The 1,077,549-nt window shown below is 40.6% G+C and overlaps 23 protein-coding genes and 1 non-coding gene across 64 annotated transcripts; 13 read left to right on the forward strand and 11 right to left on the reverse strand.

Moving 5' to 3' along the window:
• Nucleotides 1-2,463: 2,463 nt before the first annotated feature.
• Nucleotides 2,464-58,084, forward strand: megf10 (multiple EGF-like-domains 10). 3 transcript variants are annotated; one of them, XM_054757837.1, is made up of 26 exons: nucleotides 8,260-8,374; nucleotides 9,874-10,154; nucleotides 10,241-10,425; nucleotides 12,260-12,361; nucleotides 12,632-12,732; nucleotides 15,059-15,151; nucleotides 27,276-27,522; nucleotides 30,296-30,416; nucleotides 35,056-35,192; nucleotides 38,126-38,338; nucleotides 41,417-41,591; nucleotides 41,754-41,874; nucleotides 43,087-43,250; nucleotides 43,353-43,455; nucleotides 43,592-43,738; nucleotides 44,888-45,022; nucleotides 45,160-45,288; nucleotides 45,378-45,506; nucleotides 45,602-45,730; nucleotides 47,707-47,835; nucleotides 47,919-48,143; nucleotides 48,950-49,062; nucleotides 49,153-49,273; nucleotides 51,478-51,522; nucleotides 51,594-51,803; nucleotides 52,835-58,084. In XM_054757837.1, the coding sequence occupies exons 5-26, from the start codon at nucleotides 12,672-12,674 to the stop codon at nucleotides 52,999-53,001; spliced, it is 3,114 nt and encodes a 1,037-aa protein (XP_054613812.1). In that variant the 5' UTR covers nucleotides 8,260-8,374; nucleotides 9,874-10,154; nucleotides 10,241-10,425; nucleotides 12,260-12,361; nucleotides 12,632-12,671; the 3' UTR covers nucleotides 53,002-58,084. The 3 variants fall into 3 exon arrangements, with proteins under 3 accessions (XP_054613810.1, XP_054613812.1, XP_054613811.1); XM_054757835.1 differs by lacking the exons at nucleotides 9,874-10,154; nucleotides 10,241-10,425 and adding an exon at nucleotides 2,464-2,599 and having other exon boundaries at nucleotides 8,239-8,374; XM_054757836.1 differs by having other exon boundaries at nucleotides 9,874-10,425.
• A 3,001-nt stretch (nucleotides 58,085-61,085) lies between these two features.
• LOC129170359 (long-chain fatty acid transport protein 6) lies at nucleotides 61,086-81,811 on the forward strand. Of its 3 annotated transcripts, XM_054757793.1 has the most exons (10): nucleotides 61,086-61,601; nucleotides 66,598-66,801; nucleotides 67,002-67,160; nucleotides 67,624-67,748; nucleotides 70,194-70,388; nucleotides 72,910-73,000; nucleotides 73,081-73,279; nucleotides 75,759-75,856; nucleotides 79,847-79,977; nucleotides 80,058-81,811. In XM_054757793.1, exons 1-10 carry the CDS (start codon nucleotides 61,130-61,132, stop codon nucleotides 80,232-80,234), a joined length of 1,851 nt encoding a protein of 616 aa, XP_054613768.1. In that variant the 5' UTR covers nucleotides 61,086-61,129; the 3' UTR covers nucleotides 80,235-81,811. The 3 variants fall into 3 exon arrangements, with proteins under 3 accessions (XP_054613768.1, XP_054613771.1, XP_054613770.1); XM_054757796.1 differs by lacking the exon at nucleotides 70,194-70,388; XM_054757795.1 differs by lacking the exon at nucleotides 67,002-67,160.
• A 150-nt stretch (nucleotides 81,812-81,961) lies between these two features.
• On the forward strand, nucleotides 81,962-102,378 carry prrc1 (proline-rich coiled-coil 1). 4 transcript variants are annotated; one of them, XR_008566577.1, is made up of 10 exons: nucleotides 82,334-82,409; nucleotides 82,996-83,129; nucleotides 86,120-86,497; nucleotides 87,449-87,591; nucleotides 87,882-87,984; nucleotides 88,198-88,361; nucleotides 92,941-93,044; nucleotides 94,161-94,263; nucleotides 95,694-95,976; nucleotides 96,241-102,378. XR_008566577.1 is itself a non-coding variant. In XM_054757693.1 (9 exons), exons 2-9 carry the CDS (start codon nucleotides 83,033-83,035, stop codon nucleotides 95,901-95,903), a joined length of 1,302 nt encoding a protein of 433 aa, XP_054613668.1. In that variant the 5' UTR covers nucleotides 81,962-82,111; nucleotides 82,996-83,032; the 3' UTR covers nucleotides 95,904-102,376. The 4 variants fall into 4 exon arrangements, 3 of the variants coding, with proteins under 3 accessions (XP_054613668.1, XP_054613667.1, XP_054613669.1); XM_054757693.1 differs by lacking the exon at nucleotides 82,334-82,409 and adding an exon at nucleotides 81,962-82,111 and having other exon boundaries at nucleotides 95,694-102,376; XM_054757692.1 differs by having other exon boundaries at nucleotides 95,694-102,376.
• Nucleotides 102,379-102,714: 336 nt separating this feature from the next.
• Nucleotides 102,715-113,940, forward strand: lmnb1 (lamin B1). Of its 2 annotated transcripts, none has more exons than XR_008566594.1 (11): nucleotides 102,715-103,251; nucleotides 104,865-105,021; nucleotides 105,127-105,252; nucleotides 105,904-106,074; nucleotides 106,521-106,646; nucleotides 108,927-109,147; nucleotides 109,219-109,447; nucleotides 109,526-109,630; nucleotides 109,805-109,824; nucleotides 109,917-110,036; nucleotides 111,220-111,315. XR_008566594.1 is itself a non-coding variant. In XM_054757882.1 (11 exons), exons 1-11 carry the CDS (start codon nucleotides 102,896-102,898, stop codon nucleotides 112,476-112,478), a joined length of 1,755 nt encoding a protein of 584 aa, XP_054613857.1. In that variant the 5' UTR covers nucleotides 102,717-102,895; the 3' UTR covers nucleotides 112,479-113,940. The 2 variants fall into 2 exon arrangements, 1 of the variants encoding a protein (XP_054613857.1); XM_054757882.1 differs by lacking the exon at nucleotides 109,805-109,824 and adding an exon at nucleotides 112,437-113,940 and having other exon boundaries at nucleotides 102,717-103,251; nucleotides 111,220-111,321.
• A 6,962-nt stretch (nucleotides 113,941-120,902) lies between these two features.
• slc27a6 (solute carrier family 27 member 6) lies at nucleotides 120,903-155,514 on the forward strand. The gene is made up of 10 exons (XM_054756631.1): nucleotides 120,903-121,458; nucleotides 128,304-128,510; nucleotides 129,016-129,174; nucleotides 137,345-137,469; nucleotides 141,726-141,920; nucleotides 146,798-146,888; nucleotides 149,134-149,332; nucleotides 149,733-149,830; nucleotides 151,610-151,740; nucleotides 152,655-155,514. The coding sequence occupies exons 1-10, from the start codon at nucleotides 120,984-120,986 to the stop codon at nucleotides 152,829-152,831; spliced, it is 1,857 nt and encodes a 618-aa protein (XP_054612606.1). The 5' UTR covers nucleotides 120,903-120,983; the 3' UTR covers nucleotides 152,832-155,514.
• Nucleotides 155,515-174,544: 19,030 nt separating this feature from the next.
• slc12a2 (solute carrier family 12 member 2) lies at nucleotides 174,545-246,658 on the forward strand. The gene is made up of 27 exons (XM_054758133.1): nucleotides 174,545-175,449; nucleotides 201,673-201,792; nucleotides 203,245-203,320; nucleotides 205,837-205,932; nucleotides 206,187-206,326; nucleotides 206,734-206,844; nucleotides 210,725-210,833; nucleotides 211,087-211,211; nucleotides 211,474-211,558; nucleotides 211,674-211,831; nucleotides 211,941-212,048; nucleotides 212,882-213,005; nucleotides 213,116-213,217; nucleotides 217,594-217,749; nucleotides 219,686-219,785; nucleotides 220,111-220,222; nucleotides 224,319-224,459; nucleotides 225,000-225,106; nucleotides 225,620-225,699; nucleotides 225,885-226,028; nucleotides 231,532-231,579; nucleotides 234,907-235,029; nucleotides 235,335-235,446; nucleotides 238,328-238,414; nucleotides 239,845-239,980; nucleotides 241,549-241,616; nucleotides 243,450-246,658. The coding sequence occupies exons 1-27, from the start codon at nucleotides 174,895-174,897 to the stop codon at nucleotides 243,583-243,585; spliced, it is 3,459 nt and encodes a 1,152-aa protein (XP_054614108.1). The 5' UTR covers nucleotides 174,545-174,894; the 3' UTR covers nucleotides 243,586-246,658.
• A 5,834-nt stretch (nucleotides 246,659-252,492) lies between these two features.
• Nucleotides 252,493-262,590, reverse strand: LOC129170560 (major intrinsically disordered NOTCH2-binding receptor 1-like). 2 transcript variants are annotated; one of them, XM_054758325.1, is made up of 5 exons: nucleotides 262,510-262,559; nucleotides 262,366-262,437; nucleotides 256,825-256,976; nucleotides 256,354-256,596; nucleotides 252,493-253,830 (listed from the first exon to the last, which is right to left on the reverse strand). In XM_054758325.1, the coding sequence occupies exons 3-5, from the start codon at nucleotides 256,915-256,917 to the stop codon at nucleotides 253,630-253,632; spliced, it is 537 nt and encodes a 178-aa protein (XP_054614300.1). In that variant the 5' UTR covers nucleotides 256,918-256,976; nucleotides 262,366-262,437; nucleotides 262,510-262,559; the 3' UTR covers nucleotides 252,493-253,629. The 2 variants fall into 2 exon arrangements, with proteins under 2 accessions (XP_054614300.1, XP_054614299.1); XM_054758324.1 differs by lacking the exons at nucleotides 252,493-253,830; nucleotides 256,354-256,596; nucleotides 256,825-256,976 and having other exon boundaries at nucleotides 259,467-262,437; nucleotides 262,510-262,590.
• A 2,707-nt stretch (nucleotides 262,591-265,297) lies between these two features.
• Nucleotides 265,298-277,723, forward strand: dnajc25 (DnaJ (Hsp40) homolog, subfamily C, member 25). Its single transcript, XM_054756672.1, has 5 exons — nucleotides 265,298-265,687; nucleotides 268,430-268,582; nucleotides 270,466-270,836; nucleotides 270,916-271,015; nucleotides 276,813-277,723. Exons 1-5 carry the CDS (start codon nucleotides 265,355-265,357, stop codon nucleotides 276,933-276,935), a joined length of 1,080 nt encoding a protein of 359 aa, XP_054612647.1. The 5' UTR covers nucleotides 265,298-265,354; the 3' UTR covers nucleotides 276,936-277,723.
• Nucleotides 277,724-277,869: 146 nt separating this feature from the next.
• LOC129169836 (uncharacterized) lies at nucleotides 277,870-294,969 on the forward strand. 7 transcript variants are annotated; one of them, XM_054756671.1, is made up of 6 exons: nucleotides 277,870-282,309; nucleotides 282,394-282,453; nucleotides 282,557-282,603; nucleotides 293,949-293,988; nucleotides 294,080-294,170; nucleotides 294,238-294,969. In XM_054756671.1, exons 1-6 carry the CDS (start codon nucleotides 282,306-282,308, stop codon nucleotides 294,395-294,397), a joined length of 402 nt encoding a protein of 133 aa, XP_054612646.1. In that variant the 5' UTR covers nucleotides 277,870-282,305; the 3' UTR covers nucleotides 294,398-294,969. The 7 variants fall into 7 exon arrangements, 1 of the variants encoding a protein (XP_054612646.1); XR_008566483.1 differs by having other exon boundaries at nucleotides 277,870-282,453; nucleotides 282,557-288,397; XR_008566479.1 differs by having other exon boundaries at nucleotides 277,870-282,453; nucleotides 282,557-293,988.
• Nucleotides 294,970-295,276: 307 nt separating this feature from the next.
• Nucleotides 295,277-295,349, reverse strand: trnak-cuu (transfer RNA lysine (anticodon CUU)). The gene has a single exon. It is a non-coding gene; the product is annotated as a tRNA-Lys (tRNA).
• Nucleotides 295,350-296,910: 1,561 nt separating this feature from the next.
• Nucleotides 296,911-319,994, reverse strand: LOC129170166 (spindlin-Z-like). 4 transcript variants are annotated; one of them, XM_054757431.1, is made up of 8 exons: nucleotides 319,847-319,993; nucleotides 311,293-311,405; nucleotides 310,130-310,227; nucleotides 307,849-307,897; nucleotides 307,617-307,752; nucleotides 307,277-307,394; nucleotides 306,089-306,322; nucleotides 296,911-302,748 (listed from the first exon to the last, which is right to left on the reverse strand). In XM_054757431.1, exons 3-8 carry the CDS (start codon nucleotides 310,167-310,169, stop codon nucleotides 302,549-302,551), a joined length of 777 nt encoding a protein of 258 aa, XP_054613406.1. In that variant the 5' UTR covers nucleotides 310,170-310,227; nucleotides 311,293-311,405; nucleotides 319,847-319,993; the 3' UTR covers nucleotides 296,911-302,548. The 4 variants fall into 4 exon arrangements, with proteins under 4 accessions (XP_054613406.1, XP_054613405.1, XP_054613407.1 ...); XM_054757430.1 differs by lacking the exon at nucleotides 311,293-311,405 and having other exon boundaries at nucleotides 319,847-319,994; XM_054757432.1 differs by lacking the exons at nucleotides 311,293-311,405; nucleotides 319,847-319,993 and adding an exon at nucleotides 319,653-319,693.
• A 5,338-nt stretch (nucleotides 319,995-325,332) lies between these two features.
• zmp:0000001301 (rab9 effector protein with kelch motifs) lies at nucleotides 325,333-347,854 on the reverse strand. Its single transcript, XM_054757959.1, has 18 exons — nucleotides 347,793-347,854; nucleotides 343,134-343,206; nucleotides 343,001-343,040; nucleotides 341,037-341,115; nucleotides 340,869-340,957; nucleotides 340,610-340,756; nucleotides 338,017-338,068; nucleotides 337,808-337,908; nucleotides 335,961-336,046; nucleotides 334,037-334,118; nucleotides 333,227-333,312; nucleotides 333,041-333,128; nucleotides 332,925-332,973; nucleotides 332,606-332,696; nucleotides 329,093-329,193; nucleotides 326,760-326,844; nucleotides 326,523-326,627; nucleotides 325,333-325,437 (listed from the first exon to the last, which is right to left on the reverse strand). Exons 1-18 carry the CDS (start codon nucleotides 347,852-347,854, stop codon nucleotides 325,333-325,335), a joined length of 1,521 nt encoding a protein of 506 aa, XP_054613934.1.
• Nucleotides 347,855-350,881: 3,027 nt separating this feature from the next.
• On the forward strand, nucleotides 350,882-373,359 carry mfsd14ba (major facilitator superfamily domain containing 14Ba). The gene is made up of 12 exons (XM_054757425.1): nucleotides 350,882-351,170; nucleotides 354,234-354,332; nucleotides 358,554-358,616; nucleotides 361,876-362,003; nucleotides 362,087-362,201; nucleotides 362,370-362,588; nucleotides 362,819-362,932; nucleotides 365,348-365,419; nucleotides 365,539-365,651; nucleotides 367,654-367,751; nucleotides 367,962-368,119; nucleotides 370,624-373,359. Exons 1-12 carry the CDS (start codon nucleotides 351,096-351,098, stop codon nucleotides 370,894-370,896), a joined length of 1,527 nt encoding a protein of 508 aa, XP_054613400.1. The 5' UTR covers nucleotides 350,882-351,095; the 3' UTR covers nucleotides 370,897-373,359.
• A 5,365-nt stretch (nucleotides 373,360-378,724) lies between these two features.
• Nucleotides 378,725-472,866, forward strand: shroom3 (shroom family member 3). 7 transcript variants are annotated; one of them, XM_054756623.1, is made up of 25 exons: nucleotides 378,725-379,242; nucleotides 392,729-392,883; nucleotides 414,354-414,539; nucleotides 431,166-431,291; nucleotides 436,383-436,589; nucleotides 437,155-437,477; nucleotides 437,551-437,779; nucleotides 439,403-439,449; nucleotides 439,551-440,001; nucleotides 443,320-443,752; nucleotides 443,852-443,982; nucleotides 445,177-445,320; nucleotides 445,414-445,859; nucleotides 448,064-448,270; nucleotides 448,442-448,619; nucleotides 450,360-450,657; nucleotides 454,281-454,357; nucleotides 457,854-457,930; nucleotides 460,713-461,403; nucleotides 463,193-463,367; nucleotides 463,650-463,786; nucleotides 467,102-467,180; nucleotides 467,957-468,122; nucleotides 468,208-468,329; nucleotides 471,175-472,866. In XM_054756623.1, the coding sequence occupies exons 1-25, from the start codon at nucleotides 379,069-379,071 to the stop codon at nucleotides 471,562-471,564; spliced, it is 5,649 nt and encodes a 1,882-aa protein (XP_054612598.1). In that variant the 5' UTR covers nucleotides 378,725-379,068; the 3' UTR covers nucleotides 471,565-472,866. The 7 variants fall into 7 exon arrangements, with proteins under 7 accessions (XP_054612598.1, XP_054612599.1, XP_054612600.1 ...); XM_054756624.1 differs by having other exon boundaries at nucleotides 460,716-461,403; XM_054756626.1 differs by lacking the exon at nucleotides 378,725-379,242 and adding an exon at nucleotides 379,606-379,730.
• A 1,592-nt stretch (nucleotides 472,867-474,458) lies between these two features.
• LOC129170026 (ankyrin repeat domain-containing protein SOWAHB-like) lies at nucleotides 474,459-485,467 on the forward strand. The gene is made up of 5 exons (XM_054757147.1): nucleotides 474,459-475,717; nucleotides 478,286-478,408; nucleotides 482,931-483,310; nucleotides 483,655-483,842; nucleotides 483,990-485,467. The coding sequence occupies exons 1-5, from the start codon at nucleotides 474,550-474,552 to the stop codon at nucleotides 484,441-484,443; spliced, it is 2,313 nt and encodes a 770-aa protein (XP_054613122.1). The 5' UTR covers nucleotides 474,459-474,549; the 3' UTR covers nucleotides 484,444-485,467.
• Nucleotides 485,468-487,517: 2,050 nt separating this feature from the next.
• ccni (cyclin I) lies at nucleotides 487,518-503,286 on the reverse strand. Its single transcript, XM_054757830.1, has 10 exons — nucleotides 503,060-503,286; nucleotides 502,350-502,509; nucleotides 501,421-501,555; nucleotides 500,273-500,347; nucleotides 500,034-500,174; nucleotides 497,983-498,111; nucleotides 495,185-495,286; nucleotides 494,846-494,993; nucleotides 489,282-489,490; nucleotides 487,518-489,205 (listed from the first exon to the last, which is right to left on the reverse strand). Exons 2-10 carry the CDS (start codon nucleotides 502,461-502,463, stop codon nucleotides 489,014-489,016), a joined length of 1,245 nt encoding a protein of 414 aa, XP_054613805.1. The 5' UTR covers nucleotides 502,464-502,509; nucleotides 503,060-503,286; the 3' UTR covers nucleotides 487,518-489,013.
• Nucleotides 503,287-503,908: 622 nt separating this feature from the next.
• ccng2 (cyclin G2) lies at nucleotides 503,909-511,473 on the forward strand. Its single transcript, XM_054757335.1, has 8 exons — nucleotides 503,909-504,059; nucleotides 504,974-505,105; nucleotides 505,845-505,982; nucleotides 506,091-506,341; nucleotides 507,505-507,583; nucleotides 507,702-507,800; nucleotides 508,500-508,702; nucleotides 510,294-511,473. The coding sequence occupies exons 2-8, from the start codon at nucleotides 505,001-505,003 to the stop codon at nucleotides 510,412-510,414; spliced, it is 996 nt and encodes a 331-aa protein (XP_054613310.1). The 5' UTR covers nucleotides 503,909-504,059; nucleotides 504,974-505,000; the 3' UTR covers nucleotides 510,415-511,473.
• A 298-nt stretch (nucleotides 511,474-511,771) lies between these two features.
• taf1c (TATA-box binding protein associated factor, RNA polymerase I subunit C) lies at nucleotides 511,772-533,373 on the reverse strand. Of its 2 annotated transcripts, XM_054757333.1 has the most exons (16): nucleotides 532,988-533,373; nucleotides 532,564-532,681; nucleotides 529,912-529,961; nucleotides 529,721-529,816; nucleotides 527,688-527,755; nucleotides 527,364-527,611; nucleotides 525,856-525,987; nucleotides 525,653-525,770; nucleotides 525,502-525,573; nucleotides 525,295-525,430; nucleotides 523,847-523,975; nucleotides 522,634-522,832; nucleotides 522,391-522,528; nucleotides 518,951-520,368; nucleotides 517,336-517,373; nucleotides 511,772-516,822 (listed from the first exon to the last, which is right to left on the reverse strand). In XM_054757333.1, exons 1-16 carry the CDS (start codon nucleotides 533,102-533,104, stop codon nucleotides 516,471-516,473), a joined length of 3,429 nt encoding a protein of 1,142 aa, XP_054613308.1. In that variant the 5' UTR covers nucleotides 533,105-533,373; the 3' UTR covers nucleotides 511,772-516,470. The 2 variants fall into 2 exon arrangements, with proteins under 2 accessions (XP_054613308.1, XP_054613309.1); XM_054757334.1 differs by lacking the exon at nucleotides 517,336-517,373 and having other exon boundaries at nucleotides 516,500-516,822.
• Nucleotides 533,374-533,931: 558 nt separating this feature from the next.
• Nucleotides 533,932-589,048, reverse strand: niban2a (niban apoptosis regulator 2a). Of its 2 annotated transcripts, XM_054757429.1 has the most exons (15): nucleotides 588,826-589,048; nucleotides 588,497-588,760; nucleotides 575,661-575,791; nucleotides 573,513-573,641; nucleotides 573,328-573,433; nucleotides 572,008-572,175; nucleotides 548,764-548,879; nucleotides 544,525-544,629; nucleotides 544,274-544,436; nucleotides 542,671-542,858; nucleotides 542,446-542,601; nucleotides 540,423-540,536; nucleotides 540,200-540,307; nucleotides 536,440-536,551; nucleotides 533,932-536,369 (listed from the first exon to the last, which is right to left on the reverse strand). In XM_054757429.1, exons 2-15 carry the CDS (start codon nucleotides 588,549-588,551, stop codon nucleotides 535,588-535,590), a joined length of 2,433 nt encoding a protein of 810 aa, XP_054613404.1. In that variant the 5' UTR covers nucleotides 588,552-588,760; nucleotides 588,826-589,048; the 3' UTR covers nucleotides 533,932-535,587. The 2 variants fall into 2 exon arrangements, with proteins under 2 accessions (XP_054613404.1, XP_054613403.1); XM_054757428.1 differs by having other exon boundaries at nucleotides 588,497-589,048.
• A 3,503-nt stretch (nucleotides 589,049-592,551) lies between these two features.
• On the forward strand, nucleotides 592,552-647,458 carry LOC129169914 (syntaxin-binding protein 1). 3 transcript variants are annotated; one of them, XM_054756882.1, is made up of 21 exons: nucleotides 592,610-592,708; nucleotides 598,168-598,308; nucleotides 607,273-607,322; nucleotides 608,654-608,735; nucleotides 608,818-608,894; nucleotides 610,237-610,315; nucleotides 611,599-611,702; nucleotides 616,406-616,554; nucleotides 619,522-619,606; nucleotides 619,710-619,840; nucleotides 621,811-621,918; nucleotides 622,011-622,071; nucleotides 623,280-623,345; nucleotides 623,428-623,508; nucleotides 625,584-625,722; nucleotides 627,629-627,738; nucleotides 629,456-629,557; nucleotides 630,774-630,859; nucleotides 632,425-632,579; nucleotides 637,460-637,617; nucleotides 644,558-647,458. In XM_054756882.1, the coding sequence occupies exons 3-20, from the start codon at nucleotides 607,278-607,280 to the stop codon at nucleotides 637,567-637,569; spliced, it is 1,770 nt and encodes a 589-aa protein (XP_054612857.1). In that variant the 5' UTR covers nucleotides 592,610-592,708; nucleotides 598,168-598,308; nucleotides 607,273-607,277; the 3' UTR covers nucleotides 637,570-637,617; nucleotides 644,558-647,458. The 3 variants fall into 3 exon arrangements, with proteins under 3 accessions (XP_054612855.1, XP_054612856.1, XP_054612857.1); XM_054756880.1 differs by lacking the exon at nucleotides 598,168-598,308 and having other exon boundaries at nucleotides 592,552-592,708; XM_054756881.1 differs by lacking the exons at nucleotides 598,168-598,308; nucleotides 637,460-637,617 and having other exon boundaries at nucleotides 592,553-592,708.
• Nucleotides 647,459-648,883: 1,425 nt separating this feature from the next.
• Nucleotides 648,884-678,022, reverse strand: akna (AT-hook transcription factor). 4 transcript variants are annotated; one of them, XM_054758305.1, is made up of 22 exons: nucleotides 677,708-678,022; nucleotides 671,345-671,800; nucleotides 669,092-669,734; nucleotides 668,711-669,014; nucleotides 665,642-665,716; nucleotides 663,024-663,177; nucleotides 662,739-662,854; nucleotides 662,617-662,670; nucleotides 662,439-662,542; nucleotides 660,507-660,645; nucleotides 658,117-658,241; nucleotides 657,876-658,008; nucleotides 657,681-657,787; nucleotides 657,128-657,390; nucleotides 656,904-657,048; nucleotides 656,349-656,489; nucleotides 655,210-655,346; nucleotides 652,617-652,739; nucleotides 652,417-652,512; nucleotides 652,248-652,349; nucleotides 650,524-650,620; nucleotides 648,884-650,454 (listed from the first exon to the last, which is right to left on the reverse strand). In XM_054758305.1, exons 2-22 carry the CDS (start codon nucleotides 671,679-671,681, stop codon nucleotides 650,199-650,201), a joined length of 3,651 nt encoding a protein of 1,216 aa, XP_054614280.1. In that variant the 5' UTR covers nucleotides 671,682-671,800; nucleotides 677,708-678,022; the 3' UTR covers nucleotides 648,884-650,198. The 4 variants fall into 4 exon arrangements, with proteins under 4 accessions (XP_054614280.1, XP_054614276.1, XP_054614278.1 ...); XM_054758301.1 differs by having other exon boundaries at nucleotides 652,417-652,533; XM_054758303.1 differs by lacking the exon at nucleotides 677,708-678,022 and adding an exon at nucleotides 677,371-677,481 and having other exon boundaries at nucleotides 652,417-652,533.
• A 4,813-nt stretch (nucleotides 678,023-682,835) lies between these two features.
• On the reverse strand, nucleotides 682,836-863,598 carry whrna (whirlin a). 5 transcript variants are annotated; one of them, XR_008566603.1, is made up of 13 exons: nucleotides 862,213-863,598; nucleotides 793,603-793,821; nucleotides 785,030-785,155; nucleotides 767,037-767,290; nucleotides 757,817-757,853; nucleotides 735,413-735,625; nucleotides 733,341-733,562; nucleotides 723,767-723,841; nucleotides 720,897-721,464; nucleotides 712,747-712,913; nucleotides 708,949-709,071; nucleotides 693,281-694,153; nucleotides 682,836-683,917 (listed from the first exon to the last, which is right to left on the reverse strand). XR_008566603.1 is itself a non-coding variant. In XM_054757991.1 (12 exons), the coding sequence occupies exons 1-12, from the start codon at nucleotides 862,918-862,920 to the stop codon at nucleotides 693,971-693,973; spliced, it is 2,850 nt and encodes a 949-aa protein (XP_054613966.1). In that variant the 5' UTR covers nucleotides 862,921-863,598; the 3' UTR covers nucleotides 682,836-693,970. The 5 variants fall into 5 exon arrangements, 4 of the variants coding, with proteins under 4 accessions (XP_054613966.1, XP_054613965.1, XP_054613967.1 ...); XM_054757991.1 differs by having other exon boundaries at nucleotides 682,836-694,153; nucleotides 767,037-767,245; XM_054757990.1 differs by having other exon boundaries at nucleotides 682,836-694,153.
• A 32,652-nt stretch (nucleotides 863,599-896,250) lies between these two features.
• Nucleotides 896,251-934,205, reverse strand: man1b1a (mannosidase, alpha, class 1B, member 1a). Of its 4 annotated transcripts, none has more exons than XM_054757212.1 (14): nucleotides 933,945-934,205; nucleotides 921,005-921,140; nucleotides 919,598-919,706; nucleotides 918,829-919,025; nucleotides 916,626-916,759; nucleotides 916,433-916,530; nucleotides 914,222-914,410; nucleotides 907,017-907,165; nucleotides 906,677-906,865; nucleotides 903,403-903,593; nucleotides 901,987-902,107; nucleotides 901,620-901,814; nucleotides 901,401-901,532; nucleotides 896,251-898,785 (listed from the first exon to the last, which is right to left on the reverse strand). In XM_054757212.1, exons 2-14 carry the CDS (start codon nucleotides 921,104-921,106, stop codon nucleotides 898,576-898,578), a joined length of 2,016 nt encoding a protein of 671 aa, XP_054613187.1. In that variant the 5' UTR covers nucleotides 921,107-921,140; nucleotides 933,945-934,205; the 3' UTR covers nucleotides 896,251-898,575. The 4 variants fall into 4 exon arrangements, with proteins under 4 accessions (XP_054613187.1, XP_054613186.1, XP_054613189.1 ...); XM_054757211.1 differs by lacking the exon at nucleotides 933,945-934,205 and adding an exon at nucleotides 921,224-922,070; XM_054757214.1 differs by lacking the exon at nucleotides 921,005-921,140.
• An 8,222-nt stretch (nucleotides 934,206-942,427) lies between these two features.
• On the reverse strand, nucleotides 942,428-1,036,072 carry si:ch211-196i2.1 (collagen alpha-1(I) chain). 3 transcript variants are annotated; one of them, XM_054757729.1, is made up of 63 exons: nucleotides 1,035,940-1,036,072; nucleotides 1,017,416-1,018,087; nucleotides 1,012,321-1,012,365; nucleotides 1,012,019-1,012,138; nucleotides 1,009,694-1,009,732; nucleotides 1,008,979-1,009,032; nucleotides 1,008,862-1,008,915; nucleotides 1,005,180-1,005,287; nucleotides 1,003,672-1,003,725; nucleotides 1,002,613-1,002,666; nucleotides 1,000,915-1,000,959; nucleotides 999,927-999,980; nucleotides 997,963-998,007; nucleotides 997,828-997,881; nucleotides 994,634-994,678; nucleotides 994,478-994,531; nucleotides 994,222-994,266; nucleotides 990,462-990,515; nucleotides 987,848-987,892; nucleotides 987,694-987,747; nucleotides 987,518-987,625; nucleotides 985,418-985,471; nucleotides 984,965-985,018; nucleotides 981,446-981,490; nucleotides 980,959-981,012; nucleotides 980,329-980,373; nucleotides 978,431-978,484; nucleotides 977,954-978,007; nucleotides 977,822-977,875; nucleotides 976,797-976,850; nucleotides 975,928-975,981; nucleotides 975,637-975,681; nucleotides 974,375-974,419; nucleotides 973,192-973,299; nucleotides 973,011-973,064; nucleotides 972,872-972,925; nucleotides 971,379-971,432; nucleotides 970,640-970,747; nucleotides 970,484-970,537; nucleotides 970,286-970,393; nucleotides 967,329-967,382; nucleotides 967,125-967,178; nucleotides 965,384-965,437; nucleotides 965,248-965,301; nucleotides 962,915-963,022; nucleotides 961,398-961,451; nucleotides 961,270-961,323; nucleotides 961,094-961,147; nucleotides 960,839-960,892; nucleotides 959,827-959,880; nucleotides 959,682-959,735; nucleotides 958,450-958,503; nucleotides 958,128-958,181; nucleotides 957,986-958,039; nucleotides 954,978-955,031; nucleotides 954,162-954,179; nucleotides 952,738-952,791; nucleotides 952,508-952,570; nucleotides 950,608-950,773; nucleotides 948,808-948,917; nucleotides 948,355-948,435; nucleotides 946,797-946,979; nucleotides 942,428-945,617 (listed from the first exon to the last, which is right to left on the reverse strand). In XM_054757729.1, the coding sequence occupies exons 1-63, from the start codon at nucleotides 1,036,033-1,036,035 to the stop codon at nucleotides 945,468-945,470; spliced, it is 4,740 nt and encodes a 1,579-aa protein (XP_054613704.1). In that variant the 5' UTR covers nucleotides 1,036,036-1,036,072; the 3' UTR covers nucleotides 942,428-945,467. The 3 variants fall into 3 exon arrangements, with proteins under 3 accessions (XP_054613704.1, XP_054613705.1, XP_054613706.1); XM_054757730.1 differs by lacking the exon at nucleotides 946,797-946,979; XM_054757731.1 differs by lacking the exons at nucleotides 942,428-945,617; nucleotides 946,797-946,979; nucleotides 948,355-948,435; ... (6 more) ...; nucleotides 957,986-958,039; nucleotides 958,128-958,181 and having other exon boundaries at nucleotides 958,493-958,581.
• Between the last annotated feature and the right edge of the window lie 41,477 nt (nucleotides 1,036,073-1,077,549).

Raw genomic sequence — 1,077,549 nt, forward strand, 5'->3', positions numbered from 1 at the left:
ATTACAGCACTTACCGGAAATGACGGTCGAGCGGCGGCCCAAAAATACTGTATCAACGTAGACTCCGTATCGGGTCCGTACTAGCTTGACGAGATCGACATTTTTCACTTCTTTTATGTTAATTTTCACAAAAATGTGTTTTTGTTGTGTTGATCCTATTGTTGCATTGTTGATATTGTTACATGTATACAGTATAGTGTTATTTTGTCTGCAAACTCAAGGGATAAGGCCTTGGACACAGGTGGGCTTTGGGGGCAAAAGTAAAAGAATTTGTAGTACTAGTTTACTTTATTCCCATAATACTATAACTTTTATCCCAAAATAATTTTCCAAAAATTGGAAGTTTATTTTGTTTTGTTTTTTTCTCATAATATGATGACTTAAAAAAAACTTTAATATTTCAACTCCATGCTACTAAAATGAAGAATTATTTTTCCTCATATTATTACAAGTTTATTCTCATAAAATTGAAACTTTTTTTCTCATTACAAAATGACTTTTTTCCCTTAATATTTTGACTTTATTCTCATAAAATTCTCATACATTTTTTTCCCCATTTCTGCTGTTTTTTTTTTTAATTAAATTAAACTATTTAACTTTCTTCTTGTAAATATTCTGCTCATAATATCATAACTTTATTCCCATAATATTGTGATTTTATTTTTGTAATATTATAACTTTTTCCCAAACCGGAGGAGCAGTGACCCGAACCAATAAAAAATCTCCTCCAGGCTGCACTTTGGACACCCCTGGCCTAAAATATTTTTTGTGTGTTTTATCCTGATATATTGTCGTGATCATCCATCCATCCATCCATCCATCTTCTATGCCGCTTATCTTGAGTACACCCTGGACTGGTCAATCGCAGGGCACATACAGACAAACAACCATTCGTGTATATTTTTGGAATGTGGGAGGAAACCCGAGTACCCGCAGAAAACCCACACGTGCACGGGGAGGGCATGCAAACTCCACACAGAGATGCCCAACAGAGATTCAAACCCAGATCTTCCCAATCTCCTGACTGTGTGGCCAACATGCTAACCACTAGACCATTATGCGGCCTTGACATGGTCAAGAAATCACAAAATCATGCAAAAATCTTTAAAAATGTCAAGTAAAAACTATACAATAATAAGGTACAGCCAGTATTTACTTGGTATCGAATCAATCAACACCAAAACCACCCACCCCTAATTTTACCCTCTTCTTCTTCTGGTTATTACTTTCCACCGCTGTGGATTGCTCCTCAGCCACCATTATTTCACGTTAGTCCCTCCCCTTCCACTACATAGCAAAGATGGCGACTATTGATGGTGGCAAGTGTCCATGACTGTGCATTTGTAACATTTTGGCCATTTTAGCAACATCAGTAATGATACTGCACTGCAATGTGCCGGACTTCGTGGACACAAAGTCTAAGTGTACTGTAAGTACAAAAGTGTGCAAATTGAGTTTCAGCCTTTAGGCCAGGGGTGTCCAATATGCTTCCGGTGGCCATTTTCAGCCGGCAGCTCAATTTTTTTTATTGACCCTCTTTTCTAAAAATAAAAGTAACTCAATATTAATGAGATATATTATTAGGTATTACCAGTGTTAGGCTAATTACTTATAGTTATAATTGATTACAGTTTCTAGTTACTTTCCCATAAAAGGAATTTAATTAATACTCCCTCATAAATGAAATTAGTTACCAATGAAAGCAATTATTGTGTTACTTTTTTGAAAAACATTCAAATATGTAAAAGAATAGAGATGTTTTATGATCTTAGGGCTGAGGTTTGAGTTTATGACTTGCATTTTTTTATCAAAACGCTAGGGGGCAGTGTTTTCCTGAGCAAGCGCAACCAAACCTCTTGGTGACTAGCTATTTAGCTTCCTGTGTAATAGTAGTGAACAATGGCAACTGAAGTGACATCCACATTTTTGACATAGATATCAGTCCATAACAACGCGCCATATTCCACTGTCGTAATGTTTGAAATAGTGATGAAGTTGACTGGTTGTTATTGTTATGAGGGGGAACCGCTGGTGTAAATTCACGTAGAAAAGCAGAATTTCCCTCATTTTCCCCTATTTTTTTCTGGAAAATGTCCCTTATTTCATAATGTAAATGTTATGACACTATTTAAGTAGTGCAGTGTAGATAAGGGCGAAATATGCATTGTTGTCCTCACACATCCGCACTGTTTGCGTTTAGATTTGAGCGAAAATGCATTAATAATGCTAACTAAATCAAATCTACTTGCAATATGAACAGCAGTTTAACGTGTAAGTGCCACGTTCATTAATATAGTTCTTGATTCGGCTAAAATAACGACTTCAAATCATGCATAATGCTCCTGATGACGTCGACCGGAGAAAGCCCTTCATTGGTTGAGAACCAGGTGACGTCACAGCAGCTGTCAGCAGCAAGTGTTTGGAATGGAAGAAAAGTTCCTCCTTGTGCGCCAGAGACGCTAACTTGTATAAACTATCCGCTTTAATTACCTCATTTTATTTTTTTTTCCTTTGGAACACAATTAGCATTTGTATTGTTAGCCACATCACCATCATCTTTAAACCACGGACCCATGCTCGCCATTTTCTCATAGTTAAGGTAAAACATTTTCTTCTATCGACCAAGGCGTTGGTAATTGGTTTATCTAAACAAGTCTTGGCTCTTCCATTAAATAGAAATATACCACAGAGAGTGTGTTGTTAGTGTAGTAGGACTATGCTGCGTGCACATTTTGGACTTTACTGTGAGAATACCGAGTAGAATTAGCTGTTGGAGTGTTGGACTTAAAAAGAGATGAGATGAATTGCATGTGTTCAGCAAAATGAATATTTTGGTAAGAATTTTGTTCCGTTTGTTCACAAGTGATCATTTAATTTCACCAAAAACAATAATAAGCGTTCGACAACCAGGTGAGAACTTAATTTGCATTACCTGAAATGAAGGTAGAGTTCACCATTCTGGTAGGAAAATGTTGAATTTATCTTCTTTCTGAATTTAAACCTTAAATATGGAAATATAAATCTCACCTACATATGACAATCACACGCCACTAACCAAACCAATCTGTGGTTTTCGCTAAATTATTTTAGGAATATGCTTTGAGCAGCCCTTTATGAGAATGGCTGCATGCAGCAGACTTAACCATACTTTGTAGGGCACTGAAGCTTCATCAACTAAACTGTGTTGTTAATGCTTTTACACGCAGAAATGCTCGCCTAAATTGTTTGCTGTGGTCATCATTGTGGTGAGCTGTGTATGATTCACTCTTGGCTCTTCAGAGGCTCACAAATGGTGTGTGTGTGTGTGTACACATTACACACAGTAGTCATTAATAAGAAGAAAGTGGGTGTAATATGCCCTACCAGTTCGGCTGCTCTGACATGTTGGAGCAGCCATGTTTTTGTGATGGCACCGTGACGCTGTGTTCTAGTTATCATTTTGGAATTGGTGGATGTTTCTAGATTTACCCATTCAAATGTGCAGGCTGTGAATATTTGTGACATCACATACAGTAGTAGTTGGGTATACACGTTCATGCAGTAATGAAAGACGCAAAGGGCTTAACAGTTTAATGCTGGGGTGTCCAAACTTTTTCCAGCGAGGGCCACATACTGAAAAATGAAAAGATTTTTAAGGCAACATATGTAGATATTAGCGTTGTCACAAGATCTCGTGCCACAAGATCTCGTGAGATTAACACATGACCATATTTCCTGTTCAGAAAAAAAATGGGCAGGAGGACTGGGATGATCATAAATAATCTTGATAATTTTGCCGGCCACAATATTTTGCCATGTGCATGCGTGTCTGTTTTCCTCGTTTCTCGTCCCCAAACAGGCACTGTGCATTGGTTTCAGCACCTTGGCACGTTTGTTCCATAGAACAATAGCATGAACAGAGTGAGCCCTTTTGCCAGTCATGCAGTCTCTTTGTCTCGGTGGGTGGAGGCGGGGCCAGTAGCATACACACAGAGAGCAGAGGAGTGTAGCCTCGCGAGGAGCAATGCAAGGTAATGTAGTAGAAATTAAATGAGTAGATTGCAATACATGGTCATATTTTTTTTTCATAGTACTTTTCTGAAAAGAAATGTTAAAATCTCGCCTCGGCTCGTTCTCGTAGACCCAATCTCATGTCATCTCGTCTCGTGACACCCCTAGTAGCTATGCTAAGAAGTTATAAATGTATTTCAAGAAAAAATGCATCTCAGCTTTGTGATATGGGTGAAAAAGTCTTTTATTAGTATGAACTTTGCTCTTTGCTGTGTTTTTTTTTAATTTTCAAAATATTTTAACTTTCTTCTTAAATAATCTTTGTTAATTTTCTTCTCGCAATATTATGATTTTATTCCGATAATATTATAACTTCTGCTCCAACTTCCCCCAAAAAATACAACTTTATTTTGTTTTGTTCGTTTGTCTTAGTATTACAACTTAAAAAAAGGTTTATTTTCTTTCATACTTCAACTCTGTGCTACTAAGATGACATTATTTTTCCTCATAATATTACGAGTTTATTCTCGTAAAATTGTGACTTTTTTCCTCTTAAAATGTTGACTTTATTGTCATAAAATTCCAGATGCTTTTCCAGTTCCGCTTTTGTTGTTTCTTACATTTTTCAACTACTTCAGCTTTGTTTTTGTAAATTTTCTTCTTGTAATTAAGACTTCATTCCTCTAATATTTTGACTTCATTCTCATAACATTCAAACTTTTTCCGCAATCTAATTTCCTAAAAAAATAATTTGATGATTTGTTTGTTTCTCATAAAATTGTGACTTTAACAAGATAACTTATTTTTCTTTCATATTTATGCTACTAAAATGCTGTTATTGTTCCTCATAACATGACGACGCTATTCTTGTAAAATTTCGACTTTTTCCTCATAAGATTACAACTTTTGACTATTTTCTAAAAAATTACTGCTTATTTTTCCATTTTTGCTGTTTTTTTAAAGTGTTATTGTTAAACTATATTTTTAGAATGTGCCACGGGTCAATAAAAAAACAGTCGCCTGCCACAAATGGCCCCAGGGCCGTACTTTGGACACCCCTGGCATAATGGTAGGGGAAACACTGCCATTTGCTGGAACTCTTCTTTCTGAAATGAAAGTTTACGCGATGACATCCACTGTGTTTTCCCAGTCAATGAGAAAGTCATGCCTGCAGGAGACACATGGCTCGCAGCGGAGGATGGAAGACAAAACATTGCACGGTCAATCAAACTAGACAGGACGCACACATGCACACACCGCGCACAACACAAACACACACAGAGCAGCTGTGGATTGTGAGGTTTCACTCACTCATCCAGCAGTAACAGATGCTTTTGAGTAAACACGTAAATTGTACTTCTGCTTACAGTTTCCCAGGTAAGAAACAGGCAACAGGCAGTGGGTGTTCACAAATGATTTAGTTGTCACTCACAAAATTAATCCACTATGTATTTGTGGATACAGACCCCTGAGAATTGGATTAAACACAGTCTGCTATAAAGGAGTCATTTTTCAGCAGATCATTTTCAATAATACAATGTTTTGGAGTACATCACGATGTTAGCCTGGTTCGCTCAGATTAAGTGATCGCCATTGCACAGTATGCTCGTCAGTTCAAACTGTAAGGATTTACTGAAGGCCAAGTCTCAGCTGTTGTTTTGCCTGGCATGACCAATGAGCCGGAGTGGGAAAGTCAAAGCATCCATTTTCTTCCAACTCCAGCTCCAGAAAAACAGATTTTGTGTTGCATTCCCACCAAAGTTGCAAAACTAGAGCAAGCTAGGGCAATCAACTATGTGTCAAGTGGAGTGATCTTGATTTTGCCCCACTACATAAGACATACCTAGAGAAGTAGACGAGTTTAACCTTTTTTTTGTTCGAATTTTTGCACCCTTCATTGCTGTTTGTGCTTGCTCAATAAGACAGTTGACAGCTATGAACAACTAGTATCAACAAATGCATGCAATGCATTCACCTAAGACAGGGGTTGGCAACCTTTACTTTCAAAAGAGCCATTTTTTTTTCCCCCTCTTACACAAAAAAAAAATGGTCCGGTAGCCGCAAACATAACACAAGTTTTAATCTTTTTAATTTTACCCGTTACAACAACAGAATACATCAAACAGAAGTGCCTTTTTGAGTCCTTCCCGTATTCATTTGTGTAAAATACAGTTGCAGCTTGGCAGCTGCAAACATGTAGTTGCAGCTTGGAGGTTTTAAAAAAAGGAAACATAAATTTAGAAACGTTTCTTGACGGGTCCAAAATATTTTTTTTTCTGAAAAATAATAGCCTTTTAAATGCAAGTGTTCTCATCTGTTTAATGTGACTTGTGGTTCTGATGCTCGATGCTGATCTCTGCTGTTGCTGTTTATGGTTAAGGAGAGACACACTATGCACTTCCATCGCTTTACTAACAAGCAGAGAACACATGCAGTGAACATTCACACAGGAGCTGCTGTCGGCCACTCTCTACAATGCTAACTTGCTGCTAGCACTGAGCTAACAGTCAACTCTAGTTCGCTGATGTCACACACGTCTGTTCCCAGGCCCCGCTTCTTAAAGCCACAAACAAGTGACAGATACTGTATTACACTTCATGTCATGTCTTTTGAATGCCTTATATTTGTGTTTTCGTTTATTTAGCCATTTTTAAACTTGAAAATGCTTAATTTAGGCCATGAATACGTACAGTTTTCTTTTATATACTAATAATACGGCATATTAAACCACAAAACTGTGACCATTTAAAAAAAAAAAAACAACAACAAAAAAAATTCATTCATTCATTTTTGAAAAACGGTGGTAGCGTCAGGGTGCGGTTTTTGAACCCGCGATGTAGCAAGAGATGGCTGCATAGGTAATAATTACATTAATAAATAACCTTTTTTTCTGAAAGGAGCCACAACAAGGAGACTCATGCGGCTTCGGAGCCGTGGGTTGCCTACGAACCTACCTGATTGTGGGAAGTTTGAACCTATCCCAGCTGAATTTGGGCAAAAGGCACAATCACAGGTCACATCCAATAAAGAGACAGATAACCATTCACAATCACATTCACACCGTCACTGAGTGGGAATAAATGTCAGACCAGTTGCTATCGATTCAGAGAATACAAAGACTTGGATGAATGAGAATATTCACAGGCACGTCGTTTGTGTAATGATTCCATCCTGGGAAAAGAGACATCTCGTTTTCGACTGAAGGGTCAGTACTTCATCATAGTCGTTTTTGTCAACAGGCCTTTGTTGTTATTAGTTCCCTTCTCTCCTCAGGGAAAACCTCCCCAAAATCATCACAGGTGTGTGTAACACGTGCGGCACTACAACACAAAGAGAGAGAGTGAGAGTTAGCATTTGGAATGAAACTGCTGCATGGACAGTACTGGGCTGCAATATACAGCAGTCCCTTGTTTATTGTGGTTAATTGGTTCCAGAACCCACCACGATAAGTGAATTTCCACAAAGTAGGATTCCTTCTTTATAAACTGAATATTTTTGTAGTACAGTAGAGCATAAAAAAAATTGTTTATGACCTTCTGAATACATTTTTTAGCATTATTAGAGTCATTATTAGAGATGGCTCAGGTGATGGAGTGGTCGTCTCCCAACCTGAGGGTTGCGGGTTCAATCCTCAGTCCTTCTGTGGTCATGTCAAAGTGTGCTCCTGATGCTGCGTCATACACTCGCCTTCCTGGCAAAAAAAAAAAAAAAAAAGGCGTAATGTAACTAAACCATAACGAGGAAAAGCTAATATTTTAATACTAATAACTAAACATATGTATAATGTTTTTTCAAAATTATAAATATATATTTTTTTATTATGACTATCAAAGGACAGCTGGACAGCCCTGACATAAACAGACAAATACAAGTAGACATGCTTGAAAATGATTAATTTAGGCAAAACATGAAAATTTTGCTTAAATGTACGTGTATTTTGACTAATAGTAGGTCGTATTCAGCCATTTATTAATATAGTTTCGAAAAAACTTGAGCAAAATTCTAAGTGCAAAGTGGTGAGGTTTATGGTGTTTATAAATTATTACCGACTTTGGGTGAATGAGATGTGTTTTCTGTGGAAAAAAACAAAAAGCCGCATATTTGCAGGAGCCGAACCGCTGAATGTGCTGGAATCCGCTGTGTATTAAGATCTGCAAAACACGTGTTTCAATGAGCGCATGCTGCGTTTTCTTTTTGAAAATTGAAATCTTCTGATGCAGAAGCTTAACCTGTCTCTTTGTCTTGAAGGTGGAGCCCTGACTGAAATGGCCGTGCCACTGCAGTGCTGCAGGACAGTCTTACTGACAATAGCCTTCTCTTTTCTGCCTTGCATCACTTCCTCCCTCAACCTGGAGGATCCTAATGTCTGCAGCCACTGGGAGAGGTTTGTAGGCTGACCATACACTTCAATTATGAAACTGTTTTCAATGCATTTACTGGCCCAGTATGAACTCCTCTGCACCACGCCTAGTCCAGTCTCTGCCTGGTCAAAACATTATGAATTAGAGATGTGCAAGTCATGAACGAGTCATTCAGAACTTGGGACTCACAGGTACTCGTCTGCATGGAATTCTGACAAAAACTCAAAGTAAAGTCAGGGAGCCGAAATATGCATACTGAACAGAAGTATTCATATATTAATTACTGTGTATATATACAGTATATATGTATATGTGTGTATGTATATATATGTATATATATATATATATATATACATATACATACACTCCTGATCAAAATCTTAAAACCAGTTGAAAAATTGATAGAATTTGCATTTTGCACATTTGGATCTTAATGAGGTTTTAAGTAGAGCTACAATGTGCAAAAACAAGAAGGGGGAGTGAGACAGAAAACATTTGGAAGTAGTAATATAAACAAAAATAATACAAAAAATGAAAGATTGTTTATCAGCTGATCAAAAGTTGAAGACCACAGGCTATAAAAGCCTAAAATTGCTCAAAATGTTCATTTTCTGTGTGGCATTCACACTGTCATGCCCTCCTGATGGCTAAAGCTAAGAAGCTTTCTCTTTTTGAACGTGGTCAGATTGTCGAGCTGCATAAGGAAGGCCTCTCGCAGCGTGCCATTGCTGCTGAGGTTGGGAGCAGTAAATCAGTAATTTTTTGAAAGATCCTGAGCATTATGGAACAAAAAAGTCAAGTGGTAGACCCAAAAATATCACACCTGCACTGAGCCGGAGGATCCAATTGGCTGTCCATCAAGACACAGGGCGGTCTTCCACCCACATTAAGGCCCTTACTGGTGCCGACTGCAGCGCAATAACCATCAGACGGCATTTGCCGGAAAGGGGTTTAAAGAACAAAAAAGGAATTCAAAGACCTCGTCTCCTTCAACGCCACAAAACTACCTGTTTAGACTTTGCCAGGCAGCATCAAACATAGGACACTGAAAGGTGGAAAAAAGTTTTATTCTCTGATGAGAAAAAATGTAATCTTGACGGTCCAGATGGCTTCCAACGTTACTGGCATGACAAGGAGATCCCACCTGAGATGTTTTCTACCCGGCACAGTGGAGGGGGGGTCCATCATGATGTGGGGTGCTTTTTCATTCAGTGGAACACTGGATCTTTAGGTGGTGCAGGGTCGTCAAACGGCGGTCGCTTATGTGCAGAAGAACGGTGGAGCTACTCATTACTGAGTATGTGTTGTTCTGGTTTGGAGAGTTTTTTTGTTATTTTTTGAGAGAAGGTCTTTAACTTTTGATCAGCTGATCACGGATGTGATAATACATTTTTTGACCGGCAAACTCCCAAAGATTGACTAGTACCTCACGATCAACGGGTTGGCGACCCCTGCTGTAGAAGGTCAACGTAAAGTGACTCATGAATGTGGCTTTCATATTTAAACATTGTTTGGTTCGCAGCTGAGTGTGAAGTGGCTGGGATGAGAATCAGCACCTCAAAGTCCGAGTCCATGGTTCTCGCCCGGAAAAGGGTGGAGTGCCATCTCCAGGTCGGGGATGAGCTCCTGCCCCAAGTGGGGGAGTTTAAGTACCTTGGAATCTTGTTGAGTGAAGGATGGAATGCGAGATCAACAGGGGGCTTGGTGTAGCATCTGTAGTGATGCATACTCGGGTTTGTTGAGGTCAAAAGGGAGCTGAGCCAAAAGGCAAAGTTCTTGATTTACCGGTCGATCTACAGTACGGTAAGTCCCCACACTCACCTATGCTCATGAGCTTTGGGTAGTAACTGAAAGGACAAGATTGCGGATGAAGTGAGTTTTCTCCACAGGGTGGCTGGGCGCTCTCTGCTTTTCAGATAAAGTGAGAAGCACTGTAATCCGGGAGAAACTTGTGGAGTACAGCCGCTGCTTCTCCGTGTTGAGAGGAGACAGATGAGGTGGCTCAGGCATCTGATCAGGATGGCCTAGGAGAGCCTTCGGAGGAGCTGGACGAAGCAGACGGGGAGAGGGAAATGTGAGCCTCTCGTCTTCGGCTGCTGCCCTCGTGACCCGACCTCGGATAAGTGGAAAATGATGGATGAATGGATGATTGCATTGTTATGGTGGCCGCTGTGATTCAGAATCACTGCTGGTGAGAAGACGATGAGGGTGAAGAGGTGTTGAACTGTAGGTGGAAATACTGGAAAAGGTTTCGTACTTGCAGGGGACTTATTGCAGTGACTATTGTCTCATCAATATAACATTACTGATAGGGGCCGCACGGTGGTCTCGTGGTTAGCACGTTGGCCACACAGTCACAGTCTGGAGATTGGGAAGACCTGGGTCCCATTCTCCCTTGGGCATTTCTGTGTGGAGTTTGCATGTTCTCCCCATGTGTGCGTGGATTTTCTCCGGGTACTCCGGTTCCACATTCCAAAAACATGCATGTTAGGTTAATTGGCGACTCTAAATTGTCCATAGGTATGAATGTGAGTGTGAATGGTTGTTTGTCTATATGTGCCCTGCGATTGGCTGGCGACCAGTCCAGGGTGTACCCCGCCTGTCGCCCAAAGTCAGCTGGGATAGGCTCCAGCATGCCCCCGCAACCCTAATGAGGAGAAGGCATAGAAAATGGATGGATGGATACCAGTGTAGAATATTACATATCACAACGTTGTTGAATGGGTTTTCTGAATGTTTTACATTTGTTATTTAGTTCATTTAATCTATTTAATTTATGCTTGAAAGGTAGAGCTGTCAAATGAGTGAAAATTTTAATCAGATTAATCACAATTTTAAAATTAATCATGATTAATCATCTTTAGTAACTATGTCTGAAATATGCCTATTTTCACTGTATTTAATGAACAGAAAGCTAAATGACAGGACAGGATTATATATATTTGTATGTATTAAAAGCTCCAAATGAACTGAATATGTCAAGTCAAGCTAAAAGATACCACACAAGTCTAAAAATCAAAAATCAACACTAGTCTCTTTTAAAAGTAGCAGAACATTTGAATCACACTTTAAACTGTTATTATGAGCAATGAGGGGTTGCGTTCAAAAACAAGTACTTGTTTTCAGTGTATTTTTCAGCATACTTAAATGTAGCAAATTGTACATCTGAATTAAGAGTTATGAAGTGAGTGATAAGAACATCCACTTCTTAATCTTCCTGTTTATTTACACACACACACACACACACACACACACACCTCAGCACCTCAAGTCCGAGTCGATGGTTCTCGCCCAGAAAAGGGTGGAGTGCCAACTCTAGGTCGGGGATGAGCTCCTGCCCCAAGTGGGGGAGTTTAAGTACCTTGGAATCACAGACATTATAAAGCCGTTTTTGTGATGTTTGGGGTGTCCCTGAATGCATCTCATGTTCTTGTAATGAGAATGAGGAAGTGTTGTTCCCAGGATGAACGGACTAGAGACGTGTGTGATACATACAGTATATGGTGTTGGAATTGTACTGCTGTTGTTGTGTTCAGGTCAGAATGAAGTTAGAAAAGGGCGTCAGACTCTGTGAGACTGTGGGACGCTCCATAGTCTCTGTGCTTCAGAGAGGCGTGCTTACTCTGGTGCGCATGCGTTAATTACAAAAAAAAAATTGAGTGTAGTTAATGAAATAAAGTAGTTACCGCCGTTAACGTGTTATTTTTGACAGCCCTACTTTTCATTTATCCTGACGGTCACTGAACACCCCCATAGCCCACTGTACTCTGAATAAGGATATAAAGGGAGTGTAGACATGCACACATGTACGCACAACAGCACATGGTAACCCCCGTCCCACACACAGAGGGATTCCAGCCTTTATATTATGTCTGATCTCTTGTCTCCTTCTCTTCCTGTGCTTGCAGATATTCTGTGACAGTGCAGGAGTCGTATGCCCATCCTTTTGATCAGATTTATTACACCAGCTGCACAGACATCCTCAACTGGTTCAAATGCACTAGACACAGGTAAGGGCCGTGTCAATCGTAACGATATTTGCGTTTTAGCACGTTTATCCTTAATCCTGAGCCTTTTACCAACAGTTTGCTATAAAGATTCTGCCTTTGTCACACAATGCTACTTACAGTCACACAGTTGTTCAAGTGGAAGTTTCCTAATTGCCCTTTTCAAAAGATATACATGCCAGAAATGATGACTGCTTCAGTTACAGTTGTGTAGGAAGACGATTAACATTTCTTTATGTAATTGTCCTGACCTCGCATCCTGTCTGTGTGAAGGGTGAGCTACAAGACAGCCTATCGCAGAGGACAGAAAACTATGTACCGCAGAAAGTCCCAATGCTGTCCAGGATTCCTTGAAAATGGAGAAATCTGTGCTCGTGAGTGTCTCTGACATGATGTTCGGTTGCAATGGATTGATGAAAAAATCACCACCTACCCTATGTTCATTTATCCCTTTCATTCATCATTTACATGAATTTCAAATAGTTTTCTGCATGTAAAACTATAATTGTAACAACTAAAAAACGTGTTTTGTGTTCACATTTTTGGCTTTCTGGCACAGACTAATTGGACATGATTTCTTATGGGAACTTCTTCAGGACGCTAAACCAAGGTTCCACTGTATTATAACGGTCAATGTGGTTGGTATGAAGATTCATTTGTCATATTCCCACAGGGGTTGTGATAATGCCACGAAGAGTTCAGACGGGGGTTTATTTTAGCATCAATGGGTCGTTTTGTATGTAGCATCTGTTATGTATGTGCTGTATGGTCAACGTGGCATCACCAACCTCCAGTTAGTATCAAAAAAACCCTTGTCAGTAATTAATACAGTGGAACATGTTGACGTCAACCCCGTTGAAGTCGACTAACTCAAGTCCTGGCCTACAATGTTTTTGTTGTTCCTAAAAAAGAGACCCCTTAAAAATGTTTCAATTATATGAAAAATTTGTTATAGATTTGTGGTTGTGTAAAAAAAAAATCAATGGAACGGAACTGCCACTTTTATCTCCCTTTTCGCAACTAAATGCACCCATTTCAATTTGGAGGAAAATGATGCCTATAAACTGCTGCAGGTTCAAAAATTGCCCATTCTTTTTATCTTTTGACAAAAGTCACAATTAAATGTGCATCTAACGGCAGTGTTTCGTTATCCACACACACACACACACACACACACACACACACACACACACACACACACACACACACAAAGCAGTTTCAGAGAAGCCACCAACAATTTGCAGTCATGCTGTTGTTAGCATAGACGATACAGTAATCCCTCGTTTATCGTAGTTAATTGGTTCCAGATGCGACCGTGATCACTGAATTTCTGTGAAGTAAGATTCCTTATTTATAAATGGAATAGTTTTGTAGTTAGAGCATAGAAAACCTGTTTACAACCTTCTAAATACATTTTGAGCCCCCCCAGACATGAAATAACACCCCTATAATCACCTGTAAACTCCTATTACCCAATGTAGTAGACATAATAAATTAAAATAAGCCATTTAAGACATGAATAAGATTTGTGTTTTCTGTGTGTTGCTGTAAATGTGTTCCGGTGCTGTGGGGGCTGAGCAGGGTGGCAGACAGGAAGGGACGTATGGGCTTCAGATTTAAGTTTTAGCTTGTCGTGGGCTACAGCTGCAACATTAGCCCGTGTTAGGGATTATTGTGCCTGTGCCTGAGATCATTCAAACCTGCAATAAAAGCCTGTTGTTCCAGCGATCAAGCTGGATGCTTGGGTGTCTCACTGAACAGTAACATGACTGACACCTAGTGACCATTGTGGAATACTACATATCATCGCAATGTCTTTGAATGTGTCTTCTGAATGCCTTGCTGTTGTATTTTACTTCATGTAGACATTTTCATGCTTGAAAATTCTTAACTTAAGCCAAAAATACTTGTAAAAATAAATAATTAAATAGATATGCATTATTTTTACTAATAATAGGCTGTATTCAACCACAAAATAGCATGATTTATGAATATATTTTTGAATGATAAAGTAAAGCCGCAAAATTTGAAGCACGAATTGGCGAGAGACGACTGTACGATCAACGATAGCAAATATTTGTAGCTAAACTTTGTCCAATCGCTATCATTACCTGACAACAAACATAAATGTTGTGCATGTGTGTTACGCAGGGCATAGTTTACATGCTCAAAGCAGGAAGAGGGAGAGGTGTAATTCTTGCAAGACGTTCGGAAGTTAGCGCCCTCTAGGCAGCCACCTATATATGACATACAACAGCTTTAAACGGGTTTTATTAAATTGCCTACGCCTTGAAAAAGTCAAATAATCAAACCTCAATTGCGGCCAGTGACCTGTAGAATGGATCTCTTCCACTGGTCCAGGTTTGAGCTTTTTTACCCTTTTGGGCCACCATACTTGATTTGTCGATGTGAAAACAACAAAAAAACTTTCTGTGTTTGTAACAAGCCATATTACAGTAGTTTGAGGAAATTGAATGAAGGACGGGAAGGGAGTGAAGCAAGTAGAGTACCGGTATGTTGCAACTCTGAAATTCATGCTCTTGAACATGCATAACTACGACCACTTCTACTGTCTGCAGTACTTTTTCTCCTCCATTGAAATCTTGCACTATGCGTTTTACTTGAGTCTGTTTGACTTATTCTGAACTTGGATTATGTTTCTCCAATTCATCTCCCACTTGTATCCTCCTCTCTTTCCAGCTCATTGTGCAGAGAGCTGTGTTCACGGCCGTTGTATGGCCCCCAACACCTGTCAGTGTGAGCCTGGATGGGGGGGTTCCAACTGCTCCAGTGGTAAGTCCTCCAGCTGTTACTGTCTGTAAAGCAACAAGCCTTTGTTTGTGTGAGGTTTTCTGTGAAACTCGTCAGAGGGAAAACAGACTGGATCTTCTTACTGTGCGTCTCCCCAACACAAAGACACGCAATATGATTTGAAATGCTGCACTGTTGTATGGCCCCAGGAGGTTTGGGGCTGTAGTAGAAAAAGCCACCCACAGATTTGTCTTTGGATTAAATTTTCATACACAGTGCAACCTCTAATGCCCGTTCTCCACTCCATTCAGTGTTAAAAGGTGAATGCAAGCCACACTGCATGATGTGAAATGATTAGATCATTCATTTACAGAATGTTCTGTGTGAAATGGAACATGAACATAGTACGTACTATAGAGTGGATCGCCGCATATTCACAATTCAGCATTTGCAACCCAGCAAATTTGCAGATTTTTGACCAAAACATTGTTTTTATATGTGGGAAGACTTGCCATTTCACGCTACCTCCACGATTGGGCCGTTTATTGGTCGAAAACCCATCTCACTTACACTACAAAATACTAAATACTAATTTATTACCTGCAAGGCATGCAGGGAAGCCAAGGCACACACTTCCCCAACAGGAAGTTACCCAGCATGCCTTGCGGGTTATACAATAGTATAAAATAGTATTGTTTGGCATGTATATTAGTGTGTAAGCGTTTATTGCAATACCCGCATAGACATAGCCTAGGGTTGATTAAAGTGTCAAAAATAGACATTTTTATTGGCGTCTCAATTACTCGCTGATGATGGTGGTTGTTGCGTTTCTATTGGCTGGTTCACCGACAGCAGCAGGGCGCGGCAGACACACTAAGATGATTTCTAAATTTCTGACACTGCTTGATGTCTGTTATAACCCTTTGGTTGCAAGACACCTCAGTCTTTCATCTTGGTCTCTGTCTCACTGTGAGATGTACAAACACCTCCTGCTAGCTCGATGTTGTCCTCCCATTTCTGATCTACATTTGCAATAAAAGTGACTAATTATTATGGGTGCAACAATACCGCATCCTCACGGTTTGGAACGTTCCCCGGTATTAAGGTCACGGTTTGATACGTACCCATACCTCGGTAAGAGAACAAAATGCAAACCATAAAGCTTTTGTGATCAATAGTTTTTCAATTTTTTCATGCAGAATTTTTTTCTATATATAATTTCTTTTGCTCACTGTGTACTACTAAAACAAAGCATATTTGTAATGAGCCACAATTAAAATAAACATGAAACAGATGAATTTACTTATTCCATTATCTTTTAATAATTGCAATGTTACCAACATATTTCCCATTGCACAGAATCAGCAGGAAAAGTAAAGTACGCCAGTAGCAGCATGTACAGTATAAAATTAACAAACTTCAGCATATTCTGAGTAACCAACACAAAAAATCTGCCATTATTCACAAATAAATAATAGACCTCTGAATTCAAACTAAAATCCCGAGCCTAGAATCTCTGACAAAATAATGTTTTTGCTGTATAGCCAAGTCAAAAACAGCATTCATACAAAATATAGATGACTGAACCAGCAGCTGTCAGACAACAACAATGCTTACAGATGTCAGTATACAGTATTATGATTAACCAAAAAAACTATGCTGCCCTTATTCATATTTGCAGTGTCAGTGGAATAACGTTGCGATGGGACGTTGTATCTGTGTTCCAAAGTGCACAACAAAGCACAAAAGCCCTGCTTCTCAACAACCGAATACGGACACAAATCCTTTGCAATAAAGGATTTTTCCGAGTTGGGTGGAAAATTAGGTGGAAAATTAGGTATCACCTGCTTGATGGTTCTCTGGTCGGCAGCAACTTCAGCTGGCTGTTTTTCCTCCTGGTTCAGGTTCGTGGTCCCAAAATATTTTCAGCTTGTATGACAAAGCTTGCATATTGTCTGGCTTTTGTCCAGCTCATTTTTACCTTCAACTACGTGAAAGTGCTTCCAGACGCTCGCTTTAAATCCAGCAGGTGCGGGTCATAAACTGTCCGAGCGACACTTCCACTTTTTGTCTTTTTCTTCCGTTTTTTTTGTTCTCTGCATCGATTATTGACATTTATGAATCGATTAATAATCGGCAATGTCCGCATCGCGATGCAGCTAAGATTCAATTATTAATTAGTCTAACAGTGGTGTGTATGTTCTGTACATTGTACTTGTGTTATCACATATTTATGAATTATCGACTTAATGTGAATGAGGTGTGTTTTCTGCGGGGGAAAAAAACGGCATTTTTGGAGAACAAAAGTTTAAATAAAAAATTATTTTCTTACCAAAAATCCGCAAATATGGGTGTGTGTGAATGCTGAATCACGAATGCGCAGGCATCCACTGTAATCCATTCCACAGTCATTAAGCCTTCACTTCAGTCTACACTGACAAATGACCAATGTACAGTACAAATGCTAATGCTACATATTTGTCAGTGCTGTAGCTCATCAACCCATTGTTTAGCATTAGACATTTAATGGGTGTTACTTGTGAGCTTGTTCGGCTTATGTTGACTCATATACACTACACGAGCAGCCCAAAGGGTGTGCCCCTTCTGTCTATAGTTTCAGTCTATAAAAATGAGCACATTGTTGTGTTTGGGCCCTGGTGCTTCCCTTTGCTCCACTTGTCTGACTCACAAACACAATATGAATCAGTACAAATTCAACTAAAGCTGACACACATCTTTTTGCTGCTGTCATGTAGTGCTGGTGCCTTCTTTTGCAGCCTAGATCAGAGGCTTCATGAATCCATAATTAACACTGTTACAATGTTCACTTTTCTGACAGTAATTTTAATAACAGGCAGGAAGTAATAATAATATTGTTATCATTGTGCTAAAGTTAAACCAATTAAGTACACTTTGACTGGTTTTATAACAATCCTGTCTTGTTACTGTTCATTTTGTACTTTAAGATTTGTTACTTAAAAATTATAGTTTGTTTAAGTTCATTCCTATGAAACAGGTCTGAAGTATTTAGGTTGAAATGTTTGAAATATACAGTAATCCCTTCTTTATCGCGATCCCAGACCAGGGACCCCCAGGATTCCTTATTTATAAATGGAATATTTTTGTAGTTAGAGCATAGAAACCCTTTTATTACAATTTTTAACATTATTAGAGCCCTCTAGACATGAAACAACACTTTAAAGTCACCTTTAAACGCATATTGCCCAATATAGTAGATATAATAAGACAAAATAAGGCATTTAAGACATAGGTAAGACTGTAGGGGAGCTGAGTGGGTGACAGACGATGTGACATAGGGGGTTCAGAGTTGAGTTTTAGCTTGACGTGGGCTACAGCTGTAACAGTAGCCCGTGTTTTGGATTATTGTGCCTGTTGTGAGATCATTCAAACCTGCAATAAAAGCCTGTTTTTCCGGCGATCACGTTTGGTGCTTGTGTGTCTCACCGAACATTACATTAACCTTACTGGCACCTAGTGACCAGTGTAGAATACTACACATCATCACAACGCCTTTGAATGCCTTATGTTTGTATTTTAGTTCATTTTGCCGTTTTTATGCTTGAAAATGCTTAATTTAGACGCATTTGCTTAAATATTCCACATTGTTGACCAGAAATAGGCAGTATTCAGGCACGAAACAGCATGGTTTATTAATTACTGGAAATATATTTTTGAAAAAACATGATAAACTGAAGCTGCAAAATTCAAAGCACAAAGTAGCAAGGGATGACTGTAAATAATTCCTATGGTATCTTGTGATAATGTCATTTTTTTTCCCTTAATCGACTCGAGGATTATAACAGGGTACTTGGAAAAGTTCTATCGTGTGATGGTGTCTGTTGCTCTATGATCTATAAGCAACTAATTTCATTAGTTTTTGTTGGTTTTGTTGGTTTTTTTTAGATTTTTGAGAATTGTTGAGGAAATCTTGAAGTATGTCAGTACATCATGGTTTTCATGTTTACACTTGTCATGCAATAGCATTTATCCACAGTGTGCTCCTCGTAGATCCTTGACTTCCCTCAAAGCGCTCATTGACTGTTTTTCAGGTCAGCGGGTCCCAACAATATGTCTGAAGATCAATTTAGGGAGCGACAACAGGAAATGGGGGTGGATGGGTTAAAAGGGGAACATGAATAACAGCAGAAAATTGTGGGGCCTGAAATGTCTTGGGGCGATGGAGCTTGTGACACGGCACGCATGAAAACAACACAAAATGATGTGAAGCCCTCAAGTTCAGTTTGTCCAACTAAGCAGCACACATCCTGTAAATCCGAAAAAATGTTTACATTTTTTTCATGTTTTGTGTATTAATTTAATTCAACACGAATACATTTAAATGTACTGTAATTAGTAGGGGTGTAACGGTACACCAAAATGTAATTTCGGTTTGGTTCAGTTTCTTCAAGTGTGTTCGATTTTAATTTTCGGCAGGAAAAAATGACTTCAAATGCATTTATTTAAAAAAAAAAATGCAAACAGAACTTTGGCTATTGACTCTAGTTTTTTAAAATACAAAATAATAAAAAAAAAAATGTTGTATGTAAACAATTTTTCAAACATTGTGGAAATGTAATGGATAGTTGCAGTTAAATAGCTCTTTGTTGCACATGAAGTCAACCGTCTGTCATAAGTGAAATAGCAGACACGTGATAGCTCGTTGACGACATCACTTTTAGTTTTTTCATAAAGTGCTGGTATAACTTTCTGGCTAAAGTCAGGACGTGATGGTATTTCATAGTGAGGTTCAAAAACTTTAATCATATACAGTCATGGCAGAAATGATTAGATCACCCTTCTTTCTTCACTTTATTGATCCATTATTTAATGTCTGGTACATCTAAAGGTATTTGTTTGGACAAATATAAAGATGATAACAAATATAGCTTAAAAGAGTTGAATTTAAGAGCTGATATCTAGAAACTTCCATGGTTTTCTTGATAATAACTAAAATCGCTTAAGTTCTTACATGAGCTATAGCACTGTACTGACAAAACATGTAACTCTTATGAGCTATTTTTGTTGTCATTGTTATATTTGTCCAAACAAAGGTACCTCTAGTTGTGTCAGGCATTAAAATGAAAAGGACGTTTAAAGAAACAAGGGTGGTCTAATCATTTTTTCCATGACTGTACTTAAAGCTAGCACTCTTAAAAATTGAATATGGATGTAATCTGGTGGCTATAAAATCTCCAACACCATGTGTTACTGCTTTGGCCCGGTCAGAGTTGCTTGCTTAGAGGTTGTTTATATGCTGAAGTTATTGGTGTTTGCACAAAGCTGGTTTTCTTTCTTCTAGATCTAATGTTCACTGCCGGATGATGCCGCTTTAAGTTATTTAACATGTTAGACGTGTTTTCTGAAGCATACCCGATATCCGTGGAACAATGTCGATACACAACTTTGATTTATCCACTTGCCTTTGTCAGTTTGTAATTTTAACAGGGAAGCCAAAGTGTTCCCAAACAGGAGACTGTAGTGAGATGGGAGGGTCCGCCAGCTCAGGCTTCTTGCTTGCATTTGCCATGATGCCAATTCTCACGCCTGTGAGCTACTAGCGTTCCTCCCCCTCAGTCAGTAGTGTCTGACACTCAGAGGTGTCTGTGCGGAAACTCGCCCAGGACTTTAGTTCCGCGTGAAGCGCTTAGATCACTCTAGTAATAAATTTAATGAGAAAAATAGCATAAAATATAACCGAAACGATAAGCAAGTGGACCAAACCGAACATGCAGAACCAAAACGGTTCAATACATCCATGTGAACCGTTACACCCCCAATAATTAGACGTTGACAAACAGTGAGTGATTGTTGCCTCAGTAGCAGCTGAGGCAACTTTTGACGTCACCATAGCATCATCCAGGATAATTCTGCAGTGGGTTGCATTCCGGAGGATAAGATTATTTACCATGACAGGGGTAGTCAAGCCAACCTGGTGACCTGCAGGGAGGATATTCTCTTGCCCGAACACGGTCATGCACCACACCTGGACGTTTCGTATAATTGAGAAGGTCATTCTTTGTGCTATTTGTTCTTATTATGTATCTGATAGCAGCCACGTTGCACAAGGATACTATGTCTCCCAACTGGCCTGGGAAGTGGCCGGGTAGAGGGAAGTCTGCTTAGACTGCTAACCTCGCGACCCGACCTCGGATAAGCGGTAGAAGATGGATGGATGGATGGATGCATGGATGGATGGATGGAATACGAATGAGCTAAGTTTAAGCTGCTTAACTTAATGTTTGAAAAGATAAGTGCTTAAATATTTTTTTAACTTTGTTTGTTTATATAGTTTGGCTGTGCAACAGGTACAACTAATCATTTATGTTCATTCATGTTATCATGCGTGGCGTCCCCACGGAAAGATTGTGTACTGGCGAAATAGTTTCATTGTGATGTCAGTCGAGCTCAATTGGGGAACGTGGTGGAACATTACAGATGTTTTTTTCCCCCCTCATCCTGTATCCTCTGTATCAGTGAGAAAATAGTTTCCCATGCTTGGTAGGCTGAGTAATCACTAACTAGATGACAAAAAACACTTGCAGTCCCATTCTCCACTTCGCCCACCCCCCATTCCACCCCTTTTGTGGACGGTTCATTGAGCAAAAAACAAAATAGTTTGTAGAACCTGACATGGGTGCAGTTATTTTTCACCCATTGTAATTATGACAAATTTGTGACGCTGTCAAGACTTTGAGTTCTTTCACATCATGAGCAGTATTTTCTCCATAACCTTTTTGAATAAGCAGATGAATAAGAACAAGCTGTTTTCAGGCGAGCCAATAAGAAGCCTCGAGCTCCCGGAGTTTGGCCTTTCTTTAATCTAGGTCAGGTTTCACAAGGGTACCACAGTAGGTGAACTTGAATGCAGGAGGTTTTACATGTACATCTTAGTATCTCCAGTCTCCTCCTCCCCTTTGTCTGCCCTCACCACACAAGGCCAGACCGCCTGAGGAAAAGGAGGTATGTGCTTTTTTTTATCAGGTCAAACTGAATGCTGGCAGAATGAAAGGAGCCTGTTAATCACTTGAACAGCTTCCGAATGGTGGACTTGTTGGCACGGTTGTGTTAATTAGCATTCTGGGCATTTACATTCTCAGGCTAAGTTTATTTAGTGGAAAAGAGGATCTGCTCGATTACAAAATTGTGAAGGATACAATTTGTGGATTGGTAGGGCAATCGATATTTGCTAGAGTTTAAACGGTACATGCATTTGTAATCTGATTTTTTTGGTAGTACCGAGGCGTACCAGTTTCCCACCCAGTTGAGTGATGGATAGGAAGTGTGCGTCACATTACGTGTCTACTCTGTAAACAAACGCAGTGCAGCCTTTGACTTGCGGGAGTCAAGTGCAGTGATAGCGAGAAAGAGAATAGACACTTTATTGATACTGTTACAGGAAAAATTTTTAATCAGTTCGGCATGTCTTCAATAATTAGCAGAATTGAAGACCAAAATAAACTATTAAAACCACACAGTTATTCACAAGTTGGGATTTTGTGCATATTTTTATATACAGTGGAACCTTGGTTGGCATCAATAATCAGTTCCAGAAAGAAGATAATAACAGTAGTAAGTAAATGTAATTAAAGGAAATCCAATTAATCCATTCCAGAAATCAAAAATTCACAAATGTTAACACAAAACACATTTTTATTATTTTAAAATCATAATTTTACATGCAGAAAACAATTCATAATGCATATGAATACATAGACATTGACACACACATTGACATACATAGATACACATCAATGATAGCTAACATTAGTAGCTAAACTTTGCCAAATCGCTATCATTAGCTGACAACAAACATAACTAATGTGCGTGTGCATGTGTTACGCAGGGTGTGGCTTGTCGGAGCAGGAAGAGGGCAAAATATACACATTTGAAAGGTAACGCCCCCTATGCAATACCTTACCTAGGCAGACAGCACCTTTTAGGGAGTAGCGAGAGTTTGAAGATGGTGGTGAAAACCCCTGCTAGTGTCTTAAGTGCCCTTTCTGTCACACTGTCTGAACCGCCTGCTTTCTTTGCATTGGCTATGCGACGAATGGCCCGTAGGTGGTGCTGCTGCCACTAGACGGTGACGGCATTCCTATCCGGAAGAGTAGGATAGGTGTGGGTTTCCCTGTTCACACTAGTCAAAGCGGTCGAAGAACAGGTTCAGGGTTTCTGGTTGGTGTTGTCCAAGGAGTCAGTTGACATGCTGCTGTCTTTGTAGCCAGTCCGTCTATCCATCGATCTCTTCTCTTCCGCTTATCCGGGTGTGGGGTACGGAGGCAGCAGACTCAGTAGGGAAGACCAGATTTACTGGGCTCGGGCCACCGCTTCCAGTGTTCCAAGTGTCAGCTGTGAGACGTAATCCCTCCAGCTTGTCCTAGGTTTATCCTGGGGCCTCCTCCTGGCTGGGCATGCCGGAAAGACCTCACCAGGGAGGCACGAGCCAACTCAACTGGCTCCTCTTGATGTGAAGGTACACCCTCCTCACCCTGTCTTTTAGGGTAAGCTTGTATTCACGGTCTTGTTCTTTCAGGCAGTACACAAAGCTCATGACCATAGATGAGGGTAGGAACATAGACTGACTAGTAAATCGAGAGCTTTGCCTTCCGACTCCGCTCTCTCTTCACCAGGACAGTCCGGTATAGTGACGGCATAACTGAAGATGCTGCTCTATCTGCCTGTCGATCTCAAACTCCAGCCTTCCCTCACTCGTCAACAAGACCCTGAGATACAGTACTTGTACTCCACCTTTGTAGCCAGTGAGTTTTTTTAATGCCTTGCCACATGTTTCTTGTGTTGCCGCTGTTAAAGATCCTCGTTTCGCTGTTTGCAGTCCCGCTTGGCCTTAATGATGTCTCTGTGCAGGGACCATCTTGCTTCTTTGTAGACCTGCTGGTCTCCTGACCTAAAGGCGTCATCCCACACCTTATGATAAGCCATGGTTCCTGGTGCAGGAAGGCTTTGATGGTCTTTGTTGTGGTCTCACTCTCTGTGCCGGCGTTGATGTAGGAGAGCATAACGGATGTGTGGCTTCCCAGGTCTCTGTAATATGACCCAGTCTGTGGTTTCAAAATCAGTCCTGCGGGGCTGCGGTGGCGTCCTCAGTCCACTCATGAACTGTCTTTTACATTTGGTCTTTGTCTACAGATCCTGGGTTCATAAGCAGGGATCAAGAACAGACAGAGATGAACCGGTTGACCCTCACAAAGTTGTGTAGACCTGATCCAAAGTGTTTTTTTTCTGGTGGGAAAGCTTATTAATGAGATAGTTTGTAGTTGGAAGCCAAGACTGAGCATTGTATGAAAAAAAAATGAAGCTAAATGAAGCTTGTAGGTGAAAAATGACTACGCTTTCATTTTCAGGATCTCCCTTTTCCCCTGAACTTAATATAGAGCTTGGGCGAGTCCTATAATGAAAGGTTTGGCAGTCGGTCACTGTAAACATTTACAATTTCTATGTATTTTGCCTCTAATCAATGGCGAGTGCAGTGGCCTACGAATGTGTTCTGTGAGAGACATTTGTTTGTTTATCACACGAAGCATCCCTGAAGCAAGTTGTTGTGGAGACGCCAGATGTACTGTAGAACTTATAGTGCTGTGGTCTGATTAATTGATCTGGTTGCTTTGGGTCACTGCTTGCTACACCACATTGGAAGTTATTCTGAGCTTGATGTATAATCCAAATGTTTTCATGTCGTTGATGGGGTGTGCACTTGATTTCTCCACCTAAACAGATTTGAAACTGATGTGGATGAACAAAGCCCAGCATTAATTCAGAGAATTAAACGGTTGTTTTCATACCATAAAAAGATTAAGGCAATTTTTAGTGGGACTGACTTTTGAGGTCCGGCAAAGAATGAAAGACTACAACATAAATACAAGTGTAGCCTTACTCTTTCAAGATAAGAAAGTGTTCAAAATGATTTTGTTCTAGCTACCGAGTTCAGTAAAAGTTTCAACCCCAGAGGCGAGATGCCCATATTTCCCCCAAACGGTGGGCTGTCTCTGCTGAATAGATCATTAGACAACACTCAGTCTTTGTAAAGAAACCTTGGAATAAATAAAAATAACATTCATACATTTGCAGATTATTGCCTTCCAGCTGTCTTGTCTTGAAGTAAAAATTCACCAGATGTGTTATTGGGTTTGGCAGCGTGTAAACTTAAAAAGGAAAGACCTAAACGTGCAAAATCAATTAATATGCCTCTTAAACGCCAATTGAAGTAATCTATGGAGCACAGTGTCAAGTAGAAAGTAAATATTGGGTGTGTCTAATGAAGCGTGCATAACATGGGGCCAAATAATTACTAGCAATAATTCTTGTCACTAGTGTCCACATTCATTCACTCATTTAAGTTATAGTTTTTGAAACGTCACCTCAATGTATGTCAGTCTGTTGTCATATACACGAGAGAACATGAAATGGTTGCTTTAAACCAAGGGTGTCCAAACTTTTTCCACCATACTGAAAAACGAAAAGATGCAAAAGCCACTTTGAGATAAGCTAAGAAGTTACAGTATATATGAGAAAAAACTGCATTTCAGCCTTGCGATATAGATGAAATAGCCTATGAACTTCAGTCTTTGCTCTTTTTTCCCATTTTTACGGTTGTTGTTTTTTTTAATTTTCCAAATATTTCATCTTTCTTCGTAATAAATCTTTGTAAATGGTCTCGTAATTTTTGTAATTAAAATTTTCCAAAAATTACATATCATATTTTATATTTTTATATTATACTAAAATCACATCATTTTTCTTGATTACATTATTTTTTCTCATAATATTTTGACTTTATTCTCGGAAAATTGCAGGTGTTTTTTTCCATTTCTGCTATTGTTTTTTAAATTTTATTTTTTAACTTTCTTGTCTTAATTTTCTTCTTGTAATATTGTGACATTATTCCCATAATATTTTGACTTTACTGTATTTCCATAACATTATAAACTTTTCCCATTTCAAAACTTAAAATTTGATTTTGTTTTGTTTGTTTCTCATAATATGACTTAAAAAAAACCTTTTTTCTTAAATATTTCAACTTTATACTACTAAAATGACGTATTTTTTTCTAATAATATGAAGATGTTAATTTTTGTTAAATTTGTTTTTTGTTAAAATTTTTGTTTACATTTATTTCCTTTTTTTCTGGCCCACCGTGGGCCGCACTTTGGACACCCGTGCTGAATGTATCGAGGAATCAGTGATTAATTGATTATTCAATTAATCGACAACTATTTTGGTATTCGATTAATTGTTTTTTCATTAAAAAATGTAAGCATCCTGTTATTTCAGCCTTTTTTATTTCCTTAGTCATGGATGAAGTCAGTGATGGACATTTTTGCCTCTTTTCTGATATGTTAGGAACCAAACCATTAAATGTTTGTGTTTGATTCATATTGATTTTGTCCGTCGTGGGCCTAACCAATTACTCAATTAATCGAAAGAACAAGTTTCAGATTAACCAACTAAGAAAGAGTGGGTTGTGGCCACAACATTAGCCCATGTGAGGGATTATTGTGCCTGTTGTGAGATAATTCAAACCTGCAATAAAAGCCTGTTGTTCTGGTGCTTGTGTGTCTCACTGAACATTACAGCAACATTAATGACACCTAGTGAAAAGTCTAGAATACCTGTGTGATGGTATGCAGAGTGCATACCATCACAATGTCATTGAATGCATCTTCTGAATGCCTTATTTGTTTGTCTGTATTTTAGTTCATTTAGCCATTTCTTTGATCGGAAATGCTTAATTGAATTCAAGATTCAAGAGTTTAATTGTCATATGCATAGTAAAACAGGCAGTTATACTATGCAATGAAATTCTTATTCTGTTCATTCTCCCAAGAAAAGAAAGAAAACACAAGAAAAAGAATAAGAACATAAGAAACATACCAATAAATTAAGCAACAACAACAGAAGAGACATTAATACAGATAAATAATACAAATAAATAAAGTGCTATGAGTGTGTGCGTGTGTTGCGTGTTAAGAACATATGTAAAATTTGCTTAAATGTGCATAACTAATTGTTAAGGGATATATTATTGAAAAACTGTGATAGAGTGAAGCCGCAACATTTGAATTGGTGAGGGATTACTGTAAAGCACATTACATTCAAATCTAAACCATATTCTGTCATTTTTATGCAGCTTGTGACAGTGAGCACTGGGGTCCGCACTGCAGTAACAGATGCCAGTGCCAGAACAAGGCTCTGTGTAATCCCATCACTGGAGCCTGCATCTGCACTCCTGGATACAAAGGTTGGCGCTGCGAGGACTTGTGCGAAGTCGACACCTACGGTAATGGTTGCCAACAGAAATGCCAGTGTCGGAATGGAGCTCGCTGTCACCATGTGACTGGAGAATGCACGTGTTCACCAGGATACACGGGAGCTTTGTAAGTCTGTGTGTGTGAAATGTGATGGTCTGCATTGAATCCCAACAATATGATTAATTTGTTGATGCTACATGTTACATACTGCCATTATTGCTGTTATTAAATGGGCAATATGTCATTTCATGAAGAAATCAGACAGATCAGAACAATTAATTGATTACCGTAATTTCCTGTGTGTAAGCGCTTTTCTGAAGATTGAACCTTGCAGCTTATACAGCAGTGTGGCTAATTTATGGCTAATCTCGTGACATCTCCTTTACTTCAGAACTACTACTAATTGTTTAAATATTATGTCGCTTGCGAGTCAGTCAGGAAACGGTAGCTCTTTCTTTGGCAGGAACCAATCACGAGCTATCAGGGAACTCAAGACCAGCTTGTCAACCCACTAGAAATCGCATGGGGTCATTACTTGATATAATATTATATGTAATATAAGTCTAACTCACGGTGTCATCCTACCAAGAACGCTAAACTCATCACACAGCAACTGAACACTCCAAAGGTAGCTAGGAAATATACAATACACGTACAAATAAGAGTTTAAAATTTAAAAAACAACTATTTTAACATTTTCCCATAATGCATTTCATCCAAGCAAAGCATTTCAATGGTGCCTGCCAGGGCGCTGCAAAGATGTCAGCCTCTCTCTGGGCTCTGGGCTCCTCTGGCTCCCTCTGGTGGACAGATGCAGCATTGCAGCGCTATTCAACATATTCTATGCTGCTTGTCCTCCAATGAAATGCTTTGCTCGGATTAAATGCATTATGAGAAAACGTAAAAATAGTTCTTTTTAAATTTTAAACTTGTATTGTATACTTCTTAGCTACCTTTTGAGTGTTAAGTTGCTGTGTGATGAGTTTAGCGTTCTTTGTAAGATGACACCGTGAGTCAGTCATATTGAGTCATGACCTCCTGCACTTTCCAATGGGTTGACAAGCTCGTTTTGGATTTTTTCATTGCTTATGATTTGCTCCTGTGCGTATAAGACACCGAAAAGTACGGTATATGGGTCTCTGGAATACATGCCCATTCATCAAGCGTGAAATTACACAACCAAGTTATTTTTATGGCAGCCTTCTATGTTAGACAACCCTCCACCCTTGCCAGGGCACCTATCTTGTCTTTTCTTGCAAGCGACTAGACAAAACCACTATTATGTCACAGCCAAAAGTTAAGCAATGTAATCTAAATGCAATATAAACTCCGAGCCACAGAAGACATCAGAGCATCATGGATGAATTTTATTTATGATGGAAATGTCCCAAGTTTCGTCAAAAATCTTTTGTGCTCTGGTTAATATAACACTGGGCTGGCAAAGAGACTGTTCATAGAAGATACCAACTGTCTACAGATAAGGTAACTGTAGGTATTAAAAATGAGTCACAGAATGACTGTACTGTAATGCGAACGCTCTTTGTCACTTCTTAATGATATCTGACTAATTTCATAAGACAACTAAAATAAATAGACTCAAAATAATCCGAAGGCTGGGCCTACAGTCCGAGTACGTGCTATCCCAATGCATCTACCCATCCATCAATTTTTTAGCACATTCAGGGTCGCCAGCTGGAGTTTATCCCACCTGACTTTGTAGTGTAAGACAGATGACACTCTGGACAGGACACACATAGAGACAGGCAACCTTTTGCACGCACATTCACACCATCACCGAGTAGGGACGCACCGACATAAGGCGAGTCAACCGACTGCATTCCAGACATTACGGTACTTACGGTTTTTGAGCGCCCACTAATGATATGTGTGTGATAAACTTAATGACAGAAACTACAGTAATCCCTTGTTTATTGCAGTTAATTGGTTCCAGACCTGACTGTGATAAGTGAATTTCCTTGAAGTAGGATTCCTGATCTGTAAATTGAATATTTTCATAGTAAGATAAACATAGTAATAGAAAACCTGTTTATGACCTTCTAAATGCGTTTTTTAACATTGTTAGAGCCCTCTAGACATGAAATAACACCCCTATAGTCACCTTTACCCTCATATTACCCATTATAGTAGACATAATAGGAGAAAATAAGACATAGAAGACATAAATAAGACAAAGACTCACATGTTTGGGAAAGATTGAGAAAGCTCCTATTTACCAAAGTAAACATCTTTTGTGAAAGTGTACACCTGTAAAAAGAAACTTCATAACATTTATATTCAAGTTGAATGGTTTCATGTACAGTATACAGTATATACAGTATGTTGGTTGAAAATAGCCCTGTAAAAAAATCATAGTAAAGTTGATTAAAAACTTCATATCATTAAACAATTTATTCAGAAGTTAAGACATTCCTTCCAAAAAGAACTCTGGTTAGCGCCCTCATTTAAGCCATGCAAACTTTTATGACCCTGCCTCTAAAAAGCATCATAATCGAGAATCGTTGGGAACTGGAATCGAAACGAAGAATCGAAATTGCAACTGGAATTGTTCAAATTCAAACAATGCTCAGCTTGTCAGTGCCTGTGATTTATTTTGAGATAGCCTTGATTGTCATGGTACCGTTCAGAAACCAAACTTTTGTTTTCACTGCAAAATGCTGTGTCTATTTCCAGCAACCATTGGCATTATTTCAACAGTTGAAGCTTTCTTGTAATTTAAAAATAGCACTGAAAATTCTATCGCTGACTTCAGCATCTATTTTCTTTATCAGATTCCTGCAAATAATAATTGAAATGTCCATCCTTTTTCTATGCCGCTTGATCTCTCTACATGTACACCAGATGCATACATTTTACCACATTTTGTCATGTTTGTCCACAGTTGTGAGGACTTGTGCCCTCCTGGTAAACATGGACAGCAATGTGAAGAAAGGTGTCCATGCCAGAATGGCGGCGTGTGCCATCATGTGACCGGAGAGTGTTCCTGTCCAGCAGGATGGATGGTAAACACACACACATCTTACATAATTTCTGACATAAATAAGCATACCTAACACTGGCTGTATCGGCGTAGATACAGGAAAGATAGTGAGTGAGGGAAGAGGAAAGGGGAGGTAAAGCAGAGGAAAGGGAAGCTTGGTGCTTCAAGAACGATCCCCCAGCAGTCAAGGCCTATGGAACAGAGCTAAGAGATGACCCAGGGCAGTCCTGTATATAAAGCTTTATCAAAAAGGTCAGCTTTAAGCCTATTCCCGAATAGAGAAAAGGTGTCTGCGCCCCAAACTGAACCAGGAAGATGGTTCCACTGGAGAGAAGCCTGCTTAGCTAAAGGCTTTTACCTCTCATTCTACTTTTTCTTGGAACTGCAAGTAAATGTAAGCTCTGGGAGGCACCACAAGGTTCTTTAAGGTTCAGTGGTACCTGGCCATGTAATACTGAGTAGGCTGTTCATCAGCTGATCAAAAGTTAAAGACCGTAGCCTTGAAAAGCCAAAATGTGGATTCAATGTCATTTTCTGTCAGATGTTCACACTGTCATGATCTCTTGATGGCAAAGCCAAAAAAGCATTGTCTGTGAACAAGGTCTGATTGTTTGCAGCGCGCCATTGCTGCTGAGGTTAGATGCAGTAAGACATTTTAAACTTTTTACTGGATCCTGATGGTTATGGAACAAAAAAGTGAAGTGGCAGACCCAAAAATCTCACCGACCTTGAGCCGGAGGATCTGATTAGCAATCCATCAAGATACGGGACAATCCTCTGCCCAAATGAAAGCAGTGACCGGTGCAGAGTGGAGTCCAATAACCATCACACGGGATCTGCGAGAAAAGGTTTTTAAGAAGAAAAACAACTTCAAAGGCCTTGTCTCCTTCAGTGCTACAAAATTACCCGTTTGCAATTTGCACGAGAACACCAAACATGGGACATTGAAAGGTGGAAGAGCGTTTTATTCTCTGATGAGAAAAAATGTAACCTTGACGGTCCTGATGGCTTCCAATGTTACTGGCATGACAAGGAGATCCCACCTGAGATGTTTTCCACACGGCACAGTGGGGGGGGCACCATCATGATCTAAGGTGCTTTTTCCTTCAATGGAACAATGGAGCTTCAGGTTGTGCAGGTGCGTCAAACGGCAGCTAGTTATGTGGAGATGTTGCAGAGGGCATCCCTCATGACTGAAGGCCCTCGTCTGTGTTGTAATGACTTTTTCACAATGACAAAGGACTTCATCCAGAGGAATAACCTCACTCTTCTGGACCATCCTGCGTGTTCCCCTGATCTAAATCCACTTGAGAACATCTGGGGATGACTAGCAAAGCAAGTTTACAAGAAAGAACATCAGTTCCAGACAGTGGATGCCCTTTGTGAAGTCATCTTCACCACCTGGAGCAACAGCTGATGAACAGCCTATTTCACTTTAATGCTTATTGACAAGAAATTGCTATTTTGCTTTTTTTTGTCTCACTCCTATTTCTTCTTTTTGTATTTTGAAGCTCTACTTAGCACCTCCTTCAGATCCAGCAGTGAAAAATGTAAATTTCTGCAATGTTTCAACTAGTCTGAAAATTTTGATCAGGAGTGTATGTGAGGAGGAGGATTTTAAATGAAATTTTCCCTCCCTCTCCTGGCCCCTGCTGGCCTGCACTTACACTGCATTTCCGGCTCCCAAGCAGCTTTTCCTTTAGTGTCGTTTGTAGCCTCATATTTTTGCCGATGTTAGCAAATACAAATGGCTTGTGTTTTGATAAGCCTTTTTTGCATTCAGTGTTTGAGAGTCCTTATAAATTGCCTAATTTGTTACAAAAGCATTCTTTCTTTTAATACTTCAATCAAACATAAAATTGCACAAAAACAAATGAACAAAATACTCTAAACAAATTCACAGTATCAAAAATGCATCCAAATGTCCTTAGTGCGTTAATAATTTTTTACATCAATGACATTGAAGTGTACTTTTATCCTGAAAACAACCGTTTTAACTCCACAGAGCCCTTCGGCTAGCCATTGTTACATCGAGTTCTCTTACCTGATGTGACGTTCGCGAACAACACAAGTTTTCTGAACGGTTCTTTAACGTGAACAATGACAACAGATTCCCAGTTGCATAGACAAATGACTACTTCTTATACAGTATATTTTAGAGGAGCACAATAATTATTGGACCGATATGAGGAATTATGACATCCATCCATTCTCTATGCGGCTTATCCTCATTAGTGTCGCGGGGGTATGCTGGAGCCTATCCCAGCTGACTTCGGGCGAGAGGCAAGGTACACCCCGGACTGGTCGCCAGCCAATGGCAGGGCACATATAGACAAACAACCATTCACACTCGCATTCATACCTATGGACAATTTAGAGTCTCCAATTAACCTAACATGCATGTTTTTGGAATGTGGGAGGAAACCGGAGTACCCGGAGAAAACTCACGCACACACGGGGAGAACATGCAAACTCCACACAGAGATTCGCTCCGATAACCAATCATTTAAAAAAAAACGCTCCAATGAGGCGAAATGACTCGTACTGTGCTGGTGAACAAATCAAGCGTTCCTTTTTTCTCCTGCCAGTGACGTTAATGGCCTGTCGTAACACCCCGAGCTCACTTGTAACCAAACATTCACAGTGTTCCAGAGGAAGATGTTTCACATGCCAGTTACACCAAATGCTCCGCGATGAGGAAAAAAAATCCATCAAGCTTCAGCACATCAAACCTTACCAGCCACCTGAAAGGCCAGCATCGCAACAATGCCTGGGGCTTGTTCCCATCGCTGCGCATTTAAAAAGTACCCAAAGATTGCCGGGTTAGGGTCATGATATTTGATTAGGACAAATTTACAGGTACAGTTGGTCAAATCCATCTTTGTTTGAGTCGTTCCTACCTCCATGTGCGCACAAACTACACTTACATCTAAATTTTAAAAAAATGATATACATAAAAAAAGTTTTCTGTATTGGTAGCGGTACGTTTTATTCTTATGTCTGCGAAACGGTTCTCATGTTTCACTCAAAAGAGCCGTTTAAAAAGCTCAACTCGTCTAACAATGGTTAGGTATCAGTGCATAATAACGCACCACATTTCAAGCTGATAACGGTAACGGCCTTTAATGTGGACTAGTGGTGAGCATGACTAGTGGTTAGCATGTTGGTCACACCATCAGGAGATCTGGAAGATCTGGGTTTTGAATCTCAGATGGACATCTCTGTGTGGTGTTCGCATGTTGTCCCCGTGCACGCGTGGGTTTTCTCTGGGTACTCCGGCTTTCTCCCACATTCGAAAAATATGCATGTTAAGTTAATTGGTGACTGTAAACTGTCTATTGTTGTTTGTTTGTTTGTTTGTATGTGCCCTGGCTGACGACCAGTCCAGGGTGTAACCGGCCTCTCACCCAGAGTCAGCTGGGATAGACTCCGAGATTCTAGGTCTCCACATTAATTGGCATGCCCAGCAAAACAAATTTCTGCCCGTGTCCTCAAGTGACTGTCTGTCTCAAGATGGAAAAAAAACTATCACTGGTAACCCAGTGTTGGTTGTTGGGGAAACGGCACACATCCCTGTGCATGGTGCACGTATTGACGAAAGTGAGTAGAACAGAGTCCAAAATTATAATGAGCTAAAAGTTCATTGTCTGATCTACAGAGCTCTTCCCATTACTGTCTCTTTCTGCCTGCATCATCTTGAATCTGGGTAACGACACATCGATGTGCAAGTCTGTGTGAAGCCACGTCTCCGTCAGACACTGCACGCTGGCTGCCCCCACTGCGTCCTCATCAATGTGCCCAGCTTGTCTATTTTATTTGTCAAAGACTTCATGTCCCCAGTCATGATCAAGGAACGGAGGTCTTTTGCTTTCATCGTTTTACCCAACGATGAAGACAAATCGCCGGTGGCACCTTTTTAAATTAGCTGCACAGGCAGCGAATGCTAGCAGCTGGTCACACACATAGTGGTACAGCAAAGCGATACCCCACAACGAAGTATCCCACTGTTTGCCTGTGATTATCCTCATTCATCCAAGTCATTGTATTCCCATGGCCTTGAATCGATCGACTATTCAAGTTGTCTTTCAAGATGTTTTGCCTCTCGTTCGTGCAGGCTTCTCAAACTAGTGCTGTCCTATCTAGTCTTTGAGCATGAACTGAACAGAACAAACTCAGACTGTCCAGTTGCAATCGATTCAATTCCCTGTTTGTATGCACCCAAAAATAAATGTTAAAATGCTTACGTTGTTGGACATGTCCACCGTTTTGTGCGCCCCCCTCACTCTGACATCTGTCCTTGCATGCATGCATGTGAGGTCTGGTTCTGTGTGTGCGTCTCAGTAAGGGGAAGTGGAAGTGAGTCTCAGGAAGAAAGCAGGAATTCTAAGAAGAAAATCAGAGGGTAGAAATATTGTTCCTTATTGAGCTCCGTCCAATGCGTCATTTGTGGTTGGTAGATCTATTTCTGTTGTTTGGATAGAGACAGACATTTCGCTGCTTCCAGTCTATCTTTTCGTGTCTTTCAGAAATCTGTTGAATAGTGTAAATAGTAGCCCCCCATTTATAGAGCATGGCTGAAAATGTAAGGTGTACTACCAGGTGTAGTACTTGACATTTTAAAAATGATATATGATAAAACTCGTATGTATTGTTTTTTGCAGGGTACAGTGTGTGGACAGCCATGTCCAGAGGGGAGATTTGGCCCAAATTGTTCACAAGAATGCCAGTGTCACAACAACGGCTTATGTTTTTCATCCACTGGACAGTGTCTTTGCAGTCCTGGATACACAGGAGAACGGTAAGGGACGCCTTTCACTTAAATAGAAGGAAAAATGTACCTTTTTAAAAAAAATGAACACGGACTTCACTCAGGACATTCCCGAAATTCCACATTTTCCGTAACAAAAATTCCCTTTTATTTTCAGAATTTGTATTCGGATTACTTTTCTGTGCTTCAAAGTCACTAAAGCACTGTGCAATTTCAGCTGTTTTCACAAAGCATGCTGGGTAACGTCCTGTTGAGGGTTCCCAGCATACATTGTGTATTTCATGTGTTTCTTTCTGGTACCACTTTGACTGAGGAATGTTTTCGGTCTGATTTCCTTCTGTGCAGTTTGTGCTAAAGTGAAAAATCATCGTAATTATTGCAATTACTGAGTAATTACTCTGCGTGTCCGACTACTTGTACACACAGTATAACACATTGAAAAGTGGAACATAGCCCAAATAAAATCATCTCTGCCAATCCCATCCACATTCTCCAGGCGATCACAAAAACAAAACAAAACAAATAAGCCTATCTAGTGTTTTCTTAGCAGAGAACCCGGCAGAGCTTCAGTCCATATAATTAGCAATATCAGAGGGCTCGCACCGTATACTTAACCAAGCCAGTGGTGAGACAGGAATAGCCCTTCTATGTGCGCTTTATGAGAAAATAAGGGTTTGAGTGAAGCCAAACGTCATGGTATAACACTGCTTGGAAACAGACATGACACACCCAAACCCTCTGGAAACCATTAACAGCCCAGTGACAGCCCCTCAGGAATACAGAACACCCAACAAATAGGAAAGGGAAAGGAACCGAACTCTAGCGGGCAGTGGTTGGTTTGTGACTGTGCATCGTATTAGATAGGGTAAAAATAGGTTACATTGGAAGAAGTTGTCTGTGCATTGGCCTAGGAAAGCCTGCACAATTATTCAACTAGTTATATTTTAAGGTTTGAGATTAGCTGTCGAATTAAACAACTACTGTGATCTTGGTCAATTCAAAATGTTGATAAACCTCAAACCTAAAGTGAAAGAGAGATTTTCTTTCTTAGGAGAATAGCTTGTGAGTGCACAGTTATGGGCCACTACTAGTGTGTATAATTGTTTTGCAACTACAGTAATCCCTTGTTTATCGCAGTGAATTGGCTCCAGACCCGACCCTGATAAGTGAATTCCCGCGAAGTAAAGGGTCAGGCAAAATGATCTGACACATTTGTAGGTTAAATAAAAGTAAAGAAACAAGAAAGTGTTTTTATTTTCGAAAAGTACATATGCCGTTCTGTTTCATTATGTTTTAAAAATTAAATCAGTCAAATGGGATCCATTATTGTCCACACACTCAATGCAGATCCAGTAGCTCTGAAGTTGGTGACCCATAACAAGATGGTGTTTCAAGCCGGGACGGGATCATGTCTACCGAGATTGAAGTGCAAACGGAACGCTCGTTGTGTTGCAGTTACAGATTCGTTTGTTTTGATAATCGTTTCCACGATGAAAGCGCGATGCTCACCAGTCCAATTCATGGCAGCAACTGAAAAAGTAACGCAAAACAATGGCATTACAAAGAAGCAAAGCAAAAATGGCATTATATGGAAAAAAATGGCATTATATGTACTTTTCGAAAATAAAGACACTTTTTTGTTTCTTTACTTTATTTGCCTTTTATTTAACCTACAAATGTGTCAGATCATTTTGCCTGACCCTGTACAAGTCCTTAATTATAAATCAAATATTTACATAGTTGTAGCATAGAAAACCTGTGTACGACCTTCTAAATATGTTTTTTTTACATTATTAACACACCTGTAGTCACCTTTCCACTTGTAGCAAGCATAATAAGAGAACATAACAAATACAGTAAATAAGACTCGTGCTTGTGTGTGTCGTTGTGAATGTGCTCAGTGGGGGACATTGGAGGTTCAGAATGGAGTTTTAGCTTGGCGTGAGATACGGCGGCAACGGTAGCCTGTTGTTCCGACGATCTGGAGCTTGTGTGTCTCACCGAGCATGACAGTAACATTACTCAGACATAGTGACCAGTGTAGAATACTGCACATCATGTCTTTGAACGTGTCGTCTGAATTCCTGAAATTTGTATTTGAATTCATTTAGCAATTTGTATGCTTGAAAACGCTCTCAAAAATATGTACACTTTGCTTAGATATGTGTATGTTTTGACATACATGATTTATGAATGATTTATGATGATTTATTAATTAATATAGTCTTGAAAGGCCGTGATAGAGTGACGACGCAAAATTTTAAACACAAAGTGGCAAGGGATGACTGTACGTTCAGTGACGCTCAGCTGACAACAAACTTGTGTGTTACGTGGGCCGTAGTTTATGTTGGAAAGTAAGTGCTGTCTAAGCAGCCACCCATCTGTGACATACAGCAGCTTTAAACGCCTACGGTGCCTATGCACCCCTAACCAGTGTCCTGTTAAATAATCTATTCTACTGGTCCAGTTTTGAGGGGTTTTTTACACTTTTGGGCCACTGTACTTGGAGTTTGTCTTTGTGAAAGCGAGACAAAACAACCTAAACTTTCGGGCCTATGTAACAAGCCACATTGCAATTGTTTGTACAATTGTTTCACATTACAAACGTCTTTGAATGCGTCTTTTATTTGTATTTTAGTTCATTTACCCATTTTATGCTTGAAAATGCTTAACTCAGGCCAAAAAATACATACAATTTGCATGGCTAATAGGCTGTATTCAACCACACAACAGCAGGATTTATTTATTTGTATATTTTTGAAAAACCGTGAGTGAAGCCAAGAAAGTCAAAGTGCCAAGTGGCGAGGGATTACTGTATGTGCAAAGATTTCCTAACAAGCATATGAAAAAAAAATTATCTTTTTCCGTGTTTGCAGTAAAAATATCATGTACATCGGTTATACAGTATATCTGTTATGATGAATTACAGTCAAATGAATGTCCTTGTGTGTTTCTGTGGACAGGTGTCAGGATGAATGTCCAGTTGGTACTTTTGGTGCTGGCTGCACAAAGACGTGTCGCTGTAAGAACAACGGCAAATGCTACCACAGCAACGGAAACTGTCTTTGTGAGCCTGGATACACAGGCGAGACGTGCGATGTCCGACTGTGCCCCGATGGACACTACGGCCTCCGCTGTGATACAAAGTGTCCGTGCCATGCCCAGTATACGCACAGGTACAGTAGTACAGATTCTCTTACTTGGACTTTAATGCACAAGCTGGACAAGACAAAAAAAAAAAAAAGCATTTGCAGTTGGCAGTGTGAACATACATTCTGCTTGGAATGTGATTTCCTGAACGGTTACCTTTCACTCAGGGGCCCTCCTCTTGGCAGAATATCATCTATTGTAATTTCTGATGTTTAAGCCGCTACTTTTTTCTCCTTCTTTGAACCCTGCGGCTTGTACAGTGATGCAGCTTATTTATGGATAAAAACTACGTTTCTCATGACGGTTAGAGTGCAGCTTCAGGAAGTAGTGACGCGGATAAGTGAAGTGGAAGCTAATATCACGTTTTGAAGTCTTGTGCAGCGATCTCTGACACATCTTAAGAAAGTTGGATGAAGTGTAAAATTACTACAGCTTTCGTTTGGGCTTCACCCCCAACCGTCCACTATCATCAACTGGTTTCGAAAGGCTGGACTACTGCGTGATGAAGAGGATAGCTCAAGCTAAACGGCCAATTTGCCTCGAGACAAAAGTGACACCAAAAGCGACAACGAAAGAGAGCGAGACTGTGAGAGAGTGTGTGACGAAGGAATCATGAGGCTGTTCAATTTTGAAGAAGACGACGACTTTAGTGGTTTTAGTTCCCAGGAGGAGGACAAGGACAGCGATAAATGACTTTTCTGGTCGGCTAATGTTTAACTCACGATGTTACATGCACTGTTTGGGGAAAAAAAACAACAACATTTATTTAATCAGACGTTTAAAAAATCTTTTTATGTGTGCTAAATATCCCAGTTTACGATGCGGACACCTGCGGCTTATAGACAGGTGCGGCCGATGTATGTACAAATCTTCTTTTCTCTTTAAATGTATTGGGTGCGGCATACATACCTGTGCGCTCTATAGTCTGGAAATTACGGTAAATTGGTTTCTTTCCCGGCACTTTGCTTGTCAGCGTCGTCCACTAATGTTCTACGTCAGTGGTTCTCGACTGGTTTGGCAAAAGAGAAATGTGAGAAAATGTTAATGCCTGTCTGAGAAAAGTGTATAAAGTGTATGGTGAGAGGTTAAAACAAATATAATAATTATAAAAAAAAAAAAAAAGTTGGCTACTTTGCGGGTTTCACTATTTTGGGAACCTATCCTTCGCGATAAACGAGGGAACACTGTATGTCAAGTTCCGACTGAAAATCAAATTCCACTGTATTTTCCACTGTGGTCACATTCTTCTTTTGGGGCTAGTTCTTCTTTTGGAATTAGTGTTGAAAAAACCTGATGCTGACCCGTTGCAGGATGATGTTTCTGACTTTAAAGGGCAAATTTACAGGTGAAAAAAAGTCGCTTGCGCTACCATGAGAGGCTTTTGACGTGAGAGCTTCCACTGTGTGTGTTATTTGGACAGCTGTGGTTCAGTAACGGTCAGTGATGAGTTAAGAAGTCTTTTGCATGTGTTGTTGGAGAACAGCTGTTGTGATCGTTCTCACTGGTGCTCCTGTTTAGGTTGGACAAGCACACATTCAACGCATTTATGATTTTGCCTGTGTTTTACAGATGTTTTTTCCCTTTAGATGCTTAATGGAAATCATTATGCTGATATTTTATCACTCTCACAATGCTCAGCTACAAAACCTCCTATCTGCACCTTTTAAGGGATCCATTTTAGACTAATCTAGTAACTCTGCATAACACAGCCACACTTGGCCATTAAGGACAAGTGAAATATTTTCATAGTTAGCGCATACAAAACCTGTTTATGACTTTCTCATGTCTCTGTTGAAAGTCACAAGTAAATGTGCAAGCAATGGTTACTTTCGGGTTCGATTTTGACTATGCCGACAACCGCCTGCGTTGACTTCAGTCAGCCGGTCCACACGTCATCGAGATTAGCAGGTGACACTGCTTTTTTTTTTTTTTAATCTGCCCGCGGCACATTCTCAAAATATAATAGTCGTAATCTAGCAAGAAAAGTTGTAATTTTACGAGAATGATTATAGTAACGTTGTGAGGAAAAATAACATCTTCATAGCATTAAGTTGAAATATTAAAGAAAGGCTTTATTTTAAAAAATCCATAATATTATGAAAAACAAACAAAACAACTAAGTTGTAATTTTTGGAAAAAGTACAAATATTATGGGAATAAAGTCATAATTACGAGAAGAAAATTTGTAAGAAGAAAGTTTAAATAGTAAAAAAAAAAAAAAGAAATTAAATAAACAACTGTAATTGTACAAGAATAAAGTCAAACTATTGAGAAAAAAGTCGTATTGTAACGAGAAAATTTTTTTGTGAGAATGAACTCGTAATATGAGAAATTTTAGCACCTTAGAGTTAAAATATTAAAGAAAACATTTAGCTGTTTTTTTTCAAGTCGTAAAATTATGAGAATCAAACAAAACAAAATAAACTTGTAATTTTTAGAGCGTTAGGTTGGGGATATTATGGGGAAAAAGTCATAATATTATGAGAAGAAAATTTACAAAGATTATTTGAGAAGAAAGTTGTTGATATGAATTTGGAAATTTATAAAAAACAACTGCAAAAATATGAAAAAAGGAGCAAAGACCAAAGTTCATACTAATAATAAGATTTCTCACCTACTTCATATCACAAAGCTGAGACGCAGTTTTTTTCTTATAATATCAAAGTGGCCCTTGCATCCTTCCATATTTCAGTATGGAAAAAGTTTGGACACCCCTACTGTAGATAGATATTGATGAAGGTTCATGCTGGGTTGAAGCCTCAGTTTGTGTGAATTTTAATCTTTTAAGTCTGCTGAACCGATTCCAAATGCTATTTTTCGACATCAATGCCCTGTGGTCCTTGTCACAAGACCAGAAATTAGTTCAGACTCATAAAAGTACAACAAAACTTAGCCTTGTCTTTGTGTGTTACATTTGAGATCAAATTGTGTATTATTTTTATCGTTATTATTTGAATTGTTTCTCTATAATCTAGGTCCAGTTAGTCGAATTACTCATTTTTTTTCCACACAACCCCCTTTTCAGCCAAAAAACAGTATTAAAATATGACTGACGAGAAAAAGGCAGGTCTAATCTATTATAGTGTTGTTCTTCTTGTCACCAGCTGCCATCCGATGTCAGGGGAGTGTGCGTGTGTGTCCGGTTGGTCCGGCCTCTACTGCAATGAGTCGTGCGCCCCAGGCTTCTACGGCGAGTCCTGCCAGCAGGTGTGCCGCTGTCAGAATGGCGCAGACTGCCACAGTGTAACAGGAGCGTGTGTCTGTGCTCCAGGCTTCACGGTAAACCTTTCTCATGTCCATGAGTGCATAAGCATAGCTTTCACTTTACTCTAGAAAAAAAAAAACGCAGTTGTTAAGCATAAAAGAGCTGTATTATTCATGACTAAAATTGCAGAATTTGAGCAGTCGCACCTGATCTGACTTTACTCTTCATTTTTCAAGGCCTTGGACTGCTCAGTCCCGTGCCCAGCAGGATCTCATGGAGCAAATTGCTCCTCCATCTGTAACTGTAAGAATGGAGCTCAGTGTTCACCTGTGGATGGGTCCTGCTTCTGCAAACCAGGTGAGCTGAAGAACCATCAGACAAGCACATTGGTGCCTCTGTTTTTGTTCCAAAAGGTCAGACAAAAACTACTGGTACTATGTACCTTAGTAATTTTGCACAAAGGAAATAATGGAAACCCAATTAGCCTGTTCCAGATGCCCACAAATATTAAGAAAAATACATTTTCGAGAGAACAATTATAGTTTTACATACAAATGATGAATGAAATGGACACATGAACATACTGTGTTTCTCACCTTCTTTATCAAATTGCTGGCACTTGCAACTTTCGTATGGCCCCATGGCAGGTTATTTAGCAGTCATATTTAATCAAAAATTCACGTGAGTCACCACCACATAGGGTGCTTTGTTTGGGCACTTATGCCGTGGAATGATGCAGTACAGGCGATTGGACTGGTTTGCTAAACATAATATCATCCGATAACCGAGCCGGTATACGTGAACCGGGGCAGAATTTTGGCTAAAGTTTTCCTCAAAAACTGAATCATACGAAAACTGTTTTTTTTTTTTTTTTTAGAAAGCCAAGGTTTGACATCGAAGTTCCAACATCGCTCCCTCACTCTATCGCGGTTTTTCAAAAATTAATTAATAAATTATTGCTGTTATTGCTGTTATCGCTAAAAAATTGAGAGATAAGTTATGTATGTATATACTTGGTCTGTCAATCAATTAAAATATTTCATTCTGATTAATCACATTTTGTCCATAGTTAACTCATAATTAATCGCACTTATAATTAAAATAAATCAATTTTTATCTATAATAAGTAGGGATGTAAATCTCTTTGTGGTAAATGATTTGATACTCAACTACAATAACTACATCAAATTTTATGTAAATGGATAACCGATTTGGAAATATGGGCCAGTATTTTATTTAAAAAATAATATACAGTTACAAATCCCACAGTTTTTGCATTGAACACCCCTTGAACACACCTTCTAACTTTGTCCACGCTGTGCACAGATAGACTACTATACTGTATTTTTTTGCTTTTTCTTTCACCTCATATTTGGTCCCAAATGCTGATACTGTGTGCGAATATAAGAAGTAAAGGAATAAATAAATGAAACATTGTGTAGAATTTTTTTTTCTCTGGAGGAACCATGGGTTTAATGGACATAATGTGAAACAATAAAATGAACATACTGTTTTGTTTTGGGGCGGGGGGTTGCCTGCTGTTAATAATGACATACCTTCTTTGATCAGGGTGGCATGGTGTGGACTGCTCCATCAATTGCCCCAGTGGTACGTGGGGTCTAGGCTGTAACATGACCTGTATGTGTGGGAATGGAGGCGCGTGTGATGTTGTGACTGGTCGCTGTACCTGTGATGCAGGCTGGAGAGGCGAGAGATGTGAGCTGCATTGCCAGGTCAGGACACTGGAAGTCTTTGAATATGTCTCTCAAGTAAATGTGTTACTAAATAACAAAACAAAACATATATTCATGATGATCACGTGTTGCCTTCTCTAGGACGGTACCTATGGTCTTGACTGTAAGGAGCGCTGTGACTGCAGCCATGCCGATGGATGTCATCACTCAACCGGGCACTGCCGCTGCCTGCCTGGTTGGACAGGTACATAAAAATGTATAGGATGCCAAAGAAACGACATTGGAGAAGTTGTTTCATGGTTCCATGGGCTCTTGCTCTTAGACAAAACAGGAAATAAGGGCCCTTGATTATGTTGTTGTGTGTGTTTCTTTGTGAGCAGGTATCCACTGTGACAGTGTGTGTGCAGAGGGCCGCTGGGGCCCAAACTGCTCACTTGCCTGTCACTGTAAGAATGGAGCGTCTTGCACTCCTGATGAAGGAACCTGTGAGTGTGCACCAGGATTCAGAGGCACCACCTGTCAGAGAAGTATGTTATTGCTGAAATGTTCTCCCATATACCGACAGGACATTGCTGCACTGCACCCTTAGTGATGTTCCCAAAACACACTGACAGGGCAGTCCAAACGTCAATGGGGCAACAAATGTAATATAATTGCACTCAATATATTGTATTTAGGGTAATCCCTTGCCAGTTTGTGCTTTGAATTTTGCAGCTTCGCTCTCACAGTTTTTCAAAAATATATGAATTGTGCCCTGCGATTGGCTGGCGACTAGTCCAGGGTGTACCCCGCCTGTCGCCTGAAGTCAGCTGGGATAGGCTCCAGCATGCCCCCGCGACCCTAATGAGGAGAAGCGGTATAGAAAATGGATGGATGGAATAAATCATGGTGTTACATGGTTGAATACCGCCTATTATAAGTTTTTAAAAAATGCGTATTTAAACAAATTTTACATCTTTATTGCCTAACATAAGCATTTTCAAGTATAAAAATGGCTGAATTAAGTAAAATACAAATATAAGCCATTCGGAAGACGCATTCGAAAACTTGATTAGGGATGCTCTGATCAGGGTTTTATGCTGCCGATTCTGGTATTGATTATCCATGGAGTAACTGTGGATTTTTCCATTTATTTATGATGACTGCTATTGGCCAGACAATTCCAAGGGCCCCCAGCAAATAGGTAATTATTAAAAAATAAACTTTTGGACGGATTGTCTTTTTTGTTTTCCATCCATCTTATCCTAATTAGGGTCACGGGGGTATGCTGGAGCCAATCCCAGCTGACTTCGGGCAAGAGACGGGGTACACCCTGGACTGGTCGCCAGCCAATCACAGGACACATATAGACAAACAACCATTCACACTCACATTCATACCTATGGACAATTTAGAGTCTCCAATTAAGCTAACATGCATGTTTTTGGAATGTGGGAGGAAACCGCAGTACCCGAAGAAAACCCACGCAAGCGGCAATTCGATTTATGGTGAATAAGATGTGTTTTTTGCAGACAAAAATAGCCTCAATCAATCAATCAATCACAGCTCCATCATCCACTGTTGGGCAGCATAGAAAAATAAAAAAAATGTTATAGCTTTTTATAGCTTTTAGAACACCGTGACCCTTTCACATGAACGGCATTACCCACTCTTTGGCCTTTCCTTTTTCTTTACAGTCTGTTCTCCAGGTTACTTTGGTCACCGCTGTAGTCAGACATGTCCCCAGTGTGTCCACAGTAATGGACCATGCCACCATATAAGCGGCCAGTGTGACTGCCTCCCAGGCTTCAAGGGAGCGCTTTGCAATGAGGGTGAGCTATGGCCTACTTTTTAAACAAAACTCCAAAAGGTGAAGCTACTGTTAAGGTTTATACACCTTTTAGTCCCCGTGCAGCTACAGGACTTGTGTTGTTACGGCTGACAATGACATGATGCGGCTTATGTGCAGTGTGTCCCAGTGGTTACTACGGTAAGAAGTGTGCACAGAGCTGCAGGTGCACCAACAACGGCACCTGTAACCCCATCGATGGATCCTGTCAGTGTTTTCCAGGATGGATCGGCAGTGACTGTTCACAGCGTCAGTTCACTTACTTGAATCAAATACGGTGTTCAGTTTTTTTTCTGTTGCACTACACTTGATAATGTTTAATTTTTACTGTTTCGCAGCTTGTCCGCCCAGTCAGTGGGGACCCAACTGCATCCACACATGTAACTGTCACAATGGAGCATACTGCAGTGCCTATGATGGAGAATGCAAGTGCACACCAGGATGGACCGGCCTATACTGCACACAACGTGAGTCACACACACACACACACACACACACGCACACACGTCTGTCTTTTCTGCAAATGTTTTGACTCCCACATCATGTGATGACTCCCTTTCAGGTTGTCCTTTGGGGTTTTATGGGAAGGATTGTTCACAGACATGCCAGTGCAGGAATGGAGCAGACTGTGACCACAACTCTGGACAATGCACCTGTCGCACTGGGTTCATGGGTCAGCACTGTGAACAAAGTATGGAAACCTTTTTTTTTTTTACCGCTGTACTAAATATTGTGTATAGTTTGTGTTCCTGACATGGACTCATTTGCAGATCTTTAATGTTTCATCCCTATATGGGGCGGGGCATGCTGGGTGGTGGGAGGCAGCCCCTCAACTTTCACACATTTACACGTACACACATGCGTGCACATTTATGCACATATATATACATGCACACATGCACACCCACAGAGATACCTGTACACACATGCATATACACACTCACAGTACATCCATACTTCCCCGACAGTGATGGTGATGTCAGCAGTAAGATTGCTAACAGTTATTGTCAATCTGTTCAAGGGATGTCCTGATCCACATTTTTTGGCTTTCGATCCGATCTGATTTTTTATATAGTCTTGCGAGGTGCCCGCACCTTGACACAGCAGTCCAGGCACAGTGAGAGGGAACTACCGCTGTAGCTACAGAACCAAATATCCAACGTCCAAAGTGAAACTAACTTCACTACGGTACACCGCGGACATGTCTGCATGGTGGTGTTGTGTTTTCTTCTTCTTGCGGGTGGCAGGAGTCGAGTGGCAACCAGCTTTGAGGTGCATTACCGCACCTACCATGTTGGAGTGTGGCCCAGAGTTACGAATGTTATATGGCAACCGGATCGGCCCGATCTCTTGGCAGAAGCTGATTTTGTTTGATCTTCAAAATACAGCAAATAGGCAGCCGACCCCAATCCTGAAGATCGGATCGGGACTTCGGGCGAGAGACAGGGTACACTCTGGACTGGTCGCCAGTCAATCGCACGGCACATATAGACAACCATTCAATCTCACATTCATACCTATGGACAATTTAGAGTCTCCAATTAACTTAACATGCATGCATTGTCCTGTTGAAAAAGCCAGTCATTACCACACAGACGAGGGCCTTCAGTCATGAGAGATGCCCCCTGCAACATCTCCACATAGCCAGCTGCCGTTTTACGCCCCTGCACAACCTGAAGCTCCATTGTTCCATTGAAGGAAAAATCACTCCAGGTCATGATGGCGCCCCCTCCACTGTGCCGTGTGGAAAACATCTCAGGTGGGATCTCCTTGTCAGGCCAGTAATGTTGGAAGCCATCAGGACCGTCAAGGTTACATTTTTTCTCACAACTTTCTTCCACCTTTCAATGTCCCATGTTTGGTGCTCTCATGCAAATCCCAAACAGACAATTTTGTGGCGTTGAAGAAGACGAGGCCTTTGAAGACGTTTTTTGTTCTTAAAACCCTTCTCTCGCAGATGCCGTCTGATGGTTATTGGACTGCACTCGGCACCAGCAACAACCTTCATTTGGGCCAAGGATGGTCCCGTGTCTTGACCGACAGCCAGTCGGATCCTCCGGCAGGGCTGGAGAAAATATTTTGGGTGTACCACTTTACTTTTTTGTTCTGTAAAACTCATGATCTTTGAAGAAATTTCAAACGACTGTCTTACTGCATCCAACCTCAGCAGCAATGGTGCGCTGCGAGAGGCCTTGCTTATGCAGCTCAACAACCTGACCGCATTCAAAGAGAGAAAGGTGTTTTGCCTTTGCCATCAAGACATCACGACAGTGTGAAAACCTGACAGAAAATGACATTGAATCCACATTTTTGCCAAGATGTTTTGCTTTTTGCGGCTGTGGTCTTAAACCTTTGATCAACTGTTGAACAGCCTATTTCACTTTTAGTGCTTCTTTGCAATAAACTTACTCCCATTTCTTCTTTTTGTATTTTGAAGCTCTACGTAGAACCTCCTTAAGATCCAACAGTGCAAAATGTAAATTCTTGCAATTCTTCAAGTTGTCTAAGCGTTTAAAAATGGTCATGTTACAAATATGATATGATGAGGGTTGTGGATGACCTTTTGTGTGCAGTCCAATTGGTGTACTTCGTCAGGTGGAGATTAACACTTGATACGATCAATTCTATTCACTTACCTTTGAGTGTGCCTTGTTTTTGTTATCGTAGAGTGTCCTCCTGGTTCCTACGGTTATGGCTGCCGGCAGGTGTGTGACTGTCTAAATAACTCCACCTGTGATCACATCACTGGTACATGCTACTGCAACCCGGGCTGGAAGGGGGCACGTTGTGACCAAGGTGAGTCTCCCTCGGACAAATTACGACATTCAGCTGTTGTGTTTCATGCTTGACATTTTGTGTCCTCATCCTGCCATCCGCAGCCGCTGTTGTCGTTGGCAGCCTCAACACTTTGACGAGTGCTGCCATGCAGGTGGACACCTATCAGATCGGAGCAATTGCAGCAATCATTGTGCTGGTGCTGCTGGTGCTCTTCTTCCTCCTCCTCTTTATCATCTATCGGAAGAAGCAGAAAGGAAAAGAAGCTCCCATGCCAGCAGTAACTTACACGCCTGCTATGAGAGTCACAGCTGACTACACCATCACAGGTCATAATGCCTTCTTGTATTCAAAAATATATATACAGTGGAAACTTGGCTAGCTTCATTAACCCATTCCAGGATGTCCAACTCTAACCGAAAAGTAACTGAATCCATAATGTAAATTAATCCATTCCAGAAATCGAAAAAACATGTTTTTTTAGTTCTACAATTATAGTTTTACATGCAGGAAACAATTGTAAATACATATAAATGGTGAATGAAAGGGATAAATGAACATTTAAGGTTACTTTTACCTTCACCGAAGATGTTTTGTCGTCAAAGATACGGTGTGGCAGCGAGATCAACAGACTCCACTTTCGTGTTATTTCTCGAATTCAATAGTGTTTCTCGCCTCAAGTCTCTGCTTTTCTCTTGATCGTGGCTGCATTTATAAATACGTGATAATGCCAGTAAAATACGTGATAATGCCAGTAAAATACGCAGCATACCCGCACCGCTGTTAAAAAAATCATCATTCATCAGTGGTGAGTAGGTGTACATTTTATACTTTAAAATGTGTTGAGTAAGTGTGTGTGGCATACTGAAGTAAGATGTGCTGCAAATGTTGATCGGGAATCTGAGGAGAACGTCAAGCTAGCAGGAGGGTTCAGAGGGGAAGCGGGAGAGGGAGCGAGCCATGTGTCAAAAATAGACATTTTTATGAGTGTATCAATTACTTGTGGATTTTCGCCATTCGCTGGTGGTCCCAGAGTGCAACCCCCGTGAAAAGCAGGCATCTACTGTATTTGGCAACTCTGATGTTTTGTGGCTGTGCATCGTTGTAATTATTCTTCTACATGTTGACTTTTCAGATGCTCAGGCACCACATGACGTTCACCCCAGCAATTACTTCTCCAACCCCAGCTACCACACTCTGACCCAGTGCATCAGCCTTCAACATGTTAACAACACTCCATATGGAAAAGTAAGGAGGGTTTTTTTTTTTTCAGCTTTGTACTGTAAGACTGTTTTGTGTGGGCCACTTTCATTTTTTATGCTTTTTTTTTTTTTAAAGGCTAAGAACAACATGTTTGCAAACTTCAAGAATGTAGAGGAAAGAAAGAGATATCCTCTTTCTGACACCACCGGCACGCTGCCTGCAGGCTGGAAACATGGCGACTGCTTCAACGAACTGGGTGAGATGAATTCCAAATACAAGTTGGCTTTATTGAAATCTACTAACTAATAATTATTAGGGATGCTTCAAACGATCGGCCACCGTTTAGTATCGGCCGATTTCCATAAAAAAACGTGTATGTATATGCTGACAAATGCCTTTCAAAGCCGATCACAAAAAACGATTGCCGTGCGGCGGCGACATGACATTTCATGTAATGACTGTTCTGTCAAATTTGGCTTATTTGGAAATATTGTTAAAAATAAGCGTCACATGACCGTACGTTTATTCATCAGAGTATGACAATTCTGTGATGCTAAAAGTACATGTCTTTCGAACACTCGATACAAGTTATGTGTCAATTACCATGACTTGTTCAGCACCTATGTGACAGAACCATGACCCATTATTAATACTCGGTGGTTGTACAAAGTAAACAATTGGTAAATCTAGGAGACAGCGAAGACCATTCAAGTATCATTCAAGTATCTTTGTCACGACTATTCGAATAATTGTAACAAGAGAAGACCGGAGAGACCGCTGGTATGCGACAACTATTGTTCCTCAGTTACAAACTGTACAGTAATGAGTTGTAAGGTAAAAGGTAATCAACCTATCCTGTGCTTGATAAAGCGTCCTCTGTGATCTTCTCGGCCTTTTTTCAGTTCAGACGGGTGAAAGTCCAAAAGAACTTGAACAATGACAACACAAACCCGACACGAATGTGCATGTGTGCTGCATCATGTTTGCCAACACCCAACAATTTTGCTCTCTGGTTGTCATTATACTAATTATGATCTCGCCAGGTGATTTTGAGTCGCTCACATAGGGTCAAAGAATATTTGCTTCAACTCTTATTAGTTTTTATTAGTATTGAATGTATGCTTTGATGTAATGTCAATGAGTACAAAATGGCATGAACATGATGGCCACACTGTTTGAGTGAAAGTTGGACACTCAATTTATTCCGGTTTCATTTAAGCAGGATAGATTTCAATTTAATAAAGACATGTATTTGTATTATTTTGTTCTGTTAATGGGCCGCACGGTGGTCTAGTGGTTAGCATGTTGGCCACACAGTCACAGTCAGGAGACCTGGGTTTGAATCTCCGGTGGGCATTCCCATGCGTGGGTTTTCTCCGGGTACTCCGGTTTCCTCCCACATCCAAAAACATGCATGTTAGGTTAATTGGAGACTCTAAATTGTCCATAGGTATGAATGTGAGTGTGAATGGTTGTTTGTCTATATGTGCCCTGCCATTGGCTGGCGACCAGTCCAGGGTGTACCCCGCCTGTCGCCCGAAGTCAGCTGGGATAGGCTCCAGCATACCCCCGTGACCCCAATGAGGAGAAGCGGCTTAGAAAATGGATGGATGGATGTTCTGTTAATGATCTAGTTATCTAGTTAGTGACCTTGAACTAAAAAATAAATGATTGAACAATTTATTTCCCATGTCTTCGTATAACTCCAAAACATATATCAAATTAAATTCAGTTTTGTGTTAAATTGTACAAAAATTGTTTCACAAAAATAAAGGCAAAAAAACAATCCGCACAAGATGTTTTTTTTTTTTTTTTCAATAATTAGCTATTGGCCAGAGGCCCTTGGAATTGTCTAACAGTGCCCCTGGCCAATAGCACTCATCATAAATAAATGTCAAAATCTACTGTGAATCCATGTGATCGGTATCAATTGATCTCACTCATGGATGATTGGTATGGGAGTCGGCAGCATAAAACCCAGATCGGAGCATCCCTACTAATTAAGCTACTAACATGATATATTTATTATTTATTCTCATGAAAGGAAATGATTTTTTTTTTCTCACTCGATTAGAAGCTCTTTCTTGAAATGTTACTGCTGATTTTTCCATTCTAGTCGGGTTTCTTGTTCATTTATATTTTTTGAATGTGCCACGGGCCAATAAAAAAACAGCCGCGGGCCGTAAACGGCCCCTGAGTCGCACTTTAGATACCCCTGGTTTAAAGCTACAAAGGATACCTACCCGGGAGACTAAAATAATCTGAAAATGTGTTTAAAAAGGTGGTAATGCTGACGTTCATTGATTTGGCCTTTTATATTCTGACAATGTAATGTTTTGCTGGTTCCATTTCACACATGTTGAGTAATTGTGCACATACTTGAGTCAGTGCGGTCGGTGTCGGAACGTCGTTTTACTTCTTCCATTTGCTGACTTTCATATCCTCTTCCGTCCGAACCAGGAGCTTGCGGAATTGACAGGAGGTGCACGGGGAAGTCTTTACGAGGTACGTTCGTTTATAGGACATTTTGACCATTTGAATGCTTTTATGCTGATTTCTCTGTTGGCATTATGCAGACCTGGTGAGAGGCACGCGATATCATGGCAGCTCCTGCTCCCTGAACAGCACAGAAAACCCATATGCCACTATCAAGGACCCCCCGCTTCTGACGAGCAAAAACACGGAGTGTGGCTATGTGGAAATGAAGTCGCCTGCGAGACGGGATTCACCCTACGCTGAAATCAGCCACAGCGGTCTGACCAGTAATAAGAACATCTATGAAATTGGTGAGGAGCTGTTCGTTACTGTTTAGAGAAGGCTTCTCGAGTTGGCGTCTTTCACACCTCTTTCAAATCAGAGGTCCTCCCGGCCCAGAATTCGGACATCGTTATCCTCACAGGAAGGTCCCTTCTTTTTGAGGATTTGGGTGCGAAGAAACGCTGTCCTATATGCGTTCATTTAAGGGTTGCTTGGTCTCTCCAATGTGCAGGTCATTGCACTCCTCACTGAAGTGCACAGCATAAACACTTACAGTACAAAGACAAAAACAGTCCAGCATTATTTTAACGGACAGAAAATAAACACAAAAAAATCTGCAAGCAAACTTTACATAAAAGGTTCTAAACTAATTTGTATTTGAGTAAAATAAGTATTTGCCTGTGAAGCACACAAATCAATCCTCTCCCTTCAGCAAGAAGCTTGGTGATAAAGAGACCACTGTTAGCTCGATAAGTCAAAAATGTAACAAATACTAAAAGCACAGTGTATAAAAACTAAGAAGTACAAAACACCTGGCTAAGCTAGGAGCTGGCTCGGGGCAACGAGGCACTCCGGGGAAGACAAGCAGCACGCAAGCAAGCAAGCAATTAATGAACGAGAGATACGACCCAGCATCTCCCTAGAGCACGCGCAGCACTGAAAACACCTCTAATTGCTGATAACGCTCAGTCGTGCCTCGTTGCTCGACCCACCACCGGTAGCCATGACATTTAAGGAGGCCAACACACGGCACGGGCAGTAGACAAGAACCAAAACAAAGAAAAACACGGCTTAAGAGCAGGCCATGACTGTATCCCTGCAGTCTCCCGTGCTCAGAATGTCACTTTGTGTTGATTTCTCTGTTTGACTGGGAATGTCCAAGGGGATGTTTCCCATTTTGTCATTGTGTGTCACAAGATGCTTAGCCTCACACAAGCCAAAAGGTGCCGCTAATTTCGATGTCACATTATTCAGTTTTTTGTTGTATATCTTACAAATCCTGCACAGTACTAAATTGTTCTTGAATGAATGAATATCATCTTATATCTCTTCCATTCAGAGCCAACAGGAAGCAGTACTTGCTCCACGGGACAAAGTCACGATTGCATGCAGCCAGGCCAGGACCCATACGATCTCCCAAAAAACAGCCATATCTCCTGTCACTATGATGTGCTGCCGGCGCGAGAAAGTCCAACGTCAGAGCACCAGAAGCCGGACATCGACTGACAACGTTGTTATTCGCTGCAGAGATAAGGTTTTCACCTCTAGCTGCAGTGCTGCCTGGAAGTGTAAAAATAGCACAATTTCTTGATGTTTCCATCAAGATGGCCTGACAACTGCTAAAGGGAAAGCTGTTCATACCGCTTTAAATAGCTTCACACAATGCCAGGTGAGAGACATTGCTAGCGGAGACGTAGTCGATGATCACACAATTCAAAAGGTTCTCAATTTGTATTAAAAAATAAGAGCAGTATATTTGGTTACAGAGTTACAGATGAACAAGGAGCCCAGAATGAAAGTACACAGAGTCAATATAACAGTTGCCACGACCCTCTAGAAAGTGAAATTTAAGCTTGTGTGAGTGAGAACAATGCATCTATTGTGTGTCTCCTGGTATTTTCCCATTTTTTATATGCGAGTGTTGTGCAACTCTTGTTGTGCTATGTGAGTGGAGGTGTCATGAAAGCAATATGTGAAGCTATTAGACTGAACCTCCGTCCATCCATACATTTTCTATACTGCCTCATTAGGGTCGCGGGGGTATGCTGGAGCCTATCCCAGCTGACTTCGGGCGACAGGCGGGGTACACCCTGGACTGGTCGCCAGCCAATCGCAGTAGACTGAACCTAACAGTATCAAGCACAGGCCTTTTTACCTTCCTAAAAGAGCTCCTCTTCTCCTCTCAGATATCCTTGTAACAGCGCACAGAATCCATGACCCCTCTAGCTTTCATTAGCATTCAATAATCTTAACCCTTAATGATGGTCATGACAATCAAGCGGTTCGGACTAAAAGAGTGGCCAACATGGGTGTGTGTGTCTCCTGGGTGTGTTTTTAGGATTTTCATTGTCACATCCATGGTGATGGCTTTCCTTTTCTTTGGCGCAGCTACGCTAGGGGAGACTTAATGAAGCCCAAAAAGTTATCTAATCAGCGATGTTTTTCTTCCTCGGTGTGGCTGAGCAGGCACACACTGCAACTCTAACTAGTTCTCAAGCAAGTCTCATGTTTACGGACCAAAATTATGTTCTTAATGAATTTATGAGAGCGCGTTTGTGACCATGAAATGTCGTAACACGGAACGCCGTAAACCCAGGACCGCCTGCACGTTACTTGGCAGATGTGTCAAGAATGACGTTGGAAAAGCACAGTCAAGTCGACTAATCAAACCAACATTTTGAAACCCTTTGTGATTGGGAACATTCTTAGTCAATATCTCAATTTCAGGAGCAACAGCATGAGCATCTACGGTGAGAATAAAGTCGTAAACTTACTTACATGTGTATACTAAACATGGGTTTTGGAAAATAAATATGACCATTTTTAAAAAAAAAAAAAGTGTTTTTTTGAGAAAAAATTGAATATCAGAATGATTTTTTTTAAATTTTCCAAGTGGAAATAAAGTTAGGATAGTCAACGGAGCATTTCATTGCCAACTTAAAGATGAGAACTGGACTCTCTCTAATACTTTGACAAATAATGAAATACTTTTGGCACAGAGATGTTTGTCAACATCAGATTATCATCAGGACTTTTCAGCGGATATTCCTTACTCGGAATTGTATGCCAGTTATGGCAGCCAGTAGATGCTTGCCGTCTGTGTGGCCATTTGGAATTTCACTTTCAAAATATGACTTTTTTAAATGTTGTTTTAGTGGGCCCCTAATACTCCTTTGTACAAGTGATTATGATACCATATATGAAAGATTTCTACCAGCTTTGTCATATGTGCCAAATATATCAAATTGTTTTTGTCAGCGTACATTAAAGGTTACATTTTGCATTGGAACAACATTCCATTCCAACAAGTGATTTACCAATGTCACAAATGTCGTCAACATGTTTACAACTCTTTTAGTATTGTATTTTTTGTTTATACTTAAGGAATAGTCTACACTACTACAAATGAAGTGAAGGGGTGTCCAAAGTGAAGCCGGGGGGCCATATTCGGCCAGCGGCTTTTTTTTTTATTGGCTCGTGGCACATTCTAAAAATATTATTTGACAAGACAAATTTTAAAAACAGCAAAAATGGAAAAATCAACACTAATTTTACAAGAATAGTTTAAATATTGGGATAAAAAGTTGTAATCTAATGAAAAAAAGTAGTCATTTTCTGAGAATAACATAGCATACATTTAAAATATTAAAGAAAAAAAGAAATATTTTTATGAGAAATAAACCCAAAAAAATGAAGTTCTAATTTTTGAAAAATTAAAAATTTAATTTCACAAGAGTAAAGTCTAAATATTATGAGACAAAAGTTGTATTCTAACGAGAAAAAAGTCACAAAAGTCTATGAGAATAAACTCTGGGAAAATAATGTCATTTTAGTTGGAAATGCTAAAGAAAAAATATGTTATTGTTACAAAAGTCGTACTATTATGAGAAACAAAACACAGTTGTCATTTTTGGAAAATTAGCTTGGGGAAAAAGTTATTACATTTATAATATCATGGGAATAAAGTCATAATATTACGAAAGTACAGTATATGAAATGTTTGGAAAATTTTAAAAAATAACTGCAAAAATGGGGAAAAAGGAACAGAAACTGAAGTGTGTGCTTTTCTAGGTACCCAGAAGTGAACCCATTATTCATCCACTCCTCAGTCACACACTGATGGTAAACTATATCTGTAGTCACAGCTGCCCTAAGGTAGACTGATGCAAACGTGGCTGCCAATTTGCGCCTACAGCCTTTCCGACCACCAACAAACGTTCATTCACATTCATACACCAGTGTGGGCCGCACTGGAGGCAAGGTGGGTGAAGTGTCTTGTCCGAGAACACAGCAACAGTGACTGGGTGGAGGGAGCTAGGATCGAGCCGCCAAACTTTCCGGTTTCTGGACGACCAATATCACAGAGCTGAGAGCACAGAGCTTTTTCTTTACAAAATACCAAAGTGGCCCTTGCATCCTTTCATATTTCAGTATGTGGTCCTCGGTAGAAAACGTTTGGACACCCCTGACCTCGTGCCATTGACAGTAGCTCAACTGAGCAAGATACTCTTCGACACAGTGGTGCGGTATTATTCTTGTGAATGTTTTGTTTTATATTTGTCTTGATATAAATGTTGGTTGTCTTAACACTTATACTTAATACTGTATCTCTCTTGTAAAACATTTACAATCCAGATATGCACAGAACGTCCTGGGTGTGAGGCAGATATGCTAACCATATCTCCAAGTCAGTGAATGCTACACAAATCAGGTTTGTGGTCCACTTATCAAGAACATTAGCCACAACTTTGAAATACTGTTTTTGTGTCATTACAAGTGAAAAAAATCATTGAATTTGTATGTTGGGTGCCATGAATAAGTTGATAATGAAGTTCTTATGCTTGCACACTTGCTTGATCAACCTGGTGCAATATAACACCGGGCTGGCCTGTTTGAAGCCATGTTTTCAGTTGTCACGGTAGCACAAAGCACACCGCACCCAGGCTGCTCTGAACAGGCCTGTTTAGAGTGTATTTTGTAGGATTTTAAATGTGCTACAATTGTCACAGGCATGTCACAGACATTTTAAGAAGACACCTGGGAACTGTTATGATCTGTGGAAGAGAAATAACACGTCTCCTTGAAAAGTGCCACTCATGTCCTTACTGTGATATTTTTGAAGGCGCATGAGGGCCACACTGAAAAGTAAATACAGTAATCCCTCGCCACTTCATGCTTCGCGTTTTGCGGCTTCACGCTAATACGGTTTTTCAAGCATATTACTTAATATACCATGCTGTTTTGTGGTTGAATACTGCTTATTATTAGTATTTTTACAAAATTAAATTTAAGCAAATGTTACATATTTTCCTAAATTAAGCATTTTCCGGCTAAATGAAGTAAAATACAAATATAAGGCATTCAGAAGATGCATTCAAAGACGATGTAGTATTCTACACTGGTCACTAGGTGTCAGTAATGTTATTGTAATGTTCGGTGAGACACACAAGCCCCAGACTTGATCGCCGGGCTTTTATTGCAGGTTTGAATGATCTCACAACAGGCACAATAATCTGTAACATGGGCTACTGTTGCGGGCATAACCCATGCCAAGCTAAATCTGAACTCTGAACCCACGACGTCACTTCCTGTCCGTCCCCCACTCAGCTCCCCCAAAACCGGAACACATTTACAGCAACACACACAATATTTATGCCTTAAATGGCTTATTTAATCTTATTATGTCTACTATATTGGGTAAAAGGAGTGTAAAGGTGACTCTAGGGGTGTTATTTCATGTCTAGGGGGCTCTAATAATGCTAAAAACTATTTAGAACGTCGTAAACAGGTGCTCTAAGTTTTAACTACTAAAATATTGTATTTCATTTATAAATACGGAATCTTACTTCACGGAAATTCACTTATCCCGGTCGAGTCTGGAGTCAGTGAACCACGACACACGAGGGATTACTGTAATAATAGTCCTACAAGAGTGAAATATTAATGGAATAAATGCATAATTTTTAAAAGTCTTAATATTATGTGGTGGAAAAGTGATCATTTCGTTCTGTTAATTTTAGTATTTATTTTCTTTTCAATGAGGCCCCAATACTTGTTTGTAGTCTGTAATGATATTGCATAACAAAAACTGTACCCTAAAACAGCCTATATCGGGAACTTGGCAAACAGTAGGGCATCGTCAAGGTATTTATATTTTTAAAAACTAAGAATAACGCAAAGAAGTAATTGCTTTATTGCTGTGCAATTTACAAAGGCTGAGGTGATCTCATGAAATTGAAGCTTAAGCTGGACTTGGGCTTTGTGAAAAGAATGCTCCCTACTCAGATAATCGGCTGTTCCTGTCTTAACCTCTATGGAAAAAAAAAGATTTTTACATACTTTATGATGAGTGTTTTTGAAGCATTGTAAATAATGTATACATTTTTTGCTCTGTTTTGATGTAAAAATGCAAACCTCAGTGTCTTATTTGTGTATATCAGTCAGGCTTTTGGTATAATAATGAACTGTGTAACCATTTGGACCTTTAACAGAACTCAGCCATTCACCATCTAAATTGCAGTTATGTTGGTTGTGATCTTGACTGTGCATGTATTGCTTTTAAAGAACTGCTTGGGTGCAAACTGTAAAATAAAACACATGTTGAGATATGCTGGTGTCCTGTGGAGATTGTGGATCCCCAACCAACTGTGAACATAATCAACAGAGTGCATCATTTTTGTTTCATACTACTTATGGATGTCGTATGACACATTTTTTAGAGAACAAAGTTAGCGTCAATACAATAATGCATCGTCTTCCGTGACCAAACAAATCCAATATGGCTGCAACTTTGTGGGAACTGTTTGTTTGCAGGAAAGACCCTTTCCTGTTCCAGTGCAGACGCACATCCTTGGACGGGTTCAGTGTAAAACAGTAATTCTCAGTTATTTTCTGTCATGCTCCCCTAGGGGTCAGAATTTTTTCCACGCCTCCCCTGAATTGAAATCGAATCAAGAACCTGACAATTATTTACCTGTGCAAACCACTGTATGAGTTGCTTGTTCGAGCATGCAGTGGTGTGAAAAAGTGTTTGCCCCCTGACTGATTTATTATTATTTTGCATGTTTGTCACACTTAAATGTTTCAGAACATCAAATAAATGTAAGTATTAGTCAAACCAAACCTACATGGTTGTGTGTGAAAAAGTGATTGCCCCCTAAACCTAATAACTGGTTGAGCCACCCTTAGCAGCAACAACTGCAATCAAGCGTTTGTGATAACTTGCAATGAGTCTCTTACAGCGCTGTGGAGGAATTTTGGCCCGCTCATCTTTGCAGAATTGTTGTAATTCAGCCACATTGGAGGGTTTTCCAGCATGAACCACGTTTTTAAGGTCATGCCACAGCATCTCAATAGGATTCAGGTCAGGACTTTGACTAGGCCACTCCAAAGTCTTCATTTAGTTTTTCTTCAGCCATTCAGAGGTGGACTTGCTGGTGTGTTTTGGATCATTGTCCTGCTGCAGAACCCAAGTTGGTTTCAGCTTGAGGTCACAAACAGATGGCCGGACATTCTCCTTCGGGATTTTTTTGGTAGACAGCAGAATTCATGGTTCCATTTATCACAGCAAGTCTTCCAGCTCCTGAAGCTGCAAAACAGCCCCAGACCATCACACTACCACCACCATATTTTACTGTTGGTATGATGTTCTTTCTCTGAAATGCGGCGTTAATTTTACACCAGATGTAATGGGACACACACCTTCCAAAAAGTTCAACTTTTGTCTCATCAGACCACAGAGTATTTTCCCAAAGGTCTTGGAAATCATCAACATGTTTTATGACAAAACTGAGACTAGCCTTAATGTTCTTTTTGTTCAGCAGTGGTTTTCGTCTTGGAACTCTGCCATGTAGGCCATTTTAGCCCAGTGTCTTTCTTATGGTGGAGTCATGAACACTGGCCTCAACTGAGGCAAGTGAGGCCTGCAGTTCTTTGGATGTTGTCGTGGGGTCTTTTGTGACCTCTTGGATAAGTCGTCGCTGCGCTCTTGGGGTAATTTTGGTTGGCCGGCCACCGGTTCACCACTTTTCCATGTTTTCACCATTTGTGGATAATGGCTCTCACTGTGGTTCACTTCACTTCTGCTCCCTTACTCAGAACCCATACCTGAAAGCAGCGAAGCATAGAGGCGTATTCAAGGGTCGAAATGCGTGCCGAGTACAACAACTGTACACATCTTGGGACGACTGCAGTCACACTGAAATTCCCCGCTGCCTCTTACGCACTGCCAACATCTCACCCCGCCCTCCAAGGGGTTGCACCACACTACTTGAGAAGCACTGGACTACAAGCACTATAACCAATCCAATGTATGTCAAAATATGCTCAGCTATCCGAACAAAACATTGAGATCTTAGCTTTATGTTATTGGTGACAAAGTAAACTCGTGAATTAGTGTAACATTTCATAATACATCACATTAATAAAGAATAAACTTGCTGAGGGCCAAAAAAAGCGCTTTGGGCCAAAAATGGCCCTGGGCGGCAATTTGGACACCCCTGCTTTAGTAGCCTATGCTCCTCCATGCTCACGGCTGATTGGCTGTTATGAAGCCAACTTATGTCGAAAACAGGGGTGTCCAAAGTGCGGCCCACGGTAACATTTTTATTGGCCCGTGGCACATTCTAAAAATATAATTTAACATGAAAACAAAAAAAGGCAAAAATGGAAAAAGCAGTAATAAAGTCAAAATATTAAGAAAAAAAAGTTCTAATCCAATGAGAAAAGTTTGAATTTTACGAGAATAATATTTTGATGAAGAATAACAACTTTTTTGTCGCATAAAAAAATATTAAAGATAAAATACGTTTTTTAAAGTCATAGTATTATGATATAATAAAGTTGTAATTTTTGGAAAAATAGCTTGGGGAAAAAGTTATAACTTTACAAGAATGAAGTCAAAAAATATTATGGGAATAAAATCATAATATGCTGGCGAAGAAAATATACATGACAAAAATTGAAATGTGAAAATTTGAAGGTTGAAAACAGCAAAAATTGTAGAAACAGCTGTAATTTTACAAGAATAAAGTCAAAATATCAGGCGATAAAAGTTGTATTCTAAAGGTACAATTTTACAAGAGTGAACTCAATATTATGAGGAAAAATAATGTTTTAGTGGCATGCGGTTGAAATATCAAAAGAATAAATATGTTGTTTTGTCATCATACCGTGAGAAATAAAGTTGTAATTTGAGGAAAATTAGGTTGGAGAAATAATGTTAAAATATTGTGGAAATAAAGTCATTCAAGCCTTATGAAAAGAAAATTGACTGAGGCTTTTGAAGAAGAAAATTGAAGTATTTGGAAAAATTTAAAAACAAAAAATGTGGAAAAAAGAGTGAAGTTCATAGTAATAATACCCTTTTTCACCTACCTGGATATCTCACATGGTGTGAATGCAGTTTTTTCTTGAAATAGAAATAACTTGTTAGCATATCTACATGTGTTGCTTTACAAAATAGCAAAGTGGCCCTTGCGTCCTTTCATTTTTCACGATGTGGCCCTCACTGGAAAACGTTTGGACACCCCTGTTCGAAATCAACTGAAACCACGCATTGCGCATGCGCAGCTACCTATCAAGAGTTTGCTTCACTGTTTTGTGTGCTTTTGAGGAGCAGTATTCTTACGCCACGATGTTAACTGCGGCGTTTACTATTTTAGCGGGGCTACTGGCTGTTCTTGCCTATCAAAAAGTGTTTAATCCTTTCCTGTGGGTGGATTTAAGGTATTACTTGAAACTCCGGATGTACAGAAAGTCTTTGCAGGCTCGGGCGCAGCAAGGAATTATCACATTTCTGGACGGCTTTCTCCTTCAAGTGAGGAGGAACCCCAACAAAGCCTTCATTATCTACGAGGACCAGAGGCTAACATACCAAGATGTGGACAGAAGAAGTAACCAGTTTGCGAACCTATTCCGGGAGATGTCTTTAAAACAAGGAGACATTGTTGCGCTGTTGATGTGCAACGAACCGGACTTTATGAGCGTGTGGCTGGGACTGTGTAAACTGGGCTGTCAAGTCGCATTTCTGAACACCAACAATAAATCCAAATCAGTGCTTCACTGCATCCAGACTTGTGGAGCCAAGGCGCTCGTTGTGGGCACAGGTATTGCTGTTACTCTCACCCTTTTCTGCACTCTTGAGTCAAATAAAGTGTATTAAATGGCTAATACTGTTGAACATTTCGACCCCAAAGTAGTATCATTCTTAATGTGCAGTTTTACGTATTTCATTGTTGTGGGAGATAGTCAGTGGTTCACTTGACGTGAATTGACGTGATTGTCTGTTTCAATAGTGATGGTATTAGCGGTGGATACGTGGAATGCATTTCCCAGTATTTTCCAAGACAGGCACCAACATGTGTAAAGCTATCACTTGCAGGGCAAAGTACCATAGCATGAACTTACACATTGTACTAATGTAGAGCAGGGGTCTCCAACAGGTGCCTCGTGAGCCTGATATCGCAGAAGCTCACCAAAGGTCAAAGCATATTCGCTGCAACTCTTTTTTTTTTTTAAACATTATTTTTGTAACTGTTCAATTCAGACATTATGCTAACATAAAATCAATGACCACACTGTTTGAGTGGCGATTCGCTTCATAAATCATCATTTAAATTTTGCCAGTCATGTGCTGTAAATAAAACATAAATAGTTCACCTAGTGATGGAAGATGGGGACCCCTGATGTGGAGCTGTATTCCAGACCATATTTTTAGGGCCAGCTGAAAAATTGCAAGAATTTACATTTTTCACTGTTGGATCTTAAAGGAAAACTGCACTTTTTTTTGGGGGGGGGGGGGGGGGGGGGGGGATTTTGCCAATCATCGACATCCTTATGTGAGACATGAACACATACAGTCATGGAAAAAATGATAAGACCACCCTTGTTTCTTCAGTTTATTGATCAATTTTAATGCCAAATGTTTTCGGACAAGTACAGTATAATGATGATAACAAATATAGGTCACAAGAGTTGAATTTAAGAGCTGATATCTAACAACTTCCATGGTTTTCTTTATAATCACCAAGATCACATAAGTTCTTCCATGAATAGCTATAGCATTGTACTGCCAAAAAAATGTAACTCTTATGAGCTATTTTTGTTGTCATTGTTATATTTGTCCAAACAAAGGTACCTGTGGTTGTATCAGGCATTCAAATGAACAAGAAAATGAAGAAACAAGGGTGGTCTCATCATTTTTTTCCATGACTGTAAGTTTTTCTCTTTTTTGTGTGTTTTAAAAATATAAAAACAGATAAAAAGCGACAGCTCAGTAGTTAATGTAATGGTACCCACCTATGCCGCCTACAAAGCCCGCTATTAAAACACCTCCAAAAACCTCCGGCAAGGTTTTATGGTTTTATATCCATGCTGTGTCCTTGTAGTAACAGTTTCATTCATGATAACGTAATGTAATACTTTGAGTATTTTCTGTATTTCGGCCACTCCAAGCATTACCGGAACTTTCTTGCTCGGCGCATTGATTTCACATCGCGAAACAAACGCCTACACCTAGCGTTAACTTTGCCAAACCCAGAAATAAAAACACAGCAGCAGTGGTGGGACCTCGAATATGTAGCCATACCTTTTTGGTAGTGTCTGAGGCGTTGTGAGTGCGACGCTGACGCGCTACGGGGTGAATGCTAGTCTGTGGTGAAGCTAGTCTCTAGCCGGTGTGTTATGGCTAAGGGTCAATACGCCAGTAACGTAGTTCGATCGGCATAACAATGTTAATATTAGCTTGGTTAATATACATGTCACATTATATGTAAATGCAGCGTTGTTGGCACTTTTTGGAGACTTTCAGGTGACATTATCGCAAGTAAGTCCCATACATGCAGTGATTAGCTGTCTCTCTTTATCTGTTTTTATATACTTTAAAATGCACAGAAAAGAGAAAGACATATGTGTTCATTAGAGATGCTGTGATCAGGGTTTTATGCTGCCGATACCGATCATCCATGAGTGGAATCGGCCGATACCGATCACATAGATTGAGTGTACATTTTTAGGTAAATGTACTGTTGGCTATATCAGCCGTCACCAATGTTTTTTCTTGTCAGAGCTATTTTTGTAACATTTGTTTTTAGAGCAAACAAAGCGAATATGCTTGTTTTACCAGAACATTAACAAAATGCTGGTATCCACAACTCATATTTTGTATTTCAGAATGCATTTCTTTCTGGTGTTCTCGCATTATTAACTGAAAACCTAGATGAAAGCAGGCTGGCAGGCGCCTCACGTGGTCGTGGGGGGCTCCCTGGTGCCTGCGGGCACCATGTTGGTGACCCCTGGGCTACATGATATGAAAAGGGAACCATAAAATTCAGACAAAACATATTTTACTTATTTTTTCAAAATCACTGGTGAAACTTAGAGGATCAGACGCCTTCTTTAAGAAGAATTTGGATGCGAGAGGACACAGCTCACTAATCCGGATTCCTCCACCGCCGCCGACGGCCGGCCATCCAGTCCGACGAATCCAACCACTTTTCGGGCTATCCGCCTTAGACCTCCGACTGCCACGCACACGTTTTGGCTAAGTAGCCGCGAGCTTCGAAAACTCACCACACCCTGCCAAGTGCCCGGCCCACAAATGCCGCGCCACCCCCGCGAGACATTTTTCGGTGTTATAAAGCAAGTATCGGCATATGCCGATACGGTGCTTTTTCACAGGAATCGGCCAATACTTATCGGCGGCCGATAAATGGGAGCACCCCTGGTGTTCTTGTCTCACATAAGGATTGTGGATGATGGGCAAAATTCCCCCCAAAATTGCAGTTTTCCTTTAAAGATGTTCTAAGTAGAGCTTCAAAATGCACAAAGAAGAAATGGGAAGGGTGCAATTTTCTTGGGAGTAGCGTTAAAGTGAAATAGGCTGTCCATCGGCTAATCAAAAGCTTAACACAACAGCCTTTGTGAAAAAATGCGGATTTAACGTCATTTTCTGTTAGGTACTCACACTGTCATGGTCTCTTGATGGGAAAGGCAAAAAATCTTTCTATCTTTGAACGTGGTCTGATTGTTGTGTTGCATAAGCAAGGCCTTTCGCAGCGCGCCATTGCTGCTGAGGTTGGACGCAGTAGGCGAGCGCAGTCCAATAACCATCAGATCTGTGAGAGAAGGCTTTTAAGAACAAAAAACGTCTTCAACAGCACCGTCTTCTTCAACACCACAAAATTGCATGTTTGGAATTTGCATGAGAGCACCAAAGGTGGGACATTGAAAGGTGGAAGAAAGTTTTATTCTCTGATGAGAAAAAATGTAACCTTGACGGTCCAGATGGCTTCCAACGTTACTGGCATGACAAGGAGATCCCACCTGAGATGTTTTCCACACGGCACAGTGGAGGGGGATCCATCATGATCTGGGGTGCTTTTTCCTTCAATGGAACAATGGAGCTTCAGGTTGTGCAGGGACGTCAAACGGCAGCTGGTTATGTGGAGATGTTGCAGCGGGCATCCCTCATGACTGAAGGCCCTCGTCTGTGTGGTAACAGCTGGCTTTTTCAACAGGACAACGCTGCAGTTCACAATGCCCGCCTGACAAAGGACTTCTTCCAGAGGAATAACATCACTCTTTTGGACCATCCTGCATGTTCCCCTCATTTAAATCCCATAGAGAACATTTGGGGATGGATGGCAAGGGAAGTTTACAAAATGAACATCAGTTCCAGACAGTGGATGCCCTCTGTGAAGCCATCTTCACCACCTGGAGCAACATTCCCACTAGCCATATGTCGGTCGCGAACGAATCGGCTCTAAGAGCAGGCTCTTTGAAGTGAACGACAGGAGCCGGTTCGCGTCGTTGGGAGCCAGTTATTTTTTTACTCGTCTTTTTTTTTGTTCAAGGCGAATGTCATGTGTGGCGGTGTCTCTGTGTCCACACTGAGCAGGGGGAGGGGTTAAACACAGGCTGTGGTGCTCTTAGAGCCGATTCGTTTGTGAAACACTTGCATGAAGAGATTTGACCTATTTGGACTTAATTCGTCTATTGAGATGGGTTTTTGTTTTTGTATTTTATTTAGAATATAACATTATAATATATTTTTGTAGCTGCGCATTGAGATTTAAATAATAAACGTTTGATATAATGTATTTTTTACATTGGTAATTCATTTTACACAATACACGTAATTTGGTAATAAATTCATTTAAGACAAAAAAAAAAATCTGAGGAGCCACTTGGGAGCCAAAAGTGCTGCCTCTTTTTAGTGAGACGTTTTTTTTTGGCTCGGCTCACTAAAAATTTCCATTACAAATTCCCACTAGCCTCCTGGAAACACAAGCATCAAGCATGCCCAAACCAATCTTTGAGGCGATTAACAAGAATGGCACAGCTATTCAATACTGGGTCTTTTTTTTTTTTTTTAAACATTTTATTTCTATTTTAGGAGGGTTTGGGGTTTTTTTTTAGCTGTGGTCTTAAACTTTTGATCAGATGATAAACAGCCTAATACAGTTTCATCCTTGTTTGCACTAAATTGCTTTCTGAAAAACATTTTTTGTCACACTCCCATTTCTTCTTTTGGCATTTTGAAGCTCTACTTAGAAGCTCCTTAAGATCCAACAGTGCAGAATGTACATTTTTGCAATGTTTCAACTGGCCTTAAAACTTTGATCAGGAATGTGTTGTTAAGGTAAACATAAAAGGGAAGTGAAAAATATTGATCTCATCACGCTAGTATCAAACTGATACTGATACTACCCTTGGTATCGATACGAGGATATATTTGGATCGACCTGTCCATCCTGAGCTTCTTGTTGAGTCAACCCTCCGGTTTTCAAACCTCCCGGGAAACTAGCGGACTCTTTTTTTTCCCGGCACCCTCCCTCTACCCGCCTTAATAGTTTCTCGTATTTTTCCTGTATTTCACCTTACATGGAAAAAAAAAATCCTCTCCAAATCTGGCAGAGCAGCACAGCTTTCAGTTCGCTCAGGAACACTCGGTCAAGATATGCAAAATACATCCTGAATTAAGTTAAGTCAGGCCTTCAAAATAAAAGAAGCACGCCACCAAAACAACACATTTGCATCACAGCGGGTAGTCGGGCCTGGTTGAAGATCAGAATTTCCCGCTCATTGTGTCTCTTTGTCCAGGTTTGGTTCATTTGGCGGAGGATCTGCTACCAGCGCTAAAGAAGGACAACATGACTGTGTTTGTGGTACATCACACAGCGCCTTCGGAGGATTTTGTCAGTCTATTGGATAAGATGGAAAACAGCTCAACAGAACGCCAAAGCGGGCTTCCCAAAGTTGACATCATGTCCAACTTCCTCTTTATATTTACGTCAGGCACAACAGGTACTGTATTAACATCGTATCCCCCCCCCAAATGTATCCGAGTTTACTATGAATAACAAATGCTGTTTTATGACGTCATTCATGAAAATGCCAGCTCACTTATTCTTAAAAGACACAAGATGTTTTTGCATGTTATTGCAAGATGTTGCTGACTCTCCACTGTATGGTGTCTGCACTAACTGGTGGCCTCCCTTGGACAGGTCTCCCCAAGGCAGCCTGTGTAAGTCATCTTAAAGCCATTATGAGTATGGCATTCTTTCAAATGTGCGGCGCTACATCTGATGACGTCATCTACATCACCCTTCCTCTTTACCACATGTCTGCTTCCCTGTTAGGAATTGGAGGAGCCATACAGCTTGGTAAGAACATCATAAGAGCAGCTGTAAGGAAAGCGTGTCAGTCATCACAGTATCATCATTGATTCTGATCTGGGCAGGCGCGGACGGCGTCATCGTCTAATTTGCATAATTGGCAGCGACGCGTACATGTCATTTTTATGAATGCTGTGGGCATTTGCATTTTAAAATATGCAAAGTTTTCCATGTGTCCTATTATAATGTGTTTATGAGCGAGGGAGAACAGGTTGTGTTGAACATTAAACTTTGTACTCTAAAACTAGTCAATGTAGATACAGTAATCCCTCGCTTATTGCGCTTAATTGGTTCCAGACCCGACTGTGATAAGTCCGATTCTCTCTTTACAAATGGAATATTTTTGTAGTTACAGCATAGAAAACCTGTTTACAACCTTCTAAATATGTTTCCTTCCTTACAATACTGATGTTGCTTATCTGTCCTCTCTTTCTCTTCACTTGTATCAAAGGTGCAACTTGTGTCTTAAAGAAGAAGTTTTCAGCCGGTCAGTTTTGGAAGGATTGTGTGAAATATAACGTGACTGTGGTGCAATACATAGGAGAGCTGTGTCGATATTTGGTCACCCATCCCAGGGTAAGATGAACATTTTAAATGATTATTTTGGGATTCTTGCATTTTTCATGCTGTTCAGATGAGGCATTTGCATGACTGACTTCTTCCCAGGTTGTAATATGAGCCAGTGATTCTCAACGGTGGGTGAAAGGTTTTAATCTGTTTTATTCTGAAGGGGATTTTTTTCATGCAGCGGGGTGTCGTCCATTAATACTCTTTGAAACCCGCTGTCATAGAAGAAGACCAACAATGTTTGTTAGTAGTCTACTGTCATTAAGATGTTGAATATGCCAGTCCTGTATCTTGTTGAGCCTGAGAAAGTCTTTGCAAGTCTTGTATGCTTATTATGTATCTGCTGTTTCTTAGTTATTGAGTTGTCATATTTGGAGGTGTTCGGAATCACCATACAAGATACAAGATACAAGAGAGTTTGTGAAATTGCTAATGCTAATCGCTAGCGTGCACAGGGGATTGTCAATGTAAATTAGCATGGAGCTACCGCATTTGTTTAAATGCATTTTGTTTGTGTTGAATGTCATCGAGAAATGATTGTGTATCTCGTGTAAGTTATAGTTGACATGCTTTATTTGTGTATTTTCCATTCCACAGCGCTTCAAAGCAAGCAAGTCAGAAACGGAACTCAAATGGAGTCTTTTATTGAGACCCTGTCGTATCCGTCTGCTGAACGAGCACGTAGGGCCCAAACATTAACCGGAGCAAAATAGAAAACCTCTACAGTAGACCTTCAACAATTAATTAATGAATTGATGATTAATTAATTAATCCACAACTTTGGTATGTGATTATTTGTTTTCTGATTGAAAAATTTAAATATCTTCTGATTTCAGCCTCTCAAATGTGAATATTTGTAAATTTCCTTTGCCTTCCATGAAAGCAGCCCTATTATCTTGATGTTTCCGGTGCATAAGCCGCCACTTTTTTCTTAAACTTTGAACCCTGTGGCTTACACAGCAGTGCGGCTAATTTATAGCTACTGTATGTTCTAATCTCATGACATCTCCTTTACTTCAGAACTACTACTAATCATTTGAATACTGTGCCGCTCACGAGTCAGTGAGGAAACGGTAGGTCTTTCTTTGGCAGGAGCCAATCACGAGCTGTAATTGAACTCACAACGACCTTGTCAACTCGTTGGAAATCGCAGGAGGTCATTACTCAATATAATAGTCTGACTCACGGTGTCATCTTACAAATAATGCTAAAATCATCACACGGCAACTGAACACTCAAAGGGTAGGTAAGAAATATACAATACAAGTACCAATATGAGTTTAAAATAAAAACAACAACAACTATTGGGGTGCTGCAATGACTCATCAGCTTCATCTGTCCACTAGAGGGAGCCAGAGGTGCCCAAAGGAAGGCTCCTCTAGCTCCCTCTCCCCCAGTAGCCATGTCCAATGAAATGCTTTGCTGGGACGAAATACATGATGGGAAGTCGTTAAAATAGTTGTTGTCTTTTATTTCAAACTCATATTGATATTGTGTATTTCTTAGCTACTTTTTGAGTGTTAAGTTATTGTGTGATGATTTTAGCGCTGTTATATTGAGTAATTACGATTCCCAATGGGTTGATAAGCTTGTTGTGAATTTTTTTTATAGCTCATGATTGGCTCCTGTCAAATGAAGAGTCCTCACTGACTCACGCGCGCCACAATATGCCATTTTATGACGTGGACATATGCGGCTTATAGTCCAGTGCGGCTTATATATGTTTCAAATCTGTTTTTCTCTATAAAATTAGTGGGTGGGGCTTATACACGGGAAATTATGGTATTCACATACATCAGCTTTGACTGTGGAACACAGTGATTGACATTTTTGCCTTTTCTGATATGTTGACCAAGCCGCTAACTGTTTGCTTTTGGTTCATACTGATTTGGCCCTTGTAGGGCAGCGGTGTCCATACTGCAGACCGAGGGGCCATCTGCAGCCCATGACTGTTGTTTTATTGGCCCTCGGCACATTCTAAAAATACAATTACAAAGGGAAAATAAAAAACAACAGCAAAAATCGAAAACCCCCCAGCAATTTTACGAGAATAAAGTCAAAATGTTAGGGGAATAAATGTTACGTCTTTACAGGTAAGAATCCCAGATGGAGAGCCACTCCAGTTTAAGTCAAAAAATGTATTTTAATGAACAAGATAAAACTTGAAAAATCGTGCAGGCAAAAACTGAGGTAAACGGTGCAAAACAGGGTATCAAAACAAAAGAGGACAACTAAAACACTACAAACTGGAGTAAAGAAAAACCCACAGCCAATCCGAGGAAGCTCACTGCAGTCACGATGAAGGAATGTGGTCGTTAAAAGCATCTAGATTTTCTTCATATCGTTCATCCATTCCACAGTCAAGCTATGGCCGCCATGAAACCTTTAAGTACTCTTTGAAAAACGTCCAAGTGCTGAAGGTTAAATATTGAATTATTCCTCATCTACATACAGGTTCCAGAAGAGAGTAGTCACACCGTTCGGCTTGCAGCAGGAAGCGGGCTTAGGTCAGATGTGTGGAAGGAGTTTGCCAAACGCTTTGGGAGAATCAAGATCAGAGAAGGTTACGGTTTAACCGAGGCCAGCATCGGCTTCCTCAACTACACGGATGAGGTCGGACCCATTGGAAGAGCAAGCGCCTTCAACAAGGTTGGGAAGTAACAAAAATATTTTTTGTTTTTTAATGTGCAGTAATAACTCGTTTTTTCTTCTTAATTCATTCCAAAAAGTCTGACAAAAACCGCAATGTACGAAAACCGAAAAACATTTTTCTCTTGGGAAATAATGTAAATTCAGTTAATCTGTTCCAGACACCCAAAAATATTTAAATAAAAACATTTTATAGAGAATAATTGCAGTTTTGTGAACATTTAGCATCACGTTTATTACCTTTTATTGAAGACTCTTGTTGGCAAAAATGGTGAGGAGCAGAGAGAGAGGAGGAGATCAACACTAACAACAACTTGTCAACGTCTTCAGTTGTTTGTGATATCTGTTTTGTGAACACATTTACCCCTTTTACAGCTTTAGCTTCCTTGATTTTTTTCTTTCTTCATCAGGATGGACTTTTTTGTTGATGTGGAATTGCATTCCTCCTGGTCAGATAGGCCACACAGACACCGTCTTCATACTTTGAGATGACTACTTTCTTGAATTCAGTAGTGTTTCTCACCTTCTTTATCAAATAGCTGGTGCTCACGATTTTCTTTGGCCCCATGGTGGGTTATTTAACAGTTGCACTCAATAAAAAATACCCAAAAAATACACACCAAGGTGTCACGTCCCCGGTTTGGGCCCTCGATTCAGCGAAATGAAACAGTACAAGGCAAATGGACTAGTTGTTTACTAGTCCAAAATATTGCACGATCATCGAGAGAGTACAAAAACCGAGGCAAAATTTTGGCAAAAATATTTGTCTGTAAAACCAAATTCTAAAAAACTATGGCTTACAAGAACCAAGGTTTGATTTGATTGACGACTTAGTCCAAGGGTGTCCAAAGTGCATCTGTTTTCTTTATTGACCCACGGCAGATTTTTAAAATAATTTTATAATAATAATGAAATAATTTAACAGAAAAACTAAAGAAAAAAAACAGCAACAGCAATAATACAATTTTAGTAGCTAATTTTAGTAGTTGAAAGGTTTTTTTCTTTCAAAGCTGACCTGCAGTTTTTTGTTGAAGTCTGACTTCTCCGCATTTTTACACGTGTTGCTTCAAAATATCCAAATGGCCCTTGCATCCTTTAATTTTTCGGTATTTGGCCCTCTGTGGAAAATTTAAAACTAAGTGTCAAAGTGTTTATTTCTCATAATATTACTACTTTAAAAAAAATATTTTTTCTTTAATATTTAATATATACCATGAAAATTATTCCTCATAATATTACCAGTCTATTCTCGTAAAATTGAATAAAAGTTGTATTTCTTGTAAGGATACAACTTTTTTTGTTAATATTTTTGACTGTTCTCATAAAATTACAGCTGTTTTTTTCCATTTCTGCTGTTTTTTTCCATATATTTTAACTTTCTTTCTGTAAATGTTCTTTTCATAATTATTCTTTTATTATAACCTAGGGGTTAACATGTTTGCTACACAGTCAGGAGATCGGGAAGACCTGGGTTCGAATCTCTGTTTGGGAATCTCTGTGTGGAGTTTGCATGTTCTCCCCGTGTGTGTGTGGGTTTTCTCCGGGTACTCCGGTTTCCTCCCAAATTCCAAAAACATGCATGTTAGGTTAATTGGAGATTCTAAATTGTCCATAGGTATGAATGTGAGCGTGAATGATTGTGAGCCTCTCGCCCGAAGTCAGCTGACCCTAGTCAAGCGGCATAGAAAATGGATGACTGGATGGGTAACTTTTCATTAGAACTTTTTCTGCAACCTAATTTCCCCAAATTACAACTTTATTCATTGTTTTGTTTGTTTTTCAGAATATTAAGACTTAAAAAAAAGTATTTCTTTAATATTTCAACTTTATCTTACTAAGATAATGTTTAATTTTCCTCATACTTTACAACGTTATTTTCATAAAATTACCCTCTTAATATTTTGACTTTATTCTTGTTAAATTACTGCAGATTTTTCAATTTGCAAAAAAAGATCCAAGAGGCTACAGAAATTACTTGAGAATTATCCCCCCCGAGACTTGCTCCAAGAAGCTTTGATACGCACCGCCCGCGTTGTTTAGGCAGGTTGCGGTGCATTCAAGGTGCGCTCATCTTGCATTCACGGCTAGTTCACGGAAATTATGCGCGCCACAAATTTTCAAAATTGCAAATATTTTTTTTTGCGCACTGGCACACAGCCCCGTACAGTTTACACATAATTCACACCTGTTAACCACCAATTTAGTCACTGGCATGCTAAAAAAAAAAGGCATGCAAGTGCTTTTAGCAAAATTTTGTAGCCATTTGTCCTAAAATCCATGCGGCAATGACAAATCTACTCAAACAACGACAGACCATAAGTGCTTTACATCACCCATACGGTACTGCCTATGCACGGCTATGGAACAGGTCTCACAAGGTACTAGTGATAGTAGTTGTAGTAGAAATGTGTAAATAGCAAGAAGATCAGTGGTGAGCCCAGCAGGTACAGTACAGTTGAAAAGGCTCATTTGTTGCATATATGATGCTAAAACTGCCATCTTCTCATTTCTGCTCCATCAGCTTTTAACGCCATTTGAACTCCTGAGATATGACACGCAAACATACGAGCCACTCAGAACAGCCTCTGGGAGATGTGTACGAGCGCAAAAAGGTATTTCCACAATCGTTACACCATTATGTCCATTCTTTACTGTTAAAAACAAGTAATTGTAACACATCACTGGTGAGCAGGTGAGGCTGGAATCCTGGTAGCTCCTCTGACACCTATGAACCAGTTCCTGGGTTACGCTGGAAATAAGGTCCAGTCTGAGAAGAAGTTGGTCAAGGATGTGTTCCGGATGGGTGATGTCTATTTTAACACTGGGGACCTCCTGCTTCAAGACCAGAGAGACTTTCTTTACTTCTGTGACCGCGTTGGAGACACGTTCAGGTAGTGGTCACTGTCACAAAACATTTTCTACGTTTTTCTAATTCCAGAATCTGATACTGGAACCACTAATACAGGTATGTGATATTATACCAGTTTCATACTCGCTCAGTGTGCCACTTTGGGGGGCACCTTGAGGTCACAGAACGAGGTTTGATGGTTGGTCCCCGTCAATAAGCACCTGCGTGGTGCATCTCTGGCATTCTCGCTGTCTTCCCTTCACCTCAAAAACGGCCGTCAATTGGAGACACCAGATATATGACTGTGAACCATGAGAAGCTCAGTTGAAATGCAGTAACCAACCACTTGGTGGCAGTAGGGGTGGCCTCTTGGTGGCCTCCCTCACCAGTCTTCTTCTTGCCCCCTCAGTTTGTGAGCTGTAGGCAGATTTAGAAAAAAGTCATATCCTTCCATTTCTGGAGTGGGCATGTTGTTCCAATAGCTGAAGAGAGGAGGACAGAAGAAGACGTGCTGCTGGAGGCCAACATGAAGAAGTCATTCATTCATTCTCTACGCCGCTTATCCTCACTCACTCCATCTGACTTCGGGTGACAGGCAGGGTACACCCTGGGCTGGTCGCCAGCCCATCACAGGGCATACATACTGAATCTAGAGAAACAACCATTCACTTACATTCATAACTTTGGACAATTTAGAGTCTCCAATTATGCATACATGCATAATATGCAAATTTTTGGAATGTGGGAGGAAGCCGGCGTACCCGGAGAAAAACCACACACGCACAGGGAGAACATGCAAACTCCACACAGAGATGTCGGAGATTCAAACCCAAATCCCCTGACCATGCTAACCACCGCGCAGCCACCTGAGGGTACACCGACAGTCCCGGTGTGCGACAGAGAGAAGACCATCATCCTCTGAAGAAGAGGGATTGGCGCTGCTATTGATTTAACGCAACTCTGTGGGATGCCTCACGAGTTGGAAATATTCTTGTAACCTCTCCTGTCCGAAACTTTTCCATAATTTTTTTCTTCATGTTGCAATCGTAGCATGAATACTAATGAAGCAGAGACTGCACCTCCCAGACACAGGTGTACTACAACAATCACTTGGCACACATTAACTGTACTCAGGGGATCTCCATTTCACTAACTGTGAAATTATTTATTTTTTCAAATTGACTTGTTGATAAAAGCAATAAAAGGCTGAAATATCCAAGTGGGTGAATAATTTTGCACGTCACTGTAGATTCTGGGTGTCTGATTTCATTCGGTACGGCTTTGTTAACGTATGCCGTAACGAGGCAAAGGCGAGAGCTAAGTGTGAGGAGTATAGGCTAACACTAGCCCACAAAGCGCTGGAGCCTTCAAAACAAAAGGGGCATCCAGCAACCAAACCTTCCTTGGACTTTTTCAAGAAAAATCAACAAGAGCCTCAGATCTGTCAGCTAAACTAATTTATTTATATAGTCATCCCTCATTTATTGTCATTTTAATTGGTTCCAGAGCTGACTGTGACACACTGTAAGTGAATTTCCACGAAGTAGGATTCTTTATGTATAAATTGATTATTTTCATAGTTAGAGCAGAGAAAACCTGTTTACGACCTTCCAAATACGGTTTTTAACATTATTAGAGCCATCTAGACATGAAATAACACCCCTATAGTTACCTTTACACTCATATTACCCACTATAGTAGACACAGAAGAAATAAGCCATTCAAAACATAAATAAGACTCATGTTGGTGTGTGTTGCTGTAAATGTGTTCCGGTGCTAGGGGAGCTGAGTGGGGCGTGGACAGGAAGTGACGTCAGGGGTTCAGAGTTGAGTTTTAACTTGGTGTGGGTTACGGCCACAACTGTAGTGTTAGGGATTATTGTGCCTCTTGTTAGATAATCCAAACCAGCCTGTTGTTCTGGCAATCGGGTCTTGTGCTTGTGTGTCTCACCGAACATTACAGTAACATTACTGACACCTAGTGACCAGTGTAGAATTCTACATATCCTCGCAACATCTTTGAATGCGTCTTCTGAATGCTTTGTATTAGTATTTCAGTTCATTTGGCAATTTTTATGCTAGAAAATTCTTAATTCAATCTTAATCAAAAAATATGCAAAATTAGCTCAAATACTGTATGCATATTTTCTGACTAATAATAGGCCATGGTCAACCACAAAACAGCATGATTTATTAATATGTTTTTTTTGCTATGAGAGTGACTTCGAAGTGTGAGTGTCGTGGGATTACTGTACAATTAAATTATATTTTACATTGTTGAACTTAAGTGAGTTGTTATTTTCAAATCAAACCAACACTGTTAACATTTGAATGGGCCCCTGGGTCATTTTCAACAGAAAAAGTTGAGCCCTGAAGCCCTTTTTAATATGTATTTGTTGCATATATTGACTTGCTGTATTTCAGTCATCTGGAAGCCTCCAATGTGCTACGCAACAATGTCATCCATGTCCTGAGTAAGCTCACAGAGATGGAATAATTGCATCTGGCGCTGTGTCTTACAGGTGGAAAGGAGAGAATGTATCCACCATGGAGGTTTCAGACGTTTTATGTCTTCTTGACTTTATACAAGAGGCCAGTGTTTATGGGGTCACCATACCAGGTCTGTCACACTGCAAGTCATGACTTCACTGTACCTTTCAACTATGTAAACTTGTACATTGGCACTTTGTTCACTTAAGCTTTCAATGTAGCCGTACAGTAGAGCTCCGCTTTTCACTCTGTTTGGCGTTGTTCTATGACGCGTTTAGGTGCTGAACCAATGCGCAGCGTGAACTCTCTCCCTGCCTGTTTGGAGGCGAGAGACGAGGACAACACACACGCATGCACATGGCAATATATGGAGGCCAGCAAAATTATCCAGGTCATTTTCATTTATCGTGCGATTAATTGATTTATTTATTATTGCAAGAGAGTTTTCTGAGCGAGAAATCTCGTGACACCCCGGCAAACGTCATTAAACTGAAGCAGGCTGTTCATCAGCTGATCAAAAGTTAGATCACAGTAAAAGCCGAAAATGGCAAAAATGTGTCATTTTCTGTCAGGTATTCACACTGTCATGATCTTTTGATGACAAAGGCAAAAAAGCTTTCTCTCTTTGAACGTGGTCGGATTGTTGAGCTGCATAAGCAAGGCGTAGTAAAACAGTCATTTGAAACTTCTTGAGGGTTATGGAAGAAAAAGTCAATTGGTAGACCCAAAAAATTGTCACCAGCCTGAGCTGGAGGATCAGTATAGACAATCCTCAGCCCAAATGAAGGTTGTTACTGGTGCCGAGTGTAGTCCAATAACCAGCAGACTGCACCTGCGAGAGAAGGATTTTAAGAGCAAAAATACGTTTTGTTTTGTTTGTTTCTCATAATACTTTTAAAAAAATATAAAGAAATATATTTTAAAAATTCATATTTCAACTCTATAATAAATTTTATATATATATATATATATATATATATATATATATATATATATATATATATATATATATATATATATATATATATATATATATAATTTGAAAAAAACAAGCATGACAGAACAATAAATATAACAATCAATATAATATTATAATATATAAATAAGATGAAGACAAGCAAAATAAAGCAAGTTTCAAGACTCTTCTGACTTGTATTTAGCAAACATCAACTGCTTGTATTGTTTCAGTACATTGTTTGAGTTCCTTACTCAATCCGTTCCATATTTTCATTCCGCATACTGAAATGCTGTGGGTTTTCAGCGTTGTTCTCACATCAAAATGTTTTAAGTTTAATTTTCCTCTAAGATCATATTTGTCCTCTCATATCGAGAAATACTATATGAAATTTTTGGGTAACAAATTATTGTTAACTTTATATGTTATTTTAGCAGTTTGAAAATGTACTTAATCAGCAAATTTTAATATCTGTGATTTTAAAAATAAAGGATTTGTATGTTCTCTATACTCGGCATTATGAATTATCCTCACAGATCTTTTTTGCAGTACAGTGAGTGAGTGAAGATTGCTTTTATAATTATTGCCCCATATCTCCACACAACAAGTTAGATATGGTAATACCAAAGAACAGTAAAGAGTGTGGAGTGATTTTTGATCAAGGACAAATTTTGCTTTCTTCAATATTGAAGTATTTCTCGCTGCCTTTTGTTGTATATTTTTATATGAGATTTCCAACTCATTTTTTCGTCAATTATGATCCCCAGAAATGTATTTTCTTTCACTTTTTCAATACCCGCTCTGTCTATTTGTATTTGATCTACGTATCCTTTCTGCTATTTCCAAATAGCATTATTTTAGTTTTACTTAAGTTCAAGGATAATCTGTTTCTGTCAAACCATGACTTTAATATGACAATTTCATCCTTGACCTTTATAATTTGTTTTTTTGTGCTTTCCCCAGAACAAAAGGCAGTGGTATCATCCGCAAATAATACCAACTTTAAGTCCTTTGTCACTTTACTTTACAAATGTCGTTTACAAATTTAACAGTTTTGGTCCCAATATTGACCCCTGAGGCACTCCACACGTGATATTTAAACTTGCAGATGTGTATTCTCCTAGCTCTACAAAATGGTTCCTGTTTGCTAGGTAGCTTTTAACCCAATTCAAGACTAATCCTCTGATTCCGTACCTTTCTAATTTTGTTGTTAAAATATTGTGATTAATTGTATCGAAGGCTTTTGTAAGATCCATGAAGACTGCAACTGCACACTTCCTGTGGTCTATAGCATTAGTAATTTCCTCCGTGATTTCAATCAGTGCCATAGAAGTTGAAATGTTAGCGTTGTATCCGTATTGACTACCTGCTAGTAATTCATTCTTATTAATACATTTGTTCAAACTGTTATTAAATAGCTTCTCTGTAATTTTAGAAAATTGAGGTAATAAGGAAACTGGTCAGTACAACATAAGTGGTCATACCAGCCCAAATATTAGATGGATGTGCCTCAGCTTTAAAGTGAGATGGAGTCGATGGACTCCGTAAATTTCACTCTACGGAAACTGCTTTACTGAAAGTGTCGAGTGATATTCTGATGTCTGCCGATTCAGGGAAATGCACTCTCTTGGTCCTTCTGGATCTGTCGTCAACTTTTGACACAGTTGACCAACAGATCCTGTTGGGAAGGCTGAGACACCGTGTAGGTCTGTCAGGGTCAGTCCTACGTTGGTTTGCTTCCTATCTATCTGGCCGTAGCTTTAGTGTTGTAGTGAACCAAGTAGAGTCTGATTCAGTAGAACTGCTGTGTGGAGTCCCTCAAGGTTCTGTTTTGGGTCCTGCTCTGTTTGCGTTGTATTTGCTCCCCTTGGGAAAGATCATGCAGAACTTCAGTGATGTTTCTTACCATCTGTTTGCTGATGACGTCCAGCTTTTCTGCTCCTACAAGCCATCTGAGGTTCAGAAGACTCCCTGAAAAGCTTTTTAGAAGAAATCAAGCATTGGCTGAGTGCTAACTCCCTGCAGCGAAATGCTGACAAAACAGAAACTCTGATTATTGCCCCTGATGACTCCATCCCAGGAATTATGCAGTATTTGGGTGACTTAGGCCAGTCATCCAAACCATCCCTAAGAAACTTGGGTGTTATTTTTGACAAGGACATGTCAGGGCAGCACTGTAAACAACTGACAAGAAACTGTTTCTTTCAATTGAGAAAACATTTCCATTGTCAGAAATATGGTGTCGCACGACGATCTGGAGCTTTCGTTTCTTCGCGATTAGACTATTGTAATAGTCTCTTCTCATGTCTAGGAAAGAAAGACCTGTCTCGCCTACAATTGGTGCAAAACTCTGCAGCAAGGATTTTGAGGCGTACAAATAGGAGGACACATATATCCCATTCTAAGAACTCTTCAATGGCTGCCAGTTTCTTATCTGAGAAATTTTAAAATTCTAGTTCTCACTGATAGAGCGTTGCATGGTCATGCCACTTCTTATATTGGTGATCTGATTCATCCCTAAATTCCTGTTCGCACTCTGAGGTCTGTGGATCACAACCTACTGATGGTTGCTTGTTTCCAGACCAGAGGAGACCGATCTTTCCAGGCTGTTGCTCCGAGGCTTTGGAATGATCTTCCTCTATTTCTGCGCTCATGAGACTCTGCTGATGCTTTTAAAACCCAACTAATATCGTTTTTATTTGTTAAAGCTTTCTGATTGGGCTGATGTGACTACTGTGTGGATACTGTGATTTTTTTAATATAATTGTGAAGCACTTTGTGACTTTCTTTGTCTGTGAAAGGTGCTATATAAATGCATCTTACTTACTTACTTCATTCAGGGACTGATCCACCTAGTCCTAACACAGAACACAAGCTTAACTTTCACTTAATAGAGGGGTGTGGCAACTGCTACATAGACTCCGTGTGCCTTCATTCTGGGCTCTTGGTCAAAATTTCTCATTGATGATAGACTCCAGTGCTGTAACCAAGTATATTGCTCTTATGTTTTAATACAATTTGAAAACTTTTAAAATTGTGTGATCATAGGCTACTTGTCAGATAGCAATGCTAATTCATCTTATGTCAATGTGTTGTTAGACTGAAGCACCTGGAGTGAGTGAGAAACTTGTTTTTATTGATTATTGGCTTTGTTGTCAATTGCAGGACATGAAGGCCGAGCAGGCATGGCTGCTATTGTTTTAAAACCGGACCACAGACTGAATGGTCCAGAACTGTATAGACACTTGGTTGAAGCACTTCCTCCATATGCCTGGCCTTGGTTTCTCAGAATACGGGTATGTCACGTTTCTGAACTCCAGTTTGTATTTTTGGAGTTGAGAATTTCAACGTTTTGACCATCTCACCTTGTTTGCAGCCCTCTCTGGATGTGACAGAAACCTTTAAGCAGCAGAAGGGGAAGCTGGTCCAGGAAGGATTTAACCCAGACATCACACTGGATCCGCTGTTTTTCTTAGATATCACTCAGAAGGACTATATTCTCATCAACGGGTCCCTGTATGAGAATATTGTGTTGGGAAAAATCAAATTATAATATATAAGTAATAAGGTCTTCATTAAAGTAATAGCATTAAAATAGATTGCGTTTACATGTAATGTATAAGTACAGAATGATTCTAGTTTCTTGTCAGCACAGTTGTAGCTATTGTTCCAGTGGTGCTCACTCAAAATGCAGAGTAAACCTGCATGTACTCAGTCAACCCCATTACCTAACACATAATGTTGCAAAAACGGGAAAAAATGCTCATATATAATGTCATATATAAAACACTATTGCAAGACCCAGCTTAGCGCAACAGCAGCAAGATATCCAAAGTTACAGTAAAGGAGAGACTGTATGTAATGCAGACATAAACACGGAATACCTTTTTTTTTCATTAATAATGTTTTATGCTTTTGTTAAAGCAATGTATTTTTGTATGTTTTACTAAAATTTTGGAGTGAATTCTGCATTCTGTGTGGTACATTATGTTAAACTGGATTTGGGTCCACCTTTCTCAGTTACACACTTGTGACCAATGCTGGGCAAATTGTCTCAAAAAGTAATTAGAGTTAGTTACTAGTTACATTCACAAAAAAAATAATAGAGTTACTCCTTCAATTACTTATTAGTTACCAGGGAAAGTAATTATCGCATGAGTTTAAATATATACTGTAAAGGAATTTGGATTTATTCTTCTAGTGCCGTTGAGAAATGTTTTATGAGAGGAGGGCTGACTTGCAATTCTCTACCAAAACGCTAGCTTGTTGACTAGCTATTTAGCTTTCTGTGTGGTCGTAGTGAACAATGGCGACTGAAGCAACATCCATTTCACTGTTTGTAATGGTAACAGCCTTGTATTGTTTGAAATAGTAATTCATTAGATTACCCGTTCCTGAAAAAATAATAATGTTACTACCAACACTAATTGTGATGCAAATATTGTGACGTATGTCCTGTATTCACATTTCAGTTGCCTTTCATTTCTATAATTGCCATTCAATAGCAAACTTGATCTAGGAGTTAGATAATTGTGTGAAACATGAGTGTTGCAAGCGTCATGGTGTTGGGCTGCATGTTTGCCGCCGACACTGGGGAGCTGTGGTTCATTGAGGGAAACATGAATTCCAACAACTACTGACGTTCTGAATCAGAGCATGATCCCCTCTCTTCAGGAACTGGGCCGCAAGGTAGTTTTCCAATGTGGTAACTATTGATCCTAATAACACTTCCCAGATGATAACTGCTTTCTTGAGGAAGCTGAAGGTGAAAATGGTATATTTCAATGAAAGCCGTTGAGAGATTAAATGTGAAACGCCGACCCCTGGATTGTCTGAGGATATTTTGACGTGAGTAACATTTTACCAAGGCGATGTGAGTGAGCCTGTGTTGGCTGTTTTTTTTTCCTACCCTACATTTCTTCTTTTTATAGGCACTGTCAACAAACCCTGAATAGAATTGTTAGCGTCAATGCTTACAGAAACACTGTTATCGAATAAATTAAGGTACAGTCAAACTGCATTTTAATGAGATTTACATTTAATCTAAATTGTATCAGTTATGTTAATCAATAATAAAGTAAGTGCATTGTCCAGAAACAAATAGAGGAAATAAAGGAAATTATGATTTTACACCAGCATATGTGATTGTGTGTGTGCGCTGGTGCAAAGACTTACCTCCAACTCTTTCCTGCCGACTGTAGTGCAACCGTGCTATGTTACTGGTGTGCTTTTATTTTGAAGGCCTGATTTTAACGGCTATAGGATGTATTACGCCGATGTTTTCTGAGTGTCGCGAGCTGACCGGAAACTGCTGCTCAGACAGAATCATAAGAGGGAAAACACCGGGAAAACACGAGACCATTAAAACGGCGGCGGCGCCGAGAAAAAGGATAAATACGTCAGTTTCCCGGTGAAACGGAGGGTTGACAGGTATGTCTCGTTTTCGATTTGGTGAATTGTTTTTCTCGTGAGATCTGGCAACACGTATTTTATGTTCTACATATCGCGTATCGAGCAACAGGAAGAAAATCAATTGTTGTCAAATATATTTGAAGTTATTTGAATATTAGAAAGGTTTAGTTTTTTGTATTAACTTGTACAAGTGCTTTCGCGACATCGTCCGGCTCCTACCGGTAGTGGGAGGGGCCACAATTGAGCAGACGTGGCAACAAAATACGTCATCAAAGTGGGTCCGTGGTTGATGGGATTGAGCTAGTCAAGCTAGTAGGTGAGTGGTGAAGCTGTTTTTGTTGAACAGTATTGGTATCTTCTATAGAAGTCCATTGATATCTTTTCCTCCTCCATTTAAGAACAACGAGCAGGCAGGTTTTGTAGTTGGATTTTTCTTCAACGTTTACCAAATAGCTTTGTACACGTGTACAGCTGATTGTAAATCTGCATACGTTCAAGTGTGTAGTGTACTAATCGCGAACGAAACATAGTATAAGACTCAACGAAGTAAAAGGGGAAAAAACGTTGTAGTACATATTGTGAATTAATCTGACACTGGAGCACTCTGGTTTTTGTGTATTTACACAACATACGGCTCAAACTATTGCAAATGTTTTCAGGCTTTTTTCTTTACATCAAAGTAAACTGGACAGGTCAATAAATCATCGCAGGTGAACTTTACTTGAGGTGTTGTGTGCCATTAAAAACAAAATTGTAACAACATGACTCATACAGATTCCGTGACTTATTTTCACAGCCCCTCTTTAAAGCTGCAATAATATGTTCACCCTGTTTTAAGTATGCTTGCACATTGTTTCATCCAATTGTGTGAAATAACATGTACGTATATGTATTGCGGTTAGATTCTGCTCCCCTTAAGTGGATGCTGAAGGCCAGGAGATGATGGAAGAGAGTGGGATTGAGACTACACCTCCAAGCAGCCCTACACCTAGTGGGGGTGCAGCAGCTCCAGCCAGCTCTCCACCATTGAACATGGGTAAGACTGTGTGTGCTTTCTATTCCTGTCGGCGGCCTTGTGTAATAGATTTCATAGAATAATATACTGTATTCTAAGAACCTCATTGCTGAAAAGTGAAGGTGTACTTACTTTTGCTAGGTGCGGTATTCTACCTTTTTAATTGTGCTATTTACAAATTGTCTGAAAGGCATGTCCAATTTTGACAGAGTACAAACCACAGGGTACATGCTACATGTAATGTATCGTGGCGAGGAGCGATGGCTCGGTAAAAGCCGCCTCTCCGTGAAGTTTTTTTTTTTTTTTACGTGAAAACAATGTTAAGTAATACAGTGTGGACATATACAGTATGCTATATCAGGGGTGCCCATTACGGCGTTCGCGAAGGTAGTGTAGGTCGCGTGTTACCTGCATCGTTACTGTCACTTCATAGATGTCATATGACATCAGTCAGCTGACATTATGCCCCCTCCTGATTTTCTCTTGTACCGCGGCGACGACGACATCAAAAAGTGGGGAACAAGCAGCAACACACGGATAATGCAACTTTCATCTTTATTATTGCGATTATGGATAAACTAACTCGCTGAACACTGCGTAGCTATTTTCACTGACATATTACCCATCTTATGTACACAACTATTGAGGAATTATGTGTACCGTATTTTCACGACCATAAAGCGCACCGTATTAAAAGGCGCAGTCTTAGTTACAGGTGCTATTTTTATATTTTACACACAAGGCGCACCGTATTATAGGGCGCAGGTATGCACGGCATCGTGTCGCTCAGAAGTCAGTGAGGAAGCAACAACGCTTTCTTTCTTTAGATAAATTAAGAGCAGAACTCTCATTCAGTTTATCAAGCCAACTTGAAATCAGGATGGTCATCACTCAACACAACAGTCTCAGTCATGGTGCACAACTAAAATCATCACACAGCAACGCAAAAACAGACAAGACACTACCACTACTTTTGCAGAACAATAACTAACAACTATGTAGCTCAAACATGTAACTTTAAGAGCATTTGCACCAAAACACTACCACAAAGCACGCTGGGGAACATGAAGTGCTCCCAGCGACGCTACAATATGCTAGCAGGCATGCTATTGTATGTTTTTAAAAAGCCAGTGAGAGCAAAACTGAGTTCGGTTGTACTTTATTGAAGTATTTAACAATGTACTCAAGTTATTTTTTATCAACCCTCATTCACAAAGCCATCAGAGTCCTTGTATCGCAAATGAATAGCGTGGCAAGTTCTCCATCAAACACCTGTCGTCATTGTCAGTCAGTCTCGTTGCCGTGCGGCGCTTCAGAAATGATGCTGGCTTCTGTTTAAGCTCGAACAGTGCATGAGACACGTTAGCCCAAGCATTCACAATCCATTAGTGAAGCTGTGTTCGCTAGCTGTCATTCATCGCTGCCACGCCGCTCGGAATTTCACTTTAAACGCCGTGTTTACATCCATTCACAAATAGTGGCGAAACTCGCCCGGCGCTGCCTCCCAGTGTTAGTGAAGCTGTGTTCATTCGCTGTCATCTATCGCTCCCATGCCACTCGCAACTTCAATTTTAACGCAGTGTTTACACCGATGTCCAGCGGTTGGCGTTCCTTCGTCAAGCCTCCTGGAATGATGTTAAGCTCCAAGTTAATTTGCTGCGCTTGTGACGCATGTGGAAAAAAAACATCCAGTCTCTTTCCGTACACGTCACTCAGCCACTCAGCCATTTTCTCGTCGTTCTTCCAGCCCCTTTGATTGGTCCAGGTGGAAACCTTTCTTCCACTTAAAAACCACCACAGGTAGCAGTTTCTGTCCATTACCATGGCAACCAAGCACAACAGTAAAAGCCGACTTCTCGTGCCCCGTTGTGTGTGTGATGTGGAAAGTGAGCGGCACGTCGTCCATGTTGTTGATGTAGTTGGGTAGTATTTGTCTGCAATGTTCTTACTGCAATAGGAGCGAAAGATGGCCAGCTTTCCTTGTAATCTGCTGGATGTTGCTGCGCCACGGTAGTCCTTGCCGGGATGGATATATGGCGCCATTTCATTAAATATACTTATACAGGTATAACTACTGGGGCGTGCCTTTAGCATCCTCTGTCACGTCCACCTTTCCTTTCCTTTCCTTTCCTTTACTTTCCATATAAGCAGCGTGTTGGCAGGAGACGCTCCCAGTCAGTCGAGGGAGCGCTCATAAAAGTCACACAGCAACACTTAAAGATTTTGGAACTCGGTACACACATACGGCGCTCCGCATTATAAGGCGCCCCGCCCATTTTGGACAAAATTTAAGACTTTTAAGTGCGCTTTATGGTCGTGAAAATACGGTAATTATCTATATTGCCATATTGATTTGAATTGTGAATTACTGAATGATGTCAAACTCTGTAAACTCTGAAACAGTGATTGTGAAATACTAATCATTAGTATTTAGTATAGTAGTTGCAAAGTTTATGTTAGATTTTTTATATGCTATATGTTTTATAGTAAGAGGTGGATCATTTTGATTGTGTGCACCCCTGATATACATGTACGATGTACATAAATACTCATATTTTTAAATAAAATGAATAACTATATATGTTCTCTGTTTATACGTAGAACTTTGGGACAAAGTAGCCCACAGGCTGAAAAAGTGTGAGCGCCCCTGTGCTATATAGATACATGTATAGCCTATTGTTTACATGTTGACCACAATTAATTTGAAATAAAATATCGATCAAATATCATAAAAACGTTTCACTATGAAATGCACTGGAATCACCTGTCTGCCCTGTTGGCACTTGCCAGATAAGGAGTGGAAGAAAAGGCAGAGAGAAAGGCATTTAAAGTTAATTGATGCATTTGTTGTTGAAGCCTGTGAAAACGACCCTAATGTTGGCATTATTATCGACAGTGAATTAAAATCCTGCCACAGCGGCACGACAGCGGCGGCAGTCTGCCTCCCATGCAGCCACAGCTTCAAAAAATCCTAGGGTAACCCTGAACCATTGTTAAAATTTGTGTTTCAGGTCTGTCGAGCCCCATTCCTCCTGTAGGCACCAGTGCAGTGTGCATTACTTCCCCCTCAGTCAGTGGTCCTCCCCCACCTGGTCCCCCCCATCCTGCTTTTAGCAGCCCCATGGCTCCACCGTCCATTTTTCCTCCGCCATCTTCACTTGCTCCTCCTTTCAGCACCACCTCTCCCTTCCCCTCACTACCCTCCATGTCTGTGCCCCCCCTGGCCTCTTCCGCTGGACCACCTGCCATGTCTTCTGGTGCACCCCCTGTTGGCCCGCCTATTTCCAACTATTTCATGAACGCAGGATATGATATCACACGGGGTCATGCTGGTCGAACACCACAGACACCGCTGATGCCAACATTCTCCAGCCCTTCCTCTATTTCAGGTAACATCTCTATAACACAACAGTTCTCCCTTATGCAATGCTAATGTTTTATACTATAGTGTAATATACTACTTTTAATCATGTCACATTTTTTTTCAGAATAGACTGGCACATTGTTTGAGCACCTGATTTATTGAAGGTGTTTGAATTATAATTATAAACAGCGAAAAAATAAAAAATATATACATTTGTATGTGAGACACGCAAGCACCAGAACAACAGACTGTTATTGCAGGTTTGAATTATCTCACAACAGGCACAATAATACCTAACATGAGCTACTGCTAAGATAAAACGTAACTCCCCGACGTCACTTCCCGTCTGCCCCTCACTCCGCTCCCCGAGCACTGGCGCATATTTACAGCAAAACACACACAAACACGAGTCTTAAATGAGTCTTAAATGGCTTATTTTCTCTTATTACAGTATCTACTACTTGTATATTGGGTATTACAAGTGTAAAGGTGACTATAGGAGTGTTATTTCATGTCCAGAGGGCTCTAATAATGCTAAAACTGTATTTAGAAGGTTGTAAAAAGGTTTTCTATCCTGTAACTACGAAAATATTCCATTTATTAATAAGCAATGCTACTTTGCGGAAATTCACTCATCACGGTTGAGTCTGGAACTAATTAAGAGCGATAAACAAGGGATTACTGTACACAGTGTGTCAGACTGCTGACTTTGTGAGTTTACCCCCTTACAAAGCATGAGAAAAAAACATTACATAAGTATTATAAATTAATTTAATCAAGTGATATAAGTATTTGATCCCGCACCAGCCAGCAAGCTGAAGCCCAAAGACCAATTATGTGCCCATGAAGCACACAAACTAGTCTTGTCTTTGTAGGAAAGTACCCCTAACTCAATTTATGTGGCTAAAAGACACCTGCCCGACTGAAACATCACAATTGACCCATTGAGAGTTAATGTTTTTCCTTTCATCTGTAGGTATAGTGTCCAACCCCATGGTTCAGCAGCCTGTCATGACAGGAGGTTTGGATGTCAGATCCCCTATCACGTTTCCGGAGGAGCAGGAAGATCCCAGAGTCGCTGCAGACAATTCTGGTGGAGGAATATGGGGTTTTTTCAAGGTAAAACTGGTCAGATGTGCTTACTGTGAGGATGTCAATGTTGTGGTTTAAAGGTATGAAGGTAATTCTTTACAGTAGCAGTCTATAAAAACTAGGTTGTACCATATTCCATACCAGTAAAGTAAAGTAAATATTCCAAGTTTAAAATACGTGTGAATTTCTCCGAACGGATGGTAGCTGTAAAAGTTCACTTTAGGCTGAAGCTACTCTGTGAAGTGAAGTTACTCTCTATAGAGTCTGAATGCATGCTCGTGATGTGAAACCTACACAGTGTTCTTTGTTTCCTCTAGGGAGTTGCAGGGAACCCTGTCGTAAAAACGGTCCTGGATAAGACCAAACATTCTGTAGAGTCTATGATCACTACTCTGGATCCCGGCATGGCTCCATATATTAGTAAGTACAACATGTTTATAACCTCTTCTTACCAACTGTCAAAAGATATCATGAAGCTTCAGACAACAACCAGTAATAATAAGAGTCCAAGCACAACAACTCATTAGGGCTGCATCCATAAGGCTTGCAACCAACTTTGCTGCTTTGCAGATGAAGATCTTGAGTTCATTGTGACGAGCACAATTATGTTAAAGAATGTGTTCTTGCTTATAGAGTCTGGAGGGGACATTGACATTGTGGTGACTTGCGATAAAGAGGCGAAAGTTGATGCAGTCCGAGATGCCTTTCAGGAGGTGTTTGGGATGGCCATGGTCACAGGGGAAAATGGTCTGTCCAACATTGCCCCACAGCCTGTGGGCTACGCAGCTGGGCTGAAGGTGTGTTCACTGCAGTTTATATTATTGAAAAGGTCAATGAAATTAAAATTAAAATCACACGTTGTGCAAAGAACAACAAACTGTAAAATTATATTGATACTACTGAAAAGGAATTTTAGAAATTACAACATTTTTTTTTAGCATATGGAAGTAGATAAGACAAGCCGTCTTTTCTTGGTTGCACAAATTATTAAATTTTTTTTTTTTTTTTTTTTTTTTTTTTAGATTGATGGTATTTCTACATTTAGAAAAAAACCTCCTAGCTTTATGGTTGTTTACACTCAAATATTGCCGCATTTTATGTGTTGTTTTATTGTATTTATGTGTGTTATACATATGCGGCTATGACGTTTACGTCTGCGCTACGTGCATTGCATAAGTTTTTATGTTGGTCTGTCTTGGTAAATAAAGACGATAGAAACATCCGCATGCTAACAAAGTCCACATTTGTCACCTGGTTGATATATTCATGCCAGTCATGAATCTGGCATACATAGACGTGCACTCCGACAATACTGCTAGCTTTGTTTACACCACATTGCGCAACACTTACGTGCAGGCTATGGGATCTCTGTAGTGACACGAGACGGCCACCGCTTTAAGCATCGCAAGCTAACGAGCCCACCAACAAGCAAACTGGTTAACCTCCAATTTATTTATTCTAAAAGTAAGAATGGGTTTGAAACTGAGTGGGGAAGAAGGACAAAATAAGTAGTTATGATCGGATCGGGATTGGCTGCCAATCCGCTGTATTTTGAAGATCGGATAATATCAGCTTCCACCACGAGATCAGGCCGATCCGGTTGCCGTATCACATTCGTGACTCTGGGCCATACTCCAACATGGTATGTACGCCTCAAATGCGCCTCAGAACTGGTTACCACTCGACACTCGCCACCCGCAAGAAGAAGAAAATGCAACACCATCATGCAGACATGTCCGCAGTGTACCGTGGTGCAGTTAGTTTCACGTTGGACGTTGGCTATTCGGCTCCCTACCGACAGCAGGAACTACCGCAGAGGGGGAACTACCCCTCACTGTGCCTGGACTGCTGTCATTGTGCGGGGAGCTCACACATAGTGGCGGAGCTACGTGGTGGCCGTGGCCACCCCACTAGCCATCTACAATAGACATTTCTAGACATCAAATTATTGCCACCCCTATGTGAGTAATGGTCTCACCTTGGCCACACTAATGAAAAACTTCTGGCTCCGCCACTGCTCGCACGGGTAGTGCTGCTCTAACCGCTGGTTGTTTATACTAGGGACCGTCAATAAATGACTATTGCGCTGAAGCGAGTTTGTTTAAAAAAAAAAAAAAAAAAAGTAATATTTTAAATCACACCACAAATTGATCTATGACCATGTCAAATGATTAGTCCTACACTAAATGTATTTTATACGCTTTTCTAATTTAATGGTTTATTGGATGGACTTTTTTTTATTGCTTGTATCTTTTATTAGATTAGGGACCTGACTCACAGAGGTTTGTTACAAAAGCCAAACAATATTGTTAGTCATGCTGTGTAACAAAGTAAATTCAGTAATACTTGACTTACATTATTTTTCATGCTTTGAAGAGCTATTTTCATAACCATATTCAATCCCACAAATTCATGTTTGTAACAAAAAAAAAAAGGATGGGATCGGCAAGACTATAAAAGAGATCAGATCGGAAGCCAAAATATGTGGATCAGGACATCCCTAAAAGTAAGCAGCCAAAAGCGTACCGCTTCCACATGGAATAACAGGCCACAGTCAACCACGAAACAGCGATCATTTATTAATTGATTCATTTTTCAAAAACGTGATAGAGTGAGGGAGTGATATTTGAACCACGGTGTAGGGAGGAAAGACAGTATTTGTATTTTTGTTAATTTAGCCATTTTTATGCTAGAAAATTCTTATTGACAAGAATATGTGAATTTTATTTAAATATGTATATCGTTTTTTGACTAAAGGTGTATTCAACCACGAAAAAGTGATAATTTACTAAGCTATTTTGAAAAACCATGATAGAGTATAGCCACGAAATTTGAACCGCAAAGTGGTGATATATATATATTTTTTTAAACCAACACCACTGCCGGCTATCTTATGTTACCAGTAATGGTTTAAAAGAACAGACTGTACAAACAAGTCTATATTTTTCACAATTACATATGAAACAGCATATAAATTGTAAATTTTTCATTTAGCCCGAATAAAATAACTGGCCTTTATGGTTGTCACTTCACGTAGATTTCCATGGTGTGTACACACACATACACACACACACACAAAAGCAGTCTCAAAGAAGCAACCAACAATTTCCATTCATTTTGTTATGGCTATGCATTCAATGATAGCTAAAGTTAGTCGACAAACATACTGGAACTAGTGTTGTGCTGCATGCTGGCAGTGCAACAACATGTTATGTTACATGCATCCTTTAGGCAGCTGGAGGAACCCGCGGCATACAGTCTCTTTAAGAGCAACTGCTCCAAACACACATGCCACATTCTTATGATACTAAAGTGCACTTTTTTGGATGAACTCTGAAGCGCTTTGAGTAGATGACAGCTGAACTGTCACTGTTGAGAGGATGTAACAGGTGGACGACTGAACAACAGCTGCGCCACATGTAACCCTGATAAGTTGTTTAAAACCCCACAATGCTGCTTTGTTTGTACAGTGAGGGGAATCATTATTTGATCCCCCACTGATTTTGTAACTTTACCTCTGACAAAGACATGAACAGTCCATTTTTATGGTAGGTTTATTTAAAAAGAAAATGAATATTTTCTTCTCAAACAGAACTGGACGTAGTACTTAATAAAAACGGCTGTTGGCAAGCACAGAGTTCAGTATCTTGTAGTTGATCACCAGGGTTGTGCGTGAGCATTTTGATCCACTCGTCTTTCCTCTCTAAATAAATCTGATAACATCACATTCTCCCGAGCCTTGTCTGAATCATTGCAGCAAAGTGTCTTGTCCAGTTTAGAATTATCAAGCCAACAGTGGTCTCTTCTTCACCAAGCTACTTGCTGAAGGGACAGGGCGAGGCGTGGGTCGGTTATCGGCTTGAAGTTATACCAGGTTTCAAAACCACTAAATTGTCGGTCACACTGTTCCTGCGATATGAGAGAAGTGGAGGTCCAGTGCGGCCACTACTTGGAAAGACTTTGTCACGTCCTGTGTTATTCCTTGCAGTCGGAACTGGGCTTCGATGTGTTGAAACCACAGGCGTGTCCTTCGTTGCCAGAAGTTGGGCATACAGTAGATCGCACCGGCGTTATGTGCCTCGCTAGCATTGAGCAGCGCCAGTACGGCTACGCGGTTGTCATCATTGTCGGTCGACATATTACTCGCATCGAGGGTCACTAAATGTGGAGATGTGATTCAGAAGGAGGCAGGAGTCGAGGATAAGTGGTATAAAATTCGCCACTGAACAAACAACGACCACTTAACACACTTAACAGTCTCATTTGCCATCACATGACCCGGAAAGGGACGATTGTGATTGTGATTGTGATTGTATTTATTATTAATTTAGAAAGAATTCATGTATTTTTTGTTATTTATTTTAAATACACTGTTCCACTTTCATCATGTTCTATTATATGGTTTAAAAATGACTGTTTTGATTAGACTTTTTTCTCTTTTCAATAAAGAGATTTCAAATACCGGTAACACATTTAATTTGTTTCATAAGTACTTACTTTTAGGGGTTCAAATACTTTTTTTTTTTTTTTTTAGTAAATTATAAATGTATGTATTTGTGTATATATAAAATGTACAGTATAACATTTTATTCAATGGTTGATATCCTGTCTCTCTGTTAAAGTAAAACTACCACAAAAATGATGGTCTGTTGTCTTTGTAAGGGTACAATGGCGTGAAAAAGTGTTTGCCCCGTTCCTAATTTCTTATTTTCTTTGCGTGTTTGTCACGCTAAAATGTTTCAGATCACCAAACAAATTGAAATATTAGTCAATGACAACACAACTGAACACAAAATGCATTTTGCTTTTACGCCAGATGTAATGGGACACACACCTTCCAAAAAGTTGAACTTTTGTCTTGTCAGACCACAGAGTATTTTCCCAAAGATTTGGGGAATCATCAAGATGTTTTATGGCAAAATTGATATGAGCCTTAATGTTCTTTTTGTTCAGAAGCGTTTTTTGTCTTGGAAATCTGCCATGCAGGCCGTTTTTGCCCAGCGTCTTTCTTATGTTGGCGTCATGAACACTGGCCTTAAGTGAGCAAGTGTGGCCTGCAGTCCCTTGGATGTTGTTGAGGGGTCTTTTGTGACCTCTTGGAGGAATCTTTGCTGCGCTCTTGGGGTAATTTTCATTGAAAACTGTATCTTGTGTTCAGTTGTGTTGTCATTGACTAATATTTAAATTTGTTTGATCTGAAACATTTAAGTGTGGCAAAAAATTAGGAAATCAGGAAGGGGGCAGACACTTTTTCACACCACTGTACATAGCCTTAACCCTCTGGTTGCCAAAAGTGATGGTTCGCAATGAAAAGGTTCCAAGCCTGAATACATCGTAACATATCAAATGACCAACCGTCTTTTCTTTGTTGTGCAGGGAGCTCAGGAGCGCATTGATAGTCTCAGAAGATCCGGTGTGATCCATGAGAAGCAGCCAGTGGTCTCTCTAGAAAGCTTTATTGCTGAGCTCTTTCCTGACAAGTAAGAAACAAACCAGTGTCTCAGCTTCTCCAAAGAGAATGTTCGTTGCGCACAAACACACACACTGCATGTTTGCAAAATGGTTTTCTAAAGACTCGTTGTCATTTAAATACCATAACCTTCAACAAAAGAGTTGCTGAGGTCACAGTCCATTCTGGATGGACAGTATTCCAACAAAATGGAGTCTTTTCAGGATGGGGCGGCATGGCCCAGGTGGTCGAGTGGTTGTCTTCCGACCTGATGATTGTGGCTTCGATCCCCAGTGCCCACTGTACATTTAAAAGTTGGAAAGAAAGCTTGGCTGAGCAAATATATAAGCTAATTTTATCCAGTATTTAGCAAACTTCCCAGTCAAGTGTATATATATATTTTTTTATGTTTATATCATTTGCAGTGCATCTGGAAAGTATTCACAGTGCTTCATTTTTTGTTACGTGACAGGCCTTTTGTCCAAAATGGAAAACAGTAATCCTTCGTTTATCATCATGAATTGGTTCCAGACTCGACCGCGATAAGTGAATTTCCGCAAAGTAGGATTCCTTCTTTATAAATTGAATATTTTTGTAATTATGGCATAGAAACCTGTTTACGAGCTTCTAAATACAATTTTTAACATTATTAGAGCCATTTAGACATTAAATAACACCCATATAGTCAACTTAAAATTTGTGTTGTGTACCCAATATAGTATATATATTCAGAGAAAATAAGCCATTTAAGACCGTTTACCTTGTAGGGGATCAGAATCGGTGGCAGACAGGAAGTGATGTCTGGGGTTCAGAGTTGAGTTTTAGCTTGTTGTGGGCTATGGCTGCAACAGTAACCTGTGTTGTTATTATTATGAGGGTGATGATTATTATTATTGTTGTGAGATAAACACTTCGCATTAGGAGAATTATCACCAGGGTGGCTATTGTCACTTCAGTGTAACATTACTGACACCTAGTGACCAGTACTACATATCTACTATTACTATGACTGTTACTTTTTGGTCTGGACCAGAGTACCAGACTATACAAGTGAGAATACACCCTTTTACATGCCATCAGGCTCATGCTTTCTGTTAATCCAAGTGTACACAAGTCTCATGACTGAGAATGCTGGTTTTCTGTCCAGGTGGTTTGACATTGGTTGTGTGATCCTGGAAGACCCCGGCTATAACATCAAAGTGGAAGTCTTCACTCAGGCTATTCCTCTGGCTCTGGAACATGTCCAGCAGGTACACACCAGTGTTTACTTGGAACAGAACACCGCACGTTTTGGCTCATATTCGACCTGTGATTTTATTTTCATGTCAGTGTAAAACAGTACAATTCCACATGATGACTTGGATTGCACAAAATCCATAAAATTGCCACAAATGCGGTAGGACTGAGATGCCATGTGTACTTGTGTAAACACACTCCCATGCGCATGCACGTCACTTCCCGAACGCATCACACACAATTACAAGTCTCATTTTTTTTTTTTTTGGTAACATGAACAACTACATAAAAAGATTGGATTTTAGCAAAAAATCCGAATTGGGCATCATACCCTGCTGTGTAAACATAGTCTAAGTGACAAGGAAAGACGTCATGACAGTTATCGCGGTTAATTGGTTCCATATCCCACTCTGATAAGTGATCGTCTGCAAAGTAAGATTCCTTCTTTATAAATGCAATATTTTCATAGTTAGAGCAAAAAAAATCTGTTTACGACATTCTAAATACACTTTTTAACATTATCAGAGCCCTCTAGACATGAAATAACACCCCTGAAGTCACCTTTACAGTTGTAATACCCAATATAGTACACATAATAAAAAATAATAAATCATTATTTACTCATTGCTGTGTGTTGCTGTAAATGTGTTTCCGGTGGTGCAGACAGGAAGTGATGTTGGGGGTTCAGAGTTGAGTTTTAGATTGGCGTGGGTTACGGCTGCCACAGCAGCTCGTGTTGGTGATTATTGTGCAATTGTTTCGGTGATCAAATCTGGTGCTTATGTGTCACCGACCATTACAATAACATTACTGACACTAAGTGACCACTGTAGAATACTACATACCACATATAAAATGCTTCATTTAGGAAAAAAATACATAACATTGGCTTTAATATACACATTTTTTGACTAATAGGCAGTATTCAGCCACAAAACAGCGTAATTTATTGATTAATATATTTTTAACTAACAAACCATGATAGAGTGAAGCCGAGAAATTCAAAGGCGAAGTGGCGAGGGACGACTGTATTTGGAAAAAGATGACTTCATTTGACTTAATTTGTCAGTGTAATTTGCATAACGACCACGGCGCAAACTCCGGCCAAAGTGGAGATTTTCACAAACTCCGACAGTGTCTTAGTGTGTGGACACGAAAAATTGAGCTTTTTGCTTTGTGTCATAACAAATGCATGACGTTATCTAATTTTGAAACCTTATTTAACAACAGAACATGACATGGGCTTGCATGCCTTAACACACATGGGCGATGGGGGTGGACTCATTCATGGTATTTCCTGGGCTCCACGTAAATGTGCACTAAATTTAAAGATAATCATTGTACATCTTATTTATCACTGTATTGATTAACAGATGTGCGAATAAGTTTGGGCGACAAAATTTCAAGTCAAACCAAATCCAATGTGCTTGTCATCTGCATACAGGCGCAGTCCCTGACCCCTCCAGACTACAGCCTTCGCTGGTCCGGTCTTACAGTGACAGTGGGTGAGATCCTGGAGCGCAATCTGCCCAACATCAATAGAACAGAATGGCATTTGGCCATGACGGGGATGACACAAAGGCAGATGATCCAGAGTGCTGCCAGAGCCTTGGCTGGAATCTACAAACAGAGGCTGCCACCCAGAACTACATGAGGCTTTAATGCTTTCTGTGTGTTTCTCATCTCATGAGGATTTCCAGACATTTTGAAGGAACACTAGCTGACTGGTACGTGGTGTGTCATTTTTTTTTCCACAATGGGCAAAGCCAGATGCACGTCTGTGAAGATTAGTGTTCATTGACATTCCAAGCCAACATGATTTTACTGTAGCGTGTGACTTACAAAAGTCATCTTAAAAAGATTATATCATCTGCTTGTCCGCTCTGTGATTCCGCATCGTGATTTACATTCAGGATGTAAACGATATTATTTTCCAGACATTTTATGCGCTATATCCCATTTCTTACCTGGTGTGTACCTGTGTTTGACAGCCATAAACGGTCAAAAAAATGGATGATGGAGACGGCCCCCACAATAGCAAGGCAAGTTTATTTCTAGGGCACAATTCGTACACAAGGTAATTCAAAGTGCTTTACAGAAAAGAAGGGTGGGACGGCTCCTGTAAAATTGTAGCCATGCAGGACTCTGAACTCAAGTGGCTGGCTGCAGTACATCAAATCTAAGTCTGTTAACACTGACAAAGGCTACTTATTTTTATATATGGGTCAGTCTCCTGAAAGGGCGACACGGCAAGCAAAACTTACGTTTTTCGCTTTTACTTAAAACAACCCTCATTAACCAACAACGCAATGTTTACTGAACATATTCATTACCATTCAATGAAAGCACAGTAAAATGCTGTAAATGCTTTCAACTTACCTTAAATTGACATAAACATGCTCCAAAATCTTGCTTGTAACAACTTATGGGTGGACCCCGCTTCAAACTCTGCGGAAGCATGATGTGTGGAAAAAAGAAAAAAAATAGCTCATTAAAAAGCTTGTTGATTCATTGAGGTTGTATGGTTTTATATCCATGCTGTGACCGTGAAGGAACAGGTACATTCATGATAACATGTAATAATTACAGTATTTTGCCGTATTGCGGTCATTGTAAGCGCTTCCTTCCTGGGCACGTTGATTTCACATAGCAACATAGAAACAAACGCTACACCTAGTGTTAACTTTTCCTAACTCAAAAACAAAAACACAGTAGCAGTGGCGGCACTGCCCAGCATCTCCACGATCACTGATTGCATTTGACTTACACTTATCCGGGCATGAAAACAAAATAATAAGAAGAAGAATCAATAATGAAACTTGACACGTTTTCCTACTCAACAGGGCGTGGCGTGGTGCCGTTACATTGGGTGTTCCACGTGTGTTAATTGTTATTTTTGGTTGCATTGTGAGTAAGGGAGGCGTCTGGTCTGATGACCTCTTAAATCAACATTTTTAGGGGCGTCTCAATTACTCCTGGTTTTTGGTCTGAGAACACAAACACCCGTGAATAGTGGGGAACTGCCATAAATACATATATTAATATCAAATGTATTACTTTTTAAAAAAATTGTCAGTAGCATTTGTGCCTCACTGTGACTGTGTAGTGGATGACCCCTGGCCCTGAGAAAAAATGGATAAGAAATTCAAATGCGGGTGTGTGTCACAGCACAGTGCAGACGGTGTTTACATGCACACAGTGAGAGAGACATGTTGAAAAGTTACATTACGTTCCTCTCGAGTTACACTCCGATGGTTACTTTTGTTGTGTGTGCGTGCTAGAGGCTAACCTTGTGTTTGAATTACATAAGTACCGTAAATGCTCCAATTTACACATCTATTCAGTTAACCATCAAGTCCCCTGTCAGTGGCAGGTGCATCGTCGACAGACGCAAATAACCGCTAGGCTGTAATTAGCACCAGGTCGTACCAACTGGGGCTCAAGCCAACATCTTCATCTAGTTTTTATTAACGCCGCGAAATGGGAGTAGCTGCATTTGAAGCATCATGAGCGGTTTGTATCCAGCAGCTTGATCTACCTCTGCATGCGCTTGAAAACATTGGTCGCGCTGCTCAGCTGACACGTGCCATACTGTTGTTTGCATATAAACTCCTTACTGGTATTACAACATTGGTTCTGTTGATAATGTGTTGTGCAACGTACTTGTTAATAAATAAATCGTGTGCTCAAAGAGAACTGTTTTCCATTCCACTTTCACTCCAAATGATTATTATAGATGAGTTTTCAAATTTCGGAAAGAATAGCCTCTCACCTTCTTCCAATTCCCTTCATGATTTGCAGTTTAGCCGAATAAACGCCCCAGCTAAAATTGGAGCATTTATGGTATGTGTCTTTAAAACAACACTGATTTGAGGACACTGTTTTGTTGATAGTTTTTCAGAGTATGGAACACAACCACAATGCTAAAAAAAAACAAAAAATAGTGGAACCTCAGTGTTTGTCATTCATCCCTGCGAAAAGGTCAGATTAAAACCCAATCAGTCTTTCCCAGAGGAAATCAAGAAAATCCAATGAATCCATTCTAGACGCCCAACAATATTAACACAAAACACATTTTTACAGAATTATAGTTTTGTGTGCAGGAAAAAATGCGAAATACACACAAATAACGAATGAAATGTGGAAGCGAAAATTTAACATCACTTTTATCTTCATTGAAGACTTGTTGGTGAGTAGAGGGAGGACGGGACGGGTGACGGAAGAGCCACGCAGACGCAGTTTCATTCTAGTTTGTTCTGAAGTTAACTTTAAAGAGTGGATGGTTAGAGCTGTGTACTTGTTCACTTTAACGTTATTGTAAACTTCAGCAGTAGTTAGTCATCACTACACGCACTGGCCCGACTCACTTCCTGTTACGTGTCTCCCTTATACCGTTCCCACTGCAACCTGTGTTCAAAATTCCTACCTTTACATTATAGTCCTATTGCAACAGACGCTACATTTATACTTGGCTACGACTTCCTTCGTGAATTCAAGTGTTTTTCACCTTCTTTATAAAAGTTCTTTTTTTGGAGCCATTTTTTTTTAAAGCACAGATTCGTTTAGCACTCACATACACAGTGCGCCCGCTGAACGCCTCACCAGCCTTCGGCGCACTGTGCTTAGTAAGAGAAAGATGAAGACAGATAGTAGTTGTTCATTGTTCTGTGTGCGTTCTTTGAATGGAAAAAACACACACACACACACATGATAAAGATGATGAATGTTCATATTCCCTGGAAGGAATTTTTTTGGTGCACCGTTGAGCCGTACGAAAACCGAGCCATATTTTTAAGCAATCATTTTCAACGAAATCTGAATCGGACGAAAACCAAGTGTTCCACTGTAAAGCTTAAGGGTCTATCCACGCGGAAGCGTTTTCTCGTTTCAGCCTCTCATCCCCATGGAAACGTCCTTCTGGCTGCCCTGAAACGGTATTTTTTTTAAAAATCTGAAAACGCCGGTTTGTTCTTTTCGTGTAGACAGCCGACCCACCGCCATCCTGTCCCCGTCACGTGACCAGAAGTCAGTTGTGACGACAAGCCAACTTGATATCTGAGTATTTCGAGTGACATGACTCACCGCAGTCGACATTCTCCTGATATTTTATTGTCTTGTACTCCATAATGCCTCGCAGAAGGAATTCCACTTCTCGTAATTCTAGATGAGCCTTGGAAAGCAGAAGACGACGGACTTTTGCTCGTGCGTTCTTTCTTCTTCTATGGTTTGGTGTGTCACGTGGTTCCGTCTGCGTATCTGTTCACAGCACCACACGTAGCAGGTGTGCCTTGTTACATGACATCGTTCTCACTCAATTATCCGTTCCCGTCTGAATGTAGCTATTGACTAATCCGGCACAGTGTAGATGTGAATTTTTACAACCCGCCAAAAAATACAATAAAATAATCTCAGGAGCGTTCCCGTGTGGACAGGGCCTAAGATGATACTGATGATCTTTTGTGCTTGAAGCAGTATTGTTCCAATTTCATGCCTTTACAATCCAACTTTCTTGGACACACCAAAATTTGAAGGATAAGACTCACAGAACATATTTTTTTGTCATTGCCATTTTTTTTGTTGTTGTAATTTTGCTTGTGTAAAAGCACATTTTGTCTAATGAGCGGAAATTAAGTTGAGCAATACCAGCAGCACACTTGAGTTTCGGTGCAAATAATGTTCTGTTTTGTAAATGTGCCTTTTCCACAAATAAAATCGAACTTTTAAAATCTTTCATGGCAGTCTAAAGCGTCCAAACATTTTTCTGCCAAGGGACACATACACAAAAAAATGCGCTCATGGGTTGGGTGCACATGTTAAAATGTATTTAGGATTTTCTCAGCTTGACCTCTAATCAACAGCTTGATAGTTGAAACTTGCGGTTGGCAGATTGTTGTGCATAACGGTGCATGCCGTTGAAATGCTTTGCTCCAATTGTGTGAGTGTACATAGTGTGTTGCATAAAGACATGAAATAGTTCAAAACAAGGCGCTTCTAACATGTCTATCTGCGTTCTTACGAGGGATGTACATCTCTCTCTGTGATACACGATTCCATTTGAATCTAGACACATTTAGATTCAATTCAAAACCAATATTTTTTAAAAGCAGAACAATTCGATACGATTTGATGCAGTGATACAATTCGATTCGGTTCATGTTTGTTGAAACTAAAGATGCCAATTAAATGAAAGCGTCATTCTTACAGTATTTTCTACTGTATAAAAGAGCACAGCATGTTGTAAAGCAGGGGTCACCAACGCGGTGCCCGCGGGCACCAGGTAGCCCCCCCACGACCACATGAGGCGCCCGCAGGCCTGCTTTTCATTCAGGTTTTCAGTTAATAATGTGAGAACACTAGAAAGAAATGCATTCTGAAACATAAAATGTGAGTTGTGGATACCAGCATTTTGTGAATGTTTTGCTAAAACAAGTTCGCTGACGAAGCTCTTCGGATGAGGAGCGAAACGTCCGACACCTTCTTCACAGAAGTACAGATGACGTCTCAAGAAGCCTTTCCCCCATTGGTAAAACAAGCATATTTGATTTGTTTGGGTTGAAAAAAGGTATGAAAATCATTTCTACAAAAATGAGTAGCTAGTGGCCATTTTCATTTTCTAAAAGTAGCTCTCACAAGGAAAAACGTTGGTGACCCCTGTTGTAAAGGCACTGGCAACAATAAAGTCAAAACAGGTCAAATGTACTGTATATATTGTTTTGATACAGACCAGACCTGATAAATTTTGATTTGGGGCCTTTTTGGGGGGAAATTTAAATTTGAACATGCCTTAATGTTGCTAGAAATTGAAGTGGAGCCACCAAACTAAGTTTCATTGTATACTGTGTACAATGACAATAAACATCAAACTAAAATATAACTGATAAACATAAGTCTTAACCTTCAGTCCAATCAATAATACACAATAAATAAATAGTGCAAAGCCCCTTAAATAAGCACAGTTACAGTAAGTAAATAGAAGTATATGTCAAATGAGTGCAATGAAAATGCTGCTTTAGCTTGGAAAAGTAAACAATCCCATACTCAAAATGTTATAACAACAGTAATCGTGCAACATTTCAGACTGAGCATAGTGCTGTCAACACCCCAGGAGCCACATAACATTTCAAAATTGGAAAGCTTAAAAGTTACCATACTCGCCTCTGTTGGTCTGGCTGGTCACGTTTGCACCCTTCTTAAAATAATCCAAAGACTTTCCAAACTTCAGTGGGACAGTCGTGAGCAGCTCCACTGGTCTACCACAAGGTGGTGTCCAGCTCAACTATAAAGCCATGATTTATCAATGACCTCTCAACCATAAGTCCATTATTTATCCACATTAGTATTATCACCTGGTAACCCAAGTATCAATACTCCATCAAGCACAGTCAGGCTATGTATCAATGTTGTTTCAATATCAAGGCTGTCAACATGTCAGGTTTTGTCAGCTGGCAATGTTTGCATCTGTTTGCATAGACATTTAAGTTTCAATCATTCTAATGAAAAGTCAACATTGTTTCAATGCCACCTTGCTGTCTGGGTGGGCACTTAGGGTTTGAGGAAATTTAGAATCTACAGTTTTTCATCAAGCAATTCTTTCTGCAATTTCCATTTTTATGAGCATTTTCGAGTTAAAACAATATTTTAACTTTGGTTAGAGAACAAATGTTTTTATTGTTGCAAACAAGAGAGAGAGACAGGTTCAGCATTTCTTGGCATTTTGTTTGTTGATTCTTGAAACTTTTCCCCTTTATGATGCTCTCTTAGTAATTAATTTTTCCCCAAATCCCTATGTGAACTATTTCCACGCGCTACAAAGGAGCGTTTTCCCTCTGACGTTACACGCTTTAAGTGATGGGTCGTTCGCGAACGGAACTGCTTATGGAACCAATTCTTTGAAATTAAAGAGTTAAAAAAAAGCACGTGATTGTCCAAAATGTGTCAACACTAAGCAGAAGAGGGAGGGGTTACACACACACACATACACACACACACACACAAGCAAGCAAGCAAGCTGGAAAGGTGAGGAAAAGAGCAGGAGGAAACAAACGCCAAGACACTTTGTATTTCTGAATGCCAATCTTCACTAAAGACTAGCAAAAACGGTTACCTGGATGCCACTGTTTCTTTTAGTTCTGCACATTTTAATTTAGATTTGGTTGTGGAATGTTTTGTTGCTGTTGTTTCACAGTAAATGGTTGGAAATGTATAAATAATACACACAATCAGATTGAACCTTTTGTTTGAGATGGGTCTTTGTTCAAACATTTGATATATAGTCTTAATTTTAGGGGTTCGAGCCAAAAGAACCGACTCCCTCAAAAGAGACTAAATTCCCATCACTAATACGCTTGGCGAGTACAACCGGATGTGACGTTACGTGCAATCAGGCAATAGACTCCACCCTACGATAACGATTACGACGGAAAGAACGTATTGCGTCGAGCGCTCCTATTGGCCGGTTGTACCTAGCGTAAAGTTTTCATAGAAGCGTCCATGTTGTAGAGCTCCGCCCCCCTCTTTCATCTGTGGTGCGAGGGCCGGGTATGCTTAAGTACTTTAGTTTTTCGGATCTGGCGTTGTATAGTTTCCAGAGGAAGCGGTACGTCCACGCATGCGACATTTCAAGCAATACATTTTCAAACTACAAGGATGGCGAGCGTGACGGCAACTCCGACCGGCCAAAGGAGCACGTGCAGCGGCGACTCACAGCTCAACCCGAACAGAATGAGCAGACTGCAGGAGAAGCAGCAGCTGAGGAACCTCAACGACCGTTTGGCCGTCTACATCGAACAGGTCCGCAAGCTAGAGTCCGAAAACGACACCCTTCATCTGAAAATTAGCGAGAACGAGGAGGTGAGAAGCCGGGATTTCAGCGGACTGAAAGTCTTGTATGAGACGGAGCTTGCCGATGCCAGAAGGTGTTTGGATGATTCCTCCAAACAACGCGCTTGGCTGCAGATTGAGCTGGGACGACTCAAATCCGAGCATGAGCAGCTTTTACAGAGGTAAGCCATAACAAGTTGTGTTTATGTCCGAGGCACTGCTCACACATCATGAAAGCGAATCTTTTTTTTTTTTTTTTTTTTAGACCGGTCTTAACTGTTTTTCTTAAAACACAAATGGTCCAACTGAACCTGTTATGGGGAGAAAACATGGCAGAAGTGACGTGTGCAAGTAAAGTCAAAAGGTTTTCGTATGGGTAACATGGTGCCTTCATGTCTAATGTTGGTATTCTGTGAAAAGCAAATTGGAGTGTTTCTCATATTGTGATGGTGTAAACCAATATGGTAAGGTTTAGCATTCCGGGATTTGTTTTGATGAAACGCCTGAATAATAAACGCAAAAGTAATTGTAAAGCTGTCTTTGAACTATTTGAAAGAGAGGCATTGCTTTGAAAACTTGCAAGGTTGAATTTGTATCCCCAACAGTCAGAATGTTAAGTGGCACTGACACCGAGGAGCATCCCTAATTCTTGATGTATTTTTATCACAAGACGGTATTGTTGGCAGCTTGATAATACATGAAAACGGGCAGGCGAAGTCATTGCTGTCGCCCATTTGTGATGTCATCAGCGGTTGACTCTAGTTCTTTATTAACTAACACAGTTACACAGTTTCATAGTTTAGGCAAATGAATGGGATAAACGTTTAAGGTTACCATACTTCTACCTTCACTGAAGATGTGCTCATTGACAAAGACGATGTGGCAGTGATCAACACGAATACCGCCTTTGTGTTTTGCTATGAGTTATTACTTGAATTCAATTGTGTTTCACACCTTCTTTATCACATGCTGGCACTTGGAACTTTGTTTGGCTCCATTTTGGGTTATTTTGCAGACATGTTCTATAAGAAAAACAGAGACTTGAGGTGAGAAACTGCCGGAGAGCACCAGTGTAGAGTAGCCTGTGGGTTTTCTCATTCAAAGCTGGACAAAGCGATCAAAAATATTGTTGCCTTACACCAGCGGTGCTCACACTTTCTCAGCCAGCGAGCTACTTTTAAAATGACCAAGTCCCAAAGATCTACCTCGATATCTAAATATAGAAAAATATATATTTACTATATTTATAAATTAAGTATTTGTGTATGTTATACATGGGGGGAGGGGGAGCTGAATGTCACCTGACTGATGTCATATAACCTCTACAAAGTGATGTTGATGCGATAGAACCCAACTAGCTTGGTAGCTCGCGATCGACGTAATGGGCACCCCGCTTTAAACTATGGTCGGTTTGGGCCCATCTACATGCTTCTCTGCTGATCACAATTGGTGTTGCAGTCATACAACGACAGCTGAGCTGTGCACCTGTGAGGCATATAGGCAATCTTTGTCGCCATCTGATGGGCTGAAAGTGGAACTACAGTTGTCAGTGTTTCCAATGCATCCCCTGTCCCGTGAAGTGAGGTGGGCGTGCATCACACTTTGAAAAACCCTGCACGAGGCAGTCGAGGCATCTGACAAACCAAAGTTAGATACAGTATGTCAAATAAACCTGTGGCCACCAGATGGACCATGATTCCAGGGTTCCAAACTGCCTACTGGTGGCCGTCTACACTTCTAAATGTGCTGTCTGTGATCTTATTTTCTCATCCAATGTGGCCTGTTTTCCTTCAAGCTACAATAAGAGGCACTCTGAGGCAGCAGTAGCCAAGGCCCGGCTCAAAGACTTGGAAGCCCAGTGTAACGACAAAGATGCCATGCTTGCTACAGCCTTGTCTGCCAACAATGGCCTGGAGGCCACCATGGCCAGCTTGCAAGAACAAATGCAAGAGGTTAAAAACATTTATTTTTTTTAATCATTTACCTCCACTAATTATCAATTATACAATGCTCCAGAAATGTTTGTCAAAGAATGTGTATGAACTTTTCTTCGTCAGCTGGATGTGGGTCTCAACCAGAGCAAGAAGCACCTGAGTGAGGAGATGCTCCTTCGCGTCGACTTGGAAAACCGCTACCAGAGTCTGACAGAGGAGATGGACTTTCGTAAGAGTATGCACAAGGAGGTGAGGGTTTGATTGAGCTGTCACTCACACAAACACATCGTGGTGTGCAAGTGTTTGCCCCCTGACTGATTTCTTATTTATTTGCATGATTGTCGCACTTAAATGTTTCAGATCATGAAACTAATTGAATTATTAGCCAATGACAACACAGGTGTTGTCAATGTACCGAATGAAGTCAACAAGCTATCTGGAAAAGCGTCTGTTTACTCGGCTTTAACTGAGAGGTGTTACTCCGCTGATGTCACTTCCGGAGTTTGTCATGGCTGGCGCTGTGAACTGTAAAGGTCATTTACTGAACTGTAAAGAATTTGCCGTCCGCTTTCAAAAAAACAATGTAGAACATAATTAAAAACGTTAACTAATATCGAAAACTAATATTTAAATTAGTTTGATGATCTGAAACATTAAGTGTGACAAACATAAAAACAAGAAGGAAATCAGGAAGGGGGCAAACATTTTTTCACAACACCGTATAGTCCGGAAATGACGGCATGTCTGCATCATCAAGTGATTAGAATTGAATCAATATGAAAATGCTGAAAAAGCTCTTTCAAGGAAACGTCAGTTAACCATTAAATTACATTAGTAACTTACCATTTCAAAAAGGAAAGACAGCGGGCAACTTTCACTCAAGCAAATTTGTTGTTCCAGGAAGTGAAGGAGGTACGACAGCAGTACGAGGCGCGTCTGGTGGAGGTGGACTTTGGGCGAAAGGAGGAGTATGAGTCGAAACTGACACAGGCCTTGGCTGACATGAGAGCTCAGAATGAGGAGCAGTTCAAGATCTACAAAGGCAACGTGGAGAGTACTTACATCGCCCAAGTATGGTCACACTCTCGTTACACATTGACCAGTAGAATGACATGAATGCACCTTTTCACTAAATAGGTTATGTCTGATGTTAAGGTAAATGGATCATATAACTTTGATGACTTCTTGTTCCAATCTACCCTATATTTGGTCTGCACCGTTGCAGACGCCATAAAAGCAATGATGCATGTCTGGTTTTGGACTGTGCTTGATGCTGCAATAGATTTGTGTTTTCATGGAACAAGCGCTGCATCATATCAAGGCAAAATCCCAGCCTCTAACAATGTTTTCCATAAACTATCGACAGCAAGGCAGACAATGTGATTTAAAAGCAACACTCGGGTTAGCAAATGACCGACTTCCTGCCTGTCAGGAAGAAACCACCCCTGTTTATTTCCTCTTTTTAGCGTGAAAATAAGAGGCAAAGCGTTTTGATGAGCTTCTTTGTGTGTCTAAAGATGGATGACCTGCGCAGTCAGTCTGAGATGAACAGAGTGTCAGCCAGCACGGCCCGAGAGGAGCTGAGAGAGTCCAGCCTAAGGATTGAGAGCCTCACCTCCCAGTTGGCAGGCCTACAGAAGGAGGTTGAGTAATGTTGTTATTTCTGACCAATTTGTGTTCTTCAAGGGGAAGCAGGCAGGAGTTACAGGCATTGTGTTGCAAACTTGTAAGAAAGGTTGTACTTCACAGCCTACATTGGTCAGACTTCATCTTGTAGCTGTCACCATACTTGCAATGTCATGATTTCAATTACTTCATCTTGTTTATTCTCCTTACTTATTTCCTCTTATGTTGTAAATAAGACAGTCAGGGATATATGCTCTGTTTCCCACATGACTGCAAGCTACCTGTGATGTTGGACTGGGGGGTAGATAACATAATGGTATCATTTGCATAATTGGACATGATGCAAAGCAGTGGCCAGAGTGGAGATTCTCAAAAATTCTTACTTAAGAGTTTGTGTGTGGACGGGTGAAACTGACCTTTTCGGTGTGAGTCATAAGAAATGTCCTGTTTTTAAACCTTATTTTATGCACACACTTGTAATTAAACAAAAACAACAATAAAAAGTTGGGTGGAAGGGTGCAGTGCCATCTCCGGGTCGGGGATGAGATCCTGCCCCAAGTGGAGGAGTTTAGGTACCCTGGGGTCTTGTTCCCGAGTGAGGGAAGGATGGAACGCGAGATCGACAAGTGAATTGGTGCGGCGTCTGCAGTGATGCGGACGCTACATCGGTCTGTTGTGGTGAAGAGAGAGCTAAGCCAAAAGGCAAAGCTCTCAATTTACCGGTCGATCTACGTTCCTACCCTCACTTATGGTCATGAGCTTTGGGTCGTGACCGAAAGGACGAGATCACGGATACAAGCGGCCAAAATGAGTTTTCCGTCGGGTGGCTGGGCTCTCCCTTAGAGATAAGGTGAGAAGCACTGTCATCCGGGAGAGACTTGGAGTATAACCGCTACTCCTCCGCATTGAGAGGAGCCAGAGGAGGTGGCTTGAGCATCTGGTCAGGATGCTTCCCGGACATCTCTCTGGGAGGTGTTCAGGGCAAGTCCGACCGGTAGAAGGCCTTGGGGAAGACCCATGACACGTTGGAGAGACTATGTTTCCCAACTGGCCTGGGAATGCCTTGGTATCCGCTGGGAGGGGGCTGGAGGAAGTGGCCGATGGCAAGGAAAATCTGGGCCTCCCTTCTCAGGCTGTTGCCCCAACGACCCGATCTCTGATAAGCGGTAGAATATGGATGGATGGATGGATGGATGGAACAATAAAAAAGTGTGTCATACACGTCATTGTACAGGTAATATCACTACAGTCGTCCCTCGCTACATTGCCATTCGAACATTGCGCCCTCACTCTATTGTGATTTTTAACAAAAACCATTAACGTTTTATGATTGAATACGGCTTATTCGTACAAAAATAAGCAAATTGTACTTGGCCTAACTACAAATACACGGCAGAAGAAGCATTCTAATTGTGAATGTAGTATTCTACATTGGCCACTAGGTGTCGGTGTTTGGTGAGACAAGAGCCAGCCAGATGTATTTGCCAGAAAAGGCATTTATTCCAAGTTTAAATGATCTCCCAACAGGTGCAATAATAACAAGCTTAAAATCATAACAACAACACGTACTACTGTTAGGGCCACACCCATACATGTTCAACTAACTCTGAACCTCTGACGTCACTTCTGTGCTCTACACTTCTGTTCACCCGCCATTCAGGGCCGCTGGGGAACACATTTACTGTGACACACATGAACAGGAGTTTTATTAGTCTTAAATGGCTTATGTACTCATTAATGTTTTACTGGATTGTGATAAAGTTGTGACTACTAGTTAGTGTGCAGTTGGTAGAAGGATTATGGTACATATGTTTTTAATACGGTGGATGAGTGGTTAGCATGTTGGCCATAGTCAGGTAATCTGGAAGATTTCGCTTTGAATCGCATTGTATGTGGAGTTTGCATGTTCTCCACGTGTGCGTGTGGGTTTTCTCCGGGTAGTCCGGTTTCCTCCCACATCCAAAAACATGCATGTTAGGTTAATTGGAGACTCTAAAGTGTCCATAGGTATGAATGTGAGTGTGATTGGTTGTTTGTCTATATGTGCCCTGCCATTGGCTGGCGACCAGTCCAGTCCCGGGTGTAACCCGCCTCTCGCCCGAAGTCAGCTGGGATAGGCTCCATCATACCCCCGCGACCCTAATGAGGATAAGGGCATAGAAAATAAATGGATCTTTTTAACAGTGTAATTTGGGCCGCAACAATTCTGCAACCATGCATTTGTAGTTCATGTTATTATTTTAAATCTCATCTCTCTTTGCCCTTCATTGCCACAACTGTCTGACCTCCTCCCTCAGAGTCGCGGCTGGCGTGATCGCATCATAGACCTTGAGGCAGCACTGGCTCAGGAGAAAAACAAAAGCCGCAAACTACTGGCCGCAAAAGACGGCGAAGTGGCGGAGATCCAGGCAAAGATGCAGCAGCAGTTGGATGAATATGAACAGCTACTGGATGTTAAGTTTGCCCTGGACATGGAGATCAATGCATACCGCAAACTTCTCGAGGGAGAAGAAGAAAGGTGACGGCTTCCAGACCAGGACAAGTAAAGGCTTAGCTTCTGTGGTGACCCCCCATCTCTTTCTCTTGCAGATTGAAGCTCTCTCCCAGCCCTTCCTCTCGTGTCACCGTGTCTCGAGTCTCGTCTAGCAGCCGCAGTGTTCGGACAAACCAGGGAAAGAGGAAGCGTGTTGATGTTGAGGAACAGGAAGCTAGCAGCTCTGTGTCCGTTGCTCACTCCTCCTCAGCCATCGGGCCCATAATTATCGATGAAATCGACACTGATGGCAAGTTTATAAGCTTCCATAACTCTGCTCATGAGGTGAGTGTCAATGTTGGGAGAAGTTGAGTTCTTTTCTGAGAACCATGTTCATCTAGATGCACTGTCAACCTGTCTTAGGACCAGGCCATGGTGGGCTACGAAATAATTAAAACCATTGGAAGTGCGACAGCCACCTACAAGTTCACACCCAGATATGTCATGAAGGCTGGTCAGAAAGTCACGGTAAGAAAAGAAAACTCATGGGTCTTAATTCCTGCAACACCAAGATGACAAGGTAACAAATGTGTGACGACACCTCCGCAGGTATAATAATTATGTGCAAGTTTCATTTTGCTGTTAAATCATTAGGAAGATGCTAAAGGTTTCTGCTCATACATTTATGGTTTTCTATCCAAGCTGTGGCCATGTAGGAACAGGTACATTCATGATGATGTGATGCTTCAGAGTATTTTGCCGTATGTTTGGTCGTCACATTTGAAAGATTACTCAGGACTATTCTCTTGTGCAGGTTTGGGCTTCTGATGCTGGGGTGAGCTCCAAACCTCCGACAGATCTGGTTTGGAAAAAACATTGCTCCTGGGGTTCAGGGGAGGATGTCCATGTGGTTTTGGTCAACTCTCAGGGAGAGGTGAGACCATTTGTGCTCCATTTAGAAAACTCATTTCACAATCAGATAGAAGTGAATAGACGATATCACATGATCAAATTGCTAGGGTATAGTATCTCCCTACGTGAGTACACCCCTCACATTTCATCAACCATTTTTATTACAGTAGATCTTCTCCAGGGACAATACCATAGTCTACCCTAGATATCACTGTCACTTTCATAGGATCAGCGACCAGGCAGTTGTGTAGAGTTGTTTTTTTTAGCTCAATAGTGGATGGCTCAGGTGGTAGAGTGGTCGCCTCCCAACCTCAGGTTTGATACTCCCACGATTGTGTAGAAGCGTCCTTGGGCAAGATACTGAACCCCCAGTTGCTCCTGATTCTGCGTCATCAGTACGTAAGCGTGCTAACAGTGTCAAAGCGCTTTGAGTGCCTCGGAGGTGGAAAAGCGCCATACGAGTGAAAGACCCTTTACCATAATAACCCAAATACATTACAGCTACATTTCTTCGTTTTTGTTGGATCACATTCTAGATTGGTGTGGGACAAAATCGTCGCGAGTGTGTGTGGAGTGCTGTGATTTGTCAACACAGCACATCACACACGCGCGCCAAGATTAACGATCAGGGTTCCTGCTCATGTATGGAAAATTATTCTTGTTCCCAGGACTGTTACCACCGTTTTCTTTTCCGAAAGATCAAATCATGGATAACTGAAAAAAACAAAAGAAAAAGAACTGGATCAATCTGTTTTCCTAAGGAGCTTGCTCGGGCAGATAGCAACCCGCTTGGGAGGATTGACAAGTCCTCCTGCCGCCCACTTTAAGATGTCAGGTTTCACTGCTGTTTGAACGGACAGGCGAAGCACACACGCACTCTGCCCCCATCTTGGACAGAACTTCTAATGAGTAAATGTAAATTTTCTGACAACTACCGGTAGCTTAAAAAAAAAAAAAAAAAAAAAAGGCCAATTTCAAGACTGGTTGGCTAAAGATCCCGAATGGACACGAAAAGCTAAACGCAGACTCTCCTGAAATGTTGCTCTCGGGTCTCGTATGCGTCTCTTGATGGCAAACCCAAAGGTGTTCAGTCTACAGCGAAATTGGAAGCGACTGAACTCCGTGTTCCAAGACTTGTGGAGGGCACTTGTGTATGTTGCATTACGATCAGACAATGTATTGATCGAATTTGTGTGTGTGTGTAGGAGGTGGCAAAGAGAAGCACGACATACAAGACAGCAGTCGATGAAGGGAATGGTAAGGAAGATGATCATGAACAGATTAAGGATCACTTCTTCCACCAGCAAGTGAGTACACAAGATACGCTTTTGTTAGGCTAAACCAGGGGTGGCCATTACATCGATCGCGAACTACCGGTAGATCGCCAAGGTAGTTTGGGCCGATTGCGTAAACGTCACTTTGTATTTGTCATATGACATCAGTCAGCTGACATTAAGCTCCCCTCCTGATTCGCGCTTGCTCCCCCGCAGCGTTTCAAGCTACACACGAAGATGCAACAAAAGCTATCTGTTCACTTGTAGCGGCTAGCTACGTAGTGTATTGTTTACTGGCTTTGCTTGGCATCATGAACTCTACTACAGAAGTCAGTGTTTTCTACACGTTGGCTTCTTAAACTATTATTTCATGATGAAATTCAAAATGTGCCCATTGGTGAAACCTTTTCAATATGATGCCTTGACTTGGGCTGCATTGTCTTTTGCATCATCATTTTAAATTCTTGTATATGGCTAATGTTTGATAGCAAATGCTAACTGGATGTAATACATCTAATGAACGTTACATAGCTAATGTGACTGACATATTAGCAGTACTCAGGTTATGTACACAACTATTTAGGAGTTATGTGTATTATCTTTATTTCCATATTGAAGTGAATTATGATAGCAACTACTTTGATTGCCTGTAAACTTTGAACATGTGAATGTGAAATACTAATCATTCATATTTACAATAGAATTTCAGAGTTTACTGGTTACATTTTGTATATGTTACATGTTTTATAGAAAGAGGAAGATCATTTTGACTTATACTTGCATGCTGAGAAAGTGCGTGTACTCCTGATATACATGTATAACCTACATAAATACCTACTCAGATTTTATTAAAATAAATATAGTAAATATATATATACTTTCTATATTTATAGTAGTAGGTAGATCTTTGGGACTTGGTCATTTTAAAAGTAGCTCGCAGGCTAAAAAAGTGTGAGCACCCCTGGTGTAGACCATTTTCTTTTTGCTATTTTCATCAACATTCACAACTGACATTCTTGACTGCTGCTGGTGCAAAATGAGACCCTAAAAAGGGTCAGCTTCCTTTCAACTTGTTTTTTTTTTTTTTTGTAACGCATGAAAAAGAGTTTTGATAAAATAGTATAAATGCCCGACTTGTTTTTGTGCAGGGTGACCCTCAGACTGCCAAGCGAGGCTGCTCCATCATGTGAGCCCTCTCAGCCAATCAGCTTCTCGGATCGCCCACAAGTCTGCCAGCTGAATTAAGGAAACTTTGTCTGTTTTTTCTAACGAGTCAACTGTTTGAATTTTACCAGATGTTTTCCTTCCAAGTGCAAATGTTATTTTATTAAGCAGTACACTGAAACCCAAAAACATTTGAGGATTGGAGCCTTTTTGAATTTTATTTTATTTTATTTTTTAGTTTTTTGTGCATTTTTAAATTATTATATAATATTGTTTGCTTTTTTTTTTAAATCACTATTTATATGCTTTAGGGCAGTGGTTCCCAAACTTTTACAGTCGCGTACCCCTTCAGACCATTTATTTGAAGCCATGTACCCGGCCCACCACTGCTTAATTTGCTCATTTCTGCTCCATTCTCCTTGCTGCGTGAGGCATTCAGGTGCACTTGTAATTGTGAGTGTAATACGCTAATTGTTTTTTTTTGTTGTTGTTTGCGTACCCCCATGACAAATGGCCTACCCCACTTTGGGAACCTAGGCTTTAGGGGGGGAAAAAAAATAAAAAGAATTTTTGGGGGGAAATCCTGTGAGCATGGACCTCAGAAAAGTAAAAAAAAAAAACTTAAGTGGCCAAAAAATGAATGAAAAGAACGTTATCTGATCTGTAGAAAGCATGATTTTATTTTCTGGAAGTCGGGGTACTGTTCGTTGAATTAATTGTCCGTTAATTCATTTTAAAAGCCCTTCTGTGCATGATGTGTACTTGTCATATCTGCCACTAGATGTCACTAGAAGCCAAAAACAAATCACCTCCAGGATAAGCAGTCACCCAATTTCATCCATCCATCCATCCAATCGGGCGAGAGGCGGGGTACACCCTGGACTGGTCGCCAGCCAATGGCAGGGCACATATAGACAAACAACCAATCACACTCACATTCATACCTATGGACAATTTCGAGTCTCCATTTAAGCTAACGTGCATGTTTTTGGAATGTGGGAGGAAACCGGAGTCCCCGGAGAAAACGCACACACGGAGTCCACAACTTTTCCCACAATTTAACGGAGATCTTCCCCATCTCGTGACTGTGTGGCCAACATGCTAACTGCTAGGCCACCGTGCGACCCGTCACCCGTATTAAACTAATAAAATGGATGATTACATACAATTATTTTATTATATGCCTCGAGCATAAATAATACTTGACTGTTATCATAAATGATCTGATCCCAGTATCCGTTGCAATGTGCTCAGGTACACCAAGAATAACTGTGACAATGTGAAGGTCCATGACATTCTTAAGACTACTTGTCATGTAGCAAATGTGACCTTGTTCTTATCTGAATAAAATTTATTGTTTTTGGTACTACATGTCATCACATGAGTTCCTGCAAAACGGAACTGGAATGAATAAATGGAATAGACCTGACTAAGCAGTTTAGTGTGTGCATTCTTACTGAACTACATTTATAAAAATATTTGAGATAAAGGCGTACAACTTGCATTTAGAGGGTCTGGCAGCTAAATTGTAGAGCGTGTTGAGCTAGAGCGTGTTGAACCGTCCCAGTATTGTCAAACCTCCACAGCACCAGCATACGTCCATACGTCCATGTTGACCCTGAAGAGAAAATTAGTGTTGAACATGTGTTGTGTGCTGGTTGATATTCTGTTTAATGTTGATAATTCTATCATTTCTACTGAATTATAGTGAATCATGTCGTGCAGGGGTGTCCAAAGTGCAGCCCGGGAGCCATTTGCGCCCCCCAGTAGTTTTTTTATTGGCCTGCAGCACATTCTAAACAAAACAAAAATTCAGCTGTAATTATACAAGAATAAAGTCAAAATATTAAGATGAAAAAGTTGAAATTTTAAGAGTAACAATGAGGAAAAATGACGTTTTAGTGGCAAAGTTGTAATACTTTTTTTTTTTTTTTAAGTAATATGAAGAAACTGTAATCTCGTAACAACTTTTTCCACAACATAATTTTTGGAAAATTATGTTGTGGAAAAAGTTGTTACGAGATTACAGTCAAAATATGGCAACGTCGTAATGAGAATTGAAGTAGTTCGACATTTTAAATTCAAATGACAAGCTGTCATTTTATGAGAATGACGTCAAAAAAAGTTGAAATTTTACGGGAATAAACTTGTGTTACGAGGAAAAATGTCATTTTAGTAGCATGGAGTTAAAGAAAAAATACATATTTTTAAAAAGGTCCTCAATTCTACGAGAAAGTCATAATTTTGGGGAAATTAGGTTGCTGAAAAAGTTACGTGACGAGAAAGTCAAAATATGGCTATAAAATTAGAATTAGAACAAAATTTACAAGAAGAATTTAAGTAGTTGGAAATAAATAACAGCAGAAATGGAAAAAAAAAACAGCTGTAATTTTATGAGAATAAAGTCAAAATCTAAAGAGAAAACACGTTTTTACAAGTATAAATGTCATATTCGGAGCATAGGGTTGAAATGTGTGACATGTTTTTGTCCTCCGAGGACAAATGGTGTTGTGGAGGGGGAGTTTGTGTGTCCTGATGATCCTAGGAGCTAACCTGTCAGGGGGTTTTAAGCGCCTGGTACGGCCACCCATGACAAATGGGTCCTCAGCGAGGTACCAGACAAAGTGGAGCTCAGATAAACCCTGATGATGAGCAAGACAAATGGACTTCATTTTCCCCCCCCCAAACACAGGTCACCGGGGCCCCTCTCTGGATCCAGGCCTGGAGGTGGGGCATGATGGCAAGCGTCTGGTGGCCGGGCCTGCAAGGCAATCCTCGCTCCAATAAACTCACCACTCACAGGAGGGGCCCAAGGGGTCGGGTGCAGAGTGAGGTGGGGACCTTGGCGGTCAGATCCTCGCCTGCAGAAGCTAACTCTTGGTACGTGGAATGTCACCTCTTTGGTGAAGAAGGTGCCTTAGCTGGTGTGTGAGGTGGAGAAGTTCCACGCACGACAAGGGATCTGGAACCAGTCCTCTTGAGAAGGACTCTGGTGTTGGAAGCTGTGAGGGGTGACAGGCAGGGGTGGCAATTCTGTGTTGCCTATTCTGCACGCTGAGTTGAACCCGGTGAACGAGAGGAGAGGGTAGTTTCTCTCCGCCTTCGAGCGGAGAGGACGAGTCCCGACTGCTGTTTACGCTTGTAACAGCAGTTCAGAATACCAACTCTTTGCAAAGAGTCCCTCGAGAGAATACTGGAGAGCGCTCCCTTGTGGGATTCCCTTGTTTTGCTGCGGGATTTGAAGGGCGTGGCTGGGAGGAACGGCGGTGCTTTGTTATTGGACTTTGTGCTCATCACAGATTGTCCATAACGAACACCACATTCAAGCATAAGGCCGTTTTTAAGCATGTGCACTTGGCACCAGGACACCCTGGTCCACAGTTGGATGAGTGACTTTGTGGTTGCGTCGGCGGACTTGCTGCCACATGTTTTGGACACTCAAGTGAGGGCAGAGCTGTCAACATCATCACCACCTGGTCGTGAGTTGGCTCCGAATGCAGGGAAGGGTGCCAGTCACACCTGGCAGGCCCAAAGGCGTTATGAGGGTCTGAGAGTCCCCCGTCAGAAGGAGTCCTATCGGGCAGATTGGTGCGCCATCTGCAGTGATGCAGTCTCTTATCAGTCAGTTGTTGTCCGTTGTGGGGAATAGTTAGCTGAGCCGAAAGGCAAAGCCAGATAAGGTGGCTTGGGTATCTGGTCAGGATGCCTCCCTGGGGAGGTCTCCAGGGCACGTCCGACCGGTATGAGGCCTTGGGGAAGACCCAGGACACATTTTAGAAACTGTCTCAACTGGCCGGGTAACGCCTCGGGATCCGCCAAGCGGAGCTGGACGGAGAGGCTGGGAAGTAGGAAGTCTGGGCTTCCCTGCTTAGGCTGCTGCCCCCACGACCCGACCTCGGATAAGCGGAAGGAGATGGATGGATTTGTTTTTAAAGTCATAACACAATGAAAAACAAACAATATAAAGTTGTAATTTATGGAAAATTAGAATGAATAAAGTCATCATTTGAGAAGAAAATGTGCATTTTTTTGCATTTGCGTATTTGGTAGCTGGAAACTGGGTCAAATATTTTCTTGTGTTTCAAACACGATCTGATGCCAATTTCAGTCCGTTTGTGTGTCGCCGTTTTTGTGACATGCAAAAGTTTGTCACAAAGATGATGAAATACAGTAAATAACACAAAATGGTGGAACTTTCAGCTTTCAGCTGCCGTGTTTCCCTCACCTCACCTCACCTCACACCTCATTTTGCATTTGACCAAACCCGGACAAAGCATGTATGCGTTGCTAAGGCAACCGGCGGAGTCGACACACAATGGACGTCAAACTGAAGGAAGACTGTATGTTAATGAGCTGACCTCTGCCTTGACACACGATGTGACTTGAGACTATTTCTGGGGGGGTTTTGTCATCTAAATGCCGACAATAACAAAATACGCTACTAAAATGTATTTTTATTTTTACTCATAATATTAAGAGTTCATTCTCGTAAAATAGTTTGACTTATGTCCGTGAAATTTCAGCTGCTTTTTTTTCCAAATTTCTGCTGTTTTTTCCCCCAACAATTTAAACTTTGTTATTGTAAATTTTATTTTCGTAATTATGAAAAATTACAATTTTATTTGTCGTTTTGTTTGTTTTTCAAAGTATTGTGACTTTTTTCCTTAACATTTCAACTCTGTTTTTAAAACGACTATTTTTCCTCATAACATGAGTTTATTCTTGTAAAACTGCGACTTTTTTTTGTTAATAGTTTGACTTTATTCTCGTGAAATTTCAGCTTTTTTTCTCCAATTTCTGCTCTTTTTTTCCCCAACAATTTAAGCTTTCTTGTTGTAAATTTTCTTTTCGTAATTATGAAGAAATTACAATTTTATTTGTTGTTATTTATTTTTGGACTCTTTAAAAATATCTTTTTTCCGTAATATTTCAACTGTACGCCACTAAAATGCGACAATATGAAATTATTTTTGTAAAATTACAACTTTTTCTCTATTTTCATTTTATTATTGTAAATTTACTGCACAGTTGTGAATTCCTGCTGTGTCAGGTGTCAAACTCAAGGCCCGGGGGCCAGATTTGGCCCACCATATCATTTAATGTGGCCCGCGAAAGCCTTGAAATGATGCATGTCAAAAGGACCCTTATTTTAATATTATTACAAAAATATTTGTATATATGGTGTAGTTTTGTTATTAATATTTTGTCTTTATATTTTTAAGCTTGATTTTTTGTTTTACTTTTATACTATTGTAAAATTATATGATTTATATTATGTATTTTTTATGTATGCCGTATTAGACTTCTTCAAAATACATAAAATTCCTATATTTATACCCCCCTTGCACGCTTTCTGGTGCTATTTGGCCTGAAAAAGCCGAATACCACAACCATTATTTTCTAAAACATTGGGAACCTTTGCCTCATGAAGCAAGAAGCTCTCATGCGTACACATTTTCCGAAATGCTGGTTTCACAGCATTCGGAGGCTTATTTCCACCCATGTTTTCAATAAGAAATTTGCACAAGCAGCTTATAGAAAGTAATGACACTCGGACTGATACAATGGAATGCATAGAAACATTTACAGAAGTATTTCTTATGATATTTTGTGAAAAAAACGGAAAGAATCGTCATTTTGGGGTGTGGACAGAGTACAAAATCAGAGTAAACTCAACAGGAGAAACTGAAACATGCAGCACGGTCAGTCTTAAGTAATCTTCTTAATTATAGTTACAGATATAGGACGGTTTTTGCATGACATGTTACGATCTGTTGTGTTTGTAGCATATAACCACTGCACAGTTATTTCTCAAAACCCAATCTCAGCCTCAACAACAAGAAGGAACGCGATCCTGACGAGGTACCACATTAGTCAAGAATACATGACAGCCTTCAGTGAGGACCCTCCCCACTACGCTGCTCTCCACTGGGATGCCAAGATGTTGAAAGATGTCCTGGGAAGTGACCCTGGGACCATGTCAGAGACTTTGACTGTGCTTGTCTCAGGTCCACCTACATATCCTGAAGGCAAGCTTCTGGGAGTACCGGAGATAGACAGCTCAACAGGAATGGCTCAGGCAGAAGCCTTCATGGGGGCATGCAGGTGTGGTGACTGCCCTTGTGTTTGATACAACGTCTAGCAACAGTGGTGTACACAAGGGAGCTGCTAAACTACTGGAGCAACAGTTGGATAGAAGGGTCTTCTACTTAGCATGTAGACATCACATCCCAGAGGTTGTGGTTGGGGCTGCCTGGGAGAAGCTGTTCGGAAAGGTCAAGAGTCCAGTCAATCCATGGTTCAAAGCATTCAAGGATGCATGGACAGATCTTACTACAGACAACCCCAAGAACCTGTCCATCAGACAAGGATGGCTGAAGGAGAAGAAGACGGAGCGTGGGGAGCTGCTCCAGGGAATACTGACTTCTCAGAAGCCTCCAAGAGCAGATTATCGTGAGATGGCAGAGCTGACAGTCATACTGCTTGGTGGGACCCCTCCTCGTGGCGTCCACTGGAGTCATCCTGGAATATCTACTCTATGAAAATGTACATGTTTGCAGAGCAGATGCACTATGATGATGGCACTGTGTGAATGTGAAAGTAGTGAATGACATTGCTGAGCGGGGAGTCAAGATGATGAGCGATTTTGCAAACATCATGACTACAGAGTCTCAACATCTTCAAGCTGTGGAAGACAACCGTGAGCCATTTGACAGCTTCAAGAAGCAAACTCTGAACAAGTTGACTGTGATGTCTAATTGCGACATGACCACAATATTTTTGTAATTTGGATATTTTGTGGACATGATCTGTTTTGTTTTTTTTCAAATGTATACTTGAATTGTTTCTGCAAATAGAACATTAAAAATGATTCAATTTCATACCCATTATGTTGTTCTATTTCTATTGTATCAAAAGTTTTGGGTGAAAAAACGGCAAAATTTGCGTTTTTCTACAGTCACAGGATTATCTTTATGTCCAATGAGGCAAAGGTTCCTGACATTTTAGCTCAAAATGGTTATGATTTTCGGCTTTTTCATGCCAAATAGCATCAGAAAGCGTGCAGGGGGGGTACAAATATAATAATTTTATGTATTTTGAAGAAGTCTAATGCTGTATACTGTAATTTGATAAATTAAATTATTCTCCTTAATATAAATATATTTAAATAAGAAAACATTTTATTATATAAAAAATACTTTTACAATAATATAATTTTTTTTATATAAAACATATTTTTACACATGTTTTAATAAACATACACAGTTACATTTACAATAAATAATAATATATTAAAGTAAAAATTAAATTAATATTACTAACAAGAACGATAAAAAAAATTAATCAAAAAGACAATCTTTCTTGCTAAATGTATTTGTTGTCAATGTTGGCAGAAAACCTTATACTTTTTTGTTGCCAAATGCAATTTAAAATGAATACTTAATGAAAAATTAATGTAATCATTAATTATTAACTAAATTCTAAAATAGAATTATACAAGTGGCCCTCTGAGGATAACCATAACTGGGATGTGGCACACAGTGAAAACGAGTTTGACGCCTCCTGGTTTAGAAAATAAAACTTTGCTTGCCATGTCACACTTTAGGTACCCCTTTTGAGAGAATGACCCATACTCTGTGTGGTTGCTTCTTAAGTCTTTCTACTAAACTGCACAAACCATTGAACTGATCCTTCTTGTGTGACCGGTTTCAACTGTGAAAGGTTGAGAAACTGCTTCGGTTTATCAGTCCTACGGTATTTATTGTGATGCTTAGTCATGGGCGCAGGACGGCAAAAAATATTTGCAATTGCACACCAACATGCACTCCTTGAAGTATTCATAAGTAGGCTACATTGTTACTTAAGATGAATAAGTTGCAGTTATTTTCAGTGGGCCGTGTCTTTGTTAGTAAAGACACACGCGCACACACGTGTGACAAAGCTGTCTTGGAAAGCCTCTGATATCCCAAATACATTTGAAAAGTTGTGCGTTTTTGTTATTTTGACTTCATGTACAATTGCACATGATTGTCTTTTCTCCTTTGGTGTGATGTGCATGTCATATTATTATAATATTACAAATGTGACGATATTGAAAAAGCATTCAAACGCTGGTCGGTCAACAACAAGCAGTGTACATGCGGTTTCTTCACGTTCACGTTACTACCGGGAGTGACGCTCGTGTCTAGCTTGTAGGTAAAACCGGAAGAGATTTATATATTTAAATAAAACACATCAAGGATAACGGTAGAGGCTTCATAAAGGCTATTAAAATGTATGTACTTGCCAGTAAATTTAAATCAATTATCTTGTTATTTATTCGTTTTTAATAATATGTGATTTCTACGCCCGGACTGGACAGCGGTACTTTTATTTTGAAGCCAACATTTCCGGTACAGTGACTCCCATTGGGCATTGACATGTTGTAGCTGGGTGACGTCACTGACAGTTTGTTTGTCACTGTGAGCATGTAGTATTATGTGTCAGCGCGTGGTGGGAAACAACCCATCTTCTTCCTGCCAGGAGATAAGATGCTGTGCTTGGCCTGTTTGATCGTGGCTGTTTTTTCTCTCCATGTTTTGCAAAGACTTTGTTTTCCGTACTTTTGGAAAGATTTATTCTTCCTGTTGAGCGTGATTCGGTATGGTGTGAGGCTGGAGATGTTCAAGCTGACCTCCAGAGTGTGCACCGTCCTGGACAGGTTCATCCAGCAGGCGCAACGCATCCCCGACAAGCCTTTTCTGATCTACGAAGGACGCATCCACACTTATAAGGACGTTGAGCAGCGCAGCAACAGGTTCGCGAATGTTTTCCTCCAGAAACTCAACGTGAGGAAAGGCGACTGCGTTGCCTTGCTGATGAACAACGAGCCCGATTTCATCTGCGTGTGGTTCGGGTTGGCGAAACTCGGCTGCTCGGTGGCGTTTCTCAACACGAACATCAAGGCGAGGTCTTTGCTACATTGCTTCAACTGCTGTGGTGCCAAAACGATCATAGTTGGGGCAGGTAAAGAAATCCTCTTACATCTTATGTCACGTGCTTGCCGGTGGGTTCGTGACTTTTACGTGGACAAGAGCTGAAAGGTTCACCAGTATTTCGTACCGTCTTCTATAAGAATGGTCGTTCTTTGAGAAGCATAGATTTTAATCAAATTTGATAACTAAAAGGAATCCGACTTACCAGTAATTCCTTGTTTATCGCTGTTAATTGGTTCCAGACCCGCCCCCATAAGTGAATAAGATTCCACATTAATTAACGGAAAATGTTCGTAGTAAGAGCATAGCAAACCCTTTTATGACTTCTAAATACGATTTTTTTTTTTTTACCATTATTAGATATGAAGTAACACATAGTCACCTTTACACTCATATTCCCCAATAGAGCAGATATAATCAGAGAAAATAAGCCATTTAAGACAAAAAGAAGACTCATGCCGGAGTGTGTTTCAATAAATGTCTTCCGGATGTGTGGACAGGAAGTGACGTCGTGGATTCAGAGTTGTGTTTTTGCTGGACTATGACCACAATTTAATAATATGGGCTACAAAAGATAAAGCTAAATGATTATTGGCATCAAGTCTGGTGTGCGTGTTACTAGTGACACCTAGTGGCCAGTGGAGACTACACGTCATGTCTTAAAGGGATAGTTGGGATTTTTTGACAGGAAGTTGTATGACATGCCCATCAGTCCCATCCAGTTCTGGTCGAGATCCGTGACGTGGGACGTAGTTCCTCTTAGTTGCTGGGGCCATTTAAGTAAACAGTTTGGCTTCTAAAAAAAATACGCGTTCAAAAGAGTAATACATTTACATCCTAAAAATGCCTCCATTAAACCTCACAAAACGCTCGGCGTTATACTCGTCTCCCACTGTCGTCTCTCCATTCTTGTGTGTGTGACGAAGACGCTGGCATCCACTTTGATGACATAGCGCCGCGACCATCTTGTTTACGTGTGTGATCCACAGCGGAAGAAAATGCGAGCGTCTTCATCAAATACACAAGAATGGAGAGGCGACAGCGCGCAGGGACACGGCGGGATACAATTATAACGATGTTTTTCGAGTAGGTATTTTTGTGACGCAAATGTATTACTCTTTTAAACACGTAGTGTTTTGAGAAGCCAAACTCTTCACTTAAATGGCCCCAGCAGCTAAGCGGAACTACGTTGCTCGTCAAACAGTTAAACAGTATTTGTATTTTAGTTAATTTAGAGCAGTGGTCCACAACCTTTTTGGACCCACGGCCCGGCTCGTGTTCCCACAAATCTCTGCGAACCGAGGGTGGTGGTGGTGGGGGTCGTATAGCGATGTAATTTATCTCATTTAGTATGTATTGTGCAAAACTAAGACAGGAACAACATCAAATTACCACCACTATAAGCTTGGAGTTTGTTTTCCAGAGAGAAGATTATAGCGCCGCTGCTTGATGTGTGCGCTAACAGGCAGTGTGCTAGCCTGAATTAACTTAGCTGTGCACACAACAAATATACACATTAGCACTCAATAACGTCATCAAACTTTACCTTTATGCATTCCCACAGAGTATCAGCATTTGGGAGCAAATATGAAGTGAAAAAACCCTGATAAAAATACAGTATAGTTGACAATCTGTGCAGAGTGGGAGAAGGCTAGCGCACGTACAATGGTGCGTTCGAGGACCGTCAAACAAAGTGGGACAGTCGCAACAAACAACATAAACATGCAAAAACTTCAAACTATATTATTTTTTGAATAAAATAATGGCCCATATTTCCAAAATTGATATGCATTTTTATTTGTTTTGTGTGTATGTATTTTTTTTTTAGCATTGCCTGAAAGGTTTCCTCGGCCCAGTTCGGCCCCGCCCACGGACCGGTACTGGGGTCCGGCCCCGTGGTTGGAGACCACTGATTTAGAACATTTGTATGCTTGAAAATGCTTAATTTAGCCCAAGAAAACATAGCATTTGCTTAAATATACATTTTGTGGACTAATAATAGGCCATAGTCAACCACAAAACAGCGATCGTTTATTAATTCATTCACAGGGACGACTCTATATACCTCTTAAACCTTTGCCAGTGTTTCCCTTACAGACGTTTAGTTGTGGCCACCACGGAATAGATTTGATGCGACCTGTTCACCCTGACTCATAAACACACTTGGCAGGATACAGTCACAACTCGGCTTCTTAGCACACCTGGTCTGCAGAGAATTAGAAGATGTGGCAGAAGGGATCAGGCCACGGCCACCCCTGGGCACTCTCCGGCCGCCCCACTGGCCATCTAGACATTCCAGGTATCAACTTGCCACCCCTAAGCGAGTAATGGTCTCACCTTGGCCACCCTGATGAAACATTTCTGGCTGCACCACAGAGGATCAGTGTTGCAATTTAGTGACGTTGTCAGCTGGCAACAACTTATTTAACCTTAACTGATGCAGTGAATGGCTTCTTGTTTGGTAACCAACCATGTCAAAAGAAACATCCTGTGGTCGTGGAAAAATGAGGTTCTGTTTCAGAGAGGTCACAGTATCGGCACGTATCAAGCATGAGAAAATGTCTAAAGAGATCGCTGGAACTACTAAAATGTAGTCAGGAACTGCCCAACGCATCAAAGTGGATCCCAGCACATTTGTGATTCAGCATTTTTGATCTCGCAAATACACTGATTTTTAGGATTAAAAAAAAAGGATAAAAAAAAAAAAATTTCAGCGAAAATAGGCTAGTTTTTCCCACAGAAAACACATTCATTTATTATAAGTCAGTAATAATTTATAAATACAGTGTAACCATGGTTTGCATGGTAACCATGGTTTCATTCATTCGTTCCAAAAGGTCTAACCAAAACGGACGCTAAAGAAATATTGTAAGTCCAATGAATTTTATAGTTAATTATTTTATAGTTTTACTATTCTAGTTTTACAGGCAGAAAACAACTCTAAATACAAATAACTGATCAATGAAAGGAATAAATGAACATTTAACCACCTTCTTGTTTTGACATGAGTGTTTTTTTTAATTCAATAGTGTTTCTCACCTCAATACTGTAACCTAAAATAGAGTCAAAGTCAAAGAAAGTTGCAAGTGCCAAGGTGAGAAACACTATTGAATTGAAGAAATGACCCGTGACCAAACAGGAAGATGGTGTCCGTGTGGTGTCTTGCTGCCACATTGCGTCTTTGGGAACAGTAGACTTCAATGAAGGTAAAAGTAGGGCGCTGTAAGCGAGGCTCCACTGTATGTGGTAATACAAGAGAAATGTACAGGATACATGTACTACTAAAAGCCCACAATTTTTACATGTCTATGTCTTATGCTATTTATGTCTTATGCTTCACTGATCATGTTTTTTCGTCAAGCATTGAGATTTCGCACTTTGTTCGGCGGTCCTTAAACGCACATTAGTTGATGAGAGACTCAAAAGTGAAACTTCTCCATAACAATCTGGCCTCAAAACGTGCGGCGAGGTGAACACAAGTTAACATACAGTATAGTCCTTAGCGGAATTACAGTAGCTAAGCAGTGTGGATTATGTAGCATGTGACTCCAGTTCATTTGCTCTATTCATCATCATTATCAGTCATTAGAGTACCTACACTCTATATTTTATACTTTAAAATGCATTCAATAAGTGTGTGAGGCATATTTAGGGAATAAACCTGCATTGTGTCGCGAGGGAACAATGGCAATGGAAGAGAGAAGGGGAGGGTTCTGGGGCTGAAGCTAATCTAATCGTTCCAACAGTCACTTTTAAATTAAAATGTTGATCCAAAATCAGACGAGAACATCACCGTCAAGCTATCAGGAGGGTTTGGAGGGGGAGGAGCGAGCCGTGTGTTTAAAAACAGACATTTTTATGGCTGTATCAATTACAGTATGTGCAGATTTATGCTATCTGCTGGTTGGCGTGGAACGTAACCCCTGCGAAAAGTGGGGATCTACTGTTTTAAAAAGTGGGGAAACCTTGCGGAGTGGTCCGATATATTTGTTATGGCAAAAAATTAATGCAACTCTGCATAAAAAAACCCCCAAAACATGCAGATATGACTTTCATAATTGCCTGTGATCATGAGAGAACGCTATCTGTCTGTTCTGGGATATCTGGAGTTAAATCAGTATCATAGGTAAGATAGATACTTCATATATAGTTCTATAGAGTTACCTCTAAATCTACGCATGTTTAATAATAACACGGAAGTGGCACAGACTGGGACAACGGGGAAAAACATCCTCAAAAAGTTTCGTCAGTGATGAAACTAAACTGAAGTGAGCGTTGGGTCGAACTGGCCTGCTGCTGTCCTGCTTTGGCGAGAAGAATTGTGTTAAGAGGAATTACCATGCTCCAACCATGTGACCGTTACCCAACCAAACAAGCATGATGTTGGTTATGTCCTCACTCCAACCTTGCAAAAGGAGGAGCCACGGAACAGCATGAATAGAGGACATTATGTCACTTTGTTACTGTGTGTACAAAGACTGACAGGGAATATACAGTACAGTACTGTATATCAGGGATGGCTGACATGGCCTCAAATCCATATTGCGGTATACAGTGCAACTTATAACGATGTACAGTATATCACAATATATTTTTTGACATGACAGGTTAGGCCCTAAGGGAAGACAAAATGTTAACATTCACTCTGCAAAGCTGTAATTACACAAAATAACGTAGCAGACAAGTTTTAATACAAGAACAACAAATACTGTACAACTACTAGCTGAGAGACTTAAAAAAAACACTTCAGTTTGGGTTTCTTTACTTTTGTGCAGTACAAGCCGCAAGTTTTTGTCACGAATTCTAAAAATGACACAGAGAACAGGAAAAACTGGTGTACCGTTAATACAGGAATGGATACTGTGAACTGGGTCAATAGTAAGTATTAGGCATTATGGGTGGGGGGAAATAATAGATTCTTAGCTGCATCGTGATGCGGACATTGACGATTATTAATTGATTCATAAATGTCAATAATCGATGCTGATGGAATGAAAAAAAAGGAACAAAAAGACGGAAAGCGGAAGTGCTGCCCGGACAGCTTAGTATGAGACGCTACCAGAATGGCTGAGCGCAAACTCCGGCCTGCAGGCGCTGGATTTAAAGCGAGCGTCTGGAAGCACTTTGGCTTTCACGTAGTTGAAGGTAAAAATGAGCTGGACAAGAGCCAGACAATATGCAAGCTCTGTCTTACAAGCTTTTAAAAATATTTTGGGACCACGATAAATATGAGAAACCACATAGCACGTTTCCACCCCAATCAGGAGGAAAAACAGCCAGCTGAAGTTGCTGCCGACCAGAGAACCATCGAGCAGGTAATAACTAACTTTCCACCCAACTCGGAAAAATCGCTTTTATGTCACCGTAACAGCGCTGCTGGCTGCTGGCTTACTGCTGGCTATGCGAACCAGGCTCCTGCTCCGGTTGTACAAGGACCGAATGGCACGTAGTAGCGCGCCACCAATCCCATACTCCTGGAGCACCCCCCACAGGACACTGCGAGGGACACGGTCGAATGCCTTTTCCAGGTCCACAAAGCACATGTAGACCGGTTGGGCAAACTCCCAAGTACCCTCCAGTACCCTTGCAAGGGTGTAGAGCTGGTCCAGTGTTCCGCGACCAGGACGAAAACCACATTGCACCTCCTGTAGCCGAGGTTCGACTAACGGTCGTACCCTTCTCTCCAGCACCCTGGAATAGACTTTCCCAGGGAGGCTGAGGAGTGTGATCCCCCTATAGTTGGAACACACCCTCCGTAATATAATCTTTACATTTAAAACATTATTACATGTTTCCTGTTTCAAAAGTGAGTTTATTATTATTTTTTGAATGGGTGTGTGCGTGAACAATAGAGTGCGGAGGAAGTGGGAAGATCGTAGTAAACTAACAATACCATCACTCCTTTCTTATTGAATGGGCTTGTAATCTCTAGTTGGTCGGCAATTAAGTGAAATTTTAGATGTCTCATTCAGGTGTTTTGAATCTATTCACGGCGGCATTGCAAAGTGGTAAGATTACCGTTTTGGCCGTCATTGAATCTTTTCAGGGCGGCATTGCATCTAAAAAAAAAAGAAAACACTGATCTGTATAATATATCTGGATAGCTCAGTGACGATGACTTGTGAAGCCACACGGCCGCCATATTGCCACTCGCAAGAAACACTTCTCGGACATGCTTTTGCATTCGTGGTGAACTTCTTTTATTAATTGGGATTGGACACAAATTTTGCCTTAAGATGCCTGCATGTGCAGCTATTAACTGCACAAATCGCCAGTTCAAAGGCAGTGGAGACATTGCGTTACTTGAAGGAATGGGAGAATCTCCCCGCTTTTTAATGTGAAATATAGATGTTCTGCGAGACTCTTCATCTGCTATGTATACTAAGTGAGTGGTAAGATGGCGTCTCTTTGGCTTCAGTGGCTTGCACTCCGGCGTGCGACGTATGAGCTATCCAGATATATTATACGGATCAGTGATAGAAACAAGAACATGAAGTCAGCTTTGTCACCCTTTTACGATGTCATCAGCGGTTGACTCTTACGCCGCAAGTCTCCAAAATGTTAACACAAAACACAGTTTTATAGCGTTATAATTCTAGTTTTACATGCAGAAAACGATTGTAAATGCATATAAATGATGGCTAAAGGGATAAAGGAAACTTTAAGGTTACTTTCACCTTCATTGAAGACACAATTGATGCCAAAGACAAGATGTGGTAGCAAACGTGCAACTTGCTTTGGCTTCGTTTTGGGTAATTTTGCAGCTGTGATCAAAACAAAAACAGAGACATGTGGTGAGAAACACTACTCAAATGAAAGGTTGTCAGATGAAAATATAGCTATTTTTATGAACATGGATGTTGCTTTTCCCCCCAGATGTAGAGTGTCTTGATGGCATCATAAGCACCCTCGTGGAGGACAACATTCAGGTGTGGGCCATGAAGAGCCAGTGTGAGAACACACAGGTGCACGCCCTGTTGGCTCACATAGACGCTGCCTCTGACAAACCTGTACCCGCAATTTTACGAGCTGCCACGTCCCTCAAATCGCCCACCCTCTACATCTTCACCTCTGGAACTACTGGTGAGTACGAGGTCATACATGCATTTTAAATTTAGACCACCACAGATCGATCAGATTTTTTTAAAGATGTCACTCTACCTCTTAGCCCTCAGCACACAAACGCATTATAATGGGAGCGTCTGTGTTGCTTGTCGTTACAACGCCGTACAGTAGATGGCATCGTAGCTCTGCTTCTTAACACACATCCCGCCTGGTCCAGGCCTGCACACACTCGGGCTTGATCCCGTGCGCACGAATTTCCGTTGACAGAAAGTCGAGCACACTAGACAGCAGGCTAAAAGCCCAGCCTCCCAACACACTGACCAGTACAGTTCTTAAGGCTTTGGGGCTTCGAGGTGTACTATCACACAGCTAAGCTAGCTGGCATCTGTTGCATAAGCACATACCACAACCTGACATGTTGAACACACAATGAAACTGTACCACACAGACTATGCGGCTATTGAAATAGACACTTCCTAATATATCTGTATTTTTGGTCAAGGCATGTGTATTTTTTCCCCAGGGCTTCCTAAGGCAGCAGTGATCACTCACCTCCAAAGCTTGAAAGCAGCAGGAGGGTTCTGGGCATTTGGAGCGACTGAAAAGGACGTCATGTACGTCCCTCTGCCTCTTTACCACAGTGCAGCTTCACTGATCGGTATCGGCGGAACCATTGAGCTTGGTAAGTTTGCATGTTTCAAAGTATAGTTAGAGCCAAAAAAACGTTTGCTGAGGTGCCTCAGTGATTTGACGAAGATCTTTGCGGAAGGATCGGTTCTTATGTCAAGTGAGCAGATGATGAAATATGAACGTTCATTTGTTTATATACCTGGTAAACAAATACTGTACAGTACAGTAGAGCCTAGCCTTTGGGTATAGCGAGAGTCATGAATAGCAGTAGTGCCAAGGATTACTGGAGTCTTCCATCTTTAAAGTCTCCTGTTTGGGGACACTTGACCTTACCCGTGAAATAACTTCTAGAATTGTATTTGTTGGATAATTACCTGCCAGCAGCTTGCAGTTTTTAATGTTTCATTTTAACAATCATTCTGTTCCCTTACTGCAAGCCAAAATCAACCAAACCGTGACCTTTAAACAGAGCTACGTACCGAACTGTGGTTGTGTTGTGCTGTTACACGCCAAGTATTGATGTACAATTTAATATTATCACGATATGTGTGATGGTGGAAGCAGAGGGGAGCGGCCCAAATGCAAGAAAAACGGTCAAAAACGTAGAAAAAAATCCCAAAACAACATATCACACAACCACTGACAAGGACACAACTTAGAATGAAGAAAGAGTGGCATACAAAGTTGACCCAGTCTAATCACATGACGAGAGGGAGCTGGGAAAGACGCCAGGGAAAGGCAGGAGTTGACTGGCTCACATAGGAGTAGCAGGGATTCAATGGAAAACAACACAAATCTCAATGAGTTGCATTCACACAACACAAAAACAGACCATAACCAAACCTTAAGAAACAGGAAAAGCAGCCCAAAAAGAATGAATGAATGTGGCGCATAGCATAGCAACATTTGTAATGTAAGTACGAGCGTTGCCTTCGACGAAGGAGTTTCACAGTCGAATCTGATTCGATTTTGTCCATAGTTGACTAATATTCAAATGCTTGTATTTTTTTTAAAGATTTTGAGTGTAGCATTCAAAGCTAGCGCTCACCTCAGCTCTGCTTGTGCCACTGAAGTGGGTGATTTTATTCATGCGTGGTGAGTATACGTCTTCTGTTGAACACACACGTCATTTTTAATTCTTTATTAGCACAAATTAGGCTGTTATTGTATCAAAATAGGCTGTTTATAACAAAAACAAAGACTCAGCAGCAACGTGGGCACCCTCCAATGTGTGAGGGTTTGTATGACAGTTGTCTGGATCCCAGTATGCAGAGGCGTACACGAGTTATGAGAGAAAGAGTCTTTAATACTGGTGTAAACAGCTCAGGAACAAAAAACTACGATGCCACGGAAAAGAAAAGGGCATCGCGGAAAAATGGAATAAGATATACTGTAACTGAAAAATATACCAAAGCTGGTCAGGCGGAGCTACCACAAAGCCGTGAGGAAAAACCAGGCGGGACTGGATGGCCGACGGCAGCAGCACGGATCTTGGCTTGGAGGTTCTGCCACGAGGAATCACCGAGTGCCATCCAGTCGCCACAGGTGAGCTTAAAAAAGGAGTGACCGACAATGAGGCACAGCTGTGCCTGTTCTGTAGCTCCGCCCAACTAGAGATCACCTGGGTCTGTGTGATGACACAAAAACAGAAAATGAACAAGGGAAAGGAAATAAGCCACAAATAATAACCTGTACCCAAAATGTAAAACTAGTGTCTACGCCAGGCGTGACACAATGTAGTCAGAATGGTACAGTGGTGATCACATGTCATTTTTATGATTCAATGGCGAATGTCATTATTATTATTATGGCGTCGTCGACACTTGTAGTAAGTAGTTTCCACGCTAGTTGCAGGGTTTACATTTTGAGATCATAATGATCAAAGATAAATTGTATAGGTACTCACCACTAATCAATGATCACGTAAGATGATCAATAGAACAGATGCAATCGGAGCCACAGTTTGCCTCCAGCCTGGTCATCAGACTAGCGCTACAGCCGTGCTTCGTATGTGATGGCACCGCCTCCATCTCAAGCTAAAGCAGCTAGCGGCTCAACTGCTCTAAAGGCCGCTGGGTCACTGTCGCAGAAGGCATTTCTCCAACATCGACATAATCCATACTGCTTTCTTGCTGTAATTCCACGACTTGCGCTCATATATTAAATTGTCTTCACTTCGCTGCAAGTTTTGAGACAGGGCGCTGCCATCTTACACTGATGCCACGCCGTTACTTCGTGCTCAGTGCTGTCCTGTGTGCTGTAGCAATCAGCTGTGCATTTTGCTCTTTACTATCACGTGTTTAAAAATGATCACGGTGACAGATGAGTGTTTTCTGCGGAAAAAACGGCCTATTTTCTGAGAAAGAAAGAAAAATGAAAAAATGGTATGTGTCATAAAAATGACGCAAATGCCGAGTCACAAATAGGCTGGTTTTACCGTTATTTGTTTTACGATACCATTTAGACTGAAGGAACTGCAAAAATATGAAATACCATGTTTGAAAACCTGCATTACATAATCAGGAAAGTATGCCAGAAGGCTGCGTGTACTTGAATGATGCGTCACACACAAGGCTCTTTGTGCTGGGATCAACATGGGAGGAGAAGGAGAGGAAATAAAGCAAGAGCAAGATAACGCAAACTGGCCAAACAGGTTTGAGTACATTGTTTTCAGTCAAGTTTAACAGGTTTTACACCTCCTCAAGAAACATAATATTGAAATTATTGAAGGAAATGTTAACTGCATTTTAATTTTAAGAAAGGCGCTCAAGTTGTTGGTTTATTTTTACAGCTGCCCATATGCTTGTACTCCTGCGTCATAAGCTTTGAATGGTTTTTCCAATTTTCCTGGTAAACCGTCACGTGGGTGGCACACAATGTCTACTGGTCAAAGCGCAGCTACCTAAACTTGGAACTCTCTGATGACCCACTTTTCACTTCGTCTAAGATTTTACTAAGGGTCTTTTGAACTGGAACAGAAGACTGAAGCCCATTGTGAAGAATTGTTATTGCATCCTTGTTGTTGTGGTACGGCCCCGTGGAAGGCTGGCACACACTGTACTGTAAACCATTTTTTTTGAATGAAGCAGTCCCGCCAGGATTTTGTGGGCTTTTCTCTTGATTGTTGCGGCCTAAAGTGACTTATTTCACGGTAGCTTTTTCACAAGGTTGTGGCAAAAGTTGTTTTGAGGCTTGTATTTTTATTCATTTTTTTCAATAGCATTGCATCAGCTTTTTCCGAATGTGTTATCAATGTTCTTGTAACCTTAACCCCAAAAAACCATAGGTATTCAACAAATCTGACAAAATGTGCTTTATTTGCATATTAAACTCAAGTACAGAGCACGTTTTTAAACAGCAGTTTACCAGTCTGCACAGGATCTTATGCTCCTTTTTTGAGATGCCTGACTTTTTTTGACTCCCCCAAACATTAGGATGGAAGTTTCATTGTTTTCATATTGCGGAGGTTGGCGTACAGTGAGCGGCTTAACCCTGTGGTGGACAGATGAGAAGAGGGAGCGGAAGGGTGTGGCAATGTGGCCAGAAAAGATATGCCAGGGCGAGGTTACAGATAGCCTTGAATGTAAGGAGAATTGTTCTAAACTGGATGGGGTGTCCTTGGATGTGCTGGATGGAGAAGGCTCTGGGGCCTCATCCATAAAACTGTGCGTAGAAATCTGACCAAAAGTCTGTGTACGCCAGAAACCCAAAATGTGCTGGACAAAAATATTCAGACCTAAAAAAAAAAAAAGTGATGTGTCCAAATGTGCATACGCAACTCCACCCCACATTAAACCCTCTCCACGCCTTCAATTTGCCATAAATGGTCAATGAAAGTGGCTCATGAATGCGACGTCCATATTTAGTGGCCCTTGATTGCATTTCGATCGGTTCTTCTGAATCATGGCTGCCGAGAAGCCGAAGACGAAGAAGCGGAACTTCACCGAAACTGAGGTGGAAATCTTAGTTGGAGAGCTGGCGGCCCGTAAAAACATAACATTTGGAGGACACGGCAGTGGCATTAGAACAAGAAGCGTCCGCTGTCAACAGCGTCAGTGGAACGGGGCGCACCGTGGCAGAACTTTAAGAAAAGTGGTCGGATATCAAGGCACGCATTTTCATTTTTACGCAGCATGTTTCTACAGTTTTCCTAATTGATACCACATTTTCGATGAATATAAGCTTGGCAAAATCTGTTTAATTTCAAGCTGGACGCTATGACTCAAAAACAAGGGTTTGAAGTTATGTCGAAAATTATTTGCTGTCATTCCAGGCGAATAGTTTAAAAATATTTAACTTAATGATGACATTAACACCATCAAAATATTAGATATATTATCATTATTTTATGAGGAACTAATGTATGTTATGAGGAACTAATGTATGTTATTTCTAAGCACAACAAAGGAAAAGCCCATCAACACAACACAAATAAAGGCCATGCATGGAAAATAAGTGTTGCCTTTGATGACATACTGGATATATGGAACGAAAAACTCTTATTTTTTGATAAAAATGTAAAAGAAGCGAGAAACTGAGCATTAAGGACATATTAGCTCTGTGTCTTGTAAAGTTCATCCCTGGAATTATTTAATCGACAACCTGATGTTTATGTAAAACGATGAAGCATTCAAGCGCTGCGTTGTTTTTTTTTTTTTTATTTATCTTTTAGTCAGGATACTACATGCTCGTGCGTAATGGTATTTATGATAAATGACAAATGATATCCATCAGTGTCATGTCAAATAGCAACACTTTCTACTTGGCTGCGTAAGTAAATCCGTACCAACAAGATCTCATCATTGGCTGGACCGTGTTGGTCATTCTGTTGTTACCGCTTGTTGTCGCCTGTCACTCACGGAGTTGCATTGCAAAATGGTACAGAATAAATTATGTGTTTATTTGATTCACAGTTCAGGTTGGTTTTTATTTTGTTGCGCTACAAAGATTTGCACACAGTTGGACTCGGGCAGTGTATTAACACGAGAAGATGTGCGCCATATTGTACGCTAACCGAAAAACACGCTAACTGGGGCATATGCTAACCAAGGTCCACTGTAGTACCACATACACACAGTCACTCTTCCACTCTTCTTCTCTCGTTCTTCTCAAGATCAAGTCCTTTATCAGGAAATCCACATTTCTGATATTTTTGATTTTGAAGTGTTTCATGTAAATTGGCTCATTGTAGATGGGTGGCTCCTTTCTAAAGTCCTCCATCTATTCCTAGATTGAAAGCCCAGGTTAGCCTTACGGCTCTGCTCTAAGTCAGGCTGCATGTCGTTTTCTGTGTTGTGATTAGTCTGTGACGATATTTTTGAATGATTTTCTTCTGGAATTTCACTTTTGTGCACAATGTGCGCATTCATCCGTGCAGTCTATTGAAAATATGCCCGTGTGGGCACTCTGAAATGTCAAATATGTTGCTTCACAACAAACAATAAATAGTACCTTTGTCCTAGAAAGAATCATTTATCTTAGATTGATGCCAAAGTCATTGACCCTGACTAGTCGTGGTCAACGTCCCGTTGATCTGATAAAAACACGGAGGGGTCATTGTCATTCAGTGATGTCAAAAAGTGTTTGTCCCACTATCTGGGGTAGTCAAAACGCTCCCCAGTGGCAAAGCTCCGGGGGTGGACGAGTTTCGCCCTGAATTCCTCAAGGCTCTGGATGTTAAGGGACCATCTTGGCTGACACGTCTCTTCAACATTGCATGGAAGTCGGGAACAGTACGTCTGGTTTGGCAGACTGGGGTGGTGGTCCTTCTTTTCAAGAAGGGTGACCGGAGGGTGTGTTCCAACTATAGGGGGATCACACTATGTTACCTTATATTACCTTATCATTTTCATATGTATTTTAAACAAGCAAAGAGTACATTTGGAATACAGGAAGTGAACAAATGTATTGCAATTGATGTGAAAGGGATGGGGGGGGGGGGGGGGGGGGGTAGGATGAATAAGCTTTGCTTCTTCCGACTCCTTTTTGGACATGTAGAACTGTGAATTGTACTATGTGATGTATTCCATTGTAACTTGTATGCATGTTCAAAATCAATTCAACTATTACCATTACCATGTCTGAAATATGCCCATTTTTACTGTATTTGATTGAAAGAAAGATAAATGACAGGGCAGGATTATACATATATTTGTATGTATTAGCAGTGCCAAAATAACTTAAAATTTAAATCAAGTTAAGAGATGGCACACATGTCTGAAAATCTATTTACCGAACACTGGTTTCTTTAATCGAATATTTGAATCAGACTTTTAACTGTGTTATTATGAGCAATGAGGAGTTGCGTTCAAAGACACCACGTCATTTAAGTTGCATTCACATGTTTTGAGTGAATTTTCTGAGATTTCCGAGCACACTTAAATGCAGCAAATTCTACTTCCTACAAAGTTACAAAGTGAGTGATAAGAATACGCACTTATTGATTTTCATTGCATTTCTGTTTATTTAGACCACCACCCATACACGCATAATAAAGACGCTGTTGTCTTGTGACAATGAGGAAGTGTTGTTGCAATGAATGGACTAGAGACGTGTTTGTTTGGAGTATGGTTTCACAAACAGATGGCCGGACATTCTCCTTCAGGATTTTTTGGTAGACAGCAGAATTAATGGTTCCATTTATCACAGCAAGTCTTCCAGGTCCAGAAGCAGAAAAACAGCCCCGGACCATCACACTACCACCACAATATTCTACTGTTGATATGATGTTCTTTTTCTGAAATATTGCCTTTATATTTTACTTTTACTTCTGACCACTTAGATGAGTCGTCGATGCGCTCTTGCAGTAATTTTGGTGCGCCGGCCACTCTGGGGAAGGTTCTTGCTGTGGTTTACTTGAGTCCCAAAGCTTTGGAAATGGCTTAATAAGCTTTTCCAGACTGACAGATCCCAATTAATCTCAGTTATGTTTTAACGGGGGGGGGGGAATTAACTTTTTCACACAAGGCCATGTAGGTTTGGATTTTTTTCTCCCTTAATAATAAAAAGTTTCATTTAAAAACTACGTCTTGTGTTCAATTGTGTTATCATTGACTAATATTTTAATTAGTTTGATGATCTGAAACATTGAAGTGTGACAAACATGCAAAAAAGTAAGAAACCAGGAAAGGGGCAAACACACCACTGGATGTACAAGCTACAGCATCTCACAAAAGTGAGCACACCCTTCCATTTCTGCTCTGTATTGTATCTCTTCATGGAACACCACTGAACAAATCACACTTGGATACAATGTAAAGTCGTCAGTGTACAGCTTGTGTCAATTTTCTGTACCCTGACCGGGATCAGCCAGTCAGTACACAGACTAGGGGCGTCCCGATACAACTTTTTCACTTCCAATACGATACCGATATTGCAGCCTTGGATTATCGGCCGATACTGATATTGATCTGATAGCAACACATACTTTTACTATTCATTTTGTAGTGTGGAATGTTGGAAAACCATGAATCATACATACTTTTACTAGTCATTTTGTAGTGTGGATTGTTAGAAAAGGCTTAAGCACGTGATATAACTGAAACAGAGAACAACAGTCTGCAACAGTAAAACAGACACATTTACTTCTTTACAGTGTGCATGTGGGGTATAGTTTTATCCACAATGTACAGTAGTGCCGGCTAGGCACAATACAGCGAGGTTTGAGGTGCTCAGTGAAGCATTTAAACCCGACTCACTCTTTTCTCTTATAGCTAATGACCTTTTGTCATCTTGTGGGAGTTGTCCTTGCAATGCTGCTTCATATGCATGACGAGGTTTGTCATATTAAATTTCCCCAATTCTGTGCCACCACAGGAAATTTGTGCTTGACAAGTTTTGCTCTCAGCTTCAACGTCTTTTTTTCTGACATCACTCCTGCTCCTTGCTACTTTGTTAGCACGCTAGCAAACACTGTTGTTGTGACCACATGGGCTCTATCCAGCCGCTGGTGGAGTCTGGAATTGACTGCTTATATCAAAGTGCCAATGTCAGAGATTTGAGATGCAGGCCGATATAATCCGATATTGGGTTTTTTTGCTGATATTGACCTGATATCCGATATCAATATCAGATTGGGACATCCCTATTGAATGTTGTCAATAAGGTTTTGCCGTTTAAACTGGGTGAAAATGTTTTTAATCCACACAAAAAGGCGTCTAACCTTGGTTTGACTGTGTTCATGTTGTTATTGTAACGTTGAATCCAATGTCTGTTCATCACAGGTGCGACTTGCGTTCTGAAGAAGAAGTTCTCAGCATCACAGTTCTGGAGCGACTGTCGAAAGTATGATGTGACGGTGTTCCAGTATATTGGTGAACTGTGCAGATACCTCTGCAACCAACCAAAGGTAAAACGTTCTTACTGGTATCTGCAGTTCAGCACTGTGTTTCCTTAAAAGTCTGTCTTGCAGCCAGTCCCAGTAACATTCCAAGTCCTTACAGACTGACAAAAGGATTTTATCATGCTGATATATATATATATATATATATATATATATATATATATATATATATATATATATATATATACAATTTTAAATCATCGCTGTTTTGTGGTTGACTATGGCCTATTATTAGTCACAAAATATGCATACTTAAGCAAGTTTTATGTATTTTTGGCCTACATTAAGCAGTTTCAAGCATATACTGTAAATGGCTGAATGAATTGAAATACAAAAATAAGGTATTTAGAAGACAGTAAGCGTGTGTAGTAAGCGTATCAAATGAGAAATGCTAGGGGTATGTGTGATGATATGCAGTATTTTACACTGGTGTCAGTAATGTTACATTGATGAGACAATAGCCACCGCAGGAAGCATTCAGTGATAATGTGACTCTCCAATGCTTATCAGGGGTGTTCAATCTTTGTCCACTGAGAGCCACATAGTGAAAACTGAAAGGATGCAGGAGTCACGTTAATATTTTGTAAAGCAACACATATAGATGTGCTAAGAAGTTATATATATTTCAAGAAAAGCCTGCATCTCAGTTTTATGATTATAGGTGAAAAAGCATTTTATTAGTATGAACTTCGTTCTTTGCTCTTTTTTTTCCATTTTTGCTGTTTTGTTTTTAGTTTTTTTTTTACATTTTCTAAATATTTCAACTTTCTTCTGAAATAATCTCCATACATTTTCTCCTCGTAATATTGTGACTTTATTTCCATAATATTTTGTGTTTATTTCCATCACATAAGTTTTTCTCCAACCTAATTTGCCAAATTTGTTTTTTTCTCTTTACATTACTATATTAGATATAATATGACTTAAAAAAACATTTAATATTTCAACTCTCTGCAACTAAAATGGCTGTGACGTTTAAGAAAATACTTTTTTGTCAATATTTGGATTTTCTTCTCAAAAAGTTAGTTGTTTTTTGCATTTCTGCTGTTTTTTTCCCAACTATTTAAACTTCCTTCTTGTAACTTTTCTTCTTGCAATAGTATGACATTATTCCCATAATATTTTTACTTTATTCCTATATTATTATAACTTTTTCCCCAGCTTAATTTTCAAAAAATTACAGCTTTATATTGTTTTGTTTGTTTTTCAACTTTATGCTACTAAAATGCTGTTATTTTTGTCATTATGTTATGACGTTATTCTCATAAAATTGCGATTTTTTTCTTGTTGGAGTTCAACTTTTTTTAACTCTTGACATTTTAACTTTATATTCTTGTAAAATTACTGCTGATTTATTCATTTTTGCTGTGTTTTTGCAATTAAAAAAAATCTTCTTAAATTATATTTTTAGAATGTTCCTTGGGCCCATAAAAAAAACAGTTGTGGGGCGCAAACTTTGGACTTTGGAATAATAGTGGGTTTCATGCCAGGGCTAGATAAGCAACGATCGCTGCTCACTGTTACTGTATTTTTCAGTGTGCATCGAGCGGTCAGTGTCACTACCAGTAAAAAAAAAAACATACTTGTGGCCAATTTTGTGTGTTATATCATAGTTATCACAGCACAATATCAGTGAATGTTATTATTGTGCTATTGTTGTGAATATGTCACTTTCTTCGTGTGCGTTCATGGCTGTTTGTTTGGTTGCCAGCCGGAAAGTGTTCTCGACGTGAATTGCTACCTAAATATGGATGTGTGCCACTCGTCTTGTGACCCTATCTTGAGGTCAATCTGTCAGTTACAGGAAGTAAATCCATATTTTTATACTAGATTTAGTCTATGAATTTTTTGGAATAATAGTGGGTTTCATGCCAGGGCTAGATAAGCAGCGATCGCTGCTCACTGGTATTGTATTTTGCAGTGTACATAGAGCTGTCAGCGCCACTTGCTAACAGACAAATAACATACTTGTGGCTAATTTAGTGTGTTTTATATCATAGTCACCACAGCACAATTTCAGTAAGTGTTATTATGTTATTGTTGTCAATATGTCACTTTCATGGCTTTGCTGTGAGTTTATGGCTGCATGTATTTGAATCTGGTTCCCAGAACGTGTTCTGGTCGCTACGTCACAGCCAAGATGGCATCGGTTCAGAAAACTTCCTGGGGGAGTGCGTGTCAAAGTCACCACTTAATTTCACTCCTATTTCATAGTTGTTTATTTATCTATGACAGCAGTATGAGTAAAATGTTTCCACTTTCATTTTGTTGTTTTTTTTCCAACTTTTTTTGGTGTCATAAGCACTTTAATAAGGTGTTGATTGAGAGTCCGAACCATAAATTGCATTCTTTTGATTAGGTAAGTGTCTATGACGTCGGGTCACAGTTTTTGAGCCCTTTCTTACGTCACCTTCATACCGTGTTTTGTCAGGGCTCAGCATATTTTCTGCACTGCTAATCAGCGGACATCTGTGACAGTTTTCTAGTCAACAGTCGCTCATTAGTGAATCACGCTGTGTACTGCCAAGCAAAAGAAAAACTAAGTCTTTGTTTTAGTGTTTGCCTCCTCCCACAGTGAACACATGGACATGCGCACACACATAATATGATGGCAGAGCTCTTTTTTATGCTGAAAGTCCTCTTTGTTCACTATCCCTCTGTTATTTGGTTGAGTGGGTGCAAACTTGGCCATGGCACTATCATCATTTGTATCGGGATTGATTAGCAGTAATTGGAAAATGGTGAATAGTGAAACGAGTTTTTATTTTGCAGCAGTGCACGCTTACTCGGCTTAGTCATTGGAATTGTGACAGAAAGTGCCTACAGTTTTCTAACATATGTTACATGTCATGAATAGAGTAGGCATAAACCCATTCCCTGAATGTGTCGAAATAATCTGCCATGGGGCCAAAAAAGTTGTGAATGCCAGCAATGTGATAAAGAAGGTGAGAAATACCCAGCGGCAGGGGGAACAGTAAGTACACACTGTCCACACGAAATAATCCATTGAAGATATATCATAGTAGTGTTTCACTTTTTAAAAGTTGTTTAATTTTTCAAAATACTACAACAAGCCTCTACATTGGTATCAGCCACCTGCTACACCAGCGTCGTTATGACGCCCGAGGCTTGTACCTATCGCCACAGCGTAAAAACGGCCACAAGGTGGCAGAACTGCATTTGATAAGAGCTCGGCATGTGAATTTGAATGCAAAAAACATATAAAACATATAAAACATATAAATTGTTATTTTGACGTAGAACAACCCTTTTTTGTGCTATGTTGTGGTATTGTTGTTTAGATATTTGAGCTGTCATAAAAGCAAAATATTTGTGTCAAAGCAAAAGTTATGCTTGAAATGTTTTTTCCCAAAAAAGCTGGTTTTCTCCCGTTTTTAGTCGGCAACTGATATTTTCCTGAAACTTACCTATGTTCTACTGCTGCTGTTACTAAAGAACGGAAAAAGGTGGAAACAAACTTTTTTTTTTTCTGATGAAAGATGGGAGACTAATCTTTTTTTTTTTTTTTTGGTCGGTCTGTTTATATAGCCATAGAACACATGTGTGCCTTGGAGGATCAGTCAAAATCGTCTAAAATGGTCGGCACTGGAGGAGTTGGCTTTTGAAAAATGGCTGGGATTGAATGAGTTGTTAATAGTAATAATAATAAGAAGAAGAGGAAGAATAAGTGCACACCTCTAATGAATGATAATGTAAGCCGATTGGTGAGCACATGGAGTCGGATGTTCCATTCAAGGACCGCCAAACAAAGTGTGAAATGTCAACGCTTGACAAAAAAACATGAAGCACAGTGAAGCATAAAAGACAAAAACATGTAAAAATTGGGTGCTTTTTTTAACAGTGGTGAGTGTATGTTGTACATTTTACCAGTATTATCGCGTATTTATAAATTATTACTGACTTCTGGTGAGTGAGATTTGTTTTTGTGGAAAACTGGTAAACCTCAATCCCTTGGCCTTAAGAGCCGCGCTGAACGCTGGGTTGACACTCAGGTGGTCAGGACTCTCGACTCCCATTCTGAGGGTGCTGTGTTTGAGCCCAGCGCGGGGCAGGCCGAAACAGGCGGGTCACATTTGCATAGCCTTGCATGCTGATCAAAAAAAATATAATTTGTTTCTCAAAGCTAATGAACCAGGATAAACATGTTGTGGGTATTATAGTATTCTGCTCCTTTCTGGTCTGGACTTGTTGTTGTTGACATGTTGGAATAACAAGTTTTTACTTTTCCTCTTACTGTTCAGACACAGATGGACAAAGTTCACACAGTGCGGATGGGAGTTGGGAATGGGCTGCGTCAGGACGTCTGGAAGGAGTTCCAGAGACGCTATGGCAACATTCAGATGTGCGAGGTGTACGGCTCCACTGAGGGGAACCTGTGTTTCATGAATCACATTGGAAAGATTGGCACAGTGGGACGTTCCAACTTCTTCTACAGGGTGAGTGGATTGGATAAAACACCCTGCCGTCAATGTTATCAGACTTTAATGCAATTAAGTATCTGTGTGTCAAACGGCAGACATGGGGACAATGTTCCTTTCTGTTCTGCAGCAACCTCGTCTGACCCCATTTTATTCTGGAAATTTACTTGAAAGTGATGCCACTTTTGCTGTATATTTTTTATTTGCAAAAATTTAAATCCTAAAATCTCAACCACGGTCCGGTCCCGTCGGCATCACTCGGGCAAACTCAGCGTAACATTTCCAGCATTCAGTAAGTCCGGCCATCAAAATAAAAGCATGCCAGTACCACATGCACACATTCAATCCACCATTTTCACTTAGAAAACTGGCTCAAAGCAGCCTGATCTCACTCGGAAAAGACAAAATCTCACCCAGATTCAACTCGCCCTTCTATTCCCATATACTCCGACAGCCAGCCCACTTTAAAAGACTTTTTCTTTTTTTTTTTTACTCTACTTACTACTTGCAAACTAGCGTTAAAGCAAAATAGACTGCTCCTCAGCTGATCAAAAGTTTAAGACCATAGCTCAACAAAACCAAAAGCTCCTCTAAAATAGAAATAAACAGACTCAGTAACGAGAAGCTGCGCCATTCTTGTTAATCACCTGAAAAATTGGTTTGGGAATGCTTGATGCCAGTGTTTCCAGGAGGCTAGTGGGAATGTTGCTCCAGGTGGTGAAGATGGCTTCACGGAGGGCATCCACTGTCTGGAACTTTTTGCAAACTTCCCTTGAAAATCCATTCGCAAATGTTGTCAATTGGATTTAGATGAGGAGAAACACGCAGGATGGTCCAAAAGAGTGAGGTAATTCCTCTGGAAGAAGTCCTTTGTCAGGCGGGCATTGTGAACTGCAGCGTTGTCCTGTTGAAAAAGCCAGTCATTACCACATAGACGAGGGCCTTTGCTCATGAGGGATGCAGCTGCTGTTTGACGCCCCTGCGCAACCTGAAGCTCCATTGTTCCATTGAAGGAAAAATCACTCCAGATCATGATGGCGCCCCCTCCAATGTGTCGTGTGGAAAACATCTCAGGTGGGATCTCCTTGTCATGCCAGTAATGTTGGGAACCATCAGGACTGTCAAAATTACATTTCTTCTCATCAGAGAATAAAACTTTCTTCCATCTATCAATGTCCCATGTTTGGTGCTCTCATGCAAATTCCAAACGGACAGTTTTTTGGCGTTTGAAAACAGGCCTTTGAAAACATTTTTTCCTCGTAAAAACCCGTCTCTCCCAGATGCTGCATGATGGTTATTGGACTGCACTCCAGTAACAACCTTCATTTGGGCTAAGGATCGTCCCGTGTCTGACGGACAGCCAATCGGATCCTCCAGCTCAGGTCCAGTGACATTTTTTCCCCGTCTACCACTTGACTTTTTGTTCCATAATCCTCGGGATCTTCGAAGAAGTCTTACTGCGTCCAACCTCAGCAGCAATGGTGCGCTGCGAGAGGCCTTGCTTATGCAGCTCAACAACCTGATCGCATTCAAAGACAAAGTGATTTTGCCTTTGGCATCAAGAGATCATGACAGTGTGAATACCAGACAGAAAATGATATTGAATCCGCATTTTTGCCTAAATTTTTGCTTTTAAAGGCTGTGGTCTTAAACTTTTGATCAGCTGATGAACAGCCTATTTCACTTTAATGATTGTTTGTTTAAAAAAAAAATGGTCTCAATCCCATTTCTTCTTTTTGCATTTTGAAGCTCTACTTAGAATCTTCTTAAGATCACAGTGCAAATGTTAAGTCTTGTAATTTCTCAACTGGTCTTAAAATTTAGATCAGTCGTGTACCTACCGCCCTACCTATCCTTCTCACGTTCCGAAAGCACTCTCTGCGGGGCACATCCCTGAAGACATTTTCTTTAAAAAGATATTACATCATAAGGAAGAACAGGTGTTATCACCACTAATGCTTAGCCAGGGAGGTTAAAAGGACGTATTTAGCTGTAAGCCGTCTGCCTGCAGCTATTCTTAGAGCGCTCTCCACGGGGTCTTAAGTCACTATTAAACACAGAATTTTCTGTTCAATAATAAAAAGTTAAGCCTGTCCATAAAAAGTTACAAAAACTTGACAAATGTGTTTTAAAAAGTTGTTACCCTTGTTGGGGCTGTATGGTTAGTAGCGCTATAATGCTCGATTTTATGAGGACGCTTCTGGAAAATCTTACTAGAGGTGAGAATATCTTGCCACCACATGATGAGATATGATTATGATTAGGGGAGTCACAACATGTGTGTGACAAGATTTTTTGTTCAGAAAAAAAAGTGGGATGATAATAAATGAAGGAATTAATCACACAAACAAATGTAAATGAACTGGATCATTTTGCCTGCCTCAATATATTGCCATATGCATGCATGTCTGTTTTCCTCGTCTCCCGCCTCCAAACAGGCAGGAAGAGGGTTCACTCTGTGCATTGGTTTCAGCACCTTGGCGCGTTTGTTCCATAGAACAACGGCATGAATGGAGTGAGCCCTTGTCAGTCAGACAGTCTGTTTGTCTCGGTGCGTGGAGGTGGGAGTGTAGTAGAAATTAAATTAACAGATTGCAATATTTTGTCAAATATGTTTTATGTATGTTTTCATTGTACTTTTCTTAAAAGTAATGGTAAAATCTCATCTTGTAGACTCAGTCTCGTGCATCGTCTCGTGTCTTGTGACACCCCTAATTATGACTCATAGGGTTGTGATTTGATTTGATTACATGATCGATTATCGTTGCATAGCCATAACTCTATGATTAAAAAAATAATATAGAGGTGGTCCTCGGTCTGCGGACGACTTCTGTTGCTACGATTTTGATGCAAGTTCAGCGGTGGGGGAAATACTGGCGCCATTGGCTAAATGATGTGGCTAAATGACGTCATCATCGGGGCATTATAGTAATGCAATGCTATTTATTTATTATGTGTTGTGTATAAAACAAAGACAAGCACAATATAACCTTATAAAGATGAGCACTAATGACAGCCATGAACTCTGCGCACTTTGACACACAACTTCTTCCTGTCACACATTGAAGCTCCAAAGACCCAACAGCTGGCCTTCAAAATAAGAGTGCTGTGCCTTACATCCTGTCTGACTGCACTGAACAAAATAATGGTCAGAAAAGTAGGTTCCAACAACATCAAATGGAAAGTACAAAATGAATACACACCCAACACTGCTAGCCTGGAGTTTGTTTTCCAGAGAGAAGATGATGACATTGTTTGATGTGAGGGTGACAATTAGCATGAATTAACCATAGTTTATGCCAATATGAACACTAGCGCTCAACACGCACATCATCATGTCATCAAACCTCACACACAGCATCAGCATTTGGGAACAAAGAGATTACAGGAGAACGGGTAAAATACACAGCGGAACCTTGGTTAGCATCATTAATCTTTTCCATAATGTTGACTAACAGAAACATACCCTAACCAAATCAATTTTTCATCCATTTTCATAAGAAATAATGTCAATCCAATGAATCCGTTCCAGAAAGCAAAGCATGTTAACACGTTTTTAGTTTTACAGTTCTAGTTTGACATGCATAAAACAATTCAAAATGCATATAAATGCATGTGGATGATGAATGACAGGGATAGATGAACATTTACAGTTACTTTTCATTCATGGATGACGTGATTGTTTCCAAAGACACGTTGTGGCAGCGAGATCAATGCAGACAACTCCTTGGTGTTTTGCCATGAGTTATTTCTTGAATTCAATAGTGTCAAGTCTGTTTTTTTTTGTTTTTTTTTATCACGGCTGCAAAATAACCCAAAATGGAGCCAAAGAAAGTTGCAAGTGCCCGCATTTTGATAAAGAAGACAAGAAACACTATTGAATTCAATACATAACTCATAGCAAACATGAAGGTGGTGTCTGTGTTGATCTCGCTCAACACGTCTTCAGTGTTATGCATTTAGAATTGTTTTATGCATGGCTAGCTATAATTGTAAAACTATAAAAACATGTTTTGTGTGAAGATATTTGAGACTTGTGGCGTAATTGTGTTAGTTAGCAAAGAACTACAGTCAACCGCTGATGATAACAGAGCTCACTTCCGCTTCCTGTTTCCATGAATTAGCAAGCTAATAGGCTGCTAACAAGGACGTTTTGTTTAAAAAATATATGAAGAATACAGATGGACTCATGCAGTGTATTACGAACAAGACGAGATGTGTGTCATATTGTACACTAACTGGAAAATGTACGCAAACCGAGGCACAATTTTGGTGTAAATTTTTTACGTTAACCAAGAAACACACTAACGAGGGCGTATGCTAACAGTACTATACTGTAAGTATATTTGTGACAGCATCAGAGAACCTTACACGTAACTTTTACTATGTCTTCTAGCACACAACTATGGTGCATTCAAGGACTGCTGAACAAAGTAGGAATGAAGGTTCGGTGAAATACAGTTGTCTCTCGTTTAGCGCGGATAATTGGTTTCAGACGAAGTAGGATTCCTTGTTTTTATTTATTTTAATAGTTAGACCATAGAAAACACGTTTAGGACTTTCTAAATACACTAGGTCCCCAACTTATGAACACAATTGGTTCCAGACGACCGTTCTTATGTCGAATTGTTCTTAAGTAGGGGAAAAGGTAATATTACCAATGATATAGGTACTACATGTACGTGTATACATATACAGTATATGTGTATGTATGTAAATATTAGTCTGGATGCAGTAGTAATATTAAACGAGGATAATTAATGAAAAAAAACAATAACAAAAATGACTTATACTTAGAAGCTCTTTAAGATCCAACATTGCAAAATGTAAATTCTTGCAATTTTTCAGCTGGTCTTAAAATTTTGATCAGGAGTGTACTTTTGTCTTTTGCACAGCTTCTGTTCAAGTATGATCTGGTAAAGTACGACATGAAGAAAGACGAGCCAATGAAAGATCAGTTTGGCTTCTGTCAGCGAGTGAAGAAGGGTAAGCGTGCTAAATAAATCTGTTCAAAGATTATTCACTGAAGGTTGCCTTCATCTACACCACTCACAAAAAGTTAGCGATGCTGGGCTTCCACGATGAATCTAAAATGCACTCACAGATCACACCTCACAATTGATCAACAGTACCTCATCATTGCCAGGATTCCAACAGGATGTTCTTAGAGGAAAGTGGCCACCGAGCTTAGTGTCATCAGTAGGTTGCAACAAAGAGACTGGGAGAGTAACTGTTGTCATTCAGTTCCTTGTTAGAGAGAAGCTGTGTAAAAAGCAGTGAAACACTGAACAGTCGGACATTAGCCCATTAGTCCACAGTCAAATTAAGATTTTAGATTCACCTGGAAGTTTAAAGGGTCCCTGACATGATTCATCAACTTAGCTTAAATATGTTATATATTGTTTGTAATTATGTTCTGCATTGTTCGATTTTTGAAAGCGAACGATAAATTCGCAAAAATTACATTTGTAGTTGATGGCGCCACCCATGACACAGTTCAGCCTCGTTTCCGGAAGTGACATCACCGGGGTGAGACCTGTCAGCTAAAGCAGAGTAAACAAACGCTTCTCTGGGTCGACTTGGTTCAGTATATTGTCATCCAAATAGTAGTCATGCCAAAATGTTGTGTTGCTGCTGGATGTTCATAGTATCTGAGTGATACTGTAAGTTTGTTTTCTTTTCCAAAAGAGGAAGATTTAAGACAAGAATGGACAAAGCAAGTGCAGAGAACTAGAGACAGATGGACGCCCACCTCGAGTTATGTTCTTGGCAGTGATCATTTCATTAATGACTGCTTCGAAGGAACACCTTCACAAGAAGCATTTGGCTTGAAAGTACGGTATAAACCAGGGGTGTAACGATTCCTTTTAATAACTATTTAATTCATATCACGAAACGTGGTTGCCAACACGATTCAAGGACGATATTGGTTCATTTAGAACGATACGATCTGAAACGATTCAGTAACTTTAAATCGATTCAGTCATTTTTTAGCCAAAAATTCAACCACTGTGACTGTGAAATAAATACCTGGATACTGGACAGTGCAGAATACTGAATGAAGTGAATCAACTGACCAAAAGAAGAAAGGTGCGAATCAACTGTATTTCACAGGTCCACTACAACTCCCATGACCACCACACACCCGGAAGACGATGACGCCACAAACACTGAATGTCTTTATCGTCTTTATAGAGTCTTGATCATTAAAAGTGCTAAACCCCCCACCACATCCGTATAAAGCCTTTATTTCCTAGTATCGATTCAATGGATTGATTACCTTTTTAAACTATGTTAGATCAATATATGCCGTCTGGAATGAAAAACTTGCTAAACACAGATTGATGTAGTTGAATCATAGGAATATAAATCAATGCATCGATTATTATCGATTAATCGTTACATTCCTAGTATGAACGCATTTTGAAAAGGGATGCTATTCTGCCGGTACACAGGAAAAAAACAAGACAGGAAGAACGACCACTACGTCAAAGTAGGAACAAGAGAGTAGAAAGTCATGTCTTGTTTACATAATGTCTTCTAAACACTATTCCATTATAGCGACAAGGCTGCAAAGTATTAAACAGGTTATGTAAACATCTTCTGACAGCCATATACAGTATTTACTGTGGGGGGCGGGGACGGCGGGGACATTTATCCACATATGCAATCAAACATTTAAAAACCCCTTTACGCTGAAGAAGCCGATTTAAAACAATAATTGAAGGATAAGCAACACCAGAGTAATTTACACTTACCGTTCTGTGTTTTGAAGGCGACCAAGCTTCATCTCCATGTCTTAAGGCTTAAGTCCATGTTCTGCAGGTTCTCCATTTCCTCTCCAAATGTTTCCTCCTCCTCGAAAACTATTGACCCATGGCTCAAATCTTGGCTATAATCACTGTAAACATCCTCTGTATCGTACACTGCTATGGTTGTTTACCTGAGTGATAGCACTCCAATGATGTCACTTCCGGAAATGAGGCAGAACTGCGAGAGCTAGTTCGTCTTGGGTGGTGCCATGAACTATAAATAGAATTTTTGTGAAATTACCGTCGGCTTTCAAAAATCAAACAAAGTGGAACATAATTACAAACAACATAAAACATATTTAAGCAACGTTGATGAATGATGTGTGGGACCCCTTTAACATCTCTAACATTTGGGGTATAATGTAAAAAAAACCTTACTTGTGATTGTGTCACATTATAAATGTTCTTTTATTTCTCAGGTGAGACGGGGCTTTTACTGTCAAAAGTAAGCGCCCTCAGCCCTTTCTTTGGCTACGCTGGAAGCAAGCAGCTGACTGAGAACAAGCTGATACGAAATGTGTTTGTGAAGGGCGATGTCTTCTTGAACACAGGTGACCTTATGGCGGAAGACCACGAGGGCTTCATCTGTTTCAAAGACAGAATAGGAGACACCTTTAGGTACAGTTGAATAACATCTGACATCATCTTCATTGAAGGTATAGATTATAGATCAGGGGGATATATTCTTAAAGATTAAGCTCTACGTTAGAGATGCTCGATATTGGCTCTGTTATCGATATACCGATACTATCCAGCACTTATTTTCTGATACCAATATCAGCCGATACCAATATATGCAGCGTTTTTTCCCTCAAACTAATGTCAGGTTACATCTCGTGTACTGAATAAACACATGATGCTTCTTTTACTGTGGTAAATAAACCCACCATGGAAATAATGGACTGAAAATCAGCAGGGGGATCAGTAAATATTTTCCCCACCTATTTAATTCAATACCCATTTCTTGACTGGCATTTTTATTAACCTTGATTGTTATTTTGTTTGTTTTTTAATTCAGGTGGAAAGGGGAAAATGTAGCAACCACAGAGGTGACAGAGACTCTTGGTTTACTGGACTTTGTTCAGGAAGTCAATGTCTATGGAGTGGAAATACCAGGTACAGTTCCAACGTCATGCCATGTGCTTGAACCTTTTATTTATTTGAATGGTGGTTTTTCCAGGATGAAATGCTAATTTAATGTACATCTTCAATGAATTTTACCAACAAAAATTGGAGTCAGACTCAAGTCATTCAAGTAGTCAACTAAATCTTATTATAACTGGCGCTGAAGCCATATTCACTTCTCCTGACTGCAGCTGATAGTCTCTCTTTGGCAGCAGTTTTTAATATAGGTTTTGATGGCCTTGTCGTTTTAGACATATTTTGGTTGTCTAAAGTGATTTAGTGTTAGTCAACTAAACGTCACAACATTTTAATTTCAACTGAAATTAGAGTAAATTCCGTCAACTAAAGTATGAAGTACAGTTGTCCCTCACAGTATCGCAGTTCAATTATGGCTCCCGCGCGGGTTGTCAAAAATGTATTAATTAATCAATTTGCATATTTAAGCAAATTGTATTTATTCTAGGCCTCAGTTAAGCTATTTTCAAGTATAAAAATGGCTAAATGAACTAACAAAATGAACTAAAATACAATTACACGGCAAAAGAAGTGTTGTAATTGTGAATCTCGTACTGTATTCTACATTGGCCACGAGGTGTGGGTGTTTGGTGAGGCAGGCACGAGACTCACTAAGCTTCCCTTGGGAACGCATTTACTGTGACACTGCTCGAGGAGGAGTTTTATTTACGCTATAAGAGTGTTATTTCATGTCTAGAGGGCTCTAATAATGTTAAACCCCGTATTGAAAAGATCATAAACAGGTTTTGTATGCCATAACTACGAAAATATTCTATTTATTAATCCTATAATTCCTACTTTGCAGAACTTCACTTATGGCGGCAGGGTCTGGAACTAATTAACCATGATAAACGAGGGACGACTGGTAAAGGTTTCCTTACAAGCACTTTTATTAAGGCTACCTGCAAAGCATCTCAATTATAAAACTCTCAATGACTATATCAATAAGCCAATAACAAACGTCCTTGTTAGCAGCTTGCTAATACGTGGAAACAGGAACTGGAAGGCAGCTCCGTCGCTCGTCTATGATGTCATCAGTGGTTGACCCTGTAGTTCTCAAAAATGTTCACACAAAACACATTTTTATAGTTTAAAATTCTAGTTTTACATGTATAAAACAATTGTAAACGCATGTAAATGATGAATGGAAGGGTTAAATGAACATTTCAGGTTATTTTTACCTTTACTGAGGACGTGCTTGTTGCCAAAGACACCATGACTTATTTCTTGAATTCAATTGTGTTTTTCACCTTCTTTGTCAAAATGCTGGCACTTGCAACTATTTCTCCAGCAGTGATCAAAAGAAAAGCAGTGACTTGAGGTGAGAAACACCATTAATTTCAGGAAATAACTCATGTGTTGATCTCGCTGCCACGTTGTGTCTTTGGCAACAATGAAATCTTCATTGAAGATAAAAGTAACCCTAAAATGTTAATTTATCCGTTTCATTCTTCATTCATATGTATTTAGAATTGTTTTCTGCATATAAAACTATAAAAATGTGTTTTGTGTCAACATTTGTGGCTTTCTGGAATTGGTTAACTGGATTTACATGATTTCTTATGGGAAAATTGGAATCGGTTCGGTAGATTTTGGTGAGAGGTTCTGGAAATGATTAATGATGCTAACCAAGGTTTCACTCTAGTGAAATAGCACAAAATAGGACAAAAAGGTCCAAGATTGTTAGAGAGAGATTACTGAAATGTTTATGCTGGAGAATGATGATCTTAACGCCGAACATTGTTTTTTTTATAGGACATGAAGGAAGAGCAGGAATGGCTGCCATGATTGTACGACCAGGCCTCATGTTTGATGGGAACAAACTTTTTGAGCATGTGGTGCGGGATTTACCCACATATGCTCAACCCCTCTTTATAAGGCTTCAGGTAAGATTCGGAGAAGAATGCAAATACGCCTTTTTCTGTTGGTTTAAGAGATAAAAGCGTGATAGGTTGCTGTTTGTCTTGTATCTTTAAGTTTGATCAGCTGCTGTGGACGGCTGAATTGACATTTTATTACATGATTAAATGTGTGAAGGCTTTAGTTTTGTAATGTCTTTGTTTTCTTTCCAAACCAAAAAGAAACAAAGAAAAAAGAAAAAAACAAAAAGAAATTTAAAGTACAGTGGATACGCATATTTGCAATTCAGCTTTTGCGTTTTTGATCCAAACATGGGAAAACCCACCCTTTTGTCTTAATCATCTCCATAATTGGGCATCTTATTGCTCGATAACCATCTCATTTGCCCTGCATTGGTAAAGCTTGAGTTGAACAGAAAGTAGCCAGAGGCACAGTTCGACTCGCTCGAGGAGGTGTTCTTCAGATGCATATTTACACCCTCACACAAACCAACAGCAGGTCCTCAACCAAATGCTTACCTCACGCATGGCACAACCAAAAAGAACATATGTGGAACACACTATTTAACTGTACCGCACTGACTATGCGGGTGTCAAAATAGACACTTACACATTAATATACATGCAAAACAATACTATTTTACACTTATTTCTAACCCAGGAAGTTACCCAGCATGCCTTGTGGGTTATCATTTAATAAAATAGTATTGTTTTGCATGTATATTAGCTTTGATGTTATGTACAGTAGCATCATAGACGGAGTACGTGCTTGATAAGATGTCTCAATTCCTTTTCGCCGTTCATGTGTAGTCCATGAACGCAACCCCCTTGGATAGCAGGGGTCTACGGTACACCAAATCTGTTCTACCCTGTTGAAACGATATTCTTTGTTATTTTACTAACATATGTGACACTGATTGCTGTTGTGTTTGTCTCCTCAGGAAGTCATGGAAATGACGAGCACTTTTAAGCAGCAGAAGTTTCAGCTGGTTCAGAGCGGCTTTAGCCCGTCAGCAATATCAGATCCTCTCTACGTGTTGGACTATCAGCAGCACAGCTATATCCCTTTAACAGACACTATCTACCAGAGTATACTCTGTGGCGAACGCAAGCTATAGCGCCCTCTGCTGAGCGTAATGGCACACGTGCAAGCACATAATGAATTAGCTTGGCTTCATCTTGTTTTTCACGTGGTTAACAATTACAATCAAACATAGTGATCTGGTTCTTGGTGAACAGTTATAAGCTAGCCATTTTCACAATGAAGAACAGTTATTTGTCAATCAATACAATAAATACGAAAAAATACTTTTTTGTATTAAGAGTACATTTCATGAAGAAACAACCACCCTAATCACCCCGCCCCTCAAAATTAAATTACCTAAACGGTTTAAGTCTTGAATTTATTATAATTACATGTTTGCACTATTTGTGGCTTACAGTAAATTGAGACATGACTGTCCTATACTGTGCTTCCTGCAGCCTTTATTGTGAAAAATCAAGAACGGTCAAAAAAATTGTTAATGTTATTGTGTTACGTCCATATTGTGCACGTTTTCTTTTCTTCTTTATTTTCTTGTCTTCAATTCTAATGTTGCTTGTGTCTTGCTATGCGTTTGCGTTTATATTGTTACGCTTCAGTGCAAAGTGAAGTTTGAACACCGGAAGGAGAGGCTGGTAGCAAATGTGAAAGTTGAAAATACAGTACTTTCATAACAAAATGGAAAACATAAAACAACGGTGAGGGTGCAAAATAGTAACAAAAATTTAGCAGCACGAGGGAAAGGTAGCAAAAAAAGCACAATATAAAGTACAATGGATCGCGCTGCTAGGACGTGACCACGAGCAGGAAATAACTATAACAACAGACGATGGTAAAACTGAACAGTTAATAATGCTTATACCGCGTAGCAAACATCAGACGCAAAGTGACGGCAGGTAAGCAGCACAAAAACTCGGCAAAGACAAATCGTACGGAGCGCAAGGGGGAAAAAAATACTCCGACACACATGAGCAGAGGCGCCGTCACTATATATCGTGCCAGACTAGAGATGTAAGAGTAGTGAACGAGTCGTTCAAAACTCACTGAAACGTTAGTCACGGCTACTGATCGTCTTTGTTAGCTCGTTCGCTTACTTACCCTGCTACCGTTCGCTTAATTATGTCAGGGCGTGATTCGGGACAAGTCAGGGGATGCGACAGACCTTGATGGTCATGCGCTCTGTGATTGGTGATTTGAGTGAATTGAGTACCCGAATCATGCAGGTTTCTGTGCACACGCGCTGTGACAAGTGATTCTAGTGAAACTAGTACCCGATTGAGACCTTGGTCCACATGTGCGAGTTTCTGCACGTGCGCTCTGTAAAGGATAACTCCAGTGAATCAAGTACCCAATTCACTCATGAGCACTCACAGGAACTCGAGTTCAGTAAAATGAATCGAGTTTCCCATCACTATGCCAGTCTAATTGCCAAATGGCACCAGGTGCTGCTCGTGGCTCCGCCCAGCGCCCAACTCCCGGAAGTCTGCGGGCACAGAGAAAACAGGAAGTACCACAGCACACCAAAATAAGGGCATACAGCATAGGACGTGACATACATTTAAAAAAAAAAAAAAAAAAAAAGACAACAAACGAAACAAATTATCCTGCCACAGCAATACCACAGATCTGAAAAGTAGGTTTATAAAAATGAAAATAAGCTCACATAACACCGTACGGTGGCCTAGTGGTCAGCATGTTGGCAGGTTGAAATCTCTTATTTGGTCATTTGCATGTTCTCCATGTGCATGGGTTTCCTCCCACATCCAAAAAACATGCATGTTAGGTTAATTGGAGACTCTAAACTGTCCATAGGTATGAATGTGAGTGTGATTGGTTGTTTGTCTATATGTGCCCTGTGATTGGCTGACGACCAGTCCAGGGTGTACCCAAAGTCAGCTGGGATAGGCTCCAGCATACCCCCACGACCCTAGTGAGGACAAGCGGCATAGAATGGATAGATGGATGGATATAACTCATCGGAAAACACAAAGGTGGTGTCTGTGTTGATCTCTCTGCCACATGGTGTCTTTGGCAAGAACACGTCTACAGTGAAGGTAAAAGGTAACCTTAAATGTTCATTTAACCTTTTCATTCATTTATGCATGTATCTACTATAATTATGTATAAACTATAAAAACGTGTTTTGTGTTAATATTTTTTAGATTTGTGGTATAACTGTTAGCAAAGAACAAGTCAACCATTGATGACGGGTGACGAAGCTGACTTCTGGTTCCTGTTTCCATGTATTAGCAAGCTGCTAAAAAGGACCTTTTGAAAAAGGGACAAAAAAATTAACCACACAGTTGCACTTACGCAGTGTGTTAATAACGTGACAAGATGGCAAAATTTTGCCAAAACTTTTTGATGTTAACCAAAAAACACTAACCCTAACCTGGGCGTATGCTAACAAAGGTTTCACCGTATTAGCAAGCTCCTAACAAGGTCTTTTTGTGATTAAAAATACATTAAGAACAGTATATTAAGGACAGAACAAGACGTGCACCATATTGTACGCTAAATGGAAAATGCATGCAAACCAAGGCAAAATTTTCAACGCTAACCAAAAAAAACACGCAAACGTACGCTAGTCGAGGTTTCACTGTACAGTACTTTTTCCATGATTTGATTTGATTCATTACATTTATAAACTTGAACATGAACATCACATTTTATCACCATCTATAGCTCTAGATCCACTCCAGGTCCAGTCAGTCACGGCATGCCACAAGGCTCCACCCAGGGTACACTTTGATTCATAATTTACATGCTCCCCCTTGGAAAAATAATCAGCCAACATGGACTCAACTTACCCTCCTATACTGATGGACACACAGCTCTACAGTACATCATTAGAAATCCAACCACTCCGCTCCCCCCTGCCAACACGTCAACTGCCTTCATGACAGAAAAACCTGGATGGCAGCCAACCTACTAAAACGTGTTGGGGTTGTAGCTTGGAGACGTCAGCATTAACATTCTCCTGAGTTCCGCAACTTAGGAGTCGTTCTAGATTGGATCCCACAATCCCTCAAATCTATCGCCAAGTCACTCTTGTGCCACCTCAGAAATATCCCCACTCCGGCCATAGTTTTGCGTCACGGCCGATTATGCAAATTTAGACGATGGCGTCATCTAGTCAAGCAACCTAGTGCCACAGAGAAATTGCAGTCCTGTGGGAAACGCTGTTCACGATGGACATGGACATGCAGAAATGCAAAGAGCGACGTCAGTGTGTATGCAGCAGTGACATGAAGTGTGCTGTACAGTACAGCATACAACTATCATAGGTGTACGTGTGCTGCACGTGTAAAATGTTATTTTCAGAAAAACAAACTTCCTTTTAAAGCCCACCCTATTTATTGAATGTGCAAGCCAATGGCATGGAATCATTTCTCGGGTGACATTTGGGGGAGGTTCGTGTTCCACCCGTCTGAAACTGCCGCTGCAGAAGCACCCAGCATTTGCCTGATGATTATTGAGAATCTGTTTGAAAAAGGACCAGTGCAGGGTTGTACCCCCCTCTCGCCCGAAGTCAGCTGGCATCGGCTCCAGCATACCCGCGACCCTAGTGAGGATAAGTGAGGATAAGCGGCATAAAAAATGATGGATGGATGTTTGAAAAAGCATGCCATTTGATGCAGCATGAACACAAATGAAATGAATTGTGGCTCATCATGATGATATTCATTTGTAAATGTAACACATTTTGTAGCTTGGCAATATTAAAGCTGTATTTTTCTTAATGTCCAGCAGGGGGTGACAGTAATTCAAAGGCAAAGTTGAGTGCGTGGTTGTTGAGTGTTTTTTTTTTTAACCATAGTATTTGCCTTCAGCATGTATACAGCTGCCATGCAAAAATCTGTTTCTTACTGCGTCTCCAATGAATAAACGAATAATAGCCAAAATTTACAAATAAAAAATTACCTTCAAAAGTTCAGTTTCAAAAATTCTCCCATCTTCCTCCAGAGTCCCCATCAATCAATCTTTAGTTATGCACGTAGCACTTTTCAGAAGTAACAGAAAGTGCTAGTCACAGTAAAAATAGGGTCACTTGATACACACACACACACACGCACACACACACACACGCACGCACGCACGCACGCACGCACAGCAGCTAATAATGTGCCTGTTGACAAAAGGCAAGTTACAAAAGGATGTATTTACTGTATGTTAAAGTAGCCTAAAAGACTCAATACAAATACTACAAGGGTTAATACAAAATACTAAACTAAAACACACAACAGAAGAAAAAGTAAGCTATCACAAAATAAATACAGTACTTCACAAAAGTGAGAACACCCTCCACATTTCTTCAAATATGTTCTATGTTTCGATGGGACAAGATGTAGTACAGTAGTAGGTTGTCTGTAACCAAAAGACACAGATTTCAAAAGTAAGAACATTCAAAAACCGGAGCGAAAATGACCCCAAAAACAGAACGATACAGGAACCTGAGGCGAATGTGCCCTCTGAAGTCGCAAGAAATTGGGGGATTTGAACCGCCGTTGTGTATGACGTCTCGTTTTGCTTTTGTCTTGGGTTTTTCGCAACACTAACCGCACATCTTGTCCACAAGACCACGATAACTTTCAGCTTGGACTCTGTCTGGCGTGAGGCTCGGGGTTGCTGATATAAACGCCATACGATTGCAGCGAGCAAGCCAAGCTAACTGCAGCTGATGGGCCAAGCTTCCAAGTCACTGACTAGCAAGGTAATGCTAAAAAACAACAACACTTGCGCACATTTTCCGGTTAGCGTACAATATGCCGCTAAATTGCACACGCACATCACACATAGGAGTCTGCAAGTGCGACGTACAAAAAAAATGTACATTTTGCCCGAACCTGACACCAGCAAAACGTCCGAAAGACACGCGTTGGCCGTACGGACGGCGCACAAAGACGTACAAAGTGTCTAAGTTTGTCTCGTAACATGAAAAAAACGTAAGCGCCCGTAGAGTTTGTTTGACATGACAAAGAACCTCAAAATTAGCACGCCACACGCACCCTCCATGCGTTTCTTGCATTATTTTGCACGTAGACCAGCCGTAGGAGCCCGTACGACTGGTTATGACCTAGCCATAACTAACACAGTTAAGTTTAAAAAATGTTTACAAATTTTACGGGCAGAAAATAATTTAACTAATAAGAAAATGATGTGAATAAATACATATAAATGATGAATGAAAGTGATACATTTTTTTAATTCAAGTGTTTCTCACTTTCTTCATCAAAATGCTGGAACTTGCAACGTTCTTTGTTATTATGTGACCATGTTATTATGCTTATTTTACAGCCATGATCAAAAGAAAAGCAGAAGCTTGAGGTGAGAAACATGATTGAATTATTTTCTGCATGTAAAACTAATAATGCAAAACTAGAAAAACATGTTTTGTGTTACCATATTTGGCTTTCTGGAAAGGATTCATTGGATTTACATGATTTCTTATGGGAGAAATGTATTTGGTTAGAGTATGTTTCGGTTAGAGTCGGACCTTCTGGAATGGGTTAATGACACTAACCAAGGTTCTACTGTAATTGTGAGTGGGCTCTGCATTAAACCCAGCTCTCATGCCGGGGAAGTTGAGAACAGAAGTCGAGGAGCAAATGAAATGTGGATGTTGCTTCAGCAGAGCAACAAGTGGCCAACTTTCTGCAATCGGAGGAAGTGGAAGTCAACAACTACAGAACACCGCACCTGTCATCATCATCACAAAGTTCACCAAATCAATACATAAATACAAATAATGCTAAAAAAATAGCTATTAAAATTATAAACTGCACGCATTGAAATGGACTTGAACGAGGTCAGAGCCTTTCTCGCCACGTGGCCTGCCCTAATGGTTGTGGCCCACAGCAACCGCAAGGGTTTGTGTCTGAAATATCGACTGATTGTAATGGAATGGTTATGGAATATACAAACAAGGTTATCAAGGAGATCTTAGAACCATTAACATGCATCAGTAATTTATCATTTCCCAGACATAGAAGAAAAAAGCTAAAGTAGTATTGATTTATAAGGCAGACAAAGTCAGTTCACAAGCTACAGACCGGTTACATAACTTACATACATTTATAAATAAAAGTAACCCTTCGTTAGCGTCATTAGTCTACATGAAGCTACAACTCTAACCAAAACCAATGCTAACTGACTCCATTTCTCCCATAAGTAATATAAATCCAATTTGTTACAGAACACAAAACACAATTTCATAGTTTACAAATATAGTTTTACTTGCATGAAACAATTCAAAATGCATGTGAATAAATAATTAATGAAAGTAATAAACAAACGTTTACATTCACTGAAGACGTGATTGTTGACAAAGACACAATGTGGCAGCGAGACACCGCACGGACACCACCTTCCTGTTTTGCCATGAGTTATTTCTAATTTAAGTGTTTCTCACCTCAATAGCCCAACATGGAGCCAAAGAAAGTTGTAAGTGCCAGCATTTTGATAAAGAAGGTGAGAAACACTGTTGAATTCAAGAAATAACTCCTGACAAAAAGAGGAAAATGGTGTCCGTGTGGTGTCTTGCTGCCATATCGTGTCCTTGGGAACGGTCACGTCTTCAGTGACGGTAAAAGTAACCTTAAATGTTCATTTGTCCCTTTCATTCATCATTTACATGCATTTAGACTGGTTTTATTAATGTAAAGCTATAAAAATGTGCAAATAAACCTGCTACACTTACGTACGTCAGGTTTAGTCTTAACATGAAGAAGTCAACCGCTGGTGACATCATAGATGGGTGACGTTACCATTTTGTTAGCAAGCTAAGGACGCTAACAAGAACGCTTGTGATAAAAATGCTTTAAGAATTCATTTGAACTCACGCAGTGCATTAATAACACAAAAAGTGTTATAAATTGTGCGCTGAGCGGAAAATGTACGTAAACCGAGGCAAGATTTAGACGTAGATTTACTGAAAAACACGCTAATGTTGTTTCCACTCTGCTCTCAAACAGCCACTAGAGGGCAGACATTTTAACGTCAGTGGCGTTAATTGAAATAACCAATGCTATAAATATGCATTGGTCGACATGCAGTCGACTCTTGATCATCAAATTACGACGTGCAATTGACAGTTCCACATGTCCAACAAGGATTAGGATGAAGCAAAGCGTATTTGAGCCTACCCCCTTTCCGCTTCACATCAGTTGCTGATACATGTTTGTGCACTTCCTGTATTCAACATGTTCCGTTTTCCAATTTTGAAGTAGAACCCAATTTGAAATACCATCAGAAAATGATAAGGCAGTATCAGTGACTTGTATTGATAAATGATGTAACATTCATAATAAATAATGACAGAAATTGACAGAAACAGAAACAGTTTGTTGTTGAGGGAGCACCGAAAATGTGTGCACGCAGTGGGTCAGGAATCTTCCTCCTTGTAGTTTGTAAACATCAACTGCTTGTACCGTTTCTTGAAATGGCTCAACTTAGTGCTTTGTTGGAGTGCTTTGCTCAGTCCGTTCCATAGTTTGTTTCTAAATACTGATATGTTGAAGGTTTTTAGTGTTTGTGCATATAAATGTTAGAATTTTATATGTCTTCTCTGTTGTTGAAAAAAAATTGCATTATGTTTTTGGGTAGCAGATAATTGTCGGCTTTATGCGTAATTTTATCTGTCTGAAGGTTTACCAGATCAGCAAATTTTAATAATTGTGATTTTAAGAATAAAAGGTCGGTATGTTCTCTATAAGCGGCATTATGGATTATCCTCACTGACCTTTTTTGTAGTACAGTTGGTGAGTGACGTGTACTTTTATAGTTATTTCCCCATATCGCCACACAATAAGTTAGATATGGTAATACCAGAGAACAATCGAGACTAGTGTGTATTATTAGTCCAAAAACACTGAAATACAAAAGGTATATATAGCATTCTGGCCACAAGACATCAGTAACGCCGTGTATTTGACAGGAAACGTGAAAATTCAGCAATTTTTACTTCATAAAATGTTTAAAACAACATTACAGTCACCCCTTGCTACATCGCGGTTCAAACATCGCTCCCTCACACGTTTATTTGAAAATTAATTAATTAATTAATTAATGATGGCTGTTTCGTTGTTGACTATGGGCTCTTATTAGTCAAGAAATTTTGCAAGACAAGTTAGAGTGGTGTGAACAAGTGATATCTGATTTCTTATTAGTTTGTCACACTTAAATGTATCAGATCGTCAAAAAATTTTAAATATTAATCAATGAAAACACAACTGAACACAAAATGAATTAAAGTTTTTATTACTAAGGCAGAAAAGAAATCCAAACCTACATGGCACTGTGTGGAAAAGTGAGTCCCCCCCCCTCCCCCCGTTAAAACATAACTTCATTGAGATCTGTCAGTCTGGAAAAGATTATAAAGAAATTTCTAAAGCTTTGGGACTCCAGCGAACCACAGTGAGAGCCATTATCCACAAATGGCAAAAACATGGAACAGTGGTGAACCTTCCCAGGAGTGGCCGGCCAACCAAAATGACCCCAAGAGCGCAAAAACGCCTCATAAAAGACCCCACAACAACATCCAAAGAACTGCAGGCCTCACTTGCCTCAGTTCAGGTCAGTGTTCATGACTCCACCATAAGAAAGACACTGGGCTAAAACGGCCTGCATGGCAGAGTTCCAAGACAAAAAACACTGAACAAAAAGAACATTAAAGCTAGTCTCAGTTTTGTCATAAAACATGTTGATGATTCCCAAGACCTTTGGGAAAATACTTTGTGGTCTGACGAGACAAAAGCTGAACTTTTTACATCTGGTGTAAAAGTAACGCCGCATTTCAGCAAAAGAACATCATAGCAACAGTAAAATATGGTGGTGGTGGTGTGATGGTCTGGGGCTGTTTTGCTGCTTCAGGACCTGGAAGACTTGCTGTGATAAATGGAACCATGAATTCTGCTGTCTACAAAAAAATCCTGAAGGAAAAATGTCCGGCCATCTGTTGGTGACCTCAAACTGAAACCAACTTGGGTTCTGCAGCAGGACAATGACACACCAGCAAGTCCACATCTGAATGGCTGAAGAAAACAAAATGAAGACTTTGGAGTGGCCTAGTCAAAGTCCTGACCTGAATCCTATTGAGATGCTGTGGCATGACCTTAAAAAGGCGCTTCATGCTGGAAAACCCTCCAATGTGGCTGAATTACAACAATTCTGCAAAGATGAGTGGGCCAAAATTCCTCCACAGCGCTGTAAGAGACTCATTGCAAGTTATCACAAACGCTTGATTGCTTTTATTGCTGCTAAGGGTGGCCCAACCAGTTATTAGGTTTAGGGGGTAATCACTTTTTCCCACAGGGCCATGTAGGTTTGGTTTCTTTTTCTTAATAAAACGTTTCACTGAAAAACTGCATTGTGTTCAGTTGTGTTGTTTTTGACTAATATTTAAATTAGTTTGATGATCTGAAACATTTAAGTGTGACAAACATGCAAAACAGGGGAGAACACTTTCCCACCACTGTACTGTATTTGTAATATTCTGGTCACTAGGCATCAGTAACGTACATGACAGTACATTTCATTACCAATACACTGCATGGAGTCAGTCATGGCATGTCTGACATAATAAAGTGAAAAGACATTTCCCTTCCATTTCGTGTGGAAGTGTTGCCTTCTTTATCCTTCTTCCCACTCTGTTTTAAGCACTTAAGTTTATAATACAGTAAATATATAATACAGTAAATAAATTGGAGGCTAACTAGTTAGCTCGCTAGCTTGCTAATGGCAGTCTCTTGTGTCCCTGCAGTGATCCTGTAGCCTGCGTATTACAGCTGAACAATGTGGTGTAAACATTTCATATCTACAGGGTTCTAATAATTAAAGATTGTATTTGTAAAGATTGTATTTTGAAAGTCATAAACAGGTTTTCTATGCTATAGGACAAAAATATTCCATTTATTAATACTGAATCCTATTTTGTGGAAATTCACTCATCACGGTCGGGTCTGGAACCAATTAACCGCAACTGTAGATCACAAACAGTATGGAGTAATGTCCGTTAAACGTCAAACAGTCACATTAGACCCGACCGTAGGGCTAAATATTAATAAATGGAATACTTTTGTAGTTAGAACATAGAAAACCTGTTTTTGACTTTCTAAATATGTTTTTTTTAACCATTATTGTAGACATTAAATAACACCCCTATAGTCACCTTTACACTCCTATTAATCTTGGTTTACAACACATTGCACAACTGTAATTTGGCTTCGGGATCACTGCAGGGGCGCCACTTCAAACATAGCATGCTACTGAAGTAGCTAGTTAGCCCCCAATTTATTTCTTCTTAGATTAATAAAGGGTTTCGAACGGAGTGGGGAAGAAGGACAAGGAGTAAGAAGCCAAAAACTTACCACTTCCACACGTAATGGAAGGAGAACTTTTTTTGGACATGCCATGTCCGACTCCATGCAGTGTTAAGGTAATATAATGCAAGGTAACGTATCATCAATGTAACATTACCGACACCTAATAACCAGAATATTACATTTTTTGACTAATCATAGCCCACAGTCAATCACAAAACAGCTACCAGATGGAATGTGGTTTTTAACATGTTCTTAAGTAAAAATTGCATATTTCCCATCAAATACAAGATCAGGCCAATAATGTACACTGTTCCCGTCAAAGCAATACATAAAATAGGTAGCTCTGGGCTAAAGGTGGACTACACTGGACTGCTGAAACATATAAAAAAATCCACATAAAAGAGAATGGAGATTGGAATCGCCTGGCAGACGTGCTAACCACCGCTCCACCATGCCCATTCTGTAACTTATCCAATACATCGTCATTGATTGAAATAATTGATGTAAGTCATTAGTCATAAGTATGTGCTGAAATGTATGAATAAGTGAAAGAGAATGTAATGTTTTCCTGGCATACTCATGTTACCAGTATGAGCATATTTTGCCAGTAGTGCCTTCTATTTTGACCAGAAACATGTAGCGTAAATACGGCTATTGTCTGTTTATAAGAAAGAAAGGGTCAAATTTACTTTTCCAAGGCTTCTCCTTCGGCTTTGGAGCCACACTGCGAAGTTGGTGTGCATTTGAATTCCACACCTGGTACTGTAGATGTTAATGTTTTCTGCCGTATGTGTTAATTTCTTCCCTTCCAAGGCCTCATTTTGACACACTGTGTGAAAGTCTGTGTGAAAGTAAGGTTATGACAAAGTCTTTGTGAAACAAATATTTTTGTCCATGAGGAAATAATCCATTACTCATTAATACCTCACATGCGTTTTTATTGCAAATGACTTCACATGGCGTCACAAGTGTCAGTTTAATGAAATCTTTTGCGTTATGTAGCACTCTGACATCCTGGGTAGCGCGCTGCTCCTACAGGAAAATATTTTCACCTGCATTCTATCTGTGATGGCAACCAACTTGCTTTGCCTTCACCTCCTTCGCTTGTTTGTTTTACTTTGTGACAGCCTGCTCCTTCCTGACGCACACTGAACCATTGTCTTATCAGATAGGACAGTAGCACCACTTCAACCTCCTACTAAGTGCACTTCCTCACTTGTCAACTGTTTAAACACATCTGTAGAACAGGAGTTCAAGCTCTATTATCTTTTTATTAGTTAGTTTGAATAATATGTACTAGAGTAATTACAAAAATTCGCTAAAATGCCCAGGTCAAAACGTTGGAAAGTTGTTTGGACAGCGGAACCTCTGCTAGCAGACGCCCCGGTTAGTGTGTTCTTCGGTTAATGTTGAAAATTTTGCCCTGGTGTGCATACATTTTCCGGATATCATACAACAAGCATCTTGTGGTGTTATGAATACACTGTGTGAATCCAGCTGTGTTCTTAAAATACAACACCCACCTAACAAAAGGCCTTCTTCCAGAGGAATAAGCTCACCCTTTTGGACCATCCTGCGTGTTAACCTGATCTAAATCCAAATGAGAACATTTGGGATGGATGGCAAGGGAAGTTTACTAAAATGGACATCAGTCCCAGACAGTGGACGCCGTCCGAAGCCATCTTGACCACCTGGAGCAACATTCCCACTAGGCTCCTGTGGCATCAAGCATGCCCAAACCCCATTTTTGAGGTGATTAACAAGAATGGTGCAGCTACTCATTACGACGGAGTCCTTTTTTGATCATTTTATTTCTATTTTAGGGGGGTTGGGTTTTTTTTAGCTTCAACTTTTGATCGGCTGAAGAACAGCCTTTTTCGGTTTAATTGTTGTTTGCAATGAATTTCTTACTCAAACTTTTTGGTCTCACTCCCATTTATTTATTTATTTTTGCAGTTTGAAGCTCTACTTAAAACCTCCTTAAGATCAAACAATTCAAAATGGAAATTCTTGCAGCTTGTCAACTGGTCTTAAGATTTTGGTCAGGTGCGTATTGTGCAAGTAACGTCTTGGAAGTAACTTCACTTTGCTCATTTCATACACGACTCTTGCACTAGAAGTACCGTACATTTTTTGTGTCAACAAAACGCTGCTAATTGAGACGCCCATAAAACTGTCTATTTTGACACAGTAGGTCATCAAACAAAAATAACACGCAGTGTAACTGCACCACACGGACTATGCAGGTATCGAAATAAACACTAACATACATGCAAAACAAATACTATTTTCTACTAATTTATAGCCTGCCTTCTTGAGCAGTGGTACCTTGTGTGCACAGCAGGATCTGAATCCATGATGCTGAAATGTGTTACCAATGTTTTCATTGGTGACCTTGGCCCACGCTCCCTTGAGATCATTAACGAGCGCCTCTCGTGTGACCCTTGGTTGACTGATCACCTTTCTCAGAATCATCCCTACCCCACAAGGTGAAAGCTTGCATGGAGTTCCAGCGAGACCGGCTGTCTCACAAAGATTCTTGCTGAAGTAACCGAACTAAATAGTGTGCTTCGGGGGCACGTAACCAGTCTGTAGGGGGCAGAATTCTTGCTAGTTGGTAGGGGATGAAATATTTATTTTACTCAATCAAATAAATTATTGTATAACCTTTTATATAATTTTTTTTTCTGTTTTTTGTTGATATGTCTCTCATTAAACTTACCATACCTTTGTTTCTTGGCTGTTCAGGATGGGGGAAGCCACGTGTCCCATTTGGTCCACCCTGGCAACAGGGGGCTTGGCTAAGGAATAGCTAACAACCTTCTTCTTGTCCCGATTTGACTGTGCAATTGCTTGTAACAGGTACAAATAAATAAAAAAATGTCATTAAATTCAAATGTACACAATTTCGGACTATGAATCCACAGTATGGGGGTGTTCTGCAGTGTGAAATAGTATGACGGCGAGAAAACATGAAAAAAGGCAACAATAGTGGCGGCAGCAGCAGGAGAAAAGGCATCAAATGACAACGGACCAACAAAACTGACACCTGAACGACTGTTTGATACGAAGACACTGTTGCTATCGGTGACCTGACTAAATGAAGCCTTTCTGGGATGATATGCATTGTTGCATCCAATGCTGCCATGCACACCTCAGACTGTCCAGTAGCTGACTGATGACACGATCTGTCGTCTTAAAAATAGCATGCGCAGGAGGACTGCACACAGGCACATGGAGGACATACATCAGTGACGGTGAGGTTCACGGCTGGTGAGGCGCTGTCGCTGTCCGATGTTTGGAATCCAGCCCTCAGTGGGTTCATGAAGTGGATTCCTGTTCATCATTTGGATTTTCTTTGGTTCCCAACAAATTACCCTGGACCAGACCTGGACATAGTACGACCCGCGGGCCACATCCACCCTTGACTGACCTGCTTAAGGTTAATTCAAATTGGAAAATAAAATAAAATTAAAAAAATGATTTCACATCTTTGATGGTTTGTGATCTCTATTTTGTTAACACCTTTATCTGTTTCGCAACATTAGCTTCCTTAATTGCTTTTTTCACCAAGATGGAACTTCTTGTTGATGTGGACTTAAAAAATTCTATTAAAAAAAACAATAATAATAATTATGGATGTCCGATATTGGCTTTTTTTGCCGATAACCAATATGCTGATATTGTCCAACTCTCAATTTCCGATTCCAATATCAACCAATACCAATATGTGTAACATCACATATCTTTTTCATTCAGTCAAATTGTAACAGTAACAGTAACAATACTCTTAAATGAGTACAGTTGTTTTCCTGGCTACTCCTTGTGTTTCTTGTGTGTTCATTTACTTATTTATTTGGGATGCTCCGATCAGGGTTTTATGCTGCCGATTCCGCTACCAATCATCCAGGACTGAATCACATGGATTAATCATACATTTTTCAATGTGTTTATGATGAGTGCTGTTGGCCAGAGATACCCTATAAATGGGAAAAGTCAGGACAATTCCAAGGTCCCTTGACTGCCAGGGGGCTCAAAAAATAGGTAATTACTAATAAAAATGAGTACTTAATTAATAAGTACTTAATAATTATTGCAATCTACTTATTTCATTTGTACTACATTACACTCTTCTGCGCTCTGTGTGTATGCTACCAGCCCCGCCTCCACCCACCGAGACAAAGAGACAATATATCGAGGCCGTCAAGTGTTCATTTTCATGTATTGTGTGATTAACTAATTTATTATGATCCCAGGCCGAGTGCTCACGACATATTTTTTTTCTGAACGAGAAATCTTGTCCCGTTTTAATCTTTGATCTTGTGACATCCCTACCGTTTCTAAATATAAATAAGTAAATAATACCAATAGGAAGAACACCAGCAACCAGGACGGTTATTCAGCACATGATGGCTATGTCTTTGTAACTCAGCCAAAGGGTTGATACGCCATTTTTGAAAAAAGCGTTTCACTGTAATGTGAGAAGTGTGCCACCAGTGTGGCCCCGTGGGTTATTTTTGTGGTGAGCAAGTTAAAATATTCAAGCGAACCCCCACAGTGTCATGAAATGCACACAGAAGGTACTGGCAGCGTGCTGTATGACCTTTTGGGTGACTCTGCACAGGCATGCTACTTTGCCACATACCCTGTGAATCTCTGCTGTATGCTTAAAACAAACCTCACACCAATACAGGTGGGTTCACTCATTTTTGGGTTCTGAGCTGTAAGAATATCGAGATGTTCTAATACCACTTAACTGTTTTTTGGAGAATCAAGGAAAAGAAGATTATATTTGCTGCAATAATAATTTCTGAGAATGTTTAACTGTGGAAAACAGTTAACAGAGAACAGAATGTTCTAATGAGTGTTGCAGGTGAGCTGGAACCTATCCCAGCAGGCTTTGGGGGAGAGGCGGGACTGGTTGCCAGTCAATCACAGGCCACATATTGTATAAACAAACAACCGTTCACACCTATGGGTAATTTAGAGTCTATAATTAGCCGTACATGCGTGTGTGAGTACCTGGAGAAAACCCTTATAGCCCCCGGGGAGAACATGCAACTATACATGTTGCACTGGAGACTCAAACCAGGATCTCTTGACTGTGAGGAAGACAAAAACAAAACCGTAATCACTGCATCATGTCCTGAGATCCTTTGTGATAGTGGTCTAGAACGTTCCAAATTTAAGCTGTAAGAATGATACATTATTTCAAAACATTTATAATATTGGAAGATAAAACCCTCATATTATTAGAGGAATATCAGCGGCTATAAAAATGTCCCAGCTATGTGTTACATCACATGGCAGATGCTGGTGTAGTGCAGTTTATGTACCATCACATTCTCGTTTGTTTTGACCATATCTGTGACCTTTCGGGTAACAGGGTACTATGACTTTCATCAAAAACAACTCAACCCTTGCGCTCTGCGCAACATGTCAGCACACTTCACTTGTTTGGGTTGGCTTGCTATAGCATAAATAAAAGAGCTGTATCACTGCATGTGTCTTTGAAGCCCCTTTTCTATTGTTTCTACGTAGGTTTTAAACGAGTGAAGCACGCATCACGCGCAGCGCAAGAATGCGGTGTGTGCCTGCTCAGCTCCACTGAGGAAAAATAACATCGCTTATTAATTCACTTCATTATGTCTCCCAAGTGGCGGTGCGCCAAAGAAAAGGAAAGCCGTCACCACGGGAGTGAAAATGAACATCATAAAAGCTCAGAGAGAGGAGACGCCATCCCACTCAACTGTCGCAACCATAAATATTACTGAAAGCTAATGAATCCTAAAGGGATCATGGATTCCATGCGCTCTTACAAGGAGATCTGGGAGAAGATGAGGTTATAGCCAGAGATAATATTTTAAGAAGGTAGAAAGTGCCTGCAAGTCAATCACAGGGTAAAAGTAATATCCAGTGTGAGTGACTTAGGAGATAATTGAGGTGTAAGTTCTTTATTCGAAGGTCCTGGGGTGAGGGGGGGGGATGTTGTACCAGAGCCTGGGCTTTTGTAAAGTTTGAAGATGTTTTTTTTAATCTTATTATGTCAGTTATAAAAACCAACAGCATGAATGTTAAGATAAAAACATGTTGCTGTGATTAAATTAAGAGGGTCTGAAACTACCTATACCCATCTTGCAAAATGGTTCATTACACCTGGTTAGCGCAAATGACTTTAGAGTAGACATAGATAGACGCTGGATCGAGTGTGTTTGTCCACTGCTTCGATATGTCAATGTCGCCGCCATACTGGATGTTTCAAGGCTGTGCTGTAAAATAAAGCGCCTTCAAGTATATTGTGAATGTGTAAACGAGAGGAATTAACTTACATTTCTTTGTAGAAAGTCGCTTTATGAAATAAGTACGTTTACTTGTATTCATTTACAACGCAGCCTTGGCACATCCAATATGGCGGCGACGTTGACGTACGGCTCAGCGCTCGATGCGGCGTCTTATCTATGTCTATGCAAATGACAATGAACACTATACACAAACAAGGACGTCATTTCGTCGTCAAAGCTCACCTTTCTGCGTTCACACATGGCGTCTGCATTTGGGAACAAGGATGAGGTGATAGAAGAAAGGATATATAGTAAATAGACGTCTATTTGATGCCCTGTCGCAGAAATTTGTGTAGAAGTTTCACTTCTACGTAATTGTGGTGTGTTCAAGGACCGTCCAAGTGCGGAAAAGCTAGTTTACCTGAATTCATGCAGTATTTTAATTCGGACATTTGTTTTTTTGTGAGAGTGGAGCCTGGGGCCTGTACGCCACTGAATTTGATACACACCTTCAGGGCACTGACAAGCACTGTAAAATTTGAGCACGATTGGTTGAAACTCTAATGTTAACCATAACACCTCACCCTTATTACAACAGCTTTTTACGCCCCCTAAAAAACTGTTGCTAGTGTATGTATATTCTTTTCTTTTTTTTTTCCCAGAAAAGTCGGCTGAAGGCCATGTGACATGCGTTGCCATATATCTAGTATGTGTTTACAGATGCAAACTGTTCAAATAAAGGTGCATTTTGTGCATGTTTCCTTTGCCTGGTAGGTAGCTGGGAGCATTTGCATAAAAAGTCAGTCAAGAAGGCCAGCTCACTGCAGCGCAGCTGTAGTGAAAACATCAACATTCTTTGTATGATGTAATACCTTCTTCAAAGGAAATGCACTATTTGCACACAGTGTTTCAACAGAGGCAATTACAAATTAGCCTTCAACACTGCAAACATGTCAGGGGGCAAAAGCACACCAACTAACTTTACTCCTACCCCAAGACTGAATTTTGTTTCATACTAATTATCAATACTAATTACATTATCTGTGACACGACACCAGGCATTTCATCAGACTCAGTCAGGCAAATAATGTTCATGTAAGTCTGTGTAGGCTCTCAGTCGTACAGGAGTTGTCCATCGAGGAAAAGGCTTCTTGAGACGTCATCTGTACTTCTGTGTAGAAGGTGTCGGACGTTTCGCTCCTCATCCGAAGAGCTTCGTCAGCAAACTAATCCACTACAACATAAACTAGGGGTTATTAGGACCCTCCAACATAGAGCGGAACAAATACCAACTAGTGCTGAGGGAAAGAAAAAGGAGACACAACATGTCCAGAGAGCGCTCTCAACCTGTGGGTACCCACGGTGGGCTTTTAACAAATGTCAAAAGAAGAGAGTAGGGAAAGAAACCCAAAAGCCCACAGAAGCAAAAAGGAGAGGAGTGGTAGTCCCTTATGTAGCGGGGGTCTCCGAAAAACTCCAGAGGATCTTATGGCAACACAAAATTCCTACCTATTTCAAACCAGTAAATACCCTGAGACAAAAATTAGTGCATCCTAAAGACAAGGCTCCAAACCAGAAACAGAGCAATGTGGTCTATTCCATCCACTGTAAAGATGAGGAATGCAAAGAGCACTACATTGGGGAAACTAAGCAAATGCTCCGAAAAAGGCTTTATCAACATCGCAGGGACAATGCTAGTGGTCCTCAATCAGCAGTACATCTACACCTGAAAGCTACCAATCACTCTTTTGAGGACAGCGAGGTAAAGATTTTGGCCAAAGAAAACAGATGGTTTGAAAGAGGAGTAAAGGAAGCTATTTTTGTCAAACAACAGAACCCATCATTGAATCGGAATGGTGGTTTGAGGTTTAATTTGGACCCTGTGTTCAGCAGGTTACTGAGACCAAAACCCACAGCTCTTAGTCTTGCAAATGAGGTGAAGGCAGGGCCGAGCCAGAACAATAGATGCTAACAAGCCAGTATCAGAGTCGTTCATACCCAATTCAGAGAGCGACACTTCCCTTTTATTGGAGGTGTTAATAGCAGGAGAGGATTATACCACTACTCCGCCCAGGCTTAGTGTAAGGAACCAATAGGAGGAGGGTGTTGGCACACCAATTCCACCCACTCTTACTGTATTTAAGGCCTAAGCTACCAGCACTTATTAGTTTGCTGACGAAGCTCTTCGGATGAGGAGCGAAACGTCCGACACCTTCTACACAGAAGTACAGATGACGTCTCAAGAAGCCTTTTCCTCAATGTTCATGTAAATAATGCTTCCAACTTCAGTGATTTATTTCATAATTGAAAATGCTTTTTCATACTAGTTACTTCTTAAGAGTGCAAGTATAAACTGAAATAACATAGTAAATACATTTTGAACGGGGTAAAAAACTACTTAACAAACAAAAAGCAGTTTGCAAAGCCAAGAAACATCTTAATGTCTACATATAGATTACGGTATACCCCAGGGGTCTATACTGGGACCTAATTTGTTTATCTTATATATAAATGACATCTGAAAGGTCAATCCCGCATTTTGTTCAGGGGAAAATGCACAGCAGCAAATGAAAATGTGCTCTTTGATAAAGAGAAAATCTCTGAACGTAAGCAAAACTAAAATAATGTCATTTTGTCATATGGGAATAGACATTCAAACACAAATACAACTAGATGGTGGAGACGTTGACATGAAATCAAATTCTTAGGGGACCCAATAGATGAGTTGGAAATCTCACATTAAAAACACACATCATTAAATTGGTGTATTTGAATAAGATGACTAAAGTAACTAAATTGAATCAGATATATACAAAGCCTTTTTATTACACATATCCATTTCCCTTTTACAAAAAATGGTAACCCTGTAAATGTCCTACTTTTTTGGAGAAGTTGAAGATTGTTCAGCATGTTCAAAATCAACTAAAGCATTACCATAAATAACATCTCATACAAAACAATATATATATATATATATTTATATAGAGTATGTCGGTCACAGACACATTTTCTAAACCTGTTTTTCACTCATAGGTGTGCTCAGTTTCACACATGTCCACACCCAACAGAATTTCCCCTCTACTTGGATGGCAGCACTGCAGACCCCCACTCCCAGTTTAAACACAAACAAACAGCTACTTAACTAGGGTTTTCATTTATACACAAACAAACCTGAAATGGAATTATTTACATTCTAAATAGCAGTATTGTCCCTGTGTCTCTCTACTTATTCTTGTTAAACTACAGGTCAATCTTTCCTCAAAATCCAAAGCAATGGTGAACGACTTAAAATGTTCTTTGTTTTTTCTGTCTTAGTATGGAGCCATTAAAATACTTCATAGCACACATAATCTGTGGTTTCAGGCCGTATTACAGTCATCTTTGAAGACAAGTCCTGGGCCGCAAAATGTGACTCGGTGGTCCGCAAATAGCCCACGGGCCACGAGTTTGAGACCTCTGCTCTGAACAGTAGACACTGAAAATTGGACTTTTAACAACGACTGGTATTACAAAATATGCAATTACCAAAAGTGCAGTGAGGAAAGCTACGCTGTTTTGAAGGAATATAACTTGCGGAGGAACTTTTTGATGACACATCACAACCTTGACGCAGTCCATATCCCCCCAATTTCCCCTGATTACTGATTGGTGCTGTGATTAATTTAGCATTTAGTTCATTTGTGAGATGCACATACATTTTTAATTTTGAGCTGAACTTAAGTAACCTTGATCAATCTCGTTAGCAGCCTTCACGGATAAGTCATAACACCACCATAACACCACCATCTGATCAATCAAGACATGGATGAAGCTGTGGAATCTGGTATTCAAGATGTTAACAGCAGATCATTTAAGGACGAGTTTGTCCTTGTGAGTGAGATGTTCCTCCCCTGCTTGTCCCTCTTTTCACACCTTCGTAAGGTTCCAATCCAGACTGAGATTACACGTCAGTTTTGGAGATACTCACACTTGGGTATCCAGGATTGGTCGAACTGATTCAAAAATGGATAGTATCAATACCAAGTGTGGTAGTATCAGTATCGGATCAATACCAGCCTGATGAGATTGATATTTTTCAGTTTTCTTCTGTGTTTACATGTGTCTGTTTTTTGTTGTTGTTGTGTTGTTCATATTGACACATGGTTGATATTATTATATCTCTATTTAAAATTCAAAAACTCACCTCAGTGAATAAGTTCTTGGACACAGGAGGACTTTGGGGGGGAAAAAAAACCCAAATTTGAATGAGAGCCAATAGTTGTTTTTGCTTTTGTTTACTTATTTTGCACTATCAACTTTATTTTGCTCATACAATTGTATGTAATAAAAGGGACGAAGGGAAGTTATCATGTTGTTGATATTGTTGCATTGTCTTATATTGTTGTATTAATATATTGTTGAATTGTTCACCAAAGTTGATAAAAATTATTGTTTTGTTTGCCTATAATATTTGTCCTGCATTTTATTGTGACTGTAATCATAATCAACAAATGAATGGTGATGGTAATATACGGTAAATTAAAGACAAAATCACAAAATCGTTCAAGGATCTTGACAAATTTCAAATAAGAAATATTGATAAAATATTGTTAAAAACCACAAGGCGTCAAGGCTATTTCACTAAGCATGCGTACATTTTTTCAATCTGGTACTTCACAAACACCACAAAAATTTCACAGCACAACCCGGTAGTGTGGTACAGAAAATAATAATAATCATAATAATTATTATTATAATACTAACATGGCTTGGCGTGTCTGTGAAATGTCCTCACACTGCTGATATTTACCTTAAAATCCACCTTTTCTGGCACTTTAGTGATTTAAGAAAAACTTTTGAAAAACACCCCTCATCACTATTACTGTTTTTTAATCTCTTTTTATTTACTTTTTTTTCCAATTTATGGCCAATCCATGACACTACCAAAGTAGTACTTTTAACGTAAGTAAAGTATTGTAATAATACATAATGTAGTAAAATGTCATGTATTCTAATGATGCTTTTGTGCAAAATTAAATTGAATTTTTAGAAAAGCTGCTGTCTCTGGGCATCCCCTTCCCCCTCTCACCCAAACCCGACCCCTCCCCCACGCATGCGCGCTCGTAAAAAAAAAAGACGCGAACATGGACATCTCGCGATAGCACACGAGCCCACCCTTCGGTGATGCCGAGCATATATTACTGGCGAGGGAGGCTTTAGGAAGCTAGGAGGAGCTCCGGCAAGGTCGACAACAGCATCCTGCTCTGAGCTACAGGAAGACTGTAGCGCGACTGCCTTTAGTTCGCGGAGAACAGCAATGGTTTCCTTTTGAATTTCGGTTGAAGAAGAATAAAGCCAGGAGGTGGCTGGAAGTGTCCATGCTGTAGCTTCTCGTTTCGAGCTAACAAGCTTCGAGGCGTTTTAGCGCTTTTTTTCCCTGACCAAATAGTTGCGAGGACGGTATTGAACTTCTTCTGGCTTGGGGTAGCGGGCCTAACGTGCCTTTCTCTACCGCGGTTTATCCGTTACTTTTTGCATTAGCAGTGCTGATTGTGCCATGTCAGCGCCATCATCCACGCCTCCCGCAGCGGAGAATGATCTTTTAAGGCCCGATGGGGGGCAGAACCCGCCGGGTCCGACGCACAGTCAGAGCCGCTTCCAGGTGGACCTTGTGGCCGAGGCAGCAGCAGCGGTCGAAGATAAGTCACCGAGTTCTGAAACCTCCACCACTGTCCCGTCCAGCGAGATGGCCACTCCCGGTGCAGCACCTGACGATCCAGGAGCGAGCGGTGAAGAAGCCAAAGGACGGTTTCGGGTTGTTAACTTTGCAGACCCAAGTGGAGCTGGGAGTCCGGCCTCTCCAGAGGCGGCGCCGGTCGAGGGGGTGCGGAACGGGGACACAGTGATGAGCGAGACTAGCTTGCATTCATCCACAGGCGGCCAGCATCACTATCACTATGACACCCACACGAACACGTATTACCTGAGGACCTTTGGCCATAACACCATCGATGCCGTGCCCAACATCGATTTTTACCGGCAGACCGCAGCACCACTGGGGGAGAAGCTCATCAGACCCACCCTGTCGGAGTTGCACGACGAGCTGGACAAGGTAAGAAGACATCACGCATGGCTTTGTGTACACACGTTAGCGTGACGCAGTGCTGTGTCCATCTTCCGCTGGTGTTGGAGTAACAAACATAATGACCTCCAATGCAAGAACACAATCAGCAATCTAGGATAAAATGAACCCGATTAATTCAGGTCATGTGCTGTGCTCAGATCTTGTCACATGGGCACACACAACAGCATTTGAATGTGTTTGCAGTGTTTGTGTATTAGGTTGGACCTGGCAGAGCAGTACATAATACGTTCAGTCTAATGTTTATATTTTTGCGCTATTAAGTAGTAACACTTCTCACTGCCTGTGAATGTTGTCATTCATCCAGGACATTGTATTCTCAGGGCATTGAATCAGTCACAACTGGACAGTTCAGGTTCAAGTTGTTTTTAGAAGATGCTTTGCCTCTCATTCAAGCAGGCTTCTTCAGTTCATGCTTGGATGAGTGGCGGCATCTTACGAAACAACCTGAACAGTCCAGATGCAATCTATTCAATGCCCTGAGAGTAATTCTTATTAAAAAATAATGACCAGCTACTGTCAAGTTCCACCATTGCGACACACTGTCCAGTACAGTCCAGTCCAATCATAGTGGAAAAAGAGTCTGCAGTTTATGGTGTTCCGTGTTATGATGCTTGGTGATTACAAATGAGCTCCCATAAATTAATTAAAAACTTAATTTTGGTTTGTAAACATGAGACTTGCTGGAGAAGACTACATTGTGCTCAGTATTGGCTCCACTTGTCTCAATTGCTCAAATGTGGAGACCATCATTAAGAATAAACACTGAATTTCATGTTTATCCGGAGGTTGTAAGGATGACGAGGAGCTGGTCGATCAACAATCTCCTTTTATTGCAAAAACAAAACGGGCTACTGTCGGCTGAACCACGCCAAAACAACATCAGCACACTAAACTGTCCTCTGCACGCACCTCCTTGGCCCGTACCCACACACATGCGCGCGCACAGACACAGACACACACACACACAGTCAGGACTAATGTCACATTCAAGGCTTCACAAAGTGTCGGAAATTACAAAACTCTTTAAAGGCATAGTTGGGATTTTTTTACATTAGGTTGTATGACATCCCCATCAGCAGTGTAGTGCATCAGCGGTGACTTTTCCCCCACTTCGCCGCATGACCCGAGTTCTGATCGGTTTTCGGTTTTGAGTAACGTAGTGTGGCTCTTTGGTGGGGTCACTAAAGTAAAGGGTGTTGCTACTTAAAAGAATATGCATTGAAAAGAGTTATACATTTGCACCACTAAACTGTTTTCCACGAAAAAGTCTGACCTTGCAATCCATCGGTGTTATTTTCTCTTGCTTTGTATCACTGCGCATGACTGCCAGCAGTCAACATTTCCATCACTTGTTTCACAGTGTTTGCTGTTGTGATAGTGAAAGTAATCATGTCTGACTACTCAACAAGTGATGGTGACGTTCCTTTCAGCACAAAGCCAAAGGGATACCTATATGAACAGGAATACGCTGATGCCGAGATGGAGTTAGAACGGGCAAGAGACAAAGAGGAGGGACAGAGAACTGGACCCACAGCTGTAGCTTTGAGTAGGCTTCACCAATATTCACTTTTTTCCATGTTATTTTTGACTGATTTCCAAATGACACTGGACATCCAGGTCAGTTTTTTATTTAGAAACTCACATACAGCTAACAAATATTGTGACTGAAGGCATACTCACAGAAAGGTGGAGGCGACCACACTTCCACGTAGCTGATAATCAAAATAATAATGGTCATCATATCATGTTATGTAACGGCTTCACCGGTAATGACATTTGATGATTTGCTGCCCGCAGTGTTACTAGCTGATTCTTGATAGCCTGTTCCAAGTGCAATATAGCTTGTACAGCTAGTTCTTACCTGGGGTACTGGAACAGCAGACCTCTTCAAAACATGTTTCTTCCTGTGTAACTAATCGTTAGTGTCTACTAAAGACACATAGCTGTTTCATCCTGGCCACTTTGGTTCCCACTTTATAGCTAATATGGCAGAAGCCAAAGTTTCCTAATAGCAATGTTGGTGACAGGAAAGCAATGGAATACATATGGCGATTCGGACACAGTCTTGTTGTTCCAGCCCAGATAATTACAAGTTACAATAAAAAAAAAAAAAAAAAAAATATATATATATATATATATATATATTTTTTTTTTACCATACTACTCTTGTCTAGCTCTCACTTTAACTCTCACGTCGCAGTGGTCGTCATCCGCGCATGTAAACATTGTGGAACACATACACAGGCAGCAGCGCGCAGTCAAATGGAGGGAGAGAAGATGACGCCGATCGATTGTGAGGTTTGACTTATTTTTGTGGAAAACTGTTTTGTGATGCATTTCAACGCATATTGTTTTGAGAAGCAAAACTTTTTAGTTAAATGACCCCACCAACAAGCCGGAACTACTTTCTTAAACACCAAAAACAACCAGAACTTGGCTCACAGGACGAAGTGGGGAGAAAGTCACTGTTGATGCACCACACTGCTGATGGAGATGTCATACAACTTCATTAAAAAAATCCCAATTATCCCTTTAAAAAGTTTTGTGATTTCTGACACTTTGTGAAGCCTTGAATGTGACATTATTGTATTGTATTGTATGTACTTTATTTATCCCACAGCGGGGAAATTTACTTGTTACAGCAGCAAGCAAGCAAGACAAGTAAAGAGAACAGTAAAGTAAAGTAAAGCATCGTGACTACAACATGGTTCAGGTTCAGGTGGTGCAGGTGTTGTAGAGCCATTAGTGTGTGTGTGTGTGTGTGTGTGTGTACGGACCAAGGAGCTACGTGCAGAGAGGACAGTTCAGTTGAGTTTAACTGCCAGGTTGCTACAGTATCCTTGGGCACGTTGAAAGGTCTGCTCCTATGAAAGAGAAAGTAATAACTAAGCAGCAAAGTGTTGGGTTTTTTTTTGTGTTTATCCTCACATTTAATAAAGTAATAACTAAGCAGCAAAGTGTTGTTTTTTGTTTGTTCTCACATTTAATTATTTTATATAGTGTTATTATGACTGTATTTGATGTCCTTGATGCTTAAGTGTGAAGTATTAACTTAGGCATGCGTTTAGACTTACTGTACAGTAAAATTTGACAAGATGTTGTAGGAGCGGAACTCTTTTGTAACCCGAGGAACACCTGTATTTATAATAGTACAGCTTTGGATTGGGAAAAAAAGGAGCCAGATGTGTACTATTTTTGGCATCAGTTAGTTGAGGAGTGAGGTCAATTTGTTTTGGCAGCAAAAGTTTCAATTATCTTCCTTCATCTAAGTTCTCCCCCTCAGGACATCCTGGTAACGACCAAAGTGACTGGCTGCTGAAAGAACACTCCAGTTCAAATAACCATAAATAACCTTAACTAAAATTAAAGAGCTACTTCTGCCAAAATATGGTGAACTTTTACAACTCACTTGTCTTTTGAGTGCCATAATAAATGTCAAGGTTAATCTTCAAAGTTCCTGTTGCCTGCAGGAGTCTAACTAATGCATCAAAGGCCTGATGTTGAATTTCCATTGGTTGCCCCATCACTAATAGAAAGCTATTCCAAGGATTGTACTGTAAACATCTAGACTATGAATAGATGGCATTGATGCAATGCAATATGTAATCTATGATCAACCCTCCTAGCTATGTATCCCAGAGTTCTAAATTAGGAATACTCGTCCTTGATGCATCTCCAGCAGATAGCAAATTTTTGTTTAACCGCTAGATTTGAACATGAAAAATATATTTTTATGTACAACTTTTTAGGTAAGAGTAACATTCAACAGGGTTGGGTTGAATTCAGATTCCTTGTTTCAATCCCGATTCGTGACGTTTCTTGATTCCGACGCTTTTAAGAGGCAGGGTCATAAAATTTAGCATACAGTCAAACCTGTCTATAGCGGCCACTAAAGGGAGACGGCAAAAGTGGCCGCTATAGGCAGGTGGCCATTTTGAATGTTGACCAGTAGAGGGCACTGTGGGACTGCGGATAAAAGTTGTAAAGAACTACTACTGTAGTCTAATAAAACGTTAATAAAACGATTAAAGTGCACCGGCGACGTGAGTCTCTCCTTCCCCACAACAAGGGGCATTACAGTATTGACCAGTGCACGTTGTCTCACACCAGGAAATAAACGGTGTCACTGTCTGCAACAAGCTCCAAAGAAGACGGCTTTTTTTATATCAAACAACTGGCAGTTTGTGTGGATCTTGTGAATGAGTGTGACTTAGCTAAGACTCAGTAATTAAAGTCTACACACGACGGCTTCATTGCTTAAAAAACAAAACTTTTTCGTGCATGAAGCTTCTGCTTGAGTCGGCATTTTGGCCGCTATATGCGGTCAGATATTGACTAAGGGATACAAAATGGGTGGCCGCTGGCCGCGTTACGACAGGCGACCGCTATACACAGGGTCTATAACACGCAAATTTTCTGCGGGGGATTTTTCAGTGGCCGTTCTATACAGGTGGCCGCTAAGACAGGTTTGACTGTAGTTCAAATGAGGGCGCTAATCAGCTCATACCAAACCACAATACTTGATAAATATTAGGGGCATAACGATATGCCATAATCGCAGTTCAGTACGTACCTCGGTTTTAGTGTCATAGTTCGTACAAACAGGTAATTCTTCAATAAATACAATCATGAAATCAAAACTAGCCAATATAAACAAAGATAAACCTACAAAAAACGTGAAAGATGCAGGGGGCCACTTAAGTAATATTTTTTCTTTGTACATTCAAGATTCTCAAACCAATCCAATGTGAGGCAGTATATGACAAGGACAGTAGGCTTGAAGAGGACTGTCAACCCGGCATCCACTTCCCTAGTATGTCCTGCGCAGGTTTGGCCGCCATGATGGTGAGGAGAATCCAGAAACGTTGCATTGTAAAACATGTCCTCGGCACAATGCTCAGCCATAAAGACTGTCGAAAAGACCACATTTGTCATTTTTCAAATTCCCCAAAAACGAAGACAGGTATGTGTCATAAAAATGTTGTACATTTATAACACTGGTTGTTGTAAATAAACAGGACATTGGGCAAGACTTGAAGTAGACATTGTGTGGGACTCCCACACACTATAGCTTAAAGCTAATTTGTTTCTCTGGGTGATTAGCTGAATTCATGGCAAGTCAGCGATGATGATGATTTAGGCTATAGTTTATCAAATGTATTAACAATGCCATTACTGAAATAAATGTTGCATTGTGTATCATGGGTGTAAAACTCGTGCCACGGGTGGACGAGATGCTGCAGGTTTTCTTTCCAGCCGGTCACTAAAGCAGGTGATTTTAATGATCAACGCCTTCAATTTGAGGGGAGGAGCTCATCACTTAAATCACCTGCTGAAAAAACTGGTTGGAGAGAACACCTGCAGCGTCTCGGCCCTCCAGGGCACGAGTTCGATACGTGGTGTAAATACTTCCAATTTATTATCCATATAAGTATTATTATTTTGTACCGTATGTTGATTAAGTGTTGGTAACACTGTAAGGAAGGAAAGAAGTGAAATAAAGAATGAAAAAGTTTCTTTCATACAGCTGCTCACGTTTTTTATTGACATCTACATGTAGGTCGTATTTCTTGCAGTATAATGGATTTGTATTGTATTGTATGACATTTACAGTATATATGCAGGTGTATACATGTAAATTCATTGTGTTCAGTAAATAACATTTATCCATTTCATCAAAGTGTATGCATAGCATATACTCAGCTCAGAGCTAGTGAATACATTGTACACTATTGTCCGCCTAGCCCCACCCAACTCTCTTGCTCACCATCATGGCGGACTTTCTGCTCCATAGCATACTGTCCATAGCACTCTGATTCATTTATTTACGGCCGAGTTGGCAATCCTGTCCTGTCTGGGCCAGGAGTGCTGGTAAATTGATGTGAGGCGCGTCACTGACATTTTAAAAATAATTTTCAGATGACAAGAAATTTTGTCTACACTAGGGATGTCCCCATCCGATCCTCAAGATCGGGATCGGCTGCCGATCAGCTGTATTTGTGAAGACTGGATAATATCGGCTTCCGCCACAAGATCAGGCCGATCCGGTTGCCGTATCATGTTGGTAACTCTGAATCACACCCCAACATGGTGGGTGCTGTAATGCGCCTCAAAGCTGATTGCCACCCGCAAGAAGAAGAAAACACAACACCACCATGCAGACATGTCCGCAGTGTACCGTGATGAGTTAGTTTCACATTGGATATTCGGCTCCGTAGCTACAACGGTAATTCCCTCTCACTGTGCCCGGACTTCTGAACATGTCGAAACGGCGGCGAAAAACCTTGGAAACTCCTCTGTTATGGGGCGTGAATGGAAGCTCGCGGGGTTCGCTTAGTTTAGCTCGTGCAGCTGTGTGTGTGTGTGTGTGTGAGAGAGAGAGACTTCACCGTGTTGTGTTTTACTGCTTCAATATAAGGACCATTTTACAATGCCCACCTACGACGTGCAGGTTCTGACTGAAAAAAGACGAGGGGCACGTTTATTCCTGCGCCCAGCGCGTATAAACCGTCACTGGCCGTTCTCAACACAAACAACACATTCCGGCCTTCAAAATAAGAACGCTCTTTGTCACATTTGTCTACGGTAATTGTGTAAACAAAATAAGGGAAAAGGTAAAAAACTGAACATTATTGTTGGTCATGCTATATAACAAAACAGTACATTCAGCAATACTTTTGTTACATTATTTTTAATGCTTTGAAGAGCTATTTTCATAACCATATTCAATCCCACAAATTCATGTTTCTAACAAAAGTTATTATTGAAAATACAAACAAACAATAAATGATCGGATCGGCAAGACTATAGAAGAAGATTGAATCGAGACGGAAGCCAAAAAATGTGGATCGGGACATCCCTAGTTTACACCTGTGAGTACCTTTCTTTTCTCTGGGGAAAAAAGCGCAAAATTACTCTGTGGCAGCCCAAAATTTATTTGGGGGGGGCTGCCACAAATAAGTGAATGTATGGGAAACCCTTGTGTATGCTGACCACTTAACCAGGAGTAGAAAAGGTTCCATAGCGAGAACACCAGAGATTGTATGCAAGTGTTCAACTGACAATCTTTTGGCCACTCATTAAAAACAACTTACAGCTATTGTGTGTAATCCATCCATCCATCCATTATCTATTCCGCTTATCCTAATTAGGGTCGAGGGGGCATGCTGGAGCCTATCCCAGCTGACTTCGGGCAAGTAGCAGGGTACATCCTGGACTGGTCACCAGCCAATCACAGGCTATTGTGTGTAATCTGCAAGGAAAACAAGTTGTTATGCAAGACTACAGTCTACAGTCACACAGAATTAATGCTCTGTCATGAAGAAGAAAGACTTCCCGTTCTCCAAAATAAAACAACTGCACCCACCAATACGCACCTAAATGTTAAAAATAGCCATGAAACAAAATCAATAGGCACCCTGGTCGCACATTACTCAGTATAGTGGGAGAGTTTGTGTAACTATATCTGTACAGTATCAATTTACAGTATCATATAGAAGCTCAAAATACATTTGCTGCCTACAGTAACCACAGCACACTTAAAGGAGACCTATTATAGTCATTTTAGGGTCTTTGTATGGAGTTCTGGACTGCTATAGAGCAGCTACAGAAAGCTTTCTAGATCTGCCGGGCTCTGCGCCTCTTCCTGCAGTGTTTCCTGCTTCCCACCAGTCTGTGTAATTTACTCCACCCCCGGCCCTCCTCCAGGTACCCCTCCCGCCAAGCCCACTCCGCTGTGATTTGTCACACTCCCAAGCGCTCCCGAGGAATTCCGGACAGCCCCCACTTTCTAATTTTGCCGGTACAGGAGTTGATAGTAAATAGTATTTATCTTTTAAAAATGTTTGCTTTTAACGTACAGCCATATGTTTTTGTCCGATTACTTACACAAAATAAACACAGTTAGGACACTGATAAATTGTTACAGCTTGCTCTTCTGACGCTTCAACACGACCAAGTAACGTTGGAAAGGCGTCGGACTTCAGTAAATGTTTGGTTGATAGTCCAGCTTCTAATTGGCCCATGTTCACAACAATCCCGTGTGAAGTGTCGTTGACAGGGGAGCACATTTTGTCTGAATCAGCAACTCCAACCACTTCTGCCTGATGCTTGCCTCTTTAGGAAAGCTAAAAAAAAATTTTTTGCTTTTCCCTCACAGCCAAACAAACATTTCCTGGGAGCCATTAACGTACTAACACAGTGAAATCTTCGACAACAGAGCGAAGCAGAGTGGGCATGTAACTGGGCATGTCCATATAAGGAAGTCCAGTTTATGTTGACGTCAGTGGAACTAGGTGTTAAAAAAAACTCTGTAAAACAGCGTGCAGAGCCATCCAAAAGTGCTTTCAGGGTCAGAAAAGAGCATAATATATTCATCCTCGAAAATAACCATAAATTGCTGCTGTATATGTTTTCAGGGTTCAGCAGATAGTGACAATATGCCACACCTCCTTTTTCTCCGACGAGTTAACCTGTAGTGTGAACATTATCTCCGAGTGGTCTTGAATGCAGCATCCAAGCCGACTGTTGTTTCACCGAAATCAGATCAGAAAAACGGAGAGTAAATTCATGAAGCCAGAGGAAGACAATGGCCTTAAAAGCAAAGGGCGCTGGCCATGGATAAAAGAAAGGGGTGGAGACGGCAAGGCTTTTGTGAGCTGGTGCCAGAAACTGAGAGAGCCAGGTACTGGTTTCTGTGTGTTGTGCTTGAAGAAGGGCAAAAAATAGGCAATAGGCAAAAAGTTATACGACACCACGAAGGAGACACAGGCCATAAAGCCGCAGTTCACGCTCTCCAACATACAAGTTGTTTGCCGGGAGCAACAGCCACAGCTCATGTAGTGGACCGGATGACCGATGTCAATGTATCCGTGCTCGTTCATTGCGGAACATGACGGCTCGTAGATCTGTGTTAAAAAAAAAAAACAAAAAATGGGAAACACTTACTCTGCCTATAAAGCCTTCTGGAAAAAAAACTCGAAAAAGCGCCAACAAAGCTCCATTTACATTGAAAGTGCCGTGCATATTAACCAAGCTACAGCATTGTTGTTATTATAATTAACATCGTTATGCTCAAGAACTACGTTACTGGCCACACCACACCGGCTAGCTACTAGCAGGGTTTCCCCTAACATTTTTTGAAGCTGTGATGGTGGGCTGCATGGGAGGGTGGACTGTCACTGTTGTGTCGTGCCGCTGCTGTGTCTGCATTAAAAAAAAAAAAAAAAGAAAACAAAGCAATTTTTTATGACTTATTTATTTATTAACGTATTTAACTTTTTTCAACTGGCGGAACATGAACCAAGAACATTGCAAAACTGTGGTAGAGTGGCTGAGAGCACTGCCAACATTTAAATTGCACTTATTTACGAAGCACTGTCATTAAATACGGGTGTCATGTTTGAACAGAACACTTAGAAAAATACTGAAAGGTGAAGCAAATATTCTTTGAACTACTCAACATCAGCTGGTGAGCTGCTGCTAGCTTACGAGCTACCTGTTGGAGACCCCTGTGATAGCATCACTGTCTAAAGCTGTACACACTACATGTTTACAACTTAGACACACTACTAGTGTTTTGGAGACAAGCCATGAGTATTATGGTGATAACAAGAGAGCAAGAATGTTAAGTGACACTTCAAAAAGTTGTGATGATGATTGATATAGCCCATGAACGTAATAGCCACTTGTCGCTCCAAGCTAGCTCGATGCCGCCAGCCAGGCATGTAAACAAAAATGCCAGAAAGTGGAATGAGATTGAAACGTGAGCGATCACACACGCTGGTATAGATAGACCTAGCATGTGACTACACATTTTATGGGCTATTCATTCTCCTGATAAGAAACAAAGTGAATTTCCACACAACTCGTGTTGCGTATCTGGTCACATGAGCAAGTGCCAGCAAGGCAGAGAGGCCATTCCGGTACATGCTTATCAAAATAAAGCGCAGTGAAACATTTTTATGACATTTGAAATAGTTTTCAAACTAATTGTGGTCAATATGTGCAGAAATAATAAGCCATATATGTATCTACAGTATATAGCATACAGTATATATATCAATTAATACAATATATTACTTAAAATTGTTTTCAAGTTAAAAAAACCCAACTAATTTTTAACGTGTGGCAGCTTTTATTTTGTAGTGGCACACAGCCACGATCAATTAGCAGAAACCCTGACTGGCGTGTGCCTGTTACAGCATGAATATAAAACCATAAAACCTTGTTACAGGTCTTTGTAGGCTGCATAGGTGTATCCCATTACATGCAGTTACGAGCTGTCTCTTTTTATCTGTTTTTATATCTTTTAAAACGCACAGAAAAGAGAAAGACGTGTGTTCATGTCTCACATAAGGATTGTGGATGATGGGCAAAATACCCAAAAAGTGCAGTTTTCCTTTTAAATATGTCCTACAGTGCTGTAATCTTGACTGCAAACAAGTAACCAGTATTCTAATGGACAATTTTGCTGTCATGAGAGGGAAGAAGGGTGGACTTGAGGCACAAGTGAGGAAGGAAAACCCTCACCTCCTTGACATTTGTGGAGACACTGTGCATATGGTGGCAAATTCTGCCAAGGCTGTGTTGAGCCCATTCAAGTCAGAAGTAGAGGACTTATGCTTATTACATTTTTTTGGTCTAAAATGCCCTTTATTGAATTAAATGGTTGCTAAAAGAATAATTCAAATTAATTAGCCTGACTGAGTTTCACATGTCCTTATCATATACCTTTACTATCTAAAATTACAGTCCATGTAGGTCATCTTGTACCCTGCCAAGCACAATGCCAAAAAGTTGTTTGCCAAATTGCCGATAGTGTGTATGCATCGGATCCACTGCATCCCCGCTCCCCGTGAGCTCAGGATTCTTTTTTTTTACTTGCTAAATCTATTGTGGTAAGGCTTGCAGGACACATATAAAGACTTGTGCCACAACTCAGTCTTCCATTTCCGAAGTCCATCTGTGATTGTTGACTATGGTTGTATCGGGCGATTTTGTATATACAGTAGACACCCGCACAATGTAAATAATCCGTTCCGAGAACGTTTACGTATACGAAGCGTAAAATACATGTAAAAAGCCTAATCCGTTCCAAGATTTTCCCAAACTCACCCTTTTGGCCCTTCAAAAAGTCCACCAAATATGGTGGGGAAATATAAGAAAACATTAGCATAAACATAGTAGAGTAACGTTCCAATATAAAATAAGGTAATAAATAAGATTACTGTAAATGAATAAAACTGAAAAACAAAAACAATCAGCTAGTTTAAGGGCGACTACGAAGAGGAAGGGACGTACGCGCTGTACAAGTCAGCCAATGAGATGAGAGCGTAGGCGGTGCCCTGATAATCAGCCAATGAGAGCGTGAAGCGTCAGAAGGCGTCACCAAGTGTACTCTGTTAGTCATGGAAAATGTTTCCCTCTCTGTCGCGCGAGCTATTCAAATAGAATTTCTGAACTTGCACCAACTTGACGCTTTACGTTATATGGAATTTCTTACGTAATACGATGCAAAAACTTTACATACATTTTTTTTACGTTCAGTGGAATTTACGCAAAAGGAGGTTTACGTTATGTGAGGTACTACTGTATTCGGCTACAGTAATTAATTTCGGTCAACACCTCTGTAGCTTTGTTAAATAGTGCAAAGATTCAAGGAGGGACAAGAACAAAAACACTGTTTTAATTTGGGGGGACATGAATCTTTGAAGGAGGTAATAAGTTCTCCTATCTGATCAATTGAGTGGGTGGTGATGAAAGGCTGTGTTCATATTGTCCCACATCTCTGCTACAAAAATAGAGCTCCTATTGTATTTGGATATGGGTTTTATTAAGTCTTGGCATGTGTATAGTATAGTTAACAGCTCTGTTTCATTCAGTTTCATCAGCTCCAAATTACAGAGAGTAACCAAAATATAATACAGTATGCAGGATAAGTGAAAGGCAACAGGACGTCATTAGTAGCCATTTTGGCTCAACATGTTTGAGGCTTTTAGAGGCTTCCACTCTGGAGGTTGTAGTGACCTTGGTGTTTGTATTGTATTTTGTCTTACCCTGCCAGTTTCCTCTCTGTGTAGCCGGTAATTCCACTGTATCAATGGATGACTGCCCTTTGCAGTTTTTCACAACAATCAATAAGTCACTCGGTTTACTGTTGAAGGGATGAGAGGCTGAGTAGCTGTCTCTCATTGAAGGGGGGATACTTTGCAATCATCGTGTATCCTTTTAGGGAAAGTGATGGTTGTCTTGCCCAGCAGCTTGGTAGGGATTTTATAAAATGGTGTACTGTTACTTGAAGCAGACATGCTCTGATGCCGAAGGAAAGGGAATCAGGCAGCGGCATTGTGCTGCGCTTTGGATATTGACAGGCCGGGATGGAAATGTTTACTGGAATGATTTATGTATGCACTCGTTAGTGGCTTTTGGTGAACTACAGTTGCGCTCAACATTGTTCAACCCTCATTGTAAATCTATTTGTTTTCAAAATGCATAAACTTGCAGTACTTTGCAATAGCTCAACACATCTATTGTTACAGTCGCAATTTTTTAAAGTTAAATGAGTAATCAAATGTTGTTTGAATTTGAAAAAAGCATTCAGCCACTTGCTATTATAAAGTCATTTTTACTTATCGTAAGTAATACAGTTGTCTCTCGCTCCATCGCTGTTTGAACATCGCTCCCTCACTCCATCGCGGTTTTTCAAAAATGAATTAATTAAATGATCGCTGGTCCATGGTTGACTGCGGCCTATTATTAGTCCCAGCAATGCATGTTTAAACAAATGTGATGTATATTTGGCCTAAACTGAGCATTTTCAAGCATAAAAAGTAAAATCACAAATACAAAACAAGACGTTGACGAACTGTAGTCTACACTGGCCAGTAGGTGTCACTAGAAACATGCACCAAACCGAATTGCCAATGACAGGCTTTTATTATTTTATCATTATCTCAAAACAGGCATAATAACATAAGAGCAATCAGAATTATCATAATAATAACACAGGCTAGTCTTGTGGCCGTACTCCAGCTAAAACTCAACTCCAACGTCACTTCCTGTCCACACGTCTGGGAGACATTTATTGAAACACACATGAGCACAGGTCTTATTTATGTCTTAAATGGCTTATTTTCTGATTTATAGCTACATATTTAGTAATATGAGTGTAGAGGTGACTATAGGGGTTTTATCGAACTGTGTATCCAACGATAAAGATACCGTATTTTCACGACCATAAGGCGCACCGTATTAAAAGGCGCAGTCTCAGTTACAAGTGCAATTTTTGTATTTAACACATACACAAGGCGCACTGTATTTTTGGGCGCAGGTATGGTCAAACATACGTGGCATGGAAGCAACAGTGCTTTATTTCTTTAGAGAGATTCAGAACAGAACTGTCATTCAGTGTATCAAACCCACTCGAAATCAGGATGGTCATCACTCAACACAACAGGTGCACAACTAAAAACATCACACAGCAACGCAAAAACAGACAAGACACTACCGCTATTTTTGCAGAACAATAACTAACAACTATGTAGCTCAAACAGGTAACCTTAAGAGCATTTGCACCAAAACACTACCGCAAAGCACGCTGGGAAACAGGAAGTGCTCCCAGTGACGCTACAATTTGCTAGCATGCATGCTATTGTATGTTTTTAAAAAGCCAGCGGGAGAAAAACTGAGTTCGGTTGTACTTTATTGAAGTATTTAACAATGTACTGTATTTTCACGACCATAAGGTGCACCGTATTAAAAGGCGCAGTCTCAGTTACAGGTGCTATTTCAGTGTTTAACATATATACAAGGCGCACCGTATTATTGGGCGCAGGTATGCACGCTAAAACATACCGTGTCGCTCAGAAGTCAGTGACGAAGCGACAATGCTTTATTTCCTTAGACAGATTAAGAACAGAACTCTCATTCAGTTTATCAAACCCACTTGAAATCAAAGCACGCTGGGGAACAGGAAGTGCTCCCAGCGATGCTACAATACGCTAGCATGCATGCTATTGTATGTTTTTAAAAAGCCAGCGGGAGCAAAACTGAGTTCGGTTGTACTTTGTTGACGTATTTAACAATGTACTCACGGTATTTTTGATCAATCCTCATCCACACATCCATCAAAGTCCTCATCTTCCGTATCCCAAATGAACAGCGGGGCAAGTTCTCCATCAAACATGCCAGGTTCCCTGTCATCATTGTCAGAGTCAGTCAGGCTCAGCAACGCTAACCACTAGCTTGTTGCTTCGGCGGCCATTGTCAACTGCATTTGTGTCTACATCACCTACATCACCCATGTCACCTCTATCTTTTGCGATCGCGTCACTACTAAGGCAGATCCTCTGCCAGACAAGCCCTGTGACAGTGTTAGCTGCCTGTATTTTTTTGTCTCTGCTCGATAGCTGCATGTGTTTCGCCATTTTCCTCTATCGACCCACAATCCGTCTTCTTCATAGACAATCTGTTGCTGCCGGTTGGAGGAAAAGAGAACTGTTGCCCCCTAGTGGGACAGAAATACATTGCCTACAAGTCAGAAATTCACACACAAGATGAATAAGACTTTGATCTGTAGGTCCCGCGGGAAAAAAGCAATAGACGTCGTTGGCTGTCAGTGTTACCTTTTGAAAAGACGTCTGATGTCTTTGGCATTGAAAGAGTTAAAAAGGTTTCAGCAATGGGCACATTTTCCAATTAGTCATGAAATAATAATAATTTCACAAACGAAAGTGTAGAAAACACACATTTCTATCGTGGAGTTCAGGACGCAAAGTAGAGCCATCCAAAAAAGGCTTTTTTCCGCTCCATAACTAGCTACTACGAGGGAACAGAATTTTTTTTTTTTTTTATAGCTATAGGCATCTTACCACTCAGTTTATTTGTAATCAAAACGATAAAGATGAAAGTTGCATTTCCATGTGTCGCTGGAGACGTAAGTTCACCACTTACTTTGCCACGGAGGCGCAATGGCAAATCAGGAGGGGAGCTCAATGTCAACCCACTGATGTCATGACAGCCTCAAAGTGACGTTTATGGCGTGGCCGACACATGGGCGACACATGCAATCCCACATTACCTCCATTGCGATCGACGCAATGGCCGCCCCTGTCTTAGGGCACACTCACACGAGATCATTTGTACCATGCTGCACAATTCCCGCTCCCTCTCCTGGTCCCCCGCTGGCTGCGCTCACACTGAGCATTCGTGCGTTGACCTGCTTGCTTGTCCCATCACTTCAACAGTATTCTGCTGTATTACTGCAACCGACTCTGTGAATTATTTCCTGTCTTATTTTGAGGAGTTCTGATTTATTTCTTCCATGCAGGGCGGTGGCTGTCATTAGTACCTTGTGAGAGGAGTGATCGCATTATTAACTAAATTAAATTACATCTTTTGTTACGCACCCAAATGTGGTCGTGCTGTGGGATTTGACTTCTGGATTAGTTTTAGTCTATAAAAAAAAGAGGAAACAAGAAAAGCAAGAGCTTTCCGCTCTACTTAAGCTACACACATGCTTCCTTGCTTATAGTGAACGACAGCCGTTGCCATGTTCCCTGCTTTGTCACTGGAGATGTTGCAAGGTTAGCCAGGACAATGTAACCTTTGTTTGAGTATTTTATATGAGCAAATCTCTCCCTCCCTGTTCCCCCCATGCTCCCCCTTTTCTTTGTTTGCTGCATCAAAGGTCGCACACAAACAGGAAGTGGAGAACGCCAGGGGATTTTAGTTTGGCTTTTGGCTCGTGAGGGGAGATCTTTTGTCACAGCATCAGCAAAGCCTGCTTGCCTTACAGCTGTTGTAACACGCACACGACACTGCAAAATTTCAGCTTCCAAAATCAAGAAAAAAGAAGTGCTTTATTGTTAATAATAGTAAATAATAATAAAATAAGCAAAAAAATCAGAACTTCCAAAGTGACACAGGTATACAGTCCACGAGTGCTTGATTAAAGAAAAGTGTTTCTTGCACCTCCGTCTACTTTATTTTGCCTCCTCAACTTGTTGAGAAATGTGGAATTTTGTCTTCTATCAGAGACATAACCTTGACCTTGAAAATCATTTCCTGTGGCCTGCAGCACTTACTCTTACAGCCCGGCATGAAAGATTGACTGCTGGCTTCCAACTGCTCGCACTTCACATCACACATTCAATATTTTCAGGCTCACATGACACCACTCCCCCCCCCCCCCCCCCCCCCCTTCTGCCCCACAGAGTGGCACAACATACTATGTTATGGCTGCTATCAAAGCTAAGAAGTGTGATACTGAAAGAACAACAAACAGAATATCCTTTTACAACATGGAGGTCAGTGAAACATCCTTTCAAAGCATATATCCAGTATATGCAGTGGTGCCTTGGTTAACGTCATATTAATGTCCCATAGAAAATAATGTAAATCCAATTAATCTGTTCCAGACACCCAAAAATGTTAACACAAAACACAATTACAGAAAATTATAGTTTTAAATAATTACAAATTATGGAACGGATTGAGTAAGGAACTCAAACAATGTACCGTACCGAGATAAGCAAATTAAAAAAAAACTACAAGGCAGAAGAGTCTTGACCATTACACTGATTGTTCTGTCATGCTTGTTTTTTTATTTTTTATTATTTATTAGTACACTGATTATTATATAAAAATATGACATGGAATGCAGGAAGTGAATAATATGTACTGTACTAGATGTGGAATGGACGGGGGTTAGGATTAAATCAGCTTTGGTTCTTCCTACTCTTTTTGGACATGTGGAACTGTGAAAGGATGATTCATGAGATGCATTCCATTGTAACCTTCATGCACGTTCAAATAAAACTAAACCAAAACAAACCAAACCAAACCAAATGACAAATGAATGGAACATTTAACATCGCTTTTACTTAGTTTTGCAAAGAGGGAGGGGATTATGCTTGGAGGGAAATCCCTTTTTTTTTTAAAAAACTGTTTCCACACTCAGGCCACAAAGAAAATCTATGCAGGCAGGTCTTTAACAGAGAGGTCTGGTAAAAGAATTTTAACATGCACAGTTTTACAATGATAAAACAATGCAACAAACATGACATATTAAATGGAGATATTAACATTTAACATTTAACCCTTGGAAAAAAAGGACAGCAACCATATAACAGCAATTGTTCACCAAAGAAAACATAGCACTGCAGTCCAATTGGCAAATGGCTAATTTAAAATACATAAAAGAATAATTAAATAGTTAAATACCGATACTTTGTAGGTTTTCTCCACATCACATTGGAGACACCCAAACTTCCGCTGCACAATTGACATTGAGTGGCTTTTCTTGTCAACAATGGCCCGATTTTCGCAGGATAACTCCAAGTCGCATCTGACATCTATTTTGCTGCCCTCAGCTCCGTGTTTAGCTCCATGTTTGGTCATTCTGTTTACTTTTCCGGCAAATTGCACAACAACAATGAAAGTGCAGCAGGGAAAGGTAAACTCTGATTAGCTGTTGTCACTGATATTTCCGCCATGTTTGACCAAGTAAATATGCTCACAGCTGATCACCGTAATCGGCCTGAAATTTATCGCGATCACAACACATCTTTACAATGAGATGAATATCACATTCTTAAATATGATGGCGTCTTCTAACAATGATTCTCAACTCACTTCAGTGGGTCACGGGTAGGGATGTCCGATATTATCGGCCTACCGATAATATCGGCCTGATATTGCATAAAAATATGAGAAGACACCACAGTTTGTTCACATACAATGCAAGCCCATTTCCTTTGCGCTTTCCACAGGCTCTTGTGTTCCTGGCCGCTCTGACTGTACTGAAGTCGGCTGGCTTCTCATGGTTGCCTCTGGGGCGCTAACTCTTAGCCATAAATTGGAAGGTCTTGACGTTCTTGCCAGCTTGCAGATCATGCTTGGTAGTGAATTGACGTTTCCCATGAAAATAGAAGGTACCAAAGGCTTGAATCTCCGCTTCCTTGCAAGCCGCTTGACTTTCATCTTAGCTCCGCCCTGGCCGCCTCGATATCAATGGCAGGGAATCACACCGATGCCGGACGTTGCTCTCATGGCATGTCAAAATGTGCTTGAATAAACAAACAGAAGCTGCTTGAAAGGCAGCCACTCGTGGCGCCGGTGTTAATTCCATGACATACATACATACATGGATAGATAGATAGATTTCCAGCAGTTCTGCAAAAATGGGCTCCTGCAAAAGACAACCTCATCAAACCACTTCTCAAGCGTGTAAACAAACGTGGGTGGCTAGCAGCAAACTAGCTTTCTCGTTCCATCCATCAGTTTTCTAAATATGCCGTCTATCCTCAGTAGGAATGTAACAATTCTCTGAAGTAAGTGACTGTAAAATCTGACACTGTATGTGCGCGCGCTCGATTAGAAGAGTGAAAATGTTGCTTTTTCATATAATATTGTGTGTATTTTCATTTGTATACATGTTTGTTAGGTAGATTACCTTTCCTCTTCAATTTTGCATAGGATTTACACTTTAGGACCACGTATAGTGATACCTTGGCTGCGAATGTTACGTCAAATTTTAAGCCTTTCAGACTGAGCATCGGAGCTTCAGGACAAGATAAAAAGTATGTTAGGATGTAAATTAACTTTAATATGTGCAGATGAAATTTCATTCAAATCTGAAGGTGCGAAATATGTTAATTTTGGCCGGAATTACTGTGTACATGCAATTTGTAGTGTGCATGCGTGCCCGTGTGCTGCTGCACAGTGGCGGAGCTACGTGGTGGCCACTGGCCATCTACACATTTCAGGTATCAACTTATTGCCACCCCTACAGTATATGAGTAATGGTCTCACCTTGGCCACCCAATTGAAAAATGTCTGGCTCCGCCACTGCTGCTGCACTAAGAGTAGTAGGCCTACATCAAAATTAAGACACTTTTTTCCCCTGGACTTTTTGATGATCAATGTAAATGGAAATGAATTACTTTTACAACAAATATCACAGCCTAAGCCTAATGGCAGGTATTTCTCAGATGTTTCACAATGTTTTTTACAGCCACGTTGAGAAGCTTATTGCTGATGCTGTATCCATTAGCTTCACAACCACAGGATATATGTCATGTTACACATACCACGAGTCAGAAAATGACGTGATAAGAGCCATAAGGAGAGAGACAGGGTTTCACTGCTGCGGTTCACCATGTGTTGCGCCCACAATGAAGACTCCCAGGTACAGAATGCTGGGACTGGGAGGTATTTCATGCCCAATCGATCTATTGACCCAGGTGGGGGGGGTGATCTTGAGAAGAAATGGCCCTCTTATTATTATTGTTACTATTATTATTATTATTATTATTATTATTATTATTATCATTATTGTTATCAACTCATTCAATAGCAAAGATGTATTTATTTATGTTTTCCCTCGCAGCAAATTTACATGTTATAGCCCCTGTGTATAGCAGTCACCTGTCTAACGCGGCCAGCGGCCACCCATTTTGTCTCCCTTGGTCAATATCTGACTGCATATAGCGGCCAAATTACGGACTCAAGTAGAAGCTTCATGCACAAAAAAGTTTCGTTTTTCAATCAATGAAGCCGTCGTGTGTAGACTTTAATTACTGAGTCCTAGCTCAGTCACAATCATTCACAAGATCCACACAAACTGTCAGTTGTTCCACATAAAACAGCCGTCTTCTTTTGAGCTTGCTATTTCCTGGTCAAACATGTAACTTTAAGAGCTTTTGTACCAAAACATTACCTCAAAGTAGGCTGGGAACAGGACGTGCTCCCAGCGACGCTACAATACAATACTGCATGTTAAAAAGGCAGCGGGAGCAAAACTGAGTTCGGTTGTACTTAATTGAAGTATTTTAGAATGTACTCACGTTATTTTTGATCAATCCTCATCCACAAATCCATCAAAGTCCTCATCTTCTGTATTTGACACAAAAAAAGCCGTCTTCTTTTCCGTTCGCTACTAGTCTGTTAACTTGTCAGTGTTATTCAGCTCCGAAGCAAAGAAGGAAACTTCTCCTGTTGCTTCTGCCAACTTTATTTATTGAACGCGGCCACCAGAGAGCGCACAGAACACACACACACACACACACATCTCGTCTCTCCTTCCTGCTTGCCCACAAGGCAAAGGTTAAACAAGCCCCACTACATAGCTGTCCAGCCAATGCCTGTAAGAAATGACACCGTTTATTTCCTGGTGTGCACTGGTCAATACTGTAATGCCGCTTGTTGTGGGGAAGGAGAGACTCACGTCGCCGATGCACTTTAATGGCTTTATTAACAGCGGAGAACACTGCAGGACTTTACATCCACGCCAACATAAACACACTTCACAACTCTCTTGAAACTCACAGCTAGCACTGAGCCTAGCTCTCCTGCTCGGGACGCCCACCGTCACTTCCTGTCACTTCCTGATGAACTAAAGCTGTAATGACACTCTGCTGTATAAAAAGTAAAATATTAAAAACAAGCGTAAGACATTACTAGCACAGCTTTGTTCTGTGGGTCGTGGATAATAACAAGCCTAGTAGTGCTGTACAACTTTTATCCGCAGTCACACAGTGCCCTCAACTGGTCAACATACATTTTTTTTCCACCCCTTTTTTTCCCCCTCTACTGGTCAACATTCAAACTGGACGCCAACCTGTCTATAGAGGCCACCTGTCTATAGCGGCCACTTTTGAAGTCTCCATCTAGTAGCCGCTATAGACAAGTTTGACTGTTTATGACAGCAAGGAGAAAGTGGAAGAACGTGGAGTGTAGTGTGCAGAAGGTTACACATTTTGGGGAATTTTAATGCAGTTCACTTCCAAATGTGAAATTTGTGAATAGTTCATGGTGTTACATTTGTAAAGAAATTATTTTGATGTAAAACCCTTTTTTGTGTTATGCTGTGGTATAGTTGTTTAGATATTTGTATCTTTTTACAAAAGGCTGTTTTTCTCTCTCTTTTTTTTAAAGTCGCATCTGATATTTTCCTGAAACTTACCTATGTTCTTTCTACTGCTGGCTGATTACTAAAGAACGGAAAAAGGTCGAAACTAACTTTTTATCCTGATGAAAGACGGGAGCCTAATCTTTGTTTTGATGGGTTCCGCCGCTGTGTCGTGCTGCTGCTGCGTCTGCAATTTTATTTTATTTTTTGACAAATAGCAATTTGTAAAGAGCACGTCATATTCCCAAGAATGTCAACATGTCAAATGTTTATATTGTGTAGATAAAGACAAAAAAAGACTTGCTGAATCAACATAATTTTCTTTGATGGGATCAATATTTTACATTTTATGTAAAAATTATATTTTATTTTCTATGTTTTTATACCTGTTACATTTGGAACGTTTAAGTTTTAACATGTCCTAATGTTGCTAGAAACAGAAGTGGAGCCAACAAACTAACTTTTGTTGTATACTGTGTGCAATATCTATCTATCTATCTATCTGTCTGTCTATCTGTCTATCTGTCTATCTAATAAAAAAAAAACACAAGTCTTAACCTTTAGTCTCCGACCTACAGTATATTAATTTAATATCCGCAGTTTGGGTGGCCGCTTGCCATTGAGGGGTGATGGTGGGTCCTGCTGCCAAACCAGTTGAGAACCACTGTTCTAACACATAAGGCAAGCCTGTGAACAATTGGGATTCCCTTTTAAATCAACTTCCTGTTTGCGTCATGGAAAACTGTCTGACATCCTTTTTATTTATACAGGTTTGCTTCCACATGTATCCGCTCAATTTGCTACCATTGACTGAATTAAGGATTCTTTAGTGACCCCTTTTGTAAACACAACTCTTAGACACTAGTTTAAAAGCGCACACAGACAAAACGTGCATTGCTACAGTCTGACTATTAAGTCAGGCACAACCTCCTGTTAACAATATAGTCAGAAACATGAATAGACGCAAGCAAGATCCTTCTAAATTTCACTCCTACATGAGGTTCATCTCTGATATCCTCTTACAACCTTGACAGAGTTACACTGTTAATTCAGAACTTCTACAAAACAAAAATGTCATTGTCAGTACAGGTTATTTTGGTTCAATCAACAGGCCCCTCAGAGACTTTCAGTGCTGTAAAGGAACAATGAACGGGGTGGGTAGGAGGTTTTTCCCCGTACAATGCAGAGATGACATGACATGAGATAGTGGGTATCTCTTTGTCCTTCTGCCTGTAATCGTGAGATGAGTATTCATTTGCACTATTAGCCCATTTGAAAGAAAGTTAAAAAAAAAAAAAAAAAGTTTAATTTTGTCTGCTGGGGTTTTCAGGCTTCTGGTTACTATGTCCATACCTTGACTTGAAGGTGCTATCTGTCATGGTTAGGTACTGCAATGGGGGCGCTAGTGTTCAAATACACTATATCCCGCCATTTTCCTTTAAATGCGTCTTTTGAATGCCTTATATTTGTATTTTAGTTCGTTTAGCTATTTTTATGCCTAAATGCTTAATTTAGTCAACAAAGACATTTGCTTAAAAATGTTTTGGGGTGTCACAAAACAATCACGAGACAAGACAATACACAAGATTGGGTCTACGAGAACGAGATGAGGCGAGGCAAGATTTAAGTTTACTTTCAAGAAAAGTATAATGAAAAAAAATCGACTAATTTAATTTTAATGTTACACTCTTCTGCACTCAGTGTGCCTGCTACCGGCCCCACCTCCACCCACCGAGACAAAGACTGTATGACTGACAAAAGGGCTCATTCCGTTCATGCTGTTCTATGGAACAAACGCGCCAAGATGCTGAAATCAAAAGTGAATCCTCTTCCTGCCCGTTTGAAGGCGAGGAAAACACACACGCGTGCACACGGCAATATATTGAGGACGACAAAATGATCCAATTCATCTTCATTTATTATGTGATTAATTCATTAATTGATTATTGTCCCAGGCTTAGTGCTCACAAGACATTTTTCTGAACATGAAATCTTGTCAAGTTTTAATTTTGCAGGACCTTGTGTCACCCCTAGTTTTGACTAATACTATGCCATGTTCAACCACCAAACACTGTGATTTATTATTTGATATATTTTTGAAAAACCGTGATAGAGTGAAGCTGTGAAATTTGAACTGCAATGTGGCGAGGGACGACTGCATGTGTGTGTGCACACACACTACAGGCATGTGCCTGTGCACGAGCCCTGAGTGAGTGACAGCCATTTTGGGCCTAAAGACAAATCTCATATCATTTAACTCATAATTGTGAAGAATCTAAATATTTTTTGGACAGTCAATTTTCTGAAACTACTCTTGGTAACATATGCTAGCTGGTGGTGGTGTTCTTTTTTTTTTTCTTTTTTTTGGGCGGAAAACTTATTTGGTACACTGAGATACTATTGAATTACGCAGTGCCCTATTTGGGTCAACACAAATTATGAGGGGAAACTCGACAAGGAATAAGTTGTTGTACAGTTGTACACTGTTGTGCAGCATGTGGTTTTTAATTCAGAGCCCCCTTACTCTTACACAACCAAACACAATCCTCTTCTGAGCAAAGCTGAAAGGCTGTGGTGACGTCCGTTTTTCCATCACGTGGTGTGCAGTTCAGAGGGGAATGCTTCCAGCTTCACTGACATAAACAGGGAGCTTATTGGTTTTTTGACACAGATATGCTATAGTGTGTGTGTGTGTGTGTGTGTGTGTGTGTGTGTGTGTGTGTGTCTTTTTCCCCTACTTCTGCTGAAAATAAAGAATTATTGTTTTTAACCCCCACAGGCTAGATCCAAAATGTTTGAACTCATGTTAACGTTTTAACTCAAAAGTTCAGAAGAAAAGCTCAAAGATTCCTTATATTTTGTATTTGTAATGTATTTGAGGCGGCAGTGGCTCAGGAGGTAGCGCAGGTCGTCCAGAAACGGGAAGGTTGGCGGTTGGCGGTTCGATCCTTGCTCCTTCCACCCATTTACTATCAGCATGTCCTAATTAGGGTCGTGGGGGTATGCTGGCTTCGGGCAAGAGGCGAGGTACACCCTGGACTGGTCACCAGCCAATCGCAGGGCACATATAGACAAACGACCATTCACACTCACGTTCATACAGTACCTAGGGGCAATTTTGAGTCGCCAATTAACCTAACATGCATGTTTTTGAGAACACGCAAACACCCACACATGCAAACACCCCAAGCTGAGATTCTAACCCAGATCTTCCCGATCTCCTTACTGTGTGGCCAACATGCTAACCACTCGGCCACCGTGTGGCCCATAATCTAATTCATTATTATTACTATTTTGTATTTGTATTGTATTTATTGTATTTTCCAGACAGGCCACACGTAATGTCTCATAATGTAATGTAACGTCTCATCACGTAATGTCTCAACTTCATTTCATTGGAAAGTCCAAAATCCAGTGTTTCCCCATACATTCATTTATATGTGGTGGCCCGCCGCTAATAAATTTGGACTGCCACAATTACATTTGGCGCTACCCAACTGTTCGTCCTTGCTCATTAACACGTACAGTTGAACCTCGTTTTTTTTAACATAACAAATAATGTATATCGGTTAATACATTTTATATAATTATATTTAGATATAATTTATAATTATAGTTTCTCATTTTTTCTGACAGTGACACTATTTTACTATTTCATCATTTAATGTATTCAAAAAACACCTTATTTCTCTCAAGTAGTTCATAACATAATAACATAATAATAATTGAAAAATCAACATTTCTCCTCTTTAAACAGGCCGAATCATTTCTTATAAAAATGTTCCACTAAAGACTCACAGTGGAACCTTGGTTAGCATGTTTTTTGGTCAATGTCGAAAATTGATGCCCAAATTTTACCCCGGGTTGTGTACATTCTCCGGTTAGGCTACAATATACAAAACATCCTTGTTAGCATCGTATTAGCTTGCTAATATGTGAAAACCGTAACCAGAAGTCAGCTCTGTTGCCCGTTTATTATGTAATCAGCGGTTGACTCACCAAAATGTTAAGAAAAAACATGCTTTTATAGTTTTATAATCACAGTTTTACATGAATAAAACAATACTAAATGAATATAAATGAAAATTGAAAGGGCTCAATGAACATGTAAGGTTACTTCTTTGTAGACATGATTCTTGACATGACTGTTCCCAAAGACACAATGTGGCCGCAAGATCAACATGGACAGCACCTTCCTGTTTTGTCATAAGTTGTGTCTTGAATTCAATAGTGTTTCTCACCTTCTTTATCAGATGCTGGCACTCACACCTTTTTTGGCTGTATTTTACTGTATTTAGGATTACTGAGGTGAGAAACACTATTAAATTCAAGAAATAACTCATAGCAAAACACGAAGGTGGTGTCTGTGTTGATCTCACTGCCACATCGCGTCTTTGGTGACAATCACATCTTCAATGAAGGTAAAAGTAAACTTAAATGTTTGTTCATCCCTTTCATTCATCACTTACGCATTTTGAATTTTCATTTTGAGTTTTCTGCATATAAAAATCCATCCATCCATTTTCTATACCGCTTCATCCTCATTAGGGTCGCGGGGGCATGCTGGAGCCTATCCCAGCTGACTTCGGGCGACAGGCGGGGTACACCCTGGACTGGTCGCCAGCCAATCGCAGGGCACATATAGACAAACAACCATTCACACTCACATTCATACCTATGGACAATTTAGAGTCGCCGATTAACCTCACCTGCATGTTTTTGGGAATGTGGGAGGAAGCCGGAGTGCCCGGAGAAAACCCACGCGCACACGGGGAGAACATGCAAACTCCACACAGAAATGCCCAGGGGAGAATCGAACCCAGGTCTTCCCGATCTCCAGGCCAACGTGCTAACCACTAGACCACCGTGCGGCCGCATATAAAAATCTAATTGTAAAAACTATAAAAATGTGTTTTGTGTTAAGATTTTTGGTTTTCCGGAATGGATGAATTGAATGATTTCTCATGGGAAAATTGATTTGGTTAGCATCCATTTCGGTTAGAGTCTGACCTTCTGGAAAGGATTAATGACGCTAGCCAAGGTTCAATTGTATATGATAGCTTAGCTGGTTGCTAATCAATAACTTGGGTGTTTTGGCAATACTATTAGTCAAAAACCCAGTACAATGAAAACCGGGGCGTACGATGGACTGCAAACTGTTTTGTCTGTACAGTTTGTTCATACTCTCGTATCATAGATACCCCACCTTAGCTATCTATAGGAACCCGATTGTCTCTCCATATCTTCACTGTTTAATGTAGACTTTTTTTGCTTTCCAGGAACCTTTTGAGGATGGGTTTGCCAATGGTGATGAGCTGACCCCAGCAGAGGAAGCTGCAGCAAAAGAAGCATTGGAATCTAAAGGAGTTGTCAAGTTTGGCTGGATTAAAGGAGTGCTGGTCAGTGGCCTTCCATTTTTTATACAGTAGATATTCACCAATTAAGTGAAAAGGTTTTGGTAGTAGTTTTTGATACATCGTTACTGGTTTTAGGATAATTGCATCTACTGTAGCTACATTTGGTCATGTTACATTTTATCCAAAAAGATGATGGCCAAAGGTAGATTTGCATTATCAGGCCGATATGAGGAATTATGACATTCAAAAATGAGATTATAAAAACAAAAACACCCCAATGAGGCGAGATTACCCGTACTGTGCTGTAGGTGGGTTGGTGTGAGCAAATCAAGCGCTCCTTTTCTGTGACATGCTGCAAATGGCCTGTCGTAACTTCCCCTGATCTCACTTGTGAACCAACGATCGTCGATCGTGGACTTTTGATTCAGAGGAAGACATTTTGTCAAATGCTCAGCAAACATTCCACAATGAGGGAAAAAACATTGTGAACAAATTAACGTTAAATCTAAATTAAAAGAAAAGGATAGATATAAAAACTGATCGGTACCGTTCTTGAGAAGCAAGAAGTTATCAGTAAAAAAAAATTGTGAATGTCTAGAAAAAAGGCTTTCTTGTCTTTGAACGTGACAAGATTGTTGATCTGCACAAGCAAGGCCACTGCTGCCGAGGTTAGACACAGTAAAACAGTGATTTAAATTTCTTGCAAACAATATTCAGATCCTCAGGGTTTGGGGACAAAAAAAGTCAAGCAGTATTCCCAAAAGATTTCACATCCTCTAAGCCAGAGGATCTAACAGCGCATGTCTGCGAAGACATAAGCCAATCCTGGACCCAAAACCCTTAGTGAAGCTGACTGTAGCCCAGTAACCATGAGACAGCATCTCCAAGAGAAGGGATTAAAGATGGAGCGTCAGGTTGTGCAACGGCATCAGTTGGCGGATGGCTATTGCAGTGTTGTCCTGTTGAAGTTGGGTTTTGTTGAGCCACCACCGCACACGCCTTGGGGCCCCAAAATATGTGGATCGGGACATCCCTATTTTGTACATTTTCTTGCTGGTATTTGAGAGTTTGTCTTTTCTTTGGAAATGAAGTCTGATTTTGTGCTTACTGAAGGTCATTATTACAACTAGTCAGTGTACCGTATCCAGTCAGGTAAAACATATACAAATGCTGACAATGCTCTTCTTTAAAAATACTGTATTTAATTTGTTCGTAGAAGTATATCCAAACCAAGATGCATTTAACAACACTGAAAACCTGATGAATCAGATAACACCAAAACCTTAATGTACAATTCCAGCTGATCTGTTGAAATTCCAGATGTTGTTAGACTGCCTGATGTCCGATTGCCTAATTCCATGTTCCCTACAGCCTACTCTGGGGTTTCTGCCTGCAAGTACTCAGTTGTTGCAGTGTTTGTTCCTTCTCATTTTAACCCAAAGCATGCTTGCAAGTACAGATTGTCGTAAAGCATTATATTCCTCTTCATTGCAGGTCCGCTGTATGTTGAACATATGGGGTGTGATGCTCTTTATCCGAATGTCCTGGATTGTGGGGCAGGCTGGAATTGGTAAGCAAATATCAGATAAAAGCTGGTTGCTGTACAGTTTACTATTTTTAACACCCATTAGGTCAGTGCTTCTCAAATAGTGGGGCGAGCCCCCTGGGGAGGTGTGGTGAGATGTCAGGGAGGCCATGGGTAAACTTAACTTGGAAGTTGTTGCACATGTTATCTCTGCTCATTTTATTAATGTGTGTTTATAATCAGGTGATTTTATGCAGAATGATTGTGCCAGCAACCCATACAGTGGTTTTGTACAGATAAATAAATAAGTATTATCCGGTTCTCAACAGTATCTTATCTGGAGGATGAATTGGCCATACAGTGGTGGTAATAATAATTTAATCACCTACTGATTTTGTAAGTTTATCTCTTACAAAGACATAAAATCATCATTTTTATGGTAGTTTTTAAAAGAGAGACACAGTATCAACAAACATGTTAATGTTAACCCATAAACATTATCAATTCATTCCTTGATAATATGAGTAAAATAAGTATTTCATATCCTACCAACCAGTAAAAATTCTGACCCCCACAGATTGATTATGTTCCGATGAACCACGAAAATGTCTCTCACCTGTCCTCTTATTATCAACAGTGACAGTCTGATGTTTTTATCCATTGGTTTGAGTTGATGCCAAATAGCTCCATTTTGGTCTGATCTGAACACATCATATTGGTAGTGGTAATGGTAACGGTTTAATTCATCTTGAACATGCACACAAGTTACACTGAACAACATGGCACAATTCACAGTTCCGCATGTCCAAAAAGGAGGAGTTAGAAGCAAAGCTTATTTAATCTTGCCTCTCGTCAGTTTCATGTCAGTTGCAATACATTTGTTCACCTCCTGTATTCCAAATGTACTTTTTGCCTTTTTTAAATACCTAGGAACGTGATAACACGATGTAACAATGTAGTGCAATAATAGTCAAGGTTTATACTTACTGTAAGGAAACTACAAACTTAATGATAGTAATAAATTGATAATAATTCATCAAGTAGCTGTCAGAAACATATTTTGATAATAATGAGTGAGTCCAGACAATGTACTCGCCACAAACCACAAAAAAAAAGAGTTAGCAGTCAGTGTAAGAGTGGTTAGACATATCTTCCTCCTTGTACGTTGTAAACATCAACTGCTTCGACTGTTTTTTAAAATTGCTCACTTTAGTGCATTGTTTGAGTTACTTGCTCAATCCGTTCCACATACAGAAATGCTGAAAGTTTTTAGTGTTGTCTTTGCATATAAAGGTTTTAGGTTAAATTAGTGCTTGTGGCTGTTTAGGCTCATTTGCATCAAGAAAAGCCTGTAATTGACCATACATGGTAGCAGTAATCCCTTTTAAGAATGCTTGAATGGACTTATTCCCTCTCCAAAATCATAGCAAAGAGGAATTTCTACGACACTGAAATTGAAGTAGAGAAGTAAGAACTAGAAACAAACCCAAAAGTAATGTTACTAATCAGCAAATGCACAATTGTTGTCTGCTTGATGGCATTGGCGGTGCCAGGTCTGTAAATAGCTTGACATTATACCAGCATGGTACAACCCCATGCTGGTATAATTAGGTTACTGTGCAACGTCCACAACAAGGTAATAATGGACTATAGTTAGGACTGTAAGGGCCCTGTCACACCTTGACGATTTAGGCAGCGCATGCCTGACGTGATCATTTTGATGGCATACTTTGAACTGCCGACAGTTTTCTTTTTCAATTTTGGGCGTATACATAGCGTTGTCATAACGAGGTTGACGTAAACATGACGTATTAGTCACTTATATAGGACGTTTCTCTAACTTGTAGACAACTTATATCAACGAATGAGTAGCGTGTTGCCGGTGTTCACAATTTATGCCCAACGGCCAACGCCTGTCACACCTTGACGATTTAGCCAGCGTACGCCAACGTATGAAAAATTTGGCCAATACGCTGGCGTACGTCGAATAAGTTATGGGTAAGTTTTGTATATGTTAACAGCACGCGGAAGCACGCCGGCATACGTCGTAGTACTGTACGTCTAAGTCGTCCAAAAATTTTGTGCATGCACAAAACTTTTCGACGTATGTCAACGCATGATTCATACGTCCTGCATCCGCGGGCAATAAGTTATGCGATCGTTGACATCCGTTCACACACTTTATTTCGTTATTTGTAAGTTACACACAAGTCGTAATGCGTCAACATACCTTGAGACAAAACTGGACAAAACAAAACAAAGCAAAGACAATACAGGAAAAGCGACGCCAACATGGAAAAAACAAAAGACAATGCAGAAATCATTCTTTTGTCGTTGTTATTACTAAATGCAATGACAAAATGCAAGTGGAAAAGACAAATACAAAACAGAAAAAAAAATGACAAAAATGAAATTTTAGTGGTGAAGACGGAAATCTTCAAACATTAAGGAATTTAGTAGAAAACCTAAATATAATGTAGTAGAAAATTTACTAGGTACTTAATAGGTGTATGGGCAGTTTTGATGGAGGCATTCTAAAGATATTTTGTTGTCTTCTGCAGCTTTATCCTGTTTAATTGTTGCCATGGCCACTGTTGTGACAACAATCACTGGTCTCTCCACTTCTGCCATTGCAACCAACGGATTTGTTCGAGGAGGTATGTTTTTAAATGACATGCTGACGTGTATATTTTATTAGATGCCATCCATTCTTTTCTGGCATCATTATGTAGAATTAGTAATGCTGCTGTATGGGGCATCCCCCCCCCCCCCCCCCCCCCCCCCCCCCCCCCCCCCGCCCCGCCCCGCCCTCAGTCCCCTAGTCAAGTCTTAAGCACTCCTTTAGTATATGCACATTTGGAATTGACTCACTATGACATACTGTGACGTGCCCATGTCTTTACCTTTCCAGGTGGAGCTTACTACTTGATCTCAAGAAGTTTGGGGCCAGAGTTTGGAGGCTCTATTGGTCTAATCTTTGCCTTCGCCAATGCAGTGGCAGTGGCTATGTATGTGGTGGGCTTTGCCGAAACTGTTGTGGAACTTCTTGACGTAAGTTTCTTCACCAATGATTGTCTGTCTATCACTGAGGCGATACGATACGTAACAGTAAGATACATTCACTGTATGTATATAGCTACTGGCAATGCGATGCAATAAAGTCACATTCACTCCAATTACGGTTCAATGCAGTTGCATAGTTGGTATTGTTTCTCTTTGTGCCACCTCATATAACATTAAGGAAGAAAAAAGTGAATTTTTATAAGAAGAAATAACCAGTTACAAACTAAGTCAAGTGTGTATAGAGTATTGTGTGTACATAGAAAGGCAACAGACTTGTTTTGCCAAATTTTCACCCTGTTGTTGCAGTGGTTCAGGAGTAGGAGTGTTACACCATGGGTGTCCTTATGTTTTCACCTGACTGTAAATATTCCAACTCTTTGTGTTGTGTCTTTCAGGGTGCCGATGCGCTCATGACGGATGAGATCAACGATATTCGAATTATTGGCACCATCACAGTAATCCTTCTCCTGGGCATATCTGTTGCAGGAATGGAATGGGAAGCAAAGGTATGAATCTCATTTAACATTTTCAAGTACAAGTCAAATACATGCAAGGACAGCATTTATTGTACAGGACAAAGGTGGCAAGGCTGCCAGAGCCATAAATGAGTTTTCAGCATTTGTGTTAACTGGAACTGAAAGTTAACACACATATTCGGCAGATGTTGAATCGAGGCAACTTGACTCTTCATGTTTGTTGAAGCTGTTTCACCATTCGTCCAAAAGGCTTCTTCAAATCAAAATGTGGAAAGAGTGGAGTTTATTTACCGAAAAGCTGGTTCAACCCAAGGACAAAATGCAGAGAAGCAAACGGAGGAGTGCAATGACCTCTACATTGGAGAGACCAAACAACCTTTATACGAATGCATTGGGCCCAGAGTCAGCAGTTCATTTCCATCCCTTTGAGGATGTCCAAATGCTGGCTAGGGAAAGAGGTGTAAAACTAGAAAGGCACTCCCTAAAAAGAGGAAGAGGTTTGCCCCCATCACCTATCGTCTGCTTACGACAATGTCCCGACATCTCTCCGTTGTCTCATTACATGGGAAGGGTGGCCACTAACAAGATGTTTTGCCACAAGGAAGGCTAACTACCGACTGTATTGTTATGCAGGACGGCCATTCACCAGCCAAGCGAGGCCACAATAACAACAACCATATTGTGACCACCCTAAGGGAACACACCCACCAGGGACATCAATAGGGAAACTCCACTCCTAAAATTTTAGAACTGAAGAAGCTTTTTGGATGAATGGTGAAACATCTTCAATAAACAAGAGTCCATTCGATTCAATTCAGCTTTTGCAGAATACCATGACTTAGATGACTGAGAATCTACACAGACATGTTATCACAAACATGACATGATATTAAATAAGATGTGACATAAAGTGGTAAATGAAGAGATGAAAATATATATATATTTTTGAAAAGCTCTTTGGCAGATGGGGCTGGGTGTGAGGATCTGCACAAACGCTTTACTGGGTAATGAAGAGGGTTGCACTTGTGCAGAGCAAGTGTTCTGCTTGAGCTGGTTAGTAAGCTGGTTAAGTTTTTTAAATGTCTGCACAGGGAGCACACGGTAGAAAATGAGCTATTGTCTGCTCTTGGCCAGTCTTTCAACGCCGATCAGATGAATTTTGGTGTGTCGATGATGTCATAGCTGAAGTGGACTTGAAAGTAGATTTCCCGAACGCTTTGACTGGTCATTATGGCTCAAGAGCCTGTATAACTGAAAGCATCAGTTCTGCTCTATGTGTGAATGCAGTAGAGTTGAGAGCAAGCCATTGTTTTGCTAGCCTCGAGTAAGTCTTTAATAGCAAGTCTCGGGGTCAAATCTCAAGCAAAGACGTGCATGTCCAAGTCTCTAGTCACGATAAAACGGGTTGAGTCAAATCCGAAGTCATAGGCTTGAAATTTTTGAGCCCTTACAAGTCATAAGCACTGTTTAGTGTCCCCCAAATACAATGTCATTTTAACAATTTAACAATCTTGTAAATAAAATGAATGGATTTTGAATGGATTGTTTTGTAAATAAAATAAAACAAGTGTGACTAAACTTGGTCACAGAAAAAGACTGCTGACAAAACATGTTTTCTTACTGGAAATGAAAGCGCGATCACGTTAGTTGAATACTTTGAAAGGGGACACATTTTACTCACCACGTTCACTGAAAACTCAAGTATTTTGAAGTCATCAGACTAAAGTTAGAGTCACCTGTGTCAAAGTCCAAGTCGAGTTGCAAGACTATGATGATATTGTCAAGTCGAATCCAAAATTGTCAAAATTGTGACTTGAGTCCACACCTCTGGTATGCATTATGTGCAGAGTTACTGTCTTGGCAGATGTTTGACAAATACATTTACAGCTACTAGGGTTGTGAACAATAAACCGATGCGACCGGATATCCTGGATCGATAAGAATCAGCCAATTTTAGAGACATGCACCGGGTATCGCAAGACTAGCAACCGGTTGACAGTCCGCCTCTTAAACAACGAGAGAGCCTGGGCTGCCGGTGATTGTCGCGCATGTTCCATAGCTTAGCATGACTGAAGACGAGAATGGATCTAAATAGCATTAGCAGTGCGCTAGCTGATCACTGGGAAGGATTTTCAACACATCAGCAAAACATACATATATTACAGCGATCAAATTTACCTTATTTACAGGAACATCAAATTAAAGCACTAAATGAATACAGAGCCACCATCCACCAGTACGAGCCTGGAGTTTGTTTTTTGGAGCAGTGCACTGCACAAATATACACAGTAGCACTCAATAACATAATGAAATCTTACCTTTATGCATTCCCACATGGTATCAGCATTTGAGGCCAAAAATGAGGTGAAAGAAAAAGGGAAAAAATACAGTATAATAGTGCACCGTGGGAGAAAGTTAGATGATACGTTCAAGGACCATCGAACAAAGTGGACAAGTCTCCGTTTGCATTCAACATGAATTAAATAATGGCCCATATTTCCAAAATTGGTAACAATTTACATAAAATGTGATTTACGTATTTACATTTTTTTGTATTTTTAGGTTGTTGTTTTTTTTCCATTGCGTGTGAACCTTTCCCGCGACCCGGTGGTTGGGGACCCCTGCCTTACAGTGTGCTTGGGGATATGATGTGCTGTTTTACGCATTTGAAAATGCAGTAAGAATGCCAATTTCATAGAATTGGCTTCTTTATTTTATAATGTGAGATTAATGTCCACATCAACAAATGTAACTGTTGAATCGTATCAAATTGTACACGGAACCAAATCATATTAAATCGTTCTGTTTTTAAAATACATTATATTGTTTTATTTAATGGTATCGTGGTGGTAACAGCCACCGACAAGCTTTACTGAAACAAAACTGACCCAGAATGTTTGTGAGCAGTTGTAGCTCTCGGTTTGTCCCCACAGTGTGAGCACTTAAATTGTTTGCGTTTTCTTTCCATTGACTTGTGAACAGTCAGAATTGCGAATTTGTTTTAATGTACCAATTTAATTTTTAAATAATTAATTAATTAACTAAGGCCGGACCAAAACCAAATCGTACGAAAACCGAAGCAATTCTTTCCATGAAAAATAATGTTACAGACACCCAATAATGTTAAATAAAGAATAATTACTTTTACATGCAGAAAAAAATATGAAATAATTATTACTAATGAAATAAAAATAATGAAATAAATGAACATTTTTAACTCTTCTGTTGGTGAGGACGGCAAGGAGCAGAGAGAGAGAGGGGAGAAGGGGACAGAGAAGACGGGATCCACACCAACAGAAGCAACTTTCTCAACACCTTTGTTTGGTCTGTGTTTCGTTAACACATTTACGCATTTTGCAACATTAGCGTCCTTCATTGATTGTTCCTTCACTAGGATGGAAGTTATTATTGATGCGGACTTCCTGTACATCCTGGCGAGATTGGCCACGCGAGTGCCATCTTTGTATTTCAAAGAGTTTTTTTCTTATCTCACCTTCTTTATCAAATTTGCTAACACTCACAACTTTCTTTGGCCCCATGGTGGGTTATTTACCAGTCACACTAATAAAACATGCACAGAGACTGAGTCAGCAACGCGTGGAATGCTTTATTTCGCCACTCGATTGCGCACAATGTTGTACAATAACCAAGACAGTCCTCGAAAAAATTGTCGAAAACCGAATCATATGAAAACTGGGGCGTTCGAAAACCAAGGTTTGACTGTATGTATTGTAGTTGATTGAATTGTTGAAATGTTGTTGAATGAAATGTCCAATGTGTCATTATCATAATGCATAGAATATAACACACAACAATATATGATATGGTATGCAACGTTTCGTATCCAAAAATGTTTATGTCAACAAATTTGTACTGAAGAATAATGAATTGCAAAAATGTCTCCCTTTAGGCCCAGATCTTCTTGCTCTTTGTGCTCATCACAGCAATCATCAACTTCTTCATTGGAACGTTTATTCCTATTAAGTCGAAGGAATCTATGGGCTTCTTTGGCTATGATGGTATGACCTCATTCTTATATAAAGCTATAGACTGACAATGATGATATATCTATGGGTATGGCTCAGGGACTTCCTGTCCCTAACGTGTCCAGTCGCGATCTGCTTCGGTTTCAGATCAGTTTGTGCCAGATAAAGCCAAAAACTCTGATTTGACAGATTTTGTATCATCATAATTATAGATAAACGTAGTATTTGTCATTGAATTGTTAATGATATGAGTTTGGTTTTCATAGTCTTGTTTGTGTTCCCTCAGGTTCTATCATGTGGGAAAACATGGGTCCTGACTTTAGGAAGGAAACATTTTTTTCTGTCTTTGCAATCTTCTTCCCTGCAGCCACTGGTATTCTGGCTGGGGCAAACATTTCTGGAGACCTTGCTGTAAGTCTACGGTTACCAAAGCAGTCTAACAGATGCCAGACAGCATTGACTTTTAATTATACTGTAGCAATATTAGTACATTTTGATCATTTTCAGTGGTGCATCATACGGAGAGACTTTTCAATACTTTGGTCTCAGCTACAGAGAGGGTGACAACTGTGTTTTGCAGTGCAGTTGTCCTTCACTGCAAACTCTAACTATAACAAATAAATAGTTTGAAGTAATAACGCTTAACAGTGTCAATCATTGATGTTTGTTGCAGGACCCACAGCTTGCCATTCCCAAAGGAACACTCCTCGCCATATTGATCACTGGAATAGTTTATCTGGGAGTTGCTATCTCTACAGGTACAGAGCTCTCTGTAGAACCTTTGTCGAAAGAGATGGCTAAAGTATGTTTTACTTTTTCAAGATTGCCACAGTACTTAAGTGTTCTTATGCGCTTGAATTATAATTACTCCAGGCTCATGTATTGTGAGATATGCCAGTGGGAATGTGAGTGACACAGTCAGTTCTCAGTTCATGACGAATTGCACTGATGCGTCGTGCAAATTTGGCTACGACTTCTCTTCCTGTAAGAGTGACAAAGACTGTCGCTATGGACTCCATAAAGATTTCCAGGTATTTCCGTTTTTTTATCTTTTTATCTCTATTAAGATTATACCAGGCTCAAAATAACATTGTTACTTGTTGCAAATAAAAAAAACAGTTTTTTTGATCGTCTGTTCAGGTTATGAGTATGGTTTCGGGTTTTGGGCCCATAATTACTGCTGGAATCTTCTCTGCCACGCTTTCCTCAGCTCTGGCGTCTTTGGTCAGTGCACCTAAAGTGTTTCAGGTAAGACAACACGTAAAATATATTCCATTTTCTCCTAGCAATAAACTGAAGACTTGTAACACACAATATTGCAGCATAACTGAGACTGTGTAAGAACAAAAGCAACATTTTGTCAAAAATTGGGCCGTTAGAAAACCAAGCTTTCACTGCACAACAAATTTTATTATATTGTAGCTTACGATAGTAAGAAACACATAGAGTAGGGGTTTTGAAAATGCGAGGCAAGCCTCCACTGGGGTGGTGCCAGAGGACGTCAGGTGTGAGACAGGGTGGCACTGGTGAGTAGAATATGATCGAAAACGCCATCAAACCCGTCGTTATGCCTTAAGCCCACAAGATGGTGACAAGATGGCTTCAAGGCACAATAGCTGTTGTGTGCCCATCGGTGGGCTATTAGGGGACATCATTCTTCATACTGAAAAATATTTGAATGTTCGCATCAAATACATTGAAAGTTCAGCAAAACAGACGAGAATGTTAAAATTATTCAAACCTGAAGGCCCAATGCATTTTTTTTGGGGTGAGATGGGGGCCTGTAGCTGTTTGGCTGCTTGGAGGAAGGCCCACAATGTCAGACTTTGAACCTCTGACATAGAGTATATACAACTGAATGGAATGCTAACATGGTTCCACCCGAATGACTGTCTAGTCTGTCTGTCTAGTCTTTGAGCATGAACTGATGAAGACTGCTCAGATGAGAGCGGAAATGTCTTCCAAGGCAACCCAGTTGCGGTCGATTCAATGCCCTGAGAATACAGTCACCTGGATGAATGAGAATATTCATAGACATCAGCAGTATGATTTAGCATATTAATCATTTATTATGTTTTTAGGCTTTATGCAAAGACAACATCTACCCCAGCCTAAGCATGTTTGCCAAAGGTTATGGCAAGAACAATGAGCCTCTCAGAGGCTACATCCTGACCTTTGTGATTGCTCTTGCTTTCATCCTCATTGGTAGGTCAACCACACTGCTCATTTACATACTGACAAGTGCAAGATTATAATTTTTCCATAGTTACATTATTGCAGTATTTAAGATTGTGAACAATATTTTGTTTTTGCAGCTGAACTGAACGTCATTGCTCCCATCATCTCTAACTTTTTTTTGGCGTCCTATGCCTTGATCAACTTTTCTGTGTTCCATGCCTCCTTGGCCAACTCGCCAGGTAAGTTCTGGACTAATAAGTCAAATATTTAATGGAGGCTAATGTCACGAGTGTCACAAGAGTGATAGAAGTTTGAAAATTGCTCTCGATATCAGACAATGGTAATTCCCTTAAGTAACTGTGTGATGACGATAATAATAATAATAAAAATAACTAAACGGGGAGCTCACAGGTTGTAGGATGAGGACTCCCGCCGGACTTATCCCTATCCATATTTGTCCCTTGTGGACTTTTCATAAAGTTGGAAACAGCATTAAATGGGCCCTCACACACCGATGCAACTCTGGGTTTCTGTAAGTCGGCATGCACGTGTGACGCGGAGCCCGTAGGCTTCTGGGGGAGCACACCAATTATTGCTGATCAACGTTGTTAACGTTTAGAAATCAGTTATGTGTGATGAGTATTGACTCAGAGAGAAATTCACATTTCCAGCAGCTCTGCAAAAATGTCATAATGAACTTAATCACAAAATGAAACAATCAAGGCAAGACATGGGATAAGAAAAATAAGAAAATAGAATAACAATAAATAAAAACGGAACGGATCACATATAATAATACATAATAATAATACATAATAAGGTAATAAGTCCAGTCCTGGATGTGTTTTTATCGCTCCCCCTCTGTTGTCTTGCAAAGCTGCTTGGCGTGGGGGAAGGAATGATCTGCTTAGTCTTTCGGTGGAGCAGGGTAGTGACAGTAATCTGCCACTGAAACTGCTCTTCTGTTGGGAGATGATGCTGTGCATTGGATGATGCTGGTTGTCCATGATGGAACGGAGCCTCCTCAGTGTCCTTTGGTCTGCCACCAATGTCAGACTGTCCAGCTCAGTGCCAATGACAGAGCCTGCCTTCCTCGCCAGTTTGTTCAGGCATGTGGCTTCCTTCGTGAGGCTGCTCCCCCAGCACGCTACTGCATACATGAGCTACTAGCTATCTAGCTATCCTATCATAAATAATTAACCTTAAACAAATGTAATGGCAGCTAATGAGGCATGTTATACATAATTAATGAAGAAAGGCATATGGCATATGTGGATCAGGGTGACATCATCATACACATGATAACAGGGGCTTGTCTTCACCGCACTCATCACAGATAACTGAATAATTGAAGTCTGACTTGTGGATCCACTTATGAAGTCATCACAGCGAGATCCTACATCGTACGGCACAGCACAAATCTGTTCGCAAACTATCGTATCATCCATCTGTCTCATATCCATAGTTCGGATTTGAGATAATTTGCTCAAAGTTTGTAGGTGGAGTTAGTGAAAATACGAGCCCTGGTCTGTGACCATGTGTGTTCCTCTGTGTTTTCGAACATGGGTTACGCTAAAGTGAATATGGCCTAGCTAAGAGTTAGTTTTGGAGGTCCGTGTTCGGGACCACTTATAAAGTCTGGAATTAACTTGCAACTCAACTTGGAGTTTGACATCAGTCACTCTGGACTTGACCCGGACTTCAGTCTGATGACTTGAAAATACTTGAGATTTTCAGTGAATGTGTTGAATAAAATGTGTCCCTGTTCAAAGTAGTCCCTCGTTTAACACAGTTAATTGGATCTGTGAGGAGTGAATTCCCGCGAAGTAGGATTCAGTATTAATAAATGTGTATTTTCATGGTTAGAGCATAGAAAACCTGCTTATTACTTTTGAAATATGATTTTTTACGATTATTAGAGCCCTGTAGACATGAAATAGTCACTTTTACACTCCTATTATTCGTTGTATGCGACACAGTGCTCAACTGTCATGCACAGGCTACAGGATCACCGCAGCGACATAAGAGACGGCCTCCACTAGCATAGCAAGCTATCGAGCTATCTAGTCAGCCTCTCCAATTTACTTATTCTAAACTTAAGAAACTGTTTCAAATGGAGCGGGGAAGAAGGACAAAGTAAGAACACAAAACCTTACCGCTTCCACATGGAATGGGAGGAGAACTGTCGTGTCAGACACTTCATGCCTGACGACATGCAGTGTGAAGGTAATCTAATCTAATGTCATGTAACATTACTGACGCCTAGCGGCCAGAATACTACATATAACTTGTTTTTCAATCTTTTCTTTTTTTTTTTTTTTTTTTTTTATAATAGTCCATAGTCAACCACGAAACAGCGGCCATTTATTAATTGATTAATTTAAAAAAAAACGCAATGGAGTGAGGGAGTAATGTTCGAACCGCGATGTAGTGAGCGACGACTGTATTAAAAAATCTACAAGAATATCCATGGCCCCCTCACACAGTGACCCAAGGCACCCAGCCCTCATCCTTTGAATTTTGTTGTTGTCGAGGGGGAGTGCTCATAAAACCTCTTCAAAGTTGACAGATCTGCTCCTTCAGATTCCTCTGGATTTGCTTCCACAAAGAAAGTACTTTCTCTCTTTTTTTAATCGGCATGTTCTTGTTTAGAGAATATCTATTCAAATATTGGAAGGGAGTCTTATGACTGATCTTCAAAGAAATGTTCTGATTAAACTGCAATGTTTTTTTTTGTTGTTTTTTTTACATATTAAATTCTGTGCTCTCTTCCCCTTTAATCCCAGAGCTCTAGCTGTGCTCCAGGTACAGATTCTCTCACCAAGCAGATCATGTAATTACAGTACATGGACACAAATGGTACATGGCTCAATTTGAGGCGAACAGCTTTCCAAATATTGACAAGAGACTACATTTTACCACCTGTCCAACTACAATAATAAAAAAAAAGTTTTCGCCTCTTTATAGCCAATCTTACTCAGGGAAAATCCCTGCTTGTTATCGGCCACAATGGCACAGTCAATGTACCCTTTATGTCTTGTGGTTTTAGACTCTGTCAGTATATAACAAGGCAGAGCAACTATGTCCCATCACTAAAAACCAATTAGCTTGTTCTTGTGTTTCCTCCACAACCAGTCAATAAATACTGTGTTTCCTAATAGCTGGTATAGCTTTCTGGTTTCCTGTGTAACAGACTGATATCTCATTATTTAACCCAAGCTCATGTTCAACTTGCCCTCTATCCATTTCCTTTTAGACCACGACCACAATTCATTAAAAAACAGCTTCTCATGTCGTCCGCCCATTGTTGTCTAAAATAATTGTATTTGATGAACCTGTTCAACTTAAATATCTAATACTTTTCCTCATTTTAACAGAATTATACATTTTGCAAAGGTTTATATGTGGACGTACCAGCAGCACGGTAATCCCCCACCCCTTTTTTTTTCCTCCCCCTTTTTTTGTTTTACTATCCATAAAGCCGGCGACTTGTGTACGGGAACAGTGGAACAACGGGACATGGGTGTGAAGGACACTTCCCACTCACTTCTCCCACCCTATTGATTTTGTCATGTACCTAATTATCATATTTTCCGGAGTATAAGTCACACTTTTTTATAGTTTGCATGGTCCCGGAAGTTATAGTCAGGTGCAACTCATATATTAAAATTAACATGTGCTGCCTTTTACTTGGTTGGTGGCACATAGTGGCTGCGATAATTTCTTGCGTTGAGCTTGTGACACAGTTAGCCACACAAATTGAATGATACAGAGCATACCGGGCACTTTTTGTTACAGAATACATTGTAATATGCTTCTACCTTGGAGACTATGTGTCTGTAAGTAAGGTGTAACTCTCATGATATGATGCCTGTGCGGATTGAGAAATGTGCTATTTTAGACGGCAGTGTTTAATCAGGACACTAATTATGTCTAGTTTGAAGATTGTAGCTGTTGTGTCAGCCACTGACTAACTAAATCCACACGTATGATTTTTCAGTCTATTTGATTTCATTTCTGAATACAAAAATGAAATTTTGGTGTTAAAATACGGACTGTTTTGATATGTTTCTACACACCTGGATCCTTCCAGGCGTCATGTCATGTATTAAAAGTTTTTATAGTTAAAAATTACTTATTTCAGCTTCTGCAGCTTTAGTTTGTCTCCTTGTTGTTGTAAATATTTCCCCCTCCCTCTGAATAAATAAATAAATAAATACATAAAAATTTAAAAGCTTGCCCTGATGATATGGTATTTATGATCCATCAAAAATACAGGTAAATGTGACTTATGTTCCATTGCGACATGTATATATACAGTATGTTTGTTTTCCTCTTTTGGATGTATTTTTTGATTAATGCGACTTATTATACCACGGAGCGCTTTATAGCTGAAAAATACGGAATCTGATTTTGGGATGATGTGCTGCTGTGTGAGAGCTGCAGCAATTTTCCTACTTTGCTGGTTTCCATGTAAACATGCACAAATAAATGCCGGATCTTTTGTAACGGCTCTGATGCGGCAATTCTGTGGGACCTCTGTGTAAAAAAGGCTGTACACAGGTCATTTTAATTTTCACATCTTGTTTCTAAACCTGCACCATTCATCTCCCAGGGTGGCGTCCCAGCTTCAAATATTACAACATGTGGGTTTCTCTGGCTGGAGCTGTACTGTGCTGCGTGGTAATGTTTGTGATCAACTGGTGGGCTGCTCTTTTCACCAACGTCATTGTCCTGGGTCTCTATATTTATGTCAACTACAAAAAGCCGGGTAAGTATGTCATTTTCAGCCATTTGTTTCTGTTAGATGTGAAGCTGTGACGTACCCCCAAACTGTAATGTAACATATTTGTGTGAATAGGTACAGTGGAACCTTGGTTGGCATCATACATCCGTTCCAGATGGTCCGACTCTAACCGAAACATACTCTAAACCAAATAAATTTTTCCCCATACACATCCAAAACACATTTTCATAGTTTTACAATGATAGTTGTATGCGCAGAAAACACTTTGAAATGCACAAAAATTATGAATGGAAGGGATAAATGAACATTTAACGTCACTTTTACCTTGAAGACATGATTATTGACAAAGACACGATGTGGCAGCAAGACCCACTCAGACACCACCTTTGTGTTTTGCCATGAGTTATTTCTTGAATTCAGTAGGGTTTCTCACCTTCTTGATCAAAATGCCGGCTGGTTTTGGGTTATTTTGGAGCCATTATCAAAAGAAAAGCAGAGAATTGAGGTGAGAAACACGACTGAATTCAAGAAATAGGTGGTGTCCGTGTTGCCACATTGTCTTTGCCAACAAAGGTAAAGGTAAAACATAACCTTAAATGCATTTGTCCCTTGTTTCGGTTAGAGTCGGACATTCTGGAACAGATTAATGATGTTAACCAAGGTTCCTCTGTACTGTATATACTGTAAGTTTCACTTTTGCACCTCGCGGCACCTGTGGGAAAAAAAAAATGTCAACACAAAATATGTTTTTATAGTTTTACAATTATGGTTTTACATGCAATAAACAATACCAAATGCATATAAATACACAAAAATGCTGAATGAAAGGGATAAATAAACATTTAGTGTTACTTTTACCTACCTTGGTTGAAGACATGATTCTTGATTGTTTCCAAAAACAAAGACACAATGTTTCCAAAGACACTATGTTGCAGCGATACACCACACGGACACCACCTTTTTTTTTTGCCATGAGTTATTTCTTGATTTCAATAGTATTTCTCACATCAGTAACCCAAAGTGGAGCAACAGAAAGTTTCAAGTATTAGCTTTTTGGTAAAGAAGGTGAGAAACACTATTGAATTGAAATTAATGCAAGAAATAACTGACAAAACAGGAAGGTGGTGTCCGTGTTGTGTCTCGCTGCCACATCATGTGTTTGGGAATACTCATGTCAAGAATGTCAGTGAAGGTAAAGGTAACCCTAAAAGTTCATTTATGCCATTCATTCATCATTTATATGCCTTTAGAATTGTTTTGTGCATGTAAAACTATAGAAACGTGTTTTCTGTGAACATTTTTGAGGGTTAATCGCTGATGACATCATCGACAAGCTACGTAGCTGACTTCCGGTTCTGGCTGCCATTTTGTAACTTAGCAAGCTAGCTTCTGTGCTAGAAGCTTATCTACGATAAAAATACATTAATAACACAGTTGGACTCCCGCAGTGTTTTAATAAGAAAATAATACATTCGCTGCACTCTAACAGGAAATGTACGTAAACCGTAAAATTTTTGACGTTAAGTGAAACACACGGAATGGGCATTAACCAAGGTTCCACTTTATTTTAGAAATTGTTACAGACTTCGGGTGAATATGCTTTCTGCAGCAAAAACAGGCTGTTTTTGGAGAAAAAAAATAGAAAATATTTGTTTGACCACAAATTTGTGGGGCTTTGAATGCTGAATCATGAATGTTCAGGGATCCGCATCTGTTGAATTCAGTGCTTATGTGATACAGGACTGCTAGGTCTTTGGAGTCTCCACAAACACAATGCAGGCTTTGCAACTTGGAGCACACCTGTGTGCACACTCAGTTTGACATGCAGCTACACATACATACAAAGCTTACTTACTGCCTGCAACGCCACATGGGCCAGACGGCCTGTGGCTCAGCAGGGTGACCCATAAACACACTTCCTAATTCCAACGTCTGTTTCTGCGCGCACCCTCCCGTCCAGATGTGAACTGGGGCTCATCGACCCAGGCGCTGACCTACCACCAAGCTCTGACCCACACTTTGCACCTCAGTGGAGTAGAAGACCACATTAAGAATTTCAGGTATGAAACACAACCAAGCACAAGTTCTGTGGTATGTTGTCATGTTGTGGCTAGTTAAATAAGAAGCATTTGAATGTTAAAACACGAGTAGCTGTATTTTGCTATTTAAAGTTCAAATGGTAACAAACTAAGCAGGATAACAGGTGTCAAATGATGTCCTGAGCTCATTCTCGTGAAAATCCCAAGGAGCTTAACATATTTCCTTTGATATGTGTTAATCTGCTTTAGTTCTCCCCCCTCCTCCTGAAGACGCTACCACAGAAACATGAACTCAAAGTTTGTTCATCACAGTAAAACTGACACATTTACTTAATATTCTATGTAGACCCCAGTGTCTGGTGATGACTGGTTACCCCAACTCCCGTCCAGCTCTACTGGACCTGGTTCACAGCTTTACGAAGAATGTGGGTCTGATGGTGTGTGGCCATGTTCGCACGGTGAGCAAATGTGTTTTTTTTTTTAATGGCTTTAAATCTTAGCAGTTACTACACGGAGTAGAATAACACACCATTGTGCCACGCTAATTGACAATACATTCACTAATGACTTTGATAACAGTACAAGGAGTTGCCTGCTAATTCATGACATCAGTGACCATTACTGTCTTTTACAATATACAGTAGAACCTCCATCTTCAAGAGATTCAAGATTCAAGATTCAAGAGAGTTTTATTGTCATGTGCATGGTAAAACAGCAGTTATACCATACAATGAAAATCTTATTCTGTTCATTCTCCCAAGAAAAGAAAGAAAACACAAGAAAGAATAAGAACATAAGAAACATAAACACATAAACATATATACCAATAAATTAAGCAACAACAAGAGAAGAGACATTAATACAAGTAAATAATACAAATAAATAAATAAATAAAGTGCTATGAGTGTGTGCGTGTGGTGCGTGCAGCGTGTGCGAGTGCTTCGTTGAGAAGCCTGATGGCCTGTGGGTAAAAGCTGTTTGCCAGCCTTGTGGTCCTGGACTTCAAACTCCTGTAGCGTCTGCCTGACGGTAGGAGTGTGAATAATGAGTGTTGTGGATGTGTGCTGTCCTTGATGAGGTTGTGTGTTCTGCGTAGGACTCTAGTTTTATAAATGTCTTGCAGTGAGGGGAGGGCTGCCCCAACAATGTTCTGTGAGGTCTTGATCACCCGCTGGAGTGCCTTCCTATCACGTGTTGTACAGTTACCGTACCAAACAGTGATGGAGGCGGTAAGGACACTTTCCATAGTGCATCTGTAGAAGCAACTCAGGATTGTGGTGGACATGCCAAATTTCCTCAGTCTTCTCAGGAAGTACAGTCTCCTTTGGGACTTCTTCAGAATTTGTTGGGTGTTGTGAGACCAGGTGAGGTCCTCGCTGAGGTGTGTGCCAAGGAACTTGAAGGTTTTCACCCTCTCCACCTCAGTCTCATCAATAAACAGGGGTCTATGCGGCTCCTTTTCCCTTGTTCTTGGGTCGATGATCATCTCTTTAGTCTTATCTGTATTGAGAAGGAGATTGTTATCACGACACCAAGCTATGATGTCCGCCACCTCTCTTCTGTATGATGTTTCAACACCACCAGTGATCAGTCCGATGACTGTAGTGTCATCCGCAAATTTAATGATGCTGGTGTTGTTCTGAGAGGCCACACAATCGTAGGTGAAGAGCGTGTAGAGGAGTGGACTCAGCACACACCCCTGTGGGGTCCCAGTGCTCACAATTCTTGAGCTGGATGTGCGATTGTGGACTCTGACTGACTGGGGCCTGCCTGTGAGAAAGTTAAACACCCAGTTACAGAGGGAGGGAGACAGGCCAAGTGTGAGGAGCTTATTTGTGAGTTTGTGGGGGCAGACTGTATTAAAAGCAGAGCTATAGTCTATAAATAGCATTCTGACATATGTGTCCTGGCCCTGTAGGTGCGAAAGGGCTGTGTGGATGGCAGTGTTGACTGCATCATCCGTGGACCAGTTCTGGCGATATGCAAACTGTAGAGGGTCCACAGTTGCCGCCGGGATGCTCTTTTTGATGTGGGTCATGACTATTCTTTCAAAGCACTTCATAACAATAGGAGTGAGTGCTATAGGGCGATAGTCATTCAAGCAGGTCACGTTGCTCTTCTTGGGTACGGGCACTATGGTGGTGGACTTAAAGCAGGTCGGTACAGATGCTTGTGCAAGCGACAGGTTAAATATGTCAGCAAGCACATCAGCTAGCTCTGTTGAGCAAACCCGAAGTGCACGTCCTGAGATGTTGTCTGGCCCTGCTGCTTTTCGTGGGTTTGTTTTGTTTAGAACCCTGCGCACATCAGCTGATGTCACCATGAGAGGTGAGTCCTGTGTGCTCCCCAAGTCCAGCCACCCTCTCTGCTCATCAGGAGTTTGGGTGTCAAAGCGGGCATAGAACTCGTTCAGCTCATCTGGAAGTGTGGTTTGGCTGGACGTGGCTACGCTACTCTGCTGTCGATAGTCTGTGATGTGGTGGTCATAAAAATAAATCTTGGTCATAAAACCATTCTAAAAGGTCAGACAAAGCATTTTTTTCCCCATCAGAAATAATAAATCCAATTAATTTATTACAGACAACCAGAAATATGAACAAAAAACGTGTGATAGAGTCTCATTACATGCAGAACACAATGGGAAATACATGTAAATGACAAATTGAGTGTGAGTGCCACATACTGAAAAATGAAAGGATTCAAGGGTCATTTTGATATTTTGTAAAGCAACACATGCAGATTTATTACCATAATGTTATAACTTTTTCCCCAACCTAATTTTCAGAAAATGACAACTTTATTTTGTTTCGGTTGTTTCTCATAATATTATGACTTGAAGTGTTTTTTTTTTTAATAGTTCAACTCTGTGCTACTAAAATGGCATCATGACATTATTATACAAGTTTATTCTCGTAAAATTGTGACTTTTTTTCTTGTGAGAATACAACTTTTTTCTCTTAATATTTTGACATTATTCTAGTAAAATTGTCTGTTTTTTCATTTCTGTTGTAATTAAGACTTGATTCCCATAATATTTTGTCTTTATTATTTGTTGTTTTCTTTGTTGTTCATATTACAACTTAAAAAAAACCCATCTTTCTTCAATATTTCAACTTTGTTACTCAAATGATGTTATTTTTCTTCATAATATTACAATGTTATTCTCAGAAAATGATTACTTTTTCTTATTAGAATTGAATATTTTTACTTTTATTCTTATATAAAATTTCTGATGATTTTTCCATTTTTGCAGTTTTTCTTGCTTTTCTTGTTAAATCATATATTTAGATATGTGCCGCGGGCCAAAAGATAAATTAAAAAAATAAATAAAGAGCTAAAAAAATAAATATAGATAAATTCATAAACAAAAGTGAACTACTCTTGGACAGCCAATACGGAAACAAGAGCAAACATTTCAACATCGATGGCGCTAATTGAAATAACTGAGAAAATGACCAATGCAGTACATCGCAAACAATGTGCAGCTGGACTATTTATGGATCTGACAAAAGCATTCAATACAATTCATCAGAATATCTTAACACATTAGAAGAGAGTGGCATTATGTTTTTTTTGTGAATTTGTAAAGCTGAGAGAACATCAGCATGTTTAGATACAGTTTGTGGTGAACCACAGGTTTCAGTGCTGTGACCAATATTGTTACATACTATACAATATATGTAGCTTATATACGAACGACAACTGCAAGGCCACTGATGGCCTGAAGTTAAGTACATTGTCCCCTCGCTCTATCACCTTTCACGGCTTTGCTGTTTCGCAGATTTTTTTCCTGCTTTTAAAAATTTTTTTATTCCAGCTTTGACCGCTTTAAGAAGAATTGCATTGTGGGGAGTTGAGTGTTTCTCTCTCTTCCCTCGCTCATGTGTCTGCACCACCCATTGTTTTCTGCGTCCTGATTGGCTGTAGACCATTGTCAATCAGTCTACTTCGTGCCGCCCTTGCTTGCTTGTTCCTGTAAATGAAGGAGGAGGACCGCAACAGGAGTACTGCAGCAATATGTTTTAACAAGGATGCAAAAATGCTATGGTACAGCAGAACGGCACCAGGACAATAAGGCACGATCACAGGAGTGAAATATGCATGAGTGACTTACTAATTTCTTGTGTCCGACCTGAAGGTTGATCATTAAAATTCAAACAAAGGTTTGAACATTTTTGAGAACGTTTTAACAAGAGAGAAATGTGAGAAAACGTTATTGCCTGTCTGAGAAAAGTGTATAATTTGTATAGTGAGGGATTTTGCAGCCTTAAATCATATATAATAATTGTAAATAAATGAAGTTGGCTACTTGTCGGATTTAACTTATTGCGGGCTATTTTTGGGGACTTACCCCCCTAACTTACCCTCATAACAAAGATGAGCATTTTTTATGTTTTATCAGGATCTAGAAGAGTTCAAAGTTCAAATGTGGTGGCAATATCGTTATACTGTTGTTGTTGTATGCTGATATTATACAAATACAATCATCATAGTTAATTAAATATTCCATTGTCACCATTGTATCCTACAGTGTGTGTGTTTGCCACTCTACAGGGTTATAGAAGACCAAACTTCAAAGATCTTGCAACAGAGCAATCCCGGTATCAGCGTTGGCTGCTGAAGAATGAAACAAAGGCTTTCTATACGCCAGTGTTTGCAGAGGACATGAGGCAGGGGAGCCAGTTCCTGCTCCAGGTAGGGTGACTTTGCCATTAAGGGTCTGTGTACATGAGAACATTTGTTAGGGATTCTGTGCATGTTATTATTATTATTATTATCATTATTATTACTATATAAACAACAATATGCCAGGAGACATTGTGATTTGCATACAATGCTGGTATCACCGCCTGCGCACCAACTGCTTGTCCTCTCCAGTCTTATGCAGAAGAGTATTTTTAATATTCTATTCTGGATATATATTTTATTTTGCTGAGCCTGAGCAACCACACTCTCTTTTCTTTGACAAGCTATTCAGCTTTGAGTGTAGTGGTTATGCATAAATGCCAGGAATTTTTCGACTGGTTGTTTATTCGATACAAAATGGTTTACATCAAGTAACAAATAAAAGGGAAACTGTACCTTTATTAGCGTGCTTCATAAAATGAGGCATTAAAAGCAAGGGTCAGCGTGTGAAATTGTTAGCCTTGCATGATATTGCAGGGAGTACTCAATGCCTGGCGTCGCCCCCTCACAAGATGGCATTTTCTAAATCAGATTTTTCTCCCTCTTAAGGCTACAGGTTTGGGTCGTCTCAAGCCTAACACTCTAGTGCTTGGCTTCAAGAATGATTGGCGGGATGGAGACATGATGAATGTGGAGACGTACATGAGTATAATCCAGTAAGTAGAGCTTTTGTTGACAAAATGTTAAAGCTCCCGCTGTAAGGAACTTCTATTATTTTATAATACTTTATAATCCATGTTCTTCTGATATAATATCTTACTTAAGCAGCCCTGTTCATCGTTGAATTTAGAGGACTGCAATTTTATTAGGTCTTAACTACTTGATTTTTAGTGCCGTGTCGTAACCTCCAAAAATCCCTGTTTTAGCTGTTTTTTTTATATGCTTCGTCGCTTTAAATGTACTATCCCTCCTTGGATCCAAATTACACTTTTTTCACCCAGAAAATTCAAGAACACCACCGTCTTTTATTCGTCACAATTACGAGCTAAACTGAATGAGATTTGTCGTTCGGCCTGAAAAGGGAAGCATAGGCCAGCTCGTTTACACAGTCTCAGAGAAGCTCACGTCACCTTTTCCTGCGTGTGTGCTCCGTTGGGTGTGGCTTGTATGCTTGTTTTTTTTTTTTTTGATGGACCTACTGCTAATTTGTTTAATTTTTCCTCTCTCAGTGATGCATTTGACTTCCAGTATGGCGCTGTTATTCTGCGATTGAAGGAGGGCTTGGATGTTTCGCATATACATGGACAAGGTATTACATTTCTGCGAACTCCAACTATAATTTAGCTACATAATACACATATATTGCTGTATCCAAATGTACATAGGGCAACTGTCAATCCAACTGCCTATCAAACCAGCAAAACAGAACGGCATGATCGAAATGTGACTATCAGTTGAAAAGGAACAAATTTCCTGAACCTTTGTTTCTTACAGATGATTTGCTGTCCTCCCAAGAAAAGTCATCTGGAATGAAAGATGTGATTGTGTCCATTGACACTAGCAAAGACTCTGACGGAGATTCCTCTAAGCCTTCCTCCAAAGCCACAAGCCTCCAAAACAGTCCAGCAACACAGAAAGGTAAGGTAACCCACTAGAATGTTTGAAATAATAATTCCTTCCGTTTATTTTAACAGATGTCCTGTTTAGTATGTGGAGTAATTTCCTGTGTATTCAGCAATGCAATATGTCTGTCTGTTCTGCACCAAAAACTCTGGCAATGATTTTACCAGTGTGGTATCACTGTTTTTGTTATTAATTAGTTCCAAAAGGTCAGATGAAAATGTATGAAATTGGAGACATTTTTTTCCCCATAGGAAATAATTTAATCAAATTAATCTGTTCCATCTTTGTACTTTGCAATGATTTATTTTTTGAATTCAACAGTCATTCTCTACTTCTTTATTAAACTGCTGGCACTCATAACATTCTCTGGCCCCATGGTGGGTTATTTAGCAGTCACATTCAATAAAAAAAAAAATGCACAGTGAGTCACCAACGTGTTTGGTGCCTTGTTTGGGTACTCGACCCCGAGGATTGATACTCGACTTGGCAAATGGGCGACTTTGTGTAACATTCTCATCTGAGTTTGCCAAATGAATGTTTCTTACAGGATATTGTAGTGTTGTGTAAACTAAGTACAGTCGTCCCTCGTTTATCGCCGTTAATTTGTTTTGTTTGGTGAATTTTCTCAAAGTAGGATTCAATATTAATAAACAGAATATTGTCATATTTAGAAAATTAAAACCTGTTTATGACTTTCTAAATATGGGTTTTTACATTACTAGAGCCTTGTGGACATAAAATAACACCCCAATAGTCACTCTTACACTCCTATTATTCTTTGTTTACATCAGATTACACAGGCTACGGGATTACTGCAGGGACATAACAGACGGCCACCGCTGGCATAGCAAGCTAGCGAGCTAACTAGTTAGCCTCTCCAATTTACTTACTCTAAACTTAACCAAGTGTTTCAAACGGACTGGGGAAGAAAGACAAAGAAACCAAACACTTACCACTTCCACACGGAAGGAGGGAGAACCTTTTTTCCCCATTCGATCTCATGTTTGCTCGACTCTGCTGGCTCAGTAGCCAGTCTCCATGCAGTGTGAAAGGTAAAGTAATCTATCGTCATGGCTCATGTCTCATAACATTACTGATGCCTAGTGACCACAGTACTACATACTGTATAACTTGTCTTTCAATCTTTTTGACTAATAATAGGCCATAGTCAACCATAACACAGCAATCATTATTAATTATTTTTTGAAAATCCACGATATACTGAGGGAGCGATATTCGAACCGCGATATAGCGAGGGTAAAGGGTAAAATACAACCGGTGTTACGTGTAGCATTGTACAATAATGGAGATTATTTTGGCGAGAATTTTTGTCAAAAACCGAGGTTTGATTGTACTTGCATCGAAGTGAGACTCTTCTACAATTCTCCAGGAGACCAAGATATCCTCAGACATTGAAAACAGACCTTGCGTGACTTGGAAGTGCCAGAATTATCTTTCTAATGAAAGATTTTGAGGTGTAGAATCACTACTTTTGTTATTTGTAGCTGCTTTTGTTTTGTTTTGTTGTTTTTCTTTTTGAGAGTTCCAAGGGTTTCTGGCACTATGGAATGAGGTTGGCTTTGTCGACAGTGACTAAGATGGCTTTGACTTTGCCACATTTCCCATCATAAAAAGTATCTTGTATGGAAGACATTGCTTACTATTGCAGGACAGACGTTGATGGTCTCATACTTTTTGGAAATTAGGTCCTGTCATTCCCTCACAGTCTTAGTGTAATACACTTATACTTTACAACAGGGGTCACCAACGCATCGATCGCGAGCTGCTGGTCGATCTTTGGGGCTTTGTCGGCCGATCGTGAGAATATTAGGAGAAAAAAATTATTATTACATCAGTGACCTCTCCTCCCAAAGAGTGACCAACAGGCGTGCATTTTGACTACTGAACCTTTCCGTACGCCTTGCCGCCCTCCAGGCACACAACCCGCAAGCTCCAACCAGGAGCTCAGTACCCGAAACCCGACTGGAGGTATCAGCGCATGCACAGCGGATCGCCTCACCGTGAGGTTAATTGAGCGAGCGATGCGAGAGAGAGAGTGAGTGACGGCGCGAACATCGATGTGCCTGAGCGCACAACAGTATACTTGTAGTTGCACGTTAACCATCACTCGCCCACGACACAGAGCCAAGAAGCCAAGGTGTGGTTTGCTCATAGAGCCCATACCACGAGCTCGACCCCGACTAAGATCCACAAATGTGGGAGTGGCCACAGTGCGGCTCGGGGGCCATCCGATAGATCACCAGGGATCTTGGTCTCAGAAGGGTTGGTGACCATTGCTTTACAACATAAATTGATGTACGACATGCGGGACGCGTTTACAGTAGTCTTTCCTGTCAAGTCGCGGGCCGCAAAATGTGATTTGGCGGGCCGCAAATAGCCCGCGGGCCATTGCCGCGAGTTTCAGGCCCCTGCTCTAAGACATAAATAAGACATAATATAGAGTCACACATTGGGCGTTACATTACTTCCTGCTGTGGCTATCATCTCCTCATCCATTATTGGTTTTGGAAATTTCCTCAGATGCCCATCTCTATTCATTAGTTAATTGCTATGAAACCATATTTAAATTTTCCCATGAAGTCATTCAGTTGATCCACACACCTTTTCACAATATTATATGAAGTTTGGATTATTTAAAATGTTGTCCCATTGCTTCCTTTTATTTGTATTTCCTTTATTGACATGAATGCTGTGGTTCTTTAAATGTTATACCTACTTTTATGGTTGTGCTAAAAGCATTTAAGAAGAACTGTCCTTCAATTGGGAACTTCTTCCTCTTTAGCCCCTTTTCCACCAAACTTGCAGTGCTTGGTTATTGTAGTTCCTGGACCTAAACGTGTTTGATTGGGTTGTACCAACTGACTAAACTTCACCTCACCATCAACGTATTCACAAATAGTAGTTGTAGTAATACTAATCGACCTATAGATTACAATTAATGGTAAAACATAGACCAGGGGTCACCAACGTTTTTCCTTGTGAGAGCTACTTTTACAAAATGAAAATGGCCAAGAGCTACTCATTTTTGTAACATTTATTTTCAGAGCTTATTTTAAACCCAAACAAAGCGAATATGCTTGTTTTACCAGAACATTAACAAAATGCTGGTGTCCACAACTCACATTTTGTATTTCAGAATGCATTTCTTTCTACTGTTCTTTCATTATTAACTGAAAACCTGAATGAAAAGCAGGCTTGCGGGTACCTCATGTGGTCGTGGGGGGCTACCTGGTGCCCGCGGGCACCACGTTGGTGACCCCTGACACGGTGTCACTCTGTTGCGTTTTTTATCAAAATACATTAAAAAATCAAACAAAATACATTAATAAATCATGCTGTATCACGGTTGACTACTAGCCTAGTTGCCTATTAGTAGCCTATTAGTCAAAAATCTGCATTTTTAAACAAATTGTATCTATTTCTGACCTAAATTACGCATTTTCTAACATAAAAATGGCGAAATTGACTAAAATACAACTAGAAGGCATTCAGAAGATGCATTCAAATGCATGTTAATATGTAGTATTCTACACTGATGAGATGATAGCCACAGCAGGAAGTAAAGTAACGCCCAACGTGTGACTCTATAATATGTCTTATTTATGTCTTAGATCAAGGGTCTGAAACTCGCGGCAATGGCCCGCGGGCCATTTGCAGCCCGCCAAGTCACATTTTGCGGCCCGCGACTTGACAGGAAAGACTACTGTGAATGCGTCCCGCAAGCTCTAAGTTAAGCTAATGATGCTCACAGGGTGAAAGCATAAGCTACCACAGAACTAAGAGTGTGTCACATGGAGAAACGGGGGTCACTAAACAGAACACTGCCTACAATTGCAGTGCTAACACACACACACACACAAAATGACAGCACAACATGTAACAGGTAAGTAACTACTAGGGGTGTAACAGTACACTAAAATGTAATTGTCGGTTCGGTTCAGTTTCTTGAAGTGCTCGGTTTGATTCATTTTCGGTACAAAAAAGGCAGAAAAAATGACTTGAAATGCTTTAATTAAAAAAAAATGCAAACATATTTTACATAAATAAAAACGACCCATTAGACTCTGAGTTTTTTAAAATAGAATTATAATAATAAAATAAACTGTTGTATTTAAACACTTGTTTAAACATTGTGGCGAAATGTAATGGACAGTTGCAGGTGAAGTCCAACCATCTGTCCATCCATCCATTTTCTATACCGCTTATCCTCATTAGGGTCGCGGGGACATGCTGGAGCCTATCCCAGCTGACTTCGGGCGACAGGCGGGGTACACCCTGGACTGGACGCCAGCCAATGGCAGGGCGCATATAGACAAACAACCATTCACACGCACATTCATACCTATGGACAATTTAGAGTCACCAATTAACCTAACATGCATGTTTTTGGAATGTGGGAGGAAACCGGAGAACCCGGAGAAAACCCACGCACTCCCACACACTCCCAATACCATGTGTTACTGCTTTGGCCCGGTCAGAGTTGTTTGCTCGAGTTTGTTTATATGCTGACGTTATCAGTGTTTGCACTAAGATGGTTTTCTTTCTTGTAGATGTAACGTTCACTGCCGGATGATGCCGCTTTAAGTGTGCTAACATGTTAGACATGTTTCCTGCAGCATACTCGATATCGTTATAGATATTATCGTTATCGTGAGCCTTACTCCCAATACTTGATGAGGCCCAGCCTCACCCAGACTCTACCTCCAGTGGCCCCCGGGTAAACTGAGTTTGAGACCCCTGTCTTAGATGGCTTATTTTCTGTCTTTTATATCTACTCTATTGGGTAATTGAGTGTAAAGGTGACGATAGGAGCGCTATTTCATGTCTGGAGGATGTTAAAAACCGTATGTAGAAGGTCGTAAACAGGTTTTCTATGCTCTAACTACAAAAATATTCACAGCTTCAATGTGAGTGTGACTATCCCATAAGCGTGTGCAAATGTTTAACCTGTCCTAAACTATGAATTTCAATGACTGTTTTTTCTGTTTTCAAAATTGTGTCTGTGAAAGAAATGCCGCCATCCCTTCTAATTGCTCATTTGCACCAGAGGAGCACAATCCTTGTCGACAGAGCTAATGCCCCAATGTTGACGTTCAGTCAGATACCTGATTGCAGGTACCAGTTTCTGACATGCTTTGGATTCCCATACAGGCATGTGTAAAAGAACATGCTGCTTTGAGTCAGGACTAGAAGTGATGTGGCTCTTATCGCATCCGCCTTATCCGCGAACACAATAAGAGGTATAGAAAGTGTACAGGGGACACGGTGGGTGTATTTACCTCGTTTTAGAACTTTGTGAAGACCAAGGGATTTTTTTATGTGTGTGCAAAGTCTTACAACTTAAGAGTGTACCTTCTTTTTTATATGACTGCACAAAAACAAATGTATTTAGTCAAAGTTTTGTTTGTATATCATGGAAATCTGTCAAGTCAGTGGGTATTGGATCAGTTTTGCAAATCATTTTTATTTTTCTCTTCTTTTGTCTCACATTTCCCAGATGATGACGATGATGGCAAAGCCCCAACGCAGCCCCTGTTGAAAAAAGGCAGGATATTCATTTAAATGGGTTGCCTTAAATCTTGCTCTCTTTCTCAGCATAGCGCTTTCTCGTTTTTACCGTTTGTTCTGTACAGTCTCTGTGTTTCCTTCCTTCATACTCAACAACTTTTCATTCAACTAGCTCTTTTCATAGATTAATCTCCATATTCTAATATGGTCTTGATCTCTGCTGTCATTTGTTGTATGCACCTAACAAGCAACTAGCTGGTTTATAATGCTGTGTCTTCTCCCGCTATCCAGTTTCTAGCTCAAGCACGGCCTCTTTTCTTGCTACAGAGCCAAAAGCCTAAAACAATTTTCAGCGGTTGCTGTCAGAAGTTTTCATACACTCATTATGGGTATGAATGTCATATTGATACTTTTTTTTTTTAATCCCTGAAGATGCATGTTGTATAATCATTTTGAACCCGAAAAACAAACCATTCAAATAAATCATTAACGGCTCATAACTAATAAGACATTCATGCCAATGATGGCTTTGTAGAAACTTCTGGCTGTGACTTTTTATTTCTACCTGTTGCTTCACTTCTCTGCAATTGATGCATTGTCTTGAGGTCTTTTACAGGATGGAAATGTCTCCTGCTTTGTGTTTGCAGGCTTGTCTGTCTAACTTAGTTCTTCACACTGTTGGTATTTACTCGGTGTTCATGAAGCATACATGAAATCAATCAACACATAATGCAAAAACATGTAAATGCGCAAAAGTAGAAAAATAGAGCTCTGGTTCTATCAGGGCTTTGAATTGATCACACCTGGACTGTTTAGGTTAGGACGTTTCGACTCTCATCCGAGCAGGCTTCATCAGTTCATGCTCAAAGACAGCTCTAGTCTGAAATGCTATAGGTGAGAGCTCAAATACTAGATAGGACAAATCTAGTGTTAAACGTCAGATCAGATCTGAAAGAAGATTAGCGTTGTCCTATCTAGTCTTTAATATCTTTAATCCAGTCTGAAATGTCAGACAAGAGCTCAAAGAAGAGTAGAGCTGTCCTACAGTATTTAGTCTTTGATTCTCATCTGGCATTTCAACCTGAAACTTTCCTAACTAGTCGAGAGCAAAAAGACTAGATAGGACAGATCTGGGGCCTTACTTATAAAACTGTGCGTGGAAATCTGACTAAAAGTCTGTGTACGCCACAAACCTAAAATGTGCATATGGACAAAAATATTCAGACCTAAAAAAAAAAAAAAAAAAAAAAGTGGCGTGCCGTACGCAACTCCACTCCACGTCACGCCCTCTGCACGCCTTCAGTGTGCCATAAATGGTCAATGGAAATTGGCTCATGAATGTGGCGTACATATTTAATGACCCTTGATTGCATTTTGCTCGCTTCTTCTGAATCTTGGCTGCTGAGAAGCCGAAGACAAAGAAGCGGAACTTCACCGAGACTGAGATGGAAATCTTAGTTGGAGAGCTGGAGGCCCATAAAAACATAATATCTGGAGGACACAACAGTGGCATAATAAGAGGAAGATGAATGAGTCCACTGTCAACAGTCAGCGGAACGGGGCGCACCGTGGTAGAACTAAAAAAAACCCAACTGGTCGGATGCCAAGGCACACATATCCATTTCTTGTGAGCATGTTTCTACATTTGTCCTAATTTATACCACATTTTAGATGGACATAAGCTTAGCGAAATCTGTTTGAATTTAAGATGGACACAGACTCAAAACAGGGATGAAGTTATGTTGAAAATTAATTGCTGTCATTCTAGACCAGGGATGAGCAAACTGCGGCCCGGAGGCCACATCAGGCCCGCCAAGCCTTTGAATCCGGCCCGCCAGTTGCTTCCAAAGTATTTATTTAAACTTTTAACATACAGGCTGGCAACATGACTTGCAAGTAGTCAGAGTCAGTCTGAGACAACCTTTTGCTTTTCACATGCAGCCATCCATACAACTACCTACACCACTACATGGTGCCAAAGAAACACAAGTCAACAAATATGGGACACACAATTTAACCTGTCTGGGAGGTGAAAAAGGAGGGATGTTTACATGCTCTTTAATAGTAAATGTTTCAGTTCATATTGTATATCACACATCCTTCATTCATGTACATTCCGGGTGTCTTATTCAGTAAAAAAAAAATATGTAAAATTATATTTCGTTATTTGATGTGGTCTGATATTTAGAGTGCTGCTGAGAAAAGGGATACAAGCACATATAGCAGATTGTATGACACTCTTACATATAAAATAAGACAAATAATTCCAGGTGGACTGTTATAATTATAAGGTTAAACTAGTGTGCAGGGATCAAATATATACTCTGGCCCCCCCGCCAATTTTGTTAACTCAATGCGGCCCGTGAGTCAAAAAGTTTGCCCACCCCTGTTCTACTTGTAGACGGATAGTTAAATAAAAAAAAAAAAGTTTAACTTTATGGCATTAACACCATCCAAATATCAGGTATATTATGATTATTTTATTTTTATTATTATTATTATTATTATTATTATTTTTGTGTGTCATTTCAAAGCATCATTTGTGGAAAAGGAAAGAGGAAGTTTACGCATACAGCCCTGAAACTATCCACACAAATAAAGGCCGTGCATGGAAAATAAATGTTGCTATTGATGACATACTTGACCTAATTACTCCTATTTAGTCTTTGAGCTGTTTTTAAACTTTTTAAACTAGAGCTATCCTATCTAGTCTTTGAGCTCTCATCTGATGTTTCAGACTAGAGCAGTCCTACCAAACGAGAGCTATCCTATCTAGTCTTTGAGCTCTCATCTGATGTACTAGAGCTGGCCTATCTAGTCTTTGAGCATGAACTGATGAAGATGATCACGATCAATTCAACGTCCTAAGAATACAATGACCTGGGTGAATGAAAATATTCACAGGCATATACTGTAGTTTTGGTTGTCTTTCAAATACTTGCACAAATAAGAACTATGCTTTTAAGCAATGAATGTTCATTTCTCATGAAAACATAATTTTAACTATTTGAATCAAATGTTTGCTGCAAATTCTTCACAGCTTGCCCAATTTTGTTACTATATTTTACTGTTAAGATGCATTGATATTTTAATTTAAGTGTAATTTTATTATTGATTCAAGTTCAAGTTCATCTACAGCCTGTCTATGCAAGTAAAGGTAGTAAAGTCAGGTCTGTATGTATTAAATGCAGTGTTTTCACTTTTACTCTAATAGATTTCCACTAAATACTGTACAGTATATGAATGAAGCTGACGCAATGAATCAGATGTATTCATTTTGTTCATACTGTATAATGAAATGTTTTGACATTTCATTTCATTTTGTTTGCATGTGCTGTTGTGTGCATGGAAACCATCCCTGCAGATAAGAAGAACGCCACTGTACCACTGAACGTGTGTGACCAGAGACTGCTGGAGGCCAGCCAGCAGTTCCAGAAGAAGCAAGGGAAGGGCACTGTTGATGTCTGGTGGCTGTTTGATGATGGAGGTAAAGTTTGGAAGGAAATAAATATGATCCCTTGTATCCAGGTTACTGTGACTCAGATACTACATAACCCATCTACTTATATTATTTCTCTTTGTCCATTGTTTGTAAAGATTTTTGTCATTTTGCTCCAACTTCCACAGATTGTTTTATTTTATCAAAACAATAGTAGTTGCTAAATGTGATGCATGTGTCCTTTTTAACACTCTATATTGTAATAAATGATTAAACACCCATTTTGATCAATGAAATAATAATTAGTTCTTTGGATTATGTGGAAATGTGTTCATTATCATTTTTGTCTGCAGGTTTGACTCTGCTCATCCCCTATCTGCTGACCAACAAGAAGCGATGGAAGGACTGCAAGATTCGTGTTTTCATTGGAGGCAAGATCAACAGGATAGACCATGACCGCCGAGCGTAAGCACTGCACAGTATTAAATTAGATTCCGCTCCAGAACCCTCCCCTTCTCTCTTCAATTGCAATTGTTCACTGTTGACACAATCCAGGTGTATGCCTCACACACATATTAAACACATTTAAATGATACTGTAACTGTATAGGGAGGCACCAATAATGAATGATAATGTCACAGTGGAGCCAGTCGCAAGCACACAACTATGATGTGTTCAAGTGCGAAATCTCATCACCTGACAAAAAAAACAGCGAAGCATGCAACAGTGGTACATGGATGCTGTACATTTGATCTGTGTTATTACATATTTATAAATTATAAATATATTATGAATTATTCATAAATTATTACCAACTTATGGTGAATAAAAAGTGAAAAATTTTAAAAATAGTTTTTTGGACCAAAAATATGCGAATTTGTGGGTTATACTATAACTGTACTATACTTTTCAGGTGTGTTCCATGTATTTCTATCCCACAATGCATGACAGCAGCCTTTTAAACCTATGGCTTCAAAATACAGTAGTCCCTCGCCACGTGCTTCGAATTTCGCAGCATTACTGTCACCGGTTTACAAATTATATGAATTAATAAATAATCAGTATTTTGTTGATTACGGCCTATTAATGGTCAAAATATGCACATTTAAGCAAATTGTATGTATTTTTGGCCTAAATTAAGTATTTTCAAGTATAAAGTACAAATATAAGGCATTCAGAAGACTCATTTAAAGACATGTTGTGATAAGCAGTATTCTACACTGGCCACTAGGTGTCAGTAATGTTACATTAATGAGACAATAGCCACCGCAGGCAATAATGTACAGAAACCAGAAGTAAAACAGGAACAACAAGGAACTCTCCCAGGCTAACAGGTGTGAGTCAAAATGATATCTATGATCCGTATTTTCTCTTATGTCTACTGCATATGTAATATGAGTGTAACTGTGCCGATGGGGTGTTATTTCATGTCTAGAGTTCTCTAATAATGTTAAAATCTCTACTTAGAAGGTGGAAAAACGATTTTCTGTGCGATTTTCTAACTTACAAATAAGGAATTCTACTATGCGGAAATTCTCGTATCACAGACGGGTCTGGAACAAATTAACTGCAATAAATGAGGGGTTACTGAATAGTTTTTAGCGCACAGTGCTATCACCCTGATTGAACACACATACGCGCACACACACACAAAACCCCACCCACCTCTGCTTCTTTGTCTCTCGCTTATTGTCGCCTCCAGCTGCTTCCTTTTGTAGGGTAAAATTAGCACTGACACATTTTTCTCTCTAAAGCTGCTCACCTTTGTCTTTTTTGTTTTTTATGGTAAAAGCGTTACATTATTCTCATTATTACACGATTTACCTTATTTTTCCTCCACATTTCTAAATACTCTTCTTACTTAAGAAGCTCTAAGGTTTTGAGAATTGTCCAAAATCTTCTACACACCAACATAATGTATTTCAAAGTCATTTCATTTGCAAAGCTTGAAGGAAATATTTAACTCCATTCCAGAAACTCTGATCTCCTCTAAGCTTGATATGAGGATCAGTGCTCCTAATGGGCAGAAATGTATGACTGTCATAACTCCACTGCACAAGCTTTCATCACTTCCACACTTGATATGAAGAGTCATGAACTCAGCAGCAGGGTAATCGGCTGTACTGTGTCTCTCTTGGCTGAAATGTATTTGTCCTCCAACTTGATTGTGTTTCATAAAGAGGTGGCTGTCACCCGCATAACAAATTTATTTAGAATTTATGAAATATGTGGACAATCAGGAGTAGGGAGTGGATGAATGATTTACAACCAAACATCAGATGTGGAACACGAGACACCCACCTCACGATACACGAGACAATACACAAGATTGAGTCCACGAGAGCGAGACGAGATTTTGACGTTATGTACAGCGAAAAAATATGACTGGACAAACTTTTTTTTAAAATTATTTTACCGAGTCGCAAAATCATGCGAGTGCGTTTTGAAATGTTATTATCCTACAAATTGGCGTGAAACGATATTATTGTCTACATTTTTTTGAGACCAAATAAACCACTGTTATGATAATATGTAATAATAATAATAAATAGTATATCATAATAACGCTATATTTTCCTTTATATGTCATCTTTCACTGAAGTTGTGGAATTGGCGTTTGTGACATGTATTTTCTAACAGTCAAGTGACACTGTCTGTCATTATTAATCCTGCAATGAGCCAAGTTCCGCAGATGGCCCATGTGCCAGACTTGGGACGTCCATGTGCCAGACGAGGTGCTGCCAAGTGAAGGAGGGGTGTGTTTGTCGGGTTACATTGTGGGGGTTTTAGAGCTTCCGGACTGGCATTGCACTGCTGCTGCACAATGAAAGGTGGATACTTGGATACTTCACCTTTGTTGACCACTTGTATATAAAGGCCCAAATAAATGCATCACGCAAGAAACACTTCCTGTTTTTCACTTTTAATGCACGGATCTCCTCTACATATGAGTTGTTATGAAGTCAAGTTATGGCCGCCACAGTACACAGTCATATCAGACACACATTTATGCAAATTTATAACCCGCAGGGCATTCTGGGTAACTTCTTGTTGGGGAAGTGTGCGTGGACTTCCCAGGCAGGTTATAAAATAGTATTGGTTTGGCCCTGACTACTTTCTGTGCACAAAAAAGTTTTTAAAAATATATATGGCAAATGAGATGGGTTTTCTACAAATAAACAGCCTAATAATGGAGGTTATGAGCACAAACTCTGATCAAAATCTACTGAATGGCGATTATGCGGGGATCCACTATATAATCCACTTACTTCAAGTTCCATTTGAGCCGCAGCTGGTTTCCTGGACTCACCACAGCGGCGTTTGTGCTCTTGTGTTTCCCGTGTAGGATGGCAACTCTGTTGAGCAAATTCAGGATAGACTTCTCGGACATCACTGTGCTGGGAGACGTAAACACGAAGCCCAAAAAGGAACAGTAAGTATTTCCCGTATTCCCATACGTTTTCATATCATTCAAATGGACGTGTAACATGTTCAGTCAATGAAAAGGGCAGTTTGTTCTGCTATTATTTTTAGCTTTCTTCTTCTTTTTTTTTTTTATTAATTCGTGTCATTTCAGTTGTTTGTACAGCACCAATTCCATATTGAGCAGTCCAGGACCACAATTGACACACAATATGTTTCCATGCACTAAATTTACGTCACATATAAACAAAGCACCTCGCCCAGGATTGGCAGGTCTGCCTTCAAATATGCAAGAGCAGCATTTCTAGCCACATTGTGCTATGAACGGTGTCTCCCAGAACATGTCGTACATGCTGTACGGTTTAATATTGTTACAGATTAGAAACACCATGACTCTTGTGGATGTGGTGATAAACAATTGCAGACCACAACGGATAATAAGGGTGTGCCATGAGCGGGGCTTGTACAAGTTAGGTTGTGCTGTCAACTATGTCTCCGTTAAAGTGATAATGCAAAACAATTACCTGCCAGACACAACTGTTGCCCTCTGTTCAATTTATTACGAGCCTCTTGACCTGGACAGCTAGAGTTTGCACAGAATCAGTACAGGTCACCAGTGTTATGGCTACTTTTTTACATCACCAAGTCCAACCGTTTAGCTTCCTTCATTCATACAGTAGGTACTGTCATTTTCGAACGGAAGACACAGTTGTCTGTTTTTCTCCGCATTCATGAGTGATTTGGCAACAATTTAGATCGTAGCTAAAGTTACAACTAGGGGTGTCCCGAAGTTTTTCACTTCCAATCTGATATCGCCTGATACTGGCACGAATCATACATAGTTTTATTACGTATTTCATAGTAAAAAAGGCTTTTTTAGAATGTAGATGCAGGCCGATATGATCTGTTTTTTTGTTTTGTTTTGTTTTTGTTTTGTTTTTTTGCTGATATCGGCCCGATATCCGATATCAATATCGGATCGGGACACCCCTAGTTAGCTTGAACAGCTACTATCAATATGCACACAGCGAACACTCATTTCTCCACAATGATGACCCACCTGTGAATTCCGGATTATATGCCACCGTGGCGCATGTGGAGAATACCGGATCCGGTCTGGTAACGCATTCATACGAGAGAGAACTCATTTTACATTGCATAATCTTGGTATGTTAAGATGATTCTGAAAAAGCCAAATACAATCTAATTAAGGTGTTTACATGCGTGTTCAAAAGCTACATTAGTTTTAAGACAATTCATGCAATAATGTTTTGTGTGTGCGTGCGTGCGTGCGTGCGTGCATGCGTGAGTGAGCGTAATGTAAACGTAATGACAGTGACTCCCACATGAGCTAGCTGGCAATTTCCCAGATTAAGCCTTAAATTAGTCAAATTATCTTGTATTATTTTATAAAGCACGGCTGTTGTTTCTGTTGTGTAGCGTGACTGCCTTTGAGGAGTTGATTGAGCCCTATCGATTGAAGGAAGACGACATGGAGCAGGAGGCAGCCGAGCGTCTGAAAAACAGCGAGCCATGGAGGATTACTGACAATGAGTTGGAGCTTTATCGTGCCAAGGTCTGTTCTGTATTTCATTATACATATGTGATTACTGTATAAGTTGACATTTAATATTGAATGATCTGATTTGAGCAAATTGTTGCATTTCCATTTATTTAACACAGACGACAAAAGAAGGCAGAATAATGGAACACAGTAATCCCTTGTTTATCGTGGTTTATTGGTTCTAGACCTGACCGTGATAAGTGAATTTCCGTGAAGCAGGAGTCCTTTTTTATAAATGAAATATTTTTGTAGTTATAGCATAGAAAACTTTCTAAATACGGTTTTTAACATAATTAGAACCCTCTACACATGAAATAACACCCCTATAGTAACCTTTACACTTGTATTATCCAATATAGTAGACATAAAAGGCAGAAAATAAGCCATTTAAGACATAAGACTTGTGCTCTTGTGTGCTGCTGTAAACACGTTCCGTTGCTAAGGGAGCTGAGTGGGGGGCGGACAGGAAGTACCATCAGGGGTTCAGAGTTGAGGTTTTAGTGAAACCGCAAAATTTGAAGCACACAGTGGCGAGAGATTACTGTACCGCCAACTAAACATACAATACTGGCCAAAAGTTTGGACACACACAATACAACCCCGTGGTCCCAACTCCATTAATAAGGCAAGAAATTCCACTAAGTAACCTTGACAAGGCACACCAGTGAAGTGAATCTATGAAGCTCATTGAGAGAACACCAAGGGTTTACAGCACTATCGAAACATTTATTTTAAGACATAAAATATGTCTAAAATTATACGGCATATTTTGTTATTTCACACTTTTTTGCTTAGTACATAATTCCACATGTTCATTCATTATTTTGAGAATCTACAAAAAGCTGGATAGGTCATACTGGTCCAGAGTGTTGGGACCAAACACTCATAAGGCCTTTCAGCACATGCATACGACGTATACCAGCGGAAGTTCTAAAATAAAAGTCATGAAAATAAAGAAAATGCATTGAATGAGAAGGTGTGTACTGTACTGTACATTGTGATACAAACCCTGTTTTCTAAAGGGAAAAAAAACAGTGGCTTTGTGTTGAAGGTGGCCAAGCAAATTAGTGTCATATCTAGTAATATATCTCATTAATAACACATTTATCTTATTTTTTAAATATGCTGAGGGCCAATAAAAAATAAATAAATGAAAAGCTGCTAGCTAGCAAATGCAGACAAGTCCAAGAGTCTGAATTATTATTTTATTTTTAGTACATGAAAGTTCCTTATGCCGCACACTGCAAGAAAATGGAGAGCTGTGACGCATACAAGCGTGTTCAGGAGCCAGGCTGCATGTTGAGTACGATAAATTTGTACACGTTGGGGGGGCCTGTCCCACTTTAATGGCAGCTGAGGATCATCGTGGGACACCACCCACATTCAGGAACAGAGTACACAGTATACTTACTGAAGTGTACTGATAGAAGTATTCCACTTGAGACATTATCTTTGACTCAGTTCTTGCATTTGCACTTCCACTCTTGCAAGTTTGTTTCGGGATTGAATTTGATGATTTTAATTTTGCTTGCGTGTAATTTGAGAGAACCTCTCTTTAATGAAATGCTTTGTTTTTCCAGACTAATCGTCAGATCAGACTCAACGAACTACTGAAGGAGCACTCCAGCACAGCCAACCTCATCGTCATGTAAGCCATTTTGGTCTTTGTGGGTGTGTGTGTGTGTGTGTGTGTGTGTGTGTTTGGTGGTTTAGATGTGTTATGGTTGATAGATACATGAAGCACAGTAATCCATAGCCACGTTGCTTCAAATTCCCCGGCTTCACTTGGTCACGGTTTTTCAAAAATATATTCATTAATAAATCAGTGCTTTTTCTGGTTCAATATGACCTATTATTAGTAAAATATAAAAAAAAAAAAAAAAAAAAAAATAGCATATTTAAGCAAATCTTACATTTTTCGGCCTAAATGAAACATTTTCATGCATAAAAATGGCTCAAAGAACTAAAATATAGGGCATTCAGAAAAACGCATTGAAGAACACATTGTAATATGTAGTATTCTACACTGGTCACTAGGTGTCAGTAATATTACATTGATGAGACAATAGCTACTGCAAAAAGTACTGTACAAAACAGGAAGTAAAAAAGAAAATAAGAAGGGACTTTCCCCAATGCTGACACATGTGAGTCTATATTCATATTTATGCCTTATTTTCTCTTATAATGTCTACTATATTGGGAAATGCCAATGTAAATGTGAATATAGGGGTGTCATTTCATATCTCGAGGGCTCTAATAATGTTAAAACTCGTGTTTAGAAGGTCATAAACAGGTTTTCTCTGCTCTAACTTTGAAAAGATTCAATTTATAAATGAGGAATCGTACTATAATTATTAGACAACGTTGAGGTCCAGACCCTTCCTCTTCTCTCTTTAATATGCTTCACACACAATCCAAAACTTTAAATGTGTACGTGCTCACCACTCATGAATGACAAACAAGAAGATGAACAAGTGCGAAATCTCAGCGCTTGAGGACAAAACATGAACAGAGAAGCATGAAAACATAAACATGTAAAAATGGTGGGCTTTCTAACAGTGGTACTTGTATGCTGTACATTTGCATTAACACATTTTTAATATAATATAGTTGTCCCTCACAATGTCGTGGTTCAGTTCTCGCTCCTTTGCTATATCACTTAATAAATGATCCCTCTTGCATGATAGACTGTGATCTTATTAGTCAATGTTGAAATACAAGTCATATGTAGTATTCTGGCCACTAGGCGGCAGTAATGACACAAACGCATTGATGAGGCATTACCTTACATTACATTACTTTACCTTAACACTGCATGAAGTCAACCATGGCATGTCAGACATGATAGAGTGTAAAAAGGTTCTCCTCCGATCCTGTGTGGAAGTGGTAAGTTTTTGGCCTCTTGACTTTAGAAGAAATAAATTCGAGGCTAAATTCGAGGCTGGTTAGCTTGCTGGCTTGTTAGCTCACTAGCTAGCAGCCATCTCAAGCTCTTGCAGCATAAGAGTTGCAATGTGGTGAAAATAATGAATAATAGGAGTGTAAATGTGACTATAGGAGTGATATTTCATGTCTTTAGGGCTCTAATAATGTTAAAACCTGTATTTAGAAGTCATAAACAGGTTGTCTATGCTCTAACTATGAAAATATTCTGTGAACAATGAATCCTACATTGCAGATACTCATGTAACGCGGTCGGGCCTGGAACCAATTATCCGCTATAAATGAGGAATGACTGTACTGACTTAGGGTAAATGAAATGTGTTTTCCGTGAAAAAAACCCCAGCCTATTTTCAGACAAAACAATAAAAATAAAAACTGGGGGGGGGGGTGTAAAAACCCCGGCATTTGAGGGGCTGTGAATGCTGAACTGCAGATGTGCTGGGATCCACTGTATAGTGTGTTTTTTTTAGATTGTATATTACTCAGTGCTTTTCCAAATGGACGTCAATTGCTCCTCTTTGTGTTTGACCCCCATCAGGAGCCTACCATTGGCCAGGAAGGGTGCAGTGTCGAGTGCTCTGTACATGGCCTGGCTGGAGGTGTTGTCAAAGGACCTGCCGCCCATCCTCCTGGTGCGCGGCAACCACCAGAGTGTCCTAACCTTCTATTCTTAAAAAAATACACAAGGAGAATGTCTCACATCCACCTAGTGTCTGTTAGTGGACCCACTTTTATATATACACGTATATATATATACAGTATATATAGATATATATACAGTATGTACCTTCCAGTTCCAGTCCAAACATAAGTATGTACCATGCACACTTTAAAACAGCAACGTTTTAAAATAAAGCAACAAGAATAAAGTTGAAGGATGGGGAAAAGACACACGGTTCAAGCAGGGTTGGGGTGCTTTTAAAATGTACCAACTCTCCTCCTTTCTATTTGTTCCTGAAACGTTTGTATTTTCTCTCCAATTTCTTCTGATTCATACGTGGAAATGATCGGTTTCTCCGAAATCGAGGGGTCTCTGGTTTTTAAAAGCGGTTCTTTTGCACCAACTTTACCGTGTGATGTGGAATATTTTGCGGCCGCACTTGCTGTTCATTTTATTTGACGAGTTTTAATGTTTGTGAAGCAGCAAGGGTCCCCTCGCTGCTTTCCTGGAATGTTTGGAGAGAAGCATGGAGAAACAATGCTTTGCAACACCTTTTTAAAGCCTTATGGATGTGCCTTCCAGTTGAATCAGATGATATTAATCTCTATTTAGATGACGAGAAGACGTATTATATTGCTTGATAGTTAGGTTTATTGATTTTCAACTTGATTCTTTCTTAGTAGAGTGAACTGCATGAATTTATTCAACGTGTAAGTGACGGCATAAAGACTTTCTGCCAGTTCTTCCCCCTTCGTCAACCTGTGTCTGGGGCCATAGTGCTTTTCTTTTGATAGTCTTCCTTTTAAAAGACCTTATTTTTGATGCCTCAACTACTCTGCAAAAGACACTATTAAGCTTGTAGGCAAAGTGCCTAACATCCATAGAATATTATTTTTGTGGACTTATTTTTTTCGCTGTCACATGAAGAGTAGCCTCTCCTATGTAGCCGCTGATCAACTAAATGCTTTCATTCAACAAATGTTTTGTTTCTTGCATTGTTTTGTCGTCTGAAAACTTTGCCTTAATACCACAAGTACCAGTTTCACCATTTGTAAGCCATACCAGATACAGTAGCTCACATCATGTTCACGAAAAAGTGCTTGCTTAAAGCTGATGTTGACAGTTCACACTACTTTTGTCGACATAAAATGTATTTTCTTTGGTGCATCAGCCGGTTTATGTCGGTCAAAACGTGTTGGGAGCAACGGCTTGACGTTTTCTAGTAATGGGTAATCTAATTAATGACTATTTCAGACCTAACCGGCGTGAAATGTGGTGCGTTGTTATGCACTGATATCCGACAGCTGCTACCGCTCTCAGGCTCACTCGTAGATATGTGAATTTCGTGAACGAGTTGAATCTGTAGAATGGCTCTTTTAAGGGAACGATGACAAATGAATGCTGTAATCCCTCACCATTTTGCACTTCAAATATCACGACTTTATTATTATATTATTATCTATTATGGTTTTTCTAAAACATTAATTAATAAATCATGCTGGTTTATGGTTGAATATGGCCTGTTATTAGTCACAAATAATGCATATTTAAACACATTTTATGTTAAATTAAGCATTTTCAAGCATAAAAATGGCTACATGAAATAAAATACAAATATAAGGCATTCAGAAGATGCATTCAAAGACGTGATGATATGTAGTATTCTACACCGGTCGCTAATGTTTGATGAGACACACAAGCATCAAACTTGGTCGCTACTGTTGCGGCCGTAACCTAAATCAAGCTAAAACTCCACTCAGCTCCTCTCGTACCAAAACACATTGTGGAAATTCACTTATCACGGTCGGGTCTGGAACCAATTAAGCGTAATAAACGAGGGATTACTGTATTTCAAATGTTACTGTTACCGGTGTGAAATGTGCTGCGTTCAATGCACTGATATACGACAGCTGTTACCCACTCAGCTTGCTCACTCAAAAGCATGTGACATTCGTGAACGGGCCGGGTCGTTTGAATGACTCTTCAAAGGAATAATGAGACTCCATTTGCCGATATAGGAATACAATATATAACAACGGGTCATCCTTATATGCAACTGGGAATTGTTTTTCCAGCTTTTATTTAAAAGAGCAGTTTAAAAGACTCGACTCGTTTGTGAACGTCTTGTGAACTCGCTGCAACAATGTTGAGTGTGTCGAGTTAAAGCTGTCGTTTTCAGGATGAGGCACTTCAACGTCATTGATGTAAAAGGCAAGAACATACATGTGAAGTGTACAGTATGTCCAACTCCAAAGTGTTCGTTCCCGTCCGTTGTGAGTAACACAAATCTCGTCAAACGTCTCTCACCACGGCTACAAAGCTAAATCACAAGTCTTTGACATATTATAAGTAAGGCAGTAATTACTTTCCATGGTAACTAATTACATTTATGAAAAAGCAATTGAATTACATTTTGGGGAAAGTAACTAATTACTTTTTTTAAGTGAATTGCCCAACCCCGGTTATGGTATTGTTAACTTCATCATTATCGCTCGTGTGTTTTTACAAAAGCAGATTTGTGTTTATGTCGAAATTAATAAAACAAACGGAAAAGGTTGGGCTGGGCAACAGAACTTGCCTCCAAAGCTTCAGCGTGGTACTTCTTTTGTGGTAAACTTCTCAGCTCGACTACCAAAACGCTCCCCTTCGAATGGAGGAACACAACGTCAACAGACTGCCGTCTTTTCAAAAATGCTTAATGTCGCCTGTTCTCCTCACGTCTCTGGCCAAAGCCACAAGTAACCGTTTTCGGTTAGGACGACAACCGCGTATGTCGACATAAATGTATTCCACTGTAATACACCACCACAAACACGCACTCCGTCCACCACGTCCCTCATCTTGCTTACTGTAACTGCTAGTTGCTGGTGGAGCGGTGATTCCACAGATAACACATTCCAGCATTGGCGTTGCTCGTTTGCCGTCTGGATGTACGATGAACTGCTGGCTGGAGGATAAACGTCACACTTGGAAGGCTGTGAATCATGTGACAGAATGTGTCAAGTCAGGAGCAAACTTATACCTCTATGCATTTCACTTTGTGTCGCCTACGTACTTGTAATAAAAGTCCATCTCTCCATTTGAAAGGGTCCATTCGCGTCACTTCATTTCGTTATTTGAAGAACTACCTATTCATGCCATGATCTCTGATGATAATCGATGTATTGATTGTTCAGTTGTTTGAAATTGTTAATTAATCATGTTGAATAAAATGGAGTGCACTACTTGGCAGAGGCGCTGTGGATTCCGTCTCGGCTACTGTAGTGTACACCCCTTTCACACCTATCCATACATTTCCAAATTCAGAAATAACAAATAATTCATTACTTAACCGGATATTCTTACCAGGCTTATTTCGCTCAACTACTGTAGACAAATCTGTGTCAGTACGTATTTCTTTGCAGATATAATGCATCCACCTCACAGGTGTGACAGCATGGTTATTGCACAGGTTAATAGTGGCTGGCCACAATAAAAGGCCACTCCAAAATGTGCAGTTTGCAGCATGCCTATTTGCGCACTTCCGTAAGACTTGTGACATCTGCGGCATTGTGCTGTGTGGTACATATGCACATGTTGGAGTGGCCTTTTATTGTGGCCACCCTTAGGCAGTTTCTAGAAGAGTCTGCCTTTTATGTGGAAAAAAATCCATCACCTAATGGGAATTTTGCCGTTCTTTTCCTTGTTACAGAAGAACAAGTTGTGTAAAAAGTAGTGAAACACTGAACAGTTGGACATCAAAAGTTCAAGGTCAAATGAAGTTCCGCTGTAAAGGTTACACAGTAATGCCTCACCACTTTGCGGCTTCACTCCTTCACAGTTTTTCCAAAATATATTCCATTTATTTACGTAGCGCCAAATCACAACAGCAGTTATCTCATGGCACTTTGCACATGGAGGTCACACTCGGAAATGGGAATACAAGAGAACCAACTGAAACCCCACATGAGCAAGCACTTGGCGACGGAGGCAAGGAAAAACTCCCTCTGTGGTTGAAACCTGTCTCAACCAGTTGGGTTTAGATAGAAAAATAGCGTAGTGGTAGCGGGATAGGTGGCAGATCAAGCCAGAAGTCTTAGTCCAAGTCTCTGATCAGGGATCAGTTCTAAATACTGTACTGCATATGCTTTAGCAAAAAGGTGGCTTTTGAGTTGACTTTTAAATAGCGAGAGGGTGTCTGACCCCCGGACTGAGTCGGGCAGCTGGTTCCACAACAGAGGAGCCTGATAACTAAAGGCTCTACCTGCCATTCTACTTTTAAACATTTTAGGAGTGGCAAGTAAGTGTAAATTCTGGGACTGCAGTTCAACCCAGAACTCAATCAACCCAGTTCTACCGTGTGGTGCTACAGTATATGTGCAAGAAGGAGAATTTTCAACTCAATTCTAAATTTGACAACCAGTGCAGTGAGGCTGATACGGGTGAGATATGATATCTTCTTCTGGTTCCGGTTAAGAGTCGAGCGGCAGTATTTTGGACTAACTAAAGGGTCTTCTTAGGGCAACCTACCGGTATTAACAGAGTTACAATAATCCAACCTGGAGGTCACAAAAGCATGAACAAGTTTTTCTGCATCTGGTAGTAGTAGGAATTTCCTGATTTAAAAAAAAAAAAAAATCCTAAATGAAAAAATGCTTATCATATTTGGGAACTAAAGAAAAGGTCCTGATGGAAGATGACACCAAAGGTTTCTGACAGTGTCGTGGGGGGTGAGTGCAAGACCATCCAGGGCAGTAATATCATTTGCAATCTTGTCTCTGAGGTGCTGGGAACCAAGGACTATGATTTCAGTCTTTTTCTGAGTTTAATAGTAAAAAGTTTGAACTCATCCAGCTCTTTGGAGTTTGGACAGCTGATTAGTTTGGTTAGGTTTTAGTTGATATTTTAGTTGATAAGTACAGTTGTGTGTCATCTGCATAGCAGCGGAAGTTAATGGAGTGTTTTCTAATGATATAGCCTAAGGGGGACATATAAAGGCTGAACAATACAGGTCCTAGCATAGAACCCTGTGGGATGCCATGGTTGACCTTCACATGTATGGATTCTTTATTATCAATGGATACAAACTGCAGGTGATCTGACAAATAGGACTGAAACCATTTTAATGCAGTTAATGCCAAGGGTGTGCTCTACTCTCCGTATTAGGATCTGGTGATCGGTTGTGTCGAATGCTGCTGTAAAGTCTAATAAAACTTACGCTGAAACGAGGTGAGGAGGTTGTAATATTTACGCGTGCTGTTTCTGTGCTGACTACAGACCTCAAGTAGATGATCGTTTTGAAGGAAAGGGTGGAACTGCTTTCTCCAGGACCTTGGAGAAAAATGGAAGGTTAGATGTCGGTCTGTAGTTAGCTAAGACGTGGATCGAGGTTAGGGTGTTTTAAGAAGCGGCTTGATTACAGCCACGTGGAATGACGGTGGTACGTAGCCTGTCACTAGCGACATATTGATTACCTTGAGAAGAGCTGTGTTGACTAGGGGAGTGAGTAGGAATGGGATCCAACTGGCAAGTTGACGAGTTTGAGGAGGACATTGTAGAGGCTAGTTCAGAGGAAAAACTGTCTATTACTACTATTTCAGCAAATTTTTACCTATTTTTTTAGCCTAAATTAAGCATTTTCAAGCATAAAAAGCGCTAAATGAAGTAAAATACAAATATAAGGCATTCAGAAGATGCATTCAAAGATGTTGTGATGATATATGTAGTATTCTACACTGGTCACTAGGTGTCAGTAATGTTCATTGAGACACACAAGCACCAGACCTGATGGCCGGAACAACAGGCTTTTATTGCAGGTTTGAATTATCGCACAACAGGCACAATAATCCCTAAAATGCGCTACTGTTGCGGCTGTAACCCACAGCAAGCTAAAACTCAGCTTTGAACCCCCCAATGTCATTTCCTGTTTATTCCGTTGTGTTTCTCACTTTTATCAAAATGCTGGCACTTGCAGTTTTCTTTGGCTCTATTTTGGCTTATTTTGCAGCCGTGATCACAAGAAAAGCAGAGACTTGAGGTGAGAAACACTATTGAATTCAAGAAATAACTCATAGCAAAACGCGAAGGTGGTGTCCGTGTTGATATCGCTGCCATATCGTGTCTTTGGTAACAATCACGTCTTCAATGAAGATAAAAGTCACCTAAAATGTTCATTTATTCCTTTCATTCATCATTTACATGCATTTAGAATTGTTTTCTATAATTGTAAAACTATAAAAATGTGTTTTGTCTTAACATTTATGGCTTTCTACAGCAGATGAATTGGATTTACATCATTTCTTATGGGAAAAATGGATTGGGTTAGAGTACATTTTGGTTAGAGTTGGACCTTCTGGAAAGATTTAATGATGCTAACCAAGGTTCCACTGAATTTCTTTTCCCACATGAGCAGCAATTGCTTTCAGTAGGAGGAATGACACAGCAGCAACATTGACTTTGACAAACGATTCATTATTCATCCCAACAGCAGAAGCATGAATGCCAATTTCAACACCAATTTTTATTTGTCATTCATTGAGTATTATTAAGTTCTTTTATAAGGTATTTCCTGCCTTTTCTATTCATGTTATTTTCATATTTCTTTGGACAAAAATCCACAAATTGCTGAATCACAAATGTGCAAACTAGCAGTCAGCTAACTTCACCCATTCTTACTTCCTTTTGGACACCTGTTTTTTTCTCCTGTTGCCTGAAAATGAATAAAAATGTTTGCTTTTGTTGCCTGCACATTGCATTGAATCTTTCAAATGAACAAATGTATCAAATATTTGGGTTATGTTGGCTAGATTTTATATTGGGGGGGTTCTATTCCCCACTAAACCCACCATATACAACACCCTTGTGTATGCCAGTATTCAAGGCATACGAACTTACAATACAAGTTTGAATATGATGTTGGTTGTTTCTTGAATCCAAATCCCCCACAACCCAATCACACACAGCTCTGTCCTATCGAGCCAGCAGGAGCTGATGAAGTCTGCTTGCATGAGAGGTGAAACGTCTTCTACGACGACTTGACCGACAATACAATGACCTGGATCAGGGGTGTCCAAACTGCAGGCCGGGGACCGTTTACGGCCTGCGACACACTCTAAAAATAATTTAACAAGAAAATTAAAAAAAAATGACGTTAAGTCAAAATATTGAGAAAAAAAAGGAGTAATCAAATGAGAAAAAGTAATATTTCTTACAAGAATAACGTCATATTATGAGGAATATAAGGTACAATATCATAATACACTTATTATACACTCCTTATAATTGCTTATAATTACATATTATATTGTATATTATGAGGGAAAATATCATTTTAGTAGCAAAGTTGAAATATTGAAAAAAAAAATGTTTAAGTGGCAATAATGGGAACAAACAAAGAAATTTGTTTTCATTTTTGGAACATTAGTTTTTGGGGAAAAGTTACAATATGAGACAAAAGTAAAAAAAAAAAATATGTGAATAAAGTCATATTATTACATGAAGAAAATTTACAATAGTTGAAAAAAAATAAAATAAAAAACAGCAAAAATAGAGAAAAAAAAAACAATTGTAAATTTCCGAGAATAAAGTCAAAATATTGAGAGAAAAAAAGGCGTATTCTAACCAGGGATGATCCAATCAGGGTTTTATGCTGCCGATTCAGATACCGATCACCCATGAGTGAGATTGGCGGATACCGATCGCATGGATTAAGTGTAAATTTGTAATTTATTTATGACGATAGCTATTGGCCAGGGGTGCGGTATAAGGAAATCCTGGTTGCACCCCTGCTTCTGGCTATGATATGAAAAAAGGAACCATAAAATCACCTTCACTGAGACAAAAACATATTTGATTTGCTTTTTCGCAAGAACATATATCACACTTACAGAGGATGAGACGCCTTCATTTAGGAGACTTTGGATGTCAGAGTACATTGGCGCTCTAGCAGGACTTCGAGCAGCACGCAGCAGAGCTCCAAGTGAGAGAGCAGTCGGCAGCCGACACCATCTAGTCCGACGAATTCAATTATTTTTCGAGTTATTTGCTTTATAGTTCTGACTGTCACGCACATACGGGCGAGTGTTCAGCCTTTTGGCAGCATTAGCTGTTTGACTGATGATCACATCGTGCGCCTGGAAATCTCACCATACTCTGTCAAGTGTTTGTTCTTCAAATTAAAACTTTTTAACGTCCTAGCCCGGCGAGATATTTTTCGTGGCATGTTTTGCAGGGTGCAAAATTCACATCACTCTCACAAACGGCAGGTAAGGTCCACACGGCAAACATGTTTGTTTTCGGTTTGGCACGCCTGCGCAGTGTGAGAGAAAGTGGGCGGGGGACGCTCGCTACAGGCCGCGTGCTGCAATAGAACGAGCCAGAGGTGATCGGCGGCGAAAGGCATTATCGGCATATTCCGATCACATGCTTTTTCACGGAAGTCATCTGATACTGATCGGTGGCCGATCGATCGGAGCATCCCTAATTCTAACGACAAAAAAAGCAGCAAATTTATGAGAATAAACTCATAATACTGTGACGAAAAATGATGTCATTAGTAGCATGGAGTTGAAATATTAAAGAAAACAAAATATGTTTTTAAGTCACAATATGAAGACAAACCAACAAAACAAAATAAAGTTGTCATTTTTGGAAAATTAGGTTGGGAAAAAATTATATTACAAGAATGACTTAATAATATTACGAGAAGAAAATATATTAAGATTATTTAAGAAAAAAGTTCTATTCGGGAAAAAAAAAGTGAAATTAACACTAATAATACACTTTTTTCACATATAAGCTGAGATGCAGTTTTTCCTTGCAATATATACTATATATATATATATATATATATATATATATATATATATATATATATATATATATATATATATATACAGTCAAACCTGTCTTAGCGGCCACCTTCATAGAACGGTCACCTGCCTATAGCAGCCACTGAAAAATCCCCCGCAGAAAATGTGCGTGTTATAGACCCTGTGTATAGCAGTCACCTGTCTAACACGGCCAGCGGCCACCCACTTTGTATCCCTTGGTCAATATCTGACCGCATATAGCGGCCAAAATGCTGACTCAAGCAGAAGCTTCATGCACAAAAAAGTTTCGTATTTTCATCAATGAAGCCGTGGTGTGTAGACTTTAATTACTGAGTCCTAGCTCAGTCACAATCATTCACAAGATCCACACAAACTGTCAGTTGTTCCACATAAAAAAGCCGTCTTCTTACTTTGCAATGCAGCCCTGAAAAGATTCAATGACGGCCAAAACGGTAATCTTCCCACTTTGCAATGCCGCCGTGAATAGATTCTAAAATGGCCAAAACACCTGAATAAAACATCTAAAATTTCACTTAATTGCCGACTAATTAGAGATTAGAAGCCCATTCAATAAGAAAGGAGCGATGGTATTGTTAGTTTACTACAATCTTCGCACCTCCTCCGCACTCTATTGTTCACGTACACACCCATTCATGACTGCTTCATGCGTATCCTGTTAGATCCCATTCACCAGGCTCGTTCACTAACATTTTTATTTCTTGCTTTTAAAATCGTGTTTTAAAAAAAATCAAAAGATGGAAATTAATTTCCATCTCCGCTACTTATATTTTTATAATTTTATTACCTTCTTGGATTAAAGTTTTAAAATTATTTTTAAACACTAAATTTGTAATTTTTGTGACCATGTTAATATGTGCGCGCACAAATTCAAAATGGCCACCAACCTGTCTGTAGTGGCCACCTGTCTATAGCGGCCACTTTGTCGTTTCCCTTCAGTGGCCGCTATAGACAGGTTTGACTGTATATATAACTTGTTAGCATTTCCAAAATATCAAAGTGTCCCTTGCATCCTTTCATTTTTCACTATGTGGTCCTTGCTGGAAAAAGTTTGGACACCCCTGACGTGAATGAATGGGAATATTCACAGGCACGCACAATGAAGCTGAAACGGGCTTTCAAAGTTGTCTCCATGTGTTTTATAACCGACTCTAATTGGTGCAAACCCTAACACAAACCCTGTCTTGACTTCCCAAGATGAACTAAAGACAAAACATTTCCCACGTCAATCACACTTTCCTCTCGAGCACCACAACTGGCACGATGATGACGATAAGAACGACACTAATAGACAAACCTATGACACAAATGATTTTGTGAAGTCTTTTCCGTCGGTCTTCCGCTTGTTTTTTCTTCAGTAAAGCGTCAAATCCCGGTGTGTACAGATCCTCCAGCCAAAAATCCAGATCTTTGGCTGTCTTCTCTTCATCCTGGGTGAACAACAGACAAGAATATAACCAATTAAAGAGCGTTACGAAGATTATGTGGCACAAGAGTCTTGACACGTGTCAGCATAGGCACTCTAGAACCACACTCCACATGAAACCCACATAGGCAAGCACTTGGTGACAGAGACCAGGAAAAACCCTTTTTTGGGGAAGAAAACCTGGAACAGAACCCAGGTTCTGTTTGACGGCCGTCTACTGGCCCGGTTAAGTAGAGCTAGCGAGACAGCGGCCGCATTCCAATGGCAATTTGAGGTGCCCTTGTTGACGTCCCCTAGGCACTTGCCCGTGGGGGAATCCCCGCCGCCATCATACTGTAAGTGTCGGTCCATTTCTCCAAAAATCTGAGGTGAACTTGGTGAGATCCAAAAAAACCAATAATGACAACTACAGTCATAAAAAGTATTTTAAAACAATAACCGTCGTGATCTGTGATGCCGCTCTGCTGCCACCTAGCTGCATTCTGTTGCAGTACACTGCAGACGGGCCTGGGAGGAGTTACCCGCTCACGCCAGCAGCCAATTAGTATCTGGACTACTTTAGCTGTGCTGGTTGGTGAAACCTTTGCCTCGTGTTACCTCTCGTTCTGTGCTTTCTGGTCCACTATTGTCTGTTTTTGTGAGCATTGTTCCCTGCTCGGCTTCTCCAGCAACGGTGTAATTACTGCATTTTGGCTCTAGGCTGCACATGCTTGGTTTTCAGCAGCGACCTTTTACTTCTTGTATAGTACTTTTTTCCTGCTTAGTTTTGTCAGTAGTGTTTTTCGTTAGTTAGCTTTTTTCACGTGGTTGTTTTTGGTTGTACTTTCCCTTTTTGTGTTTTGTATTTTTCCCCTAGTGGACACATTTGTGTCTCGCCTCTGCATTTTTGGCTCCTGCACTGCCACCCCGTGACAAATGCGACTAAATTGAAACGAACGACCCAACTTTGAAAACTAACTAAGACGAAACAGATTTTGTAATGCAAACGAGTCACATGACACCAGTGAGGGGAAAATGGCTAATTGGGCTCAATTTGTACATTTTTGCGTAAGGGTGTACTCACATTTGAATGATTGCGTGGCGTTTGGGGTATTATGTGCTGAGTTACTTTGAGGGGACAGTATATTTACATTCATACAATGTGTACACTGACTGTGTATGTTTGTGACTGAATCAATAACTGGGTATTTTGATCAAGGATGATGCAACCACAACCATCTACAGATACATTATGCTATGCCCTGAACGCTGTTAAAGAAAAAAAAGTGCAAAACTGCACAATAAAAAATCTGTGAAAGAGCGAATCCCCGAAAGGTGAACTGCAATGTAGAGAGGGAACACTGTAATACCATCATTATACTGCTACACGCTTGACCAGTAGAGGGCACTGTTGCACAGCTAATGAGAGCAACATAGAGGAAGACGTGACATGGCTCAGGAGCTAGAGTGGTTGATTTCCAACCCGATGGTCGCTAGCTCGATCCTTGATACTGCTGGAAGCATTTAACTTATTTATACATTTTGTTAAGTTAGCATTTTTACTTTTCAACATTTCAAATTCCGAAATTTTCAGTCTGCTAAAAAATAATGGACACATTTCTTTGAAAACATTCTGCTTATGGCTCAGGGGGTACTTGCTGGTTCGATCCTCCATCCAGCTGTCATCATTCAACTTATTTCTACATTTCAACATCCAGTCTGCATTTTTACTTTCACCAATATTAGTCTGCTTAAAATGAATGGACAAATGAATGATTAGACCGCCCTTGTTTCTTCAGTTTCTTGTTCATTTTAATGCCTGATACAACTAAAGGTACCTTTGTTTGGACAAATATAACAATGACAACACAAATAGCTCATAAGAGTTATTTTTTTTAGCAGTACAATGCTATAGCTATTCATGTAAGAACTTAAGTGATTTTGGTTATTATCAAGAAAACCATGGAAGTTTCTAGATATCAGCTCTTAAATTAAACTCTTATGAGCTATATTTGTTATCATCATTATATTTGTCCAAACAAATGTGCCTTTGGTTGTACCAGGCATTACAATGGATCAATAAACTAAATAAACAAAGGTGACCTAATCATTTTTTTTCCATGACTGGATTGAATGTTCATTTCAACATTCTTTTTACATTTCAGTTCAGTTTCAGTATTCACACACAATTTCTACTGATATATCCATCCATCTATTTTCTATGCCGCTTATCCTCACTAGGGTCGCTGGGGCATGCTGGAGCCTACCCTAGGTGACTTTGGCCAAGAGGTACACCCTGGACTGATGACCAGCCAATTGCAGGGCACATCTAAACAAACATTCATACTTATGGACAATTCAGAGTCTCCAATTAACCGAACATTTAACACAACATTTATTTATATACACTATTTTTTCCCCGAATGTGGTTACATACTGTTTAAAATGAAATTGGAAGGAAGCACTACAGTTATCTACTAACAGCCTACAGTTCTGTCTTTGCACACATTACCCTCAATTACTTGTTACTCGTCTTCTCCCAAATTACCTGTAAAAAGTCTGTAAGTCTGCCGTGGCCCGTTTGCGTGGTATACTCCTTGATGGTCCAGGAAGGCTTGCATGTCTTGACGTCCATTGCATCTGTCATGCTATACAGAGGGTTTGTTTTAATGTGGGACTGCAGGCTGCCAGGCGTGCGGTGCTTCTCAAGGTATCGTTCCACGAACACCACAGAATCCTCTTGGGAGGGGGACCACCTGCTTTTCATCTCTGCCCTTTGCTCCAACACACCCTGTCGTTAGAAGAGACGCAAATGATGCACTTTCAATTCATCTCGTTCAAGTCATTTTCTGATGACGTGTATTTGTTCAATTTCACCCGAACTCCCATAAGTACTCTGGCAGGGAGCGTGGTTAAATACACATTCAAATAAACCCCGCCCATAAGCTCAAATGAAAACAGTTTGAATGAAAATTGAACAAGGGATTTCATTTTAAAACAAAATGGTTTCCACCCCAACCTGAACCATCTTGTGAGTGACCGGCGGCATCCTGACATCCAGCTGGAAGAACTTCTGGGGGTGGTTGTTGTTTGGTAGAACAGGAGCATCCATTCTCACGCTGCCGCAGCATTCACACCGTCAGCCTCTGTGGGGTTTTTACGGGAGTCGCTCTGTAATAATAAATGAGGAGAGCATATTTATGAGCCTGGATCACTTGCAGGTGTGTGTAACCCAATCTGCCACTGAGCGAGGCGTAAGCTAGCGTGGCACTACAAGTATATTTGACAATAATAAAGCATGACAGTGGACCTTTTATGTCGCACAATATATTCAGGCACACTTGGTCTAACTCTCAATTCTTGGGAGAACATTTGATGATATTTTGCTGTTCGGCTGCCTTGGCAAACTCCATACAACAAAGAAACCAAGGGTGTCCAAAGGGTGGCCTGCGGGGCATTCATTGCCTCTGGCTGTTTTTTATTGGCCCTCAATCGGCATTTTCTAGAAGCACAAAAACAGCAACATTTAAAAAAAAAAACAGCAGCAAAAATGGAAGGAAGAGCAGTCATTTTATAAGAATAAAGACAAAATATTAAGTGAATATTATATTTAACATATTGTATGAAGAGATATTAATATATTAATGTTAAGAGAAAAAATAGCATAAAGTTGAAAAAATAAAGCAAAAAAAGTCGTAATATGAGAAACAAAACTAAGAAAAAGTCGCAACTGTTGGAAAATTTATTTGGGTAACAGTATTTTATTATGGTAATGAAGTCCACATAGTGTATAATGTACAAAAAGAAAGACAGAAACACGTAAGCAGAAAGGTTCCTACTATAATACGCTGTGTCACTGAAAACAAAGCCGAGATACAGGCTGTTTTTTTTTTTTCTTTAAAAATAAAAAACACATCAACTTATCTACATGGGTTGGTTTACAAAACGTAAAAGTTTCATTTTTCGGTGGAAAAAGGTTGGCCACCCCTGCTCTGGGTGGTGTGGAGGACAATGTTTCAGGTACATTTGGACGGCTTGAACCCACCCAAACCACCTGCGGCCTTCAGGAGGCATAAGTGAGTCAAATGCAAGGATAGAACATCTAGGTTCCTTGGCCCATTCCTAACCCGCATTACCGTTGCAAGACTTGAGGGAGGGTTGGTGCTATACAACATTGTCCACAGGCCGGCGCTAGTGAGTCCAATTATAGCAGCGCTTCCTCTGCCGAGCTGAGTTGATGATGTCATAACCAACCCTGTACTGTAGCATGCCCATAGCACAAGATGGCATTAAAAACTTGGGCTGGTGCAGTGCTAAACTATTTGGGTGTGTTTGTGCATTTTCATCCTGCAGCGATATCAACAATGTGATTATGTTTTTGAAATTCTAACAATAAACATCTCCAACGACCAATGAATGGCCTTTGCTTCAAACATGCTCAACAAGTGGCATCACATGTTTACTCTGATAGAATTCAACAAAGGAGAAGGATGAAGTAGAGCTAACGTAAGCCTACACCTGTCTCCATTTGTCAGTAATTCAGTTGTTCCAGTTTGTTCACTTCCCGGGTTCACATTTTCTCATCGGGAGGAAAAACAACAACTGAGAACGTGTAACAATTGATCAATGGCTTATAACAAATTAAATAAGGAATGTAAAATAAGGTTATTTCCAGTGAATAAACCGCATGTGTCATCAAATGGACTAGGCAGCTCTTTGCCAGGAGCCAATCATGAGCTATTAAAAAAAAGTGAGTTTGTCAACCCACTGGAAATGGCAGGAGGTCATTACTCAATATAACAGTCTGAGTCATGGTGTCATCTTACAAACAACACCAAATTCAGCACACATAAATATACAAACAAGTACCAATACGAGTTTAAAATGGGAAAATTACGTTTGAGCAAAGCATTTCATTGGAGGCCAAGAAGCATAGAAAATGGTGTAGTGGGAAATATAAAAATGATTATCCACCAGTAGGTGGCACCATTTGATTTGTCCACTTACTTTTAGCAGGCTAAAATTTGCGAAATCTGAAATGTCAAGTAAACATGTATAAATAAGTAGAATGAATAACCATCGGGTTGGAAAACATGAATTTATCGTACTCTGCATGCAATTTGACTCCATTTGACTCCATTTTGTTGCATTTTTCAGGTTTCAGTTTCGAGTTGAGTCTTTACAGCACAGATAAATTAATAGACATCAATTGGGGAGGGTGCAAACACATTTCTGTCCCGCAGCGGGGTCATGACAGAAAATGATTGCGAGCCACTGCAATAATGATAAATGAAAAATTATTTTCCACCAGCAGGGGGCGCCGTATAAATCGCCCATTCATTTTCACAGGGAAAATTGTCACAGAAAATGTCAAATTAGAGCAATTTTTTTTGGAAAGGTCCTGATAGACGGCCAACATGACCTGAATGAGGTGAACATTTTGACGTTGGATTGCTTTGAATGAGAAATGAGAAAGGAGTTTTGCAGGCTCTTCATATTTCTAATCTGATAAAAAAAAAAAAAATCAAATCAGGAGTATGACTCATTCAAGGGTTTTTCCAAAAGATTTGAAAAAACGGGTTTGACCGGTCAACATGATAGCTTCTGGAATGTTTTTCTTGTTTTAAGATGGTGACTTTTTAATCTCAAATGACATATACTGGAACCATAATAATAAATACCTTGTTTTATTTTACATGAACTGCAATAAAAACCACAAGGATAAATGTTTTTGTTACACAATGTACTTCAAATATGCTTCAAATAAGTTATATAGACCGGAACGCATCCTTTTTCTAAACTCAAATTCCAGTCAAGGCCGTTTTACTGGCCCATCCTACTTGTACATCTGATCCAAAGAAAGGCAAGTAAGGATGATGTCATTCTAAGGTTGATACATACTGGTTGAACTAGTCAACATCATAGCTTCTGGAATGTTTTTGTGCACTTACATGAATCGTGTACACAAACCAAATAGAAACAGATGCAGACGTTTGTTTATTGCAATGTGCAAATCTAGGTGGTTTTATTGTTTTGATAGAATTTCCATACATTTCATTGCACAGGGGTCACTATAATGCTAATAACAAACCAACACCTACGCATATTATTTGTGAAGTGCGTCCAAAACATCGAGACGGGGTTGTGTTTTTTCACTTCCTTTTAATGCATCTGTGTCATTCCTGCACCCTGATTTGAAAGCATGTGCATAACACGTTAGGAATCAAGTTTAAACTATTCATTGATTAAACCTCATGATAGCCAAATACAGCAGAATCCCCACGTTTCTTACGTCCAGGACACCGGAAAATGGTGCAAAAGTGATCGTTCATCTGCAGAACCCTTTGTTCACCCCATTGTTCACTCCTATTTACCACATTTAAAGTGTAAAATGTATAAGTACTCATCGCTAATAAATGACAATGTAAGATGATCCATGAGCACATGGGATCAGAGTTTAAAGTGAAACCAACTGTGGCGCGTTCAGAAACCACTGAACAAAGTGCGAAATCTCAACGCTGACGAAAAAACATGATCAGTGAAGCATAGTATGGGGGAAAAAATGATTAGACCAGCCTTGTTTCTTTAGTTTCTTGATCATTTTAATGGCTGGTGCAGCTAAAGGTACATTTGTGTGGACAAATATAATGATGACAACAAAAATAGCGTTTCATTTTTTGCTAATACAACAGAGGACTCTAGTCACGTGACTTGGACTCGAGTTGACAATATGAATCAAGAATTGCAACGCTTTTACTTTGACATCAGCCTTAGTCTGATGACTTGAAAATAATCATTTTCAGTGAAAGTGTTGAGTAAAATGTTTCCCCGTTCAAAGTATTCAACTAACGTGATAGTCATTATGTCATTTTCCAGCAAGACAACACATTTTCCCACAGAATCTGCCTCATCGAACGCATCTATTAACATCCAATCGGGTTTAGGGACAAACAACGAATGTGTGAATATGTCCGCACTCTTTCTGTGACTAAGTCTTGTCACACTGGTCTTTTTATTTATTTTTTTTTTTTTACATTTTTTAATTTTTAAAAAATCAAAATGCATTCATTATTTGTCAAATTGGATAGATTGTTGAAATATTTGATTTAACAATGCTTATGACTCCTAAGGACCCGGAAATTTCAAGCCTATGACTTCAGACTTGACTCAATCTGTCTTGTCCTGACTTGAAATTTGATCTGGACTTGCACGTTTTTACTCGAGACTTGACTCGAGACTTGAGATTAAAGACTTGAGCCTTAATTGAGACTTGCAAAACACCGACCTGCTCCCATCTCTGCAGTACAAGGCGACAGCTACTGACGTAAGAACTTAATGGATGAAGAGCGAGGAAATGAAAGTAAGCTTTTCCGTGAGACTCTTATCAGCTATTTGGTTGTCATCATTATATTTGACCAAACAACTGTACCTTTAGTTGTCCCGGGCACTAAATGAACAATAAACTGAAGAAACAAGGCTGGTTTAATCATTTTTTCCATGACTGCAAAGACGTAAACGTGTAAAAATTGCAGGGTTTTCTAACAGTATTGCATGTAAAAACTGTACATTTCATCTGTATTATCACATATTTATAAATGACCAGCAACTTATGGTGAATGAAAACATTGCCTAGTTTAGAATAACTATTTTTTTTGACAAAAATCTACAAATTTGTGGGTGTGTGAATGCTGAATTGCGAATGTGCAGGGATCCACTGTACATTTGTGGTGGTGCGTGTGTTATGGCCATGGCTGGCGTGGGTAATTGGGAGAATCTGGAGAACTTTCACTTCACTTCACACTTGAAAAAGACAGCTTTTCTGCAGTGCAATAGATCAGATGTACTGTAGTCCACCATCAGGCAGTAGTTTGCATTTTCCAATACCTGCAAACAGCTACCATTGCCATAAGAATCAGTGATGATAGAAGGAAGGACGAGATCAGGAGGGACTGAAAAAGGGTTAGCGGCTCCCTGCAACAGTTCCATCATCAAAGAAAAGCTGTAAATCAGCATTTCTCTCAGGATTCAGTCTTTTTGGACGACACTAGCATTTCTTCACTGAAGTGCTGACCGCCGTTTGCCCCCACCATGTCATCTATCTTCTCAATCAGACGTACCACCTGAGTCCTGTTCCTTTTTTTCTTGTTGTTGAAGACATGGTAGCGGTTCCCGCATTTGTTCAGCACTTCTCGAAGTTGTGGGTGGCTGTTTTGCACATATTGCGTTATGGTTCTACCCTGAAGCTCATCACCACGTGTGAATAGGACGATCATGTAGCGGTATACTTCTTCACTAAAGATTTTCTCCAGAGCTTCCACACACTTGACTTCTATTTGAGTAAACCTGCCGATCTGCATCACCAGCAGGAAGACGTGGGGCCCGGGAGAGGTCACCTGGATGCATTTTTTAATCTCTGTCTTTATATTCTCGGCTTCTTTTGAAGTATCCAGGATCCCGGGGGTGTCGGTGACGTGAATCTTTCTCCGACATTTAACTCGTTCTTTCTCGCAGTACTGTGTCAGCGAATGTGCACTCGTTGAAGACAAGAAGACTTTTTTACCCACGATGGTGTTACCGACAGCGCTCTTCCCAACACCGGTCCTCCCAATCAGCACGATTTGAAGGGGGTCACCTGCAGACAGAAGTATACTTTCATCATCTGCATTGTAAGAATAACACAAATGACAAAAAGCCAAGTCTTTACCTTTGGGGATTGAGGAGCGGATACCCATCTTGCTTTCTGACAGAGACTGAAAGGAAACACAGCTGACTCTGTTAGTTTTAATGCATACTTGTTCAGAACTCCACCCCTAAGTGGTATCCCAGTATCCGCATGCTTCAGTCTGAGTAGTTTCTCAAGCACAGTGAAGTCTGCTGCACCGACTGCATCGCAGTGGCATCACATCACCACGTAAGTAACAAGACGCCTTTCTGATTGATTGATTGATGATTGATTTATGATTAAACAGCAGCATGTTGTTGACATGAAGGAATCAAGGCAAGTTCTAGATAGTTTAGTTCTGAATTGAGGGTGTCATATTGGTGGCCAATGGATCTCATCTCGTATCAGTTTTGCTGTAATTGGATGCGTGTTTCGGAGTAATACAAATACACTCAACAAAAATATAAACGCAACACTTTTGCTTTTGGTGCCATTTTTTACGAGATGAACTCAAGGATCTAAAACATTTTTCCACATACACATTTTTTCAAAGTCGTAACGTTATAAGAAACAGAACATCGTGGTGTGAGGAAACAGTGATGGATGTGGAGCCACAAGCGGGAACAAATACTGAGCAGAAATGGAATTATGGTAAAGAAAATGGTATTTTGAATGGTACGTTTAGCTTCAAAGCCCTGGCAGATGGCTCTCTCGGCGAGACCAAAGTTATTTGCAGCTGCTGTCGCTGTGAGTTGAGTTGTCACCGACTACATTGCCTCTCAAATGCCAGGGTACTGGTGCACTGCAGGTATTTGTTATTGTCATTTATACAGTGGTACCTTAACATACTAGATGTATTAGTCATTGTTGTATTCCTTATATTAGTCATCTTTAAAACAACAAAAACTAAATGACTGCCAGAACTGGATCAAACATTCTCACTTGTGTTGTTTTTTACTTTTATCCATGATTGTCAGTTATCAAGAGCATAACCGGTGTTGAGCCCCAGCCCAGAAAACCTGTACCTGTGTGTGTATATATGGGGAGGGCATCCCAAAGCCCTCATTCCCCAAAACAGAAAGGCACACACCAAGCTTGTGTTTACAAAGACAAATATTTTTTTTTTTACAAAACACACTTGATACAGTCATACATTATTACACAATGTACAAAATCAAATAGAAGGAAGTGTACATAAGGATAAAAACTATGGAATACAACACACATAGAGTTGAAAGCCATTTGTCTGCAGTGCAAAAATCCTTCACATTCAAACAGTACACTTAGAACAATGCTATTCTCACACTATGAAAGAAAGTGCTGGTTTTCCTTCATGCATTTTAGCTAGTGAGAAAAAAGGACAGAGTATTTATCCCAGTATCTGGATTTGTGGAACATCACAAATAAAGTACGATACTATTTAAAAATACAATAAATAAGGAAACTAAAACTGAACATTGATTAGTGTCCTTAATCTGTTCCAGTACAAACGCTAACCGAATCCATTTTTCCCAAAAGAAATAATGTCCGTCCAATGAATCCGTTCCTGAAAGCCAAAAATATGAACACACACACAAAAAATATGTTTTCATTGTTTTACAATTATAGTTTTACATGCAGAGATCAATTCTAAATGAATGTAAATGACCACTGAAAATGGATAAATGAACATATCAGGTTACTTTTACCTTCACTGAAGACATGATTGTTGCCAAAGAGTGTGATGTGGAAGCGAGAGCAGCAAGAATCTGCAGTGACGGATTTCTTATCTGCACAGGGAACGGAAGTGTCTTAGTTCATCACAAATCACACCACCAACTACTTGCTTGCTGTGTGTACCAGTGACCAGGCTCATCATGATAAGTAAAAAAAAAAAAAAAGTACAAACTTTTGTGCGCTTTCAATAATTTTTGTTCTGAATTTGTGCACTTCAACTCCAGGGAGAAATGGGAGGTGACGTCTCAGACAGCACTAGCCGACACACACTGCGTTTGTGATGTGATGCTGATCCACCATAAAACCATGGCGAAAAGGGACATACAGGTATAGTGACGCATACATTCCCGTGACGCACTGTAGGGGGCAGGTGTGAGTCCAACAGGTCCTTGTTGGACCTGTCCACCTGGATTAATTTTTTTCTTATTTAAAAAGTGTTCTACAGTCTGCAGTACTGTCTGTGCTTGGGTCCTTTTTTCAGGAGCACTTTAATCATCTGGAGGTTGCTTTGCATTACTGCATCCTAAAAATGTTATGATGACTGAACACCAAAAAAAAAACCTGAATTTAATTTTACAGGTTTTTATTGAATAAGCACAGCCGGCTGGTCCATTAGGCAATATATGCAAAGTTTGTTTTTTTTTTACATGTTTTTTTTTTATGTCATGGCGATGATTGAGCGCTGAAAAACATAAGCCCGTTTTGAATGGTCATTACTATTATTTTATTTGCTTTTCTTTTCATGTTTTGAATGTTCTCTTCTTTTTTTATTTTCATTTTTCTGTCTTGTTTTGAATTATTATGTACTAGTAAAATTGTAGGTTCCTGCAAGAGGGTCATTCTGTAATTTTTATTTTGATTTATTTATTTTTTTGACTGATGAGATTGAAATATATGGATAGAAATATATAGAATATTCAAATAGACTTTAGAATTATAGACATTATATATATATATATATATATAAAATGTAGCATGATACAAAACTAAATTACATCTGAATTTGTAAAAATAAGTCAAGAAAATAATCTTGTAAAACAACAGCAGAGCGCGACACGAAATAATACGTCATATCCGCGCGCCGCCAATAATCGTCGTCATCTTTGTTTCCGGTGCGTTTTGATGACGTACTCCACCCCCGAGTTGCCAGCAGGCACCGGTGGTCGTTGAGATGGTTACCCTCACGGAGCGCTGCCGTGGCGGCGCTGGAGGGGCTGCAGTGTGGTCTAGTTGGTGGTTCTCTGTTTTACTGTTGTCTGCGTCCTCTCTGCCGGTAGCCAGGGCGCTGGTGGAGGGTCTGTACTGCGGAACGGAGGTCTGCTATGATGTTCTCGGGGTCACACGCGAGGCCCCCAAGGCGGAGATCGCTCGGGCGTACCGGCAGCTGGCCCGGCGGTACCACCCGGATAGATTCAGGTCAGGAGATCCGGAGTTGAAGGGAGAGACTGTGGAGTCAGCCAAGAAAAAGTTCCTCCTCGTTGCAACAGCATACGAGACGTTAAAGGTCGGTTCAATATTTTTCACTATTCAACACATCTCTCCTGTGCATGATGTTAACCATAACGTAGTACTTCCTGCAATGTCTGTAAGAAAGTAAGTTCTACAGTCTGTGTATACTACGTATGGTAGACATGCTTAACAAGTTACATCAAGGGACATGTGTGGTGTTGTTGTTCCTGTCAGACATTAGAATGCATGTATCCATGTTGTTGACGTTCACATTCACCCACTTTGACTGGAAAAAGTCGGCCACCTGTTGCTCTGTTGAAGCCACATTTACTTGTTCTCTTCATTTGTTATCAGCTGCCCAGCCACAGGACTTGCGTGTACTTTGGAGCCCAGTCACAACCATATTGTTGATGCGCGTGAACGGCTTCAAATCATCAACGTACACACAATTTGCAATATAATGTGATCATTTTCATAATTTATATTCTTTAAGGCAGCTACTTTTCTTGATGAAACAATGCAGTATTATTATTTATTCAGTCATTGTCCGGTACTTTATGTCACCGTGCTTATTTGATGTCTTTCAACCAGACTCCCATGCCGTTCTTCATCATTACGTCTTGGAGACTACCTGGTTTCTGGCTCTCTTCCACATCTTCCTCCTTTGCATTTTCTGCCACAGCAGACGTTTTTCTGCCCATTCTGTTAGTGCTCAATAACTTTGAAGTTCTCACGTTCACAAATGATATAATGTGACCGTAACCCATGCCAAGCTGAAACTCAACTCTGAACCCCGACATTACTTCTTGTCCGCACGTCACTCAGTTCCCCGGGGGAACACATTTACAGTAACACACATGAGCACAAGTCTTTTAAGTCTTTACGTCTTAAATGCTGTATTTTCTGTTATTGTGTCTACTATATTGGGTAATACGAGTATAGGGGTGTTATTTCATGTCTAGAAGAATTTTCTATGCTCTAACCTACGAAAATAGTCCATTTCTAAAAAAGAAATCGTGCTTCGCTGGAATTTTAATTATCATGGTCAAGTCTGGAACCAATTAGCCGCAATAAACGAAGGATTACTGTATTGATTATTAGGCTCAACAGATGGGGTGGGGGTGGAATATGATGTTACTGTCTAATTTGCATAATTGGCCATTACGCAAAACACCGGCTAGAGCGGCGAGTCTCAAAAACTTGCTGAATTTGTGCACCAGTCTACTCCTGATTGCAGGCAACATAGTCGAGAAACTCAACTGATTCATACCGATTCAGTAGTATACAGTATATACAATAGTTAAATGATTGTATTATTCTGTATTATTCATTTCTGTAAAACAAATATGGCATTTAACCTGCAGAAAATGAAACAATTATATATAATTATAAATATTTGAAACTAAAAGTTGCTGAAATGCACAGGAGTTCTGATAGCTCAAGAGGAACAGGATGAAACATGGAAATAAAGGAAATAAAACCCAAAAAATAGCTTGCTTGCCGATAACATCAGAATGTTCAAAAATGGTCTCCTTGTCAAACTGGATTAAACGCAAGACTTGTGGCTTAAAAGATTTGTTCTTATCCCAGCCGGAGGATTTCAGACACACTTCCTTATAAAGTTTGACGGCTCAGTGACAGGCGAAACAGCAACTATCTGTCATGTGTCTTTCTCTCAAAGCGATACACGACACCGACACAGAGTTTCACTGCATGAGCTAGACACATGCGCCGATGCGTTTGTGTTCCCGGATCCACCACAAGAACATTGTACAGCAGTCCCTTGTATTTTGCAGTTAATTGGTTCCAGACCTGACTTGGATAATTGAATTTCCGCGAAATAGGATTACTTATTTCTAAATAGAATATTTTCGTAGCGAGAGCATAGAAAACCTGTTTATGACCTTCGAAATTCAGTGTTCTGGACATGAAATAACACCCCTATAGTCACCTTTACACTTGTATTACCCTATATAGTAGACAGACATAATAAGAGAAAATAAGACATAATACAGATTCACACATTAGCATTGGGAGAGTTCCTTGTTGTTCCATTTTTTATTTCTGGTTTCTGGACAGTACTTCCTGCGGTGGCTATTGTCTCACTAATGTAACATTATGGACACCTACTGACCAGTGTAGAATACTACATACTGTATCACGTCTTAAAATGCGTCTTCTGAATGCCTTACATTTCTTTTGTAGTTCATTTAGCCATTTTTATGCTTGCAAATGCTTAATTTAGGCAAAGCAATAATTTGCTTTAATATAACCCCGCCTGTCACCCGTAGTCAGCTGGGATATGCTCCCTGGGCCGCCCTGCGACCCTAATGAGGAGAAGCGGCATAGAAAATGGATGGATGGATGCATATTTTTGAGTAGTAATAGCCACGAAAGAGCAATTTATAAATATATTTTTGAAAAACCATGTGAAGTGAAGCCGTGAAATTCAAAGTGGAAAGAGATGTAATGTGTGAATGTATTGATGAACAGATACCTGGTAATGCACCACCGAGTCAGCTGTGGTATGCGTGTATGAGGTGTGATAAGAAGCAGAGTTACGATGCCATCTACTTTACGCGAGCGAGGATGAACAGGTAGTGGCAAACCTGTGGGAAACACTTTGATTCTAGACCCAAACGGGCCACGTTAGGATTACCTTCACAGTCAAGTGAACAATATTTTTGTTACTGTGGTTGTATTCTGCAGTGGTGCAGAGCTGCACTGACAAAATGAGCTCATCCTAAATTGAGTTTTGGTTTAAAAGCAGAACTAAAAATGTTGTTTGTGTGTGCAGGATGAGGACACTCGGAGGGACTACGACTACATGCTGGACCACCCTGAGGAGTACTACCAGCACTACTACGCCTACTACCGCCGACAGCTCACCCCTAAAGTGGATGTCAGGATCGTCATCCTGGTCACCATTTGTGCCATTTCTATATTCCAGGTATGACTGCAGGCGAGACGTGTTTTTGGCTTGATCAAACTAAAAGAACTGACTTAGACCGACTTTATTGATCCACAAGTTGCTTGGTCGCAGTAGCTCATTTGCAACAAGAAAAAAAGGTATACAGTATACAGTACCTATTATATAAAAAGCAATACAATATGAATAAAATACAATAGATTTAAAAAATATATAGGATAAACAAGATTTGCATATTTACAAATCGACAAGGATATGAATAAAAATACAGTGGAACCTTGGTTAGCGTGTGCCCTGTGTGTTTTTCAGTTGACGTCGAAATTTGCGGCAAAATGTTGCCTCCGTTTGTGTACGTTTTCCGGTTAGCGTAGAATATGGCACGCGTCTTGTCGTCTACGCTGCGCGAGCCCAACTGTGCTATCACAAAACATCTTTGTTAGCATCCTATTAGCTTGCTAATACATAGAAACAGGAACCGGAAGTCAGCTCCGTCGCCCATCTGTGAGGCCATTAGCGGTTGACTGTGCTTCTTTGCTAACCAACACAGCTAAGCCACAAAAATGTTAACACAAAACATGTTTTGATAGTTTTACATGCAGAAAACAATTTAAAATGCATTTACAGTTTAAGGTTACTTGATTGACATTTCAATTTATTTTCAACTATAAATAAATAGACCTATTGACCGCTCAATGAATTATAGCCTTAAATGACTTCTGAGAATACGGTCGTCCCCCGGCCACACTGTGCCTTGAATTTCGCAGCATCACGCTTATCAAGGTTTTCCAAAAACATATTGATTAATAAATCATGCTGGTTTGCGGTTGAATACGGCTATTATTGGTCAAATATATGCATATTTAAGCAAATGTTACCTAAATTAAGCATTTTCAAGTATAAAAATGGCTAAATGAACTAAAATACCAATGTAAGACATCTAGAAAATGCATTCAAAGATGCTACGGTATGTAGTATTCTACCCTCGTCACTAAGTGTCAGTAATGTTACTCTAATGTTCAGTGAGACACATAAGCATTAGACTAGATCACCCGAACAACAGGCGTTTATTGCAGAATCCTAATAATAATAATCAAAATAATAACAGGGGCAACTGTTATGGCCGTAATCCACTTCATGTGAAAGGCAACCCCTGACGTCACCTCCCGTCCTTCACATGTCCAGAACACATTTATTGCAACACACATCTTACTTACAGTGGTGTGAAAAAGTGTTTGCCCCCATCCTGATTTCTTCTTCTTTTGCATGTTTGTCACACTTAAATGTTTCAGATCATCAAACAAATGTAAATATTAGTCAATGACAACACAACTGAACACAAAATGCAGTTTTTAAATGAAACTTTTTATTATTAAGGGAGAAAAATCCAAACCTACATGGCCCTGTGTGAAAAAGTGGTTGCCCCCTAAACCTAATAACTGGTTGGGCCACCCTTAGCAGCAACAACTGCAATCCAGCGTTTGTGATAACTTGCAATGAGTCTCTTACAGCGCTGTGGAGGAATTTTGTCCCATTCATCTTTGCAGAATTGTTGTAATTCAGCCACACTGGAGGGTTTTCCAGCATGAAGCGCCTTTTTAAGGTCATGCCACAGCATCTCAATAGGATTCAGGTCAGGACTTGCTGGTGTGTTTTGGATTATTGTCCTGCTGCAGAACCCAAGTTGGTTTCAGCTTGAGGTCAAACGGACATTCACCTTCAGGATTTTTTGGTAGACATTCTTTTTCCAAAATGTGGCGTTACTGTTACGCCAGATGTAATGGGACACACACCTTCTGAAAAGTTCAACTTTTGTCTCGTCAGACCACATAGTATTTTCCCAAAGGTCTTTGCGAAATAGTAAATTGCCCCCAAGCCAGATTAAAACTTGTCCCTTGATTCTCCAGTACTACAGTTGGCACAGCAGCTACAACGAGGCCATCAAGTACCTGGTGACGGTCCCCAAATACCGGATCCAGGCAACCGCCATCGCCAAGGAACAGGGCCTCCTGAACCGCCCCAAAGAAAAGGGCAAGAACCGGCGTACCAAAGACGAGATCCGGGAGCAGGAGGAGGAGGTGATCCGTGACATAATCAAAACCAAGATCGACATCAAAGGAGGCTACCAGAAGCCCAAGCTGTCAGACATCCTGTTGTGTCAAATTGTGCTCTTCCCGTACTACCTGACCAACTACGTGACCTGGTACGTTTCCTGGATTTACCGCTTCACTGTCTGCAGGGAGGAGTACGGCGACCAGGAGAAGTTTTACATCATGAGGTCAGTTCTTCGTGCAAGGTCAATTGGATGAATTCCTCACCTTTCATTCTTACACTAGTATCATCATTTTGATCCTCAGGCGATACATGAAGATGTCTCAGTCTCAGTTTGACAGTCTGGATGAAAACACCAGGCAGTCCTTCTTGGAAAAACGGCTCTGGCTCAAGGAAAACTATGAGGTCTGCAACAAGACAGTTCTCTATTTACTTTCTAATCTCTTCTTACTTTCATGATACTTACCAATCAACAGCACTGTTATTTTTTTCATATATCATTTATTTTTGACTGGCGACTCGATGCTCCACATGTACTATCTGTAATAATGATGATAATGATAACGAGAGAGCAGGCAGATAGAATACAGTCAATCCTGGCACATTCATGACTCAGCATTCACAGCCCACAAATCTGCATATTTTTGGCCAAAAAATTATTTTTTTTTTCACAAAAAACACATCTCACTCATCCTACATCAGTAATAATTTACAAATTATTTGTGATAATACAGGTAAAATGTACAGCATAGATATACGTTTAAAACAAAAAAATCCAACATTTTTACATGACACACACATACACATATACACACAACAATAATGATGATAACAATCACAACAACAACAACAAATAATAAGCTATGATAACAATACACCGTGGCTCTGATTCCATCTGTACCTATACATTTTATACACTAAAATTAGGGATGTCCGATAATATCGGCCTACAGATATTATCAGCACGATATTGGCATAAAAATGTAACATTGGTCAATATCTGTATCGTTTTTTTCCTTATAATGAAAGCCGATATAGCCCTTTAAGTGCCAAAGTGGCAAAAAACATTGCTAATTTTTTGCTGCCTCATGTAGTTACATTTTTTACACCAGGGGATGGCGGTCGTGTAACTTGAATCTGAGCAACATTTGTGGGCGTGTTTCCATGCAAAGTTTAGGAGTTTATAGACTTTGATGCCCCCAGTGTGTGCAGCAGTGATCTCGCCATAACAGTCCACACACAGCACATACTTGAGCAGAAGCTTCGCTTAACCGTGTTCAGGGTGGTGGCAGGACGAGATGGGTTGTCAAAACACCACTTATGGTGAGCGGATTAGCGGGAATGTAAAAAAACGCGGAAATAGCGGCAGGCAGACGTGGTACTAGACTCCTCGGCCACGCTTTGCCATGCCCAATCGCCAGTATTTCTCAGATGTTTGCTTATGCAAGTTGTACATCCATGTTGAGAAGCTAGTTGCTGATGCTGGATCCATTAGCTTCACAACACATACACTCCTGATCAAAATCTTAAGACCAGTTGAAAAAATGCTAGAATTTGCATTTTGCACATTTGGATCTTAATGAGGTTTTAAGTAGAGCTACAATGTGCAAAAACAAGAAGGGGCAGTGAGACAAAAAACATTTAGAAAAAGTAATTTATTGAAAACAACAATTAAACTGAAATAGGCTGTTTATCAGCTGATCAAACGTTTAAGACCATCGCTCAAAAAAATAACAAAAAACTCCAAACCAGAACAAAAAATGTTCTCAGTAGGATTCAGTGATGAGTAGCTCCACCGTTCTTGTTAATCACTTCAAAAATTGGTTTGGGCATGCTTGATGTGAGTGTTTCCAGGAGGCTAGTGGGAACATTGCTCCAAGTGGTGAAGATGGCTTCACCAAGGGCATCAACTGTCTGGAACTGATGGCCATTTTTATAAACGTCCCTTGCCATCCATCCCCAAATGTTCTCTATGGGATTTAAATGAGGGAACATGCAGGATGGTCCAAAAGAGTGATGTTATTCTCCCTGAAGAAGTCCTTGGTCAAGCGAGCATTGTGAACTGCAGTGTTGTCCTGTTGAAAAAGCCAGCTGTTACCACACAGACGAGGGCCCTCAGTCATGAGGGATGCCCGCTGCAACATCTGCACGTAAGCAGCTGCCGTTTGACGACCCTGCGCCATCTGAAGCTCCAGTGTTCCACTGAATGAAAAAGCACCCCTGACCATGATGGACCCCCCTCCACTGTGCCGGGTAGAAAACATCTCAGGTGGGATCTCCTTGTCATGCCAGTAACGTTGGAAGCCATCTGGACCGTCAAGGTTACATTTTTTCTCATCAGAGAATAAAACTTTTTTCCACCTTTCAATGTCCCATGTTTGATGCTCCCTGGCAAAGTCTAAACGGGCATTTTTGTGGCGTTGAAGGAGACGAAGTCTTTGAATTCCTTTTTTGTTTTTGAACCCTTTTCCTGCAGATGGCGTCTGATGGTTATTGCGCTGCAGTCAGCACCAGTAAGGGCCTTAATGCCCTGTGTCTTGTTGGACAGCCAATTGGATCCTGCGGCTCAGCGCAGGTGTGATTTTTATTTATTTTTGTTGTTTCTTGGGGGGGTCTACCACTTGACTTTTTTGGTCCATAATGCTCAGGATCTTTCAAAAAATTTAGAATGACTGATTTACTGCAGCCAACCTCAGCAGCAATGGCACGCTGCGAGAGGCCTTGCTTATGCAGCTCCACAATCTGACCACGTTCAAAAAGAGAAAGCTTCTTAGCTTTAGCCATCAGGAGGGCATGACAGTGTGAATGCCTGACAGGAAATTATAATTTTGAGCAGATTTTGGCTTTTATATCCTGTGGTCTTAAACTTTTGATCAGCTGATAAACAACCTATTTCAGTTTTTTTTGTTTGTTTGTTGAAATTACAAGTTCCAAATGTTTTTTGTCTCACTCCTTCTTGCTTTTGCATATTGTAGCTCTACTAAAAACCTCATTAAGATCCAAATGTGCAAAATGCGAATTTGAGCAATTTTTCAACTGGTCTTAAGATGCTGATCAGGTCTGTATGTGTAATAGTTAAATTATAATACTAATAATACATAATAAGGTAATAAGTCCAGTCCTGTCCGGTCCAGTCCTTCCACGATAGGAGATATGTTACACATTTTGGTATTGATTGATATCGGAATCAGAAATTGACAGTTGGACAATATCAGCAATCGGTTATCGGCAAAAAAGCCAATATCGGACATTCTTGTTTAAAATGTGGTCAATGTGTGTGTGAGGCATATTGAAGAGAGGGAGGGTTCTGGAGCTGAATCTAATCGTATAATTCCAACAGTCACTTCTTTGCAAAAGTTGATCTGAAATTGGAGAACGTCAAGCGAGCAGGGGAGTTTGGAGGGGTAGGAGCGAGCCATGTGTCAAAACCAGACATATTTATAGCCGTCTCGTCATAACCATTGTGAAAAGCAGCGACCTACTGTATTACAGATGTCCATGTACCAAATCTGTGTTCTGGTGTGTATTTTTGTGCTTTCCACGCCTTGTTGACGTTAGTCCTCCTTAGAAAAAAGCCACAAAAGCAAAACACAGCCATGAAATCCTTTGAGGCTCGCTGCACTGAGGGTAGGTGAGATGGACTGTGGTCCTGCGCACTATGTTGACGTTTCACCTGGCATGTCCATTTTTCAAAGAAAAAAGCAAAACGTACCCAACATTTCGTCCTGTAATGCTCCCACAGTCTTGCGAGCTTTGCTGACATCCCACACATTACGTTTTGTGTGATTGCAACTGATATTTTGGTTTGTGTACATACAGCGCAGCCCCGCTTTTGGCAGGGGTTACAGTATGTTCCAAACCTTCCAGCAAATGGCGAAAATCTATGAGTAATTGACACTGGTTGCTCCTCCCCTGTACCCTCCTGCTAGCTTGATGTTGATGTTCTCCTCAGATTTTGTATCAATATTTACAATAAAAGTGACTGTTGAAATTAATAGATTAGATTCAGCTCCACAACCTTTCTCTCTTCAATTACCATTGTTCAGTAGCGACGGGAGCTAACAAGCTAAATGCACAATCCAGGTTTAAGCCTTAAATGTGCCTCACACACTTAATAAGCTTGTTTTAAAGTATAAAATGTGTCGGCTGGATTGTTATACAGTTATACTTGTTTATCACGGTTAATTGGTTCCAGGCATGACTGCAATAAGTGAATTTCCTCAAAGTAGGATTCAGTATTAATAAACAGAATATTTTCATGGTTACAGCATCGAAAACCTGTTTACATCAACAACATTAGAGCCCTCAAGACATGAAATAACATCCCTATGGTCACCTTTACATTTGTATAAGCCTATACTTTATAGTAGACATAATCAGCGTCTACTAAGACTTATTAGACATGCAGTAAATAAGATCCTATACAGCACATGTGTCAAACTTGTGCCCTGGAGGGCCGAGACGCTGCAGGTTTTCTCTCCAATCAGTTTCTTCAGCAGGTGATTTAATTGATGAGCTCCTTCCTTCAAACTGAAGGTGTTGATCATTAAAATCACCTGCTTTAGTGACGGGCTGGAAAGAAAACCTGCAGTGTCTCGGCCCTCCATGGCACGAGTTTGACACCCCTGCTATACAGTATACTCACGTTAGCGTACTTCCTTACGACTTTGATGTACACTCGTATTACCCAATATGGTAGACAGAATAAGAGTAAATAAGCCATGTAAGACATAAATAAAACTGCTCAAGCAGTGTCACAGTAAATGTGTTCCCTAGGGGACCTTAGTGAGGGGTGTCAAGTGCCTTGTCTCACTGAACACCAACACCTGGTGGCCAATGTAGACTAAAATACTACAGTCTTCTGCCATGTACACTAAGTCCCCTACTAACGAACATCCGACGTGCAAACATTCGGAGATACGAACAAAGCCGACTGGTCTATATTTTCATGTGTTTTGCCTTATAAGTCCATATTTATACTGCAACATGCTTGACCAGCAGAGGGCACTGTGACACTGCTAATGGGCCCAACAGATACAGGAAGAAAAGGAAGAGAGAGGAAGGCTAAGAGTTGTATGATACAACCCGGACAGAGCGTGTGATTAAAGTTTATGAAGAGTTAATAGGCCTGCTTAATTCTACACCACCCACAGAACACTACCTCTTTTAGAAGAGTCTAACGTCGACGGCGATTTGTCCTTTTTTTCAATAACTCCTCCTCCACTACCAACGACGTATGCTCGGCCACTCCTCTTCAAAGGTAAATAACATTTATCATTACGTATTATTATATCATTTTTATTATTGTTTTTCATTAATTACCCTCGTTTAATATTACTACTGTATCCAAACTCATATTTACATACATACACATATACTGTATATGTATACACGTACATGTAGTACCTATATCATTGGTAATATTACCTATTACGTAAGAACAATTCGACATAAGAATGGTCGTCTGGAACCAATTGTGTTCGTAAGTTGAGGACTTAGTGTATTTGTATTTTAGTTCATTTAAAAAAAATTTTGCTTGAAATACTTAATTTAGGCAAAGCATAAGTACAATTTGGTTAAATATGCATTTTTTTTATTACTAATAACAGGCCGTATTCAATCACAAATTATTAATTTATAAATCTTTTTAAAAAAAACTCAAGGGTGTGCTAATTGTACTAAACTGTATATAAGGTTCACTTTTGCGTCTCACAGCAACTACGATGTGTTCAAGGACTGGTGAACAAAGTGCAAGAAAAAAACATCCCACATAAAGACAAACATGTAAAAATTGTGAGCTTTTTTTTAAACATTGGTTAAAATTTACCTGTATTGTCAGGTTTTTATAAATTCTTAGCGACTTGATGTGAACAAGATGTGTTTGCTGTGGAAATAAACGGCCTATTTTTTGGAGGGGGCAAAAAAAAATGTCACCAAAAATATCCAGTGTATTGCGTTTATGTTCATTCTAGGGAGGGAGCTAATTTACCAGTGACCTGGCCGTTTGTCATGTTTGATACCAAAAGTGGCCCAAGAGCCCAAATGTTTCTTATCAGAGTCAGTAGAGACTTGGTAATACCTGACGTGTGTGTTTGTCATCCAGCAAAAACAAAAAACAAAACAAACCATGGCTGTTAATAGAAGTGAGAAGCAGAAAAGGTTCTGCCAGCAGTTCTAATGGTTCCTCATGTGCATCCTCCAGCTGTACAGAGCAGAGCAGGAAGAGGAGATGAAGGTGAAGATGGCGACCGACCCGAGAATGAAGAGGTACAGACGCTGGATGAGGAATGAAGGACCAGGGCGGCTGACCTTCATCGATGACTGACAGCCGCCGTCTGTGATGTGCAACACGCCACGTGTGGGGACTTACACAAAACAAAAACACAAAAGACAAACTTTATATTGTGAGAGATATTTTCATAGCAAGGAGGCTTCGTGCAAGAGAAGTGGAATGCAATGTTTACATTTTCGTTCAGCACATTTCATTTGAGTTCCGTATAAGGGTTATACAGTAGATCCCCGCATATTTGCAATCGCACAAATTTGCAGCCTTTTTTGGATTTGTGGCACATCGGTAAAGCTTGAGTTGCACGGAAAGGAAACTTTCACTTGCTTGCTTAATCATGCATCACAAACCAACAGGAGCCTATCAACCCAAACGCCTCCCTCCCTCACGGTGCAACCAAAATAACACAAGCAACAGACCAGTACCACATGGACTAAGCGGGTATCAAGATACATGCAAAACAATACTAAAATTGCCAGAACCCGCCATACGCCCACTTCCCCAACAAGAAGTTACCCAGCATGCCTTGCGGGGTATAAAAATAAAGTATTGTTTTGCATGGTTAGTTTGTAAGCGTTTATTTCGATACCAGCATAGTCCGTGGGTGCAGTTACATTCTGTGTTATTTTTGGTTGCACCGTGAGTCAGGGAGGTGTCTGGTTTTATGACCTCCTGTTAGTTTGTCTTGAGTGTGTCAAAATAGGCATTTTTATAGGTGCCTCAACTCCTCGTGGTCATTTTTCGCTAATAGCGGAGACCTACTGTATTTGGTCAACAATGTTTTCATCCAGCACAAAAAAAAAAAAACACACACACAAACTGAAAAATCACACACAGATGCTGTCAAAAGTATTCAACTCTCATTCCTATTTCGGTTTTGCTTTGGTGGTTCATGCAAACTACTGCAAGTTTATAAACATTGCAAATAAATACAATTTGCAATCAGGGTTGAATCATTTTGAGTGAAACTTATCTATAACAGTCCAAAGTCCGGATTGGGGGCCATTTGTGACCCGCAGCTTGTTTTCTTTTGTATTGGTCCGTGGCTTATTCCAAAAACCAAATTAAACTTGGCTCCGCATCACAACATTACAAAGGATGAGCTATTAAAGGGATAGTTGTATGACATCCCCATCAGCAGTGTTGTGCATGAACAGTGACAGTTTGCCTTGGGCCCCCAAATGACTAAATAGGCCCCTGTTGCCAATATACAGTCGTGCCCCCCCCCCCATTGCGGTTTTCAAAAATGAATTACTTAAATGATTGCTGTTTTGTGGTAGACGATGGCCTATTATTCATCAAAACATACTACAAGACAAGTCATGTCGTATTCTGGTCACCAGGTGTCAGTAATGTTACATTGATGAGACATTGCCTTAGAATAGATTATCTTCACACTGCATGGAGTCAGCCATGGCATGTTCCACATTATAGAAAGAAAAAAAAAATCCTCCTCCCATTCCGTGTGGAAGTGGGAGGAATTTGGCTTCTTTGTCTTTCTTTCCCATTCCGTTTGAAACACTAAGTTTAGAACAAATAAATTGTAGGCCAACTCGTTAGATTGTGGGGAGCATGGTGGCATAGTGAAAGACATGGGTTCAAATCTCCGTTGGGCATCTCTGTGTGGAGTTTGCATTTTCTTCCTCACACTTTCTAAAAACATGCATGTTGATTAATTGGCGACTCTAAATCGTCCGTAGGCATGAATGTGAGTGTGAGTGGTTGTTGGGCTCCAGCATAACGCCGCAATCCTAGTGAGGATAAGCGGCATGTAAGATGGATAGATGGCTGGATAGTTACAGTATGTCCCTGCAGTGATCTCGTAGCCTGCGCATTAGTGTTGGGCAATGTGGTGTAAACAAAAGTGTAAAGGGTGTTATTTCATGTCTAGAGGGCGCTAATAATTGTAAAAAAAAAAAATTTAGAAAGTCAAACAGGTCTTCTATGCTCTAACTATGTGAATATTCCATTTATTAATATTGAATCCTACTTTGCGGATATTCGCTTGTACACAGAAATGTCATACGTGTGTTAAGAGTGGCCACTGCCACGGGTACTGGACCACAAACGCAGAGACGAGAGAGTTTGTAACAAAAAGGTGTCCACAAAGTGGGAAACAACACAAAACCACAAAGTACAACACAAAAATCACCCCGACCTCGTCACGGGGTTAGAGCTAAGAGCTAAGAATGCTGCTAGCACGGAAAACAAGCAGGGAGGAAAAAAATAGAACTGCAAAAAGGTAGCAGAGAGGAAAAAATGCTAACAGAAAACGCTGCTGAGAACCAAGCAGGAAGAGCAGGTCCAAGCGACACTCACCACTGCAGGAAAAAAGCCCTGAGGGAAAAATGAGGTACGGCAGATGTGAAAAGGACCAGAAAGTAGCTAGACTCAAAGGCACTGTGCTGAGAGGAGGTAACAATCTGGCAACGAGTGTAGGTGAGACTGCAGTTCAAGAAGGCTAGCAGGTAATTGCCCACAGGTGTGATAATTGGCTCCTCCTGCTAGGCTTGGAGGTGTACTGCAACATAAAACCGAAAGAGGGCAGCAGAGCAGCACACGGAACATGACAATCCTGAAGGGGTGGGCGCATGCGTAAACGGGAAGGTGCTTGCCACTGATGTTCTTCCGGTGAGGAAAAGCCAGCGTTTTTGTTGGTTTTTTTTTTTACTTTATTGACATACACAAACAGCAATGCCGGCTAGAGCTAGATTTACAAACAAGTCAAATGCAATATATTTGTATGCTCTGCTGAATGAATGAATTTGACTGCCAAAATAGTGGCTTATATCCCTAACCTCACCAGGAGGTGAAATATCAGAACTTTACCTGGAGAAGAATGGGGTGCATGTACTTCATATACAGATTAAAGGTAAAGATATGTTTTAAAAATAAATATATGAGACTAAGAAGTATCTGAAAACAATTTGAAAACATGTTTTTTAACCAAAGGAATTCTTTTCTTCTGTTTTTTTTGTTATCGTCTGAATGAGCAAGTTTGATTAACATAAAAAAATAGTTTAACAAGGGTTTCAGGATGCCCGCTGATGTTGAGGAAGTCTTGCATTTGCAACAGTCAAGAGACCGTCTCAACACACACAACACACCTCCGGCCTTCAAAATAAGAGCGCTCTGTGCCACATCCTGTGGGTGTCTCAAGCTATAGAATACAATAGTGCAGCTAGTACAGTACATATACTAAATAATGTTCAAAGGAGACTCAAAAGGCCTGAGGGATACGGTACTAAATGTTCCAAATGATATCAAATGATTTTTAAAGTATGAATTAGTATGAATTAAACCATGAATTAAGCAATTTGCAACCATAAGTGGATGTCCTCTGAAGACCAGCAGCAGGACACCTAATTCTTATCACTAACATTGATACTGCTGTAAGGTTGTCACAAGAATCGATACTTGGACACCCAGTCGATGTCAAAAAAAGAGTCTCTTTAGAGTCTCCAATTAAGCTAACATGCATGTTTTTTTTTAATAAAGTACAGCAAACAAAGCATAAGTGACTCCGACAAAAACATTTCAATTGTCATATCTGATACGTCATTAGATGGGTTTAAAATGGCTTTCAGTGGCAAAAAATAAACTTTTAGAAATGAGCAACCAGCTTACCTGGCATGCTGCAGTTTTGGGGAAGCTATATAGCCTAGGATAGTCACATGACTGTCACACGACAACAACTGCAAAATGTTTTGTGTGTCACCGAAGGGCTTAATGAGTTAAAGCGGGGGTGTCCAAACTTTTTTCAGCGAGGGCCACATTCTGAAAAATGAAAGGACGCAAGGGCCACGTTGATATTTTGTATTAATTTTGGCACTCCTGTGATTCCGTAGTAGATATGCTAACGCGTTATTTCTATTTCAAGAAAAAACTGCACCTCAAAAGTGTATTATTAATATGACATCCACTCTTTTTTACACATTTTTGCTGTTTATTATTTTCCTAATATTTCAACTTTCTTCCAAAATAATAAATGCTCTTTTTGTAATATTATTCCCATATTTTGACTTTATTCTCTTAATATTTCCCTAAGCTATTTTTCTAAAAATTATAGCTTGTTTTTTAATATTTCGTCTTACAACACATTTTAAATAAAACATTTTTTTTCTTTAAAATTTAAACTCTACGCTATTAAAATTACATTATTTGTTTCTCATATTACAAGTTTGTCATAAAAGAGTGACTTTTTTCTTGTAATATTTTCACTTGATTCTCATAAAATTGAAGCTGTTTTTTTCCCCATTTCTGTTTTTTTTTTTTTTTTTAATTTTCCAACTATTTCAACTTTGTTCTTGTAAATTTTCTTCTCATAATATTATGACTTAATTCCCATATTCTGGCATTCCATAATAGTGGAACTTTTCCCCAACTTAATTCTCAAAAAAATAAAACTTTTTTCTCATATTACCACTTGAAAAAAATGTTATTTTTTCTTTAACATTTCAACTTAATTCTACTAATATAATGTTAAATTACGATTTTTTTCTTGTAAGATTACAACTTTTTTCTCTTCATATTTTGATTTCATTCTTGTAAAATGACTGCTGATTTTTTTCCCCATTTTTCCTGTTAAAGTATATTTTTAGAATGGGCCACGGACCAATCAAAAAACAGCCGCACTTTAGCCACCCCTGAGTTAAAATCAAGCAAAAGGACACATTGTCCTGATTCGCCTTCGACATTCTCCCAACATAGTTTGTCTTATACTCCAAAGTGACTCACAGTGGTCAGTAGACAAACGGAAAACGACGGACCTTATGCTTTCGCATATCTTCAATAGTTTTGGTGTGTCACGTGGTTCTGTCTGTCTAGGAGACAGGTTGTAAGTTTGGTGGAGAACATTGTATTTAGTATGCACGGGTGTAGAGGGGCGTGGTCACAGGTGGACGTGTACGCTTACGTACGCGGAAGCAATAAATAGCGCACACTTGGTTGTGCCGTACATTTATCTGGCCATCCCGCGCGGACAATAATTCAGCTAAACGCCCCTAAACCGTTTCCCATTCATCTTCAATGGTAGTGAAAAACCACTATGGATGTAATATACTTTTGGCCAGGAGTGGCGCTGTGGCGCTCAGTGCCGTTCAGGTAAACAGCATAACAAGCTGCCAAACACGGTAAGCTAGTAACATAGTCTGGGGTGTGGATGGAAGTTTATAGACAATTTATCTGCAAATGTTCATTATTGGCGTTAACTTATAAGCTCCTAATAATACAATTTTATACTTTTTTGTTCTATTACACTGTAGCCTTCACTTCCATGAAGAACTGTCTGTTCTTGTGTGTACAAGCTCACATTGCTATTGCATAGCCTTGCTATGATATAGCCTGCACTTGCAGAAGCAGCAGCGGCTCTCCACCTCTGTTGCCACCACCACCACTTTTGCTGAGAGTATGGGTGTGTGTTTTTAAAGTTATACTGCATACAGTGTATGTCGTATATTTTCTAATGTGCCCATCATAGCCACTCTTTTCTTTATAGCTAAGGATGAAGATGAAGAGCTGGAGAAAGCCACGCTCAGCATCTCTCCAACCATACTCAGTATGTACAGTATATGTATAAGTACACGTTAAAGTTATTTTACTTTCTCATCCCTGTAATATATTTTGTATGAAGTAATATAAGTCAAGTTTGTGTTTTGCAGGTGGCTCTGCTCCACCAGCATCAGCTGCAGAGATGCCAGGTCTTCAGGTTCAAAGATAAATTCTTAAATAATGAAATTCTTAAATAATGCCCTGCCAAGAAAGGCATTTTGGGACTGCATGTGTGTGTTCTTGTCACGTTCTGTTTTTGTCCTTTCCTTTCATGGTCACAGTCCAAGTGACTATGAATTGATACGGTCTACGAGAGGGCGAGTATCATTTTAATACATACTTTTGAATGAATGAAATGGTGAGTGATGTTTGCATGGTAACTCCTGAAGCACGTGTTTGCAGTGAGCCATTTTGCTTCTCCTGCTGCAGTTACTTTTATATTTGATATGGACTGACCATCACACACAAAAAATTCTGATTCATATAAATTAAGCCAAGCATTCAACTAAGCAGTAGACGTAACAGTTTGTTGTGAGTCTACAAACGACTCCGAAGCTACAATACAGTAGACGCCCCTACAACGGAAATAATCCATTCTGAGAACCTTTATGTTGTAGGGATTTTATGTTATACGAAGCGTAAAATACATGTAAATAGCCTAATCCGTTCCAAGATCTTCCCAAACTCACCCCTTTGGCCCTTCAAAATATTCAAAGTCCACCAAATATGGTGGGAAAATATAAGAAAACGTTAGCATGAACATAATAGAATAACATTCCAAAATAAAATAAAGTAATAAATAAGATTACTGTAAATGAATCAAACTGAAAAACAAAAACAATCCTACCGTTCACAGGAGCACGAGTGGAGGCAGGAAGGAGGAGGAGGACTAGCCTGAGTCGAAACGCGACTCAAAGAGTCTAAGAGTCAGCTGGTCTCACAGACAAACGCACACGCACTACACGATAATGCTGTGTGCAAAATTTTAATTTGTAACAACTTAATTGTTTAAGTTAGTTTCAGGGGGACTACGAAGAGGGAGGAGGTTGAAGGGACAAGCCTGTCTCTCACACAAACTCACGTACGTGCTGTATAACTCAGCCAATGAGATGAGAGCGGAGGCGGTGCCCCAATAATCAGCCAATGAGAGCGTGAAGCGTCAGAAGGCGTCACCAAGCGCTAAACAAATCGAATTTCTGAACTTGCACCGACTTGACGCTTTACGTTATATGGAATTTTTTTTTTTTTTTTTTTTTTTCTTCTCTTTTTTTCTTCTTTTTACCTTGATGCTTGTTATAAAGCAAATTTGGAGCGACCGGACCGGAGCAGGAGAGGACAGAGAAGAAGAGAAAAGGAAAAAGGGGGGGGGGGGGCGAGAGGGGACAAAAACAAAAAAAAGAGAGACAAGAGACAAGGACAACAGCAGCAACAACAACAATTGTGACAGAACAACAGAAACATACAGAACGACATCAGCAAATAAATGTCCGTGACAACTATAAAGACGAACAAGGATAAAGGACAAATCAATATCAACAACCACAATGACAAAGCTGTCAATGACAATCAGACATAATAGCAGTCATGAAATGATGAACTATGACAGTGATCACAATGACAATACTGCATTGAAACAGTCGCACACAATAGCAGTCATGAAATGATGAATTATGATAGTGATCACCATGATAATACCGCATTGAAACAGTCACACATAACTGTAGTAATGAAATGATTATCCATGATAGTGAATAGAATCAAAGTTACTGTAATGCACATCATTGTAAAAAAAAAAAAAAATACATATACACACATATATACATACATACACATACATACACATATATATATACATATATATATATATATACATATATATATATATATACACACACATACCGCACATACACACATATATATATATATAGTCATACTGCTGATATCACCGTCGCTGTAATAAAACCAACAACATAATAACACCCTGGATAACTCAGTGAGTAATGTGGGGAAGTACGTATGTACTGTGAGTGTGCATATGTACAGGTATCTCTGTATGTAAGGAAGACTTCATATATATATAAAGGTGCAGGAATGTGTGGGCGTGTGATTGTCACTGAGAGTGCATGAAAGGAAAGGGGCCGCCTTCCACCTCCCAGAGAGTCCCGCCCCAAATAGCAAGGCCGGGCCCCGGCCGCCAGAAGGCCACCAGGCCCATAGGGGCAGGCAGCACAAAGATCAGTGCCCCAAGAGCCAGCCCAGAGAGCCCCCCCCCCGGGAAGACCAGTAAGGGGCCGAAGAGAGGTAATCCCAGCCAAGGACAGGGCGCCAGCGGGCCGGAGGACTGCCAACCCCTGAGACCAGCGAGAGATCACACCCCACAAAGGCAGACGGGTACCGGGGGCCACAAACCGGCAGGCCCAGAGACGCCTCCACAGCCGGAAAGAAGCCCGCCCGCGCCGGAAGCGCCAATTCCCGCCCACCGCCACCCCCACCCCCAGGGAGCGGAGCCCGGCCCGCCCCGGGCCAACCCCCGCCCGACCCCCGACACAGGGCCGCCCCGCCAAGGGATGCAGGAGGCACACCCTCCACCCACCCGGCGGAGGCACGGGCGGCAGAGATGTATCGCCCAGCACCTGACCCCACGGAGCAAACCCCTGTATGCCCCCCCCCAAAATAAATAACTAAAATAAATAAATAAATAAAAATACACACACGCACGCACATACACACTCCTACGCACCCACACACACGCACATAAACACTCCTACGCACAAACACACCCCTATGCGCACGCTCATACACCCTCTTACTTACTCAAGCGCGCACACACACACACACACACACACACACACACACACACACACAGTGGTCGACTGCCCGACACCCGGAAGCCCCACCCTATCCCCCGTTGGTAACCCAAGGAGCAGCGGAGCCGGGGACCCCGGGGTCCCAGACATACGACTCAGAACCCAGGGGCGGAGAGCGCAGACCGCCGGGGAGCAGGAAGACACCCGGCCACACCCCCCCAGCGGTAGGACGCCGCCAGCGAGGCAGACAGGGGAGTCAGCGAGGAGGAGAGCGGGAAACCGAGCAGGCAGGCGGGAAAACGGGCGAGCAGCCAGGCGAACCACCACACAGCGCCAACCGACACCCGCGGGCCAGCAAACCCCGAAGAGAGAGCGGGAGCACCACACCCCAAGCCGCAGGGAGGCCAAGCACCAGAGCCGAGAAGGCAAGACCAGCAGCCGACCAGCCGACGGCCCCCACAAACCACCAGAAGCCAGACCAGCCACATGCCACCAGAGCCGACAGCGCACCACCCGCGCACCGGAGCCCCACCCCCGACAAGCCCACAGACAGACCGGGGGAGGCGAGGACACAGACAGCGGCCCGGCAGCGCACAAAGCGCAACGGCGACAGACGCCCAAGCGCCCGGCAGAGCACGACCCCCCCCAGCGAGCCCGGCCCCAGGGCACCCGCCCCCCCACCCCCACCCCGCCACCCAGGCCCACAGTACCCGCAAGCATGACCAAGCCCAACCCACCAGCTGGCCCGGCGCCCCAGCAGCCGCCACAGCGCAGCAACCACCGGCCGCCGCGACAGCACACGGGCCACCCGAAGCACCAGCACCGCCCCCCGGAGACCGCCGAACCCGCCCCAAGAGCGCAGAGGCGCCCGCGGCACGTGTCAGTCCAGGGGGGGCACCGCAAGCCGCCCCCCCCCGGCGCAAGCCCCGGCATCAACAGGCCCCAGAGGGCCACCCCAGGGAAGGGCAGGCGAACCAGACAAGGGCACCCCACAGGCCAGGCCGCCCCGGGCGAGCCACCGCGACGGCCAGGCCCCCGGCCACACCGCCGACCCTGGCGGGCAGACGCCGAGGTGCACAAGGCACCCCAATCCAGCCCGCCCCACCCGTGTATGTGATAAGGTGTGATAGTGTCTATGATGCAATTAAAAATAAATAAATAAATAAATAAATAAAATAAAATAAAAGAGGATGGTGTATCTGTGTGCATGTATATGGAGTGTGTAGTGTGTAGTGTGTAGTGTGTAGTGTAGTGTGGATGATAGCTAATGATGCAATTAAAATCGGGGGACAGCTGCCGCTCGGAGGGCCCCTCACCTGGCCAGCCCCCCCAAACCCTAAGTGTCTACTCTGCGATTAAAATTGGGGGGCAACAGGTCAGTGGCACAGCAGGAGCAAAGGAGCCCCGCAAGGCAGCTCCCCTCCCCAATCACGCCCGACCGTAGGCCACCCCCCAATGTCCTATATATATGTGAGGTGGTGCAGTGGCACAGGAAGGACGGGGGCCCCACACCCCAACGCCGCCCAAACCGAGCAGGGGGGGGACCAAGGACACATGACCGACCGGCCACCCACCACAGCCCAGGCTCGGGCGTGCCGCAGGACACACCACAGGCCCTACCCGGCCCGCCAGGATGCCCAGTCCGGCCCACCCAACCCCCCAGAGGCGATACCCCCAGCGCCCCCCAACACCGGAGCCCCACCGGAGGTAGCGTTCACAGCGCCACCCCCAAACCGCCAAACACCACGGACAAGCCACACGCCCCCAAGGCAGATCCGACCGCCACCAGGACAGCGGGAGCCGCGCCCACGCGCCCCCCGCATACCACCACGGCCGGCAAGGGAGCAACACCACGACGACCACAAGAGCACCGGACCCCACATAGAGCGGAGCACGGCCGCACCCACGAAGCACGCAGGCCAGAGGCGCCAGGGAGGGACAGAGAAGCAAGCACCGCACGACCGGGCCCGCGAGAGGAGCGGCCCCCCGCCCGGCGCCCAAGCAGATGCCCCCGCCCGCCCCGCCCCCCGCCACGCCACAGACCGGCCACCGCCCCACCCCCCGCCCATCCACCAACACGCCAAGGGGGAAACCCCGGAGGGAGGGAGACAACCGCCGGCCCGGAAGCAAGGACCAGCCTGACACCAGCAGGCAGCAGGGACCGCCCGCCAGCCCCCCGCCAGCCCGACCCCCAAGCCCCCGGCCAAAGCCACCCCCCGACCGCCCCACCCCGGAGCAAGCATCCTCCCGCCGATCCCGGGAAGCACCACGCAGATGGACACCACGCCGCCCGCCCCCACGCGCAACCCGCCCACGGCCCCCACACGCCCCACCCACCGAGCCACAGCGGCCCCGTCCCTGAGGGGAGAAAGCAAGGGATCCCCCCCACCCCAGCACCACGCACCCCCCACCCCGAGCCCAAACCGCACATCCGCGACCCCCACCTCCGCGCCCCCCGTCACCCGGGGGACAGCCACAGGCGCCGGAGGATAACAGGCAGCTCCCACCTATCACACATACACCACACACATAAATCAGTGAAATAAAATAAAATAAAATAAAATAATTAAAAAAAAAAAAAATAAAATAAAAATAAATAAATAAAAAGGGGCAACCCAAACCACCCTCCCACCCAGGGGAGATGGCTCCGCGGGGGCAGCTGGGCTCAGGCACCCGCGCCCCCACCAGGGGGAGAGGCCGGCCCCCACACCCCACACCGGACGGCCCCACGCGGCAGCCGAGCAGGAGGGCCCAGGGCAGTCCCCGCCCCACCCCCAGAGGCAAAGGAGGCGAGGGAGAGCCAGCGCCACCAGCCGCACACGGGCCCCCCCAGCAGCAGTAGGCGCCCGGCACCCGCAGGATGCAGCACCCCATCCACCCACCACCCCGGAGGCCAACCAACGCCGCCCCCTGGGCGACCCCCCCGACCCCGCCCCCGCCCCATCACCCGACCCGGACCCCTCCCCACCCCCACCCACCAGCCCCCCCAGGCAGGCAGCCCAGCAAAGAAGACCCGGGACACCAAGCCCGCCACCGTCCGCCCCCGAGGTACCAGGCCCACCCAGCGACCAGGACCACACCCCACGCCAGATGAACGAGACCCCCAGGGGCAGAGACAGATGCCCTCACCCCCCTGAGAGTCAGGTCAGGGAATTAATTATTGGTGCCCATATAGACTGAAATTCTGACATTTGTTCTTTAGATTCAGCAGACATTCTCTCCATAGCTATATGATCTAACAAAAGATTTTTGTAAAGAGCTATGTTCAGTTTCTTCCTTGATTTCCAATTGATGAGAATGGTTTTCTTGGCGATGCTTAATGCAGTGATGAGAAGCTGTGTTTGATTTGTTTCTACATCAATTGTGGAGAGATCGCCCAGCAGGCATAGTAAAGGAGAGGTAGGAATGGAGAACCCAAGTGCCAAAGATAGGTACTCACACACTCCGTGCCAAAAATTTTTAATGGGAGCACAGGTCCACATGGAGTGTAAGTAGTCATCTATTCTATGGTCTGAGCAGTGTGTACAGATGTTAGAGTCAGTTAAGCCCATTCTAAACATTCTATGTCCTGTGTAGTGTACTCTATGAAGGATTTTAAACTGAATCAGCTGTAGGTTGGGATTATTGATTAACCGGGAAGCATTAAGACATATTTGCTTCCAAAATTCAGGGTCACAGCTTGTAGATAAATCTGAGCTCCATTTGGAGATTGGTACTCCAATTGTGTTGTCATTTTTTGAAAGTAGAATATATAATTTAGATAATGTTTTAGGGGCAGATATTTTTAAAAATTGGTCAATAGTGGTATTGCTTTCCCATGATATGGTCCTGAAACTTGCTTTAATTATGGATTTAATTTGTATGTATTCAAGAAATTTGTTATGATTTATTCCATACTGTGTAACAAGGTCGTTAAATGAGATAAAGTTGTTTCCTATAATTATATTTTTCATACAACTTATTCCTTTTTCGTGCCATGTTGGGAAATTTAATGGTTTCTTTTTAAGCAAGATGTCAGGATTATTCCAGACGGGAGTGTATTGGCAAGGAGTGAGCGAGAATTTTGTTATTTTTAAAAATTCCCACCAAGCTGTCAGAGTGTTGCTTATATTTATACTTTTAAAACAATTATTTTTTCGGAGGATTTGGCTAATGAAGGGCAGGTTACAAATTGGGATTTCGTGGCTAAGTGATTGTTCTATGTCTAGCCATAAATAATCCAATGGGTTAGGGTTGATCCATTTTAAGATATACTGTAACCTGTTTGCAAGGAAGTAGTTGGAGAAGTTTGGGAGTTCTAAGCCCCCATATTCTTTAGATTTTTGTAATGTTTTGAGACTTATTCGTGCTGGCTTATTTTTCCAAAGAAATTTATTTATATATGAGTCTAATGACTTGAACCAAATTATAGATGGTTTAGTGGGGATCATGGAAAATAGATAATTAACCTTTGGTAAAATCATCATTTTCACGGTGGATACTCTGCCTGTAAGTGAGATGGGCAAGGTTCTCCAACGTGCAAGATCATCCTCTATTGACTTCAATAGTGGAGTATAATTCAAGCGGATCAGGTCTGACAGGTTGGAGGAAATGTTAATACCCAAATACTTAATGTTCCCTGAACACAGTGGTATAGAGGGGGTGCTCTGGAAACCAAAGTTAATGGGCAGTACTGTGGATTTAGACCAGTTAATGGAGTAATCTGAGAAGGTGCTATAATTGTTAATGAGTGAGATAGATTCGTGAAGTGAAGAATGTGAATTATCCAGGAAGAGTAATACATCATCAGCATAAAGACTTATCTTATGATGAACATTTGTGGTGTGGATCCCTTTAATATTTATATGTTGTCGAATTGCAGCTGCAAGAGGTTCGATAAAGATAGCAAATAGTGAGGGAGAGAGTGGACACCCTTGCCTAGTACCTCTTTGTAAAGTAAATTCTGGAGAGATGTGATTGTTGGTCCGAACAGAGGCCTTCGGGGTGTTGTATAGTATTTTAATCCATGTTCTGAATGAGTCTCCAAAGCCAAATTTATGTAGTGTTGCAAAGAGAAATTTCCAGTTTACTCTGTCAAATGCTTTTTCAGCATCCAATGAGACAATTGTGGTTTCTAAATTATGGATGATAGAGTAATCAATCAGATTGATTAGACGGCGTACATTGCTAGTTGAGTTTCTCCCCTTAATAAATCCTGATTGATCAGGGTGTATTATATGAGGGGTAACTTTTTCCAGCCTTATAGCTAACGCTTTGCATATTATTTTAAGATCTGCATTAATCAGTGAAATTGGACGATAACTGGAAGGTAGTGTTGGGTCCTTATCCGGTTTCAGCAGGAGACTGATTGTAGCTGAGTTCATGGTTGGAGGCAAGCATGAACTGTCTTTAATTTCCAAAACCATTCTAAGAAATATTGGAGATAGTAATGGCCAGAATGTTTTATAAAACTCGGCAGGGAAACCGTCAGGTCCTGGTGCTTTATTATTCGGCAACCGGTGTAGAGCGTTATGGAGTTCTATGAATGAAATGGGTACATCTAAGTTGGTCACCTGTTCGTCATTTAATTTTGGTAATTCTATGTTGTTGAGAAATGTTTCGATATCTGGGAGAGATGGTTTAATCTGAGGTGTATATAGATTTTTATAAAAGCTCCTAAAGACAGAATTAATTTCTTCCGGGAGGTGAGTGATGTGACCTCCTGAGTTTCTAATGGAGGAGATAGAGCTTTTTTCTTTATTGACTTTTAGCTGGTTAGCTAAGTATTTTCCGTGTTTATTGCCATGCTCAAACTTTTCCAAACGTAGTCTCTGCAGTTGGAACTGAATTTTCTTGTCAGTAATTTCTTTTAAGTCTAGTTTCAGTTTCCTTAGGTTACTTAGGATATGCTCATCCTTTGAGTCAGCATGAGCGGTTTCGAGGAGTTGGATTTTTTTCTCCAACTCTGATTCTAGTAATCTCTCTTTCTTTTTCTTATATGATGAATATGAAATGGTTTTTCCGCGCATTACTGCTTTTGCTGCCTCCCACAGAATACTAGCCGAAACACCGGGTTGGTCATTGAAGTCTAAAAACATTGTCCACTCTCTTTCAAAGTATTTTAGGAAGTCTGAGTCTTTTAGTAATGATGTATTTAATCTCCAGCATCTAGTAGGAGTGCTCATTGTTTGGTTAGTGAGAAAAAGAGAGACTGGGGCGTGGTCACTAATGGTGATAGGGTGTATGTGAATGTTTGAGATGTCTGATATGACTGAGTTGCTTGTCAAAAAGTAGTCAATACGAGAGTAGGTGTGGTGCACTGGTGAGAAATAGGTATATTCCCTGTGAGTAGGGTGATAAGAGCGCCAAGCATCACAAAGACCAAAATCATTCATGTATTTCTTCAGTGTCGATGTTGATTGAGACTCACGATGTCTCCCAGCTGGGCAAGACCTGTCCACTTCTGGGTTAAATACTAAGTTGAGGTCCCCTCCCAAGATCATATTTGTATCCAAATGTGCAGAGAGAGAAGAAAAGAAGGCATGAAAGAAGGAGGGGTCGTCAACATTCGGACCATATATGTTGGCAATGCAGAAATGTACATTATCAACAGATATGTTCATAATTATATATCTCCCTTCTGTGTCTGTAATAGTGTTGTGGAGTGTAAAATTCACCCTCCTGTTAATTAAAATAGCTACCCCTCTCTGTTTGGAGTTGTAACTTGCTAAATATGTGTGTGGGAACTGTGGTGAGTGAAGTGTATGGACAGCTGACTTGGACATGTGAGTCTCTTGTAATAAGACAATGTCTGCTTGGGTGTTTTTCAAATGATTAAAAATTTTTTGTCTTTTTTCTATCGACCCAACTCCCCTGACATTCCAAGTGACAAACTGTAGTGAGTTCATCCTACACTAGCTTTTGGTGATGTGTGTGTAAACAAGATCAAATGCAAAGTATGTGTACCTGGAAGTAAAATTAATGGGAGTATATACAGTACATAATGTATGCTTAATTTGTACATAGGCAAAGTGTAACATAGTAATCCTGAATGAACTAAGACAACTAAAGTGAGGACGTGATGTGGGTTTATGCATAAGTGAGATGAGCGTGCTTGTGAGTAGTTGTGATATCCGTATCAATAGTGGAATATGATGTGTATGTGTAGAAGAATGCGTGCACGTGTGTGTATTTGTGTGAATAGCTTGAATTTGGTTGGGATTGGACTTTGAGGGTGTATGATGTCACTGTGAGGAGATGCTGATTGAAGGAGACAGCTGGCAGACAAGAGGATATGTGACAATATGAGGAGGGGAGAAAACGTGAGACAGAGGGGGGAATAGAAGAGGAAGAAATAGAAGAAGAAAAAAAATGACAAAAAAAGAAGAAAGGCTGTGCATACATACAGTGGGATAGAGAGAGAAAAAAAAACGGGGGGGAGGGGTAAAGTGGAAGCAGACAGTAACATTGTAAACGCTACAAGTGTGCGCGCTGCGAGATAGAAAGAAAAGTTACCTGGTTGAGATAGATCATTAGTTACCATATCAATACAGCCACGGTGTTACTTCCCGGTCGCGGTAAAGTTGTCCATTAACGAAGAGTTTATCCACCGTGATGACAGCTCGGCATCCCTCGTTGATGAACTTCCTCCGAACAGGGAATAGGCGTCGGCGCCTGTCGAGGATTTCTCGGGGGAATTGATCGTTGACGCTGAAGTCCGTCCCCTTCAGCTCCCGACCTCGGCCCTTCACCTGTTCCTTCTGCTTGAAATGTTCAAATTTCGCCACGATGGGTCTCGGCCTACGGTTCTCTGGCTTCTTGGCTCCCAAGCGGTGAACGCGATGAAAAGTGATGTTTTGGATGGCGTCCGCTGGGAGTTTGAGTTGTTGCGCCATGAAGGCCCTCACCGCTTCTTCCGGGTCCTCCTCAGATTTTTCGGGAATTCCCGCGAAGACCAGATTGTCCCTCATGCTCCGGGCCTGGAGGTCTAGAATCGTCTCCTTCATGGTCTTGTTTTCCTGGACGAGTTGTGAAACTCCGTCGGTGAGGGACTTCACCGACTCGCGGAGGGTGGCGTTCTCCGTAACCAAGGAGACGATCTGGTTTTGGCTGAATTCCAGAGATTCACGGATGGCCTGGAATTCTTTGTGAAGTACCTCGACGAGAGCGAGGCGGCCGTCCAGGCAAATCAGCCTCTTGTCGATGGACTCAAGGATGTCTTTGATGTCAGTGCCTGGCGGAGATATTCCTCCAGGTGAGTCTTCTGGACGGCTCCGTTTGGGGTTTGGTGTCTTCGGTGATTTTCCCATAACTACACGTTCGAAGCACCCGTCGATGTACTCCTCCAGATCTTCCAGTTTGGGTTGGTTAGGCGTCTAAGGTGTTTAATTTGCTGGTTTTGTGTCGAGATACTTTGCGGATGTTTTAATAGTTGATTGTTTGTCTTTTTTTTTCCGAGCGCTATGTTCCGCTTGTCTGTATTCCGCGCGTCACGCACACTCTCGCGAGATTACAGCATCACGTCACGTCCCAGCCAACCCACCAATTTGGTATGGAATATGGAATATGGAATATGGAATTTTTTCGTAATACGATGCAAAAACTTCACATAAATTCTTTACGTTCAGTGGAATTTACGTAAAAGGAGGTTTACGTTATGCGAGGAACTACTCTATTTTAATCTATCGGTCGGTAATCATGTTTCCTCTGCTTTTAGACACATTTTGCACTGGCTGTGCCGGATGCATCAGGAGATGGTAAAGGCTTGAAGTGATGTTTCACCATTTCAATCCAAACTGGCAGCACTTACAGTAAAATGCCCCTGCTCACTCCTCTTGCCTTTTGTAGCCCCAGCTGTGCTGCCTCCGAGGGTACCTTTTCCACAGGAGTTGATGTTTCTGCTGCCAGACCACAGAAGAGACCCCAGGGCCTGCGCCATGTAAGTTATTTATCTTCCCGTATGACTGCACCTGATATTAATCAACACAGTGTACATGTAATTTCAGAGACCGTATGCTCTCCCGGGAGTCCTGCAGCCTCCACTCCATCTGCATCAGAGCCACAAACTTGTGGATGAGTAGTATGCCGCTCTTGTCCACAAGTCCAGCAGAGACCCCAACAGCTTGCTCCATCCAACAACAAAATGACACATTCTCCAATACATAAAACACATCAGTAAATTGCTTGCCACATCCTCTTCACTACCAGCCCAGAGAAGCTGCAATAAACACAGCAGTATTTGTTGCAGTCGCTAAGCACTCCCACTACTGTGCCTGTCGTGACACTGCCTGCAGCCACGGTTATTCCTCCATCAACACCTGCTCATACCCTGGTGGAGCAGCAGCAACCCCCGCTTTGTCCAAAATAACTCATACAAAGAAATGTCTGGCCTGTGGCCAACGCAAAACTAAATATGGTGATGGGACATCCATTCATGAGTTCGATCAACGAGAAAAAAAAGCAGAAAGTGCCGGTTCTGCAAGATGCAGCTGAAGCAGGGCCCGAATAGCCCCCACATCCACACAGGCTTTCCAGGGCAGCCAGGGAAGTACATCTACTGCCCTGCCAAGGTGTTCTCCATCTACAGAGCGCATGGGATGGAAAAAGAGATGAGCTGGAGGGAGTTCCAGCACTCTCCTTCCTATGAAAAGGAGAAACAACGGCGGGAAAGTCAATGAACAATATATTATTCATAGCTGTTTATAATATATGAATCATATTTTACATTTAAGAGTGTTTTTGAGTGTGTTGATAAAAAATATTCTTTTCACTGATTTTGTACTTTATTTCAAGAAATGATATTAATAGAATCCTGATGTGAATAATTTGTTGTGTAATGATATAGAGAACAATTAGAAAAGATATAATACGCCCTGTTTTAGAAGAATAAGCAGCAGGTTTCCTTGTGGGGTGGAGAAGAAGACTGATTGGCCAATTCGTTTCTCTGAATTCTGATTGGCTGGAAGTAAATGCCAACTACACGCAACCTTCAGGTTGGAAGACGACCACTTTGCCACCTGAGCCATCTCTAACAATAAATTTGAGCGCCCAACGTGGGGCTCGAACCCACGACCCTGAGATTAAGAGTCTCATGCTCTACCGACTGAGCTAGCCGGGCACGTGCTCGTACGGTGTCTAGTGCTTCATATGTTGGCCAACACAGTAACAGTGTGGCGATCGGGAAGACCTAGCCATTTCTGTGTGGAGTTTGCATGTTCTCCCCGTGCGTGCGTGGGTTTTCTCCGGGTACTCCGGTTTCCTCCCACATCCAAAAACATGTATGTTAGGTTAATTGGCGACTCTAAATTGTCCATAGGTATGAATGTGTGTGTGATTGGTTGTTTGTCTATATGTGCCCTGCGATTGGCTGGCGACCAGTCCAGTCAGGTGGGACAGGCTCCAGCATACCCACGCGACCCTAAAGAGGAGAAGCGGTATAGAAAATGGATGGATGGCTGGTTGTGCCGTAGAGGAAGGAGTATAGAAGTGTCACTGCGCCATACGTACCCGGAACGCTATCGGTTCAACTGGGTTCTACGCATTTGCAGAACGCATCTAAATCCGGTCGGCCTATTTTTCGGCAGTCACATGTTAGGCATGTGTAATCTATGCCATCCGTCGATCTAGTTTACGGCAGCAAGCAATATACGTCCCCCCTCCACTCCCAGAAACTTTTAATAGATAGAAATTTGAGAAATAACAACACAATTAATATTTTTTGTTATGTCATAGTGTAAGTGGACAATTTATAAACCCTATTTTCTTTCCTCCATAAATTATTTTACATTTTTTTTCGCCACTGAAAAAAATACACACAAAAGCATTTGCCAGGAAGATATGTTTGGATGGATGCTCGTTCCCGGGTTAGAAAAAAACTGAAAAAGCTGACGCCCCTACATCAATCCATCATTACACTCTAGTTATGGTGGTTTAAATTGAAATATAACTGTATTTTATTTGTTTTATTCTATTTATTTATGTGTGTTATACGTAACCGGATATGACGTTTACGTCTGCGCTACGTGCATTGCGTAAATTTTTAGGTAGCTTACTCTTGGTGGCTGTCATGAGACTATAGAAACATCCCCATGCTAACTAAGTATTTTAACAAGAGTCACTTATAAAATAATCCCCATATATATTACATATATGAAGTTGTTGATAGATTTAAAAAATAATAACTACCACAGCACGTGACGTCGCAGAAACGCTGTAAAAATTAACTAAAAGGTGGAAGTGGCGTAGTCCTTGCGCATGTGCGTGACCGATTGCGTTCCGGGTACGTATTGCGCAGTGACACGAGGAAAGGCTGGGAAGCAGTCATTTTTGTTAACTGTTTCTTATGCATTCTTCATTCGCTCTGTTAAGCGTCATACCACATGGCTTTACACCGTTTTTATGTAGTCATTCCTGTGTGGATGTGACCATTTACTGATATGACATTGTGTAGATGCGATTTTTTCAGCCCAAATGTCATGTAATGTTACAACAAAAAACACAGGAGCGTTCCCCAGGACCTTATAGCGTCACTTCCTTGTGAGCTCAGTAGTTGTAGTTCAACAGTAGTTGAACAACAACTCCTTCAGTTGTGGCCTCCAAGTATCCAGGACACCCAGTCAAGCGAACCCATTCCATTGTGTGAAATGAACGGAAAGAACACAAAGCACATCTTTTTCATGAACAATAAAAATGAACATACCATTTTAATCATACAAAAAACAAAATACAAGGCAGGATGATAGAAAAAGCCCATGTCATTCCGACATCAACAACGATAATCAGTAATTGCAAAATGAGCCCACTGCAACTTTGCTGCCAAAATGTGTTTTCACAATGTCACGTTTCATAACCAAGTCAAACAGTGCGTGTTGAGATGATCATACTATATACGGACACATAAACGTCTCAGAGAGTCTGCTTCTTTTTTGCGGTTATTAATAACAGCTGTCGTCTATCTGCTTTGGCAACTATCTACATCACAGGAAGTCCACAAAATGAAGTTTTTACACACGTCTCATCTGCACATGCATTCCTCGACCATCTGATTGACTTTCAATAGCGACTCAGCTTTCCCCCACTTTTTCTTTTCAATTCTTCCACTGTACATTACGAGTATATTTGGGGTTACAGAATAAGATCATCTCTTCAGCCCTCAAAACAGCACCCAACAATTCAACATAAACATGGCAGCCAGAAATACAAATACAAAATTGAAAGAAATCCGGAACTTGAGTCGTTGATGGAAAATGTCAATCAAATGAAAAAGAAACGTTTCCTGTTTGATCATTTTGTGTCAAACACATCACAACCATCTCCAGCAAGGGTGTCCAAAAAGAAAAACGGAAGGATTTGATACAGTTTGTGCATTAAAAGGCGCAAAAAACCCCACAATCCATAGCATGTTACGCTATCTGAACAAATCGACGTCTCAGCTTTGTGTCGTGTAAAGATTACAAACGACTAATTTCCAAGAATATATCTTACGACGGAGTGTAAGGGCCACGTTGAGGAAAAAAAAATAATCTTGAGATATTGAGAATAAAGTCGTAAATTAACACAAAGTTGCAAATTTATGAGAAAAAAATCGTAATATTATGAGAATAAAGTCATAACTTTAATGTTACAGGCACTGCCTGAGACAGCTATGAAAAGGAGGGACTTATGTGACCTTTGGCCTTGGGCATGTGGAGAGGGCGGGGTAAGGAAGATGGAGGTTTGAGCGCCACATGCTGGCGAAAGGCTAGACATGCTCATCATGTTATAAATAAAAGCTGGCCTGAAGCAAGAGGAAAGTTTCTTTCCCTCCTGAAGTTAGTCGCCAAGAGATTTTCACTCCGACACGTACGTTTTTTCTCGTAAATTTCCGACTTTATTCTCATACGATTAAAAGTTTTTTCTCGTTAATTTTCAACTTTATTCTCGAAATGTCAGATTATTATTTTTTTGTCAATCTGGCCCTAATACTCCGTCGGAATAGCTCAATGCTTCCCATACATTCAAATAATGTGCCGCTACCTGTTTGCCGTTGCTCATAAACATATTAGAATGGGACTCATAGGCACCTGGTCTCCCACAGAATAAGAAGATGTAGCAGGAGGGATCTGTGCGACATTTTGCTAGGTTTCACGTTTGCATCTCATACCTCATATTTCAAGGACCGCCGAACAAAGTGCAAAATCTTAACGCGTCACGAAAAACATCACCAAATGAAACGAGGACATGAACATGTAAAAATGGTGGGTTTTCTAACGGGGACTCTCACAATGAGCAGCGAGCGCTGCTGTGTACTTGCAGGCGGCTCCGTCTCGTTTGTGACATAAAAAAAAAAAACGCTAAAAAGAAGCAACAGACGAAGGTTCATTTGTATTTCTAAACGTAGTTGTTGCGCTGTTCATGTTTTTTATCCTCAACGATTACATGCAAATACCTAACGGCCAATTATGCAAATCAGACGATGGTGTAAAAAAACACTGCCACAGACATCGCAGTCCTGTGGGAAACACTACAAGTTGAGTGCCAATTACAAAAAATGCACACAATGCCCCCCCCACTGCACTTTGGACACCCCTGATCTACTGCATCCATGGCATGAAGAAACTGAAACTGAAAACCATCAGTGTTAACTTTCAACACAGACATCAGGCTTGTCATGTTCAAACAACCGTAACCATTTTCACACAAGGCATGACATGAACGGTCTGGGGAAATATTGGAATATCGTCCGTGGTCGGAGCAATAAAATGAAGTTTGCCTTGAATTTCAACACCAAAAATGCATAATTGTCTTCAAACAAGTTTAACTGGAGGAAGCGCAGAAATTGAAGTCACAAACTATTACACAAAGACAAAGTGTTGTTTTGTTTCTGGTGTTAAACTCCTTCATTGTAAGTACAACATGAACGCATACGTAAAGGCTTAAGTCAAATAATAAGAAACACTATCCGCAACACTTAAAAAAAAAAATCCACATCAAAAAGCGGTTTTGGCAATGATAAAAGCAGGAAAAAAGTCCCCCTTTTTTGTTTTAGATCACAGATTTCAACCGCAGACGTTTTATGATGAGGTTTCCATTGCACTCTTGAATGAATCGCAGTTGGTGAAAGTGTTTTTTTTTATTTTCTTTTTTAGTACAAGGCCTTGTTCTGTACAAAATCCCGCTCTATTGTTGAGATTTGATATGATCAATAGTCAGGTTTGAATAAATTCCTTGTCCCATAATGTCTGGAGTTTGAATGTCTTACAGATACTGTAGATTCCTTGGTGTTTTTGTCTCGTCTTCGCCTAAAGGAAAACTGCACTGCTGAAATTTTGCCCGTCACTCACAATCCTTATGTGAGACATGAACACACGTTCTCTTTTCTGTGCGTTCTAAAGACATAAAAACAGCTAAAGAGACAGTTCATTACTGCATGTAATGGGACACACCTATTCTGCCTAGAAAGCCCGCTATTTAAACACCTCCAAAGACGTCCAACAAGGTTGTATGGTTTTATATCCATGCTGTGACCGTGTAGTAACAGGTACATTCATGATAACATGTAATACTTACAGTATGTTGCCAAACTTTGGTCGTTTTAAGCATTCCCGGAACTTCCTTCCTGGGCGCATTGATTTCACGTAGCAACATAGAAACGAACGCTTCACCTAGCGTTAACTTTTCCTAACTCAAAAACAAAAACACAGCAGTAGTGGCCGCAGCTCCAATACGTAGCGTTTACCTTTCGGTAGTGGCCTGACACATCAGTGCCGCGCTGTGGGCAAGTGTGCGTTGAAGCTAGCCGCTCATAGCTAGCCGGTGTGGTGTGGCGAGGCGTCACTACGCAAGTTACGTAGTTCTTCTGCGTAACAATGTTAATAATAATAACAATGTCGTTGTTGCTTGGTTAATATGCAGGTCACATTATGTAAATGGAGCGTTGTTGGCGGTTTCTGCAAGCTTTTTCAGAAGGCTTTATAGGCGGAATAGTTGTATCCCATTACGTGCGTTCTTAGCTACCTCTTATGTTTTTCTATCTTTAGAAAGCACAGAAAAGAGAAAGACGTCTCACATAAAGATTGTGGATGTTGGACAAACTTCTAAAAAAAAGTGCAGTTTTTCTTCAAGGAGAATTAAAGCCCATTTCTGATAGTATAGGACAAAATATCGTTTTTTTGTCACATTTGTCACAACATTTGCCAAATATTAGTCATTCCGAATGATGACAATAAGTGTTTCATTGTTAGTTGCAAATGTACATACATACATTGGATCTTCATTAAATGAAGAACTTTTTAAGGGAAGAAATACGGAGTGACACAGAAGTGCAAAGGGTGTTTCAAAATAGAGGCCTAATTAAGGTATATATATATATATATATATATATATATACTGTATATGTATATATATATATATATATATATATATATATATATACACAGTATATATATATATATATATATATATATATATACACAGTATATATATATATGGATGTATATTACTAATACAGAATATTTTTACTGTATACCAGACCTGCCAACCTTGCAGACATTTTATGAGTACACCACCCCAGCACTATAATATTTTAAATAATTTTTTAAAACATTTTTAATGTACAATAATCCCTCGTCCTTCACGGTTAATTGGTTTCAGACCAGACTGTGACAAGTGAATTTCAGCGTAGTCGGAGTCTTTATTCATGAATAGAATATTTTCATAGTTAGAGCATAGACAACCTGTGTAACATTATTAGAGCCCTCTAGATATGAATAACACCCCTATAACTTTACACTCCTATCACCCAATATAGTGGACATAATATAGTATGGTAATATAATAGCGGGGGTTCAGAGTTGAGTTTGACGCGGGTTACAGTAGCCCGTGTTAGGGGTTATTGTGCCTGTTGTGAGATCCTTCAAACCTGCAATAAAAGCCTGCTGTTCCGGCGAATCAAGTCTGGTGCTTGTGTGTCTCACCGAACATTACAGGAACATTACTGACACCTGGTGACCAATGTAGAATATTACATATCACTTTGAATTCATTTAGTTTCATTTTTATGCTTGAAAATTATTAAGCAAAAAAGTGAGATTTTTAGCTTAAATATGCTTTTTATTCTAATAGGCTGTATTCAATAAAAAACAGCATGATTTATTCATTAATACATTTTTCAAAAAGTGTAATCGAATGAAGCCAAAGAAATTCAAAGTGGTGAGGGATTACTGTAATTTTAATTTTTAAGCACTAAGTTTTACATTATTATTAGCTTCTCCTTGTTACATTGCACCTTTTGCTCTATTTTTTTATTTTTGTTTTTTTTTTTTTTTGTGGCACCAAAGCTGCACTTTGCACCCCCCTGCTTTTATCAGGGTTGAGCGTGTGACGTGACGTCAGCTATGTGAGCAACCGCAACTCTTCTCGACTTGTTAGCTTCCTTCAAGTGAGTGAACAATTGTAATTAAAGAGAGAAGTGGAGTGTTATTGCAGCTGGAACTAATCCATGTGTGACAATAAGTTTTTTTTTAATGTTGATCCAAAACTGGAGGCGAAGTCGTTCGCAGAGGTGGAAATAGGGACCAGGAAATGATGTTCCGCAAACCGACCAATCACGGCTTTAATGGTCAACCTCAACTCGAGGATTCTTTTGGAAGTGTAAGCCACGCTGCGCACAGAAACTGAACTTGAAACAGTTTCAGTGACAAATGCAGCTAAATGCGCACCTGGAGAGCAGCAAGGTGCACTAATGCGTGCAGTGTGTATAAAATGCATACACGTTGGCAGGTCTGGTATGTTTCCTACTGTCAATTCTCAATAATGTCATTAAAATACATCCCAAGCAATAAATATATAATAAAGTATGTAAGAAATGAACATTATTTAGGGCTTGGTATAGCATCGTTTAGATCTTGTTTTATATGTGACCTTAAATGAAGATAATAATTGTGACAGTGATGTGTGTGAGGATTGTATACTAATACTGTTGTCAGTACTGGCTGAGACGGACAAGGACGTCTTGGGTTGTCTCTTATGTCCTGATTCTGAAATGACAATACAAGCATCTATTTTGTTTAACTCGCGTTATCGGATGTGACCTACCAATCATCTTAGTTTATTTCTATGAGTGCGACGACAAGGCCATATTATGTTGTGATACGCTTGGGTTACATCATGACCTAACTGCTGACTTTTTCAAAGTAGAACTGAAATAGCATGGAAAGAACGCCCCCAAGGCCTTTAAGGGTCTGCAGAACATGTACTGGATCAGGATGTGGGTGTCGTTTTTTTTCCCCAACTCTGTCCTGGGAGACGGGATGGCGGGATCGGGACGTCGGCCAAGTCTTACGAAGTTTTGACCAAGTCGTAGACGTAAATGAGGTGGTCGTCGTCAAACTTGATGAAGTAGACAGACGGCTTGGCCTCCACCTGGTGGATGACCATGCCTGTTCGTTTGCCTCCGTCCTCTTTGGCGTACTCCACCTGTTTACCCACCAAACTGTCCACCACCTCACCTGGTTCCCTCTCTGTTGGGACACTGTCATCTACAGAAGGAAGGATTGAACAAATGTATTACATTTTCACAAACTCCACTGCAGAGATGACTTATTTGAAGTAAGGCATTTAGTAAGGAGAAGACTTGGAGAATATACTCTGTCTGGAATATGTGACTGTCTCAGGCCCTGTAGTATCGCTACTTCGCTTGTGGTCCACATGCAGCTTCTACTGTACATCGCCATGTTTGTTATTATACAGAAATGACGTCATCGGCACCTGATTGGTTAAAAGGGCCGTAACAGGCCATGGCTGCAGCGCCCCCTTACTTTGGCATGCGCATGACAGCCAGCATATGCGTATTTGTGGAATAGTTTTAAAACGTCAACGTGTGCATAGAGATTTTTGTGACACTAGAGAGGGGCAGATGTACGTTTTGTAGAATCTAACAGGCTTATTTTGTAGCCGTGATCAATAATAAAAGTACAGGCTTGTGGTGTAACTGTGTTAGTTAGCAAAGAACGACAATGACAATGACTTCAGGTTCCGGTAAAAGGGACGTTTTGGAGCCAATGGAGCCAAAGAAAGTTGCAAGTGCCAGCATTTTGATAAAGAAGGTGAGAAACGATTGGAATTCATGAAATAACAAAATAGCAAAACACAAAGGTGGTGTCTGAGTGGGTCTGTCTTCTCCTGTGCCCTTGCTGTTCGTCATCGCCGTCTTTATCAACAAAAGGTCTTAAATGAAGGTAAAAGTGATGTTACATGTTAACTTATCATTTACATGTATTTATATGAATTTTGAATTGTTTTCTGCATGCAAAACTATAATTGCAGAACTATAAAAACGGGTTTTGTGTTAACATTTTTGGGTGTCTGGAACAGATGAATTGGATTTACATTATTTCTTATTGGAAAAATGTATTTTACTCCGCCTCTCGCCGAAGTCAGCTGGGACAGGCTCCAGCAAACCCATAACCCTAGTGAGGGTCAACGGCATAGAAGATGGATGGATGTACGTTTGGTTTTGAGTCGGACCTTCTGGAACAGATGAATGATGCTACCAAGGTTCGCAGATATTAAAATTTGCAGATTTAGTACACTTTCAAACCGCTAGAATAATGTATAAAGTTAATAACAACTCGTTACCCAAAAACCTAATATTTCTCAATATTTCTCAAAGTATTTCTCAATCAGAGAGGAAAAATATGATCTTAGAGGAAAATTAAACTTACAACATTTATATGCAAGAACAACGCTGAAAACCCGCAGCATTTCCGTGTGTGGAATTAAATGATGGAACGGATTGAGTAAAGAACTCAAACAATGTACAGAGATGAGCAAGTTCAAAAAACAATACAAGCATATATATATATATATATATATATATATATATATATATTTATATTATATATATATATATATATAATTTTTTCCTTTGGGAGGGGTGTCTTACCGTTATCTATTATGTATTATCCTGACTATCACAGAAAACATGACATGGAATGCAGGACGTGAACTACATGTACTGTATTAGATGTGGAGTGGATGGGAGGTAGGATTAAATAAGCTTTGCTTCTTCCTACTCCTTTTGGACATGTGGAACTGTGAAAAAAATGATTCATGAGATGTATTCCATTGTAACCTTCATGTTCAAATAAACTAAACCAAACCAAACCAAACCAAGGTTCCACTGTATTGTTTTGCAGGTACACTATATTACTGAGTAAGTCTATTTTGATGCCCACATAGTCGGTGTGGTGCAGTTACATAATGTGTTCCGCATGTGTTACTTGTTATTACTTACAGTGTTACAGTTATTTTTGGTTGCAGGGAGGGAGGCGTTTGGTTGGATGACCTGCTTCTGGTACATTGTATGTATGCGGTATGTATGCGGTTGTACATGTATACGTACATACAGTGGTGTGAAAAAGTGTTTAAATGTTTCAGATCATCAAACAAGTTCAAATATTAGTCAATGACAACACAACTGAACACAAAATGCAGTTTTTAAAATTAACTTTTTAAATTAAGTGAGAAAAAAATCCAAACCTCCATGGCCCTGTGTGAAAAAGTGATTGCCCCCCCCCATTAAAACCTAACTTAACTGACCTCTACCAGTCTGGAAAAGGTTGTAAAACTATTTCTAAAGCTTTGGGGACTCCAGCGAACCACAGTGAGAGCCATTATTCACATGTGGTGAAAACATGGAACAGCGGTGAACCTTTTCAGGAGTGGCCGGCCAACTAAAATTATCCCAAACGCGCAACGACGACTTATCAAAGAGGTCACAAAAGACCCCACAACAACAGCCAAAGAACTGCAGGCTTCACTTGCCTCAGTTAAGGTCAGTGTTCATGACTCCACCATAAGAAAGACACCGGGCAAAAACGGCCTTCATGGCAGAGTTCCAAGACAAAAACCACTGTTGAAAAAAAGAACATTAAGGCTCATCTCAATTTTGCCAGAAAACACCTTGATGATCCCCAAGACCTTTGGGTCTGATGAGACAAAAGTTGAACTTTTTGAAAGGTGTGTGTCCCATTACATCTGGCGTAAAAGTAACACCACATTTCAGAAAAAGAACATCATACCAACAGTAAAATATGGTGGTCGTAGTGTGATGGTCTGGGGCTGTTTTGCTGCTTCAGGACCTGGAAGACTTGCTGTGATAAATGGAACCATGAATTCTGCTGTCTACCAAAAAATCCTGAAGGAGAATGTCCGGCCATCTGTTGGTGACCTCAAGCTGAAACCAACTTAGGTTCTGCAGCAGGACAATGATCCAAAACACACCAGCAAATCTGCCTCTGAATGGCTGAAGAAAAACAAAATGAAGACCGTGGCCTAGTCAAAGTCCTGACCTGAATCCTATTGAGATGCTGTGGCATGACCTTAAAAAGGCGCTTCATGCTGGAAAACTCTCCAATGTGGCTGAATTACAACAATTCTGCAAAGATGAGTGGACCAAAATTCCTCCACAGCGCTGTAAGAGACTCATTGCAAGTTATCACAAATGCTTGGCCCAACCAGTTATTAGGTTTAGGGGGCAACCACTTTTTCCACACAGGGCCATATAGGTTTGGATTTTTTTTCTCCCTTAATAATAAAAAGTTTCATTTAAAAACTGCATTTTGTGCTCAGTTGTGTTGTCATTGACTAATATTTACATTTGTTTGATGATCAGAAACATTTAAGTGTGACAAACATGCAAAAACATAAGAAATCAGGAAGGGGACAAACACTTTTTTCACAACAGTATACTGTATGTAAAGTATGTGCAGTCAAAATATAAATAGGCGTTAGTAGGGCAGAAAGAAATCAGAATCATTGTCATTTCGTATTGTGATTGCCCCGTTGGAGAAGCGCCAGTAAGATCGTTCTACTCACTAGAGTCAGGCATGATGCGGAGGTCGCCTTCTTTAAAGTCGTCCAGCAGCTGGTACATGTAAAGGACAGGATCTTTCTCATAGGTTATATAAAACCAGGTGGTCATGATGGGAGCCCGGGCCAGCACCATCCCCCTCCACTCCTCCTTGGGACCCTCCTCTGTCTCAAACATATGTTCCACCGCTTTGCCTATCATTGCATCCGCGAGACTGATATCTGTCAGGCGGGATTTAGCTGCGGAAAAATAATACAAAAACATGAGCAACCTCACAGCAGGTGTTTTCAGAGGTTTTACATACAACACTGCAATACTCAACACTCACTGACTTGAATTTTGAATGGAATGCAATGTTCAAGTGTGAGTCCATGGAGTAAGCTTGGGAAAAAGTAGAGTAAAGTAACACGTTTGGTTGGACACACCTCATACAGTATATTGCACTGAACACAAATATTTGACCGGTAGTGAATATTTAACCACAATTTTTAATAGTGAAAATAATTTTCTGTCAATATTGTTTGTAAACCTACGTAGCTACAGTAAGGTCCAGAAGTATTTGTAGTGACTTTTTAAATGATATTGCCTTTACAGTATACACCAGCACAATGGATTTGACATAAATCAATAAATAAATCAGCAAAGACAAAATAAATCAGACTAAACTGTAGACTTTCAGCTTTAGTTTAAGAAATGGCAGGGAATCAATCCTTCCTCGGCATGTTGTGCTTACAATGAATACTTTGCAAAAAGAATGACATTAGTAAACACTTCACTCCAACTTTTTTTTTTTTTTACAAACAGTTATTGTTGTATATAATTAATATTTTTATAACAACAACAAACTTGATTTTTGAGTGGAAAGAACACAATGTATATTTTTAAACTTTTTTTTCCCAGTGACTAATAATTGTCTGAATTATTTGTGCCATCTGGTGGTTTGCAGCCTCCACTGCATTTTAGGTAATATAAACATCCACATCTGATCAACATTTTAAGACCAGTTGAAAGAGTGCAAGAATGTACATTTTGCACTGTTGGATCTTGGTAAGTAGAGCCTCTTTAAATCCAACAATGCAAATTGTAAATTCTTGCAATTTTTCAACTGGCCTTAACATTTTAACCAGGAGTGTATCACATGATCAACAAAGGTTGAAAGAAATAGACAAAGTCGTCTCTCTCCTCAGACGTACCAAGTCTGTCGGGGAGCACCTCCAGGCCCTGAACTCGCTCATCTTTATGTAGCTCCAGACCATACACGCAGTCAAAGCCGTCATACTTTATCAGATAGAGAGAAGGATTCACTGGCACCTGGTTGAGTAAAAATAAAAAAAAGATTCTTCAATTATCACTCAGGACAGTAGCTTAGCAGAGAGTGTAGCATGACTAACCAATGATAAAATGTACTCTGGTGCCATTTTCGCTCAACAAAATTAAAGTTTTCTATTTGTTTGTTTTGGTAAAATTACATACATCAAATGTTACAAATTCAATTCCAAGTAAAATCAGGAACCACTATATTGATCTTCTTACCTGGTCGAGCACGGTGCCTTTCCATACTACATGTCCACTCCCATCCTTCCAGATGTGTTGGATCCTGCAGCCAACAATGTTACGTCGAGGTTGGGACAGAACTTTGGTGGCTGGACCCAGATTACTCTTATGTTTTCTTCAGGGAGATATAAAGAAAAACAGTAAACTTTCTAAGCCATCGGAGTTGCAGCTGATAACAATTTCCACATGAGAACAAAAACACCTGACTCACTTATTGGGATTCTTTTTCTTCATCATATTTGCAGAAACACCTGCATGCCCTGGGGAGATGCAACACCACAGCAGATCCGTCAAAACAGTGACAAAAAATTTATTTGATTTGGGTCCATAATCTAATCCTAGATTTGATTAGAGTCACCACTCAGTTACGTTGACGGTGGTAGCCATTTAACACCAAACAATGACAAAACTTCATAATGCTTTTTATTATACTGAAAAGATGTTACGTACAGGTGCTGTACTTTCCGGAGTACAGTCACTGGACCTGCAATTTATAGGCAGGTGTGACTTATACTGTATGTCAAAAATATATATATTATTTAACTTGATGTGCTGCCTTAAAGTTAAAGTCGGGTGGTGGATGTTTTTCTGGCGACACCTAATAGTCACAATAATTCATTAAGTTCACACAAATTGAATGACACATAGATCACCCGCTTTTTGTGACGGAATACTTTCTAATACGCTGAGGTCATGTGTCTGTAAGTAATGTGTAACTATGTGTCGTATTTAATTAGGATACTAATTATGTCTACCTTGGAGACTGTGGCTGCTGTGTCAGCCACTGACTGACTTAATACACACCTATGCTTTTCAGTCTATTTTAACTCTTGGGAATACAGCAATTAAATATCGGTGTTAAAATACAGCTGTTTGATATGTTTCAACACACCGGGACGCATCCAGGAATCATGTCACGTATTAAAAAAGTGTCTTCTTCCAGAACATTCTGACATTTATTAAACAGGTAAATTTTATTGTATCCATATATTTTAAAAAAAATTATTATTATTAATTATTATTTCAGCTTCTGTAGCTTTAGTTTGTTTTGTTGTTTGTGTAAACATTACCAGTAAATGCAACTTATACTCCAGTGCAGTGTTGCTGGGTTCCACACAATATTCCACACACTTCCCGGTCCCCGACCACCTAATCCAGTTCCAACAGGAGGACACCAAGGCGTTCCCAGGCCAGCTGTGAGACATAATCCGTCCCATTCGGACTAGATGCCCGAGCCACCTCAATTGGCTCCTCTCCATGTGAAGGAGCAGCGGCTCTACTCTGAGACCCAAAGGGTGGGAACGTAGATTGATCGGTAAATTGAGAGCTTTGCCTTCCGGCTCAGCTCTCTCTTCGCCACGATGGTCCGGTACAATGACCGCATTACTGCCGACGCTGCGTCGATCCGCCTATCGACCTCACGATCCAACCTTCCCTCACTCGTGAACAAGACCCCGAGATACTTGAACTCCTCCACCTGGGCAGGACCTCATTCCCCCCCAACTCTGAGGGAGCAATCCACCCTTTTCCGACTGAGAACCATGGCCTCGAATTTGGAGGTGCTGAGTCTCATCCCAGAAGATTCACACACAGATGCAAACCGCCCCAGCAAACGCTGAAGATCACAGCTCGATGAGGCCATCAGGACAACATCATCTGCAAATAGCAGAGATGAGATCCTAAGGCCCCCGAACTGGACTCCTTCGAAGCCATGGCTGTACCTACTGTAGAAATTGTGTCCACTGCCCATCAATTCTGAACAGAATCGGTGACAAAGGGCAGCCTTGGCGGAGGCCAACGTTCACCGGCAACAGGCTTGACTTACTGCTGGCTATGCGAACCAGGCTCCTGCTCCGGTTGTACAAGGACCGAGTGGTACCTCCTGTAGCCGAGGTTCGATTAACGGTCGTACCCTTCTCTCCAGCACGCTGGAATAGACTTTCCCAGGGGGGCTGAGGAGTGTGATCCCCCTATAGTTGCAAATCATTGCTAAATTATATTATTGTCAACATTATTTTGAGATATTGTGTAGTTAATTGATTTATTGATTATTGTGACAGGCTCATTCATAACTAGAAGTCATCTAAAATCAGAGCAAAAATGATACTACAAGCACTGTTCTCACACGTGGATATTATTCAAAAATGTATTTCAGAGAACATTACTATTAAGATAGTCTATCATAAAAAGAAAAAGAAAAAACAACCAAAAAATGCAGAGAAAAGTGGCTGCTGAACCTGTCTCTCTCGTCGAGTCGAGCTAAGTATGAACACGCGCCAGTTTAAAGTGAGCAACAACAAGCAAAATTTATACGTGAACTGCCTCAATGGTTTGTGGTTGAAGCCCAGCAATATACATTGTTTACCTCTTCATGACGCATTTTTTGACTGGTGCGATTTACACTCTGGAGTGGCATATAGTCCGGAAAATAGAGTACTTACAGTAAGTGTTTGGAAAAACTTTAAGATTTTGTTTTTTGTAATACTTAGGACCTGTATCAGCAGTGTCTCTGTGTTCCGGAGTGCTCTTCATTCATCTGGAGGCAGGGAGGCAGCCAGGCTGCCCAGCTACATGAAAAGGTTCTCCAACGCTGAAACAACAGGAGCAAAAACAGAACATCATCCAAATGTAAATCTTGCTATACAGTGAAGGAAATAATTGCTGAAATAACTGCTGATTTGAAGTGACCCCATTCAACAAGCAACAGCCTCCAAACCTTCTGGATTTCGAGAGAATCCTTTTCCCTTTTCCCTTCTTTAGTAATCAACCATAGAACACAGGTAAGTTTCAGAAAAATATGAGTTCCCAACAAAAAAAGGGAAGAAAAACAGCTTTTTGTGAAAAGATTCATTTCATGCATAACTTTCACTTTCACACAAATTTCTTTCTCATTTGTGACAGCTCAAATATCTAAACGACTGTGCCACAACATAAACAATACACAAAAAGGGTTTATTTACATCAAAATAAAAATGTACTACATCAAAATGTACTACATTTACAATTTTCACATTTGGAACTGAACTGTGTGTGTGTGCACGCGTGTGTGCGCATGCGCTTGCATGCGTTAAGATTTCCCTACAATGCATAACCTTCTGCACGCTACACTCCTCCACCCTCTCTCACTTCATCCTTGCTGTCGAGTGTGTTAATACACTCCTGATCAAAATCTTAAGACCAGTTGAAAAAGTGCTAGAATTTGCATTTTGCACACCTGGATCTAAATGAAGTTTTAAGTAGATCTACAATATGCAAAAACAAGAAGGGAGAGCGATACAAAAAGCATTTTGAAAAAGTAATTTATTGAAAACAACAATTAAACTGAAATAGGCTGTTTATCAGCTGATCAAAAGTTTAAGACCACAGGCTACAAAAGCCTAAATCTGCTCAAAATTGTCATTTTCTGTCAGGCATTCACACTGTCATGCCCTCCTGATGGCTAAAGCTAAGAAGCTTTCTCTTTTTGAACGTGGTCGGATTATGAAGCTGCATAAGCAAGGCCTCTCGCAGCGTGCCATTGCTGCTGAGGTTGGGTGCAGTAAATCAGTCATTCTACATTTTTTAAAGATCCTGAGCATTATGGAACAAAAAAGTCAAGTGGTAGACCCCCCCCCACCAAAAAAAAAAAAAAAAAAAAAAAAAAAAAAAATCACACCTGCGTTGAGCCGGAGGATCCGATTGGCTGTCCATCAAGACACAGGGCGGTCTTCCACCCAAATTGAGGCCCTTACTGGTGCCGACTGCAGCGCAATAACAATCAGACGGCATCTGCAGGAAAAGGGTTTAAAAAACAAAAAAGGAATTCAAAGACCTCCTTCAACGCCACAAAAATGCCCGTTTAGACTTTGCCAGGGAGCATCAAACATGGGACATTGAAAGGTGGAAAAAAGTTTTATTCTCTGATGAGAAAAAATGTAACCTTGACGGTCCAGATGGCTTCCAACGTTACTGGCATGACAAGGAGATCCCACCTGAGATGTTTTCTACCCGGCACAGTGGAGGGGGGTCCATCATGGTCAGGGGTGCTTTTTCATTCAGTGGAACACTGGAGCTTCAGATGGCGCAGGGTCGTCAAACGGCAGCTGCTTACGTGCAGATGTTGCAGCGGGCATCCCTCATGACTGAGGGCCCTCGTCTGTGTGGTAACAGCTGGCTTTTTCAACAGGACAACGCTGCAGTTCACAATGCTCACTTGACCAAGGACTTCTTCAGGGAGAATAAGATCACTCTTTTGGACCATCCTGCATGTTCCCCTCATTTAAATCCCATAGAGAACATTTGGGGATGGATGGCAAGGGACGTTTATAAAAATGGCCATCAGTTCCAGACAGTTGATGCCCTTGGTGAAGCCATCTTCACCACTTGGAGCAATGTTCCCACTAGCCTCCTGGAAACACTCGCATCAAGCATGTCCAAACCAATTTTTGAAGCGATTAACAAGAACGGTGGAGCTACTCATCACTGAGTCCTACTGAGAACATTTTTTGTTCTGGTTTGGAGAGTTTTTTGTTATTTTTTTAGCGATAGTCTTAAACTTTTGATCAGCTGATAAACAGCCTATTTCAGTTTAATTGTTGTTTTCAATAAATTACTTTTTCAAAGTGCTTTTTGTCTCACTCTCCCTTCTTGTTTTTGCATATTGTAGCTCTACTTAAAACCTCATTAAGATCCATATGTGCAAAATGCAAATTCTAGCAATTTTTCACCTGGTCTTAAGATTTTGCTCAGGAGTGTACATGCAAAAGATCCATGCCAAGCTCTTATCAAATGCACTTCTGCCACCTTGTTGCGTTTTTTTTGGCTTAAAACTGCTTGAAGAGTCTTTAAGACCTCTTTTACTGTGCACTTGCATCATCACCTCTTTTTTCCTCTCACGCACAAAAAAAACGACATATAAATATGTCTTGGGGGGGAGCGTTTGGGTTTAAATAACGTATAAATACATCTTGATATTGAGTGAGTTAAATATAATGTCTCAAAAACATGACATTCTAAACTCTGACTGAAAGTTTTGAAATAAATTATTGTTCCATAGAACGTCATCCAACTGTTTGGGAACCGCTTTCTCTAGAATCTTGGACAGACAAGGAAGGTTGGATATTGACTTGGATTAAGCTTAGGTTTTTTGAAAAAAGAAGTTTGATTACAGCCGCTTTGAATGGCCGTGCTGTTTACTAGCTCAAGACACCCAAAGCACTTTACAGTGAGAGACCCATTATTCATTCACTCCGCAGGAACACACTGCTGTTGGTAAGCTTACTAACCACAGCCGCCCTGGGTCATTCTGACGGACACGTGGTGGCCTCTCCAACCACCACCAAACATTTATTCACAAGTCCACAAAGTGGGTGACACAACAACACTGACTGGGATGGAGGAAGCAGGCTTTTAACTGCCAACTGTCCGCTTTCTGGACCACCTGCTCTACCTCCTGAACCACTGTGCACTACTTTGCCTGTTATTAGTGACTTATTGTTCATGTTGAGTAAGCAAACAAGTAAACAAGGTGATGAATTAGAGGAAAAAATTGCAGGCGACAGACTCGAAAAACCTGTGGGACTTGAACTATCCAAGCATGCATTAGTCATTACAACTTCTTCTAAGGCCACCGCACTTGAGGGACGAGTTACGCTAATTGACAGAATTCTCTAAGAGTGACAATTTTATTGTCAAAAGAATGCCATGAAATCATCAGGATTGAGAGTGATCGGAATTAATGGATCATTACCCTACAACATTTGAAGATAAATTGCTTTCAAAGTTAAAGTTTTCAAAGTTATTTTGGTTATTTTTCAGTTAAAGATGAGTACAGTCATCTCTCACTACATCGTGGTTTGAACATCGCTGTTTGGTGGTTGACTATGACCTATTATTAGTCCAAAAACATGGAAAGACAAGTCATATGTAGTATTGTGGTGCCTCGGCGTCAGTAATGTGACAGTAGCTTGCTATGCTAAAAGTGGTCTCTTGTGTCCCTGAAAAGATCCCGTAGCCTGCACATAAGAGTTGCGCAATATGGTGTCAGCAAAGATAGTCAAAGTGAGGATGGATGATAGACTCATGTCGATGCCATGCATTGACCCACATTACGTTCGAGACACTACAACAAGGAACTTTCCCAATGCTAACCTGAGTTAGTATGTCTCATTGTCGCTTATCATGTCTACTATATTAGGTAATATGAGTATAAAGGTGACTATAGGAGTGTTATTTTATGTCTGCAGGGCTCTAATCATCATGTTAAAAACAGTTTTTAGAAGGTCACAAGCAGGTTTTCTCCGCTCTAACTCTATTCCATTTACTAATTTTGAATCCTACTTTGCGGAAATGTACTTATCGCGGTCGAGTTTGGAACCAATTAACTGCAATAAACAAGGGATGACTGTATTGTATTACCCAGAGTAGGGGTGAAACAATTCCTCGAGTCATTGGAGTACCTCGATTATAAAAAAAAATAATCTTTTTAAGGATTTTTTCCCGTCTTTTCTCTGTTTTTAAACTTCAGTGCCCGTAAGGGCGGTACCCAATAACAAATCGTCAAAGCTTTTGCATCCTCCGAGTAGGATGCGAGATTTTGGGGGAAACAAAGGCTTTTGCAATTGCCAATAAAGTTGAGCTAAAAATAGCTGTAACTCCTCCCCTGACAATTTCTCTGGTGGTTGGGGTGGATGGATTAATTTAGGACAGGGGATGTCCGAACTTCTTCCACTCCTCATATTTCAAAAGGGAAAAATATTCAGGTGCCATTTGAGATTTAAATTTAAAAAAAGAATTAATAAATAAAGTGTGAGATACACTTCCCCTGTTATACAGAATTTATTTGACTTGGATGTTTTGTTATTATGTCTTATTATTATGTCTTATTATTATGTCTTCATCATTTTAACATTTCAACTTTTTCTCATTAGATGACGCATTTTTGCTCGTTTTCCAACATTATGGTGTTTGGTTGTTTTTTTGGCTTTCTTGTTTAATCATATTTTTAGAATGTACTGCAGACCATTAAAAAAGAAGCTGCGACCCCAAATAGCCCCCCGACTGCTCTTTGGACACTCAACAAGTACTACTAACTAATAATTCTGACAACTACATGGAAACGACTGTTGATTAAATGCGTCTTGAGGAAATTCAGGCAAAATGGAGTGCACTACCAGCCTGCAACCACTTAACTGATTCCTTAACTCCACCGAGTTGATCAAAGTAATTCAGCCAGGTGCCCAGACCCACACGTAACATCATACACAAATACCTGCTGCACATCAAAAATTACTATAAACATATTTTACAATACTAATACCTTGGTCACTGTATTTAGCAACACAAGCAAAATATTACAAACACAAAAATCAACAGTGTCCAAATACTATTGCAGTATTATTACCAGTGTTACCCTTACCAGTACACAGTATTAGCACCCAACAGCACCCGTCATTTCTGCCCCTATATGGTAACACGTTTACAAGCGCACACACGCAAACAAGCTTAATGGTCTTGACTCATCAAGACCAGACAACGTATTGTGAACACAACAACAACAGTAGCTGCGGCATAGTGGAAACTACTCACAGCTGGTTACCTGCAGAACCATCCATCCGCCCAGAATCAAGGGAGACATTTTGCAGCGTTTGGCTGCAGATGGTGGTGATTCCCCTCCTGTTTCCCTGGGCAACGCATGATTACTCATCTCTTGTCGTGGGGCAGAGTTGTACTGGACAGAAACTGCTCAATGTCACTCTGTGTGCTGAAACTAGAGAGGGGGAGCCCACTCCGACAATGGGGGTGAACCTCAACAACCACACGAACACACCAAAAAAATAAAAGACTGATTCTGTTCACCAGCAAACCATCTGGATTCCATCAAGTTGAGACATATCCCCAAAACAAGTACCTTGAGCTTTTTATACTTCGTCATCAATGTTGCAGTTTTATCTCTCTTAGGGGCTGTCCACATGGGAACGTTTTCAGGTTGAAACAGCAGTATTTTGAGGGTTTCAGCCTTTCATCCACACAAAAATGGCGTTCTAGGTGCCCTGAAATGCTATTTTTTTTTTAAAGGGTAAAATCTGATAAGGCTCGTCGCTGCCGTGTAGATAAGCAAAACACTACTTTCTGAAAACCATGACATCACCTCCCCCGTCGCCGTCACATGACCAGAAGTGAGCGCTACCAACAAGCCAACATAATATCTGAATATTTCGACTGGCATGACTCACCCCATTCGGCATTCCCCTGACATTTTTTTGTCAGTTCATGCTGGAAAACCCTCCAATGTGGCTGAATTACAACAATTCTGTAAAGATGAGTGGGCCAAAATTCCTCCACAGCGCTGTAAGAGTCTCATTGCAAGTTATCGCAAACGCTTGATTTAGGGGCCCCGGTAAAGAAAAGCGGCATAGAAGATGGATGGATGGATGGATGGACGTGGTAGAGTGAAGTCGCGAAATTCAAAGCGCAAAGTGGCATAGGACGACTGTACTTTTAACAAACCAGGTGACATCAAGCTTGAATGATGGACGGCAGTAGAATCCAGGTTAATACTGCCATGCTGTCATCGTCTAATTGCGTACGTAAATGGCCATGGTGTAATTGTCATTTTTATGTATGTGGTGGGAGACAAAAGAATGAGCAAAAAATATGAAAAGAAAAAAAAAACCTTTAGAAACACAAATGAACTTTCTTCTATAGCTTCTTTTTGTGTTTTTCTTAATGTCACAAGCAAGTGCTTTTAGATGGGGACGACACAGCGCGACCCGCTGCTCGCTGAGAAGAGCAAAAACGTGCTTAAAAGGTTACAGTCTGAAAAAGTGTCCAATAAGAGCAGAAAAAGTCGCTAGATTTGTCGCAAGTCACTTTTTTATAGCAACAAAAGGTGGAAACACTGAGTTATGAGTTACGATGCCATCTACTGTATGGACTGGTAACGACAAGCTACATTCATCCAGTCCCATTATAATGTGTTTATGAGTGAGGGCGAGCAAGTGGCACCGAATCTATTGAATGAATGTATGGGAAACATTGGAGTGGACAATCCAATCACAACCACTTTCCTCCTGAAACAGTTACAATCTGTGAGGCAAAGTCACATGAGAGAGGTCTTATTCAAATGCTGCTCTGTAAACTAACATTACAAAATAACATCATAGTGGGCTTTCAGGATTCTCTGACAATTTCAATTTGCGCTCTTCCCAAGTGTTTTTCAACTAGAAGTACAGCAAAATGCAGTGCGGCTTCAGTACTCACTCGACACGGCCTAAATGTTGAGCGCGTGGCAATTCGTCCCAACCACCTACAATCTTTACCATCTAGAGGAGAGACTAACTTGGGTGGTTGCAATTCACAATTAAAAAAGGAGAGAAGAAGAAGACGCGTCAGATAAATATGCTATCGTCATTTTCGGTACGTGCGCAATGACAGTATTTAATTTGGGACATCACCACCCTGTCAAAATTCACCCACAGGAACTAGGCAAGTACAGAAGTGCATGAAATGAAACACAGCCTATGGGTGACACCACCAATCCAGATCTCAGTGATGCTAAGAATATATTGGGGAGGGGGGGATTCTTCGAGTATTTTGAGTACCTCCTTTACAAAAAATAATTGAGAATTTTTTTCTGCCTCAAGGAATCGTAACGCGCTTACGTCACCACCACACTTACGTCACCGATGCAGACGCAGAAGCGGCTGAAGATTAAAGAGGCGAGAGAAAACGACAAGGTGACGAAAGAGAAGGAAAACAACAAACAGACAGAAAATATGGAAAGTGTGGGAGCATTTCAGAACGATAAAAAAACAACCCAAAAACAGGTCGATATTTATGACGATAAACTGACATGTGCATATATGCGTGTGTTTGTGTGTCTGCTCGTCTCTCTGTGCAACACAGGCTGGAAGACAAGAGGGTTCACTCTGCATCTGTCTGTGTGCATTGGTTCTACTGTGGAATGAACGGAGAGAGTGGGCCCTCATCTCATTCAGCTTCTTTGTGGAGGCGGGGCTTCCAGCTACTACCCTAGCAGCTTCGTGAGCCAACATACGCTAACATGAATGACGGCACAAAAGCTATACTTTTTAAGGCGAATGTCACAGCCACAGAGTGGGAATATTTTTTTAAACAGAATGAGCACGGTGAGCACATGAACACCGCTGACGGACACGGACAGTTTAAAAAAAAAAAAAAAAAAACGATAGAGGTGCTCGGGCAGCGGAGCCTTCGTCCCGACAGTCAAAGCTTACTGAGGCGTTTGGTCGGCAAATACAAACAAAACAGTGCAAAATGGTGCGCGCCCACAGACAGTGTCGCTGTCTACAATGCAAAAACATACATACAGGCAACTTCTGTGTCAAGCTAATGTCTCACACAGGTACACCGTACACCACACTTCAGTACTATCTAGTGGTTCAAATGTGAATTACACCTTTCCTGACTAAAATTTATTTCAAAAATGGTCTCAAAAAATGTTGCCGATAATATCTAATGTCAACGACAATGTGTAGCACAATTATCGACCAGCAAGATTTGTTATTGTGACAGGCCTCCGTGTATGCATTGTAACGTGGCACTTACATACCCCAGTAGCACGTCCGCAATGTTTCAGCATCGCAAAAACACACCCAGAATGAAGCGGAAAACCCGAAGGTAAATTTAGCGTAGCGCAAACCAATGAGATGAGCGTTAATGTACCTTGCAAATATAATGTCAGCCATGTGGAGGGCTAGCTTTCTCTTAACTATGACTGCCAAATGTCCAACAAGACAGTACTGTGAGTTAAGAAGATGGAAAATATAAACATTTTAGCTCACTAATCAGTAGCTTAGGTTGCCAGGCTTTTCCATAGGTACATTCATTGATCTGATACTTGGCAATACCTTGTTTTTAAATATTTGGTGCTATCTGCTCACCCTTGCTCACGTTTACATTACAATGATCTGTCTAATGAAGTGAATTGACTGTTACATCTGTGCCCAGTAGATGGCATCCGAACGCTGCACAATCAGAAGCACTGCAGTCGCAGTCAACAACTTGCTTGACGACACAGTGAACGCAAACCATACATATGGTGCAAAGCAAAAAATAAACAGCACACCACCACCAAACAATGAACTACCATTGAACTAACAATGGCTAAGCGCTAACACAAACACATAATTTTAACTGTTATTTACAAAGTGCCCGCAAGGCATGCTGGGTACTCCTGCTGCAATATCCTGAGATATTAGATATACAAGGATGTGTACATTATCCTTAAAATTAGCGCACACTTACGTGGAGTCCAGGAAACAACTTTTTTTTTCTTTTAAATCGCCAGCGCATGTTGTAAGGCGGAGAAACCAAACTGCCGCATCCATGATGCTCAGAACAGACATTGCACGTGTTGCCCTCCTGTGCATTTCAATAGGTTGCTGTCAAATGCCATGATACCGCTGCGTGCATGTAGCTGTTTATGACCTTGGTGAAGTGTGACTGGGAAGCAAACGTCAACATAAGTGGCAATGCATTCACCGAAAAGGGCTAAAAATCATTTTTCCACGGGAGCGCTAGTAAGCCAACAGCTGGCCTACTGTCGTTTACCTGCAGGATCACACTTTACTTTGACCTTTGCTTTAATACAGTTACAAGTTGACAAAAAGGGGGACATGACTGACAGCACCATGCATGAACAAAAACAAAAAACAGCCCGTTATACTTCACAAGCCACATTGCAGTAAAAGCAGTTTCTTCAATTATGACCACCAACAATTGCTTTGTACAGACTTTCTGGAAGGCTGTTGCTATGTAGTTGGTAAAAATAAAGCTGCTAATGTGACCAAGCTGAAAGGCCGAGGAAATGGTAAGTATACGTGCATCATCATCTACAGTGGAAAAAGGAGCAAGCAGATTCTGCAGGGCCAGCGTCAGCCATGTTGCTCGCTTGATTTACTCTCCATTGTTTAGACGCACTCATACGCATCCTAAGAAAAAGGGGCCGGGATAGGGTGGCAGGCTGAGGGATTGTCCGAAAGCGGAAAGACATACCTAATGCAGGCAGAAAGCAAGCAGCAGACAGGGTTATGTCTCCGGCTGTCTGCTGCTGCCGCTGCCTGCAGCCCCTCCCCCGCCAAACACCAGCCGTCGGCACCTCTTGACAAAACGAGCGCACATTTATTTTTTTTGTTGTTGCGGCCTGACATGCTGTCTAAGCTTCAGGTCCGCGTTCGCTTTTGTCTTACCGTTTTTATTTTTCACCAGTGGGTGTGGAGGAGGACTGGGGTGAGTTGTCTCGCCTCCTGCTGACCGTCCACAGAACTCGTTTGGAATTCACGGGAACCAGCAGGGGACTGCACGGCCATCTCACTACGGGAAGTTAAGACAAACCCACTGAAATATGACACGTCCGGCAATGTATTCCAAAATAAAACTTCATGCGACTACGTGAAGAAAGGTGAAAAATAGTCAAAGAACATTTCATGTAAACATCTTATTTTAATATACAATGAGAAGTTGAATTTATCGATATTCCGATGAACTCTTAAGTAACGGCAATATGAAACCAATATCCATCAAAGATCAGTTATGTTAAACACACATGCTGAATATACAAAACGACACCCAAAAGCAAACATTTAAATGATTTATAGTCTTTTTTTTGGTTTTTGTTAGTTTAGTTTTCGGTCCATATTTAAATTTAAACTGGTCCTTTAGTGCACCATATCAGGGAAAATATGAGCAACAAATTCAATTTGTACCAATAAAATTACACGAGAGACTGCCACAAAGAAATATTCAAATAAAACATGAAGTAGTGGAGAAACATAGTCGTTTGTGATGTGACGCTTTTATTTTTTCTTGAAGTCAAACTTCCGGCCATAACTTCGTGGGTTGACGCTTCTCACTGTCTGTCGCGCCCTGACCTAATAGCTAAGCCAAATGAAGAAAAGCCTTTTTCCTTGCCTAATTGTGTTACCTTATAGCAGGGGTGTCCAAACTATTTTCCACAGAAAAATCAAAGTATGCGGAGGACCACTTTGATATTTTTTGTATATATTTTTAAAATTTATAAAAAGGCTTAAAAACAATTTACATAAAGCTTTGTATGATCAATTATTAGTATCAACATTTCAGCCTTTTTCCTGACATTGTGCCTTACTCTTTGTTTTCTATTTTCGCAGATTTTTTTGTGTTTTAATTTTATTTCTACAACATAAACGAGTCACAGGCACACTTTGGACATTACGACGCCATTACCAACAGTGAAATGAGTGAAATGTGGCAATTATTATGCATCCACCCATCCATTTTCTATGCTGCTTGTCCTCATTTGGGTCGTGGGGGTATGCTGACTTTGGGCGTACACCCTGGACTGGTCGCCAGCCAATCGTAGGGCACATATAGACAAACAACCATTCACACTTACATTCTTCATACCTATGGACAGCTTAGAGTCTCCAATTAACCTAACATGCTTGTTTTTGGAATGTGGGAGGAAACAGGAGTAGCCGGAGATAACCCACACACGCACGGGGAAAACATGCAAGCTCCACACAGAGATGCCCAAAAGGTCAAACCCAGATCTTCCCGATCTCCTGACTGTGTGGCCAACATGCTAACCACTAATCCACCGTGCGGCCCCACATAAAGGATGCAAGATCAAAAACAAATGCAAAAGAAAAATGCTGCAAACAGCCAGGCTACCAGGAAGTCGCCAGACGTGAGGGTTATCTGTCTTTAAAGACATGAGCGGGATGCCCAGAAGAAAGTTGTCGGAATGAAAAGTTACATTTTTCTTTATGTCTTTGTGAATCTCAGTTGAAAATCAGTTGCTTTTAAAGACGGATATCCCTCAGGTCTGCTGCTCTTGGTAGCATGGTTGACATAAGTTTTGGGTGTTTGTTTATTTTTAAATAGGGATAGTACAAACAGTATTAATGAACATATGTACAGTATATGTATAGAGTCATTCCTTGCCACTTCACAGTTCAAATTTTGTGGCTCCACTCTATCATGTTTTTTCAAAAATATATTTAAAAAAAAAATCATTCTGTTTTATGGTTGAACATGGCCTATTATTAGTCAAAAATATGCATATTGAAGCACGGTTTACATGATTTTTGGCTAAATTAATAATTTTTAAACCTAAAAATGGCAAAATGAGATAAAATACAAATATAAGGCATTCAGAAGACGCATTCAAAGACGTTGGGATGATATGTAGTATTCTATACTGGTCACTAGGTGTCAGTAATGTGACTGTGATGTTCAGTGAGAGACACCAGACTTCACTGCCAGACTTCACAATAGGCTTTTATTGCAGGTGTGAATAATCTCACAACAGGTATATTTATCCCGAATAAAAACACTACTGTTATTGGTATGGCCGTAACCCACGTCAAGCTAAAACTCAACTCTGAACCCCCGGCGTCACTTCCTGTCCGCCCACCACTCAGCTCACTTAGGGAACACATTTATAGCAACACACACAAGCACGAGTCTTATTTGTCTTCAGTGGCTTATTTTCACTTATTATGTCCACTATATTGGCTAATACGACTGTAAAGGTGACTATAGGGGTGTTATTTCATGCCTAGAGGGCTGTAATAATATTAAAAGCGTATTTTGGAAGTCTTAAACAGGTTTGCTATGCTCTAAGTATGACAGTGTTCCATTTATAAATAAGGACTCCTTCTTGGTGGAAATGCACTTATCACGTTCAGGTCTGGAACAAATTACTGTATGGAAATATGTCAGATAAATTATCATGCAATAATTTGTAGCTGACTGGACATGCACACAACATAGAAGCACTAGACAATAAGACATAGTAACGTTTATAACAAAGAAGCACAAGCAGGAGACATAAACCAGACCGAAGGACCACCTGAAGCCACATGGATGTGCTCATGTATGCAAATAAGTGTGGTCTGTATTGCACATTGCCACAAAACAAGACACTCGTACAGTATTAGAAAAGTGAAATAAACTAGCACTGAAGTGCGTAATTTAGAATGAAGCATATCGGTTGTCGTCTTAAGCAGTAGTTACACATGGCGGTGATTATGATTACACACCTGAACCACTCCTTCAGGTGACATTTAAAGGGCGCTTGTAGTAGTTGGCAAAGTATTCCTAAAGTTACTGCCTTTGAAGGAGGGAACGTTTTATCCAACAGTGGTTTTTCTCACTCGTATGTTGTGATCACCCCTGGATATGGTTTTACAATGATGTTTGTCACTGAAGACAAGTTCTTTGAGAATAACGAGACACAGCGGTACAGTTTAATAAAACTTGCATGCAAGGAGACAAACCAATACAACCTGAACAGACGGCTTCTAGAGAAAATGTCTGACTATACACATGCTAAAATGTTAGTTCATATAGGAAACCACATGTGTGAGGGGAGGGGTGATCTCCTCCTCAGGGACAGAGACGATGAAGGGCAGACTCACATGCCTGGAAAACCCAAGGCTATTTGAATTAGGTGATAAGCATGTAGAGGACTTGTTTTGGCGACAAGAGGCCTCTAGCCTCAAGCAGATAATCATAGCAAATCAGTGTGACATTAATGTGTATCTTAGCAGAAATACATATTTTTGTTAGTGCATAATTACTAACTAACTAGTGAAATCAAATGGAATAATGGACACAAAACATATTTTCCTGACACTGAGCCAATTTTCTTTAGCTTGTCAGAATCGTTTTTTGAGAATTCTTCCGAATGTGATACTTCTCATGTTTCTAGTGTGTGTGTGTCATGTGTGTCTGTTTTATTGTTAGCAAATGAGTTTGCTAACAATAAAAACAGTAAAATGTAACTAAAACAAACTAAACACTAAGTATGTTAACAATTCTATGTTATGCATCATTATCTTACTGCACCCGTTGCCAACAAATGTCCATGGCGCTCCACAGCCAATCTGGAGTCTTTGTGTGGTCATGATAGCTAACGTTAGTAGCCGACTTTAGCCACATCACTATCATTAGCTGACCACAAACATGACTAATGCACGCGTGTGGTTGTGTTGCGTCAGAGCAGGAAGTGGTCGGAATGTACAGTTTTCAAAGTTATAACAGCTGCCCATGCTGTACCTCACCATGACAGACAGTACTACAGTACAGTAGTATTCAATGTACAGGTACTCACCACTAACAAATGGAACATGATCCATCAACAGATGAAATCAGAGTCGCAGTGTAGAAGTTGTAGTTTCACTTTGCGTCTCCCAGCAACTATAGGTATAGTGTGTTCAAGGACCGCCAACCAAAGTGCGAAATCCCAACACTTGATGAAAAAACATTATCAGTGAAGCATAAAAACATAAACATGTAAAAAAATGTGGGCTTTTTCACAGTGGTACTTGGATGCCGCACATTTTACCTGCGTTACCACATATTTAGATTTTTTTGGATCAACTTACGGTGAATGAGACGTATTTGTCCTGTGGAAAATTTTTGAGAAAAAAAATGAAACCATTTTTTTTTTTACCAAAAATCCACAAATTCGTGGGGCCATGAATGCTGAATCATCGCAATATTTACAGTTCAAACCAGAAGTTTATATACATTATGTAAACATACACGTTTTTTTCCCCCCTCACTATCTGAAATTAAATTACACTAAACTTTTCCTGTTTTAGGTCAGTTAGGATGAGCAAAATATTCATATTTGCTAAATGCTGTTTTGGAAAGGCCAAAAAAATGTTTTTATTACTTTCTTCAAAGTCAAACCTTTACATAGATTTCCTTACTATTTCATAGCACCGCCTTTAAACTGTATGATTTGGTTCAAGTGTGGTCAAATAATTTCGGTAATCCTACCTGACCTAAAACAGGAAAAGTTCAGTCTGATTTAATTTCAGATAGTGAGAAAAAAAATATTTATGTGTGTCACACAGTGTATGTAAACTTCTGGTTTCAAGCACAGTGGAACCTTGGTTAGCGTGTTATATGTAGGTACATATTCAACCTTATTTATTTTCTATTTATTATTAACAGTTTATTCCTATTTTATTGTAGTGCACCCTTGGTTAACTCGCGCCCCGGTTAAGAGTGTTTCTCTGTTCACGCTGAAAATTTGCGCCAAAACTTCGCCTCGGTTCGCGTACATTATCCTGTTAGCGTACGCTAATACACCGTGCGAGCCCAACTGTGTTCTTAATGTATTTTTTATCACAAAATGTCCTTGTTAGCAGCTTGCTAATCCATGTAAACAAGAACCGGAAGTGACCGCCGTCGCCCGTCTATGATGTCATCAGCGGTTGACTCTGTCGTTCTTTGCTACCTCATACAGTTACACTACAAGTCTCAGTAATGTTAATAGAAAACACGTTTTTACAATTATAGTATGTTGTAATTCAAAAAGCATACACAAGAGGAGTGAAAGGGATGAATAAACATTTAAGGTTACCTTTACCTTCAGTGAAGACGTGAGACAAAGACGCAATGTGGGAGACGCCACACCACATAGACACCATTTTCCTCTTTTGTTACGAGTTAGTTCTTCAATTCAATAATGTTTCTCACCTTGCCTGTCAAAATGCTGGAACTTGCAACCTTCCATTAGATAAAACAGTTTGTTATTAGTGGTTAACTAGACGTGATTTCAGGTTTGTTGTGCACTTGCCTAAAAATGTGAAATACTGTACGTTCGTCTATATATTGTACCTACATTCATGTGTGCAGCTACCTAATTACCATACATGAAATACAAAAGACGTCATGTTTACATTCCTTTGAATTGCTGCATAACCGACAGAAGATGTTCACTGCGTTTTTGGATCCTGATGTGCTCTTCCTTCAGTCTCTCTTGCTCGTGCAGCACCTCCTCCTACAAGAATAGTAAACAGAGTTTACAGTTGTGTCCGGAAGTACTTGAACAGTGACATGTGATTTTCCCTTTATGCGCCACCATAATCAACTTTAATAATTAACAGTCAGCATGTGATTAAATTTCTAGCTTCGCTCTAAGAGGATTTAAAAATATATGATTTACCATTTAGGAATTACAGACATTTTGCCTGTTAGTGGTGTGTATTAGGACAAACTGACATTGTTGAAAATGGAAACATCATTTTAATAAAATGAAAATGCTTTGCAGTCAATGACTTTCTGACGATTGGAGACCACTGACATCACCAAATTCCTGGGAGGGTGTGACTATCTGACCTGAATGAGAAATCCTGGGAGGAGGGTAGGAAAGATTTGGGGCCAGTGGTGATGATTTCTGGCTTATTGCAGGTCAGGTTTACAAGTAGGTGCACATCCAGGTTTTGATATTGGTGTGTGTGGAGTGGGATGGCAGGAGTGATGGCTTTAGGGGAGATGTAAAGCTGGATATCATATCCATGTACAGTGGAACCTGTTTCTGAAGAAAGGGGCGTTGCAAGGGAGGGAGAAAGGGTCTTATTGGAAGGAGACCACTATGCTGCTTAGTTATCACTGTCCATTTCATAGGAGCAGCTCCTTTCACATGTTCAAACATAGCAGCTTTACCCTTCATGGTGGTTACAGTGTTTTGCGCAGCTTGGATTGAGTATGAACCCAATGTTGATCGGCATCTCTCCCGCTTCTGAAGATTTTACCATGTCTCATCTTCTGAGACATCATGATAGGGAAAAACAATTGCTAGCAAGAAAAAAAGGGACATTGTCCTTACTCAGTGTAGTAATGCGCAACTATGTATTCTTCCACTTCATTTATACACTACTAATAATTTCCAGGAGTTGTGAACACAAAAGGTTGCAACACAAAACGTCCCTAAACAATGTGAAGTAAGAGAATTTTGTGACTTTGGAGAATTTTGAGCAATTGATTGACTCATTGAAGACTCAATGTACTGTGCTGTGTGTGTGTGTGTGTGTGTGTGTTTGTGTGTGTGTATGTTTGTGTGTGTGTGTGTGTGTGTGTGTTGACCCGCAGTCTGTAGAGATCCCTCCGCTCTTGGTCGTTCTCTTCAGCTCTGGCTCGAAGCCACGCCTCATTTTGAGAGCGATGTCTGTCCAGCATCTCCTGTAACTCCTGACACACGCACATGTACACACACACACACACACACACACACACACGCACACACACACGTATGCACCATACACAGATAGAAGAGCATAGCTGAATATTGCAGTAATGCGGAATATGTAATAAATAATGAACCTGTTGATGTTGCTGCTTTTGGGCCTCGATGGCTTCTCTCTCTACTTGAAGAGCAGCAGCAGAGTTTGACAATGTTCTCTTCTCTCTGCAAAGATCATTTCAAAAAGTAATAATGTAATAAACTAATCAATAAATGCATTTCCATAAACAGCATGACAAAACACATTAGTAGCAGTAGGCTATTTCATCACGCATATAAAGAATAAATTATTCACTTACATGAAAAGCAAGAAATTATTAATTTAATTTCGCCACTTCACTGATTGAACTTCACTCTCACAATTTTTCAAAATAAATTATTAAATGATTGCTATTTTGTGGTTGACTACGACCTATTATTTGTCAAAAATATGCATATTTAGGTAAAATGGATGTATTCTTGGCCTAAATTAAGCATTTTCAAATATAAAAATGGCTAAATGAATGGAAATACAAACATAAGGCATTCAGAAGACACATTCAAAGATGTAATATGTAGTATTCTACACTGGTCACTAGGTGTCAGTAATGTTACATTGATGAGTCAATAGCCACCATAGGGAGTATCTGTCCAGAAAAAAACAAGACACTACCAATTCGAATGTGTGAGTCTTATTTATGTCTAATATGTCTTATTTTCTGTAATTATGTCTACCCCAATAGGGAATAGGAGTGTAAATGTGACTATAGGGGTGTTATTTCATGTCTAGAGGGCTCTAATATTGTTAAAACCATGTTTAGAAGGTTGTAAACAGGTTTTCTAAGCTCTAACTACTAAAGATATTCCATAAGTAAAGAATCGTACTTAATAAATAATAATGGATTGATTTTAGAAAGCTCCAGGTAACCAAAGCGCTTGACAGTGAAGTGACGCAATTATTCATTCACTCCTCACTCACACACCGGTGGTGTTAATCTACATCTGTAGCCACAGCTGCCCAGGGGTACACTGACGGAAACTGGCTGCCAATTTGCGCCTGCTACCTCCCACATGTTTATTCACATGGAGGGAGCAAGGATCGAACCGCCAACCTTCCAGTTTTTGGACGACCTGCTCGACCTCATGAGCCACTGCCACCCATACTTCGCGGACATTCACTTATGACGGTCGAGTTTGGAACCAATGAACCACGACAAACGAGGGATTATTTATCAATTAAAAATATAGATATCAATCCATCCATCTGCTTCTGCTTAACCGAGGATGGGTCACAGGGCCAGCAGCCTAAGACAAGAAGCTCAGACCCGGCTGCTTTTTCCAGCTACTCCCGACAGATCCTGAGGCGTTCCCAGGCCAGTTGAGAGACATAGTCTTTCCAACATGTCCTGGGTGTTCCCCGAGGCCTCCTACCGGTCGGATATGCCCTGGACATCTCACCAGGGAGGCATCCTGACCAGATGCCCAAGCCACCTCATGTGGCTCCTCTAAATGCGGAGGAGGAGCTGCTTTACTCCGATCTCCTCCGATCTCCTCCCGGCCTTCTTACCCTTACTCCAAGGTGTTAGGTAAATTGGCGACTCTAAATTGTCCATAGGTATGAATGTGAGTGTGAATGGTTGTTTGTCTATATGTGCCCTGCGATTGACTGGCGACCAGTCCATGGTGTACCCCGCCTGTTGCCCAAAGTCAGCTGGGATAAGTTCCAGCATACCCCCGCGACCCTAATGAGGAGAAGCGGTATAGAAAATGGATGAATAATTGTATAATCTATGCACTTTTGCTTGTCCCTTATCCTGATCCTGCAGAAAGGCCTCTGGTAGCACCAGAGGCTAGAACAGGGCAACAACTAGACTAGTTGTTGTACTAGAACTCAATCATGCAATGCAAAACCACACTTTGCACATACTGAAAGGACATGGGTCAGTTGGGACGTAATACATTTTGACATTAAAATAATGTAGTAATGTAATAACATCTCTTGCACACCACAGTTTTGAACAAGAATGGAACAACGTGAAAATACACGTGAATTGCTTTATTGCTTAGTAACTAACTAAACTAACTAAATGTATGATTTGGCAATACTGAGTTTTTCCAACTGTGTATGCCTGGTGTTCACATTTGAAGTATGCATTTGTTTTTGTTTTTTGTATGAAGAGCCATATAACAAGGGAATTAGTTGAAGTGTATTCTATGTACAGTAAAAGAATGTCCACAAGTTATTGTTTTTTCACTCCCTTGTCTTATGAAGTTACGTATGTACGTCAAAGGATTGGTTAGGGTTAGTGTTTGGGTTTGGGTTCGAGTTCGGGTTAGGCTAGGTAACTCTAGCCCTACTGTTTTCTGAATTCACCCATATTACTTTTCCAAAATTATATTTAGAGCTTTAAAAAGTACAACTAAACTAAGGTACCGATCCAGCTTCTGGAACTCCTGGTCCAGTAGAGTGAAAGCAGTCTGGATCATTGCCATGGCTTTGTCTCGAACTGTACTGAAGTCTCTGTGGACCAACACCTGCAGCAGAAAAATAAGCAGTTGGATCGCATCATGTATGAACTATACCTTTACTACGAGTTAGGATAGGTTCGGTTAAAAAGATACTTTCTTGAAGAAGATCTTGAAGAAAATGAATGAGGGTCGAACACAGCATAGTCAAAAAAAACAGCACATTCCTGTCAACCTAAGCTTCGCACTGTAGACCAAAAATGGAAGACGGTATTCTGTTGTCCGAGCTACGAGTGAGTACAAGAGAGAGAGCAATAAAAAAATGTAGATCTGGAGGTCCCACAGGATCTTGGTCTGCTTGTTCTCAACCACCTGCGGTGGTGTCTGCCATCTCGATTCTGGGACCTCCGGTGCATATTTGGTACAGATGTTCCGATACCATGTTGCTGCTACGTGGTTATGCCGCTCCATGTATGCTTTCTAACACCCTGCTGTGATGTGCTGCAGTGTCTCTAGAGCTTCATTGCACAGCTTGCACCTGAGGTCGTAGACTGATGTCAGCCACCTCTTCAATTTTTCAGTGGTACATGCCATGCACTTATTCCAGTTTTATCCATAATATACGCCGTATTTATCTAGTTATTGCTCTTTATGTTTTATTCTTTATTCCTTATTTAATTAAAATATTTCTTAATGAAACCCTGCATTTATTACCACACAATGCTTTTGTCAACTTTTCCTCCTTCATTTATTTTATTTGTATTACTGAATAACCTATCTCTTAAAGCCGGCTCTTTGAAGTGAACGACAGGAGCCAGCTCTTTGAAGTGAGCAAGCCATCGCTTTTTTTCTCATTTTTGGTCTCATGGTTGGTGGAAACTTTGTGTTCCTGTACGCCAATCGTTATTAAAGACTAGCAAAATCGGTTACCTGAATGCTGTTTTCCTTTTAGTTTTACACAATTTAATTCATAGTTGTGTGATGTTTTGTTGATGTTGTGTTGGTTCACTGAAGCGTTCCCGCCAAGCAATAGTGCAATGATCTTGTGTTCTCAAAGCACAGCAAATCCGGGCAGCACAACAAAATATAATCCAACCTGCACTGTAAATAAAATAAACACATCATTCTGTATCATTTTGCAATGCAACTCCGTGAGTGACAGGTGGCAACAACACAATGATGAACACTGTTCCAGCCAATGATGAGACCCTGTTGGTACATATTTACTTATGCAGCCAATCAAGTCATTAACAGTGCATTACGTAGTACATGCCGCTGTTTTGCAGGTTAGCGTACAGCTACGGGTGCAGGTGAGTTAAGGGAGCTAAATGTTGCTTGCTAACCCTGTATTATGGCAAAACAAACTGTTAGTGCCACATTCACTCACCAAGCTAAAGTAAAAACATAAATAAAGGTCTTTTAAGGTGGGCTGAGCACTGCAGCCAACTACTCAGTAAAAAAAAGGAGCTATTGGCTGCCGTAGAAGTCGCCAGAACTCGCCATATGACGTCATTGGCTAATTTGCATATTATTAGCATATGATGTTGCAACAGATACTGTAGGAAAAAAGCAGGATCTTGTAGGACAAACAAAAAAGTGAGTAAAACCAACACCTTAATTATGTTTACAACTACAAATAAACTTGATTCTTAGTTTGGTAATTTAAAATTGGCCATCACTTCATCAAAATAAAACAATATCATAATTTGTTCTCGGCCAGCGCCTCTCAAAGTCTATATAATTACATCCGGACTCGCCTCCAGCCTCCACTTATCTTGTAGTTAGGACTACTTGTTTATTTGTCACACATCGTTCTCCCATCACCTGTTCTGATACGCTTACAGGTAACTGACCCAGTCCGAATGAGGCTTGAGTGTAATGAGTAGTCATTTAATGAAGATTAAGAAACATTTAAGTTTTAGATCCCGCTCTGTAACACAGGGCGAGATCCACCCCAGCGGCATCACGCCTCGAGTATGCGTGATTCATGGATGCATGGATCTCCACTATGCTCTCAGTGTGCAGAGGGAGCTGACAGTGCACTGATGGCTTGTGGCTCCTTTGTGGGCGGGGCGGACCTCTCAGGAGCACCCGCCGCTGCTCAGTGAGAACACAAACTGCAGATCAATACGCTTTCACGTTTAAGTGCCCAAATACCAGAAAAATCTCCAATGACTCCAGAAAAAGTAGCTCGATTTGTAGCTAGTTGCTTTTGATATGAAAATATGTCACCAAGAGGGTTTGGAATGTCGCCAGATTTAGCGACAAAGTCGCCAAGTTGGCAACACTGTGTCAGAGCATATGGGAACAGAAGAACAAGAGTTCAATGTGGTTGAGATTTTTTCTTTTTCAAATGAGAAAGGGCTGCTCTGAGCCACGTTTCTGAGCTGGCTGAGTGAAAAGTGTGGACTAAATGAGCATGTGGTACTGGGGGATGCTTTTATTTTGATGGCCAGATTTACCAAGTACAGGAAGGATTAGGCAGAGTTTGCGCGGGTGATGCCAAAGGGACTGGAACGTGGGTGTTTTTTTATAGTTGAGATTTTTTTTATTTTCATTTTTTTATTTAGACAAACGTAAACACATGCAGCAAATGTGGCATTACTTTCAAGTACATTTCCAGAATTAAATAGTGGCACAACGGGCTGCTGCAAAACTGAAAGGAATAAATAAATAATAAATATAATAAATATTGAAGTTTGTGATGACATTGCCACACATTCTGTGGGGATACTTGAAGGAGAGTGTGTACTGCAACAACCCACAGACCATTGAGGCCCTGAAGACAAACATCCGTCAGGAAATTCGGAGAAATCCCTCTTGAGATGTGTGGCAATGTCACCACAAACTTCAATGTGCGTGTTGCAGCTGTAATCCACAGAAGAGGAGCGTGGATTGAACATGTCATTAATTATTGGACTGTGTAGTAAACAAGAGACAAAGTGGGGAACCTTTGGTATCAAATGTTAATTTGATGTTTCTGTTACAAATCTGTAAATACAATTTGTTCGTAAGTTCTCATTTCAAAAACATGTGTATTATTAAAAAGTGGTAACATTTTATTGGCCCAGCCTGTACTTGATTTTTACATTAGAAATGTATTTTACACATACTTTCATAAGAAATCAACTTAAGTGACAAAAAAAATCTAGGGAGCCGTTTGGGAGCTGATTTTTAGGGAGCCGTGTCAAAAGAGGCAGTTCTCTAAAAAGAGCAGAACTTCCCATCACTATTTTCCAACATGTTGAATTGTGTAAACGTGATGTACTTCAATGTAACGTTGTAAAGCAAAACTTCACATTTAAATAGCTCTACACGACACAAGCAACATTACATGCCACCTTTATTGTGTGGACATTTCTCTTTGTGTGGATATGTTGACTGCTCCACACAAGAATAATAGCAGAAAAAGCTGTCACCACATTTGACTGTGTGTGTGTGTGTATGTATGTGTGTGTGTGTGTGCATACGTTCAGGTCACCTGTGCATTAGCAGTTGTACTCCTGGGCGGGTATGCTGGCGCAGCTTTGCTGAGCTCATAGCGAACATTGGGGATTTTAGTGGGAGTGAAACTGTGCGTTGTCCAAACCAGAACGAAAGCAAAGTGTCAAAACTGAAATATGAGAGTGAAGACATGACAACACACAGTGGCGGTTCTAGCTATGCGCCATATGGGCGGTATTCTCTTGGGGGGTGCTGCGAGGAGGGGGGGGGACTGTTGTGTTCAGTGCCACAGCGTCGGTCTGCCCAGGGAGTCATTCAAGCCAGAACCGCCACTGACAACACACACACACACACACCTGTGGCCGGTTCCTTGAAGACCAAACTCAGACAGAATCTCCTTCATCACTGTGGGGTAAGAAGATGTCGTTAAAAGGTCATTTAAACATGAATGAATAAATCAATGTGCAAATACCTGGTTGCCTTTCTGAGGGATTAATGAGTTTCATGACTTTCAGATCATTGAACTCCTGCTCTTCATTCTTTCCTCCAAATATGTACAGCTGTCGAAAGCACCAACAGTACTTTAACAATGTCTTGGGTGCCTCACATTCATAAATGCATCACATTTATGGTCTATCACTATGTGGTGCATACTAACATGGCTGTGAACGATGAAGGCGATGTGTCCATTTCGCCTTGCTGGAGGAATGCCAACATACAACGGGACCTTCCACTTCAGCTTAGCTAAGGACATATAGGGTATAGCGTCATGACAATGTGCAATATGCACGCAACAAAAATATGAATGCAAGACTTTTGGTTTTGATCCTATATTTCATGAGCAAAACTTTTTGTGTGTACACAAAATGCAGATTTTGCTCAAGTGTTGTTTGCGAATCTGCCTAGATATGTGATAGTGAGCACTTTTCCTCTGCCGACGTGAGGTGCACATGCGTGCCTTAGGCTGGCTGCAATAAAAGGCCACTTCAGCGTGTGTACTTTTACTGCATTGGAGGAGTCTGTATTGGGCTGATGTCCACCCGCTGTCTGTCTGTCTGCCATCTGCCCTGTACGTGAAGAAAACACCTCTCCAAATTGCCAGACGCCATCAAATTTGAGCATTTGCCTTCTCAAGTCGGCCGAGATGACTGATTAACTTTTGAATGAAAAATTAACATTTTTGAATGCATCTTATGAATGCCTTATATTTGTATTTCAGTTCATTTAGCCATTTTTATGCTTGAAAATGCTTAATTTAGGCATATAATACATAAACATTTGCTTAAGTATGCATATTTTTGACTAATAATAGGCCATATTCATGTCACTGGATTTGTGGCTTCTGGAATTGTGCCCTCGCTTTTGCATGACAACGAGCTTTCTCGCTCACCATACCAAATACTTCTTGACTAAACTGTTGGTAAATAAAGAGTCGGAAGAAGTAATTTGTCGCGTAATCTGCACTCACCAATGCTGAATTTATGAATCTCGTTGGATGACATCACTGCGCCGTCATTTTTTGTACTTTTTCCTCCAAACAGGTAAACATCCTCCAATGGATTTGGACATGTGCAAAATCCAGAATATATGTAGGGGCAGCAACAACATCCAGACAAGTGACAAGTACAGCAACAATTCACAAATAATACTATAAATAATATATATACTGTCAATTAGTTGTACAGTGGAATCTGTTTAAGTCGACCCCCTTTATGTCAGCCCGTCTAAGTCTACCAGCTCAAGTGGTTAGCATGTTGACCTGGGTTCGAATGTCTGCTTGGGCATCTCTGTGTGGTGTTTGCAGGGTGTACCCCGCCTCTCACCCGAAGTCAGCTGGGATAGGCTCCAGCATAAACCCGTGACCCTAATTAGGATAAGCGGCATAGAAAATGGATGGATAATTTTTGCATTTGTAGGGTTGTTTGTTGCAAACGGAGACCCGTCCCACTTTGTTCAACGGTCCTTGAACGCACCACTGTGCGTGTGCTAACTTCCTCCAATGCTGCACAGATGTGTGTATTTTTACAGTGTTTCTTTCACCTCATATTTGGTCCCAAATGCTGATACTTTGTGGGAATGCATAGAGGTAAGTTTTGACGACGTTATTGAGTGCTAACGTGCATATTTGTTGTTAATGTGCACGTTAACCTCAAGTTAATTCATGCTTTGCACACTGCTTGTTTTCACATACAACAAACAGCGACATTGTAATCTTCTCTCTGAAAAACAAACTCCAGGCTCGTACTGGTCTGCATTCATTTTGGGCTTTTAATTTGATGTTGTTCCTGTCTTAGTTTTACACAATACATAATAAATAAGATAAATTAGGTTGCTATAATGTACAAACTGCCCTGGTCTGCAGGAGATTTGTGGGCCGCTGCCCTAAAACAACCGTGACATCAGCAGCAACCTGCAGAGGGCAGGAGTGAAAGTATTACAATCTACTGTTCACGTCATGCACTAAAGTGCAATGGATAAACCAGAAGATGCAAACCACTCAGCAAGAAGAATAGGAAGGCTACGCTGGAATTTGCCAAAAAGCACAGAGACTGTCTCAGATTGTTTTCTTTTGTGGCGTTCAAAGGTGCTATCTTCTAAGCTGTGCATCCGATCCAGGTGTAAATACCTGGAAATAAAAGCTGAAATGTTGCTTTCTGGTTTTACATTCATCTTTATATTCAAATGTTCAGTCTAAAGCAAAAATAAAGAATTGACCTTGCTGTTCCAATACTTCCGCAGGGCACTGTCTATGTGCAAGCAATGGCTAGTTTTGGTCATGTCGACAACCGACGTGAGTCGGCCAATCCGAGTGATGTCCACTTAAACGGCTTGTTTTGTGCATTGATCTCAGTCGGCACAGCATGTGTATTTGCAACGCAAATGCTTCATAAGTGATAAAGATGATACAATGCAAGTATTAATGATGTGGATTGCTCGCAAATACTGAATGCATATTTATTATCGGCGTTGGAAAAATTCCTTTAAAAAAGTAATTAGTTGTAGTTACTTGTGACTTCCTCAAAAAGTTATAAATTAGTAACAGAAGTACTCCTACATGATTGTAATTACTTACCAGGGAGAGTAATTAATTATTGCATTACCTTTTGGAAAAACCTTCAATATATGTAACAGAAAGGATCTGAGATTAAGGCTGAGGGCTGAGCTCGTGACTTGCAATTCTCTACCAAAGTGCTGGAAGGCAGTCCAACCACAACTCTAGTGTGACTAGCTGTTTAGCTTCCTGTGTAGCCGTAGTTAAGCAATGCCAACTGAAGCAACATCCAATAACAGCAACATTGCCTTTGCGATGACGGTATAGCGTTGAGCTTTGTTATAATATTGATAGTATATGAATAAATTACATATGAGCATGTGTGTGTGTGTACCGGTACTTTGTCATGGTGTGCCGTCAGTGTTTGTCCATTACAGGCAGCAGGTAATTCTCCCTTCGTCTCCCATTTTTGCCACACCAGGTTTTCTACAATTGAAAAAAGGGTAGTTAAATAAAATGTTTGTCATAGGCCCATAAGATGTTAGGCAAGTATTTTTAGACCAAGGGTGTTCAAACGTTCTAAAACCATAATTCAACAAGAAAACTACAGCAAAAATGAAAAACTAGCAATAACTTTACAAATAAAGTCAAAATACTAGGAGGAGAAAAAGTTGTCATCTAACAAGAAAAAGTTGTAATTTTACGAGACAAATGTAATATTATGAGGAAAAATAAAGTCATTTTAACAGTATAAAGGCGAAATATTAAAGAAAGATGTTATTTTATAAAAGTTGTAAATATTACAAAAAACAAAACAACAAATAAAGTTGTAATATTTGGAAAAATAGGTTTACGGAAAAAGTTATAATATTATGAGTATTATAGGAATACAGTCATAATTATGAGAATAAAATGTATGATTATTTAAGATGAAAGTTGAAATATTTCTAAAAGAAACAAAAAAAAAAACCCATAAAAAACACCAAAGAGCAAAGCTCACACTGATGATACACTTTTTTTCCCCCAACTTGTTAGCATACCTACATGTGTTGCTTTACAAAATATCAAAGTCGCCCTTGCATCCTTTCATTTTTCGGTATGTGGCATCCCTTGAAAACATTTGGTCACCCTTGTATTAGACACTGACATTGAATGAACAAAATGTGGGGTACACCCTGGACTGACCACCAGCCGATTACAGGGCACATACTAACACAACCAACCATTCATACTCACATTCACACCTCAGGACAATTCACAGCAATGGCCTCCAAAGTGTGGCCCCGGGGCCATTTTCAGCATGCAGCTCGTTTTTATTAAAATAAAATGTATTCATTATTGATGGGATATATTATTACATATTCCACTAATTTGCTTTGTCACCTATAACACAAAGCTAACTGATGTTTTATTTCGATAGTTGAACATATATTGACCTACACTGGATTAGTTTCAGCATCTTTAATACACAAAATGTATCAAAGTGCCCCCATGCACCCTTTTTGGGTGGAAAAGCTTTGCACACTCCTGATTTAGACTTTCTAGTTAACCTAACATATTTTTAGGAAAATCAAAATGTTCCAACCAAGAATCAAACTGACTGTGCAGCCATCGTAACCACCCAGCCCACCGTGTAGCCCCGTTCACTCAGACCGGACCGTGACAAGTACATTTCTGCTAAGTAGGATTCCTTAATTCTAAATTAAATATTTTCGTAGCTAAAGCATAGAAAACCTCTTTACTACCTTCTAAATAAGGTTTTTAACATTATTGGAGCCCTCTAGACATGAAATAACACCCCTATAGTCACAGTTTACACTCATATTACCCAATATACAGTAGTAGACATCATAAGACATAAATAAGACTTGTGCTTGTGTGAGTTGCTGTCAATGTGTTCCGGTTCTAGCAGATCTGAGTGGTTGGGGGTTCAGAGTTTAGTTTCAGTTTGGCGTGGGTTACGGCCACAACAGTAGCCCATTTTACTGGACTAATAATAGGCCGTGGTCAACAACAACACAGCAATGGCTTATTAGGTAATATATTTTTGAAAAACTGTGATAGATTGAAGCCACAGAATGCGAAGTGAAAGTGGCAAGAGATTACTGTACTTTGTCTTTCAGTCTGGTTACTACCGTTTAATGTATGTCAGCACCGGTACCATTATGGTAATTTGATGGTACTGAGTATAAAAAGCGGTATAGAAATGGATGGTTCTCTGAGCCAGTTGCGTTCAGACCCGCTTACCTGTGTTGAGGACATGAAGGTCTCTACAGAAGTCTCCACTTGCTCCATAGCCCCCAAACATAAAAACCTGATCACCAACAAGAGCAAAACGTTGATCTGACCTACAGTACATACACACACACACACACACACACACACACAAACATGTATTTCAATGTGGTGTAATACGCAGCAAACCCTCCTTCAAAGTACGAGAGAAAGATACTCACATGGGTGGAGGTGGGGAGCCGCTCGTCTTAACCGGTGTCCAGGTGTGAGATACTGAATCATGAAAATGTTTAAGCTTCAGTCATCACTTTGACATGCTTCAACACTAAAAGGTTAGATTTTGACAATAAGAGAGAGAATGATAACAAGCTAGGTTGACAAGAAATGAAGGACGTGATGACAGGTACTGTACAGGAAACACCCAAATTTTGTTCGGGTTTAGCTCCAAGACTCACAGCAAATAGCGGAAAATCGCCAATGATGGGCACGCCCTGAAAAAAACAATTTTAAAAAGTCTATTTTTGATAGTCTAAACAAAGGGTGTCTTCTAAACTGCGGCACGCTGCTCGTTTGTTATTGGCCCTGCGGCACACTGTACAAACATTATTAAACAAAAAAAAACTGTTAAAATGGGAAAAAGAGAGCAAAAACCACAATGGAAAAACAAAAAGCTGAAATCTTGATACTAATAACTAATAATAGCAAAGCTTTGTTGTTCAATATCCTGTTTATATCAATTTATTAGTTTTTTACCAAATTAAAAAATATATATATAAAATACCTAACATCATATTTAAGTGGCCCCACCATCCTTTGATTTTTCAGTATGCGGCCCTTGGTGGAAAAAGCTGTAACCCCTATATGCCTCTCACAGTGATTACAAAACAATCATAGACATACAGTTTGCAGTATTGTATGCAATTCTACAACATTACGGCTTGTCCCGTGCTGGACAGTATTGAGTAAACTGATTTGTGAGACATTCATAGCTCTTTATCTTTTTTTCCCCCTGCAGATAGTGCCTTCAAAGCACTTTCTAATTCAGTTAACATTTAAAAAAAAAACAAATTACAATCGTCCCGAGCCAAATTTTGTGGTTTCACTCTATCACGGGTTTTTAAAATATATTCATTAACAAATCATTTCTGTCTCTTGGTTGACTACGACCTCTCAAAAAATATGTATGTTTAAGCAAATGTTACATATTTTTGGCCTAAATTAAGTATTTTCAAGCATAAAATGACTGAATGAACTAAAATGCAGTTTTAAGGCATTCAAAAAACACATTGAAAGACATAGGTGGAGATGGTTGAGGACTATGGGTACTGGGGCACCCTATTTGACAGCCTTTAGAGGTTTTCCTCCAACACAGAGGACATCCCCAAGAAGTGCTACCAGAGGCAGTATCTTCTGAGGAAGCTGAGTTGGTTTGGAGTGAACAAAAAACCTCTGCTGACTTTTTACCGCTCCTTTATTGAGAGCACGTTAACATTGTCATTCATCACATGGTTTTATTCAGTTAATCTTCAGGACCAGACACTTTTGTTCAGCATCACCAGAGTTAGCTTCGCAATCATCGGACACCCTGTTAGGGCACTTTCGCGTACGCGTACTGCTCCCCCTCACACGCACTACACTCTTTGTTGGAATGGCTCCCATCAGGTCGTAGGTTAAGATGTCCATGCTGCACAACACAAAGGAGGAGGGCAACCTTTGTCTTCACAGCACTCCAGCTTCTGAATTATGACCCCTTCATTGGATAAATAAAGAAATGGAAATTGAAACATTGATCTGTAGTATTCTACACTGGTCACTAGGTGTCAGTAAAGTCAACAAAGATCTCACGTGGGAGTCTATACCTGTATTATGTCTTAATTTCTATTATTATGTCTATTTAGGGGTCTCTATCCATCCATCCATCCATTTTCTATAGCGCTTCATCCTCATTAGGGTCGCGGGGGCATGCTGGAGCCTAGGGGGGGTCTCTAATAATATTAAAAAAGCATTTAGAAGGTCATAAACAGGTTTTCTATGCTCTATGAACTATTCCATTTAAATAAGGAATCCTACTGTGTGGAAATTCACTTATCACAGTCGGGCCTGGAACCAATTAACCACCATAAATGAGAGATGACTGTATTTACAATTGAAAGCAGAGAAAAGAACAGACAGAGATCTGCTGTACAGGTGGTCCCCGGTTTTCGACACTCCGTGTTACGAAAAGTCGTAGTCGATAATTGATTCATAAACACTTAAACCGTAAACACGAGGCTCGCTCTAGAACCAGTCGAATACGCATCGCGCGCGCACAAGAATGCGGTGTGTGCCTCATGCTGGGTGGATAACTTAGTTGGACTTCATTATGTTCGGTAAAAGCCATCACCATTAAAAATTGTAAGTAAAAAGGAGCATCATAAAAAGTTCCAATCTTTTACGCTCTTTTGGTCCCAACCACTCGACTGTTACACCCATCAATAAGGATGAAGATTGTTGAATGCTAATGGATGCTAGAAGGGTCATGGATTCTGTGAGCTGGAGATCTGAAAGGTTATCCTTCCAGACTAGCCTAGGATCATATTTTAAGAAGATAGAAAGGTCTGCAAGACAACCACAGGGATAAACGCAAGGAGTTGCTCTCTTTTTTTTTTTATTACCGTGTTTTATACAGTTTGTCCTTCATGTGTTCACATACAGTGTGACTGGCTTAATTTTGAAGTTTTGACTTACACCAAAACTCAACTTAAATCACAGTCTAGTAACAGAACTTGTTGGTAACCCGAGGACCACCTGTATAGATATTTGTATTATTTAAACCTGTGTTGAAGACCATGAGGTCATCGGTTGGCGTCCCCCCGAGTGTGCCTCCATAAACATAGATGTTGTCTCCCACAGCAACAGAGCTGTGTCCGAGACTTCTCACGGCAACACTCCCAGTTGTCAGGAAATCCCAGGTCAGCGACACTGATAGAAAACGGAAACTTCACAACTTTGTTTAATTCTAAAGACAATCGATATGCCAAGGAAGGTTGGAGGTCTTTCCATCTTCTGCTCTACGTCATACGTTGCAACTTACTGATGTCAAAACTGTAAACTCCTGGAAGGCATTCGGTAGCGTCAGGATGGGACAGTCCTCCAAACAGATACAGTTTCCCTTTAACAAGACTGAAGAGGATGAAACACTTACAATAAAGTCAGTTTGTGTTGCAGATTTTCGAATGTGACAAAATGTATGGTAATTTACCAGAGGTTGTGTCCTTCTCTGGCTGGGGGAACTTCTCCACTCTGGGGAATCTCCTCCCACTTTACGTCATCTGGAGAGACTGCAAATATGACTTTATTGCGTGAAGGATGAACAGCACTGATTTTTGGACACTCATCCCCACCCACATTTCCCAACAGATTCAAAACATTCCAACATAAAATGTTCAGCTCATTCGGGATTGACACATTTCCCCCCCCCCCAAAATACTACATTTTGTGTAATGCCACATTTTCTTTTCACAATTCCCATTTAAAATGAATGGACCACGGTCCATAAATGTCCCAATATGAAACACTCAAATCCCCAAAATTCAAAAGTTTCTCAGAAATTCTACATTCTGGAATTGTGTTGACACTGATTAGCTTATCTTAGCTTAGCTTGGAATGGTATGGAGTGGTTTATTTGTTTATTTGTGGTTTATTTGTTTAAGACGTGCTTAACAAGTTACATCACGTGGTTGCATTTGTACAATTCAAAACGTCCGAATAGGAAGAAACCAAGCTTATTTGATCGTACCCTTTCTCCATGTCTATTTCTGATCATTCATCACTAAAACAGGAAGATGGTGTCCATGTGGTGTCTTGCTGCCACATCGTGTCTTTGGGAACAGTCACGTCTTCAGTTAAGGTAAAAGTAACCTTAAATGTTCATTTATCTCTTTCATTTGGAATTTATATGCATTTAGAATGGTTTTATGCATGTAAAACTATCATTGCAAAACTAGAAAAACGTGTTCTGTGTTTTTGACCGGCGACGTAGCTGACCTCTGGTGTTATTAATATATACTGTATTAATAACATGACAAGACACGCACCATATTGTACGTTAACCGAAAAATGTACGCAAACTAAGGCAAAGTTTGGCCGTACATTTTCTACGTTAACTGAAAAACACACTAGCTGGGTTTACACTGTCACTATCTCATTCAATCCCAGACATTTTTAAAAATTCAACCCCTTTGGTACCGGCCATTTTAGACGATTTTGACTGATTTTTCAAGGCACACAGAATATTGTGTTCTATGGTTATATAACCATGGAACCTACCAAAAGAAAGATTAGACTCTCAGGAAAAAAAGTTTGTTTCCACCTTTTTTTGTTCTTTAGTAATCAGCAGTCGAACATAGGTAAGTTTTAGGAAAATATCAGTTCCCAACAAAAAAAGGGAGAAAAACAGCTTCTTGTGAAAAGATACATTTCAAGCATAACTTTCACTTTGACACAAATGTTTTGCTTTTGTGACGGCTCAATCGTATAAACAACCGTACTACAACATAAACAACACAAGAAGTGTTGTTTTACATCAAAATAGCAATATATTTACAAATATAACACCATGAACTATTTACAATTTTGTCTCTGCATGCGCACGTCCGCGCGTGTGTGTGCATGCGTTACAATTTTTCTACAATGTGTAACCTTCTGCACGTTACACTCGTCCATGCTCTTCCACTTCCTCCTTGCTGTCGAGTGTGTTTTTACATGCACATGATCCATGCCGAGCTCTTATCAAATGCACTTCTGCCACGTTGTGGCTGTTTTTATGGCTTAAAACTGCTCTAAAATTGACATCTCTTAGTGTGCAGTTGCGTCATCACCTCCTTTTGCCTCTCGCGAAAAAAGCGTAGAAATACGTCTTTGGGACCAGGCGTTCGGGTTTATAAAAAGGTATAAATACAACTTTGGTGTTAATTTAGTTAATAACATAACCAGGCCCGTGCCATATACTGTAGTAGGCTAACCGGAAAATGTACGCAACATTTTTAACTGAAAAACACGCTAACTGGTATTACAGTGTAATTAGCTTTCCCTTTAACACAAACATAAACTGACAAACAGTAATATAGCACAGGAGGTGCTGTTGTTGAAAATGATCCCCTGTAGACCTTTGTGGATACTCCAGATCATATTTGCTGTTAATCAAATGAATAAGTGTGTTTGTACCTGTGAGCATGTAGAAGTCATTGAAGTAGACAGGGTTGTCCTCCTAAATTAGTCACCAGAAACAAATTCATGTTGAAAAATCATTGTAACGGCACAAGTTCCACAGACAAAAAACTGTTTTGTGTCAAGTCACCTCCTGGGCGAGGTTGGAGGCTCCTCCGAACAGAAAGGCCATGTTTCCTGCCACAGCTAAAGCGTGGCCATATCTGTCACAAAAGCACAGACAATGCAGTGAAGCCAGTCAAACAACAAGCAACCACCTCACAGAGGGACACGCATATCAAGGTTCTTCAACCTTTTTCAGACCAAAGACCCCCCCAAACTGATGGAGAAAGCGAGCTGGGACCCCCTGCTACATACAGTGTACAGGCAGCCTTTGTGGAACGATCTTTCGTGTTACGGGGTTTTGTGTTTGACGCTTCGCGTTATGCCGTTTTGTGTTACATTGTTTTGTGGTTACAATGCACTGCCATAAATGATTAATACTGTAAGGTCACTTTTGTTTTTGTTTGTAACCCCGAAGCGTAATGCATATTCATCTGATGCAGTGCATCAAAGAAAAGGAAAGTGAAAGGTGAAGTGGAATTAAACACCGTAAAATGGTCAGAAAGTGGAGAAACACTTATCAACATTGGCTGCATGCCCAGTCCAAGCCGCTCAAACTCCACCACCATCATGAAGGATAAAGATGGTATCTTTGAACATGTGAAAGCATCTGCTCCTATAACTGGACAGTGATACATAAGCAGTGTAGTGGTCTCATTATTGGGACTCCTCCCAATAAGCCTGTCTCTCCCTCCTTTGCAACGCCCTTCCATTGTGCAGGACACAGGAATAAAAGTAAGGAATTGTTGTTTTTTTATTACGGTTTCATTTAACTATTGTATTTATTGTTTTTATTTATTTGTCTTTATTTCTTTGCCAATGCATACTGAAAATTATGTCAATAATATTACAACGCATGTCGCCAGGAACTGACTTTTTTCATTGAAATGATGATTATGATGACATAACGGTGATTATGTCGACATAAGTGGGCGACCATTTATTGGCTTAAGCGGCGACTTTTTAGTTACAAGAAGAACATGGACTTAAGTTGCGTATTTTTGTTCCAAAAGAATATTTTTTTATTTTACTTTTTTCCTCACAACACACCTCATTCACCATAAAACGGTAATAATTAAAAATGTATGGCAATACAGGTAAAATACAGCACACATATTTTTTTAACATGTCATTTGTCTTTATGCTTCACTAATTTTTTTTGGTTATTTTGTTGTCCTAAAATGTACCGTTGTTGCTGTGGGACACAAAATTCTGTTTGGCTATGAAAAAAGCACTAACGTCAACAGTCATAGATGATCTTACATTATCATTCATTAATCACTGTGTCACTAGATCTCGTGACAACATCTCGCAAGATTAAAACATGACATGATTTCTTGTTCAGAAAAAAAAATCTCGTGGGCACGAGGCCAGGGAGGATAAGAAGTCAATTAATTAATCACACAATAAATGAAAATGAGCTACATCATTTTGCCAGCCTTCAATTATTGCCATGTGCATGCGTGTCTGTTTTCCTTGTTTGTCGCCTCCAAACAGGCAGGAAGAGGGTTCACTCTCTGGAGAGTGTAATGTAGTAGAAATTAAATAAGAAGATTGCAATATGTTGTCATATATTTTTTCATTGTACTTTTCTTAAAAGTAATGTTAAACTCTCGTCTCGTTCTTGTAGACTCAATCTCGTGTATCGTCTTATACATTTTATACTTTAAACGTGTTTATTAAGGTGCTATCTACACAGAAATGATTTCAGGTCAAAACGGCAACATATCTTATCATTTCATGCTCTCATCCACAGTTTTTTTTTAAAAACATCTTCCAGAGTGGGGAAATCAGACAATTCCGGACTAGCAATACGCTACAATGACGTCACGTGACCAGAAGTGAGCTTTGACGACAAGCCAACATATACTGTATATCTGAATATTTTGAGTGTCATGACTCAACCCAGTCGACATTCTCCTTGTATTTTCTTGTCTTATACCCCAAAAAGGGCGCATATGTAATTCTAGTTTGTCATAAGTCTAGAGGAGCCTTGGAAAGCGGAGGACGACGAACTTATACGCATGTGTTCTTTCTTCGGTTTGGTGTGTCAGGTGGTTCTGTCCGCGTGTGAGTTCACAGCTGCCCATGTAGGCGTGTCTTGTGTATTACATTGTTGTCACTCGGTTATGCGTTCCCATGTGTCTGCAACTATTCACTAATCTGGCACAGTGTGGACGTAACTTTTTAACAGCTCGCCAAGAAAAAAAACTCCAAGAACATTCCCGTGTGGACACGGTAAGTATAGCGTAGTGATGAGCATCCCGTCTGCTCATTGGCCGAAGTTGAACATTTTTTAACTTTCTGGGATATCGTCACAAGCCGTTATGTGCATGATGACACACACGAACACAAATTTTCACATGCACGAATTTCGCGCGTCGCTTGGCTGGATGGTGACGCGCGATAATCGCCCTATTGCGCAAGTAGAGGCGATGTTGCCTCCCGTGTGTGGCGCCCATTACACAAGGTACCAATGGCAATGGGAGTGTCCTGGAGAATTTAGTCTAGTAATTACAACAGGCTCCTTCCTGAGCTACCACCTTATCATGAGCTAAGTTGTCGAGGGCTTTCACGCCCCTGGTAGGGTCATCCATGACAAACAGGTCATAGGGGAGGGACCAGACAAAGAGTGGCTCAGCAGACCCCAATGAAGAGACAAAACTTTGGACCAAGATTTCCCTCACCCTCTGGACCCAGGTCTGGCGGTGGGGCACGGTGGCAGGCGTCTGGTGGCCGGGCCTGCACCCATGGGGTCTGGCCGGGCACAGCCCAAAGAGGTAACATGGGTCCCACCCTTCATGAGCTCACCACTCGTGGGAGGGGCCAAAGGGGTCGGGTGCAGAGTGAGCTGGGTGGCGCCCAAAGACAGGAGCCTTAGTGGTCCGATCCTCGGTTGCAGAAGCTAGCTCTTGGCACGTGGAATGTCACCTCTCTGGTGGGGAAGGAGCCTGAGCTGGTGCGTGAGGTGGAGAAATTCCGGCCAGATATAATCGGACTCACCTCAAGGCACAGCAAGGGCTCTGGAACCAGTCCTCTTGAGAGGGGTTGGACCTTGTTCCACTCTGGCATTGCCAGCAGTGAGAGGCGACGGGCAGGAGTGGCAATTCTTGTTGCGCCCCAGCTTGTGGCCTGCATGTTGGAGTTTAACCCGGTGAACGAGAGGGTAGTTTCCCTTCGCCTTCCGGTGAGGGGATGGTTCCTGACTGTTGTTTGTGCTTATGTGCCAAACAGCAGTTCAGAATACCCACCCTTTTTGGAGTCCTTAGAGAGAGTACTGGAGAGTACTCCCTCAAGGGATTCCCTTGTTCTGCTGGGGGACTTAAACGCTCATGTTGGTAGTGACGGTGAGACCTGGAGAGGTGTGATTGGGAGGAACAGCCCCCCTGATCTGAACCCGAGTGGGGTTTTGTTATTGGACTTCACAGATTGTCTATAATGAACACCACGTTCAAGCATAAGGGTGTTCATATGTGCACCTGGCACCAGGACACCTTGGGCCACAGTTTGATGATCGACTTTGTGGTCGTGTCATTAGACTTGCGGCCAAATGTTTTGGACACTTGGGTGAAGAGAGGGGCAGAGCTGTCAACCGATCACCACCTGGTGGTGAGTTGGCTCAGATGATGGGGGAGGATGCCGGTCAGACCTGGCAGAGTCATGAACATCTGGCAGGGTCCCCTGTCAGAAGGAGTTTCAACTCCCACCTCTGGGAGAGCTCTGACTATGTTACGAGGGAGGCGGCGGACACTTAGTCCGAGTAAGCTATGTTCCGTGCCTCCATTGTTGAGGCGGCTGATCGGAGCTGTGGCCATAAGGTGGTTGGTGCCAGTCGTGGCGGTAATCCCAGAACCCGTTGGTGGACACCTGTGGTGAGGGATGCCGTCCAGCTGAAGAATGAGTCCTATCGGGCCTTTTTGGCCCATGGGACTCCGGAGGCAGCTGAGGGGTACCAGCAAGCCAAGTGGGACAAGATCGTGCGTACAAGCGGCCGAAATGAGTTTTCTCTGTAGGGTGGCTGGATTCTACCTTAGAGATAATTGTGAGAAGCACTGTCATCCGGGAGAAGCTCGGAGTAGAACTGCTGCTCCTCCGCATTGAGAGGAGCCAAATGAGGTGGCTTGGACATCTGGTCAGGATGCCTCCCGGACGCCTCCTAGGGGAGGTGTTCAGGGCACATCCAACAGGTAGTAGGCTTCGGGTAAGACCCAGGACACGTTGGAGAGACTATGTTCTCAACTGGCCTGGGAATGCCTCGGGATCCGCCCGGAGGAGCTCGACGAAGTAGCTGGAGAGAGGGAAGTCTGGGCTTCCCTGGTTAGGCTGCTGCCCCTGTGACCCGACCTCGGATAAGCGGATGAAGATGGATGGATGGATGGATGGATCAATTACAACAGGAACATTTATTGCTTTTATTGTTGATCTGTAATCGACGTGAAAAGTGAGTCATAGTGAGTCAAACATATACATTTTTAGTGGGTGTATCAATTACTCGCTAGGTTGCTAGTGGTTCCAGAATGTAACCACCACAAAAAGTGGCGATCTACTGCATAATAAAATAGATCTTTAATTCATGACCTTTAACCTTTGTATTTGAGTAGCCCCGGTCTTCTGCAATCTGGATTTGAGTAGACTACTGTACAAGTCATTCTATTGCTGTATTGTCAGATGTCTGAATGAAACCCACCTGGGGCTTGGGACCTGTCCCTTCATTTCTTTCTCCAGCCAGTGTCCACTGGCCAATGCCATCTTTCTGTATGCACACATGTAACCATTAAAACGGAGACATATGTTCAAATCAAAAAACAAAGCAAAAAAACCCCAACAAATATAGGTTGAACAAACAATAACGTCTTTGTAATCTTCCAAATGCTGGGCTTCATTTTAGCAATCTGCTGTTACATCCACTTTGTGTCTTGATAAAAATGAATAGAAATTATTTTTCCAACACAAATTACAGCTTTGTGGCCTTGTTGGTGGTATTTGCTCTTAGTTAGATGAAACCTACCTCCGGAAGGCTTAAGGTTGTTGCTCACAATGCTGATTCTTCTTGGTTTTTCCCACACTATGACTCCCTTGTTGCCGCTGTACTAAACCACAGATGAGCTCAAGTGACAGGTAGGCTAAGCTTTCTGGCAGGTACACCGTTGCCTAGCAATGCCAACAAACATACTGATACTGAGGGCAGCTGTTAATGCTACATCAAATTTGCTTGATGTTATTGATGCAATGACATAATAAGGGAGTTAATGAGTATTTATTTTAGCTTGAGTAATACATTTGTAAAGAATGGGTGTCCAAAGAGCGGTCCGGGGGCCATCTGCAGCCCGATGTTTCTTTTACTGGCCTGCGGATCATTCTAAAAATTCAATTTAACTAGAAAACTAAAAAAAAAACAACAAGAGCAAAAACAAGAAAAATTATGCAAGAAGAAAGAAATTATAATCTGACGAGAAAAAGTTAATAATAATTCTAATAATTCTAATTACAATAACATTGCAATATTATGAAGAATAATAATGTAATTTTAGTAGCATGAAGTTGAAATGTGAAGAACATTTTTTAAAGAGTAATAATGAACAACAAACAAAATGACAAATAAAGTTGTCATTTTTGGAAAATTAAGTTGTGGAAAAAGTTGTAATGTTACGAGAATAAAGGCAAAATATTACGAGAAAATTGTCGTGTTCTAACGGGAAAAAATGTTGCAAACAATAAACCCAGAATATTATCAGGAAAAATAATGTAATTTTAGTAGCATAGTGTTGAAATTTTAAAGAATTCTGAGAGACACACAAAACAAAATAATGTTGTAATTTTTTGAAAATTCGGTTGGGGAAAAACTTTGAATATTAAAAGAATAAAGTCAAAATGTTATGGGAATAAAGTCATAATATTACAAGAAGAAAATTTATGAAGGTTATTTAAGAAGAAAGTTGAAATATTTGGAAAATAAAAAAAAACAAAAGCAAAAATGAGGACAAAGAGCAAAGTTTATATTAAGAATACACTTTTTTACCCATATCACGAAGCTGAAATGCTGTTTTTTCTTGAACTATACATAGCAAAATCTCCAAGTGGCCCTTGCATCCTTTCATTTTTCAGTATGGGGTCCTTGGTGGAAAACATTTGGATGTCCCTGCTCTAAGGTAAAAAGTATTTTTTTCACAGACGATTGTATGGTTAGCTTTATAAATACCTGGACAGAAGGGGTGGGCGATACTGCAAATTCTGGCATCAGTGCCAATACCAATAGCGATACAGATAATCATCATAATTTGTCTTTCTATAGATACAATAGAAGACAACTGAAACATATCGACCATGCCAGTATCAATCCAATACCAATACTCCCCATGGTATTGTTTCTATTGCTATTTGGATCACTCAACCCTATTGACAGTTTCTTCCTTTTGGGGTTTGCAGGTGGGTGTGCGCCACCACAAATCATTTACAACAGAGCCATTAAAATTATTTAAGTTATGAAGTTATTGAATTATAACTTTCACTTACGTTTATATACACCTATTTCCAGTCATGGACATTTCTTTCTACCAAAAACAATGCATTCCTTTTTGTACAAAACACAATTCTTGTCACCGTCATGAAACATTACCTTTCAGAACCACGGACAGTCCACTTGTGAGTCATCAGGTTACAGTATATATGCAATAGAGTTGCAATAAAATATTAGTAGCCTATTATTTGAAACAGTACCGCTGTTTGCAGTTATTAATACAGATAAATTAATTATTATTATTAGTTTTTTAAAGTATTCTTTTTTTTTTTTTATTTTTTTCATATTCATCTTCTTATTATTGTTATTATTATCTTATTAATATGTATTTATATTATATTTATATATTTATTTATATGTATTATTACAGTATATATTTAGACTGCACAAAATTTTCCCCCAAAAAATGTTTTGCTTACAGAAATAGGTGAGTATTAAATACTGTATGTAAAAGACAAAACAGTAATAAAAACATGATTATTATTCACATAAATCAGTTGTATTATTCAGTTTGCTGCTGACCGATGATAAGGGGCGGTCACGTTTTCCTCCATCATCTCCCAGATTTGATCATGTTTTATGCACACACTAGGAACACACACACACACACACACACGCACACACACTCACGCACACACGCAAGCACAACCACAACCATTTACACGTGATCTGGTTTAAGCCTGTCGTCCGTGTTTCCGTCTGTTACTGCCAGAACAACCGGAATATAGTTTTGGTTTTCAGAATAAAATACACCAATTTCATTCATGTGCTGAGAAAAATTCGTGTTTTACAGTTTATGCAATATATCCATGTCTAGATCGTTAATGAAAAAAACGGAAGATAATTGATTACTTTTTAAGTGTGATTGTGAAGATACAGCATCTCTACTTCCTGTAAGACGGGCAGTGAGACAGGAAACAGGGCCAATTTTCAGTCAAATAAATTAAATGACGTAATCAAACAATAATAACAATGATAGGATAAACAACGATAAACTTTTGTTATGTAGTTTCAGTATAGTAAATATACATTATTTTTGTTTGCATTTGATTTTGACCCGTGTTTTGAGTGAACTTTGTATGTAGATGGGAATTAATTGATGCATTTTTTTGCATATTAATTTTATTCGGTGTGACACAAGTACTACGAAGAACAACACCTTATCACAAGTAAATGCCGCAATGTGAAGTAAAACAAAAAAATTACTCTGAAATGAAACGAAACCATACCCGGAAGTCATATGTTTTTAAGTCCAACTTACCAATGTCCATAAACGCACCATCTAGAGAACCGCTGACTGACCTGTCTGAATATCCACAGTGAGACATTTTGTGGAGAGATTGTTTTTTATTCTGTCGTCATCCCTTCGCTCGATTAAGCCTCTCTTTTCAAGAAGACATCCTGGAAACGCTCAGAGAACCGCGGATATCAACGCGGCAAGGATGCTTTGTGACCCGCTGCAGGTGTGAAGAGATGGCGGGGGAGCCGCCGGTGGGCACCGGCCGAGTGGTGCTTGTCAAGAAGATCATCATGAAGGACGGATCCGTGGTGCGTAGATGAGTCGCCATTTTTATTTCATTTTACCAACTCTGTAATCAAGCGAATTTGATGTTGTGAATCTAAATGTGTGGATTGAATACTGATAATATAAAGACAACAGCGCTTTTCATCGCTGTCGCTACGGGTGTTCACTCTCTTACTATTCATGAGCACATCTGACAAAAGAGGCCCGATTCGAGTGGGGCTCAAAATGTAGTATTAAATCAGAGAAAATAATTGGGGGTGTGATGTAAAAAGAATGAGAAGAAAAGAGGTTGATGTATTTTTGTGTGTGTTGTAATGGATCCATGGTGAAGTGCTGAGGATGGAGCCATTATCTGTTACATAACACTTCTGCCTCCAACACACAGGCACCGTCTGCACACTCTGTCAGCGTCCATTTTAACGTCTTCATTCAACTCAGCCCCACACATTCAAATGACTAAACACTCTTAAATCATTGAATTCATAATAGTAGTTCTCCCACACAACTGTCGTTGTGCTTCATTTATTAGTGTGGCCTATTTGATCATTTAACAGCGATGTTTTGGACTGGGACTAATAACCGTATACAGTCCAGTCCAGTGTTTCCTTCAGGACTGCAGTCTATTTGTGGTGGTGGTCATCCTCTAATTTGCATAATTGGCCATGATACATGTGCATGTCACTTTTTTTAAAGGTTGGATGAAGATATCTAGATTTAAAGACAAATAATGGTTAGTATAAGCATTTCAGATTTTTCTCATTGCATGTTTTTTTTCTCTATATTTCCATTTTTGCTGTTTTTTTTGCGGTCTACAATGTGCCGAAAAAATGAGCTGTGGTCTGCAAATGGCTCCTTTGCCGCACTTTGGACACCCCTGGTTTATATATTTCACCGGGAAGGCCAAGTGTTACCAAACGACTTGTCTCCATGGTGTGTTTTCTTGGCACCATCGCTAGTCATGACTCCCGCTGGACAACAAACTTGTGGAAGTGTTGTGCACGCTTCCACACATCGCCTTTCACGGTGGTGCTAATGTGCATTCCCCGGGCTTTCCGCTCTGGCAGCGAATACATCGCCTTTCATGACCGCTTGTGTTTCATCACCGAGTAAAATGCATGATGCAACAAATACTTCCTGTGCCTGTGAATATTCTCATTCACCCGTGTCATTGTATTCTCAGGGCATTCGATCGATCGCAACTGGACTGTTCAGGTTGTCTGAGAAGACTTTTCGCCTCTCATCCGAGCAGACTTCATCAGTTCATGGGACACACCAGTCAGGCTAGATAGCACAGCTCTAGTCAGCACGAAACACTTCCTGTCTTTCACTTTTAATACGTACCGCATGGGAATTTGGAGTGGACTTACGATCTAGTAGTGGCGAGCTGCCACGCATAAATACATGTATGTATGGGAAACACTGTAGTAATTCATATAATCAAGGTAGCACAATTGAATGAAACTAGCTGGGTTAGCTGAGTTTAGCAGAGCATGCTTGTGCGGCTGTGTGTGTGTGCGATGAGTGTGTTTTGTTACTTCTGCCAAGCGCAGCGCAAAACGCAGCGCGGAGGTTATGTTTTTGCTGCCGTTTGTCTGTTTGTTTGTGCTCAAAATAACTTGAAAAAGTTATGAATAGATATGGAATATGGAAGAACTGATGAGATTTTGGGGGCGATCCGGATCACCGTCTGGATCCAGGAAATTTTTTAAAGGTCTAGTCACTAGACCACCGTCTGTTTGGAGTTTGCATGTTCTGTCCTTGCGTGCGTGGGTTTTCTCCGGGTACTCCGGTGTCCTCCCACATTCCAAAAACATGCATGTTAGGTTAATTGGAGACTCTAAATTGTATGAATGTGAGTGTGAATGGTTGTTTGTCTATATGTGCCCTGCGATTGGCTGGCGACCAGTCCAGGGTGTACCCCGCCTGTTGCCCGAAGTCAGCTGGGATAGGCTCCAGCATACCCCCGCGACCCTAATGAGCAGAAGCGGCATAGAAAATGGATGGATGGATTCTTTAACATTGCAAGATAGGACCATTTTCGGCATTTGTGCATATAACTTCACAAAAAATGGTCACAGCACTTGAAAAAAAATACAGGACAAGTTAGGACAAGTACAGGTTGTACAAAATATCAAAGACTGATCCAAAAAATGTAGGATTATTATTCTGGTGTGAATCACAATATGGGGGGAACTATGGCGCTTAGCAGAGGTCTGGGTTCTCCGAGTGCTTCTCGGGTTTGTTTGTGTTTTATCGCTTCTTAATTTAATGGAGCGTTTCAGGATGCACGCTGATGTCATGCAAGTCTTGAGTGAAATATCATGCCTTAACATCCTGTTTAATTGTGGAAACAAAATAAGGGTGTCATAAAAAATATTCTACATTGATAACGCAGTTGGAATTGTATGGGTAATTACGTCTTCCTGAACCACAAGCACAGGCATTACAGTTTATTGAGGATTTTGTGGCAATGTGTGCAGTGGATGACATCCCATTAGTACATCTCAAAGTACACACTCTATGCTTGTAAAATACATTTAAAAGGTACAAGACGGAATTCTAAACAAATAAAATGGAATTTGAAAAAAAAATCACTAGGAATTTGGGAAAAAATAAAACGGATTGCATAGGGCCCTGCTGCGGATGCTGCATCATCAGTAGGTGAATGAGGTAACAGTGCCAAAGCGCTATGAGTACCTTGAAGGCGTAAAAGCGCTGTACACGTGAAAGCCCATTTATCATACCTTTGACACAGTGGGAATAGATGGGTCACGGCACAGCACGATTGCACAATGTAGCAAAGTCATTAAAACGGGTGGCGGTGTTAAACACTTCTAAAGCTCCTTCTTTGGAACCTGCAACACAAGTTCGGAACAAACAGTCTACCTTCTAGTGCATGCATTGCTATGTCAGCAGCCAAGATGACGATGTCATGCTTGTGATATAATGTTGTTAATGTACAGTATTTTCAGAAATTGTGCACTGTTAACTGTAAAACCACAAAGCAGACAGAGAATGATAACGGGATTGTTGTCTCATTGAAATGCTATTGTAAGTTTATTTTTTTCTTTCTATTTGTGTGTTAGCTCCAGCAGGGTATAGGCCGGCCCAGTGTGTACCATGCAGTGGTGGTCATCTTCCTGGAGTTCTTTGCCTGGGGTTTGCTGACCACACCTATGCTCACAGTGAGTAACAATGTTGCCTCTTAGAAGGACGCAGAGGGATTAGTTACCACAATAACAATTCAAGGTTTGTCTTAGCATGTCAGTATATGACTAGGTGTTATTTTACTGTTCCCTGTATTTTTGGAGCAGTGTATATTTATTTAAAAAAGACATTGTGCTATTTTTCTATAAGGTTTTTTACATTTTAATAAAACAACTTTGCACGCATATTTGGCTTTAACTTCTGTCTAAACTCACTTTGTGGAAAAATATCACTATATATATCGTATATCGATATTCTACCTAAATATATTGGGATATGAGTTTTGGTCCATATCGCCCAGCCCTACTATGATCTATTATCAGTCAAAACATATTGAAATACAAGTAATATGTGGTATTATGGTCACTAGGCGGCAGTAATGCCACAAAACATTGAGACATTACCTTAGGTCATGAAGTCAGCCGTGGCATGTCCGACATGATAGAGCAGCCATCGGACCTCGGTCTGGATGCAGACCTGGTAATGGCCCTTTCCGGGCCGTGACCAATTGGAGTGAATGGGAAATCTAATAACATATTTTCATGCTCGCGGACCGATTGCAGCGGCAGTTTGCGGGTGTAATTACTTCAGTTATCACGGTTACGTGACCGCAAACACGGTGATGTCACTCAAAATGAGCCAGTGAAATCGTTTGTTTACTTGCCGAGCAAATGAGAACCATGGCTTGCTCAAATTTAAGAACAGTTGATCGAGAAAACCGAATATTTAAAAGTGAATGGACGGACCGATACAGTGGTGTGAAAAAGTGTTTGCCTCCTTCCTGATTTCTTTTTTTTATGTCACACTTAAATGTATAAGATCATAAAAATAAATTTAAATATTAGTCAATGACAACACAACTGAACACAAAATACAGTTTTTAAATGAAACTTTTTATTATTAAAAGAGGAAAAAAAATCCAAACCTACATGGCCCTGTGTGGAAAAAGTGATTGCCCCCGTTAAAACATAACTTAGCTGAGATTAATTGAGATCTGTCAGTCTGGAAAAGGTTGTAAAGCCATTTCTAAAGGTTTGGGACTCCAGCGAACCACAGTGAGAGCCATTCTTCACAAATGGCAAAAACATGGAACAGTGGTGAAGCTTCCCAGGAGTGGCCGACCTATCTCATCCAGGCAGGCTTCATTAGTTCATGCTCAAAGACTAGGTGGGACACACACCAGTCATACTAGATAGGACGGCTCTAGTCTGAGAGCTTGGTGCAAGATCCAATCTATTTATCCTGTCAGGAAGGGCTGGCTCTTCAGAGCTGTCAAATGACAATCATTAGGGTACAGTGGAGTGGGGCCTCTGCTTGCCAACGATGGTCATTTGTGTGGTATCACCTTCGTTAGCTTCCCATTCAGATGTGTGTGACGGTCACCTGAAACCAAGGTGGCTGTGCCTTGCTTGTGTTTGTCTATTATTAGTTATAAAATATGCATATTTAAGCAAATTTTATGTATTTTGGGCCAACATTTTAAACATTTGCAAGCTTTAAACTGGATAAATAAACTACGGCTACGTTCACACTACAGGTCAATTCCGTTTTTTGTTTTTTTTTTTCAATTTTTGCTCATGCGTATCATATTTTTTTCATGTCATTGTGAACAATACAATTCTTTTTTTTTTTTTTCAAATGCAACTCAGGCCTCATTCCTATGTAGATATGAGTCCAATGTGTATCTGAATGCTAGGGTTGCGTATATCCGACCTATACGTCATTGTAAGGTGTGTTTTGCTGCGCTTATCAACACCTGGATAAAGGTACTCACTGAGGTAGGCAAAAGTTCTTAAAATTATTTCAAAAAAGTGTCAGTGAAGCGGCTCACGTCACTGTCACACCAGTCCTGGCTCTGAGACCCACCCACACGCACTTCGCAACAGACATCGCAGCTTCTCCACAGACTGCCATAGCCAAAAATCTTGCCGTCTTTCTTCGTAATCTTAATCATTTGGTTGAGAAAACGTTGGCTCCCATTGCAGAAAATCTTTGAAATTGCCACAAAAAATCAGATTTTAACAAAAAATCCTAACTGGGCATCATCATACTCAAGTAGTTACGGTGACAAGAACTTTGACTGCTGTTTGCAGTCCACATTATTACATTACCTTACTATTTTCCTACGTATTTAAAAGAGGGCATTTGGAATACAGGAAGCGAACAAATGTATTTCAATTGATGTAAAATGGATGGAGGTGGGATTAATATGCTGTGCTTCTTCCTACTCCTTTTGGACACGCGGCACTGTGAATTATAACATGTGGTGTATTCCAATGTAGCTTGTATGCATGTTCAAATAAATAAAACGATAACATAACCATAGCCATACCTTGCAGTGTGAACGTAGCCTAAATAGAAATAAAAGGCATTCAAAAGACACTTTGTGATATGTAGTATTTTACACTGGTTATGTTACATTGTGTTACACTGATGAAACAATAGCCACCCCAGGAAGAACTGTCCAGAAACCAGAACAACAAGGAACTTATTTACTCTTATTATATCCACTATGTTGAGTAATATGAGTGTGAAGGTGACTCGAGAGGTGTCATTTTATGTCTAGAGGGCTCTGATAATGTTAAAAACTGTGTTTAGAAGGTTAGAACAAGGTTTTCCATGCTCTAAATATTCCTTTTATTAATATTGAAGCCTACTTTATTGCAGGTTTTTATTATCTCGCAACAGGCACAGTAATAATAATAATAATAATAATAAAAATAATAATAACAAGGGTTACTGTAGCAGCCGTAACTCATGACAAGCTAAAACTCAACTCTGAACCCCCAACGTCGCTTCTTTTCCTCCTCATGGAACACATGAACACTCGTTTTATTTATGTCTTAAATGGTTTATTTTCCCTTTTTATGTCTAGGGGTGTAAAGCTGATTATAGGGATGTTATTTCATGTTTAGAGGGTTCTTATAATGTTAAAAACTATATTTAGAAGGCTGTAAACCTGTTTTCTATGCTCTTAACTATGAAAATATTCCATTTATAAATAAGGAATTCTACTTTTCAGAAATTCAGTTATCACTGTCGGGTCTGGAACCGATTAACCGCGATAAATGAGGGATGACTGTATTTGCTGCACATTTACAAACTGCCAACATGGAGGGAAAAAAGAATTGTATTTGTACTTTATTTATCCCACACTTGTTACAGCAGCAAGCAAGATACGCAAGTAAAGAATACAGTGTAAAGAATACATAGTGACTACAACATGGCCCCCTCTGCGGCAGCCCACAGCATAGAAGATGGCTGAGGCCACCACAGAGTCATAAAAGGTCTGTAAAAGAGTCCTGCACACACCAAAGGACCTCAGTCTCCTCAGCAGGTGGAGGCGACTCTGGCCCTTCTTGAATGGCCTACAAAAGGGCAGCTATTTTGTCATGGGGAAGTGCTTTGGAATTCAAAAACCGACAATGATTGCGAAGATTGTGGACCACGCCAAGGCGTATTTAGATTTACCTGCAGCCAATGTACACGCTTCTGGGAGTACAGTCAATTCCGCCACTTGTGCTGAGTCATGAAAAGGCGGCAGACAGTCGAGGCTAATGTAGCGTCAGAAAAGAAATGAGCGGGGAATGGTGTCAACTAATATGCCTGTCCTAAGAGTGGGAGAACGTGTGCTTATAGACTGACCAGTCATCCTTCCGGTACAAATTAGTCATTTTCAAAGAGTCATTCACATCCCAGAACAATGTCCTCATCGCATTTGTCACACCTCCCATAAAGTGTGAGGTGTAACCTGTTAAATTAAATCTCCTCCACTGTACATACAAAGAATTGTTGCTGGAATAGCAAGTGGAAGCTTCCATATTATGTTTACAGAGGTGTCGCAGTGGATGTGTGCACATTCTGATTGCTAGTCTAGGCGGTGTCATTCATGGTAATTGGCGTCTTGGCCTTCTACATGCATTTTTAACACATTTGGTGTTGCTGTGACACTTATCTCATATTGCAACGCAGGTCTGTTAGTGCTGAAGATAAAACATTTATATTCAAGTGATGCCATGAGTAGCTCCAGTGAAGTGTATGACAACACAGGTCACATTATTTGAATATACTGTATTAGATATTATATACGATACGCTTTTCAAATTCGTAAAGTCTAATCGATATACATTATGTAGTGATTATGAAAAAGATACACCTATGATGACCCGAGTATAAACTTTCATTGTTTTTCTCTGCAGGTGCTGCATGAAACATTCCCCCAGCACACGTTCCTGATGAATGGACTCATTCAAGGTGTGAAGGTAAGAATTTTTCATTACTTATGAACCACAAAGCAATCAAAGACCATTACTGTGTTTTTGTAGACTATAAGTCACACTTTTTGTTAATATTTTCTCTGGTCCCATGACTTATAGATAAAAGTAATGTATAAAAATTTAACAAGTCCAGTTAAAGTAGGGTGGTGGTTGTTTTTTGGCGACATCTAGTGGCCGCAATAATTCATTGAGCTGAGGTTGTGACACAGTTGGGCACACAAATTGAATGATACAGTGCATACTTAACTCTTTTTGAGACGGAATACTTGCTAATACGCTTCTGCCTTGGGAACTAATGTGCTACTATAATGATATGACACCTGTGCGGATTGAGAAATGTGGTATTTTAGACAGCAGTGTTGTTCAGTTAGGACAGTAATTATGTCTAGCTTGGCGATTGGAGCTGCTGTGTCAGACACTGGCTAAATACACGTAAGATTTTCAGTCTATTTTCATTTATTTGTGAATACAAAAATAAAGTTTTTGTGTTAAAGTATGGCTCTATGGTAAGTGTGTTCTTGGGGAACATTCTGACATTTATTAAACAGGTAAGGTTTTATTGTATCCATTAACTTAAACAAAATTGACTTATTTCAGCTTCTGTAGCTTCAATTTGCCTCCTCGTTGGTGTAAACATTGCCCCCTTCCTCTGTGAATTTAATGTTGTTTGGAGTGGCACCATCACACTCGTTGGAAAAAAAAAAGGTAGCTTTGATGATAGCATGATCATAAATACAGGAAAATGCTACTTATAGTCTCTATGTTTTTTTTCCCTCTTCATGATGCAATTTTTGACCTATGCCACTTTGACCTATGCGATTTATAGTCCGGAAAATATGGTAAATATATTTCAGATGATTTATTTGATGCTATTTATCTCCTATTCATATCACATTCAGCACTCTATAAAGGTCAGGCAAACGATTTTAAATGTCATCGCAAATGACATACATTGCAAATACCATACCAAATGCACGGTGTGACAATGTTGGAGTTTGCTCTTCCCTAAAACACATTTAACACATTATTTTTAGAATGGTGACTCACACTCACACAGTATATGATCATGGTTCTCAAAGGCTTGTTGTTTAATCCTCATTTGATTGATTTTTTTTGTAACAAATAATACATGTAAGATATAAGGTAGGAGTAAAATGATACAATTGAATAATGGAGGCTTCATCATCATCCATCTATCCATCCATCCATTTTGCACTGCTTAGCCTGTTCAGGGTAGCTTGGAAGCTGGAGTTCATCACAGCTGACTATGGGTGAGAGTCTCTGAAATGGTCTCCACTCAGTCACAGGCAACCATTCACACCAGAAAGAGATGGCTTTACATCCTTCCTTTTTAAGAAGTTGCATGCATTCACTATTAGGTTACAAATGTGCATCTGGTTTTCCAGACTATTTTAATTACATTCCATCTCATTTTATTTATATACAGTGGTGCCTTGGTTAACGTTATTAATCCATTACAGAAGGTCCGACTTAAACCAAAACAGACACTGACCAAGGCAAGTTTTCCCATAGAAAATAATGTAAATCCAATTAATCCGTTCCAAAACCCGCCAAATTTTAACACTAAAAACATTTATCTGAACTGAATATTTAACATCACTTTTATTTAAAATCATGAGAGGGAGGGGAAGGAGAGAAGATTATGTTTTATGGGCAAACACCCCCCCCCCAACTGTTTCTGCACTCATGCCACAAATAATCTATGCAGAGAGGTCTGTTAAAGGCTTTTTAACATGCACAGTTTTACATTAATACAATCATATTATACAAATAATATTTACAAATTCTGTATTTTTGTCTTTAATAATTCAACTTCATGCTATTTTTTCCTCATTATTTTTATGACTTTATTCTCCTAATATTTTGTCATTATTTATTCTTATAAATTACTGCATTTTTTCCCCATTTTTACTGTTTATTTTTCTTTAATCATATTTTTAGAATTTGCAGAGGGCCAATAAAAAAACAGCTGTATCGGCAACAGTAATTGCGCAATGATGATATCCATAATGTCATGATGGTTTGTTTATAACAACGTTACAATTAACGCTATTACTACTACAAAGTAATTATAGGAAATGTAACGACGTTATTAGCTACACTAATAATGTAGCTTGTACTGTAGCTTGTACAAACAACACAACTTGTCAACACACACGACGCACAAAGTAACCTACCTACTGCACCATGTGGGCATACAAATAAATATCTATGCACAATACCCATATCAAAAAAACACCCCTGCATTCCCGCCACAAGGCATGCTGTGTAGCTTGTGGTGCTCTTTCTCCCAACATTTTGCCGTGTTTGTCGCATTTTTGCTGGATTGCAAAATCGGTTGAGGAGGTCGTCAGCGAAGTAAACAAGGAGGCCTTAACATACTGTTGATATCCAATGTTTTATTGTTCATGGTTCATATTGTTGTTGCAGCTGGACTACCCAGCATGCCTTGATGGCATTTGGAAATAACAGTTACGCGTTGTGTTTAGCGCTTAGTTGTTCTTTATCACCCACTTAGTAGTAGTAGTTGATTTATGTGATGCATTAACTTGCTGTGGATGTGTTGTGTTTTTGAGCAAGTATGTCGTTCTCTTTGATGACCACCTATATGTCGACGGCCCCTCCGCCAAATTTTTTAACCCAATGTGCCCCGCAAGTCACAAAGTTTACCCCCCTCTGTACGACAGGGATGGGATTAAGGGAACGGTACAAATAGCCATGAGTGTATAGCCATGAGCCATAGCAGTAATTGTGATATTATTGTAAGCAATTGGCGTGTATCAACTGGACTTCACAAGCTCACTATGTAGTACTGTACATACATAGACAGCATATGAATGTGAACAGGTAGAGACGGGTAGAGGACAGTGAAGCTGGTGCATCAGTAATTGCAGTAATTTGCTACAGAGGTCTACTACCATCAATACTACTGGTGGTGAAGCTCTTAATAAATGCTTTAGCAGAGCACTTAACAAAAAAGGGTAAATGTTTTCCAAACACCTGGCTTGTTCCAGGCCAGATTGTAATGTTTCACTTTTGAGTACAAAGCAACTAAACTAAAGCCAGATAAAGCAAGACTTTAGACTTCTTGTTTATAATAAATGGTAGGTAGGACTGTAGGACTGATGATGACTTGTACGTTTTGAAGTCTCAAAACCAGTAGTTTATACTGCAATCACAAGTTTTCTTTCTCCTGTCACTGACTCCACCTCTTCCTGTAAAGGGTCTTCTCTCGTTCATGTCTGCTCCTCTGATTGGTGCATTGTCGGATGTGTGGGGGAGGCGGTCTTTCCTATTGGTCACGGTCTTCTTCACATGTGCCCCAATACCCCTCATGAGACTCAGCCCCTGGTAGGTCAGGAGTGATCAGGAGTATATGTGAAAATGACTGAAATTATTTAATGAGAGTTTCTTTAATCGTCCTCAACATACAGGTGGTACTTTGCCATGATCTCCATGTCTGGAGCGTTCTCAGTCACCTTCTCAGTCATCTTTGCGTACGTTGCAGATGTGACAGATGAACGAGAGAGGAGTACAGCTTACGGTCTGGTCAGTATTTGAATTTGGTATGAAAAAGCATTGCCAGGAATGTGATGATACTATCCATCCGTCCATATGATGTCGCTTCCTTTTCCTTTATCACTGCACCAGCTATACTCTGTCAGTTGTTGACTCCTTTTTGCTCATGCGCAGTATCCAATTATCCGAACCCTTCAGGTGTCTGCTACATTTGCTGCCAGCCTGGTGACCAGCCCAGCAATCGGGGCGTATTTGTCAGCCTGGTATGGAGACAACCTGGTGGTCCTGGTGGCCACACTGATCGCCCTCGCGGACATCTGTTTCATCCTGTTGGCTGTGCCTGAGTCTCTGCCAGACAAAATGAGGCTCAATACCTGGGGAGCACCAATATCCTGGGAGCAAGCTGATCCCTTTGCTGTAAGTAACCAACAATCCTGCTTCATGCTTTTTCAGTGAGAAATGAGGGAAAATGTCACTTGGAACAGTTTATTGTAGGGCCAGGTTTGTGTTTTTAGTTCATCAAAAGTAAAAACTTGAATCCATTAAGATGGTGGAGCTCTGTGCTCTGGTGCAACAGCGAGGTGGTCTCCCTTTTTGTCTAACTGTGTTTTATTTCCTGCATTTCCCCTCCCCCATTTCTCTGTTAGTCTCTGAGGAAGGTGGGCCAGGACACCACAGTCTTACTCATCTGTATCACAGTGTTCCTCTCTTACTTGCCAGAGGCTGGACAGTACTCTAGCTTCTTCCTCTACCTGAGGCAGGTAAGACAGACCACTTTGCTTTAGCTCCACTACTACAACAGTGGATAAAATAAAAAAATAAAGTATTTGATCTCCTGCTGATTATGTAAGTCTACCACCTGACAAAGATATGAACAGGCCAGAATTGTTGAGGTTGGTTTATTGTAAGAGACGGCATGTAAAAAATCCCCCAAAAAGATTGTAGACCTGCTCAAGACTGGAACAGGCTACAAGACCATTACCAAGATGCTTGGTCTTTTAATTTGGAAATGGAAGAAATACAAGATAACAGAGAATCACCCTCGCTCTGGAGCTCCTTGCAAGATTTCACCTGGTAGGGTAAGGATGAGGAAAGTGAGGGATCAGCCCAGACTGACAACGGAGGAGATGCTTAACAATGTCAAGGAAGTTGGTACAGTGTTCCTTCGTTAAATCGCAGTTCACCTTTTGCGAATTTAATGTTTTACTGATTTTTTTAAAGTGCAATTTTTTATATATTTTTTAAGCAGCGTGCAGGCTGTCCTGCGTCCTTGTGGTGTATTAGAGCCATCTATCGGTGTATGTGTCTGTTACTGCTACCAGTAGAGGGTGTTGTATACTCAGTTGAAGACGCGTGCAGCGCCACCTGTCTCAGTATGCTTTTACGTGCCTGTACAAGCACATTATGAACCCACAGTAGACAATAGCTGGCTAAATATAGAGCCACAACATTCCTTATTGGCTAAGGAGAACCCACCCATTGTGTTCTGCGTCCTGATTCACAATGTTCTACAGCCAAACAATCGCCTTCCTGCAGTTTCCTGTTGTGGTCAATAATCACTGACAAACTAGTTAACTGTGTAAGCTGCTTGCTAACCGCCAATAAACAACAGAAGAAGAAGAAGCTAACCGGATAAATGAATCTTCAGTTCAAGGAGTAGGACGAGGAGGAGGACGACGGCAGGCGCAGTATGTTTTAATAAGGATACAAAAACAATACAGCCGAACGGTGCCAGGATGAGGCATGGTAAGAGGAGTCAATACATGTGAGTCACTAATTTCTTGTGTCCAACCTAGTAGGTGGATCATTAAAATTCAACCAAAATTTGAACTTTGAGAGAGTTTAAACAAGAGAGAAATGTGACAAAATGTTAATGCCTGTCTGAGAAAAGTGTATCAAATGTATTGTGAGGGGTTTTAAAGCCTTAAAACATATATAAGAATTTTAACCAAAGTTGGCTACTTTGTGGACTTCACTTATTGCGAGCTATTTTGGGAAGCCATCCCCCGCGATAAACGAGGGAACACTGTAGAGTCAGCAAGAAAAGCTGACTAAGACACTTTGCTATGATGTCCTGCAGTGCCTGCAAGGTCCCCCTGCTCAAGAAGACAAATGCACAGACCCATCTGAACTTTTGACATGAAAACACCTGAATGATTCAGACAAGGCTTGGGAGAATGTGGTGTGGTAAAATTAAAATTTCCAGACTGTTTCTGGACTGTTCACATCTTTGTGAGTGCTTACCAAATAAGCAGGCGATCCAATACTTGTCTTCCCTATTGTATGTCTACTCTATAAAGCTGCTGTAATTCTACTCTAAGAACTTCTTCATTTATCAGTCAAGGGTAGAAATACACCATTTTGTCCCCACTGAATCATCTTATTTTGTTAGTTTACCAGTATTATAGAGTTGTATGCTTCTATCTGGTCCAGCATGACTGCAGCTTCATGCCCAAAACAAGGTGCATTAAGACATGGGTGGATAGCTTTGGTGTGGAAGAACTTGCACCACATCCGAACACCAACCCCATCAATACCTTTGTGATGAATTAGAACAGAGGATACATGCCAGGCTTTTGTCCAACGTCACATTCTCACAGACACACTCTCCTGTCACTCCACCTCTCATTGCTCTGCACACCATGAAGTTAAGCTCATGCACCCTTTCCACCTCTACTCCTTGCATCCTCACTATTCTACTTACCTCCCTTCATACCTTGACTTAGTTGTAACTTAGTTGAATTCCTCTTCTCGCAGATGCATACTTGATCTCATCCATCCATCCATCCTCTACACTGCTTGTCCTCATCAAGGTCACGCGTAAGCTGGAGACTTTGGGCGAGATCACATGTCATTGGCAAACATGATAATCCTGCCTGACCTCAACTGTCAAAATGCACATTATCATTACAAACAAAAAGGGCATCGGAGGTGATTCTTGGTGCAGTCTCACCTGGACAGAGAAACCATTTGCTCCTCCTCTCCCACAAATCCTCTTTGCAACCTTTCTCCACTCGTTTCATCCTTAATGACAAGAACCTTGATGATCAAAATTAGTACATACATTTATAATACTTCCATACCCATTACAACTAGAGGCTTTATGTTCCATTGTTAAACCTTTGTGGTATTTCATAAGAATGCTGGATAATATTTCATTTTGTGTTTTGCCACAGGTCATAAATTTTTCCTCTACAACCATTGCTGTTTTTATTGGAGTTGTGGGCATTCTATCCATTGTAGCACAGGTAAGACAGACAGATACGTGCATTAACAACTCATAAATGTTTTTTTTTGTTTTTTTTTGCAGCTGAATTGTGTACAATATGTGCACAAATTTTAAACTTCTTTTCCTTCCCTCTCTCAGACTCTTCTACTCACATTGCTGATGAGGACTTTGGGTAATAAAAACACTGTTCTATTGGGTTTGGGCTTCCAGATTCTTCAGCTGGCCTGGTACGGCTTTGGATCAGAGCCTTGGTGAGATTTGGCATTTGCCTTTCTTACGTAAGACTTTATAAAGTGCTCACGACACCAACAAGTGTTCTTTTAATAAAATCTTTCTGCCATATACAGTAAACAAATATAAAATGCAAGTGAAATGAAGTTGTGTGAACGCCCCCCAGTGAATTTTTTTGTGAACCTCCACCATCTTGGCTGGGACATCACGCCGAGAAGGCTTTCCGGCAATCAGACTCATCAAAACACAGACATGGACGCACAGCAAAGCCAAGAAAGACAAATATTCACAACAATAACATCCACTGATATTGTGTTGCGATGAGTAGTTATTCATACACTGTACATTGTTACTGCATACATGTATACAGTGCATTAGTTTTTGGCCCGCGGGCACCAGGTTGGTGACCCCTGATTTACAGAATAAGCACTGTCGGCTGGCCCTATATCAGTTTTGGCTCTGCTTGTTGACAAAGCAGTTAATTGGCCATCTGATATAACACAGCAGGTATGTTGTTTGACTGGCAGTGATTGACACGAACAGATCTTTGCAGAGACTGCAAGATGAGCAGCGGCCCCTGTTTCGCTAGACTTGAAATTTGCCATGAAAACCCATATTATCATTCTAAGATTTGTATACATCGTAAAAAAAATTATTTATGGATTTAAGCCCCGGTCACACCGCCCGAACTTTGCTGTAGCGTCCCTGGAACAGTGAAAAAAAATTCATCACTCCTTGTAACCGCGCACCACCGTTTAACAGAAGTTGGCCCCCGTTAAGGCAACGGCGTATACGCTCGGCCACCGCTGATGGTCCCTCCTACCGCTCCAAAAGTTTTGAGCTGTACAAAATATTTATGTAATAATATGTACAAAATATTGCCAGCGGTGAGGAGCGGGCAATTTTCCGGCAAAGTTAATCACCGCTCCAACAAGCACAGTATCAAAACAACTGTGCTCCAAATGAACACAATACCGAAGAATCTGCCGTGTGGAATGGCATCTTTTGGAAATGATTTGAACAGGCTTACTCTGCCTGCCACACGAGTGGGCACAACGTCAAAAAAATATACAACAACATCAGTATGTCATCCTTCGCAATATCGCGGTTCGATTATCGCAGTTTGCCAGAAATTAATTAGTTAATAAATCGCTGTTTTGCAGTAGAGTATGGTCTATTATTAGTCAAAACTTATTAAAATACAAGTGGTACGTAGCATTCTGGTCACTAGGCAGCAGTAATGACACAAAACATTGAGACATTACCTTACCTTACATTACCTTAACACTGCATTAAGTCATGAAGTCAGCCATGAAGTCATGAAGTCCGACATGATAGAGTGAAGAAGGTTCTCCTCCCATTCTGTGTGGAAGTGTTAACTTTCTGGCTTCTTAAGTTAAGTTTTCTTCTACTTTAAGTAGAAGAAATACATTTGAGGCTAACTGGTTAGCTTGCTAGCTTGCTAACTAGCGGCCGTCTCGAGTCCCTGCAGCATAAGAGTTGCGATGTACAATGAATAATAGGAGTGTACAGGTGTGATTTCATGTCTACAGGGCTCTAATAATAAAAAAAATGTATTTAGAAAGTCATAAACATGTTTTATATGCTCTAACTACAAAAATATTCAATTTATTCACATAGAATCCTACTTTGCGGAAATTCACTTAGCGGAGCAGATCTGGAACCAAATAACCGCGACAAACGAGGGACGACTATATCAAAATGGACCACAACAATAAAGAAATTATGTACTCTATGCTTAGTTCTGAGAGGATGCGTTCTCGAAGTGACGGCACTTCCTCATTTTTCTCCAGCCTCTGACAGGATTGTTTTTCAGTGGTGAAAAATGTGGAAAACAATGGGGGGGTAAATATGTCAACATTCAAGCATACATCTAACACAGGAAATATGCCTTTCAGTGTTATTTTACGTGGCAAAAATAACACAATTAGCACGCGTTTCGGTGTCATGAGCGGTTTACAACAACCACCTTTAACCACACATGTATGTGTGTGTTTCCAGGATGATGTGGGCAGCTGGTGCTGTGGCAGCCATGTCCTCCATCACCTTCCCGGCAGTCTCCGCTCTGGTGTCACAGTCTGCAGATCCTGATAAACAAGGTGACAAAGAAAATCGAGTCTCTTTTCCACAATGTTGTCATCTTCCACACATCAATAGGTCAACGTGTCACTATTGATTTTGCTGATGGGACTTGTATTGTTCTTGATAGTGGTAGTGTTGCGTGCAGGGATCTATTCTAAGCATCATGAGCACCTCCTAGCTTGTTGATCTGATCAGTTGACCTGAGTACCTGCTCCCGCCCCTCACAGGTGTAGTCCAGGGGATGATAACCGGGATCAGAGGCCTTTGTAATGGTTTGGGTCCAGCTCTGTATGGATTCATCTTCTTCCTCTTCAATGTGGAGCTCAACACCATGGACCCCATCCAGGGAGATTTCGACCCCCTGCCTCTGCACAGTCCCACTGAGGTAGAAACACAATATATTATACAGTATATTTTAACACGTTATCATGGGCCTGTCTGTGAATGTTGCTTGTCACTACAACTATGCATTTGTATGCATTGTAAGTCGGCTTCTTAACACCACTCATGCGCATCCGCTCTGCCTGAAAATAAGACGAAGCAGGAGGGATCAGTGTTGCCAACTTAGCGACATTGCCATTGTAGCCCTCTAGAGTCTGTATTTCAAAACAGCAACAAATCTAGCAACTTTCTCTGGTCCTATTGGCCACTTTTGGAGAGTCTAACTTGAAAGCACGTATTGCTCTTTTCAATGAGCAGCGAGTAGTGCTGTGGCCCCCACCCCACCCCATCGAAAAGCACTCACAGGCGGCTCCGTCTTGCTTGTGTCATAATAAAAAGTACAAAAGGCAGCGACAGAAGAAAGTTCAGTTGTATTTCTAAACATATTTGCTTTGCTTTCAATGATTTTAGCTCACTTTTTGCCTCACACAGCGCCCATAAAAAAGACAATCGCATGCGTCACGGACACTGCTAAATTGGACATTGACGCTTAGTTTTTAGGATTAACATTTCAACTTTTTCTCTTGACATTAAACCTTTTTTTGCATTTTTTCCCAATTTTACCGTTGTTTTTAGTTGTTTTAATTGTATTGCATTGTTTATTTACATTAACGTATCTCGGGCCAATAGAAAACGAGCCAGGGGCCACAAATGGCTCTCAGGCTAGACTTTGGACAACCCTGCTCTAGCAACTGCGTGAGCTAGCTACTGTGCAACAGTGCGTTGCAGGCTACAGCATGCGACTCAAGTTAAATTGTGCATTTTCGTGATAGTTGGGGCTTTTGATTGGATCGGGACGGTTGGCCAGTATCGAACCAATACCAATGCTGAGTATTGGATCAGACCATCCCCAGTTATAAGGACAGAGAGTGGATGAAAAATATCATTCATGACTAGAGCTACTACAATTAATAAATTATTAATCGGTTATCTATTTAATCGACAACTATTTTGGTATTTGATTAATTGTTTTTTTTATGACTAGAGCTACAACAATTAATTATTAAACGGTTATCTATTTAATGGACAACTATTTTGGTATTCAATTAATTGTTTTTTGATTTGAAATGTAAATACCCTCAGATTTTAGCCCCTCAAATGTGAATATTTAAATCATCATGAAAGTCATGCATGAAAGCAGACCTATTATCTTTGCATATCAGGCAAAACAAGATATTCACACACATACTGTAAGCTTTGATTTTGGAAAACAATCAGCAACATTTTTGCCTTCTTTCTGTTAATGTGGTCCTTCTAGGGCAGGGGTGTCCAAACTTTTTCCACTGAGGGCCACATAGTGAAAAATGAAAGGATGCAAGGGCCACTTTGATATTTTGTAAAGCAACACATGTAGATATGCTAACATGTTAGATATATTTCCAGAAAAAACTGCATCTCAGTTTTGTGATATAGGTGGAAAAGCCTATTAGTATCAAATCTTTGCTCTGCGGGGTTTTTTTTAAATTTTCAAAATATTCCAACTTTCTTCTTAAATAATCTTTGTAAATTTTCTGTTTCTAATGTCATGACTTTATTCCTATAATATTTTGACGTTATTCCCATAACATTACCCATAATATCACTCCCCACTTCCCCCAAACTTATTTTCCAAGAATCACAACTTAATTTTCTTTTGTTTGTTTCTCATATTACGACTTAAAGAATAATATTTTTATTATAGTTTATGTAGTATTTATTATTATTTATTATAGTATTTCACTGCGATGCAATAAAATATTATTATTCTTCCGAATAATATTACAATTTTATGCTTGTAATTGTTTTTTTCCTTGTTGCAACTTTTTTCTTCATTAGAATACAGCTTTTTTTCTTCATATATTGATTTTATTCTGTCTTTCTGCTGTTGTTTTTTTTTTTCCAACTATTTCAACTTTCTTATTGTAAATTTTCTTCTTGTAATTATGACTTTATTCCCATCATATTTTGCCTTTATTCTTGTAACATTCTAACTTTTCCCACAACCTTAGTTTCCAGACATTACAACTTTTATTTGTTTGTTTTGTTTTTCATGATATTCCAGCTTTAAAAAAAAAGTATTTTTTATCAACATAATGCTACTAAAGTGAGTTTATTTTTCTCATAATATTACGACAGTCTTCTTGTAAAATTCAACCTTTTTCTTGTTAGATCACAACTGTCTTCTCCTAATAGTTTGACTTTAATTCTTGTAAAATTACTGCAAATTTTACATTTTTTCTCTTTTTTTTTTTTTAGTTTTCTTGTTAAATAATATTTTTAGAATGTGCCGCGGTCCAATAAAATAAAATAAAAAAAAAACAGCTGCAGGTCATAAATGGCCCCTGGGCCGCACTTTGGACACCCCTTGTCTACCGATGACTAGATTAATCAAAACAACAAGCTTCAGATTAATCGACTAAGACAATAATCAGTTGCAGCCCTAATAATAACTTTTCCTGTTTCTATTAGCAATCTCTAATCCCCGGCCCACCTTTCCTTTTGGGAGCTTGCACCGTGGTTGTCGCCTTCCTCGTTGCTCTCTTCATACCGGAGAAAGCGCCCTCTGTCTCCGCATCCTCTCCGCTGCCTCTTAGCGATAAGCCCCGTCCGGGCAGCAAAGAGTCGCTGTCCTCCCTGGCAGGCATCCACATCAACACGCCTCTCCCGGGCAGCGATGAAGAATCTCCTCCCACCACAAGCGAGGAGGACATTGAGCCTCTGCTGCAGGACAGTATCGTTTGACGGACCACCGTGTGCGGGACGAACATTGTGATTAACATTTTGTTCAAAAGGAGGAGAGCACATTTTATTTGCTGCAGGGTGAGCTATTGTTTGTCTTGTTGTTGTGATTGACAGCAGGAAGTGCCAATAGCATTGTTGCTTTGCCCGAGGGCGTGGCATGTTACTGGACAGTCCAGTTTAATGTGGCAGCTGCAAAGTGCTCCAAACGCGAAGCCATTGCTTAACTGGATGAAGACAGCGATTTGATTTAACAGAACGGAAACCAGCTTTTCATACACTTTTTGCTCAAGAAGATAAAAGAAAGTTTAAAAGGTCGTGTAGTCAAAAGATGATTCATCCAAACACGCTCCTAAATGTCCCAATACTTATGCAACAAACACAATACGGTATCCCAAAGAAAGTAGATGACAGCTTTTCCCTCCATCGTTCATATTCAGTACATAATACAGTTGGTTCTCGGGTTAGATGATGCAAGCCAAGTTTTAGCGTAAGTCTGAACGTATTATACCTTAAATAAACACTGCACACACAAGGCGTGAAATACAGTCAGAAAAAGATGAAATGCTAGAATTAAATAAGACGAATAAAAAGACAACAACTTCTTACTTTTATCCCTGTGGTTATCCTACTTTCTTAAAATATTGTCCCAGCTAGTCTGGAGGGATAAGCTCCTCTTCTCGGCCCGGATCTCCGTGTAACAGCGCACAGAATCCACGACCCCTCTAGCATTCATTAGCATTCCATCATCTATATCCTTAATGATGGTCCTCCTCTCTCTGATGATGTTCATTTTCACTCCCATGGTGATGGCTTTCCTTTTCTTTGGCGCACCGTCGCTTGGGAGACATAACGAAGTTCGCTAATAAAGCGATGTTATTCATCCGCTCAGCACGAGGCACACATTGCATTCTTGTACACTGCGCGTATTCTTCCACGAAACGTTCTAAACCGAGGACCACCTGTACTTCAATACAGTGTTCCCTCGTTTATCGCGGGGGATAGGTTCTCAAAATAGCCCACTGTAAATGAAATCCGCAAAGTTGCCAACTTTATTTTTGTGCAATTATAATATGTTTTAAGGCTGTAAAACCCCTCACCATGTATTGTATACCCTTTTCTCAGAGTGGCAATAACATTTTCTCACATTTCTCTCTTGTTTAAACACTCTCAAAGTTTGATTTTTAATGATCAACCTACTAGGTTGGACACAAGATATTATTTCACTCCCGTGACATTGCCTCGTCCTGCCGCTTTTCGGCTGTAGCGCTTTTGTTTCCTTCTTAAAACATATTGCTCCTGAAGTAGTATTTTACTCCCCCTCCTCGTCCTCCATGAATCGAAGATTCCTTTACAGTATTCCGGAGCCGTGTAACTTCTGCCTTCCTTCAGCATGTCCAGAAGCTAGCAAACAGCTAGCGATCATACAACAGGAAACACGGCAGTGCTGCATGAAGGACATTGATTGACAGTGGTCTACAGCCAATCAGAACGCAGAACACTTAGCCAATTGGGACTGTTGTGGCTCTATATATAACCGGCTACATATACTGAGACAGGTGGAGGGTCACACATCTTTACTTGCACTGCACACATCATCAACTCTCACAAGAGTATACAACGCCCTCTACTGTGATCAGTAGTGAATACAATAACAGACACATACAACAGAGCACAGATAGATGGCTCTGATACACCAAAACAATGTGTGTTTATACCCTGTTAAAAAAACATGCAATATTGCACTTAAAAATAAGCGAGTCCGCAAAAAACAGTATTATGACACAGATGTATTCTACCAACTTGTGAATGTACTCAGTCTTTTCTCACCCTCCAACGTATAAAAATGTCAGTAAATCTGGTCTGAACGTCCTACTAAATGCCATGTTTGGACCATTTGCTCTTTGGGGGGGACATATGCAGCATTTGAACTGTAGTGAGGAGGCACAATGTACATAATGACTTGCTTTAAGACCTTCAAATGTAACTGAACATGAGCGATGGGTTTTGTGTTTTTGTTGGGAGTTGGGATTAGACTCTAGAAGTAACACTGAAAGGTTACGACCACTCTGGAGCCATCGTATGAAGCTCGTCTTTGCAACATCAACGCACACCTGAAGGCACACCAGAGGTTTTCATTGTGTTTAACTGACAACCCAAAACATGTTCTCATGACCTCCTGTTTTATAATCACCAACAAGACGTAGTTTGTCGCTCCTGGAAGTGATGATTATATTTAGGAGGAAATTGTCCAAACCCATATCATAATTACGATGAAAATGTTATTTGATTGTGGCCCGCGGCGGTGAAAGGGTCTCAATGCTGTAAATGTTGTACATAGATTCGGTGTTTGTCATGAAACCAAATGTACATGGGATTGACTTTAAATGTATGTTTCTTCTGAATGTGTTAAGAAAAGAAACAAAACTTTGTTGGTTAGTAGAAATTAAAACAGAACACACCCGACCCCCAGCCTCATGAGTCATTCCCACCTTGTTCATTTCACTGTGCAATTTTAAAACTGTACAAGTATCTTATTTATCATGTATTGTGTGAAACGAAGACATGAACAACATTTGAATGCCGACCCACCATCCACCAGTTCAAGCTTGGAGTTTTTCCAGAGAGATTATTACATGGCTGTTTGACGTGTGTGGTAAAAGGCAGTGTGCTAGCATGAATTAACTTGAGACAAATGTGCACATTAGCACTCAATAAGTCATCAAAACTTACCTTTATGCATCCCCACATAGTATCAGCATTTGAGACCAAATATGAGGTGAAAGAAGAATGCTAAAAATACAGTAGTAGTCTATCTGTGCGGCGAGAGAAAGTTTGCGCACACACAATGGACATGCGTCAAGTGAGACGGATGTAACAGAGAGAATCCGGCCACTTTTCAAAATAAAACATAATGGAAATTCTTTTTTCTTTCTGTGCAGCCCGGTAGCAAATGACCCAGGCGCCCGGGGGTTGGGGATCACTGTACTAGAATGTATACTAATTGAATACTTTTTCAGACTAAACTGGAACTTTTTAAGTTTAGAAAAGTATTTACTTTTAAAGTTAATTTTAAGTTTGCAAAAATATACTTTAAAGTATACAAGTACACTCATCTATATACTATGAATGTACTGCCTGTTTCACACCGCCCATTCTGGGGCTTGAAGACAGGATCTTTGCAATGCAAGACGAGAGTGTTGACCAATGGACCAGGTAGGTTTACCAATGTACTAGCGGGCATTCGTTACATGTATCCCTTTTGAAATATACTCCTTAAAGTAATCTTAATAAAGTAATCTTACCCATACTGTATGTACACAAGAGTGTGATGCATTTACAAAATCATCATTTACAAAGACAATGTTGAAAACAAGTTTTATATATTTTCAAACATTTCAAAAACAAAGACTTGTGAAATCAAGTCCTTACTGGAGAAATAAAAATGAAAATTAGATATAAATTCAATGTTAAGCACAAGTCAGTGACTTGACCTTATTATGCACTTGGCGCAAGATAGATATACTAAGTGTTACTACTTTGTGGCAAGTACAAGTTTTAGTATTAAAGTATAATTGTAAGTCTTAGTACTAATGTACTTAGACTTTTTACGTACAGAGTGTTCTTTCGTTTATCGCAGGGGACAAGTTCCCAAAATAGCCCGCAGTAAGTGAAATCCGCGAAGTAGCCAACTTTTTTTGTTGTTGCAAATACACTAAGTCCCCAACTAACGAACACAATTGGTTCCAGACGATCGTTCTGAAGCCAAAACAAAATTAATATTACAATTAATATTATAGGTACTACATGTATACATACATGTGTGTATACATATACAGTATATGCGTATGTATGTAAATATGAGTTTGGATGCAGTAATAATATTAAACAAGGATAATTAATGATAATAAAAATGATATAATAATACGTAATGATAAATGTTATTTACCTTTGAAGAGGAGTGGTCGAGCATACGTCGTGGTGGAGTAGGAGGAGATATTGAAAAAAAGGACAAATCATCATGGTTAGACTCTTCTAAAAGAGGTAGTGTTCTGTGGGTGGTGTAGAATTAAGCAGGCCTATTAACTCTTCATAAACTTTAATCACACGCTCTGTCCGGGTTGTATCATAAAGCTAAAACTTAGCTTTCTATTTACCGGAAGCTCCCCAGCGACTGTTGGTCCCATTAGCAGTGTCACAGTGCCCTCTACTGGTCAAGCATGTACAGTAGCAGTAGAAATTTTGTACTGATTGAGCAGCCTAAGCACTACAAGGCAAAATAAAATATAAACCAGTTGGCTTGTGTTCGTATCAGCGAGTGTTCGCTAGTCGGGTGTTCGTAAGTTGGGGGGCCTAGTGTATACAGTTTTTTCACCATACACTTTTCTCAGACAGGCAATAACATTTGATCACATTTCTCTCCTGTTTAAACCCTCTCAAAGAAGTTCAAACTTTTGTTTGAATTTTAATGAGCAACACAAGAAATGATTAAGTCACTCACCCACATTTCACTCCTGTGAGCGTGCCTTTTCGTCCTGGTGCTGTTTCGCTGTACTGTAGTGTTTTTGTATCCTTGTTAAAACATATTGCTGCAGACGAACCGAAGATTCATTTACATGCTAGCAAGCTCGCGATGACACAGGAGACATGGCAGGACGGCAGGGAGGAGATTGACTGACAATGGTCTACCGCCAATCAGGACGCAGAAAACAATGGGCGGTGCAGACAGACGAGCGAGGGAAGAGATAGACACTCAACCTCCCACAATGCTATTCATTGGGCCAGGCTCAGCCTGTAACAGCGTTCAGGCTGTAACAAAAAAAGGTGAAACAGCGAATCCGAGAAAGGTGAACCGTGATAGATAACAACAGGCTTTTATTGCAGGTGTGAATGATCTCACAACAGGCACAATAATCCCTAACACACATCAGCGTGAGTCTTATTTATGTCTTAAATAGCTTATTTTCTGTTAATGTTACTATGTGTCTATGTACGTTACTATAGGGGTGTTATTTCATGTCTAGAGGGCTCTAATAATATTAAAAACCGTATTAAAGTAAAGTACATCATTTTGGAATAAAAGTATCATAGCATGAATGAAAGTGTTTCATATTGGGTGTGTCAGAAAAAAAGTTGAATGATATTTTGTGCCTCTAGATGGCGATATGTGTTTACATATACTGCATTCCCATCATCTGTTGTAGAGTCTACTTCCCTTTCGATAACACCTAACCAAATCAATTTGATTGTCAACTTGTCACTACCTAGCTGACGATATAGCACTCAGTTACCGGCGGGGGTGATCCAAATATCGATAGCATTAATACCAGTATACTTTAAAGTTCTCTTCCGTGTTTATTTTCAAATATTTTTTGTTGTTACTTGTAATATTGTTACTTTGTTGATTTTGTCATAACCATCCATTTTCCTCTCCTTATCCGGGTCCGGGTCGCGGGGGCAGCGGTCTCAGTAGGGAAGCCCAGACTTCCCGGTCCCCGGCCACCTCCTCCAGCTCCACCGGGAGGACACCAAGGCGTTCCCAGGCCAGCTGTGAGACATAATCCCTCCAGCGTGTTCTAGGTCTGCCCCAGGGCCATCTCCCGGCTGAGCATGCCCGAAACACCTCACTAGGGAGGCGTCCGGGAGGTACCCGAACTAGATACCGAAGCCACCTCAACTGGCTCCTCTCCATGTGAAGGAGCAGCGGCTCTACTCTGAGCTCCTCCCGGATAACCGAGCTCCTCACCCTGTCTCTTAGGGTGAGTCCAGCCACCCTACGGAGGAAACTCATTCCAGCTGCTTGTATCCGCGATCTCGTTCTTTCGGTCACGACCCAAAGCTCATGACCACAGGTGAGGGTGGGAACATAGATCGATCGGTAAATTGAGAGCTTTGCCTTCCGGCTCAGCTCTCTCTTCACCACGACGGTCCGGTACAGCGACCGCATTAATGCGCCGATCCGCCTATCGACCTCACGCTCCAACCTTCCCTCACTCGTGAACAAGACCCTGAGATACTTGAACTCCTCCACCTGGGCAGGACCTCATTCCCAACCCGATTTGATTTTGTTATATTAATATATTATTTATATTTTGACTACAAACACTATTGTCCTTATTTTGTTTAAACACTGGTATGGAATAAAACGAAATAAATTGACTGGAAAAGCTAAAAGACAAAAACAAACAAAAAAATTTAATTATTATCATCTTGGTGTATTTAAATATAAAATATTATATAATAAAAAATATATTTTTTGGACTGAAATATTTGTCCTGTGTTCAAGAAGCAACACATTAAAGGCAATCACAACATTATTCAGTGATCTTGGAACATTTCAAGTAAAAAGTACAGGTGTTGATATCAGTATTGCTATGGGCAACACCGGCTCAGAATGTACAGTTCTTGGTATCAAACCATTTGCAGCAGCCCCCACTCGTAGAGTATAAGACACTGCAGGGAAAAGTTAAAGGCACTTGGAAGTGGCAACTGCAAAATCAAGTTAAATGGAAGTCGGAGGAATCCAAAGTACTTGTTGTCAAAGACATCAAGGAACTGGACAAATACTGATGATGACATCATCTCAACTACAAGGAAATAAAAGACACAACTCAAAAAAATGAGTGACAATAAATATAGATTATACCAAATTCAACAATAGTAAGCAACACATTTCATTCACTGATCATCCTAAATAAGTTATTGCATCATTTATACCCCAAATTGTTTTACTCCAATATTTACATATTTATCCTTATGTATCCTATCTTTGCTCTGCTTGTCTTTATTTAACGTCTCCACTTATTCTAACTTATTTATTTATAATTTTAGTACTTTCATTAAAGTTTGTTATCCTTATTTTTGTTTACATTAGCACTCCCAAACACTGCACAAAGCTATGCGCTGTCATTAAAAAAAACAACAACTCCTATTTGATATTAAATTTTTTTTCAGCACTTTCCTCACTTTTCTTTACACGAAATGAAAACGAAAAGGAAATCTCAAAATGTAAGCAAACAAAAGTGTCAAAATGTAAAAGATAGACATATATATATAACACAATGTAAAGATATAAACAAAATAACTGTGACAGTATGCAATAAAAGGGAGTATTAATGTAATTGTTTGAGCAGAATAAAGTCAGCAGTGCAAAATAAATAAACAAAAATGGCTCTCATTCGAATCTCAAAGAACGTACCCCTAGTCTGTAAACAATGTAACAATATCAACAATGTAACAGTATGTGCAATACAACAACAAAAAGAGACCGATATTTGTAAAAATATAGAAAACATAGATATTGATGCGATACTAACATTACCGTAGGTATCGATACTATTGATATTTGGATCACCCCCTACTATTGCATTAATGATGGTAAACTCGATTCCTTTGACTGACCCGAGTTCTTATGAGTCACTCACGGAAGTAAATCGAGTACTGGAATCATTCGAGTCACTCGTCACAACACCCATGCGCATAAACCCGCACACGCGCAACAAGGTTTCCTTTTTTAATTTCGCGAGCGGTAGCAGGGGTGAGGAGGTGAACGAGTTAACAGAAACGAGTACCCGTGAGTCCCGATTCAGGAAATAAAAGTGGGGAGATTTGAGTGACCCGTTCAGGACTCTCACATCTCTACTTAGCTTTTCTCTATGACTGAAGAAAAAGATTGACATGAAATCCAAATCACACGGACGTCATGATCGTTTTCTCCCCCCCCCAACTGACGTCACGCTTTTCGCTATCTTGATCACCAACAACCCCTCCTCTCTCTCTCTCTATCTCGCTCTCTCTCCGGCTCTTTCTCTTTGCTCAGTGAGTCGCATCAAATGCTTTTGTGATGCTAAACTTGGGGAAGAGAGAGTTGGACAGGGAGAGGTTGGATTTCTGTTTGGACAGATCTGATTTAATCTTGAAGTGTGATCCCATCCTCCGTACATTCAACGTTTAAACTTTTTTTTTTTAATTAAAAAAAAGTTTGTTCTGCCACTCTTGTGCCGGGTGTTGTTTTACCGGATCTGCGCTTGAGGAATGCAGGGTGCACTTTGCAGCTCGGTGTTCGGACATCTCCTGCTTTGCTTGCGCTCAAGCCAGGCTTCTGAATGATCGACGGGCATGTACTGGTGAAGGAGAAGAGGCTTTTCAGCCGCACTGAGCACCGCGTAGCCCGGTATGAGCACTTCCTTTCCGGGCATGGACGGTAGCCGGGTCGAACTCCAGCAGGCGTCGGGCGGTGCAAGAGGAGGCGGATGGGTCGTGGTGGAGGCCCGGCTGCAGGGTGGAGCACCGTGGGGCTTTACTCTTCAGGGCGGCCTGGAGCACGGACAGCCGCTCATCATCTCCAAGGTACAACAAAGTGTAAAAGTAGTGGGCTTTATAACATACTTTGCTAGCGGAACAACTGTTGCCAGGTTTGTTGAAAATGTACATTTGGAAGTATTTGGGAAGCACTACATTTTGGACTAGTTAACAGTTGGTACCGGGGTGGATCTGGGATTGCTGCTTTCAAATTATAGATAAAAGGCACTTGAGAACACTTGCACTGTAAATGCACACCCTTTAAATGTGTTGTCCTCATTGATAAGTTACTGCATGGGGGGGCGCTGACTTTCGAAGGTGTACCTCCCGCCCTCTTCCTGTTCCGGCATTGCAAGCCACGCCCCCACGTAACGCGCGCATGAGTTGTTTGTTGACAGCTAATAACAGCGTTTTTTGGCCAGGTTTAACTACGAACTTTAGCTATCTTTGAACGTATCATAACCACACAATGACTGCAAGTTTTTAGTCGTCTCTCTGAGACGTGCCACGGACACGTACGTGAACACCAGACAGCGGTGAGTGACAGCCATGAACGCCAATCAATCCAAAATACTGAGCCGAAGACAGACAGCACCTTTATTTCATTCGATTTACGTCCTAGGAACACAAGCGAATGGCAGAAACCGTGAGACACCCAGAAGAATGTCTTACTTCTGATACACGTGATAAGAGACTGCAATTATTAGATTTGATTAAGCTCCAGAACCCTCTCTTCATTTGCCGTTGTTTTCTAGTGACGGAAGCTAACAAGCTGAATGCTAGATGCACAATCCAAGTTTAAACCCTAAATATGCCTCACACACTTATTAAACACATTTAAAGTACAAAGTGTATAGGTACTCACCACCAATGAATGATAATGTTAGATAATTGACGAACAGATGGAATTGGAGTCCCAGTGTAGCCTTTAGCCTGGTTGACAGGCTGGCCCTAGCCCTTCTCCAAGCCGCATCTACATAGTGCTTGTCTATTGTAATTCCATGAACGACTTACAATCATATATTAACTGGTGTTCACCTCACTGCAGTTTTGACTGTTGAAGCTGGTGCTTCGGGAGCCAAACTTGTGCGTCTCAGCACACGACTATGGTGCGTTCAACCACCGCCAAACAAAGTGCGAAATCTGAACGCTTGATGAAAAAACATCAGTGAAGGATAAGTCATAAACATGTAAAAATTGTGTGTTTTCTAACAGTGGTACATGCATCCTGTACATTTTCGCCTTAATTAGCACGTATTTTTACGTAGTGTGATGTGTTTTTATCAGGAAAAAAAATTGTAGGAAAAAACGGTGTGTCACTAAAAATCCACAATCCTGGGGGGGGGATCCAGTGTATATCGCATTAATTTTGACTTCATTTTATTTTTAGACTATGCCGAGGGCCAACACAAAATGAGCTACGTGCCAAAAATGGCCCCACGCCGCACTTTGGACACCCCTTCTTTAAACGTCGAAAACACACCCCCTTAATAAGTCAAAGACAGGCACTTCAGATCACAGGTCAAGGGAATACGCCTCACTTGTACAAAAACAGAAAACAAATTAGTTTGTGTTAACGTGGACTATATAAATAATACATAAAACGATCAAATGAAATGTTAATGTTTTCAAAAAATGTTCAGTACTTGAGCTCCTGTTGCCGCCCCTAAGCTATGCTTTTGTATCTAGCCTGTGCTTCGACCCGTTTGCTAACTTATATTCTGTGAAAAAAAGTGCCGAACTGAAATGCTGTACAAGTAGTAATTACACAGAAAGTGGTCATTTTTGGAATGTGTCAATAGATGGCTGTCATGTCCCAAATGAGCCGAACACTTCCATGATGGAATGGTTTGAATCAGTTGCGAAATGTGGAGGTAGATGAGCGTCACAAAATGACTGTTGTCATAGTGATGTGTCTTGTATCTTACTTGATGTGTCTTGATGTAACAGACCCGACAGCGGTAAGTGAATTTCTGCAAAGTAGTATTCAATGTTAATAAATTGAATATTTTCGTAGTTACAGCATAGAATGTATAGTCATGTTTATGATCTAAATATGTTTTGTATGTTGTTTTTTTACCATTATTAGAGCCCTGTAGACATGAAATAACAGCCCTATAGTCACCTTTACACTCTTATTATTCTTTGATTACACCACATTGATAATGCGCAGGCTTTGGGGATCATTGCAGGGACACAAGAGACGGCCGCGGCTGCATAGCATGGTAGCGAGCTAGCTAGTTTGCCCCCAGTTTTTTTATTCTAAACTTAAGAAAGGGTTTCAAACGCAGTGGGGAAGAACGACAAAATAAGCCCAAAACGTACCACTTCCACATGGAATAGGAGGAGAACTTTTCACTCTATTGTGTCGGCCATTTCATGGCTGACTACATGCCGTGTTAAGGTAATGTCATGTCTCATCAATGTTTGTGTCATTATTGATGCCTAGTGGCCAGAATACCACATATAACTTGTATTTTAATAGTTTTTGACAAATAATGGGCCATACAACCACAAAACAGCAGTCATGCATTCATTTTTGAATACCCGCGATAGAGTGAGGGCGCGACAATCGAACGACGATGTAGCGAGGGACGACGACATACAAATCATGATTAGCACTTGGAGGAAGATTATTTCACTTCACCTATTTCGTCCTCAACTTGTTTATCACATCAGTAAACACATTTTAGCCCAGGCTAAAATAGTCTTCATGAGTTTAATCTGGTGGTCACATGATTCCCATTAAACTTGCAAGAATGAATGTCACAGCATTTATACCAATAATTGTTGTTGAAGATGTGTCCTGACCAGATCTGAGGGTTTTTACAACCTCAGCTGGTTAACTTCTGTAATTCTAGGTTGTTCTGCGGCTGCGACATCAATGAAATAAAGAGCTGAATCGTTTTTATATCGGGCCGTATCACACAATGGTTGCTTCAAAGAACTTTTCTTAAGAAGCACACTAATTAAGAGGTCGAACAGAAGCTTTTTGGCAACAGTGGTGAAAGAAAAACTTACAATGGCATCAACTGTACAAAGTTGGAACAAGAAACTACACAGACAGACCCATTATAATGTCTTTATGAGCAAGGGCAAACAGGTAGCGCCAAATCTAAACAAAAAAAGGTGTTTGTGGCTGTCCAAATGTATCCCTGATGTACTACTGTATGATGATTGCTAATTTAATTCTCACAGGCACACGTAACCCCTTGCATTTCAGATATTTCGGTCTTTTTTTTCCTAACAGTTAGATATTACTAGGGAAGGGCGATATGGACCGAAACTCACATCCTGATATATTTATCTGGAATATTGATACACGATCTACATCCCGCTATTTTTTTTCCACAAACTTAGTTTAGTCAAAGTCAAATATGAGTGCAAAGGTGTTCCATTAAAATGAAAAAAAAAAGAAAAGTCCATTGTCTTTTTGAAATAAAAACAGAAACGTAAAATATAATCGTCTATTTTCTATAGAACAAACCTTGAGCAATGCTCAAATCCTCAGCTATAATATGTAATGAAGTGCCCTGTTTAAGAGGACATTTTTAAATGTCAGCAGCAACTAAAAATACTTGGGGGGCTTTTTGTGGGTTAAATCTGATTAATTATGTCTTTGCCAGCACTAAGTGTCAATTAGCTCATTGTCTCCATGTTCCACAGAAGACAATGACGCACCATCATTTACATGAACTGGGTTTGTAGTTTTCGTAGGTTTAAATGTGGCTTAAATGTAGCCACTGCTCAGCCCGGTGTTTGCCACAGATGGTGTTTGGTTAGAGGTGTGGTTTCTCCAGTGCTACTAGCCGCTGCCAGTCGTAGCTTCTCTGAAGCTAGATGCTAGCCACAGCCACTACCGGTGTGAGGTGTAGTTGCTCTGAAGCCTGATGTTAGCCGCTCCTAGGCCAGGTGCTTAGCCACTGCTTCCGAAGGCCGGTGCTAGCTGGAGATGACGCCTGTAACGAGGTGTAGCTTTTCCAGAGATACAGCGCAAATCCAGTCTGTATCGATATGGACGATATGTTTTGTTTTTGATATCGGGTTTGAAAGAAATATATATATATTTTAAAAACATCGATATATCGCCCAGCCCTAGTTATTACTATACCTTTTAGTTTCAGTCTATTAGCTCAGTGTATTTTCAGACCAATCTAATCTCATAGAAGGCCTTTTTGACACACACACACACTCACGTAGCACAACTAAAGTTGTACAATAGTCACAGAACCTGTGGAAAAATCCTGGGAGACACACTATAGATGTATAGTTCTCACTCACACAATTAACTCTCACTTCTACATAAACGTAACTTTCACTTTCTGGAGGGGCGTAGCGAACTGCTATAAAGACTCTGTATACTTTCATTCTGGGCTCTTCCTCCATCTTCCTCATCGTGTAAAATCGTCAAAGCATTCACACCTATAAAATTCTACACCACTTTTCATCTACGGGTTTAACCTTACATACAAACCTACACGCAGTGTCATCTTGATAGGTGTTAGCATGCTAACAGTTAGTATGTTAGCATTGATGCCAATATGCCAATGCTAGCATGTTAGCAATTTAGCTATTTTGTAGCTAAGAACTTATATAGTTTGCATGTTAACATTTAAACTTTTTTTGTAGCTATAAACATACTTATCATGATATCATGTTAGGTGTTAGCATACTAACTGTTAACATGTTAGCATGTTTGCACAATTCTTGCTACTTGCACTCGCTGATAATTCAAATCATTCATATATGAATTCATTTCTGCAGCTTTTCATTTCAACTAGCATCTAACCATTTCAGCGTTCATCCAGTTCATCCAGTTGCATTTTAAGACAGCTTCAGTGCTTCAGCTTCTAAGCTAACTCTACATCATGTCTGCATATCAACATTGATCATTTTAACAGTAGTGCAGTTCTTCAGCATTCACACACAATGTCTGCTGACATTGCATCATCTAGTTGATGATAGAGCCCAGCGCTGTAAGCACATATATTGATCTTATTTGTTTAATACAGTTTGAAAACCTTTTAAAAAGTGTGATCATTGACTACCTGCTCCTCTACAGTAACATTTGGGGTGTACACATGCAGACGTGCAGCGTGCGTGCGTGTGTTTTGAATCTTGTACCACTCTTTCCATCTAAATGATACCTACACACCAAATTCACTTTAACTTAAAATGTGAACAGGGTAATGTTGTGCTGTACTGTAACTGCCCTGTGGAGAGCTCCATCCAAATAATATTGCCTTTTGAAGCTTGTTGAGAGCCAGTTTAATGGACTCATGAAATTGCGCTGTCAAATAGCACAAATGCCAAATCCAGTGTTTTCATATTATGGGCCACAATTAGGGATAAAAGAGTCTTTGACACATAATGCGACAACAACACTTAGAATCCAATTATTTCCAATAAGTCCCACAGCACAGCGACTGCCAGTTTTGGCAACCACGCACATGGTCAGCGCTAGTGGTGAAAGTTCAGTCTTGTTAATCTTAGACCACTGCATGCTTGCAGAAAAATGGGAAGCAGAGTGTATGTTGTGCTGTGTAGCACATAAACGTGACCATACAGCACTACGCCGAAGGCTCACCAGACCACTGGATTTGATGTCACCTTGACATTTTCACCCTTGACATAGTAAAACAGTTAGACAAATAAATAAAGTTAGCGTCATTGCAACAAAAAAGAAATCCTACTTGCAGATACAGAAATGTATTTTCACCTTCCAGAGTCATAATGATACCACCTATGCTTGTCATTTTCCATGAATAAGGAAGTAAGTAGCCTGCTGCTATAGACAATAAACAATAGACTATAAACAATAGACACTTTAATACAGCACCTCCCCGCTTTTCGCAACACTTACATTCAGGGACTACTCTCGAATGGCGAAAAACAATACTATTTCATATAAATGTAAAACCCACAAGACATGCTGGGTAACTTCCTGTTGGGGAATTGTGCATGTGGGCTTTCTAGCAGGCCTTGCGGGTTATAAATTTGTATTGTTTTGCATGTATATTCAGGTGTCTTTTCATACCTGAATAATCCGTGTGGTATGTTCGGCGTATTGCTTGTTATTTTTGGTTGCATCGTGAAGGTTGAGAAGCTCCTGTTGATTTGTGATGTGTGAATGAGGTTGTAGATGAAGCTGGTTCACGTGAAGCCAACACCAACAAATGGCCTAATTATGGAGATTATAAGCACAAAATGGCGGGTTCAAGTAATATTTTGATAAAAATTGTACAAATTTGCAGGGTCGTGAATGTTGAGTTGCGAATAAGCAGGGAGCTACAGTATTTTGGAGGTGTATGTTCCACTGATTGACATTCTAGTCTATACAATATTGTCATTTTTCTTTGCTAAAACCACTAAACTAATGGTGGACTAAGACATTTGCCCAGTTCTGTGTGATGGCCTCTTTTCCTGTGTCCTGCTATTTATTTACATTTTGTCTACATTCAAAAGGTTTGCAACTGGATAGAATAAACGTCAAGTTCAGTGTGACATGACACGTAATTTGAGCACAAGTAAAGTATTGGAATTGTTACAATGGTTGCAGCTGTATGACTGACATGCTCATTCACTTAGAAGAGCCGGCTCTCAAGAACTTATTAAGCCTATTGGGTTACTTTGGATTCTGCACCAAAGGAGTGCCATCTCCTTGTCGGGGATGAGATCCTGTCCCAATTGAAGGAGTTCACAAGGTCTTCTTCACGAGTGAGGGAAGAAGGAGCTGAGCTGAAAGGCAAAGCTCTCAATTTACCGGTCAATCTATGTTCCTACCCTCATCTATGGTCATGAGCTTTCCATCGTGACCGAAAGGACATCGCGGATGCAAGCGGCTGAAATGTGTTTTCTCTGTAGGGCTCAGTTCTCCCTTAGAGATAGGGTGAGAGGCACTGTCATCCGGGAAAAATTTGGATTCAATGCGGAGGACTAAATGCTCCTCCGCATTGAGAAGAGCCAGATGAGGTGGCTCGGGCATCTGGTTAGGATGCCTCCCAGACACCTCCCTGGGAAGATGTTCAGGGCACGATCAGCCCATAGAAGGCCACGCGGAAGACCCAGGACACATCGGAGAGATTATGTTTCTCAACCGCCCTGGGAACGCCTCGGGATCCAACGGGAGGAGCTTGACGAAGTAGGCGGCGAAGGGTTCGTGCTTAGGCGGCTGTCCTCGCAAATCAACTTTGGATAAGTGGAAGAAGATGGATAGATGGTGTAGTCACACTACAGCTGTCCGATTAAGTCTGTGAGCATGAACTGAAGAACCCTGCTTGGATGAGAGACGAAACGTATTCTCAAGCAGCCTAAACAATCCAGTTGAGATGGATTCAATGGCCTGAGAAGACAATGCCTTGGATCAATAGTTAATAGTCACCATCTTGGCATTGTAGTGAAAGCGGAGGGACTAACCTGAAATAATGGCGGCTGATGAACAACCTGTTGTGGTGGATACAGTCAACAGAAGAAGGGGGTAAATATTACAATCCCCATTTCCTGTAAGTGTGCAATGACAGTAATGGATTTGAGACACATCCACATTCTTTATTGATTAGAAAAGGTATGTTGTTTTTGTAAAAAAGTACATACTAAACCAGGGGTGTCCAAACCACGGCCCATTTTTAACTGGCCCTTGTCAAAGTCTCAAATATAACAGACTGTGGCCCACATACAATATGTACTGTTTTCTACTTCTTAGTGTAAACACTAGGTGGCGCACCTATCTGGAACAAGGTAGTGTCTCCACAAAGAAAGCGTTCACAGAATAAAAATTGCCAAGGATATCCAGAAATGGTGGAACCAAAGAGAAGCAAGATTGCAAGCGGGTGCTATGCATAAAGACTAACATGCCATTAGACAAGCCAGCCAGTTTGTTTCAGTCTGCACGCACACACTTTATGTCGGTAAAATAAGTATAAAAGGGACTCTATATGCGTGGAGATGCTTCTTTTAGGCTGAATCAGTAGACGACATTACCCTCCTTCCACCGGGTGATGGCTCAAGCTGGCAGAAGGTGTGCCGAGGGCGGATGCAGGTTTGTAGGCACCGCAACATTGTTAGCCTCAACAGAGGGAGCTGACTAGCTGAGCTTATGTTTTGCGCCATCATAGTTGTTGAATTAGTTGCATGCTTCGAGGAACAAAAGCAACACATGTCCATGTTTTTATGTAAAATGCAAGTCATTCAATAAGTCGTACTTTAATAAGCAGTCACAGTTACAACCCAATGCACAGTTTTTAGTAGAACACTTTTCTTCATTCTTCATTTAGTCCAGGGGTGTCCAAACTGCGCTCTGCTGGCCATTGGTGGCCTGTGGCTCCTTTTTTATTAGGCACATGGTGGAAATATAATTATTAATGATAATAATTATAACAAAAAAAACATACAAAATTGGGAAAATAGAGCTAAAGGCAGTATGTAAAGAGGAAAAGCTTGAATGTTGACACTGTGAAATAACACAAAGCTTTGTCTTTAATTATACTTTACGTTTTGTACGTTGAACCTTTTTATAACATATATAAAAAAATATATATTAAAGTGGCCTCTGCATTCTTTGACTTTTCAGTATGCAGCCCTTGGTGGAAAAAGATTAGACACCCTTGTACGAAATGGATTTGCTCTGTGTGTAGAGATAATGAATATCATCTGGAGTACCAAAACACACACACACACACACACACACACACACACACCATTTTCAAGGCGTGAAATGATTACATTATCAAGGATTTTCCTCTACTGCTCTTCTTTCCGCAATACCATCACATTAGTGAAACTCATTAGTCTTTTGTTTGTCAGTATTAACATTATATAACGTGTACTTCTAAACTCCTCACGACTATGTTTCGTTTAATGTTTGTTCTGCATTTAAAGGGATTATGGTACCTCCCTGCAGATGGAAGCGGACGAAGCACATTGCAGTTCAGAGTAGGGTGTGATACACCCTGTAAGAAATTCTTGGCAGTTGTTTTTACATCGGAAGAGGACCAGAGCAGAGGAGTCTCATTCTTCACAACTGTGCTAGATGACTTTGGCATTCACCAGAGCGTATCAGATAACCTCACTTTCTAGGGATTGTCTCTTTGTCTTTGTCAAGTCTTGGGGTGTTCAGATCCAGAAGATTTGTCATACTATTCCCTGATTGTGATCATACGCTGACTGTGGACAGGACCATTGTGGGGTGCGAGTAGAATCATATGTCGAACCAAACCGGCAGAATGTTAAGATAAATTGTATCCACGTACTTTTTGGGTTTCCTCCCTGCAAAGTCTCATGGAAATTGGTTGGGCAGTTTTTGCATAATCCGTCTCACTAACTAACCACAGCATTTTTTTGCACTTTAACGGTAACATGTTTTCTGCATGTCGCTATGTCACGGGTGTCCCAAGTGTGGTCCAGCGGCCATTTGTGGCCAACAGCTCATTTTTCATTGGCCTGCACTAAATTGTACACACAAAATTAAGCAATCTGAAAAAAAACCCATCAAAAATGGAAAAAATAGCAAGAAGGTGTAATAGGAGGAGAAAAAGTTGAATTGTTGACACTACAGTGGTACCCCGTGTAGGTCGACCAGCTCATCAAGTCCCGATCCACCATGTTGTTCTTATTACTAAAAAGTGCCTGTTTAAGTTGAATTCAACATTTTATATAGTCGACTGCTTTTGTTGACATAAAATATGAGACCCAAAGGGGTAATTTTTATGAAAAACCGGTCTGTTTACATGTGTTGTAGTATTGTTTTGTTTGTGTATTCTGTGTTTTTGCAAAAGCAGATTTGTTGTTGTGTCAAAATCAATAAAAACAAATGAAGAAGGGTGGCAGGGGAAAGTGGAAAGGAACTGCCGCATAGGACCGACGGGCCGGTAGACTTCTCAGCCGTTCATTTGTATTATTACGTATTTATAAATTATTAGCAACTCAGGGTGATCCAAATGTGTTTCTACTGAAAAAACATCTTATTTTTGGACAAAGAAAGACAAAGAAAAAATGTTTTGACCAAAATCCTGCAAATTTGTAGCGCCGTGAATGCTAAATCACAACCGTGCAGTCCGTGGATCCACTGCATAACAGTATCAACAATACAACAATATTTACAACAAAAAAACATGCAAACCATATGTAAAGAACAGTGATGTGCAGTGAGGTTCATAGCTGGTGAGGCGCCGACTCCTTTGGTGTTTTTTTAAAATGTTAATGCGGCTTGCTCATTGCTCAAAATGCAAAAAGTCACAAGTAAATATGCAAGCAATGGCTAATTTTGGTTATGTTGACAACCTCTTATGTCGACGTGGGTCAGCCAATTTGAGGGATGCCAACTTAAAGGTTTTCCACTGTAATAACAGTAATTCTGATAATAATAATACACTTAGTTACCTACAGTATAACACACGCTCTGTCTCTAAATAAATAAAATGTCCTGTTCTTTTAGTCTCTTTTTTTTTTAAAGTAAAAATATCAAAATGGCTTTTGCATCCTTTGATTTTTCAGTATGCGGCCCTTGGTGGAAAACCCCCCCTGCTCTATGTGGTCTGATAATACATATGATGTAGACTCTATAGCTAAATGATGACCCATACCAGGGGTGTCCAAAGAGAGGCCCAGGGACCATTGTCGTCCCACAGCTTGTTTATTATTGGCCCTTGGCATACTGTATTCTAAAATCAAATTAATTCGTTATTAATGAGATATATGATTAAATAGTACACTAATTTATTGTGTGGCTTATAACACAGCTTAGATGTTGATGTTCTGGTCACATAGATGAGGATATTCTGACCTACATTGGATTGGTTTAAGCATCTTTAAATGCACAAAAGTGACCCTCTGCATCCTTTAGTTTTTCTGTATGCTGCCCTCAGCGGAAAAAGTTTGGACACCCCTGACCAAAACTGCTCCAGAAAGTAGGCAAATTTTATACCTCAGTTATAGCAAACTTAACTCTGCATATTTATATGCCCAACTAATAATCAATCCTGTCAGGTGATGATGTAAAAGACATTTTGAAGACAAAAGCAGAGTTGAATCCCGCCTAACTCACAGGGAACCTAAGCAAAAAGACACTGTGACCTTGACAGGACACGTGCACACTTGATAGACGCACATGGAGGCGCCCTCCAGCTCACTCACTGACAGGCAGCTAAGAGCCATCGTCAACACACCTGATAAAGCATTGGTACAGTGTTGATACATGATAGTAATTGTGTGTGTGTGTTTGTGTCGATGTGTGTGATGAATCCTCACTCTTGGTACATTCTTGTCTGTGTGATCTTGAAATGTGGGTTTTGACAACTTTCCAATATGATTTATGGTGAGGCAATGTGTGAGTCACACGCATGTGAGAATCACGTCATGAAATGGCGTTGTGTCCAGCACAAGATAAGCTTGACACATACAATATGTTACCACTTAGGTCTTCTTTTGTGTTAGCCATAGCTCTGCATGCAGCAGCACATTTTCTTCCTGCCTTCAGTTGCTTCTCGAATAGTTTCCAGTCATTTGCACGGCACATACAGTACATGTCAACAAACAACCATTCACACATATTGTCTCATCAATGTAACCATTACTGACACCTAGCGATCAGTGTAGAATACAGTGGTTAGTGTCATTAATTTGTTCCAGAAGTTTCGGCTCTAACCATAATGGATGCTAAACGGATCAATTTTTCCCATAAGTAATAATTTAAATTCCATTAATCCGTTCCAGAAAGCCTATATATATATATATATATATATATATATATATATATATATAGTATATAGAAATGATAAATGAAAGGGATAAATAAACATTGAAGGTTACTTTTACCTTGAGTAAAGACGTGATTCTTGATGTGACTGGTCCCGAAGACACGATGTGACAGCGAGACACCACACAGACACCTTCGTGTTTTGCCAAGAGTTTCTTGAATTCAATTGTTTTTCTCACCTCGATAATCCAAAATTGAGACAAAGAAGGTTGCAAGTGCCAGCTTTTTGATAAAGAAAGCAAAAAACACAACTCAGGAAATAACTCATGATATACTGTAACAGGGTGATGGTGTCTGTGTGGTGTCTTGCTGCCATATCGTGCCTTTGGGAACCGTCACGTCTTCAGTGAAGCTAAAAGTAACCATAAATGTTCATTTATTGCTTTCATTCATCACGTATATGTACTAAGAATTGTTTTATGCATGTAAAACTTAAAGCTATAAAAACTATTATAAAGCTATAAAAAAAAAAAGTTTTGTGTTAACATTTTGGAGAGTAAGCTGCTGATGACATCATAGATGGGCGATGTAGCTGAGTTCCGGTTGCTATTTATTTTGTTAGCTAAGGATGCTAACAAGAACGTTTGTTATAAAAATACAATAAGAACACCGTTGGACTCACGCAGTATATAAATAACACGACAAGACGCGCGCCATATTGTACGCTAACCAGAAAAACTGAGGCAAAATTATGGCATACATTTTCAACGTTAACCGAAAAACACGTAACTGGGCGGATCCTAACTGAGGTTCCACTGTATTACATATCATTGACATGTATTTGAATGCGTTTTCTAGGGGTAATCTCACGAGATTAAAATGTGACACAATTTCTCGGTCAGAAAAAAATAGGCTCGCAATAGTATAGAAATAAATTAATCACACGATAAACTAAAATGAACGCAATCATTTTGCCGGCCTCCATATATTGCCATTTCCATGCGTGTCTGTTTTCCTCATCTCTCGCCTCTAAACAGGCAGGAGGAACATTCACTCACCTAGATGCAACAACAACATTCCATAGAACAACAGGATTTTTTGGCAGTCATGTAGTCACTTTGTCTCTGTGGTGGGAGGCGGGGCCTCTAGCATACACAAACACACTCACACACACAGAGTGCAGCAAGGGAGCCTCATGAGGAGCAATGCAAGCTAATGTACTAGAAATTAGGAGGAAAAACGATGCTTGCAAAGCCAAATGCCACAGCCCCCGTATGGGAATATTAATACAGTAAAGAGCAAAGTGAGCTCATCAACACGAACGAGCCAGTATGAGGAATTTTATAGAATGTATGAAAAAGTTAAAATCTCGCTTTGCCTCGTTCTTGTGGACCCAATCTCGTGCATCGTCAACAGTCGAGTGTCTCGTGACACCCATAGTGTTCTGAATACCTTATAGTTGTATTTTAGCCCACTTACCCGTTTTTATGCTTGAAAATGTTTAATGTGGGCCAAGAATATCTAAATTGTGCTTAAATATGCTTATTTTTGACTAATAATAGGCTATAGTCAACCACAAAACAGCGCTGAGCGTTGGTAGTGTAGTGGTTCACATAGCTGACATTGCTGATGATCGCCTGACTGGTAAGCAAGATCCATCTCTCTCCTCCAGCTCTCCTGCAGGCCCTTAACAGGACAAGCAGCGTACAAAATGGACATCAAATCACAAAATGCTGTCAGCAAAGGAGCTGACATCACTGGCGTCACACCCTTTTAAAGCTCACAGCTCGCATTTGGACATCACTGTCAACGTTTTGCTAGCGTGGTGTGTGTCTTTTGCAGGTTGAACAGGGCGGGAAGGTGGACAGTCTGAAGTGCCCCCTGCAGGTGGGGGATGAGATTATCATGATAAATGACATCGAGCTGACGGGATATCGACATGAGGCCATTGCTCTTGTGAAAGGATCATACAAGACTCTACACATCACCGTCCGCAGGTATTGTGTGTGTGTGTGTGTGTGTGTGTGTTTGTGTGTGGATATGAAAAGGGTGAGGATTAAACCATCAAACAACGCCAACTTTTACTTGGATGCTACCACTGGTTGTCCACAGTGCTTTAATTAATTACAACAATTTGGCTGCGGGTGTGCTATTCCACATGTTATCTTTCAGAATTCATTGTTGACACCCTGCTGGTTATAATAGCTGCTCTGTGTTTGAGGTGTGGGTGTGACTGCTTGCAATGCTGTTGTTGCTACTGCGGCTTTTATTTGGGGCTGGCTCAGTGCTCAGTGCAGGACTTTCCAAACACACACACACACGCAGTCGGACAAGTGTGGTAGCACACCTACTGTTGTGTTAAGGTGCGCTGCAAAAAGTAGAAATCTCAGCAAGATCAAATATCTGAAATTAAGGTAAAAAAATGTTTGTTTTGACCAGCTACTTAGACATTTTGTGGAATCTTGGTTAGCGTTATTAATTTGTTCCAGAAGGTCAGACTCTAACCCATAAACGGATGTTAATCAAATCAATTTGTCCCATAAGAAATCATGTAAATCTAATTAATCCGTTCCAGAAGCCAAAAATGTTAACATAAAACACGTTATTATATTTGTACATGCAGAAAACAATTTGAAATGCATATAAATGATGAATGAAAGGTATAAATGAACTTTTAAGGTTACTTTTACCTTCATTGAACAGGTGATTCTTGACGTGACTGAAACCAGGAAGGTGGTGGTGGTTGATCTCGCTGCCAAATTGCGTCTTAGGGAACAGTCACATCTTTTCGAGATGAGACCCCTGACCTGTTAATTTTTCCACAGGGCTAATACATTTCTACAAATGCAGTTAAGAGTAACAGTTGGACAATTAATGACATGTTGGTATGGTATGGTTTATTTGTTTCAGACATGATTAACAAGTTACTTTAAAGGGGACCTATTATGCTTTTCCTCTTTTCTGACCTATAAATGTTGTTACAATGTTGTATTCTTGTGTTAAACGATGCCAACGTGTCAGATAATGAGGTTTGCGCATATGGAAGTGAGACCTGAAAGCACTTTTGGATGGCTCTGCACGCTGTGGTTTTTTAACACCGAGTTCCGCTGACGTCAACGCAACCCGGACTTCCTTGTATGGGCATGCCAAGGCAAACTCCGTAGGCCTGCCCTCCCCCGGCTCTGCTCTGTTCACCATGTTAGCACATATGGCTCCCAGGAAATGTTTGCTCGGGTGTGCCTACAGAGGCAAGCATCTGGCAGAAAAGGTTGGAGTTATTGATTCCTGGCAGGCAAGAGAAAAATATGCTCATATGTCAACGGCACTTCACACGAGACTTTTGTGAACATGGGCCAATACGAAGCTGGACTATTCGCCAAACTGTTGCTGATGCCCGACGCCTTTCCAACGTTACTTAGTTGTGTCGAAGAGTCAGAAGAGCAAGCTGTATGTAACAGTCTATCAGTGTCCTAACTGTCTTTATTTTGTGTCAGTAATCGGACAAAAGTGGTTGTCTGTGTAGCATTACAGAGTGCGCATACAGCGAGTGGAGGGAGTGTCATAGCGGAGTGGGTGCGGCGGGAGGCGTACCCGGAGGAGGGCCGAGAGTGGAGTAAATTATACAGATCGTTTGGGCGGGAGGCTGGAAACCCAAGGAAACACTGCAGGAAGAGGCGCAGACTCTGGAAGATCTAGAAAGCTTTCTGTGCGGGTTATTGTGGGTAGCTTCTCTATAGGAGTCCAGAACTCAATGTGTATAATAGGTCCCCTTTAAGGAACATCATGTGGTAACATTTGCACAGTTCAACATGTCCGAAAAGGAGTGGGAAGAAGCAGAGCTTATATTTAATCTTTTGCCTTCTCCATGTCTCTTACTGATAATTCATTCACACCATAACTGTTCCATGTGGCACTGGCATCAGACCTGCATGGCCCAGTCACAATCACATTGTTCATGTGCATGGACTGCTCCAAATCATCCATTCTGCACACCACTTGTGATATAAAGTGATCCTTTTCATCCTTTTGCTTCTTTAAAGCATCCGCTTTTTCCTTCCAGCCCATCCATTTGTTTACAAAGTGATGCATTTTCATTCTTCAAATCTTTAATGGGTTTCATTCAGGATTTTGCTTGTTCATGCTGTTTATCTGTTTTGCTGTTTAGCGCCTTCCTTATATCATTCAACATCACGCTTATCTCCCGTAGTGTACCTGCCAGAGATCTGGAGTGGAGTCATGCGACTTGGCCTCGAGTCAGACTGAAGTCACAATTTTAATGACTTTGGATGTGACTTGACATCAAAGGCTTGCAACTCGACTTTGACATCAATGACTCGGGACTTGCACATCTTTACTTGAGACTTGACTGGATATTAAAGACTTGAGACTTACTTGAGACTTGCAAAACGCTGACTTTCTCACACCTCAGGTGCCTGCTTCCTGGCTTTATTTTAATTGCAGCGCCGGAAGCCTTACCAGCGCCGAACGTTGGCAATCAACACCTTTGAAGATTGAATGTGAGCGACAATTAGCTTACCTTGTTAATGATGGTCAGTACTTTACGTGTCTTTTTTTTGACGAGTTAGTTCCTCGGTTTTCAAGCAAGTGGTGTCGGTAAACAGATCTGTAATTGTGGTGGAGATCTGTGGTCAGGAAAGGTGCCAAAATAGTTGAAAACGTTCAGTCCACCCACACAGGAAGTGATATCACATTTTTAAATTTAGCTCGAGGCAGCAGGGGTGAGTAAGTGAACGAGTTAACGGAGACTGGTACCTGTGAGTCCCGGTTCAGTAAAAAACTTGCAAGTGTCACGCAGCTCGTTCATGACTTGCACATCTTTCCTGTCAGGTGTTTGTGTGCATCCCCGTAAGATAAAAGGTGCGTGGCTCAGTGCACACCTGTCAAACGCTGCGTCACTCACCATACCTGTCTGTCCATTTCACTCCCTGTCTCTCCTCCTTACCTGCCGTGCTCCCTCTGATTGGTGCATTCCAGCGAAACCTGATTGGCTAAAGACTGAGGTTATACGGCAATGTGGGAGAGCCACACGCTCACTGCCAGTAGCGCCTTCAAAACAAACAATCAGGTTTTCCAAAGAACTTCACATCAGAGCTGTAAGTGTGCAAGCGTGCGTATTTAACTTGCTGTTTGAAGTTCTGATTTTGTGTCGGTTGCAGCTTTGAAATTTGCTGTATCAGACGGAGACTTTCTTTTAATCGTTACTCAACACTTGATAGCTTGTCATGTGGTTCACCAGAGTCAGTATTGAGCTTTCTGAGTTGTGCGGACGTATCAGTGGGGGTTTTAGAAGTTTGTGTGTGTGTGTGTGTTTGTGTGTGTCACTTGTATCTCGCCTTGCTCCACATTCTGCAGATGTTTTGTCATTTAATCCCCCCGCCTTCCAAACACTCTGCACAGCACTGGTGTTTTATTACACAGCTTTCATATTACGCTCCTGTTACTTTCTCTATTAGATGAGTTAGGCTAGTTAAGCTATGTACTGTAAGTTGTAAGTTTTGTTGCTTTACTGCAAACTACTGCAAGAATAAATAGAATGTATAATGAGTGTTGGATACGAGTGCAACTAAATGGACCCTTTATATTAGAGACTCTTGTAGAATAGACTATATGGAATACACCTTTAATAAATAAGATCCCGCACAATAATGTTCCAGCTGGGGAGTTTATTACATGACATTAGAGGAGGTAAACAAGTCAGATTGTTGTTGTTGTGATGGTGTTTTTTGTACCGAAGGTTAGTCAAAGATCTAAATGCGCTGGAATGTTCGTTTCTAGTCTGCAGCCTGTGAGGAGGTTGAGCAGGTTTGACAAAGTTCATCATCTGAATCTTGATCATCTAATTATAGCTGATAATGACGAATAATGGTGTGCATGCATATCACAAAGTGTCATGCTTTCAAAGTAAAATCATTCACCACTATAGTAATTCTGTCTCAATTAAGGATAGGTATTATTGATTAATAGATTATTGTTAAGAAAGAAATGTAACTTCTTAAATCCTGGTCTTGAGAGGCTTGCTAGAAAAAGACATATCCAAAATACTGTTAAAATACGTACATGAGTTGGCATCATTAATCAGTTCCAGAAAGTCCAACCCTAACCATAACATACTCTTAACCAAATCAATAAATAATGTAAATCAAATTAATCTAAAAGCTAAAAATGTTTGATTATTTTAAAAGTGTAGTTTTACATGCAGACCACACATTGAAATGAATTAAATGAGGAATGAAAGGGATAAATAAACATTGAACATCAGTTTTACCTTCATTAGCAGCATTGGCAGCAAGATCCACTTGGACACCACCTTCGTATTTAGCCTTGAGTTGTTTCTTGAATTCAATAGTGTTTCTCACATGACTGACTTCAGGTTCCTGTTTCCATGTACAGTAATTCCTCATTTATTGCAAATAATGGGTTCCAGACCCGCCCGTGATAAGTGAATTTCCGTGAAGTAGGATTCCTTATTTATAAATGGAATATTTTTGTAGTTAGAGCATAAAAAACCTGGTTACAACCTTGTAAATACGGTTTTAACATTATTAGAGCCCTCTAGACATGAAATAACACCCCTACACCTATACACTCGTATTACGCAATGTAGTACACATAATAACAGAAAATAAGACAAATTAGACGTAAATAAGACAAAACAGACTCACACGTTAGCATTGGGAGATTTCCTTGTTGTTTTTTTGGGACGATATAGATACTGTACCTGCTAGCGTGGGTTCAGTCCTCATTCGTTGACAGTGTGAATGTGAGTGTTTGTTTGTGTATGTGTGTCCTGTGATTGACAGGCAACCCATCCAGGGTGTAGTCTGCCTTTTGCCCAAAGTTAGCTGGGATTGGCTCCAGCTCACCTCGATCCTGAACAGGATAAGCAGTAAAAAATGGATGGAAAAACCCAATTTCTCTGCCAGTTTTGTACTACGAATAGAAGAGGGAATGTACTTTATTTAGACAAACGTATATTTACAATTAATTGTACTAAACTTTATTTAGACAAATGTATATATACAATTAATACAATAGTCATCAACTACATTTGTCCAATGGCCAGAATTGTTCTCAGCAGACACTGTGAGGACCAGATGTTATCATAAAATTAATATTGTATCCTAGGTCAAATATTATTTGATATACAGTGGATCCCTGCATAGTCTTGATTCAGTATTTGCGACCCCACAAATTGACAGTTTTTTTTTAACTACGGTATATATTTTTTGTGTGTGTGGAAAAACCCTCAATTTTCTGCTTATAATCTCCATAAACAGGCTGTCAGTTGGTAGAAAACCCGTCTCATATGCCCTACATTGGGAAGCCCACATGCACAGTTACCCAGCACACCTTGGGGGGTTATAAATTAGTATAAAATACTATTGTTTTGCATGTATATTTGTGTAAGTGTTTATTTTGATACCAGTACTAGTCCGTGTGGTGCAGTTACATTGTCTGTTCCACATGTATTACTGTTTGTGTTATTTTTGGTTCTACCATGACTGAGGGAGGCATTTATTTATTTTTTTCATGGGCGTCTCAATTACTCACGGATTTTTTTGCCATTTCTGGGTGGTCTGTCTGAGGACGCAACCCCTGCGAATAGCGGAAATTGACTGTATTAATTTTGTAATTTTTAGCCTTTTTCGGTGTTAACAGCAAGCAGCAAGCAACGAAAGTCCAGTGACTTGCACGGGCCCACTTTTGCAAAGGCAGAAGCACTCCCATCAGGGGTTTCATTTAAAGTATAAAGGTTGCGTATGCACAAAACATGGGCTAAAAGTAGCGTAGCGTACATCACTTTTTACCCCAGTGTTGTCATTTATAACAATTTGGATGGAACTCTTGAGCCGTCGTATGCAAATTTTGGAGGCAGTGACGGGAGACTCAAAAGGGGACGAAATAAATCACGTGATAAGTCACTTGACGTCCCGTAATTCACTTTGAATCAAACCTAACCTACTTGTCTTTTTGCTCTGTACATCACTTTTCTAACAAAGTACGTCCTTGTCGTACCATAACTGTTCCACTCCCGTTTCACTTTCAAAAGATATAAACAAAATCAGTCCAGCAAATTAGCATCAGGATTGATGGCGGAAATGCAACATAACACCAAATAGTAGGACTGTCACAATAATCAATAAATGGATGAATCGAACAATAAATAAAAACGAAGTCGAAAATGATATGATGATATGACAAAATCATATAAAATATGTGAAAATGGTCTTTTAAACGATATTTAAAAAAAAATAAATAATCAAGAAGTACTATGAGAATGAAAAGTAATTCCCAATTCACACGTCTCCATTTATGATTGGCCATTGTTTAGCGTTAGCGTCTTTTTATGCCTTTTTGGGTGCAACTGCAGGTGCCTTTGTCGGTGCAGAGTGTTTTGTCGACATTGTGAGTTATGTCGGAGAGAAAACTTACAGCAAACATACAGCACTAAAGAGCCACACTGCTAGCGATCTCACAATGATGTAAATTAGGCAAGCTGAACGCATTCTGTACTGTACAGGACGCATGGCGGAGATTGATTGATGGTTTACAGTCCCTTAGCCAATCGGGACGCAGAAGACAATGCGGGTTATCCCTTAGCAAATCAGGACGCAGAACACAATGCGTTCATACGCTGTAAAAAAAAAATAAAAGCATGCTACCCTGTCAAAAATTGCACAAAAAAAAAAATCTGTGTCATAGGAGGCTGCATAGAGTGAACCGCGTTATAGCGAGGGAACACTGCACTATGTGAGAATCCATCAAGGTAAGATTTGATGACGTTATTGAGTGTTAATGTGCATATTTGTGGTGCACCTCCCAAACAAACTCCAGGCTCATACTGGTGGATGGTGGGTCTGTATTCATTTAGTGCTTTTAATTTGATGTTGTTTCTGTCTTAGTTTTACACAATACATAACTGTATCACTGTAATGTACGTATGTTTTACTGACGGGTTGAAACTCTTTCCCGGTGACTAGCGAGTGCGCTGCTACTATTTACATCCACTCTCTTCAGTCTTCAGTCATTCGAGCACGCACGTCAATCCTTGTGGTGTCAGCCCAGTCTTTCACGTTAAGGGACTCACTGTCAACCGGGTGCTAGTCTTGCAATACCTGGTGCATGTCTTTACAATCGATAAATCTGAGGATTTATGGCTGATTATTATTGATCTAAGAAGCTGCTATCCTGATGCAGTTGCATCTCTCGCTTGTCAAAGCGTTCACAACCCACCTGGACTCTACCCTGAATTCAGTCATTTTATTCTGGGGGCCAGATGCAATGTGGCTCACGGGCCGCTGTTTGCCATTAACTGCGCTGGACATCTTACAGTATTTCTAGCAAGTAATGAAAATGCCATAGCTGTCAGCGGCTGAGTTAATGTTCTGTCAAGATGTTTGACTTTGTACTACTGTTGTTTGTTAGTGAGCGTTCCTCACTGTAGTGGTTGACTTTTTTACTGTGGTTGTAGATGTTTCATTTTACTGCACAACATAATTCCAGACGGTGCTTTGTAATATTTTTATAATTTATAATTATAATATAATATTTATATAATTATATAATCCTAATTATATAATTCCTCCAGCCTCCCTAATAAAGTATTAGGTGACCTATCCCTTTTAAAGCAAAAATAACCTACCACTGATACACTGACATGCAACACCACTATGTACGTGCACAATGTAATAAGATCCAATACCAAAGCTGTAACTTGTCATAAGATATTCCTGTCTCAAATTGGAATGTGCTGAGTTTAGGCTTTTTTTTTCTTCTTTTTTTTTTAAAGATTTGCATCACTAAATATGTTTATTTGCATAGTATGCAAACTTTTAAATGTAAAAATGGTGACTGTAATATTATATGTGTTGAACAAATGAATGTTTTTGTTATGTTGGTGTAATTGCAAACTACTGGAAGTTTATCAACTTCAATTTTCAAATGAATGGAATTTACAATGAAGGTTAAATAATTTTGAGTGCAAATGTACATGACTGATTGAGATGAATGATAAAGTAGTACAGGAGAACCCCACCTTTTGAATAGCGAAAATCCACGAGAATTAAGACGGCCATAAAAATATAAATAAATACACTCTTGCTGTTGTTCACTCACAACACTGTCCAGGTTTAAACCCTAAAAATGCCTGACACACTTATTAAACACATTTTAAAGTATAAAAAGTATAGGTACTCACCACTTATGAATGAAAATGTATGATTAGCGATGAATGGTATTTATTAAGCTGTGGCAGCATCAGAGAACACTATTTAAAATGTAATTTTTGCTTTGCAGCAGGCCTACGATGGGGCGTTCAAGAACTACTGAACAAAGTGTGACATCTCAGCACTTGGTGAAAAAACATCAGTGAAGCATAAACATGTAAAAATGGGGGATCGTCGTGTAACAATACCAGCTATGTAACAATATAAGCAAGAAACAAAATACACATATTTGAATTCAATTAATGGGTTAAATTAGTTCCTCCTTAGGGTGCAGATGTGTTTTCTGTGGAAGAAACAGCCTGTTTTTGGATTAAATGAAAAATTCTTAGACCTTAGACCTTTTAGGTCGCAGTTGCCGAATCGTAAAAGTCGGTCCTACTTTTTGACAACCCAGCTTTATTGACCAACTCGTCAAGTCCTGGTCCACCCTCTTCTTATTATTACTCAAAAGTGCGACGTCAACATACATGGTCGACTGTTCAAATAAGATATTTAAAATCTAAGACACAGGTGTCAAACACAAGGCCCGGGGGCCCGATGTGGCCCGCTACATCATTTTATGCGGCCCGCGAAACCCTTGGAATAATTCATGTCAATAATTCACTTCACCTCTGCCCTTCTAAATGTATTTGATCTGTCATTTTGACAGACACATTGCACTGCATGCGGTTCTTCTAAACGTCAGTATTGTCTAATCATGCAGCAAGATATTCCAAGCATTTTTCAAAAACAAATACTTGAATGTCTGCTTGTCACCATGACATTCTCACTTCACTTCTCATTTTGAAGCAAGTTATCCATCAATTTGTTAGTAAAAATATAGTAATCTAATGCATGGGCAACTGTGTAATAATATTATGAGGTTACATTCATATTTAGATTCATAAAAACTGCGATGTGGCCCTCAATGAAAATGAGTTTGACACCCCTGATCTAAGATATCAGGTCTTATAAATAATTACCCCACTACATGATTTAGTTGTGTTGCTCATATTGTTGCATTACTGATATATTGATACAGTATATTGTTTACACACAAAAACTCGCCATTGGGAATAGCCTGCAGGAGGTCCTAGGTCTACAAACAACTTTGAGTCCTACAATTGCGATGTTAGTCAGGTTTTAGTGCCAGTGTCAGAACTTATACCTAAATTCTCCTAAGTCACTCACACTGTACACAAGGGCACATAAGGTACATATAAAATACAGTAATGAAAATATTGAACACAATGAAATAGTAGTAAAAAAGAAAACAACTGGAGGGGGGCGTTGCAAAGGAGGGACAGACAGGGTAGGGTTACTAGGTGAAGGAAATCTCAATAATGAGACCATTACGCTGCTTAGTTATCACTGTCCATTTCATAGTCTAAGATCTTTTCACATGTTCAAAGATACCATCCTTCATGATGGTCGCAGCGGTTGACCTCGGCATGCGGCCACTGTTTCTCCACTGAGCATTTTACATTGTCTAATTTCACTTCACTTTTCACTTTCACTTGCCTGTTTTTTGGTGCATTGCCATTAGAAGAGGCTGCCTCATTCTTGGATTTGAAAATTGCCAAAGTTGAGGATAGTCGCACATCTTCTGGAAGATTGTTCCAGAATTTGGCAGCATAAAACTGAATACGCAGCCTCACCATGTATAGTCCTGACTATGGGCACCCGCAGGAGACCACTACCCGAGCTTCTCAGAGCTCGAGATGGTTTATGTGGCTCTAACATGTCAGAGATGTACTTTGACGCAAGACCATGAAGAGACTTAGTCTGCACACAAGCAGAGATGTTTTAAAGTCTATTCTCTGAGTGACGGGAAGCCACTGCAGAGACCTGAGTACTGGACTAATATGGTCATATTTCCTGGTTAATAAAAAGTGCAACGAAACACGTTGATCAACAAATTAAAGTCAAAATCACAAAAATATTGGCTTTGGTAATACTGGCTCTGTATTTACTTGGTATCAGATACCCAAGTTTGCAGTATCACCCCACCCAGCATGTTGAACAGCCGTTCCTAAAGGCCTGTTGGCTTCAATTATAATATTTTATGGCTTTTTCCTCACACGTTTTTATTGGCGATTGATTTTGGCCAACAGTCTGCCAAGGTAAACCCTGTTGACATTCTGATCAGGTCAAAATGTGTGATTGATTGTATTTGATACAAAAATCTGAGTAATGGGGATCAGCACTTTATTTTCTTAAGGGTTTAAGTCTGTATCACCCCAGTCTGTCTCTTTGGCATCTTCGCTGACTCTCTCCCTCCGTGCCTGTGTGATGTAGTTGATCTGAATGAATGTTTGACTTTCTCTTCTCCAAAACAGGAAGAAGTCATTACAGGCACAACTGCAACAAAAGCGTTTCCCTGACGACCACTCGGTCTAAGTGTTTATGTGTGCGTTCCAGCGGGTGTGAGATTTCATGACAATTTGGAGACAAGCTGTTCACACAGTGACAACACCACAGGTTTTTTGTGTTAGACCACTCTGTTCAACTTGTGTTTGAGTTCCTAGACTACTTTTTGTGTTCAGACAGTGACACTGGAGTAGATTCAGCAGGCCAGTGGGCCACAATCTTTCTGAGCGCATGGACCGGCCCCCTTTTCCCCCAAACTCCTGTCAGACTTTAATCCAAACTGATGAAACACAACAAACACAGAAGTGGTTTTGGTCATGAACAAGGAAATTTTAAATACAGTAATCCCTCACCACTTTGCGCTTGAAATTTTGCAGTTTCAATCTATCACCGTTTAAAAAAAATATATGAATAATTGTTGTTTGTTAAAATGTTGTCAGTAATGTTGCGTTAACGTTCGGTGAGACACACAAGCACCAGAGTTGATTGCTGGAACAACAGGCTTTTATTTCAGGTTTGAATGATCTCAAAACAGGCACAATAATCCCTAACATGGGCTACTGTTGTGGCTGTAACCCGTGCCAAGCTAAAACTCAACTCTGAACCCCTAATATCACTTCCTGCCCGCCCCTTACTTAACTCCCCAAGGACGGGAGCACATTTAAGCAGCAACGCACACAGGCATGAGTCTTATTTATGTCTTATAGTTTCTTATTATGTCTACAATGTTGGGTAATACGAGTGTAAAAGTGACTATAGGGGTGTTATTTCATATCTAGAGGCCTCTAATAATGTTAAAAATGTGTTTAGAAGGTCATAAACAGGTTTTATCTATGAAAATATTTGATTTCTAAATAAGGAATCCTACTTCACTTATCAAGGTCAGGTCTGGAACCAATTAACCGTGATAAACGAGAGATTCCAGTAGCTCCTGTCATTATTTCAGTTGAATTTTGCCTTCATGTCTCCCCATTATCCTGAGTTGTAGTAGTCAAGTAGCCAAGTTGTTCAGCATCCCTATTGACAAACCTTGTGAACTTAGTTTCTGTTCTGTTCTGAACTGTTGGCAGTGATCACAAGTGACCAATTTTGATCCCAGTGTGACGTCAAATTTTGATCCCAGTGTGACGTCAGAGTGAAATTAATTAAATAAATGAATGAATTAAATCCGATTATGTTTCAGTAGATGACGTTCCAAGGCCACTAGCAAATGTAGAAAATCCATGAGTAATGCCTTTGAATCCATTTTGGACACACTGTTCTCTCCCATCCCCCTCAAACCCCTACTGCTAACCAGTTACGAGGGTGTATGAAGTTTGAAGCATTGTGTATAAGAAGCGTTAATGCATGGTCAAACCTATGATTTTTTTTAAAGTTCAACCTTTTAGAAGTATTCCTGCCAAATTTTAAGATGCCAACATGCTTCTTAAATTTTTTGCAGATTTTTGAATAAGCAAGGGTCAAGGATTCCGTGAAAAATGGAGAAAACAGAAATTCGTGCAGTGGCTCAGTGTACTCAGTGGCTGCCATGGCAACAATTCCCGATTGTGGATTCGAACTTGTTCCCCAACCACCTTATTCGCCAGGCCTGGCCCCCTCCGACTTCCATCTTTTCCCCCCAAATGAAAAAAGCCTTGGCTGGTCACCATTTTGCCAGTGATGATGATGTCATAGCTGCGGTTGAGGAGTTTCTTGAGTCCCAAACAAAAGAGTTCTTCTACACCGGGATAAAAGCGCTTCAGCGCCGTTGGAGCAAGTGTGCAGCCCTTGAGGGGGACTATGTTGAAAAATAAAAGATAAAAAAAAAGATCAATGCCTCATCCCTTTTTAGTTTTTCTGATGCTTAAAATTTTCATACACCCCTCGTATTTCAGATTAAAATTGGCAATACATGACTTATAATTATTAGATTAGATTCAGCTCCAGAACCCTCCCCTTGTCTTTTCAATATGCCTCATACAAAAAACAAGTCGTCATGGCCATGTGTGGGGAAAAATGATGTAATGATGAAATAAGCTATGAAATATGACAGATGAGAAAGGATCATTGCATGCATGTACAGTTTTGCAGCTTGATGTGACAGGTTCCTTCTAATAAAACGAAAGCAATTAAGATTTGGTCGAGCCTTTTTGCAGATATACTTAACCTGACTATCAAACTTTAAATTCTTGTCCGGGACAATACCAAAAACTTCATTCACTTCCTCAATGATTTAATTCTTAATTCTTCCCTCAAATACATCATGTATGGGCCTGTTACGTATGGAAAAGCACATGGATACCGTTTTTTTAGGTTAAGAATTAGATGGGATAACTGGAGCCATTCAGAGATGTTCAATAAAGCCTGCGTCAGATGCTCACCTGCCAGGCTGCGTGTTTTTGAAGACACATGGATAACTGAGTTTGCATGTTCTCCCCGTGCGTGTGTGGGTTTTCTCCGGGTACTCCGGTTTCCTCCCACATTCCAAAAACATGCATGTTAGGTTAATTGGCGACTCTAAATTGTCCATAGGTATGAATGTGAGTGTGAATGGTTGTTTTTCTATATGTGCCCTGCCATTGGCTGGCGACCAGTCCAGGTTGTACCCTGCCTGTCCACAGTCAGATGGGATAGGTTCCAGCATACCCGCCACCCTAGTGAGGATGAGCGGTATAGATGGATGGATGGGTAATGGTAATGGGTTAAGCCTCGTTTACACTTGCCCACACTTTGTCCCCTGCAATGGTATGCAATTTTGCGTGAGTAAATTGGTCGTTAACAGGTGTGAAGTATGAGTAAACTGTGCGGGGCTGGGAAAATTTTGTAATATTCAAAATTTTCATGAACTAGTGGTGAATGCAACGTGAACGCACCGTGAAGGCAACGCAACCTATGTGCAAAAAATGCAGGCAGTGCGTATCAAAGCGTGGCTCTGCGTGTCTCATTCACATGAATGTGTTAACTTTTCCACCACCTCTTGGAGCAAGTCGGAGACAATTCTAGTATTTTTAGTATTTTATGTAGCATCATGGATCTTCCTTGTGATTTTCTGTTAAAAACTAATCATAATGCCCAAAGCCATGTCTTCTAGTCAGCTATTCCCTCTCCCAAGCTGTACGTACATATCTTTTTTTTTTTCCCAGTTTATTGCCTCATTCCTGTTCTCTGCACATTCTCTACCTGCAGCTACGAGAAAATATAGACTTGCCTTTCTTTATTGCTTGAGCTTCTTCTGTGGAGTACAACATCTTGTGGGTTGCTTGTAAACAGATGAATTAATGAAGCTGGGGTGATGCCTGCTGCTGCATGGCATTACGTGGGAAGCAGCCGGACAGAGCAGGACCAAAGAATGCCACGACTGCTTCACGGATGCGGGAAGTGGTGGTGACAGTGCATACCCATGCGGGAACAATGCGCGTCGCCCGTACTATTGTCATGCACAAGACGTAAACACTAAAATTCACAGTGTGCAACCCAGTCTTCACGCTTTTCAGGCGTGTCATAAATAAATAAATAAATGACACGTATTGCCATAGCAAGTTGCAGGACAATGCGTGCAAGTGTAAACGCCTCTTTAGTTTATTCCAAACATCCATACAAGGTTACCTTGAAGTACGTGTGATGTAGACAAAAACCTACGTTTTGCGTGTTGATGAGAGGCGAAAACAATTTTAATTTACGTGAGTTTGTAAAATATCCGTATGAGTGCGGACATGGCCTTAAAGTGCCCATGCGACATGCGTCATGGCCAGTTATGCAAATTAGACTATCACATCAGCCCCCAACATAATGCCACAGATAAATTGCAGTAACTTGAGGGCTCAATCATTTTCAGTTGAAATGTACGTATGCAGACATGCACACGTCTACTTGAAGGATGATGATGAATGAGGCATGAGAGGCGTAGTCCTACACAATATAGTCTATAAGGGAAAATGTCAATAAATGGGATGACATATTTGGATCAATACAGTATGTGTTGTATTTCATATTTCATAGTAGTTTTTTGTGGACATTATTGGAACAAGCCACACCCATGTGGACCTCACTTTAAAACAACAGCAAATGTTAAATTAATGTTACATACCGTATTTTCCGCACTATGTCACCCTTTTTTAAGGTTTGGCTGGTCCTTCGACTTGTGCTCTGCAGCGACTTATATGTTTTTATTTTCACACTGACAGCCGCGAGAAGGTGCTGTAGGCTTGTGTGCCAGTATCTTCTACCCCCATCACTCTTGTACTACTGAAAATTTACAACGTAAACACCAACTCATAAAGACAACTGAAGCCTGTCCACACGAATACGGATATTTAAAAACCCGCATATTTTTCTATGCGTTTTGGCCTCTCATCCCCACGCATATGGAGGTTTTTGTCCTTAAAACCTTTGGAAAACTCCAGCCAGAGTGAAGATGTTTTTAAAACTCCGGCTGCAGCGTATTTGTGTGGATGGCGAAGACGGAGCTTTTGGCTTGTTGCTGATGGATGACATAACAGTTATGTGCTGTTATTTCCACATTGCATAAGTATAATTTCATGTGTGCAATGTAATGTGTGAACAAACTTAGTAATTGGCGTGAAAGAAGCAAATGGGGGGAAAGGGTCGGATTAAATCAGATCTTCTTACAAGGTACTCCTTTTCCTTTTAAATTGTGTAACTTGAATCATGACGGCATCAATGGAACCTTGTATGCATGTTCCAAATGAGAAAACCACCACATTTGTGAACAATTTAAAAATGTATAGGTACAACGATATAAACCAATGAAACAATACTCACAAAATAATGACGTTATTCCCGTTTATTACATTTGCCTGTGGATATTCTCATTCACCCAGGTCATTGTATGTATCGATTGCAATTGGACTGTTCAGGTTGTCTTAGAAGACGTTTGGTGTTTTATCTGAGCAGGTTTTATCGGTTCATGCTGCTCAAAAGACTAGGTAGGACAGCTCTATGGACTGTGGAGGTTGTCTTGGAAGATGTTTCGCCTCTCATTTCAGCTCTAGTCTAGAGCTTCTGTGTAGGCTCTCAGTCGTACAGGAGTTGTCCATCGAGGGAAAGGCTTCTTGAGACGTCATCTGTACTTCTGTGAAGAAGGTGTCGGACGTTTCGCTCCTCATCCGAAGCCTTTCCCTCTAGTCTAGAGCTGTCCTATCTGAATGGCGAAATGTCTTCAAAGACAACTCGAACTGTCCATCTGCCATTCATTAAATACAGCTGCGTCTCAGTAAGTCAGAAAAGCACAGATCAAAGTCTGTATCATAAAATTGGCAAAAAGTTGAATATTATAAACTACTGGTTTAAGCTCTAATCAGCGAATGAACTGCAAAAAATCGAGATGCACCTGTGTATCGATTGTGCTCCACGTATCCTGAGAATCGAAACTGATAAATGCTGCACTTAACCTCTGGAAGTGTGTGTTTGTCAGCGTGTTTGATGGCGAGCGGAATGCGACATGGTCCCTCCTGTTGTGCTGATTTCAGGGTGTTCCACATTCCTCTCACCCGTGGAACAGGTTTCACTTTGAGCTTTTCTCTGTGCACCTGCTTCTTGTTTACTTTTTATTTCTGTTTCAAATAATTGTTGGTTGAAACACCTCGAATGGGCGACACAAGACTGAAATTAATGACAGATGTTGTGTTTGTCATGTGTCCCCCTCATAGCGTTCTCAGTAGCATTACTGAAAATGGGCACAAAAAGGTTCAATATTCAGTAAGACCATGACTCTAACCTGCAACCCTAATGACAATAAATAAATGGATGCATGGATGATTACTCCTAAACCAGGGGTTTTCAAAGTGTGAGACGCAGCATCTTGCAAGAAATAAAGAACATCTTTTTCAAACCTGCTCAGCGAACGCCAGTTACGTTGAAGGCAAAATGATAGATATTCATACCTAAAGTGAGCAAGCAAATAAAGTAAAGCAGAAAATTACACATAATATCTTCCATAAAATGAATTTTTGGCAGTATTATGTCCTCTTAAACCCTTTCAATCTCCAAACCCCGTGCTCTACATGTTTTTTGGCAATAGTGCACTCTAATGGGAAGAATAAGAAATCAATTATATTTTGATTATAATTATAAAGCTCATACATAAGCAGGTCATTTTTAATAGTGTGGCAACCATTGATATACACCGGTCAGTATATGTCTATACTTCCAATGTTTCATACAGGATTGCAATCTATTTGTGAGGTGTGTGTGTGTGTGTGTGGGAGGGGGCTTGGATGACATTAGTCGTCTAACTTGCTTAATTGGCTTGTGTGTGTATTTTTTATAGATATGGTGGGAGAAATGAAAAGCAAAACAAATACAAAAAAAGAAAAATTAAAAAAAGTTTAGAAATACAAATTAACTTTTTATTATGTCACAAGCAAGACAGAAGCTGCCTGTGAGTGCTTTTACATACATCACAAATATATTAAATATATTAAATCATGCTGTGTTGTAATTGAATTGAATTGAATTGGCATATTATTAGTATTGCAGGTATTCTATTAGTCTTGCAGGTTTGCATGATCTCACAACAGGCACAATATCCCCTAACAGTAGCCCGTGTTAGGGATTATTGTGCCTAAAACTCAACTCTGAACCCCTAACATCACTTCCTGTCCGCGTCACCTTAACACATTTACAGGAACACACACAAGTTGTCTTATTTCCTGGTTATTTTCTTGGTCAAATTGCACAACAAGATATCACACATAAGGAAGGAATCAGGCAGACAGGCTTATCATACTCCAAACCAGCAGTTTATGTAGACAGGATTTCACTACCGTGTAAATGCTGTCATATACTGTATGTTGCAGTGGTCTCAAAGTAAACAATAGAAAGATGTGATTCAAAGGAGTTGCCTGCATTGTATGGGATTGGTCTTCCAGCGCTCCTGAAGACATAATGTAGTGATTCATTGTGGTGAAAAGCTGAGCCTGATAAACGGTTTGCACTGGCACCCTGCCACGCACTACTGTCTTTAACTTACACACAAGGAAATGTGTTTAGTGTGAAAGTGCGTGAGACAAAATGATTTACTTGACTATTTGGGCCTTATAACCTCTGAACTTTTACGTATGAATCAGCAACTGCCATTGATCAGGAGGATACATACAGTATACTGTGCAGTAATCCCTCGTTTATTGCAGTTAATTGTTTCCCGAATCGACTGTGAGAAGTGAATTTCTGATTTATTAATCAAATATTTTTGTAGCTAGAGCAAAGAAAACCTGTTTACAACCTTATAAATACAGTTTTAAACATTATTAGAGCCCTCTAGGCATATAAGAACACCCCTATAGTCACCTTTACACCCGTGCTACCCATTATAGTAGACATCCATCCATTCATTTTCTATGCCGCTTATCTTCACTAGGGTATGCGGGTATGCTGGGGCGTATCTCAGCTGACTTCGGGCGAGAAGCGGGGTACACCCTGGACTGGCACATATAGACAAACAACCTTTCACACTCACAATCATACCTATGGACAAGTTAGAGTTGCCAATTAATTGCCAATTAATTAATGCATTTTTGCAAACCCCACACAGAGATGCCCAAATGGAGATTCGAACCCAGGTCTTCCAGGGTCCTGTTCCACAAAAGTAGGATTCAGACATCCAGGATAAATGACTCAGCTGAGCTCAACCAACGCAAAACAAAAGAGTTGAGGCTTAATTGGTTGCACAAAGCACAAGCCAGGATGAGTAGACACTGATCAATCAAGCCAGGTGAAACCAATCCCGGATCAGTGCGCGTATGCGGCTTACATAAATAGAACCGTTGAATCAGTTGAAATTGTGGGTGAAATGGACTGGAGATGTGAGTGAAGTTGTGTAAATATAACTCCATCAGACTATATAGTTCCTTTATCTTGTAGATGTGTACAGTCAAACCTGTCTTAGCGGCCACCTTTATAGAACGGCCACCTGCCTATAGCAGCCACTGAAAAATCCCCCGCAGCAAATTTACATGTTATAGACCCTGTGTATAGCAGTCACTGTCCAACGCGGCCAGTGGCCACCCAATTTGTTTCCCTGCATATAGCGGCCAAATGACCAACTCAAGTAGAAGCTTCATGCACGAAAAAGTTTTTCAATCAATGAAGCCGTCGTGTGTAGACTTTAATTACTGAGTCCTAGCTCAGTCACAATCATTCACAAGATCCACACAAACTGTCAGTTGTTCCACATAAAAAAGCCGTCTTCTTTTGAGCTTGCTGTTTCCTGGTCAAACATGTAACTTTAAGAGCATTTGCACCAAACCGCAAATTAGGCTGGGAACAGGACGTGCTCCCAGCGACGCTTCCATTAAAAAAAAAAACACACACGCTAGCATGCATGCGGCAGCGGGAGCAAAACTGAGTTCGGTTGTACTTACTTGAAGTATTTTAGAATGTACTCACGTTATTTTTCATCAATCCTCATCCACAAATCCATCAAAGTCCTCATCTTCTGTATTCGACACAAAAAAAGCCGTCTTCTTTTCCGTTCGCAACTAGTCTGTTAACTTGTCAGTGTTATTCAGCTCCGAAGCAAAGAAGGAAACTTCTCCTGTTGCTTCTGCCAACTTTATTTATTGAACGCGGCCACCAGACAGCAGCTCAGAACACACAAACATCTCTCAGCATCGTCTCTCCTTCCTGCTTGCCCACAAGGCAAATGTTGAACAAGCCCCACTACATACACTGTAGCTGTCCAGCCAGTGCCTGTAAGAAATGACACCGTTTATTTCCTGGTGTGCACTGGTCAATACTGTAATGCCGCTTGTTGTGGGGAAGGAGAGACTCACGTCGCCGATGCACTTTAATGGCTTTATTAACAGCGGAGAACACTGCAGGACTTTACATCCACGCCAACATAAACATACTTCCCAACTCTCTCCAAACTCACAGCTAGCACTGAGCCTAGCTCTCCTGCTCGGGACGCCCACCGTCATTTCCCGTCACTTCCTGATGAACTAAAGCTGTAATGACAACTCTGCCGTATAAAAAGTAAAATATTAAAAACAAGCGTAAGACATTACTAGCACAGCTTTGTTCTGTGGGTCGTGGATATATTCTATCAGTTATTATTAAGCCCCTAGCTTCCTTTTAGTAAGTAAAAACCTTGGCTATGATTGCACTACATTGTCATGTAGACCTACAAAGTACACTTGGAAGAAGAAGAGGTGAATAAATGTATTGCAACCGATGTGAAACTGATGAGGGGTAGGATTAAATAAGCTTTGCTTCTTCCTGCTCCTTTTTGGACATGCAAAATTGTGAATTGTACTATGTGATGTGCTACTGTTTGACTCATGCATGTTCAGGATTAAAACCATGAACCATGATGATAACAAGCCTAGTAGTGCTTTTATCTGCAGTCCGCAGTGTCCTCTACTGGTCAACATTATTATTATTTTTTTTTTCCCCTTTTTTTTCTTTTTTTTCCTCTACTGGTCAACATTCAAACTGGCCGCCAACCTGTCTATAGAGGCCACCTGTCTATAGCGGCCACTTTTGCAGACTCCCTCTAGTGGCCGCTATAGACAAGTTTGACTGTATTTGTATGATTGTTACATCATCTAAAACCCTATATGTTCAATGATTGAAATGAATGATGGCAAATGTTGAAATAATGACAGTGGATTTACTTGAATGTGAAAACAATGTGTAGTGGGCACTGGATTCATTATTGGTTTCCATTTATGATGACTACTGACGGAGATGAGGGATGAGATTAAATAGATGCTGGACCTTAGCCTGGTCTGGAGCAGGCTAACGCCACAGAATAAATCACCATGGTAACTTATGTCAGAACATATTCCATTTTCCACTATCCCACTTTTGTGCAACTGGATCACTGATAAGTTGAGACCAAGATATCCCAGCTAAATCCCTTATCCTAGTTTTGTGCAACAGGCCCCTGAGCGCCTGACTGCGTGGCCAACATGCTATCCACTAGGCCACCGTGGGGCTATAGTTGGTTCCAATCCTGCCTCTTCAATATTACGTCTATTATCATTACTAGTAGCGATGCCATTGTTCACAATCTGATTGCCACTGGCTGCCCTGTTCTCTAAACGAGAAATATCATCACATTTTAATCTTGCGAGATCTCGTGCCACCACAAATAAAACATACCTGTATATACAGTCAAACCTGTCTATAGCGGTCACTAAAGGGAAACTGCAAAAGTGGCCGCTATAGACAGGTGGCCGTTACTGTATAGACAGGTTGGCGGCCATTTTGAATTTGTGCGTGCACATATTAACATGTCTGTGATTAGAAGCTTGTTGTGTTTGTAGATACAGTTGTAAAGAACTACTAGGTTAATAAACCGCTTGTTAATAAAGCGATTAAAGTGCATCGGCGACGTGAGTCTCTCCTTCCCCACAACAAGAGGCATTACAGTATTGACCAGTGCACATTGTCTCACACCAGGAAATAAACGGTGTCACTGTCTGCAACAAGCTCCAAAGAAGACAGCTTGTGTGGATCTTGTGAATGATTGTGACTGAGCGATTGTGACTGAGCTAGGACTCAGTAATTAAAGTCTACACACGACGGCTTCATTGATTAAAAAACAAACCTTTTTCATGCATGAAGCTTCTGCTTGAGTCAGCATTTTGGCCGCTATATGCGGTCAGATATTGACCAAGGGATACAAAATGGGTGGCCGCTGGCCGCGTTAGACAGGCGACCGCTATACACAGGGTCTATAACACGCAAATTTTCTGCGGGGGAGTTTTCAGTGGCCGCTATAGGCAGGTGGCCGTTCTATACAGGTGGCTGCTAAGACAGGTTTGACTGTATATATTTTAACCAAAAATCAGCGACTCTATATGTTTGTGAATGCTGAATAGCAACTGTGCGGAGGGATCCACTGTAATGTTCTTTTTTTTTCCCAGGGAGTTTGATCCCGGATACATAGAGGAATTTGGGTCTTCACCTCCCTCACATCCCACCTCTTACAGTGCACCTTCACCTCCTTCTCTTTCTTCCACATCTTCACCACTGCATCAAAAACAACAAAAACAAAGCGGCCACAGCAGACCATGCTCCACAGGGGGAGTCCAGCTGCGCACCAAGAACAGGTATGCAACACGAATATCAGCGACAGCTGGTGAACAACATGTGAAGCGTGTGATCAGCTATGACATGAATCATCTAGGTTGTGGCTGCGTGGGATTTCATGATCTGATGAAGACAATAGTGGCATGGGTGCTGCAAGTTAAACAGGAAATGGCTGTATGGATTAGGCTGATTTGGTTGTATTCTATACAGGCATGGCCAAAAACATTGGCAAGTTTGGCATGCCAGTGTTTTGTGTTAGTTGCGTAGGTCATGACCCCTGCTGGACGTCCTAGCTGCATTCCTTTTGCGTATTCACAAGTGTAAGAGGGTTTATTAAAACCAGTTGTATTCTTTGGAATTCATCTTGTAAGCAAAGTTTCTATGGCGACCACTTAACGTTCTCTGTCTTCTTCTGCGACCGTGTATCTTTACCTTGACTGTTTACATTAGCTGTACCATTGAGGAAATGAAAGATGTTAACTGAGACACGGGCAGCATGATGATTAGTGGTTAGCACATCTGCCTCACAGTCATCCAGGTGCCAATCTCTGTTGGAACACCTCAAAGTGGACTTTGCATGTTTTCTGTGGGTACTGCGGCTTCCTCCCACATCCCAAAAACATCCATGTTAGGTTAACTGGAGGCTCTAAATCAAACCAACATAGATGCTAAAATGTAGATGTCAAGAAAAAACTTTGTGATGTAGGTGAAAAAGCGTATTATTAATATGAAGTTAGGTCGTTGCTCGTTTTTTCCCATTTTTGCAGTTTAGTTTTTATTTTCCACATATTTCAACTATCTAATATTTCAACTAATCTTCATAAATGTTCTTTTTGGAATATTCTGACTTTATTTCCATAATATTTTGACTGTATTCCCATAATATTGTTACTTTTTCTCCAACCTAATTTTCAAAAAAATTGAACTTTATTTTGTTTTATTTGTTTGTCATAATATTACAACCTTTAAAAAAATACATGTTTTTTTTTAAAGTATTTTGACTAAAATGACTGTATTCATGTAAAATTGTGGCTTAGTTTCTTGTTACAATAAGAATTCTTTTGCTTTATTCTCATAAAACACAGCTGTTTTTTTTTTATTTATTACAGCTGCTGTTTAAAAAAAAGTAGTTTTTAACAATTTCCACTTCCTTTTTGAAAATTTTCTTCTCATAATTATGACTTTATCCCCATAGTATTTTGACTTTATTCTTGTAACATAACTTTTTCCGCAACCTAATATTCCAAAAATTCCAACTTTATTTATTGTTTTGTTTGTTTTTCCATAATATTATGACTTAAAAAAATATTTAAACTTTATGCTACTTAGCATAAAGTCTTCGTAATATTACGACACTATTCTTGTAAAATTGCACCTTTTTCTCATTACGTGACAACTTTTTTTTTCCTATTTTGACTTGAATCTAGTCAAATCACTACTAACAGCTGCCGCTGGCCGCAAATGGCACCTCAGACCACGCTTTGGACACCCCTGCTTTAAATTGTCCACGGGTGTGAATGTGATTGACTGGTGACCGGTCCAGGTGCACCCCCCCTCTTGCCAGAAGCTGAGCTGGGATAGACTCATTTTATCACCCTGATGAAGATATAGAATGGATGAATCATTGAAACACATAGCTGAAACCAATATTCAGACTTCTAATTGGAATGGATCCCCTCACATTCACAATTCAGCATTCACTGGTTCATTGATTTTTGGTCCAAAAAAAGTTTCTTTTTCTTAAAAAATAAGCAATTTTTTCCATAGAAAACACATCTCATTCACCCGAAGTTGGTAATCATTTATAAATTGACTGATGTTTTTTCGTCAAGCTTTGTTTGGTGGTCCTTGAATGCACCACAGTTGATGTGAGACGCAAAAGTAAAACTTATACTAACTGGGACACGGTGACTCTGATTGTGTTGATGGATCTTCTTATCGCATTATAATTAATTAGTGGTGAGTACCTATACATTTTACACTTCAAAATATGTTTAATAAGTGTGTGAGGCAAATTGGAGAGAGAGAAAAGGGGAGGGTTCTGTAGCAGAATCTAATCCAATAATTACAAAAGCAAATTTTGTTGCAAATGTTGATCTCTGAACGGGGGGATCTCTCTCGGGGCTGCACTAAAAACAATTGCCACCTCGAGTCACGCCAAGATGCAAATCAAATTTCTGAATGACGGCGATTATTTTTATTTTACTTAACAAACACACACTGCCATTTTGCTGTGCCTCACTAGCCAGGGCGAATTGGCCCCACCTGCCCTGGTTCATTTGACTTTATTACGTCCATGAATGTACTCTCTATTGAGCGAATGCACCATGTTTTTGACTTAATGGATTATTTTCAGTCTTTCTATTCATTTTTATTAAGAAAGTCCCCCGTCAACTGGCCTTCCGGGACCTCCCATGAAATACGGCGCTGTACAAGGATGAACCAAAAAGATCTTTGGCATGATAAATATGTGAATACGATAACTATATCTGGAATAATACACTAGGTCCCCAACTAACGAACACAATTGGTTCCAGACGACCGTTTGCAAGTCGATTTGTTCGTAAGTCCAACAAAAGATAATATTACCAATGATATAGGTACTACATGTACATGTATACATATACAGTATATGCGTATGTATGTAAATATGAGTTTGGATGTAGTAATAATATTAAACAAGGATAATTAATGAAAAAACAATAATAAAAATGATATAATAATACGTAATGATAAATGTTATTTACCTTTGAAGAGGAGTGGTCGAGCATACGTCGTCGTGGTGGAGGATGAGGAGGACAAATCCTCGTCGTCGTTAGACTCTTCTAAAAGAGGTAGTGTTCTGTGGGTGGTGTAGAATTAAGCAGGCCTATTAACTCTTCATAAACTTTAATCACACGCTCTGTCCGCGTTGCATCATACAGCTACAATTTAGCTTTGCATTTCTCCTTTACACTCGCTCCCCACTGTCTTCCTCTACCTGTTGGTCCCATTAGCAGTGTCACAGTGCCCTCTACTGGTCAAGCATGTAGCAGTATAAATATTGAGTTACTACAAGGCAAAATACATGAAAATATAGACCAGTCAGCTTGAGTTGGTATCGCCGAATGTTCGCAAGTCGGATGTTTGTAAGATGGGGACCTAGTGTATTGTGTTGTGTATTGTATAAATGTAGTAATTAAATTCAATTAGTTGTAATTTTGGACCCTAAGTAGGGTTTTGGTGCTGAAAAAAATAAGAGTTAGGTTTGTAAAGCAACTTTTTTGTTTTAATAGCCATCCATCCATCCATCCACCCATTTTCTATGCCACTTATCCTCCCTAGGGTCGTATGCTGGAGCTATCTCAGCTGACTTCGGGCGAGAGGCAGGGTACACCCTGGACTGGTTGCCAGCCGCAGTCTGGTCGCAGAGCACATATAGACAAACAACCATTTACACTCACATTCACTTGACCTCCTGACCTTCCAGACCTCCTGACTGAGTGGCCAACATGCTATCCGCTAGGCCACCAAACAAAACTGCATATTTCAGAGTGGCCTTTTATTGTGGGCAGTCTAAGGCACAGTAATCACGGAGTCTAATCAGCATCTTAATATAGCACACCTGTGAGGTGGGATGGATTACCTCAGCAAAGGAGAAGTGCTCACTATCACACATTTAGACAGATTTGTGAACAATCTTTGAGAGAAATGGTGATATTTTGAATGTGGAAGAAGTTTTAGATCATTGAGTTCATCTCATAAAAAATGGGAGCAAAAACAAAAGTGGTGCGTTTATATTTTTGTTGAGTGTATGAATAAAATAAAATGACCTTGTTCACTGGAAACAAATGTTGAGAGGGCTCTCTGGTTTGCACTGCTGCCTCACCGCAAAAAGGTCTTTGGTTCAAATCCAGACTTGGAGCGTTTTAATGGGACGTGCTTCTTATCTCAATGCCTTTGTGGTTGTTTTGGGGGTTCTCGGATTTCCCCACACAATTACAAATATCTATGCTATGTTAATTTCTAAGCAGTCCTCCTCAAGATCTGGACACCGTCTCTTGGGGACTGAAACAGTGTGTGACAAATAAATGGAAACTCATCCAGTTAGTGGAAAAATCTCACAGGAACCACCAAAAGGCAGTTGAAATCTGCTTCCATGCCATTGCAGATTCTCTAATTAAAAGTAAAATCATTGTGGAGTACAAGGTATGCTGGGAATGAGGTCAGTGCCGTGCATCTTATCTGCAGTATTCTGGTTTTCTTGCATCACACTGCTTGTTGAGACACTTGTGTCTCCCATGTGTACTCTCAGTCCATACAAACAGTCTATAAATACTATCGCTCGTCTGTAGCTAGTTTCATCCAAATATGGAGGTCAGATCGTTTGTGTGTGTGTGTGTGTGTGTGTGTGTGTGAGGGTCAACATGGTGAACATAACAGCCTCACGAGGGTGCTAGAGTGACTGAAGACATTAATGTTGATTCCTGGGTTGGTTTTCATGCATGCTGCAGTTTTAATAGAGTGGAATGTGAAGTCGTGATTGGGTGCCTTTATGGAATAATCTGTTCGGGCAGAAGTTCCCAAAGAGTGGACCACACCACACACACGAGCTACTGCTATTGTGTGGAAAAGCTGCCAAAGCCCTGAGTTTTCATCAGCATGAGCATTAACTGGAAGTTAACATAGTACAGTGTCTGATGACAAACAAAAAGAATGAAAACCGGAGGAATTTTTTCCTTAGAAATAACGTACCTTAATCCCTCATTTTTTTGCGGTTAAGTGGTTCCAGACTCAACTGTCATAAGTGAATTTCCACGAAGTAGGATTCCTTATTTATAAATGGTATATTTTTGTATATTAGATCATAGAAAACCTCTTTACAACCTTCTAAATACAATTTTTTAACATTATTAGAGCCCTCTAGAAATAAAATAAGACCCCTATAGTCGCCTTTACACTCGTGTTACCCAATATAGTGGACATAAAAACATATAAGACTTAAATTAAGACTCATGCTTGTGTGTGTTGCTGTAAATGTGTTCTGGTGCTAGGGGAGCTGAGTGAACGGGCTGACAGGAAGTGACGTCGGGGGTTCAGATTTGGCTTTTTATCTTGGTGTGGGTTACGGCTGCAACTGTAGCTCAGTTAGGGATTATTTTGCCTGTTGTGCAATATGTCAAACCTTCAGTTAAAGCCTGTTGTCTTCTGTGTCTCACCGAACGTGACAGTAACATTACTGTTACCCAGTCACCAATGTAGAATTCTACAGTACATACAGTTTCATCACAGCAACATTGAGTGCGTCTTCTGAATGCCCTATATTTGTATTTTAATTCATTTAACCAACCACAAAACAGCATGATTTATTAGGAAAGAAAAACCGTGACAGTGTGAAGCCGTAAAATTCGGAAGTCTGAGAACACCGGCTTGTCATTGCCGTGTCTTCAGGGAATACAAAAACGATGATGTCACCAACCTACCGCCGCCTCATGGCCGTCATGTGACCAGAAGTGAGCTTTGACAACAAAGCAACATGATAATATTATTAAACATAATATTTTGACAGACATGACCCACCCCAGTCGACATTCTACTCATATATTGTTGTCTTTTTACTCCATATTACTGGCAGAAGTAATTCCACTTCTCGTAAGTCTTGAAAAGCGGAAGACGACGTACTCATGGGCATGCGTTCTTTCTTCTTCTATGTTTTGGTGTGTTATGTGGTTCCGCCCTTGTGTTTGTTTACGCACGTGTGCTTGTGTATTACATCGTTTTCACTCAGTGATTCGTTCCCGTCTTGATGTAACTATTTTTAATCTGGCACAGTATGGACATGACTTTTTTTCAACCCGCCAAAAAGAAAATCTCAGGAACGTTCCCGTGTGAACAAGGCCTAATAAAGTATCTATCCATCCGTCTATTGAATTCAAAAGCGTTTCTCACTGGGAATTGCACTTGCAACTTTCATTGGCCCCATGACAGGTTATTTCTCAGTCACACTCAATGAAAAACGCACAAACAGTAAGTCAGCAATGCGTAGGGTGCTTTGTTTGGACACTCGATTCTACGGAATGACACGATACAGGGCAAACGTAACAGTTTGATGTCCTGAAAACCCGGAACCTCATAGCCAAAGCAACTCTTTAAAAAAAAAAAAAAAGAATTATATTTATACTCATTTATATTGTGACGTTTTGTGTTCATAAACAGGCATAAACAGGCAACATTTTTCTGTTGTAACATCATTAAAATGCCTATTTTGATTCCAAAGGGGATCTAATAAGGGGTTCTACTTGTGCATAGTCATTATAGTAAAACAACAAATCTAATGTAAAGTAAGACTTCTGCACAGTTGAAATAGTGCCTGTCTTCTGTCAAAGTACCCTTTTGCTTTGTTCCCTCATTCCAATCTAACCACAACAGGAGCAACTGCTTCAGTATCCAGCTCAAGATACTTAGAGGGAAGTCTTGGGGAACCGGGATCAAACTGGCAGCCTCTCAGTTGCAAGCCAACCATACTCCACCTGATCCAAGCATACAGTATACTCAACAGATAAAACTATTCTCTACCCACAAAATCCCTTGGCTCAGGGCGGTTATCAGATAACATTTGGGTGGGGATGGGGAGGATTCTTGTGTCTGATTCGTCCAAAAACAGGAAGTGGAGCAGAGCCCCTTGAGGCTGGGTGTTGATTTGAGAAAGACAGATGTTGATAACAGTATCCAATTCCTTTCATTTCCTCTCCTTCTTCCCTTTATCTCATTTTCTCATCTATCCCCAACCATCACTGTATCTGTCTTTTGCCTCTACTCACCACTTTTTCTTAGTTTTTATTTATCCCCATCTTGTTTCTGCTCTTTTCCCAAATTCCATCCTCCTTCTTTGCAGTGTTTTCTCAGTTCCTCCCGCCTCCCCTTCTTTTCCTTCCCACTGCGTCTCTCCTCGCCTAGCATGTCTTGTCCTCCCATGCCCTCTCTGACCTCTTCTTGCTTCAGTTTATTTCTTCCTCACATCTGCTGACTCATCACATTTTCTGAAAATGAGATCATCACATAACTGCTTTGAACACCAGCGCAACACAAACAAATTCTCTTTTATCAGATGACTCTTGTTGTCCCATTGACTATTAAAAGTGCAGTCCTGTCTCCCTACATTCATTGTGATCGAGTTGGCCCTAAATACCAATAAGTACTCTTCAAACCTGCCATGTATAAGTGTCTCTTGTAATTTGATGACCAACGGAATGCTCTAAAGAAGGGATTTTCCACTGGGCTTGTGGACTTTGAGTGAATAACGTCATGTTCCATCAGTCCTTGAACTGATCCTTGAGGATGTCCTAGAGCAAAGTCCAGCTACAGGCCACTTGCAGCCCGCAGCTCGGCATATTTTCTTTCAAAATAACATAAAGCAACATTAAACACAGACATCAGAACATTACGAAGGATGGTTGGGGCCACAGTGAAAAGAAAACAATGAAAAAGTTCTGGTAAACATGATAAAAAAAAAAGAAAAAGTATTAGCCTCGATTTGGATATTCAAGAATAATTTAAATGAAAGTAAACAAAAAAAAACTTAGCATTTGACATCTACAGCTACTACACGCCAGGAATTATTTGTTGATATGTCAAAACTATAGATTAGAAAACATTAAAATATTATAATACATCGTCCACTAGTATATTTGACTATGTCCAAAATGTATTGGCTTATGAAATATTAATATATTATTTGGATCTTCAGGTAATTTATCAATTAACATTTTAGATTTAGAAAAAATATTGGAAAAAATTGTATTTATGTTATTTAGATAATCATTAGATTCATAATTTCAATAAATGAGTAACATAATAAAGAGAAATATACAGGCCTCTAGTTTGTATGCAGAACATGCAAATATGGAAGAGATCACGTAAAATGTGTAGTGCAATAATAATTAATAATAATAATAATAATAATAATAATAATAATAATAAATCAGAGAATAATACATAATAATGATAATAATTATACATAATAATTGTATAGGTTAATGATATTTAACTTGATATTTAACCTTAGGGGACCAAAAGGGTATTTAATTTCAATATATTGTTTCATTTTAATGTTAATTGTATAAAACTGAATTTGTAACCGAAATTGAACTAAAAATGAGATTTTCATATGTGCCTACACTCCTTACCCGCGGGACCAATTTGGTGCCATGGACTCCCATTATAACCACATATTGAGACTGATTTAAAAGTAGAAAAAAAGCATATGCATATATTACATTATTCATTTTCATTACATTTTTATGTTATGTGAGGGACCTTTTTGAGGCTTAAGGGTACAAAATATGTATATTTTTAAAATAAACTCATTAATCAATGAGGCTTTAATAACGTAAACATATCCCACGGTGCACCTAATGATTAGTACACACTTCCTATTTTGTGTTGTTTCCATTGGAAAAAAGACATAAAAACGAGAGGGACCGAGGCTAAAAAAAAAAAAAAAAAGGATGATTTTGTTTTTCAGGGGCCTCAAGGTTTAACTACTAAGCAGGTGTTGACCTACATTGGATTGGTTTTAGCACCTTTTAATGTACAATGGAATGGAATGTGAAATACATCACATTGTTCAATTTGAAGTTCCACATGTCCAAAAGGGGTAGGACGAAGCAAAACTTTTTTTAATCCTAAGCCTTGTCCATTTCACATCAATTGCAATACATTTATTCACTTCCTGTATTCCGATGTAGTCTTTACCTGTTGTTTTAGTCTTTACCAGTCTTTACATGGAAAAATTATGCAATGGAAAATGATAAGGTAATGTATCAGTGTAGTAATATAATTGTCAAGGTTTTTCTTCAAACATAATAAATAATAATCACATAATTAGTATAATAGTGAATAAATGATAATGAGTTTAAATAGACATAACTGAACTTAGCTGTAATAACAGGTGAATACCGACAACGAACTCACAAGAATGAAGAGTAATGAGTGTTGTAGTGATTAGACGTCGCATTTTGTACACATTGGTTCAAATCTCTTCTTCCTTGTATTTTGCAAACATCAACTGCTTGTGTTGTTTCTTGAAATCCCTCATTTTGGTGCGTTGTTTGAGTTCCTTACTCAATTCGTTCCATAATTTGATTCCACATACTGAAATGCTGTGAGTTTTTAGCGTTGTTCTCGCATATAAGTGTTTTACTGTAAGGGTAGTTTTTCCCTGAGACCATATTTGTCCTGTCTTGTTTAAAAGTATTGTATGACTAGGTTATTGTTTGCTTTATGCAAAATTTTAGCTGTTTGAAAATTAACTATATCAGCGAATTTTAATATTTGTTATTTTTGAAATAGAGGAGGCATAGAGGATGGAACTCATCAAGAAAATTCCATCTTAAAGAGTCCTCAAAGAGGGTTTTGTAGGTCACTGAGAAGCGCGCATGTACTCGCACACACTCTTGGACACGCCCGCACACAGCAGCTATTAACATAGTTCAAGCACATGTTTTGACACACGTTGATTTTGATTTCCGGCCAGATCAGGGGCGATTATTGTTATTATCGGCTGTAGCAAAAGTTTCCCACGACACTTCTGTTGGGGAAAAAAAAAACACTTTGTCAGAATGCTCAGTGAGACTACGCATTAGAACAGTAATGACATAATTTGTCTAATCTGGCATCTTTCTCATTCCTTGGAGCGGATATGAAAAGCTATAACAAATGCTGTTGAGTTTTCTTTCTAGCCATTTGAGTGCATGCATTTGTGGCAGTATAGTCATTGCAGTCACATGCTGTACACTCCAGGTTGAAGGCCCTGTTTACACTGCATTTTGTTGATGAAATTAGATATTGAAGCTGTAGTGGTCTTTTGCAAGTTATAGGACTGGATTTGTTGCATTCACCTACAGTGCCCAGTACAATACTTTATACCGTATTGTATCAAATATTGGAACAGTGAAGCCAATTCCTTTATTTTTGCTATAGACCGAAAACATTTGGATCAGAAAAACTAATAGGAGACAAGAGAGCAACATTTCAGCTTTTATTTCCAGGTGTTTACATCTGGATCCGATGCACAGCTTAGAAGATAGCACCTTTTGTTTCAACCCAAGCATTTTTCATGTGAGCAAAAATATTGGAACATGTCAGTGACTCGCCCAAGTTTGGCCGATTGCCACGCTTATCAATCAATAAATAGCAGTGACTGTCTACACTCACTTCAGATTGGGTAGGATACATTTTGCCTGTGTAGACTCAAGTGAGGAAATGTGCTTTTTAAAAACCAAATGATGTCTACAGGGCTCGAGTAATGGTAAAACCCCTATTTAGAAAGTCAAACAGGTTTTCTATGCTCTAACTACGAAAATATTCAATTTATTCATATTGAATCTTACTTTACGGAAATTCACTTATCACGGTCGGTTCTGGAAACGACTGTATTTGTATTTTACGTAATGTAGCCATTTTTGTGCTTGAAAATGCTTAATTTAGGCAAAAGATCCGTAAAAATTTGCTTAAATACAGTCGTCCCTTGTTTGATAGCGCTTAATTGGGTCCACAATAAATGAATTTCCGCGATATAGGAGTCAATGCTAATAAATTGAATATTTTTGTAGTTAGAGCGTAGAAAACCTGTTTATGACCTTACAAATCATTTTTAACATTATTAGAGCCCTGTAGACATGAAATAACGCTCCTATAGTCACCTTTACACTTCTGCGAATAATTGTTTACATCATATTGCGCAACTCTTATGCTGCAGGGACTCGAGATGGCCGTAGCGAGCTAGCAAGCTACTGAGCTAACCAGTTAGCCTCGAATTTATTTTGTCTAAACTAAAGAAGCCAAAACCCTACCACTTCCACACTTTTTTCACTCTGTCATGTCGGACATACCATGGCTGACTTCATCTTGTTTTAAGGTAATGTAGTTTTCATCAATGTTTTGTGTCATTAGTGCCTTCCTTCGAACAGAATACTACATATCACTTGTATTTCAATATGTTTTGACTAATAATACACCATAGTCTACCACAAAACAGCGATCAGTTATTAATTTCTGAAAAAACGCAATAGCGATGGAGCGATAATCAAGACGCAATGTTGTATGTACAGGTTTTTTTAACTAAAAGGCCGTACTCAACCACAAAACAGCATGATTTATTAATTCTTATATATTTTGGATTTTTGAGTGAGGGTGAACAGGTAGCGCCAAATCTAAAAAGGAAAAAAAAAATGATAGCACTAAATCTGTTTGTGGTGGTCCAAATGTATTTGTGGTGGGCGAATAAATTAATGTATAGAATAAAACTTTCTTCCACCTTTCAATTTCCCATGTTTGGTGCTCTCATGCAAATTCCAAACGGGCAATTTTGTGACTTTGAAGGAGACGAGGCCTTTGAAGACTTAAAACGCTCTTGCAGATGCTGTCTGATGGTTATTGGACTGCACTCGGCACCAGCAACAACCTTCATTTTTGTCTGGGATCGTCCCGTATCTTCACGGACTGCCAATCGGATCCTCCGGTTCAGGGCCGGTGACATTTTTTGGGTCTACCACTTGACTTTTTTTTCCCATAACACAGGATCTTTGAAGAAGTTTAAAATCGAGAGACCTTGCTTATGCAGCTGTGTAGGCTCTCAGTCGTACAGGAGTTGTCCATCGAGGAAAAGGCTTCTTGAGACGTCATCTGTACTTCTGTGAAGAAGGTGTCGGACGTTTCGCTCCTCATCCGAAGAGCTTCGTCAGCGAACTAATAAGTGCTGGTAGCCTAGGCCTTAAATACAGTAAGAGTGGGCGGAATTGGTGTGCCAACACCCTCCTCCTATTGGTTCCTTACACTAAGCCTGGGCGGAGTAGTGGTATAATCCTATCCTGCTATTAACACCTCCGATAAAAGGGAAGTGTCGCTCCCTGAGTTGGGTATGAACGACTCTGATACTGGCTCGTTAGCATCTATTGTTCTGGCTCGGCCCTGGCTTCACCTCATTTGCAAGACTAAGAGTACAGATGACGTCTCAAGAAGCCTTTTCCTTGCTTATGCAGCTTATGCAGAGAGAAAGCTTTTTTGCCTTTACCATCAAGAGATCATGACGGTGTGAATACCAGACAGAAAGTGGCATTGAATCCACATCCACGCTCTTAAAGCCTGTGGTCTTAAACCTTTGATCAGCCGATGAACAGCCTATTTCACTTTAATGCTTGTTTGCAATAAATTGCTTACTTGTCTCATTCCAATTTCTTCTTTTTGCATTTTGAAGCTGTACTTAAAACCTCCTTAAGATCCAACAGCAAAATGTAAATTCATGGAGTTTTTCAACTGGTCTTAAAAGTTTGATCAGGAGTGTACACTTACTATATATTCATGAGAATTTATATTGTTTTATGTTAAGTAATAACAAGGTCAGTTTATTCTGTGAAGTGAAGCAGGACTGATTTCTATTTAAGAAATGTTATTTTTGCACTAAAACATCAATTATTGAACAATTGTTAACATGTATTCATATTACTCCAAAACACGCATGCAATTAAATTCGAGTTCAAGTCAAATAGTATCAAAATAATTTCACACAAATTTTACAAAAGACCGAAAAAATAAGCCAGTAGGACTAAATACAGCCTGGTTGGCTGGCCCCGCCAACAAGGTCCCTTATTTATTTTTGAAGGAGTTGAAAACCCTATCTGTAAATAGTATAAAGAATTTTAACTGTTGTACCCTTAAGGAAATTACTCCCCCTTCTCTTTACTTTTTTACATACTGACACTCGTTCTCTAACAACTCTTATCTTCCTCCATCCCTCTGTTACTCATTCTCCCTCAGTATCTCTCGCCTCCCTTCCTCTTCTCTCTCACTCCTTTTTCAGTGTCTCGCTCTCTTAGGACAACATTCATCGCTACCTTCAGGCCAGACTGGGAATGTTTACTTCATGCTTTTAAAATGCGGCAGCCTAATGACTCGTAATTGCTTCATTTGCTTAACAAGCTCAGGGTCAGGGGCCAAAGCAGCGTGATTCTCTCCGGCACTCCAGTAGCAGACTAGAAGTAGTAGAGTTTGGATGTGCGGGGGATTTCTATTTAGTTTGGCTTGATTGTAGAAATAGACAAATATAGGAGAGCAGAGATTGCATATTTAAGGCACAAAAAGGAATGTAAGGTGAAGCTTAACAAAATTCTACGGCTCAAAAGCCTGCAGAAAAGTTCATTTCAAGGAGGACAAAGAGCATTTGAGCTTATGTAAAGGAGCCCTCACGGATACAATTTCAACAGAAATTGATATCAGATATGTTTTAAAAAGGCTGAACCAGACGAGCGTGATTGCTCACCGCTCTGGGACTTTAAAAGACCGCAAGAAGCAACGTGAGACTTTCAGCTGAGAATTGAGGCATTTGAATATCAACACCAAAAAGTGGATTTTGGATTGAGACCATGGAGTTGTTGGAGTTGTTCTACCGTAGGAAACTCCGCAGGAAGCAGAAAAAAGCGGAGCTCCACCGCTCCGATGGCGCGCTTTGTCGCTCGCCGGAAGAGGCCAATGTCAACACCCTGGCGACCGGCTTCATCTCCAAAGTCCTCAGATTCACCTCCAGGTAAAACGAAGCGGAATAGCGGTGGTCACACTTCTGTCTGCTTGTATGCTCGCTGGCTCTCTCATCATTATATGATGGACTCTTTGTGGTCTATGTGGTCCAGGTTTCAGAGTCAACTCCTGAACTTGAGGGTAATTTGGTGGGGTCTTTGATAGCGTAGTAGTTCAAATAGCTGAACTTCATGTGGCTGACAAGGACTCATTCTCAGCATATGATAAGCGGTGGAGTAAATGGATGAATGGATGGATATTTGTGTAAAACGTCCCGTCCTGCAATCCTGCAAGACCTGCAGGATTTCACGTCTCTTTCTTGTAAAGTTGCATGTTTTGTGGCTTTTAATGGTTTATTTGAACCCTTCTTTTTGCAGGGTGGAATGATTATACAGGGCCAGGCAAAATGATCTGACACATTTGGAGGTTAAATAAAAGGCAAATAAAGTAAAGAAACAAGAAAGTGTTTTTATTTTCGAAAAGTACATATAATGCCGTTCTGTTTCATTATGTTTTAAAAATTAAATCAGTCAAATGGGATCCATTATTGTCCACACACTCAATGAAGATCCAGTAGCTCTGAAGTTGGTGACCCATAACAAGATGGTGTTTGGAGCTGGTACGGAATCATGTCTACCAAGATTGAAGTGCAAACGGAACGCTCGTTGTGTTGCAGTTACAGATTCGTTTGTTTTGATAAACGTTTCCACGATGAAAGCGCGATGCTCGCCAGTCCAATTGATGGCAGCAACTGAAAAAGAAACGAAAAACAATGGCATTATAAAGAAGCAAAGCAAAATGGCATTATATGAAAAAAATGGCATTATATGTACTTTTCGAAAATAAAAACACTTTTTTGTTTCTTTACTACATTTGCCTTTTATTTAACCTACAAATGTGTCAGATCATTTTGCCTGACCCTGTATAACACGTATCTTCAATAGTTTTTAAAAACAAGATTTGTGTAAAAAGTTAAAAAATTATGATAAAAATAGTGATATCACAATATAAATATTGTTGCTGTTGTCCTTCTATAGAGAGGAAAAGCCAGGGTTAGTGTTTTTGGGTTTGTTTGGTTTTTTTAACATCAATTTGTCAGCAACAAGTAAAGTATTGTAAAGATATTTGTATGTTCTGCTGAATGGCTGAATGAATGAATGAGTGAATCCGTATGGTTAAGCTCAAAAACTTAGCCAAACTGGACTTTCAAGACAGGACAGAAGGTGATCAGACTTTTATAGAGAATAATTCATAATTTTGGAAAGCCTTTTGGAAGCATTTTTAAACAACTGCACATTCCAAGATCATCAGTTCAAATAAATGTACGTACGTACAAGTTATTTGGATGTGTCATCTCACCAGTGACTAGAAGAAGACCCATACTCTCATTGTCAGATGAAAGGAAAGTGGTTCTGGTGCACTACACAAAGTGAATGGAATTCTTGATCTTAAAGGGATAGTTAGGATTTTTTGACATGAAGTTGTATGACATCCCCATCAGCAGTGGACTATATCAACAGTGACTTACCCCTAACCCCTCACCCCCCACCATTTGGTCCGACGACTCCCGTCGGACCAGGCTGGAATGTGTTGTGTGTGTTGAGAATGGCAACTGACGGTTGATAGGCGCTGGGTGCAAGAGTAAATGTGCCTCTCGTCTTTTTTCACTCACGTAGTCAGTGGGCATTGTAAAATGGTCCTTACATTAAAGCAGTAAGACACAACACGGTGAAAATATACTCCTCCAGTCGCACGCACACAAAGCTGCACTAGCTAAACTAAGCGAACCCCGCTACTTTCCATTCACGCTCCGTATCCGAGGAATTTCCAAGGTTTTTCGCTGCCGTTTTGACATGTTTAGTAGTGTTTGTGCGGTCCCTATTATAAGCAACCAGCGGCAGAGCGGCACTTCCCATCCGAGTTCCCTACACCATGAGAGGGAACTACGGCTGTAGCTACGCAGCCGAATATCCAACGTCCAACGTGAAACTAACTTCACCACGCTACACTGCGGACATATCTACATGGTGGTGTTGACTTTTCTTCTTCTTCTGGGTGGCGCGAGTCGAGTGGCAACCAGCTTTGAGGCGCATTACAGCACCTACCATGTTGCAGTGCGGCAGCAACCGGATCAGCCCGATCTCGTGGCGGAAGCCGATATTATCCAATTTATTCACAAATACAAAAACCAAAATTGGCAGCCGACATCCCTTGAGTGACATTGACAGTGAAATAGGCCTAGCTTGTCTTTTGGAAAGAAAATGATCAAAATCTTCTTATGATGGCTCTATTGTATGGTTTATAGATCATAATGATGACTTTATATTTCATTAATTTTATGGGTATTGTATTGGCCAATTCAACAAAACAACTGAAACCTCTTAAATATGCCAAGTGTTCTCATAACTTTGTATGTTATATATTATTAAGACTAAAACAGAACAGCAATATGTACTTTAAATCTAAGGAAAAAAATCACTGTAGATGCTTAAATGGTAGCATAAAACAACCTGACAATCTATTCACTAAAATCCGCCATCATGATGATGCTTCTGGTAATGGCAAAATGTGTGTTTTGCTATGAGTTATTTCTTGAATTCAATAGAGTTTCTCACCTTCTTTATCAAAATGCTGACACATACAACTTTCTTTGGCTCCATTGTGACTTATTTTGCAGTTGTGATCAAGACCTGGGGCATAACTGTGTTAGCAAAGAACTACAGTGTGCAGTGCTGATGACATCATAGACGGGCGATGGAGATGACTTCTGCTTCCATTTACCATTTTGTTAGCAAGCTAATCGGCTGCTAACAAGGACTTTTTTGATTAAAGAACACAATTGGACTTAATCAGTGTATTAATAACACTACACTAACCGGAAATGGTACGTGAACCAAGGCAAAATTTTAAAACCGAAAAACACACTAACCAGGGCGTATGCTAACCGAGGCTTCACTGTATGTATATACATACAGTCTAAATGTATAGTGTATTGTGAGTATAGCTAGTAATTCTTCATTTCAACGGAATGCCAAGAGTTACTGTAAATACAGTTTATCCTCCACAAAATAATAAAATGTGTTTTCACACCACAGACGCAGTGAGCCTTCCTCTCGTCCTCACTCGTGGCATTCAACAAAGCTTGGTGAAGGTCAGCAGGACTCAGAGCAGGAAGGAATGGACACTATGAGCAGTGCCTGGCACCACAACTACCACGCAAGGTCAGTGTGTGTGTTATCAACAGTGTCTGACACTGTGTTAGTCACACTCAGTGCCACAGTTGTCGAGCAACGGATCCCACAATATTACAGTGGTGAAAACTGTAAATATGCAGTTTGTAATTTACTGTGGAAGTGTGTTACGTTTTTGTCTTTGTGTGTAATGCACCTATATTGCAGCACACTAGTAGTGCTACTACTAATGAGAAACTGGTCCCCCTGCACGCGCTTTCCAGCGACTGCAAAGCAGCTGTACATCACCCCAAACAGGAATCAGAAAAAAGCAAATAAGAGCACAGAACAGACATGAAAACTAAGGAAAACAAGAACTACACCTCAACCTGTCATGCAGAACACGATGTAAAGCGCTGGTTATGCATTTACTAGTTAAATTCTATTGCATATTGCAGTATGTCTTATTTTGCATAAACTTTGTTTATTTGTGAAATGCATCCAGGAGAAGCAGCATAATGTGTTGATTACACGATTACACTAGGGAAGAGCGGCTGCCTATACCGATATCGGTTGATATCAGTAATTGAAGCCCTAGACTATGTCACATATTGGATGTTGGTGATAAAACCAATATGGAGCATCTCTAAGACCGGCCAGAGTGGAGATATTCACAAACATGGGCTTCACTCTGTGTGGCTGGGTAAAACTGAGCTATTTGGATTGTGTCATGAGAAATGTGAAACATTATCTCATTGCAGGCCAGTCAACTGCTCTGCTGGGGATAATGCATCAGGGGAAGAAGTTAAAATAGCTGTTGTTTTTTTATTTTTAACTCTTACTGGTACTTGTCTTGTATATTTTGTAGCTACCTTTTGAGTGTTAAGTTGCTGTGTAATGATTTTAGCCTTCTATCTAAGATGACACTGTGAGTCTGACTGTTATATTGAGTAGTGATCCCTTGCGATTTCCGATGGGTCGTCAAGCTCGTCGTGAGTTCCCTTATAGCTCATGATTGGTTCCTGCTAAAGAAAGAGTGACCGTTGCCTCACTGATTCACGAGCAGGCCAGTATTTAAACAATTAGTAGTAGTTCGGAAGTATCAGAGATGTCATGAGATTTGAACATGGTCATAAATTAGCCGCAGGGTTCAAAGTTTAAGAAAAAAGTAGCAGATTATACGCTGGAATTTTACGGGAAAATACAAATATAAGGCATTCTGGAGATGCATTCAAAGACGTGATGCTATGAGTGGTGTCCGCAATGTTAATGTAATGTTTGGTGAGACACATAAGCATTAGACTTGATCACCGGAACAACAGGTGTTTATTGCAGGTTTGAATGATCCATATCAAGTACAATAATAATATCTAAGGCTGTCAATCGATTAAAAATATTTAATTGCGATTAATCACATTTTGTCCATGTTAACTCTTAATTAATGGCTCTTAATTGCAGATAGAAATACGTTTTTATCAATAATAAGTAGGGATGTAAATCTGAACGATTGGATACGCAACTATGATAACTACATAAAATGTTATGTTATCGGATATCAATTTTGGAAATATGGGAAATATTATTTTATTTAAAAAAATAATATATATTTAGAAATCTCCCAGTCTTTGCTCTTTAATGCGAGCAGCGTTTTGTGGCACTTTGTTTAACGGTCCTTGAACGTACCTTTTAACTTTGTCCCACGCTTTACAGATAGACTACTATGCTGTATTTTTACCCTTTTTCTTTTGCCTCATATTTGGTCTTTCAGATTTTTTTTTACATGAAGTTGTTTGACAGCATTGTAGTCCAGTAACATCGACTTACCCCCCACTTGGTCTCCTAAGTCCAGTTCTGGTCAGATTTCTGTGATGAAGAATGTAGTTCCGCTTAGTTGCTTATGGGGACAGTTAAGACTTTGGCCTCTAAAAACAATATGCGTTCAAAAGATTAATACATTTGCATCACAAAAATGCCTTCTCAAAAACTCAAACCTCACAAAACGCTCACCGTTCATGGGTATGTGATGAAGAGACTCGCATCTTCTTCCGCTGTGGAATACATACATACTGTGAATAAGATGGCCACGGCGCGAAGTAGATGTGAGCGTCTTCATCACATACACAGGCAACAGTGCGCAGGAATACGGCGGGAGACAAATATATATCACGCCAAGCGTTTTGTGAGGTCTGATTGTTTTTTTTAGACGGCACTTTTGTGATGCAAATGTATTAATCTTTTGAACGCATATTGTTTTGAGAAGCCAAAGTCTTTACTTAATTGTCCCCAGCAACTAAGTAAAATTACGTTCTTCATCACGGAAATCTGACCAGAACTGGACTTAGGAGACCAAATGGGGGGTAAGTCGCTGTTATTGAACTACAGTGCTGATGGGGATGTTACACAACTTCATGTCAAAAAATCCGAACTATCCCTTTAAGGTAAGATTTGATGACCTTACTGAGTGTTAATGTGCATATTTATCCGCTACACAACCTCTCCGAAAAAGAAAACTCCTGGCTCGTACTGATGGATGGTGGGTATTCATTCATTTTGTGCTTTTAATTTGATGTTGTTCCTGACATAGTTTTACACAGTACATAAATAAGATAAATTAGAGCGCCATAGTGTACGTATGTTTTACTGATTTGTTGAAAATCTTTCCCGGTGACTAGCTAGTGTGCTGCTATGCTTGACAGGCCATAACATAATAATCGTAATATCAGGAGCTGTTGCGGCCGTAATCCAATCCAAGCTAACACTCAACTCTGAACCACGTGACTTCCTGATCTCCACACGTCCGGAACACACTTTGCAGCACACACAAGCACATGTCTTATTTATGTCTTAAATGGCTTATTTTCTCTGATTATATCTACTATATTGAGTAATCGGAGTGTAAAGGTGACTATAGGGGTGCTGTTTAATGTCTAGAGGACTCTAATGATGTTAAAACGTGTATTAGAAGGTTGTAAACAGGTGTTCTATGCTCTTAACTAAAAAAAATATATATATATTTATAAATAAAGAGTCCTAATTTGCGGAAATTCACGTATTACGGACGGGTCTGGAACCAATTAACGGCGATAAACGAGAGATTACTGTACTTAAAGACACATGATGCATATTCCATAACAAAAAGCATTAGGTATGCTTTGTATCATTTAATTTGTGTGCTTGACTGCGTCACACGCTCAACTTAATGAAGTGTTGCAGCCACCCCGTTTTAACTTAAAGGCAGCACATTAAATATTATTTATATATACACTGTATATTGATATAAAAGTTGCACATGACTATAAGTCGCACACTATGGAAAAAAGTGTGACTTATATTCCGGAAAATAGAGTATTTTATCATGCTGCAGTATTGAATGATTTTGTTTACTAATGTGTGTGTTATATCATTCAAATGTTTTGTCATGGTAGCCTGTGATGGCAGGCAGTGTGTGTTGTTGTGCATTACGTGTTAGTTATGTAAAGGGGAGCTGTTGGTCAGGAGGTTGACATCAGACAATGTTACGTCAGTGTATTTGTTAAACAGCAGTAAATGGGAGTGAAAGGCTCTGACATGACTCTGTTTGTTAAAGGGGGCATTGACGCTAATGCCCAAAGAGAGGGGGAATTCTTCATGTCCCCCTTGCCTTCCGGTCTCCCGGGGCAACATCTCACCCCCTACAGCAGATAGGCAATTTGTTGACGATAGTGTGGCGTTTTGTTCATACTGAGACCATGTGAATGGAAAGTAGACCTGAGTAATGGTGAACGGTGACGTTGGAGAAGCAGAGAAAGTTACTGACACAGAATGGGGAAAGACAGACAAAGACTGTCTTCTTTTCAAAAGCACTAATTGCATTGTATTCGCTTGGAAGAGTCGATGAATCAAAGTGTAACGTAGACACTCTCTCTCTTTTTCACACACACGTACTCGCACCCAAAACCACATTTTTGACTGTCAGGGCATTTTGCTTTATAAGAAGAGGAACAGGATTTTTGTGTGGAGTTCTGACATGGCCTCAACAATTACATCCGTATATAGAGCAGTGTATATACTGCATGTCCTCCTTGAAAATGCTATTGTTTGTTGCTGTGAAAAGTGCTTCAAGTGCCTTGCAGACATGCATTTTTCATACTTGGCACGCATTTTAACCCTTGAATATGCTACGCTGTGCTTTAGGCTGCTCTCCAGGTACACATTTTGTTGCATTCCTCAGTTTCAGTATTGAGTTCAGTCCGTGAAACCTGGATTATGTCCCTGCACCATCGTATGCCACTCTTCCCCTGCAAACCCTGACGTGGACATCCGAAAACAAATTTAATCCTGTGGAAGAACGTTATTTCCTGTGTGTATATGACTCGTTCGAGTTGCAATAACACTCTCCTTTTCTTTTTCATTACCATTGTTCGCTCACTGCGAAGAACGCTAACAAGCTAAATAGTCAACATGAGTTGTGGTTGCTCATGGAGTTGACATTAGGTCAAGCTCTCAACCCACAACATGCACAATAATCCCTAACATGGGCTACTGTTACGGCTGTAACCCAGACCGAACTAAAACTTAACTCTGAACGAAGTCACTTCCTGTCCAACACTGGAGCACATTTACAGTAACACACACAAGTTTCACTGTGTAATATGTGTCATTTTCTGTTATTATGTCTACTATATTGGGTAATATGAGTGTAAAGGTTACTGTAGGGTTGTTATTTAATGTCTAGAGGGCTCTAATAATGTTAAAAAGTGTATTTAGACGGTCGTAAACACTTTTTCTATTCTCTAACTATGAACATATTCCAGTTATAAATAAGGAATCCTACTTTGTGGAAATGTAACCGCCATAAACGGTGGATTTAAAAATCTGTAAAAACTAATTTCCTATGTATTTTATTGTAGTTTCTGTTTAGAGATATTCCACATGACTTCTGCCAATTTTTTCAATTTATCATAATATATTTCATACATCATATTTTTTGCTTGAATGTAGCACCTGCTTCCAAATTAAGGACATTGTTAATCATTATCTTCATAACAGAAGTAATAATAGTAATTGATCCACATGCTCTGAAAGAATCAAGAATGTAAAAAACATCATAATCCTCAGAATGTGTCATCTTTAAATGTGTTTCTGCCTTTGTGTGTTGCTCAGTGCCTCCACCACAGACCTCGCTGGTGATTTTCAGTCTGATGGCGGCTGTCTGAGGAAGAGTCCGGACCAATACAGCTCAAGAGGCAGCATGGAGAGCCTGGATCCTCCTCAGTCTGGACACCTCCAGCACCACCACGCGCTGGGCCAGCACCCCCACAGCGGGCCACACCCTGCCTACTCCTCCTGCCAACAGCTGTCCTCTGCCAGGTTGGTATTAACAGCTATAAAAAAAGAAGCTTTCATGTTTTCAAGTATTCATGTTTTACAGACAAATTAACGTTGCATGAAGGTAGTGACAACATGAGCAGTCATGCATGAGCAATGGCTCAAAAGCCAGCCAATGGTGGTAGAGTAGATTTAGATTCAGTATTTTAAAAAGGGGGCCTATCCATTAAAATACGCAGACAGAATATATTTCAGCATAACACTTAATAACCAAAATAGCTTTTTAACTAGAGTGGAACGCTTTTATTCGACACCCTTCAGACTGGCTGACTCACCTCGGCATGCATGGCTACTTGTTGATGGCAGAGTTGACGGGGCTGAATCATGACTGCTGCAGAGGCCAGTGAAAAGAGATAATTGCAGTATGTTAGCTATTATGCTTAGTTGTATAATTGGCAAGCCAGGGGCAGATGGTGCTGTGCCCCAAAACAGACAGCTGACAGGAACAGGAAGTCTAGGGACATCTGTCCACAAAAAGCACTATAAAAATGAAGAATTTCTCATTTATCAGTCGACTTGGTCAAATAAACCAAATCTCTTGTTTTAGGTCGTCCAACAGCATTGATCACCTCCACAGCAAACGAGACTCTGCATACTCCTCCTTTTCCACTAGCTCCAGTATTCCAGAGTACCTTGCTTCTGCGCCGACCTTTTGTCCCGAGCGTTCCTATTCTCTGGATACCGTCCCTCAGAAAGGAGGAAGCGGAGAGATGCAACAAGCTGACGTTCATTACATCCGCACGGTTTACAATACCCAGCAGGAACTTGCTCAGGAGCAGGAACTGACATCTACACCGACTTTGTCGCTACGCAACAGTGACTCCAGAAGTGCGGGAGGAGAGAAGGGAGGGCAAAGCAGAGATCCGCAAGGTGAAGTGTAATACGCAAAGGAAGTGTAACTTTTGGCTTGGTGGCATCAATGATTTGGTTTCACTCTACACAGGAGGTGGGGTCTGCTACCGTGGCAGCGGCAGTGGCAGGATCAGTGGTGCACCGGCTGCAAACAGGCACAGTGTGGGTCCAATATGGGCACCTGGGACCAGTCACAGCTCATATGAGAACCTGAGAGGGGTACCTGCTCCACCAAGGCGCAGCGATAGCTATGCAGCTATCAAGAACCACGAGAGACCCAACTCTTGGTCCAGTGTGGATCATTTCCGCTCAGCTAACAGGCGAGTACCATAATTCCTGGACTATAGAACACATACCAGCCGTACCCACAAAAAATACAGTATACATACATACGTATAAGCCGCACCTGTCCTTAAGCTGCAGGTGTCCACGTCGTAACATGGGATATTTAGTACACAGAAAGTGGTTACACAAAAAGATTTTTTTTTAAATTTATAATTAAATAAATGTTTTTTCCAAACAGCACCAAACAGTGCATGTAATACGACTAGTTCAACAGTAGCCTTCCAGAAAAGTCTTTATCCTCCTCCTGGGAACTAAAACCACGAAAGTCACCTTCTTCACCGTGAAAATTGAACAGACTCATAATTGCTTTGTCACACGCTTTTCAGTCTCTCTCTCTCTTTCGCTGTTGCTCTCGGCATCACTTTCGTCTAGAGGCAAATTAGCCCTTTAGCTTGAGCTGTTGTCTTCATTGCTCAGCAGTCCAGCCTTTCAAAAACCATTGGTGATTTTTTGACCCGCTATAAAGAAATACACTTTATTAACCTTGCAATACTACCTCCACTCAGTGTTCCCAAAGGCACTCCTCAGCTCAGATGATGAGACATGAGACGTGAGACACTTTGTTTTTTATCAGAGTTCAACATCTGCTGCCGTCCAGAAGCTGTAGTAATTCTACACTTGATCAAACTTACTTAAGATTTTCAGATCAAAACAACGATCGCTGCATAAGACTTCAAAGTGTGATATTAGCGTCCACTTCACTCGTCCAAATCACTACTTCCTGAAGTTGCATCATGGGAACTGTAGTTCTTTTAACTATAAATTAGCTTCAAATATAGTGGCTTATACACCAGAAATTACGGTACGTGTTCATTCGTAAAGACATTGTGATATACAGTGGATCCCTGCATACTCGCGGTTCAGCATTTCCCACCCCGCAAATTCCTGGTTTGCTCGGAGTGAAATACGGAGTGAACGCTTCATTAGCACATGGCGCAGTGCCTGAAAGGAGGAAGTAAAGGAGGAATTAAGGAGGCAGATACAAGTTGTTCATCGTTCTGTGTGGGTTCTATGAACAAATAAACCACACACACACGTAATGAAGATGATTCCCTGGCTGGTAACTGTTTATGTTGCTCCTCTTCATCTCTCAACTAAGTCTCTCAACTTATGGATGCTTTGTTTGGACACAAGACTCGTATGTTAGGCTCACTGTTTGCCCATACGAAAACCAATACATATTTTTAGCAATAATACAAAATAGCACGAAAACCGAGGTTTCACTATATTCATGAATTATTACAGCTTTAGGATGAATGAGATGTTTTTTCTGTGGAAAAAAATGCCTATTTTCAGAGAAAAAATAATTCAAAACACGTTTTTCTTTTATTAAAAATCTGCAAATTTGCGAGGCTGTGAAGGCTGAATCTGTCAGACACATTGTGAAACAGTATTTATTATATAATTACAGTGTGGTTATAAAGAGTCTATATTGTACATATTTTTCTCTGGATATTTGGCTTATTATTAATTTATTTAAGCAGCACCTTTGTGCCCCCAATGACAAACACACCCCTCCCCTCACACATTTTTGCATGTTGACAATGAATAAAACAATGAAACATGCCATTTAAACCAGTGGATGATGTTCCAATTAGGTCTCTGCAGAAAAGTTCCTGGCATCACTCCAGTGGCCCAGTGGCAGGTAAGATGATGACATCATCTGCATTTTAACATGATTCGTTTTAAGACCCAAAAACAAGACTCAAATCAGCTACACTAATAATATTTATTTTGTAATTTCAGCTAAAGGCTTGTACACCACTGAGGGCCAGCTCCACACAGTCATAGAGAAGAGCCCAGAAAGCAGCCCCACCACAAAGCCCAGACAGGGCTTTCCTCCACCAGGTTCACCTTCTGTACCTTCCACAGGTCCTGTAAGCCCTGCTCCCCAGTCAGGACGCCTCATTCTGCCCACAGGAATATACCCTGTACCCCAACCCGAGCCACAATATGCACAGATACCTACTTTAAGCCCCGTGTCACCCACCTCTGGAGTTTACACCGCTCTGGCCAAGGACAACACCCGGAAGGAAAATCTGCAAAATGTCAGAGGACAGGAAGAAGAAGCCACAGAGCAATGGAGGGACGGAATACAACCATCTAGCGAAAATGGAGACCAATTCAACACTATGTCACCGTACCCCCACACCCCTTCTTCAACAACACAGATCAAAAGAATACATGAGTCAGACAGGTAATGAGTCATATACTCTTTTTCCAAAATTGCTTTTGAATATTTTCAGTGCAAAACACTCCATATTGGCTAACAAAGCTGTAACATTACAGCTTGTCAGTCAATGGGTCTTATCGATTGGAAAAAGTGTAAGAGGGTGTTGCAGTGGGGTTGGGGTTTGTTTCATCTGGTTGACATGGTAAGAATGGAGTGGAGCAACACTAACACTCTACAGCACATGCTTTCATTCACTAGTTAGTGGATCCCCGTACATTCTCACATTCGTGAGTCAGAATCCATAGCCCCAAAAATTGGCAGGAATTTTTTTTCCCCCATAAATAGCAATTTTTTTGTGAAAAAAACACAAAACAACTCATTCACCATAAGTCAATAATAATTTATAAATATGTGATAATGCAGGTAAAATGAACAGCATTCATGTGCCACTGTTTCAAAAAAAAAAAAAAAAAAGTCATCAGGCGGTAATATTTCATACCGCATGTGATGCAAAAGTTTGGCTATGGAGGCACGAGCCTCAACAGTCAATCCGGCCTCAAAACTTGCAACAGGGTGAACACATGTTATCATATTACCATAAGTCATTACTGGAAGTACAGCACGCAAGCCGTGTGGATTGTAGACGCGGTTTGGAGTAATGCCTCTTCCAGCCTGCTAGCCCCTAGCGCTAGCCTGACGACCAGGCTAAAGGCTGATTTGATGTGTTCATGGATCATCTTACATTATCATTCATTAGTGCAGAGTAACTAAACACTTTATACTTTTAATGTGTTTGATAAGTGCGTGAGGCCTGCGATTGGCGGGCATTCAGTCCAGGGTGTACCCCACCTCTCGCCCGAAATCAGCTGGGATATGCTTCAGCGTACCCCCGTGACCCTAGTGAGGACAAGTGCTGTAGAAAATGAATGAAAGTGTGTGAGACATATTTAGGGCTTCAGCCTGGATATTGTCATGAGTGAACAATGCCAATCGAAGAGAGAAGGGGAGGGTTCTGGAGCTGAGTCTAATCTCATAATTACAACGTCACTTTTATTGCAAAATAAGGTTACTTGCGGTTTGCTGGTGGTCGCGGATCATAATCCCCTATTGTATAAAAATGAATTTTCCCTCAGAGATTGAATGAATGGATGGACCCTAATCTTCTCTTGCCCCTCTTAGAAGCCAACAGGAGGATAATCATTTTGGACACAATAGCCCAGATCATGCTGCAGGGGGTCTGAGGGCCAGGCAAACGTCCTAAAGCTTTGAAAGCCACCTGGTACCCCCCTCTCACAGCCGCCACAAAATCTATGGTCATTCTAAACAAGGACCCCTCAACCAAATGTGGCAGCAACAGGATTTCTTTAGCCCCCAAACTCAATCATCTCCAGCTCTTGGGCCCCAGACCTGCCAAGAGTGGAGAGACCCCCTTAAACACCCGTGCAGCCTTGCGGTCATGTGTCCAGGTACAATGGGACAAATCATTATTTGACCCCCTGCTGATTTTGTAAGTTTACCCCCTGCCAAAAACATGACCAGTTGTTATTTTTAATGGTGTGTGAGCCCATCTGAATGGATGATTCAGACAAGGCTTGGAAGATGTGATTTGGTCACATGAGATCAAAATTGAGCTCTTTGGCATCAACTCAAGTCACCCATACTGTCCAACATGGAGGTGGAAACATTCTGTTTTGAAGCTGTTTCTTTGCTAAGAGGACAGGGAAATGTTACCGCGTTGAGAGTCCAATGAACAGGGCCATCCACTGTAGAGTATCCAACATACAGCCAAGGCAACAAAGGTATGTGGCCCAAGAAGAAACACATTAAGATACTGGAGTGATGCACTTTTATGGATGACTGGTGGGACAATAGAGCCTAACTTATAGAAGTTAAAAATAGACTACATCAGTCAAATGTGCCTTATAAAAAATTTGGGTGAAAATTGTAAAAAAAAAAATAAATAATAATAATAATAATAATAATAATAATAATCCACCCACCATCATGTGTAACATTGTACGAAGATATCATCATATCGCGTCTATTAGCATATCTCACTTCAATTGACGTGAAAGGATTCATTCTTGGTATGTGTTTTGCTTTTTATTTTGGAACCTTATTTGCAACACAGTTGCACGAGAAGTTAGCATATCAATATAAGTAAGTGTGATTTTGCTCATGTGGCTTTTAAAAAAATGTATTTCTAAAGACAGACTAGCATCAAAAGCACGTATTACGAGAAAGGCCATACATTACGGGTGGATGATGCTGCAAGTTTTGGTAGCGGACTGATACCAGGTAACACAAGACCAGTATTGAAGATACTGATATTGATACCAATACTTTTTACATGAAATTATTCAAGATCATTGACTGATTTTGTAATTTGCCTAATTATATCAAATCAGCTTTTCTGCAGTAGGTTCATCGAGCATATCTTTATTTTTGGTTTTTTTTTTTGGAGCATTTCTGTCACAGCAAGGACCTTTGACTAAGCACTTTTGCAGTAGATTCCTATCTTCAGTGGAATCAGTGGCCGGTTTTCCAGTTTCCTCCCACATTCCAAAAACATGCATGTTAGGTTAACTGGCAACTCTAAATTGTCCATAGGTATGAATGTGAGTGTGAATGGTTGTTTGTCTATAGGTGCCCTGCAATTGGCTGGCGACCAGTCCAGGGTGTACCCCTCATCTTGCCCGAAGTCAGCTGGGATAGGCTCCAGCATACCCCCTAATTAGGATAAGCGGCACAGAAAATGGATGGATGGATGGATGGATGAATATCAAATCAGTTTTTATTGTGTTGTAATACATAACAGTAAGGTGAAAAAGGGTCTATAAATTCTATGGGGATTATATATTGCCTACTTTTTTCCTCTGTGGCTGAAGAACATTTGTTTTGTGAACCGGCACAATAGAAATACAGTACAGGCCAAAGGTTTGGATGATCCCAAACTCATTAATAAGGCAAGAAATTCCACTAAGCAACCCTGACAAGGCACGCCTGTGAAGTGAAAACCGTTTCAGGTGACTACCTCATGAAGCTCATTGAGAGAACACCAAGGGTTTGCGGTGCTATCAAAAAAGCAAAGGGTCGCTACTTTGAGGAATCTGAAATATAAGACAGTTATTTCACCCTTTTTTGTTAAGTACATAATTCAACATGCTTTCACTCATAGTTTTGAGGATCTACAATGTAAATAGTCATGAAAATAAAGAAAACACATTGAATGAGAAGGTGTGTCCAAACCTTTGGCCTGTACTGTACATGTAAAGTGAAGAGAGGGCACAGGAATGATGTTTATAGATGTTCATAAAGTCTCATCTTCCATTTTCTCCTCAGTCACAGATCAATGGACCAATCTGACGCTCAACCAGAACCAGTGGTTTCTACCAGAGTGGCACAGGGACAGGTGCCACCTTCCGATTCACCAGTTCACCCTCAGCTTCAGCACCCCTCCTCCTCTCAGGTCTCTCCCCGTCACTACAGTGACTCAGCAGTAGTTCATTACCATCACTGGAACCAGAAAGAGCTGGACAAAGACAAAGAACACCCGCTGACCCGTCTGGAGAACGCTCTCGTAGAGGTCCAACAACACACTGGCCCTAGCGGTGTTGTCTCTGTCAGTAGCTATGACAACAGTGCATCGGGTGAGGGCATGCAGGGACCCACACGGAGTCTCTCTGTGCTGGAGAGGGTCAGCCGCTTTGAGCATCGTGAACGTGCAGGAAAACAACGCAGTCAAAGCGTCAGTCACCACAAGACCTTTCATTGGGTCAGTTAGAAAAAAATCAAAGATCTTCACATCCTCTGTTGACAAATTGAAACTGATCTTGCTTTGCTACTTTCTGTTTTAACAATTGAACAATTTTAGAATCAGACCACTGACAAAGCCTATAGTGCCCCCCGTGGAGCAGAGGACCTCAGAAGCATGCTTGAAAGAAGCACCAAAGCCCATAGAACTATGAGTTACAGAGGAGGCCGCATCAACTGTAAGAAAGACAGGTTGGTTTATGATGGTGTTGTTTTTTGATGATATGCAGGAAAACAAGACTACAGTAATCCCTCCTTTATCACGGGTAATTGACTCCAGCCCGACCGTGGTCAGTGAATTTCCGCCAAGTAGATTTCCTTAGTTATAAATGGAACCTTTTGGTAGTTAGAGCACACAAAACCTTTTCATGACCTTCTAAATATTGTTTTTAACATTATTAGAGTCTTCTACACATGAAATAACACCCCTACAGTCATCTTTACACTCTTATTACCCAATATAGTAGACATGATAAGAGAAAATAAGACCTGGTGGGGGGCAGACAGTAAGTAGCTTCAGGGGTTCAGAAATGAGTTTGAGTTTGGCCGAGTCTGTGACGTCTTTGAATGCGACTTCTCAGTGCCTTATATTTGTATTTTTCTGGCCCCATATTTACTTAGTATTGGATTGATACTAACATTTGTAATATCGTCCACCTCTAATCAATACTATTTATATTTCGATCGATACGTCCTCTTCTAAAATGCGTGTTTCACAGTGATAAGCGGTGACAAGTACCTTCCAGCTCACATACGCCCCTACTCCTTCAGGATGTGCTGCAAGCGCCTCCCGTATGACATTTCTCTGTATTTATTGTCCGATTAGAATAATGGTAATGATCTAGCCCTTTGATTGGCTGGCGACCAGTCCAGGGTGTACCCTGCCTCTCGCCCGAAGTCAGCTGGTATAGGCTCCTGTATACCCCTGCAATCCTAATGAGGATAAGCGGTATAGAAAATGGATGGCTGGAAGATGATGATCTACATGAAAAGACATTACACAGGCTGTAGAAATTCATGGTGTGTAATTAATGTTTCTGCAACATTATGTTATAGATGACATGCTGACAAACACAAACTGGCAGGCACCATGGCTTGGCCACTAAGCCGAGGACAGGCGCTGGCAGCAGCCTCATCTTAGCTTACTACCCTGTATTTGATCAGGAAATGTGCAAATTCAGCTATTTTTATTTAAGGAAATGCTAAAAACGATTGGAATCGTAAAGAAAATACATTTAGAATACAGTTCAGTGTATTAATATCGATATTTATTTAATGTTATCATTATGGCTTTTTAAAATGTTTCATTATACTAAACTGCCACCCCTGGCCGCACCTTATTGGCGTTTCTGCCACTCAGTGCTTTATTGTTCTTGTATCGTACAGGACCACACCTGATCCCAATTCAGCCCTGCAGAGGAGCATCAGCAGCCTTCAGTTGGATGGATCAACAGGAGATGACGGCAAGACCTCTTGGACACAAGATGTCCACAACATGCTGGGCTCTTATCAAGACACATCCTTCCACAGGTCAGAGGTCATCTTAAAAATGCAGTTGTTGAATGTAAAAATCAGTGGTTTGTTTGCCAACCTTCATAATATGGAATCTTTGTCTTAAAACAGATCTCACAGGGACGTGCAGTCTAAGGTCGTCCGTTCCACCTCCTTGAGACACAATTTCTCCCCAACTCGTACTTCACATGCAGCTCCTCCTCCCATTTCCTCCTCCTCCTCACCCAGCAGCCATCAGCCTGCTTCCCTTAAACACCATCCCTCTGGGAAGAGAGGCCCTAAAACCATGCCCAAGCCAGAGAGTATTGTTATCTCACCGCCAATCACATCCCCTCACACTCCGAAGGAGCGTCATGTCGTCGGGCCTGAGACTCGAGGGCCAAGTCCCCCGGCCTTGCCCAGCACCCCGCCAGTTGGCCCCCCTGCTCTGTTGCGAATCTGCGGACGCAAACGTATGACTGCAGACCAGAAGAAACGTTCCTACTCTGAACCGGACAACATAAACGAGGTTGGGATTACGGATTCGGAGACATCTTCTCTCTTCAAGTCAGGAGGAGGTAAGAAAAAAATAGAGTTGAACCACCCGTTTAAGTTGGTCCCATTTATGTAGACAGCCCGTCGACGTGTGGGTCACTTTATATCGACAGTGTCATTGTTATTGCAAAGCAGTGTGAAACAAAAGCAACATAACGTCTAGCATTAAAACACGCACACCGTGACCTCCTGATCAGTGCAACATAAGCTTCAAAATAAAGGCATTGTTGGCTTTCAGACAGTGTTACATGCATGCTGTAGCGGTACATTTGTTTTATCACATATTATTACTGTTATATTTGATTAAAAAATCTAATTATTATGGTGAATGAGATGGATTTTCTGCAGATAAAAATGTTTTATTTTTGTCGAAACTAAATATTTTGTAGCTTCTTTTTACCAAAAATTAGCAAATTTGCGGCGGCATGAATGTCTAATCGCGAATGTACTGTGATCCCCAGTACAATACTGTATAAAGTTTCTCTAATAATTTCTTAATGTGTAAAGCTGAATTTAAAATGCATTTAATTAGTGTGTGAGGTACTGTATATCACAGCTATCAAAAATAGGCATATTTAGGCCTTTTTATGGGTGTGAGTTGTACAGAATGTGCACATTTCAGCTTGATATTTACACCCTTACTCACAGATCACAAACCAACCTAGCTTATCAATCAATGCCCACCTCACTCACTGTGCAACCAAAAATATGCGACACGTGGATCACACAATGGAGCGGACACAAACCATGAGTATCGAAATAGAGGCCTACACACTAATATACGTCCAAATCAATACTATTTGATACTAATTTATAACCCGCAAGGCATGCTGGGAAGCCCGCACGAAGGCTTCCCCAACAGGAATGTATGCAACATTCCTTGCAGGTTATAAATTACTATAAAACAATACTGTTTTGCATGTATAATAGTGTGTAAGGGTCTATTTTCATACACGCATTGTCCATGTTGTGCATTTACACATGTAACTTGGTATTTTTGGTTGTACTGTAAGTGAGGGTTAGATGACTTCCTGTTGTTTTGTCTTGTGTGAGTATGGGTGCAAATAGACAGCACTTTCCCAAGCAAGTTGATGTTACGTACAGTAGCATCATTGAAAGAAAAATACACATTGTAAGGGTGTTTCAAATAGGGATGTCCCGATCCATATTTTTTGGCTTCCAATCCGACCCGTTACCGATCCTTTTTTTTTTTTTTTTTAATAATAAGCTTTTGTTACAAACATGAATTTGTGGAATTGAATATGGTTATGAAAATAGCTCCTCAAAGCATTAAAAATAATGAAACCAAAGTATTGCTGAATTTACTTTTTTATTATACAGCATGAACAACAATATTGTTAAAATGGGCATGCAAAATACTTTTAGGGTAGGACTAATCATTTGACATGGTTATAGATCAATTTGTGGTATGATTTAGAACATATGACACTTTTTTTTAACAAACTCTTTTCAATGTAATAGTAATTGGCTGAATTTATCTAGTATAAACAACCAGGGGTTACAGTGGCACTTCCCGTGAGAGCTCCCCGCACCATGACACCGCAGTCCTGGTACAGTGAGGGGGAACTACCGCTGTTGCTACGCAGCCAAATATCCAACTTCCAACGTGAAACTAACTTCACAATGGTACACTGCGGACATGTCTGCATGGTGGTATTGCGTTTTCTTCTTGCGGGTGGCGGGAGTCGAGTGGCAACCAACTCTGAGGCGCATTACCGCACCTACCGTGTTGGAGTGTGGCCCATTGTTACGACCGTTGTACGGCAACCGGATCGGCCCAATCTCGTGGCGGAAGATGATTTTATCCGATCTTCAAAATACAGCGGATCGGCAGCCGATCCCGATCCTGAAGATCGGATTGGGACATCCCTAGTTTCAAATACTCGCTGCTTTTCACCATTTGCAGGTGCTCTTGGAATGTAACCCCCGCAAAAGTGGAGCTCTACTGTATTTGCAAAGTTTACAAACTTGCAGTAGTTTGCATTAAATCAACAAAACAAAAACTGTTGAAATAATTCAACACAGGTAATATTACAAAAAGGGGCACTGTTCTTTTTTAAATCTACTATCCGCTTAAAGTTTTTCCTTTTGAAACTAATTGGGGGTTAATTATTGTTTCTCGCAGCTGTATTAAATGTGTCCATTGGCTGGCAGCATGCTTTTCAGCTAACCTGATGCACTGACCCTGAATTTTCTTATCTGACAGAGGCGAGTGTGGCAGACCGACGGAAGATGTTTGAGCTTGGGTTTCCAAACAACGCCATTTCAAGGCCCGACTTACGCCAGCTTCAGCAAGACGCTCTGGCTCAGTACGTGCAGAGGAAGAAAAGTGCAAAGAAAGAGGAGGCAAGACAGAGGAGTGGGCCAAGGCCTCTCAGCGCTTATCTACAGTTGGAGAACGCCTACCTTTCAGGTGTGTGCATCAAGGCAGAAACTTGGTGAATTATAAATAGGAGAAAACTGGATTCTTGTGGGGTCCTTATTTTTTAACACTTAAAGAGAGAAAATGTACCTGACACCCGTTTTATCTTCTCTCTACCTGCTTCTTTCCTCCAATCACTTCCCTTCTGTAAACTCCACTCAGACACCCTCAGCGTGTCATCCACGTCCAGCCTGCTGTCTCTCCAGGACGCTGGCCCCACCTCAAGTGAGAGGCATCACATGTCATCTTCCCCTGCAGCTGACATGAGAAACATTCAATCTAACTTCTACTATCCAGGCAGGGTGACCACCCCGAGGCCTCCATCACACCCTACACTTAGGTAGTAGAAGTGGAATGCATTTCTTTTCATGAAGTCATTTTTATCACATTACTGCTCCTTTATGTCAGCATCCATCTATGGCAACAACCTCATCAAGTCCCGGTATTACAGTCGTCCCTCGTTTATCGTGATTAATTGGTTGCAGACCCGACCGTGATAAAGTAATGATAAAGTCCTTATTAGAAATGGCGTATTTTCATAAATAGAGCATAGAAAACCTTTATATGACGTTCTAAATGCATTTTTAACATGATTAGAGCCATCTACACATGAAATAACACCCTTATAGTCACCTTTACACTCATATATAGACATAATATATTAGACAGAATGAGGGAAATAAGACAGAAAATAGATTTATGTAGACTCACACCTTAGCACTGGGAGAGTTCCATCTTATTGTTTGTTTTTTTTACTTCCGGAACTTATTGCGGTGGCTAATGTTAACATTACTGACACCTAGTGACCAGTGCTACATACTACATATCGACATGTCTTTCAAGGCGTTTTGTAAATATCTCCTATTTGCCATTTTTGTACAAAAAAATGATTAATTTAAACCAGAAATACATCAAATCACGGTTATTAATTAATGTGTGACCGTGATGGAGTGAAGTCGCGAAATGCGAAGCGTGATGTGGCGAAGGAAGACTGTATTGCCAGTGCCAGCTTAACTTAACATCATCATAAAATGTGAGACCCTAACATATCACTTCAATGAAAAATGGGTCAGTTTATGTTTACATGTGTTGTAGTATTGCTAACTTGACCATCATCGCTAAGCAGCGTGAAACGCAACTCTCGACATAACTGCTGTCTAGTTCCACAGCATTACAACATTCAAACAGTGACTTCCTGTTCAGTGCAAAATAAGCTTCAAAGTAAAAGCATGTCAGTATTAACATGGATTCAACCATAGCAACTAACAAAGCGCACCCATTTATTTTTTCCACCCGCTTTTTAGCCAATGGAAGAATGATTTGGCCAAAAACTTTATTGTCATTGTAGTCAAGACAAGTGTTAAAAAAAAGTAATTAGTCATAGTTACTTTCCCAAAAACGTAACTGAATTAGTAATGACATTACTACTTCATAAATGTAATTAGTTAACGGGTGAAGTAATTATTGTGTTTCCTAGTTGAAAAACCTTGAAAAATGTAAAAGTTTCCTGAGATTAGGGTTGAGGGTTTAGCTTGTGACTTGCAATTCTCTACCAGAAGTCAGTGTTTTCCCTAGAGCGAGCAACCACAACTCTTGTTGACTAGGTAGTTAGCTTCCTGTGTAGTAGTAGTGAACAATTGTGACTGAAGCGACAGATGTATAATAACACGCCACATTGCACTGTCTGTAACGGTAACAGCGTTTAACGTAGTCATTCATTACATAGATTACCTGGTAATGGAAACCAATAACGGTGTTACTCCCAACACTAGTCAAGACATACAATTAAATTACCGCAGCAGCTTAAAATATATCAAAACAGAAGATTCAAAATAAAAATAAGCACAGATGGAGGAAAACAATGTCAACAAACTGCCTTAGGTTAAGAATTCCTTTATCGCCCTTCTCCTTATGTCTCTGGTGAGATCCACAAGTAAATGTGAAAAAGAATGGCTCGTTTCGGTTCTGGTTATGTCGACAACCGCTTAGGTCAGTGTGAGCCAGTTTGAGGGGTGTCAACATAAACGGGTTCCACTGTATTACTATTGTTTCATGACCCCTGTTCCTGGTGTTCCCTTAGTGGGGACTCTCCACCTGAGCGCCACACCTCCATCAGCCACGTCCCTCACAGTTGCATCCCGGGGGCAGACGGCAATAGACACAGTCCATTTTCAAGCAGAGAATCACCACAACAGAAAGCAGAGCCTCAACAGACGTGGGGAGGGCCCAGGCACCTGAGCAGGGCTTTGCAAAAGGCTCAGTCCAGGCTGGGCTCTGGCAAATCGGCCTCTGTTGAGGATCTTTTGGAGCGATCGGAAGAAAGGCGTCCTCACCACTCGCGCTCCCGCTCATCGCCCACTGTGGAGATAATCAAGCAGGTAACGCCGCAGATTGCAGTTTCTGTCATTAGAAATGTGCCACATTATGTTGTGTTTCTGAACCGTATTTAACAACAGAGCATGAAGTTGTTAACTTATGGGTGTTGGTTATATTTTGTGTGTTTGCACCTGAAAAGACGCACGGGTGATTAAAAAAATGTAAGTGTGCGCTGATTTCAAAGATAATTTACATGTCATTGTACATCTAATGTAGCACTATATTGACCAACAAATGCCTTACAACGCGCAATGCGTATGAGCTATGTTAAGAAGTAGGGGTGTCCCGATACAACTTTTTTGCTTCTGATACAATACCGATATTGCAGCCTTGAGTGTCGGAGGATACTGATATTGATCAGAACAGATATCAGCAGGAATCATACAAATTTTCACTATTTATTTTGTCGTGTGGAATGTTCGAAAAGGCTCGATCAAGTGATATTACTCAGTGAACAATAGTCAGCAACAGTAGGTATGACAAAAAGTCACTTTCTCACGTTTTGTGGATGTTTCGGATGGCGTTGGCTGTTTGGGGGCGCCGGACGTTTGTTTCTTGGCCTGTTTCTTCATGCTGTTTTTTCCCGTGCGTGATGAAGTTTGTCATGTCGAATTTCCCCAGGGGACTTGTGCACTGCGGGTTTTGCACTCGGCTGCAGCGTCTTTATCGGACTTGTGGAGGGGTCGTCGGTCCTGCTCCTTTTTGTTAGCACTGTTGTGATCATGTGCGGTCTGCATGCCGGGTTGCGTTGCTGGATCGAAGCGCTGGAGCGGGGTTTGGAATAGACTTCAGAGATTTTAGATGCAGGACGATATAATCAGATACTAATTTTTTGCTGATATTGGACTGATGTCCGATTTCAGTATTGGATCGGGATGCCCCTAGTAAGAAGCAGCGTTGCGATGCCATCTGCTGTACAGAGTTGTAACAATAAGCCACACAAGACAGTCCCATTATAATGTGTTCATGAGTGAGGGTGAACCGGTAGCGTTGTGGTGGTCCAAATGTATTTGTGGCAAGCTGTATGTTTGGGAAACACTGAGGAGGAATAGTGTGGTATCTTTTCATATGGGCTAAAAAACTGTGACTTAAGACAAAGTGGATAAGATTACAGTATTTGGGGGATTTTTGCTCCGCTAAATAATTCCAGTGTTCTGGCACAATGCTGTGTACGTTGCAGTGCATGGTCAATACTGTATGTGGAACAAACACTAAATCTTTGAGATAATCATGTCTCTGCTGGTTTAGTCATTAAATCTGATGGAAGTTTTGGGGACATTTTGTTCAGGAAACATGCATGGAAACAAACAGTGTTTCCTGTGTGGTGCCAGAGAGCTGGCGATGGTGACTGGGCGCTGTCTGATGTTTGCCGATAGGAAAGATACAACATGCACCCACACACGTATGCACATGCCATCCTCAGGGTCCTTGATGGACGGCAATAAAAGAGGAACGTGACCTTTATCGTTTTGACTTATCAGTGTGACCCGCTTTGTTACATTTGACACAGACACAGAGACGTACTTTCAAGCACAAATTTGTCTTTGAAATTCACACAGATTAGCGTAAGCAACTCGTGTAGGGATTCTTTGGCTCCAAACTAAATATATATACGGCATTTAAATTTGCAGTTGATATCTGAAGGTATACGCTTCTCCTTTCAATATTATAAGAATGAAATGAAACTAATCGTTACTTTTCTTCCTGTGGCCGTCGTGCACACTGGAAGGGGCGTTTCAAAGGAGGGAGAGACAGGAGGACGACGTGTTAATAATTAGACGACTACGCTGCTTAGTTATCACTGTCCATTTCGTAGGAGCAGATGCTTTCACATGTTCAAGGATACCATCTTTAGCCTTCATGATGGTCTCAACAATCGAACGTCTTCGACCATGCACGTGGACAATGTTGGTTGGCATATCTCCACTTTTTAAGCATTTTACAATGTAATGTTTCACTTCACTTTTCACTTTCACTTTCCTTTAATGCTTCACGGTTGAGAGACGTGATGGAGGTTAAATTGGGAAAGTTAACTAAAAAGAACAACAGTGACGTCCTTCCTCAGTGTAACGGCACACACGTAGCTAGTTTTCTTTTTTCAGTATTCATCATTTATGGGAGTGCGTCATAACCACACAATGTTACAACACAAGGGCCGCCTGTCTTCTTATTTTATTAATACCAGGTTCCTTCTCACCGTCAAATGTCTAACATGGTCATAAAGTCACCCTTTAAAACAGAAGCAATATGTTTACACTAGTCAAAGATCCTCATTCTCATTATGACAGGAGCTCTGTCCTTTTTAAGGTGCCACTGCAAAAATGCATGTCAGTTGATAGCCCTGTTTTAGATCCATCTATCCATCCATTCATTTTCTGTACCACTCAAACTCAAGCTGTGAATGTATCCTGACTGCTGCTTGGATGAGTCAGGAAAAGGGAGGGGGAGACAGCAGCGGATATATGACTATGGTTGGTTTGATGTGGTTCTGAGTTTAAATCAGGGGTGTCCAAAGTGAGGCCCGCGGCGTTTTTTTTTTTTTTTTTGGCCTGCGGCACATTCTAAAGATATAATTTTACAAGAACAAGGGGGAAATTTTAAGGAAAGGTTGTCATTTAACGAGAAGAAGTGATCATTTTACAAGAATAACGTCATAATATTAAGAGGAAAAATAATGTAGTTTTAGTGGCATAAAGTTGAAATTTTATTGTAAAAATTTTTTAAGCCGTAATGTTATGAGAAACAAACATAACAAAATAAAGTTTTAAGTTTTTAAAAATTTGGTTCTGGAAAAACGTATAATATGATAGAAAACAGTGAAAATGTTATGGAAATAACGCACATAATATTACGAGAAGAAAATGTATAAGAAGAAAGTTGCATAGTTGGAAAAAACAGCAGAAATGGAAAAAAACAGACGTCATTTTACAAGAATAAAGTCTAAATATTAAGAAAAAATATATATAATAATATAATAATAATAATATATATTAATATATAATATTAATATATATTGATATATAATATAATATTAATATATATATATATATATATTAATATATAATATTATAATATATAATAATATAAAAAATAATTACAAAGATCATTTAAGAAGAAAGTTGAAATGTTTTGAAAATTAAAAAAACAAAACAAAAAAAACAAAACAACAGCAAAAATGAAAAAAAAAATGAGGGAAAAGCGTAATAATAAGCATTTTCACCAATATCACAAAGCTGAGATGCAGTTTTTTCTTCTTGGCATATCTACATGTATTGCTTTAAAAAATATCAAAGTGGGCTTGAATTAGTTTGAATTTGTAGACTTTGGTGGTTGAGGGCCATGATGCGGGCCAACTCAGTGCTGTTTTCCAAACACTTCCACTGGATGGATGAAATTGCAGCATGGCATGAATTTCATGCATATGATTTAGAGTCTCCAATGAACCTTCATTAACGTTCATTGTTCTGGGGATGTTGGAGGAAGGAGGAATACCCAAGGAAATCCACACAGTCACAACTGTGACATTTATTTTCATTCATTACCATTCACTAATTACTAGAATTTGCGTGTGCTTGGACTAGCACTCTATTGGAGGTTTTAAGACACTAAAATGTTTGCGTTTCAGGACATACCACCAAGTGAAGAGAAGATGTTTGATGCCTCCATCACTGGACCTGAGCACTGCGCTAAGACGGAAGACAGGTAAACGCTTCCATGCTTTGAGATCAAGATACTTTCTTCTAAGTGCCGTTCCGCACCAATGAGAACGAGTACAATGGAGGCAGGCAAGTTTGAAGTAATAGTGACCACAAATAAGGAGCAGGAGTGGAGATGATTGACAGGAGAGTTGAAACAAACAATGAACAAGGAAGGAGAAAAAAAGGTGTTTTAAGGAGGTATGTAAGGTGTGTCATAAGTAAGTGCTGTATTTTCTAGACTATAAAGTCGCTCCGATGTGACAATAAGTCAAATCAGTCAAAAAAAATTGTCCATAAAAAGGAAAAAAACATAACTCGCATTTATTGAGAAATGTATTTAACAAAATTCAAGACCAAGAACATTTAATCTGGAAAGGCAATTTATTCATCTACACCAGAGGTCAGCAAAAGAGCCATTTTGCCTCCTCTCTCAGGAAAATAAATAGTCTGGAACCGCAAACTATTACACAGCTTCTAAACTTCTCAAAGTTGTAATCTTTTTAAAATGTTACCTGTTACAGCAACAAAACTCAACAAATCAAAATGCAGCAAGCATGTGCAGGCCTTCTCTGAAATCATTTTAACACCTTCTTCAGTGGTTCCCGTATTTGTTTAAAATGAAAACAAAATGTAGCCAACTTTATCATTAAAAAAAAGCTCATCAGAGTTCACATTTTTGCATATGTGTTGCTTGCTCAATAGCCTTTATGCCTGTGCTGAATTGCCATTGATAACCGCTCTATTGAGCCTGTCCTTGACTGTCTTTGCAGAGGGAGGCGTTCATTCACTTTCCGAATCATTTCTTGTTCATTTTTTAATTCGAAGAATAGTAGCTCTGATATTTTTCTGAACGATTCTTTCCCGTACAGTATTCTCCATCTGTCATCGGCTTTCCCCCTAACATCTCATTTGCAGCCCAGTGTTGCCAATTTGGCCATTTTCTCGCTAAATCTGGCGACCTCCCAAACCCTCTTGGTGATTTGTTTTCCCAAAAGCGACTGGCGACAAATGTAGAGACTGGTATCTAGAGACGTAAAAGTGAAAAAGGGTATTGTTCTGCCTCGCCTCACAGCAGTCACAAGCGGGGTGACACGGTCAGCTCCCGCAGCACACTATCCGCCTCTCCTGGAGTCACCACCTCTGCGATTAGCCTGTCACGGGCTCCGAGCACATAGCTACAGCGCGCTTCTCACGATAGAACATATTGCTATGCTCTCGTAAATTCTATAGTTTCATTTTACTATGCAGTAACTTGCTTCAGACTCAACTCCAAACCCGGTCAACTTTTTTCTCTCTGATAAGACTCACTAGCCTACCCCCCCAGTCAGAACGCAGTCTAGATGCATTCAAGGACTTGCGGTGAGTCGGATATTTCAACTTCTTTTTGAAAATGCACTTTCCCCTACTTCGGTGTAAAAAAAAAATAAAAAATTCACAGAGCTCAGCAAAGGGAGCCGCAACAAGGTTGCCGACCCCTGAACTACACGATAGCACACAGAACAACAGGCTGAATACTGTTGGTGTCCGCTTTGTTAACCAAACACCTTAACAGTTATTATTGTATCAAGAACCAGCGAGTCCAACAAGCATGTTACGGATGAGCAAGTTCATCAAGCTTCTCAAGAACTCATTCCACATCATTCATGGGTTTCTTCATTGCAGCAACAGTAACATCTGCTTTTCGCCAGTCCCTTGTTTTTCACTCACTCCAAACTTTCTTTCTGCTGCTTGATTACCGTTTTTGGCTGCATATTTTCCTACCTGTAGTTTGTAATCTGTTTAATAGGAATTTATTTTGGGGGCAATTTGTTTGGGTTCAGGCTTTCACTGTTGTCTTTAAGTTAGCCTAGACCGCCCTCTTGTGGCTGTCGACAGTAATGTTCACTCTGGTTCATGGCAATGAATTAACATTTTAAAACATGTTCAATGATAAACACTCCTGATCGAAATTGTAAAACCAATTGGAAAAATTGCAAGAATTGACATTTTGTACAGTTGGATCCAAGGAGGTTATAAGTAGAGCTTCAAATTGCAAAAATAAAAATAAAAAATACTAAGTAAACAACCATTAAAGTGAAATAGGCAAAAAATCCCTGCAAAAATGTGGCTCCAATGTCATTTTCTGTCAGGTATTCACACTGTCATGATCTCTTGATGGCAAAGGCAAAAATGCTCTTTTTTTGAGCTGCATAAGCAAGACCTCTCTCTGGCAGCGCGCCATTGCTGCTGAGGGTGGACGCAGTAAAAGACAAGTCATTTGAAACTTCTTCAAAGATCTTGAGGGTTATGGAACAAAATAAGTCAAGTGGTAAACTCAAAATAATGTCACCGACCCTGACCCAGAGGATCCGTCAGGACGCAGGACGATCCTCGGCCCAAATAAAGGTTGTTACTGGTGCACTGTAAGTGTACCAACTATAAGTCGCAGGACCACCAAACTGTGGAAAAAGTGTGACTAAAAGTTTGAAGTGGGGAAAAAAGTAAGGATATAAAGAAACACATACACATGAATGGAGAACGTACATTGAACGTACTGTATATACTCTTGAACGTATATTATTTTGAGAAGCCAAACTCTTTACTTAAATGACCCAGCAACTAAGTAGAACTACGTTCCTTGTCACGGAAATCCGACCAGAACTGGACTCACGGGACCAAATGGGGGGGTAAGTCACTGTTGATATACCGTAGTCCACTGCCGATGAGGATGTCATACAACTTCATGTCAAAAAAATCCCAACTATCCCTTGAACTGTTAATTTGTCCCTTTTGTTGATCATTTAAACTATAAAAACGTTTGTGTTTTGGCTTTCTGGAACGGATTAATTGGATTTTCATTATTTCTTATGGGAAAAACTGATTTGGTTAGAGCATGTTTCGGTTAGAGTCGGACCTTCTGTAATGAATTAATGACACTAACAATGGTTCCACTGTAATTTTATTTTTACATTATGCCAAGGGCTAGTAAAAAAACCTTCTGCCAGCCGAAAATGGCTTACAGGCCGCGCTTTGGAGTAAAGCAAGTACAGTTGCGGTTAAACGTAACCCATAATTGGCATAAATGTCATTTTATTTATTTTGGCCCCTTAGTGATTAAGATTAAGCTGAGTGGAATAATTATGCTTCTTTAGGGAAATGTATTTGTATTTTCTCAAATTTACACAACGCCAAATTGGTGCATGCCCAGGTTTCAACCATGTGAGGAGACTCCCTTGGCAAGGACTATGAAGAGCAGTTAAAGATGGACTAAGGATAACGAAAAAGGTGCTTTAGCTGTCATGCAAATCAGAGAAAGGTATCAAATAATAGCTGGGTGTATTAATGGGACTTGACAAAGATGGATAGCAGTCCGGCCGAGGCTTAAACGTTTATAGGCCAGACAATGTTGTTGCCTGACGAGAGATCAGTGTATGATGACACTCAAACAGTTCAAAACATACACTATGTAATTAAAACATCTGTTTGACTGTGTATTGATTTGACATGTCTGTATGTCTTAGACTTCCAGATGACAAGCTGCTAGGGGGGTTGTCATCTCCCCCCTCATCACACAACGGTCCTGCTGGATCTTTTTCAGGTGAGCAATGTAACTTTAACTATACAGAACCTCTACTGCAGCAATGTACATTCGCTAATAATCCCGGTGGAGCTGAGTCATTAATCTCTTAAACTCCGGGTTGAGAGGCTTGCTAGAAAAACACATCCAAAATAAATGGCATTTTCTCTGTATGGACTAGATGCACATGGATGATCTTGGTATCAAAAAGTAGACTATAAATGTGAATCTTCCCTCTGTAAATGAAGCTGCTTGTTTTTTGTTCTTTTTGGCTTCTGTTTTTCCTAAAGTTTGAGCTTTAAGTGGATGTTCTCCCAGTTACGTGGATGTACAGCACGTGCATACTGAGTCAAGCGTAGCAGTTACTGTAGCAACACAAATGCAACCTGTACTGAGCAGTTTTCAAAGCACACAAATGGTCCCGGCCTCAATTCCCATGAATACACAGACGAGGAAAGCCTCAGCCAAAACATCTCATTTATTCACATTCATACCATGCATTCTGCGGAAAACGAAAGTATCTGCGTTCCGGAACCACCAGCAAATTGTGAAAATCCATGAGTAATTAATACGTCGATTAAAATATCTGTTTTTGACATATTGCTCACTCTTCCCCCTCCAAACTCTTCTACGCTATCTTGACGTTGACGTTCTCCTCCGATTTTGGATCAACATTTGCAATAAAGGTGACTGACTGCCTCACTCACTTATTAAACAAATTTTAGTCACCACTATTGAATGATAATGTAAAAGATGATCGATGAAGAGACAGAAGTTTTACATCTTGCAGCAACTATGGTGTGTTTAAGGACTGCAAAAGTGCAAAATCTCAACGCTTGACGAAAAAAACATGAACAGTGAAGCATAAAGACAAACATGTAAAAATTGTGGGCTTTTCACACAGTTGTACATGTATGCTTGATCAAAAATCACTCCACACTCTGTACTGTTCCTTAGTATTACCATATCTAACGTATTGTGTGGAGATATGGGGAAATAATTACAAAAGCAATCTTCACTCACTCACTGTACTGCAAAAAAGATCTGTGAGGATAATTCATAATGCCAAGTATAGAGAACATACAAACCCTTTATTTTTAAAATCACAGATATTAAAATTCGCAGATTTAGTACACTTTCAAACCGCTAGAATAATGTATAAAGTTAATAATAACTCGTTACCCAAAAATCTAATCAAGTATTTCTCAATCAGAGAGGAGAAATATGATCTTAGAGGAAAATTAAACCTAAAACATTTATATGCGAGAACAACGCTGAAAACCCACAGCATTTCCGTGTGTGGAATTAAATTATGGAACGGATTGAGTAAAGAACTCAAACAATGTACAGAGATGAGCAAATTCAAAAAACAATACAAGCAGTTGATGTTTGCTAAATACAAGGCAGAAGAGCCCTGATTGTTCTGTCAGGTTTGTTATTTTATTTTATTTATTTTTTTTATTTTCTATTTTATTTTATTTTATTTTATTTTATTTTTTATTTATTTAATAAAATTTTATTTTTTATTTATTTATTTTTATTTATATATTTATTTATTTTTTTTTTTATAATTTTCTTTGTTGTGTTTAAAAAAAAAAAAAAGGAAAGGGGGAAAAAAAAAAAGCTTTGTTCTTATTTATTTATTTATTTATTTAGTATTGTCATCATTATTATCATTATTATGAATGTTCTCTCTTTTTTTGGGGGGGGGAGGGTTATCTCACCGTTATCTATTATGTGTTATCCTGACTATCACTGAAAACATGACATGGAATCCAGGAAGTGAACTACATGTACTGTACTAGATGTAGAATGGATGGGGGGTAGGATTAAATAAGCTTTGCTTCTTCCTACTCCTTTTGGACATGTGGAACTGTCAAAGAATGATTCACGAGATGTATTCCATTGTAACCTTCATGTTCAAATAAACTAAACCAAACCAAACCAAACCAAAATGCTGTACATTTTAATTATCACCTATTAGAAATTGTTGTTGACTTATGTTGAATGAGATGTGTTTAAAAAAAATGCATACATAATAATATATATATATTTTTTTAAGTTTAGAATCCAATCATTTGAAATCAGGGCCCTAAAATGTTTAAAATTCTCTTAAAATCTCATAAAATGTCTTAAATACGATTGTGAAAATGTATTTACTTTTGTACATTTCAGTTTCTCTTTTAAATGTTACAGTTTTTTATGACATAACTACAAAATGGGACTAAAGTACCCGTGCAGCCAGGTCAGAATTTACCGACCAGCTAGTGGGCTGTGCACGCGCCACAGACCTCCAGTTTTTCTTTGTGTCTTTCTGTACTTTTTTGCTGGTATGGATGTGAAACGGGTCTTAAATTGTATTTGTTGTCTTGATAAAAGTCTTCAATTTGACTTGTTGAGACCTGCAGAGACCTGAAGGCCCATTCTCATAATGTCTGGGAAAAGTGATAAGCAAATGTGCAAGCAATAGTTATCTTGGGTTTTGGTTATGTCAACATGAATCATAATACACTCCTGATCAAAATCTTAAGACCAGTTGAAAAATTGCTAGAATTTTCATTTTGCACATTTGGATCTTAATGAGGTTTTAAGTAGAGCTAAAATATGTGAAAACAAGAAGGGTGAGTGAGACAAAAAACATTTAGAAAAAGTAATTAATTGAAAACAACAATTAAACTGAAATAGGCTGTTTATCAGCTGATCAAAAGTTTAAGACCACAGGCTATAAAAGCCAAAATCTGCTCAAATCTGCTGTTGTTTTTCCCCAGCACTTCATTTAACTCAGTCTTTGTTTCTTTCCTAGAAGCAACCTTCTCCCACACTCCTGTTTCTCTGAGAGACAAACGTCAAAGAAACATCGAACGTCAGCGAGCCCATAGCGCCTCCTCTCTTGCAGCCTCAGTTGGCCTGCCTTGCCCCCTCACCTCCCGGGATAAAGGTGGGCCTGAGTGGCCTGCTAACGAGGGTCTGAGTCAAGCCAACCAGGATGCCACGTTCCCTGGCACCCCTCAGAGTAGCGTACCAGAGGGTGATGGTGACAGGAAAGTTGCAGCGGTTAGCCTCGATGGCCACCTAGACACCTTAGTGATGGACAAACCTATGAGGCACAGTTTGAGTGAAGACATGACGAAGGACACTCAAAGAGAGAGAACATTTAGTTTAGACCGGAAAGGAGAACTTTCTAAAGAAAACGAAGTCTCAGCAGTGACATCGTCACCGCAGCTCCATTTCCAGTTGGAGTTCCCACCGTCCTCTCATCAGTCCATCCACCAGCACTTGTCCTCCGGGAGAACGCCAGACGTTGACGGCTCAACTGACCAGCAGCCAACATCACTGACCTGCCATGAGGACCAAGATGAGGTCTTTCTCCAAAATCCCGCTCCTCCATCATCGCCTCCTTCCATCAAAGAGACTGACATCACGGAGGACTTCCCTCCTCCCCCTCATCCCATCCTTGAGTTGAACAAGAACACGTCTCTGCAGAATGCCGGAAGGTTTGTTTCCTGCAAAGTCAAACACAATCAGGCAAATTTCTTTGACAACCAATTTCAAAAGCAATTTCTTCCCTACTTTGGAAGGCGCGTTACCTTGCATATACACTAGGTCCCCAACTTACGAACATCTGACTAGCGAACACTCGCGGATACGAACACAAGCCAACTGGTCTATATTTTATTTTATTTTGCCTTGTAGTCGCTCAATCAGTATTTATACTGCTACTGTACATGCTTGACCAGTAGAGGGCACTGTGACACTGCTAATGGGACCAAGAGAGGAAGCGTTAGGCTGGGGAGATAAAGCTAAATGGAAAGCTAAATTGTACAACCCAGACAGAGCGTGTGATTAAAGTTTATGAAGAGTTAATAGGCCTGCTTAATTCTACACCACCCACAGAACACTACCTCTTTTAGAAGAGTCTAACAACAATGACAATTTGTCCTTTTTTTCAATAACTCCTCCTCCTCCACCATAACGACGTATGCTCGACCACTCCTCTTCAAAGGTAAATAACATTTATCATTACGTATTATTATATCATTTTTATTATTGTTTTTTTCATTAATTATCCTCGTTTAATATTACTACTGCATCCAAACTCATATTTACATACATATGCATATACTGTATATGTATACACGTACATGTAGTACCTATATCATTGGTAATATTACCTTTTCCCTTACTTAAGAACAATTCGACATATGAACAGTCGTCTGGAACCAATTGTGTTCGTTCGTTGGGGACTTAGTGTACACACTTCACGTTTTCCAGTCTACATTCAATTTTAGAGACGTGCCAGTCGCGAGTCTTTAAAACGTTTAAGTTTTCTACTGAATCGTCTACGTTACCTCGTTCATTTACTCAAATTTGTTTTTGTTCACCCTTTTGACGTCCACTCCATCAGTTTGTATTTGCGTATAAGTATCCTTTCTGCTATTACCAAATAGCATTGTCTTAGATTTACTTAGATTTCGAGGGATAGTCTGTTTTTATCGAAGCATCTTCTTAGTCATTTCATTTGTAACTTTTTTTATTAGCTCTTATGTACTTTCTTCAGAAGAGAAGGCAGTAGTATCGTCTGCAAATAATACTAGCTTTAGGTCTTTCATGGCTTTACAAATGTCATTTATATACTGTATAATTTGAACAGTTTTGGTCCCAGTATTGACCCCTGGGGTACACCGCACGATATATTTCAGCACGCTGAAGTATATTCTCCTAGCTTCACCATATTGCTTCCTGTTGGCTATATAACTTTGAACTCAATTCAACACATTAAGACTCACAGTGATATTTTCCTAGCTTGCTCTATATGAATTAATCTAAGAAATAGTAATATTGTAATATTTGACTCTCTATTAGGATTAGGATTAGGATTGTTAAATGGGTTTTAAATGACTTTTATTGGCAAAAAATAAGCTTTTGGAAATGAACCAGCTTACCAGACACAATGCCATTTTGGAGAAGCCATGCCCTGGCATAGTCACATGACCACTCCAGAATGTTTCCTATACGTCACTTAAGGCTTTAATGACGTCAAGCTGTATAGGGCACATTTTAGGACATTGAAGTGTTGATAATTTATGGGTTCTTATGGGTTAAAATACAAATACCACAAAAAAGACATGCCTACTGATAGATGCTACAGATTTTTGCGTGATTTCAGAACTGTTATTTTCATTGACTTTTGGGGTCAAATTATTGTTCCACTGTATTTTCATATCGATGTCCAAATCAAAACATGATCAACTTATATGGATCCCCCTACCTTCTCTCCACCAGCCTTCCCCCATCCTTCAAACAGCAGTCATCCACCCTCACATCCACCGCTTCGTCTAGTTTTTCCAGCCTGGACGTGGACAACTTTGAAGAGAACCTCAACCTTGAGTACGAGCCGCTGCTCAAGAGGGAAAAGACAGCAGAGGAGCTTCGAGTGGAGACATTGTGGCGGAAGCTGGTGGGCATCTTAAGTATTATTCAGTGTCAATGTCATTCATTCCACCTTTTTTACATACGGTACATTCATGACTTAGCCTTTCATCAGCATGTCAACTGCTGTTTGTTGTTGATGGTTAAAATTCTTTTACGATTGGCTGGCGACCGGTCCAGGGTGTACCCCGTCTCTCCCCCAAAGTCAGCCGGGATAGGCTCCAGCATACCCCTGTAACCCTAGTGAGGATAATTGGCATAGAAAATGAATGAATGGATGGGTTAAAATTTTTCTGTGTTCACTTCACAGGTATTGCAGGATCACTCTCTGTCATCGATCTTCCAAGGAAGGGAAGGTAAATCCACAGTGGAGCTTGTGGAGGGGATCTTTCGAAACAGCAGACTGGGCGCTAAAGTGCCATGGCATGGCAGCAACATTAATGACAGGTATTTGGAATGAAGAACATTAAGAACACAATTGGACTCACGCAGTGTATCAATAACAAGACAAGACACACACCATAACTGGAAAATATATGCAGACGGAGGTACAAATTAGAGCTTCAACTAATTAATTAATTAATCAGTCGATTATTCTTTTGATTAATCGAGGAATCGGATACAAAAAAACATTTTTAATTTCCGCCTCTGAGTAGCAATCCCTTTAAGAATACATGAATGCACTTTTTCCCTCCCCAAAATCATAGCAAAGAAGGCGAGGAAGAGGAAGCGAAACTGAAGTAAAGAAGTATAAACAGTCAACTGACAAACATCACAAACACTCAAAGCTGCAAATCAACGAGTCACTGGCACAGACTGCTGCATGTCCACCACCAGTAAATAAATAAGAAATAACAAATACATCAACTTTAGGGGCAGGCTTTGCATTTGGCATCGGCTCGTCTGCTCTGGGGGCAGAGGCGGTGTCTTGTTTGATGGTGAAGCACGTACCAAGATGGTACGGCCTGCGCTGGGCAAGCACAGCCATAGCTATTTGTAGTTTCACTGTTCTACGACTAGGTTTTGTGTGTACGCACGGGAAGAGTTGTGCATAAATGTACGCATTTTCTTACGCACAAGTACAAGTGGACAAATCCCATACTCTGAGTGGGAATGCTCTCACACACGCGCTGCAGTGGTTTGCTTCGCAAGATATCAGAAGTAAAAATGTTGATTGCTCTTTTCCGAAGTCAAAGCTGATGTGTGTGAAGCGATTAATCGATTAACAAAATTGTTGTCGATTAATTGGATAATCGATAAATCGTCGATTAATCAATGAATCGTTGCAGCTCTAGTATAAATTTAACCGAAAAACACTGTATTGGTTCCACTGTATTGATAGAAGCTGCAGGAAATGTCAGTTACAAAATTCACCCGCTGCTTCTTGTTCGGTTTGCTACTTTCCACCACTATGGGTTGCTCCTCAGCTGCCATTATTTCAGTCCCGCCCCTTGCGCTGCATTGCCTACGTGGACTGTTGACGGTGGTTTAGTGTCCATCACTGCATACTTAATATTTTGGCCATTTTGAGTACACCATCCGGGTAACTGATAGTGAACTGCATTTTGCTGCATTTTACAAACAAACCGTATCAGAGTGTGAAGACGCTCCTAGCATACCCAACTACACTCTGATGCATTATACAGGGTGTCTCCAAAACCTGGACACGCACACAAACATTGTCTTCAAATGCAATATTAACAAATAACATCTTCACTATAATGTGTGATGCAAAGGTTGATGCGCTTTGCAAGACTGACAGGAACTCCACGTTCCCTTTGTGTCCAGACTTTAGAGGCACCCTGTCCAAGAGTCGTGTATTGATTTCAAATGCAGATTTTTGCTGTAACATCCACCATACATTTAATTTGAAAGAATTAAGTTAAATGAAGTAAATACATCATGTACATGTACATCATCAAACTGATGTTGTGGCTTTCCACAACATTATGAGCAGCAGTTTGTCCCAGCTTGTCTGAATAACTGGACAAGAGTGAATCTAAGTTGTCATTAATTAGCTTCCGTGCTCATTTATTCTTCATTATGAGGATTGATATTCATTTGCAGTGTTTGTTTTTAAAGCCATAACCTAAGTTCATTTCTGCTTAAAGTAAAATGATGGGTGACTGACCAAGTGGAACACACACAACACTTTTCTGAACACTACTAATTAATGTCGAAGGTCTTGTATTGCATTAAAAGAAATGGAGAGATTAACGAACGATTAATTTCATTAATCTCACCTAAAAATTGTTGAGAAAAGCCCTCACATGGAGGTATTTTCATTTAAACTCATCACATTATTGTGGCAGACCAAAATACTGATACACAACAAAAAAGGTGATTTCTTGTTTTTAACAGATTTGAACAGATGCAGTGCTAGCCATTTACATTCCGCTGTACAGTGTTCCCTCGGGTAATCGCGGGGAATAGGTTCCCAAAATAGCCCGCAATAAGTGAAATCCGCGAAGTAGCCAATTATATTTGTTTACAATTATTATACACGTTTTAAGGCTGTAAAACCCCTCACAATACATTTTAAACACAGACAGACGTTAACATTTTCTCACGTTTCTCTCTTGTTCAAACACACTCAAAGTTCAAATTTTCGGCCTGTAACAGCATTCATACCCTGTTAAAAAAAAAATTTTTAAAAAGCATTAAAATTGCAGAACAGCGAGTCAGCAAAAGGTGAACCGCGATGGAGCGAGGGAACACTGTATTTGAAAGTAATCCCAAGCGCTGCCTGCCACCTTTAGTTTCGAACGCGAGGGGGGAATATTGCGGTGCTGTTTTGTCATTCTCCAAATAATTTGAAAATAAAAATAAAATAAAACATAAGGTCCATTTAAAGCGCTGAAGTTAACACATCAACAGTAAGAACACTTTCCTGAGCAATACAAGTATTGAACACTGAACCAGTTGATGACCAGAGATCTCCGGTTATAGTAAGACAGTTGGGCGAATGCATGCAGCTCCATTTTCACGTGCCCTCCCTGCTACTCACCTTACCCTCCCAACGACAATGGGACTGATGCTAAACAAACACACATTGACCGCCAGTCAACGTCCACTTCAGGGTGTTTTCCACCCTCAACAACTCAAGCAGAAGAAACCCATCACATAAAAATTGATTTTATAAAAAAATTGCATACAGAAACAGTAAAGTTTGAGATTCAAAGTTAGATTATAATGCGATTAAAATAACACTAAATATTATTGTAATTAATTAATCACAATTAATGCTTTAATTTGACACCCCTAATTATAAGGTACACACAGATGCATCTTTTTATTTTTAAAATAATTGCAAATATTTTTTAAAAAGAATTATGCTGTGGGGTGATTTTGAGGGAGAAAAAGAATGTAATCCGTTTTGGAATAAAGCTGTAAAATGTGTATACAGCGGAATGCTGTGAATACTTCCTCGATGCGCTGTATATTCATTCACAATCATTGAAACAGTGACAGTTATTGACGCCGATATTTTTGTAGCCCGTATTGTATGAATTCATTCAAGAAATATAGCAAGAACAGTTGGATTGTAGTATTCCACACCTTATTAAAGCATTACAATTGTTACATGTAATAAAAGTAAAATAAAGTAGGCTTTTGGAACATAGTTCAAGTCAAGCACAAAGCTCTCTTGGGACCATTTTAGGACATTTAAAGTGTGTCACCATGGGTTATGGTTAGGGCTTAGTAGTTATTATATATTAATGTCATTTCTACTGCTATTTTTTAAAATTGCACCCTCCACAGGATGGAAGATGGTTTCAGCACAGAAATGGACCCCAGGATGGAGGTGGATGAGGATGGGAAAGACATCAACAGCAAAAAGGTAGAAAGAGTTTTTCAGTGCAACATTTTGTGCAAAACAAAATATATTTCTTAGGGCTGTCAAATGATCAACATTTTTAATCAGATTAATTACGGTTTTCAAATTAATCAGGATTATTGGTGCAATCTATGACAATTATATGTATTTATATGTATTAACAGCACCAAATTAACAGAAAATTTGAATCAAGTTAGATGAAACACGTCTGGAAATCAATTTACCTAACACTGGTTTCTTTAATTGCAGAATATTTGTATCAGACTTGAACTCTATTGTTGCGTTCAAAGACACCACATCGTTGAAGTTGAATTCTCATTTTGAGTGATTTTTTTTGGATTTCCGAGCACACTTAAAAGCAGCACATTGTACTTCCGCGTGAAGAGTTACAGAGGGCGTGATAAGAATATGCACTTGTTGTTTTTATTTGTATTTCTCTTTATTTAGACCACACATACACGCATAATAAAGACGTTGTTGTGCTGTTCGGAGTGTCCGTGAATGCATCTCGTGTCGACGCAATGACGAATGGACTAGAGACGTGTTGGTTTGGAGTTGGACTGCATGTATGGTGTTGGAATCGCACTGCTCTTGATGTGTTCAGGTCACTGTGTGGCTCGCCATGCTGCCTGTGCGTTAATTACGCTAAAAAATGTAACGTAATTAAAGAAATAAATGAGTTACCGGTGTTGACGTGCTATTTTTGACAGCCCTAATATTTATATAAAGTCACCCTGCTAGTGGGAACTTTTTCCTGTATTTCCCAACCTGTCCCTCAGGTGGAGCTGTGTGAGGCCCTCAGGTGCAGTGTGGTGGCTCTGCGCCAAGAGAAGGAAGCTCTGTGTGAGGAGCAGAGGCGGCACCAGGCACTCGGGGCAAGCATCGACTCTCTGGTGCACAATCTATGCAAGGTCAACGAGCGGGACAAGTACAGCATGTTCATTGGTACTACCTTTTGGTACTACAGGGGGCAAATGTGGCAAGCTTGGCCCGAATCGGCTGTCAAATGGAAACTGGACTTGTCTTACAGGAGATCTTGAGAAGATCATGAACCTGCTGCTGTCGCTGTGTAGCAGGCTGTCGAGGATTGACAGGTCACTGCTTGCTCTGCAGCGAGACGAGCTCACACAGGAGGACACGTCAGAACAGAGGGTGAGATTTCACTGGGTAATTCCAGTTTTTGGTCTTTTCAGGCATGAATTTGTGAATGCTGTGTTTTTTTCTTCTTATACTTCCACTCCATGTGAGTGTGCAGCGCTGGACACGTACTACGAGGGCTGGGTATGGTTTATACAATATCATCCAATACCTGTGCCAAATCACACTTGGGACGGAATTTGGTGACATGCAAGTTGAACAAAATAGTTATTTAATTACTTCAGTAATATAAATGCAATGATAACTAAGTATCCATTCAAAACAATTCAAAAACACAACTTGTGTGTGTTGTAATGTTGATGTTCAGAATTCCTCTGTTCGTGAATGCACCTCGCTCGGCGTGACCACGACTGGTCCGTAATGAGGAAGTGTTGTGTAGCTGTTGCGAACAGCGCTACGCCAAAATATGTGTGCGGTGTTGGAACAAAGTGTCACCGCGCAATGCGTCCCGGAAACGCAATCGGTTCTGCGCATGCGCGGGACCTACGTCACTTCCTCCTTTGAACAGAAATGGTCAACAACCATAGTTCATACATGCAATATATTGGGGGGTTGTTTGATTAGAGATTATTATTAAAAGAGTTTGTTAGCGGACGCACGGTGGCGTAGTGGTTAGCATGTTGGCCACACAGTCAGGAGATCGAGAAGGTCTGGGTTCAATCTCCGTCGGGCATCTCTGTGTTCTCTGCGGGTACTCCGGTTTCCTCCCACATTCCAAAAACCTGAATTAATAGGTTAATTGGAGACTCTAATTTGTCCATAGGTATGAATGTGTGAGTGTGAATGAGTGTTTGTCTATATGTGCCCTGCGATTGGCTAGTGACCAGTCCAGACCCCGCCTCTCTCCCAAAGTCAGCTGGGATAGGCTCCAGCATACCCATGACCTTAGTGAGGATAAGCGGCATAGAAGATGGAGGAGTTCGTTAGCATGCAGATGTCTTCTAACCTCCACCAAGACGGAGCTACGTAAAAAGTTACAGACGGAAACCTGATATCCGGTTAAGTAAAACAAATGTAAATAAAAACATAAAATGCAGTTATATTTGATTGTAAACAACCATAAGCCATCAACCATCAAGAGTGCAATGATTGAGGATTCTTTTTTTCTAAACGGAGAAACACCATCCATCCAAACATGCTGTATCTTCCTAGCAAATGCTTTTGTTTGGATTCTTTCAGTGGCGAAGAAAACTTAAAATGATCCACTTGCACCATGGATGTGATATAAGGAAAAAAAGACTGATTATGTTGTAACTTTGCAAATCTTAATAATGGTTTTGTGTGTGTGTGTGTGGGGGGGGTGACGTATATTGCTGCTGTAAAACAGATCGGCGGAGGGCGTATATTAAACATGACTGAAATGTGACTGCCGAAAAATAGGCCGACCGGCTGTACAGTAGACGCGTTCTGCACATGCGTAGATCCGATTGTGTTTCTGGGACGGATTGCGCTGCTGCTGGCGCTTTAAGGTCAGCAGTACTTGCATATGTTACTTGCACAATATCACCTTCAAGCACTTGTTGCCAGGTGGCTGAGGCTGCATTCATGTACCACCCATTACTGGGTGGTACAGGTTACTCCCATTTATGCCATTATGACACTGACTGTACTGTACTGTAGTTATGCAGCCTTACTTAACACCCTCAATCGTCGCCATCTTGGCTGTGTATCAGAAACGGAGAGAATAACTTGAAATAATGGAGGTGGAAAGAAATATTGCAATTGTCATTTGCACTCAGGACCTAAGGACATAGTGTCCAGACGGTGTACTTGATGGAAGGACTTGAGATGGAGGTTATGTTCCATGCCTAGCAGGACCATGCCCTCCTGCTACATGAGCACATGCATACAAAGTCATTGTGTGGAAGTTAGTAAGTTACACTGCTGCGTCTCACAGCAACTATGGTGCATTTAAGGAGCGCTGAACAAAGTGTGAAAACCAAACATTTGAGGAAAAAACATTATCAGTGAAACATAAAGCCATAAACATGTAAAAATTGTGAGATTTTTTAAGAGTGGTACATGTATGCCCTACACTTGACCTGTATTAGCACATGTAGTCATCCGTTTGCGCTTCAAATTTCATGGCTTCATTCTATCACGCTTTTTCAAACATATGACTTAATAAATCATGCATTCAGAAGGTGCATTCAAAGACGCTGTGATATGTAGTATTCCACACTGGTCACTAGGTGTCAGTAATGTTCGGTGAGACACACAAGCACCAGACTTGATTGCCGAAAACAACAGGCTTTTTTTTTTGCAGGTTTGAATGATCTCACGACAGGCACAATAATCCCTAACACGGGCTACTGTTTGAGCAGTAACACACTCGATGTCACTTTGTGTCAGCCACCAACTCACATCCCCCCATCACATTTACAGCAACACACACGAACACCAGTCTTATTTAAATGTCTTGTTTTCTCTTATTATTTCTACTATGGTGGGTATGATGAGTGTAAAGGTGTTATCTCATGTCTAGAGAGGTCTAGTGATGTTTAAAAAAAAAAACGTATTTAGAAGGTCATAAACAGCTTTTCTATGCTCTTACTATGAAAATATTTCATTGATAAAGAATCCTACGTCACAGAAAGTCATTACGGCCGGGTATGGAACCAGTTAACTGCAATAAATGAGGGATTATTGTATTTTTAAATTATTACCTATTTAGGAATTTTGAAGAGGAAAAAAATTAAAAAATGAATTTTTGACCAAAAATCTGCAAATTTGACTCCAGAATGTGTGGGGATCCACTGTATTGCTAAAGTTGGTTAACATTTTTGACCTGTGCACATTTTTGCTGCAGGCTTTTCATGAGCGTATTTTGTCTCATCAGGATTCCCTCCATCAAAAGCGCTCTCAGCTCCTCAGCCAAACGGAGGATGCTTGGGAACTGAAGGAAAACCTGGACCGGCGGCAGCGCGTTGTTCACGCCATCTTGTTAGGCTACCTCACTGAACCCCAACTCCAAGACTACCGCCACTTTGTCAGCACCAAACCCTCCCTACTGACCCGCCAGCGGAACCTCGACGACCTCATACGTCAGCGAGAGGAGCAGCTGACTAGGCTGGCAGAGACCCTCCCGCCCGAGCTGGCGTCGGCTCGGGATCGGTCGGGAGGATCTTCGCACACATCCCCTAAGCCCACCCCCTGCTCCTCGCCCTTCCCACAGCTGACTTCTGGCCCCTCCCACTCAGTCAGGCCCACCACTGTAACATCACTGTGATGTCATGAAAGTGTAGGACATAAGAAGAGTGGATCTATGCACATGTCACACGATAACGTGCCTCGTTCTAGTTACACCCGACTGAATGTTTCACCTCCTTTTGTTTCTGATGAAAGTCACCAGCAAAAGTGCAAGCAATGGCTAGTTTCAGTTTTGATTTCGGTTATGTCCACTGTACATGAAAAATAAGTTGGGGTCTAAGGGTCAGCTCTTTATTTTACCGGAATATTTCACAGGTTTGTTTGCAGTACCTAAATGATATGAACCTAATTTTAAGTTAAATTGACTATTTCTTTCAATTCCTTTCGACTTTCCTGAGACGGACGCTCGCTGGCAAAGGCTGAGGAGAAATGAATGTTGAATAAAATGGACTCTAATCCTCATGCAGGCATGTTAGGAGCCAGAATTCACAGTAAAATGCTGTATTTACATGTTTTACACATCAGCTAATGGTCCTGTCAGACAGAATTTGCCATGCAAGGAAACTTCCATTGTGCTAAAATGAATGGGCAGGTTTGCTGGTGGCCAAAGACATAATAATAATGAAAAAACCCACTAAAATTTGATTCCACTTATTTTTTATATGGAAACATTTGATGTCAAAGATGAGGAGTCCAAAGATTCTGATGGGATGTTCGACGTTCAACTTTGTTTAGTTTTGTATTCCATGTTTTAAATTGCCCCCAAGTGATTCATTTTAATATAGAACACAAAATAAGCCAGCCTTCACATTTGGAAATAATTTATTTCATTGATTTTAAACCAAACAATAGATTACCAGAGAATTGCGTATTAATGTCATAATGAATTAAACTGGACATAACATTATTGTATTGTGCTCTAGTTACTTATTTGGTGTGTTTTCCTTGTCTTAAAAAACCTGTAAAGGTTTGACTTCATATAATAAAACGTTTTTCTTAATCTAGACTGTTAAAAGGTTGAAAGCAACAGATGGAAACATTGAGCCTCCAGAAAACATGTTTTATTAGAGTATTACTGCACTTATTCACTGAATACAAAGTCAGGCCAACCTCATGTTGTTGGAGGTTCTTTGTTGTTCTGAAATGTCTCTTATTTCTTGTCCTCCACCTGTAAATTTGACTTGTCTTTTTATTCTCCAAATATCACACACAACAAGCCTATCACGCTCACTTTTTCATGTAGTCCTGCTAGACACAAAAGATGAACTCGTACGTGCATTGGTGGTTGACTTGCGTGATTTGTACGAGTTGATATAGTGAAAAATGTCTCGTTTTGTTTTGTTGGGGCTTTTTTTGCTAAATAAAACTATTTTGTAAGTTCTGTCAGTGGTCCTATTCTTACTGCGGTGTTTGAAAGATCATGCTCAGTTTAGGTTGCCGCTGTCAAGACAATGCGTTTGTATTCATGTGCAGTGCGGCCATAAAGATGGCCACAGGCCAAAATGTCTATTGTGCAATTAAAAAATATTTAAATAAATAATACAGATTAAATAAGTAGTTGGTTATTTTTTATTCAATTAAAATTACAAATTAAATTCAGAATCACAAAATGCATTTTTTAATCTAATACACAGCATAGTTTTATTTTTATTTTAATGTATTAGTTGTAATACATGTTTTTATTTACAATGTATGCTAAACAAAAATGGATTTTTGCTCTGTTTTTCACAAGCTGAACTCAACAATGTAAACTTTCTCTGTACACAAAAGGTCTTTGTCAAATATTGCTGACAAATCTCTCTCGGTCTATGTGTTGAGCATTCATAATTCATCCACCTCAGGGGTGCCTTAGGTTGGCCACAACAAAAGGCCACACCCAACATGTCACCCATTCACCATGTTTGTGATGCTCTGGATCGACTTACACGGTATTTGAGGATAATGAGTTAAACTGCATATTTTAGAGTGGCCTTTTATTGTGGCCAACTTAAGGCGCAGCTGTGCAATAATTGTGCTGTCTAATCAGCGTCTTGATATGCCACACCTGTGAGGTGGATGGATTAGAAAAGTTGAACGCTAACACCGATTTAGACAGATTTGTGAACAATATGCGGTAAGCCTTTTGTGTTCATAGAAAATGTTTAACATCTTTGAGTTTAGCTCATGAAACATTTGAGCAAAAACAAGTGTTGCGTTTACATTTTTGATGTGTATATTTTTATTTATAACTTTTTGTAACACTACATTTAATTAAACAACACTTTTGTAATGTATGTACATTATATGTGTATGTATGTGCAGATTTTTATTTAAAATTAATAAAATAAAACAGAAGTTTGTGTTGCTGTACCGGGTGTCCCTAAAGTCCAGCAATATAAATAAAGATATAAAAAATATTAGACAAATATTTGTAAAGTTTTACTATATATATATTTTGTAGGTTTTTGTAGATTTTTGTACATTTTAAAATTTTAAATTTAAAACATTTTAAATTTAAAACATTTACATTTTTTCATTATTAATTTTGCATTTTTTTTTATTGATTATTAAATACACATATTATACGTGTATTATATGTGCAGATATTAAATTTCATCAATTAAAAAAAGTTTAATATATTACATTACTTATTTTTATTATACATATTTCATTGAAAATACTCGCCCCCAGACAGCTGGGATAGGTTCCAGCGTACCACCGCAACCCTCGTGAGGATAAGCGGCATAGAAAACGAATGAATGAATGAATTTAAAATACTATAAAAGTCTCAATATACAATATGCATTTTACCTTAAGTGAACTTTATGACTGTGACTTTAATTTTAATTGTCATGACTGGCCTGCGAAGGAATAATGTATTATGATTACTGGACATGGTGGTATTTTTAACGTTTAATATTATGAAAGGTTAACCTGTGTTAAAGAGCTAAAATTGGCTGGATACAGTACTTCCGGTTCACCTGCAGGCAGGAAGGGGTTAAATACCTGAAGTGGGCGAAACTTAGGTTCACTCCCGACCTTCGAAACTAGCAAGAAGCCGAAGACTGAAACAAACAAGTCCGGAATGGCCACAGATTTCACACAGGACTCTGTTTTACATTTTATCCAGAGCAGAGGCGGCTCGGTGAGGAATTCGGATCTGCTTCTGCACTTTCGGGGATTCCTACGGGATCATGCGGAGCAGGTTCAGAACCGCGAACTCTTCAAGAAGTTCGTTAACTCTGTGGCCACCGTCAAACAGGAGCACGGAGCCTCGCACGTCGTTCTCAGGAAAAAGTTCAGAACTTCTGCACCAGGCGGGGGTGGAACCACTACTTCCGGGACTGTCGCCGGGAGGACGGCTGAGCCCTCCCCGGAGAAGGCTGCCTTGAACCCGGCTCGGGGCAGAGGGAGGGCTCGGCAGAAAGAGGAGCCAACACCCACTGTGCTAAGTGGAGAAGTTGGCATGAAAAATGTCTTACCTGCGGCAGGTATCATACTTAATAACAACAATAACGTCCAAGCTAATTTGAACTTGACACCAACAGCAGCCGAAACACAAACCTGGGCCCAAAGTGGACCGGCACCCAGACACCAGTACCTTCATGTGGGTCCACAGAAGGTGGGGTTCGTATCTGCCTCGGTCCAACATATCAAACAAACTGAACCCAGTCTTCATCAGGGTCCGGGTCTTTCTGAGCCACGCCGGGCCAGACACAGGCAGAGCTACAAAACCGCAGTCTCCTATGATGAAGATGAAGATGAAGGGATCCAGATGAAGCCAGGAGGCCATCTTGGCCCCATCTCGGCCTCCACAATAGATCAGCATGTTGCCACACCATCCTCACCAGAGAGGAGTGTTCCCAAGATTTACATCCAGAATGTGGAGCAAGGAAAGGGGCTCCCGTCCCACCCAGGATGGAGTTTGGAGTCGAGGAAGGAGCTGAGACCACCAAGGCAGGGTTTGAACCTTGCATGTCTCCATGAGGAGGTGATGCCCACCCGACGTAGTCTACCCGCTGAGTGCTCCTTGCCAGAAGTGGAGGAGGAAGGACTGTCCTCACAGCCTGGTGGTGCTCCGTTGGATCACAGACAAGGGTGCAGTCAGCGTGAGCGTGCGTGGATGTCTACCAGCCACAACAGCATCTTCTCGCCTTCATCTCATGCTGGCCTCTCATGCGGTGACTGGTCGCTCTCTGGCCCTGGAGGAGCAGGATGGAACTGCAGCACCGAGAAACTACAGGTGACAACAGGTAAGGCGGTTCTTTCTGTGTTTTTCTTAACCCATAAGAAGCCACTTTCTACTTGAAATGTCCTAAATGATTTGTGCTCTGCTTGAACTCATTACGTCCCAAAGTGGGGAAAAAAACGGTTTACGACCTTCTAAATACGCTTTTTAACATTATTAGAGCACTCTAGACATGAAATAACCCCCCTGCAGTTACCTTTTACACTCGTTTTACCCAATATAGTCGACATAACGAGGGAAAATAATCTACAGTATTTAAATAAGACTTGAGCTTGAGTGTGTTAATGTAAATGTGTTCACTAGGGGAGCTAAGTGAGGGGCAGACAGGAAGTTACGTCGGGGGTTCAGGGTTGCGTTTTAGCCGTAACAGTAGCCCGTGTTAGGGATTATTGTGTCTGTTGTGAGATCATTCAAACCTGCAATAAAAGCCTGTTGTTCCGGCGATCAAGTCTAAGCTGCTTGTGTGTCTCACCGAACATTACAGTAACATTACTGACCGGTGTAGAGTACTACATATAATTGCAACGTCTTTGAATGCATCGTCTCAATGCTTTATATTTGTATTTTACTTAGGTTAGTCATTTTTATGCTTGAAATTGCTTAATTCGGGCATAATATTTGCTTAAATATGCATATTTTTTTACTAATAGGTCATATTCAAGCATGAAACAGCAGGATTTATTCATTAATATATTTTAAAAAAACATAATAGAGTGAAGCAGTGAAATGCAAAGCGTGAAGTGGCAGGGGGTTGCTGTGCAGAAGCACAACAATCTAAGACAATGTAATAATAACAAAATTATACAATGATTGCCTTTTGTGTTTCATATAACTTTAAAAATAATAATAATAATAAATAATAAAATAAGTAGACAAAGCAAAAAGTACTATTGGCTGCCATTCAAATCCTATGGCTATTTGTCCTCCTGTGTCCAAGAATTGTTTACACGTGAGTTTTTGTAAACAATACATAATTATATCAACAATGTAAAAATATGAACAACCCAACAAGAAAAAACACATATCTGTAAAAAAATAAATCAATGTCATCACACTAGTATTCATTTGATATTGATGCTATTGTTATTATTGATAATATCAATATTGGGACCTTGTTGTTCATGCAGACTCTTCCACTTGAAGGCAGTTTTTACATGTATGGATGAAGCAAAGTTTGTATGAGGGATGTCCCGATCCAATCTTCAGGATCGGGATTGGCTTTATTTTGTCTATCGGATAAAATCGACGTCCGCCACGAGATCGGGCCAATCCAGTTTTTGTATAACGTTCGTAACTCTGGGCCACACTCCAACATGGTAGGTGCGGTAATGCGCCTCGACGCTGGTTTCCACTCGACTCCCGCAAGTCGTAAGAAGAAGAAAACACAACACCACCATGCAGACATGTCCACGGTGTAGCTTGCTGTAGTTAGCTTCACGTTGGACGCTGGATATTCGGCTCTGTAGCTACAGCGCTAGTTCCCCCTCACTGTGCCCGGACTGCTGTGTCATGGTGCGGGGAGCTTGCACAGTAAGTGCCGCTGTAACCCCTGGTTGTTTATACTAGGGACCGTCAATAAAATACAATTGCGTTGAAGAGAGTTTGTTGAAAAAAAGTCATATATTCTAAATTATAGCACAAATTGATATATAACCATGTCAAATGATTAGTCCTATTTTGCACACCCATTTTTTCCAATTTTATCTTTTATTGAATGGACTTTTATTGGATCTTTTATTGGATTAGGGACCTGACTCACAGAGTTTTCTTCCAAAAGCCGAAGAGTATTGTTGGCCATGCTATGTAACAAAGTAAAGTAAAGTAAATAAAGTAAATTCAGCAATACTTTGGTTTCATTATTTTTAATGCTTCGAAGAGGTATTTTCATAACCATATTCATTCCACAAATTCATGTTTGTAACAAAAGCTTATTATAAAAAAAAAAAAAAAAAAGGATCGGATCGGATTGGCAAGACTATAAAAAAAAATTGTATCGGAAGCCAAAAAATGTGGATCAGGACATCCCTCAACCATTTGTATTTGTATACAGTAAATCCCCGCCCCCCCTTTGTCTTTTTCGCCATGCTAATTTTATGAATTTTTTTTTGTAACGTGTTCGTGGTCCTTGAACGCACACAGTTGTGTGCTGGGACACAAAACTTTGGCTCCAGAAGCGCCAGCTTCGACTACAGCTTTTTCTTTTTTTGAGTATTGATATCAGTACGACTCATTCCTACTTTCCTGAATTATTTTGTAGTGTGGGATGTTAGAAAAGGCTTGACCAAGCGATATTACCCAAACAGAGAACAACAGTCAGCAACAGAAGATACGAGGAAAAACAAACCGTTTACTTCTTCCTGCATGTGAGGTGTAGCTTCATCCACAACGGCAGTGACCTGGCGGAAGCTTTGTCTTTTTGTCGCATTATTAATGCTCTTGCACCATATTTTCACATTTAAGAGGTTTAAGGAAGCAGAAAGTTGACCTTGCCAGCCCACAAAAATGAAATAAAGAAAGGCACTAAATTGCAACACGTCAGGGCTTCATCTTTGTTTTCCCTCCATGTGATCAGGTGACCTGGTGGGCGCCATCGAAAGTGGAGAAGTCCTCCAGCGAGCTCATGAAACAACAGAGCTTGGCTCTGCAGCGCATCACGCTGACACCAAGGTCAAAACATCCTGGCATCGCTCTACAGGTCAGCCCCCTGACAAACCTGCATTTGCTGCATTGTGTTTGTGTTGATCTGATACCAAGTTGAATACAGTTGTTAACTGAGAGTATAACCACAATAACGCGGGACAAAGATGTTAGGCAACAAACTCATTATCAACAAACTCATTTGTGAACATTAAAAAAAAATATAGAAATACACCAATATAAGACAATGTAACGATATCAACAGAATAAGTTATTCCTTTATTCCAGGGGTGTCCAAACTTTTCCAGCGGGTGCCACGCACTGAAAAATAAAGGATGTTCTAACTTTTTCCTCAACCTAATAAAAAAAAAAAAATCCAACTTTATTTTGTTTTGTTACAACTTTAAAAATACGTATTTTTCTTTAATATTTCAACTATTTGTGACTAAAATATGATTTTTCCTCATATTATGAGTTTATTCTTGGAAAATTGACTTTTTTCTATTAATATTTTGACTTTATTCTCATAAAATTCCAGCTGTTTTGTTCCATTTCTGCTGGGTTTTTATTTTTTCATTTCCCCCACTATTTCAACTTTATTCTTGTGCACTTTCTTTTTGTATTAAATCTTTATTCCCACAATATTTGTTTTTTTTCCCATAATATCATAACTTTTCCCCTAGTCTAATTTTCCAAAAATATAACTTTATTTTTCTTAGTATGTTTCTCATGATATTACGACTTAAACAAAACCATCTTTATGCTACTAAAATGCTGTTATTTTTCCTGATATTACGTTATTCTTGTCAAATTTACTTCTTTTTTTTCACAAGATTAAAACTTTTTGTTTCAATATGTTCACATTATTCTCATAAAATTACTACCGATTGTCCCCCGGGCCACACTTTGGACACCCCTTCTTGGGTAATATCGCTTTACTAGATACAATTGCAAACAATATTCCAATTAACAGTGTAACAATATGAAAAAAAACCATAACAGTTTTTGTGACAACAAACATAAGGGACAAATATCCTAACATATCAAATCAATAATATGTTATGAATATAATATATGAAATGCATATCTCATCACGCTAGTATCAATGCACTATCCACCCACCTGCAGGGGGTGACATCGTCTAATTTGCATAATTAGCCATGACGCAGGTCACATGAGTACTTTTGAGGCCATGTCCACACGAACATGAGTCTTTTTTTAAAAACGCGTATTTTCGTCCACACTCAAACGTTTTAAAACTGAGCTTTTGGGAAAACTGCTGCCGGAATAGGGATCTTCAAAAACGATGTCTCGGGGTTTGCGTGTGGTGTGGGTAAAACGCAGCTTTTTGGTTTGTGTCATGAGAAATGTCCGACATTCTCTCATGTTTTTAAACCTTTCTTTAAAAACAGAACATGAAGTTGCTGATTTACGGGTGTTTCATTTCGTGCAGCGTGCTTGTGCCTTAAAACACGTCCAGGGGCTCCGTAAGTGTGCGCTGATTTGAAAGATAATGCACATGTACAGTATATAGCACTGTATTGACGGATAGATGTGGTTAGAATGCACGACCAAGTCAACTGCGGTTGCTTTTTCGGGGCCTGATTTGATAATTGATTTGCCAAAATGTCAAATGATTAAAAATGATTAAAAATTGTAATCAGATTAATCAGTTTTTAAATTAATTAATCACCATTAGCTACTATGTCTGAAACATGCGCATTTTTACCATTTTTTAACAGAAAGATGAATGACAGGAGGGTTACGGTATGTATATTTGTATGTATTAACAGCTCCAAATAAACTGAATACATCAATCAAGCTAAAAGATGCTACACAAAATCAATTTATATAACACTAGTCTCCTTTAACAGTAGCAGAACATTTGAGTCACAGTTATTATGAGCAATGATGGGTTGCGTTCAAAGACATCATGTAATTTAAGGTAAATGTGCTTGTTTTCAGTGTATTTTCCAGCATACTTTAAATGTAGCAAATTGTATATGGTGTTGGAATTGTATTGCTGTTGTTGTGTTCAGGTCAGAATGAAGTTAGAAAAGCGCGTCAGACTCTGTGTGACTGTGGGGACGCTCCGCTGTTCTTCCGTCTGCCATCATAACCGAGAGGGGTGCTTGCTCTTGTGCGCATGCGTTAATTACACAAACAAATGTAACGTAATTAATTAAATAAAGTAGTTAACATGCCATCAACATGTTATTTTTGACAGCCCTAGTTTTTATGTATAAGGTACAGTGTTGGGCAAGTTACTTTGAAAAAGTAATTAGTTACAGTTGGTACTTACATGTCACAGAAAGTAACTGAGTTAGTAACTCAGTTGTTGCATCTAAAAAGTAACTAGTTACCTGGCAAAGTAACTCTAGTTTTAAATTACAACAATAAAAATGGTCTTTTTCTCAACCTGAAATATAAAAATCGAGTGCAATAATTCATAATAAATAAAGTAAAAAGAGTAGAGCATTGTTTAGATGTAAAAGCAACATTATTTATTTATCAAAATTATCACACAAACACTGCAATTCTTTTAAGTATAAAACAAGCAGTATAAAATTATGAACTTTGCATAATAAAAATGAACTTTGAATAAAAAAAAAGTAAAATTAGCATGAAAATACAACATTTTCACAGCCTTAACTTTCAAATAATATATTTCAAGTATGTTATTTTTACTTTCAATAAATAAGATATTTCCAACTATAGTAATCCTGAAACAAGTGCAAAAGAAAATAAATAACAATGAGGTAAAATGCTCTTAAACAGTATTGCACTTTAACCTGAACTTTTTTGCACTCTTTCCACCATAACAGAAGTTCTTTTTCTGAACCAATTTAACATTCAGTGCTATATCAGGTTGTGAACCACTGATTGAAACGCAAAAGCAGCAACTTCTCAAATCTTTGGCCTGAGAGCCTGTTCCTCTCGGGAGAAAAGACTAGCTTTCCCAGGCTAAAGAGTCTCAACAGGAGCACTGGAGGGAGTGGCAGCGTTTAAACGCAGTGAAAAGTGCATTGAGCTCTGTGCGAGTTACAGGCTGCTGGACGGTAAAATCGAGTTTGGCTTGTTTGGAAACACGCTATAGCAGGCGGGCGAGCAATGAGCGGAGTTGTACCGTGACACGACTGAAGGTGCTTCGTGAGGTTTGAATTGCTCGTCACAGACGTACATAGTGTCTTTGTACCGGGACACAACGTGCATCTAACATGTACATTTTTCTCTTTGATCTCAGTCACATTTAAAATAGTGTCGATACTTCCAGCCTGTAAATGCCGATTTTGTACCTGTTCCTGGCCCTGCTTCACTCGCCGTCGCTCCCTCTTGTTTTGGTTGAGACCGCATGCAGCATGGGATACGTGAGCATCCTCCCACTTGACTCCTCAGCCAATCAACACGCGTGTGACCCGCCGCTAACTGTCTCATCTCAGAGAGAGAGAAATGACCTCCCCCAGCCGCCAAGCTTGAATCAAAGTAACTAGAACTAACTAGAACGCCGTTGCAAAAATGACAACAGTAACTAGTTAGATTATTCTGTTAGTTATTAAGTAACGGCGTTGGTAACTCCGTTATGTTTTAACGCCGTTACTCCCAACACTGATGAGGTATTAAGAAGCAGCATTATGGGCGCCACGCACGGGTGGCGACTCCATTCATTTTCAATGGAACCTGCGTGATAGGGCGATTATCGAGTGTCACCATCCAGCCAGGCGACACGCGGAATTCGTGCGTGTGAAGGTTTGTGCTCGTGCGACACGTGTCTTGCGACGCGGTCCCAGAAAGTTAAAAAATGTTGAACTTTTCATCGCTGTCGCCCAAACGAGGACCAATCAGTGGGAGTTTCATTGGTCGACCAATGAGCGGACAGGATGCTAATCAGTACGCTATACTTGCGGTGTCAGATTTCCCGGAGCTCGTTGACATTTCTGAAAAAAGAATATAGAGATGTAAAGAAAAAAAGCAGCGGCTTGGAACTGGCTGGCGCCAGAGTAAACATATCTGGTAAGTTTACATTAATTTACACGGACATTTATGTAAGTTTGTCTGCAAAACGAGCAAGATCCGGTACTAGCAAGAGTCCTCGATCAAGAGTCATCTGAACTACTTTGATACTCCCGAAATTCCCTCCACACCCGTCAGCCAATCAACCCTTGGGAGACTCGTGCAATTTGCTCTGGAGGTGAATGCGTCGCTCACCTGTGTAGCTGGTCACAATCACCTGTCGCCTCCCGTGTGCATGGTTTCATACGCGATGGTGATGAATTTCGCCAATCGCGGTCTCGCATGTTAGGTTTGTGTATGTGTGCCCTGCCATTGGCTGGTGACCAGTCCAGGGTGTACCCCGCCTCTTGCCCAAAGTCAACTGGGATAGGCCCCGGCATACCCCCGCGACCTGAATGAGGAGAAGCATCATAGAAAATGTGATGAACACTTTTGGAGACTGACATGAAAGCACGTATCTGAAGCACTCACAGCCGTGATGACGTCATCTGCCCCCTCCCCCAACCTCCCACTCCAAATAAAAACACTGTATTGCTGTGTTATCATATCTCCTAATGTCTGTTTCTCAGGTGATCTTTATGATGACCACGAGTCGAGTGACGGCTCCGCTTCTTCACCAGCGCCCCATCAACGGCCGACACTCGCCAGACGTGTCAGCAGGAGGCTGCGAGGCAGGATGTGCCGCAGCGTGGGCGCCGACCTGGACCAGCTGCTCCACGAGGAGGCGGCTCCAGGCAGAGCGGGAGGGAACGAAGCGGCGCGACTGAACCGCCTCCACCGGATCTCGTCCTCGCTGAGCCTCCGCTACAACCTGTCGTCCTCGTCGCTGTCGTCCTGCTCGACACCGTCCCGCTGCAACAGCCTCGCCGACTTGGCGGAGGGCGCGGAAGCGAAAGGAAACAGTCCTCCGACAACAGGCAGCACTCATCATGAAAGCCCCAGCAGACAGGTGAGACAGCAGGAACACTCAGGTCAGCACTTGAAGGACATTTTAGACATGAATTATCATCAGCCCATTGGCGCCAGTCTCTCCAAAGATAACTTTCTCCCGGATTCTTTGACGAAGTTGCGTGACGCCAGCAGGTGATAGTCGCTGAGATGTTGACACTTACCTAGCATAAACACACACTTCCAAGTCTACCTCAAGGCTTACTGACTTGTTTGTAACAAATACTCACTCACGTTCTAGTCCAGTGGGCCTCTAATGAATGAAACGTGTTCATGTCATCACGCCAGCTTGCTTGGATTTTTGAAACAAGTGAATGAAGTAAGGATGTTTTATTTCCTTGACAGTCATTGGTTCCTCTGGAGCCCAGGGAGCATGCCTGGCTGGTAAAAGGGGCAGCGGGAGCCTGGCCAGACATCTACTCCCTGTTCCGAGAGGACCCCACCCTTCTCAACAGACGAGACTTCATCTCCGGCTTCACTGTGCTGCACTGGATTGCCAAACACGGCGACCACCGAGTCCTCAACACCCTCTGGTACCGCTTGAGACTTGTTGTTCTTCTTCTTGGCTCCCCAGCCTGTAAACGGAACGGAGTGAAAATGAACACAGTATCGTCATGAAGACGTCTTCCATCTCACTTCTTTGATTATTATTACCAAAGTTCCTCCACATGTGCTTTCAGGTACGGAGTTCAGAAGGCGGGTTCCACCTTTGACATTAACGCCCGGTCATCATGCGGCCAAACACCCCTTCACATCGCTGCCATGCACAGCAACAAGAACATGATCCGCCTGCTGGTCAACAAGTTCCATGCCGACGTGAAGCTGAGGGACACCGCCGGAAAGAAGCCCTGGCAGTACCTGAGCCAAAGCGCACCCGTGGACGTGGCGCACATGCTGGGCGCGCCCGTGCGCTCCGCCAGGCGAGGAGAAGGCGGCGCCACCGGCGCAGACCACAGCAGTGAGCAGAAGCCTCACCACCACCGCCGCCATCGCCGCCATCACCTGTCCTCTGCCTCTTCAGGGGAAAGACCCAGGACCGTCTCAGGCGCCAAGGTTAAAAGATCATCATCCATCGCAGCGTTCCTAAAACACAAATCGCTGAGTCGCTTCCACGGATACAAGTCTGATGGCTGATGGCTCATGGCAGGAGTGAAATACATGCGGAATCCCTCGGTCACGGTGCAACCAAAAATAATACCAAATAACACCAATAAACACGCCACATTTTAGTCTCATTTATAACCCGCAAGACATGCTGGGAAGCCCACATGCACGCTTATCCAACAGGAAGTTACCCAGCATGTCTTGTGGGTTACACATTACTATAAAACATGAATATTAGTGTGGAAGCGTCGATTTCCATACCATGTAGTGCAGTGTAGCCACATTGTGTGTTACTTGTTGTGTTATTTTTGGTGGCACCGTGAAGAAGGCGGTTTGATGTCAAAAAAGACATTTGGTCGGGGCTCTCAATTCCTGGCGACTAGCGGGGTACGACTGTACAACCAAACATCGAAGCAGATTGTGCCGGACATTCATGCCAATGTCCACACGTTTGATGTAGGAAGTACTCTCAACGGGTTAAAAGCACCAAAGGTTTCACACGTTCTGCAAGTGCGTAGATGTACGGTAGATCAGGGGCATCCAAACTTTTACTGAAAAACCAAAGGATTCAAGAGGAGCCATTTTCATATTTCAAATGTTGTAAAAAGGCTAAACAATCCATAATATGTATTTAAGGACAAATGTTTTTATCATGGGGTGGCATGGCTTCGGTGGTAGAGTGGTCGTCTCCCAACCTGGAGGTTGCGGGTTCGATCCTCCTGTCATCGTGTAGAAGCGTCCTTGGGCAAGATACTGAACCCCCAGTTGCCCCTGATGCTGTGTGATCAGTAGGTCAATGTGCTAGCAAAGCGCTTTGACTGCCTTGGAGGTGGCAAAGCGCTATACAAGTGAAAGACCATTTACTTCCTGTTATGCTTTAGGTGACAAAGTAGAATATTATTCTTATCTTTTTGGACTATGTGCCAAAAACCAAGTTGTGGGCCGCAAATGGCCACACTTTAGACAGCCCTGCAGTCGCTGGTGAGGTTTTGTATCGGTTTTACCGGACAGTATTTGTATTTGTTGTTTGTACATTCACTTCATATTAAATCACAACTGGATGTGTTGTTTTTCTGAGATTGTTTGATCTTTGACACCAGTGACACCACACTAGAATCATACTGGCTCACAATGAAAGTGACTGCATCGTTTCTAAACAATCCCAAAGATGTATTATGTTTAATACAAGTCTGTGCATCACAAACTTATACAGTGGATCCCCGCACATTTGTGAGTCAGAATTCACAACCCAAAAAACACACCTTATTCACCATAAGTCGGTAATCATTTAGAAATATGTGACAATACTGTACAGATGAAATGTACAGCATACATGAACCACTGTTACATGTTTACGTCTTTATGCTTCACTGAGCGTGTTATTCCTCAAACATTGAGATTTTGCACTTCGGCGGTCCTTGAACGCACCATAGTTGTGTGCTGTGACGCAAAAGTTTGTTTGGCTGCAGAAGCACTAGCTTTTATCGTCATTGACCATCTTACGTTATCATTCGTCAGTGGTGAGTACTTTTTATACTTTAAATGCGGTTAGTGAGGCATATTTAACCTGGATTGTGTCGCTAGTGTACAATGGCAATTGAAGAGGGAAGGAATCTAAGACTTAAAACGGTCACTTTTGTTGCAAATGTTGAGGTTTGGGATTTGACTGACGGAAATAAGTCCCCCTATCAACCAGGAAGCACTGAAATGAAATTAGACCTGTACCTTTTAAAAATACTCCAAAACTCAACTCAGAAAGTCTCTTCCATCCCAACGTCTCTACTGCAGTGAGCAAGACTGGACTACAGCACACACCTGGTGAGAAAAAGACCACACGAGGCACCACAATTCATAAATGGAAGAAATATTCATGTTTTAGGTGAAGTTTCAGGATGAAACCAAAATACATTATAGTCGAACTTCATTTGACCTTTAAACTTTCCAGTGCACATGTCTAACTCTTAAGTGTTTTACATGAGTCGGTGTTTGGGGACTGGGCTCTGGGCTGGGGATTGGAGGTTGCGTGCCTGGACAGACGCAAGGCGTACAGGTGTGTTCAGTGGGCAAAATGCACGCCTCTTATTGGTCAGTCCCTGGGAGTGACAATATTTTCACAATTGACCGGCAAAGTCCCAAAGGTCGACTGGTCGGTCGCGATCAACAGATTGGACCCCTGCTGTAGACTCATCGGCAGGCTGCAACAGATACAGAGAGACTGGAAGAGTCACAAACAGACATACTGTATGCTTGGGATGGGAAATTCCATTCCTTTCACTGACTCGTTATGATTCACTCACTGAAGTACTTTCCTCACGCGAGTCTTTTGTCACATAGTGACTAGCACATCACCCGTGAGTCAGTGAAACTTGAATCTTCGTTGAACACCTGTAGTTCAGTGAAACTCAAGTCTTTGTCGAGGACCATTTAAGTTGAGTTTAACTCAAGTCTTCAAGTGCCTGTGAGTCACTGAAACTCCAGTCTTGGTGGAGCACCCGTTAATCGGTGAAACTCGAATCCTTGTTGAACACCTGTAGGTCAGTGAAACTTGAGTCTTTGTCGAGGACCCATGAGTCAGTGAAACTTAAGTCTTTGTTGAACACCTGTAGGTCAGTGAAACTGAAGTCTTTGTCGAGGACACGTGAGTTAACTCGAGTCCTCGTAGAGGGCCCGTGAGCCGAGTTTAACTTAAGTCTTCCTCAAGTGCCCGTGAGTCAGTGAAACTCGCGTTTTGATCGAGCACCCGTGAGTCAGTGAAACACGAATTTTCGCCAAGCAACCGTGAGTCGGTGAATTGTGAATCTTGGGTCGAGAACCGGTGATTTAGTGAAACGGGAGTCGTTGTCGAAGACTCCAATTCAAGTTTCACTTGAGTTTTGTGGAGCACCCGTGACCAGTAAAACTCGAGTCTTCGTCGGACACCCATGGGTTGAGTTTAACTCGGCCCACAGGTGTTCGACACCTCCATGAGTCAGTGAAACTCCAGTCTTCCTCATACACCTGTGATGAGTTGATTTGAGGCACAGGGCTGCTATATTTAGACAAATGCAATATCAGCTATTCTACAGCCTTGTTATTCTGATAAATAATAACACACTAAGACACCATTGTTTGTTTTCATACTCTTTATTTGTGCCACATGGTGCGTTCAGGGACCAGGAGCTGCATCCAGCAGGTCCCTCCAGGAAGTAAAACAGAGCTTTTTGCAGTAATAAAAACATCTACAGATTAAAGTCCGCATATGCAGTGACAATGAATCACTCATCACTTCATGTCGTCTGTGTTGAAAGCAGACAGAAGCGCACACGTTTCTGTTGCGTCGCGTTAAAATGCCCTTGAGGTTTACTACACCAGAATATATAAAGTAGGATTTCAACCCCTCTGGCTGGCAGTATGCCTCTTCTTCAAACACATACATTAGCTGGACAGTAAGTATTTGATCCCCTGCTTATTTTGTATGTTTACACCCTTACAAAGACACGAGCAGTCCATATGTTGGGTTGATTGTAACAGAGACACACACAATAGCGACAATAACATTCAGAAAGATAACCCTGAATTTGCATAAGACTGAAGGCAATGAGTATTTACACTCATCAGATACGCTCCAATTCCAGCCAGTTTTGATGCTGTCGCTTGGCAACTCATTGTTTCAGCTCTTCTCACAGATTTTCATTGAGATTAAGTTCCAGAGAGTAGTTGTTAGTTTTAGGATGTTTATGTGCTTGTTTTTGAGCCACTCCTTTGTTGCCTTGGTCACAATCGCAACACTTATCTCATTCAGTCAAATACAACTTTATTGATCTTTTCCTTAATTTTATTTTGAAACCTAACATAAAAAGGATGTTCATGTATGTACAAAATGCGCAGGGGATCAAATACTTACTTTGTCTTCCACTGTGTCCCATTAGAACACATGACTTTTCTACAGCAGTTGCATAACTTTATGGTTGTATTATAGCTTCTGGTTAAAGGTGAGGTCGGTGCAGTCGTTTGGACCGTGCCCAAACTATTACTATTACTTGTCCAGATGAAACCCAAATGCATCACCAAAACACCCTGAAAACCCTTGGTTCAAACAAGCTGATAGAGGGAATGGCAAAGGATGGATAACAGACGTTTAAATGAGCATCTTATAGAAAAAAAGTGCACTTTGCTAAATATGTAACTTTTTTTCTATGTTTCGGTGTTAACAGCAGGATGAGGGGAACATTCAAGTGAATAAATTAAGGGGTTAACAACAAATAAAAGTGAACACACACGAGTCAGTTCTAGATTGTTTAAGGGATACTTTTATGTTTATATACTTTTTTTGTATTTGTCAAACAAATGTCATCATAACAATAATAGCAGCAGGCTTTTTTTATTTGTAGTTTTTTTGGGGCTCTGTTTTCTGGCTGAAGGGATGATGGGAGCTCAGGTCAACCTGAACAGATTTTTTTGAGGGGGTGGGGGGGAGTTGTGCTAATCCGAACCATCTAAATCACTCAGGACGTTGGAGAAGCTGCACCTATTGCTTCTAATGTACCTGCAAAGCCTCTGATGGTGTTGCCAATAACGTCAGTGACAGGATGGTTCTGACCAGCACGACTTGGACCGCTGTTTAGGAGGCACCGACTGGCTGTAGCGGCGGGCAGGGGGAGGACATCAGGAAGCCTCCTCCTTCACCTGTTGGCGTTATTGCCCCCATCACAGGTGACGCCCCCTCCTGGACAGTGGTGGTGGCGGCGGTGATGTCTTCATTGTAGAGGCGTTTGATGCCGTCGTAGAAGTCATCCACCTCCATCTCCTCCACCTGAACACCCAAACCCAAGCAGGTGCATGTGAAATATCTGGAGTATGAAAAGTGGTAAGATGAGGGCTGGTCTTACCTTGCGCTTTGTAGACACCTTGCAGCGTAGCGTGACCTTGTGCAGGTGGTTACGGTGACACGACTTGGGAGGTGAAAGGAGAGCTGGGAGGCTGCTGTCATTGGAGGTGGAGATGAGAGAGCCGCAGGGCTGCTGGGAACCCCCCTCCTCTCCAGCTGGGGTCTGAGGCTGGCCTGGTGTGGAAGACTCAGTGGAGGAGGTGACGCTCCCTGAAGACAGGAGAATACGGTTACTCTACAAACTGACCTGGGGTCTCATCCATCAAGCTTGCATACACACTAAATAGGCGCTGAAAAGTTGCTACGGCGTTTCCCCACACAAAGTACGTGTGAATGTGTGCACCCGTACACCAACTTTGTAGTTGGCGTACGCACTTTTTGGAGAAATGGCAAAAAGGCGACGCACATATTAAGCGGTGAAGTGAAATCATATGTTAGAAATAAACATGCGATGGAATGCATCTAGACTGTGTTCTGACTGCTGATTGGATGAGCAAGGGAGGGGGAGGTAGGCTAGTTTATGCAGTGAGAAAAAAAGATGAGAGTTTTAAGTTGAGTCTGAATCAAGTTACTGCGCAGTAAAATAAAACCGGGAGCAATAAACAGGAGCATAGCAATACGTTTTATCAGAGAAGCGTGCTGTAGCTATGTGCTCGGAGCCCGTGACACGCTAATCACCGAGGTGGTGACTCCAGGTCAGAGAGTGTGCTGTGGCAGCTGACTGTACACTCACCGCTCAGAACAATATGTGCTTTCACTTGTACGTCTCCAAATACCAGAAAAATCTCCCAACGATGTCAGGAAAAGTCTTTACAAAGATGAAGTGTGGCAGGCAGCCCAGACAGCACAATCGCACTGCTTCGGCAGGTCAGACGAAAGGGACCCAAAGCCAGGGAGCAAACCACAGTGTAGCAGGACCCGACAGTGCAGGAAGGGCAACAGCAGAGGAAACGGGGCAAGAGATGGAGACAGCAAGCCTGGATGGTGGACACACTGTCCCTACTTCAGCCAAACAAACAGGAAGTATGCCCAAGCAGCTAGAGCAGCGTGGCAGGATCAAGTGGCCAACTGCAAAGGAGAGAGGCGCATGGAGCAAACTTGACAGAGACCTGAGCGGCATCCTGGAGCAAGCTTTGCGAGGCAAATTTGAGGACAAGCTGAGGGCCCTCAGTAACATCTGCTTCCAGGAGTGTAAAGAAAGGTTCGGAGAAATCACAGGGAAACGAGCCACACGCTCACTTCTACCCAGAAAGGGCGAAGGGAGAAACAGATCGAGGAGCTCCTATGCAACAGACGCCAACTCCGGAAAAGGTGGAGGAAAGCAACCCCAGACGAGAAACCAGGTCTAAAGCTACTCAGGGATGAGCTCAAACAAAAACTTGCCAAAACTTCGCCGCGCAGACCGGATCAGGAAGCGGAGAAAGAGAAAGGAGAAGGAAAGAAGAGCCTTCTTCCAGGACCCATACAGGTATGCCAGACAGCTGCTGGATGAGAAACGGAGCGGAAGGCTGGACATCTCCAAGGAAGAGCTGGAGCAATATGCAAAGACCCACTACACCGATGCAGACAGAGACAAACCACTTGGTTCCCCAGGCCACATACCACGGCCGCCACCACCAACCATTGCCTTTGACACCTCTCCACCAAGACTAAGTGAGCTTACAGAGGTCCTGAGGAAAGCAAGATCAGCCTCAGCACCCGGACCAAATGGGCTGTCCTATAAGTTCTACAAGAACAGCCCACAAGTGACCAAAATCTTGTGGAGGCTGATGAGGGTGGCTTGGAAGAAGGAGTCCATCCCAGCCGAGTGGCAGCAGGCAGTTGGCGTATTCATCCCAAAAGAATTGAATTCTACCACCATCGATCAGTTCAGGAGCATCGCATTACTGAACGTGGAGGGGAAGCTGTTCTTCTCGATTCTCGCAAGGAGAATGACCAACTTCCTTAAGGGCAATGGGTATGTCGACACAAGTTGCCAGAAGGCGGGGATCCCAGGGTTCCCAGGGTGTATTGAGCACTCAGCCGTGATCTGGGAGCAGATCCAGCGGGCCAAGAGGGAGCGCACTGACCTCCATGTGGTATGGCTAGACTTGGCCAATGCGTATGGGTCAGTACCACACAAGGTGATTGACTACGCAGTGGAGTTCTTTCACATCCCAACAGCTGTCAGCACCATCATAGCCAAATACTTCAGCAATTTCCACATGTGCTTCACCCGAGAAGGTTCGGCAACAAGGTGGCAACAGCTGGAGGTTGGCATTGCAATGGGCTGCGCGATTTCACCCATACTCTTCGTGGCTGCCTTCGAGCTCATTCTCCGTGGAGCAAGACAAGTGGTTGGAGGTGTGAGGCTGCCATCTGGAGAAAGACTTCCCGCCCTGAGAGGGTACATGGACGATGTGACAAGCATCCTACAGACCGCTCCATGTACAGCAAGGGTCCTCAAACGCCTGGATGAGCTTACGCAGTGGGCAAGACTGAAGATAAAGCCAGCCAAGTCACGGAGCCTGTCAATCAGGAGAGGAGTAAGGACCGATAGGACGGTGTTCATGGTAGGGGGGGAGAGGATACCCCTGTTGTCAGAGCAGCCTATTAGAAGCCTCGGAAGAGAATACACTGCTGACCTCTCTGACAGGCAGATGGGCAAGCGGGTACAACAGCAGCTGGGGCACGGCCTGGCCAGGATTGATAGCAGCCAGCTCCCCGGGAAGTTCAAACTGTGGTGCTACCAGTTCACACTATTCCAGCGTGTGATGTGGCCACTTAAAGTCTGCGAGATTCCATCCACCACGGTCAGCAGGTTAGACAGCATTGCAAACACCTATATAAGGAAATGGTTGGGTCTCCCTCGCTGCTTCTCCAACGCAGGACTCTTTGGAAAGAATGCACTTCAGCTTCCATTGAAGTCAGTGGGCCTTGGGTACAAACAGGAAAAGGCCCGCCTGGTGTTTGAACTCAAGGAGTCCAGTGACCCTGCAATAAGAGCCGCGGCAGTAGCCGTCAGAACGGGGCGCAAATGGAGGGCCCAACCAGAAGTGAATCAGGCTGTCAGCAGGCTACAACACAGTGAGATCACCGGGAGAGTGCAGGAAGGCCGGGATGGAGTCGGCTTCGGGGAACCAATGAGATTCTGGTCAAAAGCCTCAAGACAGCAGAGAAGGGCCATGATTGTGGAGGAAGTGGCTCGAGCAGAGCAAGAGCAGTATCTCACCAAAGCGGTGTCCCAGGGCAAGCAAGGGGCATGGACCAGGTGGGAGGACACTGTCCACAGGGTCATAACCTGGCAAGACATCTGGCAAGCCCCACAGGCACGGCTCAGCTTCATGGTCAGGGCAGCGTACGACACCCTCCCGTGCCCTCAGAACCTCTCCACGTGGTTTGGGAGTGAGGACAGGTGCTCGCTGTGTGAAAGTGACAAAGTAGGCCTCCAACACATCCTGGCATCATGCAAAGTGGCACTGTCACAAGGACGTCTCAGATGGCGGCACAATCAAGTGCTGAGGAAGCTGGCAGAGCACCTGGAGACAAGAAGAACAGCTGCTAACGCAACAGCAAGCGGCCAAACGACTAGCATCTCCTTCGTACGACCAGGGGAGACCTAGGAAAAGGCGCAGGGCAGTCAGGCAAGATCATTGCTAACCCCTGGGAAGGCGTGGGAAATGCGTGTCGACCTGGACAGGCAGCTCATCTTCCCAAGCGAGATTGTGCAATCAACCCTAAGACCAGACATCGTGATGTGGTCCACAGCTGCCAAGCGGGTCCTCATCATTGAGTTAACTGTGCCGTGGGAAGAGGGAATACCATCTGCACACGAGACCAAGCGGCTCAAGTACACCGAGCTGGCAGCAGAGTGCAAAGAGGCAAGGTGGGCAGCATCCATCCACCCAGTGGAGGTCGGGTGCAGGGGCTTCGTTGGCAGGTCAGCGATCCAGCTTCTCCGCACTCTAGGAACAACAGGGGCAAAACTACAGCGAGCAATCAAGGAGCTAGCAGGAGAGGCCGAAAAAGCAAGCTACTGGTTGTGGTTAAGGAGGAAAGATAGCAGATGGGGTCAGACACCCCAATAGGGTTGGATGCAGGGAGTGGTAGGGAGACGTCCAAAGATGCCACTTGCCCCCTCACCTGGAGATGTACTGGCTAGGGGGCGAAACATCAGTGAAAGGTGGCACCAGCTGACGATCCTGCATCTGACCCAAAGTGCACTGGAGGAGGTGCGACAGGCAAAATGTCCAGCAGGAAATACCATCTCAACCTGTATATACTACATTTGTCGCTCAAGCTCAATAAGAGCGTCAGCCAGTCTGTATTAGACACAACTCAACTCCACCAAATAATCATCCTTCCATTACATTTCTTTTCTATGCACCAAGTCCCCAACTAACGAACACAATTGGTTCCAGACGACCGTTCTTATGTCGAATTGTTCTTAAGTAAAAGGTAATATTACCAATGGTATAGGTACTACATGTACGTGTATACATATACAGTATATGTGTATGTATGTTAATATGAGTTTGGATGCAGTAGTAATATTAAACGAGGATAATTAATGATAATAAAAGTGATATAATAATACGTAATGATAAATGTTATTTACCTTTGAAGAGGAGTGGTCGAGCATAGTCGTTGGTAGTGGAGGAGGAGAGATTAGGAAAAAAAAGGACAAATCATCATCATTAGACTCTTCTAAAAGAGGTAGTGTTCTGTGGGTGGTGTAGAATTAAGCAGGCCTATTAACTCTTCATAAACTTTAATCACACGCTCTGTCCGGGTTTTATTATACAACTCTTAGTCTTCCTCTCTCCTCTTCCTCTTCTTCCTGTATCTGTTGGGCCCATTAGCAGTGTCACAGTGCCCTCTGCTGGTCAAGCATGTACCAGTATAAATATGGACTTATAAGGCAAAACACATGAAAATATAGACTAGTCGGCTTGTGTTTCCTATCTCCGAAAGTTCGCACGTCGTATGTTCGTTAGTAGGGGACTTAGTGTACACAGTATTCCCTTGTTTATCACAGTTAATTGGTTCCAGACCTGACCATGATAAGCCAATTTCCACAAAGTAGGATTCCTCATTTATAAATGGAATATTTTCATAGTTAGAGCATATAAACCTCATTACGACCTACTAAATACAATTTCTAACATTATTAAAGCCCTCTAGACATGAAATAACACCCCTATAGTCACCTTTACACTCCTATTACCCAATATAGTAGACCTAAGAGAAAATATGGCATTTAAGACATAACATGCTCGTGTGTGTTGCTGGATATGTATTACAGTTCTAGCGGACAGGAAGTGACATCTGGGTTTCAGAGTTGACTTTTAGCTTGGCGTGGGGTTACGGCTGCAACAGTAGCCCGTGTTGGGGATTATTGTGTACGATGTGAGATCATTCAAACCTGCAATAAAAGCCTGTGGTTCCAGCACTCAAGTCTGGTGCTTGTGTGTCTCACCGAACATTACAGTAACATTACTGCTACCTAGTGACCAGTGTAGAATACTACATATCAATACGTCTTTGCATCTTCTTAATGTCTTATTAGTATTTGACTTCATTTACCCAGAGTGTCCTGGGTGGGAGGTTGCAGGGTGGTTTGGTTCTGAAGGGGTTGGTAGATGTAGACTGTGTTTGGCGGCAAGGAAACACTCGGTGCAGAAAGACTCCAAGCAACAAGCTCTCGACTTCGGATCAACTCCGAGGTGTCGATCTACGAGGAAGGAAGGAAGATGAAAAACATGAAAAAATCATGATTTGTCCCACTGTAAACGAGGTAACCAAAATATATCGAAACATCTGTCAATATGATACAAAGCAGCAAACAAGAACCACAATAACGCCTGCTAACCAGTCGCTTTGGCTCTCTTGGTCAATACATCAGAGACAGCTTGAGAGGAGTACCTGTGCCTTCTTCAGCAGCTCAATGGTGAGAGCCAGCCAGTCAGGACAGCAGGTCTCCAGCTCCAGAGTGAGGATAGCCAAGGCCAGCATGGATCCTCTCAGCTACACAACGAGAGGACAAGGGACAAACTTATACAGTACATGTACAAGAAAAACATACAATAGGAGAAACATACATACAAAATGAATCACATGATACTTCAAATTTTGCTATCAATCTGATCCCAAGTAAATAGCCAGTACAGTGTTCCCTCATTTATCACGGCAGATAGTTTCCAAAACAGCCTGCAATAATTGTTTGCAATGATTATGTAAGTTTTAAGGCTGTAAAACTCCTCACAATACATTTTATACCTTTTTCTCAGACAGGCATTAACATTTTCTCACACTTCACTCTTGTTTAAACACTCTCCAAGTTCAAATTTCGTTTGAATTTGAATGATCAATCTCTTGGAGACAAGAAATTAAGAGACCCGCTGTGTTCACTCATCTGACGTGCCTCATCCCGGCACCGTTCGGCCGTAGTGTTTTTCTATATCCTTGTGAAAACACATTGCTCCTGTTGTAGTATTTTACTCCCCCTCGTAGTCCTCCATGAACCGAAGATTCATTTACCGTATTCCCAAATGGCGCCCTACGCTAGGAAACGGGAAAAACAGCAGTGCTGCATGAATGAAATTGATTGACAATGGTCTACATCCAATCAGAACGTAGAACACAATGGACGGGTTCTCCCTTGGCCAATTAGGACTGTTGTGGCTCCTTATTAGCCGGCTGACAGGTGGAGGAAGACCTCTAACTCTCACATGAGTATACAACACCCTCTACTGGTGACAGTAGTAAATACAATAACAGACACATACAACAGAGCACCAATAGATCGCTCTAATAAACCACAAGGATGCAGAAACCAATGCTCGTTCATACGCTGTTAAAAAAAATATGCAAAATTGCACTTCAAAAATCTGCGAAACAGCAAATCCGCGAAAGGTGAACCGCAATGTAGTGAGGGAACACCGTATTGCCAATCCCAATACTGACACGGATACTAACAAAGAGCTTTTTTATCGCACTAGTATTGATATGATACTGATCTGCCAAGCCCTAGATCAACGATTGTCATGGTGGATCGTGACCCAAAAGTGGGTCAGCCATTTCCAGAGCTATTTTCAATGGGTCGCGGGTCTTTGCCCAAAAAAATGTAAATGTATGTAATGACCCAATGTCCGTGAATGCACCTCGCGTCTGTGTCCATGTTTATGCGTGGCTTTGTAAAGCTTGGGCAGGAGGGGAAGGACATGGAGTGGGGACTAAATGTGGGTCAGGAAATGGCGGGAGAAGAGTGATAGCGCCATCAGGAGCGAGGCAGGGTCTCACTGCTGCAGCTCACGGTGTGTTGTGTGGGGGAATTCCGCCAACAATGAAGACTCCCAGGTATAGTATGACTGCACTGGGAGGCGTTTCATGTCCAATTCAATCTACTGACCCAAGCAGAGGGATGGTCTACAAAACAAACGGCCCTCCTATTATTATTAAAGAGTTCAATTTTGTATCTTTAAATCTACACTTAAATGTCATTTCATTAAAGGAAATGTTTGCAACTGCCTCAAAATTGTTTGTTTTTTTAAACCAAAAAATTACCAGCGGTAAGCACAATACCATTAGTGCTTTAAAATTTAATACATTGATTGAACTAAAAAAAAAATAAAAAATGTAAAAAGTACAAATAAAATTGAATAGAAATTGTCGTCGGCCTGAATAAGATAACTGGTGTTCACGGCTGTCTCGTCCACACGCACATGCGTGTGCCTACAGTACAGTATGCTATAGCAGTCCCAAAGAAGCCATATTAACTCATTCAATACCAAAGATGTATTTATACGTTTTTATGAACCTGAACGCCCGTTCCCAAAGACGTATTTATATGTCTTTTACGTTTTTTTGTGCGAGAGGCAAAAAGAGGTGATGCCACAAGTGCACACTAAAAGATGTCATTGTCAGAGCAGTTTTAAGCCATAAAAACGGCCCCAAGGTGACAGAAATGCATTTGATAAGAGCTTGGCATGGATCTTTTGCATGTAAATACACACCCAACAGCAAGGAGGAAGTGAGAGAGCGTGGAGGAATGTAGCGTGCAGAACGTTACGCATTGTAGGGACATTTTAAAGCATCCACACAGTTTAGATCCAAATGTCAAAATTGTAAACAGTTCAAGGTGTTATATTTGTAAATATATTGTTATTTTGATGCAAAACAACCCTTTGTTGTATTGTGTATGTTGTGCTACAGTTGTTTAGATATTTGAGCTGTCCCAAAAACAAAAAAAAATGTGTCAAAGTGAAAGTTATGCTTGAAATATATATTTTCACAAAAAGCTGTTCTTCTCCCTCGTATTTTCTTGGGAAGTGATATTTTCCTAAAACTTACCTACAGTATGTTCTACTGCTGATTACTACAGAACAGAAAAAGGTAGAAACAAACATTTTTTTCTGATCAAAGACGAGAGTGTAATCTTTCGTTTGGTAGGTTCCATGTTTATATAGCTACAGAACACAATATTCTGTGTGCCGTGAAAAATCAGTCAAAATGGTCTAAAATAACAGGTACTGAAGGGGTTGAATTGTGAAAAATGGCTGGGATTGATTGAGTTAATTTAATATCTGCAGTTTGGGTCGCCGCTTGTCGCTGAGGTTTGATAGTGGATCCCACAGCCATACCAGCTGAGAACCACAGCCCTAGATGATACATTTCAACATTTGTTTGAAAACCACATAGCTGCAACATCCTGAAATGTCTACCTTCATGAGTGTGTGATCGGCCAAACAGTGGTAGAGTCGGCGTGTGAGCAGGGCAAGGTGTTGGGATCGGTTCAGTCCCATCAAGGAGTCCAAAAGACCAGAGGAACATGACAACACCATTGCATGGAACTATGGAAGAATGGAAAAGAGAATGAATAGAAAAAGAGCAAAAATAATCATCAAGTAAATGTCTGGACTGAGAAGCAAACATTCACAAGGAAGCATAGAACGTTTGCAAATCGTAAGAATGGGTTGATGTTGTCAAAGATGGCCCAACATCTGCAAAAATCCAAGCACCCTCATTTCTCAGCAATAAATCTGTGCAGTTCACCACACACAGCCCCACTCATTTAAAACCTTTTCCAAGGAAATAAAAAAAAACTCAATACTCCTCAGTCCTCACCAATGCAATTTCACACCAGACACAAGACCAAGTGGATTGTAAAACATTCATCCATGTTCATTTGTCTTCTAGCCACATCAAAAGCTTCTCCACTCTAAGTTTCTGATTTCAGTATTTTACTTTATAGAGGATGTTCAAAAAATCTTTAACATTGTTATTATGAACGTGCCTTAACCCAGTACAAAAGGGTAACTTATGCAAAGCACACAAATGGAATCGATCAGTTACTCATTAATCATTCAATCCAACTTGGTGGACAATCCAAAGCAGGACATTCTTCACAAAAATATAGTATGCAACACCTAAAACTACTGTAAGAGTAAATAAGGTCATTGTTAAAACCAGGGCTTCTTAAAACCTGGGACCCACATTTTCTACTGGTCAACAAGTCAACACCTACTTTTACTGAAGTCAAACCAAGCAGATTAATTTGTTTTTTTTCCACCTATGTCATCTTTTAAACATTAATGCACATAATCACATGTCCAATGTGCATTTATTAAGAACATGATAACCACATACAAATAATGCATAAATTGAAATTACATAACAATTGCAAAAATTTCTCAAAGTAAGACCACTAAATCAGATATTCCACTTATAACTGTGCAATAAATATACAGTCGTCCCTCGCCACATCGTGGCTTGAGTGTCGCAGCTTCGCTCTATCGCGGATTTTCAAACACATAATAATAAATGGTGCCGTTTCACGATTGAACACGGCCTATTATTAGTCAAAAAATATGCACATTTAACTAAACTGGACATTTTTTTTGCTTGAATTAATAATTTTCAAGCATAAAAATGGCTACATGATCTAAAATCAAAATATAAGACATTAAAATTGTAAATGTAGTACTCTACATTGGTCACTAGGTGTCAGTAAGTGTTCAGTGCAAGCACCAGACTTGACTGCTGGAATAACAGGCTTTTTCTTCTCCCCTACTAGGTAAAATGTCTTAAATTGCTTATTTTCTCTGATTATAACTACTACAATGGGTAAAAGTGACTATATGGGTATTATTTCATGTCTAGAGGACTCTAACAATGTTAAAAAACGTGTTTAGAAGAACGAAAACAGGTTTTCTCTGCCATAACTACAAAAATATTCCATTTATAAAAAAGGAATCCTACTTGGTGAAAATTAACCAATTAAGTGTGATAAAAGAGGGTATATAAATTTTTTATACAAAATTATTTTTCTGCAATTTTTTCCAATACCGCTTCTATAATTGAAAAAAATCCACTGAAATATTTAAGGGGCCTGCCTGTTGTTTACCTCTGGCCCGTTGTTATCCTTGCAGGTTGCTAGCATGTTATAGGCACGGTATGGCATGAAGGGTGTGTTCCTACTCAAGTGGCCATTTCCAAGTTTGGTTGTCAATTACGTTGCCATGGTTACACAGCATGTTACCAACTATTAAAAGCAGACTTCCCCTCATTGTGACCTATCCAGTGATATGACATGTACTGGGGTTCTTTTCACTGTATGGGCTGAAGAACGAGGGGGAGGTTGTCTTTTTTTTTAAACAATCACAATACACAATTAACTTTGCAGAGCCTTAATTTAACTTACTTAAATCCTGTGTGCTTCATAATGAGGATGTGCGCATGTGCATACAGTATGTGTAAATGTATAAAGACATACTATGTGCAGGAAGTCCAGCGGCGTGGCATTGTGCAGATCCCAGTTCAGTTTGTCAAGGATGATTCTTTCCATCCTCAGGATGTCTGATGGAGAACAGCCACAGCTGCAGGAAGCAGCCAACTCCCTCAGAGAGGGTACACACTGAGAGGCAGACAGATGAACACGGTAATTCATCAGTATCACAGTAATTGATCATTTTCCATACTTTTATGTTGTATGAAATTGTGTGTGGCGTTTACCTCATCCTCCTCACAGGTCTTGATAGCCAGGAAAAAGGAGGCAATGGCGATGCAGCGCAGATACTTTGGACGGGCCTGGAGACACACAAGACATGATTAGGTTGTACAGTGGAACCTCGCTCGGAATGTATCAAACGACTTATAATACACATACTAACATACAGTAATTCCTTTTTTTTTTTTCTTTTTTGAAAAGGGATGCAAGGAAGAGCTAAGTTTTTTATCATGTCTTTGTGGTTGTGGACGCAAAGACATCGCCACCATCCATGTCCTACTTTCCCCCCTCCGACGCAGCCCAAAAAATATTATTTTCATGATTTTTCTACTTCTTGCTAAAGTGTTTCACTTGTAAATGTAAAAAAGTCAACTGATTCAAAAAGTGGTGTCAGTTTAGGGGTGGACGATACCGCCAAAAAATGATATGCCTATATTTTTAAGAAATATTGCAATAATGATATATTATGACATTTTTATGTATTTATTGTGTAATGTAATGTGTTTATGTAACAATGTGTAGGGGTGGGAGGGTGACACACATGCATGCATACATACATGCTTGTGCACGCATGCAGTCAACTATAATGTGATCGCTCCTCTCCAGTTGCACTTGGGGTGCGCACATGCATGCGTGGGTTGGGGGTGAGGGGGTGTGGGGAATCGAGGTGAAGATCACCAACACAAACATGCGCACCCATGCATACACGCAGCGTAGTCGACTGCATGCCAGTTACATTTTGCAAAAGCTCATCATAGAAAGCAATTGAAATACTACAAAATAATCCACTCCTCTGCATGCGATACAGGCAGCAGATGATTAATTGTAAACAGGCGACGATGTAACACACCATTGAGTGAGTAAGATCAATAAAATAAGGCTATTAAATTTGTTTAATTGAAGGGCAAGGTATGGATCTGTTCTATGTGACAGTTACCCGTTGTGACAGTTACCCGTTGTGATCTATGCTACATAGTACATAATACTATTAAAAATGTTAAAAGATTAACTCGACCTCCCTGTGCATGTCAAGCCCCCTTTGTCAGAATAATATCCATATGCAAATCAATCATCCTGATCATCCTCATTTGATTACATGAATGATAATCAGTCAGTCACCTGTAACACCCTACTGTGCAATGTAGTTCATTACCTTGATGGAAGCAAGGAAACGGTCCAGTATGCTAACAGCTAACACCAGGGTTTCTGGGTACAGCTGCAGTCTACTGTGGAGCTCCAAAAGCCAGCACACCGCCTCGTCCCGCTGAGCTGGAGAGATATCTGTATCCTGCAATAACACATAAATACACAACTGTAAGAACCTCACATCGCCCTGCCTGAGGCAGACCAGTGATGACCAGTAAGAACCGGTGAGGACCAGTGACAATTGGTGAGGTCTTTACAAGTGACAAAGCTCCAAGCAGGACTTTACTGTGTCAGCTGGCTGATCAAACCAACCACACATGTCGCTAGAAAAACATTCCATTTCTCTGTCATCATAATTCAACAGCATCCTTTGTCTCTTTAATGGACAGCATCCTGCTGATAGGTCAAAGAAACGTGTGTTTGTCTAAAACTCTATGCACACAGATCCTTACAGCTTGATTTTCCCAAAACGCAGCGCAACATAAAGTCTTTGTTTTGACATATACACACAATTTACACCTGATTGCACGGGTTACTCTTTTCCTGTATAATGCAAATCAACTATGTTTGCAATGCTGCAGTTGTTTATATGACACCGAAGAGTCCAACTGCCTCCTTGACCTCTTACATCAGTTTACGTGGCCGCTGACAGAGAAGTGTTAGACGTGCGTCAGTGCTCCCATGTACAGCCTTTTATTGACCTGTTTTATCAGCATATAAATACAGATAGAAGTAACTTCAGCTTGCTCCTATCATTGACTTGATAAGCTGAATAATGTTCATTGGAATATAAGCATATGAGCACTAATGGTTTTAAATGTGGATGCTTACATTGCAATATAATATACTATAACTGATACTACTACTACTACTATGAGTACTACTAGTAGTAGTAATAAGGGAAATACATGATGTAACATTGCAAATCATCCTCACCTGTGAGGAGGGCTTCTTTGCCACATAGCCCTTCCACATCTTGGCTTCCCTGGACATGGCCTTTTCTAGAAGAAAAGCCAGCCTGTGGACTCCCCAGGGTTCGGTGATCTTCATGCTTTCTCACCCCGGTCAAGCCTTCCTCCCCACTGGATACAGCTACCTGTGCACAGCCATTCAGGCAAGGTATCACAGTCACTTCAACTGGACTGGAAAAAAAATCAAGTAACACTGTAAGTTAAGTAACTTAAGTCCATACAAAATGTAAACATACGTGAATTAGTTTTAAATTGACTGGTTATACTCCGGGTTATACTCTGATTTATGAATTGCTACTGTCAAGAATTGCACATTGCATTGACTCGACATTGTTCACATTTGTCTCTTTAAAAAGTCTGATTTCAGAAAATACCCAGTACCAAAGTGGTTTCTATGGAACAGTAGAGGAATAGAACGGAACAGCTACATTAGCTCTCCCGTTCATACAGCTAGCTGGTTGACCTGACGTCGCAGATAACTTACAAAGTATATTTCAAGCTAACTTCATGTTTTGAGAGTTGAATTACATATTTAAAACCATTTACATGGGTTACATTTAATTTATATATATTTTTATATATTCGCTGTGACAACTGCAGTGAGTCGAAGCCAGTACCATTTAAATACCCTGGCTGTCCCTGTATCCAGTAAGTAGACTGTGCCCAGAGCCTTACCTCCCCTGCAAAGCGGAGAAAACCCCAGTTGGATTTCATCCGGTCCTCTCAGTTCATTGATAAATAAAGGGTGAAATCGGGGGGCCGTTTTGGGGCTTAATCGTCCATCTTGGCTTCCATTTGGGGATTTTGTTGCAAAATATAAAAATAAAATAGGGGAATGTAGACAGCTAGTGTCCACTTCCGAGGAGGGGACTGGGGGCGAGGGAATGAAACAAACCCCTCCCATCTCCAGGCGGAAGGGGAGGTAAAGTATACATCAAGTATACTCTTTGTAAAATACTCGTTTCATTTTAGCTGCTCTTGCTCGGTTGGGCGTTTGTATTAAGAATTGTAATGTAATACACATCAGCTCTTAACCTGCATTGGCCGACCAAGTAATAGAGAGACATAACATTTCTGTGCTTTTCTCTCGGTGTAAAAGATACATTAAAAATGCCTTATTTTTGTAGACTTATACTTCGTTACTATATATTTCATTAATAGTCAGTGAACCACCCCAGACTTGGACTAAGAGCATTATTTAAAGCGGACAGAAACTTTATTTATGATTATATTCTCAGAAAACCCAAATCCTTACGTAATGACAATTTTGCGTCAGGCACCTGCCAGGTCAAGAGCCAATCAAAGAAGCCCATTTTGGGCGGACATTTTGAACGTTGCACAGTACAGCCTGCTGATTGGATAATAAACACGCCAATCAAATAACGGTCTTTTTTTTCTTCAAGGTCGGTTGAATTTAAATTCCAGTGTTACCTTTCTCTGAATTGGTAATACATGATACTCAAGTAGTAATATACATGATAAGGTTATGTACTCAGATAAAATGTTCCTTGTAGACCAGAAGCGATTTCAATTCTTACGCCATTCCACCCCCTGCTGTGACGTCACTAAGTGGGCGTATATGTTAGCAACATCAACAAAAGAGAAAAAGGAGAAAGGAGTTTACAGACACCCAGAAGGAATACATCAGATATGTGGATCTAATTTGCTTTAACGGGTAAGAACCGCTCCAACAATTAATTCGAATTAGTGGTATTACAGTATTACTTGCACTGCGCGTATTTCCTCTTGATTTCTCAATGTAATTCGACGGAGAAGGAAAAACCCACGAAAAAAATATGCAGCAGTGGCATTTAGCAAATATTTCTTGATGATTTGTGTTCTACCAGGATAATAAACAGTAATTTCCCAACAGTTCGCGTGAATTATTACCCTATTAACATCATCTAGCTGTTTTTCTTGTCTGTGTTTGGTATCTTGGCATCCTGCTCTGTCCAAGATACAGCTTTTAACCACGGCAATACGTATAAAAATGCCATGCACAATACATATGTTTGTCGGTGTGCCATGATGTGTAAATATATGTGTTTTTTTTGTGTGGATTTTAACCTTGCAGGCTACTAAAATGCTTTCTGTTTGAGGACTGGGAAAAACATCCCCTCCCCCCCTCTGAACGGAGGATTTAAAAGCTAGCTAGCTAGCTGCATCCGACGTTAGCATACTTGGTTACCGTCATTTAAATGAAACAAAAAATGAATAAATATGAGAAATATTTTTGTGTGGGCTTAATCATCTAAGTGGAGCATCAAAAAGCAGTTGTTTTTCAGTCAGGGAGCAAAGAAGGCGTTCACCAGAGGAAATCTGACACCGGAGTCCAGCTGAGGGAAGTGGGCCGGGCTTGTATTGTACAGTAGTTGTTCTCAACCTGGGGGGATACGCGTACACTATGTAAAATAATAATAAATCAAGATTATGAATTAAGTAGTATTTTCATCTAAGAACACAACTATTTATAATCCCAACAGAGGGTACTTGGATTAAATCACTGATATACAGTATTCTGATGTATCCCTTATAATTACACAACAGAATAAACATGACACATGTATTTCTGCTTGGGTTTTGGTGTAGTCAGAAGACGTGAGTGCCAGCTGAGACATGGATGCCTTCAAACTGATGAAGGAGCTGAGGGTGAATTATGACCAGGAGGTCTATTATCTCCCTAAAGAGACTGGCCTCAGTCTCATTGAGTCCACTAATCAGGTGAGTCCGCTCAATTTACTTATGGTCATAGATTATTTGTTTGGGACACAAGCTACCCCGAGCAACATCACAGTTACACCATTCAACATGTCTCAAAAGGAGGAGGAAGGAGCAGAGCTTAATTAATCCTACCCCTTCTCCTCTGACCTGACTTGATTTACCAGAACGGCTACAAAAAACCCAAAAGAACCAACACGTAACTAATACTTGATCTGCCTCAAGCAGTTGGGAGAGAAGCAGATGATATTGGAATGGAGGTGGTATATAAATACCAGTGCAGTAGAAGCAGTGATACCAATAACAGGAAGTTTAGACAACGCGGGGTGGCCATCTGCCCCAGATGAGTTAAAAAATAGATCGAAACAGAGAATAGAAGAATATGGGCGGTATACAGTAGCACAGTATGTACATGCGTAGAATTGAGGTCACATTACACTTTCTCACACAAACACCATGTTCAGGGCCAAATCACACTTTTTTATTGTTAGCATTATTTGTTTCCCACAGGACAGCTATCTATTTGTGGCATTGTGTTGAGGAGGCCTAGATGACGTCATAGTTGGGCATGACACATCAGTGTGACTCAAGATCACAATGTTTTTTTGTGCAGCTGTATTTGTACTAGTATTAGTACCAGCACCTTGCTGTACAAGATTCCTTTGTCTATGTTTTTTTTCCAAAAACAAAGCTTGTCATATACTGTAAATTGATGGCTTGTTTTGTTATTTGTTTTTTCCAGAAGGATGGGCGAATCTCAGCCAAGTGCAGAGATGCCAAAGTGGAGGACCTGTGGAGTCTGACCAGCTTCTTCGGCTACACCACGCAGACCTTCGTCCTGGCCGTAAACTTGCTGGACAGATTCTTGGCCATGATGAGGGTACACAGTGCTTACATTTTGATGGCTGCTGTTAAAAGCCTGCATTGAAGACTAAGCTATTCAGGACAAAACCTGCATTGTGTTCAATAGCGTGTCCTCCTGTTTCAGATCCAACCGAAACACTTGTCCTGCGTCAGCCTCAGCTGTCTCCACTTGGCTGCAAAAGTGACGGAGGAGGAGTGCAACCTCACGGCCACGGACGAGCTCATCCGCATCGGGCAGTGCAGGTTCACCGTGTCCGACCTCGGCCGCATGGAGAAGATCATCGCGGAGAAGCTGGACTTCAAGTCCAAATCTGTCACTGCCTTAACCTTTCTGCAGCTGTACCATCAGATTACACTGTCTCACTCCACAGAGAGGTGAGAATGACCACTACGTCATATACATTTCAAAATTTTTCTTGGTTAAAGAAAACTCACGTTAGCTGGGAATACAGTGGATCCTTGCATTTTAGCGATTCAGCATTCGCAACACCGCAGGTTTTTGATAAAAAAAAAAAAGTTACATTTGTGGAAGAACCTGCCATTTTGTGTGCATACTCTTCATAATTAGGCCGTTTATTGGTAGAAAGCCCATCCCATCGAGGAGGTATTCTTCTATGCAGCTTGGTATTTATAATATTACTCGCATATCACAAACCAACCATGCCTACCACACACGTGGCACGCACAATGTAACGATACCACACAAAAACAAGATGCTTACACACTAATATACATGCTAAACACTAGCATGGTATGCTAATTTGTAACCCGCAAGGCATGCTGGGTAGCCAACATTCCTTGTGGGTTATGCATTAGTATAAAATAGTATTGTTTTTGCGTGAATGTAAGAGTGAGTCTGTATTTAGATACTTGCATAAAACACAATTTGCTGGGCATCTCAATTACATGCGGTTTTTCGCCAATTGGGGTTGGTCGCAGTACATCTGAAATTAAAAGGACACACACACAAAGACAGAAGTTCCAAAGAAATGCATGAAAACAAAATAAAATATCAAATAATGCTGAATAAAGTAAACAAACACATATAATTCAATGACATAATTTGCAAGTAAATCAAGGGGGTGTTCAACATTTGAAATACTGCACACACGTTATGGACAAACTAGACATATTTTCTCAGCATGTTGAGCCCTTCTATCGCTGCAGACATGTCATCTGCAAATTCAACCGTCGGTCAACGTTTTCGCTGCCAGCCTTTACAAAACCTCATTGTTTTTGCCTGCCGGTGCTTTTCCACCGCACTCCGGGTTGTTTGTGTGCGCTGTTTTGGGCGAGCAGCCAAACTATCAGACAGCTGCGTCTGGCTGAAGTGCACTGATAAGATTTGTTGCTGACGGCTGCTCGCACTTGCATAACCACCTGTGGGTCAGTTTGGGCTTTGCAAAAATATTTGTGTGTGCATTCAGTTGGTATCAGTGATTTGTAATTGCCTGAATATACAGTACTTGTAGGTAGGAAAAAAATGCAATTTCTCGTAGGAACCGTAGGACTGACCTTTTGTGTGTCTGTGTGAACAGGAAGAAGACGCTCAGCTTGGAGAAGCTGGAGGCTCAGCTCAAAGCCTGTCTGTGCCGGATCTCCTTCTCCAAAGCGAAGGTAGGAATTTAAAGCAGGGTTCAGAAGGTCACCTTCATTACAGCAGCCTAATGAGATTTCCTGTCCATTTCCTGTCCCTGTCATGACTTACTGCATTCTCATTTGTTTGTCCATCCAGCCCTCCGTCCTAGCATTGTCTCTCTTGAGGCGGGAGATCGAAGCCATTCACTCGGAGGACATGCTGGAAATAGCTCGTCACATCCAGAGACACCTGAAGGTAAACAAACACCGCCGCAAAACGTGTGAGCCTTTGACCTCGCGGACGTGGAAAATGAAGGCATGGCATAATATCTGGCAGAGCATGATGACGTCCCTTTCACTCACTCAAATGTGCAGACTTCAAACTGCCTACAAATCTTTAAATGGTGACAATCAGTCAAGTAAATCCAGATTTATGATCAATAATGTTTACTGTGATTGTGTCCCTTTGTGGTCATGTTATTTGTTAATCCAAAGCGGAAGTAAACAGGCAAAGAAACATGGTCCCACCTTCTTATTGGTGGGGAAAAAAGCTTGTCGTCAATCAAAGCATGAACAGCTGTTTGGTTGCAGAGGCAACTATCGTGTTTGAGGTGTGTTTAATATGTCACATAAATACTTTACGTATGGGAGGTCAAAAGTCAACATGGATTTTTGTCTCTATGTGTGGCAGAATTAACATGTTTAAATTACCGAAAGCTTTGGCTGTGCATTCAAATATTGTTCACTTGCATTTTTGTTAGGATTTACGCGGGCAGCCAATCAGGTTTCAAATCTAAACAAGTGTTTCTTACGCCACCGTTCCTTTTTAACCTCGTGACCTAGAAAGAGAAACCACTTTCTCCACACAGTGGCACATTATGACGGCCATCCGCACGTTCACCGACGTCGGAGAGTCCAAACAGCTAAACGGTTTCGTGCCTTTGTTTGGTTTCAGATTGCAGATGCTGACCTCCTGCTGTGGCGCGGTCAAGTTGCCCAGTGTTTGTCGGACTACGACTCGCCAGAGTGCAGCAAACCCAATCACAGGAAACTGCAGTGGGTCGTGTCTCGGCGGACCGCCCAGAACCTCCACAGCAGCTACCGCAGCGTACCTGAACTACCCACCATCCCTGAGTGCTGCTGGGACGAGAGCGAGAGGTGAGAACACTTGATCTATGTCTCTGTGGTCTCTCGTTCAGGCCATAGCAATATTTGGACTACTAAGAAGTTATCAAGATCAAATATACATGGCGTGCATATACTGGATAATATACTTACCTTATATGACAAAACAAGTTTAATTTAAATTCATAAAAATAACCACAACCAATGAAATAATTGTAAAAATGCAAGACATTAATAAATGAAATATTATATATAGTAATATAAAGAAAAATTAAAGAGGGAAAGTATATTAATTTAGTAAATTAATCACAATTAAAATATATACTATATAATATAAATATATTACATTAAAATGTATATTATACAATAAATATAAATAAAACATTTATTTCATAAATAATAAATTTATTTAATTACATTTATTTTAAATTTATATTATGCAATAAATATTAAATAAAAGGGAAATTTTTTAAAATATTTATTTATATTATACAAGCAATATAAATAAAATAAATGTATTTAATAAATAATTAATAAATGTATTTATATTATGCAATAAATATATACAAACTAAGGGAAGGGATTTGAAATATTTATTTGTATTATACTGTTTTCCTGTGTGTCTAAAATGGATAGAAATAAGTGCAATGATCTTCCCATGACTTGACAAACTGTTTTACAGTAGTATTTAAATGTCTGGTTGAGTCACTCTGACTTGTCATGGGCAACACAAAGTCAACAAGCAAGCCCTTGGGTTAGGTCATATGAGGTGCTAGTAGTCATGTGACAGCATGTACAGTTGAAAGGAAAACACCCAAGACTCCTCATGTAAAAATAAAAGAGAAACCCACACTCGATCTTATTTTTTCTTTCACAGGGAGTTGTTGTTGTCATGGCACTTGCATTCCAGGGCAAATGTTACAACACACACACTACGTAACACATACGTGACAGGCCCCCGCCCTGTTGGGGCCTCTCGTATCTCCTGGTGTTGCATGACAGGACGTTTGCGAGTCAGCGGTCACGTCCCGCTGACTTGAGTTTCCGTGACATCACAAAAGACTGCTTGGCTGTTCAGTGCAACACAGGATGGTTTGGAACACTTCCTACTACTGGAAGAAGTCCGTGTTTCCCAGTACACATTACGTTTATTGGTGGCGGCCTGCCACAAATACATTTGGACTGCGACCTGTTCGCCCTCAAACACATTATAATGGGACTATCTGTGAACGTAGCTTGTCGTAACTATGTACAGTAGCTGACAAAGCAAATTAGTGTAATTTTCTAATAACACTCACTCTCATTTATAATTATTCATATTTTTACAAAATAAAATCAAGCTTTAGGCCAAAAATGGCCTCCAGGCCGCACTTTGGACACCCTTGGTTTAAGGTGTCAATCAAAACAGCACCATAATGTCAATTTTGGTAGAAGTCTTGTATTGGATTTCAACAGATTCACAATAAAAATGAAAAAAATCCAAGCAGGAAGTAAACAAACCTGCTGCCATGTAGCACGCATTTCACCACGTCACCATCAGCTGATCATAAAAAAAGTTGTTTTTGTTTGCAATGAACTTTTAACTAAAAACTTATTTTCCTATTTTTCTTCTTCGCTGTGACAGTGAGGACTCCTGCGAGGACATGATGAGTTCAGGCGAGGAGTCCCTCAGCAGCTCCCTGGGCAGCGACGCAGAAGGACCCTTCTTTCCAGAACACCTCCGCCGCCAATACCTCAACGCCTGATGCCTCCGCCAGCGACGTCTTTTAATTTATTTTCTAATAAGCTCCTGTACTCGACGTGAACGCACAACATGTGGCAGCTGAGGATTGCTTTTTATTATTATTTTTTGGTCAATTTATTTTTTTTGTTCTGAAGTTTGTAGACGTGTCGTTGGTGCATGGTGCAATGTCGCATTCCAAGACAACTTGATTAGGATGCAAGAACAAAACAAAAATACTTTCCAGTTGTCGTCAAGAAGGTTAATTTGCCAAAATGTGGCATTTATTGAACAGAAAGTTGTGTTGACTGTTATTAATCCAGCATCAGTTTACTGATCCACAGAAGAAGGCAGCAGCTACAGTTGCAGTTATCTGGACATGAGGCAAGTCTGCTTTGGTGTTGCTACGTTTGCATCAAGAAATGCATGTTGTACGTCCACTTCACCGCAAGAATGTCAGCTAAAAGCTCAATACAACCAGTTTTAGACTGCAGTCCTGTGGGAAAAACGAATACGTCAGGAATTATTTCATACGACAAAAAAGCTTTTGAAAGCTGAGTGGTGAAAGATGGAAATGAGGCAACACAATGTCCGGATGTAACGGAATATTCAGCAACTGCAGCTGCTCTTTAAACTTCTGACTTTTGTTTCATTTGCACAGTTTGGAATTCAAGACTGAAAGCATGACTTTGTGACTGTTGTGTGACAAATGTTGCTGAACATTTTTTGTTCAGTCTCTCCAGAGGCTGTTTTTGCTCAAAGCAGGGTTAAAAAAAAAAAAAAAAACCCTGTTAAATAATCTGGTGAGCGTGTTCTGTTTGTGCTAATGCGTGTGTTTGTACGAGTTAAAAGTTGCCAATTTTAAGATGTAGCTCAAAACGTGCTTTTGACATTGTCCAAAAAGAATGTAAAAAAAAAAAAAAAAAGTATAACACAAAATGCACACAAAAATGTAAATGATGTATAAAAAATGTTCATAGTTTTTTGTAGATATTAAGTTAATTTATTATTTTGTCACATGTGCGGGAAAAAATCTTATAAAAAGATTATTTTTAATTTGTTGTCTGTCTTTTTTTTTGGCAGTGTCCTACTGTATTTTCCCCATACAATAACAGAAATATAAGATGCTGCACCTGCAGAACTTCACATAAGCACACTTGCAATAGTTGAGGTTCTGATTAACTTGTGTCCAAAATGTGGACTGGGGTCCATCTGTGGCATGTTTGGAAAAAAAGAATTAATAATTATATATATATATATATATATATATATAAACTTTTTAGCATATCGGCTTGGTTTTAGCCTTTTATTATAAAAAAAAAAAGAAAAATATCAAAATACACCCACAAACTGATTTTTCAGTGCGAAGCTCTCGGTGGAAAAAAGTGGACATCTCTGCATCACTCTTTATCCCTCCCCAGCCAGGTCCCAACAAGTCCTCCATTCATTTTGCTGCTGTTTCGTCATGTGTTTTCTTTGTACCTTTTTTATTCCCGTCTATCCCCAGCTTCACCAAGCTGTGGAAATGATTGATGTCCCACTTCGCTTCAAAATCTGTCTGCTCTCAAACCAACTACCATCCAGCATCAATCCAAAAAAGTCAAACACCACACAATCACACCAGTAGTATTATTCCAGACTTGTACCAGTACAGTGAATCTGTAGTGGTACAATAAGACAAATAGATCCAATCCAATCCACTTTATTTATAAATAAAATAAAAACAAAGAAACTTAGAACAGTAAAATATTTGAAACAAGAAGTAACTATAAAAGCAATAAATACAAGAAGTAGGAAAAAAATTAATTAAATAAACTAAAATAAATAAAACCATTTAAAACCAAAAAAGAATAAAAGACACAGAGGACCACACGACTCATGCCGAGTTAAAAGCCAGAGAATAAAAGTGGGTTTTAAGATGAACAGATCAGTCACGCTGCGTGACTAAGCTGCCAAACAGGACAGTTTATTTATTTTTATAAAATGACGTGACCAAATGAGTGGGAATAGTTGTATCGATCTGATACGGAATCTACCCCTTGGTATCGATATCATCTATGTTTGGATCAATTTACTGAAAGCTGCATTTCAACTCAAAATCGGCTGATTGGTTTCTGATTGGAATCTGCTTTTTCCTGTCCGACATTCATGCTGTCATGACCTCCTGAGGTCAAAGGTAAAAGGTTCCAGTCTTTAGAATCGATTTGGACTTTTTAAGGCGATGGATGAGCTTTTGATGAACAGCCCCTGAAATGCTGTTTTCAATATACTGCAGACTATTTCTCTTCGTCTCTTGCTGCGGTTTCTTCTTTGCATTTTGATGCTCTCACTTAAAATAAACCAATGCAAAACACAACGTCTGTTGTGATAGGATTTGGTTTTCGGCAAAAACGTTGTGTCTGTTATCCATCTTGGAACACACACCCAATACCAAATCTCGCTATACTTAGTTTCCACAGTACTAAGTGATCCTGCACATTCCCCCCCTGGCTTTAAGATGTGGTTCAGGAGTGTACGTGCATCGCCACAGCATTTCAGACCTCCAACTGCTACAGAAAGCGCCTTCTGTAGTTGACAGTCTCAGCCACAGGCAGCCTACGTTGAGTCATGGTGGCATGATGACATGGTATTTACAAAGATGACACAACTATTGACGTCAGGGTTGCAAAAGGGGCGGGGCATTTCCAGCGAATTTGAGGGGAAACGTTTAGGAAATTTACTACGGCATGTTCATCCGGGAAAATTTCGAAAATATCCAAGGTCTGACACGTTCCATGTGAATGAATTTGTGTTCTCTGAGTTTTTGAAGAGCACTTCCCCATCCTGCCACGCTGCAGTTGTTTGCACAGCTCGTGTAAATATGACGTACGGGTAAGATCCTTATTTCCTTTTAATCCTGTTTCTCCTGTTTAGCGTAGCTAGAAAGGTAAGATGTTGTTTTATGCTTTCCTTGCTTCAATAGGTTACTTTTTACATCGACTTTTCTAGGTTAGAACTTCTTGGTTATTTTTAGGACTCACCCTGAAGCCTGATAATCTCAAGGTTACTTCTTTATTCTGTTAAAACCCCTCCCCTTCTCTCTTCTCTAACTGCCATCGTTCACTAGTGATGGACGCTAACAAGCTAAAGGTTTGAGCCTTACACACTTATTAAAAGGCTTTATGTAGTGTTCCCTCGTTTATCGCAGGGGATAGGTTCCCAAAATAGCCCGCAATAAGTGAAATCCAAGTAGCCAACTTCTTTTTTTTTGTTAACAGTGATTATATAAGTTTTAAGGTTGTAAAACCCCTCACCATACACTTTACTCAGACAGGCAATTACATTTTGTCACATTTCTCTCTTGTTTAAACGCTCTCAAAGAAGTTCAAACCTTCGTTTGAATTTTAATGATCAACCTACAGGTAGGACACAAGAAATTGGTAAGTCACTCACGCGTATTTCACTCCTGTGACTCCTTCGAACCGAAGATTCGTTTACGAGCTAGCAAGCGAGCTAGCATGACACAGGAAGGGCAGGGCAGCACGAAGGAGAGTGATTGACAATGATCTACTGCCAATCAGGACGCAGAAAACAATGGGCGGAGCAGGCAGACGAGAGAGGAAAGAGAGGGAGATTCAATTGCAATTCTTAGAAGGGCCAGGCTCAGCCTGTAACAGCGTTCATCCACTAATAAAACAAAAGAAGCATTGAAAAAATGTTGCCAAACAGCGAATTCGTGAAAGAGCGAGGGAACCACTAATGACTAACAGTGGTATACAGTATGTATGCTGTACATTCTACCCGTCTTAGCACACATTTATACATTATTTCTAACTTAGTGTGAATACAATGTTTTCGGGGGAGAGAAAAACCTGAATTTGCAGGACCGTGAATGCTGAATCATGACTGTGTTCAATGTTCAAAGTTCAACGTATACTGTTGCTGTTATGTGCATATGATGGACCAACGCACAAGACATTAAGGGAGTTGTAGCCTCAATAGCCTCGGAATAACTTTACACTATTTTTTCATTACACTTGTCCCTCGTCACTCTGTGCTTCAAATTTGGTGGCTTCACTCTATCATGGTTTTTCAAAAATATATGGATTAATAAATCATTGCTGTTGAATACGACTTAGTCAAAAAATGTGCGTATTTTTTGCCTAAATGAAACATTATCAAGCATAAAAATGGCTAAATGAACTAAAATACAAGTATAAGGCATTCAGAAGACACATTCAAAAGACATGGTGATGATATGTAGTACTCTACACTGGTCACTAGGTGTCAGTAATGTTGCTCTAATGTTCGGTGAGACACACAAGCACCAGACTTGGTCACCGGAACAGGTTTTCATTGCAGGTACAATAATCCCTAACACCGGTTACTGTTGCGGCCGTGACCCATGCCTAGCTAAAACTCAACTCCAAACACCGGACATCACTTCCTGTCCGCCCCCCACTCAGCTGCTCTAGCACTGGAACACATTTATAGCAACACACATGAGCACGACTCTTATGTCTTATTTTCTCTTATTATACTTGTATAAGAAAATATAGGGGTGTTATTTCCTGTCTAGGAGGGCTCTAATAATGTTAAAAACCGTATTTACAACGTCGTAAATTACCAAAATACTCCATTGTAAATAAGGAATCCTACTTTGCTGCAATTCACTTATGGTCGGGTCTGGAACATTTACACTGTGCTGTATATTGTAGTGTTGCACAACACACAGAACCACAGCACACACATGCACGCACACGAGCAGAGATGTCAGAGTGAGGGGGAACACAAGCTGTGACCTCACCTCACCTCACCAGAAATCCGTCTGGAATCAGACTCACATTTCTCCAACAGCTCCTTGCAATCCCGTTCTGTCCTTAAAGAGACCCTAACCGGGGCCGTCCAATTTATGAGAAGGTAAGTAGAAGGTAACACAAGGTCCACCTGAACCACCCTAATGTCACTCTAAAGCTATCCAAAGTTAGGCCAAGGGGACATTTTTGGCCCGCAGCTCGTTTTTATTGACCCTCAGCATATTGTAAAAACTAAATTCATTCATTATTAATTAGATATTACACCAATATGGTTTGTTGTCTACAACACAGAGCTACAATGTTGAGCTTTTGTTGAGCTAGCTTTGCGTGCATTAACCCACATCGGGGGGGCTAAATGACATCATTGTCTAATTTGCATACATTTCCATGTCACATGTGCATGTCATTTTTAAGGATGCTCTCAGAGACAACACACATGACAAGCAAAACAAATATGATTAGAAATAGAAATGAACTTTCTTTTATCACAAGCAAGACAGAGCTACCTTTAAGTGCTTTCAGAAGGACCCGCTGCTCGTTGAGAAGAGCAATATGTGCTTTCTCTGAAAGTGTCCAGTAGGACCAGAAAATGTCGCTAGATTTGTCAGTAGTCGTCATTCAGTCAGTAGAACGACGAGCTACAGTACATTCACAGAGAGTCCCATTAAAAAGTGTTTATGTGCAAAGGCAAACCGATAACTCCAAATGTATTTGTGGTGAACCCCCACAAAGAAATGGATGTATGGGAACCACAGAAAAAGGTCATCATTTTGCTTGGCTCAAAGCTGATGTACTTTTTCTGTATAATAGAAAAAGTTTGGATACCACTACAGTAACTTTAAAGTCTTCTATTACTACCCAACAGTGGACAAGATACAGTATTTTCACATACTGTAAAATAAAAAAAACAGCAATAATTCCAATTTTTTGTGCATGTAAATGTAGCGTTGTGTGTGTGTGTGTGTGTGTGTGTGTGTGTGTGTGTGTGTGTGTGTGTGTGTGTGTTTTATAGCACATACCAAACCAATAAGTCAAACTAGTCAGTGAATTATCCGTCATTTTACTAACTGAAACTAGCAGCATTATGAATTATTTTGACATTCTTTATCTTACATGGCATACGTACACAAATATACACTACAAATACTGAATTAAATGTAAAAAAAAAAATGTCAGTTGGTCCTACCAAAGTACAGCACTCCATCCTCTTCCACCATGTGATGATCTCAAGTACGAGTCCTCTCCCAGATTAGATCCAGTTTAGTCCAGTGTTGGTTTAAAAATATTAAAAAAAAGCTTGTCCATTGAATATTAAGATCCTGTTTCCATGTCTTGAAGAGGTCACAATGTCCTTTGTCAAAGTGATCATAAATAAGTGGAAGAAAATACGATCCATCTTTTTCCTCTTAAAAAAATCCACCAAAAACCATGAGGCTGTACAGTACTGTGATCCAAAATCAAAAGCCCATCCGTGACTTCTTCTTCTTTGGTTGTGACCACGGCCGCCCCAGTGAAGTCTGGGAGGGGGGCAGAGGCTGGGAGCTGTGGCGCTGCGACGAGTGGGCCAGGGGTGGAAGCGAGTGCTGCTCCTGGTCGCCCTCATCCAGGAAGTAGTTGTCATGCTGAGGGGGACCATCCTGCACACAAGCCAGGGATGATTAAAAAGGTGAAGCATGTCCAGTGGTCATTTCACAAGCTGCACATTTGTCCAGCTGTCCCACTCATATACTAGTAGGACAGAACATCATCACGGGACTGAATGACATTCATTTTGGCTCAGGCGTTACATTGATAAAACATTACCTTACCATACATGGAATGGAATTACAATATATATGTAGACGCAGCTTGGAGAGACACCTTCTCCGACAGCTGCAGAGCAGGGGGGGACTTCTACCACTAGCCACTTCAGATTGAGGTGGAGGGGGCCCCACAACAGTTGACACGCTCGCCTGTCACTGCGATTCATCTGTTTTATCCATCATCTTTATTGGCGAGTCCCCATTATGGGTGTGACCATTCGATTCGATTCGTATCACGATTCGTGGTTGAGACGAACCATTTTGGTTCATTTAGAACGATACAATCCGAAAAGATTCAGTAACTTTTTTTTTTGCCAAAAATTCAACCAGTGTGACTGAAATAAATACCTGGATGCTGGACAGTGCAGGTGAAGCTTCCTAGATTCCTGTTTTTCGTAAGGAAGTCAGGTATAAATGATTAATAATGCTGACATACTTAATAAATTATGAAAGAGTACAAAAAATGTTAAAAATGCAATACAAAATCGGGATGAACAGAGGGTGGTATAGCTTGCCATGATGAATTCCATCCATCCATTTTCTATGCCGCTTCTCCTCATTATGCTGGAGCCTAATCCCAGCTGGCTTCGGGCGACAGGCGGGGTACACCCTGGACTGGTCGCCAGCCAATAGCAGGGCACGTATAAACAAACAACCATTCACACTCACATTCCACAATCATACCTATGGACAATTTAGAGTCGCCAATTAACCTTACATGCATGTTTTTGGAATGTGGGAGGAAACCGGAGAAAACCGGAGAAAACCCACACACGGGGAGAACATGCAAACCCCACACAGAAAATGCCCAACGGAGATTCAAACTCAGGTCTTCCCGATCTCCAGAGTGTGACTGTGTGGCCAACATGCTAACCACTAGACCACCGTGCGGCTTTACTTTAAATAGGGCAATCCAAACCTGCACTTTGCACCCAAGGGTGAGGGACATTATGCAAATCCCTCAGCAAATGAATGTGGTATGGTATCTTCAATTAGGTGTTGAAACTTTCTCACCTGTACGGGCCAATGGCAGCAGGTGTGTTTTTTTTGTGCTGATAATCCTGATCAGAGCAGCCATTTAAAAAGAACGGTGCAGCAACTACCAAGTAATGTGGCCTCCTTGTATCTTTTGCCACTGAGGGTCGGAATGGGTCCTCAGTCTGGATGACGTGCTTAACAGAGACACTGAACAGGATACCGTGGTGTGGTGTGGTGGGTTTATGATAAGAAGGTTTGATAATGATGAGACCAAACGGATACTTTGCATGTGAAGTGATGGCAGATGGCGTGCAGCAGTGTAAGGAGACGTGGTAATGCGAAAGAAGAATACACAAGAAATGCGAGTGTAAATGTGTGACAAAACAAATCAACAGTCAGAAAAAATTACGGCTTCCCAGCCTTTCATCTCTTCTCCTTCCTCCCCGGCACAAGCAGGTGTGGGCCATTTATTGCTTCCGCGTACGTAAGCGTATGTTTTGACCTGGACTAAGCGTCACTGCTGCTGGACCAGGAAACTATCAAGGTGTCCAAAATGTCCTTACTGTGCATATTGTCCCCATAAATGCCACTTAAAAGGAGTTTCGAATAAAGACAGATGAGTTAACTTAGCATTTAGCTTCATAGTGAACAATGGTAATTGGAGAAAGAAGGGGAGGGTTTTGGAGCTGAATCTAATCTAATAATTTCAACAGTCACTTGTACTACATACAAATGTTTCTCCAAAATCAGAGGAGGATGTCAAAGTCAAGCTAGCAGGAGGGTCTGGAGGGGGATGAGTGTGCCGTGTGTCAAAAATTGACATTTGTATCATTTGTTAGTGGATTTTTGCCATTCACCACCAGGCTCGGAATGGAACGTAACCCCTGAGAAAAGCGAAGATGTACTGTACAGGGATTGACTTTGCGTAGATGAGATTCTAAAAGCAGTATTGTGATGAACATAGCATAGTTCAGCATGCAGTTACCTGTGATCCAAACAGAGAGCTGAGGTAGTGGTCTCCTGGGCGTTTGCTCCTCCTCTGACTGGATGGCGTGAATTCAAGTTGGACCGTCTTTAACTCAGTGTACACTTTGGAGCTGCTGGGCGTACCCAAGTTATCTTGGGTATTTTTTCCATGTGGAGGAGTGGCAGATGGCGTAGGAAATGTGGATTCTGTCAGCAGCATGGTGGGTGTCCTGCCTTCTGGCACCCCACTCTCCACTAGGTCCTCCGACTGCGATAACATCTCAGTCCCTTCTGTATCTGATCGCGCCCCCTGGCTGACTCCAGAGGACCAGCCCGTGAAATCTGAGAAATTATCCACATCTGACTGGTAGCTGACTGATGAAGTGAAACTTCCGGAAAGGTCGAGTCGTGGTCCGGCAGCCCTTTTCGCCTCCCTCTCCCTCCTCCTCTTCTTCCTAAGAGCATCCATCTTCTTGTCGTTGTTCAGGCCCAGCCGGTCTTCCCACCATGCTCGCCACATCTCCTCGCCCTGCCAGGAGAGTGTCAGACGTTGACTGAGCCCATCTTTCCAAGCTTCAGTGTCCACCTGGTCTGGAAATGGCAGAATATCTGTAGAGTCTGATGGGACAGTGCTTCTCACGAGCAGAGAATGGTTGGACATGCACGCTCTCAGCTGGCGTCTCACGTTCGTTACATGCGCCTCTTCAGATAACTCCCTCATTTTGTCCCTGGACAGGCAGAGGAGGCCGCAAGAGTTTAATGTCAAATGATGTGGGTGTTGAGGGCGTGGCTTCTTTTTGTGGCTGATGAGCATCAGTTTCTGGAGCCATCGTTTCCACAAGATGACAGCAGCCTCACTGAGCTTTACTGAGGTCTGCTGGACAGTAGAAGTCAAGTTGCTGGTTGTCTCCTGATTCCCAGCTGGATGCTCTGGATCATCAGTTTTATTCTTCTTCCTATCCTCTCCAGCTGGATCATCATTGACACGTACATGGAGGTTCAACCTCTTCAGCTTTTGTCCTTTCTTTTGTGTCTCTAACTCCTCGGAACCAGTTTCGGAGGAAGCATCATCTTGTAATTTACTCCGTGGTGTTTCCGGAATTAAAGTGGGAAGCGTTGAACCCTGAGTTGGTCTGATGACGTCCTCATCACTGGATGTGTCAGGCACCACCAACTGAGAATCGGTCTGTGCCAAGCAGTGTGATGAAGAAGAATCTCTCCCTGATTCTGTGCCATTGTCCAATGTCCACTGTGGAGGCAAGACCTTTGCAGTTTGTTGAGGTTGGGGTTCATCCTCTGTGGCTGGGGCTAAAGAGGTGTCTGATCCCTCATGCTCAAGGATCTGGTAGAAAACATCACCTGCCTCCGTTAGCTGGAGCACACAGAAGCATTCTCGACTTGCCCCGTTGCCTTCACTCTTCTGGATACATGTCAGGCCTGGAAGTAAATGTGAAAATAGAAAATCAGGACTGTAAATGTACACACTGTTTGTTGACAACCCGTCTATGTTGACCATCATCAAGTCTTGGTCCACTGTGTTCTTCTTATTACTCAAAAAGTGCCCGCTTAAGTTGACGTCAACATACAGTACATGGTTGTCAACATAAAATATGAAATCTAAAGGAGGTCATTTCTATGAAAAATCGGTCTAAAAAATTTAAAAAATAAAAAAATTTAAAAAAAGAATTAGTCCCCCAAAAAATCTTCAAATATGTAAAAGAATTGGAATTTAGTTATGCAGTGGTGTGTGCTGTTGAGTGGTGTTTTATGAGATCTGGTTGGGCGCTGAGCTCAAGACTTTCTCAAGAATTCTCTACCAAAATGATAGAAGGCAATGTGTTTTTGAGAGTAAGCAGCTACACCTCATTGACTAACTATTTAGTTTTTCAGTTTCCTGTGTAGTACTAGTAGTAGTAGTAGTAGTAGTAGTAGTAGTGAACAATAACGACTGAAGCGACACCCAGATCATTGCTATAGAGATCGCTACACGCACCACATGTTACTATCAGTAATGGTGTCATTAATGCAATTACTGGAAACCAATAACACTGTTAGTTTGGGGGTGGGAGGGTTTGCCAATATTTTTAACGCCATTACTGTCAAATTTTGTTTTTTTTAGTATCGTCAACTTCATCATCATCACTAAGCAGCATGAAACAACAGTGACACACTACTGTCCAGTTAAGTTGCACAGTATTAAAATGCGCACAGAGTGACTTCCTGTCTTGTGCAAAGCCAGCTTCACAACAAAAGCATTGCAGAAGCACATGTACGGAAGCTTTATTCTCATTCTAATTAAGACATACCAATGAAATTAGCGTAGCAGCTCTGTTGGATAAGAGGCTCTGGCGCAGGCACTAGGAAATGTGCAAGCATCGGATATTTTTGTTATGTCGATGTAAGGCAGCCCGTCCGAGTGGCATCAACATAAACAAACCATTGTTTTTGCATTTTGCAGGGCACACATTCCTATCTTTAACTTGGGCCAAGCAAAACGTGTTGAAGATGTTTCTGACCTGAATCTTAAAAGGAAAACTGCACTTTGTTTGGCATTTTGCCCACCATCCACAATCCTTATATGAGACATGAACACACTTTTTCTCCACTTTTCTGTGCGTTCTAGATATAAAAACAGCTAAAAAGAGGCAGCCAAGAATTCACATAATGAGATGCAACTAGTCCGCCTATAAAGCCTTCTGAAATAACCTACAACCGCCAACAATGCTCCATTTACATAATGTGACCTGCATATTAACCACGTTTATTATAATTATTAACATTGTTACGCCGAAGAAGTATGTTACTGGCGTAGTGACACCTTGCCACACCACACCGGCTAGCTACTAACTGGCTAATGACTAGCGTCACTACACACTCACCCGCAGCGAGTCTGCACCGCACTCGCAAAATCACTATACTATTGAAAGGTAACGCTGCAGATTGGCGCTGCCACCACTGCTGCTGTGTTTGTTTTTTTTTAGTTTGGAAATGTTAACGCTAGGTGTAGGTGTTCGTTTCTGTTATGTGAAATCAATGCGCCAAGGAAGGAAGTTCCGGTAATGTTTAAAATGACCAAACTACGTAAAATACTGTAAGTATTACATGTTATCATGAATGTACCTGTTACGACACGGTCACAGCATTAAACCAGAAAACCTTGTTGGAGGTTTTTGGAGGTGTTTTAACAGCGGGCTTTCTCAGCGGAATAGGTGTGTTCCGTTGTGTTCATTAACTACCTGCCTCTTTATCTGTTATTATAGCTTTAGAATACACAAAGAAGAAAGGCGTGTGTTCATGTCCCACATAAGGATTGTGGCTGATGGGCAAAAATTCCCTCCCAAAAAGTGTAGTTTTCCTTTAAAAGGCTTGTTACTCGTCATTTCAATTATTGTCAAAGTCTGTAAATAGCATTGCAACACACACACACACGCACACACACACCAAGTGTCCCATCCATACCTGCAGCAGGTGAAGACAGTCTGTTAGCTGCTGTGTCCATGCGGTGTGGAATCTGGACAGGAAGATGTTTGAGGCCATCACAAGGCCGAAGTAGAGCTCGAGGAGGACCATGACGGACACATGCCTCTGCTCTGCCTCCTGCAGATGCAAACATGCAGTATGTACACAGACCATTGAACAGATAAAAAAACCCTCACCTAATAAATGCGCTTGAAACTTCAAACTGAGCTATAAAATTCAAACCTGAGTATTGCAGCAGTGTGATTTCCTGAGAACTCTGGGAACCCAGAACAACCTTAGTGGTTCTACAAACGCCTCCGGTTGGACCAGGTGAGGATACCCCAGGAAGGACGTGACAGAACATGGGTGGGAACTGCATCATGTGATCCAGCTTTAGCATGGGCAGGCACGGGAATCGCTCGTCCATGATGTAGGCCGAGTGCTAGGAGAAAAATGGTAAATAAATTTTCTCCATTGCCGGGTCCCGCCTCTAAGAGTATTTTGATCCCGTACTGTACTAAAAAAAAAAAAAAAAAAAAAAAAGACTAGAACCGTGACCTTAAATCCAAACAGTGATCAAACCATTCCACTACACCCCTAGTTGGGATAGTTCATAGTGACTGCTTGTGTCTTCTAGCAAACTTTTGAGGCTGGAACTTAAGACTAGACATTGGCTATCACGAAAGGATGATACTTTACAGTACGGTCGTCCCTTGGCAAGAATTGAAAAATGCATATTTAAGCACATTTTACATTTTCTTCCTAAATTAATCATTTCAAGCACAAAAATGGCCATATAAATAAAAATAAGACAATCAAAAGACGCATTCAATGTAGTATTGAGTATTCCACACTGGTTGCTCTGTGTCAGTAAACGTTTGGCGAGACACACAAGCACCAGACCTGATCGCTGGAACAACTGGCTTGAATTATCTAACAGCTACAATAATGAAAATAAATAATAAAAACACAAGCTACTGTTGCGGCCGTAACCCATGACAAGCTGAAACTTAACTCTGAACCCCCCCAACGTCACTTCCTGTCCGCCAGTCATTCTTCTCCCCAGGGAGCACATTCATAGCAACACACTCTGCACAAATCTTATTTATGTCTTGAATGGCTTATTTACTCTTAATATATCTATTATATTGGATAACATGAGTGTAATGGTGATTGAGGGTGTCATTTCATGTCTAGAGGGTTCTAATAATGTTTAAAAACTATATTTAGGAGGTCGTAAACAGGTTTTCTATGCTCCAACTAAGAAAATATTCCATTTATAAATAAGAATTCCTCTTTGGCAGAAATTCACTTCTCGTGGTCGGGTCTGGAACGAGGGACTACTGTATATGACTAATAAACTTCATGCCTAATAAATACCAACTTTATATAAACCTGTCACTAATGAAATTCGGAATGGTGAAAACCTGCTTACATTGAGGATTGTCTGACGTACCTGAGTTGTCAAGATATGGTGAAAGGGGTGGGTGCTGCCCAGGTATCTGCAGAAGATGAGTCTCTCTCCACTCCGACACTGCGTGGTGTTGCTGATGCGAAACAGAGTGTGAATGGAGGCAGGACTCACCTGGTAAGACAGAACAAGGAGAGAGGATGCAGTCAGATGGAGAGCAGGAATGGGACATTATTGGCCAATATTGGGATAAAAATTAGACATCGATTCATATCGGTATGGGGTTTTCTGCCGAGAATGATACCAGCGTGCAAGTGTGACATTGTGCGCCGCACAGCAACGAGCTTGCTAGCTCAGTATGTCCATGATCTGGAAGGTTTTGCATTCGATTTGTAAATATGTAATTTGCAATGACTGTAAAGTGCTGCATCAGGCAACTTACTTTAATACTTGTGATCTAATATCACACCTCAAGAATAATCCCAAAAATCAGCGATGGTCGTCCACAGTTTCATACTCTGCACTTTACTTTGTTCTTACACGTATGCTTGTGTTACATAAAAATGTACAGCTTTCCAAATTGTATCGTTGCCAGCATTATTTAATTGGATTCTTATATCTTCTACATTCTTATCGTCCAAGTTTATTACTTGTTGAAAGGAGACCATTTTATTTTAGTTGACTATTGGTTATGATTTTTTATGACTACTGTGTTGAGACAATGTTTAAATATGGCACTTTTTCTAGAATTTACATTGTATATTGCACTATTTGTCTTCCTTTGCACAAAGAGTGTTTTATTTGTCCAGTGCATCCAGCAGCATCACAGTGAAAGAAACATAGTGCGTTCATTACATGTGAAATGACATTAGTAAGAGCTGCGGTATCGGTAATGAAGTACTGGACATTATTTGTATATCGCTAAAAAGCCAAAGTAGAGTCACTTTTTGGGCAGTGCGCAAAAAGCAAAAGGGAAAGCCATCATCATGGAAGTGAAAATCAACACAGAAGAGATACGCCCACGACCATCATTAAGGATAAAGGTTATTAAATGCTCCTGAATGCCAGAGGGGTCATGCATTTCATGCTTGGTTACAAGGAGATCTGAGAGGACAAGAAGAGGTTATCCTCCTCGATTAGTCTGGACAATATTTTTAGATAGTAGAAAGGACATCAAGACAACCTCAGGGATAAAAGTAAGGAGTTATTCTCTTGTTATTACTACGTTATTTCATTTTCATGTTTTTATTGCTGTATTTTATATGTGCTTCATGTGTTCTGTGTACAGTGTGAGTGAATTCGGAGTTAAAGCTCATCTTGTGTCACAGTCTAGGAGCGGAACATCCTAGGACCACGTGTATATTTTGACATCAGAACGAATGTTTGTGCAAATTATGTTTGTGATAAAACATTCATTTAAAATTAGATTTTTTTTAAATCAATACTAAACCGCAACATTTGTTGAGTCATTGAGTAAATTTATTCACTCTCACCCTGATATCACAGAGCTCCGCACCAGTCCTGTCAGCGTACAACACCACTCGAGGGTGGGCAGAGAACTCGCACCATCGCCATGACGACTTGGCATTAAAGTACAGGTTGCTGTCATCTTTATGAACCTTCTGGATCCTGACAGGACAGAAAAAAAAAGCAGCTCAATATAAGTACAAGATGAACAACGTCACAAGTAATCTCCTCACCCTTTCCCAACAGTCCACAGGTTTGCTGTTCCACTTTCACTCGCCACCAGAACTTCACCTAAAACATGAGGACTGATCACACAGCAAAAGTTACAATGGATTTTTTTCCCCCCCTAGAGCTCTCCTGGCCGGTGTCATGATGGTGACTTACCTGACACTGATACAGGTGGCAGCCTCTCTGGTGTTCACAACTTGCAGCAATCGCGGTTGGTCTCTCTCGCTGCATCTCCAAACGCCACACAGGTGATCAGACCTCACTGCCACGCAACCTGCAGACCCAGACAGATCAAAAAGCCTATAAAAGGAACACTGTGTCCCCCAATGACATTGTTGTGAATGATGTCTACTCCTTACAATCGTTGAACAGAGATGCAGAGCTTATTTGTCTGATGGGACCTTTCAGTTGGAAGCTGAATGGTTCGCTGATGCTGGAGTTGACAGAGAAACATTTGTCTCTATGGTGCTCCAGCTCCACCGTACGGAAGTCTGAGGTACTGCGTTAAAGATCATCAAACAAGCATCCTTACAGTCACCTCATTAAAAGACCAGCAGCAGACAATGTTTCCTGAGTGGCATGCTGGGTAGACATGTGGAAATTGGGGTGAAGTATTAGTATGCGAGTATTCGTGGAAAGTAGGGGTGTTCTGATCAGGGTTTTACGCTGCAGATTTCGATACCAATCGTACGGATTAACTGTAAATTTTTCAATTTATTTAAGATGAGTGCTATTGGCCAGGAGCGCCGCATAAGGGGGACATTTTGGACAATAATAGGTAATCATTAGGGGGGCCGCAACATTACTATTTTTTCACCCCATGGGGCCCAGAATTCCTGGCCCTGGCTATATGATCTCAAAAAATGAATCATAATATCACCTTAATTTAGACAAAAACATATTTTACTTACTTTTAGAGAACATATGTCACTCGTGAAACTGACAGAGGACGAAACCCCTTTAAGGAGACTTTTGATGTGAGAGTACATTGGCTGATGAGCTCTGGCAGGATTACATGTGTGAAACATTTCTTTCCAGGTAGCAGTAGCGAGGCTCCAAGTGCGAGAGCAGCTGGCGGAACCCGGTGTCTTCCACCGCTCTGAAAGGCTGTCCAATGAATTCAATAATTTTTTGGTCACGGGCGAGTGTTTGCCCACCGTTTTTGCTGCATTAGCTGCCGTCTGACTGACGCAGTCAAGTGTTTGTTTTTACATCAAAGCTTTCTGATGTGATACCCCCGCAAATTTTTTTGTGGCATGTGTTGGAGGATGGAGGAAAGGGGGAGGAGGACACTACCAAAGACATTAGAGCAGGACATGACACTGCAAACAAGGATCTCTATCAGTTGCAGGCTGCAATAGTAAGAGCCACATTTGATCGTTTTTTGTGATCGGCATTGAAAGGAATTGATTGATACAGTATGTTGAAAACATGCTTTTTCCATGGAAATCGGTCGAGACTGATCGGTGTCCAATTGATTGGAACATCGCTAGTGTAATGTATTCACGAAAGACTGTGTGGAAAGCTTGAATAGGAGTTGTGTGAAGAACAAGAACATAAGAACATCTAAAAGTTAAAGAGCCTATTTGGCGTTCTGATCTAAACTGTATCTGGTGACTGAAAAATCAACCAAACTATAAGTGCACAGTTGGAGAGGACCACGAGCCCTCAATTTGACATATACAGAGTGGACAATCAATTCCACAGAAGGATACGCGGTCAAACAGATTAGTCTGTTACTCGCAATGTACGATAACTGAGACGGTATGCGAGAACTGGGGCAAAATTTCGGTGACCGTTTTCATCAAAAACCGAACAGAACCATAACACTGCACGATGACTACAGTAAACACTGAAGGTAGGATACTGAGGCGGTCTCGTCCTTGGTTTCCAGGGTAGATGAGGCAGCCTCGCTGAAAGTCTCCGCAATGAGAAAAGGGGATGAAGTCGAGAGCGCCCCCTGTGGCCGCTTCAGAAAACAGCAGACTGTCTCTCTGCTCCGTCAGCTCCTCGTACAACAGAGAGCCCAGCAGCTCGGCCGGCACGTCTGGCAAGACGTCTGACAGCAGGGCACTGTACGCCTGCACTGATCTGGAGGAATACGACTGGTGGCATCTGAGAGGGTGACGTCATTGAACAGTCAAGCGATTTTGTTTCGATTCAAAATGAGTTTGTGCATTTGTGCACTCACACTGGCAAATTCAGCATGTCGATGAAGCGCTTTATTTTCCGTGGAAGGCCAGCATGTCTTTGTTGATTCTGTAATATACACAAGCACAACATAATCTCGTGTAATTTCATCAGGCAAAAACGTCAAGAAACAGGTTCTCTGGAGTGATATACATGCATTTTTGTTGCTGTCGTAGAATCCAGTTTAATACTGCTATGCTTATATTTCAAAGCTTACTTTGCACTGAACAGGAAATCACTGTGTGCACGTTTTAATGCCGCGTAACTAGACAGTAGTTATGTCTACGTTGTCGTTTCATGCTGCTTAGCGATAATGATGAAATTATCAATACAACACACGTCAACATAAATGGAGCCATTTTTCATAAAAGTGGTTGACCATGTCAACTCATGCAGGCACTTTTTAATAAAAAGAACACGGTGGACCTGGACTCGACGAGTCGGTTGACGTAAGTGGGAGTGACTTAAAGGGGTCATAGTTCACTAATTGCTGTGTATCTACTGCACAGGTTGAAAGGAAACCTGCACTTTTTTTTGAATTTTGCCCATCATCCACAATCCTTTTGTGTGAGACATAAACACACGTCTTTCTCTTTCCAGTGCGTTCTGAAGTTATAAAAATAGGCAGGTATTGAATGCATGCAATGGGACACACCTATTCCGCCTACAAAGCCCGCTATTAAAACACCTCAAATAACCTCCAACAAGGTTTCATGGTTTTATATCCATGCTGTGAGCATGCAGTAACAGGTACATTCATGATAACATGTAATACTTGCAGTATGTTGACGTATTTTGGTCCTTTTAAGCATTACCGGAACTTCCTTCCTGGGAGCACTGTTTTGACATGACAACATTGAAACGACGGCTACACCTAGCGTAAACTTTTCCAAACTCAAAAACAAAAACACAGCAGGAGTAGCGGCAGCTCCAATATGTAGCGTTACCTTTCGGTAGTGGCGTTACGTAATGTAACGTAGTTCTTCGGCATAACAATGTTAGCAAAAATAACAATAACAATGGCGCTGTAGCCTGGTTAATATGCAGGTCACATTATGTAAATGTTGGCAGTTTTTGGAGGTTTTTTGAGAAGGCTTTATTGGCTATAGGCCAGGGGTGGGCCGCACTGAGTTAACAAAATTGGCCTGGGGGCCAGACTATATATTTGACACATGCACACTATTTTCTGCTTATAATTCTAACAGTCCAACTGGATTTCTAGTGTCATACAATCTGCTATATGTATGTGTTTGTGCCCCTTTTTTAAGGAGCACTTTAAATATCAAACCATATCAAATAACAAAATTACATTTTACAGTTTTGTTGTTGTTTTTTTTTTACTGAATAAGACACCCGGAATGTTCATGAATAAAGGATGCAATATACAATATGAACTATGAATGCTAAAACATTGACTATTAAAGAGTATGTGAATGTCCCTCCGTTTTTACTTCCCAGACAGTGCAGTGGGTAGGTTAAGTTGTGTGACACAATTTTTTTTACTTGTGTTTGCTTGGCACCGTGGGTGAGGTAGTTGTCTGGATCGCTGCATGTGAAAAGCTACTTAAACCATCAAAAGGTTGTCTCAGATTAACTCTGACTACTAGCAAGTCATGTTGCCAGCTTGTATGTTAAAGGTTTAATTACTTTGGAAGCAACTGGCGGGCCGGATTCAAATGCTTCGCGGGCCGCATGTGGCCCGCGAAGCCCACCCTGCTGCAGGCGTAATAGTTGCATCCCGTTACGTGCATTCTTAGCTGCCTCTCTTTTTTTATGTCTTTAGAACACGCAGAAAAGAGAAAGATGTGCGTTCTTGGCTCATAAGGATTGTGGATGATGGGCAAAATTCCAAACAAAGTGCTGTTTAATTCAAGTTAATTAATTTATGCTTCATTTGAAGACATGTCACTGTGGGGAGTGTCTCTGGTTCTCCAGTAGTTTCCAGGCTTGAGCCTTTCTGGTTCCTGGTTGTTTCTGAACATCCTAACCCAGTCCTAAAAGATGGGTTCTTTCTAGGGTGAAGGCAAAACTTACCCCTTTCAATCCCTTCTTCGAATAGATGTGGTCCCCCAGAATTTCACTCATACACCCGAAAGCGTCTTGGCAATGATCAATGAAGAAGTTCTGCATCTACACAGAAAAATGTTTTTTTAAGAAAAGCTGAGAGCGCTCCTGAAAAACGTGTTAGACCTCAAAAGTGGAGCTGGATCGAAGAACACACTCACATGCTCGGTGAAGTCCAGCGGATCGGGAGGTGCTGAAGGCCAAAGGAAAGCTGAAAGTTGAATATAAAAAATATATATCTAAATTAAAAGGGACTGTATGCAACTTGCTTCAAATTAAATTTTTTAAAAACCAAATAATATAAAGATCTCGACCACAAGCTTGCATGTTAGGAATTGTTGCTTAAAATAACAGATTGTACAAATATATGTGTATTTGTCACAGGTACAAATGAAATGGCATAAAAATTGTCTGATATTTTTGTTCCACACGAATAAAACAAATGCCGATCATGGCTATCACTCACCGCTGTGCACATACTGTACACAAAAGCAGCCTCAGACAGGTGATCCATCATTTGCAGTCATTGTGTGGTTATGTTACGCTTTATGCATTCAATGACAGCTAACGTCTGTTGATAGACTGTCAAATTGCTATTATTAGCAGACAACAAACATAACTAATAACAGGAAGTCGGAGCAGGAAGAGGATATACACAAGCAAGGAGGAGTTCCCTGCCTTCATAGCAAAAGCTCATCATTAAGCCAGCATAATGGTGTTTTCAGAACTTCAACAGCTTTTTCAATGAGTCAGTCATCACGAGGATTGGATGTAATTGGCCATAGCTAGGCAGTCAGAGAATGGGGCTGGTATACTTCTTTACGCATGGAAGGTAATTGGCTATTGTGCCACAGTGGACCGGCAAAAGAGTGATCTATTGGTTTAAGTGAGGTGCCAGTCAAAGGTTTGACGTCCACAGTTGTTGACGTAGTTATACATCAATGCTAACCGAATGTATGATCGACAAAATGTGGAAAACATGATGAAAGCTTGCAACGATTAGTGGGTGTGGTGTGGACTAACAATCTTACTGGAATACATTTACTGGCTCATCGTCAACGAAATTGGGCTATTTATGTCAGGGAATTACTTGCAGAATACCGTCAAACCTCTGTTTTCATACGCCCCAATTTTCGCTTTGGTTTTCATACAATATCGCACGTAACAAACTAGTCCGTTTGCCCTGTATTGTATAGTTATGCGACATTGAGTGTCCACACATAGCACCGTACGCATTGCTGACTCACTGTCAGCGCATTTTTTTTTATTGGGAGCAACTGCTAAATAACCCGGCCTGTGGAAAGCTCATGGATGTCAGCACTTTGATGAAAAAGGTGGGAAACGCTCTTCAATTCAACCTCGCCAGGACGTATGGGAAGTCCGCATCAACAATAAGTTCCATCCATTTGTCATTTATCATTATTTCACATTGTTTTCTGCTTGTAAAACTATAAATATTCTCTACAAAATGTATTTGTTAATATTTTTGTGTACCTGGAATAGATTAATTGGATTTACATTACAGTAGAACCTCGAATAACGTAAACCTCCTTTTATACGTAAATTCCACTGAACGTAAAGAATTTATGTAAAGTTCTTGCATCGTATTGCGTAAGCAATTCCATATAAGGTAAAGTGTCTTTTTTTGTTTTACAATCAACTTTATTAATGCCTTACAAATTACATTAACAGTGTATCCAACCATGAGCATTGAAAAATAACAGTTGGATAACAAAAACACATAAAATAAATCACACAGAAATCGAGATTAAAGAAATAAAAACGTAACAGAAAAGTGATAAATAAAAAAATTAAAAAATAAAGATAATAATAATAATTAAAGTAAGATACACCAGGGGAAATGAGCAATGAAAATTAAACTGAATTAAGGATATTGAAGTGGGAGCACAGCTTTATAGTCTGGATAGCTTTCCTGTTATTAGCAGAGGATATTGATTTGAAGTACAGCTTCAGTTCTTTCATGAAAACATAAAAAACATAAAAAACATAAAAAAAAGGGGTTTCACTTTGGCAAATTTAAAGTCGATGCAAGTTCAGACTAACAGCACAGTACACTTGGTGACGCTTTCAGTTTTATTCATTTACAGTAATCTTATTTATTACCTTATTTTATATTGGAATGTTACTCTACTATGTTTATGCTAACGTTTTCTTATATTTTCCCACCATATTTGGTGGACTTTGAATATTTTGAAGGGCCAAAGGGCTGAGTTTGGGAAGATCTTGGAACGGCTTAGGCTATTTACATGTATTTTACACTTAGTATAACATAAAAACACTATAAGATAAACATTCTCGGAACGGATTATTTACGTTGTAGGGGCGTCTACTGTATTTCCTATGGGGAAAAATTGCTTCGGCTTTCCCTCTTCCCTTTTGAACCGATTTAATAACAAAAACAGAGGTACCACGGTACTGTGAGGCTTCAAAGACGAACTGCATTTACTTTATTGTTTGCGACAATAAATTGATTGTTTCCGGTAGAACTGTAATCGACCTGTGGCATTGGGTTGCGCGTGGAGGTCTAGATTGGTGTCATCTTCTAACTTGCATAAATATAGCAAGGACTTATGTGTATGTTAATGGACGAAACATATATGCTTAGAAATAAAAATGACCTTTCTTCTGTGACTTCTTTTGTGTTTTTGGTGGTGGTTATCAAATTAATGATATGACACGTCTGGCAACCTGATGTGGGTTTTGATTTTGTGGATTATTTTGGAGTCTAATGAGCGAATGCGTATTCATTCTCTCCAATGTAGGCGACGTCAAAGCAGCTGTCAGTTGCTCACATTTTTTGGGGTTGAAGAGTGGAATTGGTACCGGCTCAGTGTGACGCCATCTCTCCCCTCTAACCTGATGTCTGGATGTAAAGGTACCGGTACAGTTGCTGTGAGGTCCAGACCCGCCCTGAAACCATGATAGAAAACAAAAACACATTCTAATGGGAACTAACAACGAACCAATACTTTTATAGTGCTCTCTTAAGGCAATCATAAAATTAGGCACAGGTCTCAATATTGGATGCAGTGCGTACACGCAATACACAACTAAAATGACAACAAAAACATTGTCGACTACTACTTAAGTTCAGTAATATACAATAATTCCGATAACTCACATTGTGGCATTAAATGTATTAGCGTGTAATGTTTACAGTAGTTTCCTATGCTTGTAAGGGTTTCAACATTGAAATAAACATCAGCAGAGACCAACCTGAAGTCCGACCCGATCGTAGCTGCCCCAATGTCCAGCACAATGTTTCAGCGTCGAGTCCGGTGGTCCACAGTTGTAGAATGAAGAGAAAAGCTCCCGGGGAAACTGGTAATCCATTTTTGTTTAAATTACTACAAAGACATGTTGCGGTCCCTCGCTGTTACAGGGAACAAGTGTGGGCATGCTGGTCCTCAGACTCAGCTAAAGCTATATACCGTAAACAGTCTTTTTCTTGAAATGGTCATGACATTTCGTCAATTAAGGTACATAAGTAATCAAAACCGACCCGACTGTGATGTTGTCCCAAATCCACGAAGCATGGTCAACACGTGTGCGGGTAGAAACTTATTCCAAAGCGGTTGCCTCAACTTCCGGTTGAAAAGCTTCGTTCAATCACGTACTTCCGTACTTACACTTCATTAAGTACACTATGAATGCGTACTTACTTCCGGAGGCGTGAAGTTTGACAAGCGTAGTGCTGTCCCAATTCCATTACCGTCATTGCGCACTTAGCGGAAATGACGATCATAATGGACATTTTTTTTATTGAACGTAAATAGTCCAAACAATTCCGACAGAAATAACACCTAATAGAATAAAAAAAATACTAAATCGCTTTACACCCATCATTTGGGGCGTAGTGACTGCAACATCCTGGTACTGACGGTGTACGGCCTTTTGCCGTACTTTTGAACGCACTTACGCTCTCAAAATGGCGAGTGAATGATGCTGGCTTACCGTCTAAATACAAGTTTGAAATCACCGCATGACTTGAGCTTAATCAATCAATGCGTATTTCCTTGCTAATATTTTATTTTTTAGCTTACATTTCACATTGCCTTACTTACATTGCCTTCGATTCCTGTATTTTGGCTTTAGTCGCATTATTTTGCACTAATGACTTTGTTTTGCAACAATAAAAAAATAAAGCATTGTTGATGAAATAACTTTATTAAGCAGTACATATTCCATACATATATCAAGATGACACAAACATAAGACATTTCTGGGAAGCACAATCACGGAGGTGTTCAGAATAAATAAAACAGGGGGCGTGTCTGTGCTTTAAATTGCAGTTTATTTAAAGTATGGATCAAAAGGTCTGTAAAACTGGAGAAATGTAGGTGATTTTACAGCTAACCATAAACTATTTTTAAAAAAGTGAGAAGGACTTGCAACTCTCTTCTCGACATGCCCGATACAGCTGCTGGAGGAGATTCCTTTTCTACTACATTTTTCTTCCTAAAGTTTAGAAAAATGTCATAACGCAATAAATTCCAAACATTTTCCGGTGAAAAAACGAGCTTAGGGCTGAAAATGGCCCCTGCGGTGTACTTTGGACACTCGTAACGGAAACATCCATTAGGCTTTTTCTCCAGCCAGCCATTCTAAATTCAAAATTCTGTACATACAATTACGGCTCTCAGTAACAATTGGAGTGGAGAAAAATTGACACTTAGTAAGAAACATGAAATAAGAAAACGTGCTTAAGAAAACACCTCCAATGTTTGAAACTGGGCCAATATCAAAGTAAGATTTGAACACTGCTGGAAGTCACAAATCTTCAGGTTTATATCGCCTACTTGCGGTTATAGGTTCAAAGAAACACCTACAGGTGGTCCTCGGTTTACGATGTTTACAACAAAATTTTGGTCTGTAAACACAAAAGTTGCTTGAGACCTTGTTACAGCGTGCGCCAGCAAAAGAATACATGCCAAGTGAAGCACAAGAATGCAGTGTGTGCCTTGCACGGAGCGGATGAATACAGTGTGTGCCTGCGCAGCCCCACTGAGGAAGAACAACACTGCTTATTAGTTACATTTCTGGACTTCATTATGTCTCCCAAGTGGTAGTGCGCCAAAGAAAGGAAAGCCATCACCACTTAAGTGAAAATGAACATCATAAAAACCTCAGAGAGGAGAAATGCCCACCAATGTTAGCCGCTCTTTTGGTCCCCATGGTTCGCTATTGCCACCATCTTTCAGGATAAAGAGGGGTCATGGATCCTTTGCGCTGTTACAAGGTGATCTAGGATACTTAATTCTTGTATTGAGTCTTGTTGTTACAGTATTTTATACGTCCTTCATGACTTCTGTGTACAGTGTGAGTGACTGAGGAGTTAATTTAGGTATAGTTTATGTCTAAATTCCGACTTACTCGTAGTCCAGGAACAGAACTCGTTCGTAACCCGAGGACCATCTGTTTTACATTAAGTGAAGATAACTTGTTAAAACACACAAGTAAAGACCACGGTATAAATACAAAAAGACACTTACAAAAATATAGAATAGTTTGAAAAACTGTAGTAGTTAAAAGACATATCAATCCAAGTATGCTGGGTTATGTTATGACACCCCCTGCTGATGGACGACTGTAAACAATTATTTAATAACTGTCTCGCTTATTGTAAATGTTTTAAAGTATCCCGCAGTCAGGTCCAGATTATTATAAAAATGTGGCGTGTTCAGTGTCATATATAAAATACGAAAGAAGCTTGCATGGTAATTATTAAAGACAGCAAGAGTCTCCAGCATACGACTGGTCTTCCAAGTGTGCAACATCAACAAAGCAATAACATACATCAAAGTCATCAAAGTCTCCTACGAAACGACCACTTCCACCTCTACAGCATCTATGATGGTGTCCTCCCCGTTCAGGCTCTTTCTGACCGCCTCCTCGCGTGGGCTGGAGTCTTTCGCCGACGGAGGCGGTGATGACGAATCAGAAGCAGACCCCGCAGTTTGTTTGCCGTCGCCTTCCTGTACCGCTAACTCTATCTCCTCAATGGCGCTTTTAATGGCCGCTTCCTCCTTCTCAGCTTCCTGGTTCCTGTTTCCTACCAGCTGCCGAAGGAGCGACCGTGGAGATCTCCTGTCTTGCGGGACATCCTCCATGACAGTGGTGACGTGGCTCACCTCCTCCTGCGCGCCGTCCTCCAGGGTGACCGTCCCGTTGGTGGCGTCGCCGTGGGCTTCGTCCGGAAGCACCACCTCCACCACGGGATTGATGAGATCTCGGATTTCCTCCACACTATCAGGAGACTTGGGCTCCTTGCACAGGTCCAGATTGGCTTCTTCCTCCTCTTTGGATGCACAAGAGTCCTCTTCCGGGATGAGCTCCACCCCTGGAACTTCCAAACATGACTCATACGGCAGAGGTACTCCATCCAGTTGGATCATGGACACCACCTGCTTGCGTCTTTTACCAGAACCGCCATCCTCGCTACCGCTGTTGGAACCGTTGGACTCCTCGCTACCAAATTTGGCAGCCCAGTCCACCGGTGAATTTTCTCCAAGTAGGTGAAGGTTGGGGTCGCTGTTGGTCATCACAATGCTGTCCCTGTAGAGGTTGTGCCTCCTCTGCACGGCAGCCTCCTTCACAGCTACAAACACACACATACAAAATTTAGTCATGTGACAATTCCACCATTCTTAATGCTTCTTGACCCTCACCCATCATTATGTCCTTCGTGACGGACTGCAGCACCACCTCTTCAAACATATTTTCCACAAGCAGGAAGCGCGAAAAATCCGCAAAGATGAGCTCTTTAAAACGCGGCAGCTCCTGGGGAGGGCAGAGAAATGAACATTCAATTCACGGGTGGACATTCCTGCAGTCAGCATGCCGATTGCATTATGCTGTGTGATGAACTGCACATTTGGAGTGGCCTTTTATTGTGGCCACCTGTGCAATAACCATGCTGTCTAATCAGCATCTCGATATGCCACACCTGTACCTGTGAGCTGGAGGGATTACCTCAGCAAGGGAGAAGTGCTCACTGACAGATTTAAACAGATTTGTGTAAAAATATTAGAGGAAAAATAGGCCTTTTGTGTATATAGAACCAGTTTTACATCTTTGAGTTCAGCTCATGGAAGATGAGAACAAAAACAAGTGCCACGTCTTTAACCATGACAGTAGCAACGATTGCTATGCAGACAAAAGCAGCCAATGGAAAAACGTTGAAATGTTGATGCAAATAACCCTAAGAATCATGCACGTTGTCACCTCTAACACAAAGCTGACGTGCCATACCGTAGTTGATTTCAGTTCATTCCTTGTTAAATATCTAATACAAAATACAATATACAGTACAGGCCAAAAGTTTGGACACACACAACACAACTGATCGTCCCAACCCCATTAATAAGGCAAGAAATTCCACTAAGTAACCCTGACAAGGCACACCTGTGAAGTGAAACCCTTTCAGGTGACTACCTCATGAAGCTCCTTGAGAGAACACCAAGGGTTTGCAGCGCTATGGAAAAAATGCAAAGGGTGGCTACTTTGAGGAATCTAAAACATAAGACATATTTATAGTTATTTCACACTTTTTCATTAAGTACATAAATCCAAATGTGTTCGATCATAGCTTTGATGCCTTCAGTGAGAATCTACAATTTAAATAGTCATGAAAATTAAAAAAAAACCTGATGGGTCCAAACTTTTGGCTTGTACTGTATACTGTAGTCGTGCATATTAGTGTATTTTCAGGGCATGCAATTGATTGCAAATGGACCGTTCATAGTCTCATTCATCCAGGTCATTGTATTCCCAGGATATTGATTTGACATAATTATTAGTGTAATTGTAGCACATGGATTTGTACATTAGTAATTCATTTTACATGTAATTTTATATCACTGTGAAAATAAATGAATTTAATGAACAAAAAAAATCATCTAGGTTTTCACGCCCTTCCGGATGCATTTCAGTTCCATTAGTCCAGGTTTGTGACAAAGAAGAACTCCAGTGGATGGGTGTGAGACACTGGCCAGGAACTGAACCAGCACCAGGACTGGACTAAAGGCAGCAGCATTTATCACTACACTACCAATGAGCTGGTGAAACCGTAGTGATTGTGGTTTGTTTTGGTCTATTGCTCTCAATTCCACAAGGGGGAGACAAACGTCACATCCTTCATTACCATTAACCAAAGTCTGACAGGTCATTTTTTTCAATAGCTCTGCTATCTAAAAATAGAATAACACACATCTTGAAGGAGAACTGAAGGATGAATTTAATGGGAAAAAATACTGCAAGATATCAGACTGCAAGATAACATTACATGATGTCTTTTTTTTCCCTACTTGTGCTGTTTTTTTTAGTTTTCCTTTTCAATAGTGTTTTTTACAATGTGCCACGGATCAATAAGAAACAAACTGCGTACTAAAAATTCCTGAAAAACATTATTTTCTAATCCTCCTTCCACCTCGTCCTTGTTAACAAATGTTAATGCTGTGTGTAAATGTATAGAAGTGAGGTTAAATAATGTTGTTAGCTCTGTGCTGAGTGCTAGTGTGCATACTGTATTTGTTTAGTGCATAATCTCACGCTATTTCAGCTCCATTTAGCTTAGTAACAAGCCTTGTATTGAGTTCATTTCCTTATTGACTTTTGTACTTTATGTGCCTTTGTTTTCATAAGGATTTAAAATGACTACCTGTACGTCTATGTGTGATAATAGTTACATTCATGAAGGGGCAATTATGGACTCTACACACGGGAGGCAATGAGGCCTCTAGTCCATTCATTTTCAGTCCAACCAACGCGACAGGGTGATTATGGCGAGTCTCCGTCCTGCCAAGCAACTCATGAAATTCATGCATGTTAAATTTTGTGCTCGTGCATGTCATCGTGCACACGCTGGCTTACGATGCGATCCTAGAAAGTTGAGAAATGTTACATTTTTCATCACTGTCGCTGTTCGACCAAGATAATTTCAGTCTCTCTCGCAGGTAAGCATGGAGGAAAGAATAATACTTGCCATGTCAGATTTCCTGGAGTCATTTGTAGGGGTGTCTGATATTGGCTTTTTCCGCGATAACCGATATGCCGATATTGTCCAACTCTTAATTTCCGATTCTAATATCAACCAATACCAATATGTGTAACTCACATATCTTTTTCTTGAGTAAAATTGTTGTAAAGTACAGTACTCTGAAATTAGTACAGCTATTTAGTTGGCTACTCATCTCTGAGTAGATAATTAATGTTTTACATTTTTTATATTAGAATACATTTGTGTTTTTGTGCCTTTATTTATGTTATTTTTGGAAAGATTACATTTATTTTTTAGTTAAAGGGGTATTGTTTAAAATACATGAGTGTCAGGTTCAAACTCCTGTGACACTTTGCTGACTATTATTTTGATTGATAACTTTCATGTTCTTATTTTATGTGTATGGCTTTTAAGCAATACTTTGTGCTCTACAGCTGATGTAGTGTGAATTACTACCTGTGTGGGATCAATAAAGTTCTTATCTTAGCCATCTGAGAAGATCAAATACATGCGGGTGTGAATGTATAAACGAGAGGCATTAACTAAGTTTCTTTGTAGAAAAGCGCTTTATGAAAGTAAGTACGTTTATTCACTGACAGCGCAGCCTTGCCACATCCAATATGGCAGCAACGTTGACGTAAGGCTCAGCTGGTAAGTTCATTGTGAGCTCTGTTGTTACTCTGCTTGCTAAATAAGGAGTTACTTCCTCCTCAAAGGCTTGTGAGCGGAACAGTATGAACTACATGATTCAGCAATGTTTCAGCAGTGATGTAGGGGAAAAAAACAATACCGATGTTGGCCGATATCACCTTTTTATGCCAATATCGAGCCGATAATTATCGGTGGCCGATATTATCGGGCCACCCTAGTTATTTGACAATTTTTAAAAAAGAATTTAGAGACGTAAACAAAAAAGCAGCAGCATGGGAACTTGTTTGAGCCAGAGTAAACATATCAGGTTTACATTAGTTTAGACACACATTATGCAAGTTTATCTCCAATACTAGCAAGATCCGGCAATAGCAAAGAGTACTTGATCAACACTTTGCATAGCCTAGATCAAAATATTGTGACAGTTCATACAAGCTGCTTTTCTCTGAACTACTTTGATACCCCAGAATTCCCTCCAAATCTGACAACCAATCAAAACAGTAGCAGACTCGCAATTCGCTTTGGATGTGAGTGCGTTGCTCACCAGTATTGATGGCCACAGCTGCTCGTCGCCTCCCATGTGCAGGGCTTTCTACGAGTTGGCAATGATTTTCGCCAATCGCGAATGGTTTGTCACCGTCACCCCCTCCCTCCACATATATCAAACTAAAATGTATTATTGTGGTTTATGTTTTTAAGTGTGTAGGGGTAGGCGGTATATGACGTCTGGTCAAATGCCCATATGAAAATGAATTGTACTGTAATTGGGTGCTACTCACGGGTGTGCAAGATGGACAGAGCTGCTGTAGCATGTAAGGGATTATGATCTGTAGCAGAGCCTCTCTGAAGAATTTCTTGCGTACTGTGCTGCTGTCATAATCATATTTCTGGAACAAGAGAGAAGGGATTACTGACCCCTACTAGCATTTTCTCATGCAAAAAATCAATTTTTTTCTATCTGTTTGTATGGTGTCTATTGTATGGTGTATGGTGTCTGTTTACCTTCAGAACTCTGTCTTGGCACCCTTGGATGGTTTTGCACAAGTCATTGTCTCCCTGAGCAGCCAAAGACTGCTGCAGCAGCTGCTCAAAGGTGTGTACTGCATTGTCCATTTGCTGTCAAAATAAAAACACACAAAGAAGTAGGACAGATCAATCCATATCTGGATGCCAAGGGCAGCATCAGCATCGGATCAATACTATATTAGTGTGATGTGATTGGTATTTTTCAGTTTCACACATTTGTTTTTTTTGGTGTGTTTTTCACACGGTTACATTGTTGATATTGGTATATGTATACAGTATATTCTTATACTGTATAGGGAATAAGTCACTGGATACATTGGGGCTTTTGGAGCAAAAAGCCAAATAATTTGAATGAGAGTAGATTTGCTTTTTGTTTCCTTATTTTGCACTGCCGACTTTATTTAGCTTAAACAATTGTATTGTATTTAATTTGCTTGAGGAAGTGCTGTCTATTTGCAATGAACACACAATGTAAATGCACTACTTTCCCCACAGGAAGTTACCCAGCATGCCTTGAGTGTGATACATTACTACTGTATAAAATTGTATTGCTTTGCATGAATACTAGTACAGTCAAACCTGTCTATAGCGGCCGCTGAAGGGAAACGGCAAAAGTGGCCACTATCGACAGGTGGCTATTATAGACAGGTTGGCGGCCATTTTGAATTTGTGTGCGCACATATTAACATGTTTACAAAAATTTAAAATGTAGTGTTTAAAAATAATTTTAAAAATTAAATCAAAGAAGGTAATAAAATTATAAAAATATAAGTAACGGAGAAATATTTTTAAAAATTCATTTCCATCTTTGATTTTTTTTAAAACATGATTTTAAAAGCAAGAAATAAAAATTTTAGTGAACGAGCCTGAGGAATGGGATCTAACAGGATACGCGTGAAGCAGTCATGAATGGGTGAATGGGTCTAATTAGTCGGCAATTAAGTTAAATTTTAGATGTTTTATTCAGGTGTTTGGGCCATTTTAAAATCTATTCACGGCGGCATTACAAAGTGGGAAGATTACCGTTTTGGCCGTCATTGAATCTTTTCAGGGCGGCATTGCAAAGTAAGAAGACGGCTTTTTTTATGTGGAACAACTGACAGTTTGTGTGGATCTTGTGAATGATTGTGACTGAGCTAGGAATCAGTAATTGAAGTCTACACACGACGGCTTCATTGCTTAAAAAACGAAACTTTTTCGTGCATGAAGCTTCTTCTTGAGTCGGCATTTTGGCCGCTATATGCGGTCAGATATTGACCAAGGGATACAAAATGGTGACAGGTGACCGCTATACACAGGGTCCACAACACGCAAATTTTCTGCGGGGGATTTTTTTTCTTCAGTGGCCTATAGGCAGTTGGCCGTTATAGACAGGTGGCCGCTAAGACAGGCTTGACTGTATGTAAGTGCCTGAATAGTCTGTATGGTACAGTTACATTGTGTGAACACCTCAAGCAAGTTGGAGTTTGCCTCGGACTAATTTCAGTGCAATAGAAGCTTTACCAATGCAGCAGGAAAAAGATGAGGTTTCCACCAATAAATAGCCTTATTGTGGAGATTATAAGCACAAAACGGTGTTTTCCCACAAATAAAAAATCTGCAGATCTGGGGACACAAATGCAAATATGCGTGGATCCACTGTATTGTTAATTTGTTCACAAATGAGTTTTTTCCCGTAAATCTCTGTCTTGCATTTAATTATTTCTTTAATTCTAATCAACAAATTAAAAGCAAAATTACAAAATGACCTTACAAATTTTCCAAGTAAAATTATCAGTATCATCAATACTGGCCCTGTATTGGTATTGGATACCAAAATTTGCAGTATCACTCACCTCTTTTCTATAGTACTAGTGATATGTTTGTAATGCAGTGCTGAATCACTACAACCAATATGTTGTAGCAGGTCTACTCTCAGCTACACCAACCCTACTTTGTGACATTCTGACTCTGATAACGGCATGTGAACATTCCACGGAAAAAAGCAGTGGCCTCTCACCTCCCTCATGAGGATCTGAGCCCTGCTGACAAACACAGAGGGGCTGGATATGTCGAACCTTTCCTGCAGCCCCTCCAGGTTGAGCTCCTCCACCTTCTCGTAGCAACTCTGCATTTTGACCGGGTGGAAGGCAAGCATGGAAAGCCTCTCCATGTGCTGAGGGGGAAAAAAGATCCACATGACTGTGTGCACGGTGACACAACAAATAAGCAAAATATGACTGACCTCTCCCAGTTTCTCTTTGCCTCCTCCATTTAACAAGTTCTTGCTGATCTCCACCACCTCCCTGAAGAAAACCTCTCTGACCTCTGAGAAACCTCGGCTGGTGGGCTCCATCAGGGCCTCCAAGATGGAGCTGATATAAGTTTGGACGCTCCTCTTCAGGAGAGACTCTGCTTTGGGCAACACCAAGGCTGCTCACAGTGGAGCCGTATAAAAGAATAGAGAAACATAAAAGCAGATGGCATTATAAACAAAACACGAATGCATCTTTTCAAGGACTTAACAATTTCACTGGAACATGCTCCATTCAAAGGATGCAAAGCATAAAGACTTGAGACAGCGGAACCCGTTTAAGTCGACATCCGAGGATCAGCTGACTCACGTCGACGTAAGCAGTTGTAGACGTAACCGAAAATAGCTTCGACCGTGTTGACCATGCTTTCATATATGCGCAAATCTATCGTGGTACAATCCGGGTTAACACTGCCATGCTTATATTTTGAGACTTACTTTGCACTGAAGAAGAAGTCACTGTGTGCACGTTTTAATGCAGTGTAACGAGAAATCATGTTGCTGTTGTCATTTCGTTTCACGCTGCTTAGTGATGAAGGTAACAATACTACAAGCCGTCAGCACAAACTGACTGATTTTTCATAAAAATGACCCTTCTGGGTCTCAAATTTTGTTCATTTATATCGATGTCGGCTTAAGTGTGGAGGACTTGATGAGTTGGTGGACTTAAAATGGGTTCCATGATGAAATCAAAGATCGCTTTAGCCCTCAGGTCGTCTCTGGCAAATTGTTTACACCTTTCAAATGCTGTGGCAATAGGAATAAGCACCGAGCGTCGTCGCAATGCTGCCGTTTCAGGAGGCTGATGTGTTGAAGCTCAGTGGTTTTTTTTCCCTCATCGCAGATTGTTTGCAGCAGATTTGGTGCGAGTAGCACATACCATGTCTTCCTCTGAAACAGTGAAGAAACCCCACTCGATCGACACCATGTTTGTTTACAAATGAGCACATGCACAGGAGAAAAGGAGCGCTTGATTTCCTCATCCTAACCCACCTACAGCAGTTAATCTCACCGTATTGGAGCGTTTTTTTTTAAATTATTGGTTATTTGAGCTATTTTTTATGTTATTGGGTTTATCGGTATGATGTAGTAATTCCTCATCGGAATGTCAGACCTCAGAATATCATGCACCTCTACTTTTTATGACTAATGCCAACGCCGGCCCTCCTCTGATCGTTCAACCCCTTGATCCTGTTTTTTCTCTCTATCTACCCCCATCTGTCCCTCTACTCTACTGTCTCTCTGTCTCAAACCAACCGGTTGAGACAAACAGCTGCCCCACAGATCATGGGTTCTGTTTTGAGGTTTCTTCCCTAGAGGGCGTTTTTCCTTGCCTCCATTGCCAAGTGCTTGCTCACGTGGGGTTCAGTTGGTTTTCTTTAATGTATGACGAGTGTGGTTCTAAACCTGTGTGTAAAGCACCTCAAGATAACCTCTGTTGTGAATTGGCGCTATATACATAAAATTGAGTTGAACTGAATTGAATGAGTATTATTGAATTGAATTGAGTATTATTTTCAGTTAATAAGGTTACCTCGAATCTTGCTGCTGACATGCTCTTTAGAGGCAATGACTTGGTCCATGTTGGTCCTCAGCCTCGCATCCAGTACAGTCTTCTGAGACTCACAGGCTTCAAGCAGAGCATCATATTGACTGGTGGTCTGGGCCAAAACCTGCCTGTAAACTGCATCCGATATCTAGAAAAAGCAAAGTTTTATTCTGATGATTCCACCGTGTTTGTGCAACATTGAATGTTTTGCGTGGTACAGTCTCATCGGTACTCACAAACATCCAATTTCTCTGTTTCTGCTGCGTCTTCCCCTTCAGGCGAGGCCCAATCACATTCCTCAGCTCAGGATGGAGGGTCTCCATCACAAGGTTCGCCAGAATCTGGACACATGCAAACATTTGGACAGTATGTTAGCTAAGTGCCTAAATATGAACTATTCATTCCTGACACTCATTTTATTTTATTCCTACTTTAACACAACAACAGCAGTGCTTAATTCCATCACCATATACAGTATTTATCTCTAACTCGGAAACACGTCTCAGTCCATCCTCGGAACAACACTTCTACCTTCTCCACCTCACTACCGCAAGGTGCATTCATGGATGCTCAAAAGCAGGTCGTTTCAAGGAGACCACTGGATATCAGTCTTCTATTTTTCCACACAAAAGCTGGACTAAGATGACCCAATTTATTTGTGTCGGATAAAAGTGTGGTATCTGTCAAAGTTTTACCATTCTTGCTGCACTGCATTTGAAAATTACAGTACTCTTCTAAATGCCTATAACTCCAGCCTACAGTCTAGTTCAGATGACTTGCAGAGAGACAAGCGAATTTCAAATTATGGTGTGTAGTATGTTTTCGGTTAATTTTAATTTTCAGCTCATTTGGAGCCGTTAATAAACATACAGTTTGTTAAATATATATAATCCTGTCCTGGAATGTATCTTTCTGTTAATAAAATACGATGGAAATGTTACATTTCAGACATAGTTGCAGGGATTAACTCATTCAATCCCAGCCATTTTTCAAAAGACAGCCCCTTCAGTACGGCCATTTTAGACGATTCTGACTGATTTTTCAAGGCACACGGAATATTGAGTTGTATGTTTATATAAACATGGAACCTACCAAAAGAAAGATTAGACTCTCGTGTTTCATCAGGAAAAAAAAGTTTGTTTCGACTGTTGGAGATGAAATTTTTTCCTACACTACCTTTATCCGTTCTTTACAAATCAGCAGTAAAACATACAGTAGATAAGCTGCAGGAAAATATCAGTTCCCAAAAAGAAAAGGCAGAAAAACAGCTTTTGCGAAAAGATAGATTTCAGCTCGAATATCTAAACAACAATAACAACACAAACAACACAAAAAATGTGTTGTTTTACATCAAAGTAACAATTTATTTACAAATATAACACCATGAATTATTTACAATTTTCACATTTGGAACTAAACTGTGTACATGTGCGTGCATGTGTGTGCAAGTGCAAGCGTAAAAATTTCCCTACAAGGTGTAACCTGCACTCTATACTCCTCCACGCTCTCTCACTTCCTCCTTGCTGCTAAGTGAGTTAATACATGCAAATGATCCATGCCGAGCTCTTATCAAATGCACTTCTGCCACCTTGTGGCCGTTTTTATGGCTTAAAACCGCTTTAACAGTGACATCTATTAGTATGCGTCACCACCTCTTTTTTTCTCTTTCTCAAAGTACACCTTTGGGATTGGGCGTTCGGGTTTACAGAAATGTATAAATACGTCTTTGGTATTGAATGAGTTAATGGTGATTAAACCTAATTAATTTGAACAATTTGACAGTGACTATTAAAAAAATGTGAGATATGAAGCAAATGTTTGCCGACACAAACCAAATACCTCCGTTTTACCAGTCCACATACAAACACAGCCCAGCGCCACAGATACATTGCAGTCCTACGGGAAAAGCTAACACACATAAAGCAATAAGCACGGCAAAGGGGACTACAAAGAACACAGGGTGATTCAGAAGCAAAAAAACTCTAAGTGAGCAATTCAGAGGGGAGAGCTCACGCAGTAGTATGTGTTTTATGTTTGTGCTGCCTATTGCATGCTGTTAATGCTGAAGGGGTGCAGGAGCACTGCCGTTTTTGACGTTTATGTGTTGATGTATTCTTTTTTTGTAGTGTGTGATGTGGGTGTGTGCTCATGATGCTGCTAATTGGTCATATATTTATTTAGGAGAACACCTTGTTTTTTGTATTTTTGTTCTACCAGTTCACCAGTCATGTGGCATTTCAAGGGGTTAACTTAACAAGGGCAGGGCTCCATACTGCATGTTTAAGACTAGGTTCAGTATGTTTGCTACAAATACAACATTCTATATGGAGAAAGTACTGGGGCACTGGACACCTCTTTCACAACATACAGCGGCCTAAATGAAAGAAACTATTCAAGTTGGTCTCCCCTTTGCTTACAATTTTCTGAGAAAACTTTCTAAACATGTAAGAGTATGCCTGTAGAAATTTGTGAGATATGAGGTCACTGATGTAGCATGAAATTTCCTCTGTTTGAGCATATTTTTATTTAGAATTTTCTGTTGTCATATAATAGTTTCTACTCTTATCTAACAGCAATGATACAGTAATAGACTACAATTACATTCAAGATTTCATACATCCACCAATATTTCTTCCATTGGCTAACAATGTAATAAAAAAATAATAAAAGGATGCATCTGCTAGTTTCTGTTGTAAAATCCAGGTTAAGATTGTCTTGCTTTTATTCTTAAACTAACATTGACCAGAATAGGAAGTCACTGTGTATATGTTTTAATTCTGTGTAACTTGATGGAAATTATGTTGCTTGTGGCGGGCAGCGGATTTCATACCTGGGACTTCAGTGGGGACTTAAGTGCCCCCAAAAAACCTTTAATACCACCACTGTAAAATCACAATTATATAAACCATCAGTATACCGTAAGCAATGGTCTGGAAGACTTCCAGTGGAAATGGCCTACATCCTCACTTATCTGTCCATGTAATGCATACAGAATGATGAACAACACAGTGTCGGTCTCCTTTCTTCATGTCGGAACAGGATCAGTTCATCACTGCGCTGTTCATGTGACGATACGTTCCACTGCACTGCTAACTTTGAGTGTTAGGAATAGGCTTTCAGGCATTAACCAATCAAAAGACGGAAAAATGCTGACAGCACGTAGAAGCTGAACTCTTGACTGGACAAAAACAACTAACATGCACATAAACAAACTGGAAGGAGTGCAGTCAAGAGACACGCTACAAAATGAAAACAATTGACTGAATTGAATAATTCATACAATTTCTTGTAACAAATACAAGAATGTAAGTAATGTAAATGTAGGTCAGTGCTTCTGATAGTGTTTAGACCAGCAGAGAAGGCTTTGCTGGCCCTGACGGCACACCATTATTGCTTAGCAATAAAGATGGTCCAACAATACTACAACACATGTCAACATAAACTAACTTATTTTAAATAGAAATGACCCCTGTGGGTCTCAAATTTCATGTCAACAAAAGTAGTCAACCGTGTATGTCGATGTTGGTTTAAGCAGGCACCTTTCAGAAATAAGACAAACAGAGCTTGATGAGTTGGTTGACATAGATGGTTTGTCAACATAAAGAAGTTCCACTGTATGTCTTTAAGGATATTATTGTCCAGAGGGGCAGGGTGGAGCTGGCTGTGTTACAGTACTTTGCAAATGTCTTATACAGCACATTATTAGGAGTCTAGTTCCTGGTTCATGGAGGATGACTAACTGACACATGCTTACATTATCATTCTGGGGGAGTTGATTTCCATTGATTCCATAGTGAGTCAAACAGTGAAAATAAATTCCCAAGGGCCTTCAAGTTTTGCACAGGAATATATGTGTTAACACTTCAGTGCATGTATTGTAGTATACTTGTGATTGATGCTTTTTTACCCTGTTGTCTAGAATTACAAATACTCTATTCATAGAGCATAGGGATTGCTGACAGGTTCCTGTAAAACCTTCACCCTGCACTAAACAACTTTCTACACCAACGTCAATCACAGGGCTGAACAAAATGTCAGTCAAACATTTCACACATAGGCCCAATCCCACCAGCATACATGTTTTGGACAGTGGAAGGAAGCTGGAGTACCTACGAAAAAAGTGTTTTTATCATCACCTGCAAGATTTAGATGGATGATCTTGATTTCAAAGTAAAGGGAAGACTTTGGTGTAAACTGTAGATATTAAAATGCCCAAGTGTGTATTTGCTAACAGCTGCGTGTTCAGTGAGTTTTAAGCAGTTGAGGAATGATACTTTTACCGTTAGAACGGCTTAAGTGTGGCTTTCAAGTTAGGCCAAGTCTGTCTTGTCTTTTATCTGACATTCTTCTTTATTGATATTGACAATTACCATAGCAACACAGACACAACCTAGAAGCCACCTGTACCGGGGCCCCGCGATTTTAAAAGCTGAAGAAGACTGAGTAAACAAAGACCCCAAAAGAAAGTGTCGAACCTGTGGTGGAGTTCCACACATCATATCCCAAGTCCCATAGTGTCCCTTGGCTTGTCTATGCAGCCTCACAGTGTCGGTGAATGCCGGTGTCTGAACAGTACAGTCCTCTGGCAGACCTGAAGGGAAGAGGATGGGAACGTTAGAAAATACAAGAAGACAAAACAAAATGAAACCATCTCTGAAGCAGGATGTTACATTCATTTTAGGGTAGGGGTGGGCGGATTGAATGAAATATTGACAGCATCGGTATCAAAGGTAGTTTCAGTACCTGATCGATACTAGCGTGATGAAATTGATATTTTTCTGTTTCTTCTATGTTTACTTTCTCAAATACACACACAATACACATTAGACCACTAAACGTTTGAACATGCACATGTCCTGTTTCTGTTTCAGTACTTTTTTTTTTGCTGTTCAACATGGATCACACCAGTGACATGCGGTCGGGGGTGGGTGGAGGGTGGGGTGTGTGAACATAAAATGAAATATGACATAAAATGACATAAAATAAATATTAATATTTGTCCATAGGACTGTGTTATAAATATATTTTCTGTACAATTGCAACTGTTTTTAACATTTCTTATGTGAAAAGCCATGAATGGAGCAATTAAAGTCCTGGTTCAATTAGAAATGCTTTTTGTCAGTCCTCTTCATCATGCTGTTCACATGACCGAGACCACACCTAACAAATGACCACCATTGCAAGGCTTCAAATAGGAGGCTCTCAGAGGGAAGTGGCCACTGAGCTTTGAGTGTCATCAGCAGGTTACATCATACATACAGTCAGGCTGAAACTGGACTAGACTTCAGTCCAAGAAAGGCATATTGTATGCATTTTTGTGAACATTTTAAAACATTTTGCCTCCTAGAGAACAGCAAGTTGAGCAAGAACTACTGAAACAAACAACTGAGCTACATCAAATTATTATTATTATTTCTTTACCATTTAACTTCATCCTAAAATTTCACCCGAAAGCCGATGAGCCCTAACTTTTTGGGAGTAGTTTATTTTTTTGTTTTGTTGTTCATACTGTAACGGTGTTGACATTGTTTTATTTATATATTGCATTATATATGACTTATTGCACACAGGAGGGCGTTTGGGGCTTTGTGTCCAAAAAAATGTGCCAAAAAAATTTGAATGAGAGCCAGTCGTTTGGAATAAGGGAATAATTGTATTAATTTGTTGATATTGTCTTATATTGCTGTACAGTAATGCCTAGTTTATTGTATTTAGTTGGCTCCAGACGTGACCAAATTGAATTTCAACAAAGTAGGATTCATTATTTATAAATTGAATGTTTTCATGGTATAACATAGAATACCTGTTTACAACCTTCTAAATATGGTTTTTAACATTATTAAAGACCTCTAGACTTGAAAAAAAAACACCCCTAAAAATCACCTTCACTCTTGTATTAGCAAATATAGTAGACATAATAACAGAAACAAAGAAGACAATGTATACAGATAATACAGACACACACTTAGTACACACCTCCTTCAGTGGCTATTATTTCATCAATGAAACAATGTAAATGTGTCAGTGCGTTTTCTGAATTTGCTATTTGGCCATTTTTATGCTTGAAAATGCTTCATTTAGGCTAAAAATACAGTTTGGGTTTTTTCTTTAATAATAATAGGAAGCATTCAACCACAAACAGCGATACTTTATTAATATATTTTGAAAACCTGTGCTAGAGTGAAGCCGCAAAATTTGAAGCGCGATGTGACGAGGAACAACTGTATTTAGATATTGATCACATGTTCACATGTTGATAAATTGTGTGCCTAAAATATGTCTTGTGTTTAATTTTTAAACTGGCATTATATTTAATTGGTATGATCAATACCAAAATTTGCAATATCGCCCACCCCTGTTTTCCGGGATTTGTGAGGAAACATTGATGTTGACTTCGCACAAATTTACAGCATTAGGTTGCATTAACAACAAAGGGGAGCATGTGACCGTCCAGGGAAGAAATCTAGCAGTATAGCTCAACTGTCACAAAAGCAAAATGTGTGTCATACCTCAAAAGAGGAAGATGATTTTTTTTTTTGTTGTTGGACAGAATTCATTTGGTTGCCATGGTTATGGACACACCCAACTGAAAGGAAACCAGAAGCTGTTCTTAAACAGCAGCTGCTTTTTTTCAGGAAGTTACTTACTGTCATGTGGTTGTGTTGATGTTATGAGCTTTAATGAATGCAGCAAAACAAAAAAAAAACACACACACACACACGCGCGCACGCTCCCCCCTTCAAACGCTTTCGGCTTTTCCCTGTCAGGGGTCGCCACAGGGAGTGAATCGCTTAAGTGGTTTTAGTGTTGTTTTTGCACCAGATGGCAACGCTGGCTTGGGAATCAGACCCATGCCCTCTGCCATGAAATGCAGAGGAATGTACCATTGCACCACAAGGGATTACTATATGTACAATAAGACATCATACTTATTATTACTTTGCTCTTAATTTTAGAACATTTTCCTTTTTACTACAGTACACTCCCGCTTTTCGCAGGGGTTATGGGACCGACACCACCAGCGAATGTCGAAAAGCTGCAAGTAATTGAGACGCCAATAAAATTGTTGTTGATTTTGACATTCTCCTCAAATTTCATATCAACATTTGCAATAAAAGTGACTGTTAAGAATTATTAGATTAGATTCTACTCCAGAACCCTCCCCCTCTCTCTTCAATATGCCTCACACAATTATTAAAGACATTTGAAAGTATAAAATGCATATGTAGACACCACTAATGGATGACATTGCAAGATGACTCATGAAGAGATGGATTCCAAAATGTAAAAGTTATATATAAGTTCACTTTTGCATCTCACAGCAACTATGTGGCATTCAAAGAAAGTCGAAAAGTGCAAAATCTCAAAGTTTGACAAAAAACATTCTCGGTGAAGCATAAATATACATAAACATGTAAAAATGTGTACTTTTTTAAATTTACCTGAATTGCACGTATTTAATAGGGATGAGCTTGTCATTATCCGTAATCGTGATGAAGGAAAATCCTCATTGGGTAACTACTGTGTATTCACTCTTCACGCTCTGTGATTGGCCAGTCACACACAGCGACCGCCCCTCGCTAGACAGACTCCCTACAGCCAGAGGGAGGAGTATGCGGTGCATTTGACAAGACAGAGTTGAAAACGGCTCATGTTGCGTTGGTCACTGCCTCCACTCCGGACAGGGGTTTTATTAGGTTTTCCTCAACTCAGCTCGTATCTTAAGTTACTTGTTCAACTTGCTTCGTTATGTACGCCGTGCATTTGACAAGACAGAGCTGTAAACGGCCCGTGCTGCGTTGGTCACTGCCAGTGTTTTTTTTGGGTTTTTTTGTCTGCTCGGTTCTAATTTGGCTGGTGATATAAAAGCAGTTGGAAAACTTTGCTCCTTGTACTGAATGCGCTGCTTTTGAGAAAACTATAGTGAACAAGGCTACAGATTATTTCTCTGTTTGCCATCACTGGATGTTTGCATGAATCACCAACTTCACTTACACACGTACACGGTACTCATCAGTACACGTACAGCTGAATAATAAACAATAAATGTACTGTAGCAACCTCTGATCAATCCATGTCAATGTACTGATTTAAGCCCCACCCATTCTAGTTAAACCACCCCCACCACTTCCAGTTTATGCCCCGCCCACTCAGGGTAAAAGATACGTATGCAGATCATTTAGATGGGTGAACAGACACATATACAGATTGTGGTTTACTTATTACAACTGCCTATTTTTTGAGATTTTTCAATTAATTTCTAAAAATATTTTTTAGACAAAATCAGCAGATTTGCGGAGGCGTCAATGCTGAAGTCGAATGTGCGGGGATCCATTGTATATATTCAACGCAAAAGTTATTTCACAGCGTCATGGGTTTACATTTTAACAACTTTAACAAAAAAGTTGACGACCCCTGAAGGGAAAAGCCGAAGAACAAAAAACTGCCCCAATGTTACTGATACAGATCCTTGGTGTTATGACTTCTCCTGAAAGTCCAAATACAATGTTGTGATTCCAGGTCAGTGACTCAGAGGAGGCTGTCAAAGTCAGGAAGTGAGCAAGGAATTGTGGGTGGGAGGGGGCAGGGTGAGCCAGACAGGAAGCCGCCCCTCCCCACTAACTTTGCAGTGATGGGTGAAGGAGGCCAGTGGGAAAGTGTACATTAGACTACAGTAGCGTGGATATCAGAACATGCATATCAGACATGGTGGCAGGTGACCAAACAGGCAGTTTATACTAGCAAAACCTCTCATTTTAACATGATCCATCTCTACTTGGTTATGTAATCCACTGTACTTCATGATACTGAATCAAAATCCTAAATTAGCCTGCTTTTCAGATGCATGAGCACAAAGAAGTGTGTCTTATGCTGCACTACCTGTTCGTCCACTAAAAAGGTCCACCCTAAAAATTATCCTGATCAAGAGCACTGCAACATTCCCAACAGCTGAATTGTCAGCCAGTGTACTTTGAAACGAACCTTTCCCCTAGCTGACATTCTGAACTTTGGAAAATGAGTGGATAATGTGGGAAGATAAGACAAAGAAAGCTGGCAGCAGCCATTCAAGTCTTTCATTTAAGGACCTCAGTTGACCCTGTGAGTACAGAGACAGAAATACAGCCCAGCCCAGACTTGTTTCAGTTCAAAGTCGGGAACATTGTTCCAATATGCTGCAAGTAAAGAATGCACATGTTGTTTTATTTGTTTTTGGTTAATAATTCTACAGTACAATATCTGTTAATGGTGACTGGATGCTGGCCTTACTTGACTTTCTTCCTCACAGAAAATGAATATAATCTTGGTCCCGACATATAAAGATATATATTTTTCCTCCCTCTGCCAGCCAGGCAGTTTAACCACCAGGCTACAGTCCCTCTGCAGTGTGTATAAATAGAACATGTGGCAGCACTTACCACGGTCTCTTTTTCGAGGCATTTCCCTTTTTTCCAGGCTCACTGCATACTGGTGTGTGGGATTTTTAGCAACAATCAAAAAAAAAAAAAGGGTTCTCAGGCCTTCAAAGCAATCACTCTGCATTGTGCTTATCAAGTTAACTATCAGTTAAGCATTTGGGTGTCAAGGATTCAAGCGTTTGTGAAGATGTTAAGCCAAGTTTGACAAATGCTTTTAAAACACTGCTGCTTCTTCCACAGACGTGTTGGAAAAGGATTACCCCAAATGGTGCTATTGGACCAGCAATTTCACAGAATTGTTCTATGAAATTGCGGGTATACACAGTCGTCCCTCGCCAGTTTTTCAAAATGAATTAATAATCACTGTTTCATGGTTGAATATGGCCTATGAGAAAAACAATAGGCATATTTAAGCTAATTGTACGTATTCTTGCCGTAAAATTAAGCATTTCAAGCATAAAAACGTCTAAATGAATGAAAATATATCAATATAAGGCATTAAGTAGATGGATTCAAATATTCAAATTCAAATAAGTGAGATGTAGTATTCTACACTGGTCACTAGTTGTCAGTAATGCTACATTGATAAGACTAATAGCCACCGCAGGAAATACCCTTTCCAGAAAAAAATAGCGAGGAACTCTCCCAATGCTAACATGTGCGTCTATGTTATGTTTTATTTATGTCTAATATGTCGTATTTTCTGTTATTATTATCTACTATATTGGTTAACATGAGTGTAAAAGTGACTATAGGTTTGTTACTTAACGTCTAGAGGGCTCTAATAATGCTAAAAATAGTATTTTGAAGGTCCTAAAAAAGGTTTTCTATGCAACTACGAAAATATTACATTTCATAAATAAGGAATCCTATTTCACAGATATTCAAAATTACGGTCGGGTCTGGAAAAAATTAACCGCAATAAACAAGGGATTACTGTACATTGGACATCTGCACGTTCGCAATTCAGCGCTTTTTCCACAGAAAATACATCTCAATCAGCCTAAGTTGGTAATGATTTTTTAAATACGTGATGATACAGGGCAAATGTACAGCATACATTTACCACTGTTAAACCCCACATAAATTTTACATGTCTTTATGCTTCACTGCCAATGTTTTGAGATTTTGCATATTGTGAGGTTTCTCCGTGCACATCATTAATGACTAATGTTAAATGCGGCATGGGGAAGAGAGTTGGCTGTGATCAATGCTATTACAAATCAAGTGTGAGTCAGTTGTTGGGATAAAGCAGATCTCCTAAGCACACAAGCACTGTACTTAACCTGTTTATGTTGAGGTACTTTGGACTATCTAAGTCGCTATCTCTCACACTGCTTAGCAATAATGGTCGAATTTATATTACAAGTCAAAAACTGAGTGATTTCTCATAGAAATGACCCCTTTAAGTCTCAAATTTTATGGCGACTAAAGCAGTCAACCGTGTACATCGCCAAACAGTAGACCGTAGACTATGACTTGATGAGTTGTTGACATCAGTGGTTCCAACTGAAGTGGGTTCCACTATACTTGGGTTTTTCATCTTTTTTTAAGAGACAGAGACAAATCATCAGTACCCTACCTACATTCATGACATGTAAAATAGGATGCACTTTTACGGTACAGTCAAACTTTGGTTTTCGAATGCTCCAGTTTTTATAGGATACGGTTTTCCACTAAAATTTTCTTCCAAATTTTGTCTCGTTTCTCGAACACAGTCTTGGATGTCATACAATAGTGCGTGTATCAAACTGTTGTATTTTACCCTTTGGTACGTTGAATCTTGTGGTATGAATAAAGATGTGGACAGAAGATACTCTCAGCATTCCTTATTAATTCAGCCATCTTGGAGTCTAACACCCAACACCAAATCTCAGGATGCTTAATTTACACAATACTACGGCATTTGGCAAACTCAAATGAGAATTTTACACAAACAAACAGTAAATTCCATCCAGGCGTAGAAAGAAAAAATCAAGGAAGTTAATGTTGCAAAAGGGATAACGGTGTTTACCAAAAAGATAACAAGCGATGATGAAAGATGTTGAGAAGTTGTTGTTGGTGTGGATCCCCTCCCTTGTCGTCTTCGCTAACAAGAGTCTTCAGTAAAAACAAAAGTGATGTTAAATGTTCATTTATCCATTTCATCATTTCATTTGTACTTATTTCGCATTGTTTTGTCATGTAAAACTATAATTGTTCTGTTAAAATAAAATGCTCAAAAAATTGCTATGGTTTTTGGTTTTTAGAATGAATTAATAACAAAAACCAAGGTACCACTATCGTTGTATGTCAAGGGTGCCCATTATGTCGATCGTGAGCTACCAGTCGATTGCGAAGGCAGTTTGGGACGAACACATAAAGGTCAATTTGTAGATGACGTATCACATCAGTCAGCTGACATTAACCTCCCTTCCTGATTCGCTCTTGCTCCCCCACAGCAATAGTGAACGTCATGTCTTTATCCGTGGCATACTGTACATAAACGGTTATGTGAGCTGGTTCTTTTTTTTTTTTTTTTAGAAGGATAATGGCTGCGCTTGTTTAATTGTGTGGTATACACACACACTGACAGGTTGACCAATCATGTACTGTAGGGTCCAGCTTCCTGGATGATGAGGTCATTGTTTAAGTGAAATGATTAACCGGACACGGCCGTGCATAAGAGCAAAGGTTTTGGGAGAGCTTTTATGACACTTTAGCAACCAATTGATGTGCAGTATGAGTGGCTATTTTGAATTCATAAAACAAGCCAAATGATGTCTGCGTTCAGCTGAAAACTACATTGCATGAGCTTTTTTTACCGGTGCATGTGGTCCACAGCAACCAGTTGGTTGTGGAGAGATGTGTGATCTATTGTACTGTCCTTTTCAGTGTGCCTGGGGCTTTCACTTAAATGTATAACTTTGAACTGTCTGCATCTTCCACTCATCAAAACTCGATAAAGTCACATTTCCACCAAGATGTACAGCTCAGCTCACAGCTGTCCAGTTCAGAACGGTAAATCCTGATATGCCTGTGTAGGCCATAAAGTGACAGCTTAGTAAAACTGGGCTTACAAGACTGTGTAAAGTCCGATTCTTAGTAGGACGACTCACTTTGGAATTGGCCCTATGTCAAGTTCTGTTGGGTGTCACGAGTCATGCAGTGCTTTCAACCAGTACGGATGAATTACTGGCATGTCAGAAATGTGCTTGGCCGTGACAATGATCTAAAACAGTTGAAGTTATGACAAAATATACCAAACTCTGAGCCTTTCCCCTCACAAAGTATGAGCAAAGTGGAGCACAAGCCATGTTATAATGGAACCTGTTTAAGTCTGTCCTGATTATGTCGACAGCCTGCTTATGTCCACCAACTCCTCAAGTCCTGGTGCACCTTGTTGTTTTACTAAAAGGCGCTGTTGTCGACTTAATATGTCAGACACAAAAGGGTTCATTTCTATGAAAAATTGGTCTATTTACATCGAGTTATGTAGTATTGTTAACTTCTTCTTCGTCGTAATGCAGCCTGAAACAACAGCAACAACGGAACTATTGTTTAGTTCAGTGCTTCTCAAATAGTGGGGAGAGTTTCCGTTGGCAGGGAGGGGCACGGTGAGGTGTCAGGGCAGCCTGAGGCGCTATCCACACGGGAACATTTTCAGGTTGAAACGGCAAAATATTTTATTTAAGGCTGTCAAAGTTAACGTGTTAATTTGAGATTTATGTGCGCACGTCCTGTTTGACCCTCGGCCCACACTGAAGTTTGAGGAAGTAGCAGTGACGATGGAACCACAAGTGGAACAAATAATGAGCAGAAATGGACAAAGTAAAAAGTAATTTGTGTGGTAAATTTAGCTTTAAAGCTCTGGCAGATGGCTCTCACAACAATACCAAAGTTATTTTTATCTACAGTATTGTCATATATTGTTACATGTATATGTTGTCATACGTACATCGACTTGCCAGAGAGAAGCGAGCTGCAAGAAGGTAATGAAACACTGACGGTATTTTTTATTGTCATTTATGCAGTGGTATCTTGGCATACGAGTGTCCCAACTAACGAGTGTTTTGTTTTTTGTTTTTTTTAGATGCGAGTCAGTCTCTCGAATGATTTTTTGCTTTGAACTGCGGGCTAAAATTTGGGTATGAGCTTCTAGTTAATGGCAGGCATAGCCGAGGACAGCTTTTTGGAGACTTATGTCAATGTGACCAAGGCGGAAGAGCTAGCAATGCTAGCAATAGCAATGCACTAGCTAGTCACCGGGAAAGGTCATTGGTACAACAAACGTACATTATATCTAATTTATCTTATTTATTATGTATTGTGTAAAACTAAGACAGGAACATCATCAAATTAAAAGCACGAAATGAATACACGCCGCACGGTGACATAATGGTTAGCATGTTGGCCACACACTCAGGAGATCGGGAAGATCTGGGTTCGAATCTCTGTTGGGCATCTCTGTGGAGTTTGTGTGTTCTCCCCGTGCGTGGGTTTTCTTCGGGTACTACGGTTTCCTCCCACATTTCAAAAAACATAATTAATTAATAACCCCTAATTAATAAAACATAGTTAATTGGAGACTCTAAATTGTCCATAGGTATGATAAATTGCCCATAGGTATGAATGTGAGAGTGAATGGTTGTCTATATGTGCCCTGCGATTGGCTGGCAACCAGTCCAGCGTGTACCTCGCCTCTCGCCTGAAGTAGCTGGGATAGGCTCCAGCATACCAGCGACCCTAATGAGGATAACGGCATAGAAGATGGATGGATGGATGTACGAGCCAGTACAAGCCTGGACTTTCTTTGTTTTTCAGAGAGGTTGTGTACCAGACAAATATGCACATTAGCCCTCAACAAGGTCGTCAAATCTTACCTTTATGCATTCCCACATAGTATCAGCATATGAGACCAAATATGATGTGAAAGAAAAAGGGGAAAATACAGGATAGTAGTCTTATCTGTAAAGCATGGGACAAAGTTAAAAGATGAGTGACTTCCTTCCCAAAGCAAGCATCAAAATAAAAGCCTTGCAGTATTAACCGGGGTTCTAGCACAGCAACTACCAAAATGCACCCATTCATTTATTTTTTTTAGATTGTTAGCAATGAGAAAAAAGATCTGCACATGTACAATATAGTCAAGACATCCAATAAAATTACCATAGCATCTCTGTTAGATGAGAGTGTAAATCATCATATGAAAACAAAATAATCAAAATAAAAATATGTAGAAATGGAGAAAAAAAACATGTCAACAAACTGCCATAGGTTAAAAAATTATCAAATGCCCATCCTTATGTCTTTGGCAAAGTAAATGTGCAAGCAATGGGTAGTCTTGGTTTCTGTACTTCTATGACAATCGCTTATGTCGACATGAGTCAGCCAGTCCAGGGTGCGTCAACATAAACGGGTTCCACTGTACTTGCAATGTCCCCCGTTCTAGAGGAGTGGTCAGGAGTGTGGGTCTTTGGATGTCTACCAGCAAGATGTGCAGATTTTTGTGGACTGTGACGTACCAAGACCGTCCACACATCAAGGTTTACCGCCATGAGTCGAAAGTTCATTGGATGAACATCCCCCACTGTTGCTTAAAGGGCCTGCGGAGTGAGTCATTTGCACGAGACAGGACAGCTCCCTAAAACCGGCTGCTCTGAAAAACGCAATAGGGGGTTTGAAGTGCGTGCTAATTTTTGATCCTTGTTTTTTTTTTTTTTGTCATGTCACAGACATGTTCTTAAGATCCTTCTGAACTCTTTTAATGTGTGAAAAAATGCTCCTTTTAAAAGGACTGTACAGAGTGCATGTGTCAGGTCAGGAAAGCCATGCCACCCCAGAAGAAATCTTTGCGGGCTCTGGTTTTACTCAAAAAGTCATATGACAGAGGTGGGGCCGGGCGTGTTCAACAAAGGCAAAAGGCATGAATGTCATCAATTCACAGTGATGCAATTAGCCTCTGCATGCCACAGCCGCAGTAAAACACAAACACAGCATCAATTCCTTGCAACGTGTTCTTGAAGCCCAACCTTGCAGATGGAATGTAAAGCATGGACAAACTCGGCATGCCCAAACAGGTCGTGTTAAAAAGTAAAAGGAAAACAAAACTGGATACAGGCAGGGGCTGGTTTTGTTTTATAGCTAAAATGTAAGCCCCACTTGTTCTTCTAACTGATTTACACCCTGGGTCTGGTCCAGGCATCGTACATGCACTTAACATCACGTAAAATTGATTAGGCATGCTTTCAGACTAAAAAAATATGCATATGAGGCAAATTGTACTTATTCTTGGCCTAAAATAAGGATTTTCAAGCCTAAAAATGGCTAAATGAACAAAAATACAAATACTAGGCAGAAGCACCATTCTAAATTGTGAATGTAGTGTTCTACATTGGCCATTAGATGTCAGTGTTTGGTGAGACAAGGTCCAGACGTGATTGCCAGAAAAGGTATTTATTGCAAGCTTAAATTATCTCGCAACAGGCACAATAATAATAACATGATACTCATAATAATAACATGTTGGGGCCATAACCCACGACAAGCTAAAACTCAACTCTGAACCTCTGATGTCACTTCCTGTCCTTTAGACAACTGTCTGCCCGCCACTAAGGATAATACGAGTGTAAAGCCATTAAAAAACAAATTAAATAAAAATTAACACAAACTTATTATATAACTTGTATATAGCATATTATAGCATATATAGCATATTATGAATAACTAACAAAAATAACTGCCGTTATTCATAAATTAATAATAAAGACTTCTCAATTCAAACAAAAATCCTGACCATAGAATATCTCAGGGGTCACCACCGTTTTTCCTTGTGAGAGCTACTTTTACAAAATGAAAATGGCCAAGAACTACTCATTTTTGTAACATTTATTTTCAGAGCTTATTTTAAAACCAAACAAAGCAAATATGCTTGTTTTACCAGAACATGAACAAAAGGCTGGTGTCCACAACTCACATGTTGTATTTCAGAACGCATTTCTTTCTACTGTTCTTTCATTATTAACTGAAAACCTGAATGAAAAGCAGGCTTGCGGGCACCTCATGTGGTCGTGGGGGGCTACCTGGTGCCTGCGGGCACCACGTTGGTGACCCCTGGAATATCTGATAAAAAGAATATTTTTGCTGTATAGCAAAGTCAAAAACAGCTTTCATACAAAGTATAGATTACTATACCAGCAGCTCTCACACAAGAATAATGCTTGCAGACTTCACTATATTTTAAATAACCAAAAAAAATAGGCTGCCTTTATTCACAAATACAAAAAATACAAATGAATAGGCCACAAGAAATCAACCTGCCTCTGCAAAATTGTCGAACAGCTCAGCCATCTCCACAACCGTATGGATCTCATTCATTCCTCTCGTTTCCTGTCATCAGCAATGAAGTGCGCTGTTATGGTGACATAACAGCGCCTTTTCCGAGTTGGGTGGAAAATTAGTTATCACCTGCTCGATGGTTCTCTGGTCAGTAGCAACTTTAGGAGGTTTGTCATATTTATCGTGTTCCCAAAAGATTATTATTATTATTAAGCTTGTGTGACAAAGCTTGCATATTGTCTGGCTCTTGTCCAGATCATTTTTACCTTCATCTACGGGAAAGCCAAAGTGCTTCCAGACGCTCGCTTTAAATCCAGCGAGTGAGGGTCGGAGTTTACGCTCAGCCATTCTGGTAGCGTCTTACACTTTGGTGCACCACCATAAACTGTCCGGGTGGCACTTCCGCTTTCCGTCTTTTTGTGTCAGCATCGATTATTGACATTTATGAATCGATTAATAATTGTCAATGTCCGCAAGAACCGATTATTTCCCCCAACCCCTACTCTTAATGGCACTTAACACGGGTCTGTTTTGTGAACATGGGCCTATCCGACAAAATGTTGCTGAAGTCCGACGCCTTTCCATCATTACTTGGTCGTGTCGAAGAGGAAGCGGTAAGTAACAATTTATTAGTGTCCTGTGTAGAAACGCAGGAAGCAGGAAACACTACAGGAAAAGGCACAGAGTCTGGAAGATCTAGAAAGCTTTCTGTGCGGGGTTATCGTGTGTAGCTGCTCCAAAGGAGTCCAGAACTCAATAAAAAGGCCTGATAATGAGTATAATAAGTCTCCTTTAAGAAAACATTACGTGTCTGTTAATATACTGGCACAACAAACAATTTTTGCGGGGATGACAACAATAAAAAATGAAGCAGCAAGTCTCTCGCTAACCTTTTGGTCATAATCTTGATTCACCTTAAAACAACAATATTTTTTTCCTCCTTTCTTTTTGGACATGAGTGTCGATATTTAAAAAGACAAGAGTTCTTTAAACACCCCTCCTGATATATTTGTTTTGAATTTTTGTGTAAAGGGTTTCTTTTGTTTGGATTTATTTAGATTTAAGTCAAACTTACATTTTGTCTTATTTACGTATGTATTTTTGAAGGAAAAAGACATTTATTTAAAATGGATGACTTGGCTATAATATGTGGACCTGAGACGCATTGAAAAATCTCTTTATGGACCACATCTAAACCCGCGAGTCTGACTTCAGCTCTGTAAAACCTGTATGCAGTTACAAAACGCACTATAAGATGTGTATTTGAGTAACCCTTATCTAGAGCAAAATGAAGTACACATTTAGAAAACTGAATATGAGGAAGACGATGAATAAAATTAGACATGAAATCTATAAAATAAAAAAGCCATGTCTACATCAAAATTGTCTTAACACAACATTTTTTTCTTGTGTCATTTCTAGCTAAAACGTTCACTACACCAGCTTCTACTAAATAATAATAAAAAATATATCCATCCATCTATCCATCCATTTTCTATGCCACTTTTCCTCATTAGGGTTGCGGGGGTATGCTGGAGCCTATCCCAGCTGACTTCGGGCGACAGGTTGTGTACACCCCGGACTGGTTGCCAGCCAATCGCAGGGCACATATAGACAAACAACCATTCACACTCACATTCATACCTATGGACAATTTAGAGTCTCCAGTTAACCTAACATGCATGTTTTTGGAATGTGGGAGGAAACCGGAGTACCCGGAGATACTACAGATTTAACCAGGTTATGAATAAAAACCATTGTGCATGCTGATCTAAACATACTTAAACACCATTTAAAAATAATTATAGACCATTTGGCCATATAGTAGCTCCAATGAGGGAAGTCTGTGGGATGTCAAACAACAATGAATGGTATGAAAGTGTGTCTGCACAGCTAAAAGCATGCAAAGCCTTTTGAAATATTTACAGTTGCACTCAAAATTATTCAAACCTTATTATAAAGTCAATTTATTTGCAAAGTTTATAAAGGGGGTTGAATGATTTTGAGTTCTGCCGTACATGTAGGCTACTGGAGGCTATTGCTCTCAAGAGCAATAAACACACACTGAACAGATTGAAGCAGTTCCTGTAAACAGTATTGTCTGATTTCTTTAACCCAAATAAGGTGTTGTTCTGAGTAAGTAATAACCAGAGTAAGACATGCATATTTCTGATCATAATCTAGGAGATATCTTTAGGCATAATCTTTAGGGCTGCAACTAACAAGTATTTTCTTAGTCCATTAATCTGAAATTTGTTGTTTCGATTAATCGAGTAATGGGTTTGGCCCTAGGAAGGACCAAATCAATATGAACCACACACAAACAGTAAATGGTTTGGTTGGCAACATATCAGAAAACTGGCCAAAATGTAAATCACTGTTGTCCAAAGTCAAAGCTGATGTGTGGGAATAACTTGTTTTGCCTAAAAACACAAAGGTAATTGGACTGCTTTCATGGATGACTAAGGAAATTAACTAAATAGTTGCCGATTAATTGGACAATTAATCATCGCATAATCGATTAATTGCCGCAGCTCTATTTCACTAAATTAAAAAAACAAAAAAACTAAAGATTTAATCAGGGTATGAATAAAAATGTCATTGTGTACGAACGTTTAGAAACAATTATAGACAATTTGGTCGTATAGTAGCTTCAATTAAGAACATCTGGACTTGTCAAACAACAATGAAGGTTGGTATTAAAGTATGTCTGCATAGCTAAAGGCATGCATACCGTTGCCCCTCACACCCTGCGTTTGTAACCACAAATCTTCTATTGCAAAAACACGTGAGCTATAATGATGAAGTTAACAATACCACAACACTGGTCGATATAAACAAACCCGTTGGCTATTGCTTTCCATGTAAAACAAATTTACATTATTTTCACATTTTCTATAGAAGAACAAGTTTGAATTACTATTTTTTAGATCAATTTCATCATAAAAAGTGTTTCTTACTTTAAAAACGCCCAGGTATGATTGGAGCGCTATTATCAGTGTTGGGTCTCATGATTCAATATTTTGTAGTAGTATAATTTTGTTGTAGTATAATAGTAGAAAGCATTCATGGTCTACACCAGGTGCCAACCTGTTGATCGTGAGCTACTAGTCATCTTTGGGAGTTTGTTGGTTGATTGCGAGAACATTTGAAAAAAAATGTATCATCACATCAGTGCCCTCACCTCCCGGAGAGCGACCAACAGGCACTGTCCACTGAACATGCCCATACGCCTCACCGCTATCCAGGCAGCAACCCGCAAGCCCCAGCTAGGAGCCCAGTCCCCAAAACCCAGCCGGAGGTACACTACAGTAGTACACCAGCTCGCACCCGTGTGCTAGCAAAAAGGTCGAGCGAGAGAGGGAGAGCGCTACAGAGTGCATGCAGCTATGTACCTGCACAGACAACATTAATTATTGCACGTTAATAGGGCTCAATATCTGCCTTTGCGACCTCAGAGTTAAGGGACAAATATAACATAGACGTGCACCTCAAATTCTTTGAGCGATAACGCCGCCGCTCGTTAAGGGCTGACTGTTTTAGTGCTTTGACCAGCCCCTCTCTTCTCAATCTGCATCGCTCGCCCACTACACTGAGCCAACAAGCCAAATAAAAGTTGTGGTTTGCTCATGAAGCCGACGCCACAAGCCCAACCCCGACCAAGAGCCACAAAAGTAGGGCTGTAGTGGTGACCAAAGTGCGGCTCAGGGGCCATCTGCGGCTTGTGGCTCATTTGTCATTACTTCACCGCAAAAACAAAATAAAACTAAAAAAACAGCAACAATGATAAAAATACAGCAAAAGGCACAATGAGAAAAAGCTGAAATGTTGAAACGAGCAACCACGGACGAGACCGGGGATCTTGGTTTCAAAAAGGTTGTTCTACACAGTAATGTTTTGGTAATCACTGCAATCATGCAGTGCATAAATGCCAACTCACACGCTCGTCAACACTGACGGCCTTTAAACTGCATCTGACTGGCTGCACTGCACCACAAAAAACACATTTCATACAACGCTACCTTCTGTATGTAATGTACTGTCAACACTTCATGCAGGGAAACGAGTTCTGGAAGCAAGCCAATAATGCACGCCACACTGGATTCTTCAGCAAACAGCTTGAACATGTCTCTCAAAGTTAATTTGCTCAGCAATGAGAAGGCTGACAGCACGGCAAAATGCCAAGAAATGATAAAAAACAATAGTATGCTCCAAAACGTTATCATGTCAATTTGATTTATATTACAGGGGATCCATGCATATTCACCACTCAGCATTCGCAACCTCACAAATCTGCAGAGTTTTAATAAAAGCATTGTTTTTTGTGGAAAAACAAACACAACACCAACAAATCCAACAGCAACATCACAAGCGGTGCAACCAAAAGTAACACAAAATGTAACTGTACCACACAGACTATGCGGCACATATAAATAAACTCTTACATACTGTAGTAATATACAAGCAAAACAAGGTATTTTATACTGATTTACAAACCGTGTGTTGGCAAGTTACCCAACATGCCTTGAGGGCTACACATTTGCATAAAATAGGATTGTTTTGCATGTATATTAGTATCTATTTCGATACATGCATAGTCTGTGTGGTGACGTTACCGTGAGTGAGGTGATGAACTGTTGGTTTATGTTGAGTGAGTGAGTAAGGCTGTCAATGTCAAGCTAATTCGTTGAAAAGAAAGAGTACTTTCTGAAGCAAGCGAGCACTATTTGGAATATGAAGCAGCATAGCCCAAGCTTGATCCGAATGTCAAAGTTACTTGCGTTTTTTTTACCCACCATTCGCGGGTGGCGTAAAAACGTAACAGAATCTACCATAATGCCAATTCAGAACAAAAGTTATATGAAGGAGGTGCACACACTGATGCATCAATGCACCAATACAATTATGATGAAATCATAAATACATACTGCATGCAAATACAACTGTAAACTTGAATTCTGTAAATTCAGTTTCAGAAGCCGTCTTTTCGTAACCAGATTAATGCACTAATGTTACAACATGTTAATACTACCACAGTTTACTTCTTGGAACTAATGAAATGTCTATCAAGTATTCTGAACTTGAGTTGACCCAACTCTCCACTCTGCTGATGTCCAGCTGATGATTCACGACATCACGTTATTAACACAAAACCCTCAGTACCCCCTTTGTGCTCTTTCTTTTCACTCTTTCTTCCACCGGTGGACATTACCACAGAAGTTACGGCTCTGAGTCTAGACCCCCACCACTGAACCTTTTCTTACGACAACAATGTGACAGGCAGCATGAGATTCCTTGTTGGACAAGTATGCACCACTAACTGATTGTAAGCTACTTTATTCAATCCAGGCAACCCAAGCAAAAAAAGAACTTGATAAGACAGAGACATCATCTAACTTTGTTACTTAGTTCCAGGACAAAGTGTAGTCTTAATCCTATTACAAAGTAACAGTATGTATGTTTTGTCCCAACAAACCTTTCTTTAATGACACGCTCAAATCTTTCACACAAGTCACGTGTTGTGTCCACACAACCGTGGCACCAGCACACAACATGAAGAAGGATCAAAGACATTCTTTCTGCTGTGCACCTCAAGCATGCATGCACACTTTTCGCACACACACACTTTGTTATATTCATTAGGAACATTTTTGCTTGTGAATGCACTTGGTTGTTACATACAGTATGTGTTACATGGCAAACATTTATTTTGCTGTTGTAGTAAGTGTAGTTACTAGGAGTGTAAAACTACATGTGTTCAAAATAAAGATGTAACTTTAAAAGTAGCTTTCAGCACACGGTAGCTCAGACGGTACACATTAAAATGAAGTATGCCTCACCGTTATGTGTCTACGCGGTAAACTAAGACTGCACAGTCCAGCTAGTGGGAGTAAAGGCTGTTCAAGTATTCTGTTTGAGAACACCTGGCCTACCCGGCGAAATACGTAAACGAACAAAGACAAGTGGATAAGACAATAACACCCCAGCCAATAAGGGACTTAAATGTACTAAAAATAATCATTCACATTGTTCACGTGTCTGCATCGTTGCCCTTTCCAGAGAAGACACATTGTAAATCACCTGTGTCCAAAGTGTGGCCTGGGGGACATTTTTTGCCCCCAGCTTGTGTTTTATTGGCCTCGGCATATTCTAAAAATATAATTAATTCAAGAGATAGAGTCAAACACTGCAGTCGTACACTATCTTGGTTTTAATACAATGTTGCGCGTAACAAACCAGTCCGTATTGTACCATACCGCAGAATCGAGGGACCAAACAAAGCGTTCATTGTCTGTGCTTTTTTTTTTTTTGTGCGACTACTAAATCATTCTGAATCACTTCTCCACATTTGGTGACCCTCTACGTGGTTAATATGTCGACCGATAACAATGACAACAGTGCAGCCGTACCGGTGCTGCTGAATGCTAACGAGGTAGCTAACGCCGGTGCTATCTAACGGCAGTTTCAACACACTGCGAGGAATAACACATGACATGACAACATTTTTCCGCATAGTGGCTGCGCTGGACCTCCACTTTCTCTCATATCTCAGAAACAGTATTATGAACAATTAAGTGGTTTTTGGGTGTCCATGTGTCAACGGAGCCTGGAGGCCGCATGGTGGCCTAGTGGTTACCATGTTGGCCTCTCAGTCAGGAGATTGTGGGCTTGTATCTCATGGGAAGATATCTCTGTGGAGTTTGCATGTTCTCCCCAAGCTTGCATGGTTTCTCTTCGGGTACTCCAGCTTCCTCCCACATTCCAAAAACATACGTGTTAGGTTATTTGGAGACTCTAAATTGTCCATAGGTATGAATGTGAGTGCGAATGGTTGTCTATATGTGCCCTGCAATTGGCTGCCAACCAGTCCAGTCTTTGCGACCCCAGTGAGGACAAGCTGTACAGAAAATGGATGAATGGATGGATTTTTGGGCATCTGGAACAGACTAATTTGATTTACATTATTTCCGATGGGAGAAATTGCTTAAGTTTTATACATTTGGTCAACATATTAATAACAAAAACTGAGGTAGATATTCAACTAATTTGCTTTGTCAAGCAGTAGTTTTTTGTTTTATTTTTAAAATCACTAAAGCTGTTTACACAAAAGCCGAACAGTTTTATGTTTTGCATTTTGTCCCATTACTGTACCAAAAATCAATCGAACCATGACCTTAAAACCGAGCCATGTAAATATGCACGTGTGCAAATGAAGGATTCTTGACAAATCCCAAAAAAATTCCCTTTATTGGAAGGTAAAGTCATTGTGCGACTTCCCATTATAAAAAAAAAAGGATTAACAAGTATGTGGATTTCTTTGTGAGTTTTTGTTCTAATAAGTGAAAAACACAACAAGAAAAGATATCTCAGTGAGCCAGTAGCCAGAGAATGTTGTTTTGTTTGCTTGAGTGACTAATAAATGAATTAGGCGGTGGTTCAAGTATGGACTGCACTCTGACGCCACCGAGAAGTCCTTGAGCTTGTAGCCAAGGATGTTGAACATTTTGATCCAAACAACTGTGGTCATGTTGACAGTGCCTTTAGGGAACAGGGCAACTTTCCAGTTGACTTGCTTTGAGTGCCTCAGGGCGATGCAGTCTAACTCATTAGGTGGACTAGCTCTATAGCACGATCTAACAAACATCAGCTATGCAGACGAACGACTCTGACAATTGATAACATTGATGAGACACGGTCAAACCTTACAAATCCAACACTTACAATGTGTGCAAGTAAGAGTTTGCTGCAAATGTTTAATGCATGCATTCCTTCAGGGCAAGAATGAGAATGAGAGAATGGGAAATTCCCTTATCAGGCTAAGTTCTCATTAGCATAACCTACACCCATGCATGCATACACACTGCTCTCAAACACTTTTGCCTCACACAGGACTGCAATGTATCTGTGGAGTTGGTTTGCATGGGAGGGACACAGGATGACATCACTGTTTGTGTCATAAGAAACGTGAGTCATTATCGATTGGTGATAAAAAAAAAAACATTCACGAAGTGCCCTTGGTGTGATGTATCTAATATACCCAGCATGCCTTGCGGCACATTGTAAAAAAACAGTAATGTGTTACACGTTATGTGTTCGTTATGTGTTCGTTCTAAGCGCTGAGTCGTCGCTACCCACATAGAATGGTAGCTCATTGTTGCTGTGTGTTTATGTACGTGTTACATGTTGTCCTGTTTATTTTTTGGTTCGTACCGTGAGACTGCCGTTCTGTTTGATGACCATTTGCACTGCGTTGTCAAGCTAGTGGTTGACTGTCACTTGCAAATGAAAACGAAACTTCTTTTAGCAAGCTAAAGTGCCTCTGACGATGCAGCGTTACAATGCCATCTACTGTATGGAGCTGTAACGACAAGCCACACAGACAGTCCTATAATATACAGTAATGTGCTTATGAGCGAGTGCAAGCACATAGCACAAAATCTAAAAAGTAAAAAAAAAGATCTTTGTGTGGCGGCCTAAATTTATTTGTGGCGGGCAGCCTATACAGAGAATTACAGTCGTGCATTGCTACATTGCAGTTCGAACATCGCGGTTTTTCACAAATTAATTAATAAATGATCTGTATTCTGGTTGAACACATATGCATACCTGTATATAAGCAACTTGTACGTATTTTTTGCCCAAATTAAGCATTTTCAATCATAAAAATGGTCAAATTAACAAAAATCCAAACATAAGGCATTTAGAAGTAAGTGCGCGCCTTTAAGAGACGGAGCCTGGGAAATGACGTGTGTGACATCAGCTAGCCTCTGTAGAGATCCTGAGTGTTAGCATGCTTAGCAGTGTGGAGAGTGCCAGTGACTGGCGTGAGTTGTGGCTGACAGCAGCTCCTGTGTGAATGTTCACTGCCCCATTGCAATAGTATTCTACTACACTGGCCACTGGGTGTCAGGAACGTTACATTGATGAGACAACAGCCACCCAAGTAAGCTGTCAATGATAACGTGTAAGTCTATGTAATGTCCTTTTTGTCTTATGTCTAAGATGTCGTATTTTCTATTAGTATGGCAATTATATTGGTAATACAAGTGTAAAAGTTTTATTTCATGTCTAGAGGGCTTTACTAATGCTAAACGTCATACAGTCAAACCTGTCTATAGCGGCCACTAAAGGGAAACGGCAAAAGTGTCCGCTATAGGCAGGTGGCTGTTATAGACAGATTGGCGGCCATTTTGAATTTATGCGCGCACATATTAACATGTCTGTGATTAGAAGCTTGTTGTGTTTGCAGATACATATAATTATACTGTTACATGTTGACCAGTAGAGGGCACTGTGGGACTGCGGATAAAAGTTTTAAACCAGTACTACAGTAGGTTAATAAACCGCTGTTAATAAGGCGATTAAAGTGCATCGGCGACGTGAGTCTCTCCTTCCCCACAACAAGCGGCATTACAGTATTGACCAGTGCACATTGTCTCACACCAGGAAATAAAAGGTGTCATTGTCTGCAACAAGCTCCAAAGAAAACGGCTTTTTTTATGTGGAACAACTGACAGTTTGTTTGGATCTTGTGAATGATTGTGACTGAGCTACGACTCAGTAATTAAAGTCCACACACGACGGCTTCATTGCTTAAAAAACAAAACTTTTTCGTGCATGAAGCTTCTGCTTGAGTCGGCATTTTGGCCGCTATATGCGGTCAGATATTGACCAAGGGATACAAGATGGGTGGCCGCTGGCCGCGTTAGACAGCCAACTGCTATACACAGGGGCTATAACACGCAAATTTTCTGCGGGGGATTTTTCTGTCGCCGCTATAGGCAGGTGGCCGTTCTATACAGGTGGCCGCTAAGACAGGTTTGACTGTACTTAGGTTTTAAACAGATTTTCTATGCTTTAACTACAAAAATATTCCATTTATCAATAAGGAATCCCAATTAACCGCAATATTTTTTTTCCCCCACACTGTTAAATAATTGTGAAAGAGCAACAGTATCGTATGTTACTGGAGTAAATGCATAAAGCTAATATATATATAATGTGCTAGAAACAAACAAGTATTCTTAGAAAACCCGACCCCGACCAGACAGTTGTCAGAGTCAGTGAGTTGAGCTTCGAGGCATCTGAGAGCAGAGTGGAACAGGTGTTGTCCATTTTGACAATGTGGACAGCCAAGATCCTCTCCATACAGATAAAATTAACCAATGAAAAGTAGTTTCTTACACGCAAAAAATTGTTCCGGAACCACAAACAAACATGCAATTCAGTAATGTACAGATGGACTCACCAACTGGGGTCCAAGTATATCACTAAAAATATGTCCAGGAATTTCAAGCAGGTAATTCTAAATAAATACAATTCTCAAACTATTTAAAAAAAAATGCTTCCAACATTATATTTGTAGTTTGTGTGGGTTTTTCTGTCATTTTAATGCTGGTCCGTGTCGTGTTCACTGCTGAGTGCAGCAACAATGCCCCTTGAAGTAGCTTTTTTTAGAAGCTTTGTGTGAAATGTGAGCTGGTAAAAATAGCAGAGAATAACCAACAACGTACAAACCAGCAGAAAGCATTTTGGTTTAGAATATCTATGTTTCATTACGTAATAAGTCATGAAAGCTGCTCAGTCAGGCCAAGGTTTCCCATGCATCTGCTCATCTTTGCTCAAATTCACATCATAATGATCAGTCTGAAGTGAATGGAGTGTAGGTACAACTCCGTCCAGTGCTCTGTAACTCTGCATAGTTAGAAGCACTTCAGTTGCAGCCAACAACTTGCTTGACAAAACATGAGTGTGCAAAAGGAAGCTCAAACATAACGATAGTCGTACTCAATCCAAAAAATAAACAGGTAAGTTAACACACAACAACAACGGAAATGAAAACCAACACCCGTAAGTCAATTACTTATGTTGTGTTGTTAAATAAGGTTTAAAAACATGTGAGGAACCTCTGCCATGGAACTTTGCTCCACAACTACTGTGCCATGTGTACTGTATACTGTACAAAATAATTATTTGTATTCTTACCATTGTTACAGTGTCGGACACAGTCCTGCAAAACAGCGTGCCACTTCTGCTGCTCCTTCTCAGTCATCACACAGAAGTAATGATGGCGAGCGTACGGGTGCCACAAGATGAGAGGGAACTGAGTCGCACACTTGATAAAAGGACTGCTTCCCAAATTCGATTTAATACCTAAAAACAAGAAAACAGCAAAAAACTGTGTTAATGATTTGCATGAACAGGGTACATAAGACACATTCAACTTCATGCAGCAGTGTCAATCAAAGATGAACTGCACCAAGATATCTATTGCATCTTTTTGCTTATTGGTCTGGACCAGCGCACTGTACCACAAGTATGAACGCAGACTTTTTCATGCTTTATTTGATGTCACTAATAGATGGTCACATGGCTACAAGATCATGTGAAGTTCTCTTTTCATTGTGTAAATGGTAATTTTGATGAAGGTAATGTATCCAGTTTCTAAAATCAACATGGCACACACATATAAGCAAATAACATGACAATGGAATGTCTGGAATTGAAAAGAATTGTTAGAAAAATGAGAAAGTCATTTATAAACGGTATTATTATTATTGGAATATATTACCTGACATGGTTGTGGTAGGTTGGATTGATATCAACGCCGTTCTTCTTGTGCAGTGTGATAAGTGGCCATTAGTAATGTAATTGCATGAGACGTGATGTCAGTCATGTCATGTGGCTGTATGTGTAGCTTAGTACACGTGTGTACAGGATGTAGTATGCCAGGGTATGTACCATACATTCATATTTGTGGACCACGCTCCCAGGGAGATTTATTTTGGGTTGGGGTCCACAAAGGTGATGTTGAGCAAAAGAACACCAAATGAAAAGTGAGTATGAAAACTGTCGTAACCACCCGAAGCACTTTATGTAAATGGAACGTTTGTAGGTTTTTTTCAGAAGGCTTTATAGGCGGAATAGGTGCGTCCCATTACGTGCATTATATTTCATTGGAATTAATGTGTGCCATTTGGTCAATAAATCAACGAAAAGCAACCAATTTGCATTTTCAGATGGCAAAGATATATATAGTGGTCGAGGATTCAACGTGCATTCATCGCTATTGAGGTAAAACTGCCAATTTTATCGTGATATTGATTTGAGGTCATATCGCCCAGTCCTAAGTGAAACCTGTTTAAATGCACACCACTGGGATTGGCTGGCTCATGTCGACATACGGTAACCGAAAATAGCCATTGCTTGCACATTTACTTGTGACTTTGACCAAAGACATAATAAGAATAGGCGGTAATTAAGGAATTTTGAACATAAGGCAGTCTGTTGACATTATGTTGTTACCTGGAAGGCTGTTGTTAATCAGTTCAATATACTCCTCCATGGAGGTCAAGGCCTTGTAGCCGGCACAGTTGATGGTTACTTTGGGATGCAGTCCCCGCTCCTGTGCCTGTTAGATTAGAGGAAAGAAAGACAAGTTGAAGGATTCAAAGTAAACAGAGGTAAAGTTGCAAACAAAGTGCACCCACTGTTTTGCTCTCATAGAGGTTGATGCTGTAGTTGTTTGGCACTGATACAAAGCGATTTCTCCACTTGCGATTCTCCTCTAGATACTGAAACAAATTCCCTGAAAAGATTGATCGGCCAGCCAAAGGGTCCTGGAAGAAAGCACATTCATACAAAAATACGTAATCAATTTCATCCTAAGTCAAGTTACATTTTATTTTCCACTCCAAATTGTTGAAGCTTTGTTTTTTTTTTATTATCTGCCTTGTCTAATGTTACAATAGCATTGAAAAAGCTGCTTTGACACTAAATTCAACACAAGGAGGAGGACAAGAAAGCTGAAAAGCGAAGTCCTGGCAGATCAAATTAAGTTTACAAATAAATGTTTAAAAAAAAAAAAAAAAAAACAACGGCAAATAGAAACAACTTAATTTTTTCCAACAGAACAAAAACATGGTCTTCATTCATGTAATCGAAACTAATTATTTCAAATATGCAATGTGTCAGAGGGAAATGCACAAACATGCATAAAGTGAGTCCTCATAGGTTGTGAGGAGAGATGAGCTGACACAATGAATTCATAAAACAACACCTCTGATCATGTGTGAAATGTGCTCCACTTCCCTTCTCGTGATTGAGAAGTGGACCTACAGGCATCAGAATGTTTATACAAGAGGGTTTGTCATTGAGATATGACTGAAAATGCAAATAATGGCCTCATTCATGGATTTCTTTAATACTGTCCTGACAGCGGCAATGTTGACAAATCACTTAGCGGCCACTTTGAAGTTGAGACGTCATGTGGTTTATGGGTTTATGCTGCTCACATAAAAAATGTGTCTGAATAACTTATTCCTTAACACTCATTATGTAATATCATTTGATGCAGCACTATTTCTAATTAATGGCTCTACAAGTTGATGTACGTAAAACATTTACTTTAGTTAGTTAGTTAGTTAGTTAGTTAGCCCATACTTGGACACAGGAGGTGCAACCTGGATTTTATTAGATTATGCAAGAAAGTCTGTCTAAAGCTGTGGCCTGTGAACGCACATAAAAATGTATTCAACTAAGTATATTGTTACATGCCGTTTGCAACCTTTAATTGTTTGCAGGTCCGGATTGGCCAGCATGGGGCGGAGCGTGAGGATAAAACAGACGTAGCTCTCTCTCTCGCGCGCTCCTCCGATGCACGCCAGCACACCACAGCTCTGACCACTGCGTCCTCGCCACACCGCACCGGCTGAACCATTCTAAGCACCCTTCTTGCATTAATGGACTCGGGCTAAGTTGGCCTGTTGAATTTATGTTTAACTTACAGACAGGTGCTAAACTTCCTTTTTCGTTTGTAAAATAAAACCCCTTCGTATAATCCAGCATGTCCGTCCTTTCATGTTACGTGTCCTTCTTCCCTAGACAACAGCCACGAGGACCGTAACAAATTAGTAGCAATATTATTAGAAACAGGTTTTAGTCAGTGATTTATTGACTTTGGAAGTTTGTAGGGCCGATCCAATATTGATATTAGATATTGGTCTGATATCAGCAAAAAAGTAGCAGATTATAATCAGCCTGTATTTAAAATGTCCAACATAAGCACTCAGATACAAGCAGTCCATTCCATATTCCGCTCCAGCACTTCAATCCAGCAGCACACGAGTCCAAAAAAGAATTTGCAGCTGAGTGCGAAATTGTCATGCACAAGTTTCCCGGCGTGTCACAGAAGCAGGGAAGTTTAATGCAACCAACCTCATCGCATATTTGAAGCAGCGTCACAAGCACAAAAAAACAGTACGAGGCACATTTTCTCAAGACTTATCCGATACGTATCCGATACAATGCCGATATGTTGTATTGGGACACCCCTACTAATAAAGGGTTAATGAGCCATGTAATTTAAGTATCATAACTACACTCTGGCGGCTTTAGGCTTGAAGTATAATTTTGGAAGGGAAAAATGCTGTTTACAGCATTGCCTTTAATTAGCAGTTTGTGTTTGTGTGTGTGTGTGTGTGTGTGTATGTGTGTGTGTATGTGTTTGTGTGTGATTACTGCTACAAATGTGTTTTAAAAAATTACATAATAATATTAAGTTCATCCTTTTCACACACATTTTTAGTTTGTGGAATGTCCTCCACTGACTGAGGTTGAAACTAAAAGGTCAAACTTGCCTTCCTGTGTAGCAGCTGCGACTGTGGCCCACCTCCTCCTTCAATCTCGTAGCGGACGCTGTTGAAGAGAGCAACTGCGTACTGCTGTTCATACACGTCACTGAACTGTCTCATCACATCTCTGGTCCTTCCTGCAAGAGGAGACAGAGGGACACACTGAAACTGGACTGGAATCATACAGCATTCATGGCTATCAAACCTTCAGTGTGCGAAATGCCACCATTCATTCCAACTTGAAATCAATCTTTTCCATGTATTTTGTGCTATGCAGTTTCACTTTTTTGCCAGATACACAGTATCTCACAAGAAATAGTACAAATATTTGGGAAACCCTTTTCATCTCAAGGAACAATACTTTAGAAATGAAGTTTGGATATACTTTCTTTTCAATCGGTCTACAACTTGTATAGCAGTATAAAGTCAGCTAACCTATACACACCTGTACCTATAGATAGGAACGACATCTGATTTTGCAACAATACAAAAGGAAATGATTGGATAATATGCAAAAAGGCCAACGGCAGTGACGACCACTGCGTTACATTGGGGGTCTGTCATTTCCAACCTCCTTGTTCTTTGCTCTTCAATTTTGTGACATCAAAAACTAAAATCTGGTAAATCAATACTGCTTCTTACATACCTTCATGTGTGTTACATATGATAGATGTGTAGAAATTATTACACGGGTAACTAAATATTTATTATATAAAGTACTGGTCCCCTTACAATCCAGTTGTTTATATGCTCATTTATACACGTCACTGGCGAGGACCAAAGAGACTTCTGCAAAAGGCACATGTGTTTTTTTTAACTTGTTGTGTATGTCTAACAGTTATTATAAAATATGTAAAAAATGTATGTAAAATTTCATCTCAGTCTTCTTTCTGTTTACCTGTCAATTGCTGTTCAAGATGTTTGTAGCATTGTTTGCTCCTAGTACAGTGTTCCCTCGCTACATCACGGTTCACCTTTCGCAAATTTGTGGATTTTTTTAAGTGCAATTTTGCATATATTTTTTAACAGCGTATGAATGCGCATTGTGTTCTGCGTCCTTGTGGTGTATTAGAGCGATCTATCGGCGCACTGTTTTATGTGTCTGTTATTGTATTTACTGCTGCTACCAGTAGAGGGCGTTGTATAATCAGTTGAAGACAGTGCAGCTCCGCCTCGTCTCATGTGTATGTGCCGAGCATATTAGGAACCCAATAGCCAATAGGCTAAAAATAGAGCCACAACAGCCCTTATTAGCTAAGGGAGAACCCGCCCATTGTGTTCTGCGTCCTGATTGGCTGTAGACCATTGCCAATCAATCTCCTTTGTGCCGTTTCCTGTTGTGGCCAATCGTTGCTAGCAAACTCGCTAACTGTGTGAGCTGCTTGCTAATCGCCAATAAACAATAGAAGAAGAAGAAGCTCCCCGGCCAAAGGAATCTTCGGTTCAAAGAGTAGGACGAGGAGGAAGACGAAGGCAGGAGCAATATGTTTTAACAAGGATACAAACAGCGCCAGGACGAGGCAAGGTCAGAGTGAATACACGTCAGTCACTTAATCATTTCTTGTGTCCAACCTAGTAGACTGATCATTAAAATTCAAATGAAATTTTAACTTTGAGAGTGTTTAAACAAGAGAGAAATATGAGAAAATGTTAATGCTTGTCCGGGAAAACAATATAAAGTGTGAGGGCTTTAACAGCCTTAAAACATATATAATAATTGTAAACAAAATTGGCTATTCTGCGGATTTCAATTATCTCAGGCTATTTAACCTGCGATGTATAACCCAAAAATCTGACAACAAAAACAACAAGCAAAAATGTGACAAAATCAGCAAAACACAATGACAAATGGTAAAAAACACCCAAATGTCTCATAGAGCTGCTGTGATGCAGTCCCTATGAGTACCATAATATGGGAAAACACAGTCCCTCCCTTCTACGGTGGCTCACAGGGGCAAACGTGCAGCAGTTTCCAAATGCTCTAACCACAATAATGATCCATACTAAAAGCACATAAACACCATAAAACAAATGCAAAAGAAAATGCTGCACATGTCAAAAACACATGCATGAAGATAAATGCTGCAAGTTCACGGAACACAACAGAAGTTAGTCAGGCTACCAAAAGCACCAGACGTGAAGAATATCAGTCTTAAAAGGTATGAACAAGATGCCAAAAGTAAAAAGCAGTTGATTTATAATACTGTAAAATATGACGTGTTAAGCCTTTCGTATCGGATATCCCCAAGTTCTAGCACCTTCTTGTAGCCTGGCTTACTTCCATTTTGTTCTGTGAACTTGCAGCATTTGTTTTCATGCATGAGTTTTGGGGGGTTTGTATGTGGTTTTGGCATTTGCAGCATTTATCTTTTGTATTTGTTTTTGATCCTGCAGCATCTACTGTATGTGATTGCAGAATTTTTTATTTGTAGTATTTTATGGTTGCATGTGTTTTATGGTGTTTCTGTGTTTTTGGTTTTGCATCATCTCAGTGTTTGGAGCGTTTGGGCCACAGTTAACATCAGAAACCTTTGGAATTATTTTGATAGTTCAAGACTTCCGGTAATTTAAAAATAGCACTGCAAATTCTATTTCCAGCTACAGATACAATGTTCAAGGGTTTAAATAATTTGGAAACAGGCCTTAGTTTTCCCAGGTCTGATATAGCCAAAAAAGATCAGTGAGGGGTCTGTGGAAAATCATGTATGATCATGTGCAGAAGTTGATGTGTGAATGTGAATGTGTGAATGATGGATTCCCCTGTTGCTCACACATTTCCAGAGGAAACAAGTTGAGACACCCACACTCTTTTAGCCATATGTCAAGATAAACAGGAAGACTTCTTCAACAGACGGATTATGCTGAACAAAACGATATCACTTCTATGATCCAGAAAGTAAAACACAGTCAAAGAACTGGAAGCATTATCACTCATTACCTCATTAGGGGGCATGTGCCCAAACCTAGTCATGCAAGGTCATGTTTGGGACCAACATGGTTTAATGACGATAGATTTCCTGGGAAAAGGTACCACGATTACCGGGACATATTTTGCTCCACTGCTGCATGCTGACCAAAAAAATTAGACTCCTGCAAAACATCGCCACTCGCATGTTTCCCAGATGGAAGCAAGACCCCATGGCTATGAAATTCTACTTGTACATCACAACCCTTACTCTCCCTGCCTTGCACGCTCTGACTTTCACCTGTTTCCAGTCATGAATTCATATATGAACTGCAAGCCGGGAGATGAATAGATGAATAACTTCTGAATTTAATTTGTCCATGGAAAGATATAAGCTAGCAAAACAGAAGCCATCGCTAATACTACTAACAATTGTTTTTGCAGCAGTCATGTGGAGACAAAGCAGAACGTCCTTTTTTACGAATTGATGAATCAAAGTTTCCATTCTCACAAAACGTCTCGCCAGTGCTTGACCCAGTTCTAGTGCTGCCTGCAGGCATCTTCCCTCAGCAGTCCATCCAAGGAACTGCTGGAAGGGAAGTGTGTCTTTCCCACGTTTCCATTGGTGGAAAAAGCGTCAATCGATGTGATGGCTCAGTCAGCAGCAGACGGCGTTGACTAGAATCCGTTTATGGAAGGGACAACAGGAAATAGGGAGGCAGCCTGAAGTTGGAGGGCAGGAAGAAAAGCGCTGACAAGGCAGGACTGACTAACAAAAATGTGGAGGAGAAAGGACAGCAAACTAAATAAAAACACAATGTACTCTGTCCTAGAAGGAGGCTAGTGACAATTTGGCAAATATACAAAAATAGCTCTTATGCAAGATTATTTTTTGTTGTGATTGGTTAACTTCTAGAGGTCAAAATGTGACCTACTGTGTTTTGAACCATCCATTGTGGTTACACTTGGTGTTGATTTCCACATTTAATCCATCCATTTTCCGTACCACTTGTCCTCAATCATGGGGATATCAATCAAGCTATCCCGGCTGACTATGGATGAGAGGCGGGGTACACCCTGAATTCCTCACCAGCCAATCACAGGGCAAATACAAACAAATTCCACCCAGAGTTTTGAACTCAACTTTGAATCCAAGAATGTGTTTAAGCAGAACTGAGACAACAGCGGTCACTAGGGAGGACACTACACAGATGGGAGTATCAGCTGTCAGTATCTTTTTTAAGGGTCACAATGTTCTCACTATAAACCAATAGTGTCTAACGGCAACTCTGGCAAAATGGAAACCAACACAGCCTACTTAAAGGGGACATATGCAAAATTGCTTGTAGAGATGTTAACATACTTTTAAGAAATATATTGAAAAAATATAAAACATATCTGACAATATATTGCAATCTACTAATTTAATTTCTATTACGTTACACTCTTCTGCATTCTGTGTGTATGCTACGGGCCCTGCCTCCACCCTCTGAGACAAAGAGACTGTATGACTGACGAAAGTGGAAAAAATGGAAAAAATGCACCAAGGTGTTGAAAGCAATGCACAGAGTGAACTCTCCTCCTGCCTGTTCAGAGGCGAGAGACGAGGAAAACAGACACGCATGCACATGCCAATGTATTGAGGCCGGCAAACTTGTGACACAAGATCTTGGCACCCCTAATGCCTATGTCAGAAAATGTGTCTTCCAGCAAGTTGTTCAGATTTTTGGCCCGACGGTGACGTCTTGCCCATCAGTTTCTCTGCCATGACTTGAGACGATCCTTGGGCGAAGAGCAGCCTTTGCCTTTTCTTGAAAACAACACAGACCTGCTGTTATGTCCAAGGCAAAACGTAAACAGAGGTATAGTATAGTCTTGCAGGATGCACACATTGTCACACATCAGTAGATCACCACCCAGTCACAGAAGACGTCACAGCAAAGTGGATTCATTTCATTCGTTCATTTACGATTGTTAATCGTTAATTTTGAAGCTCCAGACCTCGGTCGACAGCACAATGGCTGAAGTCTGTAACGTTCTGACTTCAGGGCTCGTCCTCTTCTGTCTCCTTTAACATTCAAGTCGACAGACAACACAGTGCTTCTTTCACTTCCTGCTTTTAACTCATTCAATCCCAGCCCTTTTTCAAAAGACAGCCCCTTAAGTACGGGACATTTTTGATGATTTTGACTGATCTTTCAACGCACATGGAATATTGTGTTCTATGGCTATGTAAACATTGAACCTACCAAAAGAATGATTACACTCCATCTTTCATCAGAGCAAAAAGTTTGTTTATACCTTTTTCCGTTCTTAAGTAATGAACATTAAAACATAGGTAAGTTTCAGGAAAATACCAGTTGCTGACTAAAAAAGGGAGAAAACAAGCTTTTTGTGGATACATTTCAAGCAGACCTTTCACTTTGACACAAATATTTTTTGCTTTTGTGACAAAATAATTTATTTACAAACATAACACCATGAACTATTTACAATTTTCACATTTGGAACTGAACTATGTGAGTTGGAACTGAACTGTGTGTGCAAGCGCGTGCATGCTTTATAACTTCCCTACAATGTGTCTTTTTTTCGTGTGGTAGGCAATATAACAGCGGCCTTTATGCAAGGTCTTCCTCTTCCTGTCATGTGTGTTTCTCCTTCCTCTCATGATGCACTTCTGCCAACTAGTGGCAGTTTTTATGGCATTAAAATTGCTCCTAGGCCTAATCCATTGGTGAGGAGTTGCGTCATCACCTCCTCACCTCCTCACCTCCTCCGATCCCAACAACATCGGGTGTTCGGGTCTACAAAAACATATCACTACGTCCTTGCTATTCAATGAGTTAAATGTGGAAAAGTTCTCATCATGTTTTGAAATTGTAACATTGATCTTCCCACAACCCTGAACAATGACGCTACTGCTAACACTACAGAGGTGTCCAGGCTGGTCCACCAATACTACAGACCACAAAAATATGTAACAGGGTTACCCAATCAGTTTTCATAGAGGGCCTTATATTTCCAAGCATGTTAAGCCGTGGGCTATAACGTTTGACTAGTAAGTGTCAAATGTGTTGTTATTCCTGCTGTTGCTCAGCATCTGTCTGTGTGCATTGGTTCTATAGTAGAATGAACGGAGAGAGTGGGCCCTCGTGTCATTCAGCCTCTTTGTGGAGGCGGGGCTACTAGTGAGTGGAGTACAGAGGATTTAACAGTTCAGCTTCGTGAGGCAGCATACGCTATCATGAAGAAGGGTTCTGGCCAACTGCCACTGTTTGGGAACATTTTGGTTTTAAACAGAATGAACACGGTGAGCGCATGAGCACCAATGACCGACATTGACAGTTTTCTCAACTGGGGGAAAAAAAATACAGATGTAGGTGCCTCAGGTAGCGGAGCCTTCGTCCCGACAGTCAACGCTTACTGAGGCGTTTGGACTGGAAATATAAACAAAACGGTGCAAAGTGGTGCACGCTCACAAACAGTGTTGCTGGCTACCTTGCAAAAACATACATACAGGCAACTTCTGTGTCAAGCTAATGTCTCACACAGGTACACCGTACACTACACTTCAGTACCATCTAGTGTTTCAAATGTGAATTACACCTATCATGACTAAAATTCATTTTAAAAATGGTCTCCAAAAATTTGTAGCACAATTATCGACCTGCAAAATTTGTTATCGTGACAGGCCTAGTGTGTATTTTTATTTATTCAGTGTCTGACACAGCAGCTACAATCTCCAAGCTAGACACAATTAGACAACACTGCTGTCTAAAATACCCAATTTCTCAATCTACACAGATATCAAATTGTATCATTATAGTTGCACATTACTTAAAGACACATAGTCCCCACGGCAAAAGCGTATTAGAAAGTATTACATAACAAAAAGCATCCAATATGCTCTATCATTCAATGTGTGTCCCTAACTGCGTCACAAGAGCAACTCAATGAATTATTGCGCCCACCAGTGTCACCAAAAAACAACCACATCCCACTTTAATTTAAAAGCAGCACGTTAACTGAATATATTTTGATGTATAAGAGGCAGGACCAGCCAAACTATGAAAACAAGTGCCACTTATACTCCAGAAAATACAGTCGTAGTATTAATAGAGGGGGGGTAGTTTGGAGGGTCAGTTGTTTTCAATTCTCCAGGTCCAACATGTGCTTCTTTACAAATGTCATGTTTTTGCATCTAAGCTTATGACAGTCGCTCAACCCTTCAATCTTGTTTTTTTCCCTCTCTATCTACCATCTATCCCTCTACTCTATCTCAACCCAACCGGTCGAGACAGACGGTCACCCTGCAGAGCCTGGGTTCTGGTTGAGGTTTGTCCTTGCCTCTGTCGCCAAGCGCTTGCAAATGTGGTGTTCAGTTGATTCTCCTTAGTGTATGAGGAGCAGGGTTCTACACCTTCTCAGTATGTAAAGTGCCTTGAGATTTGTGAATTAGTGCTACATACATAAAATTTAATTGATTTATAAAAATATATAATTCATGAGTTAAACCATCCATTCTGGTGAGAACCTGCTCGCTGATAAACGGCGCACACGCTCAAGCCTGATCAGATGGCGGCTGTAAACAGCACGCTGTAGCAGTGTCTCACAAACTGAAGCTCATGTTGTGAGTTTATTACAACAATAAATAGCTAGCTCTAGATCAGCACGGGCCACCTATTGGGAATGGCACATATAAAATGCACTGTAATACTGCAGATCACTACAGTAGATCCGACACTGCTGAGACAGCGTTCAATTTATTACATGCCAAAGTTTTCTCAACAATGATTTTGAGGTCATTATTCTAATGTTCCACAACAATCTACATGTTTTGCTTTGTCTGTAATTATGTTTCTCACCCACGTTAGATGAAAGCTGCCAGCCCTTTACTAATAAAAGACTTGGGCATCTGCCAGTGAAACTACAAGACGCTGTAAATGACCAAAGACTGAACTTTTGAACCTGCTGTTCCTATAAATTAAACTGATTCATTCAATCTAACACACTAGTACCATACCTACACTATACTAAACCCAAGTTTTGTATTATTAAATCAATAAGCATTAAACAATGGCTTTTTCTTGTTTATAAGTAACTTTTCAATTCATTTTCCAGTTCTGATGTGATTCGGGGCTCTCCAAAACTGCAGTTCTCAGAATTCTGTATAACTGCACTGCAGCTAACATTTATGTATGTGCTGTGTGTGTTATATGGGATCATGGGAGGAGATCATTCTGTGAGAATGTGCTTCAGTGAGGAGGAGGAAGAAATCACATACTCCCTACAAACAGGAACGCACATGCTGTCTACGCACACACACAAAATACCAAGTATATTTTTCAAAGTGACCGCACAGTAATGTTTACTTTACAAAGTTCAGCAAAAAGTAGAGTGAATGTGGTTGTAATAGGGATCAAGACATATGACTGGTAGTGTAATAGTACATGCTGCTGCCTTTCGTGCAGATGGTGCACATTCGATTCCCTGCCAGAACCCCAACACCTAGCTATTGAAACCATATAGTTACTGTATTTACAGTATATCCATAAACAAACAGTAATCCCTCGCCACTTTGTGCTTTCAATTTCACGGCTTCACTCTATCACGATTTTTCCAAAATACAGTCATGGAAAAAGTGATTAGACCAGCTTTGTTTCTTCAGTTTATTGATCCATTTTAATGCCTGGTACAACTAAAAGTACATTTGTTTGGACAAATACAATGATGATAACAAATATAGCTTATAAGAGTTTAATTTAAGAGCTGATATCTAACAACTTCCATGGTTTTCTTCATAATAACCAAAATCACTTAAGTTCTTACATGAATAGCTATAACATTGTACCGCTAAAAAATTGAACGCCTATAAGCTATTGTTGTCATTGTTATATTTGTCCAAACAAAAAGTACCTTTGGTTGTATCAGGCATTAAAATGAACAAGAAACTGAAGAAACAAGGGTGGTGTTATCATTTTTTCCATGACTGTATATATCAATGAATAAATCATGCAGTTTTGTGGTTGAATACGGTCTATTATTAGTCAAAAGTAGGCATCTTTACGCAAATGTTAAGTATTTTTTTGCACAATGTAAGCATTTTCAAGCATAAAAATGCCAAAATGAATTTAAATACAAATATAAGGCATTCAGAAGACACATTCTAAGACGTTGTGATGATATGTAGTATTCCACACTTGTGACCAGTGTCAGTAAAGTTACTTTAACGCAGTGGTTCTCAATTATTTTCTGTCATGTCCGTCCCTCAGTCAGGTCCCTTAACACTGGACATTTACAGCAACACACACAAGGATGGGTCTTATTTATGTCTTAAGTGTCTTATTTACTCATATTATGTCTACTATATTGGATAATAGGAGTGTAAATGTGACGTTAGGGGTGTTATTTCATGTCTAGAGGGCTCTAATCATGTTAAAGAATGATATTTAGAAGGTCGTAAACAGGTGTTTTCTATGCTCCAACTATGAAAATATTTCATTTGTAAAAAAAGGAATCGTACTTTGCGGAAATTCACTTATTACGGTCGGGTCTGGAAACAATTTACCACGATAATAAGGCATTGCTGTACTGGTATTATTAAAAAACACAACAATGGAATTACAATATACCCCTTGTTTACATGAATGTGCTTGTAAGGGCAACCTCTGTCAGGGCACCATAACATCTGAAGCAGTGACAACAATTGCAGACAGCAGAAATCAACCTGTTGACTGATGGGGAAGTGAGCAAACACAGGAAAATAAATGTAATCAACTCTTGTAAGGATAACAACTCAACTAATACAAATGAAACAAGCAAAAATCCCATCTAGCCACAAAGGCAAAATGCATCGCACGCATGCTTTTATGAGACAATACAAATAGAATGAGTCGATCCAACCGAGATAAACAATTACATCATCTCACACCTTTCAGACAAGATAACAGCGTTTGTCATCAACCACAACAAACAGGTCAAGTGATATCATCTGAGAGATTAAGTCACATGCAAGAATGCAGAATGATGAGACGACAGTGTAACGAGATTAAGACCTGTCAAACCCAAAATCAAGACTGACCCTCCACAACTTTTTGGGTCCGTGTTAATCAGAGAGCTTGTGTTTTTTTTTTGACGAGGCCTTCTGAAGCAGAGGGTGTGGATGACGTCAAACGCTAGCGCTGCAAATTAGATTAGATGCATTTAGTGCTTTAAGTAACTATATTGTAGTGTTTCCCACTTATTCCTTTATGTGTGGCAGCGTGCCACATATAGATTTGGACCGCCACAAATACATAGAAGGGAGGCTACCTGTTTGCCCTCGCTCATAAACACGTTATAATGGAACTGTCTGTGAATGTAGCTGGTCGTTACAACTCTGTGCAATATATGTCATCGTCCTTCTGCTTCTTAACACACCTCCTACGCACCTGGTCTGCCAGTGAATAAGATTCAGCACGAGGGGTCAGTCTTGCCAACTGTCAGTATTCAGAAACCTCTAGATTCTGTTTTTCCTCAAAAAAGCGGATAGCAACACATCTAGAGACTTTTTCTTGTCTTATTGGACACATGGAAAGCACTCCCAGGAGGCTCTGTCTTGCTTGTGACATCAACAGAAAACAAAAGAAAGCGACAATTGTTGTCTCCCACAGGGTCCGTAAAAATTACATGCACATGCATCCAATTATGCAAACGATGCAATGACATCATCCCCCACCCATAGCCACAAATAGATTATAGTCCTGTGGGAAACACTGCCTTGTCTGACTGACTTGTTCCTGACGCCGCTCTGTCCAGGGTTGCAGGAGGCTTGCGCCTACACCAGCTACTCGCAGATGAGGTTTGTGCACTTGCAAAAGCAAGCACGCCCATCTACACTTTCTAGTACCAGGTCAGCAGGGCTTCCATACGGGTGGCGTAAACCCTTTGTGGTTCCTCATTAGTCGAGCAGAATAGAAACTGCAGCGTTATCATCCTGCTGATACTAAATTAAATATCGACAGGGTAAATCTTAAATTCTGTCTGGTGACAAGAGGCCTAACTGCTGTTGGATGATAAATATGAATTTTAAAAAAGCACATCAGAGAGGAAGAAAGAGTACTGTACTTTTCATGCTTTGTAGCCTGCCAGTTTGTTTGTTTTCATAAAAAAAACACCATTGTCCTGAAAATATGCAGACTGAGCCAAAACAAGAGAAATGAAATGTCCAAACCAGACTTGGACCAAACTTCTACCACAATCCTGAAGCAGAATCCCTTTTGTTGTTTGGAGCCTTTTTACTGTCAGCCCGCCTCCCGCAGAGAAGAGTGTCAGGGTTAAAGGCTAAAAAGCGCTCTACACTGCTCCTCGGCTCCACTCAGCCTGCACGCCTGCTTGGGATAAATCCCACCACAGAATTCACAATCCAGACGTCGAGAGCCATCTCTTAAATATCAGCCACTACCAATTTCTCCAAACATGCTCCCCTTTTGGGAAACCTACTTATTATGTCTGGGAAGGAGGCCCACAGCAGACTGGGGAATCAGGGAAAGAGGAGTCAGATACACAAACATAAAATGACACAGGGAAAGGTGACGCTAGCTGAGAAGAAATTATGGCAGGGGTGCCCAGAGCGCGGCCCGCAGATAGTTTTTTATTTTATTTGTATTCACCCTCGGCACATTCTGAAAATCAAATAAATTATTAATAAGCTATATTATTAGATATTACACTGAATTCTTTGTCAGCTGCAACACAAAGCTAAGATGTCGGTGTTTTATTGCGATATCTTAGCATATACACTGGATCCCCGCACAAAAAAGGCATTTTTTTTCCGCTGAAAACATCTCATTCATTCAAGTTAAGTAATAATTGAAATACGTGCTAACACAGGTAAACTGTACAGCATGCGTGTACCACTGTTTAAAAAAAAAAGTCAACATTTTTTACATGTTCATGTCTTTATGCTTCACTGATAATATTTTTTCGTCAAGCATTGAGATTCTGCACTTTGTTCGGTAATACACACTTGTTCCTGTGAGATGCAAAAATAAAACATAATAATAATAAAACAATCCGGCCTCAAAACTTGCAGGGTGATACAAGTTGATATATGATGGTAAATCCTTACTGGAGTTACAACAGGCATGCGGTGTGGATTATATAGACGCGGCCTGGAGAAACGCCTTCTCCGACAGCTAGCCGGGACGACCCAGCGGCCTGCTGAGCAGAGGAAGCTCATACTACCGCGAGCTGCTTCAGAATGAGGTGCCGCGCATGAGATGTAAGCGCGATGTCCGATGTTGCCGCGCTAGCCTGTGACCCTGATTCATCCATTCTAGCAATCATCATTATAAATGTGTTTAGTATATGAGGCATAATTAAGGCATAAACTTGGATCTTTAACCTTGTTAGCTTCCGCTGCTAGTGAACAATGGCAATTGGAGAGAGACTGGGAGAGTTCTGGAGCTGAAGCTAATCTAATTGTTATTGCAAATGTTGATCCGAAACCGAGAAAGGCGACATACATCAAGCTAGCAGGAGCTTGGAGGGGGAGGAGCAAGCTGTGTGTTAAAAACACACATTTTTATGGGTGTATCAAATGCTTTTATTTTGCCATTTGCTGAAAGGCGTGGAACGTAAGTCCCGCATGGAGCTGTACTGTAGTGTGTTGACCATACAGTACGTTGGATTAGATTGAGCACTTTTATGCACCAAATGTATCAAAGTGGCCCCCGCATCCTTTATTTTTCTGTATGTAGACAAAAATGTGGACATCCCTCTGCATGCATTTGTATAATTTTGTTTACATCATACTGGGATTTTCAAGTAATCAGAGTAACAAAACAGTAGCACGACTGAGTTGAGGGGGTTGCATATGACAAAGGATGTTGCATATAATGAGCTTCTATCTGATAATCTTCTGACACGACATATTGTTTTGTAAATCCAATCTTACCTGTAATCATCTCCCGCTTGCCTTCATCCAGGTGAGATGAAACAACGTCCCCCATGGCTGCAACAGAACCTCCGACGTCTCGGTCAGGAACCGGATAGGTTGCAGGAGTGTATATCGGGAATAATCCCAGTTGGAGCGCGATGAATTATTCGACCAAAAAGGCAGTGACGTGGGGGCATTAATCGTTAATCTCCTCCAGAGAGTCGCAGGGTCCTGGCGCTGACGCGTGCCTCTGCTCGGGTTGTGTTCCTCGGTGACAACACCCTGGCGGGGAAGAGGAGGAGGAGGTGAACACACACACGGTTCAGCTTGAGGGAGGCGGGACACACCTTGTGGAAGCCATCACTGGTCCAACGTGTTAAGGCGGCCCTGGCTTGGGTGTGTCTACAAGCTTCTCGGTTTCACAACCTTCTATATTACTCCACTGTTGTCCGACATGCATTTGAACCTACAAAACTAGAACTACATGGCGTTTGATGCGTCATTTCCCTTGTGTCTGACTATCTAGACACTTTACGTCATGTGTTTTACATACATTTACTATAGTTTTGGGATTTAATTGGAATTCTCACACCACCGCATGGCAAAATATTGCCCATTTTCGGTTTCGATGAGAAATATTTCCGCAGTCTTTCTTATTTTCTTCTTTGTAGTGTGGTTCCATTGAAAGAAGATCCATGCTGCCCCCATGTGGTCGCTTTCATGTTATACCCATCCACGACAGGGCCATTGTTGTCATTTATTGATTGTTACATTATTTCAGTTCCTCGCCAACGCTGCCTTTGTAGTTGTAATGTATTGTGTGTGAGTACATCTGTGTAGGTGTGCTGTGTGAATACTGTATTGTGAAGCCTGGCTTCTATTTTTGTAACCTAATTTAACTACAATGCTGTCAATCAATAAGAGCTGAACATATTAGAAGCAGCTCTTGCGGACAAGAACAAACTGGAGCCACAAAAATCAATATATTGTTGTCTCGTTTGGTTCGAAATAAGCATTACTACCATTTTAAAGACATAATTTTGTACATTGCTTGTACTGAATCCAATTAGAGCATGCATGTGCACCTAATGCTGTGGCTGGCGTCACTGCAGTCTCCTTCCCAGGCAGCGTGGGCGGATCGATACCAAGGGTGGTATCCGTATTGGGTCGATACTGGGCTGTCAAGATCGATATTCCCCACTCTAGCCGCCTCTTTTAAATATGCCTCACACACTTATGAACCGCATTTTAAAGCATAAAATGTATTGGTATTCACCAAAAATGAATGACAATCGATTATGACTGATGAACAGATGGAATCTGAGTCGCGGTGTAGAGGTTATATTCAGGAAACCCTCTATTGCAGTTTTTCAATATATATTAATAAATCATCACACTTTTGTGGTTGACTACAGCATATTATAAGTAAAAAAAAAAATGCACATTTTAGCAAATTTTACATACACTCCTGATCAAAATCTTAAGACCAGTTGAAAAATGGCTTGAATTTGCATTTTGCACATTTGGATCTTAATGAGGTATTAAGTAGAGCTAAAATATGCAAGAGCAAGAAGGGGGAGTGAGACGAAAAGCACTTTGAAAAAGTCATTTATTAAAAACAACATTTTAACTGTTTGTCACCTGATCAAAAGTTTAAGACCACAGGCTATAAAAGCCGAAATTTGCTAAAAAAAATTCATTTTCTGTCAGGCATTTACACTGTCATGCCCTCCTGATGGCTAAAGCTAAGAAGCTTTCTCTTTTTGAACGTGGTCGGATTGTCGAGCTGCATAAGCAAGGCCTCTCGCAGCGTGCCATTGCTGCTGAGGTTGGGTGCAGTAAATCAGTCATTTTTTGAAACATCCTGAGCATTATGGAACAAAAAAGTCAAGTGGTAGAAAAAAATCACACCTGCGCTGAGCCGGAGGATACAATTGGCTGTCCATCAACACACAGGGCGGTCTTCCACCCACATTAAGGCCCTTACTGGTGCCGACTGCAGCGCAATAACAATCAGACGGCATCTGCGGGAAAAGGGTTTAAAAACAAAAAAGGAATTCAAAGACCTCGTCTCCTTCAACGCCACAAAACTGCCGGTTTAGACTTTGCCAGGGAGCATCAAACATGGGACATTGAAAGGTGGAAAAAAGTTTTATTCTCTGATGAGAAAAAATGTAACCTTGACGGTCCAGATGGCTTCCAACGTTACTGGCATGACAAGGAGATCCCACCTGAGATGTTTTCTACCCGGCACAGTGGAGGGGGGGTCCATCATGGTCTGGGGTGCTTTTTCATTCAGTGGAACACTGGAGCTTCAGGTGGTGCAGGGTCGTCAAACGGCGAATGCTTACGTGCAGATGTTGCAGCGGGCATCCCTCATGACTGAGGGCCCTCGTCTGTGTGGTAACAGCTGGCTTTTTCAACAGGACAACGCTGCAGTTCACAATGCTCGCTTGACCAAGGACTTCTTCAGGGAGAAGAACATCACTCTTTTGGACCATCCTGCATGTTCCCCTCATTTAAATCCCATAGAGAACATTTGGGGATGGATGGCAAGGGAAATTTATCCAAATGTCCATCAGTTTCAGACAGTTGATGCCCTTGGTGAAGCCATCTTCACCACTTGGAGCAATGTTCCCTCTAGCCTCCTGGAAACACTCGCATCAAGCAAGCCCACACCAATTTTTGAAGTGATTGTCAAGAACGGTGGAGCTACTCATTACTAAATCCTACTGAGAACATTTTTTGTTCTGGTTTGGAGAGTTTTTTTGTTATTTTTTGAGCGAAGGTCTTAAACTATTTCAGTTTAATTGTTGTTTTCAATAAATGACTTTTTCAAAATGTTTTTTGTCTCACTCCCTCTTCTTGCTTTTGCATATTGTAGCTCTACTTAAAACCTCATTAAGATCCAAATGTGCAAAATGAAAATTCTAGCAATTTTTCAACTGGTCTTAAGATTTTGATCAGGAGTGTATCTTGAAATTAAATTAAATCAAGCAAATTAAGCATGTTCAAGCATAAAAATGTCTCAATGAAGTAAAATATAAATGTAAGGCATTCAGAAGACTCATTCAAAGACATATGTAGTCTTCTACACTGGTCACTAGGTGTCAGCCATCACAGGAAACACTGTACAGAAACAGGAAGTAAAAATGAAACAAGGAACTCTCCCAGTGCTAACATGTGAGTCTAATATGTCTTATATGTCTTATTTTCTCTTATTATGTGCACTATATTGGGTAATCGGAGTGTAAAGGTGACTGTAAGTGTTATTTTATGTCAAGAGGGCTCTAATAAGGTTAAAAAAAAAAACATATTGAGAAGGTGGTAAACAGGTTTTCTCCTCTCTAACTCCAAAAATATTTGCTATATAAATAATACTACTTTGCGGAAATTCACTTGTCATGGTCGGTTCAGGAACCGATTAACCACAATTAAGAAGGGATGACTGTATATGTTGCACTTTTTCAAAGTGTGAAATCTCAAAGCTTGTTGGAAATAAATAATCAGTGACGCATAAGGACATTAACATGTAAAAATTGTGGGCTTTATTAAATAGTAGTGAATGCTGTACATTTTAGCTGTATTATCACTTATTATAAATTATTCCCAATGTGGGGTGAATGGCATGTGTTTTCTGCAGAAAACATGGCATTTCTGAGAAAAAAATTAATAACAGCTGCAAAGCTGTGAATGTAAATGACTTTATTTTGCTCAAAAGATCGTCTTATATGGTCGTATGTATAAAAATTATTGTTTGTTGATTAAAAAAAAGTTTTTTATTACCTAAAATCCTTGTCATGTGGTTTATTTTGAACTCAGAACTCATTCAATGATCCTGAATGGCTTGAATGAATTTCAAGTAAAAAGTATCAGTATCCTAATCGGCTATCGTCTTAATATTTGCTTGGAATCGGATCTATACACAATACACAGTATCGTCCACCCCATACTTCCCATTCAATCCAAATTATAATCCATACTGTCATACCAGAGAATATGTATATTATTATCAAAGAGTGACGTGTTTATGGTTAATAAAACGCGACAGTCAAAGCGCAGCAATCGCGTCTGCGCACAAGGCGGAAGGATACGTACAGAGTGCAGACTGCTCCTTGCGGAGGCTCCTCGGCAGTGATGAGAGGTGAACACTAGAGAGGAAGAAAGCAGTCCAACATACACTCGGCACCAACATGGCACCAATCGGATTAAAGGCGGTGGTCGGTGAAAGTAAGAATCTTCATTTTTATCACTTATAATTAGCTTGAATGATCGGAGTGTAATATAGTCTGTGCCATATAATAATACATGTAAAACAGTGCACGGCAGTGGAAGTGATGGAGATAACCTGCAGAGGCTCCTGCGGCGCCGATGCGCAAATGTAAATTTGGCTGAAACGGTCAGTGAAACGTAGAAATCCTGCTATACCCTTTTAGCCTAAATTTAGTTCAGGTATAACACTGTATATACTGCGTCGCTTCTCCGTAGTGCGCGCTGTTACTGAAGAAGGGTTGATTAGCTAATTAAATATGTTTTAAATCAATTCCATTGCTGTGTTATTTGAGGTTACCACTCGGTCCTTAGATGTTGGTGTTTTCAGCGGAGCCTCACCCCTCTGATGGATGCGTAAAACATACGTTAGCCTCTCTTGTATTGCACATTAATGGCGGCTCATAGCAAGACCATAAAATTGCCTTTAAAGTCCGCAATGCGAAAAGCTCCACACCCTTAAGCACCGATGTCATCTATGTTCATTGCACCATCAGTCCAAATTTAGACTGGTTTGTTTGTTGTGGAGAGGTTGCTCTTGCGATGTTGGCGTGTGTGGTGCTGATGCAGGCCTGAATATGGAGGCGCAGCTTCATCCTCATCAACTGCATATCTCCCCCCTCCACACCTTGATGAAGTCACATATTCCTAATCCATTATGCAATTTAAGCAGCTCTGTGTCCAATTACGTGTATTTAAAGTGCTTCCCAAGGCGAATAATCATGATTAGTATCATTTGGAAAAAAAAAAAGATCATTTTATTGGTGCATAAAATAGACACAATACACATTTTGCCATTCTGTAGTGTCATTTTTAAGACACGTTTACTGTACTTCACTTAAATCATAATTGGTGCTATATCACATGTCTTACACCCTCCATATGAAGCACACATCCCGTCATATACAGTGGAGCCTGTTTATGTTGACGCCTCTCGGAGTGTTGGACTTGTTGACATAACTGAAACCAGCCATACTGTAGCTTGCACGTTTACTGTGACTTTGGCCAGAGGCGTCATGAGAATGGTCGATAATGAAGGATTTTTTTTAAGTTACAGCAGTTTGTTCACATCCGTTTCCACCATTTGTGCACATTTTTTTTTGGATTCCTCTGTTTCCATGTAGCGGTACCTCGGTTTTTGTTATTAATTTGCTCCAAAAGGTCAGTCGACAACCGAAACATCTGAAAACCGAAGCAATTTTCCCCGTAGGAAATCATATATATCCAATTGACACGTTCCATGCACTCAAAAAGATCCATCCATCCATCTTCTATTGCCGCTTATCCTCACTAGGGTCGCAGGCATGCTGGAGCCTATCCCAGCTGACTTTGGGCGAGAGGCGGGACACACCCTGGACTGGTCGCCAGCCAATGGCAGGGCACATATAGACAAACAACCATTCACACTCACATTCATACCTATGGACAATTTAGAGTCTCCAATTAACCTAACATGCATGTTTTTGGAACGTGGGAGGAAACCGGAGTACCCGGAGAAAACCCACACAGGCACAGGGAGAACATGCAAACTCCACACAGAGATGCCCAACGGAGAGTCGAACCCATATCTCCTGACTGTGTGACCAACATGTTAACCACTAGGCCACCGTGCGGCGCACTCAAACAATATATATTATAAAAAATAATTCTGGTTTTACGTGCAGAAAATAATGTGAAATAATTCTAAATTACGACTGAAATGGATAAATGAACATTTAGCATATTCTCACTTTGCTTATCAAATTGCAGGCACTTGCAACTTTCTTTGGCCCCATGGGGGGTTATTTAACAGTCACACTCAATAAAAAATGTACCACCAGTGAGTCACCAACGTGTAGGATGCTTTGTCTGGGCCCTCGATTCCACAGAATGATACAATATACATGTTACGTGCAGTATGATACGGTGTACAAGAAGCAGGGCATATTTGCTGAAAACCAAAAACTGGGGCGTTTGAAACCGAGGTTTGACTGTATTTTATACACGTATCTAACAGTGTTGCTGCAGTCGTTTGATTGTATGTCTTGACAACAATAACAGTACAGTGGTGCCTTGGTTAACGTCATGCATCCGTTCCAGAAGGTCCGACTGAAACCAAAACGGACTCTAACCAAAGCAAATTTTCTCATAGAAAATAATGTAAATCCAATTAATCTGTTCCAGACCCCCCAAAATGTTAACACAAAACACGTTATAGACAAAATTATAATCTAACATGCAAAAAATGGTGCAAAAGTAATTACAAATGACAAATGAATGGACAACTGAACATTTAACATCACTTTTACCTAGTTTTGTTGGAACACCCCCCCTCCCCACCCCAAAAAACCCCATCAATTAACAAAATAACACAAAATATACACATTATTCTGCTGCAATCAAAATTTGCAAACAATTAAAAAATGTATCAATGTAAATATCATGGTTGTAGAACCAATAAACATGTACCTTGCCGTTTAATAGAGAAAATGGGAAGAAAAAAAAACAAAAACGCTGGCAGCAGTGATGTTGCGAGGATGCCTTATGTCTGGTGACGTGTGCTATGTTCGACTGCGGATACCGCGACCGTGCTACAGTAAGTTTGAATGCTTATGTGTTGCTGTTGAAACCCGAAATGAGTGTTAATGGATGTTAAATGAGAAACACTGAGCGTCACCCTTGATGCGCCGTCGGGTTGCTGGACTGTTAGGCGGGAACCGGAGTAGATGTGTATGCATGTACCGATGATGGAGCCACTCGGTCACATTTACAAACCTCTGAAATGACGACGGTTTTTGAATGGTCACCGAAAAACGGGCTAACTGGGGCGGACGTTAACCGATGTACCACTGTATATCTTTCATACATGAGCAAATCCTTCTTCCGGTAATCAAAAAAAAAATTAAATGGTAGCATTTTGTTAGTGGACCACATGGTGGTCTAATGGTTAGCATGTTGGCCACACAGTCAGGAGATTGGGAAGCTCTGGGTTTGAATCTCCACATGTTCTCCCTGTGCGTGTGGGTTTTCTCTGGACACTCCAGTTTCCTCCCACATTCCAAAATTATGCATGTTAAGTCGGCCTGTCATGATAACAAATTTTCCTGGTCCATAATTGTGCAATAAATTATCGACGATAATCGATAATTTGGACCTTTTTAAAGAGCATATTGTCATTAAGTTTATCATTCAGTGATCACTGTGTCATTTCACATTTGAGCCACTAGATGCTACTCAAGTGTAGTGTATCTGTGTGAGGCACAGAAGATGCCTATTATAGCACTGAGGAATAGCGGGGCGCCACCACTTCATATACGCTGGGTATCGCAAGCTCGCACTATACATTCACTTCGCCGGTCAAACGCCCCAGCAAGCGCCAACTGCTGGGACGAACTGTGGCATTCGGTTTCCAAACGCTTTTGTGCTTTCATTCATATTAGCGTTTGCTTGCTAACTGCTAGTTAGCACTCAGTGTATTCAATTCAAGGCTCACTCGTTCCCTTAATTTGACTATACAACCAATGCGCTCAGACACAAGCAGAGTGAACCCTGTTGTCATTCAGCCTGTGTGCTACAGCAAGACGAGGAAATGGAACAGGCATACGTACATGTCGCACGTCGAGGCGTCAAAATTATCGACCTAGTTTTTTTCTATCGTTCGATTAATCGTTTTATCAATTATCGTGACAGGCCTAATGTTAGGTATGAGTGTATGAATGTGAGTGTGAATGGTTGTCCACGTGTGCCCTGCGTGCCCAAAGTCAGCTGGGGTAGGCTCCAGCATACACCCTCATATTTAGTGAGGACAAGCGGCATAGAAAATGGATGGATGGCATTTTGTAAGTTACTGTGGCCATGCTTTTATTTTGACTTTGCACTGAACAGGAAGTCACCATGTGCACATTTTTAGACAGCAATCAAGCCACTGTTTTTGATAATGATGAAGTTAACAGTACGACAACACTTGTCAACGTAAAATGACCCATTTTTCATGAAATGACACTTTTGGCTCTCAGATTTTATGTTGACGTCGACTTAAGCGGACACTTTTTAGTAATAGGAAGAACAAGATGGACTGGGACTTGATGAGCTGGTCTACATAGACGGGACTGACTTAAAGTGTATACACACCTCTGGCCTTGTGTATATATTTTGCGCAATTTTAGCAGTATATGGTATCATCAGCAACACTGAGCATCTTCATGTGGAGTGGTCATTTTAAAGGATACCACACTTATTTTTAGAAACAATTCACACCAAAAAATGTATTGTCATTTTATGCACTGTTTCAGCTTGGCGCTTACATAACGCAGTCGCTCACAGTAAAGCTAGGACTTCCACACTCTTGGAGTCTTTTCCAGAACGTTGTATACACACTTGGTGCGAGATCGTCGCTAGGATGCACTGGGAAACACCTGCGCTCTGTTTGACTGGCGTGAAGCTGCGCTGGGATTGGTGGAGGCAGAGAGGAGGGAGGTCGCGTGGTGAACTATCATGGGTCCTCTCGGCAGCAGGAGCGGAAGGGGAAGGGGAAGGGGGATGGGCGTGCAGCGCTTCAGCCTTATCGTTCATGACTCGATATGAGGGAGCAGAAGGAAAATGAGGCCAAATGAACAGAGTGTCATCACTCAGCATGTGCTGCAAGGTATAAAGTATATGTAGCATTTCATATTTGCATTTTCGGTTTACAGACTGGTTGGAAATGAGAGATGACTGCATTGCTGCTGAACAGCATTCGCACTTGTTATTCTGCACCTAAGTTCTTCTATTCATTCTTACATTTCTATACCCTTTCAAACCATTCCAAAACCAAAAAAAATCCAGGATATTCAGACTAATAGTTTTTCACATCCCAAAAATTCCACTCTCCCTAAAATTCCACGTTTTCCATAACAGAAATGATCTTTGAGCTTAATAATGGTTAGTGCTTGCCTATTTCTCAACCAATTCAAACCATTCCAACATCAAAACATTCAGCTCCTTGAGGCCATCTATTTCACGCACCCAACAAAAAATTCCCCCTTTTCCCCAAATTCCACATTTTCTGCAACAACATTCCCAGTGAAAATCAATAGACCATTTTTCGAAGTTCCAAATTTCTCACATTTCTCTACTGATTCAAACCATTCCAACATACAAACAGTCAGTTCATTCAGGACATTCAGACTAATAATCTTCCATGAGAGCCATACGGGTGTGACTATGGCTGACCTGTTCAATATGTTGCAGAGGCATGTTGATATCTTGTGGCCTATTCCTTTGTATTTTTTGTATTACTTGTGAATAAGGGCAGCCTACTTCTTTGGGTTATTCATAATATACTGAAGTCTGCAAGCATTATTCTTGGATGAGAGCTGCTGGTACAAAAATGTATATTTTGTATGAAAGCTGTTTTTGACTTTGCTATAAAGCAAAAATTTTCTTTTCATCTTCTTCCGCAGTGGAACACACGTAAACAAGATAGCTGTGGCGCTCCGTCACGGATGAAGATGCGACCATCTTCATCACATACACACGAATAGAGAGGCGACAGTGCGCAGGGACACGGCAGGAGACAAATATAACGCCGGGCGATATGTGAGGTCTGATTTTTCAGAGGAGGCATTTTTATGATGCAGATGTTTTACTTTTTTGAACGCATATTGTTTTGAGACGCCAGCTCTTTACTAAAATGACCCAGCAACTAAGCGGAACTACGTTCCTCGTCACGGAAATCCGACAACAGCTGGACTCGCGGGACCAAAAGGGGGGGTAAATCACAGTTGATATAGTCCACTGCTGATGGGGCAACTTCATGTCAAAATATCCCAACTATCCCTTTAATATACACCTCTAAAATGACTTTCATGAACCACGGCATCACATTGGTTTGACCTCAGTGTCTGCTCCAGTGCTTGCAGCCCTCAACCCACTGTGAATCACGCACACACAATAAATATATACGAGCAGGTACTACACACACACACGCACACCACACGTCGCTGTGATTACAGAGCATGAAGAAGGGCTGACTGAAACAGAGCTAGTTTTAGAACATGCTTATACAGTATGGTGGGTTGCAAATATAATGAAATTCCACTGAAGAAGAACGCTGCGTCAGAGCTGGCATGCATCCTCCTCCTCCTCTCGCCCTCACCAGCACTCACCACCCCCTCACAGACATACTGTATATAGCACCAGACGTATTTAACAGTCTGCACATTCCCTGGACTAAGGGTCCCCAACCACCGGGCCGGGGCCCAGTATCGGTACGTGGGCGGGGCCGAACTGGGCAGAGGAAACCTTTCAGGCATAACTAAATACAATTTTAAATGCATATCAATTTTGGAAATATGGGCCATTATTTTATAAAAAAAATGATATAGTTTGAAGTTTTAGCATTTTTGTTGCTTGTTTTGAGTGTCCCACTTTGTTTGACAGTCCTTGAACGCACCATTGTATGTGCGCTAGCCTTCTCCCACTCTGCACAGATTGTCAACTATACTGTATTTTTATCAGGGTTTTTTCACTTCATATTTGCTCCCAAATGCTGATACTTTATGGGAATGCATAAAGGTAAAGTTTGATGACGTTATTGAGGGCTAATGTGCTAATGCTAATGTGTATTTGTTGTGTGCACAGCTTCAAGTTAATTCATGCTAGCACACTGCCTGTTAGCACACACATCAAGCAGCGGCGCTATAATCTTCTCTCTGGAAAACAAACTCCAAGCTTATAGTGGTGGATGGTGGGTCTGTATTCACGTTGTGCTTTTAATTTGATGTTGTTCCTGTCTTGGTTTTGCACAATACATACTAAATGAGATCAATTACATCGCTACATAGTCGCTACATCGACTATGAAAATAATTGTTAGTTGCAGCGCTAGTTACACGCTACGTCCAACAAGGAATTTATTTGTGATACAGAGGAACCTGCTTAAGTCGGCCCTGTTTAAGTTTCTCATCAAGTCCTGGTCCACCATGTTGTTCTTGTTACACAAAAGTGGCCGCTTAAGTCGACGTCAACATACACTGAAGGGTCATTTCTGTGAAAAATGTGTCTGTTTATGCCGACGTGTTGATAACTTTTTGATTACTAGTAGGGTTGGGCATCGTTTGAATGCGAGCGATTCCGGTTCCGATTCCTCGTTTCGTTTCCGGTTCCTAACAATTCTCGATTCCCATTCTATTCAAAGGTAGGGTCATAAAAGTTTGCATGGTTTAAGTGACGGCGCTAACCAAAGTTCTTGGATGAAATGTCTCCATGTTTTTTTTTTAATTATATGAACTTTTTATGAATTACGTTACGATGAATATCTCACAGTCTATTTTCAACCACTATGTAAATATCCAACCATTGAACTTGAACAGAAATGTTTTGAAGTCTCTTTAGATAGGAGTACACGCGTCAGGTCGTTACGTTAGCCTTCCGTTCGTTGGATATGCGAGTTGGCCACCGTTTTCGCAGTATAAAGTATAATATGTTTGCTGCTTCAGTGTTGGCATAAGATTGACGTAATTTATTGTTTTACTTACCTGACTGGTTGGAAGAAGTCCGGCACCGGGAATCCAGAGGTGTTAAATCATGTCAGTGGTGAACCCTTCTTTGCGTGATGCACTGCACTGGCCCTTCATTTTTCTTGCAGAATTTCAGCCAAATTTTGGGGCGTTGTCGCACACTGTCCATGTTTGAAATGGATGAACACAAACGCTTCCTGCCTTCCTTCCTTCTTCGTTGGGGTTTGCTGGCTTTGTCTTCGTTGGTATTATGCAGCCATTTTTTTCCCGTGGGAAAGTAGGCATCAAAATTTTTAAAAATGAACAATCCCAGGAGAATTGAAATGTTAGTCGAGGTTCCCATTGATGCTCCATGCCCAACCTTAATTACAAAGCAGCGTGAAATCACAGCAAGAGTACTACTGTTACATGGCATTGAACCATGCAGCCTGTTCAGTGCAAAGTAAGGTTCAAAATAAGTCAGGTTCAAGATTGTTACTGCCAAATGGAGGAAACCAATGTCAACAAACTGCCGTATAAGGTCTTTTATTATTGCCCATTCTCCTTATGACTGTGGCCAAAGCCAAGGGTAATTGTGGAAGCAATTCCTAGTTTTAGTTTGTGTTATGTCGACAACCAGTCCAAGGGGCGTGAACGGAAACAAGTTCCACTGCATATAGTATACAGCAGTGGTACACAATCCCCGGGCCGTGGGTCATTTGGTACCGGGCCGCACAGAAAGAAAAATAATTATCATTATTTCATTTTTTTATTCTCTCTGTTACATCCATCTCACTTGACGCATGTCCATTGTGCGTGTGCTAACTTTATCTCATGCCGCACAGATAGACTACTGTGTGAACATAGTTCTTACATCCATGCATGGAGTATTCATGCTGCTTCAAAACTTGCATCCTTGCTAGCATTGAACGCATCTCAACCAAAATTGTGACAGTGTGATGTTTTTCCCGTTCTACCTAAATCCTAATGGTCTATCTAAACGGTACTACCCACTGTATGAGGATTGTCTATTCTCATTTTTGTTACTGCTTCCCTGCAATAATTAAAAATTGAGCATGCAGCAGCCAAGGGAAGTCCTTCTCCCACCCACTCTGCATTGTACCTGTAAGTAAGTCGTGCTACTTGGACCAATAAGTCCTCGCACAGACATACATTGCACAGCCCCTCCATCCCTTTGGTAATAAAGAAGGCAGACTCTGCACTGAGCACCTGACTAGACAGTATGTAGTCATTGCATACAGTGCCTCCCAACAGTGAGTCTACACTAATGATTATTTTGCTGATTTTACAATCCCAAAAAATGGCATAAACTGGAATCATTTTTTTGCACTTGCTGTTTGGCAAAGGCTGTTTACTGCATTTTTATTGAGCAAAATGTAAACACGCGTTATTAGAAGAGTGAACATGTTAAATACAGGATCGAACTGATTAGCAGTATCTGCTTAGACACGGAGAAGGGGTAGTATGAAACTTTTTTTTCTTCCTATACTCCTTTTTGGGCCTGTTGCATCCTTATTGTGAATTTCATTAAGGCTGTTCAAAATAAAAACTATACTATGACTATGACTGTGACTACTTTGAATCTAGCAGGAGCTAATTACTTTCACATGACAGTAACGAGTGATATAGACTATATAAACATTTGGATGTGCAATGTCATGGGAAAGGTCTGTCAGTCTGCCTCTGGCTGGGTAAAGGATGGCGCTTACACACTTGTCATGTTTTGTTTTTGTGTTTCTTACACCCGTGTTGGCCGGGTCTGGTTAGTGTGTTACGTAACTGCATATACAGTAGCTTTGACCGAGCTGAAGTCCGACTCAAGGGTTCAGGTAGAATACTCTCCACTGCATGTAATTGTTTGTGTAATTGTTTCATTATGCATAAAGCTGAATTTAAAAAGCGTTTCATAAATGTGAGAGGCATGTTCCCAAATGGCCACATTTCCAATGGTCATTAAATCACAACCCACTTTCAGTGAAGTCATTTTTAATTATTTGTGTTATTTTTTTTGACATTTTTATGAAGTCATTATAATTCTTCTTATTTTTTACATTTTTTATTGAATTCAATTGTATCTTTTTACACTTTCATTTAAATGATTTTATATTTTATATTTATTTTTATGTTTTACACTTAATTCAATTCATGTATTTTTCATTTATTTTCAGTATTTTTTTTTATACTTGAGTCATTTTAATGTTTTATTATTTTAATTATTTTTTACACATTTAAGTCATTTTTATTTTCATGTTTATATATTCCGTCCTTTACTTATTTATATATTTTTTATACTTCTCTTTAAGCCAAACCATTGTTTTTTTTTTTTTAAATACCTGTCATAAACATTGATACACATAATTACATGTCCAAAGTGCATTTTAGAAGAATTTATTAAGGCATTTTGTAATGGAAATGAGGAAGAACATAACTGTATGCATGCATTCAAATTGAATATGAAAACTACACTAAATCAGACCGCAAAATTAGATATTTCACTTATAACTGTGTAATGAACATATGCCAAGGAGGAAGATGACTAAAATGTTGCTCAGTATTACTTCAAAATAAGTCAGACATCAGTTGTTAATGTCATTTTGACCCACCGAGAATGGATCTGCGAGGCACTTTTGGGTCCCAACCACTGGTTTAGAGTATCCAAAATAGGTATTTTTAGGTCTTTTTATGGATGCATTATTTATTTGCGGTTTTTCATTTCAATTAGCAAGGATCTGCTGCAGTGGTTGTCAACCGGTTTGGCTGTGAGATCCACCATCACCCCTTCTTGACAAATGGCGACCCAAAATGCGGAAATTTTTCAACTCAAATTCCTCAAATATCGTATCTTTAATGAAAAGAAAGGTTTTCTATTCTGCTCCCACAAACAAGCAGACAGATAACGTTCTCAATAAAAAACTCCAGGTGATTTCCTTTTCAAGCCTCTAAAACTGAACACACAGGGCAGCAGCGGCCTCAGTAGGGAAGCCCAGACTTCCCAGTCCCCGGCCAGTTCTTCCAGTTCAACCGGGAGGACACCGAGGCGTTCCCAGGCCAGCTGTGTGACATAATTGATTACTTACACATTATGACTTATATAAGATACCAAATCATTTCTCTTGACATTCAACGTAAACAACATGCATTTAAACAAATGTCCTGGCTTGATGCTAATTTACATTGAAAATCCCATATAAGTGTTAGCAATTAGCATTAGCGATTTCACATGGCAATATTGAACACTTCCAAATATGACAATTAAGCGATAACTCGGAAGCACATTCCACTTAAACATCTGATTGATGCATATAAGCATAAAATATTTACAGCCAAACACTTTCTAAGGCTCAATAAGAGACCGGACTGACACATTCAATATTTTATGATCTAACGTCGGTCTTCTTCTATGACAGGAGGTTTCAAATAGCACTGGAGAGCATTGTCACCACCTTCAGGAGTGTTAATAGACAACACCCTGCTGCATGAAAAACTCACCTTCAGAATAAAAGCCCAAGATTAAGACTCGCCACCCACTGATAATGGGTTCGCGACTCACCAGTTGAGAATCACTGATCTACTATGTGTAAATAAGTTACAGTGTTCCCTCGCTACACTGCGGTTCATCTTTCGCGGATTTTTTAAAGTGCAGTTCTACAGCGTATGAACACGCATTGTGTTCTGTGTCCTTGTGGTGTATCCGAGTGATCTCTCGGTGCTCTGTTGCATGGGTCTGTTATTGTATTTACTACTGCTACCACTAGAGGGTGTTGTATACTCATGTGAGAGTTGAAGACGTGTCCAGACATGTCCACTTCATCTCAGTATGTGTAGAGCCACATCAGTCCTGATTGGCTAAGGGAGAACTTGCCCATTGTGTTCTGCGTTCTGATTGGCTGTAGACCATTGTCAATCAATGTACTTCGTGCAAGACTGCCTGTTTCCTACATGCTGAACGAAGGCAGAAGTTACGCAGCTGTAGGTCGCCTGGATTACAGTAAATGAATCTTCGGTCCATGGAGAACGATGAGGAGGAATATGTTTTAAAAGGATACAAAAACGCTACAGCCACAAGCCACGGTCAGAGGAGTGAGACACTTAATTTCTTGTGTCCAATCTTGTAAATTGATCATTAAAGTTCAAAATAATATGAACTTCGAGTGTTTAAGCAAGAGAGAAATGTAATAAAATGTTAATGCCTGTCTGAGAAAAGTGTATAAGGAGTTTTACAGCTTTAAAACATATATAATCATTGTACAAAAATATAGTTGGCTACGTCACGGATTTCACTTATTGCAGGCTATTTTGGGAACCTATCCCGCGCAATTAACGGGGGAACACTGCATATGTCTTTTTTTGACAAAAGCTAGTATGCTATGAAATATGCTTGTTTTCCAGAACAATATCATATGTAAAGTGCAGATAGTGTACAAGTGTGAATTGAGAAAATCACTTGAGTCTTATGTGTTTGTTCTAGAAGGTTCCAACCATGAGGATGTGTATCCTGCTAAACTGGACAGGAGAGAGATTGTGAGGCCTTTGTATGTGTGTGTGTTGGGTGTGTGTCTGTGTGTGTGTGTGTGTCCCTATTTGGTTGACACAGCTGTTGCAGTGTGTTTGATCAGGTCCTTTCCCCTGTGTCGGACTGGTGTTTTCCTGTATTGTGTATTAGGACATCAGCAGGGCCGAATCTACATTGTTGTTGTCTAATGAAGTGGCCTGCTCTTTCTATGCTACTGCCATGGAATAAGTGTTGCATTTCTATAATTGTATATTCTCTGGGTTCATTGTTAACTTTGTTTGCCTTAAATGTCTTGGTGAAGCAGAGAAGTAGTTTTATTAGGTTTATTTGCACCAGACCAAAACCAAACAGGACATAAGTATAGTAGATAGTGAAGTCAAACATGGAATTATTTTCTTTGTTAGCAGTGGGAAATTAAGTGACACACTGGAAATACAGAAAAAACACCATTTTGGAGTATAAAGACTTGCTATTCTTACGGCTTTTATCAGAAAAATGCTGAAATGCAAAACCTGAGGAAACGAGTGACAGATTGAGCCTTTGTTTGTGGAAGCCACTCATCCTGTGGCACTGGAGCCTTCACTGCTTCCAATCCGTAGGAACAAAAAACATTCTTTATCGTTCTGGCACAGATCTTAAGAACTTTACAGTACTGCTCCAATGACTTGATGTGGGTCGGTCTTTGTTTTTAATGTTGCTTTGTGCGTCAAACTCGTTTTCTCCATGGGCCACATCACCTGAGCGGGTCACCTGTAATCGTAAAGCCGTATTTGTCTGTGAATATTGTTGTATATATTTGTTTGTATTCATACTGCCAAATGAACTGAAGATTCTAATCCAGTTAAAAGATAGCACACCTGTCAAAAATGTTGCCTCTTTAGCAGCATAACATTTGAATCACACTTAGACCTTGTTATTATGAGCAGTGAGAGGTTGCCTTCAAAGACATTACGTAATTTAACTTTAATTCGCGTTTTTGGCGCATTTTCTAGAATTTCTGAGCACACTTAAATGCTGATGAGAGTATCCACTTATTGGTTTTCTTTGTCTTTCTGTTTAATGTAGACCACACATACACATATACTGTAATAAAGATGTTGTTGTGATGTTCAGAGTTCGTAGTGTTTGTGAATGCACGTCCACAATGACGACGTATTGTTCCCAGGACAAACAGAGAGATGTGTTTGTGAGTTGGCAATACATATATAGTGTGGAATTGCACTGTTGTTGATGTTGATGCGTTCAGGTGAGAATAAAGTTATAAAAGATCGTCAGACTCTGTGTGACTCTGTGGGGACGCTACACTGTGCGTCCATGTGCTCTCGTAACAGAGAAGTGTGGCTTGCCATGCCATAATGACTGCATCCATTGCATATGAATATACAGGTACACAAGCTACACATCCACATAACTGGAAGAATGTCAGATAAAAGCTCAACTAAACCGGTTTTAGACAAACAGAAGACCAAGCAAACCACAGGCAGTTAAACGGAACAAACTCAGCAGCGTTTGAAAGCTAACACATAGCCTTTCCAACAGTACAAGTATTATTCACTGATATATTTATACTGTATATCTACTGTACAGCAACCATCGAAGTCTCCCCCTTATTTCGGATGTGTCTGTTTCTAGGAAACCTCTCAAGCCAAGGGTTGAAGAGGTTAAATGAAAGGAAAAAAGACTAAACCTGATCCGGACTCTCTGTTTCATTTAGTGACAATATCGTGGTGATCTCGCGTTGACACACCATGGCCATTCAGTGTTTCATTCCTATGAATGGCCATGGTGTCAGAGAAAGATAAAAGAGATAAGCACAACACAGGACATGACAAACAACAACTTACATGACATTAAACATGGACTATTTACAACTATTCACAAAGCAGTCCAGCAAAGCACCTCCTGCTTCCCAAGCGAGAGTCGCTCAGAGTCTACCAAGTAAAACACTCGGGGTGGGTGACACTGCAAATTTTGGTATCGATCTGATACCAGCTTGCCTCCACTTGTTGCAAAATGAGCTAATTAACCCTCAGTCTTAAATGGAGATACAGAAATACATTATACACTAATTACATAGTAATTTAATTCAGTCATTGTTCTGTGATCATCTTTCATTTCAGGTTCAGGTCAGGTTTTAGCAAGGGCAGAAAGGCTTAGTGATAACCGTGATATTGCATCGTTTTACGAGCAGATAGCAGATAGGGATCACCGCCAATTATGTATTCTTACATGTCTGTTGTGACCTCTCATTGGATTATTTTCCAACATAGATGGGTTCTAGTGGGGTATATTATCTGTGACTGATGCATGTTTTTCTTCTCCAGGGTTTCCTGTGCAATTCAGGATTAATACTTTCTGCTGACATTGACTTGAATATACTGTATATATTGTATATATCTTAAATCTCTCCATTGTAATCAATTTTGATGTTCAATGAGTATTACTGGCAATGGTGTGTACACGTGCTTTTAATTCACACATTAAATTCAATTCAATGCAAAAGACGTATAATTGCTTGTTGTCTCTGTGTTGCAGAGATTATGAATGATGTCATCAAGAAGGTGAAGAAGAAGGGAGAATGGAAGGTAAAAAGCCGATATGATTACAATACAATTCTACATTGTGAACATTCTTTTCATAAAGTACAGCTATTAATGTTTACGATTCAAACAGTAAGATAACATTACTTGCTCAGAGCTCAGTAACAGAAATGAAACACACTGCCTGCTTTTCAAAACAAAACGCTTCTCTTCACTCACCAATATGTGACGTAAGTAAAAAAATAGTCATGGAAAAAAGTGAGCGCCGTCTCCTCAGACGGGAGCGTCTGTTACAATGGAATTGTAATGTAAAGGTCGGAACCTTTAACACGGGAACAGTTTAAAAGGGAACATTACAGATAGTGAGCTGGGCCAATGTGTGTTATGATGATTGTCAGAAGTGGGAGCAAGTCAGTGTTTTGCAAGTGTCAAGTAAGTCTCAAGTCTTTAATCCCAAATTTCGAGTAAAAACGTCCAAGTCCAAGTCAAGTCAAGACAAGACAGGTCGAGTCAGATCCCAAGTCATAGGCTTGAAATTTTTGAGCGTTTACCAACACCATAAAATACCATTTTAACAATTAAATAAAAAAGGGACCAGCGTGACAAGACTTAGTAACAGAAAAAGAGTGCTGACATAGCATTCAGGATTTGTCAGTGCAAACCAGTACAACAACAAATCAACTTCTGAAGACTTTCAAACCAGACTTGATTGTCAGAACACAACAGGCTTTTATTGCAGTTTTGGATTATCTCACAACAGTCACAATAATCCCTAACACAGGCTACTGTTGCGGCCGTAACCCATGGCAAGCTAAAACTCAACTCTCAACCCCCGACGTCACTTTCTATCCCCCCCTCACTCAGCTCCCTGAGCACCGGAACACATTTACAGCAACACGCACGACCATAAGCTAACATGTCTTATGACACGTCTTATTTATGTCTTATTTCTTATGTCTTATTATGTCCACTATATTGGCTAATATGAGTGCAAAGGTGACTATGGGGTGTTATTTCATGTCTATAGGGCTCTAATAATGTTAAGAAAATGTACTTTGAAGGTCGTAAATAGGTCTACTATGCTCTAACTATGAAAATATTTGATTTATAAAGAAGTAATCCTAATTTCGCTTCTCACAGTTGGGTCTGCAACCAGTTAACAGTGAAAAACGAGATATTGCTGCATTCTCTATAAAACATGTTTTGTGTTAAAACTGTTGGGTGTCTGGAACTGATTCATTGGATGTACATTCTTTCTTATGAGAAAGACTGATTTGGAAACAATGATGAAAACCGAGGTTCCACTGTCACTGGCTCTAAACCCAATCCTCTACGCTTGAAGTGGGGATCTAGTTAAATGTCTCTCTTGTTTACAGGCCCTGATTGTGGACCAGCTGAGCATGAGGATGTTGTCTTCTTGCTGCAAGATGACAGACATCATGACAGAGGGCATCACCAGTAAGTCAGATGGTCTCACCTTTCCATGTCACACTGCATGTGTACTTCTCCAAACACATCTGCAATGTAATGTTTCTTCCAGTTGTGGAGGACATCAACAAGCGACGAGAGCCTCTTCCCAGCTTGGAGGCCATTTTCCTGATTACACCGACAGAAAAGGTTAGCATGCTCACTCCCCTTCCTCCTCCCTCTCGTTACAACAGAGGTCGGCAATGTCGTCAGCTGCTGTCCGTTCAAACACTCCACTGTAGACCTCTTTCACTTCTTTTTTCCCATGGTCTCCAGGTTGTAATTGTTACACCGTAATTTGATTCTTCAAAATGCATGTTGTTCCCATGTCATCATAAAACAAGTTCTGCTTTTACTTTGACATGGCATGACAATAACTGTAGATCAGTGGTTCTCAATTATTTTCTGTCATGTTTGTAGCAATGTGTGCAAAGGCTGACATCACATTATACAAGTAAGACATGCTACATTCTGAAACACTGGCCGCAGTTGTCCAATGATGTATTGCATCAAAAAATGTAAGGATTTTTGCATTTAATTAACAGACATTTGACTCACACAAAAAGCACTGACTCTATGGTGGTAGATTAAGTGTAAAGGGGCCCTATAGGTGTGGAGATGCTTGTTTGAGACTGAATCAGTGGACGATATTACTTCTTTTCTACCGGGCGATGGCTGAAGCGTGCTGTGGTGAGTCTGGGCGCAGGCTGGTAGGTACTGCGACATTGTTAGCCGGAACAGAGGGGCTAGGCTTTGGCTTTTATCTGAGCTAGATTTTTTCACCATCGTTGTTGTAGTAGTGGTAGTAGTAGTAGTACTAGTGACACTGGCAGTGCACAACATTGACAAGTTCCGTGCTTTGAAGAACAAAAGCAACCCATAATTGAGTAACTCGTACTTGAATAGGCAGTCAGTGCATTGCTGCTTAGCAGTTACAAATGAATGCACAGTTTTTAGTAGAACACATTTCTTCATTCTTCAGTTAGACCTCGGGTGTCCAAGGTGCGTTCTGGGGTTCATTTTTTTATCGGGCCGCAGCACATGGTAGAAATATCATTAAGCAAAAAAACAACGGCGAAAATGTGGAAAATATAGCTAAAGGCATTATGTAAAGAGAAAAAGCTTGACTGTTGACACTGTTAATAAATAACAAATATCAAAGTGGCCCCCGGCATTCTTTGACCTTTCAGTATGCAGCCCTCGGTGGAAAAAGTTTGGACCCCTGGGTTAGAGTACGTTTCACTTAGAGTTGGACCTTCTGTAATGGATTAATGATGCTTACCAAGGTTCCACAGTACGTGTACTGTGGTTGATTGGTGGCCTGCCCAGGGTCTCCAACTCACCCTTGACCCTAATGAGGATAAGTCTTACAGAAAATGGATGTATGTATAGATGAAATGCACCTTTAAATACGCAAGCATTAATAGTTTTTTTACATGCTTACTTGAAGGCCTCAGACGTCTTCATTACTTGTGCTTCTCTTCCTCTTCAGTCTGTCCACACCCTCATTGGAGACTTCAAAGACCCTCACTCAGCAAAATACAAGGCGGCCCATGTTTTCTTCACTGACTGTGAGTATTAACAAGTGGAATATCTTTTATGGTTTGAATCGAACATTGTAACCTGTGAGGAATCATGGGGTTGACTCTGGGATGGGGTTGCTGAAGATGGTAGACCTGAGTAGAATCCCAGTCATGCTGGGCGTTTTTGGCTATCGACTGCATGTAAGTGTATATAACATGTATAGCAGGATTACTCAAATACAATAAGTCAGACATCTACTGTTAGTACCTTTTTACAAGTATTAGGGATGCTCCGATCAGGGTTTTATGCTGCCGATACCGATCATCCATGAGTGAAATTGTCCGATACCGATCACATAGATTAGGTGTAAATTTTTAAATGTACTATTGGCTATATCAGGGGTCACCAACGTTTTTATCTTGTGAGAGGTACTTTTACAAAATGAAAATGGCCAAGAGCTACTCTTTTTTGTAAACTTTATTTTCATCCAAACAATCCAAACAAAGCGAATATGCTTGTTTTACCAGAACATTAACAAAATGCTGGTATCCACAACTCATATTTTGTATTTCAGAATGCATTTCTTTGTAGTGTTCTCACATTATGGTGACCCACGGGCTATATGATATGAAAGAGGAACCATAAAATTTAGAAAAAACATATTTAACTTACTTTTTCAAAATCACTGGTAAAACTTAGAGGACCAGGCACCTTCTTTAAGGAGAATTTGGATGCAAGAGAAGCTTGATGGCGCTCCAGCAGGACCCCAAGTAGTCGGCAAACCCGGTGTCCTCCACTGCCGCCGACAGCCGGCCATCCATCCAGTCTGATGAATCCAACCATTTTTCGGGCTAGACCTAGACCTAGACACGGACACATGTCCCGCATTTTGGCTAGCCGCTGCCCGAACAATGATCACATGGTGAGCCACGAAAACTCACCACACCCTGCCAAGTGTCCGTCCCCCAAAACCCAACTAAAGCTTTTTAGCGCCACCCAGGCGAGATTTTTGGCGTGGCATGTTTTTTGCAGGGTGAAAAACTTCTATCACTCTCACAACGACAGGTAGTCCCACACGGCAGACATGTTTGTTTTGGCTTTGTGAAGGGAAAGTGGGCGGGAGGCGGTCGCTACAGGCTGGATGCTGCAATGGGGGCGGAGCTGATCAGCGAGGGTGTTCGGTGTTAAAAAGCAAGTATCGGCATAAGCTGATACCGCGCCTTTTCACGGAAATCGGCCGATACTCATGTGTGGCCTATCGATCGGAGCACCCCTACTTATTATAGATTTGAAGCCATAATAAACCATAATGTGTTGCTTTCCCCACTAGCCTGTCCTGATCCTCTGTTCAATGAGCTGGTGAAGAGTCGAGCTTCGAAAACCATCAAGACTCTGACGGAGATCAATATCGCTTTCTTGCCCTATGAGTCTCAGGTAAACAAACATATGTACTGTAGAGGTTATAGTTTGGTCATTTAGTTCATCTCTCCAACTGCCGTCATCCATATGACACATTCTCTGACCTGCATGGATGCAAAAAAAAATGTAAATATAAGTTATATGTAGTATTGTGGTCACTAGGTGTCAATAATGACACAAAACATTGATGAGACATGACGTTACATCACATGACCTTAAAGCAGGGCTGGGCAAACTGTGTCTGGCCCACCGGGCTTTTCCAAAATCCTTTTTTTAAACCTTTAACATGGAAACTGTAGCTGGCAACATGACTTGCAGTGCCATTGTGGGACGCTTGAGTTGCCAAAATAGTCAGATGCAATCTGTAGCTTGTAGAAAAAAGCCATCCAAACAACACAACACGTCAACACACACAGCGCACAAAGTAACCCACCTACTGCACCATGTGGTCAAACCCATATCTATGCACAATACACATGCCAAAAAAACACCCATATATTCCCGTCGCAAGGCATGCTGGGTAGCTTATGGTAGTCTTTCTCCCAACACTTTGCCGTGTTTGTTGCATTTTTGCTGGATTGCAAAATATGTTGCAGTTGTCAGAGAAGTAAACAAGGAGGAGTTAACATACTCTTGATATCCAATGTTTTATTGTTCACAGTTCATATTGTTGTTAAAGCTGGACTACCCAGCATGCCTTGCGGACATTTGGAAATCACTGTTACGCGTTATGTTTGAGGCTTAGTTTTTGATTTATGTGATGCCTTAACTTGCTGTGGATGTGTTGTATTGTCGTTTTGTTGCACCCTGAGCTGCCACCCATATCTAGACGGCCCTCCGCCAAATTTTTTAACCCAATGTGGCCCGTGATTTCAAATGTTTGCCCACCCCTGCCTTAAAGGAAAACTGCACTTTTTTTGGAATTTTGCCCATCGTCCACAATCCTTATGTGAGACAAGAACACACGTCTTCCTCTTTTTTGTGCCTTCTAAAGATATAAAAACATATAAAAAGAGACTGCGCGGCAGTGCGCGTAATGGGACACACCTATGCCGCTGACAAAGACTGCTATTAAAACACCTCCAAAAACCTCCAACAAGGTTTTATGGTTTTATATACATGCTGTAACCATGTAGTAACAGGTACATGATACATGTAATACTTGCAGTATTTTGCTGTATTTTGGTCCTTTTAAGCATTACTGTAACTTTCGGCCTGGACGCATTGATTTCACATAGCAACATAGAAACGAATGCCTACACCTAGCATTAACTGACACGCGCTGACACGCTACGAGCGAGTGTGTGGTGAAGCTAGTCGCTAGCCAGCTAGTAGCGTGTCAAGGAGTCAGTACACCAGTAACGTAGTTTGATCGGCATAACAATGTTAATAATAATAATACACATACAATACATGCAATAATATAAATGGAGCGTTGTTGGCGCTTTTTGGAGTTTTTAGTAGAAAGCTTTTTATATCTTTAGAAGGCACAGAAAAGACAAATGTGTTCATGTCTCACATAAGGATTGTGGATGATGGGCAAAATTCCCCCCAAAAAGTGCAGTTTTCCTTTAACACTCAATGCATGTAGTCAGCCATGGCATGTCCGACATGAAAGAAAGAAGAGACCAAAGAAGAGAAGTTCTCCTTCAATTCTGTTTGGAAGTGGTAAATTTTTGGCTTGTTATTTTGTCTTTCTTCCCCACTCTGTTTGAAACCCTTTCTTAAGGCTAGAATAAATACATTGGAGGATAACTAGTTAGCCCGCTAGCATGCCACATTCCACAGCTGTGGCCGTGTCACGCTATCACAGTTTTTCAAAATTACTGTATATTAGTAAATCATGCTGTTTCGTGTTTATATAAAATACAAATATAAGGCATTCAAAAAGGTATTCAAAGACGCTGTGGTACTATGTAGTATTTTACAATGGTCACTAGGTGTCAGTAATTTTACTGTAATGTACAGTGAGACACACATGCACTGGACTTGATTGCTTTAATTGCAGGTTTTAATTATTTCACAACAGGCACAATAATGCCTAATAAAACCAGGGCCTGCAGTTACGGCCATAACCCAGGCCAAGTTAAACTCAACTCTGAACCTCTGAGGTTACCTCCTATCCACCCCTCACTCAGTTCCTTAGCACCAAAACACATTTGCACCAACGCTTATTGTTTTACTTTTTGCCTTAAATGTCTTATTATGCCTACTATATTGTACAATAAGAGTGTAAAGGTGACTATAGGGGTGTTATTTCATGTCTAGAGGGCTCTAATAATGTTAAAAAACGTATTTAGAAGGTTTTCTATGCTCTAACTATGAAATGTTCTATATATATGTATATCAGCAATCCTTCTTCGTGAAAATTCACTTATCACAGTCGGGTCTGGAACCAATTAATCGCGATAAACAAGGGATTACTGGAGTGAAGACAACTACCCGTTATTATTGATATCGCAGTGTAGCCAGAGTCTCATAGTGTCCATATGTGTATGTAATCATTACATGTAAATGTTTTATAAGTGCTATTAAACACCAACACATAAGAACACATAGGACATACAATATCAGTTAGGGGGATGCCCTGTCGACTGCTGTGTTGTTGTACATTGCAGCAAAAACTTGTGAAACACATAAACAGCAATTTCGTGATTGCAGTAACTGCACACATAATAACAAACATGACAGTGTCAACCAAAACTGGGTGTTATTCTCTTTGTAACTGCAAGTCCTGGTGCACCGTATTCTTATTACTGAAACATGGCTTCTGCTGTTTATCGTGGATTTTAGAAGCGAAAGGGTCACTTCTGTTTATGTCGAAATGTGCTGTAGCTTCGTTAGCATCATTACCACTGAGCATCATTCCTCCTGTTGTTTCACATTATTGTTCTTATGTTCTCCGTCCCCATTTGGATGATTCATGTCCATTTCTCCTTCATCTCCTTCTCTCCATCCTTTATTCTCACTATCTGCCGACCCACAATGCTTTGCTCCCTCCTGTCTACTATTATTAATTCAGAGTCAGTGATTTTCGGCCTCAGGCAAACGCTGCCTCATGAGGCCCGCCTACATGCTGATGCACGTCCCCCTATTGGATGAGCTCAAATCCACACAGCAGGCGTTGACCAATTGTAGCTCTAACACATGCAGAGTCCCTTCTGCAATTCAGGAGCCTGGTCATGTGATGCGGGCAGCTGGGGTGGGAGGCGGCAGGGATAGTGATTGACGATGGGAAGGAGAGAGGGAAGAAAAAGACAAATGAGGAAATGAGCCAAGGACGTTTAGCGACAAGGAAAGGGGGAGGAATAAGGACATAAAGTAGACAGTGGACATGAGAGGGGAAAAAAGCAACAGTGGTATGGATGAAGGAAGACCAAAGACAACAGAAGAGGGCCCAAAGATACCGTACTGATGAAAATAAAAGATACAAAATATATTTTTGGGGTTTAGAGATTTATATAAGACAAAATGCACTGAATGCACTCTCTTTTTGTTTGTGCTCTGGTGTGTGGCCTTGACGCTCTTTGCAATTATATTTTAGAAGCTTGTCGGGAAATAGGAGCTGGTAGAAAACATGGAGTATAAAAATATAAAAATGTCTCGATACAACTTTTTCACTTTCGATACGATACCGATATTGCAGCCTTGAATATCGGCTGATCCCGATATTGATCCGATATCAACACGAATCATACATTATTATATTATGTATTTTGTAGTGTGGAATGTTAGAAAAGGACTTATTTTGTGGAATGTTAGAAAAGGCTTGATCAAGTGATATTACTCAAATAGAGAACAACAGTGAGCGTTAGCAGGACTGAGAAAAAGTCACCCATTTACTTCTTTGTGCATGCGGTGTATAGTTTTATCCACAATGTAGGGACAGCTAGGTATAATATAGCAAGGCTGGAGGTGATCAATGAAGCAGTTAAACCGAACATTACTCATTACTGATGGGCTCACTTCATATGCTTCATATTTGCATTGAGGTTGGTTGTATTAATCTTCCCCATTTCTGTGCCACCACGGGAAACTTATGCTTGACAAGTTTTGCACTCGGCTGCAACGTCTTTTTACTGTCAGGCGGCTGACGTCACTCCTGCTTTTGCTACTTTGTTAGCACGCTAGCAAACACTGTTGTTGTGATCACACGGGCTCTATCCGGGCACTTCTGGATAGACGTGCCAGGGCGGCGTCTGGAATCGACTGCTTGTATCAGAGTGCCAATATCAGAGATTTGAGATGCAGGCCGATATAATCCGATCTTGTTTTTTTTGCAAGATATCAATATCGGACCAGGACATCCCCATATAAAAATAACCAAACAGCTGCCAAGCAGGGAAAAATTATGGTAATGGTTTTGTTTATTTTGAACATGCTTTACAAAGTTAGCTTAAACAGTTACATAGATGTTACATCTTTACACAGTTCAACATGTCTGAAAAGGAGTCAGAAAGAAGCAGAGCTTATTTAATAGAACCCCTGCTCCTCTACTTACTATTAGTTTGTTCACTTCCTGTGTTTAACTTGTTCCAGGTTAACCATTTTATAATAGTAAAAGGAAAGGATTAAAAATTGTGATAGCAAAGTAAGGTCTTTCTTTACAGCTCTCACAATGTTTCTGTCATCACCTGCCACCTCCTTGATCTACCTGTTCCACTTCTGTAACATTGGACTTAAAAGGTTAAGTGAAGTGTTTGTGTGTCTGTGTACAGGTGTACTCTCTGGACAATCCTGATGCCTTCCACAGTTTCTACAGCCCTCATAAGACCCAGCTGAAGAACCCTGTGATGGAGAGGCTTGCTGAGCAACTGGCCACGCTGTGTGCCACACTGAAGGAGTACCCGGCTGTCAGATATAGAGGGTGAGCACAAGGGGGTGCCATTAAAGACCAATGCAGGCACAACCTAAGACCATAAGGCAGAACCTGATTAAGTTTCGTTTGTCGTTTTGGTCGACAAACTCATCAAGTCCTGGTCTACTGTGTTCTTACTACTCAAAGATGCCACTTAAGTTTCAAGTTGAAGCAGACTCAAACAAACACAGCTATGAACTCACAGCAAAGCCAAGAAAGTGACATATTCCCAACAATAACACAATAATAACTTTCACTAATAGTGTGTTCTGATGACTATGATATAACACACACACACAAAATGTCAGTAAGTAACACTGGCAGCTCTGTGCACACGCAAAATATAATACCAGTGAGCAGCAGATAGCTGCTTGTTTAGCCCTGGCATGAAACCTCATACTATTATTCTAAGATTTGTAGAATAGATCGAGCAAAAAAATATGGATTTACTTACTGAAACTGACAGGCTAACTGCAAGATTGGATAGAAAGACGAGTGAGAGCGATCCACGTTCATGAATACTTTCCGGCAACCAGATTCAAACAAACATAGCCATGAACATCTTCTTGGCTAAACATCACGTCCTGCTGCGGTGGAGGAGAGTCTCCAGCAGGAGTGACAAAAAGTGTAAAAAAAAAAAAAGAAAAAAAAAGAGGTAAATATTGCAACGTTCGAGCAAACATGAAACACAGGAAATATGCCTTTCAGTGTTATTTTTCAAGGTGAAATAACAAGATTAACATGTGTTTTGATGTCATGAGCACATTAAACACCGATATGCACCATGTGTGCCCTGCGAGCAAGGGATATGGTTCAGCTTATTTGTGACCCAAAACAGGATGAGTGACAATGAATGTTTTTTAATCTGGACTACAGTTACCTAATTTAAGTTAACTACCGAAAAATCCTGTCACCGGAATATAAGGCGCACCCACCATATTTATTGAGAATTTTTTTTTGTACAGACATAATACAGAAGCTGTACTAATTCTACACTTGATCAAATACAAATACAATCTGCTCCAGAAAGCCAAAAATGTTAACACCAAAAAATTTTTGTGTTTAAAATGATAGTTTTACATGCAGTAAACAATTTCAAATTCATATACAGGTTGCTTTTACCTTCACTGAAGACGTGATTCTTGATGTGACTGTTCCCAAGTACTGTACATGATGTGGCAGCAAGACACAACACAGACACCACCTTCCTGTTTTGCCATGAGTTATTTCTTGAATTCAATAGTGTTTCTCAACTCGATAACCCAAAATGGAGCCAAAGAAAGTTTCCAGTAGGAACATTTTGATAAAGAAGGTGATAAATACTATTGAACTGAATTGAATTCAAGAAGTAACATGACAAAACAGGAAGATGGTGTCCGTGGTGTGTCTCGCTGCCACATTGTGTCTTTCGTGAACACTCATCATCTCAAGAATCATGTATTCAGTGAAGGTTAAAAAAATAATTTTAAAAAGTACAGTATTTTCTGGACTATAAGTCACACTTTTTTCATGGCTTGGCTGGTCCTGCAACTTGTACTCCAGAGCGACTTATGTAGTTTTTTCCACACTGACAGCAGCGAGAGGGCGCTCTAGGCTTGTGTGCCAGTATCCGCTATTCCTATCACTCCCCACTCAAAATTTACAACGTAAACATCAGGTTATAAAGACAACTGAGAAAGACGGAGCACAAATGCTTTGCCGGTTGTTTAGGCTATAGTTATCTGAATAACTGTTACTATGTTACGATAACATACCATCTATTTACGTTAAGTTAACAGATGCCTATTTAGCCTGTTGTTCTCCATTTTATTGTTATTACTATAACTTCAAGGTGAAATGTCTGCTCTTGGTCGCTGATTTTATAAAATACATTTCCCCCCAAAAATGCGACTTATAGTCCAGTGCGACTTATATGTGTTTTTTTCTTCTTCATTGTGCATTTTTGGCTGATGCGACTTATACTATACGGAGCCACTTCTAGTCCGGAAAATACGGTAACCTTAAATGTTCATTTTACCCATCATTTATATGCATTTAGAATTGTTTTATGTATGTAAAACTATAAAATGAGTGATTTGCGTTAACATTTTTAACAGTCAACCGGCGATGACATCAATAACCGGCTAATGTAGCGGACATTCGGTTCCGATTGCCATTTTGTTAGCAACTAGCTTCTTTGTTAGAAGATGTAATAAAAATACATCAAGAACACAATTGGACTCTCACAGTGTATTCATAACATGTCAAGACGTGCACCATAGTGTATGGTAACTGGAAAATGTACACAAACCGAGGCAAAATTTTGGAAATTTTCACTGCAAAACATGCTAACCAGGCAGACGCTGTCCGGGGTTCCACTGTACTTAACTGTGATGCTACTACAGTAAGGCTCGGTTCCCCAAACAGTGCAATTTACCTAAAAGCCTCTGTGCTACAAAATCCGATATACAAATCAGTGTGCTTTCATGGCAAGATGTCTGAGTTAAAAGTAGTGAATATACTGTAGATGTATGTGCAAATCTTACGGTTAGCACAAATATCACATGGCCATGTACCCACTGAAGTAGGTGATACAGGGTCGTTATGGAAACATCAAGTGTACCATCAACATGTTTTTTTTTAATGAATGGCATTCAGTAGAATAACACTTTAGTTTTTGCGGCCATCTTTCATGAGGTACACTGAAAGATGTAAAACTTTTTCTATGTATGCTAAAAGTGTATTTCTCAAATATTGTTGACAAATCAGTCTAAATCTGTGTTAGTGAACACATCTTCTTTGCAGAGGTAATCCAATCACCTCAGAGGTGTGGTATATCAAGATGCTCATTAGACAGCATGATTATCACACAGATTATTACGCCTTAGGCTGGCCACAATACAAGGCCACTCCAAAAAGTTTGACTGTATTGATCAGCAGAAGCATTCTACAGTATATCATCAGTTCATAACACTGAATGTTATATCCATGTCTTAGGGAGTACAAAGACAATGCCACCTTGGCTCAGCTGGTTCAGGACAAACTGGACGCCTACAAGGCTGATGATCCCACCATGGGAGAGGTGAGCACGTCTTGTTTCACCTCTGTTGTCAATGATTTTCTCCAATAATGTCATTTTCAGAACTTTTTTGACAGTATTGCTGTTTGTTTGCATCCATGTGCAGGGTCCAGATAAGGCCCGCTCACAGTTGATCATCTTGGACAGAGCCTTTGACCCCGTCTCACCTGTCCTGCATGAGCTCACCTTCCAGGCGATGGGCTATGACCTGCTGCCCATTGAAAACGACGTTTACAAGTACAATAAAATAGATAACTCATAAAGTACCGTTATGCAGTGGTGTCCAAAGTCCGGCCTGGCAACTGGCATTTTGCTCCAAGAATAAAATGAATGAGGGCCATCATGAAAACTATAATTAGAAAAGTTTTCAATGTTACAACAAAAAAGTTGTAATTAGATCAGAAGCTAATACAAATAACACAAAGCTGAGATGTAGGCTTTTTTTTGTTATTGAACTTTTTTTGTGACTGTGGAACCTGCTTTGTTGGTCCCGCTTAGGTTGACAACCAACTCAAGTTCTGCTCCACCGTGTTCTTATTACTAAAGAGTCAGGCCCCACTGATATTAATTTTTTTGGCGCCGATTTCGATATTGGGGAATAACAAAATCCTGACAACTGATATATATGACTAAAGTTTAAAGTTTAAAATTGACATTTGTCAATAACAAACAAATGTACTGTATTGCTCCTTACACTTGTCCTAATGATATAAATTGAAGGGAGATTTGGCTATTTTCAAATACTTTTTAGAATTACTTGTGTGGAACAAGCAGCATATGAACTTGAAGATAAAATAAATCAAAAGTATGATGTGCAAAATGGCAGTAAACCCCTGGGAAATTAAATAATCATGCAAAAGCTGTATGAATTAAGACATTTACCTCCACATGCCCTCTCAGTTCTTATATTTGCCAATGTCGCAGAGGTAGGGTATAGTGCAAAATGTACAACTTTTTTTTGTAAATATCTACATCATTCATCGTTCAAATACTAGATAGGACAGCTCTAATCTGAGGGGACGGTGCAAGATCCAAGTATTTATTCTGTTAGGTTGAGGCACACCCCTACCAAGACTGGTTTCACGCAAGAGGTGCAAAACGACAGTCATTAAGATACAGTGGAGTGAGGGCTGCCAACGACAGTCGTTTGGGTCAAAGGAGGGAGCTTCTCTCTAAACCACCATAAAATAAATACATGAATACAAAATCCACAAATTTACTGTCAAAATTGACATAACACATTTTTTTTGCATTATTTCCAAAAACAAAAAACAATATGGTGGGCCGAATCTGGCACCTGGTCCTTGAGCTTGACACCTGGGCTCTAATGGTCATAATCGGCTGATTAAATTGGCCGGCCAATCATCATCATTTTCTTGGAAATCAATGACATTGTTTCTAAGAAAAATACCATATTACCTGCATTTTATTAATGCTAATAATATAATGCTAATAAGTGCTAACATTGGCTAAAATTTGATTAACAATAATGTATGAAACTTGTAATTCGAAGGAGGTATTTTGATTTATTAAATGAAAAATGGGTCGACATGTGTCATAGTATTGTTAACTTAATCATTATTCCTAAGCAAAGTGAAACGACAACCCGTTCAGTGCAATATAAACTTCAATATAAAAGCATGGCTGTAGTAACATGGATTCTACCACAGCAACTACCAAAATGCACACATTTCATATTTTTTTTTTAGATTGTTAGCCAGTGGAAGAAACATTTGTGCTTGACGAAAGCCTTAGTGTCATTGTAGTCACCACATACAACAAATAAGTATAAAATATCCTATGAAAACACAAGAATCTAAATAAAAATATGCACAAATGAACGAAGATGCTTAAGATTTTCTAATAAATAAGTGATTATAAATAAAATAAATAATATAAAATAAATATATAAAATATAAATACAGCATAAAAATAGATGATACATCTTTTATAGCCCATTCTCTTTATGTCTATGGACAAAGTCATGTAAATGTGCAAGCAAAGCAATTACTAGCTTCAACTTGGATTTTGGTTATGTCGACAACCGCTAATGTCAGCCATTTCAACATACATGGTTCCACTGGACCAAAGTGGCCCCCAGCATTCTTCCATGTTTCTGAATGTGGCCCTTAATGGAAAAAGTGTGAATGCCCCTGACCTTAATGTGACATTTGTATCAAAAGTTGTCAATTGTGTTTTGGCTTAAGGTACGACACCAGTGGCATGGGTGACTCTCGTGAGAAGGAGGTTTTGCTGCATGAAGACGACGATCTGTGGGTGAGCCTGAGACACAAACACATCGCCGAGGTGTCCCAGTGAGTACTCTTCCTAATGATCCCTACATCTTCTCCTTCATCTTTAATACTGTACCTAACGATATGACATTGTGCTGTTTATTGACGTAAAGGGAAGTGACACGTCAGCTGAAGGAATTTTCCTCAAGCAAGAGAATGAACACCGGAGAGAAGGTGACATGAAACACTCACACTTGTTTGGAACAAAAATTGATGCAGTTTGCTTAGTGTTCACGCTGGTATTTTTGTCATGAGACCAAAGGCTGAGAAGTAAAGAACATATCGGGCGTCTTTTGTGACGACATGTGACTTAACTTTCATTTCAAACTAAAATGCTGTCTGCTGGGTTGAGTATGTGGTTTGTTTGTATATTATGTTACATTTGTGACACGTGCGGTCCAGCCAGCTCTGCATCCTGCCTGGGCTTGAGGATCCTCGCTAACTGAGTTGAGCAGAACTAGCCAACGAGCTAAAAGCCCAAGGTGTCAACTTGTTGTCCAGTGTGGCTCTTAAGGTGTCAGGGAGTGAGGTTTACCAATGTACTTTCCCACAGCCGCACCAGCTGGCATCCGTTGCATATTTACCAGATTACATTTCACGAAAAGCTTCGAAAATATACTTAAAGAGCACTGTTGTCACATACACACAGAGGGAGAGAGCTGAGCAGCACTTCCAACACATTTTCTCTTACCTATTTGTTGTTTCTGCACGTTTTTTGCTGTCATTTAAACACTGGTCTGTGCCTGTGGCTCGTCTAGCGTTCACAGTTGCACTCAAGTGAACCGAATCTCAGGAAATGGTGTACCAAGACCAGTCTCTCCGGTGGTCTTGGTCCACTTGTTTGGTGCACACTAGGGTTCAGATGACTGTGATCACACTTGACCAAACTGTATGAGTCGAGCGCCAGAATTAGTTTTAACCGAACCAAAGTGTGAACGCACCCTCACATAACATGAGTTCATCCCCCTAATGCATTTTACGGACAAACGTCTTGGGGAAGATATTTTAATATGTAATTTTTTATTATTCTGTGGCATTCAACATAAACGAAATGCATTTAAACAATCACATTTTTTTTTTAATATATGAGATCATCACTGTTTCATGGTTGAACAGCCTATTAGTCAAAAAATATGCATAAATCTTTACAGGCCAGACCTCAACCCCAACATGTGATCTGAATAAACAGACAAAAATTGTCACAGACGAGACAAGGCAGACATATAAGACATATAAGCTATCAGTCTCAAACTACACATTTTCTTCCATCTACTGTTAATGTAATGAATAAACAGTTCCAAATTAAAATTTGTGTACAGTGTGTGTGCTTGTGTGTGTAAGGTATCATTAATTTCATACTCGTTCCATGTTTGCTTCAACAGACCACAATGAGGGATCTGTCCCAGATGCTGAAGAAGATGCCACAGTACCAGAAGGAGCTCAGCAAGGTGTGTATGTTCAGATGAATGCGTGTGTTTCTTTGCATGTTCTTAGTATGTCATGTGGCAACTGTGTGTTGTGTTTTTCCAGTACTCCACTCACCTGCAGCTTGCTGAGGACTGCATGAAGCATTACCAGGGGACGGTGGACAAGCTGTGCCGCGTCGAACAGGTAAAAGGATCCAGAGTCAGCAGGACTGTGGTCAGAGAAATCCACATTTTAAACAAGGCCCAGAAACAACAAATCCATAAATTATTTGATGAGATGAGGCAGCGGAATCATTTTCAGAATGTAAAAAACAAATGAAAATGTAAATATTTGTATACGGTGGATGCCCGCTTTTTGCGGGACTTACTTTGTGAACGGCTATAATTGACAAGCTCATAAAATTATGTATTTTTAACACCGCTCCTCCCCCTCCAAACCCTCCATCTAGCTTGACATTGAGGCCGGATCAACATATGCAGTCAAATTTACTGCTGGAATTGTTAGATTGCATTGCAATTATTCACGAGCAACCGAAGCTAACAAACTAAATGCTATTCATGTATGCTATACCGTACATGCATGCTGTACATTTCACGTAATTACACGTAATTACAAATTATTGTCGATTTAAGGTGAATGAGATGTGTTTTATGTGGGAAAAAACAGGAAATTTGACAAACTTTTTTTTAACAACTTTGAACCACCGACGTCACTTCCTGTCCGCCCCTCACTCAGCTCCCCTTGGTAACACATGTACAGTAAATCATGCAAGCACAAGTCCTGTTCATGTATTAAATGGCTTATTGTGTCTACTATATTGGGTAATACGAGCGCAAAGGCGACTATGGGGGGTTATTTCATGTCTAGAGGACTTTAATAATGTTAAAAACTGTATTTAGATGGTTGTAAATGGGTTTTCTATGTTCTCCCTACAAAAATATTCTGTTCCCCTAAATCATGGTGTATAAACCGCACCCGTGTATTAACCGCACCCCCATTTCCAGGCTCAAAAAATTTTTAGTTCACAAATGCTTGCCAACTCTTTCATCTCAAATCAACATGCGTAAAGGTACTAAGCAATTTCAAAAAAAGAAGAAAGGAGAAATCTGCCATCCATCAATTCATCTGCAATGGAATTACATAATGCTGCATTGCTTCAGTGTGAATTTCAATAAACTCCAACGTTTATTCAAGCATACACAAGCATTTTCAGCAACTGTACAGCAGAGAGCGCAACTGTCAAAGCAACTGTCTGACCCACAGACGGCTTCCCAAATGCGTTTCTGGTCAATTTCTCATTGTATTTATAGCCAAATTCTGGCCTAGCGGACCCAAGCGTCGACGAACTTGCGTCTAGCGGCGCCAAACTTTGACTGGGCGTTGTTTGGAGCGGTGATGAACTTTGCCGTGGCGGAAAATTGGCCGCTCGTAATATTTTATGCAGCTCAAAACTTTCGGAGCGGTAGGAGGGACCCTCAGCGGTGGCCGAGCGGATACGGCGTTGCCTTAACAGGGTCCAACTTCTGTTAAACGGTGGTGAACGAGCGGTGATTAATTTTTTTCACCGCTCCAGGAACGCTACAGCAAAGTTCAGGCGGTGTGACCGGGCTTGTAGTACGAGTGATCTTCCGCTGAAGCGTTGTAGAAGCGTTGTCTGATATTATTTTTCAGTCCGAGTCTGGTCACAGACCTGTCATCGTGTATAAACCGCACCCCGATTTTTTGCTTCTTGGTTTATACACGGTGCTTTACGGTAATAATACACTTATCATGGTTGGGTCTGGAACCAATTTACCGCGATAAATGAGGGATTACTGTATATGAAAAGAAAAGAGTCTCACGCAGAGTGGCAATGTCCTTAAGCGCAGGTGTACAATACAATGTGGAAAAAATGTTGTCAAAAAAAAAAGGCACCATGAAAAAGGCTAATTTGTAAACTGCTCAAACCCGAGAAGCAGCAGCAGCGATAAGAACAGGTATGAATAATACTACATGTCATGGTCACATTTGACACAGGCTGAAATAATTCTTATTCGATAGTCTGCTAACCTCATTCATTACATAGTGGTGAGGAAGTAAGGAGGAAAGGACACGAGGGGGCAAAAGGAAGGAAATTGCACACAAACACATGCGTTGCCCACAGATATGTTTCTAAGACAACCTGAGGAGTCCAGTTGCAGTCGATTGAATGGCCTGACAATACAATGACCTGGATGAATGAGAATATTCACAGATAAGTTGTATGTTGTATGTTGTAGGATCTCGCAATGGGCACGGATGCTGAGGGTGAGAAGATCAAAGATCCCATGAGGGCCATTGTTCCCATCCTGCTGGATGCCAATGTCAGCACATACGACAAGATCCGCATCATCCTGCTCTACATCTTCCTCAAGAATGGTATGGAGGACACTACACCATCTATTCACTTGTACAGTATGTCTCTTGCTCTGTGCTGCTGCCTAAAGCGCACCGTATTAAAAGGTGCAGTCTCAGTTACAGGTGCTATTTTTGTATTTAACACGTACACAAGGCGCACCGTGTTATTGGGCGCAGGTATGCACGCCGTGTCACAAAAAAGTCAGTGAGGAGGCGACAAAGCTTTATTTCTTCAGATAAATTAAGAGCAGAACTCTCATTCAGTTTATCAAACCCACTTCAAATCAGGATGGTCATCACTCAACATAACAGTCTCAGTCATGGTGCACAACTAAAAACATCACACACTACCGCTATTTTTGCAGAACAATAACTAACAACTATGTAGCTCAAACATGTAACTTTAAGAGCATTTGCACCAAAACACTACCGCAAAGCACGCTGGGGAACAGGAAGTGCTCCCAGCGACGCTACAATACGCTAGCATGCATGCTATTGTATGTTTTTAAAAAGCCAGCGGGAGCAAAACTGAGTTGGGTTGTACTTATTTTAAGTAAGTAAGTAAGTATAAGTAAGTAATTAAGTATTTAACAATGTACTCACGTTATTTTTGGTCAATCCTCATCCACACATCCATCAAAGTCCTCATCTTTTGTATCCCAAATGAACAGCGGGGCACGTTCTCCATCAAACACGCCAGGTTCACTGCCGTCATTATCAGTCAGTCTCGTTGCTGTGCAGCGCCTCAGAAATGATGCTGGCTTTTGTGAAAGCTTGTACAACAGTGCATCAGACACGTTAGCTCAAGTATCCACACGGCATACCGTGGCAACCAAGCACAACAGTAAAAGCCGACTTCTCGTGTCCCGTTGTGTGTATCGCTGTATTGCTTCTCTACAGTGTGGTTCACCAGGATGTGGAAAGTGAGCGGCATGTCGTCCATGTTGGTGATGTAGTTGGGTACTAGCTGTCTGCAATGTTTTACTGCAGTAGTAGCGGAAGATGGCCAGCTTTCTTTGTAATCCGCTGGATGTTGCTGCGCCACGGTAGTCCTTGCCCGGATGGATAGATTGTGCCATTTCATAAAATATAAAAAAAATAACTACTGCCGTGCCTTTAGCGTCCTCAGTCACGTCCACCTTTCCTTTCCTCTATATAAGCAGTGTGTCGGCAGGAGACGCTCCCAGTCAGTCGAGTGGAGCGCTCATAAAAGTCACACAGCAACACTTACAGATTTTGGAACCCGGTACACACATACGGTGCTCCGCATTATAAGGCGCCCGGCCCATTTGGGACAAAATTTAAGACTTTTAAGTGCGCCTTATGGTCGTGAAAATACAATACTTGCTGTCTTTTTTTTTCCTAACTACTGTTTAGGACTCACGTCAACGTGGGCGACACATAACTTAAGCAGAAAGTAGTCGTTGCTTGCACATTTACTAGGATGGGCGAACACTTTTTTAACTGACGGTAATTTCTTGAAATTGTTTGTGCATATTTTTCTTTTGATTCTTAGATTTTACTGGTACAGGTTAATACTGCCGTGTGTTTATTTTAGAGTACTACAATAAATACCAGAACGAATGTCACCACGAACTTTATGTCGAGGGATTACTGCGTTTATTTGTTTATACTGTATCATAAACAAACCCATTTTTCAAAGAAATTACCCTTTAAGTCTCAAATTGTATGTGGAAAAAGTGGTCGACCGCAGCTTTGGGAAGAAGAACACTTCTTGATCTGTTTGTGGACATAGACGTGTAAGCGGGTCGACTTAAAGAGGCTCCACTGTATAATGACATATGGAACTCTTTAACTGTACACTAGTTTGGTAGAATATGTTATTTAATACTATGTGGACCTGAGTTTATAGGGATTTTGTAATCGTTGATGTGTTTTATGTATTTATGCACGTGTGTGTGTTCAGGCATAACAGAGGAGAACCTGAACAAGTTGATCCAACATGCTCAGATCCCTCCTGAAGACAGCGAGATCATCAGCAACATGGCTCACCTGGGCGTCCCCATTGTCACAGACGTAACTCTTCAACTCTCCTTGTCCTGCCAGTCCATTGAGATCACATACTCTACTTTGAGTAGGCCTATAGGAACCAAAGATGCAACTGCATCTATTTTCATGTTTTAGAGACATTAGACCTTGAAGATATACTTGTAGCATAGTACAAAAAGTTCAAAACAGAGTGATTACATTATGCATTACATTATATTACACTACAGGTGGTCCTCATTTTGTGGTTACGAACGCACTCCCATAAATGAATGCTTTTACAAACACAAAACGCGACCTAGTCGCTACACTGAGGAAGAAAAAAATTCACTTTTGTTCTTTTTACTTAACTTTAGTTTAGTTAGTTAGTTTAGTTAACTTTTTAGTTAACTTTAACTAACATTCATTATGTCTCCCAAGCATGAGGCAGAATGTAGGAAAGTGAAAGTGAAATTAGACATCAAATCAACATTAGCCGCTCAACATCGCGACCATCATCAAGGATAAACCATTTCTGGTTTCATGTTTATTTAATACAAACAAGTATTTGATCCCCATGATGATTTTGTAAGTTTACCTGCTTGCTGGTTCTTGAACATGTGAAAGGATCTTCTCCAATGAAATGGACAGTGATAACTAGGCAGTGTAGTGGGCTCATTGAAACTTCCTCCTCCCAATAAGCATGCCTCTCCCCCCTTCTAGTGTGCAAGACAACCACAGGGATAAAAGTAACGAGTACTCTCTTTTTTATTTCATTAAATTGTTGTATTTAATCTTATATTACTATTATATTTTATAAAGTATGTCTTCGGTGTGTTCTGTGTACAATGTTTGTGACTTAGGTATTCATTTAGGTGTGAGTAAAACTCGACTTACAGTGAAAAAGTGTTTGCCACTTTCCTGATTTCTTAATTTTTTTTTACATGTTTGTCACACTTAAATGTTTCAGATCATCAAACAAATTTAAATATTAGTCAATGACAACACAACTGAACACAAAATGCAGTATTTTCCCAAATGTCTTGGGGATCATCAAGATGTTTTCTGGAAAAATTGAGACGAGCCTTAATGTTCTTTTTGTTCAGCAGTGGTTTTTGTCTTGGAACTCGTTTTTGCCCGGTGCCTTTTTTATGGTGGAGTCATGAACACTGACCTTGTTGGGTCTTTTGTGACCTCTTGTGACCTCGTCGCTGTGCTCTTACACTCCTGGGAAGGTTCACCACTGTTCCATGTTTTCGCCATTTGTGGATAATGGCTCTCACTGTGGTTCTCTGGAGTCCCAAAGCTTTAGAAATGGCTTCATAACCTTTTCCAGACTGATAGATCTCAATTAATTTCAGTTAAGTTATGTTTTAACAGGGGGGACAATCACTTTTTCACACAGGGCCAGGTTGGTTTGGATTTTCTTTTAATCCCTTATATTAAAGTTTCATTTAAAAACTGCATTTTGTGTTGAGTTGTGTTGTTGCTGACTAATATTTGAATTGGTTTGATGATCTGAAACATTTAAGTGTGACAAACATGCAAAAAAATAAGAAATCAGGTAGGGGGCAAACTGTTTCACACCACTGTACGTCACAGTCGTAGGAATGGCACTCATTTGCATCCCGAGGACCACCTGTATAGGAAACACAAATATGGATGATGTAGCAGATTGTATGGCGTGAGGTCACTTTTGCACCAGGTATGAGCTGGTTAAAAATAATACTGTAAAAGTTTCAACCCTCTCACACATTTTTTTTTTCAGTCAACTCTGCGCCGAGGGAAGAAAATGGACAGGAAGGAGCGAGTGAGCGAGCAGACTTATCAACTGTCCCGCTGGACACCATTAGTCAAGGACATCATGGAGGTGTGTCACTTGTTTTGCTCCCACCTGTAACAAATGCTTTGGCAGTGGTGTGATCTCCCCTGACAAAATCTCCACCTCACCCACAGGCACTTCAGTGTCTATGTCGCTAATATTTGTTTATTTCTCGTTGCAATGATTGACAGAAGCACCAACCAACAGGCTCATTGTTACGCATTTTCCTTCATGAGGTGCTTTGCATTGAGTCTTTATGGTGTAAAGTGGACACGTCAACAAAGTAGTTCCGGCTAGTTGGTGAGGTCACAAAAGTAAAGAGTTTTGCTTTTCATAACAAATGAGTTATGAGAAAATGTGTTCGAAAGAGTAATTAGTACATTTGCATCACAGAACCATTTTCCATGAAAGAGTGGCAGCTCCACTGGCAGCATGAACCAGACTCGGACTTGTCAACAAAAAGACAACTAGAGACTGCAGACCAGTCAACATTATTGAAGACGAGAGTCTTCAGGATCTCATACAGATAGCCATTGGTGACCCATTATATAGAACACCTTCATAAAGTCTATGGAAATGAAAAGGCAACAAATGTGAAGCAGCTTGCCAACGCTACGTTTATTGCACTCACAGGGGACCACTTGACAGCGGCAAGTATCCATAACTACCTCTGGTTTGATTGGGTGAAATGTCACCAGAAAAGGGGTGCTCACACTTTTTCAGCCTGTGAGCTACTTTTAGAATGACCAAGTCCCAAAGATCTACCTCCTACTATAAACATAGAAAATATATATATATTTCTAAATATGAGTATTTATGTACATTGCACATACTGTAAATATCACAGTTGCACACACTTTTGCAGCATGCAAGTTACAAGTTGACATTCTATCTCTTACTATGAAGCATGCAACATATACTGTATATAAAATCTAATGGGAAAACTTTGAAACTGTACTGTACTAAATATTAATGATTAGTATTTCACATTCACAGTTTCTGAGTTTACAGGTAATCAAAGGAGTTAATATCATTGAGTAATTCACAATTCAATTCAATATGGCAATAAAGATAGTTACATGTAATTCCTCAATAATCATGTACATAAACTGAGTACCGGTAATACAGTATGTCAGTCAAGATAGCTTCGCAGTGTTCATTAGACATACAGTTCATGTATTAGCAGTTGCTTTCAAACATTACAAATACAGTGTTCTCTTGTTTACCGCATGCTAAAACAATGTTTGTTTTTGTTCCTCTGCAGGATGCCATTGATGACAAACTCGACACAAAGCACTACCCCTACATCTCCACCCGCTCTTCAGCCTCTTTCAGCACCACTGCTGTCAGGTACACACACACACACACACATTAACTCATTCAATACCAAAGAGTTATTTATATGTTTTTTTAAACCCAAATGCTCGCTCCCAAAGATGTATTTATACGTTTTTTGCGCGAGAGGCAAAATAGAAGAGGTCACTTATCAAGCAGTTTTAAGCCATAAAACGGCCACAATGTGGCAGAAGTGCATTTGATAAGAGCTTGGCATGGATCATTTGCATGTATTAACATGCTCAACAGCAAGGAGGAAGTGAGAGAGCGTGGAGGAGTGTAGCGTGCAGAAAGTTACGCATTTTAGGGAAAATTTAACGCATGCACACAGTTTAGTTCCAAATGTGAAAACTGTATATATTATATATATATATATATATATATATAATATATAAATATATTGTTACCTTAATTTAAAACAACCTTTTTTTGTGTTGTCTATGTTGTGGTGCAGTTGTTTAGATATTTGAGCTGCCACAAAAGCAAAAAAATTGTGACGCTTTTCTCCCTTTATTTTGTTGAGAACTGATATTTTCCTGAAAGTTACCAATGTTCTACTTCTGATTACTAAAGAGCAGAAAAAGGTAGAAACAAATGAACAAATGATGAAAGATGAGAGTCTAATGTTTCTTTTGGCTGCTTCCATATTTATATAACCATAGAACACCATATACTATGTGCCTTCAGTCAAAATCAGTCAAAATCGTCTAAAATGGCCGGTATTAGAGGGAATGTATTTTGGAAAATGTCTGGAATTGCATGAGTTAAACTCCATTCGGTTACAAAAATGGTGATGTCAGATCAATAGCAATTTCGGACGGGAGATGAGCCTTGCCGATCAATATTTGAGAAGTCGTTAGGTGCTTATGAGCTTTGGAAATATTCCACAGCAGTGGCAGGGGTGTCACATCATTTTATGTGCCTTTTTTATCTTTTTATTTGTTAATATTAAGTAAGAATATTGAAATCAGGATTGGTTCATCTACCAATACGTGAAAATTAACAACATATGCTAAATAATATATTTCGACATATTTAATTACTTGCAGTAGAAGATAATACATGAGTAGAATTACATGAAGGACGACATTAGATGTTTACCAACAACCAATAGAAGCCATCCATTACTACTACCTGGTATATTCAATAAAAATGGGAATACACTTCAGAGAAAGCTTTGGCAGACATTGAATCATTGGCAACTAATGTTTGTGTCCCTGTGCTCCACTAATTCCTTGTATCCGTGTGTGAAAGGAAGCTTCTGGTTGTTATTGATTAGCAATGGAATCAATCTGCTTCATTTGCCACTTGTCATCCACATATGAAGGTTCAGAGTGACTATGACATTGCATGTTGACAGAGTGGTTAGAAAAATACAGTAATCCCTTGTTTATCCTGGTTAATTGGTTAATTTAACGGGTTCCACTATACTGGATATCATGAAAGCATTTCTAAACCTATAATATTCCCACTGAAAGCATATGGAGTTGTGTACAGATGTGAATGGGAAAGGACATTATTAACAAGGAAAGAGCAGTCATAGAAATGTAATAACAAGACTCTGTTGTCCTTCCCGGCAGTGCTCGGTATGGACACTGGCACAAGAACAAGACACCTGGAGAATACCGCACAGGCCCACGTGTCATGGTCTTTGTCATCGGTGGGGTGTCCTTCAGCGAGATGCGCTGCGCGTATGAGGTCACACAGGCCAATGGGAAGTGGGAAGCCATCATTGGTGAGTAGTGCAAATGGGGAGGGGAGGGGCTGAGAGCAAGCAGGTTATGGACATGACTGTGTGACATTAAACCAGACAGATTCTGACACAAAATAAGTAAAACAAAGGCTTGTTAGTGATGCTACTAATAATCCTGAATGGAAAAAATATCAATTAAAGGTTCTACCCTTTGAATAGAAAACAAAAAGGTCTGCTAGGACTGCCTCCTTGGCATGGACAGACCACTAAGTCCTCTATTTAGAACCCCCCTTCTACCCCCCCAATGGTCACTGTTACCTGGGGCATGTAGCAAAGACAACTAGAAAGTTCTTAAACTTGCCATAATGTCGCTGTACAACCAGTTGCTGTTCATTGTTATTCCCAGCCTCCATGACCGACACTTAGCGCGTGCAGGTGGTCCTCAGGTTGCGTATGACTTCCGTTCCTCGAAGAAAAATTAACTCCTAAGTCACTCAAACTGTACACAGAACACATGAAGGCATTTAAATACAGTAATAAAAAGAACAACTTACTGTGGTTTATGGGGAGGAGGAAGGAGAAGAGTCTGAGGTAGAGGGTACAGGATCACTTCCTGAATCAACATAAGGCACAGTAGGATACAGTGTTGATTCTGGTCTTCCAACCAGAGCACAACACCACTACGATGCTTAGTTATCACTGTCGCTTTCATAGGAGCAGATCCTTTTACATGGTCAAGGATACAATCTTGTTCCTTAATGATAGACGTCATAGATGAACGTCTCAGACCAAACGTTCAACCAATATTAGTGGACATTTCTGCAGTCTCAGAGCTTCTGATGATTGATTTCTACTTCCACGGTGATGTCTTTTCACCACAGACGCCTTGCCTCGCTGCGTCTCAGAAGCTGCTGTATGCATCTTTGCAGCGCGTATTTGTCCAGTGTTTACAGACCGAAATTAAGTAATTAGTTAATTTATGGGGGTGCATACATCACCACAAAACAGCAAAAGTCGGAACGACGTAACCTGAGGACCACACTAGGCCATTTGTACTGATTTCGTGATTCCCTTCGAGGTTCCCTCTCCTGGCTCCCACTGGCCTGCGCTCACAGAGAGCATGCCATTTGCCTGACTTTGTGTCTTATTTCGAGTTGTTCTGATTATTTTCTATTGTGCAAGATGGCAGCTGCTCCTAATTACTTGCAAGAGGAGAGGTCGCATTATTTCAATGACACAGCATCATTACGCACACATCCACTCTGGGGTCAGTGCCCAGTCCCTTTGTCTTCCTGTTGCTAGGCAGAGTTTCTATTTGAATAGCAATGACCCCCAGCCCCAACCCCCCTTCTTACTGTACAGCCTTACTTGCTGTGGGTTTGACGTTTGCATTATTTTGAGTCTTTGTATCAATTCTCGTTCAGAACTGGTGAAAAACGTCCACATTTTAGTCATCCTAGGACACGTGTGTGTGTGCATGTAATCGTGCTGTGCCCTGGCCCACCTCTTCCACTCACACAAAGCCAAATGTGCTGGACATTGTCATAGGCAAATATGTACTGTAAATAGAGATTGCATTTAACAATGCCCAATAAAACTCATTCTTGTTGCCATAAAAGCATTCAAGCTTTAAATTTGATATACTGTAACACTCCCATACCAGTGTCCTTGTTTTGGAACCAATTCTTTATTTTAAGGTTAGTAATAGAGGAGCAAAGAACTTTTGAGTCTGAGTTCTGAATTAATTTGGTGGAAAACCACTGGGGATGACAACATGACTAATGTGGAACAATTAAAATTAACATTTTTAATTACAATTAAAATGGATGTATGTTCAAGTTTTCCCTCCATTTACGGTTGAGCCCCACATTTTTCAGTCACTTTCCACACCTACCAGCAAGTATTTGATACGCCCATAAAAATGTCTATTTTTAACACCCGGCTCTCTCCTACCCCTCCTGCCAGCTTGACATTAACGTTCTCCTTCAATTTCAAATCAACATTTGCAATAAAAGTGACTTGTAATTGTTCACTAGCAACAGAAGCTAACAAGCTAAATGCTAAATAGACAATCCATGTTTAAGATGGAAATATGCCTCACACACTATAAACACATTGTAAAGTATAAAATGTATAGGTACCCACCACTAATGAATGATAATGTAAGATGATCAATAAAACAGACTCATTTGAATCATAGGTTAGCGCGGCAACCACACTTACATCTACAATCGGGCTAGCTGCAGGCTGCTGGGTCGTCCCGGCTAGCTGTTGGAGAAGGTTTTTCTCCAAGCCACGTCTACAGTGCTTGCCTGTTGTAATTCCAGTAACTATACTCAACAAAAATATAAACGCAACACTTCTGTTTTTGCTCCCATTTTTTATGAGATGAACTAAAAGATCTAAAACTTTTTCCACATATACAATATCACCATTTCTCTCAAATATTGTTCACAAATCTGTGATTAGTCATGATTAGTGCACAGGTGTGTGCCTTGGACTGCCCACAATAAAAGGCCAATCTGAAATGTGCAGTTTTATTACACAGCACAAAGCCACAGATGTCCCAAGATTTAAGGGAGCGTGCAATTGGCATGCTGACAGCAGGAACGTCAACCAGAGCTGTTGCTCGTGTATTGAATGGTCATTTCTCTACAATAAGCCTTTTCCAAAGGCACTTCAGAGAATTTGGCAGTCCATCCAACCAGCCTCATAACCGCAGACCAGGTGTAACCACACCAGGCCAGGACCTCCACGTCCAGCATGTTCACCTCCAAGATCGTCTGAGACCAGCCACTTGGACAGATGCTGAACCAAAGAATTTCTGCACAAACTGTCAGAAACCGTCTCAGGGAAGCTCATCTGCATGCTCGTCGTCCTCATCGGGGTCTCGACCTGACTCTAGTTCGTCGTCGTAACCGACTTGAGTGGGCAAATGCTCACATTCAATGGCGTCTGGGACGTTGGAGAGGTGTTCTCTTCACGGATGAATCTCGGTTTACACTGTTCAGGGCAGATGGCAGACAATAAAAGAAAACTGCACATTTCAGAGTGGCCTTTTATTGTGGGCAGTCTAAGGCACACCTGTGCACTAATCATGGTGTCTAATCAGCATCTTGATATGGCACACCTGTGAGGTGGGATAGATTATCTCAGCAAAGGAGAAGTGCTCCCTATCACAGATTTAGACAGATTTGTGAACAATATTTGAGAGAAATGGTGATATTGTGTATGTGGAAAAAGTTTTAGATCTTTGAGTTCATCTCATAAAAAATGGGAGCAAAAACAAAAGTGTTGCGTTTGTATTTTTGTTGAGTGTACTTACCATCGTATATTAATTGCAAGTTTTGAGCCCTATTTGTTATATATGTTTCACTTTTGCGCCTCACGGCAATGATGGTGAATTCAAGGACCGCCAAACGACTGATGAAAAACCATTATCAGTGAAGCATAAAGAGAAACATGTAAAAATTGTGGGCTTTCTTCAACAGTGCTACATGTATGCTATATGTTTTACCTTTATCATCACGTATTTATAATATACTACCGATTTACAGTGAAAAGAACAACCTATTTTCGGAGAAAACCATTTCTAAAAAAATTGCTGTGCAAATTTGTGGGGTTGTGAATGCGGAATCACAAAAGTGTGGGGATCCACTGTAATTAAAATGATTTCAGCTTAACTCAATAAAATGACTCTGTGAGATAATTATTTTGACCTTTTGTAAGTTAATATACTTGCTGTGCTTGTACTCTTTAAATGGACATTTACTCAAGTATTGAAAGGGCTATTTGAACACGTTCGATCATATGTTGGCTTTGAATATCTTTTACATCACTTTGCATGCTAGTGTACTTTAAAGTTTACAATAATAAATTTAAATGTAATTCTATTTTAATCTGAATAAGCACCAAAATAGTATGCAGTATTTAAAACTGGCCCTGATGTGATGTACTTACAATCTATAGTAAATATACTTGAACTATACTCAAGCTTACTGAATAAATGGAAAATAGGCAAATCTGAATAAATATTAAAATAGCATGCTTACAAGAATGCCACTTGTATTTCCAACACAGAGTAAATAAGAATTTATACTTAACACTGTACTCAAATATATTTAAAATAAATACCGTAAATGTTTAGTTGTTTTTCAAAAGAATGGCGATGATATTGTGCAGCGTTAGCCCAGGATGCAAGCACAAAAGTCTTTATTTCAAGAAAAGATGAGCTCGCACGGCCGTGGCACAACACACAAAAAGGCAAAGTAACAAAATAACACAGAAAAGCTAGGAGGCACAGCTAGGTTTAACGTAAAACTCACCATGGGAGGTGGAAACAGGAACATGCCCAAAACAGGAGAATACGTCCAGGGAACAAGAAAAGTGGTAGGACCCTAATTACCAATAGCAAACAGGTGCGTACCTAGCTCCCTCAAACAGGAGTAAAGGTGCCAAACGGTAAACTGCAAAAACAAAATAAAAGCACATAACAGGAAATAATTACAGAACAGGGAAATGCCAAAACAAGGCCTACCTTTAGGACATGACAATGAATTGTGTATTAATGTGTGTTGTGTCTTCTCCCCCTGGACTGTTGTTGATTTGATGTTTAAATGCTTCTTTGTGCTGCTGTCTTCTAAGTTTTGCTCTGCTTCAGCTCTTGTTGTCTTTCAAAACAACTGTTGTCTTTAAATTGCAGCCTTGCCATGTCTTTTTCTGTCCCTCTGCATCCCGACTGTTTTGTGCAACATGTGACCGTGTGTGTGTGTGTGAGTGTGTGTGTGAATCTGCAAATGAGTGTGTCTGTGAGTGTTGCCCTTTGGTTTGTTTTTGTTTTTGTGTTTGGAGAGAGTGGAGGAGGCCCGTGGCGTGGTGGTGTTGAGAGATGAGTGGTGAAGCCACCTCTGTTCCTCCTACAGGTTCCACCCACATGCTCACCCCCACCAAATTCTTATCGGACCTGCAGCACCCCGACTTCCGAGAGTCCACTAGGGTGTCCTTTGAGGACGCAGAGGCCTCAGACGAGTGAGGCAGAGACAGAGTGGGAGGGAGGGAGAGAGAAATCACACAGAAAAAAGTAAAGGCAGCCGCTCAAGAAGCCCTTTCTGAACTATCACAGCACAAGGGCTTCATTGTCCTTCTTTGAACCACTAGTGTTTTATGTACCTCCACTGCCTCCTCCTCCTCCTTGTCACCCTCAGGGATGGGTACCTCACAACCTTTTCCCTCTGCATGCAGTGCTCTATCATTGTCCATTGGAGCCTGAAACTCTCCCAAAAGCAACTCAGTCCAAACACTGACAGACTTGTGGTGTTAAAAGTCATAGCTAGTCTAAATTCTCACCGTCACCATGAACGAGCTATTACTATATTATTATTATTATTATATATAACACTTTCAAACATTCATATGTTGTTTATCTAGTGGCTATTTTGTTGTTGGCGAATTTTAATAAAGTTCTATAAGTCATAAGGACAAAAAATATGAGCTCCTAATTATAATAGTACCCCCACATATACAGTAGCACTACTGCCTTGACCCTTCGTAAGCTACAGTGGAACCCGTTTATGTCGACAATCCATCAACAGTCATGGAAAAAATGATTAGACCAGCCTTGTTTCTTCGGTTTATTGATCCATTGTAATGCCTGGTACAACTAAAGGTACATTTGTTTGGACAAATATAATGATGATCACAAATATAGCTCATAAGAGTTTAATTTAAGAGCTGATATCTAGAAACTTGCATGGTTTTCTTGATAATAACCAAAATCACTTAAATTCTGACATGAATAGCTATAGCATTGTACTGACAAAAATATTTACTCCTATGGGCTATTTGTGTTGTCATTGTTCTATTTGTCCAAACAAAGGTACCTTTAGTTGTATGAGGCATTAAAATGAACAAGAAACTGAAGAAACAAGGGCGGTCTAATCATTTTTTCCATGACTGTATGTCCACCAGCTAATCAAGTCCTGATCCATTGTGCGATTCTTATTACCAAAAAGTACCCCGTTAAGACAACAAATAGTGAGACAGCGCTTACTGTCATGAACTTTTATAAGTCTTTATATTATCTATAACTTTGTATTACATTTTATCTTAATTGTTCACTAAACTACTTAATATTGTACCCTTATGAAGGGTGTACACTGTGGACAATGCAACTGCACCGCACGGACTATGCAGGTATCGAAGTAGACGCTTGCAAACTAATATATATGCAAAACAATTCTATGTTCTACTAAGTTACAACCCACAAGGCATGCTGGGAAGCCCACATGCACCCTTCTTCAATATGAAGTTACCCAGCATGCTTTTCGGATTAGAAATTAGTCTAAAGTATTGTTTTGTATGTATATTAGTGTGTAAGTGTTTAGTCTGTACAGTCTGCACAAATGATGGTGAATTAGAGTAAAATGATAAAAGCCTACAAAAAGATGTGCTAAAGAGCACCCATGCCTGAGTGGGTTGTACCCCCCCATCCCAACTGCCTCCTCACACCATCTCTGCCGGGTGGATTAAATCACCCCCAATGGTAAAGAAGGCTCACTTCAGATTTAATCTACCCCAAGATCCATCGTTATTGTTGCCACTTTTTACTGTCTGCTTGTGTTCTAATGATCCCGTCGCAACGACAATCACCTTGATTTCTTTCAGGACAAGGTTGGAGTTCATAGAAGGATTCTCTCCTTTCTCTCCCTTGTTCTTGTCTGTGCCTCACTTTTGTTTGTGTACTCTTGTCACAGCCTCACCATCACATGCTCACATTGCAACAGGTCGTCAGCAGGGGGCGTTATTGCATACTGTGTTACGATCATGCTAGGAAATGCAAACATTTCCTGTAGTGTGTGTGTGAGACGCCTCTCTGCTGACAGTCTGGCAGTGTAGCATTAGTCCACTTGATATGCTTTAGCAACCTACTAACTAATGTACACTAAATGTTCCCCGTACTCTAGTATCCCCAAATGCATTTGAAGGCTCAATTCGCACACTTTGATACTTACACTTAGTATTTTGAGTGCATAAGTGCAAAAATGCAGTGCATTTTTCGATCTTGAACTCCAAAATGGCGAGTGCGCAGTGATGGACACTTACATCACTCGAGTCACTATTTTGATGACTTTGGACTCGTCTTGACAGTATCATCACAAACTTGCAACTCGACTTGGAATTTGACATCAATGACTCGGGATTTGAATCGGACTTTACTGTGATGACTTAAAAATACTTGAGATTTTCAGTTAGTGTGTTGAGTAAAATTTAGACAACAAATCTTTGCACAGAATCTGCCTCATTGAATGCATCTATGAGCGTCCAATCAGGTTTAAGAACAAACAAGGGTGTGCACTGACTAAATCCTGAATGCTTTGTCAAGCACTTATTTTCTGACTTGTTAAAAAATTACGCAATTAAAAATGCACTCACTGTATTTGTCAAATTTAATAGATTGTTGCATTGTTACATTGTTAAAATGGCATTTTTGTTTTGGTAAACACTAAACACTGCTTATGACATGTCAGGACTCGAAAATTTCAAGCCTGTGATTTGAGATTTGACTCGACCAGTCTTGTCTTGACTTGAGACATGACTTGAGATTAAAGATTTGACACTTGCAAAACACTGACTTTCTCCCACCTCTGGTATTCGATTCGAGACACAGTCTACAGGTGGTCCTCAGTGTACAACCTTCCATTTTACGTCATTTCGTGGTTGCGAATGCTCTCCTACAAATGAATGAAAAACTTAATTTTGGTCCGTAAACACAAGATTCGCTGGAGTATGCAAGTATGCAGTGTGTGCTGCAGTAAGGCTAACCCATCCATCCATCTATGTTTTATTCTATGATATGCGGGAGTCTATCCCAGCTGACTTCGGGCGAGAGGCAGGTACACCTTGGACCGGTCGCCAGCTAATTGCAGGGCACATACAGTATAGATAAACAACCACTTACATTTACACTCACAATCATACCTATGGGCAATTTAGAGTCCAGTCTCTTATTAACTTAACATGCATATTTTTAGAATGCGGGAGGAAACCGCAGTACCCCGGGGAAAAGCCACGCACGCACCGATAGAACATGCAAACTCCACACAGAGATGCCCAAACGGTGATTCGAACCAGATCTTCCCGATCTCCTGACTGTGTGGCCAACATGCTAACGACTAGGCCACCGTGCGGCCCAGGGTGGATAACATCGCTTATTCATTTTTTGCAGTTCACTATGTCTCCCAAGCAGCAGCGCGCCAAAGAAAAGGAAAGCCATCACCATGAAAGTGAAAATGAGCGTACCCCTAATATTGGCTCAACTAGCACGACCATCATTAAGGATAAAGATTACTGAATGCTAATGAGTTCTAGAGGGGTCATGGGTTTCGTGCGATGTTACAAGGACATCTGGGAGAAGAGGAGCTTGTCCTATCCAATATTTTAAGAAAGTACAAAGGCCAGAAAAACAACCACAGGGATAAATGTAGGAGGGTTTTTTTTTTATCACAATTTAATATCATTCTTGTGTTTAATCTTGTTATTATTTTATACGTACTTCATGTGTCCAGTGTGAATGACTTAAGAGTTAATTTATTCGGTATAACTTCTGATTTACATCACAGTATAGGACCGGGACTTGTTTGTAACCTGAGGACCACCTGTATGTAAACAATCTTCTTCACATGCATCACAGTGAACACAATAACTTTTTCAGTTGTCAAACTCTCAAGTGTTATTAACAAATATTCCTTTGCCAAGTCACACTACAACATTTTTTCCCCAAACGACCACCGTATGCATAACTTCCATGGCACAGGTCACAGAAGCTAATTTTCAGGTCTCTGTCAGGACTATTATATCACTGACATATCACTAATATATATCATTCTCATCCCTAACCTAGATGCTAGAGCGATATCATTTCCAAACCAACTTGAGTTGATGTTTTTCAGCAGTATGTCTGCTCCGGCACATACTGACTTTGCATTCAACACGCCGAATGAAGCAAATATTTCTTTTTGTCATGCTGTTTGGGTCTTTAGATTTAGTCTCATTCAGCAGTTTAGTGTTCAGAAGCTCAGTGTGTCACAACGTTGTGTTTCTGAGGCACAAAGCTCCGTGTTTGAAGGAGGCGTGGCCAGTGCAAATAAACCCCACCCCTCCACTTTGACCAAGATTGTTTTGGCTGTACAGTAATCCTTCGTTTATTGCGGTGAATTGGCTCCAGACCCGACCGTGATAAGTGAATTTCCACGAAGTAGGATTCCTTCTCTATAAATGGAATATTTTCGTAGTGATGGAATAGAAAACCTGTTACATTTTTTACAGTAGAGCACTCTGGACATTAAATAACAAACCTACAGTCACTTTTACACTACTACATTATTACCCAATGTAGTAGACATAATAACAGAAAATAAGACATTTAAGACATAAATAAAACTTGTGCTTGTGTGTGTTGCTGTTGATGTGTTGAGGGAGCTGAGTGGGGGGCGAACAGGAAGTGACATCGGGAGTTCAGAGTTGAGTTTTCGGTTGGAATGGGAACCGTAGCCCGTGTTTTTATTAGGGATGATTGTGCTAGCTGTGAGATAATTGAATGGCTGAAATAAAAGCTTGTTGTTCTGCCGTTTGTGTGTCTCACCAAACATTACAGTAACATTAGTGACACCTAGTGACCAATGTAGAGTACTACATATCATCAGAACGTCTATGAATGTGTCTTCTGAATGCCTTATATTTGTATTTTACTTCATTTAGCCATTTTAAAGTTCGGAAATGCCTAATTTAGACATTTCCTTAAATATGGGTATTTTTGACTAATATAGACCATATTCAAAAAACGAAACCGCATGTTTTATTATTTCATATATTTCATAAAAACCATGATTGAGTGACGCCGTGAAATTGGAAGCGCAAAGTGGCGAGGGATTACTGTATTTGGAAACTGGACAAATAAATCTGAGTAAAGTAGAAACAAGAAACATGCAGCTTTGCAGCAGAAACCAACACATTAATATTGTTGATGGTGTAACACAGGGGTGTCCAAAGAGTGGGAATTTTGGCCCACAACTGTTTTTTTAGTGTCCCTTGGCATATTCTGAAAATTAAATTGATTAATTACTAGCAAGATATATTATTTTCTATTTATACTAACTACGTACAGCCAAAATATAAACACAACACTTTTGTTTGCACCCATCTTTCATGAGCTGAACTCCATCCTAAACCTTTGTCTCTATATTGTTCACAAATCTGTCTAAATCTCCGAACACTTCTCCTGTGCCGAGATAATCCCGCCGCCTCACAGGTGTGCCATGTCAACATGCTAATTAGACAGCATGATGATTGCACAGGTGTGCCTTAGGATGGCCACAATAAAAGGCCACTCCAAAAAGTGGTGTTATACTGTGATGTACTTTTGTGTTTGCGGCCCTCTGTGGTAAACGTTTGGACACCCCTGTTGGAAGGAGTAAATCAAATTGTGCCGTTTGTACAAATCCAATCCAAGAAAGTGGTAATCCGGCTGAATCAAATGTGGCTCAATATTTGTTTTACTCCACTCAAGCACCTTTAAAGTCAAAAAAAGAAAGTGTGAAATGTGTCTTCAGCTATCTTGATCGCTCATCGCTCAGCTGACGCGTTGGATTTCTTTCATTCCCCAAGATGATGTCTGCTTGGGCCATTTTGAGACATGATAGGCCGCGTGGTTACTATAAGAACTAGCAAATTGTAAATAATTTTGGTGGTACACGGGCTTGCAGGACGCAGAATAGCTTCTCTTCCATTACCATGGTGACCCCAGAGTCCCTTGTTTAGTCGTCTTAGCAAGTTGGAGCAGCGTGGACGCTCAATACAACATCACAGACATCACAGTAGCGTCTAGCGGGTTAAATCGCCTCATACGGCCGTTGATTTTCATTTCCCACAGTGCTTTAAAACATGAAATTGATGTTTAATTATTCCTTTCTTGTGACAGTAAGTTCAAGTACAGTGGAACCTCTCAGGTCGAACACAACGGGACAAGCAAACGGTCCCAGACCAGCAGTTAACTGTCAGTGGGACTCAGGTCTTTCTTCTGCGCCCGTGAGTCAGTGAAACTTGAGTCTTCATCCAGTATCCGGAATCAGTGAAACTCGAGTCTTCGCCGGGAACTCGTGAGTCAGTGAAACCCAAGTCGTCGTGGAGCACCCGTGAGTCAGTGAAACCTGAGTCTTCACCGATCACCCGCGCGTCAGCTCAACCCGAGTCTTTGTCGCGCACCCGCGAGTCAGTGAAACGCCCAGCCTTAGTGAAGGACTTTGTTTTGCTCCTCGCCTCAAAGAGTTGATTCGAGGCAAGGAGCAGATCTGTTGCTTTTTCCACGGGGCAGATATATTTCTACAATGCAGCCAGAGTAACACTTGCACAATGAATGACATTGAGTTAACGTAGACGAGTACACACGAGTCCAGAGCCAGTAAAAAAACCAAAACACAACGCGTTCATGCCCTTAGTTGACATAACACACCCTCGATGGGGTCGTTTTTTTATGAATGTGTATCACAAAAAAGACTTTTGGTTGATTTCTTGTACGACGTCCAGGGTGCACGACATCAGAGGTTCCACTGTACCTTTAAGAATAACTCACACGACCGACCTTTAGGAAGTAGTTGTTGTAAGATGAAGAAAAAAGGGTATGTTGAGTTTTTTAATGGCCCTCTGCATATTTAAAAAGTAAAATTCCTAATTCATCATGAATGAGATATATTAGATAGTACGCTATTGTGCTTTGTGAGCTGAGTTTGGACACATAAAGCATCACGTAGTACGGTTAAGGTCGCCATTTTGTAGCATTCGTTCTTGAAACATGCGTGCTAATTTAAGACGACACCTGACGTCTTTCTATCTTCACGCTGGACACGCTCGAAGTGGTCCTGATCGCAAGAGCTGAAAACACATGTTCCTCCCGTGCCCGTGCCGCTTACGTGCATCTAATGCTGTGCTTTTGTGTGTTTGTGTGGTCTATGTGTGTGTGTCTTCAGGATCCACCCACATCTTCACCCCCACCAGCCTGCTGGAGCAGCTCAAGGCCATGAACAAACCAGACGAGGAAGTGACAAGTTAAAAAACAACAAAAACCCCCTCCAGCGAGTCACATCCCTCTCCCCCTCGACGTTGTTTATTGTGTATGCATCTTGCTTGAGAATAACTACATTTAAAAAAGACGACAAAAAATACATGTTGAAGGTAAAGTATTCTCATCTTTAACGGATGCAAGAAAATACCCGAACAGATTGAACGGAGGGGACATACCAAAATCTCACACGTGTATGCTATAAAACCTGCTAGAATATGTCAAAGTAGATCTGTCCTTGTCCATCAGCTTAGTGAAGGCGGGTGGAGGGTTGAAATGTTGTAAAATATATCAATCGACATGCAATATATATAAATATATATTTCAGTGGAGACGAGTCGCCCCCGCCGCTGCCCGTTTGAGATGTTTGTACTAAGTAGCATGCTTGGACTTGTGTGGACTGTTTACTGTGTTTGTATCCAGTGTGGATGTTGGCTTTTTTGGCTTGTTTGATTTTGGTTATTTATTTTTAGGAGCTAGCTTTTTCCTAAGAAGTTGTTTTCGGATACTCTACTGAAAGCGTTCTGTTTTACGACATGCGGAATACTCCTCTCCAAACCACGAGTCAAGCATCAACGTTCCACAGCTCAATCTATGCAAGTTCACCACGCCGATGCTTTTCAAGGTCACATCCACTCCAATACCGATATCCTAAAAACACATATTTTTCCGTGCATTTTGGCCTCTTGTGCAAATCCAAGCCCTTAAAACTCCGGCTTTAGTGTTTGTTCGGATCATGAACAGAACGTGACGTTATTGACTTATCGGTTTCATTTTGGGCTTAACATTAAAAAACCCCCACTGATGATGTTTTCTGGGCGCCACGTCGTTGCACATCTGATATCACACGATATTGATGAACAGGTGCGTCCTCACGTGTGACCAAGTGAGTTGTGGGTGCTTTTTCAAGCGTCTGATTGGCCAAAATGCACATGACAGCCGGTGAATGTGTTTTTAATACACTGGAGCGGAGGAAATGTGTGTTTTTAAAATACCCGTGTTTGCGTGGACGTAGCCTAATGCTTACTTTTTGTTACGGAGCCTCCTTGTGCTCACAAACGGAAGCCTTGGGATTGAATACAGTGGAACCCGCTTAAGTCGGTACCGGTAATGTCAACGACCCGTCTGTGGTCCACTGTCTTTTTCTCATTACTAAAAAATTGTGACGTACACGGTCGACCGCTGCTGTCGACATAAAATCTGAGGCCCAAAGGGGTCATATCTACGAAAAATGGTTCCGTTTCATACTTGTCAACCCTCCCATTTTCACCGTATATTGTCCGTCTTTATTTATTAATAGTTTCCCCCCGTAAAAAAAGGGAAAAAAAATCCTCTCCGGTTCTGCCCGGTCTGCTCCCTCACGCTCGGGCAACATCAGCATAGCAACACATCCCGTAGCCCGTAAAGTCAGACCTTCCAATTAAAAGACGGACGGCAGTAAAACAACGTGGTTGCACCGCAGTAGGTCGGGTCGGGTCTTTAGACCGGCACAACCCCCTCTTCAGTCGAATACATTGTTAAAAATAAGCATCACATGACTGTACGTGCATTCATCAAAGGGTATGACCATGGTTATCAACATTCAAGTTCCTTTGGACTAAATCCAGTCAGTTATTTCCTCAACAACCACCTAGCATGATATCATGCATGTCATAGTTACTGTATGTCACACGGGTATCAGTCAAGTCCATTTTGTATCAGAGATCTGAAAGACATGCATTTTTAGCATAAGAATTGTCCTACTCTTTGATGAATGCATGCACGGTCATGTGAAATAAGCCCGAGTCGACAGAACGCCCCTACGCCCGGGTGGAAGACCAAAATGTTCCTTATTTTCCGGAAAATTCCGGGCGGTAGCGACATAACCACTGTGGTAACTACCTGTAGACAGATAGCCAACCACTTTAGTCGACGTGTTGTGGTATTGTTGACATCGTCACTGCAGGAAACATCTGTGCACGTTTGAAAACGTTCTAGTCATTTTAGTCAAGCGCAACCGAAGGATGTGGAAGCAATGGTTCCGGTTACCGGTTACGCAGTCGACGCCCGCTTACGTTGATGTCATTCAGCCATTGTCATGTCATGTCATTCGGGTTTAAGGCCAAGTAGCAGACTTGGACGTTTTGGCAAACACTTTCAAGAGAATCATCCCTCCTCTGACAGGTTCTCACTTGACGGACAACGCCTTGTTTTAAAGTGAGTAATATGTAGATGAGGGCCAGTTGTATTTCAGTATTGTATCCTGTCTTATGGCTTAGTAGTGACGTTGCACTGAGTAGTGTTGTGTATTTGTTGCCGTTTAGCGTCTCACTGTTGACCGTGACGTAGCGCTCGCTTTCCTTTATGAATTGATGCCGATATGCAGCCGCTGTGTTTGTGACGTGTGTAGCCGTTAGTGGTCAGTAGGAAACAAGCAAAAAATAGAAATATATGGTTTCTTTACCTGATTTTCCTCTGGTGCAATGTGAACCCCCGCCCCCCATGGTGAATGGCTTTGCAAGAGTAAAAAAAAAAAAAATCCCTCCACCTTTGTTCTGCCACCCGCCCCCCCAAAAGTGGAATATTGCACTATAACGCATTTTCTGTGCTGCAGACGCTTACTTGTGTACTTTATTTTCTGTTGTATAGGATTACCTGTCAGATCCATCGATTTATTTTCAAATGCTTTATCTTAAAAAAGAAGTATCGGCACATTAGTCTGTCCTTCAACTTATTGGGAATGTATGTTTGCAAGTGTTGAAGCACAAACAATACTTCCATGTGTACCTTATATGTGCTAAGACTGTCCAATAAATTGGCTTCCACTACATTTTTTCAGACTTCACTTTTTTTTGCGCTTTTTACCAAATGAGTCTTTGCCAACGCTGTTACGCAACACACTATCGTAGCGAATGGTGAAACATTTTTCACACACAGCTCACTCCTCCCCCGACAAACCCTCCCGCTGACTCGAGGTGGATGTTCTTCTCCAATTTTGGATCAACATTTGCAATAAAAGTGACTTGTAATTATCAGCTTGTTGGATTCAGCTCCAGACCCCTCCCATGAGGTGTTGTGAGCGAGGCGCTGTGTCACTGCGCCAGAAGAGTAGTTCTTCGTTGTAGTAACAATGTCACTGCAAAACTCCCACAACAGTGCAGTTCTCCTTTGACCCTGTGGGGTCCCTTTAATTTCCCACCCTTCCGGGTCCCTAGAAGACAAAAAAAAGTCTACTCCCAAGAACTGCTATTAAAACAGAATAGATTCATATTTTGTCTCATTTTTTTGCTTAGATCTTTCAATCGAGTTGTAATAAAACATACCAAACATGTAAATATTGTTATTATTTTAACCCAATAATGCCAAATGGATCCAATGATGTCACAAAAATACAAACAAAATGAATGAATTTCCATATGATAAATGTTAGGGGGCTGGGGCTCAAATCAGGCTTAACTATACATAGGATTAGTAGTCATATTTATTTTGATTTTTTTTGTTTTTGTTTGCAGGGTCACTCCATATTTCCCCACCCTTTCGGGTCCCAAGAGGACAAAAAAGTCCCATTGACTTCCATTATAAGCACCATTTTTTAACACATTGGAATTAGACCATAGAAACATGCATTTTCTCATAGGTCGGTGATAAGTGTTCCCTAAGTGACTGCGGTGGATTTAGCTTAATGACATAACGGTCCGTGACGACTATGATGGCCATGAAACGTTTGCAAAAAACATTATCAGCATGAAAAGCAAAGCAGATATGTAAGGAAGTACAAACAAGCCCACTAACATTCATTACATGGAAAATAACTCAGTCTATGTATATTTCTAAGCAAAAACAGTGGCACCATTAAATTAAATGGGCATTTAAAGGGTTAAAATAATACAAATATTTCCATGTTTAGTATTTTTTTTATTAGAACCCAAGTTGATGAAGATATTTCAGAAGAAAAGTAGAAAAAATAGTGATCTGTTATGTTTTTATAGCAGCGCTACTAGACTGTTTCTGCCCCTCAAGAGACCCATAAAGGTGGGGAAATTTGACCTACGTACAAATTAAAAATTTGAATTTTATGATTTTTCACAAAAAAAAAACATCCTAGGAAAAATCACGCCATATGGCGTAACACAACCAAAGTTACAAGCAAAAGACAAGCAAAAATGGACCTGGCAAGACAAAAGAAGTCCTTGGAGAACCCAGAGGGTTAAACAAAACATCCTAACTTTGCATTATCAATGACAAAACACATTAGTAAAATATCTAAATCTATTTTATTAATTTTGACAGAAACACACTTTACATGGTCGTTAACAGTGAATGAGTGCTACGTCTTGGCAGTTGGAAAATTCAGCCGATCGCAGCCGAGATGCTGCAGTGTAAACACGGACGGACGTGATCAACATGTCCTTTTATGAAAATGGTGAACAAAACACACATAATGGACACACCCATACAAACACATACAAATGCCTATTTTGATACTTTTAAGCCCTAAAATATGCCTTTCACAGTAATTAAACACACGGGTACACAGTATTGTACTTACAAAATATATGGTCTTGTCAAAGCATCTTCCTGCTGGAAAATGTTGACTGAATTGACTTCTGCTGGATTTACAGGTGCAGCATTGTTTTCCTGGACGTAGCGCCATCACTCCACCTTTCTATTCATTATTAACTAATTATTTACATTCATTATTAACTAATTATTTACAACTCGAAGCAGAGAAACGAAACACAGTACAGTACAGTACAGTACAGTACAGTACAGTAATCCCTCGTCACTTTGCACTTAGAATTTCACGGCATCACTCTTGTATCACAGCTTTTCAAAAATGTACTCATAAATCATGCTGTGTCATGGTTGAATACAGCCTATTATTAACTAAAAAAATGCATATTTTGCCTAAATTAAGCATTTTTAAGCACATAAATTGCTAAATGAACTCAAATACCAATACAAGGCATTCAGAAGAAGCACTGAAAGACGTTGTGATGATATGTAATATTCTACACTGGTCACTAGGTGTGAGTTGTGTTACTGTAATGACCGGGGAGACACACAAGCACCAGACTCAAACAGGCTTTTATTGCAGGTTTGAATGATCTCACAACAGGCCCAACAGTCCCTAACCCAGGCTGTTGTTGCGGTCATAACCCACGGCAATATAAAACTCAACGCTGAATCCCCGACGTCACTTCCTGCTTCAGTTCCCTGAGCACCGCAACACATTTACAGCAACACACACGCGCATAAGTCTTATTTATGTCTTAAATGGCTTATTTTGTTGTGTTATTTCAGGCCTAGAGGGCTTCAATAATGTTACAAACCCTATTTTGAAGGTGTAGAAAATGGTGAAGGAATCCTACTTGGTGGAACTTCACTTATCACGGTTGAGTCTGGAACTAATTGATGGGGATTAACGAGGGATTACTGTACTGTCCTGCTGGCCATGCCTGCTAAAATCATATTTGGCCATCAAAGGTTTTCTCACAAATAAAAAAGCAGCAGTAAATGTTTGCAAAAGCCTCACAAGGCAGGTTCATTGCTCGAAGGCACTGAGGCTATTAGTTGGAGTTGGAGCTGGCGTGGGGGGGTTTGGACAGTCGCTCCAGAGTGCGCAGACCTGCATCCAGTTTACGCACCATGCGATTGGACCTGTCGTGTATCCTCCGCGCCTCGAGGAGGGCTTCATCCAGGGAGCGCCGCGGGACGACGTGCGATGGTCGTGACCTCTCTCTATCCTCCTTGGTACTGCACATCTTGGATGGCGCCCCCGTGTTGTTGCCGCACATGTGGACGGCTTGAGGTTGGAGGTACAGACTGAAATGATGACATCACGTTTAGTATGACAGGATGCCACGGGTCACATGACTTGTGTGTGTTCCTTACAGCAGTGGCGTGGGACACACGGGAGCTGCTGCCGCCCTGCTGGGAGACTCGGGTTTGCAGCTGGAGGTTTTAGCGGGGTTTGAGTCCCTGCAACAGTCTGAATAACAAAGTGAAACAAATAAACTGCCTGACTTCGGCCAAGAGGCGGGTACACCTGGACTGGGCGCCAGCCAATGGCAGGGCACATATAGACAAACAACCAATCACACTCACTCTTTTAATAATAACCACTAATAAAACAACCCAACCACTTATGTATTATATAAAATAATAACCTCCACACCATGTGACGTCACAGAAGCGCTGTCGTAAAAATGTGCTAAAGGAGGAAGTGACGTAGGTCTCGCGCACGCGTTGCGCAATGACACCTCCTCTTACGTCGTGTGAATAGAGGCTAGCGGGGTTAGCTTCGTTTACAATGCTAGTGCGGTTGTGCGTGTGTGACTCGGGCTAGATGAGTGTATTTTCACCGAGTTGTGTTTTACCGCTTTACTGCAAGGAGCGTTTTACATTTCCCGATGACGACGTGCACACTTCCGGCCTTCAAAATAAGAGCGCCGTTTACCCCATGTCGTCTAACTGTGTCAACAAAATAAGAGTGTGGTAAAAAGTATCTTACACATGCAGTTGGAACTTCCTTAATCACAAGCGCGGGTATTACAGTGTGTTGAAGATTTAGTAGGAATGTGTGCAGAGGCTGACATCCTATTAGAAAAGTTAGCTAGGCTACATCCACTTCTCAATTACTGGGCAAAATTGGCCACTGATGTATTGCATCCATAAATGTAAGGATTTTTGCATTTAATTATCCAACATTTTATTCACTAACTCATAAAGAATAACCCATAAAGCTATGCTGGTAAAAATAAGTGTAAAATGAGCAGAAGTGGAGCAAGAGACCATAACATGCAAAGTTTGCAAAGCAAATGCCCCTGCTAGCTTGCTGTATGCTATTAGTAGTGTGTAAAGGTGACTATGGGGTGTTATTTCATGTCTACAGGTAAAACCGTATTTAGACAAAGTCCTGAACAGGTTTTCTATGCTCTAGCTACGAAAACATTGAGTTTATTAATATTGAAATTGAAATTCACATGTCGTGGTCACGTGTGGAACCAATTAACCGCGATAAACGAGGGACGACTGTCGTGACAAATTCAAGTCTTTTGATGACTCTGACATGTGAAAACGTATCGCTCTTCTAAAACCACCATCACCACCACAAATAGATTGCAGTCCTGTGGCAAACACTACCTCCCGTCCTTTGTGTGTTTTTGTTGATCCTGACAACCACAATCTGATTTTGCAAGCAATAATGATGAAGTTAAGAATACCACAACACACCTCGACATTAACGCACCAAGTTTTCACAAATGACCCCTTTTGGTCTGAAATGTTCTGTCATCTGCCATCTACGAAGTAACAAGAATAACTTGGACGGGGTTGCCGACATAAACCGGAGCCACTTGAACGCGTTCAGAACTTTCCGCATTATCATTATTACTTTACAAAACAGGATGTTGGGCGCAGTAAAAAGACACCTCTCAGGCACACACATAAAAGTGGAACATTACCACCTGCAGGCACGCACCCTTGGTGAGTCAACACTCATTTTGTGTGTTTTCTACATCTTTTTCATTTCATATTTTGTTTTGGTTCGCACAATATATCAATAAATTATTCTTCGTTAAAGAAAATGGCGTGATTATGGTAAAGCCCCCTCCTACCTGGATCAGTTCTTGTCTTGGGGTCATGATGTCCGCAGTGAGGACCGTGATGACAACGGCAGCAGCAGAAGTGGGCCGCCGCTCGGTTGCCACCAGCTGATTCTGGCGGTGAAAAACACGACTAATTAACTAACTCACGCTGTGTCTCCGTGGAAGGGATGGTACTCACTTTCTGAGGAGCCGCTGTGATGTGACAAACACTGAGAACAAGGAGGAGGTCCCCCCGTCTCGATATCAGCTTTCTCAGGCTCAGCATGATCCTGCTCTGCAGCACACAGTCCAGATTCTTACCGGATATTAAAAATGAACTGTTCATCAGACTTATTGGCTAAATTGGTGTGAGATGCGTAGAAGGAGAGGGAGTCCTACTTATATGGTGGACGTGTGGAACGCTCGTGTGGGAGGGCTGGCTGTCAGGTACTGCAATTGACGTCTGAGTGGATCTTGACACCAGAAGCTGACAAGCAGCGTTTTCAGGCTCTGATGCAGTTGCTGAAAAATAAATAAAACAATAATCATAAAATATGATAAAAATATAGTAGTACAAATCATGCAGGCTTCATACAGTGGAAGTCGCTTAAGTCGGCTGGCAACCCGTCTATGTCGACCAACACATCAAGTGACCAAACACCACGACCACCACAAGACACTTTTATTTTTTATGTCAAAGCTTTATTGTCAGCATAGCTCAGGCATAAACAAAATGACCACAGCAGCTGTTAGATAAGAGTATAAAACATCATCCATCCATTTTCCTCCGCTTATCTGGATCTGGGTCGTGGGAGCAGCAGTGTCAGAAGTCCCACATAATCCCTCCAGCGTGTTCTAGGTCCGCCCCTGGGCCTCCTCCCGGCTGGGCAATGCCTGGATCACCTCACCAGGGAGGCATCCGGACTAGATGTCCGAGCCACCTCAACTGGCTCCTCTCCATGTGAAGGAGCAGCGGCTCCTCCCGGATGACCGAGCTCCTCACCCTGTCTCTTATCTACACCCATCGACAGGGGGGTCGGTGATGTCATGGTTCTCGTATTGCTTGTCTACAAGGCAACGACAAGTCGTCGTTTTCAGATTTTCCCACTCTGGAAGCCGATTTAAAAAAATACAGTTTCAGGTCACCCAGAACGCCGTTCCCGTGTGGATGAGAGGCTGAAAGGATAAAATACTTTGCCGTTTTGACCCGAAAACGTTTCCAGCCACCCTACGGAGGATTCCAGCTGCTTGTATCTGCGATCTCGTTCTTTCGGTCACCACCCAAAGCTCATGACCACAGGTGAGGGTGGAAACGTAGATCGATCGGTAAATTGAGAGCTTTGCCTTCCGGCTCAGCTCTCTCTTCACCACGACGGTCCGGTACAGCGACCGCATTACTGCAGACGCTGCAGCGATCTGCCTATTTACCTCACGCTCCAACCTTCCCTCACTCGTGAACAAGACCCCGAGATGCTTGAACTCCTCCACCTGGGCAGGACCTCATTCCCAACTAGAGGGAGCAATCCACCCTTTTCCGACTGAGAACTATGGCCTCAGATTTGGACGTGCTGAGTCTCATCCCAGAAGCTTCAGATGCAGCTGCAAACTTCCTCAGTAAACGCTGAAGGTGACGCCATCAGGACCACATCGTCTGCAAAGAGCAGAGACAAGACCCTAAGGCCCCCAAACTGGACTCCCTCGACACCTTGGCTGTACCTAGAAATTCTGTCCATGAAGCTTAAGAACAGAATCAGTCTTCGACGGCCAAATCGGGTTCTTGGGACATAAAATATCATATGAAAAAAAATCCAAAATAAACGTTACATACACAACATTACATAATGTCAACAAGCTGCCGCAGGTTCAGTAATACTTTATTATCGCCCATTCTCCTTTGACTGAAAGTCACACGGAAACGTCGACAACTGCTTATGTCAAAATCAGTCAGCCAGTCCGAGCGGCGCCGACATAAACGTGTTCCGCTGTAAATGCTTCGCTCATGTGTGTATCTACACTTAATAGGAAAAACTCATTTTGAAAAGCCCTGAGTGTTTGTCACAATGACTACTGTTAGGGAATTCAAGTGCCCATGACAACAAAACACACGTGAATTTGGTTATTTTGCTATACAATTCAATGTTATTATATATATATTATGTAAGACATCATTTTTACCCTTTTTTACATTTTTTGCTGCTGAAAACCAATCCTGTCAGAGACTGGATAGGAAGGACGAAGAGGGAACACGCGTGGAATACATTGGTTTCATATCGTTATAGTGTATTTTCTGTTGTTGTTATATATATTTTTTAGAATATGCCCGCGCATTGTGAGGCAGGCTTTGGCTGCAGCACTTGGTAAGCCTGTTCACATTTCCAAAAGACACCATTTGCCACATCAAATGCTTCAGTATTGTGTTGGGCACATTTGGAGGACAGTTATTTTGATACTGTTCCTCAGATGAAGGAAAGTTTGGGAATTAATGCATATTACTGGAGGGTGCTTCTACCATCAGCTGTCCCGACTTTCTTTCTTCCACCCAGACCGCGGAAAACACCAGCACTGATGCGGATGGAATTAAACAAAAAGTAAAACACCCAGAGGTCTGCGGAAAAGCGTGCCAAGGTAGCAGTATGTAAATCCACATTTTTTCTACTATGTACAATATACAAATGTTAGAATAATAATATGGGTTTTCATAGCAAATTTCAAGGCTAGCTAAACAGGGGCCTCTGCTCACTGGTTTGTATCTTGGAGTCTCTGCATGGATCTGTCAGTGTCAATCACTGCCAGTCAAACAACACACCTGCTGTGGCCCATTTTTTATGCCTGTTATATCAGATGAACTGCTTTGTCAACAGGCGGAGCCAAAAGTGATATAGTTCCAGCTGACAGTGCTTATTCAGTAAATGTTGAAAGACTAATGTATACAGAACATGTATGCAGTCACAATGTAGGATGTATGAATAACTACTCATCACCACAAACTCACATGAGTCAGGTCGTGGTTGTTGTTTGTGTGTCAGTCTTTTCCTGGATGCGTGTCTCACCACCTTCTCCACCTTCTCCGCCTCTTTGGTCCATCTCTTTCGGCTGCTTCCATCGATATTGAAGGATGGCGCTCCAGATCTGAGCAATGACAAGAAGACAACAAGAGGAAGTCGATGTGATGTCTGAAGACAACAGCAACCATAGAACAGTCAATTCTTGAAGATGCCGCTCTGCAATAAAGGTTCATAGATTGGATTCTTGATTCTTTGTGCTGGGCACCACAGTGAACATCTGTGCAAGTGCAAGTTGTTTACTTGTTTTACACTTGTGAGCCAATAAAAATCTGTTTTAAAATGCAAATAAAATAAGCTCACGCCTGTAAATATGAACACGTTTATTAATGTGATTTTACCTAGTACAGTATTTGTCCTTGTACTGTATAGAAAGATGATCTCTGGGGTCAAAATATTGCATTGCAGTGTGTAGCAAATAAAGGGATACAGTGCAAGGACAACCATGTTCAACCAGATAACACACATAAGTGGACATTTATATAGAGTTGATCTGCACACATTCGAGATTCAGCATTCACAGCCTTGGATTTTTGGTCAAACAAATAATTTCTCAATTTTTTTATTCAAAAATCGGCAGTTTTTTTCATTCATCATCATTCACACTAAGTTTGTAACCATTTATAAATATGTGATAAAACTGGTACAACGTACAGCATAGATATCCACAAAGCCCACAATTTTTACATTTTTATGTCTTTAAGCTTCACTGATAATGCTTTTTAATTTGATTTCACACTTTGTTCGGTGGTTTGAATGCACTGTAGTTGCTGTGAGATGCAAAAGTGAAACTTGTATACTGTATGACATCTACACCATGACTTGGATTCCATCTGTTCATGTTTCATCTATTCATTAGCGGGGAGTTTCTATACATTTCATCATTTAAAATGTTTAGTCCGTGTGTGATGATGGGAGGGTTCTGCAGCTTAATCTAATCTAATAATTACAACTCTTATTGCAAATGTTGTTCTGAAATTGGAGGAGAACATCAAAGCCATGCTAGCAGGAGGGTTTGGATAAATTATTAAATGAGGAAATAAACTGTGCCTGGAGGAAGTGCACCAACCTGAGAGGTGTTGAAGTTCGATAGTATGTGCTGTTGCGCTGAAGTAAATGATCTGCTTTGGACTCCTTCTGGTTTCTCGGGGAACTTTCCCGCCGCTCCTTTGGTCTGGCTGAAATGGTCTGCCGGGGTCGGCTTGGATCACTACGAGGAAGACAAGTTCAGAGTCATATCCAGTTGAATATGTTGTGCTGTTGACTTTTATCAAGGTGTCTCATGTCAATGGGCTAATACAGGAAAGGTCCAGGAAAGGTTGCGGTCACTGTGCTGTAATGCGGAAACACTGAAGACAATCAATCATCAGTGCAAGTGTGTCAATCCCAGCACACAAATACACACACAAAAAAATACACATCAGTCATGCAGGGAGGAAGACAAAGTACCTCTTCATGTGAAACCAAATTCAGCCACGTCTGCAATAAAATACATGTAACGGTAAGAATCTATGACTGTATCACTGCATTTACGATGTTTCAGGAGTCTGGATACTCTGCAAAGAAAAAGTTAAAAAAGGACGTGTTTGCTTGCACTATTTCAGCTGTTGTGTCACACACTCACTTGCAAGTCACTGCCTGGCTGGACCTCAGTGTTTCAAGAGTGTCGCCATGGTAATGGTGCCGAGCGGCGGAGGAGGGGCTTGGAGAGGAACAAGGGAGGGAGTCTTCATACTGGACACTTTGTATGTCCTCAGACACAGGCTGCGCTAGAGACACAAAGGGCAGCAGGTTCAATGCACAAGGAAAAGATGCAAAAATCAAAATGAAAAGAACCTGCAAACTCACTGCTTTCACTGTCAGTCCTGGTAGCATCTGTCTGACGGACCCACTGGCCTTGCTGGCTCTCATCCTGACAGGATCTTCTCAACTCGGGTTGGCAATATTTTCTGGGTTCAATTGTTGGGGGGCTGTGTGAACGCGAGGAGGCCTGAGGTGGTGCTGAGATTCGGCTTGCCTGAGGTGGTGCTGAGATTCGGCTTGCCTGAGGTGGTGCTGAGATTCGGCTTGCCTGAGGCTTCACTGACCTCACCTCCTGACGGTCTGAAACACTGCCACGCCAAGGATATTATTATTAAAAAGTAAGGCCAGACCATCTGAGGTCTCCATGGACGATGGATGCTATTAAAAAAGGACTCAAGACCATTTCTACTGGATTGTGGATTAATATGATAACCAATAAAACAGCAGATAGAACAGAAAAGCACTACCACAAAACGCACACAACACCGTCTAAATGGTGTGTGTGTCAAAGGCGTGGGGGTAGGCACAAGGTGAGATTTATGGTGCAGTAAAGTGCACACACAGCATCTGTGCTGTAGAGAAGCAAGGCTAGACGCACCTCTTTGGCACCCCCTGGTGGACAGAGCCCGGAGTTGCACTCGTATTCTGATGACTGGTCTCCGAACCAACAAACCCGCTATCCGTCCCCGGCGAGGTGATCCCATCCTGCTCAACACAAGGCATATCATTTCATCCATTTTATTGTGAAAAGCACAAATATGATTGAGGTAATCATTAGTGAGTCATTGCTGACCTGAGAGAGGGCTTTCCTGATCACAGTTTGTGGTTTGGAGCGCCTCTTCTCAGTGATGTCTCCTAGACTGCTCAGACTGCTGCTGCAGGACTTGCTGACCTCCTTCATCCTCCTGCCGTGAGCAGCATAAGTCCTGTGTAAAATACATACAATATCAGAATCACATTGGATGAGGAATTAGGAGGCCAAATGATTAAAAAAAAACACACACACACACACTCAAAAAGGAGTGGACACTTACGGATGAATGTTTTCTGCTTGTTCTTGGCATCTCTTGAGGTGAGCAGAATTCAGGCTAACATCACTTCCTTTGGTCTCATCACCACTGCTTTCCGTCATCTCTGATGGATCAAGCATGTGTCGCTTCTGGAAGCAAAGACAAAAATCTGTGATGAGCACATCAAACACACCTACAGTACATACTGTACATACCATTACCAGACTGCTAAAGAAATCATCTCCTCAGTATATACTATAGAAATTAAGGTGGGATTTGATTTAGAGTAGTGGGTGCACAGGTTGTGAAGCAGTGAGTACATTCCAAAGTGTTGGCGAAGTGTGAGCGTGGGCTATCCAGCATGCCTTGCGGCTTAAAACCCTAATATTGTTATGCATGTATATTATTCTTTATTTTGATACCACATTTTCTGTGTGGTACAGTACCATTGTGTGTTCCAAATGTGTTACTTGTGTTTTCCATCTATCCATCTTCTATCTTCGAATAAGGTCGCGGGTATGCTGGAGCCTATCCCAGCTGACTTCGGGTGAGATGCAGGGTACACCCTGGACTGGTCGCCAGCCAATGGCAGGGCACATATAGACAAACAACCAATCACACTCACATTCATACCTATGGACAATTTAGAGTCTCCAGTTAACCTAACATGCATGTTTTTGGAATGTGGGAGGAAACCGGAGTACCCGGAGAAAACCCACGCAAACTCCACACAGATATGCCCAACGGAGATTCTGTGCACAGTCCAATGAAGTCAAAAACACCAAAATAATGCTGAGTTTTGACTGACACCAAGCCAACTATACACTTTAACAATCCAAAGTTTGTTATTGTGGTTGGGGTATTGGAATCGTATTCTGCTTGACTCTAAAGAATAAAATGGATATCAATGCATATTGCCACACACATCTTGATCTAAGGAAATCATTTTAAAATGACAATGCGCCCAAAGCCATATTTCTGTGGGCAAATATAATATAAATACAGTGCAAGCTCAGTTAGCGTGTTTTTTCGAAAAAAAAAAAAAAAAACGGCAAAATTTTGCCTTGGTTTGCTTACATTTTCGGGTTAGTGTACAATATGCTGCGCATCTTGTCACGTTATTAATACACTGCGTGAGTCCAACTCTGTTCTTAATGTATTTTTTTTATCACAAAACATCCTGTTAGCATCCTTAGCTTGCTAACAAAATGGCAACCGGAACCTAAAGTCAGCTACGTCGCCCGTTTATGATGTCATCAGTGGTTGACTCTCAGTGTGTCAGCAAAAAAAGAGTTTTTATAGTTGTATATGCATAAAACAATTCAAATTGCATATAAATTAATATAAATGACAAATGAAAGGGATAAATGAACATTTAAGGGTTACTTTTACCTTCAGTGAAGACGTGATTCTTGATGTGAGTGTTCCCCAAGACACGGTGGCAGCGACACACCACATGGACGCCATTTTGTCATGAGTTATTTAGTTCCAGGTGAGAAACACTACTCAATTCAGGAAGATGGTATCCGCGTTGTGCCTTGTAAAAGTAACCTTAAATGTTCATTTATCTCTTTCATTCATCATGTGTATGTATTTATGTGTATTTATTGTTTACTGCATGTAAAAGTAATCATGTAAAACTATAAAAACATGTTTTCTTAAAGGAAAACTTAACTTTTTTTGGAATTGCAACAATCCTTATGTGAGACATGAACACACGTCTTTCTAAATAGAGAAAAACTGAGAGCACGAGGCAGCTAATAATGCATGGGAGACTTTGCGACAGCCCACAACGACAACTACTTTTTACTTTTATTGCCCCCAGGCAAAGAATAATGTTGCTGAGACACTGAATGAGGCGCTGTGAGCGAGGCGCTGTGTCACTACGGCAGAAAAGTAGTTCTTCTGTGTTAGCCCCTACAATGTCGCTGTAGCTTGGTCAATATGCAGGTCACGTTATGTAAATGGAACATTGTTGGTTTTTTTGGAGGCGTTTTTTAGAGGGCTTTATAGGCAAAATAAGGGAATCCCATTATGTGCACTGTTAGCTGCCTCGTGTTAGATGTTATTCTCTCTTTAGAACGCACACAAAAGGGAAAGACACGTGTTCATGTCTCACATAAGAATTGAGGATGATGGGCAAAATAAAAAAAAAAAAAAAGTGTTTTCCTTCAACATTTTTGCCTTTCTGGAACGGATTGATTGGATTTACATTATTTCTTATGGGAAGAATGGATTCAGTTAGTGGCCGTTTCGGTTAGAATCAGAGTTTCTGGAGCAAGTTAATGACGCTAATCAAGGTTCCACTGTATTAAAACCCATCTCATCCAATAATTTGTGAGTCTGCAAAAAAATGTACACGATAAAGAGTTTGTGCAGTCTTCATGCTGGGTGGGAAAGAAAGTGGACGTTACCTCTGAAGGCGAATCATCAAAAGATGATGATGATTTCATGGAGTGGGAAAGAAGATCACCATCACGAACCCTCTGTTCCACTTTCTCCTTCAGCTCATCCATATGCAGTCCACACTGGTAGATAAACTCCTCCAGCTCTCTGACACACACACACACACACACACGCACACACACACACACGCACACACACACATGCAAACACAGTGCAGTCAGAAGTTTACATCCACTCACCATGTCATATTCATGTTGGGTCATTTCCATTTTCTCAATACATTCTTTTTTTTTATAATAATTTATGAATGAATGAAATAAATGAAAATTGAATTTATAAAAACAAAAGAATTGGGTGTACAAGTTTAAGCTGATTTTGTATTTTCTCTAATTTACCAAAAGTCCAAATGATACATATACTTACATACATACCTACATTCACAGAACTCTTTTAATAAGCGGTGCTGAAGTTATTTAAACAAAGCCAAGCCCTATTAACATCTAAAAAGTGATCCTGATTATGAATATTCATATTAAATACATCAACTGAGAGCAAATGATATATTGATATACGATACCAGGGCTGTCCAAACTTTTTCACGTGGTGAAAAATGAAAGGATGCGAGGGCCACTTTGATATTTTGTAAAGCAACACACATCGATACAGTATGCTAAGAAGTTAGATATAGTTCAAGAAAAAACTGCATCTCAGCTTTATGATATTGGCAACAAAGCCTATTATTAGTATCAACTTCGGTCTTTGATCAACCGCCAACTCCAACCCCCAATTTTCCAAATATTTAAACTTTCTTCTTAAATAATCTTCATAAATGTTCTTTACTCCCATAATATTTGGACTTTATTCCCTTAAAATTATCACTTTTTCCCCCAGCCTAACTTTCCAAAAATGACAACTTTATTTGATCGTTTGTTTCTCATAATATTACAACTTTGAGAGAAAAATGAAGTATTTCTTTCCTTAATATTTCAACTCAATGGTAGTGAAATGACATTATTTTTCTTCATAATATTACAAGTTTGTTCTCAAAAAGTTGTGATTTTTTTCTTGTTAGAATCCGACTTTTTTTCTCTTAATATTCGGACTTTATTCTCGTAAAATTATAGCGCTTTTTCTATTTCTGTTGTTTTTTTTCTAACCATTAAAATAACCATTTAAATTAACGACAGTACTTAAATTTTCTTCTTGTAAATTTTCTTCTTGTAATGATGTATTATGTAATTATTCCCAGAAAATTTTGACTTTATTCTCATAACATAACGTTTTCTGGAACCAAATTTGCCAAAAATTACAACTTTATTTTTTACTTTTGTCTGTTTGTCATAACATGACAACTTTTATAAAAAAAAAAACATCTTCTTTCTGTGATAGTACAACTTTATGCTACTAAAATAACGTTATTTTTCCTCATAATATTACAACAAAAATTATGACTTTTTCTTGTTAGATTACAACTTTTTTCTCTTGATATTTTGACTTTATCCTTGTAAAATGACTGCAGATTTTTCCATTTTTTTTTTGTTTTTTTTTCGATTTTAGAATTTTTGAATGTGCTATGGGCCAATAAAGAAACCAGCAAATATCAAACAAAAAAAAATCAAGTATTACCTTGACTGCACTTTTAGGAATTATGCTTAGTGAATGAAGGGTGCTTTAGTAATTTAGCTTGTCATTTTCCCCATATATCCATATATCCACACAAAAATTCAGATATGGTAACACCACAGCAAAATCCAAAACACATTTTGCTTTAGTTGTATGACTTGGTGTATAGCTCATTTTATCATCCGACTTTTACTTCTTAAGTTCAATCAAAAACATCTTTAGATGCCTAGAATGAATAGGATAACAACTGTACATGATGTACAAGCTTTTAGGTCAACAATCAAATATAATATTTAATAAAAATGAAATTGTCTTACCGATTGGGGTCAAAGTGGCCGCTGTTTGCATCTTCCTGTTCTTTTTTGGCTAACAGGTAGCCCTTTTCTAAAGAGTCCAGTCCTTCATAGAGCTTTGAGAGAGCCTAAAGAGCAGCACCATTTCATCAGTGTGGTGGCCTGCCGGTTTTCCGCAACATCACAAAATTATTGGTCTTACCTTCACCTGTTGAAGAGGTTTTTTGCTCTTCAGCAGCTCCTCAAACCCTTGCAGCTGAATGAATAAAGACACCGCATTATTAAATGAAGTGAGGATTTTGTTCCAAATGTGACTTTGCCAACCTGCTGGAGGAGCTTGTCGGCCTTTGTGTAGAGTACATTGGTCACCTGTGGACCTCCTTGGCAATCTGAGCTCTTGGAGATGGAGGCAGATAATGCCGGGAGGCCACAGGAAGCTCCTGTTCAAAACACAGACATGCAAGGAAGAAATACGCGCTGAGATGCATCTTCAACAAGTGAAATGCTGGTCGTTTTGCAGGTGTTACATTTAGAACCAACACATGCCGTAACTGATTAGTAAATGTGATGAATGAGAGAAGAGGCTAATGCTAAATATGATGAATTTACTTTGTATACTGGCTCCGTTGGGCGGAGGGGAAACCGTGCTGGGCTGGGCTCTCTGAGCTTGAGGAAAGTCCAGTCTCATGATTTTTGAGGGCTCAGTATGCAATCCTGATGGCTCAAAGTGAGCAGGCCTGGGTTGCTCAGAGTGCAGTTTAACCTTGTGGAAATGGAAAGGAAAATGTGATGTTCGTCATTCACTTCAGATTGTGACATCACTATGCATCATTCATGAAAATGTTGATTTCACTGGCTAAGCTACTTCAATTTAATTCAGTATATTAGTTGTGCTGCAATCATCCTATCCTGCCCTCTTCCTGCTCGGACACTGCAAGCCACGCCCCATGTAACACAATTATGTTTGTTGTCAGCCAATAGCAGCAATTTGGCAAAGTTTAACTAGTGATGTTAGCCATCATTGGGTTCATAGCCGAGGTTCCTACAGATTTGACATTTCAGAATTCCATACTTTTCCAGCCTTTTTGTAGACGTAGTTAATAAATGTGCATCATTTCAGCTGCAATAAATAATTTGATTCAGCGATTATGCAATTAATCAAAACTTTTTTGGTCTTCGATTAATCGTTTTTTGATTTGAATATGTAAATATCCTCTGATGCCAGCTTCTCCAATGTGAATATTTTTAAATTTCCTGAGTGATTCATGAAAGCAGACTTATTATCTTTGCTGTTTTAGGCACAACAAGATATTCACACACATCAGCTGTAAATTTAGAAAACAGTGATGAACATTTTTGTCTATTTTCTGTTATATTGTACACCTGACCACTAACTGTTTGTGTTTGATTCATATTCATTTGGTCCGTCTTGGGCAGGGGTCGGCAACCTTTGGCATCAAAAGAGCCATTTTGCCTCCTCTTCCAGCAAAGAAAAATGGCCTTGAGCCGTAAAACATGACATAGCTTATATGGTTTACTGGTAATGGTAATGGTTTGATTTGATTTGAACATGCATACAAGTTACAAAGGAATACATCACACAATTCAATTCACAATTCCACATGTCCAAAAGGAGTAGGAAGAAGCAAAGCTTATTAATCCTATACCCCATCCATTCCACATCTTATACAGTACATTTATTCACTTCCTGTATACCATATGGGATACCTTATGTTTTATATTTTTGATGTGAGATTTCCAGCTCATTTTTTCATCTATTATGTCCCTGAAATGTATTTTCGTTCACCCTTTTAATGTCCACTCTGTCTATTTGTATTTGGTCGTACGTGTCCTTTCTGCTATTTCCAAATAGCATTATTTTAGTTTTACTTAAGTTCAAGGATAATCTGATTTTATCAAACCATCTTTTTAATATGGCCATTTCATCCGTTTTTTAAGGCATTTTTTTTTTAATTAGCTTGTGTGCTTTCCCCAGAACAAAAGGCAGTAGTATCATCCAATAATCAATAATACCAACTTTACAGATGTCATTGATGTACAAGTTGAACAGTTTTGGTCCCAATATTGACCCTTGGGGTACTTCACACATAATATTTTAACTTGCAGATGTGTATTCTCCTAGCTTTACATATTGCTTCCTGTTTGCTAGGTAACTTTTAACCCAATTCAAAACTAGTCCTCTGATTCCGTACCTTTCTAATTTTGTTGTTAGGATGTCGGGATTAATTGTATTAAAGGACTTTTATGAGATCCATAAATATGCAGCTGCACACTTTGTGGTCTATAGCGTTATTAATTTCCTCCATGATTTCAATCAGTACCATGGAGATTGAAACGTTTATGAAATGTTAAAAGAAAATGTTGCCAACTTTAACATAATATATACTCCTCCTGTCCTTACGCTCTCCAGTGCAACGAGTCAGCGATAACACTAGGAGCTGTACTTGTATTTTGAGCTTTCATCTACTTGTTGAAAGTACGTTTGCTCTGCTCAACAGAACAGTGGTAATGAATATCATTCCATGTTTGACTTTCCAGACCTGGAAAAGTATGCAATCAAATTCCGTACTTACCATACTTGTGCAGGAAGCCTGTATAGTGTATCATAACCACACAATGACTACAAATTGTGGGTCGCTTCTCCGAGACTGCTTTTGTGTATGTGTTTTCTGTTCTTTTAAACCACTGTTGGTAACATCTGCTCGCCGGTGGTGGTGTTCTTGTATTTTTTGGTTGAAAAGGTAGTTTGGAGCCGAAGAGGGAGAGCACCTTTAACACTATGCTAACTTGATCAACACATTTAAACGGCAGATCCGTTTTTACAGGTTAGGTCCAAAGGGCCAAAATTAAATGAGCACTGAAATTAATCCGCAATAAAGGAATGCTACAATAATAACATATTGGTAGCGCCAGCACTAACACTTACACAAATTCAGGTTCACTAGCAAACATTACTATAAGTATTATTATTAGTGTTGGTATTAGTTGGATGTTGGATGAAACGTTTTTTTCTCATAACCTTCAATGCTCCTTTATAATGTTCTGATTGATTTAACACATTTGTAGAATATGCCACTGGCAGCTCTCTTGACTGTGAGGCAGACCACCACTACCCCACCATGTTGCCACTGACTTCCATTTTTAAGACCTGACTCTCCATACATCGATTCATGTTCCATTCAAAGTGTGGTTCAAGGTGAACTAACCCTGGCTTCCAGACGTAGACGATCAATGGTGTTTGCTGCCTCGGCATATTTAGTGAGCAGTCTGTTGTAGTCCTCCTGCAGCCAGAAGATGAAGGAAAAAGGAAGGAAGAGCATTTTATATGTGTATGGATTTAACACAAAATGTACTACAGTACATGGACACATGTATTGAGAAGCGACATTTACTCAGTTGGTGAATCAGTCCGAGGTTGGGCTGAACCTTTTGTTTGAATAGTTTTTGTTTGTTTCCTCCACCATTATATTGGTGGGGGCCATTGAAGATCAAGTACATTTTATTCTCTAAAGCTACATTCTTCTCCTCTCGGCTGAAATGCTCAGAATCCACAGCCTGCTCCCCCAATCACACCTATTCTGATGCGATTAGTCAGGGTTTCAGGGTTCACAAGTGGAAATCTCAAGTTCTAGTACCTGATTGCATACAAGATTTAGGAGTGGAACAAAAATGAAACCAGGGATCACTTAAAAACATACCAACCTCAAGACATGGCACCACATCATGTAGAGTACAAGAGTACAACATTTTAAAAACGGAAAAGTTGAAAATGTAAGGTCACCTTAAACAAGCTAAATACAGTGAAACCTCGGTTAGCGTACACCCCAGTTAGCATGTTTTTTGGTTTCTGCCAAAATTTTGCCTCTTTGCGTACATTTTCCAGTTAGATGGCGCGCGTTTTGTCGTGTTATTAACACACTGTGTGAGTGCAACTGTGTTCTTAATTTTTATCAAAAAATGTCCTTGTCAGCGTTTTCTACTACGCATGTGTAAACTACGTCATCCGTTGTAACTTACGGTAGTTTCAGAACGTAAGCACCAGGCAACACGATTTGTACAATGTGCAATATACATCATTTACCCCCCAAGGTACGCTTGGATTGGAAATAGTACAAGTACTTTTCCTGTTTGCAAAAATTGCATACATTTTTTCTTCACAAAAAAAAATGCATCCATCCATCCATTTTCTATGCCGCTTCTCCTCTTTAGGGTCGCAGGGGTATGCTGGAGCCTATCCCAGCTGACTTCGGGCGACAGGCGGGGTACACCCTGGACTGGTCGCCAGCCAATGGCAGAGCACATATAGACAAACAACCATTCACACTCACATTCATACCTATGGACAATTTAGAGTCTCCAATTAACCTAACATGCATGTTTTTGGAATGTGGGTGGAAACCGGAGTGCCCGGAGAAAACCCACACAAGCACGGGGAGAACATGCAAACTCCACACAGAAATGCCCAATGGAGATTCAAACCCAAGTCTTCCCGATCTCCAGACTGTGACTGTGTGGCCAACATGCTAACCACTAGACCACCATGCGGCCCTGAATGGTATTTCTCCATTTAATTAAAAAAAATTGGTGTAGTCGTCTCTACCATCAATCTCCCAACCTGAAGGTTGCAGGTTTGATCCTCCATCTTCCTATGATCATTTCAAAGCATTCCTGGGCAAGATACTGAACCCCCAGTTTCTCCTGATGCTGCGTCATCAGTCCATCAGTAGGTAAATGTGCTAACAGTGTCAAAGCGCTTTGAGTACCTTAAAGGAACAAAAGTGCTATACAAGTCAAAGTCCATTCCATTGCCATAGTCCAAGTGGAGAAACAGTGGAGAATAACTACAACACGTTCAGGTTGTGCAAGTGTTGTGTAGTCTGATGGCTGTTGGGATGAAAGACCTGCATAGCGCTCCTTCTTACACTGTGGGTGTAACAGTCTGCTGTGTGTGCTGTCCTAATAAAATGGCGAGTGCAGAACCCATCGTGTTTCCGGTACAGATGGTGTAAATACACTAAAAGCACAACCAAGAAGTCAGCTATGCCGCCCGTCTACGATGTCATCAGTGGTTGACTCATGGTTCTTTGCTAAATGACAGTTACGCGACAAGTCTCAAAAATGTCAACACGTTTTTATAGTTTTCCAATTTTTTTTTACATGCACAAAACAATTCTAAATGCATATAAATGATGATTGAAAGGAATAAATGAACATTTAATGTAACTTTCACCTTCACTGAAGATGTGAGTGTTGCCAAAGACACTGTGGCAGTGAGATCAACACGGACACCACTTTGGTGTTTTGCCATGAGGTATTTCTTGAATTTAGTAGTGTTTCTCACCTCAAGTCTTTGATTTTCTTTTGATCACAGCTGCAAAATAACCCAAAATAGAGTCCCAACACTATTACTAATCTAATAGCGATCTAATGGTACTTATTATGTACTGCCGAAACCAAGACAGCAACAACAGCAAATTAAAAACACAAAACGAATACAGAACTAACCTCACTTTGTTTTTCAGACAGAAGATTGTAACGTGAGGTATCTGGGGTAGTCAAAACGCTCCCCAGGGGCAAAACTCCGGGGGTGGACGGGTTTCGCCCTGAATTCCTCAAGGGTCTGGATGTTGAGGGACTGTCTTCAACATTCCGTGGAAGTCAGGAACAGCACCTCTGGATTAGCAGACCGGGGTTGTGGTCCCGCTTTTCAAGGGTGACCGGAGGTTGTGTTCCAACTATAAGGGGATCAGCCTCCCTGGGAAAGTCTATTCCAGGGTGCTGGAGAGAAGGGTACGACCGTTAGTCGAACCTCGGTTACAGGAGGTGCAATGTGGTTTTCGGCCTGGTCGCGGAACACTGAACCAGCTCTACACCCTTGCAAGGGTACTGGAGGGTACTTGGGAGTTTGCCCAACCGGTCTACATGTGCTTTGTGGACTTGGAAGAGGCATTCGACCAGGTCCCTCTCCGTTTGATGTGGGTACAGGTACCAAGCAGTGTGCTAGCTTGATTTAACTTGAGGTTGTACACCAAACGTCATCAAACCTTTTTTATTTCATCAAACTCATTCAAAGTAGTTATTTACAAATACATTTTTAAGTGTATTTTTTTTTTATCATTGCACCTGAAAGTTTGGTTGTTTGGGGACCACGGGGTGAGAGTATGTTTTGGTTAGAGTTGGACCTTCTGAGATGGACTAATGACGCTAACCAAGGTTCCATTGTAGTCTTATCTTATTATGGTTGTGCGTTTACAATTCCAAATACCAAGCAATACCTGCAGCTGCTCAGCCAGGATATGGGCCTTGTGTTGGCATCTGAACTCCTGCGGCACCGTGGCACTGGGAGCACCAGTCGATGTTCTTTTACTATAGTCCGACAAAGCCTGAGATCCGTCGGCCGTGTTCAGCAGGACTTCTTTCACAATGTCAGCAGGAGATTTAAAGACAACAGGCGTCAAGGACTTTGGAGGATTCTTGGACGACCATCTGCTCTTGGGTGGCTTGTAATCCCCTTTGGGGAAAGAGACCCTAGGCTTCACCTTCGACAAATCTGGTACATAGTGGTTCTGGTTGCCTTTTCTGGAATAACAATACAGTTAAAAGTTATTTCTTTTAGGCAATACACAAAATGTAAAGAAATGGAACAAATGTAACACCTTGATTCATTAGCTCTTTTTGGAGAGTAGTGGCGGTCCTCCTTTGGAGGGTCAAAAGAAGCTTGAAGTCTCCTTTCCCCCAGTGGGGATGTGGGCTTTTTAGGAGCCTCATTTAAATGCTCATTACTGACACTGCTGTGCTCATTTGTCAGTAGCGGTTCAGAAGAGTCAGCTGCTTCTTCCAAATCTCCTTGGTCTCCTTTTTGTTGATGGTGAGGACTGGACCCGCAGCTCATGGTGCTGTTTGTGTCTGGATGACTATCTGTAAAGCCCATATTTGGAATGTTTCCATGAAAAATGCCTGGACCAGCAGCCATTTCCTCAGTGGTAAAAGGGCACAGGCGAGAGGTAATGGGACATGAGAAGGCTTGGTACGTTGGACATGGTGGTTTGCAGTCTCCATTAGCTTCTACGAATAAAAATGGTGAAGGAAAACATTGGCTCTCTGACTCGTCTTTATTGTCCACTGGTCCCTTTTGGAAACCTCTCTCCCCCTCTCCTGCACCATATATCTCCCTTTGAGTCATGTCCATGTAGGTGTCTGTCTCAGACAGGTGCTCTGTCCTGTGCCCTTCGTTTGTCATGTCCTTTTCCTCATCTCCATCATCACTTTGTTCTTTTAAGATACAAAGGTCATCCGCATCTGAAGAAATTGACAAATTTGGGAGAGGAAAATGCATGAAACAGTACTAGTATGTAGAGAACTGTGCATAAGTCTTAGGCCATCACTAGCTCTGTTGTTTCCAATACATTTCTTCATCATCCTCCATGGCCCAGGAAGTAGGCTGCTAATGAATGAACTGAACACAAATAAGACACTACCCAATGCTGCCTCTTGATTGCTCCTCCAGTGTTCTCAGCGCACAGCAGATCTAAGCAATAAAATCCCACCAGAAAATGTAAATGCACTAAAGACACTAAAATGTATTTTGTACCATTTTGCAATGCAACTCAGTAAGTGACAGGCAACAGCAATGACGAACACTGTCCAGCCAATGATGATATCCTGCTGGCATGCAGCCAATCAATTCATTAACAGCGCATTATGTAGCACCTGCCGCTGTTTTGCAGGTTAGCTTGTAGCTAATGAGGCAGCGGAGTTAAGAGAGCTAAATGCTGCTGGCGAAATGGGCAGTACCAGTTTTAGGCCCGAGTGTTGCCGAAGAGTCTGCAATATGGTTGTTATTTTCATTTGACATTTTTTCTTACATTTATATAATATATAGACACAAGTAAACATATACAAATATGGCATCGATTTAAAGTCAATTACCAGAATGAAAAAGTGCCACAGCAGGCTGTTGCAAAACAGAAAGTAAATAAGGAAATTAAAGCATACAGTACATAATTAACAAAATAAATGGTCAACAAGAAAAGAAATGGAAAATGAAATGATAAACTAAGTGTTTCCTATAAGACTCAGACCATGAATTGGATGAGACAGTTCTACAGCTTTAGTATGAGGTTGACAATAAAGAAAGTTACATTGTGAAATATGCCTTGCTGTTCTTTTGAACCCACTCATCTACAAAATACCACAGCATGGAAGTCAGACTCGTTTGAGTTGTCAGGTTTTGGACAGGTGTGATACTACAGTGTGTACAACGTCTGATGGCTCTCACAGAGGTCAGAGGAATGCTCAAATCGTTTGTGTGTAAGCTCTGAAAAATTGGGGGAAATATTGCTACTCGCTTGTGGCGACAACCCGTCTATGTTAACCAACTCAACGTCGACGTACATGGTCGACTGCTTTTGTCGACATAAGAACAATCAAAATATAAGAACATGCACAAATAGAGGCAAACAACGTCAACAAACAGCCATAGGTTAAAAAATCCTTTATTCCCGCCCATTTTACGTATGTCTCTGGCCAAAGTCACAATTAAATGTGCAAGCAATAAGCAATAGCTAGTTTTGGTTTTGGATTCCACACAACCACTTATGTTGACATTTGTCAGCCAATCCGAGGGGCATCGACATAAACAGCTACTGTTGTATATAAATGCCCCCCGCCCACTTTTTTTTTTAACCAATCAGGCTTGGTGTAGGTCTTATCATGTCATGTGTAGTTACTGTATGTGCATTCATGATATCGTAGTTAAAACAAGAACACTAATTGTGTCTCAAGACTTATGCACATATGGAATATTAGGAAACAGGTTTTCTCTGTACCATCAACTAAAGCTTTTATAGTTATGATTGTTTCGATTAAGACAAGTCAGAAGGTTAAAGTATTGTGATAAAATGACTCACAGCTTGACAGTAGGTCTGCATCATCCAAATGTTCGTAGAAGATGTAACTCAGCTCCTCAACTGGTATCTCTACCTCACACCCCGCAAGGTCCTCTGGGCTAGGGGATCCAGGAGAGGAGCCTGGGAGACCATCGCCCTTCTGCATCTCATCCACCAGTGTCAGTCTAATGATGCCATTGCCATCCATCTGGCTAAAAAAGTCATGGTCTTCTTCTTCATCTTTGCCATCCTCGTCGTCCCATGCATCCTCAGACATTAAAGAGCTTGTGGGTGAGATGCGTGCCGGTGCAGGGGTCCAGGACAGGACCCCTGCTTTGGTGTTCTTTATTGTATCCATTCAGTTCTCAGCCTATTATGACTCAGCTTTGACCTGAGAAAATGTCTCAGGCTGGCTCTTCGAGTCACATCAGTCAGCCGGTCATAGCCCAGATGTGCAGATGAAGTGCAACGTAGGCTCTGGAACATTAGAAAACAATCATTGCGTGATGAATATCATCAACAAAATGTATTGAGTATTGAACTCTAAGGCTGAAAATGCTTTAGCACTGCTGCTGTGGCTATACAATTTTGGCTGTATAGCAATCCCTTGTTTATTGCGGTTAATTTGTTCCAGACCCGCTAATAGAATATTTTCGTAGTTAGAACCTGTTTAGGACCTTCTATACGGTTTGTATCATTATTAGAGCCCTCTAAACATAAAGTAACACCCCTATAGTCATCATCACTCGTATTACCCAATATCGCAATATCGCAGGGGTAGGGAACCTATGGCTCAGACATTTCTTAAATGTATTTACATTAATTTTTTTGTGCTGACATTTTAAAGTAAAACACATTAGAAATCACAGTATTAAAAATAACGTTCACAATATAAAACATTCTCATGCATTTTAATCCAGCCATCAGATGGCCAGAGTCAATGCCAGCTGTCCTTCCGATATTTTCCGGGTTCGACACCAAGACTTGGTTATTATTAGATAATGCGGTAGCCTACCTGGGTCATTGAGAGGTCAGGAAGTAAACTTCCCTCCTTTAATCAAACAGTCAGACAGTTAATTCTGCAGAGTAAACCCTTTTGACAAAGAAGATGGCGAAAACAAAGAAAGATGAGGAGTACTGTGCAAAACCATGCAGCACTAGAAGTTGCATTAATGCAGTGCTTCTCAAATAGTGGGGCGGGCCCCCCGTGGGGGTGGCGCGATTAACTGTTTAACTGGCAGGGAGTACTTTCAATGTTCGTGCAGACCTGCCAACATGTACATATTTATCATACTCAACATGCAATTTGACTCTTTACTACGCTTGTGTGTTTCACAGCGCTCCATTGGGTGCATTTTCCTGGTTTCAGTTTTGAGTTCAGTTTGTACAGGACAGATATATAAATAGATATTATCAGTTTCTCAATCTTTAAATCAGGGGAGTGGGGGGCTGAAAACATTTCCCGGATGGCATGACAGAAAATAATTGAGAACTGCATTAATGGTAAGAAGTATTTTATTATTATTATCATTATAGTATTATTATTGGTTGCTTCAATATAACAACATTATTAAGAAGAATAAATTCAGAGGCTTATTATATTCTAAAATTGTTGGTCGTACTTCAAAAATGCTCATATTTCGTTGTATTCCGTGTTAAAAAATATTATATGGCTCTCACAAAATTACATTTTAAAATATGAGGCTTTTATGGCTCTCGTAGCCAAAAAGGTTCTTGACTCATTCAATATAGAAAACATAATAAGACAATATAAGAAACCTAATAAGAGAAAATAAGACCTTGTGTGTGTTGCTGTTCTGGTGTTGGACAGGAAGTGACATTGGGGGTTCAGAGTTGAGTTTTAGCTTGGCGTGGGACACGGTTGCAACAGTAGCCCGTGATAGGGATTATTGTGCCTGTTGTGAGATCATTCAAACCTGCAATAAAAGCCTGTTGTTCCGGCGATTAGGTCTGGTGCTTGTGTGTCTCACCGAACATTACAGTAACATTACTGACACCATCACAACGTCTTTGAATGCATCTTCTGAATGCCTTACATTTTTATTTTACTTGATTTAGACATTGTTATGCTTGAAAATGCTTTAGGCAAAAAAACTGTGCAAAATCTGCTTAAATATGCATTTTTTTTATTTTTTTTTTACTAATAATCATTGTATTCAACTACAAAACAGCATGATTTTTTGAATTGATATATTTCTGAAAAAAATCGTGATTCGGGTGAAGCTGCAAAATTCAAACCCCGAAATGGCAAGGGAAAATTGCAGCTATTTACTGCAAATTTCACTTTCTCCCTCAATTTTATTGCAACAAACACCTGAAAACTAGGAGTGTCCCGATACAACTTTTCACTTCTGATATGATACCAATATTGCAGCAATGAATATTGGCCGATACCTATATTGACGTGATATCAACAAGATTCATACATGCTTTTATTTATTTTGTAGTGTGGAATGTTATAGCAAAGGCTTGATTAAGTGATATTACTCAAACAGAGAACAATAGTCTATAACAGTAAGTATGAGAAAAACGGTCCCATTTACTTCTTTATGCATGGGGTATAGTTTTATCCATGATCTAGTGCCAGCTAGGCACAATATAGCATGGTTGGAGGTTTTCAATGAAGCGTTTAAACCTGACATGACTCACCGCCCATAGGGCCTCGCTGTTTTCTGTTATAGCTAATGACATTTTGTAATACCGTGGGGGTTTCCCGTTTGATGCCGTTTCATATGCGCGATGAGGTTGGTCGTATTAAACTGCCAGCCTTTACCAGTTACATTATGTCTTTTTGCTCTATTTTTCCACTTTGCTGGGTTTTTGTTCAATTTATTTCTGCAATGAGTCACGTTCCACAGATGGCCCCTGCGCCACACTGTGGACACCCATGCATGTTTCACCGGGAAGTCGAGGTGCTAGCAAGCAATGGAGGAGTGTGTCCAAGCCCTGTCTTCTTGGTTGTGTCGCTGGCCATGGGTTGGGTTGCATTTTGGAGGGGTTTATGCAGCTTTCAGACCCAAATTGCATTGAGGTGGTGTTACACTCCTGCTCACCTTCACGGAAAATACTTCACCTTTGTTAACCACTTGTATTTAGTAGGTTTAAAAGGTGGATAAAGCACTTGCGGTTCCAATCCTGCCTCGCGCACTGCAACTTACTGTATTATCATTCATAATAGCAACGCCATTGTTCATAGTCTGATTGGCTTCTAGCTGCCCTGTTCTCGTGAGACAGCTTTTCTCCAAACAAGAAATCTTGTCATGTTTTAATCTCGCGAGATGGCAACATAACATTTGAGCTGCACAAACCGTGAAACCACAACGCGAATAAAAGCACAAGCCCTTACAGAATGAGCTACAACCACCACTATGCTAAACTGCATTATCGACAATAATCCCTAAAAGTTTGAAAAGTGTCTCGGAAAGGCTCACAGGTCAGGTATCCTGACATACAACCTGAGCCATGGTTTAGCATCCAAAATGAAAAAACAACATTGCAAGGAAGTAGAACACCAATAGTTGAGTGGCACTCACATTCTCTTTGAAAAAAGTGGCTCCAATGCTGCTTTAGTCAGCCATATAACCACCAGATTAACATGGTGCCTTTGACATTACACACACACACACACACACACACACACACACACACACACACACACACACACACACACACACACACACACAGTAGTCATAGTAGAACACTCCCTTCGGCCTTCACATTGGCAACATGTCAAATTCACTGTGCATTTTTTAAGACCACAAGGAATGAGAGTCGACACCCCGGCATCTGAACAAATGTAGGGTACTTAGAATAGAAATGGCTCAGACTACCAGCGCCTTACAAGCTCAAGTCAGGAAACCATGAACGTAATATGTAGGAAAAACCTTCAACTTTGATTTGAGAGTAAACCGAGTAAAGCGGCCGGTGGCAACCGCTATCATGAAGCATATTTACAAACTCTACAACACATTAACTGCGACTTGAATTATTTTCTTTTTTCTGAGATTACGTCAAAGAAACGTACCTGTTGTCTGCTCAAGCGTATGCTTCGAGAAAAAGAGGAATTACCTCAGTGAGCAGATAGGGGGATTAATCTGCACTGTAAACCCTTTTACTGGGGGGCTTCCGTCATTGCAAAGACACACCCGATGATAACTAGAATGCATTACTGAATAGGAGGTTGTTGTAGTTGTGCTAAACACAATCTGACTGCCAAACTGGAGACACATGAGCATCATGGGATGGATTTTAAGAAGAAGTGACCCAGAACCAAAAGGACTATACTGCATGAGTAAATGTCTGCCAATTACAAACCCCACAATTGCTGTCCCAAAATGACTTAGTCTGGCCAAAAGATGCACAAAGTGAATACAAGTGTTACTGTGGCCATGAAACCAAAGCGAGCTGTTGAGGATGACCCAGTGATTAAGATATGGCTTCTAATCTTCTTAAAAGGTATGAGGCTGAGGACGGTACACACCAGCGGAGAGTGTGCAAGAGTCTTCAAGTAAAGCAGTACCGGTACTCACCGTGCAAAACCTCTGGAGTACCATGCTTTTTCAAATTGGCCTTCTTTTGTTCCCTCAAGAAAAACAATTACGGATGGTGCCACGAGGTGGCAGGAAGCATCTTTACTACGACTGATACCACTATTAGTTGTATGACCATGCATGATCTTAAGTACCAACACAACAAATGCATGACACAAAATGCAAGTTAGCCAGGCTACCAGGGAATATCACTCAGCTCTGGCAAATACACAAAATATATACATTTTGTTCAACAACAATGCATTCTTATTTTTTTACAGAATTTTGTGACATTGAAGTAGAAAAAAATAGTAATTCAAATACATCAAGAATATAAAATTAATTATAACTAAGTGATACAGTCACGGACGGCACGGTGGCCGAGTGGTTAGCATGTTGGCCACACAGTTTGCATGTTCTCCCCGTGCGTGGGTTTTCCCCGGGTACTCCGGTTTCCTCCCACATTCCAAAAACATGCATGTTAGGTTAATTGGCTATTCTAAATTGTCCATAGGTATGAATGAGTGTGAGTAGTTGTTGTGCCCTGTATGTGCCCTGCGATTGGCTGGCGACCAATCCAGGGTGTAAACCGCCTCTCGCCCAAAGGAAGCTGGAATAGGCTCCAGCCTATCCTCCTAATGACGATAAGCGGCACAGGAAATGAATGGATGGATGAATAATACAGTCACCAAAATGAAATCAAATCCACAACAAATTGCCATAATTAGCACAGCAAAAGCAGCAGCAATATAGAACACAGGAAATGTGCAAAAAATAGCAAGAGTTTGCATACCTTCCGCTGATTAAGCACAAATGGAGCAGAAATTTATAAATAATACACAATTCTGGTGATGTGAATACTGACAACCATGTTTGTTTACATGCAAGAGTGGCGTACTAAGTTAGTGTAACGACCTGCTTGTTTCATTTTTCATGTATTGGTGAATGCACCTTGTCGTGAACGTGATTGGTGGATAATGAGGAAGTGTCGTGTGTTGATGTGAAAAGAGGCGTTACTTGCACAATATCACCGTCACGCACTTGTTGCAGGAGCCATTACGATACTGAGTTTCCGTACGCATCTCTACACATGTATTACTTCATTATTTTATTAATATTGTCGAAGTATTTCAGTTACTATTCTACTCAACTTGCCTGTCACAAAATTCAGTAAAAATAAAAAGGCATTGTTTTTGGACAAAATGTGTTTTCCTTTTTTTAAACTACCCGCTGGGGACCAGTTTAAGCATCGGCACAGTTCAGAAGTACCAATTTGTTAGCAGTATCACATCATATGTAAACGATACCAAACCCTATATAATATATAGTGAAGCACAGCCTTGCTTTGCAACAAAAAGTCAGGAGAGACTTGCTGAACAACAGCAAAGACCCAACAGTCTGACTGCTGGGCTGAGAGTAAAGATAATTAACTTCAATATTCTTCCTGAAGACATAATAAATGTGAAAAAAGTGTACATCTTTGGATTTTGGCCTTACCTTTTAAATAAAATAGGTTCCACCGTCATGGTATCACGAGGACGCGTTGCCATGAACACCGCTAAACTAATCATGAAAGACCCGCCCCTGTGTCACCATGGTGCCCACACATCACCACAACAACCCACCCGCAGTCAACAGGTTTAAAATACGTCCATGTGACGTCAGCACGTTTACTTTAGTGCAAAGTGTACACACATAACGGCTAGTAGGTGTTAGCTAGCTAACATTACTATCTCCCAGTTGTTTTACGTTAACGCACAGTTTACATCTAACACATACACGCACTCACACACCACATCAAAACGACTTTAAAAAAAAGAAGTAATGTTCTCACCTTTCTTCTGAACATGTTTCACAAAGTAGGCAGGTTTTGTCAAATGAAAGACACTGCAGACGCTAAATTATTGTCGCTGAGTGGGGTACAGATTTAAACAGGGAACTTTGTTTTCGTACACACCGTACCCTGCATTTTATCTCCAGGTGTTTTGTCTGCGCTTAAAATGCTATTATTGTCAGAGTTTTATTGTAACCAAGCATTTCCCCTTCCGTAAAAATATACAATAATTCTAAACACACCACTGTATGAATATATGGTTAAATATTACAACACATAAGCTGTGCGATTTGTTCTAGTACTAGCACCTACGAGACAAATACCAGGACAAAGCTGTTTGATCTGCAGTTTAAAATAAATAGCTTTTGATTGGTGAAGAAATACGGCGGGATTTTGCGAAGATTGACATGTATGGCTCAGACAAAGCAGTTCAAAGAGAGGCCCGGTAGAGGTCGCTTTTTCTCCGTGTTGTTGGGTTTTTTTTCTTTCATTTGAAACGAGTCATGTGCAATGTACGTGTCATAGAGATACACACGTGTATCTTAAACACAATAACAAAGTGACCAGGCAACTATAACACACAGAAACAGCCAGAAGGTGGCAGATTGAGCCAGAGTATCGTAGTATCAGAATCATCATTTTGCTCAAACAATGATATGTAATGGAATGTGGTGATTATATTGTTAAACTATTTGTTAAATTGTTCACAACTAAATTGGTTTTTAAATGTAATTTTTGTTTGGCTAAAATATTCATCCTGTGTTTTATTCTGATTTGAATCATGATCAGCAAAAAAAGGCAACAAGGTATCAGCATCGACATTGGAAATACGGTATGCTTTGTATTGGATTGATAGCAAAATTTGCAGCACGACCCACCCCTACAATCTTGATAATTTGCTGTTCAATTAGAAAGCAGCATGGGTGAAAAATCTGTTTTGGCAGCTCTCTTGCTTGGAAATCATTAAATGCAGTATTATGCTGGAACTTGTTGGCACACAGAGGCAAAGTTGTTGGTACCCTTTGTTGAAGGAAGAAAACCCCACAAGAAGTTATCAGAAGCAGCTGATTAAGATTCTAAGGAGCTGCAACGCCTTGGACTAGGCTGCTTCTACTTCCCGGGACTCCTGGAGGCTGCCTCTTGCAACTCCTCGAGGCAGAAGGAACTTGTAGACCGGAGGAGGAAAGAACTGCTAGAGAATAGCAGAGAGTAAAAAAAGGAATAACTTATGTACATTGCTCAAATTGTTTTTATACAATGAATTTACACAACAGGCCCTGATTGGCTTGGGCTGGTCACCAGTCAGTTGCAGGGCACTTTTCGACTAAAGCTGTGTCCCAAATGGACAAAAAGTGTTCCCTTGTATATTGTGGGGGATAGGTTCCCAAAATAGCCCGCAATAAGTGAAGTTTGCGAAGTAGCCAGCCATTTTTTTTTTTTTTACAATGATTTTATATGTTTTAAGGCTGTAAAACCCCTCACCATACACTTTATACGCTTCTCTCAGACGGGCATTAACATTTGATCACATTTCTCTCTTGCTTAAACACTCTCAAAGTTCAAATTTCGTGACTCACACGTATTTTAACTCCTCTGATCGTGGCTTTTCCTGGCGCCGCTAGGCTGTAGCGTTTTTGTATCCTTGTTAAAACATATTCCTCCTGCTCGTCCTCCATAAACCGAAGATTGATTTACAGTATTCCAGACACAGCCGAGTAACTACTATATATATACAGTATATATATATATATATATATATATATATATATATACACAGTATACAGTGTATATATATATATTTATCCATCCAACATCTACCGCTTATCCGAGATCGTGTTGCGGGTGCAACAGCCTAAGCAGGGAGGCCCAGATTTTCCTCTCCTTGGCCACTTTGTCCAGCTCCTCCCGGCGAATCCCGAAGTGTTCCCAGGACAGTTGGGAAACATAGTCTCTCCAACGAATGCTGGGTCTTCCCCGAGGCCTGCTACCGGTCGGAATTGCCCTGAACACCTCCCCAGGGAGGCGTCCGATATATATATATGTAAATAAAATATATTTTTTTTGTACTGCCCAACATTTCAGCTGGAAAAGAAAAGTCAGAAAAAAAGAACCAGCAAAAACACATGTGGTCATACTTTATAAATATATCATAATACAGGTAAAATGTATTATTTATGTATTGTGTGTTCATTAAAAACATTCTGACAAAACATTATTTTATTTAAAAATACAGTCATGGAAAAAAAATGATTAAACCAGCCTTGTTTCTTCAGTTTATTGATCCATTGTAATGCCTGGTACAACTAAAGGTACATTTGTTTGGACAAATATAATGATGATAACAAGTATAGCTCATAAGAGTTTAATTTAAGAGCTGATATCTAGAAACTTCCATGGTTTTCTTGATGATAACCAAAATCACTTAAATTCTGACATGAATAGCTATAGCATTGTAATGACAAAAATATTTACTCTTATGAGCTATTTTGTTGTCATCGTGAATGAAGAAGAAACTGAAGAAACAAGGGTGGTCTAATCATTTTTTCCCATGACTGTATGTATTTTTTTCTTGATCAAAAATGTGCAGAGATCCACTGAAATCCACTGAATAACATGTGGATACATGTTATTGCTATGACTGTGTACATCCCTCCCGCAGCGGTCGCTGCTGCAGCTATAGAGCAGATCCACACCATCGTCTCTAAATTTCAGAACCAGCACCCCCAATCCCTCCTCCTCATCTCTGGTGACTTCAATCATGCTTCCCTGTCCTCTGCTCTTCCCACCTTCACCCAGTAAAATGCCACACTCGAGACAATAAAACTTTGGACCTCCTGTATGCAAACATCAAGGATGCATACACCTCATCCCCCAGCCCCCCGCTAGGTCGTTCTGATCACAACCTCGTCCATCTCGTCACAGACTACACTCCAGTAGTGAATAGACAACCCCCTGTGAAGAGGCCTGTGAAGCAGTGGTCTGAGGAGAGCAGTGCTAGGCTCAGAGACTGCTTCCAGACAACAGACTGGGAAGCGCTCTGTAGTCCCCATGGCAGTGACGTTGACAGCATGACACACTGCATCACAGACTATATCAACTTCTGTGTGGAGAACACTGTGCCCTCCAAGTTGGTGCGGTGTTTTCCCAACAACAAACCCTGGGTGACTTCTGAGATTAAGGCCCTGCTGAACAAGAGAAGAGGGTCTTCAACTCGGGGGACAAGGAGGAGCTGTGCAGAGTCCAGAGGGAACTCCGGCATAAGATCAAGAAGGGGAAGGACTGCTACAGGAGGAAACTGGAGAAGCGGCTGGAGGAGAATAATGCCAGGGAAGTCTGGAGAGGCCTGCAGACCATCACAGGCCATGGTAAAGGAGTGGGGAGAGACCAAGCCAGTGGGGACAAGATCTGGGCAGATGAACTCAATCTGTTTTTCAACAGATTTGAGTCTGCCCCCCTCCCTCCCCTACCAACTCACCACTCTTCACCCCCACATCCCCATTCCAGCCATTCTCTACCCCCCTCTCCATAACTGATGATCAGGTGAGAAGTCAGCTGAAGAAGATCAAGGCAAGGAAGGCCCCGGGACCGGACGGCATCAGCCCTAGAATCCTCAAGGACTGTGCTGACCAGCTCTGTGGAGTTCTCAGGCACTTGTTCAATCTCAGCCTGAGCCTGGAGAAAGTCCCGGCCCTGTGGAAGACCTCCTGTGTTGTCCCGATACCAAAGACACCGCGTCCCAAGGAGCCTAACCACTTCAGGCCTGTTGCCTTGACCTCTCACTTCATGAAGACCATGCAGAGGATTATCCTGCAGCACCTGCGACCCCTGGTGGGCACTTAGCTGGACCCCCTGCAGTTTGCTTACCAGCCTCGGATCGGAGTGGATGACGCAGTGATCTACCTGCTGCACAGATCACTGCTACACCTGGAGGACAGCGGGAGCGCTGTGAGGGTCATGTTTTTTGACTTCTCCAGTGCCTTTAACACCATCCAGCCGGCACTACTCAGAGTGAAGATGGAGAGTGTGGGAGTAGACCAACACCTGACTGCATGGGTTATAGACTACCTCACCAACAGACCACAGTATGTGAGGCTCCGTCACTGTGTGTCTGACATGGTACTCTGCAGCACAGGTGCCCCTCAGGGTACGGTGCTCTCCCCTTTCCTCTTCACCCTCTACACCTCGGACTTCACACACAACTCCACACAGTGTCACATCCAGAAGTTCTCCGATGACACAGCCATTGTGGGTTGTGTTTCAGAGGGGAATGATCTGGAATACAGGACGGTCATCAGGGACTTTGTCAGCTGGAGTGAGCTTAACCAGCTGCAGCTCAACACCAGCAAGACAAAGGAGATGATCATTAACTTCCAGAGGAAAACATCTCACTTCACACCGGTGAACATCCAGGGAGCGGACATAGAGTTGGTAGACAGCTACAAATTCCTGGGTGTTCACCTTAACAACAAGCTGGACTGGTCCGTCAACACCCACGCCCTCTACAAGAAGGGCCAGAGTCGCCTCCACCTGCTGAGGAGACTGAGGTCCTTTGGTGTGTGCAGGACTCTTTTACGGACCTTTTATGACTCTGTGTTGGCCTCAGCCATCTTCTATGCTGTGGGCTGCTGGAGAGGGGGCAGCACGGACAGGGACAGGAGCAGGATCAATAGACGGATCAGGAGAGGGAGCTCTGTCCTGGACGGTCCTCTGGACTCCGTGGAGGAAGTGGGGGAGAGAAGGATGTTGGCTAAGCTGACATCCATCATGGACAACACCTCTCACCCGCTACATGACACTGTGGGTTCCCTGAGCAGCTCCTTCAGCAGCAGACTGTTACACCCACGGTGTAAGAAGGAGAGGTTCCGCAGGTCCTTCATACCGACCGCTGTCAGGCTCTACAACACCTGCACCACCTGAACCATGTTGTAGTCAATATGCATTTCTTTTCACTGTATTCTTTACTTGCGTATCTTGCTTGCTGCTGTAACAAGTAAATTGCCCCGCTGTGGGATAAATAAAGTACAAATACAATACAATACAATGAAAGCTAAAAAAAATCAAAGTATCACTTTGTTCACTGTAAAAAAAAAACCCAACCCGAAGCCAACCTACTGTACGGTAAAAAGGACAGCCGACAGCTTGTTGTGCAGCTTTGTTTATTAAAAAATATTAAACACACTTTCTGTATAAATAGCCTTGTACAACCTTTTTCAAACGTGAAGGGAGCTGGCAAACAAACAAACCGAACCAAAAACGATGACTGACAATAAAAGAAAAGCAAATGAAGAGGATGACAAGGTGGTGGTGGAACAAAACACACTCTGTCAAGCAGCCGACTGATTCCACATCAACATCGGGAGTGAAAGGGTCACTGCTGGGGGAGGACACACCTTGCTTGAGTGTCAGCAACAATACAAAGTCCGAGACAACGAGTCTCCGCCTCGGAATGAGGCTGCCTGCGGCTGCCGTTACTCCCTCCATCATCCCTCCCTCCCCGCTGGCATTTTAACAGCAGCTCAAACAGGAAGCTCTGCCGCCATGGACACGTTTGGAAGAGATGGGCTCATTAGGGAGGAACACAAATCTTTAAGCACTCTTTGATGAGTCTTCACCTGCTCGCGGATTGTATAAGAACAGAAAAACACATCAAGTGTTACAACAATGGCTGTTTCTTGTCAAGTTGATCGCTTTCCACGCTTGACTTCCTCTGAGGTGCATTTGCATTCGTCTTCGTTTCACCTGAGCATCGTTAACCAAAGCAGCCGGCATGAAATTTAGGATGCACTCGGAATGGGACAGGGATGTACAAACTGTGGCGCCGGTAATAAAGAAATTGAATTATTTCATTATTAACAAGCAATGCTACCAGGTGTTGAAGTAGACCCCCGCTTTTCATTGGGGTTACGTTGCGGGACCACCGGCAAAAGTGAAAAAAAACTTCACCCGTAATTGATACGCCCGTAAGAATGTCTATTTTAGCTACACAACCCCCCTCCCCGTTGGCTTCATGATGTTCTCCTCCGACTTTGAATCAACATTTGCAATAAACGTGGCTGTTGTCATCATTTGATTCGATTCAGCACCACAACCCTCCCCTTCTCTCGTCAATTGCCATTCCGCTGTTCCTCAGCTTTTCCCTGACGTCATCTCCTCGCTGAATGGCAGTGACGTGTGGTCAGGGGAGGCAGGTGAGGCACAGCCTTACCTTACCTGTCATGGCGGAGAATAAAAACCGGAATAATGAATAACATAAAACAAATATGAACGTGTCCATTGAACTGCACTATGTATGATTGTTTTTCACATTTTCTGAAGTAAAAATCGCCGCATTTGCAGATTTTCTGATCAAATACAGAGCAGATGAGGCTGCCGCCAGCGCCTCTTTGCCGCTCAGTGCTCAAGCTATGCCTACCGCCTGTTTCTGTTTGTCAGCATGTCGCCAATAACACAGTATCATGATGCAGAAACATTTATTATACACCATGACTTTCTATATCCTGTGTAATGTCTTTCATGTAAGTGTGACATCATCGTTCTTTAATTGGACAATAAAACATAATAATCCCGCATTTATTGTGGTTGACTGGTTCCAGACCTGTCGCAAAGGTGGATTCCTTACTTCTTAATGAAATATTTTCGTAGTTAAAGCATAGCAAACCTGTTTACGTACAGATTTTTTTTATTATTAGAGCTCTCTAGACATGGAATAACACCCCTATAGTCACTTTTACACTCACATTGCCTAATATAGTAGACATAATATAAGACATTTAAGACAAAAACAAGATTTGTGCTCTTGTGTGTTGCTGTCAATGTGTTCTGGTGCTGGGGGAAATTATTTGGGGGGGGGCACAGGAAGTGATGTCAGGGGTTCAGAGTTGAGTTTTGACTTGGCGTGAGCTACAGCCGCAGCAGTATTTTATTAGTGATTATCGTGCCTGTTGTGAGATCATGTAAACCTGCAATAAAAGCCTGTCGATCACGCCAGCGACCAAGTCTGGTGCTTGTGTGTCTAACCCCGTGTTTCCTAATGAATTGTCGTGCCCCCACCCCAGGGGAAAGTAATGTAAACTGAAACTGAAAGCAGGAAAATGCAAGAAAATGGAGAGCAGTGAAGCATACGAGAGTGTTCAAGAGTCAAATGGCGTGTCGAGTACGATAAATTCAGATCCCCGCCGGAGGGCCCGCCCCCACTATTTGAGAAGCACTGGTCTAACCGAACATTCCAGAACCATTCCTGACACCTAGTGACCAGTGTGGAATACTACACATCATCACAACCTCTTTCAATGCGCCTTCTGAATACCTTTTGATTATTAATTGCTCATATTTTTGGACTAAAAATAGGTCGTATTCAACAACAACAGAGCATGATTTATTAATTCATATATTTTTGAAAAAAAACGTGATCGATTGAAGCCGCACAATAGTATGAAATAGTGTGTAGGTGTCATGCATGAAGCACAAGCTTGTATTTGTGTTTCTTAGCAGGAATGAATTCCTTTTCAAGGACGCACTGCAGCTCTCACTTTTAGCAAGTCTACAGGCTAACACGGAATTAATTCCAAGTGTCTCTGAGTGCACACAGTGACTCTACTGCATTGACTTGCAGATATCGGTATTAATCAACCCCTGAATATGCATACAGTGCATTTCCAAAAGAGTATAATAGACTGAAAAACAAATGAGACCTAAGCTAGTGTCAACCTGCGAGCGTATGTTAGCTCCTACTTGCTAGAAACAAAGGATTTCAATCAAACTAGGACACGGAATAAGCCCCATTTAATCACATCACAACAGGTCCATGTTTTTCTTTTAACGTGCTTTTTCTTCAGTCTGAAAAAACCCCAAACTAACTAATTTCCAAGAACACCGGGAGGTCATTTTCATGGATGAACCCAGCTGGTTCACACCATCTGTCACTCATTAAGCTACACAGCCGGCAACGCTCCAGAACCCCCCCCTTCTCTTTAGCAAGTTTAGCAAGCCGGACTGTTATACATTCGTCCCGCGCAACATCACGGTTCGAACATTGCACACTGACTCTATTGTGGTTTTTCCATAATAATAATAATTAATTCATTCATAAATGACCACTGTTTTGTGGTTAAAAACATACACATAGAGCACATAAGCAAATTGTACGTACTTGGCTCACATTAAACATTTTCAATCATAAAAATGGCGAAATGAACAATACAAATATCATAGAAGATGTTATATGTAGTGTAATATCTGTGGCCTTGTGTGCGCCTTTAAGAGGCGAGGACTGCAAAGTGAGGTGTGTGACGTCCGCTAGCTATTGTAGAGTTGCTGAGTGCTAGCATGGGTAGCAGTGTGGAGAGTGCCAGTGACTGGTGTGAGTTGCGGCTGACAGCAGCTCCTGTGTGGATGTTCTCTGTGCCGTTGCAGTAGTATTCTACTACACTGGCCACTAGGTGTCAGGAACGTTACATAGAGACAATCGCCACCAAGTATGCTGTCAATGCTAGTGTGAGTCTATGTCAGGGGTCACCAACGTGGTGCCCGCGGGCACCAGGTAGCCCCCCACGACCACATGAGGTGCCCGCAAGCCTGCTTTTCATTCAGGTTTTCAGTTAATAATGAAAGAACAGTAGAAAGAAATGCATTCTGAAATACAACATGTGAGTTGTGGACACCAGCATTTTGTTCATGTTCTGGTAAAACAAGCATATTCGCTTTGTTTGGGTTTAAAATAAGCTCTGAAAATAAATGTTACAAAAATGAGTAGCTCTTGGCCATTTTCATTTTGTAAAAGTAGCTCTCACAAGGAAAAATGTTGGTGACCCCTGGTCTATGTAATGTCCTATTTATGTTTAAGATGTCTTATTTTGTATTATTATGTCTACTAATAAAAGTGTAAACATGACTATAGGAGTCTTATTTAATGTCTAGAGAGCTCTAAAAATCATATTTAGGTCTTAAACAGGTTTTCTATGCTCTAACTAAAAAATATTCTATCTGTAAATAAGGAATCCTGTGTGGGCCGCATGGTGGATGCGTGGTTAGCATGTTGGCCACACAGTCAAGAGATCAAGAAGTCCTGGGTTTGAATCTCCGCTTGGGCATCTCTGTGTGGAGTCTGCATGTTCTCCCCGTGCGTGAGTGGGTTTTTTTATAAAAACATGCATGTTAGGTTAATTGGCGACTCTAAATTGTCCATAGGTATGAATGTGAGTGTGAATGGTTGTTTGTCTATATGTGCCCTGCTATTGGTTGGCAATAAGTCCAGGGTCTACCCCGCATCTTGCCCAAAGTCAGCTGGGATAGGCTCCATCCAAATTAGTATAAGAAGCATAGAAAATGGATGGATGGATGGAATCCTACCTCACGGAAATTCACTTATCACAGTCAGGAAAACAATAAACTGCAATAAACAAGGGACGACTGTTTCACACACCACAAATATGGTGTGTTCAAGGACCGCTGAAGAGAGTGCGGAATCTCAACGCTTAATGAAAAAGTATTATCAGTGAAGCAAAAAGACATAAACATGTAAAATTGTGGGGTTTTTAACAGTGGTACATGTATGCTGTACAGTTTACCTGGATTATCACCTATTTCTAATTGATTACTGACTTGGGGTGAATGTGATGTGTTTTCTGGGGGAAAAAGTAGCTATTTTTAGAAAAACATTAAGAAATGGACCAAAAATATGGGGGTGGGGGGGTCACGAATCACCAGTATGCAGGGATCCACTGTAATTTGTATCCCAGTATGAAAAATGGGAGGTGGGCCATCTCTCCCTGAATGCATAGCGTTCTGAGAAGTTCCACCGGTTGACCTAAGCAAGGACGTGGTTCTCTATCTCCACTCATCTACAACCACATCTTGTTTACACTTTAAATTTGTAGTCTTGCTCCCATTCCCAGGCAGTCGTTCCCTCTCACTCCACCTGATATCCTATCTCCTAATTGCCTTTTCACTAGAAATTGATAGAAATTGTCTTAAAGAGTGAGAGGCGGACAAAACCTTTGGCAGTGTCCTCTAAAAGTCTTCTTACTCTGTGCCCTGAGTGTTGTTGTTGCACTGGGCATGGCTTCGTCCTGCTCTCCAGGGAGCGTTTAATTAGTTCTTTGAAACGATGCAATAAAATGATGATTATTCAGTGGGGGGCGGGGGGTGCGGCGTGGTCTAAGGGAAGCACTTTCAAATATTACCACGCACTTAGAGATCTGCTGTGTTAACACGCGTTTGTGCTGTCACATACCATCCAGAAATGCTTCTGCTTTTTTCTTGGATGAATTTAACCCATAAGAACCCACAAGGACACCTGAAATGTCCTCAGATGTGCTTGGCTTGAACTCGTGAAGCCCCCAAGTGGTCGATGGGAAACATGAGAGGTGTTTCATGATGGATTAAAGTGCTCATGACACCAAAACACGTTCATCTTATTTCCACCGTGGAACGAAACATTGAAAGTCATATTTCCTGTGTTAGATGTGTTGCTCAAATACTGAAATATTTACCATTAAACATTTTTTTGGCAGCTCGGGGCAAGTGAGGTCGACACCATATACAGTAAGGTCCTACCCGGAACTTCTCCTTCACTCCAATGCTTTCTCAGTTGTTATGTTCCAGGTCTTCTTTTGTTTGCTATGTTTGTATTTGTTGTCCCGCTTGTGATGTTGAAGGCTTTTGCGGAACACTCGAGGAGGAGTGAGCTTGTTGACATTTCTAAAAGACTCCATTCGCCTCGTCAGATTTGCAAACTTCCATCCTGCCCCGCAGATTGAAATAAAAAGTCAAAAACCCACAAGACGTCAACGTCAACGTGCCTCATAGCAGACAGCCTCGTGAGCATGGCGGCTAATGCAATGCTAATTCCTTTAACTGACACGCTAGCTAGGAGGCTAATGTGCTATCTGTGGTGGCTATCACTGCCAGTAAAACACACCAAACTCCTCACTACACAATATTAGTGAATGTTATTATTGTTGTCAATGTGTCACTTTCTTTGCGTGCGTTCATGGCTGTGCTTGTCAACTGCTCGTAAAACATGCCTTGCTGTCGCTGTTGCCAATCGGCTGTCCGTGAAGTCGCTAGGTGATGCCATCGTCGAGTTTGAATATCATTTGCATATGAGGTTGTAAAATGCTGTTGGAAAAAACCCTTATCTCGTAGTAGAGACAAAAAAAAGTGACTAAAAACACCTTAATTACGTTTAGATGTACAAATAAACTTCATTCTTGGTTTGTTAATCTAAAATTGGCCATCATTTCATCAAAAATAAACTAACTTGAATATTTTATCTCAGCCAGCGCCTCTTAAAGTTCTCCCATCACACTTTGGCAATTGAGAACTTTCTTAAATTAGCACAACTGAACAGCGAATAACAGATTATTCCGTGTTCATTCTATGGTTCACATTAACATGGCTCAGTGTGGTTTGTGAGGAGCACACTCTTCTGGTGAGTATATGTAATAGCAACTGGCTTATCAATTACTTTCATTTACCCGAAGAATCTTTGGATAATCCACTTCATTTTACAAATAAGAGTAGCAATAGACTAACAATAAGATATGAACACAGTAAACACACCCTCCTCCTTTACACAGGCTTACTGAAGATCAGGAAACATTTGCCTTTTAGATCTCGCTGTGTAAAACAGGGCGAGCTCCACCCCCGCGGCTCTCAGTGCTCTCAGTGTGGCGCGGAAGCTGACTGTACACTGCCGGCTTGACATTACAGTGACATTACAACCAAGATGGCACCGGTGTCAAAATCACCACTTCATTTCATTCCTATTTCACAGCTGTATATTTATCTATGACAGCAGTATGATGAAAATGGTTTTTAAGTGAGTACTTTCATTGTTTTTTTTCAAAATTAAGGCTGAGGGTTGCTTGCTTCTGACTGGCAATTCTCTTCAAAAACACTATGGGGCAGTGTTTCCCTGAGCATGAGCTACCACGACTTTTGTTGACTAGCTATTTAGCTTCCTGTGTAGTAGTAGTCAACACCAATGGCAACTGAAGTGACATCCAGATTGTTCATATAGATATCAGCGCATACTAATGTGTCGCATTTCACTGTCGGCAATTTTTATTCATTTTTAAAGCTGTTATTATGCATTCAACTTGAACGCCCAGTGTAACATACACATATACGGTGTTACCTCGCTACATCGCGGTTCACCTTTCGTGGATTCGCTCCTTCGCGGATTGTTTTTACATGCAATTTTACATTTTTTTTTTAACAGCGTATGAACGCGCATTGTGTTCTGCGTCCTTGTGGTGTATTGGAGTGATCTATCGGTGCTCTGCTGCATGTGTCTGTTATTGTATTTACTACTGCTACCAGTAGAGGGTGTTGTATACTCATGAGAGTTGACATGTCCAGCGTGTCCACTTCATTTCAGTATGTATAGAGCCACAACAGTCCTGACTGGCTAAGGGAACACCCGCCCATTATGTCCTGCGTTCTGATTGGCTGGAGACCACTGTCCATCAATCTCCTTCATGCAGGACTGCCTGTTTCCTGTTGTATGATTGCTAGCTGCTTGCGATTGTAAATGCTGAATGAAGGCAGAAGTTACGTGGCTGAAGGCGCTTGGAATGCTGTAAATGAATCCTTGGTTGATGGAGGACGATGAGGAGGAATATGTTTTAACAAGGATACAAAAACGCTACAGCCACAAGCCATGATCAGAGGAGTGAGTCACTTAATTTCTTGTGTCCAATCTTGTAAGTTGATCAATAAAATTCAAACGGAATTTGAACTTTTGAGTTCTTAAACAAGAGAGAAATGTGATAAAATGTTAATGCCCGTATGAGAAAAGCGTATAAAGTGTGTGGTGAGGAGTTGTACAGCCTTAAAACATATATTATCATTGTACAAAAATATAGTTGGCCACTTTGCAGATTTCACTAATTGCAGGCTATTTTGGGAACCTATTACCTAAACGGGGATAAACGGGGGAACACTGTACAGGTGGTCCTTGGTTTTGTGGTTACGTACACACTCCCATAAAATAATAAAAATGTAATTTTGATCCGTAAAGACAATACTTGCTAAAGAAGGAGTTACAGTGGAAGAAAACACAGTTTGTCGCTCAGGCACAGCCACACTACTCTCAACACTTGACTGTCGCGGCCATCAAGGATGAAGATGGTATGGTGACGTCTACCTGGATGTAGTAAGGATGACCATGAGGTGGTCAATCAACAACCTCTTTATTGCAAGAACATAACAGGCTGCTGTTGGCCGAACCATGCCAAAACACCATCAGCAAACTCAGCTGTTCTCTCTGCACGCAGCTACAGTGCACATGCAGTCAGGACACTGGCTGATGAGGCACTGACTCCTATGGAGGTTTGGTTTTTTTATGTTAGTACAGGCTGCTCATTGAGAAGCTAACAAGAACAAGAAAATAATTCACTATGGTAAAAAAAATGTCTTCAAATTATTCTTAGTCCCATTCATTTTTTTTATTGACTGAAAAACTTTTGCCTGCATATGAAGTACATGCACCCTATCCTTCTCCAGGAAATGCTCTGATACTTTGTTGTAAAAGTCCGATAACCTCCTGGTGAGCTTGGTATATAATCCTCCATCTTGGCAGTCAAATTAATTCATTCAGCTTTTTAGTTGCTGGTCTCCAGCTGGTGCTGCAATGCTGCTGTCCAAAAACAAACAAACAAACAAAAAAACGCTTTTCCTCTCTTTGGAACAACGGCACTGACAAGCGGCTTCCAGTTCATGCACGTCCCCACCCCTTCCACATATGACATTTACGTATTTTATTGTCCAATAAAGAATCATGATCTCACACTTACATGAAAGACATCACACAGACTGTAGAAAGCCATGTTGTATAATAAAAGCTTCTGCAACATTAGATTTTTAGCGACATGCTAATAATATAGCATGAAATTGGCAGGCGCCATGATCCGACTCAGTATACTCATTGAGTGCACTCAGACGGTAAGCTTGGGGTGCACACGAAGCCGAGGAGACGCTCACGGCATCTTCATCTTAGGTTTTGATCAGGACATTTGCAAATGCTGTGATTTTTACTTAAGAAAATGTTAAAAATGATTGTGTCGTATTTTCCGCACTCTAAGGCTTTAATTTTCTCAAAAAACAACAGTGCGCCTTATAATCCAGTGCACTTTATGTATGCACTGAGTTCCAAAATCTGTAAAAATGTTGCTTGATTGACTGTCGGACCATTTCCCGCTGACACAGGGACGTAATACGTACAGGACGTACGCTTACCTCCGCCACGCGTCTGGTAGGTATACTACCGGTACGCTGCAAAACAACATTTGTGAAGTGAAACAAATGAAGCAGATGAATTCGGAGCTTGCCATCATTCCGGGAGGATTAGCAAAAGAACTCCAATCGCTGGACATCGGTGTAAACAGGGCGTTCCAAGTGAAGTTGCGAGCGGCGTGGGAGCGATGGATGAGAGACGGTGAACACACCTTTACTAAGACTGGGAGGCAGCGCCGGGAGAGTTACACCGCCATGTGTGAATGGATTGTGGCTGCCTGGGCTAAGATATGTGCTTTAACTGTCATCCGAGCTTTTGCAAAAGCCGGCATCATTGCTGAACAGCCACCTGACGAGTCGGACTCCGACAAGACAATGATGAGAGGCAACCCGGCTTTTTTTGACGGCGAAACTACCCAGCTGTTCAATCCAGAGACAGAAGACGAGGACTTTGATGGATTTGTGGGAGAAGATTGATTAAAAAATACGGTGAGTGTATTGTTAAATAGTAGAATAAAGTTCAACTAAACTCACTGTTTTGCTTTCGTTGCCTTTTTTTTGTAGGCCGCACGTTTTAGCATGGGCCTTATAATTCGGTGCCCCTTATGGTGAGGAAAATACGGTAATCATACAAAAAATACTGTCTAACTCAATGGACAGATTTCAATATTTATCTTATGTTGTCATTTTTCGTTTCTTACTTTTATCATGAGGCTGCGCCTCCCCTGATGGCACGCCACTGATGTCATGTTCACAGACTTTTGGAATTCACAAAACACTCCACTTAATTGCCAGGCCGCTACAGTATCTTTGAGCATGTTAAAGAATGGACAATAAGTAGGCAGTGTAGTGGTCTTACATTGAGATAAAAATGTTGCTACTACTATGGCTTTTAATTTGTATTTGTTTGATTTTTTCCAGTTCTATTTTTGTACTTTGTTTCACATTTCAGCGTTTTATTACTGTATTTAATGTCCATGTGTTGTGCATACAGTGTGAGTGACGTATAATTTCAGTATAAGTTCCGACTGATACCAAAACTCTACTTACATCAAAGTCTAGGAATGGAACTTGCGATTAACCCGAGGACCTCCTGTTCATGTAACATCACACACCTTTGACATTACATAGAACAAAAAGTGCAAACAAAAAAAACATCTAGTCAGCAGAAATGAGTCTGGGTTCTTATGGGTTAACTCTTGACTTAAAAAAAAAGTAACATTATGGGCGGTCATCAATAGATGTTTGAATCTCATGTTTTGCGACATCACGCAGAAGGGAATAAACAATGAACCGTGGTCACGGAGGCATAAACAAAAAGTTGTGGATTCAAACCTGTACGGAGTTTGCAGGTTCTCCTTCCAGGTGGTTTGGCTTGCATCCTCCATGCGGCGCTCCGTGACCCTGCACAAAATAAGCTGCGTAGATAATGGACGGCTGAGCCCAACCACGGTCATTCATTTGGTACTCAAATAAAAACAATGAACAATATTTTACTAACGAACATGTGAGCTGCTCTGGTCTTATATTCATACTCTGGTCATATACTGTCTGTGTAAATATAATGTACGTGTATTTGTTGATACAACATCATTTGTTCTGTGTAGAGATCTTCTAATGTGTACAGTATACTGTATAGTATATCTTATATATAGCCATATCCATCTGTTATTACACATATAAATCCAAAGAACTAATAAACTGTCTGTGGTATCTTGGACGACTGCAAGAAGTTCCAGTCAATTTTATATGGCGGCAAATCCATTGGTTTGAAAGAGAGCAAAATATAGATTATACAGGCTTTGCTATTTTCTACTGTAGTGCATCAGGTCTCACAGCAGGGAGGTAACATGTTGAAAAGAATCGTGAACAGGTCCATGGCAGAAGGAATGCGGTCCAGATCCAAAAAGGGATTCTTGAGGTGGGGGATCTTTAAAGCCCACCGATAACAATTTGTGCCATTTAAAAGAATCAAATCCTCATTCCGTCCTGAACTCCTGCCGGTCCCACTCCTCCCCCGCGGAGCTATAGTGCTACATTGAACTCAGTCACCAGGAAGTCCACGTAGTCCCTCTCTTTGGTCTTGAAGGCCTCCGCGATGAGGCGTGCGGCATCCTTGTGCTCACGACCCCTCAGGGAAACCCCGTTAACCTCCAGGATCACCTGACCCACTTTTAGCTGACCACAGTTATGAGCGGAACCACCTCGCTGGGAGAGAAAAGAGAAAATCAAAAGACGAGGTCATTGAAAACAACGTAATTGTCCTTTAACAGCATTTGCAGTCACTGATACTGAAGGGTTCCCATACGTTTATTTATTTGGACCGCCACAGAAAGATTTAGTGCTGTTGTTTATTTGATTTTATTTAGGTTTGGCGCTCTCATTACAGTAATGATGTGTCTGAATGGGTTGTCATAACAGGTAAGTTAACACACGACAACAACGGACAACACTGAAGAGATGACACGCTGATACAATGTCAAGTAGTTGGTGTACAACTTGGTGCACGGGTGGTGTTATAGAGATGTATGAGTGCTGCCAGCCTTGCTGCAGAGGTTGCAGGGGGCTGGGGGGGTCAGCCTGTCAGTGCTCAGACCATACGCGACACTCCAACTGGTCTGCATGGCTGTCACCTCAGAAGGAAGCCTCTTCTAAAGATGATGCACGGGAAACATAAATGCCAACGTGTATTGTGACATAATCAAGCAAGCCTGCGGAAACTAGGCCGTCGGGCACTATTCCAACATGAAAAGAACCCCAAACACACCTCCTAGATGATGATGGTGATGGACCAAACCCTGTTGAGCAAGGCTTAAGGGTTCCTACGGACTTGACATTTCAAAGCCCATACTTTTTCCAGACTGAGCAAATAGATTTGTATCATTAGAGCTGCCTTAATCATCCTATTCATCGACAAATATTATTTGATTCAGCGTTTTTTTCATTTAAATATATAAATATCCTCTGATTTTCAGCCCGTCCAATATATTTGAATTGCATCCGTAAAAGCAGACCTACATCTTTGTATCAGACTTTGGCTGTCCTACCTAGTCAGTAGAGTGTTTGTCCCACCTAGTCATTGAGCATGAAGTGATGAAGCGTGCTCGGATGAGAGGCGAAACCGAACTGTCGAGCCGCGATTGATTCAATGCCGTGAGAATACAATGACCTCGATGAATGAAAATATTCACAGGCATAGTATCTTTGTGTTTTAGGCGAAACAAGAAATTAGCTTCGACTTTGGACAACAGTGATCAACATTTTTGCCTCTTTTCAAATGTTTTACGGATCAAACCACTAGCTGTTTGTGTTTGGTTCATATTAATTTGGTTCGTTTTGGGACCCCGCCTGTCACCCGATAGGCTCCAGCATACACCCGCGACCCCAATGAGGAGAAGCGGCATAGAAAATGGATGGCTGGATGGGTTCACTTTGGGCCTAACCAATTACTGTTAATCAAAACAACAAACTTCAGATTAATTGACAAAGAAAATAATCGTTAGTATAATTATTAATCATTCCTTTTGTCTACAGAAGGCTTGACGACTGTAACGGCCTCCCCGGGCTCTCTAAAACAGCTGCAGTACATCCAAAATGCTGCTGCTCGAGTCCTGACAAGAACCAGGAAATATGACCATTTTAGTCCAGTCTCTGCACTGGCTTCCTGTTGCTCAGAGAATAGACAATAGAATAGAACAGACAACTCTGCTTGCGTAGAAGTCTTTTCATGATCTTGCGCCAAAGTACATCTGACATGTTTAGAGCCACATAAACCATCTTGAGCTCTGAGAAGCTCAGGTAGTGGTCTCCTGCGGGTGCCCATAGTCAGCACTAAACACGGTGAAGCTGCGTTTCTGTTTGTCTGCCAAAATCTGGAACAATCTTCCAGAAGATGTGCGACTATCCTCAAGTTTGGCAATGCTCAAATCCAAGCTGAAAACACGTGCATATGACAACTGAAAGTATTTTATCTGCACTCTTCATTTTTAATGTTTGTTTTTTTTGTTTTATGCAAAGATTCATGGAACTTAGAATGATTTTATGTTTTCATGGAATGATTTTGTGTGAATTACCTTGTGTATGAATTGTGCTCTGTCAATAAACTTGCCTTGCCTTCATCAGTTGCAGTCCTAATTTCATGTAAATAATGTAGAATTATGGGCTCCACACACGGGTGACAACGACCGCGATTGGCGAAACTCGTCGCCCTACCTGTAGCAAACCATGCACACGGAAAGTGATGAGCGGCTGTGACCAGCTACACCGGTGAGCGACGTGCCGTGCGAATTACGAGTCTTCCACGGTTTTGATTTGGAGGGAATGGGGGGGATCATTGTCGTGGCCGGTGTTGATTGTGTTGCCATGCCGCTGCTTTTTTCTTTACATCTATCTCTGTATGATGGATGGCTGGCGTATTCAGACTATATTTATCAATACTAAATTGTGTTTTGCTTTGAATAATATTTGAGCTGTCGTAAATTCAACACATGGTTGTTTTTTGTTACAAAAAGTATGTAATAATACTAAGACAGTAGACAATGGCTGCTTGTCAAGCTTGTGTTCCACAGTATACGTTACTGGTCACATTTCATGGATGTGCTAGCAGATTGTTCATCCAGGCTTCTTTCCCATTTGTGAAGTTGTGAAACACAGAGACTTTGGTAAACAATCCCGATGGTGAGAAATGTCATTAACTATATCCTACCAAACTAAACCAAGGCCATGATAATCAAAAGCATTGAAGATCAGTTCGGAAATATAAGCTCGATAGGAAAGAGAAGGTTTATGGTCTGGCATGGTCCAAATTTGGGAGTTTCCCAAGACACATGCTTCATTACATTTGGAATTGTGACAGATCAGCAGTTCTGCTGAAAGTCTTTTCAATTTCTTGATGATGAAGAGGCCATTTCAGCATTTCCCAGTGCAAAAGGCCCCATTCCCATGAAATTGCCATTAATGTAGATTTTCATCCATTTGCCAAGCAGTGTGTAATGAACTCATTTATCTCCCTCTTCTCTTCTTCTTATATGATGTGTTTAATTTCCTTGATTGGTAGATAATATCTAATATAGCTGCTATTATGATCCAGATGAATGAAAGCTGAATGGCCAGCAATCGCTCAATAATGGTCACGTAAACAGTATCACCACGACCTTGGCCAATTGGCTTGGGGCGCTTATGTTGGTTTCCCTGGATCCACTGCAGCTCCGCAGGAATTTGTCTTCTGTTAACTGGCATTGGTGCTCCAAGATTTGTTTTCAGACCACCAGGGATTGTTCCGTGCCGTTCAGGAACAAGCTCCCGCACTGAACTCCCACATGACAGAATGTGATTGCCTGTTTGTGAAACTTGTTAACCAGGTGTGCACTGCTAGCCAGAAAGTTAAAGTATACCATCAGCCCAACAAGGTGTGTGTGGTATGTAACTTTTGTAGCATCAGGAACAGACTTGAATCTCAAAAGACTCCACCATCTTGAAGAAACATTGCCACAAAGCAAATGGGACCACTTCAGACAGCAATGACTCAAAACTGGACTGGACTACCCGGTAACTGGGCATCAACATCATGAAAGTTCCTTACTTAGACAGCTGGACAGGAAGTGTTGAGTTTCCAAACTTTGTGTTTTTGTGTTGGTTTGTTACCAGTATCTGTGTGATTTTTTTAAAGGTAAATACAGTAATCCCTCGTTTATCGGGGTGAATTGGTTGCAGACCCGACTGTGATAAGTGCATTTATTCATATTTGAATGCGGTTTTAACATTATTAGAGCCCTCTAGACATGAAATAACACCCCTATAGTCACATTTACACTCCTATTACACAATATAGTAGATATAATAACAGAAAATGAGCCATTTGAGTCATGCTCGTGCGTTGCTGTAAAAGTGTTCCCATGCTAGAGGACCTGAGTGGGGGACAGACAGGAAGTGATTTCGGGGGTTTAGAGTTGAATTTTAGCTTGACGTGGGTTACGGCTGCAATCCCATGTTAGGGATTGTTGTGCCTGTTGTGAGATCATTCAAACCTGCAATAAAAGCCTGTTGTTCCGGTGATCTAATCTGGTGCTTGTGTGTCTCACCGAACATTACAGTAACACCACTGACACCTAGTGACCAATGTTACACATTATTCACAGCGTCTTTGAATACGTCTTGTATTTGTAGCTTAGGTCATTTTGTCATGTTTATGCTTGAAAATGCTTCATTTAGGAAAAAAATACGTACATTGTGCTTAAATGTGCAGATTTTTGTACAATAATAGACCGTATTCAACCACGTAACAGCATGATTTATGAATTAATAGATTTTTAAAATAACATAACAGAGTGAACCTGTGGCGAGGAATTACTGTAATGAGATTTTAAGTCATGATTTTATTGGCACACGGTCTCTACATTCAACAAATCGTTCATGACCAACACCGCGCTGGTTTACGTCCACTGATAATGATTGATGAAACTTCTGACCTAAAGAAAAAGGTTTGAATCTCATGCTAGTCTATGGTCTTTTATTGCATTATTCATGCATGCACCCTCATGCACATGCATGCACGAAGCATGCTCACGTCTGGGTGATAGCACCTGTTCTCTCTCTTATACACACACACACACACACACACACACACACACGCACATACACACTTATCTTTGGAAAAAAAATGTTAAGATTACAGTGTGTATGAATCGTGCTTGTGTTTTAGAATGGTGGACAGTACATCATTTTGATGGTACCTTTGTTTCAGCAGAATATCAACCCCCCCCAAAAAACAGAAGAAAACATTCAATAAAGGTTATTAATTAATTTGTATTTGATTGCGTGAAATACATATTTCATTCTCAAGCAAAACTTGACTTACTACTTGATGGAGCAACCTTTGCTGGCATGTAGGTCAGAGGTTTCCTGTAGTTGGCCACCAGGGGTGTTGCGCACATCTCCGGAGGGGACACTCCTCTTTCCAGACACGCTCCAAATCCTGAAGGTTTTGAGGCTGTCATCTGGCAACTCGCAGTTCCAGCTGCCTCCCCAGATTTTCAATGGTATTTAGACTGAATAGGTCACTCCAGGATCTTAATGTGCTTCTTTTTGGGACACTTTTTTATCTTGGTTTTGTGTTATGGATCATTGACACGATGACGCATCTTCAGTGTTCAGGCTGAGGTTAGGTTCTCATCCAAGACTCTGTGGCGCAAGCATGGCGGTGAAGTCTTTCTGTACTCTTAGCAGAGAAACATCCCCAAAGCAGAATGTTTCCACCTCTGTGTCTGATAGTAGTTATGACGAAGTGAGTTGAGTTGATGCCAAAAAGATCAATTTTGGTCTCTTCTGACCACTTCACTTTCTCCCAAGCCTGAATCATTCAGGTGTTCATCGGCAAACTCAAGACGGGTCTGAAAATGTGTCTTCTAGAGCAAGGGGACCTTGCAGGATATCAATCCATTACAGCAAAGTGATACTAATGTTTTTCTTGGTGACTGTGCTCCCAGTTGCCTTGATATCATTAACCTACTCTCAGCTCTGGGATGATCCATCGCCTTTCTCAGAATCATTCTTACCCCATGAGGTGAGATCGTGCATGGAGAGCTCCAGAGTGATGGTGATTGACTGTTAGCTTGTGTTGCTTCTATTTTCCAATTATTGTGCCTCTTTCTCACCGAGCTCCTTCCTGAAGGGACGGGACTAGTTTGTGTGCTTCATGGGCACATGACCGTGTCAGCAATCTTGGAGGTTGGTTGGGGATCGAATGACTATTTCACTAAATCAAATACAAATGAATTCATCACATTTATTTAATGGTTTTTTTTTACTGCATTTTTTTAAGCATTCAGTCTCTGTTAAAATAAACCTACCAAAATATTATGGACTGTTCGTATCTTTGTATGTGGGAAAACATACAAAATTAGCAGGAGATCAGTGATCAATTATTAATGAATCAATTATTGCTCACACTGAATATACTGTAAATATTTTAAATTGAAATAAACATTTATGAGGCAGCTATTTATTTTTTGTTGCACGAGAGCCACGAAAAAGACTGCATTTTGGAGTAAAATTCTTGAAAGTATTTTGTAATAAACTTTTCTGCATTTTGTAATAACTTGTTACATATTTTCCATCCATCCATCCGGGGGCAGCAGTCTCAGTAGGGAAGCCCAGACTTCCCGGTCCCCGGCCACCTCCTCCAGCTCCACTGGGAGGACACCAAGGCGTTCCCAGGCCAGCTGTGAGACATAATCCCTCCAGTGTGTCCAAGATGTGCCCCGGGGGGCCTTCTTCCAGCTGGACATGCCCGGAACACCTCACCAGGGAGGCGTCCGGGAGGCATCCGGACTAGATGCCCGAGCCACCTCAACTGGCTCCTCTCCATGTGAAGGAGCAGCGGCTCTACTCTGAGCTCCTCCTGGATGACCGACCTCCTCACCCTGTCTCTTAGGGTGAGTCCAGCCACCCTACGGAGGAAACTCATTCCAGCTGCTTGTATCCGCGATCTCGTTCTTTCGGTCACGACCCAAAGCTCATGACCACAGGTGAGGGTGGGAGCATAGATCGACCGGTAAATTGAGAGCTTTGCCTTCCGGCTCAGCTCTCTCTTCACCACGACGGTCCGGTACAGCGACCGCATTACTGCAGACGCTGCGCCGATCCGCCTATCGACCTCACGCTCCAACCTTCCCTCACTCGTGAACAAGACCCCGAGATACTTGAACTCCTCCACCTGGGCAGGACCTCATTCCCAACTAGAGGGAGCAATCCACCCTTTTCCGACGGATTTAAACCTTTTTTTTTTTTTACATATTTTAAGTATATAGTGTAAAAAAATGACAGAATGTGGCAACATTTATTACAGATTGCGTTCAAGAATGCGTTCAACAAAATGCGGCGCGTTATGACAATATGTGGTAAAAATTACATGACGGGGTGGTGCCCCGACCATTTGTCTTTTACTATATAACTGAATAAAATGAAATTCAATCATTTATTCTAACCGATTGACCCTCTAAAAGTCCCGTAAGCGCCTACTGCACAACAGTTACAAAACTTCATCTACAATCATCTGCTGGAAATTAAGTTTTAAGTTTGTATGAATGCTACTACTTCTGCATTCAATTACAGTTTGACACTTTAATTAAGGATATCCACGTTTGCCCGTACGCACCACTTGCTTGCTGTCAATGACGGTGTCCTTTGCATGCAAATATTTTGTGTGTTTTGTGTCTGGAAGTTCTGCTCGCAGTTTGCAGTTTTTGAATGCAGCACATACTTAGCAATCTTTTCTAAGCAGACAGCGTCAAAGCAGCGTCATTGGGATTTACTACTGTCAGGTTTGGCAGGACTGAGTCATGCAAATCTGCATTTTGATTGTGAGTTTGAGCGTGCTGTGCCACACAGTGGATGGAGCTAGTCCAAAGTAGGATCAAAACACGCTGAATGCACCTTTAAGTGGGCTCTGATGACTACAGCAGAAACCTTCACTTGGAAAGTCACATGTCTTCTGAATAAGTACAGGTACTATAGATGTACGAGGAATTAGACAGATAAAATGTCCATTATTCTTCAGCCTACGTACAAACCCTACGTACAAAAACTAGCAGTTCAAAGTGCCATTACATAATTACAATAGATACCTGCATTCTCCAGACCCACTCAGGAAAAGGGAGGCCACAACTTTGGAGGTATTTGTAATTTGGATGGTCTACATTTCCTGGTTGTGTCATGTGTTCACATCTTTACCCTTATGTCACAATGTCCAGGACAAAACAGACCAAAGGTGAAACGGAACTACCAAATAAATGGTGATATTACGGTGGCAAACATTATTTTTGCAGGAGAGATAAGAGAGGCCATGCATTGGAATATTCATCCCAAGCTCAAAGGTTAACTAGATACAGAAAAACCTCCGTGTTCGTACGCTCAACATTTTGTATGATTCGGTTTTTGAAGGACAATTTGACAACAGTCCGTTTTTTGTACACGGTCTCAGGTTTTGTACGGCCAAACATTCGCACGTCCTTCCTTTCTGCGGGATCGAGTGCAAAAACATCAGCATCCCTTGCATTGGCGACCCAGTCTCAGTGTGACATGCTAAATAACCTACCATGGGGCCAAAGAAAGTTGCAAATGCCAGTTCAGTTATATTCAGAGGACAGTAGTAAATAGTGCAGTAAATACTGCTTTCCAAGCTGTACACTGACTACTCAAAGTTATATCCAAATTTCATTTCCATAGTTTTGTCCATTGAAAAGATATAATAAAACGGTTGCTGACAGGTGAGTGGGGTACTTCCTACTAGGTACAGATATCGTACACACAAAGAGTGAACCACCTTCATCACTGGGATGTCTTTTTACGCATCCGTTCACTCCTTATAGCAGGGGTAGGGAACCTATGGCTCGCGAGCCAGATGTGGCGCTTTTGATGACTGCATCTGGCTTGCAGACATTTCTTAACACGATAACATTTATTTTCCTCTGACATTTTAAAGTAAAACACGACTAAAACATTCTCATGCATTTTAATCCGGCCATCCATTTTCTCCTGCAATGAGGGTGGCCAGAATCAACGGCAGCTGCCCGGGATTTTCCAGTTTAGACAGAATAGAATAGTCAGCTAGCTAATTCTGCAGAGCAAACCCTATTGACCAAGAAGATGGCGCAAAGAAAGAAAACCATGCGGCAGCAGAAGTCACATAAATGGTAAGAAGTATTTGGTTTATTATTGGTTAGCTTCAGTAATAACGTTATTGAAAAGAATACATTCATTGTTAAAAAATATTATATGGCTCTCACGGAAATACATTTTTAAAAATGTGGCTCTCGTAGCCAAAAAGGTTGCCGACCCCTGCCTTACGGTAACACCAGATCCCCTTTTCTTGAAAACACACAGTTGTGTCTTTCAGTACATGCCTGCGTGTCCAAAGTGCTGATTTGTAATCCTTCCTTCCATCCATCCATCCTGTGGCAATCAGTTCCCCTTTTATATTTCAATCAGCACCTCTCTTAGTAGGAGGCTGAAATACAGCATTGAATACGATGTGGACTGCTTTGATCTTCAGTCGGAACTCCTTGCTTCTTCTCTGAGGTAAGAAAATGCTAATGCTAGTCATGAGCCTATTGCTAATGCATGGCTTTCCCAGTCACGCTTTGGGTGCGTTCACACTTGCTTTCGTTTTACATTTTTATTATATTTTAAAAAAGATACTTAAAAGTACAAATAAAAAATACAAAAAGTAAAAAGACAAAAACCAATAAAATGTTGGCTAAACAAATACCATTTCAATAAAAACAATACAGTGGAACTTCCGTTAGCGTCATTAATCTGTTCCAGAACATTCATTTGTAACTGAAACGCACTCCAAATTAAATTTTGCTCCCTATAAAGGACGAATGAAAGGGATAAATGAATATGTAACGTGACTTACACCTTCATTGAAGACTTGACTGTCGATGAAGATGGCTACGGGGCAGCAAGATCCACATGGACACCACCTTCGTGTTTTGCTAGGAGTTATTTCTTGAATTCAGCGGTATTTGTCACCTTATTTATCAAAATGCTGGCACTTGCAACCATCTTTGGCTCCGTTGTGAGATATTTTGCAACCGTGATAAAAAGAAAAGCAGAGATTTGTGGCGTAACTGTGTTCGTTTGCAAAGAACAACAGAGTCAACAGCTGATGGTGTCATGGACGATCACTTCCGGTTTCCAGTTAACAAGCTGCTAACTTTTGTGATAAAAACACATTAAGAACACAGGTGGACTCACGCAGTGTGTTAACACAACAAGACGTGCGCCGTATTGTACGCTAACCAAGAAATGTACGCGAACCGAGGCTTAATTTTTTCTTAAATTTTCAACATAAACCGAAAAACATGCCACTGTATACAATCGGCGTATCTTCGTGTGTTGTCACTCTGGTTGCTGCTACAGTGCAACCTGTTTGTGTCGACTAGAGTCCCTTGATAGAGAGAGTTACAACATGACGAGTCGAAAAAATACGGCCACGTGACTCGTGGAGCCATCTTGGGGCCAAATTCCCGTTTGCGTTCGCCTTTATACAACAGAATACGACAGTATTCTTGGCTGTACTGTTGTTTATTCATCAAAAATGCCGAGTTGTTGTGCATTTGGATGCACAAATAGGCACGACAAGGGTTTCAAGCTGTACAGATTCCCTTCAGATATCAACAGACGGACAATTTGGGAGAATAAAATCAACCGCTTGGGCTGGAAGCCGAACTCGTCTTCAAAGCTGTGCGAGGTAGGTCAGTTGAGAGTGTTCGGTCCCATGTGTTGTATTTGGTGTTGTGAATTTCTGTTTAATGTGAATGATCCTTGTGTAAATCACCTCTGGTTGCAAATAAAGTAATCCATGATCTCGAGCAAACTTACCGTGGCAACGCTTTGTCCGACAAACAAACACAAAAAAAAACATGCCTAATGGACATCTTCATGTCCTCATTTACCCTAAGTTTCATTTAAAATGCTTCAAAACTGTAGAAGGAATTCGCAATGTTAGATATAAGGTGCAATAATGAAAAAAAAAAAGATAAAAATCGTATTATACTGTTTATAATCTGGCCCAATTTTAGATTTATTTTGATCTGTATGGTCGGCAAACCTCATTTCGTGCACTTAATCTAAACTGCAGTTATTTTATGGATATTACATTGAATACCTTAATATTCTTTATACCACTTTTTACATGCTTTGTTGTACTGTGCACGCTTGAATTGGCCCCAACATGGCGCCGTAATCTCAGTTGTGTAACTCGAGTGCCGACTATCCGTCTATGTTGACCAACTCATCCTGGTCCACTGTGTTCTTTTTACTAAAAAAGTTCCGACTTAAGCCAACGTCAACATACTGTACATTTGTCGACCACTTTATTTTTTTGGACATAAAATTTGACGCCTAAAAGGCTAACTTCCGTGAACAATGGGTCAGGGTAAATCGGCATGTGTTGTAGTATTGTTTACTTCATCATTATCACTTAGCAGCGTGAAACAACAACAGCAACATAACTACTGTGGAGCTACACCGCTTTAACGCAACCCGGGTGCAGGTCCATTCATGGCAGAAGCACCAGACTGCCCCTCAGCCTCTACCCACAGGCAGTGAGGCTTTTAAGTGAGCAGTCCCTGCTCTCTCCATCATCGCAATCGCCGCAGCTCTTATACAGCGTTTTACATAACAATAACGATATTTCATTCAGTACTGACACAGTTTGCTGTGCTACATGATACACTATACATATTGTTCGCATTGTATGCACATTTTTCGACAATAACACCGACAATGACAATAAATAATTGAATTGAGACAACTAACGCAAATGTACGGGTGTCTACTGGTCTCCTATCTGTGAAACTTCCGTTAAAAAGGCCCAGTGAGGACAACATTGCTATAAAGAGTGGTGAGGTACATCAAATCCCACCTTGAATGTGACAGGTGGGCGGGTGGCGTCGTTGCAGAGAGACAAGAATGTAAAAACATGCTGACAACGTGGAGAGGAGTATTCATCAAAATGCATGTTGACAAGGACGGTGTGTTCAAAACGGTGTGATCTGCCCGGTGGGTTTTTTTAAAGCAGTGTTTTCCTACCTGTACTGAGTCTCCTGTAATGGAGAGGAAGAGCATTTCATTGTTATGCCCGTACACGTCGCTAGCGTACGACACAGTAATCCCTTGTTTACTGCTGTTAATTGGTTCTAGACCCCACCGTGATAAGTACATTTCTGTGAAGTAGGATTTCTTATTTAGAAATAAAAAATTAGGAATTAGAGCATACAAAACCTGTTTATGACCTAAATATGTAATAAGTACATTGGAGAGGCTGACTAGTAGGGGTGTATCGATTCATTCACGACATCAATGCATCCATTTATTCAGGATGACATACATATCGATCTAACATCGTTTAAAAGGTAATCAAGAGATTGAATCGATACTAGGAAATGAAGCCTTGGATGTACGCACGGCAGGCTTTATATGGATGTGCTTTTTTTAATCACTTTTAATGATGTTAAACGTAACAGTCTGCCTTTCGTTATGTGGTGGTCATGGGAGTTGTAGCTGGCCTGTAAAATACAGCCGATTCGCTTTTTCTCCTTTTGGTCACTTCATTCACTTTATTCAGTATTCACATTTAACTCACCTGCCGTATTTGAAACTCCTTTTAAGTGACATTTATGGGGACAAAATGCAAAGTAAGGACGTTTTTTGTAGGCCTCTGGACGGTAGGTTACGGTCCAGTAGCAGTGACGCTTAGTGACGTCATCATCCAGCGCGGCGTGTCCAGGTCAAAACACATATGTAGGAATGTTACAAATAGCAATGCAAAAATCTACCACTGTGCGTGCTCGTGATATCGGGTGTATTTTCATTCGTATACAGAAAAGTTAAGTCCAGCGTTAAGCCTTTCACACTCATGGATCGGAGCTTCAAGACAAGATATTAAGTACGTAGGATATAAATTCACTTTAATATCTATCTGCAGATGAAATTTCATTCAAATCAATTGGAGTGTGGCGTGGAAACGAATACAGCGTGTTGATGCAGCGTTTGATTGATTGATTTTCTTCCCTGGATTTTTTGATTGTCAAAAAATGTAAATTGCTACTCTGTTGACTTCTAAAACAAATGTCACAGCCTGAGTTATGATATATTGTGTAGTATGGTTGTACTTGCCAAGGTACGTGGGTCAATCACAGCTTTTGTCTTGACTCAATGTTAAAGCGACGGGAACCAAAGGCACTATTGTACGGTATGAAATTTGCTTTAACTTCTTTAATACTTGGGGTAGTATTGTATTTGTATTGTATTTGTATTTGTACTTTATTTATCCCACAGCGGGGAAATTTACTTGTTACAGCAGTGCTGCAGCTGCACTGCAACAGCTGCAACAGCAGCACTAGAGAAGTGAAAGTTCAAGGCATGTTTTATCAGGTAGAATTACAGACTTGATTGAGATACCATTCAAAATTTTGTAACATTCAAAACATATGTACGTTGCAGAACTTCTGTCAGTGTGTTCTTGCAACTTGCTGCACCGTTCTTTCAAATGGCTGCTCTGATTAGGAGGATTATCAGTCCAAAAAAAGCCCCTGCTGCCATCGGCCTGTGCAGGTGAAAAAGTTTCAACACCTCATTGAAGATAGCATACCACATTCATTTGCTGAGGAATATGCATAATGTCCCTCACCCTTGGGTGCAAAGCGCAGGTTTGGATTGCACTATTGAAAGTAAATCATCATGGCAGGCTATACCACCCTCTGTTCATCCTGATTTTGTATTGCATTTTTAACTCATTTTTTGTACACCTTGATCATTTATTCTTAAGCATGTCAGCATTATTAATAATTTATACCGGATTCCCTGACAAAAAACAACGGGAATCTAGGAAACTTCACCTGCACTGTCCAGTATCCAGGTATTTATTTCACAGTCACACTGGTTGAATTTTTAGCTCAAAAGTTATTGAATTAATTTAAAGTTACTGAATCGTTTCAGATTGTATCGTTCTAAATGAATCAATATCATCCTGGAATTGTATGGGCAAACACGAATCGTGATACGAGTCGAATCGTTATTAAAACGAATCGTTACACCCCTACTAACTAGTTAGCTCAGTAACTTGCTATGCTAGTGGCGGCCGTCTCTTATGTCCCTGCAGTGATCCCATAGCCTGCGCAATGTGGTGTAAACAAAGAATAATAGGAGTGTGAAGGTGACAATAGAGGTGATATTTCATGTCTATAGGGCTCTAATAATGGTAAAAAAATATATTTTTAAAAAGTCCAAAACAGGTTTTCTATGCTCTATCTATGAAAATATTCTGTTTATTAACATTAAATCGTACTTTGTGGAAATTCACTTATAGCAGTCTGGTCTGGAACTAATTAACAGCAATAAACGAGGACCAACGGTAAGCAATTTAAGACATACATAAGACTCATGCTCATTGCTCGGAGAGCTGAGTGAGGGGCGGACAGGAAGTGATGTCAGGGGTTCACAGTTGAGTTTTAGCTTGGCATGGGGTAGGAAAGCAACAGTAGCCCGGGTTAGGGATTATTGTGCCTGTTGTGAGATCATTCAAACCTGCAATAAAAGCCTGTTGTTCTGGCGATCAAGTCTGGTGCTTGTGTGTCTCACAGAACATTACAGTAACATTACTGACACCTAGTGACCAGTGTAGAATACGACATATCATCACAACATGTTTGCATGAGTCTTACATGTGCATTTTAGTTTCATTTAACCGTTGTTATGCTTGAAAATGCCTAATTTAAGCAAAAGATATGTAACATTTGCTTACGTATGCATATGTTTTGACTAATAGTTGGTCGTATTCACCCACGAAAGAGCATAATTTATTATGGTCTTGCGCCTAAGTACATCTCTGACATGTTAGAGCCATATAAATCATCTCGGGCTCTGAGAAGCTCAGACAGTGGTCTCCGGAGGTAAGTTGCCCAGAGGTAAGACCAAACACGATGAGGTTGCGTTTCAGTTTTATGCTGCCAAAATCTGGAACAGTGTTAGAGAAGATGTGAGACAGTCCTCAACTTTGGCAATGTTCAAATCCAGGCTGAAAACACTTCTCTTCAACTGTGCATTTGACAACTGAAAGTATTTTATCTGCACTCTTCATTAAAAAAAAAATCTATTATTGCTTTATGGAACGATTTAGGGAATTTGATCTAATGATTTTAGAAAGAGTTTATGAAATAATTTGACCCGTCTTTTTCTGTAAAGCATGTTGAATTACCTTGTGTACGAACTGTGCTCTAGAAAGAAACTTGCCTTGCCTAATGTATTTTTGAAAAACCATGATAATAGTAAAGCCACAAAATTTGAAGCGTGAAGTGGCGAGGCACAAGTGTACGTTATTTGCAGTAATCATTTTTAGACCAATTAAGAGAAATTGGATAATTTCCCCTGGCATACTAATGTGAGGTGGCACAGTTATTGGGAATCATTTATGTAAGGCATTGCATTCCCCAGCTCACCTGAATTGTGACAATCCGTGGCAACGGCTGCCGAGTGTTGGCTCCTCCTTCAATGGCGATACCCAGCGTACTTGCACTCTTTGCCACCCTTACAAGTGTGGACGTAGGCTCCAATAGCCCTGGCTAAAGTCAGGGGGACAGAATGTTCATTACATTTCATTACATCATCACTGTCCTCCTTTATTTGTCTTTTTCATAAAGCCAGGAACAAAAGACAGAACTACTGTCCGACCAGCATCTACTTCAAGCTACAGGCGGTCCTCGGGTCACCATGTTTCGTGGTTACGACACACCCCCATAAATAACTAATAGTGTACAAAAAGAAAGAGTAGGTGTAACAATATGTAGCGGCGCATTGCTACACCGAGGAAAAACGTCAATTTAGTTCTTTTACTTCACTTTCTTCCATTCATGATGTCGCCCATGCGTGAGGCAGACTCTGTCGATGTCATGGTGTCAAAGAAGAGGAAAGTGAAAGTAAAAAGTGAAGTCAAATTAGACATCATAAAGTATCGTATGCTTAAAAAGTGAGAAACATCGACCAACATTGGCTGCATACCTGGTCCAAGACCCTCAAACGCTGCAATCATCATGAAGAATAAAGATTTGAACATGTGAAAACATCTGCTCCTATGAAAGGGACAGTGATAACTAAGACCTGTAGTGGTAGTTCTCCATAAGCAAAAAAAAAAACAACAAAAAAAACTCAGATTTGGGGAACACCGCAAATTGCGCAGCTAAAAAATCGTACGTAGGCATAAGTGCTGATTCATGCGCTAAAACTCAACTCACATCTGCGTTGTTAGAACGGAACTTGCACGTAGACCGAGGACCACCTGTAACCCTTTGCTTGATAAATTACTTTAGCTTTGTTATCCTGCAACAGTTCGCTCATCACTTGGAGATATGTGCCTGAAAAATACTAACAATTTCTACATCTACAGCAAAAGAAGAAGAACATGTTGTACTGACATTGTGAAGCTTATACGGTCAGCACACGTCGACCCTCACTTTCTCTTGCATAATAATGCTTCTTTTATAACAGCCTTCGATTAAAAAAGGACGTCCTTTAAGCCTTCATTTTTCCATCTGAAAAAGTTTCTCACGTGTCGCATCTCTCTAATCAACACTCTCCCATTCAGACCATCTTAACTATTCAGCGTACCATGTGGAGAAGGATGACGTAAATGCGTAACACAACTGACACAATGCATAACGTGAATGAAAATCAAAAACAAAACGATGGAAAAAGCAGCATGTGTGAAAAGGTGAGTTTCACAATAGATCAGTGTTTCTCAGTTTATTAACTGTTGCGCCTGCATTGGTGCGTCTGCCTTTGTGAGGACCAACAGTGACAAGCAAGCTCTCCAAGATAGGGGTGGGTGGAGCCATCCAAGTATCAATAATATTGGCTAGAATGTAAATATCTGTGGGACGGGGGGTTGTTATGTTGTTCATATTGGTACAGTACATATATTGTTACATTTATATAGTAGATCCCCCGCAAAGCCGTACCGGAACCACAAGTGAATGGCAATGGAAACGCCCCAAAAAATGTTTTGTAAAACTTTTCACACACAGCTCGCTTCTCTCCCTTTAAACCCTTGGTGACTTTGTCCCACAATTTCTGATGAACATTTGCAATAAAATGAACTCGCACACTAATTAAATGCCATGTAATCACGGTGTCACGGTGTAGCCAGTCACAGCACACAACTACAGTGGTGTGAAAAAGTGTTTGCCCCCTTCCTGATTTCTTATTTTTTTGCATGTTTGTCACACTTAATGTTCAGATCATCAAGCATATTTACATATTAGTCAATGACAACACAACTGAACATTTTACGCAGTTTTTAAATGAAACTTTTTATTATTAAGGGAAAAAAAAAAAACCCTACATGGACCTGTGTGAAAAAGTGATTGCACCCCCTGTTAAAACATAACTGAGATTAATTGAGCTCTATCAGTCTGGAAAAGGCTATAAAGCCATTTCTAAAGCTTTGGGACTCCAGAGAACCACAGTGAGAGCCATTAACAGAAAGAACATTAAGGCTAGTCTCAATTTTGGGAAAAGTTAAACTTTTTGGAAGGTGTGTGTCCCATTACATCTGTCGTAAAAAAAAGTAACGCCGCATTTCAGAAAAAGAACATCATACCGACAGTAAAATATGGTGGTGGTTGTGTGATGGTCTGGGGCTGTTTTGCTGCTTCAGGACCTGGAAGACTTGCTGTGATAAACGGAACCATGAATTCTGCTGTCTACCAAAAAACCTTGAAGGAGAATGTCCGACCATCTGTTGGTGACCTCAAACTGAAACCAACTTGGGTTCTGCAGCAGGACAATGATCCAAAACACACCAGCAAGTCCACCTCTGAATGGCTGAAGAAAAACCAAATGAAGACTTTGGAGTGGCCTAGTCAAAGTCCTGACCTGAATCCTATTGAGATGCTGTGGCGTGACATTAAAAAGTTGATTCATTCTCAAAAACCCTCCAATGTGGCTGATTTACAACAATTCTGCAAAGATGAGTGGGGCAAAAATCCTCCACAGCGCTGTAAGAGACTCATTGCAAGTTATGGCAAATGCTTGATTGCAGTTGTTGCTGCTAAGGGTGGCCCAACCAGTTACTAGGTTTAGGGGGCAATCACCTTTTCACACAGGGCCATGTAGTTTTGGATTATTTATCTCCCTTAATAATAAAACGTTTCATTCAAAAACTGAATTTTCTGTTCAGTTGTGTTGTCACTGACTGATATTTAAATTCGTTTGATGATCTGAAACATTTAAGTGTGACAAACATGAAAAAAATAAGAAATCAGGAAAGGGGCAAACACTTTTTTACACCACTGTATGGTGTGTTCAAGGACCACCACAATGCGACATCTCAATGCTTGAGAAAATAACATCTGTCAGTGAAGCAGTGAAGATATAAACATGTCACAATAGTGGGATTTCTAACAGTAGTTGTGTGCTGTACATTTTACTTGTACAGTTGTGGTTAATTGGTTCCAGACCCAACCATGATAAGTGAATTTCCGCAAAGTAGGATTTAATATTAATACATTGAATATTTTCATAGTTAGAGCATAGAAAACCTGTTTATGACTTCCTAAATACAATTTTTACCATTATTAGAGCCCTGTAGACATGAACTAACACCCCGATTACACTCCTATTATTCTTTGTTTACAACACATTGCTCAAACTGTAATGCGCAGGCTACGGGATCGCTGCAGGTATACAAGAGATAGCTGCCATTTTAAACGAGCTAACTAGTCAGCCTCCAATTGGTTTATTCTAAACTTAAGGAAGGGTTTCAGAAGGAGTGGGGAAAAAGGACAAAGTAAGAAGCCAAACACCACTTCCACATGGAATGGGAGTAGAACTTTTTATGGCTGACTCCATGCAGTGTGAAGGTAATGTAATGTCATGTCTCATAAATGTAACATTACTGATGACTATGACCAGAATATACAACATATAACTTGCCTTATAATGACTACTAATAGTCCATAGCAGCCTGGTTCTACTAAGGGTTCAAAAGGGTGGACTTTAAAGTGTTTGTCTGTTCTTAAAATAGCTTTGAGTGAGAGCGACAGTCGCCCGGCGCTCATCATCATCTTGCTCATGGAGGAACTCTGATGTATTGCAGATATTGGTCATTACAATTCTCAGTTGGTCCTCTCAAAGATAGAGGTCAAGCAGCAGATCAAATTCATGACTAACATTTTGGTTTCATGATCAATCAGCTACTTTATCCATATTGGGCCCACAGCTGTTCGTAAATGCACCCTCACCGGTTTGGCGGGGTTACCCCCCCCACTCCCTTGGGCGTCTGGAAGGTGGCGTGGGCATGAGGAATGGGAGCTGTTGTCTTTGCTGACGTGTCCTGACTCAGCTATGTCCACGCCGCTGTCCTCACTGAGAGTCTGGCCACTGTCTGACAGCTGAGACAGGGCACCACCTAAGGGGGGAGGGTAAGGGGGCAGGCACACGTGATATCAGTACTGTCAATTGCTCTATGGAAACATACTGACTCTCTGCTATGTTCTGTATTGGTACCTTTAAGTAGATCCTCACCAAATTCTATAGGGTTTTTCTATTATTTTGCATAATCCTGATAAGTTCTGTCCTGTTTATTGTTTTTCTATGTCAAAATGACACCTGGTGGCCTACTTGCATACTTAGACATAGCAGGGCTTAGCAGGGCTACTTTACTACTGAATTATATTGGTTTGACAAGATGACGTTCTTATGTGATGTTAATATACGGTTGCTGTTAATATTTTCAAAAATTGCACATTCAAGCACATTCCGTGAAGTAAATTAGGTACAGTCAAACCTCGGTGTTCGAACGTCCCGGTTTTCCTATCATTCGGTTTTGGCCAAAATTTTACCTCGGTTATCGTACACTAAACTAGTCCAATTGCCCTGTACTGTATCATTCTGCGGAATCGAGTGCCGAAACGAAGCCCCCATGTGTTGGTGACTCACTGTCCGTGCATTTTTTATTGGGTGCCAGCAATTTGATAAAGACGGTGATATTGAATTGAAGAAAGAACTCATCGTAAAGTACAAAGATGGCATTCCCTCCCCTCCTTGCTTTTCGCCAACAAGAGTAGTCAATAAATATAAAAGTGATGTTAAATGTTTATTTATCCATTTCATTCGTCATTTATAATTATTTGGCTTTTTTTCTGCGTGTAAAACTATAACAATTCTCTGTAAAATGGATTTGTTGTTAATATTTTTGGGTGTCTGGAATGCATTAATTGAATTTACATTATTTCCTGGGAAAAACTGCCTCACTGTTCGTACGTTTCAGTTGTGCTTGGATCTTTTAGAACGGATTTCTAACAAATACAGAGGTACCACTGTACTAAGTCATAGATATTTACAAAATATGTTTGTATGTAAACATTGAGTAATCACATGACTCCCTACAATACATCTTAATTAGCTTTGAAGGGATATTATCAGCGTTTATCTGTCGGCTCCACTGGTCAATGCGGCAGAGGTAAGATTGTCTTCTCTTTTTACATTCAAAGTGACTGATGTGCTGATGTATTCCTTTATAACGATAAGCAAGCAAGTTGACAGATGTGCACAATGTGACTGGAGAGGCAAGTGAAACTATTCCGAATATTATTGCCTGATGCTCACACGCACACACACACACGCACACACACACCAGCTGCAAATTAAATGCGATTGTGCTCAGCTGCTGTTCGCTTGATGTGGATCACACATTAAATACAATTAAAAATGCTCCATTGTGTCTGTCGACATTGCAGCAACAATGGCTGCAACATTAATTTGTTTGCATTTGATCAGGGATGTCTCGTTTATGCGAATAAGAACAGTGGATACTAGGGTTGCCAAACGTCCCTTCAAACACGGAATCATCTTGTTTTTAGAAAAAAGGGACGCACTTTGTTCCTTTTTTAAAATAAAAAATAGTTTGTAAAATGCTCTGCTCTGTCACCTACATCAGGGAATAACAAATTTGTATTTTATATTTATACTCAGTAACTTTTCTGGTAATCCTGCTGGTGTAATGTACAGTATATGCTTCTGCCTTTCATGCCTTTCCCGATTTTTGATTAAAAATCAATAAATATTAAGAGACTGGGGGATTTACAAGTAATTATGTGCGCTTACAAAAGAAACTGGCAATTAGGAACCAGGAAGAGTTTTACTACTACTACTACTACTACTTAGGGGTGTCAGAAGACGAGATACACAAGATTGGGTCTACGAAAATGAGACGAGGTGAGATTTTAACGTTACTTTTAAGAAAAGTACAACAAAAAAACATAAAAAATATATTACAAGATATTGCAATCCACTAATTTAATTCCTACTATGCTACACTCTTTTGCACTCTGTGTGTATGCTTGCAGCCCCGCCTCCAACGACCGAGACAAAGAGACTGTATGACTGACAAAAGGGCTCACTCCGTTCATGCCTTTGTTGTATGGAACAAACGCACCAAGGTGCTGAAACCAATGCACAGAGTGAACTCTCTTCCTGCCTGTTTGGAGGTGAGAGATGAGGAAAATAGACACACATCCACATGGCAATATATTGAGGCCGGAAAAATGATCAAGTTCAGTTTCATTTACTGTGTGATGAATTTATTATCATTCCAGGCCTAGTGTCTGCAAGACAGTTTTTTTCTGCACGAGAAACATTTGAATCCCACTAGATCTTGTGAAATGAGATCTTGTGACACCCCTACTACTACTACTATTGTATACCATAGGAAATAATTATGTGTTTTTTGTATTTCGTCCCCCACCAGTGGCGGCTGCTGGTCATTCAAGGAGGGGAAGCTCATTTTTTTCCGGCCAACATGATAAATGTGTTTATTTATTTATATGTAAATTCTACCCTCCAGTCCTTTTCAAGAAAATGATCTGTGACCCTGTCGTACCTACTAGGCGTCTTTTCCAGGGACTTCACCAGTGTCCTCTCAATGGCCAGCAGAGCTGGCAGAAGTGTGACAGAAGAGAGTCGCCAAACACAACGCTAGTCGTTTTTAACAAAGACAAAGTTGCTGGGAATCAGTAAAGTCTCTGGATCAGTTCAGAGGGAGGTTGATCATTCAAGATTGCTGATTCGCTCATTTTACTGTCAATCAAAAAGGGATTCCGCATCAGACAGATCATCCAATCATCATGCAGAAGCCCAGCGCCTGGGCCAGTCCACCACCCCATAGGCCCCCAGAGACACTGAGCGTCCGATGGGCGGGAAAAAGCCCAGCATTTATCCAATGTCCGTCCAGTTTCGCGCAGTGGAACAACCCACTCTACGCTTCCCCATCGAAGTCAGTAGACGCTCAGCGTCTGACTGCGTAAAAGCGCCGTGGCGCTGCGGGGATGAATAAGAAGGAAGTCTTGTCAGTTACCTGTGATACGTAGCTGATTCTCCTCCCTGAGCTACCACCTTATCGTGGTGGAGGAGTTTGCGTGTCCCGATGATCCTAGAAGCAAAGTTGTCAGGGGTTTCTATGCCCCTGGTAGGGTCACCCACGACAAACAGGTCCTAGGTGAGGGACCAGACAAAGAGTAGCTCAATAGACCTCTATGATGACAAAAAACATTGGACCACGTTTTCCCTTGCCCGGACGCGGGTCACCGGGGCCCCCCTCTGGAGCCAGGCCTAGAGGAGGGGCACGATGGCGAGCGTCTGGTGGCCGGGCCTACGCCCATGGGGCCCGGCCGGGCACAGCCCGAAGAGACAACATAGGTCCCCCCTCCAATGAGCTCACCATTCATGGGAGGGGCCAAAGGGGTCGGGTGCAGAGTGAGCTGGGTGACAGCCGAAGGTGGGGACCTTGGCGGTCCAATCCTCAGCTACAGAAACTAGCTCTAGGGACATGGAATGTCACCTCTCTGGTAGAGAAAGAGCCTGAGCTGGTGCATGAGGTTGAGAAGTTCCGGCTAGATATAGTCGGACTCACCTCAACGCACAGCAAGGGCTCTGGAACCAGTCCTCTTGAGAGAGGTTGGACCTTGTTCCACTCTGGCGTTGCCAGCAGTGAGAGGCGACGAGCAGGGGTGGCAATTCTTGTTGCCCCCCGGCTTGTGGCCGGCATGTTGGAGTTTAACCCGGTGAACGAGAGGGTAGTTTCCCTCCGCCTTCGAGTGCGGGGACGGGTCCTGACTGTTGTTTGTGCTTATGCGCCAAACAGCAGTTCAGAATACCCACCTTTTTTGGAGTCTCTAGAGGAAGTACTGGAGAGTGCTCCCTCAGGCGATTCCCTTGTTCTGCTGGGGGACTTCAATGCTCACGTTGGCAGCGACAGTGAGACCTGGAGAGGCGTGATTGGGAGGAACGGCCCCCCTGATCTGAACCCGAGCGGTGCTTTGTTATTGGACTTCTGTGCTCGTCACAGATTGTCGATAACAAACACAATGTTCAAGCACAAGAGTGTCCACATGTGCACTTGGCACCAGGACACCCTAGGCCGCACTTCCATGATTGACTTTGTGGTTGTATCATCGGACTTGCGGCTATATGTTTTGGACACTCGGGTGAAGAGAGGGGCGGAGCTGTCAACTGATCACCACCTGGTGGTAAGTTGGCTCCGATGGTGGGGGAGGATGCCGGTCAGACCTGGCAGGCCCAAACGTATTGTGAGGGTCTGCTGGGAACGACTGGCAGAGTCCCCTGTCAGAAGGAGTTTCAACTCCCACCTCCGGGAGAGCTTCGACCATGTTCCGAGGGAGGTGGCGGACATTGAGTCTGAATGGGCCATGTTCCGTGCCTCTATTGTCGAGGCAGCTGATCGGAGCTGTGGCCGTAAGGTGGTTGGTCCCTGTTGTGGCGGTAATCCCAGAACCCGTTGGTGGACACCAGTGGTGAGGGATGCCGTCAAGATGAAGAAGGAGTCCTATCGGGCCTTTTTGGCTCATGGGACTCCGGAAGCAGCTGACAGGTATTGGCAGGCCAAGCGGTCTGCGGCTCTGGCAGTCGCTGAGGCAAAAACTCGGAGTTCGGAGAAGCCATGGAGAACGACTTCCGCACGGCTTCGAAGAGATTCTGGACCACCATTCGGCGTCTCAGGAGGGGGAAGCAGTGCACAGTCAACACAGTGTATGGTGGGGATGGTGTGCTGCTGACCTCAACTCGGGATGTTGTGGATCGGTGGAAAGAATACTTCGAAGACTTCCTCAATCCCACCGACACGTCTTCCTATGAGGAAGCAGAGCCTGGGGACTCCACGGTGGGCTCTCCTATCTCTGGGGCTGAGGTTGCTGAGGTTGTCAAAAAGCTCCTCGGTGGCAGGGCCCCGGGGGTGGATGAGATCCGCTCGGAGTTCCTTAAGGCCATGGATGCTGTAGGCATGTCTTGGTTGACACGACTCTGCAGCATCGCGTGGACATCGGGGGCAGTGCCTCTGGATTGGCAGACCGGGGTGGTGGTTCCCCTTTTTAAGAAGGGGGACCGGAGGGTGTGTTCCAACTATCGTGGAATCACACTCCTCAGCCTCCCTGGTAAGGTCTATTCAGGGGTTCTGCAGAGGAGGATCCGCCGGATAGTTGAATCTCGGATTCAGGAGGAGCAGTGTGGTTTTCGTCCTGGTCGTGGAACTGTGGACCAGCTCTACACTCTCAGCAGGGTCCTTGAGGGTGCATGGGAGTTTGCCCAACCAGTCTACATGTGTTTTGTGGACTTGGAGAAGGCATTCGACCATGTTCCTCGAGGAATTTTGTGGGGAGTACTCCGGGAGTATGGGGTATCGGACCAGCTAATTCAAGCTGTTTGTTCCCTGTATGACCGGTGTCAGAGTTTGGTTTGCATTGCCGGCAGTAAGTCGGACCCGTTTCCAGTGAGGGTTGGACTCCGCCAGGGCTGCCCTTTGTCACCAATTCTGTTCATTATTTTTATGGACAGAATTTCTAGGCGCAGCCAGGGCGTTGAGGGGTTCCGGTTTGGTGGCTGCAGGATTGAGTCTCTGCTTTTTGCAGATGATGTGGTCCTGCTGGCTTCATCAAGTCGTGAACTTCAACTTTCACTGGATCGGTTCGCAGCTGAGTGCGAAGCGGCCGGGATGAGAATCAGCACCTCCAAGTCCGAGTCCATGGTTCTCGCCCGGAAAAGGGTGGAATGCCATCTCCAGGTCGGGGATGAGATCCTGCCCCAAATGGAGGAGTTTAGGTACCTTGGGGTCTTATTCACGAGTGAGGGAAGGATGGAACGCGAGATCGATAAGCGAATTGGTGCGGCGTCTGCAGTGATGCAGACTCTACATCGGTCTGTTGTGGTGAAGAGAGAGCTAAGCCAAAAGGCAAAGCTCTCAATTTACTGGTCGATCTACGTTCCTACCCTCACCTATGGTCATGAGCTTTGGGTAATGCCCGAAAGGACAAGATCGCGGGTACAAGCGGCCGAAATGAGTTTTCTCCGTAGGGTGGCTGGGCTCTCCCTTAGAGATAGGGTGAGAAGCACTGTCATCCGGGAGAGACTCAGAGTAGAACCGCTGCTCCTCCGCATTGAGAGGAGCCAGATGAGGTGGCTTGGGCATCTGGTCAGGATGCCTCCCGGACGCCTCCCTGGGGAGGTGTTCAGGGCAAGTCCGACCGGTAGAAGGCCTCGGGGAAGACCCAGGACACGTTGGAGAGACTATGTTTCCCAACTGGCCTGGGAACGCCTCGGGATCCGTCGGGAGGAGCTGGACGAAGTGGCCGGGGAGAGGAAAATCTGGGCCTCCCTGCTTAGGCTGTTGCCCCCGCGACCCGATCTCGGATAAGCGGTAGAAGATGGATGGATGGAAGTAGCTGATTCTGAACAAAACATGAAGGTATTCTAGTGTATGTTTAGTCAATGAAATGCACACACAGCAGTACATATTGCAGCACTTTTTTTTTTTTTGGACATTGTGGGGAAAGCAGAGCTTCCCTTGCAGTCCTAGCATAATCGCCACTGTCCCTTACCCACCAACATGAATTCTGACCTCCACAGACCACCCGCTATGTGCACACAAAGTACACAAATTAGTCCTGTCAGTTTAGGAAATGACTCTAATCTTGAATCTGTTATGTGGATAAACCCATCACATGATCAGTTTCTTCTATTCAAACCTCACCACCACCATGGGCAGGAGCAAACTGTTGATAAAAAAACCTCAGGCAGAACTGCAGAAGACTGGAATGGCCTACAAGAACACCAGCAAAATGGAAGAAATAAATCAGTCAATCGCGCTCCCTCTGGATCTCCATACAAGACTCCACCTTGTGAGGTAAAGGTGTTTGTGAGAAAGGTGAGGGATCAGCCCAGAATTACACAGCAGGAGCTGGTAAATGATCTCAAGTTAGGATCTCGGAGTTAGGAGCACAGTCGCCAGAAAACCATGAGTAGCTTTTCTTTAATGGATTGCGATCCTGCGAAGGAAGACACATGTTCAGACACGTCGGAAGTTTGCCAATGAACACCTGAATGATTCAGAGGTCAGTGGTCATAGAACACCAAAGACCAAAATTGACCTCTTTGGCATCAACTCAAATCACTGTGTGTGGCAGAAAAATCCTGGTTCATTGTTATGGAAGACTTCAGCACATTGAGGGGCCAATGAACGAGCCCATGTACGTAGAATCCTAGAAGAGAACCACTTAGCCTCAGTCAGAACGCTGAAGATCGGTCGTGGATGGTCTTCCAGCATGACAACGACAGAAAGCATATGCCCAAGGTGACAAAGGAGTAGCTCGAGAAGAAGCACAGTAAGATCCTGGAGTGGCCTAGACAGTCTCCGGACCGTCATCATATTGAAAATCAGAAAGGGAACCAAGCAACAGTCTCAAAAGCTTCAAGATTTGAAAAGTATCCGCAGAAAGAACAGTAGACCAAAATATTTCCTGATATGTGTACAACTCTGGTGACCAACTACAAGAACCATTGAACCTCTCTGCTTGCCAGAAAGGGTTTCTCCATCAAGTACTACGTCACGTTTTGCTTGGGAATCAAATACTTATTTCCTTCAGTCAAATACAGATTAATTTATAACCTTTAATGTTATAGTTTTGGATTTTGTGTTGATATTCTATATCTCTCTGTATACTATATGTATATGTGTAATATACCTACCGAAAAAAATCTGTACAGTTACTTTCTTTATCAGGGGATAAACTTACAAAATCAACTGGGTGTCAAATCATTTTTTCCCCTACTATATTCTGAATATTTTAATTCCTCCATGGCCTTTCATTTAGCAGAAGCAAAGGTAATGGCATTCTAAAATTGGGTACTGCTCAGTGGGCCTTTGTCATAGAAGTTACCAAGGACTGACTAAAATCTGTTTTCATACGTTTACCTGAGTAGAGCCTAGTGTTGGATGTGAGAGTTTTTTTTTTACACTGTAAACATATTGGAATGCCTATATGCCCATAGTGGAATTTGACGAATGAAATGTAACGCAAAGTGCATTTCAAGCTACTTTCCTCACCTCGAGCTTGGGGCAGCGGCCGCACCTCATTGACGTCGGGCTCTGCATTGGGCCTGTGAACCTCCACTGTAACAAATTGTTGCTTAGAGCCCGGAGAGGAGGCTTTGGACATGCTAACGGGCTTAACGGGTGGTGGAGGAGGTGCGGGTAGCGGGGGTGGAGGTGGTGGTGAAGGGGATGCGGCAGATAGGTTGGTGCCTCTGTTGGGGGACTGGACGCGGGGAAAGGGGCCGATGGTGTGTGGGGCAACCGTGGACAACTGAGTGGGTGCTTTTTGTTCCATCTTGGATGGTGCCAAGTGTTCTTTCTTTCGGACGGCTGCATAGTCCCGAGAAGGTTCCTGAGGAAGATCTTGTTTGTAATGTACTGAGGGCGAGGAAGGGGTTTGACATGTTTTTTTGCTGTGGTTAGGGTGGGTGGGAGGTGTAAAGTACAAGCCTGATTGAGTGGATTCGGACGAAGGGCATTTGTTGAGCTGGTCTCTTCGACTTGTGCGCCTCTGTACCCTTGACGGGGGTGGAGGCTTGAAGGAGGGGGGAGAGTCAGCTGTAGTTGACTGAACGTCATCCTGAAGTGAGAGGATCATTTTATCATGATGAGATGAGATTAAGTGTGTGGAAAGGAAAAACTTGCATATTATAAAACAATATTTAACCAATGATTCCAATGGACGCATTGATAGTAAATGCAAACGGTTGAATTGAGGCAAGTGTTGAAGATGTTTCAGCTTTCATCCAAACGGCTTCATTAGCTCAATTTTTTTTAAACATTTGAAAAAGGTTGAAAAGGACACATTTTTACAACTTTACAAAAATGTAATAATTTTATGATTAGTTCTTTTTTTTTTTTACATATTTTTAGAACTTTAAAAAAATGACCATTTTATAATTTTTTTAATTTGAAATTTGAACTAAAGAGGTTTTTTGATGATGTTTCATCATTTGTCCAAAATAGTTCTAATATATATACAGTCAAACCTGTCTTAGCGGCCACCTTTATAGAACGGCCACCTGCCTACAGCGGCCACTGAAAAATCCCCCGTGGAAAATTTGTGTGTTATAGACCCTGTGTATAGCGGTCACCTGTCTAACGCGGCCAGCGGCCACCCATTTTGTATCCCTTGGTCAATATCTGACTGCATATAGCGGCCAAAATGCCGACTCAAGCAGAAGCTTCATGCACAAAAAAGTTTTGTTTTTTAAGCAATGAAGCCGTCGTGTGTAGACTTTAATTACTGAGTCGTAGCTCAGTCACAATCATTCACAAGATCCACACAAACTGTCAGTTGTTCCACATAAAAAAAAGCCGTCTTCTTTGGAGCTTGTTGCAGACAGTGACACCGTTTATTTCCTGGTGTGAGACAATGTGCACTGGTCAATACTGCAATGCCCCTTGTTGTGAGGAAGGAGAGACTCACGTCGCCGATGCACTTTAACCGCTTTGTTAACAGCGGTTTATTAACCTAGTAGTTCTTTACAACTTTTATCCGCAGTCCCACAGTGCCCTCTACTGGTCAACATGTAACAGTCTAATTATATGTATCTGCAAACACAGCAGGCTTCTAATCACAGACATGTTAATATGCGCGTGCACAAATTCAAAATGGCCGCCAACCTGTCTATAACAGCCACCTGTCTATAGCAGCCACTCTTGCCGTTTCCCTTTAGTGGCCGCTATAGACAGGTTTGACTGTATATATGTTTTTTTTTTACATTTTGGAAAAGTTCTGATATAATTAAACAATTTATAAAAAAAATTGAATAGAAGAAGAATACGGGAGGCGTATCACCTTGCACCCAAAAGGCTTCTTCTGCTTTCATTTCTACAAAGTGTTTTTCAAAAAGTTGTGCAACAACTGAGAACCGACAAAGACACAACAAAAATGTCGATACCAAGGATAGTATCAGCATTCGATCAATACAGGCATGACAAACATATTTTTTAGTTCTCTCTATCTCTGCTTTTGTTTAGTTCATATTGTTACATAGTTGATATAGTTCTATTTATATATTGTTAAATTGTTTGCAAACTCAGGGAATATGATCTTTGGGATTTAAATGGGAGCCCACAGTAGCTTCTGCCTTTGTTAGTTACTCTGTATTTAATAAAAGGGAATCAGTTTATTATGTTGTTAATATTGCTATGTTGTCATATTTATATATTGTTAAATTGTCCAGAAATAGTCAATCAAAATTTGTTTTGAATTTTTGTCCAGTGCGTTATTCTGATTATAATTATGATCAACAAATTAAAGGCAAAATCACAAAACAATTAAAAGATCTTAAAACAAGTCAAACTAAAAAATATCTGTATTAGTATCAATATCAACAATACAGGACCTGTATTTACACGGTATCGTATTGATCCCAAAATTTGCGGTATCGCCCACCCCTATTTTATGGCAGTAAAACATCACACTGAGACAAGTATAATGTATGAGGTGAGAAATAAAAGAAATGTAAAACAACATTTGCAAAAGACAAAGAAAATACGATTTGAGCAGTTGGCCACAGATGATGATGATGATGATGGCTCCTAAAAGCTTTCTTCCAGACTTGTTTTTCATCTCTCTGCCAAAGTAGAAAGAGCGGAAAGGCCGCGGTGCATTTTGTGATTGGCCTTTGCATGCATTTTCCCTTTCAACAACAAAGTGATGAAAAAAGACAATCTCACAAAGACTACCTCTCCCTGGCTCCCGTGCGAATGCTGGTTGTACTCTAACAAAACAAACTGGAGCCTGCAGGTCAGACATCTCCACTAACCTCATCCATTCCTACCATTGCTTCCCTTCCACTGAAAAAACCTTGTCTTCCAGCCCACTTCCCTTGTCTCCATGTTAATGAGGCCAAGCCCAGGTCTGTCCAGCTCACCAGAGAGATGTCAGCCAGCAGTGTGTTCAGACTCTCGGATGGACCCTGCTGATTGGCATCCACCACGCTGTCATTCTGAAACATGCAGCAGAAAGAGCAGGGGAGTAAAAGGAAGGAAAAGTAGAATTACGACAATGGTTCTCATTTATTTTATGTCATGCCCGCCTGAATTGAAATACTATTTATTTTTTATATCAGTACAAACCACTGTATGAGTTGCTGGCACTATCATCGTTCAGGCTTGAAAAAAGACACCAATTGACCTGTCCACCTTGAAGAAATAAGGTACGTACTCCACCTCCCCCTCATGGGGACACTTTGATATTATTTGTCTATTGTTTTAAACTGTCAAAATTTTTTTTTATATATACAGTTGTGGCCGCACGGTGGTCTAGTGGTTAGCATGTTTGCCAACACAGTAACAGTCTGGAGATGGGTTTGATTCTCCCTTGGGCATTTATGTGTGGAGTTTGCATGTTCTCCCTGTGCGTTTGTGGGTTTTCTCCGGGTATTCTGGTTTCCTCCCACATCCAAAAACATGCATGTTAGGTTAGGCCCTGCGATTGGTTGGCGAACAGTCCAGGGTGTACCCCGCCTGTCGCCCGAAGTCAGCTGAGATAGGCTCCAGCATGCCCCCGCGATCCTAAAGAGGATAAGCTGTATAGAAAAGGGATGGATGGATATGCAGTTGTCCCTTGCCACATAACGCTTTGAATTTTGTCTTCAGTTGAGCATAGTTTTTCAAAATACTGTATATTCCAGTTAATAAATCAAGGAAATGAACATATTTTTTGATTATATTAAGCATTTTCAAGCATAAAAACGTTTTATTATGCAATATTCTACCATGGAAGTGGTGGAAAAAACAAAAGTAAAAAAGGAACAATAACAATTCTCCCAATGCTACCATGTGTGAGTCTATATGCTGTCTTATTTTCTGTTATTTTGTCTACTATACTGGGTAACGCGAGTGTAAAGGTGATTATAGGGGTGTTATATCAGGTCTACAGGGCTCTATTGGTATTAACAACCGGATTTAGAAGGTCGTAGAAAGCTTTTCTATGCTCAAAATACAAACATTCTCCATTTATAAATAAGGAATCCTACTTTGTAGAAATTCACTTATGACGGTCGAGTCTGGAACCAATTAACTGCAATAAACGAGGGATAACTTTATACATATAATACATTTACAGACAAGGCTTTGCGTTATTAGTTATTAGTATCAACATTTCAGCCTTTTCTCTTTACAGTATGCCTTTTTCTCCAGGTTTCCCACTTTTGCTGTTTTTAGGGGATAACTGGGGATAACTGACTTGCGGCAGCCAAGCGTTCATAGCGACGTCGCTTTTTGATCCTTCGCTGTCGGCTCCTCCAAACATTGTGAAGCAGAATTCCCCAAGCGTTGGATTGTCCACCCACTAATAGGGAACATGAGCTGGGTTTAGACCGTCGTGAGACAGGTTAGTTTTACCTTTCTGATGATGTGCTGTTCCAATAGTGATTTGATATTATTTCTACAATGAGCCAAGGGCCAATAAAATAACGAGCCACAGGCCGCAAACGGCCCCTTTGCCGCACTTTGGACACACCTGCACTTTATAGCACCTCTTTGTAGCTCTTCGTCAGGGTTGAGGGTGACGTCAATTCTGTGGGAAACTCTCGTTGACTATTTAGCCCCTTAGCTTTCTTGGTCGCCAGCAAAATTTATGAAACTCATGAGTAAACAAACGTCAACGTAGAATGAGTGGGATTTCTTCACTGTTTCAGAGGAAGACATTTTTTGTGTACTCGTGGCATCAAATGTTCTGCAAACATTCCGTGATGAGGGGAGAAAACAGAGCTTCAACACATCAGACCTTAGCAGCCACCTGAAACACCAGCATTGCTACAATGCCCGAGGTCTGTTGCTTGTCCCTGTCGCTGCGGCGTTTGAAAAGTGCAAACACATTGCCAGAGATGATGCAAGGGATCATGCTGTTCCACGATCAGCCCTTTAACATTGTTGAAGATACCAGCTTTTGTCGGGTAGTGAACCCCTTGGAGCCGCACTTTATACTTCTGAGCCGCTGCTTTTTAAAAAATATTTTGTTCATAGTGATGTCATGATATTTAGTTAGGACAAATCTACAGGTACAGTTTGTCAAATCCAACTTTGTTTGATAAATCAGATACATTTAATCAATCTAAATTGAATAAAAACTTATCGGTTAGCGGTATTGAGAAGCAAGAAGTTATCGGTATCGTGGATCCCTAGTTACAACGGTAATTTTTATTGCAAATGTTGATCGAAAATCAGAGAAGGCATTTGCAGAAGTGGGCTGTACGCCCTCTGGACGAGTCGTATACACACAGGAAATAATGTTCTACAAGCTGAACGATCACAACCTTGACCGTCTGTGAGGTTATTATTTTTTCGGAGGTGTACGTCACGCTACGCAAGGGAGGAGTGAGTCGGTGGTGAAGTCGAGTTCTCAGACTGAAGTCGAAAGTGCAACCAGCGAAATGCAACAAAATATGTCCCTCGAGAGCAGCACAGTGTATTCAGGGGTCAAAATGTGTGCCGAGTGTGAAAAATGCATACATGTTGGCAGGTCTGCCCTAGTACTCAAAGTTCTCTATGCCTCTCAGACCCCCTGCCACCTCTCCAGTCCCCCCATGGCACGCCCCCACTATTTGACAAGCACTGAATTATGGTAAGTGTATAAAGAAGAGATGCGCATTGAAAAATTGTTTTTGGTTGCTGGTCCATACCTAACTTGACTACACGCTTATGTTTGCGCATTTTGTACAGTTTGAGACACAAAGATGGAGACTCAATATAGAATACCCAGTTCGGTGCAAAGCAGGATTTGGTATCTGCGTCCCAGTCGCCAGATGAACAAAAAGTCATTTGCAGACAACCTGTGAATGAATGTAGGAACTGAGCTGAGTTCAGACAAACATTGCCCATCATTTAACTCTGCAACCCAACCAAATCAGAAGCCCCATCAATTCTGCTTAATGACTCGTCGTTGTTGCACATGGAGCACTGACACACAATTTATCTATCACAAGAGTCATTTGACTCTCTCCATGCAGCCTTTCCACTCTGCCGTGTAAACAGTCAGTGGCTAATTCCGTACGTCTGATTGTATTAACCCGCACTATCCAGTAGAACCCGTTTGTGTCGACATCCCTCAGATTAGCTGGCACATGTCAGCGTAAGCGGTTGATGACATAACCAAAAATAGCCATTGCTTGCACATTTACTCGGGACTTTCTCCAAAAACATCAAGAGAATCAGCGATAATAAAGGATTGTTTACAATACAACGGTTTGAAGACATTGTTGATTTGACATTGACGATTTGTCAGTTCCTTCCTTCTTTGTTTTTAGTGATTTTGACATAACCGTGAATCTGCTTTTGCAAAAACACGCAAGCGCTTGCCACTTTGTGCTTCTGATTTTGCGGCTACACCTTATCACGTTTTTTTTTAACAATATATGAATTGGTACATCATGCTGTTTCATGGTTGAATGCCAAGTATTACTCAAAGAATACGCATATTGAAGCCACTGTTATGTAATTTTGCCTACTTTAAGCATTTTCAAACATAAAAATGGCTAAACGAGGTCAAATACAAATACAAGTATAAGGCGTTCAGAAGACTCATTCAAAGGCGTTATGATAATATGTAATACTCTACACTGGTCACTAGGTGTCAGCAATGTTACTGTAGTGTTTGGTGAGACACACAAGCACCAGACTTGATCACCGGAACGACAGGCTTTTATTGCAGGTTTGAATGATCTCACAACAGGCACAATAATCCCTAAAACGGGCTACTGCTGTGGCCGTAACGCATGTCAAGCTAAAATTAAACTCTGAACGCCCGACGTTATTTCCTGTTCGCCCACCCCGTTCAGCTCCACTAGTACCGGAACACATTACAGCAACACACACGAGCACGAGTCTTATTTATGTCTTATTTGGTTTATTTTCTTGTATAATGTCTACTATATTGGGTAATATAAGTGTAAAGGTGACCATAAGGGTGTTAGTTCATGTCTCAACAGATAGGGCTCTAATAATGCTAAAAAACAAGGTCGTAAAGAGGTTTTCTATGCCCTAACTATGAAAATATTTCATTTATAAACAAGGAATCCTACTTCGTGGAAATTCACTTATCACCGTAGGCTGATTTTTCATAGAAATGACCCCTGTATGTCGGCGTCAGTCACTTTTTAGTAACAAGAAGAACACGATGGCATACGACTCCATGAGTTGGTCAACATAGACAGGTTGTCGACATCAGTGGGGTTTGACTTAAACGAGTTCCACTGTATTAGGCACTCAAGCAAAACATGGTTCGCGTGGCAAATGTGAAAAGAGTAAAGGTTATATAACACGGCAAAAAAAAAACCTTTCTGTAGTTTGAGTCGACATGTTTAACAAGTCACATGATGTTGTTTCGTGGCACCTTGCATCGCTCCATTCAACTGACACACAGGATGTTAGCAGTGCCAAGCGCTTCCTGTTTCCAGGCTGATCAAACAATCCTTCACTTATTTACCACGGTGCTGAAATGACTTGAAACATTAGATTAACTTCAAGATGCAAAAGCGCGTCTATTTCCTAGCGTCTCTTTGTATTTGCATCTAGTTGATCGTGTGCCTGGAATTCAGTGTACTTTCAACATTTGTTTTGCCCAAACCTACCAAACTTTCTAGTCTGCTATTAAGCAGCAGTGATAGCAGTCACCCATGGGTCAAACAACCCAAACGGACACACTGGATGGCTTCATAGCAACAAACACACACACACATACACACACACACAAGCAGAAAGACTGAGAAAGCCGTGCTGCTTGAACTATCCAGTGGGAGTCAAAGCTTCTTTCCACTGTCATCTTTGACCCTGTGTTTGTGTGTGCTAGCTAACAAACATTCTGATGGGGACACATTTTCTAAACTACAGTGGAACCTTGGCTAGTGACATTAATCCCTTCCAGAAGGTCCGACTCCAACCGAAACATCCTCTCACCGAGTCAATTTTTCCCTTAAGAAATAATAAAAATCCAATTAATCTGTTTCAAGAAGGCAAAAATTGTTTCATATTATAGTTTTACATGAAGAAAACATGTAAAAATGCACATAAATGATGACTGAAGGGGATAAATGAACATTTAAGGTTACTTTTACCCTCTTTGAAGACGTGATTGTTGACAAAGATGGCGACGTGGCGGTGAGATCAACACGGACACAACCTGCGTGTTATGCTATGAGTTATTTGTTGAATTCAGTAGTGATTCTCACCTTCTCTGTGACAATGCTGGCAGTATTTGCGGCCGTAATCAAAAGAAAAGCAGAGACTTGAGGTGAGGAACACTATTGAATTGTTTGTTCGGATAGTGTGTGCTTCTCAGCAGGCCCTGGTTGGGTATTAGTAGTGTTAGCGTTAGTCCACATGATGTCACACGCGACGCCGCTCAATTGAAAGGTTTTGAAGGCATGTTTTTCTGAAAAAATGTTTTTGCTCACATTGAGGTTCCACTGCATAGAAAAAGACAAACACAAACAAACACAGCAGAAGAAATTCACCGCAAAACCAAAACAAAAGTGAGAGTTGGCATGTTGTTACCCAGAGGAAGACTTTGTAATCAGGAATACAGTTATCCCTCGTTTATTGCGGTTCATTGTTTCCAGGCCTGAATGTGATTAGTGAATTTCTGTGAAGTAGAAGTACTTATTTACAGTATAAATCCAATGTCTTTGTAGTTAGAGCAAAGAAAACCGGTTTACAACCTTCTAAAAATACTGTATGTCAGTAGACATAATAGAAAATAAGCCATTTAAGACATAAAAGACTCATGTTTGTTGCTGTCAATGTGTTCCGGTGCTAGGGGAGATGAGTGGAGGGCGGACAGGAAGTGACGTCGGGGGTTCAGAGTTGAGTTTTTAGCTTGGTGTGTGTTAGAGCCGCAACTGTAGCCCGTGTTAGGGATTATTGTGGCTGTTGTGAGATCAGTCAAACCTGCAATGAAAGCATGTAGTTCCAGCCATCAAGTCTGGTGCTTGTGTGTCTCACTGAACATTACAGTAACATTACTGCCACCTAGTGCCCAGTTTAAAATGCTACACATCATCACGTCTTTGAATGAGTCTTCTGAATGCCTTATATTTGTATTTTACTTCAGTTAGCCAATTTTATGCATGAAAATGCTTCATTTTAGGCCAAAATATGTACAATTTGCTTGCAGATGCAGATGTTTTAAACTAAAAATAGGCTGTATTCAACCACAAAACGGCATGATTGATATATTTTTGAAAAATCGTGATAGCGTGAAGCTGTGAAACCTGAAGTGTGATGTGGCGAGGGATTACTGTATATATTTTGCTGTTTGTGTTTTCAGCCCAAATACATCAATCTAATATGTTGCATGAATGGATTGTACTGTCTAATTTGGCCAACAACATTAGAAATCAACAAAGACAGTTGGAAATAAAACACACAGTTGAGACATGTAAAAAGCATTTATGCGGAGCTAAATGGAAGAAAATGTTGAATTTGACTGCAGGGAGAAGTATGAGAACCAAAGAGGAGTGGTTGTTTTGAATTTTCCACCCTCTAGGTATCTCTACCCACAGGGAATTTAACATTCCCCTGTGTGGTCTGCATATGTGGGTTGGTGCTTCAGCTCTTTCAGAAGTGACTCCTACCTCCATCATATCTATCAGCCAGAGCAGCCTTTCCTATCGTTGGGGAGGGTGAAAGTAGAGGATTATTGTGGTGGAGGAAAACCACATTCTGTCAAATAGCAATACTTTCCATCTCAAAAAGAAGACATCACATCACATCACATCACGCGTGTGCCACTATAGTGGAACCTTTCCTACAACATACACTTAGAGACACACAGCAAAAAGTGACAACTATCAGTGTTTCCCCCTTGGTTTACAGGTGGGGGGGCATCAACACATGCACATTGAAATATGCACTTTAGATTCATGGGAGACTTTAAATTGTCCATAGGTATGAATGTGAGTGTGAATGGTTGTTTGTCTATATGTGCCGCGCGAGTTGCTGGCGACCCGTCCGGGGTGTACCCCACCTCTCGCCCAAAGTCAGCTGGGATAGGCTCCAGCATACACCCATGAATGAATGAATGAATGGGCCTCGAAAATTTGCGTAGTTTTGATAAAAATTGCAGAAAGCACCATAATTCCGTAAATACGTGATAACACAGATAAAATGTACTGCATGCATCTTTGTGAGAAAGTCCACGTCTTATGCGTTGAGATTCCGCATTTTGTTCCGCGGACACAAAATTTCTTTGGCTGCAGCACTAGATTCCACAGTCAATCCGGCATCAAAACGTGCAGCGAGGTGAATGAAAATTAATCCTATGTGCATGGCTCAGATCAAGGGTACCCTTTGCTGCCTTCAACTTCACTTGAGTAGTATTAGAAATTGTTGTTCTAACAACGTGTACTATCCCTATCACTCTGACGTTTATAGACTGAGGAAGCTTACCAAACCATAAATTAAGCCTGTTCATGTTTTTATTTTGCGCTAGCACGGCTATGTTGTAAAAAAGTGTCTATATTCGGACATTGAAATGTTACATGTAAAGCATGTCTACTTTTGTTGTGAAATTAACAATATTTTCTCTGATAATTTTGTCATGATTTGAATTTACTTAGAATTACTTACTTAGAATTAAAGAATGATGTCTGAAATTGGTTTCTAATGTGTTTTATTCAAATATTCTCAGTGTGAAAAAAAATAACTGTCGTGTAATCATTAGCGAAACGTACATTACCTTCGTGTCCACCTGCCGATGAAAATTTTGAAGAACATAATTCCATGGAAAAACAAACCCCATGATGATTACAATGGCATATATTCATGGAATAATTACTCAACTCTGCAACTAAAGTGATTTTTTTTGTGTATAAAAGAGTAAAATAAGATTATTTCAACAAAAGTCTAACACCGAGTGGACACCGAGTTATGTACTTTACATTTAAGAAAGAGTGAACTTCGGAGGGTTGCTATGGGAAGTGGAAGATGTCTCGAGCTCTGGTATGTTGGGTGTGTGTTTTGCAATGTTTGAAGTTTGTGTTGATAACATTACCAAGGTCTATCCACCAGTTTAAAATTTTAAATGTAACACTTGGGTACCCTTGATCTGAGCCATGCACATACATAAAAATATCTTAAGTCTGACGACCAGGCTAAAGGCTACGTCGTGACTCCGATTCCATCTGTTCATCAATTATCTTACAATATCATTCATTAGTGGCGAGTGACTATACACTATACAGGGCCGGCTCTACTAAGATCCCAAATAACGAGCTCAAAATTGCGTGAGCATACAAAAAAATTTCATGTACTATTAGTTGGCGTGTTGCGGGTGATATACTGTACTATGATTGCTTGCGTAATTTTTCACAGGTGCAAAAGTGGTGTGGACAGCCCTATTTTACTCAGGATTTTGCATGTGGTACCAGCTGTCACCGTGGAGAGCTTGGAATAGCAGCGTGGCTGTAAAATTTGGTTTGAAGCCATGAGGTTGGAGGTCTTGGTGGATGATGCAAATAAACACTGGTCTACTCCAGCAGAGACATCGCATCATCATAATAATACTATGTTCAGAGTATGTCGTCATTTAATACTCATGTTTTACACAACAGCATGTAGTGTAAATATATGTTTTTCCACACTACAAGCTATTAAATCACGAGATACGATATTCATATGAACATGTTAAAAAATGTACTTATATGGAGTTATCTACTCTACACATTACTCAGAGCCACACTAAAATCCACACTATTGCAGTGAGGGACGGACGTGATGAGGTGGACAGCTTGTAATTACACCGGCACTCGTGCGATGCCAAAAAAATTGGTTTCGCGAGGAGTTTTTCCACGAGTTCGCTATTCCTGTTCAAGTATGATATTCCAAATATGTCGACAAGCGCACGGAAGAGATGCATGTCTCATTCTCGCTACAATGACAAGTTGCACGTTCCAGTTTGTACTTGCCTTCCAAATGTGCTAAATGTAACGCTAAACGCCTGCCGCAAACAGGTTCCAAGTGTGATAAATCACATGGTGGGTGCAAAATGATTACATTTGCATCTGCTCCGATTATTTTGTGAGTTCTGACAATCTGCATATATTCTGCATATTCATGAGGGCAAACATGCAAAACGGACAGCAAGTGCTATCTTGCTCATATGACAGATGCAATCTTCGTTGCACTTGTTAGTAGAGCAGCTTTGCAAACTTGATTGTGTTTTTAGCACGCAAACCTTTAGTAGATCAGGCCCTAAATGTGTTTAGTAAGCGTGTGAAGCATATTTAGGGAACCCTGGATTGTATCAATTACTCGTGAAAAGCGGGGATCTACTGTAGACCTGTTCTATACAAAAGATATCCTTAAATGACTTCTGTGGTGATCTGGTGCAATATAAAAAATAAAATAAAATAAAAACACTTTAACTTGATCTTCCCAACCTAGCTAATATAATGGTGGTAGGAACACGGAACCATGATTCATCTCTTCTACACAGAAGTAACCTACCCGAGCAGAGCTTAGGGTGGTGTTGGTCATGAAGCTGGCCAAGGACGACGTCAGAGTGTCAGGGTACGACACCATGGACAGCGAGTCGGGTTGGAGCGCGGCGGCTGCAGCTGTGCCCTGTCTTGCCTTGAGAGCCTGAATTTCGCGTTGTAACACCATCCCGTCAAAACGCTCCAGGTCCTGCGGGGTGACCAGGCCTCGCACATCTGACAGTAGGGAGAACTGCGGCAGGAAGATACCGTTATTAAAAGTCCATTAGGGGGTCTATGAAAATGAGCTGTGATTGAACATTTACATATGACCTCTAGCTACCAGTGCAAACTTAAGCGTACGTATTGAAAATGTGTCTCTTTGAAAGATTGCTTTAAATACCAATAGCAATGTCGTTATTTGCGCCTCCACAAGGGACGTTAGTGACGAACGTGAGAAGATAAGAAGCATCAGGAAGCATCTAGCGTTGTCACCTGTTATTAAAGTTCAGGTAGTGTTGTGTTGTTCTTACATTTTACTACAATCAGCGGTTTACAAGTGATGCAAATAATGTATGTGATGCTACTCATGTTGGAATTACGGCTTTGTCCCAAGTTAAGATTGCATTTATTGTTGCTTTTCGAGGTAATGTTCATCTTTTAAACCTGCGGGGTTGTGTCTGTGTCGCTATGGTAATTGCGAGAAGCACGGCAGCTAAAAGGCCTAAACGTAACTGATTTGAGGAAAACAGAAGACAAATGAAACCACAAAATGGAGCAAATATCGAACACAGGCCAGCACTGCGAGACCAGCGTATGTCATGAATCATTTCAGAACACAAAACACTAATGCCGCAAATACAACCAGGACACGCGCCTCCCAGGGAGCCTCCCACGACGACCACATGAGGCGCCTGCAAGCCTGATTTCATTCATTTAATGTGAGAACACTAGAAAAAAATGCATTCTGAAATACAAAATGTGAGTTGTGGATACCAGCCTTTTGTTAATGTTCCGGTAAAACAAGCATATTCGCTTTGTTTGGGTTGAAACAAGCTATGAAAATAAATACCTCCTGGCCATTTTCATCTTGTAAAAGTAGCTCTCACAAAACAATGTTGGTGACCGCAGATATAGCCAATGGTACACTTAAACATTTACACATGTGTTCGGTTTCAGTATCGGTATCGGCCGATTTCACTCATGGATGATCGGTATCGGTATCGGCAGCATAAAACCCTGATCGGAGCATCCCTAATAATAAGTCAATACGTTTGCATTTTTTATGTAAATGTTACAGTTGTACTAGTTTCAGTAAACAGTGCCCTGCTGCTATGATATATGCTCAAATGTGATATTTTCTTGCAAGTTTTTCTTCACAAAATGAAACAAGTGATACTTTATTCCAATATGCAAATTGGTTCAAAAATCACAACTTTAATTTTTTGCTTGCTATGGCACGCTTTTGGTACCCCTTTCAGGAGAATGACCCTCATGTCTTATTTTCTGTCTTATTATGTCTATTCTATTGGGTAATGCGAGTGCAATGGTGACCACAGGGGTGTTATTTCATGTCTAGAGGACTCTAATAATGTCAAAAACCATGTTTAGAAGGTTGTAAAGACGTTTTCTATGCACTACGAAAATATTCCATTTATAAAGAAGGAATGCTACATTGCGGAAATTCACTTATCGCGCTCAGGTCTGGAACCAATTAACCAAGATTAACCAAGATTAATTACTGTAGTTATGTTGCAATCGTTGTTTCACGTTTCTTAGCGATAACGATGGCGTTAACAAAACCACAGCACGTCGACATAACCTGACAGGTTTTTCATGGATCTCCAATTTTGGCGACAAAATCGGTTGACCATGCATGTTGACGTCAACTTAAACGAGCATTTCTGTAGTCGTAAGAAGTACACGGTAGTCCTGGTCTTGATGGGGTGGTCGACATAAACAGGTTACCAACTTAAGCAGGTTCCAACGTGGAACTGAAAATCAACAAACACTCCTGGTACAAATCTCCAGCGATTTTTTAAATTGCTCAGATCAAGTTTCTTCATGTTCAGACAACTTTCTCGATCCTTTCCTGTACCTCACCTTTGCGTGTGTGTTGAGCAGTTCAAACAGCGCCATGACCAGCTGCTCCACGCCAATGTGTCCATCCCGGTACTCTTCCATGTAGTAGTACATAGTTTGCCTCTCCGACTCAGTCAGAAGGTGGCGTGCCTGCTCCTCCAGCATGGCCCTGGATTGGTTCACCAGGCTGGACAAGGTCACCTGTGATCCGGCAACACCCTTGTAAAAGCCAGGCTGAAAAAGAAACATAAGAAAGCATGGTCTTGGAGATGGCTGCTGAGTGATGTACTGGAAAAGGATGAGGGAAAACTTCAAGAACATGGACAAAGACAAAATAAAAGCATTATTAAAACAAAACATGGTTTCAAAAGGCAGTTTGTGGAATAAAGATAATTCTATTGAAGAGTTGAGCATGATAGCCTAGCATGATAGTCGGTTAAAACGTTAACGTAACGTCAACGGTAACGTTAGCCCTGTTGCTAACATACTGTGCTACTGTTAGTGCCGCCACACACTCCTTAAAGGAGGGCTGCAAACTAAAACATAGGATGTGGGGGCCATTTTGATGTTACTCATTTAGTAAAAATGTAAGTTGTACGCGCCATATTTATTTTACACATTTTGTTTCAACAAAATAGTCATATGTACAAAAAATAATGACCAAATCACAAAGACCGTTGCTCCCTTCCACAGTCACAGTCATCCTTTTGATACTCATCCCCAAACAATGCAACAGCACCATCGATTGACCAAACAAGTAAAAATAAAATAAAAGAAACACAGATACAATATTGGCTCTAACAATTCGTATATGAACAAAATAAAGTGCAAAGTATGAAACTCTGGACGAATACAATCCGTCAGTACGTTTCCATACACTAAATTAGTGAGATTACTGAAATAATCTGGTTTCTGCAGTTTTCACACCTCAGCGTGACACCTCTGTTTATATGCGCTTTTGTTGGCCATACGCTGTGTGCCTCCCAAAACGGTACAAAATGTCGCTTATGGTCCTTTCATTGTGGGTAAATGTTTGGCTTTTCATGCATGTTACGTCACATACAAACAAAGCATCTTACCCAGCGTTGCCAGATTCATTTATTATAAGCGACTGGGCTTTTTTGTTTTTTTGTAAAGATGCCTGCGACGTCCCAAGTTTCCTGTTGTTTTGGGGGGTTTTCTGGTAAAGTCGCTCGCAAATTCCCAAGTTCCCTGTTGTTCTTGGCTTGTTTTCAGAAAGCTTGTTCTTCTCGCAAGACCTGGCAACCGTGTCTCCGCTGTATATGTGCATGAGATGGAATCCTACGAGCTAAAGTGATTACGGATAACAATTACCTACCAGACACAGGTGTTACCCTGAAATCATAAACTGTGCTCATTCAACAATTGCTTGTTACTTTGCTGCAGCTACACTACCCCCACCACATGTGTCAATGGAGGGCCCAAACACTGCAGTTTCTCCAGCAGGTGATTTAGTTGATGAGCTCCTTCCCTCAAACTGAAGGAGGTGTTGATCACCTGCTTTAGTGACCGGCTGGAAGGAAAACCTGTGGTGTCTCGGCCCCCCACGGCACGGGTTTGACATCCCTGATCTAAACTATCTGCGTGTGACTCGGAGTGATGTTTCCTGAGGTGTGATATTAGATTACAAGTAATAAAGGAAGATGGCTTACTCACCCTCTTTTCCCCCATGTTGCTGTAGTTTTTTGGTTTAATTTTATTTCTGCAATGTTCTGTGAGCCGAGAAAAAAACAAGCTGGGGGCTGCAGATAGCCCTCGGGCCACACTTTGGACACCATTGCCTTAGGCCATCCCCACACGAACATGGCTATTTTCAAAAAGGCATTTTCCTCACTCCGGTGTTGAGAAAGTGTGTTTATAAGAATTCCATGACAGATTAATTGGCTGTCATGTGCATTTTGCCTTATCAGATGTCTGAAGAAGCAGTTGAAAGATGAGCTGCACATGTTGTGCTTTCTGATGCCTCTGTTAGTCAATATCAAAGTTATATCAATGTCACATGTACACTGACGTGATCTTTAGCACCGGCGCTCGTAGAGAAGGCAACATGAACGATTTCTTTGAAGCTTTCGTCTTGGTCTAAGCCAGGAGTGTCCAAACTGTTTCCACCGAGGGCTGCGTACAGAAAAATTCAAGCCTGCAAGGCAACTATGATGCTGTTGCATCTACAATTTTAATGAATACATTTCCAGATGATCCAAATACTACATACATGTAAATATTATCATTCTTTTTTAGTGATTTATTTTGTTTGTTTTTTGGTCAAATACTGTATAATTGTTGAAATGTTCTTTTATGTTATCAAGTCTACATTTTTTAAAAGCAGCTTGGTTAATTATAGTTTTTTTATAGTTACTTAAAGGCATTTATAATTTTACACAGCAAACAATTTGTTTTCTCTTAACTTCTTATTTGTTTTTTGGCCCGAGTCATCCTTGATGATGTTCTAGTGAAGGCTGTGTTTGATGTCATTGAAAAAAAAAAAACATGCCACAGGCCGACAAAAAAAATGACCTGCAGGCCATAAATCTCCCCCAGGCCGCACTTTGGGCACCACTGCTGTATGTGGTGATGCCTGCGAAGAAGATGATGTTGGATGCAGGATAAACAGAACATACAGTATGGGCGCAGGGAGGAAGTGAAGCCTTGGGCGGAAAGATGGGGAAGAAGAAGGATAGTGGGTGAATTTGGAGCACGAGTGGGAGACACAGGTAGCAAACTCACCAAGTAGTACAGAAAAAGCGCAAGATTACAGTACAAGTCACTCCCACATACAATGGAGAGTCTCTTTAGCATCCTATCGCCTACCATTATCATGTGGTGCTAACAGTAAAGCCTACAGCAAAATGATCGTGTTGTGTTCACAGATGTCGGAAGCACTTTATTATATTTTTTGCCATTCACAGCTTTCATAGGCACCACTGCTGGGCCATTTAGCTAACCTGTCAATCAGAGGAACAAGGATTTTGGCACTATAGAAACAGATGAGTACTCAATTAGTTCTCTGCTCTGTTTGCTTTTTTCATTGCTCGATTTCTGAGACAGCCAAGCACATGTTATGCTGCAAAAAAAAACAAAACACCCAAAAAACGCTAAATATTCACTAGGGATGCTCCAATGAGGGTTTTATGCTGACGATTCCGATGAGTGAAATACGAATACTGATCAAGTGGATTAATTATACATTTTTGTATTTCTTTGTGATGAGTGCTATTGGCCAGGGGTGCCGTATAAAGGGGAAAGTCAGGACAATTCCAAGGTCCTCTGACTGCCAGGGAGCCCAAAAAATAGGTAATTACCAATAAAATTAGTCATGAATTAATAAAAAGTCCCTCCCCACCTTAAGGTGATTTATTTTTTTATATGGGGCTCAGAATTCCTGGCTGCACCCCTCCTATTGGCGACATGATATGAAAAAAGGAACCATTGGCTGCTTTAGCTGCCATTTGACTAATGATCACCCCGTGAGGCTGTTTGTTCTTCAAATGCCGTACTAAATTAAAGCTTTTTAACGTGCTGGCCCCCGAGGCAGGTTTCATGGCATGTGTTGGGAAGGTAAGTTCCACACAGCAGATATGATTGTTTTTGTTTTGGCACGCCTGCACAGTGTGAAGGAAAGTGGGAGGAGGAAGCTACCCAAGACACTACACTGCATGCCGTGATTGCTACAGGCTGCAATAGTATGAGCCTGGCTTTTGTTGACAGGCATTTGCTCATCTTTCTTTCTTTTCGCGATCTTCTTCGTAAAAAGGGTTTGCGCTGCAGAATTAGCAAGCTGACTATTTGATTAAAGGATTGAAGTTTACTTCTTGACCGCTCAATGACCTGCGTAGGCTACTGCATTATCCAAAAACAATCACGTTATGGTGTCTAACCCGGAAAATACCGCATTGCGGTAGAAAATGGATGGATGGATTAAAATGCATGACAGTGTTTTATATTTTGAACACTATATTTAACAGTGTGATTTCTGTAACGGTTTACTTAAAAATGTGAGTGGAAAATAAATAAATCTTATAATGTTAAGAAATGTCTGAGAGGCAGTTGCAGTCATCAAAAGAGCCACATGTGGCTCCCGAGTCACAGGTTCCCTACCCCTGGCCTGAGGGGATGGTGCAAGAGATCCAAGCATTTACTCTCTAAAGGCCCTGTCACACCTTGACGATTTAGCCAGCTTACGCCAACGTATGAAAAATTTGGCCAATACGCTGGCGTACGTCGAATAAGTTATGGGCAAGTTTTGTATATGTTAACAGCACGCGGAAGCACACCAGCATACGTTTAAGTCGTCCAAAGATTTTGTGCCTGCATAAAACTTTTCGACGTATGTCAACGTATGATTCATATGTCCCGCATCCGCGGGCAATAAGTTATGCCATCGTTGACACCCGTTCCACACGTTATTTGTAAGTTATGCACAAGTCACGTCAACATACCTTGAGACAAAACTATCTAAGCTTGACCAGTAGAAATGGACTGGGAATGGAACTAACATTTATTTTTTATTATTTTGCATTTGTCTGAGAGAAACAATGCACGTTTGAATCAAGCATTATTGATCACGTCAACATGAAGTGCATAGGAGTATTTACATTCAAAATGAATGGAGAGATACAGCATGTTACTGTCCAAGTTAGCGTCCAAAGACAAAAGAATGATTTCTGCATTGTCTTTGTTTTTTCCATTTTGGCGTCACTTTTCCTGTTTTGTCTTTGTCATTACTAAATGCAATGACAAAACGCAAGTGGAAAAGACAAATACAAAACAGGAAAAACAACGGCAAATTGGAAAAACAAAGACAATGCAGAAAAAACAATGACAAAATGGAAAAAGAATATGACTACATTTGTATATTTTTTATTATTGATTCTCTTTGTATTTCCACATTTGTATATTTTTGTATTATTAATTCTCTTTGTATTTCCACACGTATTCCCTTTTAATTTTGGCACTCCTGTGATTCCATAGTCAAGCTGCTAACCTATCTGCTAATGCAAACACAACAGCCTCCATCTCGTCTCAGCCAAAGCTTGCCAAGAAGACACAGTTTTGTCTCAAGGTATGTTGACGTATTACGACTTGTGTGTAACTTACAAATAACGTGTGTGAACGGGCGTCAACGATCGCATAACTTATTGCCCGCGGATGCGGGACGTATGAATTATACGTTGACATAAGTCGAAAAGTTTTGTGCATTCACAAAATTTTTGGACGACTTAGACGTACTACGAAGTATGCAGTCTGCCTCTGAGTGACACATCACAGGAATATCATGTGACCACTCTGAGGAAGACTACACGTGAGCATTTATTTATCTTGCTGGGGCCCGCTCTGCTTTGTATCAAAGCCTCGACTTGTTCAAGTTGCTCTGATGTAGTCCCTTGTACTGTAATGACCCATCACAGGAAAGTGCAGAGCCTCTAGTTTCACAAACAGTTGGAATGAAGACTTGTTTAAGCTTTAAAATAGCACTGAAAATCCTGTTACTGGCGACAGTTTCTGTGTTGAAAGGTTTTATCACATTATTTGGAAACGGGAAGCCGGATTAAAAAGCTCAACGGGCCGTACATATAGTTTGTCCGTGCCTGACCGAGAGTATCGCTGTAATTTCTGCCAGGGGGTCACAACTGAATGGAAGCCTCCTTCAGGTTTGCTGGAATCCAGTCCGATTGCACTTACTGTCACTGTTCACAACCCCCAGGGCGCATATTTGCATGTTTTCTGGGGATTGCTATGGTAACAGCATTACAGTTCTGACGTTCATTCTTTTTTTGGTATTTCAGCTCAAAGACTGCATTTCTCAGCATTCACAAGCAATTTCTGAAAAAATTCTATTATCTATTAATCTTTCATTTAAGATATGTATGTACAGTGCCTTTTTATGCATTGATTCATCCCATGAATCAGAAGGATAACTTTTGTCTTACATGAGTACCAGACAGAAACATGAGGTAAAAGCTGAGAATCACTGTACTTCTGTTTGCCTTCTCCTCATTTTCAGTCATCAGTCTCCACAGTATTAAGGGGAGTAGCTGCTAAAATGTCCAGGCAGGGCCGGCAACTCTAATGACCAAGGTGAAATCTGGCAATACCTTGTATGAATCCTAATCACGATGATGATCACCTCCAGAAATTCTCTCTGTAGTGTCCATGTGTCTGTTACTCAACTCAAGGGCGGTGGGGAGTGAACCCTTGGGACCACACGAGGCATGCGAGCAGCCAGTCGGCCTCTCACTGTCTTATTATGGAGCAGATTGTCACTTGAAGGAGCTAATAAAAAACGGTCGTCAATCAATTGGAGTGGAACACCTGCAGTAATGATGCTCTGCTTGGGATGTCATTTTACTGTAAGAAGATCACATTACAGCTAATAGACGTCCTGTAAGACTACTTCATTGGCTGGACTATCCATCTACAAGGTCGTTCTTGAGCAGGGATATTTAAATGCCAGATAAGGGCTGGTCTGTTTATTGCAGTGTCCAAGAACCCCTAAAGGTCAACAACCATCGATTGATTAAAGAGCAAATCAGATAAAGCCAGCTCAACACCGACCCAGAAAGGACCTGACACTTCATACAAAAAAAAGCAAAAATAAATTGTGTATTTAAGGGATATGAGACTAGACATGTCTCACTGCTCCTGAAATATAGCTCATCTAATGACTTTTATGCAAAACAACCGGCAAATGGCTGGCAGTGGTGCCCGACTGAAGGGACCCACATGAAAGCCAGGGACCCCATTGTAGCAACAAGCAAAATTTAAATGGGGTGGGTCAGCCTGTTTTGTTCAGTTTCAAGCCAATCAAAAAGCAAGAGACTCAATCTTGATAATGAACAATTACCTGCAATCCAAGACAAACGCTAAAATTGTCAATGGATTGCTAATGTGCTTGGGGGTTGTCTTAGAATATTCGACTGTTCAATTCGGAGGAGTTTGATTCGACTGCCAATCTCAAAGTCGAATCTTTTAAAAATGTCATGTGATCAAGATCGTACCATTCTGATTACATGGACCCACGGCTGCTGCTGGGCATGCATTTTTCCATAGAATACTTTTGCTATTTCGATGCAAACTCAGCCTCATTTGTGTTAATAAAGAATTAAATTTACTTATGTAAGACCGTGGTGTGTTCACACACCAAAGCCCAGTGTCTCTTCCACATTTGCAGTTATTATTTTGCTCATATCAGGTCTGGTTTAACATTGTACACTCAACAAGATTGGATATTGGATTTCACAGCGCCAACGTTTTCATCACCAATCTTCGACCCGTCTCTGAGATCTCCAGAGTACCTGAGTTTACACACACCACCCTGCCGAGCAAAGACACTCACAAGCTGCGTCGAGAACGTAAACAAAGGCAAGGAAGGTGCAGAGGAATACGAGCTAACACAAAGCTAGCACACCGTAAAGACTCTCCATTTTTCTCGAATTTTTCTTGCTAATGTGAGCTCTTTAATGAATAAACTCACAACTCCACACCACCCACAGTCCCAAAGACTTTTGGATGTCACGTAGATATGAGTAAACAGCGGAGTACCGGTCAATGCTATTGAGCTAGCCAGCCACCACACACTTTGGGCTGACAGAACAGTGTCTGAAATCGGCAAGACCAAATGCGGAGGACTGTGCATCTCGTGAAATGCTTTCTGCTTTCTGTGCTTTCATAAATAAAAGGTATTGGTGATGCACACCGACCACGTTTAAACAATATTCGACTATTAGTCGACTGGACAAAATCTAAAGAATCAGATTGGAGTATGAAAATTCTTTGTTGAAGACAGCATGTATTAAAAATATTACATCACAGTATTTCACCACGTCCATGTACTTGTACATGGTTCACCTTTTTACTGTGTTTTACTTGTCTTGGTTTTCTCAGTGTGCATCAGTGCAGTGGACCTGATTGTTTTGATTGCACTAATTCCTGTCCTCATCACTGATTGTCTTGCCAAAGAGACACAATGAGCATTGTTGAATACAACCCGTTACTTCACAAGAGAGTGAAACTACTCTATACCAAAACCTGTGGTTACCCAAGCTCGTTTGTAAGAAGTGCATCTTGTTCCACATGGAACACGAGCTAGATGGATGATGAAGAAAAGAGTAGCAGACTGTATCAGGTCTATCTGAAACCTTTTTACCCAACACAACATTCAGGTACATTTCACTGGTAGCACCCTGAGACAAAGGCTGGTACACCCCAAGGACCAGACACCCCATACCCACACAACAATCTGGTGTGTGCTGTCCAGTGCAGCAAGGAATGCACCATTTTCTATACTGAGAAAACCAAGCAGCCACCGAGCAGGTGCATATCACAACACAGAGAGGCCCACTCTCCACGTCAAGACTCAAAGATAAACAGCACTTTCAGGAAAAAAAATGTACATATTCTGGACAAAGAAGACAGATGGTTTGAAAGAGAAGTGAGGGAGGCCATCGACTTTAAAGTGGAAAAAACGTTTCTGAACAGATGCAAAGAAACACAACACAGCCACCTTTGGTTTCGTTGGCTGGTAGAGGACTAACTCTGAACTGGACTGAATCTGAACGACTGTCGTTGTGCCAGAGTGAAACCATTCTTGTTTGGGCGTGCCTCTACTTTAGAGGATCAATACTTAAGTCTTACATCATCCCCTCAGACTAGAACTTTCCTAGCTAGTCGTGAGCATGAACCGATGAAGCTTGGATTCTCTAGCGTGTCCAAAATGTGTCTTGAGGCATGGCTGTTTTTTTTTCTTTCTAATTTGACCTTGGCATATTATAAAAATAACATTTATTTTAGATATTACACGAATTTGTTTCATCGCCTACAACACAAAGCTAAGGTTGATGTTTTCTTCACATACCTTTGACCAACATTTAATTGATTTTAGCTTTTTTCATTAAATTTTTCTGCACGCAGCTTTCATTGAAAAACGTTTGGACACCCCTGGTCTACAGCTAAGTAGTACAATTCAAACTAAAACTGATCTTCTGGGAGAATTTGAGACCTGCCAGTTCACAAATGGTAAAATTAATGTTCAATTTAAAAAAACTCAAAACTTGTATTGAGCAAGGGCCACCACAGGCTTTGTTGTCCTATTCTGCAACACAACAATGAGGAGTAGGACATGCGGTTAGGACAAAAAAAAAAAGATAAACAAACCAGGAAGTAGCTTGTCTACTAATGAACAAATGGACAAACACAAATACAGAAAAACACAACATTTTCGGGGAAAAAACTCATTTCCAAAATCACACAAAAATGTCATAGGAGATGTTATCTAAAACAATGACAGCTTATTTCAGCAAGCATCTGATGGATTAACTTGAATTTGTGTCTCTGGCCTGGCTGCCCTGCACAACATCGACCTTATTGATGAGAAAATACAAAATGGATTTGTTATTGTTACTGTATATTTGCATCATCTATTCATCATTCATTTATCCATCATCAGTGTTGAACAAACCACCTCATACTTGTATGTTACTTATACTTTTATATTGGTTAAAACATTGCTCGGCAAACGAGTGCACTAAATGGCTCAATGGTTCTGTACACTGTATAAATCTAATTGGCTATTTTGTTGTTCTTTTTGCCTTCCCTCTCTTTGCTATGCTTTTCCTTGTAGAAGATTGGCAAGGTAGAAGGATGCCGCGGGTCAGCAGGCAAACACAGAGAATACACAGTCTTTTGCGATGCTGTACAACACCTAATAAAATAGCTCCCTAATCTAATCAGAGGTGCAGTCAAGACTTTTAAGGACTTTATGAGGTTGTCCACAAAATAAAAAGGTCTAACAAACACGAGTGTTTACGAGATCATGGGCACAGCTGTCCACAGTAACACATATCTATATTGGCCACTGGGATTGTTGTGATTTAATCAAGTACAAGCTATAATGTTCCTCCGTCAGACAGACTAATGAGAGTGCTTTGAGATGAGAGCGTGGACCTTGAAGTCATATTCTGTATGCTGCTTCGATATCAGTCTGCAGTGCGATAAAATGACAGCAGCTTTATCCCATTTATGCAACAGCATTTGCATGAGAGATTAGACCAATGCATGAATAAAAGTAAGTTACTGTTGGGTGGCCAGTACAGATAAAGAAAACTTTTCAACAATGCTAGCACTAATCAAAATGTATGTATGTATAGTACTTTATTAATCCCACAGCAGGGAAATTCACTTGTTACAGCAGCAAGCAAGATATGCAAGTAAAGAATGCATAGTGACATAGTGTCTACAACATGGTTCAGGTGGTGCAGGTGTTGTAGAGCCTGACAGCGGTCGATATGAAGGACCTGCAGAACCTCTCCTTCTTACACCGTGGGTGTAACAGTCTGCTGCTGAAGGAGCTGCTAAGGGAACCCACAGTGTCATGTAGCGGGTGAGAGAGAAATAACTCAGGAAATCACCAAAACATATTAGGATTTATGGATTAGTCGCAATTAATCGTAATTTCTGAATCAATAAATTACAACAGCGACTTAAAGAACAGGAAACAATTTGTGACTTTGAAAGAACATAAATCATCATGCTTTCATATGGATTGTGGCGTACCCCAAGTGTCAATCTTGGGACCAAAGTTGTTTATCTTAAGTTTTGACAGTAGAACCCCAGTTAGTGTATTTTTCGGTACACGTTGAAAATGCACTCAAAATTTTGCCTATTTTAGCCTACAAGATGGTACGCATCTTGTTGTGTTATTAATAAACTACGTGAGTCCAACTGTGCTCACAAAGTATTATTATCACAAAACATCCAATTAGCATCATGTTAGGATGAGTGTCCCCCAGCTCCTTCGCCCGCCTATGACATCATCAGCGGTTGACACTATAGTTCTTTGCTAACACGGTCACGCCACAAGCCCCTGCTTTTCTTATTGATCACGCCTGCAAAACAACCCGTAACGGAGCCAAAGACAGTTGCAAGTGCCAACACTTTGACAAAGAAGGTAAGAAACATTGAATTCAAGAAATAACTCAGAGCAAAACACGTCTTTGCTCGTCCCTGGCTGCTGCCTCACAGCCGTCTTTGTCCACAACCACTTTTTCAATGAAGGTTAATCTAACCTTCATTTATCTGTTTCATTCATCATCCATATGTATCCATCCATACATACATTTTCTTCTGCTTATCCTGGTCCGGGTCGTGGGGGCAGCAGCCTTAGTAGGGAAGCCCAAACTTCCTTTTCCAGTTCCACTGGGAGGAGGCATTCCCAGACCAACTGTCAGAGCGTCCATACGCATTTCATTTCAAATTGTTTTCTGCATGTAAAACTATAATTGTAAAACAAAAAAAAAGTGTAGTTAACATTTTTGGCTTTCTGGAACAGATGGATTAGATTGACATGATTTCTTATGGGTGGATGGGGTGGATGGATGGGATGTCCGATATTGGCATAAAATTGTAATGTCGGTATGGGTTTTTTTCCCTAAAATGAAAAGCGATTTTTCAAAAATCTGCTGTATATACTGTAGGCCTATGGGGTCCCGTACTGGCAGCTGTCGAGGCATCCAGTGCGGCCACGACATGGAAATATTTCGTTACGTCCTGTGTTATTTCTCACAGTTGGAACTGGACTTCGATGTGTTCACACCACGGGTGTGGGTTGTGTTGCCGGTGCAGATAGCACCAACGTTAGCCAACTCGTTAGCTTGTAGCGGCGCCGGTACGGCCTTGTTGTTATCACCGTTGTCAGTCAACATCTTTACACACGTCGACGGTCACCAAATGTGGAGATGCAATTCACAACGAGACAGGAGTCAACAATCAGTTTACTCTGCACGCAACTCAACAACAAGCAACACCTCTTTAGCAACAGCTAAGTGGCTACAACAACCTCATGACCCGGAAACGGAAGTATACTTGGTGAATCTCTAAAACAATATTGTGGGTCACCACGATGTGTTAATTCCACGACAGGAGATATGTGACATTACACATATCCGTATTGGTTGATATTGGAATAGGAAATAGAGTTGGACAATATCGGCATCATGGATCTCGGCCTAAAAGCCAGTATCAGACATCCTTAGTTAGAGTACGTTTTGGTTAGAGTCGGACCTTCTAGAATGGATTTCTGAAGACTGAGAACTCGGACTCGGAAGACTCACAGTTAATATTATTTGCAGCTTGACACCACTGCATGTTGTTCAGGGGACAATGGAAAGGAGCTAATGGGGAACAATCATAGTGGAAATGAACCAATTAAAGAGGTGATTGGAGAAAAACAGAGAAAATCGCTGAACTTAAATAAAACTACAATAATGTTGGTAATTGCAGGAAGAATACTCAAGCATGTCGAGATGGTTAGCATATTGTAAACATTGAGAGAGTGCATGCAAACACATTTCTAGACATGGTAGCTGATCAAATAAGGTGGAAAACTAACCTTCCATCCATCCATTTTTTATGCCCCTTGTACTCACTAGGGTCACGGGGGTATGCTGGAGCCTATCCCAGTTGACTTTGGGCGGGGCGGGGTACACCCTGGACTCGTTACTAAGCCAATCGCAGTTGGAAAACAAACATGAAATAAATACTGGACAACACAAAGTGCCAAGAAGCATTGCATTGATAAAGCACAGCACGTTCTGAACCACAAATTACTCCACACACTCTACTGTTTACTGCAGGGAAATAACAACCACAGCACACTACAATCACTAACCATACTGCAATGAAAACCTCTATTCAATCAATTAAAAATAGCCATCAACAACCTGCTCCCCGATAATATACAACACTATTTTGTAAAAAAGACAGGACAAGTGCAACCTACAAGTAAAATTATCGAACGAAGGGAACTCGACTCGGAGTACTCAAAGGCAGAATTGGCAGGCAAATCACAGGGATCCAAAACGTAAGGCAGGTAACGAGGTCAAAGGACAGGCAGGGTTTGGTAACAAGAAAGCTAGCAAGGGTGCCCTAACCGAGCCTTTGTCAAACCTGAGAAACTCCATTTGACTGTGTCAAACTACACTTCAGAATCACCACAAAAGTCGGTACACTCTGTTTTGGTTTTTACAATGTACAAGGAGGACGCAGAGTCCCTCAGGGCCCTTTAACATTTATTCATGCATTCATTCACTCCTTGTTTAAAAAGTTAGTATTTATTATACTGTAGCTCCGCACTTTTTGCGGGAGTTATGCTACGGAACCACCAGCAAATGGCGAAAAACAGCAAGTAATTGAGACGCCCGTGAAAATATGTCTATTTTTCTACAGAACCCTCGCCTTCTTTATTCAACTGCCACTGTTCACTCCAGAAACAATCACGTTAAAGTCCTAAATATGCCCCACACATTTATTAAATGCATATAACGTATAAAATGTACTCACCACTAATGAGTGGTAATGTAACATGACACATGAACAGATGGAATTGCAGTCACAGAGTTCCATGGGCAAACATGGTGAAAGCATTTGTTGCATTGAAGGACCGCCAAACAAAGTGGAAAATTTCAGTGAAGTACAAAGTATAAGGTAAATATTTGACCTGTATTATCACGCATTTATAAATTCTTATCGGCTTAGGGTGAATTAGGTGTGTCCTGTGGAAAAAAGGACCTATTTTCGAACAAAAAAAATGTAAAAAAAAATATTCTTGACAAAAAAATCCACAAATTTGCCAGGGCGTGAATGCGAAATTGCGAATGTGCGAGGATCCATTGTATATTCTTGCAATTCTATCCACAGTCAGTCTATTTATTGTCATGTTATGGTGTATTGTGTCCTGTCCTCAATTGACCTACCTGGTTAAGTAAAGGTACAAAAGAAAAACGATACGCACTTTGTCTTGCAAAACTAGCAAGGTTATTGTGCCTAATCACTGAAGTGACATCCAAGCTCATTACCTAAGGTACAAGTGAATTCAATCAATCCATTTATTGTGATATTATTTCAGTAATTTGCTGTTGAGCAAAACCCAAATGGGGTCAGAGGAGTATTAATGATGGAGAATTGCTGCGCGACCTATTCGTAATTAATTAGTGTATTGGTCTTGTTTGACCTCAGGGCTGTGATTACAGAAGGATAGAGAGGACATTCAAAGGGAGGAGTGGGCCGGGCAGGAGGAAGGCTCCGCTCTTTGATCGCTGCAATATGCTGACAGGCACCTGCTGAGAGGTAGACGCAACAAGAATGCCGAGCAGAGTAAAAAGGAGCAAAAACCGTAAGGAGCACAATCAAACCGTCCTAATAAAGACTATGCTAAGGACGTGTTAACAGTGGTGTTCCAACAGGAATGATCAGCAATGAATACGGAGAAGGGGTTGTACAGTATTAGATAAGATCTGCTTCTTCCTACTCCCTTTCGGACATGTTGAATTGTGCAAGTGTCAACATGTGATTCTTCTTTCTTTCATGTCGCTAATTCAGCACATCCAAAACGATGACCGTGACCCACAAAGTCTGCCTGGCTCATGGGCAGGAATTATTGCCTTTCCTCCACCAACGGAGCCCAAAAACCCTGCCGCTAGACATCCTGCCCTCTTAAAGCCTCCGCTCTCCTTCTCAGAGCCTGCCCATCTGTACATGCCCTTTGTCTTGGCCCCTGCCGCGCTCCAAGGCATTGACTTGCACAATTCCAATCATTACAGTGTGTTTTCATTTCTCATATTACTTTTTCATGTCCTCCTCTTTCCTTTAACACATGTTCTCGTTCAAAGATCATCCCATTTCTTAACCACAGATAAAGTGAGGAAATAGCACACTTTTTTTTTGCATAAAATACTTACAAATTTCATACATCATAATAAATTTTCAAGATAATAAACTTTAAAGACGGCCCTGTGCTTTGTAGCCCCCCTGAGCTGTGATGTCACACCAGCGAGACATCCTGTTTTCTTTGTAATCGCCTGGAAACATCACAAACAGTTTTGAGCAAATGTTTGGACATTTTTGCAGAGAATGCCAATACTTGTCATGGGAGGGTGCAGCAATGGCACTGCTCACGGTTTTTTAATCGGCCGAAAAACGAAAAAGTTGCAAAAAGCTGCACAAAAAAAAAAGGACCATCAAAGTGGTCGTTCTTAATGCTCGATGTATTTCAACGATTATTGCTTGGAGGAAGTTTGCAGCAGCATCAGCACCCCTACTCCGCGTATGATCGCACAGCTCTACACCGAGTGGATGAAACCCACCAACTTGGAAATTAAATTGCTCGAGTTCCCTGCGATGCACGCCATTTTGGAACCTGTTGACATTTATGTGCGGAGGTACTCGACATGTCCCCCGTTGGCTACGTGTCTGAAGAAAAAACCCCTGTTTGGTATACACCTTTAAGACTTGAAATATCTTCATGATGCATTGAAATAAAACTTAAAAGCCAATGTTTCAAAAAGTTGTAAAACATCAGGTTTTTTCAAGTTATTTAGCAATTGCACTGAATAAATAGATGGTGACAGTGAGTCAGCAACATGTAGGGTGCTCGATTTCACGGAATGGTACCGTACAGGCAAACGGACTAGTTTGTTATGTCCATTATTGCACGATCACTGAAACAGAGTACGAAACCCAAGGCAAAAATGTAATCAAAAACGAATCAATCAAAAACTGGAGCGTTCCAAAACTGAGGTTTGACTGTATTTCTGATTTCACAATATTGCGACCATAAGGTGAGCGTGTGATTAGTTTTTAATGCAACTGGCCATATTTTTTTTTAATAATCGGAACACTGATCGCCTGACTGACTGGTTGTGCTTCTTATGCAAAAAAGGCTATGCTCACACTGCAGGTCAATTCTGGCTTTTTTGGTATCTGCCTTCTTCATTTCGGTGTGAACAGTACAGTTCCTGTTTTTTCAAAGGCGAATTTTTTGGCTTCCGATCCCAGACGATTTTTTTATAGTCTTTCCCATCCAATCCGGTACCGATCATTTTTTTGTTGTTTGTTTTTTCGATAACAATAATTTGTTACAAACATGAATTTGTGGGATTGAATATGGTTATGAAAAATAACTCTTCAAAGCATTAAAAATAATACAGGCAAAGTATTGCTGAACATAAAATCTGTTTCATTTTTTCCCAAATTAATTTTTTTCCCGTCAAAATTTTTTAGAATTCAGTTTTTTACCTTTTCCAATTATTTTACCAGTTTAGAGTGTGTGCTATTTGGGTTAGTGAATAAAATGCACAAATCCTTACATTTATGGATGCAAAACATCATTGGCCCATTTTGACCAGTAATTGAGAAATGGATGTAGCTTAGCTAACTTTTCTAATGGGATGTTAGCCTCAGCACATATTGCTACTAAATCTTCAACAAACTGTAATACTGCTTGTGATTAAGGAAGATGTAGTCACAGAGTAGTCATTTTAATGACACCCTTATTTTGCTATTTTGTTCACACAGTTAGACAAATGTGACAAAGAGCACTCTTATTTTGAAGGCCGGAATGTGTTGTGTGTGTTGAGAATGGCAATTGACTGTTGATACGCGCTGGGTGCAAAATAAACGTGCCTCTCGTCTTTTTTCACTCAGAACCTGCACGTCATCAGTGGGCATCGTAAAAGGGTCCTTACATTAAAGCAGTAAAACCCAACACTGCGAAAATATACTCATCCAATGTACTCATCCAGCCTGAGTCGCGCGCACACACACAGCTGCATTAGCTAAACTAAGCGAACACCGCTAGCTTCCATTCATGCTCCGTAACAGAGGAGTTTTTTCACCACCGTTTCAACATGTTTAGTAGTGTTTGTGAGGTCCCTATTATGAGCAACCAGTGGTTAGAGTGGCACGTCCCGTACGACCTCCCTTGAGGCGCAGTACAGCACCTACCATGTTGGAGTGTGGCTCGGAATTACCAACGTGATACGGCAACCAGATCGGCCCGGTCTCGTGGCGGAAGCCGATATTATCCGATCTACACAAACACAGCAGATCGGCTCGGGACATCCCTAAAAATCATATTTACATTTTTTTACCTATTTTGGAGCCCTTGGAATCCTAACCTTTCCCCATAGTCGCCCACTTTCATGCCTGTCTGGCAAGCTCTATATGAAAACACAATACGCTTACGCCGTACAGTGGCCAAGTGGTTAGCATGTTAGCATGTTTGATTCTTCGTTTAGGGATCTCTGTATGCAGTTTGCATGTTCTTCTCATGTGTGCGTGGGTTTTCTCCGGGTACTTCGGTTTCTTCCCACATTCCAAGAATATGCATGTGAGACTGAATTGGAGACTCTAAATTTGTCCATAGGTATGAATGTGAGTGTGGTTGTCTATAGTCCGGGGTGTACTCTCCCTCCCACCCAAAGTCAGCTGGGATAGGCTCCAGCATACCCCCGTGACCCTAGTGAGGACAAGGGGCATAGAGAATGGACGGATGGATGAAAAATCTTATTGCTTACAGTTTTTATGTGATGCCTTCACTGTTGTCATTTTAGCAATTGTTTTCGCTTCTTCCTAATGTTTAAAAGCAAATGGGACGTATACATGAACTGCGGAACAATCAACGCTACGTAGTTTCAATGAAATAGAATTGAATATATGAACAGAACTAGTGATAAATGATGTGTAATTACTGTATCTTTACTGCCACGTTAAATTGAATTGTGAATTATTATTATTGTTACGTTCTCTCATCGCACACCTGCTGTCCCTGCCTTTTCCTCCGGTTTTGTTTTGCACAGCATTCCCTTCTCCGGCAGGAGGCGGCTCCCCTGGACACACCTGTAGATGATTACTACTTAGGCTCACTGCTGACAGCTGAGTGTCGCTCGATTACGCCTCTTGTGTCTCCCATGACACCAGAGGCCCGTACTGAGAAAGTGGCCCAACATACCCGGGCTTTGTGCTCATGATACAGCTCAAAAAAATCGACAATTTGATTGTCTCTTACTGCACGCAGTAAGACGATCATTTTAAACTTCTTCAAAGATCCTGATGGTTATGGTACAGTACAAAAAAGTGAAGTGGTAGACACAAAAAAATGTCACCAGCCCTGAGCTGGAGTATCCAATTGGCTGTCGGTCAAGACACGAAACAATCCTCGTCCCAAATAAAGGTTGTTGCTGGTGCCGAGTGCAGTCCAATAACCATCAGACGGCATCTGCCAAAGAGAAAGGTTTTCAGAACAAAAAACGTCTTCAAAGGCCTCGTCTCTTTCAACGCCACAAAACTGCCTGTATGGAATTTGCACAAGCGCATCAAACGTGGGACATTGAAAGGTGGAAGAAAGTTTTATTCTCTGATGAGAAAAAATGGGACCTTGACGGTCCTGATGGCTTCCAACATTACAGTACTGGCATGACAAGGAGATCCCACCTGAGATGTTTTCCACACGGCACAGTGGAGGGGGCGCCAGGTATGCTGGAGCCTATCCCAGCAGGGGTACACTCTGGACTGGTTGCCATCCAATCGCAGGGCACATATAAATAACCATTCACTCTCACCTTCATACCTATGGACAATTTATAGTCGCCTAACATGCATGTTTTTGGAATGTGGGAGGAAACCAGAGTACCCGGAGAAAACCCACCCACGCACGCACGGGGAGAACATGCAAACTCCACACAGAGATGCCCAAGCGGAGATTCGAACCCAGATATTCCCGATCTCCTGACTGTGTGGCCAACATGCTACCCACTCAGTCACCGTGTGGCCCCTTTTTTGAACATTTTGTTTTTTATTTTGTTTGGGGTGGGGTTGAGCTATGGTCTTAAACTTTTCTGCTGATGAAAAGCGTATTTTTTGTCTCACTTATAGTTCTTCTTTTTGCATTTTGACGTTCTACTTTGAAGCTCCTTAAGATCCAACAGTGCAAAATGTAAATTCTTGCAATTGTTCAGCTGGTCTTAAAATTAGGAGTGTATACATACATATACACGCACACACACACACACACAATATGGCTAAGTTAACAGCTAACTCAACAACAATAACTACATATACTGTATTATGTACATATATACAGTATATATATATATATATATATATATAGTATAAAAATAAGGCAACCACCAGTTTGGGATGTACTGTAATTAGAGTAGACATAATTAGCCACACACTGGTGCATGTCCCCACAGGAATACTGAATGATATATTCCATGACTATTTGGGAAATAAGGACATGTAAGGTCAGCTTTTATGTCCCTTTTACCAGTTTCAAACTAATTGTTATTTACATCAGAACAAATCAATTCAAACACTTTTGTCTGTTTCTCTACGTGAGTGACTAACAACTGTTTAGATCATTTTCAGTCATTTTCAGCTGTTTGTTATATGGTGATATTTCATCCATCAGCCTCCGTCTTTTCATTCAGTCTCTCCCAGACAGTTTTTTCTGACCTCCAGCAGGTTCCAAGTGTAGCATCCATAATTACAGCTTTCTAATTTACCTTCATTCTTCATTTCTAAAATTCATTTCCAATTGCGCCATTCTGTGCCATCAAAGTAAAGTCAAAGTGTAATAATGACTTCCAGTCGTCCCATAAATAGTACATCGGATGCAGAATATATCATGCCTCACTGCAACGAAGCTTTTAGAGCTCCCGTAAAATCCTAAGGAGTACATGTCAGCTATTAGCGAGAGATGAATATGGCGGTGGTTACATTAGCATATAAGTAAGAGCACACATCTTTACAACTACAGAGCCACAATGACTCCATAACTAGAATGGATTTATGCCAAGAAGTAAGTGGAAGCTTTTAATAAAACAATTTATCCAGGAGTAGCTGCAAAGAATGAGATGTGGCCTCTTTTGACAAAAAAAACAGCGGTATTTGAAATATAAATACACTGACAGCATCTTCTATTGTGTACTGTTCATTGTTCTTCCATAACAGCAAGCGTCTGTTAGCAGTCATATTGCATGCAGGCTCCAATAACAGAGTAGTGGAATGTGATAATCCAATACGTCGCAGAAAAGTCTAACCTAAAAAAAACAAACATTTGCAGCAGGATTTCCTCACATTGAGAAAGAAATGATGGACTGTTCATATTTTCGTACTAAGTCATCACAGGTTCACACTTCCCTCTCTGTCCACAACGTTTATTTTCAAGTGCAATGAGAAAGGCAGGAAGAGGATAGTCGAACTTCAAACTGCCAACAGGTCTGTAAATGGTGAGCATCCGCTCTCAGAGCGAAAGTAAACAGGCAATGAATCATGCAACCACCTTCCTATTGGTAGAAAAAAGCGCGTCATTAGCAGCCGTTTCTCTGCAGAGGGAGGACGGAAAGGTGAGTATGTCATCGCTATTGATAGCCATTGTTACAATAGAGCTGCAATATAGCTATTGAAGAACTTAAGTGATTCCGGTTATCATCAAGAAAACCATGAAACCAAATGAATAGATAGCAGCTCATAAATTAAACTCTTATGAGCTATTTTTGTTGTCATCATCATATTTGTCCAAAAAATGTACCATTAGTGGTCTAAGGGCAGTCTAATAATTGTTTCCATGACTTTAGGTTTATGGGTTTAAATAAATAACTCTAAAATGTTGATAAGTTGTTTAGATGACTAATTCATGGTTTATATTAAGTTTTAATTAAAACTATATTATTGCTAAATGTACTTCTAGTTTCCGGTGACACACTTCCGGTTTTCGCTCGTGGAAAAGATCACTTGCAAGAGCCATAAGATGTAGTTCGAGGACATTCACGCAGAATTATCAGGTAGGAATGCCGTATATTTCATTATATTACAGTCATTCTTTGTTTACTGCAATTAATAATTGTTTATCGCGTGATAAGTGAATTTCCACGACATAGGATTCCTCATTTATAAGTGGAATATTTTCATAGTTGGAGCATCGAAAACCTGTTTGTTTTTTTAACAGTATAAGAACACGCTAAACATGAAAAAACACACCTATAGTCACCTTTACACTCATTAATTACCCAATATCGTAGACATAATAAGAGAACATAAGACATATAAGACATAAATAAGACATAATATAGACTCACATGCTAGCACTGGAAGAGTCACACCTTTACTTCCTGCAGTGGCCATTGTAGAATACTACATATCACAAACATGCATTGCGTATGTTTTATGCATTATGTTATGTTTTACTTAATTTAGCCATTTTTTTATGTTTGAAAATGTTTAATTTATACCAGAAATACTTAAAATGCCCTTAAATATGCATATATTTTTTTACTAATAATAAATAGGCTGTAGTCAACCACAAAACAGCGTTGATTTATTAATTAATATATTTTGAAAAACCGTGATAGAGTGAAGCCTTCAAAGCGTAAAGAGGCGAGGGACGACTGTATAGTTTATTCAGATAAGTTTGTATATTAATGCAAACTTTGTTAAGACGTGATTTAATAAGCTTGGCGCACGTTGTGTTTACAGTGGCTCAATGTGCTGAGAGGGAGCTTTTCTGTCTTTACAGTTTACACCACATATACATGAAGACAAGTCAACGCTGTGTCTAAACTCCAGGGTCTTCTTTGTGGTTTAACTTGATGTCACCAACGTCTTTGTTAAAAACAAAAATACATAAGTTTTTGTCAGATTTGTGCTTTTTGGGTGATTTGATGTGTTCTTACACCATGTCAAAATTAAAAAAAACAACTGCGCAGTCACACAGTTTGACTACCTGCTTAATCAAAAGGCACATCTGTGTTGTGTAAAGTCAAAAATATACATAAGAAGGCAGTAATGTGAAGTAAGCGTTGGAGTCTAGCTCCTCCTCTCTCGTCAGCAGCTGTCCCTTCCAATGTTCCACCATCTATTTCTTCATTCCAACGGCCTTGAAATAATTTTCTAAAATAAATATAAATGTAAATGTCAAATACAACAACAAAGTACCGTGAGGTGTGATGGAAGGTTTTGCATTCGTTTTACAGATGATTTGTGTTTATGACGCTTTCGCACCTCAAAAGGCCAGACACCTAGAACGACAGAAACTGGAAACTTGAACCTTTTTATGATTGAACAAGCCCGATTTTAACCTAAAATCGAAAGAAAAATGGTCCAAAAATATTTTTTCAAACGACCTTCTGCTCTTTTGCATACTTTCACCCATTTTTGCTTTTGAGTTTTCTGGTTTTAATTTGTAATTTTAGAATAAGCTGCGGGCCAATACAAAATGAGCACCTCTGGTGTACATACACCCTTTTGAAAAAGATAATGCCAATGATGATGCATTTTAAAAGCTGCTTACTTTGCACAAACTACACTAAATGTCACACCTGTACTGTAATTAAAGTAAACTGATCATGGCCGAATCTTGAAGCAGATTCATGATTTGTAATGGGAAACTTAGTTGAAATGACTGCCACCTGAAACACTTTGTTCCAAGAGTCCACCATGCTGCACGGTCGATTCATGAGATGTTCTGTGGCAGGACGCTGAAGTCACTTCTTGAGGCGCACATTCACCTCCATTGACATACTGTACTTACGTACCTGTACGTGCAACTTCAATATGGTGTTCTGTGAACCTTACCTTTCCAGCTTCAGAGGCTCCCTGGTCCACAGAGAAGCTGTAGAAGAAGGTGATGAAGACCAATTAGTCAATACGCAAATGATGTCATTATGATCTAATAATTATTGTGACGGCATTGCCTTTTTTGACCTGAGACAGATAGGAAGTAACAACTGATTGAAAGCTTTCATTTGCCGGTAGGCCTTGAGTTTTACGGTTAGGAACATGCTCAGACAAAAACAGTGTGTGCCAGCTCTGCCACGCTGAAGAATGGCATCGCTCGTTAGTTCACTTTTTAGACTTCATTATGTCTCCCAAGTGGCAGTGTGCCACAGAAAAGACAAGCCAACACCATTGGAAGTGAAAATGAACATCATAAATATAATATAATATAATATATTAGCCGGTCTTATGGTCCGAACAGCTCGACTGTAGCAACCATCATTAAGGGTAAAGATTATTGAATGTTAATGAATGCGAGAGAGGTCGTGGATTCTGTACACTGTTACAAGAAGATCTGGGAAGAGAAAAAAAGGAGGTTGTCCTTCCAGACTAGCCTGGGACAGTATTTTAAGAAGGTAATAAGCACAAAATGGCAGGTTTTTCCACAAATAAAAAATGTTTTGATCAAAAATCCAATCAAATTTGGGGGGTCGCGAGTGCTGATTTGTAAATATGCAGGTTTCCAGTGTATTGACACAAGCCTTGCCTAACAGTTACCATAGCAACACCCGTCCGGGGTGTTTTATCGCCGAAACAAGCATAAGTCTTCTGCTGTGTCAAATTGAAACAAATGGATGGAAACAAGAAACCAGCCATCTGTCTCTTACAAAAAGAAACGTGATAACCACCACACAACCACACAACTCAGAGGAGATGCTACACATATCCCTTGTCAAGCTAAACGTTGAACATCTTTCCTACGCGTATTTGCTTTGGAGATTGCAGCACCCTGATTGCATGTGTTTTCATGGCTTGGATATAATATCAAACTTCAATTTGCTTGTTGAGGTCTGGTCTGGTCCGGACTGTAGTTTTTCCTGCAGAAAAGATGTTAAAGATGTCTGTTTACATTAAGCTGTGGCTTTATGTGCGTGTGTGTGGGTGCGTAGGAGTGTGTATGTGCGTGCGTGTGTGTATTTTTATTTATTTATTTATTTTAGTTATTTATTTTGGGGGGGGGGGGGGGGGGGGGGGGCATACAGGGGTTTGCTCCGTGGGGTCAGGTGCTGGGCGATACATCTCTGTCGCCCGTGCCTCCGCCGGGTGGGTGGAGGGTGTGCCTCCTGCATCCCTTGGCGGGGCGGCCCTGTGTCGGGGGTCGGGCGGGGGTTGGCCCGGGGCGGGCCGGGCTCCGCTCCCTGGGGGTTGGGGTGGCGGTGGGGGGGAATTGGCGCTTCCGGCGCGGGCGGGCTTCTTTCCGGCTGTGGAGGCGTCTCTGGGCCTGCCGGTTTGTGGCCCCCGGTACCCGTCTGCCTTTGTGGGGTGTGATCTCTCGCTGGTCTCGGGGGTTGGCAGTCCTCCGGCCCGCTGGCGCCCTGTCCTTGGCTGGGATTACCTCTCTTCGGCCCCTTACTGGTCTTCCCGGGGGGGGGGGGCTCTCTGGGCTGGCTCTTGGGGCACTGATCTTTGTGCTGCCTGCCCCTATGGGCCTGGTGGCCTTCTGGCGGCCGGGGCCCGGCCTTGCTATTTGGGGCGGGGCTCTCTGGGAGGTGAAGGCGGCCCCTTTCCTTTCATGCACTCTCAGTGACAATCACACGCCCACACATTCCTGCACCTTTATATATATATGAAGTCTTCCTTACATACAGAGATACCTGTACATATGCACACTCACAGTACATACGTACTTCCCCACATTACTCACTGAGTTATCCAGGGTGTTATTATGTTGTTGGTTTTATTACAGCGACGGTGATATCAGCAGTATGACTATATATATGTATGTGTGTATGTGCGGTATATATGTGTATATATATATATATATATATATATGTATATATATATGTATGTATGTGTATGTATGTATATATATGTGTATATGTATATTTTTTTTTTTACAATGATGTGCATTACAGTAACTTTGATTCTATTCACTATCATGGATAATCATTTCATTACTACAGTTATGTGTGACTGTTTCAATGCGGTATTATCATGGTGATCACTATCATAATTCATCATTTCATGACTGCTATTGTGTGCGACTGTTTCAATGCAGTATTGTCATTGTGATCACTGTCATAGGTCATCATTTCATGACTGCTATTATGTCTGATTGTCATTGACAGCTTTGTCATTGTGGTTGTTGATATTGATTTGTCCTTTATCCTTGTTCGTCTTTATAGTTGTCACGGACATTTATTTGCTGATGTCGTTCTGTATGTTTCTGTTGTTCTGTCACAATTGTTGTTGTTGCTGCTGTTGTCCTTGTCTCTTGTCTCTCTTTTTTTTGTTTTTGTCCCCTCTTTTTATTTAGATCTTTCTGTTTTCATATGATATTCTATACTCTTAAACAGAGCTGCTGTGGTATTTTTGTTGTGTTTCAATGACAACATGTTGCTGCTGTCGTTTCACGCTGCTTAGCAATAGTGACGAAGTTAACAATACTACAACATGTCGACATAAACACAATCATCAATTTTTCATTGAAATGACTGCTTTGGGTCTCAAATTTTATGTCAATAAAAACGGTCGACCATGTATGTCGACATCAATTTAAGCGGGCAATTTTTAGGACCGTATTTTCCGGACTATACGTCACTCCGGAGTAGGGTTGGGCGATTTTGGCAAAAATCTAAATCACCACTACGGCCAACACTGCAATTTTACATTAATTAGATGCTCTAAATGTCGGTTTTGGTTATTTTTTAATCAATCACCCAATCTTATTGCGGAGTATAAGTGGCATCAAGAAGAGGAAAACAATACACGTAAGTTGCACTGGACTATTAGTCGCATTTTCCGGTGTTTATGACCGAGGTTTCATCAGAGCAAGCTCATTTTTAGGAGTGTCATGGCGCCAAAGTTACATTTACAAAAGAAAAAGACGAAGCCAGAGGGAGAGGGCAATGTCTACATCAACAAGCAGACAAACTAAAGCTACAGAAGCTGAAATAAGTCAAATTTTTTACGTACAGTGGAACCTTGGTTAGCGTCATTAATTCATTCCAGAAGGTCTGAATCTAACCAAAACAAAGAAAAGGGCACCTTGAATGGCAAGCCTAGCCCCAAAGCCCCGGCAGACGACTCTCCCAACAAGACCGAAGCCACTTGCATCCACTGTCGCCGTGAGCCAAACCATCACCTCAGCATGCCAAGTCCCAAATGCCACCCGCTGGACCCGGCTGGAGAACCCCCGGATCAATGCCGGTATATTTTATTGTCATTTCTACAACGGTACCTTGGCATATGAGTGAGCCATTTTTCAGCTGATTTTTTTTTGTTTTGAACTGCGAGCTAAAATTTGGGTTATCAGCTGCTAGCTACCGCCAGGCATAGCCTGAGATGGCAATGAACGCTCGCAAGGGAATTTATTAGCGTTATTATTAGTATTTATTAGAGATGTATTAGCATTTCTGCTTAAACTGCTGTCTTTGCAAAGAGGACAGAATAAAACCTGTGTTTCATACTTTGACGCAACTGAAGTCCCCAGACCAAGGAAAGTGTGATAAAGTGTGTGTAAAAGAGAGTTTGTGTGTGTGTGTGTGTGTGTCAGTCTGTAAAAGAGTGTTTGGAAGTAAAAGTATAAGCAATAGCCTGACTGCACTACAGCTTATGGGCACAGTCCTGGTTCTGTAAACTACTGACTATTCTTGAGCACTTTTTTGTAAGTTGTCAATACTTATTTTTCCAACACCCTGTTTTCATTTCAATTAGTTGGTGGGTGATTTTGCAAACTTTTATTTGTAATGTTAGTCACAATTATATTTTGTGAGATTATTTGCTTGAAGAAAATGATATCTGAGTGATAGACAGATTACCTTACCAATGTCTACTTTTACATTGTGTTTGTTTTTTATACATTGAAGTCCATTTTGTGTTGAGCTGTTTAAAAAAACAGAATGTTTAATCAACAAAAAATGGCATAAAGCAAACGTACTATCTAGTCTCATGTTGATAGGTGTCTTGAAAACTTTAAAATGATATTTCAAAAGAACACTTATTATTATTATTATAGTTAAATAGTTAATTAATTGCGATTAATTATGGAGTTAACTGTGGACAAAATGCGATTCATTGCATACATATTTTAATCAATAGATAGACCTAATATAATGCACCATATTGTACACCAGGGGTCACCAACGTTTTTTCTTGCGAGAGCTACTTTGCTACTATGCTTGTTTTACCAAAACATACAAAATGCTGGTATCCACAACTCACATGTTTCAGAATACTTTTCTTTCTAGTGTTCTCACATTATTAACTGAAAACCTGAATGAAAAGCAGGCCTGCGGGCGCCTCATGCGGTCGTGGGGGGCTACCTGGTGCCCACGGGCACTGTGTTGGTGACCCCTGTTGTACACTAACCGAAAAATGTACACAAACCGAGGCAAAATTTTGGTGGGTATTAAAAAAAAAAAACACGATAACCGGGGCAGAAGCTGACAAGGTTCCACTGCATATGGATACAATAAAAACGTACCTGTTTAATAAATGTCAGAATGTTCTCAAAGAAGACGCTTTCAATCCATCAGATTAAATCCCGGTGTGTAGAAACCTATCAAAGTGGTGTAATTTGACAATAAACTTTTCACAAACTAATTAAAATAGACTGAAAATCATACATAGGTTCAATGGCTGACACAGCATCTGCAAACGCCAAGCCAGACATAATTTGTGTCTAAATTAAACTTCTTTTGCAATTTCTCAATCCACACAGGTATCACATAATTAGTTGCACATTACTTACAGACACATGTCTCCAAGGCAGATAGTATTAGAAAGTATTCCGTAACAAAAAGCAGCTCTGTATCATTCAATTTGTGTGCCTGACGCCAAAAAAAACCCAACCACCACCCCAACTTTAACTTAAAGGCAACACATGCTAAATTATATACTGTATCTATTTTGATATATGCAGTAAGTCAGACCTGGCTATAAGTTGCAGGACCAACCAAATTATGAAAAAAGTGTGACTTGTAGTTTGGAAAATACGGTAAATACACTGTGGTCTATGACTTGATGCACTGGTTGACATTGATGAGTTGTCAACATCAACCGAAGCTGCTTTCCACTGTACCACCCTGCTTTTCCCCATTTTTTTCCTTTTTTGGCTGCACAAGCTGCTCTCAGATCTCAAGCTTCTGGTTGTCTTTCATTACGCTAATGGCTGAAGACAGATACCTGCTTTTTGTTGTCAGTGATGGACAAACTTTGTGTGGTGCAGGACGAGTATATCAATTTGCATGCCTTATCTTTCTGTTTTCCAGACCTGAAAACCCAAATGGCTGTCAAAGGTCCACGATGTATTTAGGATGCTATTGTGGGGGGCTATCGGCAGATAGTGAGTATAATAGTCATCTAATTATGTTGTAGAATAAATACGGCCATATCTTTATAGGAGATTAGCTCACTTCCATGTTATTATACTGCAGTCAAGAAGGATGGACAAACCAAACACAGCAGTGCAAACTAAGCATGTGTGTTGCTGACTTTGAGGTTTCATCAAGTAACGGAAGTTTGATGAAATGAGTGTGTGATTAATACTTGGGAATTATACAAAGAAGGTCCATTCTCAGGGCATTGAATTGATCGCAGGTTGCCTCAGAAGATCAGCTGATGCTCAAAGAGGGAGCGAGGGAAGCCATCTACGTTAAAGTTGAGAAGCCATATCTGAACAGAGGGGGAGGTCTGCGACACCACCTTTCTCCCACATACAATGCTGTCCTTTTATCCCTTCCTAAAAGATTCAATCATTTAGCTTGCAGAAAAGAAACAATACACATCCACCTTGGTTTTAGGTGGGTCCATGACCATCATTACATCTGAATGGAATGCGAACGAAGGTGATACCACCCAAACAAGAGGCCCCACTCCACTCCACGACCGTCATTTGACACCACAAAAGAGCGAAACCTTCCTGTGTGGACATACCACCTCCATTAGAGGATAAATACACAGGCTCTTGCACCAACTTCTCAGACTAAAGCTGTCCTATCTAGTCTGGCTAGTGTTTGTCCCACCTTGTCTTTGACCATGAACTGATGAAACCTGCTTGGATGAGAGGCGGAACGTCTTGTAAGACAACCTCAATCAATCCCCTGAGGGTACAATGACCTGGATGAATGAGAATAATCACAGGCATATTATATGACCTTTAAACTAATTAGGTTGAACAGTATGTTTACATGCAGCCTATTCCACTGTGTGTTTTATTGAAAAACACAGCATGTACTCTAATTGTTGTTTTATGAATGTACTAACTGCAAAAATATTTTTTTGAAGATTTAGCAAGTATTTGATCAAGTGTGTAGAACTGATTAATTAGTTGTGTTTTTTTTGTGAATTAACCAATTCAATCAAAGCAAAATTAGATTACAGTGTTTCCTTGTTTATGGCGGGGGAAAGGTTCCAAAAATAGCCCACATTAAGTGAAATCCGCAAAGTAGCCAACTTTATTTGTTTACAATTATCGTATATGTTTTAAGACTGGAAAACCCCTCACAATGCATTTGATACACTTTTCTCAGACAGGCATTACCATTTTGTCACACTTGTCTCTTGTTTAAACACTCGCAAAGTTCAAATTTTGTTAGAATTTTAATAATCAATGAACTCGGTTGAGAAATTATTAAAATTATTACTCATGCGTATTTCACTCTGACCGTGCCTCATCCTGGCGCCGTTCGGCTGTAGCGTTTTTGTATCCTTTTTAAAACCTATCCTCGTCCTACTCCTTGAACCGGAGAGCCATTTAGTTGGTTCAGCTTCTTGTTCTTCTTCTTCTATTGTTTACTGGCCGTTAGCAAGCAGCTCACGCAGTTTGCAGTTTGCAGTTTGCAGTTTGCTAGCCACGGCATGAGGGAGATTGATTGACAATGGTCTACAGCCAATCAAGACGCAGACCACAATGGGCTGGTTCTCCCTTAGCCAATAAGGACTGTTGTGGCTCTATATTTGTCTGCTATATTGTCTTCTCTGGGTTCTTAATTGCTCTCGTACAGGCATGTAAACTCACTGAGAGGTGGAGCTGTACACGTCTTCAACATGAGTATACAACACGTTCTATTGGTAACAGTAGTAAATACAACAACATACATACATACATACATACGTGCATCCAGAGCACTGATGGATCGATCTAATACACAACTAGGGTGCAGAACACAATGCATGTTCACATGCTGTTAAAAAAATATCAAAAATTACACTTAAAAACCCCACAAAACACAGAATCCGCGACAGGTGAACCGCGATGTAGCAAGGGAACACTACTTGGCTGCAACCGGCAGAGGCGCTGTTGATTCACTTGCAACCAGTTTGCCGTTACGGTTGGTAATCGGGTGATTTTTATGGCTAACACGCATAGTCAGAAGTCCGAAGTGGAACCATTTGGAGCAGAAGCATGGCTTTGGGCTCTTTTGAAAGCTGACAAGCTGATTTTTTTCTCCAAACAATAACTGTGTAAGTGCTACTGACACTGACAAGTAGGAGTTTGAATACACTGAAAAAAGAAGGATTTTTGGGGTTTTTTTTAGAAACACAAGCCTTCAAAATAACTAGTTTGGAAGAATGGACTGGAAACAGTGTGGGGCCATATTGAGCCCACCCATCAACAAGCGCATCGGTGTTTTCACAATGTCATTGGCTATTCAATGTGTCAGTCATCATTAAAAGTCGATGTAACCGGTCCAAGCTATGTACGTTAGAAGAGGGGCTGGTACTTTTTTACACACATAACTTTATTGACACTATTGGGCTCATTGACACTAATGGCTAATACAACCATGCTAACCAAATTTACAAGCAAGAATATGCAGAAAATATGTGTCTCTAAAGAAAACCATGAATGTCTGCAGCAGTGGTCAGTTTGTCTTTATTGGAGGTCAGGCTTAATGTGGACTGTTTACATTAACTGGACCATTACCAACATAACAGGACCATTTTTGTCCGACCTTTATCTGCTATTGGAATACATACAGTATATATTCATGATTCAGCATTCGCAGCCCCACAAATTTGTGGATTTTTGGTTCAATTTTTTTTTTTATATTACATTTTTTTCTCTTGGAAATAGTTTTTTTCCACAAAAAACACTTCTCATGGTAGTCACTTATAAATGCGTACAATACCAATGTTAGAAAGCCCACGATTGTTACATGTTTATCTCTTTTTCAATCATTATGTTTTTGTGTCAAGTGTTGAGATTTTTCACTTTGTTCAGCAGACTTTGAATGCACCATAGATGTGTGCTGTCAGTGAGAGACGCAATGGTTTGTTTGGCTACAAAAACACTCGCTTCGGCAGTCAATCCGGATATCTATTTGTCACATTTAAAAATTTCACATTTTTCCCCAAAACTCCCATTTTTCAAGAAAACAAATTAACTCAAGGATATTCTTTTGATATGAATTACTCAAGTATATCACCATTTTTCAACCAATTCTAACAATTCCAACATCAAATCGTTCGGCACAATCCAGACATTAAGGCTACCTATAACATCTAACATACATCATACATGTTGTCTTTCATGATGTCATAGTCTTGAATACTCTTATACGTCACATATAATTTGTATTTTTTTCTTCCTTTTATTATTACTTTTTTTTTGCTTATTTGATTTTTTCCACCACCTCAATAGGCTTGGACATTCACACCCAATGTCTTCAGAGACTGCTATCATCTAGTTATCATAATCATTTATAATTATTAGCAGTAAGGAACTGAACACACACTGTATCATCTTGACTACAAGGAATTAAAAAGACACAACTCAACAAAGTCGTGATGTGCCATACCACAAACTGCCACAAAATCCTGGCTTCGGCATGGACGGCAACGGGTTAAAGAAACAAAAGATAGCATCAGTTTTGAGAAGTTGAGGTTGAGGTTAACTGCTGCCAGCAACATTCCTATGCTCAATTCTCCTAACCTGTTAAAAATTATATTTAAATAGTCTACAGTAGATTTATTAATTGATCATCCACTTTTCCCATCCATTTCTATCAAGGAAATGGAATCAAATGCCCATCTTTAGTGGAGATGGTCTATAACACAGGAGTGTACAACTCACCCTGCCAGGCTGCTGTTTGCTGAGCTTTCCGCGATCTGGGAGCTTGTGATCCACTTGGTTTCACCGATGACTGTCCTGGCATGAGGCAGGCGGCCCACGTCTTTCACCGTCATCATCAGGTGTTGTGACGACTTGAGGACTCTGACAGCTTCATCGTGCGGGATGTTCAAGAAGCTCCGGCCGTTTACTTCCAGGATTTGATCTCCAACCTGTGGGTGTTGCACGGAACAGAGAGGAGTGGTGGAGGGGCAAGACTGCAAGGGGGGCGGGCAGGCAGGCAGACGTGCATGGGTATATTACAGATGGAGGGAGTAGAGGTAATTGAAATAATTAGGTTATTGTACTATTGTTTCGTCCAAGGTGAACAGTATTACCTGCCTACTATTGGAAAGCAGTTTAAGGTGCAATAAAATGTTCCTATTACCTTTGTATGAAAGGGTAGAATCTAGAGACAACGGCAACAGCATCAGGAAAGCATGCAACTTAAGGAAGCAGGGGGAAATTCACGCAACAACCCCAAAATCTACATCTAGTTAAATGGAGCACCTCAGGAAGCCAAAGTAAGGAACTGAACACACACTGTATCATCTTGACTACAAGGAATTAAAAAGACACAACTCAACAAAGTCGTGATGTGCCATACCACAAATTCCTTTACAACCTGATACTGTGTAAAATTCAGGCTGATATTGGCAATACCAATCTGATACCAATACTTTGCGCATATACACCTCATGTCGCCGGTAAATTTTTAAAAAGCAGTTCATTTCAAATCATAGCATAGCTTATAGCATAAAGAATACAGGAGTAATGCATTTATTCATTTTAAACTCTGAAGGATATCAAGGTATCAGAATAGTTTACAACATAACCAAGCTAATTTACAACAACAGAAAAATACAGAGGACAAAAATCATATAAAAGTGTAATTTACAGTTCACACATTGACGTCGTTTCAACACACTGCGACTGACTGACTGACTGAGCATCACTATCACAAAGATTTTAGGCAGCTGAAATAACTCCACAATAATATAGATTATGCCAAATTCAACAATAATAAGATGATTATCACTATTAAACCATTGCAATTGCATTACAATTCCAGTCTGGCCTTCTTATTCTTCTTGCTAATGAGTGGTTTGCATCGTCTGGTGTAGCCATTGAACTTGTATTCATCAGGTCTTCTAGTATAGTAATACTTTTACTCCTGCCTTCTGCAGGTTGTTGCTGAGGTCTCAGGGCAGGGGTCTCAAAGTCAATTTCACTGGGGGCCAGTGGAGGTAGAGGCTGGGTGAGGCTGGGCCGCATCAAGTATTGGGATTCGGGCTGGGAATCTCAGGGTACCTCACGATACCATACAATTCACAATACATCCATGTGATAACACCGCTGTTAGTTCAGTGTTGGTGTTTACTTGCCCCTGTAAGCATGTAAGTAACACTGAGCTTGCCCGGATGTTGCGGGCTGCAGTTACACTACTCTTTGATGTCCAGTCGCGGGCCGTAAGATACGATTTGGTGGGCCGCAAATGGCCCGCGAGTTTGAGACCCCTGTTTTAGGGTCTTACAGTTCTCACAATGTTTCTGTCATCAAGTACTGATGTTTTCCTTGGTCTACCTGTTGGACAACTGTTACTTAGTACGCTTTTGTACAATTCTGCAATGGTTCTGACTGATTTTCCCTCTTCTCTTATATTGACAATTGCGCTTTGGTTTTCATGTTGTTTCCACCTCTAAACGCAGGCAAACATCTGTACTATCCAATCGGAAACTGAGCATAGACATTCAGTGCTATTTATTGATTGAATAAGTGATGTAATAGGACACACCCGGGTGACAACACACACCTGTCAGTCACATGTTCCAGTACATTTAATCACATGAAAAATGGGTGGGTTCAAACAAAAGGTGCTGTCTTCTAAACTGTGCAGCCGATCCTGACGTAAATACCTGGAAATAAAATCTAAAATGTTGTTCTCTTAATATGAAACTCAAAAGTTTTCAATCTATAGCAAAAAAAGGCTAATAAAGGCTAATAAAGACTTACTTACTTACTTCTGGAGGGAACTGTATATACAGACATTCATTACTAATTAACCCTGCACAGGGCTTATAATGTCATATTTTAACGCCTGTTTGCTTCTTGATATTTTTCTCAGCACTCCCTTTTATTATCTTCTGGATCTATTTATGATCTTCTTTCTATTATCACTTTTCAGAAAGAGAACAAAATATAAGCAAGTGAAATGAGCAACCGTCGGTTAAATTAATTGAAAAAGATAACAGTCAATTGGCCTTTATCTGGAACTCCATGCAAGATATCGCTTTGTGGGGGAAGGCTGACTCTGCAGAAAGTATTGGACTATCCCAGATACACAAGGAGTTTTTTAATGATCTCACGGGAGCTGGGAGCACAGTCACCAAGAAAAGCATTAGTAACACACTTTGCTGTAATAGATTGAGACCTGATGGTGCCGGCAAGGTCCCTCTGCTTGAGAAGACACATGTACAGAACCTCCTGGTTTCAACCAGAGCACTGAAGATGGGTCATGGATGGGTCTACCAGCACGTCGATGACCCAAAACATACAGCCAAGACAACAAAGGAGTGGTTCAAACAGAAGCATGTTAATATCCGGGAGGGGACTAGACAGGCTCTAGACCTTGTATCCCATAGAAAATCTGTTGTGTGAGGTCCAACAACAAGTTGCCAAGCGGTAGCCTGAAAATCTTCAGTAGTTGGTGAGTATCTGTAAAGAGGAGTGGACCAAAATCTCTCCTGAGAAGTGTTCAAAGTCTTTTTGTTAAAAATTATGTACTGTTCCGATTTTTGTAAAGAGATTACTTTCAAAATCAGTAGAGGATGAAATAATTACTTTCCCGCAGATTTACCTTTTGAAGTTGACAATATAAAATGGACTCTCCTCTGCATAAAAAGAACCAGTGTCTAATACCAAGACATAAATTGCACTTTCGACATACACTAGTCCCTCAGCATTTCGTGCTTTGAATTTTGCGTCTTCACACTATCACGGTTTTTCCAAAATATATTAATAAATCATGCTTTTTATTGGTTGAATACGGCCTATTATTAGTCAAAAATATGCATGTATAAGTAAATATTACATACTTCCTGCCTAATTTTAAATATTTAAGCATAAAAATGTCTACATTAACAAAATACAAATATAAGACATTCAGGGAACACATTCAAAGACGATACAAATATTGTACACAACAGGCACAATATTCTCTAACACGGGCTACTGTTGCCACTGTAACCCACACCAAGCTAAAACTCAACTCTGAACCCCGGACATCATGTTCTGTCTGCCCCTCCACTCAGCTCCCCTAGCACTAGAACACATTTACAGCAACACACACGACAAGTCTTATTTATGTCTTAAATGGCTTATTTTCTCATATTATGTCTACTATATTGGGTAACACAAGTGGGTATAGGTGACTAAAGGGGTGTTATTTCATGTCCAGAGGGCTCCAATAATGTTAAAAATCAGATTTAGAAGGCAATAAACAGGTTTTCTTTGCTCCAAATCCAAAATTATTCCATTTATAAATCAGGAATTCTATTTTGTGGACATGCACTTATCACAGTTGAGTCTGTTACCAATTAACCACAATAAATGAGGGATTGCTGTATTCTGAAACTCAAACGCTTCTATTGTTTTTTGATTTTCCAGTATCCTGAGGTGACCTGCACCGTGGCGTAATCGCACAATATATCGCACAAACAGCTATATCAGCATCTTACAGCACAACTGAAGACCATTATCCGCATTCGGTTTCTGCAGAGGCACCAGCTGTGATAATTCAAGGTAGGGTCATTTGATTATAAATGCAAAAGGGACACAAACTGGTATTTACAGATGCAATCAATCAATCAAGAAACACTAACAAGTGACATTGCAGTGAGGACACACACTGCTGGCACAGCACACAGTCGCCATCCCAGCTGTCAGGTGGAACTAAAGCCTCAGGGATGAGAGACAGATTCAAAAACACGATTACAGGCTGCTTGTTCCAGATCTGTGTGACAAAAAGCCACTAAAAAGAGACAATAACACGCTTTCTACCCACATACACACTTAGTATTGTGTTAGAAGACACTGGAGCAAATGTGTAGTGTGTGATCTTCATATTCCTAACATTGGTCGCACACATGGAAGAAAAGACAAGGGCATTCTCAATTTCTTTTAGGTTGACTAAGAAAGATATTAAACAATCATTTGCTATAATTATACATAGTTTATGAATGCTAATGCAACAGAGACACAAACGCAAATCCATTTGTGGTGAGAAGTGAATACAACCGTTTCACGGCTTCACTCTAAGACAGTTTATCAAAATAAGTAAATCAGTAAATTATTGTTGTTTCGTGGTTGACAATGGCATATTATTAGTTTAAAAAAAGCGATTCTTGGCTTAAATGAAGCGCTTTCAAGAATAAAAATGGCTAAATAATGAAAATACAAATACAAGGCAGTCAGAAGACGTATTCAAAGACGTTATATGTTGTAATGTTGGACAATTGCTACCGCAGGAAGTACACTCACCAGAAAACTCTCACAATGCTAATATGTTATGTCTTATTGATGTCTTAGTTTCAGTTATTATGCTTTACTACATTGTGTAATACAATAGTAAAGGTGACTATAGGGGTGTTATTTCATGTCTACAGGGCTGTAATAATGGTAAAAAACGTATTTAGAAGGCCATAAACAGCTTTTGTAGGCAACTATGAAAAAATTCCATTTATTAATATTAAATCCTACTTTGCTGAAATGTAGTTATTGCGGTCGGGTCTGGACGCAATTAACCACGATAAACGAGGGACGACGGTATACGTCAGTGACGATTGGACACCACATGATTTTTAGATATCAGTACCTAATTAATTTAACGTTTTATTGACGTGGCCCCATAACTACAACCTAGCTTCTTACTTTGCGGCTGATGTGTGGAAGCAAAACAGGAAGGTGTTCAAAGAGCTTCCCACGCTCATTAACGTGCACACAAAAGGTAGGTTGTTATTGGATTTCTGAAGTTCCTGTACTTCATCAATATTATGTCTGTAGCAGAAATTGTGTGTGTATTTTGTAAGTAGCACATCATGACCTCCACTGCAAACCATTTTACAGGATGCAATTACACTTCATATTAGAGCCACTCAATAAAACCATGATATTCTGTCCGGGTTTTGTGTTTTTTTTTTGTTTTTTTTTCCCAGGATTGAATCCAGGATTGAATCATCAATCAAAAAAAGTTATCCAAGATTCATTTTATCATCACTACACCTCAATAATGTAACAATTACAACCATGGATAGATAAATACATAGAATAGACCATCCTTGTAAAGATCTCTGCAGGTATGGAGAGTGTGTCATATGATTTTGACCTCGTGTAGATTATAACAATCAACTTGTTGTAATCTTGTTGATTTCTTTCTTGACCATTGTGGCAAAATCATCTGTTCAGATCAAGATATCTGTGACAAAAACTGTAAGAAAGAACTAAAAATAGACACACTTACTGCGTGCCTTGATATCCATTGATTAAGTGTGCTGTACTCAACGTGCCACTTCTATTGCTTTGCCTTGCCTCACTCTCCTTATTATTCCGTCCTCCATTCCCCCCCCCCCCCCCCCCCCCCCCCCGTCATTATGCTTCTATTTGAGAGGAGATGGGCCCTGCTCTGAGTCACAGGCATTTCATTTTCTGTGGTCAATCTCTGCACCAGATGCTGTAGAGCCGTCATATTCAATGCAATCCAACAAAAGCCACCGAATGCCAACGATCCAGGAGACAATCGTGGTACTGTTAGATAATAACACATTCTATACACAGGACAGGCTAGAACTCCTGGCAGCAGCGTGCAATGACTCAAATGTCACACATTGTTGTGTTCAAACATTCTGTTATGAACCCTGTTCATCTGGCAGGAAAGAATTCATATGAAGAACGGGGCAATCAAGGTGCTACTATTTTTTTTCCTGCTTTTCTTTTGGCTCATACAACATCTAAGTCTTGTATCTAAAAGTATACATGTGAATATTGCAGAAGTGAAAATTTAATTTCCCTCATTATCAATTATAGATGTGTATAAACAAAATGATACATGTGGTCTTCTAGTTAAGAACGAGTTCCGTTCCTAGACTGCGATGTAAGTCAAGTTATAGTGTAAAGTAAAGTATACCTAAACTAGATGATACAGTTTCAGTAGAAATTGCGTGTGAATGCTGAAGCTGAACTGAAATGTGGAATATTGATATCCTAGAAACGTATTGAAATCTATTCATTGACTGAGGTTTGAGCCTGCAGCCATCAGGTTGGGAGACCACTACGCTACAACCTGAGCCACGTCACCATGCACAGCATATGCAGAATGCTAAATGTAATGTTAAATATAGAATGATGTTCCACCAATATTGGCGAGACATTACATCTGTCCATTCATTTTCAATGGGATTAAGTACAGTCGTCCCTCGTTTGGTGCCAGTGAATTTCCATCAAGTAGGATTCAATATTCCATCCATACATTTTCTATACCGCTTCTCCTCATTAGGGACGCGGGGACATGCTGGAGCCTATCCCAGCTGACTTCAGGCAAGAAGCAGGGTACACCCTGGACTGGTGGCCAGCCAATCGCAGGGCACATATAGACAAACAACCATTCACACTCACATTCATACCTATGGACAATTTAGAGTCTCCAATTAACCTAACATGCATGTTTTTGGAATGTGGTTAATGAATGAAATGTTTTCATAGTCAGAGCATAGAAAACCTGTTTATGACTTTCTAAATATGATTTTTACCAACATTAGCGCCCTGTAGACATGAAATAACACCCTTATAGTCACCTTATTTGTTTGAACCACATTGCGCAATGTGTTTGAAGGTTTCAAAACCCTTCACCATATACACTTTCCTCAGACAGACAATAACATTTTCTCACATTTCTCTCTTGCTTAAGTACTGTCAAAAAAGTTCAAACGTTCGTTTGAATTTTCATGATTAACTTTAATGTCCAACACAATAAATTATTCAGTCACTCCTGTATATTTCACTCCAGTGGCCGTGTCTTTTCGTCCCGGCGCCGCTCTGCTGTAGATTAGCAATTTTGTATCCTTGTTAAAACATATTGCTCCAGACGAACTGAAGATTCATTTACAAGCTAGCAAGCAAGCAAGCAAGCTAACGATGACACAGGAGACATAGCAGGACAGCACGAAGGAGATAGATTGAAAATAGTCCACAGCCAATCAGGACGCAGACAGACGAGAGAGGGAAGAGATAGACACTCAACTTCCCACAATGCAATTCGTCTTAAAGGGCCAGGCTCAGCCTGTAATAGCGTTCATATGCTGTAAAAAAAAAAAAAAAAAAAAAAAGAAGAAGCAGTAATCCACAAAACAGAGAATGCCCGAAAGAGCAAGGGAACACTGTACTTGTTTTTTTTTTTCATTTATACACTCGTATTGGTACTTGTTCATATATTTTTTTCGGTATTATATGTGTTAAGTTGCTGTGTGATGAGTTTAGTGTTCTTTGTAAGATGACACAGTGACTCAGACTGTTATATTGAGTAATGACTTCCTGCAATTTCCAATGGGTTGACAAGCTCACCGTAAGTTTTTTTCATTGCTCATGTTTGGCTCCTGCCGCATAAAGAGCTGCCCGCCCCTCACAGACTCGAGCGCGCAACAATATGCCATTTTATGATGTGAAAATGTGCGGCTTATAGTACGCTGCGGCTTATATGTGTAAAAATCTTTTTTGTCCTCTAAATTTAGGGGGTGTGCTGGAATTTAGAATAAATACAACAATTTTAATAAACAGTGATGAAAACAGAATAACTCCTTACTTTTATTCCAACGAGTACCACCTCTAACAACAGTATCTCCTGTAAACCAAAAGCAGGCCAAGTACTGACACACAAAAATAATGCAAACTAAAGTAGGAGTAGTATTGGAAATAAAAACATAAAAATACATCAAAAAGATTTTATGCCTTCTGTACTCAAGTTGAACCTACATGAGGCTACAGCACAGTTTATTCATACTCTTGTGCTTTCCTTCGGACGGAGATATTTTATTCAGTGCAAGACTGTAAAATCAATATTTTAAACTTTTGGGACCTTCGAACAAATTGGAGCTGTCTTGGTTAGATATTTATAAGACAACTACAGTCATGGATGAAATTTTGATTTCGGAGGTGGGGGGCTTGTAGCGGGAAGCCACGGCGGGTGCAAACAGACGCGCACACACAGGCACATACAGCGGCAAAAACTCTGTTATTTAAAGAGTATCTGTAAATAGGAGTGGCTCAAAATCCTTATTTATAATAACTTCATACATTTTTGTGTGTGTGTGTGTGTGTGTGTGTTTATTTGACACTCATTTATTTATGGCGGCCCGCTATGACTCAATTTGGACCCCCACAGATAGCTTTTATGCTTTTTTTTTTTTTTAGGGCTACTTGTTTGCGCTTGCTCATAAACACATTATACGGGACTGTCAGTGTAGCTTGTCGTTACAACTCTGTACAGTAGATGGCATCGTAACACTGCTTCTTAGCACACCTCATATGCACATAACACAACTTGGTTGCGCATTACTACGCATCTGTTCATCAATATAGTGATATATTACAGGTACGATGATGTTTACATTACCTTGTAAATCAGCTAATCCCCCATGCGCGTTAAAGGCGCACATCAACACCCATGAAACCAACACCCGTAAACAACATGGTGAAATAAGATTTAAAAACACAAGATAATGTCGCACAAGACACAAACCAAAGCGCTCATCTTTTCACAAACACCCTGTTAGGCCAGTTATGCAAATTTGACGATGATGTCATTACCCCCTCCCCAGCCTCAATTAATTGCTTACAAGTTTTACCTGTTTGCATGACATTTGAGGATGTTAAAAAAAGCATGACACATTAAATCTGTAGAAAGGCTCCTTCGCAACTTCCTTAAAGACTACACTCTGTCATACATCATTAAAGGATGAATGGTTTTATTTTTGTTTCATACACTGTAGTTTTACCATATAGCAGTTAACTTCTTTTTACGCAAGAGTGGCCAAGTGCTTGCAACTAATGTAATTTGCCTATCTGACTCTTGTAAATGCTACTAGTTCATATTTAATGTTATTATTACTTCTAATAAAATTCCGTTTTGGCAATTGTAAATGGCAGTGGCTCATGATGCAGGATTTAAGAGAAGACGTGTGTTATAAATTGCAGCAATAACTTTAGAATTGTTCTGAATAACTTGCAAATAAGTGCTATTACTTCATTACAGTAGCGGGAGAAAGTACAGGATGAATGACGTCTTTGTAGTTTACCACAAAAAACAATTCTATTCAAGTTTTAAGTTTTAGCTGTAAAATAATATAAGAACTAATCAATTTTTACTATTTAAAAGAGCACAAAATGACTTTTTTTCCCCACATTTACAGCTACCACGGTATGTATTTTTTTTTAAAGAAAAATTAGATAAATAATAACCAAAATATATTATTACTAATTAAAAAAAACAATTTAAAATAAAAAAAAAATCACCATGTCCCCATACTACTTCATTCATGCCAATGCACTATGTGACTGTATTAATGCACACAGGATGAGTCTGAGTCCACCAGTAACTGTGTGAAAGGATTTTATCACTGTTTCCGTCCTCTGCTCACTGCCTTTCAAATCCTGTATGAAAGGAAATGATCAACTTAATTTCTAAGATGATTTAAATGCAAATTGAAATAATTCATTGAAGGTGTTTCATGACCAATGATATTGTTTCTTTTCACTCTAATTACCTCCCCCTCAAGGCTATTATAATGTCTTCCTGCAGTCCTTGCCTTTATTGGTTTTTATGGGATGACTGTGTGATCACTCATTCTTTTTTCATGTGAAGCTGCTGTAATTGTGTCAGAAAATGCATGAATCCTGACACTCAATAGTCAATAATCTATCAGGTCAAGTTAGGTTAGAGAGCATGTGCCGGAGCAGAGACATAACTGTTTTCTGGAATGCATGTCATGCGGCAATACAGTAATCCCTCCTTACCTCGCGGTTCAAATTTCACGGCTTCTGTCTATCACGTTTAAAAAAAATATATATATTCATGAATAAATCATGCTGTTTCGTGGCTGAATACGGCTTATTAGTCCAAACATAAGCATATTTAAGCAACTTTTTTGCCTAAATTAAGCATTTTCAAGCATGAAAGTAGTTAAATTAAGTAAAATACAAATATAAGGCATTCAGAAGACACATTCTAAAGTGAGAAACACAAGTACCAGATTTGATCGCCGGAACAACAGGCTTTTATTGCAGGTTTAAAATGATCTCACAACAGGCACAATAATACCTGTCACAAGCTACTGTTGCGGCTGTAACCCACACCACGCTACAACTCAACTCTAAACCCCTGACGTCAGTCCCTGTCCGCCGCCCTGTAGACATGAAATATCACCCCTATAGTCACCTTTACACTCCTATTATTCTTTGTTTGTACCACATTGCGCAGGCTACAGGATCACTGCAGGGACGGAGAGACGGACGCCGCTAGCATAGCAAGCTACCGAGCTAACTAGTTAGCCGCTCCAATTTTCTTATTCTAAACTTTCAAACGAAATGAGGAAAAATGATAAAATAAGAAGCCAAAAACTTGCCACTTCCACACGGAATAACTTATTTTTTTCGTTCTATCATGTCGGAGATGCCATGGCTGAATGGTAATGTAATCTAACGTCACGTCTCATCAATGTAACATTACTGACGCCCAGTGACAAGAATACTACTTACGACTTGTCTTGCAACATTTTTTGGATAATAATAGGGCATAGTTAACCGCGAAATAGTGAACATTTCTCAATTAATTAATTTTTGAAAAAACACAATAGAGTGAGGCAGCGATGTTCGAACCGAGATGTAGCGAGGGACGACTGTATTCCATTTACAAATAACAACTCTTACTTCCCGGAAATTCACTTATCATGGTCAGGTCTGGAGCCAATTATCTCCGATAAACAAGAGATTACTGTAGTGTAAAGAGAGGATCACTTGTGCATGAAGAAAGAGGGTCTCAATTACCCATGACCATGCAGAAGACACAATAGGTGCAATTTATAGATGTGTGGGTGGCTGAAAAAAGTACATACAGGGCCAGGATGATTAATAACCAGTATGTCTTTGTAAAAAGTCGAGGTAATACAAATAAAATGGAAATAACATAATATAATAAAACTTTCTATACTGCCTTAAACCACGTTGAATTGTACCTAGCTCAGTTTAAAACTACGTTATTCTGTCAACCAAGCTATAAACTCATTCTCTGTAGTCTTCAATCTCATCCAGACATTTTTCTTTTCACTTTGCTCCCGTGCCTCTTTGCTTTGGTTGAGGCTGCAGAACAGGTGATTAGATATCGACTTGCATGCGTAGTGTACAGTATGTCCAGTACCATAAACGTTTGTCATCTTAATATGGCAGGACTTTTAATGGAGCTCGCAGATGGACGGCTGATTGTTGCAGAGGGACAGACCCTTCGGAATGGACTAATCACGAAAATCGAGGTTCCACTGTGTATAAAGGGTATATAATATCTCCATAGAATTTTTAATTTTTTTTATATGACACCATCTGACCCTCACAGTGTATGCCGGAAAAAAATCTGGCCCTCGGACAAATATAATTGAGGACCCCTGGTTTAGAATATATTGACCTACATTTGGTTTTAATGTACAAAATGCTGATGAATAAATTAACCGAAAAGTCACAAAATTCTTCAGTGTTCTTAAACAATTTCAAATTAAAGTATCAGTGTCTGCCCTGCATTTACTTGGTATCGAACCGATACCAATATGTGCAGTATCATCCACCCCTACACTATAGATGGAACAGCTTAACAGCTTGTGACTTTATGCCATAGACATTAATATTCTGGTCCATAACACCAACCAACTGTGTTTCCTTCTTCTTATCTCATGTTTTATGCTGCAGTTTGCTACAATGACTGTCCTGCGTTGTTTCAGATTCCTCATATGTTTCATATTTAGGGCTCACACAACATTTAATATCACAACACGTGAATAAAGCACATTCTATCACAGCTTCAAGCCACAAGGGTTAGTCAATCCTTATTAAACAAGGTGTCGTAATTGGACAGCTCTTGTCATTGTATGTCTTATTTGTATATTTTTGTGAAACAGATCCAACCACTAAAGTGTGTGTATTTGAAAGCTTGATTGAGTGAGACAAAATTAGTTTTGAAAAACAATTTATTGCAAACAAGCATTAAAGTCAACTACTGCTCAACAGCTGGTCAAAAGTTTAAGACCACAGCCATTAAAAGCCAAAATCTTGGCAAAAATGTGGATTCACTGTCATTTTCTGTCTGGTATTCACACTCTCATGATCTGTTGGTGGCAAAGGCAAAAAAGCTTTCTCTCTTTGAATGCGGTCAGATTGGTGAGCTGCATAAGCAAGGCCTCTCGCAGTGCGGCATTGCTGCTGAGGTTGGACGCAGAAGATGCTAAGGATTATGGAACAAAAAGTCAACTGGTAGGCCCAAAAAAATGTCACCGGACCTGAGCCGGAGGATCTGATTGGCTGTCTGTCAGACACGGGACCATCCTCGGCCCAAATGAAGGTTGTTACTGGTGCCGAGTGCAGTCCAAAAACCAACATGCAGCATCTGCGAAAGAAGGGTTTAAGAAGAAAAAATGTTTTCAAAGGTCTCGTCTCCATCAACGCCAAAAAACTGTCTGTTTGGAATTTGCACCAGAGCACCAAACATGGGACATTGAAAGGTGGAAGAAAGTTTTATTCTCTGATGAGAAAAAATGTAACCTTGATGAAAAATGGAGCTTCAGGTTGTGCAGGGGCGCCAAACGGCAGATGGCTACGATGTTGCAGAGGGGTTTTTCGAGCTATGGTCTTAAACTTTTGATCAGCTGATGAACAGCCTATTTCACTTTTAATGGTTGTTTGCAATAAATTTTTTATTTAAATTGTTTTTTTTGTCTCACTCCCATTTGGTCTCTACTTAGAATCTCTTTAAGATCCAACAGTGTACAGTAAATTGTAAATTTTTGCTATTTTTCAACTGCTCTTAAAATTTTTATCGGGAGTGTATAAGCCTGACATACTGATGAGGCTTGCTTTTACATGCATACTCGGACATTGTAATTTAATCTCATCAGCTCGCACTGATTTGTGTGGAAAGTCAGGCCATGCATACATATCAGACTACCCACAATGAATTAAGTCTCAGGAGGCTTTCAAAGAAAATGCAGGCGCAGCATAACAAGTGTCGTAGCATGATGACAGAGCCACACAAATAGTCTTTTTCAACTTGTGGTGAAAAAGCAGACTTCAAACTGTCTACAAGTCTTTAAATGGTGCAACCCAGTCGAGCAAAAACAGATATATAATCATAATGTTCAACATGGTGATTCGTTATTTGTAAGCGTTAGGTTTTTGGGCGATTTTAGGCCCAATGTGTTAATACACTAGCTGTTGATTGGTTTCACATGCAACCACAATGAATGAATTTTTGCGATATAGGATTCAATGTTAATAAATGGACTATTTTCATAGGTAGAGTATAGAATACCTATTTGTGATTTTCTAAATGCGGTTTTTAACATTATTAGAGCCCTGTCGTCATGAAATAACACCTGTATAGTCACCTTTACACTCCTATTATTCATTGTTTACACTACATTGCGCAACTCTTATGCTACAGGGACTCGCTAGCTAGCAACCTAGCAAGCAAGCAAGCTAACCAGTTCGCCTCAAATATTTCTTCTAAACTTAAGAAGCCAAAACTTACCACTTCCACACTGAATGGGAGGAGAACAATTTTTCACTATCATGTCGGACATGCCATGGCTAACTTCATGACTTCATGCAGTGTTAATGTAATGTAATGTAAGGTAACGCATCAATGTGTCATTACTGCCGCCAGTGACAGGAATACTACATATCACTTGTATTCAATGTATTGAATGATAGAACATAGTCTAGCGCGAAACAGCGATCATTTATTCATTAATTTCTGAAAAAACGCAATATAGCAAGAGAGCGATAATCAAACCACGAGGGGCCACTGTAATTTCATTGACAAAATATTTCACTGTGTGTGTGTAGTATATCTATAGAATACAAGAAATTCACTTTTGGAATTGAACTACTGAAGTGACTCCCTTTCAAAAAGATTCAAATTTATTGAGATTAGCTAGTATTTCCCTCAATTGGTTTGTTTTTTACTTGGTAGTACACATGAAATTGCCAAAGCTTTGTAAACAGGCTTTGTCTTTACGTTATGACAATAATTTTAATACATTTATAGAACTACTGATACTATGTCAACAATACAAGAAAAATAGTGCGTAGTTGAGTCTTGGTATTCGACCAGGACTGAATAGTCAGTAAATGACCTTGTTATTTGGCTCTTTTTGGCACCTTGTGTTTTGTGTTGTCTCAGCAGGATTGCTTTATCATCAGACAGGATGAAAATGACCACAGTGCAAATGAGAAATCCTTGGCCAGAATCCACGCACAAGATCACAGCTCGCTTTATTGACTTAGTAATCCACCATGTGTTCACTGTGTTTATATTTGGGGTTTGGGAAAAAGGAGAGTCATGCTCAAGAATAAAAAGTTTAATTCAGAAAATACGATTTCACTGTTCTCGAGCTGGTTGTTTTGTCAACAAGCTAAAAATGGTGGGCACCAACCAACTAGGTGGGCGGCTATTTTGTAGACTCAGGCTATGTCCACACAAACACAAATATTTTCAAAAATGCACTTTTAGATATTGTTACACTTTTAGATTCGGTCTAATAGCTCAGTGCATTGCCAGTCGAATAACTTCTCATAGAGGCCTTCACAACACACACACTCAACCTCCATGACACACACACACACACACACACACACACACACACGCATAGCTCAATCAGAATTGCAACACTTATGACTGATTGAAAAATACTGGGAGAAGAGGCAGACACACAACAGAGGCATTGTTGTCACTCACACAAGCTTAACTTTCACTTGTACACAAACTTAACTTTCACTTTCTAGAGGGGTGCGGCAACTGCTTTATAGACTCTGTGTACTTTCATTCTGGGCTCTTCGTCAAACTTCCGTGTTGATGCTACAGTCCAGCACTGTAACCAAATTTATTACTCTTATTTTTAATACTATTTGTACATCTTGATCATTGGCATCTTCTTCAGTAGCTACACGGTCCCAAGAACCAGGAAGAAAGGCTTAAGAGAAGCAAAAGGCATTAAAAGGATATTTCCCCCACTTCGGTGCTGAAAGACAGAGAAACACATTCGCCTAAAAAAGTTAACTCGGCTGACTACGTAACGTATCTGTTCATCAATATACTGATCCATTAGATAAGGATACATTAGGTGTACAATGACGTGTCAATTATCTTTAAAATCAGTGTTCACTTGCACAGAGCCCAGGAAACAACAATCATGTTTTGTTTTTATCGCCGGAGTGTGTTGTAAGGCGTCTACTGCTACACAAAATGAAACCAACACCCGCAAGACAATAACTTTGTATTCTGTTGTTAAATAAAGTTTAAAAACATGAGATAATGTTGTGCATTTATTAAGACACAAAACAAAAAGCTCAGTTTTACCCATTCAAGCCAGAGTTTTTGAAAATCTCCACTCTAGCCAGAATTTTTAAGGACAAACACTTAACGTTTGGATGTCACCAATAGGCCAAAACGCATAAAAAGTATGTGTTTTTCAAATATTCACATTTGTGGGTATGTACATATCCTAGAAAAAACCTGTAGTACTCTGTCTTACTGTCTAACTTGCATTTTATGAATTACAATTTGTCATTGTTAGAAATGGCACCGAGAAGACAAATCATTTGTCACCATGTATTAGAATGTTTAGACAGCAAGAGAAACTTAACTTAATTGCCCAAGGGCACACCCAGATTATTCAACTGGCTTCTTACGTGCAAAATATTTTATCACCGTAAAATGGAAGCCCACTCCAGTCTTTTGGATTTGACCCAGACATCCAATACCAAATAAAACATGATGGAGATGGTAATGCGGTGGCGATTAAGCCACTTCTGAAGGTGCCACGGACACAAAAAGTTTATATTGCACGATGTCTCAAGGACGGCAGGAGAACACACAATGTGGCTTGTTTAAAAGAGTGGAAACTCCTTGGGTTTCCTATTAGCTATCTGCAGCTACTTTTTAATGTGACCTCACACCTCAAGGAAACACAGTGGTGCAGGTGGTAGCCCTGCTGCCTCGAGGAAGAAAGTTTGTTTTTGATGGGATGCAAATTCAAGTCTGTTTGGGCCTCTGTATAATTTTGTATTCTTCTTCCTTGAAGTCTATAAATTGTCACACTTGATCCTTTGTAGGTAATGCAAAGATGGGGATATGCAAACTCCACACTGAGACGTAATTCTATTGAGCTGCCGTGCACTGTGGATTGCAAAAGAACATGTCGCAGGCTATCATTTCTATAACAATTTGTTCCAATTTCCATATTTCTTTCTTTCTGGAGCTGGGTACCAACCACTGACACAAAGTCAAGTCTTTAGGGACTGAGCCACTGCTACGACACACATTCTGTATGTAGTATTTTTACTGTTACATAAAGGGAAACATGACAACCAAGCATCCTACATTGTTTTTTTCTAAGGAATTTCATGTTGTCACTGCTTAAGTAAGAAAATGCATACAAACAGTAGACCTGAAGTCAACATCCCTGGGATTGGCTGGCTCATGTCGACATAAGCGACATAACCTAAACGAGCCATATGCTGCACATTTACTTGTGACTTCCACCAGACACATAAGGAGAATGGGCAATAACGAAGGATTTTCCCACATATGATAGTTTGTTAAAACGGTTTTCCTCCATTTGAGCAACACATAAATGGGTGTATTTTGTTAATTGGGGAAAGGAAGATGAAAGAAGTCTACCATGAAAAACACTGGATTGTTGGTCCTATGCCAAAGTTTCTAAAGTACAGTAACTGGCAGTTCCTTTCAGTTTCTCTCTGTTTTTATCGATTTTGACATAATGAATAATAATAAACTTAACGACACACATTAAAATAAACGGATCTGTTCTTCACAGAAATGACCCCTTTGGGTCTCAAATTGTATATCGACAAAAGAAGTTGACCATGCACCATATGTTGCTGGCTCAAGCAGGCACTTGGACCGGAATTTGAAGAGTCGCTCGACTTGCGCAAACGGGCTGGACTTAAACAGGTTCCACTGTGCATGAAAATTCTTTCCACTCTACTTGGGGAATAGCATCATCATTAATTGGTCATTGAATTGATTATGTAGAATCAGGTGGATTTTTAAAATTTCATAGGTCCGGTAAATATCGGAGCAATATGAAGAATTATCACGTCAAAACATCAAGCTTCACACGTCAAACCTTATCACCACCTGAAACACCAGCGTTGCTACAACGCCTGGGGATTGTTCATATCGCCGCAGTGTTTAAAAAGTGCAAAAAAATATGCCAGAGACAACCCCAGGGCTAAAACAATTTGTGATTTCATCATGGAAATGATGGCGTTAGAGGACCAGCCCTGTTCCATTGTTAGAGATATCAACTTTTGTCGGTTAGCAAACCCCTTGGAGCCACAGGTTGTACTTCTGAGCTGCCGCTATTTTTAAATGGTTGTTAATAGTAGTGATGTCATGATATTTGTTTAGAACAAATCTACAAGTACAGTACAGTTTGTCAGATCCAATTATCTTTGAGTCGTTCTTACCTCCAGGTGTGCACAAACCACAGTTAAATCTAAATTGAAAAAATAATAGATGTAAAAAGTTCTCAGTTATTCTCAGTTATCGATTTTGAAAGATACGTTATCGGTAAAACGCCTTCATTCTTTTGTTAGAAAAAGGAACAGACAATGACAAGTGATACCTTGAGTCCTCCACACTCAGCTGCTGAGCCGGGATCCACTCCAGTGATGTAAATACCCAAAGTGTATTCTGCTCCACCCCGGATCATAAGGCCCAGGGACCGGCCATCATCCAGAACCAGGTTGACCTGTCAATGACAGAGAGATTGCTAAAGAAGGCACAAGCGTGACGTGAAATGGTCTACAAGCGGTTTCTTATTTCTAAGAGGAATATTCAGGTGACTTCTTTCCATTTTCTCGCATTTTATAAGAATCGGTATTGGCAATTTCAGTCTGATTGCGGGTATATGTAATAACGGGTTGTGCATTTGGTATCTGCGCCTTCAACCAACTTCATTCACTTCTTAATACCACCACTATCAGGTCACTGGTATTACAAAGACAGAGAGAGAGAGGCATTTTTCGTATTGGGGATGAATATTTATTTTACTCAGAGACAAAACTCACAAAACACTTTATCTCTTATCTTCAAATGCATCGTCGCCAATATGCCCGGCTTACATTTCTGCTAGTAGCTTGGTACATTATGTAACTTCCACCACTGATCAGTGGTGGAAGCCGTTTGTAAATCTGGGAATCAGCCAAATGTAACAAGCGGCGGATAACTCCAAACCTCTACACTACAACATCATCTGGAGCTGTTCACAATCAATATTTATCTACAAACATCAACAATTTCAATAAAATACATCAAACCTAGCAGAGATGCTGATTTTGTATGTATAGACAAAATCCATCCTCTACAGTTTTGCTCTGATGGCTAGAATGGCAAAATTGCTGACGTTATTGTGGGCCAGCTAGCTGGCCTTGTGAGGCAAAGCTGAAATGTGAGCGGTTAAAGAAACAGCCTAGAAAAAAAAAATCTAACGTACACATACGCTAGAAAACAAAGATAATTAATGATGACTATTAAGAATAAGTTAATACAATTTCATGTCACAAATACTACAGTTTACACCAGCGCTCCTGTTAGTGTTGAGGCCAGCAGAGAAGGCTTTGCTGATGACTGCACACCACTGTGTAATATAGCATCAAACAGCATCCTTTTTAAAACGGATGCCAAATTTGATTTAACACATGGATAGAGACTGATGGCTTAGTTTAGCCTAACAATATTTGGTGACTGTCAAAATAATTTACAGTGTGATTCTGGCCAGGCTACATGTAAATATATTTCCATCTGTTTTGTCCCAAAGCATTTTTACATTGCTTGGTGTCGCCCCAATACAGCCCCTGTTGCATCCTATTTACTCCAATCTAATTGGCAGAAAGCCAACAACCTTTGCCAAGTTGGAAAATGGAGGAAATTATGTTCTTTGTCGCATTTATCCAGGCTATGGAGAATGGCATAGATTATTCGAGTCATCCTCCTCCTCCTTTTGGCAGCAAATAGCAGCTCTTACGTGATCCCTGGCATCAGTTGTTATTCTGGAATTACTGTGATATGTGCTGCCGCTCTGAAGAGTCCCAAAAGTCAAATGTCCTTTTACAAAAACAGGGAGGAGCATCTTAATCTGAGACCGTAATCATGAAGCATCTGTGACAAAAAACATGAGAAGCTTTCCTGACTTATTCTATGTGCTACAAACTCAATCGAGGGTTATACCAATTTTCAAATCAGGCACAGCAGACCAGGCATGTCATTACAGAAAAATCCCTATTTTGCCGGTGCTGTCAAAAACATTGTAGCAAACCAGATTAAACCAGTTAACCAGCAAACTGAGACTGCAAATTTTATATTGAACCACTTAAATTAGAAATGGACAAAGGCCAATTAGTTGGACCAGTCTTTTTACATTTCAAAAAAGCCTTTGATTTGCTAAATCATGACATTGTTATTGATTTGGTTTGGTTTTATTTGAACATGCATGAAGGTTACAATGGAATGCATCTCATGAATCATCCTTTCACAGTTCCACATGTCCAAAAGGAGTAGGAAAAAGCAAAGCTTATTTAATCCTACCTCCCATCCACTCCACATCTTGACCAGTACATATTATTCACTTCCTGCATTCCATGTCATATTTTTATATAATAATCAGTGTAATGATCAAGACTCTTCTGCCTTGTATTTAGCAAACATCAACTGCTTGTATTGTTTTTTGAATTTGCTCATCTCGGTACATTGTTTGAGTTCCTTACTCAATCCATTCCACAGTTTAATTCCACATACTGAAATGCTGTGGGTTTTCAGCATTGTTCTCGCATATAAATGTTTTAAATGTAATTTTCCCTTAAGACCATATTTGTCCTCTGATAGAGAAATACTGTATGACGTTTTTATTCACAAACTATCCATGCTGAATTTTGACAAAAGAGCACTACAGTGGTTCAAAACATACAGTAATCCCTCATTTATCGCCGTTAACTGGTTTCAGACCCGACCGTGATGAGTGAATTTCCGCAAAGTGAGATTCCTTATATTATAAATATTTTCGTAGTTAAAACATAGAAAACCAGTTTAAGACCTTCCAAATATGTTTTTTAACCCCCCTACACACATATGAAATAACACCCCATAGTCACCTTTCCACTCACAATACCCAGTATAGTAGACACAATAAGAGCAAATAAGTCACTTAAGACATAAATAATACTTGTGTTCGTGTTTGTTAGGATAAATGCCTTGCCTACGCATCCTGAAAGAATAGATGAGCAGAAAGTGACGGCCACAAAAGTAGTGAGTTTTTATTTTTAATATTATTATTTATTGGGGATTATTGTGTCTGTTGTGAGATAATTCAAACATGCAATAAAAGCCTGTTGTTCCGGCGATCAAGTCTGGAGCTTGTGCGTCTCACCCAACATTACATTGTTATTGATTTGGTTTGGTTTTATTTGAACATGCATGAAGGTTACACTAAGGTTACACTACTGACACCTAGTGACCAGCGTACAATACTACAGTATATTTCATCAACATCATTGAATGTGTCATTTATATGCCTTTTTTTTGTATTTTAGCTGATTTAGTCATTTTTATGCTTGAAAATGCTTAATTTAGGCAAAAAATACGCAACATTTGCAGAAGTATGCATATGTTTAATTCTAGGCCGTATTCAACCACGAAACAGCAGGATGTATTAATATAACTTTGAAGAAATCGTGATAGAGTGAAGCCAGAAAATTTGAACCGCAAAGTGGCGAGGGACAACTGTATTTGGAAAAGAGGCAACAATGTGTAATAATTAATAATGAACAATCATCCTTCTTAACACTCAAAAGAGGTGTCCAACAAGGATCAATACTCTGTCCACTTCTTTTTATATAAACGATCTACCGATTCCAAATGTATGCAGATGATTTGGTTGTCTATGTAGGAGGGAAAGGTATTCAGTCTGGCTGTTATGGTTTGAGAATGCAGGTCTCAATAAAACAATGTCAGTTTGCTTCTCACCTGGGGCTCGCCCTGCGGAGAGATTGAATCTAAAAATAGCTGGTCAAACTATTACACAGGTGTACAGCGATTAGAGACCGCAAATGTTTTTATGCATGCCGTGATATCCTCTCATCTGAGTTATTGTGTAACCTCCTGTTCTCAAGCAACAGCCACGAAAATCAAGCCAGAGAATGATTTATAACACAGCACTGAAGATTCTAGGCAGAAAACCTATTCAAACACACCATTGCCAGGTTCTGCAGAAATTAAACGTACAGTCATCCCTTGGTTATTGCAGTTGAACGATTCAATATTAATACATTTTTCATTTTTGTAGTTATGAGTTTATGACTTTCTGAATAAAATCTTTACCATTATTTGAGCCCTGTAGACATGAAATAATATCCCTGTAGTCACCTACTCCTATAGACACCCACTACCTTACGCTCCTATTATTCTTTGTTTACGACACATTGTTCAACTGTAATGCGCAGGCTACGGGATCACTGCAGGAACACAAGAGACGGCCATGGCTTTAACCATTAGCAATCTAGAGAGCTAACTAGTTGCCTCCAATTTATTTACTGTACATTATTCTAAACTTAAAAAAAGGGTTTAAAATGGGGTGTGGAAGGAGGACAAAGAAGCACTTCCACACGGAATGGGAGGAGAACTTCTTTTCACTCTATCATGTCGGACATGCCAAGGCTGACTCCATGCGGTATGAAGGTAATGTAATGTCATGTCTCAATAATGTACAATCGCTGATGTCTCGTGGCCAAAATACTACATTTAGCTTTGTCTTTCAATATTTTTTTACTAATAATACGCCATAGTCAACCACATGATCAATTAATTATTATTTTTTTAGAAACGAGATCGAGCGAGGGAGCGATAATCAAACTGCAATATTGCGAGGGACGAGTCTATTTAGTTTTGAACATCTGATACAATTCTGTAATTTAAAATTGACATATACATCCGCCCTATTCTTAGTAAGCTTGTAGTTCTTCTTAGAGCAGCAGGCTCCATCACATGACGAGCCTCTTGTGGAAACCCTGTCCTTTGGGCAGTCAGCTTTTTTGGTCCATGGCAGCAACCTTTAGCACTGAACTCAAACTGGATTCAGACTGGGGTCATTTTAGATATGAACTAAAACGCATTTTAAAACTAAGTCAGTCAGGTGATCACAACTAAATCACTGTGAAATCTTTTATGCCTTTGGCATGTATGTTTCAACTGTTTTAACTGTTCTGTGTAGTTGTTGAGGCTTGAGGCTCTTCTAGGGACAAGCGCTGCAAATTATCCACTCTCAGTGCTGTAGTATATGACATGTAGAAGGTACAGGTATATAGTTGTCTCTATAAAAGAAATAAACTGAGGTTATGCAGACGTAGACATGAGAAAACAGCACATTTTACTGCAAATTTTCAAAATTAGACCTGACAGCTGACAACAGAGTTTGGAAAAATAACGCCACACTATCCATACAGCCAAATTCAGTGGGTTGCAGGGCTGCAGTTATGAGTGACCTTCTATGACTTTCTCCCATCTTCACTCAGGATCTCTGGTACTCAGCCAGAATTAAAATAGGGTTCCTGTTCACTAACATCAGAAAGGCTCTTTCCTCCCAATTTATCAGTTTGGCAAGGCAGCCAGCTCGAGGAAAGAGTTCTGTATGCCCCAAACATCTAGAAGTTAAGAATGTCAGAAGTCGGAAGCCTACCCACAGCCTGTTTTTGTAACAATCCTGCTTTGATTGATCTTCATTTCCATTAACGTTATAGGTTTAGCTATTACATATTTTGTCAGCAGTGAGCCGTCATACATAGGTGTGCCTTTTCGAATGGTCACTGAACACTGACTGTACAAATATCTCAAAGAGGAATTGAAGAATCTCAGTTAATGTTTGAGTCTTATGTCCAAGTTATGTTTTAATTACATTTGCAAATATTTATTACCAGTATTATAATGGCCCTATAATTTATTTTGACCTTGGTTCTATTGAAATTTCCATAATGTTACCTGAAAATTCCTGAAATATTCCATTTGAAACACTGATGATTTATGAGCAACCCTGACATGATTAAATATTTAAAGTTCTGCTGTAATCAATCTTTTAAGATGGTCTAAAACAGGGGTGTCAAACTCAATCACACAGGGTGCCAAAACTCAAAGCCTACTTTAGGTTGAGGGCCGAAAAGGAGAAAGCCCCCCTACTTTGTATCTTTCTTAGTTATCGGGAAATTTTCAACACATCACAGTCTGCGAGATTTGCAGCTGTGGAATGGGCAGGTTACGCGTGTACCCACTACCCAGCATGCTTTGCTGTCGTTAAAATGATCACTTTTGACTGTGTTAGTGTTATATTGTACAGGACAGGTCGCTCTAAATGCCCAATGCCTGAATGCAACAGCTATGTGAAAAAAATAAGGCACTCCATGGAGTTTAAGTTCTCTCATCTATCCAATTTCTTTCACTTATCCAGGTCTGGGTTGCAGGGGCATCAATCTCAATAGGGAAGACCAGACTTCCCTGTCTCCAGCCACCTCCTCCATCTCCAATGCGGGGACAACGAGACGTTCCCAGGCCAGCCTTAGATGTGAGACATAGTCCCAGTATGTCCTAGGTTTCTGGTAGGCATCATAACTGGAAGCTAGTGCTACCATGCTGTTCACTCTATCTCTAAAGGTAGGGTTTGACTTACCACCAACAATGTGAACCAAGCTGCTGCTGCAGTTGTACAGGGACTGGCTGGCCTCTAGTAATGGACCCCAACATCCCTGTTCTCCCGAAGAACCCACCCACAGGACACCACAAGGAACACAGTCAAGTTATTTTCCAAGTCCACAAAGCACATGTGGACTGGTTGGCCAAACTCCCATGTATCGTCCAGAACGTCGGCTAGTGTGTGAAGTTGCAGTGTTTTATGAGCAGAACAAAAGCTACATTGCACCTCCTATATCCGAAGACTCTCCTCTCCAGCACTGTGGAGTATACTTTCCCAGGGAAGCTGATGCATCTCCCTATCATCGGAACACACCCTCCAGTCCCCCTTCTTGAAAAGGGGTCCACTAACCAAGTCTACCAGTCTTGAGGTACTGTCCCCGAACTCTATGTAATGTTGAAAAGACATCTCACTCATTACAGTCTTGCAGCAATTTCAATCACCCAGGGGGTTTTGCCACCAAAGAGCTTTCGGGCAAGCTCAGATACCTTGGGCGTCTGTGATGCATGTATTTAATCTCAAGCTCTGCTTCCTTTATGAGGGTATCTCAGTGTTCCTGCCACCATCAAACTACATCATATGACCACTTGAGGTCATCACGCGTCCGTCTGCACTGTTAACAAGGTACTGTTTTCCCTACCTGAGGCACTAGTCTTCTAGAACCTCTACAAGGCCAACTAAGAGTTGCGCTCGATGGCCTCACGGAACACCTCCCGCACGAGTTCTAACTGGCTCAACGGTACCCGTCTACTACGTCGATAGTCCCAAAAGCCTGCCAAGCTCAGTCGGACACCTTCTTTAGCTTGAGGGCCCCTTTTACTTCTTATGTCTACAATGGGGTTGAGGGATTGCCGGCACACTGTGACTACATCACCTGTAGAAAGCTTCAGGAAATGTAGGCATGGAATACAACACAGTCAAACTCCATATCACCCACCTCCTTCAGGGTGCAGATGAAGCTGTATCTGAGGTGTGAGTTGAAGACTGGACAAACAGAAGGCTCCCCCAAACGTTCTCAGCACAACCTCTCCCAATCACCCATCATTTCTTCACATGACTGTAAATAACATTTGTGTACCTATTTGTTGTGCTCAAAATGCTCTGAAAGAGATGCTAGACAACTGGTGGCTGATAGGCAGTCCGTTGCTCAGTCCCACCTCTGCAAAGTCGTTGCTGGTGGCAATGTTTTTCAAGCAATCTTGCTCAAATTCTGTTTGACATGTTTGTCCGTCCCCTGAAAGGTGTATTTTGTGATGATTCTTCAAATTATAAGTCAATCCGACTTATGCGGCTTGAATACAGGGCGAACATGGGATGTATTTGTCTTAAAAATAATAGCAACACATTCGGAGTGCATGTTTACATTTCCATGTGGCATGTGTTCCCCAAAAGAGAACACAATATTCTGTGTGATACGTACGCAGTTGAACATGTACCTACCCTACTAGTGTGTTGATACTAATAAAACAATAAATACTATAACCGTAAAATCAAAGATGTTATTTTTTACGTTTTAAAGTGTCCCTGCATGAGGTCTGTGTCACATGATCTAAAAAACACTGTAACAAAACAAAATGTCTGTATTATGCGCTGTGTGACAGAACTAGTCTTTTCTTTTTGCCATCCTAAGGTCCATTTAAAGATTCATGTCCATTATAGATGTAACATCTTCCTTGTTCCCTTTAGGGGAAGAGGACAGGATTTTGTAGGTGGACAAATGAGGCACTTTAGACGAGAGGATTTCCTCGTGCCTTTTTGCATGCATTAATATTATAGTTTAATGGCTCATAGAGCTTTTGGAGCAGGTTGATGTCTCAAGAAGTTTAACACGATTGAAAAGCACGATGGCATTACATTTTTGTAAGTCGCATCACTTCAAGCAGAAATGTTTAAAAAGTCCATTATGAAAGTAGGGATGCTTACTCTATTAATTTAAGCAGGCATGCAGTGCTGGGTCTTTCTTTTGATTGAATGAAAGCACAAGTAGTTTTATTGTATGTCATTTGTATGATTAGTAGTTTAATTGTACACAGACGAAAAGGTAAATTTTTTTTCGGAGGTGCACACTACACAAAAGAGTTTGCAGGGGAAGGAGTAAGCCGGTGTAGCGTACGCGGGTGCTTTGACACAGGAGCATTATTCAGGTTTTAGAGACCTGACCAGAGAAAATGAGTACCTGGAGAGCAGCAAAACGTACAAACATATTCAAGTGTCAAAATATATAACTGTTGGGAGGTCTGCACTTATCGACAAACAACTATTCACACTCAGATTGCCAGCTGTGGGCAATTTAGAGACAACTGCCCACTTAATTCTCTCATTACTGACCATATAACGGATATAATGGAAGTTCCGATGCCCTGTGAGGTGAAAATTGAATCCCTTCTGCTGTTTTTTAATGTTTACCAAAAAATGAAACCTAATGAGAGACCAATATGTGCATTTCTGTGCTTTAACACTTAGTGTACCTTTTTCTCGTCTCCCTCCTGCAGGAGCTGCATGTTGCTGCGTCGCTGGCTGTCACTTCTTCTGAGGGTAGCACTGTGATGTTCAGGTAGGTCGGGTGGAGGAGACACACTATGGCCCAGAGGGTCAACCCAGGTATAAACATGGTTGGTGACATAGCCACCTGGAATCCGCCCCACTGAGCGAACCGAGAGGCAAAGCTTTTTACTTCCCTTCAGCACCTGTGGAAAGGAAAGGGGGAAATTATAAAATGTTTACCTCTCAGAACACAAAAATGCAAGAGTGCCATGTCAAAGAGCAACAAATGCTACCAGTGTAAGAATATTTTAGCACAATAAACATGGCAAAGCAGACTTTGACTGAATTTAGGCAGACTCAATCACAAAGCCAAAAGATGGCAATACAGTGGATCCCAGCATATTTGCTGATTTTTCATCCATCCATCCATCCATTTTCTATACCGCTTCTCCTCATTAGGGTCGCGGGGGCATGCTGGAGCCTAGCCCAGCTGACTTCGGGCGACAGGCGGGGTACACCCTGGACTGGTCGCCAGCCAATCGCAGGGCACATATAGACAAACAACCATTCACGCTCACATTCATACCTATGGACAATTTAGAGTCACCAATTAACCTCAAAACATTATTTTTTATGTGTGGATCCCCCCCATTTTGTGCTAATAATAATAGTATAGTTGTTGTTTATTGGGAGAAAACCCATCTCATTTGCCCTACGCTGGTAAAGCTTGAGCAGCACAGAAAATAGTCGGAGGCAAACGCCAACTTGCTTGAGGAGATGTTCTTTATATACAGTGAATCACTTTGATATTTACATTGATTAGCTTCATATTTACATTTGATTCTAATTTATAACCCGCAGGGCATGCTGGGAAGCCCAGGCACACACTTCCCCAACAGGAAGTTGCTGGGGTGTCTGTGAAAGCAACCTCTGTGAAGTGGACCTACTCTATACTGTACTGTTGACACAAAGCGTACAAATACAGTGGAATACATTTTCATAAGAAATTGCTGTTGACTGTGGCCTTTTGAAGAGTTGTTTTCAATTCTAGTGGTCCTCAATCAGCAGTACATCTACACCTTAAAGCTACCAATCACTCTTTTGAGGACAGCAAGGTAAAGATTTTGGCCAAAGAAAACAGATGGTTTGAAAGAGGAGTAAAGGAAGCTATTTTTGTCAAACAACAAAACCCATCATTGAATCGGAATGGTGGTTTGAGGTTTAATTTGGACCCTGTGTTCAGCAGGTTACTGAGACCAAAACCCACAGCTCTTAGTCTTGCAAATGAGGTGAAGCCAGGGCCGAGCCAGAACAATAGATGCTAACGAGCCAGTATCAGAGTCGTTCATACCCAATTCAGGGAGCGACACTTCCCTTTTATCGGAGGTGTTAATAGCAGGATAGAATTATACCACTACTCCGCCCAGGCTTAGTGTAAGGAACCAATAGTAGGAGGGTGTTGGCACACCAATTCCGCCCACTCTTACTGTATTTAAGGCCTAAGCTACCAGCACTTATTAGTTCGCTGACGAAGCTCTTTGGATGAGGAGCGAAACGTCCGACACCTTCTTCACAGAAGTACAGATGACGTCTCAAGAAGCCTTTTCCTCTGTGGCCTTTTGACTTTTGTGGCTGCTCAGGAATTTCACAAGAACATGACAACCTGTGTCATGGTCGGAGGTCTTCACTCTGAGTCCTTTGAGGTCAACATGGGTGTCAAGCAAGGCTGTGTTCTTGCACCTGCCCTCTTTAACGTCTATCTGGTCGCCGTCAGCCTACCAGCACGGAATGACTTCTCCTCGAGTGACGGCGTGGACTTCAGTTACCACCTGGATGGCAGCATTTTTAACATACGTCACCTAAAAGCCAGGACTAAGACACGGGAAGACACTGTCTTTGAGGTTTAGTACGTCGACGGCGCAGCCTTCATCTCTCACTCAGATGACACACTCCAATATGTCCTCACCTCTGTGAGTACAGTCTACGCTCGAGCTGGCATGGTCATAAACCGCAACAAAACCAAAGTGATGTGCCAAGGTTGGGACGATAACGCTTCACCAATCTTCCAGATTGTTGTAAATCCAATCAAACTCGTTGACAAGTTCACATAGATTGGCAGTATTTTATCATCATCCTGCAAACTCTGATGGAATTCAAAACAGAGTCCATCGTACCTCTATTTCCTTGGGTCGACGCTCTTGTAGAGTATTTTACAATCGTGGCCTTACTACTCCCACAAAAGTTGCTGTCTCCAAGGCTGTATGTATTTCCATGCTGTTGTCTGGATGTGAAACATGGACACCATATAGATTTCACATCCGTAGCCTTGAAGCCTTCCACAGCCACTGCCCGCAGTGTGTCCTGGGTCTAACATGGGAAGAGTACCTCATATTGAGATACTGCGCCCCACCGGTTGCATCAGCATATAACCTCTAACCTTCAAGCACCTCCTCCGGTGGGTTGGCCCCATCAACCGCATGCCCGAGAACCACTTGCCATGGAAAGTCTTATGTGGTGAATTTTGTGCAGGATGGAGAAGTCATGGCGGACAAAAACAATGGTAAAAAGACCACCTCCACTCTATCTTGAAGCAATGCAACATTCCTACAGCCAACCTGGAATCTCTTGCGGCTGACAGAACAAAGTGGCAGGACATCTGCGCTCGCAGCGTAGATGCCTTGGAAACAAGCCATATCCAATCGAAAGAGGCTCTCCGCCAACGCTGTCATCACTGACAATACCAACAACAAAGACTGGAGATTGGAGTTTGTTTTTTTTGTCTGTGGAAAGCTTAGTGCCTCAGCGTTTGGGAGGGAACAACTCTTGCGTCAGACGTCATCGTCAACAACAACGGACCACCAAAGTAAAAGTATGTGGAACCCTCTTGTAGAGTCATGTGTTCCCATGTGCCTGGTGAACTGCACATCAAATTAGACCAAAGGAACCAGTCTAGCAAATACCCAGAGGCCCTAATGGTTCTAATTGGTGACTTGGCGCCACTGTATTGTTTGATGATTTACTTAGCACTGCTCTTTGAGAGCGGAGTTTGCATGATGGATGTTCTCACTCTGCTTGCATGGGTTCTCTCCGGCTACTCTGGCTTCCTCCCAAAGTCCTAAATCATGCACATACAAAGTGCGCATAATGTGTAAGTGCCATGAGTCATGCAAGGTAACTGGGAAGTAAGGCAATATGGCTGACAACAGGAGTAATAAAATGCTCCTGCATACAAATAAACAGTTTAATAGCCATGAAAAGCTACGACACAGTGTTTCTGCTGTGTCACCCCTGGAGGAAAACTGCTGAGTATAAGCTGTTGAAACATAGCCTTGCTAGCAAGAAAAGCATTACTGAGGAAATAGGAAAAAGCTAAATTTCTAGTTATGGAATACAAACTGCTTTTGGATGAAATGCAATGGACAAAAACAATAAACTCCCCCAAGAGCACAGGCAATCTGTTATATCCGTATATACAGAAGCTGACTGCCCAAAGCTGGGCTATGGAAACCATCCAAGTGCATCACTTTTAGAAAGCCACAGTCACATGCTGTCGGACAGGGGTCATCACCTACATTTGTCCAAAGGACAGAATTTTTCTCTGTTAGGGCCGGATACTACCGTAAAATAAATTAAGATTGTATCCCAAATAATAAACAATGGATCCCCGCATATTCACCATTCAGCATTTTGTGATTCTAATCTGTATAATTGGCCCATTTAAAGTAGAAACCCATCTCATTTGCCCTACACTGGGTTTCACAAAAAGTAGCCAGAGCCAAACTGAGGTGGTATTATTTATATGCAGTGAATGAGCTGCACCCTGACACACACATCCCAAACCAACAGGAGCTTATCAACCTAAATGCTTACCTCACGCACTCACTCACGGTGCAACCAAAAATAACGAGTTACACATGTGGAAAACACAATGTAACTGTACCACACAGACTATGCAGGTATCGAAATAGACATTGTGTATATTAATATACATACAAAACAATACTAAACACAAATTATAACACACAAGGCATGCTAGGAAGCCCACTCCACAGCATGCTCCAATGCATATTTAAGCAATATTTAATTGTATTTCATTTTTGCCTAAATGAAGCATTTTCAAGACATTTTAGAAATACTTCAATATTGAATAAAGCAAAATATGTTCTTGATCAAAAATCACTCCACACTCTTTACTGTTCTTTGGTATTACCATATCTAACTTATTGTGTGGAGATATGGGGTAATAATTATAAAAGTAATCTTCACTCACTCACTGTACTGCAAAAAACATCGGTGAGGATCATTCATAATGCCGAGTATAGAGAACATACAAACCTTTTATTTTTAAAATCACAGATATTAAAATTTGCTGATTTAGTACATTTTCAAACTGCTAAAATAATGCATAAAGTTAACAATAATTTGTTACCCAAAAACATCATACAGTATTTCTCTATCAGAGAGGAGAAATATGATCTCAGTGGAAAATTTAACTTAAAACACTTATATGCAAAAACAACGCTGAAAACTCACAGCATTTCAGTATGTGGAATTAAAACCAAACCAAAACAAACTAAGTAGTAAAATGTCTAAAATGAACTAAAGTACAAATATAAGACACTAAGAAGACAGATTCAAATTGTGAATGTAGTATTCTACACTGTCAGTAGGTGTCAAGAATTTTACTGTAATGTTTTGTGAGACAAGCACCAGACTTGATTGCCAACGACAGGCTTTTATTGCAGGTTCATCTCACAACAGGCACAGTATGAAAAACATAATACTAACCAAAATAAAATACTACTACTACTACTAATAGAATAACATAAATACTATTAATAACATGCGCTAATAACATGCGCTACTGAGGCGGCCATAACCCATGGCAAGCTAAAATGCAACTGTGAACCCCTGACGTCATTTCCTGCCCGCCACCAATTCTGCCCTCCTACAAGGTAAACTATCTTAAAAGGCTTTTCTATATATAGACTATAGAATATATAGACTATACAGTAGTACCTCGCATAACAAAAACCTCCTTTTACATAAATTCCACTGAACATAAAGAATTTATGTCAAGTTTTTGCTTCGTATTACAGAAGAAATTCCATATAACATAAAGTGTCAAGTCAGTGCAAGTCTGTTTTTTTTTTTCAATCAACTTTATTAATGCCTCAAGTTGGTGCAAGTTCAGACTAACACTTGGTGACGCCTTCTGACGCAACACGCTCTCATTGGCTGGTTTTCGGGGCATCGCCTACGCTCTCATCTCATTGGCTGACTTATACAGCACGTCCGTGAGTTTGTGTGAGAGACAGGCTTGTCCCTTCAACCTCCTCCCTCTTCGTAGTCGCCCTTGAAGTAACTTATTAACAATTAAGTTGTTACAAATTAAAATTTTGCACACAGCATTATCGTGTAGTGCGTGTGCGTTTGTCTGTGACACCAGCTGACTCTTAGACTCTTTGAGTCGCGTTTCGACTCAGGCTAGTCCTCCTCCTCCTTCCTGCCTCCACTCGCGCTCCTGATCAAGACATCTCGTGAACGGTAGGATTATTTTTGTTTTTCAGTTTGATTCATTTACAGTAATCTTATTTATTACCTTATTTTATATCGGAATGTTACTCTACTATGTTTATGCTAACGTTTCTTATATTTTCCCACCATATTTGGTGGACTTTGAATATTTTGAAGTGCCAAAGGGGTGAGTTTGGGAAGATCTTGGAACGGATTAGGCTATTTACATGTATTTTACGCTTTGTATAACATAAAATCCTTAGAACATAAAGGTTCTCGGAAAGGATTATTTACGTTGTAGGGGCGTCTACTGTATTATATATTGTAATACGAATATGAAGGTGACTACATGGGTGTTATTTCATGGATATAGGGCTCTAATAATGTTTAAGAAAACAATCGTTTTCTATGCCATGACTCCAAAAATATATTATATAACATATCATATACTGTATCAATATTGAAACAGGACACCCCCAATATACACTGAATGGCCACACCTTTATGAGCACCTGCACAACCTCACGAAAGGTATGAAAAGCTCTGCCTTTAAAGATAAAAGATAATAACATCGAGAGAGGTATTCATTTAACAATATGTTCATTATTGTGTTGGTTTGTAATAGCACACAACTGCATTACATTTTTACTCGTTTCCAATATTTTTTCCATCTTCGGTAAATGTCGAAGGGTCAGGTTAATTTCATCTTCTACATACAGCGCCAGACCGCAACAGATGTCACTTAAGGATGCCCTTCCTGAAGAGCCTTCTGCTTTTATTACATTATTTGATAACAAACTCAATAACCATATGTTCTTAATCTCATTTCCACAATAAATGGCATTTTTGTCTGCAGTACATAGAGGCTTCTTCTCTGCTCTGTGTGTTTCATAAGCGGGAGAAATTGCATTCATTATACAACACGTCTTTATTACTTTATTACGTGAATATACTTATCAATTAGTGAGCATGCCACGGGTTTTTGACTTTGTGGATTATTTGGAGAGACCGAAATGCTGCTGCTTTTTAGAAGGTTTATTGACCATCCGTGACAGGTTACTGTCAGCCTAAACCTACAGTATACCAGTGGTCCTCAATTTTTTTCTGTCATGCCCCCACAGGGGGACAGAAATGTTTTCAGGCCCCCCGATTTGAACTACTATTGAGAAACTGATAATATCTATTTATTTATCTGTACTGGAAAGACCGAACTTGAAACTGAAACCATGAAAATGCAACAAAATAGAGGGCTGTGAAGCATCCATCCATTGCTTGTTGAGTATGATAAATCTGTACATGCTCTAACACTGAAAGTACCCGCTGCCCCTAACGCCCGCCCGCAGTTCACCGAAAAGCACTTACCTATACCACCAACAGCACGCAGAGTAATTGTGAAGCAACGTCCTCAACATGTGCATCAGGCACAGTGCACGCCTCCTTCTTTTCCACCTATCACAAATCATTGTCACCACGAGCATCCCTCGTTTTAACAATCGCACCTGTTTGAGGCATGGCAGAAAAGCAATTATTATGTTGATAGAGTAGATACCTGCTTTTTGCATGATTTATGTGCCACACCACACACACCAATGAATGGCAAAAACCCGCAAGTAATTGACACACCCATAAAATGTCTATTTTTAACACACGGCTCACTCCTCCCCCTCCAAACCCTCCTGCTAGCTTGACACTGAAAACAATCGATAGATTACTCAATTACTAAAGTAATCGATTGCTGCAGCTGTACAGTTACGTTTTGCACCTAACAATGTATGACAAACATCTGCAAGTCGATGTTTTTTTGACACACAGCTCACTCCTCCTCCTCCAAAACTCCTGCTAGCTTGATGTTGATGTGCTCCTTCAATTTCGTATCAATATTTGCAATAAAAGTGATTGTTGTAATTAGGCCTGTCACGATAACCGATAAATCGATTAATGGAATGATAAAAAAACAAAAACAATAATTATGCCGGCCTGGATAAATTGACATGTGCATGAATGCGTGTTTCATTTCCCCGTCTCTCTAAACTACACAGGCTGGATGACAAGAGGGTTCACTCTGCATCTGTCTGTGCGCGTTGGTTCTATAGTGTAATGAACAGAGAGAGTGAACCCTCCTCTCATTCAGCCTCTTTGTGGAGGCGGAGCTACTCGTGAGTGGATACAGAGTGCTAGCAGCAAGTTAGCCAGCAAGGGAGCCGGCATTCGGTAACATGAATGAAGGCACAGAAGCGATTGTTTCGAAGCCGAATGCCACAGCCCCAGTGTGGGAATATTTCGGTTTTAAACAGAATGAACAAAGTGAGCGCATGAACTCCAACGACAGACACCAACAGTTTTCCCAACTGGGAAAAAAACTCCAGATGGAGGTGCCTGGGGAGATGTTTTTATTGGAGTTTTTTTCTTAATTAACAGAGACAGGGTCTATTTTTTTGGTTTTTGGTTGTGATTGTGAGTTTTATTTAAGTGGACTTTTTGCTAAAAGAGACTGAGAGTCCATTTTATTTTCATTGGGTTTTTTTTGTCTGTTTAATGTATTATGTTGTTTAATTTATTGTATTTAAAAGCTCTTGACATTCCAATTACAATATTAAATGCTCTTGAGAAATTCAAGTTTTTGAGTGTATGAATGTGAGTGTGAATGGTTGTTTGTCTATATGTGCCCTGCCATTGGCTGTCGACCAGTCCAGGGTGTACCCCGGCTGTCACTCAAAGTCAGCTGGGATCGGCTCCAGCATACCCCCGCGACGCTAATGAGAAGAAGCTGTATAGAAAATGGATAGATGAATGCTTTTGATAAGATGTGCTCACATTATTATGCCATACAAAAATTGGTCTAAAAAAAAGTTGTCAATAATATTGATTATCGACAATAATTTGTCGATAATCGGATGGGCAGAATTTGTTATTGTGACAGGCCTAGTTGTACGGTAATTATTAGATTAGATTCTGCTCCAGAACCTTCCCTCTTCATTGCTATTGTTCACTAGCGACAGAACAATTTTTTTTTAAATGGAGTCACAGGCTAGCGTGACTGTCACTACGCAATACATACCGGAAACGCATTCCGTTCTGTGCATGAGCGAGACTACGTCAATTCCTCTTTTAGCACATTTTTCTGACAACGCTTCTGCGACGTTACGTGCTGTGGTAGTTATTATTTTTTAAATGTGTGAACACAAATGGTCAATAACCATACTTCATATATGTAATATATTGGGGTTTATTTTATTAGTGAGTCTAATTAAAACACTTTGTTAGCATGTGGATGTTTCTATCATCTTATGACATCCACCAAGACTTAACTGCGTAAAAACTTACGCGCACATAGCGCAGACGTAAACGTCATATGCGGTGTGTAACATGCATCAATAAATAGAATAAAACATGAAATGCAGTGATATTTCAATGTAAACAACCATAAGCAGAGTACAATGATGGATTACTCTATAGAATTCAGCTAGAGCTTTTTTTTTCTAAAAGGGAGAAATACCATGCATCCAAACATATCCTCCTTACAAATGCTTTTGTCTGTATTTTTTCCATTGGCAAAAAAAAAACTTTAATCAATTTGTGGAGCCAAGAAAAGACGGCTTACAAATGATCCACTTGCACCATGGATATGATATTAAAAAAATCTGATCGATGATGTTGTAATATCTCAAACCTTAACCTTTTTTGGGAGTGGTGGGGTGACTTATATTCCTACCGTAAAATAGATTGACGGATGCCGCAGATTACGCATGCCTACCATATAACCGACGCGGCGCACATGCATATAACCGATTGCATTTCGTATTGCGTAGTGACAGCGACAACCACGCTCACGTTGTGCATCCGTCTCCATCTCACTCTGAAGACGCTAGCATTAGCACGAGACTCTCCTGCTCTGCGGGCCGCTGGGTCATCCCAGCTAGCTGTCAAAGAAGGTGTTGCTGCAAGCCGCGTCTACATAATCTTACCGTGCATACAATATATTAACTTGTGTTCACCTCGCTGCAATTTTTGAGTGAATTTAGGACTGTCAACATTATGGAATAGGACCGAAAGATGTCTGAGGTTTGTGACAGTTTAGTTGTATGTCTTCAACTAACACAGACATATAAATCTACCGGTATATCATTTAATAAAGTGGAAACACTGATAAAATGACAACGCTTTACAAAAACAGTTACAATAGTTGAAAGTACTTCCCTTGAGAGGCTGCCAAGTTTTGGGTAGCAGAGTTGAAATAATGAATTGCATATTGTGCAAACGAATTGCTTGGGCTTGACAAATTGTCATGAACACACAGAGTGCACTTGGCAAATAAAGTGCAATGACATATACCATGCTCACACACTGTCACACACACACAGCACACAGATCAACTGTGAGAAACCAACACGGACACACACATTACAGGACACTACGCTGCAACTAGGAAAATTGCCTTTTGTCCTGTTGATTTATGGCTGTCAGACTGGATCTATCAACTATCTCAAGTATATTTTATCTACACACACACATGAAGACATACACAGACGTGGTGTGTGTGGTGAATGCTCACTTGAATACACACTTATATGAATCTGTACTTTCACAACATGACAGAAGATATTTCAAATCACATAGAAAACGGTCTTCAGTGATAGACACCAAAACACATATTAATCTTGTTATTTCCGCCGTGAAAAATAACATTGAAAAGCATATTTCCTGTGTTAGATGCATGCTTGAATAATGAAATATTTACCAGTTTTAAAATATTTCGGTACTTTCTACAGGTCTGGAGGAGGCGTAGAAAGTGGCGTCTATACCGGTCACTAACCATCCGGAAGTTCCCTTTCACTACAAGGCATTCCCCGTCATTATGCTCCAGTTCTCTGTGAATTTCTGTTGTTTGTTATATATTTTTTTTTATATTATGCGCGCTCGTTGTGTTAAAGGCTTTTGTTCGAACACTCGAGGAAATGGAGTAAGCTTGTTCACATGTCAAAAAGACACAATTTGTCTCGTCAAACTTCGTGGGACAAATATTTCCATACTGCCCCGCAGATGGAAATAAAAACTCAAAAACCCACCATACGTTAAATCGTGCAAAAGTGTGTCAAGTTGGCAGTAAGTCAATTCACATTTCTCCTGCTAATATGCTCCATAGCAGACAGCCTGACGCACTACGTAGCTGTTTTAGCTATCACTGCCAGTAAAACATATCATACTCCTCACCACACAATGTTAGTGAATGTTATTATTGTTGTGAATAAGTCACTTTCTTTGCGTGCGTTCATGGCTGTGTTTGTTTGCAACTGTTTGCCGGTGTCACCCGTAAGACGTGAATTGCTTGCAAAGCATGGATTGCTGTTACTCGGCTTTCTAACCTATCTTGCAGGCGATCTGTCAGTTTCAGTAAGTAAATCGATATTTTTGGAGTTGATCTATTCTAGGAATCTTAGAATATATCCATCCATCAATTTTCTATACCGCTTCATCCTCATTAGGGTCGCGGGGGCATGCTGGAGCCTATCCCAGCTGACTTCGTGCGACAGGCGGGGTACAGCCTGGACTGGTCGACAGCCAATCGCAGGGCACATATAGAGAAACAACCAACCATTCACACTCACATTCATAGCTATGGGCAATTTAGAGTCGCCAGGTAACCTCACCTGCATTTTTTGGGAGGAAGCCGGAGTGCCCGGAGAAAACCCACGCGCACACGGGGAGAACATGAACATAAACATGAACACAGAAATGCCCAGGGGAGAATCGAACCCAGGTCTTCCCAATCTCTAGGCTGTTCCTGTATTGGCCAACATGCTAACCACCACTAGACCACCGTGCGGCCCTCTTAGAATATATAATATATATAATATCATGAGCTTTCATGCCAGGGCTAAATAAGCATTGATCGCTTCTCACTGGTATTGTATTTTGCAGTGTGCGTATAGCTGCTGTCAATGTCACTAACAGTCAAAAAAACGTACTTGTGGCCAATTTTTTGTGTGTTATATCATAGTCATCACAACACAATATCGTTGAATGTTATTATTGTGTTATTGTTGCGAACATGCCACTTTCTTGGCTTTGCTGTGAGTTCATGGCTGCATGTGAATCTGCTTCCAGGAATGTGTTCTGGTTATGACATCACAGCCAAGATGGCGTCGGTTCAGAAAACAAATCACCATTTCATTTCACTCCTATTTCATAGCTGTTTATTTAAGTATTACAGCAGTACGACAAAAATGTTTTATTAACTAAGGTCTTTCATTTTGTTATTGTTTTTTACAAACTTTTTTTGGTGTCATGAGCACTTTAAGGTCAGCACTTTATCAAGGGAGGAGTCTTCACACAACCAAGCCCATCAACACGTTTTCTGGATTGACAAAATCCATGCATTAAAATAATTATGTTTTATAGTTATTAATACACTTGAGCCCAACTGTGTTCGTAATATATTTTTTATCACAAAATGCCCTTGTTAGTAGCCTGTTAGCCTGCTAATACAGGGAAACAGGAACAAAAAGTCAACGCCATCACCCGTCTGATGAATGATGACTGAAAGGAATAAATGAACATTTAAGGTTACTTTGACCTTCACTGAAGATGTGAATGTTGCCAAAGACACAATGTGGCAGCGAGATCAACATGAACCAACTTTGTGCTTTGCCATGAGTTATTTCTTCAATTCAATAGCGTTTCTCATGCACCTTCTTTATTAAAATGCTGGCACTTCACTTGAGTTGAGAAACACTATTGAATTCAAGAAATAACTCATGGCAAAACACAAATGTGGCGGCTGTATCTTATATCTTATCTTATTTGTATTTATATGCATTTAGAATTGTTTACTGCTTGTAAAACTATAATTATAAAACTATATAAACGTGCTTTGTGTTTTTGGCTTTCTGGAACGGTTTAATTGGATTTACATAATTTCTTATAGAGTACATCAGAGGGACAGCACATGTTAGAGGTTTTGGAGATAAAGTCAGAGAGGCCAGACTGAGATGGTTTGGACATGTCCAGAGGAGAGATATGGAATATACACTGTATAGGTAGAAGGATGCTGAGTTTGGAACTGCCAGGCAGGAGGCCTCGAGGAAGACCAAAGAGAAGGTTTATGGATGTAGTGAAAGAGGACATGAAGGTAGTTGGTGTAAGAGAAGAGGATGTAGAAGACAGGGTTAGATGGAGGCAATTGATTCGCTGTGGCGACCCCTGAAGGGAAATGCCGAAAGGAAAAGAAGACATGATTTCTTATAGAAAAAACTGATTTGCTTAGAGTAGTCGGACCTTCTGGAATGGATTAATGATGCTAACCATAGTTCCACTGTACAGTGTATTAACAAAGATGCAAATTCTTACTGAGGAGCAAGATAGGGTATGCCATGGCCTGGTCACCCATATTTACCCCTTTGATTCAGATAACCTGAATACCAACCATCTACCAGTTTCTGACAATGACTAGTGAGGATGGACAAACTGAAACAAGCTCGACCCTGACTTTTCCCAACCATGATTACAGATCTGCTTGCTGACTGTACTGGCTTGACTATTGTCTGGATGGAGCAAATAACTTGTTGAAAAAAATGAGTTACAATTGCCAATGATCGTCGCTAGAGTCTAAACTTCAAAACTACTGACCACCAACAACATGGGAAGAAAAAGGGCTGCTGTCACAGTGAAAGCAGAAGAAGAGGACGTGGAAGAGAGCCAGGAAGCAGGTAGTCTTCGAGAAAGAATGAGATTGAAAGACAGGTTGAAGGAAATAAGAGATAAACAGCACGATGACATGAAGTGGTTAACAAAACACGTTAAAGAAATGAAGAATAATGACAGATTGGTGGGCTGGATGGAAGAGTGGTTGGGCTGGAAAAGAAAGTGGATGGCTTCAAAAAAGCAAGATCATTTAAAGGGCCACATCACATTGTAAATCAAATCAGTGCAGAATTGCTGATTTGTTAAAGTCCACGTGCATGAACGATATGATTGTTACATGCAGGTCTTATGCCAGGGCAGCTGATAACAGAGGAGGCGAACAAGATGAAGTTGTTTCAACAAAGCCAATGGTACTTCACCTTCAATCAAAACCACGTGCGAAAAAAGGACCACTTGGTAGTATGTTTGGGGTTGTTATGTTGGAAAACTTTAATGCGGCCCATTTTCAGAAAGAAGGGGATCGTGTTCTGCTTCAGAATGTCACCGTACATTTTCAAATTCAAATAGCAGCTGCCAAGCGCGGGCAACACTCATGCAGCCACAGACCATGGCGTTCAGTTCTTGTGCCATTTCTATAGCACTACCCCTTGAGCAGATATACTGTAACATACAGCCATGGCCCAAAACAGTGGCATGTGGCGTACTTACTTTTGTGAGACATTTTTACCTACTACAACATATGTCCACGATACTACAGCCGCTACTCGCTGTGGAATACAGTAGATCTCTGCTTTTCACAAGGGGTTCTTTTCCGGGACCACCAGTGAATGGCAAAAAAAAGCAAGTATTGATAAAAACTTTTGCCAAACGGTTCCCCCACCTCCAAACCCTCCTGTTAGCTTGACGTTGACATTCTCCTCCGAGTTCACATCAATACTTGCAATAAAAGTGACCTATTAGATTCGATTCAGCTCCAGAACCCCCTTCTCTCTTCAATTTCCATTGTTCACTCCTGACACAATCCAGGTTTAAATATGCCTCATACACATTTAAAGTATAAAATGTATAGGTACTCACCACTAATGAATGATAATGTAAGATGATGGTGATCCATTGGAGTTACGGTGTTGCCGTTACCCTGGTCGTCAGGCTTGCCCCGGAGACTAGCAGGCTACAGAAGGAGTTTATAAATCTATAAGCCACGTCTACATAATCTACACTGCTTGCCTGTTGTAATTCCAGTAACAACTAATGTTAATATTTTAACTTCTGTTCACCTTGTTTCAAGTTGTGAGGCTGGATTGACTGTCGACGTTTGTGCTTCCTCAGCCAAACGAACGGCTCACAACTATGGTGTGTTCAAAGCAAACGACGCTTGACAAAAAACATAATCTGATTACATTATAAAGATATCAGCATGCTAAAATTGTGAGCTTTCGACCAGTTGTAAATACTGTGTACCTGTATCACGTATATCTAAATTATTACTAACTTAAGGTGAATGAGACGTGTTTTCTGTAGAAAAACAGCCTATTTTTGGAAGATTTTTTTTGTCACAAAAAAATCTGCTGAACCGCAAATGTGCACAGCTGCATTGTACACGGTTATTCAAAAAGAATTAACCAATTTCAAACACCGCATTGTAATAAGTCAGTGACCATTTGAAAGAGGAGTTTTCTAAGTTTTAAATGGCTGCCACGGGGGCTGCTTGTGAATACAATACTTGTGACTTGGCTGGAGTTTTCTATTGCTTTTCCTTAATAAAATATTGCGTAATGAAATGAGTTCATTCTTTCTGAATAACCGTGTGTACTGTTTTATGGCTGTGCCATTGGGTATCATGCTATTCCAGATGTTCCAGATGCACATGTACATTGATTGGATGTAGAAAATCTGTTTGGACCCCAAATGAAGTAAACAATTATAAGGATTAATGAGCGACTGACAAGGCTGCCACCACAGAGATGCCTTGGAGTCCAGGCATCAATCACAGGGATTAGCCAGAGGAAAACATCCACAATTCGCATCTCCTCTAATCCTCAAATTTTACCAGTCCATTGGTCTCAATCCGTTTCTGTCATTAATTTGAATGAATGTGCTTCACACCTGCACACACATGCACGCAGTAAAGACAACAGACAAAGACAAGTAGATAAGAGAAAAACAGTGAGCTGTATTATTATTATTATTATTTATTATACAGTATGTTATCAAAACAGTGTTTTATTTGGTCTCAAAAATGTTGACAATAATATCTTTGAGCATTAATTTGTGGGACAATAAGGATCACTTGCATTGTTTTGTCATTAAATAAAAAAGTCTGTCCAGTCATATTTTTTCATTCTACTCTTTTTTTAATATATTATGACATATATTTAACTTATGACTTACAAATTATGAAGATGCACCGTTTAGTAGGGCCGTCCGATAATATCGGCCACCAATAATTATCGGTGAACACTGCTGTCCATCAACTGGTTGACAAAATAATTGCCTTCAACTTGAGTGATGCATGTTCAATGCAAGAATGGAATGGAATGAAACAAAAAACACCTGATATCATGAATTTCTATGTACTTCCAGCCGCTGCAACACATACTGTAGATCAGTGGCTCTCAACTGGCTTGGCTGCGGAACCCACCGTCACCCCTCCATGACAAGCGGCAACCCAAATTGCAGATTTTTCCAAATCAAACGCTGTTCTCCAGCAGATGTCTTAACGGCACGTTAAGTCCCCGCTTGATGTCCTTTTCCTCTCGTTCAGTCACCCAGAAACATGGCATGCACCCCATGGTGGCGTAGTATGTGAATAGCACAGATAAGAACGCAAGGTGCATTCACGGACATCGGGTCATTACATTTATTTTTTTTGCCCACGCATACACCTGTGACCCACTTTTGGGTCACCGACGCACCACCATCAATGCTGTAGATCCCACACTGCAGGGTGTGTTACACCTCTCAGGTCGCACGCATATCTTCACATAAATGCTCAAGACCTATACACAAGTTAGACAAACTCCATCAATGGCTGGCCATAAATCAATATTGTCAACCACAAGTTCTGTTCCCTGTGTATTGAAGTTGTTCACTGTGAACTAATACCCTTGTCACTTTTTGCTGTGTGCTGATTTCACCACAAGCTTCTTCTGCTGGCTCTCAATAAAGGCGGTCGCATTTTTTTCCCTTTCCTCTGCCTTATCTTCCCTGCTTTGCTTCTCATGTCTTGTTTGTATCCTGTCTCGTACTTTTAAGAGCCTCTCTCCGCATTGCTCTCCAAATCTAAATCATGGAATTGATCGACTGGTCTCTCCACACAATTGTCAAAATTTTCTCGACAGAGAAGCTCAGGGTCGGGGGAACCCGTCTGCATTAACGGAACGTTCACCGCCAGTTACGTGATGGACAGTTGGGGTAAGTGAAGGGTCATGTGCCTGGCGATTCTACTTTCCGTTCAGGACATTGGAATCATCTACCTATTCGGAACCTTGATAACAGGATCGTTGCTGATTGAGATTACGCACTGCTCTGGTATATCACAAAATTCGGAAGACGGACACAGCAGTGCAAGTGTCCAGCAGCCGCCCGTCATGATTGATGGATCGATCGAGAGACCAGAATGGACAACAGGTTAGCCGAGTCTACTAGAATGCGGCTACCGCACTAACCCATCCATCCATCCATCCATTTTCTATGCCACTTATCCTCATTAGGGTCGTGGGGGTAAGCTGGAGCCTATCCCAGCTGACTTCAGGCGAGAGGCAGGGTACACCCTGGACTGGTTTCCCATCCAATCGCAGGGTATCGCACTAACCCAAATGATCTAATCTGCATTTCGGCACCGGCCTATCCAAGGTCGCTGCTCAAACAACAACTCCTCCAGGCTGCAGTGTGATGCTCTGCCCCTTGTCTTTTTCTTCCATGGACACCTGTTGTTTGTTGTCTCTGTCTGGGGTCGCTCACAGACGTCTCCATGGCGACTGCTGTGTTGTCACGATGACATCTTGTGGACTTGGGGCTCCAAGATTGGCCACTAAACTGGGCGAACTTCTTCAGGCCTACACACACATACCTGTACATCCAAGGACACTCTTCTCCAACACTGTGCTATGTCCAATCTTTGTGTCCCGTGTCCATGTTTCCATACTATCACTTACAACAGAGAAAGGATTCTAAGTCATTTATGGTTCACAGATAATGTCAGCACCTTGCACTGTTCTGTTGAACTCTTGGTGGGTCACACTGCTATACTCATCCTGGGCTAATTTGCCTCAAGATGAAAATGACACAGAGTGTCAATGAAGGAGAGAGAGAGACTGACAAAGTGTGTGATGAAGGAATTACGAGGATATTCAATTCTAACGCAGAAGAAGACAACTTTAGTGGTTTTAGTTCCCATGAGGAGAATGAAGACGGCAATGAATGACTTTTCTGGTAGGCTACTGTTTAACTAACTATATTACACGCACTGTTTGGTTTTAAAGTTTTAAAAAATCTTTCTGTGTACTAAATATGCCATGTACAAATCTTTTTTTGTCTTTAAATTCAGTTGCTGTAGCTTAAGTACTGGCACGCTCTATATAGTATATACATCATATACTTACATAAATGGCTTTACTTCTCATGGCTGTGTCTCTTACATTGACGCTGAACTGTGTAAAATTATTCAAAGAGGAAAAAAACATGTGACTTGCTGACTATGCAATGGCTTACACACCCCAAATATGTTCCATTACACCAGTACATTAATCAAACTGGCTCTGTATTGCAGAGAACAGCTGTGCTTTATAATACCACTTCCAGGACACATACTGAAAACGTTTCACTGCAATTTACTCTGACTGAAAGTAGAGGAGAAACTGACAACAGGGGGAAAAAAAACTCACATCTTAATCTGCGCTTAATGCGCCAATGAGCCACATCCCCTAATGCACATTTGCGAGATATAAACATCTGCTGCATATCGCGCCACTTGGAGTAACTTATAAATTCTGCTCTATATATGCTATCATTCCATGGATGGTTTGTTTGGGAGATGCTAGGGAATATTTTTACAACAAAACTCCACCTCAACCCCCTGTCCTTAGGCAACATGCTGTTGGTGTTGTGTCAGCAGTGGGTTAAATACTGTCGTCCCTTTGAAACAGAAACAACTGGTGTATAATTATGGAACGGTTTAGTGTTTACTACCGAATCCTAAAATAATTATCTAGGATGACACTGGTGACACTGGTGTTTACATGTCTGCTCGTTAAGCACTTACACATCAATGCAATGTGTGTACCCTTTATTGAGGTCCCCTAAAGGCAGATGTGCCAATTAAAGCACACCAATGGACACCAGTGAAACAAATGCCAATGGCTGCTGTAACTGTAGGTTACGCACAATTGCATTATCATCTACAATATTCATTCACAGGATTTGTCAATATTAGATTTCATCAATACGCACACGTCAGGTATGTTAACATTTTTAAGCATTTAAAATAACTTTGGTTGCGTCAAATTCACATTTTCAACTTTTCAAACAGACCGAGTCTATAAACTTTTCCAAAGAATCAACAAACCCAGCCAGCCGGGCTTACGCTGGGTCAATATTTGGGAGAAGCAGGAGAATAAAACTTTTTTTTCCAGCACGGCACATACCTGTGCTGTTAGACTTGAGTATGGCAAACAAACATAACACAAACATGCGGTGGAACTTGCTTAAGTCAGTCCTGCTGATGTCGACAGTCATTACGTCCTGGTCCGCCATGTTGTTCTTGTTGCTTAAAAAGTGCCGGCTTAAGCCGACGTCGACAAACATAGTCGACCGCTTTTGTCGACATATCATTTGTGACCCAAAGGGGTAATTTCTATGAAAAATGTGTTTATGTCGACATGTGTTATTGTTAATTTCATCATTATCGCGAAGCAGCGTGAAACAAACTGTCTTGTTACACAACATTAAAGGAAAGGAAAGCACAAAGGAAGCACAAATGGATGAAAACCATGTCAATAAACTGTTGGAAGGTTAAAAAAGCCTTCATTATCGCACATTCTCCTTATGTCTCTAGCAAAAGTCACAAGTAGATATGCAAGCAATGGCTACTTTCGATTATGGTTGGGTCGACAATCGCTTGTGCCGGCCTAAGTCAGCCAGTCCGAGAGGTGTCGACTTAAATGGGTTCCACTGTACACATGCAGTTGACTGTACAAATTAAGCTGATTTGGTTGTAGTCCGTCCGGTAGGCGAACATCTTACAAGGTGCTTTGTGGACCTGGAAAAGGCATTCAACTATGTCCCTCACAGTGTCCTGTGGGGGGTAGTAAGGGGTTGGTGGTATGCTACTATGTGCCATTTGGCCCTTGTACAACCAGAGCAGGTGCTTGGTTCCCATTGCCAGCTGTAAGTAGAGCCTGTTCCCTGTGAATGTTGGCCTCCGTCAAGGCTGCCATCTATCACCAATTCTGTTCATAACTTCTATGGACAGAATCTCTCGGCACAGCCAAGGCGTCGAGGTGGTCCAGTTTGGGGGCTAGGATCTTGTCTCTGATATTCGCAGATGATGTGGTCCTGATGGCCCCATCAGGCTGTGACCTTCAGCGTTTACTGGGGCGTTTTGCAGCTGAGTGTGAAGCTTCTGGGATGGGACTCAGCACCTCCAAATCTGAGGCCATGGTTCTCAGTCGGAAAAGGGTGGATTGCACCCTTTCAGTTGGTAGTGAGGTCTTGTCCAAGGTGCAGCTGCAGATCGGGAGGCAGCTTGCCTAGCGTCTGCAGTAATGCGGTCACTGTACTGGACCGTCGCGGTGAAGAGAGAGCTGAGCCGGAAGGCAAAGTTCTCAATTTACCGGTTGATCTATGTTCCCACCCTCACCTATGCTCATGGACATTGGGTTGTTACCGAAATAACAACATCACACATACAAGTGGCCCAAAATGAGTTTTCTCCATAGGGTGGCTGTACTCACCCTAAGAGAAGGGAGAAAAAGGTGATCCGGGAGGAGCTCAGAGAAGAGCCACTTCTCCTTCACATTGAGAGGAGTCCGTTGGGGTGGCTCGGACATCTAGCCCGGATGCCTCCTGGACGCCTCTCTGTTGAGTTGTTCCGGACGAGGCCCCGGGCCAGAGCTAGGACACGCTAGCGGGATCATGCCTCACAGCTGGCCTGTTGACCTTGGTTTGGTTTGGTTTGGTTTAATTTTAATTGAACATGCATGCAGGTTACAATGGAATACATCTCATGAATCATTTCACAGTTCCACATGTCCAAAAGGAGTAGGAAGAAGCAAAGCTTTAATCCTACCTCCCATCCATTCTACATCTTGTGCAGTACATATTGTTCACTTTCTGCATTCCATGTCATATTATTCCATATAATAATCTTACAGTACAGTGAGTGAGTGAAGATTGCTTTTATAATTATTACCCCATATCTCCACAAGTTGGATATGTTAATACCAAGGAACAGTAAAGAGTGTAGAGTGATTTTTGATCAAGAACAAATTTTGCTTTATTCAATTTTACTGAAGTATTTCTTGCCACCTTTTGTTGTATATTTTTTATATGAGATATCCAACTCATTTTTTTCGTCTATTATGATCCCCAGAAATGTATTTTCTTTCACTCTTTCAAAACCCACTCTGTCTATTTGTATTTGATCGTACGTATCCTTTCTGCTATTTATAGTTTTACTTAAGTTAAAGGATAATCTGTTTTTATCAAACAATGACTTTAATATGACAATTTCATCCTTGACCTTTTTAATGAGTTCTTGTGTGCTTTCCCCAGAACAAAAGGCAGGTGTATCATCTGCAAATAATACCAACTTTAAGTCCTTTGTCACTTTACAAATGTCGTTGATATACAAATTGAACACGTTTGGTCCCAATATTGACCCCTGGGGTACTCCACACGTGATTAAACTCGTAGATGTGTATTCTCCTAGTTTTACAAATTGCTTCCTGTTTGCTAGGTAGCTTTTAACCCAATTCAAAACTAATCCTCTGATTCCGTACCTTTTCAATTTTGTGGTTAAAATATTGTGATTAATTGTATCGAAGGCTTTTCTAAGATCCATAAATATTGCAACTGCACACTTTCTGTGGTCTATAGCATTAGTAATTTCCTCTGTGATTTCAATCAGTGCCATAGAATTTGAAATGTTAGCTCTGTATCCGTATTGACTACCTGCTAGTAATTCATGTTAGCTCTGTATCCGTATTGACTACCTGCTAGTAATGAATTCTTATTAATAAATTTGTCCAACCTGTTATAAAACAGCTTCTCGATCATTTAAGATGAGAAAACTGGTCGGTAATTTGTAAACTGATGTATATCTCAATTTTCTAAAATTGGAACCACTGTAGCTATTTTAATTTTGCTAGGAAATTTTCCAGTCTGAAATGATAAGTTTCTACGGTTCTACAATCTCAATGATAACCCTTTTAATTGTTTCCATTTAGATTCCACTACAATCAGTTGATGTTTTTGTTTTAAAATTTTTGACAATGTCAGTGATTTCCTTTTTAGTTACATCAGTGAGAAACATCTATAGTTTCATTCCATTCATCCATTGTCCGGAGTTTTGGAAGTTTTTCTTCCAGTTTTGGTCCAATATTTACTAAATAATTGTTAAACATTTCAACTACCTCACCTTGGTGTCCTCCTGGTGGCAAGAGACCAGGAAGTCTGGACTTCTCTACTGAGACTGCTGACCCAGATGAGTGAAAGAAAATGGATGGATGGATGGTTGTATTCCATGCAGGCATGGACAAAAACATTAGCATCTTTAGCCAAAAACATTGGCCTCATTGACATGCCATTATTTTTGACTGTATACGCGTATGAAAATTGGACTTTAGGTGTCGCTGTGCCATATTGTCAACACTATTGGACACGTTTAATGGGAGAACCCTTTTTTGCAGTCGAATTGGAGTTCGTTACACATGTACACTAAATGTTTTGAAATGCTTAAGGGGACAAATTGTTGATTATCAACAGTATCAATCAGAAAAAGACTGGCTTCCAGCCATTTGTCTCTGTTTTATGTAGGTTTAGGTAACACGGCATGTTTCCACAAAGTGTAATTGCTTATTGTCCAAATGATGTCCCCACCTGGGCTGTGCTCTGGGTTGTCATTGGACAAACAACAATTGCATGGAAGTGAGGAGGTTTCTCCAAACACAAACCACATGCATTCATGGCTAAAACACAGCATGTTAAGAAATGGGACGTTTTTTTCAGTGGGTGGTCTTAGACACTGAAAGACCGCCTCGCAGCCCACAAAGTCCTTCCATCAGAAAACTGACTCACCTCCTGAAGAGACACTTGCGCATTATGAAAACAGCAACTGGCTGGAAAAAGTGCCTGTCTGAGTGGGGTGCAAGGTATTGCACATACTGCAAGAGCTTGATGATAAACACTTACTGTATCTCTACCTGCATATTTTTGTGTGGGAGGTCCAACGAATGGTTAAAATGTTGCACCTGAACTTTTCATTGCTGAGGTGTGTGCATTTGGCCTCAGTTCATCACTGCAAAGTCAGGAGGCTCATATACTTTGGTTCGATATTTAGGTACTCACTTTCAATATCGTTTACAAGCTTTCAATTTGAGGACCAACCACCCCGGCCCGAGGGTGTTTTTGGACCAGCTTTGTTCACTTCACAGTGTGCTACCATGTGCTGTGTTGTTACAAACCTCTTTAAACCACAAATCATCACCAAAGGACATTTTTAAGCACAATTACTGTAAGTACTATTTTCAAACTTTTGCCCACAAACTACTCCATCAATCACAGACAGAAATACTGTATTTTCCGGACTATAAGGCTGAATCCCAACTGCCCTTCCCTTAGGTTTTGCATGCTCACGATAATCAAGTGCTGTCCTTAAATCAAGGCCCTAAACACCAAGTTTTATATTAGCTATCTAATCACTCACGTAACGCAGCATCGTATTGAAGTCTGTTTGCCGTCTGCCGACAATTCTCATAGTGAGATACTGTACATTTATTGTATTCAGCATAAAGTATCAATGGTCAGGAAGTGAGCGAAATAAAAGATGTAAACAACATGGCCATATGTGGACAGCACACCAGATTATCAAAATGTATTCAACTTTTGCAATAATTTTTTTTTAACCAATACTCTATATTTGTTTTCAGCACACTTTTACTATTCTACTATTACTATTATTATTGTTTTTACAATGAGTTAATAATTTTATCCCATCAATCATGCGTATGTGTCTTTCCTGCAGAAGATGCTGAGCCAACTGAAGGCAGACCTCTGCTACACCACAGAGCACAAAAAGCTGCAATCCCAGTATGGAAAAGTAAAATGCAACAGAATGCCATTCTGGACTTTCTTACAAAAGAATCAGAGAGAACGTCAAAAACAGGAGGATAGCGAGGACAAAACTGGGACATTGTTCAACCTTGAAATAATGCTTGATAAGGTTTATACATTTGTTGATGTTCATAAAGTTTGTTATATTTTTCTGCAAAGATGAGTGGGACAAAATTCCTCCACAGCGCTGTAAGAGACTCATTGCAAGTTATCGGAAATGCTAGATTGCAGTTGTTGCTACTAAGGGTGGCCCAACCAGTTATTAGGTTTAGGGAGGGGAATCACTTTTTCACACATGACCATGTAGGTTTGGATTTTGTTCTCCCTTAATAATACAAATTTTCATTTAAAAACTGCATTGTGTGTTCAATTGTGTTGTCATTTACAAATATTTAAATATGTTTGATGACCTGAAACATGGGCCACATTGTGGATGAGTTGTTAGCATGTTGGCCACACAATCAGGAGATCGGGAAGACCTGGGTTCGAACCTCTGCTTTGGCATCTCTGTGTGGAGTTTTCACGCGACCCTAATTAGGATAAGTGGCATAGGAAATTGATGGATCTGAAAAAATATATAAGTATAATAATAATAAAAAAACATTTTTTCACACGACTGTAGAATACCAGATGCTTTTTGTTATGCAATACTTTCTAATACGCTTCTCCCTTGGAGACTTTGTGTCTGTAAGTAATTTGTAACTATGATACCTGTGTGGATTGAGACAGCAGTGTTGTTTAATTAGGACACTAATTGTGTCTAGCTTGGAGATTGTAGCTGTACAGTAAAAAACCACAATGGTCACCAAATAGCAACATAAGAATTACAGTCTGATTTGACATTCTTCGGTTTGTGTTTTTGTGTGTTTTTATAACAAAAGAACACAAACATGTAGAGCCAATGACTCACATGTAGTATTTTGCAACACTATTTCAGAGGAAGTCAACTACTCATAACTGTGAGGTGCAGCCTCTGCATGATTCCGCATTAACGTTGCACCATTTACTATACTTGCTGTCAGATGGAGAGCAGCTTGGGGCAGCATTTTTCAGCTGTTGCATGCCACATCAAATCCACAAACTAAGTCCATAAAAGAAAATACACATTTGGTTTTCACTAGTATATTGATTGAGTCCATTGATTACGCATACAGTAGAAATGAAACTTGAACCTCCTCTTCCACCAAATGTCCAAACTAAAAGTTCCCGTGGCCCACATGTTATGCGTTTGCACAGCAGCGAGGTCCCAGTATAAAGAAATAATTATAGCTAATAAAAAATGTCACTGTCAAACAGGAGAGAGTTCACACTGATGACTCTTTGGGGCGCAAAAGCGACACACTTTATTTCCATTATTGAAGGAAGAAGACTGTGGACTGTGCTGTTGGGTAGGAAGATGGTGTCCACATGCCTAATCCCGCATAAAACCATTCTTAGAACAACACAATTGACAAAGGCAATTGCTAGTGTGGTGGTTTACGTAGATTTTTATGTTACTGGTCTACAAATCAATTCCCGTTCAATACAGTAGATTACAGCGGCAACGATTCATTGATTAATTACATTAGAAAATAGGTTTGATTACAATTCTATTGCTTCGTTGATTCGTTTAATGAGTGCAACTAATAAAAATTGATCAAATCCGGACCACACGGGGTTACTGGAACATAAAATACACAGAAATTGTTTCCACAGGGCTGCTGCAATAAACAGTGCATGAGAGCAGCTGTGTGGGTGCCGTGTTCGGTGGAAAGAGGAGAGAGGTGACTCAAAGGAAAACAGCGGTGACGAGAGAGAGGAAAGGGTCCAAAGGAAATGACAGACGCTGTCAAAAGTTTGGGATCATTTCAAACTGAAAAAGACAGACAACATGTTGCAATGTTTGCACTGTCAAACGGAGATGGCATTCCACAAAAGTAGTACATTCTTGCTGCAGCACATTACATTACATAGTTACAGCACAAACAACCAGAAACAAGATAAAAGTCTACTTTGCCAGCTACCTATTTATTATTGCCTGGTTTTAAGCTACACTCAGGAAGTTTTCTTATATTTTTCATGATTTTATGATGTTAGTAGTTCAATTTGTATTTATAAGAAAAAAGAATAAAGGTTATTGAAAGTATAACTATCTTCCCAAAAATACACATCCAGATAATAAAGCATTGGCCCTTAATATGTGTACATCTGGCCCGTCAAAGCTTTTCATTTGGCCCTCCAAACATCACCTAAATAATGAAAACCATTCAGGCTAACTGCAGAAGTGCTCGTTCATGCAGTACTTCCTCTGCTCTGCAGGGGGCAACAGCAAGGCATACTTGTCACAATGAAGCAGAATTAGAAGAAGACGGCTCACAAGAAATATGGCGCTATCATATACAGCAATATTATTGTTTGATTTAATATATATTATTGCTCTAACACTGATGAAGGTTAACATATACTTGTATATACAGTCAAACTTGTCTATAGCGGCCACTAGAGGGAGTCTGCAAAAGTGGCCGCTATAGACAGGTGGCCTCTATAGACAGGTTGGCGTCCAGTTTGAATGTTGACCAGTAGAGGAAGAAAAAAAAAAAAAAGGGAAAAAAATAATAATGTTGACCAGTAGAGGGCACTGCGGACTGCGGATAAAAGTTGTACAGCACTACTTGGCTTGTTATTATCATGGTTCATGGTTTTAATCCTGAACATGCATGAGTCAAACAGTAGCACATCACATAGTACAATTCACAATTTTGCATGTCCAAAAAGGAGCAGGAAGAAGCAAAGCTTATTTAATCCTACCCCTCATCAGTTTCACATCAGTTGCAATACATTTATTCACCTCTTGTTCTTCCAAGTGTACTTTGTAGGTCTACATGACAATGTAGTGCAATCATAGCCAAGGTTTTTACTTACTAAAAGGAAGCTAGGGGCTTAATAATAACTGATGGAATATATCCACGACCCACAGAACAAAGCTGTGCTAGTAATGTCTTACGCTTGTTTTTAATATTTTACTTTTTATACGGCAGTGTCATTACAGCTTTAGTTCATCAGGAAGTGACGGGAAGTGACGGTGGGCGTCCCGAGCAGGAGAGCTAGGCTCAGTGCTAGCTGTGAGTTTCGAGAGAGTTGGGAAGTGTGTTTATGTTGGCGTGGATGTAAAGTCCTGCAGTGTTCTCCGCTGTTAATAAAGCCATTAAAGTGCATCGGCGACGTGAGTCTCTCCTTCCCCACAACAAGCGGCATTACAGTATTGACCTGTGCACACCAGGAAATAAACGGTGTCATTTCTTACAGGCATTGGCTGGACAGCTATGTAGTGGGGCTTGTTTAACCTTTGCCTTGTGGGCAAGCAGGAAGGAGAGACGATGCTGAGAGATGTGTGTGTGTTCTGAGCTGCTGTCTGGTGGCCGCGTTCAATAAATAAAGTTGGCAGAAGAAACAGGAGAAGTTTCCTTCTTTGCTTCGGAGCTGAATAACACTGACAAGTTAACAGACTAGTAGCGAACGGAAAAGAAGACGGCTTTGTTTGTGTCAAATACAGAAGATGAGGACTTTGATGGATTTGTGGATGAGGATTGATGAAAAATAACGTGAGTACATTCTGAAATACTTCAATTAAGTACAACCGAACTCAGTTTTGCTCCCGCTGCCGCATGCATGCTAGCGTATGTTTTTTTTTTTTTTATTGTAGCGTCGCTGGGAGCACGTCCTGTTCCCAGCCTACTTTGCGGTAATGTTTTGGTGCAAATGCTCTTAAAGTTACATGTTTGACCAGGAAATAGCAAGCTCAAAAGAAGACGGCTTTTTTATGTGGAACAACTGACAGTTTGTGTGGATCTTGTGAATGATTGTGACTGAGCTAGGACTCCGTAATTAAAGTCTACACACGACGGCTTCATTGATTGAAAAACGAAACTTTTTCTTGCATGAAGCTTCTGCTTGAGTTGGTAATTTGGCCGCTATATGCAGTCAGATATTGACCAAGGGAGACAAAATGGGTGGCCGCTGGCTGCATTGGACAGGTGACTGCTATACACAGGGTCTATAACATGTAAATTTGCTGCGGGGGATTTTTCAGTGGCTGCTATAGGCAGGTGGCCGTTCTATAAAGGTGGCCGCTAAGACAGGTTTGACTGTATATAAAACAATATATATACATTCAACAAAAATATAAACGCAACGCTTTTGTTTTTGCTCCCTGGCATGCTGACCAGATACCCAAGCCTTAAAGACAAAACCAACTTGTATTAATGGTATTGTCTCATCCTATACCAGGGGACTATTGCACAAAACTAGGATAAGGGATTAAGCCGGGAGAAGGAGAAGGAGGCCTCGGGGAAGACCCAGGACACGTCTCTCAACTGGCCTGGGATTGCCTCGGGATCCACCGGGAGCATCTGGACAAAGTAGAGAGGGAAGTCTGGGCTTCCTTACTTACACTGCTGCCTCGGATAAGCGGGAGAAGATGGACGGATGCATGGATACTGAATTTGGTTCTGCTGGAAAGCTGTGTGTGTGTCTGCCGCTTTTCTCTCGCTCCACTCCTCACTCCCTATGCAAGACGATTTGATGTGCAAAAAGAAAACCTGGGTTCAATTATCTGGAGATGATTTGGAGTTAAAAGGTCAGATGAGCAGCAGAACGCTTTAATTTGTAGACAATGCTGCAAACGTTGCATCCAAAGGTGGAAGCAAATTGAATATCTTCCATGCCAGTGTGAAAGTACTGGACTGTTATCTTGCTCTGATGAGAATGTTAGAAAAGTCTTGTTCAGGGACATGACTCAAACACAGAACAGTAGTCAGCAACGGTAGATTTGAGAGAAACTCACATTCTCAAACTTTACAGATGTTTGGCACGGTGTTGGTTGTTTGGGGGGGACCAGAGGTTTGTTTCTTCACCTCCATGGTCTTGTGAGGATCCTCGTGCCGTTTTTGGTGGTGCTGCTTCGGATGTGCGATGGAATTGATCATGTTGAACTTCCCTGGTTCTGTGCTACAGCAGGGGGCTTGTACATGGCAGGTTTTGCACTCGGCTGTGACGTCTTTTTTGGATGGTGGCGAGGGTTGATGCCGACGTTGGTGATCATGTGTGGCCTGCAAGCTGGAATGGACTGCTTTCTTATATCTGAGATTTTACTTGCAGGCTAATACAATCCAATTAGGGCTGCAACTAATGATTATTTTCTTAGTGGATTAATCTGAAGATTGTTGTTTAGATTAATCGAGTTAGGCCAGGGTCGGCAACATTTAGCATCAAAAGAGCCATTTGGGCCAGTTTCCACCAAATTAAAACCCACTGGGAGCCATCCATCCAGCATCTATGGTGCTTATCCTCACTAGGGTCGAAGGGGTATGCTGGAGTCTATCCCAGCTAACTTCGGGCGAGAGGCGGGGTTCACCCTGGACTGGTCGCCAGTCAGTGCACATATAAACAAACAATCATTCACACCCACATTCATACCTATGTACAATATATATTGCCAATTAATTGAACATGCATGTTTTTGGAATGTGGGAGGAAACCAGAGTACCCAGAGAAAACCCACAAACGCACAGGTAGAACATGCGAACCCCACACAGAGATGCCCAAGCGGAGATTCGAACCCAGGTCTTTCAGATCTCCTGTCTGTGTGGCCAACATGCTCACTTGGAGACAAAAAACCTGTTTGCTTTTCTGTCTTCCTGTTGCTCCTGCTGGAGTGATGAGCCACACCTGTTGCCACCTGGCAATTTGTGACCTTTCTTAAGCCTGTTTTTAAGCCTTCTCCACCGACTTCGGATCAACATATGCAATAAAAGTGTTGTAACACATCGATTAGTTCCACTTCCAGTATCAACTCTCCATGTCACTGTAGTTGCCATTCATTAGCAAGAAGCTAACAAGTGAAGTATCATCGTCTCTCACCGAGCTAACTCACCTAACTCAGAAAGCACTGCCCCTAGCAATTCAGTGGAGAATTACATGGCACACATTCAACCCTGATGCAGAACTTTGAAAGGCTCATGACAGCGTAATGACTTCAGGGAAGCAAAAACCAGCAATGGGCAGAGCAGAATGATGAAAGAGCCGCATGTGGCTCCGGAGCCATGGGTTGGAGACCCCTGGGTTAGGCCCTAGATGGCCAAAATCAATATGCACCAAACATACAGTTAGTGGTTTGGTCCGCAATACATCAGAAAAGAGGAAAAAATGTCAATCACTGTTTTCCAAAATCAAAGCTGATGTGTGTGAATATCTTGTTTTTCCTAAAATACAAAGATAATAAGTCTGCTTTCATCCATGACTAAGGAAATTAAAAAATACTAACATCTGAAAGGAAATCAGAGAATATTTACATTTGTAAATCGAAAAACAATTAATGAAATACCAAAATAGCTGTCGATTAATTGGATAATCTGTGAATTATTCAACATTCAGCTATAAATAGCTGCAGCTTTAAATTCGATTTAAATTTGTCATTTTCTGCTGATACTGGACCAATGTACAATATCAATATCAGATGGGGTCAGGCTTCAGGGAGAGGCCGAATACCCCTTGGACGGGGTCGCGATACAGTCAAATAAGCTTTCACACTCAAATTCACACCAATGGGCTGATTTAGAGCATGCAAATAGCCGCAGGATAGCACAAACTCCAAACAGAGATGTTCCAACTGAGATTTTAACCCAGATCTGATGGTGAGATAGATTTGCTAACCACTAACCACCATGCTGAGATGTGACATTTGTTTTCAACTTAACTGTCACAGTGAAACTTCCACCTCTTTTTTGATAATTCAGTGCTGTGCTAAAAAAAGAAAATCTGTCAATTACCCTGCTGACCCTTTTAACATTCACCTCTGCTGCATGGACTGCAAATTCAGTGAAGGCAGCACTGCAGCAGCCTCCTCAGGGCAGCCAGATCCTGTCAAACAATGTTTCCAGCAGCATGCTGTGTCTTACCAGCCGCTATCTCACCGCAACACACCTCTGTTCTTCATGTTTCCGATGGTTAGTGAGGCAGAAAATTAACTCCAGGGGCAAAAAAAACACGTCAGCACAGGCAAATTTAAATGCCTTTGTCCATGTCACTCCATTTGTCGTCTGCCATCTCATTTAGTTACAGACGCACTTCCTGTAGACAAACTAAACAAGCATAGTAGGCTACCTCAAAGTCAAGCGGTGTCTCGGAAGAAATTGTGTTCGACTTTGGATGTGACACAGGATGTCATGTTAGAAGAATACAGGCCTGGCAGTTAATCATGTACTTACTCTACATTTATTTTCATTACAGCGGAACCTCAAAGGCTGAGCAAAAATCCTTTCCTGAAATGATCCGCTCCTGGTCCAAGTCATCATCGTGTGTGCAAATTTGACAAGTTAATCACATATTAAGATATAACAAGTAAAAAAAAAAGACAGAGGTCCATCTTTTTAAATTTGTGTTATAAAAAAGATGCAAAACAAAAGTACTTTAATGATTGCTAAACTGCAGTCTGAAGTTGAAGTTTCATTTGTATGATCCCAAGAGAAATCAACATTGGAGTTCAACTGTATTATGATGTGTGCTTCAGTTCCACATTGGGTAGGATAGGTTTTGAACTGGGTCAAAAGCTACCTAGCAAACAGGAAGCAATATGTGAAGCTAGGAGAATACACATCTGCAAGTTTAAATATGATGTGCGGAGTACCCCAGGGGTCAATACTGAGACGAGACTGTCAATACTGATGCTAGAATTTGCATTTTGCACATTTGGATCTTAATGAGGTTTTAAGTAGAGCTACAATATGCAAAAACAAGAAGGGGGAGTGAGACAAAAAGCATTTTGAAAAAGTAATTTATTGAAAACAACAATTAAACTGAAATAGGCTGTTTATCAGCTGATCAAAAGTTTAAGACCATCGCTCAAAAAATAACAAAAAAACTCTCCAAACCAGAACAAAAAATGTTCTCAGTAGGACTCAGTGATGAGTAGCTCCACCGTTCTTGTTAATCACTTCAAAAATTGGTGTGGGCATGCTTGATGCGAGTGTTTCCAGGAGGCTAGTGAGAACATTGCTCCAAGTGGTGAAGATGGCTTCACCAAGGGCATCAACTGTCTGGAACTGATGGCCATTTTTATAAACGTCCTTTGCCATCCATCCCCAAATGTTCTCTATGGGATTTAAATGAGGGAACATGCAGGATGGTCCAAAAGAGTTATGTTATTCTCCCTGAAGAAGTCCTTGGTCAAGCGAGCATTGTGAACTGCAGCGTTGTCCTGTTGAAAAACCCAGCTGTTACCACACAGACGAGGGCCCTCAGTCATGAGGGATGCCTGCTGCAACATCTGCACGTAAGCAACTGCCGTTTGACGACCCTGCACCACCTGAAGCTCCAGTGTTCCACTGAATGAAAAAGCACCCCAGATCAAGATGGACCCCCCTCCACTGTGCCGGGTAGAAAACATCTCAGGTGGGATCTTCTTGTCATGCCAGTAACGTTGGAAGCCATCTGGACCGTCAAGGTTACATTTTTTCTCATCAGAGAATAAAACTTTTTTCCACCTTGCAATATCCCATGTTTGATGCTCCCTGGCAAAGTCTAAACGGGCATTTTTGTGGCATTGAAGGAGACGAGGTCTTTGAATTCCTTTTTTGTTTTTTTAAACCCTTTTCCCGCAGATGCCGTCTGATTGTTATTGCGCTGCAGTCGGCACCAGTAAGGGCCTTAATGTGGGTTGAAGACCGCCCTGTGTCTTGATGGACAGCCAATCGGATCCTCCGGCTCAGTGCAGGTGTGATTTTTTTGGATCTACCACTTGACTTGTTTTGTTCCATAATGCTCAGGATCTTTTAAAAAACTTAGAATGACTGTCTTACTGCGCCCAACCTCAGCAGCAATGGCACGCTGTGAGAGGCCTTGCTTATGCAGCTCGACAATCCAACCACGTTCAAAAAGAGAAAGCTTCTTAGCTTTAGCCATCAGGAGGGCATGACAGTGTGAATGCCTGACAGAAAATGAACATTTTGAAAAGATTTTGGCTTTTCTAGCCTGTGGTCTTAAACTTTTGATCAGGTGATAAACAACTTATTTCTGTTTTTTTTTTGTTTGTTTGTTTAAATTACAAGTTCCAAATTCTAGCAATTTTTCAACTGGTCTTAAGATTTTGATCAGGTCTGTATGTAAACTGACAAAAGAACTAAAGCTAGTATTATTTGCAGATGATACTACTGCTTTTTGTTTTGGGGAAAGCACACAAGAGCTAATGAAAACATTCACAGAGGAAATGACAATAATAAAAAGATGGTTTGATAAAAAAAAAATAGATTATCCTTGAACCAAAGTAAAACTAAAATTATGCTATTTGGTAATAGAAAGGATCCAAACGCACAAATCGACGGCGTGAATATTGAAAGGGTGAATGAAAATCAATTTTGATGAAATCATGGACTGGAAATCTCATTTTTTTTTAAATGCAACATAAGGGGCGAGAAATACCTCAATATTGAATGAAGCAAAATTTGTCCTTGATCAAAAATCACTCCACACTCTTTACTGTTACTTTACTGGTATTACCATATCTAACTTGTGTGGAGATATGGGGTAACAACTGTAAATACAACTACAAATATTAAAATTCACTGAGATAGTACATTTTTAAACAGCTAAAATTATGCATAAAGCAAACAATAACCTGCTACCCAAAAATGTCATCCAATACTTTCCAACAAAAGAGGACAAATGTAAACTCAGGGAAAAAATCAACTTAAAACACTTACTGTACATGCGACAACAACGCTAAAAACCCACAGCATTTCAGTAAGTGGAATCAAATTATGGAACGGATTGAGTAAGGAACTCAAACAATGCACCAAGATGAGCAAATTCAAGAAACAATACAAGCAGTTGATGTTTGCAAAATACAAGGAAGAAGAATTTTGAACCAATGTGTACAAAATGTGATGTCTAATCCCTGCAACACTCATTACTCTTCATTCGTCATTCTTGTCTATTATTACAACTAAGTTCAGTTATGTCTTTAAACTGATTATTTATTTACTATTATACTAATTATGTGATTATTATTTATTATGACTGAAGAAAAACCCTGACAATTATATTACTACAATGTTACATTACCTTAGCATTTTCCATTGTATCATTTTCCCATGTATCAACTGGTAACTACATCGGAATACAGGAAGTGAATAAACGTATTGCAATTGATGTGAAATGGACGAGGGCTAGGATTAAATAAGCTTTGCTTCTTCCTACTCCTTTTGGACATGTGGAACTGCAAATTGAACCACGTGAGGTATTCCAGTGTAGCTTGTATGCATGTTCAAATCAAATTAAACCATTACGATTACACCAGAAGATACAAACCACTCATTAGCAAGAAAAATAAGAAGGCCAGACGGGAATTTGCCAAAAGGTACAGACATGAGCCCAGTACAGCATCATGACCAATTATGCAATTATGTTGAGTCCCATTATGAAATGTGCCACCCTTGGCCATATTTGAGGAAATTGCATTCACACTATCACAATAGTTTATATTGGACATTGCTGCACTTTGGCATCTGGCCAAAGTCAGAAATAATAAACAATGTAATAGTGAAACAATTAAGTCACGATGTATTGAGATTCCAAAGGACATCGTTTTTCCAGTGCCTTTAGAGTGCTTTCAGTTTGTCTTTTTATGTTTCATCCTCAAGCCCCTTACAATGCTTGTTGTAATTCACACGCGGCTTAGTTTCAAGGAGAAACAACTATCAGCAAGGCTGTGTTATCCATCAGCAGCCAGCTAAGTGTCTTGCACTGATTTTCGAGCACTGGGAGGGATCCAATAGCTCGGCGCCAGGCTTTTTCCGCAGACAGGCTGAAACAGGTGCAACAGCAGCAAGGCAAAACAATGCGAGTGAAAACCTAGAAACACTTCAAGACAAGTCATAAGGACTGTAAAAATCACAATAGTCTATTTCAGGGGAAAAAATGATGATCAATGTCAACAAACATTTGCTGTCTATGAATATAAATCCTATCTAGTCATCCCTTGCCACATCGCGGTTCGAATTTTGCGCCCTCACGCTATCACAGTCTTTCATAAATGTATTCATTAAAAAATAATGCTGTTTTGTGGTTGAATTGTGGTGCACTGTGTCGTAAACAAAGAATAATAGGAGTGGAATGGTGACTATATAGGCATGTGATTTCATGTCTACAGGTTCCTAATAACATTAAAAACCGTATTTAGAAAGTCATAAACAGGTTTTCTATGGTCTAACTATGAAATATTCTATTTATTAACATTGAATCCTATATCATGTCAATCCGCGGTCGGGTCTGGCACCAATTAACTGCAATTGACTACTATTAACTGCTAATGCCAATTAATACGAGGTACGACTTTTTTTCTGCTTCGAGTAATCGTAACGCAGTTACATCACTCGCACAGAAGAAGAAGCAGCTGTTTAGTTGAAGGAGCGGGAAGATTAAAGAGGCGAGAGGAAACGACAACGCGACTAATGGAAAACAACAACAAACTTTCCACAAGAAAATGTGGAAAGTGTGGGAGCATTTCAGTCTAAATAGCATGACCAAAGACAAGGTAAATTTAACGGAGCGCAAATCAATGAGATTAATGCTAATGTACCTTACTAACCTAATGTTAGCCATGTGGAGGGCTAGCTTTCTCTTAACTATGACTGTTGAATATGTGGCTACTTTATTACGATGGTAACTTCATCTATACAGGGTTTAGTTGATCTGCAAAAAGACAGCGCTACAGTTAAAAAGATGGGAAATAAAATTATTTTAGCTCACTAATCAGTAGCTGATCATTTCAAGCACACTGTGTAATGGAACAATGAAGTGTGCGTCTCACTCGCTCGGTTGATAGATAAAATATACTAATGTGCTCCATTACAGTAGGTATCCTAACTTTAGTTTGAACACTGCAAAAACTCAAAAACAGCTGGCCTTAAATGCACAGCCGTCAACATAATGTAATATGTCATTTAAAATGTCAATTAACTAATGATTATGTCTTTTTCAGTAAATCATTACAGTCTCGGATGGATACATGTATCTACAAAGCACCATTATGTAGTCCCAAGCAAGTAGCTAAGCTAACAAATAGCATTTTTTTTCTCCCCTCTTGTCCTGTCCAGCCATTAGGGCAGATCGTATTGTTGATCTTAAATGCCCTCACGTGCTCAACAGATTTGCTCTGCCAGGGGAAAGTGTGAGATACACTTCCCCTGTTATACAGAATTTATTTGACTTAGATGTATTGTTGTTATGAACATTTGGACCGGAGCAGGAGGGGATAGAGAAGAAGAGAAAAGAAAACACAGAAGGGGTGCGGGGATAAGAGGGCAACAAAAAAGACAGAGACAAGGACAACAGCAGCAACAACAATTGTGGGAACAATAACAAGACAACAGAAACAAACAGCACTACATCAGCAAATGTCTGTGATGGCTATAAAGACCCTGACGGAACAACCACAACCACAACGATAATACTCCATTGAAGCACTCACACATAATAGTAGTAATAGTAGTAATGAAATTATTAATTATGATACAAATAGCATTTTTAACACAATAGTCCAAGACATGCGCTCCCTGAGTAAGTTAGCACAGTGTATAAAATGCACTTTGTTCTGATGTAAAATGTTAATTCAAGAAATCCATCCATCCGTTTTCTATGCCGCTTGTCCTCATTAGGGTCGCGGGGGCATGCTGGAGCCTATCCCAGCTGACTTCGGGCGATAGGCGGGGTACACCCTGGACTGGTCGCCAGCCAATGGCAGGGCACATATAGACAAACAACCATTCACACTCACATTCATACCTATGGACAATTTAGAGTCTCCAATTAACCTAACATGCATGTTTTTGGAATGTGGGAGGAAACCGGAGTACCCGGAGAAAACCCACGCACGCAAACATGCAAACTCCACACAGAAACGGAGATTCGAACCCAGGTCTTCCCGATCTCCTGACTGTGACTGCGTGGCCAACATGCTAACCACTAGATCACCGTGCAGCCAATTCAGGAAATAAAACTGTTTATTATCTAAAAAAATAAAACCAATTGGTCATTCATTATTAAGATTCAAGAGATTCAAGATTCAAGAGATTCAAGAGAGTTTTATTGTCACGTGCATGGTAAAACAGCAGTAATACCATGCAATAAAAATCTTATTCTGTTCATTCTCCCAAGAAAAGAAAGAAAACACAAGAAAGAATAAGAACATAAGAAACATAAACATATATACCAATAAATTAAGCAGCAACAAAAAGAAGAGACATTAATACAAATTAAGTGGAATGTCTTTATTTTTTCTTGTGTATTTATAGTTACTTTTTAAACAAGCTACAATATGTTTATCCAATTACTAAGTATTATTAATGGAAGGAACTGAATTTTCAGTCGAATACTCGATTACTAAAATATTCGATAGGTACAGCCCTATTTTACATTAACAATGGTTGACTTCTTTTTAGACTTGTGTACGTTATCCAACTATCATGCATCAACGTCATTTATTTGATTTTTATTTTTTTACTTTTCACTTTTACGGTGTGATCTTAAAAGTTCCTCGCTCACTCCAAAGAAGATGTAACCAATCTCAGCAAGGAAAAGCTGGAACTTGCATGAGAACTGTAAGCTGTGGTGTAGGCATGACCTTTGTCCACTAAGTAAACCATTGTTTCAGCCTTCTTGATTTTACGGTCTCATTTTGATCTCTCTGTCACTGATTCTGCAGGTTAAAATTGAAGTGTATTTGTCTGACCCTGAAGCTTGGTCCCTCTCTAACGGGAAGAAATAAAAGTGGTATGAAGCAGGTCACAGAACTAGCCATGAATGTTTTGAAGTCACAGAAGATAGGCTTTTAAGCACACATCAAGCTCTGAAACTCTGAAATTCAATTATCAGGGAAATCCATCCACAACTAAAGCACATTGACGCTGATGGAGAATGGGTAAAAACTGGCAGGACTACAGAAACTGACCCTTTTTTCTAATTGCATACATTTTTTTATTCATTTGGCTGCCCAAATCAGTGTAGCGTAGCTAATTCTGATTCATAAAGAAAAGGAATGAATGAAACACGATAGTCTGGCCCGCCCACACACACTGTTATATTTGAAGGTGTCCTTTCCGTGTTACGGGCCTCTGTGTGACGATGTGAGCAATTGTCAGTATTGATGATTGTCCCCCCGTTGAGGTGAAGCGATGACGACTTTATGGAGGACAATGCTGCATCCCAATCCATTGCTCACTGTGCTGGTGGATCCTAATGGCCCAACACCAGGCAGTTATTGCGGAGGGGATGTTGTGCCCTACTGCAGATATTGACTGCATCGACTAACTGTGGCCTGCAAGCCTGGCCTACTTCTCTAGGGTGCATTTAGTGAGATGGCACACAGCTCAGAGGGCAAGATTACAAAAATAAAGCATGTGACTGACTCTGCTAATCAAAAACATGCCTGAGATCAATCCATGTGCACGTGTGCACACTGATGTACATGCAAGTGCGTTATTCATGCACATGCGTAGTCTTTAGATTTGTACCTCATCAATAAAAGTGTTTGACTGTTGTTGATCGGCATACAGAAATACAAAAGCACTACAGTGTACAAATGCACCTCTGCTTTGCAGTATGCTGGGAAAAAGACTTGCTTAAGAACTAGTTACAGCCCACACCGGTGTCTGCCTCGTGCTAGGCGGAAGAACACTGTGTGTGTCTGTTCCTGTCAGGAAGAACAGCGTCGCTTATTAGTTCACCTCTTACACTTCAGTATGTCTCTCAAGTGGCAGTGCACCGAAGAAAAGGAAAGCCATCACCACAGAAGTGAAAAGGAACATCATAAAAAGCTCATAGAGAGAGGAGGCAAGTTTTGCTCCCAACTGTTAAGGATAAAGACTATTGAACGCTAATGAATGCTAACGGGGTCATGGATTCCATGTGCTGTTACAAAGAGATCTGGGAGGACAAAAGGAGCTTACCCTTCCAGACTAGCCTGGGACAATATTTTATGATGGTAGAAACCAACAGAGTCAACAAGAGAGAGTCAATAATAGTGGAGTCTTTCTCTTGCTTTCTGTTATGACATTTTTTGAGATGCCAGTGTCAACAAGGCCACACACACACACACACACACACACACACACACACACACACACATATATCGCAAGCACCTGCCTTCAGCAAGTGACACCACTGGGAGGAAAAGAAAGGTTGGATGGGAGGACATGTTGGTAAGTTTCAGCTCGACAGTTCTTGTTGGCTCTCCTTGTCTTGCTGCTTTGCATGACACAACTCGTTTAATAATGTGTGCAGAAAATGCTGGACATACTGCATAGTGCAGTGCCTCCCATACATTCATTTATTTGTGGCAGCCCACCACAATTAAATTTGGCAAGGCATGCTGGGTACTCCAATCAAGAATGTTTTTATAATGGGCACCCATCATCAATAACTTCATGTTCTGTTGTTAAATCAGGTTTAAAGCTCTGTTTTATCCACCCATACACAAACTGAGTTTTGTATCTTGGCCAATTATGCAAATTAGATGATGGCATCCTCCCACCCCAACCCACTTCCACATATAAGTTTCAGAAACACTGCACTGTACATACTGTGTATAAAATAAGGGCCTCTTGTTAGCACTCAGTTCCATCATCATCCACTCGCAAGAATGCTGTCTGCTCTCCTTTTGTCATGTAACAGTGTGCTTTAAATGTGAGCCATGAGGCTGGAACCTGTGGGTGTAAAACATGTCAGCTGTGGAAAAAAGTGGCCATTGGAAGACAAGTATGACAGGTAGTGGCAGATGGAACCGACACTGTGATAATTAGAATGCAGCAAGAGCAACATATAATTAATCAAGCGGGGTTTTATAGTTTTTGCTGCAGGCTACATTTTCATCTGAGTAGTTTCCCTTGAAGGCAAATTTCGACAGTTTTTGATAAGGCAACGTGGATTCTCTAATAAGGGAATACAGTAATAATGTCCCACAAAAGCTGTGTGCCGTTACAAAACCATTGAATAATATCAGGATTACGGGGTTTTGGTATCATTTCAAATATTTAATAACCAACAGGAAAAAAGCAGCTTACTAATAAGTTTTTCTTTTGCTATTGGATTAAATCAAACTGTTTAGGTTTTGTCTTTTTGAAAGTATGTTCTTTGGAGTCAGAACAATGACTAAATGTTCCATAATGTGCCATAATGTTCCATAATGTTCCATAATGTGCCATGTTTGGTGTCACAAACATTATGGCAGAAAATAGAGCACAGAGCAGGTCTATCACAAACATTATGGAAGAAAATAGAGCACAGAACAAGTATATAAAAAAACTAAGAAAAGAAGTCAAGAAGTTGCAAGATGAAAATGCAGACCTGGGTGCTGCTGTTAAGGAGGTTAAATACCCTTTGGAAGATATCAAGGCTCTGCACAACGATATTAAGGAACTGTTCAATGACAATGCTGCCTTGCGCTCTGCTCTTCAGGAAGCGATAAACCGTAAAGAAAATACAGCATTTTGCAAGGATGCTAGGGTTCTGCAGGATGATATCAGGGCATTATTGGAAGATAACGCTGCCTTGCGCACTGCTCTCAAGGAGGCTATAAACCATATGGAAGCCACCTCATGTACTGATCTTAAGGACGCTAAAGACCCCAGGGAAATAAATAGAGCATTATGCAATGATATCAACATTCTACAGGATGACATCAAGGCACTATTGAAGGATAATGCTGACTTTCGCACCATCTTTGAGGAAGTGAAAGAAGCAAAGGAGAATATCACGGAGCAAATTAAAAAATTCATTGACGAGATGGATCAGATGGCACGAATGAATGATGTGGTCCTCACAGGGCTCCAAATCACACCCAAGTCAAGAGATGTTCCTTCAATAAAGCAACAGATTGCTAACTTCCTACAATCGAAGCAGGTGGATGTCAATGTAAACAGTATTGACACTTGCGTCCCACTCCATGGCACAAACAACACCACACCTGTCATCATTAAGTTCACCAACAGGGAATCCAAAACTACACTGCTGAAACAGGGAAAGAAGCTAAGAGGCACCAACATCTACATGAATGAGCATCTCACAAAATGCAATTCTGACATTGCCAAGAAAGCACGAGACCTGAGGAAGCAGGGAAAGATACAAAACACTTGGAGCACTAACGGGAAAATCTACATCAAACTAAAAGGAGGTCCAGGAGTCGCAAGAGTGCTTGTTGTCCAAGACATCAGTGATCTGGATGCATATTAAAGATCATATTACTATGACAATAAGGATGATGGAGGAAACACCCTACAAGACAGACCAATGCACGAGAAGGACTACATTCCATAGCAATAACCTTGATGTAGTTAATAAAAGGAACTCTTGTATACAAACCCAGCGTCACTCGCAGTGCAATACCGAAGAGGATGTGGATATCAACAGGAGAGAAAGGACAGGATAAATACTGTAGAAAGGAAAAGGAGGCAAAAAGGGGATTTTTTTTTTTTTTTTTTTTTTTTTTTAGAATTGTGTACCTGTATACTGTATATGTGTATGTGCATACTTGTGTAGGTGCAGATGTAAGTGTATATATGTATGCGCGTGTTTGTATGTACACACATGTATGTATTAGCAACTGATGTGCTACGAAGAGGGGGTAGGATTAAATAAGCTCTGCTTCTTCCTACTCCTTTTCGGACATATGCATGTTCGAAATAAATTAAACCAAACCAAACCAAACACTGCCATTCCATGTTAAATTGAAACAAAACAAATTACTGGAGAACAAAATGGCAAAAATTGCTGGAATCTCCATCTTTTCTACTTGATCGCTCCCTTGTCAAACTTACTGGAGTTTGACTTTTCTTGCATCATTGTTTACACGCTTTGCCTAGCTATCAATGTCCGCAGCTAACTAGCTATCTAGCTAGAATTAACCGCCTACATTCTTGTCTTTGGACTCCAAATGTGACTTTTTACCACAGTGACATTTTGTATTCGAACAAACAAGCAATGCGGTTAGTTTGGAGCTCGTTTTTGTCCCACAGGGAAGTGGATATTACGTTCATGAGGTGCATGCTCACTTTTTCGAACAACTTTACTATCTTGTTGTCATTATACTAACTAAGTCTTCCATAAGTCCTCCAAACACTATTTGTGTATGGTTGTTGAACATGAACACGTTGTGTCCAGCCTTATGATGGTGATACTATCACAGGGGTCTCCTATCTCACCAGCTGATTTTGAATAGCTCACAAAGGGTCAAAGAATATTTGCTTCAACTCTTAGTAGTTATTTATTAGATGTTATGCCTTTACATAATGACATATGAGCACAAAAATAGCATAAAGACCATGGCCACACTGTTTGAGTGGAGAAGCAGGACAGATTTCTATTTTATAAAGATATTAATTTTTATGATTTTATTCTGTTAATTTTGTTGTCTTGAGCCAAAAAATAATAATAATAATAATAATTTAACAATTTATTTCTCATGTATTCATATTACTGGTACTCCAAAACATGCATCAAATTAAATTCAGGTGTGTGTCAAAGAGCACAAAAATCGTTTCACACAAATGAAGGCAAAAAAAAAAGACAACCCACCCCAATTTTTTTTTTATTCATAATTACCTATCTGCCAGGAGTCCTTGCACTACGTCAGCCTGAGTCACACACACACACAGCCACACTAGCATGCTCTGCTAAACTAAACTATTGTATCTCTGCTAGATTCCATTCACGTTCCGTAAGAGAGGAGTTTTGAAATTTTTTTCGCTAACTTATGCCGGTGTTTCAGGTCGCTGTTTCGACATTTTAGTTTGGGGGCTAGTGTTTGTGATGAAATTCCGCCACGATTGAGCAGTCCGCCAAGGAAATACTTCCCCACACAAACATTCCCTCTCCTCACGATGACTGCATTTCATTCACATGATGTCATTTTCTGCCAGATTCTTCATTTAACAGTAGACTCTGTTTTTATTGGCTAATTCAACCATTCCGTCCATGATTCCATTAACGCGGATATCATAGGGCATTAACTGTGTTATGGAACAAGGAAGTATGTGTCTCACTCACTGAGAGTAACGTGTTACAGTCTTAATTTTAGTTCGAACACTGCAAAAACTCAAGAACATCTTATTTCAAGTTAGCCGGGGGCCGCACGGCGGTCTAGTGGTTAGCATGTTGGCCATACAGTCACAGTCTGGAGATCGGGACGACCTGGGTTCGATTCTTTTATGTATCGAGTTTGCATGTTCTCCCCGTGCGTGTGTGGGTTTTCTCCGGGTACTCCGGTTTCCTCCCACATTCCCAAAAACATGCATGTTAGGTTAATTAGAGACTCTAAATTGCCCATAGGTATGAATGTGAGTGTGAATGGTTGTTTGTCTATATGTGCCCTGCCATCGGCTGGCGACCAGTCCAGGGCGTACCCTACCTGTCGCCCGAAGTCAGCTGGGATAGGCTCCAGCATACCCCTGCGACCCTAATGAGGAGAAGCAGCACAGACAATGGATGGATGGAAGTTAGCCGGTCTAAGTTTAGAATTTATAATTGCACAGCCATCAACACAATCTAATATGCAATTTAGTCTCAGCAATGGCAATTAACTCATTATTTCTTTCCTTTTTCAGTACAGTACATCGTCACAGTCTTGAACAGATAAATTCATCCACAAAGCACTACTGTATTATACAGGTATAGTCCAAATACAGTTTGTTCCTATGCAATGTTTGTTTCTATGCAATGTGAATTTAAGAAATAAAACTGTATCTAAAAAAATGAAACCACTTGGCCGTTAATTATTAAGTGAAATGTCTTATTTTCTCTGGTGTATTTATTACTGCTCTTTGACCATGCAAAAATATGGTTTTTTTTTCCGATAACTCGATTAATTGAAGGAATTTGCAGTGAAATACTGTCTTATTAAACTATTTGATAGCTGCAGCCCTGCTTGTTACACTGCCTGACTCGTTGGCGACAGTAATGTTTCCTTAGTAAGTAAGTGTCCTTAAAACCTGAGGTATCGGAAAACTCTGGCCAAGTAGAGATTTTCAATAAACTCACTCTTTATGTGTGGAGTGGTAAAAATTAGCATTTTTGGCTAGTGTCATAAGAAATATGCAACATTATCTCATGTATTTAAACCTTATTTAATAACAAAACACAAGGAAAGAAGTTATTGATTTATGGGTGTTGGTTTCATTTTGAGCAGTGATAACACGCACGGGCGATTAAGACAAACATTCATATTCCTCTCGTGGGCTCCATGGAAGTCCGCACTGATTTTGAAGTTAATATACGAGTCATTGTGCAATGATGCTGATATATATCTCACAATGTTGATGAACAGACATGTTATAATGTGCGACCAAGTCAGCCGGTGAATGCGCTTTCATGTGGACAAAGATTTTTTTATTTTTTTTACATGTGGTTGGAGATTTTTTTTTTTAAGACTGGAGTGTTGAAAATGTGCATTTTTGAAAATACCCTAAAAAGCAGTAACGTCTTGGTGTCTTTGTCGGAATGCTACAATAGGAACAACATTTGCACTTTTTATACAGCTATGGTGTCGTATTCTGATTAAAGTGTTATCACTTAGTCATTTTTATTTGGGGTTTTGAATTTTATTTTTAAATTGGTTTCACTGCAGAACAAAAATCACTCATAATGACAAGCGGCAACCCAAATTGCATAAGTGTTTAAACTCAAATTTCCTCAAATATCTCCTACTTAATTAAAAAGACAGTTTAATGAGTCGTAATGATGAGTAATGATCATTTCAGGGACAACGCGTTTTTACCAGGGGTGTCCCGAGACGTCCAGTTCACGAGACTAGACAACACACGAGACCGGGTCTAGAAGAACGAGACGAGACGAGGTTGTAACATTAATTTTAAGAACATTTCAATGAAAAAGTTTTTTTATTCAACCGAGTCCCGGAAAACTGATGCTAAACAATAATATTGTCAACATTTTTTGAGACCAAATAAACCACTAATGTATAACATTAATAAGATATCATAGTAATGCAATATTTCCTTTGTTGTGGAATTGTTGTTTGTGACATGTACCCGTATTTTCTCACAGGCTATTCGTACTGTCTGTCAAACATTTGGAGTATTTCTTGAAATGCTGGCTTAACTGTATTAAAGAGCAGCATCTCTTTTGCGATGTAGCACATAACATTTTGCACTGTTCCATTTGTGTTTACTTTGCCGACCAAAGGTCTCAGTGAGTGCTGACTATCTCAATGTGTAGGCACAGTTACCGTTAGAAAGCCCATAATTTATCATGTTTTGTGTTGTTAATGCTCCACTGAGTTGGTGAGGTGAGGTTTTAATTCCGTTGTTAAAGCTGTGTGACTTCTATTGTACACTTTTTGTTCAGTGTAACTTGGTCAAATTAGCATTCAAGCTAACTGTATGGAGATTTATTATATTATTAAGCATCATATTGACTTAATTTCCTGATTGAATTCTGTATTTGATGTGCCTTTGGCTAATCATTATCTTTATGTGTAATATTACATTCATTTCGTGATTATTTATTCAGTGACTTTTTTGTATTCTTTGTATGTTGTGACAGTACCACAGCATAAAGCCTTATAAAGAGCACAGTTAACCAGTGCTTGTTGCCACTGATTGAAGTAAATCCACCAAACAGAGGACAACTTGCCGTGTTCTTTGACTTGAACACACATTTATACCTTTGATCGCTCCAAACCAGTGCATCCTTGGAGACATCTTACCACGCTGAGACCCTCTCCGTTTCAGGTACGCAACAAGTCTAAAAAAATGTTAACGCAAAACATGGTTTTACAGTTGGACAATTATAGTTTTACATCCATCAAACAATTCTAAATGCATTTAAATGATACATGAAAGGGATAAATGAACATTTAAAGTTACTTTCACCTTCACTGAAGATAAGATTGTCACCAAAACACAATGTGGCAGCGAGATCAACACGGAAGTCAGCCATCGTGTTTTACCATGAGTTATGTCTTCAATTCAATAGTGTTTCTCACCTTCTTGATCAAAATGCTGGCACTTGAACGTTTCTTCGGCTGCAGTTCGAGTTATTTCGCAGTCAGAAAAGCAAAGACTTGAGAAGCACTACAGAATTTAAAAACTACCTCATGGCATAATTATAAAAGATTATATAATTGTAAAACTATAAAAACGTGTTTTGTGTCAACATTTTTGGCTTTCTGAAACAAATTAATTGGATTTACATCACTTTTATGGGAAAAATGAAGCGGGTTAGATGGGATGTTTCGGTTAGAGTCAAACCTTTTGGACCAGATTAATGACGCTAACCAAAGTTCCACTGTATGACATAACATAACAAATACACCATATTTCCTCTGTTTCATTCAACATTAACAAAACACATGACACAAATTCGCTAGCTCGATGCTAATTTACATTGAAAATCCCATATACACGCTAGCGATTCGCATTAGCAGTTTTACATAGTGACTTCAAACGCCTCCAAATCCATCCATCCATTTTCTATACCGCTTCTCCTCATTAGGGTCGCGGGGCATGCTGGAGCCTATCCCAGCTGACTTCGGGCGACAGGCGGGTACACCCTGGACTGGTCGCCAGCCAATCGCAGGGCACATATAGACAAACAACCATTCACACTCACATTCATACCTGTTACTGTGTTGGCCAACAAATATGACAAATATGACAGTTAAATACAGTAGATAAGTAAGATGCACATTCCACTTAAGATGATATATAATAAGCATAACATTACAGGCAAACACTTTCTAAGGCTCAATAAGGTACAGGGCTGACACATTCAACAAGAAACATTGTTGGTCTTCTATGAGAGCAGGTTTCAAATAGCACTGCAGAGTGTTGTTGCCACCAATGGGAGTATAAATCCACGACGCCCAGCTGCATAAAAAAAATCCCCTTCAGAATAAAAGGCGCAAGATTTTTTTTTTTTTTTTTGCTACCCACTGCTTCAGAGATTATATCAACAGAGGACACACAGAGGACTGAACCGGATGGTTGTGATTGTCGGATTTTGACAGCGCATGTGAAAAGATTGAACCCAATCCCTCCCTTATGCTCCTTCTCTCATTTCACTTTTTCCACTTGTCTGCTCCATCGCTACAATCCATTAATACCATCCCATCTCAAGCAGAAACAACCCAAAGATTGAAATTGTCATCGTCCTTTCCACCTGGTGTCAATTATGTGTCTGCATCTGGATTTAAATCTTTAAGCAAACCACCTTGTCCTGGGCTCTAATCCCAACACAATCAGCAGCTTATCTTCAGCCTGTCTGCATTAGGTTTAAAATAACGCCCCCCCCCCCCCCCCCCGCCACAAGTCAACAGAGCTTTGACGAATGACTGATGTTGGACGTGTTAGCGATATTAGCTGCAGCGTCACCCCATATGCTATGGGCTGAATGAGGGTGAATGATGTGGTGCCTTCCATATTGTCCTTCAGTCTTCAATCTTCCTAAGACCCAGGAGTCATCCTCTTCTCGCAGAATAATTGCCTCTGTATGCCAGGGCGGGCAGGGATCATCCGCAAAAGCCATGATTTAAAAGGGGGGTAAAATGTGGATTTTGAAATGATTAACTATCTGAAATGGATGTTTATCAATGTTACGTAACTTCAGATTCACTTTAACAATTTACAATTACACAGAAACCAATTACATAAGTGAGGGGACAATAATATATCAAGGTCTTGTCTACAGTATCTGCTCTGCTGGAAATGAAACAAGACGTACAGCAAATGCATAGGTTTGCTTTTAGTCAATTGAGCAAGAACACAAATTGTTACAAAGACATCCTTCAACGCAAAACCCCCTAAATAATAATCATAAAACGTATCGAGTATAAAACGGACTCTCTGAGTGTACTCACAATAGGCTGTTCGCACCACGCCTGAGCCCTTTTTGGCACGATTGGAAGAGGTGGTCTTAGGCCTGTCACAATCCAACGATTAAAAATAACACAATTGATTATTTTAGCAGCCTTGATAAATTGACATGCGCATGTATGCATGTTAGGTTTGGGCATCGAGTTTCGAGCATCGATGGTAACCAGGCTCTACGGAAGCTACGGCTCTTGGAGTAGAGGTGGGAATCTCTGGCCGCCTCACGATTCAATGCGATTACGATTCTTTTTTGTGATCAACAGTTTGTCCATTTTTTCATGCATAATTTTTTTCTATATACAATTTCTTTTTACTCACTGTGTACTGTTAAAACACAACATATTTGTAATGATTCGCAATTAAAATAGACATTATACAGATGAATTTACTTCCATTATTTTTTAATAATTGGAAGGTTACACCTACCAACATATTTCCCTTTGCACAGAACCAGCAGCAAAAGTAAAGTACACCAGTAGCGGCATGTTCATGTTTCACATCTGGATTGTGGATGATGGGCAAAATTCCATAAAAAGTGCCGTTTTCTTTTAACGTGCGTGATACGTGCTTTCCTGAGTCTCCAAAGGTGTCCAACAAGACCGGAAAAAGTCGTCAGACTTGGCTACTCACTTTTTTGAAAAAGACAATCTAGGAGGGTCCGAGTACACGCTAAATCTAGCGACAAAGTCACTACATTGATAACACCAATCCTTCCTGCTCCGTCTTCTTATTATCTGGCAGACCCGGGGGCTCATATATAAGTGATGCTGCACACAAAAAAATCTGAAATATGCGTACACATCTTTCACTGCAAAAGTTGGTATTTATAGGAAAATTCTATGCGGAAGAGTGCAATGATAAGAGATGTACAGGTATCTTCCACCATTTTAGCATGAAAAAAAACAGGACCTGAAATAAATTTGATTGACTATGATGACATATGCTCTGTTCCAATTAGATCAACCCTTCTTATCCATCCATACATTTTCTGCGCTTATCCAGTTCAGGGTGGACATGACCCTGGACTAGTTGCTGGTCAATCATAGGGATAAGACATCAATAAAAATATATGTGCATGGCTCAGATCAAGGGTACCCTTTGCTGCCTTCAACTTTACTTGAGTAGTATTTGAAATTGTTGTTCTAACAACGTGTACTATCCCTATCACTCTGACGTTTATAGACTGAGGAAGCTTACCAAACCATAAATTAAGCCTGTTCATGTTTTTATTTTGCGCTAGCACGGCCATGTTGTAAAAAAGTGTCTATATTTAGACATTAAAATGTTACATGTAAAGCATGTCTACTTTTGTTGTGAAACTAACAATATTTTCTCTGATAATTTTGTCATGATTTCTACTTAGAATTAAAGAATGATGTCTGAAATTGGTTTCTAATGTGTTTTATTCAAATATTCTCAGTGTAAAAAAAAAATAACTGTCGTGTAATCATTAGTGAAACGTACATTATGTTCGTGTCCGCCTGCCGATGAAAATTTTGAAGAACATAATTCCATGGCGCCCGAAGTTAGCTGGGATAGGCTCCAGCATGCCCCCGCGACCCTAATGAGGATGAAGCGGTATAGAAAATGGATGGATGGATAATTCCATGGAAAAACAAACCCCATGATGATTTCAATGGTATATACTCATGGAATAGTTACTCAACTCTGCAACTAAAGTGATTTTTTTGTGTATAAAAGAGTAAAATAAGATTATTTGAACAAAAGTCTAAAACACCCAAATTTCGTGTCCGGACAGTAATGTACGTGCACTTCGAGGTCACAGTGTCAATTGCGTATTGCTAGTAAATATTAAATTTGAAAATAAAAAGTGCCTTTTTGGGCCAAACAAAACTTGTGTCCTTCCGCCGGTTATTCGCCAAATACGCATTCAGCAGGGGAATGTTTCGTTGTATCCGCTATTTTGTGTCAGCGTAATGTACGTTCAGTCACGACCTCGGAGAAGCAGCATCATTCAATCCGACGAGCAATCAGCGGTTTAACAACCATTGTCAAGTCTAAGGCAAGATTTTTTCATTTTTATATATATTAGAGAAGATCTTTATGCACTTTGAAATGATTTTTTTCGTCGGGTGAGTTACAAATTGTGCTTATCGAGCAGTGTAACTCGTTTTGACAGCCGTTGTTTTTACCTCTCGTAGGTAAAAAAAACACGCGGGCAAAACTATTCATCATTACTAGTCGGATTTTACTTACTTTTATCCGTCATATTATATGTCGTTGACATTTATCCGAACCAAATCAATTCTAGCGTGTTCGTTGATAAATGGCTCCGTATTTAACCCGGAAGCGATCGGCGTGTCCCTCATGGGAGGTCAAAGATCGCCTTATAATTTTAGGTCTTCAGCATGATAATTCAAGAACCACTCACTCAGTGCATTTCACTGAATCCTGGCTCATGTTGCCACAGTGCTGCAATGGTTAGCTTATATTGTGGAGTTGATAGGTCAAAGTTGATGTCATTACAGTCTTAAGAACGGCTGATGGGATTTGTAGTCTTTAGTGATACAACAAGGACTGAAGGTCAATTTTTCTTTGCCATATTTTCAGAGCTTTAACTCAAGATCTAGATTTGTCACTTGTTTTTATTTACTTTATGATACTCTCACAAATATAAGTTACTTTTCTGACAAAAGTCAAATCTATGCAGAGATAACAGCATAAAGTCCACACCGAGTTATGTACTTTACATTTAAGAAAGAGTGAACTTCAAAGGGTTGTTATGGGAAATGGAAGATGTCTCGAGCTCTGGTATGTTGGGTGTGTGTTTTGCAATGTTTGAGTTTTGTGTTTATAACATTAGCAAGGTCTATCCACCAGTTTGAAATTTTACCCAAAATGTCACACTTGGGTACCCTTGATCTGAGCGATGCACATATAATATTAATATAATATATAATAATCTTAATATATTGTGTCTTCTGACTCACCTTCCTTCTGTCTACAAGCCTAATTATAGCTGTCAAAGTGCGACAGACCAGACAAATAAAACAATGAACCTTCCAAATTCTCATTAATATTCAAATCATAACGCCTTCAGCCTCATAATCCTGTGACATTTGGATGGTTCCTAAAATACCCAACAAGCTCAATTCATACATAAATCAGGGCAAGTCTCCTCCATCAATCTTCATTCACTTTCATTGAAAATAGGACATTATTCCATTATGGCATTTTAACAATGTCATGTTGTTTTCCCACTGGTCATTTTTCACTGTCCATTCATGATTATGATTCAAAATCTCAAAAATGAAGGCCAAAGAAAGTGACTTCATCAAACAAAGCCAACGTTTAGTTTGGCAAATGGCTACCGTAGCATCGCTCTCTAATATTCTATCTGACATGACAATTGAGTGTGTGTTCTGGGCACGACAGGAGAATGAGTACTGTATCCTATCATTCAGGGATTATTTTAACTATGCATGCATGTAAACTTTGTCCGTCTATGGCTTGATTGTTTAAAATCACCATTATTTGTGATATTGTCATCATTAACTTAATGTTAACTTAATCGCATGGGTTTTTTAATGTTCCGTTTACCATCAAGAGATATTTTTCACAGCAGAATTAAACAAATGGTTGTTGTTTTATTGTATTAAATGATCCAGAAGAATCACAAATGTTTTCCAGAATGTTTTCCATAACAATTAAACAGCAGGCTAACTGCATCATCCTGAAAGCCAAAATTTGGACCAACAAGCAACAACTGATATGGACCTGGGTAATCCCAAAACAATGTCATGTCTAAAGAGCGGTCCACACTGCTACGATACAAAGTTAGATTTTTTGGGGGGAGGTGCACGTCACGTGACGCCTTTTGGGGTTGGAGGGAGAGGCGCAAGCTGGCATCGCAGATGTGGGGATGTGTTGCAATAGCTCTCACATTCCATCTGCATGGTTTCCTGTCTCTCCAGAACATGCAAGCTTAATTGCATGTAAAAAATAAATAAATAAATACAATTGTAGACGGTTGAGGGCTTCGGCTCATGGTCCATATATCAGAGGCTGCCTCCAGTGATTTAATATTATTGAGACCCTATAAACAAAATCATTTGGCATTGCTTTTTACAAAGCAGTTAGATGTTAAAATGTTCCATTTAGAAAAACGCCTAAGTGATCCGGGGCGGTAAATAATAGAAATGTTTGACATTGGCATTCTTACAAATATATACCACATATAGATATTGTTCAGCACATTTCCAATACCATTATCACTCAATACTTACTCCCCCCTTGCAGCGCTACTGTCATTGCAAATTGCACATTTGCAATCCCAAGGCAAAACTTTAAAACAATTCCAGATCACGGACATACTGAGCTAGCAAGCTTGTTGCTTGGTGGCGCGCGTCTTCACCCGCGTTCGGACATCAGTGACGCGATATCAACACATCCCTAGTAAATGACCTTTGGGATTAATAAAAATAGCACTGTAAGATAAACCAAAGCTGCTTACAGCAATATAAGACTGATACAGATACACTAGATGCATAATGACATACAGAATGACTGGAAACATTCTGAAAGATTATCCTTTGCCCAAATGACCTCTCCTCCTGACGGTACAGTAAAAACTGAAGAACACAGCAACAGAGGTGTTGTAAGTCGTCACATTGGTATTTGCCAATGAATTACTACTCATTATGCAACTGTTTCCGACTAGCAGTGCCAGCTGTAAGGAATTACTGCATTTACAGTTCACAGAAATTGTTTTTACATGAGTCGTCAAGGATCGTTTACTTACATCGCAAGTTTAACTTGGAATTGTAACAAATATAGACTTGTTCGATCTGTTCTGATTCCCAAAAACTAGAAATGTGGTGTTTTTTTGTTTTTTTTTAATGTGGCTCAAAATCCATGGCTTCGCCCCTATAACAGATACAATGTTTTTTGCTGTGACCATAGAAAAATTGGTGGTGGTTTTGCAGTTAATATGAAACAAATATTTCTGGATAACTTCCTCACGTCAGTATCCCTTAGTGAACAATTTCTTCCCTATTAGTTAATTCAACTCATACACATCTCAGGCGAATCTTGGTTGATTCCTTAGCTGTGTGGTCTCCTGAAGGAATGGGATACTCCCTGGGATAAAACCTGAAAAACACAAAGTCAGGCTGACTGGCTGATTTTCAGACAACTTCAAAATCAATGTAACTCTCATATCAAAAAGGCCAACACTGATTTCTACCTCTCCACAACTACCACAAATACAAACAACCTGGAGAAATGTTGGAAGGTAATCAAATGTACATATGGAACAGAAACTAAACTAAATAATTTGACAAATTCACTGACTACAACAGATAAATCAGCGGTTCTGAACTGCTCTAATGAACACGTCATTTGTACTTTTTATTTGAATCATTATATACATAATCACAACTAATTAGCAACACAATTACACCCCATTACCCGCTGTTGATCTTGTTGCCCAGCCTTTTCATTTCAACCCTCGAGACATAATGGAAGTTATAAATAGCTGTGATGTAACATGATCCTAACAAATCTGCCGCTACTCTATACAGCATGTCCATTAACCCTCCTGTTCCATTCATTTGTCAAGAACAGCAAAATACTTTTTACATAACACTGACATCACATAATATTTATGTTTTCTTTTACATACACTTAACGGAAATGTAAACGCAACACTTTTTGATCTAAGTCTTGGTGTGGTTACCCGTGGTCTGCGGTTGTGATTCCTGTTGGATTCTCTGAAACATCTTTGAAGACGGCTTATGGTAGGCTTCCTGCAGTCAGCATGCCTATTGAACACTCCCTTTATACTGTGCTCTCTGTTATTAATAACTACAGAGCAATATCCAAGTCATGCTTTTGAGCCAAATTTCTTTCAGGTGAACATCATACAACATCAGTCTGGTTTTAGGAAAGGACACAGAACTATAACTGCAGCTGTCAGTTGTCCATGGTGTTATTGAAGCACGAGAATGCAAAAGGTACTTTGCATTACACATTTCACTCATTGGTAAAAACATTTTTGATACCGTGGACTAGAGATGGACAAGTATTGACGGAGTCGTTCAAGTTTTTTACTGAGCCGGGACTCGCGGGTATTTGTCTCTGGTAACTTGTTCACTTACCCTACTGCCTCTAGCTAAATTAAAAAAAGAAACTAGGTAACATGGATTTAATTGTGCAACTGTTACTCTAAATCAGGGGTCTCAAACCATTGAGGCACATTTTGCGGCCCGCGACTTGTCTTCAAAGATTACTGTAATAAGGCGTGCAACAAGCCAATGTTACGTAGGATACACACATAAGCCTTCACTGAACTAAGAGTGAGTGAGTCACTTAAAAAATGTGGTAAAAAAATTCTACCCATTTTTTATACCGCTTGTCTTCATTAGGGTCACAGGTAAGCTGGAGCCTATCCCAGCTGAATACAGCAAAATGTAAACTGTGAAATTATTTATTTATTTGATTTAGTCTATTACTGTATCAAGATATTATTGTTATTGTGAGCCATGTATCGCGTGTCGTATCGTGAGGTACCCCGAGATCCCCAGCCCTCCTCACAATACTTGATGCGGCCCAGCCTCACTCATACTCTACCTCCAGCGGCCCCCAGGTAAATTGTGTTTGCTTTTGTATAAATGCATTAAGCCTGTGAAAAAAGCAGCAGATCTCCTTGCCTCAAATGAACTCTCCTTTCCACCTCCTGTTCCTGTCTTAGCTGCTCGCTCGCTAATGCCAAGTCGAACACAAGGCGAACCCGGCCACTCACGAGCCTAAACTCAGGAAACGGCATGATGGGGCCGACAAGTGAATTGTGAACCTGACGTTGGCTAACGGGGTTTAGTGAGTCGGGTAGGTGGACTTGTTGTGCATGTGTGAGTTTCTCGGGCGACAAAGACTCTGCACTGAGTGCTGAATCATAAGTCGATGTCACCGCCATATTGGATGTGGCAGGAGTGAAAAAGGGAGATGCCTAAATCACGTTCTGCATGGAATTATACCATCCGGTTTACAGTCCAAACAAGATCTCACGAGATTACCTTTCACAGGTAAGGCTGAAAAAAAAACACTTTTTATTGTATTTGGCCATTATAATATCATTTTCCAAACAGAATTTGTTGACTATGTGGCAAAATACTGCGGGTTCCCGCGGTGAAACCAGCCTCCATATCTTTGTAGAAAGGCACTTTATTAAGTTTCGTCCACTTTCTTGCATTTAAGGGGCAGATCTGCCACATCCAAACGTATTGCTGCAACGGGACAACCAGCTCAATGAGGTGTTTGCTAAGTGTGTATATACTGCATGTCTATGTGTGAGGTTTTTTTATCTGCACATGCACGCTGTGACACCCGATTCGAGTGAATAGAGTACTTGATTCATTTAGTGAGTGACGTATAAAAACTTGAGTCAGTAAAAGGAATGGAGTTTACCATCGTCATGTGGACTATGAGATTTTTCCCATTGACCGTTTTGCTGGTCGATCATTGTGCTACAAATTATCATCGATAATTGACATTATCAACCACATTTTTAAGACATTTTTTTCATTAATTATTGGCATGAGAGGTGTAATTCACATTTGAACCACGAGATGGTACTCAAGTATAGTGTATCTTAGAGTCCCTATCTGTGTGAGCTCTTAGTTGAGTCATCGCTGCGCTCTCGGGGTAATTTTGTTTGGCCGGCCACTCCTGGGAAGGATTGATAATGGCTCTCACTGTGGTTCGCTTGAGTCCCAAAGCTTTAGAAATGGCTTTAGAACCTTTTCCAGACTGATAAATCTCAATTACTTTCTTTCTGCGGCAACGGAGCAACAGGGGTGCAATCACTTCACCCAGGGTCATGTAGGGTTTTTTTTCTCCCTTAATAACAAAAAGTTTCATTTAAAAACTGTGTTTTGTGTTCAGTTGACTAATACTGACTAATATTTTTGTTTGATGAGCTGGAACATTTCAGTGTGACAAACATGCAAAAAAATAAGAAATCAGGAAGGGGCCAAACACTTTTTACACCACTGTAAAAATTATGGGCATTTTTTTAACAGTGGTACATGTATGCTGTACATTGTACCTGTATTAGCACGTATTCATAAATTATTATGCACTTTGGGTGAATGAGATGTGTTTTTTGAGGAAAAAAAAACGTGAATCCACTGTATTTGATCTTTACAACATCTCTGCCCTTAATGGACTGCGAGGAACTGCTTTTCATGAGCACAACGAATCAATACTTCAAAAAGCAGAGACTGTATATCATTGTCCCATGCGTTTCATTACTGGCCTTGCAAATAGAATTCATCATTGTATTCTCTATTCCCCTGTGGGATACCACTCCTTGTATGTCCATAGGCCTTCACACTGATCAACCTTCATACTCAAAGCTGCTTTGTTCAACAAGAAAAAGCTCTTCGCTTGCATAGCACCTTGCAGATGCAAATGGTTAAGGATAGAACTTGAGGGGGAAAAGTTGTCAGATGTGCATCCCTGTCATCTCGGAATGGATTTTCAGCACTTAAAAATAACTCAATGCTTCACTCTTGGGGAATTCAAGTCAACTTTAAGGGACAGAGAACAACAATTGAATTGTTTGACTGTTTTTCTATTGTATTGCCTCTCTTGTCATGTAACTTCATTGTTGCAACACTGCCTTCTTGGTCAGGTCTCGCTTGGAAAATAGATTTTTTTTTACCTGTTAAATCAAGGCTACATCAAAAATATCAACTACAGAGGCTGATCGGAATTAATATGACTTTAAATAGCTTGATTATTACGTTGGTCTATGCTCGACTCCACACAATAAATATGCCAATTAAAATTTCACGTGAAACAGTGCCACGGATGCCATATACTTTGATGACATTGTAACCGCAAGAATGTCCATCTGCTGCTGCTTGTAAAATAAATTCCCCGACAATAAGCCAACCTAGTTTCAAAGAATTTGGTAGTATATGAAATGGGTTTTGCAACCACCCTGTGTAACGATGCCAGCTCAGAACGACCACATTATGTGTCTTCACTGATTGTCTCAGATTGTGCTGGCATGGCTGCAGGATAGTTGTGAAAATGACAAAGCCACGATTCCTGACTCAGGCTTTAACCAGACAGCAGAGCACCCGTGTGTTGTAAAGGTTTGCCAAAGCAATTGAATAATACAATTATTACAAGCCAATCTGCTGGCCAAATGGTTTTGAAGGCGTTATGTTAGATTTATTTTTATAGATTTAATTGTGTTGTCCCGCCACAAAAACAAATTTTGACCACCATAGAAGGATTCGCCACTACCTTTCATCTATTTATTTTCGCCCTCGCTCACAATCTCTTTATAATAGGACTGTCTGAGTGGCTTGTCGTTACAACTCCATCCAGTAGATGGCATTGAAACTCCACATTGTCAGAGGCACTTCAGCTGGCTTAAGGAAGGTGCGTTTCAATTTGAACAACAACTAACTTGACATCACAGCACAAACGGACAGATGGTCATCGAATGGAATAACAGTCTTACTCACGGTGGAAACCAAAAAATAAACAGCACGTAACATGTAACGGGTACGTTGGGTGGGTAACAACCACAAAGCACATACAAAAAGCAAATAACTTTAACTGTTATGCAAGGCATGCTGAGTTCTCCGGCGACAAATCCCCTCGACCCTACAATATATTTGAGGTAGTAGATGGACAATGACATGTACAGTAATCCCTCGTTTATTGCGGTGAATTGGCTCCCCACCCAATTGTTATAAGTGAATTTCCAAGTGGAAGAATTTTCAGAGTTAGTTAGTTGTTAAAACCCTGTTTTTAACATTATTAGAGAACTCTAGACATGAAATAACACCCCTATAGTCACCTGTACACTCAGATTACCCACATTTTTGCTACCCAAAAACATAATACAATTCTTCTCAACAAGAGAGGAGAAATATGACCCGAGGGAAATATTTAACTTAAACCACTTATACACGAGAACAACACTAAAATCCTTCAGCATATCAGTATGTGGAATCAAATTATGGAACGGATTGAGTAAAGAACTCCAACAATGAGGGAAAAATTACGATTTCAAGAAACAGTACAAGCAGTTGATGTTTACAAAGTAAAAGGAAGTAGAGTCCTGAACCACTGTGTACATACAATGCTATGTGTAACCACTTACTACTAGTTCTAGGTTCTAAGTTTCTTAGAACTTAGTACATTGTCTGTACTAACTCATCATCCAACTATGTTTCTGTCAACTAATAACCTTTTCACCACTTATTATGATATATTTATTATGAATGTTATATCGTTTATCTACAGTAATTATAAACCTTGACTCCAATTGTACCACATTGTTATAATGCCTTATTATTTTCTTATGTATTTCAAAATTGGCAAAGAGTACATTTGAAATGTAGGAAGTGAACAAATGTATTAGCAATTGATGTGAAACAGAGAGGTGGTAGGATTAAATAAGCATTGCTTCTTGCTACTCTCTTTTGGACATGTGGAATTGTGAATTGTAATACGTAATACGTGTAATACTTGTGTGTCTCACCGAACATTACAGTAAAATTACTGACACCTAGTGACCAGTGTAGAATACTCCATATCCTTGCAACGTCTTTAAATGCATCATCTGAATATCTTACAGTATAGTTGTGTTTTAGTTCATTTAGTCATTCAACCACAAAACAGTATGATTTGATTTATTAATTCATATATTTTAGAAAAAACGTGAAAGAGTAAAGCCGTGAAATTCAAAGCGCAAAGTTTATGAAGAACGATTGTACATTATCTTTAAAGTCAGCGCACACTTAACAAAAGCCCAGGACACATCGTGAATGTTTCCTTTAATCGCCCTTGCTGTGGTAGCTGGTGCCCTCCTGTATGCAGTAGTCTGCTGGGGGAGCAGCCTCACGAAGAAGGACTCCACACGCCTGGACAAACTGGTAAGGAAGGCAGGGTCTGTCATTGGCACTGAGCTGGACAGCCTGACATCCGTGGCAGAGAAAAGAACACTGAGGAGGCTCCTTTCCATCATGGACAACCATATCATCATATGTACAGCATCATCTCCTGAGCAGTTTCAGTGGCAGATTACTATCACTACCCTGCTCCACCGAAAGACTGAGCAGATCATTTCTCCCTCACACTATGTGGCTTTTTTTATTATTATTATGTATTATTATTATTTATTATGTATTATTGCACTACAAATCACGGCCAATTTAAAAACAAAAAAAAACCCAATGATGCCACCCCGCAACCCCACCCACAACCCAACCCCACAGACAAATTGCAGAACTGTGGGGAACACTGGTAAAGTTGCTTTAAAGTCAACCATGTCTTCCAACGATACTTTCTTTATCTTTCTGCTGCTTTTTCCCACCGTTTTCTTTCCCGTTGTTTATTGTCTGTACAGCGATCCAAACATCAAACCAGCACTCCATCTTGTCAGCCCTCGGCTGTGATTAAACACCTAAGAGACTAAAATAGTTCCTTTCCGCCTACCCATATTGAATACAAAGCTTTTTTGTTTGCCTTTGAGCAAAGAAAGGAAAGTAAGTGGTCTTCAATACTGAAATACTAAGGACAAAGAAACTGGAACTACACCAACCAGTGACGACATTACGTACACAATGTAATGTGATCTAATAAAATAGTTGTATCAAAGACAGTGTCTCCTCCCAATATGCCACCCAGCACAACGGCACCTCCTGCCCCCCGCAGAAGGTCAAGTTGATTTAATAAAGTTTTCTGCAAAGAACCAGAACAGAAGTCATGTAAGGATGCTTTTCCTATCTGTATAACATGTATACATTGCTCTTTTATCAAACAAACTAAATAACTTTATGTTCTTAAGTCTTTCTGGGCTTGTATCCAAGACTCCCACTAAAACCCGAAGCACCACTCAGCTTTTTAGCAGCCAAAAATTAATCATGACAAGAACACTTTTTTGGAAGTTGTTTAGTCAATGAGTGCGGTTTACTGTTTGTCAATAGGGTTTAGCGTCGAAATGTAGTACAGTTGTGCCTCATTTATCGAGGTTAAGTGGTGAATTTCTGCAAAGTAGGATTCAATATCAATAAACTGAATAGTTTTTTAGTTAGAGCATAGAAAACCTGTCTATGACTTCCTAAATACGGATTTTAACATTATTAGAGCCCTGTAGACATGAAATAACACCCCTATAGTCACCTTTACACTCCAGGATCACTGCAGGACATAAGAGACGACTAGCATTCCAAGCTGGCAAGCTAACTAGTTAGCCTCTCCAATGTACTTATTCTAAACTTAAGAAAGTGTTTCAAACGGAGTGGGGGAAAAAAGATTATGGGAGAACTTTTTTTCACTCTATCATGTCGGAACTGTCATGGCTGACTCCATGTCGTGTGAAGGTAATGTAATGTCATGTCTCATCAATGTAACATTACTGATGCCCAGACAGCAGAATACTACATATAACTTGTATTTCAATATTTTTTTTTACTAATAATAGGCCATAGGCAACCACAAAACAGCCATCATTTATTCATAAATAAATTTTTGAAAAACAGCGATAAAGCCTCAGCTTTCGTACACTGTCTCGGTTATTGTACCAAATTAGTGCGTTGGCCTTGTACGGTATTATTCCACGGAATCAAATGCCCAAACAAAGCAGTTTACACATTGTTGACTGTCTGTGAATTTTTCATTGAGTGTGCCTGCTAATAACCCACTGTGGGATGGATACTGAGCAGTAACAGATATTCACTGTTAATAATCCAGCACATACTGTGCATCATTCACCCTGAGTTGATGGTCAATGTGGCCTGCAGTGCATATTGTTGTCATGTTTGACGTTTGTGTCAATGTATGAGGTGTAACCTCTTGTCAACACCTCAGCATATTCAGGTTGGCAGCAAGGTGAACATGTGGTTAGCATGTTCTGTGATCAGAATCAGTTCACACCTCTCTGTGTGATGTTTGAATAATATGAAATGGTAAGATGATTCTCTGCCACAAATGAAATATATTATTTTGGGGGTTGTATGTATGTGACCAAGTGTCCAAACACTTCACACTTCAGGTACAGATTCATCCAATAACATTGTTTGGCCAGATTTCCCTCTGATCCCAGCCAAACAATAAACACGTGGACCATTAACAGTCTGCAGAACTGCTCTGAAGCACTCAGTTGTTCATTGCACTGCCTGATGACAAAGTCCTTGCATGCCAAAGTGGCTGGCTGCAGCCCAGGTATCAACCTTGTTACTTATATATATTTTTCATCCCTCCCTAAGGAGAGTCCTTCTTAACCTTTTTTGCAGACCACTTTAACAATCCAATGAAAGCTATGGACTGCTTTCCAGAAATATCCACATACACAGCTTTACATCTAATGTGTACAGTATAATGTACTTTATTTACCTAGATCTTGCACAACTTATTAGTAAACTTTACATTCAACCTGACACATTTTATGCAAAAAGTTACTCTTATAATCATGAATTTGTATCTGATTCCATGGACCTAATATTAAAACACCCCGATTTACAAGGTGATAGCACTACGGCATCAAACACACAACAAATAAAATTGATGTAAAAGATTTAGACAAGGTTTAAATGAGTTTACGTGGTAAACAATGCTCTTTAATGAGACTACTGCACCAACTTCTTAAGGCTTACTTAGTGGCTTTGCTCCATCTTTCTGACTCCTACATATGTACTCCATCAGAACAATCCGATTAAAAGTCTGAGGGGCACACAGACATCTGATGATAATAGTGTTTGTCTCTTTTTCTGCTCACAGCACACTCCAACAAACAGAAAAGTCAGAAGAGACGAAGAGAATAATGCAGCTTTTAGCCCTTGACTTGTCCCCAGTGTAATGCAACAATCCCCTGCTTTCATAAGTCATCGCTTCAATTGTCATGTGACAGGGGTTATCAAAAGTGGTGAAAGTAGTAGTAGCAATGGGGCTGATCCAATCCGTTTATTATGACTCGTACAAATTTTCTTTCACGCACCCTGACAATGTCTACACCATCTATCCATATTTGTGTCCAGTATTTTTCCTGCCATTACCAAACAACAATATTTTGGTTTTATTCAAATTCAGCACCAGTTTGTTTTTATCCAACCACATTTTTTATTTCTTCATTTCCACAATGATTGCTCTCATTGGTGTCGGACAGTTTCCCACTAAACAAAATGCAGTGGTGTCCATCCATTCATTTTCTATGCCGCTTCTCCTCATTAGGTGGCGGGGGTATGCCGGAGCCTATCCCAGCTGACAGGCGGGGTACACCCTGGACTGGTCGCCAGCCAATCGCAGGGCACATATAGACAAACAACCATTCACACTCACATTCATACCTATGGACAATTTAGAGTCGCCAATTAACCTAACATGCATGTTTTTGGAACGTGGGAGGAGACCGGAGTACCCGGAGAAAACCCACACACGCACGGGGAGAACATGCAAACTCCACACAGAAAATGCCCAAGGTCTTCGAACCCAGGTCTTCCCGATCTCCAGACTGTGACTGTGTGGCCAACATGCTAACCACTAGACCACCATGCGGCCCTGCAGTGGTGTCATCTGCAAATAATACTAATTTCAAGTATCTCAAAACCTTACAGATATACGTATATGACTTGTTCTCCGAACCTGCTGACTAAAAACCTGAAAGAGAGTCTAAATAGAGTTGAGGTGCACTCACAACTGCAACTGCAACTGTGTTGAATAGCCCCCACACACCACACATTAAAAAAAAACATCTAAAACGATAACTGCACTCACAAAACATTGAGGTCAGTGACAACAATCGTGATGATTGAACACATGATTTTTAGGTATTAATACATACATGTGAATACTGAAATGCTGAAGCTCAATTGAAAGGTAGAATGAATGCTGAAGTACATAGAAATGTGTTGAAATCTAGTCACCGACTGAAGATCAAACCGGCAACCATCAGGATGGGAGACGACCACTCTACGACCAGAGCCGTGCCACCGCGCAGAGAATAAGCGGAATGTTACATGTAATAGTAAATGTCAGAAGGCCGCACGAGCGGTTAGCATGTTGGCCACGCAGTCACAGTCCGGAGATCGGGAATACCTGGATTCGAATCTCCGAGTTTGTATGTTCTCCTGGTTGGTGCATGCATGTTAGGTTAATTGGAGACTCTAAATTGTGCATAGGTATGAATGTGAATGTTTGTTTGTCTATATGTGCCCTGCGATTGGCTGGTGTACCCCGCCTGTCGCCCGAAGTCAGCTGGGATAGGCACCAGCATACCCCCGCAACCCTAATGAGGGGAAGCGGCATAGAAAATGGATGGATGGAGATGCCACAGAAAATATTGAATTATGGAAAATGTGGGAATTTTTACAAAAGTCCTGATGGATAGCCTACATGTCCTGAATGGTCTGAAGCGGTTGAGAAATGCGGGATTTTAGATTTGTTCACTGTCGCTCATGATGGGGCTGTCTGTGTAGTTTGGCATTACAACTCCATCCAGTAGATAACATCGTTTCTCTGCTTCTTAACACACCTCATACGCACCTGGTCTGCCAGAGAATATGACTTTCTGTAGTATTATTGGGCTGACTGATGGAAGAACTTATCACACTTTAAGCCAATTAAGGCACACAAACACAGATATTTTCAAAAACACACATTTACCCCACTCTGGTTTAAAAAAAAAAACTAATAAAAAAATCTCTGTCCACATAAAAAGGCATTCACCAGCTGCCATGCACATTTTAGACAACCAGAAGCCTGGAAAAACAACCACAACTGGCTTGGTGGGGCATTATAACACCGTGTTATATCTATCATGTGTATATAATCACACGTGCGTGTACCTACCACTACACAAAATGAAACACCCACAAGTCAATAACTTCATGTTCTTTTCTTAAATAAGGTTGAAAAAGTAAGATAACGTCATTATGGGCAATTACGCAAATTAGGCAATGACGCCCCACCCCTAGCCAATGCCACTGATAGATAGCAGTCCTGTGGGAAACCCTGAAAGGACTGGAAAAACAAACAAACTTTTACGTCTTTTAAGAAGTGTGAAATCTCACAATGCTTGATAAATAAACATCAGTGAAGCCTAAAGACATATACATGTCAAATCTAACAGTGGTACATGTATGCTGAGCATTTTATCTGTATTAACAACTTATGGTGAATGAGATTCTGCACAAAAACATTTTTTTTTGACAAAAACATCTGTGAATTTGCGAGGCTGCGGATGCTGAATTACGAATGTGCGAGGATCCACTGCATCTGAAATCTAATGTGTCGCAATAAAAATATTCTACTTGTTTAGCATTAGTGCATTAATGCATAATGACCCCCAGACAGACTTTGTCTCAGGCGGAGGGTTTCTTTCTTTCATTCTTGTCAGACAAATAACAGGAGTAGGAAAACATACCTTGCAGCAAAACATTTGTTGTATGCCTTGGAACAACAGGAGGAATAGGAGTCCAGACGTGGCTTTGTAGTGAAATACGTTGTCTGGGTGCAAATACTGATAATAAATAGTGATTCTCTGACAGTAAGGTTGGCAATATGTGGGAGTTAAATGTTGCTGACACATATTACATAATCAGTGAGCAACACCAAGACAGGGATTTGCAGACAAATGCATAATATGAATAAAAAAAAAAAAACTATATACTGTATTTTGTTCCTACAGATACAAACTGCTGCTGCACCGCTCTTTTTCCACACCTCATCCACTCCCAAACGGAGTATTTACAGCTGCGGGAATCAATTGCTCTTAAATTTGCAGATGAAAGACCGTTTTGAACATGAAGGTATTGAACATGAAAAGATTCGAGTACGCTGACTCAGGCAGTATGAAATGAAGTTTAGCACAGTCACAGCACCATACGTCACACGCAGCTAAATGAAGTCACCAAAATACTACATCTACATCAGCGCAGTTTGTCCCGAATGCAAGCTGTGCCGGAAAAACAAAATTATTCTAAACTCCCTTGGCTGAAAAGTCCAACGTCCGCCGCGTTAGAAGTGTGGACGACTTCAAGATTGATTGAATTCATTCAATAATTCTGCTTGATAAACCTTTCAATTAAAATGAAAACTATTGTACTACATGTGAGACATTTTTTTAACAAACATTTTTTCCATGCCAGCGTGTGCAAGTGTGAGTCAGGTATCCCCACAGAATAAAACCTGTCATATCTCGTAAGCTTTTCTCCTTCAGAGCGCAGGCACTTACTGTGGCGACATTTTACAAGAGACACAACCTAGACAAGACAGCAGAATCACATTGAGCAAAAAAGTTTTTGCAAGATCTGTGGCAGTGTTTTTTTATGTCCTTCAAATCGGCACATTTGCGTGCGAGATCCTGAGGGTACAGCAGGAAATTGTCCGATTTAATTGGTCATAAAATTGTATCCTGTGTATGAATCTTCAATCTACGCCAGCAACATACAGTGACACACAGAACAATGAAATGCTCCTCCACTAGATAGCAGAAGGTACATAATCAACTTCAGCGTTTCCCACACGTTCATGTGGCGAACCGCCACAAATACATTTGGACCGCCACAGAATTTTTTTTTTTATTTGTTTGCCCTCGCTCACAAACACATTATAACGGGACTCTCTGTGTAGCTTCTCGTTACAACTCAGTACAGTAGATGGAATCGTAACACTGCTTCTTAAAGGAAAACTGCACCTTTTAAAAAATGTTGTCCATCATCCACAATCCTTAGGTGAGACATGAACACATGTCTTTCTCTTTTCTGTGCGTTCTAATGCTATAAATAGAGCTAAAAAGAGGCAGCTAAGAATTCCCGTAATGGGACGCAAGTATTCCACCTATAAAGCCTTCTGAAAAAGCCTCCAAAAAGCACCAACAACGCTCAGTTTACATTAATGTGACCTGCATGTTAACCAAACTACAGCGACCTTGTTATTATTTTCATCAACGCTGTTACGCCAAAGAACTACTTTACTGGCGTACTGACACCTCGCCACACCACACTGGCTAGCTACTAGCCGGCTAGAGCGTAGCTTCACCACACACTTGCTCACAGCGCCTCGCTCACAACGCCGCAATCCACTACCGAAAGCAAACGCTACATATTGGAGCTGCCGCCACTGCCGCTGTGTTTTTGTGTTTGGAAAAGTTAACGCTAGATGTAGCGCTCGTTTCTCTGTTGCTATGTGAAATCAATGCGCCCAGGAAGGAAGTTTCTAGTAATGCTTAGAGTGACCAAAGTATGGCAGTTACAGTATGTATATAAACCCATAAAACCTTGTTGGAGGTTTTTGGGGGCGTTTTAATAGCATGCTGTATTGGAGGAATATGTGTCTCCCATTATTTCATTGATTAGCTGTCTCTTTTTAGCTGATTTTGTATCTTGTAATGGCATTTTGTATCTTGAGAATGCAGAGAAAAAAGAAAGACGTGTGTTCGTATCTTTAGACATAACAACAATCGGTTAGGGTTAGACATTAATCCCACTAAGGGTTAAGGTTAGGGAAAGGCAAGGGGAAGGCCAGGTTGTGGATGATGTGCAACACTTGATACTCATACCCACACATCAGCACTCATTGAGAGTTAAATCAAGCAGTTCTAGCCAGTGAACCAGAAGCCCCAGGCAGTTGCAAGGTTTACAATACATACAGACACTCGAGCCAGCAGCCGTTACACACGTACCGCAGCTGACATTGTATAGTGATACATTTGATGTACAATGACATGTACACTTACATGGAGCGCAGGAAACACCAAGAATGTTGTTTTAATCCTGAAATGAAACACCTAAAAGTCAATAACTTCATGTTCTGTTGTTAAATAAAGTTTAAAAACAAGAGATAATATGGTACCCTTAACCGAATATTTGGTTGCACAACATTTTGAAGCAATTACTGCAATAAAGAGCTTTCTGCAACTCTATGAGACTCCTGCACCAGTCGACAGGTGTTATGAGCAAACCTCTCCAGACTGCATGCTTCATCTCCTTCCACAGGTGTTCATCCATCCATTCATCCATCTATACCGCTTCTCCTCATTAGGGTCGAGGGGGCATGCTGGAGCCTATCCTAGCTGACTTCGGGCGACAGGCGGGGTACACCCTGGACTGGTCGCCAGCCAATCGCAGGGCACATATAGACAAACAACCATTCACACTCACATTCATACCTATGGACAATTTAGAGTCTCCAATTAACCTAACATGGATGTTTTTGGAATGTGGGAGGAAACCGGAGTACCCGGAGAAAACCCACACACGCACGGGGAGAACATGCAAACTCCACACAGAAATGCCCAACGGAGATTCGAACGCAGATCTTCCCTGTGACTGTGTGGCCAACATGCTAACCACTAGACCACCGTGCGGCCCCCACGGTGTTCAGTTGGATTTAAATCAGGGTTCAGAGAAGGACACTTAAGAATAGTCCGATGTTTGGCCCATAGCCATTCTTGAGTGGTTTTGGCTGAGAGTTCATGTCCCGGCAACACATTTGGCTCTAGAATGCCTCGGTAGTGTTGAGATTGCATTGTACCCTGCACAGATTAAAAACACCCAGTGTCGAATGCAGCAAAGCAGCCTTCAAGCATAACTGAGTCTCCACCATGTTTCACGGTGTTCTCTTCAATGTATGCTTCAGAGAGCTGATGTGACTTGCCTAAAAGCTCCACATTTGTCTCCCAAAAGCTTTGTAGCTTGTCAATATGCATTTTGGCAAATTACAGTATTTTTTTTTATTATTACGTTTGGTCAGTTATTTCAGTGACCATTGTGGGGTTCTCTTTTTTCACACAAGGGTGCCAACAATTGTATCCATGTCTGTAGGTGTAAAGGTGGTTTTCCTCATAGAGTACATTCATTTATTGGTGGCGGCATGCCACAATTACATTTGCACCACCACAGATCCATGTGACGCTACTTTTAAAAAAAAAGATTTGTTCGCCGTAGCTCATAATGGCACTGTCTGTGTAGCTTGTCATTCCAACTCTGTACAGTAGATGACATCGTAACTCTGCTTCTTAACACAGCAGCAGGAGGTTATTCAGGGTTGCTAGCTTAGCAATATAGCGACTCAAAAAAAACAACTCTCGATGAATCTAGCAACTTTTTTTTGTGTTATTGGACACTTTTGGAGACTCTAACATGAAATAATGTATCACTTTTTGGGTCCTAAGGTGTCCCTTTCCCCATGACATCATATAAAAATTTATAAATTATGCTGTTTCATAGTTGAATACGATATGGCCCATTATTAGTACAAAAAATGTATATTGACGCAAATTGTACATATTTGTTTACATAAATTAAGCATTTTCAAGTATAAAAATGGGTAAAAGAATTAAAATACAAATATAAGACAAGAAGGCACCAATGTCACTTCCTGTCCTCCACACGGAATGCATTTACTGCGACACACATGAGCACGAGTTTTGTTTATGTCATAAATGTCTTATTTTCTCTTATTATATCTACTATATTGGGTAATACAAGTGTAAAGGTGACTATAGGGATGTTATTTCATGTCTAGAGGGTTCCAATAATGTTCAAAAATTGTACTTAGAAAGTGAAACCAACCCCCGTAAGTCACTAAGTTTATGTTCTGTTGTTAAATAAGATTGGAAAAACATGAGCTAATGTCGTCATGGCGAATTATGCAAATTAGGCAATGCCATCCCACCCCTGCCCAATGCCACAGATAGATTGCAGTTCTCTGGGAAACACTGAAAGGGGTGTAAAACAGGACCATCATAAAATCAATAGCAACTTAAGTATTTGTAGGACAATAGCAAGTTGAGAAGAAAAGAAGATGCATTTCCAATAGGACACAGCCCTCCTAAAGCCAAGGTCCTGACATGGGCTCCTTTTAAATCAATCCACACTGTCCACAAATCAGTCACACTCTTTTTATCACCTCATTTGCTAATGGACTTTTCTTTACGTTCATGAACAAATACACTCACTGACTGATACAGGGACAATAGTGCCATGGACTTAAGTGTTTCAAGTTATATTGTATTTTATGGGCTTCAGCAAATAGGGCCAACCACCCACACAACAAACATACATGTAAACACACACTCATCCATGGCTACCAGCTGCATTCAAGCAAGCAAACGCACCTAATTAATAGCTTCCCATGGGCCCATTTAGTCATCATTGAGGGAATAATTGTTAATTATTCCGCTTCAAAAGCTTGTTGTGTGTAAACACGTACCTTAACGGCTTCAGCGTGAGAGACTTTGTCGAACACTTTGTCGTTGACTTTCATAATCTGGTCACCGATCCGGAGACCCTCCTTCTCCGCCAGGCTTCCCGGTTCCACCAGCGACACGTAGATCCCGACCCCGTGCTCCGAACCACCGCGGATACTGAAGCCCAGGCCCTCGTTGCTCTTGTGCCGCTTCATGGTGACCTGCCGCAGCTCGCCTGCCGATTCGTGAATGAAGTTCCTACCGAGAAGAGGGACCAAAGGAGCTGTCCCGTCGCTGCTGGTGCTGAAGCTGTCAGGCGAGCCGCGTAGCGCCACCTGATAGTCGGACGGGTTTTCTGGCGACAAGTGCGCCGGGGGTGTTGGGCTTGAGCCGGTGTTACCGTTGCTAGATTTGAGGTACAGGCCCTCCGAGGTGTACTGCTCGAAGAGCAGCTGATCAGACCGGGGGATGACAAGCCGAAGCATGGGTAGAAGTTGCCGCTTGCTCGGCGCGTTGAGGATGACGTTGAGGGTCTGCACCAAGTCGTAGACGTTGCGCTTGGAGTGGTAGACGTTTAGGCAGTGGATAAACTGTTCCCTCTCGAAGTCGTTGAGCAGCAGGTTGAGCGCGTTGTGAAGCTTCCTCACGTTGGCCGAGAGCGTCCGCGCGCTGGAGGCCACTGAGTTGGCCGAGGAGCTGAGCGACGAGCGCTCCGGGTCGGCGGTGCTCATGCCGGCGGTGTGACGGAGACGCGGCGCCACGTTAGAGCGGAGACGTTGACGAGACTGGCAGTCTGGGGATTAAGGCATCGTGCAAGTCAGGTTGGCTTGGACTCCTCGCAACTTCAACAAGTACGACACAAATTAGCAACAACTTGGCGTTATTACTGTATTAGCAAACTTAAAAGAGCTAGCCAAGCAACAACAAAGTTAGCCCGACTGATAGCTTGGCGACATTATACATAGGTTAGTCATTATAAAGCTTAGCGTCAATATATATAGCTTAGCGTCATTAGCCGCCGTGTTTTCCGGAGGGTCAGGTGGCCACCGAGCAGCTTCTCCGGTGTCGACAACACCGGCTTCGAAGCAGAACGAACACGAAAACTGTGAATCCCCAGAATAGTCAACAACTTGACAGGGGCGGTGAATTAATTATCGACGGTTCTATAAATTAAAAAAAAGAAGGGGAAAACTTCTATCTTGGTTGTATTTTTCCAATTCCACACGACGTCAAGTTGGTCAAAAATAAGTATCCGTTAGCACGTCACGGCCAAAAAGCGAAGCGTGTGTGGGCTTTTTTGGTGTTATAATTATCAGCTCTTAGTGTGCTGTTGCTCGCTGCCTCCGCTTCCCACGCGTTACTACAGCGACCTGCTGGAGAGTGGAGTGGCTGCTTCACAGCGCTTCCGAAGAGCCACAGTCAGGAAGTGACGTCACGCTCGGGCTCCTGTATTTATAGCAGGGGTGGGTGATACTGAAACTTTGGTATCGATCCGATAGCAGCGTCAGTATGACCGATACTGATACCGATGCGTTTTTCTTGAAATTTTAAAAGAAAAAAATATTTTGATCAGCATATTCATTTGGAGCTATTTAATAATACAATAAGACAATAATATAAGACAATATAATAAAAGACAAAGTAATACAATGATTCCTTTTACTACATACAAGTCATCCCTCGCCACTTCACAGTTCCAATTTTGCAGCTTCACTCTATCATGGTCCATTATTAGTCAAAAGAATATGCATATTTAAGCATATTTACCTGTTATTGACCAAAATTAAGCATTTCCAAATATAAAAATATAAGGCATTCAGAAGTCACATGCAATATGTAGTATTCTACACTGGTCACTAGGTGTCAGTACATGTTACACTGATGTGACAATAGCCACAGCAGGACATACACTGCCCAGAAAAAACAAGGAACTGTCCCAATGCTAATGTGTGAGCCTATGTTATGTCTTATTTATGTCTTATGTTCTGTTCTACTGGATTGGTTAATATGAGTGTAATGGTGACTATAAGGGTGTTATTTCATGTGTAAGTGCTCTAATAATGTTTTAAAAAACGTATTCAGAGGGTGGTAAACAGGTTTTCTATGCTCTAACTACGAAAATATTCCATTTATAAATAAGAATCATACTTTGTGGAAATTTGTTTATTACGGTTGGGTCTGGAACTAATTAACCACGATAAACAAGGGATTACTGTAGAGCAAAATAATTAAAACCAAAGCAAAAACGAACTCATAGCTCCCTACTCCTGTTTTAATATCTTCCCTCTTTTCCGGTGGACACACCAGATTTTCCCTTGTTTTCCGGAAAATTGCTGGCAAGTATGAATAGCTCACTCCCCAAGACTGCAAACACTATAACAGTATCAAAAACGGATCAACTCAGTTAAAAAAATATTATTGAAAATAAACATAGAAGAGAACTAAACACTGATTTCATCAAGCTAGTGTCAATCCAATACTGATACTACACAGCGGATGCCCACACTTTAGTGATTCAGCAATCAGAGAAATTTGCAGATTTTTGGTGAAAAAGTGTTTTTAAATCTGATTCTTTTTTTTTAATAGACAGTTTCTCATTCCCAGTAATTTGGTGATCATGTATTAAATGTAATTAAATGCATGATAATACAAGCATACAGCATACACGTACTGCTGTTAAAAAAAGCCCACATTTTTTGCATGTTTAAGCATGTTGAGATCTTCCACTGTGTTTGGCGTGTTTGAACGCACCGTAGCTGCGTGCTGAGATTCAAAAGTGTGTTTGAACACTAGCTTTGACAGTCATGGATCATCTTGCATCTTCCTTCATCGGTGGTGACTGACTATGCATGAATTCATTCATTGTCCTCACGAGAGTGGCGGGGGTATTCTGGAGCCCGGCTGACTTTGGGCGGGAGGCGGGGTAGACCCTGGATTGGTTGCCAACCAATCGCAGACTACCTATATATTTTATACTTTAAACTTAAACTTTAAACTTGGATTGTGACGCGACTGATCAATGGCAATTGAAGAAAGAAGGGGAGGATCCTGGAGATGAATCTAATAATTACAACAGTTACTTTTATTGCAAATGTTGATCCGATATTGGAGGAGAATGTCAACGACAAGCTAACAGAAGGGTTGGAGTGGGATGGGCGGCCGTGTGTCAAAAATATTTGTATTATTTTTATGGGCGTATCAATTACTCGCGGCAGGATCTACTGTATAATGTTTTAGCATATCTACATATGTTGGTTTGAACCTGTTTACAAAATGTAAAAATATTAAAAAATGTAAAAATTTGGCCCTTGGTGGACAGCGTGCCAGGAAAAAATGGTTTGTTATTGCACTTATACAATGTTTTGTGTCCATTATTCTGTTGGAGTTTGCTAATATTAATTATAATTATGCCCAGTTTATGTTTCTTATGTTCTTATTCTTTCATTTGTTTTCTTTCTTTTCTTGGGAGAATGAACAGAATAAGATTTTCATTGCATGGTATAACTGCTGTTTTACCATGCACATGACAATAAAACTCTCTTGAATCTTGAATCTCTTGAATCTTGAATATGTATTTTTCCTAAGACACACATTCATGTCACACTGACTTTCTATGATCGTCTGCTTGAGACTGGAGGCCTCTTGTCTCCAAAATGTCCTACACATGCTTACCACCTAATTCAAATAGCCTTGGATGGCTGGGCATGTGAGTCTGCCCTTCATCGTCTTTGTCGCTCACAGGAGGAGGAGATCACCCCTCCACTCGTGTATGTGGTTTCCTATATTAACTATTTTATTTTTATTTATACTAACATTTTAGCATGAATAGTCAGACATTTTCACTAGAAGGCGTCTGTTCAGGTCATATAGATTTGTCTCCATGCGTGCAAGTTTTATCCAATTGTACCTATTCTCAAAGAACTTGTCTCGTCTTTCATCAATTTTGGAGCGAGCGGCAGATTTTCCCTAGACACAAAGTTTGGACACCCCTGGCTTAAATGAGCTGACATAAGGACAAGAAATGACAATTTGATCTGGTGACAGAAACATAAACATTGTAATTACATGTAAACAGGATTTGCCTTGCAATCTGTACATAACAGAACATTAGTATATATTACATTGTAAATCAATATTGTATATTGACAGTATTCTAACTCCTATTTCATTTCAAGTGCTGTGTGCAACAAGGCAAAATGCTGCCATGGAAAGAAAGAACAGCAACTGTGTAGATTAATTTATTTAAGGAAGACAAGGACAGTGCATATTAATCAACAGTTTCATGTAAATATGCAACATTGTAGCTAACAACATTATAGCCAGTACAGTACCAATAACATTTGACATAAAAGAAGAGAAGAAAAAGAAAAACAGTAATTAGAAAGATAAACGATAGGCATAAAACTGTGTGCACATAAAGTGGTAAAGTGCTATATGCTATAGTATCCAAACCCGGTGTTTCTTACACACAAGTGTGTGGCTTTGTAAGTGACTTGTACACAAAATATTTGTGTACGCACTATTCACAGTATTCACATTCATAATTATATGTGCAGTATATATACACAAGATTAAATGACTAGTTTGACACCAGCAGCGTCCCCAAAATTACAGCCCAACAAATAATCCCTCACATTACAAATACAAAAGACATGCACACTGTTTCTGATGCTGTGTGAGTTCACTTGTGAGTACACTCCGACACACAGCACGACACACTGATGAATGGAAGTTTCTCGTGTTTTTGGCAGCATTTCAGATTTGTGTCATCTTTGCAGTTGATACTGTCACACTTTTGCTCTCATGACTGATAACCCATGAAACAGAACTCAACACCATTTTGTTGCTTTCGGCTAAAGCTTGAAAAATAATAACCCAAGGTTTGAATCAGAGCCCATGTTTTTGTGTCTGAAGTGCTCATAGGTTTTTGTCGGAGTTGAGATAATAAAAGTGTTATCAATATAATGAAAACAGCCCCAGACCGTCAAACTACCACCACCATATTTTACTGCTGCTATGATGACTTTTTCTGAAATGCGGCGTTACCTTTACACCAGATGTAACGAGGCATACACCTTCCAAAAAGTTCAACTTTTGTCTTTTCCCAAAGGTCTTGGGGATCATTAAGATGTTTTCTGGCAAAACAGAGAAAATCCTTAATGCTGTTTTTGTTCAGGCCATTTTTGCCCAGTGTCTTACTTAAGGTGGAGTCATGAACACTGACCTTAACTGAGGCAAGTGAGGCCTGCAGTTCTTTGAAATGTTGTTGTGGGGTTTTTTGTGACCTCTTGGATGAGTCGGGGTGGGGGGGGGCATTTTTTACACTACAGTATGTCACAAAATGTTGCGGCATGAAAAATAATAATGCAATAACATTGTGTGCAGTGACGGTTTAGCTACACACAGCTTTCTCTCTTAGGGGAAAAAAGATTCATATTTGTTTGTGCTCAGCGCTCCCTTGGCCCCCCTCTATGGACGAGATACCGGAGCCCCCAATACTTTTCACATAACGTGGATAAAACCAAACCGGGTATCAAACATAGAGCAACCGTCTCCAAAATATTTTTACAAGCTTGAGTCGCACATAGTCAGAGGCAAACAAATTTTAAGGAAGTATTCTTTTATTTGCTAATAGTAGCTGAACAAGCATTCACCCACATGGCACAAAAGAACAGAGGTCCATCAGCTCGAACCACTACCTCACTCACAGCATGCTACAATACGTTATTTCAATACAAAAATGTTCAATAACAAAAACAAGTGAGTCAGCATGAGTTGGTTCAGCCTTGGCTGCTAGTTGTGGTGTCAACGTGGGCAATGATGATTAAGTGTCAAAAGGAAAAGAGAAAGTCAAAGCCATCAGTGCACAATTTAGGAAAAAAGGAAAGAAGAGGAAGTGAACCGGGCCAAAGATAAATGTATGGAACTATATCATGACGTTATGTATACCATAGCATGGAATGGATGTGATCAAATCATTGTTATTGGCCACAGGTTTTCATTTATTCATTTTCTACTGCTTATTCTGTCCTGTTCACAGGTGAGCTCCAGTGAGCTCTGATAAAAGGCAGACAAAAAGATGATACAGGGACGACAGCAGGAGCTGAGCTGAGTGGGATCTCTGGCTCCAAGTGTTGCGAGTGACGCAGCAGGATTCTGTGAGAAGCAAGGCGCCGTCCCAGGCAGCCAAGATAAAGCCAAGTGCACTGGCGCTATCACAGTGTGTTCGTTCTCATTCCAAGAGTTGAAAACGATTAGTTTGGTCATTTAAACAAAACTTTATGATTTATGGTTATGGATGAATCGATTTATTTTACTTGGCGATGTTGTAAACTAACAGCGGGGCAACAGATTTTTTCCCAGAGCGCTCACACTAGCTAAGCACGGTACAATTGGCCTAGCGCAAGTACACCCCCAGACAAGGTAAATGGTAAACGGTACAGGCCTTTACCGTTGTCAATTCACAACATTTTATGGAGTTTTTCCGTCTATCTGTGGTCAGCACAGCACACTTCCCCTCTGGCACGACTGGAAGGGGTGTGGCTGGGTCACAGATTCCATGCAGCAGTCATTCAATAGAATACGCAGTATCCTAATAACACATTTTACCAAATAAAATATGTAGCCCACATGAAAACCATGGTTACTAAACAAATATTTGTGATTTACATGCATTCTGCAAAACCGCCAGTAGGTGGCCCATATCTCTAGTATAAAAGTTCAGATTGATGGACATTTCTGTTAAGAACGGCCAAGGCCGTGATACAGGAATCCAAAATGCAGAGGCGAATTAGTGAAACAGAAAAGGTCTTTAATACCAAAATGGATAACAAAAAGGTACCAAAAACAACACAAGACACAAAGTACAACCAAAATACATCCGGACCTAGTCGCGGGAAACAGTAACAAAAAACACTGCTAGCAAGGTGAGCTAAGCAGGGAAAAATACGGACAAGAAACGAAAAGAGCTGCTAACAAAAACTAGCAGATGTACCAAAGAATACAGCTACTGCTGAAGACGTCAAGCAGGCAGGTAGGTACTTACAGGCGAGCAGAGCGAGGGTCAGAAAGCCAAAACACAATGCACAAGAACCAGCTGGAAAGACTGAACAGGGTGTAGCAAAGGGACAATCTGGCACTGAACCTAGCATTGCACACAGCTTAAATAGCACAACTAATCAGGCACAGGTGAAAATGATCAGCAATCAGGGTGCTCAGGAGTGTGCTGCAACAGAGAAGCAGTAGAAGGCAGTACCGCAGCACACAATCCTGACAGTATCCCCCCCTTTTATAAGACGCCCCCTGGCGGCATACCTGGTTTATTGGGGTGAGCGGAGTGGAAGTCGGAAATGAGGGAGGGATCCAGGATACGGGAGCAGGCGACCCAGGAGCGCTCTTCTGGTCCATATCCCTCCCAGTCGACCAAATACTGCACCCCCCTCCCCCTTCTTCTCGAATCTAATAGGGCTCTCACCGTGTACGCGGGCTGGCCGTCGATGATGCGGGGCGGGGGTGGAGCCTCGACCAAAGGGCACAGTGGACTGGTAGCGACAGGCTTGATGCAGGAGACGTGGAAGACTGGGTGGACTTTAAGAGCCGGTGGGAGCTCCAGCTTGACAGCTGACTTGTTGACTATTGCTTTGATCTTGTAAGGTCCCACGAACCTTGGAGCCAGCTTCCGAGAGGTCCCTGCAAGCGGAAGGTCTTTGGAAGACAGCCATACCTCCATCCCAGGCTGATAATCAGGTGCGGGAACCCGGTGCCTGTCAGCAATCCGACGGTTGTGTTCTGCTGTTCGTGTTAATGCAGCCCGGGTCTCTCGCCAAATGCGTCGGGCGCGTCGAAGGTGTACGTGAACTGCCGGGACGGTAATCTCTGCTTCCTGGGAGGGAAAAAGCGGGGGCTGGTAACCAAAAACAGTCTTGAAAGGTGACATACCTGTCGCCGAGCAGGGTAACGAGTTGTGGGCATACTCGATCCAAGGGAGGTGGGTTGACCAGGAGGAGGGGTGTCGATGACAAACGCACCTAAGTGCTGCTTCCAAGTCCTGATTGGCCCGCTCCGTCTGGCCGTTGGACTGTGGGTGGTATCCAGAAGAGAGACTAACGGTCGCCCCCAATGCCTTATTGAATGCCCGCCAAACTCTTGACGCAAATTGAGGCCCTCTGTCCGAAACAATGTCTGTAGGTATCCCGTGTAGGCGGAAAACGTGCCTCACCAACAGTTTAGCTGTTTCCAGGGCCGTGGGCAACTTGGGGAGCGACACAAAATGCGCCATCTTAGAAAACCTGTCTACGATATTGAGTATGACGGTCCGGCCATATGACGAGGGTAATCCAGTGATGAAGTCCATTGCGATGTGGGACCATGGCCGACCAGGGACAGGTAACGGCTGAAGTAAACCGGCCGGAGGGCGATGGGAAGCTTTACCTCTGGCGCAGACGGAGCAGGCGGCGACAAACTTCTTAACGTCGGCTGTCATGGTGGGCCACCAGAACCTTTGGGAGACCAGGAATAGGGTTCGTCGAATCCCCGGGTGGCAGGCAATCTTCGACGAGTGACCCCACAACAGCACCTCGGATCTGAGTCGTTCAGGAACAAACAATTTGCCCTCGGGACACCCCTCTGGTAGTTCCGTCTCCTCCGCCGCCTCAGAGACCCTCCTCTCCACCTCCCACTGGAGAGCGCCGAGTATCCGGGCGACAGGTACGATGGTCTCCGGGGGTGAGTCCGACTCCACCGGGGAAAAGATCCTTGATAATGCATCAGGCTTAATATTCCGTGATCCAGGTCTGTAAGTGATAGAGAAATTAAACCTTGTTAAGAACAGTGACCATCTGGCTTGGCGAGAGTTGAGTCTGTGCGCTGAGCGTATATATGCCAAGTTCTTGTGGTCCGTAATAACTACCAACGGCTGGGCTGCACCCTCCAGCCAATGTCTCCACTCCCGCAGCGCAAGCACAATGGCCAGCAGTTCCCGATTACCCACATCATAATTTCTCTCTGCCGAGGTGAGGCGACGTGAGAAAAAGGCACACGGGTGCAGCTTCTGGTCGACTGGTGAGCGCTGGGATAGGACCGCCCCCACTCCCGTATCCGAGGCATCAACCTCAACGATAAACTGCAAGGCAGGATCAGGGTGAGTAAGGACAGGGGCAGACGTAAACAGTGTTTTAAGCTTGGTACACGCTTCCTCGGCTTCGGGAGACCAAACAAAGGGAACTTTTACTGATGTAAGCCTTGTCAGAGGTTCTGCCTTTATGCTGAAATTACGAATGAACTTCCGGTAGAAGTTCGCGAACCCCAAGAACCTCTGCAAGTGCTTCCTTGATTTGGGAGAAGGCCACTCGACCACCGCCTGGATCTTGGCGGGATCGGCTCTTAACTTGTCCTTCTCCACTATAAACCCTAAAAAGGACACAGATGTGGTATGAAACTCGCACTTCTCCGCTTTGACAAAAAGGCGATTCTCCAACAACCGCTGAAGGATGCGACGTACGTGCTGGACATGCTCCTGAAGGGAATTAGAAAAAATCAGGATGTCATCTAGGTAAACAAAGCAGCAGTGGTTAATCATATCCCTAAGAATATCATTTATTAAACTCTGGAATACAGCGGGTGCGTTGGTGAGGCCGAAGGGCATAACGAGATACTCGAAGTGACCGAGCGGTGTATTAAAAGCCGTCTTCCACTCGTCCCCCTCTTTAATACGAACCAAGTGGTAAGCATTCCTAAGGTCGAGTTTGGAAAAAATCTTGGCCGAATGAAGGGACGAAAAGGCGGAGTCCATGAGCGGAAGCGGGTAACGGTTCTTAACGGTAATGTCATTAAGGCCGCGAAAATCAATACAAGGCCGCAGCGACTTATCTTTCTTTTCGACGAAGAAAAAAACGGCCCCCAGTGGAGAGGACGAGGGGCGAATAAGTCCGGCAGCCAGAGAGGACGCAATATATTCCTTGAGAGCAAGTTGCTCAGGTCCAGAGATGTTATAAAGTCTAGCATTGGGTAACGGTGCTCCCGGGAGGAGTTCGATAGCTCAGTCATATGGACGATGGGGGGGTAAACTCTGAGCTCTATCCTTGCTAAAAACCATGCGGAGATCATGATAGATGTCGGGAACACCGGTAACGTCAATATTCTCAGGGCTGCTAGGTTTACCAGAAACTGTGGGTACCGCGGAACGTAAACAATTAGCAAAACAGTGGCTACCCCAATTAATTATCTGTCCCCTCGTCCAATCCACCGTCGGGTTATGAATCTGCAGCCAAGTAAGACCCAGAACTACGGGTGCGGATTGAGACGGAGCGATAAAAAAACTAATGGACTCATGGTGGTTACCGGACAATTGAAGGGATAACGGAACGGTTCTATGAATGACTACCGCCAAGGGACGTCCATCCAGGGAGTGAACCTCCTTATGGTCCCTCAACTCAACCCCCTGAATGCCATGTTTCTTAACAAAATTAGAGTCAATAAAGCAATCATCCGCCCCAGAATCCACTAATGCAGAAACCTGAACATTGACGCCCCCCCCCGTAATGAGTCCCGTCACCTGTAGTCTCTTAAAGACTGCTGGAGTTGGAGCCGACGCCGGAGGCATCTCAGCATACTCACAATGGCCCTGAGCAGGCTGACTCTCCCTTGACTTGGATACGGAGGTCGATCCTGCGTCAGTCTCTTTAATGACGTCAGGAGGGAATCCGGAGCGGCGTATCGGGCGCGCTGGACATCTGCTGATGGTGTGGTTGGGCTCGCCGCAGTACAGGCAAAGGCGGAGTCGTAGCCTGCGCGACCTCTCCGCAGCAGACAGGCGTCTTCCCCCGAGTTGCATCGGCTCCGCAAAATCCTCGGTGGCCGCCATAGATGGGACTCCCTCTGTTCCGCTGGTTCCAGGAGTTAGTGGTATCAGCCGAATCTCCGGACGGTGGTTCTTGGCTGATCCTGCAGGTAGTCCCTCACTCCGTTCACGATCACGTTCCCGGAGGCGATTATCCAGCCGTATGGCTAGGTCGATAAGCTCGTTGAGCGTGGTGGTGAATTCCCTCACCGCCAGTTCATCCTTAATCCGCTCGTCAAGAGCCTTGCGAAATATTCCGCGGAGCGCCTCCTCGTCATATCGGCTTTCTGCCGCCAGCACCCTAAAGTCTACAGAAAAAGCCGCTACCGAGCGTTTGCCCTGTCGTAGGTCCAACAATTGGTTACCGGCCTCCCTACTACGGATAGGGTGATCGAAGACCTGCCGTAGCTCCTCCAAAAAGACAGGATAGGAGGTGCGCAACTCCGGTTTAGCTTTGCTCACCGCTATAGCTCACGCTGCTGCTTTATCAGTAAGTAAGCTCATTATAAACGCTATCTTGGCCTGGTCGGAATAGTAAGTGCTGGGTTGTTGGTCAAAAATCAGGGTACACTGGTGTAAAAATTGTCTGCAATCCATAGATTCCCCCGAAAAGCGTGGGGGGGGTGGGAGGCTAGGCTCGCGACTATTACTGCCGCTGGTTGCGGGTGCGACGCTAACGACCTCTGAAGAGTGAGCGGCAACCTCCGACTGTCCTGGGTGAGCGCCAAGTCCCAGATGCTGCTCAATGGCGCTAATGCTAGTGGCGAGGGAGGCCAGGGACTCCATAACGGCCCGAAGGGATTGTTCGTGGCTGCCAACAAGCGTACCTTGTTGGGATAGGGCTGCCTTTAACTGAGTGAACTCTGCGGATTCCATAGTTGGCCAGATTGTTCTGTTAAGAACGGCCAAGGCCGTGATACAGGAATCCAAAATGCAGAGGCGAATTAGTGAAACAGAAAAGGTCTTTAATACCAAAATGGATAACAAAAAGGTACCAAAAACAACACAAGACACAAAGTACAACCAAAATACATCCGGACCTAGTCGCGGGAAACAGTAACAAAAAACACTGCTAGCAAGGTGAGCTAAGCAGGGAAAAATACGGACAAGAAACGAAAAGAGCTGCTAACAAAAACTAGCAGATGTACCAAAGAATACAGCTACTGCTGAAGACGTCAAGCAGGCAGGTAGGTACTTACAGGCGAGCAGAGCGAGGGTCAGAAAGCCAAAACACAATGCACAAGAACCAGCTGGAAGGAGCTGAACAGGGTGTAGCAAAGGGACAATCTGGCACTGAACCTAGCATTGCACACAGCTTAAATAGCACAACTAATCAGGCACAGGTGAAAATGATCAGCAATCAGGGTGCTCAGGAGTGTGCTGCAACAGAGAAGCAGTAGAAGGCAGTACCGCAGCACACAATCCTGACAATTTCGTCATTTCTAAATGAGACGTGCGTGGCAAAGCATTATGGCCGACGTAAGAACCATCCCGGTATACGATATAAAGGTAAAAACATGATGAATCCACTCATAGCACCGTCTAATGAGCGCTGCCTAACTTGTAGGACTAAGAAGCGTACACATAAATTGACGTGAGAAGCCATTTCATCGAGTGTGCCTCATGTGAGCTCCGGTAAGCCGAGCGTTGTTAAAAGGCCAAATATCCATGCTGGCTTGTAATATGTTTGCTAAACTATACATTGCTGGATATTTTCTACAAACCAATCTGAGTATCGACGTGTTGTTATGTTATGCTATGCTATACACCACTGTGATAATTTGTACTATGTTATACTGTGTCAAATGCTGTGTTAATGTGTGTAAAAGGAATGCTAAATTAATCGCGAGTGCCTCGTCATTGGGTTAGCACAAACGTTACACGCGCTACAGGCCTACTGTGAGCACATTGTAGGTGCTAATGGAAGTTCGTTAAGCTAAGTTACCATTCCTGTTGATTCATTTCAACTACTTATTCTATTTCGGGTATGGAAACTTGAATTTAACTTCATATAATAGTGTGTATAGTTAAAATAGTGTTTAAAAGGGGTAACTATATATCTAAAAGCTGTTTAAAAATATAGTTTATTGTAAAGGTATTCTTTTCATTATATAAAAATTGAGATTGTGAAATGTAACTCTATGATGAATAGGTATTTCACCTCAATACTGTGTGTAATGCACCAAATCATTTTGCAATGGTTGACATATTGTATTAGATGTGATTATACATGAAAATTTGAAGTAAGACTGGAAATAATCCACATCACAGTAATAAGTTCATAAATACACAGGAATTGATGGAAAATGTCCTTTGTGCCAATGGATGGTAATCACATGAGGCGTGGATGTTGAGAGTGGCGTGGGAACGTTATCTCAGCCATGGGAAGGATGTACATTTTGGGACACATCATCGGTAGTGTACGTTTGAATCAGTGGGTGTTTCGGCCTTTCAACACCAGACACCCTCATCAAAGGCGGCCAACTACAAGGTGATCAAGCCTGAGCCAGTGTCCCATGCCCACTCATGACAAAGTAGTGGCTGGAAAGTGGAGGGAAATGAGCTAGGCAGTAAGGTCTCGACCTGGGATTTAAAAAAACTGCCCCGCCCACCGGGTCATCGCTCAGCTTCCCCCCTTCCTCCCACGGCACACCCCTGAGTAAAGGCAGGAAGGAAGGGGGTGGGTTTAAAACTTCTTTAGGGTCATCAGGTGGGGACCCTCCTTCATTGGTGTTTCGATGATAGGCCCATGACACCTCCAGAGACTGGCGTCCCAGGTGTGCGCTCCCCTCTGCTTTGAGCCCAGCAAGTGTCCTTGCGCTTGATCAACAGCCACTGGCTGCTTCTTTTGGCCGCTTCAGAGACTGATCTTATTGTCTGTCGCAGAGCCTGTCCATGAATGCCAAGGTCTTCCATAAGCCTGATGGTAGAGGAAGCCACCAAACCTCTGCACCCTACTTCAGCTGGATGGACCTTGGCCTTCCATCCTCGTTGTTGTGCATCTGCTGCCAGATCTGTGTAGCACAGTTTCTTTTGTTGGTAGGCCTCTTGGGTGGGATCTAAAAAAGCAAACAAAAATAACATTAGTAGCGTTAATGGATGAACGCCTGTACAGTATACGTCTTTCATGTTTTTACATTTTCTATTGATAAGCCTCTAATTGTGGTTATCAATTTAGGTGGCCAAGTTCTGGAGGTCTAGAGTCTGTCGAATAATTTGTATGACAAACAAGACATGTCTATTGCATGACTGTCATTTTAAAATGGGAATTTGACACATTTTTAACATCCCTCATACATTTGCGATTCAGCAATCACAGCCCTGCAAATTTGTGTAGGTCCGGTCAAAAACACCTAAAGAGGACCTGTTATACAAATTTTCGGGCCTTTGTATTGAGTTCTGGACTCCTATAGAGCAGCTGCACACGATAACCCGCACAGAACATCCGACGCGTTGGCATCGTTTAACACGAGAATAAAACATTGTAATAACATTTATAGGTCAGAAAATAGGAAAGGCATAATAGGTCCCCTTTTAAAAAGAAAAAAAACTCCTCTGAATTTTCAACATTCGCTGGTGGTCCCGGAACGTAACCCCCTCGAAATGCAGTGTTTGTGAAAATAAATACAGAGGAGAACCGAAAAGTAATTTCATTACTTATCAATATGGTACCGATACTAGAATCGGTATCGATACTGTTGATATTTGGCTCAGTCCGTCTCACCCCTAGTAAATGGACCACTGAACAGTTGAGCAGTTACATTCACACTTTTCAATCAACAAAACGTTTACTCCTCGTGATTAACTACATTCTGCAACTCTTAGCTCATTGCTTTTTGCTGACTCATCCATCATCAAGCTTCTACCTTGTTTTTAAGAATAAAAAACACTGACACTTAATTCATTTTTTTTTTTGTATTTTAAAGTAATATGCTAAAAACTGATCACAGGCTCGCGCTTGCATCTCTTCTAAGAATAGCCCTGATGTGTGTCATTGATCATTTCTTCCTGCTGGCAATCACACTGTGCAGGGATGAGCTGGAGCGGTTAATGCAAGCCATTGATGGCCAGCCATAACAGACTTCCCCTCAATTTTCACCCCCAGACACTCATAGATCGTATATGGCGCTATCTTTGCAAGCGGCTGCATAATCTCGGGGGATAAACTGGACATCAACCATAAATCACCCCGGTGTTTAGAGTGTGTTAAAAAATAAACACTGCACAGCACCCGAAGCTCTACAGAAGAACCTGCAATCTTCACTGCCAGCAGCCTAAGCAGGAGGTGTGGGTGATGGTGGGGACTATACTTCACTGAATTATTATTTTCTCTTTTTTTACCTATTAAAAATAGTTAAATTGGTACATGTTAAACACAGGAAGTCGGCAGACTATCAGGAATTGCTGAGATATGGAGAAGGGGTAGGATGAATAAACTCCGCTTCTTCCTATTGTGGAACCTCGGTTAACACATGCCCTAGTTAGCGTGTTTTTCAGTTAACGTTGAACATTTACACCAAAATTTTGCCTCGGCTTGCGTACATTTTCTCGTTGGCGTGAATCTTGTGAGTCCAAAGGTGTGCTTAATGTTTTTTTTTTGTAATTACAAAACGTCCTTGTTAGCAGCTTGCTAATACGTGAAACCAGGAACTGGAAGTTAGCTCCGTCGCCCGTCTATGATGTCATCAGCGGTTGACTCAGCAGTTCTTTGCTAACTAACAGTCATGTCTCAAGTCTCTGCTTTTCTTTTGATCACGGCTACAAAATCACCACAGTGGAGCCAAAGAAAGTGCCAGCAAGAAGCTGAGAAACACTATTGAATTCAAGAAATAACCCATGGAAAAACACCAAGGTGGTGTCCCTTTTGATCTCGCTGCTGTGACAGCAGGCAGGTCGACGACATCAAGATGTTTGACTTCAAGGAAGGAAGATTTAAAGTGTACCGGTACTCATTCCAATTACAGGGCCTCGAAAGATTCCTGTATTGTTTTTTTTGTCACTACCAATAATGTTAATGAAGGTAAATGTAACCTTAAGTCAGGATGTCCAAAGTGAGGCCAGGGGACCATTTGCAGACTGCGGCTGTTTTTTTTATTGGTCTGTGGCACATGTAAAAATGTAATTTAACAAGAAAACTAAAAAAAAAACCAGCAAAAAAGGAAAACTACAGTAATACAGCAAAACGTTGTAATATGATGACAAAAAGTTATAATTTTACAAGCGTAATGTAATTTTGTGAGGAAAAATAATGTCATTTCAAGACAGACCTTTATTAAAAAGCCATCAAAGCATAAAAGCAAAAAACTAAGAAAACATCAAAGCCATACTATTTTTGAAAATTAGGTTGTGGAAAAATGTTACGAGATAAAGTAAAAAATATGGGAATTAAGTCACAATTACAAGAAGAACATTTACAACAAGAGAGATGAAATGCTTGGGAAAAAATGGTGTAAAACAGCTGAAATTTTACGAGAATAAAGTCAATCTTGAAATACATAAAACTTCTCCTATCTACATTACAAAACTACAACACTACAATACTAAATTGGTCCTTGCCTCCTTTAATTTTTCAGTATGTGGCCCTCGGTGAAAAATGTTTGGACACCGCTGCCTTAAATTTTCATTTATCCCTTTCATTCATTATTTATATGCATTTAGGATTATTTTATGTACATAAAACTATTATTGTAATACAATTACAATGTGTTTTGTGAACATTTTTGAGACTGTGTTTGTTAGCAAAGAATTACAGTCAACCGCCGATGACATCCTCATTTCGAAGTATGAGAAAGCGAGGCTCACAAAACAAGGATGTTTTGTGATTTTTTAAAAATACTTTAAGAGCACAGTTGGACTCAGGCAGTGTATTAATAACACGACAAGACGCGTGCCAACTTGAAAATTGTGCCCCGACGGAGGCCAAATGTTACACGTTAACTGAAAAACACGCTAACCGAGGTTCTGCTGTAGAACCAGTTCTATGAATAGTTCTCTTAGACCACTGAATAAAAAACAGATGAATGCATTTCTGTTGATCACAGATCCTATTGATTGTATTACACTGATTTATATCAATCTAGCTTTTTATCTTATTTGTCATAATAGTGGCCACCACAGAGTTTGTTTATTGCTTTTTCCTGATTTATTTTTGTCTTCCCTGACTGCCAGTCACGGTGGTTTACGCAGTTTGGGTACATTTCCCTGAAAACCACAGCAATTTACTTTTGTTGAGGGAAGGTAGTGTTTGTTGCCATGGTTACAATAATACCCACACAGTTTGTACTGGACTCTGAGCATTTGGAATCAACAGCTTTGTCTGCAGTCGTAAACAGAACAAAGGTGATCTCCAACCCATTTGTTTTCAAATATGTATATTTTGAACGTTTTATTCATGTAATATGAACAAATAAGATCTACAAAATGATTCCTAGCATTTGTCATGCAAAGGTCTGATGCGCTTCACAATATCAGCGTGAATGCAAATTCTATCATTTTGTGTCCAGACTCTAGGAACACCCTGTACTCGTGGTGACATGGTGGTCAGCACTACTGCCTCACAGCAAGAATAACAGTTGTTGGATTGTGATGTTGGGATCTCCATTGGAGACTCTAAATTCTCCATGGATGTGAATGGTTGTTTGTACATACAGCATGTGCCCTGTGATTGACTGGTGACCAGTCCAGGGTGTCCCGCCCCAGCTGGGATAGGCAAGAAACGCAACAGTAAAAATATCTATCCCTATCTCTCAGTCATGGTCGTAGCTATCACTAATGGCTTGTTACTATTTCTTCCCTTCTCTATAATTACTGCCTTTATTTCAGTCAATGTCAGCGTTGTTGTTATTCCTAGTGTCATTTCTTTTTTGTCCAACACAAATGACTGTTTTGTGAATTACTGCTCTTAGCTGCCGTTCAATTTCTACCCTCCTTTCCACCCGCTTCTCTCTATCAGTCCCCAAAGTTATTGCTTTTTCTTCCATAATCTAAAACTGTGGTTAGGACTGAGTAAGGAGTGAGGCAAGGAAGACATCAAGGCTGCATGGAAACAGGAGAATAGTTAGCTTGAAACATACAGTAAACAAAAAGTTTCAAATACGGAACATTTATAACAAGGCTGGGTTGAAGGGATGGCGACGGACGTGGTGTAGGTGCATCAAGGGGAGGGTCGTGAATGAATAATCCGACTTCTTCCTGCTGCAGCCACGGAGCCTATGAAGCACACTCGTCACCAAGTGGCTGCAGGTGCTGCTCGATACTCTGTCTAGCACTGGAAGGGAGGACAATGTAGAACAGGGGTTAGGTTATGGTTTAATTCATTTTGAACATGCGTACAAATTATACTGGAGTACATCATATGTAAAAACCACCACAAACTTGAAAACAACTGGCATATATTGTATGAATGGATATATTTGCTATATGGAGACATACATCACTTATTATTTACGCACATATTGACCACAATTAGTTTGAACACAATTTAAAATATCAAAAATGTTTGACTGTGTTTTATTTTGATAAGCATTGACCGGAATCGCCAGTATGTCTGGCACATGTGACCAGAGACGTGACACGTCTTGTGTAGTGAACAAAATGTGTAGTCAATTGACAACAGCTTGTCACATGCTAAGCCTATCTATGCCAGCGTGTGTGATCGCTCACGTTTCATGCTCATTCCACTTTCTGGCATCTTTGTTTACATGCCTGGCGGGCGTGTTAGCTCGGAGCCACAAGTGGCTATTATTAGTTCGTGGGATACATCAATCATCGCTCATCATCACCACTTAGTTTTATGAAGTGCCACTTAACAATCTCGCTCTCTTGTTATCGTCATAATACTTACGGCTTGTCTTCAAAACACTAGTTGTGTGTCGGAGTTTGTGCAACAGAAACGCGTAGTGTGTACAGCTTTAGACAGTGACGCTATCACAGGGGTCTCCAACAGGTAGCGCGTGAGCTAGCAGTAGTTCACCGAAGAATATTTGCTTCACCTCAGTATTTTTGTGTCCTCTTCAAACATGACGCCTGTGTTTAATGACAAATGAGCACACTGAGTTGAGATGTGCTTTGTAAATAAAGTTCAATTTAAATTTTGGCAGTTAACATTTAACAATTAACATTTTTGCAATGTTTTGGGTTCATGTTCTGCCAGTTGTTGAAAAAATTTAAACAAGTTAATTCATAAATAAGTCATAAAGAAATTGATATTTGGCATTAAAAAGAAAAAAAATTGCAGATGCAGCAGCGGCATGACACTGGCGGCAGTCAGCCCTGCCATGCAACCCACTACCACAGCTTCAAAAAATCCTCGGGAAATTGCATCACTGAAACTCGGCTTAGAAACTGTGGCTTTTGTGCTTTCATTCATATTAGCGTTTGCTTGCTAACTGCTTGCTAGCACTCTGCGTATTCAATCACTACGTAGCTAGCCCCCACCTCCACCTACTGAGACAAACGGGCTGAATAAGCTGACAGGAGGCTCACTCTTCCCTTCATTTGACTATGCAACCAACGTGCGCCGACACAAGCAGAGTGAACCCTCTTGTCATCCACCTTGTGTGCTACAGCGAGACGAGGAAATGGAACAGGCAGACGTACAATGTCGCACAAGTCAATTTATCGAGGCGTCAAAATTATCGACCCCGTTTTTTTCTATCGTTTGATTAATCGTTTTATCGATTATCGTGACAGGCCCATGTAAGAGCCAAATGGAGACATCAAAAGAGCCGTAGGTTTGTGTCCCCTGACGTAGAAGGACACAACAACAAAAACACAGCCAGTAGGGTGATGTCATCAAAACGGTTTAACTCAAAACGTGGCGCGTACTGTTGCTTCTAAATATGGGACAATTTTGTTTTTCATGTGGACGGTTGGATCAAACCATCCATCCAGTCTTTTTCTATGCCACTTGTCCTTCCAAGGGGCGCAGGCACGCTGGAGCCTATCCCAGCTGACTTTGGGTGAGAGGCGGAGTTCACCCTGGACAAACAACCAGTCACTCTCATGTTCACACCGATGGACAATTTAGTTTCCAGTTAACCCAGCATGCATGTTTTTGGAATGTGGGAGTACCTGGAGAAAACCCACGCACGGGGAGAACATGAAAACGTCACATGGAGATGTGGAACTAGAACTCGTGACTGTGAGACCAACATGCTAACCACTAATATGAAACCGTGGACTCAAAATCCCCTACTGAGCAAGGCTCGGACATCTACAGGGTGACTAAGGGACTGCTTCAGGTTCAGTGGGACGAAGGAGATGTGAAAAAAGCCAGGGTTTGTTCAACAAAACCTGCCAGCGAGCATCGTAGCTTCACAGAGTAAGTTACCATGGCAACTGAAACCAAGTTTGACTTACCTGGAATGGATTTACATATTCAGAGTTTTCACTGAACCTGCTTTCTGGAACTCTCCCAAGACATACCTTTTAACCAGAGGTGTGGAATTGAGTCACGTGACTTGGACACGACTTGAAAATATCATCAAACTCAGACATTAGTTTGATGACTTGAAAATACTTTTTCCGTGAATTTGTTCCAAGTATTCAACTAACTGTTGACCGTTATCATGTCATTTCCAGCTAGACACCAAATTTTCCAACACAATCTGCCACACTGACTGCATCTATTAACGCCCAATCAGGTTTAAGAACAAACAACGAGGGTGAGGCTTACTTTTCTGTGAGCGCCAGACTGCTGGAGTTGGTTTGGTTTGGATTGTCTGTTGGTTGCAACAGGAACAGTGGCAAGTTAGCATTACGTTCTCTGAATGTTACATGTTCAAGGCCGTGGCAACGTTGTCTAAATGTTAGTTCTTGGTCTGGTTGTAACTAACTTTACTCTGTATGTTAGCTGGGTAAACACGAAACACACACTCAGAAAATGTCAAGCCTATGACTTCGGACATGACTTGACCTGTCTTGTCTTGACCTGAACTGGACTTGCACGTTGTTACTTGAGACTTTGGATTAAAGACTTGAGACTTGCAAAACTTGTTAGGTTAATTGGAGACTCTAAATTGTCCATAGGTGTGAATGTGAGTGTGAATGGTTGTTTGTCTATATGTGCCCTGTGATTGGCTGGCGACCAGTCCAGGGTGTACCCCGCCTCTCGCCCAAAGTCAGCTGAGATAGGCTCCAGCATACCCCCGCGACCCTAATGAGGAGAAGCGGCATAGAAAATGGATGGATGGACTTGCAAAACACTAACTTTCTCCCAGCTCTGCTTTCAACCCTCCCGTTTTCTCTGGGAAACTCCGGTATTTTGCCTTCCCACCTCCCATTTTAAGAGTTTCCTGTATTTTTCCAATGTTAGTGTTATGTACTCCAATGTTTTCATTGCATCGTATAACTGCTGTTTTACCATGCACATGACAATAAAACTCTCTTGAATCTTGAATGTATTAAGTAGGCAGTGGGCTCTTTACTGTTTCCAGGTATGATTGTTTCTCGGAGTGTTGTGTAGTAAATCCAGACTGGCGCAATAAGGTGGTGAACAGATCACTCGTACTGCATAACCAAGCTGCCAAACACGACAGATTAAAAAAAAAAAGATTTCAAATAAAAGAAGGAAAAGTTTAAAAGTGTTTATCAGATACCAGCTATCCATCACTACAGTATCTGCAATGACAGATCAACCAAAGTCAGCATGCCAAGCTGTTTGACTTCTCATTTCCCAGCGTTAAATCCTTCCTGTACAAGTCTTTTCTTTGAATGCCTCACAGGGGAGGCAGCAGGGTTGCAGCAGGCATTTCAGCGACTGATAACATCTCTCAGTGCAGGCTGGTGCCAAGGTCTCAACTGCTTCTCTGATAAGCCGTGCTCATAGTCGTCAGTACAGTAGCTTTGCCCTGTGAGTTCTTCCAAATAAACCAAACAGAAGCCAAAAAACTGCAATGACTGAGTTGAACTTTTTCAAAGGATACATGGGTAAAAATAAATAAATGTGTTTAGTTTCCATGTTAGTAGTAGTTGCTTCTAACTCAGGGGTGGGCATACTTTTTCACTTGTAGGCCATATTGCGTTCAAAAATTTGGCGGAGGGCCCATCTATATATAAGTGGCATCAAGTACAACGACATACTTGCTCACGGTGCAATGAAACAGAAACACAACACATCCATAGCAAGTTAATGCGTAACATAAACCAACAACTAAGCGCTAAACATAACACGTAACTTCAAACTGTTATTACATATATTAGTATGTTAGCTCCTTGTTTACTTCTCTGACGACCTCCGCGACATATTTTGCAATCTAGCAAAAATGCGACAAACACAGCAAAATGTTGGGACAAAGAGTACCACAAGCTACCCAGCATGCGTTGCGGCAGGAATATATGGGTGTTTTTTTTTTGCATGGGTACTGTGTGTAGATATTTGTTTGTATGCCCACATTGTGCAGTAGGTAGCTTACTTTGTGCGTTGTGTGTGTTGTGTTGTTTGGATGGCTTTTATTTATTTTTTATTTTTTACAAGCTACAGATTGCGTCTGACTATTTTGGCGACTCAAGTGTGCCACAACAGCACTGCAAGTCATGTTGCCACCTACACTTCCCATGTTAAAGATTTAAAAAAGGAATTTGGAAATCCCCGGTGTGCTGGATTAAGACACTGGGCGGGCCTGATGTGGCCCCCAGGCTGCAGTCTGCCCACCCCTGTTCTAACTACTACGAATTATGGTAATAGGCCAGTATTGCCAGTACCCATACAATAACTAACAATGTTTTCTGAAAATATAATTCCCGACTGGTTTTAAACTTCACACATCACATTACCAGTTCAGACTTGAACCGGAGTCCGCTGATCGAACGTTTGAATAGATGACTACACTGCAGAAAAACTAACGAGTCCATAGCATTTAAAAAAAAAAAAAAAATTGCTGGCAAGAGCATATGGACAACTGTGGAGTTCTGGAAGAAAATCGCCCCCAAACTTCCCCCGGGAAACAAAATGTGTTTTCTATTTCCATTTGTTGGACAGGTGCAGCTCTCAGCCTCAAGCTAAATCTGCCAACTAATCCACAGACCACAGCAATGCAGAATGATGGTGCATTCTATCACACACTATCAGCAACATCATCAGTTATTCATCAATATCATTGAGTGCAGACAATTAGGTGAACACAATTACTTTACAATTCGTACCGAGATTTAGGAGAATAGTGAGGATTACTGAAATGATGTAAATGGCCAAAACTGACATTTATACTCCTACAAGCTGGAACTGCGGTATTAGTGCAGCACTTCAGGCAACAAGGACATTCCATCCATCCATCCATTTTCTATACCGCTTCTCCTCTTTAGGGTCATGCTGGAGCCTATCCCGACAGGCGGGGTACACCCTGGACTGGTCGCCAGCCAATCGCAGGGCACATATAGACAACCAATCACACTCACATTCAAGATACAAGAGTTTTATTGTCATATGCACAGTAAAACAGGCAGTTATACTATGCATTGAAATTCTTATTCTGTTCATTCCAAGAAAAGAAAGAAAACACAAGAAAAAGAATAAGAAGATAAGAAACATAAATACCAATAAATTAAGCAACAACAACAGAAGAGACATTAATACAGATAAATAATACAAATAAATAAATAAAGTGCTATGAGTGTGTGCGTGTGTTGCGTGCGGCGTGTGTGAGTGCTTCGTTGAGAAGCCTGATGGCCTGTGGGTAAAAGCTGTTTGCCAGCCTTGTGGTCCTGGACTTCAAACTCCTGTAGCGTCTTCCTGACGGTAGGAGTGTGAATAATGAGTGTTGTGGATGTGTGCTGTCCTTGATGAGGTTGTGTGTTCTGCGTAGGACTCTAGATTTATAAATGTCTTGCAGTGAGGGGAGGGCTGCCCCAACAATGTTCTGTGAGGTCTTGATCACCCGCTGGAGTGCCTTCCTATCACGTGTTGTACAGTTACCGTACCAAACAGTGATGGAGGCGGTAAGGACACTTTCGATAGTGCATCTGTAGAAGCAACTCAGGATTGTGGTGGACATGCCAAATTTCCTCAGTCTTCTCAGGAAGTACAGTCTCCTTTGGGACTTCTTCATAATTTGTTGGGTGTTGTGAGACCAGGTGAGGTCCTCGCTGATGTGTGTGCCAAGGAACTTGAAGGTTTTCACCCTCTCCACCTCAGTCTCATCAATAAACAGGGGTCTATGCGGCTCCTTTTCCCTTGTTCTTGGGTCGATGATCATCTCTTTGGTCTTATCTGTATTGAGAAGGAGATTGTTAGCATGACACCAAGCTATGAGGTCCGCCACCTCTCTTCTGTATGATGTTTCAACACCACCAGTGATCAGTCCGATGACTGTAGTGTCATCCGCAAATTTAATGATGCTGGTGTTGTTCTGAGAGGCCACACAATCGTAGGTGAAGAGCGTGTAGAGGAGCGGACTCAGCACACACCCCTGTGGGGTCCCAGTGCTCACAATTCTTGAGCTGGATGTGCGATTGTGGACTCTGACTGACTGGGGCCTGCCTGTGAGAAAGTTAAACACCCAGTTACAGAGGGAGGGAGACAGGCCAAGTGTGAGGAGCTTATTTGTGAGTTTGTGGGGGCTGACTGTATTAAAAGCAGAGCTATAGTCTATAAATAGCATTCTGACGTATGTGTCCTGGCCCTGTAGGTGAGAAAGGGCTGTGTGGATGGCAGTGTTGACTGCATCATCCGTGGACTGGTTCTGGCGATATGCAAACTGTAGAGGGTCCACAGTGGCCGGGATGCTCTTTTTGATGTGGGTCATGACTATTCTTTCAAAGCACTTCATAACAATAGGAGTGAGTGCTATAGGGCGATAGTCATTCAAGCAGGTCACGTTGCTCTTCTTGGGTACGGGCACTATGGTGGTGGACTTAAAGCAGATCGGTACAGATGCTTGTGCAAGCGACAGGTTAAATATGTCAGCAAGCACATCAGCTAGCTCTGATGAGCAAACCCGAAGTGCACGTCCTGAGATGTTGTCTGGGCCTGCTGCTTTTCGTGGGTTTGTTTTGTTCAGAACCCTGCGCACATCAGCTGATGTCACCATGAGAGGTGAGTCCTGTGTGCTCCCCAAGTCCAGCCACCCTCTCTGCTCATCAGGAGTTTGGGTGTCAAAGCGGGCATAGAACTCATTCAGCTCATCTGGAAGTGTGGTTTGGCTGGACGTGGCTACGCTACTCCGCTGTCGATAGTCTGTGATGTGCTGGAGCCCCGCCCACATGCGCCGAGGGTCTGAGGTGGAATAGTAGCCCTCCAGCTTCTGTCTGTACTGTCTTTTGGCCTCTCGTATGGACCTCCTCAGGTCATATCTGGCCTTTTTGTAGTCCTCAGCGGTGCCCGTGACAAATGCAGTCGAACGAGCACGTAGCTTAGCCCTTACATCACAGTTCATCCACTGTTTTTGGTTAGGGTATTTTCTGTAATACTTGGTGGTGGTAACAGTCTCTCAGTTTCTTCATTCCACACCTATTACTGTGTTGGCCAACATGCTAACCACTAGACCACCGTGCGGCCACAAGGACATTCCTTTTACTAAAAGTAAATTATTCTTAACACTGTTCCAAAGTTTTTGCTAGGAGCCGGCATCCCTCTCATCACTGGGAGTGCATCTGGCTTCCCAGCATGCTCTGCGGCACTTGCTTGATAAAAAGTTGGTACAGTTACGTGTTATCTTTCACTAGTAGTACCGTCATTTCCGAATTATAGAGTTCAGCACTATTTAAGACCCGTCCACTAAATTGCAAGAGGAAAAACAGATTAGACACGCCAGATTAGACAGATCAGATGTGTCGGTCGCGAACGAATCTGCTCTAAGAGCCGGCTCTTTTAAATGAACGACAGGAGCCGGTTTGCATCGTTGGGAGCCCATTGGAAGCCAATTAGTTTTTTTATTTGTGGGGTTTTTGTGTTTTTTGTTCAAGGCAAATGCTATTGGTTAAGATGTGTGGCGGTGTATCTTTGTCCACACTGAGCAGGGGGAGGGGCACGGTTAAACATCTGTGGTGCTCTTAGAGCCGAGTCATTTGTGAGAAATTTGCATGAAGAGATTTGACCTAGTTTGACCTAATTTGTCTATTGAGATGGATGTTTGTTTTTGTATTTTATAATATACTTGTGTAGCTGCTCATTGAGATTTAAATACATACATTTGATATCATGCATTTTTTACATTAGTAATTCATTTTAAACAATACACACAATTTGGTAATAATTTAAACAATAAAATCTGAGGAGCCACTTGGGAGCCGAAAGAGCCGGCTCTTTTTAGTGAAGGGAGCCAAAACAGTCGTGTGTTTTTGGTGAGCCGAGCCAAAAGAACCGGCTCGCTCAAAAGAGCCAAAACTACTAGCTGCATGTTTCCACATTATGACATGGGATACATTTAGTACACAGAAAGATGTTGCACACAAAGATTAAACATAAACAGTAGACCACCAGAAAAAGTCGCACTGTCATTGCCGTCTTCATCCTTCTCTTTAAAAGACTGGACGTCTTGTTGAATGAGCTCGCGATGAAACATGGAACCTGGCCCTGCAAGGTGCAATGTAGTCGGACACACTCTTCAAGTAGACGATGTACTGCCCCAGAGGTCAGGGGAACCAGCGTAGAGAGCAGGTGGAGGCACCTGGCGTGGCCCAGCAAGGTGCATTGTGGTTGGACGCACTCTACGAGCACCCCCGTGTGCCGCCCTGGAGGTAGGTAGAACCAGGATATAGAGCGGGTGCAGCCTACTGGCGTGGCCAAGCAAGGTGCACTGTGGTCGGACACACTCTACCAGCAGCCCCGGTGTGCCGCGGTGTTCTCAAGCCGGAATACTGGAAGCAAGTGTCTTTTGTTCAGACATTTGCTCAACATTACTGAGGATATAACTACATCTACTGGTCACATTTGGTATTACATTTTACTGCATGGACCTCCCGACACCATGTGTTCTCCATGCAGAGGGTGCTGCTCGGAAGCACACGAGATGTTGGGAGACCAGAACGTGACCAAATATTAGTCCATCACTGTATAAGCTGCAGGGTTCAAAGCGTGAGGAAAAAGTAGCAACTAATACACAGGAAATTACAGAAGTAGTTGCTGTGGACTGTGTGTGTCTGATTAATTTCCTGCATGCAGGTTATGGCGTCATGTCTTTTACGACGTAGTGAGTCAGACTGTTATGTTGAGTAGTGACCTCCTGTCTGTTGATGAGTTTAACCACTTGGTTGGAATGTGATTCCAGACTGAATACTTGATGCAGTGGGTAGAGGAATCCCTCGCCACTTAGCGCTTTCAATTTTGCGGCTTCACTGTTTTTCAGAAATATATATGTTTCTCGATTGAGTACGGCCTATTTGTCAAAGCATTTGCATATTAAAGCAAATTGCACAGACTCTTGGCCTAAATGCAGCATTTTCAAACGTAAAAGTAGCTAAATGGAGTAAAATACAAATATAAAGCATTCGGAAGACGCATTGATGATATGTAGTATTCTACACTGGTGTCAGTAATGTTTCTGTAATGTTCGTTGAGACACACAAGCACCAGACTTGATTGTCGTAAACAACAGGGTTTTATTGCATTTTTTCCCCCAAAAATTTAAACTTTTTTTTAATAAATAAATAAATTTAGTAAATTAATTTCATTCTTGTCATGTTGTCATTCTTGTCCCATAATATTAGGACTTTTTCTGCAACCTAATTTTCCAAAAATGACAAATTCGGTTCTATTTCTCATAGCATTTTTCAAAAAATTGTGCGCTTAACACCCACAATGACGAGCACACATCATAGCAGAAAAAAGGAGACACGGCATGAAGTTCTTCATTGCTCTGTGTGAGTTATATGAATAAGTAAGTAGGTTTGATGATTATGTTGTGTATTAAGAGTGTTTAATTTATATTGGTGTTCCTCTGAAAAGGAGGTTTCATTGCTGCTTGTATGTATTTTTGTACTTTGAATACTGCTTTATCATGTTTGTTCAACTCTCCCCTTCAATTTGGTATCAAATTAACATGCAGATTTAAATCATAACGGTTATAAGTGGACAAAAGTGAAGCTCAAGTTCAACCCATTTAAAAGGGAAGGATCCCAACATCCGGCTGAAATAAAAGATATGTAGGACCAATACTTTACTTTACTTTATTCAGCTCCAAGAGAAATTCACATCTTATCTATTTATCAGTGCTCATGTAAAACTTATTCAAATTTGACAATGCACAATACAAATTTTTGAACCAGAATGACTTACTGTAGGGGGTACATGGCTTCAAGTCAAATGTCTGAAGGGGGTAGCAACTGTAAAAAGTTTGGGAACCACTGTTGTAGAGCATAAGTTAGCCAACTATGAAAATATTCCATTTATAAATAACAAATCCTACTTTGCGGAAATTTACTTATCACGGTCGGATCCTGAAATAATTAACTGCGATAAATGAGGGATTGCTGTATTGACCGTTGAAAGTACTGGAAAGGAGAAGTGAGTAAATTGCTGTCGTCATTTGAGGTAAGTGTGCAACGACGGTAATGCATTTGGGACAGCACGACACTACATTCGCACACTCGGGAGTTGAAGTACTCAGTGTACACAGTATACATAAGGAAGTGTACTGATGGGAGTATTTGGTTTGAGACAATAGCCTGTCCCACTGAATATTGTCCCCGGCAAATGCACTCAAAATAGTTCACTTCTCATAGCTTCTCTTCTTGGGTGTTAACGCTCATTTTATTGCACGTTATCTCTGACATTCTTGTGTGGAAATTTGCATTTTCCCCTCTTTGCTGTCTGTGCCGACAACGAAGGACATCAAGAGTTATATACGCTTTCATTGTCCATGAAAGTGTGCGGCATATTAACTGTGGCGTAATGAGGAAATTACACTCATCTATAAATTAAACAGATTAAGGATTAGAGCATTGACTAGCTAATTTAGTTTCCGTCCCTGTCATTGAGATGTGGAGATCACCTTTTTTTTTAATACTTCTCCTTGAGGGCATTTGGTGGAGTTTGAATTCAAGACTAAGGGCTATGTCCTGTAAAGCAGTGGTCCCCAAACCCCGGGCCGCGGCCCCATACTGGGCCGCATAGAAAGAAAAAATAATTTCCATTATTTCATCTTTTGTTTGTTTTATTTTGAAAAGTGGCCGGATTCTCTCTGTTACATCCATCTCACTTGACGCATGTCCATTGTGCGTGTGCTAACTGTAACTCATGCCGCACAGATAGACTACTACTGTATTTTTACCATTTTTCTTTCACCTCATATTTGGTGTCAAATGCTGATACTATGTGGGAATGCATAAAGGTACGTTTTGATGACTTATTGAGTGCTAATGTGCACATTTGTCTCATGTTAATTCATGCTAGCACACTGCCTTTTACTGCGCACGTCAAACAGCGAAAAACTTGGAACTTGAACTGGTGGATGGTGGGTCAGCATTCATTTTGTGCTTTTAATTTGATGTTATTCATGTCTTAGTTTTACACAATACATAATAAATAAGATAAATTAGATCGCTATAATGTACGAACCCCCCCCCCCCCCCCCCAAAGGGGGGACCACTGCTGTAAAGTGCAGTACTGTACTGATGTACGCTGTAAGGAGAAAACAGTGCCATCTGGTGGACATATGACGCCAATGCAGTCACCACTGCTGTTATGGTGATGCCTCCTGTTGAATCAGCTTTAAAGGCTAATAAGTACACACACACAAAAAACCTGACATGAAACACCGCTTTCTAGCAGTCATCTGGACGTACGTGTCTGTGGTTTGGACCGTCATGCACACACCCTTCGGAGCGCCAGCATTCTGTTCCTTCAGTGGAGGCAGGGGCAGAGTACAGTACATGTATTTTAGTAACAAGACGTCTTTCTCTCCATTTCACAACCAAACTAAACATGGATGACAGGAACAAAACAATAGCTGGAGTCAGATCAACAAGGTGTCGGAAAAAAGAAGTAGAAGGAAAACCCGAAGGATTAAGAGTGTAAAAGGTGGAACGAAAACTACAGCATCACCAAACCAAGGTGCCTGCAAGACAGGAAACACTTTTTCACTTCCTGTTGTTGTACAGTACTTCCTGCGGTGGCTATTGTTTCATCAATGTATTACTCATAGTGAGCAGAATAGAATACTACATATCAACAACATGTACTTGAAGTATCATTGAGCCATTCGTATGCTTAAAAATGTGTAATTTAGGCAATAAATATATAACCTTTGCTTAAAAATTCACATTTTTTTACTATTAAGCCCTATTAAATGACGGAGCAGCCATCATGTATTAATATAGTCGTCCCTTGCCACATTGCTCTTCACATTTTGCGGCTTCACTTTGTCATGGGTTTTCAAAATAAATGAATAAATCTTTTTTTTTTAAATGCGTGTTAAGGAAAATTGACGTATTTTTGGCCATTAAGCATTTTCAAGCCTAGAAATGGGCTAAGTGAAGTAAAATTCAAATCGAAGACATTCAGAAGACGTGATATTCAAAGATGTGATATGTAGTATTCTACACTGGTCACTAGATGGCGGTAATGTGCTAATGTTTACTTTTATTTGGACATGCATACACTTTACAACGGAATACATCCCATAGTACAATTTGCGGTTCCACATGTCCAAAAGGAGTAGGAAGCCAAGCTTATTTAATCCTACCCCCCCGTCCGTTTCACATCAATTGCAATACATTTTTTCACTTCCTGTATTCCAAATGTGGTCTTTACCAGTTAATACATAGGGAAATGATAATCTAATGTAACAATGTGGTAATATTACTGTCAAGGTTTTTCCACAATCATCATAAATAATAATCACATATAATAATCAGTAATTGATGAGACAATAACCACTGCAGGAAGTACTACACAGAAACTACAATTAAAAGAACAACAGGGAACCCTCCCAATGCACACATGCAGTCATGAATGCACATGGGCTGCATGAGTCCTCCAGGCACAGGGGAGCTGTGGTTCATTGACAGAAACAAGAATACCAACATGTAGTGTGACATTGGGAGCCCGATGGCAGTTTTCCCCCCCAACACCGCCCAAGATGACAACTTGCATGCGTGCATCCTCAATCACAAGGTGTCCGACGTCCACGAGGGCTCAAAACACTGCAAGAAAAGAGCAGCACGTGGCAAAATGTCCCATGTTTCGTCCGAAAGTCACACCGACAGTTGCGATAAGAAGCTTTCATTAACACCAGCGTTGAATGAGGTCACACAGAAACATTTCAGGTGCGAGTTAAACGTGATATCATTTAATGGGATTTCTTCTGCTCAGCCACGTGTCAGTCGGACATTAGGCACAGTTCAGTAAACCATGACAGGAGAGTCTTTTAAATGCTATTTTATTATATTTAAGGTGGGGGGTGACATATTTCAGTTGAGGTAAAAATGGAAGACATCTTGGTGTTTTTGAAAGGAACCATTCAGTAAATTTCATTTATAAAAAACAGTGAAAATCGGGCAGCGGATTTAACGCCAAGGGGCATCCTGGTATAGAGCGGATCCCTGCACATTCTCTATTCCGCATGTGTTATTTCTGCAGAAAGCACACCTCGCGGGACGAATGTACAGCATACATGTACCACTACTGCAAAAGCCCACACTTTTTACATGTTCATGTGTTTATGCTTCATTGATGTTTTTCATTCAGCGTTGAAATTTTGCACTCTATTCCGCGGTCCTGGAAGGCACCACGGTGTGCCGCGACTGGCCACAGGTTACATTATCATTCATTAACGGCGGGTAAACCTGGATTGTGCATTCAGCATTTAGCGTCCGTTGCTACTGAACAATGGCAATTGAAGAGAGAGGCTTCTGCCTTTAGTAATTCCAACAATCACTTTTACAAATGCAAACGTCGATCCGAAATCAAAGGAGAACATCAACGTTAAGGCGGCAGGAGGGTTTAGAGGGGGAGGAGCCAGCCGTGTGTCAAAAATACATTTTTATCAACTGCTTGCAGATTTTCACCATTGACTGGTCAGCGTGGAATGTAACGGCCATGAAAAGCGGAGGATCTTTTGTCACTGATACATTAATACACGTTTATGCAAAGATACAAAACGCCCATTTAGAAGGATATTGATAAATTTAGACGACCACTTAAAAAAAAGACTTTCTGCAAAATATGATTTATGTTTTTGCATGTTTGTTACACTTAAATGTTTGAGATCAGCAAACAAATTTAAATATTATTCACTGACATCATACCGACAGTAAAATATGGTGGTGGTAGTGTGATGGTCTGGGGCTGTTTTGCTGCTTCAGGACCTGGAAGACTTGCTGTGATAAATGGAACCATGAATTCTGCTGTCTACCAAAAAATCCTGAAAGTGAATGTCCATCCATTTGTTGGTGAACTCAAGCTGAAACCAACTTGGGTTCTGCAGCAGGACAATGATCCAAAACACACCAGCAAGTCCACCTCTGAATAGCTGAAGAAAAACTAAATGAAGACTTTGGAGTGGCCTAGTCAAAGTCCTGACCTGAATCCTATTGAGATGCTGTGGCATGACCTTAAAAAGGCGCTTCATGCTGGAAAACCCTCCAATGTGACTGAATTACAACAATTCTGCAAAGATGAATGGGACAAAATTCCTCCACAGCGCTGTAAGAGACTCATTGCAAGTTATCACAAATGCTTGATTGCTTTTATTGCCCCAGAGGGGCAACCACTTTTTCACACAGGGCCATGTAGGTTTGGATTTCTTTCCTCCCTTAACAATAAAACGTTTCATTTAGAAACTGCATTTTGTGTTAATTGTGTTGTCATTGACCCATATTTACATTTGTTTGGCGATCAGAAACATTTAAGTGTGACAAACATGCAAAAAAAAACTAAGAAATAAGGAAGAGGGCAAACACTACTGACCATACTGTTACATAGTCACTTAAACCACCAAATGAATTCAAACGTGGGCATCCCATTCCTGTTCTTGATGCACATCGTATCATGCAAACACATGAGGTTCAAATGAATCATTAAAGGCCCAAAACGAATACGGAATTCACGTTCATGATGGGTGGATGTAAACGTCTGACCACAGCAGTCACGCAGGGCATTAACGGGACGGGAAAACAGACCGTGGAACGGGGGTGTCCAAAGTGGTGTTTTTTTTTTTTTTTTATTTTAATTCTAAAAACAGAATTTAACAAGATAACTTTAAAAAAAAAATGGAAAAATTAGCAATCATTTTACAAGAATGAAGTCAATACAAAAAAAAAAAAGTTCCTGCAAAAAATGAGAAAAGGTTGGAATTTTACGAGAATCACATTGTGAGATGAATAAAAATAACAGCATTTTAGCAGCATAAAGTCGAAATATTAAATAATTATGAGACGACCATGGGAATAGAGTCAAAATAGAGAAAGAAGTCTATATATATATAGTATATATTCCTAATCCAAATTTTACAACTCCTTTTGCAAATGGCCCCCATTCCACACTTTAAGATTTAAGGTTCATTCCCATATGCAACGTTTGCTTTTGTTCATGGAATTGCCATTTTTAATCTTCAAACAGACCCAGTTATTTCTGTTTGAGGACCATACAGATAACACAAAAGGAAAATCAGTGGATTGTTGAATCCGGAGCTGACAAAGATGACCTTTGATAGCGGCTACCTACAGCATCTTGGATCATCTATCTGTACTGCCAAATGATACCACTTTCATAAAACAACCATGACCGAAAGGCCACATGGAAATATGAACTTTCACCTCTTCCTGGTGTCTAGACTGCGTTAGTCTGTAGTGTAGAAGGTGGAAGCGGCGGAGTGTATCGGTCTTTTTAGGCCACTTCCTTGTTCGTGTAGGATGTCAGTTGGCACATTCATTCGGATCCTTGCTAAAATGACTGGATACTGGCTTGGTCTGTGTTCCGTGTTTGGTGGAAATGGGTTATTTGAGTTTTTTGTGCGTAATCCTGCTACTTGTTTCGTGGATCAAATTGATTGCTGTGGAAAAACAGACTCAATGTTTGAAGAGGATCGTTGCATATGTGATCGCCAGGAATTCTGGGCACCCCCAACAACTGTGGTCATTGCATCTCCACGACCTAACTGACCCATTAAAAGCTATGTTTATAGTACTTGATGCATGTTATGGAGTAATACGGACACAAGGAAAATGAAATATTCATAATTTATTTGCAAAATGCAAAATAAATTAAGACTAAATAAATTGTTAGAAGTTGGGATGGAACATTATACACCACCATGAATTTCTAGAGGAAACGATCCTGGTGACAAAGAAGGTTTTCCATACAATTTAATACGAAGCGTCGTGTCATTCATTAATTCTGTTGACATTTTTTGCTTCTCCTGGGGCAAAGGTTACATTCACACTGCAGGGTATGTGATACCAAAGGATTTTTTGTTAAAATCCAATATTTTTGTGTCAGGGGTGTCCAAAGTGCGGCCCGGGGGCCTTTATGTTATTCAATTGGCCCTCTGTACATTCGAAAAGTATGATTAAAAAAAGAAAAGAAAAAATTTGAAATTAGGTTGGGTAAAAGTTACGATTACAATAAAGTCTAAATAATATGAGAATGAAGACAAAACATTAAGATGAAAAAAATGTATAAGAATAAAGTAAAAAAACATGTCACGAAAAATGGAAAAACGAGAAAATGTGTAATACAATAAGAATAGGAAAAACGTAATATGAGAAATGAAAAGAATAAAGTTGCGATTTTAGGGAAATTAGGTTAGTAAATTAGGTTAACGTCATATTGCAATTTGAGAACAAGGACAACATTAAGAGGAAAAAATGTATGAGAATAAAGTTAAAATATTTGTAACAAAAAAAAGGAAAAACCAGCAAAAATGTGTAATGTGAGGAAGTTTATACTAATAAGACGCTTTGTCACTGATAACACAAAGCAGAGATGCAGGCTTTGCATATCCCTGCATTCTTTGATTTTTCAGTATGCGGCCCCCCCTGTGGAAAAAACGTGGACTACCCCTATTTTATGTCGTCGTTCACAGTACCAAAAAATGCTTGGCCAAGAGTTGTTAAAGAAGGAACTAATGCTAAGTAGGAAATCAGCTGTCAAACATGGAGGCGGAAACAGTCCGCTTCGGTGCCGTTTGTCTGCTAAGAGCGCATGAAGACTTCACCACATTGGCCGATGGATGGGGCCATGCGCTGTAGAATCTTGGGAGAGAATCTCCTGAACACTGAAGGTGGGTTGAGGATAGTCTTCCAGCATGGCGATGGTCCAAAACATACCACCGAGGCGTCTTAAAAAGCAGGTAATCCAGGGGCGTCCCAAGTGTGGCCCGAGGCACACGGTTCAAATATCATTTAACAAGAAAACTAAAACTAAACAAACAAAAAAATTACCAGCAGGCTACTTTTGAGAAACAAGTCGTATTCTAATGAGGAAACAAAAGTCTTAATTTGATGAGCACAGACTTGAGGAAAAACAAAGTCGTTTTAGTTCCATAATTTTTGAAAAATGAAAGAAAAAATTTTTTTTAAATTGAAATAATCTGAGAAACTAACAAAACAATGAATAGAGTTGTAATTTCTGGAAAATTAGGTTGTGGAAAAAGTTATGTGACAAGAATAAAGTCTAACCTGAAGGGAAAATAAGTTAAAGGATGTAAAAATTACATGATAAAAATAGCAGAAATGGAAAAAAAAACAAATCAAAATAAAGTGGTACATTTTGGTGAATTGGGGGGAAAAAAATAATAGGAATAAAGTCATTAATTGACATATTTGGAAAATAAAAACAGCAAAAATGGGGGGAAAAAAAGAGCGAAGTTCATCCTACCAAACAGGCTTTTTCACCTAAAAAGGTGACATGCCGTTATTTCTTGACACATACAGTATATAACTTGTTAGCTTGTGTTGCTTTACCAACTATCAAAGTGGCCGCTGGAAAAACGTTTTGACACCCCCTGTCTTAATCCTATACAAAATACTGCATGTGGGGGGAGCTGAATTTTTTGCTGCTAATTTAGCAGCTGAAGAACTGATCATGTGTCACCTTAACACACCTGCAAGAAACCACTAAAAACGCAATTTGCTTGGGGGTCAAAGACATATTTCACTCAAATATAAGTTTTATTTTGTTTTTCCAGGATTTAAAGTTGATAGTCTGTCATCTCAACATTAAAAAAATCAACAAAATCTAGACTTTTTATGTCTTTGTAAGGGGACAAACTTAAAAAGGGATTCTGCAACGACAGGTGCATTACTGGCTCCACCTTCACACAGCTTTACTGATACCAAGAATCACAATGAAACACCCTGTTCTTACACACCATTGGTATCAGCATCACTAAAGTGACTGATACTTGGCACAGTCAGGTTAGCCCTAACATCCCCTAGTTCTGTTCACAACCCTATTTACAGCAGAGACCAGCTCAGACCTTTTCTTTATTAAAAGAAAAACGATAAATCCCAAATGAATTCCTCCACGTGCAAAATATACCAAAGTCCAAGATGGCCAGCACAGACTTGTGTTGCTGTCCAGTAGTGACGGTTGCTCAGAAACACACCTGACTGAGGAACGTCTTCAGTTTTAAAAAGGACCCCCTTTGCACACATTCCCTGTATGGTGCTGTCACTTGGGTGGAGACGGCCAAATGGGGAGCGGGTGGGCCTCCGTGTTGAACACGTATTTATCCAGACTGAGAAGGTCCTTTTCGTCAGAGAAGAGCAGGTAAAAGTACTTCAGTGTCTCGCCCAGAAAGAAACTTTCCATCTTGTCCCTGGGCTCTGGGTTCTCAGGGTCACGGACGTTGTTAATAGACGTGTAGCCGCCCCCCGAGACCTGCACACATAAAGCAGTTAACATGGATCATTATGATCAGGACATCACAGACATCTGATGTCAACACTCGCGAGTACTAGTATATCATCATAGACATGTTTATTGACTGCAACAGGACAAGATATCCATCCATCCATTCAGCAGTCTCGTTATGGAAGCCCAGAATTCCCGGTTTCCGGTTTTCTAGTTCCACCTTTAGGACACCGGGGCATTCCCAGGGCAGCTGTGAGACATAACTCCTCCAGCATCCGAGGTCTACCCCTGAGCCTTTTGGCTGGGGATGCCAGGAGAACCTCACGAGGGAGGCATCCACAAGGCAACCGAACTTGATGGCCGAGCCACTTCAAACGACTCCACTCTGAGCTCCTCCCGGATGACGGAGCTCCTCACATAGGGCATGTATGCATATCGATTCTAGTTTACATATTCGTTATGGACTTGGATGTCCTCTTCATTTTGAGCCCTCTGTGATTTATTATGATTTTTCTAGAGAGTTTGAATTAGTTCAGATTTATGTATACTAAGCAACCTAAATATATAATAAAAAAGTTGAAAGCAGCTGGACTACATTGGTGACTGAAAGCCTAACATCAAAGAGTTACGCAGTACACTTGAACACCTCATGTGAACAGGGCCTGCAGAGTACAGCGCAAAAAGTGCGCTTTATATGAGCAAATACGTTGTGTATTGAGAGTTATAAACTTTTTTTTTTTTTTTAAAGTATGGTTCAAATAAATCCCTAAGGGCCCATAATTGATGTGACTTTCATTCCCATAATCAGTGCATGTAAACGTCTAATTGGAACAACATCTTAAGACCAGTTGAAAAATTGCGTTTTGCACATTTGGATCTTAATGAGGTTTTAAGTAGAGCCACAATATGCAAAAACAGGAAGGGGGAGTGAGACAAAAAGCATTTTGAAAAAGTAATTTATTGACAACAACAATTAAACTGAAATAGGCTGTTTATCAGCTGATCAAAAGTTTAACACCATAAAACTCTCCAAACCAGAAGAAAAAATGTTCTCAGTAGGACTCAGTGATGAGTAGCTCCACCGTTCTTGTTAATCACTTCAAAAATTGGTTTGGGCTTGCTTGATGCGAGTGTTTCCAGGAGGCTAGTGGGAACATTGCTCCAAGTGGTGAAGATGGCTTTTGACGACCCTGCACCACCTGAAGCTCCAGTGTTCCACTGAATGAAAAAGCACCCCAGACCATGATGGACCCCCCCTCCACTGTGCCGGGTAGAAAACATCTCAGGTGGGATCTCCTTGTCATGCCAGTAACGTTGGAAGCCATGTGGACTGTCAAGGTTACATTTTTTCTCATCAGAGAATAAAACTTTTTTCCACCTTTCAATGTCCCATGTTTGATGCTCCCTGGCAAAGTCTAAACGGGCAGTTTTGTGGCGTTGAAGGAGACGAGGTCTTTGAATTCCTTTTTTGTTTTTTAAACCCTTTTCCCGCAGATGCCGTCTGATGGTTATTGCGCTGCAGTCGGCACCAGTTAGGGCCTTAATGTGGGTGGAAGACCGCCCTGTGTCTTGATGGACAGCCAATCAGATCCTCCGGGTCAGCACAGGTGTGATTTTTTTTGGGTCTACCATCTGACTTTTTTGTTCTATAATGCTCAGGATCTTTCAAAAAATGTAGAATGGCTGATTTACTGCTCCCAACCTCAGCAGCAATGGCACACTGCGAGAGGCCTTACTTATGCAGCTCCACCATCCGACCACGTGCAAAAAGAGAAAGCTTAGCTTTAGCCATCAGGAGGGCATGACAGTGGGAATGCCTGACAAAAAATACAAGATTTGAGCAGATTTTGGCCTTTATAGCCTGTGGTCTTAAACTTTTGATCAGCTGATAAACAGCCTATTTCAGTTTAATCGTTGTTGGAACAGAGCTTCGATGTGTTGAAACACCGGGCGTGAGCTGTTGGCCACACAGCTCATGGCAACACATTCGCGGCGTAGATAACACCGACATTAGCTGCCTCGTTAGCATCAGACGTGTGCCCCTGTAGAGTTTTGCATCTCGTAGTGTGCGGATTTCATACGGCTGTTCAGCTATCGAACTAATGTGTAACCACGTCACACAATTTAAGTACATTTTCAACATGTTAACGTAAATATCATAACCTATTAAGTCGCAAATGTCATCCTTTAATCGCTTGGAGTGTAAACACGTATTGACACGAAATGTTCAATAAAAGTACTTCAAAATAACACATTTTAGACCTGCAAATACAGTGAAAGCGTGGTATTTACCGCCAGAATGTCATATTGCCTAGCTTCAATATGCATATTTCTTTGACTAATAACAGGCCGATTCTTCTCTTTCTTCTATCGTTTATTGGCGGTTAGCAAGCAGCTCACACGGTCAGCTAGCTTGCTAGCCATGGCCACAACAAGAAACGGCACGAAGGAGATTGATGACAATGGTCTACAGCCAATCAGGACCCAGAAGACAATGGGCGGTGCAGACAGTAGAGAGTACAGAGACACTGCCGCCTCGTGCTATAAAACACAGAACTACAACACTCAACTTCCCACAATGCAAAAAAACACACCTAGAGCCCTGTTTTGTGGTCATTTTGAAGACGTACATGAATTTTTACCTTCGTATATTTGTTGAAGTTCTGCAGAATTTCCCATCCCCATTCTCGGTACTTGGGGTCTTTTGTAAACCTGTACATGTAGAACAGACTTTCCACTGTTTCTGGCCTCAGCAGGTTGTGTGTGTCTGCAGGCTGGTAGGGAAAACAAAACTGATACGTCACACAAAGTTCCTGTGCTGCTTCTTGGGGGCCAAATTGGAAGCGTGTGGTACGACTCACCTTGACAATAATATCATGTCCATCAGTGGCATGCAGGTTGAAGTGTGCAATCTCTGGGCTGAGCCCAGTCCCCATCTGTGTGTACATCTGGTGGCAAGTCTCCATCAACGCTGCTGCTAAATCCATGTGGTCCCCTGGAAGATCATTGTGGACTCCCAGCGCCAAGGTTCCTGGCAGAAAGCACACCAAGTGGTCCTGAAAAACAGAGGTGGTCTCTGATTGAACAAAAACAAAATAATTTACTGGGCTAGTTTGTCGTCTTTCAGCAATTAGAATCAAATTGACATTGTATACACGTTCATCGTCACATGCAATTTAATTAGTTCTTGAGATAATGAGGTCACAGCATTCGAGTGAGCATCTGTACCATTTTGGGACTGAAGCGGTTATGGGAGAGCTCGCCAACAAACGTCAATTTGTGGGCGCCCGTCTGTCTCACAAGGTGCTTTTTAACTCCATTGATTGCTTCAATGTAGTCCTCCAACAGCCTGGAAGAATTGAAACACACATACTGTAGATGCAGACACACACGCCTGAGGTGAATATTAACACCTGGGGAAAATCACAAGCACACTGGAAGTCAGAAAACAGCAAAAGTGGCAAAAAGTAATTTTACAAGTCCAAATACAATATTCATATGTGGAAAAAGTCACTATTTTATGAGAATAATGTCGTAATATTAGGAAAAAGAATGTCATTTTCAAAGCATAAAGTTAAAAAAAATTAAAAGATATGTTTTAAGTCGAAACTTAAAAAAAAAAAAAATTATTGAAATTTAAATAATTTAACAAGAAAAAAGCAAAAGTGGCAAAAAGTAATTTTACAAGTCAAAATACAATATTCATATGTGGAAAAAGTCACTATTTTATGAGAATAATGTCGTAATATTAGGAAAAAGAATGTCATTTTCATAGCATAAAGTAAAAAAATAAATAAAAGAAAGATATGTTTTAAGTCGAAACTTAAAAAAAAAAATAATTGAAATTTAAAAAATAATTTAACAAGAAAAAAGCAAAAGTGGCAAAAAGTAATTTTACAAGTCAAAATACAATATTCATATGTGGAAAAAGTCACTATTTTCTGAGAATAATGTCGTAATATTAGGAAAAAGAATGTCATTTTCGTAGCATAAAGTTAAAAGAAAAATTCAAAGATATGTTTTAAGTCGTAATATTCTAGAAAACACAAAATAAAGTTGTCAAATTGTAACAAAAATAAAGTCAAAATACTGTGGGGATAAAGTCATAGTTTACAAAAAGAAAGTTGAAATAGTTTGGAAAAAAAACCAGCTGGAATTTGATGAGAATAAAGTAAAAATATTTAGAAAAAAAAGGTTGTATTCTAATGAGAAAAAAAATCACAGTTTTATGAGAATGAATTGTAATATTATAAGGATGAATGTTATTTTGGTAGCATAGACTCGAAATATTAAAACATTTATTTTTTTTAAGTCCTATTATGAGAAACAAAACAAAATTGTTATGAAAAATTAGGCTGGGGATAAAGTTCTAATATTACGGCAATAAAGTCAACATTTTATGACAAGAAAAGTTACAAAGATTATTTAGATTATTATAAATTGAAATATTTGAAAAAAAAATGCTTTTTCACCTTATATAGCAAAGCTGAGGTGCAGGTTTTGTTTTTAATATACATAACAGCATGTCTACAAGTGGCCCTTATATCCTTTTAGTTTTTTTAATGTGTGTCCATTGGTGGAAAAAGCTTGGACACCTGTGGCATATACTGAAACGGCTCCGTCACCCTGAAAGGTTGTACGTACTCATCCTCCGTCTTGCCTCCCTGGATCCACTGTTTCAGCAGGTATTCATAGTAGCTGTCTGCCCTCGCACCCAGCGTGTAGATGCCTCTGTGGGAGAACTGGCCGCTGTTGGTGTTGATGAACATGGGTATCAGACCATCGTGTTTGCCCGGCAGCTTGTGGACCTTTTTCATCACCTCGTCTACAACCTCCTGCAAGGGTTAAATATAAGAGGAGGAGGGGTCACGGATGAGCTGCGAAGATGTGACGAAAGATGAATTTGCCTTGATCCACATTTCAACCCAGCATCACAGTCGAGCTAAGCTTGACATGGTACAGTTTCGTATGGTGTAGCTTAGTACGGCTTGCATTGGGTTTGGAAGGTAATACCACTACGGCCACATACAGTACATAGTGTGACATCACAGTAGCCTACCACAGTGCAGAAAGGTATTTTTGTCGGTTTATATGAGAAAAAAAGTGTATTTTGTGATCTCAATTTCTTTTCCATTGTTGTATCCACGGCCGCACGGTGGTCTAGTGGTTAGCATGTTGGCCAACACAGTAACACTCTGGAGATCGGGAAGACCTGGGTTCTCCCTTGGGCATATCTGTGTGGAGTTTGCGTGTTCTTCCCGTGCGTGCGTGGGTTTTCTCCGGGTACATTCTAATATGTCCATAAGTATGAATGTGAGTGTGAATGGTTGTTTGTCTATATGTGCCCTGCCATTGGCTGGCGACCAGTCCAGGGTGTACCCTGCCTCTCGCCCAAAATCAGCTGGGATAGGCTCCAGCATGTTCAGCGGTCAAAATGTGTGCCTGTTGTTCATCCTCCGGGTGTGCAGGGCACTGACGTAATAATATTACTTTTTTGTAATATTCTCGCGATCAACCGGCACCAAATATCAACCAGTAGCTCGCGATTGATGGGTTGGTGACCCCGGCCTAGAACATGTTTATGTAGAGCAACAATTCTTTTTTCCCCCACCTTGTCCGGGAGTTCTTTGCCGTGAGGTGCCATGTTGAACTTCCACTGACCAGTATGAGAGCGCGTGAGTGCAATAACACCAAATTTAACACATCTGTGCAGAGGGCGGGTTTATAATGCTCGCAGCACATTCAAAAGTCGGTGCCCCCCACGCAGTACCTAACCAAGGCAAAAACAGCACCTTCTGGGTTTTCAAAGAACAACCGTGCAGCGTGAGAGAAAACAGGCCCTCGGGAATAGAAAAATGACAAAATAATGACTTCCAAACAACTGAAGATGCAAACAGCCTTCAGGAACATAACTAGTTTGTCGCTAGGGTAGCATCAATTTAAAAACTACAATTTGGAATGTGTTTTTTTTAAAATATATTTTCCTTGGATCATTGAAAAAAATGTTTGAATACAGTGTTATTGGCAAATTTTTAGTCTTCAAGAGTGTGAATTTTACAAGGGGTGAAAGGACATATATTTACAGTGGATCCTTGGTTAGCGTACACTCCGGTTAGCGTGTTTTTCGGTTTATGTTGAAAATGTACACCACGACTTTACCTCGGTTTGCGTACATTTTCCGGTCAGCGTGCAATATTGTCAACGTTTTGTCGTTTTCTTAATACGCTGCGCAAATCCAACTGTGGTAAACACATTTTTATCACAAAACACTCTTGTTAGCAGCCTATTAGCATACTGACAAAATGGAAACCCTCAGCTCTGTCAACTCTGTAGTTCTTTCCTAACACTTATGCTGATTACGGCTACAAAATAACTAACAATGGAGCCAAAGAAAGTTGCAAGTACCAGCATTTTGATAAAGGTGAAAAACACTATTGAATAAATAAAAATAAAAAAAATCTGAGTGAAACACAAAGGTGTTCTCCTCCCTCGCTGCTTGCCATAGCCATGAAGTGTTCAATCCAGTTGAAAAGCGGCTTTGAAAGCTCATTTATCCATTTCATTCATCATTTACAATCATCCCTCGTTTCAGACTCGACCGCGATGTGTGACTTTCCACAAAGTAGGATTCAATATTAAGAAATTGAGTATCCGTGGTTGTGGCACAGAAAACCTGTTGTTCTAAATAGTTTTTAACATATCTTTACATTTGCATTACCCAATCTAGTAGATGTACAAGTAATCAGAGAAAATAAAGACATGTTAGAATAAAATAACTTGTTTATTGTGGGCAGTCTAAGGCACACCTGTGCACTAATCATGGCGTCTAATCAGCATCTTGATATGGCACACCTGTGAGGTGGGATGGATTATCTCAGCAAAGGAGAAGTGCGCACTATCACACATTTAGACAGATTTGTCAACAATATTTGAGAGAAATGGTGATATTGTGTATGTGGGAAAAGTTTTAGATCTTTGAGTTCATCTCATAAAAAATGGGAGCAGAAACAAAAGTGTTGCGTTTGTATTTTTGTTGAGTGTAGGAGACATAAGAGTACGTACGCTGTGGTGGGATCTACTCTGACTCAGGCCAAGTCAGGGGTGAGTGCCCCGGTGTTATTTATTGCCACAATCCCAAAGTGCAAAAAACAGAATAATATGCATTTAGTAAGTAAGTAAAAGTAAGTAAATAAAACTTATTAAATGAGTTCCCTCGCAGACCTTAATGGCTTGCAGACAGTTTCCCAACCTTTTATGTCTTGTGTAACCCCAGAGCCTTTTTTTGTCATACCATGCGTATCAACTGTACATGTTGGTAATTCTAAAAGTAAGAATGTAACACAACTGTTTTGATTTTGGTGTAGCTGTGCCACAGGTTATTGTCTACCTGGGGAAACAAGTTGTTGCGCACACGTTCCATTTTATTGTTTGGCTTAATCTGAAATAGCTGAGAATATTTACTTCTCATCTTGAAAATTAAATGTTTCCACCTACCCCCTGCAATTTGCTCAGCTACCACTAGGGGTACGTGTACCCCTTGTCGGGAATAGCTGGTGTACAGGACAGGAAGTGGGTTATGGCCCCAACAGTATATTTTCTGATGAGCACATCTGGCCTCTGCCTTGCATTTGTATTTTAGTTAATGTAGTTAGTTCATTTAGCCATTTTTATGCTTGAAATTGCTTAATTTTGGGCAAGAATAAGTACTCATAAGTGTAATATATTGACTTAATAGCTTGCATGCTGAAAAAGAGCGTGCACCCTGATATACATGTACAGTGTATGCTCATATTTATCAAGATCTTTAGGACTTGGTCATTTTAAAAGTAGCTTGCAGGCTGAAAATGTGTGAGCACCCCTGGGTTAGACTATGTTTTGGTTTGAACGAATTAAACAACAACTAATTTGACTTCCTAACCTTGAACATCGGGTCCTGTGTGAGGCGGCTCAGCTCTCTAAACTCCAGCTGGATGCTTGTGACCTCAGCCATGGAGCTGTCTGATGTCCATCGAGGGGGGTGGGCTGTTCCCTTCCCAATGTTGACGTCAGAGAACGGGATCTTTGAGGGTGTTTTGAAGGCAGGCATCAACCTGGCCCCGAGATCTTTCTGTAAGCATCCACATCAAACTGAATGACTTGAATGAAACCCGACTTAAACAACATCGGCATCAGAAGTCAGCCTTGAATCCAAATGTACAGCTCAAGGCAAAGTGGCATTTGTTTTCAAAGAGGAATGAGGAGCTGGTGTGACGACTCACAGCTTTATTGAGGAACAGCTGGTCTCCAGATAGGTGGTATGTGCTCAGCAGCCCCCCAAGGACACGTATGGTTGTCTCAAATAGATTCACGTCCACATTCTGGTTGAAGGAGAGCTCCTTCTCTACCCACTGCTTTGCCTCTGCAAATTCTGTGGCAATGAACACAATATCAATCAATCAATCAATCAATCAAAGTTTATTTATATAGCGCTTTACAATAGCCCACGTGCTCCCAAAGTGCTTCATAATAAGACGATACATAAGAACACAGCATAAAAACAGAACATGAACACTGAATAAAAACTCTATAAGAAAATGCTTCAGTGCTGCAGAGTGCTAAAAGCCTTTAAAAGTACGTAAAATGGGCGTCAACAAGAACTAAATATGCATAAAATGAACATAAATACAAGACCGCTCTAGTCGGTGTTGAACGCCTGTCTAAATAAATGAGTTTTCAATTTCGATTTAAAAAGGCCGACTTCAGTAGTGGTGCGAATGTCAGTGGGCAGTTTGTTCCACAGTCTGGGATCAGCGACGGAGAAACAGCGTTCGCCCCACTGTTTGTATTTTGCCCGTGGGACTTCTAACAGAAGCTGTCCCGAGGAACGCAGGGCCCTGCCGTGATTGCGGATAGTTAAAAGCTCCGACAGGTACGACAGAGCAAGGCCGTTAATGGCATTAAAAACAAATACTAAAATTTTAAAATCGATTGTAAAACGAACTGGAAGCCAGTGGAGTGATGACAGCACCGGGGTGATGTGCTCACGTCTGAGTGTGTTTGTTCAAAACCGGGCAGCAGCGTTCTGGACCAACTGCAGACGCGAAATTGAGGTCTGGCTCAGGCCAAAGTGCGTTGCAGTAGTCCAGTCTTGTGCTGATGAAAGCATGGATCGCTTTCTCAAGATCCTGCTGACCTAAAAAAGGCTTGACTTTAGCCAGAAGACGGAGCTGAAAGAAGCTCGTCCTAATGACAGAGCTAATCTGTTTGTCGAATTTGAGTCCACGATCGAATATGACCCCAAGATTTTTGACATCAGGTTTAAAAAAGGGGGCCAGAGAGCCGAAATTCGCTGCAACAGTGTGCAATGTTGGTGACATACCAAATAAAATACACTCTGTTTTGCTGTCATTTAAATGTAAAAAGTTCCGATACAGCCACAGCTTTACATCGGTAATACAATCGAGCAGTCTAGTGGGAGCAGTATTGTCAGTGGGTCTAATAGGCAGATATATCTGCAGGTCATCAGCATAGAGATGAAAAGACAAATTGTGTCTTTTCAAAATTGGACCCAGGGGTAATAAATACAGAGAAAAAAGAACTGGGCCAAGGATGGATCCCTGTGGCACCCCGCACGAGAGGGACGCATGGGAGGAGCAGAGGTCACCGATCATAACGGAGAAGCTCCTATTAGCCAGGTATGACCTAAACCACTGGAGAGCAATGCCTTGGATACCGACACAGCGCTCTAGGCGGGATACAAGGACTGCATGGTCAACTGTATCAAAGGCCGCTGTGAGGTCCAGCAGCACCAACACAGCGGGATTCCCAGCATCAACAGACTCAGTGCTATGTCGGGATCTAAAACCAGACTGGAATTTATCAAGAACAGAGTTCATCTCTAGGAAAGTTTGTAACTGAGTAAAAACAACTTTTTCTAAAACCTTTGAAAGAAAGGGCAAGTGTGAGACAGGCCTAAAATTAGACAGCACAGAGGGGTCGGGATGAGGTTTTTTTTAAGGGGGGTCTAACCACAGCATGTTTGAAGGCAGCTGGGACAGATCATAAGTTAAGACAGGTGTTTATAAAAACAAGCAAACTTGACCCAACAGAATTAAAAACCTCTTTTAAAAACTTGACTGGGATGACATCTAAGGGACAGTTAGTGGGTTTCATGCCACTAACCACCTTGGCAAGAGACACCAGAGAAATGGTCTGAAACCGCTCAAAAATGGCAGTCTGTGCTGGAGGACCATGTACATCCTCAGAAGACATCCCTGAGCTGCTGATGTTCTGCCTGATAGATGTCACTTTGTCAGAGAACAATGAGACAAACTCTTCACATGTTGTAGTGGTGGCATCAGACAGAATAGTGGGGCGTCAATGGTTTTAAATAAGAGTTTTGGTTGGTGAGAGCTGTTAGTTATAATGGAGGACAGATATTTGGACTTGGCCTCCTTCAGGGCTCTCTGATAGGTGGCCAATCTGTCCCTCAACCAACCCAGGGAAGCATGCAATCTGTCTTTTTTCCACCGCCGTTCAGCCTGTCTACATTGTTGTCTGAGCAGCCAGATGTGGTCATTCAACCAGGGATCAGACTTGGTTTTAGTATTTTTTTTGCCGAAAAGGGGCAACAGAGTCCAGAATCTCAGTACATGTAGAATGGAAGGTGGAGAGTAGGCTGTCTGGACAGAGAGGAGGAACCAGCCTAGTGACAGTATGTAGCCGAGAGTCCCTGAAGGCAGCAGCAAACTCTCCAGCTGTTAATGAACTGAAGATGCGGTGTCTGAGGGCTGAAGAAACAGGCTTATTGGCAGGTGGGGGGGCAGCAAAGTCAAAGATAATGGGGAGGTGATCAGATATAGCCGTGTCTACAATTTCTCTGAGGGAAACTGAAAGGCCCACGAGAGACGACTAGGTCCAGAGTGTGGCCATGGTCATGTGTTGGTGCATTAACAGACTGAGTGAGGCCAAAGGAATCCAAAAGCTGTTTAAACTCATTAGCCATTTGGTTTGGTGCACAACAAACATGAATATTAAAGTCCCCACAGATCAACAGACTATCAAACTTGGGGATAAAATCAGACAAATTCAGAAAATTCCCGTAGAAAGTCCTTATTAAATTTAGATCGGCGATAGACTGTGGCACACAGCACGGGGCAGATGAAGTCGATCACAAACAGCTGCAGCTCAAAGCTAGAATAATTATTAGCCGTTATTATTCGGCATCTGAAGCTGTCCTTGAATATAGCAGCCAGGCCGCCACGGTCGCGGAGTGCTGAGGAAGGACCAGCCGGGTGGGAGGAGCTCCGAGAAGGTGCTGTTCTCCCCTGGTTTCAACCAGGTCTCAGTCAGCAGGAGGAAATCCAGGTCATGAGTCATGAAGAAGTCATTCAGAATAAATGTTTTATTCGTAAGAGATCTGATGTTAATCAGCGCGGTATGAACCGAGCGTAATTCAGCCAGGTGAGCGAGGCGGCTGAGCGAGCGGAGATTCGCCGGCACACAGCCGCTGGGAGATCTGCACGGGCCGACAACACGGAAGCAACGCTTCGGTGTCATGGAAGACCGGCCGGAGCCATCGATACCTGTGCTCAGTGGAACCCCGCAGATCGTAACCTCTGTAGTCAGAGGAGGATCCAGCTGGTTGGCGACAGGTATCGTGACGGGAAGACGCCAGGTAGGATTTCAGCTTGGTAAGCACTCCTCCGCGTCTTCTTCGACTTTGAATGTCCACCAAAGTGACATAAAGACACGTTCTCCAAAGACTCACGAATATTAAGAAGTGTCAGGCGACCGTACACCTGCAGCGGTGAGACACTCCTTATAACAAACAGCAGACACAACACAAACAGCGAAAAAAACAGCAGAGGCAGACGGACAGCCAAACACAGGGGCGCCATCTTTCGACCAATACGCTGTAATCCAAGAGTGGAGAGTTAATGATTACAGCCATACAGTTTCACATAAAATGATTTAACCCCCATTTTAAATTACATTTACTTTGTAAAAAATGTACAATTCATGGATGTGTTGCACCATTTACCATATTGTCTGGACTATAAATTGCTCCAGACCATCAGCAGCGGTCATGAAGAAGAAGAAACATTAGGTCGCAGTGGACCATCAGTTGCATTTCCTGGTATTCATGATGGCGCTTTGAGTTTTTATTTATTTTTTTTTTAGGAGTGTCATGGCTCTGCTCCTAAACAATTTTTAAAAAGTATATGGCTACAATAAAACCATACCTGTCTAGTGAATGTTAGAATGTTCTCCAAGAAGATACTAAATACATGACATGATGCCTGGGTGCATCCCAGTTTGTAGAAACCTATCAAACAGCCAAGACTTCACAAATTAAATACACTGAAAATACAGGGCCGCACTGTGGTCTAGCAGTTAGCGTGTTGGCCACACAGTCAGTCAGGAGATCGAAAGACCTGGGTTCGAATCTCGGCATTTCTGTGTGGAGTTTCTCTCTTAGGTGTACATTACTTACACTCAGTCTCCAAGCAGAAGCCCCAAAGTATTTCATAACAAAGTGTCCGCATCATTCAATTTGTGTGTCTAACCATCACAATCTCAACTCAGTGAATTATTGTGACCACTAGGTGTCGCACAGTAGCACAGTAAGTGAATTTCACTGAGTGCATGCAGACGGCAGACAGGGCTTGTGCCTCAAGCTGAGGAGAGAAGCTACAGTGAGTGAGTGAAGATTACTTTTATAATTATTACCCCATATCTCCACACAATAAGTTGGATATGGTAATACCAAAGAACAGTAAAGAGTGTGGAGTGATTTTTGATCAAGAACATATTTTGCTTTGTTCAATATTTAAGTATTTCTCGCCACCTTTTGTTGTATATTTTTAATATGAGATTTCCAAGTCATTTTTTCGTCTATTATGATCCCCAGAAATGTATTTTCTTTCACTCTTTCAATATCCACTCCGTTTACTTGTATTTGATCTACGTATCCCTTCTGCTATTTCCAAATAGCATTATTTTAGTTGTACTTAAGTTCAAGGATAATCTGTTTCTGTCAAACCATTTCATCCTTGACCTTTTTAATGAGGTCTTGTGTGCTTTCCCCAGAACAAAGGCAGTGGTATCATCCACAAATAATACCAACTTTAAATCCTTTGTTACTTTACAAATGTCATTGATATACAAATTTAACAGTTTGGGTCCCAATATGGACCCCTGGGGTACTCCACACGTGATATTTAAACTCCCAGATGTATATTCTTCTCACTTTACAAATTGCTTCCTGTTTGCTAGGTAGCTTTTAACCCAATTCAAGACTAATCCTCTGGTTCCGTACCTTTCTAATTTTGTTGTTAAAATATTGTGATTAATTGTATCAAAGGCTTTTGTCAGATCCATAAATACTGCAATTGCACATCTTCTGTGATCTATAGCAGTAGTAATTTCCTCCGTGACTTCGATCAGTGCCATAGAAGTTGAAATGTTATCCGTACCGACTACCTGCTAGTAATTCATTCTTATTAATACATTTGTCCAACCTGATATTAAATAACTTCTCGATAATTTTAGAAAATTTAGGTAATAAGGAAACTGGTCAGTGGTTTGTAAATGGATGTTTATCTCCATACATATCTCCATTTTTGAAAATTGGAACCACTTTAGCTGTTTTCATTTTGTTGGGAAATTTTCCAGTCTGAAATGATAAGTTACTAATATATGTTAACTGTTCTCCTATCTCATTGATGACCCTTTTAATTGTTTCCGTTTCGATTCCATAACAGTCAGTTTGTTTTTGCCTTAAAATTTTTGACAATGTCAGTGATTTCCTTTTTAGTTACAACAGTGAGAAACATGGAATTAAACATTCCCATCTATAATATCATTCCATTCGTCCATTGGATGTCTACATCCACCTCCTTAGATTGCAAGAAGTTAACAACTTGTTGCTCCGTTGAAGCGACATCCATTTCATCTGCTTCGTCGGTATTCGCCACTGCCCTGGCATAGGACCTAGGTTTGATCCGAAGCCCCGTCACTTGTTCTCCACTCTCAGACCTTGAACTTCATCCGTCAAGTCTGGACCTTCTTCATTAAGGAGCCCATATTTTTTGCAGGGAGACTATTTCTTGTTGCATAGAGCTGGTGTTCTCCACAGTTTGCTGCAGCTGCTTTCCGAAATCCCCCATCATTTGCGCTATGATAGCCTCTTGCGTTTGCGCTTAGCTTTTTTCTTGCTTTTTCCAGACCTCCTTTAACTTCTGCCTAGCTTTCCTTGTTAGTGCATCCATTTGTTCACCCAATTGACTCTTCCAGTTGAGTATATCCTCGTCGTCAGGTCTCGGCGGAGGGTTAGGTACACAACTCGCACGTCCGGATTTCGGCGGCTGAGGGGTCAGTACTGAACCGGCACCTTCCATACTTACAACTGAATCCGGAGTGCTTCGTCCTGAACTGCTGGAGCCGCCACTTGATCCGCTTCTTCTCCCTTTTATCTTTGGCATTGTTGCTGTTGCTTAGCAACACCGTCAGTTAGCCGTTAACTTGTGTTATAATGCCTTTGGTGTTTAATGTTCGTTATAACAGGAGTTTGTGTCTCACCAGTCCTTGTCAGCCGGAGATATCTCCACAAGAAGACTCCAAGATGTTTTAAAAGTCCGGCTTCGTGAGCAGCCGTCTAGCCGTGGCTAGCTTGATAGCTTGCCTTTAACGGCAGTTGGCTCCAACTAAACTTTTGTTTTGGTGCGTTTACGGACTCGCTGGTCCGTATTGAGGCAGAAGTATCAGCACTCACGTGCAGAGTTGTAATCACAAACTGTGGTCACAAAAAGTCACAAAAGGTTTTTAAAACTCCGGTAATAACAGACGGAGCTTTTCCGTGAACGTCCTTTCCATACAACAGGAAGTGACGTAGCTTCAGTCTACATGAAAAGTCGTTAATCTCATTTCTACAGGAATACTGAGTGGAATGCGGCCCATTAAGATTCCCTGTTAATAACCTCGAAGCTCCCGCTCTGCTGAAATCAGAGATATATGCATCTCGCTGCACACATCCAACTCAGTAAACACACGCCTAGTAACTCCCTCTGAGACACTGCCTGTCAATCAGTGGAGGACAGGATGATCTAAGTCCTTAACGGGCTCCAAAAAATCTAGCAACAAAGTCAGTTGGAAGCACTGGGTTGCAGAACTGCTCTCAGCAGAGATGCAGATTTGATTAGCTGATAGCATGACGTGGGGCGCTGTGCCGGCTAAAAGCCGAGAAGTATTGTGCCTTAATGTTACCCAGAAGATAATGTGACAGCAGGCATCCATGCGCAAAACTTTTAACCCATTTGCATTCGCTCGCAAGTCATTTGTCATTTTCCATGACTGAAAAATTGGTCATTTTCCAGAACATGTGGTAACCCTGATAAGTCATAGCACGCTTGGGTGTGCTTTTTCTAACGCCACATATGTGCATCGGGTTAATAAAAGCTGAGAAACACAAGACATACTGCACCTTCTTTCAAACCCATGATCCACATGGTGTCCAAAGAATCAATGATGGTCAAGCCCAGTCCAAACCATTCGCCAAAGGACTTTGAGATAGGCTTCAGCTCATCATGACCCCAGGCGTAGTCTTTGTAGCCCTTCCATGCATGTCTGAAGGCATCACGCACAGCTTCCAGTCTATTCATTCCAGTTTCAACTGAAACGAGAAACAGAAACCCACAAGAATTGGAAATTGGGATAGAAAAAAATGTCATGGCTTAAGTTTCATCCTCCTTGTTGTGTCTTATAGATACAACACGAGTAAGTAGTTCCAAGTGTATATTTAAGAATATTATTTGTATTGTATAAACGCATTTATAGATGTGCATTATTTGTATTGTATAAATACATTATACAGACCCTTTCCAAAAAATTTGAATGTCATGGAAAAGTTGTTTAATTTCCATAATTCCATTCAAAACGTTAAACTTTCATAGATTATAGATTCAGGGCCCACAATTTAAACAATTTCAAGTAGTTATTTGTTTATTTTTACATAATTTGGGCTTCCAGCTCATTAAACCCACGAAAACAGGAATTCAAAAAATTTTAATACTGTGAAGAAATCAGCCCAAATTTTGCAGGGCATGAATGTTTTAAACTAAGTGTCACACTAATCATCTACTAAACTCAAATCACCTGCACAGGCTTCCCCAGGTGTCATTAAATTGCTTCAGTTTGGTTCAATTGTCTCAGTTGGGTTCAATATGGGGAAGACTGCAGACATGACAACTGGCCAGAAGACCATCATTGATACCCTCCATAGGATGGGTAAGCCACAAAAATTCATAGCTAAGGAGGCTGGTTGTTCACAGAGTGCTGTGTCCAAGCATATCAATGGAAAGTCTAGAGGAAGGGCAAAATGTGGCAGGAGAAGATGCACCAGCAAAAGAGATGACCGTGGGCTTCAGCGGATTATCAAATAGGGAAGATTCAAGAATCTGGCAGAGATCCAGAAAGAGTGGAATGAGGCGGGAGTCACAGCTTCAAAAACTACCACATTCAGATGCATCCGGGAGATGGGCTACCACTGTCGGGTTCCTCGGGTCAAGCCACTTCTGAACCTGAGCCAACGTAGGAAGCGTCTCCACTGGGCCAAGGAGAAGAAGGACTGGACTGTTGGCCAGTGGTCCAAGGTCCTCTTTTTCAATGAAAGTAAAGTGTGCCTTTCATTGGGAATCAAGGTCCAAGGGTTTGGAGGACGACGGGTGAGGAACAGAACCCAAGCTACCTGAGGTCCAGTGTGAAATATCCACAGTCCGTCATGATTTGGGGTGTAATGTCCGGTGCAGGTGTTGGTAAACTCTGCTTTCTTAAATCCAAGGTCACCGCAACAGTCTACCAGAATGTTTTAGAGGACTTCATGATTCCTTCTGTTGAGGATCTGTATGGAGATGCAGATTTCATCTTCCAGCAGGACCTGGCCCCTGCCCATACCGCCAGAAGCACCAAAACCTGGTTTGATGCCCATGCCATCACAGTGCTTGACTGGCCAGCCAACTCAGCGAACCTAAACCCCATTGAGAATCTATGGGGTATTCTCAAGAGGAAAATGAGGGCACCAGACCCAACAACAAAGAAGAGCTGACAGCAAGCATCAAGGAAATCTGGGCTTCCATAACTCCCAGGCAATGCCACAGGCTGATTGCTTGGCATCGAGGCATCGAGGCAGTGATTAAGGCAAAGGGATTCCCAACCAAGTATTGAAGATTGACATATCGTTTTGAAAGTACCATATTTTGATTGATTTGATGTGATCCTAATTTCTTTCTTTTTTCCTGCAAAAACTGAGAAGTAAATGGTGATTTCTTCACAGTTTTCGTGGGTTTTATGAGCTAGAAGCCCAAATTACGTAAAAATAAACAAATAAACACTTGAAATTGTTTAAATTGTGGGCCCTGAATCTATAATCTATGAAAGTTTAACTTTTTGAATGGAATTATGGAAATTAAACAACTGTTCCATGACATTCTAATTTTTTGGAAAGGGTCTGTATTGTGCCTTGCGATTCAAACAAGTGAGAATGAGAGAATGTTTTATATGAAAGAACATTTTGTGTATCAAGCTCTATCTATCTGCCTTTGTACTGTTGGCATTATTCAGGCAGGAACTGCACTGGTAAAAAGTCCAACAAAGTTGACGTTCAGTACGGACCAGCGACTGGGACAGACAGTATTACCTGAGACATTTGGTACCGGGGGTGCTGCATCATCCTTCTCATTAGCAGAGGGTGGGGGCTCAGTGACCTGATCGGCTTCAATCATTGCACCTCGCCAGCTGAATGACCAATAGAACAGATGTTGAATCCAACTCTCCCAATTGTTATCATGTATCATAGAAAAAACAAAGTTTTAAAGGAACACAAATCTTACCTGACCATCTTTTTTGGTTTCTCCCCATCCTCCTCCTCTTTATCTTCTTCTTGTCTTGCCACAACAAACGTGTCTGAAACATTCCCATTCTTCTGAAGGCTCGGTGGACCTCTCTTGTTTGGAAATATCTTTTTCTGTAGATATTTTCAGCATAGATAAATGGTTTTATTGACCGTATTTGCATCAACCAAGACCTCATACAACCAACTGAGCCAATCAATGTACTAAAAAGACAACTTAGGACTGTTCCAGTACCTCACAAAAGTGAATACATCCCTCATACAAGTTTGTTTTTCTAATGTTGGTCCTGCACATTACAATGACTTTAAAAATGAAACAAAACAAATGGTGGAAATGCTGACTAAGTTTTAATTCAGCGGGTTGAACAAAAAGGTTGCATTAAACGTGAGGAACTACTGCATTTTTAAACACAATCCCTTCATTTCAGGGACAAGTTAAACAACTGACAATAAAATTGGTTGAAATCCCTTTGCTGGCAAAGACTGCCTGTAGCCTTACACTCGTGGATATCACCAGACACAGAAAAAAGGCTTCTTGAGACGTCATCTGTACTTCTATGAAGAAGGTGTCGGACGTTTCGCTCCTCATCCGAAGAGCTTCGTCAGCGAACTAATAAGTGCTGGTAGCTTAGGCCTTAAATACAGTAAGAGTGGGCGGAATTGGTGTGCCAACACCCTCCTCCTATTGGTTCGTTACACTAAGCCTGGGCGGAGTAGTGGTATAATCCTATCCTGTTATTAACACCGCCGATAAAAGGGAAGTGTCGCTCCCTGAATTGGGTATGAACGACTCTGATACTGGCTTGTTAGCATCTATTGTTCTAGCTCGGCCCTGCCTTCACCTCATTTGCAAGACTAAGAGCTGTGGGTTTTGGTCTCAGTAACCTGCTGAACACAGGGTCCAAATTAAACCTCAAACCACCATTCCGATTCAATGATGGGTTCTGTTGTTTGACAAAAATAGCTTCCTTTACTCCTCTTTCAAACCATCTGTTTTCTTTGGCCAAAATCTTTACCTCGCTGTCCTGAAAAGAGTGATTGGTAGCTTTCAGGTGTAGATGTACTGCTGATAGGAGGAGGGTGTTGGCACACCAATTCCGCCCACTCTTACTGTATTTAAGGCCTAAGCTACCAGCACTTATTAGTTCGCTGACGAAGCTCTTCGGATGAGGAGCGAAACGTCCGACACCTTCTTTACAGAAGTACAGATGACGTCTCAAGAAGCCTTTTCCTCGATGGACAACTCCTGTACGACTGAGAGCCTACACAGACACCAGACACAGAGTTTCCTCCTTTTTAATGATCTGCCAGGCTTTTACAGCAGCGGTTTTTGGTTGATGTTTAGTGATGTTTAGTTCTTAACAGGTGACCTGTATGCTCAATTGGGTTGAGATCAGGTGACTGACTTGCCCATTAAATAATATTCAACTTATTTGCTTTAAAAAAAAGTCCTGGGTTGCGTTAAGAGAAAATATTTTTCCACCTGACTAGAGTAATGTGTTATGGCTGAATAGACGAGCGCGCACACAGTCGAGTCCAAGGACATATCTCCCACTTAGACGATTTCTTATCCTGATCACATACACACATTGCCTAGTTGAAGTCTTCAGTCTTGTGAGGGGAAGCAGTTGTTGCTAACTTTGAAGGAGGCTGACACAAAAGACCCAATGCGAGGAGAGGAGTTAGAATAGGAAAGCGGCTTGTTCTGGCTTTGGTTCGCAACAGCTGATTTCCTCCAGTGCACTAGTCTTACAATTGTTTTATATCCACTCCAATAGGAGATTAAATTGTTAAACTTAGTTTTTGGTCTCACTGTATTATTTCAAAAGCTGACAGAACAAAAGAATCTGGGTGAGCCACAGAACAAAAGAATCTGGGTGGGCTGTGCCCTGTAAAAGAGCTGGACCCAAAAGTTGCTTTGGTTGGGTCTTTGTCCATCTGTTAGCAAACACAGCCCAATCAATTTGGGTGAATCTGTCAATCTGAACAGTATGTCTCTGAACACCTCAGAATTCATGTGGCTAATTGTGTCCTGTGTCCTGTGTCAAACCAAAATGGTTATTTTCAAGTTTAACAACGTGTGTGCATAAAACATACTAAAGCTATAATGTAACTTTTTATCCGGCAAAAGAGGAGATAAAAAGCTAAGCAATGCTCACATATAGATACAAAACAATTCTTACATTTGTGTGAGGTTTCTGAAATGCTGGGACGTTGGGTTCTTTCAGTTCTGGAACAGAATCTGAACCAAGATTGGGTCTCACCACGGGGGCTGGTGCTTTGCCCTCCTCATTTGGCCCAAACACCGACTTTACACCAGGAAATGCAGGCTTCAACAGATCATCACTCATCCCCAGCCAGTCTTCCTTGTTTGAAAACTCTAAAAACATACCAACAGTTTCTAGCTGTGTGAAACATAAACAGGGTGCAGTGATGTCATAGTTTTTAATATATATATTAAAATATATATAACATTCAGAGTATTATGTCAGTAAATGTTCACCACTTTCATTCATCACTTTCTTTCATTTTTCACCTATATTCGTGGCCCTGCAAATTTGACACAGAATGTAGTCAGAGGCAAACTTCGACTTGCTTGACATGCAAGGCATGCTGGGAAGCCCACACACGCAACCTTCCCAACAGGTAGTTACCCAGCATGCATTGTGGGTTATAAATGAGTATAAAATAGTATTGTTTTGCATCTACAGTAGTGTGAAAACTCTTGAGTGTTAGGCTTTCAAACACAAAGTGAGTATAACAAAATCTTTAAAAAAAGGAAAGGTCAAAATGCGTGCCGAGTAGGCAAAACAGGTGCATGTTGGCAGGTCGGCGATATCAAACATCACAGCATGCAATCTGGTGTTCAAATGACAACATCACTCCTGTGTTACTGCAACCAAATTAGACTGTCATGTGCGCATGCGGAAAAGGCATAATGTCAACACTTACCTCTCCTTTGCATCGATACATGGGAAAAGGACAGTAGTCCCAAAATGAGGAGTAGCGCAAGAAGAGCGAGAATAAGGCTTCGCTGTAGCCGAGACAGCTGCTTCCATTTCTGTTGGGACATAACAGAGGTTAGCAGAATGAAATACAGATGTTTCTCTCAGGAGGGAAAGCCCACAGGAAGGCTACCTTGTCTCTTACTCGCTCTAATTAACACTTGTGCAACACCATGAAACTACTGAGCCAGTGCCTGTGAGGAAAGCCAGTGAGCTTTCTTTTCTCAAGGGATGTCTTTATTATTAGTATGTTCATCCCCTGTACCAGTCACAGGGAAGTAGTTGAGCTGGTTGAGGTAATCAGCCCATGGCCATGATAAGGACTTGGCGATATATCGATGTTATTAAAATATAGATATTTCCTTTAAGCACAATTTCAAAAACAAACGTTCACATGTCGATATAGACTGGATTTGCGCTGTTCTCTTGTAACTTGACATGGAGGTCTGTCTCGCACGTGAGCAATGCTGCCGCCCCGCCCTCCCGGGTGCTAAATCTGGCAACATTTCAAACGCTTATGAATGTAGGGATTTTACAGATGATGTCTCAATTTATTGTGGAATACGTGCAATGACTCACCTTGGTGTACTTTTTCTACCACACACAAAACCTGGCATTTCCACAGGGGTTTGTGGACTTGACGAGAACTAAAGAACGGGCAAAGTCTTATTTGCTGTGTGAAAAGCAAACACTGGACAACACAAGCCACAGGAAGGTTATGCGCCAGGTTCATAGGAGACGACCCACAGGCATGCCAACCTTCTCGTTACGTTAACAGACGCCTATTTAGCCTGTTCTCCATTTTATTGTTATTACTATAACTTGCCTTTCAAGATGGAATGTCTGTTCATGGTCTCTGATTGTATAAAATAAATTTCCCCCCAAAAAATGCGACTGGCAGTCCAGTGTGACTTGTGTGTTTTTTTCTTCTTTATCATGCATTTTTGGCTGGTGCGACTTATACTCCCAAGGGACTTATAGTAGTACAGCATTTCAGAAACGGATGACGACAATTCCAATTGTGTTATTAATGTAAGATTTTTACAAAGAGAGTAGTTAAGAGGAGTTTCATATTGTTTTCACTAGCTTTTGTCAGTGTTTCAGGTCACCCTTTCCACATGTTTAGTTTGGGAGGGGGCGGGTTAGTGTTTGTGATGAGATTCGGCCACGATTGAGCGGTTCGCCGAGGATATACTTCCCCAAACAAAAGTTCATTCTGCTCACAATGACAGCATTACGTCAATTTCCGCGTTCTTAACATTAGATTCCTTTTTTTTTTATTGGCAAATTCCGCAGAAATCACAGGGCTCCAGTACACATGCAGACAAGAGGCCAGCATGTATCGATTACTCACCCTCCAGCAGGACTGTTTGCGGTGTTTGCCGTTGTTGTAAATGTGACAGTTTTGATCCGTGAGGGTCAGAGCAATGAAGTCTTTCGTGGCTGATTGATACATCGTTTCATCAACGACAGGCAGATGACGCTGGACGCTGCATTCAAAAAGCCAAAAAGAAACTTTAACCTCTGGTCTCACAATGATGAAATTACATAAGGTTAAAAGAAGAACGCATACCAATATGATGACGGCAGCAGAAAAAAAAAAGCTAGGCGTGCGTTAGTTTTGTGGCAGACTGCACACATGCAGGCATGCAAATTACACAGCCACGCAGACGCTCCCTTTCAGCTCCCTTCACACTGCATACAAATCTTCGAATAGTGTGTATCAGTCAGGTAAAAACAAACTTATGACTAGGGGGGTCCCGATACAACTTTTTACCGCTGCCGTAGGGGTGTCACAAGATCTCGCGAGATTAAAAGGTGACAGGATTTCTTGTTCAGAAAAAAAATGCCTTGACGCTAATTATTTAACAATAAATGAAAATAAACTTGCTAATTTTGCTGGCCTTAATATATTGCCATCTGCATGCATGTCTGTTTTCCTCATCTCTCGCCTCCAAACAGGCAGGAAGAGGGTTCACTCTGCACATTGGTTTCAGCACCTTGGTGCGTTTGTTGCATAGATCATCGGCATGAACGGAGCGGGCCATCAGTCTGTCATACAGTCTCTTTGCCTCGGCGGATGGAGGCGAGGCTGCTAGCATACACACAGAGTGCAGAAGAGTGTAACGTAGTAGAAATTAAGCAAGTAGACATTGTACTTTTCTTAAAAGTAATGTTAAAATCTCATCTCGTTGTGTATCGTCTAGTCTCATGAACTGAGTGTCTCGTGACATCCCATGATATCGATATTGCAACCTTTCGGTATCTGCCGCTATCGAACTGATATCAACACAAATCATGGATACTTTTTTGGCTCGATAAAGTCATATTCAAACAGAGAACAATAATCAGCAACAGGAGGTATGAGAAAATCTCACCCATTAACTTACTACTGACTACCATACATGTGGGGTATAGTTTATCCACAGTGTAGCGGCAGCTAGGCATAATATACTGAGGTGCTCAGTGAGGGCCTTGTCACACTTTGACGATTTAGCCAGCGTACGCCAACGTATGAAAAATTTGGCCAATACGTTGGCGTACATCGAATAAGTTATGGGTAAGTTTTGTATGTGTTAAGAGCACGCCGGCATACGTGGTAGTACGTCCAAGTCGTCTAAAAATTTAGTGCTTGCACAAAACTTTTCGACGTACGTCAACGTATGATTCATATGTCCCACATCCGCGGGCAATAAGGTATGCAATAGTTGACACCCGTTCACACAGGTTATTTGTAAGTTACACACAAGACGTAATACGTCAACATACCTTGAGACAAAACTGTGTCTTCTTGGCAAGCTTTGGCTGAGACGAAACAGAAGACAGATGGAGGCTGTCGTGTTTGCATTAGCAGATAAGTTAGCAGCTTTACTATGGAATCACAGGAGTGCCAAAATTAAAAGGGAATACATGTGTAAATACAAAGAGAATTAATACAAAAATATACAAATGTGGAAATACAAAGAGAATCAATAATAAAAAAAATATACAAATGTAGTCATATTCTTTTTGCAGTTTGTCATTGTTTTTTCTGTATTGTCTGTTTTTTCCAATTTGCCGTTGTTTTTCCTGTTTTGTATTTGTCTTTTCCACTTGCGTTTTGTCATTGCATTTAGTAATGACAAAGACAAAACAGGAAAAGCGACGCCAAAATGGAAAAAACAAAGACAATACAGAAAAAACAATAACAAAATGGAAAAAGAATATGACTACATTTGTATATTTTTATTTATTATTGCTTCTCTTTGTATTTCCACACGTATTCCTTTTAATTTTGGCAATCCTTTGATTCCATACTTGAACAGTACCAACACAGTACTTACAGTGCATCAAACCTAACTCTAACTTGGACAGTAACATGCTGTATCTCTCCATTCTTTTTTAATGTAAATACTCCTGTGCACTTTATGTTGACGTGATCAATAATGCTTGATTAAAACGTGCATTGTTTCTTTCAGACAAAGCGCAAAAAAATAAAAAATGTTAGTGCCATTCCCAGTGTCACAGTGCCCTCTACTGGTCAAGCTAAGATAGTTTTGTCTCAAGGTATGTTGACATATTACGACTTGTGCATAACTTACAAATAACGTGTGTGAACGGGTGTCAACGATGGCATAACTTATTGCCCACGGATGCGGGACGTATGAATCATACGTTGACATACGTCGAAAAGTTTTATGCAGGCACAACATTTTTGGACGACTTAAGACGTATGCCGGCGTGCTGTTGACATATACAAAACTTACCCATAACTTATTCGACGTACGCCAGCGTATTTGGCCAAATTTTTCATACGTTGGCATAAGCTGGCTAAATCGTCAAAGTGTGACAGGGCCTTGAAGTGTTTAAACCCGACTTTACTCACCACCGACAGGGGCTTGTTCTTTTCTGGTATATCTCATAACCTTTTGACATACCGTGGCAGTTTCCCGTGTAATCCTGAATTGTATTTGCAATGTCGAATGATGTGCCACCACGGGAAATTTATGCATTTAGTTTTACACGCAGCTACAACATCTCATTACTCCTGTTCCTCTGTTCCTGCTACTTTGTTAGCACACTAGCTAACACTGCTGGACAGACGTGCTTGTTCTGTCCAATTTGGTACTAAACTGACCTCTGTGACTACATCACAGAGGATGACAATTCTTATGACAATTATGATGCTAAATGTTTGTGTCTTTGAAATCCCAGATACAAGATATGATGGTAATTATGATGACTTGTCACTTTATGCTTTTCCACTTTGATTCAAAGGTTATCAACCTAACCTGTAGTCCTGTAAATAGTTGACGTATGCAAATAAAACCCGAGGCACCTACTGCAGTCAAGTTGATAAACTCGCTTAGGTCCAAAAGAACTTGACAGTGCTGGGGTGGAGGCTTGTATCAAGTGCCATTATCGGACATTTGTGACGCAGGCCGATACAATCTGATGCTGTATTTTTTGGTGATATCAAATATCGGACATTTGAGACACAGGCCGATACAATCTGATGCTGTATTTTTTGGTGATATCAGCCTGATATCCGATATCGGATGGGGACATTGTCAAGTTGTTTTGGACTTAAGCCAGCCTGCACTTGAAAAGGATGAGAACATAGAAAATTTTATTTGATTTTTATCAATTCATCTCCATTAGATTTTCTGGAGTTTAAAAGGATAGTTCGGATTTTTTGACATGAAGTTGTATGACATCCCCATCAGTATTGTAGTCCAATTACAGAGACTTACCCCCCACTTGGTCTCCTAAGCCAGTTCTTAAGTAGAACGTAATTCTAATTAGTTGCTGGGGACAATTAAGTAAAAACTTTCGCTTCTCAAACCAATATGCGCTCAAAAGATTAATACATTTGCATCACAAAAATGCCTCCTCAAAATAAATAAATAAATAAGACCTCACAAAACGCTTGCCGTTATGTACACTCCTGATCGAAATCTTAAGACCGGTTGAAAAATTGTTAGAATTTGCATTTTGCACATTTGGATCCAAATGAGGTTTTAAGTAGAGCTACAATATGCAAAAACAAGAAGGGGGAGTGAGACAAAAAGCACTTAGAAAAAGTAATTTATTGAAAACAACAATTAAACTGAAATAGGCTGTTTATCAGCTTATCAAAAGTTTAAGACCACAGGCTATAAAAGCCAAAATCTGCTCAAAATTATAATTTTCTGTCAGGCATTCACACTGTCATGCCCTGCTGATAGATAAAGCTAAGAAGCTTTCTCTTTTTGAACGTGGTCGGATGGTGGAGCTGCATAAGCAAGGCCTTTCACAGCGTGCCATTGCTGCTGAGGTTGGGTGCAGTAAGACAGTCATTCTAAGTTTTTTTTAAAGATCCTGAGCATTATGGAGCAAAAAAAGTCAAATAGTAGACAACACCTGCACCACCTGAACCATGTGTCACTATGTATTCTTTACTTCTTATCTTGCTTGCTGCTGTAACAAGTGAATTTCCCTGCTGTGGGATTAATAAAGTACTATGCATACATACATAGACAGCAGAATTCATGGTTCCATTTATCACAGCAAGTCTTCCAGGAAGCAGCAAAACACCCCCAGATCATCACACTACCACCACCCTATTTTACTGTATTTGTACTTTATTTATCCCACAGCGGGAAAATTCAATACTGTTGGTATTGTATGCTTTTTCTGAAATGCAGCATTACGTTTACGCCAGATGTAATGGGACACACACCTTCCAAAAAGTTCAACTTTTGTCTCGTCAGACCACAGAGTATTTTCCCAAAGGTCTTGTGGATCATCAAGATGTTCTCTGGCAAAATTGAGACAACCCTTAATGTTCTTTTTGTTCAGCAGTGGTTTTCGTCTTGGAACTCTGCCACGCAGGCCGTTTTAGCCCATTGTTTTTCTTATGGTGTAGTCATGAACACTGACCTTAGATGAAGCAAGTGAGGCCTACAGTTCTTTGTTGTTGTGAGGTTAGGGTTGTGATGTTGTTGTGGGGTCTTTTTGTGACCTCTTGGTCAATGTGCTTTTGTAATTTTTGTAATTTCGGTACTTTACAGTTGCATGCGTAACTGGACAGACAGCTGTGTATAGCAGTCACCTGTCCGACGCGGCCAGCGGCCACCCATTTTGTCTCCCTTGGTCAATATCTGACTGCATATAGCGGCCAAATTACCAACTCAAGTAGAAGCTTCATGCACGAAAAAAGTTTGGTTTCTCAATCAATGAAGCCGTCGTGTGTAGACTTTAATTATGGAGTCCTAGCTCAGTCACAATCATTCACAAGATCCACACAAACTGTCAGTTGTTCCACATAAAAAAGCCGTCTTCTTTTGAGCTTGCTATTTCCTGGTCAAACATGTAACTTTAAGAGCATTTTGCACCAAAACATTACCGCAAATTAGGCTGGGAACAGGACGTGCTCCCAGCGACGCTACAAAAAAAAAAAAAACATACGCCAGCATGCATGCGGCAGCGGGAGCAAAACTGAGTTCGGTTGTACTTAATTGAAGTATTTTAGAATGTACTCATATTTTTCATCAATCCTCATCCACAAATCCATCAAAGTCTTCTGTATCCGACACAAAAAAAGCTGTCTTCTTTTCCGTTCGCTACTAGTCTGTTAACTTGTCAGTGCTAGACACCCCTGGTCTAACAGAACGTGCACATGTTAATCGTGCATCCAAAAAAAATAGTGCCGTTAAAGGAAACTTGAGTTAACTTTGATAGCCCTGTAGGAAACATTTATTATGAACAATTTAATTATCTCATCTGCCTATGTCACAGCCAGCAAGTGGTGGAAGGTGATGATGTAATGACAATGAAGTGGTGTCCCATTTCTTAGTGGCTTAGTGTCAGGGGTAAGGGAAGGGGTAACACGGGGGTTCAGCCTTATTTCAAATCTCAACTATTTAACAACAGATTCAACCGTTCAGACATCCCTACTTATGATCAATAACATTCGTGTTTTATTGCCCATTTGTCTGAAAAAACAAAACTAAAGCACGGACTGAAACATCACATTGTCTTCCTACTTGTGGAAAAAAGCTTGTCATCAATCACATCAATGGAAAGTCTGTTTGCAGGAGGAGAGGGTAAGCCAACACTGCCTTCAAGTGGTCAACTGACGCAAAGGCGAGTGTCATTGCTTTGAAATTCTTACACAGACCCCAACACTTGGACAAAAACATTGTTTGGAATGCTCTTCTCAAGAAGCAGTGAGTTGCTGTGGGCCCCTCAACTATTCATGTTGCTTCTGCTGTACAACATGATGCACCGGAACAAAACTGTTTTGCACGTCATGCCAGTCTGACCACATGTCAATCCAGCTATATTTATATTTCAGTGAGGAGCTGACAGCTAAAGGAAATGATTATCAGGGCCCCGACACCCAACAACAGAGGCGCACTTGAAGTCGCTTTGTTTCGTTGAAGATATAAACAAGGATGGTCTGAAATGATGTCTCTGTCTGGCAGCCTCATTCAGAGGGGAGCGGCGTGGCCAACTGCTTCCTCTTATAGCCTTTAATAAACAGAACTTTTATAGCCTCTAGAAAACATAACTAAACTTAAACAATAAATAGATCATTTATTACCTGACTGACTTTTAACACCTTTTACACAATTGAAATATTTTTAACCCTCTCACAATCTGAATGGATATCATTCATAACCAATTATAAACCGGACTGAGCTATTGATAATTCTAGGCTTTGATTGATTGGCTACCGATCAGAAAAAACGTGATTGGCATATGCCTTTTAAAGCCGATCACAAAAAGCAATCGGCGTGCGGTGACAACCCCTACATGTGTGCTACGTAGCGTTGCCAACACACGTATTGAGCCAACAAGGGACACACTTTGTCCCGTATTGTCGCGATAATCAAAACCAGTCTGTAAAACCTTAATGGCTTCAGTTTGATAGCTTGACATAGGCTACGCCAATACGTGGCAGCGTGTTTGATCACTTCCTTATCAAACCTATTGCCGTTCGACTTTTCTGCGTCTTCATTTACACACTTGGCCTAGCTGTCACCGGCGGCAAGCTAGCTAGCTAGACCTGTCCGCCTAGCTTCTCTGGTCTTCAGACTCCAAATGTGACTTTTTAGTTTTACAACAAGCAATGTGGTTCGTTTGGAAATCGTTTTTGTCCCACGGGGAAGTGGATATCATGTTCATGGGGTACGTACAAAATTCTTCGTGTCACTAAACAATTTTGCTCTCTTGTTGTCATGATACTAATTATTACCTGTCCTCAAAACACTACTTGTGTGCGGTTGTTTAATGAACATAAACACATAGTGTGTCCAGCCTTACTATCCCAGGGGTGTCCTATCCCGAGTAGCTCACCACACGGTAAAAGAATATTTGCTTCAACTCAGTAGTTTATTATAACTCTTCAATTGAGACTTTATGCATTTATATAATGATAAATGACCACAAAATAGCACATAAAAGACGATGGCCACACTGTTGAGTGGAGATGTGCCTGGTAAATAAACTAGTGTACAGTTTAAATGCTGCCAGTCATAAATCAAACACACTCTTATTAGTGATGACAGTGGGAGACCCCTGCAACCTGGACACTGAATTTACTCTGTTTTACGTTAAGCAGGACAGATGTCTATTTGAGATATTCATTTGTATTTTATTCTGTTAACTTTGTTTTCTTGACCTAAAGAAATTATTATTTAACACTTTATTTCCCATGTATTCATATTACTCTGTCAATTAGTACAAAAATCATTTTCACACAACTAAAAAATAACAACAATATATAGCATAGAAGTTGCCATGTACACTAATAATAACAAACGAAATACATTTAATATTGCTCAAAAGGGAGTGTGAAGAAGAAAATGTTTTTAATCCCACCCCATATCACATGTGTACAACAATAACATATTAATTTTACTTCCTTAATGATATTATAACATCTGTTTAGAATCCGAATACTGTAAATAACCAAAGGAAAATTGATTAGAAAAAGTGATGTACAGTATATTGCACATAATAACCATCTTACTGATACAGTAGTTCTATAGTCCAAGTTGATCAAAAGTTCAAATCATTAAATAATTCATGGAAAAGTTCAGACATTCATCCAAAAAGAACTCTGGTTAGCGCCTTCATTTTAACTGTGCAAACTTTTATGACGCTGCCTCTAAAAATCATCAGAATCTAGAATTGTTATGAACTGGAATCGGGACAAGGAATCGTTCAAATGAAAACATTGCCCAACACTACATGTACGTCCTTTGCAGTCGACGTCAACAACAACAAAAAAGGTGTGTCCAATCTTTTCTCACTTTCTGCTCCTTCTCCAAACTCCCTTTCTCCTTATTTAGGTATTTTGCCCGTTTTTCAGGGTCTACATGACGCCATGCCCTGTAACACCTTTTCTTCTGCAAATAGCGTACCATTCTCTGACATACAGCTGTCCTCAAAATTATTCATACTCTTGTTAATATTTAAGATTTTTTATTTTTGTGATGAAATGAATGCATTTTGTCAAGTTTGTTTATGATTCATATGTGACCAACAAGTGAAAAAATAATAACTAGGGGTGTGACGATTCATTCACTACATCGATGCATCGATTTATATTCCTACGATTCAACTACATCGATGTGTGTTTAGCAAGTTTCCATTCTAGACGGCATATATCGATCTAACATCCTTTAAAAAGTTTATCAATCGATTGAATCAATACTAGGAAATAAAGCATTGGATTTAAACAAGGCAGGCTTTAAATGGATGTGTGTGTTTTTAAGCACTTAATGTTAAAGTAAGTGCCTGTATCCAGGTATTTATTTTACACGGTGGTTACATTTTTGGCTAAAACGTTACTGAACGTTACTTGCTTTAGTAGTCAATAGCATAACCTTTGTTGTTTATGAGTGCTTCGAGACGATTCTGGTACGTGGCCACAAGCCTCTTGCATGTCTCCTGTGGGATTTTCTCCATTCTTCCTTGGTGAAAGCCTCAAGCTGGCTCAGGCTGGTCGGTTTCCTAGCCATCACCCCGGCCTTCAAGTCTCGCCACAAGTTCTCGATTGGATTCAGGTCAGGACCTTCATGTTTTCATCAAGGATCATGATGTAATCCTCCTTTCTCATGGTTCCTTGGACCCTGACGAGGTTCCCTCTGCCGCGGGAAGAGAAGCATCTCCATAGCATTATTTTTCCACCACCATGCTTGACAGTGGGCACTGTGTTATTCGGATTGTATGCTTCCCCTTTCTTCCTTCAGACGCATTTAACATCCATATGCCCAAATAACTTCAACTGCATCTCATCAGACCACAGGACAGTTGACCAAAAGCTGGGATCTTGCTTCAGATGACCTCTAACGAAGGCCAGGCGAGCCTCCAGATGTTTCTTCTTGAGCAGCGGCATCTTCCGAGGCCTACGTCCACGGAGACCTCCCGTGTACAGGACTCGCTCGATGGTGGACCGTGACACCTTCGTCCCTGCCTGACTATTGACTATTAAACTATTGACTATTATTGACTATTAAACAGACATTTAATGCAGTAAACCTAAGGTATGAATAAGAATGAAGAATTTTTTAAATTGTGTATTGTTATTCTTTCACTTGTTAGTCACATATAAATGATAAACAAACTTGACAAAATGCATTCATTTCATCACAAAAATAAAAAATCTAATGTTGACACGGGTATGAATCATTTTGAGGACAACTGTACATGCGTGTTTTAATCAGTCCTTTTAAAGGAAGTATACGAACCTAATGTATAATCTCCTTCTAAGGCCCACCATGCTGTTACTGCACAACATGATAACAGGATGGACATTTTAGGCTGAAGTTAGCCTTTACTGCTCATGGGATGGGTAACATGCTGGTTGGTACCCGGTGACCTCACAGGAAGCCTTACAACTGATTGTCAAATTGAACAAGAAAAGAGCATAACTGACCCTGTTCGTGTACAACATTCTCTCCGAATATATTTAGTTAATTACTGAAGATCGGGTGACTGTAGAAAAGTTGACAAATAAGGTTACACAACAATAACAAAAAAGTAGAAATTGTTTGAATGGCATTACTTATATTTCTAACTTTGCCAGTTTGCAAAAACAGTATATCAATTATTCTTAATTCATCTTTTTTTTAATACAGTAGTACCTCGCATAACGTAAACCTCCTTTTACGTAAATTCCACTGAACGTAAAGAATTTATGGAAATTTTTCACATTGTATTACGTAAGGAATTCCATATAACGTAAAGCGTCAAGTCCGTGCAAGCGACAGAGAGACTAACAGAGTATACTTGGTGACGCCTTCTGGATTCACGCTCTCATTGGCTGATTATCGGGGCACCGCCCAAGCTCTCATCTCATCGGCTGATGATCCGGGCACCGCCTACGTTCTTATCTCATTGGCTGACTTATCCAGTGCGTCCCTGTTTGTGTGTGAGCTCCCTTCCTCATCGTAGTCGCCCTTAAACTAGTTTGCACGCATTGAAATCTCTTCTTAATTTGTTTACTTTTATTTGTGTTAAAATCACCGGAGTCATGAGCCCTAAACCAAGTGTAAGTGACAAGAAAAAAGGGAAAAGTTGTCGATCGAAACGAAACAGGAAGTTATGCAGAAATTCTGACGCTTCATGCTCTCATTGGCTGATTATCGGAGCACCGCCTACGCTCTCATCTCATTGGCTGACTAATCCAGCGCGTCGGTGTGTGGTATGAGAGACATGCTGCTCTGTTCCTCATCGTAGTCGCCCTTAAATTAGTTTGCACGCATTGAAATCTCTTCTTAATTTGTTTACTTTTATTTGTGTTAAAATCACCGGAGTCATGGGCCCTAGACCAAGTGTAAGTGACAAGAAAAAAAGGGAAAAGATCGAAACAAAGCAGGAAATGATCTAGAAGCATGATGGTGGTATGAAATTAAGTGATGTTGCTAGACTGTACGGCCGTTCCCCATCGACCATTATACCTTATTTACCTTATTTTATATTGGAATGTTACTCGACTATGTTTATGCTGTTTTCTTATATTTTCCCACCATATTTGGGGGACTTTTAATATTTTGAAGGCCCAAAGGTGTGAGTTTGGGAAGATCTTGGAACGGATTAGGCTATTTACATGTATTCTACGCTTCGTATAACATAAAATCCCTATAACATAAAGGTTCTTGGAACGGATTATTTACGCTGTAGGGGCGTCTACTGTATTATGTTTTTTCGTACAAGTACGGGACTTTTTGAATGTGATTGTTCAAATTTAAATAGCAAACTAATGTACATCATGTAATATCACGGGGACGCAAGTTGTAGGAATGACCCATATACCTATAATTGGATGGAATCACAGGAGTGCCAAAATTAAAAGGCAATACGTGTGGAAATACAATGACAATCAATAATACAAAAATATACAAATGTGGAAATACAAAGAGAATCAATAATTTAAAAAAGTATACAAATGTAGTCATATTTTTTGACTATTTTGTCTTAGTTTTTTCTGTATTGTCTTTGTCTTTTCCACTTGCGTTTTGTCATTGCATTTGGTAATACCATGCAAATGCAGAAGAATGACCCGCCCACGGTCATTCTGCCAGGATGATGACTACTCCATACGTGATTACACGATTCCTGCTTGCAGGGGCTATGTAGCTAAGGAAACTCGGGAGCCCGGAAATAATGTCACGGACAGAAAGTAGACGCAAATACAACCCCTGGCAAAAATGATGGAATCACCAGTCTTGGAGGATGTTCATTCAGTTGTTTAAATTTGTAGAAAAAAAGCAGATCACAGACATGACACAAAACTAAAGTCATTTCAAATGGCAACTTTCTGGCTTTAAGAAACACTTAAAGAAATCAAGAAAAAAAGATGTGGTAGTCAGTAACAGTTACTCTTTTAGACCAATCAGAGGGAAAAAATTATGGAATCACTCAATTCTGAGGAAAAAATTATGGAATCATGAAAAAAACAACAACAAAAGAATACTTCAAACACACCACTAGTACTTTGTTGCACCACCTCTGGCTTTTATAACAGCTCGCAGTCTCAGAGGCATGGACTTAATGAGTGACAAACAGTACTCTTCATCAATCTGTCTCCAACTTTCTCTGATTGCTTTTGCCAATTTTTTTTTACAAAAAGTTTGATTATCAAACTTCTTAAAGAAGGTAAATCATCACGCAATGTTGCAAAAGATGTTGGTTGTTCACAGTCAGCTGTGTCTAAAATCTGGACCAAGTACAAACAACATGGAAAGGTTGTTAAAGGCAAGCATACTGGTAGACCAAAGAAGACATCAAAGCGTCAAGACAGAAAACTTAAAGCAATATGTCTTGAAAACAGAAAATGCACAGCAAAACAAATGAGGAACAAATGGGAGGAAGTGCCTTTACCTGACATGCAGCCCCATATCATCAATGACTTTCATCTTTTTTTCTTGATTTCTTTAAGTGTTTCTTAAAGCCAGAAAGTTGCCATTTGAAATGACTTTAGTTTTGTGTCATGTCTGTGATCTGCTTTTTTTCTACAAATTTAAACAACTGAATGAACATCCTCCAAGACTGGTGATTCCATCATTTTTGCCAGGGGTTGTACATGTTTGTCAAAAGTAAACGGGGAAATTTAAATATGGTGGACGTGGACGAATTGAGAAGAGGTGTTCAACGAGAATTATGAGCAATTGCTCGGTTGGTGGAAAATGTCATGGAAGGTTTTGATTTAAAAAAGTCTTTAAGGGCTATATCTGCTTTGGTGAATGCAGATATGGATGAAGCTGTGTGGCGCAATCTTTAAGAGGTAAATGCCTTATTTTTATCTGATTTAAATTTCCCCCGTTTACGTTTGAATGACCCATTCTTCCGCATTTTCATGGTATTATCAAATGCAATGACAAAGTGCAATGACAAAACGCAAGTTGTATATATTTTTTAAATTATTGATTGTCTTTGTATTTACACATTTGTATATTTTTGTATTATTGATTGTCTTTGTATTTCTGCACGTATTCCCTTTTAACTTTGGCACTCCTGTGATTCCATATAATTGCAGTGCAGTGTATCGTGAGCCATCGTTTCGTGAGGCAGTCCCAGCCCTGCTCCATGACAGTGTTTACTCCATTATTCACCATTTTGTGAACATGTAACTAACTCCAATAATAACACTTCAATCCGAAGCTCTTCAAAATATGCCGATGCTAGTGATAGTGATGTATCACAGTGATGTAGATACTATGTGTTTTCTCCACCGCCCACACATATTCGCAAAAACGCCAAGCACAAACAACACCTTAGAAGTCAGATAAAAGTCGAAAGTGCAGGTGCCTCCTCCTCACCTTTACGTCTGGTTCAGTCCTCACATCAATGTTGTTCTCCACACAGCTAACCAGCTCTTAGCTTGCTAGCTAGCGAGCCAGGAGCGTCTTGAACGTAGTAGACGGGGTCTCAATGAACGAACATGACCAACGCAGCACATCCACTATTTTAAGGTGAAACGTACACCTTATTTAAAAATAATAGAGCGCTTTGGAGAAATACAACACAAAAGCGCTATAGAACAGTCAGGAGGAGACGTCACGCGTCATGTGACATGTCACGTGTACATTTTCTTCTTCGAACAGACAGGCGGGGTTGTGTATGTGAGCTTTGCTGCCTCCGGGTGGGCGATACTGCTAATTTTGGTATCAACACAATATGCAAAGATAACATGCCGATAATGATCCTGATTCCCTTTACTAGATTTTTTTTCTCAACTCATTCTCCTTAAATTTGTATGGAAACCCGTTTCCTCCACTGAAAGAAAAAAAATACTTTTATGTATTATTACTTTTTATCTTGTAATTGCTCATAATTATGGCTTTTTATCTCATAATTTCGACTTTTTAGCTCATAATTATTAATAATTAAATGAGGTTTCATAAATTTGCTGATCATTGTTCTAATCTGAAGTATATATATACAACCTGTCTTAGCGGCCACCTGTATAGAACGGCCACCTGCTTATGGCGGCAACTGAAAAATCCTCTGCAGAAAATGTACAGGTTATAGACCCTGTGTATAGCGGTCACCTGTATAACGCGGCTAGCGGCCACCCATTTTGTATCCCTTGGTCAATATCTGACTGCATATAGCGGCCAAAATGCCGACTCAAGCAGAAGCTTCATGCATGAAAAAGTTTTGTTTTTTAAGCAATGAAGCCGTCGTGTGTAGACTTTAATTACTGAGTCCTAGTTCGACATAAAAAAGCCGTCTTCTTACTTTGCAATGCCGCCCTGAAAAGATTCAATGATGGCCAAAACGGTAAACTTCCCACTTTGCAATGCCGTGTATAGATTCTAAAATAGCCAAAACACCTGAATAAAACATCTAAAATATCACTTAATTGCCGACTAATTAGAGACCAAAAGCCCATTCAATAAGAAAGGAGCGATGGTATTGTTAGTTTACGACGATCTTCGCACCTCCCCCGCACTCAATTGTTCACGCATACACCCATTCATGACTGCTTCACGCGTATCCTGTACATACAGTATATCCTCGGGCTCGTTCACTCAAATTTTTATTTCGTGATTTTAAAATCGTGTTTTAAAAAAAATCAAAGGTGGAAATTTGTGACGTTCTGCAGGACAGGAGCGAGCGTCCCCTGTCCTGCGCTCTTATTTGGCGGGCTGTGCCTTCTCCGGGGAGGAAGAGGCAGCCGCTTCATGCCTGGTGGCCGCGCAGCTGCGGTCAATTAACATTTGTGGCGGATAAAAGGCCAGCGCCGTCAAATGTGCGGTGTTATTGATATTACTAGTTTCCTCACCGGAGCTGTTACCTAGATTTACCTACCTGTTCATGTGTCAACAGAGCGTTTTCCCCTATGTCTCTTGGTTTTGCTCCAGTCTTTTTGTGAATACATGTTAATATGTGTGCGCACAAATTCAAAATGGCCGCCAACCTGTCTATCGCGGCCACCTGTCTATAGCGGCCACTTTTCCCGTTTCCCTTCAGTGGCCGCTATAGACAGGTTTGACTGGATATACAGTAAGTGTATGTGCAATTTTATATATAAAACTATTATTACATCATTGAGCAAAATAATGACATTCAGGGATGGACTGGGACAAAAATTTGGCCCTGGACTTGCCCAATTGAGATATATACAAACACACAAGTCCTTAATAACACCACTATACTAAACAATATCCCTCTACTGTATATTCTGGAGCTGTGAATACATGAACAAGAGTGAAATCATTTATGTGTGGGCTCCCTGGGCTGCTGGGGTCTTTGGTGAGATCATGTCCACAGGAGGTCACCAATCCGGGCATGAATTGTTCTGAACAAGATTACATGCAAAAAAAAAAAAGTCTGCATTCAATCAGAACTTTGACTAGTTGACTAAAGTATGGAAAACAATAATATAACCATCTGAATTGATTTTCAAGATTCAAGATTCAAGAGTTTTATTGTCATATGCACAGTAAAACAGGTGGTTCTGCTATGCAATGAAATTCTTGTTCTGTTCATTCTCCCAGAAAAAGAAAGAAAGAAATACACACGAAAAAGAATAAGAACATCAGAAACATAAATGGCAATAAATTAAGCAACAACAACAGAAGAGACATTAATACAAATAAATAAATCAATAAATCAATAAAGTGCTATGAGTGTGTGTGTGTGAGTGCTTCGTTGAGAAGCCTGATGGCCTGTGGGTAAAACTGTTTGCCAGCCTTGTGGTCCTGGACTTCAACTCCTGTAGCGTCTGCCTGACGGTAGGAGTGAGTCACCTCTCTTCTGTATGATGTTTCAACAGTGATCAGTCCGCTGACTGTCGTGTCATCCGCAAATTTAATGATGCTGGTGTTGTTCTGGGAGGCCACGCAATCGTAGGTGAAGAGCGTGTAGAGGAGTGGACTCAGCACACACCCCTGTGGGGTCCCAGTGCTCACAATTCTTGAGCTGGATGTGCGATTGTGGACTCTGACTGACTGGGGCCTGCCTGTGAGAAAGTTAAACACCCAGTTACAGAGGGAGGGTGACAGGCCAAGTGTGAGGAGCTTGTTTGTGAGTTTGTGGGGGCTGACTGTATTAAATGCAGAGCTGTAATCAATAAATAACATTCTGACGTATGTGTCCTGGCCCTGTAGGTGCAAAAGGGCTGTGTGGATGGCAGTGTTGACTGCATCATCCATGGACCGGTTCTGGCGATATGCAAACTGTAGAGGATCCACAGTGGCCGGGATGCTCTTTTTGATGTGGGTCATGACTATTCTTTCAAAGCACTTCATAACAATAGGAGTGAGTGCTATAGGGCGATAGTCATTCAAGCAGGTCACGTTGCTCTTCTTGGGTACGGGCAATCTTATTGTAACAGTAGTGTTTTCGTCATTGCAACTCAAGGACCATAAACACTGACTGAAAAATATAGAAAGCATAGATATTGTTTAAATTGTTACGTCAGTGTATTTCATGATGCCAAATTTGGACTGTGGGCACTGAAATAGGAGCATGTTGACACTGTTAAACACTTGAACGTGCATGTTCAATTGCAACATGTCACTTGCAAGCTTGCTGATGTGCAATGCTGCATCCTTTGATGAATGCATCACTTAAGTGCTTCATAAAAGCAACTCATCAATGAATCAGCAAACTCATCAATGAATCAGTATAGTATGCTTATTGTTTTCCTCTACTTTAGATGACTAGATTTAGTGATAACATACACACCATGTTTGCTATGTATTATGTCAAGTCAAGTACATAGACAGTTACTGTATAAGCCATTAAGCGTTCTGAACCATTTACTGGGGCAGCTCAGTTTTCCCCACCAAACACACGAATGCACACAGATTCATATTGTAATATCTGTGACTTGTGTGCCTGGGCCTTTAAAGGGCGGGGCTTGGGAAGTGACGGTGCGACGTCAGGAGCAAGAGAGTTTGGCTGAGTGCTATATCAGAAAAGAGGTTATTTCTATTTCATAACACAAACAAAAAAAATCAGCAAAACGAGAGCATAGTGAATCGTATGAAAGTAAGAAAAAAAAAAGTAAAGGATCATGACCATGGATTTTAGTGGAAAAAAGGGATGGGATATGCAGTTAAAATGAAAATCTCTTTCTAGAGGAGTAAAACTATCATTGCTATCGGGGAGTGCTGAGCCAGGGTGCACAGTAGAATTTTGTCCCAAAGGCAATGAGAAAGTAAAAAAAAGAAAAAGTACATTTAATATAGCCAAAAGATAGAGAGTAACGTATCAAATCGTTTTTAAGGGACGAAGGTTGCGTTACTTGAAGGAATGGGAGAATCTCCCCGCTTTTTAATGTAAAATATGGATGTTCTGCGAGCCTCTTCATCTGCTTTGTACACTATGTACGCTGTGCCAATGTAGTCTGCTACGTACGAGATGTGAGTGGTAAGATGGCGTCTCTTTGGCTTCAGCGGCTTGCACGGGCGGGTGTGACGTATGAGCTGTCCAGATATATAATACAGATCAGTGGGGTTGTGTCCTACAGAAGCCCTTGTGTGAATGTGAATTGCTGCAGTGTTCTCCGCTGTTAATAAAGCGATTGAAGGGCATCGGCGACGTGAGTCTCTCCTTCGCCACAACCAGGGGCATTACATTGGTGTCAGAAGTTTCGGTTTCAACCCCGCTGCACGAGCGCTGTTGTGGGGGGAGCAAGCCTAGTGAGATCGGCGCTCGACTGACGGTGAAGCAGGGACCTGACCACTGTGTGACTGAAATGCCTGGTGAGTTCGGCGCTCGATCGACGTTGAAGGAGGAAGGGCGTGAGGAAGGGCGTGACCGACGCACACGCCCCATGACCTGCTGGGTGTGTGGTCAGAACCCAGGTCACCTGCTGCGCCGCTGCCCCAAGTTGAAAGACGTTTGGGGAAACAGGAGGGGGCCCGTGTAGCCCGGATGGCACGGGCCCTTCATATTACTTGAAGGGATTTTCCTGCATCCCTTCATGAGGATGCAGGAAGGGATCCTCGTTAATTGATGAGCTTGAGTTGCAAGCTCAAGCTCATCAATTCACGAGTTGTAACTCAAGAGCTGCCTAGCTTGCCTAACTCAAGGGCTTAGCTTCATATTACTGGAGGTTCGTGAAGGGATTTTCCTGCATCGATGCGCCCTTGTACCGCCTCCTCCAGAACGACCAGCCCTTCGCATGGACGCCAGACTGTGAGGAGACGTTTTCCAACCTCAAGAGGTCCCTCACGAACGCTCCTGTCCTCACCGCTCCAGACCCAGCTTTGCCCTTTGTGCTGGACACTGAAACTAGCAATGTCGGCATGGGGGCTGTGTTATCACAGGTGGGGCCAGAAGGTGAACAGGTGGTCACCTACTTCAGCCGAACATTCAATAAAAGCGGCACTACTGCGTGACCAGACGTTAACTGTTGGCTATTGTGTTGGCTGCACGGCGCTTTAAGTACTACCTCTGTGGCGTCCCCTTCACCATCAGAACTGATCATGCAGCACTCCAGTGGTTGATGACCTTCCGAGAACCAGAATGCCAGGTGGCGCGATGGTTGGAGGAACTGCAATCCTTCCACTTCAGTGTGATCCATAGAGCAGGTGCTCAGCATGCTAACGCTGACGGCCTTTCCCGGCGGCCGTGTGCTGTGAACAGCTGCAACTACTGCGACCGGCGAGACGCCAGAGAAAAGGAGCTGTGCGGTGATGAGACAGCTGGTAGGCGGTCATGCTGCACGCTCGAGGCAGTGGATGCTGCAGAGTGGGCGGTCAAGCAGGAAGAGGACGCCGATCTCAAACCAGTGCGACAGTGGGTCCAGAGTGGCAGGAGGCCACCGTGGGAGAGCGTGATGGGACTGTCGGTGGGCACCAAGGGCCTGTGGAGCAAATTTGCAGTGCTGCGCATCAAAGATGGCGTGTTGCAGCATGCTGGGATGGAGCCAGCCACTGGGGAAGAGAGGTGGCAGGTGGTGGTGCCTGTAGCCCTCAGGGAGGCGGTGCATGTCACAGGGGCACCGGGTCAGGCCATTTCGGGAGCACAAAGACCCTTAGGCGGCTGCGCCTGAATCAAGATCCAAAGGTTTGGGGAAAGACGAACAGAATGAACAGAACCCAAGCTGCTTGAGGTCAGTGTGAAATATCCAGTCCGTCATGATTTGGGGTGCAATGTCCGGTGCAGGTGTTGGTAAACTCTGCTTTCTTAAATCCAAGTTAACGGCAACAGTCTACCAGAATCTTTTCGTGGACTTCATGATTCCTGCTGAGGATCTGTATGGAGATGCAGATTTCATCTTCCAGCAGGACCTGGCCCCTGCCCATACCGCCAAAAGCACCAAAACCTGCTTTGATGCCCATGACACCACAGTGCTTGACTGGCGGGGCAACTCATCGGATCTAAACCCCATTGAGAATTTATGGGGTATTCTCAAAAGGAATATGAGGGGCACCAGACCCAAAAACAAAGAAGAGCTGACAGCAAGCATCAAGGAAATCTGGGCTTCCATAACTCCCAGGCAATGCCACAGGCTGATTGCTTCAATGCAACGGTACTTGGAAACATTTACCGTATTTTCACAAACATAAGGCGCACCCTATTAAAAGGCGCAGTCTCAGTTACAGGTGCTATTTCTGTATTTAACACATACAGTATATAAGGCGCACTGTATTATTGGGTGCAGGTATGGTCAAACATACGGGCGCTCAAGAGTCAGTGAGGAAGCGATAGTGCTTTATTTCCTTGGGCAGATTAAGAACAGAACTCTCTTACAGTTTATCAAACCCACTGGAAATTGCGGAAGGTCATCCATCACTCAACACAACAGTCTCAGTCATGGTGCACAAAAACATCACACAGCAACGCAGCAGATAAACACAAAGAGACAAGACACTACCGCTATTTGTGGAGAACAATAACTAACAACTATGTAGCTCAAACATGTAACTTTAAAAGCATTTGCACCAAAACAGTACCGCAATGCACGCTGGGGAACAGAAAGTGCTCCCAGCCAACGCTACAATACGCTAGTCTGCATGCATGCACGCTGAAACATACGCTAGCATGCATGCTAGCGTATGTTTTTAACTGAAACTGAGTTCGGTTGTACTTTATTGAAGTATTTAACAATGTACTCACGTTATTTTTGATCAATCCTGATCCACAAATCCATCAAAGTCCTCATCTTCTGTATCCGAAATGAACAACAGGGAAAGTTCTCCATCAAAAACGCCAGGTTCCCTCTCGCCATTGTCAGTCTCGTTGCAATGCGGCTCCTCACAAATGATGCCGGCTTTTATGAAAGCTCGAACAACAGTGCAAGCAGACACGTTAGCCCAAGCATCCACAATCCATTCACAAATTGCGGCGTAACTCGCACAGCGCTGCCTCCCAGTCTTAGTAGAGCTGTGTTCGCCATCTGTCATCCGTCGCTCCCACGCGGCTGGCAACGTCACTTTGAACGCCGTGTTTACACCGATGTCCAGCGGCTGGGGTTCCTTTGTCAAGTCTCCCGGAATGATGACAAGCTCCGAGTTCATTTGCTGCACTTGGTTTTTCACAGCGGTTGTGAGATGGGTGTGCATGGAGTCACAGATCAACAGGGACGGTCCTTCTCTACAGTGTCGTTCACCAGGATGTCGAAAGTGAGCGTCATGTCGTATGTTGGTGATGTGGTTGGAGATGGATGTGTTTGTTGGCAATGTTTTTACTGCAGTAGGAGTTGCTGCGCCACGGTAGTCCTTGCCCGGATGGATAGATGGCGCCGTTTCATTGATCTGGAATTCTCCTGCGGCTGCTCGATTCCCATGTTCCTGTCCGCGTAACTGATGGCTTGCAGTTTAAACTGTGCTTCATCAGTCTGTCTCTATGTAGGTGGCATTTTCGAGGGTCCTTAGCCAAACCGATGTTGTTTTGCACAATGCACATACTGGCACTATGTTCTACCTACTGGGGGCGTGCCTCTTTCACGCCCACCCTTTGCTTTGCCGTCCTCAGTCACGTCGGCCTTTCGTCTATATAAACAGCTTGTTGGTAGGAAATGCTTCCAGTCAGTCAAGCTGAGCGCGAATCAAAGTCACACAACAAAATTAACAGATTTTGGATCTCGGTGCAAGCATAAGGCGCGCCGCATTATAACGCGCCCCGTCCATTTTGGAGGAAACTTAAGACTTTTTAGTGTGCCTTATGGTCGTGAAAATACGAGTAATTTCCAAGCTGTCAAGTCATTTCATATTAAGCCAGACAATAACATGGAACATGTGCACTACAACTAGTTTCCCCAGGGAGACAATAAGCTGCGGTGCAATCATATCAGCTGTGTTGCATTCTACTTGTGGAGCGTTATCAACATATATGAGTGAGGGGGTACTTATGCTGTGACAAAAAGGCTGTGGGGGTACACAAGACAAAAAAGGATGGGAAACGCTGCTCTATGCTACTAAAATGACCATTTTTTCATAATATTACAAGTTGATTCTCGTAAAATTTTGACTTGTTTTCTTGCTAGCATACAACTTTTTTTTTTTATATCCTGACTTTATTCTCAAATGTTTTTTCATTTCTGCTATTGATTTTTTTTTTATTATTTGGCAACTATTTAAACTTTCTTCTTGTAAAAGTTCTTCTCATCATGATGACTTTATTCCCATGTTTTGACTTTATTCCAGTAACATTTGAACTTTTTCCGCAAACTCCAAATTAACTTAAAGAATTACAACTTAGTTTTGTTTCTCATAACATTTGACTTTAATGACACTAAAATAATTTTCATTTTATGACTTAAAAAAAAAAACGTCTTTAATATTTTAACTTGCTCTAAAAATGATGTTCATTTTTCTCATAAATTATTCTCGTAAGATTACAACATTTGCTCATCAAATTGCAACTTTTTTTCTCCTTATATTTTGACTTTATTCAGGAAAAATTATTGCAGATTTTTCCATTTTTGCTGTTGTTGGTGGTATTTTTAATTAATTTTTCTTGTTAAATTGTATTTTTTGAATTTGCCCCGGCTTCACTTTGGACACCCATGGAGTAAGGGGAAATAAAAGTCAAGACGGTCAGTTGGTTTTGGTCTTGGCCATTGCCAGCCTTGGTGTAATTTCTCTTGTAACGTAACTCATTGAACAGATGGGAGCAAAATGGCTTTCGAGCCCGCGTATAGAGAATCTAAATACCATACCTGAGACATAAAGAACATACAGTACAGTTAAATACACATGGAAAACAGTTTGAATGATGACGAAAGAGCACCAAGTATTCCTAAAATAGTAAAACTATCACACAAAGGATGGATTATAGTCTACATAGAGCTGACTGTAGACTATAATAGATGTGGGTGGAAGTTCTAGCACCTTGACGGCTCGCCCATGAAGTGTGTGCTGTGTGACCCATATTTATACACAAGGTAGAGATAATCAGATGAAATTTCAGGATGGATTTAAAATGCACTGTAACCTGTATAAGTGAATTTAATTGTACCTTTTTAAAACTTCTGAATGCACATGTCCAATTGTAGGCAACGGCAAAATTCCTAAAGGCGTGTGATCCATGAGTGGAGCAAGAAATTAGAATCCCGGTTCAATTAGAATTGTTTTTTTTTTTCACATTTTGCCATCATGAGACCAAGACCCCGCCTTAAAATTCATCCACAGTACGTCGCCACTGCCAGGCTTCAAAAACAGAAGTGGCCATTGAGCTTAGAGTGTCATCAACAGGTTACAACACAGAGACTAAGTTGTGCAAAAACTATTGAAAGTTGGACTTCTGCTTTTCCCCCTTACTGTACTGTATGTTCCTGGATCGAGACTTTTATTTTGGATGTCTATTTCCTGTTTGTCACAGTAGGCCAGGGGGTTCACACTTTTTCCACCGAGGGACACTTACTGAAAAATGAAAGGATGCAAGGGCCACTTTGAGACAGCTTTGTGATATCGGTGTAAAAGCGTATTATTAATATTATTATTAAAAGTATGAACTTCCCATTTTTGCTATTTAAAAAAAAAATTCCAAATATTTCAACATTCTTCATAAGTAATCGTCGTACATTTTCCATTTTCTTATAATATTATGACTTTATTCCCATATATAAAATATAGCCCCCCCCCCAACGTAATTTTCCAGAAATTACAATTTATTACGAAAAATACATACATTGTTTTCAACTCGATGCTACTAAAATGACACTTTTTCCTCACAATTTTACAGGTTTATTCTCTTAAAGTTGCAACTTTTTTCTCATTAGAATAGACTTTATTCTCATAAAATTAGTGTTTTTATCCATTTCAGCTCTTATTTTTTCCCAACTATTTCAACTTTCTTCTTGTAAATTGTATTCTCGCAATATTCTGACATTATTCCCTTATTATTTTGACTTTATTCTCATAATGTTATAACATTTTCCCCAACCTAATTTTCCAGAAATTAAAACTTTATTGTATTTTGTTTCTTTCTCATCCATCCATTTTCTATACTGCTTCTCCTCTTTAGGGTCGCGGGGGTATGCTGGAGCCTATCCCAGCTGACTTCGGGCGAGAGGCGGGGTACACCCTGGACTGGTCGCCAGCCAATCGCAGTGCACATATAGACAAACAACCAATCACACTCACATTCATACCTATGGACAATTTAGAGTCGCCAATTAACCTAACATGCATGTTTTTGGAATGTGGGAGGAAACCGGAGTACCCGGAGAAAACCCACACATGCACGGGGAGAACATGCAAACTCCACACAGAAATGCCCAAGGAGAATCGAACCCAGGCCTTCCCAATCTCCAGACTGTGACTGTGTTGGCCAACATGCTAACCACTAGACCACCGTGCGGCCCGTTTCTTTCTCATAGTACAGCTTAAAAATATATATATTTTAATAGTTCATTTGCGTCACACACATTGCTCGGAGCGTGTGCCTGAATACAGTGCACCTTACCGGGGCACGCCAGGTGGCTCCTCCTGCTCTATACTCCGGTTCTCCTGACATTTGTAGGAGCACGTGTCCAAAAATAGTACACTTTGCTGGGTCACAGCGGGTGGATCCTCCTGCTCTATGCTCCCCTCATAGTGATGTGGTAGTGGTAATGTCATGATATTTGATGAGCAACGAATCAACAGGTACAGTTGGTCAAATCCAAATTTGTTCATGTCCTTCTTACCGCCAGGTGTGTACAAACTACAGTCTTTACAAACAAATTACAAAAACAAGTACGAATTTTTTAAAAAGTAGATGTAAAAAAAAGTCAGTTATCGGTATCCGTTTGAAAAAAAAGATTGTGCAGATCTAATATTTTTATCAGGGTACTATTTAGTTCAGCTGGAGCTTTGGCTAGCGGGCGGTTCATTGTTTTGTTCCTATGAACTTGTGATTTCCTTCTTTAACTTAGTTGTTTTCTTGTTTCCTGAATTATTCTCCTGCTCGGGCGCATTCCTGTTTCCACCTCCCACGGTGAATTTATGTAACCCTGTTTGCCTGCTGTTTTTATTTATTTTTTATGAAGGCACTTTGCCTTTTGTATTCCTTTTTGCTCTGTGTGAGATGCTGCCACCACGGCCTTGCACACTACAGTAACGGGTGCAAAGCATAATAGACACGTTGAACATCTTAGCTTAAAAAATAGCATAAAAAATAAGTTCACCTGTAAACGTGCATTTTAGATCCATTCTGAAATTTCACCCAAAAGCCTAACTTTGTGCGAGTAGTAAGTAATACAAACCTTATATACATTATGTCAAACAAAAATGAAAAACAATGCAGGGAAACTTAAAAACGAGACATTTTAAATTATTCAGTACAGTTTTAAAGTGTCTGTAAACAATGCGGGTTCTCTGGGAGACGAGGCATTTGTCTTGTATTTGCGTCCGGGGCCTGAACTTTGTCTGGGATGGCATGGGGGTCAAACTATTCTAACTGAAACAAACAGGTCCGACACTGAAGCCAAAGGGATGCGAAAAGTTGCCACCTCCCATCGGGGCCACATCTCTCAGAGGAAGAAGGTGGAGGTCCTCAAACTCAAACACCGACTCCCGGGGTCCGGAAACCGTATGTTCTGCAGGCTGACAACACAGAAAGCAAATTAGTCGTCCCTTACAACTTTTGCAGCTTCACCCTATCACGGTTTTTCAAAATTAATAAATGTGTGCTGTTTTGTGGTTGAATGGAGCCTATTATTAGTCCAAAATGAGGCATATTTAAGCAAATTTGACGTATTCTTGGTCTAAATCAGGGGTCTCAAACACAATTTACCCGGGGGCCGCTGGAGGTAGAGTCTGAGTGAGGCTGGGCCGCATCAAGTATTGGGAGGAGGGCTGGGAATCTCGGGGTACCTCACGATACGACACGCGATACATGGCTCACAATAACAATAATATCTTGATACAGTAATAGGCTGAATCAAATAAATAAATAAATAATTTCACAGCTTATATTTTGCTGCATTCAGCTGGGATAGGCTCCAGCTTACCCGTGACCCTAATGAAGACAAGCGGTATAGAAAATGGGCGGAATTTTTTACCACATTTTTCTAAGTGACTCACTCACTCTTAGTTCAGTGAAGGCTTATGTGTGCATCCTACGAGTAACATTGGCTTGTTGCACGCCGTATTACAGTAATCTTTGAAGACAAGTCGCAGGCCGCAAAATGTGCCTCGGCGGGCCGCAAATGGCCCACGGGCCACGAGTTTGAGACCCCTGATGTAGACCGTGCGGGCCGCATTTACAGTAGTCTTTCCTGTCAAGTTGCGGGCCGCAAAATGTGCCGTGGCGGGCCGCAAATGGCCCGCGGGCCGCGCGTTTGAGACCCCTGGTCTAAATGAACCATTTCAGTAGAAGGCTCGCTAATTTACAGCCATCCTGACGTGGTGTCATTCAGCCGCCGTTATGTTACATTGAGCTTTTTATGATGTTCAGTTTCACTTCAATGGTGAGGACTTTCCTTTTCTTTGGCGCACTGCCGCAAAAGGTGAACTAAGAAGCCATGAACACACAATTTGGATGGTGATTTTTGATTCCTTCATGGGAGTGTGTTCGTAACCACGAAACGTCGTGACATGGAACCTCATAAACCCAGGACCACCTGTACCAGTGTATCTTTAAATGTTTGACGCGTGTCTGCAGGGCCGTTTAAGTCAACATCCCTCAGATCGGCTGACTCACGGCGACATAAGTGGTTGTCGACTTAAAAGGGTTTTCAAGAAACACTGCAGCAAATTTGCACAGGTTAGCTTTTTACATACCACGCAGTCTTGAAGCGCTCCGAGGAAACTTTGTTTTCGTGTGTCAGTGAGGAATTTGATGTCCCTTTCCGACTGACCCAATATGTGCCCTGGGTGGCAGGCGTAGGTCATCTTCTGTGTGGCCGTGCTACTGTGCAACCTGAGAAAACGCATCTGGACCACATCGGCACCTGGATAAATGAACTGAGCAATACAAACATAACATTAAAACTATTGGAATTTTACTTTAGTTTTGGTTTCATAAACTGTCTCAAGTAATAATATTAAATGACTCCTTTCTTTGTGTTATTTGCCTCATTATTGATCTTTATTTCTGCAACGCCAAAGCACCCAACCGATTCCATTATCACTACTAACTGGGCATTATCTACTGTACCATATTCCCGTCCCCAAGGGCACAAGTGTATGCCTTGTCCTTTTTTACTAGCCTTATCTTATGAGGTCTGGAACAAGCCCCAGGGGGCATTCAGCTAACGGAGTTTAGTGCATTAGCGAGCTGTGTTGAGTTGAAAGCCGGACATGCGTGTTCAGCGAAGGTAGCTCTCTTTTAAAGCAGCTGTATCACCATGGCAACTTAGGCTGAACTCATAACCTGGTCGGGACCAGGTTATGTCCAGGCTTTCAGCTTAAAGTCAGCTATGAAAGTGTTTCACTGTTTAACTAATTCAGAGATGGCGTCACCATTTATTGAGAACCACATGGAGAAAAAAAATGAAAAAAAGAGCATTCCCTTATCCATCTGTAAGCGAGATAGATTATCAGACGAGGAAATACGCTACATATGCTCACACGAGCACCATGTGAAATAGTAATAATTAAGCCAACATTAGCAGACGTAAATGCCACCGCAGTCCTTGCGTGAGTACTCACGTCAACACTGCCATCTAGTGGTCACATCGACATACAACAAGAAGACATACTTCAAAGATTTAAATGAATACGGTTTTGCTCCAATATATTTATTTTTTAAATGGGTAAGTGTTAAAATGTCAAACTTGTGCAATGTTGAGAACTGATAAATGAACACACTTGTAGGGTATAGTTAGTAGAATAAACACATGCTCATTACAGGCTCAACATTATTCTGTCAGCGGCCGTTTCTTGCTCTATTGGTGGCAACAGCGTTGCTTTTGGCAGTCATAATCTTTTGGGAACTCCTCATAACGCTCCATACTAATTACGTACACATTTTTTTTTTGAAAATACACTGGCTGGGATCGCTTCACTTTTCAGCGGAAGTAGACTAATATGACGTTAAACGCCCCCTTTCATGTGAACGCGCAATTAGCACAAAGCCGAAAACCGGAATTGACAAAGTAAATTGATAACCACCGTCGCGGGACCAATTAAGTCTGTTTGCGGATGTTAGGTTGTGTCAAGTTGCATTTTGAGCACAAAACCTGGGTTAAAAAAAGTTAATTAAAAAAGTGACATTGTCCTTCCTCAGTGTATCACATAACTAGTTATCATTTGATACAGTTTGAATCATTTATGGGAGTGTGTTGTAAGTTGGTAAAACGAGGACCATCTGTAGTGTGTTCCTCAGGTGATGACTCACATGAAAGCCTTGGTCCAGTCTGCTGAGCCACTGAAAGGAGTTGTTAGCAGAAGAATCTTCCATCCAGGCCTTTATGGGCAGCTGCAAGTGGAGACAAAAACAGCCAATTTGTACATGCAATACTGAGTGCAGATGGAAAGTGTTCATTTTGTAAGTTCATTTTGTCGGTCTCATCAAATGTTTATTAGAAGAATGAAATTAGAGCCGCGGCAATTAACGAATCAATGGTTCATCGATTATCCAATAAATCAACAGTTTTACCTCTTTTCTGATATTTTGGGGACTAAACCGCTAACTGTTTGTGTTTGGTTCGTTTTCCAGTAAATAAATGGATGTACTGTGTTGTGAAGGCATGGAAACACTACAGTAATGACATCCAAACAAACAAAATGACGGTCAGTAGAAAGAAATGATCCAGACATGCAAATTCTTGTCATGGTTTTTGTTTTGGACCTGAGAATCTTGAGGATGAAGGCAGGTCTGTATTGATGTGCTGGAGAAGATGCAATAGGCCAGCAGAGCGTCGCCAGGACTCCCTTGGTTTGGGTCGATGTAAAACGTTCCTAAACAGAAATGTTACTGTGAGCTCTGCAGCTGTAAAAGTCTGGCAAGCATTTACTGAGATGATTTGTGTTTAAAAATGAACATAAAATATGACAATGATGCGATTCTTATTTTGGTCTGAAGGTCTTATGAAGAACAATGCTGTTATGGTAAGATGTTCTGCTAGCTTCAACACGACAACAGCAGTTCTATAATGCAATGTTCTCACCCTCTACTGAGCCAAGGCACATATTTTACTAAATGTTGTATGTATGGCAACATGTGTGGCAACAGGTGAATACACAAGTTAATTAAAGTATGTACCCAGTGGCAGTTATCGCTTCAATGGTGCCCCTTCATGTGAGCAGTATGGGGGGCACCGGTCACCTGCTTGTAGAGGACACCCCTCTGGCACATCCTGACCTGATTAGCAAATGAGCACTGAGTACAAGTATGAATCTTTTATCCCTCCCTTTTTCTCCCACCTCACCTATATGGCGCCCTCTAGAGAACAAACACGAGACTGAATGAAAACTAGCGACAGCGTGCGCCAGCACATGAACACACATCACACAAGAATGCCGTGCGTGCCTCTTGCAGGGCAGATGCTTGCCCAGCTTTGAATAACATCGCTTAGAAGTGAACTTTTTGGACATCATTATGTCTCCCAAGTGGCAGTTCGCCAAAGAAAATGAAAGCTGCCACCATCAAAGTGAAAGTGAACATCATAAAACAGAGAGCAGAAACGCCCACCAGTGTTGGCCACTCTTTTGGTCCCAATTGCACGACCGTAAAGATAAAGAGGGAGAAAGGGAGGAGATCTGGGAGGAGGTTATTCTTCCAGACTAGCCTGGAACCATATATTAACAATTCTTGTATTATTTTATATGTCCTTCAAGTGTTTTGTGTGAGTGACACTAAAGAGTTGAAGGCGCTGTCTGTCATGGTTAGATACCGCAATGGGGGCAAAGTTCCGAGTAGGCTTTATCAGTTCATGCTCAGCGGCTAGGTGGGACAACTTTAGTCTGACTAGATAAGACAGTTATAGTCTGAGGGGTTGTGGTGCAGGATCCAAAGTGTTTAAAAAAAAAGACGCATGTCCAGACAAGAACAGTTTTGCTAAGTCGTTAAGATACAGTGGCTTATGGAGTGAATAGAGCTGTCCTATCTAGTCAGACTTGAGTTGTCCCACCTAGTCTTTGAGCATGAACTGATGAAGCCTCCTCGGATGACAGGAAAAACTTCTTCTAAGACAACCTGAACAGTCCAGTTGCGATCGATTCAATGCCGTGTGAGTTCACTCCATTGTATCTTAACATCACAGTCTAAAAACAGAACTCGTACGTAACCAGAGGACCACCTGTACATTATTATTATTTTTCAGACCAGTTAAGTGAAATTTGATCATTTCCAGCATCATACCTGGTAATCTCCCTCAGCACATACTGTGCCACAGCACAGTAGCTGGGAATCACTGCTGTAATGTACTGTGTTTGAGTTTGGTGTCAGTTAGCTCACTTATCCTCTTGCACAGACCTTTGTGATTGTTTTGCTTCGTGGAGACTGCTCACCCGTGCACCAACTTTAAATGGGATGCAACGGGATGCGTTCTCACGTCTGTCGTCTTGCTTTTTACATTCAGGTCTGACTTGACTTCACCAAAACCTCGTCAAATGTGTTTACTGACAACTGCATTGTTTGTTAACTGACCACTGGTGTATTCTGGGTGGCAGAGCCAAAGTTCTAGACATGTGGTGGCAGGGTGCTCTTTGGTGCCATCGGGAGGATCCACCAGGCGTCGAAGCTCCTGCTCTAGAGAATCCAGAAGAGTCTGGATCAAATGGAGGTTGGGCTTATCGGACACATACATGATTTCCTAGAGAGAGACAACATGCGTATGCATTAGTGAACTCAAAATGCACTCTGATGAATGTAAACTCCAATCACTTTGGCACTTTTAATCTGACATTTGTAGTTTCATTTGTTATTCACTGGTTTCTCAAAAGCCGAACACTCCAACTCCAGTTTGGAGTTCAGCCAAACCCATATCTGTCCATATCTTGCAAGATATCAAATGGATTAACACAACAATAGTGTTTTTCTCTGCTGTTGTTTTTTGTGATGCCAACACTGAAGGGTACCAGTGACTGTAATGACAACCTAGTAAACTACATGGACCATGTCGTGTTGTGTAGGAGTGTGATCCCACTGTCATGGATGCTCAGCAGCGTTGGGAGTAACAGCGTTAAAAATAACGGTGTTGCACATACGCCCTTACCGACGTGATGCGTTGTTATGTTCTGATATTGGGGATGCACAATGGTTTTTTTCAAGCCAATGCCAATAACTGCCAGCTTTTCAAGATTGATACCCGACAACTTATGCACAGTCGTCCCTCGCTACATCACCATTCGATCATCAGGTTTTTAAAAAAGTAATAAATGACCACTGTTTCGTGGCTGTATATGGTCTGTTATTAGTAAAAATGATGCCTATTTAAAGGGTCACTGACATGATTTTTCACCTTTGCTTAAATATGTTTTATATAGTTTGTAATGATGTTCTACATTGTTATTTTTTTTTTACGCAAACATTAAATTGATGAAAAATTGCATTCTTTTATGTCTCAAACGGCCATTTTGGTCAGAGCTTGTCAGAAGGGGGCATTTCCCAAGTGACGTCAGCACAGCTGAACATCACAAGTAAACAAACGTGAGAGAATGGACGAGATAGAAGATGTTGACAGTGATTATAGCAGAGATTTGAGCGATCTGTCCTTACGTCTGTGTAGGCTCTCAGTCGTACAGGAGTTGTCCATCGAGGAAAAGGCTTCTTGAGACGTCATCTGTACTTCTGTGTAGAAGGTGTCGGACGTTTCGCTCCTCATCCGAAGAGCTTCGTCAGCAAACTAATAAGTGCTGGTAGCTTAGGCCTTAAATACAGTAAGAGTGGGCGGAATTGGTGTGCCAACACCCTCCTCCTATTGGTTCGTTACACTAAGCCTGGGCGGAGCAGTGGTATAATCCTATCCTGTTATTCACACCTACGATAAAAGGGAAGTGTTGCTCCCTGAATTGGGTATGAACGACTCTAATACTGGCTGGTATCGTAGTCTGTCAAACAACAGAACCCATCATTGAATCGGAATGGTGGTTTGAGGTTTAATTTGGACCCTGTGTTCAGCAGGTTACTGAGACCAAAACCCACAGCTCTTAGTCTTGCAAATGAGGTGAAGGCAGGGCCGAGCCAGAACAATAGATGCTAACAAGCCAGTATCAGAGTCGTTCATACCCAATTCAGGGAGCGACACTTCCCTTTTATCGTAGGTGTGAATAACAGGATAGGATTATACCACTGCTCCGCCCAGGCTTAGTGTAACAAACCAATAGGAGGAGGGTGTTGGCACACCAATTCCGCCCACTCTTACTGTATTTAAGGCCTAAGCTACCAGCACTTATTAGTTTGCTGACGAAGCTCTTCGGATGAGGAGCGAAACGTCCGACACCTTCTACACAGAAGTACAGATGACGTCTCAAGAAGCCTTTTCCTCGATGGACAACTCCTGTACGACTGAGAGCCTACACAGACGTAAAAGAGATTTGTTACTTGCCTTGAGCTCTGTCAGTGTCATGTTTAGAGATGGTCCTGGCAGTCCGGGAACACCAGGTGGACCCTTCAGCAGTCAGATAAAGAAAGAAACATCAAAATGAATGCTAATTAAATGTAAAATATGTCATTTTGACTGCATCAGGAGTCATTTGAGCTGATTTTATTATCTATTTCCCTGGTGAGGTGTTTCCCAGGCATGTCCAACTGGGACAAGATTTGTTTTGAACTTACTGGAAGGCCTCTTCTGCCTGGCAGACCAGGCAAACCCTGGTAGCCTTTCAAACCCTTCAAGAAGAAAACATCTGAGTATTACTGCATACACAAACCTTTGCGGCAACATTTCCATCAATTCTCACTACAGCAGCACCTTTAAGTAAAACGATACAGTGGAGCTTTGATTAACATAGGCCTCGGTTAGCATGTTTTTCGGTAAATATCAAAAATGTATGCCAATATGTTGCCTCGATTTGCGTGCATTTTCCGGATAGCGTACAGTATGGCAAGCGTCTTGTTGTGTTATCAATATACTACTTGAGTCCAACTGTGTTTTTAATGTATTTTTATCACAAAATGTCCTGTTAGCATCGTTAGCTTGCTAACAAAATGGCAGCCGAAACCGGAAGTCAGCTATGTCGCCCATCTATGATGTCATCAGCGGTTGACTCTCAAAAATGTTGACACAAAACATGTTTTTATCATTGTACAATTCTAGTTTTACATGCATAAAACAATTCTAAATGCATATAAATGACTAATGAAAGAGATAGATGAACTTTTAAGGTTACTTTTACCTTCACTGAAGACGTGACTGTTCCCAGTCCAACACCTTCCTCTTCAACACCACCTTTCTGTTTTGTAGTTATGTCTTGAATTCAATATTGTTTCTCATCTTCATTATCAGAATGCTGGCACTTCAAACTTTCTTTGGCTCCATTTTGGGATTTTGGGGTAAGAAAGTATTGAATTCAAGAATTAACTCCTGGCAAAACAGGAAGTGGTGTTGAAGGGGAAGGTGTTGATTTAGCTGCCACATTGTGTCTTTGTCAAGTAAAAGTAACCTTTACTGTAATGTTCATTTATCCCTTTCATTCACCATTTATATGTCTTTATATGCAGTTCAAATTGTTTTCTGCATGTAAAACTATAATTGTAAAACTCTAAAAACGTGTTTTCTGTTAACATTTTTGGCTTTCTGGAACAGATTAATTAGATTTACATTCTTTGTTATGGGTAAAATTGATCCGGTTAGCGTCCGTTTCGGTTGTTTGGAATCCTGCTGGAACACCATAAGAATATTTAGAGTGCAGTTAGAATCCGGCCACGACAATGGAATTTGGAATGCACTCAGAAAGCAGTCAGAATTATGACAATGCACATCCAGGAATGAACCACACATTTTCATTCTGACAGCATTCTGGCTCATTTACACCTCTAGTGTGACTAAGGTATCCGACTAGGTTTCTAGTTGGACCTTCTGGAATGAGTTAATGATGCTAACCAATGTTCCACAGTGTTTTAAATAAAGTGTATTTTATATGAAAGTGTGTGATAGACAAGATAATACACACAATATCCTCCTCCACTTTCTTCATTTACCTTTAAGTTGGTGAGTTTGACCTTTAGGAACAAGAGTGTTTGAACTGACAATATCCTACCTTGAACCCAAACGTGCCCTACAACACAGAGGAGAAGATGAGCATCATGAAAAAAAGAGAAAGTACAATGGCTACTCCATATCTTCACGCAAAAACCAAAAAAGGGTCGATTCCCGCCTATTCACGAGTCTTTTCTCTTCTTTAAATCTTAAATAATTCGTTTTTTATGGCAAACAGAAAGTGGTTTGATGCCGCTATCTGCAGGAGAAAAAAAGAGGGCTGCAGCTATGAATCTAGCAGAGGGTGCTGTCTCACTAATCAATTCACTCAATGCTGAACAACAACACTTTAGTGCAACACTGTATAACTGCAATCGTTTCTTAATGTGTAAAACTGAACTTAACATAACTATGAGAAGCATATGAACGTGTTTAGGCTATCTTAGGGATTGTTCTTTTTATGGGTTATTATTATTATTCGCGTTTTCGGCCATTCATGAGTGGTCTTGAGCATAACCCTGCAAATCTACAATACATTCATTAACCGCCTAAAGTGCTTGTCCTCATTGGAGGTGGAGCCTGTGCCAACTGACTTTGGGCAAGAGGCGGGGTACACCCTGGACTGGTCGCCAGTCAATTGTAGGGCACATATAAACAAATTCACACTCCCATTCACACCTACGGACAATTTAGAGTCCCCAATAAATCTGGCACGCATATTTTTGGGATGTAAGAGGCAGGTACGCCAAACCCACATGGGGACATGCAAACTCCAAACTAACGTTCCAATAGAGATTCCACCTCGGATCCCCCGAGTGCTCTACATTAAAAATAACTGACAACAATTCTTAAAGATTCTAATACTATTAAAACTTACAGGCAATCCAGGCATGCCTGTTGTGCCCCTCGGCCCTGCTGGACCTGTATTTCCCTATGAAAGTCAGAGGGGAGAGAAACCATGATCAGATTCAAGAGAGAACATGTCAAGAAAATACCTGACAGACATTCTAAATTTTTACTATTCCAGCTCTGATGCAGACCCATGAAGACATTTTTTAAATTACATTATGACACGATCACTGATTGACTACATACTCATCCAATGGACAGTCCTCTTTCAGTACAAATATTCCTGGTCCTCCATGTGTTGCCTTTAAGTAAAGTGGGGTGGTAGTTGTTTTTTTGGCAACACCTAGTGGCTGCAATAATTTATTGAGTTGAACTTGTGACGCAGTTAGGCACGCAAATTGAATGATAAAGAGCATACCAGATGCTTTTTAGTACGGAATAGCTTCGAATACGCTTCTGCGCTCAAAGACTATGTGTCTGTAAGTAATGTGCAACTATAATTATATGATAACTGTGTGGATTGGAAAATGTTGTTTTGCTTAATGAGGGCACTAATTACCGCAATTTTGGATGCATAAGCTTCAACTATTTTCTCATTCTTTAAACCCTCATGCTTTATCACCCTAACAGTGATGAGGCTAATTTATAGCTAAAAACTACATTTCCCATGATGCTTAGAGTGCAGCTCCAGGAAGTAGTGACGTGGATGAGTGAAGTGGAAGCTAATATAACGTTTTGAAGTATTATGCAGCGATCTGTGACACGTTAAGTAAGTTTGATCAAGTGTAGAATTACTTGTACTACAGCCTCAGTTTGGACTGCTCGGACCGCTAACCGTCCACTATCACCAACAGGTTTCGAAAGGCTGGACTACTGCGTGATGAAGAGGATACCTCAAGCTAAATGTCTACTTTCCCTTGAGACAAAAGTGATTTCAAGAGCAACAATAAAAGAGAGAGCGAGAGACTGACAAAGTATGTGATGAAGGAGTTATAGGGCTGTTCAACTGTGATGATGAAGAGGATGACTTTAGTGGTTTTGGTTCCCAGGAGGAGGAGGAGGGTGGGGATGAATGACTTTTCTGGTCCAGTGCGCTCTATAGTCTGGAAATTACGGTATGTCTACCTTGGAGATTGTAGATGCTGTATCAGCCACTGGCTAACTAAATACACACATGATTTGAATTCACTTGTGAATCCAAAAATGAAGGTTTGGTGTTAAAATACGACTGTTTGATACGTTTCTGCACACCGGGATGCATCCAGGCGTCATGTCACATATTAAAAGTGTCTTTTTCAAGAGAATTCTGACATTTATTAAACAGGTTGTCACGCCCTGTGTGTTTGCTTGCGTGACAGGTTGGGTATTTTCCCGTTTTATTGAGTATTTCCGTTTCTAGGCTCTTATTTTGTAATTATTTCTGTTTTGCTCCATTCTGTTTTCTGCCGCCTGCTCTTTTCTCTCGCACCAGCTGCTAATTTGAGTTGTTCTATTTAGTTCAGCGGCGTGCTCCTGTCTTTTGTCGGTGTACTGAGCATTTTACGAGCTTGAAGCCTGTTGCTTTCATCCAGCCGTGACCTTCAACTCTCACTGGGTCGTTCGCAGTCGAGTGTGAAGGGGGCCGGGATGAGAATCAGCACCTCCGAGTCCGAGTCCGTGGGTGGCGTGCCCATTCGGGTCGAGGGTGAGATCCTGCCCCAAGTGGAGAACTTTAAGTACCTCTGCGTCTTGTTCACCAGTGAGGGAAGGATGGAAAGAGAGATCGACAGGCAAATTGGTGCTACGTCTGCAGTGATGCGGACTTTGCATCGGCCCTTTGTGGTAAAGTGAGAGGTGAGTGGAAAGGCAAAGCTCTCAATTACCGGTCGATCTACACTACGTTCCTACCCTCACCTATGGTCATGAGCTTTGGGTAGTGGCTGGGCTGTCCCTTAGAGATAAGGTGAGAAGGAGTACAACCACTGCTCCTCCATATTGAGAGGAGCCAGATGAGGTGGCTTGGGCATCTGGTCAGGACCCATCACTACCCATCACTGGGTAGGCCTTCAGGGCACATCCGACTGGTAGCAGGCCTCAGGGAAGACCCACAACATTTTGGAGTGACTATGTCTCATCTCTCGGCTGGCCTGGGAACACCTTGGGATCTGCTGGGAGGAGCTGGACGAAGTGGCCGGGAGGAGGGAAGTCTGGGCTTCCCTGCTAAGGCTGCTGCCCCCGTGACCCGACCTCGGATAAGCAGTAGAAGATGGATGGATGGATGGAAGCCTGTCATTTGCTGGATCCCTGTTGCTGCTCTGTCGTGTCATTACATATATATATATATATATATATATATATATATATATATATATATATATTTTTTTTTTTTAACCTGCATTGGGTCTTGTCTATGCATCCCGGGGTCGTCGCCAGCATTACCACCATGCCAAACCATGACACAGGTAAGGTTTTATTGTATCACTATACTTAAAAAAGGACTTATTTCAGCTTCTGTAGCTTTAGTTTGTCTCCTTGTTGGTGGAAGCATTGCCCCATCCCTCTATCTTTGTCTTCTTCTCTTGTGTATTTAATGTTGTTAGCAGCGGCACCGTGACTCTACTAAAAAGAAAAAAAAAGCTCTGATGATAGCTCCAACATAATAATACCAGTAAATGTAATTCATATACTTTTTTTCCTCTTCATAACACATTTTTGACTGATGCGACTTAATACTCCAAATATGGTGTTACTTGACATGTTATTTACTCTATATCTAAGTAATCACATGATTTATTACAATTTCTGTGACACATTTAGTCCTCCGTACCAGAAAACAAGTAAAACAATGCTGTCAAGACCTATTTTCAACTGTTGTCATTTTGATTTTTACTATAAATACCTTGCGTTTCAGTGACCCAGTGTCTACACACAGATAAAACTTATATATAAGATATAACTACTGTAAGTCAAAGTGCATATGTGATAGTTCCATGTATCCAAGACCACTTGGGAGGACATAAAAGGGAGGACATAACAAAACACTTCTGTCAATTTTACCTTCCCTCCCTGTGGACCAACTTCACCTGGCAACCCGACAGGCCCACGGATACCCTGAATAGATAATCATAATGAAAGAATCACCAAGAGATACTGTAAGTAACAACTGCCTGTAGCTAAGCTATAATTATACACAGCCTACCTTTGGGCCATCAAGTCCAGGTGGTCCAGGTAGTCCCATGTCGCCTTTCTCACCCTGAGAACAAAAAAGCCAAAAATGTCAAATCTCCCTCTTGATTAAGACGTGCATGTTAACCTGAAATCAACCAACTAAGGTCAAACAAGTCCACCTCAAGCTAGCAGGAGGCTTCGGAGGTGGAGCGAGCGAGCTCCAGGCTTTATTAAGAGTTGTCAAGAATCGATTTATTTGGGATTCGCTAGTGGTCTCAGACCGTAACCAATGCAAATAGCGTGGATTTTTTTTGTATTAAGCATCAGTGAAGTTGATGAATTGCTTTTTTTACCTCTTTCCCCTTTTCCCCGAGATCCCCCATGTCTCCACGTAAGCCAGGTATGCCCTTGGAGAAGAGACATTCATCAGGTGCATGCTGAATTAGTGTGTGTCTAGACCCGGGGTGTCACATTCATGGAAAAACCTGCAGTAATTTTACGAAAATTAAGTCAAAATATGAAGAGAAAAAAGTTGCAATCTAACAAGAAAAAGACACAATTTTATGAGAATAACGTAATACTTTGTGGAAAAATAATGTCATTTTGGTACCATAAAGTTGAAATATTAAAGAAAAAAACATTATTTTAGTCCAAAAAAATGTTCTTTATTCGAAAATAGACTAATTTTTCCGCAGAATACACATCTCATTCACCGTAAGTCGGGAAACATTCATCAATACAGTTATCCCTCGGCTTTTCAAAAATATATTAATTATTAAGTCTTGAGCCTCTTCAGCCTATTATTAGTCAAAAAATATGCATATTGAAGTAAATTTTAGCCTTTTTTCCTAAATTAAGCATTTCCAGGCATACAATAGGCTAAATGAACTCAAGTATAAGTATAAGGCATTCAGAAGACGCATTCAAGTCGTTGTGATATGTAGTATTTTACACTGGGCACTGGGAAAAATAATGTCATTTTAGTAGCATACAGTTGAAATATTAAAGAAAAAAAATGTTATTTTTTAAAGTTGCAAGGAGAAACAAACGAAACAATGAATTAAGTTCTTCTAAAATATTTTTTGCAGGTTATAACATTATGAGAATAAAGTCCAAATATTATGGGAAAAAAGTAATAATTATAAGAACATTTACAAGAAGAAAATTGAATTTGTTGAATTTTTTTTGAAAAACTGCAGTAACTGAAAAAAACATCTGTAATTTTCAAGTCAAAATATTAAGAAAAAAAAGTCGCAAATTTATGAACAAAATGAAAATTAGGTTGGGTAAAAGAAATTTAGAAAAATAAAAAAAAAAACTGCAAAAATGGGAAAAAAAGAGCAAAGAGCAAAATTTATACAAATAATACGCTTTTTCGCCGATTTTTTTTTGCATGTCTTTTCTTGTGTTGGTTTAAAAACAATTTCAAAGTGGCCTTTGCGTCCTTTCATTTTTTTTGTATGTGGCCCTCGTTGGAAAAAGTTTGGACACCCCTGGTTTTGACACATGTTCATTGATTTTGACCCTGACCCAAACACAAAAATCAGCTGGTTTCAAAACAAGCAAATAAGTAAAAGTGCCTCACGATCTTTCCTGGCCAGCTAAGGTGGCCTGGTAGTCCTGTTTCGCCCTTCTCACCCTAAACCACAACACACATTTGCTGTGGGCTTGTAGATTAGGATTTTATAGGATGCACACAGAGTGTGGGGTGTTGTTTCCAAATAACCTACTTTTGGTCCTCTCATGCCTCTGGTCCCTCTGACTCCAGCTTTTCCTCGTTTTCCCTGTTTTTCCAAAACATAGAAAGTAGAGAGGTTGAATCAACAACACGACAAACACAAACCACTCATTTTTATTCATTTTCACAGACTTTAATATGAATGTTGCTCTTTCATACCCTTTAGCCATACACCCTTTTCTTACCAATATTTTTTTTACCTAAATTAAGCATTTTAAAGCATAAAATAGGCTAAATGAACTAAAATACAAATATAAGGCATTCAGAAGACGCATTCAAAGTCGTGATTATATGCAGCATTCAATATTGGTCACTAGGTGTTAGCATTGCGACTGTAATGTTTAGTGAGACAAGTTTGATCACAGCAACAACAGGCTTTTATTGCAGATTTGAATGATCTCACAGCAGGCTAATAACATTAAAAACTGTATTTAGAAAGCCATAAACAGGCTGTTAACTACAAAAATCTAAAATTTAAATAAATAAAGAATCCTACTTCACTTTTCCCAATCGAGTCTGGAACCAATTAATGATAAACAAGCGATTACTGTAATTACAGCCACTTTTATTGCAAACGTTGATTCGAAATGGGAGGAGAACATCAACATCAAGTGAGCAGGATGGTTTGGAGGGAAGGACCGAGCCAAAAATAGGCATTTTTATGGGCGCATCAATTACTCGCAACAAAAAGCGGGGAATCTACTGTACTACAAATAATGTAGATATATTCGTTCATCTATCTATGCCAGTGTGGTACAGGTGCAGTTGTCCCTGATTGAGGGAGAAATGCTCGAACCACGATGTATCAAGGGACGACTGCATAGTGACAGGCAGAACAGTTAAATGGTCTTCCACTAGATGGCAGATTGTACATAAATTGCCATTCATACAACATTTTTGCTCGGTGGTGTGATTGTTCCAATGTAAAACTTGCACCTTGGCTCAATAAAGAATGGAAAACGCTGACTTAGAGCAACACTGCAATGTAATCTGGAAAATGTTACCCTTCTCCCAACATGACCCGTCTTTCCCGATGAACCACTCTTGCCATCATCTCCCTGTTGGGGGACAAAAATACAAGATCTTTTCAGAAAAATGGCTAGACTGTTAATGACATATTTACAGTACATTTGCATATATCAAGTCGGAGATTCTGGACTGAAAACGTGCAATTAAAAACAACGAAGGTGAGAATGTTACGCAATAACAACTAAGAATGAATACTGATAGTAAACTATGAATATCACCATACGTTTTACCTTCTCCCCTTTCATGCCCTGTTTCCCATCAGGTCCTGGTCTTCCTTTCACGCCCTGCAAAGCAATGATTGCTGTTTAGATTTGAACACAAAACCACACGTATTTTACATTACATATTTAAAACAACGATGCAAATGTGAAAATGTGATCTGTGTTAAACATGTTGGTAATCTTACAGGATTCCCAATGGGACCTGGAGGTCCCTGATGGCCAATTTCTCCAGGAGGCCCCTAGAGGAGATACAAGATACAGGAAATGGGTTTAAGTCAGGCACAAATAAACAAGAGACTACAACGAGTTTCACCTCAATGCCAGACAAAGCTGGGGGACCTTGAATACCTGGCAAGCCTTCATCTCCCTGCAAAAACATATTACATTATTTTTAATGATGTGTTTAATATACAGTTGTGTGTGTAGTCAGGGAACCCCTTTAAAAACAGCATTTTATATATTTAAAAAATTAGTATTCATATTGATAGTCTTCCAGTTCTGCAATATTCTTGGGTCGTGGGCATGCACAGCTCTCTCCATCCTATCTACCCACAGATTTTCAGTGACTGTCAAGGCCATTCCAAAACCTTCAGCTTGCGTTTCTTGAGGTAGTCCAGGGCGGATTTTGAGGTATGTTTAGGATCGTTATTCTGTTGTAGAAGCCACCCTCTTTTCAGCTTCCGCTTTTTTACAGATGCTGTGATCTATGCCTCCAGGATTTGCTGGTATTTAATGGAATCCATTCTTCTCTCCACCCGAGCAATGCTTCCTGTCCCACTGGCCGCAACAAACCCCAAAGCATGATGGATCCACCCCCATATTCAACAACTGGAAAGGTGTTCTTTTCATGAAATGCTGCTTCATTTTTTATTTCTCCAAACGTACCTTTGCTTATTATGACCAATTTTAACTTAATTAGTCCACAACACTTTGTTTCCAAAAGTCATCAGGCTTCTGTGGATGTTCTGTTGCATATTTTTGACATTGTATTTCATAATGTGGACGCAGGTAAGGTTTTCTTCTGCAGACTCTTCCACGAAGGTCTTGTTCGTGCAAGTATCGCCGCACGGTGGAAGGGTGCACCACCACTCCTGAGTCTGCTGAATCTTTTTGTAGGTCTTTTGAAGTCAAATGTGGGTTTTGATTTACCTTTCTGACCAGCGTACGAGCTTGTTCTCTCCGGGAATTTCCTTGGTCTTCCAGATCTCTTATTGCCCGCCACAGCTCCTCTCACCTGCCATCTCCTAATTATACATCATACTGCAGAAAGTGCAAACTGAAACGCTTTGCTATCTTCTTGTAGCCCTCCCTGGCATTGTGGGCACCAATAACTCTCATTTTTCCTGTCTTCCACGGCTTCTTAGAGGAGCCCATGGTTGCGGAGAGTTTGCACAAGGTTTGTGGAGTCGCTGTGTTTAAGAAACCCTGAAATTAGCACCAGTTGGCGCTGCCTGATGACAATTGTTGACACACGCGTCAGGACTAATGAAATCCTTACCTTGTAAAAAAGAATCTGACACTTAGAAAGTCTGAAGGTGCCCCGACTTTTGCACATGCCAAAATGATGTTTTTTATTTTTGTAAATTTTTTCAATGTATAAGACAAAATGTAACTCTGCATTAATGTATCCTGATAATATTGTCTTTTTCCCCATATAACAGAGAGACTATAAATATGAATATCATTTTTTTTTAATATATAAAAATGTTGTTTTTAAACGGGTGCCCTGACCTTTGCACACAACTGTATTTATTTATTTCAGCCTTAACAGAACACGCAGCTCCATTTGACACAATTTGAATCAATATAGTGGCATGATTGGTAAAGAACCTGTTGCCCTGGTGGGCCTGGAGCTCCTGGCTCTCCTTTCATTCCTGGTTGTCCTGGTTGCCCTTTAGTTCCTTGGTAACCTTTAGGTCCAACCCCTCCTAGTGGACCCTAAATACATACAAAAGAAGAAATGTGAAAAATACCTTATACGTGAGATGTTGTGAAGTTAATCCAATGTGAGTGTGAATGGTTGTTTGTCTATATGTGCCTTGCGATTGGCTGGCGACCAGTCCAGGGTGTACCCCGCCTCTCGCCCAAAGTCAGCTGGGATAGGCTCCAGCTACCCCTGCAACCCTAATTGGCGTAAGCAGCATAGAAAATGAATGGATGGATATGCTTGTATGCTTCACTGCTCTCCAAATTGTTGCACATTGCTGGTTTCAGTTTCGAGTTCAGTATGTGCAGTACAGATAAATAAATACTGATTAGTTTGTCAATAGTATTTCAAATAGGGGATGGGGGCAAAACATTTCACTCCATGCGGGGGCATGGCAAAAAATAATTGAGAACCACTGTGATAGTAGAACCTTGCATGCCCGGGTTAGCGCGTTTTTTGGTTAACATAGAAAATATTAGCAATATTGCACACGTCTTGTTGTGTTACTGCGTGAGTCCAACTGTGTTCTTAATGTATTTTTATCACAAAACGTCCTTGTTAACAGCTTGCTAATACATGGAAACAGGAAGTGGAAGTCAGCTCTGTCGCCCTATGATGTCATCAGTGGTTGACACTGTAGTTTTTTGCTAACTGTAGGCTAAAAACTGTTTTATCAATTTATTCATTGAGTGACTTAATACAAGTAGATTTTAGAGACTCTGTTGTAGGATAACATTGTTTTATTAACTTGCTGGCTGAGTGGGTAAATAATTATAAGTATTTTAGAATAACTGTTTGCATTGATGTTTATTGATTAAATTATTAACAGAGTGCCTTAGTATAAGTACAGTATAAATATAACTGTGTTATGATTAAGTTAGTGAGTGATTACAAGTAGTTTATATCAATAATGTTTTATTAAATAATTAGCTGGGCAGATGAACATCTGTTTAAGAGTGTCAAAGGTTAACTTGTAATAAAAGTGAGAGCTCACACACAGTGAAGGCCAGCCGGGATGAGCAGCCCAAAAGGGAAACAGTCAGTAAGCCTTGAGATAGACGGGTAACAATGTGATGTTATGCTACATAAGTGTAAACAACTCAGTGCCTGTCACCTGCTGGCGTCACACAACTTTGTCAAAGAATCCGGGAGAAAGTTATCCATTTTTATTGATTGCTTAATTAACTAAGTGCCTTAATATAAGTACATTATAGAAATAACGGTTTTGTGATTACAAGTAGTTTATAGAAATAACGCTTTATTAAACTGTTAGCTAACCAGGTGAACATTGATTTAAGTAGGTGAAAGGGAAGAGGGAACACAAAGGTAAAATGCCCAATCAGCTGGCACCAGCCGGCGTCAGCAGCCAGATATGGTCACAGAATGTAGCCAAAATAGACAATGTCAGTCTGGGAGAGCGTGTTCTATTCCGTACAGGAAAAGTGTCACCGCACCAGCGAAAAACCCAACACTTTGTCAAAGAATGCAAGGGATAAAATATCTTGGGAGGCCCCGGCGCCGATGGCCGGAGGTGGACAACTACAAAAGCAGAAGAAGTGATTGATAGGGAACTGTCTCTCTCCTTTTGGCTAGGAGGCTGCAGGTGAGCATTAGAAGAGACATTGCCACGAAGCGTCAAAATCTGCAATTCTATTCCGTCAGACTATTTTCAATACAATTTGTAAACTTCATCCGGAGTGTGAGTCTTCTTTCCTTTTCATAATTGTAGATTAACGAACACGTAAGAGGAGGTGAAATTTGTTTCATGAATTTACTAAAGTGGTCCTTGTGGCCTTATTAGGGTTTGGAGAATTTCATCTCCAACACTAACACAAACTAGTCTAAAAAATATGCATTTTGAATTGTTTTCTGCATGCAAAACAATAATAATAAAACTATAAAAACTAGTTTTGTGTGAACACGTTTGGCTTTCTGGAACTGATAATTGTATTTACATTATTCCTTATGGGAAAAATGTATTTGGTTAGAGGCGGACCTTCGGGAACGGAGTAATGACGCTAACCAAGGTTCCACCGTATTAGGGCAGGCAGTAGCTCAGTCTGTAAGGACTTGGGCTTTGGACGTTGAAGTCCTGCTGACATTGCTCTTGTGATGCCATATAACTCAGTAAACTGAAGATACGACTAAAAGGTACACATAATAAGTACAAATACTGAGGCATTTGGAAGCAAAGTGATATAATAATGAAACACTCCTGACATTGCCTGACACTTACAGGGGGTCCCAGCTTGCCACTGTCTCCTCTGATCCCCCGTGCACCAGGTATTCCCTTAAAATAAGACATACACACAGTCAAGTAGTAGTCTCTCTGCAGCCATGTTGTGCAAAATGTTAAATAATCTAAAGTTTACCACAGGGCCTCTTGATCCAGGAGGTCCAGTTATTCCAGTGTCCCCAGAATCCCCCTAGAAAAGTAAGTAAAACAAGTTTCAGAGACCCGAGCTACACTTTTTTTCCCCCACACTTAATGGCGCAGAAATACATACAAGAAAGGAGAAAGGAGACTAATGTCATGGTTACATACGGCCCTTTGTCCTTTAGGTGAACCAGATTTTGTTTGAGGGCGTTGGTGGGTTTGTAACGACATTTAGATGTCTAGACGTTGTTACAAACATAGATTATACATTGATTTTGTGGACAGAAATAAACGAGTTGAAGCATTCCTCATACATTGTCTGGGTTCGTGCATATAAACATCTGTCATGGGAGCTGTAATCATACAGTGTGCGCTTCATTCAAAGTTCGTCCTATTTAGGACGTCTATTATGCCGCAACGTGGAACCTCTACACAAACGTATGGCACAACATAGGAGGCCACAACCAACAGCATATCATTTAAAATGGGTTTGGCTGTTAGGCCAGCTTCATTTTATATAACAGTGAATTTTAATGCAAGATAATAAGACTGCTAACTTTTTGCAATTTGTTGTCTTTCAAGCCACATTATTCTTTGTGCACTTTTGTGATGTGTGCCGACAGCACCAGGTTTTGGTTTTGTTAGTCTTGCTTTCTATGTGACTAAACAAATTCATGTACTGTTGTTGTACAACTACCATTTTTATTTATCTGAGTGTTTTAGCCTTTTTTTTTTCAATGGAAAACGTCACAAATGAGATCTGTTTTTTTGTTGGAATCCCCATTAGCTCTGCTCTTAAAAAAAAAATCGACTACTAGTCGACTATGGAAAAAATATGTATGAAAATCCTTACCCGAAGAGTTCTTATATATTTTGAGTATTACTACACTTTTAAATCTTGACAGGTTAGTAAAGAAGGCCGAAGCCTTTACAAAATAATACATTTCTACTTGGTGGCAATAACGCTAAAATGTTTAAATTATAGTATTATATTGTATTGTATTATATTACTAGACAATCCCTCAGATTCACCAATTCAGCTTAGTTTGTTTTTGCTTTTGTCTGGTTAGCAATGTAGGATAATAATGTTTTATTAACTTGTTAGCTGAGTGAGTAAACATTTATCACACGTAGATTATAGAAATACCGTTTCATTAATTTGTTAGCTGAATGGATGAACATTTATTTAAGTAGGTTATAGAAACATAAAGATAAAGTGCATTCACATAATCAGCAGTAAGCAGTCAGATATGGTCACAGAATGGGGCAACTGGGTCAAAGATAAGATGTACTATGCTCGGAGTGCATGTGCTATCTTGTGCAGGAAAAGGTGCTGATGAGAGTTCTACCGAGTCAGCTAAAACGCAATTCTCAGCTGTTGTCATCACACACACATCACTGAAGAATGCAAAGGATAAGATATCTTGACCCCAGATCACACATCAGCAGTCTGGGGAAAACACCTATAAAAAGCCCATTGCTCGAGGTGGACTCTCTCTTCTTCTGGTCAGGAAGCCGCAGGAGGACATTAGGAGAGACAGTTAGCCCGGATATCCGAAGAATATTTAGAGTATTTTCAATACATTTTGTAGTGGAGTGTGAGTCTTATTCCTTCTCATAATTGGAAATGAAAGAACACATAAGGGGAGGTGAAATTTATTTAACAGAGTGGTCCTTGAGTCCTCTATTAGTTTTATCTCCAACAGTAAACATAATGGAATGAAAGATCTGATCACCTTCTGTCCCTGAAGTCCGTTTGGCCCCAGTGGTCCAGAGGTTCCAGTGCTTCCCTAAGAGTTGAGCAAGCATACCATACAAAAACAATTCAGCATCGATACAATAATAATGCAAAAACTAAACATAGTTATTGAACTGATTCAATACCATTTGTTTTTTAATTGAACATCAGGAGAAGCAATGTCTCACACACACATACTCACCTCTAACCCCATCAGACCTGCAGGGCCCAATTCACCTATAAATCCTGGTTCACCCTATTCATGAAATATGACAGAAACATAATTCATTAAATTTATCTGCTGTCTGCAAAAAAAGTTACATTATTTTGCTCTGCGGTCCTTGAACGCACCATAGCTGTGTGCTGTCAGATGCAAAAGTTTGGTTGGCTATGGAAACACAAGCTTCACCAGTCACTCCAGACTGAAAAAGTTAGCGTGTTTTTCAGTTAACGTCAAAAATTGACGCCTCGGTTGGTGTATATTTTCTGGTTAGCTGACAATATGGCGCACGTCTTGTTGTGATATTAATACACTGCGTGAGTCCAACTGTGTTCTTAATGTATTTTTAATCACACTTGTCCTAGTTAGCGTCCTTAGCTTGCTAAGAAAATGGTAACCGTAACCAGAATTCAGCTACGTCTCCCGTCTATGATGTCATCCGTGGTTGACTCTCAGAAATGTTAAGACAAAACACGTTTTAGAAATTTGACAATTATAGTTAAACAGTACATGAATGAATAAAACAATTGTAAATGCATATAAATGGTGGATCAAAGGGATACATTTAAGGTTACTTTTATCTTCATTGAAGACGTGACTGTTTTACTGTTCAACACCTTCATATTCAACAGCACCTTCCCGTTTTTTTTCAAAATTCTGGCATGTGCAAGTTTTTTTGGCTCCTTTTGGGGTTACTGAGGTAAGAAACACATCAAGAAATAAAACTAATCGAGAAACAACTCATGGCAAAACAGGAAGGTGTGGTTGAAGAGGAAGCTGTTGATCTCGCTGCCACATCGTGTCTTTGGGAACAGTCACATCAAGAATCACATCTTCAGTGAAGTAACTTTAAATTTGTCCATTTCATTCATCATGTATTTAAAGTCGTCCCTCGTTTATCATGGTTAAGTTGTTCCAGACCCGGCCGCGCTAAGTGAATTTCCAAGTAGAATTCAAGATTAATAAACAGAGTTAGAGCATAGAAAACCTATTCATGACTTCCTAAACACAGTTTTTACCATTATGATAGTCACCGTTACACTACCATTATTCTTTGTTTCCACCATATTGCGCAGGCTACGGGATCACTGCAGGGACATAAGAGACGGCCGCTGCTAGCATAACAAGCTACCGAGCTAACTAGCTAGCCTCTCCAATTTACTTATTCTAAACTTTAGAACTGTTTCAAACGTAGCGGGGAAGAAGGGCAAAATAAAGACGTCAAAAATGTACTACTTAGCATTCATTAGTGGGGAGTACCAACACATTTTACACTTTAAATGTGTTTACCGTATTTTCATGACCATAAGGCACACTTAAAAGTCGTAAATTTTGTCCAAAATGGACAGGGCACCTTATAAAACTTGTGTGTGCACCGAGTTCCAAAATCTGTAAGTGTTGCTGTGTAACTTTTATGAGCGCTCCGCTCGACTGACTGGGAGCATATCCTGCCGACACGCTGCTTATATAGAGGAAAGGCGGACGTGACTGAGGACAGCATGCGGACGTGAAAGAGGACGCTAAAGGCACGACCCCAGTAGTCATATACAGTAGGTATATTTTATGAAAAGGCGCCATCTATCCATCCGGGCAAGGACTACCATGGTGCAGCAACATCCGGAGGATTACAAGGAAAGCTGGCTATCTTCCGCTCCTACTGCAGTGAAAACATTGCCGACAAACACATCCAGCCCAACTACATCACCAACGTGGATGATGTGCTACTTTCGACATCCCGGTGAACCACACTGTAGAGAAGGGGACCAGCACAATAGCGATACACACAAAAAATAATGGTGCATTTCAGAAAAAGAACATACCAACAGTAAAATGTGGCGGTGGTAGTGTGATAATCTGGGTCTGTTTTGCTGCTTTAGGACCTGGAAGACTTGCTGTGATAAATGGAACCGTGAATTCTGGTGTCTACCAAAAAATCCTAAAGTAGAATGTCCGGCCATCTGTTCGTGACCTCAAGTTGTAACCAACTTGGGTTCTGCAGCAGGACAATGATCCAAAACACACCAGAAAGTCCACCTCTGAATGGCTTTTGACAGTTTTTCACACCACTGTATATGATGTTTAGTAAAAATAATTTTCCGTTGTGATCACAAAAGCGGAAATGTCATTGCTCATTGTAGCCTGTTGAACACACAGTGATGCGATAAAATATTGTACGGTAGTTGTAAACCTCTGCTCCTCTTGTTTGTTACATTTCAACACACTGATTTAGGCCCAGTCCACACGGGAACATTGGGATTTTTTTTTTTGGCAGGTTGAAAAAAGTCGTATCCACACTGTGCCGGATTAGTAAATAGTTGCACCCACACGGGACCGGATAACTGAGTGACAACAATGTAATACACAAGGCAGACTTATGTGTGGCATTGTGAACAAACACGCGGACGGGGCCAAGTGACACACCAGAGCGTAGAAGAAGAAACAACGCATTCGCATAAGTCTGTTGTCTTCCGCTTTCCAAGGCTCATCTAGACTTACAAACAAAGTGGAATTACATGACCGTCATTTTGGGAGTATAACACAAGAAAATACGGGGTGAATGTCGAATGCGGTGAGTCATGCCACTCGAAATATTCAGATATTATGTTGGCTTGTCGTCAAAGCTCACTTCTGGTCATGCCGGTGACGGATCGGTAGAGAGTAACTGCCTCATTACGGAACAATGACAAGATGGGCTGTCCACACCTGAGTTAGGATATTAGTTCAAAACTAATCCAGCCACTTGGCTGTCCGTTGGGCATGCAAGTTAGAACAGCCAAATGACTGGGCTGTGGGACTTCTAGTGTGAGATCTCAAGTCGTCTTACAAACACACAACATTTGAAGGTGATCCAACTAAAACTGTTCTTCGCACAAAAAGACCATTACCGTAGTGGACAAAGTGGAAGGATGTACAGTAAATGAAAGTAAAAATGGGCTCACCATTAATCCAATGTTGCCCTTCTCTCCCTTTGGGCCTCTTTCACCATTTTTTCCAAGTTCTCCCCAGGGGCCCTCAGGACCAGAGAATCCCAGAAGTCCCACCTCGCCCTGCCGTCAACAAGCAGTCAGATCCGTTAATGCAAACGTAGAGTGGCATTTACTTGAGTTGCTTTTCTCAAGACAATTAGAGAATATGACCTTATTTCCTTTAGAACCTGGATCTCCTGCTTCACCTGGATGGCCGACATCTCCCTGTAGAAGAAGAGTGAACGGCAACTCGTCATCTCTGGTACATTAGACAGTTGTGGTCATTTTCATCAGTTTATGATCGGCATAAAAATGACATGGACCGACCTCGTTACCAATAGGTCCTGGTGGTCCCTGTAAACCTTTGGGGCCCCCAAGTCCTCTCTCTCCCAAAGGCCCTAGAGGACCAGGTTTTCCACGAGGCCCTGGGTCTCCCTGTCGCAAAATAAGCAGGAAAGTTGGACATAATTACAAGCTTCTAAAACCTGCAGAGGCTAAGTCGTACAGGGAATTATTATTATTATTATTATTTGAGTCCCTGTTGATTTTTTTTCAATGTTGAAAGAGTTGATTTTATTATTTTACAAAGATATGAACAGTCCATATTATTAGGTTGGGTGTATTGTTGTTTATTGACAATTTTGTCCCTGAGGTTCTTTGACAACTCTTTGGTCTTGCCCATTGGTGGTTGTGCATTTGAATGGCAGACATTTCTGAGACATGCTTGTTTTATCCACACACTGAGATTATCAGTACGGTACTTTCTTAAAGGGACATGACTAATTTGTGTGCTATACGGACACATAAAAGGTCTGTGGGGTCAGAAGTGTTGCTGGTTGGATGAACTTACTACTTATTACTGAGTTGCTTCCTTATGGACTGTTGGTGTACTTTTAAAGAAGTTCACTTACAAAATTAGCGGGGGATCAAATACAATGAAATTCCCCCAACTGTATAATAAAGTAATGGATGGACTCCACCGCCATCCTTTTAAGAAAATAACCTTTCTTGGTTTTTGTAAACAGTGACATAAAAGCTGTAGCATGTTGTATCCGTGTTCACTGACCAGGTCTCCTTTCCCTCCCGGTGGTCCATCATCGCCTGTGTGGCCTGGAAGACCCTGACAGGTGAAACAAGCATCATTTAGAAGTAAAATGGAGTGTAATTGTAAAGTCAGGGCATTAAAGTCCAACTGGACTGTTCAGGTTGTCTTTGAAAACATTTTGCCTGTCATTCCAGCAGGCTTCATCAGTTCATGTTTAAACACTAGATAGGCCAGTATTCTGTCACACTGCAACTGTTAATGCTCAAATACAAGATAGGACAGCTTTAGTCTGTCAGGAGGCATTAAATTAATCGCAACTGGACTGTTCAGATTGTCTTATAAGACGTTTAACCAGTCTTCCATGTAGGCTTAATCAGTTTATGCTCTAAGACTAGATGGGAGAGCTCTAGTCTAGCATACTATTGTCCTAGACTATTGTCCGGGCTTCATCAGTTCATGCTCAAAGACTACATAGGACAGCGCTTGTCTAGTGGACTATTTTCCTATTCAGTTTAGTAGACTATTTGTCACATTCCACATGCCCTTGCTTGGTGCCCCTGTCTTTTTTGTTTGCCTTCTGTCCAGATCCAATGTTCCTGGCTGGAGGCGGAGCTGCTGAACACACCTGAGCTTGATTGCCAATACCCTCTACTTAGGCTGACTGCTGACAGCTGGGGAACGCCGGATTATACCTCTCGTCTCCATGCTTCACCTGTGTTGCTACCCCTAGACCTGTGTTGTTTCAGTTTTACTTGAGCGTTCAGCAGCACCAGCCTTCAGCTGGTACTTTGTAGTATTTTTCTCCATGGTGTGCCCTTTTGCTGGCACCATCGCCTTTTGTTCGTTTTTGTGGAACACAATAAATTCTGTAAAGCCTTACCTGCCTCCTGCCTCTGCGTTTGGGTTCCAGAACCACACCACACCACATCACATCATCTCGTGACACTATTGCCCTATCATCGGTTTGTGACTAGATCGGACAAAAGTCTACTAGATTAGAGCTGTCCTGATCCTGTCAGGTTCTAGGTAGGACAATAGTTTACTAGATTAGAGCTGCCCTATCTAGTTTTTGAGCATGAATCGATGACGCATGCTCGTTCTGCTTCTCATTCGATAGATAAGACAGTTTTAGTCAAGTACACTAGTGTCCTATCTAGTCTTCGAGCATGAACTGATAAAGCCTGCTAAAACTACACCAAAGCTGTCTTATCTAATCTTCAGGACAATAGTCCTAATAGTCCAACTCTATTTTGGTAAATAGAGTTGTCCTAACGAGGAGAGCTCTAGTCCAGCAGACCATTGTCCTAGCTAGTCTCTGAAGCCTACTTGGATGAAATGCAAAATGTCAAGACAACCTGAACAGTCCATCTGTGATTGATTCAATACCCTGGACGCATTACAATAATAATACAATAAAATAGTGTAATAATAATGTTAATGTAAATAATAATGTTAATAATATTAACACCAAATTACAGAAACAACTCATCTCAACAACTCATATGGAGACCAACCTGCTGTCCATCTAGTCCAAAAGGGCCAGCATCCCCACCTACGCCAGGTAAACCCTAAAGGTGAGAGTTAATTTGAAAAGTTCAAAATTACCACCAGGGATGTGACTATTACATTCCTATCACTAATACTGCAAAGGACCTTGTCCCCTCTTTCTCCTGCTTCTCCTATTAATCCAACAGCACCTTGGAGGCCCTGTAGAGACCAACAAACGAACAAACAAACAAATCATAGCTCATTTACATATATTTTTCAACTTTCTAGAATACTAAGAATATGTACAGTAACACAAAAGCAGCATTGATGGTAAATACCCACTCACTGAGATTCCTGTTGGCCCTTGAGGGCCCTGAGGTCCAGAAGGTCCATTACCTCCTCTGGGTCCAGGTTTCCCAGTGGCTCCATCGTCACCTGGTGGCCCTGTAGCACCCTAGAAATAAAGAGAGATAACAACAATGTTTTTCAACACAATAATAACATCTACAATAGAGCAGATTTCATATTAACAATTAAAATAAACATTTTTAATGCCTGCCCTCAAACTCTTCTTCTACGGAATATGTTTAGAGGACTGAATCACCACAAAACAGTAATTATGTGCAGAGTTTGGCTGAATGGTTGGCCCACATAAACGGGTCCACACCAAGTTATCTTTCTATGTCTCTTTCTCCCAATGTGGCTTTTGTTTAGATAGTACTTTTAGTAGTAGTTAGTAGTACACGGTAACCTTTTCTGTTAATAAACTCAACTGTCCTCAAGTGTCTCTGCATTACAGTCTAAGATTCCGTGACTGTCAACTCTGACTGTCTCAGTAGAACTGAGGATCCTTCAAGTTTTCTTTCCACTACCCAGTTTTCTTCCTTGTTGAGGTCAGCAAGCTTCCATCTGCACTGCAAACATTGAAGATGGGACTGCTTCCCCCTCCTGAGTGTCGGAAAGTTTTCCCTCAACTTCTTTGAGGGCACCTGAAAATCAAGCTTCTTGGCCTTACTGAACTCCTCCTACACTAAAGTTATGCTTCCACTTACTGATCCTACCTCTCCAGAAGTGATGATTGGGCCATTAGAGGACCTGCCCTTGATCACATCCCAGGCCACACTGGCTAACCTCACTCAGCTCGTCCAACAATAGATGAGATTTGCCCTGAATGTTGTGGGACTGACATGGTTGACATGTCTGAAATAGGTCTAAAGTAACTGTCCGGCACTTTTGTCCAAAGGAAAGCTCACTTTCCTAACTTCATTGGCAAGCGTGGATACCAGCTACATTTTGTGATCATTTACTTTGTGCAGAGACCAAGAATTACTTTACATCACTGAATCGATTAAGTGAGTTTCTTGAGCTTGATGAATAGCCTGGGTGGGTTGGTCTGTAAAACCTTACAACAATAATGTAAGACTATTCTGTAGAACAGCTTACTAGAAACCTCTATTTCTCATGTAAAATTAAGAATAAAACATAATTCCACTGACAAACTGTCAGGGGAAATGACAACTCTGACTTACTTGTGCCCCCTGAATCCCTTTAGGTCCATCATCACCAGGTCGACCCTGGGGAAATAACAAAACAAAACAAGGCATTAAAGAGTTAACAAAAACATAAATAAGCCATTTTACTTTATGTCTTTAAAGTCTCTTATTGCTGTACCGTGCACATATCGATGAAATGGGGAAAGAACAGAGACCAAACTATAGTGATTAAAATCCCCCCAGAGATGGTAATGAGATCCTCTGGGTGCAGACACTGTAACCTGGCTATGACTGCATGTCTTGCATCACAAGCTGATGCAAAAGGTGGAATGTACACTGTAATCATGATGACGCAGGAGAATTCAAGTGACAGATAAGGAGGATGTAATCCCACAGCTAAAAGTTCAATAACTGGTGTACAGAGATGTTCCATCTTGGAAATATGTCTGGGGTGGCACCACCTCTCATTCACAAAAATGACAAACCAGCCTCTTTTCTTCTTAATACTGAGAGTGCCATCTGCCCAATGGCCCACAATGGTGAGGTCTGAGTGTTGCCACATCAAGACACTGCACTCATGTTACTTCTGCTGCGTTCAAAGTCCCTAGTTCGTCCATTTTATTTGCTAAAGACCTCACGTTGCCCATAATGATCGAAGGAACACAGTCCTTGCCATCCTCCTGGTAGTCTTCGACAAAGCTCTCTCTAAAGGGGTTGCCTCACAAAAAAGTGTACAGAAGTATATAAAGGCTGAAAAACAAAACAAAACAATTTCCTCACTTGGCTTAATATCCAAAGTATAAATAAGCCACAAACAAATCAAATCACACGTGCTGAATGAACTGCTTCAACAGGCTGCCTGTAGGAGACAGGTTATAAGTTTGGTGAGGAGCATATGCGGAAGCCATAAATGGTGCGCACTTGCTTGTGCCAGGAAAGAGGAGAGAGGAAAGGCTATGAAGCAGTCATTTTCTTACACATTTTCATTTTTTCTTACACTGCTGCACACTATCTGCCATCATGCTTACCACATGCAAATATCAGCTCGGTCTGATCACTATCGAAGTTTCTTATTATAAAACAAATCAACCCACCACATCATAGGGATTTTTTTCAGCGTCTCCGTTCAAGCCCATCATCAAGCAGGGAGGACCCATTCCAACCCTCTCAGTGGCAAAAAGGTAAAAGGAGGCCACAATACTGCTGTTCTCAGAGGGCCATGTTATGAAGCTTTTTGTTAAGCATGTTCAATATCCCCTTTGATTTAGTGATTTTGGAAAAAAAACTTTTTTTCTCACCCTTGGTCCTTGTGTTCCTTTCTCCCCAGGGTGTCCTGGTGGACCCTAAAAATAAGACAAAAAACAATCAACGTGAAATGTGTTTCTCTGTTGAGTTAGACCGGGTTCCGTTTATAAAAACAGCCTGGGCTCACTTCAAGCCTAAAGTCTGTCACGTTTGGCTTGTGTGAGCGCACATATTTCACCCCTCTCTTCCAAAGGAAAACAATAAGAGGTTTGGGTAAAATGGCTCACAGAATTAGAAAAAAATGCAGAATCTCCCTGGCAAAGGTAACGACTTCATGTACTTACTGGAGACCCTGGCTTTCCAACAGGCCCCGGCAAGCCTCGCAAACCTGTTTCTCCCTGGCGAACAAAACATAAGACACTGATTTTACCATTACATTACAGTACTTGTTTCACTTGATTAAGTCTGTATTTACAGTGACGTAGTACCACTTTAGCACACAGATGTTCCTTGTAGTTGGTCACCAGGTTTGTGAAGATCTCAGAAGGTATTTGGGTCCACTTCCAGCTGAAGGTTTTGAGCATGTCACCTTTCAATTGGAACTTTCAGTTCTTTCCACAAACGTTCTATGGGACTAAGGTCTGGACACTGGCTCGGCCTTTCCAAAATCTTTGTGAACTTTTTCTTTAGGCCACTTTTTTGTTGCCTTCGCGGTATATTTTAGGTCATACTCATGCTGTCAAACCCAACAACTACCCAGCTTCAGTATTCTGGCGTCACCCAATCATTACAGCTAAGTGTGTTACTAATGGTTTTCTTAGTGGTTCCAACTCCCTGGAGTTCATTAACAAGCTCCTTCGGCATAAATCTGGTCGGTTCCTTCATCATTCTGAGAATCATCCTCTCCCAAACATTGCTCTCCTTCTCATCAAGCTTTTTGCTGAACGGACAGGACTAATTTCTGTGCTTCGTGGGCACAAAACTGGACTGCAGGGGTCAGAATTCTTGCTGGTTGGTTGGAGATCAAATACTTATTGATCGATGACACAAATAATCAACATTTTCTACACCATAACAATGATGGAGTGTTTCTTTGCAAGGGGGTAAACTTACAAAGTTAGCCGGGGAACAAATAACTATTTTGCCCACTGGCCATTGCCATACAATTTTTTTTCTCATTGTTTTGAGATGGTAAAGAGGAACATGTGCCTACCCTCTCTCCGATGGGACCTGGGTGCCCACGCATGCCCACATTGCCTGGGATACCCTGATGGTTGAAGCCACACCATACAGAAGAATGTCAATAATAACCATTAAATACGCCGCATTCAATTACGTGTAATACCAAGCAATATATAGTTTATGCAATGGCAATTAATTAATCGGCAGATGTCAGGGGCAGTATCAGAAATGAGGGATATGTGCATATGTGATGTAGTAATTCAAAGATATAGATCACTAAATTACATGATCCGAGATTGCCATGGCAAACTACGCTCCGTATTACAATCAAGCTTACTATCACAGTGAATTTAAGGATGTTGTTCAGTGATTTGCTAACACGTGTCTTTTTAAGGGGCACAGGTAAGCTGGAGCCTATCCCAGCTGACTTTGGACAAAAGGTAGGGTAAACCTTGGACTGGTCACCAGACAAAAAGAGACAAATTTAACATTTAAGTGTTTTAAGTGTTAATTCATACTGACTGACATGAACTAAGGCGAGAACATTGTCACCAACATCTTCAAGATGCTCTAGGCTTTTGACAACTACTGTATATGCTGCTCCTGCCATTGAGATGAGATTGGGAGCTCGGTGAACTTGTTACTCCGTAACTTGCTTGTTGGACTCACTGGCTTGTTATGTTAATTTAGCCTATCCAGCGACCCATGTATACTATGTTCTTTAAGCTATTGTGTAGATGATTAGCTGTTAATGTGTCACATTAACCTATTCAGCCTGTTGTTGCCAGTGCTATTGTTAAGATTAATAACTTGCCTTTCCAGATTAAATGTCAGTTCTTGGTCTTGAATTTGTCAAGTTAATTCATGAATAAATGCAATTTATAGCCCAGTGCGACTTGCATATGTTTGTTTTTCCTCTTTATGATGCATTTTTTGACTGATGCGTCAGAAAATATAGCAAACATGCATGGGGAGAAACATGCAACCTACACAGAGAGGTCCGAGGTATGTTTGACATTGTGTTATCTGTCATAAATGAATGAATGAATTACTTACATACATTCCAACTGGACCCTGCGATCCCTCTATACCAGGTTTGCCTGTAAAACCCTGACACAACACACAAATTAAATCTCTTCATACAATACTATGATCATATACATGACCGCCTTGTGCCTGTGGACTCACCGTTTCTCCTGGGTCTCCGGGCATGCCCTGAGGTCCTGGTGGCCCTTGTGGGCCCTCAAAAAGTAAAAAAAAAAAAAAAAAAAACTCCATCACCTTATTGCCATGGCAATACTCTTCTGTGTATTTGCAAGGGGTGTATTGAGACAATTGGACTTTTCTTGTTTGTTGAAGGCGTTTCACATTTCGTCCACAAAGGCTTCTTCAGATCTAAAATTTAGGTGTGGAGTTTCCATATTTATGTCTCTGGATAAACAAGGTGAAACCTCTTCAACAAATGGTTTAGTTGCCTCGATTCAACCCTTGCAGATTCCCATCACCTGAATAACCAAGTATTTCCAAAGACACTCTTCTGTGGACTTTCTGACAATTACAGTAAGTTTGATTAGTTCGCTTCCTACAGGTAATTTATTTTTTAGCAATAGGCTTCGAGAAATCTCTTAATCAATAACAAAGCAGGAACAAGTATACAGAACATACCATAGAACCTGGTTGTCCATCAGGTCCTCTTTCTCCAGAAATTCCTTGAAAACCCTAAAAAAAGGTACCAACACAAGTAAATTTGCTAAGATACATACAGTAAGTACATTGTATTATATCTTTTCATGGGACAACACTAAAGAAATGACACTTTGATACAATGTAGTCAAAGTAGTCTGTGCACAGCTTGTTTAACTGAAAATTTCCTGTCCTCTTAAAATAACTCAACACGCAACTATTAATGTTTAAACCACTGGTTACACACAGTGAGTACACCCCATATTATACTTTACCAATTGTGAACAATTAGCCATTTGTCTCCCGGGGTCACGTGACTATAAGCGTTATAAGGTCTCAGGTGTGAATGGGGAGCTGGTGTGTTAAATTTGGTGTTATCACGCTCTCTCGTACTGGTCAGTGGAAATTATTGTCAAGATCATTTGAAAAATTGCAAGAATTTACATCAGATCTAAAGGAGGTTCTGAGTAGACCTTCAAAATGCAAAAATAAGAAATGGGAGGGAGACAAAACATTTGAGCAAACAATGTTAATGGTTGCAAACAATCATTAAACTGAAATAGGCTGATCAAAAGATTAAAGACCATAGCTAACCGCCTCCACCTCAAAATAGAAATACAATGTTCAAAAAAAGGACTCATTAATGAGTAGCTGCACCATTCTTGTTAATCACCACAAAAATTGGTTTAGGCATGATTGATGCCACAGGCTAGTGGGAATGTTTGCGCCGGGTGACTTCACAAAGGGTATCCACTGTCTGGAATTGATGTCCGTTTTGTAAACTTCCCTTGCCATCAATCCCCAAATGTTCTCAATCAGGGGAACACACAGGATGGCCCAAAAGAGTGAGGTTATTCCTCCGGAAGAAGTCCTTTGTCAGATGGCCATTGTGAACTGCAGCGTTGTCCTGTTGAAAAAGCCATTACCACATACTCCCTGCAACATCTCCACATAGCCAGCTGCTTGTTTGACGCCCCTGCACAACCTGAAGTTCCATTTTTCCACTGAAGAAAAAAGCAACCTAGATCATGATGGCGCCACCTCCACTGTGCCGTGTCGAAAACATCTCAGGTGGGATCTCCTTGTCATGCCAGTAACGTTGGAAGCCATCAGGACCGACAAGGTTACATTTTTTCTCATCAGAGAATAAAACTTTCGATGTCCCATGTTTGGTGCTCATCTGCAAATTCAGGAAAAACGGGCGTTGAAGAATACGAGGGCTTTGAAGATGGTTTTTGTTCTTAAAACCCTTCTCTTGCAGATGCCGTCTGATGGTTATTGGACTGCACCAGTAACAACCTTCATATTGGCCGAGGACCGTCCCATGTCTTGACGGAGAGCCAATTGAATCCTCCAGCTCCAATTTTTTTGGGTCTACCACTTGGCATCTTTGTTCTATAACCCTTATGTCTTATCGTGTCCAACCTCAGCAGCAATGGCACGCTGTGAAAGAACTTGCTAATGCAGCTCAACAATCCGGCCACATTTTTGCTTTTGCCATCAAGAGATCATGGCATTGTGAATGCCAGACAGAAAACGGCATTAAATCGATATTTTTTGCCAAGATTTTGGCTTTTAAAGGCTGTAGTCTTAAAACTTTTGATCATCTGATGAACAGTCTATTTCACTTTAATGCTTCTTTGCAAATAATAGCTTACTCCATTTTTGCTCCCATTTCTTGTATTGTTTGCATTTTGAAACTCTACTTAGAAACTCCTTAAGATCTGACAATGCAAAATGTACATCCTGGCAATTTTTCCACTCGTCTTAACATTTTGATCAGGAATGTCTATACATAACCCATACGGTAGCATGTAGCTAAAAAGACAATAATAATGTCATCAAGTGAACAAAGATCATAAAACATTACATTTTCTTACCATGGGCCCTTTATTACCCACAAGGCCAGTCACACCCAGGGGTCCCTAATGAAAAAACATGGAAATGATTTTTCTCAGTAGCAAAGGTTATTGAAATCACTTACAAACTTACAAAAGAAAACCCAAACAGCTTCTTTCTTACCGTCAACATAATTACATTAATTTCCCATGTGGCAGTGCCAATGGCCTTCACTTATTTGTGGCGGCGCGTCACTATTCAATTTGGGCCACCACAGATACATTTTGCGCTGCTCTTTTCCCTTTTTTAGATTTGATTTCGATGTGTTTGCCCTCGCTCACATTATAATGGAGCTGCCTGTGTAGTTTGTCATCTGTAACTGTAAAACTAACCAAAAAGCTCTGTTTTACCCTTCTACACACTCATACTGAGTCAGATTGACAAAAAATCTCTACTCTGCTCGCAATTTGGAATTATACACACTGTCATCATTACTGTCAGCATTACTTCAGACACTGCCCCGATCCATCTACCAATCTCACACTCACACACAAAAAAAAATCCTGAAAAAGATATACAGTATATCCCCTTTAACCCACTGCTCATATGATCACCACAAACAAAACATCACAAGCATCATTTACAGTTGATTGAAATATGAGAATGGGAACCTGTGTACCAGGCTTTCCTTCTGGTCCCACTGGTCCAGGGTTACCCGCCGAACCCTAAAATGTATCAATGAAATACACAAACAGAAACACATGGATATGTTTACTTTCTAAGACCTGCACTCTTCCTGAGAAGTCAAGTCAAGTCAACAAAAGCCCATCACTGACTTTGACTTGGCTTCTGAGTAAGACTGCGCATGACATGTCAGGGTAAAACACCATCTAATAAACCTAAAAAAACTTTTTTCACAATGAACTTATTCGAGCTAGACATGCATGTACGTGAACCGTTCATACATTAGAACTCTTCTTGTCTGTCTGTCATCTCAAGTTGAAGACCAACCAATTCTCTAGAAGTCCATATCATGTTTTCAAGCAAACAAAAGCATGTACATGAAAACAAAATGACGTCATTTGCCAATCATTAGTACATGACCTAATAATGAATCACTGATTTGCATTTAAACAGATTTCAGACAAGCCAGATTACCGATGGTCCTGGTTGGCCGCTGTGTCCCCTTTGTCCTGGCCGACCCTGGTGAAAGGAAAGAGGTCGGCAACAAACACACACACAAATTCATTACAAACCTACCACATCTAGGACACACTTAAAAGACCTTGTTTCTGCAGTATCATTACCAGTATAGTTCCCTCCGACTAGCAGAGAACGTCCAAGGTGCACGGTTATGTTTTAATGCTAGGTGTTGTTTGGCTGGTTATTTGGTCAGCAAGGTTACATGAAAATCATATTACAGTAGATCCTCGCTATTTGCTGGGGTTACAGTCCAAGACGCCCGCTCATGGCGAATAATGGACGCAACAATACAAAGCACAACAAATGCTTATTTTTGATACCTATCCCAGGGATGTCCAAAGGGCCGGGGGCCATTTGTTTTTTTTATTGACTCACGGCACATTCTAGAAATATAATTTAAATTAAAAAAAAAAAAAAAAAACGGTAAAAATTTAAAATTATTCATCAGAATAGTGTCAAAATATTAAGAAAAAATGTGTAATCTATTGAGAAAAAAAAATGTAATTTTTGAAGAATAATGGAATACTATGAGGGAAAATAACATCATTTTAGTATCATAAAATTGAAATATTAAATAAAAAATGCCATTTAAAAAAAATTGTAATGACAAACAAAGAAAACAACAAATAAAGTTGTTTTTGTCATTTGTGGAAAATTAGGTTGTGGAAAAAGTTATAATATAATGGGAATAAAGTCAAAATATTTCGGTAATAAAGTCATAATATTACAGAAAGAAAATGTACAAAAAATATTTATGAATATATTTGGAAAATAAATTGGAAGATAAAATGAAATAGTTGGAAAACTAAACAAAAAAAAACAATATGGAAAAAACTGCTGAAATTTTATGAGAATAAAGTCAAAATATTAAGGGACAAAATTTGTATTGTAACAAAGAAAAAGTGTCAATTTATTATATGAGGAAAAATGTCATTTTAGTTGCATAGCTTTGAAATATTAAAGAAAAAATATTTTTTTTATAATTTTTAAAAAATAATGCAATTTTTTTTTTTTATGAAAAATAAATCGTAATTTATGAGAAACAAAAAACGCAAAATAAAGTTGTAGCTTTTGGAAAATTACATTGGGGAAAAAGTTACAATATGATGTGAATAAAATCAAAATATTTTGGGAATAAAGTCATTATATACAAAAAGAAAACGTACAAAGATTACTGATGAAGACTAGGGATGCTCGGATAGATGGGCAAACACGTGATTGGCAAATGCCGATAAGTGCCTTTCAAAGCCAATGACAAAAACGATCGCCTAAATATGTTATATATTGTTTGTAATTATGTTCTACATTGCTAGATTCTTGAAAGCGGATGGTAAATTTGCAAAAATTACATTTAGAGTCGATGGCACCAGCCATGACAAAGTAGCTCGCAGCTCAGCCTCATTTCCGGAGGGGTGAACCTGGGGTGACACCTATCAGTTAAAACAGAATAAAAAACGCTTCTTGAGGTAGATCGGCGACTTGGTTCAGTATATTTTCATGAACGTAGTAGTCATGCCAAAACGTTGTGTTGCTGCTGGCTGTTCACAGTATCCAAAGGATACTGTAAGTCTGTTTTCTTTTCCAAAAGAGGAAGGTTTAAGACAGGACGAATGGACAATGGACGAAGCAAGTGCAGAGATCAAGAGACAGAAGCTGTTCTTTGCAGTGACCATCACTGATGACTGCTATGAGGAACACTTTTACAAAAAGGATTTGGCTTGAAAGTAGGGTATAAACGCATTTTGAGAAAGGATGCTATTCCTGACGTGGTACACAGAAAAAAACAGCTAATAATTGAAGGATAAGAAATTCCAGAGTAATTTACACTTACCAATCTATGTTTTGAAGGCGACCAATCTTCAAGGCTTAAGTCCATGTTCTGTAAGTTCTCCATTTTATCTTCCTCTTCGAAAACTATTGATACATCGCTTAAATCTTCGCTATAATCGCTGTAAACATCCTCTGTCTCGTACACCACTATGTTTGTTTACCTGACTGGTAGTACCCCGATGGTGTCACTGCCAGAAATGAGGCAAGAGCTCGTTCGTCATGACTGCCGCCATGAACTATAAATGTACTATAAACTGTAATTTTTGCGAATTTACTGTTCGCTTTCAAAAATTGAACAATGTAGAACATAGTTACAAATAATATATAACATATTCAAGCAAAGCGTCTGTGTAGGCTCTCAGTTGTACAGGAGTTGTCCAACGAGGGAAAGGCTTCTTGAGACGTCATCTGTACTTCTGTGAAGAAGGTGTTGGACGTTTTGCTCCTCATCCGAAGACTTCGTCAGCGAACTAACAAGTGCTGGTTCCCGATCAAAGGGAAGTGTAGCTCCCTGTAGTTGGGTATGAACGACTCTGATACTGGCTTGTTAGCATCTATTGTTCTGGCTCGGCTCTGGCTCCACATCATTTGCATGACTAAGAGCTGTGGGTTCCCTTTGATCGGAGGTGCTAATGGAAGGAGAGGATTAGACCACAACTCCTCCCAGTCTTAGTGTAAGGAACCAATAGGAGGAGGGCATTGGCACACCAATTCCGCCCACTCTTACTGTATTTAAGGCCTAGGCTACCAGCACTTGTTAGTTCGCTGACGAAGCTCTTCGGATGAGGAGCGAAACGTCCGACACCTTCTTCATAAAAGTACAGATGACGTCTCAAGAAGCCTTTCCCTCGTATTCAAGCAAAGTTGATGAATCATGTCAGGGACCCTTTAACGCTCCACGTCGCCGCAGCCTGAGGATTTCTTTTTTAGGCGCATGTCACGCAACGCTTGTTGCTTGTGGGGCGGCCCAGTGTGGCGTTCGCTGGCATATCTGGATTTCGAGGACTGGGCTCTTACACTGTGCAGTTATACAACAGTACAGTCAAAGTATCTTCCTGTTGGAAAACATTGAGTGAATTGAATTGTGAGTGTCCTATGCTGGATTCATAACTGCACACTCTTTTTTTCCTCGCTTTCTATTTAAATTACCATAAAACAACCTAATTATTTACAATTTAAAGCAGAGAAAATAAAACGGTGGGGTAGCGAATGGCGAACCACCAATAGGCGGGGGAATTACTGTACTGAATTTTACTAAACTACTATGGGAGTGGGGCACAGACCATGCAAGAGCCAGTTACATTTCAGTCAAGACCTAAACAAAGGCGATGATTAAAGAATTTAGTTAGCCTTTTTCTTGTTTCAGTTTGCTTCATGAAGCAAATGAAAAAAGCTTGCCTTGTGTGGCAGATGGCACCTGCTTTGTAATGCACACTACCACCACCTGCAGGACTGGAGAGGAACAGTACCCCAGGCATGTCACTATATTTTTTTAAGGAGTCACCTGACAATCGTTAGGCCTTGGTGGAAGTCTGCGCTCTAATGAGTGACATTCTAGTTCTGTCTCATTTTATGTGTTAAAATGCCGTGAAAGGCAACATGATGGATTCAAGACTAAATGATTTACATGCAGTTGTTTAGTACCTTGTTCCCTCTGGGTCCACGTTTGCCAGTTCGGCCATCTGGTCCTCTGTTTCCCTTTAAGAAGGTTCACACATTAATGAATGTGACAATTAAGAAATGCTATTCCACTTGACACAACAATTGTTGATCAGGATTAAAAGTCTGAAATACGCAATCTCAAATGTAGCAGCAAAGAGTGGAGGCGATGCTTGTCAGCTAATTGGAAACCTGCGTGTCAACGCACTGCAAGACAGTGTATCTTTCATTAATCACTTGCTGGTGTGGGGCTCTTAAATCTTGATAAAATTATGTTAATCCATCGTTAAAGTAAAAGACCAATTTCAGGCCTCAGATGATTTACATCCAGTTCTAACAGGGTAGCTGTTAAATACAAAATTAGGGGAGAAATATTACATCACATTTGGAGGTTTAGAGCCACATATGACTTCATGAAGTTCAGGGACTCAGACCGACCTTTAGTCCACTACTGCCCTGTTCTCCCTGTAGACCAGTTTCACCATTCCCGCCCTGAAAGAGGAAAGATAAAAGTCAGTGAAGCTCATCCAGGTTGTCACCCTCCTCAGGCACCTGCTCATTAAAAACATTTCATACAATATCCTCACCAAAGACTACATGTATTGTTGTCAAGGATCAGGAGCATGCTTACTCTAGCATAAATTACAGCACAACCTCGGTTAGCGTGTTTTTCGTTTATCCATCCATCCATCCATCCATCTTCTTCCGCTTATCTGAGGTCGGTTTGCGGGGGGCAGCAGCCTAAGCATGGAAGCCCAGACTTCCCTCTCCCCAGCTACTTCGTCCAGCTCCTCCCTGTGGTTGCTGAGGCGTTTCCAGGCCAGTTGAGATACATAGTCTCTCCAATGTGTCCTGGGTCTTCCCTAAGGCCTTCAATCGGTCGGACATGCCCTGAACACCACCCCTGGGAGGCGTCTGGGAGGCATCCTTACCACATGCTGGAGCCACCTCATCTGGCTCCTCTCAATGCGGAGGAGCAGCGGTTTTACTCCGACTTTCTCCCAGCTGACATTGCTTCTCACCTTACCTCTAGCCACCCTACGGAGAAAACTAATTTCCGCCACTTGTACTCGCGATCTTGTCACTCGGTCACTACCCAAAGCTCATGACCATAGGTGAGGGTAGAAACGTAGGTCGACTGGTGAATTGAGAGCTTTGTCTTCCGGCTGAGCTCCCTCTTCACCACAACGGACCGAAGCAGAGTCTGCATCACTGCATACTCAGCACCAATCTGCCTGTCGATCACACGAGCCAGCCTTCCCTCACTCGTGAACAAGACCCTAAGGTACTTAAACTCCTCCACTTGAGGCAGGATCTCATCCCTGACCTCCAGATGAAATTCCACCCTTTTCCGGGCAATAAGCATGGACTCGGTTGTGTTATTAATACACTGTGTGAGTCTAACTGTGTTTATCACGAAGCATCCTTGCTAGCACCCTTAGATTGCTGGAACTAGATCTGGAAGTTAGCTATGTCGCCCGTCTATGAAGTCATCAGAGGTTGACCCTCAAAAACGTTAACACAAAACACGTTTTTCAAATTTTACGATTACAGTTTCAGTTGTATAGCATCAAATAATTCTAAATGCATAGAAATGATGAATGAGAGGACCAAATGAACATTTAAAGTTACATTTACTTTCATTAAAGATGTGACTATTCCCAAAGACACAATGTGGTAACAAGATCAACGCCTACCTCTCCAAAACCACTTTCCTGTTTTGCTTCCTGTTTTATTAAGGTGAGAAACACGACTGAATTAAAAAAAAAATAACTCATGGCCAAACAGGAAGACGGTGTTGAAGAAGAAGGTCTGCTCTGCCAACCACATCATGTCTTTGGGAACAATCAAGTCAAGAATGTCTTTAGTGAAGGTAAAAGTAACATTAAATGTTCATTTATCAATTTCATTCATCACTTATATGCATTTAGAACTGTTTTATGCATGTAAAACTATAATTGTAAAACTGTATAAATGTATTTTTAACCTTTTTGGCTTTCTCAAAATGGTTAATTGGATTTATGTGATTTCTTATGAGAAAAATGTATTCGGTTAGAGTATGTTTCAGTTAGAGCCGGACCATCTGCAAGGAATTAATTACGCTAACCAAGGTTCCACTGTATACCTGTATCATATCTCAGCAATCAGTATCAGCGGATGGTGAAAAGCTAATCATATATTTAGAACCAGTGGCCAAAATGACACTGGAGGCAAGTTGGTGAAGTGAGGTGCAGAGTGACGGGGATTGATGGAGGGAGTTCAAGCTGCCTGCAACCCTTCATTTACTGGATGATGTGCTCTAACTTCTGAACCACTGTTGCATACCTCAACCACCTATTAAGATACACCTTTTAGTGCAAGCTGGACACATCATCAGTGATGTGCCCAAGGTCACGAGGTGTTTTGGGTCTTACATCAGACACCATGGTTGATCAGGTATACCTGCATACCTCAACCACCAAATGTTATGCATCCCAAGGGTTATTCATTCCAATGTATATTCTGATTCGTCAGAAACCAAAGTGTTGTACATGGTACCTCACTGCCTTTGGGGCCAGGCTGACCCTTCCCCCCAAAGTAACCTGGAAATCCGGCAGGGCCCATCTCTCCCTGTGGACCTCTAATTCCAGCTGCCCCTTGCACACCCTAAGAGAAAAAGACTTTGACTTCCACCATGGGTAATACGTATGTTTAGAAACAGGTCTTGCTTCTACCTTATCTCCTTTAGGTCCTGGAATCCCCTTTTCTCCGTCTGGGCCACAGGGACCCTGTAGAGTAAAAAGCAGTTTTCATAAGTATTCCAATTTGAAGTAAATAGTTAAAATAATACAATTATTATCTATTATAGTGTCTTTTAACTGAGCTTACCGGCACTCCAGGGAACCCTGGTGGACCCGGCTGCCCTGGTGCACCCTGTAAATAATCACACCATATCAGACTATAAAAACTATGAGAAATCAGAATGCCAATGAATCAATACAACATCCTATTTGCAAAGTAGAAGATGGCTGAGATTTCGGTAGGAATATACATCATTGAATTGTTACGCAAAACAAGTGTGAATATTAGGGCTGTCCATCAAAAACAATCCTCTCCACAATACTTACAGTAGAAACTGCATTAACAGATATCCTAATAGGTGGGGCAGACAGCCGTTCTCACTCACATTCACACCTATGGACAATTTTGTCTCCAGTTAACCTAAAATGCATGTTTTTGCGATGCGGGAGGAAGCAGGAGTTACTGGAGAAAACCCACACCAACATTGAGAGAACATGCAAACTCCACACAGCAGCAATTGGAACTGTGAAGCAGAGGTGCTAACCAGTATTGTTTTTTGTTTTTCACGGAGCAGTTAATATTTTACTTGGATGATACAAAGGGTATGAAAGAATTGCACTGTAATAATTAGTGGTATTTAGTGTTTCAGCTGCACAAGAAGAGACACAGCAATGAAATGAACGGTGGTTGGAACCATTTTTGTCCGCAATGAAACAGTGATGTATGTTTTTCTTTGAGAAAAACACTGAGAAAATCAACTACACTGGAAGTGCATATGAGATTTTATTTTAGTATTTCCTTTACTGACAGTGGAGCAATAGCGCGGCCTCGCCCCAGGGGGGCGCCGCTCTAAAGCAATACAGCCAGCAGAGAGGCTGCATGTCCTGAGCATTCATGGCTGAACAGTCAAGCTGTATCTTGTCATTAACTTCCTGCCTTTTTTCCCTATGTTTATGATCCACATTTTATACTGTTATAATGAGCATTTACAATTATTTTTGCAAGTTGCAATAAATATGGCCAAAAAGGGCACATTTTGACTTATTTTTCTAAAGTACAAAACATCAGCAGCTGTTATTGTGACACGCTAAATTGCAGTCACTGCCAAATATTTGGCCAAAACGCTAAGGCAGGGGTGTCCAGCGTGCTGCCCGGGAGCCATTTGCGGCCCGCGGAACATTCAAAAAAATAATTCAACAACAAAACTAAGAAAATAGTAATAACAACAGCAAAAATGGAAAAATCTGCAGTAATTTTACAAGAATAAAGTCAAAATATTAAGGGAAAAAAGTTTAATCTACTGAGAATAATCATTATTAATTATTAATTATAATTATTAATTATTAATTATCGTAATCATAATTTTATGAGAATAATGTTGAAATATTTTATGAGGAAGCATAAAGCTGGAATATTAAAGAAAAAAGTAAAAAATAAAAGTCATAATAATAAGGAAATCAAACCAAACAAAATAAAATGGTAATTTTGGAAAATTACGTGGGGGAAAAAAGTTCTAATATAATGGGAATAAAGCCAAAATATTAGAAAAATAAAGTCATAATATTTGTGTAATATTACATAGTCATAATATTAAGAAAATGTACGAGAGGAAAGTTGAAATAGTCAGACAATTAAAAAAAAACAACAGCAGAAATGAAAAAAAAAGACTTCTGTCATTTTGCAAGAATAAAGTCAGAATACTAAGAGAAAAAAGTCATATTCTAATTCATATTGTAATTTCATATTTGTAATTTTAATTCCAAAAATTTTGCAATTTTCTGAGAATAAACTCGTAATATGAGGAAAAATAATGTCATTTTAGTAGCGGAGAGTTTCAATAATAAAGAAAAAATGTTTTTTGTTTTATTGTCGTAATATTATGAGAAACAAACAAAACAAAATAAAGTTGTAATTTCTGAAAAATTAGGTTGGGGAAAAAATTATAACATTACGCGATTAAAGTAAATTTATTAAATGCATTTTATGGGAATGGAGTCTTAATATTATGAGAAAAAAATTACAAGAAGTTTAAATAGTTGGACATTTAAAAAAAAATCAACAACAGCAGAAATGGAAAAAAGAGCAGTAATATTACGAGAAAATGTCATATTCGAACAAAAAAAAGCCGCAATTTTAAGGGAATAAACTCATATTATAGTAATATACTGTATACTACATACTAATATTATGAGGAAAAATAATGTCATTTTAGGAGCATAGAGTTGAAATATAAAAAAAATACTGTATATTTATAGTTAGCTTTTTTTTTCAAGTCGTAATATTATAAAAGACAAACTAAACAGTTGTAATTTCTGCAAAATTAGGTTGGGGAAAAAGTTATAGTAATATGTGAATGAAGTCAAAATATTATGGGGATACAGTCATAATATTATGAGAAGAAAATGTACTTAAGATTAAAGATTACTTATAAAGAAAGTTAAAATATTTGGAAAATGTATTAAAAAAACAGCAAAAATTGTAAAAAGAAGAGTTAAGGTCATACTAATAATACACTATTTCACCTATATCACAAAACTGAGATGTATTTTTTTCTTTTCATTTTTCAGTATGTGGCCCTCGGTGGAAAACGTTTGGACACTCTTTAAGGTATTGAGTCTAATTCAAATACAACGAATAAGGTAGATGACAGGCTAGTAACACATTCATCAATTTCCCCGGGGAACATCTATATGCCACTCACCACTTGCCCTTCAAAGCCGGGTTCACCCCGTGTACCCATGACACCCACAGGCCCCTAGGGTGCAAACAAAAGAAGGAAATAAGACGGTAGTCGGACTTTTCATGCTGGCACAACACAGAAAACCTACAGCTGCACATGACGTTTATCTACAAACAGTACGACTTGGATCAAATCCACATAATGCTTCCCTGCACATTTACAATTCAGCATTCACGGCCAAACAAATATGCAGATTTTTGGTCAAACAAATTTGTATTGTTCTCTGAAAATATTTTTTTCATGCAGAAAACACATCTCATCCACTGCAAGTTGGTAATAATGTAGAAGTACGTGATAATACAGGTCAAATGTACAGAGTCCATGTACCACTGTTTGAAATCCCACAATGTTTATGTCTTTATGCTTCACCGATGTTTTTTCATCAAGCGTTGAGATTTCATACTTAAGTTTGGCTCCAGAAGCACGAGGTTCAGCCATCGTAATATCGTATTTCATTAATGGAATTTCAGCAGGCCAGCAGTGTGAATTATGTAAACGTGGCTGGGAGAAACGCCTTCTCCGGCAGCTAGCCTCTAGCACAGGGGTGCCCCTTATGTTGATCGCAAGCTACCGATCGCGAAGGTAGTTTGGGTTGATTGCGTAATTGTGATTGCTGACATTAAGCGCCACTCCTGATTTGCTATTGGTAAAGATGAAGCGGTGAACAGACGTCGCAAGCTACACACGGAGATGCAACGTTCATCTTTATTATTCTGATTATGGATAAACTAACTCAGCGGTAAGATGCCTACATCCATAGGAAAAGTTATCCGTTCAATTGTGATGGTTAGTTATGCAGAAAAAAAGTGAATTGTTTGATGGCTCTGCTGCGCGTCCTGAACTCCACTGTAAAAACGTGTGTTCTCTGCACTTCTGTTTCTTAAAGTGTTATTTCATGATTAATTGGAAAATGAGCTCATTGCTGATAACTTTTAAATATGTTGCCTTTTCGACTGCATTGTCTTTTGCATAATCATTTTCATTTCTTGTCCATTTGTAACGTTTGATAGCAAATGCTAATACCTGAACTGTATGTAATGAACACTGCGTAGCTATTTTGACTGACATACTGTATTACCGGTACTCAGTTTATGTACACAACTATTGTGGAATTATGTGTAATTATCTTTATTGCCATATTGAATTGTGAATTACTGAATGATATTAACTACTTTGATTACCAGTTAACTTACAAAACTGTGAATGTGAAATACTAATCATTAATATTTAGTACAGTACAGTTTCAAAGTTTATTGATGGAAAATGTCCTTTGTGCCAATGGATGGTAATCACATGAGGCGTGGATGTTGAGAGTGGCGTGGGAACGTTATCTCAGCCATGGGAAGGATGTACATTTTGGGACACATCATCAGTAGTGTACGTTTGAATCAGTGGGTGTTTCGGCCTTTCAACACTACACACCCTCATCAAAGGCGGCCAACTACAAGGTGATCAAGCCTGAGCCAGTGTCCCATGCCCACTCATGATAAAGTAGTGCCTGGAAAGTGGAGGGAGATGAGCTAGGCAGTAAGGTCCCAACCTGGGATAAAAAAAAACTGCCCCGCCCACCGGGTCATTGCTCAGCCTCCCCCCTTGCCCCCACACCCCACCCTTGGGTAAGGGCAGGAAGGAAGGGGGTGGGTTTAAAACTTCTTTAGGGTCGTCAGGTAGGTACCCTCCTTCATTGATGTTTCGATGAAAGGCCCACTGATAGCCCCATGACACCTCCAGAGAGCTCATCGACAACACCTGGCATCCCAGGTGTGCGACCCCCTCTGCTTTGAGCCCAGCAAGTGTCCTTGCGCTTGATCCACAGCCACTGGCTGCTTCTTTTGGCCGCTTCAGAGACTGATCTTATTGACTGTCGCAGAGCCTGTCCATGAATGCCAAGGTCTTCCATAAACCTGATGGTAGAGGAAGCCACCAAACCTCTGCACCCTACTTCAGCTGGATAGACCTTGGCCTTCCATCCTCGTTGTTGTGCATCTGCTGCCAGATCTGTGTAGCACAGTTTCTTTCGTTGGTAGGCCTCTTCAGTGGGATCCTCCCATGGGACCGTGAACTCTATGATGTAGACCACCTTTAGTGAAGGGGACCATATCATCAAGTCTGGCCAGAGGGTGGTGGTTGCAATCTCTGGGGGAAAGATGAGTTGCTTGCCAATATCAACTAGCATCTTCCAATCCCGGGACATGGCTAGCTGTCCAGTTTCTGGTTTGGTAGCTGGGTGGTTTGGCTGTTTCTGTCCCTATCGAACGAATGTTGGCACAGAGATGGATTTGGCAGCTCTCAAGGGCAAGGAGTTGATGGTGTTTCTCTTGCTTTCAAGTGCTGCTGCCAGACTCTTGAGGACCTGATTGTGTCTCCAGGTGTAGAGGCCTGTGTGAGGCTGGTCCTACAACTGGTCAAGATGTGTTTGAGAGAATTTGGGCAGAGGGCGCAGGTTGGGTCCTCACGATACCACTGGTGAAGGTTTTTTTGGGATGGGAGCACATCATATGTAGCTCTTATGATGAAGCTGATGTTTCTTGCTTCCATTTCCCAGAGCTGCCTCCTTGTGATCTTTCTCTTCTCCATGCCTTCCCACCTCATCCATTGTCCCTGCTTGGCAAGAGAGACCGCCTTGGCGATTCTTTCAGCCTGATCCATTTACCACCTTTGAGGCTGAAGCTTTGTGCCAAGTTTGTTGATTCACTGCAACGCCAAATCCTCCTCACAATGTTGTTGTGCTTCAGGGCTGACGTAGCACGCTGTACTGCGTCGGATGGTGTCCATTTCCTTCCCGTTGACAGAGGTGGAGCTGCATTTTTGACGGTCTGATCTCTGGAGTCCTTCAATGTCATCTGTAGTCTCACTTTAGAGCACTTGTATTCTTCAGTGAGGCTTGTGATAGGTGGTTGAAGATTAGATTTGATATACTGTATATGTTGTATGCTTTATAGTAAGAGATAGATCATGTCGACTTGCATGCTGAAAAAGTGCGTGCACCTCTGATATACATGTACAACGTACATAATTACTCATATTCTAAATATATATTTTCTATGTTTATAGTAGGAGGCAGATCTTTGCGACATTTTAAAAATTACACAGGCTGAAAAAGTGTGAGCACCCCTGCTCAAGGCTAACCCGAACCAGGCTAAAGGCTACACCGTGACTGCGTCTCCACCCATTCGTGGATCACCTTAGTGGTGAGTACCTACTGTATATATTTTACACTTTAAATGTGTTTCATAAGTGTGGGAGGCATATCTAGGGCTTAAACCCGGATTGTGTTACGAGTGAACCATTGAAAAGAGAAGGGGAGGTTTCTGGAGATTAGTTTAATCTAGTAATTACAACCTTTATTGCAAATATTGATCCGAAATCGAAGGAGAATGTCAAAGTGAAGGAGTAGACGGAGGTGAAACTCAAATCTTTGTCAAGCACCCGTGATGCCGCTCGGGTAAGAAGGGGAAAGGTGAGTTGATTTGAGGCAAGGAGCAGACGTGTTACTTTTTCCCACAGCGGCTAATACATTTATACAAATGCCGTTAGAGTATCAGTTGCACAATAAATGACATTTTACCTGTTTTTCTTTTTAATTTAGCTAGTTGTAGCAGGGGTGGATAAGTAAACGAGTTCACAGAGACAAGTACCCTTGAGTCCCGATTCAGTAAAAAAACTCAAGTTTTGAAAAATTTGTTCATGGCTCCTACATTTCTAGTAACAACATACTTACAGGATCTCCTTTCGGCCCTGCTCCACCGCTCAGTCCCGGAGTTCCCTGTAAGATAAGTGGAACATAAACACACTGTGGGGAGTTTGTTAAACACCAAAATGAAGCACTGACCCTCCTCATTTATGTTATCCCCTCGGGACTTTGAGAAATTAGACTGAACCAGAAAGGTCATGAATTGTACAGCAATGTTAGCATGTTTTAGTTCAAATTTCGACACTTGCCAAATGATGACAAATTGCGTCTTTAACGTACTTACTTGGGGACCCCTGGATCCTGGAGGACCCATCTGTCCCTCCAAACCTGGGGGCCCCTAATCAAAAGCAAGTCAAGAAAATAAAGGCATGTTAAAACTGCTGGGAAACATTTGACGGAAGCTGAAACGCTGCAGCATAAAGACATTGAAAATTCATACCTGTGGGCCTTTGCGGCCGACGCTGCCTGCAGGGCCTATGTCCCCCTGAAACAATATCAAAAAGTCACACATAAAGTCACTCACTTGAAAAGTAAGTTAGAAGTCTTCACATTCTGAAAACTTTTTTGCCAATAATACTGTTCTTAATTTAAAAGATAAGAAAGTGAAAATAATAATTGATATCGTGTAATTGTGATTGCTCAAAATACATTTGGTCAGATTTGTATACAGTCCTCCCTCGCTATATTACGATTCGAATATCACTCCCTCACTATATCATGTTTTTTTTCCAAAAAATAATTAATAACTGATAGCTGTTTTGTAGTTGACTATGGCCTATTATGAGTCAAAAATATTGAAAGACAAGACAAAGACACTGTGCACAATTATTAGGCAAGTCAGTATTTTGACTATATTGTCATTTTTATGCATATTTTGCAACCCCAAGCTGAATAAACTTGAATGCCTTTTGGGTTTAGGCATACCAGGTGATGTGCATGTGTGTATTGAGGGAGGGCGAGACCTTAGTAGATCAACACCCTTTATTAGGTGTGCACAATTATTAAGGCAGCTTCTTTTTCTCTGGTAAAATGGGCCAAAAAAGAGTTTTAGCAGACTCTGAAATTGACGAAACTGACGAAATTGCCAAGATATTAGGACGTGATCACAGAACCGTCAAATGTTTTGTTGCAAGTGCACAAAAGGGTCGCAAGAAATGTGTTGAGAGAAAAACATGCAAATTAACTGCCAAATATTTGAGAAAAATCAAACGTGAAGCTCCCAGGAACCCATTACGTGGTGTTCAGTGCTCAGAGACATGGCCAAGGTAAGAAAGGCTGAAACCCGGCCACCACTGAACAAGACACACAAGTTGAAAATCTATGACTTGGCCAAGAAAAAGTTTTTTCAAAAGTTTATGGACTGATAAGATGAGAGTGACTCTTGATGGACCAGATGGACGGGCCCGTGGCTGCATCAGCAAAGCGCAGACAGGTCCGTTCCAACTCAGACGCCAGCAAGGTGGAGGTAGGGTACTGGTAAGGGCTGGAATTACTAAAAGATGAGCTTGTTGGGCCTTTTCAGGTTGAAGATGGACTCAAACTCATCTCCCAAACCTACTGCCACTTTTTTCACACAGCGGTACAGGAAAAAGTGTGCATCTTTCAAGAAAATTATGATTTTTAAGCAGGAACATGCTCCATCTCATGCATCCAAGTAGTCCACTGCGTGGCTAGCTAGTAAATGTCTTAAAAAATAATGACATGACCTCCTTGCTCACCTGACCTAAACCCCATTGAGTACTTGTGGGCCCTTAAACGTAAGATTTACCGTGAAGAAAAAAGGTACACCTCTCCGAACAGTGTCTGGGAGGCTTTGGTTGCTGCTGCACAAAAAGTTGATGGTCAAATGATCAATGTATTGAAAAGAAGGGTGGCCGTATTGGTCACCAATTTATTTTTGGAAATGTCAGAAATATTTATTTGTAAAGTTTGTGTTGATTGTTTATCATTCTGACTTAAAAAAAATGAAAGTAAAGAGGTGAAATGGGAATATTTTTTTTTCTTTGAGTTGCCTAATAATTGTGCACACAGAGATATTCTCAACAAAAGCCAAAACCTCACTTTCACCACCTTAAATATTCAAGTTTGAGGTTTATTAACATTTTGGATTGACCAAGAGCACTGTTATTGTTAAATAATAAAACTAATAATCAATAACGAAAATTGCCTAATAATTGTGGATGCAGTGTAGGCATCATAATGTTATGAGCCATGACGGTAGATTACATTACCTTTAACACTACATGGAGACTGGCTACTAAGCCAGCAGGGCCAAGCTAACATGCCATGAATGAGATCCAATTAAAAAAAAAAAGATTCTCCTCTCATTCTGTGTGGAAGTGGTATGTTTTTGACTTTTTTGTCCTTCTTCCCCACTCCGTTTGAAACACTTTAAGTTTAGAATAAGTAAATTGGAGATGCTAACTAGTTAGCTTGCTAGTTTGCTATACTAGCGGCGGTGGTGTGTTATGTCCCCGCAGTGATCCCATAGCCTGTGCAACGTCATGTATACAAAGAATAATCGGAGTGTAAAGGTGACTATAGGGGTGTTCTTTCATGTTTACAGTACTCTAATAATGTTAAAACCCGTATTTAGAAAGTCATGAACAGGTTTTCGATACTCAAAAAAAATATTCAATTTATTAACATTGAATCCTGCTGACATTCACTTATAACGTCAGTCACCAAGTCACCGCGATAAATGAGGGAGGCCTGCAGTATTGTGTTGTGGATGTTTAAAAGGAAGCACATGCAGCGTATGTGCCCAAAGTGAGACCAATGGGCCTTTATTGGCTGTTCGTATATTCTAAAAATAAAATTAGTTCATTATCATAGTTTATTCATTATCATATATTCCACAAATTTGCTTGGACATCAATAACACACGGCTAAGATGATGATTTATTCAGAAAGCTTCGCATGCAGGCTGTTGACGACATTTCATGTTTTGACGCAATATAAAAATGAGATCTGCTTAAATACATATCTCGCTTGAAAAGTAATTCCATATGTGCGGTGGAAGACGACATAATCGCACGTAGCTACACTGACGACGTCGCCCTTCATTATGTCTCCAAAGCGCAAGTCAGACTCCCCCGATGGCAGTGCGCCAAAGAAAAGGAACGAAGAAGTGAAACCAGAAAAAATGCTTAGCAGGGGGAAAGTAACAGGGACAAAAAAAGACCACAACTTTATTTACACCGAGTGAAATGAATACACTCATCCCTTTATCATTTATCGTGGTTAATTGGTTCCAGACCCGAATGTGATCAGTGAATTTCCGGAAAGTAGGATTCCTTATTCATAAATGGAATATTTTGATAGTTAGAGCATAGAAAACCTGTTTACCACCTTCTAAATAATAACGTTTTTAACATTATTAGAGCCTTCTAAACATAAAATATGTGCCTTGGCTCAATAAAAGTTGGGAAACACTAATGTCACGGAGTATCCATTCCCTTACAATCAGGAGAGGTTTAAGACATTTATTCACAATATCAATTATTTCCCGACGAACACTGACCTGGAATTTCTGTCTCCAGGAACATTACAATTCCCAAATTCTTTACAGATTTGGTTCAATATTTACATATCATTTCTAAAGCACTTAATACTTCTGTGGTTTCATCTTACCCTTGAGCCATTAACTCCTTGAGCACCGACGTGTCCTGTAATGCCTGGTGCACCCTGTCACCGACAAGCATACAAAAACCGTAGTAAAAGGCAAAGACAATTTAATCACATCTGTTTGTCTGTTACTCAGCTCACCGGTGGACCCAGCGAACCTGGAAGACCATCCAGTCCGTGCTCCCCCTGGCACCAAGCAGAAGCAAAAGTTATAGTCCATAATTACACATACTATGACTTACTATATACAGTAGACCAGCGGTGTCCCAAGTACGGCCCCAGGGCCATATGTGACCCACGGCTGTTGTTTTTTTTATTGGCCCGCGGCACATTCTAAAGATAAAGGAAAAAAAACAAAAACAACAAGAGCAACACTGGAAACATCAGCAGTCATTTTATGAGAATGAAGTCCAAATAATCTGAGAAAAAAGTTGTCCAGCGTGTACCCCGCCTCTCGCTCGAAGTCAGGTGGGATAGGCTCCAGCATACCCATACGACTCTAGTGAGAACGAGCGGCATAGTAAATGGATGGATGGATGGATAATCTCTTAATAGTATGACAAAAAATAATGTCTTTTTAGTAGCATAAGCTTGTACTATTAAGGAAAAAAAATGTTTTTATGTTCTGATAGTATGAAAAAACAAACAAAAGTCTAAATATTAAGAATTAATAATATTAATAAAGTCATAATTATGAAATTGGTTTAAAAAAAGTTGAAATAGTTAAAAATATATATATTTTTTACAAGAATAAAAGCAAAATATAATAATGGTTTAATTTATTTTGTACATGCATACATGTTAAATTGGAATACATCACATATTACAATTCACAGTTCCACATGTCCAAAAAGGAGTAGAAGCAAAATTTATTTAATACTACCCCCTTTCTACTTTGCTAATAGTTCTGAAATAACAGAAGAAAATGATAAGGCAGTATAGCAATGGGGTACAATAGGAGTTCAAGTTTGCAAATCAACATAAATAATTTATATTATTATTTATTATTAATTACGAGAAGCAACTGTCCAAGAAGAAAGTTGAAATAGTTGGGAAAAAAACATCAGCAATGGAAAAAATAGCTATAATTTTACAAGAATAATGTCAATATATTAAGAGAAAAAGTTGTATTGTAATGAGAAAAAATGATGTCATTTTATTGGCATAAAGTTGAAATGTTAAAATATATACATATATTTTTTAAATCGTAATTTATGAGAAAAAAAAAATAAAGTTGCAATTCTTGGAAAATTGGGTTGGGGAAAAAGTCATAATATTGAGGGAATAAAATGAAAATATTATGGAAATAAAGGAATAATTACAAGAATTAAATTTACTCGACAAAATGATTATTTGTAAAATGAAATTAAAAAAAATGGAAAAAAAGGGCAAAGTCTAAAGTTCATACTAATAATGCGCCTTTTCACATACTGTATATCACAATGCTGACATTCTTGAAATATATACCGTAACTTCTAAGCATATCTACATGTGTTGGTATCAAACATCAAAAGTGGCACTTGCATCTTTTGATTTTTCAGTATATGGCCCTCGATGGAAACAGTTTGGACACCCCAGCAGTAGACCCCACATTAGTCCTCATGATAAACCTCAAAGGCATCCATTACTTCAGAAGACATACTGAGAAACATTAGGTGTTACGTGATCAAAGCACCTGATTATACAGTATATCACATTAGTGATCTGTTGCAGCTGCCCAGCATTGTCTGATCTTGCCCTGAGAATGCTGGATGGAATACATTGCAGCTGTACAACTGAACAGAAACGAACTGAATGAATGAAGCTTGTAATCATGGGGGTTGACGGGTAAATTATTATCGTCATTACATTACAGTTTGGCTGCCGCAAGACAGGTGATAAACCACAGCTACTCCTGGCAGCTTCAAGCCAAAAATAAGCCCAAGCTCAAGCTGTTGGAGCAGGGCGAATAGAACTGGAGGGCCTAATTCAATTTGTGGAATTTTCTGCTTTGTGGAGCTAATCATGTAACGACATTGGTCAAAGCCACATAATAAAGTAGGAGCTGAGAACAAGTCAAGAGGCATTTAAATACACAAACAAGTAGACTCTCAAAAGTCACTCACGTCAGGTCCACGCGGGCCCTCTGGGCCATAACCACCTCGAATCCCAGGAGGTCCCTGCAAAACAGAGGTTTGTTACATTATAATGTACAGTGAAGGAAACACTACATTTAATATTATATTTTACATTTAAAGGCAGTCAAAGACACACAGTAAACTGTAAATTGAAGGAAATTGTGGATTGAGAGCCACACGCCTTTTAAAAACATTAAGCATTTCATTGATTCAATGACCTGGATGAAGGAGAATATTCAGACATATTTGTTTTCTTCTTAAAGGGGCCCTACCTGCTCATTTCAAGGGCTTTTTACAGATATTAGAGCTCAGCAGGACACTATAGTGAGTTTATTTTAATAAAATACCCAATACATCTCAATGTTGTATACAGGGTAAACCTGCCTTCTTCGCCTCTTGGCCAAAATGCTGAAAATCAGCAACCTCCTCCCCCAATACGCCTACTCTATTTTGATTGGTCAGGTGTGGAGGGTGGGCTCCACCTCCACAACTCCTGACCCCCACCCCCTGCCACCGTTCAGAACTGCGTGCTAATTGTTATCTGCAAACAGTAAGAAAAAATTGGATATTGGATCGAATGGGATGAATTATCGGGGAAGCTGGCGTGAAACTGTGTTTTGTTGACAAGACAGCTGTCAGCTAAGGAACAATGACTGTGAGGTAGGTCTTTAGCTCCCACGAAGAGGAAAAAAAAACATCTTCCCATAGCTGCCTTACTGTGGTTTCCTTGAATAGCCCATGAAAAGGTACATAATTCTTACACTTTCTGGCTGCCATTTTCATGAAAGAGTGGTAGTTGGAAATGGAAGATAGGTTCCCTTGAAGTCATGACTGATCTTGTGAGGTGCTGTCATCTATTCAGACACGACAACACTTGAAACCAGCTGTCCTCCCATAAAAATGCATAAAATCCCAACTCCAAGGACTACAGAGAGATATAAATATATAGTATCATTGGAAAGTCCAGGACACTCACCCTGAGGCCAACAGGACCAGGTGGCCCCGGTAAACCAGTCGAACCCTAAAGACAGCAAAGACAGTCCAAGATCATTCGTTCAACATTCACACAAGTTTGCCTTAAATGACAGAACGTTTTATCAACGTTACAAATATAAAATTAGAACTTCTGATCGGGGTGACCAGACTCTTTTCCAACATGCAAGAAAAATTAAGGATGCGTGGGTGGATCAAATCAATATATGTTAAGCTACTGAAGAAAACATTGGCACCTTAGCTTGGTGTTATAGGTGACAAAGCAAATTAGTTGACTTTTCAAATTTAAGTTTGACTTTTTTTTTTTTAAGTCACACATCTTGCTCCTGCTTGTCGCGTATTCGCTTTCATTAATACTAAATGTGTGAATACTTTGTGAGGGTGCAGTGACAACCAGTGACCAACACATACAGTTCCTTCCAGGTGTATTGGAACAGCGAGGTCAAAGTACAATGGCTAGACCAGAAGATGCAAACCACTCATTAGCAAGAAGATAGGAAGGTCTCAAAAATTCATCAGTCCATAAAACTCAGAATTTTTTAGGCTCACCGCTGTGCATTTTGGAATATTCCAACCTGGCCTTCCTATTCTTGCATCTTCTGGTATAGCCATCCTCATTTTGTTTATGAAGTCTTCTATGAAGAGTTGATAGTGATAACTTCACTCCTGCCCTCTGCAGGTTGTTGCTGATGTCACCAACGGTTTAGTGTTTTTCTTTCAGCTCTCACAATGATTGTGTCATCACCTGCTGACGTTTTCCTTGGTTTACATATTCCGTGTCTGTTACTTAGTACACATTGATTTCTTTCTTCTTCGGGACAATCCAAATGGGCTACAGGCTATGACCAATGTTTGTGATTGATTTTCCATCTTCTCTCAGACTCCCAATTGCTTGTTTTTCACCCACAGACGGCTCTCTTTTTTCCATGTTGTTTTCACCTCTAAAGGCTGTCTATACAGGCACAACCTATCCTATTTGAAACTGATCACAGACATTTTATGTTATTTATTGATTGAATAAGCAAAGCGGTGTACCTGCAAACACCTGTCAGTCACATGTTCAAATACTTTTACTCACATGAAAAAATGGGAGGGTTCAAATAAAAGGTGCTATCTTATAAGCCGTCCAAATGTAAATGGCTGGGGAAAAAAAGCTAAACTGTTGCTCTCTAGTCTCATTTTCATCATTTGATGTCAAACCCAAATGTTTCCAGTCTGCAACAAAATGATAGCAATCAACCTCACCGTTCCATTACTTCTGGAAGGCACTATTTACCAATGCATGCCATACATATGGTATCGGTTTGGTGTGCATGGAATTCCAGCTGCCTCGCTACAACTCGTACCTCTTATAGTACAGTACCTCTTAGTAAATGCTTTGTAGAATTGAAAAACGAGTACAACCCTGACGAGATGAGAACCATCTTTGCGTTGGAAACGCAGATAAAGACAATGTCACTTGGTGACCATTGCGTAGTAGTTGCTACAAGGGGTAGTGGAAGTGTCTGTTTGATCAATCTTTTATCTTTATAAGGCAACACTGTCTGAACAGTGAGGGCTCCCTTAAAAGAAGCACCCAAAATACTTGTATGTACAGTAAATTCAACTGTTGCTATAGCCAGAGCACAATAGTTGGATCACACTGCATATAACAATAATATCACATCAACTAAAAGTTTACCTTGTCGCCTGGTTCTCCAGTTTCCCCTCTGGGACCTTTTAGGCCCATGAGGCCCTAGAAAAGATCAATAATAATTATCCATGATAAAAATTGTTTCAGGCTATTCAAGTCAATTAATGTTTATTGACTTTTAAAAAGCAGTAAATGGTAACAGACAATATATCAAGTCGCATCTGATTCTCATTAAATGTCCCAATTCACTATTGAAGTGACTGAAATTATGACTCCACGTAACCATTGTCATACAATGTAAGAATGATTGCATAACGGCGGATAACAAAACAATTCCTAATACAAGAATAAAGTGTAACCCACACCATATATTGCACTATACCTAATTGCAAAGTTGGCTGTGTTTATTATGAATGCCAGGTACAGTAATCCTCCCCCAGCACTGTCACGACTATGGTGCTCATCATCTATCTACATTTGTGATTCAGCATTCACTGCCCAGCAAATTTGCAGATTTATGATCAGAAACATTTAAATTTTTTCTGCAAAGAGGCATTTTTTTTCCATAGATCACATCTCATTTACTATACGTTGGTAATAATTTATAAATACGGGATAATACAGGTAAAACGTACTGCATGCTTGTATCGCTGTTAGAAAGCCCACAATTTGTACAAGTTTATGCCCTTATGCTTCACTGATAATGTGTTTTTGTCAAACGTTGCAATTTCGCACTTTGTTCGGCGATGCGGGACCGCACCGTAGTTGTGAGACGCATACATTTGACTACGGAAGCACTAGCTTCAACAGTCAATGCGGCCTCAAAACTTGCAGCAAGGTGAACACAAGTTAATATATTATCATACAGTAGGTTGTTGTGGAAGGCAAGGCAAGGAGTGTGGATTATGTAGATGCAGCTTGGAGAAACGCTTGGAAAACAGGTTACTGCCTGTGATGATTGATGACTGAATAAGCAAACTGCAATTCTACAGTAAATGCTCCAACTAAACAAATGCATTCATTTTGTTCACGCTACATAATACTATGTTTTATTAATGTCTTTTAAATCGTTTGACATGTTTCATCTGTGATATTTGGCCCACTCACCTCATCACCTTTTTCCCCTTTGGACCCTCGCTCACCCCGGTAGCCCCACGGACCCTGACGTCAATTAGAGACAAGAAGTTAAAAGTTGGCATACACTCATCATGGGCTTCAAAGCCTTTTAAATTGTTGGGCCCTTAATGATTGAAATGGTTCTTCTTCCAGGATGGAATGATCATACAGCATCTAGTAAACAAAATTTACCCAGGACCAGAATTACAGTGTTTCTCACTTGTTTTCATTTTTTTGCCTGGTCTATATATGGACTTACTGTATATATCAAAATATATTCATTCATTGAGTTGATTTTGTGACACAGGCACACAAATGGAATGATGCAGAGCATACTGGACGCTTTTTGTTACTCAATACTTTCTAATATTCTTCCGCCTTGAAGACTGTGTCTGTAAGTAATGTGCAACTATAATGACATGATACCTGTGTGGATTGAGAAATGTGTTGAACTAGGACACCAATTATTCCTATCTTGGAGATTATAGCTGCTGTGTCACTGAATAATTAAATACACATGTATGATTTTCAGTCTATTTTAATTCATTTGGGAATACAAAAATGAAGTTTTGGTGTTAAAATACAGCCGTTTGATACATCTACACATCGGGATGCGTCCAGGCGTCGTATTAAAAGTAATTTCTTATTAAACAGGTAAGTTTAAACCACATATATATTTTTAAATGACTTATTTCAGCTTCTGTAGCTTTAGCTTGTCTCTTTGTCTCTCCCACTGACTTCATTTTTTTGTCTTGTGAATTTGGTGTTATTCGAGGTGCCATGCCACTCCTAAAAAAAAGCTTGTTTTGATGATAGCTCCATTATAAGTAGTGTTAAATGTGACTTATATATGTTTTTCCTCTTCGTAATGCATTTTTTGACTGATGCGACTTATACTGTGGAGCGATTTATAGTCCGGAAAAATAATAATCTCAGTAATTTCTCATTTCCGTATGGTAAATTCTGTCTTTTTGGCAGCATGAAATAATCTGACAGTAGTCATTGGATCGACCAATACAAGCAAAACAATTACAAATCATGAGGAACTCAGTGAAGATTTCAGAAGAAATGTTGATCCACACAAGTTGTGAATGCCTTTCAAACAAATTAAAATAGGATATATCAATTGTGCCAAGAAGAGTGGTCATATGTATCCAGCCAGATTTACCCCAGAAGCTCGTTGGTACCTACACGTGTCTTACTTGAGTGCTTGGAGACATTCAACAAGATATTCATGTGGGTGTATGTACATATTTGAACTTGCATGTATATATTTTTTTTAATCTTGATTACAAAAAACATCTGATCTAAAAAATCTTGAATCTGGATGTTGCATCATCATTCCACCCTAAAAAGAACTGTTCAAATAAATCCTGAAGGGCCCCAATCCCATTCCCATAAACTTCTGAGAGAACTGTGATTCAGTAAACACACCTGGCCTTTACATACCGTATATGAATGAGTGCCATTCAATGCGTATGTATCGAAAAATAACTCACCTGTGACCCATCAACACCATGTGACCCAGGCTGGCCATCTTCTCCATCTTCCCCATCTCTGCCTGGGGCCCCAGCTCTTCCTGGAGGCCCCCTGGGTCCCCGCTCACCCTTCCAGACAACATAAATTATTTGTGATACATTTGAGTATAGGCTACTTCTGACAACTGCGATTTATATCCAGCTTGTCAGTGAGAAGCTGTGACATTTAACAGCTGACGAAGTGCAAAATCTGAAATGAACAAGGGATATAGTGAAACAATCACATCCAGCTGGAGCGTTGGACTGTACTGTAAATCTGTACTGTAAATTATACGTTAGTGATGAGTGAAGACTCAGAGCCTCCGGGACTCAGCCGAGCCATTTATTACATAGACAAGGCATCGCCTGGATCACAACATTCTGACATGAAGATTGTAGAGTGCAATAACTCAGCCGGAAGACAGGTGGAAAACCCGACCAGATTCACAGGGAATGAATATACAGTACCTACTTTGAATTAATGCTGGAAGGGGACTGATGCCATGTTTTTAGGCAGACAAATGTTGAACACTTCACATCAGAACATACACAGACTGAACACTGGTGACTGAATTAGAGATGGGATCCTGTGACATTCTGCAGGACAGGAGCGAGCGTCCACTGTCCTGCGCTCTTATTTTGGCGGGCTGTGCCTTCTCCGGGGAGGAAGAGGCAGCCGCTTCTCGCCTGGTGGCCGCGCACCTGTGGCCAGTTAACATTTGTGGCGGATAAAAGGCCAGCGTGGTCGAATGTGCGGCGCTGGTTCATTATTATTGTCTGTGTTATCCATGCTGAGAGCCTTTCCTCTGTCGCTTTTTGTTTCTCCTGTTTATATAATTAAAGTACCCTTACTTTTTGCACTCCGTGGCTTTGTCTCTGCATATTGAGGGTCAAGCATTTCGACAGCTTCTACTCGTGCCTGACAGGATCCAACCCAAGAAATTACTTGAGACAACTTCAGTGGATCTCTGCATATTTGCCATTCAGCGTTCATGGTCCCACAAATTTGCAGATTTGTATTCCTCCGGTGTATGATGGGTTTTTTTACACATAAAACACATCTCACCACTATGTGATACATGATAATACAGTAACACCCACTTCGGATTTTGCGGCTGTCACAGTTTTTCAAGATATACTGTACGCGTTTTCAAACGTAAACATGTCTACATGAACTAAAATACAACTACAAGGCATTCAGAACACGCATTCAAAGACATTGTGATAATATGTAGTATTCTATAATGGTAGGTGTCAGTAATGTTACTGCAGTGTTCGGTGAAACACACAAGCACCAGGGTTTTATTGCAGGTTTGAATGATCTCACAACAGGCACAATAATCCATTGCATGGGCTACTGTTTTGGCGGTAACCCACGCCAAGCTAAAAGTCAACTCTGAATCCCCAAATCACTCCCTGTCCACGCCACCGGAACACATTTACAGCAACACAGCATGAGTGTTATTTATGTCTTAAATGGCTTATTTTCTCTTATTTTGTCTACTATACTAGGTAATATAAGTGTAAAGGTGACTATAGGGGTGTTATTTCTTGTCTCGAGGGCTCCAATAATCCATCCATCCATCCATTTTCTATGCCGCTAATCCTCACCAGTTTCGTGGGTATGCTGGAGCCTATCCCTGCTAACCACTCGGCCACCGTGCGGCGGCTCCAATAATGTAAAAAAAAGTATTTAGAAGGTCGTAAACAGGTTTTGAATGCTATAACTACCAAAATATTCAATTTATAAATTAAGGATCCTACTTCGCAAAAATTCACTTATCACGGCCGGATCTGGAACCAATTAAGTGTGATAAACGAGGGATTACTGTACTGAAATGTACAGCATACATACAGTACAGTACACACATGATAATGTTTTTCGTCAAGCGTCAAAATTTCACACATTGTGTTGTGTTCCTTGAACGCACTGTATTTGGCAAGCAGTGTGGATTATGTAGGCGTGGCTTGAAGAAACGCCTCCTCTAGCCTACTCGCCTCTACAGGTAGCCTGATGACCACGTTAAGGGCTACACTAGTTTTTGCTTTAATTTGGTTATTTTGCACTATTCATCTTTTTTGCCCAAACAATTGTATGTAATAAAACAGAATAAAGGAATTATTTTATGTTGTTGATAGTTGATAGTTGATAGTTGATAGTTACATTATTGTAGGTTGTTGTATTTTTCTTTGTCCTGTGTTTTATTCTGATTATAATCATGATCAACAACTTAAAAGCAAAATCACAAACTAATGACCTTGAAAACGTTCAAGTACACAGTATCAGTACCACTACGGTACCGGCAGCAGTAGCTCTGTATTTACTTGGCATTGAATCAATCCCAAAATTTGCAGTACCGCCCAACCTTATTACTGAGCATACTTTATGACAGACGGTTCAGTGACATTACCAAAAAGGACATTTCTGGTTAGACATGGATGCCTGCCATCTGTAGCATGCTTCACTTGCACAGGAGTGTTTCTAATGATCCCAAACTCCAATGTTTGGATCAGTGTACCAGCTGGAAAATCAGTTGAGATTCTCCCAATAAACAAACTCAGGCTTGTTTCCATTCCAAAAAACCTCCTTTGTGCAATGACGTAAGCCTAATTTACATCTCATTTGGTAATGCCAAAGAAATTCTCTTTCTCCGAGCTTCTATTGATGTTCCACGGCATCTTCCCTTCCTACTGTACATCTACCACCACTGATTGAGTCAACAAATACTATATTTTGACTGGGATTTGCGACTTGAAAATAGGATTTGAAGAACAAGAAGAGCAAGAACGGTTGGAACAAATCTTGATGACAATCACACAAAGGTCATGTACGATGATGCTCAGTCAGTAAGGATTCCATAAAAAGGTGAAACAAATGATGTAAAGATACACACATATGATCTAAATTCAACTTGTACAGTATATGCAAGAACAAATCACCAAAGAACTGCAAGCTTCATCTCTTCTATCATTAAATCAACAATTTAACTGAACCGCAAATGACTAAACCAAAGCTTTACTGCATCGAGGGTCCTAGTCAACATTGTAAGCGCTGATTCTTACACAAAATCAATTACATTTTAAAATAAAACATTTAAAAAATCTATATGTAACAACCATTATATCAAATCATACATGACATATAATATGATGGCTACGAAAATAACTCAAATTATATTAATAATGTAACAATCACAAACACAAAATCATCTTTCAGATTGCTGACACAGCGAAATGAGTGAAACTTAATTTGAGTCACTGCCAAAACTTTATTCATTATTCATTCGTGATGAGGGCTTAAACCTGGATTGTGTCGTGAGTGAACAATGGCAGTTGAAAAGAGAAGGGGAGGGTTCTGGCGAATCTAATGTAATAATGAATACAGCCAATTTTAATGCCATTGGTGGTCTGAAATTAGAGAAGAACATCAATGGAGGGTTTGTAGGGGTGAACCATGTCTTAAAAATAGACATTTTCATGGGCATATCAATTACTCATACTTTTTCACCATTCACTGGTCGTTCGGAACGTAAACCCGGAGAAAAGGCATACTTGCGGTATACTAACCGTCTCATGTTTGTCTAACACTAAAACTCCAGTGTTTTCAGTGTAACTCAATGGAAACTACCCAAATAATGTTTTTGGTGCTTTTTATGGTGCTTACCATCTCTCCTGGCATCCCTGGTCGCCCACGTTCCCCCGGTTCACCGGGAGGGCCCTGAGGAAGAAGAATGAATGGAGTTCATTTCTCATATGATCATTAATATGGCTAATTACTAACCTGCATGCCAGTCTTGCCGATCTCGCCCGGTGGTCCAGCAGGACCATCTTCACTCTGCAAGCTCACAATGAAGAAACCGGATTCAGTTCAACGGGGTCATTTTGACGGAACATATTCATATGCAGGAGGTCCTCGGTCTACGTACAACTTTTGTTCCATCATACACAAATTATACCTAATTTAACTCCTAAATCACAGCACACAGAACACATGAAGGACATATAAAATGCAGTTAATAAAAAGATTAATCCAACAATTAAATGAAACAGTTATAAAAAAAAGAGAGAACTCCTTACTTTTATTCCTGTAGTTGTCTTGGCACTGAAAGGGGTGTTGCAAGGGAGGGAGAGACGCGGCATTTGGCTGACGCATTTAAGCGGCTTGGACCGCAAATGCAGCAAATTATTTCTCCACTTTTCCACTTAGCATTTTACAGTGTCTAATTTCATTATACTTTTCACTTTCCTTTTTTTTTTAAAGTGCTGCCACCAAAATAGTTTCACATTTGGGAGACATCATTTCACCAAATGTTTCTTGGTGTAGCAACACAAATATTTATTACTCCAGACCACATCGCTACCGGTATTTCTCTTTTTCTACAGTGTTAATAATTTATGGTGGTGCATTCGGAGCCATGAAACGTAGTAACATGGAACGTTGTAAAACGAGGACCACCTGTAACAGTGAAGGAAGTTGATCATCACTGCAAACTTACAGGCCAACCGGCACGGAGCATCTGGTAGAAATTTGTTTTCTGCAATAATAAAACACACGGGAGTATGTTACTGATTGATCAAATGATGAAACCAAAAAAAAAAGAAATTTAAACAGGAACAATAAATCATAACACAAATTGGAACACGCTTTATTCAATCTTCTCTTTTGCTGTACGTGTTCTGCAGTCCAGTTGCCTCGATTCAACCTTTGAACGGGATGACTGAGAATCCACACAGATATGTTCTGCAGTTAATTTCCTTACTTTGTCGCTGACAGGCCTCTTGGGGGTGACTGCCTGAAGTTCAAAGTATGTTTCATAAACGCCAAAACCCTAACAGACTTCTCTCATCTCTTCCTTTAATTCTGAGTAAATGGCTCTCCATCTCTCTGACATGCTTGGGGGTGCATTCCACAACATGTGGGGGACGTCATTACATAAAGATGAAGCAGATGAGCACAGATGTTTTTCTTGCACGCACTGTCTGCATGCTCAGTATTTATCAGTGGACTATCTGAAGAGATTTAGGTGGGAAACATAAAGATAATCTGGACTATTCTGAGCCTGATTCTTCACGTACAACCAAATTCAGAAGAGGCCCGATTTAACTGACGGATCTAAAGATTATCCTGAGTGATGACGCTTTTGAGAGGGGTGTTCAGAGGAATATTACTTTTACTTTTGCTTGGAAGGTAATCAGACCTACAATGTTAAACATGTTCAATATTTACGAGGGATTGTAATGTGGAACAGAACAATGCAGAGGCGGGGTACCAGCCAATGGCAGGGCACATATAGACAACTATTCACACTCACATTCATACCTATGGACAATTTAGAGTCACCAATTAACCTAACATGCATGTTTTTGGAATGTCGGAGGAAACCGGAGTACCCAGAGTACCCGGAGTACACAGAGATGCCCAGTGGAGATTCAAACCCAGATCTTCCAGATCTCCTGACTGTGTGGCCAACATAATAACCACTGGGCCACCGTGTGGCCCTGCACCTATATATCCATTTTCTATACTGCTTGCCCTCATTATGTCTACTAGTCAGCTGGAGTCTATCCCAACTGACTGGGAGACACTTACGCACAATTTACAGTCTCCAGTTAGCCAAAAATGCATGTTTTTAGGACGTGGGAGGAAGCAAATGGTCCAACTGATATTCAAACCCTCGATCACCTGACTATGTGGCTGACATGCTAACAATTAGGCACGCTAACCATCCGGCGGCCCTTCTTTGTATTTTTTAAACCAGTTTTTCCACCTGTGTTGTTTCCCTGAAACACGTTGCTGCCTCTCACAGGTCAGCCTTGGGTACTGCATCACATTTGATTTCGCAGCAAGAGCGAAACGGATTGGTGGACAGATCTTAAATGTGTGATGCGTGAGCACAGTGGATTCCCGCACATTTGCAGATCAGCAATTACAGCCTCTCTGGTTTTTGGTAAAAAAAAAAAAAAAAAAGTATTTATTTAGATTAAACACCCATCTTTCAAAATAAGTAAGAATTTCTAAATACGTTATAATACACGTAAAATGTACAGCATACATGTACCACTGTGTACCGCTGTTAACTGAAGCACACAATTTTTGCATGTTTATGTCTTTATGCTTCACTGATCATGTTTTTTTTCCGGCCCTTGAACACACCATAATTGCTGTGGGACCCAAAAGTGAAATCGTGGAACTACAACAGGCCAGTAGTGTGGATTATGTAGACGCGGCTTGGAGAAACATCTTCTCCGACAGCTTGCCGGGACAACCCAGCGTCCTGCAGAGAAGGGGAGCCTCATGCTACTGCTAGCCGCTTTAGAGTAAGATGGAGGCGGCCCGACAACAGATGTAGCCCTGATTCTGATTCATCTGTTCTAGTGATCATCATTACCATTCATTAGTGGTGAGTACCTACACATTTTATACTTGGAAATTTGTTTAAAAAGTGTGTGAGGAATGTTTAGGGATTAAACTTGAATTGTGCATTTAGCATTTAGCTTGTTAGCTTCCATGGCTGAACAATGGCAATTGAAGTGAGAGGGTTCTGGAGTTGAATCTAATCATTAAAACAGTCATTCCTATTGCAAATGTTGATCCGAAACATCAAGCTAGTGGTAGTATTTGGAGGGGGAGGAGAGAGGCCTGTGTCAAAAACATGCAGTGTATCAATTATTCAGGGATTTTCATCATTCGTTGGTAGGCTCGGAATGTAATCCCCACACAAAACGGGGATAGACTGTACTTTAAAAATGGTTGTATGAGTACCCCGCATACAAAGAGAACATTCACTACAGTTTTAAGGTCTGTCATGTGTGTATCATACCTGGAAGGCAGCCCATTCCTCAGCAGTGTTCCTCCAAAGGTAAAGGGTTGGTAAACCCGGTGGTCCTGGAGGTCCTCGCTCACCCCTTTTTCCCGGACTCCCTTCAGGGCCGATCTTACCCTTTATGCATCACAATTGAATTGATACATCATGGTTTGTTGATGCAGGAGTACATCACACAGTACGTTATTGTGTAAGTCAAAGCAAATAATGGATGACTATTAAGTTGTTTCACATGTGACATCAGTTCCTTTCATAAATCATTTGGACTAATTTGTCAAAGGTAAAGTTCAAGTTCTTACCCTATCACCTTTAAACCCAAGCAAGCCGGGTTCTCCAGGGAAGCCCTAAAAATAGGAAAGATCATGATGAAGGTCCAAGAGCCATTCAAGCCGAAAACACAAAGATGCAGTTTTCACTAGAAGTTCAAGCGCAGCACATGTCCAAACAATGACTCTAATGTTGCTTAAGATTTCCTGTTAAATTCCTAGGTGTAAACTGACACCACAACCTAATATATTTACCCTGCACGCATGCATAAAGGCCTTGCTATGTCTCCTGTCTGTGGAACTGAACAGGCTGGTCCATAATGTCAAAGTAATGACATTTTGTGAGCCTTGGCGCTAGGGCTGTCACAATAACGAATTTGGCTGAATGATAATTGTCTTACAAATTATTGTCTATAATCGATACTATTGATATTTTTGAGGCCATTTTAAAATTATATATAATAATGCGCAATAATGCGAGCACATCGTATCAAAAGCAATAAACTTTAATTTCTCAAGAGTATTTAACATTGTAATTGGAATGTCAAGAGCTTTTAAATAAAATAAGTCAAAAATAACAAACACAAAAAAAAGAAAATAAAATGGACTCTCAGTCTCTTTTGAGCAAAAATTGCACTTAAATAAAACTAAAAATCATAACCAAAAACAATCAAAATTAGACCCTGTCTTTCTGTCTCTATTAAGAAAAAACAACACTCCAATAAAAAGCAAACAACGCTGACTGTGAGCGTGCACCATTTTGTGCTGTTATTTTTTTTTTTTTACTTTACTTTGCCCACCAAACACCTCAGTTAGTGTTGACTGTCGGGACAAAGGCTCTGCTGCACCATCCAGCGGTAGCGGTATCAATTCATCAGTGTTCATGTGCTCACCCTGTTCATTGTGTTTATAAGTGAAACATTGCCACACTGGGGCTGTGGCATTTGGCTTCGAAACCATTGCTTTTGTGCCTTCATTCATATTCATGTTAGCTCACGATGCTAAGCTGACACACTTCTCTGGGTATCAACTCACTAGCATCCCCGCCTCCACCTACTAGTAGAAAGAGGCGGAATGGTTGACAGGAGGGTTCACGCTCTCCGTTCATTCCAACAGAGAACCAGCGCACCCAGAAAGATGCAGAGTGAACCCTCTTGTCATCCAGCCTGTGTCAATTTATCAAGGCCGGCAAAATGATCAACTTTGTTTTTATTTATCGTTTGATGATTTGGTTTATTGATGACAGGCCTGCCTGGTGCATGTGCCCTAGTTAAAGTAAATTGTGGTTTCTTGGCCATTTTACAGACAATATGAATGATAATACAAAAAAAGTTTCTTTCACTCATGGCTAGGTGAGGCCACGTTATAAAAAACGTGTATGCTTTTTTAAAAATCCTAACCAACAGAAAGTCCCCAGTGACCCTAATGAAAAGGTTACATAGTTCTAGTTCTTAGATAGTTCTTAATACTATTAATAATAATAATCATTAATTACTAATTACTAATAATTAATAATGCCTGCTTTAACATCAGTGACAGCTTAAAGTCTTTTGTAGTAGTTGAGGGTGAAGTTCTTTATTTTCTCAGATTGTGGCCTCCAGTTCCTGTAAATTCTCATGCTGCCTTGCATAAACTGCACAATGATACTGAGATCAGGAGACTGAGATGGCCACTCCAGAACTTCTTTCTGCTGTAGCCAATGACAGCTGGACTTGGTCTTGTGTTCTGGATTATCATGTTGGGACATCCACGTGCACCTTCCAGGCTGATGAGTGCAGATTCGATCGTCCTGTATTTTTAGTAAAGTTCCCTGTGCCTTTGTTGCTCACACATCTCCAAAACCTTTCTTTCACCTCTCCAAAATGTACAGTTATTGTGGTGGCCAAAAAATTCAATTTTGGTCTCATCAACTATGGGGTGATGAATGAAAAAAATCAGTCACTTTAGCAAATATATTTAGAATATTAAGCTCTTTTTTAAATTTTACATTACGCTTGCTTTTCTCATAATTATCTCATTTGCTTCACAGGTAGGAATTAAATGGAGCACCTAAGTGGTAAATGTAAATCCAAATGTTAAATATACATATACATTTCAATATAAATGTTAAATATCAAAATAAAATATGCAAATAGTCGCCCACATCTCTGACCACTGTGCTGTGAATGAGACCGCGTTCTTTCAGAGAGCCTTGTATGTTTTTATTTATTAATTTAATCTTAATCTTAATATTGAATCCCCCACTACCACAACCCTCCCAACCCAAATGTATTTGAAGTTGCTACTTTGTAGATGATTTTCTTACAGCGCAGGTGCTTGTGTTTGTCTCGTGGCACCCTCTGACCTCTGAATGACTTCTGTTCCCTTTGTGAACCATCCTATGCTGTTTTACTAGTTTACTGTTTCCGCCTTCCCCCTTCAAAGACCTGCAGGTGTCTGTGTCTGCGGGAACCTGCCGTGCTAATGTGATGGAAACACATTACACTGTCACCACTGTCAGATCCAAATACACACAATCATCACCTGTACAGTTTCACAGTTTCAAGATTCCATTAAACCAAAGTTCCTTGACTTGAGACACACCGGGAGAGCTTAAACCCATCTCAACAGACACGAGTCAAATTGGGCCGGAAACAGCCACACACACAAACACAAACTGTTTTAGTGTTTTTGTACTTTATACAAAAGTACAAAACAATGTTGTGTATTTTGTGTCACTTTAAGGATAATCATGAAATTCCAGGCAAAAAAAATGTCATTAATGGTACTTTTACTGCTGTCACATGTCATAACAGGTCAATTTTCCCCTGAACAGAATGTAAGAGTTAAAGCATTAGCAGACCTGCCAACTTGAAAATCAAAACATTCATGAGACATATTTAAAGACAAAACTTGGTATTAGGTATTGATACAACATCAATAACGCAGACCATAAACCACATGATTACTTATAGAGGTTTTCGGTTATGATAATCCTTTTGAATAATCTGGTATATTTCATTTCAGATGTAACATCCAGGCCCGATTCTAATATTCCTGACTTCGTATATTAAAATAAAACACTTTGATGGAGAATTCAAAACCACGCTTGTCCCATCAAGTGACATTATGCATGCGCTTCGACATATGTTCATGTCAGGTCATGCGCTAATAAAAATCAGATATTAGCTGATGAATGTCAGAACTACTTTGATTCAAAAGCTTACACTGTTCACACTGCATGCAAATGAACTGAAATGTCCATTTGTGAAATGACTCATGAGATGTATTCCATTGTAGCCTGCATGCGTGTTCAAATAAAATTAAACCATTTGTAAGCCAAATGCATTTAAGAGAAATAAAAACTCCAAATTAAATCTTTTATCACAACACCTGGAACAAAATTCCAGTGGGGATTACTTTCCAGGTCCAGCGGCGAATGACGAAAGAGAGTAATTGTAATTGACATGACCATAAAAACTCTCGGCAATATGCGTCAATGTACAATTACTACACACATTTAAAGTATGAGATGTATAGGTGCTCACCACTAGTGACTAATAATGTAAGATGAGACGAAGTTACAGAAAAGTTCACTTTCTCTTTTGCATCTCAAAGCAACTATGATCTCTTTAAGGACGGCCCAAAAAGTGTCAGCTGACTTGGATGCGCCTAACAACTCTGTTCATCAATATAGTGATAAATTAGATGTTTAATGATGATGTTTAATGATGCTTTATGTGCTTTAAAACCAGCACTTACTCACATGGAGCAGAGGAGACACCATATATTAGGGGTGTCCAAAGTGTGGCCCGGGGGCCATTTGCGACCCGCAGCCGTTTTTTTTTTTTTTTTTTTACTAAAAACAACAGCAAAAATGGAAAAATCACCACAAATTTTGCAAGGATAAAGTCAAAATATTAAAAGAAAAAGTTGTAATCTAATGAGAAAAAAATTAAGAGAATAACGTCCCATAATGAGGAAAAATGACATCACAAAGTTGTAATATTATGAGAAACAAACAAAACAAAAAAAAAGTTGTAATTTTTGGAAAATTAGGTTGGCAAATAAGTTATAATATTAAGGGAATAAACTGAAAATATTATTGGAATAGAGTCATAATATTACGAGAAGAAAATTTAAGAAGAAAGTTGAAATATTTTGAAAATCATAGAGAAAAGACTGAAGTTCATACTGATAATATGCTTTTTCACCTACAATATATTATTATGTAAAAAGGCTAAAAAATGTGATTTGAAGACAAAGGTTTGTGTGATCACTAGTTGTTAATACTGTATCATATTTCTACAATGTCCCGCAAGACAATAAATAATGAGTCACGGGCCGCTAATGGCTCAAGGATGTTTTTGGAGGTGCATGTCACGCTACACCCAGAGACTGAACTGAAAACTGAACCTGGCGAAATGCAACAAAATGCGTATCTGCAGAGAAGCAAAGCATGCAAGTGTATTTTTTTGTCTGTGGACAAATTGCGTCCATATTGGCAGGTTTGTTAGTGTATGAAGGAGTACACAAACAATGATTTTGTTGCATTTAAGTGGTAATACGAGAAAAAAAGGTATCTTGTTGTAAGAATGACGTCTTCAAAAGAGCTGAATTTTCCTCTCCATGGAAGGACGACAGCGACAAGCACCTTCCACGCCCCCGCACCCTTTAGGATGAGGCCAGTTCTACAGTGCCTCCACATATGACATTTCTCTATTTTATTGTCCGATTAGCAAGAATAATGATGTCACATTTACATTAATGACATTACACAGACTGTAGAAGGTCATGGTGTATAATAAATGTATCTGCAACATTATATTACTGGCGGCATTCTGACAAATAGAAACTGGCAGGGGCCATGATACAGCTCCGTGCACTCAGTAAGCCGAGAGGAAACGCTCGCGACAGCCTCAACTTAGGTTTCTGCCCTATATGTGATAGGGAAATGTGCAAATTCAGCCATTTTTACTTAATAAAATGTTAAAAACAATTGGAATCATACAGAAAATAAATGTTAAATAAAGCTCAATGGACAAATATTGCCTCACATGCCTCCCCTGTCTGCACGTCACTGTTGGCTTTTATGATGGCTCCGTTAACACAAACATTGCAGCAGCATTATAAATTCAGAAACACTTACTTCCTGCCCGGGAGGACCCATTCTGCCTGGTGGTCCAGATTTGAGACGATACAGTTTGCCATCTGAGCCCAGGACCAGATCTCCATCTTTAGACCTGACGGGGATAGTTCCAGACTGTCTTCCACTTGGTAGTTCCCCTTTGTGCTTAGCAGGATGACGGATGTACGAGGTGTTTTCTTTGGTTATCTGTCTAACTTGTTCATCGACTGGACTTTGGTAGATAGAATGAGGTGCAGGTGAGACAGAGCGGGCCCATTCATAAGTCTCCTCCCTTTGTTTGGTAGAGTTAACGGGTACCCTGGGATCAAGGGGGAACTTAGGCGGAAAACTTAATTCCACTAAAGGTTTTTTGGGGGCATTTCCATCGTCAAGACGAATAATGTTATCTGAGGGTTTTCTTGGGAATGTTGATGAAGTCCTCCCACCAGGGTCAACCTTCTTATCTGTAGTCATGTTGTCATCCAAATGCTTTGACGGCACATCAGGCTTCTCCTTCTGTTCATTTTTAAAAGGCTTCCATGAAGGGTTGGCTTGTCCACCCATTGGCGAGATCAGGTCCAATAATTCAGTGTCTTCATCCACAACAAAGATATCCACTGCACCTTTACGATTGGTTCGTGAAGGCAGAGTCCCATCTCCTCGAGTGGCTCCTCGTCGGCGCAGCACATTTTGCTAAGAAATGAGAGAAAAATGTATGGATGATGAGACGTTTGCTTTTTTATTGTAATATATTTTACGTAGCACTAACTGAATGGGGTATGAATGACAAATATGGGGCTGTAATGTGATGGGAGTGTGTGTTTACAGATTATCAACATACTGTACTATAGTTATTGACCATGGCTATTCTGTTGCTATTGGTCAGGGTTCAAGGATCAGCTCTTTGTGCGAGAAATCTTCTTAAACACAGGTAAAACATTGCAGTAAGTGATTAATTAATAAGTGATCGCTGTTTCGTTTAGGAATAATAACATGCATATTTAACCAAATTGTACTTATTCTAGGCCTAAATTAAGCATTTCCAAGTATACAATTTGCTAAATTATCTAACTAAAGGAACTATAATACAAATAAAAGGCAAAAGAAGTCCTAGCCGAAGTAATATTCTACATTGGCCACTAGGTGTCGGTGTTCGGTGAGACAAGGACCAGAAGTGATCGCCAGAAAATGCATTTTTTACAGGTTTAAAATACAGTACATGTATCTCACACCAGGCCCAATATTAATAACTTAATAATCATAATAATAACACTGGCTACTGCTGGGGCCATAACCCACGACAAGCTATAATAATAGATAATACGAGCGTAAAGCCATTTAAAGCCGTCATTGGAATACACTGATGAGTCAATAGCCACCGCAGGAAGTTTGCTGTCCAGGAAAAAACAAGGCACTGCTAACATGAGTCTATGTTATCTTATTTATGTCTAATATGTCTTATTTTCCCTGACTATATCTACTATCTATTATATAGATGATCTATTATTATATCTACAGTACTATATTGGGTAATACTAATGTAAAGGTCACTATACGGATGCTATGTCATGTCTACAGGGCTCTAAAAATGTTAAAAACCATATAACAGGTTTTCTATGATTCCTACTTCGCGGAAATTCACACTCTGGTAACAATTAACGCGATAAACGAGAGACGACCGCATTTTGATTCACTAGATGTGGTGGTGCATAAATTGTGATGTTATCAGTAGACCGCTATTATAAAATAATTCCATTTGTCAATCTAATGAAGACAAAGAATATAGCTGTAGAAAATACATACACAGCAGTGAATCAGAAGTCATTTCACTGAAAGTGGCTTCACACCTTCATTCCACTTGCGCCTTTTTATCCCGACGAGGATTTTGATATTAGTCTTGTAATCCAAGATGTTTATTTTCTTTGGCTGTAGTTTATAAGTTGAGGATGTAAAGTTCATGATGACCCTGACGATACCTCCGCATAGATCTTTGTAATGTTATTGTTATTTTATTCCAACGTATCTATGGAGCTTCGATTTACATTGGCTCAAGCCTAATCCTTCCTTTTAAGGCTACTTTATTACGATGACATTTAAGACACTCGTATGGTACTTCCTGTCTGGTTTTTTGTCTATTTTCACAGTGGTTATCCCCATGTTTTACTTATACATCAGTGTGCCACAACATTAACTATTTCATCTAAACACTTCATTTCCTTCACCCATCTGGTTGGGTAGCATCGCACGTATTATAATAAACATGCAGCAGACTCCCACTTTCCACAGGTGAAGCATAAAGACATAAACATGTAACAAATGTGGGATTTTTTTTGACAGTGGTACATGTATGTCGGGCATTGAACATCAAGTATCTAGCATGGATTGAGACAGTGACTGACATTCCGATTCTCCCGGAATCATTCATTTTTGAAAAATTTCGGTTCCGACTTTCGGTGATTGACCAGCCTGCCGAACGGAAAACATGGCTGCATAACACCAACGAAGAAGACACAAGCACAAGAACCATGGACAGTGTGCAATGCATAGGCTCCAGCATACCATAGAAAATGGATGGATGGACAGTGTGCGACGGCGCTTGAAAGTTTGGCTGAAATTCTGCCAAAAAATTAACCGTCAACATTTGCAACGCCATCATATCATGCAAAGGAGGGTTCACCACCTACGGATTCAAGGTGTACAGAGTGCCCTGTTTTTGATGCGCTACGCCAGACTTCTTCCAAACAGTCAGGTATGTAAAACAATAAATTACGTCAATTTTATGCCAACACTGAAGCAGCAAACAAATGATAGTTTATACTGCGAATACGGTGGCCAACTCAAATATCGAGCTAACTGTACTTTTTCATAGACAAACGACCTGACGTTAACGCTAGCTTCAGCCAGGAAGTTGACCAGACCCCGCGTTAGGTGTTCCTCTATCCACCTTACTTGTTTGATATTGTGCACGCAGGTTAGTAGGATTAGTCAGTAACATGGTTAAGTTATACTTTGTCTATTCTACATCATAAGACACTCTCCAACACTTAAACAACAGGATATGCCATTGTTTTTTCATGAGGTTTTCAAAAATATAAATGACTTGTGAACGTGTACTCTTATGTAAAGAGACTTCAAACATTTATGTTCAAGTTCAATGGTTTGATTTCATATACTGGTTGAAAATAGCCCTGTGAGAAATTCATAGGAAAGTAATTCAGAGAAAGTTCATATCATTTTTAAAAAATCACGGAGACATTCAGACATTTCATCCAAGAACTTTGGTTAGCGCCCGCATTTAAACCATGCACACCATTATGACGCTACCTCTGAAAAGAATCAGAATCGAGAATCCTTAGGAACCGGAATCGCTCAAATGCCCAACCCTAATGGTAGCTGTATCTAAACTTTTTCCACCGAGGGCCACATACTGAAAATGAAAGGATGCAAGGGCCACTTTGATATTTTGTAAACTTTTACATTATACTCTAAGAAGTTCTAAAGATTTCAAGAAAAAAAACTGCATCTCAGCTTTGTGATATAGCCGAAAAAGCGTATTATTAGTGTGAACTTACATCTTTGCTCTTTTTCTCCCATTTTTAAAAATGTTGAAAGAATTGTTCACAATATGATAACTCTTAAAAAAAAAAACTGTTACAAAAATAAATGTTTTTCTTTAACATTTCAGCTCTATGCGACTAGAATGACATTATTTTTCCTCATAATATTAGAAGTATTATTCTCATAAAATTGTGACTTTTTCTTGTTAGAATAAAATATTTTCTCTTAATATTTTGACTTTGTTCTTGTAAAATTGTAGCTGTTTTTTCCATTTGTGCTGTTGTTTTCTTTTAAATTTCCAACTATTTGAACTTTCTTCTTGTAAATTGTCTTCTCGTAATTATGACTTTATTCGCATAATAATTTGACTTTAGTCTCGTAACTTTGTAACTTTTTCTGCAACCTAATTAACTTTATTCGTTGTTTTTGATTGCTACTTAAAAAAAAATAAAACCATCTGTTTACTTTAATATTTCAACTTTATGCTACTAAAATGATATTATTTTCCCTATTCTCGTAAAATTACGACTTTTTCTTGTTAGATTACAACTTTTTTTTAAATATTTTAACTTTATTCTCGTAAAATTACTGCTGACTTTTCATTTTTGCTGTTGTTTGTTTTTTCTTTAGTTTTCTTGCGAAATTATATTCATACATGGAAAAAATGGTCTGTTTTCAGAGGAAAATGTTTTTGACCAAAAATCTGCAACTTTGCGAGGCTGCGAATGTTGAATCGTGAATCTACAAAGATCGGTAATAAAAACTGTAAACAGAAACAAAACTACAACATATAAAAACTTTACAAACTGTAATATGATATGATTAGAAAGACAGTGGAACCTTGGTTAGCGTACACTCAGTTAGCATTATTTGATTTACATCGACATTTATGCTAAAATTTTGCCACTGTTTGCATACATTTCCCGGTTATTGTATTATATGGGGTGCATCTTGCATCAAATGATTAAAAATCTTAATCAAATGAATCACAATTTTCCACTGAATTAATCATGATTAATCACCATTTGCAACTAATTGTGAAATATGCCAATTTTTACTGTATTTTATGAACAAAAAGACAAATGATCAAAAACATACAGGACAGGGCACAGTTACATATACATTTGTTTGAAGTGAAAATTTAACTCAAGCTAAAAGATAGCACACATGTCTCTAGCACAACATTTGAATCACACTTTAACTGTGTTATCATGAGCCATGACGAGTTGCATTCAAAGACCCCAAGTAATTTAAGCTGAATTCACATTTTGAGTGTAGATGTATTTTTCTGGGATTTCCAAGCATACTTAAATGCATCAAATTGTACTTCTGCAGTAAGAGTTAAGTGAGTGAGTGGTAAGAATATCCACTTATTGTTTTTCTTCGTCTTTCTGTTTATTTAAACAACACATATGCGTATAATTAAGATATGATTGTGATTTTCGGATTGTCCATGAATGCATCTTGCGGACGTCTTGTAACAATGAGGAAGCGTTGTTCCGAGGAGGAAAGAGACGTGTTGGTATTGCACTGCTGTTTTTGATTTGTGCAGGCCAGAACAAAGTTATAAAACAGTCAGACTTTGTGTGACTGTGTGGGGACACTACACTACGCTTCCGTCTGCCGTCATAACAGAGCAGTATGGCTTGACATGATGCACATGCGTTAATTACGCTAAACATTCTAATTAATGAAATAAATTAGTTACCGCCGTTAATGTACTATTTTTGACAGCCCTAGTTATTAATACACTGCGTGAGTCCAACTGTGTTTGTAAACGTATTTTTCTGACAGAACGTCCCTGTCAGAAGCTTGTTAGCATGCTAACAAAATGGAAACCGGGAGCGGAAGTCAGCTCCATTGCCTGTCCATGACGTCATCAGCAGTTGACTGTAGTCATTTGCTAACTAACACAGTTACGCCACAAATATCTGCTTTTCGTTTGATCACGGCTGCGAAATTTGCCAAAATGGAGCCAAAGAAAGTTGCATTGCAAAGTAAGAAGGTGTTACTGATGTCTCTCTTCTTCTCCTCCATCGTGCCTCCCTCTCTTCAATCAGAGTAAACGTGACGTTAAATGTTCATTTATCCTTATAATCGTAAAACTATAAAAACTTGTTTTGTGTTAACATTTTTTCTGGAACAAATTAATCGGATTTACATTCTTTAGAGTATGTTTCAGTTAAAGTTGTACCTTCTGGAACGGATTAATGACATGAACCAAGGTTCCACTGTATAATGGTAATAGAGTAAAGATAATGTACTGTACTGTCATACACCTTTACAATCACAATGTTGCTGGCCTTTTGAGTTAAAATTCCTCAAGTAAGGTCAAAAATAACCTCCCAATTGACATAAACAGACTAGAAAAAACTGCATGTGTGTGTGCGTGCACATACACACACAAACGAAAGATGAAAGAGTCCACAAGTCCAGACACATATCCAAGCTCCGATGTCAAATACTAACTGCTGCAGAGAAACATCTGCAGGAAGTGGACATGAAAAAAGCTGTCATATTTAATAACAATGAACTTAAAACACATTCAGCTTATTTCGCTTGCGTTCTGAGAACATCAGGAGACAGGCAGGGTTCATCCGTCAAAGCGCAATGCTGCCGTGACATCCAATGCTTAGCAGCTATACAAAACTGACAAAAAGACCAATGCCAAACAATCTCACTGTACTGCATTCCATGTTGTTGTAAAAAGGGCACCGTTGTCGGCATTAAAAATATCTAATAAACACAATGAATGGGAAAACAGCAATTTTATGACACATGCAGTATTTGGAAGCTACCCTGCCTATTTAGTCAATTAACCATACGGTCAACAATACACAATTGAATACCAAATAAGCGCATGGGCACAATGCATTATGTATTTTGCTGCTCTGACCTGCAGTTCCTGCCTGGCCCAGACAGACAGAATTTCTAGGCGCAGCCAAGGCGTCGAGGGAGTCCAGTTCGGGGGCCTTAAGGGCCATCAGGCTGTGACCTTCAGCGTTTACTAGGGTGGTTTGTATTTGAGTGTGAAGTTTCTGGGAGACTCAGCACCTCCAAATCCGAGGCCATGGTTCTCAGTCCGAAAAGGGTGGATTTCACTTTCCGGGTTGGGAATGAGGGAATGATTCAAGTATCTCAGGGTCTTGAGTAAGGGAAGGTGGGAGCGTGAGGTCGACAGGCTGATCGGCGCAGCGTCTGCAGTAATGCGGTCGCTGTACCGGACTCGTGGTGAAGAGAGAGTTGAGCCGGAAGGCAAGGTCGATCTATGGTCCCACCCTCACCTATGGTCACGAACTTTGGGTTGTGACTGAAACAATGAGATCGTGGCTGAAATGAGTTTCCCCTCGTAGGGTGGCTGGACTCTCTCTAAGAGACAGGGTGAGGAGCTCGGTCATCAGGGAAAGGCTCAGAGTAGAGCCACTGCTCCTACACATCGAGAGGAGCCAGTTGAGGTGGCTCGGGCATCTAGTCCGGACTCCCTGATGAGGTGTTCCAGGCATGCCCAGCCGGGAGAAGGCCCCAGGGCAGATACGTTGGAGGAATTGTGTCTCACCGCTGGCCTGGGAACGCCTCGGTGTCCTCCCGGTGAAACTGGAAGAGGTGGCCGGGGACTGGGAAGTCTGGGCTTCCCTACTGAGATTGGTGTCCCCACGACCCGGACCCGGATAAGCGGAAGAAAATGAACTGATGGATGGATGGACAACCAACTGTGTGTATTTTTAAGCAAAACCAACAATTTTAGAATATAATAAGTCTCTTTATTATTATTCTTTTAATAACGTTGTTATACTGAAGCTAACCAATAATAAATATAATACTTCTTACCATAAATGCTACTTCTGATGCTGCATGGTTTTGCACCGTACTCCTCATCTTTCTTTGTTTTTGCCATCTTCTTCATCAAAAGGGTTTACTGTGCAGAATTAGCTAGCTGACTATTTGATTAAAGGAGGGAAGAACCCAGTAGGCTGCCGCATAATCCAATAACGGTCAAATTTTGGTGTCTGAAAATATGGGAAGGAGTGCTGGCATTGGCTCTGGCCACCTGCATTGCGCTAGAAAATGGATGGATTAAAATGCATAAGAAAGTTTTATATTTTTTTACACTGTGATTTCTGTCATGTTTTACTTTCAAATGCCAACAAAACAAATGAAAACAAATAAATTTGATGGTGTTAAGAAATGTCTGTAAGCCAGATGCAGTCATCAAAAGAGCCACATGTGGTTCCCGAGCCATAGGTTCCCTACCCCTATGCCAGCATAGAAAACCTGTTTATGACATTCTAAATACACTGTTTTTAACATTATTTGAGCCCTCTAGACATGAAATAACACCTCCGTGGTCACCTTTACACTCATATTACCTATTATATACCTAAAATAAATAATAATAATAATAATAAAATAAGACATATTAGACATAAATAAGACAAACAGATGTTAGCAATGGAAGAGATCCTTGTTTTTTTCTAGAGAGTGTACTTCCTGGTGGCTATTGTCTCATCAATGTAACATTACTGACACCTAGTGACCAGTACAGATCAGTACATTTCACATCTTTCATGCGTCTTGAATGCCTTATATTTGTATTTTTGTTCATTTTGCCTTTTTTATGCTTGATAATACTTCATTTAGGCCAAGAATACATAAAATGTGCTTTAATATGCATATTTTTTTTAAACTAAAAATAGGCCGTACTCAACTACAGAAAGCAATAATTTATTAATTAATTTATTTTTGAAAAACCATAGTAGCATGAAGCTGGAAAATTCAAACCTCGAAGTTGCATGGGACGACTGTAAGGAGATTGTTGGTCGACCACCTCCTTTGTCACCTTTACAGCGTCTGGGTAGAATTTACAATACAATCTTTACCCTTATCTCAATCAATAAGACGTATTTATACGTTTTTTTTAAACCCGAACGCCCGATCCCAAAGACGTATTCATACATTTTTTTGTGGGAGAGGCAAAAAGAGGCGATGATGCAACTCGGCACCACTTTAGAGCAATTTGAAGCCAAAAAACGGCCACTCGGTGGCAGAAGTGTACTGTATGTGATCAGTGTTTGGCAGTACTCATAGCACTCATGATGATGCAGGAAACACAGAAGACAGGAAGGAGGAAGTTGAAGAGCATGGAGGAGTGTAGCTTGCAGACAGATACCATTGTAGAGAAATTGTAACGCATGCACACGCACACAACACACTTGCGTGCACGCACGCACACACACATGCGCGTCACCAAGGTGTCCGTATGCATAGTATTCATAGTTCATGGTGTTACGTTTGTAAATAAATTGTTAGTTTGATGTAAAACAACCCCTTTTTATGTTGTTTATGCAAAAAAGCAAACGCAAAAGCAAAAAATATTTGTGTCAAATTGAAAGTGCTTTATTTTTGGCGATGAGCGTAATGGTGCGGAAGGGAAAGCCACAGGAGACACAATGCAAAAAAGCAGCGCATATGGAGAGCATACTGTAGCTCATAACATTATATCTGATCTTCTAAGTCATTACTGCTGACCCATCGCATACTGCAGAATGATGGAACATTCAGAGTGAATTAGGGGGAACATTGACGTGTGTGTGTGTGTGTGTGTGTGTGTGGGTGTGTGTGTGTGTGTGTGTGTGACAGGTGGATAGATATGAAAGTGAAGAAACAACAGCTGCTGCATTGAGCCAGACAAGGATGGTTTACTTATGTATTGGGACGAGTTTTTAAAAAGAACTTCCTGGACTCTGTTCGTGTTTAAAATGAGCAGAAAATAACACCCTCCTATAACAAACAAACAACACCCAAAATAAATGAATCCAGTGATGATTTAAAGTCTAATTTGGGTACGAACAAAGGTTAAAGGGCATTTTAGATGGTATGTTTTATATATTTTTATATGTATGGGAGGTAATGTTAATGGAATTGCAAGACTAGAGGTCGTTTTGAAGGTGACTGAAGGAGCTGAGGTGGGCAAAAGAGCAAGTAGCCCCAAGTGTGCACAAAGACCCTTTTATGCTTCCTTATCCTGATCCACAGCCAGGCAGCATAGTATGGTTTTAAAACTGAAACTGGATCTCCTCTGGTCCAAGTTCCCAATCGCTTATCTCCTGTGTCTGTCAGACATCCATATAGGCTTTCACCATGCACGGAAACTGCAATACACTATATTAACTACAGTATGGAGGAAAAGGCTCTTAATCTATTCATTAATCAATCAGGAATTTGGGACTTTTTCAACAAGTCGATGCTTTGTGAGAACGGTTTCCGGCATGAATGTGCCCCGGTACGCATTGAACCAACCTGAGCTACATCAAACACCTTTGAAATAAACGGGAACATAAATAATCAAAGGTACATTCGACAATAAATATAAAAAAAAATTAAATAAATAAATAATAAATAGAAAATACAGCAAATAGACTACAGTAGACTCCCGCTTTCTGCTGGAGTGTCCCACACCTATCTGAAAATGGCAAAAATCTGAGAGTAATAACACAGTAGTAACACATGGCTCGTTCCCCCCCTTCCAAACCCTCCTGCTAGCTTGACAATAACATTCTCCTCCAATTTCAGATCAACATTTGTAATAAAAGTAACTGTTAGTAACTTATTAAATTAGATTCAGCTCCAAAACCCTTTCTCTTCAAAGACCATTGTTCATGTGCGACAGGGGCTAACAAACTAAATGCCAACTACACAATCCAGGTTTAAGCCCTAAATATGCCTCACATACTTAGTCAAGGCTTTTAAAGTCGATGAATGAATGGAAATCGATGAATAGATGGAATCGGTGTCACGGTGTAACAGCACACAACTATGGTGTGTTCAAAGACTGCTGAAAAAGTGCGAAATCTCAACACATGACAAAAAAAGATTATCAGTGAAGCATAAAGACATAAATATGCAAAAAATTGTGTGCTTTTGTAATAGTGTAATATTATTATATTATATATATATTATATATTATATATGTCATATTATATATATGTAATATTAGTAATGTGTGCTGTACATTTTACCAGTATCATCACGTACTGATAAATTATTACCGACTTAATGTGAATGAGATGATTCTGCAGAAAAAAAGCCTATTTTCAGAAAAAAAAAATACAAATAAAAATAAATTTCTGCTCTTGTGCTGTGTTTTTAGTGTGTATAAACTACACGGTGTGTATCAGCTACACAAAGAAACACTTTGCATACAGGCAAGCAATGGAGCTGACAATCATAGCTGACTGCCGGATTTCAACCTTCAACCCTTTGTACCACAGCAAAGTTATAATGGACTAAGCTGCTGCAGGCCCCTAATATGATTAGTTACACACAAAACCACTGAAAGGATACATTTTAAGGGCTTGCTCTTGACAAGACTTTCAATAAAATAGGACAGAGGGTACCAACATAAGTTTAAATGTTCATATTTAGTACAGTTGGTATATAGCATTGGCAGCATAAAGTAATGGGAGTGATGCCGGCTCCCAGCATGCTTTGCGGTACTTGTTTTTTGTCAACAATCACTGAAGTTATATGTTTAGAGTTAACATAGTTATTCTTTACTATTCTCCATTGTAGTTGTTGGCCTATGCGTGTTTACTTACCTGTTGCATGTTGTGCTGTCATTTTTGTGTTAGCACAGTGAATGTAGGTAGTGTTCTGTTCAATGACCCGCCAGTTCATTTCACTGTATGACAAGCTCTGTGAAAGTTCAGTTTTGGCTTATGCTTGCCCCCTGAAAGTGCCTCTAAACTTATCCAGGCTTCGTGGACTGCAATTACCCTAATCTTTGATGTCAAAATCTGTCCCAGTGGGCTGCAAACGGCCTGCAGGCAGGAAATGGCCTGTGGGCCACTGGTTTGAGACCTCTGATTCAGTCTAACTAGTGGAATGCTTGTCCATGGTGGACACTTCCTCTGCTCTGCAGAGGGCAATCACAATGAAGTAGCAGTAGAAGAAGCTGAAATAAATATGGTGCTGTCAACAAAAAACAGACACTGAAATTAGACACTGACAACTGGACTTTTAACTATAAAATGTAGCAAAAGATTTAGTGGGAGGGCCGATGTTTTTACTTTACATCACAACGCAATCCGTCCCCGATTCTCCCTGATTATTGATGGGCTGGGTAGGTCTGGGTTTTTAAATTTGGACTCCATCTGGCCCTCACAGTGTCTTCCGAGAAAAAATCTGGCCCTCGGACAAATGTAATTGAGGACCCCTGTCTTACAAAGATGACAACATAGTTTATGTTGATACAGTAAAACACGTTTAAATCATCACCCCTCAGATTGGCTGATTCATGACACAACCCGAAATAGCCCTTGCTTGCACATTGCCTTGTGACTTTGGCCACACACATGAAGAGAATGGACCATAACAAAGGATTTTTTAATGCATGAAGCATAAGTGACACTTCCTTTCCCAACCCTATCTTTGCTATTATTGATTTAGTCGTAACCATAAATCTACTTTTGCGAAAACATGCGCGCGACAACGATGAAGTAAATTGCACTACAACACACGTCAACACAAATGAGCTGATTTTTCATTGAAACCTCTTTATGTCCACAGACGCATTCAATCATTAATGATGCCGACGTTGGTCCGAAGCGGGCACCGTTAAAGAACAGGATGGAACAGGATTGGATGAGTTGGCCGACTTTAGACAGGATGTCGACAAAACGGGTTCCACTGGGGTAAATTAAATCCAGCTCTTTTATGATCTTTTTAAAGACAAGACTTGGCACCTGTATGTGATAATATATAACACAAATGTAGACCATTTCTGAGAAAATGATGATTATTACACAGCGTCTGTGCAAAATCTCACCAGGGAAGGGGACAGGGAGGGCACATGCTAGTAGGCTACACCTGGACTACATTAATGGTTATTACTGTGTCCCTCCATCAGTCTGTCGACAACTACACCTGACTTATCGACTGTTACGAGGCTTATGAGAACTCTATGAGGCCTCACAATCTGACAAAGTGCTGTAGGCAAGATCATCAACACACACACACACACACACGCACGCACACAGACAATGAAAGCTTGCTTTTACAACGGCCTAATGAAATGGCAAGGTCCGTAAATCTTGCCAAGACACAGGTATGCAAACACTTTCCGACTGGCTGGGTCTTGCAAGCAGCAGTTGGCTGACCTGGAAAAGGAATGACAGCAGAGGTCTGCTAGTTTAGGAAATACGGGCTACGTGTATGGGATAGCCCGATGAAAACGGATTTCAAACAAACAGAAGAATGTGAATTAAATTAATCTTTTAATCGTGGAAAAGCTTCCTGTCAGCAGAAAGTTTGACGAGACAGTTAACCACATTCATTGCTACAAGCGCAAAGGTTAATGTGTTTTGTGTCTGACTTTTTGTTGTGACTCCGCCGAGCTTAGCATTAACACTGCCGTACTTTTTCTTATTATTTTACTCCCAGCAAGACCACCCATGTAACAAATCCCACTCTTGGTTGGGATCAAAGTGTGAACCCAAATCCCCAGTGGTGGTGTGGGAATATAAGATTGTGAGGCATGCGCGGCTGAGAGGTGGGGGACCTCAAAAGACGTTGGAATATTTGTATAAATAGCCGGCTTCCACCTAAAGGCCAATGGCCTATGCAAGCTCAGCCACATATATCACATTACTGCAACCTCCACAGATGACTAAGCTTGTGGATACTGATGCTGATACTACACCTCAAAACTGTCTACTGTACCTTCAACCCAACACATTACAATAATATCATCTGAAAACACAACTACTGTACATTGCTACTGATACACACTGCACTATGGGGAAGGTGGCGCAAATATTGATAATACCGATAACAGGCGTAGTATCAGTGTTGGATTGATACCAGCACGATATGGTTGATAGTTTTTAATTTTGTTCTATTTTGTTGTGCTCATACTGTTACATTGTTCCTATAGGCCTATTTCTATACAGTCGTCCCTCGTCACTTCGCGCTTCTAATTTTTTGCGGCTTCACTCTACCACCGTTTTTCAAAAATCTATTAATTATTAAATCATGCTGTCTCGTGGTTGAATACGACCTATTTTTTGTCAAATCATATGCAAATGTTATGTATTTTTTTGCCAAAATTAAACATTTTCAAGCATAAAATTTGCTAAATGAACTGAAATACAAATAAAAGGCATTCAAAAGACACATTCAAAAGACGTTGATGATATTGTATTGTATTATATGATATGGTATTCTACACTGGTCACAAGGTGTCCGTAATGTTACTGCAATCTTCGGTGACACACACAAATACCAGACTTAATCGCCGGAACAACAGGCTTTTATTGCAGGTTTGAACTATCCCAAAACGGGCACAATAATACCTAATAAAAATCCCAAATAAAGTCACAGGCTACTATTGCGGCCGTAACCCACACCAAGCTGAAATTCAACTCTGAACCCCCAACGTCACTTCCTGTCCGCTCCTCACACATCTCATGTCTACTATATTGGGTAATACGAGTGTAAAGGCAACTATAGGGGTGTTAGTTCATGTCTAGAGGGCTCTAATATATTTTAAAAACACATTTAGAAGATCGTAAACAGGTCCACTTATCACCGTCGGTTCTGGAACCAATTAACTGCGATAAACGGGGGATTACTGTATTGGTATTGTGACACAGGTACACAAATGTACTGTAAATCATAAAAGGGAATGAGTAAATCATTGTATTAAGTTGTTGATATTGTTAAACAATCTTATATCGTTGTATTTATATAAGGGCTGTCAAAGTTAACACGTTAATAACGCATTAACATAAGTTTCCTTTCATGGCGCTCATTTTTTTGACGCGCGATTAATGTACGCACATCCTGTTTGACCCTCTGCCCACACTGTAGTTTGAGGAACCGCAGCGACGAGGCAGCTGATGTGAAGCCAGAAGCGGGAACAAATATTGAGCAGAAATTGGCAAAGAAAAGAGTATTTCGAATGGTAAGTGTAGCTTCACAGCCCTGGCAGATGCCTCTCCGACAAGACCAAAGTTATTTGTGTCGCTGTGAGTCGAGTTGTCACGAAGTACGTCGCCGGGACAAAGAGAGAAGTTACTGGTGCACTGCAGGTATTTTGTAAATTGTCGATTATACTGTGGTACCGTGGCATACGAGTGTCCCAACTAACGAGGTTTTTAGATATGAGCAGTCTGTCAACGTATTTTTGCTTTGAACATGTAGCTAAAATTTGGGCTAGGATCTACTAGTTACCAGCAGGCATAGCTGAGGACAACTATTTCGGGGCTTGTGTCAAATATCTATGATTAATTATAAGTTAACTATGGACGACATGTGATAAATCATGATTAAATGTTTTAATCAATTGACAGCCCTAATTTATATACTGTTAAATTGTTCAATAGTACAATTGTTGAAAATGTTTTTGTTTTCTTTGCCAAAGTCTTTGCCCTGTTTTATTCTGATGACAATTATAATGTCTGGTTGGACTTTTAGGTTTGGCTTTCCTAAATTCTACCTTCCTTTCCTGTGTGGTACTTTTATTTTGTATTTCTACTTCCTGTTTGGCACCTTTACTTGTGTTTGAGGGTGCAGTGAGCGAAGCTGGGGCATACTATTTAGTTCAGCTGGTGATTTCTGCTCATTGACAGATCATTACGTGTCTTTGCTTTGCTGTGTTGTGTTTAACATATTTTTGTGTTTATTCCCTTCGACTCTTGCAACCTATGTGCTCGATCGCTTCCTGTTTCCTGTATTTATTGTTTTTTGGTCTCTTCCAGCTGCGGTTTCCACCTTCCATGGTGAGTTTTATGTTAGACCTAGCTGTGCCTCGTAGACGTTCTCGATGACTTTGCCACGTTTTGTGGCTCGTGCTAATCTTTTGTTTAATAAAAAGCCTTTATTTATGATACAAGCTACCATGTCTTCGCATCATGGAGTTGCGCCAAACGCTGGAGCCTATCCCAGCTGACTTTGGGCGAGATGCAGGGTACACTCTGGACTGGTCGCCAGCCAATGGCAGGGCACATATAGACAAACAACCATTTACACTCACATTCATACCTATGGACAATTTAGTGTCGCCAATTAACCTAACCATGACCAACTAAATAAGACAAAATTCCAAAATCATTCGATGATCTTGAAAAAAATTCAAGTAAAAAGTATCAGTGTCATTATCTGACCCTGTATTTACTTGGTTTAAGATTGATACCAACATTTGCAGTATCTCCCTCCCCCATTGCGCAAGTATTAGGTCATCACCGCTTTGTTTTTATAATTAGCCTTTTCAAAGCAATCATTTGGCATTGTAAAAAAAAAGCAGATGATAAGACAAATACAGCCTGTGGAACATTTCGTAAAAGGATTGCCACACATAGACAGAAATCTCAAAAGTATCTGCATAACAGAGCCATTTATTTTCAATGTTTCTGTCAAAATGGCATCGATAGAACTTTTATTAAAAATCATAACGCCATCAGCTATCTGTCATCCTCCAAATTAACTAAAATAAATTAAGAACATCATAAAAGTGTTTGTTTGACCATCTGATGCTTAGTTAGAAGGCTGCGTCCTGGTTTATTGAGGATGTTGAACAGACAAGTGGTGCCATTATGATTCTAGGGTGTAGATGATGTCATCATGGAAATAAAATCCCGTATTTGCATTCTTATCCAGATCCTCATCAAAACCAAATCAATTCTTGGCACATGTTTTTGCGTAATCTTGTTAAATGGATCTATCCTAACTATTCACTGTTTTACTACCTCGGATTGACTGCTGTGAAAAAGCCCTTGGAAAGTTTACAATCATGATTAAGATGGTTAATACGTCGGCCTCGTCGGTTTCAGTCTCTGTTGGATCGTCTGTGTGGAATTTGTGCTTACGGGGGTTTTCTCCAAAGCCATACATGTTTGGTTGATTGGACACTCTAAACCAGTGGTCCCCAACCTTTTTTGACCCACGGACCGGCTTGTGTTCCCACAAATCCCTCGCGGACCGCATGGGGGGGGCGTCGTACATTATACTGATCTAATTTATCTTATTTATTATGTATTGTGTAAAACTAAGACATGAATAACATCAAATTAAAAGCACAAAATGAATGGCGACCCACCATCCACCAGTTCAAGTTCCAGCCAAGTTTTTCCAGAGAGATTATTACATCGCTGTTTGACCTGTGTGGTAAAAGGCAGTATGCTAGCATGAATTAACTTGAGAGAAATGTGCACATTAGCACTCAATAAGTCATCAAAACTTACCTTTATGCATTCCCACATAGTATCAGCATTTGACACCACATATGAGGTGAAAGAAAAATGGTAAAAATACAGTAGTAGTCTATCTGTGCGGCATGAGATGCAGTTAGCATACGCACAATGGACATGCGTCAAGTGAGACAGATGTAACAGAGAGAATCCGGACACTTTTCAAAATAAAACATTAAAAAAAGGAAATACCAAATGACCCACGGCCCGGTGGGTTGGGGACCACCGCTCTAAATTGTTCAAACGTGTGAATGTGAGCGTGAGTGATTATTTGTCTGCATCTGCGTTGTCCGCTCCCCCATGACTTAATACGTACAATTGGTAATACATGGATGGATGGATTCAGGTGTTTTGTGATGGTATTCTGAGAACTCGAATATCGTAACACATTGAAGCAGCAGTGGGTTCCTCTCTTGAAGCCCATTAACTGCAAAAACTACTGTATTTTCCAGACAGTCGCTCGGAGTGTAAGCCATATTGGTCAAAAAATGCGACATGAAAAGGGAACAAAACATGTCGCACTGGACTATAATTCACAGCGGCAATCATAACAACATTAAATTCACAAAATTAGAAGACAAAGGGAGGAGGCAATGTTCACACCAAGAAGAAGACAAACCAATGCTACAGAAGCTGAAATAAGTCACATTTTCTAAGTATATGCATACAATAAAGCCTTACCTCTTTGTTCTCAAAGAAAACACTTTTAATATGTGACATGACGCTTGGACGCATCCCGGTTGTGTACAAACATATCAAACAGCGGTATTTTAACACCAAAACTTCAATTTTATATTCTCAAGTTAAATAAAAATTGAACTGAAAATCAAACCTGTGTATTTACGTAGTCTAAAATACGACATTTCTCAAGCAACACAGGTATCATATAATTATAGTTGCACATTACTTACAGACAGACTCCAAGGTAGAAATGTATTAGAAAGTAGTCCGTAACAAAAAGCGTCTGGTATGCTCTGTATTATTCAATGTGTGCCTAACTGCATCACAAGCTCAACTCAATGAATTCTTTCAGTCACAAAAAAACAACCACCACCCCACTTTACCAAAAAGACAGCACATGCTCAATCATATACACTATTTATTTTGACATACTGTATAAAGTAACACATGACTGAAACTATGAAAAAAATCGGACTTATACGCTGGAAACACGGTATGTTGACATATTTAACATAAAGTTGTCAGATGGACAGTCAAAAACTATGCAATTACTAAAGATGAAAAACATAATGACTCAAGAGAAACAGCAACTTACTGCAAAGAAATGAGCAACACATGTCATTTGCAGAGCATTGGCGTGTGCACATTAATCATACAAATACTTTCATGTGTTTCATGTGTGTCTGTTTGCCTGCACAGTGTTGCACTGGTTGTGCTACTGCACGTGTGTCTAATATTTTGACCCTCTCTTTGACTTACTAAATCCCCATATCCCAATCCCCATATCTGAACAACATAGAATAAGAAACCTATATGGCTATGTGGCAACACTGAACATGCAATGTTAGCATGTCATGTTAAAAATGTGCTTGGCTTATGAGTGAGAAACACAATTCCACATCCATTCAAATATTACCATGAACACAACATGCCATGGAAAACCTTGGTTATCAATCTCCCTCCAAAACGTGCTTTGCAGTCTCTCAGTTAAGAGCAACGTCAAAATCACAAGTCAAAAACAGGAGAATCTACAATCAGAATACAATATTGTTACTACCGTACCTTTTCTTTGCGCCGCCTTTGACCCTGCACATGCCGCCCATCTAAGTCCAGCAGCAAGCATCCCAGGAGCAGATACCATCCGAGATGACAGAACATGATTGCACGGAGGACGCTGCAGATCTGTTTGCGCTTCAGCTCTCTTCCATTCATAGCAACATGCAGACCTCAGCACAAGAGGCTGATCCAGTGTTCAACAAACACACCCACTCTCGGTGCACACCCCTCTTCACTATGCCAACTACTGTATATGCATTATTTATATACGTACTATGCATAGGAACACTATTTTCAATCAGTTCCAACAATTTCTACCTAGCTTAATAGTGTATGAATACACAGGCGCCCTAATACGTAGTCGCGTGAGAAAGGACAATGTCACTTTCGTTCATTTCAGTTGACTTTTTTCCCTTCAAAGAAAAAGAAAGCAAAAAGTTCGATGAAACATCGGAAAATGCTCAAATGAGAGAGAAACGCAGATCATCATTAGGGAAAAAAATGGTATCTTGAACATGTGAAAGGATCTGTTTCTACAAAATGGACAGTGACAGTGGAGTCATTATTGACACTTCCTCCTCCCTGTAAAGCTGTCTCTCCCTCCCTTGCAACGCCCTTTCCAGGGATAAAAATAAGGAGTTCTTTTTTTTGTTACTGTTTAATTTTAGTCTTGTATTATTATTTTTTATTACTGTATTTTATGTGCTCTTCATGTTTTCTGACTTAGGTGTTAATTTCGGTATAAGTTCCAGCTTACACAAAAACTCCACTTACCTCACCGTTGTAAGAATAGAACTCATTCACAGACATACTGTAGGCCTACTGCTTTTAAAATTAATCCGATCATCAAGACTGGTCGGAGCGAACAATCGCCAGTGTACACGACTCAACTAATACCGCGTGATGACACTCGGAAATAGGCCGCAAATGAAGGAAAAAGTGAAAAAATTCATTGATTCACAGCCCTGCCGTCGTCCTCACCAGCTGGTATTAGCGCTGTGCCCGCAAACTTTGGGAAATGTTGATATATTTTGTTTATTCTGTCAATGAACTAATTGTTAGGGCTATTAAAAATAACGTGTTAACAATGGACTAATATATTTATTTAATTGTTAATTTTGTTTAGGTAATTAACGCAAAAAAGCCTCACCTCTCTGTTATGACAGGAGACAGAGTAACCATAACATCCCCATAGATGTACTTAGAAATGCAAGGTACATTGCAAATGATATTATGGTGTCTAGTATGTTTTTGCTTGATTTAAATTTTCAGTCGATTTGGAGCAGTTAATAAACATATAGTATGTTAAATACAGATAACCCTGACCTGTCATTTATCTTTCTGTTGATGAAACTCAGACATGTTTTCAAATGGTGATTAATTGTGATTAATTATTCTGTAACTGTAATTAATCTGATTTAAAAAATGTAATAATTTGACAGCCCTCTTAATTATTATTCTGTTTTTATTGTTGTTCTATTGAATTTCTCAATTCCACAAACTACTCAGTCTATTTATAGTAGTATTTATAGTTTGAAGTTAAAAGAACAACTTTGTTGTATTCTTTTTTTTTGTTTTTAGCACCCATGGCAACAGAATTGATAAACACGAATACCAATAAAACTACTGTAATATTGTCAAAGGGACAGTTCGGATTTTTTGACATGGAGTTGCGTGACATTCCAATCAGCAGTGTAGCCCATCAACAGTGACTTACCCCGCACTTGGTCCCGTGAGCTCACTTCTGGTCGGATTTCGGTGATGAGAAACGTTATTGGGGTTACTTAAGTAAAGCGTTTGGCTTCTCAAAACAATACGCGTTCGAAAGAGTAATACATTTGCGTCACAAAAATGCCTCCTCGAAATAAAATCAGGCCTCACAAATCGCTCGGCTTTACTTTCTCTGACGTTGTACTAATGCACCGTTGTTGTGTGGGTGATGAAGATGCATCCGCAGCGTTGCATATGTGTTCCACATGCGAAGAAGATGCGAGGATCGCAGCCATTTTTATCACATACACAGCAATAGGCAGCCAATAGCGCGCATTAATATGACGTCAGAGAAAGTAAAGCCGAGCGATTTGTGAGGTCTGATTTTTTCGAGGAGGCACTTTTCTCATGCACATGTCTTACTCTGTCGAATGCATATTGTTTTGAGAAGCCAAACTCTTTACTTAAGGAACCCCAATAACCAACCGGAAGTACGTTTCTCATCACCAAAATCCAACCAGGACTGGGTCCACGGGCCCAAGTCCGGGGTAATCAACCGGTGATGGACCACACTGCTGGTAGGGATGTTATGCAACTTCATGTCAAAAAATTCACACTATGTACTGTACATCCCACGAAAATAACATGTCTAAATCAAACATGAATGTATAAGTAAAAACAGGTAGGTTCATTTGAACAACCGTTGCAATGTCTTAGCACACTGTCTTCCATAACATAATGACTTCCAGACATATCTGCCATATGCAAGTTCTCATTTCGGTCTTCAAATAGATACAGCTTGCAAGGAGCTGATGTTTTTTCCCAAGGGTTTGCAAGTTGCTGATGTAGCAGAAACATTTAAACATTCACTTACATCATACTGAAGGGAGCAATATTAAAATAATAACAGAAAGAGAAACAATGATTTTGATGGTACACTGACATAATTGACATAATGGGGAGAACATCCTTCATTGCCAACAATGGACCTTACCGTTCCACAATGTACAGTTCTGGTCAGAAGTTTACATCACGGGAATGCGTGTCATTTTCATTTTGGGCTTTTAATGATTTGCTTGAACTGTTGCTGGAATTTGTCAATTGCTCTTATTATTGTCATTACAATACATATGTCATATACAAATATGTATGTACATTCACCTAAATATTTTAATAAGTGGTCGTGAAGGTTAGAATGTCTTTTAACTTGACCAGGCCAAGCCCTGTTAAATTAGTGATCAGGACTGATTTGGTAGTTTTGGGGGGTTTTTTGCCAGTATGAAAATGAGTTTTTTGACAGCACTCGTTGGATTGACCAACACTCACAACAATGGGAATGTACAAGGCACTCTCTGAAGAGCTAAGGACAATTCTAGAGGTACACAAGTCTCTTAGAAAGTCTTTTAGAGTCATTTCTGAGCAACTGTAAATTCTAAGACCATCAGTTCTGTCAAAGCATTTCAGTGTGTCACCACTTTGCCAAAAGGGCGCTAAGAAGTCTGATTTTTGTTCCAATGTCTTCTTAAATATCAAATATGCATTAATAAAATGTATTTATTATGGACGTCTAGTGTGACGAGATCTTGCAAGATGAAAACGTGATGCGATTTCTGGTTTGGAGAAAAGCTGTAATGTAAGACGTAAGAACAGGGCAGCCAGAAGCCAATCAGACCGTGAACTATGGCATCGCGAATACATTGCTAAAACAATATGTGTGTATGTGTGTATATAAGTACTAGAGGCATTATTGGAAGTGCACCTTAAGTGCTTTAGGCACACCTTGCAATGCACCATCCCTTGGTTTTCACAGCATCAGCAAGTGACGTGTGGCTGTTTTTCCACTGGAGTTAAACAGCTGCTTTCTACTTGTTGATGTCCAAGCACGAGCTGAAGTAATTCAACATTTGCTCAACGTTACTGTACTGAAAGATTTGTCAAATAAACCCACATAGATGTTCAGACTTGTCTGTATCCTTAAACACTGGGCGCTTCTATTGATGCCCACTGCATTTGGCTGAGCGCCACCTTTCAAGCATCGGCGCTCTGTTCCGTTTCATAACACACCTCTATACATTGAAGATAATTTAGCGTGTTGATAATTTAGCGACACGGTCCCTATATTTACCAAATATGGCTCCACAATTAAGTGTTTTTTGCACCTGCATTTATTTGGTAATGAAATACAAGCCATCAACAAAGGTGAAGCATTCACTGAGCAGGCGTGGGTGAGCCCCACCTCCGTACTGCCGTGCAAAGCACTTTTGTAAGCTGTAAAAAAAATCACAAAAAACCCCTCCATAATGCAACCCAGCCAACATCTCCAAGGCAGAGCTTGGACACACTTGTCTTCCTGGCAAAACACGCATGGGTGTTCAAAGTGTGGCGCAGGCGCCGTCTGTGTAATGTGGCTCCCTGCAGAAATAAAATAAACAAAAACCCAGCAAAAGTGGAAAAATAGAGCAAAATGGCATATCCTAACTAGAAAAAGCTAAAATGTTCATACTAATAACTAATAAAAACACAAAACATTGTCTTTAAATATATGTACAGTATGTATGTTTGTTTTTATTATAAATTGTTTTTTTCTTAATTACAATTATCGAGGGAGAGCTGGACAACCCTGACATTAATAGACAGAAAAGTAGACAGTGAGCTGTATTATTATTATTATTATTATTATTATTGTTATACAGTATATTATCATAACAGTGGTTCATTTATTGTCAATAATATCGTTGAGTGTCAATTTATGGGACAAATAAAACATAAATAATAAACACGCCTGCGTTGTTTTTTGACTCGGTTAAATAAAACAAGTTGGCTTGTCCATTCATATTTTTTCATTGTACATTTCTTTTAATTAATGTTCAAATTTAGTCTCTTCTCGTGAACCCAATCTCGTGCACCGTCTTGTCTCTTGACACCGCTAGGTATCATACCGCATAATCCAGTGCCCACACAGAGCATCCCACGCGTTGGTGACGTCTTTATCGAGTACAAAATAACCCGCCGTGAGGCCAAAGAAAGTTGCGAGTGCCAGCACTTTGACAAAGCGGGTGAGAAATGTTAAAATCAAGAAAGAAAGCCCAAAGGTGGCATACACATGGCCAATTTCACCAGGATGCACGGGAAGTCTCCATCAACAACAAGTTCCATCCTGTCTTCAGTAAAGCTGAAAGTGATGTTAAATGTTAAATGTCCTTTCATTTGTCAATCAAATGTATTCTTGCGATGTTTTCTGCATGTAAAACTATTTCATCTTTTTGTTCATGTTCAAATTTTTGGGCGTCTGGAACGGTTTAATCGGATTTACATGATTTCTTTTGGGGAAAATTGCTCTCATTTCATGCACTTCTGTTTTCATCAAATGAAAATAGACTGTATGAGAATTGGATAAATGTTACAGCTCTGAAACATGTCTTAAGTAGGACATGCGTACTGAATGGTGGTTGATATTTTTTCTTTTCACCACACATGGGTGAACATTCAGTGCCAACATGACCTAACGTGTACACCAGCCAGAGTTCGCTGATGACATCCATAATGATGATGGGTAGAGCTGTCAAAAGTTGACCAACGGCAAACCTCACCCTCACCTATGATCCAGCTGTTTGACTCTGACCTGACCTCTGTATTCAGTGCTTCCACTGGCTTCCACCTCAGGCAAACACTTACATGAAAAGGAAGTAACAAAGAGCAACAAGTCAAGATAGGAGGCTAACATTGTGAAAATCAGCCAGAATGATTGCTGGAAAATTCTTTAGCATCTACCATGAACAACAGTAAGAGAAATTGGCCTGTTTAAGGCAATGCTAATAGAAATATTAGCATTATTTTGTGATAACGTGGTATGTAGCATACGCCCAAAAACAAAAAACCCTAGTGAGAATAAGCGGCATAGAGGATGGATGGATGGATGGATGGACATGTTATGTAATGATGTTTTTGCAAGGGGCCACTGAACACCAAACAAAAGAACAAACCTGTCGTTTCAAGCAGTTTTAGGTGGGCATTCACAGCTGAACTCATGCAAAAACGACAGTATTTTCCAAACTATAAGCGGATCTGGAGAATAAGTTGCATCAGTCAATAAATGCATCATGAAGAGGAAAAACATATAAGCTTCACTGGACAATAAGTGGCATTTAGCGGTATTTATGATCGAGCTATTATCAGAGCGAGCTTTGTTTTAGGAGTGCCAGGGCGCCGCTCCTAACAACATTAAATTCACCAGAGAAGAAGACAAAGCCAGAGGGCGGGGGCAATGTTTACGGCGACAAGAGCACAAACTAAAGCTACAGAAGCTGAAATAAGTCATTTTTGACATATATGGATACAAAAACGTACCTGTTTAATCAATGTCAGAATGTTCTCGAAGTAGACACCTGGACTCATAATGGTGTGTAGAAACGTCTATGTTTGTAATCCTATATCTGTTATTCCAGTCTGATATTTGGGTCCTTCTGTTTGAATAGGTTGAATTTGAGGTTCACCTTTTTGTTCACTCCTGATTACTATGATTTAAGTCTGCATATTAATTTGGAGTTCTCCCAACTGGCCTGGGAACACCTCGGGATCCGCCTTCCCTGCTTAGGCTGCTGTCCCAGATAAGCGGTGGAAGGTGGATGGATGCATATTAATTTGATATCAAATAGAAAGGGAAGTTTAACACGCATGCTAAACGGGGAGAATTCCCACTCTCTCATCCGGACATACACACACACTGACAGGTTTTCACCGCTGTGCAGTGCGGGGATAGGGACACCAATATAAATGAAATCTTCATGAAACACTCTTAATGCACAGGATAATCATCAAACATACTCATTTGTTCACATAACACACACACAGCAACGAACAACTTCATACTGCGTCTCCTTCCAGCTTCCTGCTTCGTGCTCTGTGCTGCGAGACATTCAGGCGCAGCCATAAATGTGAGGCACTAGTTGTTTTTAATTTTTATTCACGTACCGTGTATGACAATTTCTGTAATCCACGTTATGGAACCTAAGCCCTAAAACAACTGCGAGAGACGTCAGCAACAACCCGCAGCGGCCAGGAGTGAAGGTATCACTATCTACTGTTCATAGAAGACTTCATGAACAAAAGTACAAGTACAAAAGTACAAGAACAGCCTGGAATTTTCCAAAAAGTACAGCGATGAGCCTTTGTCTCTGTATTTTTGAGGCTCATCGCTGTACTCTTTGCAAACAAAATTAGGGCTTTAATACTGATGATGACGAATCACTTCTACATTCCAAATCATGCCTGCAATAAAATACAATGCAACGCCATTCCTGAAACTTTTGTTTACTCTGGCTCTTAGAATTGACCATGTTTCTGGAATAAATTAGAACACATGCGCAGACCAAACAAAAAGCGAAGCTGCTTAACATGTATATGTGTGCAAAGCTAAAAAATGCAAATAATCGTCAGAGACGTGTTTGTCTTTTCAGTATACAACACCGATATACTGTATGAAAGACAGCAGAACTTGCCGTGCAAACACCACCAGGAACAGTTTATCCTTGAGGATGGCATTGTGGAAGCCTTTGTGATGATGTAGGAAACCAAGCTGGCCTGCTGTTTTGTGTTGTAGAAAGTGGGGGACCAAGCCACACCATATGGCTAACAGTTGACTTTTTTCTTCTTCTCATTCATCTGTTCCTCTGTTCCTGTTTTTATTGTGACTGAGTGTCTATCTTCTGGATCTGTGTCAGTCTATCCGCTGTTTTTCAGCACTAATTAGTCGCTTTGCAAGCTTTGCCGTGAGCCGTGATGTCTTTCCTCCGCAGCCTTTTTGTCCCGCTCTTTGCATTACCTGCAGGTTTATGTGAACTTGACATTATGAGCAGCTTTTGAAGATGAGCGAGTTGCCTTTAATTTTCTCGTTACACACTATTTTAGCTAGTTACTGTCAACATGAATTTAACCATTTGTATTTTCTTTGTGAAGATTCCTGGATTCATGTCTAGGGTTTGTGATGGATGCTCTCTTTTTTTGTACTATACTTGTGTTGTTTCAGGCCCCACAAAACATTGGAATTCACATTTGTCAAAGACGTGCACTGCCATGTACCACGCAAAAGTCCTATGCCAGAATATAAACTGCAAAAAGTGAAATCTATGCCAACTATTACCTGAAATCAAGGTTAGGGCCCTGTCACACCTTGACGATTTAGCCAGCGCATGCCTGACGTGATCATTTTGATGGCATACGTTGAACTGCCGACGTTTTTTTTTGCAATTTTGGGCATATACATAGCTATTCATACCGAGTTCGACGTAAACATGACGTATTAGTAACTTATATAGAATGTTTCTCTAACTTATAGACAACTTATGTCAACGAATGCGTAGCGTGTTGCCGGTGTTCACAACTTATGCCCAATGCCCAACGCCTGTCACACTTCGACGATTTAGCCAGCGTACGCCAACGTATGAAATATTTGGCCAATACGCTGGCGTACGTCGTAGTACGTCTAAGTCATCCAAAAGTTTTGTGCATGCACAAAACTTTTCGACAAATGTCAACGTATGATTCATACGTCCCGCATACGCGGGCAATAAGTTATGCGATCGTTGACGCCCGTTCACACACGTTATTTGTAAGTTACGCCCAAGTGGGAATATGTCAACATACCTTGAGACAAAACTGTCTTCTTGGCAAGCGTTGGCTGAGAGGAGATGGAGGCTGTCGTGTTTGCATTTGCAGGTAAGTTTGCAGCTTGACCAGTAGAGGACACTGTGACACTGGGAATGGAACTAACATTTATTTTTTTACATTTTTTTGCTCTTTGTCTGAGAGAAACAATGCACGTTTTAATCAAGCATTATTGATCACGTCAACATGAAGTGCATAGGAGTATTTACATTAAAAAAGAATGGAGAGATACAGCATGTTACTGTCCAAGTTAGCGTTAGGTTTGATGCACTGTTAGTGTAATTTGTAAGGCATTAATAAAGTTGATTGAAAAAAAAAAGTTGGTTCCATTCCCACACACACATGTCATGTGATCTCATGCAAACACGGCAGCCTCCATCTCCTCTCAGCCAAAGCTTGCCAAGAAGATACGGTTTTGTCTCAAGGTATGTTGACGTATTACAACCTGTGCGTAACTTACAAATAACGTGTGTGAACGGGTGCCAACGATCGCATAAATTATTGCCCGCGGATGCTGGACGTATGAATCATACGTTGACATACGTCGAAAAGTTTGGTTCATGCACCATATTTTTGGACGACTTGGACGTACTACGACGTATGCCGGCGTGCTTCCGCGTGCTGTTAACATATACAAAACTTGCCCATAACTTATTCGAGTACAGTACAGTACAGTATGTCTGATCTGATTTGTTGTTATTTTGAATGAAATGTAATGCCTGAAAAACTAAAAGAAGAAAAGGTGTTTTTGTAATGGAAAATATGGACGACATAAACTGTTGATGTATGATGCTCTCTCACATGGGGATGAATTATTAACCTTGTAAAAGAGGAACATAATGCAGCTGATTGGCCAAAATTTTAATTGATTTCTTGGTGATAATCTGTTTTGCTGGTTTAAAGCTGTGGTTTATTCTGTTTAGGTAATACTGTAAAAGCAAAGCACAATTGTTTCTTTTCGATTTATTTTGCAAATCGCAACTCGTCATGCTGGAGCAAAGGAGAGTGGGGGTTGTTCCTTTCTTTCTTTGCAGCCTGTTTCCCATTAAATGTGACCTGTGGAGGTGCAGCCTTCCAGTCTCTGGCTCTCCTCCGCACACTGGTGAAAAAATAAAACTACTATACATTAAAAAGTATTTATTCTCCATTAAGGACTGCTGTTTTTGTCTTTGGTGCAGAACATTTCTGACATGGGGCACATTTTGGGGGTGTTTCTTGACTTTGATGCAAATGGTGTGTGGGGCCAGCAGCTCATTTGACAGGTGTCCTCTGCAGGGACGTGAAGTTTGAGAAGCTAATCCACACTCTTCCAGTGTGCACAGTGATGTTAAACACTCCCTGAGGTCAGGGGCCTCCGCTAATGAATGACTCTAAAGCCTCTGCTATGAACTTTATACCATGATGATGGTTCGGAACATTTGTAATGGCCCCCTTGGAGTATATTATGGTTATTGTCTTTTGCAAATGTCAGGACTTATTAATTATCAAGTACCTCCGTTTCCTTGTCGATGACATACTGTACATAAAGTACATGCAAAGGCATAACCTCATCTTTGGTGGAGGTTAAATGGATGCATGATTACCTTGATGATCTTCCAAGCTATTTGACATTGACATACTGTACACTGTACACGGTTATCATGCTGCAAAATAGAACTTTGACGCGACGTTAAAGTGTGTTTAAGATGAAGTAATTATGCATAAATCAGGCCATATTTGGTGTATGTATCGTATTTTCCCAACTATAAGTCACGCTTTTTTATAGCTTGGCTGGTCCTGATACTAATAGTCAGGTGTAAGTATATACATAATTGAACAGGTGAGGTTTTTTGTTCGGGAAATCTTCCTATAATTATTAAATGATTCCTGTGTGGATTGAGAAGTGTGGTATTTTAGGTAGCAGTGTTGTTTATGTCTAGCTTGGACATTGTAACTGCTGTGTCAGCCATTGACTAACTAAACACACACTATGATTTGCAGGCTATTTTAATTCATTTGTTAATACAAAAATGGCGTTAGTGTAGGGTTTAGTGTATAGGATTTTTTGGTAGATAGTAGAGTTTATGGTTCCATTTATCACAGCAAGTCTTCCAGGTCCTGAAGCAGCAAAACAGCCCCAGACCATCACACTACCACCACCATATTTTACTGTTAGTATGATGTTCTTTTTCTGACATGGCCAGATGTAATGGGACACAAACCTTCCAAAAAGTTCATCTTTTGTCTGATCAGACCACAGAGTATTTTCCCAGCGGTCTTGGGGATGATCAAGATGCTTTCTGGCAAAAAATATTTTTTAGCAGTGGTTTTCGTCCTGGAACTCTGCCATGCAGGCCGTTTTTGGCCAGTGTCATTCTTATGGTGGAGTCTTGAACGTTGACCTTAACTGAGGTAAGTGAGTCCTGCAGTTCTTTGGATGTTTTTGTGGGGTCTTTTGTGACCTCTTGGATGAGTCGCTGCTGCGCTCTTGGGTTAATTTTGGCTGGCCGGTAAGGTTCACTACTGTTCCATGTTGTTGCCATTTGTGGATAATGGCTCTAATTGTGGTTCGCTGGAGTCCCAAAGCTTTAGAAATGGCTTTATAACCTTTTCCAGACTTATAGACCTCCATTAATCTCAGTTAACATTGTACGTAGTTTTTTTTTAGTCATGTGAGAGCTGCATTATACCTGTACTTAAAAAAAAATCAACACAGTAGCACAACTGTAAACACAAAAGTGCTGCTGATCACTGAAATGCTGTTTGTCAATGTGTTCAAATGAGCTGTTTGGCATGCCATCACGGCCCCCACAAAGGCACAGGTCTGTGCATAGGACGCACGCATAGACACATACAAAATGGGCCAGCCAGCCAGGGACAAGAGGTGAAATGAGTGGTTGGGGCCCAGTCCACGAGACTCCACATTACATTAATGACTGAAGTTGTCCCGTTGGGTTTACTGAGAGAAGCTGATGAAAGGGACGAAACAACTGCAATGAGACCAATGGGACAAAGCTGCCTGCCTACCCACAGCTGGATACAATCACCACGACGGTCTGGCAGTCAGCTTGCACACATTATCAGTGCAGAGGCTGCTGGGAAACCAGGCAACAAGCCTTTATTTATCTTTTATGTCATGGTCTGTATTTGTGTTCACGCTTTTATTTTGGTTATTTCCTGTCCCGCCTTGCTGGTTCCCTTTTCTTTGTGTTTCCAGGTTGCCTGTAGTGAGACTGGGAGCAGAGAGGTGGATGTAATCAGCAATCAGTGCCATTCAAAAGTCCTGTGTCCACACCAGGAAGGCTCCAGATTGTTTCCCTTAGTTCTGTGCCACGATTCACGATCATTTCTCATTTCTCGTACCAGCTTTCATGGTTATTCTCTGCTCCTTGTTTTCGCTAACATTATTTTTTCTCTCTGTTCCATTCCTGGTAGTTTTTGTTGTACTTATAGCTTGGGACTTTCCTGGTTTGCCTCGATGCTCCACTCTGTTTGTAGCTTTGTCGACCTGAAGCAGAGTTGACATTTGTCGACTCTTTTTGTCGTACAGTGGAACCTCGGCTAGCATACGCCCCGGTTGGCAGTTTTTCGGTTAACGTAAAAAATGTGTCAAAGTTTTGCCACAGTTTATGTATATTTTCTGGTTTGCGTAAAATGTGGAGGGGGTCTTGTTGTGTTATTAATGCAATACATCAATGCTAATACATGGAAACAGGAAGTGCACGTCAGCTCTGTCGCTCAATTATAGTTTAACATGCGGAAAACTATTCTAAATGCATATAAGTGATGAATAAAATGAATAAATTTGTTATTTTTACCTTAATTGAAGACATAATTGTTTGCAAAGACACGACGCGGCAGCGAGCTCAACACGGACACCACTTTCGTGTTTTGCCGTGAGTTATTTCTTGAATTAAATCATGTTTATCACCTTCTTTATCAAACGCTGGCACTTGCAACTTTCTTTGGCTCCATTGTGGGTTGTTTTGTAGTCGTAGTCAAAAGAAAAGTAGAGATTTGAGGTGACAAAACGCTATTGAATTCAAGAAATAACTCTTAGCAAGTCTATAATGCATCCGTAGTCACCACTAATCAATGATAATGGAAGAAGATCCAAGAATAGATGGAATTGGAGTCACGTTGTAGCCACACAGCACAAAATTCTGGTGTATTTGAGGACCACCGAATAAAGAATGAAATGCCAAAGTTTGACAAAAACATTATGAGTAAAGAATAAAGACAAACATATAAAAATTGTAAGTGTTTTTTAACTGTGGTCGATGTATGTATCTGACCTGTATTATCACGTAAATTACAAACTTAAATGAGATGTGTTTTCTGCGAAAAAAAAATTGCTTATTGTCGGAGGAAGAAAATATTAATAATTTTTGAACTCTCTATCAGGACCAGAACCTCACACCACAAGAACATTTGAGTTCCGTCTGCCTCATGCCTCATGAACAAGGCCCATATTGTGGCACGCACAAGTCCGTGAGGACCATCCAGGTCTTTGACAGGAGCCAATTATGAGCTATGAAAAAAGTCACAACGAGCTTCTTTGCAGGTGGTCATTACTAAATATAACTCTGTTTGACTCACGGTTTCATCTTACAAACAACATAGCCGATATTACAGTAATTTTTGCTTTTGTTGACTTATTTTGCACTATTGATTTCAGTGTTTTATGTTGTTACCTTGTCTTGTACATTGTTATTGTCTTGTCTCATATTATTATTATTACGAATTTGCAGGGCAGTGAATGCTGCATCACCAAAGTGCAGGTATCCAACGGTACTTCCTTTTTCATCACAGTATTTTTGCTTTTTTTTAATGATGTTTACTGGTTGTACTTTTTTACGCCTTTTTGGACTTGATGCCTACACAAGAATGAACTAATTGGACCTCGCCTTGCGAATTCAGGGTCCAAACATGGTTTGCCACATTTTTAGTCCTTCTGTATGTAAGTGAACATGAAATTGGAGCACAGCAGATGTTGTCTGTTGTCTGTAAACCACCAAAAGAATACACTTACAGTTCTGCCATAGGCAGAGAGTAACTCACGTTCCCCCATCACATCCTTCAGGTCATCTGAGGACAGCAATAAAGCCTGTGTGGAAACAGTAACGTTGAAGCACGCTGGGAAATAAATGAATAGTTTCATTTGGTTTTATTTAATACGCTCGTTAGCAATATAAGTTCATTTCTCACCTCCAAAGCATTGTTGTGTCGGCAGCTTATAGGTTTAAAGGGGGTTTCATTGCACCGTGGTGGGTGGTGGCTGCAGTGTTGCTGGGCAGCCTCTGGGTTGCCCTTAAGGAAGGTAAACTGTCGCAGATGCCCCTGCGCAACAGACACAGGAAATGCATTGTAAGCGGTGGGTGCCACACGCTTGCATGTGCTGCACGTCAAATGTTTCACAATCTGCACAAAAATGCGCTGACATTTAAAACCTGTTTGTGAGCAGTTCCTCAGAATGTGACAGAGCATTAAGGGAGTGTGTGTGTTTATTTAGACACAGATAAGAATCACTTCAGGTGAAATGAGTTTGAAATGCAGTAGGTGGTGCATGCGATCACGCTGATCATATCAGGCAACACTGAAGTGACACTTCATGCGAACAGTACACAACCAAAAGTTCAAAAGCAACTATACCACAATGTTTGACATTTCAACTTACACGCATTTATATTAGTGTGTGTCTGTTTTGATAGCCACATATTCTGTGTCGTGCAGTTAAATGGAGTGTTCCGCATGTGTTAGTAGCTCTATTACTGTGTTTTTAGTTGCACCATGAGTGAGGGAGGCATTTGGGTTGATAAGTTGCGTTGTGTTGTGATTTGTGAGTATAAGAGTATAAATATGAAGCTGATTCGCCACATATAAAGAACACTAGGCCTCATTCACGAACATCTTCTTAAAAGTCTTCTTAAGAAGTGTACTTCAGAAGGCCTGGGTTGGAAACTGCGCCACATTCACGACACGTTCTTAAGTAGGGATAATCGTTCGCACCGGTGACGCAAAGTTCGCAACGTTCTTACGCACAAATGTGTTCTTAAAGCCTTCTTACCAAGATTTTTGGCATTCACGAAACGTGTTCTTAACTCACAGTTCTTAGATCTAAGAACAAATTCTACGAACACTCAGGAGGGCTCTTACGCACAAGCAAAGCTTGCACTTTCAATGCGCAATCGCCCTCATGATGGATTTTGCAACCTCATCCCAAAAAATGTAGTGCAAATAAAATATCCCAATAATTATTTATCATCAAAACAACTAAAATATACTGCATGGATAAATATATATTCAAATCCCAATTCATCAAAAAAAAAGTATCTGGCTGGACGTGCGCTGCGCAGAGAGAGAATGTAAAGGGACCATTAGATTTATTTGCTGAAAGCCACGAATATTTGATGTCCCGCTTCAGGCTTCAGGCTTCAGGCTTCCCTCTCTGTTCTTGCAGGTGTGCAGGATCATCAGAATAACATCACAATGAAACGTGGTGTGCCTATTGCGCACGTAGATAACGACATGCGCCCCCAGCCACGTCTTGAGCCAGAGCACGGGGCTGCTGTATTAATTAGGCAGCGTCTAATCAAATGTAACCACAGAAAAAATAAATAGTCACACACAAACTATGTATTTTGACTTTATTTTTCCATCATGATTGTGTAAATGGCTGCACGGTGGTCTAGTGGTTAGCACGTTGGCCAACACAGTAACAGCTTGGAGATCGGGAAGACCTGGGTTCGATTCTCCCCTGGGCATTTCTGTGTGGAGTTTCCATGTTCTCCCCGTGTGTGCGTGGGTTCTCTCTGGGTACTCCGGCTTCCTCCCACATTCCCAAAAACATGCAGGTGAGGTTAATTGGAGACTCTAAATTGTCCATAGGTATGAATGTGAGTGTGAATGGTTGTTTGTCTATATGTGCCCTGCGATTGGCTGGCGACCAGTCCAGGGTGTACCCCGCCTGTCGCCCGAAGTCAGCTGGTATAGGCTCCAGCATGCCCCCGTGACCCTAATGAGGAAGAAGCGGTATAGAAAATGGATGGATTGTGTAAATATTTTCTAGAGTTTCCGAAATGGTTTGGTTTTTGATTGATGGCCCACCTCCCGTTTCCTCCAGATCCCTCCGGTGCAGTCCAATCTTTTTTTTTTGTCTATTTTAAGTCAAAACACTTCTTTTTAACCTCTGCGGTGGCGCGTTTCTCCGTGGAAACGGCATTTATGTTTCCTGCAATGGTGCTCCATGCCGACTCTTTTGGATGGCCTGATGACCGGTGGATACACGTGAAAATAAGGTGGTCTTGTGTTCGCTCACTCCTTGTAAAAGCACCTCTATTTCAGTAGAATTGAAGTTTTTCTTTCGTTTGTTGTCCAGCTGCTTCTCAGTCTTGCCCTTGCGCGTTGCCATCTCCGCCTCCAGCTGCCTGTTGCGCGCGGCACATTTTTGACCTTATATAGGAAATAATAGGCGGTGACCTATGCAAATTAGGGCTCACATGCACGGGCATCACAGTTGGCATTCATCAACCTAAGAACACCGGTGCGAACGATTATCCCTACTTAAGAACGTGTCGTGAATGCGGCGCAGTTTCCAACCCACGCCTTCTTAGGTACACTTCTTAAGAAGACTTTTAAGAAGATATTCGTGAATGAGGCCCAATGTTTTGATTTTAAAAAATGAATCAACTGTATGCTGTATATTTTGGTGGTGTACTGTAGTGGGACAGAACTACTGCGGTGCATTATGCAGTACTGATATTGCTCCCCTCACAAAATATTGCAATTCTCTTCCGAGCAGTTCAGAGCGGTATATATGTAAAGACAGAATACTTGATACAGGTCTTGTTGATCTCATTGGGATGGGCAGCTGGACCTTATGTAGCGACTAGTAAGTGTCCAGACAAGCTCAGGCAGGCATGCTTGTGCATGTCATGTGGCTAACCTTTTGTCATACGCCTAATGCAATTTTGTATTTATTTAAAACCTGCATTATTAAATCAAACCAACACAAATGGAGAGCTTGAGTTGTGCATAAATGCTCCCTACAATTTCACAGGGCTGTGCACGTCCTTGGCCATTGTCCTCCTGCTCAAGAAAACACATGTACAGGCCTGTGTTTGCCAATGAACACCTGAATGACTAAGAGAAGGTTTGGGAGAATGCAATGTCATCAGATGAGATCAACATTTGGCATAAAGTGGCCTTGCTGAATATGAGCCCGAGAACACCATCCCTGCTGTCAAACACGGAGGTAGAAACATTCTACTGGTTCTCTGCTCAGGATACAGGAAGACTCTGCGAAGGTCATTGCAGTCTTGGATGAGAACCTCCTGACAGAACACTGAAGATGGCGAGTGAATGGGTCTTCCAGCATAACAATGGCCCAAAACATATACTCCTGGTCAACATTTTAAGACCAGTTGAAAAATGGCAAGACTTTCCATTTTGCACACTGTTTTGCACCTTAATGTTCTTGTTTGTTTTTTTTGTTTGTTCAGCCATGCAGGCCGTTTTTGCCCAGTGTCTTTCTTATGGTGGAGTTATGAACGCTGACCTTAACTGAAGCGAGTGAGCCCTGCCGTTCTTTGGATGTTATTGTGGGGTCTTTTGTGACCTCTTAGATGAGTTGTCATTGTGCTCTTGGGATAATTTTGGTTGGACCACCACACCTGGGAAGGTTCACCACTGTTCCATGTTTTGCCATGATTTGACTGATAGATCTCAATTAATCTCAGTATTTTGGTTGATATTTTGTCCGTCACTATTAAAATAGAGCTACCAAAAGAATCATGGACTGTTCATGTCTTTGTAAGGAGGTACATTGACAAAATCACAGTATTGTCCAGTTCTAAAAGTGGGCAACTATACACTACATACAACCAAATTTGTGCCATAAAAATACCACAAAGAAATACAAATAGCATGACAGTTTTCTGTTTTAAATGTACATTTACCCATTCATTTTCTATGCCGCTTGTCCTCATTAGGGTCGGGGGGTTATGCTGGAGACTTCGGGCGAGAGGCAGGGTACACCCTGGACTGGTTGCCAGCCAATCGCAGCGCACTTATAGACAAACAGCCATTCACACTCACATGTCCTATGGACAATTTAGAGTCGCCTATTAACCTAACATGCATGCTTTTGGAATGCACGCACGCAAAGGGAGAACATGCAAACTCCACACAGATATGCCCAAGCGGAGATTCGAACCCAGATCTTCCCGATCCCCTGACTGTGTGGCCAACATGCTAACAACTCGGCCACCCATGCGGCCCTAAATGTACATTTTAGTACACGTAAATGACATTAAACAAATGAGTTCTCATTTGGGAGTTTGTTGTCTGTTCTGCAACTTGAACAAGGATGATGAACATTCCCCTGTCCAAACATCTTTATATGACAGTGATACCTTTGAGAATCTTAAGAATATTTCACAAAAACAAACACATGGTTTCTAAGCACTGTGGCTACATTTAATGACGAAGGAATGGGTTTTGACATGGCCACAAATATCTTTCTGGTTGTTCCTTTGTTTCTGTGTGTGTGTGGACTTGTATCAAGCTAGAGCATAACTATCTGGATATATTGTTCATTGGTTGTCAATCTATTAAAATGTTAAAATTGACTTAATCCAGCTCCACTTCTGTCCCCCCCTCCCTTTTCTTCCCTGTATCTCCATATCCATCACTCCTCTCCCCAATCTCTTCTCATCACATGGTCGTACCACTTCAGCCTTCATTCTTGTACCTTCTTCAATATAGCACCAATATTATCAGCGCATTTTCATTCCTGATCCATTTTGGTTACTCCATATTCTCACCCCTCAGCTTTTAGCACCAACCTGTGAAATGCATCCCTTCCCCAACGGTGACATTTTATGTTGATTTTCATTGTTCCTGTAACACTAAAGTTGTCACTAAAGTTCTGCTTTATTCTATATACCCTTAATGTTGGTTCTCCCATCACATAGAACCTCAGACATCTTCCTCCAGTTATTCTACTCTGACTACGCTCTACCTGTTATCGCTGTGTCCTCATCCACTGGCGATTCAAGGTATTTAAACGTACACACTATTCAACTTTGTCCCTCGCAGACGAATCTCAGAGTCTTGATCTTCATTGACCCTCAGGTATTCTGTCTTCTTTCTACAGATCTTAAGGCCTCTCCTCTGTCTTCCATCACCCACCTCGACTGTTCTAATTTTGCCTGTACTAACTCTTTGCTGGTTACTGGTACTGCATAACACAACGTCATCAGCCAACAGCATACACCAGGGGCATTAATCTCTTATCCCCACAGACATCACATTCATAATCAGATCAAAACGACATGGGCTTAAGGAAGATCCCTGATGTAAGCCAACTCCAGCTTGTGTCCATTCAGTTAACCCAGGCTCTTTAAAGTGAATGAGCCATCATTTTTTTTTTCTTTCTTGTCTATTTTTCGGTTAAGGCTACACGTGGTGAATCAAAATCGATTAGTGTTCACGCTAATTGGGATAATTCATTTTATTTTTTTGTTCCATGTTCAGCATATGAATGGAGCCATATGAACAATAAACATTTGATATAATTAGATCTTTACATTAGAAATTTATTTTACATAGACTTTTGGTAAGAAATCAAACAAAAAAATCTGAGGATCCATTTGGGAGCCGAAAGAACAAGTTCTTTTTAAGGAGCAGGACAAATAGAGTCTGTTCTCTAAAAAGAACCAGGCTTGCCATCACTGATGGATTTCTTCAGTTCAGTACTCTGGTCCAGAAAAAAAATAAAAAATAAATCAATAAATCAATATGTTGTTCCTTTAGCGTTGTCACTGGCGTTAGAATCAGACCAAAGGACTGGACTGGATTTAATCTTTTCATTCTGTATTTTATATATGTCCTTCATGTGTTCTATGTACAGTGTGAGTGATTTAATTGTTAATTTTTAGTTCTGATTTATACTAAAATTCCACTTATAATGCCGTTAAACAAAATTGATACAAAGACCAAGGACCTCGTATACGCACAAGTCGAGACGATACATGAAACTGGGTCTACGAGAACAAAGTGAGACGAGATGAGACGAGTACAGTGAAAAAAATCTAAAAAATATATAACAATCTACTAATTTAATTTGTACTTCGTTACACTCTTCTGCACTCTTGTGTGCATGCTAGCAGCCCCCTCTCCACCCACCGAGACAAAGACTGACAAAAGGGCTCACTCCGTTCATGCTGTTGTTCTATGGAACAAACACACCAATGTGCTGAAACCAATGCACAGAGTAATCATCTTCCTGCCGGTTTGGAGGCGAGAGACGAGGAAAACAGACACGCATGCACATGGCAATATATTGAGGCCAGCAAAATTAGGCAAGTTCATTTTCATTTATTGTGTCAGTAATTAATTAATTTATCCAATCTTAGTGCCTATGAGACATTTTTTTCTGAACAAGAAATCTTGTCACATTTTAATCTCACAAGATCTTGTGGCAACACTCCACGCAAGTGGTAATTTTGTATTTAATAAGAAAAAGTGGTGTTAGGGTTCCCTTACTCTTTCCCTGAAATTATTTTCTAGGACATTTTCAGCTTCTGCAGAGGCAAGTTATAACGTCAAATGGATCAATAGTTTATCCATTGTTATCCATCGTTGTGTATGTGTTCCACGTAAGACTCTCGGTCGCAGCCATCTTCATACGCGCATGTAAACACTGTGGAGCACATACACAAAAATGGATAAGCGGTAGCGTTGCGTATGAATGTATTACTCTTTTGAACGCATATTGTTTTGACAAACCAAACTCTTTACTTAAGCGCTCTGCCAGCTAAATTGGAGGATGGTGTAATCACTGACCACTCCGATAAGTAAACTAAATCTAAAAAGACCCACATGATTAAAATCTACGATCCATACAACCAAACTGCATGGACCCGACTGGAAGGACACAACTCACTTCAAATGGAGTCTCAAAGCTTTCAATGATGCCTCCAATGATGAAGAGCCCATCAGTGCTGATCCCCAGACCTTGGTTGACCCAGACCAAGTCCAGCAGAGTGCAGTCTACAAACATCTCCAGACGCTTTGCGGAAACACTCACCGCCACATTATGACACTTTCCATCAGTGAGACCGCCGATGGGAAATCTGAGGAAGAGAAAGACATTTGGATTGCTGCTAATGCTTTGAGATCAGAGGTAAGTGAGAGGGGTCAGTGTCTCAGTAAATCTGTCTGCATAATCAATTTCACGTTAAAGAAACCTCTCATGCACCATGTAACAAATCCGTTTCCCTCCTTGGTACAGTACTCATGTAACCTAAGAACACTTAATCAACCACTGTCTGACATCAGAATTTCATGTCTAAAAGGTAATGCATAGTTACGTGTGCATACTGCACAGTTTACCCTGTATACTAATAACCACATCAATGTGCTATCTCTGGAGCAACTTCTGATGTAAATGAGAACAAATCTAAAGATGTAACAATAAATTGATAACAGTAGGAGACGTCAGGGAGGTTGCTATTCCGTTTAAAATAAATATAAACCGTTTCAGTGACTCCCATATATTCATTTATTTGTTGCAGATCGTTAATAATAAATTTGGACCATCACAGAAAGACTTGGTGCTGCCTTTTTTTCCCCCCAATTTGGCACTATCTGCTCACCTATTTCACAAATACATTATACAGTTGTCCCTCGCCACTTTGAGCTTCGAATATGTAGTATTCTACACTGGTCACTAGGTGTATGTTGTGTGAGACACAATCACCGGAACAATATGTGCATGGCTCAGATCAAGGGTACCTTTGCTGTCTTCAACTTCACTTGAGTAGTATTTGAAATTGTTGTTCTAACAACGTGTACTATCCCTATCACTCTGACGTTTATAGAGTGAGGAAGCTTACCAAACCATAAATTAAGCCTGTTCATGTTTTTATTTTGCGCTAGCACGGCTATGTTGTAAAAAAGTGTCTATATTTGGACATTGAAATGTTACATGTAAAGCATGTCTACTTTTGTTGTGAAATTAACAATATTTTCTCTGATAATTTTGTCATGATTTCTACTTAGAATTAAAGGATGATGTCTGAAATTGGTTTCTAATGTGTTTTATTCAAATATTCTCAGTGTAAAAAAAAATAACGGTTGTGTAATCATTAGTGAAAAGTACATTACCTTCGTGTCCGCCTGCCGATGAAAATTTTGAAGAACATAATTCCATGGAAAAACAAACCCCATGATGATTACAATGGTATATATTCATGGAATAATTACTAGAGTGATTTTTTTTTGTGTATAAAAGAGTAAAATAACATTATTTGAACAAAAGTCTAACACCGAGTGGACACCGAGTTATGTACTTTACATTTAAGAAAGAGTGAACTTCGGAGGGTTGCTATGGGAAATGGAAGATGTCTCGAGTTCTGGTATGTTGGGTGTGTGTTTTGCAATGTTTGAAGTTTGTGTTGATAACATTACCAAGGTCTAGCCACCAGTTTAAAATTTTAAATGTAACATTTGGGTACCCTTGATCTGAGCCATGCACATAGGCTTTTATTTCAGGTTTGAATTATCTCACAGAAGGCACAGTAATATTTAGCACGGCCACTGTTGCGGCCATAACCCACACCAACCTAAAACTTAACCCCTGATGTCACTTTCTGTCCCCGAGCACCGGAACACATTTACAGCAACACACACTTGTACAAGTCTTACTTACTGGCTTATTTTCTGTTATTATGTCTACTGTATTGGGTGATACGAGTGTTAAAGTGACTATAGAGGTGTTATTGCACGTCTATAGGTCTTTGAGGTCTTAAAAACGTATTTAGAAGGTCGAAAACAGGTTTTCTATGCTCTAAGAAAATATTCCATTTAGAAATAAGGAATCCTCCCTCATGGTAGGGTCTGGAACCAATTAACCATGATAAACAAGGAATTGCTGTAATAAGACAGTCTGTGTGGCTTGTTGTTACAAATCGATACTCGATACTACGATACGATAATCAGAGGCACTTCTCTTAAGTAACTTATTCATCTACTCAACTGGCAACTCCTTTCAAAGCCACAATATAGTGAAATATTAGATGACAACTGTGAGCATTAAATTTAAAATCAGCACACACTTACACGGATCCCAGAACATCATGAATGCTTTTTTTCAATCGCCTGCGTTTGTTATGAGGCGCATGCACGTGCGTCTCCCGCTGTACGAAATGAAGCCAACACCTGAAACTCAATAACTTCACACGCTGTAGGTAAAGATTTAACGTTTAAAAACATGATACAATGTCACACATTTTTTATGACACAAACCAAAAAGCTTCGGTTTACCCGCACACACACCGTAATGGCCAATGACCCTGTATGCAAATTAGATAATGAAGTCATCACAAATGCATCGCAGCACTGTGGAAATCACTGAATGTATACACTTTTTTATGCAAAAATAAGAAATACACTGTTGTAAAATCATGAAAATCATGATGATAACATTACATTTGAATCAAAATCAATCACATAAAAAATTGTGTTTTTATGCTCATAAAAATTGTCTAATTCCCAAAACATAGTATGTCAAGACCATGTTTCCCACCTGCGTTTACCTGGAACCCTTTACAACTGCACACTGCCCTGCCATTGAATGCAGTGTTGTTCCACTATGTTCTGTTTTTCCACTACTGTATTTTCCACTTTAATGTTAAAAAAAAAAAGCATGTTAAATTAATTGCCGCTTGTAAAACTTGCCCGTTGTGTGGATGGTTGCTGTAGATGGGTGACTGTGTCCTAATTGACTGGCAACTCCAAGGGGCACCTCGCTCGTTGCTGAAAGTCAGCTCACAGCAAATGCGATTTACTTTATTTTGCAGATCCCTTGTCACCTTTCTACAATCTATCCACCAGTTTTAATGTTGTTTTTACAATTAACCAACATTGATTACATGAAACAACAGTTTCCACTCAACTTAAATGCCCTAATAATAAGGAGGTAGACAGAAGGTTGTACACTGAACTAACTGTACCTGTCGGCGAAGAGCTGCATGAGAGGGAGAGCTGAGCTGGAGTACTGTCCCACCTGAAGGATTGGACACTTGCCATCCTCCACAATCATGGATGTGTTCCGACTGTTGAATGAAAAACTCCTTCAGAATGTTCACCTCATCTGTGAGGATAAAAACACACCAGATTTAGACCTGAACTGCCCACATAATTTTGTTCTAAAATGCTATGTGGACAAATGGACAGCCATTAACAGTTACACTTATGGACAATTTTGAGTCTCCAATTGCCCTAACATGCATGTCTTTGAAAAGTAGGAGGAAACCGCAGCGCACACAGAGACCCCACACAAGCACGGGGAGAACATGCAAAGTTGGAAAAGTGGTCGGAGACAGATTCACATCCAGAATCTCTTTGCTGGGAGGCGGACATGCTAACTCCTGTGCACAATAATACACCTCAGCTAGCGTCTCCCCTGGTTAACACTGTGTTAACACAAAATTTACACCCATATTTTGCCTTTCTTTGCGTACATTTTCCGGTTAGCATACAATATGGTGCGTCTTGTCGTGTTGTATGAGTCCAATTATGTTCTTCATGTAGTTTTTATCTCAAATATCCTGTTAGCATCCTTAGCTTGTTAACAAAATGACAACCAAAAAGGGAAGTCTGCTATGTCGCTCGCTTATGGAGTGATTCATCAGAAGTTGACTCACAAGAATGTTAACACAAAACACATTTTTGTCGTTTTACAAGTTTTACATGCATAAAACAATTTAAAATGCATATACATTACGGATGGAAGGAATTAATGAATATTAAGGTTACTTGTACCGCCATTGAAGACGTGACTGTTCGCAAAAATACGATGTGGCAGCAAGATCAACACCTTCCTCTTTAACACCACCTTCCTGTTTTGCCATGAGTTATTTATTGAATTCAATAGTGTTTCTCACCTTCTTTATCAAAACGCTGGCGCTTGCAAGTTTCTTTGGGTCCTTTTTACGCTATTGAGGTGAGAAACGCTATTGAAATCAAACTAAATAAGAAATAACTCATGGGAACTCAAGAGGAAAGTGGTGTTGAAGAGGAAGATGTTGATCTCACTGCCACATCACATCTTTGGGAACAGTCACGTCTTCAATGAAGTTAAAAGTAACCATAAATGCTCATTTATTCCTTTCATCCCTCATTTATATGGATTTTAAATAGTTTTATGCATGTAAAACTATAAAAATGTGTTTTGCTGCCACATCGTGTCTCAGGGAACAGTCACGTCAACAAACACGTCTTCAATGAAGGTAAAGGTAGCCTTAAATGCTCGTTTATCCCCTTCATTCATCCTTTATGTATAGTATTTATATGCATTTCAAACTGTTATCTGCATGGAAATACTATGAAAACATGTTTTGTGCTAACATTTTTAGCTCTCTGAAATGGATTAATTGGATTTACATTATTTTTCATGGAAAAATTCATTCGGTTAGCGTCCATTTTGGTTAGAGTCGGACCTTCTGGGATGAATTACGGACGCTAACCAAGGTTCCACTGTACATCTAAATAATGTGCAACCATGTAGAATGTAGTTCCATGTTCACGTGCATACTAACAATGTGTTTTGTTTTTTACAGGGTTCTGCTGTATGTCACAGTCATGAGCTCCAGGTGGCTTACATCTGCTGTGGGCAATTACAACACACTGTAGAGCTTAACATGCTATGAAAAGACCACTTACTGATGCCATTACTAAAAAGTGGAAAACCACTTATGGACTCATTGACTGGAAAAGCTGTGGAGAGTTCTGACAAATTCTATCCTGTTTAAAGTTGTTCTGTTTTCTTTGAATCTGGTGCCCTGGAATGTCACCAGTGTTTCGCTTCTTGCCAAACTATTTCACTGATATTAAGCATAAGTTGCTGCGTGCGAGCACTGAAAGACATCATACAGTATGCTGTCCTCAAGGGTTCTTTGTGAGTACACTCTTTCCGACCATTACGCAAGTGGAGATTCTGAAAAACCAGCATGGTCGAATACTGGTCACATTCTCATTCTGAAAATGAAGTAATTTTAACCAGGCAGAGTCATCAAGTGCAGGGCAAGTTGAACAGTAATGGGGTTAACAGAGGCAGTTCAGTGTAAGACAGTGACTATGAAAATAAATTTCTAGGATAGAACCACAATTTACAACTTCAATTCTAAAATTCTATTAATTTATTCTTATTCCCAACATTCTATTATCTTCAATTAATAGCATGTTTCTCAGCTGCACTGTTTCCAGTAGTCTATTTGTATATTAGATTAGTTTGTCCAATCAGATTTCAGCTTCTATTTCTTGTCATTTCAAAGTAATCTGCCCAGGGCCTTCAGAATCAGGACTGCTGGCCCATGTCACATACACACTATTAGCAATGGGGCTGGGGTTTTTTTTTAGCCAATCAGACGTCTGATTCGCCTCTCAGTGTCAGCTTGCAGCTGTTCTGACTGATTGATCAGAGCAAATGGCAGGCCCCCATTGGTTGATCAAAGCAAAACTGTTCAACAAGCTATGTTATTCCCACACTGGCTGAATGAGGAGGTGAAATTGACATCTCTGGTGAGTAGATGTACTTAAATGTTTTAGGTTTTTGTCGTGTTATTAGATAAATATTGATTGTGAACTGCGCCATCCGTAATGTAAAGATTTGGCATGGACTTAACTCTATCACAAGCATGTTCTATTTACGCTTGTTACATTTGGTTGGTTATGGGTGTCCTGGGGCATCTGTGGACCGTAGCTCATTGTAATGTAGCCGAGTGAAATCTTTGATTTAAAATACTGTGCTTTTTGTTGTGAACATTCTCAAAACCTGCATTTGTGTTTTTATGGAACTTATTTTTGTTGCGGTTGCTGTTGCAAGGGGGACCTTTTAAAGCGACGCACACAGGGAGAAACGCGTGTTTGCTGCCATAACGTGGACGTTTGAGCAGCTGGTAAGACGTGTCTAGGCTGTCTGCTCCTGTGTGTAACAAAATGCTTAAAAATCGTTCTTTTCAATTGAATGTGTAAATATTATAAGCATTTGCTAAATCGCTGTGGAATTGTTTTGGTGACTTTTAGTAGGGAAAAAGACGTCTAATATTCCACTTAAGTCTGACGAAAATTCCCCTTTTTATGTGACTTGCTGCAGAAGTCAGGGAATGCTGCTGTGTGTGCCCGCTAATATTGTGCCCTCCTTGCCATTGTTCCAAAGGTATGTTAATTGCCAAATGTTTCTATGTTTAATATGCACTTGGAGGGATTGCACCATTCACTGTTAAGAGAAAATACACTTTGTTGTGCACTTTATAAAACTTAGAAATACATTGTCTATCGGGGATAGAACGCCCGATGAAGCCTTTATTTTTTTAAATGTTTTATTTTTGTTATTGAAAAGTCACTTTAAGAAAAATGGATCCTTAAATGTGAAGAGTTTTATTATGTTGTACAAACCAAAGATAACGTGGACGTTTGAGCAGCTGAAGTCAGGGAATGCTGCTGTGTGTGCCCGCTAATATTGTGCCCTCCTTGCCATTGTTCCACAGAAAATAAATGTACAGATCCTGACTTGGTGTGTGTTCTTCAATCCGGATGCCATTACAAGTCTGCTACAGTAACAGCAAAAGTGGAAAAATAAAGCAAAAAAGGCATAATGTAACTAGAAAAAGCTAAAATGTTGATACTCGTAACTCATTAAAACACAACGATTTGTCTTTAAATATATGTATAACTTTAGCCATTTAAAAATATATATAAATATCAAAGGGGCTCCCCTCGACAGCCCTGATATAAACAGACAGACAAGTAGATAAGAAAAAAACAGTGAGTTGTTCAACTACAAGCTGGAACTATTAATGCTGCACTTCAGCCAATAAGGAACTTCGTGGCTGATTGGCGTACTGAGTAATAAAGTCAGCACAGGAGACTGTGGTTTGAATCCAGGGTAAATGGCAATATGTATTATTGTCATTATTTTTTAACAATACTGGCCAACAGTGTCTGCCAAGAAAAATTCTGGCTGGTCAAGTCTCTACTGAAGGCCCAGGTACCAAATGCACCACCCGCCACTGGAATCCAAATCTGTCACTTCTGAAAGCACTGCCAGATACATGCCTTCTCAAGAGTTACCTCTGCGGCGGACACTCTGCAATTTGGAAAAATGGCACCAACAGAACATATAAAAATTCCGACATACCAGCCTTCCAAGAATTCCCAAAGATATATGGATGAGAGAAGAAAATAATGATTTGAGTAATGGCTTGTGTTGGACTCTTAACAAGTACAGCTGCAAGGGACATGAGGTCAAATATTTTGCGAATGAGCTTGACAACATAATTTGGTGATGAAGATTATGTATACAGTATTTATATTATTAGGGCTGGGAATCTCGACCAGTCCAGGGTGTACCCCGCCTGTCGCCCGAAGTCAGCTGGGATAGGCTCCAGCATGCCCCCGCAACCCTAATGAGGAAGAAGCGGTATAGAAAATGGATGGATGGATGGGAATCTTAGATGCACCACCATAAACTGTCCGGGCGGCACTTCCACATTCTGTCTTTTTGTTCTGTTTTTTTTGTTCCGTCAGCACCGATTATTGACATTTATTAATCGATTAATAATCGGCAATGTCTGCATCGCAATGCATGTCAAAATTGATTATTTCCCCCACCTCTAATATACAGTATCTTGATATATAAGTCGCAGGACCAGCCTACTGATGACTAAAAGGGGCAACTTGCAGTCCTAAAAATTAATATTTGTATGAATTTATATTATTACGCAGCAGGGAGGTTATGTTTTTGCCGGCGTTGTTGTTTGTGTTCAAAATAACTTGAAAAGTTCTGAATGGATTTGGATAAAATTTTCAGGAATTGCCGGAAATGGGATATGGCAAAACTGATTGAATATTGGGGGTGATCCGGATCACCGTCTGGATCGAGGAATTTTTTTAAAGGATTCTTCAACATTGCGAGATAGGACCGTTTTCGGCATTTGTGCATATAACTCCACAAAGAATGGTCAGAGCACTTGGAACAAAAAATACATCACAAGTTTCCAACAGGTTCTACAAAATAGCAAACACTGATCCAGATAATGGAATAATGCTGGATACTATGACCCAGAATATGAAGAAATAGGGGACATTTGGAATTTTCATCATAGGTAGACAACAAATGAAGCTATAAACATGCAGCAGACACCATTATATATAGCCAAAACACTGTGGAATCTGGAGTGTTGTAAATTCCCTTGTAATTTCATGTTTAGTACAGGCACTGTTCAGGGCAGACTTCATTTGTGTTTTGCACCAGGCACCTTGCAGGGCGACTAAGAGGTCCTCAATAGGACCACAGCCTAGCAATCCAGGCATGTTGAAAAGCTTGTCCTCGTACTGTATATGTCTGTCTGCGTTAGTGACGTAGGTGAGTTTATGTGCTGTTAACGATCGTTCGCGATCGTATTTATATGCAAATTAGGCGGCGAATATCGCCCATTGTTGTGTGTGTGCATGTCTATTATGCAGACGTTTGAAGTGCTAGCTAACCTGTTGGTGCCCATTTCGTCGTGAAGCCAAGTGTGTGTGTGTAAATTAGCACGTGCTCCTCTATGCTAGCGACCAACATTTCCATGTTAATGTTTATTCATTACAGAAACCAGACTCCTTGAGACCTCAGACTCAGTACAGTTTAACCTGTTTGATGTGAATTGGACTGTAGATAAATAAAGTCCGTATAGTTCTGTTGTGTCCGGACTCACTCTCTGACCGGAGTTCTGGTGTGGATGAGGTGCTCCAGCGAACCCACCTAACACTCATACAGTCCGCTCTCCCCCACATGGAGTATGCCATCAGATTTGTTGTATCTTCAAAGACTTTGGAGCTAGATCCAGAAGAAAATTACTGAACTAATATTGATATCATTATGGATCCATTGTTAATGGAATGTTTTCATGGGCAAGGAATCCAAATATGTACTGTAGATACAATAAATGTAGGACTAATATGTATGGTGTAAATCACAATATGGGGGGAACTATGGCGCTTGATGGAGGTCTGCGCTCTCTAAGTGCTTTTCGAGTATTAAAGGTTGTGGTTGTCTTTATGGAGCCTGACATGTGAAGCAAGATTCAAGCAAGAACATTTCCTTGTGCCCTCAAGGAACCACTGAAAACGTATGCTTTTCTTTCAACGCTGTTATCACAGGATCAGGCTATTAAGATGAGGAGACGTAAAGGGAGGTGCAGATGGGGGAGGGCTGTCTGTCATGCCTGTTGTGTTTCCTGCCAAAGTAAACCAGATGTGTGAGATGTCTGAGATCTGTGAACAGTGAAGACTTTCGGGGCCATTAGGGGCCTGCATGTTTTTCATCTGATACAAACATACACACATGCCTCAATGAAACGTTAGAAACTACCGAAACACCAATGTTGGATATTTTAAAGATAGATTTTATCGGAGAAATTATTATTTTAAACTGAAATGTTCACTCACGTGATTATTCACCATGAACATAAACATAGAGTGAGAATTAATATGTACACGTTTTGGGAATATTTGAGCACAATGAGGGACAAAAAAGTATCAAAAACCTGCATACTGACTATTCCACATGCCAACCTTTATGAAAAAGAAAAGAGCTCATTCCAAAACGTTTCTTCTATGAACTCTGATGAATATGAGATTTCATTTATGACCAGCATAGACATTAACGACATCTAACGAACTATCACATTTTTTGACATTAAGTTGTATAACATCCCCATCAGCAGTGTAGTTCATCAACAGTGACTTACCCCCCTCGTCCCGTACCCGAGTTCTGGTCAGATTTCGGTGTTGCGGAACGTACTTCCAGTTAGCTGGTGGGGCAACTGAAGTAAAGAGTTTGGCTTCTTAAAACAGTATGCGTTCAAAAGAGTAATACATTTGCATCACAAAAATGCCTTCGAAAAAAAAAATCTGACCTCACAATCGCTCGGCATTACTTTCTCTCCCGCCCCACATGTCCATACATGTTCATACACAACAATGTGATACAACAAGAGAAAGTAACGCTGAGTGATTGTGACCCACATGGCAGACATGATTTGTTTTGGTTTGGCACACCTGCACAGTGTGAAGGATAGTGACCTGGATACGCTCGCTACATGCTGCATGCTGCAATAGTACAAGCCACAGGTGATTGGCTTTTGTGATGGGCGTTGAAAGGCATTTATCGGGATATGCCGATCACATGCTTTTTCATGAAAGTCAGACGATTTTGATCAGTGGCCGATCGATCGGAGCACCCCTAGTTCAGACAAATAGAAGAAGCTTGGAGTAGAGGTGTTGCTGCTTCATATAGAGAGAAGTCAGGTACTTTTTGTGACTAGACTGACCAGATTTTCTATGAGTCCAATTTAAAAATAAAGTAAAACAGATTGGCCATAAAGCTGCAAAAACCACCAGTGGAAAAAACATGAATGAATAGCATTTTATTAAATGTTAATGTTAGATAACTCACTTCAGTCTAAATGAATCTCTACCTGCATGCCATAACCCTCTTGGCCTGACCTGACTCCAGTGTGTTCTGTGGCAGGATCATATTACTCTAATAGGCTTGGTTGGAACGAAAGATAGCTCCATTACTGCACTGGTACAATTGATGGAGGTAGCCCCAACAGGGAGATGATGAAAGACTTCCGCCTACTTTGATGGATAAGGATGGGAGACTCACCGGGTCAGCGGATTAGGAAATAAGTGAATTTAACACAGGAAACTGTGTGTTCCTTAACTTCATCACTGAGGATCTGAGTGATGAGCACACCTATGGCCACGCTAAGCTTCACCTGAGGGGTGCATTGCAAATCACTTACAGATGGTCCAGTGCAGCACTCTAATGGAAATTCCTTCTGTTTGCACAACCTGAGACTACTGATTTTATGACAGCAGAGGATCTAATGTATGCGTATTGTTGCCATTGGGTGTCCCCTGCAGTGGAGTTAAAATATGCGAAACAGGCTTGTTAACAGGGCCTACAGTATACCGGAGGACTGAATGGGGATTTACAGTAAGTATACTAAATGGATATTACAGCTGTGCTTTGTAACAAGTCCCAGGGTATCACTCAAGACAAGCCTGGATGGGCCTTTGTCTTGGAAATCTTGAACATCCACTCATCTGCAAAAGCAGAAAGTAGAAGTGCCCAGGAGGGAGGAATTAACTTCATTTCCTACACTTTCCACTAACCTATTCCAATGCACACGCTGGTGACAAATGGTTCCGTCTTGTTTTGATAGATTTTTTGATCCACACAAGCAACAATTAACGTTTAATTTTCCAATGTCGCAACATCTCGCAATATCGTGGTAGCCTATACTGATGGTTGATGCACCGTTGGGTGTCATCTTGGTCTTGTGAGACGTGTGTGGCGTGATGAAGAGGACTGGTTTCGAGCCAGTTCTAATAGAACCATCAGATCTGTTGAGCCATTCATAGCTCACACAGCCCTAAGGAAAAATGCAAAAATGTATTCGGCCAATGTGTCGATTATCAGAATGTTTTATTTCCTAATGTGAGTATCGGCATTGGCCACAAAAAAACACCGTATCGGTCTGGCCCTACTGCTTACTTTCGTTTTCTATGTCAGTTTTCAGAGTAAAATGCACCCTTGTTTGATCACTGTTATAAACCAGCCACTGGTGGATGATCTCGGGACCCCTTGGCAATAACAGAAACCGCTTAATAGAGGAAGGGTTTTCCAAAGCTTTCAATGTGATACCAACATGAGAAAGTGCCACAATTTTCACAGGAACTCCGGCAAGAGAAAATGCAGAGGAACACCAGTCAAAACCTGCCTTTGTCTGAGGCTCAATACACCTGTGTGGAACGTCAGGACGTAATAGCACTAATTACATGATGAAAGATCCGTCGTGCTTCAGGCTATTTAGAACATCATAATACAGACTGTTAGTGTCATTTATGCTGGTTATTCATCTCACTTAGGCTGTTTGGGCTCATAGCAGTAAAGTGAACCCATAACACAGGCCTGCTGCGCGGAACAGTCGTATGACCAATCAGAGGAGAGTGTTTCTATGATTGAGTGAATGATACTAATGAGTTATTGTTGAGTGTTACTCATCCTGAGACCACACAATCCTTTATTTTCTTCAAACTTAATGAAACCAGAGCTGCACGATATATTTTATCAAACCGATACCGATATTTTTCTGCATCTCCAGACCGATACCAATACCAATACTTTTTATATCTATTTTCTTATTTAGATTTAACTGTAGTTTTGTATACACTTGGAGGTAAGACGAACTCAAACAAAGTTGGATTTGACCAACTGTACATGTTGATTTGCCATAATCACATCACTACTATCAGGAGAACCAGAGTATAGAGCAGAGGGAGACACCCGCTGTGGCCCAGCAAGGTGCACAGTATTCGGACACACGCTTCGAGCAGCCAGTGTGCAGCTACGGTGGTCAGAAGAGTCGGCGTATAGAGCTGGAGAAGCCACCTGCCGTGCCCAGCAAGGTGCGCTGTCTTCAGTCACGTGCGTGCAGTCAGTGTGCTGCTACAGAGGTCTCTGGCAAACTTTTTGCACTTTTCAAACGCCGCGGCACAACATGCCCCAGGCGTCGTAGCAATGTCGGGCATTACAGGTGACTGATAAGGCTTTTTTTGTCTGCTCGATGGGGTTCTTGGTTTTGGTTATTTGGTACAACTAACACGCGGAATGTCGCTGAAACTGTGGATGTTTCTTTACAAGTGAGCTCAGGGGAAGTTACGAGAAAAAAGAAGAGCTTGATTTGCTCAGCAGCACAGTACTGGTAATCTCGCCTCATCGGAGCGCTTATTTTTTTTTTAAATGATCAGTTATTGGATCTATTTTTAATCAGATTTATCGGTATGACGTCATAATTCCTCAGAGCGACCCAACACTTATCGGCCCGGTCCCATAATTATCGTGCACCCTTAAATAAAAGTTATGCTTTGTCTTTAGTACAGACTCAGAACTGCACTATGGTAAAAGAAAACACAGAGAACGGCATAGATATGTGTCTATTAAACAATGTTGTGATGGGCGGGTGAGTGAGCACTAGTGACGGGGGTGATGTTCATGGCTAGTGAGGCATGGACTCTGAGGGTTTTTATTTAATATTAATACAGGATGCTCATTAAGAGTATAAGAAAAAAGAAGAAAATATTTCACTTATGTTAAAAAATGTCTTCAAATTGTTTTCAAATAATTCTTAGTCCCATTTATTAAATTCTTATTTAACTGTAAAACATTTGTGTTCCTACCTTTTATCTGTTATATGAAGTACATACAGCCTTTTCTTCTCCAAGAAAAGTTCTGAAACTTTGTTGTAAAAGTCTGATCACCCCTTGGTGAGTTTGGGTATGCAATCCTATATCTTGGCAGTCAAATTCATTCATTCATTCAGCAGAGCATAAAAATATCTTCAATGCATAAGACTTTCTGCCACCGAGTGCTGCTGTTGAAACAACTCTGGCTTTTCCTCTGTGGAAGAACAGCAGTAACGAGCACCTTCCAGCTCATGCACGCGTGACCGCTTCAGGATGCAGCAGTAAATGTCTCTGCAACGTTACATCATTGACAAACACAAACTGGCAGGCGCCATGATCCAACTCAGTGGGCAATGTGCAGTGTCATGTAGGGCAGGCACACTTGCAGCAGCCTCAGGAAATGAGCAAATTCAGCAATTTTTACTTAAAATGTTAAAAACGATTGGACTCATGCAGAAAACACATTTACAATACTGTTCAACTGACAAATATGAATACATGTTTTGTTATCATGATTCATTTTTTTTTTTAATTTTTCATCAAGACTGGTGAGGCTCTGCCTCATGCACGGACCTCAGACATGAACCACGCTTTGACAGGCTGCAGATGAACCAGGTGAAAGGACCTGAACACACAAGCTGCCGCTCGTCTGGAGACGTCAGTAGACTGACCGTGCACATAAACAGCACCTGTGGGAAAATGTAAAACTGTTGTTTTGGATTACATGCTCATAATCCTACAAAATTTACCGCTGTCTCTTGTCATTTTCTGACCATCTTTGTGCAATTCGAAGAAGGGAAACATCCACATGAAAAATGTTCCGTCCGAACATGCAAACAGATGATGTGTCTGGCATGCCTCTTAAAAATAAAGCTGCAACTGCACTGTGGGCAACAAAGTGGAGGGAGAAGAACAAGACCTTAAAACCAAAGAGAAGACCAGCCAAGAGGAAAACAATCTTTTCAGTGTAGGCTCTCTGTTTACAAAGAAAACATTCATATTAGCGTCAAACGTTCTTCCCAACAGTCTAAAATTAGTTTTTAATTGACATATTGTTTGTTGATTCACCTTCTTGGAGCCTTACCTGTGAGACACATAGGGCCACGTCAGACGCACAGAAGAAAAACAGATCCTGGTTTCAAAGGTGCAATAATATAACCGATACTGCTACGTAACCATGTAAGAAAAATGCCATGAGTGTCTTATTCTAAGGCTGTAACAGGACAATGTTTTCAAAAGAACAAATTAAATAGGATCCATCTATGAGCCCCACCACTAGAATATCACGCTTTGACTTGAGCTTAAAAAATCTACCGAAGTGAATTAGACTTTAAATTACTGCCTTAAGTAGATTTGACCTGCACCAATAACATTGCCATCATTAATAACATCGCTATGTCTCGCTAAGGTGGTCATTATGATGAAGACAAAGAGTTCATGAGGTGAGAAAACTATGTCAAAGTAAGTGCTTGTAAAACTCTTGTAAAACTTGGCCCAGTGATGAATGAATTGTGACCGTGAGAGTCATGTACAGGGGACATTTTGATTTTTAATCATGCCAAAAATACATTCACCTTCGACAAGTGTCAGAAAAGTCCATAGCAAGCTGTACCTCATTTTGAAAGCTTTGAAAAACTGTAAATCTTATTTAATATGTAGTTTTAAACCTCGTGTTTATAGATGTAATACACATACTATACAAATACACAGACATGAAATCTCCAGATATTGGCCTGATTTGCAATGACAGCTGCTAGAACCCCAAGCGAGAACAGTTTTACATCTTCAGCCCGCTACTGAACATTGACACTTTCAAGCTTGACTGATGTTTGCAGCTGAGCCCACATACCAAATTCTTTCTGGAGGAATGTTTTATGGTCAGTTTGGCGAAAATAACTACAAGTCTGTTTGGAGGAGTACAGGGAGGCCTCCAGCCATACCATCTGTTAAGCGTGGTGCCAGTAGCATCATACACTGGACTGTGAAATGACGAAGGAGAAATGATGAGGGACCCTGAGACCTACAGCTCGAGAAGTGGGCCTAAGCAGCTAGTTATGTAGAAAAAAAAGTCAATTGCTTAATGCCTCTGCTTCACGTCCTGAACTCCACTGTAGAAATGTGTGTTTTCTACACTTTTGTTTGTGAAACATTTCACAATGAATTGGAAAATGTGCCCATTGCTGAAATGTTTTTCAAATGTTGCTTCGGCTTTGATTGCATTGTCTTTTTCATAATCATTTTCATTTCTTGTAAAGCTGTAATGTTTGAGAGCAAATGCTAACTGGACGTAATAAATGAACTGCATGTATAAGGAACGCTATGTAGCTACTTTGACTGACATACTTCTGCACACAACTATTGAGGAGTTATGTGTAATTATCTTTATTTCCATACTGAATTGAGTTGTGAATTATTGGATAATAACTACTTTGACTACCTGTAAACTTTGAAACTATGAATGTGAAATGCTAATCATTGGTATTTACTATAGTCATTTCAACGTATACCAGTTAGATTTTACATGTTTTTTTTATTTTATAGCAAGAGGTAGGTCATTTTGACTTGTAACTTGCATATTTATGAATATACTAAATATATATATATTCTCTATGTAGGAGGGGGGTCTTTGGGACTTGGTCATTTTAAAAGTCGCTCGTAGGCACACCTGGTCCAACACAACTTTAATAAATATACAGTAAAGTTAAATATATTATATCTTACGATATGGATAGGCTCCAGCATACCTGCGACTAGAGCTGCAATGATTAATTGATGAATCGATGATTAATTGCTTATCCAATTAATCAACAACTATTTTGGTAATCGATTCATCGTTTCATTTCAAAATGTAAAGTAAATATGGTGATTTCAGCCTCTCAAACGTGACTTTTTTTTAAAATTGATTGACTGGTGATGCACATGTAGCAGTCCGTGCCAGTGATTTTGATCTGCAGCGTTTGTGTTTGTGTTTGTGATTTTTGTCAGTTGATTGCTTATACTGTACTTCTCTATTTCAATTTTGATGTCGCAGAAATTCTTCTTCCTCGCCCTCTTTTGCTATGGTTTTGGGGAGGGAAAGTCCATTCATGCATTCTTAAAGGGATGGCTGCTAAGAGGCCGAAATTAAAAACATGTTTTCTTTCAATCCGATTCCTCAATTAATCGAAAAAAAGGATAGACTGATTAATCGGTTCTTAAAATGATCATTAGTTGCAGCCCTACCTGCGACCCCTGTGAGGATAAGCGGTGTAGAAAATGAATGGATGGATGGATGAATGGAAATTCCAGTATGTGTTTCATATTACTTTCTGTTGCTCACAAGTTGTTAAACTCACTCTACACTGCTGCACAAGAAATGCGCTACTATGACATGTTATTCAATTATATAAACTACTATGATATCATATACTAATATGATATGCTCTTCTTCTTACCTTTTGGCTGTTCTTGGCCCATTTTACCGGTAGTACTCTTTTTTGAATATACAGTGGAACCTTGGTTAGAGGTTAACCCCAACCCTAACAGTGCAAATCTCTGAGGTCACCGTTGGACGTTGTTTTAGCAATACTTTAATGACCACATTCCCGAATGTTTCTCTGTGTTGAGTATTTGTGCTACTTCCTACTTCATGGAAGTTGAAAAACAGAAGAGGGTGACATTATGATTCAGATTATTTTGTATTTTTTCCACCCTGCACGATGTCCGACTGGTTAGCATGTTGGCGACACAACCAGGAGATCTTGAAGATCTGGGTTCGAATTGCCGTTGGGCATCTCTGTGTGGCGTCTGCATGTTCTCACCGTGCGTCCGTGGGTTTTCTCCGGGTACTCCGGTTTCCTCCCACATTCCAAAAACATGCATGTTAGGTTAATTGGCGACTCTAAATTGTCCATAGGTATGAATGTGAGTGTGATTGGTTGTTTGTCTATATGTGCCCTGCCATTGGCTGGCGGCCAGTCCAGAGTGTACCCCGCCTCTCGCCCAAAGTCAGCTGGGATGGGCTCCGGCATACCCCCCGACAAGCTGCATAAAAGATGAACGGATGGTTACATTTAGAACATCATGTCATCAAATTACTACCTGATGTATGTGGCATGCGTCACTTTACCCACACATGCCGGCGAGGCACTTCAAAGCCGAGAAGCGCCTCTTTCCATATGTGGTCCATACGAGGCGCTTCCACCTAATCGGCCAGCCTGACACAAAGCCGCATGTCGTGTTTCACAAGCGGCCTGTCACATCCTGTGTTCATGTCCTAATATTTCATCAAACCTCAACAAATATCGTTGACTGTTGAGCCTATCCACATGCTTGCAGTCAATCCCAGGGTGCTGTACACTGAAACCTTGAAGTCATCCTCTGGTATTTGCCTCAACCTAACGGGCTTGTGGCGCAACTACCACCTCCAGTAGCTTTTCTTCTGGATTCTACTCTTCTCTCTCTCTTCGCTCTCCAACAAGATATCACATGTGTGTGGAATGTTCTAATGTCCGTACGTGTTGAGAGAAATCTTATAGTTATGATTAAGATCAATAAAATTCACATTGACAGGGTTCTTGGCACTGGAATTCTATTCTCTGAGGTCTTACTTTATCAATAATGACTAAGATTATGCAGTTCACAACTTCACAACTTTGCTTGTGCAAATAGCACGTCCTCACCCTCACCCTGGGGTTTACTGCAGTTCTCTTCTTTTCAGACCACTGACCCATTGTGTGGAGAACACGACAGTATACCCTCCAGATGAGGGCTCTGTGGTACACCAAGAACCATCATTCCATCATTTCTCGGATGCCTGGGCGTGCATCTGGCGTCATCGTGGCAATGACATCATGGGGAGGAGAATTGTTTGCTGCTGTGTTTTTGATCTTGTTCAGTCTCGGCTTACTGCCATTCATTTCGATGTCAACCAGAATTGTTGATCTAAATTTTAGGCTGACTAAACTGTCAAAATTCTTAGTGTATTTATACTTCAACGTACCAAACTTCGTTTATCGTGTTTAATTGGTTCCAGACAACTGTGATAAGTGAATTTCTGCTTATAAATGAAATATTTTTGTAGTTAAAGCAAATAAAACTTGTTTGGGACCTTCTAAATATGGTTTTTAACATTATTACAGTACTCTACACATGAAATAACACCCCCAGAGACACCTTTACCCTCGTATTACCCTATACAGTACACATAACAGAAAATCAGACATCTAATCTCCACTCACACACGATAGCATTGGGAGAGTTCCTTGTTCCTTTTTACTGATGGTTTCTGTACATTTACATTCATATATTCATAAATGCTGGAGCCTATCCCAGCTGACTTTTGGCGACAGGCGGGGTACACCCTGGACTGGTCGCCAGCCAATGGCAGGGCACATATAAACAAACAACCATTCACACTCACATTCATACCAATGGACAATTTAGAGTCTCCAATTAAGCTTATAAATGAATATATATTTGTATTTGTGTCGTCATAGGAAGCTGCCCTTAAATCCAAATAAGGTTGTAGTAGAATGAATATCTGCCTCATGCTGAGAGCTCAGAAAGTTTGAAGCTTCACAGACTCGTGTCAGATCGGGGTGAAGGATCGGAGCGGAGTTACATTCTTGCTGATACTGCTCAACGTTCATGTTGTCAAGACGTCAAGTCAAATCTGGTTTGACAATGACAACGCGGCGGACAAGATAAATCACCTGCTGTGGAATTTTTCTTCAAGAGTGAACATGTAAATGATTGTTTTCACTCTAGCTTGTTAAATACGATTACAAAGGGTGGGAAAAAAGCTGGAGGTTTGAGACCCGAAAGTGGGTCGCGAAGCCATTTTTAGTGGGTTGCATGTTTTTGGCTGGGCAAAGAAAATAAATAAAATAATGTAATGACCAGATGTCTGTGAATGCACCTCGCTTTTTTTGTCTGTGCTCTTTGCCTTGCTACACAGCTGCAGCTTTATCTTGCACCCGGCGCGTATCAAGCGTCAATTGCCATTCTCAACACATACAAAATAAGAGCCCTCTTTGTCACATTTGTCATTGTTGTAATTGTGTAAACAAAATAAGGGTGTAAATAAAATATCTTACATTAATAACGCCATTGGAATTACATCTGTGACTACATCTTCCTTAATCACTAGCAGTATTGCAGTTTGTTGAAGATTTAGTAGCAATATGTGCTGAGGCTGACATCCCATTAGAAAAGTTAGCTAAGCATCCATTTCTCAATTACTGGACAAAATGGGCCAATGATGTATCGCATCCGTAAATGTAAGGATTTTTGCATTTTATTCACTAACCCAAATAGCACACACTCTAAACTGGTAAAATAATTGGAAAAGGTAAAAAAATGAATTCTAAAAAATTAAAACGGAGAAAAGAGAAGCAGGAAAAAATAAAGTTTGTTCAAAAAATTCAAAATCACATCACAAATTGATCTGTAACCATGTGAAATGATTAGTCCTACCCTGAAAGTGTTTTGCACGCCCATTTTCCCAGTTTTATCTTTTATTGGATGATTTATTGGATCAGGGACCTGACTCACAGAAGTTTGTTACAAAAGCCACACAATATTGTTGGTCATGCTGTGTAACAGAAAAGTAAATTCAGCGATACTTTTGTGGCGGGGAGGGTGAGGGAATAATGAAGCTAAGGCACCCAGGTAAGCTTACCTTGAATGAGGCGACAGAGACACTGGCTCCATTTACAATATTTATTATGCTTATTATAAATCCTTAAAACAGACGTTTATTTCAACTTGATTAAAATAGTGGCTCTTGTCTTCTAAAACATTTGGCGCCAATAAACTCACACGCACACACCCACATACACTCACCCTCAAAGAGCCAGGGAGCTGGAGTTAGGCTGGACGGATGGAGCGAACTAAAATGGGGCAACCTAAATAAAGCAACAAAACACAACAAAACCCACTACAAAACCAAAATCAACTGAAAGTGCTTTGCAAATATATACAAACAAAGTTACCACCACCGAACGACCACCACCACCACCACCATTTGACCCGCAGCTCCTGGGAAATAAAACACAATTTTTACAACATAAACATTTTGATGCAACGTAGAGCAACAGTTCAGTCAGTTCTGACTTCACTCAAGTCAACGCGAGCGGCACAGTTCGTGGTTTGGTGAGGGGAAAAGCGTTCCGTAGAGGGGAGTGGGGTAGCTCCCGCAGAAAGCCCCAAACGTAGCCCCCAGCTAGTTGTCGACACTGGAGGGTCGCTCGCATCTACCAAGCGTGCCGTAGCTGCGGTAGAAAAGTGGCATTTACAGCAAGCAGATGGGACCGGCGGACATGCAGAACCGGCACAACAAACATGCAATATATGTCAGCTCGAAACTTTGCACACGGGCAAGACGGCAGCGTCTACCAAAAACAGAGAAAAAGGAGGAATAAATCACATTGGAATAGGACAGCTCATGCACCAGGAAGACGGACACACTTACCACCAGACATCAAGCTTGTCGCTCATTGAGAGGCGAGAGGCGCAGACACGGGAGCCTACAAACATAGCATAGAGGCTATAAGCTAAACTAAGCTATACGCTACACCGTAACCAGGGGGAATCCTACCTTAAGTTCAGTTGCATGCGGCATGGGTCCGCGAGCGGCATTAACCCCGTTTGCGCAGCAGCTGTCTGTGCTGCCGAGAGGCACGAAGCGGACGCGGAAGTGAACGCCGAAGGGCACCCAGCGAGAGGTCAAAGGCCAAAAGACAAAGCAGCAGGCACTCTTATAGGACGCCACCTAGCGCTATCAACCAATAAGAATCGGTCCAACAGGCAGTGCACGCGTCTTCTCATATCACCACATCTACCCCCCCGGTCTGCGTCGGCGGCCCGCCGATTACCTAAGATGCCTCGCACCTTGTCCCAGGCACTCAACCACACGTTCGCTCTAGTGTCCTTTAACTAACGGTTTACAGGTTGGGGAAGATTATGCGGATTGCTGTG

The sequence above is a fragment of the Dunckerocampus dactyliophorus genome, chromosome 17 (genome assembly GCF_027744805.1).
Source record: "Dunckerocampus dactyliophorus isolate RoL2022-P2 chromosome 17, RoL_Ddac_1.1, whole genome shotgun sequence".
NCBI classification, from domain to species: domain Eukaryota; kingdom Metazoa; phylum Chordata; class Actinopteri; order Syngnathiformes; family Syngnathidae; genus Dunckerocampus; species Dunckerocampus dactyliophorus.

Bases quoted from the DNA above. Each gene is read 5' to 3' on its own strand.
- megf10 (XM_054757835.1), top strand. From the start codon at position 8,256: ATGGCCGTGCCACTGCAGTGCTGCAGGACAGTCTTACTGACAATAGCC. The intron at 27,523-30,295 runs GTAAGTCTGTGT...GTTTGTCCACAG, and splicing joins CCAGGATACACGGGAGCTTT to TTGTGAGGACTTGTGCCCTC. The intron at 35,193-38,125 runs GTAAGGGACGCC...TTCTGTGGACAG, and splicing joins CCTGGATACACAGGAGAACG to GTGTCAGGATGAATGTCCAG.
- LOC129170359 (XM_054757793.1), top strand. From the start codon at position 61,130: ATGTTAACTGCGGCGTTTACTATTTTAGCGGGGCTACTGGCTGTTCTT. The intron at 73,001-73,080 runs GTATTTCCACAA...ACTGGTGAGCAG, and splicing joins ATGTGTACGAGCGCAAAAAG to GTGAGGCTGGAATCCTGGTA. The intron at 79,978-80,057 runs GTATGTCACGTT...CCTTGTTTGCAG, and splicing joins CTTGGTTTCTCAGAATACGG to CCCTCTCTGGATGTGACAGA.
- prrc1 (XM_054757693.1), top strand. From the start codon at position 83,033: ATGATGGAAGAGAGTGGGATTGAGACTACACCTCCAAGCAGCCCTACA. The intron at 83,130-86,119 runs GTAAGACTGTGT...TTTGTGTTTCAG, and splicing joins CTCTCCACCATTGAACATGG to GTCTGTCGAGCCCCATTCCT. The intron at 88,362-92,940 runs GTGTGTTCACTG...TTTGTTGTGCAG, and splicing joins GCTACGCAGCTGGGCTGAAG to GGAGCTCAGGAGCGCATTGA.
- lmnb1 (XM_054757882.1), top strand. From the start codon at position 102,896: ATGGCGAGCGTGACGGCAACTCCGACCGGCCAAAGGAGCACGTGCAGC. The intron at 105,253-105,903 runs GTGAGGGTTTGA...TTGTTGTTCCAG, and splicing joins GTAAGAGTATGCACAAGGAG to GAAGTGAAGGAGGTACGACA. The intron at 106,075-106,520 runs GTATGGTCACAC...GTGTGTCTAAAG, and splicing joins AGAGTACTTACATCGCCCAA to ATGGATGACCTGCGCAGTCA.
- slc27a6 (XM_054756631.1), top strand. From the start codon at position 120,984: ATGCTGTGCTTGGCCTGTTTGATCGTGGCTGTTTTTTCTCTCCATGTT. The intron at 129,175-137,344 runs GTAAGTTTGCAT...TGTTCATCACAG, and splicing joins CGGCGGAACCATTGAGCTTG to GTGCGACTTGCGTTCTGAAG. The intron at 151,741-152,654 runs GTAAGATTCGGA...TTGTCTCCTCAG, and splicing joins CCCTCTTTATAAGGCTTCAG to GAAGTCATGGAAATGACGAG.
- slc12a2 (XM_054758133.1), top strand. From the start codon at position 174,895: ATGTCAGCGCCATCATCCACGCCTCCCGCAGCGGAGAATGATCTTTTA. The intron at 211,212-211,473 runs GTAAGTCTACGG...TGTTTGTTGCAG, and splicing joins ACATTTCTGGAGACCTTGCT to GACCCACAGCTTGCCATTCC. The intron at 231,580-234,906 runs GCAGGATATTCA...CCATCCCTGCAG, and splicing joins GCAGCCCCTGTTGAAAAAAG to ATAAGAAGAACGCCACTGTA.
- LOC129170560 (XM_054758324.1), bottom strand. From the start codon at position 262,537: ATGGGTATCCGCTCCTCAATCCCCAAAG. The intron at 262,438-262,509 runs GTAAAGACTTGG...TTCTGTCTGCAG, and splicing joins CCGCTCCTCAATCCCCAAAG to GTGACCCCCTTCAAATCGTG.
- dnajc25 (XM_054756672.1), top strand. From the start codon at position 265,355: ATGGTTACCCTCACGGAGCGCTGCCGTGGCGGCGCTGGAGGGGCTGCA. The intron at 268,583-270,465 runs GTATGACTGCAG...TTGATTCTCCAG, and splicing joins GTGCCATTTCTATATTCCAG to TACTACAGTTGGCACAGCAG. The intron at 270,837-270,915 runs GTCAGTTCTTCG...TTTGATCCTCAG, and splicing joins GAGAAGTTTTACATCATGAG to GCGATACATGAAGATGTCTC.
- LOC129169836 (XM_054756671.1), top strand. The intron at 282,454-282,556 runs GTATGTACAGTA...TGTGTTTTGCAG, and splicing joins CATCTCTCCAACCATACTCA to GTGGCTCTGCTCCACCAGCA. The intron at 282,604-293,948 runs GTTCAAAGATAA...CTCTGCTTTTAG, and splicing joins CAGAGATGCCAGGTCTTCAG to ACACATTTTGCACTGGCTGT.
- LOC129170166 (XM_054757430.1), bottom strand. From the start codon at position 310,169: ATGAAGAGCACTCCGGAACACAGAGACACTGCTGATACAG. The intron at 307,898-310,129 runs GTCCTAAGTATT...GCATCTCCCCAG, and splicing joins CAGAGACACTGCTGATACAG to GGCATGCAGGTGTTTCTGCA. The intron at 307,753-307,848 runs GTGAGTCAGGTG...ATCTCCCTGAAG, and splicing joins AAGAAAAAGAATCCCAATAA to AAAACATAAGAGTAATCTGG.
- zmp:0000001301 (XM_054757959.1), bottom strand. From the start codon at position 347,854: ATGGCATTGGCCAGTGGACACTGGCTGGAGAAAGAAATGAAGGGACAG. The intron at 343,041-343,133 runs GTGACTTGACAC...CTAATTTAGGAG, and splicing joins CCTCCAACCTCGCCCAGGAG to GACAACCCTGTCTACTTCAA. The intron at 332,697-332,924 runs GTGTGTGTGTGT...GACAACGCACAG, and splicing joins CTTCAAGGAACCGGCCACAG to TTTCACTCCCACTAAAATCC.
- mfsd14ba (XM_054757425.1), top strand. From the start codon at position 351,096: ATGGCGGGGGAGCCGCCGGTGGGCACCGGCCGAGTGGTGCTTGTCAAG. The intron at 362,004-362,086 runs GTAGGTCAGGAG...CTCAACATACAG, and splicing joins CTCATGAGACTCAGCCCCTG to GTGGTACTTTGCCATGATCT. The intron at 365,652-367,653 runs GTGAGATTTGGC...GTGTGTTTCCAG, and splicing joins GGCTTTGGATCAGAGCCTTG to GATGATGTGGGCAGCTGGTG.
- shroom3 (XM_054756623.1), top strand. From the start codon at position 379,069: ATGAGCACTTCCTTTCCGGGCATGGACGGTAGCCGGGTCGAACTCCAG. The intron at 445,860-448,063 runs GTAAGAAAAAAA...CTTATCTGACAG, and splicing joins TCTCTTCAAGTCAGGAGGAG to AGGCGAGTGTGGCAGACCGA. The intron at 468,123-468,207 runs GTACTACCTTTT...CTTGTCTTACAG, and splicing joins CAAGTACAGCATGTTCATTG to GAGATCTTGAGAAGATCATG.
- LOC129170026 (XM_054757147.1), top strand. From the start codon at position 474,550: ATGGCCACAGATTTCACACAGGACTCTGTTTTACATTTTATCCAGAGC. The intron at 475,718-478,285 runs GTAAGGCGGTTC...CCATGTGATCAG, and splicing joins GAAACTACAGGTGACAACAG to GTGACCTGGTGGGCGCCATC. The intron at 483,311-483,654 runs GTGAGACAGCAG...TTTCCTTGACAG, and splicing joins ATGAAAGCCCCAGCAGACAG to TCATTGGTTCCTCTGGAGCC.
- ccni (XM_054757830.1), bottom strand. From the start codon at position 502,463: ATGAAGATCACCGAACCCTGGGGAGTCCACAGGCTGGCTTTTCTTCTA. The intron at 501,556-502,349 runs GTGAGGATGATT...GTGTTATTGCAG, and splicing joins CAAAGAAGCCCTCCTCACAG to GATACAGATATCTCTCCAGC. The intron at 489,206-489,281 runs GTAAGACCAGCC...TTGGGTGTTCAG, and splicing joins AGGTGTCTACAAAGCGCAAG to GTGGAGGAGATGGAGGTGGA.
- ccng2 (XM_054757335.1), top strand. From the start codon at position 505,001: ATGGATGCCTTCAAACTGATGAAGGAGCTGAGGGTGAATTATGACCAG. The intron at 505,983-506,090 runs GTACACAGTGCT...CTCCTGTTTCAG, and splicing joins GATTCTTGGCCATGATGAGG to ATCCAACCGAAACACTTGTC. The intron at 506,342-507,504 runs GTGAGAATGACC...CTGTGTGAACAG, and splicing joins CTGTCTCACTCCACAGAGAG to GAAGAAGACGCTCAGCTTGG.
- taf1c (XM_054757333.1), bottom strand. From the start codon at position 533,104: ATGGATTACCAGTTTCCCCGGGAGCTTTTCTCTTCATTCTACAACTGT. The intron at 532,682-532,987 runs GTTGGTCTCTGC...TCATGGTTTCAG, and splicing joins ACGATCGGGTCGGACTTCAG to GGCGGGTCTGGACCTCACAG. The intron at 525,431-525,501 runs GTGAGGAGATTA...CTGTCCTGTCAG, and splicing joins CTGTGGACTGTTGGGAAAGG to GATCCAGAAGGTTCATAAAG.
- niban2a (XM_054757429.1), bottom strand. From the start codon at position 588,551: ATGGGGGACGTTGTTTCATCTCACCTGGATGAAGGCAAGCGGGAGATG. The intron at 575,792-588,496 runs GTAAGATTGGAT...CTCCTCTTGCAG, and splicing joins CAAGCGGGAGATGATTACAG to GAAGGACCAGAGATGTGATG. The intron at 573,642-575,660 runs GCAAGTTTGACC...GCTTTCTTCCAG, and splicing joins CGCAGCTGCTACACAGGAAG to GACCCTTTGGCTGGCCGATC.
- LOC129169914 (XM_054756880.1), top strand. From the start codon at position 592,672: ATGGCACCAATCGGATTAAAGGCGGTGGTCGGTGAAA. The intron at 608,895-610,236 runs GTTAGCATGCTC...CTTCCTCTTCAG, and splicing joins TGATTACACCGACAGAAAAG to TCTGTCCACACCCTCATTGG. The intron at 623,509-625,583 runs GTAAAAGGATCC...TGTATGTTGTAG, and splicing joins AGCTGTGCCGCGTCGAACAG to GATCTCGCAATGGGCACGGA.
- akna (XM_054758301.1), bottom strand. From the start codon at position 671,681: ATGGATACAATAAAGAACACCAAAGCAGGGGTCCTGTCCTGGACCCCT. The intron at 652,740-655,209 runs GTGAGTTTGTGG...TTTATTTTTCAG, and splicing joins ACAACCACGACCTGACTCAT to CAACTGCATCAGAGCCTGAA. The intron at 650,621-652,247 runs GTAGGAGGGGGC...TTTGTTATTCAG, and splicing joins CAAGACAAGAACTGATCCAG to ACTGTTGCAGGGACTCAAAC.
- whrna (XM_054757990.1), bottom strand. From the start codon at position 862,920: ATGAGCACCGCCGACCCGGAGCGCTCGTCGCTCAGCTCCTCGGCCAAC. The intron at 733,563-735,412 runs GTGAGGTACAGG...TTCCTGCCGCAG, and splicing joins TGCTCAACACACACGCAAAG to TTCTCCCTACTGTCAGATGT. The intron at 721,465-723,766 runs GTGAGCTGGACA...CTCTCACTTCAG, and splicing joins TGCTGGCTGACATCTCTCTG to GATGACGTTCAGTCAACTAC.
- man1b1a (XM_054757211.1), bottom strand. From the start codon at position 921,291: ATGTGTGCAGTCTGCCACAAAACTAACGCACGCCTAGCTTTTTTTTTT. The intron at 919,707-921,004 runs GTGAGTAATCGA...ATGTCCCAACAG, and splicing joins GCAAACAGTCCTGCTGGAGG to AAATGGAAGCAGCTGTCTCG. The intron at 919,026-919,597 runs GTAAGTGTTGAC...GTATGTTTTTAG, and splicing joins TGTATCGATGCAAAGGAGAG to AGTTTTCAAACAAGGAAGAC.
- si:ch211-196i2.1 (XM_054757729.1), bottom strand. From the start codon at position 1,036,035: ATGTTCTGTCATCTCGGATGGTATCTGCTCCTGGGATGCTTGCTGCTG. The intron at 971,433-972,871 runs GTTGGTCTCCAT...TTCACCTGTCAG, and splicing joins TTGGACTAGATGGACAGCAG to GGTCTTCCAGGCCACACAGG. The intron at 960,893-961,093 runs GTAAAACGTATG...GTCCCCCAACAG, and splicing joins AGGGCATGAAAGGGGAGAAG to GGAGATGATGGCAAGAGTGG.